At 43.9% G+C, this 1096814-nt stretch overlaps 7 protein-coding genes, 1 long non-coding RNA gene and 2 pseudogenes across 21 annotated transcripts; 3 read left to right on the forward strand and 7 right to left on the reverse strand.

The window, feature by feature from the left end:
* Positions 1–27280: 27280 nt before the first annotated feature.
* CCDC14 (coiled-coil domain containing 14) lies at positions 27281–66136 on the reverse strand. Of its 2 annotated transcripts, XM_058555935.1 has the most exons (13): positions 65951–66136; positions 59825–59880; positions 59198–59270; positions 58876–58945; positions 58661–58783; positions 50862–51098; positions 50656–50750; positions 49274–49772; positions 47194–47335; positions 37064–37146; positions 34742–34960; positions 34532–34664; positions 27281–28393 (listed from the first exon to the last, which is right to left on the reverse strand). In XM_058555935.1, exons 1-13 carry the CDS (start codon positions 66122–66124, stop codon positions 27457–27459), a joined length of 2841 nt encoding a protein of 946 aa, XP_058411918.1. In that variant the 5' UTR covers positions 66125–66136; the 3' UTR covers positions 27281–27456. The 2 variants fall into 2 exon arrangements, with proteins under 2 accessions (XP_058411918.1, XP_058411919.1); XM_058555936.1 differs by lacking the exons at positions 58661–58783; positions 58876–58945; positions 59198–59270; positions 59825–59880; positions 65951–66136 and adding an exon at positions 52040–52315.
* Positions 66137–80344: 14208 nt separating this feature from the next.
* Positions 80345–91970, reverse strand: ROPN1 (rhophilin associated tail protein 1). The gene is made up of 5 exons (XM_058555545.1): positions 91855–91970; positions 88239–88356; positions 86807–86968; positions 81618–81793; positions 80345–81125 (listed from the first exon to the last, which is right to left on the reverse strand). The coding sequence occupies exons 1-5, from the start codon at positions 91968–91970 to the stop codon at positions 81059–81061; spliced, it is 639 nt and encodes a 212-aa protein (XP_058411528.1). The 3' UTR covers positions 80345–81058.
* A 48272-nt stretch (positions 91971–140242) lies between these two features.
* On the forward strand, positions 140243–773892 carry KALRN (kalirin RhoGEF kinase). 12 transcript variants are annotated; one of them, XM_058555937.1, is made up of 60 exons: positions 140244–140633; positions 318815–318889; positions 326007–326121; positions 352055–352247; positions 355623–356135; positions 381566–381688; positions 403497–403688; positions 407329–407460; positions 411020–411250; positions 428821–428943; positions 460569–460760; positions 471760–471968; positions 475522–475696; positions 488592–488787; positions 496361–496527; positions 505383–505502; positions 511459–511677; positions 515027–515176; positions 517536–517650; positions 521076–521191; positions 521694–521816; positions 528765–528947; positions 530131–530249; positions 533519–533585; positions 534161–534270; positions 548032–548101; positions 550466–550555; positions 555460–555552; positions 560004–560115; positions 561930–562120; positions 562556–562657; positions 564028–564170; positions 567293–567395; positions 640473–640719; positions 698286–698569; positions 700082–700186; positions 703814–703909; positions 713095–713225; positions 717300–717366; positions 718796–718899; positions 719083–719152; positions 719466–719552; positions 720433–720525; positions 721592–721642; positions 722521–722598; positions 726056–726241; positions 726621–726792; positions 730743–730981; positions 732690–732946; positions 736504–736627; positions 737754–737813; positions 751740–751767; positions 752277–752448; positions 754398–754519; positions 755505–755636; positions 757198–757362; positions 759101–759179; positions 762828–763028; positions 766293–766431; positions 767016–773892. In XM_058555937.1, exons 1-60 carry the CDS (start codon positions 140561–140563, stop codon positions 767559–767561), a joined length of 8970 nt encoding a protein of 2989 aa, XP_058411920.1. In that variant the 5' UTR covers positions 140244–140560; the 3' UTR covers positions 767562–773892. The 12 variants fall into 12 exon arrangements, with proteins under 12 accessions (XP_058411931.1, XP_058411933.1, XP_058411920.1 ...); XM_058555939.1 differs by having other exon boundaries at positions 700085–700186; positions 732693–732946; XM_058555940.1 differs by having other exon boundaries at positions 511486–511677.
* Positions 658052–658793, reverse strand: LOC131414795 (uncharacterized). The gene is made up of 2 exons (XR_009222229.1): positions 658659–658793; positions 658052–658321 (listed from the first exon to the last, which is right to left on the reverse strand). It is a non-coding gene; the product is annotated as an uncharacterized LOC131414795 (long non-coding RNA).
* Positions 773893–775631: 1739 nt separating the features above from the next.
* Positions 775632–799010, forward strand: UMPS (uridine monophosphate synthetase). Its single transcript, XM_058555951.1, has 6 exons — positions 775632–775821; positions 780320–780473; positions 782819–783490; positions 785181–785356; positions 786964–787078; positions 798486–799010. Exons 1-6 carry the CDS (start codon positions 775666–775668, stop codon positions 798653–798655), a joined length of 1443 nt encoding a protein of 480 aa, XP_058411934.1. The 5' UTR covers positions 775632–775665; the 3' UTR covers positions 798656–799010.
* Positions 799011–811049: 12039 nt separating this feature from the next.
* Positions 811050–917262, reverse strand: ITGB5 (integrin subunit beta 5). Of its 2 annotated transcripts, XM_058555952.1 has the most exons (16): positions 917065–917262; positions 906254–906339; positions 899496–899700; positions 889655–889904; positions 881667–881835; positions 861304–861465; positions 859720–859815; positions 857849–857938; positions 852403–852537; positions 843016–843445; positions 842772–842924; positions 821927–822149; positions 817645–817748; positions 814019–814138; positions 812487–812653; positions 811050–811807 (listed from the first exon to the last, which is right to left on the reverse strand). In XM_058555952.1, the coding sequence occupies exons 1-16, from the start codon at positions 917132–917134 to the stop codon at positions 811712–811714; spliced, it is 2556 nt and encodes an 851-aa protein (XP_058411935.1). In that variant the 5' UTR covers positions 917135–917262; the 3' UTR covers positions 811050–811711. The 2 variants fall into 2 exon arrangements, with proteins under 2 accessions (XP_058411935.1, XP_058411936.1); XM_058555953.1 differs by lacking the exon at positions 842772–842924 and having other exon boundaries at positions 917065–917261.
* Positions 865594–866144, forward strand: LOC131414799 (large ribosomal subunit protein uL11-like; annotated as a pseudogene).
* Positions 901577–902921, reverse strand: LOC131414798 (alpha-enolase-like; annotated as a pseudogene).
* Positions 917263–930750: 13488 nt separating the features above from the next.
* MUC13 (mucin 13, cell surface associated) lies at positions 930751–955104 on the reverse strand (the record flags this gene model as incomplete). Its single annotated transcript, XM_058556523.1, has 11 exons — positions 930751–932250; positions 934191–934372; positions 936742–936826; positions 938806–938843; positions 939524–939650; positions 939992–940117; positions 944152–944315; positions 947149–947204; positions 950095–950201; positions 951447–951569; positions 954558–955104. Coding segments are annotated over 11 exons (1563 nt in total), but the record flags the coding sequence as incomplete, so codon positions are not given.
* Positions 955105–987287: 32183 nt separating this feature from the next.
* Positions 987288–1076861, reverse strand: HEG1 (heart development protein with EGF like domains 1). The gene is made up of 17 exons (XM_058556524.1): positions 1076534–1076861; positions 1046291–1046578; positions 1044274–1044579; positions 1038265–1038618; positions 1037011–1037358; positions 1033412–1033699; positions 1031374–1032726; positions 1028603–1028722; positions 1023585–1023688; positions 1020794–1020852; positions 1020390–1020550; positions 1016007–1016141; positions 1010951–1010993; positions 1010781–1010818; positions 999588–999675; positions 994984–995158; positions 987288–992618 (listed from the first exon to the last, which is right to left on the reverse strand). The coding sequence occupies exons 1-17, from the start codon at positions 1076859–1076861 to the stop codon at positions 992469–992471; spliced, it is 4338 nt and encodes a 1445-aa protein (XP_058412507.1). The 3' UTR covers positions 987288–992468.
* Between the last annotated feature and the right edge of the window lie 19953 nt (positions 1076862–1096814).

Raw genomic sequence — 1096814 nt, forward strand, 5'->3', positions numbered from 1 at the left:
TTTTTGCTGAGGAAGACTGGCCCTGGGCTAACATCTGTGCCCATCTTCCTCTACTTTATACGGGATGCCGCCACAGCATGGCTTAACAAGTGGTGCGTCGGTGCACGCCCGGGATCCGAACCGGCAAACCCCAGGCTGCAGTAGTGGAGTGTGCGCACTTAACCGCTTGCGCCACCAGGCCGGCCCCCACCCTCACTCACTTTTATCTGGCTCTTCTTTTTCCTTCAACTCTGTTGTCCCTATCGTGTCAGTATTTTTTCACTTTATTTATTGTGGCAAAATATACATAGCATAAATTTTACCATTTTAACCATTTTTGAGTGTACAGTTTAGTGACATTAAGTACATTCATAATGTTGTATAACCATCACCACTATCTATTTCCAGACCTTCTTCATTATCCCAAACAGAAACTCTATACGCATTAACCAATAATTCCAGATACACCCTCCCTCCATTCCCTGGTAACCTCCATTCTACTTTCTGTCTCTATCAATTTTCTTATTCTATATATCTCATATAAGTGAAATCACACAGTATTTGTCCTTTTGTGTGTGGTTGTTTCATTTAGCATAATGTTTTCAAGGGTCATCCATGCTGTACCATGTATCAAAACTTCATTCCTTTTTATGGCTGAATAATACTCCCTTGTAAGTATATACCACGTTTTATCTATCCATTTATCTGTTGATGGACATTTGGGTTGTTTCCACATTTTGGCTGCTGTGAATAATGCCGTTATGAATATTGGCATACAAGTATCTGTTTGAGTCCCTGTTTTCAACTGTATCGGGTATATACCTCAGCATGGAATTGCTGGATCATATAGTAAGTCTATTTATAACTTTTTGAGGAACCACCACACTCTTTTTATAATGTTGGCGCCATTTTCACATTCCCGTCAGCAATGCACAAGGGTTCCAATTTCTCCACATCTTCACCAATTTTTTGAAATTTCTTCTTTGAACCATGTGTTACGTAGAAGTGTGTTGTTTAATCTCTAAGTATTTTAGGATTTTCCTGCTATCTTTCTGTATTGATTTCTAGTTTAATTCCATTGTGGTATGAAAGCAGACATTGTATGGTTTCTATTCATTTAAATTTGTTAAAGTGTGTTTTATGGTCCAGAATGTGGTCTATCTTGGTGAATGTTCTGTGTGAGCTTAAGAAGAAAGTGGGTTCTGCTGTTGTTAGATAAAGAGGTGTGTAGATGTCAATTATATCCCGTTGACTGATGGTGGTGTTGAGTTCAACTTTGTCCTTACTGATTTTCTGCCTGCTGATTTATCCTTTTCTGATAGAGGAATGATGAAATCTCTTACTATATTAGTGGATTCATCTGTTTCTTGCAGTTCTATCAGTTTTTGCTTCATGTATTTTGTTGCTTTGTTATTAGGTGCATACATATTAAGGATTGTTCTGTTTTCTTGGAGAACTGACCCCTTCATAATTATGTAATGCCCCTCTCTATCCCTGATAACTTTCTTTGCTCTGAAGTTGGCATTGTCTGAAATTAATATAACTACTCCTACTCTTTTTGATTAGTGTTAGCATAGTATATCTTTCTCCAACCATTTACTTTGAATTTATATGCATCTTTATATTTAAAGTGGATTTCTTGTAGACAACATATAGTTGGGTCTTGTTTTTAGATCTGCTTGAACAATCTCTGTCTTTTAATTTGGTGCATTTAGACCACTGATGTTCAAAGTGATTGTTGATATCATTGGATTAATAGTACCATATTTGTTACTGTTTTCTATTTGTTTCCCTTGTTCTTTTCTCTGATATTCACTGTGAGAACCAAGTTGAGCTACTGGAGGTAAAACTCACAAAAGTGTGGGCCCCTCTGCCCTTCATATCTGGGTCTCCCTGAAGCTTTTAACTCTCAGACTTGTCCACACTGAGCTTCCATCAATTTATCAATTACAGTTCAGGTTTTTCCTCCCCTAGCATTGGTTCCTGTGGAGGTTTCTGCTCATGGGTTTCTGCTCTGGTAAGTTCTGATTATCTGTATCCATCTGTCTGTTTCTCCAATATTGGAAATAGTAGTTTGCCCTTTGAGATCACTTCTCTTACAGATCTAAGAAGAGTTGTGGATTTTTATTCAGTTTTTTATTTGTTGTTAGGATGGAGATTTCCAAACTTCTTACATGCCAGACCAGAAACTGGAAGTCTCTCATCAACATTTTTAATTTTCTGTCTTTTTGATAACAACCATCTTAGCAGGTGTGAAGCGTATCCCATTGTGATTTTGATTTGCATTTCCCTGATGACTAATGATGTGGAGCATCTTTTCATGTGCTTATTGATCATTGGTATATCTTCTATGGAGAAATATCTTTGAATTCTTTTGCCCATTTTTTAATTGGATTGTTGGGTTTTTCCATCACTGAGTTATAGGTGTTCTTTATATTTTCTGGATATTAATCCTTTGTCAGATATATGATTTGCAAATATTTTCTCCCATTCCATAGGTTGCTTTTTCACTCTTTTGATTGTGTCCTTTGATGCACAAAAGTCTTAAATTTTGATGAGATTCAACTTATCTATTTTTTCTTTTGTTGTCTGTGCTATTTGTGTCATACTTAAACTATTGCCAAACCCAAGGTCATGCAGATTTTCTTCCATATACTCTTCTAAAGGTTTTATAGTTTTAACTCTTACTTTTCTGTCTTTAATCCATTTGGGGTTAATTTTTGTATATGGTATAAGGTAAGAGTCCAGCTTCATTTCTTTGCATGTGGATATTTAGTTTTCCCAGCATCATTTGTTGAAAAGACTGTCTTTTCCCCCATTGAATGGTCTTGGTACCCTTGTCAAAAATCAATTCACCATATATTCAAGGGTTAATTTCTGGACGGTTTATTTTTTTCCATTGGTATGTCTGTCTGTCCTTATGCCAGTACCATGCTGTTTTGATTTCTGTAGCTTTGTATTAAGTTTTAAAATCATGAAGTGTGAGACCTCCAACTTTGTTCATCTTTTTTGAGATTGTTTTGCCTATTTGGGGGGGGGGGGTCCCTTGAAATTTCATTTGAATTTTAGGATTTTTTATTTTTTCTTCAAAAACTGCCATTGGGATTTAGATAGGGATTGCATTGATCCTGTAGACTGATTTGGGTAGTATTGTCATCTTAAGAATATTAAGTCTTGCGGCCAGCCCTGCAGTGTAGCAGTTAAGTGCGCGCGCTCCGCTGCTGGCGGCCTGGGTTTGGATCCCGGGCATGCACAGACGCACTGCTTGTCAGGCCATGCTGTGGCAGCATCACACATAAAGTGGAGGAAGATAGGCACGGATGTTATCTCAGGGCCAGTCTTCCTTAGCAAAAAGAGGAGGATTGGTATGGATGTTAGCTCAGTGCTGATCTTCCTCACACACATACACAAAAAGAACAGAATATTAAGTCTTCCAACCCAAAAATGCAGCATGTCTTCCCATTTATTTAGGTCTTCTTTAATTTGTTTTAGCAATGTTTTGTGGTTTTCAGTATACACGTCTTTTACCTCTTTGATTAAATTTATTTCTAAGTACTTCTTTCTTTTTGATGCTATCAAAAATTGAATTGTTTTCTTAATTTCCTTTTCAGATTGCTCATTGCTAGTATATAGAAATACAACTGATTTTTGTTTGTTGATTTTGTATCCTGCCCTATTATGTCAATTTTATTCCACTTCCAAAAATTTCTCCTTTGTGTGGAGTCCTGTCCTGGAAGGGAGCTTTGGTTGGTCAGTTTTGAGAGTTAATAGGGGTTAGATTGTACGGTCCTTCCAAACTCTGGATAGTGACTGGAGATCAAAAGGGTTTGCACAAAGTTCTAGGAAATATATCAATTAACCTGAAAAATACTGTGGTTCAAACACACAAACCTGGCACACGATGTCTTATTTGTCAAGATGAAATAAATCTTCAGAAAGAAACTTGTCTGTTTGCTCCCTTAGACACCCTGAAATAACACAAGTTAGCACCATTGCCCCAAAGCAAGACACTAGTTATAGAAAATATTCCTTTGCTTGGTGGGGAAGGGGTACCTGTTTATTTTTACAGTCTTCCTAGGAAGTTTATTCTGCAAGCCCTGGCCTCTACCTGTGCTCTTCCTTCTTTCTGGATCTCTTCTCTGGCCCGGCCCTCTTTACGGCTGTGTCTTTGTTAGGAGAGCCAAAGGAGAAGGAAAGGGAAGGAAGAGAAGGTAAAATGTCACAATTCATTAATCTCTCACAAGCGATGAATAAGAAATAGCTCACCTTAGTTTATGAATTTATTGAATCCACCTAGATCAGCATTGCTGGGTTAAGGGTAAAGACTTGCTGGTTCTCAAGTCTGACTGTATGTTGGGCTTAGCTGGGGAGCTTTTTAGAAATACCTATACCTGGGCCACCCCCAGAAATTGACTCAGTTGGTCTGGGGTGGGGCCTGGGGAATGATTTTTTAAATCCCCCAGTAATTCCGATGTGGGACCAGAGTTGAGAGCTACTTATAGCTTAGGTAAAATCCACAGCAGAAAGAACCATTTGGAAATTAACTAACTGTGCTTCCATTTGTCTTCTGTTCTAAAGGCTAGCTATTGGTTTAAAGACTAGTGCCTCGACCAGAGGCATTAGCATATGAAAATACAGACATACTGAATTCCAGAGTGTGTTTGTTCCTGTAATATTTACTGTAAATTGATTTCCCGTACTTTAAATTCTATTCTCTCATGTATTATCATTATATAAGGGAAGAAGATAATCTTTGGGAGAAAACTATTTGACTACAAAGCCATTAATGAAAATATAATTCCAAATTCCAGAAAAATATTTAAATTAAAATTTTAACCATAAAAGTCACACATTGTAGTTGCCAAAAAAAGAAAGAAAGAAAAGAACATTACAGAAGGTGGAAAGTAAAAAGTAACCATCATCTCCCCCACAGCCATACCCTGCAATTCCCCAAGTAACCTCTGTTGAGAATTTCTCCGGCATCTTCAGGAAAGGGCTGTTTTATTAGATCAATTATTATAATAACAATTCTAAATTTTAGTCCAAAATGTTATTTTAAAGTTCCTATAGTTATTATTGTGTTAAAAACACGTTTAAGATCTAAATCAGGGCCGGCCTCGTGGCTTAGCGGTTAAGCGCACATGCTCCGCTGCTGGCAGCCTGGGTTCGGATCCCGGGCGTGCACCGACGCACCGCTTCTCCAGCCATGCTGAGGCCGCATCCCACATACAGCAACTAGAAGGATGGGCAGCTATGACATACAACTATCTACTGGGGCTTTGGGGGAAAATAAATAAATAAATAAATAAGATCTAAATCAATTATTTCAAGCTGCCAAACTCCAGGATTCCAAGGAGATGATCAGGGTGGGTAGAATGGGGACTGGGCCAGGTCCCCAGGCTCCCACCTGCTCCTTGTCCGGAGCAGCTCTGTTTTCATCTATTTCATTTATTAGGCTTCCATGTAAGACTTTGCAGAACACTTACATGCACAGTTTCATATAGTTTGAAAGAATAGCAACAGTTTGAATGAACAAATATGAACTCAAGTGATCACATGCTATTATTTCACATCCTATTTATCATTCTACTGCTAGTAACCTATAGGTTCTCTATTTGCTCCCCCTCCCCACCAAACTCATTGTAGAGGTTTATCTTAGAAACCATAGAGGGAAGTGCTGTAAAAACCCAGCACAGCAAAGACCACATTTAAGGACAAAAAGAGCACATGAAAATCATGGCTGAGAAATTTATCTATTGTGTAAAGCAAATTTGGGGGTATTTTTATGTAAGACTCTTGATTTATAAATTCTGTAAACTCAATTTTCTGCATAATGAGAATCCATAGCCAGATGATATCATCTATTAAAAATCCTTTGTTTTGCAGAAGGGGAAATGGAGGTTAGAGGGTATGTCATATATTTCTACTTCAAATTCCTTTTGTGGAGGGAGTTTAGTATAGTGGTAGGATCTTCTGAGTCAGCCACATTGTTTGCATGGAAGCTTTGTCATTAACTAGTTGTGTAACCTTGGACAAGTAACTTAAATTCTTCTGGGTCTTAATTTCCTAATTGTTAAAAATGAGATACAAATGAAATAAACTCTATCCACTTCATGGGATTGTTTTGAAGGTTGAATGAGAAGATGCACTGCAAAGGACATTAGCAGATTTCTTGACACATAATAATTGTCACACAAATGTTAACTATTACTCTGTAGAATAACAATTAGTTACTCAATCGTGCCATGCTACATTCAATACTCTGGTCTCCAGTGGGCTAAAATTCTTTCCATTATTTGCAAATACACAAAGTGAATGAATGAGTACACTTTTTGTATTACTTACCTGTGGAAATGAACAACAACAACAAAAAAGGTATTCACTGCAAAAACAAAGGAACCAAACTATATCATAACAGCAAAATGGAATTTCTAAGAGGAAAAAAAGAAAACAGAAGAAATCCTCCTTTGGGAAATTTTTCCTCTGGACTACGCCAGAATGTTTTATAATGGTCTCCTACACATCCATGTATCCACTGTAAAAACTGGCTAATTAAGTCTAGAGCCCTCACATGAATAGAAACTTGACATTAGGAGGTTGGCTAAAACAGACTCCTCTTTTTTGTTGGTCTTCCAGGGCTCATCTGGTACCTCTCCATACCTTTCACTGAGACCATACCTAAATCGTCTTAGAAAGATGCTTAACCACCTTTCCTTCCTGATAATATGAGAAGGAGCCTTCAATTCAGTTACAAGTTCTGGTGACTGGACATTCTGTCTGGAAAGTTCTTTCTTATACCTATATAATCATTCATGCCACAAATAAAACTCCATTCAAATTATGATAGTGACAAAAATTATAAATACTTATAAAAAATTTAACAAGATAGACTCAGGCTCTATATTGAAAAAAAAACTGAGGGGAAAAACTATTAAAAGACACAAAACAGGATTTAAATAAATTGAAATTCATATCATGTTCTTGGAAGGAAAGACAATAAAAAACTGTTAATTCTAAAAACTTTAATATATAAATTTAATGTAGTTCCAATTAGAATTCCAATCAGGTTTTTCTTGGAATTAGATAAAATGATTCTAAAGTTCACATGGAAAAAGAATGCCACTGGGGAGAGTTTGGAAGATGGCGACATAGGAGGATCCTGAACTCACCTCTCCCACAAACACAACAAACCTACAACTACCTGTGGAACAATTTCCTCTGAGAGAGATCTGAAAATTGGATAAAAAATATAACCTCCATAACAAGGGACAACACAGAGAGGGGTGAAGAGGCAGAGATTCACCCCTGCTGAGGAGAAAACCACACCCTAGCCACAGCGCGTCACAGTCAGGAGTGATCTCAAAGGTATGGAGCTTTTCCCAGAGGAGAGGGGCATTCAAGATCCACATTAGGCACTCTAGCCCTTAGATCCAGCACAAGAGAGATGAGATCTTGTAATACCTGGCTTTGAAAACCAACGGGGAATACGCTCAGGAATACTGTAGAACTTCAGGGAAAGAAAAACCTGCTCTTAAAGGGCCCACTCAGAGACTCATTGGACCTGGAAACCAGAACAAAAATACCAGATAGAAAAGTGCATAGTCCATTGGTAAAAGAGATTCACTTACTAAGTTCAGAGCACATCCTGGAGAGGCGGAAGGCAGCTGGACCCACCCCCCAGGGACTGAGACACTGGCGCCAGCCATTATTGTAACCTAGTCAGTCGTGCTGATACAGACACTGGCAGGTGCCACTGGAATCCTTCCTCTAGCCTGTTAACACATGGGTCTGCCCTGCTTACTAGAGCAAGCAAGGCAATTGACAGCAGCCAGGGAGCAGGCAGTGCACCCCAAGGACCGGCCCTGCCCACCAGCAACCAGAGCAGACTTGTGCTGCTAGGCCTATCAAACAGCCACACAGGGGATCTGCCCCATCTACCAATGCCCGAAATGGTTGTGCACTGCCATGCCTGGGGCCTGCCCTGCCCATCTGTGCTCCTGAGGCAGCTGTGCACTGTGGGGCAGTGTAGTCAGTTCTTACCAGAGGCCTGCCCCACTCAAAAGCAAGCTGACAATAGTCACATGCTTCGCAGCTAGGCTCACCTGAAGCCTGCCCACATGCCAACACATCCAAGGCAGCCGAGTACCATAGGAACATGCAGCCAGCCACACTGGGGGCTTGCAGCAGTTGTGTGCCCCTGAGCCTAGCAACCAGTCATATTGGGGGCCTGACTTGCTTGCCAGCAAAATTGTAGTAGTTGTGTGCTACCAGACCTTGCAGCCAGCCATGCTGGGGTTTGCCCTGCTCAATAATGCACCCATAGCAGCTGCACACAGCCAGGCCTCACAAGCAGCCAGCCTGGGGCCCAGTCCAGCCTACCTGAGTGCCTGCAGCAATAGCAGCCCCACCACAACAGGAGAGCACATGCAGCCCACACAGGGAACACCCCTGGAGCATCTGGCATGGGTGATGAGAGGGGAAGCACATTGCTGGGCCCCAAGAGACATTTCCTACATAAGACCACATTTCCAAGATTGGGAGATGTAGCTGATCTACCTAATACATAGAAATAAGCACAGAGCAGTAGGCAAGATGAGGAGACAAAGGACTATTTTCCAAATAAAAGAAGAGGACAAGTCCTGACAAAAAGAACTAAATGAAGCAATCTACCTGATAAAGAGTATAAACTAATAGTCATAAGGATGCTCACTGAACTGGGGAGAAGAATAGATGAACACACTGAGAACTTCAACAAAGAATTATAAAGTATAAAAAAGAACCAATCAGAGCTGAAGAGTACAATAATGGAAATGAAAAATTCACTAGAGGGAATCAAGAGTAGAGTAGATGACACAGAAGAGTGGATCAGCAATCTGGATGAAAGAGTAGAGGAAATCACTCAAGCTGAACAGAAAAAAGAAAAAAGAATTAAAAAGAACGGACACAGTATAAGAGACCTATGCAACAACATCAGGTGTACTAATATTCACATTATAGGTGTCCCAGAAGGAGAAGAAAGAGACAAAGGGTCAGAGAACTTATTTGAAGAAATAATAGCTGAAAAATTCCCTAACCTGGGAAAGGAAACAATCCAAGTACAGGAAGCACAGAGAGTACCAAACAAGATGAACACAAAGAGGCCCACACCAAGACACATTACAATTATGTCAAGAATTAAAGATAAAGAGAGAATCCTAAAAGCTGCAAGAGAAAAGCAACAAGTTACATACAAAGGAAACCCCATAAGGCTATCAGCTGACTTTTCAGCAGAAACCTTACAGGCTAGAAGGGAGTGGCATGATATATTCAAAGCGCTAAAAGAAAAAAACCCCTACAACCAAGAACACTCTACCTAGCAAGATTATCATGCTGAATAGAAGGAGAAATAAAGAGTTTTTCAAATAAGCAAAAACTAAAGCAGTTCATCACCACTAAACAGGCCTTACAGGAAATGTTAAAGGGACTTATTTAAGTGGAAAAGAAAAGGCCACAAATAGGAATAAGAAAATTTAAAAGAAAAAATATCACTGGTAAAGGCAAATATACAGTAAAGGTAGTGAATCAATCACCTATAAAGCTAATATGGAGGTCAAAACACAAAAGTACTAGAATCATCTATATCTATGATAAAAGGTTAAGGGAGACACAAAAATAAAAGAGGTAAAATCTGGTACCAAAAACATAAAATGTGGTGAGGGAGAGTGAAAGTGAAGGGCTTTTAGTAAGAGGTCGAACTTAAGAGATGATCAAATTAATATAAATAAAAATTGCTATTTACATAGGTTATTATATATGAACTTTATGTTAACCACAAACCAAAAACCTATAGTAAATACACAAAAAATAAAGAGAAAGGAACCCAAATCACAAGCCACCAAATCACAAGGGAAGAGAGCAAGAGAAGAAGAAAGGAACAGAGAAGAACTACAAAAACATCCAGAAAAAAGTAACAAAATGGCAATAAGTATATACTTATCAATAGTTACTTTAGATGAAAATGCACTAAATGTTCCAATTAAAAGACATAGGGTGGCTAAATGGATAGAAAATCAAGACCCATACACATGCTGCATACAAGAGACACACTTCATCTCTAAAGACACTCACAAACTGAAAGTGAAGGGATGGAAAAAGATATTCCATGCAAATGGAAATGAAAAGAAAGCTGGGGAAGTAATACTTCTATCAGACAAAAGAGACGTTAAAACAAAAACTGTAACAAGAGACAAAGAAGAGCATTACATAATGATAAAGGGAAGAATCCAACACGAGGATATAACACTTGCAAAGTTCTACTCACCTAACACAGGAGCACCTAAATACATAAAGCAAATATTAACATATAAAAGGAGTAACTGACAGTAATACTATAATAGTTGGAGAATTTAACACTCCACTTACATCACTGGATAGATCATCCAGACGGAAGATCAATAAGGAAACATTGGCCTTAAATGACAGATTAGACCAGATGGACTTAATAGATATATACAGAACATTTCATCCAAAAATTGCAGACTACATATTCTTGCCAAATGCACATGGAACGTTCTCCAGGATAGATTACATATTAGGCCACAAAACAAGTCTCAATAAATTTAAGAAGATTGAAATAATATCAAGCATCTTTTCTGACCACAACAAAATGAAATTAGAAATCAACTACAAGAAGAAAACTGGAAAAGTCACAAATATGTGGAGATTAAACAAAATCCTACTGAACAACTATCAGGTCAAAGGAGAAATCAAAAAATACCTAGAGACAAATGAAAATGAAAATACAATATACCAAAATCTACAGATACAGCAAAAGTGGCACTAAGAGGGAAGTTTATAGCAATACAGAAATACCTTAAGAAACAAGAAAAATCTCAAATAAACAATTGAACATTACACCTAAAGGAACTAGAAAAAGAAGAACAAACAAAGCCCAAAATCAGTACAAGGAAGGAAATGATAAAAAATAGAGTCAAAATAAATGAAATAAACACTTAAAAGACAGGAGAAAAGATCAATGAAACTAAAAGTTCATACTTTGAAAAGATAAACAAAATTGACAAACCTTTAGCTAGACTCACCAAGAGAAAAAGAGAGAAGGCTGAAATAAATAAAATCAGAAACAAAAGAGGAGAAGTTATGATACCACAGAAATACTACAGAAAAGATGATACAAGAATACTATGAAAGACTATATGCCAACAAATTGGATAATGTAGAAGAAATGGATAAATTCATAGAATTATACAACTTTCCAAAACTGAATCAAGAAGAAATAGATACTCTGAATAGAACAATCACTAGTAAGGAGATCAAAATAGTAATCAAAAACCTCCCAAAAAACAAAAGTCCAGGATCAGATGGCTTCCCTCGTGAATTCTACCAAACATTCACAGAAGATTTAATACCTATCCTTCTCAAACTCTTCCAAAAAATTGAAGAGAAAGGAATGCTTCCTAACTCATTCTATGAGGCCAACATTACCCTGACACCAAAACCAGACAAGGACCACAAAAAAAAGGAAATTAAAGGCCAATATTGCTGATGAACATGGATGCAAAAATCCTTAACCAAATACTAGCAAATTGAATACAACAATACATTAAAAGAATCATACACCATGATCAAGTGAGATTTATTCCAGGGATGCAAGGATGGTTCAACATCTGCAAATCAATCAATGTGATACACTACATTAACAAAATGAAGAATAAACAACACATGATCATCTCGATAAATGCAGAGAGAGCATTCAAGAAGATAATGCATTAATTTATGATAAAAACTCTCAATAAAATAGGTATAGAAGGAAAGTACCTCAACATAATAAAAGCCATCTAAGACAAACCCACAGCTAACATCATACTCAACAGTGAAAAACTGAAAGCTATCCCTCTAAGAACAGGAAAAAGAAAAGGATGCCTACTTTCGCCACTGTTATTTAACATAGTATTGGAAGTCCTAGCCAGAGAAGTTAGGAAAGAAAAAGAAATAAAAGGGATCCAAATTGGAAAGGAAGAGTTAGAACTGTCACTATTTGCAGATGACATGATGTTACATATAGAAAACCCTAAAGAATCCATTAAAAAACTACCAGAAATAATAAACAAATACAATAAAATTGCCGAATACAAAATCAACAAAAAGAAATCAGTTGTATTTCTATACACTAACAATGAAACAGCCAAAAGAGAAATCAAGAATACAATCCCATTTACAATCACAACAAAAACAATAAAATACCTAGGAATAAAGTTAACCACAGAAGTGAAAAACTTGTATACCAAAAACTATAAAACATTGTTGAAAGAAATCCAAGAGGACACAAAGAAATAGAAAGATATTCCATGCTCATGGATTGGAAGAATTAACATAGTTAAAATGTCAATAATTCCTAAAGCAATCTACAAATTCAGTGCAATCTCTATCAAAGTACCAATGACATTTTTCATAGAAATAGAACAAAGAATCCTAAAATATATGGGACAACAAAAGACTCTGAATAGCCAAAGCCATCCTGAGAAAAAAGAACAAAGTTGGAGGTATCACACTCCCTGATTTAAAAATATACTACAAGCTATAGTAATCAAAACAGCATGGTACTGGCAGAAAAACAGACACACAGATCAATGGAACAGAATTGAGAGCCCAGAAATAAAACCACACATCTATGGACAGCTAATTTTTGACAAGGGAACATACAATGGAGAAAGGAAAGTCTCCTCATTAAATGGTGTTGGGAAAAATGGACAGTCATGTGCAAAAAAATGAAAGTAGACCATTATCTTACATCATACACAAAAATTAACTCAAAATGGATTAAAGACTTGAATGTAAGATCTGAAACCATAAAACTGTTAGAAGAAAACATAGGCAATATGCTCTTTGACATTGGTCTTAGCAATATCTTTTCCGATATCATGTCTCCTCAGGCAAGGGAAACAAAAGAAAAAATAAACAAATGGGACTACATGAAACCAAAAAGCTTCTGCACAGCAAAGGAAACTCTCGACAAAACAAAAAGCTAACCTAACAATTGGGAGAAAGTATTTGCAAATCATATATCTGACAAGGGGTTGATTTCTAAAATATATAAAGAACTCATACAACTCAACAACAAAAAAATAATCAACCCAATTAAAAATATGGGCAGAGGATCTGAACAGACATTTTCCCAAAGAAGATGTACAGATCATCAACAGGCACATAAAAAGATGTTCAACATCACTGGTTATGATGAAATGCAAATTAAAACCACAATGAGATATCACCTGATGCCAGTCGTAATGGCTATTATTAAAAAGACAAGAAACAATAAGTGCTGGAGAGGATGTGGAGAAAAGGGAACCCTCATACACTGCTGGTGGGAACATAGATTGGTGCAGTCACTATGGAAAACAGTATGGAGATTCCTCAAAAAATTAAAAATAGATCTACCATATGATCCAGCTATTCCACTTCTGAGTATTTATCCAAAGAACATGAAAACACTAATTTGAAAAGATATATGCACCCCTAGGTTCATTGCAGCATTATTCACAATAGCCAAGACTTGGAAAAAACCTAAGTGCTCATCAATGGATGAATAGATAAAGAAGATGGGGTATATATATATATACACACATACAATGGAATACTACTACTTGGCCATAAAAGAAGACAGAATCTTGCCATTTGCAGCAACGTGGATGGACCTTGAGGGCATTATGCTAAGCAAAATAAGTCAGACGGAGAAAGCCAAATACTGTATGATTTCACTCATATGTGGATGATAACAACAACAACAAACACATAGACACAGAGAATAGATTGGTAGTTACCAAAGAGGAAGGGCTACCGTGGGAGGGAAGGTGAAGGGGTAAAAGGGCACATGTGTATGGTGATGGATGGCAATTAGACTTTAGGTGGTGAACACCATATAGTCTACACAGAAGTCAAAATATAATGATGTACACCTGAAATTTATATAATGTTATAAACCAATGTTGCCTCAATAAAAAATTAATTTAAAAAAGGAAGAAAAGAAAAAGAATGCCAAAGAATACCTAATACAACTATAAAAATGTAAAAAAAGAGAGAGTGTGTATGTAGTGGGGCTTACTAAGATATAATAAGTCATATTATAAAGTTTATGTATTCAAATGAATATGGCATTGGTAAGGATATATAAAATATGTCTGTGGAACAGAATAAATAATTGACAATTACATTACAGTGGTTATTAGAAATATTTGTGTGCCAAAGTGGTAGTTCAACGGGAAAATGATGAACTATTTAAAAAAAAAGTGCAGGCACAACTGGTTACCCGTCTGAAAGAAAACAGAAGTGGACTGCCATTTTATACTAAATTCAAAAGTAAACTGCAAATGGATTGAAGGATTAAATGTAAAAGAAAAATAATTTTAAAACGGGACGAAAAGTATCTAGGAGATTACATGTACAGTCTATGGTTTGGGGAGAATTTCCTTACTAAGAACCAAGAAATTATAAAATAAAAGACAGGCATATTTGACCACATACAAATAACTTTTTTTGGCTATGGCAAAAGGTACTATTAACAAAGTTAATAGCAATCAGTATGTCTGGAAAAACATTTGTGCGACTATATTCTCATGAAGGATCACTTTCTATTCAAAGCACCCTTGAAAACCGATAAGACAAAACCAACAACCAAGTAGAAAATTGTGCAAAGGATACAAGAAAACAATTCACTAATGAGTAAGGCTAAAAGGCCCAACAAGCACATATATTTGCTCAAATTCACTAGAAATCAGGGAAATAAAAATGAAAGTAACATAAAATTACTTGACACCCATCACACTGGCAAACACAAAAACAGCCACAGCAAAGCTTTCACTGATCAAACGTGGACAATTTAAGTATCGATAAGAATCTTCACTGTAATGGATTGAAACACATCAAATAAATTTAATCCATGCGTTCATATTGATACTGAAAAATAGGTCACCATTGCAGAATGCTAGGGAACTGATTCATTATTTTGAAAACTGGTAAATAACCAGAAAGAATCAAACATTTTTCTTGTCTTGTGTACATGAACTGTATCCTTGGGTAACCAAAAGCAGAGGTGAGAAAGTTTTCCTTTATAAATATATTCTATGTCATAAATGAAAAAAGATAAGAGCTGGACTGTCATCATTTTGCAACCCTAATGGATCTGGACACTGAGCACCAATAGTTGCTAACATTCCAAAGGGAGAGACAACCAGACATTATGTGACTCCCAATGGAGGGACAGACACCATCTGTGAATTATTCTTGCCATAAAGGTCAAACCCAAATCTGACCAAGCCTCTGGATTCCACTTCCAATGCATAGGAAACAACTAGGATGAGTAAAATATTCCACTACAACATAGGAATGCAACCTGCAAAACTCAGACTGTGGGAACCTTCACAGCATGAACAACCTGGTTCCTCTAAGGAATAAATTGTAAGGAACAATAAGATGGAGGGGGAAACTATAAACAAAAAGAGACATAAGACTTTAATCAATTGCAATTTGTGGGCCTTATTTGAATCCTTACTCAAAATGTAAACACTGGCTCAATATTTAATGAATAATTATTGTCAATTTTTTTAGATATGATAATATTATGCTTATTTTATCTTTTAGAAATACATTTATACTTTATAGATGAAATAATATGGTCTGGAATTTGCCTTAAAACAATATGAAACAGGGGGAAGTGGATGGGATAGGATTGGCCATGCGTGGATGGAGGTTGAGGCTGGCTGATAAGAATATGAGAATTCATTATACTATTTGCCTATTTTGTGCGTGTTTGAAATTCTCCATAATAAAAAGTAAACACATGCACTGAGCCACAGTTCCTATTGCTGATTGCTGGTAGTATGTATGAAGGTAATTCTCACACATTGCTGGCAGAAATGTAAAGTGTTACAACATTTTTAGAAGGCAATTTGGAAAGATCTATCTTTAAAAACACATGTGTCTTTTGACCCAGAAATTCTACTCCTGGGATACTATTCCTCAGAAATAGAAGTAGAAACACATGAGGCCACATGACAAGTATGTTTACTGTGAGACTGTTCATGGAGGTCCCAGAGTGGAAACAAGGCGAATCGCAGCAGATTTGGTAGATTGGCCCACTCTCCCTTTGGTTAACCCTTTTCTTGTGTGTCTTTCTATTTTGCAGAGACTGGAAAACTAAAGACACTTTCCCAGACTCCCTTGAAGCTAGGGTTTTAGATTGTGATTTAATGTCACCAATCAGAGGGAGGAGTGCCGTCTAACAGGCACAGTGGGTCTGGAGTCAAAAGGTCTGGTGGTAGCTTCCTGCACCCCAAGTTGTAGCTAAGGTGGCATGATTCTGGAACCAGCAGCTGGGACAACAACTTCCTGACTGTGATGACTGTAGAAGTTCCCTTGGGGGGCAGGTTCTGTGGGACTGTTGTGGGAGTCATTCCTGGAGGCCCAGCCTACAGCCTGCTACTTGGGTTCCTCTGATGATTCTGTAAATCCCGAATTCCCTACATTAAATCCCTTTACACTTAAAATAACTAGTTTCTGTTATATACAACTGATACAAATGGTTGAATAAATTGTATTATAGCTCTATATCATGGAATATTAAGCAGCCATTGAAAAGAATGAATTAGATCCATACTAAATGACTTTCTAGTCATCTAGAGGGATTTTCATAGGTACTTCTAAATGTGAGAAAATCAAAATACAGAAAAATGAGTATAATATGATCCATTTTTGTAAAATAATGATCAACTCCCTGAAATCTATAAATACAAGGATCCATATAGGGTTTTATGAACATGGAGAAAATACTGAAGGTCACATACTGGATTATGAATATAGGTTACAGGTCTGTGGCTGGGGAATGGGCAAGGGGTTAACATGGGAAGAGGAGGTGGAGAGCACAGGCGTTGATCAAAAAAATAGCAAGCATGTTATGATCTGATATATGTAGATTTGTTTGTGCACGCATAAAGAATGTTTGGAAGGATAACTAATATTTCAATCTCAGGATGATGGGATTTTTTTGGTGGGATTTATTTTCTTCTTTATATATTTATATAATGATCAAAGTTTTAAAATGGGAATTTATTTTTTTATATGATCAGAAAAAATAAAGGTATATTCACTGTGAAAAACAGCAAAAAGAAAAAGTGATTTACAATGGTAGCAAAAGCTGTAAGATACTTAACAAATAAATTCCACAAAAGTTTAAGAAGATCTTGATGGGGTAAATAAATGAAGCATTATACAATATTAATGGATTAGAGGTCTCAATATAATAAAGATGGCAATTCCCCCAATTAACCTATAAATTCGAAGCACTTCCCATAAAATCTTAAGAGGATTTTTCACAGAACTTGAAAAACTGATCCCTGAATTCACACAGAAGATGAAAAGGCCCAGAATAGCCAAGACAATTTAGAAGATGAAAAAGGAGAGAGGATCACCATATCAAATATCAAGACATTATAAATCTGCAATAATTAAAACAGTGTGGTATTGCTCAGAGGCAGATAATATATGAGTGAACTAGGCTAGAGAGAGTAGAAATACACCCACTGATATTGAGGAACTTGGTGAGTGACAGAGATGACGTTACACGTTAGTGGGGAGGATAAGATGGCAGATGAGCATGGTTTGCTGGCCTCCCTCCAGAACCCACCCTAGAAATGCTACAGAAGTGACAGGTGGGTTAATGGATAACAGAAAATAATATAAAAAAAACAATCAACTTTTAGGAAGACAGGAAGTGGTTACATTCCATATGTATATGGGAAATGGCAGTCTAGAAGAGATGATGGCCAGGCAGAGGATGGGTGGTGGACGTACAATCTCATTGTACATTCTTCCCTCCCCCACACTGTTCTGGTGAGTCACTGCTCACCTCTTCACTTCTGCAAGGCAGAAGAGTAATGCCAGCACAGTGCCACTTGATGAATGAATAATGTTACTGTAGAGCTGGAATCTAGCTGGAGGTGACCAGCTTACAACAGGTGCAAATCAACGTCTTGACCCCTGAGCAGTCCTAACTCCTATCCCAATCCTAAGGAGGAAGCTCTTGAAAAACAGCAGAGCTGAGGGAGGAGATACAGGAAAAGTCAACTCACGTGAGTAGGTAAATAGGGAGTGATCAAGACTGGAACAACAGACTTCATCAGTCTAAGGGCTATTTCCTACGGCTACACCCACCACCCCACGACATCACACCCATTCTATAAACTCATCATGTGGGATCTAAGTTAGAGTCTGGATTTCAGTCTCCTCTCCCAGGTACACATTACCTATCCAGGTGGCTAATATTCCCAAGGGGGAAAGAATGATACAAACAAGGTGCACATTCTTAACAGGTCCATGCTAAAGAAAACAGAATCAGCGGACCAGACAGACAAGAATTTAAAATACACATAATAAATATGTTTAACAAGATAAGAGAGAGTATTATAAGTATGAAGCAGGAACAAGCAATTATAAAGAAGAACAAACTGTGTGAATACTATAACTGTTGAAATTAAGAACCCAATAAATGAATTCATCAGCAGAATAGATAGAGCTGAAGAGCAAATTGTGAGATGAAAGATCAGATCAGGAAACTTTCCCCAGAAGACTTAAGAACAGACACAGAGATGGTAACAATAAGAGCAAAGTTAAGAGACATGAAGGTTTGAAGTAAAAGCTTAATAGGAATCACAGGAGAAGAGAGAAAAATAAATTACAAGGAGATATTTTTAAAAATAATGACTGGGAATTTTTCAGAGTTAGAAAAAGATGTAAGATCACTGATTTAAAGAGCTCATAGAGCACTAACAGGAGACATGTAAAAAAACAACAACAATAACACTGTCGTACTTATTAGAGTGAAATTTAAGATCATCAGAGCCAGAGAAAATTCTAAAGGCTTCCAGAGGGAAAAATTATATCACCCTCAAAGCCACAAGGATCTGCTCCATGACAGGCTGCTTGATAGCCATGCTGCGAGCCAGAAAACAATGGTGTAATCTGCAAAGTGCTGAAGGAAAACAAGTTTGAACCTAAGATTTTATATCCAAACTATCATGTTTTAAATTTATTGATTTCCCTTGTCTGACTTTCAATTTTGCCTTCATTTCTGAGATGGCTTCATTTTTTCATTCTATGTCTTTCCTAAGCTCTGTCAGCTCCTTCTTCATCTCCTCCTGTTGTCTTATCATCTTATCCCTAAGCTCTTGCTTCTCTACTCAGTGCTCTTGATTTAAATGAAATAAATAGATTTCAATTCAGTTTTAAAAATTCATGGCCAAATATATTGTCACAACACTATCAGAAAAATGTTTTTAATTTATAGTTTTATTTTTCTATTTCTTTCCTCTTTTTTCCCTCAAAATATTTTAGTATAGATCCTCTGCTGGTCCTTGATGACTCATTTTTTTGAAGCAGACAAGGAAGGTTTTCCTGGATCAGTGATTTGTAGAATGCTTGTGTGTAAGAAGGGTTGTAATTTTCCTTTCTATTCAGAGTTTTGTGCATTGATAAGTGTTACTTTTTCCCCCCAATGTAAAGCCTATGGATCTTCTTCCAATTATCACAAACTAAGAACTTAAAACTTTTCCCTCTGGTGAGCCGTTCATCACTGAGAAGTGCATTCTGCTAGCTCTTTCTGCTATGTGGAGCCACAGCATCCCCTCTCTCTTTCTTCTCATATGCACTCTGCTTGATAACTACTGCTTTTGGAGGTCCTTCTAGCTAATTTGTACCCTGGTTTTAGAGCTGTCTCCAGTTTGCCCCACAGTTGGAGTTTGTACTCCTCTTGTTGGTTTTGATTTCTACAAAAAAAGGGGGAAACGGCCACTTTACGCTACCATCTTCACATTGAAATCCAATGGAAATTATCATTTAAACGTGAGAGTGGGATAAAAATAAAGTCCTCAGAGAGTCACCACACAAAGAAACTCTTTGAAAGTGACATCATCCAGAAGAAAAATAAATATGGTGGGCACCTAGGATATGAGTATTAAAGGAAGAAAGAGAGAAAGAACAGCAATCCAAAGCTAATAATCTCCATGATACCAACATGGTGTGAGTGTCTATCAGAGCTATGTGGCTAGTTCCCTTGGTGGTGGGAGCCTTCCCTTTGGAAAATGTAGCATTTCGAGCTGAAGAGTCTTTGAGATCGTATCTCCTCATTTGCCAGGTCCTGGGACTCTAGGTCCCTCAGGAGCACACTTTGTCTTGCCTTTAAATGCTCAGTGTGTGGCACACAGTAGAGTGCTAATAAGTTATAAGTAAATGAAGGTCACAGAGAATATGAAGACAGAGTCACTTGGTCACCTGACTCCTGATCCAGAGCTCTTGCTCTTCTAATGTGCCGTTATTAAAATGAACTTTCCCGCAGACTTAAACATCTTTGCCCGTTTGTGTCTTATATTCATCAATGATCTATTACGACCTTTCCTCAAACTTCGTCCAAAGATACAAAACTACAACCTAAATTCTCATACTCTTTCTGGGTAAGTTAGGAGTTGAGAGGAGTTCCTTTATGAGTTAGTCATCCATTATTGCAGAAATATGACCAGACAGATTTTTAGACTGGTTGGCATGGGGTGAGGGAAGAGGTGATGACAGCGGTCTGAGTCTCTGGTGAAAAAATGATCGCCAGCTTTGTGGTGGGGGAAGGTGGAGTGGCGGCATATAGATCACCGCTCTAAATAGTGTAGACCTACTTACTCAATATTTATTTATTGACTTGCTCTAGTTTGTGTCTCATCTGCCATCAATCTATCTCCCTATCCTAAGATAGCAAGTCTGAGAGTATTGACCTAAAAAAAAAGGAAAAGAAAAAAGATTTTTTCTCCATCTATTGAGGCTCTGGATTTGAAAATTTATTTTTCCTTTACTCCCTTCTTCTTGCCAAGCCACAAATAAACTACTACCCTCCAAGAGGGTCTGTTCTGCTTGTTTTGGAGCTGCTGACTTTTAAAATATTTGATTCTGGTCTCCTACCCCATTCTGGGCCTAGAGCTCACAGCCAAGGGCAGAATAATCTGGAAAGGATGGTGGGGTGAAAATAGGTACCTTGGCTGTGTGCTCCCCACTGAGCAGTAGATAACATTCCTTGTTATAGATTTGAACGAATGTGTAAGCCTCCAGCTCCGAAGGGGAGCAAATTTTCCTCCAGGATAGTTTGTGACACATCTGCAATTCCCCTTGAGATCTCCATGGAGAAATCATTCTCCAGGCTGAACGGTCTCCTCACTCTCCAGGCTGAACAGAAGATAGTGCTGGTCCTGGAATGTCAGAACTCACTGTGAATGCCAGTGCCGACGGGAGAAAAACGCATATAACTTTCTCCATCTACTTTAAAAATAAGTTTAAATAATGACTTCAGATGGAATCGGCCAAGTGACAGTGGGAAAATTGTTTTACTAGTGTTATGCCACATGCTAAAAAGAGATTTTAAGAACATTGTTTGCCTTTCATAAAGCCTTTCACTAGACCTTCAGTGTCTAGTACAGACACTATATACAATTAGTGATAATTAGCATCTATTTAGTGTCTATAATTCACAAAGCATTTTCACTTATTTAATCCTCACAACAAATTCCAGAGGGAATTCCTTATTATTAGACCATGCTAATAGACAGAGAGTAGCATACAGCTAGATTCTGGTGACAGACATGGGGCCCCAAGGGTTCAAGTGGTCATAAGATTTAGCTGATAGCAAGGAGACAACATAGTGAACAAAGTAGACTGAGAATCACAATATCTAGTTCAAGGTGTTGGCCATGTGGCCTTGATCAAGTGTCTTTAATATTTTTTGGTTTCAGTTTCCAAATTTCTGAAAATGAGATTGGACTAGATGATCATAAGGTTCCTTTCAGCTATAAAAGTTGATGTCTGTAAAAAATAAAGCAAGAATTATCCACAGTGTTTTTATACTAGGAGTATCTCAAACTTCTGAGTACAGAATGCTAATAGAAATGGTGATGTTCAAAAATTAGTCCTGAGGTAGATGGAATTATTAATAGAGACACCAGGAATATCAGAGCTTTTTGAATCATGTATGGCAAATGATGACCTCCCTTCTTTCCATAAATCTTCTCTAGAGTTGGCTGGGCCATCCCATTGATTGAGAGAATGGCCTGTCTACTTCGTATAAAGTTCTAAATACCTACAGCAGAACCCTCACAGAGGACTAATTAAGAGATGTCCTGTCAAAATGCTAGGATACATTATTAAATAGATTGTCAAATCATGGAGTGACCAAAGAGACCTTTAGTCAAATCTTCACATTTTATAACTGGAAAACAAGGTTTATACAGAAAAACAGCAGCAGAACCCGTGTAAGAACCCGGGTCTCCTGATTCCCAGTCCAGCTCTTTTCATATTCTTTATGGCCTCTAGGAGCAGACCTGGCTTCAAGGAGAACAAGAAGTTCAAGTTTGTGGTAAATGTGAGCTCTTCCTTGAGGGGCAGCTGAGGGCAATTGTTTGGTCAGAACCTCAGTCTTGGAGGAACTGCTCAGGACCTGGGCCCCCCTCAGCTGTCCTAACACGATGCCACTCAACACTGAAAGTGACGATGTGAATATTATCTGGAAACTAACTACAACCCTAATACAATCTGTAGGATAACATGATGGCTAATGATAGCCAACTCGATCTTTGTCCATTTTAAAATAACTTTAATGAGGTTATAGGAAATGATCATCTAACTTATTCTGCTTGATCACATCACATTTTGAGTTCACTGCTCATTGCTGAATTTAAATTTTAAGACATTGACAAGCTGGAGGACATCAAAAGATGGCAAGCAGGAAAGTGAGGGCTCTTTAAATGTTGTCATAAGTCACAGAGTGTAGGATGCCCTCCAGTTTTCAGTGTGCTTTGCCCACATTTATCCCTCCCGTAAATCGGTGAGTTAGGCTGGTGGGATAGATTATCCTGTACTGGTGACATAGTTAAAACGTTTCTGCTCTATCTCCCCTCCTAAGTACTTAAGAATCTATGGATTCCCCACAGCACAAGCAGTAGTGTGCAAATGTTTGCTAAACAAGTGAATTTTGCCTCAGAAATGGGAATAAATAATGAAAGTTACAGGGAGATTAATGCTGGGATCTTTGATGTGTGTAATAAAGCCATAAACGAGCTGTCGCATGAACTTACCAACACCAAGAGAAATCAAGTGAAGCCTGGATGACCATTTGTCAAGGTTTTAAAGTCCAACAATAGTTATTACTACCTATGATATGATAGGCACCACTTGTCACGCGGGGTGTCAAAGATGCATAAATCCTGGGCCCTGACCTTAAGAAGCACACAGGGTAGGAAAGGCTGATATGTAAACTGATACATGCATCAATAGAGGTATATACAAGGTACAGAAGTAGTACCATGGGTTTGAAGAACAAGTAAGAATTTGCCAGGAGGAACCTGGGCAAAAGAGCGGTCCAGGCAAAAGGAATACACACAGTGCATTTGGGATCTTACCAGTAGCAGGTATCACCGTAGAACAGATTCCATCTTTGGGCACGAGAGTGAGCAGATGACGTCTAAAGTCCTTTCAAGAACTCAACTTTTAAGCCCTTCAGAAGTCCCTAAGATCTCATCATCTCTGATAACAACTCTCTGGGAGGTCCTACTCAGGCCAACTGCTTTAAATAAAATGGTGCCCAGTTCTCTATAAGTGGGATACTAAAACATCAAAATATAAGGTGTGATATAGTTGTAGAACCCATTTGTTTAAGCAGAAGGAAATCTAGAATTTATAGATTTGAAAAAATGATTTGAGTGTTAGCTCACAAATCAAATGCAACTTTATCTAGCAGTATGCTTAAATTCTGGATTCCTAAACATAATTTTTGAGAAGGGGCCTCTTACCCTAATAATTACAACTTAAGCCAATTCTATTATCCTTTGTCCCTTGTCCCTTTACTCTGCTTTTTTTTCACAGCACTTATCATATGTTCCTTTGCTTGTGTCCCACTGTAGTGTAAGTTCCTTGAGGGCAGAGAATACCTGTCTTGTTCATTGTTGTGTTCTCAGAGCCCGGAATAGTACCTGGCACATATTAGAGCTTTCATTTCATTCATTCATTAAATGGATGAATGAATGAATCTTTAGCTGAGGGGATCGCCCACAGTGTGAGCACTAGATACGTACTTGGGAAGCTGTGATTTGGCCGCCTGCCCTTTCTAACTAGGCTTTGCAGTCCTGCCCTACCTTCCATGTAGTTGTAGCAGGCCTTTATAGCTTTTAAGGTACTTGACATGAATGCCACCATTAGTGAAAAGTAAAGATTTCTAGAAGATTTACTAAACTCCAAGGGTGTGAGAACAAGGGAAGAATGCTAACCAAGTATTTCTTTGGCTTCTTTAGTCCTGCCCCTTGGATCTCTACACTTAGCCAAATAGAATCAGATTCTCTCTTTCTTCTTCAATGGTATTCACAATACTAAATCCACTGTGAACAGTTCATACGTTACCCCCACAGATCCAAGAGAGGACTGTAGAATAGTGACAAAATTTTGGATGGGTCTTTCCCATTCTACACCCAGAACCTACCAGGAGATGCTGAATTCACCCTGTCAGAGGTTAGAGATACTCCACTAATGTGCTTCTCACAGTCTGGGACATCTGAAAAGGATCTGTGGGAGGGCTGGGATTTGGGGCAAGACTGACCCCTCTGAGATTATTATGAGGCAGTTATACTGACTTCTGGTATGAAGATCTAAAAAGGACTACTGAGAAAGGGCTCTCTTTCTCTCCTTTTAATCCCACTCTCCATTTACAGTACTGTTATCAAGACTTAACTTGAAATTTGTTCACTTGGAACTTAAGAAATTGATTTTTCATTTTAGATGTTGCTCAGTGTGACTCAAACTGATTAAATTGGAGACCTTGGAGTCATCTTTGATTTTCCTTTCTCCTTCATTTTCTATTAAGTCACCAAAGCCTATTGAAAAAATTTTCAATTTGTCTCTCCTTTTTCACTTTTATTGCCAAAGGCTTATCAGTTTATGTCTGTACCACTGCAGCAGCTTTCTAAGTGGTCTCCAGCCTCCTCTAATCCTTATTTACCATCACTCTGTGCATTTTAAGAACACCTAATTTCATCTGGTGATCCTCAGTTAAAAAAAAAACCCACTACCAAATGTACCCAAAGACCCACTAACTTCATGGTTAATGGTCATTCCTCAGCCTGGAGCTCAGGACATTCTACAATCTGACCCCAACTCTTCTAATTATGTTATCATCATCTCTTATTACCATTATGGTATAATAATCCTGACCCCTCTATTTCAGTCAGGTTGGTGTACCTACCATCCTCTTATACCACTCAACCAACCCCCATGTTTTGATGATACTGACTTTCTATGGTGTAAATGTTCTGAGGATATAAACAAGATTATCCAAATCTCATACATTCTTTAAGATCCAAATGAAGTTTCTTCTCTTCTAGGTCTTCCTCTACCATTTTTGGCTTCCTTCTACTCTAAACTTTTATGACGCTCACTGTCTCTTCCATCTATTTTGCTAGGGTCATACCCACCTTGAAATTTAACCAAATTCTTTCATGTTTCTATGCCATGTGTATGTCTTATATCAAACAAATAGTAAACTCCTGGTAAAGGTCCTTCAAGGATTTTCCAGTCTCATTTGTTCTTCAATCAAATCATTAACCGCTAACTAATTGAACCCATAAGAATTTTAAAATTTCCTTTGCACATAAGGATGCCTGTCCTATATTAAGGACAGAATAGGATGATCTTGTATTATGATATAATAATCTTAAAAATTTACTTCTGCATCTGAATAACAATCAAACATTTGGGAGTAGACAGATGACACAACTTTATTCCTTGCTTTATTATTTAGAATTTCTGAACTGTACTTCTGAACTTATATGTTAAAGAGTTGTGGTCTGTTACCTTCAAATAAACCAAGGATTTAATTTATGAATAGCGGAAGTAAGAAAAATTTTAAACATTAATGGACAATAGCTTAGAATTCATTTAATATTTTTAGACTTGAGAAACCTCTATCTGTAAAATCTGGACATGTCAAAGAGATCATATCTGGGTCCTTCAGAAGTTGTAGCACCAAAACTTACAAACTCAGCACGAAGAGATTCTGGGACCAGCAGAACACTCTTTAATGCTCAAGCCTGCCCAAGCACTAAACACAATGACGCCTGGCAGATTACTTGTATGAAGTATGAATGACAGCATAACACTTGTCTTTCTAAGAGTTAAAATGTGCTGCTTACACGGAGGGAGGTGATACTGAGTAGTTAAGGAGTGCTGGTATAGAGAAGCAGAGACCAACCTAGCTCATATTATTCATAGATTAGAGAATGTTCTCAGCTAAGGGGCTGGAAAAAAAAATTGGTCCAGAAAGGCAGAATTACAACCAGTGCAAGATTTACAAACTCTACCATGTTCAAACATAATAAGAACCAAAAAACCCAAATATTTCTTATCTATTAAAAAAAAAAAAATTTGCAAAACTGAAACTTAGCTGTTAGAATTTCTTTATCAGTCTGACTTTATTTTTTAAAGGTCTTAAACATGCATTCAGGATAAAAATAAAAGCGCCAAAGTTTTAAGAAACCATATGCTAATTTCGGATGTTACCTATATTTTCTTGGACCAATCAATGTTTTCTAAGAGGTGAAGATATTAGTACTTTTTCTCTTAAAAGAAACGTTTATACCTCTCACCAAAAACACTAGCCTATAGCACAGAGCATCTCATATAAAAATCCAATGCCATTAGGGGCCGGCCTGGTGGCATAGTGGTTAAGTTTGCATGCTCCGCTTTGGCAGCCTGGAGTTCCCACGTTCGGATCCTAGGCATGGACCTACGCACCACTCATCAAGCCATGCTGTGGTGGTGTCCCACATACAAAATAGAGGAAGATGGGAAAGATGTTAGCTCAGGGACCATCTTCCTCAAGCAAAGAGAGGAAGATTGGCAACAGATGTTAGGTCAGGGCCAATCTTCCTCACCAAAAAACAAAACAAAACAAAATACAATGCCATTAAAAAAACAAACAGGAATCCTAAAGGAGAAAAGAAATTCTAGTCTGAGTATAGTAAATTGTACCCAGAGGCTCCCTTCCCATTATCCCATAGGACAACCAGAGAATTCTTCTGACCTGCACCCTGAGCCCAGCAGGGTAATAAAAGAATTCCAATTGCTAGGTACTAACTAAAATATTATCTACAGTACTTCCCTAGTTATCTACAACTTTTTTCTCTTAGCAAATGTTAATTTCTTAAGGTGACTTGTTTTTATAAGCTCCACAGTGTCAATATATTCCAATAATAAATTTATTATTCAAACAATTTATTATTTCACACATAATTAATATAAAACATCATTTTTCTAAAGAAATTTAAAATATACATTCACTGTAGCCAAGTTCTATTCTTAAAAAGAATACTTAAAAGAATACTTAAGAAGAAGCACTTAATCCATTTTCTTCTGAGTTCATTTCTCTAGAAGACCAGTCCTTAAGGACTTCTGGAGTCTAGCAATATTAGCGTCCAGGGCTGCCAGGTCATTTCGGAAGTCTTGTTCATCACGAGAAGTGAACGTTGAAAAAGAAGAGATGCTCCAGTCAGACGTCAAGTCGGAATTTAAAAAGCTACTGTCGGGGATGGCACCACTTTTCACTTGAACGCTACTGCTCTGACAAGTGGAGGGGCCGTGACATGCAGCAGGTTCCTGTGGCTCCTCAGTGGCAGCAGGGATCTTGCAAATGGCTTCCCTTATTTGCTTGAGGAGCTGCTTGTCCTCCATATCACCTGTTCTGGAAAGTTTCCCAGGTGCATCTTCTGCTTCCTTTTTGGAGGAGGAATAAACTCTGGGTGCACATAATTTAGTTTCTTTTTCAGAGACAGGTCCACTGTTGTTGATGAGCTGTGGCGGAGCTACACTGGTGTGCGGCTGGGGAGATAATCTCTTAGGCAATGGTGATTTCTTTTTAGAAGTGCTTCTAGCAAACGGAATGTAAATTGTATTATCCAAATTACACTCATCTTCTATTAAAGTCTTAATTTCACTCTCCTCATCAGAATCCTGTTTTGAAGGAGCAGAAATGATTCCAGGGGCAGATACTTCCTCCATGTTTTTAGTGTTACTATGTTGAGGGCCTTTGGAAGGCAGAACATTTTCATAGGGTCTATCTGGCACTATGTTTTCCTTGTTGTTAACTGTAGAAAGTCGCTCTGAATGTGTAAAAGTGTGATCCGCTTCTAACTTGTTTAGGTAGCTCATGATGGAAGTGTGAGCAGGGATTGGGTCATGTAGAGGTTGTTTTTCATAAATGTTCAGAAGTGATTTGGTAAGATTATTCCCAGACTTGCAGCGAGCGCTGTCCATACTAAGATCCGAGAGAAGCTTTGCCATACTGCTCTGTAAAGTTCTGTTAAGAAGAATTTAGTACACTAATTATTAATTTTTTACTCATTCCTTTCATTTATTTATATGTACTTCATCTTTAAAAGAAAGGATTTGAGGGAAGTGCCTGGTTCTTAATTGGGAAAAAAGCAACTAAAAGCACAAAATCACAGAATATGCTCTGGAAAGAGCAAATTAAAACAACAAATGATAAAAGATCTTGGTCTACATCAAATCTAATATTTATTGTATCTAAAAACAAAGGGTCAAAAAATTTTTTCTCTTAAGGTATCGAGATGTCTTATTCTTGAGCAATAATGCAAAATGATAAACATACTATTCATTTGTTAGTGGATTCTGTTAGTACAGGCATGCATCGTTAACAACAGGGATATGTTCTGAGGAATGTGTCGTTAGGTGATTTCGTCGTTGTGTGAACATCAGAGTGTACTGAAGGGGAATAAAATTTTGTGTCTCTTTAACATGAGGAATATTTTAGGCTGATTATTTTTAAGGAACAAAAGACTCAAGTTTTTATTACCTCCCCCTTAACTGCCTAAAAGAATTCAGATAAAACACCTGTCTCAAGAAGCGAGCTATCACCTTAGCATAACATGAACTAGGTGGTGGACAGGGAGGAACCTAGACAAGCCTGTTTATTGGGCTCTCCTCTGTGTTCTTCTGTTTCTGTGTGGCCAAACACTTGTTTTCCAAATGTTTGTTCCTTTTCACCTACCTGTAAACTGCCTCCTCTCCCTTTGAAGTCCCTGACTCTCCCCACCCCCACCATCTTCTTTTGTCTTTAGCTGAGGATGGCATTTAACGTGAGGGCTTCAGCCATTTTGGTGAGTTACTCAATTTTCCTGGGTTTATCCTATGTATATACGTTATTAAACTTTTGTTTGTTTTTCTTCTGTTAATCTGTTTCATGTCAATTTAATTCTTAGACCAGCCAGAAGAACCTAGAAGAGTAGGGGGACATTTCTTCCTCTCCTACAGTACTTACACAAACCTAGATGGTATAGTCTACTACACACGTAGGCTAAATGGTACTAATCTTACGGGACCACCATCGTATATGCAGCCCGTTGGTGACTGAAACATCATTACTGTGCATGTGACTGTAATTAAATTATTTCTCTCCATTCAAAATATATATGTAAAGGACACTGGAAAAATACCAGGAAAAAAGATGGTTAGAGATAATTATCGGGCATAATTAGGTATAAGCAACAGTTAGGTACCGGGTAAAGTGTGATATAAGGAAAACTAGACAGGGTTTGAAGCCAGACAGAAATGGAAATCAAATCCTAGCACTATCACTAGCTATGAACTTAGGCAAGTCACTCAGCCTTTCTGAATCTCAGTTCCACGACTGCAAAATGAAGATACTTACTTCAGAATTACAATGAACATTAAATAAGATAAAATAATAAAATATAAGGTTAAAGTGCTTAGCACAGTTTCAGGCTAAATGGGTGTTCATCTGATGGCAGCTTTTATTAGTGGTCCTATTAAAGCCATTTTACACCAAGCCTTTAGTCTATTTGAATTGAATTACTTATGTTCTTACATACGGATATGAAAAACACACCAATTTAAATAAAGAAACAAAGAATAGCAACAGGTAATTTTAAAACATTACCTAGCTAATAAACGTTTTAAAACCTCAACTTTTGGGCCGGCCCTGTGGCTTAGCGGTTAAGTGTGCGCGCTCCGCTGCTGGCGGCCCGGGTTCGGATCCCGGGCCCGCACTGGTGCACTGCTTCTCCGGCCATGCTGAGGCCGCGTCCCACATACAGCAACTAGGAGGATGTGCAGCTATGACATACAACTATCTACTGGGGCTTTGGGGGAAAAAAATAAATAAATAAAAAATTAAAAAAAAAAAAGATTAAAAGCTCAACTTTTAGGCAGAGATATTCAAATTTTTGAAATGTGATTTAAAGAAATTTTTTTTTAATCTACCAAATTAACCTAGTAAAACAAGAATAATAGTCATTGCTAGAGAAGGTCAGAGAGGCAGGTACTACTAGTGTACACTGGTATCACTCTTCTGGAGAGCAAACCGGCAATACATCATTGTATATCCCACACCTTTTGACCAATTTGCACTTCTAATAATTTATCCCACTGATGTACACCAAGAGGCGGTACCCAAAAATATATTTAAGAAGATATAATCTATAATAGAAAATAGATGGACTTAATATCTTTATCTTCAAATACAGTGAACTGATTTAGGTAAATTATGGTATAATTGCATGATAGCCATTTATAGTCATGTTGTAAAGAATACTTATTGATGCGGAAATGTTCATTTTATAAGGTTAAATTTAAAAGAGCAGGCCACAAGTAACAGGTACAATACTATTTTTGTAAAAATAGTCACACATTCAAATAAAATACTAAATGGAAATTTCTATACTGAACAGTTAGCAGTGATTGTATCTCTGGATATAGAGTGAGTGATTTTTTTCCTACAAAAGGAAAAAAAATATTTTTTCCAATCCGGCTTACGCTGTCAGCCACTGTAAGCTCAAAGACCGTTTTTTTTGCTTTGTTTTTTAATATAAAGGACAAAACAAAAATTGCCAACAATGAGTGTACTTAACATTTTGAAGCTGTTAATGAATTTTCAGGAAATGTGGAGGTAGAACTAACCCCTTTAAGACATTATGCTAAGCCTGCCCCACTATATTGCTATAATCATTTAAAAAGTCCAGTTAATCTGACTAACAGGTGAGCTAGTAGCCAGAGGCAGGATTTATGCTCAGCATAAAGACAAAAGTTCTTGGTCAACAATGGAAAAAAACTGACAGGAAAATTGTTGAATCTCAAGAAAAGGAGAGCAAAACGTGTATATCTAATATTTTAGACATAATCTTTTCTAAGGGCAGATAATATACAAGAATTAATGAGCTTTTTCAGTTCCTATGCTTCTATGTTAGGTTAAATGTTAAGAAAAGGCTCCAGTTGCAAATGAACCCTTTTTCATTCCTAATAAACAGTGGAAAAGGCAGACTGTGTTACAGTGGTGCGTCACTTAATGATGAGGATATGTTCTGAGAAACTCGTCATTAGGCGATTTCGTCGTTGTGCAAACATCAAAGAGTGTACTTACACAAACCTAGATGGTATAGCCTACTACACACCTAGGCTAAATGGTACTAATCTCACAGGACCACTGTCGTATATGTGGTCCCCTGTTGACCAAAACGTCATTATGTGGGGCATGACTGTATTTTGAAAGAATGAGCAGGTACAAAGGTATCTTCTTACAGAGGTAGAAGAATCCCTCAATAATGGGTCATCTCTCAGAGAAAAGCTGTCCTTTTCAAAAAAGAAAGCAAGGCAGAAGAGGGAACCTGAAACCATGGCTCCGGTCTCGCTCAGACACCGACTAGCTGTGAAGGTCAGGTAAATAAATCCCTTCATTTCTCTGGGCTTCCATTTATGCTAACTTCTAGAATAATTATACTATTACTTACTCTGAAAACTGTTCTTACATTTTTGTTATCAATTTTTTTTTTGCAAATTCACGATTCATGTTGAATAGTATTTAGTCCAGTTTAGCCTTAAAAAAAGATGTATCTCCCTACATACATCAACAAAGCACTAGAATAAACTTTTTGCTTGATGATGTGGATATTTAGCAACTAAAATGATTAAATATTTTTGGGTGTGTTTCACACATATATATATTTGGAACATAATATACAATAAACGTTGTTGAATAAATGAATAAACGAATGAATCCATCCATTTATCCATCCATCTCCCAGGTAAAAAAATGCTAAGGTTTACTTAGACTAAATTAGGCATGGAGTTGCTACCAGGAATAAACTATTTTAGCTAAGGCCGTGCTATGTGTGAGAGTGAAAGAAAACCTGGCTAAAAATGAAGAGATGTGAGTTCTAGTCCCAGCTCTGTTACTAACTTTCTATTAATATTTAACTTGCATGGCCCCAGCTTCCCCATCTATGAAAATGCAGATATTAAAATCTTTCCCCTACAGATGAGGACAAATAATAGATATGGGATAGAGAGGACTTGGAAAAAAAATCAAAGTACTTTATAAATAAAAGATAATCAGCTTCTGATTTCTTGCCCACAAAGGAGCTGGATTTAATAGTATGAAAAAAAAGATTGTGAGAAGAAAAGTCCCAAGGAACTAGACCCTCTGCTTCATTACCTGCTAGGGGCTGAGAACCAAGCCCCTGAGATGAGGAGATGCTCCCAGTGACACCTAAGCAACTGCTCACGGACCTTAACCATGCTACCTGTTATCCTGTTTTTCTCTTCCAAACAGACTGTATACCATATATTTTAAATAAAAAAAGTTTATTGAGACATAATTTATATACTATAAAATTCACCCTTTTAAAGTGTACAGCTTCATAATTTTTAGTATATTCAGAGTGTACAACCATTATCTCTATCTAATTTCAGAACATTTTCATCACCCTAAAAAGAAAATGGACCCATCAACAGTTACTTCCCATTCTTTCCCTTTCCCCAACCCTTGACAACCTCTAATCTACTTTTTGTTTCCACGGTTTTGTCTACTCTGGACATTTCATACAAACAGAACCATACAATACGTGGCCTTTTGTGACTGGCTTCTTTTACTATAAATACTAGATAATAAGAGAGTTTTCACCCCAAAATTAATCCTCAGAAAAGAGGAGCTGCTTTTCTTCAGAGACCTTATAAAGGCTTTCATAAGAAGGGACATTCTCTCAATTACTTTACTTTGAACAGAGTGGTATAGGCCAACATTTTAGAAACTCTGACTAGAACATAATTAATTATAACACTACATGGATAACAAGAAGTGTCTTTTGCTTTTCCCACTGTTCAATCAAGTTTTAATGAAATTATTCTATGCAATATGAATGTGGAAAAAAGGTGATACTTCTATATTAACATAGCTTATATAAAGTCCTTTCGAATATGTTTACAAAACTAAATAAATTAAATATTATATATATATTATTATTTCATCTATTTTCCTAAAAGTTTATAATTCAAAATGGATCTTCCCATTTGCAATACAAAGGAGATTGGTTTATATTTGGGATTGTTTTATATTTGGAAACATGAACTTCCAAGATCATTCAAAGGCATGGTCAGATACAGTGATATTCATGCCTAAAATAACTGACTCCTCCTCTATGATTTTAAATAGTTGAAAAATCCAATTCTTAGCAAATGTCTCCAGAGAAAACTGAACTCTACAAGTGTATATCATATAAAAATTGAGTGAGGGCTGGCCCCGTGGCTTAGCGGTTAACTGCACGCGCTCTGCTACCGGCAGCCTGGGTTCGGATCCCGGGTGCGCACCGACACACCGCTTCTCCGGCCATGCTGAGGCCAAGTCCCACATACAGCAACTAGAAGGATGTGCAACTGTGACATACAACTATCTACTGGGGCTTTGAGGAGAAAAAGGAGGAGGATTGGCAATAGATGTTAGCTGAGAGCCAGTCTTCCTCAGCAAAAAGAGGAGGATTAGCATGGATGTTAGCTCAGGGCTGATCTTGCTCACAAAAAAAAAAAAAAAAAAAAGAAAATTGAGTGAGTTTATTGTATTTATTTGAGAAAAGGCACTTTAGAGAACGAAGGGATCTTAGGGCTTGCTGTCAACTCCCTCATTTTACTGATGAGATGAATGAGGCCCAAAGAGGCTAAATGACTTACCCAAGATCATACAGCATGAGGGCTTACTGTGCTAAGTGCTTCTCATGAATTATTTGTTAGTCCTCCCATCAACCCTATTCATGTTCCCACTTTACAGCTGAGGTTTAGAGAGGTTAAATAATTTGCTCAAAGTCAAATAGCTAATATGTGGTAGAGCTGGGATTCCACTGAGGTCTCTCTGGCTTCAGTGCCAGACAGCTCTCAACCATTTTGCTAAACAAGTCTTCAGCTCCTCATCAGTCCTTTTCCTGCAATCACATGGTTTAAAACAGCATTTAGCCAGGTTCAGAATTTCTAAACTAGTTTAACTGGAACAAAAGAAAACATCATTAGAAACTAACAAAAACATTGACAAAATAAGAGAAAAAGATAGGGGAAAAGCAGCAGGTCTAAAATTATTTTGAAGTTTATAAATACATCAAATAAAAGCAGTAAGTTATTCAAATGAAGCCAACATTACCTGGTTAATTCTCTCAGTCGAGTCACCTCGGCATCACGCTGACGTAATGTTATTCCCAATATTTGGTTTTCCTTTTCAACAGTTTCTAACTTAAACTGGGAGCTTTTCACGTTGACTAAGGCTTCTTCCAGTTCTAAAACAACAAGTAAGTTTAGTTTCTGTATTCTTTTTTTAAAACAATGTGACCATCACTACAGTTCAAATACGTACCAATTTTCATTCTTGTTGTCTCAATGTCAAATTGCTGTTTATTTTCAAGTAAAGTTTCATCTTTCTCTTTAAATATATCAGCAAATTTTTTGTTTTCATCTTGCTGATTTTCAATGACTTTTAAAAGCTCTTCATTTTTACTCTGTAGTAATTCCTGGCTCTTTAGTGACTCCTGTAATTGATTTTGCAGTGACTTGTTCAATGACTGAAGAGAAAACACTGTAAGACAAAAACAAATCAAATAATTGGTTCCGCAATTTAAAAAGTACAAACCTGGAAAAGATCTGTTTTTAAAAAGAAAAGGCTTGGAATTTATTGATTTTCTTTAACAATTATATGCTTGAGCAGTTCAATGTAAATACTAAATATATTTTTAAAAATTGATTGGCAGAAATCATGTCTTTCTTCTCCAACTGACAGTTTGGGCATTAAAATTTTTTACCTTTTTGATGAAAGAATAATACATGCATAAAGTAAAAAAAATTCAAACACCATGAAATACCAATGATATCAAATAATTCTCAATAAAGAGTCTCCCTCCCACCCCACCTCCACTCTCCCCCAAGAGGCAATCAGTATTAACTTTGGTATCTTTCTGGAAAATACTTTTGTATATAACATACGTATTTAAACGTAAATGAGTCATACTATACCCATAGTTTCTAACCTTGCCTTTTCTCCCCCATAAGATTGTTATGTATCAGCACATAGATCTATCACATTCTTATTAATAGCTCTAAAAGTATATGGCACCATTCATTTAACAAATGCAGCCTTGAGTGAAGGCTGACTATGTGCGAGGCACTGTATAAGAATCTGGGCATACAGTGGTGAACAACAGAGACATGTTCCTGCCCTCATGGAGCTGATAACAAACAAATTATAAATGGCAATAAATGCTCTCAAGGAAACAATAAAGTAAATGGACAGAGAATAAAAACAGATAAGCTACTTAGAATGGCAACTACTGATCTCCCCACTCCCTGTCTTGGTTTCCTCTCGCCCACCCATCCCCACCTCCATCATTTATTCCTAGTGGAATCAGTGATCTTTTCCAAAATTACTCTGGTGAAGTTGAACACTTTTATGAAGTGCGTGTCCTGTTATGTGCTCCTATTTTTCTTATTGCTTTGTAAGAGAAATTTATATATTAAGAAAATTAAGCCTTTGTCATATCACGTATTACAAAAGAAGTCCCCATTTTGTCAATGCTTTTTGAATGTATTTATAATTTTGCTGTGCAGAAAATGAAAAAAATTTCCTGGGACATATTTTATCAATCTTTTCCTTTGTGGCATGAGTTTTTGTCAGGCTTAGGAAAAATTCCCAAGAATACAGAAAAAAAGTTCTCACCTTTTCCTCTAGTACTATTAGTTTTTCCTCTTATTTGACTTTGAACTCTGTGATCCATAAGGACAATTTGGCACTATCTGTCAAAATTGCAACTGTATATACCCTTTGACTCAGCAATTCTACTACTATAATGTACAAAAATGCTCACACATATGCACAAAGACATAAGTACAGGATTTTCATTGTAGCATTGTTTGTATTGGGAAAATGAGGAAGTACCTAGATATCTATCAGCAGAGGGTTTCAAATACTTTATGATAGAACCACATAAGCAGAATATCCACATAATTCTTAAACAGAAAGAAACATATTAATGTATTTTGATAGACAAAAATGTCCACTACATGTTAAGTGAATAAATGCAAGCTGCAGAAGAGTATATACAGTGCAATCTCATTTTTAAAAAAGAAAAAGTACATATATAGTTCATTAGTGCCTGGCACATCATAGATACTCAGCAAGTATTTGTGAAAGAAATCAATTATATATGAACAAAAGATAAGTGAAAGGAAATACAGCTTTTTTGGGGGGGCAGTAAATAGGGGTGATAACTTGGGAAGTGATACCACGGATCTTTTATTTTTGTGGTTTTGCACTATTTCAAATTCTAATAAAGAGTATTATTCCTATATTTTTTAATGTTGGTTAAAACCAAAGTCCACTTAAGACAAAGTAATTAACAAAGCTCAATTCTTTTTTTTTTTTTGCTTGAGGAAGATTGTTGCTAAGCTAACATCTGTGCCAATCTTCCTCTATTTTGTATGTGGGATGCTGCCACAGCATGGCTTGAAGAGCGTTGTATAGGTCCTTGCCTGGGATCTGAACGTGCAAAGCCCAGGCCACCGAAGAGGAGTGTGCAAACTTAATCACTATGCAAACTTAACCTCTACCCAAGAAAGCTCAATTCTTTATCAACAGTTCCAGAGCCACAAAGAATTTACCATCAGTTCTTAAAGTTCTTTTACCTACATTCAAGGTTGCATTCCAGAGAACCAGATGCCTGTTGAGTTTTTTCTTTTTCTCTAAGTTGCTGGTTCAAAATCCTCAATTGCCTAAAAGAAATACGGAAGAGACATGAATGCAAGCATATGAAGCCCACTTAACAGGGGACATTTGACAGCCTGTTTGTAAAAGGACAACACAAACAGCGGCAACGCTAGGACAGCAGAAGTCCATCTCATTCCCAAGATTAAAGACAAAAACCAAATAAACAAAACCACAAAACCACACCATTGTTATTATTATAGGGCCTGAGCTAATTTCTAAAAGATTGCCTGGGGCAGCATAAAACCTCCCCTCACTAGGAAAAGGTTAATTTACTTGTCCTCTTCCCTTTTTTGTTCTCTTATCTTTTCAGTGATTTCCTTGTTTTTTCTATTTCTTTCATTTCCTATCTCCTCTTGTTATTTTCTTCTTCTGTCTTCCTCCCCTATATCTTCATTACTGTAGAAACAACCTACTTTTTAAAAGATCTGTCATAACTATGAACTAGAATACTACAGGGACCACTGCTATCAGACATCCGTCACCTTGGTTTGCCACACACTGAGAAAACTGGGAAACGCAAATCTACCCTTCTACTAATTTCTTTCTTAGATGGAAAAGTTAATGGCCTTATTTAAGGAAATAGAATGCTAATAACCAGCACCATTGCCATACAATGAACTTCACCCATGTAGCTGCTTTACAAATAGGAACACACAAAAGGAATCACAGAAGTATTTTCTTTACTTCTAAGGAGTTAACATCAAAAAAAAGTAATCTCTAGTATCTTTCCAGAATAACTGACCTGAAAATACTCTGCATTAAAGTATTTATTTTTGTTACTGAATCTAAAATGATAGTGCCCTATTGCACATTGTTTACATGTATTAATTCCAGATGGATTAAAGAGCTAAACATAAAGTATACAAACAAACAAAACCAACTATACAAGTTTTAGGTGGAAATCTCCATAATCTGAAGGTGGGGAAGGCATTCCTAATCAAGACCGAAAATCCAGCAAACATCAAGGAAAGGAATGAAAGATTTAAATATATCAAAATTTGAAATTCATGCTAGAATTAATGGTCTGGAAGAAAATACCTGCCATATATATAACAGACAAAAGGTCCATAACATTTAAAGAGCTCCTACAAATCAGAAAGCAAGGCAGTACAAAGTGACCAATGATAAGAAATGCAAATTTAAGGCAGGAGATATTTTATGGCCACAGGATTGACAAAAATAAAAGGAAATATTCTCTGTTGGTGAGGGAAATGTGGTACAGGAAAATGAATTATCTCAACTGGTGGGAGTCTATTGGTACAACCATTTTGGACAGAAATTTGGAAATATCCAACAAAATGTAAAATGTTCATAATCTTTGACAAAATAATTTTAACTCTAAGTCACCTAGCCTCAGAAATAGTTGTGTATGTGCAAAAATATCTGCAATCTTGTAGATATACACAAGGATGTTCACAACAGCAATATTTAATAGTGAGAAGTTGGAAACAATTTAAATTGTTACATAAATTATGGTATATCCATACTATGAAATACTAATACATAGTTATTTAAAAAAAGTTAGATATCCATATGACTGACATGGAAAGATCTCCAAGACACATTATGAAGTGAAAAAAAGCAAGCTACAGAACAATAGTATAATATGACCTAATTTTTGTTTTAATAAAATTCTGCTTTTCTGAAAAGGTTTCCCCTTTACAACAAAGAGTGCAGATCTAGAAAAGGCAGCACAAGCTAGTGATCCCTAACTCCAACTGGAATGCTTCTTTTGGTATTTTTCAGAAAAACAGCAGGTGCTGAGGTCCTCTTACATACCAAGCGTAAGAAGCTTTGCTTGACAATCTTTTTGTATGTCCCTGGTCAGATTCTTCTCTTCCCCAACACAGCCAATCTAAACTTTCCGTCACTCATTGTAAGCCTCTCATCTCTACCCTCCTTCTTTCAGCAGGATATTTTCCTATTTTCACTAAAAATAACGTGGTTTGGGGATGAACTCTGTTTTCTGTCTGTCCCAGGGTGTACAAATTTATCCATACATATATTAATCTTCACTTCTTTCCTCTAGTCTCAGAGAAAGAGGGACCTCATCTGCTCCCTGGATCCCATCTCCTCCTAGACCCTAAAGGACTCCGCTCCTGTTTCACTCCATTTATCTTCTTCACCTACAGCTTCTCTCCCTTTACTAGTTCATGTGCCTGAGCCAAGAAGCGTAAAATTGCTCCATATTTAAGAAAACACTCCCTCCAACCTAACTGTACCACTAGCTACTCTCTTCCCTCTCATTCCCAGCTTTCAGGGCCAGGCTTCTAAAAGATGATAGTTCTATAAAAAATGATACATGATAAAAAAATAACAAGAGAATCTTTTAAAAATGGATAGTTATACATGCCATTTTAAAATATTATGTATTATATTTGAGTTTACATGAATTTAACAAATGGAAAGAAGAACTGTTGACATTTAGGCAAACATTTCTTTTTTTCAGTTCATTCATTCTTTTTAAATATAGCTTTATTGAGGTAAAACTGATATACAATAAACTGCATATATTAAAAAAAAATTTTTTTTGTGAGGAAGATCAGCCCTGAGCTAACATCTGATGCCAATCCTCCTCTTTTTGCTGAGGAAGACTGGCCCTGGGCTAACATCCGTGCCCATCTTCCTCTACTTTATATGGGACGCCGCCACAGCATGGCTTGACAAGCGGTGCATCGGTGCGGCCTGGGATCTGAACCTGTGAACCCTTGGTCGGACTGCCGCAGTGGAGCGCGCGCACTTAACTGCTGCGCCACTGGGCCAGCCCCAAACTGCATACATTTTAAGTGTATAATTTGATAAGTTTTGACATATGATGTGTGAAACTATCAACACAATTAAGATATTCATCACCTCTCAAAGCTTCCTCATGCCCCATTTCATGACATCCCCTTCCCAGACAACCACCGATATACAGATTAGTTTGCATTTTCTAGGATTTTTATATTATACAATTATGCAATATACAATTGTAAATGGAATCATACAATATATACTTTTAGCTTGGCTTCTTCACTCAGCACAATGATTTTAAGATCCATCCACGCTGTGGTATGCATCAATAGCTCCTTCCTTTTTATTGCTGAGTAGTATTCTATTGAATGGATGTACCACCATTTGTTTATCCATTCACCTGTTGACAGACATTTGGGTTGTTTCCTATGAACATTCACAAACAAGTTTTTGTGTGGACAGATGCTTTCACTTCTCTTGAGTAAATACCTAAGTCCAATGACTAGATCATGTGGCATATGCTTAATTTCCAAGAAACTGCCAAACTGTTTTTCAAAGTGGTTGCACCATTTTTCATTCCCACCAGCAAATTATGAAAGTCCCCCATATCCTCACTAAACACTTGGTATGGGCTTTTGAATTTTAGCCATCTGGTGGGTATGTGGTGGTATCTTATCATCATTTTAATTTGCATTTTCCTAATGATTAATGATGATGAGCATATTTTCATGTGCTTATCTGATATATGGATAGACACTTTGGTGAAGTGTCTATTAAAATATTTTGCCTATTTTTAAACTGTGTATCTGTCTTTTTACTGAGTTGTAACAGTTCTTTATACATTCTAGATATAAGACTTTCATCAGATATATGTATTGCAAGTCTTTTCTGTCTATTGTTTGCCTCTTGATTTTTAGTAACAGCATCTTTTGAAGAGAAAAGTTTTAAATTTTGGTGAATTCCAATTTACTCATTTTTTTCTTTCCTACTTCTATTTTTTTGTATTATATTTAAGAAATGTTTCCCAATCCAAGGTCACCAAAATTTCCTCCTGTGTTTTCTTCCATAAGTGCTGTAGATTTAGCTTGTATATTACGATCTGTGATTTATTTCAAGTTAATTTTGTGTATGGTGTGAGGTAAAAGTTGAGGTTCTTTTTTTTTGGTATATGGCTCTCCAATTGTTCCAGCAATATTTACTGAAAAGATTATTTTTTCCACATTGAATTTCCTTGGCATCTTCGTCAAAAAGCAGTTATCCACACGTGTGAGTTTGTTTCTGGACTCTATTCTATTTCAGTGATCTATTTGTCTATCTTTACGCCAATGCCACACTGTCTTGATTGCTATAACTTTACGTCTTGAAATAGGATAGTACCAATTTTGTTCTTCTTTCTTAAAGTCGTTTTGGTTATTTTAGAATCTTTGAATTTCCATACAAATTTTAGAATTACCTTTCTATTAAAAAGCCTGCTGGGGTTTTTCACTGGAATTGCACAGAATCTATATAACAGTTTGGAGAGAACTGACATCTTAACAATAATAAATCTTGTAATCTATGGATCTGGTTTATCTCTCACTTATATAGCTCTTTAATTTCTCTCAGCAATGCTTTTTAGTTTTCAGTGTACAGGTTTTACATATCTTTATCAAATTTATCCCTAAATTGCTCATATTTTTCATGGCACAGTAAATAGAACTGATTTTAAATTTCATTTCAAGTTGTTCATTGCTAGTACATGGAAATATAATTGCCTTTTGTATACTGATCTCATATCCTACAACCTTGCTCAACTCACTTATTAATTCTAGTAGCTTTTTTGTAGATTCCATAGGATTTTTGTAACGAGACTATTACGTTATCTGTGAATATGACAGTTTTACTTTTTTCATTTCCAATGTGGCTGGCTTTTATTTCTATTCCTTGTCTTATTGCACTGGTTAGAACCCCTAGCACAATATTGAATAGAAATAATAATCATTATTTGCTGGATATCATTCAGACATTTTCCTAGCATATACTGAGAGAAAAAATTAGCTGAACAGTATTTTAAAATAATGGGATGAGGGGCCGGCCCCGTGGCTTAGCGGTTAAGTGCGCGCGCTCCGCTGCTGGCGGCCCGGGTTCGGATCCCAGGCGCGCACTGACGCACCACTTCTCTGGCCATGCTGAGGCCGCATCCCACATACAGCAACTAGAAGGATGTGCAGCTATGACATACAACAATCTGCTGGGGCTTTGGGGGGAAAATAAATAAATAAATAAAATCTTTAAAAAATAAAAATAAAAAAAAATAAAATAAAATAATGGGATGATATTACAAATACTATTACAAAATATTATGCATTGAATTTAGGATTACATGATTTTAACTGAAGGAAAAGTAACAAGTGAAATTAGAACTAAAAAACTTTAGGCAAATATTTCTTTACTTCAAAAAATATCATTTCTAAATAACCTAAAATAAAGGAAATAGGATATGAAAAACGTTGATTTTGGAATTTATATTGTTATAAATTTATATTTATAATAAATTTATATTGTTATGTTGTTATATTACCAACACATTCTATTCTGTAACCATAATTGCCAGTTGTCTTAATTCTATGTATAGTTTCAATGTTCATCTCTAATCCACTCCTTTATATGAATTCATCTCTTGGTTGACTGGACTCTGCCATTCAGAATTTCTTTGTTTTTAAAGGAGTCCGAGGGCGCTGTCTTTCCTAAGTTCTTGCACACTTGAGAATATGACTGTTGCCTTCACACTAAAAGGACAGCTGGATCACATAGGAGATTCTTGGGGCATACTTTCTTTCCCTTAGAACTTTATAAATGATTTTCTATGATCTTCTGGAAATGAATATTGCTGTGAAAAGGCTGAAGCCAGCCTGATATTTTTCTCTTTATATATGATTTGCCTTTTCTTTTGAGTGTCAATAAAAATGAATTTTTTCGTCCTTAAGGTGTAGTAACTTTACCAGCAAGTCTTGATGTTGATCGTTTTGCACAGTTTCTCTGGGATCTTGTGTGCCCTATTGATCTGCTGACACAGATCTTTAGATTAGTAAATTTCCCTTTATATATATCTTTTAATATTGTCTTTAATATATTTGTTCTGTTTTCTTTTTCAGGAACACTGATTATGCCAATTTTGCATCTCTTTTATTTCTCTTCCATAAGTATCACGTTCTTTATAATAGTTTTTAGATCATTCTTTTTCTATTTTGTTTTGTATGATTTCTTCAAGCTTATCCATCATGCATTCAGTCATTTAACAAATATTTATTAGAGTGAATGCTAGGCACAATTCTTAGTACTGGAAATACAGCAGCAAACAAAAAGGACAAAAATTGGGCCTTCTCAAATTCATAGAGATGGAAAGCAGAACAGAGGTTACCAGGAACGAGGGGGAAGGAGAAGGAGAGTTACTGTTTAATGGGTACAGGGTTTAGGTTGGGGATGAAAAAGTTTTGGGTACAGATTGTGGTTATGGGTACACAGTATTGTGAATGTATTTAATGACCCTGAAATGTACACTTAGAAATGGTTAAAAAGATAAATATTATGTCATATATATTTACCAGAATGAAAATAAATTAATAAATTGTTTTAAAAAAGGGTTTGGGATGAGAAATAAGCCAAGGCTGGTAGGAGACACTGAACTATGAATTTAGCAGCAACTGAAACAGAAAGATTTGGGGAAAAAAAGCAAAATAACAACAAAATTCAGCCTGCATATTGCTTAGGTTCTGATGGAATATAATATCCTTGACTTCATGTTTGTTTGGTGTTAATTCTGTTTGTTTGTTTCAAATGAGGCTTTCATTTTTGTCATATTTTTTGCTTTTCTCTTTTATTTTCCTGAGCTCACCTAATTAACTTTTCTTCTCCTTTTACTCTCTTTTCTTCAAGCACTCTCCCTCTCAATCTCTTTCTGCCTGTAAGAGAGATTCTATTATCTTTAATTTCCTTGAGACCATGGCATGTTTTTTTTACATTTTCCTGGGTTTTCTTTGGAAGATTTGTCTTGTGACATTTCTTCTTGACCTACCTTTGTTTCTTCTGTCAGTTTGTTTATTTTGAATGTTATGCAAAGATCTGTCCTATGAATGCTTTCTTCCCATAGCTTTTATGACATCACTCTCTCCCAGTTTTCTTGCTACTTCCCTACTTGTTCCTTCTCAGATTTCTTTCACAGGCTCCTCTTCCTGTGTTCCTTCCTTAAAAAGCTTATTCTCCAGCAATTCTCCCCTGGCTGTGCTCACACTCTATACATTCTTGGTGAATGTACCACTTACACGCCGATAACAAATCACTTGCTTTTAATCACCATTGTCTCCAGTGCCTACAACGTGCCAAACGTCTAGTAAAAGCTCGATAAAAACGTGTTCATGAGTGACTCCCAAGTCTGCCTCTCTATCCTGAATCTTGTTCCTGTGCTCCACTTATACCATACACATCTCCAGATGGTCCAACAGACACATTCAGCACGTCTAAATCTTAACTCACTGGCTCTCTCATGACATTTTCCAACTCAAAAATAAAATGAAATAAAAAACAAATAAACAGTCTATTCTTCCTCTAGTAGTTCCATCTGGAAGAATTATGTTACCATCTGTCAAATTATCAAGCCAAAAGACTGAATGCCATCCCTGGCTCCTCCCACTCACTCTCATTTCATTTTTATGTTCTGCATGAGTACGTAATGGTCTTGTATTTGAGTCTAATGTCAGGAAGTGATCACAAATTCTAACTTGCCCTATAAATATTAAGGAGCTCTCTCACTCGATGGTTCTTAACTGGAAGTAATAACCCCCCAACCCTCATCCAGGAACTTTGGGAATTCGCCAGGACTTTTGGCGGTTACAATGAATGGGGCACTACAGACATTTTGTGGGTAGGGAGGAACCAGGAAGGCTAAACGTTGAGCACAGTGTTAGGAGTCCCAAATAAAAAGTGTCTAGCTGAAAATGCCAAAAATGCCCAAATGTCATAGAAACAATGTACCTAGCTATTTTTTTTTTTTTTGAGCCACAAGATGGCAATAAACTCCAAGAAAGTCCTGAAAGATCACTTTTCTGGCTAAAAAGAAACATGTAGTTTCTAAATATCCAAACAGGAAAAAAATTTTTTTGATTGAAAATGCTGAAAAATACTTTTGAAGGAGCCCATGCATTCCAAGTTTCATTTATAATGGAGATTATAGATGATTCTTTCCAAATAAAGATTACCAAAGAGGCACAAAAATTCCTACACCTCTGCTGGAAACTTCATTCTGCTAAAAAGAGCACATCTCACAAATTCTTTATTTTTCAATAATTTCATTTTTAGAAGGTCACGTAAACAGTGGCAATAGTATGACGTATAATCTTTGTCCTCTAAGGACATAGAGCCAAAGAACTCTGGTGCCAAATCTGAAGAATTAGGTTAGAAATCAAACTAACGTCTTTTTAAAAAATTAAAAACAAGCAGTGACCAATAAAGTAGTACACCTCATTTTCTTGAGTGGCTTATAAATTAGCTCCTAAAGCAATTCTAAAATGTTCTGAGGAAAGGAAATAAATAAGAACCACTGATATTTCCCATGGTCACAATGTTAAAATAGATAATATTCTGAGACTAAGTCCTAGTATGCTTATTTAAGAAGCCAATTATTTGACAGTCATACCTTTAAAAATATGCTTGTTTATTTCAAATAACTTACAGCATATTCTTTTGTTCTATAAAATACACCTAAATATTGAAGTATAATTAAGTTACTTTCCACTTCCTAGCAATGTAGAAGCGTAGAAATTAAGATCATTGCACTCTAAAATCAAACTGCCCGGGTTTGAGTCTGGTCTCTGTCACTTCTCATGTATGTGACCTTGGACAAGTTACATAACCTGTCTGTGCTTTGGTTTCCTCATCGGTTAATGAGAATAACATAATACCTACCTCACAGAGCTGTTGTGAGAATTTAAAGGGATGAGACATAGAAAGGACAATAGCCTGGCACATAAAAACATTCAATTAATGTTAGTAGTATTACTGGCTGTTACCACTACTATTATTTATACTTGGTTTTGATTTTGAAAAACTACTGTTATTATAGGGATCCCTCAGGTCAGGACCGAAGGCAGTATTATTAGAATTTAAACCCAGCAACCCCAGCTTATATCACAGTATCTAAAGACTAATGATCTTTATAGAAATAATCCTAAACAAGTAAATCTCACTAGGTGTCATGCTTTTGAAGGCTCCAGATCCATAATTTTAAGCTACTCTCCAACTAGGAATCCAATTTTTATTGCTTTCCAGTTTCTTGAAAATGTTTGTGCAGGTCCTATCTGGTACAATGTCTACAGCTCATGCAACTGTTAACACCCTCTCAGGGCACACTCACACTGCAGTGCTGCAGAAACACTGAAAATATGCTCTAACTCTCTGCAAACTACACTGATAGATGCTGGGTGGTGGCCTTGGTGGTCATCACTGAAACATTCAAAGTGAAGACAGTACTGATAATATATGAGTGATTTCTATATTTCAAGATTAGACCTCTGGTTTACATCTTTCCTAAACAAATTAAGACTATAATTCCAACATAACTTAAGATGGCCAAAAAAAAACCACTAAGAATTCAAATGAGTTTTTTCTACGTCTGAGTGTGGTGGGGCTACTGGTGCTTACCCATATTAGGTTCTTCTCTCCTTCCAGGTGTATGGGAAGTATGGGAAAATGTCACGTCCCAGGTCTTTATATTAGGCAGGGCCATATGCCTCATTCTAGCCTACAGAATACAAGCAGAAGTGAGACTGTCTCTTCTGGGCTGGGACATGTAAGAGTGGGTGTGCCATATCCACCTTCTCTCTTTCCTGAAATACACATATTGAGACAGTGGCCTCATAAGATGGCGGGACCCTAAATCCTGAGTCATAGGACAAAAGAGAGCCTCTGATGACCCGTGTTGGTCTTGGCGTGAGGGAGAAATAAACTTCTCCTGTGGTAGGACACTGAGATTGTGGAGTTTGTTACTGCAGCATAGCCTAGACTAGCCTGATAGCCTGAGGTACTTCATTTTCCTCTCTCTACACTACAAACCAAACGACAACAGAGGCAAAAAAGGTGAGAGAAAATATGTACTAGTGGGCAGATGTAATGGAAGAGTTGGAGAATGCTGGCAATGTTTGGAAAATGGAGAAGAAAAAGTAGAAACACAGTAAGACAGTAAATCTGTTTTCGTTATGGAGTCCTAGATGTCTCATTTGGCACCTTTGTTCTGGCCATGGGCCACCTGTGTATAGAGACAAAAAAATTCAAACAGGAATTCTTACCTACGTAACTGGGCATTTTCACTTCTTAGTGGTTGCATGGCCAGTGCTATTTCAACTTGAATATTTGTGTTTTCACTTATTGCTGGAAGCAGAGATATACACACCTCCAATTCTGTTACCAACCTCTGAAGTTCTGAATCCTCTGTAAAATGCAGAAGAAACGAGTAAAAACTATATGTAAATTGTTTTTGGATAAGACTATTCATGTGTATTACAAAAAAGAAAACTTTTCAGATATGCGCATACTTGCTATAAATAAGCTCAACTCAATTATTTATAAATACACAAATCCAATTTCTCCTTTCCCGCTGCCTGCATTTGCTTATTCAGAAGAATTCTAAAGAAACTAAATTCAGTAAACTAAAGATTCATCTTAAATCACAGGGTTAATGGTGATTTTTTTCAGTTAAAGAGTCTAGTAGGAAGATAGTTTACACATATCTCTTAGTTCACATTACCAACGGATGACTGGACTGCTAAAGGGTTTCATATAATTGATTACAGTATTAACATTTACACCACAACCTTTGATCTTGGCATAAGCAAATAATTCAATTTAGGTGATTCAGTTTGGCAAAATATTGAGGGAGGGTCTACTAAGATAAGGTTTTATGATTTAAATTTATAAAGTAGATTTAACACCACCAGCCACACCTCATTTGATGTTGCATCAAGCACAGCACCATTTCTGTTATCAATCGTGGGGTGTGGACGGTTCTGAAGGTGGTAAACAGACACAGGGGAAGATGGATTTTAGATCTTTTGTCCTTTTATTTTTGTCCCCTCATTTCTATTCAAATTTTCTGTGGACTGAAAACATCTAATAATTATAATATTAACTGTCTGATACCCAAAAGAGGTAGAAAGCATATTCTAAGTTACAAAAATGTACTACTCCCACAGGTATTTTAACACCCTGATGAAAAATACCTGCACACAGAAAACGACTGTGCCCAACTGCCGAGCAGCCCTCTACCAGTCCTCTGTAGAGTGGTTTTGCTCACAAGCGTTGGAGGCACAGACCTCGGCTCCACCATTTTCTAGCCATATAACCTTAGTCAGATTACTTAACCCTTGAAACCTAGACTTCTTCATGGTTAAATGGAGATAACAGCAGTATCTCATAGGGTTGCTGAGAGGATTAAATGAGATACTGTTTTCCAAGCCTCAGTTTCCTCATCTGTAAAATGGGGGCAATATCAGTACCTCACAGCGTTGCTGTGAGGATTAAATGAGATAACGAACATAAAACACTTGGCACAGTGCCTGGCACATGGTAAATATTTAATAAATGATAGCTAATATTGTTACTATGATTATTATTGTTACCAAGATGGAGTATTTGGTTAAGAGAACAGTAATAAGTTGAAGGTCTGAAAACACAACGATTTTAATATATTAAACCTTTGGATTAATAGAGCTGTATTCCTTTAGATACATTTTAAAATTTGGTATTTCTTTTTGTCAGTCTGCAAATATTAGGTATTCAATCAGTGCTTCCACAAGCACTGTTGTTTTCAAAGGTGACAAATCTGCAACTCACTCCAAGCAAAAGCCATTATTTAGAATATACACACACAATGAAAACAAATGAATACAACCTGGCTCAAATGTCTCATAACTCTTTTTTTGGTGGGGAAGATTAGTTAACATTCTGAGCTAACACCTGAGCTAACATCTGTTGCCAATCCTCCTCTTTTTGTTGAGAAAGACTGGCCCTGAGCTAACATCTGTGCTCATCTGCCTCTGTTTTATGTGGGACACCTGCCACAGTATGGCTTGATAAGCGGTGCATACGTCCGCGCCCGGGGAACCAAACCTGTGAACCCCAGGCCACCAAAACAGAGCGCGCGAACTTAACCACTACGCCACCGGGCTGTCCCCAACATTTTTCTTGATTTAATAAAAAAATTCCAAAAGTAAAATGAAAAGGGTTAAAAAAAGGTTTGGGTTACTTCTGCAAATATACCACAAACTCCAGGTCTATTATTCTAAATTTAAATAATGCCTAAATACTATGATGCTGCTCTTCAGCATTAACACCATGCTACAGAAAATTATGAAGACAGGGCTCATCTACCTTGTTCTGCTATCAGGGCTTTGAGCTCTCCCAACAAATACTTGATAGTTCTAACTTTTTCAGCACTCTGGTTCACATTCTTTGCCTTCTGCTCATTCTTTATTCTTGAATCCCGCACATGGATGTTCAAATCCTTTCCTTCACTTGTGACCTCTCCAATTTGTTCTTTGGCACATTTTTCTTCATTAGTGGCCAAGAAAGCTGGCTGTAATAGAGTGAGGCTTCGGTGTGTCTGACTGTCCGGATGAGAATGCAACAGATTCATGTATGTTTGGAAACACTTCAGTAGGTCTGGTTCCTTAGAAACTCCTTGTTGTGGCAGAATCCCATTAGCAAGACCCAGCTGCTGAAATGTTGGAATAGCTGGCGTGTCAGTTTTGGGCAGGTTACATGGAACTCCAAGACTGGTTCTGAAGGAATTGCTTAGAACATCAGCACAGTTCACAGAAATTGTTTTACCTTGTGATGCAAACTGGTTGTCACCACCAGTCTGAACCTCCTAAAGAAAGAAAAAAACAAGTTAAGCCCTCAAAAATGTGACTACTGACTTGTAGGCACTAACTATAATAAACTCAAACTGGAAGTATAAGAAAATGACTTTTGCAGGATGGAGCTATAGATTACCAGTGAGTAAGCTGGATTTCCCCTTGGCACAGTATTCTAGTTTTTTACAGCTTAATTAGTTCACTCTGCAATATGGGAACATTATAAAGCCATGACTAAAATAGTTTGTTTACAAATATCACACATGGTTTAAAGGCATCAAAAATTAGTCCACTTTGGTACTAAAACACTCCTCCACTTTGGGAAATTGCATTGTAAGAAAATAAACTCAAGCATAATAAAAAGCTTTTGCACAAACATATTTACAGAAATGTTATGGTAGTAAAAAACTGACTGCTACTTAAATGTCTAACCATAAGGGAGTAGTTGCACAGAATGGTATATCCACCAAATAGAGCATTAACAACTTATTAAAAATTTACAAAAGGTATATATTAATTGAGAAGCATGTTTACAATAAAATGTTAAGTGAAAAAAGCGGTATATAAAACTCTATCAAATTTAATTATGAATATATTTTAAAAAGAAAGCAAATGATGAGAAAGTGCTCTATCAATGTGTTAATAGCAACTGGGCTTGGGTGATGGAAATGGGTGATTTCTTTTTTCTGCTGATTTCTTCCCATTTTCCCTCCTTACCATTGTCCTTAATAAAAATGTAAAACTTTTTTAATAAAAAATAACTTGAAAAAAATAATTGGTCTTTACATCTTAGGGCATTAAGATACAATTAGTAAATTCAATTTTCTCTCTTATGATGACAAATTTCTAAAAGTAATTTCTAAATAATTACTTGTATAGTATATAAACTGTACCCACAGAATGAACCACTGGAGGGCAGGGTGGCTGCTGAGGTAACCGGACTGGGGTGGAGGTAGATAAGCCGTAATTGGAATGTACAGTTGCCTGAGATTCTAAAAGGTAAGAGGGAGAAAAGGTCATTCACATCTCATCCTGCTTATACAATAACCAAGCAACTTAATTAGAGCTTATATTCACGCTTTCTAAACATCATTCATACTAACCAGAATCAGACATAGTGTGGCAAGGAACAGTAGAAATTCCATTAGCATTATTCTTTGAAGCCAAGTGATTCATCAGTGACATCTGAGTCTGCACATGCTCACAGAGGGCTTGGTATATTATGGGCGAATACATTCTATAATGATCTTGCAATGACCAGTTTTGTGGGACATCTGATGAGTCTCTTTCACTTTCAGCAGAAGCTTCATTAGGTATCTGTTTCTTATTATCTGAAGATACTAATACAGAAGAAGGAAAAAAAGTTCTTGAAGTATGACCCTTCAAAAACTTTTACCATTAGATATTAGGGAAAAAAAGGACTCTCAGAAGTAGCTCAATGCATCACATACTTTACAGAAGGGCTTTACCACTGTCACCCCCTAAAGAAAATCACCTCAAATTCTTTTTTTAAAGTAGGGAATGAACTAAGTAAGTTCTCCAGTCAAAAATGATCTATATTGCGGCCGGCCCAGTGGCACAGCGGTTAAGTGCTCGCGCTCGACTTCGGTAGCCCGGGGTTCGCAGGTTCGGATCCTTGGCGCAAACTGACCCACCGCTTGTCAAGCCATGCTGTGGTAGCGTCCCATATAAAGTTGAGGTGGATGGGCACAAATGTTAGCCCAGGGCCAATCTTCCTCAGCAAAAAGAGGAGGATTGGCAGCAGATGTTAGCTCAGGGCTGATCTTCCTCACACACGCACACGCACACAAAAAATTATCTATACTACGTCTTTAAAATCTCTATTAGAATGCTATTTGTAAAATCTCTCCTTCAATTATAAGACCCCTCTTAGAGGTGTTATTTCTCGCTAAAATCCAATAAAAACTCTTTCACCTTGCTCCTTGTCCAGTTCATACTCTTGGGGGAAAATGAAATGAGAAAGACAGAATACTGTGTAACAATTCTGATGCTTTGATTGTGTTAAAAAAAAAAAAATCAGAGCTTTGAGAGCAAGAATAAGAGTTAACTTAATCTACACATTGGGCCCTCAAACAAAATCTTAACCTGGCATTTCAAGTCTCCAAAGCCTTACCACGACCTACTTTTCCAACCATCTTCCCATCACCCCCAACTCAAATTTTTCACTCGTCAGGCCAATTTAGACACTCAAGTTTTTCTCATCTTCCTATAACATTCCTAATGATGAACCATTCCTTCCAATTCAATTCTACCCACTCACCAAGGCTCATCTGAAGGCTTCCCTCTTCCATGAAGCCTTTCCCAATCACCTTAGTCCAGCGACTGCTCTTCACCATCCCAGAGCACATACTGTACACAAATCATCTCTCACTTGCATATTGCACTACATTGCTTCTCTTTCATTCTCTTGTCTATCTGACTAAACTATAAGCTTCTTTAGGCATGACTGTATCTTATACTTCATTATTGTCTCCCATAGAGTCTCGTATTAATCTACAAAGTAGTACAAAGTAGAAACCTGGTATTAATAAACTATTACATGAAAAACAAAGTTTCCTACATAGCACTACTCTATAGATCAGTATTAAAATCGATTTCCCTGTCTAATAAGATCCTCTTCCCAAATGTTTTTTAAAGACTATTAATAGAAATGAAAGTGTTCTTGGTAGATCACAGGTTATTACGATACACAATTAGTTTAGAAAAATATATAGCTTTTGACAGTACTTACTAAAGCTAAACATACATTCTATGACACAGCAATTGTACTCCCAGGTATACACCTACCAGATATGTGGGTTGTCTACTAAAAGATGGGTACAAGAATGTTCACAATAGTTTTTATTTCAGTAGTCAAAAACTGAAAACACCCAAATAGCCATAAATAGTGGAAATGGATAAGTTGTGGTATACTCATGATGGAAAATTACACAGCTATGGAAAAGAACACATTACTGATATACTCAACTACCTACATGAACTTACCAGACATAATGTTGTATGAAACATATCAGACACAAGACTACAGCATGTACAGTTGCATTTATATGAAGTTCAAAAACAGGTAAACTATCCAAAGGAGATAGAAGTCAGTAAAGCGGTTATTCGAGGATGAGGGGGTAAGTGGTGGTGAGGATACTGATGGGCCAGGTGCCTGGTAGGGTGCTGAAAATGTTCTATATTTTCATCTGGGTGGTGACTATATGGGTGTATACATATGCAAAAATTTATTGAGATTTATGCACTTGCTTTATGAAAGTTATTCCTTGTTTAAAAATTGAAAACAGTTACATTTTTAAAAATGGTATGGAAAGCCCCAAATATAAATTAATATTTGATTACAAAAATGGTTAGAGATATTAGATGCTTCATTGACTCAGGGTATGCTTCCTTTTGAGATGATTTATTCCTATGAACATACTTCCCAGGTCTGAATACAAGCTCTAACAGTCATCAGCTGAGTAACTTTTGGCAAATTACTTAACCTCTCTTGGTTCCTCTTCCTCATCAGAAAAATGATGATAATAAGAGTATCACCTACTTCATAAGATTGTTGTGAGAAGTAAACGAGATAACACTTGTAAACTATCAACGTCTATTACATAGTAAGAACTCAATAAATGTTATATCTATCACCAAATGGCTGCAAAGTCTTAAGACAGACAAGTAAATATTTCATATTCACAAATCTTCCCATCTGATATCAATGATTTATCTCTAAGCATGTCCCCTCTGAGATGATTAAAACCCAAAGCAATAACGGTTCTTCATCACTAACTGAATAGATGACCTACAACAAAGTGGTTAGTAAACATTTCTGTAAAAAAAAAATTATTTCTTATTAGAAATACAATTTTATAGATCAGATGGAAAAGTATCCTCTAAAATATTTTAACTTTGAAATCTGAAATGATGGGGGGGTGAGATCATAGTTAGCCCGTGGCTGTCCAGCACATAGCTCTTCCTTTTCTCCTGATTCCTGGGTCTCTCTTCTGCTCTTAGATTTCCTTCGGCCCCATATAAGACAAGAATTGTCTGGTTTGAGGAATTCTCAGATTTCACATTCACAGGTCCCAGGCCTTGGCTCTCATTCACCTTTTCAAGGAGTGGTTTTCACAATCTCTAATAAAGCTGAGCTACAATATTACACCTCTGCCAGCAGATGTCATTATCCAACATAAATCAATAAACTTCAAAGATATTTCTTGAAAATCAAAGCCTTAGAATTCAAATGACGTACTTTGCTCCTTTATTAACTCAGTTCATATGAAACTCTACTGATAACGTTGAAGATTTGTATTTAAGAGACAAAATCCTAAAGTAAATTATCCAAGACAAGTTAAAAATCACAAATGGATAGCAAAGAAAAATTACATTTATAGTACTACTATACAATTTTAAAATTAAAAAACCAACCATCACCACCACCAACAAAATGAGCCTGTCACTACACAAATACAAATGAAGTATATTTTCTTGCTCTTATTCATTATACCAAAGCACCCTACATGAAAATTTTACCTAGTAGATTAGGATGGCAATGTCTAATTGGTGTCAGTTGATAACTAGAATTCATAAAAGGGATGTATTCATTTACTCAGTCCACAAAACTTTCTTCAGTCCTTGAATTCTAGCTGCTGTACAGCGCTGCTGCTTGGATGTACGAGCATTGTCTGATAGGTAAGAGTAATTCCTGCACCCAGATATGGAACAAACATCTACTGCAGGTAAGAGCGGCTGGATGCCTATTATAATTTGAAATATGTAAAAGAACACTTGGCCTTGATGGGGGTAATCAACGTTCAAAATACTCTGCTTGTAGTGGTTTATTTCCCCAAGGTGAGGGCAGCAATATATGTATGTTACTGAAAGCAGAGTCCTGTGCCCATAGCATTCAACACAGTTATCAAATGTAAAAAGTTGCTTATTTAAAAAATGTCTTCTCTTTAAATGTAAGGAGCACTCTCAAGTAAGTTCAATGCACTTCTGAAACTGCCTCTCTGCCTCCTTACTCCCAGCATGCATCAAGGTGGGCGGGCTCAGCTCCATAGAAACTCAGTGATCAGGCAGGTCCCAGACAGAAACTGCATAAGGAGACCACGCCGCAGAAGATGGTTAACATAAAATAGGAAGATAATGTAAGTTAAAATTAAAACGATACACAGATACTAGTCAACATGCTGTAACAGATTCCTTAAAGTTCTATTTATGATTACCTCACTTGTGGAGAGATGGAAAAGAGAGCAAATGCTGAGCGTCATTTTGTTTATTGTTGAGCACTGTGATAAGAGAGCAAAAACCTTGTACTGGTTAATGCTGCCAACCACACACAACAAAAGATGATCCCTTCTAGACAGAGCTACAGTTTGGTAAACTAAAAAAGATCGAGTAATTAAACCAAAAGGAAGGAGGCTTCTGCCTCTAATGAGTCAATCTTGAGAATAAATAGTCAACGAGAACTAATTTCTAATACTGCAACCCTAAAGGAGATTGTCCTGTGGGAAGTAGGTCTTTCCTTCTGATGATGAAAGTGTAGGGGAAAGGACGATAAGAATATTGTATACTGATCGCAGGCCAGAACTGCTGATCTGACTCTAATCCAAATAAGAATTTAATGCTAGGGACCCAGAATGCCAGATGTCTCTCATCTCCTCCAAATCCATCCTCCAGTCGTCTCCACCCTGCTCTCCCTGGGATGCTGTTCTATACGGATTACATTGTTAAGAGAGAGTCCTTCATGGGTCTCTTCTGCTGCTGCATGTCTTGCTGGGTATACCAAGAAAGTAAGGCCTTGACCTTACCTCTTTACCTGGGCCACTTCTCAGGGTTGTGTTGGTAATGAGCAACCTTGAGGGATAAGGTAATGTTTCCCCCTGAGACAAGTACAAGCTTACTTACTGCTTGCTACCAAAGTGATGGATTCCCCAAATCAATGTTTCTCAGCTGAAACTTAAACCTACAGCATGGGGCTGGCCCGGCGGCTTAGCGGTTAAGTGCGCGCGCTCTGCTACTGGCGGCCGGGGTTCGGATCCCAGGTGCGCACTGATGCACTGCTTCTCTGGCCATGCTGAGGCCGCATCCCACATGCAGCAACTGGAAGGATGTGCAACTATGACATACAACTATCTACTGGGGCTTTGGGGAAGGAAAAAAAAGGAGGAGGATTGGCAATAAATGTTAGCTCAGAGCCAGTCTTCCTCAGCAAAAAGAGGAGGATTAGCATGGATGTTAGCTCAGGGCTGATCTCCCTTACCAAAAAAAAAAAAAAAAACCTACAGCATGCATAGCATCCATCCATCTGGGTCCACCACATCACCCCATGGGAATTGGTGGCAAGAGGGAACCAACACAAATATGCTATGTACATACTGCTTGCTGTGCCACGAGTAATAAAGTCCTTTGTCTTTGACCCAGGAGTCTTAGGTCTGCTGCCAGCATCCACAACATAGTAAGGCTAACTTAGTAGCTTGCAAGAATAAAAATCAAATGCCAGGCCTGATATACATTAATAAAGCTCCAATTGGGTCCAATCCAAGGGGAGTCTTGGCATTATCAAGGAAAGAGAAAAGAATGAAGTCAGAGTACTTATTCCCAGCTCCCTGTCTGTGAGGCCACCTTGGGCTGGCTTTGTTCCTTAAATGAAGCTCATTGCTCTTCTCATGGCGGCCTACTCTACACAACAGTATCTCTTTCTGAGTCCCAGTAACCTCTCCCTGGCCTCATCCCTTAAGGCCTAGGGATGATAACAGCTCTGCCACTGGCACTAGCACTGGGGTAGCACAATCCCTTGTGGAGTCCCTATATCCCACTCACACCTTTGTAATGAGTTCCTTTGTAAATAAACCCTCCTTGAATTATCTTAATTTGGGTGTTGCCATCTGTTTCCTATTGGAACTCGAACTAACAAGCAGTTAAGCTGGAATCCAACAGGTTGCTACCACGGCACCATTGTCAGCCACATACATTCCAATGAGAGTTCCTTAAGGAAGGGTGCCCTGGACAAGAAACAGCCTGCCTTGGGAAAAGAAGTAGGAGACTGGAGGAATAGGCAGTCGGTGCTACGACTCCTTTCTTTGTCCACTGCGCCCCAATAAATAGGCCCCTGCTTTAAGAGTTCAGACCAGGGGTTAGCACACTTTTTCTTAAAAGGCTAGAGATGAAATATTTTAAGCTTAGCAGTCCAGATGGTCTCTGTCACAACTACTCAACTCTGCCCTTGGAGCACAGAAGCAGCCACAGAAAATACATAAGTGAGTTAGCATGGCTGTGCTCTGATAAAACTTCATTGAAAAAATAAATAAAATAACCAAACTATTTATAAAATAAAACTAGCTGTAGTATGCTGACCCCTGGTTTAACCAATTTTGTCCAATAGAAATATAGTGCAAGCCATATATGCAATTTGAAGTTTTCTAGTAGCCATATTAAAAGTAAAAAGAAATAAGTAAAATTAATTTTCATAATGTTTTATTCAAATCAATATGTCCAAAATATTAACATTTCAACATGTAATTAATGTAAAAAATTGAGATATTTTATTTTTTGTGTTAAATCTTCTAAATCTAGTGTGTATTTTACACAAAGCACATCTCAATCTGGATGCCAAATTTTCATCAGAAATACCTGATCTGTATTTAGATTTAATATAATTTACAGTTGAAAAAGTAGATTCACATACCCAAGTTATTCCAAACATATTTAAAAGTTTTCTAATAAGTGGATCAAGTATCAGTTTTCAAATTCAAATTTAAATTAAAAAACATTTACAATTCAGCTCCTTGGTTGTACTGGCCATATTTCAAGTGCTCAATGGCCACATGTGGCTAGTGACTACCATCTCGGACAGTGTAGGTCAAGATAACATGAGGCTAAATGTGACTAGCCTCCAAGATGGGTTAGTAGGTTGTTTCCTCTGCCTTAGTTCTCTGACTCAAGACTATCTGGAACACCAGCCTCTAGTCCTATGAATGCTCTACTCTCATTTTCTCAGCCTCTTTGCCCAGATCCTGATCTCTTAATATCCAGGGCTACTGCCGTAGATGATTTTCTAGATTTCACCCCTTGCCTAAGCTGAATCGAAGCATGCACTGCTATGCTAACTCTTTTGGCCCACTTGACCTGTGGAACTAGCTAGTCCCACTCTCGTCCATCTGAATTCCCACCATGGATTTTTTCATCTCCATTGTAGGCTATCTTGTTCTATAGGCCTCCAAGGGACAACATAATCAAAACTTGCTTATTCTAAACTTTTGCTGAATTATTTATTTATATAAATTATTATTTAGTTATTATATTACTGCTGAATTACATAAGTGTTTGCTGAATTACTACACTTAATTAAGTCAGCAAGTCAACTGTGAAAGTGTAAAATGTCCTTGACTACATTCACCCTCAATCAGTGGCAGGCCCTCTTTCCTTATGTATCTATCCAACTTGGAATTTTACCTTCTTATATACTGTGTATTCTAACTGTGCAGCTCAGAAAGTTGAGCTACAGAAACCACTTAGGATATTTACATATAAAATAATTTTAAAACAATAAGTAAACACATGAAACCCAACCAATTTTTATTATCTATGGAAACAAGTGGCAGGGAGAGCAAAGATAACACTATATACCTCTCAAATGTCATTCTGAGTTTGAATCTTTTCTTCTACAAAACACAGACAGTCAGTTTCTTCTACATTTCTTCTTGGGAAAGTGATAGTGAACAAAGTACTCAGTGATAAGAAGCTGAATAGAAAAAGAGAAACTCAAGCATGCACACACCTGAATAATTAGTATACTATTAAAACGAAAGACCAACTGCACAATCTTGATAACTTATCAAAACCCTCAGAATTAAGTATTATATTTAATTAAATAAGAGAAAAAACTTACAAATTTCTTTCCAGACTACTGAAGGAACAGTATGTTTTCCATGTCCTTTCTTTTTAGATCCATATCTTTTGCCTTCTAAAGGTCTGGGATTATATCTGTTTTCTGAATATGCTATTTCTGAACCTATTAATAATTCAAACAAAAATTCATTAGCATTGAGAGAACCACTTAATTGAGAAAAGGTGATCAGCAAAGAAGCATTTAAAAAATAAAACCTGAATCTTCATTTCTCAAAATGTCCCGCAGCAAAGAAGCACAACCATCAAGCCCCTGTATGGTTTCAGTCTGTAAGGAGAAAGTCATTTAGAAATTTGCATATAAAATTTTAATGCAGGAAAAAAATAAATTATGTAGTTTTAAAATTTCTTTATTTAGAAGTAATTTATTATTGGTAGAAAACATGTTTTAAAGCAAAAGGCCTTCATACTTCCTTAGGGCAATTAATACGGTACCTTTGAATTTTTATTCCCACTTCTTAGCTTTTACCTTTAGATTAATTAAAATACTGTATATCATACCTATTCAGTTTAATCTTACCTGACTTTCCGAATCAGAATGGATGGGATAGCCAGATTCTGCATTACAACGTGATAGCTTTCTTAAATGGATCCTATAAAACAAGTTTGTTAAAATCTTTACATACAATTCAATAAGTTTTTTCCAAAATATATTGTAAATAGTCATTTTCTTTCCAGCAAAGTTTGAATAATAAAGCCTGTCCAGGGGCCAGCCCCGTGGCTTAGCGGTTAAGTGCGCTTGCTCCGCTACTGGCGGCGTGGGGTTCGGATCCCGGGTGCGCCCCGACGCACCACTTCTCCGGCCATGCTCAGGCCGCGTCCCACATACGGCAACTAGAGGGATGTGCAGCTATGACATACAACTATCTACTGGGGCTTTGGGGGAAAAAATAAATAAATAAATATATGAAAAAAAGAAAGCCTGTCCAACCATATATAAGATGGATTTATATAGGACCTTATGAAGATTGTAAAGTCTATTAAACATTAAAATGATCAACATGGGTAGATATGGAAGGTTTCTCCCCAGAGTTTTGTGAAGGTAGAGACGCATCTAGTTTTTGGGATAGACAAAATTCAGTTCAGCCCAAAGACCTGAAAAATCTCTTGAGATTTCCTGAAGTTGTAAACTTCTTTAAGTACTTACCCTTTCTTTCCATTTGTTAATTTAGCAGGTCCAGTGTGCTTTCCTGAAGATAACACCTATGACATAATGCATTATATTATAGTAGATACACAAATATTTTTCTACTATATTCTCAGTATGCTGTCTTGACAAAACCTGAAATGTTGTTTCCTTTCTTTTTTTTTTATTGTGGTAAAACATACATAAAATTTACCATTTTAGCCATTTTTAAGTACACAGTTCTGTGGCATTAAATACATTCACATTGTTGTGCAACCATCACCACCATCCATCTCCAGAACTTTTTTCCACCTTCAGAAACTGAAACTGTACCTATTAAACAATAACTTCCCATCCCTTCCTCCCTCTAGCCTCTGGCAACTACCCTTCTACTTTCTGTCTGTATGAATTGGACTACTCTAGGAAGCTCATATAAGCGGAATCATACAGTATTTGTCCTTTTGTGTCTGGCTTGTTTCACTTAGCATAATATCTTCAAGGTTCATCCATGTTGTAGCATGTGTTAAAATTTCCTTCTTTTTTAAGGCTGAATAATATTCCATTTTATGTAGGTACCATGTTATTAGTTTTTTATAAATATGATACATCCTAAAAATCCACAATTACAACTGAACTCATAAATAATTTGTTCTATATGAAACATCAAGAAAACAACACATATATTTGTTCCTTAAGTCTATTTAAGCTGAAAATGAAGTTGAGATTTTATTTTAACGAGAAGTACCTACTACAGTAAGTTTGGACTATACTCATTCACTAAACATGTTGGACATTCCACCAAATTCTTCAAAACAGATAAGTTAATTCAAGATATAGAACAGAGTTCATAACTCTGCTTCTATTTATTCACATTCCTGAGAATGCTTGACAAGACCAGCACATGAGAACTCCACTATTCCTCTTCATCTACATCTTGTTCTTTCAAGCTTTCTTTTTAAACTCATATAGCAATGTTTTTTTTTTTATTTTACTTTAAAAGTAGCATAAGTGGGCTACCTTTTGTGTAGAAGAAAGAAAAAAATACACATTTGCTTTTACATGCATCCAATGTCTTGTGAGTTACACAAGAAACAGTTCATTGTAGTTGCCTCAGAGGAGGGAAACAGAATTTGGGGGACAGAGCATGAAGGGAGACTTTCCATGGTATACCTTTTTCTATCTTAATAACTTTATATCAGATACATACAATCTCTATTCAAAATATAATGTTAAATAGACATGGTTAAATTCCCTCATCACGCCTTCATTTCTCCCTTCAGGTCCAGTCACTGTTGGCAGTTACATTTATGATTTTTCTTGACATGTTTATATATTTCATCCCAAGACAGCTTTGAGCAGTAAGTATTAAACTTTCTGGAGTTATACAACATTGATTATTTGCTTGAATAAGTACTCCTTCCTTCTAAGAATGCTGAGAATACATTTAAAATATTGTGTTGGCAGAGGGGCCGGCCCGGTGGCGCAAGCTGTTAGGTGCGCGTGCTCCGCTGCGGCGGCCCGGGGTTCGCCGGTTCGGATCCCGGGTGTGCACCGACGCACTGCTTGGCAGGCCATGCTGTGGCGGTGTCCCATATAAAGTGGAGGAAGATGGGCATGGATGTTAGCCCAGGGCCAGTATTCCTCAGGGAAAAAAAAAAAAAAAAGAGGAGGCTTGGCAGATGTTAGCACAGGGCTGATCTCCTTCACAAAAATAAAAAAAATTGTGTTGGCAGAGTTATACTTCCCCTTGAGATAATGTGGATTATGATGGAGTCACGAAGCATTTCCATCAATGTTGTAGGAAATAAGTCAATGTTGTAGGAAATAAGATCCCAGATCCCATGTAATGGAGCTCCACTGGTCCCTGAATGACACTCTAAGGGTCTTTCTCTTCAGTGTATCTATGTTGGTGTCCTGGCCAGAACCATCACAAAAATCCAAACTAGGGTGCTGCTAACTCCAAAAGCAATTATTATCTTTCAAAATTAAAAAAAAAAAAAGTATACTGTCTGAAATAAATATATGGCATAATTATAAGATTATATATACTATTTCTCCAAAAAATATACACATGAAGAGATATCACACAAAATCAGATAAAGAAAATTACCCAGGGGCCGGCCTGGTGGTGTAGTGGTTAAGTTCGTGTGCTTTGCTTCAGCAGCCCGGGTGCGGACAGATGCACGGCTTATCAAGCCATGCTGTGGCAGCGTCGCATATACAGTAGAGGAAGATGGGCATGGATGTTAGCCCAGGGCCAATCTTCCTCAGCAAAAAAGAGGAGGACTGGCAACAGATGTTAGCTCAGGGCTAATCTTTCTCAAAAAAAAAAAATACCCAGGATAAAAACGCCCTGCAACAGTAACTGTCATATTGGCACATTTCCTTCAAATATTTTTGTACTTTTTATTTTGAAATATTAGTACAAAGAACTGTATACACTTCACCCAGAGTCCCCAACTATTGACATTTTACTACATTTGCCATGTTCTCTCTCAAAATATATATTTTTTAATTTATTTCAGTATATATATATACACATATATACTCAAAATAGTATTACTGTTTTGTCTGAACCATTTCAGAGTAAGTTACAGACATGTTTCCCCTTTACATTTAAATATTTACTACTAAATATTTCCTAAGAACAAGGTCACTGTCTCATATAACCAAAGTATAATTATCAAAATCAGGAAATTAACATTGATACCATACTATAATCTAATCTACAGACCTTATTCACATTTTGCCAATTATCTCAATACTGTCCTTTAGAGAAAAAAATCCTGGTCCCTGTCCAATCCAGGATCTATGTTGCATTAAGTTGTCATATCCCTTTAGTCTCCTTTAATCTGGAAAATTCCTCAGGTTGCCATTCACTGTCTTTTACAACCTTGACATGTTTAAAGAGTACAGAGAGTTATTTTGGTAGAATGTCCCTCTAGACATTTAGACTTGTTTGATGTTTCCTCACAACTAGATTCAGGTTGTGCATTTTTGACAGAAATACCACAAAAGGAATGTCGTGTCCTTTTCAACACAATATGAGTAGGCATGTATCAGTCTGTCCCATCACTGGTGATGTAAACTCTGATTAAGAATGGCGCTTGCCAGGTTTTTCACTGTAAGGTTACTATTTATATCTTTGTAAATACTAAGCATTTGTGGAGAGATACTTGAGATGATGCAGACATCCTATTCATCAAACGTTCACCCAGTAGTTTTAGCATCCATTGATGATTCTTGCCTTAATCAATTGCTTGTCAAATGGTGATGTTTCTAACTTACATCATTCCTTCTACATTTATTAGTTGGCATTCAACTTTAGTGAAGCACTGTTCTTCCTTCATTTGTTAGTATGGACCCATTGATTCCTATTTTATTCAATGGGTTATGATCTATTATTATCATTATTTATTGTGACACTCAAATTGTCCCCGATTCTGTCAGTAGGAGTGTCTTCAAACTGGCTCCTGTATCATTTTAACATGTCCTCATTTTTTGACTATACCTTGCTTTCTGCAACAAGGTGCTCCAGGCTTACCTTTTTTTTTCCACTGTGATAAGAACACTTAACATGAGATCTACCCTTCTGACAAATTTTTAAGCATACAATACAGTATTGTTAACTATAGGCATGTTGTAGACCTCCAAAACTTATTCATCTTGCATAACTGAAAATTTATACTCATTGAATAGCAACTCCCCATTTCCCCCTCCCTCCAGCCCCTAGAAACTATCATTCTACTCTCTGCTTAATTGAGTTTGACTATTTTAGACCACTTAAGTGGAATGATGCAATATTTGTCCTTCTGTGACTGGCTTATTTCACTTAGCACAATATCCTGAAGGTTTATCTATGTTGCATATGGCAGGATTTCTTTCTTTTTAAGGCTGAATAATATTCCATTGTGTGTATATAGTGTATTTTCTTTATCCATTCATAGATCAATGGACATTTAGGTTGTTTCCATATCTTGGCTATTGTGAATAATGCTATAACAAACATGGGAGTGAAGTATCTCTTCAAGACCCTGTTTTTAATTCTTTTGGATAAATACCCAAAACGGGATGGCTGGATCACATGGTAGCTCTATTTTTAATTTTTGGGGGAAACTTCAGTTTTTCATAGTGGCTGCACCCTTTTACATTCCCATCAACAGTATACAAGAGTTCCAATATCTGCACATCCTCACCAACTCTTGTTATTTTCTGTTTTTTTGATAATAGCCATCCTAACAGTTGTGAGGATGTTAGCTCACTGTGGTTTTGACTTGCATCTCTCTGATGATTAGTGATGCTGAGCATTTTTGTGTACCTGTTGGCCAACTGTATGTCGTCTTTGGAGAAATGTCTATTCAACTCCTTTGCCCATTTTTTAATCTGGTTATTGGGCTTTTTGCTATTGAGCTGTAGGAGTTCTTTATATAGTCTGGATATTAACCCTTTATTGGACACACAGTTTACAAATTTTTTCCCATTCTGTAAGTTGCATTTTCACCCTAATTGTTTCCTTTGCTGTGCAGAGCTTTTCATTTTGATGTATCCAGGCTCATCTTATAATTTCCCTGCCTCAGCCCTGGAGTTGACCATCTGTCCAAGAAGCCATAGTTCCTTTTAGTGGACAATGGTATTTAGAAACCAAGATCTAGACACCAGATGTGCTCTTTGCTACTGGGGCTTCCAATCTATGTTCATATGGATTATTTATTTTTAAGGGGACCAAATTTTGTTGCACATTTATGCCAAGTGTGAGACAGATGTTTTACCAGGTTCTCTCATTTAATCTCCCCAATTCTTTGAGGCAGAATTTTATACATATTTATACCTATTTCATAGATAAGGGAAAGGAGTCTCAGAGAAGTAAAAAGTATTTTGCTTACTATCGCACCACAGTAGTGGCAGAATTGGAATTTAAATCTATGACTACAGAAACCACATTTTTCCCCCTTGCCCAGATTCTGAGTTCATTCAATAAAAGAGAAAGATCTATAAGGGGTGGGCTGGTCTGGAAATACTCATGAAGAAAGTCTTGAGCCAGGTCTTGAAAGAAAGTGTAAAATTCACATTAATGGGGAAGACAGCATTACAGATGAGTTGATAAATGAAGGAAGACCAAAAATAGGGTGGATATATTTAAGGAGGTGTAAGATCACTCTAAGAGGAGGGTCTGGATGAGGAATAGTTGATTCATTACCTGAAAAATCTACTCTATGCCAGGTGCTGTCCTAGGCCTCGAAAACAGAAATAAATTGTGTAGTAGCAGAGGTAGGTAGATTAGCAACGTCTCTAGCCTGAAAAGTGGGTTGATAAAGGTTAGTACGGGCCACAAAAGGGGCACCCTAACAATGGGGATGCGAGACTGCTAGGCAAGGCTTCCAGATGCAGCCCGTGAGCTGAGGGGCAGGAGATGCAAAGTGGAAACGTCAGGCATAGAAGGGCATTTCACGCAGAACAGACAGCGCGAAGGCACGGACGCACGCGAGGGCGCGGGGCGGCCAGGGCACTGCAGAACAACCCCAACTGGGCCGGGTGTTACCGGAATGGCGGCGGGGGCTGGTAAGGCATGCACGGGCCGGAACGAAAATTGGCTGCGTTGACAGGCCAAAGAAATGAGATTTTTATCTTGAAAAAGAAGTGTTCCAGCGTCGGATTTTAAACAGAAAAGAGAATCATTTGGTTACAACGAGGGGCGTGCCTCTGAGAGGGGTGAGGCTAAAGGCAGGGACACTAACTGGGAGACCTTGTTTTACTGGTAGTAAAACACCAGCAATCGTGACGGCAGATCAGCTATTAGCGGTACTCGGTGGAAGAGCCGAGAACCTGGATTTGAGTCAACGACGTAGTGAGGCTCGGAGAGGTTAAGTCAGCCGACCCAGCGCGGAGGCTGGCCTCGAACCCGGGCCCCACGTCAAAGCCAGCGCTCTAGGACTACACCGATTAACACACAATACACCCACGGACGGGGCGGCTGTGTTAGGATGATCAGATTAGCTGTGCCCCCACTTCCCTTTCCCAGCATTTTTAACGCGGCCGCGTTGTCTTTGTTTTTATTTTTTTCAAACGGTTCTGCACTTTTCCCGCCCCGAGAGCGCCCTCAGTCCCTCTCCAGCCCCTCAGTGGACGCCTCAGGCCCGCAGCCCTCACCTGGCCCGGTCGAGATCCGGACCTGACCATCTCTCGCAGCCGCAAGCAAGCCCAGACTGAGGGAAGCAAAGCCGCACGGTAAAAGGAATTAACCGCCGCGGACTCTCGCCCCACTTTGGCCCGCCCCCCGAGCTTCCGCTTCCGGAAAGAAGCCCGCCGAACGCCGCGCCTCATATTCTCCGGCGCGCCGCCGAGGCCTCTCCGGTTCTCCCAGCCCGGCGCCCTGGGCTTGCGCAATAGACCCTTCCCGGCCCCGGCCCGTCACACAGGGCGAGGGTGGCAGAAGCGCACAGAACGTGAGCGGGGCGGGGCGGGGCCAGGAGAGGCCGGGCGGGGCGGGAAGGCGGGGCCGGGGGCGGGGCCGGGCGTCCGGGCGCTGGGCTGAGAGGAGCGGGGTTGTTGAACCCCTGAAGGAACTGAGTTCATGGTGCTGTTGCGAGTGCGTCTGGTGGAGGACAGCTGCTCTCCATCTGCTGGGGGAAGTGGCGACAGGGACCCTCCGGGGCCAGAGGAAGGGCCTGGAGTAGACGGCGGATAGGTTTCAGAAGGAATTGCACTTGGCTCTTGGGTTTTGGCTCTGTATTTTTAGTTGTGTTTTGTATGCCGTTTTGAATGTTCTTGATAATCAATAAAAATCAATCCTCCGTCTCGTTATCTTTGAGTAATTCTGATGGCAATTTCAAAATTATTCCCTGTGGCCCCTCAGAATGGTGCTCCTTAGTTGGGATTTTGGTTTTACTTCCATGCATAGTGGTTTACTCGACTGAAGAGGTAATTACTATTAATAAAGAATGACAGTATTCTTACCATTGGCATGCTGCGCGAATTTTAATGGGAATTAGTCTGGTTTTTAAGGCAGTGAGTTTTGGGTTAATGTTTTAAATCAAGTTGGAGAGAAAATAAATTAATCAATTGATTCCATTTTTTTAAGACACAATTAAAATAAAAACCCAGAAAGTAAAAGCTGTGCACCAATATATTGCACACTCATACTGAGTGATTTTGGGGAGCTAGGTATTTAATAAATTTAGCTTTGAATTACGTTAGACTGTGAAAACCTCTCCCCTCCTTCCTCATCTCTTTCCTATAATACATGTTTAACATAGTCACCTGAGATAACAAGTTTTTGTCTTAGTCGATTCGATTTTTAAAAACAGATACTGATTTTTCTTAATACATGCTCATTTTAGAAAATATAAATAAGCAAGAAATAAAAATCACACGGAATCCCACTACACAAGGGATACCAATCTTAACAGTTTGGTGCATTCCCTTCTAGACTTTTTCCAACTGAGTATATATGTATAAATACATTACAACAATATGATACATATTACTGTAACGTGCGTGTTCTCTTAATATCTCATCAGCATTGTTTCTCATTAATCTACAATTACAAATTGGCTTCCTGGTGTTTCATTTCCCTACTGTTTGGAATTTTATGTTCTTCCTCTCCCTTTTTTTGTTGTTTGGCTGAAATTTTTTTTTCCCTTTTTTTTTTTAAGATAATAGCTCCTGGGCTTGTTTTTCAAATTTTTTATTGTGGTAAAATACACAAAACATAAAATTTACCATCTTAACCATTTTTAAGTGTACAATTCAATGGTATTAAATACATTCATAACTTTGTGCAACCATCACCACCATCCATCTCCAGAACTCTTTTCATCTTGTAAAGCTAAAACTCTATACCCATTAAACACTAACTCCCCATTCTGCCTCCTTTTAGTCTGTGTCAATCACCATTCTACTTTCTGTCTCTATGATTTTGACTACTCTAAGTACCTCATATAAGTGGAATCATACACTGTTTGTCCTTTTGTGACTGGCTTATTTCGCTTGTCTTCAAGGTTCATCTATGTTGTAGCAGGTGTCAAAATTTCCTTCTTTTTAAAGGCTAAATAATATTCCATCATATGTATATAGCGCATTTAGTTTATCCATTTTTCTGTTGACGGACACTTGGATTGCTTCCATGTTTTAGCTATTGTGAATATTGCTGCTATAAACACGGATGTGTCAGTATCTCTTCCAGACTCGGCTTTCAATTCTTTTGGGTATATACCCAGAATTGCTGGATCATACAGTAATTCTATTTTTAATTTTTTGAGGAACCATCATATTTTCCACGATGGCTGTACCGTTTTACATTCCCACCAACAGTGTGCAAGGGTTCCAATATCTCCACATCCTTGCCAACACTTGTTATTTTTTTTTTGATAGTAGCCATTCTAATGGGTGTAATGTGGTATCTCATTGTAATTTTGATTTGCATTTCCCTAATATTTCCCAACATCAGTAGTGATGTTGAATGTATTTTCAGTGCTTATTGGCCATTTGTATTTCTTTGAAGAAATGTCTATTCGAGTCCTTTGCCCATTTTTTTTTTTTAGTGAGGAGATCAGCCCTGAGCTAACATCCGCCAATCCTCCTCTTTTTTTGCTGAGGAAGACGGCCCTGGGCTAGCATCGGTGCCTATCTTCCTCCACTTTATATGGGACGCCGCCACAGCATGGCTTACCAAGCAGTGCGTCGGTGCGCGCCTGGGATCTGAACCAGCGAAGCCCGGGCCGCCGCAGCGGAGCGCGCGCACCCAACCGCTTGCGCCACCGGGCCGGCCCCTCTTTGCCCATTTTTTAATTGGGTTGTTTGTATTTTTGTTGTGGAGTTTTAGGAGTTCTCTACATGTTCTGAATATTAATCTCTTATTAGATATGTAATTTGCAAATATTTTCTCCCATTCTGTGGGTTTCCTTTTTACTCTGTTCATATTATCTTTTTTTTTTTTTTCATGAGGAAGATCAGCCCTGAGCTAACATCATGCCAATCCTCCTCTTTTTGCTGAAGAAGACCGGCCCTGAGCTAACATCTATTGCCATTCCTCCTCCTTTTTTTCCCTTTTTCTCCCCAAAGCCCCAGTAGATAGTTGTATGTCATAGTTGCACATCCTTCTAGTTGCTGTATGTAGTACGTCACCTCAGCACGGCCAGACAGGTTGTACGTCCGTGCCCGCCTGGATCCGAACCCGGGCCTCCAGTAGCAGAGCGCGCGCACTTAACTGCTATGCCACGGGGCTGGCCTCGATATTATCTTTTAATGTACAGAAGTTTTTTATTTTCATAAAGTTTCCATTGCCCATTTTTTCTTTTGTTGCCTGTGTCTTTGGTGTCATATCCAAGAAATTGTTGGCAAATCCAATGCCATGAAGCTTTTGCCCTATGGTTTCTTCTAAGATTTCCGTAGTTTTAAGTTTTACATTTAGGTCTTTGATCCATTTTTAATTTTTGTGTGTGGTGTTAGGTAAGGGTCCAACTTCATTCTTTTGCATGTGGATATCCAATTCACCTAGCATCATTTGTTGAAAAGACTGTCCTTTCCCCAAAGAATAGTCTTTGCACCCTTGTCAAAAATCATTTGACCATATATGTGAGGGTTATTTCTGGGCTTTCTATCTATTCCATAGGTCTATATGTCTGCCTCTATGCCAGTTTTTATGCCACACTGTTTTGTATTACGCTAGCTTTGTAGTAAGTTTGAAATCAGGAAGTATGAATCCGCCAGCTTGGTTCGTTTCTTTCAAGACTGTTTCGGCTCTTCAGGGTCCTTTGAGATTCCATAGGAATTTCGGGATAAGTTTTTCTATCTCTGTAAAAAGCATCACTGGGATTAAACTGTAAATCACTTTGCATAGTATTGACATCTTAACAATATTAAATATTTCAATCTGTGAACATGGGATGTGTTTGCATTTATTTGTCTTTAATTTCTTTTATCATTGTTTTGAAGTTTTCATTGTGTAAGTCTTTCACCTCCTTGGTTAAGTTAATTCCTAAGTATTTTATTCTTTTTGATGCTATTGTAAATGGAATTGTTTTCTTAATTTCTTTTTCAGATTGTTCATTGCTAGCTGTATAGAAATGCAACTAATTTTTATGTGTTGACTTTGTATCCTGTTCCTTTGTTGAATTCATTTATTAGTTCTAACAGTTTTTTGGTGGAATCTTTAGGGTTTTCTACATATAAGATCATATAATCTGTGAACAAAGATAATTTTACTTCTTACTTTCCAATTTGAATGTCTTTTATTTCTTTTTCTTGCTTATTTGCTCTGGCTAGAACTTCCAGTACTATGTTGAATAGGAGTGGTGAAAGTGGGCATTCTTGCCATGTTCCTGATCTTAGAGGAAAAGCTTTCAGTCTTTCACCATCGAGTATGATGTTCACTGTGGGGTTCTTATATATGGCTTTTAATATGTTGAAATAATTTCCTTCTATTCCTAGTTTGTTGAGTGTTTTTATCATGAAAGGATGCTGTATTTTGTCAAATGCTTTTCTGCATCAACTGAGATGATCATGTGGTTTTTTTCCTTCATTCTGTTAATGTGGTGTATTACACTGATCATTTTTCATATGTTGAACCATCCCTGCATTCCAGGAATAAATTCCATTTGGTCATGGTATATAATCCTTTTAATATGCTGCTGAATTCGTTTTGCTAGTATTTTATTGAGGATTTTTGCATCAATATTCATACAAGATATTGGCCTGCAGTTTTCTTTTCTTGTAGTGTCTTTGTCTAGCTTTGATATCAGGGTAATGCTGGTCTTATATAATGCACTAAGAAGTGCTCCCTCCTCTTCAATTTTTTAAAAAGTCTGAGAAGGATCGATATTAGTTCTTTTAAATGTTTGGTGGAATTCACTAGTGAAGCCCTCAGGTCCAGGGCTTTTCTTTGTCTGGAGATTTTTGATTACTGATTCAATCTCCTTACTAGTTATAGGTCTGTTCAGATTTTCTATTTCTTCATGATTTAGTCTTGGTAGGTTTTGTGTTTCTAGGTATTTTTCCATTTCATGTAGGTTATCCAATTTGTTCTTTGTACTGTCTTATAATACTTTCTATTTCTGTAGAATCAGTAGTAATGTTCCCACTTTCATTACCAATTTTAGTAACTTCAATCTTTTCTGTTTTTTTCTTAGTTCATCTGGCTAAAGATTTGTCAATTTTGTTGATTTTTTGAAGAATCAACTTTTGGTTTCATTGATTTTCTCTACTGTTTTTCTATTCTCTACTTCATTTATCTCTGCTCTAATCTTTATTATTTCTTTCCTTCTGCTAGCTTTTGGTTTAGTTTTTTCTTCTTTTTTAGTTCCTTAAGTTGTGAAGTTTAGGTTGTTGATTTGTGATCTTTCTTGTTTTTTAATGTAAGCATTTATAGCTATAAATTTCCCCCCTTAGTACTACTTTTGCTGCATCCCATAAATTTCAGTATATTCTTTTTTTGTTTTCATTTATTTCTAAGTGTTTTCTAATTTCTCTTGTGATTTCTTCTGTGATCTATAGGTTGTTTTAAGAGTGTGTTGTTTAATTTCTACAAATTTGTGACTTTTCCTGTTTTTTGTTATTGATTTCTGACTTCATTTTGTTGTAGTTGGAGAAGATACTTTGTGTGATAATCTATCTCTTTCAATCTGTTGACCTACTTTGTGGCCTAACATATGATCTATTCTGGAAAACGTCCCATGCCCATTTGAAAAAAATGTGTAGGCTGTCGTTGTTGGGTAGTGTTCTGTATGTCTGTTAGATTTACTTGGTTTGTTGTGTTAAGTCCTCTATTTCCTTACTTATCTTCTGTCTGGTTGTTGTATCCATTATTGAGAGTGGGGTATTGACGTCTCCAACTATTATTGTATAGCTGTCTATTTCTCCCTTTAGTTCTGTCAGATTTGCTTCATATATTTTGATAGACTGTTAGTAGGTGACTAAATGTCTATAATTGTTATATTTTCTTGTTATATTGAACCTTTTATTAATATATATTGTCTTTCTTAGTCTCTTGCAAACTGTTTTGATTTAAAGTCTATTTTTTCTAATATTAATATAGCCACCCCTGCTCTCTTTTGGTTACTATTGCATGGAATATCTTTTTTCATCCTTTTACTTCCAATCTATTTGTGTCCTTGGATCTAAAGTGAGCCTCATGTAGATAGTATATAGTTGGACCATGTGTTTTTATCCATTCTGTTCATCTCTGTCTTTTGATTGGAGAGTTTAATCCATTTACATTCAAAGTGATTATTCATAAAGAGGGACATACTTTTGTAGTTTTGCTATTTGTTTTCTATATGCTGTATAACTTTTTTGTCCCTCATTTCCTGCATTACTGTCCTCTTTTGTGTTTGGCTGATTTTTTTGTAGTGAAACGTTTCAATTCCTGTCTCATTTCTCATAGCATCTTCTATAGCTATTTTCTTTATGGTTACCATAGGGATTACATTTACATTCTAAAGTTATAACACTATAATTTGAATTTATACCAGCTTAACTTTAATAACATAGAAAAACTGCTCCTTTACAGCTCCATCCCCACTCCTTCCAGTTGTTGATGTCGCAGAATTACATTTTTATACATTGTGTGTGAAAAAACATTAACTAATAATTCTTTTTAATGCATTATTCTCTTAGATTATGTGGAAAACAAAGTGTAGAGTTACAAGCCAAAGTTACAATAATAATTAGCTATTAGACTAATAATTGTTTTTTAATATGTATTAGTCTCTTAGATCACGTAGAAAACAAAAAAGTGGAGTTATCATCTGTTGTTACAATAATACTAGCTATTATAATTGCCCATGTATTTACCTTTATTGAGATCTTTATTTCTTGATATGGTGTCAAGTTATTGTCTAGTGTTTTTCATTTCACCCATCAGGACTCCCTTGAGCATTTCTGGAGGGCAAGTCTAGTGGTAACAAACTCAAGTTTGTTAATCTGGGAATGTCTTAATTTCTTCCTCACTTTCAAAGGACAGTTTTGCTGAAGGACGGTTCTTTTTCTTTTGCCAGTTTGAATATATTAACTCACTGCCTTCTAGCCTCCAGAGTTTCCTATGAGAAATCTTCTTATAATCTTGTTGAAGATCCATTGTATATGACAAGTTGCTTCTCTCTTGCTGCTTTCAAGATTCTCTCTTTGTTGTTGTCTTTTGCAGGTTGGATAATGATGCATCTTGGTGTGGGTCTCTTTGAATTCATCTTACTTGTAGTTTGTGGAGCTTCTTGGATTTTAATATTCATGTCCTTAATCAAATTTGTGAAGTTTTCAGTCATTTTTTTTTTTTTGTGAGGAAGATCAGCCCTAAGCTAACATCCATGCTAATCCTCTTCTTTTTGCTGAGGAAGACCAGCTCTGAGCTAACATCTATTGCTAATCCTCCTCCTCCCCCCACCCTCAAAGCCCCAGTAGATAGTTGTACGTCATAGTTGCACGTCCTTCTAGTTGCTGTATGTGGGACGCAGCCTCAGCATGGCCGGAGAAGCGGTGCCTCAGTGCGTGCCCGGGATCCGAGCCCCGGCCGCCAGTAGCGGAGTGCCCGCACTTAACCGCTAAGCCATGGGGCCGGCCCCTCAGTCACTGTTTTTTAAAAAAATTTTCTCCGCCCCTTTCTCTCTCTATTCTCCTTCTGGGAGTACCACATGCATATATTAGTCCATTGGATGGTGTCCTACTGGTCTCTTAGGCTCTGTTCACTTTTCCTCAATCTTTTTTCTGTCTGTTCCTTAGATTGAATCATTTCCGTTGTCTTATCTTCAAATTTGCTGATTCTTTCTTCTGCCTGCTCAAATTTGTCTTTGAATCCCTCTAGCGAGTTTTTTATTTCAGTTATTGTACTTTTTAGCTCCAGAATTTCTTTTTGGTATCTTTTTAGATTTTCTCTCTCTTTATTGACATTTCCATTTTGTTCATACACTGTTTTCTTGACTTTCTACATATCTTCCTTGAGTTCTTTGAGCACCTTTAATCTAGTTGTTTTAAAGATTTTGTCTAGTAGATCTGCCATTAGGTCTTTTTAGGGACAGTTTTTGTTGACTTATTTTTTTTTTCCTTTGAATGGGCCATAGTTTCCTGTTTCTTTGTATGCCTTGTGATGTTTTTTTGGATAACTAGACATTTGAATCAAATAAAGTGGTAACTCTGGAAATGAGATTCTCTCCCTTCCCCAGGTCTTGCTGTTTTTTTATGATTTTTTAAAAAATTGTTGTAGTCTGTCTCTTTGCCAAGGATCAACCTGAGCTATAAACTTAAGGTCCTCTCAGGTCTTTTCTGAGACTGCACCTTTCTCTGGTCATCCATGATCACTTTCTAATTTTCCCCATATATACAGTTGCTTTTGAATATTCCAATCTTTAATGTCTGGCTCTCAAAAGAAGAAAAAGAGAAAAATGAAGGTAGGAAGAAAGGGTGCCAGCCCTGTAGATCCCCTGAGTCACTTCAGCCAGAGAAGGAGGTGCTTGCAACAAGGGAGGGTGGTGCAACAACAGTGGCCACCCACCTCTTTGTCTGCACCTCTGTGATCAGAAGCAACAATCAGTGATCAGAGCACAGATTCCTGATATTTAGAGTACAGGGAGTTTTTTGCCCACCCTGGCTCCCACAAGGTGTGTGCAAGGTGCTTCTGGAACCTGTGTATGGCTGCTTGCTGTTGGGCTGGGAGTGGGGGATTGGTTGCTACTACTGTGCTAAGAGCTGAAATTAACTGCAATTTACCATCAAAGCCTTCCTCTAGAAGTTACAATTCTTCCATAGACTCCAGAGTTCCAAAATAGTTGCAACAGAGAGATTTTGCCAGTGCAATTGTTGTCTAAGGGGGGAGACAGTTTCCTGGTGTTTCCCATTCCACCATATTCCCCAAATCTTCTCTTTTTGTTTGTTTTTGCTATTATAAATAATGCTGCAGTGACCTGAGATCTGACGAATGAACTAGATAGAGAGGGGAGAGAAGAGAATTCTAAACATGTGGAGACAGCATGATGATGAGTAGGAGGGACCTGGAGAGGCCCTGTGGCTCAAGTATTGACAGTGGGAATAGAAATATATGTAGGGATCAGACTATGCAGTCCTTATAGGCCACATTAAGGATTTGGATTATTATCCTGAATGCAATAGGAATACTTAAAAGTTTAAGGCGGTGTGGGTGGGGGGGTGCGGTAGTGCAGAGGGGGAATGAAATACTGGTATTTATTTCACAAACATCACTGGCTACAGTGTAGAGCAGGAGTCCACAATCTATAGCATCTGGCCAAATCCAGCCTGCTACCCTTTTTTTGCTGTGAGTAGTTATTACATTTTAAAATTGTCTAAAAAATTCAAAATAATAATGCTTGGTAACATGTGAAAGTTACATGAAAATCATATTTTGCTGTCATAAATAAAGTTTTATTGGGACACAGTCACGCTCATTTTTTATGTATTATCTATGGCTGCTTTTATGTTACAACTGCAGAATTAAGTAGTCGTGACAGAGACCCTATGGCCCGCAAAGTCTAAAGTATATATGATCTTGCCCTTTACAGGAAAAGTTTGCCAACCTCTACTATGGAGGATGTTTTTGGGAAAGGGAAACATGGATGTGGGTAGATCCCCCTGCAACCACCGCCAATCTGTTCTCTGCCCTGCTCCATGCCCCAAGGACTGACTCTTAAGAATGGCATTGTTACCAGACATGGACCCTAACCCTCTTGTCCTGCCTAAATTCCAACCTCTGTGTTTGACCTAATTCTTTTGTCTTCTTGAAAGGTGCAGGTGTTCCTTTATCTAACACCTTGGGGTCTTGAGCTTATGCATTTTTCAGCTATGTTCCAAGAAGAAGCTCTAAGCGACAACCGCCCTGGACCCAGCCACTCTGAAAGAGACCAGACGAGCCCAGACTGCAACCACAAGACTAACACCTGTACAGATAGGTAGAAAGTTGTACTAAAGTAACCTGCCCTCATTAACATCGTAAATTCCCCTTGTCTGGGAGGGGGGAAGCAGCCATTTTTAGATCATGCGATGTATGTAGGAGTATGATTTAAAACCACACATGTGCAAGTTTATTCCCAACTTACATGCGATGATGAAACTTCCCCTTTGAATATTCATTTCCTACCCCAAATAAAGACCCATCTCCCAATGCTAAGGGAGCCATAGCTTTGTGAAATTATTCTCTACAGTCTCCATTCTCTTTGCTGCATGCCTCAAATAAAATTTCTGCTTTGTGAGACAACTATTTCTGGTGCAATTTAATTTATCTCCCAAGAAGGGACCCACGTTCAGTCTGGTAACAGCATCACTTGGACTTGCCTTTCAGCTTTGGGTTTTGTTTAGTCAATAGGAATCACTTGGCAGAAGATAGGAGCGATTGGGATATTCCTCTCATCTTAACACCATTCTGGCTGATGCCTTGGCTCTCTCAGACTACAGCTCAGAGAAGCCCTTGGGGCTCCAGTTCTGTCCAGGCTCCAATAAAACATTTCCTCCTCTTGTGCCTTCAGGCTTAGGGGTGATAATGGTTTGCTAGTCCCTGGGTGCCTCAACATTCCTTGTTGGTTTCCTCCTCCACTTCTCTGTAAACCTTCTTTTAATTATCTTTAAAATCTCCACTGAGAATATCTTCTGCTTCCTACTGTTAATCAGACTCATAGAAAGCTCCCATATTGTCCAGAAGAGATATATTGGTAGCTGGAGTGGAGGGTGGAGTGAGGGAAGATGAAGAAGACAGATCTGAGAGAAGCATAGGAGGTAAAACGGACAAGACCTGGTGATAGATTTGGGAAGTAAGGCAAAGGGGAGGTATTTACATTGACCTTAGTTTCTAGGTTTTGTATCTGGATGGGTGGTGGGAGAGATCCATATTTATTAGGGAGGTTTATGAACTCATTTTCCTCCCAGCATTTTATTATGAAAAAAATGCAAACCAGGAACTCATTTTGGGGCGTGGTGATTTGGGGTGCCTTGGAGTCATCCAAGAGATGATATCAAGCAGGCTACTGGATATTTGAGTCTGGGGCTTGGTGGAGAGGTATGGGCTACAGATGCACACTTATGAGTCATTTGCAGTAACTGAAACCATAGGCTTCTGAGTTTGCTCTCAGGTTACTTCCTCAGGAGAGCCTTTCCTTCCACCTCTCTATCCCACTCTGCAAACTAGGTCTTGTGCCCCTATACTATGATGTTATAACACCACTTTTCACTGTGTAATTAGTTATTTAATGCCTGTCTTCCCAAGTAGAATTTAATCTCTATCAAAGCAGGGACCTTATCTTATTCAGTGTAGTATCCCTAGTACCTAGCACAATGCCTTGCATATAGTAGGAATTTTAAAATTGTAGAGTAAATAAATGAACCAACCATTTGTAGTCGTGTTTGGATGATTTTGGTGCATTGGGGCTGACAGCTTCTTGAGTACTGCAAGACTCAGGATTATCCAGGACTCAACCCTTTGAGCTTGATATGGAAGTGTAGGTCCCTCTAGTATCATGGTTCATCACTCTACTTGGTCTAGGCAGTGTTTTGTAATCTAGTGCATTGGACCAATGTCTTTTCCAATTGGTTCACCTCTGAAGTGTTTTCACACTTCTCTGTTCATGTTTGACCATGTTGCAGGTTATAGGAAACAACCAAAGTTGCAAAGTATATTAAAATCTAAGCTAAAAACACAGTTAATATTTATAGCCAAGATACAAGATTCAAAAAGTAGGAGTCTGTGGACTGGATAATAAATTAAATATTGGGAGCTTGAGCTCAGGTCTGCTTAGAAAGATCTGAGACTGCTCTGTTGCTTTTCCTCAACCATCTGGTGCCTTCCAGAATTATTTCTAACCCAGAGGTTCCTCACCTTTTGAGATCATATACAATTTTGAGAATTTGCTAAAAGCATTATATTTTTTTCCTCAGAAAAATGCTAATGTACACATTTCTGAAATATACATACATATCATATATAGATATGTATACATATAAAATGTTATCAGAAGCATTCAGGAGCCTTTCCAAGGATTTCACATTAAGAATCCTATTCTTACCTAATTCAAAACCAGGTTTCCACACTTGAGTGTCCAGCTCCTTCTGTGGCAGGGCCCTGGTGATCTTGGAAGTTTCTGGTTAACTAGGGACAGTGAGATGTCTGACTGAACAGCATCAGGGAGAGGGAGGGCATGGAGCACAGAGAAAATGGAATTGAGCCAAAATCTTTGCATTTCCCGCTGAAGCTTTAAATGCATCTGCAGTCTTCACTTTAATCAAAATAGCTTAATTTAGGAAAGAAAGAGCCCACTTTTTCTTTATAAAATCCTGATTTTATTGCTTCCTGAATGTTTTTCTTTTTAAAGGAGAAATACAAACCATATGTTAAGTTTGACAGCTTAACTGGAGTCATACTAGGATTCAGATATTTCTGGTCATGATATGGAGGCCAGTGGGATGGGTCTGACAAGGGTCTATTGGCAGCCCTTTAGAGTGATCTCGTTGTAAGGAAGTTACGTAAAGAAGTTGATTTGGGACAATGTGCCAGGTCTGAGGGTCAAGTGTCATTTTAATACAGCACAGTGTCAGTCACTTATTGCCCTGCAGCCCCTATGGACTTGTGCCTGACCAAACAGAGAAACAATAGTGATTCAAGTGCTAAAAGTTTTATTAACGTCTCTGTAAGGTATTGTAGCCGATGTTGCTGGTGCCCCATCCATCTGCCTTCAAAGATGGTTAATGTGAACACCTACGACTTCCTATCTAAGAGCTTGTTTTTCTGGAGCAAAAGGAGCATTGCTAGCTCAGGCCACGAGCCAGGCAAGCTGGAAATGCCAGAAAGTTAATGCCCCTGGAAGCAGCCATCAGTCAATGGCAGAGGGGAACTTGGTGAGGAAGCAGCCCTTAGCTGATGACGGATGAAGAGCTTCCTCATCCTTCAGGTTGGGATAACTCCGAGGCATGTTCTACACTGTCTCCCAGAGTCCTCCAGTGGCATTGGGCTCCAGGGATAACTGGCTCAATAACACACCCTGTGTTGGCTTTTTTCCCGTCACTATCTTACATTTCCTACTCCCTTTCCACTGTTCCTGGGATTGCCACCCAAATAAACTACTTGCACTTAAATCCTTGTCTCAGAGGCTGTTTCTGGAGTCTCTGGGGAGACTCCATACTAAGGTGGACATTGAGCATATAGGGCAGGACAAGTTTGGAGTCAGACAGACCAGGATTCAAATTCCTTCTCACCAGGGACAGTGAACAACTTAGTTTCTCTAAGACTGTTTCTTCATCCATAAAATGGGGATGATAGTACTGACTTTGTAGAGTTTGGTTGTAAAGAAAAATTCGAGAATGTATGTAACGCATTGTGCACAGTGGCTTGCACGTAGTAAGTGTTTAATAAGGGTTATTATCATTAATATAGTATTTATAATATTGTTAATACAGCATAGTGCAGGTTGAGGGCAAAGCTGTTTTCCACCCTTGAGGTGACTGCTAAAGCAGGGTGATTTGGCAGATGCTGTAGAGGCTGTGTCTCTGATGAGCATCTGCGGCTTAGCACTATCAGTGGCTTAGAGGAAGGACTGCCACAGTGAGCCAGAGCAGGAGAGGGCGAAAATGGCAGACACCAAGTGGTGGCTTAGAAGACAAGCAATTGGCAGTGCCACAATGGTATTGCAATTGTGCTTAGTCTCAACTGATGGCTACAGCACCATCAATGACTTCATATCTGTGTCCGGTATTCACTTTGATGGCTGGGGTTTCATTAGCCTCACTCTCAAGGGATTATGCTCAGGGCTACTGAGGTTTAGTTTCAAATTTCAATCTTTCTGAAACATACAAAAAACCTTTTTGCTTTTATTATGCTTATGAACTGAATTTGTTGTCTTAGGGTCTTTCAAATCTGGGGCTCTTCCCTCTGCTCCCCTTCCTTCCCCACTCCCAGGCAAGATCATATTTAAATTCTTTGATCATAGTGGAAGAGAAATCGAGAGATGGAGGCAGGTTAAAGGATTTCACTCATTCTCTGACCCCCATTAATTACGGTGCCAGGTGTCACCTGCAGTGCTTCTGCCTCTTCAAACAGCCTCAGGTCCTGAGTGGATATAAATGATGGGCCACCCTGGCAAGGACAGCAGACAGCAAGGAGGATTAGCTGCTGCCCACGTCTGCAGGTGTAGCCCGGTGACCAGTTCAGCCCTTTTTGTTTCACTCTAGGTCCAAGTCAAGGGCCTCTGGTGACATCCCGTCAGAGTCACAGTCTTCTTTTACTTATTTAGACACTAAAAGACAAATTTTTTCCCAATTCAGTAGAAAGATATATGTATATCCAATAAGCAAGCTAACGACTTTTATACAAAAACGACTTTTAAGAGGAGATAGTACTACAGGTAGAAGGGACACTTGGCCTTAAGAACAATAACCACACAGCCTATTAATCTCATCTGCTTCCCGGGAGAAAGAAAAATCTCTCGGTGACCTTGCCAGAAGGTCTTAAGCTCATGCAAAGGATTTTCCCAAGAGCGTCCCATTACATCTATATATGGTGTCAGAAAAATCTGTTGACATTGACACTTTAATATTGACCTCTGAAACACTTTATTAGTACCTCTCAGGGCCACTTGTATTAAAGTGACTTAAGCTCATGTCTTATTTTAGTGTTAGACTGTGAGCTCCTCGAGGGCAGAATCTTGATATGACTTATTTGTATATGCCCAGAAGCCAGCATAGTTCTTGGCTGGGGTTTTCAGGTTTAGCAACACAAAACAAAACAATACTAAAACATTATCTCTTTATCAAAATTCAAATTTAACTGAGTGTCCTGTATTTTCCCAGGCATTCCTATCCCTGGCATACAGCTAACCTCAGTAAATATTGGTGAGTGAGGCAATGAATAAATGACTAGCATCGTGCCAACAAATGGAGAAATAAACTGGTAAAAATGTGGATTGACCATGTAAAAGATACTCATCTAAGTTATGCCTAACAATCACTAAACATCAAAACTGTGTCTGGTTAACGTTTTTCCTTTGAAAATCTGACAGTCTGGCTTTGGTTTGAGATGCATTTTCTCTTCACGCTTTGTCAGCCACTTTTATTCAACGTCCATGTGGGAAAAATGCTAATCTTCTGTTAATACAGCTGTTTCGTTCCAACGATTTTACATCTTAATTCCACACATTTCTGATTTCATATGTTTGCCTAATTGTTTATTACTGTGTACCAGTTGTACAAGAAAATTGACATTGGATGGTGTTTGGGGGTCAGTCGTTCTGAAGCACAGTCATCTCTGTATCTTCCTTTAAAATTGCCCAAATTGTGCTTTTACTCCAGCCGAACCCTGGGGTTTTGGGTAAAGTCATTCACCTTGATTAAACCATCAGGACCAATTCTGTTTGGGAAAAACATACATCTGGCGTAAGTTCATTTAACAATGGATCTTAAGGAAGACAATATATAAACAACTCTCTCACTCCAAATTAATTCTGCTGTGGCTCTTGCCCTCATCACCCTCTCTTTCTCTGAACCCTTGACTGCCCGCTTCTCCTCCTCCACTCAGGTCAGAGCTGAGCGTGCACCAGTCACCTGGAGGGCTTGCTAAGACACAGATGTCTGGGCCCCACCCCAGGGTTTCTGATGCGGTTGGTTCAGGCTGCAGCCTGAGAAATCACATTTCTAACATGTTCTCAGGTGCTGCTGCTGGTCTCGGTAGCACTCTAAAATCATAACCTTCTTTTCCTTCTCTTTCGGATTCTTGTTTCTTGCTCTTCACAATATTTCTCTGTTCCCAGAAGAGTATAACATAGCAGCCTCACTATATCTTGGCCTGCTGGATTTGTTTTCCCCATATTCTTTCACCCCCAATTGGCAAAAGTTTACTTACACTTCCTGTTCAATGTAGTTCAGCATGCGGCTGACGTGTGATGCAGAGATCTCCCCGTCCACCTCGGCGATATACGTGTAGAGAAACTGGAAGGTGCTAAAAGGGATCCGGGGAGGCCCGCCATCACGGTCACATGATAAAACTTCGCACACTATCTTGAGAGTCTTGGCGATGGTCTATAAAGCCGGAAGGTTAAATGAGGAGAAAGTCACTATTCCAGACTAGATTCTGAAGATCAGTTTAGGTACAAGAAAGGAAACAAAATTTTTGCTCTCATAAAATCAAGTGGGAACGATGTAATATTCTGAAAAGCTTGAATTTTTTACGCCCAAATGTCATTTACTTCAATCTAAAAAATATTGAGTATCTACTGGGTATCTGTCTCTCCTTTTCTTTTCCTTTCTTTGTTGGAGGGAGACTCTCAGGAATTAAGTTTATAAACTGCTGAATACTTGAACATATTTATTACTTTAATCAGAATAACCTCACTAAAGGAGGGGCATTTGATTTTACATTCTATAAAATTAGAATTATTTCTTATTCTTGTTGCTCTCACATCTTATCTCTGAAGGGCTGAGGTAATTAGTCTAGCTTATACACTCCAGCAGATGCTTGGAGCAATGCCACAGGACAGGGGAAGGGGATAAGAGAAGGGTAATATCACTGGGAAGATAGGAGTCCCAGATGAAGGAAAGTGACACTGAACATCATGATAAAGCCAGTTCTTCTAAAACATGTGGATCCATCTAATTAGAACCGCCTAGTACTTTCTATGACATAACACTAACATTGCAGTTTCTGTGGAAACATTAGTAGACGATGAATGCCAGAACTTTTAATGGAAAGGTTGCTACAGAAGCAAACACTCCTTACAAGGAAACTTGAACATTAAAGGATCATGTTCAGAACTGAGTTGTACTTACCTGTGTCCTTAAGTAAACCTACCCTTTGAGTAAATTTCACAAGTGAAAATTGTGAAATGATGGAATAAAGGAAAGAAATGACTCAAAGAAAAGATTGTTTAGCTCTGAATTAGCAAAGATATTGCCATATATCTTGGTGGTTAACTAAAACAGATGAGGTGCAGATTCTCCTTACACATCTCCAGGGATCAGTGAAAGATGAGCCCTGAGTGGTGAACTGGGCGTGACTGGGGGATTGAACAAGGAGCTGCTCTAGGTCCCCAAGTGGCTGGCCTGCACTGTTCTTCCTTTGCAGTTGCCGTTTGCTGTTCTGCTTCCTTCCTCTCCCTGAATGTAATGGATGTCTAGATGGTGCTTCTTTAACTGTGGTGTGTGTTGCCCAGGGGTGTGAGTCTGTGTGTTGGGAGGTACATGAGGATGCCGAATAAACTTGGCCCATCTTCCTGGAGTGACAGTTTTACCTGATGGCAAGTAATTTGGACATTTGCACGAATTGTTAATTTTCATTGATTTAATGTTTAAATTTTGTTCCTTTACATTGACAAACATTGCTATTTTATGAAATAGTATCTTCAATGTACATGAATTTTAAAATGATAAACTGCGTGATGTCAAAGAAATTTGGGGTTTGCAGCAGGCCACTTTCACTTACTCTCTCCTGCCCTTGGGAGTCTCTCCTAGAAGTCACTGTGAAGCACTGTAGGAGGCAGTGGGCCAGGCTTCCACGAAGGAGGGTGGGCGGGCAGGCACACAGGAGGCTGGGTAAGAGGCCGTCAGTGACGACGGGAGGGCGTGCCCATGAGATGAGGGCAGCATGACAGTGGTTTGGGGTAGATCTGCAAGCATGTGTGCACTGAACTTTATAATTTCCATCCACAGCTCATCCCTTCTGCTTCTCTTTAAAACAACCTACTCCCCTATTGCCTCTGTTCTCTTGTTCTCTTCCTGTAGTCTCAGGAAGAGGGGTGCTGTTATGGGCTGAATTATGCCTACCCAAAATTCATATGTTGAAGCCCTAACCCCCGGTACCTCAGAATGTGGCTGTATTTGGAGATAGGGCCTTTAAAGAGGTGATTAAATTAAAATGAAGTCATTAGAACGGGCCCTAATCCAAGAGGTCTGGTGTCCTTATAAGAAGAGGAGATTAGGACAGAGAGAGAGACAGCAGACACATGCACGCACAAAGGGACAACCATGTGAAGAAAGGGGGAGACGACAGCCATTTGCAAGCCAATGAAAGAGGCCTCAGACACCTGGATCTCAGACTTCCAGGCTCCAGAACTGTGAGAAAATACATTTCTGTTGTTTAAGCCACCCAGTCTATAGAACTTGGTTATGGCAGCCCTGGCAAACCTATATAAGTGCTTTCTACCCAAATATCTTTTATTGACCATTCAAACCACAAACCTCTAAATTCTATTGCCCTCATCAGATTTTAAAATATTTTAAAAGATTTAGTAAATGGATGAACGGATAAAGAACTCTCTGGACTGGAGCTTTTTGATAAACTTAAATAAATCTAAAGTAAACAGAGATCTGCATTCTGTTGTACAAGATTTTTTGGTCAGATGGGGATCCACTTCGTAGAGATAGCCTTTCAGCATCTTATGAGCCTTGTTTTCAAACTCAGAGGTGAATGGCTCAGAGAGTGAATTATTTGCTAACAAAATACATCATCCTTCCAGTGAACACAATTACATGATCTCTTCTTTTATATAATCGGTCTCAGTAGAATAGGAGGTGGTGTAGGCTATTCTAGAAGAAGCAGTGCTGAAAGGGAAGAGGAACACAGGTCTGCATATTGTAGCATTTTGAAGCACGTGTGTAGACTCAGAGAGCTCAGGACTGGAGTAAATGTACCTGCTACCTAAATTCCTGCCATTAGACTCTTCTATAAGGAGGGAACTGGATTTTCTAAGTGGCACAGAGATCATGGCAGGCTGGTGAGTTGGCAAAGAAAGGATGGAATTTCTGGGCCTACCTCTAAGGATATACAGGTTAACTAGAATGCAAACCATCCTCCAGATGGTGACACCCTGACCACATTTAAGTTCCCAGCAACAGTCCAACATGAAACAAATGGGTATAACGGGATTGGTTCCTGGATTCACAGGGCTCCCTTTATTTACAGACTAGCCCTTCAGGTTGACTTCCCCTCTAGGTGTTTCTTGACATACGGATGATGAGGGGCAAAGTCAGACACCTGAGGACCTCTCAGAATTGGAGGGGTCCACTGTTATCCAGAGCCAGGCCTGAGGGTGTTTCAGTGGAAGCAGAGAAGAGGGAATAGAATCATAGAACGTTAGAGATGAAAGAACCTCATGAAACGTCTAATCTATCCTCCTCATTCTAACAGGGAGGTAGAAAGATACAATGCACCTCCTGGTTTCCCCTCCCCAATTTGGGAGGCAGCCACGTCAAAGTAAAACTAGCAGCCGCACAATGGGCTAAGCAGAGGGGGGGTTGGAATTGGGTTTTCCAAAGTCACTCTTGGTTACTGTGTGGTATGTGGACAAGGAAAGGACTCAGACATCTCACAAGGTGGTGAGGGGCTGTGAAGTGATCCACTGAAGCCAGGGAGCAGATGAGGACAAGCTGGAAGAGATTCCAGGAAGCCCTGAGCACCAGTGAGAATGGAGATGAACTGGTGAGGGACCACTACGCTGTGAGAGAGAAGAGACCAGAAGCTTCAGCTGCAAGCAGCTAGTGACCCCACAGATGAGTATTTCCATGGAGATCAGAGGTGCCAGAGGGCATCAAGGGATGTGGGGAACCCCTTATTTTAGGTCCCAGAGTCACCCCTTTCCTTATACACTCAACCGCCATCTTGAAAAAAGGAGCAGTGAGGAGAAATCCGAGAGACTGGGCAATTTACCTTAAAACTGCCCCAGTTATTGCATTAGACGAAAATTCCCGGATTGTATTGAATCTGCTAATTTTCTTACTCCACCCGTGGGTGGAGTAGATCAGGAAGATCAGAATTAATGATAGATAAAATAAAGTACATTTCCCCGTCTCCCCCAACATCTCTGAATGTGGTGTGAATAAATTTGTGACCCTATGAGAATTTAATAAAATGTGTCATTTTTAAATTTTCCCTTCTGTGATTTCCCCCAATCCTTGAAGCTATTTCCACAGAAGTGTGATATGCTGATTGGCAACTCATCTGCCACTGCTGCATTGTCCTCTCCTCTTTGGAGGAGAGTAATTTATTCACTATATAATGTTGCTATAAAGGACAGCAAAGAAGAAAAAAAAAAACCATGAATGGCCTCTCCTCTCCTCTCTAAAGAAATGATTATGATGAAAGCCGCAGGGGGAAACCCATAGGAAAAGTTGAACTGCAGTATTTTTGGTAACTTTTCGCAGAAACAAAAATGTCAAATATGCATTCCAAGCACATTCTGGGAGAAAGAACAAGATCGTGTTTAGATACGCTGAATGATTCAAACTACCTTTTCATATCATTTGGTTTTGGCAGAGGCAATAATTTTCTCATTAACTTTTAAACCCGTATGTATTTCATGGATTTTTTAAAAACCATGTTTCTGATTCATTTTCATTTAAGTTATTATAACAGTGTTTAACAAGAGTGAGTCCACATATAAGATGATACCTAAAGCTTTTAAATATATATAAACTGGTTGCAGTATCTTTCTATTTAAAACAGAAAAATGGCTTTTCCAATTAGCAACCAAGTTGAATTTGGAAAAGGCTTGAATTTGTATGAACCTCCTGCATCCGTGGTGACGTCATGACTACAAGTCTAGAAATAGCCTCATCTCTCCTTTCCTGCTCTCTTATCTCTGATTTTGTATCCAATTATGCTTATCAAATAGTGGTTTTCTATAAAGCTGTACCTCTCTTTAAAAGACTCTATTGGTGTATCTTCTGGGTGTCTGGAACCCAAGTATAAGCAAATCTTATTCTACAGCTGGCTCTTGGTTATCTTTAGGAATATGAATGGAGGAAGTGGAGTGGTGATGGAAATAAATCTGAGTGCAGTGACTGAAATTCATAAATAATCCAAAAGCCGTATTTTGGTTAACCTCTCCCCAGAGCCTGATGACAGTTTTCCTCTCTCTCTCCTCCCAACCCCTGCCCTGGCTGATGAGCAAAGAAATGGCCTAATTCAGAGAAAAAGAGGAGACAAGAAGAGGCATGCTCATCAGCCCTGGAGAGTTGGCTGTGTGTAGAGATGTACTGCCCTTTCAGGCCCAGGGAGAGATCTTCCCTTAAGGACAAAAAGCATTAAAGCTGACTTACGACTCCAAGAGAGCTGCAAGCAAGGGCTAGAAACTTCAGCCACTCAATCTCCTCCGTGAAGCGGCCCACATTCATCACGCTATTAAACAGATCTGTTGGGAGACTCAGCACCTTCCACATCTGGGCCAGCTCATCTGCATTGATGATCAGTCTGCCAGCAACCTGCAGGGCAGGGGACAGACACAAGACAGAGAATGCACCAAGAAACACCTGCCCAGGCAAGGCCTCGTGTCCTCCCAGCACACAGCAAGGGGTGGGGGGTGGGGGTCGGGGGGAATGGCCGGGAGTAAAAGGGGCCTCTGTTTGGTGGTTCTCTTTGCAAGGGTAGAGCAATATTCAGCCTGGCTAAGAATATCTGAGATACAATTTAATCATTTTTAACTTCAGATGTCAGAATTATAGGGAAAATACGCATTTATATTACTTTTTAAATTTTTTTCTGATGCTTTTATTATCTGCTGTTTCATCCCTAGGTTGTCCCTATAAGGCAGATAGGGCAGCCTGAATATGAAACCAAGAGGCAAAGGACTTGTCTGAGACCACTAATTAGTAGTGAAACTAGAACTAGATGTTAAGTCTCCAGCTTCTGGATTTGCACTAGACCTCATGCTGTCGCAGGAATAATATGGGGTCTATGGCCTAGGTGCCTAATGGTGCTTGATTCAGGCACCTCAGGTCTCTGCCATGTCCACTACACAAGGAGCTTGGTGGTTAAAAGGAGAAAGGAATGAATGGCCATTGTTGGCCAACAATGAGACAAGGGTACAGATGTCCCATGAAGCTCTATTACACCTTCCCTGACCCTCTGATCCCAGTGAAACGCTAAGCCTCTGGGACCAAGGTAGTTGGCTAAATTAGTCTTGAATCATCCCATATATCTCTGTCCTGGATCCTAAAATGGAGTTTGGTGGTGCTATTTCCTGGGAATAGGACAAACCACAAGCTTTTTCAAATCAGACTCTCTTCATCCATTCACCAGGCAGCTCCCAGGATAATGTGGCTGTCAAGACAGCCAGTTTTCCCTCAAAGCTAGGCTATGTCTCCACCTTGGATAACTGGGGAACTACAATATGCCCCTCTCCAAACTGTGATGGGCATCATATTATGACTTGATCAGTGAGAGAGACATTGTCAAGGGACTGTGGACCTGCACTTTCTGGAGGGAAGGGATTAGCATCACATTGAGCCCCTGGACATTTGGCCAGCTTCAGGGATACCTGGATGACCCCACTGAGAACTCAGTTTACAACCTATTTCAATAGCATTCTTGTTTCTCCAAGGGAAGATCTACTTTCAAGGCATGGTTTAGTGAACTTGAGGATGATGCTGAGTGGCAAGCTGACTGGCAGGGGGATGGTGGGCTCTTGTCTGTACCCACCCAGCCTCCACACTGTCCCTGAGTTACCCCCTTGATGCTGCAGTTCGGCCTTACCCGAGAATGCAGGATCTTCAACAGCTCAGGTGTAAGCTCTGCCCAGTTAGACAAAGCGACTCGCTCAGACCGCTCTCTCACTGGAGGAATCTCTCCCTGGGATATAGCTGCAAAATAACTACAAGAAAAAAAGTTAGGGGGTGAGGGGAGTATCCTATACTCCGGTGGCCTCTGGCTGCTTTGGGAATCCCCTCCCCTTTTTTTTCAGGGAAGGAGGTGGAGGAAAGAACATTTGTTAAGTGGCTTCTATATGCCAGACACTGTGTTTAGTTCATGTATGTACGGGAAAAGCCTACATGTGTTACTTTTCACCCAAGGTATAGAGAACGCTTAGGGAATAAAACATTTGTTCCTCTCTAGGGATGAGGAATATCCGACAAAAGTTTGATATGGAATTCCCTGAAGCTATATCGGATCTGGGTTTTTTTCCAGCCATCCCTCCTAAGTGTTTTATATACAGACGTATGCACACACACACATATACACACACATACATACATACACATATAGACATATGTATCATAGGAGATATATATATGTCTGTATATATATGTATAATATATGTATTATACATATGTATATAATAGGGCAGAGAAAAACAAATCACTGCTATTTTAAATCCTCCACTCTTTTATAGAGGAAGAATCCTAGTACCTAGAGAATCTTTTTTTCAAGCATAAACAAAATCTTTATGCTCAGTACAATGGCTATTGACACACTTACAGTTGGTGTTAGGTAGCAGGTGGCGATATGTGATGTTGGAAAGAAGTTGGAAGAGAACTAAAGTGACTTTTGTAAGAAAGGGGAGGAGACAGAGGTGCCCTATTCCAGGCGAGCCAGGAAGGGTTTCCTGCTGGAGGGAGCGAGGCTTGGGCTTCAAGGGGAAAGGGAGAGAAGATTGGCAGGGCACTAAGGGAGGCTCAGGCGAGAAGACAAACCAAAGAAGGGTTTGAGACAATCTTATATGGGGTGTGTGAAGTAAAATCCTCCTCTGTCTTCCCTCAAAAATTTCAGTAAAATCTGCCTGCTCATCAATGCTTTGTGGAGTGGACTTTGTTCTGTTGCAATGTGACAACAATACTGAGTCCTGATTCAGGACCGGCGTAAGAGGAAAAGGGGCTGCCTGGGAATGGATGTGAGCAGTTGACATGTAGGGCACCCATGCTATAGGCAAGGGTCTGTCTCCATCCAAAGCCTGTTATTGACTATCCCTGGCTCACATGCCCCTGCCCCTCTCTGCTTTATTTTTCAGTACTTTCTCCAGATCCAGGTAGCATGAAAAGAATACAGAGGGAATTTTGTGAAAGCCCATTTCAGGGTCAAGCTCTACAATGAGGGGGTAAACCACTGCCTATCTCTAAGCCACAATGCAAAGCAGAGCTAAACTACCAGGAATAAAACACCTTCCAGGCACCCCGGGAGGTCATCAGCAGGGGGGGCAGAAGCAAAACTTTCAGGCCACCTAATAATGTGCATGAGCAATCTCCATAGACAGATCAGTGTGGGGGCGGATGTGGGTTCAGGGTGACAATAGGAGCAGGGTGTGGCCTCAGGCTACAGAACCAGGCTTGAGACCTCATCCAACAGAAGTGACTCCGTGGATAAAGAGTGACGCTCAGCAGCTATGTCTTTGGACTTTTTAGTGGAGTTGGTTGGAGAACGTGGAAATGAGGCTGTGGTCACGAATTTAGTCCTCTCTGGGCTATTCAGCTTCATTTGCAGTGAACATTCTATGGTTATTCACATAAATTACAGATTTGTGTTGTCACATGTACCCACCACCACCCATAAGCTTCTGTCCTGCTGTTGTCTGCTAGGTGGTTTCTTCATTCACGGCACATATGTAGGGAAATTCTCACTTGCAATGAATTAAATACATATTTTGTCTTGGAAATACTTTGTGGAGTTCTTATAAAATATTGCAGGTTTGTAAGTCACATTAAACCATCTGATAAATGCTTTTCATGTCTGAATAGATGGAGAGTCCTCCTAGGTCATGCTCTCCTTTTTCACTGTAGTTAAACTACAAACTGATTCTTTACGGATATCTAAAAAATTTATAGCACATGATATAATATGGGAGCAAGCAGGCTACAGCAGTGGAGCGTTTTCGCTCATAAATGTCAGGGACAATAACGAGAAATGTCATCTTTTGTACCATAAAACAGCACACAAGAACAATGAAATGGGGTTTTAAACTATTGTATAGTATAAAACAAAGTCTGAGCATGCCAAAAGAAATTACTCTTTGGATGCTAAAGTTCAGTCTTAGAGGTAGTATATAAGATTTAGAATAGAAAACTAAACAGAGCTCATTATTACCAACCCCACTGATGTCTCTTTTTATGAGCACCACTGGCTTATTTTCTGTCCATTTGTGAGAGCTTCATCCTCGCCCAACCCAGGAGCATGAGCTCAGTGGCTCAGAGACTCTGTAAGTCTCTTCTTAGATTACATTTTGTGCCTTCTCAAAGGTGTCCACATCTTCTTCTCACCACCTGCTCCACGCACCTACTCAACCCCATGCTGAGGACATTCTCCCTTCCCCCAACCCACGGGCTCCGCTCTACAGCCTCTCTTACCCCCTTTCTCACTGAAATGCTTCTAAAGAGGTCATCATCAAACAGTTAAAATAGCCTGAAAACGGTCCGGGACGTCTAGTTAGCTCCCGGCTCCTGCCTCAAGTCCAGTTCCCCCGTTTCAGGCAGGCACGTTTGTCTAAGAGGCAATTGCATAGCTGAGAGGTTTTCTGTGTAAAGCTGTTTCAGTCTGGGCCGGCAGCTATTGTGTAAGCTCCTCCCATTGAGCAGCCTCTGGAGGTCTCTTCTGTAAGAGGGCACCTGTGTGGGCCACACTGTTTTCAGCCCCGCCCCTGCTCTTCCTGCCCTCCTGGCTCCGTTTTGCCTCCTTTTTCCAGAATGCAGTGTGTACTCTGTGGACATGGTTATGTTGAGGGAACACATCAGTTCAAAGAAACACTAAGGAAAATAATTTCCCCAAAGATAAGACACAAAGTGTCTCTGGTTGCGCGCAAGATTGAGTTTTAACAGCAGTGGAGGAAGGTGTCTCATTAAAGGAGTAAACCCAAGAGTGACCCCGCTTGGACTGATCCCACGCAATCCGCCCCGCGGGCTCGTCGCGTCGCTCCTCCAGGTGCACTGCTGCCATCTCGTGGTGAGACCGGAGAACGAGGCCCTGGTTGACACCAGGGGAAGGCAGGCGCAGCTCCAGCGGGATTCCAAACTCTTCTGTCCACTGGGACAGGGGCCGGGATGCAGGGACCGGGTGGAGTGTGCATGTGCTGATGTAATGTGGTAATCTAACTCTTGCTGATTGCCCGGGACACTTTGCCTATTGCTCTGGCGTCCTATTGCTCAGTCTGGTTGGCTTAGGGGAGGGCAACCCATCCTCGCCCAGATTGATGTATTTAGGTGTGGATTTTAAAGCACCTAAGCAAGGCGAGAGCAGAACATCACAAAGATTATGCTAATCAGTCCCGACTCCCAGGCTGCAGCCATGACAACCTCCTCACAGTTCCCAAGACCTTCCCTCCTGCACCTCCCACCTCCCACCTCCAATGGGAAGCAGGGGCTGGAGATGAGAAAGGAGTACGTACTCGGCAGCCCACTGGATCAGATCCTGCGGCTGGGTCCTGATGGCAGCTTTGGTAAATTCCTTCAGCAATTCCGGCAGCTCCGGGGGGATGCATAGTGGCTTATATGTCTGAGGCATTGATTGTTTGACCTATTGGCAGGGAAAAAAATAAAATGAGAATCTTTGAATCATAAAATGACAGGAATCCTGGACAGGAGGTCACCCAGCCTCTGTTTGACATTCTCAATATTGGGGAGTTCACTGTCCCCCAAGATAGATGCATTTTATTGTTACACAACTCCAAGGTTACAAAGTGGTTTACTAATCCTTGCTTTTTGTTGTTGTAAATAATTCTGTCCGTTACATAAAAAAACACACACTATTTGTTCATTAAAAAAGTAGAGATCAACAAGAAGCAAGCAAAAATATCCCCTAATGATGTCACCCCAAAATATTGCATGTCTCCTTTCAGAATTTTTTCAATGTAAATATATATTTGTACAAATAAAAATGGAGTCATACAAAACAGCTTATTTTCTCAACAGCATATCATGAACATCTTCCATGTCACACGACTCTCATTGGCCAAATAAGAGTTGTAGCAAAATTTACTCTGTGAATCCTTTATTATCTGACATTAGGTTATTTCCAAATAAAAATAGTTGTTAAACAAACATTTGATGAGCATCTTTCTTTACATCTGTATGTACTTATCTACTCTAATTTTAAAAGAGAAAACTTGTACAGTTCATTCAGAAAGTTCCAGAACAAATTGAAACAAAACATGAAATCCATAAATGATATACCCTATGCACAAACAGCAGATTAAAAGATTTTGTCTGCTTTTGGTAGAGAAAGAGAGATTAGATATTCTGAAAAGCCCTCCCTCTTCAAAACACCTAGATACTAGACAAATCCTAGCAAAAATACCTTTCAAATTGCCTTGCTAAGCTTGCAAGAATGTAAGGGAAATCTTCAAATGCCAAATAAAGTGAATAAAGCAGAAACCAAGGTGGTGAGCAAATGAAGATATTAGGGGACAAAGGTAGATGCCAGGAACATGAACCTTTCAGACCAACGGCCAGGCAAGTTGTGAAAAGACCAGGTCTTGGGCTCACAAAAAGTAAACAGTTGAACTGAAGGACTCTCTTACCCCATGAACCTGAGACCCTCCAAGGTCTACACACCCTCAGGGTGAAAGTGTGGAACTGAAAATATCTGCCTACTGGCAGGGGAAGCAGCACAGAGATCTGTCTCCATTGTTGCTCCTTGTGGGGGGCGAGACAGTCTCCCACAGAGTTCGTAGCCACAAGCTAGGCTAAGTTTTACATTTATACCCCCAGCCTGTTGGGAAATCCCAAAATAAGAAATTAAAGTGGTGGAAGGTTGGTGGTACTCCATTATCTTTTACGTTATGTTCTTTCATTTCCAGGAAAATGTGGATAAAGATATTGATTAATTTGAGACTTTGTAAAAAGTCAAGTATGCAAATATGCATAGCAAAATTTCAAAGATAATTAGTATAAAAGTAATATAACCACCAAACCAGTAGAGAGGAGAAAAGGAATTAAAAACAACAACAACAAACTTGATCAGTCCAAAAGAAGTCAAGAAAGGAGTGGGGGAAGCATAGGAAAAGTGGATAAATAACATGATAGAAAAGAATCCATGTATATCAGTAATCACAAGAAGAAACGGTCTTAAATGTGATGGTTAAAATACAGAAATTATCAGACAAGATTTTTGAAAAATCCAGGTATAAGTACATCTGAAAAGACATAGGACATAGAAAGACTGAAGGCAAAAGCCTATATGGATCAATAGGCAAATAATAACCAAAAGAAAGTTGATGTGGACATGTTAATAATACCAGACAAAAAAGACTTTAAGGCAAAATATCTTGTTAGGAATAAAGAGAGTCACCACCTAATGACAAGCTTCAATTCATTGAGAAGATAGCACAGTTCTCCAGGAGTATGCTACAGACATCACCATGGTGAATCTCACAATGCCGGATGGAAAGGCAATATATTGTTTAGGGTTATATATATATATGTCCTAATATTATAATAAAGAGCAAGGGATGATAAACACAAATTCAGAATGGCAGTTTTCCGTGGTTGGGGGGGGAGAGGGATGTGATCAGGGAGATACAACAGGGGTCTCAACACTGTTAGTGATGTTCTACGTTTTAAGCTGGATCGTGGCTGCCGAGATTTCATTATTTTTATGCCTATATTTACATTATGCATTTTATTTTTTATGTATGAAATATTTCATAATTTAAAAAGAGTTACTGTTACAAGTTGATTGTTTCTGATAACTTTTCAATCCATTTTATCTAGCAAAGGGCAGTGCCTTATTTTGCTCATATTGTCTGCATATATATATATATATATGGTTTTTGGTAGTAAAATATACATAACATAAAACCTACCATCCTATTCATTTTTAAGTGTACAATTCAGTGGCATTAAGTACATTCACGTTGTTGTGCAACCATCACCACCATCCATCTCCAGAACTTTTTCATCTTCCCCAACTGCAACTGTACCCATTAAACAATAACTTCCCATTACTCCCTTCCTCCGCCTCCTGGCAACCATTGTTTTGCCTTCTTTCTCTATGAATTTGACTACTCTAGGTACCTCATATAAGTGGAATCATACAGTATTTGTCATTTTGTGCCTGGTTGATTTCACTTAGTGTAATGTCCTCAAGCTTCATCCATATTGTAAAATATGTCAGAATTCCCTTCCTTTTTAAGGCTGAATAATATTCCATTGTATGGATATACTAAATCTTATTTATCCATTCATCTGTTGATGAACATTTGGGTTGTTTCCACCTTTTGGCTATTGTGAATAAAGCTGCTGTGAACATGGGTGTGCAGATATCTGTTCAACTTCCCGCTTTTGATTCTTTTGGGTGTATACCCAGAAGGCGGATTGCTGGACCAGATGGTAATTCTTTTTTTAATTTTCTGAGGAACCACCATACTGTTTTCCACAGAGGCTGTACCATTTTACTGTCTGCATATATTTTGACAGGATCTTTTAGTTGTTCTGCAATTGTTTGATTTCTATTTAGAACACTCAGATGGCCTCGTGTAAATGGAAAGATGGCCCAACTCTAATTAAATAGGCTTCCATGACAACAATAACAATGACAACCCTTGGTCAGTATAGAGCAAACGTAAGCAAAGCTTTACTTCACCCCCTTGCCTCTTCTGTGATCTCTCTATATTTGGGGGCAAAGAATCTCTAGCAAGTTCTCCATGCCTATTGTCTTTGTTCAATGCTCAGTTCTTCTTTAACCCCTTGCAGATTTTTCTGCTCTTATCATTCTACTGTCCCCTTAAAAGTCATTGATTACATCTATCACTTCTTATATGTGCCAGATACTGTGCTAAGTATTCTGCATACATTTTCTCACTTAATCCTCAAAATATCCCTGTGAGGTAGATTATACTATCACCATTTTACAGATAATGAAACTAAGACAGAGAATAAAACTTTTGACACGACATGTAACTAATAAGTGAGAGAGGCAGGATTTGAACATACATAGTGATGTGGGAGGTGGCCTGTTAAACATGCCTGTCCTTTCCCTTTTGAGGCTTTCTCTTCCTTTGATGGCATACACTATTCTTGTTTTTATGTTTTCCTCATCAGTCCTTCTCTGTCACCATAACTCTCCTTCCTCGTTTCTCCTGCTAAGCAACAGTTAGCAAACTTCCCAAAGCTCAGTCTTGGGCATTCTGAGCTTATGTCTTCCTGCCAATCTTCTTGGAGAGCTCCCACCCTCTCATGGCTTCATCTACCGCAATCCCATCTACCACAACATCTACCATGATTATACTTGTTGGTCCATGCCTGACCTCTCACCTGTGCTTCCATTCGCAATTCCTACTGCCTCCAGGACACATCTCCACTAAAATTCATTCTCCATCTCCCAATCAAGTCCCTTTCCCAAATTCATTCTGAACTGATGCCACCATTTCCCCAGTCATTTGGCCTCAAAGCCCTGGGACCATCCATTCTCTTCAATCTGTTGAATCTGTCACTAAATCCCATTGAGATTTCCTTTGAAATGTATCTCCAATTCATCCCTTCCTCTTTATTTCCACTCTTTTTACTCTGGTTCAACCCCTCACCATCGTGCAGCGTCCTAACTGGTATCCCTGTCTCAGGTCACTCTCTGGTCTATTCTGTTCAATGTGTCCAGATAGGACAGAGATAATAGGTCAGAGAGCCCCGCTTACAAAAGAGCAATCATGTTCTGACTTTCAGGGTTCTCCGTGATTTATATACATAATTTTAAACTATAAATTTTTACTAGTATTTACCAACACAAACTTCCAACATATAGTCTACTTTGGCCACTTTCCAAGAAATTGTATGTCCAAAGCTTAACACTTGCTCATCCATTGTTATCAGTACTCTATCCTGCTTTTCTCTTTCCCTTGGTATGTTGCTAATTCTGGGTGGTTTACTTGAAGTACCCTCCCTCCACCTTTGCATCTATTTAAACGCTGCACAGCTCCGAGGTTCATCTAGAGTCCATACTATGCCATAGGCCTTCCTAGAAAACTTGAGTATCATGAAATATTATTTGTAGTACACATTTTACTGTTTCATCCCATTCTGCCTTTTATAGATCTCTAAAGCTGAGCTTCCCACAAGTGGTCACGGCAGAAGGGGTTACAGATGTGCCATGAGAGATTGATGGTTGTAAACTCTTTATAGTGATACAAAATTTACAACCATGCACAAATTTATAACAGTTGAAATTATATTTGGATACTGTTTGGCTCAGTCGGTAAACTTCCAGATTTCAGTAATTATTGTTTTTGCGCTTAAGGTTTTACGCAGAGCACCTGTCAGTAGAGACGCTTGTATAGGATTTTCCCCTGTAAGCATCATGTTAAAACCATCTCCATAATTCTGATTATTGCTTTAATTGCAATGTATGCAATGTATTTATTATCAGTGATAATCTTTTGTGAATATGTTTCAAATACTTATTTCTTCCTTTGATTTAATTTGCTCTTATTGTTCACATTTTCTCCCAACAAAGAAGGTATATGATGTTTTCATCATCATCATCACTTGTCCCGAATAAAACATAATTGATTCTGTTCATTTTAAATTATGACTTTATTTACATATTTATTTATTCTTGGCTTTTGATGTAAAATATCCAAAATCTGATTCCTGACAAAATGAATTTTATAATAATATAATTAAAATTTATAATTTTAAATTTGTCTATAGAAATAAATAATGTTTGCATCTAAAAACAAGTAATAATGGAAAATAATTTAATTGGTTCAGTAGAGGGGACTCTAGGCCTTAATATCTTAAAAAATATATTTTTCAAAATATTTTAACTATACTTGAGTATAGGTAATATTCATATTTTGTGGAAAATCTAGTATTTTAAGTATTAAATTAAATGATATTTCCAAAATTCCCTCTTATCAAATGCTTACTTTTTCACAGTTTCGTGATTTATTTAAACTATCTTAAGAAAATGGGCAACTTTATTTTCTTTGAAAACTGATTTGTCAAAAAGGCCTATAGTTGCCTTAAATACTTTACATACATTATTTATTTTCCAGCCATAAAGTATAATTTAAAATTAAATATTAACAATTGTTATTAATATCTAATTATAGTTGAATACTTTTTTAGAGATTCACAAGACATATACCATAACTGAAAATACAAATTTAAGTCACTTATTAGACAATATAGTGAGGATTATTTCAAATTTGGATTTGCTTGCTGTGACAATTTTTTTTTCTTTGTCTGTCTAAATATCTTATTTTCATGGAAAAGCTATCAAATGAAAAAAAAATGGTGGCAGGTAAATTATGCCTGGGCCTTAATAGAAAATATATATTACACAGATAGTCTCTTAAAAAAAAAGTACTTAAAGTTTTTGATATCAGGACTCCTTTGCATTCTTAAAAGCTATTGAGGATCCTAAAGAGGTTTTGTTAATGTGGGTCATACCTATCAATACTTATCATTTTGGAAAATTTTAAATATTTATTATAAAATAAAAATAAATCCTTTACATGATAACGTAAGTAATATATTTTTAATGAAAAACAACCATAGTTTCCAGAAACAAAAAAATCCTTAATGAGAAATGTGGTTTTACATTTTTTTGCAAATTTTTTAATGTCTGGCCTAATAGAAGATAGCTAGATTCTCATATATGCTCTGCATTCAGTCTGTTGTAATATCACACATCATGTAGGTTCTGGAAGACTCCACTGTACACTCCTAAGAAACAGAGAGTGAGAAAGACATATAATGTCTGAGTATTACTGCAAAAATAGTTTTAACTTCATGGACTCCTACCCTCCAAAGTCTCAAGGATCAGAAGCCTCCCGAAACCACACTTTGAAAACCACTGTTTTATGAAACTATTTACAAAAGTATTTACAACAGTAGTTTAGAGCAGACTGCATTCTAGAAGCGAATTAAAAGGTCACTTTAATGCAATTTAATTAAGAACTAAAGCCAAAATATCTCCCACAATTAGAGAATCATTCTTTTTACCAACCTGCTGGGAAATGACCATGTTTGGGACCAAATGAAGTAAAGGATATATAAAACGTGCAGCTCTGGAATAATACTTCTAGAAGATGCATTGATGACATTCTCCACAAGACCAGTTAATCAAAGCATTTTCTTGCGGAGTGATGATTCTACAGATGTTAGTAACAGTGTTCAGTTAACAGCACTAGTTAGAATTCCTGGAGAAGAATGCTTGAAGAATGTTAATTGTTTTGCCAAAAAGTACCAAAACAAACTACTCAGGATGAAGTATTTGGTGTAGTAACTAAATACTTTAAAACAAATAAGGTCTTCTGGATTATGCAGGCACAACGGTTTCTGCACTGGTGGGAAAGCTGTGACGACAGGAAAGTTCTCCATGTTCTGAACCCCTGAGATGCAAGGATGACATTGTTCTGTTCACATAGGCTCTCATCCGTAAGTCCACCTGTAGATGTGAATTCCACATTAAACGATGTTACAAGTAAAATTCAGGCCACTAGGGTTCCATCTGTTTTCAGGTTTATGAGAAGAAACAGTCTGCTGTTTCCTATCAAGGTACCTATCAAAGGAAAAGCTTTTCTTCTGGATGTTAGGAGCTAAAAGATGAATTAAAAAAAAAAATGGCAATGATCCTTATTGCAGAGTTGTTGAAAGAGTTTATTGTCTTCAGAAAATTGGCTTCCTTGCCATTTTTGAGCACCAGAATGAATTTAATCAAAATCGCAAGAAGGGTGTGAAAATATAATAAAGTATACCCACCATGCTCATGGATTCAAAGGAAATGTGAGGACAGAAATAGTTCAGTGGGGAATTTAACTGATATTCTAACTTCAATCCTAAAGAAGACTTGAAGTAAAACATCTCTTAGGTGTCCCATTATCTGGAAACACATGATATGAAAAAGTCCAAGCACATTAGAAATCCATTCACAATATCATAAGAATTTCAATGAAAGAAAGAAGAAATCAAATTATCCAAATTCTGGTTAATAGTGAGAAAAGAATTTCTGTCAATTGAGAAAAATCAATAAATACTCTTAACATTTGCTAAGCCCCATCTGAGGGCAAGCTTTCTCACTAATGGTGTCCATAAGAATTTGAAGACAACATCATTAAAAATTTTTGGTCGGGAACTACATGTAGTCATTTCAACACAAAACTTGATATAAAGCAAACTCATCATAAGAAAGCGAGCTTGATTTCTCTTTAAAAAGTTTTCAACTGTATGTTTGGAAGTTTTATTCAAATTTAAACATTTAATACTGTAACTCTTAGTCTACATTTTACATTTTATTATAATTATGTAATAAAAATATATTGAATTTTTTCATAAGCTCCATATAGACCTGACTATACCCTATAGTTTACCCCGGTGTGCTTCACAAATATTTTCTCTGTGTGCCATGACATGAAAAAGGTCGGGGGAGCTGTGCTGTAAAGTCCAGTGTCGAATACTTCTGTTGAATAACTTAAGTTTTGTTTTAAGATTGTGTATTATACAAGAGATTTTGGTGGAGATTGAAATCAATTTCTGGTGAAAGCTGAGATTTATATAACGTAAAAAGAATGTTCATTAGAGGCCAGCGCCGTGGCATTAGCGGTTAAGTGTGCACGCTCCGCTGCTGGTGGCCCAGGTTCGGATCCCAGGTGTGCACCGACGCACTGCTTGTCAGGCCATGCTGTGGCGGCGTCCCACATAAAGTGGAGGAAGATCGGCCTGGATGTTAGCTCAGGGCCAGTCTTCCTCAGCAAAAAGAGGAGGATTGGCATGGATGCTAGCTCAGGGCTGATCTTCATCACAAAAAAAAAAAAAAAAAGAATGTTCATTAGAAAGTAAACTGTACGGGTGGCCCCGTGGCTTAGCGGTTAAGTGTGTGCGCTCCGTTACTGGTGGCCCAGGTTCGGATCCCTGGTGGGCACCGACGCACCGCTTCTCCGGCCATGCTGAGGCCGTGTCCCACATACAGCAACTATAAGGATGCACAACTGTGACATACAACTATCTACTGGGGCTTTGGGGGAAAAAAAAAAAAGGAGGAGGATTGGCCATAGATGTTAGCTCAGAGCCCGTCTTCCTCAGCAAAAAGAGGAGGATTAGCATGGATGTTAGCTCAGGGCTGATCTTCCTCACACACACACAAAAAGAAAGTAAACTGTAAAAATACTGGTTGTTAAGGGAACAATTAACTTCTAATTTACTCAACTAAAGTATTGATTAGAAGCCAGCAAGAAAGCTTGAGAAAAATTAGCAAAGCGGATAAACATCTTTCAGTTGCAGAGAAATAGAGTTCACAGAACATTACACAGGCCAAAGATGCCTGGTACTTTCGAAAGAAAAGAAGAACTTAGAGAAAGAAATAGGAACATCTAACTTAACCACTGGCAGAAACTCCCTTACTGAGGCAGCATGATAAGGCAGTATAATTTTGCATGAGTTTATAAGTAGGCAGCTGGGATTCCCTCATGAGAATTGAAGTTACTTGCTGGGGTTCATAGCAGGAGGGAGGCTTTAATATTTCTGACACTGATCCAGCCCTGATGGCCTAGTGGTTAAGGTTTGGCATGCTCTGCTTTGGCGGCCCAGGTTCAGTTCCTGGTAGCACAACCACACCACTCGTCTGTCAGTAGCCATGCTGTGGCGGCAGCTCACAAGAGGAACCAAGCACCAGGCAACTGTAGTACTTGTTTGGGGAACCAAGCACCAGGCAACTGTAGTGCTTGTTTGGGTTTGGAATAGGAGGCGGTGGGTTTCGGCCACGTGGTGACCCTTGCTTGGAATGCACTCCGCACCTTTTCACAGGTTTTTCAGATATCAGCTCAGCTTTCCCCGACCTCTCTGTCAGTTCCAATACACTTTCTCAAAGCACACTTACCCACCTCTCCTTCGCAGCAGTTAGCTCAAATTTTACATTATTTGTGTGATTCTTTGATTAAACACCTGCCTGCCCCAATAGACTATAAAACTGAGGGCAGGGACGGTCAGTTTCTGCTCACCATAGAATCCCCAACGCCTAGTCTGGTGCCTGGAATACAGTCAGTGCTCAATAGATATTAGGAAAATGAATGAATGATAGCAGTTTATAAAGTGCTAGTCACACCCACTGGTCCTCATGACAGTCCTCTCATAGGTATTCATATATCCATGCTACAGATGAAAAGGCAAAAGTTTGGCTAGTCAAGGGGGGGCTCTGATCCCAGATTCTGTTGTGTCTGGGTACAAAATATACGTACAGTTTGGGCAGAGAGCAACAATCGCCCAAGGTCATATGCTCTTAAAGATCACAGCCCCCTGCTCTTGCCCTGTGAGCAGGAGAGATTCAGAATCCAGGTGGGCCCAGGGGTGGAACTCTTCCCTCAAACCCGAGCAGCCTTCTGGGCGCTCGGGGCGCTCAGGGCGCTCCCCTCCCTCCACTTCCCCTCCCAGTTTGCTACCTGAGGCTCGTTCCCAAACGGGCTGTGTGGCACCAGGCGACCCCTCGCGCCTGGCTTCAGGCGGGAGGTGTGGGGAGAGATCCAGGGCCTGGCACCCTTGGCAGGGGGAAAGCAGCAGAACCTGGGCGGTGAAGGGCGGCACTGGCCTCGGCCTCGAGGGACAAGAGAGGTGGGGCGGGACCGGCTTTGTTAGTGCTTCGTCTTTGCCTAGCAACCCTGACGCCGGCTGCGCTGCCTGGCAACCCCAGGGCGGGGCCCGGGCGCGACGTCACAGAGCCGCCCCGTCGCCCGCGCCGCCCCCACTCGGCCGCGACCTCCTGCAGGCTAGGGGCTCGCGAGGTCCCGCATGGGCGGGGCTGGGAGAGACAGGACTGATTGGGGTTTGCTTGTGGCGGAAGGACCAGGTGGCCTAGCGGTTTAAGGACGACGCTGGGGCGTTAGGATACCTAGCGGGGACTGTGTAGCATTTTACAGTGGGCTTTTGTGGGTTAGCGAGCGGAAGTGGAGGAACTTAAAATGATCTCCTGGCTTGTGGGAAGTGGGCAGGTGAGGAGAAGCACTTGGAACAGTAGTAGCAAGCACTTCTTGCAGTGCTTTTTTTGGTACCAGGAACAGTTCTAAGGGCATAACTCATATTAACTCAATCCTCACAGTCACCCCATGAGGCAAGTACTATTATGATTTTCGGTTTTGCAGACGGGGAAACAGCGCGAAGCTGTCAAGCACCTTCCCCAAGATCACTGTTAGCAAGTGATAGAGTTAGGATTTGAACCCACATTTCGTGGTTCCAGATTCCTTACTCTTAACCTCTATAATGCTAAGAAAGGGGGATGGAGCTAGTGTGGATAGGAACAGAGCTGGAGATGCCTGAGGCAACAGGGCAAGAAGGAAAATATTCATGTGTAGAATGGCATCAAAGTCTCAAAGTAATTCTAGAGGTGGATATTTACCTTGATTTTAGGAATAAGAGACAGGCTCAAAACTTTGAGTAATTTGCCTATGGTCAGACAGCTGGCAGTGGGACCAAATTTTACTCCAGGTCTTCTGATTTCAAGATTTTTCTTTTTTAAGCTCCCAAGGAGGCAAGAAAAGCCCCTTCTTGCTCTGCTACACCCCTTGTCACTTCACACCCATTTTTTTTTTTTTTTTTTTTTTTTTTGGTGAGGAAGCTTAGCCCCGAGCTAACGTCTGTTGCCAATCCTCCTCTTTTTGCTGAGGAAGATTGGCCCTGGGCTAACATCCGTGCCCATCTTCCTCTGCTTTATATGTGGGACGCCGCCACAGCATGGCTTGATAAGTGGTGCGTAGGTCCCCTCCTGGGATCCAAACCTGTGAACCCTAGGCCACTGAAGTGGAGCGCACAAATTTGGCCACTATGCCACTGGGCTGGCCCCAACTTCACACCCATTTTTAAGACGCCCATTGCATCATCCAGTCTTTCAGTCCAACAGTAGTAGTGTGCACTAGACTAAATCAATGAGTCGGTGCATCCAGGGCCTTCACAGATTTCTGTAGCTGTGAGATGAAAGCCCAGTGTCTCTCCTTACAGCAATGTCAAGCATCAGTGAGCAAGTGGGGGAGCTAGGTTTTTGGTTTATGTATGCAGAGGGCTTTTCAGAGCCTGCTGTCATCCATTTGTAAAGGGCCAGTCTGTTGGCATTTGTCAAAGTCTTGCAGGTCCTTGCACACCTGGAGAATTCTGGTTGATCTGAGGATGGCCACATGGAGCCAGTCCTCCCCGTGGACATAATCTCTCTTCATACGTGCAATTACTTTTCTTTTGCTACATAACAAATTACCACAAATTTAGCAGCTTAAAACAGCACAAATTTATGATCTCAGTGTCCATGGAACAGGAATCTGGGAAAAGGATAGCTGGGTCCTCTGCTAAGGGTCTCACCAGACTAAAATCCAGGTGTCAGCTGGCTCTTGGTATGAGGCTCAGGGTCCTTGTCCATGCTTACTGGCTGTCGGCAGAATTCAGTTTCTTGTGGTTGTAGGACCGAAGTCCCTGTTTTCTGGCAGGCTGTTGGCCAGGGATCGCTCTCAGATCCTAGAAGCCACCTTCAGGTCCAAGCTATGTGGCCCTCTTACAGCAGTTCACAACAGGGCTGTTTGCTTTCCTCCAGCCAGCAAAACAGTGTCTGCTGTTGCCTCTTGTCTGTTTTAAAGGCTCTCCTGATCGGGTCAAGCCCATCCAAGATAATCTTCCTTTTGATGAACTCAGAGTCCACCAGTTAGGTACCTTAATTACGTCTGAAAATTTCCTTTTTCTATTTAATGTTAATCACGGGAGTGATATCTCATCATATTCTCAGATGCCACCCACACTCGAAGGGATGAAGTTATACAAGGCACGTATACCAGGAGGCTGAAATCTTGGGGACCATCCTAGAATTCTGCCTACCAAAAAATGCATTTTTGTGAGGGAAAAATCAAGAAGATCCACCATCTTTCTTCAGAGAGTACCACAGAGACAAGCACCACTACCCTTCGTGGTTCTGGATCCCCTCCTCCTCCTGCTACCTCCGTGTACAACGTTTTATTCTGAATTCTAGGGCAGCAACACCTCCTATAACCACTGGCTTATGAAGAACAGACTGTTTATTCCACATAAGTGAAGATATCTGCCTAATCAAAATTTACTTCTTTAAGGATTTGAGTGATTAAAAAAAGAGAAGACCATTAACCATTGAGGGGTGGGGTGGACAAGGCTCCTCCATTCTTGACACTGGCTTCTGTGGCAGCTTTGATTCTCCTCAGGACTGCGCCTGGCCTACATGGCATCTTTGTATACACTAGAAAAAGGTGGCCTCTCGTGGCAGACATAGCCCCTGGGGCGTATGGACTGGTGAGAGGGGGAGGAGCTGGACTTCAGCTCTTTCTCCCTCTCAGAAATCTGCCTGGTTTTCTTGTCTCTGAAGCCTTCTATTTCCATCTCACATTATTCTTCTTCTAAATATGCACACCATTCCCCTACCTCCTCCCCAAAAGAGAAAAAAAAAACACCCTTGAGTCCCTGGTTTTCTCCACCTTCCCTTCATGAAAACTTCTATCCATTGGAGGATAGAAGTCTCTCTGTGTGTGGATGACCCAAATTTACACCTCTAGTCCCAACCTCTCCTCAACTCAGTCCCTAGTCTAAATGTCCTGGACTTCCTTCAAACAATTTCACAAAAGAAGCATCATCTTTCCCCAAGGCCAGCCTCAGACATTCCTAGCTCTATCAGTGGAGACATCATTCTCCCTGTTATCCAATCTACAAACCTAAAAGTCACCCTCAGCCGCTCCCTCTGACTCCCCTCACACAGCCTGCTGGCTTCTCATTTGCAGGATCTGTGTCGTTCATCCTTTTCTTGTTGGTCTCACTGCTCCACACTGGTCTAAGCCCTTAGCATCTCCTGTCTGTACTTTGTTTCAACAGATTTCTGCTTATGGTCTCCTTCCTTTCCTCTCCCAGTGGTTCTCAACTGCGGGCAATTTTGCATCCACCAGAGGACATTTGGCAATGTCTGAAGACACTTTCGGTTTTCACAACTGGGAGTGGGGTGCTACTGAGGCCAGGGATGCTGCTAAACATCCTACAATGCACAGGACAGTCCCCCAAACACAGAATTATCCAGCCCAAATTGTTAATAGTGCTGAGATTGAGAAACCCTGCTCCATGTCTATTTCTCCAAGCTTCCTGAATGTTACAGCCTGAGTCTTATTAAGAAAATGCACTTTGCACACATTACCTCCTTGCTGAAAGGAAATTATTTCCCATTTCCTATATATGTATGTCTACCTCTGCCCAAGATGCTCCCTCTTCCATGTCTATGCCAAGAAACCTTCCCTTTCTCGTAAAGGGCATAGCAAAGTGTCCAGCCTGTGTGCTGGGTCAGTCTCCATTTGTCCCCCTAGGTCCATTCTCCATTCTTCTCTCTCCTGTTCTGTGCCCCAGGACTGCATCTCCTAGCTCCCTTACCCTCTAGTTTCTGGGTGGGTTCGGCCTGTGGGAGGCACCAGCAGGTGACCAAAGGTTGCGTATTTACTCCCCATGCCCCAGCCTGAGCTTCCTGCCTCGCCTCTACAGCCTCAGCTCCTGTAAAGCATTCCCTCTTCCATAGCACCAGCTCTCTTGGGGTTCCAGTGACATCGGTCCTTGCTTTTCCCTTTCAGGCCAACAGTGGTAACACCCCCAACTCTTGCTAGTCTCTGAGTTGACCACTGTGACTAGTTGGCTTAACTCTACCCACACCTCAGTCAGTGTTTCCTTAGTTAAACTCTCTTTAGTTAAATCCTTTGAGTGTGCCATCTGCCTCCTGCTGGATCCTCAACGACACATCAGTCTGTTGAGGATTCTCTTTTCTCTTGGCTCCCACGCAGAATTTATAGTCGGGATCACTCCGGTGTCATTGAGCGTGTATGCCCTGATGCTGCCGTGATCCACTTACATCTAGTTTTTCCCCTCTTTCCCAAACACATTGTAAACTCCTGTGGGTTGGGGCTATTTAATCCATCGCGTACAGCCTCTTGGCGTAGTGCTGTGCTCTAAATGTTTGCCAATTAAAACTATGATCAAATATATTTAAAAATCACCTGATTTCATAAAAAAAAAAAGTGTTCTGAATTTAAATTACTTACTTTTTGCACCACAGGTATTTTGGGTGACTTGAAGTCAGTCACTTTTCAACAATGTTTTAAACCGACTAAGCCACGGGCTTTGTGACTTGAGGTTGGCTGCTCAGCTTCGTTTTGCTGACTCCTCATTCCTGGCAGTGTTCTGTGTGTTTGCGGCTGCTGAATAAGGGACTCCGAGTAAAACTGGGGGTTTCTTTACTGGCTTCCTCCCTTGAAACCAATATTCTCTGCTTTCAAAACTTTTTGCTGCGTTATTCTCTTGCTGGTCTGCAGGGACCGAATGTTCTACTTGCTCCCCATGTCTAAAACCTGGTGCTGCCTTGCGCCCCAACATATGCTTCATAAAGGCCTTTTGGTCCCACAATTCACCTCGAGTTTTTATTTAAATATTTAATGATGCAAAAATTGGTGTATGTGCCTCCTTAGGGAATCTTGGGAAAGTACAAGGATGTAATCAAATGGTTTGCAAATTGTACTTATTTATTTATAACTCTAATTTCAAAAGAAGGACCAGAGTTATTAAAAGGGATCTGCACATTTTACAGAAACCTTGTCGTAAGGAATGAGGGGTAATAATTCTTAGGAAAAGGGGGGAAATGCCAAGTGATTTCCTGGAGTTATTGCTTTTTATCCTTCCTATGTTGTAATGGTTGTTTCTGTGGGCAATTTAAAAAGCTATTTCTTCTGCTCTCTGCTAAATATGTCTCCATCTGCCTAATTCTGCTGTGGGGGTCTCAGTTTGACCTCATGGTTCTGGTTATTTTCATGCCAAAATTCCATACCCAAGTTCCATTTCCTTTGTACCAGAAGGTTGAAGAAGATGAATAGAGAGGAGTGGTAGGCATTCTGATCTGCAATCCACCTTGATGATTTCATGGAAGGGCTTGGAAAAAATGAAGCTGATATAGGCTGAGCAGGGCCACATTATGACTTCCATGGACTTTAGGCATTTTTTGCCTTCATGGGCCCCTTCCTCCACTAAAAGTAAGAAAACTTATATTTTACAACTGTGTTGGCATATGGCAAATACATTAATATTATATACTAAACCGTTTTTGTGACTCCCTAAAAGTATTTTGGTCCCTAGGCACTGTGTCTCCTGTGCCTAATGAATAAGTCAGCCTGTAAGTGAGTAATGGGGAAAGAAAGCAGCTTGACTCCTTTTTTCAGGGTCTAAAGATACCTGGGTTCCAATCTGTTCTCAATGATGCCTGAGTCAGGAGGTTATGATCATAAATAAGGTGAATGGATATTCTTCAGGCTTGGGGTGGCTGTGGACGTTTGGGCAGCTGTGGACCATGAAGCTCGGCCACTTCCCAGATAAATGGGCTGCTTATCTCTTTACCTTGTCCCATACACCTTCTCTGTATGGTACAGATGGTGTTACAGTCTCTGGTCGGTTGCAGGGTGATTGTCTCACTTCACAGATGGAGAGCTGACGGCACGGTGTGGTGAGCCTGGGCGGCTTGCTCTTCTGCAGCTGATTCAGATGTTAATGCCTTGCTGCTTTCTTGGCAGCAGAAAGAAGAAACACTTAATTTTTTCTGACTATAAAAGTGATACTGGTTTATTATAAAATTTGGAAAATAAAAGAAATTGAGAGAAGATTAAAAAAAAAACGAACTCCTTTAATCCTGCCTTCTAGAGCCAACCACTGCCCACTGCCCCGTGGAGTTGTATGAATGGGCGAAGCATACCACAGGTGGAAAGGACGAGTCAAGGTCCTGGGAGCTGACCCAGGAGTGCCGGCTGATGCTGCCGTTTCTGCCTGGTGTCACCCTCAACTGTAAAATGGCTGGATTTTACTCCTCCTCCCCCAAGGCTTATAAACTACAATGTTAACTTAAAGGTACAGATTGCAAAATTTATATACAGTATGATCTCAAATGTATAGAAACATGCATAAAAAATTGAGGAAAGCAACAGATAATTATGTGAACAGTGGTATTAGTCCATAGACGCTCCTGTGTGGGTGAGGGACAGCTTTTTGGGGGATGGTCCCTTTTCAGCACCACATAAACTCTCCCCCGCAGGCAATTTCCTATGCATAGGAAATTTCCTCTGCAATTTCCAGGCTGTTTTCTATGAATAACATTGCTGCTGTTTATACTCCCAAAAGAGGGCAAGGGTGATGGTGATTCCTCCATGCATAAATCCTGAACCTTTGGAGGTAGCTGTCCTCCCTCATCTCCTTTTTCCCCTGTGCCCACCCATGAGGCAGAAGTTTCTGCAGGCTCCTATTTGTATTCGAGGTTGGCAGTGGGTGTTCCCAGCGATCTTCTTGGGAACATGATTCTATTCTCTACATAAAAGCAAGGATACAATTAAAGCTATGCATCAGAGAGCAATCAAGGGAACTAACAACTCCACGTTACTATGAAGAGGATGCCATTGGACAATGGCACTTTCTGCATCAGGCTCTGCTTACTGTCACCACAAATGCAGAAGAGCAGCTCCTGGTGCCTCTGCAGACCCTTAGAAGCAGAGCCATCGCAGCAGGCAGGAGTTTGGCTCATCCCAGAGAGATGGGGATGGGCAGACAAAATATTTTGTCTTCTTGGCATGGTCCAATGTCTTACAATGTTTCCCTTAGTTCTAACCTAAATCCTACCTGCTAAGGTTTCATCCCATATCGGTTTTCCTTGATGAAGTCCGCATCTGATAACCTTCCAAAACTTGATGCTGGGTTTCTTCTAAAGTGTCCACGTCAAGCCCTGATTATTAGAATAATACCAGGTTAAGAAACTGAATCTAAATGGTACGTTCAATAATTTAGTCATGCGTTGCTTAACGGTGGGGATACATTCTGAGAAATGCATCATTAGGCGATTTCATCATTGTGCGAACATCATAGAGTGTACTTACACAAACCTAGATAGTCTAGCCTACTACACACCTAGGCTATATGGTACTAATTTTATGGGACCACTGTCGTTATGTGAGGTCCATCATTGACCAAAATGTCGTTATGCGATGCATGACTATAATTCAACAAATATTTCTTAAGCACTAACTATGTGCCAGGCAGGAGAGAAACAGGCAAGGGAACACAGGCTGAACCAGAGGTCATCAGCACGTGCTATGTTAGATGCTGTGTTCAAAGACCCAGGTACTCTTTTGGTTTTTAATGTGAGCTTTGAAGGCAGATGGACTTGGGTCGAATCCACTTACTGTTTGTCTTGCCTACGGCACGCTGCTCACTTACCTGAGTCTCAGTTTTGTTACCCACAAAATGGGGATAATAATACCCATTTTTGAGGTTGTGGAATAAATGAAATCATTTAAGCAAAGCACAATTCCTAATTGTGGAAGGTGCTCTGTAAATGTTGTTCCTTCATTCAGGTTTTATAGTGATTTGGTGATGGGGACATCAAAGATATTGGGTATAATATGAAATTGGTTTTTATTTTAAAAATAAAAATTGTTCACTTTATGGATCAGCTATATTTCCAAATTGGCTTCCTAAAAACTCAGTTATGCCCTATTATTAATATTCCAACATTCATTCACCCAACATATATTTCTTAAGTATCTTTTATGGTATAGTCAGTGTATGCTAGGAGAATAAAAATCACCATTAATATAAGTCTGGTCCAGACATGATCAGGAAGAGAAATTTACCCGGAAGAAAATCTTATATGGAAGGAGTTTCCAGGACAGTGGAAGATGGGCTCAGAGAAGCACAGATGCCAGCAGAGACACTTCTCAAATGCTGGCAGAAAAACTCCTAACAAATGCCTGACTGCAGAAGAATCCTGGGAGCCTGGACTTGCCTCTCATTCTTGAATTGCATTTATTCTGGGAACCAAGCAGAGTGCTGTGTCAATCTGTTAAGAAGGAGGCAGTATTATAAATAGGATATGTGCTGGAAATAGGAAATAAGATGAAAAATGGTATTTGGGGCTTTCACAGCTCTTCCCCCCTTATGCAGAGGGAGAAAAGCCATCCAGTTTTGGTGGGGATAAGAAACTCAGGAGCCATTGTTCCAAAAGAAGTGGAAGGGAAAGAGAAAGTGGAAAGTATGAAAGTGGGGAAAAGTGGAGAGGAGGGAAGAATTGAGTGAAATGTGAACAGAGGGTTGGGAAGGTAAGCTGGCCCTCTAGACAGATGAGATGCAGTCAAAGAGAAAAACCCAGTGCTAGGACAAAGAGTGAAGATTTACCTATCTGGAGAGAAACTTGAAATAGCAAGAGAGTCATCACACATGGCCAGAAAGAGGGATTGGGTAGGAAAAGTATTAAAAGGCTTAAGCCATAAAAATGGAACTAGGAAGGAAGGCTGATAAGACTGTGAGATAAATGACCTGGCCTGATCAGCATCCCAGGTAGCTCCATTTACCCTTTCCCCCAAAGCTGACCTTGACCCTCAGCCTTCAAGGTGAGTATCTTCAAAGGCATTAGTGAATCCATCATGGGGTATCCTTCCATCATAGGAGGGAAAGGATGTTCAGGCTGTGGTTGAAGGAGGCTGTACTGGGAAAAAAGTCTTATAGTTAGAGATGGGTTTTAGTCCCAGCATTGCCATCAAGTAGACATATGACCTCGAACAAATCACCTTACTAACCTCTGTGAGCTGGATTTGAATATAGACCCTGCCACGAACTACCTGTTTGATCTTGATCTATTTACTTCCCTTATCTAGACTTCCTTTTCTCTATCTAAACAGTGATGGATATTAGGCTCTGTGTCTTAGAAGCTGCTGCCTGGTGTACAATTCTACATTTTTTTTATTGAGGTATGATTGACATACATCATTACATCAGTTCCAGGTGTACAACATAGTGATTCAATATTTGCAATTCTACATTTTAATACTTGGATGAATGCGTAGGGTGGGAGAGAATAGTGACCCCTAATTTAATTTGTTCTACAATAGGAAATGGCTCTCCTAGCGAAGACCCAACTTAGATGCTGGATAAATGGATAGCCTTAAGTCATGGTCTAGCTAGAGTATGTCTCCTTTCTGTATTGCAGAGATTCATGCCTCCTACCATCTCTCTATTTGGATCTGTGCTGCTTGAGTCCCACTGCTGGGAACTCCATCAGTGTTAGGCCATACAAGAGAGTTTTTAACAACTACCCCAGGATAAAGTGGGAAGGAGGCCTATAGATGACATAAAATGGAGGCTCCTCAAGGAGGCCTTGAGAGAAACAGTTTAACAGCACTCTGCCAAGGAGATGAGATGTATCTAGTAATCTTGCAAGTAGAAAGTATGGAACTATAGATATGGTCCTGCTTCATTTCCCCAAAGTGATAGGTCTTTCTGAGTCCAGAACAAGAATTTGGGGAAGACATAAGTACATAGAAGTATGTCAATGTTCAGAAGTGTACTATGAAGTAGTATTGCCTCAACTCATTAATCAGGAACAGCCATAAGGTGTGTATAGAAGAACTTGCATTCTTTTATCTTACAAGTCACACGATCAATTCACCTTGATGCAATAATGTGTCCTCCCATTGGTCCACGAGCTCGACTGAGGTTGTTTCATTGGCCAGAGGTCTCCATAAAGATGAGCTAAGTTACCTTTAGAGATTCTGTTGTTTCTGCTCTGCCCTCCTGCTCATCTCTCCCCACTTCCCCACCCCCACCCCCATTTTGAAGGAGCTAATATACAAATTCCCACCCCCATTAAAGAGATAAGAATCTTATCAGCCTTTATTACCTTGTCTATTAGGGAAACTCTGAAATAGCTCAAACCTTATAAATTTCCAACAATAGGTATGAATCCAGGTACTGGGTCACTGTCTGAGGGGGTGTAAGCCCTGGATGTTAGGAGTCCTGGGCTAGGAGACAGGAGACTCATTATTATAGCAAGGATCACAAAAAGCATGCTCCATACCTGGGGATGAATGTGAGTCTTGGTCAGAAACTGTCCTTGTGGGAAACTGAGGCCATTACCAGTAGGCAGAGTGTTCCCCCTCTGCTACAGGCGTTTTGTTAGTGACAAAGTGTGGCGTTTTGGCAAACTGATTGACTACCTTAACCTCTTTGGAGGTAGACCCTTCATGAGGATGATTGGTGGCAGAGTCAGCTGAGTATTGTTTAGGGTTAGAGCTTTATTTAAGTTAGCGCCTTGCTCCTCTAACTGCCGTCCTAGAGAGGCAGCATCAGCATCGCCTGGGAGCTTGTCAGAAAAGCAGAGTCTTAGACCCCACCCAGATCTACCAGATCAAAACTGCATTTGACAAGATTCCCAGGTGATTTGTATGTCCATTGAAGTTTAAGAAGCACTGGGTTAGGGTGCTCCTTTTAAAAAGAATGTAAATATCTCTTCTAGAAGGTTACCATAGGCCAGTCATTTACAGTGTAATGAAAACAGCTTAATCAGATTACTTCTCTTTTATCCCTTAGGTAAAATAAACCAGAATGGGAATTTTGTTTGAAAGGGAGGGAAAAATCACCAAACCCCCAACGCCTGACTCCTATTGCAACCTCAGAAATTACCATAAGGATCTGGCACATAATAGGGCTCAACACATTTCTTGTTATTTGGCTGAATAACTGATTCGCAGTAAGAATTTGTGGCTTTCACTATTTGCATGTGCCCAGGTGTGGTGGGCAGAGTAACGGATGCCAAAATCCAGGTCCTAATAGCTGGAACCTGTGAATATGACACCTTACATGGCAAAGGGGACTTAGCTGATTTTCAGACAGGGAGAGTATCCCGGATTATCCAGGTGAGGGTCCTGAAAATTGGAAGAGGGAGGCAGAGGAGAAGGTCAGAATCAGAGAAGGAGATGTGAGAAGAACTAGAACTAGAAGCTCGCTGGTTTTGAAGATGCAGGAAGAGGGCCAAGAGTCGAGGAACGTGGGTGACCACTAGAAGCGGGAAAAGGCAAGGAAACGGATTCTCCCCTAGAGCCTCCAGGAAGGAGTGCAGCCCTGCCGACGCTTTGATTTTTGCCCACTGAGACCTGTGCTGGACTTCTTACCTACAGAACTGTATGACAATAAATTTACGTTGTTTTAAGCCAGAAATTTGTTCCAGCAGCAATGGGAAACTAATACACCACACCAGGGAACAGTTAGTTCATTCATTTTTGAGTATGAAAAACAGACAAAAACTGTATGTATCTATCAATCTCTAAGTTTTTTCTTTTTTATATCCTTTGGAATTCAGGTGCACATGCTTGCGTTCATACCATTCTCAATTCATAGAATATCATTATCTATCCATGGAAGGACTCGATCTCTTTCTAATAAAAAATTTTTTATTTTATTGTTTTTTCCCTACATCCACCATTCCCAGTCTCACTGCCCTCCTCCCATAGGCATCCACTCTAATATGTTTAATATAGTCCTTCTAGTCCACCTGAGAGATGTTTATTTAGATATATGAGCACCCTTACAAAAATACATAAGGCTGTTTTATGTGGGGGTGTGTAACACATAAATGAAATTGTGCTGTAAATCTTGTTCTGTTTTTTCTTTTTTATCTGTTTTTGAGATCACTCCAGGTTGCTTATATGAAAATCTAGTTCATTATCCTGTTGTATGCATATGCCATGTTCTACTTGCACATTCCTTAGAGATGGGCACCTAGGTTGCCCCCCAGCAGTTCGGCAGTGAACTTCCTTAGGTTCTCTAGGAAGAATTTTCCTGGGTGCATACCCAGGGGTCAGCTTGCTAGATTTTAAGATATTCAGTTGTCCTTCAGAATGGCTGCACCAGCAGTAGGTGAGGGTCCTATTTCCCCACCTCATCGCCAATGCTTAGTAATATACGACCCAAAAAGCACATCTAGCTGTGGGTAACCACTAACTGTGAAAGGAAGTATAGATAATTTAGTGGAAATCATGCTGTGAATGCAGAATGGGCAGGGATAAATTAGAAAATAATTCTTGGAGGAAGAGAGTCTTAAAAGAAGTGACAGATGGGCTGAGAAGAAGAAAGCCTTCCAGGCAGTTAGGATTCGTGCAGGGCTCACAGGGGCTTGGACTGATCACTGCTGAGTGGTCCTTATGGGCAGGGGAGATCTCGCTTCTTCCGACCATAGCTATGTGGCACTCAGCCCAGTCTGTTTCTCCCGCTCACCCTCCCACCCAAGGAAAGAGGTCTTCTCTGAACTTCCCTGAAGATGTGAGGGGCTCTCAGCTTCCAACTTCCTCTCTTCTTTAACTTTCTCTTTGCCATTTTGCAAATTTATACAATTTATAAAATTGATGAGTTTTGACAGAAGCTTACCCCTGGAAAACAACCACCACAATCGACACATGGAACATTTCCATCATTTCCCAAAGTTTCCTTGTACGTGTTTGCAGTCCATCTTTCCCTCTGCCCCGAGTCCCACGAAGCCACTGATCTGCTTTCGGTAGCTATAGGGAAATTTGCATTTTCTATTTTTTTATTATTATTTGATTCCATTTGTACGAAATATCCAAAATAGGCAAATCCATAGATACAGAAAGCAGATTGATGGTTACCAGGGGATGGTAGGGTGGGGAATGGGAATTGACGGCTTGTTATGGGGTTTCTTTTTGAGCTGATGAAAATGTTCCGGAACTAGATAGTGGTGATAGTTGTACCACTCTGTGAATGTACTAAATGCTACTGAATTGTACACTTTAAAATGGTTAAAATGGCTAATTTTAAGTTATGTGTCTTTTACTATAATTAAAAAAACAGGAGTCTTTGCTTGGAGTCAGGGTGTGGTTGTGTAGCCAGATCATGTCCTGAAGAACCTCTCTCTTTTTTTTTTTTTTTTAATAATTTTATTTATTTGTTTTTTCCCCCAAAGCCCCAGTAGATAGTTGTATGTCATAGCTGCACATCCTTCTAGTTGCTGTATGTGGGACACGGCCTCAGCATGGCCGGAGAAGCGGTGCGTCGGTGCGCGCCTGGGATCCGAACCCGGGCCGCCAGCAGTGGAGCGCGTGCACTTAACCGCTAAGCCATGGGGCCGGCCCTGAAGAACCTCTCTTGCTGAATTCAGTGCTTTGTCATACCCCACCTGGATTATCACAGTAGCCTCCCTTGTCCCCAGTGTTACCCATCTCCATTCCATGGAAGTTTGCATTTTCCAGAAGTCTGCATAAAAAGAATTTTATAGTATTCTCTTTTGTGCCTGGCTTTTTTCATGCAGCATAATTATTTTGAGACTCATCTTATTGGCATATCAATAATTTAGTCCTTTTTATTGCTGAATAATATTCCATTGTATGAATACATGACATTTTGTTTATCCACTTGTTAAGAGACATTTGAGTTGTTTTCTGTTTGGGGCTATTATGATTAGAGCTGCTATGCATATTCATGCACAAACTTCCGTGTTTGCTTTAATTCTTTTGGATAAGTATGTTCAACATTTGGAAAAACTGGCACATTCTTTTTCAAAGTGGCTAACCATTTTACATTCTCAACAACGTTGTAGGAGAGTTCCAGTTGGTCTACATCCTTGCCAACGGTTGATATGATCAGTCTTTTTAATTTTTTGCCATTCTAATGAGTGTAATTCATTGTGGTTTTAATTAGCATAATGACTAATGCTCAACACCAACTATATGTTGAGCATTTTTCAGGTTCTTACTGGCCATTCATATATCTTCTTTGGTGTACTGTTGCTTCAAATTTTTTGCCCATTTTAAAATTGCATTGTTTGTATTTTTGTTATTGAGTTGTAAGTGTTCTGTATATATTCTAGATATAAGTCCTTTGCCAGATTTGTGTATTGCAAATATTTTCTCCCACTCTGTGTTATAACTTTTCATTTTTTAAAAAGCATCTTTCAAAGAGCAATATATAAAATTTTTGGTTAGGTGCAATTTATCAACTTTTAAAAAAATTATTTGTGTCTTTTGTATGCTAAGAAATCTTTGCCTACCCCAAGGTTGCAAAGATTTTCTCCTATGCTTTCTTCTAGAAATTGTATAGTTTTAGATTTTATACCACTTGTGCATAATCTTAACTTCCTCCTCTCAGATCCTTGGGTCCGTGGGTCTTTCCTGGAAGGGTCATCTTTTTTTATCTGTAATGGGAATAAACCTTAAGACCTAGCTAGAGTCCCTTGATGACATCATCAGCCATTTGGGCTCACAGGCACATCAACGTATAGAAGACAACTGAAAAATTCCACTGAGTGGTTCTCTCCTGCTTAGTACTGTAATGTAGAATATGACTAGTTTTCCCATCTGGAGCCTAAATGAGATTCATATCCTCTGAAGAAAAGTGAGCAGGTGTGCCAAGAGCTGATCTGGCTAAAGGAAGAGGGAAGGTGTTTTTGCTCAGGTACCTTGGGAGAAAAGGGGGATCAGAAGGGAGGAAGATGTCTATCCTGGATATTTGTGATGAGCCATGTTCTAGCAATTCAAGCAGAAACTGAAGGATATGATTTCACAACTGATGTTGTGAGCAGAGGAGCACAAAAAGAGGTGCTACCTTGGCACCTTGGGGACAAGCGCCCTACAGAGGGAAAGAAGACCCTTTTCACATAGTGAAAAGGTCAGTATGGTTTTAACGAGGGGAGACACTGCGGGGTATAGGACCACTGACCTTGTGAGAGTTTGCAGCTCTGGGAATTCCAAGAGCCACCAGCATTGGCACAGATGTCTGTGTGATCACAGGAAAAATTAGTGGGGACAGAGACGCAAAACAAGAGGCTCTTGAATGCATGAGAAACATTTTTTGGGAACTCCAAAAAATGCAGGAGTTATTGCCAGTAACAAGACAGGAAATGAGACCTTGGTAAGCTTTAGGTACAGTTTCAGTGGAAATGACTGGCCCAAGTAAGTACTATTGAATACTTACAGCCAAGGGCTAAAAATTCAGGGAGTTATCTGAACTGCTCTCCACAGAAGGATCATGCACTTAGGATATGACTTAATGATTTTTACCCTTAGTGTTGCTCTGTAGGTTGGTTTCTCCAAGAGGGCTAACTGGTTTGACGATATTTGAAAAGGTATTCTAGTGTCAAAGTATCACCCCACAAATTATTTAGAAATTGCAAACAGAAAAATGTACTTTACGATCCAGATATCTGCAGTTACTACTTTAACCAGGTGATCTAACTTAGCATCACTACTAGAGGAACAACCTGGTATTATATACCTCCTGCTGGGATACATGATGAAGAACACTGCATCGCCTATAAAGTATTCTTGCCGAAAGTGAATCTAATCAAGCTTCCAGGCCAGCACTGTCCTACAGAAATATAATGTGAGCCACATGTAATTTTAAATTTTCTAGTAGCCACCAAATCACAGACAACAAAAGAAAAAAATAGATAAATTGGACTATGTACATTGAAATAAAAAATTTCTGTGCATCAAAGTACACAATCGACAGACTGAAAAGGCAACCCACGGGATGGGAGAAAATATTCTCAAATCATATATATGATAAGGGATTGATATCCAGAATATATAAAGAACTCCTACAACTCAACAACAAAAAAATACAACTAGATAAAAAATGGGCAAAGGACCTCAACAGACATTTCTCGAAAGAAGATATATAAATGGTAAATAAGCACATGAAAACATGTTCAATATCACTAATCATTAGGGAAATGCAAATCAAAACCATGATGATATCACACCCATTAGGATGGTTATTATCAAAAAAACAGAAAATAAGTCTTGATAAGGATGTGGAGAAATTGAAACCCCTGTGCACTGCTGGTGGGAATGTAAAATGGTACAGCTGCTGTGGAAAACAGTATGGTGATTCCTCAAAAAATTAAAAATAGAATTACCATCTGATCCAGCAATCCCCCTTCTGGGTATACACCCCAAAGAATTGAAAGCAGGGACTTGAACAGATATTTATACATCCGTGTTCATAGCAACATTATTCGCAATAGCCAAAAGGTAGAAGCAACTCAAGTGGCTATCAGTGGATGAATGGATAAGCAAAATATGGTATATACATACAATGGAATATTATTCAGCCTTAAAAATGAAGGAAATCCTGACATATTCTGCAACATGGATGAACCTTGAAGGCATTATGCTAGGTGAAATAAGCCGGACACAAAAGGACAAATATTGTATGATTCCACTTATATGAGGTACCTAGAGTAGTCAAATTCATAGACATAAAAAGCAGAATGATGGTTTCAAGGAGCTGGGGGAAGGGAGAAATGAGAAGTTATTGTTTAATGGGTACAGAGTTTCAGTTTGGGAAGGTGAAAAAGTTCTGGAAATGGATGGTGGTGATGGTTGCCCAACAATGTGAAGGTACTTAATGCCACTGAACTGTTCACTTAAAAATCGTTAAAATGGTAAACTTTATGTTACGTATATTTTATCACAATAAAAAAAGCTATAAATGGAATTTTTGCAACAGTTGAGGATATTTGATATTATGGAATTATTATTAATATTTTTAGGTGTAATATGGTATTGTGATTATACAGGACAGTGTCCTTATTCTTAGGTGATGTATTCTGAAGTATTTGAGGATAAAGTGTCATGGTATCTATGACTTATTTTCAAATGGTTAAGAATAATAAAAAACAAAAAAAAAACCCCAAACATACACAAACACATGCACTACACATCTATATAAAGCAAATGTGGCAAAATATTAACAATTAGTGAATTAGGAGGAGAATATGCAGCTATTCATTGTTTTATTCTTTCAATTTTTCTCTATGTTTTGAAATGTTTATAGTAAACATGGAGGCAGGAGGGAGAAGATGGCCAGGAGACCTGAGGAAATGCCCAAATCCTCTCCCCAAACAGGAGACGTAGTCTTCTCTCTCTTCCCTATAAAGTTCCTAAGAACAATACACACACAAGGAGAAATGCCAAGGGAAATTACCTCTTCACTGAGCTTGTGTTTGGAAGCTAAGCGCCTCTCTCTTTGTTAGGTGGCCTAGAGCACATGGCGGAGGCCAGAGACTTACCTGTGTCTCTCCTTCCTCTAAGCATAACCTCAAGTTTGTGGACCTTCTTCATGGGGCAAGACCTCAAAGAGAACGCACTGCAGCAAGCATGAAAGAAGAAAACTGCAAGCCAGAAGTCCTCTTCAGCAATGCAAAGGGAAGAGGAAGAAAGGGGAATGGCAGAGAGAGGGACCACATCCTTCACTAAGCGCTGCCCACCCAGTGTTCCAGGATCTCTCCATCACATTGACATGACCTCTTCTTGAGGTACAGAGGTGAGGGGCTTGGGGCGAAATGAAGGCAGCTTGAACTCCTTCTCTTCGCAGAGGCAAAGGATGGATGGATATACTCTTAGATAGTATCTGAAGGCCACACTTCCACTCCCATAAGTATCTCTAGAATCATGAATGGTGTGGAGGCCATTGTCTTTTGAGGAGTTGAGAAAAGAAGTTCCAACTTGGAGAGATCATAATCAGGTACAGCAGTACTGTTGGCTTCTCTGAAGCTACCTCCAGCAACAAAGACATCAACCAGAAGAGGAGGTACTTTGAGTTAAAATGCTTAGGAGCTTGGAGAGAAAATTCTAAGTACCGATGATGAATTTTATTAAAGGCCAACGAATCACAAGATGTAATGCTAGTAAAAGAAGCACAGCTTACCCGGAGGAATCATCTCCTGGCCCTTCCTAAAATGCTACCTTTTCTTCTCTTTAACTTATTTTCCATAACCTGACAAAATAGAGCTTCAGACCACAGGTATAATTCAAGTCCTGTAATTTGGAATACTGTGGAGACAAAGTCACTGGCTTATCTTTGGTATAAGTTATTGACACTATTACTCCCAATTTAGCCACATCCGTAAACATTTTATAATAGCGATGAACTCAGGGAAAGAGAAAGGGTAGCAGCTGAGATTTAGGGAAAAAGGAACAGAAAGTAGTAATCCCTTGAAGCAAAACAGGGAACTTCTAACTTCCCACTTAAATGGATGTTGAGTGATGGTCTTGAGTTGAACCACCATAAGTTGAGTTAATTACAACTTTGCCTGCAGCTTCCCCCAAAACTCTAGTCTTTTGCCAACTTCCTGAAACATTCAAACCATCCTTGGCTTACAGTGAAAACTTCTTCCTTTGATGCCTTACTGTATCTTTTCTTAAATGTTTAGAAAAAAGACAATGCCTTTAGCTGAAATAGTTGCTTGTTTCAAAGGCACATTGACTTCTTCTGATCAAGAATTAGTCCATCCTATTTCCCTATTGCCGCTCTTCACAATGACGTAGCATTAAGGGATTTAGCAAGGTGAGGGAGGGAGGCAGTTGTAACTAGATATTTTAGATACAGACTCTTTGTCCCCCTGGATACTCATGCACCACTTCTGGGGGAATGTGGCTTCCCCTCACCTTCAGCTGCAGAGAATCACTGCTTGTAATGAGAAGTATTACTGACGTGGAGCCAGAAGAAAGTCTGAAAGCCACAGCATCAGGGGGAAGAGGAGGCGGTGGTCACTTGTGTCCTCGGCTCAATTATCCTCTTGGCCTGGAACTATGGACTCAAGCTCACGTTCAGCACAGCCGTGCACCTCAAAAATACCTCGAACAGTTGCTCAGGGAGTAGGGGTACACTTAACTTCCTTCCAACTTCGTTTTCCCATCTGGAAATATGGAGCAGGTGTGAGAAACACTGCAGCAGACCCATGTCCCTCAGGTCTTCACGTTTCAGTGTGCTCCAGACATCTTCCAACTGCCACTATCTGCATCTTGGTGCTTGAGGACTTTATCTGGAACCCTGGAAGGTCACTAAGCCCAAGATACATGGCAGTTCCCACGCCCACCTCCAGCCCCCTCCCTGGAGCATCTTTCAACCAATGAGTGATGGGAGATGATGCATAAATAGCCCAACAACCTCATCCCTTGGGTGGGATAATTCTGAAGCGTGTGTTTTACAGTTTCCCAGCAAGATTAAGCTATAGTTGTCCACTGTGTAGTTGGCTTAATAATTTACTTTTTATTGGCTGTCTTCCCCTCCCTGACTCATTTCCTCACCCTCTTGCTGGTATTTCCTTGGATTAACTCCCAAATAAACTACTTGCTCTCAAATCCTTGTTTCAAGGTCGGCTTCTGGAGGACCTCAAACTAAGACAATACTCTGGTATGAGTTAGCATCATTAAACACATTTCTGGAGAGCTGCTAAATGACAGAGACATCCTCCCCCTCCCCCTCTTATTCCTGTCTCCCTATCCAAGGCAGTGGGGACTGTACCCAGAGATTTTTGGGGTGTACTGTATGTGCTCTCCTCTGTGTAGGCCTGGTACTGTAAAAACATGTTCTTTATGTAATGTTATAAACCAATTAAAAAAAAAAAAACATGTTCATGGGCACTGGAGAGTCTCCTCATTGTAATGTGAATTGTTAAACGAAGGAACCTTGATCACAATGAAAAGAGAGTGGATCAGATGCCGTGTGATGGTGGGTGAGAGGAGCTATGTTTATTGAGAGTGGCATCTCCTAGCCTATGTTCCCAGGTGTTCTGGGAGATGCCTAATAATCCAATAATCAAGTTCCGATGGTCAAATGTTTAGGAATTGCTAGATTAAGCAGAGACTATTTTATGGTAGGACTTCTCAGGACCTTTAACCGGACAAAGTGCATTGTCATTCCCTGAGAGAGGGATCACATATACGATGTTTTCCAAATCTCTCTGACCACAGACCTTTTGAGGGAGCATCTATTAATACCCCACTGAAAACATTTTGGGACGTGATGGTAGAGAGACATATCTTCTCCCTCCCCCAAATGCATATCTTTCAATCACCAGTGTTTTGAAATGAGTTCCGGTCTCCATCCCAGGGGTTGAGATGTCTTCTTCCTTCTCTCTTCTCTGCGAAACAAGACTTCAATGGGGCTGTTACTCCTTATTATATTTAAGAAACTATAATCATCGTAAGACCCAGCAATTGCCTAGCCTTTGCAGTCTCCAGACTGTGTTCCCACACATTAATCCTCACAACAACCCAGAAGGGAGGTCTTAGAGATCCTTATTTAATAGTAGAGGAGACTATAGTTCAGAGGTTTTCCCAGGATCACTTGGTAGTACATAGTGCAGGAAATTTGGGCTTTGAAGCAAGCAACACAAGCAAGGGACTCTTATTTTCCCTCTGTGGTCTGAATTTGAGTAAAGATTCAGTTAACATGGTAGACTTTTCTAAGACTTTGGGGTTTGAAAAGGTCATTGGACAAGTCCATGAAAAAGGAAGAAGCAAACACATCAATTCTGAATGTGATATATATGGGATTCTTCCAGGTGGTCTGTGGGCTGGGTCCATTGCACCACAGAAGGTAGATGGCATCCTGGATGAAATCAGGGTTTCCACAGAAATCTCTGGGTTTGAGTTTTTGCTCCATTATTTACCAGCTGTGTGACTTTGGGCAAGTTACTTAAACATTCTGAACCTCAGTTTCCTCATCTGTAAAACAGAGGGAATAATATTTCTCATGGAGCTGCTGTGATGATGAAATTACATAATGTACCTAAACCTCTTCACACGGGAGATGCCTGGCTATAGTGGAAACGAAAAAGAAAAGGTAGCTATTATTCGTAGACTGGTATCCATAACTTTTACTTTCCGGCATGAATTAATCATTTAACAGAAATCAGACATCATTTTTGTTGGTGCCTTACTAGAAACAGTGCTATTTTCTAATATAAAATTTTTTATTTTTTTATTTTTTTTTGTGAGGAAGATTGGCCCTGAGCTAACATTTGCCATTCCTCCTCTTTTTGCTGAGGAAGACTGGCCCTGGGCTAACATCCATGCCCATCTTCCTCCACTTTATATGGGAAGCAGCCACAGCATGGCTTGCCAGGCGGTGCGTCGGTACGCACCCAGGATCCGAACTGGCGAACCCCGGGCAGCTGCAGCGGAGCGCGTGCACTTAACCGCTTGCGCCACCGGACCGGCCCCTGGAGGTAGTTTTTTAAATTGTTGTTGTTTGTTTTTGGTTTTATTTTGTGTAAAAATAGGACTAAGTGAGATAGGTCTTTGCAAAATTTTTTTTCTGCGACTAAATAGCCTGTCAACACTCCTTCACACGCCACCCTGCCCCCTGAAGAAAAGGAAAAAGGACAAATTGAGAACGTATGGAACCACAACTCAGAAACCTGAGCGCTTTCCATTTCAGCTTTTCTTGGAATAATTTGATGAAAAGCCTGTGCTGTGGTCTTAGATGGCATTGGGATGCCCATCTTCTGTCCCTACCCCTAAGCTCCTGAACATGATTTATATTTCCCTAGTTTAAGCTAGTGCAGATTTATGAGACTTTAAACACCAGAGTTGAAGTTATTGGAGGTTTAAAAGGATTAAGCAGGTCCAGCAGCGCCTGAGGATGTATAGGTGGTTTAAATGATTTATCGGCATTTCCATGTTAAAACCCAGTTTTCAGGGTTCTCATAGCCTGGGTCTGAATCTATTTCTTTTGGGCAGAGGAGTGAATGTTTAGGATTTCTCTTAGATGGAAAAAAATCCATCCCTCTATTGCTTTCTGCTTTGTATTTCGGGCTGTGCCTCTGCCCCTCACCTCTTCATCTTTTACGTCTAGCTTGCTCTGTCTTCTCTGGGGTTTCCCTTCTCTCCATTCCTGTCCCCTCTGACGTCAATGATTTCCTGATATTCTTCTATGTTCACATATTTACAAGCTCAGCCTCTGACCCATGAACCTAACAGGAGAGAGCCTGACACATCCTTGCCCTTGGCTTCTTGCTTAGGGAGCCAAGGGAACTCACTGGCGGGTGAGGGCTACAGTGGGTGATAGTTGGCTGCGTGGGTGGGAATGCCTTGAGCCATGGGGGTGACAGATTCCCATGTTTACACCAGAGGGTGCAATGACTCCGTGACTGAGAGGCGCTGGCTGGAGTCTGGAGTTTCCAAAGAAAGTGTCCATTCAAGGCAAAGCACACAAAATTCCTAAGCAGCTAGGTTTGGGAGAAGATGTTTTGAGCGACATTGAAAATAGGTTCAGGGCACAAAGTGGGCACACACTCTTTGTCGTATTCTACTAATGCTGGAAAGAGCCAACATTCTTTTCATTGCCAATAATTATTCTCATCAGCCTCCGCGTTTTGCCTCTCAGGTTTCTTCCAAGTCCTGGCTCTGCCCACCCAGTCAAATCAGTGTGGGTGTAGGGAACGTGAACTCATTTTAATATCAGCGTAAACCAGATATCACTGGGAAGGAAATCAGAGAAGCTATTCCAAAGTCAAGTAAAAATAACTTTTGTAAGTACGTACTCTGTGATTCTACTTATGTGAAACCCTGAAAAAGACAAATCTAATCCATAGTGACAGAAAGCAGATTAGTAGTTGCCTGGGGCCAAGGCAATGCAAGTTCATTGACCAAGATGGGGCACAAGAGAACTTTTTGGGATGCTGGAAATGTGCTTTGTCTCAATTATGGTGATGATTGCACAGGTCTATAAAACTGTAGAAACCCAATAAATATTCAATTAAAATTAGTGTAAATTATACCTTGATTTAAAAAAATGTGTCTGCTGTGCATCCACATTGCTCTCCCCCTCTGTTAGTATGGGCAATGGAGAACTGAGTATAAATCTTAGGATGCTCCCCAATCCGTGGATGACTGTTCAACCAGTCTGTGGCATCTATCCATACAGGGCATGGATAATCCAAAGCCATAGATAAACACCTAATCAGTTATAATTGACTTTGGAATGCTTTCTGCCCCTTTTCATTCTCTGAATGCAACCTGACTGACAGGAGCAAGAGGGAACAGGCAGCCAAGAAATGTGGTAGAGGAAGCCAGATTAAACAACTACCAGAGAGAGACAACAAAAGGGTGACTGACCACCCAGATGATAAAGAATTGTTGACTTCGTAATGTGAACTCTGCATCGTATAAAAGGGCAATGGCATTGGTGAGGTGGAGCAGTTGCTCATTAGAGATCAAACCAACCACACTGAATAGCCCTGGCATCTGGGTAACAGGAGGTCTTCACCAACTCCGTCATTTCCACATCTCTAATTAAATTTTTGATATTGCTTAAGTCAGGCACAGTGCCCTATTCATTCTGACATCCAAATATCCATTTTGAAGTTGGCCAGGCTCACCCAGAGGATGATGTTAAATAGATCAAGGATGGAGTTAAGATTTAGGACATTGGATTTTGTCCCTGCTGTGTGACCTTCTGAGAAACCACTTAGTTTGTTTATTTATTTGTTCACTTATTCATTTATTCAATTAAATTATGAAGCATCTGATAGAAATCAGGCAGTTTGCAAGACATGAGGAATACATAGCTCTAAGCTTAGCTTTCCTCCTTTGTAAATGCTTGTTCTGGGATCCCTGCACCATTCTATCACTGTACCGATGGTTGGCATGGGTAGTGTTGTGGTCAGGCCCTGAGACCCTCAATGCTGTGCCTCAATGATAAGGCTGCCTAGGAGGTATAACAAAGATAAGACTCCCTAACTTCTCTGTTCTGTATCTTTCCAAAGGGTAATTCTAGGCCACTTAAAGCATCTTTGCCATAAAAAGTTCCACGGAAATGTAATTAAGCGTTTTAGTTTTGTTTGTTGAAAAATGTCCTTAAAAAAACCTTCTAAAGCAGTTTTAAAATTAATTTCTTATTGCGTCAAAGCACAAACTCACATATAGTTATAAATTAAGTTAACATTTGATCTAGTGCAGGGCAGTAGACCCAAGGCTTTGTCCAGCCTTTCACGCTGATTTGCAGTGTTCCCTGTCCCACCCACCCCTCCCCAATAAAATTTAGAAGTCAACAGACACAAAATTGTTTCTATTCTTGAAGTCCTCCTCACATGTATCTCCAGGTGTACAAGAGCTGTTACGTTTCAGATCATCTAATCAACTCTCAGAAGAGTCTGATAGAGTTGGATTCAAATTCCACTCTGTCCATGTGTAATATGTAACCCTGGGAAAATTCCATGAACTTTCTGTGCCTCAGTTTCTTCATCTGGAAGTGGGAATAATAATATCTGCTTTGAATTGTTCTACAGTTTAATATAATGGATATAAAAATACCTAGATTGGTGTCTAGGCAACCATAGAAAACCAATTGGTGATTGTTATTAAAGCCTAGCAAAAATGAAGTCTGGGGATTGAAGAGAAAAAGCCCATTATAGAGTAAGAAGTATTCCACTGATTCTTGGCGTAGAGGAACCAGGAACTTCAGCCTTTTTCAAATGGGTGGCTACTGTAGGGGGATAGGACCGTCAGATTATTAAGTTCAGAAGTACATATTATCTATCTAGGAGAAGGATTGACATTCTAAGAGAGGAGATAAGTCATCCACATGCCCTTGACCCAAGAAAGAGTTTTTCTCTTTAACCCAGCATCCGGTGACGGGAGGAATTCATATGGAACAATGATGGAGAAAAAGCCATGCCCCGGCTGACTTTTGCTGCCCATATCGCAGATGCCACAGTCAGATTACTTCTACATTCTCCCAGGAAAGGCTGACATCTCCTGGCCCTTTCCAAAGAAGGCATTGTTCCACCCAACAGGTCAAAATCAGTGTCAGAGAGAGGGCTGAGAACCTGAAGATAGAGTGTGCCTGCTGATCCAAGAACAACAGACAACTGGCTCAGGCTGTGATGAAAGTTGGTTGGAATTCACAGCCGGCAGAACAATGACCACATTCATGAACTGAACTGCTTACTCTCCAGTTCCAAAGTCCTTCATCTTCCCTCTGCATGGTCAGCCAGCTGTGCTGAGAGATTTGTGGTGTTAGCACCTGGAAGTGTAGGATGAACTTGATTGCTTGTAATAAAATCTAACATGAATGACTTGAAAATATAGTTAAAGGATGCAAACCCATTTGTAATTACTAGGAGTCTGCAAATAAAAACCCACTAGATTATACAGCTCCGTATGAGCAGAGGCTATATCTTATCTTTTTTATTGCTTTATATCCAGTATCAAGCACAGAGCTTCTTGGGTAACCAACCATCTTGGTTTGCCCGGAACTCTCTGGTTTTAGCACTGAAACGTCCTCCATCTCAGGAAACCCCTCAGTCACAGGCAAACTGGAGTGATTGGTCACTCTAGGCTTGGCACATAGTAGGTGCTCAAAAAAATCTTTGTCAAACAAAGAAATAAATTAAATAAGCATTAGAAGTGTAACTGGAATTATAACGCAATAACTTGGATTAACTGATGTGGATAGAAATCTACCTCTGGCAGAAGCCAATTTGAAGTTGAGTTTGGTGAAACCAGCATACTGTTTGGATGGTATATAGGACCAATCCTGGGCTTTGAATGTCATCTCATTTCTGTCCTTTCTTTTGACCTTAGTTTATACATCCGGGCCATTAGTCAGCTGTAGGCTGCACGGTTTCAAAACTGTCAAAACGTGACTAGAACTTCTGAAGTCTATTTTCCCATTTGGTAACTTGCCCACCTATGTACATGGAAGCCATGTGTTTTAATATGATCCATAATATACACTTGAGAAGGGATAAGCATCTCTCCAATCAAAGTAACTCAACAGTCCTTTATTGAGTGACTGCTCTGGGCAATGTGCTGGGTACTGCAGGGCATTCAAAATGAGTGCAATAGGATCCTTGCCCTTAGCAGCTCTCAGTCTAGCGGGGGTATGTGAGAATAAATGTACATAAATATTTATGACATGAAGCAGGTTTGATACAGGATGTTATTTTAGTGATTTTAATTGTGCCCTATGTGACTATGGGAGAAAGGGAGATCAATTTTGAGACATTATAGAATGCCTTCTTGAAGGAGGCGGGATTTAAGGTGGGCTTTAAAGAAAGAATAGGACTTCAAAAACTGGCTGTGGAGTGGGAAGAGAGTGACTTTCCAGGCAGAAGGAAGAGTATGGGTACGACAATTAGTTGTATTAGGCTACACATTACATAAACCTGATTCTAGGGGCTTAACTAAATGGAGGCATATTATTCTCACATAACAAGACATCCAAGGCTGATGCAGCAGCTCCAAGGTGTCAACAGTGTCCCAGGTTCCTTTTCTCCCTCTGCTCCACCATCCTTAGCTTGTGGCTTTGGTGCCTCATGCCTCTATGATGGCTGCTCCACCTCAAGCCTCCTGTTTGTGGAGCAGGCGGGAAAAAGAAGAAAGAAAGGAAGGAAGGAAAGAACAGAGAAAGGAGAAAGATGCATGGGAGGGAAAGGCAGGACCTGTGTGAGGAGGGTAAACACTTCAACTCCCTAGCAGACCTTCTCTGAGTCATGTATCATGACAAGAAATGGGTTACATGGCCACCTCTAGCTGCAAAGGATTCAGGAAAGGTGAGCATTTCAGCTGGACACCTTGCTCTCCTGAATAATATTGCAGGTCTCTTAGTAAGGAGGCACGGGAGACTGGATTTTGGGTAGGTAACCAGCAGTGTCTGTGTCTTTGACTGGAAGCCTAGGGATGGGGACAGGACAAGGATTGCTGGATTAATGAGAATGAAAAGTAGACTCTTGCTCCTGGGATTGAGTGTGTGTGTGTGCATGCGTGTGTTGTGTGTTGGCAGGACAAGATAGAGTGGGATGGCTCCATCAGGTATGAGGAGGAGCAATCTGAAGAGGATAAGATTGGAAAAATATGAGCCAAATTCAGGAGACATGTGGCTTTTACCTGGCTTTTTAGTTTCTTTGCAGAAGCTCCAGAACGGCCTAGATGACTCTGTTTCACATTTTATGAGATGGCATTCATCCTTTACTCCCAGCCTTTTTCCTCCTCAGTCTCATGTTGTCAAGCACCTTGGATAGAGATATTAAAAACACCACTTTCAAACTTGTCCTTCATGTCAATATCAGAAGAAGATCATGGAAACATTTAAACCATTTTCTTTCCCTAAATTCACTGTTATCCATATTTCTATTTTCTATTATTATTAATCATATATTCTATTGATCATTTCCTTTAATTCCCTTGGGCACCATGCCATATCAATCTTTTTACCACAAAACAATTGTTATTTTAGTATTGCTAAATACTATTCAAAAATATATATATATACACAGAAACATAATTCTTATAGATTTCTGATTAGCATTTAGCAATGCTAAAATCATATTTCACACACACATATACACATATACGTATATATTTCCCATCTATAGCTGTCTTTTTGAAAGTCAGATTTGTTCTTCAGCCTTGCGATTTCTTTTGTATCTTGGTGCAATTTTGCTTGGTCACTCTCTAAGATACAGCTCTGAATAATTTCCCCATTGCTTGACTCCAGCCTTGGTTTCTTCTAGGGTAATAGTTTCTGAAGATAACTTTAAGCATAAAGAGTAGTTGAAGAACTATGAAGAGCTTACTAGTATTAGAGGAAGATATGATGATTTTACTCTAAGTCAGGGGTTAGCAAACCTTTTTTTGTAAACGGCCAGATAGGAAATATTTTTGACTTTGCAGGCTATATGGTCTCTGTCACAACTACCCAACTCTGCTGTTGTAGCACAAAGGCAGCCATAGACACTAAGTAAACCAATGGGCATGGCTGTGTTCCAATAAAACTTCGTTTACAAGATCCCTGGTCTAAGTGAACAGTAGGAAGAGATTCTTTCCCTTTCTCTACATCTCTTTCCGTCTCTCTCTCTGTCTTTCTCTGTCTCTGTCTCTCTCCTATTTTGTTGTCTTCTTATCACCATCTTTCTTCCACTTTTATCTTTCTTCCTTTCTTATCCTAACCTCTCTGTTTCTCACTTTCTTTCCACATCTTGATTCCTTTCTTGTCACTCGCTGCAAGACATATCCCCAAGGGATGCTTGGCAGATCCTCCTAGCCTCTTGAGAAGGCGTCAGAGAGGAAACTTTACTCTTCCTTAGTGACATAGAGAGGCTCCTAGGCTGACTGGATTATGTGTCTGGTCACTTCTTACGTACATGTAACTCTTCTTGGGTAGCTACATATCCTTTAGTTTATGAGCTGCGGAATTCCTTCTGGCTTCCTTGGACCTGAATCTCTGAGATGACTAACGGGGTCTTTCTCTTAAAATGTCAGTGGAAACTGAGGTACATTTGAATGTTCTTTAGTCTTTTTGAGTGCCCCCATCTCTTCAGGATAGGCAAGACTGACAGGGAGCATGGGTGTGGAGTCCATGAGGTCAGCTTCCTTAGGATCTGGAGGAAAGCCATACTAGTTTACCTGCTGCAGATTTCCTCATCCAGGCAGGTTTTTTGACCACCACATGCTTCCCCCAAAGACAGGATGAGAGGGAATGGGCTTCAGTTGCAGCAGGAAAGATTAAGAGTAGAGGTCAGGAAGAGCTTTGGTTCTGTCGCAACTGTATATCAAGCAAGGCCAAGACCAGGGGATGTTTTGGCGTTCCGTTGGAATTGTTAAAAGAACAGGACAGATTACTTCCTATGCTCACTCCAAAAAGAAAATAGTGTGACAAAGGAAACAGCTTTGTGTTAGAAATTTCCTGTGCCGTATGGGCTGAGAGCTGGGAATCAAGATTTGAGGCCCAAATATCTTCCACCAGCTTCCTCTATGCAGACCAACCCTCAGGATGCCAGCTGATCACTGCAACAGGGAAGGCCGCCCCCCTTCCAGTTTCTGAGTGATGCTGATAGCTTTCCAGCTTCAGAATTTTCTATGCCTCTTTTTTTCTCTCAGTTGTGTCTTTCAACTCTGCATAGCTAGCTCCATTATGAAAAACACAACGCAACAAACATTTGGAAAGTTGACCACTTTATCTAGCTACTGTCTTATTTTCTTTTTTCACTGCCAAAACTTCAGGAACAGATAATTCAGCTCTGCTGCTTCCGTTCTCTCGCCACTCACTGGCTCCTGTTCTGTCTACAGTCAGGTTCTACCCTTCACTTTGCTCTCTCACCACGTACTCTCTTCTATAATTGGATTCCATCCTCCTCTTTCTCTCTCAAAGGCTGCTTGTAACCTACCACTTACCCAAATCCTGTCTCCATATCCCAGAACTTGTTGCCTCTCACTTCTCTGTGGCAACTGACATTTTCAACTGGTCTGCCTCCTGACACCTTCCTGTGTCTTGTCTCCATGGCCAACATGTTCCCGTGACTTGCTTGTCTCTGTGGCCTATCTTTTCTTTCAGGTATTGGCTTTACTTCTCCACCTTGCTTGGGGAAGCCAGTTGGCAAGCTGTTGTAGAAATTCAAGATTACAGAGCTGAAGGCGAGGCTAAGATGGCATTAGAGGGAAAGGAGGCAACGGATGACATTTCAAGGGAAAACTCTGGCTTACTGACAGCATGGATGCAGAAAGTAGAGGGGGCGGAGGAGTCAAGCAAGTCTCCCAGGGTTCTAGTCTGTGAAACTGGAATAATGAAGTCAGGAAAGTCAGGAAGAGGTGCTGGTTCTAAGGCAAATTTGATTTGAGTAGAAAGCAGGATATCCAAGTGGATAATACATTTAAAGTGGGAAGTTAATGGAAATGGATAGAAAACCTTTGATCTCATTTGCTCTTGCTGCTTCACTCAGCTCCTAGCTCCTTAATCAATATTTCTAGCTCCCAAGCCCTCCCAGGCTCTGCGCTGACAAGCCTAATTGCCAATTGGACATTACCACCTGGATGTCCATCATAACTTCAGACTCCTCAGGTACGAGGAAATGTGTTCCAGGGAAGCAGCATGGAAAACTGGCCTAGGAGTCATGAGTTCTAAGGTCTGCTGTGTGACTTTGGGCAAGTTACTTTACTCCCTAGTTTACAGCTTTCTCACTGATGAAATGAGAGGTTAAGTTAATATCTTACTTAGTCACTTTCCCATCTTTCCTCAGATTGGTTTCTCTCCTAGATTTTTTTCTTCAGAATGACTGCTGCCATTCTGTCAATTACCTAGTGCCCAGAGGTTTCTTGAACTCCTGTTCACCAACCCTCCCTCTTTCCTGCCCACACCTTCTCCACTCCACAACACATGCTGTTGCTTTTTCCTTCTTGTTGACTTCCACAGCTTTCCATTTCAGTCCCACAACCACACCCTACTTGAGGTGCTTGCTGCCTTGTTCCTAAACTATTTCTATGGACTCCAAGCTCCTCCTCAGGGTTCTGGGCACATCTACCTTCCTAAACATTTCTTCCATCCTGTCCCATCCTGTCCCCTTCCTCCTTAAATCTTTATAGAGAGGTGAGGAGAAGAGGGTGTCTGTCAGGATTACTTGAGAGTTTTATCTAAATACTTGTATCTAAACATCTCTCCTCCTTCCTCCACCCAGACGTTCTTGTGCACCACGTGTAAAAGATTCCCCAGATGACGATTGTCTTCCTCCTCCTTGTAAAGAGTCCATGTTATGAAAATTTAAATATTTAAATAAAACATATATATTTTACAGACCATGAAAATCCCATATTATCCCCTCAAGATAACTGCTATTTCCTTATAATCACATATAGATTTACCCCATTCTTTTTTAAAAAATTATTGTTTATTTAAAAATAGCTTTGTTGAAGTATAATTGGCATTTGATAAATTGCACGTATTTAAAGTGCACAATTTGATCAGCTTTGACATAAGCATACACCTATGAAACCATCACCACAATCAAGAACATATCCATCACCTCCAAAAGTTTCATTGTTCCCCTTTGTCATCTCACCCTCTTGCCCCTCCTCTCCCAGTCTCCCCACTCTAGTCATCTCCAGACAATCGCTGATCTGCTTTCTGTCAGTACAGATTATTTTGCATTTCCTAGAATTTTATATAAATGCAATAATTTAGAATGTACTCTTTTTTGTCTGACTTCTTTCATTCAGCATAATTATTTTGAGATTCATCCAAGTATTATTGGTATACCAATAATTCATTCCTCTTTATTACTGACTATTCCTTCATATGTATATGTCATAACTTACTTATCCTATCACCTGTGATCGCTTTTTGGATTGCTTCTAGTTTTTGGCTATTATAAACAAAGCTACTATGAGCACTTGTGTACAAGTCTTTGCATGGTATGTGCTTTTATTTCTCTTGAGTAAATATCAAGCATGGCTGGGTTGTATGGGTAGGTGCATTCTTAACTATTTAATAAATGGCTAAATTGTTTTCTGAAGGGGTTGTACCATTTTACATTCCCACCAGAGGTGTAGGAGAGTTCCAGTTGTTCCATGTCTTCACCAACACTTGATATGAACAAGTCTTTTTAATTTTAGATATTCTAATATAGATCGTGATATCTCATTGTGATTTTAATTTGCATTTCCCTAATGACTAATGATGTTGAGCATCTTCTCAAGTGCTTATTTGCCATTCCATATATCTGCTAAGGTGAATGTCTATTCAAATCTTTTGCCCAATTTTTAAAAATTGGGTTGTTTTCTTGTTTTGAATGTTTGAAAGTTCTTTATATAGTCGGGATATAGTTCTTCATCAAATACGTGAATCTCAAATATTTTCTCCCAATGGCTTGTCTTTTCGTTATCTTAACATCTTTTGAAGAATAGAACTTCTTAATTTTGATAAAGTCAAGTTTATAATTTTTTTCTTTTAGAGATTTTGCTTTAGAAGTCATATCTAAGAAGTCTTTGCCTACCCTAAGGTCACAAAGATTTTCTTCAATGTCTTCTAGAAATTTTACAGTTTTAGCTTTTCATTTAAGTCTATGATCCATTTTGAGTTAATTTTTGTATGTGGTGTGATATATTGATCTAAGTTCATTTTCTTTTGCATATGGATATTATGATAGGCAGAATAGTGCCCTTCCCCAAAGATGTCTATGTCTTGGTTCCCAGAACCTGTGGCTATGTTAGGTTACTTGGCAAATGGGAACTAAAGTTTCAGATGGAATTAAGGTTGCTAATCAGATGACCTTAAAATAGGGCGATTATCCTAGATTTATCTAAGTGGGCCCAATGAAATCACAACGACCCTTAAAAGTGGGAAGGGGGACTGAAGAGAGAATCAGAGATAGCAGTGTGAAACGGACATGGTCCATATTGTTGGTTTTGAAGATGGAGGGGGACACAAGCCAAAAAATACAGGTGGCTTCTAGAAGATGGAAAAAGCAAGGAAACAGATTCTCCCTTAGAGCCTCTAGAAAGAACACATATCACAGCTTATACCTTGATTTTAGCCCAGTGAGACCCCTTTTGGACTTCTGACTCCCATTATTATAAGATAATAAAATTTGTGTTGTTTAAAGTCACTAAGTTTATGGTAATTTCTTATAGCAGCCATAGAAAACTAACACAGATTTTCAGTTGCTCAAGCACCATTGTAAAGACCATCCTTTTTACACTGAATTCCCTTTGATCTTGGTGGAAAATCAATGGACCATAAATGTGTGAGTCTGTTTCTGGATTCCATTCTATTCCTTTGATCCATTTGCCTATTGTTACACCAACATCACATTGTCTTGATTACTGTAACTTTGTCATAAGTCTTAAAATTGGACAGTGTAAGTCCTCCAACTTTCTTCTTTCTTAGTTGTTTTGGCTTTTCCAGTTTCTTTGCATTGAAGTACCTTGTCAATATCTACAAAACAACCTTTTATGATCTTGATTGGGATTGCTTTGAATTCACAGATCAATTTGGGGAAAATTGATGTCTTAAGCATTTTGAGTCTTTTTCTTTTTTTTTTTTTTTTTTTTTGTGAGGAGATCAGCCCTGTGCTAACATCCGCCAATCCTCCTCTTTTTTTTGCTGAGGAAGACGGTCCTGGGCTAACATCTGTGCCCATCTTCTTCCACTTTATATGGGACGCCGCCACAGCATGGCTTGCCAAGCAGTGCATCGGTGCGCGCCCGGGATCCGAACCAGCGAAGCCCGGGCCGCCGCAGCGGAGCGCGCGCACTTAACCGCTTGCGCCACCGGGCCGGCCCCGCATTTTGAGTCTTTTGATCCATGACACAGTATATCTCTCCATTTACTTAAGTCTTCTTTAATTTCAGCAATGTATTGTAGTTTACAATGTATAGGTCTTACATATCTTTAATCATATTTAGCCTTCATATTTTATGTTTTTCCAAGCTAATGTAAATAGTGATTTTTTTAAACTTTTAAATTTCCAAATCTTCATTGCTAGTGTATGTTTGTCTTATATCCTGAAATCTTGCTAAACACATTATTACTTCTAGTGGCAATTTTGATAGATTCCATGGAATTTTCTAAATAGACAATCATGTTGTCTATGAATAAAGACAGTTTTATCTCTTCCTCTCCAATCTGGATGCCTTTAATTTCTTTTTCGTGTTTTACTGTATTGGTTGAAATATCCAGTAATTTGTTGAATAAGAGTGAGCGTGGACGTCCTTGCTTTCTCCTGAACTTAGGGGGCAAGTGTTTAGGCTTTCACCATTAGGTATGGTATTAGCCATAGGTTTTTTGTAAATGCCCTTTGTTAAGTTGAGGAAGTGTTTTCCCTTCCTAGTTTGGTGAGAGTTTTGATCAGAAAAGGATGTTGTATTTTGTCAAATGTTTTTCCTGCATCTATTGACATGATCATATGGTTTTTTTTTTAATATGGTACATTAATTTTCTACAGCTGCCGTAACAAAGTGCCACAAATTGGGTGTCTTAAACAACAGAAATTTTCTCTCTTATATTTCTAAAGGCTAGAGGTCCAAAATCAAGGTGTCAGCAGGATCATTCTCCTTCTGAGACTCTGGGTAGACGCCTTCCTTTCTTCACTCTAGCTTCTGGTGGTAGCAGTCAATTCTTGGTGTTCCTTGGCTTGCAGCTACATCACTCCAATCTCCGCCTCTGTTGTCACATGGTGTTTTCCCTGTGTGTCCCTGTCTTTACATGGAGTTTTTCCCTTCTTATATGGACACCAGTCATATTGGATTAGGGCCCACACTAATGACCTCATCCAAAATTGATTACATCCTTAAAGACCTTATTTCCAAATAAGGTCACATTCATGGGTACTGGGAATTAGGAGTTCAACAAATGTTTTTGGGGGACACAATTCAACCCATGACATATGGTAAATTACATTGATAGATTTTCACATGTCAAATTAACCTTGCATCCCTGGTATAAACACACTTGGTCATAATGTATTATCCTTTTTATATATTATTGGATTTGATTTGCTAAAATTTAATTAAGAATTTTGCATCTGTGTTTATGAAGGATAGTGGCCTATGGTTTTCTTTTTTCTTCTCTTATTGGTCTTTGTTTAGTTTTGGCATCAGAGTAATGCTGGCCTCATAGAAAGAGTGGGGAAATATTCCCTCTTCACTTTTCTGGAGGACTGAGTGTGGGATTGGCATTATTTCTTTCTTAAATGTATCATAGAATTCACCAGTAAGCCATATAGGTCTTGAGGTTTCTTTGTGGGAGGCTTTTAAGCTACAAATTCAATTTCTTTAATAAATATATGACTACTTAAGTTATCTACTTCTTCTTGAATGAGCTTTAGTAGTTTGTGTCTTTCAAGGAATTTGTCCATTTCATAGCATAAAATTGTTCATAATATTCCCTTATTATTCTTTTTACATCTCTATAATCTATTTTCATTCCTGTCGTTAGTGCTGTCAGGTAGATTTTGGTTGTACAGCAGAGTGGAACCCTGCCTGGTCTTTTTGTGCCATCCTCTCACCTTCCTGTGCTATATCAGACGCTCCACTGCTATTCATAGGGTTTTCATGGCCAATGTTTTCCAAAGTGGAGGGCCAGGTCCTTCTACCTAGTCTGTCTAGTCTGGAAGCTCCGTTGAAACCTGTCCACCAGGTGTGACCCTGCTGGTAATTTGAAATACTGCTGGCGTAGCTTTCAGCATCACAGCACCAGGCAGCCGCCACAGTCTGACAACCAATAGACAGGGTGGTGTGGTTCCGTAACCAGAAAACTCTGGCCAGTGGCAGTGAGAGCCCAAACGTAGACCACCAGGGCTCCTCTCGTTCCTGCTGGTAGTAATTTGATTCTTCTCTCTTGTTTCCTTATTTCAGTCTGCCTAGAGGTTCATCAATTTTATCGATCTCAAAGAACCCACTTTTGGTTTCATTGATTTTTCTCTTTTGTTTTTCTGTTACCTATTTCCTTGCTTTCTGCTCTGATCTTTTAAAATTTCTGTCTTGTTTTGGCTTTCATTTGCTCTTAAGGTAGAACAGAAGATCATTGATTTGAGACCTTTCTTTTCAAAATAGATATTTTAATACTCTAAATTTCCCTCTAAGTACTGCTTTAGCTCTATCCCACAGATTATGTGATGTGTTTTCATTTTTATTCACTTTAAAATTCTTTCTAGTATTCCCTTTGCATTCTTAGTTGTTTGTGGGTTATTTAGAAGTATGTTATTTAGTTTCCAAATATTTGGGGGATTTTCCACATATTTGTTATTGATTTTTAATTTAATTCTATTGTGCTCATAGAACATACTTTGTATGATTCAAAAAAAAAACTGAGGTATAATTTGCATACCACTTTGCATGGTGTAAACCCTGTAAATTTATTGTGATTCGTTTTATGGCTTAGCATATGGTTTATCTCCATAAATGTTACCTATGCACTTGAAAAAAATGTGTATCTGCTGTAATTGAGTGGAGTATTCTATAAGTGTCAGTTTGGTTAAGTTGGGTGATAACACTGTTCAAGTCTTCCATATTTCTCCTGATGATCTATCGATTATTGAGTGACACAGAGATTAAAATCTCTGACTATAATTATGAATTTGTCTATTTCTCTTTGTAGTCCTATCACTCTTGCTGCATATATTTTGAAATTCTCTTATTAAATGCAAAAACTTGTAGGATTGTTATGTCTAATTGATGAATTGAAAATGCCGCTCTTTATCCCTGGTAAGAGTCTTTGCTCTGAAATCTTGTCTGATATTAATATAGCTATAAACATTTGAAATTTTAATAGAAATTGGCAAATTTCCTCTCAAAACTCAGTGTCATTATATAAGATGTCCCCCCATTCTGGTCCACATTTATTGAGATTTTGATATCAACCTTCCTTTAAACGTGTTTCTTCTGAATTTGGGATGAATTTGGCAAGACTCTTGCCAGGTCTCTGGTTCTCTATCTGCACAATGGTGGCAGTTAACAGCAGCTCTGCCGTCGTGTGTGTGTGTGTGTGTGTGTGTGTGTGTGTGTGTGTGTGTGACAGAGAGAGAGAGCAAGAGAGCACGCCAGCATTTAGGCATGGAGCAAAAGGGAGGCAAAATTTAGAAAATACAAATGAGAAGTACTTTTGCGGTCAGAGAAGGTGATAGGTAAGGGTGCTGGCTGCTCTAAGGCAGTTCAAGATATCAGGGCCAGGTGAATTAGATCTCATGGCAGTGAACTTGTGATCTCAGAGTCACTGTTAATAATTTTTAAGAAATGGGGTCTTATAGATGTACCCAAGATTGGAGTCAGGCAACTGTATTTATTCTTTTAATGGGTGGGGAAAAAAAAAACACCATTTGCGACATTCAACAAAGAAAGTAATGAGTACAGGGAGCCAGAAAGGGTTCACTAAAAACTTACTTATTTTGTTTACTCTTAGTTACCCCGTTGCTAGATCTGGAAAGGTCCCAGGTGCTATGACCCAGAGAGAGGTGTAACTAAGTAGGTTGTCAGAGACAAACAGATGCAGGAGATTCTGGCTGGTGGGTAGCAGGCCACCAACTTTAGACTAGGACTTGATTTTCCTCTTAGGTGTGTTTTAACACATTAGTTCAGGCCACAGCCTCTCCATCAGCCTGGCTGAGACAGCAGCAACACCCCCCAACACACCACACTAAGTACTCAGGTCTAAAGAGCTTCTGTTTTGTAGCCTCTGCAGTCACTAGGACTATAAACAGAATACTGGCTAATTATTGTTTAATTATTGCTTAAAAACCAATTGGCACAATACAATCACTGCATTAATTACCCCATACAGCATCTGCTTTCTTTTTTGCCGTCATCCCCATTCATCCCCAGCCCCTCGCCCCACTTGAATTGAAATTCAGCTTGCTGTAACACCACCTTTCTCCTGGCCAACTGGATCTCTCCATTCACACGAGGGAAAAGAACAAAACAGAGAAGGCCCCGGGGATTAGGGAGTTTTGACAGCTGTCCAAGAGGAGCGCTGAGATACGCGCCAAGTATGAGGCAGGACAGAGACAAATGAGAGACAGAAGAGAGTGACAGGGAGGGAGAGACGGGCAGGGACACATCGCAAGAGGAATGAACCGGACAAAGAATCACAGAGACAGACAGAGATGTTTAAGGGGCGCTGAAAAGGGGGGGAAGGAAGAGAAAAGCTAAATAAGAGAAGAACTAAGGAGAGACGGTGAGGAAAATGCGAGAGGCTTAGGAGGGGAGGGAGAGAGTAGAGAGCTTGTCAAGTAGGAGGGGAAAAAAGTCCAGCCTCTGGGGACAGATAGTCCAGCTTGGGACCGGTCAGAAGAGGAGACGGGCAGGCAGCTTGGGGTTCCCCCTCGCACCCCTTGGAGTGGGGTGGGGCGGAGGAGGTGGCCGCCGGGCCCGGAGCACGGACAGCGCGAGGGGAGAGGCTGAGCGCGCGGCGGCGGGGCGGCAGAGCCCCTCGGCGAGCCCGGCGTGCGCCCCGCGGCCCCGGACTCGCCCGGCGGCCCCGCCCCCTCTCGGCCGCCTCCTTCGCCGGGGCTTTTCCTGCGGGGCTCAGGAAGCCGGCCTAGCACAGCCGCGAACAATAGCTCGGGGCCGGCACCCTGCTCCCGGAGAGGCGGGCGCGGGGCCGCGGGGGAGGGAGGCGGCCGCGCCGCGGGGGGCTCGCGGCGAGTCCCGGCCCGGGCCGGAGCTTCAGTTCGGCTCGGCGCTGCCCGGGTCATTGTTGGCCGGGACTGAGGAGCGGGAGCCGGGGGAGGAGCTGGGGAGGCGTCGGCGGCGGCCGAGGGAGCCAGAGGGGGAGCCAGAGAGCGAGCGAGGGAAGGAGGGAGGTAGCAAGCGAGCGAGCGAGGGAGGGAGGAGGTAGAGAGACAGGGAGGGTGGGAGGGAGGAGGAAAAATAAAGAGGAGAGCCGAGCAGGACTGAACAATAGAGACAGGCAGACGGGCGAGGAGGAGAGCCAGCTGCCGCTGCTGGGGGAGAGCGGGCGCACAGGCAGCCCGGACGCCGGCCCCGAGCCCCGGCCCCGGCCAGACAGCAGGCGGCCAGCGCCCCCGGGGAAGGGGTACCATGGGGGAGCCGGCGGCAGGCGCCCCCAGCCCGCCGCGCGCCTCCGCCTGAGGGAGGCACGGCGTGCCCTGCCCCAGCCCCGCCGCCCCAGCCGTCCGCCCGCCCAGCCCCGAGTCCGCCGGGTCTGCGGCCGCTGCGCCCCGCGCCCTCCGCCCATCGGGCGCCCCGCCGCCCTCGGCCCCAGGCTTCGCTGGCCCCCGGCTGCCCGCGGACGCCCTCCCCAGTCATGAACCCCCCGGAGGGGGCAGCGGAGGAAGGAGGAGCAGCCGACTCGGACGTGGACGCCTTTTTCCGGACAGGTAAGCCGGACAGGGCGCGGGGGGCCGGGGGAGGGCCGCTGCCGTGGGCGCGGCGTCTCGGACAAGTTTGGGGAAGGAGGGCTGTTGCTGGGGCGTGCGTGTTGGGGGGCAGTCCCCCTCGTCGTCGGGGCTGGAGTTGCCGAAATTCTTGTTGTTATGGCAATGCTGCTGGCGTTTTGGGGAGGGGTGGGGGCTGGGAGCTCGGCGCCCCTCGCCGTTCTCCTCACTTGCGGGAGTCTGTGTAGGGTAGGCGGGAGGCGGTCCCCTCGGGCCGCCTTCTCCCGGAGCGCGGGGATGGGGCGATGTTGGATCACTTTGCAGCGCGCCGCTCCAGCTACCGGCGTCCCTGGCCCCTCCCTCGGCTGCCCCCTCCCAGCACTGTCAGCCGGGCTCCAGCCGCCCTGGGTTGGCACCCCTTCTGGGGCCAGGGGCCCGGGGCCCTGATGTGCGAAGAGGGGCAGTGGGGACCGGGAGTCGCGCAGGCTGCAGGCTGACAGTCAGGAGCGCGGCGGACCCAGGACGGTCGTGCCTGGTGCGTGTGGGGAGCCAGCGTCTCAGACTTGAGAGGCAGACCGGGATCCGAGGGGGGTGGGCGCCTCAGACCTCCTCCTTGTCCTCCTCTTCTCCAGTTCTGGGAGCGGATGAGCTTTTCATAAGAATCACTCATTCCTGGAAGTGTGAGTTAGCGTCCCCCTCATACACACCCACTGAATCTTTGCTTGCCTGTGGTATGTAAAGCCCCTAGATCTGTCTCTCCAGCTGTTTGCAGCCCCTGCCACCTCCCATCCCCCAGGTCTATAGCTCCTCCTGTTCCCTGGCTGCACAGCCCCCTCTCCAGAACAGGCACCGACCACCCTCATCTCCCACCACCTGTGGCCCTGTTTCTCTGATGGCAAGGGATTCCTCATCTCCCCTCTATCTGTGGCTTCCACAAACTTGGTAGAGCTTCTCGTCTCCCATGTCTGGAACCATTTTGTCTGGAATCTTTGTCCCAAGGAGTCCAATAAGTTATGGGGGCCCTGCACATCTGCCCTCTCTTTTGGTCAGTTGGATTAGAGGACATGAACTGGTGGGGTCAGGGATCAGGTTAGCACTGCAGGCTCTCTGCACATCCATCTGTTTCCTAACCTCATTGCCTTGCCCTGGAGGTCATCTCTAGGGAAGGCGGTGGGGTGCATTGTTGGGGAGACTTGTGGCTTTAGAAGTCCAGACTCGATTGGCCCATATGTTCATTTTCTAGTTGGTCTGAAGAGGAAAGAGCTGGAGGACAGGAGCTGATGCCACAGCCTGGAGAAAGCAGAGGGAGCCTGTTTCTCCATCCTGCTTCCCAGGGCGCAGCCTTACCTCCCTCCCTCCTTCCTTTTCCCCAGAGGTGGTTTTTATATACACATCCCCCCTCTCTCTCTGTCTCTTTCTCTCTCTCTCTCTCTCTCTCTCACACACACACACACACACACACACACACACACACACACACTAACTCACACACCCTGCCCAGAACCCAAAGCATGGATTCTAGAGAGGTGCCTGACCTGAGTTTATAACCTGGTTTTGGGGGGCTAAGTGGTACCTGGAAACACTCGCTAGGCGGTCTCCCCTGCCCCCCTTGCCTCCCATCTGGGGCAAAAGTCTGCCTTTTCTTAGCTCTGGGGAAAACTCGTGAAGTGCGAGCCTTCCCGCCTTCCCTTTCTGGACCCCACTTTCATCTTTTGGTGACCACTCCCTCTTCCCCTTTTCTACCATCCAAACACTAGTTCCTGTTCATTCTCTGCCCCAGGCCCTTGGAGCAGAGCTCAGTTTCTGGAGGCTTGCTAATTTCTGACAAATGAATTCACACAGTGTTAATGGTGTTAATGGCCTGTAATGGTCCAATGTGTTACTTTTCCCAGGGCCTTTCAAAACACAACATGTGGCTTACGTTGTCTAGCTTTGGCTCAAATCATAGAGTAAATGGCAGACTGGGAACTGTCTCCTGTGAGACTCCTGTTGGGGATTTTCTCTTCCTCCTTGGGCAGCCTTGTTGAGTGGGAGCTAGGTCTGATGTGCACTTAGAATCAGAGAAAGGTTAAATCTTCAATGCATAAGGCTGGAAGTGACTGATGACCTGAAACAAGTTGCAAGAGGGAGGGCAGGCTGGGTCTAGGACCGCCCCCTCCTACCCCTGAGGGGCCTTCTGTGCTCTGCTTCCTGATCTTACCCCCTCTAGTCTCTAGCCTTGGCTCTTGCTGGGGATTCTTAAGCCTGGAGAAGGCCATATTTCTTAACCTTCTCCCCTCAGATTCCCTATCTTTGTGGAACATAGCACTATACCTGGTAGGCTAGACAGATTATAAATTCATTCAACTGAACAATTGAGAAACCTTCAAACACATTTTCAAAGTTCCTAGCACCAGGGTTACCCCCTACTATCTGGTGGAAAATTTTGCTCGCGCAAAGACCAGACTGGCAATTGCTTTGTCAAAATCCTGGCGTAAGGTGCTTCTAATTAGGCATGTTTCGAATAATAATGTCATTTTAATTCCTTACTTGTCCTCTTCTGATTATTTTGGTGTTTCAGTTCTCTTGACCAATTAATGAAGCTAGATTCCCTAAATCTCACTTCCCTGCATGCACATGGACACAAACACACACACACACACACCCCAGCCCGCTCTTCCTATAGATTGGTGGATTCCATATCATCTTCCTGGGAACTCTGTTCTATGCCTGGGAAAAGTGTGTTGCAATAATTTTATTGATCATAGTTATGAGGCAGAGCAGAGGAAATATGGGAACTCAGAACTGGGACTAGAGCCCAATTGGAATAGAAAACCCAACAAAGACTATTCAACTCTTGCTAGGAACCTTCTGCTGTCCAGGGTACTGTGGAATACAAAGGAAATATTCAAAGTGGTCTTTGACTTTGAAGAACTTTAAAAGGAAGATTGACAATTACTGCTCAATTAGAGATTAATTGCTAACCATTATGGTGCTATAAGATAAAAAGTTGACGGAACTACGGAGGAATGGAGCTGAGAGTAGCCCTTGAAGGGGGATGGAGAGTGGAAGGAGCAGCCTGGGCGAAGGCACAGGGGAGGCTGGGGCACTGACATTGAGGATTGTGGCACAGATTGTGTGAAAGGTGTGGGTTAGGGAGGAATGGGAAACGGAGGTGGGTAAGTAGGGCAGAGCCAGATAGGGAGAGTCTTGGGAGCCCAAGAGAGGAGTTTGGATTTGATTCGGGAGTGGTAGGGAGTCATTGGAGGTTCTTGAGCAAGGGTATATCCTGAAGGAAGTGGTATTTGGAAAGGTTAATCTGGGGGTAATATGATTGATGATGTAGAGAAGAGAGAGAAAGAATCCAGGGAGATGCAAATGTGATCCAGAGCTGAGGAGGAAGGGGCTTGGTCTGGGTTGGTGGCATAAAGGATGGGGAATCAGGAACAACTCTGAGAGACATTTTCAAAGGCAGAAATGTGGGGGTTTCTTGACAAACTAGTTATAGGGGGAAAAGAAACTTAAACCCATGAGGAAACAGAAGTGGCTGTGTTGAGAGTGTAGAGGACTAACAGTGTCCCGACTGACATGGTCTAGTTGAGGCCAAGAGCCGGTTTGGCAGGGCAGATAATGACGTTAGCCTTGGACATGGAGAATTGGAGATGATGGAGGGACATCCAGGTGAAGTTTTGTGGGTAATGTGGGACTCAAGACATGAGCATGGGCAGGAGGTTAGGGCTGGTGATGTGGACTTGGAAGCCTTCTCGCTCAAGGCTGGATGCAGCTGAAGCTGTGTGAATGCGTTGACTCTCAGAGGCAGGGAGTGGAGGAAAGAGGGGAAGGGCTAAAGTTAGAATTTGGGGGAAAAACCCTTATTTAGGAAGTGGCAGCAAAGGAGACTTGATCTTGGAGACCTCAGAGAGTAAGCATGGGTTCTGATGTGATGACAGGCTGCAGACAGGTTGAGCAGGAGGAGCACTGGGTAAGTGTTACTGGATGTGATGAAAAGAAGGCTACTGTGAGCTCTTGGGAGCACAGTGTTAGCAGAGGCATTTGGAGTAGGGATTTGGGGTGGAGGGTAGCAATCAGTTACTTGCAGAGTTTATCAGTGAAAAAAAGAGAGGTTGGGGGCTAGTCAGAAGGGATGTTATTAATATCAGGAAAAGGAGTTTTCATTTTTTGCCAGAGAGTCAGAAGAGGTTTGGAGGTGGAAGGGGGAAAGCTAATGGACAGGAAAAACTGAAGATGCTAGATTGATTGTTGAATTAGATACGTGAACAGGTGAGACAAGTGTAGGTTCCGTAACAAAAGGAAGAGCGTAGTTTTGGTGAGCAGAGGAGAAACCTCTTCCTTTAAAACTCAAAGGAAAACAAGAGCATAAATGAAAAGAGATTGATTTGGAAATATCTTCCACCTCTGTCTTTCTGTTGAGCTTTGGTCCTGTGAGTCCAGATATTTTCAGCTGGAGTGTTTGCTGTTCCTTGGACTTTGGCCAGCCTCTAACTCAACTCTGTGTGTCTTTCCAACTGCCCAAACTAATTCGTTCTCTTGTCTTCCTTAATTCTGTAAGTGACATCTTCCCTCTCCCAGTCATGATATTTAAAACTTTGGTATTGTCTGTGAAGACTCTCTCTCCTCTAACAACCTCTATGGAATTATCTTTCATAGTTAGCCCTTGCTGTTCGCCCGCAGGGTCTCTGCCCGAGGCCAGGACCCATGATGCCACCCATGGACTCCTTTAGTGGCCTTCATTCTTTTCCCCTGGAATCTTCTCTCTCACCCCACTCCAAGTTGGCATCTGCAGGCGGATTACACTTCCTAAATCACTGCTTTCATCACATCACTACCTGCTTTATGAATCTACAGTGACTCCCTTGTGCCTTCAGGGTCAAGTCCATCACTTCACAGCTCAGCTCCAGCCAGGCTGCTCTTCTGCTGTCCAAGGGCACTTTGACTCACATTCCCCTTGAATCATCCACCCCTGGCCCCCCACACTCCAAATCCAACTCATTCTTCAAGACTTGAGCCCCACCTTCTTCTGGGAGCTTTCACAGCTCACAAGACCACTGTCTCCTCCAAATTAGTAAACACTCACTGTCTGTACTCATTTTCACACTTCGTGAGTGGTACTGTATTGTTTTTAGCCCTTTCAGTACACATTGGGTTTGTCTTCCCATTGAAGTTATTTGTTCTTTGGAGGTAAGGAAAAGGATCTTTTAAAAAGCTTGTGATTCATCCAAACCAAAACCAAAGCAAATCACCTCCCCCCAGTATAGACAAAGCAGTCATGGCAAAGGATACGTAGTTGTTCGATGTAGGTGGTGGAGTATTGGTAATCACTGTACGATTCTTTAACTTTTCTCTCAGATGATAACCCCATCCCACTTAGGAATGAGGAACTGGACATTATCATGTCCAGATCGTAGAGAGGGCAGATTTTGGAATAACCACCTATGTTTGTGTGCAAATCTTTGAGTAAATGTCATCACCCTGTCTGTGCATTGCCAGACACCTAAAAGGGGAGGGGTCTCTTACCTCCTGAACTCTCTTTTGCAGCAAAGGCAAAATACCTCTTTTTGACATTGTGCTTGATATTCCAGAATGTAAACATGATGTTTAATTCAATGTTTATTGTTCCTTTTTGATTCTCCTCCACTTCTACCCATCATGAATTGTGCTTTTGGTCACACGGTTTTCCAGGAACCTAGTAGGGGGTTATTGAGAGGAGTTTGTTGTTGTGGAGAGGGAATGTTGTTAATATTTTTAACATTGTATTTATTATAGGCTATTTCTACATTAATATGTTTTAGAACATATCAGTGACATCCAGATGCACCTCCATAAGATTTGGGAGGCTTTGCTTCATCCTTGTGCTGCCAGTTATCAATAACTTGATTACTGGCACATTCTCTCCAATTGTATTTGAGAATCCTTTGGGGGATGTAAGAGGTGTTGGAATAAACCCAAGCTACAGAAAGAAATTAGATGATAAGTAAGAAAAGTCTTCCTGACTGTCAATAGCAGTAAAGCACAAACAGGTGAACTAGATGTTGGAGAATGAGCACTTTTACTTTTCAAAGTTCTTTCTGGTTCTGGAACTTGGCAGTTGACTTCTGCAGGTAGTCAGTATGGTGTCGCCCAGTGGTTCTCAACTGAGGGCAATTTTGTCCCCCCGGGAAACATTTGGCAATGTCTGGAGACAGTTTTTTTGTTGTCACAACTTGGGAGGGGGGTTGCTGTTTGCATCTAGTGGGTAGAGGTCTAGGGTGCTGCTAAACATCCGATAATGCACAGGGCAGTAAAGAATTATCCAGCCCCCAAATGTCAATAGTGCCGAGATTGGGAAACCTTGGTGTAGCCAAAAGATCATGGGCCTTGGATCAGAGAGGCTCAGCGCTAACTAGAGGTAAAATCTTGAGTAAATTATTTACTGTCTCTCATCCTCAGTCTTCTGCAAAGTGGGACTAAGAATTCTGGTTTTACAGATTGAGAGGATTAAATAGGAAAAAATGTGTAAAAAACATCTGGCCATTTCTGACACACTGTAGGGGCACAAGAAGTCCTAGCTGCCCCTATTGTTCCTACTGTTTTAATTATTAAGTGAATGTGATGGCACAGAGCTGGGGGATCTCCAAAAGGGGTGCTGTGCAGAGCTTTTGACATGGGGTGGGAGAAGGTGCTAGAGAGGCAGCATGATGGAGCTCAGGGAGCCTGTGTGTGTGTGTGGAATCTGAAGGTAGAGTTTGGGCCTCAGCTCTCTTTCATTCATTCGTTTAATCACTTGTTTGACAAATATTTATTGAGTGCCTACGGCAGCCGTGTACTGTTCTGTGGGAGCTTATAAAATCATTACAAGAAAGAATGTAGAGCAGGGAGGGAAATGGACATTAATATACCCCCTCAGGGAGCACTTGGATTTAAGGGGTGGGAAAGGGAGAAAAAGCCTGTGAAGGAGGCTGAGAAGGTCAGGCAAGAGAGCAGGAGGTGAACACTCCCCTTTGCTCTCTACTTATCTGAATGACTTGGGCAAATGACTTTACCATCTGTGTAAGATAAGGATGATAGCCCCCTGCCCCCCACTTCCCTTATAGGGCTGTTGAGAGACTCAAGATACTATATGTGAAAGGTCTTTATAAGTTACACAGTTCTATCCAAATTTATGTAGATAGTTCCTTCCAAATAGAACATTCTATTACTCTAAGTGCCTCTTCTGGCAAGTATTATCTTATTTAATCTGACCTCCATGGGACCTTTACAGTCCAGGAAGAGAGCAGTCCTTCTCAATTTGGTTTCCCAAGGGGACTGGATGGGGTACCCCCCTTACAACAGGTCAGGGCCCTCTTGTTCTCTCCTCTGCAAATGTATAAAAATGCCAGTCCCCTCCCCCCAGCCCTCCAGGCCCTGGGCCCCATGGCCCCATGCCGTCTGGAGGAGCCTAGCAAGAATGGAGTTCTTGCTTCTGCTGAGCCTCAGGTGGGTGCAGTGAATCAGTCTCGTCCTGTCCCTTCTCTGTCTGCATGCAGTTCAGACTCCTGCTGCCACTCCTTTGTGTGTGAATGATTGGCAGCAAAATAACTAGGAAATGATTGACGGCCACAGGGCTGTTGGATCAATAGAGCTGCTTGAAATCGTGTCTGCTGAGGAGTGAGGGAACAGAAAGAATCAGCTGGGAGGACAGAGGAATTAATTCAGGGAAGTAAAGAAGAAACTGTTGGAGAATTAGCGTCGTCTCCTCACCTTCTGTCCCATGGCATTATTAGAAGGGCGTGGGACATTAGGTAGAAAACATGGTTTCAGAGGATAAACAAGTGGGAGAATGAAAAGTGGCAGATGAGCTGTGTCCTCAAGGAAGTGGTTACTTCTCTAGCTGAGGCTTTCAGGATGGGTAGGATTTGGATGGGGAAGACAGCAAGTGCTGTGTTCCCAGGTTGGAACGGCGTTAGAAGGAGGTGAAGATCCAGGGTTTGGAGTGGTAAGTGATCCAGTTTATGTGACTGAGAGGATGCAGGTGGAGGATCAATGGGAGATAAAACTCAGAAGGGGGTGAGGACCAGATTGATTGCTTCATTTATCAAACACATACTGGGCTGCTAGATCATAAAGGGCTTTGCGTGGCAGGTCAACAGTTTAGTCTTTCTGCAGTTTGCTTTCCGGAGCCACTAAAAGTTTCTGAATGGGGTGGTGATGTGATCAGGAAGATAAGTCTGGCAGCCCTGTGGAGGGTCAATTGGAATGGGGAGGTACTGCTGGCTAGGGCCGGATTAGGAGACCACTGTGATAGGTTAGGAGGGTCTGAACTTGAGACGTCACAGTGGAAATGGAGAGGAGGGGATGGATATGAGGGACCTCATGGAGGTAGAGTTTATAGGACTTGGCAACTTGGAGGTAGAGGTGTCAAGGAAAAGGCAAGAATCAAAGATTACTCCAAAGCTTGGAGCCTGGGTGACTGGGAGGATGGAGGTACCCTAAATGAAAATCAGGAGTTAGGAAGAGGAGGAGCAGCTGTGAGGTGGCAGGAGGAGAGGGAGGATTCAGGAATTCACTTTGGGACATGTTGCATTTCAGGTGTCAGTGAAATAGCTAAGGGAGGTGTTGATTCCGTAGGCGGATAAGAAGGGAGTCTGGAGCTTTGGAGGGAGGCCAGAGCCGGAAATATAGATTTGGGAGATATCTTGTAAGAAGTTGTGGCTGGAACTATCAGAATAGATGAGATAATAAATGAAAAGCATATACAGACTTGAGGGCAGAGGGCCAAGGACAGAGCTGTTGACTCTAGTGAAGGGCTGGAGGAGACCCAGGAGAGAGCAGTGCTTGGAAAAAAACGGGTCCTCATAGGTCTAATGCTGCAGAGAGGTTGAGGGAGATGGGGACCGAGCAAACCCCCTTGATTCTGGAAATTGGGAGATCATTGGTAACCTTTGAAATAACAAATTTCAGTTGTGTATGGGAGGTGTATGCAATTTCAAATTGCAGAGGGAATGGAGGGTGAGAGGATGGGAAGGAAGTGGTGGGAGCGCATATAGATGACTCTTTGGAAAGGTTTGGCTGTGAAGCGAAGGTTAAAAATAGGAAGGTAGTTGGAGATGGGTAGCAGAGTTGAGGGGAGGCTTTTTTTAGGTAGGGAAGATATGTGAATACCTACCAGTAGGGAGGAGAGAGAAGGCAGGCATGAGGAAAAGAATGAATATTTAGGAAAGTGAGGAGCAGTTGATGGAGGAGAGTCCTGGATGAGCCTGGAGGGGTGGATCTCAAAGTCAGCTGAGGGGTGGATCTCAAAGTCAGCTGAGGGGTAAGCCTTGGGCCAGAGGAGGAGACGGGATTGGGGGGCGAGGGGTGGGGTGAGGCAGACCTTAGGAAAGTAGCTGGGTGGCAAGGACCTGAGCTGAGGGCACAATATACCTCATCAACAGCCCCAGTAGAGAGAGCATCAGCTGGCTCGGAGTTTCCGGGGCTAGTGGTGCTGTGCCTGGGGAGGGTAGTGCCAGTGGAGGGCAGCTGTGAAATGGGTGAGCTGGGTTGGTGTGGAACCCTAGGAGGTTCTTGGGCAGAGAAGCTGGAAAGAAAGGCTGGGAGATCCCAAATTAGCAATCCTTTTAGAAATGCTGGTGGCTTTCTTTTGCAGGCTGACGTGGGATTTGCTCCAGGCTATAGTGGGGTCTGCAGAATCACCTCCTACAGAGTGTGAGTCAGAGAGGCAAGTTAGTGGGGTGGAGGGTGAGTGAGAAGAGGAGAGAGGGAGAGGGACTCAGGCAAGAAGGGGTCCAGCAGCCTCCTGCGGAGGAGTCCATGCCTGGCTATCCGGTACTGTATCTGCCAAGAGTGGGGCCTGCTCTTGAATTTCCAGTTTCCTTAATGCCTGTAGAAGTCCTCGAAGAAAGAGGAAGCAGAATAGGGATCATGGAAGAGCCTTTTGCCCATTCTTCTCCGTGAAGAGGAACAAGAGGGAAGATGCCAGTGAGCACACCCTTTCCGTTGGCCCCAAAGCACTCCCTCTGACCTCAACTCTCATTTTAGGGGCAAACCCAAGAAGTGTTATCAAGTGAAAAGCCCCATTTCATCCAAGGCTCATCAGGGGCCTTACGTGGCCCTCCAGAGAGGTCAGGAGTAGGATGCTGGGGGCTGCTATTACCAAAAGGTGGGCTGTAGGGGACTGGGCTTACATTCCCTAGAGTAGAAGGAGGTGAGAGTTTCCTTAGGTGCCACCCGGTCCCAGAATCATAGTCTTAAAACAGAACAGGAACTTGCTAGCTGTGTGACCTTTGTGCAAGTTACAACCTCTCAGAGCTTCAGTTTCCTCATCTGTAAAATTGGTAAAAAAAATCCTGACCTCTCAGAATTACTCTATGTTTGTAGGTATATGGTATATTGAGATAGTTATATTCATATTATAAGTAGTAATAGAAATGGGATTATATTACTAGTAGTACAATATGATTATATATATACTATATTACTACTATGACTATATTACATATATAATATATTATTATCATATTACTAGTTAGATGAATCTCTTTATTTTCCAAATCATGAAAATGAGGATGCTTCAATAGCTTCCTTCCTCTCCTCTCCCCTCTCCCTTCTTCCTTCTCTCCCTCTTTCCCTTCCATCCTTCCTTCCTTCCCTCTGTAACAGTGCAGAGATAGATACCAATGTGATTTTTAAGCTTGCAGTTACAGTTCTCCAGGGCATGGCAGCAGGGACTGGGAATGTGGCTAAAACCCTCGCCTTTTACACTCCTACCCTGCAGCCCAGGGACAATGGGCATCTATGGGGCTGGGGGTGGGGAAACACAGTATTCAGTTGGCAGCTGGACAGTGGGCTAGAAGGAGACCCCGGAGACTGGCAGATGGTTAATTGGATGTGACAAAAGGGGGCTGGGAGGAGGGGGCTGGGACTCCTGGGGGACTCCTGTCTCTGACTTCTTACTGTCCTAGAAAGGAGATTGTAGGGAGAGGGAGGAGTGTCTCGAGGAGCAGTTGGGGAAGAAGATTGGCAGGACTCCATGTTGGGTGTATGCCCATGGAAGGACAGGGTGCCATTGGAAGTAATGTCATAGCTTTAATTTGGAGGGTAGATGCAAGATATTAAGTCTCTTCTCTACCCCAGTGACTTGGCACATAGCATGCTCAAATACTTGGATATAAAGAGAATACTTAACCAAATATTGAAACAGTATGTTTCTCTAGATATTCTTCATGATCCCAACCACTGAGTTTTTTTTTTTTTTTAATTAATTTATTTTTTTATTGATGTTTTAATGGTTTCTAACATTGTGAAATTTTGGGTTGTACATTTTTGTTTGTCCATCACCACATATATGACTCCCTTCACCCCTTGTGCCCACCCCCCACCCCCACTGCCCTGGTAACCACAGTCCAGTTTTCTCTGTCCATGTGTTGGTTTATATTCCACATATGAGTGAGATCATACAGTGTTTGTCTTTCTCTTTCTGGCTTATTTCACTTAACATAATACGCTCCAGGCCCATCCATGTTGTTGCAAATGGGATGATTTTGTCTTTTTTTATGGCTGAGTAGTATTCCATTGTATATATATACCACATTTTCTTAATCCAATCGTCAGTTGAGGGACACTTAGGTTTCTTCCACTTCTTGGCTATGGTGAATAACGCTGCAATGAACATAGGGGTGCATAAGCCTCTTTGGATTGTTGATTTCAGGTGCATTGGATAGATTCCCAGTAGTGGGATGGCTGGATCATAGGGCATCTCTATTTTTAATTTTTTGAGGAATCTCCATACCGTTTTCCATAGAGGCTGCACCAATTTGCATTCCCACCAGCTGTGTATGAGGGTTCCTGTTTCTCCATATCCTCTCCAACATTTGTTGTTTTTTGTCTTGGTGATTATAGGTATTCTAACAGGTGTGAGGTGGTATCTTAGTGTTGTTTTGATTTGCATTTCCCTGATGATTAGTGATGTTGAGCATCTTTTCATGTGCCTACTGGCCATCTGTATATCTTCCTTGGAGAAGTGTCTGTTCATTTCCTCTGCCCATTTTTTGATCGGGTTGTTTGTTTTTTTGTTGTTCAATTGTGTGAGTTCTTTATATATTATGGAGATCAACCCCTTGTCAGATGTATGTTTTGCAAATATTCTCTCCCAGCTGGTTGGTTGTCCAACCACTGAGTTTTGACAGCTAAATATCATTATTGCTTGTGATGAGAACTGGACAAAGAACTGATCAATTTCAGCAGCATACTATTTCAGTGAGTGGATCTCTTCATTCATTCTTACACTCGTTCCTTCAAATGTCAAACATCAGCTGTGCACCTACTAAGTGACAGCCACTGGGGGTACCCAAACAAATTAGAACTAATCTTTCCCACAAGGATGGTAACAGTCTGGTGGGATTGCCTGACACATAAATAGATGATTGCAGTGTAGTATAATAGGTGCCATAAAGACGATTGCATGCTGTACATTGAGAGTATAGGGGAAGGATCAACAACCTCATCTGGATGGGTGTGGGGAGGATTCATTGAAGAAGGGAAGCTTAGACTGATATAGATGAGGAGGTGGTGAAAATGAAGACAGACCACTGTTCACGAAGTTTGGTAACAAAAGTAAGGAGAAAAATAAAATGGCAATTGAAGGGACATTTTGGAAGTATTGGTAGTATTCTGTTTCTTGATCATACGTGTGGTCCATTTGTCAAATTTCATTGAGCTGTAGACTTGTTTGTGCAATTTTATGCATGCAATTTATACTTCAATAAAAATTTTTTTGAAGTTTTTCTTTTTTTTCAGAGAGAGAAAAATCTTTGAATGTTTGGAAAAGTCATGGAAGGAGACAGTAGTAGAGACTGAAAGTGTTAGAAGGTGGTATGTGTGTGGGTGGGGTACCAGAGTGGGCACTGGCTTCCTCATAAGTCAGAAAAGGATGAGATACCCAGGAAAAGAGCTTATCTCTGGAATGGAGGGACACTTCTTCCTCTGTGGCTGTGGGAAAAGACCAGGTGGTGTTCAGGTTAGGTGCTAGAGCTCTTATTAAGCTGACCTGAGTCATCTCTGTGAATAGGAGCCAAGGTCATCTGACAGGCTGAGGGATGCTGAGAGGCTGAGAAGAGAGGAAATCGACTAGATCCATTCTCTGGAGAATGGATGAGAATTGCATAAAAGAAAGATCTGTCCAATTGAGTTCAGAGCGGGCCAGGTCTGTAGGCGTCTGCACCTTGCTCAGCCCTGGAGGCTCAGGAGTAGAGGTGAAAACAGCAGACTCTTGAGGTCTTGGGAGGTACCTTAGACAAGACGTCCAGGGTGGGGATGAGGTATGCACTAGACTTGTTTGGACACTAGCCTCTTCTCAAAACCTTACTGAACATTGATACCTCTAAGGCCTTTTGGAGGCCCCACCTTGGAAAATGGTCATGTCTGGTTTCTGCAAGTAGGCTGTACACACCTTTTACTTTGAACTTGTCTGTATTCCTCTCAACACCCACTTCAGTGCCTTGCAGATAATACTTGCTTGATTAGTATTTGTTGGCTCGACTTTTTGTTTAAAAAGAGAGCTATTTATTGGTGTGTAGGCCATTTGGGAGTTTTATAATGAAACACTATGCTGAGGAAGTGAATCGTTTTTTGTGGACAGGCAATTCTACCTTAAACAAAAAGACCTATGAAATCAATATTGACTGTGAGATATGGTGCACAACTCTTGTTGATTCTGGATTAATTAGAGGGGATCCCTTTTATCGCTTGCTTACAAATATTCATGTATTTCATAGGCACTGGAAAAGTAAAGATTCCCTCTTCTTTCAGAAAAACCCACATAGGAAAGTTCAAACATACAAATAGACCAACTAATCAATATTGAGTGAGTGTCTGCCACATGCCCAGTATTATGGCAGATACTAAGGAGGCTGCTAAAGATGGGTAACAACTGGTCCTTGTCTCTGAAGACTTTATGGTCTTGTTGGGTTGAGGGGGACTGATATAGGAAAAAATGACTAATCGGAGATACATCAGGAAGGGAGTTTTACTCATTCATTGATTTTCTATAAGCTAAAAGATAATTTAATTAAGAGGTAAACAAGGTTTCATTTAGAGAGATTTGATTTTTGACATACTTTCATAGAACATTTATGTTTTATCTTCAAGTTATTTTTTTATTATAAAAGTCATGCTAGCTCACTGTAGAGTATTTGGAAAATATGATGAAGTGTAATCTCATCACCCAGAGAGAACCCCTGTTTGTTAATTTGAGATATTGCCTTCTGGTGTTTTTTCCTATATGCATTCTCTACCTTGATCCATGGTTTGTTTTTTGATCATTGAATTAAGGTGAAAAACAAATTGGCGGGGAGTAGGCTTTTTCCTAAATGAAGTCATTTTTTCCCAATTAATTTAAATGTATGCTCCATCAGTATACACATATCTATTGAGCAAAGTAAGACATTCATAAGCCAATTAACCTTTATTTGGGGATAACATGGGAAGACAGAGGATCCCGTGGTTGTCTGGAGGAGTAAAGGCATTGACATTTACCATGGTAAAAAATATTTACACAAAACAAAAGTACAGGGTCTATGGTCAAAAGTGAATGCTCTTTCTCCCTCCTTCCTGATATTAAGATAAATTCACCATATATATATGTACCTGTTGCATATGCAAGTACATGTTTGTACAAATGCATATCTTCCTTATTTTATTTAACAAAGAGAGAATCATGCTATACCTGTTATTCTGCAGCTTGCCTTTATCACTTCTTTATCGTGGACGTTTTTCTATGTCAGTACATATAGCTCTACCTCATTTGTGTTGAGTTGTGTTATGTTCTGTTGTGTGGTTGTGCCATATTTTATTTAACCATTCCCCTAATAATGGACATTTATAACCCAGCTTTTCTGTGGACCAGTGTTTGTTCTGGGATGTTATTTGGTCCAAAGAGAAGCAAGAAGGGTCACCCATTTTTTGATCCTTTTCAAAGGTGGCGGTAGGACAACTCTAAGTTTGGGATGTTTCCTCTGCTTTTATCCTCAGGAGACAGGGAGAACAGCCAGTCCCTGTTCTCTGAAGGATAACTTTCTGTGTAATGTTTAAGGGCGCTTTTGTTAGTGACATTTAAATAAATGGTAGAGGCCATTCTTGGCTTCTTTTGCTGTGCGCCTTTAAGTGACTTAGGAGCCAGATTTGCAGTCACAATTAGCCAAAAAAAGCCACATGTGTTCTGTGGGCTTGAGTGAAAGTCAATTCCAATACCACAGGTATGGAAGTGCTTTTAGGTTGTGTGCAAAAGCCATGGTCTGTGTTTGGTTAGAAGAATCCAAGGATGTGATTCGGGAGACCTTGGTTTCCAATTCTACCCACCACTACTTAGCTCTGTGACTTGGCCAGCCAGTTAACATGTCTGTTTGTACAGATGGGACCTCTCTTTCCTCATCTGAAGAAAGAGGTAAACATGCTTGCCCTGCCATACCTCATAGGAATAGTATGAGATAAAGAGAGATAATAGAAGAAAAATGCTTTGGCCAAACAAAACTGCTGACTAAATGAAAAGAGTTTTTGTCAGCTGCCTTTCTCTGGGGTCTCCCTCAATTTTGAGTGCGGTTGAAAGCTGAGCCAGGGGACTCAGATGGGAGTGACAGCCTGAGCTGAGTTTGAGGACTGTACATTTTTTCGTTTCTGGTAGGAAATTGCCAGCACTAGAGATGGAGTGAAACGTTTCATGATATGTTGCATTTGCTTTTGGAAAAGAGATGAGTGTATGAGAGTGGAAGAGCGGCTCATCCAAGTGCCCAGGATGGCTGAGGTTTTCTTTCTGATGAGTGACAGTGTAGCTCAGTTGCACACTTACTCCTTATTACCCAGACGTGCAAAGAAATGTAGCTTTCAAAATTTTCTAATGTGGAGCTAATCTTTCTCATCAGTGCCCACCCCAACTTGACTAGTTTATAGTATAAAAGGTTTTGTTTCGTTTTGTTTTCTGGGATCAGTCTTTTCGGATGACTATCTCTATCAGGACGTTACTCAGTCACTCAGATATTCTTCCGCTCTCCCTCTTCTCTTCAGAATGGGGTCTGGGTGCATGGAAGTGCACATGTGAACTTGTAGGGGTAGTAGGGGCACAGGGGGAGAAGGGTGCTTGCAGCCACAGCTTGATGACTGGATTCCCCTGGTCTTTGCTTCGTGGGGGGTGGTCTGGTCTGATCCCTGTACTGGTGTTTGCAGAGGTGTGGCTAGACCTGTCTTGCTTTTTGGGGTATTGGTATTGTGCTATTACCCAGCACTAACATTCATGTCCTGACTATTTGTCTATAGAGTCAGAGTCCCTGCACATGGCAGCCTCCTAGTCCTGACCCCAGGCCTTTGCCTGGTCACTGACTCTGAACATCTCTGAGTACCATCATCAGGGAATGAAGAAATATGTGGATGTCCAGCTCATTCAGTGCCAACTGTGAGAAGACAGAACCTCTGCACTGGCTCATCTAACTAGATACCCACCTTGGCCAGTGCTGTGTTTTTATCCCCTCATCTCCACACTGTGTGGATCGTGGTACATGAGTGAATGGTAGGATTCTCCTAGAGGCCTGCAGCCTCCTCAGGAGTGGCCTTAGGGTTCTCAGGTACCTTCATGTCTATTGGGATATTATATTCTAGAGCTATCCCCTAAACCCTGGTTTGGCCTTGAGGTGGGCATATAGGAGGAGGCTGAGACCCTGGTATCTGATGTCCTAGACTGAAATTTTCCCACATTCCTCTGATGCTGGAGAGTGGGGGCTTTCTCTCCTTCTCTGTGGCAAGGATCTCCCTATGTCACTTCCTGAGTACTCTCTACCCCTGGTTGAAAGTGATCTCAATGGGCAAGTCCACCCAGTCTGGATCTCGATATGTTAATAGGAGCTTGAGAATTCAAGGTGCATACTAAAAAAATCCTATCCTGGATGTCAACTGCTGAACATTGATGCTTTCTCTTTGCCTGCTGCTATAACTCTCAGAACTTCCCTGAGGTGAATAGATGCTTCCGGCAGAGGAAGGGGGAGGTTAAATATATGTAAGGCTATGCAAAAGAGAAAAGTACATTATGCTTTGAAAAGTATTACCCTAGTTAAAACAATAATTTTGGGGAAAAAAATGTTTGGAAATGGGGCTTCTAGGACTGCCTTCGTTGGGATTCCCTCTATATGCATGTATGTGTTTATGAGTATGTAAACACCCAAGGGTGTGATGTTGATTCTTCCAGCGAGCATTTGGTGGGCACTTCTACATCCCGTGCACTGTGGTCCAGAGGGGAGTATGACACGGTCTCGGTCTTTAAGTTGCTGCCAGTCTTAGGGGGGCGCTGGGGTGGAAATGGATTGCATACAGAGCTGCACTGCTGAATCCTGCTTTCTGGGAGGCTGGTTTCGGTCTGGTAAATGTGACTAACCTTTGAGTTAGGGGCCTTTAATGAGTCTAGTTTCCCCCTTGCGTTGCTATGACCTGCTTTCTGAGTCTCTTGATCCTCCTAAAATGACCAGTTCCAGTCAGTTTTGCTTTTTCCAAATAAAGCTAATTCCTTTAACATCAGTCTAAGTTTTTACGAAAAGATATTCTATAGAAAGGACACGGTAAACGAGGTCAATTTAAATCAATAATAAATAGAAAAATGGAGTCCAACCTAGAGCTGTTGCTCTGCTTCTTCTGTGATGGAGTTGTTTGTTTGCTGTCGTTTTAAACCAAAATTCTTTCACTTCTTTTAACACAGGAGTCTGTGTTTTACATACTGTTTTCACTCCAGGGCTCTGGGGCTCCAATAGCCTTAGTAGCGATGAGCAGTGTTTCCAGTTTGACCAGGGAAAACGAGAACTCTGTTCCCTGTGAAGGTGGTGGAAACTGGGAGACTGGCAAACCAGACCAGCCGGGAAAGTACAGAGCAAAAATAAAGAAGCAGGTAAATGATGGTGCCAGGTGGTTGGGTTCAAGAGGAAAGAGATGGTTGTCAGGGGAACAGCATTATTATTGATAAACATGGTAAATCCCTTCCACTCTCTGAGACCAATGGGAGAGTTGAGCTAGGTGATCTTGAATGCGTCTTCCATCTACAAGATGCTGAGCTAACTGGACAACAGGAAAGCCAGGATGGAGAGAAACCAGGGGGTAAGTGGTATCAGGACATTCACGCCCTGGCCCTCTAAAGACTTTCCATCCTCCTGAGGCCTTTTGTCTCTGCAGCTCAGGATTGCTTGGTCAGACCTCCTGACACCAAAATTTGACCAGCATCCTTGCTTGGTGAAAAGGGCCTCTGATTCCCTTGAGGAGAATCAACCTGAGGGTCAGTAAGTGGCCTCAAACTATTTTGACCCTTAGAATCTTTTGAAAGAAGGGCCAGGTTTCTGAGATTTCTGGGCCTGTGTTGAAAAGCCCACACTTCCTCAGCCTGTTCCTTTGGATTCCAACCAAGTCTGTAATTAGGGATGAGCCTAAATACCCTAGGTAATGCCTTCATCAGGGCCCCATCCGAGCTTCTCTGCCAGCTCTCCTAAGGCACAGGGAGGACTAACTTATTGATCTTCCTGCCAGCTCATAGCCTTGAACTTTTCTTTTTTTGAGTCAGATAGAGAAGATGGTGAAAGCAATCCAAAATCTTCATTTCCTAGGGCATGTGCAAACCCAGCCCGACCACATCATCTCAAAAGGAGACAATGGATAATTAAATTGCTATCTTGGCTTTCTTCTACATTTCCTTCTACCCAGAATTCCATTTTCTTTCCCCCACATTCTCTAGACCTCCAGAGAATCACATTTTGGTAGAGGGAAACATTAGATCTTTAAAAAATACATTAAGCATTCCAGGTATATAATATGACTACACTAGTGGAATGCAGAGATATACATGGGAGAGTGGTGAAGCCTATTTTGGCAGATGTGGCAGTGGTCATAGAGTAGGAGATGCTTGAATGGCATTGGGATGATGAGCTTATTATCCAGAGTGACAGAGTGGGAAAGAGCATTCCTGGCAGATGGAGAAGGGTAGGCAAATGCAGAGAGTTGTGTGAGATCATGGAGAATTAGAGGTTGTAAGGTGAGAGAGACGGGCGATGCATGTGAGATCTTGGATTTTCATATTCCAGGATTTGGATTTTATCCTATAAGCAGTGGGAAGTCTTAAAGGATTTAAAGTATTGGAGTGGTGGAATGAAAATTATAATTTAGAAAGGCCAGTATAGTGTTGGAAAGGGCAAAATTAGAGATAAGAATTCTAGTTAGGAAACTACTGAAATATAGTTGATGATGCAAGAAATGTAATGGTGGTGGAGTCTACAGGATTTTGTGTCTAGTTGGTGTGGGGGTTGAAGGAGAGGTGAAGTCTCAGATAACCTTCAGGTTTTTGGCTTGGGTTGTGGGTAAAGGGTGATGGTGCTTTCACCAAGCCTGGCACCACAGAAATCACAGTGGAATCGTAGGAACATTTCACAAGCTACTATAGCTTTCTGCTGTAAAGGGGGTTAGCACTGGTCTGTCTTCAACCTCTTTAAACATTTTGGATACAAAACATAAAAAAAGCGGGGTGACTGATGGCTGGACAATTATATACCCGGACAGCTTTTCCCATGAGGATGACAAGTCTGCATTCCTCTGTGTGCATATTTGTGCTTGTGTACATGTGTGTGATGTTGCTCATGCTTTGAATGCAAATGTGTGTGCTTCTTCCATCATACTTGGTTCTTGACACAGTATCATTTTTCAGCATTAAAATTCCCATCACTTCCCAGAAGTGCTCCCTTTAGGATCCATCTCTGCTTGGCTCGGTGTGCACAAACATTCCAGTGGGATTGATTACTTGTGTCAAATAAATTTTTTCCCTTCCCATGGAGAGTGTCTGCCATGTGCAAAATGGGGAAATCCCCAGGCCCCTAGCCAAATGCAAGCTCAGATAGACGGCTAAAGTCAGGCTTGGGTCAAGAATTGGCCTAGATAACCCACAGAGCCTGCACCTAGATACTTAAGCTGCCCTTCCCAGCATGCTTTGTGACTGTTCCTAGGCAACAGGAAAACTTGAGGCTGGTAGAGATGGCTGCATCTGAGAGGCTTGGGTCAGCATCAGTTGCAGTACCACTTCCTCCTCTATGCCCCGACTTTCTGTTACTGTTTTATTTAAAGGGTTGCAGACGCCTCTAGAAGCAAATGGAGAACATGCTGAATATCCTTCTCTACCTGATTGCTGTGCAAGCTTTAGAAAGCTCTGGAGTAGTTTTCCTTTCAGCCCCAGTCCTGATGCTTCCCTGTGGGCTTTGGTGGACCCTCAGAATCTACCTCTTAGGCCTTTCCCTAGCAGGTAGCCCTAGCTTCATGGTGCCCAGTCAGGCAGCCTTACCACATTGTGCCTGACTCCAGACATCAAGGACTTTGTCTTTCCCACAGTTGGAACCATTGATCAACTGACCTGTGTACAACAGGGTGGTCTAGGCTATACTGTCCACTGATGAACTAATTTGTATCTGGGCAATAGGAGCTGTGTGAGCTGTATGATCTAGTCTCCCTGAGAACAGTTATGTATTTTCTGGATGTCCTTATTAGCATTTATTAACTTTAACTCTAAGTTCAGCTCTGTGGGTTATGTTTATCAGTAGTTCCAACCAAAGTTTCTCTAGGATTTTATTGTCTATAGTCTAGTTGAATATAGCTCTTTAATTAGTGGGGTTATGGCAAATACCTTAGCTCATTCAGTTAACCATTAACCTTCAGGACTTTTGGAACTTTAAGAAGAAGCCTGGTGAATTCCTCATCCCAAAGGGTAAAATGCTAAAATTCTACCTATCTGGTGTAACAATTACTTTTGGAGTGGGGGGATTTGGATTCCATTTGCCAAAAATTTTACATAAATCCATAAGAAATGATTTTCAGCATTTCCCAATAGGTTTCACGATGCATCACTTCTAGCAGAGGGCACACATCAGAGTTGGTTATACAATTGAATTCTCATAATTCTCATAGATTCTGGTTGTAATGTCTGGTTTTTGAGCAGGACAAATGCACTGCTGGAGAGATGCAGGGTTCACAGAAGTCTGCTCACTCTTAGCTAGAATGTTTCCTCCACCCTGCTCCTGATGCCATCCAACAAGTCTCTTGAATCCAAAAGGGGCTCATCTAATTTCTGTCTGCTCTGGCCCAGTTTTTAAGCTCGTATAGCCATTCAATCTGTTCTACATAGTTTGTTTTGAAGTGTTTTTTTGATTTATTATGCATAGAGGTAATTCTCTGACTGAGACCTTTTTCAGACCACCCCAATTATTCCATCTAGCATTATGCTAGGCATTGAATAAGCATGTTTGTGATTTTCCCCTTAGGTTTTAGTTTTCCCTGTGAGAAACACCAAGGCAGCTCCCCAGGTCAGGTCCTCTCTGACAGACCCATGGCAGAGTGTGTGATCTTGTGCTACCTTAGGTTTCCCTGAGGCCCTAGGACCAGAGAACTCTAGATTTGGCAGGACCTGACAAGAGAGGTGGCACCATCAAATCCAACCCTAAATCCCTTTCAAGTGGAGCAGAAGGGCAGTCCCTCTAGGGCTCTGTCAAGCACTTTGGTGGGTGCCATTTTTTTCCATGCCAAGACATTTCAATTCTTATGCATTCAAATGGTTCTGCATCCAGGTACATGCTTTATTCATGACTTCCAGGACCCTCAGTAGTTGCACTACTGAGGCTTTGTTCTCTGGGACTTTTCCATTTCTGGGCTGTTGGATTCAACTTAATCTCCCCATCCATCAGCTTAAATGGTGAGAGCCTTGTGAATTCCTGGAGAGCCTTTGTGGAGGTTAAGAACAAAAGAGGCAGTTTATCTCGTCAAGTGTCAAGATTTTTAACCCTGTGTTTTTCATCCTCTCCTTCAAGGTTGTTTAACTTTCTGCTGCCCCTTGCCCTGCATGTCATGTGGATGCTGTATTTGGGGCTGCCCTTTCCAGGAACTGCTCAGCCGTTGAAAGGAAATTTGTATATGATTCTCATTTTCGTGGGAGGGGAGTGAAAAGGACTCCCCAAAAATATGATCAGTGGAAGTCTGCCATGCTTTGGATATCAGTAGAGACCTTCTCAAGTCTGCCGGCTGGCTTGTAGCACAATCTATGGCTGCAGTTTAGTACAAAGGGGTCTGTCCCCAGTCTGGAGTTGAGAGCCCCATATCCTGCTCTCAGCTCTGTGCTGGCCTCCTCTGTGATCTTGGGCAGGCTACTGTGCCTCTCTGGGCCTGAGTTTCTTCACTATGAAGTGAAGGTGCTGAAATGGAGGTTTCCTGAGGTTCCTTCATCTCTAAGCCATTTTGAAAGTCTGCAGGGTCTCCTTGAGAATGTACTTGGGAGAAGGTCCTCCTCTGCTTATCTCAACTCTGAGAAAATGCCTGTCCTATAAAGATTGCCTGGTGGGGGTCGGGGATGGGGGTGGGGGGCTAGGATGTCCCTGCTTTCACAAGTGACACACAAAATTCAGAATAAATTTCCATTGGCTTATATCTGTGCCCAGCCATTAGAAATCCAGCAACAACAAACCCCCAGGCTTTCCTGTCTCTGGGTAAGCTGTACAGGATAAATTCTGAGCCAGTTACGGTATCCTTAGTTCATAATTTTATAGGACCCGCCAAATATTTATGGGCTTCCCAAGAAAGTGCAGTTAACAATTAATCTATATATAACAACTACTCTTAAACATGATTTATTTCTTCTCCTGGTCTGTAAAGAGGGTTTTTGAAAGGAGAAAAATTTTGTTTGAATTTTCTCAGAGCCTCCAACTTCTTTAAATTGGATATTTGGCAAATCTTTTCCCCCAGAGATGTCTGTCTTGGCTGGCCCTGCCAGATCTGTTCCCTCCCTGTTAGAGGGAGTTCTAACTTCCATTGATTTATCCTTTACCACATTTGGCTTGGGGAGAGCTGGTGGGGAGGACAATCCTCAGAGTGCTTAAGCCCCTAGGACTATATCCTGTCCTTTCCCTAAGAGCCTCCCCCCACTGCACCACCTCTTCTGCCACTGTGTCTTCAGATATGAGTATTATTCTGGAAGCTGGGCAGAGGGTGAGAAACTGGGATTGAGGAAACACAAGCAAGGTTTAAAAGTCAAGAAATTCTCAAAGTTTATAGAATGACCAAGAGTCAGAACCAGATAGGGAAGCCAGGCCAGAGTGTACCCCAAAGCCAGATTCAAAGCAGCAAGGGGCGAGGGAGGGGGAAGGTAGATAAAGGCCAAGAAGGTGAGATGGTGGAGGGTCAGCCAAGGAAGGCAGTAAAAGATCCACTCAGCATCCAGGACATCTGCAGAAGCCAGGGGCAGCAGGAGTGAGGGGAACGGACTTGAGTTCCAGCTACTCAGTCTTTATTGACTGAGGAATCTCCTTGCTCTGGCCCTGTCCCCTGCCTGTGCAGGCACCAACTCCCAAGCAGGAGGAGCCCCGTGAGAGCACCTGGCTGGGGCATAGTTCTTGATGTCATCAGCGGCTGTCCCCATACCTCCCCCTGGATCAAGGCATCCCATGAGCTCTGCTGTTTCTGCTGCTCATGGACCTTCTGTCCTCTCCATTCCATGAGCCCACCAGTGTCCAGGCTTATTTCCTAAGCCTGGGGTTACACTGTGAACGTTCAAACTATCTGACTATATTAGGGTGAGACACCGGGCATCCAAATCCCAACAGAACATTATCCTTTAGCCCTAGAGGGTCTTCAAATATGTAATTTTCCCCTTTCCGTTCATGATAACAGAGCTACCTGTATGTCTTTCTCTGTCTCTTTGGCTGATGCCACATTTTTGTGTTCTCGGGTCCTTGGGTGGGGTTAACTCATTTCGATAGGTGGGCCAGATGCTCTTTCTGGCCACAAATAAAACAGGTTGTAAATGAAAGAGGCCCATTTATCTTTGTGCTTTTATTCTGTAAACATGGAAGGCCCTTATTGCTTTTTGACGCAAACTCTCCTCTTGGTTACTTTTTTCTTCCCACTCAGGCTTGAAAGTTTTGAAGCTACTCATCTCCCCAGGGTGCCAAAGAGCATCAGGCTTAACTGTGGCCTGGCTCAGCACTGCAGGCTTCATAGCCTTCACCTGCAATTGGATTTTTCTGGGATTTCTTACTAGAATTGATCCAGCCCAATTAAGTCAATGAGCTTCCCTCTAGTATCTGTCTTTGCATCCTTCGTCATGGATTTAACGTCTCCTTCAACCTTTTCCAAATTGGACTGTCCATCCTATAGGCTGAAGATGAAAAGGTCTAGATTTATTACTTTTTTTTTTTCAAACATCCAGATTAAAGTTCGAATTTTGAAAGTAACTTCTTTAAGTGTAATGAGAGAATCGTCACTCTGCGTCAATTGTTGGTTATACCTGGTTGCGTCCAGCTGTGGTTCCACCAGGTATGTGCCCTTCATAATCCTCTTCCTTATCCTCCCCTTCCAGAGACCCTCAATAAATCAAAGAAAGGGATTGTGTAGTGCAGAGTTTCCCAAACTTTCTCAGCTCAGAGTACCTTAAGTCTCATTAATTCTTCCATGGCACCCTTAGGCCAGACAAAACACTTAATAGATCTGTTCATTAAGCAGTTAGGTCCAAACAACTTAATAAGTACTTGTGTCCTAATAGTGTAGTAGCCATTTGAAAAAGTAACACACATAAATTGGAAGAAAAGTATTTTTATTTCATTCTTAAATAACCATGGTTACTTACCACTGAGACGCATGTGCCTGTTGGGTACTGCACAGTCTCTCAGACCTTGGAATCAGGTTGGATATTGCTCCCTTCATTTCCTGTTCTATATTGATTTTTGTGCTATGCTTGCTTTTTATCATGGCAACTGCCCCAAATCCAGTTTTGCAAAGATATGATGTCATTGAAAGGAATGAAGTGTGGTTTAATGCTGAAGCTGAGAACTATCTTGAGCTAGTAGCTCATGTAGTGTCTGACAGATGTCAGGCATTGAATGTAAACATCCCACGGAGCCCCTATGAATTTGCTGTGGTGCCCCAGGGTGCCTTGGTACATAGTTTGGGAACCATGGCGATAGTGGCATAAATGTCGGGAAATCTTTTCTGGGAGTGATTTTAGTGCTTTTTGTCTCCTCAGCCTAATTGCCATTATTTAGGTTGCCAAACATCTCCTGAGAATTCCTTAGCTTCCAAGTGGTCTTGATTCTCAAGGGACCCTCCCTCTCCACTCTTGATTGGCTCTACTGACCATTCTTGAGGCTGATTATTAGAGCCTGTATCAGGGATTCCTTTCATGAGAAAGAGCTAGGCCTCGCTCCCCCAACATGAGGTGAAGGGGCGGTGAAAGCAGCACCAAGTAGGGGAGTTGGGGTGGGGCTGTAGGCTGATAGTCAGGGTTGGCTACATAATTTGCAGGGCCCAGTGCAAAATGAAAATGCAAGGCCTTTAAAAAACAGGAAAAAAGTGCTATTAGAGGTGTTAAAATATAAAGCCTTTCCTTTTTCCCACGGTCTCTCTCATGCCCTGTCCTCGTTTTCAATTTGCTATTTAATGTGCTCCCTTAGGCAGTGCAGACCCTCACAGGTGCCTGGCCCCCTCCGTCCTTGTGATTTGGTACATGTGCCTGTGGCTGGCTGGGTCCTGCCAACTGTAGGACTGAACCCTGGCCAGGGGCAGAGAAGTTGAGCCAGGCATCTCCCTTTCCCATGGGCCCATGCCTCAACCCAGAGTGAATGGGTGACCCTGAAGGATATTGCAAGCACAGGGACACACTAGCTACCTGGATTGCAGGTGGACAAGAGGCTTGTTCCCGCTGAGTCACCCACTGAGCATGCTGTGGTGTGGCCAGCCCAGGGGACGGATGGCTGCTGCCATGCCCTACTTTGACACTGTAGGGTGAGGGGGTGAGTGATCTTGATCCCTCCTTGTTTGTGACCAGGGCCCCTGCCAGGGGACAGGGATGGAGAGGCTGGGCAAGGCCCAGGGCTCTAGGGGGTAGGAGAATGGGTGGCTGAGAACCCATCCCTGGAAGGTGACATAAGCCTAGGCCCCAACCCCCTGGCATGTGCTCCATTTTCTCATCAGATTTCACTTACAAAACACAGATTCAAAGATTAAATTATTAAGAATTTCAGGAGAGTGATCACAGAGCATTAAATCCCAAGCATAGGGCCTTCTGAGTTCAGGACGCTGTGCGAATACACCCCCATGAAGCTGGCCCTGCCCATAGCGGGGTTGCTGAGGGGGTAACAAGTACCCAGACATGGCTGACTGACCACAGGTGTCCCTGTCACAAGCCATGCTGCCAGCACCTGAGAAGCCCTGAGATGAATAGAAAAGACTGAATCAGTAACCTTTGTGTGTGTCTTTCTCCGGGGAGGCCTGTAAACCTGGGAGAGGCAGGTACGGTAGACAATTCTACTTGTGACTGACCAAGCTGAGCTCTCAGTGGTTGAAGAATTCACTCAGCTGTGGTTCATTGGCTGCGCTTGCATCTCTGGAAATATTTGTAGCCAATTTGTATTGAATCCCACCATGTGTCCCGCATCATGCTAAGTGCTTTACCTATAGCAACTCATTTAAGTCTCATAATAACCCCATTTTACAGATGAGAAAACTGAGGTTAAATGACTTGCTCCATATCCCGTGGTACGTGAATAATGGAGCCAGGTTTTGAAATCCAACGATGTGCCACAGCCCGCCTCTGAGCCAGGAGACCATTCTCCTTCTGGGTGTAATCCAGCTTTTGTTCATAATAATGATGCTTAAGTGCATCTTTGTTTCCTCATTCCAAACAAAATGCCTTGTCTGGTTCTATATGTATTTCCAGACAAGGACATTTACTTTTGACTTGAAAGTTTTCTTCAAAATGAAATCATCTCCAAATTTTCTAAATATGTTTTAAAGAAAAGTACGTCGCTCCGTCTTTTTAAATCCCCGATTTTCATCATCCCATCGCACTTTTCAACATGGATATTTCAGTAATGGAGCCAAGAGGTGAGGCAGATTAGTCTCCCTTTGTTCTGGGCTCCACCCCCACTGGCTGTCAACAGGTGATTAGTGGCCCGCATCTGGAGGCAGTGTTGCGGCAAGTCCCCTCACTTCACACTGTGCACGGCTCTCTCCGGCACGAGAGCTCATTGTGAAGAAATAGACCGTTTCTTTAGAACAACAGAAGAGCAGTTATTTTATTTTCTAAGATCTTGCTGCTCAAAGGGTGGACTGTGAACCAGCAGCATCAGCTTCAGCTGGGAGCTTGTTAGAAATGCAGGGTCTCAGGCCCCCAAGATTTGCTAAAGCAGGTTCTGCATCTTCAAAAGAGCCTCATGTGGTTCATTTGCACATTAAGGTTTGAGAAGTATCATTTTCAGCCTGTGTGTGTGTGCTTATTTTGTTTAACTCTATGGAAAAAGGACATCCTTTGTCACATATGTTAAACACTCTACCTTGGACTTGTGTGGCCTTGGGTAGGTAGCTAACTTGCTCTGAGCTTCTTTTTATCTTCGTCAGATGAAGAGGTGAGACCAGAAAATCTCTGCGGTCTATTCTGGTTCTACGGTTTAAGTAGAAATCCCTAAGCAACAGAGCTTTGTAACAGTTTATTGCTTCTATTTAAAGCCACCTTTGGGCATTTACATGTTTTTAGCCCTGTCTGCTTTATCCCGTACCCAACTGCTAAACCCAGTCTTTCCTAGAATATGACTTACGACTATTTGCATCAGAATCACTTGGAGACATTGTTAAATGCAGATTCCAGGGCCCTGGCCCAGACTTCCTGAATTGGAGTCTCTGGGGGTCTGTTCTAGAATTCCACATCTTTAACCTCTGTGTTCCAGCATAGGTGTTAACACTTTCTTGCCGCTTTCCATGTACAAAAGCCCCTACTGGTTCTCTTCTCTAATGATTTTCTCTTGTTATTTTAACATCACACACTTCCTGGGTGCCTTAGAAAACTGGAGGCACAATGGAAGGAAGGAGGACGTTGGGAAAGGAAGCTAACTTGGAGAGGGGTGACATCGAATGTGTGGTGATGGCAGGTGATTCAAATGAGGTTGTCTAGAAAACATTTGAGGTTGTGGGACTTCAGTATACAGGAGAGAACAGGGTTGAGCCAGGGATTTGGGGGTGCCTGATGTAGTACTGGGACCCAGTCACGTGAGGGCACTGAGGGATGTAAAGGAAGCAGAATGAGGTGCATTTAGGTGTGAGAAGGTATTTCTGCACAAGGCAGCAGAGCCTTCCCAGGAGTGGGAGTGCACGGGCAGTGTGAGGAGAGAGCTCACGGAGGATTTCCGGTTAGAGGGTGGGAGGGAGAGAGGAGTCAATGAGACACATAGGGAGAGCTGGAGAGGCAGAAGGAAAGACAGGCAGCTCAAGATGGGGATACCAGGAGAGAGGAGCGTGGAGTGGTCAACAAACACTGGAGGCTGGCCAGTCTGTCTCCAGAGGATTCATGCATTGAGGAATGAGGGTTCAGTGTCTTCAACTGTCATGGCAGCCAGATTATATGTGATTTAAGAGGACAATGGGGAGAGAAGCAGAGGAGGGGAGGGGAGTGGGGCCTGTGACTGGGGTGATGGCACTGCTGGCACTTTTGCAGGGAAGGGGAGTTGCTGGGACACTTTGATGGTGGGCTTGTCCAGGGTGCAGAGACAGTGGCCTGGCCTCCTCAGTGGGGTGGTTGTTTGCCCTGGGGGGCACAGCGCTTGCATGGTATTGCCTGTGAAGTTGCCAGCTCGGGAAGGAAGTGATGCGGGTGCGATGGGAGAAGATGGTTGTAAAAAAACAAATATTCCCGGCCAGTTGGCAAACATTGGGTGCAGCAAGCTGGAGGCAAACAGATGTCGGTATTTAGAACAAGATGTTTGGACATTTTGGAAGCAAGAAAGCCCTTCTCTCTGCTCACTTCCAGGAGGAATTGATAATTTTCTTCCTCACTTGAACTTTGTTGGCTACATAACATAATTCAAACACACTGTAGCTATATTTGGCAGATGGTCAACTTCTCTGGGGAGCTCAGATCATGGACACCATCAGGTCGATTCAACAAGCATTTCTCGAGGGTGTACCATATGTAAAGCCCTGACTTTGGTGGAGTGAGGGTCAAAAAGGCTGGGCCAACCCTTCAGGAGTCTTGGTATAAAGGGATTGACATCCAAAACTCTAATAAGAGACAGACTTACATTCACTATATATAGTTTTTTAGATGTGTGCTGTTTTCCAGTTACTTTGATTATCAAGTGAGCTACTGAGAAGCAATTGGGGATTTTTTTTTTTTTTAAGTAAAGAAAAAGTAAAAAAAAGAAATACTCTAGTGCCTTTAGCAAGACACAGAAGTTGATTTTGGGAGAAGTGCTAGAATTTAGTTCATTTTGACCAATGCTTGTTAAATGACTGGTATATGGCAGGCTCTGTGTTAAGGATTGAGGGTACAGAGATAAATAACACATGGTTTTGGCCTCAGGAGCTCAGAGTCTAGAGGGGGAGACGACCAAGGAAACAGACAGTTACAGCTCATCCTGACACATCCTGCAATTGGGTCATCACTGGACGCTGAGGAAGCATAGATGAGGATGCAAAATTCAGGAGGTGGTTTTGATTAAGCCTTCAAGAACAAGTAGCAGTTTAAACTGCTGCGAGATCGTAAGAGACTTTTTTTTTTTTAATCAGAGAGTGACATGATGTGATTCCTCTGGCAGCCCTTTAGAGGCAGGATATATGGTATGCAGAGGAATGTTAGGGACTTCCAGCTCCTGAACAGGAGGCACGGGAGACTTAGATGATAGCTTCTTCCTGTACTCTTCTTCCTCCATTTCCCTCTTCACCATCTTTCTTCTTCATCCATGAGGTGTTTAGCAGGAGCAAAAGCAACAGTAATGATGACCTCTTCTCCTTGTCAACCCCTCACTGCACACACTGTTCCCCCAGGGCTGGGGAGGAAATCTAAAGGGTTTTGAGAGGGTGCCCAGAGATGACATCTCACCACTGTGTGAGCTGATGAGCTGGGCACCGAGGCAAAGAGTGTGGTGTATATATTAGGACTGCTTTTGGCTTGGGGTCTAGAATCTCAAAGGCGACACTCCCTACCTGAGAATGACCCAGCCTTGCTGTTCCTTTCCACCTGACACCATGAGCTACACACACATTGTTTTCAGAACAAGAGTGACCAAGGCAGAGACACGGAGCAAATTTTGACAATTTCCTCCCCTCTTGGCAAGACTACTCACCCCAGAGAGACCCCCAACCTTCTCTTGGAGCCTTATTACCCTCCCCTCCTTCCTTGAGTTGCTCGCAGTGGACGTAAGCAGTGCTGTGTCTTGAGCGTGTTGTTTACGTGTGTCTCTTGTGGTCGTGGCTGCAGTGGGGTAGTAGCTAAATTGGGGAGGTTGGTCTTTTCCAGCAGGAAAGGCTGGTTGGCTCTAGATTTATAAAAGAACTGAATGGATAGAGAACTGGAATAAGAGAGGAGGTTTTTTCATTTTAAAAGACTATTTAAGAAGGAAAAGCACAGCAAGGAGCAGATAGCATGGTGGTGATGGGGGTGAGTGCAGCGCATGAACTAAAATTGAGATAATTCAGACACGATCAGACTGGCTCCGTGTGAGGAGGACATGTAAACTCATGAAGAGTTTCATATTTTGTGGGGACAGTTCTGGAAATTTGAATACAGAATGGTTATTAGATGATATCAAGGAATTATTATTAATTTTGTAGGCGTGATAATTGTATTGTGGATAAGACTGTGCCCTCATATTTAAGAGATGCATATTGTAGTATTTATGGGTAAAATGTCATGATGTCTGTAATTCACTTCAAAATAGTTCTGTAAAAATGAGGCAAACACGGCAACGAGTTAATAATTGTTAAATTTAAGTTATGAGTATATGGGAACTAGTTATACTGTTCTTTCTACTTTTCTGTATGATTAAAACATTTCGTAGTAAAACATTAAAAAAAACAGAGTAAAGGCTCTGGAGCTAGACTTCATGGCCTGAATCCTTTGGCTTGATCTCTTTGTGTCCTTTTCTCTTCTTTAAAATGGGTTGGGATGATGTAGGCACCTACTGCATACGGCTGTGTGAAGACTGAATTGTGTCAGTATCTGATATGTAATATACAGTAACTGTTTTATTATCATTACTGTTATTATTGAAGAGAAACCACCTCAAGAAGTTGAGATGTTAAGCTTAGAGTGGGGCTGAGAGAGAACATAATATATCTAGAGGCCAAAGGAAATCTTGCCATTTGCGACAATAAGAATGGACCTGGAGGTCATTGTGCAAAGTGAAACAAGCCAGACAAAGACAGATACTGCATGGTATCACTTACATGCGGAATCCTAAAAAAAAAAAAAAGTCAAACTCATAGAAACAGAGAGTAGAAAAGTGGCTGCGAGGGGCTGGGAGTTGGGGAAATAGGGAGAGGATGTTAAAAGAGTACAAATTTTCAGCTATAAGATGAATAAGGTCTGAGGATCTAATGTACAACATGATGACTATAGTTGACAACACTGTATTGTATAATTGAAATTTGCTAAGAAAGTAGAATTTACATGTTCTCACCGGAAAAAAAAAGATAAATGAGTTGACAGATATGTTAATTAACCAGATGGGGGTAATCCTTTCACAATATATACGTATATCAAATCACCATGATGTACACTTTAAATATCTTACAATTTTGTATGTCAATTTTACCTCAATAAAGCTGAAATTAAAAAAAAGTTTCTCCAGAGGCCAGATGAAAGCATCCAACTTGGGTCACTTTTAAGTTTGTGGTGAGTCCAGGGGGCCAGAGGTGGAGCGGGGCTTGATGGGGGTCCAGGATCCTGATGACGCCCTTTGCCGGGGAGGGTGGGCTGGGTGTTGTCAGGGAGAGGCAGTGAGTAGGAAGACACTGCTGTGAGGGGTGACGAGGTCATCTCCCAGGAGAGATGTCGAGTTACCAGGTTGGGTGGAAGACCAAATTAGACCATGACAGGAACGTTGTGCTGCTCACGCACCGAACTGAGGTTGTTTTAGCCATTGATGCTTTTTCTTTTCAAGTGAAACAGGACGTTTTGTAGGTAGGCACGAAGAGGGCTGCAGAGAAAAGAGACAACTCAGCTTCTGTCTGGGAATTCAGTTGCGCCAGAGAGAGTCTGGAATGTGAGTGGCATAGTGCAGAGATTTTCAGTGAATCAATCATTCAAAGATGGGACTAGGCAGAAAATGGGTTCATTAGGTATACCAGTCAGGGCCCCAGCAGACAACAGATGGACCAGCCATATTGGGTAATCTGAGGAAGGTTTAATGGAGGGGCTCTTTACATAGGTGTGGGCACAGACTAGTAATGGGGAGGTTAGTTTCTCTAGACCTAATGGAGTGAAGGGAGGAGTGGTTACTAGAGCTTGGAGACAGGGTCTGTGTGAGAACGCTACCTCAAAAGGAGCTGTGACTTTAGGTCAAGTGACACAGCCAGCCCATCAGGACCCCACAGGGAGGTTGTGGAGAGGTAGGGGGTATCCCAGTCTCACTCTCCTTGCTTCTCCTGATCTCCTGCTAGGGCTTTCCAATGGCTGAACTCAGCAGGGTGCCAGAGTGCCAGGGAGCCTTGAGGCAGTCCAAACAGGTCAGCCTCCCGGGGCCCAGAGCCGGCTGGAGAAGGATGGAGGGTGTACCTAGAACAGGGTGGAGAGTGATGGAGGGTGGATCTGGAGGGGCAAACAGGAGACATCTAGTCCACTAGGAGAATATGAGGCTTTTAGGAAAAATGTTTTTTTTTCCAACCTCACTCTTGGTTACTTCTCCGTTGCTGTTATAGGAGCCGAGAGATCTCTGTACTCTGCATAAGCACCAGTAGCCTTATGCAAACACCAGTTTCTAAGAATACAGTGTTAGTTGTGGTGTGCAGGCTGGAAGCAGACTTTAAATTCCAAAATGGGAGATCCAGAAGGAGCATTAGAGATAGTTTAGCCTAACTGCCTCATTCCTACAGATAAGAAAACTGAGTTCCTGGGAGGCAAAGTCATTAGTCCATAGCTTCTTGGCGGCAGAGCCAGAAAGAGGACACATATCCTGGCTCTTAGTGAGATGATCTTTCCTTGAGGCCCTAATTCTACTCTGACCTCACACATGAAATTGGCACCTTTCCACTCTTTCAATATTCCCTGACCTTGACTCTTCAAGGTCACCACTCCACCTGCCCTGGTTGTGATAGGAAATTACCTTGATGCAATGATGACCTCTAAGTGTGCTTTACACATTGTGGGCACCATCTCCAGAGGTCATGGAACTGAAAGCTCATAGTCAAAGACATGGGATAGGTTTATGCCCTTTGGAAAGACCACATCCCTGACTTCTGTGATGACAGGTCATATGTCCTGTGTGTCTCTACCATGTCAGTTTTCCCCACTGATGATGTTGTTATGGAAACCAGAATTGAGAGGTGAATGAGAGGGCACAGTAGGCAGAAGGTGCCTGTGGCCAACACATACTTTCTTTGGAGAGATGCTGGGGCAGGTAAGCCTGGCCAGAGCAGTCCTGATGAACAGCTATGGATCTTATGTGGGCAGAGGACTCATGAGGCCTGAATGAGTGTCACCCAAGAGCATCTATGCCCGACATGAATGTTAGGTGTCTGCTTGGTTCCTTCCTCGCTTCTTGTCAACACATGCATGCTCTTATTTTATCTATGTCTAACATGTCTTGTGAGTGACTTGCTTACTTATTACCTGTACTTGGTTTTATCTATCTTCATTTTGTTTGTCTTGTTTTCTATAGAGAAGAATTGAACATTCTTAAATAACAGAGCAAACACACATTACACCCTCTGTGTATTTAGGCTGAATGTTTACATTTTGTACCTTAGTTTCTAGGCTTTGGAGATTAAAAAAGAAAAAAGCATTTAAGGCCACTTCTTTAATTTCCAAAGATAAAAAGAGCTAGAAGGCCCTCTGGTGACTTTCTCCCCACTGAAATTACCCCATTTGACCATCTTCATGGACCTCAGAATTGGATTATTACATGATCTCCAACTAACTATGAGATGTGAAGACACAGTCAAGAGGTTCCTCACATAGTCTGCTCACTACTGATCTGCCTCCTGATGTCCAACACGTGTCTTCTTGGGACCTGTGCTCTTGGCTCAGCTGGTTGGCAGTGGCCTGGAGGAGGCCATACCTGGGGTTTGATCCTGATAGGGTCCAGCTAGTGTTGCACAGAAGAAAACATGGCTTCCCTTCCATAGGCAGTGCCTCCTTTAACCCTGGTCAGCTATTTTGACAATCCTTTCCTCAGGGGGCAGGATGACAAAGTTTGGATAACCCAACTCAACCAGATCCCAGTTCTAGGATTGACTGGAAGTCAGGGAAGGGACGTGGTCTTTCTTCATGAAGGAAACCACCCATCCACATCTGTGGGACTCAAGGGCACTTGTATGTCAGCCTCTACTCGGTGTAACCGCCTTTCTACAGGTAGTAGCCTCAGTGACATTGTACTAGGTCATAACACTGAAGCATCTAGTTCACTTATGCTCTGAGTCCCTGGGAGGCTCTTTTGCTGAATATGCTAAAGTGTGAACTTTAGAGTTCATCTCCTACTAACCCCTGTTAACACTGAACACACTCAATATTTGTGTTTAGCCCAGAGACACAAAGATGAGGTAACTAGAGTGAAACCCCCTTCCCTGCCCCCACCACAGACTAACAGTTCATTTTTCCTTTGAATATCATTACACTCCTCCCCATGCCCTGCCATATCTGGAGGTGATAAAGAAGCTGGTGGATTTTAGGTATTTATTGAGTTAGACCCTTTCCCCCAACAGTTGAATAATGTTTATTGACAGAAGCATTTGGGACATATAATTTTTACAAAAGGAAAAAAAAAATCATGGAGCTTGGAGGAGTTGGGGAGGGGTGAAGAGGAGCCCCCACTGACTGATGGTCTGAGGAAGGAACAATGTGGCATTTTCCAGTTGATGTATGAGGAAGCAATGTGATTTATGATGTGGAAAGGGCTTCAGGCCCTGAGCAGTGCCTGTGTTGAGACTGGAGACCAAGACCATATATGGGAGTCTGACTTCCTGCTTCTGTCCTTCAGACATGGAAGCATGAATAATAAAAAGGACAGTAATCATCAGTAATCATACACAATATTTATAGAGCACTTCTGTATGTTTGGGATAAGGCTGAGCATTTTCACACATATCTCATTTAATCTTGAAAATAATCTTTGTGGTCCTCATTTTTAAGGTAAAGAAACAGAGACTCAGAGAGGATAGAAACTTGCCTAAAATCACACAGTTGTTAAATGGCAGAGCTAGGGTTTGAACCAAGAAATAGTTCATATGTCTACTTTCATAGTCCATGTGCTTTCTACTGCACTACCCTGGGAGAAAATAAATTCATGGAGACCTAGGAGAAGGAGGAGGAAGAAATACTGAGGGCACAAAATTAAAATGTCTAAGAGCCTGGAGATCTCCAGAGCTGAGTCTACACGTGTGCCCCTCTGTATAGTGTGCAGCTCAGGGACAGCACTGGAGAGAAGCACAAAGAATCTGCCACCCCCCTTTTACTTGTAGCGGAGAACAGGGCATGTGTGAGGAAAAGTAGGCAGTTTGGATTAGCAGGTGTGTATGATGAAAATTGGAAATCAAACTAGAGGTAAATTGGTGGTAAAGTGGGGGATTCCTTCATTGTGCAATGGGGAGCCATTGAGTGTTTCTGGGTGAGGGAATTGCATGATAGACCTGCTTTGCTTTAACAAAATTATTATTATTATTTTTTACCAGTGTTTGGAGTGAATTACTGTGTGGAATAGGGTAAATGCTATGAAGTCGAAGCTCAGAGGGGAGGGAGGTGAGCTTTACCTGGAGGAGTTAGGGAATGGTTTGTAGGAAAGGTGACATTTGGCTTAGGCCTGGAAGGATGAGTTTGGGGAGTCTGTGATGGGGGGCCCAAGGTATCCCTGGAGGAGAGGATGGAGAGCCTCTCTTGTCAGGCTGCTTGCAAATGGGCTGGACTAGCAGGCATGCATTTGGATACCACCTTGCTTGTAAAAGAAGTTACAGCAGCTTATAAAACATATGCACTACAACAAGATAAAATGAGATTATGAAAAAGGGGCAGAGGAAAAATTAAGGTAGGAAAAGTGAAAGGAAGGTAGCATTGAGGTTAGCACGATTAGCTGGATTTGCTCCCTATTTTCTGGAGATGTGCTCTCCAAGCTTATGGACAGAGACTGCTATAAAAGAGCGTGTGTGGAGCAAAGACAGAGACTGTGAACACCAAGAATAGCTGGACAAGCCTTTGTGAAAAGCAGGAATGAAGGCTGCTTCAGTGATGGAGTAGTCAGAGCCTGGTGGAACCCAGACGAGAAGAATTCCTTGGACTCATGGAGCCTGTAGGAAGAGAGAAATCTGAGCAGCTGTTGCCATCGCTGTGCCTGTGTTCGTGCACGGGTGTGTGTGTGTGTGTGACCTCAGTGCCATGTGATTGCTGAGAAACATGGAATCCTCAAGGTCTATGCTCTGAGCACCAAGCTCCATGACATATAGTAAGAGGGCCAGGAAGCAGCTAGGTAAGTAGTTACCAGATCCTTGGAGAATCTGCCAGAGCTCTCTCTTTACTGGTTTGAGAATATGCCGTGCTCAGGCGGGACTGCAAGATTTTGCCCCTGCTGGAACCTTTGCTTGAATGTTCTCTCCATCCTAGCCATGGTCTGTTGATAGTCTATTCATTTTGTGAGGCTCCAGCATTGTCCCATTCCAGGTGGGGAATAAGTTTTCTGTGACATCATTCTGTTTCCATCTCTCATCTCCTTGAACACATTCCAGGACTTGTCAGCACAAACCTCCTTTCATTACTGCCATTTCACATGCCAGGTATTTTTTCCCCAGCTAGACAGATATTAAGTTCCTGCAGGACTGCTGGGAACTCTTTTGTAAGCCTTAGTGGCTATCACAGTGTTGTTTATACAGTAGAAGCTAAATAAATATAAGCTTGACATTCCCTTCCTCTGATATCTTGCCTCATGTATCAGTTTCAGCCAGTCTGTGCAGTGTGGGATAGTGAATAAAGCCTCGACCCAGTCAGGAGGTCTTGGTTTTAGGATCAATCTATCATTGACTTGAATCTGTTTCTTCTCCTTTCTAGGTCTCAGTTTTCCCACCTGTAAAATGAGAGAGTTGCACTGAATGATTGTGTGATTGAAATTGCCTTAATTAGGGTTATTTTTCTGCCTTGTGTTGCTCTCTCCTCACTACTTCCCCCCACCTCATGTGTGCTGTTGTATGTCATTGAAGGGTTTCTATTCATGTTTAAAACCGGACTCAGGAAGGTAGCATTTCTATGTAAAGGAGGACCAGGAAGGGGAGGGAGGCAGCCTTGTGCCTGGGTTGGATGGCATGAGGGGCGTGGTGTTCCTGCATGTTTAGGTGGGCTGGGATGCTTGGTGCTCTCAGACTAGTCAGGTGTTACTTGGTGGTGACTTATCTGATGGTGGTGTCCCTTGCAGGTGCCATGTTGGCCAAAAGTCCCCCAAAATAAAAACAACAACTGATTAAGCACTTTCCAGATGTCATCTCGAGTCCTCCCAACAACTCTGAAAGATAGCAGCTACTCCCATTTATAGCTGAGAGTACAGGCTCAGAGAGGTTAAATGATTTGCTAGAAATTGTCAAAACCAGGATCTCACCTAAGGCTGTCTGACTCCAACCTTGGGCTCTTTTCATCAACATTGCTTTGCAACTCAAACCCAGAAGACAAGAGAAGACATCCATGCCACAACCACATAGGAAGGCGAGAATCCCCCAACTGGCAAGGCGTCTCGTCTCCTCTGTTAGAATTTCCCTCAGGCACATTGGTCCTTGAGCCAGAGGGATTCCTGAAAGACCTCTTGAAGCTCTTCTCCAGCCTAAGGAGTCTGTGATCTGTGGAATAAGACATATTTCTAGTCCAAGCTCTGAGTTTCTTTCTTCTAAGAACTAAAGCTGAATGTTCTTCCACGGGCTTTTAAGACACCAGGGAAGGAAAAGAGGATATTGGCCAGGATAAATGTGGTGGAAGAGGAGCTTCTTTTCAAGTAGTGGGTATCAATTTTCTAAATACAGCCCGGGGACATTTTACACTTCCTTCTGCAAGTCTTTGTAAAGAGAGCACAGACTGCAGCAGTTCAGTGCACCCTTCTTCCTGGTCTTGTTCTGTTCTGATCTGCTCCCTGAATCGGCTCTCTCTCTCTCCTACCAATCTTTGAAAAGTAGTATCTTCCTGTTAATGAAGGCAATGTCTGCAGCTTCACTTTCAAAGTCAATCAATGCCATCGATGAGGTGCTGGCTGCTAATGAATTCCTCTTCTACTCGCTAAAGAACCATGAAATAAAATAGAAGATGAAGATCCTGGCCTGGGGGAGTTTTACCCATAGAGGTAACAGTGAAGTCTCCCAGGAACCTGGAAATAACAGAAATGAAGCAGCCTCTGAGGGTTAAATTAGGTCCATCCATACATCCTACATGGATGTGATCTACCATTTGCAGCTGTGGACTGGGAGATGTTCTACAAATGTGTGAAAGAAGGGAAAGGACTCCATCAGTGTGACCTAGGAATAATCTCAGGGATGCTGGGCTGAAATGTGACTGTAATTTAGTAATCTGAAACCTAATTAGTTGTACTGAGTGCGGTCTGGGGAAAGACTGTGTGTAGAAGGTGCTGGTCGGCTGAGGCACTTCTGAAAGGCAAGTTAAAGAGGCAGAAGTTGGTAGTGCCCATTCAGGCTCTGCCCACAGATAAGGGAACTTGGGTTCTCTGGCAGGTCCAGCCCTAATCTTGGAGTAGATACATCAGCCCATCGTGGCCTGCTGCCATTGAACCATGAATTGTTCTACAGGCTCCCCTAGCCTTGCTTGCATGCTCACTAAGCAACTTTCGGAGGATGGCTTGGTTTCCCCGGTCCATCAGCCTATGCTGACCATGCTGACCTGAGCCCTCCAGTCCTGTGACAGCTGTATTTTGTTGTTGTTTTTGGCACCCAATAAATGGAGCTTCTGATTTATACATCAGCTTTGTGAGGTTGGTTAACAAGTCTTCACCAACAATGGACCTGTTCTCCAAGTGCTGACAAAATCTAGTTTCACAGTGCACCCCCTTTACCTCGATGGATTCATCAAGGACAATGTCACATGTGGACTCTCTTGGAAGCAGTCAATGGTGCACTACTGGTAAACCTAATCTTGCTGCCTGCTTTCTTGCAAACTTTACCCAAGAACAGGCAGCAATAACGTTGGCACATGGAAAGGACTTCACAATTTATAAAACAAGATTCAGACAGGTCTAAGCAAATACTGCACAAGAAGATAATAAAGGAACAACTGAGAGCTGAGGGGTTGTAGAACAGAGGGAGCTAGAATTAGTCATCTTTTAAAAAAGCAGCCTTTTAGATAGAGGAGAAAATTAAGAAAGGAATAGATCTGTTTAGGAAGATGTTGTTAGTACTGGCTAATATTTATTGAGTAGTTATGTGCCAGCTGCTGTACCAAGCTCTTTATAAGTGTGACCTCAACTGATCACAGAACTTCCCTTTGAGGTAGGTAAACATTATTACACCCATTTGACAGATGAGACTGAGCTCTGAGTTCAATCAACTAGCAAGTAGTAGAGCCAAATTTGAACTATGTGCATAGCCACTGTATTACGTTGGAACAAGCTTTAGCAGGTGACACAACATAGAACTCTTTTGCTTCTTACTTCTCCAACAGAACACTGACCTCAAGCCCAAAATGATAGAGTAAGTTTCAAGCTCCCATGTGCTAGGGGATGACTGTAGGGAGAAGCTGTTTTGCCCCTAAGTTTTGAGGGAACGAATGGACTTGGATAAGCAGAGATGGATGCTGAGAGAGTGTTGCACGACCTCTTACCATGTGGCAGTCACTCATGTTAGAGGCAGTAGGAGAAGCCAACTAGGCAGATGGGATGGGTCACAGGGAAAAGCAGGGCCCAGTAAGCGATGCTGAGCTCGCTCAGGTTTGTATTCCTCTGGTCAGCTCCTTGCTATATGCTCAAGAAAGTGATGCAATAACAAAAATTAACTCAAAGATATAGGTAAATCCAATCATGCTCTCTTGTTTGTTTTAGAATTCTGGATTCATAGCCTCAGATTGGCTTTTCTATGGATGTCTGCCTCGGGTTTATAAAGCTGAAGTTCTATGCTGAATGGGCACTGCAGGTGAGGGAAGAAAGGCTGGCCCATGGCGGGCCCTGGCTGGTTAGGATTTAACCAAATGGCAGTGAACAATCTCCCTGTTAGTCTAGCCAGAGTGTTTTCTGTGACTTAAATCTGGATTTGTTCCTATTTTCCAGGCATATGTAGGTTCTGGATCCTATAATCATAAGGCCCAGGGAGTGGAGCCCAGAATTCATCTTATCTGGAACTGTCACGGGGCAGATAGATCCCATCACACTGAAACTCAGCCGCCTCTTTCACATCAGCTCTTAGAACCTGAAAAGACCTTCCTATCGTTTCTCTAGATCAGCACTTCGTTTTCTTGCCAGGAAGAGTGTAGACCTGTAGAGTAGCTCACTGCTAATTCCCTCTGACAGATTATTTATAAGAATGTTATATAAGACCAGTTCTACTGTAGATGCTTTAAGAACACCACTTTTTTATTTCTTAATTTGGAGAAATGTCAGTTTATTCTTTCATTTTGTTTCTGGTTTCCAAGTCAGTTCCCTGAAAAAGTGTTTTCCCTATTGCATCATTATTCAATTAAAAAAAGTCTTTGCTATAAAACCTTGCTAATAGTTTCTTGGAAATTTATGTAAATTACATCCACAGATTCTCTTTAATTCACACTCATGTTTACTCTTTCAAAACTCTTATATACATGCTTCACTCCTATGAGAACCATCCTGTCTTTTCCTCTGATAGGTCATGCTAGCTTACACACTCAGTAGTCCTGTTCTTCGTATATGTTCTGCCGACTTTCCTGGTTTGAAAATGAGAATTCTCGCTGGATCCTTTCTTATGAATGGAGGCTGCATGAGTACTCTGGCAGTTCTAGGGCACGAGTGACTTTGTAATAAGAGGTTACACATTTTGGCGAGCAGCTCCACAATTTCACCCTTGAATTCCTGTAGGAATCCCAGGTGGATGCCATATGGTCCTGGTGATTTATTTACACCTCATTTGTCAGTCAAGTTCCTGAGCACTTACTGCAGTTTCAACGCTAGCCTCGCTCCTGTCCGTTGAGGAGGGCAGGGTGGGAAGGACTTTCATTCTTGAGGATGCCTCTTGTACCAGGAGCATCACTGCTGGTCTCCCTGATTCTCCATCTCATTGTTCCCCCTTGGTGGAACAAAAGAACCTCTGTGATTGACCTTGGCATCGGTATCCCTCAGTTTTATTTTTAACTTGGTTAGGTTCCTGGGTTGTTGTTCTGTGTTTACGTGCCATTTCTGAAATGTCTACCTAGTCAGGCAGGGGTGCTTCCTCTTTGAGGGTCTGCTATTTTGGGACTGGCCTCACCCCATCTATCCTATAATTCTAATACTGTATTTTAAAATAGCCTCCAGGTTTCTGTGGACTTGGGGCTTTATAAACTCTTCCTTTCTGTCTCCCCTTTCCAATGTGTGTGTGTGTGGGTGTCTTTCTCTCTCCGAATTTTGGCATTTCGGGTTTAGGATACAGCTTGAGAAAGGACTTGGAGGCAGGAGCAGGACAAGCTGGGTGAGGGAAGTGTGCATTCTACTGAGAGGCTCTTTGGCCATGCAGATGGGGAGGTGAGCGTGCTGTGCTGCTCAGGGCAAGCTCAGTTCCCAGACTTGTTCTCTGAGTCAGGGTCTGTGCCCAGAATGTCCCAAGGCTGCCAGCCTTGTGCATTTACCCCCTTCCCTGCAGTGTGGTCTATGCTCAGGCTTCCCTTCCACACCCCAACTCCCAAAGGGCCAGAGCAGTGATTGACTTAAGCATACTGGCCTGGCTTGCTTCCTGTGATGAGGCCAGAATCTGCAGGACAGAATTAAGAGAGAATGGGCTGACGCTGCAGCAGGAGAAATTGATTTTGGACACAGGAGAATTTCCAGGGGGTCCAAGCGGGAGGTTCAAGGAGAAGGTAGAACCTCTTTGGAGATGTTTACAATATTCTATTTGTGTGAGTAGCAGATGCAGACCCAGCCCAAGCGAGGGCAGTGGGGGAGAGGACTTCCTGAAGCTTCTGGGCGGAAGCTGCTGCTATTGATCAGGGTCACTTCTCTGCTCCAGCAGCAAGTGCCGAACCAGAGTTGTTAAGCTAATTGTTAAATTAGAGTGGCTGGGGAAGCAAATTGCTTCATGATGGGGTTTCTCTGACTGCGTCCAAGGCTGATGTCATCCGCCTTCTTCCTCCTTGGTGGGTGGGGATGGGGGGATGGTGGGCAGGCCTAACACGCGTGTTAATGAACCTTCATCAGCTGCAGCAAGCCCCGGCTTCTCTGAGAAGCCCGCATCTGCCCTCGTGAGGAGTTCACTGTCTGCTTCCCTGTGCTTCTGTTTATTGTCCCCAATTCCTGAGCCTTACGATGATGACATTTTAGATCATCTTCTTAGGGGTTGTGAACTCAAGTGCCTAGAGGAGCCAGACCATTAGCCTGAAAGGTTGAAATGGACCAGGTGTAGTTGATGAGTAGAGACTATCAGTGAGCAGTAAGGGGTGGTGGGGACTATGGCAAACTGGAGAGTGGTGTCTCCCCTAAGGGGACAGCAGCAACTCAGCTCCAGCTGATTGATGCCTTTGGGGAATGTCAGCTCCTTGTTGCCAGATCTTGTTTCACTGAGGATTCCAATATGCATTTTCTTTGTGAAATAGCCTGATTTTTGAATGTCAAAACTAATTCAATTAAGACATTGTGTTGGTCACACAAAGTCCATTTGCAGGATGAGTTTGGCTCGTGGGCCTGCAGTTTGCAACTTCTGCCTCTGGTTCAAATTTCGTGTCTTACAGATGAGGAAACTGAGATCCGGAGAGGTTAAGCCTCTGGCTCAAGTTTACACAGAGCATGAGTTACTGCCTGGGCCTGTAACACCTGTCTGGCACTCTTCTGCTTCTTGGTGCTGGTTTGAGACCAAGCATTCTCTGTGCTGGGACAGGTTGGCCAGAGGAGGGTAGACCTGGGTGGACATGATTGTGTGATGCCTCATGTTACATTATTGCTCCTGTGCTTTTGTGAGTTGCTGGGGATCAGATGCCCCAAGTGGGTGGGACGGCTCGGGGAATTCAGGAGGCTTTTGCAGGTGGCAGCAATGCATAGGTGGGAGTGGGGAGGATTTAGGCTGCCCCCTATTTAGGAGCTCCTGAGGACTTAAAGCTGCCATACTCCCACCCACGCCTGCACTCCTGCCTACTCTTCCCCACAGACACTGCACATACATGCACACGTGCCGAGACCCTGGAGAAGTGTGCATACGCCACTTCCAAATCCCCATCTTCCCAGTTACCTAGATGTACACCTTGCAATCGTCCTTGACTGTTGCCACTCTTCCTCTGGGATTCCTCAGCCCTGAACTGGCTGTCTAGTCTGGCTGCCACTCTCCCAATTCAGGAGTTTCATGATACAACATTGGGACCGTTGCAGGAGGCTTCTAACCTGACTGCTCCCAGTCCACTCTCCCCATTACTGTCTGATAAATCTTCCCAGCCACAAGCTTTGACCTTGACATGTTCCTGCTCAAAATGGCTCCCCATTGCCCATTGTATAAAGTAATGACTCTTTAACTTGGCATTCCAGCCTCCAAAGCACTATGGCATTGCTGCCACAGCCATCAGGCTGGCCTGGCTGTGGGTCCCAGCCCTGCCACTTACTGGCTGTGCCACCTTGGGCAATATTCTTGACTTCTCTGAGCCTGTTTCCTTCTCTGTAACAGTAGGGTTTTACACAGAATTGTTTCAAGAAATAAATGAAATCGTGAATGTAAAGCACTTAGCCGGGCACATACTGACTATTTAAGTAAAGGTATAATTCAAGGACCCCCAGCCACTGGCCCCTAGTACCTGTCCCACAGCCTCAGCTCCAGCTCCTTTGAACTATTTGGTGATCCCTGCTCCTTGGGCCCTGTTTTCCCATCCTCTAATATCCATCTCTAATATCCGTAGTAGCAGGTGTTGCTGTGTCTGCTTTGTAGGGTAGGTGTTTGTGTACTTGTCTTGGCTTTCTTCCTCCACTGCGTGCTCTTGGAGGGCAGGCTCGGGTTTGACTCATCCTGTACCGTACTGGCACAAGGGACACTCAGGAAAGGTTTGTGGAATTTGTGAATGTTATCCTCAGTGGAACAGCTGCCTGGACTTGGGCTCCACATTAATTAGTTAATTGATAATGTGTACATTTATAATAGTTTCATGAATATTTATTGAGTCCTACTCTGTTTAGGGGATTCAGTGGTGAAAGAAATGGATACAATCTAGGCCTTCATGGATCCTGCAGTATAATGGTGAAATGGGACAGAGGCTATTGGAGTGCGTGTGGTAAGGATGGTGGCAGGGCAGGTGCAGGGCTGAGGCAGGGCAGGTGCAGGGTGCTGTTGGTGAACATAGCAGGGGCAACCAACATAGTCTTAGGCTCCTGAGGGCTACTTGAAAGAAGAGATGTTTCACGTGAGACCAGAAATATGAGTAGGACCTTGACTCAGGGACATGGTTTATTGTGATGAAACTGCTTTAAATGTCAATTAAAAAAAATTTTTTTTTTTGCATTTTCATTCACTCACAAGCTCTTACAGAAATGCTCTCTGAGAACCATGTTTTCTGAAGATCTATAACCAAGGCAATGCTAGCAGTTTTAGGTTGCTAGGGACTGGGACAAGGGTAGTTGATTGTATTCAAATTTTAAGCCAACAGCTGTGGCTGGAGAAGGAAAGTCTCTTTTCTTTAAGAGCCGGGTGGGGGTGAGGGGATTATTTTCTTCTAATTGGGAAAAGATAATCATATACTTTCCTGCTGTCAGAGTGGAGATTCAGCTACTCCGCCTGTTCTGTTTTTGTTTGTTCCTTGCTTGTTTTGTGGCTTCAGCTGTGTGGATCCAGGGGCAGGAAAGCTAGAAGCAGGAAATGCCTGGGGTGTTTCTCTGACCCTCCTGTTGGTTCTTCTCCGTGGGTCGGGAAGAAAGACACTAGTAGCAGACGTGGTCTGCAGCTGCGGAGGAAGCAGAGGGGATTTTTGCGTTAAGCGGAGATGCGGGGATCTGGAACTGTGTGCACGTCAGGAAACTTGACACCGGAGAGAGAAGGCCATAGAAGAAGATAAGCGGCTCTTTGTAGACCCTGTACAAAAGAAATGTACAAGAAGAAAGTGAGTGATTAAGAATCATTGTGATGGAATAATCAGAAAAATTATGAATTATACTTATGTGTTCCTTTGTAAGTGGCTACTTTTTGGCTTAATGTTTGCATCTGTTCTTTTATTATTCTGTTAGTTTTAAAAAATATTGAAAACTGCTAATTTCTTTTTCACCACATCTAACATTTAGGGCCCAGAGTCTAAAGCATCTACTGCCACCTGGTGGCAGAGTACACCACCTATGGGATTTGGAGTTGATGGGGGTACACATTGATTGAAGATTCTGCAGCCAAAATATGGAATCATAGAATATTAGAATTGTTAGAGATCTTAAAGGTTACATAGTTTTGCTTCTAATGAAATCCAGTATCTTCTTCTGTAGAATCTCTTACTTGAATGCCTCCAGTAACAGAGAGCTTATGATCTTGCCTGACAGACTATTGTGTTGTCATTCATTCTTTTTAGTTACAATGTTTCTTCTTTTTATTTATTTATTTATTTATTTGAGGAAGATCAGCCCTGAGCTAACATCCATGCTAATAGTCCTCTTTTTGCTGAGGAAGACCAGCTCTGAGCTAACATCCATTGCCAATCCTCCTCCTTTTTTTTTTTTTCCCCAAAGGCCCAGTAGATAGTTGTATGTCATAGTCGCACATCCTTCTAGTTGCTGTATGTGGGACGCAGCCTCAGCATGGCCGGAGAAGCGGTGCGTCGGTGCGCGCCCAGGATCCGAACCCGGGCCCCTAGCAGCAGAGCACGCGCACTTAACCGCTAAGCCAAGGGGCCGGCCCTATTTATTTTTAATAGAAAAAAAATCACTTGTATTTATTTGTCCCAGGATTTGCCTCTGGAAAAACCCAAAATGAATTTACTGAATCATCTGCATAATAACCCTTCAAATATTTGAAGGAACTTGTCTGTCTCTCCATAATCTTCTTGTCTTCAGGTTAAACAGTAGTGGTTCCTTCAACCATTATTCTTAAGTCATGCTTTTCAGACTCCCCAGAGCCATTTCCTTCTTCTAGCTGCATTCTACTTTGCCAGCGTCCCTGCCTGATTATGCTGCCAGGATTGGATCTGACACAGTGCTGCAGACATGACCAGCTTAGTGATCCCTGCTACTTGCAGGCTGTCTGGACACCAAACTTCTAATGCACTCTGTGCGGTATGAATTAGCTTTTTGCAGTCTTTCCACAGTGCTGACTTCCTTAGGTTTGTGGTGATGGAAAGCCCAAGAATTTGTGCCCTCCCCCATATTTTTGAACTTTTTTTTATTGGTAAAAGCAAGACTTGACTTTAAAAAGAAAGCTGAGTTACACAAGTTTAACACAATACATTCTGAATTTCAGATGTTACAGGAAGAGCCAAAGCCCTTTTTGACTTCATATCAACTTAGTTTCTCCCTGGAGGTAGATTCTGGGATCAGTTATGAGGGGCCCTTCCAGACCTTTCTACGCATTTGCATATATAGACATATATCTGTAGAAATTTATAAATTTCTGTGTATATATGTCTGAGGTTAATATATCATGCTTTTCCTATCATTTTGCAACCTTTTCTTCGTGCAACGACATGTCTTGAAAATCTTCTGCATAGTATTTCTCATTGTGGATATTTCATGATTGTCTTGGCAGTTCTACTATTGTTGTTTTAGCTATTTTATTTATTTTACCATTATAAACAGTGCTGCAATGAACAGTCATGAACAAGCATGCATATACAAAAGGGTTTCTCCAGGGTAGACACGAGGACTGGAATTGCTAGGTGAGTGATATGTACACTTTTGTTTTAAAATGTAGATCTCAGGCATAACATTTTCCCTTTTTTTAATAATTTTATTTATTTTTCCCCCCAAAGCCCCAGCAGATAGCTGTATGTCACAGCTGCACATCCTTCCAGTTGCTGTATGTGGGACGCGGCCTCAGCATGGCTGGAGAAGCGGTGCGTCGGTGCGCTCCCGGGATCCGAACCCGGGCCGCCAGCAGCGGAGCGCGAGCACTTAACTGCTAAGCCATGGGGCCAACACTGAATTCTTCTAATAAACACTCTTTGGGCCCTGCATTTTATCTGCAGCGGTTCCACCCAACTATACTCTTATCCTGTTCATTTTCCACTATCTTATCTACAAGAATATCGTGGAGGACATTTGTCAAAGATTTAGCAGAAATCCAGACACATACTCTATGACATTCTCGTGACCGCCAACTCTAGTGGGCCTGTCACGGAGGGAAATGAGGATTGGCACACATTGCCCCAGGGCGAGTGTCATTTAAAGTAAATCCCAGTACCACTATAATGAGCAATGTTTTATGTACCTCCACATAAGTGTGCATTTGATCTCAAAGATATTAGGAAAAAATAAGCTATCTGTTCCCAAACTGCCCATCTCACCTATATGTTCCTGAACCAGTTGGTCTCCCAGAGAGACTGTATCTGATGGTGGAGACACAGCTGCCTTAGTGCCTATGGTTATATTTCCAATGTTATTCAGGCTAATCTGTCCACCCCTGACACAATATATGGAGATATATTCACATAGACACACCTACAGGCCTGCGTGCATGTGTATGCACATCAGTACATGCCATCCACACATTTTCTCTGTCTGGTACTCATGGTAAAAGAACATTCTCTGAGTCACAGCCTTACAAGCTTACCCTGCACGATCCATAAGAAGGAGGGAAATGCTGGGGCAGATGATTTCGAACTCACTTTTATCTGGCTTTGAAATTCATTATATGACGTGCCACAGATGATCCTTGAAATGGTAGTGATGGTGGGACCAGAGGCCTGGGGTGGGTGATGGAGGATGGAGGCATCATGACTCTGAAAATCCGCCTCCAGGAGAGGTATGCAGTCACATCGCTGCAGCTGCACAGGGTGGCAGTGCTCCAGAGTCCCCCTGCTCCCCAGGCTGAAGTTTGGGAGCACCACTGCCCTTCTGGAGGTGGCCAGGCTTGGACTCTCATTGAGGAAAAAATCCTATGTTGCCTCATTTTTAGGCCAAATAGGATGGAAAACATAACCTCAAGTATCTATGATGTAATCTCCAAGGGAAAAGTTGGTTCAGCTTTTTCTTACTATAAGTAGAAATTCTGTTTCCTTTTTTTCCTTCAGTGAGCCTGAGCTATCAAAAGCTTCTGGCAAAGTTACAGCCAAGTAGATCTTCTCCCGAATCCCACAGCCAGCTTTATTTGGCGGTTGGGGTGGTGGTGGCGCTGGTTCTGCTTCAGAAGAGAAAGTAGAAGGAACAACAAATACTCCTTCAACTACTGATGTTTCTTTTCTCCTTTTCCCTTAAGCTAATAAACAAAACAAACATAAAAAACATAGTGAGACATGCAGAAGGGAAGAAATGATACAAAAATGAGTGAATCAGTCCCCATAAATGTTCCTTTACTCTGGGCAAGGCACTAAACTAGGTGCTTGGTGCCAGTGGCAGGCGGGAGTGGGGTGGAATATAAAATTGCATGAACTATGATCTCGGTCCATAGGAGTTTCCAGTCTGGTGAAGACAGTCTGCAGACTGCATGGATGCAATTACCTAACCAGTATTTCTCTTGAAAGAGTTAGATTGTTGCTTGGGTTAATAAACCACCCTTAAAAAGAAGAGTCCACCTTTTGTTTTTCATAGGTCATGCAAAGCTACATTTATTCTTCACATAGAGCGGTGATAAACAGAATCTAAGGTTCAAGGCTTCTGTTGTTTGGTTCAAGTTAAGCAGACCCACTCTATGCAAACCTGTATTCCTCTCTGAGAGCCACCTCTTCCTTTTGGTACCTGGTGACCTCCTGCCTTGGACAGGGCCACGCCCACCCTGTCTTTTTTCCTGAGTTACTGCTAGAAGACAGGAACTCTGCTCCTCAAAATGTGAGTTCTTAGAGAGAAGCCTGGGTGTTCTATTCCTTTGTGTATTTCCAGGCCTTGTCCAGGATGTGACACGGAGTAGGCACTTAGTAAATGCTTGTTGAATGAATGAAAGCTGCCCTTTATTTATTCCTCATTCGTTCATTGAACACATATTTATCTCTGTGCCAGCCACTAGGGTTACAGCAGTGAACAGGACCTAGTTGAGGAGATAGATATATAGAAAATTGGAATATAATATGATACTGAGGAAGCACAGGGTGCAATGGGTGCATATACAGGAACATCCGGCCCAGTTGGGTGGGACAGGGGAGGCTTCCTAGAGACTTGGAGAATTAGCACAGATAGCTAGATAAAGGCAGAGTGGGAAACAATGCTTCAAAGCATGGGAAGAGTATATGCAATGGTCCTAAGGGAAGACATAGCCTAGCGTGGAAAGTAAAGGCTGAACCAATAATAATGATGATAATCATAATCATAAACACGTATATAGTACTTGCTGTGTGCCAAGTACAATTCTAAGCCCTTTATATTTATTAACTTATTTAAATATTATTATTATTATCCTGATTTTATAGATAAGAAAATAGAAGCACAAGAGGTTAAGTAACTTGATTAATCTCACACAACTAATAAGTGGTAGGATTGCATGTGAAGTCTTGGTGGTGACAAAGCATTTAAGTCTATGTGTGGGGGGCACTGATTCCTGGTGGGAATCCCGGCACACTGTTGGATGTGGATGGGCCCTGGTGGTAGCTAAGACTGACAGGGCTTCTGGTGTATCTCAATTGTTGAGTCTGCCTTTGCAGGCAGAGGATGAGACTTTCCCTTGCCTCAGTGGATGGATTTGTTGTGTCTTGTCCTCTGTGTACAGACTGCAGAGGAGAATGTCCCCAGCCTCCTAGGGAGAATGGATTTGGGGCAGCAAAGAACAGTTAAACCATGGGTGAGCAAACTGCATTCTCCACTGTGGACTTCCATCCCTGAATGGGGAGGAGAAGAAAGGCAAATGATTTAAAGACCTCTGCCCAGAAACTGGACAACCTCTCCTGGTGCTAGGCCACAGTGAGTGATTGTTGGGGCTAAAGGTTGTGAGGGATGGGTGAGGAAGAGGAATGTTTTGGTTGATTGCCAACTCAGCCCCTAGAGAATGGGCCTGAAAAGGGGCAGAGGTATGGGTCCTGCTTTCTCTCCTCCCGGGTTGGAAATGAGTAATCCACCCCAAGTCATCTGTGCCCTCACTGGCTTGTGCAGTCCCTCCCTGTGGCAGGTCATGACCACTTCCTCCGAATCCCCACAGGCAGACCCTGCCTGGGGGGTGTCTTCAGCAGGCTCCTCACTGCCTGCTGCCGCTCACTCAGGAAAAGCACAGGAACTGCACACTCGTGTTTGGAAAAATTAATGCTTTCAAGATGAGCTCCATAGTCTTAGCAAGTCTGTCTCTCTCTCACCAGCTGAAAGAAAAGAAGCATTCTTAGACAATTACCCCCCAAGGGAGCCCAAGGATTGGCTTTGTTTATTGAGTGTTTTCAGTTATAACACATGAAGTTCTGAGAATTTTTTGGCTTTGGGTTTTTTCAGTTTTTGGTTGCAGGGATAGGGAAGATGAGTGAATTCCCAATTAACAGGGCACTTGGACCTTTCAAAATTGTGAGAGGCATGTTCTTACTTGGGCACGATTGCTAAGTCCTCGGGGTAAGGAATTTAGTAAGACCTGACAGAGGGAACCCAGGCTCAGGGCTTACCTCAGGCCTGCCTGGTGTCCAGATGTTCAGTCTTCCATCTGCAGCTGTTTGGGGCCACATCTCCAGCTGTTGTTAGAGGCTCCTTCCCCTTCCTCAGACTCGCTACGTCTTCACCTTGTCCTCTGCTAGACACAGCACCTAATGACACGGTCACAATCCACTGTCACCCTCCCTCCTCCTTCAGCTCCCCCCAACTAAAGTATGTATAACACACTAGATAGAGTTGGCAGATTTGAAAGTATTAGTGTTAGTGAGTCAAAGCCCACTGTACAAGGGCAGGGATGGCAGACTTGACAGCCTGCATGTTATGGCTCTTCCCGCCTTGTCTCGGCAGCCGTCCCTATTTGACGGTTCCTCTCTTTCCCCGTCTGTCCTACCTGTGGCCTCAGAATCTTTTTTTTTTTTGCTTTTTTTTACATAGTCTCAAAGATATTTATTAGTGCAAGGGGAAAGATGGTAACTTTCTTTGACACAAAGCTTGGGACAATCACTTCCCCTTGGTTAGAACTGGAACTTGAGATGAAACATAGTTGCCATCTCTGACCAAAGTCTCACAAGGTGTCTAAGTGGCCGATAAGTGAATGGTCTGAGGAGAGTTGGGGTTTTACTGAAGGCTCATTAAGCTCACGGAATGCCCATCTGGACTCTTGTGGTGAGCATGGGGTGTGGAGGGAAGTGAGGGACGAACGGCCTCTGCTGGCCAGTAGACGAGGGCATAAGCCCAGGAAGTTGGTTAGGATGACCTGTGGGTTCTCTGGAGACGGTCTCGCATTCTAGATCCTATGAGTGGGAGCTAAAGAAGGGACTAGCTGTCCTGGCCCTGAGGGAGCACTCATTTTTCAGAAAAGATCTGAGCTGCTACCTCAGTCAGTCTGAATTCTTAAATGCTTTGAAAATTACCAAAGTAATGAATGCTTATGGTAAAAAATTATAACAACATAAAATTTTATAAAATACAATTCTCTAACCACCTTCCCTCATTCCCCAGGGATAGCCACTATTAACAATTTGGTGTATATCCTGCCAGAACTCCTTCTTTATGCACGTTGAAATACATACTCATAGTGTGCATGAATTTATGTATCCCCATCTATTTTCACAAAAAAGTGGGGTAATACAAATTATTTCAAATTATCTTGAAAATTGTATTCTCCCACCCAACAGTATATCATGGACATCCTTTCATGTCACTACGTATAAAACTGCTTGTCCTTTTGAATGGTTTCAAAGTATAACATAGATATCATAACTGTATCATAATTTATCTTACTAATCCCTTATTGTTGGACATTTAGGTTATCTCCAGTTTTTTGCTGTTAGAGAAAACACTACAGTGTGTGTGTAAGTGCCATAGGTAAGAGTCTTAGAAGTAGAATTGCTGAGTTGAAGGCCATGCACTTTAGAAATGTTGATAGGGCCGGCCCCGTGGCTTAGCAGTTAAGTGCTCACGCTCCGCTACTGGCGGCCCGGGTTCGGATCCCAGGCGCGCACTGAAGCACCTCTTCTCCTGCCATGCTGAGGCCGTGTCCCACATACAGCAACTAGAAGGATGTGCAGCTATGACATACAACTATCTACTGGGGCTTTGGAGGGAAAAAAAAAATGTTGATAGATACTGCCAAACTGATTTCTATTAAAATGTTATATCAGTTTACTCTCCTACCAAATTATACTTTTTTTTTTTTTTGCTGATCTGGTAAGTAGAATGTGGCATGCTGTTATTGCCTTAATTTGCATTTCCCTGATCATAAATAAAGGTTAGCATCTTTTTACTTTGTATCAATCATTTGTATTTCTTCTTCTGTGAATTGCCTGTTCACATTCTTGTCTCATTTTTATACTGGGTTGTTTAACTTTTTCATGTTTTTTAGGAGCTCTTTGTAAATTAGAGATACTAATCCTTTGTATGATGTATTGTTGCAATGTGGCAAATACTTGTCTCCCGGATTACCTTTTAACATTATTCATGTTTTTGCAATTTTATCTGTTCTTTTTTTTTCTGTGAAGACTTAAAAAACCCACAATTATAAGACATTCACATTATTCAAAAATTAATACAAGATGAAAAAGTCTTTATGTGACCCTTATGCCTGTCTGCCCAGCCCCTCCTCCCATGAGTAACCATCAGTGTTAGTTGCTTGTGAATTCTTCCAGTGTGTCTTTTTTGCAAATATAAGCAAATCTGAATCCATACTTATTTTATTCCTTTCTTATCAAAAGCAAGTAAATATTAACTATATGATTCTACACCTCACATTTTTTTTTTTTTTTTTTTTTTTTTTTTTTTTTTTTTTTTTTTTTTTGTGAGGAGATCAGCCCTGAGCTAACATCCGCCAATCCGCCTCCTTTTTTTTGCTGAGGAAGACGGCCCTGGGCTAACATGGGTGCCCATCTTCCTCCACTTTACATGGGACGCCGCCACAGCACGGCTTACCAAGCAGTGCGTCGGTGCGCGCCCGGGATCCGAACCAGCGAACCCCGGGCCGCCGCAGCGGAGCGCGCGCACCCAACCGCTTGCGCCACCGGGCCGGCCCCTACACCTCACATTTTTAATCCAACAATTTATCTAGAAGATCTTTTCTCATCAGTTTACACAAAGCCTCATCATTCTTTTTTAACAGCTGCATAATATTCTATTGTGTGGGTATACCATATGTAGTTTAGTGGGCTTCAGACTTTTTTGCTTATATATGCCCTAAAAGAACATTGCAAACTATATACCCCTTCACACATTGAAATTGACGTTTGACTTTTTTTTTATCACACGTTTAAATGGTTGCAAAATAATTTATTTTGTAGCATATTGTATATTTTATATAGGCTTTAAATATATTTTCTTGAAAATCTTGGAGCTGCAAATTTAATGAATTGGAAAAGGCAGATCTCATTGTCAAAGCAAGCAGCCAAATCAGACATATTTATTTCCTATCAGAGAAAGTCTGACTTCTTTTTAATTCAGGCAAACGTATTAATTAGACACCCCCTGTGACAACCCTGTCTTCAGAATTCTAATTCCAAGATAGGCAGATAAAGAGATATGGTCCTGAGAGTAACCATGCTTTTGTCTTCTAGATGAAATAAGGTAAAATCCTTTTCAATACTGCCTTCTTGATCTCATCCATTCTTGTGACTTTAACTGCTCTCCATTCACCAATGACTCTGTTTCATTCATCTATTACACTGTGACACACCACCCCCAATCTTAATGGCTTAGAATAACAATGGATCATTTCTCACGATGATGAGGGTTGACCAGGCAGTTCTTCTGTTTCATGTGGTTTCTGACAGAGGCTGGGATGGCTGGAAGCTACAAAGTGGCCTCACCAACATGGCTGGCTGTTGGTGTGGGTGGGGCTGGACTGGCTGAAGTTGTCAGCCTGGGTCCTTGGTTCTCCTTCATGTGGTCTTCTCGTGTGACCTTTCCATGAGGCTGCACAGCATGGCAGCTAGATTCCAAGAACAGTTTTATTTAGTCTTGACTCTATCATCTTCAGATGTCTTTTAAAAGTTAGCTGCTACAGTCCAAAGGTCAAAATTCGAAAGGTATAAACAGATACACAGTGAAAAGTATTCCTTTCAATGCTGCTATCCAGCCCCTTTCTCCTTCGGTGATTCCTATATCCTCCCAGAGAGTCAAGAAATGCATATACATGCCAAGATGTTGAGCTTTGTGCCTTGCTTAGGAAAACCTTTCTACCCTAAGACAATAAAAGTTTTCCTTCTTGAAGTTTTATAGTTTGTTTTTTACATGGATATCTTTAGCCAGGCTTTGCCATGTGTATGCTGGGTGGCCAGGATTGATGGACTTGTAGGGAAGCTCCTACATGGAAACTCCATCAGGGAGCTCCATAGAGTCTCCCATGTGCTCAGTGTTGAGGGTTATGCACATGGTTCATGTGGGCACAGTCAAAGGATTTTTCATAATTGAATCTCTCTTGGAACTTTCCCACCTGTATTAGGGCAGAGGGAGGAAGGCAGATGAGTTGGGGCAGTTGGGCAAACACCGTCTAGGAATCTGCCCACCCCCTTCGAAGAGCAGGTCCACAAGCTGGGGGATTTGGAGTCATGACTTGTCCCTAACTGGGACTTCATAAGGGCCACTTGGCTTGGAGCTGTCCTCAGTGGCAAAGCTGATGCTGTTTTTACTGGTCTGTCTGTCCACTTCGGCCCAATGAATTGAGAATTCCAACCTGACATGAACTTGTTTTTCATTGTAGGAGAATGCGCTAACTTCATTAAGCACCTACTATGTATTAGGTACAGTGCTTAGTATTTTATATATGTGGTTTTGTTTTTTCCTCATGAAGGTGGTTCAAGTTTTATAAGATTAGCCTTATCTTCATCCAAAAGATGAAGAAACAGATTTAGGGAAGTTAAGTGGTTTGCCTCAAGTTCCCAGTCAGCTGGAAAAAGATCTGGGATTTGAACCCAGTTGGTCTGATTGCAAAGCTCATGCCCTTTCCCAACAACAAGAAGGCTTCAAATTAGCAGTATAAACAGGATATAAAGATTCTTTATAGAATTTATGGGAATCAGTTCTTTTTAAGAACCACAAGCAGAATTCATTTGCTGCAAAGTAAAGTGATCATGGCAACTGATTCTTTTCTTTTTGAAAATAAGAGCCAAGGAAGAGAAAATTCAAATTGGCTAGTGTGCAGACACTCTTCTATCCAGCCTGGTCTGTGTGTGTGTGTGTGTGGGGGGGGTGGTCAGGGCATTCCGGTGAATCAGATATTCTGATTTAATAGTGAGTTGCCTTATGGAACACACACAGATTAAACATTTTCCAAAAAAAGAAAAAAAAACCTCAACAGAATATAGAAAAAAACATTTAGTTCTAAATATATGCTCACCAAAATTTAGTATTTTTTGATGGGACACTGGGCTCTTTTCAATCCTGTTGAACTTCACATTCACTGTTATCAACTCCAGTCATTGTAGTATAGTGCCTGATTTTACTGGGCAGATGTGCCGAGGGGGGCTATTTGGAAAGGTTCTTGGAGGAGAGGGAGAAGGGTGTGGGATGAAGAGACGAGAAGGGAGAGAATTCTCCACGGTAGGGCTCCTGGGGGCTGGTGAGGTAAGAGGTTTCATCTGTGGTGATTAACAACTTAAATTTTCCTGATTCTGTGTTAGTGAACTGTGGGAATTGAGAGATGGGAGGAACACTTAAGAGAAACCAAGTCTCAGGGGGTTGAACCCCCGAGGCTTCAGGGGCTCTTATGTCATGAAGACACATCACCTCCTTTGATGGGTGAATAAACTACTCTTAGTGGAGGAAAGATGGAGGTACCACCTTACTGGCTGTGAGGGAAACGTAGGAGGCAATAATGAACTCTCTGGATTACCTAGGCCTCTTGGGTCAGGTTCTGAGGTGTTCTCTCCAACTATTTATTAGCTCTTTTTTTTCAAGAAGAACTACTTTATAATTTTGGTGCTTTGGAGAAGGCAACCTACCAGGTGTCCATGTTCTGAATAGGAGATGGGAGGCCAGGAGAGTGAGTGAGGGAGGTGAAGAGGCACCAGCTCCTGTGAGTTGCCCCCATCAGGATGGCCCGACAGGCAAATGCTTATAAAGGTTTAGGGAAGAGAGTCATGGACCCTCCTCCTTGCCCCTAATATCCACTCCACCACTGCTCGTCTAGAGCCTGGACTTCCACTCTCCTTCCTCTGACCTAAGACAATATCTTTTGCCAAAATGTAAATATTCCCTGAGGGCCTAAATATTAAGCTCTCATCATGAAAACCTTAAAGGGGATGAGATTATTGTAATACTTTTCACGGGCCCAGGATGAGTGAAAAGGCAGAGCAAGAGGGGAAGGGTCTGGCTCTTGGGGGGATAGGGTGGGGTGTTGGGGTGGCATGCTGTGGTTGGAGATTCGGGGCAACATGGGGGTTCTATCGACTGGTGGGGGAACTGTAAATGCTGAGAGGAGGGGTCAAAGAGGGGAGCTTTTCCCTCATTTGACAGTTTGGTTTAGAGCCCAGTGCAGTGAAAGATGGTGTGAAGTCTTCATGAGCTGGAGCTCCCTCCGCTAAGGGAGAGCTAAAGATCTTAGCGGAGGTCCGAGGTGAGCCAGGATGAAAGTGACACAAAAGCCAGGGCAAGGCAGGCTAATGAACTCAGCCTTTCCCTCCTGCTGCGTGCCCTGATATTTGAGGTGACATTTAAAGCCATTGTACAGATGTGCGGTGGAGCCAGGGCAGAATGAACACTTTCTGGAGCCTCTGGAGAGATGAGGCTGATTTCTCTGTCTTCTGGCTTGCAGGTTCTCCGCCCCTCCGCGTGGGGCGGTCAACTGGGCCTGGAGGGGAGGCAGGACCTCCCTTCACTTTCGAGGAAACTCTAGTCTAATTCAGGATTCAGAATCCCTGCCTACTGGACACTTCGGGTGTGTGGGGAGATGGGGTACACTCTAGAATTCAACCAAAAGAGTTAAATGAAGTCAGTGCTGTGTGTAAGAGAGGAGAGCAGAGATAGAAGCAGATAGATCACCGTTTCAGAATCACCTTGGGAGCTTGTTAAAAATGCAGGCCTCTGGGAGTGAGGCCTAGTTGTCTGCATGGATAACCAACCCTCTAAGGTGATTCTGCTGCCTATTAAACTTTGAGAACCTCTGAGACAGTGAATGAGGTTAGCTGGAAAAGGCCTCTTGGGAGAGGTGGACTTGAATTTCAATGTGATAGGTGATACTGTCTCCAGTGTTGTCCTCAGGTGTGGACCTAAGGGAGCCTGTTCACCTGGGGACATGGGGCTCTCATAGGAGAGTCTGGCAGGTGTCCATCCCATCCCATGGATGGTGTCACTGAGAATGCGTTGCCACAAGCTTCACTTCACCAGTTGGGCACTAATCGCCAAGGGGACAGAAGTGGTGTGGGAGGTGGCTGAGGATGGTATCTGCTAGAGTGTTTGATTCGTGTTGCAACAGAAGCACAGCTTGCCGGGCAAAATGGCAGCCTGGTGGAGCCCACTTCCTGGGGTGGGGTGGGGGAGAATAGCCTGTCGGCAGACCGTCTTCACTCTGGTACGCAGACGCTAGCAACTACATCGCCTCCTGTGTGGCCTTCACTCGTTAGATAGCCTCATGTGTCCAAGGAGCCGGCCTGTGGGAACCATGGTCATTGTTGTCCCGGGAGATGAGTGGGAAAGATTGGGACGTGATTGGTTCTCTCCTCCCTCTGTGCTGCTTGCCTTCTGCTCCATACACTTGTGCTGGCTTTATCTGATCGGGAACACAGTGTTTTCGCGTTGGGGCGGGTGGGGAGAGGGAGAAAGAACAGTGCCAAGTTAAGAGGAAGGAACAGTGAAGAGAAGGGAACACATCTATGTTGTGCCATTGAGTAACCGGTGATCATCCAGATGGGCATTGGCCCTCTGGAATGGATGGGCTGTTGCTGGCCTGGAGACACTGGAGACCATGTCCCTGTAGCCAGCTGGATGGGCCGGAGGAACCAGGCCAACGGCCGTGCTTGCTTTGACCATGATGAAAGAAGGGGCCACTGTGGAAGCACTGTTTAAGACAAAACCACCACAACATCAAAAACCTAATAAAGCTCTTTCCTGGCCAATATCCCGTCCTTTCTAATTGCACTGCTGCTAAACAGCAACTCGTATGGTCTCTTGGAACATTTTATTCAACTTCTGGAGGGATTGCATTGAAAGTAAGGCTTATGAGGCTCTGTGGGAGTTGGAGAAATGAGCAGTGGGGGGCTGGGGAGCTCCAAGGAGCCCAGCTTGATGGGTTGAAGCCAATCTTTAGTAAAATTCCTGGCTGAATGGGTTCGTGCTGGGCCTGACCCAACAGGTAATGCTTATGTTCTTAGGTTCACAGTTTTGGGGGGAGGTACTTGCGCCCATATTGTTCTTTAACATCTTCATTCCCTTTCTCTCTTTGAACATGAGGCTGTGTGAAATGTTTTGCCCTTGACTACTAGAAGGAAGGGAACAGGGCCAGCTTCTTTCTCCAGGCCCACGAGTGGGATATGGAATAGTAGTATTAGCACCATCAGAGTACACTAGTTTACATGGTGTCCACACAGTTTCTGGGACTCTCTGCCTCACAGTCAGACGCTCTTCCCACAGTCCATCTCTGTCTAGGTCTCCTGCATGGCAGGAACCATGGGTCCACCCCTCCCATTTCAGATTTCTCCCAAGTTGTGTTAGTGAAAGCCACTTTGGGCATTCTTATTTGCAGATGCTCTCCCTGGGCAGCCACAAGCCAGGAGCCAAAGAAAAAGATGAAAGGTTGTTAGTAAGTGACCACACACAGGCCCTCTACTTAGCCTTGCCCGTGACATGTCAGCACTGCCCTGGAGGTCCTGCCCTACTATGAGGGCTTTCATTCTTTATGAGAGATGTCGCAGTCCTCGGGGAACAATCCAGAGCCCCAGAAACTCTCTTTGGGAAGAGACAGATGGCACATATTTCTTTCTTGGCCCAGCCACCTGTGAGGCATTTGACCATAAGCAAGTTATTTGACCTCTTGGAACATTGGTTTTCTCTTCTCTAGACTGGGGAAAGTGATTCCCATCCTGCAGACCTTGCAGGCCCCAAAGTTGATGATGGATATGAAAACACTTTGTGAGCTAAAAAGTACTAGCCACACCTGAATGATGGATCTTGTTATTCATGAAGGAAGGGGGAGGCTACAGTCAGTGTGCTTCTCTCTGAAGAGAGAGGAGGAGGGGTTTGCATTCTTGTGTTAACTACACACTGGAGTCTTGTCCATTTAAGGTAATAACAAAATAATACTAACAGAGCCTGAGAGGTAGCTTTTGGGCAGTGGTGTCTGCTCAGTCCCAAAGCTGGCCTTTAAGAAGGAACCACGGGGCACTGGTGGTGCTGAGGCAGGGGCAGGCTGGTGGAGATTGTGACTCTGCTCACTTTCTCCCTCTCCCTCCTAGCTCCTTCCCTCTGACATTCTTCCTCCCCAGTCTGAGTTCTGTCAGAATCTGCAGCCTCTCTCATCTTGGAGGCCTAAGCTGCCAGGAAGAGCTGATGCTAAGGGAGGTCTTCTTCTGCCAGGTGCCCGATGGAGACCAGGAGGCCTGGGATGCCAATGTTTCTATTAGGACAGTGAGAAAACATTGCTGGCATGGTGTAGGCTGAAACAAAAGCTGTGATGAATGTGTACATGGCTGCTGGGTAGTTTTTGGCATAGAGCACAAGGTTGTCCTAGACCTGGGGTCCCCTTGGGTTTTACTTCTGTGAGCAGGACTCCCAGTCACGAGGGGCACAGCCTCACCGTGTGGGCGGCCAGTCCACTGTGAAATGGGTCCCCAGCAGGGCAAGGATGGGATGCCCTGTCATCCTTCTACAGGCCTTAGGCAGTGCTCAGGAACTGAGGTCCTGCAGTCCATTCCTTTTCCTGCCATAAAAACGAAATTGTGTTGGGTACCCAGACTCACATGCCTATTCACTGCTTCAGTTGGTAAATACTTGAGCACTTGCAAAGTTCAAGGCACTATATGAGGTACTTTGGGGGACACAACGATGATTACAAAGCAGATCCTATCTTCACGGATTTTGTCGTCGAGTAAGGGAGCAGAGTCCTATACAAAGGAGAAAGTGAAATGCAATATAAAATGGGAAGACCAGGGGAGGCTGCCCAGATTCTGTGGCATTTGAGTTAGACGTTGGAAAAACCAGGAGGATTTGCTCATGATGAAGTGGGGGAGTGGGGAGGACACGCTATTGGCAAGAAGAGCAGGAGCAAAGGGATGGAGGTAGGAAACCATGGGATGATGGATGTGTGAGAACTGGGAATCTGGCAAGAGGGTGGGGTTGGAGGGGAAGGGGGACCAAAGCTTGAGCAACCTGGCTCCCCGTGCTGTACCAGAAGTGTTCTCTTCTTCCTTTCCTTGGAGCCTCACAATAGCTCTGTGAGGAAGATGCTGTTCTTCAGTTTACAGAGGAGGAATCTGGGGCTTCGGGAGGTGAAGTCATTTGATCGAGGCCAGGCAACTACTAAGTGGAATTAGGATTCGAACCCATGACTGTGCGACTTCAGAGCCCATGTTGTCTCCAATATAACAGGATCCATGAAGGGACATAGGGAGGAAGGGTCTGTGCTCTTTTTCTGGTCGCATGGGTCTAGCAGTCTTGGGCAGGGAGTGCCTGTGTTCCCTGTGGAGCAAGGCATGAGGCTCTGGGTCTTCTGGGCTGGCCTCCAAGTCCAGGATGGCTGAGCTCGAGGCTTCCCACCCCCATCTTGTGAGGGGAGCAACTGGCCTCTCGTATAGGAGGCAGGGGAAGCCAGGATGGTGGGAGATCCTGGAATGAAATTCAAGACATGGCCTTGACTGTGGACTTTCATTCCCAAGACCACTTCTAACCTTGCTTCTTTGTGAAAGCCCTCTCTGGCTTCCCTCCCCCGCATCGCTGACCTCCTCTTGGGCCCCTGCAGACTCAGTCTGCACGAGGCTGCGGTGTTCTGCACTTGTTCCTTTGTTGCTGTGAAACAGGCTCCCGGCACAGTCAGCCTCTGTGTGGGAGGACTGGTGGCTGTCTTCTCAGGCAGGCATTTGCTTAGAGCAGGCTGCGTGCGAGCCCAGCGTCAAGTAATTCCGGCCTCCTCGAGTCAGCGGCGGTGGGACGAGGCTCTGCTGAGGGGACTGGCTGTGAAGGATGAGTTCAGGGTGGGATGACGGACCGCTTCTGGGACCAGTGGTATCTCTGGTATCTCCGCTTGCTCCGGCTGCTGGATCGAGGTATTCCTGAGTGTGTGTGTGTGTGTGTGAGAGAGAGAGAGAGAGAAACAGAGAGAGACAGAGGGAAATACACACACAGACATAGAGACAGACAGAAACAGAGACACGCACAGAAAGACACAGCAGAGAGGGGAGTGGAGAGCAAGAAAAGAGAGAAGAGGCTAATGAAACAGGCCAATAGCCAACACATGGAAAGTAAAGAAAGGCTGTTTTCCTGGGGACATTTGTGACCCAGCTGGGAATTGGCAGCACAGGGCCATTGGGGAGCATCTGCATATCGGGATCTCATTTCTTACTGGGTTTATCATCAAGGTGAGTACTGTAGTCAAAGGCAAGTTGAGCCCTGTCTCACAAGGCTCTCGATAGAACACGCTGAGAAGCAGTGCAGCAAGGAGAATGGTCTCTGCAGCAAGAAGCTGGGGGCAAACAGACACAGACTCACATCTCAGCTCTGCCACTTCCCAGCTCTGTGACTTTAGGCTGATTTATGTGACCTGTCTGAGCTTGTTTCCCCATCTGTAAAATGGGCATGGTAAGACCTATCTGCTAGAGTTCTTGTGGAATTATCTAATTCATACCTGTGAAATACATAACATGATGTCTGGTGTACAGTAGTGCTTTGTCAGTGTTCGTTTCCTCCTTACACACCTGGCAGCATCATGGAACTATAGCACCTGTCTTGAAGACAGCTCCCTTTGTGGGTCATCTGTGCATAGAGCCGGCACAGAATTTGCAGTTAGTGGAAAGGGAAGGGAAAGTCCATTTTATTCCTCAGGTTAATCTGACCTTAATACATTGCACCATCAAATATTAATGTGATTTAAATCTCCTGGTAATGTGACACAAATCCAGACATTCCATTGTAGGGGACAGCCACTGTTAACTTGGTTGAGTAATTGATTTTTAAAAAAACATTTAGTGTTATTTTTAAAAGCTTTGGCTCCTTTAAGAGGTTTTGGCAAGAATGAGATCAAACTCCTGATGGAGAAGATGGTCCTGGGGAAGCCCTGCCGCACACCCCAAGGTGTGCTCATCTCCATCGGGAGCAGTCTGCGATGTGCCAGGAGGTCAGTACCAGGGGGAAGCAGAAAGCTGCACAGAGCAGGGGAACTGGGGCTCCTATCGGGGAGAAATCAAAGATGGAGGAAACAGCACCAGCACATGTGAAAGGCAGTCTCACACTAGCACTGAGAAACAGGCCAGCGGGAGCCCAGACTTGAGATGAGATGAGAGTGTTAAGGAGAGAGCCAGAACTTCTTACTGGTGGAGATCATCAAGTAGGGGAAGGGGAGGGAGACCACAGGTGAGTCCCCTTTATCTAAGTGACCTTAGGCAAGTTACTTACCCTCTCTCTGCCTCCTTTCCTTCATTGTAAAAGGTGATGATGATGGTAATAGTAGCACCAACTCAGAGGGTTGATGTAGGGTTAAATGAGAAACTACAAGTGGGCTACTCATTCCCGTGCCTGGCGTGAAGAAAGTGTTCCTTCAGTGTTAGTTTTCATTACCAAGACAGTTAATTCTCACTCTCCTACAAACATCGTGGGAAAGACAGGAACAGGAGGTATGTAATAACTGGGAGCTGAGAAAAGTCCAGTTAAGAGTTGTTAGAGGCTTAGAGACAGTTTATATTTACGTAAATTAAAACAAGATTCAAACTAACATGTGATGCTAATTATAAGAAGAAACTAGATGTTAATGTATAAGCTATACTACTAATAATTTATTTTTATTTTTTAGAAAATGCTTGAATCCATGAATTGCAAACTTAGGTGCAAGTTCTGGCTTCATTACTTTCTAAGTGCACTTGAACAAATGATTTACCCTCAAACTGACCCTCAGTTTGTTAATCTGAAAAATAGGAATATTAATAATAACAATACCTATATTATAGAACTTTGGAGAAATTTATTGTGTTAGTGTATATAAAAGTGTCAGGCGTTCTTAGAAATGTCAGGTTATGAATTTATGGATTGATGGATTAACCCGTCCCCTTGGTTAGCAAAAGTTGGTTGCCAGAATTGTGTGTTCTTCCATGCATGTTTTGTCACCATGTACAGCTGTTATTGGAAAGTTATATTCGTTCATAAACAGTGTCTCTAGGGTTTTCTTTAATGTGAGGCTTTAGAATAGCAGCTCCTGACTGTGTAGAGCAACTTATTTCCAGGCTTTCGGGGGTTGGGTGTTGATTATGTTGCCCAGTTCTGGTTAATGGGTATCAAAGTATCACACATGTACCTGTGTACACAGCCACCTCCATATTCAAGCAGAATTTTTGGGTATAGCAACATCCCTCTAGTAACCAACATTAGCTATCATTGTATAGACAATGGCATGCTTTAAAGCGGCATACTAGACTGAGCTAGCTCATGGGAGATGCTCAATCAATATTTGTTGAATGAATGAGTGAATGAATGAATGAATGATGAACCCATCCTTCTGGGCAGTGAACAAAATTCTCTTAGACCTCTCTTTAGTGTAATAGAATTTAGCTTCCTTCATCTGTTTTAGGATTTTTTGTCATTTCACCCTCATCATTGTCATGCCTCTTGTCATCTTGAAAGTAACAGGCCTCAAGAAAGTGAGGAGAGAATAAGGAATGAGAAGAAATGGGAAATGATGAGTTTAGCCCAGGAAATTGAAAGAATCGACAAGTTGTGTGCCAGCCTGAGTCATTCTCTTGGCTGTGACTGGGGATAAATGAATCTATGATTTGACACACCTAGGAAAAGGGAGGAAACATTAGAACACATCATGGAGCGGAAATAAACTTTACAAAGAAATGACAGTGTATCCTTGGTGATTGCAGACGAATCTTTTGTCGCCCACATCATTGTTCGGTTAAGGGTAAGGATTTAAAAAAATAAAAAGGATTGTTTTCTAGGGCTGTACTTAACTGTATGTGAGGATTTGTAGGATAATGAACTGCCAGCTTGCTCAGACATGATTATTTTGATGATTTATATCATTAATAGTAGATGCTGTTTTTACAGTGTTTGTTACTGGGCGTTTGTCAGCTCCGCCGATTGTGTTCTGTGCTTATAGACAGTGACTAAGGAGATGGTTCCTGTGGTGGGGACTGTCCATCAAAAGGAAGGAGCTCGTCAGATATGAAACATCAGTGGTATATAAGAGAAGTCACATTGCTTTTTGTTGTTGTTGAGTTTTGGCATATCCATGGGACCTGACAAGTGAGGTGGGGGTGTACATTCCTGTATTTACATGTAATTTTTTTGCATGGTGAAAGGGGAAGAGTGAAAAGACTGATGGTCTTTCTTCATAGAACATTGGACAGTGTTTCCCGGCATATGGGAACATCCACCACTAGCTGTACATGAAATGATTTTAGGCAATTTACAGATGTCACTGGAGGGTCTCTTGCTGGTGGCTGCCTGGCACTATGCGGAGGACCATCTATTCTACCCAGTGTCTGTTCTACTGCTCTGTCCATGCCCCTGCCCCCACCCCATCCAGTGTAGGCCCTCCTTAGCCCCACCAACTCCTCAGATTTCCCCTCATTTCCACCAGCCCTGCCTGGGCCTCACACTCTGTCTTGCCTTCATTTCTGGCTCCAGATGTCTGCCTCCTCCAGCTTCCCTGTTCCCTAGGCCCATTCTCTCTGTCCCTAGAGCTCTTTTAAAGGCATGGCCTCATACCATTTGCTACCTGTAACCCCATTCTCTGGTATTCCTCTGTTATTGTCCAACCCATCGCTCAGCTTCCATCCCTTCTCACCCCTAAGCCTGGGCCAACTTTGCCCTGTGGATCCTGGGTCTCCTGCCTCTCCCAGCCTTCTAATCGTGAGCACCTTTTCCTCTCAGGAACCACTGTCTTTTCTTTTGCTCTTGCCTTTTTATGTCACCTTTCCATTCCCCCCAGGTCACTAGTTTCTTTTAAAAATAAATTTAAGTAAAAAATGGAGTCAACTTAAACCAATATCAAGAAAATAACCGTAGGAGATATGTGGATATGCTGAAATGGTGACAGAAGTACAAAAATGACTAATGTGTGGAAAACTTCAGTGATAAGTTGAATTTGCTATGTAGGTTTTAGACGGCTAATTTCTTCTTGGCACTTTGTCCACATTCCTGTAGCTGCCACCAAGTGCTCTGGATTCTGGACCAGAAACCAACTGGTTCTCATCCCTGGATGTACAGTAGAATCATCGAGAGCTCTTAGAAAGCACAATGTTCACTTCCTCCTTCCTACCTGCCACCCCAGCCAATTAAATTAGAGTCACCGGAAAGGGGGCTGGACACTGGCATTTTTTAAGAGCTCTGCAGGTGATTCTGATGGCGGCCAGGTGGAGAACTGCTCATTACCACCCTTTAGTATGCGTGCCAAAGAGTAAAGGCAAAAATGACTCTCCAGCAAAATAACAAAATCAATGATAAAATCAGTCACTATGTGAGAATAGTAAACACAGGAGTAAACACAGGAATGTACTAAGGGACAAAATTTAAAAGAACACAATCTTTTGAGTATAATTCATGCATCTTTCTTTGGAAGCTTCAACTACAACCATTTTTTGTCACTAACTAACTAAACCTTGACTTTCCTTCATATTCCCAGGAAAAAAATTTACCTGCGCCCCAGGATGTTGTCTGGCCCCAGCTTACTTTGGTTTTATCACCCTAGGGCTTTGGAGATTGGGATGGCGCTTTGTCACTGCAGATGTCAAAAACCTTTCCTTCTTTGCTTAGTTTAACTGCACTAGGTGGGCACTGCTCATATTCAGCTGGAATTAGACAAAGAAAAATCCCTTTCTTCTTCTGGATAGATGGGCAGCGAGGAGAGTAACTTTCCTCAAGCCTTCATGGTGTTGGGCTCTAGTTCAGCGGGAATTCACTCGTGTTTCTCCATAAAGTTCACCTCTGCTTGTGCATCTGTTCTCTTTTGCCTCAACCTTCAAATCTCCCAAAGGTTCTAATCCAAGGATTGACTCTGCCCAAGGGCAGTGCAAGGTCAAGAAGCAGCTGGCCCTCGTGGCTGTGGCTCTCAGGCACCGTGATCTTTAGTCTCATCCTTCTCAGGCCTGCAGCCCTCTTCCTGGCCCTTGGTTTCCCGACGCTGAGAGATGCCGTGTCTTTGGCTTGCTTGCTGCTCTGTAATCTGCCCAGCTCTCCCCTGACTGAGTCAGACTTGGTGTTTCTGCTTAGACCCTCTGCTTGTGGCCAGCCCCTAGCCTGCCACAGACTCTGGATACCCGCCTCGGTTTGGCTTGTTCTACTCCTGTTAACTGTTGCATATGTGTGCCCAGCATGTGTGGCTTCTTTGTGCCAGCCTTTATGACTTGTTCCTTCCCTCCTATCTGCAGTGGGAAAAAGAAGAGAAAAGCACACAGCATGTGTATGAGAAGTGTCAGATGGTTCTCCTGCACTGAGAATTGTCTAATTAGAGGGGTTTAGGTTGTAATCACCTTCCCATTTGAGCTGAATATTCATATAATACGTAAAGAAGTGACTTTAGCTTAGCTTTTTGAGTCACAAGCAGATATCTCTTATAGTTATTTAATTGGCTTTTGGCACAAGACCACTTCCCTAAAGGGACCAGGTCTCTTGTTCAATAAACAGTTAGAACATAGCACCACTTGAAACACCATCCCAGGACAATTCCCTGTGGCTCCATATCAGAGCCTCCCCAGCAACCTTCATATTTCCGTGTGCTTCCACTTGAAATGCCCCAAGCCTCCCCTTTTAGAATTAATCCACGCCCTCCCCCTTCCAAACCTCGTAACCCTATGTCCTCCAGAAGTAGCTCCCCTGATTAATCGTACCTAGTTCTGTTCAAGAGACATGTGGGCACTTAGGTGCAGAGTCGGTGTTCCGTGATTCACAGTGTGCTCCTGTGGGTGATAAGGACATACCTCGTGGGGTTGTTGTGAGCATTGAAGGAGTTAAAATGTGTGGCAGTGCCTGGTATGAATAAGTGCTCAGTAAGTGCACATAGTCTTCCCAGATTTCTGTCACTTTTTGGAGCTTAGTTGCTTCTGGGGTTCCTTTCCCTCGGTTGAGAGCGGAGCTTCCCTGAAGCCAGGTCCTTGTCCCACCATCCCTTTCTATTCTCACCCAAACACCTACTTCAAGATTGTATCCTGATAGGAAACCTAATAAATCACTTTGGCTAACAGAGTATCTGGGCTTTCCAGGGAACAAAGAGAAGGTACTGATTGTCACGGCATTGTTAAGGAGGAAAAAAAGAGAACTGTAATGATTTGACAAATTCAACATCTTATCCCCTTTGGTCCTCATTCCCCTTAGCCCCCATAATGAGGATAGGTTACTTCAGTTCCCATTTCACAGATAGGAAACAGGCTTATCAAGGTTAAATACTTTGCTGAAGTCACAGAGCTACTAAAGGAAGAGTTAAGATCCAGGACCCTCAAATCCCATCTGGGATGAGTTTTCTCCGATATCTGCTGTCATACAGGTGGGGAGACCCCCATCTTTCTCCAGCACACATGTTAGATTGGGGTGTCTGCCCGCCTCCCTGTCAGCAGAGAGCAGAGTGTACCACTGGGATGTCTTGTCTGTGGTGTGAGATCACTGGATAAGATATATCTAGGCCAAGTCCTGGGGGAAGGACACTGATAGCTGCTCTGTGTGGTGTTTCCATCCAGTGGGGTGGAGGTTACTGTGATGTGAGAACAGTAAAGCAGCACTTCTTTGGGTGTGGCATGGCCTCCCAAGGCCTATTCTTCTGTTGTGACATATTCAGTGATTGCTGAGAGCTGAGGGCAGTGGGCAGCTCTGTCCCTGGATGGTCAGAAAGCCAACTGGATTTTCAGTGCAAGTGATGGGTTTGCTCTTCACCTTATGGATGGAGGTGGCTTGTTATCAAAGAAATGGTTGAAGCAGTAAATATTATTGTTATCAGTGGCAGTAGTAATCGTATCTACTAAGGGCACAGATATAGCAGGGAGCATTTGGGGGTAGGAAGTAGGATTCCTGCCCTCAGGGATCTTGAAATATCAAGAACTAGCCGTAACCTCTCTGAGTCTCTGTTGGCCCCTCTATCAAATGACAGATTAATTGTAAGGAGGATCCCTTCTGTCTCTAATGTTCCATGGTTCTATGTGGACAGTACCTGCAATATGTGCCAAATCATATACCTACAACACCTACGATGTATCTATGTGATGCCACAAGAATATAAATTCTATATGTGCTACATATTCACAAGATGGAGAAATAATTGGGTCTGAATGAAAGAGGAAATACTTATTCAACAAGTGTCTTCTGAGGACCTTATATATGCTATGCCCTATTCAAGGCTCTGGGAATACAATGTTGAAGACGACATATTTTTGTCTTCATGAAGCATTATAGTCTAGTGGGGGACATAGACAATAACAAATAACACAATAAATAATAAAATGGCAGGTAGAATAAAAAGGAGAGAACTGAGTTAAGCTTCAGTAGTACTTAATTATGAGAATGGAAGTGAGAGGGTACAGACTGCCTGGAGCATCTGTGTGGTAAGAGTTAAGTTTGGAGAGATAGATTGGGGCCACCTTCTGAAGATTCTTGCTTTTGCAACAGGTTAAAGGCAAATGATGGCAGGGTAGTAGCATTCAATTAAAAAGATGTATTGTACAATTCCCATGTACCAGGCAGTAGACTAGGTGCTGGCAATAGAAAGAAGCATAAAATGATATAACATGGTATAACAAAATACCCAGTTCCTTCATGCAATTGAAGTATGTCTGTGTTTCTTGAGTGCAATTAGGGTAGGAGAGCATGATTTTGAGTCATCTACTTAAAAGTGATAGTGAAATTGATATTAGCTCAAGGAAGATGGTATAAGGGAAAAATGGACTAGGGTAGACTGATGTTGGAAAGTGTGGACATGGGAAGACAGGATCAAAGAGATGGGAGGGGTATTCCTAAGTGTAGGAGGAGAGCCAGGATACAATAAGTTCATGGGAGTAGAGGAGAAGGGACAGTTATGGATCCCCATCTGCAGAGTTGGGGCAATGTTGAGGAGTTTGGGACAGAAGACATTGGTGACTACTCACAGCATTGTTTCAGCAGCCTCGAGGAGGAGAAACCAGATTTTGGTGGGAGGAGGTGGTGAGGATGAGGCAGCAGCAAGCACACATTGTTTGTTTGAGAAATATATCAGACAATGCAAGGTAAAAATAGAATGGTGGCTAGTGGGACCTTAGGGTCAAGTGATGGTTTTGTTAAAAAAGGGAAGCCTGAATGTGTTTGAGCTGGGGGAGGGGGCCAATGACAGAGAGAAGTTTGAAAATGGTGAATAGAAATGGATTTATTAAACCACTCAATAAATATTCATTGAGCACCGACAGTGTTCCAGGCCCTGTGCTGTTTGCTGGGGATACAGCATGAATAAGGCATGGAGTCTTCATGAAGTTTACATTCTAGTGAGTGAGGCAGATAGTACACGGGTCAAGCAACAGTTGAATTTATAAGAGCTTGGGATAAATGCTGTAAAGTGCAGCAATGACCTGGAGGAGGTAGGAGTGAGTTGAATGAAGAGTGCAGATGGAAGTAGTAGACCAGAGGAGGGGGAATGCTTCCTCTGTTGGAAAGAAGGAAGAAGAGGGTGCTTGGAAAGTATTTTTAAGTAGAAAAAAGGAAAAATGAGGAAAGGCCAGTCTGGCTGGCCTTGATATTCTTAGCAAAAGAGCAGACAAGAGCATGGGATGAGATTGGAGGGGTGGGCTAGTTCAAGACCTTGGATAGATTCTTACCTGCTTCATTCAAATCTCCAACAACCCTGTGATGTAGGGGTTGTTATTCTCATTGAATAGATGAGATAACTGAGGGGACTCAGAGAGGACCCATAACTAGAAAGTATAGGGGCAAGAGGGGAGGTCTATCACTTGGATGTTCTGCCATTGAACTGCTCAGAGCGGGCTGTTGTTAATGAGTGGAGAACCATGAGCCTGTCAGTGAAATCAAGAGATCATTCTCTCCTCCCTCCTCTTATACTAAACCCTATGCTGGGCCCTGGCAGGGAATCCTTGGAGAGGAGATGACACCTGTACATGGAAGGCACTAAATACTAATGAATCAAGCTATCAGCATGTACTTAGTATTAAGCGCACTGTCCTTGTGAGTATTCGAATTTTTGAGGATTTGGATAGAGCAAGGGAAAAGGGCATTCAGGGTGAGAGAAAGTACAGTGCAAACACTCTAGTGATTCAGAGGAAAAGTGTAATCAGAGAAGCTGGGGCTTGATCAGATAAAAAGTGAACATTCTGGTTCAAGAGATGGTATTGGGTCAAACAAGATCAGCAGTGAGTAAGAAGTTTTTATTTCTCATTCTCTTTGACTCCATAATTTTACCCCCGCCAAAGAAGAAAGTTTCAGAGTTAGACGTCTCATTTAAGAGATGAGGAAACTGAGGCCCAAAGAGATGTTTTCACTTCCTAAAGTCATATAGTTAGTTATTGGCTAAGCCTACATATGAAGCCAGGCCAGAAAAACTCCAAGTCTAGGCCTCTTTCTATTATATACCCCTGTGGTTTCAACTCAATTCTGTACCTTTTAACATGCTCACAGCCTTGATGTAGTCATTGTATGTGGAAGAATGGGAAGACTGGAGAATTCATGGGTTTGAGAAGAGTCTAGTTTGTATTTGGCTTTTTAAGGCTCCAGGCAAAATTTCTAAGAAGCACTAAAGGCAGGATTGTATTTCTTTCTCCATCCTCCCTTGTTATTATCATGAAAAATAAGCTGAGTGGAGCTGGAAGTGGCATCTCCTGGCTCTCCCGGTCTATTGCAGAACCTGGCCCAGGGCAAAGGCAGAGGAGTGTCTTCCTTATAAACTCGGCCTTGGAGGAAGAATTGGCATGGGGCTTTTAATCTACATTTATGCCAAATGAAACCTGTTAGATGGGATAATGAGCTCCATATTTTATAGACTATTTTAAGCCTGTCTCAAAATAAAGTACAGGGTTAGGGGTGGAGGAAGGACGTAAGTCTTGGAGACAAAATGCCATGGCTTACTCATCAGTGTTTTCATTTTAATGATTCCAACCCCAGTACAAGTCCCTCAGTGACACTGTAATGGAAACCACATTTTTTTTTCTACTGGAAGTTTCAGGAGAAACACAGCCAAATGCTTCGAGGTACAATTAAGGTTACAAACTCCCATCCCCTGTAATACACAGACCTTTCACCCCAGGGTGCTCAGCTAGAGACAGTGTGGTTGGAAAGCAGTTGAAATTATAGAGACATTTCTTCTGCCAATCTCTGGCCCACTACAGCTTCTTTTCTGGGCCTTCCCTCCTCCTCCCCCTTGCCCTCACCCGCTGCCTCATCCCTGGGAAGGAATAAAGCAACACGTAAATAAATAAGAACCCTGATGTTGACTCCTTCCCTGCCACAGGGAAAGAATTGCAGACAGATGCTGCTGTGTCTGCAGGAGGCTGGACAGGGCTGGCAGAGGCAGGACACGTGTAGCAGGAAGGGCAGTCAAGGGAGCCCGCCAATAGATGTGGGGTTCTGGGAGGGTGGAGGTAATGTGTCATCAGTAAGTATGGGAGGAGGTGGGGAATGTTCTGCACATTACAGGCTGGAAAATCCATGTCATACGAAGATCTTGAGGGCCTAAGAGAACAAGATGGCCCCTTCTCCTGGGTTTGGACTTGATAGGTTGAGAGCTCTCTCAGTTTGCATCTTCTTTGCCTTGACAAGCTTTCTGAATCTGCAAAGATCAAAGTTAAGAAAGTTGGCATGGCCAACCAGATTATATGGGCTTATTTTTTCCCCCTCTTAACCACATTTTGAACACCTGGAATATATAAGATAGTGGGAACCCTTAGTGCATGTATACAAACTCTCTGGTCAATTTCAGTCTTATCCATGTAGAGAAGGCTCCAGTTAGCATAAGGAGCAAAGGAAGGACTAGGGTATTTGCTGCCTGGCTGCCGTGGTCCAGTGCTCTACCCCTGGGGGTGGTGATTCTGGGATAGACCATGATGAGACCCAGCTGGGCACTCTTCTTGGCTTCTTGGAGATCGTATAACTGCTGCATTTCTCTTTTCACTACTCACATTACAAAGGGGCAAATAGTTGTGTTCGATGGGAATGTAAATTGGTGCAGCCACTATGAAAAACAGTATGGAGGTTCCTTAAAAAATTAAAAATAGAACTACCATATGATCCAGCAATTTCACTTTTGGTATTTATTTGAAGAAAACAAAAACACTAACTTGAAAAGATATATGCACTCTCATGTTCATTGCAGCATTATCTGCAATAGCCAAGATATGGAAACAGCCTAAGTGTCCATCAATGGATAAATGGATAAAGAAAATGTGGTATGTTATATATATAATGGAATATTATTTAGCCATAAAAAAGAATGAAATCTTGCAATTTGTGCCAACATGGATGGGCCTTGAGGGCTTATGCTAAGTGAAGGAAGCCAGACTGAAAAAGAAAAATACTATATGATCTTACTTGTATGTGGAATCTAAATAAATAAATAAATAAATAAATAAATACATAACCAAGCTCATAGATACAGAGAACAGACTGGTGGTTATCAGAGGCTGGGGGTAGGTGGTAGGCGAAATGGGTAAAGGGGGTCAAAAGGTAAAAACTTCTAATTATAAAATAAATAAGTCATGGGGATATAATGTATAGCGTGGTGACTATAGTTAATAATACTGTGCTATGTATTTGAATGTTGCTAAGAGAATAAGTCTTAAAAGTTCTCATCACAAGAAAAAAATTTTTCTAATGATGTATGGTGACAGATGTTAACTAGACTTATGGTGGTGATCATTTTGCAATATATAAAAATATCGGTCCATTATGTTGTACACCTGAAACTAATATAATATGTCAATTATACCTCAATAAAAAATAATACCACCTTCAGGAAGATGTATTAATTAGTACATCTTTGATTCATCCATCTAACAAGTATTAAATACCTGTCTGAGTCTCAGCTTTCTCATTTCTTGCAGATTGGCAAATGCTCTCAAGGCAAAACCTGCTTTATGTTTTGGGCCAACTGCTTTGGATTCTCACCATCTCCTAGATTTTGGCGTAGTAATTCTTTGTTATCTCCTTAGCTCTTTAATGCTTTAAAGAGGATTAAAAAATTAGAGTCATATCTATCTGTGGTAGTCATAAGAGCCATTCACTAAATATTTCTAGCTCTCCACCTTCCAAGCACACGGTAAGATTGCACTTCCCTGCACCTTTGGCCATGTGAGTTGCTTTGGACAATGAAATGTGAGCAGAGTCAAGTGTTTCATTTCCAAGTGTAAGCTTTAAAGGCCAGTATACTGTTTACTTCATTCTCCCACTGTTTCATCGATTGTAGAAGCTGTGTTGGGATAAAGCCTCCATCAGCCTGAGACCCTGAGTGACTTTGAGTGTAGCCCTCTGCTGAACCAAGTTGAACATGTAGTATGAGCAAGAAATAATCATCTTTTCTGTGAAGCTACTGAGATGTAGGGGGTGGTTTGTATCCATAGTCTACCAAGCCTGTATTGACTGATGTATACCACCTCATAAGGCTTTGTGGAGAATGACACAAAATGGAAATCTATGTACCGTGCATGCCACATAGTAGGTATTCAGTAAGTGGTGGATACTTTATTCTCACTGTTAATATCACGTAGGATGCTTTTGGCTGCAGATGACTGAATCCAAACTCAACATGGCTTAAACAATAAATATTTCTCCTCCTCCTCTCTTCTTGCTTCTTCTCCTGCCTCTCTTAACAAGAAGTTCATAAGTTGGGCCATTATATCAGAGGGGCAGTATCATTACCAGATTCTTATTTCGTCTACTTGGGTTCATTTGATTTCTTACATCTATAGATAGTTGCATTTCATCAGTTTTGGAAAAATTCTCAGCCATTAACTCTGTTCTTTCTCTTCTCTCTTTTTGGGATACCAGTTGATTGAAATAGAAATTTCTTGAATTTGAATCAATTTTGAAATTGAAATTTCTCACTGTATCTTTTAATATTTATCATTACTTCTATATTTTTCATAATTTTGTCTCTCCATGATGCATCCTAGTTTCCTCTGATTTATCTTCCAGTTTATCAATTCTCTATTCAGCTGTGTCTAATCTGCAATTAAATTTGTTCATTGACTTCTTAATTTTAAGTATTGTATTTTTCAGTGCTAGAATCCGTATTTAATTCTTTCTCAAAGCACTTTTTTAAAAAAGTTTTCTTCTTTTTTTTTTTTTTGGGAGGAAGATCACCCCTGAGCTAACATCCAATGCCAATCCCCTTTTTTTGCCAAGGAAGATTGACCCTGGTCTAACATCCATGCCCATCTTCCTCTACTTTATATGGGATGCCGCCACAGCATGGCTTGACAAGCGGTGCATGGGTGCGCGCCCGGGATCTGAACCTGCAAACCCTTGGGCCACTGAAGCGGAGCACGTGCACTTAAGTGCTACACCACCGGGCTGGCCCCTAAAAGTTTTCAGTTTAATTAAAAAACTTTTAAGCTTGTCTTTTATTTCTTCGAACATAGTAAGCATATTTGCTTTATAGTCTTTGTTAATTCCAATAGCTAAAGTCTTTGTGGGGCTGTTTTTGTAGTCTGCTGTTCTGATGGTTCTGGCTCATGGTATCCTTTTTCATTGTGATATCTTTGATTATGTCCTGGTCATTATTTTTGAAAAAGACTTTATGAGAATTTGAAGCCTAGAGTGGTAACTTTCTTGCAGTGATCATTTTCTTTTGCCAGACCCCTAGGGATACTACCAGTCCAGTTCCGCCTCAACCCAACTTGAATGCTTAAGGTTCCTTGGACCCAGATTATAGACAGCTGTGTTTCAAGTTTCCATGAGAGCTAGTTTGTTTCTAAATTACCTTTACCTTGAGGGTGAAGCCCACCCTCTGGGAGAAAGCCCAGTTTAAGGAGGACTGTTATTTATCAGAGTCCCGTCCTTGGGCAGGCCCTGAACTTTGATTTTTGCTCCCCTTTCCCCTCCTGACTGCCAAAAGCACAGCTCAGTTTTGCCACTATTTCTTGCAGATTGGCAAATGCTCTCAAGGCAAAAGCTGCTTTGTGTTTTGGGCCAACCTCTTTGGATTCTCACCTTCCCCTAGGTTTTGGCCTAATAATTCTTTCTTATCTTCTTAGCTCTTTAATGCTTTAAAGAAGATTCGAAAAACAAAAATCCCAAAAACTGCAGTTGTCCTCAGTAGGAGGGTTGGTTCTAATTGCCCAGCCTGCCATTACAAGAAATGAAGATGCCAGGATTCCAATTCTTTGCATCCTTCCATTCGTTATAGCCCTGAGATGGGGACCACAGCTCCCTGTGTCACATGGAGAGCTGACAACCACTGAAACGGCCTGTTTCTTCATGCATGTATTCACGTAGTTCCTTTAAAGAGCAAGAAAACCTTTCCCAGATGTCTTTTGGGAGACTTTTCCTCATGTCTAAAAAATATAATTTCACCACCAATTCCTAAACAAGTCACCAGAAAAGGGATGCAATTTCTATGATTGGTGCAACATAATAAACATTTACCCTGTGGTGCTGGAAGGGTCTCTGCTTCCCCTGAAGCACATGGATGCTTGATTCCTGAACAAAATCTAGGTTCTATTAGCAATGGCTACTGGGTAGGCAACCATCTGTATCTATCTCACTCTGTCCTCAGCTAGAATTAAGGATTAGGAAGTGTAGGCATGTTTCTTGCCCTACTTGGGGACCTACATGCTCTGAGTGGTGCAGGAAAATGTAGAGCCAAATCCTAATGGACAGGATTCAGAAGTATTGGAGGCATGTTCCTTGAAAACACTCTTTGTAACTTAAAAACTATAAAAATTTGAGATAGCCTGTGATCAAAAATGTAATAAATTTATTTAATCAAAAATAAAATTCTAGGGGTCGGCCCAGTGGCACAAGTGGTTAAGTGCCTGCGCTCTGCTGTGGCAGCCCGGGGTTCGCTGGTTCAGATCCCAGGTGTGCACCGACGCACTGCTTGGCAAGCCATGCTGTGGTGGCATCCCATATAAAGTGGAGGAAGGTGGTCATGGAGGTTAGCCCAGGGCCAGTCTTCCTCCCCTCCCCCCCCCCCCAAAAAAAAAGGATTGGCAGATGTTAGCACAGGGCTGATCTTCCTCACAAAAATAAATAAATAAATAAAATAAAATAAAATAAAATTCTATAGTAGAAAGAATAGTCTTGGAAATTTATTCAAAAATTTAATCGCACTACAAATGACTTCTATAAATGCATATTGCATAAAAACTAATGCATCTGATGGAGTCATATGGCTCCACTGGGTGAGCTGGGTCCTTCCAAGTGTTCCTGGCAGAAGTGGACTGCAGCCTGCAGAAGAAGAAGCATATGAAGGTTTAAGACTCCTCATAGACCTCAGGAACATCAGACATCAGGGCATTTCTTCCCCAGCGGGCTGGAAGCTCTAATATACCTGCCCTTGGCACAAAGGAGCAGGGTTGGAGGGCACAGAGGTGAGGTGTGAGAGTACCAAAGAGAGACTTTCCTGAGGGCTGGCTTGCTCCCTGCCTTTGAGAAACCAGAGGGACTCAACATCCTCTCTTTGGGACAGGAGGCCCCAGCAGGAAGAAAATTTATCCTCCCTGCCCCCGACTGGCCCTTCCATAGTATCTGTGTGAGGAGAGGAGGTTCAATCCTGAACCAATGCCTTCCACAGGTTCAGGATCCATTTCCCCTCCCTCTTTTCTATATTCCATGTCTATGGCTTGACCCCATCTTGGAAATTCTACTTATTAGTCCATCACTTGCCACAGGTCACTGGCTCTTGGAAGTCCCTCAAAGAAGATGCCCAAAGAAGGTCTGTCAAGCTGGTTGAAAGTGTGCATGGGGTGATTTTTTGGTCATGGGCAGCTGAGTACAGCTGGGTTTTAGGGGTTTCAAGTAGGGTGAAAGTGAGTTGAAAGTACACCTACATGTCGGTCTATCCCCTTTTATCACCTCCATGCTGTTTCATCCTGAAGCTCCACCAGTTAAAGCTGTTGGTTTGCACGAGCAGGCTCCTTGAAAAACCAAAGAAAAACCTAAAACTTAATAAAATTTGGAAGTATCAAGTCCAGTGGCCAGATTTTTGCTGATTGACTTGCTTTTTAGGCAGTGTGCTGAGTGGTTAATTAAGTGTGATGAGGCTTTGAAATCAAGATGGCCTGGTTTAGCTCACAATCCACCACTCACAACTGCATAATATTGGGCACGTCACTTAGCCTATTTAGGCCTCAGTTTCCTCATTTATAAGATGCCGATGATATCAATATTTATCTCACAGGGTTGTTGTATGGATTAAGTGATGTTACACATGTTAAAAGCTCAATAAATGTTAGCTATTCATTCTTAACCTATGTTGCTTAAAATCTAACTTTTGGATAAGAAGATGATGGCAGAATGGTCAAGAGGGGAGCTGAGGCCCAGAAGCTTAGGAGAGCAAGTTTGGGTGGGGTGGGGGAGGCAGAATGTGCCTGGAATGCTGAATCCTGGGGCTTTGAGAGAGGGCAGTGTGGGGGAGGGAGTCAAAGAGCAACCTCCACTTCCGAGGCCCTGGGGGAAAACTTCAGGCTCAGGCTGCCCTGTGCTCTTTGTTGTGACTGGGATGTGTTTTCTGCAGGAGTGGAGTCATCCATCAGTATCTCCTTTTAAGGCCCTGCCTCCTCCCCTTGAGGCTACTTGCCAGGTGGCTGAGCTGGGCTGCCTCTGAAGGGGCAGTTCCTCTGCAGGCTCAGCCCACCAGCTCAAGGTGCTTCCTGCCTCGCTGGAGTTCCTTCTCCATTAAGTAGATTAAGGGCTTGGATGACCCAGCCCAGAATAATGGACACACTAATTGGCAGGCATTAGAAGGCTTCAGCATTGATAAATCTTAAGGCCCTGGGCTGTATCTGCTAAAATCCATTCTCATCGACCACTGCGAGAGAAGGATCCAAGGGTGAATGTCTGTCTCAATGCAGAGAGGGAGGGGCTGAGGGAGCCGAGTCCTGGGAGGTGCTGGAAGGATAGAGTTGGCCTTGGGTGGAAGCATTAAAAGAAGGAGGAAGGCCGAGAAAGTGTTGCCCTCTTTAAATAGGAAAGGTGGTTGTAGTCAGCTCTTCTCCTTCTGCACCTCAAACAGAGGGATGAGGCATGAGGCCTGAAGCAGCAGAGGTTACGTCAGAGGCAAAGAAGGGTAGCTTCAGTCTATACTGTGGCCACTGTAGACATTTGGACATGTCCTAGCCATTAGAGAGGCAAGCAGCCCATTGGTCCCTGTTTGTATGATGGGTTTGAGTAGGAGGAAGGGGAAAGTGGATTTTGGAGAGACTACATACTCTCTTTCCCAGATGTTCATCTCCACGCACTCTCTTTCCCAGATGTTCGTCTCCAGCCAACCTAGTGGGGTCGCGTCTGAGCCCTGAGGAGAGGAGCGCTGTGCAGAAGTTGAAGGAGCTGTTCTCATGAGGGCTCCATGTGACATATAGGGAGGGATGATGCTCATTTTGTGCACACAGAGTGGAGAAGAGGGACTTAGCTTCCACCAGGGCTTGATCCAGGGGTAATGAGAACCCCAGGCAACTCAGGCTATTTGGCTCTTGGACTATTGGGGATTTGAGAGCTCTGGAGCCAGCGCTCTGGTCAGATGCTGGTGTCCTCATAGAGGACACTTATGCGTCCTCCAGCAGCGGTGAGCAGCCTGAGCAGGAGAGGAAGGGTACAGCGGGTGTGGGCGATGGAATGCTTGGTGAGCACAAGGGAGCAACCAGGGAGTTGTGAGCCGGGCTCCTGGACGTAATGGGATGAGACTTTTCAGGGGCTGAGATGCCACATGGGAAAGGAAATCAGGCCAAAACCAATGATCTGTGCGTTGCCTCTGTTAATGGGGACTTCTTGTCTGGTGAGGACTAGAAAACTCAAGCTACAGAAGAACCATCTTGGCACTGAGGTACTCCTTAAATTGACAAATATTTATTGAATACCTACTCTGCAAAGGTACTTTCATGAGAGTGAATAAGACAGGCAGAGTCTTTGTCTTCATGGAAATTACAGTGAAGGGAAAGGATTACTTCGTTGGAAAGTGCCAACTAAAGAATGGGAGCAGAGAAGAGGAAGAGAAGAATTCCAGCTGTGGACTTGGCCGTGAAAGGCCTTGATGGATGGGGAGAAGCTGCACTTGTGGAGATGGAGGAGGGCAATAGAGGAAGGGTGCAGGGTGGGAAGGTTTGGAGAGTTTGAGAAATAGTCTTCATGTGGAGGTCGTGTGTATATGCTTGTTGCGAGTGTGTGCAGGGGATTTGGGACAGTGAGAGAGAAAGCTGGAAAGGCTGGCTGACTGGGCTTTGTGTTCCACATTAGAGATTTAGGAATTTATTTAGTAGTTTATGGACAGCTATTGGGAGATTTTGAGCAAGGAAAGCAACTTGATCAATCCTTTCCAGTCCCTGGCAGAGGTCACTTAGTAACATTGGTGTTAGGCAGGGCTTCAGGCCATGATTGTTTCAATATGTTCTCTTCCTGGCTTTCTCACGGGAGCAGTTGTAATTTTATTTTTACCCACATCTCTGTTTTGGGTGTGCATCAGATTAGCAGCTCTATGCCTCCAGTTGGAAGGGAGCTTCTGTTCAAAGAGCTGTGTGGGTGGAGTCCTTCCGCCACTGTCCAAGCCCTGCTGCCCCTCCTGGGTGTTGACCTTGGCTGTAGAGGGTGTGTCCCTTGATTTAATGCTGTTTGTTTCCCCTGCCTTTTCTGCTCCTTCCCGGTGCTTCTGAATGACCCAGGGTTCCTGCAGGGACGTTGAGCCAGGAGCAGCCTGTGGTTTGGGTGTTAGCTAGGGGCAGGAACTAATAAATGAATGGTCTGTTATCTTGGGAATATAGATCTTTGCTTCAGCCAGATTTACTCATTTTATCATAAATACAAGCAGCTTCATAAATTTAAATTGGTTTCCAGAAACAGACCCTGGTTCCAGGAACATTTCTCAGTGAAGAGAGGATTGTCAACAAAGATGAGGATGCATTTTTAAAGATATCTATTTACCAGGACATGGTCTACAAATTTGGTGGCTTAAAACTTCTGTATCCAAATGAAGGGTGTGGTGCAGATTTATCTTCCAATGACAGTGATGTTTTAAAATATCCTTATGGTCCTCTTAGCTTAGTTGGCCTGGACACTGTATTCATGAGGGGCAGGCTGTGGCTCAGCTCTCATCCTTCTGTTGGACAGCTAACTTCTCTCTGGTCAAGGTTAGGAGCTACATCTTCTGTTCCAGCTGGTTGTCTCTCAGTAGCTTTTTATTAGTCATACAAGGGCCAGCAGAAATAGTATAGACAGATAACAAAAATCTAGTCCTTCTACTGTAAAAAGAACCCGGAGAATATGGCCTGTTGATAATGGTTGTGTTGTAATTTAGTGTTTTTGAACATTGATTAAGTACTTCCTATGTGCCAGGAACTGTCCTAGGTGCTTATCTCAAACCTTACAATAGTATTGTCTCTATTTTGCCGATGAGGAAACTGAGGCTCAAAGAAGTTATGTGACTTGCCCAAGTCATTCAGCTTGTATAATGGGGAGTCAGGATTCTGACTTAGGTTTTCTTATTCTAAACCTCATGTTCTTTCCACTCCTCCATCTGGAAACTGTGATGAGAATACCTATACCCTAGACACCTGGAGGAAGAGTCAGATGTCCAACCATTCAGTGACATCTTGGGGTCTCCTCTGGCCACCAAAGTGTATTTAGCTATGACTTTAGGCCTCTTCTTGCTTTAAAGTGGAATTACCTCTATCCTGTTTGGTGTCCAAGTTAACATCTGCTCATCGCCAAGGAGACCCCTGGAGACCTCTCTTCGTCTATCTCCCAGCCCCTAGCCCCCTGCCCAATTGGGGAAGTAACAGATGGAAGATCAAGTGGCAGATGGAAGATCAGATTTCAGACATTATTGGCTTCATTCTGATCTGCAACAGCTCCAAAGGAGAGGAGGGGGGACTGGCTGGTGCGTGGACGAGTGTATTCCGCTGACCTGCTGCCCTTAGCTGGGGGTCTATACTGGGAATTTCTTTTATGGAAAAGAAAAACAGTGGTGTTTTTTTCCTTGAGCATGTGGTGGGGGAAGTATCAGCAAGTTATTTGATATTTAAATAACTGAAACATTTATTAAGAATCATGTCTGGGGAAGACAGAATTGGTGTGATTTGAAAGGTGCTAGGAAAGTGCTCCCTGCCTGGAACCTCTCTGACCCTGGCAGTGCCTTGGTGCCCAGAAGGGTTCATTCATTCTTTTGGGGTAATATCACTCAGCTAATCCTTTTATGAGTGTGAAAATAATGCACCGTGGTGTTAATTTAAGATTCCTTGGCTCCGGAAGAAGTGGAGGAACATTAAGGCAGTGTATGTGTGTATGTGTATGTGGAGTGGGGTGGGTGGTGTCTAGATTGAATGGAATGACTCAGATGTGGTGGGAGATATTCTGCTATGGCTTCCTGGAGGAGAGAAGTACTTAACATGGTGTGGTGTCACAGAAGATTGTTCTTTCAGAAGCTGTGGATTGGGGCATTCACCAAATTGCTGAACATCAATTTTTAGTTTCTCAGATAATGGAATAGGTTTGGTAGTACAAGGTACAAAGCCATTATTAACTTGGAAGCCTTTATAATGACCTTTTGGAAGCCTTTTTTGCTTTGGCGTAGTAAATCTTTCTCATAGTGCCAAGAATTTAAAAATTTTAGAAATGACATTTAAGTAATGCAAAAGGTAAAATCCCTTTGGGTTTCAAGCTGCCTTGGGAATCTACTGGTTCTCTTCCACGAGGCCAGTCCTGTCTCCTATCAGGTATCATCCAGGAATGACACCATCATCCTGAGGGTGCATGGAGGGAGGCAGAGGAGAGTGCCTTCCCTGAGGGGGATGGCTACACTTTCTGGGCCCAGGACACATTCTTTGGGGACGCAGGAGGTAATTCCATCTGTACCAGGAGCCAGATTTCAGGGAGGCTGAGTGGTGGGCTCTCAGGTAAGGTCAGGACAGAGGGACCACAGATGGCAGATGGCTCTGGCTGCCACTTGATGGGTCTGTTTTTGGGGCCGAGGGGGTGGGAGTGGCTTAGACTACTCCCTGTGAAGGAAACAAGGAATGCCTTTCTTAGGATCTGGGGAAGCTCTAGCAACTGAGCGAGGATTACACCATCTCTGCAGGAGAGTTTCTTGGGGAGACTGCGAAGATGTGTGAAAACATGAACAGTTTAAAAGAGCAACACACACATATGTACACGGAAACTCTCTGCCCCTGACATAGGTCCTGGATATTACTAAGAGTTCTGTACATCTATATGTGGGAGTGATGGAAATGTTCACTTAGGCAACATGTCAACAAGCTAGGCAGTGAGGCCTAAATAGTCATTGAGCTCCAATAAAAGTAAACAAATTTCATTTCTCATATTTTTATAATAACTGTGTGTTATTTGAGCATTTATTGTATACCAGGTTTGTCCTAAACACTAGAAATCTATCTCCTTATTTAATTTTCACAATAGTGAGAGGTAGCTATAATTCTTTACAGTTTATAAAGCACCTCCATCATCTCATTTGATTCTTCCAACTATATATATTTCCCCATTATACGAGTGGGAAACAGCCAGAAGTAGTGACACTGGGACTTGAACTCAGAGCTCTTTATTGCAATTCCAGTCTCCTTTTCATCATACCACAATGCCTGGTGCCTCCCCTCAAGCTCAACCCCTTGTTCTATAGAGGATTTCTTGAGATTTTGAGCCTGGGAGAGGTATCAGAGCAGAGTAAGCTTCAAGCACGTGTATAGGGTTGAGAGATGTGAGGTGAGAAGGAGCAGGGCCCTGGGAGATGTCAGAGACAGTACAAGCATGGCACAGGCCATTGAGACAGAGCTGGCAAGGAAAAACTCTCACTTTGGAGAAGAATGAGGCTGTTCCCAGCGTCTTCACATCTGTGAGGGGACTGATGATACAAAGACTCACTGATGAATGGGCAGAAGTTTTCAGACCCAAGAAGATATTAAAATAAATATTTAATTGGAACAAATTACGCTGTGAATCATTAAGACAAACATAAATCTCACGAATAAGTTTTCCCTTATTTCTCTGAATCTCAGTGAAATATTTATTGAGGAAAATGAAGTCAGCTCACTGCTTTGCGTGACTAAATGCCATTGCTGGCTTCCAAGAGCAACTTCTTCAGGATCCATCCCAGATCTTGAGGGTGGAGAAGGAGGCAGAGAGGCAGGAATACTTCCAGGCTGACACAACATGAGCAGGGATCAGACTGCTCAGATCTGGTAAGGCTGAAGCAGAGTCTAGCATTGTGTCTGGGATAGAAAAGGGAACTTAATTTTTCATCATTTAATGTTGATTTTGAAGGTCCTGGAATACTATCTACTTTGGGAAATAGAGAGGATGGGCTTCAGGGTAAGTGCCTTGAATTTTCAGATGGTAAATCCTGAGATTCCTATGAGATGTCTAGAACTTAGAACTCTCTGATTCGCATTAATATCACCTCGTAGGTGACACAGACATCTTATGCCATTCCCAGACTGCCAGCTGGGTGTGCTCTGCCAATGCTAATGATGTGCTCATCGGTGTTATAGGTGGTAGGAATCGCAGATGCCTGTGGGGATTGGGAGAGCATCATCAGGTCACCTGATCTCACCTAGGGTAGTGAAGCATATTGGTCCATCTCCCCAGAGAGGTCAGCTCCAGACACTGACTTCTTTAGCTGTGGCATTTTCTAAGAGTTATCAGAGCAGAGCTGGCTATTCCAGAAGATGGATTTCAAGAGCCCAAACCAAAAGACAGCAAGTATGGGTACATATGCAGGGTCTATGGCCTCTCTGGACTGGTTTTGGCTGCAGCTATACCCCTGACAGAGTAGGTGGCCTTGACTCCTGGGTTTGTGGTATTTTATTAGGCAGATCCTGTGTGGGTCACATGATGGATGTTTCCATGGGTGGTCTCGCTGTCCAAAGTCAGGCTTGCTGCTCCAATTTCATTCTGGTTTTCTTCTTGCAATGCACAGGTGGCTTATGCCTGTCCTCATGGATGAAAGATGACTTTATTCCTCCCTCACAAACACAGTGCTCTGGTCCTGGAGAAAGTTTAGCCAGCGTGTTGAGGGATTGTAGGTCACTTAGGACTAATTATATTGTTTTCCTTGGCCTTAGGCTTCCCATTTTCTAAATCTAGGGTATGATTGAAAGGATTGGCATGGAAAAGGAACCCCCATTGCTAGCAGAATTACTGAATTCACCTAAGTATATACTGAGAATGAGCCACGTACTCAGCACTGGGTTGGATGCTCTGGAAGATACAGAAATGTTAACAGGGAAATTCTTATCTTTGAAGAAAGTTATAAGCTAGATAGGAAAATTAAACATATATATGTATTTCACATAATTATCTGAGTATTCATGCAACATATATTTACTCAGCACCTTCTCTTAGCAGACCACAAAAGAAATCAGAAATGCTTTTACCCTTAAGCTGCTTAAAAAGACGTGTTTATAATTATATTGTAAAGTGGAGAGTAATATGAGTTCCAGGAAAATGCTGTCTGTGAAAGATTGTATTTGATGCAGGGGTATAAACATTACTTCTGTTAGTAGATCAAAGGATGGAGCCACCAGATGGAGATTTTGACTGTTTATAATATTCTACCCCCAGAACCTAGCACAGTGCCTGGTACATGTAGATGCTCAATAAATAAATGTTAAATGAGTAAATGAATGATTGAATTTTGCTAGACTGGAGTGATCAGAGAAAGCCTCATAGAAGAAGTCCAGCTTGAGTTAAGTATTTACAACGTGATAGAATTTGGGTAACACTGGGAGGGCACTTCAGATTTTTCAGAGGAAATCTCTGCCACCTCCACAGCCCTCTGACATTGATTTCTTTTTCATGTTTATAAAATATTGCACAAGTCACTAATGAGCACTCAGCCATTTCTTACCTCCTTTATCAGACTATTAGGAAAGGGTTGACTCTGGGGCCCCTGGTACCTGGTTGTATTATAAAGTGCAAGAAATAGTGATTTATTTCTACTTGAAGCATTTTTATAGTTTGGGGATGCCTTTGAAGCCCTGTTGAAAGAGGCATGGATGAAATTCTCCGTAAGGCTATTAATTATTGAATATGCTTTGTTGTAAAACAAAGGAGCTGCTCCTAGGTGTCAGCTGTTGAAGAGGCCGAGTGAGTTAGAAGCACTGTAAGTGCTCCTAATCACGGGCAGACCTGTTAGCAGACACTCGGGGAAGCAGACAGGACACTGTCAGCACACTGCTGCAGGGAAGATGGGCAATTAGTGGCTTCAGATGTCATGTAGCATCCTTCTCCCTTTGGTCTCCCGGGTGCTTTCTGTTGGGCAATCAGAGATTTTAGTTATGGCTCCAAAAACAAGTCCCAGTGAGAGCATTCTGGGCCGTTAGCTTGCCAAATGGTGAGTTTGGCTGCAGTGATTGTGATAGAAGTTCTGCAGGTGGTGGTGCTAAAGAGAAGGAGAAAAAATTCCTGGGTGTCATGGGGATGATTTGCCTTCTGGCTGTGGGGCTGGATGTACCAGTGTGGCCTGCGGTGCTGGAGGAGGCTCAGAGCCACTCTGCTGCTGCTGTTGTGTTCTTCAGCAGGCTCTGAGGGCTGGATCTGCTGTCCTGTCTCATGTCTGCAGGTGCACGAGGCCAGGATGCAGGCGCCTTCCCAGTGGGCATCTTAATGATGTGCATGGAAGCTTGACTTCTGAGCATACATGGTAAAGCTGGGGGGAGGGTCTGTGTTAGCATTGTAGCGACAAGGGTTGCATTCAGGGACATTTAAACCAAATCTCTGCTGAGCCTGCAGAGGGGGTACAACCCTAGTTCAGACACTGTAGTATAAGGAAGAGACATGGTCTCTGAACCACCACCAACAGGAACAGGCTGCTTTACAGTTTCCAAAAAGCTTTCACATGGGTTATCTCATTTGAAATCCACAGCAGCCTTCTGAGATAGGTAGGGCAAGGATTATCATCAGCCTTTTCAGGATGAGGAAACGGAAGCTCAACAGGTGAAGAGATTTGCCTAAGGTGGCCCAGCTAGCAAGGAGAAGCCAAGGCTTGAATCCAGGACCTCGGATTGGCCGTCTCTTGCTTTGTTCTGTTATTTCACATTGTCGGTTCCTAATCATGAGAACAGACAAATACACACGGTGTGGCTCAAAGATGTAATATTGTGAAGAGGGAGGCACAACGGTAGAGACAGTGCAGTGAGTAAGGAAGAGTTCCAGGAGCAGGTGACCTTGAGCTGGCATGCAGAGGAGAGGAAGCCCTGATTGTGGTGGGCAGAGGGCTGCGTGTGGTGTTCCTGGCACTGTTGGCAGACATCCTTATTCAGGCCCACTCTTCATTATTCCTAGGCATGCAAGGGAGGCTGGGGGGAGTCAAGGGCGCTGAGGGTCTGAATAATTGAAATCAGAGAAAACACAAACACCTCTTTTTAACTTACAACATAATCCCCTTTTCCTAGAAATGCTTTCAACAACTGCCCACAAACAGCAAAATACCTTGGAATGAATTTCTTCCACCCTTGTCCTTGATTCCCCTGTAAGCAAGGAAACAATTAGGAGGAGTGTGAGGTGATGTCAAGAATCTGGATAACCCACAATTAGGCCATCAACCCCTCTGGTTGATTAGGGCTGGGCTGTACTGATCAGGTGTTTCCACTTTGAGTAGTGGTGGCTCCATGAGTTAGGGGCTCATCTTGGTTTGAGTCCTGACTCCGTAAGGCAGGTGTAGAGGAAAAGGAGATGACTACCGAAAACTCAACAGCTCACCTACTAACACTCCCTTCCCACTCTAGGGTGCCCTTTAGGGACAGCTCTTCTGCCTTAATAGTTTACCTTGATGTTCACTGTAGAAATATTGAATAAAAGAGGACCATGGTTTGGGGAATTCCTGGCTAAGCATTAGGAGAGACTTCCTTGTCTTTGCCAGTCTCTTTCTCTCTTCTTTTTTTAATAAATCATGAGTGAAAGTTTCCGAACGTGAAAAGACAGACATCAGAAGGATTTTTTAGGAAGATCTCTTTACTTTTTACTCAAAATTATGTTTAAAAATAATCCAATATTACCCACACCGTTTTCTCAGCCACTGTTGGTGAAGTTTCTCTCCTTCAACTGTTGAACTGTTTCAAAAGTCTGAACAAATATTTGAGAACCCTTCCCTGCTCCCCAGCACTGCTCCATCTTGGGAGAGGTGGATAACGGAGGTTGTCAGGACATCACTGGCCGCTCCTCTCCTTTGAGGTGATTTACCTCCCTGTTTTAAACTCAAGATGGTGGACAGGGATGACATCCGATCACAACTTGCCCTTTCTGATTCTAGGACACAAAGCCAGATTCTCCTAAGAGAACACAAAGTCACATGCTTGCAAGAATTTCTCACGATGTAACACAGAATGTAAAGGCTATTCTCTTGCTATAACTTAGGTAAATTTTCTTGTGGAAATGCAGTGGCCCAAGGCCTGCTGTATTGTGCTCACCAAGTGACAGTTTCATCAAGTCTGTATGTTCACAGATGAAGGAAGTGTTGTCACCTGGCAAATGGCCAAGAAAGCCCATGACCCACTTCCGCAGGACTGTCCAAGAGTGCCTAGCACATTCCACCCCTCAGTTATTCCCATTGATTGTGAACAGATGGACACAATACTCTTTAAGTCATAGTAAAGTGACTTGTATTTGGCCATTATCCAAGCAAAATGAAAGGAGGTACTGTTGTCCGTCTGGCTCAGCTATAATACAGGATTCATAAAATAATGACCCCTGTTTCGATAATGACAAGAATCCAAGGCTGCCAGGATGGGTGCTTTTATGGCGGTAGCTCAGAGAGAGCCATTCACAAGTTTCAAATTGGTTACAGAATTGTGGACTAGACTTGACTGTTGTTGGCTTCCTTTAATTTCCAACTCTATCGCCTCTCTCTATTGTATCAACTCCTTAAAATATCTGACTAGATTTTCCCATTTCAATTTGATCCAGGTTAGGATTATCTGCCAATTTAGAAAGGTCTCAATTTACTCTAAAGAGATGGTTCTGAGAATAATACATATGGACCCTAAAGTATCCCTGACACAATTATACAGGGTGATTTTTCTAATCCTTCCCCCACTTAGTGAGGTTTCTGGGTCCTATGCTCCATTACTCCTTGTAGTAACTAGACTAACTTGGCATTCCACGTCACCTCCTTCCCAGTCTGACTCCAAACTCTCCTCTTCCAGCAAGTCTGCTTTGCCTGACTCTATCCATTATTGACCACAGAGTTCTAGATGAGAAGAATCTTAGTTATGGATGAGATCTTAGAGTCCATTGAGTCTAACTTCCACCTGAGGCAGAAATTGCCTCTGGATGGTCTCTCAATGGTGATGATCCATATCTTCAGTGACAAGGTGCTCACGACTCCACAGACAACTCATTTTCTTGTTGGACAGATCTAATTGTTAGTAAACTGTTTTATGTGATTGAAATCTGACTTTGTCTAATTTAGGCACGTTGATCTTAGTTCAGCCCTCTAGAGTAATACAGAGCTATATAATTTCATTTTTACTTGAAGTCCTTCAGATAATTGAGGATAGCAGTTATTACCACCACACAGTCTATTTGGCAATGCTTTATACTTTTTGATTGATCCTTGTGTCTCTGTAGTTTTGTTTTCTTTTTCTTATGCTTCATTTACTTTATTACTCATATTCCACAATTTTATAGGCTAAACCTCTCCACAATTTTGTGTCCCTTAAGAATTTATGCCTTTGATGTATATAATATGTTTTAAATTACTCAATTATTTCCTTCATTTGTGTACTCCCTCAATTAATATTTATTAAGTATTTTTGTGGGTGGCAGGTCTGTAGTAAGTGTTGGAAGACAGCAATGAATAAGGCCAACTCCCTGCCCTCAAGAAGCTCTCACTGATGTGTCTTGCTCTGACATTTCTCAAGTTGTTCATTACACCTGTAGTCAAACTTATCAATGGAATAAGATTGGTTAGTGAACGGAGAGTGTAATGTTGAGACATAGATGCTTTCAACCAATGGTATGTTTGTTTAACTGATGGCTGTTCCTCACCCCTCTCTCTGCTAGTTACTTTTTGTACATTAAAAGATGTTTGTCCCTGAAAAAGATGTGTTTCCTACAGAGATTATTTAGATAACAAACACGGATGAGGACAGAAGCCTGAGGTGAAATCAACTTTTGGGCTGAGAATGGAAGTCTCAGTCCAATCCCGCTTTACTGATTGGCCATTCAAAAGTGGTAGTTTTACTTCTGCCCCATGCAGAGGGGAGGTGTTCCCTTGGAGCTGACAGTAGACGGAAGCTGGAAAACCTAATGAAAATTTAAACCAAGCAACAAGAAGTAGATGGTCCCTCAGGACAGAATAAGACTACAGATTCCTGAAAAACCTTGATTTAGGCCCCAAAAAGATATCTGGAGAAGAAGTGAGCTTCATGGAGGGGAGCACTGTGGTTCAAGAACTGTGTCTTCATGTGGGTGGCTCTGGTATGGTGCCCAGGTGTTCCCACATGCCCCTACTCAGATGCTGTCTCCACCCTCTTCAACTGGCCCTGAAGGGTTCTGGGGTCTAGAGTTAACTCAAGGGTGTGACCCTCCTGTGCCCGTTCCCTGTCTGCTCCCCTGTACCCCAGTGCTAACTGTCCTGTCAACTTGGTTACACCTCTGTACAGGGACAGAAGCGACTTTCCCATCCAGAAAAGCCGTGGAGTTGTTCTCAGTCATTTGCATTTGACATCTAGAGGGCCAAGCCAGAAACTATGAACTGAGAAATTGAGGGCTGTAGAATGCTGATGAGCTAAACAGTGCGCAGCCTCATCCAGCCTGCTCATGTGAGGGTGTTCCTAAGAAGGTCCTTAAATTCTCCGTCACTGTGCTCAGGCAGCTTTTGTTTGAGTGAAGGAGTCAGGCCATACCTGGAGCAGCAGCCGAATTGTGTCCCAGCATCATAGTGATGTGGAAAGCTTGTCCTGTCTATTCACAGGCTCTAAGGGGCCATTGTTTCTTCCTACTCTTGTCCTTTGCTCTACCAGAGGGCAGAGCATTCTTCATCACTGCTCCACTGCTCTGCCTTAAGTCTTCCCTGCTTTAGGGACCAGCTGAAGGCCTGCACATGCCAGTCCACAACAACTCATCCTTAGACTCAAGCCTGTATCTGGTGATCACCATAGGTATGTTCTTTAAGGTTGTTATGTTCTATAAGGCCACGGAATACATCTTGTCTTGGTCACTGGTGGTGAGATGTGGGATGGGCAGCACACTTTGCTTTAATAACTTGCGCAATGGCACCATGAGAGAGTAGCTGGGGGGAAAGGAGGTAGTGGTGGGTGGAGGTCAGGGGAGGAAGGGATAAGGCAGAGCTTGACCTTGTCCTAAGAGAAGACTAGAGATTGTAATCATCTCCTATCATCCGTTCACTCTGTCATCATGGCCCTATGGTCAGGGCTGTTCTCCTCTCTTCCATTTTCATTCCCTGAAGGCTTGCTTTCCGCTCTAAGGCCAAGGCCATCGCTGATGTTTGTTTTAACCTCATTTCATCTATGGAAGAGGTTGGGTGGGTAAAGAGAGAAGAGGAAGGCAGATGACAACATTCCACGTGATTTACCAGAGGGCCCTGCCCCTCAAGGGAAGCATTGTTGATTTTCTTTGTGACTTCCAGAATGTCTAGCTCAGTAGCATAAAATATGTGCTTTATAAATGTGTGTTGATTGTTTGATAACAGGATAACATTTGCGAAGCCACATGAAAACAAATGAAATGAGTAATAACTCACTTATCTATTTATGAAGCAAACTTCACCATTCAGGACATAGAAATAGCCTTACAGTAGCAAAGAAGCCCATGGCCAGTAGAGATCAGAACTTATTGACTTATGATTGTGTGTAAACTAAAGTTCCTGATTGGGCCATCTTCAATATTTCCTGGAACAGTGATTAGAGGGAGGTGCTATGGCCTGCTGATACTTTAGTGATGTCTGCGCATTAAGGAGGAGACAGTGAAATTCCTAGATATTTAATATAGGAGAAGACATCTCTCGCACATCTCAATATGGTCTGCAAGGGTTAGGTGGTTCGCTCTGTTCAAGAAGTAAAATTGTTAGAATTAAAAAAAAAAAGCTGCTTAGAGACTAAACTTAATTATCTGGAAACCTACCTGAGGACCTTGTTTCCCAGTGATACCTTCAAAAAGGCGTCTTTATCAATAATACCAAGTGTTGGTGAGGATGTGGAGTTCCTGGAACTCTCCTTGCTGGTAGGAGTGTATACTGGTGCAATTACTTTGAAAAAACTTTGGTGGTATCTATTATATGTACCCCTGTGACCCTACAATTCTGCACCTGGATATAACCAACAGATAGGAGGGTTTATCTTCATCAAAATATGTATAAGAATGTTCATATTAGCTTTATTCATAACAGCCCCCAAATGGAAACAACCAAAATGTTTCTACCACTAGTAGAAGGGATAAATATGTTGTTATATATTGGTGCAACGGAATGTTATACAGCAATGAGAAAGAGCACACTATTGGCATACTAATAGCATAGAGGAATCTTACAAACAGAACATTGTGCAAAAGAAGCAAGATGTAAAAGAATACGTATTATATTCTCTCATTTATGTGAAGTTCAAGAAAAAGCAAAACCTATTGTATAGGGTAGAGGTCAGATAAAGGTTATTCTTGATTGGAAGGGGGATGTGGGAACCTTCTGGGTAGCTGTCAGTGTTCTAAATCTTGGTCTGGATGGTGGCTACATCAGTATATACATACGCAAAAATTTACCCAGCTCTTAAGATTTGTTCACTTACTGTGTACAAGTTATGCTTTAATAAAAAAACAAACAAAACAAAGCGAAGGAGATATGATGCTCATTAGTTTGCCCCAGACCCCTGCATCTTCTCTTTGCCTACAGGCTAACAATGTCCTTATGGCTCTTGCCCTTCAACCTTCTTGTAAATTTTAGCTTCTCACTCCTGCTCCTAGCTTGCTCTGGAAAGAGCTCGGGTCTGGGAGTCAGGAGGCCTCTACTAGTCTCTCAGCCCCATTTGCCAGCTGTTCACTTATGCGTAAGTTCATCAGGGAAGTCTATGAAACAGGCATCTCAATCCCTCCTCTACCTTTAACCCACAGGGTTTGGTAAACATTATGTAGGTACAAGATGTCAAAGAGTTTTGGAAAAAATCAAAAGGGCCACCCAAATACTAAGAATATTATTGTACTTGAACTTGATGAAATTGATAGCACCTCCTGATTTGAATCATAGAAGGTGCTGCTATCAAAGACCATGCTGTGATTTCAAACAATTGGGCAGTGATTTATGAATCCTTCTGGTGCTTGGCCTAGGGCCGTCAGTAGCACATGAGAGTGACTTGTGTGTAGGGAACTCGGGATGACAGAAGCAGCCATTGCCGGGAGACCTGCAGGGTCCTGGCGACACACTGGTCAGTATCAGGGGTTTAGGATGATGGTTCTTTTCAAGGTGGACCTTGAAACCTTAGACCAATGTGGCCAAGTGAATTGTGCTCTGCTTAGACAATCCAGCTCCAGTTCTGGCTCTTCTGCCAAATGGCTGTGTGATGTGAGGCAGCCAGTTCACTTCCTGGGACCTTAATTTTCTCATCTGTAAAATGGGGTGCTGGATGATGTCTTAGGTCCCTCTCAGGTCTAACTTCCTGTGTGTCTTCCCCATATAGCCAATTCTCAGTTATTTCTGTATGTGTATTATATGGCCAATTTTAAATCCTGAACTGGCTTCCTCTTTTCATGTGGCTGTTTTCTGTCCTTCCTAGTCTTTGTGTCTAGGAAATGCAAATTCATCTTTGAACAAATAGATTCTTTGCAACTCTGCTGTGAAAAATCATGCTGTCTCCTAACAAACAATGTCCATTATTCTGGACTATCAGTTACCCATCATTCTGGTTACCCAGTATCTCTTTCCACCATTAGTGCAATGACTGAGCGCCGCCCAACTGACACAACCACTCCCCTGTCCCTCCAGCCACCCTCTCCCCTCTGGAGCCCCAGCCTGGCATGCCTTGATGAGCAAAGCTGTGCATTGGTAATGCTCTGCTTTTGGCCACGCTTTCCCAAGGGCTGTGCAGGCAGCTCAGTCAGCGCTTCCAGAGCCCAGGGTCTGGCACCCGAGCCAGTGAGAACGCTGGTGCGAGGAGGAGGAATCCAATGAAGAGGGAGCTGCCAGCTCTGGGGAGGTGAGCACCGAGGCGCAGCATGACACACTTGTGGGCTTCTTGCCCGGCCTGAGCTTTCTGAGGCTGAATGAAAATGCAGAGCCAAGGAGAAAATATCTCATTCTCCTCTGGCCAACCTGGGCAGAGGTCTTCTTTTGCACGTGGCTGGACTTGGGGAAGGAAGAAGAGGGGAGATGGGGCCAGGAGAGGGGGACTCAGTGGTGTCTGGGAAGGAAGCAGGCCCTGGCACTGCTGCTCAGAGAATGGGGGAAAAGCGGTGGGGCACCTTTATTTTTCCTGTTCCTCCTCAACTGTTTCTGCAAGGATTTTTGTTCCTGTCTCGCGTTCCAGATTCTTCTGTGATGGTTCTGTTTGTCAAGGGCAGGAAACTAGACCAGGCCTTGGCTTCTGAAGACAGTTTCTCCCCTGGCAGCCCCCACCTCTTTGGAGAATAGGACTGGTTCCGCTTCTGGGGTGTCTAAACCCTTTTCTCTGAGATCAAATCCCTTCTTCTCTCTGAGTCCCCTCTCCCACCCCTTATGTGATGTGGGAGTTTGGTTTCTGAGGCCCCTAGTAGATGATGGTGTGACTGACCACTCCACTGACCACTGAGGGGGTGCTCCCTTCAAAGCAGGCCCCCAGAGGGGAACTAATGCTGGAGTTGCCACCTGTGTTCAGACCCTGTGGGATCTGCGTTCTGGGATCTGTTTTCCAATCTGGTGGTGTAGGTTTTTGTTGTTGTTGTTGTTTGTTTTAAACTATCCTTAATGGTGACGAAACTTTGTTCTTTGAATGCTAATTTGATTTTTGGAAACAGCCCAGCTTTATTTGGGGAAATCGAGGGAAGAGGGAACCAAATCTGGGCAAGCTAAGTGATGGTGTTTTTAGTTAAAAGAAAAAAACAGCAAGGTTTGACTATAAAGTAATGACACAATTTGCTTGTTTTTTTATTTTAAAATGACAATGAAGGCTGTTCTTAAGATGCAACCAGAAATGTTTTTAGCATCTGCTGGGATAAGCATAGAGCTCAAGGGGGCAGCTACAAAGGACAGTCCCCGTTTCTCTGTTCAGTTCAGGAGGCTAGGGAGGTTGCCTGTGGGTCTGCTGCATTGTGGGAGGCCCAGGGCTCTCTCTGTGACTGCAGACCCACTCCTGGGCCTTGTGGGGAGCGAGGGGCAAGCGAATTTGGGGCTATTGTAAGTACCCTATAGACCTGAATTCAGATGTTGCTGGGAAGAGAGATTGAATAATGAAAGATTCTGCATCAGGGAGGACTGCCTGATGGGGAGAGAACTCACCCTGAGCCAGGGGCCTGCCTGGACCATGGGCAACAAGAATTTGAGAAGGGACAGGAATAGGACAATGTGTTCCTAGTGTAACTCAAGTGGCCTGTATCACATTGTTTTAAAGAGCTGTTCTTTGAAAGAGTTGGGGGGTGTCAAAGCTGGGGTCTGGGCTGTGAGCAGCCCCCCGGGGACAGTCTGGTTCCCAAGGACCCAGCTTGTTTTTCAGGACAGTGACCGAAGACACTGAGGATGTCGAGGTGGCTGCTGGAGCTGTGAACAGCCAGGGGGTTTTTCCCCTGGTGGGGCAGCGTCCTTGATGGTGAGCTGATGTAGGAACGTTCTAAACACATCAGTCCAGCTGCTGAGCTCAGAGTCGGCGAGAGAGGGAACTGGTACAGACTATCTCCTGTATACCAGGCATTTATATATATCATCTCATGTAGGATGGACACTACGATCCCCGTTTTACAAATGAGAAAACAGGAGGCGCACATAATGAAGCCTCTTGCCCTGGTCTCCTCATTGCCTTCTCCCTTTCAGTTGCCTGCACACTTGTTCAGTCTTTGCACTCAGCACAATGCCTTACGATTATCTGCCCACTCCTAGAAATTCTAATGGAATTGGTCCGGGATGGGGCCACGCTTTGGTGTTATATTAAAAGCTCCCCAGGTGATTTTAATGTGCAGCCGGGGCTGAGAACTGCTGGTCTAGATTGTAGGTTTTTCCTTTTCGTGTATCCTCAGGATGTAAATCAGTGGTCCTCAAATTTGAGTGTGTATCAGAATCACTTGGAGAGTTTGTTCAACACAGGTTGCTGGGCCCACCCTCAGAGTTTCTGATTCTGCAGGTCTGGGGCAGGCCTAAGAATTTGCATTTCTAACAAGTTCCCAGGTGCTGCTGATGCTGCTGGTGTGCGGACCACACTGTGAGAGCCCTTGATTCCTGAGAGCAAGAGTAAGCACTCAGTAGATGCTGAGTGAATTGGGCATGTCACCAAATTGCCCAGGGATTTGAACCCTGGCCTGCCTGGTAGCAAAGCCCGCCCTCTTACCATGACACCAGGCAGACTCTCAAGGAGCCTGAGAGGATGAGTTGGGTTGGTTCGATGTCTACCTAACCTCTGGGAGGAGAGTAGAGTTTGTTGGTCTTTACAGTCTCCTCGCAGGGAGAGACAATACCAATTTCCTGCCAAGAAACCTAGTGGCTGTTGGAGGCCCAGAAATTCTGGATAGAGGTTCAAGGCAGCTAAGAGATCCTGGAGTTCTCACCCAGGGCACAGACACCTGGTTCAGGGTGTGACCTGGGAAAAGATGGTCACGGATGTGCATGTCCCAGAGTGTTTGTTACACAGCTGGTGGCGCTGCTTTAAAGTTGCACCTTGTTTGTGCTCCACCGGAAATTCAGGAGACTCTAGTGACAGAAACATGGCTTAGTGATGTCAGAGGTGGGGGAGGGAGGTCCTGAGCAGTCCTGGAGGAGTAGGGGAAAGGTTGGTGGGTTGGAGCAGCCGTGAGAGTTTGGGTAACTGGAAAGGATGTTTCAGGCTAGAGCAGGAATGGTGTGTTGAGAAGAGGAAGAGAGCTATGCTGGCCAGTACAGCAGAGGACATGGGGAGGTTCCATTCTCCTTCTGGAGGGACGTGCTTGGACACCTGGAGACTCAAGTCACCTGGTTTTGCTGAACAATGAATAATTAAAAAAAAAATCCACCCTAAAACAAATATTCACTTAAGTACCTACTATTTGCACAAGACTGTTCTAGATACCGTGTGGGGCCTCCAAAAAAATTAATGATAAAATACAGAATGTGATTCGTCAAAAATGATTGGTGCAGACAGCAGGTCTTCAACAGTGGGGAGAAGAGTCCTATTGGCTAGTGGTTGGGGAAGGCTCTGGGGAGATGAGTCTGCTGGTCCTGGCAGGATGAGTGGGTGTGAGATGTGCAATGATGATGGAGTGAGCGAAGGTGTGGGGGTGCGGCTCCCTGTGTGTGACTAACTTAGTCTGAGTGCAGTGGGTGTTTGTGGGGAACAGTGGTAAGGATGTGGATGAAAAGGGGAAATGAATGTAAGACACCTTGTCCTGAATTGTTATTCCATCTCTCCCTCAAAGCCTGAGAGCTGGGATTCTTGGGGGCCACCCCAAGGACCCCTGGTTCCTGGCAGTGGGGCTGCTGGTACTGACTACTTCTTAAAAGGGTTTCTCCGAGGAATCCTCACTGGCAAAATTTCATTTTATTTTTACCTTTTCCAGAAATATTGGAGTTGGAAGGAGAAGAGGAAAACCCTCCCATTTTAGAGATGGGAAGCCTGAGATCTAGGGAAGAGAAAGGGTTAAAAAAGACGCTCTGAGTGTGGGTTGGATGCCGAGACAGCTATCAGAATGGAGTGGTGTCTGCTGAGGGCAGGAGTGAAGGCACAGTCTTCCCTGAATAGCACTGGGTCATGGATGCTTGATCGTAGGGGTCCTCTGTGCAGTTTGTGTCTTTGCGGGTCTGAGGAGGAAGTAGGGAGAACAAGGGAAGTGATAACAGCCCTAGCCAGAGCATAAAGGCCCGGACATCTCCAAGTGGCCCCAGCAGCCTGGTATCTCAAGCACCTGTCCTGGGTGCTCTGTCCTGGCGCTGTGGTTTCAGGCATCCCCTCCCATAATTCATGCCACTGCTGCCTTCTGGCAGCCCTCCCTCTGCCCCGCTCCCACCTCTGGGCCCAGTGGGAGCTGAGCATTTAATCAGAACTACCAAGTCCTCTCTCCCTGCTGGACTGCCCATTAGACAGCAACTTAGCTGGTCTTGGGCAGGACCCACTCTTTCCCACTCCCCCTGCCAAAATCATTCATGGCTCCCCCCACTTTGAAATCAGCCAGGTCTGACTCAAGGAGGGGGAAGGGAAAGGTGTGTGTGCTCTACTCCACCAGTGGCATCACCCATGAGTATTTATACTAAAGAGGAGAGTTCTGTTGCCTTGGTAACTTTCTTGCATGGGCTCTGTTGCTCAGAATATCTGACAAATCCCAATGTTTCTCGCTCAATGGGCAGAGATGGAGGAGCAGATCAAAGGGTAAATCTTAATGATCAGGGCGAGGACCAAAGGTTAAAAGGGTGACTAAGACAGGCTATAAGAAACTGCTGAGGTCACCAAGGATTCACTCCAGTTCTTCCCCTCTCCTGTCTTCTCTCCTTCCACCTTTCCTTGTGTATTCACATCTCCCTATCTATAAAGTTCCAGGGCCCTCTTGCTTTTCTTTGTGTATCACTCAGTCACCAGCGTGAACTAGAGGGTGGCCATATGGGCAGAGTGTTGTGCTGGGTGCTGAAGACAAGTGGTGGGTACAGAGGGAGGAAGGGTCAAGGACCAATCTGTGGCTCTTTGTCACGGCTTTGATCCTCAGAGAGCTCCCCGCTTGTTGAGGGAGAGCATGGTCTTCACCTCTGTGGCACTTCTGCTGGGAGGACAGGGAAACTTTGGTGTGAGGGAGCCCAAAGGTTGGGAGTGTGGTGTTCTCTGATATTGTTCATCTGTATGTGTATCATGATACATATAACACAGACGTGAGGTGATGGAAAGAGAACGTTGCAAAGAAAATTGGTGCAGCTTGGGCAAGGGTGGGAGTCAGGGAGGATGCTGGAGGGACTGCAGCAGGAGGGGCTGGCGAAGCTGGCCCGGAGGAGAAAAGTCCCTTTGTGGCAGAGAAGTGCTCTCTTCTCAGGATTCCATCCATGGAAACTTTTCCTATGGTGGTGTGGTCCTCTGTGGGAACGTCTCCTTGGATACTGGAGACCAGAGTAATGAGGAGGCAAAGGGCCCTGAGGTTGACGGCACTCCCTTTAAGTTGTTCCCTGGAGAAAACACGCATGAACAGGTGCTTGCGGGTCAAAGCCAGGGCATGTATGTCAAGTAAGTGAAGCTTCCTCAGAAACACAACAACATGCTGCGCCATTTGTGGCTTCCTATGGCGGGATCCTCGAGCCACACTTTGGCCAGCATTTTAATGTGTTGGCTTTCTTTGTTGCGTCTGCAATTTATGATGCACCTGCTTTGTGCTAGGCCCTGTGTCGTAGAGACTCTTGAGAGCCACTCCTTCCTGCTTTGCTGAGAACTGCTGGACGGTGGTCCTTCTCCTTCTATAGGGATGGGGGTGAGTGCAGACAGGAGAAAGACAGAGTCCTGGGGCACAGTGAGATGATGTGACAGTGTCACACTGGGGCACCTAGGGTTCCCTCACACAGGAGTTTCAAGGAAAGTGTGGGCATTGGCCTTAAATCTGCTAGGGGTGAGATAAAACCCTGGGGTTTGGATGCTAGGAGATCACGGATTGTCTCTAAAGGAACAGTTTCAGGAGAGTGGTGGGGGCACAGGGAGAGTGTAGCTGGGAAACGAGAATTTCTGCATCATCTGGGAAGTGGTTCCTGGCTCTGACCTCAGTCTCTCCTGGTGCACCTTGATCCCTTTTATTTTGCTTCCGTGGAAGGTGGAGATGGCTTTTCTGTGGCACTTTGCCATGCCCTTTGGAGAGGTACTGCCTCACTGACTCTCATATCGTACCCCCAAGGTCCTTCACTGTCACATGGTGATTTCAGCCAGGAGGGTTATCTCTTCTGTGACTCCTTTCATTCAGTGATCAGGGCTGATCCCTTGTGAAGCTGTGAAACTTGCTCTTCTAAGTCCTTTTGCCCTCTGGTTTCTAACTCACTTCAACAGCCTCCCTAAATAGGACCAGTGATACCAGCTCCAAAATACTCCCTTCCTCGTCTCATCAAAACCCTTGCTTCCCTAAGCAACTGATGAATTAAGACACATTTTGTTATTTATGATTGGCAACAGCTCAACGAGTTATTCCTCATGGGAGAATTTGTTATTTACAAGAAGCATGTTAAGCTAAAGAAATAAATCTCTAATGGTAGAAATTCAACTGCCACTGACAGTCAGATGACGGCGATATTTTGGAGGCCTTGAGCTGCATTTACAGAAGAGCAGTTATAGCCCTCCTCTGCTCTTTATCTGTCAGACCTTACCATGAGGATGGAATTTGGTTCAAGGTGCCCCAAACCCAGCTGCAGAGGAAAAATGATCAACATTTGGCAGGTAGAAGGGGAAACTGATGTATTTTTTTTGCTATCCCAGAGAGTATAGCTAGGCCTTCTGAGTAGATATTAGTGAAAAAACTGTATCAATGAGAACTGAACAGTAATGGGAAGGCCTGTTCTGGGGTAGGGTGAAGGGAACCAACATTTAACTGACGCCATCTGTATGCCCTGCCCTGTGCCAGGCACTTGACTCTTGTCTGATTTATTCTTCAGAGACACTGGGTAACTTGGCGACGCTCATTCAGATGGAGAAACTGTGGTTCTTACCCAAGTCTTTCTGACTGCAAAGTCTTATCCCTTGTCTCTGTACCAAGATGCTGGGAGAGGTCCCCTGTGATTCCCTGACCTGGCAAAGGCTAACGATCCCTCACTAGAGCACAGAAGGGATTCCTGCTTGGAGAGGGAAGTATACTTGATTCTTCTGGGTTTGACCGTGTTCGAGAGCCTCCCTGGCTCTACTGATGGGAATAATTAAGAGTTGGCTCAGGGATTCTGTTTCCGTCCTCCCTGTGACTTCTCTTATCAGGACATGCAGTTCCTGACTCAGAGCAGCTGTCCTGCCTTCCCAGGGGACTTAAGGAGCAGGGGAGGGCTCACCACACCCTGGGTGATGGGTGACCCTACCTCCCTTCCCCCAGCCTCAGGTTTCTTTTTCCTGAGTTTGTGATTCATGATTTTGTTATTTGGATTTCCTAGGGGAACCTTAGACAGAATGTCTAAAATGGAACTAATCAACCTCATCACCACCCTCCCCCAAAGTTTTATTTTTGGCTGGGCTTCTCTAGTTCTGAAAATGGCACTGTCATTCTCTTGGTTTGAAGTTTGGGTTAACTTGGATTCCCTCCTTCTCCCGCTCCCCAGTCACCAGCAGTTTTCTGTCCATCTTTTTTTTGTGTGTGTGAGGAAGAGCAGCCCTGAGCTAACATCCGATGCCAATCCTCCTTTTTTTGCTGAGGAAGACCGGCCCTGGGCTAACATCTGTGCCCATCTTCCTCTGCTTTATATGGGACACTGCCAGAATATGGCTTGATAAGCAGTGCCTCGGTGCGCGCCCGGGATCCGAACCTGCGAACCCTGGGCCGCCAAAGCAGAGCGCACACACTTAACTGCTGTGCCAATGGGCCGGCCCCCTTTTCTGTCCATCTTGAAATACCCAGGAGACTAGTCCTTCCCTGCCATCCCCAGGGCCACCCCACCCCCAGTTTAGACCCTCCTCATCCCTTGCCTATGTCCCTTCTCCCATCCCTTGTCCCTTCTCTGCTCTGTGAGTGCTGCTGGTTTCCCTTACTTACTCTCCTCTTTAACCATGTCCTTCCCCTGCTCAAGCACAGTCAGTGGTTTCTCATGGCCTTCTGGTGAAGGATCAGGCTCTTCACTTCATCAGCCCAGGCTCTCTAGTCTCCCCCAATGAAACTGGTCTATACTGTCTCCTACCAGCTCTCTCTTCTAAGCACAGGAGCATACTTCCTGCTTTTTCGCCCATGGATGCGATTTTTCCCTGTCCCAAATGTCCTTACCTCTCTTCCCCTCTCCCCACTTATTCCCCGCCTTAAATCCTTTCAAGCCCACATCCAACCTCCTTCCTCCACAGAATCTCCCGTGGCCACCAAAATCGGAAGCACAGTTTCCCCATTTAAACTGTACTGTGATTTATTTTTGTACGCCTTCTTTGGCACTTTTTGTAGCGTTTCGCTAATTGTTAATTTTCACGTTTTATCTCCCTGGTTGCAAATTAATTCAGGGCAAGGACTGTTTTATATACCGTTTTCTTTCCGTAGCATTTAGCGCAATGCAGGGTGTTGGTTAGGGACTGCCTGGTCCTCACTCCTGCTCCCCACACCCTCCTTTCCCTCACAGCCCCCTCCCCAGGAATCTTCCCGTGTTCATCCTGGCAATTTTTCAGCCTGTCAGTGTCTTGCCTATGCTGCTTCCCCCATCCTCCTCGTACCCTGTTCCTATCCAAGTCTTACCATCTTAGAGCAGCAGTGTGGCCCACTGGAATGTGCACAGGCTTTGGAGCCAGGGGGATCTGGGTTTGAATCTTAGATCTGCTACTTACCAGCTGTGTGGCTTTAAGCACATTACTCAAGGTCCTTGAACCTCGGCTTTTTCAACTCTGAAAATGGGGAAACTATTCCTCATCATTAGGTAAAGGTACACAGTAAGCCCTTAGTAAACATTAGTCGCCCTCCCCCACCCCATCCTCAAATCCTCCCTCTTCCTTGCAGCCCTTCCTGAATATTCCATCTGATACTCAACTCTGCTCTCACTGAAATCCTGTAGCATTTATGTCAAAGACTCAGGGCTTGTCTGAACTGGAAGGATTGCTTAGTTTAAATCTCTCATTTTAGACATCAGGAGACTGAGGCCCAGAGACATTGAGCGACTTGCCACAGGCTGCCCAGACCATGGGCGGCCCAGCCGGGTCTAGCACTCAGACCTGAGTCCCAGGCAGGTGTCTGTAGCACTGTGCAGTTATCTGCGTGCCCTGGCAGGCCAGCCGAGCCCTCCCTCAGCCCCCACAGCATCCTGCACCATGCTGAATGGACATGGAGGAGGTGCTTAATAAATAGTTGCTGATGGACTGTTTCTATGCATGTGTGTCCTGTTCCTCTGGTGGACTGTGTGTTTCCCCAGGCGGGAAACATGCCAGCCTTTCTGCTGTTCTTTGTTCCTTTTTGATATTCAGTACAGACCTGGTTATAATAATTGAAGGTTAATTTCAGGCCCAAGAACAAGGGTTTTTGCAGCTGGGCAGGAGGTCCTCTCCATGGTTCCCAGGGCTGTCCCACAATATTCCAACTACCTCTGGTGAGCTTGATTCTGTGCAGTGTCCATTTATGAGTGGCTCCCTGGGGAGAGGCCTGTGTGTGTAGCCATGGTGTTCTCTGTGTACCACTTTGCCTCCCATCCATACTCCTCCGTCCTCCCCCACTCCCATCTCCTCCCTCCACCCACTCCCTGCGCCTTGCTGCTGCTCTGGCTAAGAATAAATCATCATGGTTGCATAGCAACTAGTTTGGTTTCCTTTACTCCTCCTCCTTCTCCTCCTCCCACAAAGTGCCTCAGCTCTAAATTTAAGGTAGTGTGTCAGGAGATGCCATTACCCCACAAATGCCTCTGAACCCCAGCATTGCTCCCCCTCTAGCTGCTAGCTTTATGAGGGCAGACACTGACTGCTTTGTTCACTATCCCTAGCACCTAGTACAGTTCTTGGCACACAGTAGGTGATCAGTAAATATCTATTGGATGATGAATGAATGAATCATTTTCCTGGAATCCCTATGGTTGAGAGATGCTTCTGGAACTGGGAAATGTTATTATGGACTTTGGGATGGTCCTTAATTCACCTCTCTTGGCTGGGTGCCTCCTTCCTCCCTCTCTCCAGCTACCTAAGAAGGTGGTGTAGCAAGAGAAGACACCTATTTCTTCATCTCTCATGGGCGTGTGGATGGTGAATATGTTTTCCTCTCTCTTTATTTTTTTCTGGAAGCTGGTGGTTCAGTCCACATGGTAGGTACCAGTCTAATGGGTCTTCATGAGTCCTGCCTTGGGAAACTGATGGTCTAAAGGGCTGGAGGCAGATTATTCTTTTTGGTAATAGGAGTATGAGGCTTGCTTTCAGGGGGAGATGAAGCTCTGTGAGCCTGGAAGTCATAAAGTACTAGGTTTGAATCCCAGCTCTAATTGTAAGCTGTGTGACCCTGGGTGGGTCCCTTAACTTGGCTCATGGATTGTAAGATTTGTATGAGAAAAACCATGAATAGAGTCTAGCAGACTGCCAGGAAAGAAGGGTGCCCAAATATTATGAGTTTCCTTTTCTCCTTTTTGTGGGGAGACAGAAACATACCAGAACATGCCAGTCATTGCTAGTGATGGGATGCCATCAGTACGCAGTGGGCAGTGTTTGCTTTTTTGGGCCAGAGGGAGTGCACTCCCTGGACCTAAGGTATTTCCTTTTTATTTTTCCCAGGTTTAAAAAATAAATGTTGGATTTCACAACTGGCTTCCCAGCTACTCTGTGTTCATCTCCTTCCAAACATCCCCGTGTAGCATCCCGAATTGACTCAGTGTAAGTCTCAAGGAGGAATGGGAGGTTCAGGGTCCAGAGGGAGAATGAAAGTTCAGCAGCTCCTCTGAGGTCATGGAAATAGGTTGAAAGAAGAGGCTGGGGAGGGGCTGCAGTTCAGCTAAAAATACCAGAGGCAGAGGCAGAAGCTCAGAGGGCAGCCAGAGGTCAGAAGTCCCGGGCACACATTCTCAACAGAGAACTTGGAGCTTGGTTAAGCTGTTCCCTGCCCCTTGGGATGGGGTGGTGGACACTTCCTAATCCTGTATGTCACCTGTGCCTGCCCACAGTGGGCAGCCAGCATGTCATGCCTGCACATCACTCGCTTCCTCCTCCTCCTTTTCACCTCACACACTGCCCCCCACTCCCTTCCATCTGGCCCTTCTTTAGCAGTACAACAGCAGCATCCATTTACTAGACTTTCTACCAACCAGTCACTTGGTACTAAGTGTTCTCGTGCCTCTGTCCTCTGGAAGTCTGTAGTCTGAGATAGCATCGTAGACCCATGGACCGCCAGAACAATCGAAGAATGACCATTAAATAAACACAAAATAGATGAGATAACATGTTCTCATCCTGTATGAGTTGAGGCCAGTGGTATTTGTGGGGGCCCTTTGGGTGTGTATTTGAGAAAACCCAAGAGTTTCCTGCTTCAAAAAGGTGAGGATGAGCAAAGTTAGTGCTTTCCTAGGGCCAGTGCTCTAGGCGAGAAAGAAGCCCTCTTCCCCCAGCAAGAGGATGGAAGGGGGATGCTTTCTGGCTGGAGCCTAAGGCTGGACCTTGGGAGAAAATGCACACTGGAGAGGACTGAGGAAACAAGAGTCAAGACCACCTCCACATTTGCCACAGACTCATTCTCACCCATTGATTGAGTCATTTATCCACTCAACAAACATTTAAGGAAGATCTGCTAAGTACCAGTGTGGATGGGAGGGCATTTCACATCAGTGGTTTTCCATCCTAGCTGCACATGGGAGTTACCTATGGGACCTGAAAAATACTGATGCTCAGCTCTCACCCCAGAACAATTACATAAAAGAATCTCTGGGTCTGGGAGCCAGGGTAGAGAACTACTGGTCTACATGACCCCAGGCTCCTTTCTATAATACTGCCACTCACTGCCCCTTTTTGGTTAAGGCTGCTCTGCCTTCTGAGTGATGTGACTAAAGATGTGACTTGTGGTCACTAAGATACAACTGACACTAGGGCCAGTTCACATAAACGCTTATGGAGCAGCTATTGTGGGCCCAACGTTAGAGAGACGCAGAGGAGAGAATAACAGTATCCCCTGGAAGTAACTTATATTAAGCACTCCATTTCCTTGAATGTTTATCTGGTGAGCCAGAGCCAGCTTTTCTGGTGATTCAGATTTTCTGTGATTTGTCCTGTCTTGTCCCTCAGTAGAAGAGAAACAGTGACTATATCAAGTGCATTTCAGTTAAATGAAACAGGCAGTGAAAAAGACACACGCAGAGATAGATGGAAGGCAGGCAAATAGGGAGGGATGCTAAAGGGACTAAATGTGTTCCTCAGGCAGGTTTTCACAAATGCGTTATCACGTTGTCTTAATCATGAAAAGGCAAAAGTAAATAATATGCCTGCTTCATATTTGGATTATCAGCAAGAATTTGAGCCCTATGAGGCACCTGTCCTAAGCTAGGCACAGTGGACATGACCTTGGCATTCAAAAAACATGCATTCTAGCTGGGGAATTAAAATTAGTATCAAAACTAGAGATTTTTAGGTACTCAGTTGTGTTTTATGGCTATAAGGTTATTAGGAGCTCGGAGAGAGAGAAGCGCTACCTGAAGTGTGGTCCATGGCCCAGCTCCGCCAGCTGTTTGTTATCAGTCAGTCAGTCAGTAAGGAGAAGTACGGAAATTGAAAGGAAGCCTTTCGGAACAGAATGATTTTATCTGTTGAATCTAAAAATTAAAAATTGGGCCTTATATTTTATTTTTAAAATTGCATTTCTCTAGTGATTCATTTTTATTGTATTTTACAAAAGTACCAATCTATGATAGATGGGGAAAAAAAATGAAAACAAACTAGACTGGTCTTTTACCACAGATGGTTTGAGAAGCACTGGACTGGAGTAGCTGGAAATCCGGAGAGGTGCCAGCGAGTGGGAAAAGGACAGATGTTCTATCTGATATGGTAAAGGGAGGAAGAGTATGTCCTGAAAAGCTAGACCTTACTCATGCAGAAGGCTCTCAGACCATGAACATTTGTTGAGTTTTTGGTGGATGCTGGGGCTTTGTATTGTGCCTCATATGAATTATTTCACTGACTCCTCTCACAACCCTGTGTGATAATGGTGCTTGTCCCCATCTCTGTTTTTCAGAGGCCCGAAGAGGGCAAATCATGTGCTCAGGCTACCACAGCTGGTGAGTGGTGAGCCTGCATTTTAAAGCCAGGTGTGTTGGACTCTGAGCCTGATGGCTCGTGGTCCCCCACCCCCACTCCACGTAGCCCCTCCAGGTGACAAGGAATATGGGCCAGACTCTGCCCATCCAGATGTTCCAGAATAGGAATGAGGAGAAGGCCCTACAGATTCAGATCACAGGGTTTAGGGTTGTCCTTCTAGAAAGGTGCCCTACCTCATAGGGAGGGGCAGAGTGTGCCCCTTTATCTGGCAGTTCTGCTCTCTTCTCCTTGGTGCTCATTTCCAGAGGTATTTCAGTAGATGGACCCATCCTGGTTTGGGCCTTTTATTAGATTCTGAACTGTCCTGTCAGCAGCTTTTGCCAGTGGCATCTCATCCACACACTTGTTTTTAAACAGTTTTTTTGGTGAGGAAGATTAGCCCTGAGCTAACATCTATTGTCAGTCCTCCTCTTTTGCTGAGGAAGATTGGCCCTGGGCTAGCATCCGTGCCCATCTTCCTCTACTTTTTTATATGTGGGATGCCTGCCACAGCATGGCTTGATAAGTGGTGTCTGTGTCCGTGCCCAGGATCTGAACCCGTGAACCCTGGGCCGTGGAAGCAGAGTGCGTGAACTTAACCACTACTCCACTGGGCCAGCCCATAAAGTTTTAACTTTGAAATAATTATGGATGCACAGGAAGTTGCAAAGAAACGTACAGGGAGGTCCCATGTACGCTTTATCCAGCATTCCCCACTGTTAATATCTTGTACAACTATAGTACAATATAAAAACCAGGAAATCGACATTGGTCTAATCCACAGACTCACCCATTCACTTTTTTTCTACCAATTTTTTTAAAAAACTATTTTTAGAGCAGTTTTAGTTTTACAGAAAGATTGAAAAGAAGGTACAGAGATTTCCCATTTACACTCTGCTCCCACACATGCACAACTTCCCCCATTGTCAGCATCCCACACCAGAGTGGTACAATTGATGAACCTACATTGAACATCATTATTACCCGACGTCCATGGTTTACATTAGGGTTCAGTCTTGGTGGTATCCATTCTACGGGTTTGGACCAAAATATAATGATATGTATCCACCATTGTGGTATCATACAGGGTATTTTCACTGCCCTGAAAATCTCCTGTGCTCTGCCTCTTTATCACTCTCTCCCTGCTCACCCTTGGAAACCACTGATCTTTCTGCTGTCTCTGTAGTTCTGCCCTTTCCAGAAGTCATGTAGTTGGAATCATACAGTATGTAGCCTTTGCAGTTTGGCTTCTTTCACGTAGTAAATGCATTTAAGCTTCCTTCATATCTTTTCATGGCTTGATCGCTCATTTCTTTTTAGCACTGAATAATATTCCATTGTCTGGATGTAGCATAGTTTATTTATCTACTCATCTACTAAACGATATCTTGGTTGCTTCCAAGTTTTGGCAATTATGAATAAAGCAGCATCTGTGTGCAGGTTTTTGTGTAGACGTACGTTTTCAACTCCTTTGGGTAAATATCAAGGAGCACAATGCAGTCATCCATTTTTTCTCTCGCATTCTGGGTACCACACTTTAAGAGAATCATCAACAAGCCATAGTGTATCTGGAGGACGAAAAAGGTGGGTGATCTGGAAGCCAAGTCACATCCGGATTGTTCTAAGGGTCTAGTGTGAGCATCTTGTGTGTAGATGCCGTGTGTTATTTAGCTCTCCTGTCTTAGCACCTAAAGCAGTGTGAGGCACATAGTTGACCCATAACAAATGTTTTTTGAGTCGAATGTTTGATTCAGAGTAGAAGTTGTGTGTATAAAAATAATGGCTGCCTTCCATATTGCTGGGCCTCCAATGTGGAGGAAGGGTGAGATCTATCTATGCCCCCTATTGCTCTTGAAGGCAGAGCTAGAATTAATGAAGGGGGCAAAGACATGAGGGGAAACATCCCAGCTGAGTTTATGGAAGAACTTGACCAAGAATGGGAATTGTGCAGCAGGGAAGTAGTCGGCTCCCCTACACTGGAAGTATTTAGTCAGTAGCAGACCGTCAGGGATGCAGTGGAAATGATTCCTGCATTTTTTTTGATATTGGGCCAAAATGACCTTAATGGAAGTCTTTCCAGTTTCTTATTTCTGAGATTCTAAGAACAGGCAGGCATGGAAAGATTAGGACATTTAGGAAGGGGGACCAGTTTATGGGTAGAGGGTATTCATGGAGTTTGAGGTGACAGCAAAACATTTTCATGGAAGAACACCAGTAGATTTTGAAAAGATTATATTTGCTTTTTAAAAGGAAAGTCATAGGCAGCCAGATATAAGACCCCTTCTCTCGGCTTCTCTGGATAACCTGTGGAATTTGCCCAGGGCAACATCTGGAGTTAACCTGGCAATCAGACACTCAGCTTTTCTTCCGGTCTGCATTTGGCAACTTTGGTTCTAGAAAAAAATTGTGGAAGCTGGAGTCTGACTACAGCTGACGTATTTTTGTCATGTTAATCACTTATTGAAATTAGCGAGAAGATGATTGCAATTTCTATTCCAGGAAATGAAGCAGGCACTGTGTTAATCAGATTACTTCCAGGTGAAAAAGGAAAAAAAAATAAGTCACGGTTCTTAAATTATGCCATCTGAGAAGGTTATAATATATTCATATATGATTATCCTATAAGGTATGAATTTACATGATTTATGTTTTTATTTCATTCTAGCTGCCAAGGAAGACACAAACTTCATGTCGTATGTTTTAGAAAAACTCACAAAAAGAACACTAATCTTATTATTTACTTATTTATTAGTTAGGAAATAGAGAAAGGAACTATCACTTATTTATTGCCTACTGTATGCCAAGAACTTTGTGTATATTATTTCATCAATTTCCACAATGATTCTGATGGGTAGGTATTATCATTGCTATTTTATGGCCAAGAAAACTGCAGCTCAGAGCAAAGTAACTTGTTCTGGGGTGTACATCTAGTGAAAAAGAGAGTCGAGATTCAAAGCCAGGTCTGTTGGAATCCAAAGTCAGTGCTCTTTATGCTGTTTAGTATTGGTGACATGCCATGTCTAGCAGAATCCAAACCTACCATGTTCACGATGGATTTCAGAACTATATCATATATGTTTCAAACCCACGGGTGTCAGTTCTCTGAATGCAGGAAAGCCTGCCCAGGTAGCATGTTTCCACCATTGCTGATGACGTTTCTGTAGAAGAGTTGGACTGAGGCATTCAGATCATTGCTACACTCAAGGGCTAATTGCCCTCAGTACCGACTCCTTCCCACCCATTCCCCACCTCCTCCCAGTGCCTCCAGGATGCATGATCCTGAAGGTGAACACTGTCGTTGGGCTGGAGCACAGTTTCCAGCTTATCTGCTGCCCGGTGTCTAGTAATCCTAGCCTAATTTTTTTCTAGTCTTGGGATTGTGTTCTCATTCTCATAAGCAGACTTAGAGAGAAGCCAGGAGACTTCATGGTATAGGAGACAGAGCACTGTGCCTGAATATGCTTTGTCCTTGCTGTGTGACTTTCCAATCTTGTGGCCTTAAGGAGTCCCTTAGCTGTCTGAGTCTCAGTTCTTTCACCAGCAAGAAGAGGAGAGTAATAACCTTTTGTCTCTACTTTTTAGGGTGAGCATGAGACTCAAATGATATTAGTATCTAGGAGCTTTGTAAACCATAGGCATTGGACAAATGCAAGTCCAGTGGATGAAAGAGAATGATCCTGTCTCCTGGAAAGCTTTCCTCCAGAAGGGGCAGAAGCCAGCGCACAGGTCAGAGCAGGAAAACATGAGCTCCTTCTGGCCAGCCAGGCTGTGTTTTGCTATAGCAGGTTTGGTCTCTCTAGTCCCCTCTTTTTCCTGAATAGCATGGCTGTGTTTCTTGGCTTGGATTGTTGAGATAATTGCTCCCAATCTTCCCTTTCCAATGAGCGCGAGGCTTTTGGATCTGAATGATAGCCACTGGCTGAAGCCTTACAAAGATGTTGATTGGGTAGACTGTTCTGCTCAGCTTAATTTGCTTGCTGGCTATGTAAATACTAGGGTTGTTAATCTTTATTAGAGGGTGTTAGCCAAGAAAAATTGTATTTTTAAAAACCCATATATTAACATGGGAAAAAAAGTAAAGTAAACCAAGCAAAATTTAACAATTTTGATATCCTAAAAGCTTCCAAAGAAGACTAAAAAGCCTCTAATGTGTATTTGTTCAATAGATAAGACTGTGCCCTCTAATTCTTTTGGAAAGTGGGCATATATCTTAAATAAATAAAAAAGAAAATCTTCATTTTAGAACAGAAAAGTCTGAACAAGTAGAAGCTGTCAGTTTTGCTGTCATTTAATACGTTTGGATTTGCAAGACAGTTTTCATGGAGTTTTTTTCCCCCTCATAGACTTTATGCCTTAAATTTATTTTGTGTTGATATTTTTTTGTTGTTTATTGCAGTAACATTGGTTTATAACATTGTATAAATTTCAGGTGTACATCATTATACTTCTATTTCTGCATAGATTACATCATGTTCACCACCCAAATACTAATTACAACCCATCACCACACACATGGGCCGAATTATCCCTTTCTCCCTCCTCCCTGCCCCCTTCCCGTCTGGTAACCACCAATCCAATCTCTGTCTCTATGTGTTTGTTTATTTTTGTTATTATCTACTACTTAATGAAGGAAATCATACGGTATTTGACCTTCTCCCTCTGACTTATTTCACTTTGCATAATACACTCAATGTCCATCCATGTTGTCACAAATGGCTGGATTTCATCGTTTCTTACGGCTGAGTAGATATTTTCTTATTGTAAACTTTTTACTGAAGTATCCCATACATATAGAAAAATGCACACCTCCTAAGTGTACAGCTCAGTGAATTTTTACCCAGTGAACACATCTGAGTAACCAGCATACAGATTAAGAAACAGAACGTTACTGGCACCCCAGAACACTGGTCCCTCAGTGGCCCTTCCGTTCACTAGTCCCTCCTCTCAAGGGCAGTCTCTATGGTGACTTCCAGCACCGTAAGATTAGTTTGCCTGTTTTGAAACTTTATACAAATGAAACTTAAAGTACGTACTACTTTGTGTCTGTCCTCTTTTGTTCAACATGATATGTGGGAGATGAATCCATGTTGTGTGTAGCAATTGTATGTCACTTTCGTTGCTATATAATATTCTATTGTGTATATATATATATACCATAATTTATTTATCCATTTTTCCATTTAAGTGTTTGAGTTGTTTGCAGTTTGGGGCTATTATGAATAAAGCTGCTGTGAACACTTTTGTATAAGTCTATTGATGAATATATGTACCCAGTATTGGAGTATATACCTAAAAGAGTAATTACCAAGCTATAGGGTGTGAGTATGTTTAGCTTTAGTAAATATACTGCCAAATAGTTTTCCAAAGTGGTTGTAACAATTTATATCCCTACCAGCCAGTAGGAGACTTCCAGTTCCTCCGCATCTTGGCTAACACTTGGTATTATTTGTCGTTTCCTCTTTTTAGCTCTTCTGGTAGGTATGTGGTAGTGCCACATTGTGTGTGTGTTTTATTTTCCTGATGATATATGAAGCAAGAACTTTTTCACATGTTTATTGACCATTTGGATTCCCTCTTTTGTAAAGGGAACTTTCAATTGTTTTGCCTAGTTTTTGCTGTTGAATTATCTGCTTTTTCTTATTGAGTTGTAAGAGTTCTTTATATACTCTGGATATGAGTCCTTTGAATATATGTATTGTGAATATCTTCTTCCAGTCTATCATTTGCCTGTTCATCCTCTTTATGGTGTGTTTTGATGAATATAAGTTATTAATTTAATGTAGTTCAGTCTATCAAATTTTTTCTTTTATAGTTATTTCTTTTTGTGTCTTGTTTAAGACATCTTTATCGACCCTTATTTTTTTTACCGAATCCTTTATTGTTTTACTTTTCACATTTAGATCAGTAATCCATTTGAAGTGCTTTTTGTGTATGGTGAGGGAAAGATTCTTTTTTTTTTTCTTCCTGTTTTGCCATCCAGTTGACTTAAGAGTCATTTGTTGAAAAAACCATCCTTTCCCCACAGCACTGTAGTGTCACTTTTGTCATAAATTAAGTGACCATATATGTCTGTTTCCATGCATTAAATTTTGGAGGTGCCACCAAGTAATTGGTACTGCCTTGAGTTTGATATATTGAATAAGTGGCTAGGTAGACTCTTGGCTCAGGTGTGGATGTCTAAGAGAGGCCAAGGCAAGATCAGAGGTCCAGAAAGTTTCCAGATATAAAACCCTTTGACTCACAGACTGTATTTAGATATGCTTCTCCAAATAAAATAACTTTAATGGAATCATAGCATGTATTGGTTTACTGTCCCCTCTATTAGAAGATGGATATATCATAAGAAATGGAATTTAAAAGTATACAATATCTAGTTTCCAATTAAATAAAATTTCTCACAAGATTCAATTGAAAATGATTGCTACTTTGTCTGATGCCAGTTCTCCTCATAATAAGAGAATGCTTTCTCTGAAAACAAGCTTAGCTGGTGCCTGTTCTTGGAGTTCATCACATCTGCCTGATCTGCGTGCTCAGGAATTAGACACCCAGAGCCTTTAATTGCTTGCTTGTTTTAATTACTTTGTGGAGGGCCTTTTGTTTCTGTCCAGCCACTTCCAGCAACCTGAAATCTTTCAAGTTTTCTAAGATCCTAAGGCAAATGGGTCTAGAGTGCTGCTAAGAGGTGTTTCCTCAAATGGGTGAGCGCCCCTTTTCCAAGGGCCCCACCCAACTTAAACTAGGGAGGACTTTGCCTCTCTGGCAAATCCCCAACTCATCCAGATAATACAGCTCCTTTCCATCAGTGATACCTAGGGTGGTTGATGAAGTGGAACCCTCCCTCCGAGGGGGCATGGACCTGGTCCAGGTACCTTTAATCTTAGGGAATTACGCCTCATGCCTCTTAACCTCTCCTGAGGCTGACCTACAAGTCTGAGCTACTGTGAATGGGAAATATTGTTCAGCAAACAATGGAGCAATAGCTTCTTTGTAAGTTTCCATTTGGGCAACAAGTTGAGCACCTTCTGTATACCAGCATGCAAAACCAATTCCCAGCCCTTGAGGGCTTAGTTTACTTCTGACTATGTTAAATGACAATCTCTACTTAAATTTCGGGCCTGACAAAAACCTTACTGATGTTTCATCGCCTGACCTCAACTCTTGCCCATCCCTGTTCCCTGCCATGGCCAGCCTTAGCTTAGTATTTGGTGATGAATCTCACCTGCCTGTACCTGTATTGTACCCCACTTTGTACCTCCATTGTGACTTGAGCTAATCTATGGCCTGTTAACCAGGATGACTCTAAGCTGGATGGCAGGTTTTGCATAGTAACATCCAAACCGGGCACCTGCTGAAGCCCTGGTTGCCCTCCCCATGTTCTTAAGTATCTTGAGATGCTGCTGTGTTGCCCCAGGGTCTGCATCAAGCTGGGGACAGAGCGGTGCCCTTGTCAAGAGAGAATTAATATTTTTTACATAATTCTATCCACACATTGGGATCCTGGGTTCCCCCTGTGCCTAATAGCAAAAGATGTAACAGTGACATGGAGTTAGGACTATGGTATAATGTCCCCATAATTGTCATGTCTTATTTGAATCAGCAAAGAGTCCTAATCACCACAAGTCTTTGGCACCCCAGATGCTGTATAGCTTTGATCTCATCCACCCGTTTTCTCTGTGTGTACACAGATGGCTAGAGATTTTATTTGAGGCTTTTTAACTTCTGTTCTTTTAAAATGGGAATTTAAAAACGACTCTTCTGTTTTGTTTGTTTAAAATTTTTTTGATTAATCTTTGCACATTTAAAAACCATTGTATGTAATAGAATAACAAACTTTCAGAACCCAGAAACATTAGATATCATTAGTCCAATCTTCTCATGACTAAATAATATTGTGAGATTTCTCTCTCTGGAGATATTTTTAAATGTCTTTTACAATCACAGGAAGTCAGAGCTGGAAGAGAACTGAGAACTGTGTGAGGCCAGCAATCTCATTCTACAGATGAGGACCTGAGACCCTGAGGAGGCAAGTGACTGGATCACGCACACAATAGTGTGATAAGATCCTGGATCTCCAGACCCCGCAATCTGGAGGTCTTTGCTTGTGTAGACAAGGCTGCTTCTTACTTCCAATTTCGCTTCATACTTATTACCCAAAGACAGCCAGGAATTTCTCATAGAATCTGTGAATGTGCTTGTCATGAAACATTAATCTGTGCCAGGATTTAAGGTAACATGGCAATAGCCAAAATGTACCTTGGGCAAGAGCCATGAATCCCAGTGGGAGTGGGCTGGGGTAAGTAGCTATGTTAATAAAACCTTTCCACATCAAAAGTGTGAGTCAGATTCAATATATGAGTGCCATCAAGAAGTTACACACAGAGGGAGGTTAATTTTAGTTCAAATAGATCACCCGTTTGCATCTTCCTTCAGAATAAAGGGGGTGGAAGTTGTTATGTTTTTCAAATTAGATTGATTGCTAAAAAAGGGAAAACAATCTGAAGGAGGGCCATTTTCCTGTGGACTGCTGTTCTGTGTACCGTCTACTTCTAGCAGAGCTTAAACTTCCAGTTCACTAAAGCTGGGAGTGCAGAGTGTGCCTTTTCTCCCCTTTGCCTTAGGAACATTCAGGAAATTCCTCATCTGCCCCTTTCCCCTGGGGGTGCCTCTGCTCTTTCCTGATGCCTCTTGCTCTGGGCTGGTCTACATCCAGGCAGGGGTGGCCTGTGGGAGCTCTTGTGATGGTGTACAAAGCTTTCCTTAAGGTGAAGGGAAACCAAAGAAGTCAGCTGTCCTCCTGCTCCTTGGAGCTCCCCTTCTGCTCACCTTTCTCCAGAAAGACGCAAGGCAAGAAAAGAGACTCAGAGATGTGGTTTGTGGACTTCAGAAATTACTCTGCCAACCACACCGTGGGCATGCTCCTGCCCTCTCTGTGTGACCTCCACCTCCAGTCTGCTCCCTAAGGTCCGAAGCAGGGGAATTTGTGGGCGAACGAGGAGTATGGAGAAGGTGAGGGTGTGTTACAGCCTCCCCTGGGCTTTGTGTCTGCCCTGGGCTTTGTGTCTGGTGCTGGAAGGACCTTGATGGAGGCTTATGGGGGAGACAACTCACCCTTCCCAAGAGGCTCCCCTTCTAACAGGGAGATGATAATCACTTGTCTGGTGGCCTCCTGAGCTGGGGGTCACTTCTTTACCTCCCAGGTGCCAGCGCTGGTCTCAGGGAAGTGCAGCAGTGGGAAGAAGCTAGATCTGAGCTGATGTGGTGATTCAGTCCTCTCTCAACAGAGCATTGTCCATGAGAGGCATTCGTGTGTTGATTTGCAAAGCACTCTTGAGCGCCTCTTGGGGGATTTTTGTCCAAAGGGGATCTCCATTCCTGGAATTCACTGAAAGCTCTCCCTGACATGCCCTCTGCAACTCATCACATTAATGGGAAGGGAGGGCTGGAGGCCAGCCAGGGTGCCCCACCCCCAGCTGTGTCGGGATGGTAGTATTGATTACCGAGTCTGACGGAAGGTTACTGCGATGAATGGGAACTCACTGATAGTGGAGGAATAAAGATCTGGCCCTGGAGCCTGTCTTCTTAACTGGGCTCCTAGCCAGGGCTTCCTTGCCAACTCCCTGCTCCACCCAGTCCATCATGCATGCCCAACTAGATCTGGCTTCCCTGAACACCACTTAGCCAAACTCCCCAATTGCTTAGAAACCCTTAATGGGTCCTCTTGGCCTGGACTCAAGGCCCTACAGGATCAGGTGCACATCCACAAACAGTTGCCTTTACAACCTTTCACTGATCCAGCCTACCCTCTGTAGTGAAGCCCATTGTCTAGCCAGATGAGGTCTGCTCACAGTCCCATGAAAATTCCAGGTTTATTTGTATCTCTGTGCCTTTTCCCAGGTTGTCCCCATGTCTTCCTCCTCCACCTGCTCAAATCTACTCCCTTCTCCAGTTCCTGGCTCTTTTGCCTTCTCTGCTCATCTAGCTATACAATAGCCCATTTCTCTAATGTGCGCTAAGGCCCCTAAGGGCAGAACCCCTGTAACCTCCTGTGCGATGCTGAATGTGAGATGAGCACACACTCCTGCTTGGGTAAATGGGGAGAGACGGATACTTGAAATTATTAACCCTCTCTGGGCAACTTAGTATTATTTCCTTCTTGACCTGGTGCTCATGCCCCCATTTTAAAGTGAGGTCTAGAGATGTTTAATGGGGTCGGGGGAATGGAAGCAGATGCCTCAGAAAGGTTTCCAACAAGGCAATGGTCAAGAGTAGGATTGAAATGGAGCAGGTGCTAGAGGCAAAACAATAACAACAACAACAACAACAAAAAACCCAAAAACAAAAACCTGAAGAAAACAGGAAATTGGATTTAATACACCTTGGAGATGGAAGGTGGGTTTACTGGGTTAAATAAGTGTTCTCTGAAAATTCATTTCTACCTGAAACCTCAGAATATGACCTTATTTGGAAATAGGGCCTCTGCAGATGTAATTAGTTAAGGTAAAATGGGGTTGTACTGGACTAGGGTGAGCCCCAAGTCCAATGACTGTTGTCTTTACAAGAAGAGCAGAGGATACATAGAGAAGAAGGCTGTGTGAAGGTGGAGGCAGAGATGAGTGATGCAGCTTCAAGCCCAGGAATGCCAAGGATTTCTGGGAGCCGTCGGAGGCTGGGAAGAGGCAAGGAATGATTCTTCCCCAGAGCCTTCAGGTGCTGACACCTTGATTTTGGACTTCTGACCTGAACTGTGAGAGAATAAATTTCTGTTGTTGTAAGCCACCCAGTTTGTGGTAATTTGTTGTGGCTGCCATAGGAGATGAATACAGTGGGGTTCATTGTGTGTTTGTGGCATATATATCTGGAACTCAGGGGGTCAAATGCTTGGATGACGGTGTATCTGTGTGTGCGCGGTACTGCGACCAGCATCGTGATTCTAATTGTGGTAAGAAGTATGCACTTGTCATTTGTGATGCAATTTTACCAAGAACTACACAGGGGCAAATTCACTCTTGGAAGCTCCTGGTCACCTGGATGGAGGTGGCCTGTGAAGCACTTGGGGCATCTTGCGCATGACGGGAGGTCATGGGCAGAGCCATCCCTACGAGGTGCAGGAAGGAGAAATCACACCAGGCAGGATCTCTTGGTTGCTCTTAAGAAGAAGAAATCTGGTTAAAATGATCATAGAACAAAGGAGGTGTGTGCTGGGAGAGGGCAGGGAGAGGGGTCATGAGGAGTGTGTTATGGTGATTTGTGAAGAAGTGGATAGGATGTGGGTTTGCTTTGATATAAGAGAGAAGGTGCTAAACAACCCCCATTGGCTTTTGCAGTGAGTGCTGTGTCAGAGAACTGCCTTCTTTTCCTGGGCTACCAGGCAGCTCTGGCTCTCTGTCCCCAAATCAGTGAGAATCCCATAAAGCTGAGAGTGGGACAAGAGACAGCTCTGCCCATGGAGGACGTCCCTAGGCGTCACCGCAGAGCCTTCTCACATCTCCCTTCTCGGCGTTAGAGGTGGTGAGGTATATGGGATACACACTGGGAGCCTAGCCCCTTCCACCCATCATCACTGTCCTATTTGAGCCAGTCTGTCCCCCTCTCTGAGCCTTGGTCTTCTTCCTTTTACAGGAGGCTTATGAGGTTGATGTGAGTGTTGAGGAAGAACACTTTGTGAACCTTAAAACGCTATATAATATTGTGTCTTAGGGTCCTCTCCAGGACTGAACAGGGAGGTAGGTGGAGTCCTCATCCTTTGGGGTTCTGGGGCGACTCACAGACTGTGTGAAAAGTAATGCAGGTTTCAGTTTGAGAGGATGAAAAAGTTCTGGAGATCTGATGGCTGTACAACAATGTGAATGTACTTAATGCCACACTTACGTACACTTAAAAATGGTTAAAATGCTAAATTTCATGTTATGTGTATTTTACTACAATAAAAAAAAATCACAAGCACCTCCCCGTAAAAAAACAAAGTGATGCAGATACTGGACAAAGCTGATATTCAAGTCAGTTTGACACTCTGGGTGGTACAGGGTAATTATTGCACTTTGTGGTGAATGCTCATATTTACAATCTTGTAAGTATGTGAGGAATTAGCCCTGTTTAGTAGGACTCAATGAACACAATATATTATTGTTATTACTTTGGATGGCTCTAGAAATTCCCTTGGTGGGGGATAAAATAGATCACAGTACTTGGAATTCAAATGAACTATAAACTGTACTTAATCGCATAAGATCTGAGATCACTTTGCCGGCTCTACCTCTGCCCCCAAGGTTATGCTCCCTCCTCAGCACTACTCTTTCCTCTTTCTTCCTTTCTTTTGCTTCCCAATTTACTCTTTATCCCAGAGGTGAGAGTGGAAATGGATTTGCGTCTATAGCACAGAAACATGTGAGTCTCATGTGGCCTCATGCACTTCACGAAACATGTCCCATGCTATCACGGACCCTGGTCCTCTGGCCCAGACTTTGCTCCCAGAAGTGAGACCTGTTTGCACACCTCCCAGACCATTTCATTCTCCAGGCCTGTGGACATCCACATCCAAGCCTTACAAGATCACCTCCCAATTTTCACATTTCTCGAGATCCAAGCTGCTTCTGAAGATCACAACCACAGGCATAAATACTGCCTGACAGCCTCACCATTTCTGAAGGTGCCCCATAGGCTGAAGCCCCAGAAAATAACTCAGAAGGGGGCTAAAAGATGGACATCTTTTGGATTGAGAGATTGTTTCATTTTAGCATGAAATAAAATGTTTAAGTTTTTATGTTCAAATATTGGAACCTGTATTGTGCCTCCTCCAAATCATCTTGGAAAATGATGCAGAACTCTGTTGAACGTAGAACTGCCCATGGTGCCAGGTGATTTCGAGTCATGTGCAGAGCCAGGCACAGCTCTCAGATGTGATGGCTACATGTGTTTCTGCCTTCAGGGCAGGCAGCCAATTTACTAAGAGGGGATTGCGGATAGGAAAAAATCAGTGCCTTCCTTGTGGGCTTCTTCTTGTTGGATTTTGCTCCACAGGTTGGAGGACAAGCTCCAGTCCTCCTAAATAGGCCTTAAAAGTCTGGGTGGAGTGGACGCTCACTGGAGCCTGTGGAGATTATAGAACGAGGAGCTCACTGCCTTACGTGGTCAGGAGAGGCAGGAGTAAGAGCCAGCGTGAAGCTGTAGGAGTTGGAAGGAAGTTGGAAATCAGCTCCTGTGGCCCTTCACTTTAAGATTCACAAAGAAAAAAGAGATGTCTCCTTGCTGAAAGGTAAGAGTTTAAATTTATTCAAACTCTGAATATTATAGTCTGTTTTTGCTCCAGTAGCATATTTCCATAACGTACGTGAATTATATTTGAATAGTTGTGAATCCATGCTCTGAGCAAAGTCAAACACCCAGTCTTACTCCTGAGGTGGGGCCTTCAGAGCTGGAATACTGTTTAGTGCCCTCTGAAGGGGCTGTTTTCAGAGTTACATATGATGGAGAAGATTTTCTAGAAACTAGAAGGCACTAACTACACTTTTGTCCTTTTCTCCTTAGCAAACTGGGACCTCCTTCCTGCACATGAAACATGAAGTCCTTCCTCACTGCAGGTTATTCCAAAGAAGAAGAAGCATGACTTCCAAATACCACCAAAGGGAATAAGCATGCATCTTCATGTGTGGGATGTGTCTGCTGCATTAAACAATTCTTCATGAGTGAGAGGAGGTGCATGATGGAGATACCAGTACCTCCTTCTAGCTCTCCAATTCTCCAGTTCCTGCTGCTGCCATTTATGAAGCCACAGCATCCTCACTAGGACCATACAGGGACAAATGAAAACTACACACAGTCACCTTAGCTATATTCAAAACATGTCATATATAAGATGACATTTGAAGATGAGAAAAAAAAAAAGAAAGGACCACTATGTTCTGAGGGCATGCTGATGTGAGTGCCTGAAAGTGGACGTTGGCCAGAAGGTTCCATATGTACACCAGCCCTGTGTCCAGAAGACTCTCTTGGCAAACCTCTTTAGAGTGAGGGTGTGAATGGACAATGGAAGCATCTATGAAGAGCAAGCAGCTTCTATGGGACTTACTGATGGATGGTTGATCACTCACACAGAGGGAAGAAGCCATGGATGCCCTGATAATGACACTTGAACCAGCTTTTGTGTTTCCAGAGGCATTAAAAATAGAAGGGAACCACCATGTATGGAGTATAGAAAGTCTTACAGAGAAGAGGTGGTAAAGTATTTGTTTTGATAAATCACTTTGCAAGTGATGTGAAAGCAGTGTGGGGAAAAATGTCTTAATTTAATGCTACATTAGGGTTTGTATCCTGTAGCCTAAATCTGTTGATGACATTAAAATGTATTTTTTGTTGGTGTTCTTTATAGATGTTTATAAGTTGGATGCACTCCAGAAAAAGGAGAGCAAAATAGGTTCTAAAACACATAATAGGCTCTAGAATTGGAGCTGCATAAGAAGTAAAAAGAAATGAGATAAAGGTAGAATAAGAAACGTAAAAATATTACAACAGAACAGTGAACTATTTTAGGACCTTTGCTCAAGGATTGAAAAAATTGGATAAGTCTATAAAAGACACTGACAGGCTGTAGAGAAAACTAGATAATGTAGAGCATTGATGTCCTTTTGGGAGTTTAAAACAATATAAATAAGTTATTCAAGAAAGTAAAATCTGAGAATCTTAAAGACCTATCAAGTGTAGTTTCATGGATTAAAAAGATAATCCAATTCTAGGAGCCCTTATCTTTATTCTAGACAGTGGTACAGTTCTGGGTCTATTTTCAGAACATCTTGAGACAATTTCTGAGGATTTTGGCTGAAGAAAGCATACCGATGACTGTCTGGATAAGCTTGGGCCCTTTAAAGTCAGAAGTGACCATCCCTGGGCTGGATGGCCCTTGACCATGGACCTCATATTTTTCACCTACAGGTTTGCCCTGGTCTAACCTCCAAGCTCTGTGCTCCTCCTCCCAATCTTCCCTGTACATAGTCTTGCTCCTGGGCCATGTGACTGATTTTTATTTTTTTCTTTTTTGTGAGGAAGATCAGCCCTGAGCTAACAACCATGCTAATCCTCCTCTTTTTGCTGAGGAAGACCGGCTCTGAGCTAATATCTATTGCCAATCCTCCTCCTTTTCTTTCCCCAAAGCCCCAGTAGATAGTTGTATGTCATAGTTGCACATCCTTCTAGTTGCTGTATGTGGGACGCGGCCTCAGCATGGCCGGACAAGTGGTGCGTCAGTGTGTGCCCGGGATCCGAACCCAGGCCACCAGTAGCGGAGTGTGCGCACTTAACCGCTAAGCCACAGGGCAGGCCCCACGTGACTGATTTTTAATACCTGAGTGTTTGCTTCCATCTCTGCATGACCAAGCTTTGGCCAAGCCACTATTTCTGTTGACTCAGTCACAACATCTGCCCCTGCTGGGGAAGTTCAGGGCTTTCACAGCTGACACACAATCCAGCTTGAACCCAGTCTCTTCTGTGGTCCTTCTGAGCAGCAAGAAGCACTGTATTTTGGATTCACTGCAGAACTCACACACTTAAATGTACAAAGTCAGTTTCTATGGCTATCGCTATGTCCAGATTGGACAGTGACCTTGGCTGAGACATCCCTCACCTCTGTTTCACATAAACTCAGCTGGCATTTAAAATCTCAGTGCACTTCCTCCAACCTGTCCAGAGGAAAGTAAAGTGAAAAACTTTAACAAATGGAGAAGAACCACATGGTGGGCCATTGCTGCTACATGAATCTTGGATCTCGAGCTCAAAGGTGGCAGTATAAACACAGGTGGCACTGCTGCTACATTTGCCTGGCACACCTGTAAAATATGCAGCATATTTCAGCCTTCAGTGTTGGAATGGTATTTCCAGTATAGACTCAAAAGATCCTCAGGGGTTTGATTCTAACATAGAGCCAGGGATTCTGTCCTGCAAATGCTTCCTGCAGCATGGGGAAAGGACCCAGTCTCTGTGTCTCTTGCTTCAAACAAACTCTTGGATCCTCTGCAGGCTGGAGGAGGATGTGGGTCTACATCTTGAAATATGTGCCTTGAACAAGAATTACTAACCTGTAGAAAACTTGTCTTACTTTGAACAAATTCTCAGTTTACGGAAGCCTATGGAAATATCAAAATAAAGCATCAAAAGAAGCAGTAACGTTCGAGGTCATTAACTCAGGGGATAACCTGAAAAATAAAGTTCTTTGTGCCAAAAACTGTCTGATTAGTTTGGACTTTTATTTTACCTCTTTTTCCTCTTTTATATTTCTCTTGTAAAATTAAGTGCTCTTTCATGATTTACTTAATATTGTGAAAAATGCCAAGTCCAGAAATTAGGATGGCTTTTCTCCTTCGAGTCATAAAAGCAGCAGCATGGTGTGGTGGGAGAGCTTGGGTTCCAGTTCTGTCTTTGCTGCTGACCCCAAGTGACCTTGACCTTGTCATGGCACCTCTCTTCTTATATCTGTAAAATGAGTGTTCTCTGGAGTACCCTTCGGGCTCTAAAATCTGTCAGCTCTGTGTTGCTGATGGTTTCTTCTGTTTGGAAATTTCTAAATTTCTCATAAACTGTCATAAGAGCCAGAGTTCAGGAGGAATGGAAACTTCTGACTTCATTTGCAACAATGTTCAAAACTTCTAAATGCAAATGTAGGTAATTAATTTGTCATCATTGCCTGAATATATTATACTTTAAAAATACTGTATTCTAAAATATAATCTCTAGAAAAACAAATTTGTTATGGAAAATAAATAATTGTTACTGCTTGTCTCAAACCCTTCAGGGCCCATCAATCATCACCTGCGGTGGTGGTTCTCAATCCTGGTTGTGTATTAGCATCACCAAGACAACTTTTAAATATATCGGTGCCTACCCTCCCACCTCAGAAGTTCTGATCTAATTGGTCTGGTGTGGGGCTGGGTACCAGTATTTTTAAGACCCAAATTAAGAACAAGTGGCCTGCAAAGTAAATTCAATTCCCGAGGCTGGTGTATAATGCCTCCCAAGTGTGACTTCTCACTCACCTTTCGTGCTGACCACCTGTGGTCCCCTCCAACATGCCATCATGGTTCACGCGTATTGCTTCACACCTCCACACCTTTGCATCTGCTGTATGGCCTGGAATACCGTTGCCTCAAGAGGCCTAGTCTTAACTGACCTCACACCCTGCAGTGCACGTTTCTTTATTAGCATAGTTCCTATAATACGTTGTAATGGCCTGCTTTGCAGCCATCTTCCTCTATTGTAAATATTTTATCCGTAATTGTATGTGTTTATATTCATAAACGTAATCGTATCTCTCTCATGCTTAACACCCCCCCAGCACCTCCCCATGGTACTAGGAATAATGTCCATACCTCTTCCCTTGGCCTGTAAGGCCCCACATAATCTGAACCTGCCTCTTTCGCAGACCTCTTCTCCTGCCACTTCCCACTTGTTGCTTCACTCCAGCCTTACCAGTCTTCTGTTCCTAAACCATGTGTCAAGCTTGTTCCCAACAGGGCCTTTGCACCTGTTGTTCCCTCTACCTGAGGCGTCTTGCATCATCCTCTCATTTGCCTCCTTCCCAGCATTCAGGCCTGAGCTCAAATGTCATTTCCTTAAAGTGGCCTTTACTGACCACACTAGCCCAAGTAGCATACCCTGCCCCCACACCTGTTATGCTCTATCCTACTGCTTTTATGTTCTTTTAGGACTTATGCTATCTGAAATGATATTTTTATTTTAATGTTTCATGATTATTGAAAGCCTCCCATTACTGAAGTGTAAGTTCTGTGAAGATAGGCACTTTCTCTGTCTAGTAGGGGCTCAATAAATATCAAATGGAGAGTGTTGTCTCCCCTATGAGATAATGTTATGCCTAGCATAGTGACTGGAAAGAAGGTGTTCAATAATTGTTTGATGAGTGAATGGTTATATGTCACAGATGATTCTCCCTAACAAACAGTATGACCAAAGATCTCTAAATAACACTAATAAAAATTAGGCTGATGTACATTTGCATTCTTCTTAATTTCCAGTTTAAAAAAATAGAGAAAACAAATATATTTTTCTTTTTACAAGAAAATTAGATTCTGTCTCTCTATGACTTCAAAATCTTCATTTCTAGGACGCACATCAACGGAGGCTCCTTCTCTCCAGGGATCCATTCGGCAAATAACAAAGGGAAAGAGATTCCTTTGGGAACCAATTATGCCTAGAGGCCGCAAATTTAAACTGAGACCACTGCTCTGAGCTAATATGAGAAGAAAACAGATTTTTTTTGAACGTCTAATTCAAGGGCTTTCCAAGTAGGTGACTGGACAAGTGAAGATGGAGGTTGGGCAGGAACGAGGGAGGAGCCGCAGAACTCTGCGTTGAGAGTCTGGGCCCAGGCTCCCTTAGCTCTTTCCCTGCAGTGGACCCTTGTCCTCTGGACCCTTGTGAAATTGTTGAAGAGGAGACTCTGGTCATTGACGGTGATGGTGACAGTTGTAATTTCTTCTCCCCAGCTTGGCTCTTACCCTGCGATACCTAGAGGTAGAGAATGATTGGGAAGGTTGTCAGAAACCTTGGGAGCAAGTGTGGAACAGCACTGGCCTCCCTACAGAACAGGGGATCTGTGAGGTGCAGTCTGAGGAGAAAGGGGTAGCAAGTCTATTCTCCCATCTATGAAATGAAGGGGTTGAGCTAGGTGGTCTTCAGCAGCTCCTCTGTTTCCAACTTGCTCTATCTGTAAGAATTTGTAAGCATTTTGTTATTAAAGTGATCAACATCCAAACTGTAGGCAAAAGGCCATCCAGTTAGCCTTTCATCATGTGATTCATTCAGCACGTATGCCAAGTATCTTCTGTGTAAAATTCCATGATGCTCTTTGGTCTGTGGGACACCACACAGCAAATTGAGGTAGTAAATTGCCATCGCAGCAAGATCTGGTTGGAATGCTGTAGAGCTGCATTGTCTCATATGGTAGTCACTAGCCAAATGTGGCTATTAAAGTTAAAATAAAATAAAAAATTCAGCTTCTCAGTCGCATTAGCTACATTTCAAGTGACCAATAGCCACGTATGGCTAGTGGGGACTGTATAGGACAGAGCAGATATGTACATTTCTATCATCACAAAAAGTTCTATTGGACAGTGCTGGTTTCATAAGGCACCCTTGCTACTGATGAGAGATGTGTAGTTAGAGAACTGCTAAGGTCCCATCTGTCTCTAAGGCTGAGTGATTCTGTGGCTTTGTATTGGGAAGATCATATGCCTGCTCTTCCTCTGCTGAGTGTCTTTTGGTCTCCAAAGGTGCTAAGGCTGTTGGAGAGGAACCAAACCTCTGGAAAGAGGTCCTGTCCACCTGCAGACTTTGTCATTGACCTCAAGAATTGCAGCAAGACTAAGAGATGATGAGATGATACTGGAAAGCCCTCAAAAAGTTGGAGTTACATGAATATAAGACATGATGATTGTCAAGTGAGTGCATTAGACACAAAGCAACTTGGTTCTGGCCCCTCCTTGACTTCCATCCCTCCAAGCCAGTCAAAGTGAAGTTGGATTGGAAGCAGTGGGGTTTGGTTGCCATTGACAACTGATTCTCTACCTTGTCTAAGCTGGGTTAGAGAGAATGTGGGAGAGGTCAAGCAAGGGCGTGGAGAGCTGGCTTCTGCTGGGGAGAGCTGTGTTTGCCTTGGCTTTAAGGAGGCCCCTGGAGTAGTGGTGAGAGTCATGAAGTGCGCCTGGCTTGGGGGCTCAGCCAGGTTCGAAAACTAGGGGAGGCTCCCTAGGGAGAGGCTTAGTGGTGCCACCTTCTTTCCCAGATAAAGAGTGAACACATAGAAAAGGTGACTCTTTGTCCACCCTCTCTGCACGTCTCCTGGTCTGGCTTTCCTTCTGCTTCCTCTCATGTCTTCATCATGGTCTTAACTCTCACGTGACAGTGTAGTATTGTAGAAAAGGCACCACTTTTGATGAATGTGGTAACTGCATTCACATGCCCTCTGGTTAGGGTTAGGTCTCAGTGGGCCTCTAATGGAAGAAGACTCTGGGAATGATTTGGAAGACAACCCCATCTGTCAGCATTGTCAACAGTACCTCCAAGCACATGACACTGTGCTGGGAGGTGTGGGAAACAGTGACAAAGGCACCGACTCCCAAACAAAGGCAGATATATTTAGAATACATACGAAGAGAGTACAACTCTAAATGTTGACTCATGGGTAGAAAGTTGTGGGCTTTGAATTACATTGACCTTGATTCAATTCCTATTTATTGACTCTGTTATCTTGGGCTCTGTTAGCCTTAGTTTGCTCATTTGTAAAATGGGAATAATGCCTTACTCACAGGCATGTTGTAGGAATGAATGATGAACGTGTATGTAAAAGACCAAGCATAAGGCTTGGCATGTTGAGTCACTTAACAAATTATTTGCGTTCCCTTTATAAGGAGTCAGTGCTGTGACTTGCATGGGAGTGATGGAGCAACTATGGGAAGTCCATGCTCGGCGACTGGGAATCATTCCACTTTACTAATAAGCAGATGGGCTCTCTGGGCTGTGTGAATGATAGGGTAGGGATGGGGTGGGTTTGGCTTACTGTATCAGGGACGCCCTCCCTACAGGATAAGGGCTTACAGATATGAAGGAGCCTATTTCTCTTCAATCCTGAGCCCAGAGGTTGACGTTTTCGGAGCTGTGGCTTCTCCCCAGCTGTGGGCTCTGGTTGGATGGGGTTGATACTTGTGGACAATCTACAACTACCTGTGCAGCGGAATCCTAGGGATTGCTGGAGGGGCAGTGCGTATACTTTTAGGGGGAGGGGAGGAGGATCTCTGGTTCCCTGGCGCCTCACGTTCAGTGAAATGCTGCTCCAATCAATGGTATTGATTGGTCTCTGATGGAGATTTAGTTCTGTTATTTTGGTTTCCCATTTTACTGTAGAATATGAGTGTATATTTGTGTGAGAGAGAGACAGGGAAGGACTAACAGTGGACTGACTTTCCTGTCAATAGGGGAGCAGGTAGGGGAGGAGGTAGTGGGGAAGAGGGGCATTTCTCTGGGACTCTCAGTTGGCCTGGATGTGGGAGTGGTGCCTTGCTGGAGTGGGACTAAAGAAATTAGTATTAGTGAGTGTTTTCTACTAAGAAACTGGAGAAAGAGGTGAGAACAGTCCTAATGTAGGCCTGGTGTTCTGAGCACAAGAAAGAGTACCCATCGCTGGGTATGAAGTGTAAGGCTGAGAGGAGGGCTGGCTTGGTTAAAACCCAACCAAGAGCATTCAGAGTTCCCTTTTCAGAGAATTCCTTGGCAAAGCCTTGGTTAGCTGCCTGATTGCTGTGTCGATGTACTTGAGATGTGCAGTAAAAAACAAAAACAAACAAACGAATGACACAGAGACCTCGTCCATCACTCTAGTCCCTTACCAACCACATCAAGCTTCCAGATATGCCTTTATCCCAAGGAACATTGACCTCCTCCCTGGCATCTCTCAAACTGTTCTCTGAAGGGATCTCTCCTCTCTGAGTGTGATGGAAGATGTTGGATGTTGGATGGGTGTGTGATGGAAGGTGTTGAACCATTGGGAAGGAACTTTACACTTAGTCAACATCCTCTGTGTGCCAGGGACAATATGGGGCACTTTGTTATGTCATTTTACTTTCCGTAACATCCCTGTGATCTATGCATGTAAAATCCTAGTTTTGCGGATTAAGAAACAGACTCAGAGATGTGACGTGTCCTGCCCTGGGTGAATAAGGGGCAGTGTTGAGATTAGAATTCATCCTAGATCTGACTTTAGCATCAGATCATGGAGAGCCCACAAATGTCAGGTTAAGGGGTTTAGAATTCTTTTAGAAGGCAACAGGGAGTTGTTGACTATGACCAACAGCTTGATATATGAAAGAAGACATTTTCCTCTTGAGCACACACAGAGAAGTTTTGCATCAATAAAAGCAGTCTCTAATCTGCTCCCATTTTTATGAGCCCTTGTGAAACTCTTGGGCTTGGTTCTTCTTTATGCAGTCAAAACTGTGTGTGCTGTCTGGCTCCAGTCTTGGGGTTTCTTGGAGCCTGCAGAGTCTCATGGCCTGAGCCACATCAGCTACCTTGTCTGAAGTATACTTCACAATCTTCCTCAGTTTCCACATTCTTTATGCCACCCCTGCTGTCAGAAGTGATGAATTAGTGCATTGGAGTAATCCTCTGTAAGGTGATTTGAGAAATTGGACCCTAAGCCACTTTTCTCCAGTTAACCATTTATTCACACTTCTGCCCGCCATGGGCACATGCTGTGGTGCCCAGCTCAATTGTGCACCTCACATTCTGCTTTGTGTTGCTACTATTTGGGGGCTTGGGTTATTGACATCTGTAATACTGTGAGTTCATTGAGGGAAGAGTCCTTAACTTACACATTTATGAAAACACTATGCCTGCCAGTGCAGTACTGGGCTTGTTGGATACACTGCATAAATATTTAGGAATGAAAATGATTATTGGGAAGAACCTCTGAGACAAGTTCTACGCAGGGCTTGCTTAGAACTGAAGGAGATTCCTCACTGGATAGGTGGGTGGATATTGCTGACAGGAGTAGGTGAGGGAAGTGTTCCTAGAGGCAAAGGGAATGTGTATCAGTTATCTATTGACGTGTAACAAAATACCCAAACCACAGTGGCTTAAAACAACTGTTTATTTGCCTGCAATTCTATGGGTCAGCCATTTGGATTGGGATCAGCTGGGTGGTTCTTCTGCTGCTCTCGTCTGGGTGCTCATGTAGCTGTAGTCATTTGACAGCTGGGGCTGGATGGTCTAAGGTGGCTTCACCCGCATGTCTGGCAGCTAGTACTGGCTATCAGCTGGGTACCTCTCTGTTTATCTTGTGGCATCTCATCTGCCAGAAGACCAGACTGAGTTTCTTTACATGATGACAGAAGTGTTCCAAGAGAATGAGAGCAGAAGCTGCAAGACTTATTGAAGTCGAGGCCTAGAAGTCACACACTGTCTCTTCTGCTGTATTCTTTTGGGTTAAAGCAATTCTCAGGCTAGCCCAGATTCAGGGGGTAGGAAGATAGACTCTATCTCTTGATGGAAGGAGAGGCAAAGCCATATTGCAAAGGAGCATGCACACATGGATGGGAGGACTTGATGGGGCCAGCTTTGTATACAATCTATCACAGAAAAACTTCTGTTTTTCTGAACCTCCCTTAAGTTTGAACTACATGTTCCCTGAGGAATTCCTGCCTGTGGAGATCAAATTAGAATTTGGATTTTCAGGCAGATGGTTTAATAACTGCAAGCAGTTGCCATCAGGGTCCCCCCAGGGATAAAATCATCTTTCTGTGGGTTCTAGGAAGGGTTCTGATGTATGTCCCAAGCATCCTCCCCCCAAAATCTTGTGCTACCCTTATACATTTCTGGACACTTAGTAAGGAAGGCAGCTTGGTAGAGTAGAAAAGCACAGGTTTGGGAGTTGGACAGACCTGGGTTCAGCCAGTGCAGCTTTAGCTCTGACTGGGCAGATGGCATCGAATAGGTTACTTGACTTCTCTGAATCTTGTTTTTCTCATCTGTAATATGGGTAATATGTGTATATCTATTTTGTGTGATTGATGTGAGGTATCTTTCATTCAACAATGGGTAATGATGGAATAATTAGAATAATTATTCCTAGTTCCAGGAATAATTAGAATCCACTCTAAGGGCAGAAAGAGCTTGAGCTTCTCATTCAGAACTCCTGAATCAAGCAGGTCTCACCCCCATCCCCATTCCCCTTCACGTTACCTTGGCCTGCTGGCCAAAAGGTCACGAGTTTCTGCAGATCTTCCTGTTTTGTTCTGTCGTGATTGTTGTAAGCAGGGAAGGTCAGAATGGGTCCACCCAGCTAATCCTGGTTCCCTGCAGAAAGGTCAGAGGAGGAAATTTAAGAAAATATCCAGAAAGTCTGCTGTAGACGACAAGAAATTCTGCTTGAGTACTGAATGGAACAGCCAGAAATGATGCACAGAGAATCAGGTCGTTGTTTAGGACAATGGTGTGGGATTTGGAGGCAGAAGACCCCGACCCTGGGCATTCTAGATCTGAGATCTTGGGCAAGCCTTTTAACCTAGGTTTCTTTATCTGTAGAATGAGGATCAGAATTTTGTTTTGCAAGTTTCTTAAGAATAGGAGAAAAAAATTTACCAAGAGCCTAGCAGAGTTCCTAGAACGTGGTGGATGCACAGTGACTGATGACAGCTTTGTGATTATTCGCAACCCTCTCAACACTGCATCACTGGTCCCTGTGTGCTGGGGCTGTGCCGTCCACAGGAAGTGATGATTCCACACTTTGAATGACCTGCCTCCCAGGATATGATAGCTGCATTTCAGAAAGGTTGTGCGTCACGTGAATTTTTGTAAATTGAATCCTGTTTCCTAATTGACTGATCTGGTCATTGATCTCAGTGAAAGAGTTTATTGGAAAGCAGATGTAATAGGAAAGAGCAGAGCTGCCACAATTGGCTTCCACCTCCGTCGTCATTCTTGCCAGGAAATTGGGCTTTGGTAGATTAAGTAAATAACTTGCCCAAGGTCACGCAACTAGTAAGTGACAGAGCTGGGGAACCAGGCTGTCTGATCCAGATGGGGAAAAAAAAAGGAAAAATGCACAGTAAGTAGACTAGAAGGAAATGCATAAAAAAAATAGAGTTAATATGTAGGGAGTAGAGTTGAGACATTTTATTTCCTATGTCTACTTTATTTTTCAAAATTTCTATGATGAACATATATTGCTTTTATAATGGCTAAAATAAATTGGATAAACAAAAAAGTAAATTTAGAAAAAGAAAAGTTAGGAGGCCTACTTAAACAGAGGCCTAAGTAGTGGCCTCTGTTTAAATTATGGACACAGGTATCCCAAACTGGAAGGGAATGTAGTGGGCAAATGGCAGACAGAATTAGAAGTAGACATTAACCCTTTCTTAGGCTTTGAAGATGGAACCACCTTGTGGAATTGGTGCCTAGGTTGATTTGAAGTTTTTGAGGAGGTGGGGAGAATGTAAGGTCAACAGACCATTGCGTTGAATCTTTTTCTACTTCACTCGTCTTTGCCTTGGCCTCCTGGCCAAGTGATAATTGGGGGTGGGGGAGGGAAGGTGGAGGGAAGGGGCCAAGGTTTCCTGTTGTTTTGAATGGCCAAGTCTCAGGGCCAACTGGAGAGACCAGGGCAAGGCCTCAGAATTCCCCAGCCAGGCAGAGATGAAGGTTCTCCAGGAACTTTGGAAGAAAATATAGGAAGCTTGTTCTTGATACTGTGAATTGCAAAATGCCCCACCATTCATCATTGCCAAGGAGTTCCTGATGTTCCAGCGGACTTTCTGCAGTAGTGAGGTGGGAACTTTTAAAAGTACAGAATTTGTCCACTTTAGCCGCCTGGCTTACTTGCTTGTCAGTCACTGCCAATCTCCCCTCAGGTTTGGATTATCTCTCCTGGCCCCTCTACCAGAAACTCCCATGTCGGGCTCCTTTCTTGAAGCCAGCTGGGCCCCTCCTCCACCCCCAGGATGTCAGGCCACTGGGCAAAGTGCCCAGAAGTCCAGAGTCACAGCTGTCTCCCTGGAGAAGGGCACAAGTACAGGATTCCCCTTGGCCCCCATGCATGTGGCCTGGTGCTGGGGTCTCTGCCAGCTCCTCTCCCCCTGCAGAGCAGGCCTGACCTGACCAGGCCCCCAGTCAGCAGAGCATATCCAGAGGAGAGCTTTCCCACAAGAGGGAGGAAGGGGGCAGCCTGTAGGCATGCTGGAGGTTTCCAGTGGGTGTGCTCTGGGGACAGAGTCACGAGTGTGAACACAGGACGTTGTTGCTGAGGTCTGTTCTTCTGCTTTTGCTCTCTCATCACATGAAGAAGGGGTAGGGTGAGCCACACCAGAACCGTCATGTCACCTGGTAATGTGGAGCTTCATGGGACCCTCTGGCAAATGGAGGTTTCTTAGACATTCTCTGCCCCTAGTCATCTTTGCTGACGCCTGCCTTAGACAAAAGGGGGAGAGAGAGATTTTACTTTAAATAGGTTCCTATGTGATGGGAACTCTCTGGAAGTTGAATGCACCTGTTTGTTTGAGGACACTATCAGCATCTAGCTGTCAACTTGTCTGCTTAGCCATCACCAGGTGCCTTGAAAGAGAGATACAAGCCTTGCTATTTTCATTGCAGGAGTAGGTAAGGAAAAACAGATCATGGGACTTTGCACCAGGGTCCAGGGAGGGATAGGAGGGCCATGTGGCTAGGAACCAGAGGTAGGCATGGGCCCATGAGGGACCTGTGTGTATGTCCTCAGCTGCAGGTAGAAGGATTTGTGGCCAGGAACTCAACCCACAAGGCGTGGAGCCTAGAGATTCTTGGCTTCCCTTGTCGGTTAGAGCTCTTCTTCCTTTCTTGATTTCAACTCATAATCCTTGGCAGGGAAGATGTTTTGAGGGTGGTTTGTGTCCTATGAGTTAGTGCCCATCTTCAGAACTGAGAAAACAGTAGCAAGATTTAAACCACAGAGGGGCTTCCTTTTCTGCCTGGTTGGTCTGTGTGGGGACCTTGTGTTGTCCTCCCAAGAGAAGAGGGCAGCTGGCAGGACCAATGCCCCATGGCTCTGGGCCAGCTTGACTTCTGTTGTCATGGAAACTAATGTGGTGGATGAGACAATTTGTGGGGCCCTGCAGCTGCCAGGCACAGCCCAGCCTGTGTGAGCAGCCAGAGGAGGCTTCGCTTCTGTGCTTCAATGTGCCCCGTGCTGTGTAGGGTGAGGCACGTGGAATAACAACATACAAGTTCTCTGCCCTCAAGTTGCTTACAGAATATTCCGAATATAAGACACACACGCTTGGAGGCACTGAGCGCCCAGCACAGTTTGTACACTGCTGAATGTCCAGGCCTGCTCTCCAGGACCACCAGGGATGTGGCTGTCCCGCTCACATCTTTTAAATTTCAGGTTCTCTTCTCTAGCTCTCTGCTCTGTGACCCTATGTGAATGTCCTGTTCAACATGTCTAAAATTAAACTTAGCCTCTTCTCCCAAGACACATTGCCCCTCTTTCTCAAGACTTAAAAACCTTGTTTCTTCATGATTTTCTCTCTCCCATCGCTGCCTGACCAGCCTTTCTGGTCCTGCCTTGCTCCTTTCTAGCTCGCTCAGATCAGTCTTCATAAAACAGCAGATGCCTTCAGGTGCTCTCCACTTCCCACGGCAGTGACTTAACCTGGGATCATATCAGGATCACTTGGGAGAAGATCGAGTGGGATGATGGAGTTCTCAGGGAATCCATCCTGAGGGAGTCTCCCAGTAGCATTCAGTGAAGTGATCGTTTTTGTTACTCAGTAATCTCTGTGTAGGTTACCTGTATTGTGATACATTTTTATGGTGACTTGTAAAATCTGGGGCAGGCTTCTCTCTGCCACTCAACTGTGGCCACGGAGCCTATCCTCACCATCTGACTCAGGATTTTGACTCTTTGGGATGTTAGCTGGAACCAAGTACCCCTAAGAGGGTAAAGCAGCTGCTGGTGCCAGAAGTCAGGGCAGACACTGTCGAGCCAAAGGTGGTGGACCTGAATGTTGGAGGGGGGTGAGCATGAGAAGCAAGGAGTCCTGGTTCCAACCCAAGTTCAACCATCAACTGTATCACTTTGTGTTAAGTCTGGCCTCAGTTTCTTCAGATGTGAAATAAGGTCTAATTCTGGATTATTCATACCACTACTTTCCTCTATTTTCAAGGAAATTTGGGAGGTGACTATATTTTCTAACTTTATGTCAATTCTCTCTTTGCCTCATGCCAAAAAGGCATCCTCAGGCCTTGGCTAAAAGGAATTACAGAATGTTGGCATTAGGGAGGGACCTTGGAGATCACCTGATTCAAACTCCTACCTGATGGACATTCATAATATTCAGAAAGCAAAGGAGACAGCAGATTGATTTCCTGTCAGACTCCTGGGGCAGAGAGGCCTACCAGGTCCAAAGCGCTCAGAGCACTTAGTAAAGATCACCTGACTTTCCCTGAGAAGAGGTGGAGGCAGTCTTTCTCTTGTTAGAGGTAGACAGGATGCCCGGGTGGGCACCACTGCAGAGGGCATGTGTGCTAAATGGCTTCCTTTGTTTTCTCTCCCTTTCTTTCCATGGGACCTGGGTGTCTGGGGGCTCTGCTCTGTGCACGTGGAGACCTTTGCATGTGTCCTCCCCAGAGGAAGGCCAGCCACTCCTATGCACTCAGGACGAGGCCATTGCTGGGCAAGCATGGACTCAGGCAATGCCCTCTGTTTCTTCCCTGCAGCATTTTAAACACAATGAATATCTTGGTAACCTTGACCACAACCTGTAGTCTAGTAAAAATATCAGGAATAGCAGTTAATTGGGAGCAATATTAGAGAGATGAGGGTCTCAGATGAGTCAGAAGCTTGGGGAGGGGTCATAAAGAGTCAATGAGAAGATGCTTGTGAAGTGCTGGTGAGGAATGGGTTTGAAGTATGCTGGAGGTAGTTGTATTTTAGAGGTCAGTAGTTTCTTCTTATCCTCCGCAGTTTTCCCACATTTTCCTAAGCCCCGTATCTTGGAGAGCAGTCCCAATCTAATTGGTGTATTACTGTGTAATAGGTGGACTGTTCCATAGCCATGCGGTCTAGGGCAAGTGTTTCCTCAAGTGCGGTTTGGACCACTTGCATCAGGTGGGCGGTTGAAGCTTTTGTAGAGGCTCTGACCGTGATTTCAGAGGCAGATCCTGAGCTCCACCCAGACACGCAGGTCTAAGCAGTGGTGTCCAACGGTTTGCCTGAGGTTAAAGAAGAGCACAGTTTTTATATCCGTCTTGTGGGTGCACAGTATACTTCTCTATTAAAAGGGTGTTTAAACAACACTAAGCAAACAGTAAAAGGAAGATAATTCTTTCAGAGCAAACACGTTAACGAAACAAATGCCCGAGATACGTAGCTGTATCTTCCTCATTAAGCCATTGCTCCCCTGCCTCAGTTTTCCTGTCACCGTAATCAGATACACAAACCTTGATCAGGCCGATGCTGAGTTGGTGCTGGAGTAGCTGGTGTTTAGCTTTCCTTGGTTTCCTAGCTGTGGCTCTCTTCAGCTGCTGACCTTGCCTTTGCCCTTCTCGGCTAGGGCTGCCCTGCTTCTCAGCTGCCCAGGGAGGCTATAGTGGCTTTGGAAGGAGTACCCTGGCTTTCTCTTTCTAGTGCTCCTGATCAGTTCCAGACCCAGCTTCTCCAGCCCTCCAGCTCCTTCCCTGAAGCCCGCGGAGTTTCCCATGTTTTGGGAAATGTATACTCTCTGGTTCCCCAGACTTTCTCTGCTGGTTTACTCTTGTGGTTTAGCATTTCCTTCCCTCAACTTTCATCAAGAAAAGTGGAACAATCCACCCCCTCCTTTTTCTTAGCCTAGAAAAGAAGGGAGTGGGTACAGAAGGAAATGGCAAGAAGGTCTTTGCTGGCTCTTCAGAAATATTCAAGTTGGAATCTCGGTCCCACCACTTATGAGCTATGTGAGCTTCAGCAGGTCATACAAACTCTCTAAGAATCAGTCTCCTCTTCTGAAAAATGGCAGGAAAAGATGACCTACCTCACAGGACTGATGTGAGAGGATCCCATACAATAAGAGGAGAACGCTCTGGCTTGGTGCCCCTCACATACTGGTTACTCAATAAATATCACCGTCCTTCCACTCCCCTCCCCTGGCTCTCTTTCACACATAAGGCTCTTTTCACTCTCTGCTCCTTCCTCTCAGTTCTGCTTGGCCCCCTTGCTCATGTTTATATGTTCCCCCATCTCTCACCTCACTTCCTGCAATGAACAACACCCTTCACACTCTATATGTATCTATGACCCCAACTTACAAGTGAGTTATGTCTAAAAATTCCCTAGTAAGTAAGTTGTCAGAACTAGGCTTGCGATTTTCTAAAAAAAATACATTTATGTATAATGGTTGAGCATTCCCAGGCTAGACCCAAAATAACTCACCACATATACATTTGCAATGAGAAAAAAGTAGAGAACAACGTTGTTTTAATAGTAAGCATAGAAAAAAGCTCAGCAAAGAGGAGTCCTATTTTGTTTTATTCTGGAAAGCTTCTTATGATCAAAAGCAGGTTAAATTAAATTAGACAATGAGGGGGTGGGTGGTTGACGCTTTTGTAGAGGCTCTGATGTTGATTTCGGGATACTTCCAAAGGCTTTAGAGTTGCTGGCTTTGGTTCTGTGTTAGCTCTAATTTACCTCAAAATGCATGGTGCTGCCTTTTTCCTGATGCAGGTGTGAATCCCTGGCACTGATCTTGTGTTTATCAGCCATGATTAAGATTATTTTTGGCTCAAAAATGGAACAAAGCAGGGAGGAAAAAGTAGAGGGGAGGGAGAAAGAAATCTTTTCCTGAAGTAGTTTGGAAAGAATTGAAAATAAAGAAGAGCGACAGATAGACCTAGGATGGATATGTTTGTGCTGTGGAAATACGGTTGATAGTGGAAAGTACTTCCTCTGAGGGATAGAGGAGCACAACATCTTTCCTCTGATGGGGAAGAGAGGAGGAAGTAGAAAAGAGAAACCAAGTCAGGTGGGAGAGTGAGTGCCCTCAAGTATTTTAGGAACAAGGTGGCAGATATGGCAGATCAGGGATGAGAGTCTTGTTACCAACCTAAGTTTGGATGTTTCCACATTGGCTGTTAGTATCCCAGGAGTGCATTTATAGTGACCGCATCCTTTTGCAGTAGGAAAAATCAATCTGATGAAATTATATACAAGATAAAATTGTCCTAAGGAATTAAATATGAATGTGGATACTGGAAGATATTAATTGGTCAGAAGTCAGAACAATAGGGTGGCAAATATTTGGGGGCTAGAGAGAGGACTTTAGGACAGTGTATTAGTTATCTATTGCTGTGTAACAAATTACCCCTAAACTTAATGGCTTAAGATAACATGCATTTGTTATCTTACAGTTTCTGTGGGTCAGGAGTCCAGACATGGCTTACTGGGTCCTCGGCATCATGGTCTCTCATGAGGCTGCAATCAAGGTGTTATCCAGGGCTGGGGTCTCATATGAAGACTTGACTGGAGAAAGATCCTCTTTCAAGCTCACTTACATGGTTGTTAGCAGTTCCTCAGGGTTGTTGGACTGAGGACCTTAGTTTCTAGTTGGCTGTTGGCTGGAGGCTGATCTCAGTTCCTTGCCACATGGGCCTCTCCAACATGGCAGCTTGTTTCATCAAAGCCAACAAGAGAAAGAGTCCTCTAGCAGGACTGAATCAGAATCTTATCTAACCTAATCACAGAAGTGACATCTCATCATGTTTGCCATATTCTGTTGGTTAAGAAGTAAGTCACTAGGCCAGTGTACACCGAAGGAGAGGAGATTTCATGAGGGTGTGAAAACTAGGAGAGGAGAACCATTGGGTGCAGTCTTAGAGTATGCTTGTCGCAGGTAGGGAGCATTAACCAAGACAAGGACCCAGGAGATTGAGGGATCTGGCGGCCCAGTGCCATCTGGTTCCATCTAGTGGCTCTTTAGCCATCTTGCTATCAGCCTCCAGTCCTGAAAGGTATGTTTTCTGCCTGGGCTCTTTGTACTGCTCTACTGTTCTGACCAAAACAGCATCTTCATAGCTGTTCTTCCTTATTAAAGATTTTCATACTAAATGTAAAAACCATAAAAAGAATAATAAAGTGATGGGGAAGAGGGACAGAAAAGTTCAAAATATTGGATTTTTATATATACAGGATGTTTTGGGTTGAATAGTGTCCCCTCAAATTCATATGTTGAAGCCCTTGCCCCCAGCACCAGTGACTGTATTTGGAGATAGGGCCTTTAAAGAGCTGATTAAGTTAAAATGAGGCCATTAGGGTGAGCCCTAACCCAATAGGATTGGTGTCCTTATAAAAAGAGGAGTTTAGGACACACAGGAAGACATCAGGGGCGCGTGTACACAGAGGGGCAACCATGTGATGACGCAGCAAGAGGGTGGCCATCTGCAAGCAAGGAGAGAGGCCTCAGAGGAAACGAACGCGGCTGCCGTCTTATCTCACACTTAAGACCAAAGCTTGTCCTAGAGACCGCTGCTTACTCTGGGCTCCCGGACTTTCTCTCTCTTCTTTGATGGAAAAGAGACCCACTTGGGCTTCATTTTTTTCCCTGCTGCTTCCATATTTCTCTCAAAGCTCTAATTCAAGTTCGTAGTTGTGGGACTTCTGTACCAGGTCCAGTTCACTGCGATCCTCCCAGGCTGAGGGTCTGCCCTCCTTGGGACGTCTGTCTAGTGCTGGCTCTTGGGTGACTAGTAGTTGCTCCAGTGTTTGTTCCTTCCTGTTCCTCTGGTCAAGTTCTCACCATGGGAGAACTTGGTTCTCCCCTGTTCCAGGCAAACCTGGTGCACAGACAGTGCCAGCTGCCTTCTGCCCTGCTCTGGGGAGCCACCTCATAAACCCACAAGGCAGCCAGGGGAAGGGGAGAAGAGGATCCAAGGAAGACTCAAGGCAACCCAAGGTCATGTGTCAGCCCAGAACACCCCGTCTCAGCCCCAGCACTCAGATGGTGGTAGTGCCCTTCCCTGCTGTCAGCTGCCCTGCTGCCTTTCATTTTCAAGGCCACTGGGTATTCGTTTTGACTTTGTTTACAAGCTTGTTCAGCAGAGAGTTGAGGGAAGACCTGTGGGGACTGCCTGTGGGCCAAGGGGACTGCCCTCTGAGCCAGGTTAGGAAAGCAGAGGCAAAGTCTCACATCTTAGTCACACTTTAATGGTGACCTAGAATGGAGTTACCTGGCTTGAGGGCCCAACTTATTTACCATGGTTGCCTCATGAGAGGAAAAAGATGTGTACAGTGAAGGATATTCACAAGACCCCGAGGGGCAGTTCCTAAAGAGAAGATGCAGGAGTCCATTGAGTAATAGCATGACTATTAGAATAATGCTGCCTCCCGCAGGGTCGCCCTTGAGGAGGACACCACTCCTAAGTATTTGGTACTGCTGGTCTCTTGAAGATGTTCACCACAGTGGTTAGGTGCTTGGATTCTGGAGCCAGACTTCCTGGATTCGAATCCTGGTTCTATTACTTCCCTTCTCTATTCTTCAGTGTTCCCAGCTGGAAAATGTGGGTAATAGCAGCAGAAACTCCATAGGATTGAGGTAAGGATTAAATGAGATAGTATTTTAAAGGTGATTAGAAGCATGCCTAGCAAATGAGTAGTAGATATTATTTTAAAATTTTCTTTTTTTCCAGTTTTTTTATTGTGGTAAAATACACATAACATAATTTACCATCTTAATCATTTTTAAGTGTACAGTTCTGTGGTGTTAAATATATTCATAATGTTGTGCAACCACGACCACCACCCATCTCTATAACTGTTTCCATCTTACAAAAGTGAAACTCTATATCTATTAAAAAATAACTCCCTATTTTCCCCTCCTCCCCTCCTCCCAGTCACAGGAAACCACCATTCTACTTTCTCTATGATTTTGGCTACTCTCGGTACCTTGTATAAGCGGAATCATATAGTATTTGTTTTTTTGTGACTGTCTTATTTCACTTAGCATAATGTCCTCAGGGTTCATCCATGTTGTAACATGTGTCAGAATTTCCTTTCTTTTATGACTGAGTAATATTCTAGTATATATGTACCACATTTTGTTTATCCTTTCGTTTGTCAATGGACGCTTGGTTACTTCCACGTTTTAGCTATTGTGAATAATGTTGCTATGACCATGGGGGTGCCAATTTCTCTTCAACACCCTGCTTTTAATTCTTTTGTATATATACCCAGAAGTGGAATTTCTGGATCGCATGGTAATACTATTTTCAATTTTTTGAGGAACCTCCATATTGTTTTCCACAGTGGCTGCACCATTTTACATTCCCACCAACAGGGCATAAGGGTTCCAATTTCTCCACGTTCTCATCAACATTTGTTATTTTCTGTTTTTTTTTTTTCTTTGATAGTTGCCATCCTAATGAGTATGAGGTGGTATCTCATTGTAGTTTTGATTAGCATTTCCCTAATAATTAGTGATGTTGAGTGTCTTTTCATGTGCTTGTTGGCCATTTGTATGTCTTCTAAAAGTCTTTAATATGTGATTGCCTTCTGTGGTAGGCTCTGGAGGGAGAGAACTTGCATATACATCACCGAATCCACACAGTGTCCAGCCAGAGCCTGTTGCAAGTAGGTGCCCTGTTATTTACTGAATGAAATGCTGAGATCTCTGATAACTTCTCACAGCTTGTATCCTCAGTAGGTAGGGGCTGAGGCTAATAAACATGTTGCTTCTCCTAGGAATAAAAACTCTCTCATTGTCTCCTTAGAGCATCTCTCCCTCCAGCTCAAGACAGCCCACATTATGACCATTAAAGTAACTCATTTCTTTAATGTAAGATGTTTCCTGCAATGCCTTATCAGTGCTCCAAGCCTGAGTGTCAGATCCCTCCTCAATGGGGTTTTGACAGAGGTGACTGGTGAGAGTGTGGGGATACTTATTCTTCTGGGAGGGGCGACATGGCAGAAGAGGGAAATGATGCTGGAAGAAACTACTAGCGACTTATTATATAGATGGGCCTTGATGATTTGGCAGCGCTGCCCAGAGCTCACTTTGGTGACAGTGGGGGTATCTCTCTGAAAGGCACAGCCATTAGGACACCGAGCACGTGGATTGCACTGTCTTTAAAGACAAATTCCTGTTTCCGGGATGTGGAATGGAGGCTCTGTATTACTCTACTGTCTCCACCCCATAAAGAAGCAAATGTCTTACGAGTAACCCTCCTATTAAGTGGTACCCCTCAAGAGCAGAGTGAGAGGGAGGCAGGCCTTCCACATCAGACCTGCTGAATTTAGTATCTAAGTGGAGGTTTCTATGGCACCCTGGTCACCCTTCCAGACACAGAGGATGTGTGGGGAAGGAGAGGCAAGGATCATCAGCAGCTGTTCAGACTCTACTTCATTAGCAAAAGTTCTTAAGCTTCTGATATGAAAGAGTATCTTCACCCCAGCTTCTGTTCCCCCGAAGATTTGGGTGCTAAGGGCTGGGAGCAGAGAGATGAGTAGCATGAAGAACTGACCATGAATGGCAGAGTAAAAAGCCAAGAGAAACCCAGTTGTTTCTGAAGATATCTTTAGCTAGGTACATAGGGATTGATGGATAGATGAACTATAAATGGATTAATTGGAGTGCCAAGGTGGAGTAGAAGGAAGGGAACGGGCCAGTTAAGGCTACATTGTGGGGGTAATTTCTATTGTAAGTGATTGTGAGAGAATTACAAGATGGGGGCAGTTCTTAAGATTTATATTTGGAGGGGGAAGAATTAAATGAGTTTGTTGAAAGGCAATTAGGATGTTGGAGCAGAGGAATATTAGAGAAAACTCCCCAATGTATGCATTTTCACCTGGTTCCAGTTCTCAATAGAGCCTGCCCAACATGGGGTTTTTTAATGCATTCCTAGGTGCTTCCATTTAAGGCTGGGGTTCAAAACCTCCAGTCTATCTACTCTATTGAGCAACTTTTGAGAAGAGTTGGAAGGTGGTGAAGGGATGGGATGGAGAAGAGAGGGGAAGGAAAGAGCAGAGGGCACTTGGATAGGCAGAGAGTTTGTGTGCAAGCTCAGAAGCTGAAACAAACAGGGAGCCTGGGGTGGCTGGCCCTGCCCACTTCTCCTCTGAATCCTTCCAGGGCCTCTAATTTTTCTCCCCAGTCGAGTTATGTGTCTGAGTGCTGTCATTTCTCTTCAAGACCCTACCTGACCCCCTTTCCACCATCACCAACCCTAACATTCATCTGTGGGCAGCTTACTTGAAGCACAGTCCAACTTTAGAAGGCTGGGGGTGGACCACATCACTTCCGAAGACTGCCAAATCACTGGCCAGGTGTTCCATTTATCTGTTGCTGACCCCAAGACATAATAGCTTGAAACAACAACCATTTTATTATGCTCATGATTTTGTGGGTCAGGTATTCAGGCAGAGCACAGTGGGGTGGCTTATCTCTCTTCTACAATGCCTGGGGCCTCAGGAGTGGCTCCAATAGTTGGAGACAACTAGGACAGGTGCATGAGGGCCATATGTCTGGGGCTTCAATTTTGCTTGTAGCTGGTTTTGTTTTTTTTTTCCACATTGTGGCTGCTGGGGCTGGAATATCTAACTAAGATGGTTTCTTCATACCATGTCTGATGCCTGGGGGAGCAGCTGGGCTGGCCAACCATTTTTCTCTCTTTATGTGGTCTCTCCCACATGGCTAGCTTGGGCTTCCTCACAGCATGGTATTCTCAGAGTAGTCAGGCTTCCTATGTGGTGGTTGGCTTTCCCACTGTGAGTGTTTCACAGGACCTGGGCAGAGTCTGCAAGGCCTCAGAAGTCCCAGAATGTCCCTTCCATTGCATTCTATTGGTAGGCAAGTCACTAAGGCCAACGCAGATTCAAAGGAAGTAGGATTAGACTCTGTCTTTTAGTGGGAGAACTAGGAAACTGTTTGTCGCTGTCTTTAATTTGCTGCACCAGGTCTGGGCAGATCAAATCCATATCTCCAGGTGAGGGCCCTGGGAACCGTGAGTTTAACAAGTGACCCCAGGGGACTCCAGTCATCAGGAAAGTTTGGAAAACACTTATGTTGAGAATTGGGTGTTACACTAGAAATTGTGTTTGCCTTAAATGAATTGTATGTGCATGAAACTTATATTCTCCACAAAATTGTCAGCATGTGTACTTTTATTCTTTGTTGACCTGACCTAGAATCTATTTGCTATTTGGTCTAATTTTTGTCCCCTTCCTGCTGGTCCTGGGACAGTTTGCCTTCAGATTCACCCTCCCGCCATCCCTACTTCTCCTGCCCTGCCCCGTTTTGCCGGGCATCAGCTCCGGCAGACTGCATTTCCCAGGCTCTATGAGAGCTGGCTCCTGGCTGAGTTTGGTTAGGGGAGAGCACTTGCAGGAGATTGAAAGGTGGAAAGAAAGGGAAGTTGGAAGTATCTCTTCCCTCCGTCTATGATTCCCACATTTTCTGGGTGAGGGAAATGAGCTCAGCTCTCCTGGTTCCATTTTCCATGGGTGACCCTGGCTCCTGGTAGTCTCTGGGTTTCCATTCCATCCTGTTTGACTACTTAGCTTGTCTGTCACTTGCGTAACCAATTTCTTGCATTGAATTCCCTCTGTTTTTAATTCCTAGAGTGATTTCTGTTTGTCTGGTTGGACCAGAATGATGTATTCTTTTAATATTTTTGCCTAATTTAACTGACTGTGTATACCACTCCACTCCCAAGCTCACTCCCACTACTTCCTCTACAAATAGAATCCAACTTAACATTCATTCTGGAATTTCTTTACAGTGCAATTTCTGGCATTTCCAAAAGAAAGACAGAAAACTAAATGGAAAAATAGCAGTCTTTCATAGTCCCACCTGCCAGAGATAGCCCCCTCTTTTAACCTTTGATAAGTTTCCTTCCAGTCTTTATTTTCATTTAATATATTTTCTCCAATATTTTTATACATTTTTACATAGTTGATCTCACATAGTATATCTATTTTTGCATCCTGTCTCTTTTAGCTTGATATTTTATCATAAGCATTTTCCCATTTCTTTAGAACTCTTCCTAAGCACCACATTTAACTCGTGAAAGGGACCAAAAAGGTAGAATTAGGGAAAATTCTGACTTATGAAATTCTGTATTCCAAAAAGAGGATGCCAACTAGGGTTTACATCTGTATCTCTCAAACTAGTTGTTCAACAGACATTCACTGAGTGCTTATGGTGCCCATGGCGAAGTGGGAGAAGTGAGAGAAGAAATGATCTAGGAGCAGGGACTGGTTAGGAAGGCAAGAGGACATGTATGAGGCAATTAGAGAGCAATAGGAGATTAAAAAAAAAAATCAATTGCTAGGCGGAGTACTTCAGACTGTGAGTGTAATAAAAGAGCAGAGGAGGGAGAGATCAATGTGAGCTGGACTGCTCCCTGAAAGTCTCTTCCTGTGATGCCATCTGAATAGTGAGTCAACATGGGCAGGATCCATGTAGGTCTGGAGGAGAGGGAAGGAACAGGAGAGGGAGGGTACAGATTAGGGGCTCTGGAGTCAGGGTCTTATCCTGGTTTGGTCATCTCTGCTAGCTGTGTGATGATAGGCAAGTTAGGAGCCTCCTTGGGCCCCAGTTTCTTGGTGGTAATGATAGTACTAGCTACTTCTTGGAATGAAATGTAGTATTTGAAAGCGTTACAGCCTTATGTCTTCCCACCAGGATTAAAACTTTCTTCCAGGTGAGCATGGAAATGAATAATCTTCATGTAAGCACTTACTGAAAGCATAAATGGCCTGCCCTACAAGAACAGAGGACTTAGTGTCTAAGTTGAGTTTGGAGGTGTATCTCCTGGTGTAGCTGAACCTAAGGGACACTCAGCCCTCCCCCAGGGCCCCTTATTCATCAGGTACCGTCAGAGCTGTGGGTCAAGTGGCTTCTCGGATTTCATCCTGACCTTGTTCGCTTTCTGGGTGGACCCTTATCTGCAGCTTCGTGGGAAGAGGATTGTGTGTTGGGGAGCTTATGTTTGCTAAGGACATATGTTTGAGGACCCTGAGCTGGTAGACCTGCATTTCAGGAAGAGAAGATAGTGATGGTAGGGGTGGGAGGTTGAGGGAGGGACAAGCATGGGGAACATGTGTATGTGGTTGTTGCAGACACTGCAGACTGATGCAGATGTCTGTGGACCCCAAATACCTTTAGAATCCGTTTGTAATGTAGGCTTGTCATTACTACTAGAAGAGACTTGGGGAGAAGAATTAGTGAGGAGGTTAAGACTCAGGCTGAAACCAAATACCCACACTCAGACGGTGTGAAAGAACTTTTACTGTAGCTCCACATTAATTAACTTCTCTCCTGGAGCTTAGCCAAGCCGATGAGGGCTTACCAGACTTCACAGGGCCTCTTTCCTCCTCCCAAAGGGTCACTCACCTTCCTTGAGACCTCCTGTGTGACATGATCCATGGGATGCTCCCTGCTACAAACTGATAGGCTGCCCAGTTCCCTTGTTGTCAGGATCAAACTGATGGCACATGTAGAAGTGCTTTGTCGATGGTGGGAGGGGGCTCCTGGGGAGCGGGCCTTGACTTTCTAAGAGCCATAATAGAGCGTATTGACATTTCCAGTACCTTCCCCTGAGGCTCCCCTGTGTGGACATGGTGGGAGAATGGAAGAAACCTTTTCCTTCTCCTCCCAAAGGGCCTTATAAAGCCACCCATCTTGTTCAACTTGCAGCAGAAGGGGAAGGTCTTAAAATACAGAGCCGCAATGAATCACTGCCCCTGGATGCTTATTCTTGGGTACGGAACTGGCGCCACAAGAGCCCGTCTTTGCCTCCATTCTCATCTACCTCTTGACTCCATTGTTTGGATAACAATGAGGAGCCAAGTTTAGCAGCACGCGTGGGGTGCTTTGTCCATGCTTCTGCACAAAAGGACAGCTGCTGAAGCCTGCGAAGTCCTGCCTACCTGCCAGAAATCTAATTTCAGATGCTTGCATCAAACTCACCTGCACTCTAGTGCACTCCCGTAAGTGTTTCGGTTCTCGTCAGAAGTGCTCTTTTGCCTTAGAAGGAGGCAGAGCTCCACAGAGCCGAGAGGGAGGGAACAAGGGACCTCTCTTTCATCTCCAGCTTTGTCCTCAGAGCCTGGAACTCTTTCCCCAACTGTCCTCTCTAAATAATGGGAATAAATGGGAAAGGGTTAGAATGTTTTCCATGACTCCACTGGTCTTAACCGAGAGCCCCTAGAATTGCCCTTCAGTGATGTCTGCACAGTTTGTGGTCCTCTCGCTGTTTGTGTGGCCTGGGTGAATGTCCCAGATTTACTCATTTAATCCCTGGCTCATATGAGGCTGTCCATCTCAGACTGAGACAAGCTGCAGGTGAGGTCCTTCTCAGGCTCAATGCTCAGGTAAAGGTTGTTTTAAAGACCTGTTGGGTATGTGAAGGGCTCTGAGAAAAGGTGAGATGCTCTTCTCATGAGAGGTATTGCTGTTGTTATTGATAATACTCATAATAATGGAGACTGCTGCTGCCCGTTTCTGAGTTTGGAGAGGCTCAAATCCCTGTTCACTGAAGACTAGAGAGAAGAAGGGCAGGGTGGGGGCTGGGGCAGCAGTGACAGCCAGGAATGTTCTATAAGCTCACATCAAAGAAATTCCTCAGGAACACATTCCCTTAGAGCTTTTTTTGGCCATATTGAGGTTGGCCTTTCTTCATTTCTGAGAGCAAAAGCACTTTCCTGTTCTCCTTGGCTATTTATTTCTGAATCCTCATCTCATTTTCTTAATCATCTCAATACATACACGTATAAAATATGTATATATAAACACAAATGTATAAATATATGTATAACCATATATACTTCATAATCTGCTTTTTAAAACCTAAAGCACATTGTTTGTAAACATCTTTCAATATCACTGTATTTCTACAAATTATTTTTAATGGCTCAATAGTATTCTGTGTGATGAATGCATCTTGATAATAACAACAATACTACTAGCTAACAATTACTGAAGGATTTCTTGCTATGCAGTTATCTAGGAATACATCAAGCACTGTGCTAAGTAAAAATACCAAGCGGCAGTTACTGTAATTACACCCATTTACAGGTGAGGAGATGGAGGCTCAAGGAATTTAATTTTCAAGAGGTCACACAGTTCTTGAGTAGCAGAGCCAGGATTTAATCTAAGCAGTCAGATTTCAGACCCTACACACCTAACAATTACACTATGCTACCATGATTGATTGAACTGCTCTCTTATCGTTGGACATTTAGAATTTTTTTAATTAAAAAAATCACAAACCCTTATTTAATCTTGGCGTACATCTATAATGATATCATTAACTAGATTTGCCTTATATCATTTACTGTCTTTGAAGAATGTGGTATTCTGCAGACTCATAACGTCTTAAGCTTTTTATTTGCGCTCTGTGTTGTGATTGTTTATTTGGTTTCCTGAACATCCATGATGCTGGGGAAAGGTGCACACTTTCTCCAGGTGCTTTAATGGAGACCATCCTGCTTGCTTACCAAGCCCTTGCCTCTGGCCTCTGCGAGCCCTGGGTGCTGGTTGTAAACAGACACCCACAGTGTGGTCTTCTTCTGCCCCTCATTTGCTCCCACTCTGCTTTCACTCCATCTTTTCTCCTGGATTCCAGACTCTGCCAAACCATACTTCGGCTTGGTCCCCACCCCTCACCCACACAGTGTGGCCCTCTTCCAGCTGTGGGCAACATCTTTCCTGGATGTTCTTTGCCTGGTTCAGGCTCCACCCCAGGCTCAGTGTCTTGCGTGGCCAGTGTGTGGAAACAGTCCATTCTAAATGCCATTTCCAACCCTACCTTGCTCCAGCCCTCCAGCAGGTACCTGACAGGGCAGGGCTTATCCTCTGCCCTGACCCCAGGCCCCTGCAGTGTTGTGCACAGGAAGGAATTTATCAGGAGTCATCTTATCTTTTCTTCTTGCTTTGCAGTTTATCTAGGAATGTTCTTCCATCTGCCAGCTAATTTTCCTCTTTACATCTTCAAAGATGTTCCCTGCATGTTCTCCCCCCTGCCACCTTCACCTGCTCTCTGCTGTTTCCTACCAGAGTGCTACCTACACCTCTCCTGGTTTACGCTCACTGACTCAGGAGACAGTTCCATGAACTGTCCAAAAAACAAGACCACATTTATATAGAACCAGAGAAATGGACACATAACCATGAGGTATTATTTTTCTTTTTAGCTAGATTTCTGATTGTTGAATTAAAGGCTTTGTGCAACCTGGAGGGAGGGGGATAGATTTTAGATGGCCAGGGGAGCTTTTCTTTACTTACTCCTAAAGATAACCTAGCCTTGGGAAGTCTCTAGATTGTGCTGCTTACAAGAGCAGGCATGGACCCCAGGCAAGCCTGGGTTTGATTCCACACTCCATAACTCACTATTTGTGTGACCACAGTTAGTTCTTTAACTTCTTTAAGCCTGATTTCCTCATCTGAAATGGGATAATACCTACTTCACAAGTTTATTGTGAAGATTAGATTTCCATTGTAGTAGAGCTTTCTGTTACTCTCAGCCAAAGGCAAATGTCAAGTCCTTTGGCTTCCCACAAATTGCCACCAGTAAGTGCTCAGTGTTTTTTCATTAAAAGCTTCTGAGGTGGAAGGGATCAAAGAGACCATTTGTGTTCTCACTGTTCCAAATGCTTCCCTGTGGGGTAGACAAACTGAGAGTTGCCTGGCTGAGCTACTGGGGGCTTCTCCCCCTAAAATAAAAATTATGCATGACTTCCTCTTGACTAGGACTTCTTGTTCTGGGTCCGTGAGTGGGCTTTTTTGGAGGTCTATCCAGCTCCTATAGTTGAATGGAAATTTTGTGGTTGTGTGCATATGTGCAATTGACTGGGACAAAAGTCAGTGGCTTTCATCAGATTCTCGAAGGGGTCACTGACTCCAGAGAGGCTAGGAACTGCTGCTTTAGAGGCTCCTTTGGATTCTGCATCCTCTGTCTCCATCAACAGTGGCTGTGGGCTGCAGTGGGCGGGGCCTGGGAGTAGACTGTGGGCACTCAGCTAGACTCAGGAAGTACATGGATGCATGATGGATCAGTGCTAGGAGATAGTCAGGGGCAAGGATGGACAGGTGCCAGGGGTCAGGGCAAGGCAGCGAGGCAGACTTAAGGAAGCTAAGCAAAGGCCTGAAAGGCCAGAGACAGGGGACCTTGGAAGCTGCAGTCCGATGTGTGACTGCGACACTGATTCCCTGAGTGGGGGCCAGGTGGAGCGTCGACACTGCAGTGCGTGCCTGGCATTCACTCTTGCTGCAACTAGGCTGGGCTCCTTCCCATTCCCTTTTCTGCTTTCCTTGCACCAAGAGTTCTGCCTGCTAGAAGTTCAGAGCCCATTTTCCTCTCCGTCTCACACACCGCCCCACCCCAGAAATGCAGAAAGATCGCCCCAGTGCCATAAACCTCAGCCTCCTTGGGCTCTCGCATCTTAAGAGGTTTCTGGATTTGTGCTAAATGGCCCAAATTCTACTCTCCCTGGGATCTGTGGAGTCCTAACTGGGCAGCCACAGGAGTGACCAGCTGTTTTCTTTTTCCACTCTGGAGAGGGCAAAAAGAAATGTACGGACACTAAATAATAAGAATTGATGTTTTGTATTCATTTATTTGAATAATTTTTATTAAGAACTTACCATGTGCCAGGCACTATGCTAGATGCTGGGGAAAAAATACCGAATTAGACACAATCGTTTTTTCTAAAGGAGCAAAGGGTCTTGTGTGGAAGTCAGAACAGTGGCCAGGCAATTACCACCCAGTGCTACAAGTGCTCTCCCAAGGAGTACGTGGCTAGCCTGAGCAGTGATGAGCCTGGGCAGCATCATGCAGCAGCGGGGAGTCGTAGACGTGCCAGAGGACTTCACGGTCTGTCCCTGCTGTTTGAGGAGGTGGAGTGAGGGAGATGGAGGGGCTGAGCCCTGGAAGTCATCTTTTATTCTTGGATTTGGTTTTTTTAGTACCTCTTTTGGGTGAGCTTTGAGAGAGTGTCCTACCGAGATGCATGTTCTATTGGCAAGAGTGAGGGCTTCCTGACCTTTTTTCAACCTTTTATGGTATTTGCCAGATTCCTCATGACCTGTCTTCTCCTTCTGCGTTAATCTAAATTTTGAAATGGGAAAGGATCATCATAAATGGGGAAGGTAGCGGGTGGCAGCAGTAGCAGCCACAGTCAAGCATGCATCATGATAAGAATGACCAGTGGTGTAAGGAGGAAAGCACTGGTGTGACACTAAAGTCTGGGTTCAGAACCTGATTCTACCACCAATAAGCCACGATACATTTGGCAAGTAACTTATCCTCTCTGAGCCTCTCCTTCCGTATCTGTAGAAGTGGGGTAGGTAACCCATGCCTTAGAAAATTGTGGTGAAGTCGTGAGAGAATGCATGTACAAGCGACTCAGCATGTTAAATGGGAGGGGACACATTTGGGAGCCTGAGAGGCTTTTCTGAGTCTGGGGTATATTTTTCAGAGCCCTTCACATTTGAGAGAGCAGACAATCAAGAGGTACCCCACACCATCCCTCTTGGGAGGGTGTGAGTGTCCTTTTGATTTGTGAGTCTGTGTGTGTGGCTCAGATACTGCAGGTTGTTGTACTTAACATCCATTCCAAAGACCTTCTCCCTTTTCTTCCTTCATTATAAAGGGTGGAGGGTGAAATACTTAAGTTTCCAGCTTCCCTTGCCACTAGAGAAGACCACATGACACAATTCTGCCTATTGATATGTAGGCACAAGTCAATGAGAAGGTCTTCTCTTCTTAAATAAAGCCATCCAAAGAGAAAGCTTTTCACCCTTCTTAATTCCTGGAATAGGGACATGATGCCAGGAGGTGTTGCAGTCATCTTGTGACCAAGAGGCAAAAGCCATGTGCAAAGATGGTGGATCAAGAAGATAGCCACCTTTGAGGCAGCTCTGGACTGCCAGCTCCAGACTTCTTGTTGCTTGAGACAAATGAGCACCTTACTTGTTTAAGCCATTGTAGTAGGGCTTTCTATTACTCTCAGCCAAACACAATACTAATTAATGCAGGATTGTGAGGTCTGGGAAGTCCCAACTGAACTCGGGCTCAGAAGGTGGTGGAGACACTGTGTGGTGCAGGCCATCCTTCGTAGCAGGAAGAACAATGGTTTTCCTTGACTCTGGCTGGCCGAGCTCCTGGTCTCTCCAGTTTCTTGGCAATCCCCCTGGAAGATGGGAGCCTTGTGTATGTTTTCTTTTTTTAGCAGACAGGGCTAGTTTTCAGAACTTTTCTCTTCCTGGAGAAGAATCCTTGGGGAAAACAGAGGTTTAAAATGCCATCCTCAACAAAAAGAATTTACAAAATCCTGGTGTATGGAGGCTCTGCTGTAGTCTGTATAGGTTGATGGGTGTGATTTCTGTTCTCACAAAGTTCCTGGGGGAAGGGAGAAGCGTAGGGATGCCCTGAGAGCTCCCGATCCGATGGAGGACACCGAACATAAACAAGTGATAGATTTGGGAATGTTTACTTTTTGAGAATGTTTAACATTTAAGGACATGTAAATTAATTTGGTATAAAGTAAACCCATTTAATGCAGCCAAGGGAGTTGCTCCAATGATGTGGCTCCCATCTTGGGAATAAGTAGCTCTTACTTGCGCTCTATCCTCATCTCTAGTTAGGCTTGAGCCTTGGAGCTGTGACCAGGAGCTGCTGGAAACAAGGGTCATGCGGTGAGCAGGCTAGGGCCAGGGAAGCATCTCCTACGTCACTTCACTTGCAGGGGAAAACACAGCGGCGTCGGAGCTAGCTCAAGTTGGAAGTGTGAAATCCTGTGTGTTTGGCGTACTTCATATACATGGAAGTAATTTAGAAAATTTAAATTAGAAAAAAGTCAGCATGAAGATCTAGAATTTTCTCTCTCTGTGTGGAGAAGTGATAGCCACTCCACTCTACTCCCTTCATGCGAGTATGAACCCTTCCTTCTCGTGCTAGTCTCTTCTCCTGCACCTTTCCTTCAGGCTACATTGTCACAGACCCTTCTGCCCTTCCCCTCTTCACAGCCTGCCTCCTCCACGTGTGGCATTTGATGGTCTCTCCGGTGATGACCTCTTGCAACAGACACAACTGGGGTCCTTCTCCCACAATTTTGCTTCATCACCATTTCTTCAAGACACACCTCTTTTCCTCTCTGGTAGAGTACAAAGTGCCATTCCCTTAATTCCTGAGAATCTTCCGGAGTCTCTAGAGCTCTCGATGCTGCTGCAGTCCTCCGCAGCTGTCCTGTTGCTGTCTGGCTGGCTGTGTCTCATTTCCAGTGTGTTGTGCCAGCTGGCAGGCTGGGCCAGCAGCTCTCTCCACTCTTAGCTTTGCTTGTTTCCTTTACTCCCTGACATGTTCTGGTGGTGGCTCAAGTTCTGTTAATGTTTTATATGCTGCCCCCAGGAACCTTGGTTGCATTTCTCTGGGGACGTTTCCCATCCTCCCTTCTCCTCACTGTAGAGCTCTGGGCTGGAGAGATCATTTTGTTTCCCAGAAACTTGGTGTCATCTGTCATCAAGCCTCCAATTAGCTGAAGCTCAGTGCAGTTTGAGGGTGCCAACAATCTCCCTGACTGGGGAGGGAAAGCTCCTGGAGACAGCGATAGGCTGGCTCATTATCCCGGAGCTGTGTGAGCCTTCACATTAAGCCATGGACACTTCATTAGAGCTTCTGGCCGAGACAGGTTCTATTTGATTGTGCCCATTTGTCAGGGCTAAAAATTAAGACCAAGGGATGCAGGAAGCTTTTTCAGGGTCATGTAGTGTGTTGAGGGCAGAGCCAAGTGAGAGCCACTCTCTTGCTTTCTGATGGTGGGTGCAGTGATTAGCCTTCTCGGTCATCCTCGGAAGACTGCTGTGAGCCTGCTGTAGGCTGCTGCGGGAGAAGGGAGATTGGAGGCACCCCAGGCAGCAGCTTCTGTAGCTTTGTATGCTTTGGCATGTGATAATGTTCCCAAAGCAGGATGAAAAAGAGAAAATAATAGGGCGATAACTAACGATGACCTCCTCTGTGCCAGGAACTGTAATAGGTGCTTTCCATTCTCCAACAGTCTAGCAATTGAGGCGTGAGTCTCTCCATTTTACAGACGAGGATTCTGAAGCCCGGAGATGTTAAGCCATTTGCTATCCAAACGTAGCTAATAAGTGGCATTTAGTCTTCCTGCCTTACACCCAGAGTCCTGTTAGATCTATATAACCTTTTCAAAAACTGGAATCCCCTTCAGACCCTCCGTCCTAAGTGTTTTTCCCTTCCCTGGCTGTACTTGGGTCTGTTGGTCAATCTTAGGTTTCTTCTTAGGATCCTTTCATCCTCATAATTATTGTTTTGCTGTTATGCTTTATGAGTCTTTCAGTTCAGTTCTGGCAAACACAGTTTCTTAGACTCACTGAATCTAAATCTAAATATGGATACCAGAGTCTGTATTTTTAAAAATTTTGTCAATCAAATCTGATGATCAGCCAGGTTTGGGAACAACTGCTCAAGGCCACTAATAAAAACACCAATTTCTTTATTTTTCACATGGGGATTGTTTTCCACATATGGAGTGTTTACTTAAAAAGAAAAAAGTAAATGCAGACCGACTGCCCCTAACCACTCCGTAAGCTTCTGTACTCCCTTCCCCAAATATCCGATCAGTGCATGCTCATCTGATTAAGATGTACTTTGATTCCAGAAGGTAAATCTTGTGCAGTTGATCTAAGAAAATATTCCAGTCATTTATCTTTCGCTTTGAAATGCATCATGTGACTTTATCTTCTGCTTTGGATTATCTGTGCTACTGCGTTAATGTGCTAACTGCATGTTCTTTTTCTTTTTTAATAATCTCTATTTCAGAATTTACCTCAAGGGGCTTATGATGCCTCCCTCATCCCTTAGTTTTAAATTAAATCTCAGATCTTTCTTTCCATAGCAGTTCTCCACATTGCCCCAGAATTTAACTGCCTCCCCACCCGAAACTAGTATTGTTCTTCCTAATTGTTTCTTACCAGCTTATTAGGAGAACTCTTTATGGAACTGTCAGAAGCTTAAGCCATGCTCAGGGACACATACTTCTTCCTCATTCCTTCATGTCTTTGTAACATTTGCCTTTATACTTTCTAAGTTTTTGTTTGCACAGTCTGCAATCCAGGCACGTTTTCCTTCAATTTCTTATTTCTTAAATCTCAACAAAACATGGTGTTGCCTTGTCATATGGTCCAAATTAGAAAGGTGTAGTTAGTGATATGCTGGTAAATGTTTCCAAAGAGGAATGAAAACCCTGATGGTAGCATTTGGAGCATTTGCCCATTTCCATTGTGTAAATATTTCTATCTGTGGCAGATTTCAAGCTACCAAAACACCCAACTGGCAAAAATCCTGAAATTACAATTGGCTCTTCGGAGCCAGAACAGCAGGCTCCAGCACACCACCAGTTGTAGTTGGCTATTTAAGGGAGCAGTTGCATCAGTTATGGTGTTTTACATAAATGAAAAGTCATTCTTATACTTCTGGTTACCAGTTGGGTGACCTTGGGCAAATCATTTGACTTCTACCGGTCTCAGTTTCCACATGAGTGAAATGAGATAATGATGTCTAATCTCAAGAAAGAATATGAGAGGATTTAATGAGGTAATTACTGTAATTATAATATACATACATAATATTATACAATTATAATTATTGTATGTGGGCCTGGCATATGTTAGGTATGAAGCAAATGATTATTCCCCTCTCTGACATGATGGAGATAGAAATGGAGAACAGTGGAAGATGTTGAACTTTGGGTGCCATCTAAATGGAAACACCTGCCAGTGGTTGGTGATGCAGCTGGAGCTAGGCTGCATGAGAGACAAGGCCAAGGATTTAGACTTGGGAATCAGAACAATAACAGTGCCTGTGTTAATATTGCTCTGTAAAATTTACCTGGTCCTTTCACATGTGTTTGTAGAGGCATGGGAATGGATGAACTCTTTTAGAGAGAAGAATGGAGAACCTGGCTAACTACTGGCAGCTTGTATCTGAGTCCTCCCAAGTTTTCCCTTTTCTTATGTTTATTGTTCTTCTCTTTGAAGTTATCCCAGAGTTTTTGTACCCAGATCACTGACCTATCCTTATTGCTTTTAAAAGAGATCCTGTCCACCCTTTACAGAACACATTCACACTAGACATAAGATTTTGGAATGGAGATAGAAAGTAATTTCTTCAGTCTCCACAGTTTACCATCCTGATATTTCACCAAAAATTATGTCAACAATGTCACTGTTCTCTGCTAATTGGTCAGCATAGGTTGACTACTATAATAACCTGTAAATATCAGTGGTAACGTAATAGAAGTTTATTTCTTCCTCATGTCACAGTCCACTACAGATGTTCCTGGTTGGGTGACAACCCGGAACCTAAGCTCCTTTCATTCAGTGGCTCTGCCATCTCCTGGAGTCCCCTACTGGAACCTCTGCATCCAGCCTTCAGAGGAGGGGAGAGAGAGAGTATGGAGAACACACATGGACCAGTCTTGGAAGTGGCATATAACACTTCTGCCCACATTCCATGGGCTAGAGCTCAGTCACATGGCTGTTCCTAAATGCAAGGGAGGCTGGGAAATTTAAGAGTTATATCCTTCAGAAGAAGAGGGAATGGGCTTGGTGAACATCTGGCCAGTCTCTGGCCCATCCTTACTTGCTTGGTAGAAACAGTTGCCACCATGGATATAGGTCAATCCAGGTCACCACAGAAGACTTCTTGTGCTTAGCCCCTAGGGTTTTCTGGTAGTGTGACACATTGAGAAGTACAACTCCATTCCCACAGTCAGACAGATTTCACCTAAGTTGGATTTACAGTTGTTGGATTTACTGTGTTACATGAGTTCCCCGAACTTTCCAGGACTGGAGTGTTTTGCTGACTGTACCAGCTGGTTTCAAGTTAACACTTGAAGTTGGTAATAATATTTGCTCTTGTGTTTATAATTACCATATCATTAACAGTCAATGGGATGGGGAGTTTCATGGGACTTTTCATTTTAATTTAGCTAATTGTTGTTGTTGTCCAAAATGCTTTAGACAATTTTTATGGGTTGTTTTAGTCACTTGCTTACATGAAGGAAACCTGACTTCCCACCTCAAAACAAGATTGGTGTTGGCACTTTTGGAAGGGTTGGCAGGATGCTGGCTGAGAGCTCAGGGACTGCTGGGCTGGCCTGGAAGAGGCAAACAGTCAGTGGTGAACTGCTGCATGGGATCCAGGGGAGCATCACAAAAGCAAGTTTCCTTCAGGCCAGTGTCACCATCCAAGGTGGGGGAGCAAGATTTGGGCAGTCCTGGGAGGGGGTGTCACCAGAGTCTATAAGTGGTGTGAAACACTCAGGTCGGGCAAGTCTGTGGTCCTACACTACTATAGGACCATCGATCCAATCTTGGCAGGCCCCCAGGTGGTGACTTTCCTCCAGACTGTGCCAGGAAAGGAGCATGGCAAGGGATGAACAAGGCCCTAACCGGTTAGCTGGGCTTTCAGAGCACAGTGCTAGCTGCAGGGAACTAACTCCAGTACTCAGCAGGAAGCTGAGGCAGAAGCTCAGCAGTCTGGCTGTCCTGTGACTCCGTAGAAACTCAGGGGCTGGAGGCTCATCCCAGGCACATCAGATACTGTGTCTGGGCTGCACCAGACCCATCTAGATCCCAAACTAGAGGGATTGAAGCTCCAGATGTGCCTTGACCCAGGGCGACTTGGGTGCTACATGAGACAGATCCATACAGTATGAGGTTTTGTGCACGGGCTTTAGAATGGGACAGACCTGAGTTCAAATCCTGACTTCATCTTTTCCTAGCTCTGTGACTTTGCGCAAATTATTTGATTTCTCTAATCTTTAGTTTTTCATCCATAAAATGTGGAAATAATATGTCCCCAAATGGTAGCTGTGAGAATTAAGCAACATAAGATATGTAAGGCACTTAGGGAGGCTGCACTTGGGTAGTAATCTTTAATCCACGGTAGCAAACATCTCCTACAAAGTCCCACAAAAGCAGCAAGGGCAAAATACCACTAGGCAGGGCTTATGAAAGCAGGAGCTGAAATCTGGGCTCTTGTGATGCCTGATTTACAAAGCCCGTGTTTGTGAGGTATGCTATCACCAGGGGGCCGGTGGTGCCTCCATTATGCCCGCTGGTTTCACCAGCTGGCTTTCCACTGATGTGGTTAACTGTGGGGCTGGCCACATGCCTTCCTCCAGTTAGGTGTCTTTAACATGGAAAGCAGGACTATTCAGTCAGCCCACATCCTGGCCACTCCACTTCCCAGCGTGAGGGCCCGCCCTTTCTCCTGGAAGCCTGCAACATAATCATCACACGTTGTCTTCTAACATGTATGTAACTAGAAGCACAAAGATCCCTTAAAAGGTAGGAAGGGGCTTTTCCTGGACTGGTACTCAACCTCCAGTGGTTGGAAGGTTGATCATAAATTGCTTTGACCTTGAGCTTCAAGTGGCTGTGAAGTCTTGAGGGCTGCCCACCCCTTGGAAAGGGGTTGGCCTTCACTGTAAGACAAGCAGGATGAATTATGAAAGGAAAGGGACTTTTTCAAGAAACTTGATTTTTAAAGGCCTTATACAAAATTTAAAGGAAGGGCAGGTGTCTGGATTAAAGCCAGCAGGAGGTGAGCTTGTGAACAATAAGGATAGAGGAGAGTTTCGGTTTTCTGCTTGGGGAAGCTGATCTATTATAAAAGGAGATGGAGAAGGCAAGGATACGGGCCTGTTATCCTGCTTCCACCATCTCCAGCCAAGAGAATGTACTTCAAATTGGAAAATGCAAAATAGATTATCCATCTAAGAACTGATGGCCAAGAAAGTGAGGGGAGGGTAAAAGCACCAAGCTACTTTAGCAGTCATGGCCATAATAACTGCCATCGATTGTCCTCCTGCTATGTGCCAGAGACTTTTTATACATTGTCTCCATGTGAGGTTGGTGCTATTAGCTTCTTTTTACATATGAACCCACAAGGCACAGAAAAATTAAGCATGCTGGGTTCCTAGAGCTGGGAGGACTAGAACCCAGACTCAACTGTTCTGTCCACTTCCCCACACTGCTTTGAGAATGGCTGTGTCTCAGGCCTGAAGGAACTGCGTCCTGGGACACTGAGGGAACTTGCCTGTGGGATCACAGGGAAATCACTAAGAAATCATTGGGTAGAGATGGGAAAATGTCTGGAACTTGAAAAGACAGGAATGGGCAGAGACAGGAAACTATAGACTTGCAAGCTTGATCTTATTACCTAGCAAAATTCTAGAATCCTAGTTTTTACGGTAACTGGCTGTGTAACCTTGGGCAAATGACATTATCCCTCTGGGCTTTAGTTTCTTTGTCTGTAAAGTATGTGCTTGTATTACCCTTATCTCTATGGTCCCTTCTAGTTCAGAGTATTTCATCCTAATAAGTTCCTTTAATGTATTCTGACAGTTTTAGTGTTTCAGCCCTATCTCCATCAGAGAACTCATTTTCACTTTGTATCAAATGCCTCAGCATTTCTTCAGAGGGTGAGGGGTTAAGAAGATGGAGTTCGAAGTGAAAGTCATAGGTTCAAACCTCACCTCTTTTACCTACTAGCTAGATGGCCTTAAGCAAATTACGTAAACCCTCTGTACCTCAATTTTCTCCCCTGTAAAATGCTGATCTTTCGCACATTTCTATTTCACAGGGTTGTTTTAGGGTTAAATGAAATAACATAGATAAAATGCTTAGCTCAGTGCATAGAATATAACAAGTACCCAGTAAATGGTTTCCATCTTTCATCGATTCTAAGATGCCCCTTTCCCCTCCACATTTTTTCATCTCTGAAATCAGGATGCATCTTATGGTTTATGATGTGTAGTAGTTTAATTGCAACCATTTTTTCTTTCTTAGTGGTATATAAACTAATGATGCATTTTGCAGTTAATTAAATATGGTATTTCCCCAGCATGATTCTCACCTCTGTGGTTCTCACTTCCCCTCTGGGATGCCCGCTTCTCTAACTTTTTGCCCACCATTATCTCTTCTACGGGAAAGCAGAATTAGGGATGACACAGCTGGGGAAGGGGCAGCCTCCGTCATTATCCTGTCTGGCTTGTTCATTTTGCTGGTGTTGAAAATGAAGGTGCGAGAGGGGAAGAGACTTTGAAAAAGCCACAAGGGGAACGCAGGTTTTCAGATTCCTCGTCCAGTGTTCTTTCCCATGTCATGAGTGTTATTAGCATGGAATAACACCACAACTGTGACTCAGTTGCTCTTTACATGCCTGGGCCCCAGTCAGCTGGTGAAGACTTCCAAATCTACATATGGATTTTGGTGGAAGGATTTTAAACCTAGAGCCCCAAAGCTGAAATGATTAGATTGTTGGCTACTCTTCCCATTTGCACAAACACAGAGTCATAAAGTTTTAGAGTTGAAAGGAAGATTTTTCCATGGAAACTGTAGTATTCTCACCTTGTTAGTAGTCTGAATTTGCAAGGCATGCTTTCTGGAGGCAGCGTATTTCCTCCCAGTTATAGTGTCTACAATTTCAGGAGCTGACAGCATGTGGATGATTGTGTCTTAAATTGTGAATGGTTTCTGCAATTTGACTGCTTCCGGGTTTGTACAGCTGAGCCCAATGACAAATCAGTCACACAGTCCAGACTTCTCATTAGTTCATTCATTCACTTCATCACCTAGCACTTACTGGATACCTATCAGTCACAAGCTGTGCACATAATCGCAGTTAATTCTCACAATAGCCTGATAAGGTTGGTGTTACTTTTTTTGCAGAGGGGAAAACTGAGGAACAGTGATGCTAAGTAACATTTTTCAAGTTGGACGTTGATGAACTCTCCCAGTGGAAAACAGGGGTAGGGTGCTCCAAAGCAAGAGAGAACTTTATTGTTATAAGAAAAATGTCTTAAAATTGAAATAGCAATGTGAATTATTTTACACTACAAGATGTGAACAAATACAAAAATACAGTCATAGCCTATAGAAAAGAAATCAAATGTTCCTTGAATATCTTATTAACTCTAAACATTAATTGTGTCAATCACTGTTAACTGAGCCAATAGAACTCCGAGTAGTTCTTTTCCTTGTCTCGTATTTAGAACTTCAGGTGTTGAAAATATCCAGGGGAGCTGTTCTTTTTCTGGCTACTGTGAGCAGCTAATTTCTCTCCCCTTTGGTCTCATTTTAATGAACACTCCTTTATATTAACAAGGATGTCTTTACTGGAGGCTTTACATCCAGAAATTTCTAAAACTCATTTTTTATTGGCAGAAATTAATCAGACTATCACTCAAAATTTTGAATAGAGCAGAACAAGTCAAACCTGTTTGCAAAGGGGCTTTTTCCATGACAGAATGTTCACTCAGTCTTTTGGGTGACTTCTCACCTTGCCACATGTTGGACCTTGGGCTTCAGAAGCCCTTGGGCAGGTTGACTTCTCACTCCAGTAATCATACTTTTTGAAAAAAGAGGTGAGAAGACAGAAGTCACTTGTTTCTTCCCTAGGCTTATGTGCTTAGACCAAGGAAGGGCATCTCTATGGTTCCCTGGATGGCAGATCTGTGTTTCATGGGCTCTGGGTGCTTGCTGGCTGAGCCCCTCACTGGTTGTATCATAGGCTGTTCTTTCACTCATTCAGTATTGGTTTTGGAGTATGGAGAACATTCCCAGTACATTCCAAGGGAGCACATGACACAGACCCCGCCCTCAGGAAACCTAACCATTTGTAGGAAATCTATCCATGTAAATGATTTGCACTGTCAATAGAACTTCTCTGCAATGGTTGAAGTGTTCTCTCTCTGTGCTCTCCACTAGCCACTTCACATGTGTGAATGTGACTGAGGACCTGAATTTTTTATTTTATTTAATTAATTGATATTTAAATAGCCTCATGTAGCTAGTGGCTACAGTGTTGGATAGCAAAGCTCTAAACTGTCATCTACTAGTCCTTACATTTTAATATGATTGCATCTATAGGAGTGGTACTCTTCAGCCCATATGGTATGGAGCAGAGAATGCTTGACTAAGATTGGGTTTCTAGACTCATCATGTGACCTTGAGTCCCTTCGCATCACTGGCTCTCAGTTTTCCTTCCTGTAAATGAAAGACTAGCAGCTCTGTAAGGACTTTCTAGCGCTGCCATTTCATTTGGTTCTGCTTGGTTCAATGGACCAGGGGGAGGGGTGTGTTTTATCACAACCCAGTGCTCTGAGGAGAAGGAATTTTGTTGTCTCTGCTCAACTCACGGGCATGGACTGTTTGTAAAGCCATTGGGCATGTAGGGGTTCTTTCTGGATGAGAGTAGTGGGAGAAGTAGGTGAGGGGAAGAGATGATTTATTCTGGGGGGCTGGTGAAGATGTGGAGGATGGAGGCCCTGGCCGCATTCCTGGGATGGCTATCCATCTCTTTAGGTGTTATAGTTGCAAGGATACACTCAGTTGTCAGAAGAGAAAGAGGTTGGAAGAAGTGGCAGGACTCTGCTGGGGCTGGCATTTCAGGAAAAACTGAGAGTGTTTGGTTCATCTGAGTCTCCTGGTGGGTGTGCTGAGATAATTACATATGTAGGAAGTCAGGGAAGTGCCTTTGGTTATTTTGACACAGACTTCACTGCATGTTGGGAACCGTGTTCCCTGAATGGGAATGGGAACATGGCCACACAGTGACCCAGCATCTAGCCCCACACTTGCCCTGCAGACTAATGCCTGCCAAGAGTTCAGAGTTACAATCAGCACATTTATGTCCTCAGACCTGAGACACCAGAGCAGTGGAGGGAAGGGTGGGATGACCCAGGCTTTCTCTAATCATGATCACCAATATAGGCCTCTCCCCTGAGGTCAGTGGTGATGGTGGTGGTAATGGGGGCAGCTTTGGCTAGATCCTAAAAGTACAGGCATGCTTCAAGTTCAGAAAGGCAAAAAACCTGTAACCGCTTCCACAAAAGGCTGCAATACGGGCATTATAGCTAATACCTTACTTTTGTATAGGGCTTGCAGTGTGGCAACTGCTTTACCCTGAATTTATTTAATCCTTACTGGGATAGTATTGAAATATCCGCTTGAGGAAATTGAGGGCAGAGAGGATGAGGAGCCTCCCCAAAGTTGCCAAGTTGATATGAGTTGAACCCAGATCATCTGACTCCAAGTCTTCTGTTCTTTCTGCCCCTCCTGGGGCCCAGGAGCTTCATGAGTGGCACAGTCAAGAAGTGCTGGGAGAGGACATGTCACCAAGAGGTCTGAGTCCTTGTCTTGTAGTGGATGAGGACTCCAACAGACATCCAGCAAGAACATAGAGCATGATAAGATGTCAGGCTGGAGGTAACTGGGATTAATTCTCACCAGCTGCTGGTGGAGGCCAGCTGCTGTCTGCCCTCTCCCAAGCCTGTGGGCCTTTACCTTTTACCTGTGAGCCTACCATGGGACAGGGGCAGGAACCACAGTCCCAGCTTTATAAAGAGGCGTGGCAGTGACACGAGTGCGGAGGATTCCCGACGAGGAGGCTCCCTGCCTTTCCCTTCATGGTACTTCTACTGACTGTGGTACGTCTACTGACTGTGGTACTTCTACTGGCCACTTCTGGGCAATAGAAGTCTCGTGACTCTCATGCCTCATCTGGGAAGCCTTTCTGGAGGAAGGGGGATTGACAGCCCATGTCCGACCCTTTCTAGGGCCCTGCTTCTTATTCTCAAGACTAACCCCAAAGAGCAAATTACAGGACGTGCACATGAATTGAAGGAGAGACAAAGATGAAGAGCATGGAGTTTAAGAGATCAAAGAGGCAGAGGATTGTAAAATCCAGACAAGAGAAAGGAGAGCGATAGTGTGATCTAGATTTGAATTTGGGGTGTTTCTTCACATGATCTTCATGTAATTATACAACTTTAAAATTTTAATACATTTTCATTGTAGAAAGTTAGAAAAGTATAAAGAAAAAAATGAAATATTCCTATAATCCCACAACCCAGAAATACATTGTATCCATATTTAGGATCATACCAAATTGCTATTTCTGAAGGTAAAAAACCACTTGAGTGTCACCGATTTTATATGATTCAACCTAACGTATATATAGTACATGTATCATTAGTATCCTAATTATTACTTTACATATTTTAAACATTCTTCCATGAAATTATAAATTACTCATATATAAAAATTTTAATGGCTGATTGATGTTTCATTTATAGCCATCTCAAGAACTGTTCTCCTTCTGTTGGACATTTAGGCTGTTTGCAGTTTGGGACCACAATAAAAAGTGCTGCTCAAAACCTCTTGTCTGCAAATATTTGTCCTCATTTTTCCTTAATTCCTTAGGATAGACATCCAAAAGGGGGATTACTAGGTTATTGTGTATGCATGGTATTATTCATGATTCATATTACCAGTGGCTTTCTGGACATGTTGGAGCAATTTTTCTTACACTAGCAGGATATGGGCAGGGAGGGCTAACGCTGAACTCCTGCCAGCATTGAGAATTATTGCCTTTTCAAAATCTTCACAAATTTAATAGATTTTAAAACATCTCATTGTTTAGTCCGCATTCGCGTGATCACTAATTAGGTTGACTACTTTCTCTTATGTTTATTAGCCATTTCTCCTTCTTTTTGAAATGTATATTTACATTCTCTGCTGGTTTTTCAAATAGGGAGTAGTATGAATCCTTTCTTTGTCAGATCTGTTGTAAATATGTTTCCCAGCTTGTCATTTACATTTTAAATTTTGTTTATGCTCTGATGCATAGTTTAAAATTTTACGTAGACAAAACCATCAATATTTTCCTTTCTGATTTCTTTCAATGCCTAGAGAGCTCTTTCTCATTCAGGAATCAGTTAAAGACTCACTCATATTTTCTTTTAAGGTGTTTTTTATATGTTGTTTTTAAGATTTGGGTTTCTAATCTGTTTAAATTTTATTTTGGTGTATGGTATGAAGTTATGAAGATTAACTTGATTTTTCTTTTCCAAATAGTCCATTTTTCCAGCACTGTTTTTTGAGGAATTCATCTTTTCCTCATTGCTTTAAATTCTTCCCTTATCATATATTAGGTTCTTAAATATGCCAGATCTGTATTAGGTCTATGAATCAGGCTCCATTCATTTGTATGTTAATTCTTGAGTCTGTTCCACCTTTTAATAATTGTAATTTAAAAAAAATATATTTTAATATCTAGTAGGTCAAGCCCAACCCATTATTCATCTTTTTTCCAAAAAATGTTTAATTACTTTCATCCATTTATTCTTCCAAATGGAAGTCTAGTTGAAAATCCCTTTGGCACATAATAGGTACTTAGGGATTCATTCAACAGATATCTGCTATAATGTTTAGCTTTTTAATCCAAAAACAGGTTGATTTTATTTGAATTTTACTTTACTTGAATCTTCTTTAATGTCTTGCATTCCTGAGATAAACCCTTTTCGCATACCTGGCAAATCTTTAAATGAAATTTAATGAAAAATTAATTTTCTTTTTACAGCTCATTTGGACTTTGTTATTTTTTAGTGGTAAGAAAACTTTATGATGAATAGTAGCGATTTTTTATTTGCCATAGAATCTTATCATAGAGTGAACAGCTGCATAACACACAGTTGTCCTAAACTTTAAGTAAGTTTGCCTTTAAAATGTTGTTTGCAGATGGTATCATAATCACAACCTAATTATTAAACTTTTTAAGTGCATGAATATTTTACAAAGATCCCGTATATGAGAGATTAATATACAAAGGAGGGAATTTGCTCTTCTCCAATTATTTCAAGAATAAATAAGAAAAACACTAAACCTTAACAAAATCAGCCATAATCCCATTTTCCAGACATAGCCACTGTGTACATGTATGTGTGTGGTTTTTATACATATACACACACCAGTATATATACAATTGGGGTAAGATTGTACATGCTGTTTTGTAATCCATTTTCCCCACTTAACAATATACCATGAAATTTCCCGTGGCATTAGTTATTCTTTTACAGTGTCATATTTAATGGCTGCTTGGAATGGATATACTATAGATTATTTTATCAATCTCCTATGGGCGAACATTTTGGTTGTTTGTGATTTTTCAATAGTATAAAGCCATGATAAATATCTTTACTCCCTAACTTAACATTATTCTAATATTTAGCATATAAGCTGTGTTCTGAGTACATGTGCATATTCCTCTATGGACAAGGTAACCTCATGGCTCCCTGGTCATGGCAAGGGCTTGTCTTCTTCAAGGAGCTGGAAAAGAGCAAAGAGGACCAGGTATTCCAGCCTCCTGGAGGTTTTCTGCTCAGATTACTGGAGAAAATTCTAAGTATTGGAAAATTAATGAGAAAACAGTTTCAGAGAGCATGGAACAGAGAAATTTAGCAGCTTACGGCAGGTGGATTTGAGAGTCCAACTCACCTGGGTTTGTATTTGCCACTCCCCTGTGCCTCCACACCTAGCTCTGTGCCCTCGCCAGCCTTTCTTCCTCTGTGAACTCCCCATTTACCATGGGGAACCAAAGAAAAGACCCATGTGCACAGACTCTTCTCAGGCCTCTTGTTCTTTCACCCTGCATGCAGCTCCCTCATGGGGCTCTGAAGGTTTTTCCTACAGGTAGATGTTGGAGGTACCTCATCTCAGATGGTGGTCTTGCTATTGGGATGGGTTTTCAATAGAGGTACCTGTCAGAAACACCACCTGGACCTGTACACCTTTGTCTAGAACCCAGCCTCATAAGGGCAGTGGGGGAGAGGGACCAGGGAAGAAGGAATGAGGTGTGCTAGGTACAGGCTCCAGCACACAGAAATCAGTGTGGGAGGGGTGCCCATGACCATAGCTCTCTGGACACAGGAGGGGAGGGCAAGTGCTCCATCCACTGAGCAGCTGGTCTCCCTTTGGGAACAGAAGGCCTTCCTCTGCGTCTGGGGAACCTGGCTGGGGGAACAGGAGTGGTTGGAGAGCTCGCCAAACAGCCCAGATTGGATAGGGGAGAGAAACAATAAAAATTCAGAGGAACCACACAGATAAGTATGAGCAGCATGGCTTACAGGTGTGTAGTGGGAAGATGAGGAGGCAGTTTTTAGCTGGTGTTTTCTGAATTTGCTCCATTCACTTACTCATTCACTCACTCATTCATTCATTCTCATAATCAACACTTATTATTGATCATCTGCTATGTGCCTGCCCCCGTGCTAAGGTGACCAAGATGAACAGGGAAGAAGGAAGGAGTGTTATGTTTACTTAGCATCAGCTATGTGTCTGGTACCTCCAAATAGATTTTCTCCTTCAGTCATCACCTATGAAGTAGGTATTTTTATCTCCCATGAGGAAACAGAGACTCGGAGAGGTTAAGTAAGTTGTTCAAGGGCCACAGCTAATAAGTGCTTTATTCAGGGTTATGCTTTACTCCGGGCTCTGAGCTGACACTCAGGATGTGCCTCCCCTGGGAGAGCTTGCCATCTCATGCAGAAGGTGGCTTGTTGAGCAAATAGTGCCTAGGCATGCCCTGCTGTGGCATGTACCTCAGTAGGAACATTTGAGAACTCCGGTGGCTTGTTGAGCAAATAGTGCCTTGGCATGCCCTGCTGTGGCATGTGCCTCAGTAGGAACATTTGAGAACCCCCTTCTTATCCTGCCATGATCCGGCCTCTAAGGAATCTTGTTAAATAAGTTTGCAGACCCACTCTGCTGGCTCTAGCCCTGTCCATAACCCCTCATAGATCCAGGAGGGGTCAAGTTGTCATCCCTCTACCAGCAGGGGTTGGAGGCTAGGGGAATTTCCGGTTTGGAAGGCTTCCAGGAAAGGCACTGCCTAGGCATCTAAAAACTCATTTCCTGTTTAACCTCAGTTCTCTTGGCTCTCAATAACTCCATAACAAGAGAGAGCCACCTCTGATTAAGCTCATCCTTCAAGCATAGGATCCCGTGCGCAGCCTTCATCTCCCACCATCTGCCTCAGCTCCCTTTTATCCCAGCTAAGGAATCTAAATCATTTCTCTTCTCTAGTTACTTTCTCTGCCAGCCCAACCACAGTATTGGGTCCCAGATAAACCATGAGTGTTAGACAGTGGGCCATGAGTGAAGCAGATGCTGAGTGATAGGATCTAGTGGCTAGAACTCGAGACAAATTGTAGGGTCTCATTTTGACTTTGCCTTAGACCAGTGGTTCCCAACCACTTAGGGAGCCATGGACCCCTTTGAAAATCCCATGAAAACTGGAATTACACAGATTCTCTTCTCAGCAAAATGGACACATCTGGACATATATGCAGTAATTTGCATGCAGTTTCATGAGGTTCATGGCCCTCCCCCACCACAGACATTTTTGAGGCAGGGTTAGGGAGCCTGCTTTGGTTTACCAGGTGCTCCTGGAAGGTGTGGCTTAGTATGCCCTCTGGTGAGCAGAGTTGATGGTTACCTAGGCAACCCTTTGCAGACACCCCAGCTCCTTCTTGTTTTCCATAATTCCGGAGAAAGATTCTAGCTTCATGAGACATTCAGATTACTCCTGGTTTCCTATTTAGCACTTGACATTGTTATGCTTCCTTCTAAAGAAATAGCAGGATCATAAGTCAGACTCTCTCTAATCTTGGTCATTTCCTAGCTTATGCTGGCTCCTGGTTATGATAGGTCCACAGGGGAACTTTGTCGCTTGTCTCTGGCAAACATTAACTCATTTCTCTATTACTCTTGAGAGGGTCTGGGTCATGATGGAAATCATCATGTCTTAGCTACTCTTCTCTGTTCCCCTAAACCCACCAGAGAGACCTCAGTACTCACCACTATGCTGTCCAGTCCAGGACCGTGCTAGGGATCCTGTAACCCTCTGCCTCTTCTCTAGTTACCACTCTTTCACTTTTTAGATGCTTTCTTAGAGGTTGAGTTTTATTATCCCTTTGGGATTTTCTTAATATTTGTCCCTTGTATGTCCCTGTATCATTGTATTTCTTACATAATATTAAAATTACATGTTGATGTGTCTGATTCTCCCCCTAAACTAAAAGTCCCTTAAGGTTAGAAACTCTACTTGTTTTTTGTCGTTGTGCCCAGAGTGACTGGAACTTTACTGATACATATAGTTCTCAATAAATGTTTATTGAACTGAATTGAGCAGTGTTTAGATACCCAAGGTAGTAACTTAGGGAGAGATTTAAAAATTGCTTAAAACTCTAGGAATCTTTCTGTGGCCAACCCATCCACCTCAGATATGGTCAGCCAGTTTATCCAGAAACCTAAACATAGTATTGGGGGACACAAGGAGTTCATGCTGTCTCATTTCCATGGGAGCTGTGTGTGTTTGTATGTGCACAGTTTGTGTGTGTGTGTGTGTGTGTGTGTGTGTGTGTGAGACTTAGGGAGAGATTTAAAAATTGCTTAAAACTCTAGGAATCTTTCTGTGGCCAACCCATCCACCTCAGATATGGTCAGCCAGTTTATCCAGAAACCTAAACATAGTATTGGGGGACACAAGGAGTTCATGCTGTCTCATTTCCATGGGAGCTGTGTGTGTTTGTATGTGCACAGTTTGTGTGTGTGTGTGTGTGTGTGTGTGTGCATGCATGATGTGCACAGGCCTTTCTTTCTGGGTTACTGCGATTATTTGAAAACAATACCTCAACAAGCCTTTTTATTCTCTCCAGTAATCTGTCCATGTCTATGTCTCTTCAACACTTCTTCATATTTATTTATCTCCCTGATATATCTTAACATCTCTTTCATCTCAGCCTCTTTCTCGTTTGGTTTATATATCATAGGACTGGCTGGACAGCAGCTACTCTGAGTAGCTACTACACAACTAGCTCAGGACCAAGGACAGCAGCATGCATGTGCTTGAAGTGAGAGAAGGTGCTTTACTTTGCTCAAGTTTGTTCAATAATATGACCTTTCGGTGTGGCCCTTCTCACCTGTCAGGCTGCACTTGCAATTCTGCAAACCTGGTTATTACTCTGGCGCTAGTTGTTCTGTGTCTGTGGTGGACTTGTGTCTAGTCTGTGCCCAGTATGTTCCTGTGGCATTGCTTCCACCGATGGGCATGGTGGTGAGTCTAGGGCAGGAATGGCACAGCTGAGGGGTCAGAAAGCATGGAGGTGGGAGCAGGGAGAAGCTCTGGGCTGGGGTGGGAGGGACTGCTCCAGGAGCTGCCCAGGAGGGTCTCCTGCTCTGAGCTCTGCAGTCAGCAGTTGCTGCTCCACTGCAACCCACACATGAATTTCAGGCCATGGGGAGTGGGGGAGAGGGGAAAGGCATTGGGGAGGTGCTGGGCATTCCCTGTTGGGATGCCTGCCAGAGTGCCTTCCGCAATGACAGAGACCAAAGCTGGCTTTTCAAATCAACAGTTTCATCTTTAACTAGAGTCATTATATCCTGACTAAGTTAAAATTAATGAAAATTAAAATACTGTTGATGTGCACGCTGGGGAAGAGGGAGGGGGCTGAGAGTGAGAGTTCCAAGGAGCAAGCCGTTTATATGTCTGAACTTCCATGGCACACACCTTCTTCCTCTGAGTACCTCTGTAACTGCCTCTAAATATATTATAAAAGCAAATACTTTGCTAATATTCAAGAGTTGATTCATATTCATCACTGGTTGATTCATCACTGGCTCATGTTCTGTGTTACTTTGAGGACCCATCCAAGAGTAATGCTCAATGCAAGAAAAAGGAGATAAATCTACCACCATCACCACCATCCGTGAAGTATGAGCATTTTAATAACCTGGTCAGTTAGCAAAGAATCAGTTAGAAAAAAGTGATGGGCAGATAGAATCACTTCTGAAGTGGCCATTTCCTGTGTCTAGAGCACACTGAATGACGCCAGCTTCTCTGGGGAGGGAGAGTGAAGAGTGAGCCTGTGTGTATTGCAGCTGAGGTCTCAACTCGAGCTAATATTAAATCTTGTGAAGAATAAACAGAAACGGTTTGCTCATTAGCTGGGCTTACAGAGGTGTTACCCACATGTTTAAAGTGCTAATTATTAGTGATCTTTAATGGAGCTAATTTGGCAATGGTAAGTGTTACAAATTTCTGCTCTTCAAAAGTAGCCCATTAGCCAGGCCTTTATATCTGATATTGACTTTAGAAAGTTAATATTGAAATTGGCCACAATTAGAGTTCATGTGGAAGCGTGAGAGACAGAAAGATGGATGTGGGGGTAGAAATAGGCACAGAGAGAGACCAGGGGAGGAAGAGGCATAGCTGTTATTAAGCACCTTTTGTGTTGAAGGCACCTTTGCACTGTGGGTGAATAAGACTTGGTCCCGGGGTCACTCGTTAAGCACTAGCTGTGTGCCAGGCACTGGAGATACGGAGGCAAGCACTCAGTCCCTGTCCTCAGGAGCTTAGAGTCTAGAGAGGGATCCAGATGCAGCAGTAGAGATGGCATGACAGCGAGGTGCCTGCCGCATGATCTGCAGAGAAGGAGGAGCCAGCCCAGCCCGGGGTGGGGGAGGAGTTAGAGAAGGCACCCTGGGGAAGGTAGAGGGCTCACTATAGTGCAGGGCGGAAAGTGGTCCTTGTGAGGAGTGATGTTCTAATGCGTGTCAGAGTTGAGACTATTGAGATTGTTCCAGAGTTGAGATTGTTCCAATGCATGTCAGGTAGACATTGCTTCTCCCTAGTGTAAGGACTGCCCAATCTGGCTGTCATCTCAAGTCCCTGGCTACCACCTCATGTTGCATGAGGCCTCGTCCATTTGCTTGGAAAAGCTTAGTATTTAGCAATTACCAAAAGAGGTGCCCTTGTTGGGTTTTTTTTTTCCTCTGTCCTTTTGCATTGAAATCAGGTTAGTGAGGCTTGTGAATGTTTTTCTCTTAGAAGTCCCATGGCCCAGTGCCAGGGAGGAGGAGAAGTCTTCCACATCATCTCTCCTCCACAGCTGGCCCTCGAGGAGGGAAGGAGGATGCTTTTGGGGCTGGTTTGACATTCACAGGTGTCAGTGGTGAGGGATGGCTGCCAGGCATCGGCCTCACCGTGGGTGGATGGATCCCCAGGTTGGGGAGAGGCAGTTGGATCTCCACAGTGTGCTGACTCTAAGCTCCTCAGTCTCTTCCTCCGCCAGATTTATTCCTTCCTCTCAGTACACACTTCCTGCCTCAGTGGCAGTTGTTTTAATAAGAGCTCCAAGGAACATATTTATAGTCGCTGGAGGAGTTTTCCAACAGGCAGTTTCCGCAATAGCTCATTAGCATCTGTGAAGAGGAGACAAGACATTCACCTCCGTCTGTGTGTGTGTCTCTCTCTCCAGCTCTTTATCTCTAGCTCTCATCCTTGTTCCTCTCATTCCTGCCACCCATCTCTCCTTCTCTTGTGTTAATATAGGACTGAGGGAAATGAAGATCATCGCCTCTACCCACCGATATGTTCCCTCCCATCCCCAGCTACACTGACAGTGTCTTCTCTCAAGGGCTTTGCCCATCTAGTTGTCCCCACACAGAAGGGACCAAGTCTCCTCCCTTTATGATTCAGTTCCACATTGCATCTTCATGGGGTCCTACACAAACTCCCGGCCTGCTACTGGCCTGACAGGCTCGCAGGAGGTAGCTCACAGACATTCTTGCTGCCTCTCTTGGAGCTCAGGGAGAATTTCAAAAGAGACAAAGTTCTAGTGCCTGATGCCCCCATATTCCATCACCCACTTCAGCAGGGGCAGAGTGTCCCGTCCTTCCCCTACTCCTTGAAGATGGAATGTGACGTGGAGGTTGGAGTCAGAGCCTGCTGGGTCCAGCTCTGTTCTGGAACCACAGCCTTCCTCTGGGACCAGCCATATTCCACCCAGCTCTGGCCGTGGCTTCGGCACAGTCCCAGCTCTCTGAGCTTCCAAAGATACTTGCACCGCATCTTTGCTGACTCCTTCCCAAGAGCCCACCCTATGGAGATGGGAAGTTCAGAGTGAGATCCTGGAGCCTGCCCACCACCTCCATGCCCTCCTTCCCTCGCTTCCTAACCCTGCTTCTCTGTTCAGCCAGGAAGCTCTCTTCATCTCTGACATTTGGCTTGCTTGCCCCCTCCTCTCTGCCTTGGCATGCGCTGCTTCCATTCCATGGCTCTTCCCTTATTCAGAACCTGGTTCAAAGATCACCTCCTTTGGGGAGCACCCTGACGAATCACCTTCAACTCACCATCCTTACTCCCTGCCTTCTTAGGACCTATGCGTGCTCAGGTTCAGTCCAGCATTTCTTGAGTCCCCTTTGCATGACAGGCATTGTGCTCCGTGCTGGGGTAGAACAAGTAAGACGTGATGCGGGGTGTTAGGATCATTTAATGCGGAGGGGAATGAAAACACAGAGATGCCTTTCAGGAGGGATAGAGAGCAAGGTACACTCAGGGACAGCTGAAGTTAATGGGAGGTCAGGGACACTTCACAGAGGAGATGACGGGTGAGAGAGAGAGTGAAGAGGTAGGATCAACAGAACCAAGCGACTGAGTTGATATTTGGGGTGTAGTAGCCGGAGGAATCTAGGATGCCTCCCAGGCTTCTGTGCCATCTCAGTGGATGATGGCACCAATAATCAAGATGTAGGGGATGCAAGACAGCCAGGTTTGGGGCAGCATGGGAGGGTCTTTATCAGAACCTCAGAATCTTACGTTATTTTTTATACAGAATCTAGTAGCTTTCTGGTGTCAGGGGAAATGGGCACTAGGTATTTTATTAGGCTGGAAACTTGCACAGAAATTGGGTCTCCCCTCCAAGGGAGAGAATTCCCTGAGATGAGTACCGTGTTCTTGGTAGATGTGGAGTTCCTGGGGAGAGGGGCGCTCTCCTTTGTCTGTTTTTTGTCCAGTCTTGCCCAATGTTCAGGGCTTTGTACCTGTGGGTGGGAGCGCAAGTGTGATAAAGAGGCATACACCGACTGGCTCCTCTGTCCTCCAGGGCCATCTCAGGCCTTCTCTTGGTCTGTAAACATGATCAGTGATAGTATTTATGGTACTGAGAGTAGTTAGAGAAGGCAGGGCTCCGAGGGTTGGGGTAGCAAGGAAGATATGTTGTGAAATTAAAATATTTGATGCATGAGAGAGTGGTTTAAGCTACCAAAATTCTGAGCCATTTGGACAGGTGTTATTCATAAACATTCCTGCCACCAAAAACAAGACATGGTCCAGTCTCAGTGCCCTGGAGGGGAAAGTTATCTATCTCTTGGATAGCCTTTTGATTTCAGAGCTGAATTTGAGTGATGGGTTACAGGGTAATGGCTGAATCTCCGGAATCCCTGGGTAGTGGTGAGGGGTCTTCCTATGGTGGACATGGGAGGGGTGATGAGCAGCACCAGATCAGATTTTAGAGGCTGTGTTTACACTAGGCTAGAGGATGCTTTTATCTGTCTCTGCCTCTGAGGCACCTCTGGCGTAGAAAGACATACTTTAGTGTATAGGACTTCCTCAAATGTAATGTGCATATGAATCACCTGGGTTTCTTATTAAATGCAGGTTCTGATTCTGTAGGTCTGGGATGGGGCCTGAGATTCTGCATTTCTAGCAAGGTTCTAGCTGGTAGGTGATGCTTGTTACTTTGAGTAGCAAGGCTTTAAGACTCACGTTTAGGAAGCCATTCCTTTGAGCGCCCTTGCATTCTGTACAGGTGATGTCCTGTCTCTGGTGATAACTCATTGTTCTATCTGCACACCTGTCTATCTCTACCTGGAAGCCCCCTGGAGAGCAGGGACCATTTCTTATTTAAGTATCACCAAAGCCTAACATGCGACCTAGCTCATAATAGGAGCTTGATAAAGAATGGATGGATGAATGTCTCTGGGAATAGGCAACTGTCCAAATTATGCCCAAACCAAAGTTCTTCCTAATGAGATCTTGGGACTCACACTTGAAAGCCAAATCTCTTTTGTGCAGCAGATCAGTCCGTGACTCAGTGCCACTTTGATTGAGGCTCTCATGCTGGAAACTACAAGGATGGAGAGGAAAGAGGAGGCAGAGACCTGAGTGTTGGGAAATTTGCCATCTCAATGGTGAAACAGGGTGCAGGCCCACTTGAAGCACCATTAGAATATGTACACAGTTACTTCTAAATAAGTGCAAATCAAGGGGTTGTGACTGAGAACCAAAAGGAAATAAAGAGCAATCCATGGGTACCCTCACAGCTTGCACCTCCAAATGCTCAACATTTAGTTGTTTATTTCTCCACTTGTTGAAATCAGGATTGCTTTCTGAAGGAGGTTAGTATCCATACTTGGTATGGTTATCCTTAGTATCCTCCTTGCACAAGGCACCCAGCTGCCCTGGGGGAGCCATCAAGCCAAGGACAGGGCCTGTGACACAGGGCAGTCCTACCGTGGCCACGTGGGGCCACAAAGAGGCTGGGAGCCAGAGTGAGGATGATTGGCATTTTCCAGCATGAGACTTGGTGACTAGGAAAATGTGAAGAGGAACGGACAGCAGCGATGTAAGCATAACACACTTGGAGTGAGGAGGAGGCAGAAGCGGGGCTTGGAGAAGACCCATGCTGGAGATCCTGGGGAGATGGCGGTGGTAATTTTTACTTCCCTAATAGATGCAGAGTATTTCAACTTTGCTAATTAATGGAACAGCAGGCTTGTAATTCTGACAGCAGCAGGACACGAATGGGATGGCATTAGCGCTGAACATGCCTTTGTCCTTAAGAGAAAGCACAGTACTCTCGTTGGGTCAGGTCCATGAGGGTACCCTCTGGTTCTCCTTTTTCCTGCAGTAACTCCAAGGGCACAGGGGCTTTTATTTCTTCTCAGGTTTTCTTTAGAGGTAGCGAGGAACCTACTATTTCAACAGGCTTTTCTTTTAAGCGGGGAAGCCGGTCTACGATTGGTCTATAGTTTATAGTCTACTAGTACTATCAAATATACCTTGTATCATAGAGATAGCAACTGCAGTTGAAGCCTGCCTCTTTCAAGGTGTGTATGCCTCACAGAAGGTCTTCCATCACTAGTCTTTCATTTGGGTAACTTGGGTTATCTGCAAAATGGGGTGACGTGCCCTGAGCATCCCAATCCCTAAGCTCACTCCTGGAGAGAATGAGAGGCCAGGGAAGAGTCGTTTTATCTTTCCAAAGTACACTGAATCTTGTTAGGGAATTTCTTCCCAATATTTCCTTTCAAAGCATATTGATCTGATAATCTGAGGATCTTAAAGGCCAATAAATATGAAGAAAAGATTTTAAAAGTCTCAGAATATTAGAGGTGCCTGGTGCTCTGGAGATCACCTACTCCGAACGCCAGCTCTTGGTGTGATAGATGAGGCCAGTGACCTTGTGCAAGTTACTTTAGGAAGGGTTAACACTTCATTCATTTATTTATTCTTTCATCAAATATTTATTGAACATTTACTGTGAGTCTGCCCAGACATGATCCTGATAGTGAAAACATGTTGCTATTTCATTGGTCCTGTTTGAGTTAGTGTTCAATGAACTTACCCTTTATTATGGATCCTGACAGCTGGTTTGGCAAGGACCCTGGGGGAATTGATACATAGTATCTTCAGCCAGTACAAATAGGTTTTCTGTGCAAGGTCGCCAACTTCAGAGCTGCTGGACTAATTAGTTTAGCTCTGCTTGACTTTATGTAATACATATATTGTCTAAAAGTTATCTGTAATTCAATTTTTGGCAAATGAAAAACTAATTCAAACCACTAAAGGCAATTTTTATTTGAAGAGACCCTGGAGCAAATCCTTTTATAATGTGAAAATCTTGTTGTTGTTGGAAATGATTATCCCCTCGTTAAGGATTTTGTAAATCTGGACACTTTAGGTTTTCTTATGGTGGGCACACAACCTGGGAAGTAGCTCAGCTGTGGTCTGAAGTGGATGAGGGAAGACTTTGGCTGGGGAGGAGAAAGCCCTAGGAATCTTGGACTAGACTGAGCCAAGATATTGACATTGACTTGAGCCAATGATTGCAAGCTGCATGAACAAGCTGCTCCCCTTCTGTTGGGTCCTGGAGTCTGGAGGGGAGAAGGAAGAGGTGGGGCATGATGAGTGGGGTGTGAAGGATGAGATTCAGAGCTCCCTCTCTCTCTCCCTGGGTGAGACTGAAGACGGGGTAGGATGGGGAACCTTTTGCTTTCATTATAGCAGATTCCAAACTCTTCCTTAATGTCTGGGGACTGTGTGGAATTAGAGCCATCTTGTGTACGTTAACTCAGTAGGGGAGGAGAGAAGAGCAGTGGAAAAAATAGGACAGGAGTTTAGGAGAGAAGAAGGTTACGTGGATTCTTGTTATACAGTAAAATCTCATTAGTTTGGGCCTTGCTATTTTTGAACTTGTAAATAATCTGAAGTTTAACTTTTCTTATTAAAATTTTTTTCTGTAGAAATTAATAGCGTGCTCAGTGATATACAGGAAATTGTTTTTGAACTGATGTGTGGAAAGACATATTTCACATATGAAAATAAGCTATTTTGATGCAGAAGCATCATTCTAAACAAACGATTTATGTGTTAAAGATTATCCTTGTCTAGTTGGTAAAGCCTGATAGGACTCTTCCTTGCCAAGGAAGCTGAAATGTCTCTTTACTGCATGAAGGTGAAAAAAACTCTATGTATCTATTTGAATTCTGTAGTAATTTATATTGATCCTGATTAGTTTCTGCTGGTGAGATTTCATAGTTTTTCTGTGTTGGAAGATAAGGTCAGAGCATAAAGATCTGTAGAAACTAAGGATAGAAAGTACAAAACAAGGCTAATGGTTAGACCTTTCTTTTTTATGGTATTATTTTTTTCATCTGTTGCCCACGGTCTTCTCAAAGTGAGCCTTGCAGCTGGTTACCCCAGCATCAGTACTATGGGCCAGCTTGTAAAGAGAAGCAATGGATGAATAAAAAGCCTCATCATCTTCATTTGCTGAAAAATAAAAAAGAAGAAGTAGGTGAAATGGTCAGAGACACTTTGGAAATTTGTGTGGGGTTAGGATATGACCTCTGACCATGGAAACTGGCGTTCTGGGGACACATCTCTTCTCCTCTTTGGTTGAGTGTGCAACTGGCTCATTTCCCTTCCCCAGGCTGGTGGTCTTAACCCTGGGTTGTTGCCAAAATTCCCAAGTAGGTCTCTTGAGACAGTCAATGTTTTGGGATTGACACAGCCCTGAGTGGGACGGTCCTGCCCAGCATGTTTCTCCCCTCTGCAGATTGTCAGGTTGGGACCACAAGGGAGTAAGCCAAGTGGAGAAAGGCAATAGAGGGGATGTGTGTGGTCTCTGGTCCTGTCTCACTGAGCTGACACAGAACCTCATCTCTTCTGGGGTCCATCTCTGCCATGTCCCTAGTGGTAACACACAGCAGATTCCAGTTACAGCTCTGAGGGCTCTGAGTGTGGGCTGGCTCTCCCTGAGAGTCCTTGTCAGGTATTTGGGTTAAATGATAGGGGCACAGTGGGCTGGCCTGGGCTTTTGTGTGTGTGTGGAAGCTGGGTCCTCCTTTCCCACGCATCTCACACCGGGCTGGGTTGTCCTTTGAGGCAATTGTTACTCCAGGCACATTGTTATTTTCCATTCTCTGTGAGCCCCAGGCCTCTGCCTCCAACTCCCTTACAGGAGCTCAACTAGACCCCAGAATGAACTTTCCAACTGAGAAGTGAGATTTAGGTAGAGAGTGAGCTGCTGAAGAAGGGAGTGTGTTTCCTTCCCAGGAGCCTGGTGTCTTCCTACCTCCTGTCTGTGGTGGATGGTGATGGTGACATTCAGGGGGAGGAGGAAGAAGGGTGGAGAAGGGTATTGCATTCACCTCTGCTTACCACTTGGGGATTTTTGTGGTTTCCTGTTCCCATTTGTAAAAGGAAGACCAAGAGCTGCTGTGCCACATGGAGGAAAGGCAAAAGAATTATTTAAGGCATTGTGGTCCATCTTGATATTGATTAACCTGTTCAACAAATATTTACTGAGTGCTTACTGTGTACCAGACACTATGCTAGGCACTAGAGGTACAAAAATGGTTCTTTCAAAAGCTCCCGTCTTCAAGTTGCTCACAGCAGCAGGGCTGTAGTTGTTGCCTCCAGGGCATGGAGCTTTGTAAATGTGGTGGGGGGTGACTTGGACTGTCCTCTCCTTGGGAGGGACCAGAAGGAACACACCCTTGATCTGTGTGGCCTGGAATCTGTAGACGTGTCTTTTCTGTTGTGGACCCTCTCCTGTTCCCTTGGGCTGGGATGTAGGGCCTGAACAGACAGAACTTTCTGGCCCACGATGGGGTGGGGAGGCTGAGGGTGGGATCCAGGGATTCAGCCATCTGGCCTCTCTCACCCTGATTCCGTCTGTTTTGTTGTCCCACAGGGTCTTTTCGGAATGATGGTTTGAAAGCTTCTGATGTCCTTCCCATCCTAAAGGAAAAAGTGGCCTTCGTGTCTGGTGAGTATCTGTGGAACTTTCCTCTGTAATGGACCTAGAGAAGTGTGTGTGCACAGGCATGCAGGCACTCACTTTGTGTGTGAGTGAGAGAGAAGTGGGGGTGGAAGTGATACTCAGGGCAGCTGCTTCCTTTCTCCAGAGGCGGGCAGAAAGAGAAGGGAGAGCTCTCTAGTCCCAGCTGGGTGTTCTGGAGGACGTTCATAACCACAGGTGGGTGTCCCCTCCACACCTCACACCTCAAGCACACATACACTTCACCCCACCCCACCCTCCCAGTCTTGCCAGGCTCGGTGGGAGCCACTGAGGTCCCTATGGGAGATGCTGCAGTGGGAGGAGTCTATCTGTTTCACACATTCCTGGAGGTTTTATTTGGGTTCATCTCCGAGTGTGTCATGGGCAGAAGATTAAACATTTTTCTGGCTCCTCCTTATCTCTCCTTCCTGGCAAAGGGAACTCAAGTGAGTGTATCTATTTATTTATTTTTCTGAATAATGACTTCCAAATATTTATTTCTGACTTTTCTTTCCAACCTATCTTGTGCACCTGGACCTTTTAATGTCTGATTCAGGGGCCAACCACTTGTTTTGGAAACAAATTTTTATTGAAACACAGGCCTGGGCATTTGTTAGGTGGTATTTGAGTTTCTCATTGCTACTGCAGCAAGTTACCACAAACTTGGTGGCTTACAACAACAGAAATTTATTCTCTCACAGTTCTAGAGGCCAGAAGTCCAAAATCAGTTACTTGGCTGAAATCAAGGTATCAGCAGGGCTGTGCTACCTCCAGTGGCTCTAGGGGAGAATTTGTTCTTTGCCTCTTCCAGCTGCTGATGGCTGCCATCATACCTTGGCTTGTGGCCTCATCACTCCTATCTCTGCCTCTGTGGTAACATTGTCTTCTGTTCTTCTGTCTATGTCAAATCTTCCTCTGCCTCCTTCTTATAAGGATACCTGTGACTGCATTTTGAGCCCACTCATATAATCCAGAATAATCTTCCTATCTCAAGATCCCTAACTTAATCACATCTGCAAAGACTCTTTTTCCAAATAAGGTAATATTTACAGGTTTCAGGGATTAGGATATGTTTGGGGGCCATGACTCAGCCTACTACAGGTAGGGTCAATGGCTGCTTTTTCACTACAACAGCAGAGTTGAGTAGTTCCAGCAGAGACCGGATGGCCACAAGCCTAAAATATTTCCTATCTGGCTCTGTAAGAAAAAGTTTGGTGACCCCTGATGTAATTGAAGCCAAGCTATAGGTGCACCAGCATCACTCTCGCTGCCGGTTCTGGGGCTCCACTGTAGGCCTCCTGGATCAGAGTCTCTTGGCAGTGTGAGTAGCCAAGGATCACACGCAAAGAAACATGTCCAAGTGCTTATGCCTCGTGGACCGAACCTTTGTTTCTAGGTGATTCTGGTTGTCTACAAGGAGTAGCGGTGGAATCACAAGGAAAAAGCCAGTACAGTCCCACAGTGCAGGGTTCACTCCACGGGCACCACTGGCCTGGCCCGCAGGCAGCAGCCAAAATGGGGAGCAGGGAGAGGGAGGAGGGGGTATGAGGAAGGAGAAACCAAGCAGCAGGTGTCTCCCACCTGACCAGAGGGAAGATGAGAGACCGATGGTTCAGAGAGTAGGGATGGGAGGTGAGGGCAGAGTATGCGATGGGAGTGTGTAAACCTTGTAAGGTACTAAGTGAATTCCATATTATTATTATTATTATTAATAGTAGTAGTAATACTAGTGTTTTGTTGTTGTTGTTGCTGTTAGAGAAGAGTGACCAGGAGGCTGCCTTTCCCAACCAGTGTCAGGTGCTCGTATATCTTATAATACAGGGAGCCCGTCACTGAAGCACAACAGCCCCTTGGCAGGACCCTGTGGCAGTGATTTCAGTGTGGGGAGAGGCGTGAACTCGGATCTGAGTGCCTGCTGAGCATGTGGGGAGACCTCGTGTAGAAGTCCTGGGAGCCCCTGGGCAGCACCAGGCCTCTGACTTCTGCTGCTGCCCACAGCCTGGCCCCCAGGACCTGGCCCACAGCCCTCTCTGTTCACTCTCTTCTCCCGAGTAGAGGCCAATCAGAGCTTTTCCTCCTCCCTTTTTATGGCCCTGAGCCTTGTTTAACCTGATGTCCTTTCTGTCCCCTAGGTATCCTGCTCATGCTCCCATTTCTCTCGTGCCTGAGCTTCCTCTACCTGCAGTGCCTTGCCTACACCTTCTGCCTGTTTGAGCCTCTATTTTCCTTCCCAAGTCAGTTCCTACTTTGCTTCCTCCAGAAGGCCTCCCTGGTTTTAATGCATAGCCTCTGAGACATCCTGTTCTGCATCAGTTCGGGGCATATGAGTGCAGATACAGTACACTCTGACATGGGGACCCTTGTTTGATTGTTTCTGGTTTATTTTTTCCCATGTGAATTCAGTTGGAGCCTTGAGGCAGGGCCCAGTCAGCCCTAGAAAAGACCTTCCCCAGGGTAGAGAGTTGTCCTAAGAGAGCACATAGAAGCAACGTGCCACGAAGGCAGTTGGTCATCCATGTGCGGAGGTAGAAGCTTCCCAGAGTGGGACCAAGGGGCTGCGGGTGTGCAGCTCACTCCCACGTGCGGATGTGGGCTGAGCCACCTGGGGTAAGTCTTATTCATCTCAGTGCTGCAGGAGCTCTCGGGCTTGGGGAACATTGTCCTTCTGTGCCTGGGAAGGACGCTGATGGCGCCAGGGAGATGGCTGGCTGCATGGAAGAAAAAACAAAAACAGAAAACAGACCAAAAAAGCTTTTAAAAGACAAAACAGGGGGCCGGCCCGGTGGCGCAAGCGGTTAAGTGCGCGCGCTCCGCTGCGGCGGCCTGGGGTTCGCTGGTTCGGATCCCGGGCGCGCACCGACGCACTGCTTGGTAAGCCATGCTGTGGCGGCGTCCCATATAAAGTGGAGGAAGATAGGCACAGATGTTAGCCCAGGGCCGTCTTCCTCAGCAAAAAAAGAGGAGGATTGGCGGATGTTAGCTCAGGGCTGATCTCCTCACAAAAAAAAAAAAAAAAAAAAAAAAAAAAAAAAAAAAAGACAAAACACAAGAATAAGACAAAATAAAGAAATCCAGAATTAAATAATGCAGTGTAGCCATTGCTTTGCTTTCTGAGAAGAAAGCTCTGCAGGGAAGATGGTGGGCAGAGAAACAAACTGTTGTTGTACCCGCCTTCCCCAGAGTGCCCCCCGCGTGGCTGGAGTAAAGGAAAGCCGTGCTGCCATGGGAACACACGTTTGGAATCATCCGGCACAGCCCAGCAGCTTCTGCGTGTGGGCGTGTGCACGTGTGTGTGATAGGATCTGTGTCTGTGCCAGCCCTGCCCCTTCTTGCTCTGTCTTCACAACCTGTGGGGTGCCCCTTTGCCCTCTCTGTGGCTTCCTTTGTGTGCGTGTACCTCCCGCTCACAGCACCCCCTGTCCCTTTATCCAACTTTCTTGTGCAGGGCCCATTCCGGCCCTGTTATCTTCATGTGCACTCACACCCTCCTTTTGGCCCCCTCCTTGTGTCCCTTGCTGCCCCCTTGTCTCCACCAACATCGTTCTCCATTGTTCCCAGGGAAGCTCCGTGCCGCTGCGGCATGATCTTCTGTATCCTGGACCTGTGTCTCTCAAAGTGTGTTCTATAGAGCAATAGTCCCACAAGAAGATCCTAAAAAAAGGAAAAGGGGTTCTCCTCTCAAAAATAAGTTTGGGAAATGCTGCATATTAGAGCTTCCCCTTGGATATCTGCCATGTTCATCAAAGTGTATGTCCATCAAGCACGTGAAAACAGCTCCCAAACTACAGAATAACCTAATTTCCTTAAAAAAAAAATCAGTGTATCCATTAACATCTTGCAGAAGTATTGTTTCACATGCCAGACTTTTGGTATGATTCCCCCTTGATGTATTTTTCTTGGGCCCCCCACCTCCCCAAACTGTCCTAAGGGGAGCCTGACTCCCCCTGAAAACTGTGAGCACCATTCCTCCTCCAGCTCAATCAGGGAAGCCTTAACTTCCTCTCCTTTCTGCTTTGCCTCCTCCCCAGCCCTGTCCTGCCCTGCCTCGAGGGAAGGGGATTGTCGCCATTTCTAGAACATCAAACCATCCCCTCCCTCTTTATTCTCTACATTCCTATCCTATAGCTCCTAGCACTGAAACCTTGCACTAGTAGGCAAACAGCAGGTATTTGATGAGCAAGGCAATGGCATTTTTGAAGATCCTGCCACCATCTCTATCACCTTTTCAAAATCTGCCTACTTTTGTCTCCCTCCCTCTGGGATCCACATCCATCATGCACATTGACTTTAGCAGGTGGGTTCTCATTCTTCATGTCTTCTTATCACCCTCTATAATTTCAGCAGCCGTGTCAATTATTGATCAAATCCTACAGCTTCATGGCTGCTTAGCCTCCTTGGCACCAAAGTCTTCCACCTTCATACCTTGGCCATGCACATCCAAGACATTGACCCTTGATATGTCTGTCTGTGGCCTTAGGCTCTTACCTTTGACCCTTTCTGATGTTCTCCTCTGGGAAGGATGGATGTCAGATGAACAAAACATATGTTGTTCCCTCTTCTCTGGGAGCTCATAATCCAGTGGGACATTTCCTGCCCTCACTGGGCCCTCCTCACTCACCCCAGCATTAGCTGTACTCTGCCTTCACTCAAGTTAGAGCCTAGCATGGACACCACGGCCAGACCTTTCAGTAGAGCTCTCACTGTACCCCAGTACCCTGCCACCTTCCCCACCTTCCCTTAAGCCGCATCATACACAGTCGTGCTGTTCATTCTCTAGGGATGCTGGCCAGTGATGCTCCACTTCTCCTCTCTTCCAGAACCTCGAGCCTGCCCTGATCTCTGGCACGTGATCTCATCTCCTATTTCACCTGAAGAACAATGTCCCCCAGGCAGGCTGAACTCTTCCCTCTCCATAATGTATCTGTTTCCTCCTCCCTCTTTGAGTTCTGTCCACTTGCTTCAGAGAAGGGGGCAGGACCCCTCTCCTTGTACCTGTGGGGAGGCCTTGCTCCATCCCCTGTCCCCACTCTTTCCAGCATAATGATTCTCTTCCTCTATGCTTATTCCTCCTCTTCTTCCTATAATCTTGCAAGGTCGTCTTCTTTCTGAAAAATAGCTGGCTTGATCCTGCTGTCCCCTCTTGACTCCTTATCTATATTCATGAGGGGGAGGGATTGCACTTCCCCAGGCCTTCTCTCCTCACTCCCCCTACCCTGCCATCTGGAACCTTCCCTGGCCATGATTATGAAACTCCTATCTCCAAGGGTAGCATTGGCTCTAGCTCAGAAGGGATAGTGCCAACATCCTTCCAGACTCCTTAGTTAGCCTTTGCCAATCAGACCAGCCTTGGCCCCCATGTTCCCATGGCTCTACTCTTAAAGTGTCCATGGAAGGTCAGGAAGAAAGGCAACAGCTGCCTTTCTTAAAGGCAGTTAAAACCATCCAAGAGTGAAAATCCTTCGGATGTGGTCAAGGTTGGAGGGGAAGGTTGAGAGTGTGGGGGAACCTCCCAGCTCTTGGGGTACCTTCCATTTAATCTTTCTGCTTCTTTTTCCTCATGTGGAAGGTAGTTGCGAGATGGGGACCATTTCCAAGGCAGATGAGATGGGAGTGGTTATCCGTACAAGAAACCAAAGCATGTGCTATGGAAGGTCTGGAGCCAGGGGCCGGGGCCCAACTCCGTGGTATATCTATACACATCTGCCCTGGTGTGGGGCTGTGGAGGAGGAGTGGTGGTGCTGAAACATTTTTTTTGTCAGGGCCAGATCTCTCAGTGGCCCTGATGTTGTTTGATCTTTTTCTTCTTGCAATCTCCTTATTTCTACACCAGGAATATCCTGGAATGGATTGGATTTTGTTAGTTGAGACTCCCCCCTATCTGTGTGGCTTCAAGACCCCACAATCAGAGGAAACATTATTCATGAAGTCACTCTGGGGTGGGGGCCCTGGGGGCTCTGCCTTTCCTTGGAAGAGATCCTTCTTCTGAGGGCTGAGCTTTAAGCTTCTTTTCCAGAATGGGGGATGGCCGTGCCAACCCCTCCTCCCTCTTGCCTTAGATCCCCTTGTGGTCCCTCCTCTTGGGGATGTTGGGCGGCTGCCTGAGATGCCTGCGGGATGGGAGTCTGTGATCATGACGCAGAGGTTTTCTTTGTGTAATAGCCAGTGCCTGTAAGGACGTGGTTACCACACCATAGCTTCACCTCCATCTAAATCTCCTGAGAAACTTGGTCCTGCTTTCTAATCATAGCACCCATTAATGAATAAATTCTTAAATCACAGAATAAACAGTGAATAGAAAGTTTGGAAAATAGAGGAAAGAAAAAGCAACCATGTAAAATCCAAGCCTTCCAATAACAACAACGATCATCGTTTCAGTATACTCCTTCCGGCTTTTTTTTTATGTGATATTTAGAAAACATTTGTAATCATAGTGTGTATATATGCATTTGCACTGATTAAGGCCTTGAGCATCTTATTTCTGATAAAGATTCATGTGCTCCTTCAGCAGGAGTGATAGGTGGCACCTCAGGCGGGCAGGCAGGGGTGGCTCCTTGGCTGCGTAGAAAATGCTTAATGTCTTTTCTATGAATCTGAAAACCTCCCAGCAGTGATTTCCTGGATGGATGCTCTAAGGGCTTCTCACCACGGCAGTTGGTTAATGCCGAGCGCTCCCACCACACAGAGATCTGCAAAGAGAAGTGAATTGGAGGTTAAATTTCCAAAGATCGTAGCACTTTCAATGGCTTGTTTTCTCGATAAGAACAGTTACACTACTTTCATCATCATCTCACATTAGTAGAGAGCTTTACTTTTCAAAGTACTTCCCCGTGTACCATCTCTTCTGTCCTTGTAGCAACCCTGTAATGTGGTCATCATTATTTTCATCTGCATTTTGCAGATGAGGCATCAGAGAAGTCAAAAGACTTGCCCAAGGTCACACATGTTACTGGCATCCAGGCCCCGTGTCTTTGTCCTAAGCAGTGACTGGATTTTTCTGGGCAACATATTTCTGCCTGTTTCTTCCAGCGCTCAGATGGAGTTCTTTTTTCTCTTCAGCACACTTTCTGGCTGGTTTTCTTAAACTCCCTCCCCTTCCTCTCTGCAGGGGGCCGTGATAAGCGAGGAGGACCCATCCTGACCTTCCCTGCTCGCAGCAATCATGACAGAATAAGACAGGAAGACCTGCGGAAACTCGTGACCTATTTGGCCAGCGTGCCAAGGTAAGGGGAAGGGGATGGTCCTGCAGGGGAGGGAGGGAGAGCTGGGCTGATGTATGTGAGTTGGAGTGAACCTCCATCCCTGCCAGAGTGGATTCTAATTATTCCTGGAACATCATCACCCATTCTTCACCTCCTCGTTCCCATCATTCCCATTGTTACCACTGGGATTCATGTGAATGGAGTGGGAGCTGGAAGTGGGAACTGAGGGCAGAGGTAAAGGTCCCAGGCTAATAGGACCAGGACAGGGCCTGGAACAGGAGACGGTGTGGCCTGGGGAGGAGGGATGGGAAGCTGCTATTTACCTTATGGAAAAGGGAACTCAGGCTGATTCCACTCTGGCTTGTGCAATGGATTATTCTTAAAATCTCTGGCTTGGGAAGAATTTGGGGCAAATAACTCCACTTGTGTCATTCAGGAAGAAGCAGCCCTCAGGTCAATCTAGGTCATGCATTTTCACTGGTAATATTTCAATGGTAAATTTCAATGATATATCCCCCCCAAGGGGGATGAAACTTGGTTCTTGGGGGTAGTGAAAAAACTTACTCTTTTATGTATTAAGCGCAGCTATAAATGTAGAAAATAAACAGGTATACAGTATATTCATAGTATTAAATTTTCATTGGGTAAGTGATTAAGGAAAAAAGTATAAAAAGTCTCTTTTGGGGCAGAGGATGATGATAATAGAAAAAAGGTTGAGAAACACTGGTTTCTGAGTGTTTCTGGGTGGTAGTGGCCCCGGAGGTTGGTGGAGGGAGACATGCCAAGCACATGGTCTATATCTTATAAGGAGGGAGAGGAGAGGCCTTTGCCTAATCAGAGAATCATGGAACGTGAAAGCCGAAAGTGCCCTGAGAAATAATGTAGGCAAATACAGGTTGTGTTCTGCTTAGGAAACAGAGTCGATGTGGGATGGGAGTTGCTTATGGGGTGTCAGTGGCAGAGCTCGGCCCAGAACTCAGCCCTCCTGACTCCTGCTCTACCCATCCTTGCTCTTGGCCGGTGGAGACTCTGTTCTTTGTCTCTTAGCGGGGCTGGAGCCTGTCAAGTGTTTGTTGTGGTGAATAAGAAGTGGTGCCTTCATCTTGTCTGTGTGCATTTATAGGAGAATTGGTAAATTACAGAGAGGAGCTGTATATTCAGCTCTGCCTTTGCTGGGAGACCTTGGGTAATTCTTGAATGTGCTGATTAAGATCTTGAAGCACGTGTCAAGTGAGGAAAGCACTACATTTGAAAGAGCTACAGGGGAGACAAATGTAAAGAGATTGGTGGATGGTGATGGGCAGGTGGGAAGGGCGATTTCAGAACAGTCATCAAATGCTTAGAAGGATGTTGAATAGAGCAGGAAGCTGTGAAGAGCTCCAAGCAGAAGCCTGTGAACAAACAGACGTCATATAGTGTCTACTATTTTTTCCAAGCAGAAGCCTGTGAACAAATAGACGTCATATAGTGTCTACTATTTTTTCTTTATAATACCCACTGGGGACCAGAAAAATGATAAAAGGTCTTAAGCTCCAACAAAAGGGATTCAGGTTATATTCAAAGAAGAACTTCTAAACTTTGTGTGTGAGACTTTGGACTAAAGAATAGAATAGAAGATTTTTTTCTAGAAGTCTTTATACAGAAGAAATGTTTCCATCCATCTCAGAGACAAGGAGATGGACTAAATAACCCATGATTGATCTAGGTAATTTAGCAATTTAGCCATCTAGGGGCTAAGCAGTTTTAAAAGCATCTTTCCTAAGTACACTACTAACAGGCATAAAATCAGGCATTTTCTAAAGCAATTTACAAGAAAAGTTTTCATGGGGACCCGTGATGGACTCTCAGTTCTTTTAGAGCCAGAAGAAATTGGGATCCCAGGAGATATGAAGGGTACGTTTTTCTTTCTGGTATATTTGTCACATCCCTGCAGCTAATGCATGCTAATTTTTTCTTTAGAATAGAAAGTTGAAGAGTTGGAAGAACACTTTTCTTCATTCTGACTTGTTAAGCAAAGATGGGACAAAACAGATCGGAAGCAATTAAAAAGGAAAGGATTTCTGCTGGGTGAAGGGGAATGAAACCCAAGTGGGGCTGAGAGGAAGGTCGTGAAAAAGGAGAAACAATTCATTATCATTGAAGGAATATACTAGATGCAGGCTCTCTGCTTCTCAGAGGGTGGTCACAGCGTTGCATCCTGTGCTTCTGAGAGCAGAGAAGTTACTTCACAGGTTCTGGCAGGTGGGAGGCAAGAATCCGTTGCCACCTTCAGTGGGGAGAATTGTTCTGGGATGCCTGTTGTCTCCTTCCCGAGGGGCCTGTGTTCACCAGGAGTATGAGTACCTGGCTGGCTGCAGAGTTTACCAACTAGTCATGCTCACCCATCACTTCCTGCTTCTGTCAGCCACAAGTTCACACATGACGACTGTTGGAAACAAAACCTAGAACAGAGTTGTTCTAAAGACAATGAAGTCTAGGGGGGAAACTGAAGGACTCAGCAGGTCAGAGAGTATTTTGCCACTCTTCTGCTTAGCCAGAAACTGTGAAAATGAATTGCTAGGTTAGGTCGATGATACTGATGAGAAGAAATGGTTTATTCTGGGTCATGGCCCAGGATACTGAAAAGACAGGCTCCTGTGGGAGGTGGAGTCTGCTCTGCAGCCTGGAGTGATGGTCTGTAGGTGACATTTGACATGCATTTATTCATTCTTTATTTATTTAACTTATATTTAGAGCCTCTGTACACCAGGTAGATTGAGGATTCATGGTGAGCAGGAATAGACATTTTGAGAGAGTTCGGGAAAACCTACTCAGTTCAGGTATTTCCCTACCCAGTGCCAAACCAGTGACCCTAAAGGGCAGTGCAATATATTACTGTGCTGGTAGTGTAGGAGATGAACCAGCCAGCAAAAGACAAGCAAAGAAGGACCAGTAAGTGATGAAAGGGTATCCCGGAATCTAAGGAACCAGTTGGCTTGATGGCCATTTTTGGTACCATTCTAGAATAGATGATTAAACAGGTGGTTGTGATAATTTAGAAATGAATGGGAAGAAATAGTACCACTGTGCTCTATGAAGGCCAGGCCACATCTGGAGACCACTGCATTCAACTCTGCAACATTGAACTCTGCCAGCCCCATTTTAAGAACTACGTTGACCAGTTAGATTATTGTCAGGGGAGTAGCATACTGAGGGATCCACAAATTGTGCCTCTGCATGAAGGGACGAAGGATGTTTGCTGACAGGGGAAAGAACGGGAGAAAAGTAATTCCTGACTTCAGATGTTGGGAGAGCTGCCCCAAGGAGGAGAAATAGGCCTGGCTTCTGTTGCATCAATGAGTAGAAGTTCCAGAGATCAGGACTCGGAAGTGAAGACAGAACCTGCCCACATCGGAGCTGTCCAGCATTAATACTGCTGCCTCTAGAGAAAGTGAGCTTCCTGTTGCTGGAGACTGGATGACCTTCTGTTAGGGATGCTATAGGAAGAATTCCTTCACTGGGCTGGAGGCTGGATTAGATCATTTCTAAGAGTCTCTACTGCCCTGAATTTTGTATTTCTATGATATTGGAAAAAATGTACGTCATAAAATCTAGGACCTCAAAACAGTGTCTTACCACTCCCACAGACATACACTCCCTTTCTCAGGATCCCTAAATAAGTTAAGGCCTAGAATTTCACTTCATATCTTGTCTACATCTTAAATCCTAAGAGAACTGCTTCCCAGTCCACTTGGACTCTAGGTGGGAATTTGGGGACATCACCTGGGACCAAGAATCATCCTGGGGTGTGACAGTTTGGAACAGTCCTAGCTACTCTTTTGGGATCCATTTCAGCCTGAGATGAGTCCTTTCCAACTTCCCTTCCTTGCTCCTGATGAGTTTGAGTATCCGTCTCCTGGGTCTTCTCCAAGCTTTCTGTCATCTTGTTCAGAGGAATCACAGAATATCAGGATTGGAAGAGGCCTTGAAAGTCTTCTAAGTCAACTTGCTAACAAATCCATTCGCTCAGTTCTACAAATATTGATTGAGTGCCTGCTATGAGGCACTTCCCACCTAGGGATCTTGTTGAGTTCTGGTATTATCTTTTCAGACTGTCATCCATCCTGTACTTATCTAGCTTTTTTGTTCTTCTGGCCTGCTGTCTGCTTGCAGCTACTTGTACATGAAAGAAGTGGAAAGGAAATACTCAGATACCATCAGCTGATGAATGTCCCTAGAAATTTAGAGACAGGATAGAAAATCTAGTCAGAGTAAACAGTTGCCCAGGCAGAGCCCACAGTGTGGATAATCTACCCACTGTGATGATTGGGAGCTGACCATGTGCTTGAAACAGGAATTTCTAAGTATCTAGTAAAGAAATCCTGGGTTATTTTTATTGCATTGAATTCTTCCTCTTCATCATTATTGGTATCCTGCTTTGTCAGGGTCATCTTTCTGCTGCTCCTAAGGGCACCAATTGTTAGCCCCTTGATGTATCTGCCACTTAGCTCTGCTCTTAGCAGTGCTGCTGAGATGCTAAGGGTTCCAGAAAGGAATGCAGGTGTCATACTGAGGAAGGTGATGAGAAATTAAGATGGGATGTTCTGAGATGCCAATCAAACCAAGGTGCGGATATTCACAGCTTATTATTTGGTAACATATGCTCTGGTTTTACTTATTTCAGCAAGAGATAAATTTGGCTTTTAGCCAGCGCTGTCTTTGTGCAGCATGACCAGAAAATAGAAATAAGCAGAAAGAGCCAGAAAGACAGTTAAAAGACAAGGAGGTAAAAACTGCAAGGTTTCCTCCCACTACATTCGGCATGAGAGAGCCCCAGCCATCTAAACTGTCATCACTGAATGAGTTTCGTTGTAAGGGCCTGTTGAGATGTGTTGTTGACATCCTGCCCTTTGCTCTGAGATCATCAATTAAAGGAGGATGCAGGGAGTAGTGATGGAAAGTCCAGAAAATAGGACCAATGAGAACATTAGCCTAAACCTCATACCTTTCCAGATCCGTTTTTAACTTATTTTGTTGCTTGTGTATAGAAGGTTTATAATTTCTATTAGAGTTCCCACATTCTACACAATTTTCTGAGCAATATCAGTTAAGTGTCCCTCTTGTTAACTGTGCATAACACAAGTCCTGAAGAGCAAACTGTGTTCTACTCTGCTGCTAAGGCACATACAATTACAGTACTAACTACCATTGTTAGTGATCACCTGCCTTGGAGCCATGCAGACCTTCACAGCAAAGGGAAGAGAGGCATCTTAGGGTAGACACTGGGGTTCAGAGCTCAGCTCTACCGCTTCTCAGTCAGGAAACGCATGGCCACTCAACCTGGGTCATCTGAGGAGAGTTTAATGAAGAGACAATTTACAGTGATTTGGGCAGAGAACACAGAAACCAGCAAGGTTTGGATTCTCAAGTTATCCCAGGGCTAGAACCATAAGGAGGGGAGACATTACCACTTCTAGACCTGAAGGAGCAAGGTAAGGAGCAGTGCCTAGAATCTGGAGAGAGAGAGCTGTGTGAGAGGGCTGCCTGGCAGGAGCTGTGGCCTTTAGTAGAGAGATGTTACCCACTGGTGGTGATTCCATGATGGGGGGCAAGGAGAATCGATGCTCTTACTTTACTGTCCTCCCATTCTCTGTCCTCCTGTCATTGTTTGTCATTGACTGAATGCAACTGAAGCCAGGTGACAGAGAGCCCTTTGACGCAGTCCTTGTGGGTCAGCCTCCCAGGGCATCTGGTACAGGGAGAAGATGGAGAATGGATTTGAGGGGAAAAGTTAAAGGTATTTGGCACAAGGGGAAAACTTGGTCATATTACTTAATATTTATGGCTCCACTGTTCTGATTTTTAATTTGGGAAAAGAACGTCCATCTCACAAGTGTTTGTTGTGACAAAATTATCTAGCAATCGCTCTGTAGCACCCAGGCAGTCAGTACTTGTTAGTCTGTCTCCTGAAGAACCTTAATAATAATAAGTATACATACACACATATATAGTAATACTTGCTACATCTTAAGGAATAGATATAATGTATATGTAAGTTATGAAGCAAAATAATAAAATGAACACCTTAGAGCCCCTCCCCCAACTTGAGAAGCAGAACATCACCTCTGCTCTTGAAGCTACCTGTGGCTCCTCCTCCTCCTGATCTCTCTTACCTCCCTGGAAATAACCACTATTCTGAGTTTTGTGTATATCTTTCTTTTGCTTTTTTGGTATGGTTTACCATATGTTTTCATAAACAATATATTGTTTACTTTTGCTTGTTTTTGAGCTTTATAAAAATGGTATTGTACCATATGTATTTTCTTTGACTAGCTTTGTTGAACTACTGTGATATGCAACAATGTGGATGAATTTTCAAATGTGATTTTGAGTGGGGAAAAAAGCGCTTAATGCTTCCAACCTCTGGAATCATTTATTAAGTGATAAATAAATGCTAGCCCTTATTATTAGTGTCTTTAACCTACATTATTGCACTGTTATAGGTATTTTGCATGCATAACAATTCTCATAGCACTTTGAGATGAGTAGTAGTATTCCCATTTTACATATGAGGAAACCTAGCCTCAGAGAGGTTAGGTAACTTGCCTGTGGACACACAGCCAGTATAATTTGGAGCCAGCTGGTCTAGCACCAGAGTCTGAGCTTTTATCCACTGAAGAGATGAGGAGGCCAGAGGGAAGGAGGCAGCGGTGGTGGAGTACAGGGGACAGATGTGGGGAGAGTAGGCAGGTAGACTCTGAAGGATGCGCTGAGGATTGGATTGGGACAGGACAATGGGAGAGGGTGGTAAGGAGATGAGGGGCAGACAGATGTAATGATGGCGGGCAGTGATGACCTGTCCATCGCCTGCTTTCTCTGAGGTTCCCTTGGATTCTAAGTGTAAAGGTAGCTGCAGTGGGGAAATGCAGGTGACGATTGCCTCAAACCTGGGCTTCTGCTGGCCAAGGCAGTGATGGTGGCTGTGAATGTGCAGGACAATGGAGGTGGTGGTGGGGCAATGCCTCAGACTCCTCGCCAGGTGTTTGTGTTCAGTTTTAGACACATAAACGCTGCTCATCTGTGGATGATAATCAACTATGCTTTAGTGACCAAATTACACCAAGAGATGTGGTGAAAAAACAAAACACTTAAGACCATGGAAACTATTTAAAGAGATGAGTAAAAGACTGTCAGTAGCAGGGACCCTGAACATAGAGCCTGGATTGGTGGGGTGGTCTCTAGTGTATTCTAGACATGGTCGTCTCTTCAGTGTTTTGGGGTCTGAGGTGTTTCTTTCACTCAGCTGCTTGCCTGTTTCTGTCTTCTGAGCTGCTCTGGCATCAGGAGCACAATTCTGGCGTTAGTGAGTGGTCAGGTGATACGCGTTTTGAAGTTGGTTCGCTTCCTTGACTGTGCCACCTTGGACTTGGTGGATCTGTGTCTATGCTGGCACAATCCTGATGGGGCTGAGGGGCCAGAGGGGCTCGTGGGAACCCTGTGAATGTGTGTGTGTGTGTGTGTGTGTGTGTGTGTGTGTGGCGGGGGGATAGCCAGCTATGATGCTTCAAATGTGGAGACAAGCATCTGTGATTCCCTGGAGAAAAATAACCTGGATAATCCGAGGCAGAAACCATGTGGTCATGAAGTAACTATGAGAAGCAGCCCTGGTTATTCCGGGAACCAGTAAATGCCTTTAGGGGATAAATCAAGGACCTAGCATTGGAGAAAGGATTCCTGATGGAGATGAAGAGGGGGGTGTTGTTTCTCCTTCACATGCATCTTCAGTGTGACCCTTAGAAGGGACTTGGACCCTGCCACTGACTCAGTGGGAGGGGAACTGTGGACTAGTAGAGAAGGAAAGAGTGGGCTCGAGGAAAACTACTGACCCTGGAAATTATGCAGGGGGTTCCAGCCCACGAGGAGTGAACCCCAGAACCCTCCCCTCTGGGAGGAGAAATGTGCACACTTGCTGACAAATTTCCTCACCCATAAAATAGGCATAGAGATACCACCAAACATAATGGTAGTGAGGATTACACGAGAACACATGTAAGGTACCTGACCCAGGACTTGGCACACAGAAGGGGCCAATGACAAGTGGCAGTTTCTTTCCCTTGCCCTGCTTGAAAGTAGGGACCTTGTCCTTCATTGTCCCTAGCACTGCTTTGTTAAGGTCAGAGTTTGGGTGATGGCTAAAGTTAGGATTAGAGCTAGTAGGAATAGCAGTAAAGTCAGTAACACCCAGCAGGGTCATAATAAATACTGACTGAATGAATATATATGTCTAATAGTATGATAGTCTTGGCCTCTTTTTTTTAATTAGAAAAATATTTCCTTATTATAGAAAATAAGTGCAGAAAAATATGAAAAATAAAAAAACCACGTGTAACTCTACCTTCTAGATATAGTAACAATTAATATATTGGTATTTTGCTTTCCTTTTTTTCTTTAGAGCTTTTTAAAAACAGAATTGAATCATGTCATTTATTTAATTTTGCTTCTTGTTGTATTCCACTTAGCATTATACTAAAAGAATATTTTCATAACATTACAAACTTTTTATGCCTAAGAGTATGTCTTGGGATGCACCATATTTTAATTAACCTATCGTTAGACAGCTAAGTCATTTGCAAAACTTCATTGCTATAAATAACTCTCAGTAAACATCTTTGTGTATAAACCTTTGTGTACATTTTAGATGGTTTCTTTGGCATAGATTTGTGGCAATCATGGACATTTTTTTTAAGGCTGGTGATACGCATTGTCAAATTACTTTCCAAATTTCCCAATTTATACTTCCAGTATGCCTTTGCCTTAAACTTCCAGGTCTTTGCATTTCTCCAGATTTAAGCTTATTTGCTCATCGTTGCCCCACTGTGCAAACATTGACATCACTATCATCAAGAAACCCGAACTTGGGGCCATATGTTATCTGCCTAAACCTGATCCGGGGTTTGAAAAGAGTAAACAATCACAGGGCCTGCCCTTTGGGGTCTGCAGGTTGGGGTTCTTTTTACTTTCCTAACCTGGTAGGCCTCTTAACAGGGCCCACACATTAAAGTTCGGATCTGATATGAAATGGAGAAAGACTTAATTGTTTCTGCCCTTGGTGAATCTTTAGTTTGCCTCCGGGTGTGTTTCACCTCCTTGGCTGGTTGTGCAGTCAGTTCCGGGCTTGGCCCGAAGTGGCTGTTAACCTCCTCTGTGCTCACCTGGACTGAGGTCCTTACCTGTCTTCCACCGAGAAAGTCAGGCCTCCTTGGGTTTTGTCTCTGGGCAGCAATGTTGAGTGAGCCTTAAAGCTTAGGTGGGACCAGTTGATTTCTTTTTTAGACTTCTGAAGTCTACGGCTCACCAACAGCAGGCTGATTAGGAAGCTGATGTTTCTGGTGCCACCTTGATTAGGTAAACTTCAACATGTCAGATGAAATAAGTCCCAGTACTTTCAGGTTTTTCTGGAATTCATGCTAGGGAACCAAGATGATTTAAATGTAGTTCAGATTCATTTGGCTGGAATGTTTAAAATAAGGGAGCTCCCTGAATATAGATGCTTAAGAGACAGGCTGGCATGGGGGAAGAGGGATGTGTTTTTCACTTGGTGGGTTCCAGATTTGGGCTGTTTCTCCCTCCCCCATTATATGATTATTTTCAGCATGTTATGTCTTTCTCTCTTCACCTATCATTGGTCACGTCTTATCATGTGCCCTTCACTGGTGATTGGGGTTGTGTACATTTTTAGGCATATATTGGATGCTGACATTTTGTGTTATGACACTAACTTTGTAGAGAGACTGCTTCTATTAGATACACTTCTGACAAGTTAGGTATGCTGCCACCAAGTGGTGGAGTACCTCAACTCAGCTGCCCAAGAAGACAGATGGGTTTTGTCAGAGGCTCCAAATGGTAATTTTCTGCTCTCTCCTCATTAGACCTTGGATTTTCCAGGCTTCACTCTTTAAAATTTTATTGAAACGCTGAAACTTAAATAACCACTAACAACAATTATTTTTCAACTACAAAATGGGTTTAATATAATCTTTCTCAGAGAACTGTAGTAAATATTCAATAAAATAACATTTGTGAAAATATTTAGCCTGGGTATGTAATAATTGTCAGTTATTTTATAATGGGAATTTTATAATGATGCTATTTCGGGGGAAAATACCTAAATAATGTGGTATGTCTATACCAATTCTTAACTTTCTTTTATGAAATCAAATTCTTTTTTAATTAAAAAAATTCTCCCTATTGGTTCATCTTCAGTCTTAGGTAGATTTGAAGTCACAGTGCCCCAAGCATAGTTATCTCTTGGAACTTCTACTGTCTACCTCATTATTTTCATCAGCTATAAACATTGAAGAAAAAAGTCTTAATTTGTTTTTTCAAACTTTCCCTTTCAGACTCTCTTTTCTTTCTCTGAACGTAGAAGATGAGAGCAAGAAAACCATCACTCCCTAGGGCTTTTTGTTGCTGAGAGTATAACCCTGGTGAATACACTCACTAGTTGCAGGAAATCTCTGTACCAGTTTGCCCCTGTAGCTTCCACTGAAAGAAGGTCTCCCCCTCACCTATTCCGCTCCATCTCATCTCTTCTTGGATTGCTTTAGATAAAAAGACTTCTTAAGAATTTCTTTCTTAAAAGTACAGCATCACTTCAACAGAACAAAATAATTTGAACAAAATTTGAAAGAGACTTTTGAATCTAGAAAACTCATTATGTAGTGGTGATGGGTCCCATCTCTTCTAGGACTTCTGATTGTCCGCGAGGCTTTCTCCCTGATAGATGGTGAACTTCTTGAGGGCAGGGATGGTGGGTCTTATCTGGTGGGTGAGTTTACTGAATTCCATTAGACTGGGGCTCCCCAAGGGGAAGTGGCAGTGTCTCACCTCCAAAACCCTCGGGGCCAATGCCAGGTCTCTTTTCCAGACATGAAATCATGGAGGCCAGACCCAGGTCTCCTTCGGATGTCCTCCTTCCTCTGTAAGGGCTGTACCCACAGGGAGTGCCCAGGCCAGGGTGGGTGGACAGCTCTGTGGCAGAGAGAAGGCAGAGCTCTCTGCCAGAGGACGGAGCATGGAGGAGCATGCGAGGAAACTGGGAGTCGACTCTGTCTCCCCAAGGAGGAGTATTCCTCTTTCTGAATTGAGCAAGTGTGACAGCCAGCCACATTTCTCCCGGAACCCAGACAGGAGCACTTTGTCCGAGCCACGGTGACTCAGCTAGGACAAATGTTTTTCCAGATAATTTACTGACATAATCCAAGTGTGTGTCCTGATGGCCTTGCTCCCTCTTTCCTTTTCTCACAGAGCCTCCCTCCTCTCCCACTCCCTACTTGTTCTGGGTCAAGTGAGGACCAGCCTTGGTTTTGAGAGCTACTCACAAGTCCTAAAACCGATATGTTTTTCTCCCTCTCGTCTCTCAGACAGACCGTTCCGTGCCGTCCTGAGCTGGAGTCTCATCACTTCCCATCACTAGTAATTCGTCTGCCACGTTTTGCACAGAAACTCCTCTTGGCTTGGTGCCCGAGGCAAGGTCTGCACCTTGTGCTGTGCACGCCCTACCCTGATTCCCTTCCCCGGAAAAGAACATCCTCTCATCTCCAGACCTGGGCTGTTTTCTTTTGCAGGAAACTCAGGCTTTAGAACTCTTGCTGAAGAGAAACTACCTGTATGGACCTGGAGGAAGGCAGGAACCACTCCTCCCCCTACCCCAGCCCTGACTATGATGGAGTGTTCCATTAGGACCTGCAAATCGGTCCAGATTTAATTCTGTGCACACACAGGACAATTGTTTAGTTCTTACATACACACTGACTTAGAGAGAATGGTCAAATAATCCTCGGCTTTTTCCAGCTGCCCCTGAACTTGCGGACTAACGATGGGGGGCCCAGTTCTTGCCCTCGGGAAAGCTCGCAGTCTGGTGAGGTTCCAGGACCCATTGGAGAAGACAAACTAAATGTTTTCAGGGCAATGCTTAAGTAAGCATACCAGTTAAATGGACTTAATTAGAGAGAGTTTATTGGACGTAAAATCTGACCTGGATTTTAAAAGCAGTAGGTGGATGCGAGTCCTGGAGCTTGAGGCAGGAAGGGATTGTGGAGGTCAGCTAGGCCAAGCCCTTCACTTTAAAAGGATGGAGTGCTGTCCAGAGAGTGTGGAGACATGCCCAGGGCCACCCAGCTGGTGTTGCTGGGGCCGGTTGCTGCAACCCTGCACTGCCCCTGACTTGTGGGCCAGCAAGTGGCCCCCAGGGCAGCACACCCTGGGAGTCAGGGCCTCCCCCAGGTCATGAGCGGAGGGATGATCTCACTCATACACGAGCTTTCAGAGCCTCTGAGCTCGCTGTGGCTGGGGGCACAGACCCGTTAGGGCCCTTCCTGTTTAGTTTCAACCAAATGTGTCACCTCCCCCGGTTTTCCTCTGTCTGGATCTCTCTGACCTCCCTGCTGCTCTCAGATTTGAACTCGTGTCTGAGCCATCATGGGGCTTTCCTGCACGTAAACCACACAGACCTCATCAGTGCCCTTGGCCAGAGCAACCCTGGCCAGTGTCGCAGAGAAGGAGGGCTGGCTGCAGGGTGAGGGCCGCCTGCCCTGCCGCAAGCAGAGCTCCTGTGTTGGCAAAGCCCGGTGGGCATGGCCAAAGGGTGATGGTGTGAGGGGTGGCTGAGTGTGTCTGTGGGGGTGGGTACGTTTGTCCATGTGTCTGTGTGTGTGCAGGCAGACAGCATTGGGCTTTCACGAAAGTGACTGTTACTTAAAGAGGAGGAATGGAGGTGTGCACAGGCACGTTTTGACCAAAGACTGTTTCCTGGAGGAAATGTGCGGTTTATTAACGAGGATTCCACCTGCCCTGCCAGGAAACCGGAGCCCAGCTGAGGAGCGAAGGATCCCGTGAGATGGCGGGGAGAGTTGGGAATGCAGCAGGAGGAGGAGAAAGAGAGGTGATGGCAGCAGGGATTGGAGGGAACAAAGGAGGGTTCCTGCTCTGCGTCCCGGCCAGCTGCAGCTCTGGGCTGAGCCAGGGGCGGCTCACGGCCACACTGGTGCAGTTCTCTTGGGTCAGCTCTCTCCTCGCTTCTCTGTCTCCCCGTTTCGGAAAAGCTCCCAGCGTCTTATAGTTGGGGTGGCTGAGACACTGTGGTTAGACAGGTCGCAGTCTTTGGAATGTGGATTCCTTCTTTGGTCTACTACTCACAGATGTAGGGGTGGTGATTATAATGGCTTTTTTTTTTTTTAAGTTAAAAGACGACTTGTTTTTCACCCAGCCTGACTCGGGAGGAAAGAAGGGGCGGATGGAGGAGGCCAGAAGATTGTGGCCCTGGGGTTTGTCTGGGGAGGGGTGGGGAAGGGCTGTGTGGAAAGGTTGTGGCTTTAGGGTTTCCAGATCATTCTTTCTTTCTTCCTGCTGCTTTGGTTTCCATTTCATTTCTGCTTCATGTTCTGAATGCTCCAGAAGGAAGGGATGAACAGCTCTGTGAGGCAAGGTGGGAAATAGGACAGGAGGCTGCTGTCGGGAAATGGATATATCAGTTTCCATCCCAGCCCCCCAAACCTGCCCCTTTGCCACCTTCCCTCTCGGCCAGCCAGCCCCAGACTCCTAGGAGCAATAGTTCTGGGCCTTCTCCAGGACTTTGCAAGCTCCTTTTCTCCTAGCTCAGAGTAGGTCTGTCCAAATGCCCTGCCCCTAGACCAGCCTGACTTAGAGAGCAGGTCTCTTCCTTTGGTGAATGAAAGTTGTGTTTCCGAGTCTGTGGGATTGTAAGATGACCTGGCTGATTAACAAACACACCAGGGTTTATGCAGCTAACCCAGGCTGGACCCTCTGAGGTAGCTATCCTTTGGAAGGCTGCACACTTTCACCTTGGTCCTGCTGTCACCTGTGCCATTTCTGGAACTCTCTTTGGGAGCTCCCTTCAGCCTGGGGCATGCTCAAAAGGATGGCAAATCTTTGTTTTTTCTGAGCAGACTTGATTTTTAGGAAGTGTGTTGTTTAAAGGTGGCATCGAGGACAAGTCTGTTTGTGGATGCAGATGTCCTGCTGTGTTCTTCAGGCCTGTCACTTTAGGGCCACACCTGGGATGCAGGGAGTAATCTTGGAACCTGAGTTCCAAGATTGTGCTATTTAATGCTTCACTACACCCTGTCCAGAGGGACAAAAAGAGAATCAGCCACATTCCTGCCCCCGGCACATTTGTAATCAGGGTTTTTTATTTGTTTGTTTGTTTGTTTAAACAACTTCATTTGGGTGGAATTAGGGAGTAGACTTTAAAGAAGAGGAAAATGGCAACCTTCCTCATTTGGCCTCCAATGTGAGGTTTCCATGGGACTCTGACTGGGGCAAGAGTTGGGTTTTCTTCTGGTAAAGTCAAGGGTGGGAAACTGGCAAGGGGGCAGTTCCTAGGCCTGGAAATGGGCAAGCAAATCTCTAGAACCTTTACTGTAGTACCACTTAACCACGGTGCACACTCAAATCACCAGGGAACTCTTTATCACTGCTGAGCCTAACACCAGACCAATTAGTCTGAGTCTCCCCACTTTACAGAGGAGGAATTGAGGCTTTGACTTAGGATAAAGCATCACCTTTGACCTTTGCCCCCCAGCCCTAGCATAAGGAGATAAAAGCATGAGGAGATAAAAGCGTAAGGAGGTGAAAGATATGTTGTTAAATGAGTGGAAAAGATACAAATTCTTTGGAATAATCGAGACCTGGGAAAGTGGGCAGAGAGTATCTTCCAGTAACAAAAACAAAAACAAGAAACAAAAGAAAAAAACCTCTGGATGGATCAACATGGATCCTGAGGAGGCCTTGATGGTACCTGAATCGCGTGGTGACAGAAAGCCAGTTGATGGTGGACAGTCACCTGTGAGGCTGCTGAGAGAGGTACATGATGGGCAAGGGAGCCCAGCCTCCTCTCTGAGCGCCTCTCTCCTGCCTTTCAGACGTCCAGCCACCCAGGAGCCCTCCACATCGTGAAGGACGAGTATGAGACACGTCTGTGCGAGCAAACGCTCATTCACGACACAGCCTTCCCTAGAGTGGCTTGTTTCTCTATAGGGCACTGCCTCCCCCAGTGTTCTTTTTACTGCTTCTGATTATACCAATTAGAAAGCTGAAAGCAGGTGCTAATGTGTCTATAACACTTTTCTTTAAGACCTGCTGATTTCTGGTTGTTTAAGAAAGTGAGTGAGGTGTGATTTGGGGCAATCAGCCGAGAGCTGCTATTAGACTAGCAATAAGGGGCAGAAGACAGGTTGACACAGATCAGAGTGATGGACAATGTTCTAAACAAAATCCAGATCCTACAGCCAGAGACTCTCACGGCATGAGAATGGCGTGAGAACTCCGGCACAAATGGGTCAGGGGAATTGTTTTCTCTGCAGAACTCCAAATTCTGAACTAAATTCTCCTCAAATTCTGAAAGGAGAATTTAGTTCATGAAATGATTTCAGGGAGACATGAGTACCACACTGTTCTAGGGAAAGTGTGAAGTGGGTGACTTGCGGGGGCTACTCTTCCTTCCTCCCTTTGCTGGTTTCTGTCCGCTCGTGGTGACCTGTCTCCAGGTGGTGAAGCCAGTCCACGCACCGCAGGTCAGACTTCTCCAGTCATCCCTCCAGATCCTCCTGCACTGCTAGTCCTGCTTGCACCTACCGGGCCGGAGCTGTGTGTGGCAGGGCTGTGCCACCCTCATGAAACAGGACGTCCTTCACTTGCCTTGTCCTTCCTCTCTGACACCCACTCCTCAGCGACCAGTCTGTCCTTCTACCGCAGTGTTCAATTTGTCACCTTCCCTGGACAACTTAGTGAATAGATCTGATTCAAAAGTTACTTCTGCTCCATCACAGCCCAGTCCTGGACCTTCCCGGGCCCCCGCACTAGGATTCTGACACCCTACGACAAGCACCAACTGAAAGCTCCCAGCAGCACACACTAGGCAGACATCCTTGCCGCCCCCTCGCCTGGTCTGCTGGGGTGGTGCTCATTGCAGTCTCTGCTCCCCACCTGCCATCAGGATGGATTGATGTAATATTTGTTTCAGCAGCTGTTTCAAGTGAGAATCTGCTGGACATTCGTAGATATGGGGTAAATCTCAGCTGGTGTCACAGGAGCTGGGGCAGATGGGGTCAGGCCATCTCGGGTGCCGGAGAATGGTGGAAACCATGACAGGATGGTCCTCATTCCTGGGGAAGGAGCTTTACTTCTCAGCACAGGACACCCTGGGCCTCCAAACCAGATTATCTGGTGTCTCAGAGGATCTTTCTTCCTCTCAGTTCCAGAGTTCTCGTGGCTTAATAGAAGACCTGAAGCAGGGAGATTGACACCTGGATGTCTGGCCCAGATGGCCAAAGCATCCACCCGACTGTGTGACCCTGAGCAAGTCACTTCTCTCCTCCGGGACTTGCTGCCTCAGCTCTAAAATGAAGGATTAGCAGGAGTAAGCATTCAAGTTTCTTCAAGCTCAAGCGTTCTGCGTCTCTCTGAGGCAAGGGAGCATGACAGATACTGGAATCAAACACACCAGAATCAAATACTGATTTTACCTCTTCCTGGTGACTTTAAGCAAGTTACTGAACCTCTCTGGGCCTCAGTTTCCTTAACTGTAGGATGGGATAATAATAGCAGGTACTTGGGAGTTGCATGTGAGGAATAACTAAGACAATGCATATAAAATGCTTAGCATATGTAGATTCTCATGTGCTCAATGAAATTAGCTTTTATCATTAATACATGTATATATCCCATTTTTATCAAAAACAACTGCTCCAAGTTTCAGTCATTTGGCTCTCATTTTATATTTCTTTCCAGCTTGAGGTTTTGAGGTCCTCAAGATGTAGAGCTCCAGCCCAGATCTGGCTGCTGGTCCCCTACTTCCTGACTGAACTTCGCTACCTCTGCTTCCTCCCTGTAATGGAGGAGCAGCCAGCACACAGGCTCTTTTCCTCCTCAGGGCCTTTGCACATGCTGTTCCCGCCACCTGCGTTATTCTGTCTACAGTGTTCCCTTAACTAGCTCCTTCTCATAGTTTTAGTGTCCGCTTAAATGTCAGCTCCTGATAGTGGCCTGTCCTGACCTGATAAGTTCTTAAGATTTACCACAATCTGCATTTGTTCTATTAATCTAGCTACTGTCTTCTGTTCACCTCTGCTCCTAGGATGTAGCCTTCATGTTTCTGTTTTGTCTACATTTATATCCCTAGTGCCTAGCACTGGGCAACCACAAAGTAAGCGCTCAGTAGATATTTTTCGGGTGAATAAATTAACGAATTAATGGATAATATATTTATATGACACCATATTATTTATGAAGCACCTTTATAACTAGGCTCTCATTTTGAAGCCATATAAATCTCTGTAAGGGATACAGGAAGTGATCGGCCAGAGTCTGGCTCTGGTTACCCCACATATGACAGCTGCCATGCAGAGTGAACACAAGGTCATGGCAATGCATGGAAGAACCCTTATGCCAGAGGATGGCGTAGGGTGGGGAGGGGGTGTAGCAGGAAGAGAAGACTTCTTGGAGGAAGAAGCATGTGAGTTGAGCTTTGAAATGTGAGTAGAAGTTATCTAGGCAAAGATGGGGTCGGGGTGGGGCAAGCATGAGTGTGTGCAAGGACAAAAGGCCGAAGTCTCATACAGAAGGACACGAATAAGGAAGTTGAGAGAGGCATGGGTAATATGTTGTCTGTTCTAGCAAAGGGGACAGCTCTCTGAGAGAGGGATCAGGGAAGACCCCAGGGAGAAGGTGTCATTTGAATCCGACCCTTTAGCCAGGTGATAATGGGAGGTATTCAGGGTGGTTCAGTGATGTGCCAGGATGGAATCCAGAGGGACGGTCTGGGCTTCACTGGGCCAGGGACCTGGGGAGGAGTTGAGGGAGCAGAGATTGGGAGGAAGTGGCACTTGGCTCCCTGAGGCCACACCTGTAACCCAGGGTGAAGCCCTGGACTGGAGTTGTCACCAACAGGTGCTTGGCCCTGCTGTCCAGGTCCTAGAGCCCTTGGCTTGGACCACTGATACCTTATTCCCTGCTCCCTGAGCTAAGGCCATTGAGTCTTCTAATGTGTGAAGCAGGGCTGGGATAATAGCAGCAGCTAAGACAGAGGAGGCAAATCCAAAAGCCAACAAGCAGAGGGTGATGTGAGTGTGTGAATGAGCTGGGGGTGGCTTGGAGAATGGAGAGGTTAAGCCTCCTCCAGAGACATTTGAAAGTATTACAAACAACAATAACATCTGTCTGATAAAACCACTTTGGGAGACTGGGTTCAATAGTGGGCTTCTGAATTGTGATCTCTGCTAGGCATGGGAGGGGCCACCAGGAGTGCACAGGGTCAGTGGTGACATGCCTCTTTGTTGGTTCCCCACCGCCCACCACTGAGGCCCTCCACACCGGGACCAATCAGGAGCTCACAGAGTTCACAGCCCACTGGGTCAAGAGACGACTCTGGGGGCATCATGTAGGCAGGACCTACAGGGACCCAGAGAGACACCCAGGACTTGCCCAGAAGTTTGAGATGAGGCTGCCAGGTCAGGTGTGTGATAAGAAGCAGAAACTTCCTAGTGATTTCATGGCAATTTATAAGTAGAGAGGGGAGACCAGCAAGGCAGATCTCCAGCAGGTGTCTGGTTGAGCACAGACAGCTACACTGGGAGGGCAGCCACCAGGCCCTTCAGGGAAAGCTTCCCTAGACCAAGAGAAGAGGAGCTCAGTGTTTGCAAAAAGAACCAGAGAAATGCACTGCAAGGACCGAAATCCTCCCAGCCTGTGCTTGCAATAAATGACTCCATCTGAGAGAGCATGAGGCTATGGAGAGAGAAACCCAAGAACATTTTGACAGGCTCCTGTATAACATAGCTGTTGGTTCACCTAGCAGACATTGTTCTGACTGCATAGGTGTGTGATCTGCTGTTGATTAATGCCTGTCCTGATATGATTTAGACAAGTGAGTAACATTAAACTCTCAAAAACCACACCTAAGACAGTCTAGGTGGTGTCCTTGGGTCGCCTGGGGAGACTCCTGGGCCTCATCCCAGACGGATTTTCATCAGAATATCTGAAAGAGCTCCCTGAAATCAGTATTTTTAAACAAGTGTTCTAGGCGGTAATAAAAGCTACTGAAGTTTGCGAAGCATTGGCATAAATGGTGCTTTTTGAGACGGCACAGGCTTGCCGAGTGAAAATAGCCCCTGTGACATGTAATGAACGAGAGTAAATGGTCTAGAACTGAGTACAAGAAACATCTGATCAATCATCCGGCCGTTCAGTGTATGTTCATGTCCTGGGCCTGAGAGCCCCTGGGAGTCTATGAAACAGCTCACAGCTCCGTTTGAAGGGACTGAATTTATCACAAAGGGTGATAAAGAAGTTGGCCAAGGGGGTCCAGGTCTCAAGCCCCAGATGGAAAACTAGTGGGGCAGGGGGGATGGAGCCATGGCTGTGTTCTCCCTCTAAAGTAGGGAGGTGGGAGAAGGTGAGGGGTCGCTCACCCTCCATTCCCCTCCTTAGTGGATTTAAAGGCTTGCTGCTACAAACTTCACCCTTCTATGTCCCCATCCTCACAATACATAATGCAAAATTCTGCCCCTGAAAATTTAATTTGGGCTAATAAATATCATTGAAAGGTAAATCTCCTAAAGGGAAAAGGAAGGCTACCTGTTAGTTATATTCCAGTGTAAATTGGCTTGCTCAAACTGCTCCCCAGCCGTTTCCTTTAAGTAACAGGAAAAGAGGTCTGGGGGCATGGAGGCTTGGGGAAGAGCCAGACTGGGGAGACACATGGGGCTCAGGGCAGCCAGAAAGCAGTGTGCAGAGACCGTGGTTATTTCCGGAGTTGAGGAGGCAGGGCCAGGGGATAGCAGTGCAGCAAAAACAACCTCTGATGATTTTGACATTTCCTCTAATCATCCCAGAGATCAACTAGGAAGACTGCTTCCCTGCTGCACCCGTTTCCTGCCCTAGCACCCCACTGAAACTGCCCTGACCAATGGGGCCAGGCCTTGTAGTTGCTGAATGCGATAGTTCTGATCTCAGCTAACCGCCTGCCTCTCTGCTGTATTTGACACTGTAGTTCCTCCTTGAAATCCTCTCCTCCCTGATTGCTTTGACTTCACTCCTCTCCTGGTTTTCTCTAACCTCTCTGCATTTTTTTCCCCCAGGCTCATCTACTTTCTTCTCCAATCTCTTAAACATTGATAGTCCCATCAATTCTATCCTTGACTCAGATGATGATTCTTTTCATCTTACTCGTTTTCATTGGGTGATCTTACACATTTCTGTGTATATCTACTATCACTGTTCATGGGTTTATTCACTTAGCAAATGTCATTGAACACCTACTCTGTGCCAGGCACGATGTGACTCCAAAGTCAAATTTGCAACCCAGATTTCTCTTTTAATCTCCAGACCACTTAACAAATTGCCTTCAGAATTTCATATATGTATGAAATTCTTATATGTATGCCTTAGGCTGTGTTTGAGATAGGGATTCAGGTGCAAATGATTTATTAAGGGCGTTCTCTTCAGGAAAAACTTGTAAAGGAGTTGGAGAAGCAGAGTAGGGAAGGAGAGGCATGGAGCAAGGATGTGGTCTCAGATAAAGTCTAGCCGGAGACTGACTGGGGGAATGAGAAGGCTCATAATTTACACTTCAGAGTTACTCTGCCTTGAGGTAAAGGGTCAGAGCTTTGGCACCGCTGTATACGAGAGGCACTGGCCCCCCTGGAGTAGGGGTATAACTGCTCAGATGTCTCTTGGAGAAGTGGAGGCCATCAGCCAAAGGCAAGTCTCCAAAGATGATTGCAGTTATAAACTGATGGCTATAACACTCTTGGAGCTGGGGGCACATTGGTCAATTAAGGGGCCCTGGGTGGGAAACTAACAACATCTCCTACAGCAGCTAAGACCTACCTAGTACAGACTATGTGTCTGCACCATCGTACATGCTTTATGTGTATTAACAAACTTAACCTTTAAAATAACCCTGTAATGTAGTTACTATTATTCATGTTTTACAGTGAAGGAACTGAGACATATAGGTTAAAAGCAACTTGCCTAAGGTTCCTCAATAAGTAAATGATGGAGCCGGAATTCAGACCACGGATGGGTGGTTCTAGATTCCATACCCTTGACTGCTATCTCTACTTACTCAGTGGATCATGTCTTAGCATACACCAGGCACTGTACTAGGCACTGGGAATCCAGCAGTGAAATGAATACAAAATCCCTGCCCTCATTGAAGTTACTTCCTAGGGAGGGAAGATGGACAATAAATAAGTAAAATATGTGATCTAGATGGTACTAAGTGCTAAGGAGAAAAATAAATCAGAGAAGGGAGGTAGTGAGTGCTAGGTGACAGCTGCAGCTTTACACAGGGTGGCCCAAGGAAGACTTCACTTAGGAGGCATTTTAGCAAAGATCCAAAGGTGGTGGTTTCTCTGCTTTCACCACTCCTTGTGGCTGACCCCACTTTACCCTCCCTCTGCACAGCTCTGGAGTAATCTCCAAATCACCTGATCACGTTCCTTTCCTGAAGTACAACTTTCAGTGGTTCCTTATTGTCCTTAGGATGAATCCAGTGCTCCTGCCATGGGACAAGACGTGTCTTCTACTCCTGCCTCTTCTATGGAAGGCCTGCTTGTAACATTGTGATGCCCGGGGCAAGACTACAAATGGAAACCCATATACCCTATGTCTAAATATTGAAAATTAATATAGCATGCTAATAACCTGTTAAATAAAACATGTTCTACTCTTCCACTTTGACAGATATATCTTCATAGTGATCTAGGAGGACAACTTCAAATTTAGACTTGTTGGACTGAGTTCCATGCCAGAACTTAGCAGCAGAGGGAGGCCAGCTCCAAGCCCCTGCTCTGCTTCCCTTCTCTGCCCACTGCCCAACTCTGTCTTCCACTGTCGCATGCATGCATGTGGACACTCCAGCTGACATATCCATGTTTTCACCACATCCTTGCAAATAGCAGCCCTTTGCCACCCCTCAAGCCTAGGGGTGCTCATACTGGTGGTCTTACTTGCCCTTGGGGGATTGGACCTGGGAAAGAGGTACACAAGGGCCCAAGAAGTAGGCTAAGGGCCCTTTGGGCAGAGAATTTTAGGGTCTTAGGTACTAGGAGATTGGTCTACAAGGGAGAGGTACAGCATGGACTCTATTTGGGCAAGTCTCCTTGGCCCCGGGCTTGAGGGGGGTGGCAGTGCAAAAGGAGGGTCAGAGCCTGGAACAGGGCATTCGAAGGCACTCAGGGCAGCACTCCTCATCACTTTTTCTCTTCCTCACATGCGTAAACCAAAGTGAATTACTTGAACTTTCTCAATATGCCCTGCTCCTTTGCTTCTGTGATTCTGTGATTTTGCACAGACTGCAGAATGGAAGTCATCCACTTAGACTCCTTGCCCTAATTTCCCCCATCTCCCATGAGCTCCCTAACCTAATCCCCTCATTGCTGACCCTTAACTCCCACCTCCAATCACAAAAACACCGCACACCGTGGTGATGTGGTGGGTGGAATGTGATAGCGACCCCAGCGTGGGCTTTATTATGATCGGCAGTCCTCGTTCTGATTATCAGCTTAGCCACTTTCTAGTCATGTGACCTTCAGCAAGTTCTGTGCCTCAGTTTCATCCTCTCTTCATGGAGATTACCATCCTTTTAAGGTATTGTGAGGATAAAATGAAATATTGCATGTCAAGTGCCCAGCCACAATCCTGGTTTAGAATAAGCACTGGTAAAAAATTCTTTTCCCTCCCCTGGCTCTGCTCCTTCTATGAAACCAAACACACAGAGAACCTTGGGAGATCAGGCTGTTTTCACAGAAAGATGCCAATTAGATAAGCTCTCAGCATTAAGCCTCTAGGCCTCTTTCCCCACCTCCTGAGTTAGGGAGGACTTCCTGGAGAATATTAGTACCTGATTTCTACTTTTAGTTGTCAGAAATTATTAGCTAATAGAAATTATTAGTTAATAGTTATTAGTTAATAGAAATAATTAGTTAATATTTTAACCTGCTATTGACCACCACATTTAGATGCTGGGATAGTCAAACTCCAGGTCTTGGTAGCAACACTGACTATTTGTTGTTAAGGATGGAGATTTCTCATGTCAGCCTAAGTACAATAACAGGGATGGAGCTGAGGAGCAGGTACACAAGGAAATGAGGCATCGCTAAGGAAAGGCAAGACCCACATTACCTTGCAGTGCCTAACATCAGTGGACATGCAACCAATGTGAGTCAAGCTAAACGAAACTAAGCTCAATGAGGAAAGCCATTAAACCCTAGTAGAAAAAGGATGAAAGAACTGATCAGGTAACTGACAGAAGAAATACTTACAGGCCAATAAGTTATAGCAAGTAATCAAAGAAATGCAAATTTAAATGTAATGCAATATTTTTCCTAAAAAATGGGCAAATATTTTTAAAATTCAATAACGAGTACTGATGAGGATATAGGTAGGGGGTGCTCTCATGCGTTGCTGGTGGACATAAAAGTTGATATGCCCATGGGGGTGGGGGTGGGCACAAGGGGTAAAGGGAGACATATATATGGTGATGGACAAACAAAAATATACAACCCAAAATTTCACAATGTTATAAACTATTAAAACATCAATAAAAAAATAAAAAGAGAGAAAAACATTACCATTAGTCTTTAACTTGGAAAAAGAATGGAAATAAAACAGAAAGGCAAAATACCAGTGTTAACAGTGAGTGGCTTCAACAGGGAATTGAGTGATGCCTTTTTTCTTTTTTGTTTCAACTTCTGTATTTTTCAAATTTTCTACAAGGAATAAGTATTTTTAATTAATAAATACTTTGAAAAACAAGGAAAAAAGAAGCTGATATGTCTTTCTGTAAAGCAATAATGAGGATGATCAAATAAGTTAGGTATAGGTATAAGATGGACTATGTGTCATTAAATGTAACAGTTTCAAAGAAATTTTAGACATGAGAAAAAACTCTATGTTACAGTGAAAAGTAGAACACTATATGGTATGAAAATTACATACACAAAAAAGATGGGAAGGAAATAGGCCAGAATATTATATGTTTCTATCGTTAGTATCTTTTATATAGATCCTTGAATATTTTAACTTTTCTGTAATTAGCAGGTGTTTCTTTTATAATGGGAAAGAAATTCCCTAATTTAAGAAGAAGTCACATTGCTTTCAGACAATTATTAATGGAAGATTCTGGCTACTTGTTGATTCAGTAAGTGTCAGAGAAGGAGAAGAGGCAATTCTTTTCCTGTGGGATGCAGGATTCGGGGAGAAACAAAAGACTCAGCCTTCCTCTCATGCTGACTCTAGTCCTTTGTAGCAACAAGAAGAAATGGAAAGAATCTCCTTGCCTGGGGAGTTTCCTGTCTAATTGGGAGACCTGAGGAAGCTGCCTATGCCTGAGACATTCACACAATCACAGGAGCTGTGGTCTCTTCACTCATCTGTGACATTCTCATCACTGGTTGAGATTTGAGAGTGAAGTCTGAAAAGGGGTTTTGTTTCCTTTTGTGGCCTAAATCCTCCAACTGTGGCCTTACCTCCAGTAGCTATAAGCGAGTGTTATGTGATGGTGCACATCTGTGGGTCATGCAGCGTGCAAGTACAATCTGGGAAATAGAAAATTAAGTGAAACACCCTAAGGAAATACTAGACCAGTTTTTATGTAAAAATGTGAATTAACCAAAGTCTATTTTGAGTTATAAAATAAATACATAGGTTAAATAAACCAAGGAGGATGGAAGGAAAGACCCCTAACAACCAAAACATAGACTTTCTTCCAAACCAAGATATTATAACTGTTTAGACCTTCATTTTTTTTCTTTCAATTCCTAGGAATTATAAAGTCCAAGTGTTTAAACTTTGCTACTTAGTAAGTTATATAGCAACATCTTGATTCACTTAGCGTGATTAGTTTTTGGTTTTTGCAATGGTCACTGTCACTGCATCTGGCCTTGATTTCAAGAGTAGTTTCCCCTCTCTTAACTTCCAGAAATGTGCCTTTTTACACCCTGACTCTTACAAGGGAAGCACATAAGACAACTGGACTGCATCTCCCTTTCTAATCAGTGCCACCTTGGCCATCTAAGAGTAATCAGCATGGCTCAGCAACCTGATTTTTTTTTTTTTTTTTGGCTGAGGAAGATTAGCCCTGAGCTAACATCTGTGCCAGTCTTCCTCTATTTTGTGTGTGGGTTGGCAGCACAGCATGACTGATGAGTGGTGTAGGTCCGTGCCTGGGATATGAACCCATGAACCCAGGCCACTGAAGTGGAGCGTGCTGAATTTAACCACTATGCCACAGGACCAGCCCTCTGCTTTTTTTTTAAGTTGACGTACATTTTGAACTACAAGTAATGTATCTTAAATACAGTGGTGGCGAATATATGTTATTAATACTTCGTGTACCATCTCTAATCAATTGATAGAGTCAGCCTAGAGCCCTTTATTGAAAAAGATTATTTGGCCCGGTTTGTGTTCAGTGGTAAAGAGTACCAGTGTCTACCACTGATATGGACACAGGAAGGACAGCACTCATGCCAAGGACTTCTCTTCTCAGATTTAAGGGTAACAGAGTGCCCGTCTTTAGACGGCTTGTATTCAAATGGGGAAAACATGATTCATCCCAGGAGCAAGAGAGGGAGACAAAAAGTAAAAGAAAATCGAGCATAATTGTGAATAACTAAACAGTGAACATCCCAACAAGTGCAGCTGACATAGGGAAGGCTGCGTTATTTGCTAAGTGCAGGAGAAGGCAGAATGCCCTTGGTCAGATGGGGTTAATCAGGAAAGGTTCTCTGAGCAGTACACTTTGAGTGGATTGGAAGGCAGCCAGGAGAGCTGGTGTGAAGTCGGAAGGGTGGTCCAGATGAAAAGGAATGCAGGTTTCAGATGTTTTTTGAGTGTGTACTCCAAAGTCTCAGCTGCCCAGAGTGACCATGCTTGACCTCTGGCCTCCCCACAGCGAGGACGTGTGCAAACGTGGCTTCACCGTCATCATCGACATGCGGGGCTCCAAGTGGGACCTCATCAAACCCCTCCTCAAGACACTGCAGGAAGCCTTTCCAGCCGAGATCCATGTGGCCCTCATCATCAAACCTGACAACTTCTGGCAGAAGCAGAAGACTAACTTTGGCAGCTCCAAATTCATCTTTGAGGTGAGCCAGACCTCTCTCAGCACCCCGTCTCCTTCCCCTTTTGCCACTCTCACCTTTCTCCCTTCCACTTCTCCATCCACCCTGTGACATGCAACATGTCAGGGGCTGATATTTCAGGATTCCTTGGCGACTGTGGCCTAACCAGTTAGAGTCTGGGGAGGAATACGAGGCTCACGAGATTGTCCCAAGTACACAGTGTCACGAGGCAATCCTGTTTACTCTTGGCCAGTAATTGGAGCAGTTGTCTCCGGGGACAACTTTGTAATTTGGGTCAAATGCTTTAAAAAGAGTTTATATCCATATCTAGTAATTCTTCTTCTAGGAAAATATTTTTCATATAAAAATTAAACAAAACCAAAAGATGAAGAGCTAATTGTAATTAAACAAAAAATGTCTACAAGGATGTTCATCACAGTGTTTTTTGCAATACTATATGTACGTATATGTATATAATATTTATATGTATACACATATCTATACATACACACATGTATAGTTTGTATCATAAATATCCGTTAATTTTGGTAACATTAATACACAAACACTATGCGGCTGCTAAAAATCATACTTAGAAAAATTGTGTCCTTAAAAAATGCTCACAATATATTATTTTTAAAAAGGCAAGTTATAAAACAGTATGGGCAATATAATCTGAAATTTGTTTTTTAAGTATATGTGTGGAGAAGAAGGTTGAGAAACACATGAAAATGTTAACTGTGGTTTAGTTTGTTGGAAGTGGCTGGATTATGGGTGATTTTTTATTTTTTTCGTATTTTTCTGTTTTCTTTTGAGAATTATGTCTTAACTTTTATACTCAGGGAAAACATGTTATTTTTTAACTAGATTTTTCCAGAGGCCATGTGTGTCCCCTGAGAATTTTTAATGACAACACATCAGATTAAATCAATGATTTAGGAACTTTTGTTCAAGCCAAATCTGAGCTGTTCCCCTTTCTGGAAATTCTGGCCCTCGTCTGCAAGGGGACGGACCTTGTATACGTGTGTATGTTGGAAAGGCAGAGCTGCTCTTAATCTTGTAGCAATGCGTTCCAGACTCTTGTCCCCCAGGGGCAGGAGCGCCTGTGTGGGGAGTAGTGGCCCCATATAGACTGCGACTTGAACACAACAACCTGATCCCCTGACTGATGCAGGCAGTTCTTATTCTGTGTAAATAACACAAGAAATTCAACTTGGTATAAAAGTAGTTAACTCTCATACTCTCCCAACACCCCAGCCCAACACTAGGAGTCCTCTCTGGACCCTGTTGTATTTTTGGTTTGTTTATACAGAGGTGGTGACAACAAGCCTAAAAATTTATAAGCTAAAAAGACTGAAGACAATCTTTCTAACAAGTCTTGAAACTTTTGCTTCAGTGTAGCTGCCCAGCACTTCCCATCTCCGTGTACCCCCTTCACCCCAGGTTGAGCAAGCTCGTCTCTGCCTCCTAAACAAGAAGTACAGGAGACAGATGGGGGCCTCGCATGCGGAAGAATGTTTATAAATTGTACTTTACAAACAGCAAATGAAATGCCTAGTGCAGACTGAGGCAATTAATGATACAGAGGTGAGAGTACAGGCTTGTTCGGTAGCAGATACTTAATGGATAATTGGTGAATGTAATCATGGGAGGCTTCCTGGAAGTGGTAAACTTCGAGCCAAATTCAAAGGAGAATGTGCTGTAAAACAGGACCTCAAAATTTAACACAGAGTCCCCTGGAGATCTTGTTAAATGCAGATTCTGACTCAGTAGGTCTAAGCAATGTGGTTTTATTTTATTTTTTCCCCCCCGAAGCCCCAGTAGATAGTTGTATGTCATAGCTGCACATCCTTCTAGTTGCTGTACGTGGGACGCGGCCTCAGCATGGCCGGAGAAGCGGCGTGTCGTGCACGCCCGGGATCCGAACCCGGGCCGCCAGCAGTGGAGCGCGCGTACCTAACCGCTAAGCCACGGGGCTGGCCCTGACTCACTAGGTCTAAGTGGGGCCTCAGAGTCCACATTTCTAATAAGGTGATGCCAAGCTGTTGGTTTGAGGGCCGTATTTTGAGTAGCAAGGATCTAGGTTAGCAGAGGTTCATGTCGCTGGTTGCACATTAGGAGTTTTTAAAACTACCCATGCCCAAGCTCCAGTCCAGGCCAACTAAATCAGAACTTCTAGGGGTGGGATTTGAGCATCAGTGTTTTTATAAACTCCCCAAGGGATTCTAATGAGCAGTCAAATTTGAGAACCCCTGTTCCAGACACAGGCAGCTCCTTCCTGTATCTTAGGAAGGAGATAGAGGGAAAAGGGAGATGAGGAGGAGATGCTCAGAGAGTAGCGAGACAGAGACAAACTGCTTTTAAGGGTTCCAGTAATGATGCAGGCTTCAGATCATCACAATGAGCGCTAACAGGGAAGGAGCACGTGCTCCACGCCGGGCGCCCTAGGTGCTTTACACACACTGACACATTTAATTCCAGCACAGCCCTAGGAGAAAAGTATTATCTCCATCACACAGAGGAGGGGCCTGAGGGGCTGAGAACTTAAATAGCTTCCCCAGTTCACACAATTAGTAAGTGTAAGGCTGGACCCTGGATCCAGATATTTCTTTGATAGCTTCTCCTTCTCCAGGAGAGAGAAGTGGGAAATCTTATGGGAAGGAAAAGATGTTTCTTGATGAGTTGGGGTGGTTGCCTGTGCCGTCATTTGTTCTCTTCGTCCTGGAGACAAACATTCTACATTCTGCTCTCCAAGAGCTTGCAGGGGGCTCACAGAGAAAACCGAGGGCCCAGACTCCCTGTCCCCTAGCCCTGGCACGTTCACTGTACCAGAGAAGGGCATCTGCTAAAAGGGAGTCTTGAGGCGGGGCCAGGACCCACCCAACCTGAGTCAAGAAGATGGATTCGGTGATCCTTGCAGCCCAAGGATTGACCCACACTGTTTAGTCCAACCACAATGATATCCTGGGTTGTGGGCCTGGGTTTTACAGCCGTGGAGAACTGGACCCCCAGGCACTAGGTCTGTTCTTCCAGCTTCTCCTGCTTCTGGCATCTGTAGCTCTGTTGCAGTGGACTCGGGGGTGGGGAGGAGGAAGATGAGGGCAGCAGCGGCATAAAGGCAGTCTTTCCTTGAATGGCAAATGGTGGACAGGTGGAGAGGCTTTTTGACCCAGTCGGCCAGTCTGTTGAAACTGCTGACCCTGGCTGATTTGTGGCTCCTGACCAGTGGGCCGTGTGCTCCCCACTCGCCCTTTCCTAAGCAGGCTGTGGTCATTAGTATGTGGACTTGTCTTGGCCTTTCCCCTTGACTTTCTCTCTTCTGCCTTCTGGTGCCTTGGGGTCTTCCCCCCTCTCGCCCCCAAATCACTGAGTCTCCCTCTCTGTGTCTGCCCCTCCCAGACAAGCATGGTGTCCGTGGAGGGCCTCACGAAGCTGGTGGACCCCTCCCAGCTGACGGAGGAGTTTGACGGCTCCCTGGACTACAACCATGAGGAATGGATTGAGCTGCGGCTCTCCCTGGAGGAGTTCTTCAACAGCGCCGTGCACCTGCTCTCGCGCCTCGAGGACCTGCAGGAGATGCTGGCCCGGAAGGAGTTCCCTGTGGATGTGGAGGGCTCTCGGCGGCTCATCGATGAGCACACGCAGCTCAAGAAGAAGGTGCTGAAGGCCCCTGTGGAGGAGCTGGACCGGGAGGGGCAGCGGCTTCTGCAGTGTATCCGCTGCAGCGATGGCTTCTCGGGGCGCAACTGCATCCCGGGCAGCGCTGACTTCCAGAGCCTGGTGCCCAAGATCACCAGCCTCCTGGACAAGCTGCACTCCACCCGGCAGCACCTGCACCAGATGTGGCACGTGCGCAAGCTCAAGCTGGACCAGTGCTTCCAGCTGCGGCTCTTCGAGCAGGATGCCGAGAAGGTAGGAGGGGAGCCTGCCAAACCCGAGCAGGGCTGGGGTGGGGAGCGTAACTTTTTAGGGAAACTGATGGAGGCTGCTAGTCCAGCCTTCTGATTGATGATAATACTTTTGTGGAAAGCTTTAAAAAAAATGTGCCTACTGGTTTTAGCTGGTATACATTTATTTCAATCTTATATTTGGCCATTGATCACTGACTTTTTAAAGTTCCCCTTATGTAGTGTTTATTATGTCCAAGATACTGTTCTAAACAGCCATCCCGGGTGGTCTAGGCGTTAAAATTTGGTGCTCTTACTGCTGTGGCCCGGGCTTCATTGCCCAGTCAGGGAACCACACCATCCGTCTGTCAGCTGTCAGACTGTGGCGTCTGCATGTTGCTGTGATGCTGAAAGCTATGCCTCCGGTATTTCAAATACCAGCAGGGTCACCCATGGTGGACAGGTTTCGGTGGAGCTTCCAGACTAAGACAGACTAGGAGAAGGACCTGACCATCCACTTCCGAAAAAATTGGCCTTGAAAACCCTATGAATACAGCAGAGCATTGTCTGATAGAGCACTGGAAGGTGAGAGGATGGCACCAAAAGACTAGGCAGGGTTCCACTCTGCTGTACACAGGGTCGCTAGGAGTCAGAATCGAGGGCACTAACAGCAAACTGTTCTAAGCACCATGAGTGTAAATTAACTCATTTTAATCCTCTCCATCTCAATAGATGTATTATCATTATGCCATTTTACAGATGAAGAAACCGCAAGGCTAAATAACTTGGCCAAACTAGAAAGTGCGGTGTGGCTCAAGAGTCCCCACTGATACACTGTTGGACACTGCCCCTCTCAGGGCACGCACTGAGTGGTTCAAGCTAGCTAAGCAACAAAAATACGAATACTGTTTCTATCCACAGTAACATGACTTAGTGGTTATTGTCCTGCCGTGTACTTCACTATTGACAAAGCACTTTCACGTACAGAGTCTTATTTAATCTATGCAACCCTTTGATCCTTTGAGGTGGGGGGTGGTGTCTGTGTTGATGCAGGGAAATGGGTGTCTTTGATCTTGGGGCTACAATGGCAGGCTTGACATATGAATCCAGCTTTCTTCCATTTGAAATCCATGGCTCTTCCTGCCATACCACTTCTTGCTGGAAATTTTTCCTCAGCTGCTGAGCACTTTCTCAAGGAAGACCCCATTTTTCTAGCAGGGAATTTTCAAAGCTTTCCCCTTATCAAGGGAGATATGGAAAAAGTGAAAAAGAAAAATATCATATAGTGCCTCGTTGCTGAGAACACAAAAAAGTGTCTTTCTAGATTCTCTCTAGGCTAAAGAAGAGAGTTAAATATTATATGCACTTTAAGAAGAGTGAAACGGGCTCTCCTCCTATCAGTTTTCTGGGAATAACTTATATTTGAATGCACAATACTACCCTTAGGAATACCGTGAGATCTCTCAGTAACCTGTGAGTTTTACAGACAGTGTCTGATATAATGGTTTTGTGTCTTTTAAGAGCTCATATTGAAAATGTCTGTAGGTATTTTTCAGTGATGAAATCAGGATATAAAACTCTATATAATTATGATCCCAATTTATGTGAGAGAGTCAACATAGACATAACTGGAAGAGACTTCACCACAGTGTTAAGAGTTTTGATTTCCAGGGGTCGGGCCTTAGGTTGATTTTAATTCCGCTGTATACGTTTTCTGTGCTTTCCAGTCTTTTGTGATTTATGATCAGATGAAAATCAATATATGTAATTTGTAAAGAACGCATAGCCCCTTTCTACAACAGAACTTTTGAACATCCTTTAGGCCAGGTTTTGGAAGACGTATGAAGGAGTTTCTTGCACCGCCTTAGGAGTCGTGCCGTTTCCCTGGCCTTCCTGAGGGCTCTTTGCCAAGTGGACTGGCAGCCTGGGTCTGACCCTGGCCTGGCCTGCTCCAGGAGGGGCCACTAGGACTGCAGAATCCCTGTCACCGCTCACCAAGTGAAGAGAGACACCAGAAACCAGCTGTTCTGTGACCCCAGAGGCAGGTGCTTTGGCTCCTGTGATGAGTGTTGCAAAGGTCTGGAGTGTCTCCTTTTGACTTGCGGTCCCTTCTGCTTTGGGTCAGGGAATCTGCTTTGCAGCCTGGTCTGGGTGCCTATTTCGGTGATCCGGGGACAGACGGGGAGGCAGGGGACTCAGGTCTGCCTGGGAGTGCTTTAGAGTTTGAGGCACTTCACTGTATCCCTGAAGCTCCAGGATATGGGAAGCTTGCAAAAGACACAGATAGTGTCTGTCTCCAAAGCAACATACTTTAGCCACAGAAGTCCCTGGGTAGGAAGGCTGACCTTCTTGAGTTGGCCAAGTGCCAGTCAACCAAGCAACAATTGCTGCCATACACGTATCCTCTCCTTCATGCTCACAGAATCCTCTGGTATGTTATTATTCCTATTTTACAACAGAGGAAATGGAAGCTCAGAGAGATGAGGTGGCTTGCCCAAGATCACACTGCCAGTTAGAGCCGGTGTGTTGTCTGTCTTCACAGTCCACCCAAGCTCTTATCCAATATCCCTCCTGTCCCTCTGCTCCTAGGACCTGCCTCATGCTACCACTGAACACTGCCTGTTAGTCCCGAGCCCCCTCCCATGCCCTGGTGACTCTGGGAAAATCTCAAATCCCGCCTTCTAAGGCTCATTTGGCAGCAGGGACTCTGAACCTTTCTGTGCTGTGGACTGCTTTGATTTGGTGAAACTCTGCACCCTTTCTGATAATAATATTTGTAAATGTACAAAACCATATGTATAGGCTTAGAAAATAATTATTGAAATACAGTTGTTAAATTTTTTAAAGTAACAGTAACGTATGGGCTTCTCTAGGAACATGTTAAATCATAACATCTACTTGAAGTCTCATAACTACCATAATTTTGAGGTGGTGATGAGCACAAATGATATTTCAGGGCAACAACTCTGATGTGATATGAAAATGTGTGTGTTTCTATTATGTCAGAGGCACAGGTATTGCTAACATTCATGCAGTTCGTTGCCTACCTTCATAATTGACGAGAATGCTATATTTCAGTTAGAGGTCAGTGAAAATAAAAGCTTGTTTTTTACCCTATCCAATTACATGATCCCTGAATTCTATGCATGGGCTCTAAGTTTAGGATCCATGTTCCATGGTGTGCTCAGACCTTAGAAAGAAGTGTGTGTGCACGTGTGTGTGTGTGTGTGTGTATAGAGGGGGAAAGGAGAGAATGTCAAAAACAAAACAGAGGGAGTGAAAGGATGATGGGAAGAGGGCAGCCCAGAAATATTTTGCTATTGAGTCAGCGGTGAAAGTGCTGCTCAGGCTTGACCCAGCTGCCACAGAAAATGTGCAGGGAGCAGGGGAGAAGTTGCTTCAAGATTAATTTAAAATATCTGTGCAGAACTGAGTTCCTCGGCCCTTGACTTATTTGGTGTTTTTGAAAGGAGGTGAGGAGGGTGGCAGTTTTGGGGTAAGGGTTGTGTGTGCGGATCCACATCTAAACAAGGGCGTGAGGAAATAGTTACAGTGTGAGCCATGTCTAGTCTCCTTTCTGATGGGAGGCTTGTCAGGGCCCTAATTCCAGATCTGGGAAGCTCTTGGGAATTGAGGAGTCTGGTGATCACCCAGCTTCTGTTTTTGTAAAGGGGTGGGCACAGAGTCTCCCCTCTGGCCCTGTGAGGTGACAGCTTTTTTCCCAGGGCTTGAATAATGGGTGATCGCCCCATTGAACAGCTGGCCCTGGGGAGCGAGGCCACCTCTCACCATTTCCCCTGACCTCTGGGATGACCCCTGCTTTGCTCGTCTTGGGGGTGGTGGGGAGGGAGCCATTCTCTTTCCCAATTAAACATTTAGGGAGGAAGGACTCTGTTACACAGATAATTCATAAAGCAGGTCATTCATTTAATAAACTTCTGTTGAGCAGCTGTCATGAGCCCAAAACAAGGCACTTGGATAAAGACGAGTAGGCCAGAATTTCTGTCCTGAAGCAGCAAGCTGTCATAGAAACTCCTGTTTCTTATTATTTATGTCTGCTGTACACACCCCAATGTCCTGGGCACAGCCTCTGTGATTGGGGAGTTTTCAGAGAAGAGGGAATATTACAGCTCAGGAACAACAGGAAAGCCTTAATGAGCAATTTGTGGGAGGTCTGGGTAATTCAGGCGTGATTTGAGTAACATACAACTCATCTTGTTGCAAGATGAACACCACTGCCTCGGCCCTGTGCCCTCTTGTCTGTAACTAATGGGCCTGTCCTCCACTATGTTCACAGAGCACAGGCTGGGGCACTTCTCATTAACCAGATTCAAATTATAGCTCTCTTTGCAGCCCTATTTCATAGCTGACTGTCCCCCTAGCTGCAGTGGACCCTGTGTGATGAAGGTGTCTGCCCTGCAATCACATCACATTACCAGAGAGAAGGGAGGCCTCTTCTCCATTAGGGGGTGGTTTGTGGGATTAATGGTCATTAAGTAGACTCATTGGAGATGTCCCCTTGGAAAAGGGAAGGGTGGGTGCTGATCAGTGGAGGATGCTCATTAGCTCCCCTCCCCTTTCCTAGGTGCCTAGGGCACATCTTAGAATGGTAAAAGTAGAAGAGACCTTTGAGATCAAAAAGTCTACCTCCCACCCATCCTGTCATCCTGATGACAGCCATTGTGACCTCACGATGCCTATCTATGTGCCGATGCCAATGATAAGCATTAGAAAATACTGAAGCTGCCACACCACCCACCTTCTGATCTGAGGAAGGCCCACAATCTTCCAGTCTTTGTAGGGAAAGAGAAGTGCTTGGAAGGGCTACAGCGCATAACTAGACTTAACTGATGGAGAAACCCTTGTCTACTTCGCTTTTGAATAAAGAGGGCTAGACTGATGTCTAGCCAGGAAGCCATACTCAAGTCTTGCCCAATGCTATTCTGGAAAGGAGGTGCGTATTCCCACCTCCTGTGGGAGAATCCCCAAAAGAGTGGACAGTGGGGGCTTCCAGTATTGGAATTGTGCTTATTATTGGTTTATGCAGCATGTTGTGTATAAACCTGTGCATCCATATATAAACCTGTGCTTGGAACACATCCAAGACAATTTCTTTATCCCCACGCTTGGAAGGATATTTAGGTGCCCACCGCCTGTGTGACCAAGGCATCTGCCCAGATGAATACCTCTCATTTGCTTAGGGAGGACTGGCCTCAGTGGCTGCCCGAGCCTGCCCTCCCCTTGTCACCTGTGGGAAAGCTCGCTTTGGAGAACCTAATTTTAAATGCCTTCCTGCATGGTCATTCTTGCATGGTGAGATTCGATTCATACCTATGGGTGCCATGTCCATGCTGAAATAGAGCTGAGTGGGGGTTCAGATTTGTCCTGGGGTGCCACATACCAGTTGGGAGACTTTCAGCACATCTTTAACCTCTGACCCCAAATTATGTTCCCAATAAAACGAAGATGAATATTTGGGCTAGCTCAGTACCTTTTGACTTTTCTTCTGATTCCACGTCGCACTGTTCTCACGTCTAATACTCTCTCTTTGTGACAGTGTCTTTCGATGGGAGAAATGGGGTGGCAGGGCCTGTGTGTGGTCGTGGTGGTGGTGATGGAGAATAGGCTTATAAGGGGATGTATCAGCATCTCCAGAGTAGTTTGATGAAGACTCCCACCCACCCCAACTCAGATGTGCCTGCATTCCTCCTCCTTTGAGACTTGCCGCACTAAATGATAGCTAAGCCCCTTTATAGCTTAAAAATTCTATAATAATTTTTGCCTTTTTGCTATTCGTTCTCCCCTATATATCTACGGTTGGCTCTCTTCAGGGTTGTTGCCTTGAGTGATGATGGAAAATAAGAAACTTTTCTCAGCAAATAGAACCATAATCTGTTGAGGTCTTTTCCTGCTTTAAAAAAAGAAAAAACCAAGCTGCTGCCTAGGTTTGTTATGAGAATCAAATGGGAGGACTTATGTGGAGGTGCCCCGCACAGTGCCTGGCCCAGCATAGCTGCTCCCCAGACATCGGCTTCCCTCCATCTCCTGGCTCCATTTCAGTCATGCTCTGCTCTTTAGTCACCCAGGTCCTGCTGAGACCACACCAAGTGTCATCGATGCTGTCTTCCAAACGAACTTCTCTAAATAATTTTTAGTGATCTCTAATGGAACAAAATCAAGAATTGATTTTTGAGAGAAGTTGGCAATCATGATGTGCATTCATGGGGGTCCCTAAAGATCACTAGATGGTGTGGTGCCCCTGAGTGAGGCACAAGAGAGGACACCCAGGTCAAATTGGGATCATATCTGATGGGTCAGGGTCGAGGGAGCCACCATGGGGAAAGGTCTCTGAAAAAACAATGTTTGTCCTTAAAGTAGCCACAGAGGAAAGTGATTCTCCCAGAGGGATGTGATCACCCCTCCCCGTGCACCTTCTACGTCTGAGACACTTGTCAGCTTCTGCTTTGTGTTATAACTAAGAGCATATTTGTCTTATTCTGCAAACTTGGGGCCAGAAACACTTTCTGTAGTCCATCCAAGAAATACATCTATGCGTTTTGATATTCTTGGAGGTCTGTGCAAACAAAATAATGTTACTTTCATGTTAATCACCGTGAGAAAATATTCGCAAGGCCCACTGGGTGAAAGGCATCACGGTAGGCAGCACAGACTGTGCTGAGTGTTACGTGCTTATTGTGTTTTGCTGTTTGTATGTCCTGTTAACCACATTAGCAATTCAGGACATCCCCAGGATGCCCCGTCACTGGGCAAAGTATCCACTGCTGTTTCCTGCCCTCTCCCTCCAAGGTATAAACAGTTCTGATCACTCCCCAAGACCCAAAGCAGGACCCAAAGTCTCATCCTGCCTGGAGTGATGGAACCAGTGGGGCCAGTTGTGGAGAAACTGCGCTGCCTCTCCTTCCTGCTGGACACTGGCCCACTGCCTCTTCTCTTCGCCACACCTCCACCCCCCACGCCCCTCAAGCCAGCAGTGAGCATAACTTCGCAGTCATTTGTCAAACTGAAGTGCCATTGTAGTAATTCTAATACGTCATATTTTTTGAATGTCGGTTTTTAAAGTGTTCTCGTACTTGTGACCTTAGAGATTTTCTGGTCCAGCCCTTCCTTTTACATAGAAAACTTTGACCCAGAGCAGAGACCCACCCAAAATCGGTGGTTCATCATTTGGTCTCCCATCTACTTTGTGTGTCAGGCTAGGTGGGCGTGAATATGAGTATCATTTTACAAATGGGAAAGCTGAGACTTGGTGAGGTTGGGAGGTGTGCCTGGAATAGAGCCAGGTAGGCAGGAAGGGAAGGTAAGCCCTCTGCTCTGAGGCCGGGGCTCCTCCCCTTTCCCCAGCACATAGACACACACACACACACACACACACACACACATACGCATGCATGCGTGCACGCGCGCACACGTACACACACACACACACACACTGGACCTTGCCCTGCAGGAGAAAGGGCGCCCATGCTAGCAACCTAGGAAATGACTAGAAGGGCTGGGGAGGAAAGGAGGGTAGGGGTCAACTATCCCTGTCCTCACTACTGCTTTGGTAAAAGGGCAGCCACCAGACAGGCCTCCAGGGGGCATGCCAACAAGTCTCTGTGATTCAATTGCCTGAGCCCTTCGTGTTGGGAGGGAGGCTTCAAAGAGCTGCGACCTTCGGGGCAGCCAGAAGGGCAAGGTCTTTACTGGGCAGTTTGTAATTTCCTGCTTTTTTTGGAGAAAGGGTCTGGTGCCCTCTAGTCCCTGCCCTCCCTCCTCCTACTGTGGCCTAACCCACCGCCCTCTCCACCCCCTGTTGACTGGGCTCAGGGCAAGGAAGTGTGTCTGTATCCCGCCCCAACACAGGACACAGTGTCCTGTATTATTTCCAGCCTGCTTGTCCTGGGAATCTCTACTTACTTTTTCTCATTTCCTCCCCTTGAACATTAGAAACATTAGATTCCAAAAATAATCCAAGTCACAATGTTCTGCAGGCTGCATGTGTGTTTCTTCCCAAAGCTGTTTTTCTCCTTCTTACATCCTTACTCACTGTCCTTTCTTCCCTCTCCTGTATTTTCAGCCCCACTATATGCTGAGGTCACCAGGCCCGCACAAGGAGTGTGGGTGTGGAGAGCAGAGCGGAGGAAGGACTGGAAGGAAGGCTGGGCATGGGAGGCTTGGCTCCCTCCCCGGTCTCTCATGAGGAATGGAAGGGGCCGAGACCTGAATTGTCAGATATGAATAGCCTGCATATATGGCCTTTGAGTATAAATGGACCCCATAGAACTGTGGACCCCATAGTGACCCCTTGGGACTGAGAACATGGACACTATTTTAACAACATTTTCCGGAATCCAGGTTGCCATACTGATTCTGTCTACAGCAATTTAGGTGAGCTAGGAAAAGAAGAAGGTCCTGATCAGAGATAGAAGTTGTGTGAGGCACAGGGAAGTGACTGAGAAACATTCATTGATTCATTCGTTTGTCAACAGACATTGAGTGTCTACTAAGTGTCAGGTCCTCTGCTAGGTGCTGGGGACCATGTCCCCCCACCCCAGGCACTGGATGGGGGAATAGTGTGGGAAGTGTAGGGAAAATCAGGTTCAGTTTTGATGTGATTCCCGATACCTTGTAAGAAGATGGCTTAGAAATCGTAACCACTCTAGTGGTTAGAACCTGGTTAGATATCAAGGTCTCTGTTGCTTACTGGGCAAGGGTTAGGGTTGGGGGGTCTACTGTATGTGGGAGAGAGAGTGGTGAGATGGTCCAAGACAAAAGAAAACATGTTAGCTCTGCCCCAGTAGGGGAAGTGGAGGAAATGTCTTAAGTGCCCTTTTTTGAAGAATGAAAGACATTCAGGTATAATTTATAAAGTGAAAACACAAATTGAGTCTCTGGGGTAGGGAACTTTTTCACAATTCCTTTCCAGGCATTTTACTTCGAAGAACCCACTTTCCTTCCTCCTCTTCACCTTCTATCTGACTCGCTGCACCCCACCTACTTCCTGTCCCATTTGTGACCTTTCTTCTCCTTGCCCTGCACCTCTTCCAGCCAATACTTACCCCACGCTTTTGGTGCACCCATTCTCTCTGAACTTGTTGCTTCGCTTCACTTTTGTGGTCCTGCTGCCTTCCTTGGGTGGAGCTAAGGAAGAGCTCCTGTGTGGTTCAGGCCTCCCATGGAAGGCAGAGAGGGCACAGGCCACAAGACCCAGCCAAGACTTCTAGAAAGAACACTGGCTTTGCAATCTCAGAGACTTGGATTTGAATCCCACCTTAGCCATTTGCTAGCTGATTGGCTGTCTGTGGCCAATTCACCCTCTCTGAGCAGTTTCTTGATCTGTAAAATGTAGATTTTAATACATGGCTTAGGATTGCTGTATGGATTAAAGAAAATGTATATAAAGCATCTAGTACGCCTGGAGCCCAGTAGGTGCTCAACAGGTGGTAGGTTTGTAGAGAGACTTGAGCTGGGCCCTGTAGATAGAGGGGATCAGGAGTGGAAGAGAGGCATGGGGAGGCTTTCTGAGGTCCTGGGGAGGGACGGCGGGGACTATACCCTCATCCCCAGCAAGGATTCTGGAGCAGACAGTGGGCAGCCTGTGGCAGCATAGCCTGGAGGGGAGGTAGGGACCTGGTGCCTGGAGAAACCCTGAAGGGGTCTTGAGAAGGAACCAGTCAATGAGGATTAGATACAAGATCTGCTGCTAGTAGGAGGAAAGGGAATTGGAAACATGTGATCAGGTTGGCAAGATCTTATCACGCTATTGCTGAAGATAAGCCAATTAAATAAGTGCCGGATATTGTGGTGGGGACATGTAATTGGAATGAGAGTCAGGCCTTAGCATGTGGGAGCAGGGGGCACCGGCAGATAGTTGCTGCATGGGGAAACTTCACCAATGTAACTATCACTGCTATGGGAACAAGATAGATGCGGAAATATTCAGACAAAGTTGGGGTGTAGGAAAAAGGAAGAGTTTGAGCAAAGGCATGGCAGCCTCAAAGGCCAGGGTGGGTTCTGGGACCCTCCACTGTCCAGTGTGGCTCCATGGGGAGGAGTCCAGGTGAGTGATGTCCATGCCATGTCAATTACCAGGAGCTACAGCAGGGGGTCAGAAATCTAGTCACACCACTCCCTGAGGAACCAGGGGACACAAGGAAAGCTGGGTTCTGATGAAGGGTTCAGGTCCTGCCAGGAGCATCTTAGAATGCTAGAATCTTTGAATCAAGGGTCAATTCCTTACCCAGGGCAGAACTCCCTTCCGGCCTCCCTGATAGACATGCATTTTTCTAGACTCTGCTGAGCATTTCAGGGGTTGAGGAAGCCACAGCTTTGTGAGGCAGCCTCTTGCATCATTACACAGGCTGTAGAAAGTCCTACTTTGTTAGAAAGTCTTCCTTCCACCAGGCCAGAATCTGCTTCCCTAGAGCTTCTACTCTGTGGTCCCAGCTCTGCCCTAGAGTCCCCCAGAACTAGTCTCTTCCTTCTCCCATAGGGCAGCCCTCCTATGACTTGGAGACAGTCCTCATGGACTGTCCCAGTCTTTTTTGCTCCAGATGAACTCCCATCGTTCTACTGGCCTGTTTTCATTTGACACAGGCTCTGAACTCTTCAATGTGGCATTCCTGGGACCAGTTTTTCAAATATGAGAAGGGATTGGAGAGGGGGTGTCTGCAGCTCTTGATCCCATTTCCACAAGTGAGAAACAGATTTTGTGTGTGGGGGGGTGCACTTGCTTCTTGTAGCTCAAGTTAGTCAGTCTGAAATTCCAAGCTATGCCCACTCAGAGAATTGTGTTATCTCATTAAAATAGAGAGAGGCACTGTCTCTTATGTGAATACAAGAGGATGTCTTCTCACCTGTATGCATAGAGAGACTTTTCCAGTATGAAAGTGTTGAGTTGACAGGTTTTGGTGCCCCAGGTTAGGTGTGCCCAGGTCAGTAGTATTCACTGTTCCTCAGGGAAAAGCCCCACTCCAGGGTATCGACTGTCCCAGCCCCATCCCTGTGCCCCATGGCTCTCCCTGAGATCATTCCCAAGCAGAGCCAAAGCTTCATGGTCTTGTCTTGGAGAGAGTCAGACAACTCATGGTAAAATGCACAAAGGAACATTAATTACATTAACTACCTCTTCTGGAATCTCAGAAGGGTTCTTCCCCCATGTTCTCCATTCCATGTCCACCAAGAAACACCACTCTCTTGCTCTTTGGCTCACTTCCAGCCCATCCTTAGCGAGCCTTTTCTAGGACAAGAAAGGCCCTGCTGTGGGGACAGTTGCTGCTGTGGTGAGAGAAGACATGCCTTTTCTTGGTATAGAGAAAAAAGGGATGTTTGGTTTCCTCCATGCAGATCAGGTGGGCTGACTGGTGCCACCTCAGAGTGGCACTTGTCCTGCCCTAGGAGATTTCCCTGGGGAGTTGACCCTTATCATGAGGTGTCAAGAGGAGCTGCAAACCAGAAGGGCCTAGAATGGAGACTGAGACTGGACTTGGGCATTCAGCCCCTACCATCAGGACGTCCTCTTCTCTGCTTTGCACAATCCCACCTTCTCACCCTTTGTTTATACCAACCTCCCTCCCACTCTGCCTAGTGAAACCCTACCCTAGCTGAAACTCTAGCTCAAAAGCTCTCAGATGCTACTCTCCCCACTCTTCCCTATTGGAGGTGGTCCTTCTCTCCCCTGGGCATCTTTCTATAGCCCTTGTCTATCCCCCTCAAATTGACCCTATTCCAACCCATCTTATATTATAGCTTTATGTTCAAAGGCCTCATTCCCCCAGTTATATTGCACATTGCTGGACGTCATGGCTGATGTCTTAGATAACTGTGTTCCCCAGAGGTACACAGTCAGAGCCAAATAAAGAGTGGACTGTGGCACGGTCTGTACTTACTAGGCTGCCTGATGGAACAAAACTTTTGTGAGCACTCTGAGCTGGCACAAGAGCACCACCTACTGCTGAGTGGTTTCAAGGGACGCCACGCTAATGCTCTCACTTAAAATAAAAACTGGGGTTTTAGCAAGTTTCATCTTGCAAGGGAGAGATTAGGAGGCAGGAAGACCAGTTCTGGTCTTTTTATACTAATCCAAGTGTGAGCAGATGGGGTGGTAGCAGGAGTGGAGAGGAGAGGGGCACACACTGGAGACACTCTAAAGGAAAGAGCATGGGACCAGGAGACCGGTTGGATGTCAGGGAGGGAGGGGAGCCAAGGTAACTATAAGGCCTTCATGTTAGGGTGATGGCGGTAGGATGAGAGTGGAAAGAAATCCCCAAGACATTTTGGAAGAAGGATGGATGACTAAATTAAATTCAAATTTTAATTTCTTTTAAGACACAGAAAAGTGAGAGAAGTGGTGATGAAGATTACTAAAAACATTACCATGGGTTATCTGGTTATTGCATTTCTGCCCTCCTCTTAGGGACAATGGCACTAACTGAAGATAGGAATTCACCTTAGTCCTCTGAATAAGATTGATAAAGAAATGGAGGGTTTTGAGGAGTGATTGGGTTCTTCACTCTGTAAGTCCTTCCCGAGCTCCTGTGGGGTATGCTGTGCTGGGTAGGGTCTGGATGCTGGAAGCATGACCAAGCATCTCCTCCTGGATGTGCCTGAGCCTGGCTCCCGTGTGGTCCCTCACCTGCTCGGGCCCGATTGCTGAAGCTGCTGCTGGACGAGGGGAGAAGGGGAAAAGGGGAGTGCCAGCTCTCCGTCAGCTCTAGATCAACCCCACCCAGCACAGACCCCTTCCAGCACAGCGCTTCCCCACTTCTTTCCCAGAGGGGCTCTTAAAGGGCGAGCCATCTCCTCCTTAGCCCGTGTGGAATTTTTTTTCCCAGATGTGCAAATGATTGGCACAGCCCATTTTAGGATGCGTGGGAGGACTGGATGAAAACATCCAACAGACAACCCATTTTTGCAGTAACAATAATAGTTACCATTTACTGAGTGCATCCTGTATGCCAGGAACAAGCATTAGCTCATCTAAATTAACTTGCCAAGGGCCAGATCTCAGTTTATGCCTAAATTTAGCTCTGGGATAAAGTTGGGCACTATTTTCTCAGCTTGGATTAAGTAGGGTTTGACCTCTTCAAGTCTGCATTTTGGGAAGTCGGTGAAGTACATTCCCTCACTCCATTCCTGAAAATATTTTATCAGCATCTGTGGTTCAGATGGAAGGAATTTGGCCATTCGGAGTCAATATCCCGGGGCTGCCTGGGCTGACTCCTGGCCTGGTTGGTCCTGTTTCTCGTCTGCTTAACTTGCTGGCTCCTGGATGACCATTCCTTCCCCACAGGGGGGTACTGTGTCTATTGCCAGTGCTGCAGGGAATTCAGCCCATCCAGGAAAACAGACTGGAAATAAAACACAAAAAACTCTTATTTAAAGTCTGAAAATACTTATGTTAATAATGGACTTGGTGAGACTTTTCATTGCATCGGTTAGCATGAGGAGTGCAAGAGCGAGGAGAACGGCCTTTTAAGGCCGAACACGAGCGTGTGCTTCTCCAGGCAGAGCTGAGCTGTGGCTCATTTTCAAGGACAGAGTGTGATTTTAGCATGAAGTTGTGCAGCCTGGGTTTCTCTAATTAGAAAGCAACTACTTTTTGTGACTGTCAGCTTATCCTGTCGGAACCCAGGGGAGGTAGAAAGGAATTAGCATGCAGTCAGCATTACCATGTGTCATACACTGTGCTGGGCACCTTTCATAAGTTATCTTTCTCTATCCCTTTGTGTTTATCTTCTCTGACCCAGACTTGGAAGGGTTTGTAGGAAAAAGGAGTGGGAGGGGGAGGCGGAGAACCCGCAGTAGGTGAGAAGTCCTTAATGTGCTAGTCGATTTTGTTCTGTGCAATCAGGGCTGGCTTGGACACCCCTTTGCAATGAGATAAATGACTCTCTATCTGGGGCCTCAGCGTAGACACCTGGTTCAGGGTTAAGAGCAAATTTGACTGTCTCACACCCCTTCAGTTGTTCCCCAGCGCCGCTGAATAAAGGCCCAGTTCCTCTGCCTTTCGACTCTTGCCCCTTTGTGACCTGGCCCTTCCCCATCTCTTTTCATCCCTTCTCACAGCCTCTCACTTGGTGCTCTACAGCTCTTTGTAGCTCCTCTCTTCCGTGCTGTTTTAAGCCTCCAGGCCTTTGCTCAAGCTCTTTCCTCTCATTAAGATGCCCTTCCCATCTACACCATCTTCGTTGGACTAAATCCTATTGTCTTTCAAATGTGGTTCAGCTGTTGCCACCTTCTGGAAGCCATCCATGCTTTTCCCTACCTCTGCCTCTGCCGAGTTGGACCAGGTGCTCCTCTTCTGTCAGCCCACAGTATACACTTTTCATAGTGCTTTTCACGCTTAAAATTGACAGAATATTGAATACCTTTGTCTCCCTCACTAGACTCTAATCTTGATCCTTTATCAGCAGTCTCTAATTCAGTGTCTGGAATACAGTGGGTACTCAATAAGTGAATAAAATACTTTACTAAGCATCAGAGCATGTGACTATTTATATCAGGATGTTTTGGCTACAAGAAACAGTAAACTGGACTCTGTTGTGGTATTCCAGGTTTTAATCCATTCTGTCCCTTTCCCTCCTATTTTCTTTAAGATGTTAATCATGGTTATTTTGAAAGTCTTATCTGCTGATTCATAGCCTGCTCATCTCTGTGTCTGTTTCTACTGACTACTTTAATTTTTGGTTTTCAATCACTTTCCTCTACTTCTTCATATGTCTAGTGATTTATATTGTATACTGGATACTGTAGATGATACATTGTAGAGACTCTCGATTAGGTTATCTTTCTCTCAATATTGTTAAGTTTTGTTCTGGGACGCAGTTAATTTACCAGTAGATCTGGCTCTCGAGCCTTCATTTAGGCTTTGCTATGACAGATCTACCTCCATCTTTTCTTTAATCCTAGGGTATAGCCCTTGTTCTTAGGAGGTGGTTCTTACTCCTACAGCCTGGTCTTTTTGGGATCCCAACTCAATGCCCAGTGTCTTCACCAAAGTCTCTTCACACTGTTTGATTTAGAACTCGCAACATTTCCCCAACACTGTGTAGCCTCTAAAATTTCTGTTTGGCTCTCAATATCTTCCACCTCCCACAGCTGTTCTCTGCTAGACCTTCCGGAGTCTTGCCTTGTATTTGCAAAGCTTAGGATTTGGCCAAGGACCTGAAGGAAATTTTAATGAAGATTTTTAATTTTTTTATTTATTTGTTTTGAGGAAGATTGGCCCTGAGCTAACATCTGTTGTCAATCTTCCTCTTTATTCCCACCCCCCACCAAAGCCCTCAGTACATAGTTGTATATCCTAGTTGTAGGTCCTTCTAGTTCTTCTGTGTGGGACGCCGCCTCTGCATGGCTTGATGAGTGGTGAGTAGGTCCGCACCCAGGATCCAAACCGGCAAACCCTGGGCCACCGAAGTGGAACGTGCGAATTTAACTGCTGTGCCACTGGGCCAGCCCCTTAATGAAGATTTTTAAGGTTCCTTTTCTCAGCTCCCTCCTCTCTAATATCCTATCACCAAAATTCCAACCACCTTATCAGCCCTGACCGCCAATCTCTTTTTTTTCACACCCACCAAGATGACTGCTCTCTGCTCAGCTCCTATGTCTCTGCTCCACAATTTGGAAAATACCCTCAGGGAGAAAGCCAGGGTGAATATGGGGCTTACATTGTGTGTTTCCCTTTCTTCAAGGATCATTGGTCTATGTTTGTTGTTGACCAATGCTTTCAACTAGTTTATAGATGATAGGGTTAAGTTTGATACCAGCTGCCCCGTCATGGACAGACCATAAGTCTCCACATGAACAGTTTAAATAAAAATGCAGTGCATCAGAATCACCTGGAGAGCTCTTACTGAATCAGAATCTCAAGGGTAGGCCTGAGAAACTCTATTTTTTAAGAAGACATTTCAGATAGTTCTGAATTAAGGCTAGGTTTGTGAATGACTGTGGTAGACACTGAGTGGTGAGAGTGGACAAAAGAGAACTCAGTATGGGCTCAGTTTGTCAAAAAAGGCATCATAGGAAGTGAGACTTCAATTGCATTTTGAAGGAGGGGAATAATTTGGCTATTTGGACGTGGAGCATTTCATGGGGGGAAAGATGTGAGCACAAATATGGGGGTGGCAATGAGCATGGCAGGGAATAGAATATGGCTGGAAAGGATGCTTGGTGTAGGATAGTGGTGTGAAATAATAGGGAAAGGCAGATTTGGACCAGGTGGGGAGGGAGGGGGGCCTTGATTGTGAGAATAAGATTGGATTTTGCATTGTAGATGACAGCAGCAATAATTTTGTGGGTTTTTTTGTTTTTTTTGACTGAGGGAATGACATTGTCAACGCAGCACATTAGAGCAGTGAACTGGCACAGCCCTGGTGGGGGCGGATGGCTTGCTATCAGGGAGAAAATGGAGTCAGGGAGACCAGTAAGGAAGTGATTGTAGTAATCTAGGCAGGAGGGGCTGAGGGGTGAATAGCAGCAGCAATGGAAAGTAAAGGGTATACTTCAGAGCTATTTGAGGAAAGAAAGAACAAATGGGCTCTGGGGGATGAGGTGAAGATGTGGGAAGTCAAGAGAAGGTAACAGTTTTCATAGAAAAGACACAGAGGTTGGAGATGCTGTGGAACATCAAGAGGGTATTCATATTAAGTCCACAGGCACCATATGACTAAGAATAGTCTGAAATTTAGGTGTGTATTTGGGAGACATTTTGATAGTGGTTTAAAAGCATGGACTTGGGAGTCATAAAGAACTAGATTTGAGTCTTCAATATGTCATTTGAGTTTTCATTATGTGACCTTGGTCAAGTTATTTAATCTCTTTGAATCTGTTTCTTCAACTAGAAAAAGGTGGTGATGATAGTATCTACTACCTCATAGGGCTGTTATGAAGATTGAGATAATGTGTGTAAAGCTCATTGTGTAGAGCCTGGCACATATTTATTCTTGTCAGTTATCTGGGAAGTTAAGGTTAGAGGGTACCCTGGGACAGAGGAAATTGGATGAGATTTAGGTTCAGATGGAGACTAGATTCTAAATTTATCTCCAGCACTTAGAAGCTGTATGATCTTCGGCAATTTACTTCACTTATTTGTACTGAGTTTTCAGCATGTTTAAAACGGAATGAGCAATACCTACTTTGTAGCATTATTATAAGGACTACATGAGATAAGCTATGGAGGAACTTGGCACATGAACTAGGAAATACTATTCGTGCTGTTGAAGTTGTGAGCCTGGATGGATTTTCACATGGACAGAGCCTGATGAATAAAAGCAGAGGGCTGAGGGCCAAGTCTTGAGACTGTCACAGTAAGGTGTGAGGAACATGAAAGGAAGTCGTGAAGGGGCAGCTGGAGAAGTGGGAGGCAAGTTTAGATAAACAAGTGTAGGACGGGAGGGTTGGTGAGCTTTCAAAATTAGAGTGTTTCTATTGTTTTTGTCCTGCTGAGATGAGACATGATGTGTCAAGGAAGAGAGTGCCAATGTGTGAAAGCATGGGTGCTCCTGAGAGGATTTAGTGTCAGGTAGAGACCTGCAGTCAGGTAGTGACAGCAGAGGGGAGAAGCTCATCATCAGGTGGCCTGCCCCTGAAAATGACCTGTATGTATAGTTGGCTCTGAAATATGGATGCAACACAAACAGGCAGTCTTCTTAGACTCTACTAAACATTCTGACTTACAAGACTATCATGGGCCACCTTTGGCACTGATCTACTTAGGACCACATAAGATGGGAACCATGGCTCACCAGCGGGACAATTCTTGCAGCAGAACAGCTAAAGTGCAAGAAGACTGGATCCGCGGTGGGCAGCTGCAGAAGCTGCTGTGGCTTAACAACTCTATGCCCACAGGAGCCAATATTTCTTGTGATGGAGCGGTGCTCCATCAGCACCGCTTCCAGTGTCTCTGTAATGGACATGCCAGTTACAAGAGTCACCACACTCAGGGATGCCCAAGTTGTGGTATCCCTATCAGATATTTATAGCTCATTGATAGTCCTTCAAATCCAGATACAATTTACCAATCAGCGGGTTGTTTTTACCATAGACAACATGATTTAGTAATATGTTGTCAGATACTGTCTTAATCTGTTTCCAGGGAAACAGACCTGGAATGTTAACTGAAGGTCAGATTGTCATGTAGAAGGGGAAAGGGTTTTGTTAACGCTTTGCTCACAGTGGGACATTTGCCTATTTTATAGAGAAACCAGGACAGTTCTAGATGTGAACCAGATGTTAGGATGTTAGAGCTGGGATTTGGGAATTAGGGGATTTGGGTATGGAAGGTGTAAGAAATATACTAGGGGATCAGTAGCATGTCCACAGGTCAGAGACACAGCCTGGTTGGTGAAATTGTTTGGTATCCTGGCTGATTCCTGTGGCTACAGTGATGGGGTCTCCCAGGTAACCAGGCTGAGCCATCCTCCCTAGAGCAGCTGGATTTATGGTGAAAGTTAAAAATGGCTTCTCTTTTATACAATATATAAAAGTATGCCAGCTGACATGCCGAAAGTTTAAAGGAAAACAGGCAGAACCCAGAGTACCTTCTTTCCCTCAGTAGATATTTATTGACACCTACAGTCTATCAGGCACAAGTCCCAACTGCCTCCCCTACCTAGAGATACCAGTGTAAAGATGGTCTCGCAGAACTCTGAATTCCCCATGGCCTGTAAACTTTGCAGGTACAAAAGAGGCAAGGTGTTAAACTCCCTTTGGTGAGGAATTCTAGGAACCTAGAAACTAGGCCCACATTCTGATGTCCTTTATTTTTTCTCTCTCTTCACCCAACTTTGGAAAAAGCAGGAAAGCACAGTTCTAGGAGAGTGGGTCATTGAAAACCAGGGTTAAAGGGTCTTAAGGGTCCTGAGCCAGAACACACACATGGGGGCTGTGTGTTGCCCTGTTTGCACAAGGATCTGTGCCCCGAGGTTCATGTGAAAGCAGAATTGTAATGGGGGTGAGATTCGCCTCTGGTTCCCACCCGCTTCTCATTTTAGGGCCTCGCTCCTGTCTAGGGCTCTTCCACCACCTCATTTTAGGAACTCATCCCTGGGTCATGCTCACAAAGGGCCTTGCTTTCTTACTGAGCTGTTTGTGTATGCAGGATAAACTAATTCCAGGAGGGGTTGCAGGAATAATGCATTTTAATAGGAGTCTCTCCTGAGTGAAAACTGTTAAGAGCCAAAGGGTTTGAGTCTCTAATAGTGAAAGAGTTGGGGTGTGGCATAGGGAATAGGGAAGGGAGAGTTTGAAACAAGACAGGAGGGAGTGAGGTGCCCGGTCAGGCCACACAGGGAGGGCAGGAGGGAACCAGTGCCCTCGGGCATAACCCTGCGAGTGTGTACGAGTTTCTGAGTCTGCATGGGCCAGGGCCCCCTGTGTCCGTGAAGGTGGACGCAATGGGAGGATGCTGGGGTGTCTCTGTGCCGTGTCTGTGCAGCACCCTGTGGTTGCTCCAGCGGCGCATCTCCGGGAGGGGTGGGCTGTGGATGTGTTTGTGTTTGAGCCACAGGTGTGATTCCCATTAGCCCGTGGTGATTTTGCAGTAAGGTGAAGCGACTGCAATTTTAAATCCACACCTTTCATCTGTTTTGTGCTCTAAATGAAAACTGGGGAAATATGTGCAATAGAATATGCTCACTATATGGATTTTAAAATCTATCAGGTAAGTAGCATTTAACAAAGTGTAACACCCTTATCTTACTTGAATCTCACTATTACCCTAAGGTTGAAATAGTGTAAGTTGTTATCCCCGTTTTACAGATAAGAAAACTGAGATTCAGACCTATAACCTAACTTGTCAAAGTTTATGCAGCAGAATCTGCACTAGAACCCAAGTCTCCTGATTTGAGCCTCTGTTCTTCACACTCTAACACACATAACATTTTATTCTGGAATGGACTGCATTCCAGATTCCCAGAGGTGCTAGGTTGTTAGTGGTCTTTAGGGCACAGGCTTTTATAGGTGGATCACTGCAGTGTACAAGCAGGTACAGGGGACACAAGTGATATTGGACTGTGCATATTTAGGCAAAGAAAATCCATTGGTTTTCTTCTAGCCTCTTAACTCATCAAAGCTGAATATGAGCAACTTTAAATCCAATATAATCTATAATTACAGACAGTGTAAAATACTTAACAGTAGGTGGTAAGGAGGTTTGAAAGTTAAAACTAAATCAGATGCCATTGCTAGATTTGGCAAATGAAGGAAAATAAGCACAAGATCCTTATTTGTTTTTTGCTCTATGAAATAGTTTATGCTTCATTAACAACAGAACAGAACAATAATAACCTTTTAGCCATCCCCATCTTTATAAGAAAAGGGGAAAAAGGTTTCTGTTTATTTTCCTAATTTGCATTTAAATAGATTCTTTTATCATTTATTATATATTAAGAACTAGATTTTTGTATTTTCATTGAATTTTAGCCAGCATAAAAAAATTACTTAGCTTAGTTAAAAGCAAAACATGAAAAAGAAAAAAAAACCTAAGTAGCTTACATGTAACATTTATCTTCTTGCGAGACAAAACTTATGTTGGTTTCCAAACAAAGAGATAAAATTTCATTATTTAGGCATGAACTTTCCTCTTGGAGGAATTTTGTTGTTATATTACGTTTCGTTGAACTTACCATTTGTAGCTTCTCAAAAAAAAAAAAAAAGACAAAATGTTTGAAACCACTGTGGAGATATTTTCTTTAGATTTTTGGGTTATTCTAGTTCACCTGTCTTCCAGAGGGCCCAATTCAAATGGATCAAATCATAAAATGTCCTAGCTGGAAGGGAGTGTAGAAAGGGTCAGCTTGTATGGAGATCAGCAATCCCAGAGTTTGTGGCCAACTCACTCATGCATTCATTCATTTGTGAAGTATTTATTGAAGAGAAGTGGCACTGTTTGAATGGGTCGTCCCCAGACACTGAAGGGGCAGAGGTGATGAGAGAGGAGGAGGCTGGGTATTGGAGAGTGAATGGCCCCATGTAAGGGACAGCACCCTACCTCAGCTGGAGGCCCACAGGGCCCTGGTGGCTGCCTTTTGGGGGGTAAAAGGGTGGAGCCCAGGCAGAGGAGGTCCTACAGCCGCATGCAGGACGCAGAGCATGTCCCAAGAGCCTGGTTCAACAGGCACTCAGTGAATGTGCCTTGGGTGGAATGAATGAATTCCAGACCTCTGAACCTGTTTCCCATCTGTAAAGTATGCCTGATGGATGCAGTGAGATGATGCATGTGAATGGACATTCTGAACTCTAAAGCACCAGACAAATGGCAGGGCTGAGACTAAGAAGTTGCCTTTCTCTGACTATCAAACAATGCCTGTTTTCTCTCTGACATTATTCTATTCAAAAGTTAGAAATGTAAGTTGTAGCAATGAATGTGCCTTCTGATCCAGAAGACTCAATAAAACTACTTTTCATTTGGAATGGAAAAAAATACATTCCATAAGTTTCCAAATTGAGCCAATTGTGAACCAGGATGCTTACCTCTGTTTTTGGAAGCACTTGTCTCTTGCAAAGGAGGAGAAGCCCAGAAATGAAGAGACTTGCCCACAATCTCCTGGGTGGTTAGTGACAGAGCCGAGCCTGGTCCTCATCCCACTTGACTGCACACATACACAGACATAAGTGCACACACATATACATGCACACATACACACGTGCCCAGGCACGTGCACATGCACACATTCTCTCTCTGCAGCCGTTGCCACTGAATGCAACAGAAATGCTGGTGACCCTCGCAGACAGCCAGCTTCACAAGGGTAGGGATTATATACAATTAGGTAGTAGCTTCGGGCCCAGAGAAGACATGAGACTGTCCCTAGGAAACAGCCATCTTGGAGAGACCCTGGTTCTTGATATCACGTGGGACCACCTGGTCCCCAGAGCAGGTCTTTTTCTCTCTGTCAGAGACATGTATCGCCTCTTTGGAGTGCTGCCTCCAGCACAGCTGAACTTTCCCAGAATGCCTGGCCACTGGAGAGCAGCTCCTATGCTCCAAGGTAGACCCCAGAATCCGGTGGAATGGCATAGCACAGACCTCCTGCTGTGGGAAGCCCATTCAACGAGATGTACAGTTCCTCCCGCACTCTCTGCTCTCGCCTGTCTTTTAACTCACTTTTCTTATTGCTCCCGACTCTAACCTGCTCGAGTTCAGCAATCCTTGCTCTGTAGTCCAGTGGGGACCAGGCACCGGGCAATCTAATCATTCAGCTGGTAGCACATAACTCTGCTGCTCATTTGCATATCTAAATAGTCATTTAACATAAAATCCAGGGATGGTCATTTCTCAGCCACAGGGATATCTAAGAAAGTATATGGAGTGAGCACTTTTCATCAAAGTTCCAAGGACTTCAGGCATTTCAGATTTTCATTAACTTTATTGATTCTTTTGTCAATAAGGAAAAGAGATAACAAATTATTTTAAAATAGGGTTGAGAGGCAGAATTTTTTTTTTTTTTTTGTGAGGAAGATCAGCCCTGAGCTAACATCCGTGCTAATCCTCCTCTTTTTCCTGAGGAAGACCGGCTCTGAGCTAACATCTATTGCCAATCCTCCTCCTTTTTTCCCCCCGCCAAAGCCCCAGTAGATAGTTGTATGTCATAGTTGCACATCCTTCTAGTTGCTGTATGTGGGACGCAGCCTCAGCATGGCCGGACAAGCGGTGCGTCGGTGCGTGCCCAGGATCCGAACCCGGGCCACCAACAGCGGAGCTGGTACACTCAACCACCAAGCCACGGGGCCAGCCCGAGAGGCAGAATTTTAAAGACCAAAAATTACAGAATGAGATTCCCCTGAACTCCTGGGGCACCTCTCTTCTTTTTCCCCTTGTCTTCAATAATAATTAGTTAAAAACCCCTGCCCGAGTGCGGGGCTGGCCGTGGCTGGTGGCCCTGGGGTAGTGCACACCGCAGATATCAACCCTGCCCGCACAGGACCCCTCAGCCTGAAACATCCTCCGACACTCGAAAGTGATGAATGATACTTCCGTCCCTCCTTTATTATCAGCGTAGGTATCCAGAAGTGATCTGAGTAATACAGAAGGGAGTATCATCTCCAAATCATGCACGTTTGCCTTCTGAAGGTGATGTTTTTATACTTAAGCGTGAGTTGTCTCTCCAGACACGTAACTCTAACCACCCACAGAACACCTCTGCCTGAAACTCTCCTCAGCCCCTCAAACAGAACCATCTAAAACAGAACCTCCTATCTCCCCACCCCACCCAAGCTTCTTACCCTCCTCTTTAGGTAGCACCTGTGGTGGCACCTTTTATTACAAGGACCTGGGGCGCCATGCCAGGGCACCAGGGAGAAACCTGGCTGTTCTCCTAAGCTCTTCCTCACTCTCTCCTCAAACCATTGTGAGTCCTCAATCCTATTTGTAGAAGCTCTCAAATCTGCCCACTTCTCAGACTCCACTGCTACTCTCCGAAGCCAGGTTTCCAAGTTCCCAGCCTCGCTCATAGGGTTACTATAAAGCCTCATAACCATTCTCTGCTCCCTCCCGCCCCCTCCAATCCACATCCCACGCTGCTATCAAAGCTCACATCACACTTCACTGCTCAGCCTAAAACCCTCCACCGACATCTTGCTGCCCATAGTATATGGTCCAGGTTTCCTGAAGCCTGTGTCCAGGGCTCTCCATGGTCAGCCTGACTCCTTACATCAGCCTCCAGACACACAGCTGGGATGCTTTCAGAGCCCTCGACACACTGGGCTGCCCCACAGTTCTGCCCCTTTGATCTCCCCTTGGCCTGGAGCTCACATCCACTCATCTTCAGCTGTCTAATTCCTACCTAAGTCAAGGCTCGACTCAGGTGTCACCTCCTCTGGGAAGCCTTCTCTGCTCTTCCCTGTTCCCATGCCATCAAGGGTGGGTGCCACCTCTGTGCTACCTTGATAGCGCACGTTGGCCTCTACCTCGAGAGATTTTTTTTTGAGGTGTCATTTTAATCAAGTCATATGCCAGGTTGTACTAATATTGTATCTGTGTCTGCTTAGCACACTGGGCTTTAAGCCTCTTAAACTCAAGAATCACATTTTAGTCATTTTTGCCTTTCTGTTGCCTTGGACAGTGCTGGACACATAGTGAGTGTCCCAAAGATGTTGGTTGAATGTAACTGAAAAAGTGAATTCATTCTTCCATTTAAAGAGAAATAATGGAATGAGGCTGCAGTTCTGCCTCCAGGAAAGCTGGCGTGATCTTTGCAGCATCTCAAACTGCACCTGTGTTCAGCTCCTGCCTGCTCTGCTCTGCTCTCCCTGAATTGCAGCCTTCAGCCCATCCCAAACTATGGAGCATCAGTGCCAGCTATAGCAGTCCTCTTCTGCAAAAGTCTCACACATTTCCTGGCAGTATCATTTGACTGCTCTGGGCAGAAAATCCAATTTAAACCAGCTTGAATAGTAAAAAGGATTTCTTGGCTTAGGTACTAAGGAAATCCAGAGACAAGATGGAGATCAGGCAAGGCTCAATCAGGGCTCTGCCTATTTCCTGCCATTGTTTTGGCTACACCCTTTCTCTACCCATTGGCTTCACCCTCAAGCTGCCAGCAGAATGGCTGCAACAATTTGAGGCTCAGGGTCACAATGACAGTATCAGAGGAAGAAAAGTTTTATCTACAGAACCAGGGTTCTGTTTTTCCAGAAGCTTCTAGCAAACTTCCCCTCATGTTTTATTGTACTGAACTGGATAACGTTCCTATTTCTGGGACAATCCCATTGGCCGGGAAATGTCACATGCTGATTGGCTTAGATCTGGTGTCCAAAGGAAGGATAAACTTTAGAGTGATCAGGACCTCCTTGGCACTGGGGTTCTGGTCATCTCCCTTTAAAGCATGCAGGCTGCCTGGGAGAGAGGTGGAAACCTAAATGAAAACCAGGGTGCAGAGTTCAGGGGAAGAAGGGGCTCAGTGCACACTACACCAGGCTGTGTGTATTCTACGCTTGAATCCTCCTCCTCTGGTTCCTGATGGGTTATAGCAGAAACCCTCGAATTGTGAAGTATGGGCAGTGTGTAAGTGGGGTAGGGGCACGTCAGGATGCCCCGTTGCTTCCACAAGGGTTTCTCTCCTCCACTGGTGCAGGAGGGAATGGATTAAGCCTCCCAGCTTGTCCCTCATCACCTGTCTTTCAAGCACACATGGCCCCTTTTGAGGCTTTCTAAGTTTTTACAGAGGGTAAATAACTAGACATAGTTAACAGCTTCCTCCCCATCTCCCTGATTCTCATACTCATTTTCTCTTTTTTCCTTAGTCTCTATAGAGAAACACAGAGGCTGATGGTGGGTCCTCATGCTAAAAGTGAGGCTCTCCTGGGAAACCAGGCTGTGGTCGCCCCATTCTGAGAACATGACTGATTCTCACTAGGCACAGCGGGAGAGCTCTCATTCTTCCAGCAGCTCTGAAAGTTTTGTGCTGCTGAACCCATGACCCTTCTGATTACTCTGTACTGTTTTGTCCCCTCTAGATGTTCGACTGGATAAGCCACAACAAGGAGTTATTCCTTCAGAGCCATACGGAGATCGGAGTCAGCTACCAGCATGCCCTAGACCTCCAGACACAGCACAATCACTTTGCCATGAACTCCATGGTGAGTGGAGGGCCTGTTCTCAGCACTGCCTTGGGGGTTCGGGGGGTGCGGAGAGTGGTGAGGGGAGGAGGAGAGGGGAGGGAACTGGGGGCAAGGGGCCAGAAACAGACTTCCCACCTGAGTAAGAATGAGGAACCCTGAACGTGAGGATCCTTTAGCATTCCATTTGCCAGGATGGGGACGTGCCAGGACACATGGCCAGCCAGCTATTCCTGTAGCAGATTATGGCCCCATTTCTGCCTCCAGACCCTGCTTTATGTGGTGAAAGGAATGTGCTGGGCTTGTAGAAGGCATTAGCTCAGCTCAAGACTAGAAGAGAGAGTCATCAGTTCCACTCCACTGACTTAAACCAACCAGCATATGTGAGTCACTGAGCTGGGATGGTGAGGGACCTCAGGCTGTGGTGCTTTGGAAACGGTTGAGTGAATTGGGGCTGTTTAGGCTGGAGAAGAAGAGCCTTAAGGGACTGATTGCTTCCTTCAGATATGCGCAGGGCTACTTTGGAGAGAGGAAGGTGGGATAGCCTTGTGTTAGTCGAGGAGGTTGGAGGGGGAGACAGGACAAGGCTCGGGGTGGGATGCATTGGGAGTTAGAGAGCTCCCATGATGGGGAGTGTTCAAGCAGACCCTAAATTCAGAGAGGGATATTTGCTAGCTGTGTGGCCACAGGGAATTTACCTCTCTCTGCTTCAATTTCCTCATCTGTAAAATGGAAATAATAATGGCTACCTTATAAGGGTTGTTGTGAGGATTCAGTGAGTTAATTGTAGGGCAGTTGGAGCTGTGCCTGGTACATAGTAATTATTAATAAGTATTGCTATTACGATAATGATGATGATGTAGGAGTCTAGTCCAGATAACACCTGTGATCCCTCGTAAAACTAACTTTTTGGGATACTATTTTTTCCATGTGGTCGCCCCAAGACTTTATTTCAAAATCTTGTCTGCCCCTTGAACCCACTGTATTTGAAATGCCTACAGGCTAAGTTGCCTCGACTTGTCTCTCTCTCTCTCCCCTATTTGTACTACTGGTCTAAAAGAGTAGCTCCGCCATTCCCCGTATATCTGAGCACCAAAAACACTTTATCATTTCAGGTGGTGATGCTGGGAGGGGGGCAAGTGTTGAAAAACATAAACATGGAGGATTACAGTGGCCAGGAAGGAAGAAAATTTCATTTCCTAGCAGGTTGTTTTAATATGCTATACACTGAGCTTAATGTACTAAAGAAGAAATAATTCTGGCCTCAAGTTGTTCAGCATCTAGTTGGGGAGATAACTGAGACAATCATGGTGCAGCTTGATATGTGCCTTGATAGAAATCTGCTGCGTTAACTAAGAACCTTAAAATCTCAGCGGTTTGAAACAACAGGGGTTTCTTTTTTTTTTTTGCTGAGGAAGATTTGCCCTGAGCTAACATCTGTGGCCAATCTTCCCTTATTTTGTACGTGGTTTGCCACCACAGCATGGTTCATGAATGGCGTAGGTCCGTGCCCAGGAACTGAACCTGGGCCACTGAAGCAGAGCATGCTGAACTTAACCACTAGGCCACAGGGCCAGCCCCCAGGGGTTTATTTCTTGCTCCTCCCACATGCCCATCACTGGCTGGTGGGAGCTCTGCTCATCACAGTCACTCTGGGACCCAGGCTGATGGAGCAGCCACCATGGCAGATGCTGCCAGTTGCCTCACCAGACAAAGCATGTAGCCAAGCACACACTAGCTCTGCAACCTTCCACCTAGAAGTGACACATGCCACTTTCACTCACATTTCATTATGTCACACGGCCACATCTAACTTCGGGGGTGGAAGTGTATGGTCTTACCACGAGTTGGGGAGGAGAGAGTGGGGTATTTGTGAATAGCCCTGATGACTAGCCCAGGAAGCCATTGCAGGATGTAAGACAGAGATGAACCCGATGAGATTTGCATCGAAAGATAACTCTGGCTGCAGAATAGAAGGTGGTGGAACCAGGCAGGGAAAGCATCGATATCGATTGTGTTATCAATTTTGGCCACAACACACTCTTGTGTCTTCATTGAAATGCAAAGGCTCATTCCCTTCCAACAAGTCTCCTATAATTATGTCTCATCCCTGGCTCACTTTAGTCCCAGAGGAACAAAGCAATTGATCACAGGTGATTAAGAACGTGAACTCAGATCTAGTCAAGTTTGATTATCTGTGTGCCTTGTGGATTTCCCCTGGTGAATTTTACAAATTCTGTGCCAGAATCTTCATGTCACCGGACTGCCTGGCCCTAAGGCAAACAAACTCATTTTCATGAGAAGCAAAGACAAACATAATTAGGGAGGTAAATCTGCCACCAAGCCCCTCAAAACAATGAACTACAGAGCTAAATAGAAAGAGCTTTTGGCTTTGAATTATCTGCACCACTGCTCTTCTCTGTTAAAATGGGTAACTGAGAGTTAATGGCACATCAAAACCTTTCCTCTGACACATTTACTTTTGAAGTCTCCATTTGCAGGACAAAAACGAGGGAGGAAATTTATTGAAGGGAAGCATCTCCTGGAGCTGAGAGAGAGGGAAGAAGGATTTAATATACAACAGCCAATTAGCGTATTCCAGCCCATCCTGTACATCCCATAGTGTCTCACCGCCATGAATGCAGCACTCGGAGGCCTCTTTAGCCTGATCAGGCTGGATCGCCTCTCTGGCTGCAGGACAAGGGAAGGGAAATCCCAGGGTTATTGGATCAAAGTGCCTGGGCGCCTGTGCTTTATAAACACACCCTGTGCCTTTGTTAACTGGGAGGTTTACCGGTTTGTTATTAAAAGGAACTTCCACAAAGAGGAATGTCACCACCCTGAACAGGTGAAAGGAGGGAATTACAGACTCCTTTTCTCTGGCCTGAGTGATGGATGTTGCTGCCAAGAAATAGATGAATGTGAACAGCTACTGCGGGAGCCCAGTGACTATAGGAATGATCAGTTACTCAGGGGAAGTGGGAATGCGGATTATTCTGTAGATTCACTGAGGCATATCTGTTTCTGTTCTTGGAAATTATACACACACCCAAGTATCTGTCCACATAAAGGTACGTTGTAGTATATTTTGTTTCAAGCTACTGGTTAGCTCTTTGGTATTGAATCCTGTTTTGTCACTGAAGTACACCAGTGATTTCTTACCTGTCAGGAAAGTCACAGACCCCTTTGAAATCTAATGAAGGTTGTGGCTCCTCTTTCCAGAAAAACGTATATATAAACAAAATTGTTTTAGACAATTTTAGGAGATTTAGAGACATCTGAAGCCTATCAATCAACCTCCCCAATTTAAGATTTCAAGAACCTCATGACTTCTTTATTCATTCATTCCACAAACAATTAAGGATCAGACATTGTGCTGGATTTGGGCATATGTGGTGAACAAAATGGAGGTAGTCTGTCCCATGGAGGTTCCAAGGGAGAGACAGATGTTAAATATATAATCTCATAAATAAATACATGATTACAAACCAGTAAATCTTATGCTGAGAGTAAGGGATGCTATGAGAGTATAACAAAAGGGCTCAATTTAAATGAGGAGAGGTCAGGTACATTTTTCGATCAACAATCAGTATTGACTTAAAGCTCTTTGTTCGTTCATTGACCGTAATTAATGGTCTGTGAGTTAACTCTATAATGTACCAAAGAACTTATAATTTAAAGAAGCCCTAGGTATATTGTTTTGTAAATGAAAATGATCAACTTATAATTTATCAGTTTTTTAAGTTTTGTTTTCGTGTGTCTAGTTTTATATACTAGTTAAAGACCCAACTCCAGCTGAGGTAACCATTACTGAGAAATAATTGCCTATCATTAAATCATGGAAGAAAATCATAAATTTCCTAAATTTAATTTATGAATTGATACCAAGAAATGCTGTCAATTATTAACATGCCAACAGTGTGGGAAGGATACCCTACTGAGTATGGTACATGAGCAACTCTGAAAGAAAAAGGTTAAAATTGGTTGATCTTTGGCTTTTCGTTGTAACATGTTTCTTTGTGGTTCCCACTGGGGAATCCTATTCTTTTGATCTTCAAAAAATAAATAATAATAATAATAACCCACCTACTAAACCCAGTAGGAAAATATTCTCTGGCTTCTTATAGTGCCTCAGAAAGCCAGGTTTCCTGAGCTCTCTGGGGCCCTCCTCTTTCTCAATTCTGCCGTCTGTTGTGGAAGCCTTTCTCGCAAATTCTCCTTCCCCTGAGTGTGGCCTACTCCTCTGATGTGCATGTGGGCAGATGGAAGTAGAGTCTGGTCTGTAATATGCAGCAGAACAATCGTGTAGCCACCCATGTTCTAGTACTTCATGAAAAAGACACTCACAGAAGTACATACAAACATAACATAGCCTTATTTACAATTTTAATTAGCCGGTTCTTTGGGAAAAAAATAAATTGCTAATGGTTTCTGTCTAGAGTTTTAAAATATGAAGTGATATTCATTTTCTATTATTGCGACTGTGAGGATTCACATTAGTGATAACCATGTGCAGCTGGGTGGTAGGAATTCTTTCTGCTGCAGCATGGTTGATAGCAGCTTTAATCCTATTAATTTGCTCACCAGAGGCATAGATTGCCACTTGATGGTGCAAATCAGACCAGTTGCAGCAAAGCCTGTGGTGCTCTCTCTTTGTTTTGAGGGAAACTTACAAATGGTAACACCAAGGAAAAGTCAGATCTGGTGCAAGAAAAATGAAGATTCTGAGGCAGGTTTCCTGACCCCAATTTGAGAAGCCTTGGGGTCCTCCGTCATCTTTGCTTCTTGGCAGTCCCAAACCGTGATTCTGCAGCACTTCCCCACCCCTAAACACGCAGCACTTCCTATAATGACAGTATTTCTAGATTTTGTTGTACACACACACACACATATGCACTTGCTATTGTGATGTTTAAATAGCCAGTATTTGGCCCTGTCATAGCTGCAAAGCCCCTTAGTAGACATAAAACCTACTAAAAAAAGAAGACGTCAATCTTCTCTGATATGCAGTAGTCTTTTTAGTACAATTTTTTTTTCAAAGAATCATATAGTGAGCTTGCTAAAAATGCAGATTTCTTTTTGGCTTCCACTCCAGTCCTAGAAAATCATAATCTCTGGGAGATGGGGCCCCAGGAACCTGCATTTTTGACAAGTTCCACGGGTGATTTATGTGCATATTAAAGTTAGAGAACTGTTGTTCAGTGGAGATCTGTAAGTATAAAATAGTCACTCCCTAAAATAAAGCATCACAAGTTTTGAAAGACAGTCGCCTTCCAGCATGACAGTATAAGGAGCTCTGCAGACCTATTCTCCAGTGAAACTGGTAAAAATTATTTAAAAACAACCATTTAAAGTCTCTGAAAATGGTCCTAAGTGCATAGAGCAGATGGTGAAACATTTATTCAAGAAAATCTACTAAAACTCGACAAGAACAGTGAGTCTATGTGTTTGAACCAAGACTCCCTCTCTCCCATCCCAGCTCAGTGAGATGGAAACTCCACTCCAGACTGGTGCAACCAAGAACACAGGGTCCCCTTTCCCCTCACCTCCCAGTTGAAGGACTATCTTCCCAGATGGGGCAGTTTTTATCCTGCCCCAAGCTGCCTGTTGCTGAAGCTAAGTTCTGGGTGAGTGTGGCCAAGAGGTGGAGATTCCTTCTTCTGCCTAGCCCCTACTCATGGAACAAAGGCCATACCATGGTGCAACACTGCTGAGAATTCTAGGGCCCCAAGTGCCCTTGCTCCAGCTCCTAAGCAGAGGTTCCATGCTGGGAGAGGCAAGCCAAAAAGGCCTGAGGCTACTCACCCCCCTCTGCTGAGTGTTCAGCACCGAAAGTGGGGGTGTCACTCAGGGAAGCACACCATTTTCCCTAACGCCAACTCCAGAGCCACGGCTCAGAGATTTTGCCTGGGGATAGAAACAAACTGTAAAACAGAGAGCTCCAAACCTTTTTCCAAAGAAACTGACTTTATTTGCACTATAGAGTGGAGAAGTTCAAGCCAACAGCACTCTCAAAGGAGGAGGTTCTGGTGAGAGGCAATTGGGAGAAGATTGGTAGAGTCACTGGAGATATAGGATAAATGGTAGGTGGGCTAGTTTGCCAGAGAGAACTAGGTAAAGAGACCTTCTGGGGCCAGAAAAAATCTCAAGTACTGACCTCAGGAACTATCCCTTCAAAGGAATCTGAATTTGATTGGTAGGTCTGTGGAGTGATTTTATGTCCCAGGACATTTTGAAAGCGATAGAGTAATCAGTTGGCAATTAGTGGAATTTAACAACTGGGTGTTGTTAGGGAGAGGGGAAAGTTAGAGAGAGCACTGCCAAGACTACTGCCATCCCAGGGTAACTGTGGGCGTTCCCAAGGCTTCCCCCACTGAGGAGCAACATCAGAGGTTTCCCACTGTGGGGGCTGAGGTGGAAATAGACTTCATTAAAATAATCCAGCCAGTCACTAAACAAATAAGCAAGCAAATAACAATAGCAAGCTCCAGAATTGGGGGACTATTACCCAGAGTTGCCACAATATATTATCTAAAATGTCCATTTTCCAGCAAAAAATTATAAAACATGCAAAGAAACAGAAATGTATGACCAGGAAAAAAAAAAAAAAAGAATAAAAGCATACAATGGGAAAAGCAGGCAACAGAAAATGCCTGAGAACAACCAGATGTCAGATTTAACAAAGACTTCAAAGTAGCCATTATAAATATGTTAAAAAAAAAACAAAAAACTAAACTAAAACTGAAGGAAACCATGATTGAAGAAACAAAGGAAGGTATGATGATAATATCTCGTCAGACAGAGAATATCAGTAAAGAGATAGAAATTATAAAAAAGAACCAAAAGAAAATTCTGGAGTTGGAAAATACAATCACTGAAATGAAAAATTCACTAGAGAAGCTCAGTGGTAGATTCGAATTGGCAGAAGAAAGAAATAGCAACCTTGAAGATAGATCAATAGAAATTATGCAATCTGAAGAATAGAGGGAAAAACAATGAGGAAAAATGAACAGAGCCTTAGAAATATGTGGGATACTGTTAGATGTACCATCATATGCATAAAGGGAGTACCAGAAGGAGAAGAGAGAAAGGAACAGAAAAAATATTAAAAGAAATAATGGCTGAAGTCTTCCCAAATTTATTGAAAAACATTAATCTACACAGCCGGAAAGCTCAAGGATGTTGAAGTAAGATAAACACAAAGAGATCCACAAACAGATGCATTGTAGTAAAAATACTGACAGCCAAAGACAGGGAGAAAATCTTGAAAGCAGCAAGAGAAAAGTAACTTGTCACAAGAGAATCCCAATAAAATTAATAAGCCGATTTCTCATCAGAAACAATGGAGCCCAGAAGGAAGTAGAATAATGTATTCAAAGTGTTCAAAGGAAAAAAACTGTCAATCAAGAATTCTATATCCACCAAACCTATCTTTCAAAAGTGAAGGTGAGATAAAGATATTCCCAAATAACAAATACTGAGAAAATGTGTTGCTAGCAGACATACCTTATGAGAAATAATAAAGGAAGTTCTTTGGGATGAAAATAAGTGACTGCAGACAATAATTTTAATCCACATGAAAAGACAAAGAGCACCAGTAAAGGTAATTATGTAACAATAAAAGACAACATGAGTGCAAATTTCTTCTTTCTTCTCATAACTGATTTAAAAATCCGCTGTATAAAATAATATGTATATAATGTACTATTGGACCTATAACATATAGAAATGTAATATATTTGCCAGTAACAGCACAAAGGAGGTGAGTGAGAGCAAAGCTATGTTGGGCTAAGGAAATTACTCCAGGTGGTGACTTGAATCCACAGGAACAAATGAAAAGATCCAGAAATAATAAATAAGTTAATATAACAAAATCTATAAACATATACTTACCCTGCTTTCTTGTCTCACTTCTTTAAAAGACATAAAATTATAAAAAGTGATAATTATAAACAAGCTAATGTTGGCTTTATAACATTTTTGGACATAATATGTATATTATGTATATACATATTATACATATATATATGTATAATATGTATATTTTTCCCCGCAAAAAATGGGGAAAGAAAATAAAGCTATATAAGAGTAACATTTTTATATCTCACTGGAATTAAGTTAGTATACATCTGAAACTGAATCTGATAGGTTAAAATGTTCATGGTAAGCCCTAGAGCAACAGCTAAGAAAATAACTCAAAAAATATAGTGAAAAAAATCAGTAAAGATATTAAAATGCTACATTATAAAATATTCATGTAATGCAAAAGAAAGCAGTGTAGGATTAATAGAGGTAAACAAAAAGACATATAACATATAGAAAAAAAGTAAAATGGTAGACATAAATCCAGCTATATCAATAATATTAAATATGAAAGGATTAAACAATCTAATCAAAGGTGGAGATTGTCAGACTGATTTAAAAAACAAGATCCAACTATATACTGTCTACAGGAGAAACACTTAAGATTCAAAAATTATAATAGATTGAAAGTAAAAGAATGAAAAAAGGTGTATTATACAAATAGCAACCACGAGAAAGCCAGAATGGCTACACTAATAACAGACTTTTAGAGTTTAAAACAAAAAAATGTTACTGGAGAAAAAGAAAAACTTTTTTTTTTTTCCTGAGGAAGATTAGCTCCAAGCTAACATCTGTTGCCAGTGTTCCTCTACTTCATATGTGGGTTGCCACCACAGCATGGCTGATGAGTGGGGTAAGTCCACACCCAGGATCCAAACCTGTGAACCTGGGTCGCTGAAGTAGAACTCGCTGAACTTAACCACTATGCCATGGGGCCAGCTCCCTAAAGAGGAACATTTTGTAATGATAAAAGGGTCACTTCATGAGGAAGATATAACAATTATAAACGTATATGTACCTAATAGCAGAACACCAAAATACATGAAGCAAAAACTGACGGAAATGAAAGGAGAAATACAATTCAACAATAAGAGTTAGAGACTTCAGTACCCCACTTTTAATAATAGATAGAACAACTAAGCAGAAGATCAACAAGAAAATAGAAGACTTGAACAAAGAAATAGAAGACTATAAACCAAATTGACCTAACAGACATCTATGAAACACTCTACCCAACAGGAGCAGACTGATTCTTCTCAAGGGCACATGAAACATTGTCCAGAATAGACCATATGCTAGGCCATAAGAAAAAAGTCTCAAATTAATAACCTAACCTTCCACCTTAAGGCACGGGAAAAAGAAGAGCAAACTAAACCTAAAACAAACAGAAGGAAAGAGATAATAAAGATTAGAGTGGAAATTAATGAATTAGAGAATAGAAAAACAATAGACAATAGCGAAAGGGTACAGAGTTTCTTTTTGAGATGATGAAAATCTTCCAAAATTACTGTGGTGCTGGTTGTACTTATCTGTATACTAAAATAGTATTATACTCAAAACCATTGAGTTGTATACTTTAAATAGTGAATTGTATGGTATGTGAATTATATCGCAGTAAAATTGTCAAAAAAAAGAAGAAGAAAAAGACAACTGGAGAGAGAGTGTTATGTAAGTCGGTTCCCACTAGCTTTAAGGTATAACCTTCTTAATGGTTAAAGAGAGGGACCATGGCAGAGTGTGGACACCAACCCTGGTGGTGTTAGGATAGCTGAGACAGGAGGACCTGGGTGCACCACTCAGCATTCACTCATTGGTGTATTCAACAAACTTTTACTGTTTATATTCTCTGTGCCTTTTGCTAGACACTGAGAACAGCAAGATTCACAAGACCCGAAGCTGTCTTCAAGGAGCTTGAAATTTAGCCATCCACAAATTCATGTACCTAATGCAAAAAGAATTTTGCCCACTAGGATATAAGCTCCTAAGGGCAGAGCTTTGTCTGTTTCATTCACACCTGCATCCCCAGGACCTGTGACAAGGCCTGGCACCTAGTAGGTGCCTAATAAATGCTTCTTGGATGAATAAGGGCATTAAGCATGCCACAGCATCTGGAGCAGAGTTTGGGCAGCAAGGACGCAGAACTGGTAAGGCAGGGCCTTCTCTTCTGAGGGAGCTATATAGGACGTGACTCCAGCAGAAACTCAATCACTGGAAAGAAGGTGATTGGGAGCGATGGTTTCCATCAGGGGTGGGCCTGGGAACAAGGATGCTTACGAGGTCCCCAGGTGATGTATACTCAAGTCCAGAAACTACTGGACTAGATGATATTTCAAGTTCCACCTGACCTCAAGCATCTTTGTTTCTGAGGTTCTAATCCTAAGGATGGAAGTAAAGCCACTAAATGTGTCCCTCCCTGACAAGAAGGAGTGTGATCCAGTGTTTGCTGTTAACACTGGGATTCCTAAGGCAGGCCTTCTAGGGAAACCTGCACTTGTAAGATACTGCATCTATCACCAGCCGGACCTATTCTTACTAATCAAGTTGAACAGTATGCAGTGTGTGTATCTCCACAAACAGCCTTTTGGGTGGAATGTCCCTTTTCTTCCAACTCAGGGGGAGGATCAGATTTTATTTTCTGATCTGCTCAGAAGCCATTTATGATCCTTGGTCTTGGCACCATTGTCAGCATTAAACTTGTCCTAAGGAAAGAGGAGAGTGCTTTGAATTAAGCCCTGTGAAGCTAGTGCATGTGTCTAAGATAGCAGTCCTTCACCCTGGCTGCCCACAAGTGGCCTGGGGAGCTTTGAAAAAACATCACAATTGGTCTCCACTGCCCTAGACTCTGCAAACTGTGCTGGGGTGGAGCCCAGGAAATCTGTACAAGGTTGAGAACCAGATTGAGAATCACTGGTCCAGGGTGAAGAGAATAAGCCAACTGACAATTGCCCTGGGGTCAAACTCTAAAGCCATCAGATAATTAGCCCGTGGAATTGGAGGTGAGGATTTCCCTTCAAGGGTAGGAGTATCCAGGGAGAGAGTATCTGTCTTTACTCCCTGCTCCTTGCTCTCCACCAGAACCTTTCCAGGGGCCCCACTTTCCTTAACCCACTGGTCTCTCATCAGCCACATTTTGGGGATTTGCTCCTATTCAAACAAGAAACAGAGGGAAGCTCCTTGATTTAGGCAGAGGCTTTGTCAGCATCACTCTGGTGCACAATGCTGGCTCGCTTCACCTGCTGCCCAGTCACCTGGCCCGGGTCTCTTCTAGAAGGCTTCTCTGAGCTGATCTGTGGGGCTGGGCTAACCACTCAGATTCCTGACTCATGACTGTCACTGGCCTGGTTCAGCCTTCCCTCTTGATCACACACCCCCCTCCAGGCCAGAGATTTTCTTCCTCTTCTCCCTAATCCTGATTCTGTGCCCAGAACCCTGCCACCTCTTTTCTGGTTTTGATTCACTGCTCTCTGGGGCCTCTGTCAGCAGGTTCCTTGCCCTCAGGTTATTTCCTGTGACCTCTTGGTGTGTACTCCTGAGCCTTGTTGCTCAGTTTAGTCACACACTTTTACACACTCACATGCAGCCAGTGCCTGCTCTCTGCCAGGTCTGCAGCTGCTAAGGAGTTAATTTGTCTGAAATTCAGCCAAAGCTGACTCATGCCTCTTCTTTGAGGTCTCCTGGAGCCGAATGAAAGGCATGAAATGGCCTGTGAAACCTAGCACGTCAGATGAGATAATGTCCACAAAAGGGCTTAAACTGTAAAGCACGAGACAAATATGAAGTATTGATCATCATAAGCAGCAGCAACGTTGCATATGCCATTCTGGGGCATGGGTGGTGGGCGGCCAGGAGTACCAGAGGAGGGACAGAAACTGATCAAGGAGGTACAGGCGAGACGTTTACAAATCAGGGCATTCGAGAACTGAGAGGTCAGGACCAGGTAGGCAGATAGGAAAGGAGCAGTACAAAAAGCAGAGTGCACAACATAGCCAGAGGCCCAAAAATGAGGAAGAGCTAAAGGGTTTCCATCAGCAAGTCCTTTTGGCTCTATCTTCAAACTATATCCAGAATCTGGCCACTTGTCACCACCTTCACGGCCACCCCTCTGGCCAAGCTACCATCAGCTCCTCCCTGGTCTCCCTGCCTCCACCTTTGTTCCCTTACAGTCCACTCTCAACACAACAGCCCCAGTGAGCCTCCCAGGTACATCACATTTTGCCCCTCCTCCACTCAGAATGCTGTAATGTCTTCCTGTCCTTCTCAGGATAGAAGCTGAAGTCCCTTCCCATGGCGTATGAGCCTCCATGTCGCCTGGGCTCCAGTTACCTCTCAAGTCTCAGCCACTACCACCTACTCATCTGCTCCAGTCACTCTAGGCTTCTTGCTGTTTCTTGAACCCACCACGGTCATTCCTGCCTTGTGGTCCTTGCCCCTGCTGTTCCCTCTACCTGGAGCCTCTTCTTGCCAATAGCCACATGTTTCACTCTCTCACATTCAGGGCTATGCTCACATGTCACCCCTGACTTCATTTTAAGTAGCGCTTCCCAGCCCCATCATGCTCTATCCTTTTCCCAGCTGTGTTTTATACAGTATTGAAATAAGAATTGTATAGTAAATATTATTAATTTGTCTGACTCTTCTACCAAGATGTGAGCTCCATGAGCATAGGAATTTTGTCTGTCTTGTTCCCTGCTTGCACAGTGCCTTGCGTTGTTGAATGAATGGTTGAATAAACAGATAGGATAGCAGGTTTAAGACTTCAACAATAGGGCAAATATCCATTAAAGGGGCAAAGAATTGCCTTAACTCTGAGCTTTCCTGTGGTTCTGTGGAGACAGGGACCTGTTCCCCAGGATGACTGGCTTTGGGTTTACAGGTGGAGATTATTGGTCCAAGGAGGGAGAGGGCAAGAGAAGTGCCAGGTACCTGCCCATTCTGGAGCTGGGCTATTCTGGGAATTCTAAGGGCAAGACAAGGGCACCAACGGGGAGGCTTCAGAGGTGTAGAAATTTTTATTGAATTCTCTCTCCAGGGGCCCAGTTTCTCTGGGATATAAGTCTTTGAATCTTTGGGAGAAATTTCTCTTCATCATCTCCCCTGTGCCTTGAGGGCCAGCCTTGGCCAGGCCACCTGCTTTCACATTCATGGCCAAGTAAAACAGCATGGTGGGAAGGAGCATGGGCACCAGGTGCTGACCGTGGCTCTGTATTTCCTTCCTAGTTGTGTTATCATAGGCAAGTTATTTCAGTTTCTTAGAGCCACACCGTTGCGTCTGTAAATGGGGAATAATGAATGTGCCTTTCCCAGGGATGTTGTAAGGATGAGATGGGATCATGCATTTTAGGCACAACATTTGGAACAGTGCAATGCTTGGCAAGTGTTCAGCTATTATTGTTGTCAGGGTCAGGAGTGCTAGAAGAAATAGTTTTCCTTATTCAAGGCCGCCCCTCAGAGTTACATCTACAGAGCTTCTCAAACTTGAATGTGCGTGTATATCACTTGGGACAATCTTGTTAAAATGCAGATTCTGATTCAGAAGGTTGGGAAGGAGCCTGAGATTCTGCATGTCTAACAGCTCTCAGGTTGTGCTGATGCCACAGACCAAGCTGTGAATAGCCAGGTCCTACAAGAGAAAGGGCTGGGGGATAAAATACTGGTGAATGTATTTCCCTGGAGTCTTAGAGCCTCTGCCTCCGATCTTAAAGGCAGCCTGAAATTACTGCATCCTAAGCCAGAAGAGCTGCACTGTTCCCAACCACTTTCCCCCCCTGGTGTCTCTGCATCTGATTCCAGCTGTACCCACCCCCACCTACCATTTCAGTTCTGCAACGACGCCTCAGACAAAGACACCCTCTCCAAAGCAGTCAGTCAGAGCTGAGAAAGGAGAGAGAGAAGGGCTTCTCTTTTATTTAAATCTGCTTCTGGGTTTCCTTGGCCCTCGGACATATGGCCAGGCGCTTGTTTTCATGGCTGCTTAATGGTTTGTAAAGCAATTGCTGGAGGAAACATTGCTACAGCAAGCCAGGCGAGAGGGACAGAGGGATTCACGGGCCAATGTTAGCTTTGCTGAGCTGAGCACTGGGGCTGCTCCAGCTCCTTTCCTCTCTCCATCCAACAATGACAGATGGCTTCCACATGGTTTGACCTACTGTTTGGCCAGACATGACCAGATAGTCATCCATCAGCTGCCCTGTTTGGCCCCCTAGAGGGCATCCTGTGGTTTGTGGGAGGCAGAAGTTGGAGGTTTCATTTAGAGCTCATCACATCTCATAGCTGTTGTAGGAGTTTCAAGCATGGACGGTTCTTATCCCAGATGTTACTATCCCAATGTCCATATGTTTTGAGGTAGGATCAGCAGGTTTACATGGTAATGTTAAACTAATTAATCATAAGCTGATGCTTTAACAGCTTCAGGATCCAAAGTGGGTTTGATACTAACAAAGATGTGAACAATACATATGGTATTATTAAACTGGAAAAAGGAGATGAGGTTCAGCTTTTTCCATTGCTTTGGCACAGTCTCTTGATTTTCTTGATATCAAACGTGACTCACGAAGCCTCTGAAAGCTGTATGGGAAAATTTCCAAATACTTCTCATGGCTCTCTTTGAGCGTGACAAAACAAAAACTTAAATTAATATAAGCTGCAGGGCATAAGAAGGTAGCTATAAGCAGAGGGGTCATGCAGACTAGGAATCCGGAGGCCTGGGTCTAGTCCCAATTTGCCTCTCTCTTTGTGACTTTGAACACACCACCTGATTGATTTAACAAGTTTTTAAACACCTACTAGATGGATTCAAGAAATGTCTAGGTTTTTTTTTTTTTTTTTTAACTGTAAAATGAGATTGTTACATGAACTTGGCTCCTAAAAAACTTTATTTATTTATTTATTTTTTGTGAGGAAGATCAGCCCTGAGCTAACATCCCTGCTAATCCTCCTCTTTTTGCTGAGGAAGACCGGCTCTGAGCTAACATCTATTGCCAATCCTCCTCCTTTTTTTTTTTTCCCAAAGCCCCAGTAGATAGTTGCATGTCACAGTTGCACATCCTTCTAGTTGCTCTAAAAAACTTTAAATAAAGTATGTTTATATTCCTTTCCTTATTAAAGCACTATTTGCTCATTAAAACTTGCCTGTTTCACTGGTAGTAAATTGTGCTTTACTTTAAAAAAACCTTTACTAAAGTAAAAAGGGATGGGGAAATCTGAGTAATTACAGCTTCATGGAATGCAACCTGACCAAATCTATTAAAATTAAAGATACATTAAAATAATTTTAAAAACTGAAAAATATTTAAAATACTAAATCTATTAAAATTAAAAATATTCCACAACCCCTAGCATTATCTGTAGAGGAAAAAGAAAAAACAAAAGCTAGAAACAACCTTTGTGTCTCAATAAAAAGAATGAGTTTGATAAAAGTAGAATATTGAACATAAATTCTCTCTTAACTCCATCACTTGTGGACATCTCATGTTTTGATGTATTAACATCAATGGGGAGAGAAGCGGCTGAGGGATGAAAAACTGTATATTTTCTCTGTATAGTTTTAAGAACATTTTTATTAATTAAAACTATTACAAATACATGTATGCCAAAATTATTTTTTTAACAATCTTCTCTATACCCAAGAGAATTGAGTTGAGAAAAAGACCCCAAAGGAAAGCTGCCCCCACCATGCATATCTGGGTCAAAATAAGCATTCAATGACTGATAACGTTTGGGTGTGCACCCCTGGTGTGCATAATGTTTTTCTCAGCTGAGGCTGTACTGCTTAGATGTTTTGTGTATAGCGTTTTGGTTTAACGTCCAGTTTTCCTTTGACCCGAAAGGTTTTTCTGAGTACTTTGGCCCTTGGCCTGTTGTTTGCCTGGCCTCCCTTTCTTAAGTTTTGGGTTTGGAGAGTCAAGGGCTTCTCTAGAGAACTGAGCCCGTTTCAGGAAAGGCCCCTACGTGGTAGTTGCACCTCACATCTTGTGGTGATCTGACAGATCACAGCTTCCATGTTCATGATAGTAATCTACAAGCTGTAGCCCCTTTAACTGGAATGGAGCTGAGAACCCCGTATTTGGGACTCATTCTTCGCAGAGATGAAACAGCTCTTCAGTGACTCCCCTCTGCCTCTCTGGAGGTGAAGATGAGAAACATTGCCCCTGAACGTCAAAGTCAGGGGCCCCCACGCCTGGCCTGGGGAGGAGGCTTCTGCCACCTTTTGCAAGATGGTCAGTGATAAGGAGAAGGATCTGTTCTCTTGTATGAGGACAAGACGTTCCCACTTCTGGGTGCTCTGGGAATGGCTAAACATGCCAAGGCAGTGGAGATGCCTTAAGAAGGCTGTCCCCGATAACAAAGACCTCTATTTTTCCAACTTAAGGTATGGAAGGACACAGTGTTCAAAGAGCATGGCTCACAGAGTGAGTCACTGGCTGATTCTGATTGCCTGATCTCTCCGGGTCAAGGAAAGACCTGCGGACAATTCAGGGCCCCAGACCCTTGAATCCTAGGGGAAGGGCATCTGCCAGCAGAGGGAGTGTGGTGTGCAGGGCAGTGGCCTGACAAGCAGCTAGGGCAGCTGTGACGAGTGTAGGGCTGGGCACATGTGGCAGGCTTCTATGGAAAGGGACTCTTCTCCAGGAATAGTAGAGGACATTGTGGCATGCTCTGTGAAATACAGTGAGACTTTGTACTCTTGTTGGAATATTTGCCTCATGTTGAAGTAATTGATAGATTTTTCTTTGTGTTATGCTTTTTACTAATATTTTGGTTTGGTTTGCACTTAATTTGGAGAGTTAACACCAGTCTGCTGGAACTGGATGAAGGAAAAGATATGACATTTGTGGAGCTATCGGTTATATGCCAGGCAACTGACTGGATGCTTTCTGTTATCTCGTGTAACCACAGGGGAGAGTTTCTGATTCAGGATGGGGACCTATGACCACAAGAGTATAAAATTCACCCTGCTTTTAGGAGTGAAGTGAATGGGATGCAAATAACACACATACTCAGCTATGATTTGCTCTTGACAATCAGCCTCTGACATAGAGCTTAAGTTTCCAAAATGATAGCTTCCATCAAATGATATTTCTAGAAGAACCAGTATCTCTTTCAGAGTGTACCACATAAGAAACCTCCCTTAAGGAGACAATTTAGCTGGATTTTTTAATGGAAAGTTATCACTATCTTGCAAGCAACTTTGCATATTTTTGTAGCCAGTACAGACAGCCAGGAACCAGCATCAAAATGAGAACTTCATCAAGATTCTGCCAAGTAGTTCTTTCCAGAGAATGACTCTGCTCCATTGATTTCAGTTAATCACAGCAGGAGGCAAGGCCTCAGGAGAAGGGGCCGTCCATCCAATGATCTCCAATTAATTAATGAAATGAGAAAACAGAGAATTTTGTAGGCAACAAAAGTGGAGGCAGGGTGTAAATTTAAAGGGTTTTTGAGTTAGTGAGATTTTGCTGGAATTTAGTTATTTTTTCCATTTGTAACCAAAATGATGGGAAGAGAGCTTTTGAGGGGAGGTGGGATGGGGTGGATGATGCAAACCATTCTGCAGGCACGTTGTGTTCTGTAAGGTAGATTGTATTTACATCTTGGACTATGTGATACTTTGGATAATGATAATAATAATAGCAGCAGCACATATGAGGGAAATTTAAATTATAAAGCAGTTTTGAGGTAAGGGTTTAAGAAGACATTCATTATTAGTCATGTTATTAACTTCCAACCAGGGAAGTTCGTTAGTCTAGGCAGCCCCCCTCAGGGGAAGGAGCTGAAGAGGAAGGCAGAAGGGAGCAGCTGGCCCTTGGCCACCCAGCTCCGGCCGTGGCCCTCACATGACAGGGCAGAGGGCAGAGCCAGGATGAGGGGCTGAGGCACAGCTATGTACCTCTAGGGTAGGCAGCTGGGTTATGTGTACCTCTGGGCTAGGCAGCCCTGCTGTCTCTGTTCTCACACCATGCACACTTCCGCTCACCAGCCCTTTAGCATGCAGAGCAGTCTTAAAAATATAAGTCAGATCATTTCACTCTTTTGTTTGAAACCTTCCCAATGCTCATGGACACTTGAAAGCTTTGAATTACCCTTGTTTCTTCAGTTTATGCCTTACCTCCTCCCTAGAAGGGGGTCTGGAGAGGGGAATAGATATAGTCAGTATTCCCCCAGGCACTGAAAATAAGACAGAAGAAAACTGTGACATCCTGACTTCTCTCTACATTCAATCTGGGTGCCTCCATAGACAGAGAATGCACTAGAGGCCTGGGTTATATGGAACCACTGCTTACTCGGAAATGGAACGTCTGAGGTCATTTCGTTCAACTCCCCCATTTTACAGATAAGGAAACTGAGGCACAGAGGAGTCGAGTGACATCCCAATTGAGTACCAGAGCTGGACCGTAACTCGTGTTTCCTGACTCCTGGCCCAGTGACTTTGATGCCCTTGACTGATGGACAACTCTGCAGATGGAAGGGCATTTAAGGCTGGCAGGGAAGAATGGCAGAGCCAGGCAGATGGGAGGGTAGTGAGGGGACAGCTGGTAGGAAATGGAAAGGCCGTAATGAGTCAAAATATCCGTTCTTGCTGATCACATCCCCAGACCAAACATGACGCCCAAATGCTCGTTGACAGAGTCGTAAACAGCAACAGGGAAGAACCATGTGGATGGATTGACGAAAGGCCATGACATGTCATCTGTGCCAACGGCTAAGCACCCCTATTTATTCAGACTCTTAATCCAGCTCTTTAACCTTGCTCTTTCCTTTTAAGTCATTTGAGACCTTCTCTGTCATTCCTCGCTTTTCATTTCGTTTGTGGCTGCAGTTTAGAGTCAATCTGCTCATTGGTCTCAGATTTTTGGCTGATGGAAAATAAAGAAGATGATGATGATGAACTTGGGCAATGTGACTTGCCTGCAGTGTTTTGCTGTTCCAACAAGGGGCTGTAGAGAAGAAGAATGAGCAAATTCATGAGTCAACATTATATTTATCCCTCTATTGTGAGGAATACTGCCTCTGCTTCTTTCGTGAAGCATAATCGTTTGTTAGTTTTAGTAAGACGTTTCTCTGCCCACTGATAAGGAAACAAAAAGGCATTTACTGTGCTGGTCTCTAGAATGTGAAATGTAAGCTGTGGTCTTTTTTTGTTTGTTTGTTTTTAGCTTTCATTTATGATCACAGGCTTAAGGGTAGACGGGTGCCTTGGAGGACCGCCAGCCTCACCACCCACTTCTGTGCAGGAAGCCCCTTCCCGACATCCCTGCCAGTGGTTCAGATCCCTTCCCCCGGCATCCCCACAGCGAGTTGCCTCTACCTCTGTCAAAACACTTACTTCATTTTGCTTTAAATTACAGTTATTTGAGGACTTTTCTTAAATCTCTGTGAGACCCTGAGGGCAGGAATTCTGTCTCGTTCCTCTTTGATCTCCCACAGCCCCCAACACAGAGCTTGGCCCACTCTCCATAAATATATGAATGAGTGACAAGGTGTTAACAACCTCCAGAGGCAGCCACAGTCAGACATCTCTAATAGCTGGAAAGTTCTTCCTGAAAGTGAGCAGAAATATGCTTCCCTGTGTTCCCTGTGGGGAGACAATGTAAAGGTCGTGATGACAAAGGGCTGGGCATCCATAAGATGTCCATGAGGGACAGGCTAGTGCCCTGCTCTTGTTGCTTTTCTTGCTTCCCATCTGGCCAAAGCATACAAGGTCTTTCCCAGGACAGGAAAACCCAACAACCCTAGATATATCTGGACAAATGTGTATGGGAGGGGAAGGTTTCCAGGATTTGAATCCAATTTGGAAGAGCAGCTATATTAGACGCTGTCAACATCCCACCTGTATCCCCTCAGCTCACCCTGAGGATCATCTGCAGATGGTTCCCATATACAATGACAGCTTCCTGCGTTTCTCTGCCCATGGTCACTCTCTGACCTGGGGAGTGTGCTTGGCCTGTGTGTAGGTCAGGCTGGAAATGCCCAGGAGTTACTCCAGGAGGGACCTTCAACATGAGCCGTGAGGCTTGGTGAGTACCCTAGATTCCTCACCTCCCAGAGGGATAGCTCAGTGATGTGTTCTACACGGTCTCTCAAAAGGTCTCGAAGGGATGGCCCCCCCACTGCTCATGCAGTAACCCACCAGTGAACACATCTTTTCTTCATTTTTCTCCCTTTCCTCTTTGACTTCCTCACTCTCTCACCCTGCTTCCTGGGATCACACCCAAGTAAACGATTTGCCCCAAATCGTTGTCTCAGGGTCTGCTTTAGGGGGAACCCAAACAATGACACAAAGCTGGAAATTTGGGAGAATCTAAATGTTATTCCCTTAGAAGACAGAACTATTAAAATCAGTACATGCCGTTTTTTTTCCTCTTCTATGCCTTTATTTCTAAGTGCAGAGTTGTTTTTTCTGTCTGTTCTATAAATAGAGTTTAATTTTAAGTAGAATTTATGTCATAACTCAGAAAACAGGGCTGATAATGATTCCTAAATCTTTGCATGATAGTTATTTCAAATAATAAGAGTCAGTAATATTCTAGCTCTGTTAAAGAAATGTATTGTGTTGGAAAGATCTCACGCCAGACTAAAGAAAGAGATTACGCGTGGGGGCGTTAGACATCAGGATGGATTTGTGTTCAAGCACTTCACTTAACCTTTTAAACTTCCACGGAGACCTTTTACGTGAAGAGAGACCTTATCAACCTGGCTCAGGCTTGAGATGGAGTGCTTGAGGGCTTGGACAGCAAAGATGAATGGGGACCATGAGGGAAGAGGGAAAGAAAAATAAAGACCCTTCATTAAACTTACCCAATATTAATGAACTACTCCTGAGCTAATAGAACCAAGAGAAAATGCTGTCACTGAAGAATATTTATTATCATTTAGGAAGATTTGTAACAAAGAACGAAGGTGTGCAAGCCACCTGCCGCCCTAGTCCTTCTTCGGGCAGACGTTGTGTGATTCAGAACAGTTCCCTGTGGGTGCCACAATATTACTTGATTGTTTTGACACCTCAGACAATTAGTAGGAGGTAGCAGTTAAAAATAACCATGCTCACTGCTGTCTTATGTTTGTGGGGTTTTTCTTTTGTCTTGTTCCTTCCTGGAGGGTTTTCTGCTGGCCTTGTAGGAAACAACACACATGTCATGAATTTTTAATTGGCAAAGATGCAAAGATGGGGATGAATCTAAACAAAACACAAGAGGAAAGGAGTCGGCAGGGCCAGGAGAGCCCCACCGATGCCTTTTAGGGGTACCCACAGCTGCCTTTTTGGGGTCAGGTGGAGAAATTTTCGTAAGTCAGGTAGGGATGAGAAAGGGCTCCACGGGTCTTATTTTTAGCTTGGAAAAATGTGGCTTCAAATGCTCTTTTTATTTAACCGTGACCGATGACCAGTGCCCCAGCTCTTTTGGTGGGGGGTGGGGCGGGGACAGCAAAGTCTTCACTTGGTGATAGGAAAATGTGCAGTTATTGTGTGACATGTGTCCTTTGCCCTCTTTGATGAGCACCACTGCCCTGTTGTAGGTGGCAGTAATTCCCTGGGTACAGCTCTGTCCTGAGCAAGAGAGTGCCTTTGCCTCCTCCAGCTTTTGTCCTAGTCTGAGCCATTGCTTCCAGAGAGTAACTCTTGGAAGTACCATGCTGTCACCTTGGCATGAGCTCTTAAGATGATTGTGAGGATTACTAAGGGAGTCCACATAAAGTGACTGCATTCATGTGCATTAATAGCTGGCACAAAAACTATGCTGGTCCCCAGAATGAAAGGTCTCAGTTACTGTACCTGCTATCTGTTGAAATTTTATTTTGGAGACAAGGACTTCCCTTGGGCCAAAAATGATACCCTAGTGTGGCCTATACCAGCCTCTCTCATACTTTTTGTTTTGGGTAGCCCCCTTCCCCAAATACTCACCCAACCCAGAAGGGCTCAGTGGCCTTTTCAGCCTGCCCCACTAAGCACTCCCTCTCCTTTGCTTCCCAGAATGCCTATGTCAACATCAACCGCATCATGTCTGTGGCTTCCCGCCTCTCTGAGGCTGGCCATTATGCCTCGCAGCAAATCAAGCAGATTTCCACACAGCTGGACCAGGAGTGGAAGAGCTTCGCAGCTGCCCTGGATGAACGCAGCACCATCCTCGCCATGTCTGCGGTGTTCCACCAGAAGGCTGAGCAGGTGAGGCCAAGGGAGCTGCTGTGGCTGCTGTTGGTGGGCAGAGTGGATGGGCAGGGGACGGGCAGGATGGGAGTGTGTATACTTTCTGTAGAGAGCCTCTCCTCTTTTTGAAACACTAAAGACCCTGCTGAGTAGTTGCAGCAGTAACCCATGTTCTACCACTTTCCTGGCCCCTGTGTACACAAAGAAACACTGGTAACTCTTGGTGTCTTTGTTTAACATCCAAACAAGAAGGAACCCAGAGCCTGTTTACATTCTGCTTGGTAGTTTATTGTTGTGTGTGCGTGTGTGTATTGACTGTCTGCTTAGTTTGCATTCCCTGAGCGTAGACCAAAGGGGGGAAACTAAACTGATCATTGAGTGCTGAGAGCAGGGGGAAGCTAATTTTACACGAAGCATTTGCTATGGATAATAATAATGTAATAATAATACAATGGATAGAAATAATAATAATTTGTTGCCATTTGTTTACTGGTATTGGCCAGTGACGTAACTAACTCATTTTACAGAGAGGAGTGTTGAAGCTCAGAGAGATTAAGTGACTGCCTAAGATCCAGTGGTTGGAGCTGCTCTAACCAGATCATGAAGAGCTGATTGTTAAACATTCAGTCATTTTGTGAGCTGGTTGTTAAACACAGCCATTACTTAAAACTAAATTACATAAATTTGCATTAAATATGTTATATTAAAAACAAAGGTAATAAATACTCAAAACTCATCATTCCCAATTATTTTACTACATTTTATTGTTATCTATGTTCTTGAGGTTATTTATATCTGTTTATCTCTATGGTGCAGATACTATACAGTGTGTGCTACTGATCGTCTCTTCCCAGCGCCACATTCTGTGATGTCACATGGGTAGCTTGAAATAGACCAAGGTAGACAGTTTACACCATGGAAATCAGCAAATGCTACAAACCAGGGCCTGATTTATTGTTTCTTTGATTGTCTTAGAGTCTTAAGAAAATGAGGGAGAAAATATTATAAATGCAGACTAAATTTAAAAATATGTCCTGTCTGTAGCTGTTACATTGTGAATAGCACACAAAATTGAGGAAATATTCTTCTGATATTCAAAAGCTATTATTCCATTCAGCAAGGAAGTCACTCACATCACTGATGGACAAGTAATGTTCTGACATAGGTCTTCAGGTATTTTTCGCTTTTGTGTTGGAACTATATAAGTTTGTCATTTGCAGACAAAAGCATCCTGTGAGAATCAACTGCCCATATGGAATTTATAATAAGGAGCATTGTATATGTTATTATTCTTTGTAAATTATGTGCTACACATCTTTTATATCAGTAAAGTTTATGATATACTTATGTCTGTGTACATGTATATACATGTATATACATACATACATGTACACGTGCACATATATACATATATAGGTTAGTTATTAAATATTTAATAACTAACACGCCGCTGTGAAAATCACACAATTACTCTATGGGCAGCTTGGATTTCCATTCAGGTATGTCTAACATTAAAGCCTGTGGTCTTAACGTCTAAATTTCTTCTTTTGTATGACATTTGGGTAGCTTATAGATAGTGGAGAGTCAGACACAAGATCACACCTTAAATCTCTCCATCTGTTACCTACCTAATATGGAAGGCAGTGTGGGATAATTGAAAGAGTCTAGGCTTTGAGGGCATACACCTGTAGGTTCTAATCATTCGCTCTTAGGCAAGTCACCTCGCCATTCTGAAATTGTTTCCTCATCTCTAATGTGGGGATAGTCATAAATCTCACAGCACTGTTATAAGGATTAAAGATGGAGCATGTAAGTTTCCAAGTGTGCTTTTTAAATGGTAGACATTACTACCGTAGGTATTTGTTCAACATACTATCCTGGCATCTGTATTTCCTCGACCCGTGTCTGTTTCCGCCTGAGACCTTCCCAAAGACTGAAATACTGTGTCATAAGTCAAGAGAAGCCCTACATATTGAGAGGATTCTAGGCGCCTCTTTTTTTTTAAGGATGATCTTGGCAGTGATTGATGGTGACGGGTTCATTCTTAGGACTGTGAGAATATTCATGTCTAATCTCTTGTTCTTTCTTCAACCCAGTCACTTGCACACTTCATTCAAGGTTCATCAAGATTGTCAAGAGAGACTCAATGGTTCCTTCTCTATCTCTTTCTCTTTCTCTCCTTGAGTTGACCATTTTGTGGGATGTACTATAGGACTCTTGTTAGAGTATTACAGAGAAGTCCCAAGGGCCTTGAAGAGGTGCTCCCCTCATGATTGACACATGAATGTCAAGTTGCTTTCAGGTTCCTCTGTAAAATGGTTATTGGTGGAGCAAAGAAGCTTCTGAGATGTTAGTAAGTACATGCAATCTGATACTGGATGGCACCCAGCACTCTTCCAGAATTGTTAAGAGATGGCCTAATGTGATAAAATCATACAGAGTGAAAAATCAACCACAACAGCCAACAGGCCAGGGACTGAAAGCTGACAATGACACCAAGACTAGAACTCAAGCAGTTGCAGAAGCTGGAGGAGTCAAATTTTATTGATGTTTCCTGACTTGGATTAGTTTGAATCAGAAGCAATTTTATTTGTATCTATTTTTTAATGCAATTTCCTCAGGTATTACCAGTCCTTCAAGGAAACTCATAAACCATGCTTCTTTATAGCTGGGGAAGAAAACATACCAAACAATGGATTCAAGGATATTTTTTTCAATGCATTTATTTAGGCAGCTCTTTATTGTCCTCATATGGGCTGTTCTAGGCAATGAGATAAAAAGGTATTTAGGCAATTAATTTAAATGGAGCTGTGCACCCAGGCGAGAGGAGTCACAGACAGAACCACTCCAGACTGTTGAGTGAAGAATTATTTGCATTTTAGAGGTATATTTTTCCACCCAATAAATCTGAGTGATTTCAGTTAGCTCACCCTTTGAGCATGGAGACCCACAGTCTTCCACAGTTGTTAATTTTAATTTTTAAATAATTTAATATCTGTCAAGATCTATATCTATATATCACATCCCAGGAGCACTGCCACTGTAGGCACAGTACAGCCTGTCCCCCTAAGCTGCCCCTCCCCTCACCCACCGCTAAGGCTACTCACCCAACAGTGGGGTTCTTGTTGAGTGTTAATCCCCATCCCCTGTGGGAATGGTCTCTGCAAGTTCCCTGGGATGCCTGATGGTCCTGGATGAGGCATTCTTTGCTCATCTTCACAACTCACTGTACACACTATAAAGTATGCGTGTGGAAACATCCCATTACATAACATGCAGCCCTTCACATGTGCCCATGAGTGTGCACGGGACAAGAAGCTTAAATGTATACATGTAGTGAGCTGTTTCCACACCTGTATTTTATAGTGAATGTGTAGATATAACCTGTTGAACATGCAGATGGCTCCCATCCCCACCAGTTTCATAACAGTCATCTTCGTTTGTGGAAACCACGCTTTCTAAACAGGTACTGGGTCTGACTACTTACATGGAGTTAGTATTTTCAGAGTTAAAGAGAGAACTCCACCCTCTGCAGTGGTCTCTGAAGGCTTCCCGAGGTCCTGATGCTTCTTCCCAAGGTATCTGACCATCTCTACATAACCTGCCCATTGCCCACCCCCAGTGCTCCCATACTGACCTGGCTGGTATCTCCTTCCAGTTCCTGTCAGGAGTGGACGCCTGGTGCAAGATGTGCAGCGAAGGTGGCCTGCCATCTGAAATGCAGGACCTGGAGCTGGCGATCCATCACCACCAGTCCTTGTATGAGCAGGTGACCCAGGCCTACACGGAGGTGAGAACAGAGCAGGACACCCAAGAGTCCTGGGTGTGTGTGCATATGGATGGGTGGCAAGAGTATTGGCCTGTACACTGTGAAGTAGCCTGGGTTGGACTAAAAATAAGAGAGGCCATTTTTCTCTCTTTGGAGACATCTTTGAGATCCTTGACCTGTGAATGATAGTGTCTCCTGCCGGGCAGCAGAAAAAATGTGGCCAGCAGCAGGTGCTACCTTGGTGCGTGCACACACACACACACACCCCTACACCTACCTCACCCTGTATGTGAAGATCGGACTCTCTTCTCCGGGGGAGGAATATAAGAAAGCAGCACAGTGCTCCTCTTGAGTTTGCTTTCTGGCTGGTGCATGGGCATGTTCATACTAGCCCGACTGCCCCTTTTATGAAGGAGCTCATCAAAAACTACTAATTTTCTCACTAGAAGGTCCAGAGGAATATACACCATGGGGTGGAGATAGTGTTTGCAGGAGTGAGAAGCTGCCATGGAAATGAAGGACAAACTAAAAGACTCTTCCACTGAAAAATCAAAGGCCAAGGGCATGGTACAAAGTTAAGAAGGGGAAGAAACTTCTTGACATTCCTTCAAGCTGAAAGGAAAGGGCCTATAGGTGCATCTGTGTGGACACACACAAGTAAGTAGTTCACTAACTGGCAAGAATGCTGAGGGAGGAGTCTGAGGGATGTAAAGAGACAGATGGGCTGATTAAGGAAGCTGGACGAGGAGGGGAGAGTGAATTCACATCCGGCCCATGGTTTCCTCTGGGGCCAATTAGAACAGTGTTCCTCAAAGTGGGTTCCTGGACCACCTGCTGCAGACTCACCTGAGGTGCTTTTTAGAGGCGCAGATTCCTGGGTTCCACACCAGACTGAATCAGAGTGTCAAGAAGTGGGACCTGGAATCTACATTTTAATAAATATTACCCCAGGTGAGTTTGGTGCATGTTGAAATCAAAGAACCAATGGGTGAGAGTAAGGATTTTTGCCACAGTCAAAGCTGAGTTTGAATCCTGGCTCCCCTACTTACTAGCTATGTGACTTCAGGCAAGTTACTTAACCACTCTAAGCCTCAGTTTTTTCTTCTGAGAAATGAAGGTGATAACACTTACCTGCAGTTTTAAGGGTTATAAAGATAATACCTGGGGCCGGCTCCGTGCCTTAGCGGTTGGGTGCACGTGCTCCGCTACTGGCTGCCCAGGTTCGGATCCCAGGCGCGGACCAACGCACTGCTTGTCCGGCCATGCTGAGGCAGCATCCCACATACAGCAACTAGAAGGATGTGCAACTATGACATACAACTATCTACTGGGGCTTAGGAGGAAAAAAATGGCGGAGGATTGGCAATAGATGTTAGCTCAGGGCCGGTCTTCCTCAATAAAAAGAGGAGGATTGGCATGAATGTTAGCTCAGGGCTGATCTTCCTCACACACAAAAAAAAAGAAAAAAAAAAAGATAAAACCTGTAAAGCACTTGGCCCAGTGCCTGACAGTAATCATTGCTGAAAAATGGTAACATGTTTGCGATTATAGGAGGCAGAGAGGAGGGCTTGTGAACCAAATCTGAGCTCATCGGATCCAAATGGCCCAAAGCTTTCTTTTATAACAGAATTGTGCTCTGTCCATGGGTCAAGAATCTCTAAATTTACTCCTTGTAAAATACTTCAGTAGAAAGTACAAATGAGATTGATATTATACTTACACATTTCACACTTGTGGGGGTGTGTGTAATTATATAGAGAGAGACAGTATTCTCCCAATTTATTCTCAGGCCCTAGTACTGTGGGATGTAAACGTACCCTCCAAGCCCACTTCCTAGGTCAGTGGGTTGCCCCTGCCTCCTACAGATGTGGACTGAGGCAGAGGACTGGAACTCATGTTGGCTTGGACTTCAGGACCTGGCCCTCCATCTGTAACCACCCCGCCCTGGACATAGCACAGGCCAAAAGACAGCATTTACTCAGAATTCCCTGAAGAGACTCACCTGGGTTTGACCATAGGGTATTTGTCTTATTCACGTCTCTGGAGGCCTTTACCTCTGTATTATTTATAATGTACTTCCTCTCCCCCTACCCTGGCAATTCATTGCGGGAGGCAGGCATGGTGGGATGGGGTAGGTAGTGGTGGTCACCTAAATTGGCCATATTCCTCCAGCCAGCGTTCCTCTCCTGTCTCAGCTGCACTCTCCACTGGCACTCCTCTTAATAACGCCCCAGCCCCACATGCATTTCTGTTGCCCCTTGAGCAAGGGGAGTAACAGCAGCCCCTGTGTTTCTGAACCCGCAGGCAAGCTATTATCAGGACGTGAACGTGGAGTGAGGGGAGGCTGTGAGCCCAGCAAACAACTCCCCATTCATTGTCGTCAGGCTGGAGGTGGGAGCACACCTCCTTCCTCATCTTGCTGGAAGGAAAAGACCATTTCCATTCCAAGCCAACTTTGATTTCATTGTTAACCAAATTAATTTAGGATCTTAAATTTCCTGTCAATTCCCTAGTCACCACTGTTTTAAATTGGAAAGACACATGCTCTACTAGGTACTCTGCCAAGCACTGGCGCGCCACAGGTGTAGATAAGATGATGCCGCTTTCCAGAAATATTGGTGCCTGTAATTGCACCAGGATTTCAATGAGGAAGGACAGAGAATGTCCCCCTACTGGTCTCAGCACTGAGGGTGAGTGTTGGGGAAGCCAGGAGCATGGTTGTTGTGTCCACAATCTAAGGGTCCCTCCCTTACTCTGCATGTTCTGGAAAGATGGGGATGTTACCACTTTCAGGAGAAAAAAGGGGGATTGTATAGAAGAAGAGCAAAAGAAGGATAAATATAGAAGAAAGAAAATGACAAGGAAATAAGAAGACAGGAGAGAGTAATAATGATGATAACAAAGATAGAATTGGGGGCCAATGCTACGTGCCGGGCCCTATTCTAAGGGGTCTGTGTGTAACTCATTTAATCCTTTCCACAACTCTATGAGGGATATACCATTACTATCCCTATTTTACAGACAAGAAAACTGAGGCCCAAAGAGGTTAAGTAACTTGCCTCTGGTCATACATCTAGAAGTTTAGAGCCAGGTAGAGAAACGTGAAGAAGAAAGAGGGAGAGAGGTTTATAGTGCTGACATATGTTCAGCTTCATTTCTGAAAAGAAGTTCTGCCGCCTGACCTAGTCAGTGAGTAAGTAGCATGTGCCAGACACTGTTCTAGACAGTGGGGAGAGATGAACAGGGCAGAATCCCTGCCCTCATGAAGCTGAAATTCAAGAGGGAGCGAGACATTGATTCAGGATATGATTCAAATATTATGAGATTCGGGAGTCTCACAGACAGCTGGCTGCTGCCCCAGCAACTCCTCTCCCCCAGGATTCCGGGATGCGCTGCCCTCCCCTGGGCTCCAGGCTGGGCACTGTGGCAGCTCTGGCTGGCGCGTTCTTGGTTGTCATGGGTGTGGGTAGGACTGAGATTCTCAGCCTCTAATCAGGGACCCCTGGACAGACCCTCCTTGCCTCTCTGTGCCCTGCCTGCTGCTCTGCTTCCTTGACTTGATCTTCCTTTCTTCTTGCAGGTCAGTCAGGATGGCAAAGCACTGCTGGATGTGCTGCAGCGTCCCCTGAGTCCTGGGAACTCCGAGTCGCTCACAGCCACAGCCAACTACTCCAAGGCAGTGCACCAGGTGCTGGATGTGGTGCACGAGGTGCTGCACCACCAGCGGCGGCTCGAGAGCATCTGGCAGCACCGCAAGGTGCGGCTCCACCAGCGGCTGCAGCTTTGCGTCTTCCAGCAGGACGTCCAGCAGGTAACAAGCTGCTGCCCCACGCCTGGCATCCACCCCAGACAGGCTGACGGCTCGAGTCCCTGACCTGGGTCATCAGGCCTGGGAACACCTGATTTATGCAGGGAAGAGGGCAATTCAGCCCCCAGCTGCCCCCTCCTCAATACTTATTAATTGCAGTCATGTGACATAGCTTTCTTTGAGGTAGAGCTTGGCCCTCACCCAGGCATGAGCTTTCTGGACAACTTCAGGGTCTGGGGGGTTATCGGAGCACTGTCGGGGTTGGACCTCACATAAAATGAGCTCACTTCCCCATCAGGGATGCAAGTGGCCTGCTAGAGATGGGCTGTGGTGGGGTACAGGCCTTTACGGGATTCTTTGGCAAGGTTGTACTTGGGAAACCAGATTTACAACATGGACTATTGATGACTGTATGTTCCATGATTAGAGGTTATTTCTGGCTTAATCTGTCTTTTTGCATTATTATACCAGTCATAGCTTTTTCCTTTACCACAAATAATAAAGAAATGGTTATGTTTCTGACTATAAAAGGACAGCCTTGCCACAAATGCCTTTTTGGATGAAATAACCCATCATACTTTCTCTGTCTCTGAGAGGACCCTTGGGAGCTTTGCTCTGAGGACTGATATACTGGGGGAGGGGGAGCTGGTTGGGAGCTGGAGACTGAAGTTGAGGCTTAGCGTCATCTCCCTGCTGGTTCACTGTGAGAGGCAGGGATGAGGGCGCTTATCTTATCAGACTTTTCTGTGGCCACCAGAAATATGTATCTGTATAATTTCAAGATTATACATATAAAAATGTTTCACTGTCCTTCCATACCTCCTGTGGCATTGACCAGGCGTAATCCAAAAGTGTATCGAAATATATGTGGAAATTTGAGAGCCCATTGGACATGTCTTTAGAGTATTGGTTCCCTTCACAGCTGTTGTTGGGCGGGGCCCTCGTGCTGAGTGCCCTGAGACAGAAGCAGGATGGAGGGAGAGAGGGGCATCCTGTCACTGCCTGTGACACCCTCTGGGTCCCGGGATGCCATGCAGTCAGTCCCAGGAGTAGACAGGCCTTCATTAGTGTCCCCCATTCTTGGGCTGTCCTAACTCCCCTGCATTGCCCCTCCCCTTCCCCTACCCCCCACTGGGGCAGTGATTGAGTCATCAGAGGCAACACCTTAGCCTTAGGAGAAACAGGCACTGCTTATGCGCTGGCCCCAGCTCTGAAACCCTCGTGGGGCCTGCTGGGAATGGAGAAGCAAATGAATCAATTGTCTACTCCTGCCATCTGGAACTGTCCAGATACATATATCATCCCTGAGCACAGGAGAGCACGGAGTCCATCTGTGATTGAGACAGAGTGAGGTGCCAGCCTCTGGAGGCACACAGAGGAGGCGTTACTATTTCAGTGAACTCTGAGTGACTCTCAGAGATTATCTGGCTACGGATTGCACAGCTTCCTTGGTGTGCTCTTAGCCATCTTCTGTTTTGATGGCTTTTATACTATGATGGGTGCTGGAGAGGGGCAGAGGGGCTGCGAGGAGGGTGGGCAAAAGACCTCCCTGACAGGAGTGCGACATCCAGACTTGGACTATCTGGGAATGGCTGTTACCAGACTTTTCTGTGGCCACCGTGACATCTACGCTAAAGCTAGGAGAAAGTATAACAAAACTACACTGGTGGCTATTCTACATCATGCTCTTAAAAATGAGAGCATTTCTGGAATTAAGACCCTATCAATTCATCTCTACTGTATGAATCACATTATTGGCACTGAAGGAAAATAAGCAGGGGCCGGCCTAGTGGTGTAGTGGTTAACTGCACATGTTCTGCTGTGGTGGCCCAGGGTTTGCAGGTTCGGATCCCGGGCGCGCACCGATGCACCGCATGTCAAGCCATGCTGTGGCGGCATCCCATATAAGGTAGAGGGCGATGGGCACGGATGTTAGCCCAGAGCCAATCTTCCTCAGCAAAAAGAGGAGGATTGGCAATGGATGTTAGCTCAGGGCTAATCTTCCTCAAAAAAAAAAAAGAAAGAAAGAAAAGAAAAACAAGCAGATTGTGAGGTGGATGTGATGGGGTTTGAAATTTTCAAACTGAATTTCCCAGGATGGTTAATTCCGTTGTACTTTTCAGGACATGTGAATATGACTTCTGGGAACACGACTTCATTCACCCCTTGTCCCACTCACTCTCTCTCTCACCGTGTATCTGACTCTGGGACAGGTGCTCAAAGAGGAATGTGAAAAATAAGGGCTACCAAGCCTGGTGATAGGTCTCAAATGCTTCCCTGACACCCAAACCACCATTAGCACCTGACAGGTGTCTGAGCTGGTGCTTCAGAAGGGAGCTGGACATAATGCACTCAATGGTCAGAGGGATGGACTTGGACTTTGGTCTCCTGACTCCCAGAAATGTTATGTGTTTGTTGTTTTTGATTTTGTGTTTTTCATCTCTTCTATTCCAGTATCTTCTTGAGAGTAGAAACCATGGCTTCTTCCTCTCTGTGCCCCTTATAGCTCTTAGCTGTGTCTGGCATGAAGCTGGGGTTCTCTTTATATTTGCTGACTTGAGCTGAAATTATCATTGGAAAACCCCCAGTTTCTGCTTCTGTTGAGTAAACACCATTTAACCCTCCATCTCAATCCATCCAGTAGTTGCCAGTGAGTAGCTGGAGTCTGCCTACAGAAATTGTGATGTGACAGTCTTGAGGGTCCCAGATATTTACAGCCCAGGCAGAGGACACAGGGACATACCCTCAGTGCTCACCAAGTATCCCAGTGCTTGTCAGTTATTCAGCAAGCTTGGGCCTCTACAGTGGGCCCAGCACTGTAAACATTCTGGTAAGATGCCTGGTTAGTTAGAATGGCACAGACATACACATTTGAAAATATAAAGGGCAGTTCTACCACCGCATGCCAGTCAGCGTGCCAGGCAACAGAGTATTGATGGAGCAGTTATAGGCAGAAGCGTGAGAAGTCAGAGTTGGTGTCTTGAAGAGGAGAGAATGGATTGAACCATATAGTCTGGATCCAAGACTCTTGAGCACATTTGGGGTCCAGAGATGTTTACTCAGCAGCCTCAGTGGGAAGCTTGTGAGCAAGCATCAGAGGCTGGGGCAATACAGAATGGCGGCTAGGAGCATGGCTCTGGAGTCCAGTGGCCTGGGTTTCAGTCCCGCTCTGACAAGTCTTGGCTGTGTGACCTTGGGCAAGTCTCCCCACCTCCAGTGCCTCAGTTTCCTCACCTCTAAAATAGGAATTCTCATAGTATCTACCTCATCAGACTGAGTGAGATACCAGTACAGAGCTTAGCACCATGCCTGCCTAGTACAGAGTACATCCTCCATCAGTGTTTCCTGGGTTTGGTCTCATCCTCTTTGAGTGGTACTCAGGCGCCGCCTGGTGTTTGTGCTGTTGGGGCCCCCAGCATGATCCTCCTGTTTCTACAATAGCAACTGCTTCGTAGGTTGTGGATCTGCTAAGTCCCATTTCATTCAGTGATAAAATCTCAGAGCTGTCAAGGACCTGGAAGGGCATTCAGTCTAACTAAATATGGTCCAGGAAATTGAGACCCGGAGATGTAAAGTAACTTGGCCCTAACCACACAGCTAATTAATGGTAGTGCTGGGACCAGAAGCTGAGTCTTCTAGCCCCCAGTTCAGGTGTCCTACAGAAAAGCCATGTGAGAGAGGAGGCAGGGATACAGAGGAGAACAGGAAGAGAGATGGAGAGCACACGTGCATACTTACATAAAGGGGGGAAAGACAGATGCATACACACACCCCAAAACAGGAAGGGAAAGACAGAGACAGACAAGAGAGAAAGGGAGAGAGAGAAAGGGAGAGAGATTTAGAGACAGAGAGAAGAGAATCAGACATACATGGGATGGGAGGAGAAAGAGAAAGAGGAAGGTGGGGGGAGAGGCAGAAGAGAAAGGGACAGGGACTCCTGCTAGTGGAGGGAGGGAGAGCGAGCCAGCCTCTTCTTGCCTGACTCCTTGCCCCGTCGCCATTTCGGGGGGTAGTCTTTGCCCAAATAGGAGTACTTTGCCCTTTAAGGGCCCAAAGCAGAGTACAGCAGAGAGATGAAAACCAAAGGTAGACGCCAGTGAAAAAAAGATTCCATTTGAATATCTGCGGCCAGAATTGGCTGACACATCATCTCTGTCCTAGCCCTCCCTTGGGTCCCAACAGCTTTCTCTTCTCTGCTGGGCTTGGAAGCAATGGAAATAAATATCTAAGGCTCAAACTGGAACTTGGGTTCATTAAGCTGCAGAAAGGTGTGGGTAGTATTGCTACAATACTGCCATAGTGTTGCTCCTGGAATAATTTTCAGTACTATTGTTTTTCCAGTTTAGAGTGCGACAATACTGAGCAACAGCCAAAAGAGTGCCCCGTGAGGCATCAGCCGATCTCCACCTTCTGTCTCTTATTCTCCCCTAACTCTTGTGGCTTTCCTTGGATGTGAAGAACTGCTTCCAAGCCCAGATAGACCTCACTTTGTGGTGAGAAGAACAAGAGTAGCTAGATTCTTGATCTTTCTGGAAGATGCGAATTCCATTCCATTTTTTCATAGCCACAGCAAGTGTTTTGAGCACTCTCTGCAGGCCATCTTGTTCTGCCTCTCCTTCTTCTTCTTCTTCCTCTATTTTTTGCAAGAATAATTTGATGAAGTGTTTTGGAACACTACTATGTGCAAGGCCCTGTGCTAGGAGTAGAGGTCTCTGGCCTGAGAGAAGACATATACACCTAAGGATATATGAATGGCCCACAGCTATCTGGGTTCAAGGTCAATAGGCTGGTGGAGTCAGAGCAGGGAAAGTTCCCTGTGGTTGGGGTGGGATTTGCACTGGCCCTTGAAGCTCACGCAGGGGAGATGGGGATGGTGTTCCTGGGGAAGGCCAGGAAGCAGAAAGCTAAGGTATAGCCAGGGGGCAGGGAAGAGGAAGTCTACCTGGGTGCTTGTTCCAGGCAGCAAAAGGGGGAGGTAAGGCTGGGAGACTTAGGAGTGGTCTTGGTGGTGTGGGTGGGACAGTGACACATTTGAGGATCCTTTGCTCTCCCTTAAAAACGATGTCTTTTGTTTTTAAGCAGTCCAGTCAGGTGAGCTACTGAGGGGCAGTGATGGCAGAATTTATCTGACTCAGTGACTTTCCATTCTGACTGAATGTATTAATATTAAAGTCTGTAGTTCTTATACTACAAATGAATCTCACCTGTTTCTATCAGTTTTTCTGGAGCCTCACATGGAAAATTATAGCTCCTACTCTGTCAGCTCTTGCCTGCCAAAGAATGTGTAGAAAGGATTTGAGAGTAATGTTTTTTTAACTCCAGATATTCAATCTTTTACTAGCTATAGTGACTGTAGCTCCTTAATCATACTAAACCAGTTTGGGCCTTGTATAATCCACTTGACGGCTTTGCATAATAAAAGAGGAGCACTTTGGCTTGCACACAGAATGATTAGTTAGAAAAAAGTGACCAGAATGATGATGGATCTAGAAATGAACTCTTCCTATAAGGAGAAAGGATTAAAGCATCTGAGATGGAAAATGCTCAGGGCACAGTCCCAGACACTGTGTGTGTCAGGGAACACACCCAAGAGCCATCTTCAAAATTTGAAACACCGACTGGTTACTTGGTGGGTATGTTGGAGAGGAGATTCAAACATGAGAGAGATAGTTGGATTCCAACCCTGAGTTTTGTTACTGGGGTTAAATATGTCTATAAAAGTTTTATTGATCAAAGCTCAGGATTCATCCTCTCTGTCAGTAAATATGATTGAGCATCTAATCCATTCGCTTGCCTTTTCTTATTTAATCTTCCAACACTATGAGGCAGGTGATAGTTTGGTCCCATCTTACTGATGAGGAAATTGAGGCTTAGAAAGGTGACATTAGCTTACCCAAGTTCACATAGCTAGTGACAGAGCAAGGATTCAAACTCAAGTCTACCTAATCTGTAGGTCCATGCTCTTTACCTCTCTACTATGCCCTTTGTGCTATGCTAGGTGATGAGAATGCAGAGAGACAAGGACCCTGCCCTTGAGGGGTTTATAATAGTGCTGGAATGTCATTGCTCAAAGGGCCCTGATAGATCACTTGGTCCTAAAGTATGAGACTTGCCCAAGGTCATATAGCCGCTGACAGCTGAGATTCATCCTCCAAGTGCCTGTCCAGTAAGACCCATACTTATACCCAAACACTCTTTTCCATCTGTTCTGTCATTGTAGAATTGCCCTCTATAGTTATTTTTATATATATATATTTTTTTTTTTTTTCCTGAGGAAGATTAGCCCTGAGCTAACATCTGTGCCAATCTTCCTCTATTTTGTGCGTGGGACACTGCCACAGCATGATGAGTGGTGTAGGTCTGCGTTTGGGATCCAAACCCGCAAACCTGGGCCACCAAAGTGGAGCGTGCTGACCTTTAACCACTACGCCACAGGGCCAGCCCTTACAGTTATTTATCTTTAACACAAATTTCCCTAAAACAGACACTACCCATTCTCATTTGTTTTTCTCAATCCTAAATATGTTAACTCAGCATTGCTGAGCTTTTATAGCATATATCTTGAAAAATATCCATTTGTCTATGGGAGTATTTAGCAGTGTTAAAGTTCTCAATTAATTTTTTTGATGGTGGTAATCTAATCATTCAAGTATGTTCAGGTGGATAATAGATGGTTCTTTGGGCAGAGTGAATGCCCAGGAAGAGCAAGGTTGAGGCTCAGCTGAATTGGTGAGATAGGAAGGGGAGACAGGGAGGGCTCTGCTTATCAGGGTAGCTTTCTGATTGCAGTGAAGATAGGGAAGCGTTCCCATCTACCTCCTTGGTGTCTCTGATCTTCGAGGGAGCACTCTATCCCTCTCCGTGTAGTAGGAGACTGGTTCTGAAGGGTCTGTTCCAGTCCTCTTCGTGTATTCCCTAGCTAGAATTGGCAGAGTTGGGGAGTGAGCTTTAGAGGCTTGCCTCTGACATGCTCAGACCCTCCTGCCTGGGAATTTCATGGACTCCTCCTACCCTCTGCACTCTACACCCTGCCCCATTCCTCTTTGCCCTACTTTTTGCCTTCCTCTCTTCACTTCTCCACCGTGGCCTCTCCCGTGGTGCTTACTTTGATTTTCTGAAGGCAAACTCTGTTCTGGCTGTAGAATGGTAGTTCTGTCGGGGGGGAGCACCTTCCAAGGAAGGACCTGGGTGCCTCCATCTGGCAGGGTTGGGAGGCTGGTGGGGCCTGGGAGGCAGTGAGAGGAAGAAGCCCCTTCTCAGGAGTCATTGAGCCTCAGGGCTTTCTTGATCCTGGTAATTTTAAACACTTTTATTGTCCTCAATTCCTTTTTTATTATAATATTAACAAGTGACAAGACAGTCACCAGCCAGGGTCACTTCTTTCTGATGACCTCTATGCTCAATGTGTCCTTGACCTCCACATGCTATTTCTGGAGCCTTGACTACCAGGCTAAAGGATAAAAGACTCATACTTTATAACTAGTGGGGAGCTATTGGAAGATTTTGGGGAGAGGAAACAAGCAATCAGAGTGAAGGTCTGAGGTAATTTGGAGCCAGTGGGGTGCTGGGTTGGAGAAGGAAGATCCTGGGAGCCACAGTCATGCTGTGGCCACAGAACATGAACTAGGGTGATGGGACAAGGGTAGATTTGAGAGCATTTCTGAAAAAAATCACTGGAAATTGCTGTCCATTTTGTTATAGAAAATAAGGGAGGTGTCAAGTGTGAATCTGGAACTGTATTTTTCAAAGTGTTGTCCTTGGACCGCTGGCATTAAAATCATCTGGCCAGAGTAGGGCTCTTGTTAAAAACACAATTATCTGGTCCTATTCCACGCTTTCTGTTTAAGAATCTGTGGGTAAGGTGGTGCCTATGTTTTAAAAAGAACCCCAGGTGATTCTGATGCACTCTAACATTTGAGAACCTCTGACTTAAGAGATTCAAGCCTTAGCGATGGAAAGTATGGTGACACCATAAGCAAGCATCAAGGCACCAGGGTGAGGAGATTCTCTCAGGGAGGCACCTTGGACAAAGGTAAGTTCCGGTCACCCCAGCCTCGGCTCTGTTGGGAAGGGACAGGTGTGGGCTGGCTGGGAGTGGAAGGGCCTGAGGGAGGGAGGCAGCTGAAACTTTGGGTCTTCTGGTCTGTTAGCCAGCTTCCACCCAGCATCGCCTCTGTCAGGTAAAAGGACCACAGTTCTCAGAGGGAAGAGAGTCTATACACTGCTAATGAGTTTCAGCTGAGCTCTCTCAGAAAAATGATGGCTTCTCCTGCCATAGCAAGACATTTATTTTGATCATACTTGTTCCAAAGAAGGGACAGAAAATGAATTGCTGGTAATTGGGCATTTCAAGTCACAGCCCGATGGGGAGGCAGGTGGTACTGGCAGTGTGCGCGTCGTTTCTGCTCAGAACTAACGCTCAGTACACTGTGTGAGGAGACAGAAATAATGACTTGATGGGCTGTCCTGGGTGCTCTTACACACTGTGTGTACTTGAACCTTGAACAGAACGGAATGCTTGTGGATACCTGATGGCTTGAAAACTCGCCTTCATTGGCCTCCGAATAATGGCTTTCTAAAGAGCGGGCTGGGTAGGGGCTGGGAGGTAGTTGCTGAGAGGGAGGAGTTCTAAAGTTTATTTTAAAAAAAACAAAACGTCTTGCTTCTTTTACCGTGGATTAAATTATGACACAAACTTAATAACCTATTTCAAATAAGGTGATTGATCAGAGAGAGCCAGATGAGGGAAACAGAGAGCTGGGATTCTGATTCAACATGTGTTTGTAAAATGTCTACATTTCCTTGAATGGTTTTTGCCCTTTATCAGATTGGTTGGGTTCATTCACTCATTTATTCAGGAAATGTTCTTTCAGAGCACAGCAGCGAACCAAACAAAGCCCTGCCCACATGGAGCTTACATTCAAGAGGTAGAGAGAAAACATCACCACTAACAAATATGTGGTAGATCATATAGTGATAGCCGCTGATGGATGAGCAGAGAGCTAAATGAATAAGCCATGGGATGTGCTTAAGAAGAGGTTGCAGGCACGCGAAATGGGACCTACGAAGTCCTTGAGACCAGAATGAGCTGGGTGCATTCACAAAAATAGGAGAATGGCCAGAGCGGCTGGTGAATAGAGAGCAGGGAAAAGGGGTAAGAAGTTTGGAGAAATGGGCTGGGTCCAGATCCAATCAGCAATGGAGAGAATTTGGATTTTCTAAGTGTGATGGGAAACAATTGTAGAGTTTCAATAAGGGGAGTGTCATGATTCTGTTTAAAGAAATAGGTCTGGCTACTGTGTGGATGGGAGTGTCGAGAGTAAAAGGAGGGAGACCACTTAGAGGACTGGTGGGTGAGTGAGGAAAGGTGGTGGCTTGTACTAGGGTGGTTGTGGCAGAAACAGTGCACAAGAAAGAGTAAATAAGAAAGACTCAGCCTTGTGGCTAAGCAGCTGGGTGAATTATAGTATCTTTTGCTGAGACAAGGAAGACCAGGAGAGGAGGGGAGTGGAGCAGAAGGGAATCAAGTGTTCTGTTTTAGATAAGTTAAGTTTGAGGTGCCCATTATATGCCAAATTGGAGAGGAAGAGTAGGCAGTTGAGTATATGAGTCTCAAGCTCAGGAGAGAAATTAAGACTAGAACTGTGAATATGGAAATTACCAGCACCTAGATGATATTTAAAGCTGTGGAACTGAATGAGATCACCAAGAAGTAAGAGGAGAGAGAGAAGAGATCCAGAACTGAGCCCTCAGGTATTCCAAAACTTAGAGGCTGGGAAGACTAGGAGGATTCAGGAAAGAAGATTACAGTGGAGATCAGCGAGCCCCAGTGAGGATGGTGTCTGAGGAGCTAGTGAAGAAATGTTTCCAGAAAGGGGAGGCTCTTCCTCTTAAGTGGGGCTGAGCAAGGTTGGCATCTCCACAGGGTGGGAGGGCCGCAGCGGCTGAGGGATTCAGAGCCCGAGTGGATGAGGATGGCTTTGGCGGGAGGGCAGCCCAGCCCTGAGAGTCCTCCAGGAAGGGTGGTCCAGAGTAGAGTGAAGAGGGAGTCCCGTGCGGGGGCAGCCTGGTGCAGCGTGTCAGAGCCCAAGCAAGATGAGCAGAGCGTCTATATAAGAAGGTGGCCCAGCACAGGTGCAGAGACTGAGCAGGTTAAGGAGGCCATCCACGAGGGGCGGGGGCTGTGGTGCGCAGTGCCACAACCTGGGTGGAGTGAGGAGGGCATCCATGAAGGGAGGGCAGCCCAGCTTGGAGGATCAGAGTCCAAACAAGGGAGGAGCTGTCCACCAGGGGGCTAGCCAGGAGAAGTTGATTAGGAGGTGGTCTTAGAATCACCCCCTGAGGAAGGGAAGGGAAGAAGCAGGATTAGATAGAGGGTGAAGCTGAGCTGCAATGTCATCGCACAGGAATCCTCAGCCAGCCCTTCAGGGCGTGCTGAAGATGGGATGACCATTCAGAGCTGTCCCGGGTTGGGGAGTGAGAACTCGGCCTTTGTACACTGAAGTCTGTCATTGGGTAGAGGCCAACCTGGGAAGGGCTGTGGCTTTGGGCAAAGCTACTGTCTTCAGCCAAGGGTAATAATCCCCAAAGGGGACTGACAACTGAGGGCTGTCTGCCTGCTGGCGGCACTCTCAGCAGTTGTGGTAAAAAGTCCTTTATGGCACATCACAGCATCTACCACCTACATGGTCTCAAAGTACCTCCCCCAAATCCTTATTAATTACAAAGGGAGTAAGAGTGGCTTTTGCAATGAGGAAGGCTGGAAGACGCCACCTTAATCGAGTGATCAAAGTTAATATCACCAGTAACGGGACAAACTGAAATTGTATCCTACCTGATAGAATGCACTGGGAAGAACTCATTTCTGTGATTTCCTGATTCTAATCATGAGGAAATAGCAGACAAACCCAAAGTGAGGAACATTTTAGAAGGTAATAGGCCTGTAACTGTTAAAAGTGGCAAAGGCAAGAAAGTCAAGTGAAGCCTGAGAAGCTATTCCAGACTAAAGGACAACTAAACATGACACGTGCTGCGTCATTTTGCTCTAAAAGTCAGTGTTGGGACAGATGGCAAAACGCATGGGGTCTGGGAATCAGATGGTAGTGTTGCTGCCAGAACCTCTTGGGTTTGAATCCTGATTCCACTATTTGATAGCTGTGTGAAGTCAGGCAAGTTAATTAACCTCTCTGAGACTCATTTTCTTCATCCAAACATGAGGATAATAACTCTCACCTCCCAGGGTTGTGCCAAGATAGCAAAGATGAGATGATGAGCAGCATGCCCTGGCCTAGTGCTTGACAAAGAGCAAACCCCCACAGACAGTAGTCTCTTCTTCCGAGGAGGGGAGGCACTGTACCCTCAATATAATAAAAACATGAAATATTTGAGTTAGAAGGAGATTTAGGGAGATGGTCTGATCCAGCATTCACATTTGAGGCAGTGAGTTCCAGAGAGGAGAAGGCACACACCCAGCTGGGTCACAACTGGTTAGAGGCAGAACTGGGACGAGAACCCAGGTTCCTCTTGACCTCAAGGATGGTGTCTATAAGTTAGGATGATCATGATGGTACCACATTTTAATGACGCTTTAGAAACCTGAAACACTTTTATATATAAGTAGAGCTTAGATACCAACTTAAAACTTTGTTTCAAAGATGGTTATCTTTAAGTGCAGGGGCCTCCTGCACTGGGCTGGGTGATCCTTGGGGTCTCTTCTAACACTAAGATTCTATCATGTTAGAAAGAATCCAAAAAATCAGAGTCCTGGGACAGAAAGCAGCTAGGCCATTGATTTTCTCCCAGTAACTCAGTTGCATTCGTGGCCACTGTTCAGAAAATATCAATAGTTCTCTTCAAAAGAACTTTTTCTCTTCTCCTTAGCAGCTAGAAAGACTGTCTCCTCCCCTGAAAAGCACTGTCTTGATTGTATGCTCGTTGGAATAAACACAATTAGATGAGAAAGAAAGGAGGTGATTAGGGAATTATGCATAATGGCTGTTAGATTGGCTCCCAAATCCGGTTCAGGATGTGAGTATCTCTCTTGGAAAAGGCTGTTCTGGGAAAGGACTAATTTCTGGTTGAAAAGTTGGGGCATGAGAAAGGAGGAGGAGCTTTACAAGTTGTCTACAAGACTGCCTGCCTGCTGTAATGGCGAGGAGTCCCAGGCTAACCTGGGCTTTTGTTCCCAATGACAGGGCAAGGTCAGGCCTCTTGCTGAATGGAGTGGTACAACTTCTCCCTAGACAGTAGAGCAGGAGCCTTAGCCATATTTGCGCCTGACAAATCATGGCTGTAAACATTCATTGAGTATCTCATGCATGTGCAGTGCTGGCAGGGATGCTGGGGACAGAGGGAAGATGAAAGGATAGGATACAATGATGAAAACCCCATACTCCTTCAGGAACTACCTACCTGCCAAGTGGGGCAGTGGAAAGGGTGGAGACAGACAAAGAGAACTTTGAATGCAGACTGTGAGAGATGCTAAGATAGAGTTATGATGGGAGCATGGAACTGGAGACTTTCACCCCAAAGCTGTGTGTGGGGGGATGAGTTTGAGTTCAGTTCAGTTCAATGTGTCTTAAGCAAACCACTCTATGCTGAGTACCATGCCATGTCCTGGGATCACAAGGAGGTCAGAGTCCAGTGGGAGAGACAAGCCTGTGGGCAATAACTGTGGTTTGAACAGAATCAGAGAAAGATAGCACCACCCCTGCCTGGATGGGTTATTAAAGAGAAAAGACTTTCTAAAACTAGTGATTTTGAGATGGCACCTAAAGGATGAGTAGGAAGGAGCCTGTGAAGTGGATATAGGGAGAAAATGATATGGACATTTCAAGCGAAGTTAAAAATAGTGAAAGCAAAACTCAGGAGGTGAAAAGCAGCTTTCGGGGTGATGTAGGGGTGAGGTGGGAATTCACTGGAGGTGGGGTTAGGAGGGAGTGGGCTGGCCACAGAGGACTTTGCATGTCAGGTTAAGGGCCCCTCAAAAACTGTATCCCAGTGAATACCCCTTCAAGAATGCCTGGTTAATTCCATGTAAGCCTAAATTTGTGTTCTTCAAATGGATTTGGTGTCTCTAATTTTTTTATTATTAGGATCCAGCTATATGAACAATTTATAATTCTTAAACCTTAGTGTATAAAATTGCTTCTTTGAAACTAAAGGCACATCTTTCCAGAGTTAGATTGACGACTATCTTTGGGTGCTACTTCCCACTCAGGTTCAGAGGCACAACTGTCATTTATCAAAGCCAGAGCATGAGTATGGAAATTGAAAGAGAATTTAAGAAAAATCTGTCATCTTGGTGCTGTCCCTCGTAACTCACTTGCTTCTGCACCCGTGACCAGTTCCTCCTTCCACGCAGTTAGTGATTCAAGCCAGGCCCCTGGGCGTCAGCCTTCCACCTGCCTCTCTATCACCCCCATACCCAATCAGCAAATCCTGGCCATTCTCTCCCCTAAATACTACTCAAACCTGTCTCTCCACGGACACTGCCATTGGCCTCTTCTGAGCCACCATGGTCTCTTGTCAGGATTTCTGCAGTAACCTCCTGTTTTCCCACTTCTGTTCCTCCCTTCCTCCAATTGATTCTCCATGAAGCAGTCAGAGCAATCATTTTAAATGCAGATCTTCTGATGTCTTTCTCCTCCTTCCAGCCCTGCAGTGGCTCTTAGGATGAACGCTGGCATCAGCCTCAGCTCACCAGGGCTGAGCACTGTCTGGTCTCTGCCTTCTCTGGGCCTGTTTCCTACCTGCGCCCTACTCAAGCCCTGCTGCTCTGTTTATTGCCTCACTGGGGGAACTCCCACTCTCTCTCAGGTCTCAGCTAACCCTCACTTCTTCAGAGAGGCCTTCCCTGCCTGTTGGCACTTTCCACCATTGCAAGTAATGATGAATTGTGTGATTTCATGTCGAGTGCTTATTACCCACTTAAACTAAGTTCTTGGAGTCAGGGCCTCACCTGCCTTATTTAATACTGCACCCTGGGCTGTCCTAGTGCCCCACACCAGGGCACAATAAGACTAATAGATATCTGTTTGAATATGTGAATATTCATATCCTACATGTGCTTCTCTGCATCCTGAGGACCCCTCAGATAAAAGCAGAAAGATAAAACCTCCTATTGTTGGAAACGCTTGAATACCGATTCAAAGCCATCAATAGGTATGATTAACTATTGTCCTGTACTATCCTGACTATAATTGATAATTGAGTATTTTAAATAAGATCTTGTGCATCAGAGAAATTAACCAGGGGGCAGCTAATAAGGGTTGCCTTGATGGGTGCTTACCCTTTGGTAGGGTCCAGGGTATGGCTAGTAACTCTATTCTTAGCCAATGATGTTCGGATTCTGGGACCCACCAGAAACTGAAGGATTTCCAGACTTCCAGGGCTGCACCTTCATTTACGGTGTGTAATGTAACTGTCAGGCACTGCTGGTGTCTGCTCAGAAGCACATTTCTCTGCCGTGTAGTCTACATGGGAAGCTAGATTGTACTCCCAGGGATGGGGGACATGGAATCAAGGGTCAGGGGACCATGTGGTCTAAATGTGTGTATCAAGCCAGGCTGGCTCCAAATGAACTGTCTGAAACAAAACAGTCAGAAATCAGCATTTTAAACAATACCTCATGTATTGATTATGTTTATGGGTTCTCGAGTACTTTTTCAGTCTCTATGTATTACTAAAGTAATTTTGTTCACTTCCTAAGTCATTGCTTTATATTTGTTAAGTTGATTTCCATGCAGTCCCTGAACCCTCACTGAGGCTGCACTTGTTTTCCCACAGCTTCAGTTCTAATGGAAAAAGTTGGACTAAACGGAGGCAAAGTAACATCACAGAGCAAAGTTATGTTTAAGTAAAAGCCTCTCAAATATGAAATAAATAGATTTTTAGGTGGTTAAGGCTAATTAAGTAAATTGAAAATGAATTCAGTCGCTAACTGAAAATGAATTGACATTTTAAAGAAAGCAAAATAACTAAACCGGAAACAAACTGCCTTTTGTGTGTGTGTGTGTGTGTGTGTGTGTGTGTGTGTGTGTGTGAGGAAGATTAGCCCTAAGCTAACATCCATTGCCAATCTTCCCCTTTTTGCTGAGGAAGATTGGCCCTGGGCTAACATCTGTGCCCATCTTCCTCTGGTTTATATGGGACGCCGCCACAGCACGGCTTGACAAGCAGTGTGTCAGTCCGTGCCCAGGATCTGAACCTGTGAACCCTGGGCCGCTGAAGCAGAGTGTGCGAATTTAACTGCTATGCCACCGGGCCAGCCCCCACAAACTGCTTTTTAGGAAAAAGTTTAAAAGTTGTGAAATCACCCTCAGTATAAAAGCTAACCATTTGTGAACTAGTGGAAGAAAAACACTCCTCTTTAACCACTTTGCCTCAGAATAACTAATTTTATTAAAGCTAGAGATAAAAAATGAAATGAAATAAAATAAATTTCATGAAAACGGTGCCAGACAAGCAGGTCATACTCAACTGCTCAAAACTAAATTAAAAAAAAAAACTTGTAATCTGAAAATCTGTCATCAATTCCAAAGCAGTCATGAAAGGCTGCAAGACAGCTCCTTTGTATATAAAACTTATTCCAAAGCTTCAATTCATTCTCAAAAGGGGGTTATTAAAAGTTTAAATATGCATAAAAATTATAAAACTGCACTATTCATGGTACACAATATACAGGAAACTTTGTGACTAGAAGTATTTATCTTTGACCTTGCGTGCTGATGCTTATCATCCCCTTTACAGTACAGAATTGTGGGATCAGATTGTGGCAAGTAACAACGCACTCTCCTGATTTTTTTTGTTGAAATTTCACTGTAAGTAATTCTAGAGTACTGTAGCCTTCTTTCTTCTAAGAAAGGAATAAAGTTCCTTTCAGTGTGGCCTTTCAGTATTTACAAAAGGTAAAAATCCAGTTCCTTTACTACTGCAATTTCTTTTTACAGACGTGCCTCCAGAATATTTAAAAAATATTGCCAGAATTTGTTATATAAAACGTTTATAATCTCTACACCTAATGTTTTGATAAAGTCAGTTTTGAAAAAGCCTTTTTTTTCCTTCATTTTAATGGACAGGTACCTGACTTTCCAGTTTTAAGTGAATGTTTGTTAAACCTTATTTTTATATTCATAGGTGCGTTTCTCTGAACTAGAACCATCTTGGTCTGGGCTTTATGATACCGTCACTGAAGGTTTTGAAGGCTTCCACACTTTGCACAATTGCAGGCATTAATTTATCTCAAATGTTAGAGGAAGTGAAACCAAGGGCTACATTCTGTAGAGCCAGAACTTCCATGTCTGGCTCTACAGAATTATGGAATGATTTGGTCTACCTGCTTGCCACAGGGCAATCTGCAGAAGAAACAGAAAAATGGATTAAAGCATTCTTTTAAACAGGCTTAGTTCATCTAAATCATTTTCCCAAAAGTCCTTCTAAAATCTGAGAAGGCTGGTACCTCATTAATCCAATGTTCAGGTGAAGTTTAGTATAGTAGGAGTAGAGTGGGCTCAGTTGAGTCTTGGCAGATCTGTAACAGGTGAGTCTGTACCATAATTCTGATTTAATTGTGGCCACCTGATTTATTGAGTGCCGGCTCCTCAGAGACCAGAAGGTGAACTGCTTCCCTTCTCTCTGGGAGGCACGCATTTTTGTTAGGCTATCTGGGCAAATGCAAAACGGATGTTAAAGGCTTTGGTCCTCCCTACATTTCAAGGCTTTTACTAAGGGGTTTCCACTCTCCCTGTCAAGTGCCCCTCAAGACAACGTATTTTCTCAGCATCCCCTCACTCATGCCCCCACTGCACCAGTCACCTCTGTTCTAGCTTCTCTAAACACTGAGGAAAATGTCTTGAGTCCAAATCACTAAATCTTACGCCTGGATGAACATGGAGTTTCCACTGCTTCCCAAGAAAATCATAGATGCTAAAGGCCTTAGAACGCAAAGACCTTTCTTTATTTTTTTGGTTGGTTGGTGTTGATTGGAGGAGAGAGGTGGAAGGAAGCCAGAGAGGGCAGTTGTCCTGGTGACCAGCTACCTTGAGCAGAGCTCCAGTTGGAGACTGACTGCTCTGGACTTTCCTTCCAAGATTAGGAAGAGAGTCCCAGGAGCACACTGAGGCAGGAGCCCATGACTGGTCGCCACTGCTGTGAGCATTTTTATGGTGAAGTGAGGGCCACGGAAATGCCCTGACCTGACACTGCCTAATTTCCTGCCAATGTGTCTGACTTTATGGAGTTGGAGTAAACGTGGTGAGGGGGTTAAACGGTGCCTGATGGTCTGTGTAGCTTGTTTAAAATAATGGACTAATTAAGGCTGGAAAAACTGAAAAAGTAATGAGGGGATATTCTGGAGATCAAAGAGGATGACTTGAATTTTGTTAAGGGGGAGATTGTTATGTTGCCACCGACGGCAATGAAATCCCCTGAATCTACACTTGATTGAACATTTCCACCTGGACTGCTGCTTTCTGATTGGCATGGGGAGTCTAGGACTCTAGCAGTCACACATGTTGTCACATGTCTTTCCTTTTGTCAGAAAGTCATTGTTTCTGTGTTCCTCCTTTGACCAGGTGTTGGACTGGATTGAAAACCATGGTGAGGCCTTTCTCAGCAAACACACAGGGGTTGGGAAGTCCCTGCATCGAGCCCGGGCCCTGCAGAAGAGGCATGATGATTTTGAAGAGGTGGCTCAGGTGAGATGCTGTGTGTGGCTGTGTGTGTGTGTGTACATGTGTGTGGAGCGGGTGAGGGAGACCAGGGCTATGGCTTTGGTGTTTGGTGGGGCATGTTGGGTTGATAGCCCATAGCATGTCTGGACTGCCTTCCTGCCTGATGCAAGGGACCTGTGTCTGCTCTTGGATCGCTAGGGGAGTGGTAAAGAGACCCTCAGTTTATGGTCTTCAAAGAAAATCTTCATGCCAGCATGATCTGTAAATGCCACGAGATGGTAATGGCGGGAGGGAATGACATTATTAGAGCCATCAATAGCCCAAAGCTACCACTATGTTTGTCACTGCAGGCTAGTGGGAGCTGAAAATCAGTGCCAGCTCTGCTTGCAAAGCTGTGTACCTTCCAGGTCCTGAAGGAAGAGGTAGCACCTCTTCATCAAGCTATGCACCCACAAGGCTGAATGTGCCCAGAGAATGCACCTTTGTATCATTGGCACAATAGTTAGTCTGTAATCTGCACAATATTCAGCGTTTTAGCTGAGCTGCACACCTGGTCCAAAAAGGGCACCATTTTCTAATTTGCACAAAGATGCTATATGAGAGGCCTTAACCATTTGTCTTAATAGAATGATATAAGAGGCTTTCTGTTCTGAGCCTGCATCCTCAAAATTTTATCCTAACTCCCTTATATTCCTCTTTTGGGAAGTTTTCCAAATAGATCCTGAAAATATTCATCTTCAAGATGAAATTCTGCTGTCCAGTTATTTTGTCGAGTGTGATCAGTTGCAGTAGAAAATAAGACTCTTAAGAATAAGGCAGGAAAGGGGCAGCTGTGAAGAGTATAAGTATAGGACAGAGGGGTGGATGTGGCTGGAGTGGTGAGGACCACAAAGCTAGGGTTTGTCACATCACAGCTTTACCCAGGGCTGACTCCCATCCCACTATGTGGGCAGTCCTCAACGTGGGTGTTCCGCTGGGCATTGTGCAGAGCCCCAACCTTCGCCCAGGGGGGCTACCAGCCCCAGACAGATGTGAGCTGTGGGAGCAAAAGAGAGGGACTGCCAAGAACCAAAGGAATCTACTAGAGGACAGGAAAGTAGTGGAGCATACCACATCTCTAGGTGAGCTGCAAGTGTATGCTGAAAAGTGAGAGGCCTGACAGGAGCCAGAAAGACTGTGTCAGCAGTGAGTTGACCCCGGGGAATGCAGGTATATTAGACCCAACCTATAGAATAAAGAAAGCCTCATATGGAACCCTGGTGTACTGTTGGTGGGAATGTAAAATGGTGCAGCCACTGTGGAAAACAGTATGGTGGTTCCTCAAAAAATTAAATATAGGATTACCATATGATTCAATAATCCCACTTCTGGATGTATACCCAAAAGAATTAAAAGCAGAGATGTGAAAAGATATTTGTACACCCATGTTCATAGCAGCCTTATTCACAATTGCCAAAAGGCAGAAGCAACCGAAGTGTCCATTTACAGATAAATGGATAAATTAAATATGGTATATACATACAATGGAATGTTATTTAGCCTTAAAAAGGAAAGAAAATGTGACACATGCTACAACATGGATGAACCTTGAAGACATTATGCTATGTGAAATAAATGAGTCACAAAAGGACAAATGTATGAGTCCATTTATATGAAGTACCTGGAATAGTTGAGTTCATGGAGACAGAATGGTGGTTGCCAGGGGCTGGAGGGTAGAGGGAATGGGGAGTTATTATTTAATGGGTACAGAGTTTCAGTTTTGCAAGATAAAGAGTTCTGGAGATGGATGGTGGTGATGGTTGCCACAATGTGAATCTACTTAATGCCACTGAACTTAAAAAGTTTCATGTTATGTATGTTTTACCACCACCACCACCACCACCACAAGAAAAGCAAGCCTCGTAGCCACACAAGGACCTTCTGCAGAATGAGCTGGACTATGCCAATGTGATATAGACTCAGGCCCAATGGGCCTTTGATGGACAAGATGTAGTACAGACCCTAAATATCTGGGTGGCCAGGCATTCTGGGTGCCTTTTTAGCCTGTTAGGGGGCAAAAGATGGGAGAGGGCCACATGCACTCCCTGTCTGGTGGGGGTGGGGGTGGGGGCGAGATGGGGCAGATCATGGTACCAGGGATAATCTGTTGGAATAGAACCATCCCACAATCCCACAGCTTTGGTGCTCTTGCCTTTTGGCTGCCCTATGGCTCAGCCTCTCCTCACTTAGAAAAGACATCCCCAGAGCCACCACAGCCCTGACCCAGCCCACTTCTCCTTGCTTTCTTCCTGTTGCAGCCTCATAGGTAATGCCAGCATTGGTTATAGGCCCATGAGGGGGCTGTCATTTTGTGTGTTGTTACAACTGAGCAAGCCTGGTGGCCACCCCAACTTCAACCCCATTTCTCCCAGTTGCTCCTCTACCTTCTCACTGATGCCTGATATGCCTTTCGCATGGGACAATGCCTTTCATTCGGCAGCAGAGACACATTAATGTAAATTTATACTAAAGAAAGAATGGACACATTTTTGAGAGCTTATGGTTCCATTATGTATTTTATCTCCCACCAATCCTGAGTGATGGATAGTATTAACCTTGTTTTATGGAAGACGACACTAAGGCTCAGTTCTTCAGTGTACCCAAGTCATGTGGCTTGTCTGTGGCTCTGCTGGGATTCAAACCCAGGTCTGTCTGACTCTAGAGTCATGTTCTTACCCTAACTCCCTGCTGTCCCTTATTGAGGTATAGGAACTGGGTGTAAAATTCATTTCCAAGTGCCGGTTTTCTCATGGAAAGTGCAGCCCAAGAGCACGAACGGGGGGGAGTAGGGGGTGGGGGGTGGTGCGTGCTGCTGTGGCCATCCTGTTTGGCGTATGCTACATCTTTTCCCTGGCCATGCCAACAAGTAATGTCTTGGTATAATCCACTTCTCCCTGCCTCTGCTTTCTGATGAGACTGTATCTTTGCGAGAGAGAGAGAGTTCTACCTTTCAAAAGGCTCACGTTTTTAGGAGAAGTGTTTCCCCAGGAAAGGGGAGCAGCAGATGTGGGCCACAAAGGGAACACCTACGCAAGGGGCCATGAGGTCACCGCATTGCCCTGTAAATAGGCCTCTAGAGATGGGTCTCATAGTCTGGAAATTAATCCAGTCTTGTTCCCCCATCCCCACTCTGGGGAAGGGAGTGGGCAGTGGAGCTGCCTAGCATCCCAGAATTGGTAGTCCACGTAGAAGAACCAACTCTGACCATGGTGAAGGCAGATGGACTGTTGGTAGCAGCCTGCCTCAGCCCTGCTTTGTGCTGTGCAAGGTGATCATCATGATCAGGTGGTAAGAAAGGGGGTGACCCAGGCAGGGAAGGGCACTCTGTTTCTCTCTTGCTTCTGTTCTCAATTAGGTGAGGGCCACTGGGAGGAGAGGCGTGGATTTAAGCAGGAACTGGGTAATTCTTGAGTTGGTCAGAGATTAATGACCCAAAGTGAAAGCGTTGAAGCTCGTTCCTTGTTTTGGGTTGCTGGTTATGAGATATGGTCAGGAAGGGCATCACACGTGGTGTGAAGTAGGAGGCTGGGGATCACTTGTCAGCAGTGTTACAGAGGGTCATGATTCAGTGAAGGAACCTCTTTCAACTTGATGATTTCATGCTTCTTTGACCAGAGGCTGACATGAAAAGGGAATTCTGAGCTCCCATTCTCAGTATTCAGGTTTAAAAAATTGTCTTGAATCAAAGCAGAAGGAGAGCTCTTGCGTCTGTTACAGCTCCTGGAAATTTGCCCTTCTGCCTGGAACAGCAAGCTCTCAAGCAGAGAAAATGGCTAACCACAGGGAGAGGTCAAGGGACAGCCTAAATGCCCTGAGCAAATACATCTCCACCCCTGGGATAGTGGGAGCGCCTGTGATTCTCACCATTGCTTACTCTTTGTGGTCAAAATAAATACAAATGATATCTGTGAAGAATTAATGTAGCAACCCATTATCTGTCATTAAACTTTAACTTAAATTTTGTGTTTATTAGCTCTTGAACACGTTTTAAACAAATTATTCAACTGTCATTTGGAGGAAATGAATTATGTATTCGTGAGTCCTCAGCTCATCCTGCAGGTGGCACTCTTTGAATAGCCTACATAGAGGCTGAGCTGAGTGAGGAAAGGAGTCACAGTCATGACTGTGGAGGCTCCTGACAGGCAGGTGATGAGGGTCTGGGGTCAGGGGATACATCAGAGGTCTGTCTCTGCGCGTCTTTCTAGTCCAAGTTATTGAGATTGCCCATGTTCAAATGGAAGACCTGGGTACTAGTAGGAACCCCTCCTGGTCCTGGTAGATACTTGACTCAAGTTGCCTATAAACTCATCAAATGACTCAGGCCATAGAGTAAATCAGATTTTAAAAGACACTTACTATATTTTTACTTTTTTTTGTGGCAGGTTAGGTGTCATTGGGAGTATAAACAAGTATAAGGGTTTTGCTGCCCATACTAGCACAGCTGTCAGGGCATAGATGTGTCCATATCTGCCCAGGAGGTAGAATGGACTATAGTACTCTTATTTTGTCCTGCAATATTTGCTATCACTCAATAGGAGAGTTCTCAAGTGTCTGTGGTTTAGATAGCAGCTCTGTTAGTTTTATGACCTCTTTAGCTTTATGACCTCATTATCTGAAATGACAGACTTTCTGTAAGCTAGCTTAGTCAAAAATTAGCAAGCATTTCCATTCAAATATATATTACCTAAAATCTCAAAGCACAAAATCACATTTAAGCAGCTAAACATAAGTAGCATTAGTGTAAAATTGTTGAAAAAACAGACCATTTAAAGAAAGATTTAAAGAAAAATAAAAACATAGGCACAATTAATACTTCATTCAGTAATCTCTGGTTAGTTGTTTCCCTGTCTGACCCTTGTTTTTTTCTCAAACTTGAATAGAATACACTTAAAAAAATTTATTCTGAGTCTTGGGGTCAAAATAGGCAAAAATGGAAGGGAAACATTTTAGTGAATCCATCGGTGACCTTGCTCATCAAAGATATTCGAAGTATAGTCAGCTAACCTACCAGAGTACTAAGGGCAAATAAAATAAGGTGTTCTTTAGAGACGGAAAGCCTGTGCCCTCAGAGTGGGGCAGGAGCTCTCATCAGTTTTCATGTCCCACCAAGTCTCTGTGTTGGGCATCATGGGAAATTAAAGAGATGCACTGATTCTGTCATGAGGAACTCACAATCTAATGAAAAACAGGCAGCACACACATTCTAAGAAGTCCCATAGTAAGAGAGGAGACATAACCTTTACTCTTTTAGGGTTTTCAAGGAGCATTTCTAGTGAAACCAAGATAAACCATTAGTTCATTTGGAGATCCAATAAATACACCTGCCTAGGGGGTGGTGTAATGACCTTTTGAGTAAGTTCCATCTTTCTTTTCATGCCTGAGATGGTGACCAATTATAGCAGCTGCAAATGCAAGCAGAAGGAAAAGGTGGGAGAGCTTAAATAGATGCTTTTTCACACTCCAGCTTCTTAGAGATGATGAAAGGTTCTTAGGCAGGATACAAAAAAATAGTGAGGAAGAAAGCCAGGAATATGCAGAGGAATTAATGTCATGAAGTGGGCAAGTGGAAGAATGTGAAACAGCAGAGGCATAAAGGACACTCTCACCCTTTGGATCTTTCATGGCACTCTTCCCGTTGGGGTGGATTCAAGATATTCCCTCCACGGAGCGCTAGGGAGAAGTTGCTGGCATGAGCTGATGGGAGGGGCCTTGTGACCACTCTCAGGAAGAAGAAAGATGTTTTATGTTGTGGATAACTCCCAACCAAGGGTTTTGAAGGTCATTTTGTATACACTTGATGTGGAAAATTGAGAAGGGGGTCAGAGTCAATATCCAAGATATTGTAGGTAGCCTGCCAAGAACCTCTTATCAAGATCATGAATTGTCCCCCTACTTTTGCTGCTTCCTGTGTGGAACAAATGGCACACTCAGAAGAAATCAGGACTGCATTCCTAATGACTTTAAAGTTCTGGGTAGCAAACTGAAAGATTTGAAAGCACAGGTGGTGTTTTATGTCTTGTTCCATGTGATGGCAGTGACTATGGAAAAGAAGGGAGGCTTTGAGAAACAAATGGCTACCTATGTAGATGGTGTTTTAAAAAGTTTTCTGGACTTTATCCTACAGAGCCAGGATGATGGACTTCTGGCTAGGAGTAGAGTGCATCTTGTAAAGATTGAGAAGAATGTGCTTTCGCAGAAAATCTTGTTGATCTATCTAGAAGGATTTAAGTAAATTTTGAGGTGGAAGGAGAAAATTATCCCAGTAAAGCCAAAACCAGATATATGGGGCACCACACAGGTGACATAGAAAGAAGTACCTTGTGAAGGAAATGCTCTTAGGTCACCTTAGGTAAAGAAAATACCAAGAATATATATTGTAAACAATATTTATAGCCTTCCTTATCTATATATCAGCAAAAGGCATGTGTAAGAAGTGAGGTACTTAAATTTCAACACAAGAAGATAAATATAATAAATATTAGTGAGACTTTAGGGTATTGAGCTGGTAAGTAGAAAATGGCAATGGAAGAGGATTTTTTGTTTAAAAGATTTTTTGTAATAGGAGGGGTGAGGGCATATCAGAAAAGTTCACATCTATATGAAATCTACAAGCCTGAGGGTAGTAGACAATATGGAGAAATAATAGAGATAAAAGGAGAGCAAAAAAGAAGCCATGATTGTTACTACAGAATACCATAGTCTGCTGTATCAGATGGAGGAAATGGAAAATGCTGTTCTGATATGATTTCAGTTCTGACTCAAGGAAAACTATGGTGGTGATGAGAGTCCTCAAATTTCCTGGCATCTCTTGTAAATTGTGTGACACTGTGAATAAAGCATCAATAAATTGATGTGAATGAAAGGTTCCGCATGGTAGAGAGCAAATCATTGTAGAAAAGCTCAAAAGAGTATAGGTTGTGTCTAGGCTCTCAAGAACCTTGACCTTTAGATGATAGGATTTAGACTTAACTCTTAGAGCAAAGAGGAATATTAAAGGCTTTTGAGTGATGACATGAATTAAAATATAACCTCTAAACCAGAGAAAGAAGAATTTCTCTATATGTTGGCTCTTTAGATCACATATGGAATATTGTCCCTAATTTTAGAAAATATATTTTCAAAAGGATATTGACAAACTAGACTGTCATTGTTGGACGGCTGCCAGGAGAGTAAAGTTAAAGTAACTAGATATGTTCAGTTTTGAGTAAATAATGTTTTATGGAAGGCAGCAGGGTGGGTTTGATAGTTGAAGGCTTCCTGTAGCAGAGATAAGGCTGGAAGGTATAGTAAAGCCAATTTTAGCTTAATTCAGGTATCGCTTCTAACCCACGGTTGCTTTTTTTGAGCTATTCAAAACCAGAATGAAATGTCTTGCGATGTAGTGTGCTTCTTATCACGGGAGGTTTTCCAGTAGACGTGACCCTTTTTTCCTTAGGACATAAACATCCTCAAGTCTTTCACATCTTAAAAACAAACAAACAAATAAAAAGAAGCCAAGACTACTTTTCTGGACCCCACTTTCCCCTGTTTCTCCATCCCTTCACAGTCCAAGTTCTTGAGAGAAGCATCTATATTTGCATTTCTACTTCCTCACCTCCTAGATGCCCTTTGATGCCTGCCATTGGGTTTCTATTCCCTCTGGCCAACTGAGGTTAATCTTACCAAAGTCTCCATTGGAATGCTTTTGTTGCTAAATCCAAATGACACTTTTCAGATGTTAATTGATCTTTCTGAAGCCCTTGACCCTGTTGACCACTTCCTTTTTTAGTTCTCTTCTCCCAAGTCTTCCATGACACCATGATCTCTTGGCTTCTTTGTCTTTCTGGCTGGTCCTTCTTCGACTCTTCTCCCTTTTCCCCAGGATTTGTTCTTCAGACTTTCTCTTCTCACTTTACAGTCCCTGCATGATTTTATACCCTTTCTCAGCCTAAACTACCACCTCTGCTCTGATGGCTCCCAAATCCATGTCTCTTCTTTGATCTCACCCCTTAGCTCCCTGTTTGTAAACGCATTGGCTTTCTGGACACCTCCACTTTGATTTCTCAGAGGGTTCTCAAACCCAATATGTCCCAAATTTATTTTATCATCTCCCGCCCCTTCTTGGTGTGCCCTTCCTCCTGTATTCCCCATGCCAGTGAAGGCTACCAACCACCCAGTTGCTCAAGCCAGAAACTTGTGAGTCATTCTTGACTCCCTTCTTGTTCTCACCCGTCATGAGTCCATTGCAAAGTCCTACTTATTCTACCTCTTTAATGTGTCCCTTTCCTTCCATCTCCATTGCCACTGCCTTAGATCAGAGTCTCATTATCTCTTGCTTGGAGTATTGCAGTACTCTCCTGTTTTCCCTGACTCCAGTCATGGTCTCCTTTAGTCTGTCCCCACACTGCCACAAGAGTGGTTTTCCTAAAACGCACATCTCATCTTGCTACTCCATTGGTTATGGAACCCACAGATGGCTTCCCATCAAGATAAAGTTCAAATTCTTGATATTATAAAGCTTTTATGACCTGGCTACTGCCTTCTCTGGCTTTACATGTTACCTCTCCTGTGCTCCTTCCACCCCACCCTATACTGCTGATGTTCTGGAGTTTACCTAAACATGCCATACTCTCCAGTCTCAATGCTGTCTCCTCTCTAATCCTTCCCACTTCTTTAATTCTGACCACCCTTGACCAGCTTCTATTCATCTTTGAATACTCATCTCAAGTATCACCTCTTCCAAGAAGGCTTCAGTGGCCTCTGTGGTTTGGATTGAATGCCTCTTTTCTAGGCACCCACCTATTCTGCTCACATGTCTATCATGGTAGTTATCACACAGTGATGGTAGTTATCACACAGTGTTATAATCAATTTTATGCTAGCCTCACTCCCCAGCTGGACTGTGACTTTCCTTAGAACAGGAATTTTGTCTCATTAGTCTTTTTATCCCAATGCCTAGCACCATGAGCCTAACATGGAATAGCACTTGAAAAGTAAAGGAATGAATGGTATAGAGGGAATTCCTTTGTTGTGTAGATATCAAGGCCAGATGATCTCTGAGGTCCCTTCCAACTCTAAGAATGGTAAATAGAAGAGAGATGGGTGAGATGAATATTCATAAGAACACAGGCCCCAGAATCATATAACCTGGGACCTACTTGAGAGATATCCTGATAGAATTAATTAGACTGCACTGAGCTGGAGTCAGCCTGGACAGCCCCAGCCCAAGATCTGCACTTGGGAAGAAGCATCTTTTGAGTCAAATTTTGAGTGAGTTCTTTGGACTCATCTGTATTTTTTAATTAAAAAAAAAAAAACTAAAATTTATTTCAGATGAAGCCATAGAAACCAATTTTGACAAGAAGACATTGTAATCCGTACTCTGTCCACTTCCCCAGCCCACTACGTTTCCATGATTTTTCCAGCTGGGATAGTTACCATCACATCGTGCCTGACTGCTAGGGGAGGCTTTAACCCTTTCCCTCTAGTAGCTGAAATGTGGTGAAGTTCTTCTTCCCTTTCAAAAATTCTCCTTTGTTAGAGGTGAATAAGATTGGCCCTTTTCAAAGGGATCTTAAAGGCAACAACAAAACAGAAAGAAAATTAGACAAAAGTAGTATACAAATTTTATGTTCAGTATATTGATTTTGAGTCTAAGACAACTCTAGTCATACTTTTTATTCAGTATATCGTGTTCATTGCTAGACATTTTTTTCTTCTCCTTGTTGAGGAGACCCTAATAACAACAGCAATAATGATAATAACACTTACTGACTATTTACTATGTGCCAGACACTGTTTTAATTATTTTTCTTATGTTAACTCCCTTAATTCTCATAACATCCCATGAGCTAGGTATTTCTAATTCCCATTTACAGATAGGGAATCTGAGGCAAAGAGGTTCAATAATTAGCTCAAGTTGGCAGAGCTGGTACGTGGCAGAGCGGGATTCAACTCTGGTAGTCTGGCTTCAGAGCCCAGACTCCAACCACCTTGCTGTAGAGTCTCTCAATTCACGAGAACTTTGGATGTCTCTGGGATTGGGCCTGGTAGGGTCCTCAGTTCCATCCCAGAACCAGTTCCTAGTCCTTTTTCTATGTGTGGATCTGGGTAACCCCTCAGACAGCTACATGTAAGCACTGTGGCCACAGGACCGCTGAGTGACACTTTTTCCCTCCATGTGTCTGAGATTTCCGTTGGACTCCAGGATCACCTCCATGATCCTCTACAACATCTTCTTAATCCTAAAGGTCTGTATGACCCCAGGCCTCTGGGAACCCTATGACTGCCTTTCACCTTTCTTGACCTGTCTTCTGGCTTATCTGAAACACATGTACCCATGGTTGTGTGACAGCTGGCTCTGCTCTCTGCTAGAGCTTGGCCTATTTAGCAATTAACTTGGCCAGTATCTAGCCTGAGTCTTCATTTCCATTTTCTAGCACAAAAAGGTGGACTACATTTGGCCCAGTCCAGGAGATTATTTTTTATCTTTCACCTTTTGCTAAGGTCAGGCTATCATTAACTAAACCTCCTAATTTCCAAAATGCATCCCTCTTGCTAGCTCCACAAGCCTAATTGAGAATCTCACTCAGTTCTGATTTCCCATCTATTGGAACATAGGTGTAGTGAAGAAAAGCATAGCATCTGCAGTCGGTCTGTTCTTTGCTTTTATCGGCCTTGGGACTTGTGACAATCACTAAATTTCCCTGAGCCTCAGTGTCCTCTCTAAAATGGAGATAGTGACACCTACTGTGAAGAGTGATGTGAGGGTTAGAAATAACATATGGAAAGTTCCTAATAGATAATTTGGTTCATAGGAGGTGCCTGATGAATGGTGGCCTCTGTAGTAGCAGTGGTGACCATGGTGGTAGTGGTGGTGATGGAAATCATCTAAGCTTTACTCCCTTCTAGGCTAGGTTATCAAGTACCATGCTGTCATCTCTCAAGACTCAGCCTCGTGTGGTCTGCTTAACTATGTTGGAAAGAGGAGGCCTGTCCTTTGAGATGGGCCGGGTGCCAAGGGGACAGATCAGCTGTAGGTAATGACAAGCTTTGCCCTTAGGTTAAGCTTTATGGAAGAGGTGGCTATCCAATCTGACCAGTCAGAACCAAGGAAAAGCAACAGAGTAATGGTGTGTCCTGCCTGGAGGTGGTGGGTAGGGGGTACCCAGCACGGGGCATCCAGGAGCCAGTGTGTTCAGAGATCCAAGGAGGAAGGACAGTTTTCATTGGGAAGGCTCATAACAAATAGCAGGGTTCCAGCCACTGGGCTGCAAATCAGAGGCAGGGTTGCTGGGGAACCAGGTAAGGAAGGGCTGGCTCTTAGGGACAGGACAAAAGTCTAGTTATCAAACCTGGGCACCAGGGCAGGGCCAATGGAACTTGATATGGAGGACAGTCGTTAGTAAGATGTGTTCCATTTGTTTTCTGTAACTGGACTAGAGCTGAGCCTGCCATGGGGCCCCAAAAAAGGGAGAAGGAAGGGGAGAGTCTGGGCACCAAGTGAGAGCACTCTCCCTTTTAAAGGATTCTCTGACTCAGTGGGCCTCCTTAGAGGGGTACCAAGTGTGTAACCACTAGTTTCACCATGCAACAACATATTTACCTTACACAGTGAGAATAACATACAGATGGGAAGAATCAAGTTGCTGTCTCTCAGACAGCACTGACATGGTACAGAAAGGAAACAGGGAACGCTATTCCAGAGGAAAGCTTTCTCGTCTGCCCAGTATCGATTCTGAAAGCAAACTACATATTACCATGTCTTCCAGTAATTAATTTCAACATAGATCAACCTGCCCAGATTAAGAGAAACCAAATCATCCTCCTTTCTCTTCCTTCTTTCTTTCATTTCTATGACACATTGTGAGCAAGGAATGTGCTTGGAAGCCAGCATTGTCTAAGCTGAAAGTAAGAGGGAGCACACGATGGATTTGCATACAGGGGGAATGTATGCAAATTCCACAATGAAAATATTTCTCCTGGATAAAAATATTTTGAAAAGTATTTGCAAGGTTTTAAACCTGTGCTATAAAGACGAACCTAAGAATAAGTAATAATAACTGCCATTTATTGAATACATACCTTTACAAGAAATATCTCACTTAATCCTGGAAACAACTCTATGGAGTAGGTTTTAATATTACCCTCATTTTCCAAATGAAAAGACAGGCCTAGAGAGGATCACTCAAGTGCAGGATGCAAGACTTGAACCTGGGCAGGCTGACCCCAGAGCCCATGATTCTAGCATTCATATATTCAGAGTAATGGGAAAAACCTGAGTTTATTCAACTCTCATGTTGATTTTTTTTCCAAGTGAAGTTTCTATTTTATTTTTACTTTTTTATTTTTAATTACAAAACTACACATTTTCAATATGGAAGTGGAGACGAGCAAAAAGCAGCAAAAATAATCCACCTACTCAGTTGTCTGTCTAACAGTTGCCAATACTTTGGTGTTTATTCCTCCAGATATTCCTCTATTTATACATATGTGTACGTTGGTCACCAGCTTTTCTCACTTAATGATATATCCATGGTGATAGATATATATCTACAATGTTATTTTTCTTTGCTGGTGAAGTCTTTAATATTAAGACTTCTTTCTCTAGGCTATTAAAAGCGAGTACAGTTATAAGTGGGGAAGGAGGAGCAAAATAAGCATTGAAAACAGAAGCCTGGGTTTAAGCCAAGCATTCAGAATCTTTTCTCAAGAGAAAGCTTTAGAGAATGGCAATTTACACGTGCCCTCCGAAGCCTTTTCAGTTCCGCATTGTGGATGCATGTATGTTAAAGGACCTTCTGAGCACATAACACCGGCTGAGGTGGGGTGCAGGATGGTGGTGGTGGTTGAGAGTGCTTCAAAACAGTAACCTTTGTAGCCTCTTTCCTCTTCCTCCTCCTTCCTTCTTCCTTCTACTATCTCATCCTCCTCTTTTTCCTTCATGTCTGTCCCATCTTCTCTTGGGAGATCCTTTCCTGAAATAGGGGCTCTAGTCAGGTCCCGGATGCAGTGCTCAGCTCTGGTCCAAGTGTGGTTTCAGGTGGGCAGTGTTTTCCAGGACCGCTAAGAGGTCTGCAATGTGAGTACTCCCTTGTTGTGGCATTCAGGGTGATGAGGCAAATCGGGAGTATCTGGACTGAAGGGTCAGGGCTTTTGAGAACTTGTAGTTGGATGGGGCAGCTGAGATAGACGGCAAGTACCGGGAACCAGCACCTAAGAGCCCTGAGTGAAAGGGCTTCAGGCTGTATATTAGGCAAACCAAAAAATAAACACACATTACCAACGAAAAGAACCCACCAAGCAGATCTGTGTCTTTTTTCTCTGCCAATGAGCAACTGGAGGCATTTTCATGCACCAGTTTTGTTTGGAATAAATTTTTAACCAGAGAAAAGCCCACTGCCAAGTTCTGACAAGGACAAAGCATTACATCTGAGTTATTCCATCTGGAAAGGAAGCCAGGTTTAGGGCAGAGGGAGCTGAGCTCTTATGGCCTCCTGCAATACCAGGCAACATCCGAGTCTCATCAGGGTAGGTGCCTTTATTTGTCTTGGGATCCACAAGGCAAATGCCTGGCCAGCCCAAGGCACTGCCCTTGGGTTTCAGTAGAGACTAATGCAGCTGTCCTACTGTATTCTAGGAGCTGACCACACTACATATTGGCAACCTCAGCTGTAATTACATATCTCCATGATGTTTCACACTGTGGGCTATTTTGTACAATGCATTTGAGCCTCAGCGATGCCAAGTATGCATTGAAATAGCTCTGGTGGACTTTAGTCCATCACATGCCTAGAATTTGAAAATAACGCAAGGGAAGGGGGCAGTGAATAAGGCTAAAAAGGGAATTCCAAATCCATGTGATAGACATTTTTCTGTTTTCTCCTTCTTCCTGGGGCTTGGACTCTACCTAAAGTTATGGACTCTTTAGTGTTTTGGGAATTCACAAGGTGAGTCTCATTTGCTTTAAAAAAATACAGCTAAAGAAGAGAGGGTATTTGGATGCAAACCTTGGGTCTGACCCACCTGCCATAGCAGTCACTCTGGTAAAAGTTTTACAAGTTTATAAAGTTAGAAACTTTGAGGTTTGAGATTTGACGTTTGCTCTGAGAAATTACATTCCCTCGTGGCTTCAGGGGGCCAGGTGACTTGGTACCAGATGACCTTGACACAGGGTAATTTCCTAGGTTCTCTCTTCCCTTACCCTCTGCCGCACATTAAGACCACTTCAACTATTAGTGCCATAAGCTCCCCATCGACCAAATGAGAGTTATAGATTCTTCCTCCCTTCTTCCTTGTGGGAGGCAACAAGATCAGTGAGAAGGATACAGAGATTGGAATGCCTGGTAGGAGGCCCAGAGCCATGTGTATGTACAGGTCACCTAACCTTGCCAAACCTTATTTCTACATCTATAAAATGGGAATGATATTTATTCCATCATAGTTGAAGTAGGTATTAAATGAGATAATGTACTTAAAAGCCCTTTAAGTCTAGAACACAGAGCAAATGTAAATTATGATCATTATTATTCGAGGGGTATAGTGACAGTGGATGAGATCATGTCTGGAACACGCTCAGAAAAGAGGAACTAAAGATATAGAAAAGATTGATGATATTGCCCCATACAGGGTGTTTCCCGAGAGAGAATGTGCTGACCAGTCTCTGAGTTTAACTGAACTCTTCATGCCCTGGGCTTCTTATACTGTTTGAGGGCCAGATTCCCATGAGGAGCAGGATTAGCGGGGGAAACTTTCCACATTATAAAGCTAAAGCTAGTGATTTAATGAGCCTTGTTCTGATGTTTATATGAGTGCAGATCAGTGAGACTTTGGGGTCAAAAGTAGATTTTGGAAAATGAAATGGAAACAGCCTGATGCTTTGCATGTAGAGCACTCTGACCACTTGTCTTACGTGGCCTTCTAACCAGAGAGAACAGGGAAGCCCTGCCCACAGTGACCTGTTCAACAGCAAGCAGTGTCCCCCCAGCTCATGCCCAGCCCTTCCAGAGAGGCCTGGGGGTTTACAGTGGCTCTTGCATCTACCTTTTTGGGATTCTGTGAAATTATTCACGCCTGCCAGGCCCCACCTCCTAGCCAGCTTGCTCCTATGTGTGGTGTTACCATGCACATAACCCCATTGCTTAGTTCTCCCTTTATAGTGTTGAGGGTGAGTTTGTACTGAATGACTCATGGTTCTTGCCAAGGCTTTCATGACTATGAGGATTATGGGTGCAGTCTGTGGTCATGAAAGATAGTTCTTGGCCTGTGAAAGTTAGGAACATTTAAGAGCTCCAGATCATGAGATGAATGATGGGATGTGAGCCTGAGCCTCATGGCCCTTCCCTGTCTCTTGATCCAATCTCCAGCTATTCAGACTCTGCCCCTTCTCTTGAGAGCCATATGTGGGGAGACTTTGATCTCCCGCAGGACCTCTGCTCCGAGGAAATGCTCCAATGGGTGAATCTTTTCACTCAATCTTCTAAGGAAAGGAAAGGGGAAGAACATGTTGTTCCCTCTTTGAAAGTGGAGATCCTGAGGTCTCAGAGGGCCTGGCCAACAGTCTGTGATGAACAGTCCTTAGTGGATATAGGGTGTCATTTCTGTCCTGGAGCAAATCTCTGAATCCAGCCCTGTTTGAGAAGGGTGTGCAGGTGGCCCAGTTCTTAGTGTAGTTCTCCTTCATCTGTCTCTCCTGCCTCCCTCAGACCCCTCCCCACCACTCTTCCACATCACATGGCCACTGTCTGGGGCTTGTCCCACAGTGAGGGCCAGAGCCGGGCTCTCTGACTCCTGAACTGAGCTTCTCTAAGGACAGTTGGGGTGTTCTTGAAGAGCCATTAGCCACTTCTGCCATGAGCCCCCAACAAGCTTTCCATCACCAACCCTGGCTTGAGGGGAAACCCCCAGGACTGTAACTCTCTTAGTTCTTTGCTAAGGCCCCTTACATCTTCCCGACTTCCCCATCTGGACCTTTGCCCAAGCCATTCTCTTGCCTGGCAGATTCCTCCCCTTTGCCTTCACATTTTAGACTTTAAAGTTGGCTCCAAAACTTGCCTCTTTCTGAAAACTTCTCCAGGCTTATCCATCTTATCCTGATGGCTCCGTTACCTGGTGTGCCCTCAGCATTAAATCACCACTTTGTACTACTGTCAAACTTCATTTCTTTCACATCCTTGGAGAACAAACTGTTCTACATAATTTAATTTCATAGAGAACCAAGACTTAACCCTAAGCACTTCATGCTGAAACTTTCAAATTTCATTTTTATTGATGGTAAACTTTCTGAAATAGTTTCAACTTTCCATGCCTTGTATACAGAGCATTCTGAACATAATTCCTCCTTTTTTTGGATGCTTTGGGGTGCATGGCAATGTTCACTAATTCCAGTCACGAGTAGAGACACTCTAGGGCCACTGCAGAGGCTAAAGTTTTCCCTTTCCCTTCACTGAGGGTCCTTCCCAACACTGCAGTATCCTTCTAGGGCTGGCCTGCATTCAGGGGGGCCTGATTAGGGAATCTGTAATTCCTTTAGAGCAGTATGTGTCACTCCCTGCGGGCCCTGGAGCAGCCCTCGGTCTCACAGCCATATTTCTCTTGGAGGGTGATGATGATGATGATGATTTTTATGGTACACCCCGGGGGGGTGAGATGTAAGTATCCTAGGTCTTCTAAAGCCACTGAAACCCAAGTCCCACAGTGGACTGGAATTCAAGATTGGGAGAGGGAGGATGACTCTTCTAGAACTAGATCTCTTCTATTATCATTTTCACTTTTGCATCACTCTATCTTTATTTTGCTGATTTTTATTTAAAGAGCCCTAAGCATTTCAACCCACACCAGCTTGTCACTTTCATACTTGGAGCACCCAAGGACTGGCCCTGCCTGTCACTCTGTGCTGCTGTCAGCTCTGTGCCATGGGCACTAGGGCTTTGATATTTATATGACGGTGATAGGAAAGCCTTTCAGCCGAACCATACAGCCCCCTTCCAGACAGAGGCTCTTGGGAGTGTGGTCCAGAAGCCTGCCTGTCTTTTAAGTATTTTCAAATTTGACATGTCTCTTACTTCTGGCTGCTGAGAAAGACAACTCAGGGTTATGGGTAGTTGATGCTGGCACTCTGCCCAAGAAGAATAATTTCTAGCACTTCATAGGTCATTATTTTCAACTGGATCTTTTTTACATATATATATGTCATACCAAAATCATGTTTCTTCTAAGCTATGATGAGCGATGTCATAAAGTCCAAACTGAGAAAGGTGAAATCTCTCACTGGGGCTACAGAGAGATTTTACATTTTTTGCGATTGTATATTTCACTGTGGTTGGTCAAGCGTTAGTGTCTTCAGGATCCCACAACTAGGAAATGTACCCATATCTAAGCTAAATACATTTGTAGTGAAATTTATTTGTATTTCTAAATGCACTCAATTGACAAAAATATATTGGATCCTTATCTTTTCCTTTAAAATTTCTTGTATTTGGTATTTTTCAAATTTTGAAAGAGATTCCTGTTTGTTGTAATAACAAGTGAAACATTGTAAAGATATGTAAATAAAAATGCTAATTACACCTACACTCCCACTTCCCAGTCCCTCCTTCCCAAGGTAGTCACAGTTATCTTGCACATTTTTCTTCTTACACATACAAAAATAAGCAAACATATGTAAATATAAAAATTTCTGTTTATTTTTTGGGATAATTTCTAAAGAATGCCCTGCATATAATTTTTATACTTTAAATGATTTTTCCATTTTTTCTGATTATAAAATTAATACATATTCACCATAGAACATTTGAAAAACAAGGAAATGGTGGAAAAGAAAAATTGTCCCTAATATCACTAAGAGATAATTATAGATAAACTATTAATATTTATTGGCAGATTTCCATTCAGCACAGTAGAATGCAAAGAATGTTTTGCTTAGGGGTCAAATAAATGTGAATTCCAGATTGGCATCTGCTGTTCACCAGTTGTGTGAACCTACTGTGAATTTCTTTACCTTTCCAAGCCTCAGTTTTCTTATCTGTAACATGACATAATAGCATAATCTACCACATGTAATAATGTTTGTGAGTGGATCCAAAACTGGCAGCCATCATTAATTATCAGTAGTAGTTTTTTCGATAGATAGATAGATAGATACATAGATAGATAGATAGATAGATAGATAGAAACAAAGAAAGAAACAAAGAAAGAAACAAAGAAAGAAACAAAGAAAGAGTCAGAACCATACTTTGGTTTATCCTGACTTCTTCATTTAATCTTATACCAGGAACACTTCCTCAGATCACTAAATAGTCTTCAAAACATAACTGTAATGATTGCATCATGTGACTGTACCACAATGTAGTGAACCATCCCCCTTGTCAACCCATTAAAACAGAAACCATTTTAAGAGGCAAAGCATTTATTTGGGATCAAAGAATTGCAATTTGGGGACCACAGATTCAGGTAGAAACCCAAATACTATCCCACTAGGGAGTAAAAGTCAGGGGCTTTTAAAGGCAAAGAAAGGAGGTTGTATTACAAAGAATTTTTATTGGAGTTGAGGCAGAGAGCTAGTCTTGGCTAAACATTGATTGACTATTGATTCTATCTTCAGAAAGTCCACAATCATCAGTCTTTGTGATCAGGGTGTCCATTCTCCTGCTGACTTCTCAAACAATTGCTTGTAAAAGAATTGTCATTTTGGCCCAGTTCAAGGTTCAAGACAGCAAAGCAGTTTCTCTGGAAAGGCAGCTCCAACTCCATTTTAAAATGGCTCCACTATGGCCGGCTCCGTGGCTTAGCGGTTAAGTGCGCGCACTCTGATGCTGGCGGCCCGGGTTCGGATCCCGGGCACGCCCCAAGGCACCACTTCTCCGTCCAACCCGAGGCTGAGTCCCACGTACAGCAACTAGAAGGATGTGAACCTATGACATACAACTATCTACTGGGGCTTTGGGGGGAAAAAATGAATAAATAAAATCTTTAAAATGGCTCCACTAAAGTCAATTTTGACACCCTAGTATTGAACATTTTGGGTATTTCTAGTTTTTACTTTTATAAACCACAGTTACAGTATTTAAACTACTAAGCAAAGTGTTAAATCTGTTAATATCCTTAGTTCTCCTGAGTTTCTCAGGTCTTCAGGAGCATTGTCATTCATTGAAAGGCTGTAGCCATTTTAAGGCAAAAGACTAGATTTCGCTCACCTCAGAATTTCAGCCCAGGCTTTGAGCCCTGCCCTTAGACGAGTGGTTTTAGCCTTAGATAGTGGCTGCAGTTATAGTTACCTGGGGAGCTTTTAAAAACATGCCATCAAATACTCTCCCAACTCCACACCACGCCCCACCCCCCCAAGCCTGTTCTGATTTGAGTAATCTGGGGTAGAGCCTGGGCACTGCTTTTTCCCCCCAAGCTCAGTTATCTACCCCCTCATCCTGTCCTATGAGAACCACAAGATTAGATGATTCCTTCAGTAAGCTTCTGCCGTCTGAAGGATTATCAGAAAAGCACTGTAAACTGAGCAAGTTGTACTGGGGCTTCCTCTGTGGTCTTATGGTCTAAAACAATGGTTCTCAACTGGAAGGTGATTTGTTCCCCAGGGGACCTTTGGCAACATCTGGGGACATTTTTGGTTATTACATCTGAGGAAGGGGTTGCTATTGGCATTCTGTGTGTAGAGGCTGGGGATGCTGCTAAACATCCTGCAGTACACAGAATAGCTCCAGTATTAATTTCCTAGGACTTCTATAACCAAGTACCACAAACTGTGGGGCTTAAAAACAACAGAAATGTCTTGTCTCTCAGTTCTGGAAGCTAGAAGTCCGAGATCCAGGTGTCAGCAGGGTTCATTCCTCCTGAGGTCTGTGAGGGAGAATCTGTTTTGGGCTTCTCTTCTAACTCCTGGTGGTTTGCTGGCCATCTTTGGCATTGCTTGGCTTGTAGCGCTATCACTGCAATCTCAGCCCTCACGTCACATGGCTCTCTCTGTGTGTCTGTATCTTCACATGGCCATCTTTTTATAAGGCCACCAGTCATATTGGATTAAAGCCCACCCAGTTCCAGTATGACCTCATCTTAACAAATTACCATTTGCAATGACACTATTTCCAAAAAGGGTCACATTCTCTGGTACTAGAGGTTAAGGCTTCAACATATCTTTTTGGAGGGACAGAACTCAACCCATCACAACCCCCTAAACAAAAAATTATCCAGCGCAAATTGTTGCTAGTGCTGCTGTTGAGAAACCCTGTTCCACATAATCTGTGGATCAAACCCAGGGAGATTAGCCAAGGTAAGAGCAAGGCAGGTAGGGGGGGTCCAGGATCTGCGAAGGTAGAAAGTGAACAGGAACACTATCAGTCAAGAGGGTCAGTGACCTCTGCTCTTAGGTCAGAGGCGGTGGGCTCCCTGCGGATGTCTGTAGATGTGGACAGCCCTGGGGTCACAGGACTAAATGTGACCAAAAGAGGGTGAAAGGACTTGAGCGCTGTGCTTACCAGTGCAGAAGCAGAAGTGCGGGCCAGACCCTCTGCTTTGTTGGCCTTGTCATCTGACCCCCATCTCCCTGGGTCAGACATAGCCTTTCTCTGTCTGTCCTCTTCAGGGGTGGAACAGAACAGAGAAAGAAATCCACAAGCCCCAAGGATTACAGCAGTATTTTCAAGCCAACTGTCTTGTCACTCCAAAGCCCTGCCTTCTCCCTCTCGCGCCCACTGCCTCCCACTGACAGCCAAACATAGAATATGGAAAACAGGAAAAACAGCAACCCTACAAAGTTACATCTTTTGAGAGAGAACATTGCTTTGGGTACATCCTCCCCAGCCCCACCCAAAATCTCTTGAATTGCCAAACCCTGCAGCAGGTGGCCCTACTCGTCTTTGTTCCATGGAGGTGCTGTCTCACCAACTGCTTGTTTCTTTGGCTTTAAGAATTCCACGTTAGAATGAACTTGTACAGGGCCACGGCGACTGGGCAGTCCATGTATCCACATCTGAACACATAGGTCTACCTTCTTCACTTGTAAAATATTTTCTGTCCACATTCTTCTGTTGTGGTTACATGTTTTCCTTCATTATTTTGCCAGTTTGAATAGAGGGGAAGGAAGGAGAGGGAGGGTGGCCAGGGTGGAGACGTGTTATCAAATTCGCAGAGTGGTGGGTTGCTTCCCAGCCGCAATATGGATGCCAGCTGGCTGCATTTGGGGCCTGCTTAGTGAGAAGAGGATTAAGTGCTTCCCTCCACAATCTTCAGAGCTTTGTGTCTGCATGGCACTCTCCTGGTTTTGATCTCCTAATTGCTCAGCTCCCTAGGACCCGCTGCTTTGCCCCAGGCTGCAAGCTCTGGGCCAACTTCTGTCCTCTAGTCCCCTTCCTGTCTGCACTACCTTCTTTGTGTTCAGTCTAAGCACCAGTCCTGTCTCTGCCTTCAACTGCTCTCCATGCCCTGGAGGCACAGGTGGGGAGAGTCAGGGAGAAAGTCCTTCCTTGCTTTGTGTCTCAGTTCCCTAAGGGTTATCACATTTTCTGGAATCTGGCTGGTCCTTTCTTAAAAGCTGGACCTGGTGTTTTCTGTCAGATCATACCTTATAACCTGTGTTGGCAACCTCTAGAATTCACCTTGCCTTTTGGACCAGAAACAAGGTGTTTCTATGCTGTCATTATTATATTAAATAGATAATATGCTAACAGTTAATTCTCATTATTGCTTTTGCTCTTTTGCCTGCGAGTGACTAGCTATTCATCTTCCCGCCTGCAGCTGAGAGGAAATACATTGAAGTATCTTTAAAGCATAACATGTAAATGCAGAGGGTCCTGAGGATCAGAAGGAAAGAAAAGGAATCAATAAAAGAGAGAACACCCTAGTGAAGAACAACTGCTGTTCTTTTCTCAGAATTCCTAGGACTAGGAACATTCTTAAACACATAAAAGTTAGACTGCAGGAAAATAAAACTTTACTTTAAAAGATGTGGAGTTCTGAAAATATAGCATTTATTGTTAATAGGAAAAGGTGCTGAAGTATTTTAGATATAGAGAGGAAAATGCTCTCTGCAAGTAGAGATGTGTAGGAGAATGGGATGGGGTGATGATCATATATGTAAATGTGGTAAAGCCAGTGTTTAGGTTCCCAGAGATAATCTCAGCACCCAAACTATTAGTGTTGGGAGGTATCAGCATCTGCAATAGTTATTTTTGGTATCATTTCCAATTAGTAGACTGAAGATTTGTATAGACAGTCTCTAATTTAAGGAGCATCTGATTAGGACTACTCATTAGACACTCCTTGTTTGGACATACAAATTGCCCTAATGGAGGCAACTATTATTTGTTCTCTTATTCAGGACACCTAGGAAGATGTCCTTCCAACAGATGTAATGTGGTGGGTTAACCCATCACTGTTACCAAGAAGTAGTTTCTTCCTTTCCTTCCTACTGCTTCCCACCAAAGAGCACTTTGCCTTTGTCAGTCCCTCCCCTTCCTCCCCTGCAAGAGCCAGCAGATGGAGGAGAAATATGTGCATGGTGCTCCAAGATGAAAACTGAAAAACGTTTTCCTGTATCACCCTAGTTATAAATTTTGGTTGATTGTACATGATGTGCTATATCAGTACTATATTTTAAACATATTATGTGCTCAACTGAATTTCTTTACTTTATCCTCGGAATCTAACTCCCATTTATATGGAAAATACATTCCCAGTGCTAAATAAAAGGCTTACAAGGGAAACTTTTGGACCACTACTCATTCTTAAACTGGGAACTACCTACATGAGGAGATAAGGTAAACATCCATTTCCAAGCCTTACTGCTGACAGGATGCTAGGCTGCAGAGTTTTTGGGTTGAGTGCCTATTGAAAGGAAAGCACTGTGCCTACCAGGTACATTGATGAGTAATTGAGATAGAAAAGATGAGTAAGATAGGACTCTTTCCTTCCAGGAGAATGCAATTCTCTCCGGAAGTCATTATGTACACATTGGAAGTGTGTTGCAAAACAAAAAAAAATAGCAGTTGCCAATGAACAATTACAATGTCATAATTTAAAAATCAAAGGCATAAGACTGAGTATAATACAAAGTAACAGAGAAGCAGAGGAATTGGAAATTTTACAATGAGTCTTAGAGAGGTACATTGTTCAGTGAAAAGTGCCTGGAGGTTATAGTCAGAGAGACATGGCTTGCCATTTTCCAGCTATGTAGCATTCTTCAAATATGTTACTTTACCTCTCTGAGCCTTATTTTCCTCATTTGTAAAATGAAATTAATACTGCCTATCTTATGATTGATCCCAAAGATTAGAGGTACTGTATATAAAGAGCCTAACACAATGCCTAGCACACTGTAGGTACCTGCTAAACTGCTACTGCCTTCTTTGACTCTTGGATTATTTAGCTTCCAAATGTTTGGAGATTTTCCAGAGATATTTCTGTTACTGATTTATAATTTAATTACAATATGATCAGAGAAAATATTTTGTATGACTCATATCCTTTTAAATTTGTTGAGACTTGTTTGATGGGCCAGAATACGGTTTCTCTTGGTAAATGGTCTGTGAGGACTTGAAAAGAAGGTGCATTTTACTGTTGCTCGGTGGAGTGTTATATAAATGTCAATTAGGTCAAGTTGGTTGAGAGTATTCAAATCTCCTATATCCTTCCTAATTTCTTGGGTTTGTTCTATTAATTATTGAGAGGGGGCATTAAATCTCTGACTGTAATTATGGATTTGTCTATTTCTCCTTGCAAGTTTATCAGTTTTTGCTTCACATATTTTGAAGCTTTGTTATTAGGTGCATAAATATTTAGAATTATTATACCCTCTTGATGAATTGACTCCTTTATCATTATGAAATGACCTTCTTTTTCCCTGGTAATATATTTGCTCTGAAATCTACTGTGTGATATTAATATAGCTACCCTAGCTTTCTTTTGATTAGTGTTATCATACTATATTTTTTCTATCTTTTTACTTTTAACCTATTTATGTCTTTACATTTGAAGTGCATTCCTTGTAGACAGCATATAGTTGGGACTTACCTTTTTGTCCAGTCTGACAATCCCTGTCTTTTGATTGTGGAATGTAGACAATTTACATTTAATGTGAATATTGGTATGTTTAGATTTAAATCTATCATCTTGTTATTTTTTTCTAATTGTTTCATCTATTCTTTGTTATTTTTTTCTTTCTTTTTTGGATTAATTGAATACTTTTTATGATTCCATTTTATCACTTTTGTGGGCTAATTAACTAACTCTTTATTTTGTTACTTTAATGGTTGCTTTAGTGTTTATAGTATGTGTCTTCAAGTGCTATTATGCCACTTTACATATAGCATAAGAATCTTATGATAGTATACTTCTATTTCTCCCTTCCTGGCCTTGGTGCTATTATTGTCATATGTTTTACTTATACATGTGCTATAAACCCCACACTACATTGTTATTATTTTTGTTTAAGTATTCAGTTATCTTTTAAAGAGATTTAAACAATAAGAAAAAATCCTATATATTTACCCATATGGTTAGCATTTCTAGTGCTCTTCATTCCTGTTTGTGGATCCATATTTCCATCTGTTACCATTTTCCTTCTTCCTGAAGGACTCCTTTTAACATTTCTTGTCGTGCAAGTCTGCTGGTTAAGAAATCTTTCAGCTTTCGTATGCTTTAAAATGTCTTTATTTCACCTTTGTTTTTGAAAAATATTTGTGCTGGGCATAGAATTCTAAGTTGACTTTTATTTATTTTCATTTATTTATTTTTACTTTAAAGATGTTGCCCCACTGTTTTCTTGCTTGCCTTGTTTCTGATGAATCTTCTGTTGTCATTATCTTTGTTCCTTTGTGCACAGCATGTCTTGTTCCTTTAGTCACTTTTAATATTTTCTTTTCTTTTTTTCCCCACTTGATTTGATTCTATTTTTGTGTGCCTTGGTGTAGTTTTTGCTGTGTTTCTTGTGTTGAGGTTTCATTGAGTTTCTTAGATCTGTGGATTTATAGTTTTCATTAAGTTTGGAAGCTTTCTGGCTATTATTTCTTCAAGTACCTTTTCCACTCCCCTCCTCCTCTTTAGAGATTTCAATTACGTGTATATTAGCCTGCTTAAAGTTGTCACACAGTTTACTGATATTTCATTTTTAAAAATTCTTTTCCTCTCAGCATTTCATTTTGAATAATTTCTATTGCTATGTTCTCAACTTCAGTTGTCTTTTCTTCTGCAATATCTAACCTGCTGTTAATACCATCCAGTATATTTTTCATCTCTAGAAATGCAAGGTCTTTTAAAAATATCTTCTATTTCTCTACATAACTTTTTGTACATATGAAATAGTTATAATAACCATTTTAATTCTCTGTCTGTTAATTTTAACATCTATGTCAGTTCTGGGTCAGTTTTGATTGATTTTTCTCCTCATCATAGTTTATATTTTCCTGCTTCTTTGTATACCTGGTAATTTTTTCTAGATCCCAGACATTGTGAATTTTACCTTGTCAGTTGCTGGATATTTCTGTATTCCCGTCAATATTCTTAAGCTTTGTTCTGGGACACAGTTAAGTTACTGATCCTTTCGGGTCTTTCTTTTAAAACATGCTAGGCAAGACTAGAGAAGTGCTCAGTCCAGGGATAATTATTTACCCCTGCTGAGGCAAGACTTTTCTGAGTACTCTACCCAATATCCCGTCAATCATGAGGTTTTCCAGTCTCACTGGTGGAAACAGGTACTGTTCCTAGTCCTGTGTGAGTATTGGGTGCTGTTACCTCTAATCCTTTCAAGTGCTTCTTTCGCAGCATTGGGTAGTTTTCTCATACACAAATGGGTCCTCTGAAGATCTGCCCCAGACTGAGTATTAAGGGAAGGGGAAAGAGATTTATTTGTCAACTATAAAGTACTATTCAAATAGTAAGGTTTGAGGCATTACCTTGATTTGCCTGCCATTCGCTAATGTCAAGATCCAGAGACAAGTCTATACCTCCCCAGTGCCTGTGCTTCCATGTCTCCTCTTCCTTTAATGCTTGTGTACTTTTGCTTCTTTCTTCTCACTGCCCGTTGGTTCCAGCCATGCCAACCCGGAAAAATAATCATCAGGAGGGGAGTTCTCTCCTGGTCCTCTGGTAGTCACATTCTCCAGTCTATACTGCCTCTTTTGAATAATGGGTGACTTCTAGGCCCCATCCTTCATCCCCAGAGCAAGGTGCTAACTCCATATTACCAAGGAAGTCAACTCTTGACACCAGAAGTGTTTATATTCACTGTCTCTTTTACCCCTTGCCTTTAAAAAGCCTGCCTCCTTTCCCTCTGCTTCAGCCCAAAGAGTCTAAAACCATACCTGTATTGCTGAGATGCCTGTGTTTTGGGGGACAAGTTATCGTAGAATGCTCTGTTTCTTCCCTGAGGAGAAAGCAAAAAAGAAATGATCCAAGGCCGCAGCAGGGGAATGGAAGGTAGACTTAAGGGCTGACTTATCTGGGGCATTTGATCCGGTTGACATAAGCATGGGGGGCTGGGGAGGGAAGAATAGGAACGGTAGCCGTCTGTAGGGCCCAAATCTCTGACTCAGGGCTTTGGCTACCACAGACCCTCTTGAAAGCCCCAAGAGCTGAGGGATTAATATCCTAGCACTCAGAACCCATTTTTGGCATATCAGTGGGGAACTATTGATTAGGGGTCAAATCCAAGGCAGGGGCTAGGAGGCTGGGAAACCAAAGAACATCTAGGAACTGCACTCAGAGTGAGGTTGGACTCTGGCCCTGGGGCAGAAGCTGTTGTTGATTTGATCAGAAGGTGAGCAGAAGCCTGTTGTGATCCTTGCTCCACTTGGGGGCATTGACAGGCATCAATGTATTGCTCTGTTGATACTTTAGTTGATATTCTCTAAGCACATTCCTATTTCAAGACTGTGCCAGGAGGTAGGATAAACCAAATGAGATTGAACACTGAACATGAATTCTAGCATGTAAGGTCTTGTACCAAGTAGTTGATGAAGGCCAAGTATTGATTATTAGGATTGGTGGGGATTGATGTAGTCTTTAATTTATTAATTCATTCACTAAATATTTATGGAGAACTTACTTGGCACCAGGAACTAAGGGAAAGAGGTAAAAGACATTATCTGCCCCTAAGTGAATATGAAAGGCAAACATTTGCATTAGAATACAGCGGGTACCAAGAAGGAGGTTGGACAGATCACTTTGGGAGCTCAGAGGAGCGCATCTAAGCCCACTATGGGAGAGAAGTGGCTATGAGGGTGGACTTCCTGGAGGAAGTGATGCCTGAGCTGAGTCTTAAAGGGTAAGTAAGAATTGGTCAGGTAGGAAAGTGGGGGAAGGGCACCGCGGACAAAAGCACAGAGGCAAGATTCAGTGCAGTGAGTTTCTGGAAGGGTAAGCAATTTATGTCACAGACTGTTTGTAGGGGAGTGATGTGAGCTGAAGCTCAATGGAAAAGACAGGTGTCAGATGAAGAAGGGCCCTGCATGCCACGCTAAGGCATTTACCCCAAGGGCAACGGGAAGCCACTGAACAGTTTTAGGTGGAAGAGAGGTGTGACTGGCTCTGAATTTTAGAAGCTCTTTCTGGTAGTGATGGGAGGAGGGCTGGGCAGCGGGTAGAGCAGGGAGCCCAGCTTTTAGTGCTGACCCCATTGCCTCCCACCTATCTTTATTGTCCCTTTTCTCTATAAAATCTATTATCTAGCTCTTCCCTGCCTTATTCAATGTGACGTCCTGCCGCTGTTCAATTTTAGTCAGATTGACTCAACTTATCCAAACATGCCATGCTCATTCCCATCTGAGTCTTGTTCATTCAAGAAACATTTAGTAAGTGCCTACTGTGTACCAGCCACAGTGCCTGGCATGGAGAACCAAAGATGAGTGACACATGGAACTCACCTTTAAGGAGCGCACAGACCAGTGTGGAGATACGCATGGCAGCACATTGTTACTGTGAGTGTGAGAGTGGCTGTGGTATGGGAGAAACATAGAGAACCATGGGTAAAAAGACGAGGACCTGACTCTGAGAAGCACTCCTCCTTCTCTGCTAAATCCTGCCCATCCTCAGGCTTCTGCCTTCAGTCTGTATAGAGGCAAAGTAGTGTCTCTATATACTATACACCAGTCACACCTCTCTTCTACTTAAGCTGTTCTGTGGCCTCCCACTGCTTTGCAGTACAACACCTTAGTGTGACATGTAAGGCCGTTCTTCGTCTGACAGGGTAGTACAGTGGTTTGGAGCTCAGGCTCTGAAGCCAGACAACAAGATTTTAATCTTGGTTCTACCACTTATGAAACCTGTGACCTTTGCCATAAATTCTCTGTGCCTCAGTTTCTTCATCTGTAAAATGGGCTAATGGCTATATCAACTTCGTAGGGTTATTGTGAAGATTAAATGAGTTAATACACATATAAACCTTTAGAAGGTCCTGGGCATGTGAAAAATATTCAACTATGATTGGCTGTTATTCTCAGTTTTTACTCATTTTCTTCTCAGCACCTACATCATGTCAAGAAACTTTAACCCCTAATTATCTATTATTATGTTGCTTGCCCCATTTTCTGTGTTGTCGTATTATTTCTCTCACGGATGACTTTATTCTCCTTTGAGGCAGCATACATTGTATATGTATCTGCCCTCCTGAGACACCTACAGTGGTGAGTGTGTATTAGGGTGACCAGCCATCCCAATCTGCCTAGGATGAGAGGCTCTCCAGGATGACAGGCTTTCCGGGACGTGGGACTTTCAGTGCTAAAACCAGAAAAGTCCTGGGCAAACCAGGACAAGTTGTCCACCTTACATGCTGTGGTCATTTTGATACCAAACCAGGTTTGTTTTGCCCACTGCATCATTATGCCAATCACTGAGACGACGACTTTGCAAAGAGAAAGGGTTTAATCACAAGGAAGCCAAGCAAGGAGGCAGTCTTAAGAACCAATCTCAAATCCACCTCCCCGAAAAATGGGGATTAGGGATATTTCTGGGATAAAGGGTCGGGGTGGTCTGAAGTGGGAATAGATGATCACAGGTAAGGAGAAGTGAGGTAACTGATGATCTGTGCAAGCGTAGTCAAGCTTCATGGCTTTTCATAGGACACATGGATGCATGTTCACAAAATGGCGGTGTTACCATGATCTGAGGGAGGAGTTTTCAGCTCCTTGACATCAAAGGGTCACCTCTTGGTCATCTACACAGGCCCGTTTGATGAGTCAGTGGTCTTAACTAGCCTGGACAAGGAGTTGACTCTCAGTTCCTGAAAAACTCAAGCACCTGTTACCATGGTGACTCAGGCTTCAGAGATGTTATCTATAGCGTGGGTTTTAGTAATGCATTATCTAACTACTTTCGCAAACAGACAACTAACTGAGTATGGTTAGAGCAAGTTGGCCCCCGGTTTCAATTTCAGTTTTGCTTTTTATTTATCTCTTATTGGTCCCAAATTTAACTTGAAAGCAAGCTTGCTTTGGCTTTGCCACAAATTTTTTTTATTGGCTAGAAAATACAAAATCACAACCTCTGGGTTTCTTTTGGGTTTCCTGAGATTCCCTAAGGTTTAAAGTGGGAGATTTGAGGGATTCCTGAAAAAACCCTCTCCCATCAGCACTGGATATATTTTCTAGAAATTATGGACAACCGCATAAGAGGCTTCCTCAACCTGGCCCACAGCCCCACAGGTCTCCTCCTGCTGATCATTTCCCACCTCTCCTGGCCTTTCCATCATGACTCTGAGTACTTCGTTCATTTGCTTTCCAGAATCGACACACGCTTATTTAACTCAATGGCAGAGCCTCTTTCCTCACACAAGGATCATCTGTTTTATTGTGAATTCCCCAGGTGGGGCCAAAGGATTTTTCTTCCTTTTCAGACCCAGCCCCACCCCCACCTCACCTGCTTTAGGACAGCGTTTGCCTTGGGCAGTTGCTTTTCAGACAGCATTCCTTAAGGATCCATGGGGTCCTCTCTTGGTGTTCCTTAAAGCCATGACACATATTTGCCGAAGGCCTGCTCATCTCCTCCGGTACAATCAAGAGGCTGGGTCAACAGCCTCTGAAAGGTTCCACCCCAGTTTGCTAGGGCTGCTGTAACAAAGTACCACAATTTGGGTGACTTAAACAACAGAAATTTATTGTCTCACAGTTCTGGAGGCTAGAAGTCCAAGATCAAGGTGTCAGCAGGGTTGGTTCTTTCTGAGGGATATGAGGAAGAATCTGTTCCATGCCTCTCTCTTAACTTCTGGTGATTTGCTGGCAATCTTTGGCATTCCTTGGCTCATAGATACATCCCCCGATCTCTGCCTTCATCTTCACACAGCATTCTCCCTGGGTGTGTGTCTGTCTCTTCAATGGTGTTCTTTTTGCAAGGACACTTTAGGGGCCCACCCTACTTTACTATGACTTGATCTTAACTAATTAGATCTGGAATGACTCTGTTTCCAAATAAAGTCTCATTCTGAGGTACTGGGGGGTTAGGACTTCAACATGTGAATTTAGTGGGGGACACAATTCAATCCTTAACACCCAAGTGAGTGCAAAAACCTCCGTGGAGACTGGAGGTTTTTGCCCACTTCTCCGTGGGCAAAGTAATGCACCACACAGTCCTTGCTCATTAATCCGTTTCAATTCTCCACTCACTTTGGCTGTGATCCTGACTGTTTCTGCTGCCAGATTCACATCGTCACCAGCAACCACTCGTTCACTGCTCTATAGGGCATTGTGCGACTATACGGATATTAAGAAATATAATATACACCTGAGTCACCAGCTCTAAATCAAGGTATATCAAGAGATCTTTTTTAAGGGAAGCCTGCTGATGAAAAGTTGTATCCATGGTAGAGCTGTAATAACTATTATAAAGGCAGTGACTCCCATCTTGATGAATAATAGTTACACGTTGGTTGCCTTTTAAAATGCTCTGGAGAATACCATGGTGTGTACAGACACAGAGGAGTATGTGTGGGAGTGAGTGTGTGTGGGTGAAAGTGAGTGTGCATGCAGTAGCTTACAATAAACAAAATCACCAGACTCCTCCTCAACCTTCCTGCAAGCAGTAAGCCTTCCCTGGGAGCAGGGAATAGCCTGCATTTCCTCACTCTGGCTGTGGCTGCCTCCTTCTGTCAGCTCCCTGAGTTACTGACCCCTTCCCCTCCAAAGAGATAGCTCTGTTCCAAAAGATAAACACCAGTAGTTACAAGGAACTTGGGGGAAAAGTTGAGTAAGTCTCCCAGTTATTGTTTCCTGGCGTTCTCACATAGAAACCCAGACGATCTTGGTGGATGAGGTATTTCCGACTCTGGCAGTTAACTGCCTGAGATGTGGGGGCAATGATGGATCTTCGTAGGGGTGGGGGTCAGGGAGCGGATGGGGACTGAGCATCCTCTCTTGTCTCCTCGCCTCTTTCCAGGGACGCCCCTCCTCTGAGAAATGCCAGAGATGGAGGAGGCACCTAGCTCGTGCCCGCTGGTGCTGAGCTGCCAGGCAGGCTGCTAGCTTGCTGAGAGGCGGCGGATGAGCTCGGCGCCCCGCTCCTCCGTGCCAGATCAGGGAGCTGTCGGCTCAGCGCCCACGCCCCTGTGCTCCGGCTCTGGGCAGCCCCGGGTGGGCTGGGGGAAGGCGCGAAGCTCGCTCGGTGACTGCAGGTTGACTTTCCCTCACTGTTGTTGCTGGCAGAACACATACACCAACGCGGACAAGCTCCTAGAAGCAGCAGAGCAGCTGGCTCAGACGGGGGAATGTGACCCCGAGGAGATCTACAAGGCAGCTCGACACCTGGAGGTGCGCATCCAAGACTTTGTGCGCAGGGTGGAGCAGCGGAAGCTTCTCCTGGACATGTCTGTCTCCTTCCACACACACACCAAAGAGGTAAGGGGAGATAGTGGAGACAGGACATTGGCTGGTTCTGGCCAGGGTCAGGTCGGTTTCTTGGTAAAATGACCTGCAAGGTATGCCCAGGATCCTGGGGGTCTTGGGGTTACTAGCCTAAGGGTGATGATATTAACAGTTTGCTCCTGATCACCTGTATTTTGGCCTCGACCAAAATGGGGCAAAATTTCCTCCTCATCCCTGGTGAGGAGGGGGCAGCAGAGGCTGGTAGTTCTGCGCAGTCAGCCAGAGCATGCAGTCTGTGGCCGGGGAAATTTGGGAATCCCTGGAATAGAAAGTCACTGCAGGAGGAAATAGAAAACAACAGAGACTCCCTTCCATCCCATACCCAATCCTGTCAGAAATGCGAGTCCTGCAGAACTTTGATCATCTTTGCTACCAGCCAGGAACATACAGACTTTGCAAATGTGTTTTATATTTTTATTTTATTTTTTTTTAAAAGAGATTAAATCTTTTTAATGAGGTCAGCTGCAGGGGGATATTATAGTGAATTGGTCCTCACCTTACCTGCTTGTTGAGTGGCGGCCAGTGAAGGAAGGGAGACTGAGGTGCCCTCCGTGCTGGAGGAGGCCAACTGGGCTTAAATCTGGCCCTGAATCACTCACAAAGTGGAGACAGGAGAGGGGAGGATGGATTACGTTCGGTTGTTGGCAGTGCAGAGGGGCCCGTAGAGAGGAGGAGGGTTGCAAACCTGTGATAGCTTTTCATTTCTAATGAACGTGGGCTCTCTGAGATGGAGTAAGTGGCCAGTGAGGAGGCACACTTAGCATCTTCTGTTATACCACCCTTGGCAGATGGACTCATTAGGTGTATGCATGCTTGTGTTCCCCCAGGCATTCATTTTAATGGAGTATTAATTAAAGTTTGATTGCTGCTCAGAAAAAAAAATAACCCTACTTAATTAAGTTGATTTTTGATATTTAAAATGCATTAAGAAGCCAGGTTGTTACGACTTCACAGGCTTTTCTGACACTTTGTGAGAATGAATGCAAATCATTGCAGTGCCTGTCAGAGACAAACATGAAAAGATAATGTTTTCTAAACTGAGATTCCCCAGGCAGATGAAGGGCTGGGGAGCCAGCTCACTGAGGCTGGCTCTGCTTCCTCTCCGTGGGACCCGTAACCACTCTCTGATGAGTGTCTGTAAAGCGAGGGGATTAGCTTTAATCCAGGTTTTCCTGCCTGGTTGTCTGCTTGCTTGTGGCTCACCCGATTCTTAATAATGGTCTCAGAAATCCAAGGCATGTGTATTCTCTTCTAATTATGAGCCTGTGGATGATAGAATGGAGCGTGAATGAACAGGAGTCATGAGCCTTGTGAGGGCTGTGGGGGTGCTGGCTGCCCAGGGAGGTGGTGGACGAGGTCAGTTTCCATGGAGGTGCCGCTCCTGAAAGGGTGACCATGGCTTCCGGGAACCCTGCCCAGCCACATCTCCCACCTTCTGTACATGGAGCTAGAAGGCTGGGATTCTAGTCCAGATGCTGCTGCCTCAGAACCATGCAAACTTGTGCAGATCGCTATGTCGCTGGCCCGGGGTTCCCTCATCTATAAAATTATGCAGTAGGACTCAGTGGCTCTAATGCCTTTTATGGTTTTCATGTGAGTCCAAGATTCCTTTCTTTTTCTTCTCCTTTATTTGATGTTGATAATAATAATAATTAATAATAATAGTAATTAAGCATGGAGTAGTACAGGTGGTTTTCTTAGCCTAAGATTTGGTTCAATGTAAGCACTTAATGTATATTAGGTAGTATTTTTTTTTAATTTGGGTACCTACTACTTGCCAGACATGTATCATCTCATGTAATCCTCATGATAATCTTATGCTATAGATTTTATTAAACATATTTTCAAATGGGAAAACTAAGGCTCAGGAAAAGATCTCTGTCTAAGATTACAGAGCTTCTCAGTAGCACAGCAGGGATGTTACCTATCTTCCTAAATACTGCCATGGGGCTCTTACTGCCACCCCACTCTCTGTGGGGTCTTCCTTTTTTCTCTTGAGTCTCCTGCTCTCCCTTGCTCTTCTTCCTTCTCCTTACTCTTCTTTTTCCTCTTTATATTGTCAAACCCCCAAAGCAAGGACTTGCTGGGCAGGGCAGATCTTAGCTGAGAAATGTAAAGTGTTGCCAGGGTTGGGGGTGTGGGAGATGGGAATAGTCATTATTAACCATGGTTTTCCCAGATTTCTCTCAACCTTGCTAAGCTTGGTCCTATCTGAACCTTGCTGAGACTTGCTTTCCACTGAGATAGCTTGTAAAATCACATTTGTGTGAAATAGTCCTAAAGAGAGCCCAGCATGATACTGGGACAGGTGAAGAAAAAGAAAGGGAACTATGATGTATTTAGTATCTACTATGTGCTAGACTATCTATCTATCTGTCTAATCAATAGCCAAGAGAAATATCATTTTTTATTCCAATTTTACAGATCAGAGAAATTAATAATTTGCCAAGAGGTAGCTAGAATGTGGTAAATGTAGGAATTGATCCCAAATCTTTCCGACTCCAAAGCCCATATTTTTCTCCTTTGCCGCACAGACTTTCATATAAAGGCCAGGAAATAGAGACTGGGAGATTTCTCCACCAGGGAATTTATTCGAACAGGAGGCTGTCAGGAAGTAGCATAGTCTTATGTCTTGGATCTCAGAGTATGAGAGAAATTAGGAGCAGTCCTGTCTGGATGCAAAGCGGTGTGTGATTATGAGGATCATTCTATTCAAGATATCTACAACTCTCAGATTCTGACTCTTTTTTCAGGATGGAAAGAAAAGCATCATTTTGAGTGGCTGTCATGGAGGAGCTATTCTAGGGGTCATCCAGCAGGGCTTTCTATCTGCATGTTCCCTCTCAGTCACCTTCCCACTCCCAAACTAGTCTGTGTGAGGCCCCCTTTAGGCGGAGGAGAGAATAAGACGTGTGTATGTTTGTACACACCTATGCATTATGTACGTATGCACATGTATATGTGCACACATGCACACACACATATGTGCATTACACACACACATTAAGTAAAGCAAGATCTTAGATGCCAGGGAGGTCTGATTTCCAGATCTAGATCTTTATTGGGCATGCTGTGTGCCTTTGGGAAAATTACTTAATCTCTGTTACTTGGTGATAATTATGATAATGATGATTACAAAATTGAGTAGTAGAGTACTAACACCTATTTTTTTTCCTAGTAGAAAATTCCCTGCCAAGTTTATCCCTAGAGCATCTCTACAGTAGGCTTAATAAGGAACTTGAGGATTCAACTCAGGCATCATTTTTCTTTGAAATTCTTCCCTGGGGTTTCCAACTTCCCACCCAGACTGGACTAGAGCACCCTGTGCATCCCTCCATCCGTGGTGCCGGGATCACACAAATTGATGGGCTCTTCCTCATTAAATTGTTTTTAATTTTATTTATTTATTTTTTCCCCCAAAGCCCCAGTAGATAGTTGTATGTCATAGCTGCACATCCTTCTAGTTGCTGTATGTGGGACGCGGCCTCAGCATGGCCAGAGAAGCGGTGCGTCGGTGCGCACCCAGGATCCAAACCCGGGCCGCCAGCAGCGGAGCACGCGTACTTAACTGCCAAGCCACCGGGCTGGCCCTCTTCCTCATTAAATTGGAAATGCTCATATATAGAATACACGTGTGGGTCTAGCTGTGTACATATAGAGTACTGTATATTTCTACACTGTGTCTGATACATAGAGATGCTGAATAAATATTGAATGGGTTTACTTGACCAGGGAAAGCTAGTCATTTCTCCTAAAAAAAGAAAAGAGGGAAAAAAGAGGGAAAAGCCCATTCAATCACATCTTTCACCTACTCCAGTTCTCTGACTTGAACTCTACAGACAATATAAATAAAGACAGACAGGCGGGGTAGGGAATCTGAATTGCCTATGGGAGCTTTCCTCTGGGAATTGCATAGCAGGCAGAACTGGATTATTAGTTAGGCAGAAGTGAGCATCCTTGGATGGTCTAATGAAGAAGGAACTCCTGTGGTTTGATCTTTCCATATTCTATTTAATACCTCTCAAGGTGCACCACCTCTCAAACCTTGCTAAGTGTGGGTCCTATTTAATCCTGGGTCTATTAACTCTTGACTCTTTCCTCTTGACTCTGTAGGCAAACTTCTGGCTTTTTACTCAACGCAAGATTACTAGCCAAGTCTACTAGTCTCCAAGTCTGTTAGGGAATTTTGAGGTGGTATGGTCGTTTTTCTCTCTTACAGTAAATAGAGTGAATGGAAGGAGAATATTTTGCTCAGTTTTGCTAAAGTGACCTTGAGTGGTATTGGGGTTGCTGATAAATATTGCCATAGATCCTTCCTGCCTAGTTATGGCTGCCTTGTTCTTTCTTTCTTTCCTCCTTTTTCTTTCTTTCTTCCTACCTACCTACAATCATTTGCTGAGTTTTTTGCATTAGTGCCAATGTGTAACAGAATGTCATTGCAGGATGTAATTTTGAAGGAATTGAAGCCCCCTTTATAGGAGATTTCTGAGAAGGACTAAATATACATCTTCATAAATTATTTAACCTGGACTTCCTGTGACTCCCCAGGTTGAAGTTCATAATTTTACTTTTGCCTACTTCCTACATCAAAAGATTTACTCTAATTAGGATCATAGAAGAAACAGAAGGAAGATATGAAAAAGATATCCTCCAGGCTAATTTCTTCTGCAGATTGAAGGGTCTGCTTAATCCTATTGGCCCTGCTTTGTGGATTCTTGGCAACCATAGGAGTCTGGAGGGTTAAAATCTTCTAACCATTTCATTGCAGTTTTATTCATAATCTTGAATAATTAGAAACCATCTACATATTTCACACTGGGTGATTCATTAAACAAATCATACTACATCTATATAGTGAAATATTATGCAGTCATTATAAATCACATTGTCAAAGATCACTAATGGCATGAGAAAAGGCTTGTGATATAATACATAAAAAACTACATATCCAGCATGACCACAATTTTGATCACACACAAAATAAAGACTAGAAAGAAATATACAAAGAAGTTAAGAATATTATGGGTGATTTAATTTTCCTTTGCATATTTTTTTATAAGTTTTCTTCAATGATATTTTTCAATTGAAAATCAGGAACAATCGCAATAAATGTTATTTTACCAAAAAAAAAAAAGGGTCCTTTTTATCCCTACTTAGAAGAGCTACAGAATAAAGAGAGGTGACAAACATGTCCTTGAGACCTTCTTATGCTTCCAGAGCCTCAGCTATGAGTACAAATTTTGCTGAACTTTCAAATATCTTCTTTTTGCCCAAGTACAAGAGGGCACCTGGCTGTTTGCTGGTCTAGAGAGTTAGGGAGGATGTAGGAAGAAGCATTTACCCAAGTCTTCACTTTCTTTGTCCAGCGAAAAGGCATTTGTAGCAAGTGTCATCTGCTCTGCAGAGATTGTCCAAACAGACTTCTCTTTCCTTACTGTTTCCATGGAAATGCTGCAATTGCTGGGCTTTCAAAATATCCATTTTTAGATATTTTTGTAGTAATAACAGGAGAGTCAAATTAACTAAGGAATGTGGCCAAGATAATCAACCTCAGCTCTTTATTAGACAGCTTAATTAAATGCCCATTTCCATTTGTTTCTAAACTTGTGAAATCATTCTTCCATGCTACTTCCTGCTCACATAGGTACACACACACACGCACACACACACACACACACACTCCCCAGACACTCACATGTACACCTGTTCCTCTACCCACCCACTGTAGAACCAAAACTAAATCAGTCTTCACAAGGGGTGATGGCCTCAAGAACACAACAGCTTCATCCTCTATTTCAATTACCAAACTGTCACGATGTTTATTTAAGAAATAAAAGCTGGTGGTTGACACCAAAGAAAAACAATCTCTTCAAAATGAGGGAGGGGCAATTCACCCTGTGGGACTGGTCTGTCAATTGTGTCAGCACAGTGGCTGCCAGAGCTGTGCAAAAATGGAGCAACCAACCAGCAGGAGAAGGTGATGGAGTAAAACTACCTCTTTCGTTAACCACTCATCCATAAGCCTTATTATTTCTACAAACCTCCAAGTTTCTCCCTCCCTTGTCCTTCTCTTCCTGCTACTTTCAGTCGCCCTTTTCTCAGGCTGCCCCACTCTGCAAGCAGGATAGGGTCTGTGGGCTGGCCCCTCCTGAACTCACTGGTTTCACTACTAAACTAACCTTATGTAGGGTGTTGAAAGGCTCCCTTAACTTAACCCCTGCCAAGGTTCTAGAAATTCTCAAATTAGGCCCATTCTTTTGGATATAGGTATTTTTGGCCTCAACTGCGTGTGTGCTCTGAGAGGAAGAACACAGAAAGCCCTCTAAGTGTGTGTATCAGCATGGACCAAGTAATCATTGCCAAGCATAGAGCAGAACTCTGAAAGAATGGGTCACGGTACAGCTGTGTTTGATCAAGAAGAAAGGGTCTGGAAATGGCTGAAACATGGGATTCTTTCCGGGGAGCAGGTGGGTTGATGGAGAAGGTGCAGTGCTAACATGTTAGACTCTAGATAAGCAGAAGGTAAAGAGGATTATCCTAGGGAGAGAAACCAAAATGAAGAATAGAAGGAAAAAACATGTGGTTCTGCTACAAAGCTACCTTACCCACTCATGATTTTACTTAGTTCTGCCATCATTGGCTGGTGGTAGCTTGAAGTGAGAGATCATTCTGACTGAGTCTCATTGGCTGCATGATAATTAGTAAATTAGTAATAGAAGTGGCTCTCTTATTTTGATTCTTTTCAAAGCAATCCTCTTCAGGGATAAATCATTTGGACACATACATAGAAAGAGACCTACAAGACATTCAGATAGTAGGCAAATTATAGCCCAAGAAATGGAATATTGACCCTTACTTATAGTTTAATGACACTAATGTTTATTTCTGTCCACTTTATGCCTCCAAGGTGCTTTTTCAAAATTATGGAGCCTGCAATTTAAATTTGCTGCCACCAGGAGGTGACTGTGTGCGTGTGGTCTCATGGGATTTTAAGTGGCTCACTACTCAAGCTTTCCAGGTTGTAAATTGTATCAAGTTGGTATCACAATTATCCTCAAACTTGTGCTAAACTCTCTGGACTTTGGATGTTTTGCTGTCAAAGCTGTGACTGCAGTTTTTCAGTTTAGAGAAGCATTTCTATTATTGCCCTCTTTCACAAGCTTCTGAAGAGAAACCATAGCATATTAGAGATAGAAGGAATTTTAAAGACAAGCTAGAGAAACCCCACACACACACTCTTCATTTTAAATATGAATTAATTGAAGTAAAGTAGTTTTCCCACGGTCACAGAACTAGCCAGAAAGGGCAGAATCAAGAATTATCTCCAGTAAATGTCAGTTCCATTCAAGAACTCCTTTCCCTCTGGGTTTTTTGTTTGTTTATTCGTTTGTTTTTACAGAAGGAAAAATAGAGAAAGATGTCACCCTTTGTCTCTGGTGCTGTAATCCCATTCCCTATCTCTGTGTCAAATTCGCTTCCATCACTAGCAATTTCATTTGACATTTTATGCTCTTGAAGGCGGGCGGCCACTTCCTTTCTTTATCCAGGGGCTAACCCTGGGCTGCGCTGCATCTAGTATTGTACTTGGTTGTTTCTCTCAGCTGATTTTCCTTAGCAGTAGGTTTCAACTCAACCTTAGATAAGATTTTCTTTACAGTTAAGTAGAATAAATGAACAGAAATTTGAGAAATCAGTTTCAGTTCGCTAATCACAGAATATTTGAGAGGAGGACACATTTTTCTAATGATAGTGACTTCAGAGGTCAGTATGTCTCCTCAGATGTCCCTAGTCTTTCCCTAGTCTTTTTTTTTTTTTTTTTGTGAGGAAGATCAGCCCTGAGCTAACATCCATGCCATCTTCCTCTTTTTGCCAAGGAAGACCGGCCCTGGGCTAACATCCGTGCCCATCTTCCTCTACTTTATATGAGACGCCGCCACAGCACGGCTTGGCAAGCGGTGCATCGGTGCGCGCCCGGGATCCGAACCTGTGAACCCGGGCTGCCGAAGCGGAGTGCACACACTTTAACCGCTGTGCCACTGGGCTGGCCCGTTTTCCCTAGTCTTTTTGTTTGTACCACTGACACCTCATTTTTGTTTGGCAGTTTTTGTCTTTGTCCCTACAATATAGCTGCCTGAGGAGGGAGTATAGTGAGTCAGGTGGATTTCCTCAGAAAGAAATGATGCCGACTTTCTTCCCTAGACCTCCACCAGAGATGTTCAAGTTTGTACTGAGGAGAGAAGAAAGGACCACCAAGCTATGAAGCCATTAAAATAGCTTTAGCATGGTACTGAGAACAAAATTATCTTAAATACAATAAAATCTTCAAGATACGTGTAAGCCTGTCTCCTTTGTCTCTTATTCCTGTAACAGTGAGTGCCAGCCTTATCTTAATCAGTCTTCGGTCTCCACACCTGTCCTCTGTTGAGACATCGAGTTTATTTAGATGACCTGCTCCGTGTCCACAATTTTCACCTGTCTCTCCATCTATTTTTTTTTTAGAAATATCTAGACTTTCCAGTCTCTAGGTTTTCCTTAGACATCCCAAGACAAAGCTACAAAAACAGGAAAAGAGAGGTCCAGCCCAGCCTAGCATATCGAAGGACCAAATCCAGTGTTGATCTTTTACCAATTCCAAAATGAAGGGGTACTTCAAACTATCCCTCTGCCATCTAGTGGGAACTGGAGATGGTTTGCATCAAAAATATCTTTTAAATATAGTAATGGCTATCATTTAGTATATGCCAGGCACTGTTATATGCATCAGGCACTAAGTATATATATCACTTAGAAACAGTGCCTGCCATGTAGTAAGTGCCATATGTATGTATGTATGTGTGTGTGTGTACATATATGTAACTTATTTGTGTGTGTATACACACATATATATCAACTTATTAGTAATCTTTACAACTCTGTGGTAGTAAGCACTATTATTGTCCCCATTTTACTGATAAGGAAAACTGAGGTGCAGAGGGAGTAGGTTACTTACCCAAGATTATATAGCTAATATGTGGTAGAACTAGAGTTTGAAACTCTTAGCCACTATGCTATATTGCCTCGCTATACAATAATTTTTCAGAGAATCCATTATCTCTTAACCAAGGAATTTAGCGCACTTGGAAAAAGGTTTTGCTCTCTAGACAAAACTACAGTCAGAAAGTATGAAATGATGATAAGCTATAGTAACCAACATCCTGAACTTCCTGGGTTAATACTGATTTGGAATAAGTACATTCATACTTGTAGGAATATGTATCCCAGCTTATATGGTCTGGAAAACTTGTTTTATGTTTTTATAACAAAAAGCTTAGTTGTAAAGAAAAAAGCTGAACTAATTACAACAGATTGCAAGCTGCTAAATGAGAGGGACACTGAATAATAATAATTTGTATTCCGTCTAACAGTCATCACAATGCTATAAGCTTATTAATAATGCTGTATGTTTATTTAAAGCATTAATAATAAGTAACTCATTAAATCCTCATAATCTTTGAAGTGAGCAGGGCACTGTTTCTAAGTGATATATATACTTAGTTCTTATTCTTATTTTGTAGATTAGGAGACTGAGGCTTGGAGAGGTTCTCACCTGTCCAAGGAAGTCATTCTTTATACCCCCCTCCCCTTATTTGTTACCTCCAGGGCTTATTAATCTTGTTAAGCCAACCTCTTCTGCCACATTTAGGGCCTCTCCTGTCTAAAGAACAAAGAATAATTTGTCCGAAATCTGAAGACTATTTTTATCTCTCTTTATTGTTTCTTTTCTTGTCCCTTATTGTAAAGACCATATCATGATTTACCATACTGAGAACCAACTACATGAAATGATATTCTTGAGGTGGATATTTCTCCATGTTTTTAACATGAAAGACTTAAAGAATGTTAGAACCAGAAGGTAACTAACCATTTTATTTTATGTTTTCTCCAACCTACTCACACATGAAGTCGTGGAGATCAAAGGGTGTAGTGATTTGCTCAAAAGTACCATGAATTATGGGAAAAACAGGGACCAAAATCCATATCTTCTGACTCTATCAATTTTCGCTCTCTACTGGCTTTTTTCCTGATAGAACCCTGAGCTTATCTTTTCTGCCAGCCAGGTGAAGATTCCTGATTTCTAAGCAAATATCAGACTCATCTTTCCCTCCATCATTTACAAAAATGCTCAATAAGGATAGTCAGAAATGAAATATGATGGCAGGCCAATGGAGACGTATTTTCGGTATGAGGAAGAGCTATCAATAAACGAGTTTCCAGTAATTCAGTTCAACTCTTCATTTCCAGGGCTTCAAAACACTATACTTCAAAACACTATACTTAGCTCTTTTAAGTTGGCTGACCAGTAATATCATCCTGACTGCATTTCATCATCTTGAATGTCATGGGGGAAATGTCTCATACTTATATTGAAATTAAGATAAGCTACATCTTTAGCATTCAAGTTTCTAACAACCCAGGAATCCTTAAAAGAACAAAATAATTTAACATAGCACATATTTTCTTAATTAATCTTGTTCTTATTGAGCATCACATTCTTTTTTGCATATTTGCAAAATCACGATGCATCTCTAGGAATCGACGTCTAGCTGCCTGGAAGAAGTGTGCAAAGCCCTCCTTTCTGAAAGGTGAAATATTTGTCCATCACCAGTCTCCTGTTTTTCCCAGTCCCCCAAGATGAATGATCTCCCTGCTTTAAGACCACAAGTTTCCCTGAACCACAGGGAAGTTAAGCCAAGGGTGGTTCCCATCCGTAGGGAATGTTAATACTGATGGAGTAAACTTAGCAGAGATGGGTAATGAATATAAATATGGGAACACAAACTGACCCATAGATGTGCTGATGAGAAGGACAGTCTGACATTGCACTGACTGGTTGAAGGTAGGTTGGGTGACCCCAGTCTGACTCTCTTGCCCTTGCCTCAACCCTGGCTTCTCCCATCTGCCCTGAGTGGAGTCTCTGCCCTCTCTCCCACAGTTGTGGACATGGATGGAAGACCTTCAGAAGGAGATGCTGGAGGATGTCTGTGCAGACTCAGTGGATGCGGTCCAGGAACTGATCAAGCAGTTCCAGCAGCAGCAGACCGCCACTCTGGATGCAACGCTCAACGTTATCAAGGAAGGCGAAGACCTTATTCAGCAGCTCAGGTCAGCGCCTCCCTCCCTGGGGGAGCCCAGCGAGGCCAGGTCAGCATGGGCAGTGCTTTCCAGTGGGAAATGCCTTGGACTAGACACGAGATAAGTCATGTCCCAGTCTTGGCTCAGCGACAGCCAGCTTTGTGGTCTTGTGTGAGCTTCAGTTTCTCCATCTGTCGGATATAAAAATGCCTGCATCATGTTCAACTTAAGTTTAGAATGAAATAGTAAATGGAAAAGCTCTAATGTTCCAAAGCATTTTTTATCATTCGTGATGTTATTCAGCAATCAATAAGTAACATAAATACAACAAAAATTAAATGTTCAACAGAAGATAAATAACATTTTCATTAAGAATTATGGCATATTTGGTCACATGGAGAAATAGCCATTATGGAATATAGTGTTACAGTCACGCGTCACTTAATGACCGGGATATGTTCTGAGAAATGTGTCCTTAGGTGTTTTTGTCATTGTGCAAACATCATAGAGTGTACTTACACAAACCTAGATAGTATAGCCTGCTACACACCTGGGCTATATGGTACGAATCTTATGGGACCACTGTCGTATGCATAGTCTGTCGTTGACCAGAACGTCATTATGCAGCCCATAACTGTATTTGGTATCTGATCTCAGGCTGAACTCTGAACTCTAGTGCCCCAGTCGGCAACCAAAATGATTGGCTTTGGCCCCATGAGAATGTAGAGTGTGTTGATATTGTCCCATTCTACCCTATTACCCACTTATGAACTTTCTACCATTCCTTGCTGCCCAGAAAATAAGACTCCTTCTGTTTGAACCTAAACAAACATAACTGAGAAGGAAAATCCTGTCTAAAACCTTATATTCATTTAGAATCATCCACACCATTGCCTCCTTTCTATTGGCATCAATTTCTAGTTTCCTGTCCCTGTCAAGGGCATTGGCTCCTCAGATAAATTGTCACAAGGCCTTGAGCAAGCCCTCAGCAACCAGCCCTGTGCCCAGGTGCTGTATAAATAGGATTTGATGGTGCTAATGATGTCTGCCCACAGGGACTTGTTCCTATCCCAAAATCACTGAGTGCTGGGACCTCTGCCAGCTCCGGACAGAAATAATTTCATCAGCAAGTCCCAGGCCAACCCTGGGGCCTGAGGGAATTACTTCAGTTGAGAGGGCTTTTTCCCCCACACCAGTTGTCCAGTTAAATAAACAATGAGAACTTACCTTTAGACAGGCCTGGCATGTGTTTCTGTTGGAAATTAATCATTTCTATTCCAAACATGCACATGAGGTGTTCTGAGTCCTCCTGTTGCATACTAACAAGACAGCCTCTTTCCCTTCTTCCCCCAATTCATCTTCATGAATATATAATGTGTGACAGTTTTGTCTGCCTACCTGGGAAACGCCACTGTTATTTGCTTCTGAAGAAAATTCCAAATAGTAGGAAGTCACTTAACCTCTCTGGGCCTCAGCTGCTTCATCTGTGTAATTAAAGGGTTCACTCTAGGAGCTCTGTCAGCTCTAAAATTTTGTGATGGCTTTGTGTTTTCTCTCCAATACTGTCACAAGCTTGGCTGGGTCTATGGAAATGCCACTCGCTCTTACCAACAGCCAACCTTGCATAGTGCCTAAGGGCTGATGGCTGCTCAGGGATGGTGAAGGCAATGATATGCCTGATGCCTGTTCTGCACGTTTAAGTGCCATGGATTTCACAGAGGGCCATAGGCATGTGACCAAGAACCACTGCTGACCATTTGTTCCCCCACTTGCCTGACTCTAACTCAGGCTCTCCTCCCTGATATCAAGAGCAGCCAAACAGGAAAAAAAGTAAATGGTGCCTAGTGGACGCTGGCAGGATGCCTCACACACACCAGAGCACACATCTTCTCTAGGTCTCCACGACTCTCCGGGCACTCATCACTGAAGTACCTCAGTGGTTTTTGCATCATCTCTATGATTCCTAGGGAGGGTGACACTGACATAGGTGCGTGTACAAAATGATCGGAAATCGTTCTCTTCCTTCTGGAAGCTGTGCGATGGAGAAAGACTGAGAGGAGCAATCAAAAAGAACAATATCCTCCCAGCAGCAAAGGCCTCAGCAAATGCATAATGCATAGTGTTGAGTACATGTCTTGTGTTCTTTTCATGATTGAGGGTGTCCATGCAATGGGGTTTCATACCCAAATAGGCCAAGGGGAGAAGGTAGGAATTGGGATCTCTCTGGATGATAGGAGAGGCTCTTGACAACCTGGCCTTATGCTCCCTTCAGATGTGGATAGTGTGAGCTCAGATACTGTTGCTTCTGAGACAAACACAGGCTAAAAGGACTGATTTTCAGAAAGCTTGCTGAGGATTCAAAACTAATGATTTTCCCCTTGTCCTCTGACCTCTTAAATTCTATAAGAAACCAAGACATCACAAGATAATGAATGTGCCCATTTATTTCAAGTTTTAGGCTCTAGCTTACTCCAGGCCCTATAAAATTTAAACTTCTTAGCCTCCACGGTTTTCCTGTTATGATGATCTCTTTGGAGGTCTCACCACCCCCTCACTTCTCTGAGCAGGTCAATATGTTTAACTCTTGGTTCCCCTCTACTACATGTCACCTTCCCCCGCTACTTTTGTATGGACCCCCTGCTCAGAAAGTGCACCCCTCCCATCTGCTTGGCTGGGTTCATGCTTTTCTTCTAATGCCCAAATCAGAACTCATCCTCTTTGAAACCTTGTTGTTGTCCCAGCCTCTTCTGTCCTACCTTCTACTCTCCCTGACGGGGCCTGGGCCCCAGTCGGCACTTGACACTTCGCTCGTGTCCTTTTAGGATTGACAGTAATTCCTACAGCATGTTCCTGGTCATGGAGCACGTTTACACGCACCATCTTATTTAACAGCCAAACATGAAGTAAGCAGGGCAGGGGTTGTTAAGTGCATTTTACAGGAGGCAACTGGGGCTCAGGGAGGCGATTTCCCAAGGACACCAGCCCAGTATGTCAGAACGGGGACTTAATCAAGGCTTGCAGCCTCCAGATCCCATGCTGTCCTAACTACGGTTTGAAGCCTGTGTAATAACACCAGCCCATAACTTTGGCATAGCATTATAAAGTGGATGAATAATTTTGGCAGCCGTGATCTCATTTTAACAACAATCCTGTGAGGCAGAACTAGGAAGCGTTTTTTTTTTTTTACGCCTTTAATTTGTCTAGTCTTACGCATTGTGATTAATGTGTCTAGTCTTATGCATGTGTATGCGTGTGTATTAAAACTATACATGTTAGACTACATATGTGTATGGAACCATTCCATTTCTCTAATAGTTTATGCTTTGTAGAGCCCTTTCCCATACGTTGTTTCATTTGACCCCTTTCGCAATCCTATCTGAGGAACAGGAGAGCAGCTAGTCTCGGAGCTACCGTGCTGTGAACCCCAAAGAGGATGCATGTGTCTTTGGTTCACCTACTGAGCAGATAGTACCAGGCTCACAGTAGGAGTTTGATAAACGTCTCTCAATTGAATGACTCAACTGATTCACATCCGCCTTGCTCAGATGAGGAAGGCCCCCTGCTCCTGTATCACTTTTAACATGGCCAGGCCCCTCCCCTCTTTTCTCCCACTCTGCCACAGGGACTCGGCTGTGTCTAACAACAAGACGCCCCACAGTAGCTCCATCAGCCACATTGAGTCGGTCCTGCAGCAGCTGGACGACGCCCAGGTGCAGATGGAGGAGCTATTCCATGAGAGGAAGATCAAGCTGGACATCTTCCTGCAGCTGCGCATCTTTGAGCAGTATACCATTGAGGTAGAGGTGGGGGAGGAGCGTGGTGGGAGATGGGGGGGGTCATGGAGAGTGCTGGGGAGGCCCGCAGAGTGCCTGCTTCCTGGCCAGGGTGCTGCCCCAGGGACTAGGAAAGGAGTGTGGGGCAGTAGCCTAAGGGAATTAGAGGGGATTATGCATCAAGGATACATTAGAAATCAACAAATTCACATTCCACCATGTCATATTGCTTCTGTCTCTCTCACCCCCACTACCAAGCAGAGCTCCTCTCTTTTGATTTCTGTCTGGAGATGACTTCATTGGGAAGTTTTTTGTTGGTATTCATTGGACTCTTACTTGGTGCTTTGGTTCCTGAAAGACTGTGGAGTTGGCTGTTTGGTGATTAAGGGAGAGTCATTGGATTCTATAGCTTCATGAGTAGGTAGGTGTTAAGATTAGGAGGCTTCGTCAGCTGATGACTATAGAGCAGGGATTAGACGAAATCACACAGCAGTTAGGAATTCAGGAGCCACAAGAAGGAAAACCTGTATGCTCAATTTGCTTTCTGCTTATTAAGAAAGTAAGTCTGTGTGAAGTCTGTTTGTTGGTTCATCTCATAGGCTCATCGGTTCCTTCTGGGAAGGTCAGCATCGGGTGTTCTGGTATATTTATGTCCCCTTTGTGACATGCCTGCCCCACATAATGTCTGCCTTTTATTATTTTCTGTTTTGAAACAGTGACTAAAGCCAGGCCAGTAGAGTTTCTGGGTTGTGAAGAGTATCTAGCACCTAAGGCGCTTTGTCCTTTTCAGGGATGGCAAAGGGTTAAATTAAAGGCAGTCTTCTCTTTGCTCCTGGCTGCTGTGGTGTGAGGGAAAGCCAATTCTCCATCCACCATTTTTTCAAACTTTGTTTAGCATTCCAGCCATCTCCTCTGAGTTGTGACTTCTGGGTGTCTGGGACTGATCTTCCCAACAATATCTGTGGAAACGTCCATGGAACTGGTTTGGAAGGAAAATGATTTTTTTTTAAAGTTGAAAGCTCCACTATCCCAATCCCAATCCCATGGAGGACCAGACCACTGTCCCGGCAACAGCTGCCTTTTTCTTCAATCCTGAGACCAAAAATGTTTATATCGAGAATCAGAAGTGTTAAGAAAACCAGTCCTAAAACAATCCTTCTATCCCTCACTGTCTTATGACCCTTCTCTTTGTATAAACACACCTCTACCCCTGCCTCCCTGAAAGCCACTGCAATTTCTTGCTTAAAGATCTCATGTTCTAAAAGGTACCTTCTGGGCTGTTTCTAGAATGAAGGAAAAGATGTCTTTAAATCTAGATCTCTATTATTCTTCCAACTTATTCAATGACTTCAGGCGAATTTATTTATAAGTAGTATGACAAGTAGTATATTTAATAAAAGTAGTATTAAAACATATATTGAAGGAACAGTTAAAAAGCCAGTGGAAAATTAGAGATATTGGCACACAGCAAAGAGTGAATGTGGTTAACTTCATAAAAGTGGAGCCACAAAGGCAATAAAGGAAAGAGGGGGTGTGAGTTATTATTCTTTGGTGATTGGGAGTGAGACTCACAAAGATAGGGAGAGGTTACACTCAATTGCTGTGGTGTAGACCCCAGGCACTCCCACAATCCATCCTCAGCTCCATTTCACCCACCAGGAGTGAGGACATCCATGGGGGAAGTTACATCATTAGTAGGTGTGGTGATTTTGTTGTTGTATTCTTTATTTACTCTCCTGTCATTCCAGGCCCACATCAAAAAATGTTTAAGAAGAAGGAAACACTCTGAGGGTTTGGATGTTTAAATTTTAATTGATTAAATGGCTGTGGTTTTGAGGTCGAGGTTTCTGGTTTGTTCTGGAGTGGGTCAGTTAGCTTCACTTTGCCATGGACTACACCCCTGACATCAGCTGGGGGCATCACAAGGGTGTGTTTGCCTGCAGTGATTGTGGGAAAATCCATTTTCACTCCTGAAAAACAACCCAAAGTATATGCAAAAAAAAATCCTTAAAAAAAAAGCTGACCGTAAATCAAATACTTTAAAATTGGATCCTATTTAAATGGTGCAATAAGGGAGCTTGATATTTAAATTGTAGGATTTGCATTCTTCAGCCTTTCTGTTGTACAAAAATTCCCCCTCCCACTCTGAATCCTGGACAACAACTTGGACAGCTTGGTATGCAGTAGAGCAAAGGTGGGGAAATAGTAAGAGGGTCTAATACAACGACTGAGATAAAAACAGTGATTTGGTTCTGCTCCGTCTGGTTTAGGCAGTGACATCCAGGTTCTAAAAGGGCTCTGCTCCCCATTTTGGGTGTGGCCCAAAGCTTGGGGAAATGCTGCACTTCATCTTAGATAGAAATGGAAATCCTACCAAACCTATGGAAAAGTTCTGCTTCAAGTCAGATGGTCAGAAGTTATTTTTGAGGGTGATGAGATTATTTCAAATACCAGCTAGCGTTTCACTGTGGGGATGAAGGGCAGACATCTAGAGAAGATTCCGAGTGTGAAACTGAGGGTGGCTTCTGCAATGAGAGATGTGTCAGAGCAGACATAAGCCAGGGCAGCGGCTGTCACTGCAGGACCTGCAGCCATGGTTTCCTTCCCTAAAGGAAGGAATTTGATGGACATACTTGGAATTCCTGGGGATTACTGAAAACCAGAGCCAGCCTGCTCCCCTGACATCTGGGGAATCTAAGCATGACTCCTTAACCATATCACTGATGGCTGAGATGGGCTAATTAATTTAAAAATTAAGATAATATAGGACTTGCTGCACCAGTCTCCTTTTACTCAATAATAATGGTATATATGGTGCCCACAGTATAAACTGGGTTGAGGTCATAGGACACACCCACTAAGAGTGAAACTTATCCCAAAAGTGTTAGGCAAATGTTGAAAACCAGGACTGCAGCTTCATTCCTGACATACCTTCTTAGACTCCACAGAGACTAGACAAAGTAACCCATAGTGGAACATGATATTTTATAGTTTTTTCCTAGAGGTTCAGCCTCCTTCTATGAAAGACATTTTATATGAAGTGGTTATGATAGAAGAGACACTTCACCAAATGCAAATAATGTTTATTTTGTGGTGGTAAGAATATGGATAATTTTTTCTTGTTTTTGATGCTTCCATGCATTTCAAATTTTCTACAATTAATCAGAAGGATCAGAAAGAAATAAAAAATATTTTTAGAAGCAAGAACAGGCCAGTGGTCTCCAAACTCTTTTGATTATGTACTCTCTCAATAAAATATTTTGGACTTGCAACCCCCTATATATGCATATATATTAGTTTATAAATTATGTACATGTTCTACTATCACTGGCTAATAATCTCTAAACTCAATGTGCCCTTAGGGTAAAGTTGAGCTTTTTCATCAGAATTTGTGATTCCATATTTCAAATAATCTTCTCGATAATTTCCAATTATTTTTTTGGCCTGGTTTCTTGACAGGTCTGATTAGATTGTCATTGTTTCTTTACCCTGTAATGGGGCTGATAGAGTTCAAAGTTCTCTTGTGCTTTCATGATTAGTATTATCTTCAAACTGCAGTTTCTTTGAGGAACCTTTTTAAGCTATGTATCTTTTTGTGAAGGTTAGTTTAAACTAGATAATAGATAAATCCATTTAACTGGGCACATGAAAAGAGCAATAATTTGAAGTATGCTGAAAGTAACTGAGCAAATGAGCCAAAGTCCACCCCTCTACATTGTGCTGCTCCCCCCTTCCCTGAGGGGCCCTCTCCTGCCACCCCATGTGCCATGTGATCCGAATGGGCCTCCAGCCTCATTCTGCTGGTGAAAGTCTAAGGAAATTTCATGTCTTTTTTATTGGCCTAATAAAATATGTATGCATATAATATATATGCACATATGCATATTTATATACAGAGAATTTTCATCTCTGTTATCAATGGATAGTCTTGGGCATCCCCTGGGGTGGGTATACCCACATTGGAGAGTACTAGAAATGACACCAAGAAAGATACTCTGAACAAGGGACTTATGAAAAATGGGCCACAGCTGTGGTCTTTCTTTTACGTCTCTGACTCTGTAATTACAATCAAAGTTTGCTCAATGCACCTGAAAATTAAACCTGAGTAAGGAATGGAATAGCCAACTATAAATCTATGGGGCTCGCATTAGGACAAGTTGGAGCCAGGCTGAGGCTGGGAAAAAATGGGCTTCAAGGAGGAAAATTCCACCTAGAGGAGAGAAAGCTGATGGAACTGCCTGGTGATCTCAGCTCTGCAATTGGTTGTATACAGAGGTGCTTAGCTTTTTCTATTGGAAAGAGATTGCTCAGTCAGTCAGCCTTCTAGCTGTTAGAAAGTCAACTCAATAAATATTTAGTGAGCACCTACTGTCTTCCAAAAACTATGTTGGGCATTGAGAATACAAAGAGTCCCTGACATTAGGGGACTAGTTGGGGAGAAACACAGAAGCAGGACATCATACAAGTAATAATTCCATAACAGAGAAAGGCTCAGCATTTGACGAGAACGCTGAAGGAGAAATGCTTAGCTTAGTCAGGCTGCCCACAGAAGGTTTCCTGATGAGATTACACCTGGAGGAAGGTAAAAGTTGGTGGCCAGGATTTGGCATCCCTGAAGGATACTGTCCAGCCTGTACCAGAATATCTTCAGAGCCCAGAAGCGAGGAGTAGTGGGGAGATGGGAGGAGGGGAGAGAGAGGAAGGAGAGTAAGATTTCATTACTTTGTTGAACCAAAATTTCCACCCTTCTACCCTTTGGTCCTAGTTCTGCTCTCTGGAAAAAAGACAGAACAAATCTGTTTCTCTTATATTTGGCAGCCTTAAAAATATTTAAAAATGGTCATCATAGGCCTCTTTTCCTTTATCTGGAAAATGTTGAGTTGCATGTTATTTCTGCAGTCCCCTCTGACTCTAGAAATTACTTCTCTATCGTCAGCCCTTTCTCTGTGGTACCTATCCTGAATTTATTCAGCTCTTTCTGGATGTGACATGGTTTCCAGACACCTAACTCTCCTGGTCGCCCTCTGCTGAAGGGATGCTAGTTAGCCATGCCGGCTTATGTACACACACCTGGGGGCAGCGTATCCAGGACACTGGCGCTCTCCCAGTGCAGGCCAGGAGACAGGAGCCTTTTCAGTGACCTCATCACCTGTCTTGTCTAGGCTTGTGCTTCCTTAAAAGCCCCTGGTTGTTTTTTCAAGGTAAGTGCTCCTAATACACTGAGTTGGTTTTTATTTAACCTAAATGAAAGCTTTTTATATACATTTCCCTCTCAACTTTTACTTTTTTTTTTGTTGGCCCAGTTCTTCAGCCAATCAAAATAAATTTAATTTATTATTCCTAACAACATTGTGGCTGTTGGAGATATTGGCCAGATCAGGCAGGGCCTGGCATGCTTCGCTGGAAGTTCTGCTCCGTTGACACAGAGCCATCAGCCTGCACAGTCAGTCCATCAACTGTGGATCGTCTGAGGGCCACATCAACTAGTCCAATTGCATAACCTTTTCTTCCATAGATACAATGTGAGACTGCAAAGCCTCGCTGTTCTCCATGTTTGTAATATGCCTAAAATTCACCAACAGATTAACTATATCAAGAAAGAAAATGAGATCTGTTTGAGATCTTTGTGGATTCCTCCCAGGGATCATGGTAGCATTTTCTAAATATGCCTCAGATCCTTTGAGAAGGAAATGCAGAATAACTACAATAAAGTAAACCAAAGTCTGCACAAAATATTTATTAGATAGTCTCTTCTAGACTTTTGTCAAATTGATTTCAGGATCACTGGGGGCGTTCTGCATCTTCCTTTTTAAAAAAAAAAAAAAGACAACCCAAAAGGATTATTCACACAGCTTTACTACCCTGGCAAGTAACCTGTTTTCAGCGAATTATCAAAGATCTCTGATGGGAACTTTTGTATTACTCTGTAATGAGGTGGGTCTGGGGCTGTGGACCTGAAGCCAGGTTACATTATCAGGGTTTGCATGTTGTATGTTTCTCGTTTCTGGTCAGGATGCAGGGGATTCAGTAGAAGGAAGCAGATGTAAGCTCCAGCACTACGTGTTTAGCTTACCTGGGAGAAAAAACATTCTGACACTCAAGCATTGATACGTACTAGAATGAATGAACACTGTATATTATAGGAACTCTTCAAGAAAGGGGAAAACTTTTGAAAACAGAATAGATTCCCACAAGTCTCAAAATGATTAAGAGGCAAAGAGATGGACAAAATAAACTTAAGATCCACTCAAGATCAGTCATGATTATATCAAAGATCTCAGTTTTAATCATGATGATAATGAAGAAAAGAACATGAAATTGGTCATAAAAATTATTCAAGTATCCAAATTATCCAATTGGAATAGAAATTAGGTACCTGAACATTAGAACTCATCAATTACAACATGTTGGAATATGCTCTTAGATTACTTTGCCAAAAATTAAAAACAGATGCCAAGTGCATCTGCTTTTCCAGAACGTTCTTGTGATATCCCCAAAGGTCTTTATATAGCTATGTAAATAAATCTTTTAACTCTTTAAGCAGATTATATACATTTCTAAAATAGAGAGAAATGCTATGATCTATCTTTAAAATAATCTGTATTAGAATTCACTAATCTCATCATTTTATAAATTGATTAACAGAAAATAACTTTACATTAGACAAGAAGAATAAATGACTATGGTAACTGAGTTTATTTTAGTTTCACAGTGGTAACCTATATCAATATACAAACTCATTATAGATAGAATAGCTCTTCCCGTGCAATGAGATTGTCTCTTTAGCTGCAATATGTCTTTCTCTATCATCCACCATATTTAGGTCAGTGGAGAATATTTAGCTTTCACTTTTCTCATCTTAATAAAAATAATGGCATCATAAAACAGAAAGGTGCTTATTTTGCAATTGATAGCCCATGTATTTCAGAGCATCTCACCACAATGAAATGCCTTGGACCCTTCCTTGCCATTGTTAGTTGGAATGGGATTGGACCTTAATGTATATAACATGTTATACATATGTGTATATATGTACATACACATATATTACATATACACACATTCTCCCACACACACACCCCCCACACCATTTGCTGGGAGGCAGTATAGTGCAGTCATCAAGTATGCAGTATTTTGAGTTAGACTGCCTAGGTTTGAAACCTGTTTCACCACCTTTACTAATTGTGTGGCCTTAGGCAAGTTACTTACTCAGTTTCCTCATCTGAGAAGTGGGAATGAGAAGAATAATTCCCAGCCCATAGGGTTATTGAGGATTTAATGAGTTAACACATAGAACATTTTTAGCAAAGCTCCTGGCACATAATAAAAACTTAATGCATTGTAATTGACGTTGTTATTATAATTATTATTCACACTATTTTTTCATATATATATTTGCTTCCAGATTTTAAGCAGTTCAACCTCCCGTCTTATTCTCCCACATTGTTTCTCTCTGAATGTGTTACCGAGTCATATTAGGCAATCCTCTGGTATTCATGCCACTGCTGTGAGAACCAAAGGCATTTGCTCTTGCCATACAGAGAATCTCCCACGCAGAGGGTGGGTCATACTTCTCCCTGCTGCAGCCTTCATCCTGCTGTTCACACCCTAATACTAGATTGCAGATGTGCCTCCTGTTCATGACAAAGGCCCCTAGGGAACCAGAGAATTCTAGGTAGGTTAACATTACCGTCTATTGAATAATCTGGCAGAGTCAATTTAAAAAAAAAAAAAAGAGTTACCAAACTCTTAAACAAAAATATCCTATTAGGAGAAGGCTGTGTGTTTTCTTGCAAGAGTAAATTTTTCCTGGCATTTATATACAGCCACAAACACATAATTCACTTATTGATCTGTTCAAAGAACACATGATTAATTTAAAAGGTTCATGTGAAGTGAAGAAAATGGAGTTTTTTTTAAGAAGAAAACAGGGGAAGGTTAAATGGGCACTTCTCTGAAGTAAGAATAATTAAAAGAAGGCTACCCCCAGAAATCAGTTCTTGAACCAGCCTTATTGATATAACACTGTGGTTAGGAGCCCTGGACGTTGTGGTAGAATGCTCAGCTCTGCCACCGCCAGCTCTGAGACCAGGGAAAATGATCTGACTTCTCTGTGCCTTAGTGTCCTCCTAGAGTTGCTATGAGAATTAAATAAAAGAAAGTCAAATGCTAAACACACTGTCTATTCCGTAATAAATGCACCGTACAAGGTAAAATATCTTCTTCCACCATGATGATCATCTTCATCATGAGCACCAGCATCTTAAAGGGGTATGAAGAAAAGGACTACACAATGAGATTTCCAACATTGCGGGTGATAAGAGCTAAGTTTGGGGGAATAGACCATAGAAAGGGAAGAGCCAGTGCAAGTGAATTTTGATTCAGGCAAGTACAAAATAAAACATTTGGAGGGAAGGAGCTAAAGTGTTCTCAGCACATAAATACTGAGGAGAACCCACAAAATGGGAGGAGCCTGTGGAGAGGGCTCCCTGAGAATAGAGGCCACGGCAGCTGCTAAACCAGTCCCACTGCCTCCTTCCTTTCTAAGTCTGTTAGCTCCTTCTCTGATTTCCCTTATGGCTGTGGCTCTAGAGTAGACAATTGTGAGACTAGAAATGTTGCCAGTGTATCTCTCAAAGAGGTCACCATGTATCCTAACACTCCAATTAATTCAGGAGAGTGAGGGAGATAGGGGCGCTGGAGCCAAGAGGGGAACTGAGTGGGCCAGGAGCCAAGCTGGAGCTAATTGAGTGGAAGGAGAAAGCAAACTAGCTTGATTGAAAGCTGAATGCTCTGGGAGCACCTTGTGTTCTATCTTTCATTCATTTGGTTCAGGTCCTAGTTTCCACCCTGAACAAATTCTTCCAGGTTTCTTTTCCAAATGGAGTTAAATCACCAAATTAATTCCCCGTGCAAGTTTTTCTTTTCATAATCTTGTCACCTTATTAGCAAACTAGCCCATGCCCCATGTTATGAGAGAAGCCAGAGAAAACCATCTGGGTCTAGGATTGTCATGAAGCTCTTTTCATGCCAGAAGGTTTATTTTGAAGGGCAGTGAGGACTTGAGCAGACTGGAAGGACAGACAAGAGCATTTCAGGGCTATTGGACCAGGGAAGGTGGCTGGAGAGGGCAGAGCGAACTCTCAGGATCAGCAAGCAAACCAGCTGACTGGTTCACGTAACAGAAGAGCATGCCATGAGGCCGGAAAGCTAGGTTTGCTCATTAGTAGGTAAGCTTCTGGGTTGAAAACAAAGTTTTTTCTTAAAAAAACAAAATGAGTCTCTGCTATGTGTCAGCCATGTACCCAGAAAGAAGGTGGAGTGGGGGAACCCAATGAAAGAACATTCCTTGAGGAAAAAGAAAATAATTTAAACTCCAGCAACCATTAGAAATGCACAAATCAGACTGTGTCAAAGCTCTCGGCCTCAGTGCTTGGGGAGAATGGGAAGAGAGTCAGACACAGAGAATAAAGAGCATGTAGATGCAGGGAGGGAGCCTTAGGATAGGCTGTTCTGTTAAGGATTCCCTTGAAATTCTCATTCTTCAGGCTTCAGAACAGACTTGGGCCCTACAGCTTAATGATGTCAGGTGGTGAGGGTGGAGGACGGTAGGGAAGCAGTAGGAAAGAATGTGGAAACGCTGGATATAGATCCTGGATATATTCACATTTGGTTTAGATTCAAATTCCCAAGATACCAGACCTCTGAGCCTTACCCTCTCAACTAAAGCACCTCGACTTTACTCTGCTCCTCCTCACAGGACCCTCAGCACTTTCCACTCCACTGATTCCTGGCCTTGGGACCCCTCGGGGATCTTCCTGGTGCAGACAGACCCTTCATAGATTCAGTTTCATGGAAAGAAAACAAAAACCAAAATTGAAAAAAGGCGGGCTCTTCTTGCATGCCTGATGTCTTAGTTTTATTCTAATTTCTCTTAGTTTGTAGGCAGGGAAATGGAATGAAAATTTTGTTTGGGCTATTTTCCAAATATTATCTGATAAAGGACTTTTATCCAGCATATATTAAGAACTCTTACAAATCTATAATCAAAAGATAATTAACGTACTGTTTGAAAAATGGGTAAAAGACTTAAAAGACATTTTACAAAAGTAGATACAGATGGCCAATAAGCATATGAAAGTGTGCTCACCATCATTAGTCATCCTAAAATCATAATCAGATATCACTGCACACCCACTAGGATGACGAAATTTAAATAGACTGATAATACCAAATGATGGCGAGGATGGAGAGCAACTGGAACTTTCATACTTTCCTATTGGGAATGTTCAACATACACCTACCCTATGACCCTACAATGGCACACCTAGGTAACTCTCGAGAGAAATGAAAACCTATGTCCAGAGAAAGACTTATATAAGAACTTTCAATCAGCCATATTCATTGTAGCCAAACACTGGAAACAACTTGAGAGTTCATCAGCCGGAGAATGGATAAACAGATTGTGGTATATCTATACAATGGAATACTACTCAGCAGTAGCAAGGAATGAACTACTGATACACACAACATGGAGGAATCTTAAATACAACATGTTGCACACAAGAAGCCAGACATAAAAGAGTACATACTGTATGATTTCAATCCTATGAAATCCAAGAATAGGCTAAACTACATTTGTGATGATAGAAATCAGAAAGTGGTACCTGAGGCAGGGGTCGGGGTCAGGGGAGTGGGCAGGAACTGACTGAAAAGGGGCACAAGTAGACTCCCAGCGGTGATGGAAAGGTCCATATTGTGTTTTTGGTGACAGCTACATGGGTGTATAAAATTGTCAAAACTCATGGAACTGAATGCTTAAAATATGTGTATCTTGGGGCCAGCCCAGTGGCCTAGTGGTTAAGTTCGCACACTCCACTTTGGCGGCCCAGCCTAGCAGGTTCGAATCCCAGGTACAGATTGATGCACCACTCATCAAGCCATGCTGTGGCGGCATCCCATATACAAAGTAGAGGGAGATGGGCACAGATGTGAGCTCAGAGCTAATCTTCCTCATCAGGAGGAGGAGGATTGGTAATGGATGTTAGCTCAGAGCCAGTCTTCCTCACACACACAAAAAATATGTGTATCTTATTGTATGTAAATTATACTTCAATTTTTTTTTAAATACAGGAGGAAAAATGTATTTATATGCCTCATCTATACAGGCCTATTCATCCTATAATTTATCTCTTAAAATTACAGATCAGTTCTCTCTCTTATTCTTCTCAGTATAACTTCTTTCTGTAGTTAGAGAATGAAGTGCTTTTCAAAGATGGGATACAACATAAGCCTGTTTTGCCTGCCAACCTGCTGGTTCCCAGACCCCAGGGACTCCCCACAATAAGGATACTAGGTTTTCCTGCTGAGCTTAGTGGATCCCTTAGTTGATCTGAAAAGATGTGGGGGCAGGAGTTGGGAACCCAGGACAGTGAAGGTGGTATTTTTACAGTTCAAAGAGCAACTACACTTTCAGTGAAGAAAGGTCTTACTGTTAGACAAGAAATGGAATCCCGTGCCCCTGATAGCAGCCCCTCATGCTGCACTGCTTGCCTTTCCCATCCTGGTCTGTACGGCCCTAGCACGGGACGTAAGAGTGCCAGCTCCCAGCTACCTCCAGCTGGTCTTCTCCTTCCCTTTGTCCCTGATGCTCCTGGAGCAGCCACGGTTGGTAACTGGGAAGGTTGTGCCACGTGTCAGCTGGGATGAGGCCCAGCATAATGAAAATCACTAAGCTGGGGTTCTGGCATCTGTGCTTAGGCTGCCTGGGCCACACTGCGACTGTTTGATCTCAGGTGAGGCTTTCATTTCCTCTTCTCGGAAAAGAGGGTGACAGTCCCTGTGCCATTGTCTTCATGGGCTGCCATGGGAGCAGCATGAGATAATGGACCTGAAAACTACATCAGAAAAGTTTTCATTTGATTCGTATATCAGATGAAATTATCATCCAGCTCTGTACTTCTGAGTTCCTACTCTGTGAATGATGGCAGTGGTGGTAAGAAGTGTAGGATTCAGTCTCTATGTGCAATCACATATTTGAGAGGAGACTAGGGGAAGTCACATGAGTGAAGGTGTAGAGCAATGAGCACCTAACAAATTCATATTAGGGCAAAGTTTCCATTCATTACATGCTTGAGTCTTCATTAGAACCATTAACGCCTTTCAATAGAGTATAATCTGCGTGGGTTTCTAGAGGTATGCTGTACATTTACACCTTGTCTAGTCACCATTTCCAGGTGTTCGCCTTGGTAGTAGAGGGAGAGAATCCCACCCAATAGAACACAGGAACCAGATCAGGACCCCGGGATTTGCTGTACGCCAGCTCCGATTGTGTAACCTCAGGCCATTCACCAGACTTCTCCAGCCCTCAGTTTCTATTTCTTCAAAAGAGTTAGACTCCATACTTAATTGCTGGCACCTCTCCCATGATGAGATTTTTTTAGGGTAGCAGTTGTGGTGTGGTGGACAAAGTCTGCAGTAGAAGTCTGAGCTGTGTACTCAGGTCTCCCCTCGAGAGCAGAGTGAACTCTAGGCAAACCATTCCATCTTTCTGGGTGAGCGTCAGCATCCTCTTCTGTAAGATGGACCTGGAGATCTCCATGCTGCCTTTGTCTCCAGGTCATTGTGGGGGGCAAATGGGATGGAGTATGCAAAAACTTTGTAAACCATAATTCTTCATATAAACATTTGCTGCTGTTCCTTTGCTGTAGCTGTAGACATTGAAACACACGGGGAACACTTTTAAAGGCATGCCTACATGAGGGCATGGCAGTGTTGGTTGAATGTAGTCTAGAGGTCAGAGATGCAAAGCAGAGGCTAATCTGTGAGTTGGGTTAGTTAACAAGGCTTGGAATTGGTGAGCTTCAACCTAGCAGTCTCTTATGGCCCAGTGAGCCTGTACTGATGGTGTCCCTCACAGGTGACAGCAGAGCTAGACGCCTGGAATGAGGACTTGCTTCGGCAGATGAATGACTTCAACACAGAGGATCTGACGCTGGCAGAGCAGCGGCTGCAGCGCCACACGGAGCGGAAGCTAGCCATGAACAACATGACCTTCGAGGTCATCCAGCAGGGCCAGGATCTGCACCAGTACATCATGGAGGTCCAGGCCTCAGGTAGGCAACCTGTCCCGTCCTTGTTTTCTGGGCAGGAAGAAGATGAAAACAAGAACACCAGCTTGACTCTAATGAGCACTTCCACTCTGTTCATTTGTATTATTCCTACAGATACAGATTTTTGCCCCTATTTTAAAGGAAAAGAAACTAAAGCATGAGAGCTGAAGTAACTTGTCTGAGGTTGCCCAGTCAGGCTGTGGTAAAGATGGGAATAGGGCCAGGGTCTCCTGGTGCTGTGGAGAGAATGGGAAAAAGCAGTGATGGAAATTAGCACAGATTCCAAAAAATGGTGGCCTGGAACAACAAACCAGGTGGGCTCCAAGAGCAGTCAGCCATCCATGTGAGTTGATTAAAATGTGTAGATTCCTACTATTCCCCCCCTCATCCCCCTACACACACTCTCCTGCCCACCCCACTTCCTCCACCCCAGGGCTGGCCCTTGTCTCCAGTTCATGCCTCTCAGAGTCCTCAGTTTTTTATCACTGGTCTGTGCATGAGCGTAAGAAGTGTTGATAAAAATTTATAGCAAGATCATATAATTTTATAACTTCTCAAAAACACATGGCTGAGTCACCCAGATTTGACTTCTTTTCCTGCTCAGGATTTATTCACTAGGTAGTTATCCAACAAATGCAGGGGCCCTTCTTTTTATACCTACCACTCTCCAAAATGGCCTTTGATGGTCGAACTGGAGAGAGTCATAGCAGTTCCTAGTCCAACTGGCCCAGGAAAAAGAAGTCACTCACCTGGGCACAGGCCAGTGGAATGCTGGAACCCAGGTGTCTACACCCAAACCCACCCATTGCCCTCCTCCTGGGTCCTCATTGGCTCAGGTTCCTCACCCTCCAGGAGGAGGCAGACAGGGGCTCAGGCCATCAACTCTTTAAAACACCGTTGGCCCATGTCCCTGTTGATCATGAAGGATATTCAGAATCACGAGATTGTCAGGGGGACCTTAGCAATCAAACTTAATTTTAGGGTACTCTGTTTCTTTTAATAATCTGAAGGAGTAAATACCAGCATTCAAAGGAACTTCACTTCTAACCAGAGGAGAGACCACCTATTAAATTCTGTTCGCTTTGATCAGCATAATCTTTCTTTGAATTTTCATTTGTGTTGTGAACAGGCTGCAGCTGCCTATGAGACCCAGGCCTGTTTATGGGAGTGCGGACCGTGCCCCACACAGCCCCAGGAAGGGCCGTTCACATTGCAGTCTATCTTGGGACTGTCTTAAATATGACAATGCCCAGACCTCATGCCCAGATCTTCTGATTTAGCTATCTCTAAATGGGACTTGGGCATCAGCAAAAAGCTCCTCAGATGATTCCACTGTGCGGCCAGGGCTGAGAACACTGCTTTTCCTCATGATGGTTAAATCACAGCAGCTGATATCTATGGCGTGCCCTCGGACAGTGACCCCCAAATGTAGTTCCCAGACCAGCAGCATCAGCATTACCTGAGAACTTGTAAGAAATGCAAGTTCAAGGGCCCATCCCTAGACTCTGCCACATCAGAATCTCTTAGGGTCAGGCCCAATAATCGGTGTTTCAAAGCCCTCCAGGTGATTCTGATGCACCACTAATGTAGGACCGCTGACCTAGGACCTTGCTACTCAAAGTGTGGGCCCTGGACCAACAGCACTGGCATCACCTGAGAGCTGATTAGAAATGCAGAATACCAGGCCTTATCCCAGACTTATGAATCTGAATCTGCATGTTAACAAAATCTCCAGGTAAATCATGTGCACATTAAAGTTTGAGAAGTGGAGTTCTAGGCCATGGCCTGCCCCTTTTAAAGGCCTTATTAGGGAAGAGGGGAACTGTGATCCTTTCTCTGTGTTTGAGCACCTTACCTGGACTCAGGGTTTCACTCTATGGCTTGCCCTCATGATGCTCACCATCGCCGGCTATCCAGCTAAGACGGGGAACCATGGAAAATGCAAACACAGTACCTAGGAAAGAGGCTGGGGCAGAGAAGCCCTGCAGGGATGCTCACCCTTCATCCTTCAGTATTGATGGGTCTGGCAGGAGGAGAGCTTGTCTGCTGGGAAATCTGCAGCACCTAGGAGCAGGGTGCTGGCATGACCTTGGGCAAGCCCACTTCTGTCCCAAGAGCCAAGTATCCATGGTAACAGAAAGACTGCTGGGAGCTGGCTGGAAGTCCCTGAAGACTGCTTGTGACTGGGGGTTGGCTGTGCTTGGTGGCCACCTTAACCATGATGGCTGAGTGGGTGAAAGCACCCCAGGCAGGTGGGCTGCCTACCCCCACAGTATCCTGTTCTAGAAATGAGTTATGTCAGAGAAGCTTGATTAGCCTCTTCAGCCCTCTCTGCTGGGACTGGCTGTTCTCCTGCACCTACCACAGCTAGACGTTCAGTCTGGCATAGCCCATGAGGCTTCAAAGGGAATGAATCCAAGGGTTTCAGGGAAGCTCACTCCCTGTCTGCTGCTGAATGTCTGGGCCTACAGAGGAGGCATCTATCTCATCTCTGGCTTGGAGGAAGGGAGGGCAGAGTCACGCCAGAGCTGGGGGTGGGGGTGGAGGTTGGGGGCAGGCCTTGCCCCCAAGTGGCCAAGAAATGCAGAACTTCGGGACTGAGGCAATACACGTCTTGGGCACTTATGATGTATGTCTAATGAACTATATTTGAACTACAGGTAAAACAAACTATTGTCTTAGAAAAAGGACAATTAGCAAAATTAAGAATTTGGTTGGTATTTAACCCTCCATGGTAAATTAATTAAGGGCTTATGCTTGGATTTTATAGGAGTTAATGGAAGTAGAGCATTTCCATATGCTTATTTTCAGGTGTGACGTTTGTAGCATGGAGCCAGATTCTGCTACATCCCTCTGGTGTGCCAACAGTTCTAACCAAAGCAAAGCTTTTGCTTAAATCTGCATCAGCCTTAGGAACAGAAAGCAGAGCAGGAACAGTTTCTTCCCTTGCTCAATTGTTCTTTCCTCACCATTGCATCATCTATTTGGGCCTCAAGTGGGGAGATGGCAGAGTTTGCTGGAAATAGTCAAACTGGGGAAACGCAGTGGCTGAATTCAAGTCTCGGTTCCACCACCAACAAGCAGCCTGTCTTTGGAAGTCCTTTCTTTCTCTTTAGACGTTAGTTCTTTCTGTCTAGTGTGGCAGGTGGGCCTCAATTCCTAAATTCCCCTCCAGTTCTCACTTTCCTTGATTCAGCCTAACCGCCCCCACTGGTTATACAACAGATCCTCCCTCCAGTGTAATCTGACCATGTGACTGTTACACTTGACCTTGGGAATAAGGCAAGAGCTATGTATCCAATGGATATATTGCTTTTGTGGTTTAATAAAAGCATCAGGTTCTTCTTTATGCATGGTTTTCAAGTGAAAACTCTTTGGAGTATGTAGCAATAATGCTTAAAATTTACTGTTTTGCCTGGGAAGAACCAGCCTCAGCATTTGAAAATAAATAAATTCTTAAATTGGGTTGTGAAGATCACTCATCTCCTTGAGCACAGAGGTTAACTGTACAGATAGGAGAGGAAGACTTCCTGGGACGAAATCCCAGCTATACCTCTTACTAGCTAGGTGTCCATGAGCATGTTACCCAACCTCTCTAAGCCTTGCCTTCCTCTGAAAAATTATAAGAAAACCAACCTATAGAGTCATTGTGAGGATGCAGTGGGATAGTACATGAGCATGATAAGAGTTCCATAAAGCTTGATAACTGTTGTATATTATACTAGTATTCTAGCACATACATACTGCATTCTATCGAAGTTATTTGTGTTCCTGTAGCTCCTCCAGCAGCATGAGGGCAGGACTCTTTCTTCCTTCTCTTTACATTCCCAGCAGCTAGCAGAGTGGTTATGTCTTGCACAAAGCAAGTTCTCAATAATACTGTTTGCTGAATTAATCAAGATTGAGCATCAGTGTGGGTAGAACAGGTGTAGGTAAAAATAAAGGGCCACAAATAATTTTATTTATGTCGTAAAAAGCCTGTGTTTTTCCAAAATGGAAGCTACTCTGGGGCTAATAGGAATGTGGATCTGGTGGATGCTGAGATGAGGGGAAGAGAACCTCAGTGGTTCTCAACCTGGCTGCATCTTTAGAATCACCTGGACAACTTCTTAAAAAATACCAAGATCTGGGCCCCACCCCTCAGGGATTCTTACTTAATTGGTCTGGAGTGGGCCCAGATTTTTTTAAACTTCCCAGGTGATTCTAATGTACAGCTAGGGTTGAGAATGCTGATCTAGAAACCTCATTAAAGGACTTGGGGATTTCTGAACTGGGTGTCATATTGAGAGAGTGACACAGAAAGGAGTGGGGAGAGGAAGAGAAAGAGAAAAGAAGTTCTCTATCTGAGGCAGATACTGATATTTAAAAAACACACAGTCAAAAAACACCGTACAAGTGCAGGCAGCATAGCCAGGAATACCTAAATCTTTCCCTAGACCACAGGCACTCTCTCACTGAGGAAATTAAAATGGTACTCTCGACTTGGCAGCAAAGGAAAGCAAAGTAAGATTTTATTATTAGCTGTAGCCTTGAGCCCTAAATAAAGCAGTGCCAAGCATTCTGGTAACTAAGGGTAGCATAAGGAATATCTCTCTCCCTGGATTGCTGGCCATTATACCACCCTATCCAGTGGGTCCCAGTCTTGGTTACACGTCGGAATCACCCTGGGAGCTTCCTGATGCCTGGATCCCACCCACAGAGATAATGATGTTATTGGTCTAGGGTGTAGCCAGGATTTTTTAAAGTTGTCCAGAAGAATCTAATGTGAGCCAAGATCTAACAGCATCCAAACCACCATAGTTTCTAATGATATACATGGAGCAAGTACATAAACGCCTGAGTGTAGATTTTATATTTACATTTTATACAAGCCATTCAACAGTCCCATTAGTAATCACCAATGAAAATATTATAATTTCTCCAAGGGAAAGAAAAAAGTAGGAAAATGGACGTTTTTGAGCCTACTAAATGCCAGGCACTGTATATACCTTATCTCTTAGTCCTTACAACATCCTCAAGAAGTCGTTGTTGGAATTCCCATTTTACTGAGGCTCAGAGAGGATACAGAGCCCAGAGACTCACCGTTAATAGGTTGCAGAGCATGGATTCAATTCTAAGTCTGTCCTTCCCCAAGCTCTCAGGTGCTTTCCACCACAGCACACAGCCCAAGCTCTTCCCTGAAGAGGCCCATGTGTTCACTGAACAGGTATTTACTAGACATTGTGAGTCAAGCACTGTGCTAGCTCCTGAAGATGCAGAGAGGCATAAGACAGGCATGTCCCTGGTATCAGAGAGCTGGCATTCCTTCGAGAACGTGGACAAGTTAGTAAGGAACCGACCTCAATGGATGTGTTCTGATGGAGGGATGGGCACAGGACATTGTGGGAGCACATCAGAAAGCAACCTCAATACAACTTTCTTTAAAGAGACTGAGAAACTATTTCATTACGAATATCTTTCACTACTTGATGGAAAGAACAAACATGTCTTGTTGCATTTCTGAGAGCCCCTAAGGAAAGCAGTTAATCCTGTGATTAGATTGAGAGCAGTCACATCAACACAAGCAAACTCTATTTGCTGTTGATCAATGGCTACTTACCAGTTGGTGGGTTTTAGCTGGGACTCAGGTTGATGTGTTTGGGGGCAGTGGGAGAGAGGGATGAGTTTCTCTTCTCCTAGGTATAGCTGGAGTAAGTCTCCCTGTTCCTCCCCTTAACTCTACCCACTACATGATGTGTTGTTGAAGAGTGCAGAAGTGCAGTAGGCATTGTCTTCACCCGTTTTATTTCCTGTGCTCATCTCCCATAAAACAATATCAAGCGAGATAGATGAAAGGGAAGGGCTTGAGTCTCGGGGCAGGCAGGGAGCCTGTTCTGGCTGATGTCCTAAGCAGGTGGCTGGCCTCTTTGATGAGTTACCAGGCTTAGAGAGCCTATTTACATGTGGTGTGGCAGGGGTGAGCCACGGGCTTCCCAGAGAAAGACATTTTGCCCAAGCCCAGCATGCTAAACACCAGAGATACTTGCAGAATGAAAACGAGCTGGAAAAAAATCCACATTGTGGCTGGAAGCAGGGAAGAGCATCTACTTCTGCAAATGGATCCTAAATTACATTTTCAGAAAGTAAACATGGGGGTCAAGGGTCCTCCCACTATGCCGAGCACTACAGAGGTAGAAATTTGTGTATTTTTTATTTTATTTTTTATTTCAGTCAAGGAGATGCTCTACCTCATCGTCACTGAAAATAGTAACTAGAGGGAGCTGACTGCCAAAAGAACAAGCCATTCTTTTCTCTTTCTCCTCCAGATATTTCAGGAGCTGGGATTTGGAATTATGAAACTGACAGAAAAAATAAACATGAAAAGACACTGAAATTATTACCATGTAACACCAGAAAAAAAATTTCCCATTTTCCCATACTATCCTTGTATAACACACTATTTTTTCCTCTAGAAATGAATTCCCCTTAGCGGGTACAGACTTGCCCTACACTCCCCCGACCGTATCCTGCAGGTGTGTTGGTGGTGGCAGTGATGATTTTCGGATGGTGTGAGTGATAGGGAAGTCTCCCAAAGGGGATTTATTTTTTAGTTGGCCATACAGTGAGATTGGCAGGCTCCTTTGGGTGTGATTCCCATGGAAGGACACTACCCTTTGGTGACTTATCTGCTGGGATTTTGAGTCTGAACCCCATTGTTGGTTGCGTCTCTATTTGTCAGCATCAGGCCCACAGGTGCACTGATCATAGATGATAGGATAAGGAGCTAGGGAAACGATCTGGACAGAACTCAAGCTGCAGAGCCAGGTGAAGTCAGGGACCAGAAGGAGGCAAGTGATCCCGAGTTGGGATTTTCCCAAAGCTAAGGATCTGAGCAAGACCAAATCAGAAATAGGTAGACAATCAGAATCAAGAAACGACACGGGGGGGCAGCCCCTTGGCTTGGCGGTTGAGTGCGCGCACTCCGCGCCTGGCGGCCCGGGTTTGCATCTGGGGCGCGCACCCACGCACCGCTTGTCCGGCCATGCTGAGGCCGCGTCCCACATACAGCAACTAGAAGGATGTGCAACTATGTCATACAACTATCTACTGGGGCTTTGGGGGAAAAAAAAAGGAGGAGGATTGGCAATAGATGTTAGCTCAGAGCGGGTCTTCCTCAGCAAAAAAAAAAGGGGAGGATTAGCATGGATGTTAGCTCAGGGCTGATCTTCCTCACAAAAAAAAAAAAAAGGACACGGGTTACAACTTGCGTCAAGTTGGAGATAGATAGAAACCAAGAGAGCATGAATGTGAGAAGGCAGAAATGTGACAGTTTAAGAGTCAGGAATCAGGAAAGTCATGGGACTAAGGAGCAAAGATCCGGGTTTATTGTGTTATGTCAGATGCTTTACATGCATTATCTCATTTAATCCTCTCAGATAAAGCCCTGTTATGGTGATCCATCCAATTTCACAGAGGGATATGTAGAGGCTGGAAGGGTGCTGATAACGGTGATTTCCAGATTCCAGCCTTCATATGCATATTGAAGGAAATGTGGTCTTGATGGTACAACCTGATTTTTGTTTATTTTTTTAATCAGGAATTGAGTTAATCTGTGAGAAAGATATTGATCTGGCCGCCCAGGTGCAAGAGCTACTGGAGTTTCTCCATGAGAAGCAGCACGAATTAGAGCTCAACGCAGAGCAGACCCATAAGCGGCTCGAGCAGTGCCTCCAACTGCGGCACCTCCAGGCCGAGGTCAAACAGGTGAGCCTGGCCCTTCCACCTTCAGCCTGGGCTTCCCAGCAGCTAAGCTTGGCCGGGGGCCTGCTCCTGGTATGGGATAAGGCATATAGAGCTACAGGTATAACCAAAACTTAGAAAATAGGTAAGTTAAGGAGTGGTTGTATTAGCTTCTGAAAGCTAAGCTGCTCTCTATTGGATCTAACAAACAGAGCTAACGGTACAATGGCTCAAACTACAAATGCATGATTTCTCTTTCCTAGCAATCTAAGGAGAGCATTCCAGAGTTTTCCTAAGTTGTCCTCAGTCGCTAAATCTGTTCTCTTCCTTTCTATCCTCAATCCTGGCATGCAGTTCACAGGAAATACAAATCCTTGGTCAATAAACGTGTTCAGCCTTTAGAGCCAGGTTGATTAGTTTGGGGCACCTGTGTGCCTACTAAGTCCCTGACACACAGTTGATGGGCCATAAGTGCTTGCAGTTCCCGTCATTCTTTTCAGTGTGTGTGGCCCTGATAAGAAAATTTTCTTGCCATGTTAAGGTCAATTTTAAAAAGAAAAAAAGAGTTATTATCTGTATGAGACATTATAGCAGCCATTTTACTAAAGGACATACCCAGATCTCTAGGAACACACACACAATGACCAGTGGCACATTTTAAAAATACTACGTGTTTATATTATGAACAGACCAAGTGGGAATTATTAGCACAATGACTAGAGATTTCCTATTTAGACAAAGTGGGATTGAAGAGATACAAATATAATTATAGTCCATTTGCTGAGTGCTGTGTTCCTTTTATATCTCTCTCTCGATCAACCCTCGCAACCATTCTCTGAAGCAGATATTATTCCCATTTCATAGATGAGGCCACTGAAGCTTAGAGAGGTCACCAGACGATGGTCACACTGAGGAAAGCACATACCGCCACCCTCCACGGGTCCAGGAGGGCTTCCTGGCAAGGAGACTTCAGTGTTTGCTCCTTCTGCTCCACGCTCTCCCAAGCAGTCCCATCCCCCTGCTTCCTCTAGGCAGAGCCCCACCCAGGATATCTTAAGCAGAGACACATCTCCCTCTTTTAAACTTTTTTTTCTTAGGTACAGTGACTGCTAGAGCTTTTAGATTTAAGAAACATTTTATTTAATTATTGCTCGGTCCCTTATGTGCAGGGTATTCCTTGCTAATGCCTATGTCTTAGTTATTATATTGTTATTTATTATAATGGGCAAAATTATCTTCTCTGCTCCCCTTCTCTTCCAATCAGTGCTCAGCCAGAGCCTACACACGCTTGTGCTACAGAGCCGTCTTCAGCGCAGGTGGAATCACTGAGCCCCAAGCAAGGCCAGATCAAGCATTGTCATCCAGGTTGTTTTCTGTTTGATTGCTGGGATCACACCTGAATCTCGGAGAGAAATATTATTCACAGGGACATGGTGGCAATCCTAGCAGGCCCAGAGCAGTGATGAGTGTACAAATTCTGCAAATCTTGGCAGTAATGATAGTACTTTCTTTTCATGTGAGAAGTACTATTTCATTTGTGATCTCATTTCAGGAGAACAGGCCCATGGGGAAAAATGGTGTATGTTTACTTTACAAATGAAGAAACTGAGGAACCATAGATTAGTGCTCCCAGTGCCCTTTGACTAGTTAGCTGACACTTGAGCCCAGGCCTCCTAAATCCAAGGTCCTACCATTTGCCTCTGCTGGACCCCATTCCCACCCTGAGATTCCAGGAGAAATAGAAAGAAGCCCTCCAGCAGAACTGAGTCTGGGATTTTCCTGGTGTCTGCGGTACCACGGCTGAGAAGACAGGCAGGCATGGCCTTCACCTGGCAGAGAGTGGCGCCTGCCTGATGAGTCAGCAGGCTCCAGCAGGTCATGAGAGTTCTCTGCTCTTCATACTCAGTTATTTCTGTCAATGGAAGGTGGCAGGAATGATCATCTGAACAAAGCAGATAATGGGAAAATTATTCCTATTTGACTCTGAAATGAAATATATACTTTTGCTTTTGTTTCTGGTTTTTTCTTTTACTTATTTTTTGCTCCAGCGTTAATAGTACAACCAACTCCTTACTTGTGTTTTTCTTGACTGATGTGAAAATGGAAATGACTCTTCATCCGCCAAGTATACATCCTGTGTAGGATGGGGAGCTGAGGTGATGATAGGTTTGTCAACGGGGAGGTATATTGTCTATAAATGAATAATTAGGCTTGACTAGTATCTGTCTGCATTCCCAGTCAGTATTTCATGAGTTGGAGGGCAAAATAAGAATTCTTCTGTGGGGGTGAGAAAATTCCTTCTGCCCCCATGGCGAGAATGACACGCAGTGGGATTGTAGTTCAAAACGGTACTAGATTGCTTGAGTCAGACTTTAGGAAATCCATGAAGGCCTTTGCGAAGGACAGCGGCCCTTGAAGGCAACAAGGGACTCCTGCTAGGTTAAGCCACCATGCCTCATTAGTCAGACTTGTTTTCCTTGTCAATGTAGGGCTCTTTCTTTAGGGAGTCATCTGATCCAGTTTCAGAGAAGGCGTCTGTGTTTGATGGAAGTTGGTGGAGCAGGAAATATTGATTTGGAAGCTGTTGACACTTGGAAAGAGGGAGTTAATTTAGATGTCAGAATTGATCAGTGGGGCTAAATTTAGACACCAGCCTGAGAGTTTCTCTTTTGAATATACCCTCAAAAAAAAAAAAAAAAGAAAGAAAAGGGACACCTTATTTGAAATGCCATTAATGGGAACAGAAAAAGAGAGGACAGCAATGTGTTATTATACAGCTCTGTCATTAGAGCTCATAGATTAAAGGTTTAGATTTGGCTATCATACCCTTAAGTGTAGTTACACCGCAATTATATTAAACTGAAGCTTTGAGGAGTGACAACGCCGGAGACATTAGACTGAAAATTATTTTCAAGTATTTAGAACAAATGAAATTGATTAACGCAACTGATTTTCTTTCTGAGGGATTACATAGGACTTTGTATCTAAGATCAGTGACCCAAATACCTCCAGAGAAATGTTGAATCTTGAAGGGAAACCACTCCCCTGGTTTCAGTCCATGGTCCAGGGCCCTAGATCACACAGAAGCCTTTTCTCCTAGAAAAATAGTTCTAATTATTCTCCAGATCCCACAAAATGCGCTTATTGCTTTTTAGGAAAATTACTACTCTGGTAAGGATGACCTCATGTTTGTTAGATAATTCAGGAAGATTTGAAAAACCTGCTTAATGGGCATAAAACTAAATGAATTTCCATACGTATTCCTGCAGAGCAGTGCGTTTAGCAGACTATAGGCCAAAATGGATTTATAAGACCTTGGGGCTCTAAGCTATGGGGAAAGAAATCATACTTTTTGTCTACTAAAGACATTGACTTCGACTACCCCTGGAGACTAAATACTTGCCAAAATTTGCATATGATCAAGATGGACATTCAAAACAAAAGAGAAAATATTATCCTGTCCCATATTCCTGTCAAGAGTACTGTGTTCAGTTCTGTACACTGTATATAAAAGTTAGAGAGGAGTTGGAGTAGATGCAAGAGAGACAACCACAGGGGCAAGTACTATCCATTTGTTTCAACATGGAGATAATTAAGACACATGGTCATAGTCTATAAAACCATGAAGGATGAACATGTATAATTTCATAAATTGTGAATTTTTAGAACTAAGAAACACTGGAAACATAACAGGCTTCCAGTTACCATCCGAGGGGCTGACGGTTTTTCCTGTGGCTGGAGTTTCAGAAATGACTGTGCCTTGGGATAAGTCATCTGCAATGGCAGGCCTTGGAGTCAGCGGCCTTAATGCAACCTCGTAGTTTTGTTGTGTGACCTAGAGAACACAGTCATATACAAGCACCTTCCCAGCCTAGGTGGTTACAGGGTCCAGCTTGCCCAGGTTAGATGGCATTGTCATTTGTGGGCATCCATGTTCAGCTAACCAGAACCAGTCTTCTCCTAACTTGGAGTTATCCGAGCTTCCTTGGCTTGAGGAAGCAATAGATCTCCATCTTCAGCTCCCTGTCTCTGCTCTGACTGAGCTGAATTCGTGGTCCAGCTCCTAAGTCCTCAAGCAGCAATACTCTTCCGGCCCCTCATTTCTGCAGAGCTCAGTTTCTCTGGTATCCTATGGTGATAAGGGCAGTCTCTGAATTTTGAAAGAAGTATGGAATATTAGGGCTCAGAGTGACCTTCAAAGGTCATCTAACCTATAGGTAAACTGTTGCCTAAGATGATTGATCAACATAAAATGTTCATTTTACGGATTACATCTTAGGGTTTGCAAAATACTTTTACATTAGCTGTTTCGTTTCATCATTACCCTATGACTTAGGCAAGCAAAGTGTTACCATTTTACAGATAAGAAAACAGCCTCAGAGAGATTAAATGACGTTTCCAAAGTCACACAGCTCAAGATTAGTAGGACCAACATTTTCTCATTTTTATTACAATATTTCTTCTACTACCTTGCGATCATTTGGATGTTCACAGAATAAATAACCTACTTTATGAACCTGGAAGATAAAGGACTACAGGAATATAAAATTTTACCAATGAACATTGTCATTGATCAGAGTACAAAGAATGATGATAACAGCTAAGGTACCTACACCACATTGGAATATTCCTATAAGCTCTACAAATACTAGAATAAAATTAATATTCCTAAACTTTTCCTCTTCTCATTGTGAGAAGAATAAATGAAGAATCATAGCATTACCTTCCTTTGCTCCAAAACTAAACATCACCACCACCACCACCATCATCAGGCTTTACATTTTACAGTACGTTGCATCAACCCTGATACAGAAAGGGAAGGTACTGTTATCCTAACCTTACAGATGAGAAAACTGAGGCTCCAAGGGGTTAAGTGATTTTGCTGGGTAGTAACAGAGCCTGGTGTTCTGACTTCAGATTTTATGTGCTTTCTGCACTCTCCCATCTCTGCTTCTAGGACTGACTCAATCATAGGGATCAGTCCTACCCCTGAACCTAAGCCATAGATATAAACCACCATGCGTTATCAAATCTCCCACTTTGAAGTCCTGGAATGCCTTTATAAACAACATTTGGGAAATAAAAATGAACAAGGATCTCAAGTATATGGCATGATTTAATGAAAGATGTAGAAACTGAAGCCTATAATATTTCTAAATAGAAAGCTGGTAAATGGAGATCCCACAACCATAACTATAACTGATCTTTCCAGTTGGCTGAAACTAGAAAGGAAAATATTCCAGCAAGACTCAGGAGGCCCAGAAGGAGTCAAATTGTCCCTCAAGCATTGATTTGTGATGCACATGGAGAATATGTTTCTCTGACACCCTCAAGTGAATCTTGAACCAAGCAAAATGCAATGAATCATGGCAGAAGGACTTACATAGTTCAAAAATATACACTGTGAGCTCTTTTTCCAAAGAGATGAAGCATTTGGGCATGCAATCCATGTGTGCATGTACCCAAACTTCCAGGCAGCTTTTGGAAATCCTTAGCACCACTAGCCAGCCAGCCAGCCAGCCAGCCAGCCACAGTACACCAGTGGCATCAGAGACTTCACACATACACTCTGAGCAGTTATTTCCTGCAACTAATTGCTTTAGAGATTGGCATCTCATCTACAATCTGCCAGACTGGCCATGAATTAACACCTCAATCCAAATAGCCCAGCTTTAGTGGGATTTATGCCCTGATGTTATCCATGCACAATATGGCATCAGTCATTTTCTGCCCAAGGAGGAAATTTGAGAAACGCCTATGAGGGTTATGGAATAGGAGACCAGGCTTAGTATTTTTCTAGTTGTTTAACATGAAGAAATTGAGAGGAGAAAAAAATCTGAAAAAATCTAAAACAGATTGTGGTGTCTTCTGCTTTGCCTTGAGGTAACAGATGGATGGTATTTACTGATCTTGATATTTCAGAAGAATTTTTATTTTTTCTCCAAGCAAACTCTCAGATTCTCTAATAAAGAAAATATTTGGCAATTTTCTGGTGACCAGACACAAGGTAGATTTTCAAGGCCTAAATCTTCTGGTTTGATTATTCGTGATTGACTCTGTTAGCTAAATAATTGCCACATCTCCGTTTCACTCACCTAGGACCATCTATCTAGACAGTGTGAGCTGTTTCTCCTTCTATTCTAATATTCTCTAGCTGAGTTTTCTTTCTCCCAGTGCTAATTAAGGTCACCTAGAAATTTTACTCAGCCTAGCCGTAGCCTCCAAATAATTTAAATCAATTATAACTTACTTTCCCTTTTTCTAATGACCCGGTGTATGGATTATTAGTGCTATTTTGCTTGTTTTCTTTCTCTTTCCGCCTTCCTTTGGGTTGTTTACCTACCAAAGCTCAAACCTGTCTACTCTTGGCTATATTGCAAGGCATAGGAGGTTAAACCCACTGCTCAGGTGTGATTTGAGTACTCTCCACAGATAATCATTCACTGTTTCAAAAACATTACTGCACACCCATCATATGCAAGGTACTGTGCTAGGTAATTTGTGAAATTAAAATATGACTAATATATTAGTCTAGTCTTCCAGAGTTTACATTCTAAGTGGGGAAATGAAACATAAGTCAAAACAGCTGAACAAGGCAGTCTGTGGTGAGTGCCACAAAAGTGGTACATACAAAATGGTTTGGTTGTGCTAGATGATGAAGAGATTATTTCTAATGGAAGTGAATAGGTATGGAATATTTCAAGAAGTTGTTGATGTTTGAACCGGGCCTTAAAAAAAGAAAAGGATACCAACAGATGGAATTTATTTATACTATTCTATGTTCCGGAAGGAACTTCAGAAACGTACATACAATGCAATCAGATAAAGTAATGTTTAAATTAAGTGGGTGAGGAAATTGGGACAGAGGGATGATAAGAGTAGGAAAGAATATATGAAGCTGGGAATAAGGTTGGTACTTATTTATGGCACAGGGTGCCAGGTAAGATTAGGGAGATGACGATTTTATTTTATATTTTAAAATTATTTTATTGAGGTCATATTGGTTTATAACATTGTGTAATTTCAGGTGTACTTTATTATATATCAGTTTCTGTAAGGCTGCATCATGCTCACCACCAATAGTCTATTTTTTATCCATCACCGTACATATGTGCCCCTTTACCCCTTTCTCCCACCCCCTTCCCCCTCTGGTAACCACTAATATGTTCTCTTTATCTATGTATTTGTTTATCTTCCACATATAAGTGAAATCATATGGTATTTGTCTTTCTCTGTCTGACTTATTTCGCTTAACATGATACCTTCAAGGTCCATCCATGTTGTTGCAAATGGGACGATTTTGTCTTTTGTATGGCTGAGTAGTATTCCATTTTCTTTATCCATTCATCAGTTGATGGGCACCTGGGTTGCTTCCACATTTTGGCTATTGTGAATAATGCTGAAATGAACATGGGGTGCATAAATCTCTTTGTATTGTTGATTGCATGTTCTTTGGATAAATACCCAGTAGTGGGATGGCTGAATCATATGGTATTTTTATTTTTAATATTTTGATAAATCTCCATACTGTTTTCCATAATGACTGCACCAGTTTGTATTCCCACCAGCGGTGTATCAGGGTTCTCTTTTCTCCACATCCTCTCCAACATTTGTTATTTTCTGTCTTGTTAATTATAACCATTCTGACAGGTGTAAGGTGATATCTCATTGTAGTTTTTATTGGCATTTCCCTAATAATTAGTGATGTTGAACATCATTTCATGTGCCTGTTGACCATCTGTACGTCTTCTTTGGAAAAATGTCTGTTCATATGCTCTGCCCGTTTTTTGGTCAGGTTATTTGTTTTGTTGTTGTTCAGTTGTATGAGTTCTTTATATATTTTCGAGATAAACTCCTTGTCGGTTATATGATTTGCAAATATTTTCTCCCAGTTGGTGGGTTGTCTTTTTGTTTTGTTCATGGTTTCCTTGGCCTTGCAGAAGCTTTTTAGTCTGATGTAGTCCCATTTATTTATTGTTTCTTTTGTGTTCCTTGTCTTAGTGGACATGGTATTTGAAAAGATGCTGCTAAGACTGATGTCAAAGAGTGTACTGCCTATATTTTCTTCTAGGAGTTTTATGGTTTCAGGTCTTACATTCAAGTCTTTAATCCATTTTGAGTTAATTTTTGTGTATGGTGTAAGATAATGGTCTACTTTCATTCTTTTGCATGTGGCTGTCCAGTTTTCCCAACATCATTTATTGAAAAGACTTTCCTTTCTCCATTGTATGTTCTTGGCTAATCTTTGTTGAAGATTAGCTATCCACAGATGTGTGGTTTTATTTTTGGGCTTTCAATTCTGTTCCATTGATCTGTGTGTCTGTTTTTGTGCCAGTACCATGCTGTTATGATTACTATACCTTTATAGTATATTTTGAAGTCAGGGATTGTGATGCCTCCAGCTTTGTTCTTTTTTCTCAGGATTGCTTTGGCTATTTGGGGTCTTTTGTTGTTCCATACGAATTTTAGGATTCTTTGTTCTGTTTCTGTGAAGAATGTCATTGGGATTCTGATTGGGATTGCGTTGAATCTGTAGATTGCTTTAGGTAATATGGACATTTTAACTCTGTTTATTCTTCCAATCCATGATCATGGAATATCTTTCCATTTTTTTATTTCTCCGATTTCTTTCAATGTCTTATAGTTTTCAGTGTATAGGTCTTTCACCTCCTTGGTTAAATTTATTCCTAGGTACTTTATTCTTTTTGTTGTGATTGTAGGAGGGAGATGACTATTTTAATTATCCAGACCCTTCCTGTCCTCTGTCCAACTGTGGGGAGAAGATAGCGAGCTCTCTGATTGATGGATCCATCAGAGAAGGCAACAGCTCTGGGAACCTGCAAAGGCCATTCACTTGCATTTTTGTCCTGACTGCCTAGGTCCTGGGATGGATCCGCAATGGGGAGTCAATGCTCAACGCCAGCCTGGTCAATGCCAGCTCTTTGTCTGAAGCAGAGCAGCTGCAGCGGGAGCACGAGCAGTTCCAACTGGCCATCGAGGTAACACCCAAATCTGACTACACTGTCCTCCCTTCCCCTTTCTGCTCTGCTTCTCATGCAGGATGATTCCTCAAGATGTGGGTATTCCTTTATGTAGTGAAGCCCTTTCTCTTTCTAGTGAAATGGTCCAGGTAGCCTCCCTATTACCCAGAAATTGATGGAGAAGCAAATACAGGGGTTCATCACCCCAAGGATGCCTAGTATTAGAAGACAAGTATTCACACTACAAATGTGGATCTTTCTTACTCATTGGTACCTTTAACCTTCAAGGCCTCAGGTAACACTGAGTGTTTTATACATTATAGACTGTGTACCATGTGAGAAATGAAATGCTAAAAGGTTAGAAGTCACTTCCAGTTGACGATCACTCAGAATTCAGGATAAACAAGTACAAAAGTCATTAGTAAGTTAGGATTCCATTTTTAAACATTTGATTTACATGTAACATTTAGATTCCATTGTCAGATTCTGCCTTTTAACAAGAACAGTGAGCACTGGAGCAGATCTCACTAGGTAGTTTGCTTCACTGAAAGTAGTCGTTCAATAATGCTGGTGGAAGTCATATTTAAAGAATACACTGTAACCCGAAGTTCACCAACTGAGACTTGTTTTAAAGCCTATTTTAAAATAAAACTCCACTTATGATAATCTAATATAAATTTTGTCTTGCTTTAAATAATACCTTTAATTATCCTTTCTACTAGAATACTCTCCTTCCCAAAGAGACTTGAACTGATTGCTGTAGAGTAGTGTGGGGAAAAGAGTAGGAAATAGGACATGGGAACTTATTAAAAATAAAATAAGTTCAGTACCAATGGGAAAAGAGATAAAGAGTGAAAACTTCAAAAATGTTCATTAACAGTGGTTCAGTATAAAACTCAACCCATTTCTAAGTAAGAAATGCAAAAGTGTTATCTTCTACTAAAACAAATGATTGTTAATGAGAATTTTCCACAACAATGGTAAAATTTTAATTGTCTGTGGCAATAAGTATATCTTTAATGCAGTAATCCAACTGATTGCTAGCCATTTTTAAACTAGTATTAATTGATTTCAACCATTTAAATTTTCAGAAACCATCTTGTGTGTGTAAATATAGCATTAACCTGAATCACATGTTTCTATAAGATGCCTGATAGCTTCTTAGGAACCATTGCTAGTACCAGAGTACTGTCTGGGAGTTGAGATTTAAAAATGAGCTGTATATTACACACACAATACGGGAAAATCATTTTCTAAGAAGAACTAGCCAGAGGAGAGAAGTTTTATTATCGTCAGCTGACTCAGTTGTATTTTACTGGCAGGCCCAAATATGACAGTGTGAGGATCTATTCACTGTAAAGAAAAAAACAGGATTGGGGTTACAATCCAGAATCAGGCACACAGTGGTCAAGTCCCCATAGAGAGGGAGCAATGAAGAAGATGAAGGTTGGGCCCGTCAGACTAGAAGCATGGCACGAAGCTGTGAGGGATGCTAGGCAGAGAGAAGACAGCTCTTGGCCGTACCTCCTCCTTGTTTATCTTCAATGTGAAGTTTACCTGCACTGTCAGGTAATTAAATTTTCAGTCACTTAATCAAATGTTGGGCAAGTGAAAATCAAGTGTAAAACACATTTGAGCATCTCCATGAGCTAATGGAAAATAGTGGGTAAATGCATTAGCAATGCTATTGAAATGACCAGATTCCACATGACTTGCCTATGCAGAATGTCTTAATTTGTATTAGATGCTGTTGCATCCTTACAGAATAGAGCCTCGCTAAGCATATGTGTCTCTTAATTACGTGGGTGCAACTTGATCAAATATTCTTGGAATTGATGTTGAGATATAAGTCCCTGAAGAGTTTATGTCAATGGTCTCAAGAGGACACGGCAAAGCAGATAGGATTTCTAGAAGATCTTGGGAATGGCAGGTAGGCAGGGTGTGCAGCATGGCGAGATTATAATAAAGAGGACAGAACCAGAATTTCAACATACGCTCCTTCTCCAGGTGGCCTTGTGCTTCTCTCTAAATGTGTTGGTTTAGACCAGGTTCTGCAGGGACCTGCAGGGAATATATGCCAGGGAGGATTTAAGCAATTTGAAAGGGAATCTAACTAGTCTGGTTTGGCTTAACCCATTTTGATGGTGTTACTGGAGCCCTTTACAATGATTGCTGAGAGGGAATATAATTTGACTTCTTGGACCCTAGGAAAGAACCCTGGGTTCCAGAGGGGAAAATAAAAAAGCTATAAGGAGGTAGATCATATAATTTATTGTTAAAACTGAGACACTTTAAAGAGTGGAGGAGGGAATTATTAGTAACTAAGCCAGAAAAATAGGCATATACTACAATTGTCAGGGGCAAACCAAGATGCTTGCTCACCCTAGCTTGGATGGGTGGCCTCATCAGTTTGAAGGTTTTGGTCTCCCCAAAGAAGGTCAGAATTTTTACCTGAAGTAGGCTTGGTTTCAGGGAAACTTTCCCCAGAGCCATTCAGAATAGAGAGCAGTACACAACACCCAGAAGCATAGCTTTATCAACAAACCCAGATTATTATTTGTTAGTATCCACAATATTGTGGCTGATGTGTGAAGAACTGTGAACCTCATAGAGACAAGCTCAATTTTGAAATCCATTTTTGTCTGAAATCCTCCTAAGCATAAACATTATGGCAGAAGTAGTGGTTAAAACTGGATAATAAATTCAATTTTCTTCCACGTACTCCTACTAAATGTTAGCATCCTTGATAATCCACATCTTAAAGATGTAGCACTCAATAGGATTAGATAATAGAGAGTAGAGATAAATGCAAAATAATGACTCAACGTTAGTAAAGTCAAGATTATGTCATATGCATAAAGGTTTATCATTTTCAGAAATTAGAGGGGAAAGGGGTTTTCAGGACTATTAGATGATAATGAGCGTCAGAATAAGGTAGAGATTTATTACGTAGCAAAAATTATAGGAAAATTAAAGTTGGTCTTCCACTCTCGGAGAAAAAGACATAATAATGGGTTTACGATGACAATTATATGCTAGTTTCATATAATGAGGAGAGGCCAAATAATTATCATAATCACTAATATTCATTTGGTGAATGCTTCCTCTGAATGAGGAACTGTAGATACCATTCTAAGTGCCAGACATAAAATGATGTAATGTGATCTCATGGAAAGGAATAGGTTTGGGTCTAAGTCAAACCTGAATCTTATTCCTGGTTTCATCACTTCCTTGGTTGTACATTGTTGAGTAATTCGCTTAACCAGCCTGAGCCTCACTTGCTTAATCTGTGAAGTGGGAATAATAATAACCACCTTGTAGTAATGTCATGAGAACTAGAAAAAAATATGCATAAGCAAAGTACCTAGCACAGAGTATACATTTGATTAAATGACAGCTATTAAAGTGATTTTTTAAATAGTCCTTACCTTGAGACTTTCACAGTCTAAGTAAGGAGAATCAGCCAAGTGTTAGGTGAGTGATATAGGAGTTCAGAAAAGGGTAGTTTTTAGTGAGTCTGAGGCTGTCTGAAAAGGCCTCTTTGAAGGAGATCGGACTTGAGCTGAGTCTCAGAGGAAGACTGGAACAAAGATGGGAAGAGTGTAAGGGGTGTTCATTAAAGTCAGGAAGAATGAAAGTAGCAAAAACAAGAAAGTGCATGTGTTTTCAAAGGATTTTTGTAAGGAAGTATTAGTAATAATGTTATGGCAGTAATTGGACCACATGGTGAGGAGCTTTTAATGACATCCTCTAAAGTTTAGACTTAATTTCATAGCAATTGGGGAACCACCGAAGGCTTTTGAATTGAGAGAAGGGAATGATGTTTATAGCACAGAATTAGAGTTTTAGAGCTGGAAAGGATGTTAGAAGTCACTTAATCCAGGCATTTCCTATCACAGAGAATTAGTCTGTCAGAAATGTAAGGAATGGGTTTGATGGATTAGAAATGAAAGGCAAGAAGACTAGTTAGGTGATCACCACAGTTGTCTAGATATGAAGTGGTGAGGGCTAGACTGGGACTCAGGGTGGGAAACAGCAGCCAAGGATAGTGACAAGATTGTAATCCTGGGTGGCAGTGAGGAAGACACCACCAACAGAATGGTAGACTGCAGTGGGGAGACTCTTTTAGAGGGAGGAGGAGATTCGTTTTAGATGTGGAACTTGAGGCAATGTCTGGGAGGAACGTGGAGGTTCTGATAAGGCATTAAAGCCATTTGCATTCATTGGCAAGGGTTCTTCCTCTCTCTAGGAAGATCTTTCACTCTTTTTACTGAGAATGCATCTTTGTAAGTGACTGACATGAGTCAGACAGCTAGATCAACCAAATCAGTGCCACTGACCTAGGTGAGAGGTGTGGCAGGCAGCTCACCCTCACATCCAAAGTCAAAGATGAGGCTCAGATGTCAGGTGAGAGATATAGACTGGGAAGTCATTTACAAAAAGGAGATAATAGAAGCCAAGGGAATAGATGAGTTCTCTGCAGAGTGAGCAAAAACCAAGAATGGACCTTGGGGTACCTCTACGTTTAGGAGACAGGAAAAGAAAATGATACCAATAAGTAAAACAGAGAAAGGAATCAGGGATTTTTAGTGGAGCATTTCTGCCTGTTAGTTTGGTTTTTCTAGCTGCGTTCAGCAACGAGGAACCCAAATGCTGATATGGTCATCAGGATTGAAGGCTGACTCAGTAGCAAAGCAAAGGAATGAAGGATTCTAGGTTGCTAGAGGAGGTCGTGCTAAGGTAGCTAACACTGAGTACTGATTTGGGAGAGCAAGAAGGGAAGCCAGGAGGTGGTTGATAGACTGGGAAAAATAAATAGGACTGTGTAGACTGCTGTCAGGGATGAGGGTGAAGGGGGAGATAGAGGTGAAAAGGAGCAAGGTTGTACTCTCACACAGAGAGTGCTGAATGGATTCGCTCTTGGGAACTGTCCCGGCACTGCTGCCCAAGAAGAAGGGCAGAATTAATTCTGGAGTAAGTTACTGGGCTCCTAGCTGTCCCTTTTCACTGCCAGCTGAGCTATACTTTCCTAAAAGTGAAAAGGCCGATAGTACTGTGCCATTCGGTTGAAATGATCCCAGCAGTTGTGGTTGGGATAATATTAGCTCTTTGAAGTCATATGGCTCATCCACATCAGTCCTTTATTTTAATAAATTTTAAATTTTAATCCCATATTGCTCTCTCCCTGCTACCCAGTCCTCCAGCCTGGTCTCCCCACCTCCTACAGTTAATGTGAATTCAGAGAATTCACACCACGTTTAGCCAGAATAAGAAAATAAACCTTCTACGAGATCTGTATTATCCTCAAGGCAAACATAAATAATGTAGTCATGTGGGGATTATATGTTGAGCAGAATTATCTACTGTCCTGCTCTGTTCCCTTGGTGAGGTAATCAAGGCATGGTGTTCTTATGCTTTATTAACCTGCCAAATTTGTTCCTTCTAGTGGAGTCCTTTTCAACTGATAATTAATGTTTAAAATGAATTCATTGTTGGCTGAGATTTGTGTTACAGGGGGATTTTTTTAATGTGCTGTGTTTATTTGTTCTGTAAAATGGGACTGCAGCAGTAACCTCCTTTGAAAACTCATGATGATGAAGGATTTTATGATTAGATTTGAAAAGGAAATTTAACTGATGTATGAACCAATCAGGGAGAAGATTTATACACAACTGCTGTTTCTCTACCACAGAAATGGAAATGTCTTTAAAACCCAGAGTAATACAAGTAGAAGAGAAAGGAGTGGGGGCAGGAATTAGGGACCTGAGCGATTAGTTAATGGAAATGTATGATATTCTTTTTTTAAAATGTGCTTTAACAACAATGATGTGTTAATCATCATGACAAAATGTTTGAATCAGTCATTTAAAGCTCTTTAACTTTTCTGCATCTTTTCACTCACGCCTCGCTCCACCCCCTCCCATACCACGCCTGGGTCGTTCCCACGGACCTCTCTCTCCTCCCCTGTGCCCAGTCCCTCTTTCATGCCACTTCCTTGCAGAAGACGCACCAGAGTGCCCTGCAGGTACAGCAGAAAGCCGAGGCACTGCTCCAGGCTGGCCACTATGACGCAGACGCCATCCGGGAATGTGCTGAGAAGGTGGCCCTCCACTGGCAGCAGCTGATGCTGAAGATGGAAGACCGGCTAAAACTGGTCAATGCTTCTGTGGCCTTTTACAAAACTTCTGAACAGGTGAGGGAAAGGGCTGTGGGATGTGTGGGGCTGAGATTGATGGAGGGTCATTTTCTGCCTCACACTGCAAATCTGCAGTGTCTACCTCAGCAAGAAGCCAGTCCTCTCAGTGTTAACCTTTGAGAGTAGAAGAATCATTTATGGGAACACCATGATTGGCTTCCTTATAAATCTTTTCCATTAGAGAAGCAGACCGTGTGATTTGTTTCTTATAAATTTCTCAAATTCATCAGATCTAGGTGTCGAAGTAGAAATTAGGTGGGTGTATGCTAAATGCTAGATTTAAGTGGTGTTTCAATCAGCTTTTGCCACAATAATGCTGTGTAACAAATCACCCCAAAACTCAGTGGTATAAAACAATAAGCATTTATCTTTTGTTTAAGTTTCTGGAGTTCAGCTGATCTTGGCTGAGCTTGGTAGAACTAGGCTCCAAGGTGCAAATTGGCTCTAGATCTGTTCCCATGTCTCTCATCCTCCTCGTCCAGCAGCTACTTGAGGCACATTTATAGTGAAAGGCAGGAGTGAAAGGCAAGACCCCAAAATCTACTATGCCAGTGCATTTCAAGTCTCTGTCATATGTTCTAAAATCCATTTGGCCAAAACAAGTCACGTGGCCAAGCCAACATCAATGAGGCAGGGAAGTATATGCTTCCTATGAAGGTTGGGAGAGGAGAGTGACAATTTGCTGAACATGATCTAATCTAACACAATCAGGCACTATGCATTCTTTGAAAACTATACCACTCTTTCACTCATGGGTCTCCTGGTCTAATGGAGGAAACACTGCTCTCTATCATTGGAGAACTCTGAGCCTAGCTGGTAGCGTGGTGCAGCTGTCGGAGAAAAGACAGGAGATGCAGACAACAGGGCCATAAAGATGCAGACCCATTACTTATTACATCTGTACAGCAATATGCACAAGGGCTAAGAGGATTTTTAAATGATTTGGGTATTTTTAGGGAATTCTTTTCATGAAATAGAGAGTTAAAACAGGAGTAATTTTATTCGATGTAAAATACTTTCCTCATTTAAATAGTTTCCTGGTAGAAATAGATCAGAGAAACAGTCTCCTCTGGGTGACTTATAGGGAACATGGGAAAACCTGTCTCAGAGCAAATGTAACATGCCTGTCAGGGGGCCCTGAAGCCAGTGTTCGCATCTCCATACCTTCTCCCAGTGCTCTTCTCTGTTGTTTTAGAGAGAGGATGCCTTTGATGGCCACGGAAGTGGGAGCAGCAGACCAAGATGATAGAGAGCTTCTCCAGCTGATCTGATCTGTGAATCAACACAATCCCAATCAAATGCCAGCAAGCTGTTTTGTAGAAATTGATATGCTGATTCTAAGATTTATATGGAAATCCAAAGAACCTAGAATAGCCAAAACAATCTTGAAAAGGAAGAACAAAGTTGGAAGAGTTACGCTACCTTATTTTGAGACTTACTCTAAAGCTGCAGTGATCAAGACAGAATGGTGTTGGTGTCAGGATAGACACAATGGAACAGAATAGAGGTTCCAGAAGTAGACCCACAGATATACAGTTAGTTGATTTTTGACAATTCCGTGAGTAAAGGAAGTCTTTTCAACAGATGGTGCTAGACAACTGAATAGCCATATGAAAAAAAAATGAGGCTTAATTCCTGTCTAATATCATACACAAATTTTAATTTGAGATGGATCAAGATGCTGAAAGGGGCAGAGTACTAGAGTCAGAAAATTTGACCCTGAACTGACCTTGCCAAAGGTCACTTTATCTCTCTAGATTTCTGTTTGTTCTCCTATTAAAGGATTTATGCTTGATAATCTTTTCATTTCTTCCAGCTCCCAAATTAATTAGTTTTAAGTCTAATACTGTCATGGGACAGGTGTCAGGTGCTCTTTTTCTTAAAGTTTTTTCATGTGTATAATCTGTGTTTTCTCAAGACGTGAGCCCTCCTGCTGTTTTCATGCCTTGCATAAAGAGAGGTGTGTGGTGCTAGAGAAGTCAGCCAGAGTCCAGGGACAGGCCTCCTCATGACATGGGAAGCATGTTGGCTATGGGGGTATTCTGCCAAGTACATCTTTTAGCTCAGTTCATAACTGAATAAATGTCCTATCCGATGCCACACCCTTCCTTAGAAGGGATGACTTTCTCAAACAGAGGAGGCCAAGCATAGGTATAGTTGCTCTCCCCTGCTGCCATAGCCAAGCAAGAAATCAAAGCCTATTAAAGGAAAGTATAGGAATATGAGTTTCTGTTTTCTGCATCCTTCCCTAGACCCTGACACTAGGCTGCCCTAGGTCTCCTACTGTGGCATCCAACCAAATTTTCCCTCCAAGACCTATTCGAAATGCTTTTGCTCCCTTCAGAGTTCATTTGTATGGTCACTTAAAGCATAGCCTCTCAGCATTTTTATAATGAAAAGCTTCTTAACTATCTTTTAGGTTAACACAAACTTGTTGTCCCTCTGAAGGAAATGTCCATTTTGCAGTAGAAGGCCTGGAGATGTCATTGCCTTATGGTAGTACCTTGAGACATTTTTGCTGGGATATTTTTCCCCAGGGAGGGTAAAGATAACATTCATTTATGGCCCATAAGTCACACAACATAGGCAACTTCATCTTTTTTTCTTTTGTGAGGAGATCAGCCCTGTGCTAACATCTGCCAATCCTCCTCTTTTTTTTTTTTTTGGTGAGGAAGACTGGCCCTGGGCTAACATCCGTGCCCATCTTCCTCCACTTTATATGGGACGCTGCCACAGCATGGCTTGCCAAGCAGTGCGTGAGTGTGCACCCGGGATCCGAGCCTGCGAACCCCGGGCCACCGTAGCCTAGCGTGTGCATTTAACCGCTTGCACCACCGGGCCGGCCCCAGGCAACTTCCTCTTTTACCTCTGCTTGAGGCTGCTTCTTGTAGAGCAAGTATAGATGGTTGGGCAACCCACATATCTTCTCCAAACCTCACTTTCCTGTTCTGCCTAATTCACAGAGTTATCATCAAGTTATAGCAATATAATATGTAAAAACCCTTTGAAACTCCCCAAATTACTAGTCTCTGTTTTTTTCTTACTCTACGTATTATCCCTAGGTGATTTCATCAACCCCCATAGCTTCAGCCTTCAGCCATTGACCGTCAGAAGATGATTCCAAAATTCATATCTCAGTCATAATCTGTTTCCTAAGCCCCAGATGCTGGATTCTCACTGCCTCCTGGACCTCTCTGAGATGTCCCGGGGCACTGCATACCCTAAATCTACAAACTGAACTTCAAATGGAAAATGTCACCTGTGCAGGGTTCTCTTGGCTGAAGGTCCTCATAAAATACGTCCCGACGGGTTAATTTACTGAGTCTTTTCCTCCACGATTCATTAGGTTTGTAGTGTCCTGGAGAGCTTAGAGCAAGAATACAGGAGAGATGAGGATTGGTGTGGTGGACGAGATAAACTGGGGCCGGCAGCAGAGATCGACCACGTGATTCCGCTCATCAGTAAACATTTGGAACAAAAGGAGGCCTTTCTTAAGGTCAGAGCACATTGTCATCCAAGGTCTGGGACTTGAGCCTTGTTCTTTCATCTGCCTTCTCCCTCTCTCCCCTCTCCTCCCTCCCGCTCTTTCTCTCCCTCTCTGTCCCTAGCGCGCGCACACACACACACACACACACACACACACACACACACACACTGCTTCATATGGGCTTCCCACACCCTGATTTTTTCTAGCTTCTTATCTAAAGGGAGGCATTTGTAGAGAAGGTATTGGCTGGTTAATTTGAAAGGTTGAAAGGTTACACTTCAAACATTATTTCTCTCAGCACTATTTGTATAATTAGGCAATTAGGATACACCGTTGCTACTGGTGCCATGTTCAAATACTCTGATATCCCATTGATGTTGAGAAAAACACATACTTTCACTCAGTTATGTTTGGTTTATAAAAATATTTTTTAATTTAAATAGATAAGCCTAGATATAAAACAATATTAAAATAAATCTTTTATAAACGGATGATACAAAATTTAGGGCAAGAATTAAAGAAACAAATTGACACCTTATTTATTTATCAATCTAACAATTATCAATTCCTGATAAATGTAATAGTGTTTACTCTGCTATATGAAGAGAGAAATACCTTATTTTGTTTGTCTTGTTTTTAATAGAGCCCTAGCTTCCCAGGGAGGAAGCACAGTCCTGCTCTGAACAGGCTTTCAGCTGGTGTGGAAGTCCTCATAAGCCTCTTTCGTCCAGGCTTTGATCTCCTCTGACAGAGTCTTCTGTGTTAAAACTTATCTAAAGGCTCCATTTACTCTCAAATTCCTTGCCTTTATGTTCTGCTTCCTCTCAGCTTTCTGAAAGTACAAAAGAGAATTTTTATCCCTTGACATACTGCCACTGACTTTCCACAATTCCATAATTAACTGCCTTTTATTAGGGATTTTCTCTACTTGACCACCTCTTTAAGTTTTATTCTTATTCTTTTTTTGAGATGGCCTCCCTTTGCCCTCCTCCCTTCTATCTGGTATCTGCCCCTGCATTCGATCAGAACTCTTAGGAATCAGCTCTCACTAATAAGATTAAATAGAAATTCTTCTATATAGGCCTTAAGATGATTTTTTAAATCTTCTCTATTACAAAACAAAATTTAAAACAGAACAATTTAAGTAGAGCCTATCAAAGATTTTAAATAGAGGTATAAAGATATTTCTTCATAAAATTGTTTCTTTTGAAGAAGGAAAAAAGAAAATGGTCTGGTCTGATGTTTTCCATGTGTGCCTAAAGCAATAGTTGAGAAACTCCCTATCGTTGTGGGAATTATATGCCCAGTGGACAGAGCATCGAGCTCTCCATTCGTATGCATTCTTAGTTGATCGAGTTTGGATTCCTTAGCTTGGGACCACTGTCCAGCTGTTAAATTCATAGATCTCAGGGTGGATGGGCCCACCAGCAGTCTTTTACCAGAGCTCCCAGAGGCCATTGTTGCTAATGCAACATTTAAAGTAATTTTTTACCATATAATATGTAGAATCACAGGCTAAGTGTAAAAACGTTTTAAAATTTGACAGTTTTGTGTAGAGATATTTAATTCTGTGGATTAAAAATTAGTAGACTAGCATGTATTACTTCTATAATCAGAAAAAAACCTGCTTTTTAAAGAAATTCAGAAACTCTGTGGTCTTGAGAGAAACTAGAAAGACTGTCAGTAGATCTAGATTCTAGCCCTGACTGGCTTCATGACTCCTGCCCTTTCTGGGCCTCGGTCTCCTCCATAGGTACAGCAACACAGGACAGACCTGTCCTTGCTGCCACCCTCTGCTATTGAGTCTTAAAGGGGGTGGAGTAATGGCTCTTATTTCTTTATGTAAATCGATATTTCTCACCCACAGGATGTTTATTAGTATTATTAAGGTAGGAGTGGATTTGATGGATAAATAAGTTTTTAAAATGTGGGTAATTTCCATTTCAATTTGGATGTATGGTTAATAGGTTCGTATACCAAATTTGCTTTCTTAAGTCTAAAATAAACTAATGTTGAAGTGGCTTACACCAGTGGTCATGTAAGAAGCACTCTGATGGCAGAGGAAAACCAGCCTGAGAGTGAACGTTAGGAATACTGACTCAACATACACTAGTGAAGGGATGGCTAGTTTCTGATTTTTATCTGTGATGGGAAGGGGAGAGGCACAAAGAAAATTCTTTGCTCAATAAAAGGTGAGCCTCCTGTGTTGGAATTGGAGTGTCCATGAACCAGAAGTGGCCTCCAGGGCTCAGCTCACCCAGAGCTCCAGCAGCCTTGTCACCGGCACCCTTTCTCTGGTGTCTTGGATCTCATGCACCTGCTGGACCAGTACTTACACGTGAGGGCTTCACACCCTTGTCTCTCTCAGGCCTGTACCCTGGCACGGCGGAACGCAGAGGTGTTTCTCAAGTACATCCACAGAAACAACGTCAGCATGCCCAGTGCCGCCAGCCACACCCGAGGACCTGAGCAGCAAGTCAAAGGTCAGTGCGAGGCCTGCCAGCCACGACCCTCGTCAGTAGCACGGACCAGCGGCTGTGTGTCTGGTCTTCACGCAATCTCAGATTTCCTGGGTCTGCTCCTTGGATGAGAAAAGTTCGATGTGGGATGGCATGGGCAGTGGTGATTCGCGGGCAGTTTTTTAACATGCATCAAGATTTGGAATGGAAAAATTAGGACAAAATTTCCCCAAAGCTTTTTCATTTATCTCGGAGTCTAGAGCAGTGCTGTCTAATAGAATTTTTTGAAATAACAGCAATGGTCTATATCTACGCTGTGCAATATAGTAGCCACTAGTCAGTCACATGTGGCTGTTGAGGGCTAGAAATATGCCTGGTGCAGCTGAGGAACTAAATTTTTACTTCTCCTGAATATTAATTAATTTAAATGTAAATAGCCAAATGTGGCTAACATATTAAAGAGCACAAAACTAGGGTATCTTACAGCCTGGGAACGAGACATGGACCATTTAAGAGAATCATAAAACCAAGTTCTAATTCTGGCTTTATTACTCATTACTTAAGCTTTGAAAACTTCAGTTTTCTTATTTAAAATTGAAGGAGGGTGTCTAGACTCTTACCGCTCAAAATGTGGTCCCCATATCAGCAGCATTGACATCACTTGGGAGCTCGTAAGGAACACACAATCTCAGGCCCCACCAAAACCTACTGAGTCAGAACCTGCATTTTGGCAAGAGATCCCCCCATCCCACCCCAACCAGGTGATTTGTGATACATAAATTTAGATAAGTAGACTGGTTGAGATAATCTTTAATATCTCTCTGAATTCCATAAAGTCTGTAATCATATGAAATAATCAGTAACCTTTAAAAATTGCTTATTAGCTGACCACGTGAAGCTTAAATTATTATCAGTGGAATCAACTTACTCTGGACCATGCAGAAATTAGCCTTTGAGTGAGAAAAGAATTTAACAAATGTCATCTTGACGCAGCAGAGAAATACAACCCTGGAGATGGAGGCTAGGGACAGAACCAAAACTGACTTGGAGTGAGGGGTGGAAACAGGCTCAGAGAGCTGCGGGGTTGACAGTGGGAGGCGCTGATTGGCCTTAGGAAAAGCCTCCTCCCTGCTCAGAGAGCTCAGGAGGTGGGAAGATCAGAGGCCACTGGAAAGAATTTAACTTAGGAATCAAAGTTCCCTACAGAGAAGAGAGAAGTCGGGTTCCCTTTTTAAATGTGCTACTCTGTTTGCGGTCAAGGGACCCTGTGGGCAGCTGGCATTGTGTCACCCTCCCATTCTTGCACATTTCAAAGCATATGTTCTGACTTCCAAATGTGGGCAGGTGGCAGCTGCCTGCTGAGAGAGCACACGCCCCACCTACACCTCAGTGTGCTAAGAGTGGCAGGAACCCAGAAAGAGGAGGATGTGCTATGCCTCCTGACAGGGAGGGCAAGTGGGTGCCCACAGGAAAGCTTTCAAGAAGGGGGAAAAATGAAACCTGAAACTCTTTAGGATTTTTGCCTGATCTGGGTTGATTCTCTCAGCCGTCATAGAGGGAGCTGCAATGAGCAAAGCTCTGACTAGGAGACGGAGACTAAAGAACATCCAGGTTCTCACTCTCTTTGTCCGATTGAAGCTTCCACCTTAGCAGGGTGGAATATCCTTTTTCTTTCCACCTGCCGCCTGGACCCAAAGCCAGTGCCACTTATTTTAAGTTTTTGTTACAGGAGCAATTATTACGCATAACAACCCAAAAATTCAGTGGCATACAACTGTAAGCATTTATTGTTCACGTGACTGTGGGTTGGCTGGGGGTCAGCTGTCTTGGCTGGGCTTAGCAATGCAGTTCTGCTTCAGGCTGCGAGTCTGGTTGGCTTGGCTCCTTCGCTGTGGTTTGGGTTCTTGTCTGCTCCATGTGTAATGATTCTGGGACCTCGGTTGAAGGGATGGCCGTTACCCAGGAGAACTTCTTGTAGTGGTGATGGCAGAGGTACAAAAGGCAAGGTCAAGTGCAGAAGCACACTTCAAGCCCCTGCTCCTGTCGTATCTGTTAACAACCCATTTGCCATAGCAAGTCACATGGCCGAGCCCAAGGTCAGGGATGAGGAAGTACACTTTGTCTCTTTGGGGAGGAATTAAAAAGTCACATGATAAAGGTATAGTATCATAAAGGTGGATAATTGGGACCCTTAAAATCTCAGCCTCAGGGAAGAGAGACAGATTTTGTCCCTAGAGAGCCAGACTTCTGGGGGCATTAAAAGTACACAAAATCAGTAAAACCTTCTAAGTACAAGCACTGCAGTTTGGGTTGTGTCCTTTTTGTAAAGCATGGTAACTTATGCATTCCAGCCCCTGTATCTTGGGAGACCAGATGGCTAAGGACTCAGGCTCTGAAGTCAAACAGCTCCACCCCTTCTTGTCTGAATGTCCCTGGGCAAGTTACCCATCCTCTCTAAGCCTCAGTTTCTTCATCTGTAAAATGGAGATAATAATGGTGCATGCATCATCGGGTATTGTGAACATACGTGCCTGCCACATAATGAGTGCTTAATAAATATTAGTTTTTTATATCATCATTATTGTGTATTTTATTAGTAATATAGTTAGCAGAAGGCAGACATAATAGAAAAGGAATTTGTTTGCTTCAAGCATAGAAGGTATTATTGAAACACTTAGGAAACCTACCTATGTAGCCAGCTGCTCCTGGAACAACAGGAGAAGGAAGGAGGGAAACGGCATGGACGAACACCTCCCATGGCTCACTGCGGTGCTATGTGCCTTGTGCATATCCTCACACTTAACCATTGTTAGAGGTAACGCCAGCACAGCTTTCAGCTTTTGTTATGATCAGATCCAAAAAACAGGGAGATTTGGGCCTAGAGACAGGATTCCAACACAGTGTCCCTATGCCCACGGTTTAGAAGGTTTAAAATTGAAGCTCTGCTGTTAAAGTGCTGTGCACAGCCTCTTGTACAGGGTAGAGAGGGTGGCGCGTAACGCAGGTCATCGGTGCGGCTACCCCAGTCCTCACGCCATCATTCCTCTCGCGCCCTCTCCTGGAACTCCTCAGGAATGGCTGGGATTCTGGTCAAGTCCGTTTGCTCTTCCATTGAGTTAGTTGTTATGTTAGGGACTGACACTTCCTAAGGTCTCTTACTATCAAGGACTAACTTTGGTGTGAAGAAAATCAGGGTCACTTTTAAGTCCCCCTGGGGACATACTCTTCCTCCCTTACTCGATGGAACCTCATCAACAAACTCTCACCCTAGTTTCCCAATCTTGCTCCCCTCTGGGAAATTCTCTCTGGACCAAGCTTTTGCTCCTTTGCCTCTGATGGGGAGGCTTGAAGGTCATGGTTACCCGGCACCAGGGACACAGGGCTGAAATGGCTGGTTAGATTTGTTCAGGGCCTTCCATTGACCAGCGCTCATCTCCTCTGCCCTGCAGCCATCTTGAGCGAGCTCTTACAGAGGGAGAATCGCGTCCTACACTTCTGGACCTTGAAGAAGCGGCGGTTAGACCAGTGCCAGCAATACGTGGTGTTTGAGCGCAGTGCTAAGCAGGTGTGTTCAGAGCTTTCCCTGGCTTTGCCTCAGTTCTGGGGACTACACAGATGCCCAGATGCCAAGACTTGGGAGAGTCCAGAAGCGGGGCATAGCAGCAGACAGAGTAGAGATGGGAGGTGGGATGAAGAGAGGAAGGAGAACAGGCTGTCACTTACCAGTCCTTCAGCCTTTACCAAGCACTCTGTTCAGAGTTTGGTCCCCGGAGTTGGCAGGAGAGGCTGGGCGCAGATTGCCCCTAACTCATGGATGATACTGGGCCTGGCCTAGGAGAGTTCCCAGTCTAATGGACAAGACACTTTCTCTTTGCTGGTGGGATGTTCCAAGTGTAACGGGAGGGCTCATTCATAAAATCAGCTTCCAAGCTTATACTGATTGAATCGTGCCAGCATTTCTTGGGTCCATCACGCTGTCCCACACCTCAAACCTTCATTATAGCATGGCATGTTTTCCTACTCACAGCTGGCTTTGGGGGGACTGGATGTGTTGTTTCCTCCCACAGGCGCTGGACTGGATCCAAGAAACAGGTGAATATTACCTCTCAACACATACCTCCACCGGAGAGACCACAGAGGAGACTCAGGAACTGCTGAAAGAATATGGGGAATTCAGGGTGCCTGCCAAGGTAGGAAGCATCCCGGAGCCCTCCCTAAATCCACTCAGCACTCCCCAGTCTGGCCAATTTCACGTTGCGGAAGGGAGAGCAGCCTCTGTTCACAGAAATGCTTAACCACAGTGGCAAGAGGGAAGCACGGGTAGGGTTGTTTCCTTTGAAACCTGAAGACCCAAAGACTTGCAGGTGGTGCGTAGAACGTCTTTATACAGGAAGTCAGCTCCTATACACTGTGCTTCCAAATACTCATCTTCGTGCTCCAGGTTCTGGAATCTGCTGTATTCTTGTAGACCAAATAAGGCAAAGGAATGTATTCATGTGAAATGCACGTTGTATGTGTGAACGTCTGCACCTAGCCACATATTCTTGAAATTTGAATGGCTTGGGAAGCTCACCTCATGGGAAGGGCCAATGGCTATGGGTGGGTTCACAAAGCAGGTGAGTTTATTTCCTGAGCTGACTACTTCCATCCGGCCTCAGACCTGCAAATGAGCCAGGCTGGGGTGTCAGAGGAGCAAAACGTGCACTGTTGCACATACCACACACCCTCGCACCCTTATTTACAGAGACAGAGAATGTTTTCACAGCCAGGATTTGATCTGAGGACCCTTGGGTTTCAATGAAAATCCAATCTGTCTCAGCTCCCTCTTTGTAGCATCCTTGTCCCTCACACTGGGCTCCCTGCCATGGAGGAGCCTATCTTGGCGTCACTTCCATACATGGCAGATGCTCTTCCCAAGGTGAGAGCTGCTTTTGTAGGAGTCACTGGAGGAACACATTAATGCCCATCCTACCCAGAGATCCCTCTGGCACTACGGCAAATGTTCCTCTAGTTTACTGCAACAAAATTAGGCCCTTAGCCTCATTCCTGAGCTGATATTTCAGAAGTGGTTATCTACTTTATGAATCCTATGCTATGAACTCTTGTTAGTGGGGAGACTTCCCAGGCATCCTTGGGGCTTTTGGGTGAAAAGCTGTGAGTTCAGATAAGAGACTCATTTCCATAGCAGCTAGAGCAAACAGCACTAGGAAGGTGGCAGATGCACAGAACCCTTTTCAAATCCAAATGAAAATGGCTTTTGAATTGCCCACTTTGTGTGTATCTGCCCCTTTCCAAATAGTGCCAATAATGAACCATTAACAGGCTGAAGAGTATGAGATCCTCTGGTGTTCCTACCCACACAGGATGGATCGCAGCAGATACCCAGAACTTCCTAGGGTCAGAGTCTGTCCATAACTAAAGTGAAATTGTAGTGAAATTGTAGTCAATTTAATTCACCCTTCCTTTACAATCTTCCTCCTATCTTTCTCCTCTTTTCCACTCATATTATTACCACCCTAAGCTGTAGTAGCTTTCTAATTGGGTTCCATGCTTTTGGCCTTTCCTTCCCTCCAGTCCATCCTCCTCTTCGTTGCCGTTCATTTTTAAAACACTACTTGGGTCATATTACCGCCTAGCTCAAAAACTTCAATGAATCTCCACTGCCTTCAGGCTAACACTCAACAACCTCTGCAGCGGCACCAGCTTCCCTCCCTGGCTTTATCTTCAATTATTATTTTATGCACCTTTTATGCTCCAGCTAAATGGATGTATTTTCTTACCCTCTGAATGGGGAGGGTATACTTCCTTGTCTCTGTACCTTTTCTCTACCATTTCTCTGCCTAGAACATCGTTCCCTTCCCTCTAGTCTGTACTTTTTAAAAGGAGCCCACATCTCCACTTCAGTGCCTCCTCCTCCGGGACCCTGCTTGCATGCCGGGATCTGGCCCATCCCTGCCCTACAGCCCTGTTGTCTGTATAACCCTTAAGGCACTAGGCATGGACCGTCCTGCTCTCCAGTAATCTGTGTGCAGTGTTGTCTCCTATGTGAGCCAGCAAGATCCCGAAGGACAAGAACCACGCTTTGTTCACTTACCTGACTGTTTCTTATGCATTGAAGGGAGGCCACAAACATTTGTGAACATAAGGAAAAAAGAAATTTGAGTAGATTTGAACCCCCCCCCAAATCTATATTTAATTCTTTTACTTTGGCTCTCTCAGTTCTCTGTCTTAACTATTTCTGTTAATGGGGTTTCATTCTCCCATCTATCATGTTCTAAGTCTCAGGGCTACTTGCTATTAGAATATCTACAGGATAACAAATCCAGCCGAGGAGCTTCTGATGAAAGGCGACAGCCTCCTGCTCCACCCCAGCCCCACTTCACAGAGGCATCTTTTCACCAGCCATCTTTGGTTTTAATCTTTATAACCAGTAAAATGAATTTGAAATGGAAATCAAATTGACCTTAAACTACAAGGGAGTAAATATAGTGGACTTCATGATTGAACAAGGCAATAGAGTATATTGAATTATTATACTCTGCTCCAAAGAAACAGATCAAGGAGGAGAAACACTGAATATAAAAAGGTACTTTCTATATAGCAATCCACAAATGTAAGTATAAAAATAAGATAAAGAGAATTTGGGTGAGGATAAGAGGAAAACAAAATTTTCCTGTGGTGGTATGCTGTAGACAATCCAGTTAGAAGAATACAAATGATATTTTCCTATTGTAGGTTTCAAAATTTATAAGGAGTCAAGGCACACGGTGATAGGAAAGCTTAATAATCTTGACATGTGGAAGAACTCCATTTCTTCTAAAAGCAAAACTTAAAAAAATTCTTCTGTTCTTCTTTTTTTATAATTCAGTGGTTTTTTAGTATATTCACAAGGTTGTGCAACCATTGCCACTATCTAGTTCCAGAACATTTTTATGACCCCAAAAAGAAACCCCATACTCATTAGCAGTCACTCCCCATTCTTGCTCCCCTCAGCCCCTGACAGCCACTGATCTTTCTGTCTCTATGGACTTGCCTGTTCTGGACATTTCATATAAATGGAATTGTGATGTCACATAATATGTGGTCTTTTGTGTCTGGCTTCTTTCACTTAGCATAATGTTTTCAAGATTTATCCGTGTTGTAACATGTATCAGTACTACTTTCCTTTTATGACTGAATAATATTCCATTGTATAGATATACTAAATTTTATTTATCCATTCATCAGTCAATGGACATTTGAATTGTTTCCACTTTTTAGCTACCATGAATAATGTTGCTGGGAACATTTGTGTACATTTTTTGGTGTGAATCTATGTTTCAATTCTCTTATGTATATACTTGGGCATGGAATGGCTGGGTCAAATGGTGACTCGTTGTTTATGAGAAACTGCAAAAGTGTTTTCCAAAGTGGCTGCACCATTTTACATCCCCACCAAGAACGTATCAGAGTTCTGACTTCTCCACATCCTCTCCAACACTTGCTATCGTCTGTCTTTTTTATAGGGCCATCCTGGTGGGTAGAAGTGGTATCTCATTGTGGTTTTGGTTTGCATTTACCAATGACTAATTATATTGAGAATACACTTTTTAAACTGTTAATTTTATCTCTGAAAGTAAAAGAAGCTATAGGATAAACTGGACTTAATTCTTTTTAACAAGAGAGAATTAAGTCATAATGAAAGTGACTGGAGCCTTAGCTGGACTAAATTATGTCTTAGAATTTAACACAAAAAGGGAACACTGGGCTTGTCAGATAGGCATTTTAGACCGAGAAAAATAGAATCTAAACAATTCACATTAAAGTTGGACGTAATTCTGTTTCAGAGATTCTTAAGAGGAATATAGCTCACATGTGGTGGAAATTTTTGAAAGGTTTAGTTTTTCACGTATAATGACAAACTCTCGCCTGTGGAATGAATCTGGAGATATATCTCAAGAGGATCGTTTACCCACACAGCGAGCCCAATAAGCTCGTATCTACAAAGAATATATCAATAAGTACAAGGAATATCAACAATGAAAGCCAAACTGGAAGGTTATAATGAGATTATAAGAATAATGTCGAGGACGCTAAATCTTAAAGACTCGTGAAATGTGCTAAAGACACTAAAAGGGCTTTTTTAAATCTATGTTTAGAGGAAGGCTCGCTGATTAGGGGAAGATGGTATAATATTAACTGATCAAAGGAAGGAAGAGAAAGAAAGAAAAAAAGAACTGAATGCTTCTTTTTTATCTCTGTCTTTTCCAACAGATAACATAAAATTCAAAGTGGAAAGGGCAAAACGTACATTAGGGGACACATGAAGCCCCAGATAAGTGAGGTGTCACTTCCAAATTCCCAGATGAATTCTGTTCCCCAAAGGCTCCCTTTTGTCCACAAGATCATGTTCATACCTCTGAACCTAACATTCAAGACTATCTACTGTCTGACCCCCCACTTTATCAGTCCATATAAGTTACTCTCTTTTGGTGGTAAGATTTGAGTTTCAAACTGGCTCAAGTTATAAAGGAGAAAAGATATTGTATGGCTATAGGTGGAAGTAAAGAAGATAGAAGCTATATGGCTGGACCTCCCAGGAGCCCAGGAAAAGCTAAATGACTCAGCCTTACTGGAAAAACAAGAAATGTGGCATAGTGTCACCTCTAGAGATGAAAATTGGGATGTCACCCAAGACCAAGGGCAGTTCCAGTCCAGACATTATCTAGTCCTCTCATCACAGGGCATCAGGGATACATTACCTCCATTCAGCTTCCCCTCTCTTCTCCTCTCTACTGTCTATGTTCCCACTTTTACTCTGCAACCAACTACCCACTTCCCTATCGCTGAAGTTCAAATCCCCAGAGAAACCACCCCAATCAGCTCAGTATGTTGGCACTGTCCCTCTTTAGACAGAGCTTTTAGGCCAGGACACATCAGAAGTCGCTAGCTGCATATTGATGGGCTGCTCTTGTGGGACAAGTTTTTACCTCTGATCTCATCAGCTGTGGCCAGGCATGTGGCAGGTCACATGGTGCCACCATAGCCGCCCTTGCATAAGAAATAGTTTCAGACTGCTCTCAGCAAGGGCCATTGGGCATGGTTGGCATCCAGTTTATGGGCCAAACTTATCATCTAATTCTTTTCAATAGAAACCCTCAACTCTTGCTGGTCTAGCTTTACTCACCTCCAAACGCAAGATTTACTCACTCATTCACTCCTTCATTTAGTCAACATTTATAATATGCTTACCATTTTCTAGACATTGGAGATACAAATGAATAAGATATAATGCTTATCTTTTAGGAGTTCATGGTCTAATGGAGGAGATAAATAAATAACTCAACATGATACATGCTGAAGTAGAGGCATTTCTTCTGTTTTCAGGGGGAAAAAAAAAAAAAACCCTCTAAATAAGATAGAAGTCCTTCTCAACCAATTCCTAATGCTATTATTCTTTGCCTTTTCATGGCTAAGGAGATGTTTCTCCTGCCCTCACATCCATCTTCTTTCCTTCACATCAAAGCTGGTCTGGGCCCATGTCTCCCAGCCCTGGGTACCAGCCCACTGTCCTATGGTGGGTGAGGCTAGGGAGTGGTGAGTTGCTGGAGAGCTGGAGTCTGGTCTCCCTGGCCTTGTGGCAGGCCAGGTCCTCTCTGCTTGCCTTTCTAGCTGGAAGCTGTCCCTCTCTGGCATTTCTTGGGAGGGTCAATCTCGTGGGAGGGGCTGCAGATGAGCCTGGAAAGGAAAGGGAGGGTGAGGATGGTGGAATAAAGAAAGAAAAGCTCTTCTGTCTGTCCTGTTGTTGCTCCAGTGATTTTCTGTCCCAGTTTCCATCAGTTGTCTAGGCTGTAGAATGGTCCAAACCTTGGACCTACTTTCTTCCAGTCAAAAAGATAATTTTACTTCTTAGAATATTATTTAAATATTCTTTCCTTTCTTTTAAAATCTATCAGGCTCCCCTGATAGATTTTAGTTTCGAAACCCAAACTTAAGATAAAAGATGAGCACGTGTTTACTTGTTTGAACATTCCTTCCATTTCCATATCTTACCCAACGTAAGTCCCACCCCCCTTTAACCTGCCCACACCAGCCCACCTTCATTTTTTCCCATTTTAAAACTCCTATACGGTTGACTCTACATACTTCTCATTTTGACATTCAATTACATAATTCTCTGAGTTATTTAACCACTCTGTGTGAAAATCTTATTTCCTTTAGAGATTATAGACTGTTTGGAGGAAATGAGTATCTTTTTTCTTCTTTTGTTTATCCCCCAAGCCCATCCCCACAGCCCTGTGCACAGTCGTGTGGACAGAGTAGGTGTTGAACAAACTCTTGCTAGAAATGAAATTAACCCAGCACACATCAGAGCTCCACCTTATTTAGCCTTCTAATGGATACCAGCTTCATTAACTCTTCTCTTTCTCTCTAATGGAAACTAAAGACAAGATTCTGGTGGTGGAAGGGACAGAGTTTACTCTTAAATCTGCTCGTTGGATTTCTTTAGATCCTAGAATGTGCCAACCTACTCTTTAGAAAGCCTACTTCAGGTTGGTACAGTGAAGAGAGAGAACTAGGAACTATGGACCAGAGGCAAACAGGCTCTGTCACTTACAGGTGGTATGAATTTGGACAAGCCCTCAGCCTCTCTAAACCTCAGTTTTTCTTATCTATGGTTCAGAGACCCATACCACCTCCCTCCACCTACCTCCTAGGGATGCTTTAAGACTCAAATGAGTCTCAGATGTGACATTAACATACTCTGTAAACTGATGAAGTGCTGTATTAGTGTAAGAGATTCTTACATCAATAATCATAATGGCTAACATTTATTGCTTACTGAGTTCTTACTGTGAGCACTATATTCCAGCCACTGTTCTAAGCCTTCTACATTGTCAGTTCATGCAATGCTTACAACCACCCTACAGTGGAGGTACTATGATGATCCCTATTTTGCAGATGAAGGAAGTGAGGCAAAGAGGGATTAAGTAATGTGCTTAAGACCTCCCAGCTAATAGGTAACAGAGCTGGGATATAAACCTAGGCAGTCTGGCTGTGAGGTATCCGTGGCTGCTATGAAGAAGAAAAGGAGAATGGGGGTGAAGGGCCATGAGAGTAAATGTAATCCAGTAACTTAAGACCATCTTTTGGGGCAGCAAACCAAGGAGAAAGTGAAGCTTCTGATTCAGCTGGCCGATAGCTTTGTGGAAAAAGGCCACATTCATGCCACAGAGATCAGGAAATGGGTGACCACGGTGGATAAGCATTACAGAGACTTCTCCTTGAGGATGGGAAAGTACCGGTACTCCCTGGAGAAAGCCCTAGGAGTCAACACAGAGGTAGGTATGGGGGTCACCTGGCTGGGACATCCTCCTTTCCCATCTCCATGACCACTATTGCTCTCAATGCCATGGAAGGAAGCAGGGTTTCCAGAGCAGCCATTCTCAGCTGTTGACCCCTGGAGCACTTGCCTTGTGTGGTTTTCTAGTGGAGGGGATGGACCTTGCTGAGCCACTGGCCTCCAGCCCCCATGGTTAGTGCTATATATATGGCAAAACTGGCTGGCCAGAGGTGGATCCTATGGCTACAGAACAGAGTTTTTCTATGTGTAGAGTTAACTGTTGACTTTGAGGACAAAACCCTTTGTCTTGGCTTCATCAGCACCATCTTCCACCCAATTATGTTAATCAGCAAATGATTAGAGTCCCCAGTATGTATAATAGGGCTCTTTCAAGAATAAGGGATGCAATTTGTGCAAAGGCTATTTGACATTTCAACTGAAAAGAGGTACTATTTGCCGTGAAGCAAGGGAAGACTGACTTTTAATCTCTTCTTTGTAATAGGGGTCAGTAACCTCTAAATTAAGAGCTAAATACAGCCTGGCAATTTAATCCTGGGATTTCTAATTCTGAAATCTTTAAATAAGTTCATGCTCTGAAGCGGAGCAGACTGGAGAGTGAAGTGATCAAACCACTAAAATTGAGGGAATTAACGTCTCCCCCAGGCTTTAGCCTGTGAGATTTTTTTCTAGAGGTTTCCATTCTATAGAAATACCAAACAGTGGTTGAAATAAGCAGAGATGGGCAATTAGAAAATTCAGTAATTGTTCTATCATTTAGCTTTCTATTTCTAAGGGAAGTTGCTTTTTTTAAATAAAAATATTTGCTATTGCTATTTTCCCTTGACAAATGAAAATTTTCTTATATCTTTACCAAAGTCCTTGGGGAAATATGACATTAATTATCTAATGTGTTCATCATTTTTCCCTGCTGTGGATATTAGCCCTGAACACTTGACCTGAACATTTTATATCTTTCTTATTTGTAAAAAAAAAAAAAAAAAAAAAAAAGTGATCCCATGAAGAAGAGTGCTTGTGGGTGGCAGTTTGCAGGATTTCCCCATCTTCTCATCCTTCTCCATTATATCTTTCTGTATTTTTTCCCTCTACCACCTCCCCCAACTCTGATGAGTTGCTTTCCCAAAGCATTTCTAAGGTGACCTCTGCAATCTCTCTGTGTGTAGGATAACAAGGACCTGGAGCTGGACATCATCCCAGCAAGCCTTTCAGATCGTGAGGTCAAGCTGCGAGATGCCAACCACGAAGTCAATGAAGAAAAGCGGAAGTCAGCCCGGAAGAAAGAGTATGTTTTGGGGAGCTTCCACCCAACTAGCAGGCCCCTCATGACTGTGCTTGGTTTTCACTGCCACCTGTCCCTTTTGACAGCTTGAGTTGTCCTCAAGACACCTACAGAGGTTGGAATGGACAGACATGATGCCTCCATCCATTTCACTCTTATCAAGAATTATAGGGCATTGGATAGTGGAAGCAATGAACCATGTCAGCCTTACAAACCATTTCTTGGTCACTCTGCTTTCTTTATATTGGTGTTACAAAGTTACACATATCCAGAGATCTTACAAGGGCTTTATGAAGAATATTTTTTCAGATTCCTTTTGGGTAACACTGGAAAAAGTAGTGTGTCCTAAGATTAAGAAGTTCTATGTAGTTGATTTTATCAAAATGAAGTAGGCCTACAGGCCCCTTGAAGCTGAAGACACTGAAGCTGGCCTGCGAAGTCAGAGCTTGTGGTTCATCTGGGGAGGGCATGAGTTTGTTTGGGCTGCTGTAACACACTATGACAAATTGAGTGGTTTACACAACAGGAATATATTGTCTCACAGTTCTGGAGGTTGTAAGTCTGAAATCAAGGTGTTGGCAGGGTTGATTCCTTCTGCAGGCTGAGAGGAAAGGATTTGCTCCAGCCCTTTCTCCCTGCCTTGTGGGTGCTGTCTTCATGTTCATGTGGTGTCCTCCCTGAATATATGCCTATACCCAGTTTTCCCCCTTTTCTAAGGATAGTAGTCATTTTGGAATAGGGCCCCCCCCCCCCACTCCAGTGTGACCTCAACTTAACTAATTACATCTGCAGTGACTCTATTTCTAAATAAGGTCACATTCTGAGGTACTCAGGGTTGGGACTTCAACATGTAAATTTTGGGGAGACACAATTTAGCCCATAACAGGGAGAAAAATGAGGAGACCACGCTTGGCCAAATCTTCCTGCTGGGCTCTGTCTGGGACACCGTATAGCCAGAGGAAGGTAAAAGATGGGTGAAAAATAAAACAAAAAGAGGTAGAAGGTAGTGGAGCTAAATTAGGCAGAAATACAGGCAAAACTGCAGGAAGCAGATGAAGAAAAAGGGAGAAAAAGGCAGAAGAATGCCAGAGACCCAAGGCAGTAAAATCAAAGACAACTTTTCAAAGCAAGTCATATTATGTTCCCTCTGGTCTTCCTTCTTTCCTGTTTACCGACCACCTGCAATGTACTAGAAACTTTACTGAGATGATCTTGTTCAATCCTTGCAACAATCCTGTGTGATCAGCTGCTTTATAAGTAAGGAGTCTGAGGCTTCCAGAAGCGAGTCCTGCTCTAGTAAATGACAAAGTCACAATTCAATTCCTGTTTGTCTGACGTCAAAGCTCATGCACTTTCCACTCTACCAGTAGAGTAGGAATAGTAAGAGAGTGGCTAGTTAACTCCTGCACAAGGGAATTTTTTAAATCAATACTTTAATTTTAATAGGAAAGCCTCTGCTAGAACAATGTATTGCTTTAAGGAAAATCTCACCAAGAAGAATGTCCAGGAACAGATGCTGCTCATTTGACTATTTCTTGTGAAATTTCCAACAGGGGACACTTTGGGGACAATCTTTCTGAAAATTTTCATGTGATGAAATACCTGGAAATAGGTGTTCTTATTATGAATTACCATGAAAAACTGACATAGAAAATCTAAGATAAATGTATAAATTTATACTTTGTGCCAAATTAGATATTATTGCATATCACGTCAGCTAGGAAGCACCGTTTCTAATAAAAATTTGTAAAAGAAAGAAAGCGAAGTAGGTACACTCCAGTGAAGCTATGCATCATAAGTTTAACAACTGCCCGAGGGTGTTGTGTTATTTAGGGGCCCAAGGAGGGGGGAGCCCTCTCCTTGATGTGTAATACAAGCTTCTCTTTACGGGAGCCTGAAGAGCAGTCACTTCACATTGTTAACTTGTGCTATGCTTGTGATCACATGCCCAGCTTCATGCACATCAGTTCGTGATACAAATGAGCCCCATTAGAAATCGTGTTGGGGCCGGCCCGTGGCTTAGCGGTTAAGTGCGCACGCTTCGCTACTGGCGGCCCGGGTTCGGATCCCGGGCACGCACCGATGCACTGCTTCTCCGGCCATGCTGAGGCCACGTCCCACATACAGCAACTAGAAGGATGCACAACTACGACATACAACTATCTACTGGGGCTTTGGGGAAAAAAAGGAGGAGGATTGGTAATAGATGTTAGCTCAGAGCTGGTCTTCCTCAGCAAAAAGAGGAGGACTAGCATGGATGTTAGCTCAGGGCTGATCTTCCTCACATAAAAAAAAAAAAAGAATAAACTGGCAGTGTCCAGGGGTTTGATCTGATCTCTTCCAGGTCTTCATCGTAGACTTTCTCAAGCTCAGTGGTCAAAAAAAAAAAAAAAAGAAATCGTGTTAAGTGTATAGGGTAGTCTAGGCCAGAGGTCAGCAAACTATGGCCCACAGGCCAAATCTGACCCATCACCTGTTTTATATAGTCTATAAGATAAAATTTATTTTTTATAGTTTTAATGGTTGAAAAATGTCAAAAGAAGAAGAATATTTTGTGATGTGAAAATTAGATGAAATTCTTTTGTGTCCGTAAATAATGTTTTATTGGAACACAGCCACACTAATTTTTTTTTGACGTATTGTCTATGGCTCCTTTCACACTACAAGAGCAAAGTTGAGTGGTTGTGGCAGAGACTGAATGGCCCACAAGTATTACTATCTAGCTCTTTACGGAAAAGTTTGCTAACCCCCCAGTCTCAGTGGTGGTGTCTTGGGCATCTGTTCCTGGCTTTTAAACCCGATTTAACTTATGGTACTGCAGGCTGTTTTGGTATATGTCAACAATTCTCCTGAACAGAAATCATCATTCTGGGAGCTGTAAGAGAAATGTAGGAGGCTGGGATTCAAGCTCTCTAGTTGGTGAGAATGAATGTGAATGGTGCTGCATGCTTGTGCACATATGCAAACACACACGTGCAATTGAAAACACATGCATATCAGCACAGAATCACAAAATGGTAGAACTGGGGTGGAAAAGGGAGAGAGGATATGGAACTAGCTGAGCACAGACAGGCTGAAGGGATGCAGAGCAAGTGATCAGAGTGACAGGGACTCAGAGGCAAGGAGTTTTGAAGAAAGGAAGAGACGTATGTTGGTAAAGTAGAAAAATAGGACATTCAAGAATGTCATAAATGCTGAGGTGGTGAAGTGAAGTTTGAAGGAAGGGAGGTGCTGTATCTCTAACCTACTGAAGCCCATTTATTTCCTTCTAGATTCATTATGGCTGAACTACTCCAGACAGAGAAAGCTTATGTAAGGGACTTACACGAGTGCTTAGAGGTAAGTCTTGCAGTATTCAGTTCACAGCTGTATTAGAAAAATGACATCCTCACCCGTGTCAAGTCCTTGAGAGGAACTCAGTGCTCTTTGTCTTCTCTCGGAGCTTAACAAATAAAAAGCCAACCAGAGGAACTCCTCCCAGAGTCAATAGTAATTGCATGGGAGTTTAAGGTGCTTTTGAAAAGAAACTTCTCTCAGACTGGAGCTAGACCTAGCCAAAAAAGCTTATAAGATACTTGAATTCCACATAAAAACCATGACACAGTGAGTAAACTCAAGTTGAGTCTGAAATCTGCATCCTCCCCCAACACACCCTCAAACACACACACATTTGATAAATAAGAAGTGTGTGGAGTTTGTGCTCTTGCCAAAGTTCACGATGTGAGTTTCCCTAGCAATAGTTCAAGATAATGGAACATTCAGGTTTTGTTTCTTTCCTTTCTGCTTTTTTGCCATCTCCCTTTTTACACTCTACGTGCATTCCCAGTCTGTCTTGCTCCACAAGTTTGAAGGCCTGTTTTGTCTGTATTTCGTGTGGCAGTACTGCCAGTGATGAAACTGTTGCTGTCTTACAGACCTACCTGTGGGAAATGACCAGTGGTGTGGAGGAGATCCCCCCGGGGATCCTTAATAAAGAGCATATCATCTTTGGCAACATCCAGGAGATCTACGATTTCCATAACAAGTAGGTTGGTGGAGGGTTTCAGTGGAGCACCTTTAGGGCCATAAATACCCAACAACAGGGCTTCCCAACAAGTGGATCGAAGCTGAGTGGTAAATCTTGCCTGGTAAAGTATTACCTGTTAAATTTTCTATGTCAGTTGCTGTCAGACTTCTTTCTCACTCATCTCTCTTTCTCTGCAATTGTCCAAACAGAAATTTCTAGTGGAGAGTGAAGTCAAGTATTCAACAGTGTCCCTCCCCTACCCACCAAGTTCTCCTTAGGGACCTGACTGGCAACATCTTCATACGAATGATAATTAGGCTTTGCAGAAATAAAAGTAGCTTCTCCTCACTAAAACTATGGGGAATCCTGACATTAGACTTCATCTGAGCCAATCCATTCTACCTTGTGGGCCTTAGGTTTCAAATTCCATTGAAGTTTTCTTTCAGCCTAAATATTTCCTCCATCCCCAACTACTCCATCATCCCCACCCTCAACCAAAACAACAATAACATAAAGAAATAAATAGATAGATAATAGATACTCAAAATACCCAATGGAATCCATTTCTTGACAGCTTATAGGTGAGAACATCAATCGACCCTCTCTTTTGTTGAAATAAGTAGAACCATAGAGCCCTAAAACCTCACAACTCATTCTGTCCAGCTCCTGACTTTATAAGTGTCTTCTCCACAGCAGACTAAACAACCTGTTCTGTTGTTAACAGAGGGTCATCAAGAATATTGGTTGATTAGTTATATAACCAAGTAATGGAAATAACTCAGTTTCCAAAATTCAAATAGAAGGAATCTCAAGACACAAGAAATAGTGTTTGCATAAAGTCCTAGAGCTCTCTCAGGACACTATTGCAGAGAAGGGCTCAGAGGTAGAGGTTCAGTGTTGTAGGATACAATTCAGAGGAAGTCCTGGAGTCAGGCTAGTCAAGGCTTTTACTGAGTTAAGCAGTCATGCTGGAGATGCCAGCTCCAAGAGTTCCTGAGGAGGCCACGTGTACAGGTGTAGCAGCCACGCTGAGGCAAGACTCTAGAACAGCACTGTCCAATAGAGCTTTCTGCAATGATGGAGATGTTCCATGTCTGGGCTGTTCAAGACAGTAGCCACTAGACATGTGTGACTACTGAACACTTGAAATGTGACTAGTGCTACTGAGAACTGAATTTTTAACTTTATTTAATTTAATAAATTTAGATGGCAAATGGCCACCATATTGGACAGCCCAGCTCCAGAAAATGAGACCTCAATATGGCCGTTTGCTAAGAATGACTAAGAGGCAAGCAAGGGTCGGGTGTAAAATATTCTGAGTTCTAAAAGGGTTAAGTAAGGGGTGGAGAGTCACTCCTCTCTTGTCAACTCCTGATTATTAATCCCCTGTTGTGTCATCAAATGGCATCAGTTTAAAGAGAACATAAAATATTTAGCTCCCATGACATGTTAACCTTGTCAAATTCTGATAGCAGTAAGCTCTAGGGGGAAAAAAATCCTTCTAACTTTCTGGAGTACTTAATAAAATTTCCTAGTCTTTTTTTTTTATCACAAATTTTAACGCTCTCCATTTGGTTTGTCTGGAAATCTCCAGACATAGAGATATTCTCTCCTTATGCCTATTTAATAAGATCCCAATGAAGCTATTCTTGACCACTGATCCCAAATTCAGTCATCTGCGCCCAGCTCAGCATTATCCCATCTCCCCCAGGATATCTGAGAAGACATGGGACTGGTAAGCAGTATGTCATGTCACTGTACTTTTCTGATTTATGATCTTTGGGATTTAGCCAACGAGTCCTGCTTTCCCCATATTCTTACCGAATTGACTAAGCACAGAAATCTAGAGATCACAACATGCACTTCTTTTGAGCCCTGCTTTTGCCAAATAAATGTATAACGGAAAGAATATTCATTTCAAAATTGACCACTTCTAACAAAATTTCTAGCATAACCATGCCTCTTATTCTGGTTTCATGATATCACTCTAGTAAGCCGTAGTAAGCAGTTTGGTAGTTTTTTTTTGTTTTTTTGTGGTTTTTTTTGTGAGGAGATCAGCCCTGTGCTAACATCCGCCAATCCTCCTCTTTTTTTGCCGAGGAAGACGGCCCTGGGCCAACATCCGTGCCCATCCTCCTCCACTTTATATGGGTCGCCGCCACAGCATGGCTCGCCAAAGCAGTGCGTCGGTGCACGCCCGGGATCCGCACCAGCGAACCCTGGGCCGCCGCAACGGAGCGCGCGCACCCAACCGCTTGCGCCACCGGGCCGGCCCCAGTTTGGTAGTTTTTTAAATAGCTGAAAATCTACCTACCAGTTACAAAATACAGTTCTAAGAAACTCTTTATAAAAAGTCAAGTTAAGCCATATGGAATGCTGAGTTCTGTACAGGAATAAATTCAATTATCAAGAACACAGCTACCCAGCAAATGTTACTTATTTATAACATTATAAAGAAACAAGAAGAAAATAAAAACCAGCCTCTGAGCAACCAAAAGATATATCACAAAGATAAAGTTCCTGTCTTTTCATAGAAACGCCTTTCTATCCTCCGTAAAAGCCACTTTACTGCATGGTTAAATTGTTTCCAACCCTAGCAATTTAGAAGCAGCAAATAAGAATTAAGAACTTGAGCAAGTAGTTTGATACCAGCAGCATAAAGTAAAGCCTGACAAGAAGGAAGACAGACAAACTGCAAAAAAAAATAGGCAAAGAACCCCAAAAATCATAGTGGTCAAGGGCTACTCAGTATTGGTGCAAACGATCCTATATCCCAACATGGAGCCCAATACAACCACTGTATTACAGTATGGCATAATTATTGATGTTAATAATAACCCTGAATCATTAGTATGTTCTGCAGTAAAAAGCAAGGAACTCTGTAATGCATTTAGAATGCTATCGACCAATTTAATGTTTTAAATTATCCACACTTCAAGGGAACATCCAAGAAAATCAAGCTGTATATTAATTCCCTGCAGGATCTGGAGGGCTAAGGCTTTACTCATAATGTATGATTTCTACTTATGCCACACAAATTTTGATTAAGAAAGAAAGCATAATACCTCTAAAATCTCTACAAATAGGAGAGAAAATGGCAACTAAGCCAACTTTGAAACTGCAGGAGCTGTGAACTCTGTAAGAGACTATGTCTTTCACTGCATAACCCCAGTGCCTGGCACACAATAAACCTTAAGTAAATCTTTGTTGGGTGGATGGACGGATGGATGGATGGATGGATGGCAGACAGGACTAAAAATAGAATTACAATTTGCAGACTTATGGCTAATGCCATTCAAGTTATAATTCAGTCTTTTATTTGCATCTCAAGACAGGCAAAACCATTAGGTATGATTTTTTTCCCCATCACTACTGGAATCTTGTAAGCCAACAAAATAATTAAATATCTGAATGAAAGAGTTTCCTAGGAGCTTCTTAATAGAAGGACCATACAATGGTCCAAACACCTGTTTGCTCTCAGGAATACATTTTTGAAATGGTCACTTTTTAACCTGAAAATATCCAAGGGTTCTTTTTAACCCCAATTGTTCGCATCTTTCCGAAGTTACAATTAAGTGCTATCTAACAGAGACACATACTCCTCTCATTTCTAGTGCATGGCTCAGGTTATCTGCCCATACTCTGGAGAGAGAGGGAGGTAGGAAGGGAGGAAGACTGGGAGATGGAGAGATTGAGAGGCAGAGGGATTGAGACAGACACTGCCTGGATAACCCAGTTAGCTGAGTCTCTGGGAAATTAGTACCTAGGCCAATGGTGATATGATGCATATGTTAAATATCTCAGCTAGTTAATATTGATCCTTTTAAATGGTGTCACTTTGAAAAATGACACCCAAGATTAGTTCTGTGTGTGTGTGTGTGTGAGAGAGGGCTATCTTAAGGATCTTTGCCTATATAGGTATCGAATGGAGAAACTCGCAAGCACCACAATTTCTATAAAGAAGAACAATTCAATATGTAGAATTTAATACCTACAAGTAGTGATTTTAACACAAATTGGAGGTTTAGGTGGAATGATAGTTTTTATTCTTTACTCTCCCTATTTTCTTATTACATCTCTTTTCTACAGAACTAAATATAAAGATCATGAAACTTATCTCCACAAGAACTAGATCCATTTCTATTGCATTTTGCTAAGTCTTCCAGGGGCACTCAGATAAGATAGTATGTTCCACAAATAGATCCCCCAAATGGTAATGGTTTTGTAATGCCATCTCCCTGCTTTGACTTACTACAACTTGTAATTCAGCAAAATCATTTATTTTCAGTTTGCCTTGATTATTAGATTTTTAGCTCTGGTAAGGACAGCTGTTTGTTTAAAATGCTCATCACCTTCAGTTAAATAGGAACTTTACTTTTCCCTTTTCAGTGATTTGGAGGTATGGCCGTATGTGAGTCTGAGCAATAACATTTTTATAAAATCTCTGCTGTCAGGGCTGAGGGTCTTCTTCATCATCAAGTACAACCATCTCAGGGCCGGCCCCGTGGCTTAGCGGTTAAGTGCGTGCGATCCGCTATTGGCGGCCCGGGTTCGGATCCCTGGCACGCACGGATGCACCGCTTGTCCAGCCATGCTGAGGCGGCGTCCTGCATACAGAAACTAGAACGATGTGCAACTATGACATACAACTATCTACTGGGGCTTTGGGGAGAAAAAGGGAAAAAAAAAAGGAGGAGGATTGGCAATAGATGTTAGCTTAGGGCCAGTCTTCCTCAGCAAAAAGAGGAGGATTGGCATGGATGTTAGCTCAGGGCTGATCTTCCTCACAAAAAAAAAAAAAAGTACAACCATCTCCACTTACAGATAAGGACACTGAGACCCCAAGAGGAGCCAGTGCCTTGCCCAATGTGTGACACCCTCTCCTTTAAAGATGAGGCATAGATTCTGGGGATTTAGTCCCCCCACAATCAGTGCTCTCTCCCCTTCCCCCACTCCATGGACCACCAACTGGGACTGCCAGATCTGGTTGGTTTGGTTTATATCTAACTAGCTTCCATGTGGATCCCCAAATTAGAGGAACACTTCAACCCATTTCTTCCACAGGTATGTCATCAAGGTCCTACACCCTTGCAGTGATTACCTGAAATAAGTCAGTTTTCAGCAAGGATTGGAAAGACAAGTGACCAGCAATCAAGGCTAGCTCTCCCTCCTGCGCACTCCCTCTCTCCAGCCTGGCCAGAGCTATGTAGGCCTGAGCTGGGAGCCCTGGCCAGGCCAAGGTCAGCCTACCAGGGGACTAGGTGGCCAGGGTCAGCCAGGAGCAGAGAGTGGTGTGCAGCAGGGGTGAAGACAAGGTGGGCAAAGTGATGGAGAATGCCAGCTAACCCACATTTCCCTCACCTCCCTGGAGTTCCTTCTTGGGCCAGGCCTGTGCTAGTTCGGAGATGGAGCTGGTTCCCAGTGATGAATCAAACCCAGGCTCTGCCCTCTGAGTTCTGGGAATTAGTTAGATACCTGTGATAAGGTGGAGGTGAGCGAAAATGCCGTTCAAAGGAGCAAAGGAAATAGCCCCAGTTGGAGTCATAGGAAGGGCTTCACGGAGGAGGAGGGGCATTTGAGATGGAATTTAAATTACAGGTGGGATTTTCACAGCCATAGATGGCTCCCTTGGTGATGGAGGAAAATTTGAACCAAGGCCCTCCAAGGGAGGAGAGTGGTGGAGTCTAGCAGGGAGGCTGAGAGAGGCAATGGGGAGGAGTTTGTGAGATAGTCTCAACTCTAGGTCAAGGGTGGGGAGAAGGCCAGCTGTCACACTCCATGTTAGACTGTGTCTTGTCACCTGTCTATGAGACTGAGGTAGGGGAAGGAAGACGTGGTGGGTGGAGGTAGTGCAGTCAGAAATGATGGTGGTGAGGAACCCAGAGGAAGGGAGCAGGGAGACAGAGTGAGGTGGGAACGTGGGATAAAATACCTAGAGAGAGGAGAAGTGAGAGAGGACAGGGAAGTGGATGGATAACAAGGGGAAAGAAGAGATGGGAGGGAGGCAGTACTGGGGGGAGATTAGAGAGAGAGAAAAAGGAAGTTGTGGGGGCGAGGAGGAGTTGAAGGGGAGAGAGATGAATAGAGACCTATACCTCCCTGGGGCCACTGTAGGCAGGCAGGAGAATCAGCAAGATATTTTCAAACATTTTTGATCTTGAACCGAAGAAAAAGATTATACGTTATGTCCTGATATGCGCATGCTTATATATTATATATAATAGGGAAATTAAGTTTTTCAGAATAACACCCTTACTGTGTATGATGCACTCTGATATTTTGTGTTAGATTCCATTTCTCTTTCTCCTTTTTTTAATGTTGGTTCCACGCGCTAAATTGATGTTACAACCCCTTGAAACACGGTGGGTCGATCTGCAGCCACAAGGCGAGGAGCTGGCTCCACCAGGTGGTGAGAAAAAGGATGTGCAGCCCACGGCCAGTCGGCAGGACCACGCTGCCAGGCTGCTGCTGCCTTATCCTGCTTTGCCTCTGCTGCCCCTTCCCAACCCACACCCCTTGCTGAAAATATGCATAGTCTATGCTTTCTATGCTTCTTCCTCCCTCCAAATACCTTTGGTATTAGTTTTATCCGGTTTGCAGAAAATCATAGAATTATGAAATAGAAAAGCCTGGAAAAAACCTTTGAAGGTAATCTAGTTCTATTCTACTCCCTTGTTTTATAGAAACTGGAGCTTACAAAGGTTTATGACCTGCCCAAACCAATTAGTAGCACAGCCAAAGAATCCGGGTCTCCAAAACTCCCTATACATCACACTGTCATTTTCTTAATATTCAAATATCAAGGGAAGAGGATGGACCTGTTGTGATTTTTCTTGGTCCCTAAACCCACCATCTAAGGGTAGCTGCAGGCCTTTCACAACACCTTGGAAGGGCCCTATAAAAATTTAGCTGTGGTTTTGTTGTTGTTGGCTGTTTTTTCAGTAAGCTGTTGACATTGGTGCTGGCTATAGATATTGGGCAATACCCAAAGCAACACCAAGTCAAAACATTTATTTGGACATGTCAAAGTAATGCTCATCTTAGTTGTCCACACCAACTGCTTAGTATCCATGCCTAGTTGCTAAGCAGCACATTAATGGATATGAATAACATTAAATGTGAGACTCGTTTTGTATATTTTATTTTAACATTAAACTTGTTATATATCTATGCGAATACTTTTTGATTCATCTGATCACACAAGTTAAACAAAATTAGGAAATATCAGCAAAACCTATTCAACAGGCAGCAGTGCAGCAAGATAAACTGCTACTTGAGGATGGAGAATATGCTGCGTGAGGGTCCAGCCCTGCACACCTTTCCCTTCATCTCTGACCCGGGCTGACGTTCCTGGTGTGGGAGGAAGGGGCAGAGCCAGGTGATTCTCATGGCTCCACCTGGGTGATCCGACTGTGCTGAAACACTTCCACAAAAAATCCCGCACCCTCCCTGGAGTGCACGTGACTCTCCATTAGTTTACTAGCTACTCCAGTATGCTAACCAGCTGTCCTAGCCCCTGCTAGGACAGCTAGGTCTAGAGCCTCTTACATGCTAGGCTCCGAATCTGTCTAGTCACTAATGGATTCTTTAGAAATGCTCTCCAGCTCCACTTGTGTGAAAGCAGTAAGCCAGTCCTGCTTAGATAAGAAGTCAGTGTCCTGGACTTCCTGCCAATCGGTGAGCCTGATGCCTTGCTCCCCACCCTGCCTCAAGCTTAATTCATTTACATATCCTTCTCATTTTTGCTCTTTCCCTCTTGCCACAGCCCTGCCTTCATTCCCCGTCTCACTACCTCTAGTATTCCAACAAGTGCGCATGCACCAGAGCGCACACACACACACACACACACAAACACGTGCACATGCACACACACATGCACACACACAAGGTCATCAAATATATTCCCCTTCAGGTGCAGACTGCACCCTTGATGTAAAGCTCTGTCTGTTGGACCACATTGTGAGCCCCTCAGTTCAGGATACACTTCTCCAGAAGTGGTGAGACTATAGAACGAATCTACCTTTGGAGAGAATAACAAACTCAAAATGACTCAGGATACCTTTGAAATGGTGCTGTTTCCATAGTACTTGATGACAAACCTCAGAAAGCTTTTCTAGGGGCCGGCCCTGTGGCTTAGCGGTTAAGTGCGCGCGCTCCACTACTGGCGACCTGGGTTCGGATCCTGGGCGCACACCAACGCACTGCTTGTCCGGCCATGCTGAGGCGGCGTCCCACATACAGCAACTAGAAGGATGTGCAACTATGACATACAACTATCTACTGGGGCTTTGGGGAGAAAAAGGGGGAAAAAAAAGGAGGAGGATTGGCAATAGACGTTAGCTTAGGGCCAGTCTTCCTCAGCAGAAAGAGGTGGATTGGCATGGATGTTAGCTCAGGGCTGATCCTCCTCACAAAAAAAAAAAAAAAAGAAAGAAAGCTTTTCTAACAGTAAATGCTAGAGGTTTCCTTTCCAGAGATCAGTATAAAGCCAGAGGGAAGCATTTTCCTCATAAAGTAACTACATAACATATTGCATCATCATGATTTAATAGAGTAATGATGTTGCTTTCATCCTGACGTTTCTTTAAAAGTTTTATTCATTTCTGAAAAAAACCCAGACATTCACACAAACACTTACACTACTTGCTTTGCTCGTTCTCCCACAATTTATTACATATAATTATTGAAATCGTGAGGACTGAGATGTTGCAATAGAACAGCTGAAGTGGAATGTTCCATCGTTTGTGAAGAGTGTTGTGACCTCTTGTGCTTTAAACTCGTCGTTTCTCTTTGAAGTAGGTGGAATGATATTGATCAGAAAATCTGTCATCTTCATAAGCTTCAAATTAAAAAGCAAAATAGAGTTTAATATTGCCACTTGCCTTCAACAATTACATTGAGATGGTAGTGAATATCTTACTCAAAGTTACGAATTAATATGCCCAGCACAAGCTAAGTAGTTTTTTTTTTTATTCTTAGCATTTTTTATTCAAAAATTAAATCACATGGAGTTGATGTAGGATCTGCCAACTGGGAGCACGCAGGAATCTAGGGTGGTTGCCCTCAAATGCTGATCTATGGACTGAATGCATTAGAATTACCCAGGGAGCTTTTCTAAACAATGCAGATGCTCCGATCCTAATCCCAGAGGGCAGTGCACAGCCAGGTATGCAGACCACTAGCTAGGGTTTTCCAAGAATGACAAAATCAGATACTCCCCCCAAAACTCTTCCACTCACAGAGAAGTTTTGGAAGCACTGCACACTGTATCTGCTTCAGAGATTTATAATGTACCTCATGATATGGTAGGATTTTGGAAGTCCAGCAGTAAAGAAACCAGCTTAGCCCAGCATTTCCCAAACTTAAATGATATGTGACCTTGGAATCCAGTTTTTGTATGACAATCAAGATTTTCCCAGGAGATGGTTTAGGGGAAGGCAATCTACCACAGATTTCCTAACAGGTGCATGGTGGGGAGAGGTCCCTAGGTGTGCGCGTCCAGGAGTGGGGCAGAGTGTGAGATCTGTGTATCAAAGAGAGTGGGAGCTTATGAAGACTGGGAAGCACTGATCCTAAAGGACTAATGTTCACCTGGTACCTACTATATGCCAGACCCTGGTTGGGTTCTTTACCTACATGGATTTATTAAATCTGCATAACATCCCCATGAAGTTGTTATATAAAGATGAGAAAAACAAGGCTTCGGAAGACCTCACACCTGTAAGTAAGTGTGAACTCGAGGTCTTTATCTCGTGCTTGTTTGGGAGGGAATGACGGTGAGATCTGGGATCAGCAGAGGGGTTGGCTAGTGGCAGTTGCTATTAAAATCTTCATTTTCCTGGGGCCGGCCCGGTGGCGCAAGCGGTTAAGTGCGCGCGCTCCGCTGCGGCGGCCCGGGCTTCGCTGGTTCGGATCCCGGGCGCGCACCGACGCACTGCTTGGTAAGCCATGCTGTGGCGGCGTCCCATATAAAGTGGAGGAAGATGGGCACCGATGTTAGCCCAGGGCTGTCTTCCTCAGCAAAAAAAAGAGGAGGATTGGCGGATGTTAGCTCAGGGCTGATCTCCTCACAAAAAAAAAAAAAAAAACCTTCATTTTCCAGAAAGGCATTAATTGTAGAAATAATATTCTACGCATTTAATTCATTTTATACTGCTTTTATTTTTTGAGAATTTTCAAACTGAACATCCTCCCGTGGGTTTTTGATAGCTGCTATCACAATAAGTCAGGGTATTGCTCTATTTAAATTATCAGGATTTTTGATAAAATTGCTAGCGCTGTCTTTAGAATCTAGATCAAGTATCAATTCTGGGGGTATAATTACCAGTGTTTGCTTAAAATTAACCTTGCGTGACTAGGCCAGTGACCTTGAGTCATAAGTCAGGGAAAAAGGGAAACTTCCTGAGTCATCATGGGTGTCCTTGCAACTTCTAAAACAAAAGTGCAATTTTATATCCTGCGTGGAATGCCTTGAGCAGGCTGTTTTACCATTTATTTGATCACCCTTAAAGGAAAAGGGCCTGGGGGCCGGCCCGGTGGCACAAGCGGTTGGGTGCACGCACTCCCCTGCGGCGGCCCGGGGTTCGCTGGTTCGGATCCCGGGCGCGCACCGCCGCACTGCTTTGGCGAGACATGCTGTGGCGGCGACCCATGTAAAGTGGAGGAGGATGGGCACGGATGTTAGCCCAGGGCCGTCTTCCTCTGCAAAAAAAGAGGAGGATTGGCAGATGTTAGCACAGGGCTGATCTCCTTACAAAAAAAAAAAAGGGAAAAGGGCCTGTGTACCATGAGTCAGAGTTTAGGGGGCTGGAGTGAGAATAATACTCTTTAGATGAATAAAGAGATCCTGAGATTGGGAAGTGGAGGTTTCCTGTAAGCCACGAGCATTTATCCCATGTGCCCAGGCCTCCAAATTCTCTCCTTTCTCCTGTTTCTCATTCTAGGTTCTCTCTTCCTCCTTTCATTAAAGTGCTTCATTTTCTTTCACAGTACTTGTCCTAGAATAGCTTATCAGAGTTTCTTCCCCCGCTTGCCAAGCTATTCCAGCCCCCACCCCCAGGCCCTGTTCAGTCCATCACGGCTCAGAGCTGGGTGTCCATTCATTGCCTTCACTGAGGTTTATATTGAAGGCCAATATGAGAAGTGACTAGGTAAAGAATATCTCAACCCCTGAAAAGCCACTTCTGAAGACATTGTACGTTATATTGTTTAGTGTTTCTCATGGAAAAGAGCCACATAATAAATATCTTTTAGAATTCAGTTCCAGAAATAAAAATATATAATATGTTAAAAATAAATTCATTTTATATTATATAGAGAGTGAGTGATGAGCCAGATTGCTTCTCTTTGCAACAAAGAAAGATGTTTCTGTTTTGGCCTTGAAGAAAGTTTGCTTCCCAATTATAGCATTATATAATATTTTTTCCTATTTCTATTTTAGAAGTCATATTAAATACATACCTGCAGTTCTTCTAAAAGTAGTGGTAAATATGTTACTCTTTTGATTTTTGATCACTACATATTTGCATTTCTAAAGCCCAAATTGCATTATAATTTCTCCCATTCTGTGATTCAGATCAGGATACTCTTAAGTACACGTGTGAGGGGAAAGATGATTATCATCAAATGGGTACTGCTAGGAGTCCCCAAAATGTCTTTAAGTGACTTTTTTTATTACTAAAGTAATACCCATTGATTGTAGAAAAAGGTGAAGATGCAGATAGGCAAAAAGAAAAGAATCATCTTTGATCTCCCAATCATTATTAGCATTTGGCTTTCCAAATATGACTTGCCAAATATTTTTTAATTGCACATATATATATTTTTAAAACAACATCTTTCTATGTCACTGAAGGGGAAATACAAGTAACACATTCATAGAACCCATAACCACTTGTAATTATAAGATACTGCCAGAATACTTGGACAATAGGAGCCAGGCAGAGTAAGTCAAATCAATAAAATTTATTTTTTCCAATATTAGAGGTAAGTAGTGGAATAATTCAAAATTGCTTTATAGCTCCTGATTTAATTTTTGAATTAATTTTAAAAGTCAAAATTAATTAGAAAAGTATACATTGAGAAGTCCCACCACCACCATCTTCAACCGTCCTGTTCCTTCACCTGGTTTCCTATGGTAATGACTTTTTTTTTTTTTACCTCTTTATTGAAGTATGCTTGACATGTAAAAAGTTGTACGTATTTAATGTATACAGCTTGCTGAGTTTTGGGATAAGTATACACCCATGAAGCCATCACCACCATCAAGGCCATAGACATATTCATCACCTCCCAATGTTTCCTCTCACCCCTGTTGTTATTATTATTATTATTATTATTATTATTATTATTATTATTAGTGTGGTAAGAATACAACATAAGATCTACCCTCTTAGCAAATTTTAAGTATACAAGACAGTATTGTTAGCTATAGGAACTATGCATATAGTAGATCTCCAGAACTTATCTTGCATAACTGAAACTATACCCTTTGACCATTAGTTTCTTGAGTTGGATAAAAATATATATTCCCTACACAAACGAAAGCTAGCATATTCTATACATTCTTCCACACCTTGCTTTTTTCACTTGACAGCCTGCCCAAGAGATCTTCCATGTGAAAACATAGACTGCTTTGTCATTTTTTATCACTATGCAACATTAAGTTCTGTAGATGTGCCATAGCTTAAATACTTTGTCACCTACAGACCACCTTATGCTATTACAAACAGTGCCACAATAAATAGTCATATATAGACACCATCATATACATGTGTGGATACAACTATAGGAAATTTTCCAGAATTAAAACTGCAGAGACAAAAGATAAGTACATTTTTTATTTTTATAGCTATTGTCAAGTTGCCCTCTCTAAAGATTACACCATCTTCCATTTCCATCAGTATGTTTCCCCACAGCCTCCTAATTATTTTTTATTTGAAAAATTTTGTGTGATTTTTAAGCAAATTCCATTCCAATGGTGCTGGCTTTTTAGAGTTTATATTCTCTGAACTCAAACCAACTGTTTAATATATTAATTTGAAGTAAGTATAGTCAACTCTTTATTATTTATTAACACAAAAAGGAGCCATGGCACAGATATCCACAGTGGCAGATAATTCAGTAGTAATTCAGTTCAGCTTTGAAATATATTGTGACTTTTTCCCCGTTAAATTTTCTTTCCTAATGATGTCTGCGTTAGGAAACATTAACTCACAGTTTTTAGCACAAATTGGGCTACTAGTGGAAGAAGAAGGCCAAGAATTAGAAAGAAGACAGTGTAGTATTTAAAATTTTTCCACTTTATCTATGGGATCGTAGATGATGTTTATTTTGTTCTTTTTGATATCTATCTGTCTATGTTTTAGTGTTACAATGTGCCCAGGTTACTTGTCTAAAAAATAGACTCATAGTTGCTGTTAAAATGAAAGGTCTCACACAAGTATAATATTTCATTATTTTCAGCCTGAGAAGTGTAAACCCCTAAGGAAAACAATATTGTTTTAAGTAGCAATTATATATATATATACACCCATATGTATTATTATATTATATATATAGTTATAATAGATATGGAATTATATATATAAATCAATCAATATAAATTTTAATGAAATTCCAACATATTTAAAACTGCACCTCACCATGTATCACTCAGAGAGTGGAGAAGCCACGTGTAAGTAATTGCGAGTTTACAGGGTTGTGTTGGTCTCAGTATAATCCTCTGGGTGTGGTCAGCAGTACAGAGGTGTCTGATGCAGCCTTTCTCTCCCCTTACAGCATCTTCCTCAAAGAGCTGGAGAAGTACGAGCAGCTGCCTGAGGATGTGGGACACTGCTTTGTCACCTGGGTAACCAACCTGAGATCCTTCTTCCCCCACTATCCCATGCTTCCCAGGAGTGCACCAGATGGCATTACTATTTGGTGTCTGACCTGAGTATTAGTGTCACTGCCAGTCTAACACAGGACCAGCGACGGCAGAAAGGGGTCATGAGTGGATCTGAGAGAAGCAGTCCATCCCCGAAGAGCAGAGCCCTCCTTGGGAAAAGTTTTTAGACATCATGTCCAAACTCCATCTTAAGCTCTCTAAGAACTTTCTAAAACTGAGATATCAGGAGAGAGGAAAAAGACCACCACCATTGGTAGAGGAACTAACTAGCTCGATCCAGTAGTTATTTTTACAGGATAGGGATTAGGGAATTAGAACTTTAGGAAGCTGCCTAACCTTTAGGTATATTTTCTTTCTTGATAGAGAAGAACAAACTTCTTGGGTGTCCATCCCAATTCTGACCTACAAGATGAGTGTCTAGTCATTCTCTTTCTTGGTGCTCTTGTTATGGGCTAAGTAAATGGGCTGAATGTACCAGGTTCTAATTATAAAAATAGAAACATTAGTCTCCATTAGTCTCTCCACTCCACATTATTCTGAGCTCAGGTTCGTGATATGAGTGCACATATCTCCAAGGAAGTCCACCCAGGGCACTAACTGCAACTAAACGTGGAAATCTTTCTCCAGGGTCAGAAGTTCTATTATTAGTAATGATCTAATTATAACTTTCACTCAAAGTGGGCTAATTACTTTTCAAAATGTCTTCACAATTCAGAGAGTTTATGCTTTCAACAGCCCTGTGGAACAGGCAGGACTATGATTATGTTTTAGAATTTATGGGTGGAAACATTTCAGATGAGATAGATGGTTGACTGTCCACTGACATGTAATAAATATCACAGCCATTCCCGCAACTCAAGACCTGAGTTGCTTTCTTTTCATGAGACCTTAATGTTTGCTTCTTGGCATACTTTCATTTCTTAAGGCAGGCTCAGATGCCATCTCATTTTGTGCTAATACATTTTCTACCTCTAAGTACATGAACCCATGCACAGATCACATTAATACTGATAAATAACTTATGATCTCTGGCACAGCCAATGTAGAGAAAAAACAAGATTGACCATTAAGTGAAGGGATTTTTTTTTTCATTTTGTTTCATAAAATTTGTGGGTTTACCTTACAATCAACCATAAGTGTGATTATCAGCATCTCTTAGGGATGATGAATGCCTCTTAGGTAGTATATAAACCCTAAAATTGGTTTCAGAAAAACTTTGGTGATTACATACAAATACACCTTTTGCCAAGAATTATTCCAAGGTGACTTTCTTAAGTCTCATAATCTTAATATGAGTGTAGTGCGGGAGTGAAGGGTAGACAGAGGTGTTTGTAATGTGTTGAAAGGCAGTGGTTACGACCAAGAAGCCTGAAGTCAGCTTGCGTGGGCTCTACCACTGTCTAACTGGGAATTTAAAGTCACTTAACCAACCTATGTCACAGTTTTCACATCTGTAAAATGGGGATAATAATAACAGAACTCACCACAGGGGTCTCATGAGGATCAAATGAGTTAATAAAGCACTTAGCAAAATGCTGGCATAAATGAAATCTGATATATTAACACATGTCTAGGCAGCTCTCTCAGAAGATGACATCCTAAATATTGTATAGGCACCAAGATAAGCAGCATTTCAAGAATGGGAAAAGTACTTGGTGGCCAAAATACACGTACCTTTCCCAGTGGAGAGGGTGTTTAGCACTAACCCAGAGGGTCCTGAGGGAAATAGGAAATGAATTTTCACAAAGCCATTAGGTTCTTGAAGTAACAATCCGGTTAGGGATCATTGTTCAGACCCTGCCCCAAAGGGCCATCCTGCTTTCCTTTCCCTCTATCATTGCTTCAGGGAAGTTGGGGATGATGGCATGGTCGCTTGACATGCCCTACAAACTCCCCCCATGGAGACATTTGATATCTACCTCTGAGATCATACATCATTTTCATTCTTTGATTTTTGTTTTTAGAACAAATGCTGTCATTTTTTAAAACGAGAAGCACAAAAAAGGGGAATAATCTTTAAAGAAATTCTGCATGGCTTCAGAATACATTGTGATATGTGAACTGGTTTTTCTGAGTCTTTCTAGCACAGACTAGTATTAAATTGAGCTTCCTTTCAGCAAGCTGTCTCCACCTGCTGATAGGAGAAGAGCCTCTTGAAGGTCATTAGGGGAGCCAGGGCCAGATGAGCCAGAACATTTGCACAGATAATCCAGGCACCAATATCTGAGGGTTTAACTGTGCAGCTTTTGCTGGGCCCTTCAGGCACAGTGGACAGAAGGGGGCCACTAATGGGTGCTTATCTATCATTGTCTTTTTTCTTTTTAGGCAGACAAGTTTCAGATGTATGTCACCTATTGTAAGAACAAGCCTGATTCTAACCAGCTGATCCTGGAGCATGCCGGCACCTTCTTTGATGTAAGCTCTGGTTTTCCGTTCTTGAGCCTTTGAGGAGCAGGTGGAAATGCTTCTCTGCTTTGGAATAGGGGATTTTTAATTATCCTTTGTTCCTCCTTTTTCTTTACTGGCCACTCTAAACCTTTATCTCATGGATAAGCTTGGAGAAAAACAAAAGCAGTGTTTGTGTTTTGTTTTACCCCATCCCATCTCAAGTGCTATGATTTTGGACAAGGCATATTTGTCTCCACGCCTCAACAGCAAACCTAGCTGGCCATAAATCTCCTGTTTAGAGGAGGCCTACTATGATGCAGGTGTTGATTAAAATGTTTCACTTCTGCCTCGTGTACAGCTCCCTCAAATGTAGGGGTTCTCAAAGTGTGGTCCTCAGACCAGCCACACCAGGATCACCTGAGAACTTATTAGGAATCCGTATTTTTGGACCCCCTCCCCTCCAGATCTATTGATTCAGAATCTCTAAAGGTGGAGCCCAACAATCTGAGTTTTAAGAAGCCCTCTAGGTGACTGATTCCCACTCAAGTTTGAGAATCACAGCTCTAATGCGGTTGTGTCAGCCTTGGCCACACATTGGAATCACCTGGGGAGCTTGGAAAAGTACTGATTCCCGGGTCCCGCTCCTGATCTTCTGATACGACTGGCTGGATTTGGCCTGGGCGTTGAGGGTTTTTAAAGTTTCCGGGTGAGAGTGGTGTGCAGCCGAGTTGAACACTTCTGCTGTGAGGAGGCGGGGGAAGAGGCAGGGCCGATGTGACTTGTCAGGTGCTTTGGTTTTGAATGAGGATCCAGTCCTGTTGGTGAATGAGGATGTGAGTCCATGTAGTGCTGGTCCCCAGAGAGTGACCTATTGGCTCTAACATGAACAGAATCAAATGGGTCACTGCAGCATGCAGGGATGAGCAAGAAGAAGAGAAGAAATGAGGGAATAAAAGGAAGTTCAGTGGGAGACAGACTGTAGCAGTGATGGCCATTCTGGTAGTCATATCAGAAGCCACAGAAACTTGAAATTCAGAAATTTTTAATGTCTGTCAGTCTATCTATCTGTCTGCCAACCTGCTTTCATTCCTTCCATAAATATTTGAATGTCTGCTGTATTCAAGATAGTGTGTGAGGCTCCATAGGGAAGACACTTAAATATGGTTCCCGTACTCAAGTTTACAAAATAAACCTTCTCTGAGCATCCTTGTAGGCTGACACTGCTGTAACAGAAATGATTTTACAAGTATCTTGTTGCTCACTGTGAAGGAACGACTCTTGAACGGTAGAAAACCAGATGAGAGAAAGCAAAATGACTTTTTAAATGGAGCATTAATATGAAAATTGTCCTAAGTGTCCCAAACTGGAATTTCTGAGGTTAGATTTGGTAAAACAGAAAATCCAAGAAAAATACTACTCTAACTTGGTATCAGAATTTATTAGATGCTCTATACCACTATTATCTTTACTTAATAATGTATTTCCCTTCAAATGTTTCTGGTTGACTATTCATCAACAGTATCCAGAAGGGTCTTTTTGAAGTTTTAAATGCATTATGCCCTGTCTTCCACTTAGCATTTTTCTAAACATGTGTGTCCTGTGATCTGAGCATGCCTCAGACTCCTGCTTCCTTATCTTTGCTCATGCTGTTCTCTCTGCCTGAGAGAATTGTGCCCCAGCATGCAGGCAAGCAAGCATGAGCACGTGCACACATGTAGACACACACAGAGTCACTCTTCAAGATTCTTTCTAGCCTTTAAAGGTCAAATGTTGCTTCCTGCATGAATCCTTCCCTTTCTCTCTGCATGCATTATACTTTGTATTCTGTTATAGCATTTGTAACGATTTGCCTTTTGGCAAGTTAACAATGTACCTTTCTATTACACACACCTCCCCCCACCTGAGCCCCTTGAGGACAGTTTTCCTGGCTCACTTTGTACACATCACAGTGTTTGGTGCTCAACTGTATTTTCCTTTAGTCCTACATTCCTCACATCCCTGTTTCTAGCCAATTTCTAGGCTTTGATAAGTCAGATATACCCCAAATTTCCCACCCTACCCCCATTTCCAACATAGGGCCTGATGAGGGAAGGCCAATGGAAGCCAGAAATCCAGTCCAGTACAGTTGGCCTGGGGATGGGCAGAGAGAGCGTTAAATTCTCCTGATTATTCCCACAGCTTTCCAGAAAGCATAATCTTTGTAGGCTTTTTTCCATTCCATCAGAAGAGTTTTCTGATGCTCTACACTTGGAAACCATCTGGTTTAGGCCCTCATTCTATAAAAGCGATAAACCCTCAATAAAAGCAGGCTCTTATTATCCATTAGTGTAGAAAACACAGAAAATTGAAGTCCCAGATAGGCCCACACATTCACATAACCTAGAATATTTTGCTCTAAATGTAAGAACTGTGAGGCTGTGGTGTGTGATGCCGTGTTGATTACTAAGCTTGGTTTGAGTGACCTAGCCACTGGAGGCAGCTGCTTCCTCACTGCTCCACATGCAGCCTCCCAGAGGTGGGCATCTTGTCAGCGAGGGAAGAGATTCCAAGGTGCGTTATTGCCTGGCTCTTTTGCCAAAGCCCCCAAATAACTCACAGAGTTCATTTGCCCAGAGAGAGTCAAGCTGCCAACTCTTTGCCCATCCTCCTTAACAAGTCCTGCTATAATGACACGCCTCTAGGGAAGAGGCAAATGAGCGAGAAAATTGCTACTTTCTGGGAGAGTTGGTGGGAAATGGCATAATATTTTTATTATTCCCTCTTCACCCTCCTCCATGGCGCATAGCAAGTGCTATCTTGTCTACTTGAACGTGTTTCTTGTATTCCTCCCTGTGCTTTGTTCTCGCTAATCCTCGCTTACAGCAAAAGCCCCTACATTACACACCTGGAGATATAGATATAGATTATATATATATTTAAAAAGTACAATTCACTGGTTTTAGTATATTCACAGACATGTGCACCCATCCCCACAGTCAATTTTAGAACATTTTCATCACTTCAAAAAGCAGCCCCACACCCTTTAGCTGTCTCCCCCCAATACTATTCTCCCCCCTAATCCCCAGCCCTAAACAACTAATGATCTATTTTCTATCTCTATAGATTTGCCTATTCTGGACATTTCATTAAAATGGAATCATGTAATACATGTTCTTTTGGGACTGACTTCTTTCACTCAGCGTAATGTTTTCAAGGTTCATCTATGTTGTAGCTTGTCCCAGTGCTTCATTCCTTTTTATGGCCCAATAATATTCCATTATATGTTTAGAACACACTTTGTTTTTCCATTCATCAATTGATACATATTTGAGCTATGTCCACCTTTTGACTATCATTAAAATGCTGCTGTAAATATTGTATGCAAGTTTTTGTGTGCGCATATGTTTTCAGTTCTCTTGGGTGTATAGCTAGGAGTGGAATTGCTGGGTCGTATGGTAACTATGTGTTTATACACTTGGGCTCTTGCAATAACCTCCTAACTGGTCTCTCTGTCTCTATTTCCCAACCTCCACCCCTATGTTGCTTTTAGGCTTATATTACTCTTTCTGAAACATTGCTTTCACCATGTTTTATTCTATTTTAAGATCTATAATACTTTACCATTGAGAAGCTCACTATCAAATCCTAATTCTTTCTTCTAGATCAACCTATCAGTGACCTAGCTACATCTTGCTTATCTAACTGTATTTTTCACTTTTTCTAGACTCTAGGTATGCATCTTCTGTACCATTCAGACATGGTCCTCATTATCATCTAAATACACTATGATTATTTCGGCCTCTGCATTTTGTTTTATATGTTTCCCCTTTATAGACTGCCATTCCTCCAGCTTTCCACTTCACCACTCCTTACCCATCCTCTAAGCCCCAGCTGAAGGCTTTATCTACTGAACCGTTAACGGCCACTCCTGGGTCCAGTGATTCCTCTCTGTTCTCACTGGCAACAACCAATGAGAATACCTTCTCTTGTCCTTTGTTGCTCTCAATTTTATGTGTGTGAGTATTCTCAGCTGGCTAGAATATAATAAGGTACTTGATGGAAGGGACTAAAATGTACCCTTCTCTAACCTTCATAACACCTAGACCTTGGGGAGTGGAAGACCATTTTCAGAGTAGGATAGAGAATGGACTAAAATGAGAGACTAGAGGCACAAATAGCAGTTGGAGGCCATGGTCTTAGCCTGGGCATGAACAATGTGGGTGATGCTGGTGAACATGGAGAGGAAAGCCTTGTCGCCAGGGATAACAGAAAAAAACAACTAAAAATGACTCCATGGTTTCCAGCTCATGAGACCTGAAGAATGAGGGAGGTGGCATTGATCACAATGGAAAAGTTATCAGGAATAAGATGGTGCTTCTAAGTTGGGATGTGTTCAATTTGAAGAGAGGAGAGGTGGTAAAAGAGAGAAGTCCTGGTGCTGTTTTACAGAGACTGCGGGCAAGTGGAGATTCAGGAGCCATCAGAATAGAAATTAGAGCCTCGCGCTCTGCCTTCCATTATTCTCATCCTCCCCCCATCCGCCTTTTATTTCCTCCATTCTGGGTTTATTTCCTTTTACTTCTGCTCCTTCACCTCTCCTTTACCCTTCTGTCTGTTATTTATCTCCTCACTCCCTTTTTCTACATTTATCTTTCTCCATTTTCTTCTTAATTTCCATTTCTGCTTCACACATCTGCTTTCTTTTCCTAAAGCTTCTCCCCTTTCGACATCTCTCCTTTTTTCTATTTATATATGCATCTTGGTCTCTCTTGTTTCACTTTCTACTCCCTTCTCCCCATCAAAGGACAGTTCCTCATAGTTGTCTACCCTTTTTTTGTTTCTCCTCGCATCTTGCCCCACCTGCCTCCTCCCAGAACACACACCTACACGTCCCCTCTGTCTAATGTACATGTCCCCTCTGTGTCTAATCGTGCCCGTTTTCATCCCTGTAGGAGATACAGCAGCGGCACGGTCTGGCCAACTCCATCTCTTCCTACCTAATTAAGCCCGTCCAGAGGATCACCAAGTACCAACTGCTCCTGAAGGTACCTCCCCTCCCCTGTGTGTCACCCCCTACCACACTACTCAGCAGGCCAGGGAGTCCCAGCTTTGCACAAGGATGGGAAAGCTTCCACCTGAAGAGCTTTCCTCTACCTAGAGCACAACTTCAGAGATGAGCCCGTGCTGCCATTGCTGGCTCCAGACTGCACATCCTAGCCTATGAAATTCAAGATGCTGATTTGTTAGGGGAAAGAGGAAAAGTGGGAGCAGGAACAAGTTGTGACTATTTTCACACCCTTCCGCTGCACAACTTACAGTGATTGCCACCCCAGGCACTGGTTGGTACTTAGAGCCTCTCTGTCCTTCCCTCCTGGGACAGATTCCTCCTGGTAACCCCTGCTTCTGACAGGATCAGGGGTCAAGGTCTTAGGGACAGTCTACATGGGCAGTAGACGCCCAGGGCAGCACCTACCATTGCCTCAATCTCTATTTGTCGAGACTATGATGTTTTTGAGAGAAAATAGTCAAAGAGTACATATTAAAACACAATGACACTCTTGTGTCTGTAGGATCCCATATGTTAGGGATTCTTCTGGAGCCAACGAAGAGATTTGGATTTTCTCCAAAATCTTTTCTTTAAAAGTCAAATAATCAAATTATGTAAAATACTAAATAATTTGGGCAGATTCTTTTGAGAGAAAGATACACTGACAGTCTGAAAATATGACATTTCCCCAGAAAGCCTGGGAAATCGATACAGGCAGTTATGTAACCCCTGTCTATATTAATTCTTAAGGCATAAGGGTGGAGTTTTCCCTAAGCTTGAATATTTTGCTGGTTGCTCCTCGAATGCAAAGTAGAGAGGGATAGTGAGAGGCATGTTATTAGTAGTATAGCTCCAGAGAAAATCTGATAAAATTCAGCTCATGTTTAGAGACACTTACAGAATCTCACATATTCTAGCTTCACTAGACCTGAAAACTAGTCTAGTTTCAAATCTAGGTTTCTAGTGACTTGCAGTATGCCCATCATGCTGGCCCATCGGATCTCACTGGCTTAGTGCTTGTGGTTCCGTGGTGAGAAGGGTGGGGGCAGCAGTGAGCCTGTGCCCTGGCCTCTCTGCCCCGCTCTCTGTCAGGGCAGGGGTCTTCTGACCATCCCTTCCCTTCAGCCTCCTTCCTCCAAGCTTCTCCTTCCTTATCTCCAAGAGGAGACTGTGGGCTTCTGCTTCCAGGCACTCAAGTCTTCCAACCCTGCAGAAATGCCTTAGAGAATTACACCGCGGCATCGTGCCCTTGGCCTTGATCCAGGGCTAGTGTGAGAAGTAACAGTGTGCAGAACATCACGACTATTTTGGCAGAACCGCTTTTGAAGATGTCATCCTCTTTGTTTTTTGAAGTTTCTTATAAAAGACTCACAGAAATTCTCATAAGATCTCAGAGTAGAGCCTGGGGAGTTCTTTCCTGAAAAATTGGTGTGCTTTCTACCTTTAAATCTTAAGAGCTTTAGGTCCTTCTTTGTGCCTTTGACTATCAGATAGTTAGCGTTGAGTTCTCTGGTTACTTACAGTACAGTCCTGCATCGCTTAAGGATGGGGATAAGTTCTGAGAAATGCATCATTAGGCGATTTTGTCATTGTGCAAACATCATAGAGTGTGCTTACACAAACCTAGATGGTGGAGGCTACTACACACCTAGGCTATATGGTACTAATCTTATGGGACCACCATCAAATATGCGGTTCATCGTTGACCGAGACGTCGTTATGCAGCGCATGACTTTAGTTTCTCCTTAGCCCAGATTTCTGTGTATAATTATCTTCTCCTTCCCTATCCCTCTTAATGCTTGACCTTTCTAGATGATTTTTCTTTTACCAAAAGATTTTTTAAATTTTATTTCTCTGGTTTTTTAATTTAAGTATCCCAAAGCCTTTTCAGGAATTGGTTGGATTGTAAATTAGAAAACAAAAAGCCAACTTGCCCACTACCGGTGTCTTAAATCAAGTAAAATGCAGTTCTAAAGGAAATAGAGCTTTTCACCTCTCCCTGTTAATCCCGTAAGGCTGAGGTTCCTGGGATTAATTGCATGACACAGACAAATGAGAGAAGTAGAGGATGGGTAGGCTGTCCTGTGTTTTGGTTTAGACAGGTGGAGGGGTGGGGTCTGGGCCTTCATTCTGTGATTAAATGTTTTAGGAAGAAGTGACTGTGCAGGTAACTAAGAAGGGGAAAAATGAAGTAATTGGAATTTGATTATAGGGCAAGTTATAAAATTATTGGAAAAAAGACAAGGGAATTTTGGCCTCTTTTAAATGTGCTGCTAGCAGAGTACCTGCTGAGTAAAAGGAAAATAGCTTGCTGAGCTTTTACTATAAATAAATAATATGGGATTTATTTTCTCATTAAAGTCAATTTTACTCCAAATAAATTGATATTTAATTATCAGTATCTTCCGGGGTTCCTCAGTTTAGGTGTTGCATGAAAGTAAAAACTATATGTCAAAGTATTCAATATTCTCCGTGTAAATCTGCTACAGCTGTCCTTTTGGAGTCTAAATTAAGCGTGGAGTCCTCTCCTGATCATAAATTATAGCAAGGATCTGAGAACTTATTGGCTTTGCTGGTAGATTGAGAGACTTGCCAAATTGCTTTGGGGGGCTTAAACTAATTGGTGTTTTATGTTGCAAACTGAAGCATATTTCTTATTTCTCTCTTATGTTTCTGCTTCAGGAGTTCCTTTGATGATGTATGAGAACAAGGTTGGGAGGGTTAAAATTAGGAAGGCGGTGGGGAGAATCAGAGAACTTCAGGTTGGCAGAAGTAAATGCAGCTTTCTGAACAATGATGCCATTATACTACCAGAACCAAGCAGAGCTGAGAACTGATCACTTCTACCTTCCAAACATGTGCTCTGGGCAGTTCACCTCTTCTTTAGACAAGCAAAGCTCCCTTGTTCATATGGGAATGTATTTAAGATAACACAAAGGATTGGATTTTTATATCAGATGCCCACGAATCAGATAGCTTACCAAGTATAAGCTTTACTAATAATTTCAAGGATACAAATAATTCCAAAGCAGAGGTAAAACAGAAGTCCAGGACCACCAACAGTTCCAAGACCTTTCTTGCAGCATCAGGATGTTCTGTGTCCCAGATTAACGTACAAGGTCATCTAAATGATGTATGTTGCATCATATCACTTACCCTGAAGAGATCCATTTTGGTTATGCAATGTACTCACTTTTTACTTAGATAGTTGCATAGCTTATGTGATACTTTCCAGGGAGCAAACCCCCTAAAGCCACAGATTCCAGGTTTGTTTATCATAAGAAGTCCTAGACAGGCCAGATATATCCTACTAAAAGCATTCTATAGATAAGGACTCTCCTGCTAGCAAGTACCATTAGTTTATTTGCCAAGAGATCTGTCATTAACGTATTAATGTTTGATCTGGTCAACTTCTTTCTTTCCTGGAAGTAAATTCCCATCCATTCATCCCCTGCCCCCTGCTCCCCTTGCAGTGACAAAGTGAGCAAGGTACAATAACCCTGACAGGGAAAATGAAAGCCAGCATCCCTCTGGTTTGGGCAAAATCATTCCAAATGGTCTTTATGATTCCTGAGATAGTTGGAAGTTATCTTTTCTCCATCAACCAGATACTATGTGTCTTTTATGGAGATGGTCTAGTCTCCAATGAGAAAGTAGAAAAGGGAGGGCATGGTCTGGGGAGTCTCAGTGTGGTGGGGGACATGGGGGAGACATTGTTGGCATGATGGATGGAGTACTGGACTTGGATCCAAAAGACCTAGATTCAAGCCCCTACATGAACTCCAATGAATTCTATAGTCTGGAGGAAATCTCTATCTCTCTTAATCACGGTTTCCTCATTTGACAATGAAAGAACTAGTCCAGAATCCCATCTGTTGGCCCCAGGTTAGGAACTCCTGATCCATATGATCTAAAAAATCTTTTATCCTTCTGAAATGCTGTAAACCTATAATGTCTATAACCCCAGGTTGCTCCCAGTATGGTAGAAGTCAGCATTCAGGCGATAGAAGCATGTAATAAAAGTGGTGCTAGCAGTAGGTGTGCAGCGTGACATATGAGTGCCGTGCATCATTGCAGACCCATTGTCTCCTCTTGATGATTCCACAGTGCTGCACCTCTGTTCATGTGCTTTGCCAGGGGCATTTCCTTCTCCAGGAGGGCAGTCAAATGACAGAAAATGCCCTACTTGCTGACTTAGAGTGCTGGCCATTTGGAAGTTGGGTTGAATTGAGTTAGTTTGGATTGAATTGAGCTGAGGAAGCTCAGTCTAGGAAAAAAATAGAGGTTGAATTCTTTGGAAATAACCTCCCACCCCACCCACTTTCTTTATAGCTTAGAGGGAACCATTACAAAGAATGAAGCTGGTGTATAATTGCCTTGCTGGGTTAGGTGTGGGAGGGTGGGGAAGCTGGGGAAATGGTTCTAATTGTGTCTGGACTTTTTTCCCAGGAACTCTTAACTTGCTGTGAAGAAGGGAAAGGGGAGCTCAAGGATGGCCTGGAGGTGATGCTCAGTGTTCCAAAGAAAGCCAATGACGCCATGCATGTCAGCATGCTGGAAGGTAGCTGTCCTCCCAGCCTCCCTGGAGGAGCCCCCTCCTTTCCTAAGACCAGGGTGCTCATGGGAGGGAAGTGGCATGAAATCAGGCAAGGGGCAAGCTAGAGGAGAGGTGAAATGGCAAGTTGTTACATAGGTCCTCGGAGGTGTGAGGGGAGCTCCACCGGGGCCAGCTCGGCTAACATCGCCTCCAGGTAGGACCAGGCCTAGGCTGTTTCAGGTACGTGGACAGTTTGCTGCCTGTGAGGTGGTCTAGGACAGGCCATCATCCTTACTATAAACGTGCTAGAGCCCTGACCCACAGCAGTCCTGTTCTCTGCACAGCATCTGCATTGCATTTGTCATCAGAAGAAGTAGAAATCTTGTGCATGCACACACACATACACACACACACAACATCATCAGCCTTATGCCCTTCTTTTTTTTATTGTAAAAAATATCTATAACATAAAGTTTACCATTCTAACCATTTTTAAACGTACTATTCAGTGGCATTAAGTACATTCACATTGGTGTGCAACCACCCTTATGCTCTTCCTAGCACTGAGAAAAGTCCAGCCAGGTAAACCTGATAGGACTCCACCGAAGCACATTCAGTTTACTGGAACCATGTTCTTGGGGCCCAGAAACCCAGTATAGTGAGACTCCCGTAAAGTGCTCTTAACACCACAAAACAGATGGGCAAAGCAGCCATATTGGGTGGAAGTCGTTAGGTGAGTTAAGACTTAACATCCCAGTCCTGGGCTGGCAAACAGGTATTAAGGGAGCTAAGTGTACTCTGTTGTAAATATGTAAACCTGTGGGCTGTTTTTTCTCTTCTGGGCTCTATCTCCCCCATCACCTCCCCTCCCATCCCACCCCCATCTAAAAGACTTGGCTGGTCTCAGTACTTCCTGGGCCACCCTTAGCCCAGGAAGCCCCAATTTTTCATTCAAAGGAGCCCTGGTTACCTTCTCCAGACTGAGCACTGACCATATGAATGTTTTCCTGTTGTCACAATTTCTCCACTGCTTTCTTTGCTGTTACCCCCACCCCCACCCCAGGTGTCCTCCTCTGTAAGTTCCCTTCTCCTCCAGCCTGTCCCTGATCTGTATTCCAGATCCAGCTACTCCAAGCATGGTCTGTGGACCAGCAGCAACAGCACCTGGGAGCTTGTGAGAGTGCAAATGTGTGGGCTCCACCACACACCTACTGAATCCCAATCTCTTGGGGGGCTGAGGGGTGGGCAGGAATCTGTGGTTTCACAAGCTTTCAAGGTGAGTCTTATGTACACTAAAGTTTCAGAACCTCTGTCAAAGGTTTAAAGTGGTATAAATATAAACTGTTGAAGGCTTGTGCACCACACTGTACAGAAGCAATCAAAGGGAAAAGTCCTACAAATGGAATATAAGAAAGAAAGCCACGACAAATAAAGTGGAGTCAAGGACACTCAATCAGGCAGTGTTTGTCCTCAGCCCCTCTCCGAGCTCCGAGTCAGGGACAGTGGGGAGCTGTGGAGGAAGAAGGAGATGGAGTTTGCCCTTGCAGGAAGTCCCAGGCTAACAGTGGGGCTGGAGGAGGTTCATAGGACCTTGGCAGGAGATTCCACTAATACCGGTTGTGTAGAGGAGACCTAGTGCAGGAAGGGGGATCTGATTACAGTTCCACAGAGCTGCCCACTCAGGTGTCCAGAAGTCTCAGGAATCAGCGGAGAGAGAAAAGCACTGTGGTAGCTGAGGGTTCCCAGATAGGGAAGCCTTTCTCCAAGGGGGGAGTGGAACATGGCGCCCCGAATGTGGCATAGAGAAACTCCACAGGGTGGACATGGGTGTTTTTCAGGATTCGACGAGAACCTGGACGTGCAGGGGGAGCTGATTCTCCAGGATGCCTTTCAAGTGTGGGACCCGAAGTCGCTGATCCGGAAGGGACGGGAGCGGCACCTGTTCCTCTTTGAGATCTCCTTGGTTTTTAGCAAGGAGATCAAAGATTCTTCAGGACACACGAAATATGTTTACAAGAACAAGCTACTGGTAGGTGGGGCCGGTGGGGCAACACCAGACTCCCTGTTTTCGTGGAGCCCTTGGGCAGGAAGGGGTCGCGAACGCTCAGCTCCTCTCTCCCCCTGGCGCCACACCAAAACCATCCTGGACAAATGAAAGTGCCTCCTATTTGGAAAGCGCCCCCCTCAACTTCCCCTTCTGCATTTTAGAGTTCACACGTCTTCTTCCTGTTTGCTTTTAGCACTTCCCTCTTCACCTTCCCTCCCTGCTACCTGCTAACCAGGCACGTGCCTGTAAGTCCTTCCATCCTGGGTAGATGAACAGAACCTCCAGTCTGTTGAAGTTTGATTGACAGAGCCCCTCCCTCGGTCCTCTCCTCTTTGTTGCCTTCCCTTCCCACCCCAGCCCTAAGTTTCCCCACTGCCCTCCCCTTCCCCGCCTCTCACAGGCATTTCCTGTCTACAGACCTCAGAGCTGGGTGTGACCGAGCACGTGGAGGGTGATCCCTGCAAATTTGCCTTGTGGTCCGGGCGCACCCCGTCCTCAGACAATAAAACAGTGCTGAAAGTAAGTACTGCTCTCTGCTGGGCACAAGACCAGCGTTGGGGTAGCAGAGGTGGGGTGGAGGGATGTGGGCACATTATACCTAAAGGCTGGGGCCTGGAGACTCCACTGAGCCACTGGGCCTCTCTTGGGAAGGCAGCATCACATGGGTATTGAGAAGCAAATTCTATCGTGATAGTAGACTGGAAATCTTGAAGACCAGTGGTCTCCGAAGTCCATGCACTTGTATGAGCATAGAGAGAAGAAGCAGGGAGCAGTCTATTGGGTTTCCTCAACAGGGCCCTTAACTATGTTCTGTCCATATGTCCCCTCCAAGTGGCAAGAGCAACAGTTGCCCCTTTGACAAAAGGCACCTTGATTTACTCTACATTCATTCGACATTTTTTCCTGAACACCATCTATGTATAAGGTGTTCTGCTCAGTGCTGTGGGGGATAGTTATGTATAAGATATGGACCCTATCCTCTAGGGACTTACATTCTAGAAGATCTAGTAAATTATGCTAGCATGGGAACTGTGCTGATTGAGAGGAGTGTTAAAAAAGGGCCTTTCATCAGATGACGGCCTTAAAGAGTCATTTCAGCTCTTCAGAGCACAGCAGCCTGGGAACTGGGTCAGCGCTTGTGGTAATGTTAGTCTCACTGAGAAGAGAGCCTGCAGTTGGAGCCCCCACCAGTCATCTGCTTATCAGGGAAGTGCCCATCACCAAGGAAAAGATGGTCCAATCCTGACAGAAGCGTCACGCTTGTCCACTCTGAATTGCCAGCATGGCTGCTACCTGTCATGAGGCAGAATTACCTGAAAAAAATTCCACAAAGACAAATGGGATATTCAGGAATGGTAGCAATGCCTTCAATTAACAGGTTTCCCAGGCTAAAAACCCAGGACTGACTTTCAACCAGTACAAGCCTATGTAGCCAATATGAGGTGTTGAATGTCCTGACAGTTATCCACACCAGTTGCTAAATAGCAGTGCCTTCAAATGCCCCCTCGCTGCCCTTCCCAGTGTTGCCCAGACCTCCCCAGAATCTAATAAGTGAAGGGTTAATCCCTGGCCCAGCGGGGGGCCTCCAGATACTGCTCCAGCCCCAGGGCAGGTATCAGTGTTGGTCAGTGCCTTACAGGTTATTAAATACTTTGAAAATCACCCCTGAACAAGTCTCCATTGAGTCTTGAGGTCGTAGCCCTGTGCTAGGTGTTGGAGATGCACATCTCTGGGATTGAAGAGTCATAAGTATAAAATGAGAAATAAACTCCTCGAGCATTTGATATCCTTGAAAATAATGGATTAAGCCTGCAAGAGGAGGTTTGAGAACTGTTTTGGCGGGCTGAAGGGAGATGGGGTTCTCACTCTTTCTCCCTGTGGCACTCCAGGCCTCCAACATAGAAACCAAGCAGGAGTGGATCAAGAACATTCGAGAGGTGATTCAAGAAAGGATCATTCACCTGAAAGGAGCTTTAAAGGAGCCAATTCAGCTCCCCAAAACACCAGCCAAACAGAGGAACAATAGTAAGAGGTAACCAGCGTCTCTCCCCCCAGCACTGCCTCACAGGCTTCCGGGAGCGGGAACAGGGTGAACCTTTGCTTCCACGGGGGCATCGTGCTCTGCAGGTGGCACCCCTCTCCGTGAAGGGGAGGGGTGGCACTGCTCTCCACCCCTCTCCACCGAATTCTACCTAAGATGAGTCATCCCCTCTTTAAGCATCTCGTTGGTTACTGTCAATGAAATTCAGCAGGGTCTCACTGAGCTTATTTTTGAGAGACACTCTGCCAGGTGCTGCAAGAAGATAAAAGGAAGTGTAAGATGAATCCATCCCCTCAAGAACCATCTCACCGTCATGTCTCACCCATGGACTAGTTAGACAAGAAGAACCAGTACCACATGTAGGGACAGTAAATGCTGTAAGAATTCAAAGAGAGGGGACTTTAGATGAGCACCAGAGTAGAGTGTCTGGGGAAGGCTTTGGGAAGGAGATGGGCTGTGAGTGGGGAGCTCTCTCGACTGTTTAGATGGTAAAAGGGCCTTGCACACTGTAATGTGTGGGGGGTACGATGGTTGGGTTATCCTTACAGCTCTTACTGCAGCCCCCCAGAGTCCTCACCCTCATTCATCCCAGATAAGCAATGTGATCGGGCAGACAAGGACTTATTCTTTGTATCTTCATCTCTCTGGGCCCTTCTAATCCCAGTTTCCCTTAGAACAGTGGATGACTTCTTAAGTATTTCTTTCTCAAGTCTCCCTGTGACAGTCACCTACAATGAGTCTTTTAGGGCACTTCAAAAGAAAGCATACAAACACTTCATGTCAACTTTGGGAAAAAAAAAAAAACGGACTTCTGGGGCTGATGCTCATTGATGGTAACAGGCTCTTCTCTCCTCCCCTCTTCCTGAATGGAATACATCCGGAAGATTTAGTTGACCCTTTGGCGCCAACCAGTATACACAAGCGGGGAGCCACCACAGGGCCTGCAGAGTAGCAGCATTAGTCCAGAGGGAGGTGGTAGCCAAAAGAAGGGTGTGACTAAGGTAGAGAGAGGTACCACACAGGGCAGAAGCCCCAAGACCGGTGTGGCCAGCATAAGGTCACCTCTCAGTGCTAAAAAGATAAATTGAGACTGTATTGGGGGAGGGGTCATTTTGATTTCAGTTACCCATGTCCAGAGTCCAGGTAAGGGGTAGATTCAGCTTAGCACTAGAGACAGACCCTGCTGCAGGAAGCCTCTACTTTAATAAAGAAGACAGAATGGAAACAGTTATAAAGAACTGAATGTCCAGGACCATAGTGGGAAAGGATATTCAGGTGAGGCTGGCTAGAGTTACTCTGTGAAAGAGCCCCTTTTTCCTATAGTAGGAGAGTTTGAGCATCTCTCGAACATGGGATGGACATGACATACCTTGGAAATACCCCCCACCTTTTCTCTGTCATTGTCCTGTGATGAGAGGGTAAGAAACCTTGCAGACACTGCAGAGAACAGCCAGGCAATCTGTAATTTCATGAGCTTGGCTCACTGGATATGGGGACAGGGTTTACGGAGGAGTGGATTGGCTTAGAGAATACTCCCACACTTCTGGATGGGCTCCCCACATCCCCCAGAACTGGCTCCATCTGGAGTGGACCAGAAAGGCCTGCTTAGTGGGAAGCAGAAAGTACAGCCAACTTGCAACTATCTACAAATGGTGGGGAGCAGTGGCCCAGATATCTAAAACAACAGATGATCTAAAAGTCCTTTATTTTTAGTTTTGAAATACATCACATAATTTCTTTTTACAGCAGATTTTCCTTCGTACGAATGTGTGGCTTATATTATTAAAATAAGTTGACATTTCCCAAGCCCGCAAGTGTTTGGTGAAAGAGCAGTCAACTTAGAAGTGTTCTGGGGAGAAAACACTTGTTATGTCTAGTAGACACTGTCTGTATACATATGCATCACATGTATGCCCACATGCACACCCATGTCCACATACACTCACATCCACCAGATTGTGGTTGTTTAGACTCTGTGAGGTAGCTTCAATATATGGGGCATTTTGCTATGTGGTGACATCCTCAGGCAGTGAGTTCCCATTCCTTCTAATACCATTACTTCTCCATAAGCAGCATCAGGGCTGTGACTTTCATCAAAGCCTCTGTGGGAAGAGCTGTCATTTCCTGTGCTAATTTATGCAAGCCCTGGCCCACATCTGCTCCAGTTTTTCCTGACACAGACCATTCAGCCTTCACCAGTTCCCAGGCGTCTAATCCCACTTGGCCCTGGCTGTGGGTTCAATGCAGAACTGTGGGTTCGACACAGTTCTAAGCTGGAGAGCTGAAGGAGCCTGTGAGTGGGACAGCTATACGGTCCAGGGCCCAGGAAGGAGTCCAAAGGCAAGATTGCTCTCGGGAGCCGTCTTATCAGGCGCTCGGGAGCACAGCTGGCTCAAAAGCTGCTGTGGATTCTGTGACTGTTCTCTTATTTTTGAGAAGATGCCTTGGCCTTCTGTGTTGATAAGAAGTCATTGTAAATAAGCATGAGATCAACAAGACCCACCAAAATGAAGGCAATAAACTCCTCCTCCATCCCCAGGAGTTGAGAGTCCAGCATCAGGAACTTTCCAAAGATAATCTCCCCTGGAGAAAATATCCCACTCCATTTTCTTGAGCAGAAGAAACACAAGTCAAAAAAATATCTTATCAGTTCTGTTTTCTTTATATTCCAGCTATAAGCCAACCCCCATCTTGTTACAGCAGCAGAAAAACTACTTGAATACCCTGAACTCTGGGATTGTTGGCGATGACCCAGTCAGCCGGATAGAAGCCTAGGTTCTAAGTAGGATATGCCTCTTCCTACTGCCTATTATAGACCCAGTCCCAGGAAAAGTAATTGCCCCCTCTGCACCATGGGCCAGAGGAGTTATGGAGAAGGAGTCATTTTGTGTTCAGTTATCAACATAGTGATTTACCGTGTTTACTAAGTACAAGAGGTGACCTCATTGAAAATCACATAGGGCTGCTCCCTTTAGTGGGATAATTTTAGACAAATCCCTGCTAGAAAGTGCTGAGGCTCTGCCCTGCCAGCCCAGCTGGAAATCCTTGTGTGCTCTAAACCCACATTGGTTCCCCCCACCCCCACCCCTGTTTTTTTCCTCTTCTTCCTACAGGGATGGAGTGGAGGATGTTGACAGCCAGGGGGATGGGAGCAGCCAGCCAGACACCATCTCCATTGCATCTAGGACCTCTCAGAACACAGTGGACAGTGACAAGGTAGGACAGTGCCCCAACCTTCCTTCCCCCAAGACTTCTTGTTGGCTTAACCGCCCCTGGAGAGTTACCCCCAGAGGAATTTCTCCCACTATGGAGCCTAACCACAGGAGCCGGTTGTCTCTTTGTGCCAGCCAAAGGGGAAAGAGCAGGGCTGGAGGAGGTATGTCACAGCGTGGAGACCTTGTCTGAGGGGTCAGAAGATTGGGGCGGTCAGCCAGACCTCTCATGTTGTGAGAGTTTAGCAGAAGTGGGGAGGATGAAGAATGAGAGGGTCTGGGTCTCCTCTCCTTCTGAGCTGCCCCACCCGAGCTGCTTGGGCTGCTCTGCCTTCTGGGAGGCTGGGACTCAGGGAGCTGAGGCTGGGATAGTTTCCTGAGACCTTAGTGGCTGTGATTGGCTCATATTTATAATTATTTGAATGGGGCTCATCACAAAGTTAGACCAAGACCAATGATTTGGGAAATGGCCACAGAGATGCTGGTTGGTAGGGGCCTCCTATCCAAAGGATCCCTGGTGGAAACGATGCCTTCCTCTGGCCAGGTTATTGGGGGTCAGTTCCTGAAGGGTGGAAGACCAGGAAGTGGTGCATGAAACAGCCTGTAGGGATGTAGTAGTCTTGTGAGAAAGCCTGATCACTTGCTCTGTTACATTTGGAGCAAGTAGGCAAAAATTAGGAGCTCTGATAGGGAGTGAGAGAAAGGAGACTGTAGCAGAGACTCAATGCATTTGCTCAAGCTAGGGGAAGAATTCAACTGTCTGAATTTGCAGCAGAGACAGGGGAAGGCTTTGTCTCTGACCCTACTCTCACTCGCTTACCTCAGGGTTGGAAGGGTATGAGATGATCTTTTCCTGCATATTAGTAGTTTTATTAATGAAGATATGAATTTAGCCCTAGTATTTAGACCTATTATTTTGGCCTAGTCCTTCAGCCCCAGGCAACAGGCTGTGTCCTTGCTTCATTTTAGTTTCCTAAGTTATGAGTATTTTTTTAAGATGATATGCATTCATTAGAATTTTTCTTAATTTTTTTCTTACTGGGAAGAGAAGGCTATGCCCAAAATCTCCTAAAATCATGGTGCTAAATCATGCTCTAGACCAGTGTTCAAGGACATTCAAGGTTTTTCTATCTGACATCATGCCTTCAAGTTTCTAAGCCATTTTTGACTATCAGAGTGGATGGAAAATTGGTTTTTTCCACTTGTAAAAACATACAAAGAAAACTATTTCTGTACTTTCCTTTCTCCTCTGATCTGTTGTTTAGAAATATAACCTAGAATATCCTATGAATGAAAGCGTTTCTTTTTAAACAGTCGGTGGTAAGTGAAGTGCAGTGTTTCCCATGTTCAGACATAGCCTATTAGTTTCATGGTCCAGGGGATGCATTCCTTCCAGCGGCTACTCCATCTTCCCCCCAGCCCTGACTTAAACACAGACCCCCACGCTAGAGCCTTTTGCCTCAGGAAGCCCTCAGCTCCAGTCATTCCTTGTCTTCTGGCAAGGTAAGGGGGGCTAGATTAGAACACCTCTGACAGCAAGCATTTCATTATCAGTGAGGAATCCCAGTCCTTACACGTTATTCTACAAGTAAGGAAACTGAGGCTCAGAAAGACTGAGTGACTCACCCAAGAAAATTCTAGTAGTCAGTGGAAAAGCAGGAACTAGAACCCAGATCTCCCTGATTCACTCTCATGTTTTTCCCTTACTCTAAAAGTCAAAGCGTTGAACTCCCAACATTAAGATTAACTCAGCTGGTCAGTCTTTCTGCACATTCCACAAAAATATCAGTCACATATTCATGAAAAAGCACCCACCATGTGCCGAGCTCTGTGCTGGATACTGTAGAGAGATGTGGACTGTTTGTTGAGTGTGAATCCTATTTGTGTAATTTTTGTTTCGTGTGTGTCTCTACAGCCAGGCTGTTAAGCCCTGATGGGGGCAGGGGTTGTGTCTGTCTGTTTCGCTGCTCTACCCCTGGCACACAGTACACACAGATGCTCCGGAAATACTTGTGGAATGAATAATCAGTGGGGGTGTGGTCCCTGATCTCAGGGAACTCCAGCATTAAGAGGCAGCTAAAACAGGTGGTCTGAAAGCAGCCAAATATACAAACATTGTATTTTTAAATATGCTAAAGAAGCCTGGAAATTTCCTTACCTCCAAGCAGAAAGCTTTAGTCAGCTGGTGAGCCTGACCTGTTGGGAACATTAATCCTAACTACCTTCTCAGGCCTTGGGAGACGTGGGCAGCAGGTTGGGAGATGATGAGAGATTCTGTGTTCCAGACACAAAACCTGGGAAATCACTTAGAAATAGTCATACTTTCAGAATAAAATAAAGAAAGGGCCTGTCTGTGACCATGCACTGTAATTTAGAATGTTCTTACTCTTCTAACACATAACAGTGGTAAGAGGACAGCCACGTGTCCCCCTTAGCCTGCACTCCCCTTCCTCAGAGAAACCGTTGATTGGTATCTTTGAATTCATAGATGTTATCAACAGTGTTAAATTTTCCCCTAGCTATCCCAGACGACCAGGGAACTGGTGTCCATTGGTTTCCAAGTGAACTTTAGAGTCAGGTGAACAGACTCTGAAGAAGAGAAAGATAACAAAGTGGGTCGATTCAGGTAAACTGAACCGTATTCAACAGAAGGGCAAACAAGGGTGGCTGTGGGGAGGGGATGGGGCAGAGACACCTCACAGGGATCAGGGTTATCTCAACAATGGGTTTCTAGAAAAGGCCCCAGTCTTCCTCTTCTAACCCAGAGGAATTAGAATAGTGGCACTATGGGCTGGGTAGATGGGGAAAATGTAACCATTAAAGGGCCATGACAGACCGACTTGAGGAGCTGTGGGGCCCTGGCACCTCTCCAGTCACCTTGTGTATTTTGTGTGCTTTTGTGGGTGGAAGGGGTTTAAACACACTTGGGTTCAAATCCCAGCTCTGGCATTTACTCTCTGTGTCATGCTGCATGGGTTACTGCGCCTTAAAACAAAGATGATACCGTCTCACTGAGTCATTAGGAAGATTAAGTAAAATATATTTACTTGGCACCTGTTAGACATTCAGCAAAGGTTAATTTTCCACCCTTATGAGAGGGGAAATAAAAGTTTAGATACTATGAATAAGAGCCCACAATTATTTAGCAGACTATGAGGATCTTTGAAAGTTCTGAGTAGAGTTCTGTGCTCCAGGTTCATCGTTCATTAACTCCTTGTTAGCAGGTTCTTTTCTATATTAGACTTTCTAGATTAGAAATGGAAGTAGCTTCAATTTATCTGTCTATAAACAGAACAACTTACTCCTCTTTCTACTTGCTAGCCCTGAGAGTCCAGGCTTAGATATTTGTTGTTAGCATTGGCTCATGGGGTTATTTTATTATTTAATGGGTTATAATCCATTACTGTCCGGTATTCATTTTAGTCCTCAAATTGTACCACGTTTGGCCAGTGGCAGCCCCTTTATATATTTGAAGATAATTGTCTTGTCTTTTCTCTTAATCTTCTCTGATTGGGTTAGAAGTCCTGTTTCTCCAGCTGTTCTTTGTGTTAATATATTTTCAGACCCTTCCGTAGCCTGGTTGCCTTCCTCTGGATTTACTGCAGTGTGTACTGATCTGTATAAAATGGGGCATCCAAATGGTACACAATACTGCAGATGTAATCTCACTAATGCAAGTTCAGCTCCTGTTCCAGGGCTCCGATGCCTCGTCTCCTCCCTAAGACGTATACCGTGTCTAGCAGGGGTGTATAGTGTTGGCTCATAAAATCTCCACACCTGTTTTCATGGACTGCCCTTAGTGGGGCAGGTGACGTAGTAACCTGAGTGTCGGACTACTTTATATCTATTAGATTTTTCTCTTGTTTAGTTTCATCCCAGTATTCCAGCATGTTTTGAATATAAATTATTTTGTTCAGTATGTCAGCTACATCTCCCAGCATTATTGGGTAAACATACCTTCATCCAAATTCTTGCTAAAAAGACCAGCTTGAAGGCAGAAGACCAGTGCCAGCCCCTTCCTCATTTCTCACTCAGGGTTTGACACTTGGAACCCTCCTTGTCTGACTCTTTTTTGGGAAAGGACACTTGCCACTTTTCTCTATAGCGGAGGAGCTGGGATTGCTTATTTAAGTCATAAATCCTCCCCGGATGAGGAATCAGTCTAATATTCTGAATTCTACGTTAAACACTGACAGAGCCAACATGGGTGCCTCAGCAAATGGCATGAACAGCTTTCCCCAAAGTTGCTTTTGTTCATCCCTCAAACGGATCTGCATAATTAGGTTCTACCTTACACCTGTCCCATGCACAAGTGTTATTTCCCTGAAGGCAAATAGGTGGGCTTACTTTGTTCCATCGTGGTCTGAGCCCCTTCCTGTTCTGTCCAGGAATATGTTCATGCTACTCTGAGCGGGATGTTCCACTGAAGAGTCTTTTGCCTATGTGTGTATTATTAAGTGATGGGGCTTTGCAACCACACTTCAAAGAAACCCAGAATTATAGATTTCTAGTCAAGCAAGGCTGAGTACTGAGGGGGTGGTGAAGAAGTATCTTGTTGTTTAACATGATGGACGTCTGCCGAAGAATTTCCGGCTAATGGCGCAGAAGTGGCCCTCTGCACAGTGATGGTCCTGTGTATGTATTTACCATTTAGTCTGGGTGGGCTAGAGATGCTCAGTAAACGCTTATTGGATTGACCATTACAGACCCATCCTAGTAGGGATACGCTGCATTCACAACTCACTGAATTTCTAGACAGGTCCAGGCTGGCTGGAGACAGTGAGGCTGAAGTGAGATTGAGTTGCAGGTGCCCCTCTCTGCAAAAATTATAAGGGAAAGAACTCTGCCAGAGCATCCCAGGGCTGACTGTGATTTGAATGAGGAATTTCAATAACAAGCTATTGTGATATAAGATATAAGGTGGGCTGATAATGGCAACATGCTGCAGGGGGACAGGAGAATGTCTGGAGAAGCCTGGAGAGTTCAGGATCTAACTCAATGGTTTTTAAACTCTGGACTGTCAAACCAATGTAGTGGGTCCTGACCAAAATTTTGTTTTCTGATTGGGAGGGAAGGCTGGGTTTAGAGATGGTGAGGGCCCAACTAAGGGGAAAGTCAAAAGATTCCTGTGTCACATTGTGTCACTCACTGCAGTATCATGATGCCTGTAACAAGGGGCTGGGCAGCCTGGCTGCAGGAGCCTTCTGGGAACAGACTTCCATAGGGCCTCATCTGGTTTATCAAAACCTGGTAATCCTGATGCCTATACTGTGGGAGCACAGAGCAGGCTGCTAGTGCAAGGGCTATAGTCAGAGGAGGCCCAGCCCCTCACTGGCACATTGATGAGGGCTGGGCCCCTGCACTGGTGCATTGATAAGGGCCAGGCCCCTGCACTGGTGCATTGATAAGGGCCAGGCCCCTGCACTGGTGTATTGATGAGGGCCCAGCTCCTGCTTTAGCACAAAGGGCCAGGCCCCTGCACTGGTGCATTAATGAGGGCCCAGCCCCTGCTTTAGCACATTGATAAGGGCCAGGCCCCTGCACTGGTGCATTGATGAGGGCCCAGCCCCTGCTTTAGCACACTGACGAGGGCCAGGCCCCTGCACTGGTGCATTGATGAGGTCTTAGTCCCCGCACTGGCCTATTCCATCTCTCTTCATTCATGCACTGTGTTGAGGCCCTTCTTACTCCATAGCAGGTGCTGTTCTCCATGCTGGGAGTACAGCAATGAACAAAACAAGGCTCTGCAATCCTCTAGCTTTCTTGTAGGGAGGAAAGGCAAACAACCAGAAAGAGAAAGGATGGTGTCCCTGGTCTTCTGCTAGTAGCATCAGAGATGAAAGGCTACTCAGTTTGTCTTCTAAGGAAAAGTGGGCTCTTGTTGCAATTGGAAGAACTTGAATTAGATGTAAGAAGTTATTTCCCCTGTAGAGATTAGCATTAGGGGGACAGATGACCAAGGGGGAAAAAAATAGAATCTCTTCATTTAAATAGGCTCATAGATAGAAAAAAGCCCCCAAAGAATAGGGATAGGATAGGACTACTTGGGGGAGTGTGGGAAGGGAGGAAGGAGCATCCTGGGTCTATTTCCCTAGAAGCAGAGTCTGAGACTGAGAGTCCTGTGCATGTAATTTACAGAGGGTGTGTTTTCAGGAGAAGGGCAGGACCCAGTGGGAAATGAGCTAAGGCAGATATGCACATGGTTTCAGCTGGAGTCTAACTCAGTCTGATCCCTCTGGAGCTCTGCAGCATGAGTTGCACCCAGAGTTTACCCATCTCGAGGCAAGGAGGCCGGCCTTCTGTGTCATCTGTGAGCTGTTAGCAGGCACCAGGGACAAGAGCTGGGGCATGGGTGCCCTGGTGGGAAAGGGGATCTGGGTGGGGTGCAAAGTGTCTACTGCAGGGAGAAAAGGGGATGTAGTAGGAAGGGGATGGGTTTTTAGATCAGGCATAGATTTCAATCCCCAATTATTTACTAGCTGCGTGACCATAAGTGCATCCTTTAATCATTTCGTGCCTCAGTCTCCTCATCTATACAGTGAAGGCAGTGATTTCTGCTTCCCGGTATTTTGAAGGACTAGCCAAGATCCTGTATGAAAGAATGTCTGGGGCAGAGGAGACATGCAGTAGGTCGCTGTCCGGGTGACCGCAGGGCACTCCCATGCAAGAAAATGGATGAATTGCTCCCGGGAGTTTTAAGGGCCCACAGATCACTGGGTTTTGCCACTGAAGAGAAAACCAAGTATCTGGAGATGTGGAGACTCAGCAGTGTTGGGACTAATAAAAATTCTATCACTTCACATGAGGTAATATTTTTCTCTTGACAAATTCTTAAAAACCATCAAGATGGCCCACCCAAGCTTGAGTCTCCAGAGTGTGATTGTGACAGTGTGTTACATTTAGCTGTGGTGCCCGAGCAGGTGAACCACCCAGTGGAGGTCCAGCCCGTTAAATGCAGTATATTAAAAGCCAGAGAAAATGTGGTGGGTCTCCAAGACAGATTCCTCAGCACGTCTGTTTCTCTGCCCTTGGTCTCAGTGGGGCTTGAGGGCCCTAAAATATTTTTTTATAGGGAGAGATTGATGTTGCCTCCTATCCAGTAATAAAACACTTTCTTCTAATCCTTAAATAAACACCTGAGAAGAGGATATAATTGTGCTTCCTGTTACCAGGGCTTGGCATGGATATATCTGAAAGCTGAACTTGGACTTGATAAACTACGTAACCTGGAGTCTTGGTCCCACCCCGCGCCCGACAGGACGGTGGGTTAGAGTCGCTGTACAAATCCTAGATAGAGGCCATCTGGTTTTTCTCAAGGATTTGGTGGTCACGCCAAAGTAGGAAAAATGCCATCTCCACTTTAAAGTTTTAAGCCCAAATTGTGATTTTTTTTTCCAGTTTTCTGAATAATCCAAATCCAGGACTAAATTTGAAAATAAATTTTTTCCTCGTATCGTTCCTTTGTTACTTTGACCTGTGGTAGGCAGGTGGCTGGAGGAGGGGGTGATGGCAGCAGTGGGCAACAAAAGCAGAGGATTTCCTGGTCTTCGGGACGCTGGAAGCTCTCCTCTGTGGCTGCTCTGTCGCCTCCTCAGAAGCACAAGTCTCTCCTCTCCTGAGCCACGTTCAGCACAGTACAAAGGTGCTGGCTTTTCAAAACAAATTGATAAAGTGCAAGGAGTTGAGGTCGCCGGTTTTCCTGGAAATGAAAAGTTGCTCAAATAAATGACTGGCTTCCAGCTGTTGCATACCACCGAAGGGTATGAAATAACTTTGCTGAAAAATATAACCTGGGTTCATGGGGCAAAATCTCTCCTGACAGCAGTGTTTTACTTAATATTTTGGTTTATACTCCATAGCTTGAAAACCTCCCTTGAGAAACCCATCTTTAAAGTTGCCAATCATCTGGAAAAGTGAATACATTTCATACAATACATCAGCCAGTGAGTAGTTTGCTGCACACAGGCAGTTGGCGGGAAACCTCAGAAGTGCTCTCGTGGTGCTCAGAGCACTGAGCCTGCACAAATCTCTGTGTTTCCGGGGGCGGCATTGCCCAGGTGTCTGTTAGAGACATAGGGAACCTGCAAAAGGTGATTTGCTGGTAGATTATATCTACATGTGATAGCTGCAGGGGTAGCCAGAGGCCAGATTTGAATCAGGGTGAGTTTGGAATTTGGAAACATAGACGCTTAGGGAAGAAAGGAACTTTAGAAATCATCTAGCCCTCTGCCTTCATCCTGTTTAAAAGGAACAAATGACTTGCTCAGAGTCACAAAGCCAATTAATGGCAGAGCTAAGACTCAAACCCAAGTCAAGCTCCTGCCTGTTAAATTGGATTAAAAACTTAGTACTTTCGTAGTAACGCTAATAGTTGAGCTTCAGAACCTTGTAGCAAAAAACAGACACTATTGTTACCCCCTTCTTCAACTGCCTGTGCACCACCCTGCCCCAGCCCCTGCAAATCCATAGTGACCCAAAGTAAATTACACAGTGGTTCTATAGCCCCGTCCTGTGTCTCCAGGGCTGGCGCATGGTGAAAAGGAAAGAAAACTTCTCCAGTATTAATGCCTATCACAGATTTTGATACGAAGTACTTGTGACTCATATGGTGGCCTTGGTGGGGGTGTGATTCTGCCCCACACAGTCTTCAAGCCTCTCAAGGCAAACTCCTGGTTGGGCTCTGAGAGCTTGGCAGTGAGCACCGAGATGTGGCAAGACAGATACCCGCCTCCAAGCCGCCTGGGAGTGCTGAGTCTCCGGAACGGGCTCAGTCCCGCCGCAGCCCAGCACAAATGTAAATGCTATTTTTAACAATTTTGGTGGAAGGAGAAAGCAAATTTGAGAGCAAGCCAAGATGTTAAAGTGGATTAGCTGGGGACAGTCCAAGGCAAACAAGACCCAAGTGAGTACGCCTCCCACCGGATGTGTTCTGCTGGGGACAAGGGACATGAGAAGGGGAGATGGCACAGATGGAGGGTGGGGAGGGCAGAGCAAGACTTGGAGGCTGTAGGCAGGGAGAGAAGTGGCAGCTCTCAGGGCAAGGATTTTACTGGCGTATTCCGCACAGACCTCTTGGCATATCACTTACCCTTTTTTCCTTTTGTGTCAGTTAAAAAGTTGTTTTAGTGCAGAACAGAATGACTGATTCTCTTAATAAAGCTAATGGTTGGGGGAAGCAGGTGGTGGGAAATATTGTTCTTAAAAAGTTGAGCTCCTGGGTGACTAGAAGTGACACCAGGAGTATGGTATCTAGAGGTAAGCTCTCCTGGGGGGTATGCAAATTAACTCTTAGAAACTTCAAGCAGAAATGTTACTAGAAATGAAGGTCTGGAGCCAAAGCAGTGAGGCTAGAGTGGATGGGGCAGGTGACGGTGGCTTTGAAGTGGTGACTTTGCTTTAGCTGTGCTATGCTGTAAAATGTGACATATGTTACCTGTGGCCATAACATAGGATTCTTGGAAAAAGCCTGTTGCATAGACAAGTGGGTAGATATTACCCTGTTTCTTAAGTTAGTTTTTTTTGTGTGTGTGTGAGGGAGATCAGCCCTGAGCTAACATCCATACTAATCCTCCTCTTTTTGCTGAGGAAGACCAGCTCTGAGCTAACATCTATTGTCAATCCTCCTCCTTTTTTTCTTCCCCAAAGCCCCAGTAGATAGTTGTATGTCATAGTTGCACATCCTTCTAGTTGCTGTATGTGGGACGTGGCCTCAGCATGACCGGAGAAGCGGTGCGCCGGTGCACGCCCGGGATCCGAACCCCGGCCGCCAGTAGCAGAGCACGTGCACTTAACTGCTAAGCCACCGGGCCGGCCCTACCCTGTTTCTTGATCTTGAGCTTAGATTGAAAATGCTTGCTTGGGTTTTACCTGCCTGACAGCTTAGTGTCACTTCCTCTGCTGATGGCTACTGTCCACCTGTCTGCCACGACCAGTGTAATGTGGTAGCTGGGTAATGGGGATGGTGGATATAAGGATTTGTGGCATTAGGGTGAGATGATGTGAATCTGTTGCCAGAAAGCAGGGCCTTGTCAAAAGAAACAAGTTTGAATGTCCTCCATGGTGGCCTTCTACAAGGAGCCACAGTGAGGATGTGACTTTGGCTCAGAGACTCTTCCAGGGGCACTAAGTAGCAGATGCCCACCAAGGGGAGAAGCCTGCCTCTGCCCTGGTAGCTCTTCCCGTGGAGAGAAAACTGCTGGAAGAAGAGGCAGAACTGTGCAGACTGGACCCACTACAGATGTCCACGCCCTAGTTTCAACCAGACCCTATCACTGCTAATCAGTCTTTCTGTTCTCCTGCTGTGGTCCACGTGGACCTGGCCTTGATTGTGTAGAGTGGTCACTTCCTTCTGTTGGGGCTTATAGTCAATTTTCAGCCTCCCCATATGTAAGGGTTTAAAGTTGAGTCTTCCTAGTTCAGAACGTTCATCTAGTATCTTTTTTTTTTTATGCTTTAATTGGTTCTTTTGAAATTACTAGATGCAGAGAGATGTATACATTAACTAGAAGTTCCGGAGAGCTGTTCCTCTGATCTGCGTGAACCCTGTTGATGCTGGCTGTGAAATGCTTAGTGAGAGCTCCTGTATACATTGCTCTTTGCCCTGTACCAACTGCAAGGGCTTATTATACTCCTCTCTCACCTTTGTGACGTACTGAAGGGAAAAAAAACAGGCTCTATATTTTACCACGTCCATCTCCTGTCTCCTGCTGGCTGGTGTCCTCTCAGCTGCAGGAACGGGGTTTAAAAAGTTTCACTTACTCTTTGCTGTTGCTCACTTACATGTGGATGACTGACTAAGTGAGCATTAGAGGATATTAAAAATTCATTATCTTTTCTTTTCCTCAGGATTTTGATGTATGCTATCTTGTTATCTCGTTTATTAATTCATCAGCCGTTTATGGAGCTCCTACTACATGGTAGGCACCATTCTAGACACAGAGGAGATGGCAGTGAACAAAACAGACAAAGCAACCTGGTGGCCTGCTTAGACCTTTCTCTGTAGTGCTGATGTTAGCCTAAATATGCTCAATTTTCGGGCATTTGGAATGCATTGGAACTTCTTTTTTTTTTTTTTTTTTTTAACTTCTACCTCCACATATGTCTCTGTGACTGACACCATTGCAGCTTTTATTTTAAAAAGAACTCAGCAGTTCTTTTAAAAAGACCATTTGGGAGTTCTTAATGGTAGTCCCTGAATTTTTAATTCCCTGATTCATAACCATTTCTAACTAGAATGCTAGATTTCCCCCCACTGTCATCTTTCGGCTATGGTTGCAGTCAGCAGATTCCTGATTAGGGAAGGTTACATTCATGGCAGGTAGATATTCTAGACAAAGAGGAAAGATTAGGAAGTATTCACATAACCTCCAAGTATTTTTAAATTTCTTCTATCATAAAACAGCTAGGAATATCAGATGAAAATTGTTCTTTAAAATGAGAATTTTTCTGAAAAAAGGGATGTGAGGGGATAAGGAGTGGGGAAAATAGTTTGTTAAACTCCTTCCTCTCCCCACTGTACCCCACAACCTCCCAAAACAAGAACAGTCACGATTTTTATGCCTCTTTACACACAGGCTATTAAGAACCTTTATTGCATTCATGAAAAATTTCTTGAAAAATCCCAAAAGAGAAAGATTTTTAGCATATGTTCTCTAACATTCAAATTTAAGACAATAGTTTTAACAGGGGCCTATAAAGTCCAAACTACTAAACTGGTTGTTATTTAAAGGGCAAACAAGTAGGCACTACCATTAACACATGACCAAGCAGAAAAATCCATTAATGGAGAAGAATGAAATTAGTTAGAGGCAGAATAGAAAATTATTTCAAGTATATTGATACACTGAATTCATTCTTTTATTCAACATAATTTTGTTGAGTGTCCACTGATGACCAGATACCACGGAGATTCAGGATATATAAGAACAATCTCAGTCCTTGTCCCATTCGTCTGAGTTATTACCCCTAAGTGTCTTATGTATGATACCAAATAGAGTGGTTATATACGTGTTACATGTATTTATGAAACAAGACAGTTGTACTTAGCACTTCCGTTATGCCGGTTGCTGTGCTAGGCATCAGAGAAATTACAAAGATGAATGTGTCAGATGAGATACATACTTACCATACAAATGTTACGTTTTATAATCGAAGTATACCCACTTCCAACAACAAACTTAACCTGGGAACCAGGGAAGGCTTTTACACCAGAAGGGCAATTCCAGCTGGGCCTTGAAGTTCATCTTCCTTTCTGTTTCTCCTCCTTTGTATCAATTTTGATCCCAAAATAATTATTCTAATCATGGGCGATATGTAAAAGAGCAGTGCTACTGATACATCTGTATCCAGTATTTTATTTCAGTGTAGAATTAGACTTTTTTTTTTTTAAATGGACTGTTAGCTCTGGTAGGAACTATTCAAAAGTTCCCTTAGAATATTTACCAAAACCTTCTTATAGTTCCTCATAAACATCTAATTAAACCTGTTTTTCCTTAAACATGCACTCAAGATTTTTAAAATGAACTTTTGAAGCAATAAGACATACCTATAGTTCAAAGTGTAGGTATTCTTCTAGAGATATTATTTAAAAATATAAAGCCTCACATACACTTATTTATTCTTTAAAGAATGTTTAAACAAATAGTAGCATACAGTAAATACTGTTTTACACTTTCTCCACATAACAAATCCAGGGAGTTTCATAGCAGGAAATGTAGAGCTGCTTCATTCTTTTTAATGGCTATATGGTATTCCACTACTTACAGTACCATAATTTATTTAACTAGTCCTCTACTGATGGATGTATGGGGTGTTTCCAATCTTTTGCCATTACAAACAAGGCTGTATGTAATTCTTGTACAGATATAGTTTCTCACACTTGTGAGTTGTGAGTATATTAATAGATAAATTTCTAGAAGTGGAATTACTACATCAAAGGGAACCTGCATTTTAAATTTTGATAGATGTTGTCAAATCACCCTCTATAGATGCTGGACCAGTCTACACTCCTTCCAGCTGTGTATGAGCACGAGTTTCCCCACAGTCTTGCAATCTAGTGTATCATCAATGTTTTTTAATCTTTTCAATCTGATATCAGATACTCTAAAAGTAATCTTTATTCATTATGGCTCTTGTATGTTTTATTTAACTGATAATGTTATAACTATTATTTTCTGTTATTTTATTGAAATGTACAGTATTTAATCTATACTGTTACCTAATGAGAGTTATAGGCTTATCTGATTAACTGTTATTTATACTCTTATTTCTATGGATAAAATGCATTCCTAATTATAAATATCTGGTTTATATTAAACTTTAAAAATAAATTAAATGTAAAATATATATGCTAAAAACGCATTAAAGCTACTAAGCAATTGAATGGATAATTATAAAATGAGCATATGTGTAATAACTATGCAGTTCATGAAGCAGGTCATTGCCAGGTTTCCAGAGGCCCCTTGTGTGCCCCTCCCCGGTCACAACCCTGTCCTTTTCCCCTAGAGGTGACCATTTTCCTGACATTCATAATAATAACATCCTAACTTTTCTTTATAATTTTACCTCCTATGTATGTATCCCTAAACAATATCGTTTCAATGTGGCTGTTTTTAAATTTTATATGACTAGAATCATACTGTGTGGTTGGTGTGTGTGTGTGTGTGTGTCTTCTGTCACTCAACACTTATTTTTATGGAATTTATCCATGCTGTTGTATATAGTTGTTCATTCATTTTCATTGTTGTATAGTATTCTAGTGTATAAATATACCACAATTTATTTATCCATTCTATACATGGGATATGTGGGGCTATTGTGAACAATGCTGCATGAATATTCTTGTATATGTATCCTTGTGCACATGTACTTGAGTTTCTCTAGCATGTAAAGCTAGGAGTGAAATTGCTAGGTGAAACAAAGAAAGAAATTCCTAGGTAATAGGATATGTATCTACATATCTTCAACTTTGCTAGATGATGTGAACTATTTTTCAAAATGCTAATGCCAAATTTACATTCCTACCAGTATATATCCTCACCTACACTTGATATTGTCAGACTTCAAAATTTTTGCAGATCTGGTGGGTATGTAGTGATATCTGCTTATGGTTTTGATTTGCATTTCCCTGATTATTAGTGAGGTGGAACACCTTTTCATATCCTTATTGGGCCTTTGGATTTTCTCTTTTATGATGGCTCTGTTCAAGCCTTTTGCTCAGGTGTCTAGTGAATTGGCTGGGTTTTTTTCTCATTCGTTTTTAGGACTTCTTCATATATTCTGGATATTAGTACTTTGTTGGTTATACATGTTTTAAGTATCTGCTCTCGCTCTGTGGCTACTCTTCTCACTCTCTTTATTGTGTCCTGATAAATATCTACTTTGACATTTTGAAGACAACATATTCGTAATTTAGAGGTTCATATGATGCGACATGTGAGACATTTCTTACATTTAGTATTTTAAAATATAACTCACCATTTATCTCTCCACAGAATAGTGTACCAACATGGAAACTTTATGTATAAAGCAGGTTTCCGTCAATCCCTAAGTATACCTCTATTTTAATGAAAGAGTAAGAACTAGTTGACTTCTTAAAATGTATCTGTCTGTCGCATTTTACTCTATACATTATGTGACAGGTAACACAGCTAAAGCGATGAAATGAGTTAGAAAAAATGATGATAAAGGGGGCCAGCCCAGTGGCACACAGGTTAAGTTCATGTGCTCTGCTTTCGCAGCCCAGGGTTCGCAGGTTCAGATCCTGGGCGTGGACCTACACACCACTCATCAAGCCATGCTGTGGCGGTGTCCCACATACAAAATAGGGGAAGGTGGGCACAGATGTTAGCGCAGGGCTAGCTAATGTTCCTTAGCAAAAAGAGGAGGATTGGCAGTGGATGTTAGCTCAGAGCCAGTCTTCCTCACAAAAAAAAAAAAAAGGTGATAAATACATTGGATTTGGAACTTAGCTGTCTGACAAACAGATTCAAGACCCAGGAAGAAGGTCTTTACGTAGCAAAACCAAGCATCTATGTTCACAGGAAAGCTTCTTCAATCCCAATTTTATATGTAATTTTTACTATCTTGGCCATTTAGTTACTTAGCCCATAAGTAAATTAGAAGAGGAGAAAGTTACTTCTGTACAGACACACAAATAGCCACAAAGGCTGAGCTACTGACAGCAAGAGAGGGAGCAGAAAACCTCTGAAAGCAGAAGCTGATGGAGGCATTAACACTCCAACAGTTTGCTTCTAATTAGTGAAGGTACCAGAGTGCTGTGTGACCAGGCATGTCTGAGGACATCCTTGTATTTTGCACTCCACCACAATTTTTACTCATATTGGTGTTTTTAATTGTCAACAGAAGGAGAAATGATATTCAGTGTACTCTGCTTAAGAAGTCAAAGATATTCATAAAAATGGTTAAAATGGGGAGAAAAAATGTTGGTGTTTACCTTTAGTTATCCAGAAAACTTGATTATCCTGACAGGCACATTTCCCAAGGGTTCTGGAGAGCTGAGGTTAGGTTGACTGTGGTTCATGTTAGTGGAATGACTTGTAAAGGTGAAACTCAACTTTTTTCAATTCTAGTGATTGTCTCCAAAAAACTAATACTGCAGTCCTCTGGCATTTATTGAGCGTCTGTAGAATCGACTGTAGTCTGAGCCCCTGTCCTGTCACATGTGGCCTGTGAAGGAGCCTCCTATCTGGTCCCCAGACATTCACTCCTATCTCCCTCCAGGCTCTTCTTCACTCTGCAGCCAAAGTGATCTTTTCAAATACAACCGCTCCACATCAATCTATGGCTTCAAACCCTTCAAAGGCATCCCCTTGCTCTTAGGATGAATATGAATATCCTCAACATGACCTCTGAGGGCTGCGTGTTCTGGACCCATCCCAGGGCCTTTGTACTGGGCCTTTGTTTCCTCTCCCTGGAAAATTCTTTCTCTTCCTATGCTACAGTCTCCCTCTTTTGCTCTCTCTTCTTTCTGATCTTAGCCTATTTTGACCCTCTAACCAAGTCTCCTCCGCAAGTCATATCTCTCACAGAACTCTGTACTGTTATTTCTTGGTACCTATCACCATTAGTAATCATATAAGCATCTGTGTGGTTACATGATTGCCTCCTCCACCAGACTCTAGGTCCATGAGGACAGAGATATATCTGTTTAATACCCCTACTGCATCATCAATCCAACAAAGTACTGATTCATAGAAGGTATGTGGTAAATATTTGTTAAATGAAGAACAAATAAACACAAGCTAATGTGTTTGGCATTGTGGGTAAGAGAGAGATCTAGAAATTGGGACCAAATATAATTAAGAAAATCAAAATTCTAGTTCGAGAAGATAGAGAAGTTTCAGCAATAGACTTTACCAAGTGGGTAGAATTTAACCAGGCAGCACTGATGTTGGGCATGGGGAGGAAAGTCATTCTAAATGGACTAAACAGCAAGAACAGGGTAAGGGAGTAAGGAAAATATAGGGTAAGTTTGGGGCATGCAAAGTAGATGTGCCTGGTTGAAGTTGAGGGTCGTGAGGTGAGCTGTGGGAAATAAGACTGCAATGATCGGTTAGGTCAGATCATGGCAGATGCTGGGCACCATTCAAAGGAATTTAGACTTGATTGAGGAGCACTCAAGAAACACTGAGGGTTACAGAATTCCTTTTATCATCACCTTGATGCATCACTGTCCTTTTCTTCTCTCCTTCCTTCTCTAGACTCAGACAGAGTCTAAGGAAACCTGTCCACAATGTTCTGGATCTCATCCTTTGTGCCCATCTGCAGTATATCAATTCAACACCTCTTCTCTTTCTCCTCTTGTCCCTCTGCCTTCTAACACCTATTTGTTACCTCGTGCTCCCAGTGAGATCTGCGCTTGAACTTCTACTCCTGGTTCTTCTTTGGATCCCCTGCCACCTTCAACAGTAGTTTTGGTTGCTTCAATTCCAATATCCATGACAAAAATTCAAGGAGTCTATCTCTGAAGTGGCTTTACTCCTAACGGTGGTTTCATATTCATTTATTCATTCACTCAACATGTTTTTTTGAGCACCTACTACATGCCAGGCACTGTTCCAGGAGGGAGAAGCAGCCATGACACAAAGCAGGCGAGGCCCCACCCTCAGAAAAGCTAAATTCTACCGTGGAACCAGAAAGCCGACAAGGAAATACAAGAACCAAATGGCGACATAATGAGCACTGTTGCTGCCGGGCGTTTCCAATTCAATGTCTGGCTTTCCCTGAGTCCCAACATCAAAAAATGATTTCCTTTTTCTCTCAAACCAGTAACCTGGTTTGGCTTCACCCTTTGGGGCAGAACAACATGATTTTCCCAGATACCCAGGTTTTATTTGTGGACTCATTTTTGGCATATTCCCTCATAGCCAGTCTGTTACCAAGTCCTGAGAACAATTCCCTTGAAATTGGTCACACCCCCTGGGCAGGCCTTGGTTACCCTTTGCTTAAATTCTTTCGGTCACCCCCTAAATGGCCTCTCTGCTTTCTGGGATTTTGCCCCTACATTTTATCTTTTCTACTGACACCAGATTCATCTTCCTAAAATGTTTCTTTCAACATCTCATGTGTCTGTTAAAAGCCTTCCGTAGCACATTTACTAAAGATAAAGTACAGGCCCATCTCTAAAGGCCTGTATATAGTTTTCCCTTCTACACATGATCCTTTAGAGACCCTTATCTGTTATACACACTGTAATGCACCTACATTAGATTGAATCATATGAAACTGCCATTTTTGTGTATCCAAAATGGTTGACTCTTGACAGTTTATATGTTTCAACCTAATTGCACTTATCAAATAGCTGGTGGCCTGTATGTCTTTCTTCCTGTGTTACATTGTGAGTTCCTTGACGATTGTGTCTTGGTCTCAATGATGCTTATATCTTTACTGTCTCCTGGCTCATAGCAAATAATGACACTCAAATACCCCCACCCATGTCACGCTTTCCTCCTCCTGCTTCCATCCCCTCGAATGCCCACTGACTTTGCCTTGTCACATCCGGCCCACCCCTCACCGCCAGCCTAACTCATGCCTCCTTTGTGGAAATGCTCACTACTTCTCCACGTTAGTTCCTTGCCACCATCTCTGAACCACCTATACTAATATTGCCCCCTCCTCAAAAAATTCAAATATCATTAACATCCAGGGCACACATTGTATGTTTTAGTTTGTATTTGCCACGTTGCTTAGCATAAAGCTGCACCCTTCACAATGAGTTGAAAGATCTCTATTTCTGGCCCTTGTCTTTCACCCTTGGGTCCAGTACCATATTTCCAGCTGTCGATGACGTAACTGCGCTTGGATGACTCACTGCATCTACTCAACAGAACCGAAACTAAACTCATCCTCTACTGTCTCCCAGATCTCCTCCTTGTCTAAGACCCCCATCCACAACTTGACCCCTAAGCCATCTTGGCTCTCCTTCCTTCTCTATCCTCTTCCTGAAATAACATTCCACTGAGTCATCACAGTGATTGCACATTACTCAGCCTGGCTTTATATTTTTGTGTGATATATAAAGTCCATCCCTGGGAGCTTCAAGAGGAGAAGTATGTCCCCCAAACCACAGTAACATTCTCTAGGACCTAGAGCTTCCTGATAAACAAGCCCCTCCCCCTCATCCTGCCCCTCCCCTGGTTCCCTTGCTGCCTGCAAACCTGTCCTCTAACATATGTTATCTGGTAGATATGTGTCATTATCTTTACTAAAGTATAAGGATCTTTCAAATCATAATCGCCTTTGTCTACTCACCTATACTGCATCACCGTGTCTCCAAAATTATTTCTCTGTCCTCCATTTCTGGCCTCGGCAAGAATGTTGTTAGAACACCTCTTCTTCATTATTAGAATGATTTCTGGAGTTCCTTCCTTCAGTGCTTTGTGAGGCAGCGTCTTCTTCCAGTTTGCTGTTGTTTCCATGGGTTAGTTTTTGTCTCAGCAACTGAACCCCGAGATCGGTGAAGATGAGGCTCACGTGTCACACCTCTGTTATCTGCAGTGCACTGAGAGTTAGACGTGCTCAGAAAATACTTGTTTGAATGATATGTTTTATGTGTATAACTTCCGTTTGTGTATATTTACAAATTTGTGTGTGTCTCTGAAGGTGTTTCCCATATATGCTCCAAGGAGTACTCATCTATGTGGTTTGGGAAGCAGGGATATCTTGGATATGTTTCATGGCCGTCAGGCCCATGACATTATAAATCAGTGAGTCATGTGCTCCAAAAGCTCATGGCTGTGGCTGGCACAGGTGAAGAGCCTCCCGGAGCTGCAGCCTGGGGTTACTTTTCTTTCCCACATGCTTGGGGTCTTCCTTTCTCCTCTAAATATGAAAGACTAATTTTTCTGTTAAACATAAAAAGGAATGTGTATGTGTATATATGTGCGTGTTTGTGCTTATGTATGCATATATACATATATATGTATATACATATATGTATGCATGTATGTATATATGAAGGAAATACACCAAAATGTAAATAGTGGTTATTTCTGGATGGTGGCTTTTTCCAAATTCTTTGTGATAAGACAAATTACTTTTATTAACAAAAACCCCAATAGATGTTATTTTTAAAGGACAGGAAGGAACACAATTATTAGATGGTTGCTGAGGTCAACCCTCTGCATGAACCAGGGACAAGGGGACAAGCAGGTGCCTAGTAGGGAATAGAATGATTAGCTTCTCCCCAGGATCTCGAGATGAGAGAAGATGACCAGAGAGTGAACTGGGCTGATGTGCAGGATGGACCAAGGTTGTGAGCTGAGGAATTGGCAACTTTGTTTGGTTGTGAAGGTCACGAGCTTTGGACAATGAAAGGAAAGAGAAGGAACATTCAGGGGATTGGGGGGTTGGGGGTGACAAGGGGACAGTAAGTTCATCAAGGTTTCCCCTCAAACTTAGCTGTTTAGAGAAGTGTGGAAAAGGTGAAGAAAAGCTTGAAATATACTTTCAAATTCATGAAGAGATTTTGTGAAGAGATATACAGTGGGAGAGACAGAAAGCAGACATGTTTCAAGTTTGGTTTTCCAGAGGGAGGGGTTTCCAGAGTGGCTCAGCGTGGGGACACTGGAACCCGGGTTGCGAGGGCACAGAGAGAATCCATTTAGGAACTGCGTTACCCCTGCATGGGCAGCAAGGTTTCAGATAGGTTCATGGTTAGGTCAAGACCCAGCTCTCCTCCATCCCCTTACCACCCCCATCTCCCACAGTCTGAGGGCAGAGGGAATGTCTTCTGATAAGAATTCTTAGTAACGAGGCCATTTCTAACCTTTCTGAACTTGGAACAAAAAAAATTACATGAAACAAACGTTTTCAAGGATGTTTCTCCCACACTGACTAGCTACATAATTCTCTCAGAGGATTGCTTGAGCAGAGGGAGAAGTGGAAAGAGGAAAAACAGGGAGATTGACTCTTCCTCGCTGTGGCTGATTTCTTTTCACTGGGGTGGTGTTCTGGAGGTGGGGAGTGCCCGGCCTGTCACTTGGGAGGGAGCACAGCAGAGAATAACTCTGCACCACTTCCCAGTCCTTCCTGCTCATCACTATGCCGCTCAGCCAACTGGCCCTTATCAGTAACCTCCTCACAGAATTCAGGATGAGGAGCCCTGGGTCAGCATGAGCAGCAAACACAGACGGCTAGAAGCCAAAAGGAGACCCTTCAGGCAAAGTAGAAAGCATGAAAGAACAAATACGAAGGTCACAAAACCAATCCTTGAAAAAGAGCTAAACTGGAAATACATTTCATGGTGTTTTTGTCTTTTCTCTATGCACAATTCGATATTTTTACTCTGTATCTCAGCTTTTAATTCTGATGGCTACCTCAAGGAAAATTTCCAGTGTGGGCTGTAGTTTGAAATTTGAGGTGGAGAAAGGCTCTTTTGGCCCAGTTAATATGGTATTTGCAGAGTTCCCAGTGTATATTGGAGGGACACAAACAGAGCACATACAGTCCCCACCGAGGACAAAATCCCTCCATCTAATGGGAGAGATACAGTCCTTTCCCTAGAAGTCCCTGCTGCCTGCAAGGAGGCCATCCAGAGCATAAACAACTGCCAATAACAACTGCCTTTCTTCCTCAACTCCTAACAGGAGCCTGGCATTTTATGTATAACCTCTCCTTTGATCCTCACAACAATTCAAGGTGAGTATCATTATCCTCATTTTGCAGATGAGGCAAATGTCACTCAGAGAGGTTAAATAACTTGCCCAGAGTCACATAACCGGAAATTGGCAGAGCCGAGATTTGAACCCAGGTCTTTCTGACATCCACTGTGCATACCACCTTCTGTGGGCCAAGTCCATTAAAGAAAACAGTTGGATGATTCAGGCAGAAACACACAAAGTAACATTTTGGCCCAGGTGGTGTAAACCCTATCATTTCCCCCTCCTGATCAAGTGAATGAAACACACCTGAGTTAAAAAACCAAGACCAGGGCCAGCCCAGTGGTGTAGTTATTATGTTCACGTGCTCCATTTCAGCGAGCCGGGGTTCACAGTTTTGGATCCCAGGTGCGGACCTATGCAACACTCATCAAGCCATGCTGTGGCAGCATCCCACATACAAAATAGAGGAGGGTGGGCATGGATGTTAGCTCAGGGCCAATCTCCCTCACCCAAAAAAAAAAACAAAAAACCAAGAACATTCCATGTTCCATATATTGCATGTGTCAATCGCTCACTGTCTTCTGTGCTTAGCGGCACATGGCATGAGTCAGGAATTTAGAGGAGGCTGTTTATCACGTCCTAGCCATGGGAGTAGTAATCTAGGCACATCTCCGCCTCAGTGGTTTCTTAACCCATCAGACAAAAACATCCAGAACATATAGTCAACTGAAGATGCATTTAAAAATATCTTGCAAAATAGTTGCCTCAAATTCTTTGTGGAACAAGAAGGGGTATAAATCTATACTATATTAAATATGTTCCCCATTTGTGGCTAGTTTTATACCACCGGATGTCCGATGATGTGTCTTGCGCACCAGGGACCACAGAACATCATGCTATAGCTCAGAAAGCTCATATTATGAGTGTTTGGTATTAGAATGGGGCCTACAGTATATTAAACAAATATGTTTATATGAACGGGTCCGTACCTGAAAAGGAGGACATGGGGGAATTGCAACATAGGCCCCTCTCCCCCCAAAAAAAGAATGCTGAGGAGGTCTAGTTAATAAAAGCCACTGGGTCTCACTGATTCTCACCCCTCATGGAAAATGCCAAAGACAAGTGCTTCTAGACAATGTATGCTGGCAGATATGAAAATGTAGTTGAAACGCTGCAAAACTCAGGTTTTCCAGCAATGGAGTGATTGGAACATAGAAAAGGCTTCTGCCCTAAATATTCCAAACCAGGTGACCCTTAGAATTACCAGGGAAATATTTTGAAAAGCTAATCCCAGGCCTTGTGCTGGCCTACTTGATCAGAATACCAAAGGTAGAAGGTGATTGGATATGGAATGTGTATGTGAAGTCCACGCTGAGAGTTATTTTCTAAATAATAGAAATCATTAGCATTTCAAAAAAACTTAATGGCCTTTTTTTTTCACACTTGCACTTAAACTTTTTCCACAACTCCTTTCTCCAGGCCAGATTTTTAAAAAGTCATCTCAATGAGATCATGAATGGCTGTCATTTTTAAAGTTAAGAGCTATGCATTGGTGTTAACTACTCATTCAGGATGCCAAAGGGGCTGTATAAAATAATGGCCTCCTATATACATGTGTATTATTTTCTCCGGGTTTTAAAGAACAAGTGTTCGGTTTGCCTACATGCATTTGTTTCTTAGATCTCTCACATATCAAACCATCATCAGACAGATGCACAGAGGTTGCAGGTGCACAGAGACAATCACAACTTGAGGTTTAAAAGGGGTGAAAAATTTCTGCAAAGCCTAATGAAAATATATATAATAAAGTGATCCAAACCGCTTCAAGTTAGGTCCTCGAGGATAAGATGGATCCTCAAAATATGTGAGAGATGCTTTCCAAGACCTTTGGAGTCCAGAAACATGCAACTGTGCAAATATCATTTAGCAGATGGATACGCCTTTATAAGAGGCAGCAGAGCACAGTGGTGAAGGACAGCTTTGGAGTCAAACCAACCTCGGTTCAGATCTCACTCCCTCCACTTGCCAGTTGTATGATCCTGGGCAGGACCTCTCAGTGCTTCAGTCTGCAAAATGGGGGTGGTGGTGTTACCCACCCCATAAGGTTGTGGTGCCACAATTCATACCAGACACTCAGCACTTTGGCTGGCACATGCTAAAAACTCAATAAATAATAGCTATTAATAATAATGACAATAAAAACAATGACATAAATGAGCTATTAATAATAATGACAATAAAAATATTTTTAAAAACTATTTTCCCCTTTAGAATTTTAATATCTGAATAAAGAGCAGAATGTCAAATTCAGCAGTTATAAAACTATTAAATTTTGCCACTAAAATAAATTCTACAGACCTAATAGCACATCTATAAACATTAGGGGACAACATTATGGAAAGGAAAATATGATTTAAAATTCTTAAGCCCCTGGTACAGCTGAACTCTGTGGTCACCAGTACCTTCACCATGAGTTCCTGCACAAATCATGTGTACGGCTCCTGGCTTCCTTCTGAATCCTAAGTATCCCCCGTCTTCCTCACAGCTCAGGATAACTACCATTTCAGCTTGATGCTGAAGTGTTTTCTCTCCCTGAATGAACAGTTTTGCCCAGCTGGAGTTCTTAGAGAGTTTCAGACTGTTGTTCTCGTTTCTGCATGGCAGCCTTTGCCATCATGAGCTGAGCCTCAGTTAAATGTGAATCATGCTCTTTAATTCATCCTGAACTTTTCTCTTGGCTAAGCGCCGTTGTTTTTTAGAATATTTCACTCCTCCAATTACACTAGAAGTTGACTTTCTTTGAGAGGCCATTGTTCTTGAAGAAACAATGATTCCGTTGCCTCAGATGGCCCGGTAGAGTTGGCATAGCCACCCACGCTGGAATATGGAAGCTGGGTCTGTAGCAGGCTCCTTCCCTCTTTCACTCAGTCACTCAGTAATCCGCTCCCTCAGTCAACCTTGCAGCCTGCACCAACCAACCGCATGCCTTGGAAAAATTACAGATTACTGCATATCATGGACCCTGGAAACACTTGAAATCAGGAATTTTAAGTCTGTTACTGCCAAAGACCTGCTACATAAATGGGTAAACTTTTCTCAGTTTCTTTCTGCCAAATGAATGTCATGCCCAGACTTGGTAGGACATAGGGCCTCTAAAAGAGTTGAAACAAGAAAACAAAACAAAACAAAAAGGGTATGAAATAAACACTAATGATCACTGCCACTAGGACCTCCTATTTAATGTGCCCCTATTTATATTATTCCTGGCTTGACTCCTGCTTATATGTCTGGGACATTGGGAAGCCACTGCAGGACTGCTCATTGGGAAACTAATGTGAGGAAAAGCGTATGAATTTTAGCCCTAACAAAGTTAGCAAAAGTGGCCAGTCAGCAATCCTCATGTGGATCCTGGACCTGGCTGGCTCCTTCTGAACCTTTAGACCAAGGAAAGTCCTACCCAGCACTCTGCTTCCTCCATTTCCTCTTCTAAGACAATGATTATGTATTTGCCAGGTTGCACTCTGTGCATTGGGTTGCTAGAAATACAGTAGGTTGCACTGATGATTTAATTCTGTTTTCTATAAAGGGCTACAGGATCTCATGCAGATTTTTGCAAAGTCATATGCAAATCACAGAGCCCTGGCCCTTTTCTTAACAGGATGGCAACCTTGTTCCTCGGTGGCACCTGGGACCTGGAGATCCTTTCTCCACTTACGTTTAGCGCACAGCCTGGGACTTGTCCCTGCAGCTCACCGGGTTAGCCGTGCCGCCGCTGGGACCTCCCACCTGGACTCCCATCACCCACCTCTCTTGAGACTGCTCTGGCAGGGCTGGTGTGGGGTGCAGCCTTTGCTCAGAGGGCAACATGTTCCAGGCAAAATCTGCCCACCTGGGCCATGGGCTCACCCCTCGGGGCTCCCTGCTTCTCTACTGGGTGCAACTCGAGGTTCCCGAGCTTCTCTCCAAAGTCTAAAATGGCGGGACAGTGGGGACCTGTGAGAGGCCCCATGGCCCGATGTACTTCCCCCGGCTCCCATCAGCAGAATTTGTACCAGGTGCCCCAGCCCTCGCTGCCCTAGAGGTCTGCATTGTGAGTGGACAGGTTTGTTAGAGGGACGTACTTATCTCTGGAGTTTTTCTCCAGGTTGAATGCTTCTATTGTCAGTGGCCGCCAATCTGGAAAAACCCATCATTCTAATCTAGCCTGCCTCCCCCACATCATGAGAAAGAGGGAGGAGGAAGAAGATGGTTTATGGTAGAGAAGAGGAGGGTGAACTCTAGCTGTGCCAAATATTGGCAACAACCACTGCCCCAACAAATATTCTATCTGGTTCAGCCTACCCGGGTTTTATCAAGATTTTCTAGCTCCTCCCTAACCTCATTCACTCCTGAGGTCTCTGGTTCAAAGACCGCCGTCCTAGCCTTCATTTGCTTCCAAATTATCCTGTTGGGAGTGGGGGTAGGTGGGAAGTGGGAGAAGAAATAAATGAACCAAATTGGCTATATGATGATAATTGTTCAGACTAGATGATGGGTACATGGGCATTCATTATACCATTCTCTCCACTTTTGTATATGTTTGCAATTTTTCATAATAAAAAGTTAAAAAATAAAAAAAGTCCTCCAGCTTCCAAGACACTCAAGAGAGAGCCCCAACCCCTAACGCGGAGTTTCCTGGAAACCCCACACCAAGGCAAGAGGCAAAGGTGATCCCATTACATATATATATATATATTCATTTTCTAATTTTTTTTAAGGCCCGCTGCTTTATTTTCAATAGACTAAATGTTATTTCTAAGAGGTCCTGAAGTTGGGCTTACTTCCCCCAGCTGGGTTATGGGGGAGGGCTGGGTAAAGGGTTCCTCGAATCCTGAAAGTTTACATTTCCATGTATCTCACAGTCTTCTTGTGAGGTTGGGACTTGTTCAGTGTTCTGAACTTTGCAGAGGAAACATGCTCTCGATTAAAAGTGTCATTCTCTGGAATTGCACCTGGCTCAGGAAAGGACTGTCTTTGTACTTGAATTCAAATCCAATGGAGAACCTTAACATGGGCATTTGCATGACTGAGAATTGCTGCTGTCTTTTTTCCGTATGTCACTTTCTTGAATGTGTTCTAATAAAATGATTCTAAAGCAGGCTGTTGATATACAGTGATTTATAAATACTTTCTGTTGAGTGCTGAGGCCCTTAATTTTCTACCAAGAATCCACCCCATCTCGCTTTCTGGAAAGATCTGTCTAGCTGGGGACAGATGTGATGAGCATACATCTGGCATGATGGCGGCACCACTGCAATTGCAGTCACTAATACGAATCATGTCAACCACAGCAATTTTGTCTTCTGGTTGCCTAGCAGCAGAATTTGTTTTCCAGAATAAAGATGGCCATCTATAGTAGATGAGTGGGGTGTAGGGGGGAGTGGAGGGGGCCGGACAAGAACAGGGGTATAATTCACTCTACCAGGGATGGGGCAAGGGAGCAAGGTGGAAGGAGAGACAAAGGCAGATGAAAAGAGAGTCAAGTTCAAACTTGTTCTGTTCAGTGATAAGACTCAGCAGGTTCAAATGATAATCAATTGTTAAATTTTATTTGCAAAATTGCACCTTTTGATATCAAGCCATGGCAAGTTACAAATCTCAAAATCTCATTAGGCAAACTGGAAGCAAATGGAGAAAATATATATTTCCAAAGGTAGATACTTTGAGAAACACTTTTTATCCCAATCTTTATCCCCCTACAGCTGAGACTGGATAGGGCACTCCCATGAACTAGTAACAAACTGAGGCCAGTTCTTGGGGAAAGGAGGCATTGTTAGAAACCTTATAAGGGGAAGAGAAGGCAGAACCAGACAAGGAGGGTTCCATTTACTGGGCACATTTCTCACACCAGATGCTGGGAAGGCACTTGATAGACATTATCTCCTCTAATCTTCACAGCCATCCTGAGAGGCAGTACTATCTTCATTTTCCAGGTGAAGACTCTGAAGCTAAGAGAAGTAAATAACTTGTACAAAGTTATACAGCCAGAAAATAGCAGATCTGTGATTCAAATTCAGATCTTTGAGCTCCAACCCATGCTTTTACAAACCTTAGGGCCGGTGGCCCAGTGTCTAGCCTGGGCTCTCCCGTGTACACTTCCCATGCATGGTCTTCACTTTAATGAATTGTACAACTTCTGTATGCCTGGGGGCTGAGAGGTGCAGAGCCAGTGTCCTGCTCTTCCTTTTGTGGTTGGAGATGCCCGCCAGGCCAGCTTCTTTGCAACTCACATCCACGTCCCTGTGACTTAGTTGTGTAGAGCACAGGCTGATGAGGCTGAGGTCACCATTGGGTTTTCATAGGGATTTGCTCACTCAGCAAATATTTGAATGCCTACAGGTGCTGGGCATTATGAACTAGGTGGGCAAATACAGACTCAGCCCCTGTTCTCAAGGAGCTTACCAGCAGAGGAGACAGACATTAATCAAGTAACTCATGAATGGATATAAAATTACAACTGGAAGGGACCTTGGAGATCATTGAGATCAACAGATGGAACAGACCCAGAAATGCTCAGCAGTTTGCCCAAGACCATAGAGCGAGTTAGGGGCAGAATGAGGACCAGCACTCAGAACTCTTCATTTTTATTCTCAGACTGTTTTTTCCCTACCATGTCACACTCTAGTCTGTCGCACACCCATAGACTGGCCCCTAACCCCAGCTAGCCATATAAACATGTTGATCCATCAGTACACTGTTCTCTATTCTCACTATTCTCACTATTCATGCCTAGGAAAAACCAGAGAGCACATTTTCAATGATAATCAAACAGCATAGTGAACCAAACCCCTGAGGATGGCATTTGTCCAAGCCTTGTTTACAGACTTATTTGAGAGCCCAAAGCAGGAACAGAGAGGCAAGGCTCCCATGCTGTGGCAACACTGACGAATAAGGATGCTTGCAGGTGTGTCTGTGTTTTGGTCTGACCCCAGTATTTTCTTATCTCCCAGGTTCAGCAGTCATTCATTCATTCAACAAATATTTATTGAGTGCCCACCGGGCACCAGGCACAGTTCTCAGAGCTGGGGGTACAGCAGTGAACACAACAGAGTGTCCTTGTGGGGCATACATTCTAGCTGGAGAGGCAGACAATGAACAAAATACATAAGTAAATAACACAGCGTAATAGAAGGTGGTAAATGCTACAAAGGAAAATAAATCCAGCAAGGGAGGCAGGCATATCAGAGGTGGGGATGCATTTTTAGGTAGGGTGGTTGGGAAAAAGACTACACGAGAAAGTGATGTTCTGGGTCATCATTTTATACACACACATACACAAACACACACACACACACACGCACGCACACAGAGCTGTGTAGTGTGATTTGAAAAGTCCCATTAGCCTTCCCCTACCTCTTTCAGAAAAATAAAATTTTCTCGGTAGTGTGTCCCAGAGCCCAGTTCCTAACTTTCCCATTTCTCCTTTGAGCTAAGACAATGGTTTTCAAACTGGAGTATACGTCAGAATCATCTGGAGGCTTGTGAATACACAGATTGCTGGGCCCCACTCCCAGAGTTTATGATTCAGTAGGTCTGGGATGGATCCAAGAATTTGCATTTCTAACAAATTCCCAGGTAATGCTGATGCTGCTCGTCCAAGGACCACACTTGGAGAGCCGGGAGGTTAAGCTATTATAGCTGGAATATCCCTGTTAAAATGAAACTATTACCTGAGAAAGGATGCATCCATTCATTAGGATCTATGGACATTTTCCAAGTAGCTATCCTGGAAGAACAGGATTCTTAAGAAGTGTGACTATTTTTTTTAACTGGGGTAAGTTTCAGAAGCCACAGCCTAAGACACCAAGCACTGAAGAGTTAGGGCAAGGGACAGATCCTGACAAGGTGGTGACAACAATATTTCATTTCTTGTCTATCAGTGCTTTGCATTTTCGTAGCATTTAGTACTTTTACAAGCCGTGTGCCCACTACTCTCTTTTGGCCTAACAGGTAAGCTGTGAGGCAAGCAGAACATGTGTCATCATTACATTTTATAGATAAGAAAATTGAGACACACAGAGGTTATGTGGCTTCTCTTGGGCTATCAAAGAGGAGAACCCCAGTTGCCTTACACCTAGTGCTGTGTTCTGTCTCCATTAACACCCTTCCTAACACTGGCTACAGCTTTCTGCTGGGGCATCTACCCCTGGGTCATTCAAACCCAGGACACATAGTCGCTCTTTGCTTTTTGCTCTGTTCAAAATCCCACTTGCTGCAAGTAGATTATCCACGTGGGTGGTTAACTGTGGCAAATACTAAGCCCTGCGTGAGATTCCTCTGCCATAAACGCGTCTCTCCTCCTCTCCTACCAGCTATTGTACAGGGAAAATGCCAACTCATTTTAATATTACCCGTAGCCAGAACTAATCATTACGAAGCAAACCTGCTGAGGGAAGGCCCGCATAATACTTTCCAAAGGCAAATAGACGTGGCATTGTGATTATGCGTACCGTTGCTTCCATTCCATTAGTCGAGATAATTGAAAGTTCTCTGTATCACTAAAGCACACAGCAAAATGAGAGTGGATTTTGTTAAATCTGATGGCTGGTGAATCACTTCTCAGGGATTTAAATATACCAAAAAAAAAAAAAAAAAAACAACCCATGGTCATGAAAGATAAAACCCTCCTTTGCTGTGCTTGCCCTTCCGGTTGTCTTCTCCAGTCCTGCACTGATCCCTCGTGGAGAGGGAGTGAGGTCTCCCGTGCATCTCAAGGACGGTGACCCCTGGGTGACAAGGAGCTGTCTCTCTTCAGCTTCCATACTGTCCTTGACTATCCAGGACCCCAAGGTTTTAGGAGTTTAATTGCTAAAACCGCCCTCGTCTGTCTCTCAACCCATTGATATTCTGACATCTTCCTCCCATGTTGCCATTGGAACCACACATTTATTCCATAAGCATTTATTAAGCACTTATTGTGTACCAGACCCTGGAAGAGCCACTGAGCAGGCTACAAAAAATGAGATAGAAATAATCTTACCCTCAAAGAACTGGGCATATATTAGAGTCACTCTGTAAATTATATAGTATAATTAACATTCAAGTATATTCTAGATTTGGATTATAAACTCATGTGAGCTTCCCATTTTCACTGATGAGTTATTTGGCTTCAACATAAAGTAGGCATCATTAGGAAAGAAAAATACCTGGGGAAGAGAAGAGTGGGGTGAGGAAGGAGCACCACTCCACAGTTCTGAGCACACACGGAGATGTGCATCAGCAGCCCAAAAGCATGGTAACAAGGGGGCAGTACAGGATCTGAAATCTGCCATAGATATTCCACGTGTGGCCATGAAAAATTGAATATATGAGGGTCATAAAGCTTGGATGATTAGAAATTCCGTATCGATGAAAGATCTCATGTGAATGTGTTTTTGCTGAGTTTTAGACTCCAAAGTGTGCTATAAGAATGGCTATTCCTTGGGCCGGCCCTGTGGCTTAGCGGTTAAGTGCACGCATTCTGCTACTGGTAGCCAGGGCTCAGATGCCGGGCACGCACCGATGCACCGCTTCTCCAGCCATGCTGAGGCCGCGTCCCACATGCAGCAACTGGAAGGATGTGCAACTATGACATACAACTGTCTACTGGAGCTTTGGGGGGAAAAAAAAAAGAATGACTATTCTTTAAAAAAAAGTAGTTCACACCTACTGCAACACAAGGACTGAGCATATAAGAAAACAGGTTGGAGGAGATGGGATGGGATGCAGAGGACTGAATTGGTTGGGTCAGTGTTAGAGAATCCATGAGAAGAAGAGATGAAGTATGTGTATGCTGCATAATCCAACAATGTGTATGTATGCACTTGTGTGTGTGCATATGTGTACACAAATACATATGCACAGAATGGTGTTGAAGGCCAGTAAAAAGGGTTTTATGAGGATATGAGCCCTTTAAATGAATTCCAAATTTGTAATGCAAAAAGGAAGACAAGTTGAGAAATCCAACGGTGCAGTCGGAAGATAAAGATAAGATTGTAGTTCTGGTGACCGAGTGGCTCAGGGAATACCTCTAACACATCTTACTCATATTTATATTGGACCTGAATGTGCAGCAGCTTTCACTGCCTGACCACCTTAAAGGAGCTGCTCAGACTCGGACTCCACTCTGCTTTGGGTTGGGCCTTGTGAATAGTGGATCCCAAGACAGAGGTTCAGGGCAGATGTGCAGCTGGATCTCAGATCTGTCCTGTGAACCCTATTCCTGCCAGCTCTGCAAGCCTGTCCTGGCCCTGGAGGGAGTTTTCACAGCACAGGTGCTGTATCCAGGCTTACCAGAGACCATCAAGGTTGCTAGTGGCATGATAATATAGCCAGACCCACTGTGAGTGGGTGTGGTCATGGATGTGGTAGCCAAAGGGAGAATTTAGAGGGTTCAGAACTAGCAGTGATGGGGAAGGGGTCTCTATGTATCTGCCTTTGAGTTTCTGGGGTGGTGGGATAAGGAGTGTTATTCTATTTGTAAGGATGTCCAGGGATTCTGTTGCCTGTCAATGTGACCTTTTAATGGGCCTTACCCCCAAGCACCGTGTAGAGTTTTTAGATTTGGCTGTGCCGAGTTCTGCTGGGTAGTTGTTATGGCACCCATTGGGGGAAAAGGAAGTACCAGAGTAGGAGTGGGGACTGAAACAGTTGATGGAGAAGCAGGGTCAAGATTTCATTGGTGTGGCACTCTCACTCTGAGAGTAACCCATAAGTATAGCACTCCAGGTGTTGCTCTGGTATCTCATAGATTCATGAGGACTTGCACAGGTATCTTGGCCTTGAGAGGAGCAAGTCAGTGATAAAATTGATTTACGCAGTTCAGTTCCTCCAAAGCTTGCTGGAAGTTAGCAATGGGAATAGGAGACTTTGTACTTCCCAGACTCTTCCACATTCTTATTTGGTATTGAAGATGCTGACATATTACTTTATTTTTGGTATTTCTGGGACTATCCAACCAGCAAACTTGTTAGAGAGCCATAGACATAGGCCTTGAAGCCAGCCCATCACAAATGATCTAAGTACTCTCTATCCACACTGCAAGGCCACACAGGCAGGCTTAGAGATGGAATAGGTCATTAAAGAGGGGGACCCTTGCAGGGTCTGATTGATTGGTTGGCGTTACAGAATGTGAGTGGTGACATTCTAGTTTAATGGCACAGCACAAGGTTGCTGGTGAGACCAGGCAGGTGCATAGCCTTCTGGGAGAGGCCATCAACCCAGCATTCTAGCTTCAGAGGAATGAATTGTTCAGAAATTAAAGTGAGAAGGTAATTAGCCCGGTGAGTCTGATGGTGTTGTGAAGGTGATTGCTTAGACCGTTGTCGTATGCCAGTTTCCCATCATGCCCTAGACCTCAAATTTGACTATAATGGTCAGAAATCTGGCTCTTTTTTCCTGGATTAAATGTCTTATAAAAGAATGCATATATGAGCAGACATGGTGGGGGGGGTGCAAAGGGTTGAGATGGGATAGCATCAATAGTTACATTGGACACATTGGTCTCTTTGGCAAATGTTTGACATGAGGGTGGAGTGTTAAGGATTATGCGCAAAGTAATGTGATGATTTGGATCCTGGAGAGTCCCCTCAATTATCAGGGACTATGGGAAAGGCTAATACATTCTCAGAGGTCGATGAGGGGGTCATTCATCCAAAAAAACAAGAGAATGAATATTGTTAATAATTAGTGATTTTCATTAAATACTAGATATTCATTACATGGTTTATTCATTCAACAAATATGTATTGAATACCTACAATGTGCCAGGCACTATTCTAAACAGAAACAGCACAGATAAGAATTCCTGGCCTCTTGGAGCTCACATTCTGGTGGGAATACAGACAAATAAATAAGTAAAATATATAAAATGCCACATGATGATACATGCTCTAGAGAAAAATATAGCTTTGAAGGGCTGTAAGCAGGGATTGAGGGAAGAAGTGAGAAGAGGATCTGAGTTCTCATGACTAACGTAATCAAGGATACAGAGTATAATGAAATTAGTCCAGATGGTCTCCAGGCAGATAGTGGTAATGAGGCTGTGAGTGCTGGAGGAGAGGGAGGGGAATGGTTCTGCTAGGAGCACACACAAGGGTTCAGAAATCTCTCTTCATTTCTCCCCAGAAAAGCATTAAGACTTGGGGAGGAGTGGTCTTATCTAAGAACAAGTAGGAGCTCTCAGGTAAGATGGCCTCTCCTCTAGCCTTCATGCCTCCACTGGAGCCAAGAGGGTGCCCAGGAGTGTGCCCCAGAAGTTAAGTCAGACTCCAGGCTACTCCCCCAGCCTCCACCAGGAGTCCCAGGGAGCCTTTCTGATAAGGTATTAGCCTAGGTTAAAGGAACCTGGATTCCATTGAGACTGATGAGAACCTCCCCTATGGGGTGAACAAACATCCATCAAAGTTCACCTGGTGAGATTCTTGAAACTAAATCCAGGTATCATCCAAGTATAAAATGAATCTAGGAACCAAGAGCCCATGAAATACACTATTCCTAAATCTTTGGAAGCTCAAAAAGGCATTGCAGATTCTGGGAAGTGTAGTATGGTATTTTTATCCTTAGTAGGTTTAAAATATGAATTCCCTTTGGTCACCTTCCCAATTCCCAGCAGACTGCAGGGCCCCTCAAGTCCCACTTGATAAAGTTTCATCAGCAGCAGGAAGAATAGTTTCCAAAATGCCTGTTTGGGGACCAACCCCACTCACCAGTACAAAGTGAGAGAACTGGCAGAGAGAGTCCCAGTTCTCTTTACCACAAACAGCACTGAGCCCCAGGAAACCCAGTGAAGAGGTGCAGGAATTCATGCTCGAGTCTTGGGATAGTAATTCATATAGAATCTTCCTTGGGCCCAAGTAATAGATATGTTCAACCTAGATCTGAGTCCGTGATAGCAGGAAGATGGCCCAGTCACAGTTGTGGTATAAATGTAGCTTCCCCATTTCCTTTCCCTAAACCCCACTTAGGACTCATTAAACTTGGGCAGCAGACTTGGGAGTTAAGGAGAAGCTGGCTCTCTCCTCCCAGCTGCATCAGTTTGCCCTCAAAGACAAGCTTTTGAGGGGAGCGCAAGGTACTAGCACGTGCACACACATATACACACACCCTCCCATTCATTGTGTGATAGCTCCCATCTAATGCTAAGCCTTACCTTGAGAAAGATTCATTATAAGACTAACTCCAGAGAGTTGTCTGCCACAGCTATATAGAAAAATTAGTCTCAAATGGCAGTGGTTAGCCCCTCTAGAAAAGGGCTTCATGGGACAAGTTCGTTGCAGCCCAGGTCTTGGTCCAAGAGCCAATTGGTATAATGGCAAACAAAATCACATTCTCCATGTGGCTATGAGAAATAGAATGTGGCATTTGGCTATTTTCTATTTTCTTGGATCAACATGTGTGCTCAGCAGGGGGGGTTCTGACCATACCTGGTATGGGTCAACTGTCTTTTGGTCTGTCCTGATAAAAATTTAGTTTGAACCAAAACTAAAACTATAGGATGCAAAAATGTTTGAACTTACATGTAAATGTGGATCATTAGCTGGATACAGAACCAGTATAATTTTATAGGATCCATGTCAAGTCATACTAGTAATTGGATTTGTCGTTGCTGCAGAGTAAGTTCCACAGGGGCAGGGATTCTTGTCTGCTTTTTTCACTGCTGTATCCCCACTGCCTATACTAGTGCCAGATAATAGTAGGTACTGCAAGTACAATTGCATAGTATAGAGCAGGTGCAATCTCCTTAGTGTGCAGAAATACCTGGAGAAATATTCTCCATCTTTAGTGCAACCAGGTTGGTAGGCAAATACCTCCATTGCACCACTGGGGAGTAGGAAGGAGTTCTGCAGAATAATGTCATACTTGGCAAAAACAAGGAGCATGCTGCTTGAGTTCCAGCTAACACAAGAGTAGAAGACAGGTTTGGTGCATGATCTGATAGGCAAAGTTAAAATCTAGGATCAAGGGCCAGAAGTGATAAACAGGGAAAGCAATTGAAAACTTAGCAAAGAGTCTCCAAGGCCATAATCAAATGAGCTAGTGGAAGACCAGGTGCACAGCAAGGTGTGAGAAACTACCATGTGGTTTGGTCACTGACACTTCAAAGGATTCTGTAAATGCTGACTCTTCTCTCAACGCAGTTTTTATTGGATTACCCACCCATGAGTTTTTAAATATATCATTTGACTTTCGTGGCTCTGTAGATCATTTCTAATTAAGAATGGCAAATGAGAAGATTGGAAAAGGAAAAGCACCAAGGGCCAGGAGCAATAAACAGGAGACTAAACCCAACAGAGCACATGTCCAAAAAAATGAAACAATTCCTATGAGAAGTCAGATTTGAAAAATGTCTCTCATTTGATTTGCTTCACTGAGTTGATCACTAAAGAGGACTAAAGTTCCAAACACAGTGTTGATTGAAAATGCACTTCTCCTCTCTGCCCTGCCCCACCCCCATGCCCATGATTCTCATTAAGCATTCCTGAAGCTCCAGGAAATGAAAATGTGAGGACTGATGCATCTGTTGGAGTCAGCCCAAGAGACGGTCTACATTGGGATCTGATGCCAATTTCCTGATAGCAAGTGAAACTGGCCTTCAGCTTGATTTTATTGAGCTCTAGGACTGTTCCAAAAGTACATACAAAGAATATAAAATATAGTCCTTAACTACAAGAATTGTACAGTCCAACTGGGAGAGAGAAAATGTAAATACTCAAAGAACAAAATTCATACCATGTATGATGAATATCTATTTCATTAGCCTGAGAGGTACAAAAGCTAGAATGGTCTCTCTTCCCTCTGTATGTCTATCCAAAACCAAGGATAAGTCATAGCATGTAATTGCAGTAATCTTCATGTTGTTTCAAAAAACTAATAATATGACTAATAATAATAATCATGGTAGGAGGAGGAACAACAAAAATAAAATCCAGTATGTCTGCTCAAATTGCATTCAATTTGTATGTGTCTATATTTGCCTTAGAATGGCCCCATTACATCTCTTTCCCTTTCTTAACTTTATCTTTCCTACCACTCTCTTAATGTTCTTGGACTCCTACCAATATCCATGCCTGAGACAATTCCATCCAGGGAAGAGAACAAAAGTATCTGTCAGGGTAAGCTAGGTTATACTGTGGTAACAAACAACTCTAAAAATATTGATGGTTTAAAACAACAAGGATTTATTTCTGGTAACACTACATGTTCATAATGGGTTGGCAGGGGACTCTGTTCATCACAGGGAATCAGGAAGTCTGGCTGATGAACCAGCTTCTAAAGTTGCCAATTACCATCCTAGACAGAAAGAGTATTCTGAAGAATCTTGACCCACAATTAAATGATCCGGCCTGGAAATGACTCAACATCAATGGCCAGAATTAGTCATACGACCCTACAAAACCATCAGGGGTCAGAAAAACAATTGAGTTATGTGTCCAGAAGGCAGAGAGCTAAAAATATTTGGTAAACATCAGAATAACTACATTAGCAGTTAACATCACATCATATTTGCAAATAATTTACATTTTGGCTCTAACTCAGATTTTTAAATTTTGGATCTACACAACAAGTGTGTGTGTGTGTGTGTGTGTGTGTGAATTTCAAACGTGTACATTGAAGTAATGTTATTCGTGTTTAACTCATTGTTTGCTTTCTGTTACTCCCACTACCTGATTTCCACCAGGCCCTGTCCGTGAGTATTAGGCCCTACACGTATTGAGTCAGTACTAATGTCAATGTCTAGTCAGAGTATGACGACGAGAAAGCTTCTTATTCTTCTTGAAACTTTTTCTAGACTTAAGGAATCAATTTTTGAAGGTACAATATCCTGATGAGTCTAGAGGAACATGAGCCCTTCTGTATCTTAGGGCTTAATTTATTACATTATTTATATGCTAACCTGTAGAGATTTCTATTGGCATCTGGCATCAGACTGTGTACAGTAGGGATATGAACTTATTGAATCTTCTATGGTAGCATCACTGACTAATGTTTGAAAGGATGTTTTACCTGAATGTAAGAACACAACCCATGTTCCACATTGCTCCTATTGTAAGTAGTGCTATAAGATTACATAAGATCAAATTGTCTGCAAACACAGGGTACTGGATACAAGCAGACCCTGGCAAGAAAATATAGCACCGCAATGGGATGAAAGGAACCCTGGGTTGGAGTCAGGAAATTTGGTTTGGGTCCTAATTCTGCTGTTGACCAGCTGTATGAGCTTTGAAAAACATTTTAGCCAAATCATCTATCTTTTCAAAACCTCAGTTTTCTCATCTATAAAATTGGAAAGTAATAGGAACTTATCTGTAAATTTCATTCATGCTTAAACATTCTGTTTTTCTGTTACTGGCTTAGTTAAACTCAGAAGTCTATGACTTTCTTTTAGTGGGAAAAATCAACAATCACACATTCTAAGTAATACAGAATTGGGAAAATGATATTTATATATAAAGTTAAACCTAATTTTATATATAATTATTATCTTTATTGATAAAAGAGACGTAGTACTATAAAGCAGTAAATTTTAAAAAACTGTTTAGCTTTGAAATACAGGCAAAGAAGTTGTCAGACACTAACATATATGCTCTATTTTCTCATTCATTTATTTATCCATTCATTAAAAAAATATATTGAACCTTTACCATGTAATTAGCTGGGTTAAATGAGCAGAGAGGGGGAAGGGAATTGAGGCAAGAGCATTACTGAAATAGTGGATCATGGAATCCAAGCTGCATAAGAAGGAAAGTGATAAAAGGAGTGTATTGATGGATTGGGAGAAAGTAGAGTCCCAATGAACCAGAGCTCCCAATGGGGTTTTAAAAAGGTCACAGTAAGAGTAATTAAATAAGCAAGTTGGAAGGAGAATAAGGAAGGAAGATGTGAGACTTCTGCTTCGGAACAAGATAGAGAAGCAAGGACTAGATATCTCCCTGCCTTAAACAACCAAAAAAACCCAGACAAAATATAAGAAACAATCATTTTCAAGACACTGGACATCAGACAACAAAGGACACTGTGATCCCTGAGAGACAGGAAACCAACGAAGTGAGCCCTGTGAATACCCTAGCTTACTGCCTTGAGTTTCCAGGTTTCAGTGCAGGGAGAGGTAACCCGGTGGTGTCCCTGAATTAAGAAGACGGAGCTGAAAGTCCGGTGAGACCAAGGCAATGGGACTTCACAGAACCAAATAGTGGAGAGAAGAAAGAGTATAGAAAGAGAATTCTGGAGATCTTCAGAGGATCTCCCACAAGAATTCATCATAGTATTGATCAGCACATACATATGAGGAAACTACTCCAGGATGGGGAAGAATTACCTGAAATAATTAGAGAGAAGAGTATCCAGTGCCCACAAAGGGCCTAGAATAGTGCCTGTTCCCACCAGCCAGACTGGGAAACCTCAAATTCACAGGGCATCAGCTTGAGTACTCAGAAGGGTCTTATCTTAGTAGTGGGGAATAATAAGCCCTATACGAACGAGGCTCTGGTTCTGCCTAACAAGTCTCAAAAGGTTCAGACTGTTTCAAAGTAACTTAACTGCATGCCAGAACAAAGCTCAAGAATAGTTGTAGGAATATAAAAATACTGAGGACCCAATAAGGTAAAATCCACAATATCTGGCATCCAATCAGAAATTACCTGGCATGCAAAGAAGCAGGAAAATATGACCCATAATGAGGGAGAAAAAAATCAATCAAAACTTACTCAGAAGTGACACAGACGTTAGAATTAGCAGATATGGACATAAAAACAGTTATTATTAACAGTATTCCATACATTTAAAAAGTTAAGTAGAGACACAGAAGACATAAAGAAAAATCCATATTGAACTTCTAGAGGTGAAAACTACAATGTCTGAGGTGAAAAATACCTGGATGGGATTAATAGTAGATTAGACATTGCAGGAGAAAACATAAGTGTACTTGAAAGTGTAGTAATAGAAACTATCCAAAATGAAACACACAGAGAAAAAATAATAATTTTTTAAAAAGAACAAAGCATTAGTGATCTGTGGAACAACTTCAAGCAGCCTAATATTGATGTAATTGGGGTTTCCAAAAGGGGAAAGGGGACAGAAAAATATTTAAAACAATAATGGCTGAATATTTTTCAAATTTGATGAAGACTATAAACCCATAGATCCAAGAATCCCAATAAACCCCAAGCACAAGAACTATGAAGAAAACTACACTAAGACATATCATAATCAAATTGCTCAAAACCAGTGATAAAAGAAAAAATCCTAATAGCAGTCAGAGAAAAGCAGACATACTATATACATAGGAACAAAGATAAGGATGACAGCATATTTCTCGTTGAAAACCAGGCAAGCATGAAGTCAGCAGAGCCTCTGAGTGGAATGCTGAAAGTAAAAAGACAACTCTCAACCTAGAATTCTATACCCAGTGAAAATATCTCTCAAAAATGAAGGCAAAAGAAAAATTTTTCTGACATACAAGAGCTGAAAAAAATTCTTTACCAGCAGATCTACACTACAAGAAATGTTAAAGGGAGTCCCTTAGGTAGAAGGAAATGATACCACAGGGAAGTATGGATCTACACAGAGAAATGAAAAGCACCAGAAATGACAAATGCATAGGTATATACAAGATTTACAGATAAAGAACAGTATGAAAGAGCCTTAAACAAGCATGTTTAAAATCTTCAAAGAAGTAAAAGAGGAATACTATATCTGAAACCAAGTGACTATAAAACAAAAATACACACAGATGAATAGAGAATTACCGATTGGAAAATAGAAGTGAGGAAATCACTTAGAGCACAGCCAGAGAGGTAAAAGAGATGGAATGAAAAGTAGTTTTAAAAAGAATTCTGGAAAAAAGTGGAGAGGATGGCAAAAAGACATTTTTTCAAACAGAACATGACTAAGAATTTTCCAGAAATGAGGAAATATAGAAACAGTGTAATGAAACTAGAGAAAACCAAGAATAAAAAAATCTTGAAGTCAAGAGAGAGAAAGAACTGGTTACCTAAAAAGGAACAGCAATCAGCCTGATAACAGGCTTCTCATCCACTACCACAAAGACTAAAAGAGAACAGAGTAAGAGCATCTATGTTCTAACAGAAAATCTTTGTGACCTAGAATTCTATGCCCAGCAAAATTATAATTTAAGAGTGAGGGTGAGATAAGGATATTTTCAGTCATAAAAGAACTTAAAAATTTTACTACTCATAATCCTTACTTTTTTGCAAAGAGAAAAATGAACCTAGAAAGGAGGAAATAGATGTGAAAAGATATTGTAAGTAAAAGGAACACTAAAACATGGTAGTAATTATAATTTAACGTTGAGTACAAATAATAATAATAGTCATTCAAAACAAAATGGAGTGTTCTCAAGGAGAGGAAAGCAAGCCCAGATCGTTGTCTGACTTGAGAACAGGAGAGAATTAGGAATTAACTTAGACTTTGATAGAAAAATATAAATTTGTAAGGATGATGTAAGGATAGCCACCAAGAGAATAGAAATAGAATATGTAATTTCAATACTGGTAGAGGAAAATGAGGAGAATAAAGCAATCTTGATTAATCCAAGAGAGGAAAAAAAAAAAGAAGCTAAGAGAATTCATGGAAAATAGAGTGAGAAAGAAGCCCAAGTATGTTGTTAATCACAGTAAATGCAAATAGATTTAATTAAAATAATTAATTATTTAAAACATAATTAATTAAAATATAAATACTTTCCAATTGGATCTTCTAGTCAAAATTCAGGTATACGAGATGTAAGAGAGAGGCAAGTCTAAGGCAATGATACAGAAAATAAAGAGATGGAAAAAGATATACCAAGCAAATGTTAACCAATAGAAAGCTATTTAGAAATTTTAACGTCAGATAAAATGTAATTATTTTAAGCTCTCATTCTTTAAATTCTTATTATGCGTGGTATGCTTATTACTCCAGCAAAGCTAATACAGAAATTGATACCTAGAATTGGGGTGCTGCCAGACCAAAAATTTTAAAAAAGAAAGAAAACAATAACAACAAAAGAAAATATGTGGTATTGGCTTTGGAGGTGAGCTGAGGATGGAGGAAAGTGTCATTGGAGGCTGGAAAAATGGAGACCTGCATTTTGCAGAGATGAAACATTTGGAAAACCATCATTTACAATAATTTGGAAGGCAGCTAATGTATCTAATTAATTTGTAGACTAAAATGAAGAGCGTTGGAAATTTTTAAAAGAAAAAGAAATAATTGAATGTTTAAACAAAAGTAGTACCAATTATGTGTGGTTTGTAACACATGTAAATGTAAAATGTATGTCAATAATAGCATAGAGGCCAAGAAGGGCCAAATGAAGTGTATTATTGTAAGGTTATATATACTATCATGAAGTGGTATAATATTGTTTGAAGGTAGACTGTGATAAGTTAAAGATGTATGCCATAAATCTTAACACAACCACTAAAATAACAGAAAAGAGTTATAGCTAATAAGCTGCCCTAGTTTGCTCAGGCTACCATAACAAAATACTGAGTGGTTTAAACAACACATTTATCTTTTCACAGTTCTGGTGATCAAGGTGCATGATTAAGGTGCTGGCAAATTTGTTTTCTGGTGGGGGCTTTCTTGCTGGCTTGTAGGTGCTGCCTTCTCTCTGTGTCCTCACATGACCTTTCCTCTGTGCTCCCAAGGAGAGAGCTCTAGTGTCCATTCCACTTTGTTATAAGGGCACCAGTTCTACTGAATTAGAACCCCACCCTTTTGATTTCCTTTAACCTTAATTACCTTCAAAGTGTCCTATCTCCAAATACAGTCACATTGGGGGTTGGGGCTCCAACATATGAATTTTGGCAGAGGACACAATTCAGTCCATAACATAAACCAATAAAGGAGATAAAATGGAATCATAAAACATTCTCAGGTAATCTAAAAGAGGGCAGAAAAGGAGGGAAAAGAGAACAAGGAACAGACGAGAACTGTAGAAAACAAATAGCAAGAAAATAGACTCAAACCTAATCATATTAAGAATCACAATTTAACTGCTTTAAACATCCCAATTAAAAGGCAGAGGTTGTCAGATTCGATTAAAAAAACAAGACCAGGGACCAGCCCAGTGGCATAATGGTTAAGTTCATGCGCTCCACTTGGGCGGCCTGGGGTTCGCAGGTTTGGATTCCAGATCCCAGGTGTGGACTGACACACTGCTTGTGAAGCCATGCTGTGGCAGCGTCCCATATGAAGTAGAGGAAGATGGGCATGGACGTTAGCCCAGGGCCAATCTTCCTCAGCAAAAAAAGGAGGATTAGCAATAGATGTTAGCTCAGAGCTAATCTTCCTGACAAAAAAAAAACCACACAAAACAAGGCCAAACCATATGCTGCCTATAAGAAATGTGCTTTAAATATGAATATACAAATAGGTTTTTTTAAAAAGATACCATCCTAACACTATTAAAAAAAACGCTTGAGTGGCTACATTAATATCAGCCAAAGTAGGTTTCAGAGCAAAGAATATTACCAAGAATAAAGATGGATGTGTCATAATAATAAAGGGGCCAATTCAACAGGAAGACCTAACAACACTAAACTTTTATGCATATAATAACAGAACTTCAAAATACATGAAGCAAAAACTGATAGACCTGCAAGGAGAAATAGACAAATTAACAATTACAGTTGGAGATTTTGATATTCCTCTTTCAATAATTGATAGGATAAATAGTAAGGATAGTAAGGATAGAAGTAGGATATAGAATGATAGTAAGGATACAGAAGACTTGAAGAACACAATCAGCCAACTTGACCCAATTGACATTTATAGAACACTCCACCCAACAATAGCAAAATACACATCGTTTTCAAGTGCTCATGGAATATTTACCAAGACTATATTGTGGACCATAAACAATCTCTAAGGTCCATTCAAACCCTAGCATTCTCTGATTTATGCCTGTAAGCCACATCATCTCTAAAATGGCGCTCAGAGCTAGGCAGCAGTAGGGAAGTTATCCTCCAATTACTATGGACAGTCCAGAGAGGATTAACCTGTACAGACAAGTGATTGACTGTATATTGATTCCCTAAAGAGGAATTCTCCTGGATCTTCACAATATCAGGAGGCTGGCCTTGACTGCCCAAGTTACAGCTAGGCATGAGAAACAGCAGAGGCCTTGTACCCGGGATGCAGAGGCCAGGAAACAGGGTCATTGAGTGGAAAACCAGAATTTGGAGCTCCACACAATTGAGCATTCAGGCAGCTACAGCTACTGACCCCTTCCGCTGCCCTCATATCCCATCCCCATTCACCACAAATATAAACCTTCAGAAAAATGAAATGTACCTTCTCCTGATGGAAGGATTTGATCTGATATAGCAATTCTCTCAAGAGGAGACAAGGGCACTACTCACTGTTCCTGCCATGTGTCTTCTGAGGACGTGGGAGAATTATAAATTCCACAGGCACATTCCTCCTCTATTCTCTACACTTGAAATTTATAGATTTGTTTGATCATCTAAGTATATTTAGCTCTTTTTCAATATTGTATCAAAATGTTGGCCAGGTTCTGAACACTATAATATAAAATGTTACAAGAACTCCACCTGCCCTTGGAGTGAGGAGTGGAGCTGTATGGGGTTGTGCCACAGGTGGTTGAGGTAGTCCCAGTAGGGAATTAACTCATAGACATAGAGTAGCAGAATCTTAGACCCGGAAGAATCCTTAGTGATTACTGTTTTGTAGATAAGGAATCTAAAGCCCATAAAAGTGAAATAACTAGCTCTCAATTCATATAACTATTAGAAGCAGGACTAGTTCCAGCTCTTCTGACTTGCAGTCCACTCAGGCATAAAGGAAACATACAGTTGATTAGACTGTGGAATAATACTAATTGAACAAAGCCATGCACTTAGAAGGACACATCCATTTTGTGGGAGCGCCAAGTACATTGATAATATAGTGAGGGGGTGGTTAAATTGCATCTTGGAAACAGTTTTTAGTTAACTTGGGAAAGCTTCATACAAGAGAATGGGTAATGATGGAGAAAGAAAACTGATGTAGGGAATATGCCCTCTGCATGGGGTAAAATTTCAGAGAAAGGATGCACAAATGGCTGTGTTTCGTCCAAGATTCTCTTAGATGGAAAAGGTAAATTAATTGCAAATATATACATATTTATATATATTATATTTATATAATATTTACATATATACATGTATAATATATATTCCATTAAATGAAATGACAAAAATTAAATTTCATTAAATGACAAAATGAAATAAAATTTAATTCCATTAAATGACAAAAATTTTAAGGAAATGACTAGTGGGTTGAAAACTAAATGTGTGTGTGGAAACCTAGTTTATAGTCATTCAGGAAGACTCCCTGGAGATGAACCTGTGAATCTAGCGTGGGAGAGGGTTGGTTGGCAGAGCGAATGAGGGAAGGGAAAGTATTTTTCAAGTATCCAGAATGGCCTGAGCTAAGCTTCAAAGAAGGAGCAGGAGAGGCTAAAGAAATAAATGGTGAAAGGCTCCCATGGTTGGAACTTGTAGGACTGGACACTGAGGCCGGTCAGATGAAAGCAGGCTAGGAAATGTGTTGACACCTACACTTACCGTGCAGGAGAGTCTCTGAGGACGGAGGCATATCCACGGGAGGGGCGGTTTCCAGGGCTGCGTTCACACAGGTGCGTGGGGGATGATAGGCTGCAGGACTCAAGTTCATCCAGAAAGAACCCAGAGCAACCAGAGTTTGCTGGTAAAGACACAGAGAAAGAGTGCATGCAAGTGACTTTGGGTACAAGACCTGACTGCTGACTATGTGAACTTCTAGAGGACAAGAATTTTCTAGAAGTTTTGGGTTTGGGGAAACATGGAAATAAGTGGTTTCACTCAAGAGGAAGTAACGCTAGATAAAGGCGAAGATTGGTGGAAGTACTGGACTGCCCTTTGAGGGTTAAAGCTGAGTTGATTGATATTCATCACTGCTTAATGGGTTTAGAAAATCAAGACTAGTCCTATAGAGGCTAATTATCCCCTTATTGGCACTTTCCCTGCAATTTTTGTAGCTCTGCCAGGGGACTCTTCAAGTCTTTTAACAAGTGGGAAAGCATCAAAGAGTCTCCCCAGGAACGTAAATTAAAAAAAAAAAAAAGAATTGCTTAAAAAAAATCAGTGCTACATGATTATCAAGTCAATTAAGCAGGTGAGGGGATATTTTGTTTAAAGAAGGCTTTTTCAACACTATAAACTTGTAAAAACTCTTGTAAATATTAAACTTATAAACGTTAAAATATAAAATGAAGCAAATTTGAAAACAGTGTATATTATGTACAGATACTCTCACAAAACCTGTCATCGTTGCCTGGTATTTCTTACGCTGATTTATTTTGTACGCTGATTTACACCTCATTTTTAATCTTTTCTTCTAGAAAGAGACTTTCTGGCTCTGCTTGTACCAGCAATACTTGAGTTTTCTAAGAATGCTGCAGCATGACCTGTGTGAAAACTTGCCCCTTCAGTCTGTTTCAATCTGTTCTGGTCACTTGGCGTTCAGAGCAGCCATGTCGCAGGCACTGCTGTCATCCGAGCTTTCATAATTAGTTCTCTGGCATTCCCCACACTCTCTGTCTTCTTTTGTCAAAGAGAGATGGTTCTTTGATCCATTCTGCTTTTGAATTGACTTTTCTCTCCTGATCAGAATAGAAAAACATGGAGATTAAAAAACGTTTCCAAACTTTCCCTTTCTACCTTCATAAGATCCTATCATCTACATCAATTGAGTTAGAAGGCTTAGCTACATATAGAAGCTCCAATGGCACTGGCTTAAATAAGATAGAAGTTTATTTTTCTCTCACACAACAGTCACCTGAAGGTAAGCAGTCTGGGACTAGTGGAGGAGATCCACAAACTCATCAGGTGCCCAAGCTCCTCCTATCTTATTCCTCCACCATTCGTAGCGTCTCATCTAACTCAGTTCAAGATGGCAGGTGTTCCAGGGAGCAGACTGGACAAAAGGAAAGAAGAGTCATCCCCCTCACATTAAGGAAACTAGTTGCAACCAACACTCAGGCTTACATCTCACTGGCCAAAGCTTGCTAATATGGCTACCTTCACTGCAAGGGAACGCAGGGAATGTAATCTCTTACTGGGTGGTGGTGTGCCCCCCCCCCCAAAAAATGAGTCTTTATTACTAAGAAATAAGAGCAGAATGGACTTTGGGAGGCACCTGGAAGTCTCTGCCAGACATTTCTTATTATCAGAAAAATAACTAGTAGCAACCCCTTGTACATTTCTCTAATTAATTCCCTTCTCCACATTTTGTGCTTATTTTTTACAGAAGTTTATTAATGTATAGCAGAAGTATCTTTGAGACTTACAACTCGTAACTCCTTCCATGTATCATACAGGAGCATTGTGTTTCCCCTTCTTAATGATTAAAATATATTTTTAAACAGATTAACTTTTAAAGAATTGTGAGGAGTTTCCTCCAAATTGATGGTGGCACAATCAACAGTCCAGAATTATAAGCCAACAAAAGGCATTTAAAATATAGTCTACCTATTTCCAATAGGACTTGAGCGAGTTTAATTAAAACAATAAGAGAGATGTAAAATTTAAAAGTTAAACAGAAGGGAGTCCATACAAAAGAAACAGTGGAATGTAAAAGTTTCCAAAATGTGAGGAAGCAGAGAACAGCACTTTCCTTCTACTTCAGCAAATTCAAATCAACAATAATTGGAAATCCTCTCTTTATAAGAATTTTTTTTTAATTACGCAGGCTCTACCGTTAAGGTGCTTTCAATCCAGTGAAAGACACAGGAATCTGGACAAATATCCAAGGCAAAAATATGCTGTGATAGAGGTACAAATAGTGTTCTCTAGCAAGGTAGGGAAGAAATTTGGAACTGCTAGTGGTGATGGCATGGATGGGACCTCCTTGTGGAGCGGTTCATGGATGAGGCTGCCTTTCAGCTGGGCTTGAAGGTGGGAAAGGATTTCCAGAAGATGAGAGGGGTGTGGTTTGGGAGAGGAAGGTAGAACCTAGTCCAGACTGAGACAACATCATAAATGAAAGTCAGGGAGTTGGGAAAATACTGGGTATGTTTGGGAATTGGCAAGTGTAAGTGTGACTTGGAGCATAGGATCGGTCTTGGTAGCAGATGAGTTGGAAACATTGAGGGATTGGATCTGAGAGGCCTTAAATCATATGCTCAGGGATTTGGACCTGGTTCTCTAGGCAGTGGAGGAATATGAGAAGAAGGAAGTTGAGCGTGTTCACATTTTATGACCTCTATTTTCTCAGAAAGTAGTGAGCAAGACTAACTACGGTTGATTTGTTAGCTTATGAAGAATGTAAAGAGTTTAAAAGAGGGTAATATATTGAGAAATCAAAACAGGAATGAACAAGGGGTCATGAGCAATCTCAAAGTACCCACGGAGGGGTTGGAAGTGAATTTGTCTTCAGGTTTTCTGACAGCAAGAGCAAAAAGGCAAACACGTTAGGTTAAATAACATTTTAGTTTTTGACAAGTACGAGAATACCATGGGGTGCTTTTCTTAAACTGCATGGATTGACATTTCAAGATGTGCCTTCTCTCGACACAGCCTTCTTACAGCACAGTGGGATGATTTTGAATGACCTTGATATAGGAACCAGCATGAATAGCTGAAGGGTGCGTGCGTGTGTGTGTGTGTGTGTGTGTGTGTGTGTGTGACAGATAGCAAGACAGAGAGAGGAGAGAGGAACAGTATTTGTTACTTTTACTTAGGGAGAAACGATCACTGGGTAGCAGTTTGTGGTCAGAGGAATAAGATATGCATGTACGTGGCGGATAAGCTGGGTGACATTTGGAATAAGTTCTTAAAGCGATGCTGGATATTCCAGGCATGGTGACACCAAAAGAAGACAAGAGAATTTTCCATAAGAAAACTTCTAGCAAGAGAAGTTTAAACGGAAACTAAGAGATGTTTCCCTGAAGCGGGGGGGAGACAGACTTTTCCCTTGTTTCTTTCAAAACGGCATTGTAATGAGAAAATGTCAAAGACATTGTGGAGATATTAGCAGAATACCTTTACAGCCTGTAGCAGAGCAAATGGTCGGGACCCAAAAGGCCACAGAGCTCAGAGGGGCTGGAGCAGCTCACCGTCCACACCTGCACTCTGAGTCCGTGGTGTCTCCACCTTGTGGTTCAGTGACGGGCACGCTGTGAAGCAGAACACAAAGTTAGAGCTTACGGGTGCTTTTGTGTATTTTTTTCATGTACCCAATGCTCTCGTTTATAGATGAGTAAACAGGCCCAGAGAGATCCAGTGGCTTGCCCAAGATCACCATCCATTTAGGGGCAGGACTGATGTCTGCCCAGACTGTTGACTCTTGGCCCAGTGCTCCCCCTACCATCGCTACCAGGCTGTCACGTGGTGTCCTGAGGGCTGGTGGGGTCCACCATGAGAGCGCCACCCCAGGTCTGTGCCAGCCCTGACGGCTGAACATGTCACTCCCAGAGACAGAGGCGACTGTGGGGGAGTGATCTTAGCCTGCGGATGAAGAGGAGCCGAGGGAGGCAGTCAGATGGGGATTTCAGGAAATATTCTAAAATGGTTTTAGAGGATTTTAGGAAAAAAATCTACTTACCACCACGTTTCAGAGATATTAAAATGCAGTGCAAACCTCCCCGCTGAGTTTAGGCCTTCTGTGCCTTCTGGCGACTGATAGATCTTCTTTCTAAAATACATTGATCGTCTGAGGGAAATAGCCCACTAAGTTCCAGATCCTCTCCCAGCTGAGAGGGGGAAAGACTGGAAGCTTTAAAACGTTGAATGTTGTTCCAGTAGAAATGACGCGCATGACAACAGCTATATGAATAACTTCTCCACCAGCTCGCCATCTGTCTCATTGAGACCAGGACCAGCTGCACTGGGTGCACCCCCAGCAGGCGGTCTGCTCCAGGGCTTAGCGCAAAGAAGAGTTGGAGGGGAATGGAAACACTTGGCCCCGGGGTTTGGTGAGGTGCTGAATAAAGAAGAGGGTGTGACCGCTGGTGTTTTTATGGCAAAACCTGAAAGAAAGAAGCTAGACAAGCCTTGGGTTTCCCAGATTCTTTTAAAAAGGAAGTAAGGGAGAACAAAAGACAAGAGGTCAGAGTTGTGTAAATTTTTGTTCATTTGACCTTAAATTATTTTAAATGGAAATAAGACAAGAAATGAGCCAGGCAAAGGAGTCCCTTATATTTTCAATCACCCATTCAGGCCCTTCTAGAAGAAGAATATAGGCTGGGGGAGCCACGTGCCCAGGTGTATACATAAAGTAGTTTATGGAACAATTCCGATTTTGAAGAATCTGTCCTGTGGCCAGACCATGTGTCCTGGTTTTTGTTTGTTTGGAGTTTTTTAGACACAATATGGTAATATGGTTACCGTATGTGTATGGTAAGTGGCTAGTTGAATGACTAGCTGTGCCTGAGTAGTTGAGCGTCTTTCAATCACACGTATACAGTTTAAGAGCTGCACTGGACCTCGGTGACCTTTTAGTCCATGCTTTTTGTTTTATAGATGGAGACTGTGGCTTAGAAAGTTGAAGTTGCTTGTCCAAGCCACATAGCTACTAAGTGACAGAGCTGGGAGTCATATCCAGGACTCTTCATTTTCATTCCGGAACTCTTTACACCGTATCTATGTGTCCTGGTGCTATGAAGGTCAATTTTTTGGGCAGATCAAGGGCTGCTCGGTGGGCGCCATTTAACAAAATGCAGCCTTTTATGAGGCAGTGCCTTATGTCCATCACGAGTGACATTTCGAGGTTCAAAAACCTATTCCCTAATTGTATGCCAGTCAAACTCCCACAGCAGAGCTCAGGAGCTGGTCTTCCTATTACTCTGGACTGATTATCACCTCTTTTCTGGTTAGGAGCAGTTTCTTAAAAACTGAAAAACAGTTGATTGGTTCCTAGTCACCACTTGTCCTATGAGGGGGTAGGGCTCATTTCCTGTGTCTCCGTGCAGGAAATACAGTTTTTGGTGTCACAAGTGTTTTTGTTGTTTAATTGGCAGAATCCATGAGGTCTTTGTATATGTGTGTTTGTTTTAGAAAACCTTTATGATTCTTGGAATTATATAATCCCACAGCTTTGCTTTTTAAGTTTCACATCAGCCATGCCAGCTTCAGTTAAATTCATTTAGTTGCAAAGTAAGAGCTCTCTCAAGATAGCTCAAGGAAGGGGTGAACATGACCAGGAATTGATGAGGGAGATGGAATCTCATAGGAATCAAATACTAGTGGCCGCAGTAAATCTGGACCTTGTCGAGCCCAGTCTGTAGGATGGTCCTGGATCCAGGGTGGTTGTAGGGACCTTGCCTGAGGTTCCAGTTTAAGCTCCTCTTCCCAAGTCCCACAGGGTATATCCCTTTCCTTTGCCTTAATGCCTCTGCTTACTCCGAGTTTCTGTTCCCTCATAACCTTGGCTTGCCTGTGCCCCCTGTGGCCCCGCTGACCTTTCTACCCTTCATAAAAACCTGTTCTGCCCTCAGGTAGGTGTGTCATTCTCTTGCCATTTTCTAGTTCACATTCTTGAAAGATGGAATCTAATTGTCCCCACTCATCTTTTTTGCCCCAGGCCATGTCATTTCTCCCTGGCAGCCTTTAGGGTAGCTTTCCATGGGTAATGCCCATGCTGGTCCAATCACCCGTGGGCGCAGGACAAAATGGGGTTATGTGATAGAAGATGTTGCTGTCTAAGGCCTGCCCTATCAGCAGCTATAAGCAGGGCAGTTTCTTATAGGAGTGTGGCCATGCCAGGCGATATAACACCTTAACCTGCTTGATATAACACATGGTCAAATCATCAGGGAGGTAGCTGAGAGTAACGGAAAGTAAATCTAGCAACAAAGAGGTTGTGGTTCTGTTCTCAACTCTGAAACTTAATAACTGTGTGACTTTGAGCAAGTTACCAAAACTCTCTGAGCCTCTACCTACTATCTGTAAAATGGAGATTTGTGAGGATTGAATGAAATAATATACGTGAAAATACATTGTCCACTATGAAGCGCCACACCCATGGAAAGCATATTCCCTCCTCTAGGCGCCTCCTAAGCATAAAAACTTCTGTATGTGGGACTTTCGTGTATCTCTTTCTAGGTTGAATATCACCTCCCAGAACATAGCTTGCACCTCTGGGTTCAGGCGATGACCGCCTTGCCATTTGAATCTGCAGAAATGCCCCAGAGAGATCAAAGTTGTTACGTTTTACACATAGCTGACCCAAATTACATTATTCCTAGCGTGTTTTGTTCAGAGAACATAGTGTGAGAGAGCTGGCACTCAAACCTCCTTCACTTACAGCTGAGGAACTAAGGGTCAGGGAGGTTAATTGACTTCCTCAAGGTCAGTGATAGAACCAGAACAGAACTCAATTGTCTATTGCTGTGTAACAAATTACCTCAAAGCTTGGCGACTTAAAACAACAATCGTTTATTATCTAATAGTTTCTGGGGGTTAGGAATCCAAGAGTGGCTTAGCGGGGTGGTTCTGGCTCGGGGTGTCTCGTGAGGTTGCACTCAAGATGTCAACCAGAGCTGCAGCCTCTGAAGGTCTGACTGGGGCTAGAAAACCTGCTTCCAAGACAGCGCCCTCAAAGGGCTGCTGGCAGGAGGCCTCAGTTCTTCACCGTGTAGCCCTCTCTCTCAAGTGTCCTCGTGACGTGGCAGCTGCCTTCCCCCGAAGCCAGTGATCCCATAGAGAGAAGGAGGAAGCTGCAATGCTTTTGATCTCCTAGCTTCAGAAGTCACACATCATCGCTTCCACCATGTTCTATTTATTAGAAGCAAGCCGCTAAGTCCAGCCCACACTCAGGTGGAGGAGAATTAAGCTCCACCAACCACTGAAGGGTGGAGTATCAAAGAATTTGTGGACATATTTTTACAACACCACAGAAGGTTTCTTTTAATATATTATTTTCTCTGCAAATGAGTTTCCATAAGAAATTAGCTTTCTTTTTCTCCCAGTTTCTTGATGAAAGATTATTCTCATTCAGAAGTACTAATTAGTGAAAGGGAAATTAATTTATGAGAATACCTTCTCAGGAGAGTATTAAGAAAAGCTCTTTTGCAAACAGGAAAGTACAACAAATTTATAAAACAAATTTATAACATTGTATAAATTGCAGGTTGGCAACTATGTCTTAACGCTCTGAAATCTCCTCTCAGCCCAAGGTCAGAACACACCCCTGCCCCACCTGACTTTATAGTTGAGTAGGCAGAGACCAACACTGGAGAGTTTTTGTCCTAAATTGTCTTCTTTGTCTCATATTTTCCTTCATGTAAGCAGAGGAGCAACCAGAAATCCTGGAGAGTGCAATTTATCATGGGAAAGGGAATGCAGCCCAGTAGGGAGCTCTCAGCAGCCACTAATTACATTTTTTTAAGAAACGTGTCCTGAGATATTTAAGATTTAATACCGTTTTCAAAAGAAGGAAACCATCATTCTTGTTGTCCTTCACTGACAACTCAATGTTACCTTGTCAAATGCTTAGTGGTTGCAAGGCAGTGGCGATTTTAAGCAGTGACTCCACCTGGACCCCAATATAAAAGAAGGTTGTTGTGGTGGGTGAGTGTTGAGGGTAGTGCCTCTGTGGAAATGCAAAATCAGAATGTCTCCTTCACAATTGAAACCTTGCACCGTCATCATAGAGGGGGATGGTCCTGGAGCGAAAAGCTCCCAGTCTGGATCTATCTTAGACACAGCTGAAAGGAGGTATAGAATATCTCAGAAGAATCCCTTGGAGGTCTCAGAGCCTAATGAAGACTTTCTCAGAGAGATAGGAAGTAGGCGGAGAAGAGTGGTAGAAACGCGGTTTAGGAAGGTCTTAGCAGTGGGTTGGAGCTGTGAGAATGTGGAGTACATCTTTGCCCAAATATGCTGGGGATACATGTCTGTGGGATCGGGGCAGGCATCTGGGGATTGCATTCTATCCTAGCTGTGAACTCGGGGACAGGGGTACTCAATACATATTTGCTGAATGAATGAGTAACTTGAGGTCAGCCTTATAGGAGAAGAATTTCTCCCTTTAAGTCTAACTTAGACGACTACCTAAGCAGTCTCTTCCCTTCAGAAGCCAAGTTGGTTTGAAGTTGACCAAGACCTTCCAGAAATCAAAACACTGAGAGAAGGGTACCTCTTTGTACCTGGGGTGAGAGGCGACTGTCTCTCAAATGGAATCCTGTGCATTGCCTGTGGCTGAAGACTCAGGAAAGTGGGGAGGTGGGTATATGGGTGTTTGTGCTGGGCTCCCCTGTTGTGATGCTGAGTATGGCTGTGCTCTCACGCTTGTATACCAAAATTCTCAGCTCAAGCAGGGATCTCCCTTTCTTTGTCTGATATACACCATATACATCCTGAGGTTGACCCCATAACCATCTCTATAATTAAGAGCTCATTCTTCTCCCTATGTGCTAAAATTTGGGGCCCAGGAGCCCTCCCATAGGTGCATTCTCAAGTTATCTACAACTTGCCCAAGTGCCACCTCAATTTCTGTCTTTTCCTGAGGATGTAAAGAAACCCACTCTCCACCCAAGTGCTGCCACCAGGAGCTCTCAGCGAGGATGGTGTGTGCTCCTGGGGCCACCAGCTTCCTTCACCAAGTCCTCTCTCTCTGCTTTTGTTATTCTGTCCAGGATGTATTTCAAGTCAGCTGGCCCTTTCTAGCTACTAAACTCCTAATCACAGGGGAAGGGGGACAGGGAAGAAAGAATCGTAACATTTTAAAAGACATCTAAAGAGGGTTTTCTTCTGCTTTCTCTGAAACTATCTGGATGGCCGCTTGTGACCCATATGTGGCATAATTGATTATATTTAAAAAAGAATAAAATTCCCATCTCTCCCCAGTTCTTGGAGGGCTATGATCTTGACTCTGCATTCTGCCACAGCTGTTAAAACTTATTCTAGCCCAGATGTTCTAACTGGACCTGCAGTTTGATACTGTTCCATAATACTTAGCCCCAGCTCCTGCAGCTAGCAGAAGGAAGTCAAAATTGTCCAATTCTGCAGAACCCTCACTGCTCAGAGTCATTGAGCCACTCAGCAGGACAGTGGGACAAGAGGGTACAACAGAGAATATTCCAAATCCTAGGGATTTGCTGTACAACACTGTGCCTATAATTAACAACACTGTATTTTGCACTTAAAATTTGGTAAGAGGATAGATTTCATGTTAAGTGTTTTCACCACAATAAAAGAAAATATAATGAATAATGGGTTGTCAGGGGTGGTGCCTGGAAGTGAGTGTGAGTGAGGCTTCCGAGCACTGCACACATTCTTTTCTATCATCTGGGTGCTACTGACACAGATGTGTTCAGTTTGAGAAAGTTCGTTGAGCTGCTAGATGCACTTCTCTGTATGTATATCATAAAAAGTTTAAAAACGAAATGAATAATTTCTCTCTCTAAAGAAAAGGGACTATTCCATGTGTGCTCAGTGACTCTAACCAATCACACCAAATAATAATGATGACAGTAATAACAACAATAGCCATTAACTGGATATCACATGCTCCACATGCATTATAATCTTTAATCAAAATAACAACTCTGTTAAGCTAATATTAGTACCTCACCATTTTTGGTGAGGAACTGAAGCTTAGACAGACCTTGGATCTTTAACATTTCCAAGGTAACATACTAGTCAGTGGTAGGACCTGGATTCAGACTCAGGGCTGCTGAGTTCACAATCCAGACTAAAAACCACCGTGCTGTCCTCCTGTGAACTCCTAGCCTTACCAATTCCCTCAAGCACCCCTACCCCATTGCCACCACTACCACCTGAAACACAAGTTCTGGGTTAGAAATAGTGACATGTTTTTGGAGGAAAAAAACAAGAAACTAAAAATTATGAAGAAGAATACTATGATGTGGCACACACTCACAATCATTTTAGCCAACACAGAGCTCTGGAATGCCCCATTGTTGAAACAATACTGGAGAATAGGAGAAAACTGATAAAACTAAGAAGGGACTCTAAAAATGACTATTCAGTAACTAAGCCAAATACCCAAGAAATATAGTAAGTTTGATAATATACACATATACACGTGCCATCTAAAGTGAGGGATGTGTCCTTCTGACTGCTTGAATATCAAAACACATTGGACAAACAAAATTAGTCCCAGGAAGGAGAAAACCCATTGTGCAGACCATTGTCAAAGAATGTGAGCAGTGTGAGATGTGGAGATTGAGAACTGTGTTTGACCCTCAATGATGGTGAAGACGGGTCTGGAGAGGAAAAGGGAAACTATTTCAGTAGGATTGTCGCCCCTCAACTGTAGTCCAAAGGCAGAAATGACCGGGACATATTCAAGGCACCATCAAGAGCCCAAACAGACAAAATCTATGGACAAGTACAGTAGTCCCCATTTATCCATGGTTTCGCTCTCCGTAGTTTCAGTTACCCACAGTCAACTTCAGTCTGAAAATATTAAATGGAAAATTCCAGAAATAAACAATTTATAAGTTTTAAATTACACTCCGTAATTAGTAGCACGCAATGAAAATTTCGTGCCATCCCCCTCCATCCCACCCGGGACGTGAATCATCCCTTTGTCCAGCATATCCACACTGTATACCCTACCTGCCTGTTAGCCACTTAGTAGCCTCTCCATTATCAGATCACTGTCACACTATTGCAGTGCTTGTGTTCAAGTAACCCTTATTTTACTTAGTAACAGCCCCAAAGCATAAGAGTAGTGATGCTGGCAATTCCAAGATGCCAAAGAGGAGCTGTAAAGTGCTTCCTTTAAGCGAAAAGGTGAAAGTTCTCGACTTAATAAAGAAAGAAAAAAAGTAATATGCTGAGGTTGCTAAGATCTATGGTAACTTTTATTACAGTATATTGTTATAATTGTTCTATTTTATTATTGGTTATTGTTGTTAATCTCCTACTGTGTCTAATTTATAAATTAAACTTTATCATGGGTATGTATGTATAGGAAAAAACATAGTATATATAGGACTCAGTACTATCCATGGTTTCAGGCATCCACAGGGGGACTTGGAACGTATCCCCCGTGGATAAGGGGGAGACTACTGTATTGGAAGTTGAGGTTGAACAGTGAATGGGGGAGGATTATGAAGGGCTGTGAATGCCAGGATAAGGCTGGTAGAATTTGAAGGGGCAGACATGGCAGAGTCAAGGTGAATTCTGAAATAATAGAGTGTTATGAGGGTGGAGCATGGAGGAGAGTAGACAATGAGGACACACCTGCAAAAATGCAGAGGTGGGTGATGAGGGCCTGGATTAGCAAAGCTGTCCAAAAGACAAGAGAAAGATTTTTAATAACCTAGCAGGGCCATGTGACAAATTAGATATAAGGGATGAAGAAAAGAGTCACAAATGACTACAGTTTGTCCAAAAATGTTTTGGAATTTGAATGGGCAGGGAGTTTATCTGGGTTGAAGTGGAGGAGGGAGCAGAGAAGGAGGAGGAGAAGGAAGAGGACCTGTGTACTGCATGATGGAAAGGTACACTGGCCTGAGCACCAGTAAGACTGGGCCTTGACACGAATTTTGTGATCACATCACTAACTTGTCCTGATCTCTGCTTTCTTATACCTAAAATTAGGAATTTCATCCAGGAAACATTTACTGAGCACCTACTGTGTGCCAGGCACTATGCAGTTGTCCGTCTGGTATTTCCCACGTGAGCTGGTGGTGTGCCCCAGCCAGGGTAGGGTCCAGCCTTCTGCTCAAGCTACTCAAGTACATCTGTTTCCTTTCGTAAATCCTAGCTTTTGCTTCCCTCTAGTGGCCACTTAGTGCCACTAGAACTGTGCTTTTGCCCTTTTGTTCCTGGAGAGCTGATCTGAATTGAAAGTTAAGAAGGTAAGACGGAGCTGGATCGTAGACCATGCACACGGTCAAGGGAACAGGCCGTAAGCAGCGTCCAGAGGGCATGTCCTGATAGTTGGGCACCAGGCAGAGAGGCAGTGATAAGGAAGACACAGTGTCATGAACCAGACATGAAACATGAGGTGGCAGTCAGTCCCAGAGCAAAACCAGCCAACGGGGCAGCAGATAGAAGCAGAAAATCCCATTAGGACTCACCCAATAAGTGGGTGAACCTGGACAAGTAAGGCGTGTGGGGTCACAGATAAAGGTCCATCTTCACACTGAAGGGGAGAGAACAGGATCAGGGATAGGGACATCCTAAAGTTGATTCACTGATGGCAAAAACTTGCCAACTTTTAGGGAAGACACCATAAGACTCTGGGAACCCTGTCAATTGCCGCTTCTCTTCCCCTCCTTGCTGGGCACATGTGCTGGATCATTCAGCTGAAGAGCTGGCATTCCTCCAGCTCCCACCACCAGGATGGTGGCAGCACAGTTGGAGACGACCTCATGGTGATGGCACTGAGCAGGCTGGCATAGGAAAAAAGCAGATGCTCCGGGATCCCACTGGCTGATGGGTAGGCAGGAGCAAAGTTGTTATCCACTGTCACGGCCAAGGGAGGATGCCGAGGCTAATAATATGAACAGCTCTGAGGAGACACAACCATGGCAGTATCCAGTGGAGCAGTCGGGTGAGGCGGTAATGGGAAGAGCAAATCACTTTCTGGGGGATCCCATTCCTCATCCCTGGCCAGCACCCGGCATTTCTCCTGTTGTCACACTCGGGATGCTCAGATGAGTTATGTTCCCCAACAGTAAGCTTGGTGATAAGGGCGGGGTCATCACGACCATCTGCCTCACTGCTCTATGCCCTGTGCCCAGTGCAGTGACTGGCTGGTGAATAAGAGAATAACTGTATGGACAAGATAATGGATTCGTAAGTCTTGGAGTCTTGCCTTTGCGATTTGCTATTGTTTGATCCTGAACAAGTCATTGTACCTCTCTGTGCCTCAATTTTCTCATCTATAAAAGCAGATGATGATGCCAACCTCACAGGATCCGTGAGGACCAGATAATGTCTGTGAAAGAGTTTTGAACACTACAAAGGGCCATGCAAATGTGAATTATTATCTTATTCTGCTTGAAAATGAGAAATTAACAAGATGTCCACCGGCATCTCTTTTGGCCTGGGAGACGGTAACTATGGGTGTTTGCTTTCTGAGTCAAAGCGTTTAGAATGTGCTTTTTCTGAACGTGCGTTTGTAATTCACCCCCAGCCTGCTAGTGGCTGTCTGGTGCCCTTGCTGAGACAGATCCCCTCCAAGGTGTTCAGCAGCACACCCCTGAACTCCACCTATGCCCTCTTCCCAATTCCGGTCCTGGCAGACTTGCTGCTGCACTCAGATTACCCAACAGTAATCAGGCTGACTGGTGTTCCCTGGTCAACCACAAGGAAGTGTGACCTCTTTCCAGGGATTATCTCGCCAAGTTTCTATGTGTGAGTGGGTACCTCCACCCTATCACTGCAGTGTAGACATGTTATCCACCCAGATTTGGCAAATAGTTCCAAGAAATCCCCTTCCAGTCTGATGCCAGTCTCTTGCTTCTCTAGGAGGCCTAGTGTAGGAAGAGGAGAGAAGTTCACATCCATGGCCCTACAAAGGGAAATTGTAGCCTGAATCATACCCTAAACCTTTTAACCTGGGCTTGGGAATATATGGCTGCTTTTAATTTTTTTTCCTAGGCTGCCAGTTTCCCTCAATATGTGTCATTAAGGATGCTTTAGAAATGGGTTTCTATTTCCTGGACACATAGTCTCAGTGCAGAAAACATGTCTCGGGTGTGTGCCCAGTTAAGATGACTAGATAAACAATAGGTAACATTCACTGAGCACATAATGCATGTCAGGGTTTACCTGTGTTCACTCACATAGTCCTTGCAATAACTTTATACGGTAGGAATTAATATTATCCTATTTTACGGGTAAGGAAAATGAGCCAAAGGGAAGCTAATTAACTTGCTCAAGGTTATACAGATAGTAACGGTGGAGACAGATTCAAACCTAGCAGTCTGACTCCAGACCCAATAACCCACAAAATGGGAAATGGTGACCCACATCTGAATAACTGAGTTTTGATAACATTTTGCACTTTTGTGAAATCCTCTCTGGTCTTTGGCCAGATTTCTCCTGAAGCTCAACTTTCCAGCATTGCACAACCCCGACGGTGGACAATTTGCAGAATGCCTGGGGGCAGCCCACAAGTTGCTCTTTGTGATCTCCGGTTTCTCCCAGCCACCTCTCCTCCCTTTGCTGCAGGAAACCTCCAGGTTTTCAGAGCCATTCCCATGGGGTTTCCCAAGCTACGGTGTGTGTTGTAGGAAAGTGCCTTCCTGCGCAAGTGCAGTCAGAACAGCTGTAAAGACGGCCTCGGGCAAGCACAAAGGAGCAGAGATGCCTTGCCCTTGGCAGGATAGCTATCTCCAAACTAAGGGTCATTGTTACAGAGGCCCAAGTTCATTGCCAGGCTGTTAATCCTCCCAGCCCCATCTCTATTGATACCTTGTGCCAAGTCTAGATGGTCTCTGAAGCCTAAGTAGGGAGTACAGAGATAAACAGCAGACAGAATTCTGAATCAGTTTGCATTTCCGTCCTTCCTTGCTGAAGAGCTCTAACTGGCATTTGATTAATTCTTGTAGAATGAACATGAAGTTAAGCCAAATCTAAAATTCTGTACTTTCCACCCCTGGCATTAATTATGCCCAGGAGCAAGTCTAGTTCCACCTCCCAGCAGATCGTGTCCTCTCTTAGGAGCCTGCAGTGTAATATCTCTGAGCTCTGTCCTTATTGCTACCTTGTTCTCCATCTTTATCTTGCGCTTGGATGAATACATTGAAACATAAATTTCAGGTTTGCAAATGACACAAAGCTGGAAGGAATCACTACTCTGACAGATGAGAGAGTCAAAAACACTATTCCTTAGCTAGAAAATTAAATTTAACAAAGATAAGTAGAAAATTCTCTGAGTTAAAAGCCTCAGAACCCCAAGTAGAGAAAGAGGAGGAGCTGGCTTGAGAAGCCCCTGTGAATCAGAAAGGGGTTTTTAGTAGGCGATGCTCGATAGATGCCAACAGCATGATTTAACTAAAAGACTCTCAGACCACATTGATAGAGGTATAGTGTCTACACATGGGAAGTGAGTACTCGGGTTAGTTTGTGCTGGGCAGACTACATCTAAAGGATTGGGTTCAATTCTAGGTGCCCCCTATTAGGAGGGACAGTGACATACTGAATTTCATCTAAAAGAACATGATGAAAATAGTGGAAACTACACCTTTGAGAACCATTTGAAGAAACATTTGGAAAAGAGAAAACTTAAAGATTTATTAATCTAGTCTTCACATATATGAAGCTCTAAGAAAGAAAGAAAGATTTCTTTTGTATTACCCTAGAGGGCAACTAAGAACCATGAATAGAAATTACAAAAACGAAGTGTTTTTAAAACCACAGCTCTCCACCAGGAGGGAAGAGCGTCATAAAGCAGAGAGCTAGAGGTTGCTAAAGGACCCTGCTTTGAGTAGGAGGTCAGAGTAGATGCTCACTAAGGTCCTTGGTTTCTATGATCTGTAATCCTAGCTGCCTCTCCCAGCTTCTTGTCCTCTGGGGCTTTGTCAAGCATGGATTTGAAAATCCTCCTCCCACACTGACATCAATCCATATATCACTACACTAGGTATAAGCATGGACCTAGAGCCTTGTGACATTCTCTTAGAGTGATACATCATTAATTAAAGTTTAGTAAAATGTGTTCTGAGCCTAGAATTTGAAAACCTGAGTCTGGTCTTAGCTCTGCTACCAACTATTTTGGGGTCCTCAGCTTTTCCACTTACGAGTTAAGAGGGTTGGATAGTCTCTGACTTAATTCATTTCCTTGCTCACTAGCACACTCATTCATTCAACAAATGTTTATTGAGTATCTACCATCTTCCAGATACTATGTTCCTTGGGTAAGTCCCTTCCTCTTTGGGGGATTCATTTTCCTCATCTGTAAAATAAAGGGATTGGATTAGATGAACCCCAAAGTTCATCACCTCTAATAGGCCATGAACCCACCTAACAGTACTATCATCTCAACCCACATTTCATTATTTGGGCTAAAAGGTTATCACATAATTCTTGGATGAATGTTTTGCTAAAATCAAAAACCATTTTGTGGATCAGGCATTTCTCAAACCTGTCTACTTATTAACGCGTTTTTTAAAAACAGGAATAAAAGGATTGATTTTAATTTGTGTATGTCAAAGGCATATCACATTAAGATAAACAAAAAAAAAATAAAGAGAGTAAAAGAGGAAAATTGAGAAGACAACAGATGCTAACATAGTAGTTAATACTTACTGAAGGCCGGCCCCGTGGCTTAGCGGTTAAGTGCGCCCTCCGCTACTGGCGGCCCGGGGTTCGGATCCTGGGCGCACATCGACGCACCGCTTCTCCGGCCATGCTGAGGCCGCGTCCCACATACGGCAACTAGAAGGATGTGCAACTATGACATACAACTATCTACCAGGGCTTTGGGGAAAAAAAGGAGGAGGATTGGCAATAGATGTTAGCTCAGAGCCAGTCTTCCTCAGCAAAAAGAGGAGGATTAGCATGGATGTTAGCTCAGGGCTGATCTTCCTCACAAAAAAAAATAATAAATAAATACTTACTGATTGTTTATTAAGGCAAAGTTTTGAGTCTTTGAAAGTCTGAAATGCCTTTAGCGTAGCCTCATCTTGACTGGTGGTTTGTCTGGACGTAGAATTCTAGGTTGGAAATAACTCTCACTCAGAATTTTGAAGGAATGGCTCCATTTTCTTTTATGTTCTAATGTTGTTGAAATCTGCTGTCATTACAATTCTTGATTTGTTGGATTTTACCTGACTTTTTTTTCCTCCCCTCTCTCTGAAAGCTTTAGAATGCCTTCTTTACTGCCAGTATGTCCTGATGCTATGCTTTAGAGTGGGTCTTTTTAAAATTAATTACAGCAGGCACTTGGAACATTGTATCTATTTGGCAATTCATGCCCTTCAGTCTTGAGATGTTTTTCTTTACAATTTATTCCTTTCCATTCTAACTAAAACTTGTTAGATTCATTCCCTAATTTTCTTATATTTTTCTCTCTTATTTTCCTCTCTTGGTGTTCTTGTTCAACTCTCTGGAAAATTTCTGTGAATTTATCTTGCAACTCATGTATGAAATGTTTCATCTCAAGCATATTTTTAATTTCTAAGAGCTCTTTCTCATTCTGTAATTTTTCCCCTTTCTGTGACAGCCTGTTCTTTTTTCATGGATACAATATCCTCTCTTATCGTATAGTGTTGCTGAAGTTTTCTTGTCCTGCCTGCCTTTTGTTTCTTCTGAGTTCCTGCTTCTCTTTGTTTGCTTAGTTTGGTCTCTGTCAGAGAGGCTTTTCTGGAAAGTCTGGTGAGTCTTAACTGAATCATATTCATATTTATGAATGGGGCACCAAAAAAGCAGACTGGATATTCTGTGTAATGCAAGGAGCTTATTGACGGGAAGGTTTCACTGGGTGGTGATCTGGCAGGGCACTGTATCTGCTTTTGGGGAGGGATCTCTAAAAGTCAGTATTTGAGTATCTGTACATCTTTTTTGTTTCTCCAATGAAAGATCCTCAAATCTGCCTAAAATGTTTATATTTGACTGCCAGTATCCTGGGAGCCATGAGGAACAAGGATGGTGGCCATCTCCCTAGTCTGTGTGTAGACCTTCAGTGAACTCAGTTTTTCAGGAAAGTGTGCATTGGATAGAGGGGCATCAAGGGATCTGCTCCCTTTACAGACTTCCAGCCCATCTTCCCTCTTTGGCACCCCCCATAGTCCTTCCCTCAGTGCTGCCTGGCACTTCCACCTCCCAAGCCCTCCTGAGGGTTGTGGAGAGCTGATTGGCAGGAACTCACATCTTATCTTCTCCATTGTACTGAGTCAGATATACTGCTGCAGCTACTTTCTGTTATTCAAAAAAATGTTGGCTTCTCTTATCTACTATTACCTCCCTTTCTCTTTGTTTTGGTGGGTTTATAACTTCTCCCCCTTTTGTCATTTTTGTCAGGTTTAGGAATTAGTAGAGATATAGCCAAATGATTAAAGGGCAACATAACGTCTTTGAAAAGGGGCTCAGAACCTAAACTGTGGGATCCGGAAGACACTGCCAGGAATACGTGGGCAGCCAACGAGGGAGAGGCCTCTCAGCCACCATAGCTAGACATCTCAGTTACATATCAGGCAATAACTCATGGAATTTATTCACTCATGCATTCAGGCATTTATTGATCACCTGCTGTGTGCCAGGCATCACTCTAGACTCCGGAACTGTGGCCATGAGTAAGACAGAGAATGCTTCTGGATCTTACATTCTGATATGCAATATGACAACCAATAAGTTAACAAATAAACAAGACAGCACGTTGATGATAAGTGCACAAGAAAATTAAATACGGCTGTATGTTGGACAGTAAATATAGAAACTGCTCTGCTCATAGAATATTAAAACTGGAAGGGGCCCTGAAGACCAATTTTCTCATCTTAAGAATGAGGAAATTCAGGGGCCGGCCCGGTGGCGCAAGCGGTTGGGTGCACCTGCGCTCTGCTGCGGCGGCCTGGAGTTCGCCGGTTCGGATCCTGGGCGCGCACCGACGCACCGCTTGTCGGGCCATGCTGTGGTGGCATCCCATATAGAGTGGAGGAGGATGGGCATGGATGTTGGCCCGGGGCCAGTCTTCCTCAGCAAAAAGAGGAGGATTGGCAGATGTTGGCTCAGGGCCAATCTTCCTCACCCCCCCCCCCCCCCAAAAAAAAAGAATGAGGAAATTCAGGTACGGAGAGGGGAAGGGATTCTCCCAGTGTCACACACAGGTAAAAACTGCGCCAGCACCAAGGCCTCCTGATTCCCACTCCTGTGTTCTTTCCACTATTAATTACTATGCAATTCATGAAACCCACACTGACTGCAGACCGTACTCTGCCTCTGTGGGGTTCTGGCTTCCGTTTCAGCACCATGGGAAACACTAAACTGAATAGCTCCTTCAGCTGTGGTCAGCAGCAGCCCCAGCTCCAGCGAACAAAGATAAAGCAAATCTTAGAGCCTTAGACTCTTAATTGGACCCAGCAGCTCCATGGGCTACCAATGTGCAAATTAAAGACATCCCAGAGCTCCGCAACAGTATTCCCCAATGCCCGGTCATTGCTTTTATACCTCTGTTTCAAAATTCAAGATAAAAACAGAGCACTAAATTCATGTAAAGGGACCTGGTTTCTGGACAGATCATCTGAATTTCGCAAGAGTGCAGGGGACAGAAGTTTATAGGGATAGAACTTGAAGCCACTACACTGAGGCATCAGCAGCAACTTGGAGCTTTCCTGAAGCTCACGTAGTGGTCCTGGAGCAGAACTGGGAACTATCCATCCATCCGCTGCCCCCGTTTTTTCCTCAAAGTATTATGCCTCCTTGGAATATTGGCATTTTTTTCCCCATTACATTGTTGACTTGTCTTATAGGTTGTTATTGTTGATGTTATTGTTACTTTCATTATAAAATAAACTCTTAGGTGAGAAATATTGGGCAATACTGGAAATTAGAAAGAAGGAGGGAATTACCCAGAGCTCCCACTCAGCAAAGCCAGTCTTAACATTTTGATGAATTTCCTTCCTGTTAGTTTCCTATGAATAGGGTTGTTAAGTTGTTGATAACGTTCTTCACATAGTTATATATGCAACTTTACATCCTGCCCTTTTCTTTTTTACTTTATATGAGATAAGCAATTTGTAAGCTATTATAAAGCTTTATAAATATCTACTGGCTGCATGATTAAACGTTCACTTAGTAGATGTACAATAAATACTTAACCATTCCCTTTCTATTAGACTTTTATATTTTAGTTTTAGGGGTTTTTTTATGTTATGGCTGTTAAGTTTTTCTCGTTAAAAAAAATACTGTTATGAACACCTGCAGGCTTAAAGCCATACAAGGACAGCTGCATGTCACCTGCGTGTCACGTGCATGTCACTCGCATCCCACTTCTCATCTTTTTGCAATTGGAAGGGAATCATGTGCGTACTCTGTTTGGAGACGTTTCATGGTGAGAGACGTTACCTAATGAAATGAAATTAATCTCTGATAGTGGGATTCTAGTCATTGGCAGCGGGTACAGGGGGTATTGGGGAGAGAAGGACAGTTTTGAACAAAAGTTGGCAGGCCTTCTCAGTGTCCTTTAAACCATGCCAAATAGACACCCTCCAACTTCACATTTTTCTAAGGCCTCCCATGTTGCTGTTCATTCACAGATTGATTCAGGCATTAATTCAGGCATTAATTCAGACATTAACTCAGAGAACTCTGTGCCTCGCACTGGCTGAGCACTATGGAGGAATTAGGTGGAGGGAGTTAGAGGCAGGCAGCCAGGAGAGGAAGAGGAGGTCTGACTTATCTGATGGGCAAAGCAGTGCCGGAAAATGGTGTCCACAGTTATCAGCAGGCTCAGGTGGCAGGTATTGTGGGCAGTTACCAGACTTGTGGGAAAGGGGGGCTCCTTCAGATGGATGGTGCATGGAAAGCAATGCAGAAAGAAAAGGCAGGAGTGAATCTCATTTTCCATAAAGGGATCCAGGATCCCACCACCCTCTTCTTTTTAACAAGAAAAGCATATACTGACTTGGGGGATCCTTAAAAGTGTCCGAATCACCTTCCCTAGACAGCCTTCAAGCCACTTCTGCTAGTTGGCCTGGGTTAGGACAAGACGCTGTTAAGATTATAAAAAAGAAAAAAATTTGATTCGTTTACATAATAGTTACATGCCTATATATATCTGGTACAAGACAGTCCCAGATAATGTGCCATCAAAATTTATTTCTTTTTTTCCATTTCTTCTCTACTCCTTTCTCCTCAAATTTAAATAATAATGATTAATATCTCTAGAATTTACTTTTAAACAGACATTTAGAAAGCTAACTCTGCTCAAGGCACTGTCCTAAGTACTTTAAAAGTATTATCTCATTGAATTTTCATAGCACCCTATGAAACAGATATTGTTATTATCCCCATTCTGATGAGGAAACTGAGACCAAGAGTTTAAGTAACTTGCCCTGGGTCACACAGCTGAGGAGGCTGCAGAGTCCATGCCCTTAACCACTGGGCTATACTGCTTTGGGCGTATTGGGTGGAGACACAGAGGCATGCAGAAGCTGAGGCCCAGAAGTGCCAACAGTAGAATGCTGGGTGGTGTACTGTCCCACCTCTCTGAATGTCACTGGAAAACCCTCAGGGAATGATTGTGTTCTTTTTCAATAACATGGGGAAGCTCATAGGGGTAATCCAGCTCACACTGTTTATACGGGAGGTTCAGGTAATCTCCAAATAGTAGCCAAGCAAAAATGGACCTAAAGGAAAGCAATAGTTTCTGGTGAATATGAGTAAGAACCGAGGGTGGTTATGAAGTCTCCTCTGTGCATGTAGCATTATATGCTGGAAAGAAGGCAACACAGCTATCTCTGAGGAGCAGGAGGTAAATGAGGACCTGAGGAGCTCCATCTGCCCCCGGGAAGCATCAGGAGAGTGGAGGACAAAGTCCACCTAAGGATTGGGCAGCAGGGGGACAGGGTCCATGCAGAAAGGCCAGGACCCAGAGAGGAGAGAGACTGGGAAAGTGAGGAAAAGAACCAGATGATGAGTCAGCAGCAGGCAATGGGAGGAAATCCAGGCAGCAGTTAGCATCAGAAAGGTTTAGCAGATAAGCCAATACGACCTCAATAAAATAATAATTAAAAAATATATTAATTTAGGGGCCAGCCCGGTGGCACAAGTGGTTAAGTGCATGCGCTTCGCTTCAGCGGCCCAGGATTCGTGGGTTCAGATCCCGGGTGCACACCAATGCACTGCTTGTCACGCCATGCTGTGGCGGCATCCCATATAAAGTAGAGGAAGATGGGCACAGATGTTAGCTCAGGGCCAGTCTTCCTCAGCAAAAAAGAGGAGGATCGGCATTGGATGTTAGCTCAGGGCTGATTGTCCTCACAGACACACACAAAAAATATATTAATTTAAAGAAAAAGTAGGGGTGGGGGCAGCCCTGTGGCCTAGTGGTTGAGTTCGGTGCGCTCCACTTGGGCAGCCCAGGGTTCTCCAGTTCAGCTCCCAGGAACAAACCTATACCACTCGTCAGCCGTGCTGTGGTGGCGACCCACATATAAAATAGAGGAAGATTGGCACAGATGTTAGCTCAAGGCTAATCTTCCTCAAACAAAAAAATAGGAGGATTGGCAAGAGATGTTAGCTCAGGGCCAGTCTTCCTCAACAACAACAAACAAAATGTTTAGCAGATCCTGGGCAGAGTCCTAGGGAGCTAGGCCAAGAAGATGAGAAGCTCCCAGGGCAGGGCCCAGTCAGAGACTCAGCAGGAAAAGCCAGACAGGGACTCGCTGCTGGGGTGGGAGATACAGTGAAGGGAGTAAGGTGAGAGATTACAGAAACTGCAGGACAAGGTCAGAGGAGACCCAGACACACCTGACTTCATGGTGAGAGTCTGTGCTACCAGCTCGGGGCTCCCAACATTTCTCTAGTAGGGATAAGTTTGGTTGTAGAATCTGGAGTAGGACCCAATAGATACTTGGGAAGTTAGGCATCCATAGCAGATAGTTAAAAAAAATATACAGTAAAAATACGATGGGCCTCAGAGTTTTGAACAGGGCTTGAGAGTCCTTCCTGGTACCATTGAATCACCTCTGACCTCTGTGGTGGTGAGGGATGGGGCTGAGGACGCCCGTCAAATGGGAATATTGTTTGTTGAGAGAATAGCCGACCTGATAGAAAGAGATCCAAACGTACATCATGAAAAGACAAAAAAAAAAAAAATGCTACTGGACGGGGGGTCATTTTAGAGAAATCAGGGACCCTGCTACAGGAGAGAAAGTAGAGTTTTCACTTTTAGGTCGCTAGAAAGGATCCATTCAACAGGACCTGCTTTTCTCTTGAGAAATATTTAAAGGAATAGAAGACTGTTTCGTCTTTTTTGAGGACCAGCATGAGTCAGCTCAGTGGAGAGTAGGACATTTAAAGTGCCTGGAACTTAAGCCGGCTGCCTATGTGTCCGATCTCCCTGGGGTGACTTAAAAGTGAAATCTGCAGGTAAACGAGAGGAGGCTGCGATAATACAGTATTTATGGCCAGACCACCGGCAGCGGGAGGAAGAGCAGGTGGTTAAAGCCTGCAAAGGGGGCCAGGAGCACGGAGGACATTATGCAAGTAATCCAAGTTTAGAGCCCTGAAATGGGAGAACGGGGCAGGGGGAGGGAAGGAGAGATGCAACAGAGGAGTAAGAGTGGGGACTTGGGGGCCGGCCCGGTGGCGCAAGCTGTTGGATGCGCGCACTCCGCTGCGGCAGCCCGGGGTTTGCCGGTTCGGATCTTGGGCGCGCACCGACGCACCACTTGTTGGGCCATGCTGTGGCAGGCATCCCATGTAAAGTGGAGGAAGATGGGCATGGATGTTGGCCCAGGGCCAGTCTTCCTCAGCAAAAGGAGGAGGATTGGCAGATGTTAGCTCGGGGCCGATCTTCCTCACAAAAAAAAAAAAAAGAGTGGGGACTGGTTAGGGGGAGGGCTTGGCATACTCAGGAGGAAGCAAATGTTCAAGGAACTGACAATTTAAAATAAAGTCATCTGTAAAATAAGTCAGTATGTGGGAGATATAGACATCGAGAGAGAGTTAGGACAGAGCATCCTCTTTGCTGCCTCTGCTGTGAATGGCTGTACCCAGGGAGGGATCAAGTGGCCAAATGACAAGCCCAACAGGGAGGCAAGGAGGACTAATCGGCAGTGGTTTTCCAGCTCCACGTCCATGTCTCAGTGTTTAATAAGTCAAACAGAGAAACAACTGAGAGACAAGTTGTGTCTTGCATTAGCCCACTCACAGAGACTTTTGGGGAGGAAGGCTCTGCCAGGAGAAGAAAAATTAGAAAACATAAAGGAGTCATCTCTGACAAGGGGGGTTAAAAATGAGGCCAAACATGGGGCCAGCCCAGTGGCATAGTGGTTAAGTTTGCTTGCTCTGCTTCTGGCAGCCCAGGGTTCGCAGGTTCAGATCCCGGGCACAGACTGAGGCACCGCTTATCAAGCCATGCTGTGGCAGGCATCCCACGTATAAAGCAGAGGAAGATGAGCACAGATGTTAGCTCAGGGCCAATCTTCCTCAGCAAAAAGAGGAAGATTGGCCATGGATGTTAGCTCAAGGCTAATTCTCCTCACCAAAAAAAAAAAAAAAAAAAAATGAAGCCAAACATGAAGAATAATCTGCAGGCCTAAAAGGGAAAATTAGAAAACATATATGCCAAGAAATTGAAAATAAAAATCTAAAGATTTGCAAAGGAGGACATTAAAATAGCTCTTGAAAGTCTGTGGAGAAGAAAAGAATTAGGTGAAAACAGAGATGCTGTTTGCAGCATTTTCTACAACAGCCTGTTGGATAACCCTGTTAAATTCCTGGGACCAGAGATTGAGCTGAGAGAGAGAAGTGAGAACTTCCTGCATGTGCCACTGGGCAGGACTGGAGCTCCGAAAAGGGGAAGAAACAGCGAGAGTGGGGAAGTGTTCACTGGTCCTCTCAGAATGGAAAGAGGAAGAAGAGAAAATAGGGGTGCTAGGGCTCTGTGAGACAGGAGACCTGCTGACACACACCAGGACTGGTCAGGAAGAAAAAACGCACACATACATTTCTAAGAAACTGATCATTTAGTATTTATGAGGGAATTTGGTTTTTATTGGTTAATGAGAGGCACACTCTGTGTAATTAACGTTCAGTAGGTGGTGTGACTCATCACGGTCCAGGAGAAGGCGTAAAGCACGAAGCATGAATGAATTATATTTAAGGATTGCAAGTAAAAGCCTTTTAAGTGTGCCAAGAGTCCTCAAAGGTCTTTTGGCCCCTCCCCTACTGGCAGAAGCTCTTGGAACTTTCCAGTGATTCCACTTGTGGGTACTCTGAAGCTGTGTTTCTCAAGTGTGAGCCCCAAGATCCCTGGGCACCCTGAGGCTTCCCTGTTGCTCTGGGGAGAGGATGAGGAGGGATTGTTTCAGGGGCAGTCTGCCTGACCACTGACCCATCCATTGCTCCTAACCCCCTCAGCTGCCACTCTTTGGAATTCCCTTATTGCCTTGGGGTGGGGACCTGGTGTAGTCAGTCTCTTAGACCAAGCCATTGAGGTGAAGTGAACCAGGACATTCATCTTGTTTTTGCACCATATTGGGTTTTGGCTGGATCTAAAGCTTGAGCACGAGAGACGTTGCCTGTTGATCATCTTCCTTCCACTTCCTCCTCTGTTGTCTGAACAGGGCAGCCTACAGGAGGCAAACACCACCGTCAGGCTTCTCTTCAGGAACTGGGTGTTTGAATTGTAGAAGCACGCAGCCTAGCTCTTTATCCTCCCTTAACCCGTTCCCCAGCTACCCCCCCACTCACCAGTGGGTCTGACTGTAACTTGCCCTGGGGGCAGTGTGCCTTCTATCTGGGTGATACAACCAAAGCCTCAGGCCCCCTCTGCTCAGCCTCAACAATCTGCAAAAGGGCTGCAAGTTGCGTCTCAGGCCCTGTGCACACTTGATCCCGGGGAAAGAACCCTGAGTACTTGACATTGGCACAGAGGAACAACTCCACTGAGGTGTACAAGCTCAGTGATAGGAATTCTCAGAGTTAGAAGGAACTTTTGCGGTCATCTAGGCCAGCATTCTACAAATAGTCCATTAGTGGAAAGTGGAATCAATTTAGTGGGACACCACCAGAAATTGAGACAGTAAAACGAAATAGAATATCAGAGTGAAGCTGATATAAGATATAAAATGTATTTCTTACAAAGGATTGCAATCCAAAAAGTTTGAGAGACCTGATGTAGGTCAAGCAAACTCTGGGAGGCCAGTAGCTCAGGCCACTGGTGTCTTCTCTCCACCTGTCTCCCACCCCCTCCAACCACAAACATACCTAAAAATATGTCCATAACTTGCCCTGGTGTGTGGTTTAAGGAGCGTGGGATTTGTAGTCGAGGTCTGGGTTCAAGTCCAGCTGGGTGACTGGGAAACCACCTAGCCAGTGTTTCTGAGACAGTATCCCAGGAACCCCCTTTTCAGAATCATGAGTTGGAGTCCTTGTTAAAAAATATGCATTCCTGGGCCCTAACCCAGGCCCCCTGAATCATAATCTGTGATTGGGGGCTGGAGCAAGGGAGGGACCAGCAAGGGCATCTGCATTTTTGATCAGCTCCCTAGGTGATCTTCATGCACAGTCAGTGTTCTGACCACTGACCTTGACATTTCTGAGCTTCAGTTTCTTGATGCATGAGATGGAGATGGTCATACCACCAGGTTATTGTGAGTATCAAGTGGAGAACTCATGTGAAGGTACTTTGCACACTGTAAAAGCACTCTGCAGACGTGAGGTATTACCACCCACAGCATCCTCCTCTAAATGAGGCTTTAGAGAAGATAGCACGAGGAGAGTGGGGAGTGGGGTCTGTGCGTTTAATGGGACCAGGAAAGTTAAGTGGAGAAAATGAGCCAACAAGCATTTTTTTTTCTGTGTCTTTCCATCTTCCGCCTTCTGACCTACACATTTAGGTAGGTCAGATCTAATCTCGTCAGCAGTATGGTGCCCATCTGTGGGAGTGTGTTAGGAGCAGACTCCCTGCTCTGTGGTTGGTGGTGAGGCCTGTTGCAACCGTCAGTCTGATACATCCTGTTAACCTTTTTAAGCTCACTGTGACATTCAAGTTCTGTTAGTAGAGAACTCTCATAGTCCTGGATGCAGAGGTCTTGGTCCTGGTGGGACTGTTGATTCCTGACCTACTGTGGTGTTCGGGTGTTTGCCATTCAGCAGAAGCTTCCCAGGATGTGTGTGAAACAGCTGCACAACATATTTGGACTATGTGTTCATATGGCTGCTGGTGCAGTCAGTGCAGGTCCTGACGGCTTAAATCAGACATGTGCAGACTGAAGTCAAGTGCCCAGAGGTGGTAGAGGGGCTTTCCCCTAAACCGCTGTTTGGGCTGAACCCAGAGAACAGGCTGCCGAGCCAGGCCTCTGGGCCTCCCCTTCCTGCGCTTCCCTCCCTCTCCCTCTGCGCCTAAGTGCAGTTGCTGTTCCAAGAGGAAAGCTGTGTGCTTACCTCTAGGAGACACATTAATAACTAAAGGTTTCTCCTAGGCAAAGTGAAAGTCTCTGTGTTCAGCTAGGAGAGGTTGTCCTATCTCCGGGTCTCTCTACCCAATTTTATTGTTTCTGCCCCAGGATCGGTGCAGTGGGAAGGGCCAGGCCTGGAGGGAGGGCAGGATGGAGCACTAAGGACCGTCCCTAAGTAAGATGTGACCCCCCTTTCTTCCCTTCCCACTCTTTCCCCTGGTCTCCAAGGGGAAACAGTTCTGTTCCCCTGCCAGATAAATAAGGTTCTGCTTCTGCTTTTGAGTTGAAGCCTTGTTCTTTGTGTTGCTGGCAGCCTCTGTTTTAAGCTAACGGCTCCAGTGAGGACTGGGGATGGGGAAGACTGCAGGGGTTAGAAGGAAGGGAGGTCAGCTCTTCCATTGTTCCCAAACATCACCTAGAATCAAGTGAGAGTGAGTGAGTTAGAAATGATGCCCTAGGAGTCTAAGGAGTGGTAGTGCAGGCAGGCCTGGGGCACAGGGTGGAGCCCTTGGAAGGAGTAACAGGACATGCTGGGGAGGGGTTTTAAAGGCACAATTAGGTGGAAGCTTGGCAAAGGAATAATGAGAAGAACTCCAACGGAACAAGAAGGAGTTAGAATCAAAGCCGTGGCCCTGGGCAGGCTCCAGACGGTTGCTGCAGCTGGAACGGCTGGGTGATTCGACGGCACTGTTAATTATGTTTTTTTTTTTCTTGTTTTCTTTCCTGTTCCCAACTCTCTTTTCCATCTTCGGCCTTCTTTCCACCCTGAATCCCATCTTTTCCCTTTTTTCTTCCTCCTCCTCCCCTGCTCTCACGCATCCTTTGCCCCCTTCCTCTCTCACCCACTCATCTCCTTCCTCCACGCCCTCATATTTTACTCCGCACCCCCATCACCTCCAAGCTCTCTGGTGGATGTGAGTTGACCGTGGTCCTCCAGGACTTCAATGCAGGCCACAGCAGCGAGCTGACCATCCAGGTGGGACAGACGGTGGAGCTGCTGGAGCGGCCGAGCGAGCGGCCGGGCTGGTGTCTGGTGCGCACCACGGAGCGGAGCCCCCCGCAGGAGGGCCTGGTCCCCAGCAGTGCCCTGTGCATCTCCCATTCCCGAAGCAGTGTGGAGATGGACTGCTTCTTCCCATTGGTGAAAGGTATGGAGGACGGAGGGGGAGGGGACGTGCACCAGCAGGCGGCTGGGGGCGCTGGCCCACTCGAACTGAAGACCATTGTGGAACTAACCTGCCTCGTGAAACCATTTTGACCTTGTGGGATTTCTCTGGGATCTGCTTGCGAAGAAAGTGGGTTGGGAACATGAAGAGAAATAGCCGTGTGACTTTGGAAAAGTCATTTAACCTTTCTGAGTCAGTGTTGCCTTAAAAATGAAGGTTGAATTAGATGACCTCTAAGATCTCTTCCAGCTCTCCTGTTGTATCACCCTTCGTTCAGAAAAGTCTTCTTCTACCTATGGCCGTAGCCTAGACTCATCCTTTCTCTACTGACCCACTCTGCCTTCCACAGGTACCATGGGCTCCCTGACCCCAAACCCCCAGCCATCCTCATGTTGACACAGGGCCACCGAACAAACCTAGGGACAGTTGGGCTCGACCCTCCCCTCAGCCCTGCCAGGGTCTGAGACACTCATTCATGTGCCTTTGGTGGATAAGTTATTCAAGTCTAGGCTTCTGTTTTATATAAGCTCTGTGCTTGTTTTATGTAGGCTCTCTGCTTGTTTATTCACTTTTCTCATACCAGGGAGACTGAACTACTTAGAACAGTGATTCTCCAGGGTGGGCGGGGTCTCTGCATTGGCAGCATCAGCATCCCCTGGGAACCTGTTAGAAATGCAAATTCTCAAACCCCACCACAGACCTGCTGGATCAGAAACGGCCAGAGTGGGGCCCAGCGGTCTGTGGTTTAACAAGCTCTCCAGGGGACTCCGATGCACACTCAAGTATGACAACCAGTGACTTCAAAAGTCAAAGCTGGCAGGGGCCTTGAAGTCACTCGTTTTACGTTGAGGAAACTGAGGCCCAGAGAGTGACTTGGTTCTAAGCTTGTTTCTGTAACTGGTCAGATCATCTGAATCAGGTCACCTGCTATGCAGACCCATACTAGGTATTTTTGGGATGGGAAAAGGGAAGGGACCTGGTTCTGTTGGGAGGGAGGGACGAGAGTCACCACAGACGCCTGCTGCAGGCTTCCTAGTAGATACCATGAGTTACGTGTCTGAAATGTTCCGGTTTCTGGAATTCCATCTTCTCCGTCTCCAAAGCCTGACTTCCTCCTTTCCTCCACCAGGTGGCGATAGCAGGTTGCATTATTAGTGCTTCCCCAATTCCATCGGCTCCCTGGGTTTTTTTCTACCCGGAGAATAATGTGAACTAAAACTTGATTCTCCTTCACACACACACGCCAGTGCTCCCTTCCCCCAGCTTAGCCATCACCTGCTTTTCCCCCTTTTTCTCTGAGGACTAAGGAAGAACTGTGTCAGAAAGTTGTGTGGAATTTGCAATTGCCAATACAGCTCCTCAGTCCTTTGAAGCAGCCACTAGAGAAACTCAGGGAAACTCAGGAATATGGTTCTATTTGATGTCTAACCAAGGGGGAAACTGGGGCGCAAAAGGTTAGAATTGTGAGGGTGAAATGAGATCGTAGAGACAAAACAACTAGAACAAGTACCCTGTACTCAATATATTTGGTTGTCATGATAAGTTATAGTTATTATATGATTTGTTGTAGATTATTCAGCAAAATAACTGCAAACTCCCACAAGTCCAGTCTAGAGACCCCATCTCCAGAGACAGAACCAAGGACAGCAATGCATTTGCTGCGAAAGGTGAATTTGTCACAGCTGTCCCAGTGTGGGTCGTTCCATCAGGAAGCACTTAGCTTCAAGAGAAGACCTGAGACTTCTTGAACTAGGCCCGGCCTCCCTAGCCTGTGGCTGGGTAAAACGTGCATCCCCTTCCTGCCCCCGGCCCAGCTGGCGTCCCTATGTGCGCAGCTTGTCAGGAGTAAACCCAAGGCAGAGAAGCAGAGAGCTGTCAGAGTGGATCTGTAATCCAGAGGCAAGATGGGAGGTGAAGGCATTCAGGATAAGAACTCTAGAAGGAGGGAGGTTAGTGGAGAACTAACTGAAAAGGGGAGCTGAGGACAAGGGATGGAAAACAGAGACAAGAGAGAAAGCAGGGAAGGAGGCTATCCCAGAATTTTCCAGCTAACTCCACCAACCACCATGGCCTATCACCCATTTCCTTGGCTCTCTTTGTTTGCAGGTTGGCTCCTCTCTCTCCAAGCATAGGCCAGTTAGCTCTCACTGCCCTCTCACCTGTGTGGTCTCAGCATATGTTGGTGCCCGACTCCTGGCAGTCAGGACCTAAGTCACTGTTCTCCATGGAGCATCCCTTAGGGCCCTCACAAGGCCTCATCTGAAGTATATGAACTCACGCACACGCCCCAGCTTGGAAACCCCACTCCCTGTCTCCAGGGCCTGCCCGGAATGTTGGCTTCTTAGCAGAAACTCCATAAACTGTTCCTCCTCCCTTCCAACTGGCTGTCCACTGGCCACCTGGCCTTTTCTTCTCTCAGCAGTGGTTTGTCTCCAGCGGGTGTATCACCTTATAAATTATCCACAGCTGGATTGAGAATGAAACCTTCCTCTGGGGGCTGTGGAATAGGACAGGGTGGCCTCATGTGGTGTCACTGGAGGTCAGAATCTTTTTCTTTTTCAATCCTTAGAAGGGAGCTGCTCCTCCTAACCTTTGCAGAGAGCATCAAGGCAGTGCTCCTGCGGCTGTGAGAGGCAGGGAAGTAGCTATATGGCGTGCTGAGTGCCATGTGAGCGCTCAGGCCATGACCATCACCCCCAGAAATGGAGGCAGAACCGCAGAATGTTAGCACCAAGGAGGCGAATTGGAGAACCACTGGCCCAGGGTTCAGAGAATCACCTGGAAGTTTTACCAAGTGACAACACCCAGGCCCCACCTACAACAACTGGAATCAGAGTCTCCAGGGTGGGGCCTGAGAGTCGGTGTTTTTTAACTGCTCCTTAGTGGATCCAAGGTACAGCCAGGGTTGAGAACCACGGCACTAGCCCAGTTTCCTCTCTTCCAGGGGCACTCTCGGGCATAGGAAAGTAAGGTGACTTTCCTGAAGCCACAGGGAGAGTTGATAGCAGAGCTGGGGTGGAGCCAGGGCGCCCTCCTCCTCATACACGCTGCCCGCTGGGCTTCCAGGCGGCTCTAGGGCTCCTCTCCCATCTTTCCCTCCTATAATTCTTTTTTTTTTTTTTTTTGTGAGGAAGATCAGCCCTGAGCTAACATCCATGCTAATCCTCCTCTTTTTGCTGAGGAAGACCGGCTCTGAGCTAACATCTATTGCCAATCCTCCTCCATTTTTTTCCGCAAAGCCCCAGTAGATAGTTGTATGTCATAGTTGCACATCCTTCTAGTTGCTGTATGTAGGACATGGCCTCAGCATGGCCAGAGAAGCGGTGTGTTGGTGCGCGCCCGGGATCCGAACCCGGGATGCCAGTAGCGGAGCGCGTGCATTTAACCGCTAAGCCACGGGGCTGGCCCTCCCTCCTATGATTTTATGCAGCCCGGAGACAGTCACCTGTTGTTTTCTCCTGATATATCTGTGCCAGGACTGAATTTGGGGCTGTGTGACAGAGTGGGGGGCCTGCCTTTCCTATTACTTTCCCGCCACCCTGACATTGTACGGTTCTCACTGGGGTTGGGCCCTGCGGGACCCGTCATTCTTCTTCCTAATCTGCTTTCCCTTCCTCAGCAGTAAGTGGTGGAGGGCAGCACCACCCAAGGCACAAAGACTATACAGCAGTGGCCTTCAACTCTGGATGCATCTTAGACCCACCTGGAGGAGACTTTTGAAAATACTAATGCCTCACATCCCATCCCAGACCAATTAATTCGGGGCTACCAAGGGCCTGGGCATCAGTATTTTTTGAGTTCCTTAGTAATTCTGATGTTCCGTGAGGGTTGAGAGTCATTGCTTTATGGGTTTGGCATCCCCAAATGTCAGGCTTAGGAGATTCTTACAGATGCCTTGGAAGGGGTGAACATGCAGTTTATATAAAGAACTCCTACCGCTCAACAACAGAAACACAAATAATTCGATTTAAAAATGGGCAAAGGACTTGAATAGACATTTCTCCAAAGAAGATATACAAATGGCCAATAAGCATATGAAAAGATGGGCAACATCTTACATCATTACATCTGGCATTTTACAATCATTAGGGAAATGCAAATCAAGACAATGAGATACCATCTCACACCCATTAGGACGGCTATTATTAAAAAAAAAACACACACACACAGAAAACAGGTGTTGGTGAGGATATGGAGAAATTGGAACACTTGTGCACTGCTGGTGGGAAAGTAAAATGGTGAACTGCTATGGAAAACAATATGAGCTTCCTCAGAAAATTAAACATAGAATTACCATATAATCCAGCAATTCCTCTTCTAGGTATATACCCAAAAGAATTGAAAGCAGGTACTCAAAGAGGTTTTGTACATCCATGTTCATAGCAGCATTATTCACAATAGTCAAAGGGTAGAAGAAACCCAGGTGTCCATCAATGGATGCATGGAAAAACAAAATGTGGTAATATATATACAATGGAATATTATTCAGCCTTAAAAAAGAAGGAAAATCTGACACATGCTACAACATGGATGAACTTTGAAGACATGATGTTAAATGAAATCAGCCAGTCACAAAAGGACAAAAGCTCTATGATTCCACTTATGTGAGGTACCTAGAGTAGTCAAATTCATGGAGACAGAAAGTGGAATGGTAGTTGCCCGGGGCTGAGGGAGGGGAAGAATGGAAAGTTAATGTTCAATGGGTACAAAGTTTCAGTTTTGCAAGATGAAAAAGTTCTGGAGATGGATGGTGGTGATGGTTGCACAACAATGTGAACATGCTTAATGCCACTGAACTGTAAACTTAAAAATGGTTAAAAAGGGTTAAAAAAAAAAAAAAAAAAAAGCATTGGTCCTGGGTACTTCTGCCCCAGGCTCCAAAAACCGGTCTAGGTTCTTCTCCATCCACCTATATAGGACATTCGTGTTCCTTTTCTTTTCCTGTACAGTTTCTTCCCTGGCTCTAGCTGAGCGCCTGGAGGAGCTAGAAGGAAACGGTTCTTTGCTTACCATACCTAGCCCGGGGCCAGATGAGCACTACAAGCAGATGTCCTGGAGGAGAGGGCCAGTGGCCCATGGTGGCCCTAGCTTGTTCAGAGGGAGTCCTTTCCCATGGAGTCTCCTAAAGATTTTTGCTGTTATGGCCTAGCTGGCCCAGGAACAGCTTACCTGGCTGCGGAAGGTGTGGAGGTCTAGAACAGTGGAGAAGACTTGGGCTCTGGAGCATATACCACCAACAGCCTGAAGATGCTGAACTAGTCTGTGATACTGTTGACTTATATTAAGTTTTTAGTCAACTCATAAAAATACCTGATGTTTGTTGAGCCTTACCATGGGCTAGATTCTAGGTTAATGCTTTAATACTACTAATAATAATATTTTCTGATTTTACAGACAAGGAAACTGAGTCTTAGAAAGATTAGGTAACTTGTCCAAAGTCACGTAGCTTACAAGGGGCAGACCTAGATTTGAACCCAGGTCTATCCATTTCCCAGGGTCTCACTCTTGACCACTATGCTCTACAACCTCCCAAGTCTGAAGGCATTTGAGACAGACAGGTACTTTAGTTTACCACCCTTCCATCTGACTAGGCACCCCTTTATTTAACCAGTCTGGCTTTATTTAACCAATCAGACAGACTTGTCCTGTGGGTGCTCTGCACACTAGAAAGTCCTGGTGTCCCCAGCTGGAGCAGGGCAACAGAGCAGCCTCTGGATAGCAGGCTGAACTGGGTCCGGTTCTGATAGGGGCCAGCTGACCCCTGGAGCTGGTCCAGCCATCCAACAGATTTTCTGCAGGATGGGAACTGCCTGCACTTTCTGCTGCCAGGAGCCAAGATGTACCTTTCCTGTCCCCTCTACTATCAAATCCAGAGACTTAAAGTCTCCTCCTACCTACTCACCCTGGAGAGTCCACCAAAAGTCTCTCTCTCTGTCTTAGTTTTCGGTATAATTTTGCATTAGGAGCAACTACTCTCAGGTTTTTAGTTTATTCCATAATGCCTAACACAGGGCTTTACCTTGGGAAGCTGAAAAAATAATTGGCGGATGAACACTCCCCAAACATTCCCTTTCAGGTGTGAAGTGACACGTGAAAACTACAGCTTGCTGATCCGTATTCCAACTCCGTTTGCACAACACCACATCTGAAACTGACCAGCTGTGAGGTAGCCACTTGAAATGCAGAACTCACTTCCTCACGGAACAAAACTGTACATGGGAGTGTGATGAATGAGGATGGGTTCCCACGCCAGCCCACAAAATTTTATTTAAGAATAACATAGCTGAATATAGTATGTTTGCAGTGAAAAATAGTGATAAGGTTGTTTTTAAAAATCACAATACTGTTGGATAAGAATAACTGAAACCAAAAAATAATGCATGAGTGAGAAATGTAATTAACTTGAGTGCTGATACTTCGTGAAGAAAAGTATGTTTTAATATAGATGGAGATGTATTGGTAAAGATTCTAAAAGGAGCTCCTAGCCATTTTTCACGACTATAAAAAGTTAGAAGTAACTTTTTAGAATTTATAACTCTCTTTTTATAATTGAATAAAAGTGGTCCTTGATTTAGATTTCATTTCACGTCAGAACATTGGCTTTTATGGGCTCTTGGAATCTTAGAATTGAAAAGCATCTTAAAGGTCTTCTGATTCACTCTCTCCACTAATGTAGGGACCCCCTTCTAAAATGTCTCTGACGGGTGGTCAGCCAAGCATACTTGAGCACTCCCAGGGACTGGGAGCTCATTACCTCTAGAGGAAGCCTGTTGCATTTTAGTGCAATTCTAATGGTTAGAAAATTCCTCTTACTTAGTGCTGAAATCCAGATACTTCCTGCCCACCCCTCCTCCTGTGCTCCTCTCCCCAATCTCCCACTTGAAACCCACCAATCCTAATTCTCATTCTCCATCTCCTTCTGATCTTTATCTAGAAAGAAGTAATTTGATTTGCATGTAAAATGTTAGACACTTCTCTCCTAAGATATGATTTAATAAGAGCCTAGCAATTTCTCCATACATCTTTTATTAAATCCTTAAAGCAGAACAAAACTTTTTGGATTAAATTCAACAATCCTAACTTGTTTAAAGTGATTATTTGGGTGTGTGGTTTTAAAGTCCTCTTAACCATCCTTGGGTTTAGGAGCTTCCAGCCGTCTGGCTTTACTCCTGCACATCAGGTGCCCCTGGTCTCTCACTCACGGACCTCTGATCTGGTCTCCTTCTCTCTGGGCACAGGACTTAGAGGCGACTGCCTTCCACTCTGAGGCTCCCTAGGGGCTAGTCTTTTTTCCTGGTTATTCCCTACCGTCATTGATATTGTTGTTTGTTCTAAAGTAGCATTTTTATAACCTTTTATCCATATCTTCCTGAATTACCTCTAGAATCCCTTCCAGTTCTAAAAATGTCTGCTTTTTTCTCTCCACATCAGGTAAGTATCCTTGGCAACCTAAGTGTCCTGTGTTTAATTCATCCAAGCATGGCATAAATATCTTCAGTTTGAGGTCCAATTTATTAGGTTGAACCACATGAAATTGCCATTTTTGTAGTCAAAAATGGTTGAATTCAGTGATTTGAAATGGTTGAACCTGATACGTTACAATCAGCCTATCTTTTCCTTAGAAGGGTACTTTCTTATCTTTGAGAAAACAGGGGAGGATGTGGCTCTCAGGGAGTCCGATAGGCCAGGAAGAGGACAGGATGTGGAATGAGTGGAAAGTCACTTAATCTTAGTCTCCGCATCTATGCAAAGGGAAGCTCATAAAAATGCCTGTCTCACAGAGTTGCCGGGAGGCTCAAAGATGGCAGTGTTAAGTAAAAGTGCTTTTTAAACTGTAAAGTTGGTCTTGTTGTTATGTGCACGGGCTAATTGTTTAGAATGAAACAAAAGTGACCTGGCTACCCTGAGGCTTTACAATGGTATGTATTAGACCATAAAATGAGATGACGAGAGGTGTGGAGTAACTAAGAGTCTTGGGGTGGAAGACCTGAGTGTGAATCCTGACTCAGCCACTGACTAGTTGGTGACCTTGGGCAAGACTTTGAACTCTATAAAATGGGGTAATGGAGCTTACTTCCCTTGAGTTAGACTACCTAGCCTGGGTCTACCATATAAATTAACAATTAATATTAATTTCCCTGCCTGACCTTTGTGCCAGTACTGATACTTCTATAGGGGTGAGTCTAGGGTGTTTCCAGCCTGAATGCTCTCCAGGGCTGTTCAAGGGGTCAAGGTTCTGTTTCTAGCTTCATCCGTAGGTTTTGCAAAGGCCCCAACATTGTCTCTAGTCTGCACTCTCGCCCTTCCCTCAGTTTCTCTTCCTGGCCTATCCTGGGCCCTCTCCCCAGTCTACTAACAGCAGGTCCATCTGGCTCTATGATTTCCCAAGAAATAATGGTCTGTTCCTCTCTTCTTTCTTTTGCCTTCTACCCAGAGGGTCGAGATCACATCTGATATGTTTGAGCTGAAAATTCAAGTTATTCCCTGGCAGCATCTCTCAGTGATCTATTCTCCTTCAGTGATTACCTATAGTCATTGAAGGTAACATTCGGGTTACACCGTAGAGATGGCCTGACCTATGTGAAGGAGGGCAGTGCAGACGCTGAGTGTCGGGATGGGTGTGCGTGTGTCATTCCTCAATTCAAAAAAGAGAAGGACAGAGGGGAGTTTTGTGAAAATTGCCTTTCTTGTTTCATTGTTAACTGAATTTCTTCCACTTACCTGTCTATGATAGGCTGGGCCAGGAATGGCTCGATAGTTATTGACCAACAGTCTGGGATCCCTCACAGGATGCAGTTTCAGGAAGAGGGAGATGTAGGTGCTATCCAGTCCACACCCCACCTCCTTTTTTTTTTAAGAATAAAAAAGCAGCAAAGACACTTAGAAAGTGTGCCCCAGGCCTACTTTATTCTGGGCAAGATGTCCTGCCTGAGGCTGCCTACCATCCGTCTGATATTATTTAGAACATTAAAGGGCTTGGAATTGAAGCCTCAATAGGAAGATGTCAGGCCAGGCCACATCTACTCTGAATACAGCCCAGTGTGGTGCTGCCTTTAAGCAGAGCTGAAGCTGGAGGAGGACGTGTGCTGTCGGGGAAAGACCTGGTCTCTCCGGGGCCCTCTGCAGAGATCCTGCCCCTCTCCTTTGTGTAGCCAGCCTGCTGTGACTTAGCTTATGCCAAATGCCCGTTTCAACAGCATATTTTCATGCCTGCTGGTGTGCACTGTAAATCTGTGAGATCTACATGAAGATGATGCCCCTCATCTTCCAGAAGGGAGGGAGACTGAGGCTTGAATGGTATCCTCATTCCTTGGAGCTTCATGAACCAGCTGATGGAGCTCAGAGTGAAAATGAGAGCTTCTGGATTCAACCCCAGAGAGGAAAGGCTGCCACTGAGGAGAGGCTGGAGACGATGGAGAAGAGGTCACCCCAGCAGACGTGATGTTCCCCCAAGAGAAGACGATGCAATTTTCTCTTACTAGAGCTAGCTTAGCAGAAACCACTTTCCCCCCCAAAGAACAAAGGGACCAGAAATGCCATGCGCCGGACGTGGCTTGGGAAGCAGAAAAGGAGCAGAGCAACGGTGGTCCCACCACGGAGGGTGTGCTTGCCCTCTCTGCTCTGGGAAGGTCAGAGGTGAAAGGATCTTAAAGGCCCTGTGGAGCAGCCTTGCAGGCCACAGCTCCAGGAGTGTCCAGCAGCGTCCAGCAGCGGCATTTGGATGCTGCTTGGCAGAACAGAGTGGTCAGGACCCTCCTCTCGCCGCCTCAGTGCCTCCCCCTGTGTCGCTTGAACCTTGAGAACAACTTCCCCTCATCCAGGACTTGTGTAGGACTGAAACTGCAGGCTGAACCCAAACCCTGCAACGTGTCAGTCTTTCAGTTTACAACTCTTGCCATGTTTAATACCAGCTCCCTGTCCTCTGGGAGCAGAGAGGCCGTCCACTCATTGAACGGCCTGCCCCCTCCCCACTCCTTTGTCCTTGCCGTGGGGATAGCACTGGGCTGCCCAGCTTTCCCACCACCATCCACCTGCCCCAGCCAGGAACGCTGCTTCTGATGCATGCCCACTTGCCTCGCTGTCCACACGGCCCTGTAGGCCACAGGAGGTATGGTGTCCCACCTTTCTACTCAGGGGCACAAACAGTTACCATTGCTGGCTCCCAGCTGCAGGGAGGAGGCCTGGGCTGAAGACCCTCCTCAGCTCAGAACATTCCCATGGCTCCTGTCTCACTTCGAGTAAAAACCAAATTCTTTCTGTGGCTGCAAGGAGCCTCCTACAAAACAGAGCCAGTTCTCTGACTTCATCTCCTATGTCTTCGTTTCCTTTTTTTGCTGTAACAAATTACCACACACTTAGTGGCTTCAAACAACCCACATTTATTCGCTTACAGTTCTGTAGGGTAGAAGCCCAACACAGGTGTCATTGGGCTAAAATCAAGGTGTCACCAGGGCTGCGTTCCTTCTGGAGGCTCTAGGGGAACAGCTGTTTCCTTGCCTTTTCCAGCTTCTAGGAGCTGCCTGCATTTCTTGGCTTATAGTCCCTTCCTCCATTTTCAAAGCTAGCAATGTTGCATCTCTCTGATTCTTCTCCCATTAGTCACGTCTCCCTCTGACCACTGCAGGAAAGGCTCTGCTTTTAAGGAGTTGTGTGATTTACATTGTGCTCACCTAGATAATCCAGGATAACCTCCCCATCTCAAGATCCTTAACTTAACCACATCTGCAGAGCCCCTTTGGCCATTTAAGGTAACCTATTTACAGATTCTGGGGAATAGGTTGTGGACATCTGTGGTGGGCCATATTCTTCCCACCGCATCCTACCAGTCTCCTGACCAGCCTGCCTGCCTGAGCTATTCCCCATGAAGCCATGCACACCCCATCTAGCGCCCCACACCTTTTGTTTCCTCTGCCTGCAAACTCCAGATCCTCCAGATCCTCAGATACCGAGGTGGCTTGCTGCCACACTTCCTTCAGTCTCTGAAGGAATGTGCCCTGATTCAAGAGGCCTTCCCCACCCCACCCGCTCCCATCACACTGTACACCCCTTTCCCTGTTTTACTTTTCCTCACTGCGTTTATCACTACCTGACATAACTGTTCATGTTTATTGTCTATTCCTCCCACTGCCCCACCCCCTCGATTCCCCTACAAGTGCAGGGATTTTGTCTGTTTTGTTCATTACTCTATCCCCAGCATCTAGAACAGTGGCTAGCATGTCAGAAGGTCTTAGTAAATATTTATAGGAAGGAAGGAAGGACCCCTGAGGAGTTCGTTCATATGTGAAGGACCAGGCTCAGTGTGTTCTCCATCTGCTAAGAACTGTAGAGAAAACTGGCTTAAGCTTTAGCAGGAGACTGAGGATGGAAACAGGGAATAGTGTTCTGATGCTAGGAGTTCTGACTGAGGAGGCCTTTGAAATCTTGTCTCCTGGGAAGTCTTCTCTAGGGACACATGGCTAAGCACCTCTCATTTATTTGGAATGATTAAAAACTCAGAAATATCAGGATGGGCAGTGTCTTCCACATCCCTCCTATTATTGAAATCTTTAATAAACTGACCTGAGTTAGATCAGGCAAAACCCACTTTGCATTTAATGTATCAGAAGCCTCTTCATTGAACCCCATGAATCTACATGCTGCTGCAGCTGCCACTTCTGCCTGTGGGAGGGAAGGTGGCATTGGCAGTTGGAATTAAATTGCCATCCCTGTAGTGGACCCTTGGCAATGGTAAGCCTTCCTAAGTTGGAACTCAGTCAAAGTGATAGACTGGCACTTCTTACTGCCCTACTTTGGGAACACTTTGACCTACTTAGAAGGAAACGTTTTTGGAAGTAGATAAAACCTGGAGTGGTTTGTTTTTAGCAACTCCAGCTGCAGTCATCTTTCACTTTGATAAATAGCTTGTCTCCTCCCGAGCCCAGGCGGCTGCTCAGCACAGATCTCCAGGAACCTGTCTTGGCTGCCTGCAATCCACCTCTCTGTCCCCGCAGAATATGAACGTTGGCTGTTCTGGGGAGACGCCTGGGTCCTCTGTGAAATCCTATGGTCTTCATCAATATTGCCTAGACCACCCCTTACCTGGGGCCTGGCTCAGACCAGAGGATGATCAGTAACACTTCCTTCCTGAAAACAAAGAGGGTGATTGACAGGATGAGCTGGGGCTTAATTTTCTTAAGGATAAGTGAGTCAGCCAGAAAGAGGCAGACAGGTGTCTGGTGGGCAAGCACAGAGGAATGAACCCATTGACACATACAGGATGAGTTCTGTGATGGTTTACTCTGAGAGCTGTCACCAAGTGGATGGTGGTACCCAAAGGGCCAGCAATGGTGCAGGGACTAGACCCCTCTAAACGCAGATAATTAGGAGAAAAGATTACTATGCCTAATACTGGCAATCACACTTTTTCTGTAGACTTTAACAGTAAAATAGCACATATTACCTGGGAATAGTTACCCACATGGACAGCACACAATTTTGAAAGATATATTTGGAGTTCAAATAAATATAGAAGCAATGTACACATTACACTTCCTTTCTCTAATCTTAAGTGTTTCTGGTCACTGATGATTATTATCTCAGTTCCTCTTTTTCACATAAACACAAAACCTATGTCCAGTCCTGGTCTGTCTCCAGTTTCGTTTTTCTGCCACAAAAAATTGAACCAACCACTTCTCCTAGAACTCACCCTGTTCTTCTGTGTCTTTGCTGAGGGAACATGTCTTATTCAATTTCTATTTCTCATATAAATTTCCCTTATAAATTCCCATATACAGGTTAGCTTAGTGACTTGCAGATAGTAGATGTTCAAAAGCCAACCATTTGAGCCAGCCCTGATGGCCTAGTGGTTAAATTCAGCACGCTCCACTTCTGCAGCCCGGGTTTGGTTCCTGGCTGTGAAACCATACCACTCATCTATCAGTAGCCAAGCTGTGGCAGCTCACATAGAAGAACTAGAAGGACCTACAACTAGAATATATAACTATGTACTGGGGCTTTGGGGAGAAGAGAAAAAAAAACCGTATGTTGAATAGATGATTGGTACTTGGCAAGAATCTTAGAGTTTTAAGCCACAGTCATAAATGGAAGCCAGGACAGGGTAATTTGGGAAAAGTTATGAACCACCTTGACATTAGCAATCAGGCAGTTCACAGGTCAGAAATCTATACAGGGGAGATGAGGATTAAGGATCATGCGGTTAGCAAATGGAGAGCGTAACAGGTGGTAGGAGAATGAATCAAAAGACCAGTTGTCAGAGTTCGAGAAAGTGAGAACACTGGAGTCCAAGTGCTTCCTAAACCCTATAGCAACCATCCCAGAGTGTAGGTGGCCTTGAGCCCCAAGGTCGGTGGTTCTTAGCCCTGACATCACATTGAAATCACCTGCAGAGCTTTCTAAAAACTATAGATCTGAATCTGGATCAGAATGTAAGAATGGGTGCTAGAAGTGCGAGTCACCGCTGGAGGAGAGGCAGGAAAGTGATGAGCTGGGGTGGATGAGGAAAGTGGGGCCTGTCCTCCATGTTCACCAGGAACCCACAACCCTCACTGAGCCTTTTCAAGCGTGTTCTGTAAAAGGTGTGTCCTGTACTTGTCACAGTAAGAAGGTTCTCACAGGAATCAGGCCTAGTTGGGGCCCAGTTGCTAGTCCTTCTGTCTCTGGGCTGAGCTCTCACTAAGAAATGTGGGGAAGTGTTGTGATTTTGAAAATCTCTGTTCCTGTAAATATGAAGAGAACAAGCCTAAAAGAAAAAATTAGACATGTCTGTCGGCGCAAAGGGCAGATGCCTGAGGTCATGGTCCAGTCTTACTGAAGCCTGTGGCTAACCTGGGGAGAGAGGGCAGTCCCACTGGTCCCCAGTAGCAAGCCCAGCAGTGTGGTATACCCGCCCCAGTATGTCTGCAAGCTGAGACCAGCAGGAATGGGACTCACTGTTGTGGGGAATGGAGATGAGACATATAATGGACACATAGGTAGGTAGAAAGCCTAATTCTTATAAAATGGACTTTGACTGGAGGCATCACTAAAGACAAACTCTGCCAAAGATAGGAATGAGATTCAGCCATCTGTTTGGAAATGCAGAACACTAAAGATATTGCTATAGCTCAGGGATTCTTAGCCTGAACTTTGGGAGTGGGTGGGCAGGTGTTTGAAAACTCTGAAATTATAGACATTCAACTGTCTCATGCAAAAATGAGTTTATTGGGGGGCTCAAATAAAGTCTGGAGATCAATAAGGCTTTGGGAACAAGTGTATCTATTCAGATGATGTCATCAAACCTCTCTCCCTCTCTCTCTCTATCTCTGTCTCATCTCTTTCCTCTGTGTTGGCTTTATTCTCAGGCACTTTCTTCCGATGTGGTTATGGCAAGATGGCCCTCAGCTGCTTTAGGCTAACATTCTACCAACTTAGAAATTGTGTGGGCAGAGATTGCTGCTTTCCTAGTAGTCCTTGCTAAGGTCTCACGGTTTATGCTCATTGGCTGAAATTGGGTCATGAGCTAAATCTGAACCAATTCCTATAATTGACTGGCCAAGCCCAGGTCATGGGCCCATCCTTGGAGTGGAGGGTGGACAGGGGGAGGATGTCAGCCACACCCAAAAACATGGTCTAAGAATGGAGGAGGGCTGGTTTCTTGAAGAAAAATCAAGGTGCTATTACAAAAAGAAGGAGGCATAAATGGCAAATTGATGGGGGGGAATCTGCTACACTAGTGGTTCTCCAGGTGTGGTCTCTGTAGCAACAATGTCAGCATCACCTGGGAATTTGTGGAATGCAAATCCTCAGGCCCCATCACAGACCTCCTGAATCACAAACTCTGGGAGTGGGGCCCAGTAATCTGTGTTTTAACTCACCCTCCAGATGATTCTAATGCACACTCAAGTTCGAGCACCACACTACACCAAGGGTTCTCAAACTATGCTTCATATTACAAACACTGGGGGAACTTTTAAAACTATTGATGCCCAGCTGCACCCAAAGTGAATTAATCTGAATCTTGAGGGGGTTGGGGGAGGAAGACCCAGGCATCAATGGTTCTTAAACTTGGTTTCCACCCTGGAATCACCTGGAAAGCCTTAAAAAAAATGGCTAGAATGTTTTCAAAGTTTCCCTGATGACTCTAATAAGCACCAGTGTTTAAAGACATTGCCCTTGGATCCTCTCTCAATTGTCCTGAGGACATTACCTTAAAACATCTAGATGCAGTTAGAGGATTCAGACACCTATTTTCTTTAAATCTCTCAACTCAAAACTTGGTCAGATATCTAAGGTTGATTCCCTTTCACATTCATGGTGAGTCTGTCCTACTGGCCAGCTCCACAAGGGCTGGGGTTATTTTTGTTCGGCAATGTAGACCCAGTGCCTAGAACAGATCCTGGCACATGGTGGGCACTCAATAAGTATTTGCTGAATGAATGAATAAGTCTGCAATCAGTGACCCAGTGGTGTTCAAGACTTCCTTGTCAGGTTGTAAACATCACCAGTCTCATTCTGGAAGGCACGTGAGGATGGCAATGGAACTCTTGGGTAGTTGCTGCCTAACCCCAGAGTGAATCGCCAGGATGGCCAAACATGTGTTGACCATATCAATTAAGATGAGTAGGTGTTCCTAATGGTTTTATGCTTATAAGTTGAGAGTAGGATGGATTCCTGTGTTCTAAGGAGCAGTGGAAACGTGCCTGATGGATTCTTTTCATGGAGACTAAAACTACAGTCTACTGGTACTCTGATTTCTGAAGTAAGGGCTGGGTCTTCTTCAGACATCTAACTCAAGCCAGTTTCTGCAAGATGATGTCATCAGCCTCTTGCAAAGGATTATGATAGAATCGTGGTCAGTGTCACCTGAATACAAAGGCCCAGAAGGAAGATTTAAGTAAGAAAGGAACTGGTTACTCACCAAGCAATTTTGAAACATCTTTGAATTCCTATCAGAATGCCCCAAAAGTATCCAAAGAGGTGGATTGGGTGGGAAGATCAAATATCGACTCTTGCATCATGGCCCCCATGCAGTGGATCACAAACAAATAAAGTTCACTTTTAGAAGAGCTGAGGGTCCTCACCATTCTCTGCTCTGGGCTTGCAAGAACAGTAAAATAGTTCTTATCTTTGACGATGTGGAAGAGAGAACTAGACTGCAGTGCTGGTTGCCACAGGCCAGAACTGGAACCCAGGATAACTGTGATCCTGCTGTAACTCAACCTTGTAAGATGAGACTGACCAGTAGTCAGGATGGCCAGTGAATCAGGAATCTGGGGTTTAGGCTGCATGAGCAATCTGAACTTTCATTTCTCTGTTTTGTATGTGGAGAACCAGAGGCACATTTCCTGCTCCACGGTGAGATTCTTATGTAACTCTTGCCGGGAGTGGTCATCAGGGAGATGGCAGTGATAGAACTAGAAGTTAGATTTTGACTTGAGGTTCTGCTGTTCTATGGCGTGAAGCTCTTTAGAGTTTCTCTTGACAGTTAAACCATCAAAGCCCCATCAAAGTTCATTCATTCAGTTTCCTCAGATGTAAAAGATGACCCTACCTTATGAGAGTTTTTTGTGTAGATAGATGAGTTAATATATAGAAGGCAGTTAGGAAACTGCTTAGCACAAATAAATGCTCACTGCGTGTCGCTATTGTTACTCATTAAGTCATGCTACTATCATCTACTGAGCATCCACTGTGTTCCAACAGTGGCAGGTGCTGCAACACATAGATAAAGAAGGCACAAATCTAAACATGGTTCAAATTGAGAAAGGAAGCCCCAAATCCTGGTAGCTCCTAAAAGTCTTGTCCCTTGGCTGTCTTTCTTCCAGGTAGGAAATGGTTACCTTGGTGATCAGCCTCTGTGTTTTATTTCTCTCACAAACTTCTGTTTTTTTCTGATAAATGGGCCCTCTCTATGAGTATTGTATGTTTCCAGCAATCCCTTTTTCCTAAATCTGGACACAAAGTTACAAGAGAGATGCCCTGTGAGTGATCAACACAGTGGTTCATGGGAAGGTCCAGTTGATGTGGTCCAGGTGGGCTTCATAGGGGGAGCAGGGATGTGAGTTTAGCCTTGAAATATGAAAAAGATTTAAAGAAGAAAAGGATAGGGATGTAAGTAAAGGAATGATAGATCCACTGGATGTGGTTGGGAGGATGGTGAATGGAAGTCTCCCACCAGAAGATGTTTGGAGTTTCACTGTAGGCATTCTCTCAGTTGGAACTATTAAACATCTCCTCTCCAACAGGTACTTCCATGGATATGTCTTTCAAAATTCTATTAGCAATCCTGTAACACAGAAATTCTTTTTCCTTCTTTTATTTATTTTTTAAATGAAGAAATTGAAGATCAAAAAAAATGAAGTAACTTGCCTAAGATCAAACAACTAGTAGGTGGCCAGACGGCTTTGAACGTGGGTTTTATGATTCCGAATCCAGGGTGCTTTTGCACAAAATCATTACAGCCCCGGAACCGATAAAAAAGTGAGGCACTATTATCATTATTAGCATTAAATATTAAAAGGAGGGACAGACAAGGGTTAGGTGAAGGTGTTTTCAATACAGAGGAGGCTGTCCATGTTGGGAGGCTGAGAGGAAGGAGAGGGTGAACCTGTTAGAAAAAGCATTATTGAGTCTTGAACCTTCTAAATCTGCTCCTCTCCCACCTCTTTGGCCTCATCTGGTGTGTATTTTAAGCCAAAGCTGATGGTGGTGGGCTTTGAGGAGAGGAAGCTGCACGTAAGGAGAAGCACCTGTTTTGGGCCAGGGGCTGCGTGCCCTACAGACGGCCCTCCCAGCGCTTGTCCAGAGCCCACATCCACAGGCGGCGTTGCGTAGGACTCTGGGCCACGCTGCTGGCCCGCACTCCAGCAAACAGCTGGACTTTGGAACTCCGCCCCCTTAGGCCCTCCCTCCCCGACCGGCCCCTCCCCTCCTGCCCAAGGTACCTCCGGCTCCCAGAAAGTCAGAGCCTCGGCCGCGGCGCGGGGAGAGGACGGCGGGCAGGGAGGGAGCGAGGGAGCGAGCTGTCTGCCGGGCCGCGACGCTCAAGTTTCCTGCCCGCTGCGCTCCCACCCGCTGCAGGTGCCCCGGGCCATGCCGGAGCGCTGGGGCCGCGCGGCAGCATGAGGGGCGGCGACCGGGCTTACACCCGAGGTCCCTCTTTGGGGTGGCTCTTGGCTAAGTGCTGCTGTTGCTTCCCGTGCAGAGGTGAGTGGCTGTCGGCCTTTGCGCCTTCCTGTTGCCAAAGAACGGGACGGCTGAGTAGGAGGGAGGGGTGGGGGGAGACCTCTGGGGTGGAGGACATGGGAGTGGGGAGTGGGAGGGCGGCGAACCGAGAGAGTTCGCTCTGAACCGCGCTCATTTCAGTTTCGCCGGCAGAACGCGGGCTCTTTCTCTCTCGGTGACGTTCTGCCTTGGATGCGGAGCGGCAGTCTGGGAACTCAGTTACTTATAGCGACTTTGGATGTCAGGGCGCCAGCCTGCAGGGGGTGGGGCGCGGATGCGGGGGATGGGAGAGGGCACTGGGAGCTGTGAGTGTCCCCGCAGTGGCAGAGTCGCACTTCCCTGCTCATTTACATATGGATCTCAGCTGCGGGATTAACAGAGGACTCCTAGCTATAGGAATGCGTTTGACACTTCTGTCTACACCAGGAACTATTTTCGCCAAGTGACAATTTTCTTTTGGGACTAGAGCAGGCTTTTCTCTGCCTGGGCTTTCGCAAGCCAGCGTGGGTTTGCAACCCTGGGCCGGAGCTTGCCTCATTAATTAACCAAGAATTCTCTATGTACCCAATTAGGACTGTATTTCATTATTCTGCTAATTTTAACTTTGTTGAGGAGACTTGCAGAAAGCAGCTAATTTCCCCCATATCAGCCTGCAAAACAAGATGGTGAGAAAGATCCCAGAGGGAAGGTTATCGGTTGTGTAGCCTCTCCTGAAAAAGAAGTCGGGACCTTCCTAGACAGAGTTTGCAGATGTTCCTAAAGCTGTTCATGTCACTTGGACACTTCATCTTGCGTGGGGGGCGGGAAGCGATTTTGTTTCTGTGTGGTTGGAAGTGAGAATATAACCTCTCACTTGACATTTGCCCTTTTTAAGTTTCACCTGTTCGGCCTCTCGCCTCCACCCCATTTACAGTGCCCTAGTCTCCGTCCCCATCCTCCTCTAACCAAGTCCGATAGAACTTTCTCTCTAAATTATTGATGAGTAAACTTCATCCAAGCGGCCCTTCACCATCCTCTATGCCACACACATAGCGTAGCCTTGACAAATTCTCCATCCTGAGCAAATATAAGGCAACAAAAACTGATTAAATCTAAAGGACCTTTCCCCAAGTCATTAAGGTTCCTAATCCCAGCGTTAGATTCTCTCAATATCGGCATTTAATTAGAACAGCCTGGAAATGTGTAGTAGACAGCTCAAAAAGCCAGAATTCAGATGGAGAAGGAATCTTAGGGGGTCGGGACTTGCACAAAAATCCGAGCCTAGTTCAGAAACTTTCAAAACCAAGGCTGGAATTGAAGGAAGGGGGAATTAAAAGGGAGAGGAAGCAGGAAATGGCCCAAGGGAATCTGAGTGGGTGGGTTTGCTCCAAAGGCTGTGCTGTTGTGGTGAAGGGTTTCCAGGCAGGATTTCTTGGGAGTCCGTTTCCTGTCAAAAGGCAGAATGTGGGGACTTGGGCGGCGCTTATCGAAAGCCCCCGCAGCTGTCTCCTTGAGTCCAGATGTGTGGCAGCCCCAGCTTCCCCACAGAGTAATTCTCCCGGGGTCTCTCTGGCCTCTGCTTTGTTTGTGAATTGCGCTGGCCGTCCCTCCGCGATGCGGCGCCAAGAAGGGGGTGGGGAGCCCGCTTGGGGCGCCTGCTGGGCTGCCTCCTGCCTGCAGGACTGGGAAAGCGGTGGCTGCAGGCTCTGTGGCTTGGAGAGTGGGCGTGGGAGGAGAGGGGGCGTTGCAGGAGCCGAAGCTGGAGGAGACCATCGACCCTCAGCTGAAGATTGAGGGAGGCAAAAGGCCCAAGCAATGAAAGCTGCTTAAAAGGGAAAAGGAGGGTCACAAAGGTGGGTCCCTTGTCGCCTCCTGCTTTACTCCTTACTCTTTCCTAGATCTAAAATATGTGAAGATGGAAATCTGAGGAAGATGGTGGGGAGGTGAGTTAGCCACCCTTCAAAGAACGCCTGGCCAGTCTGGACAGGGTGATAGTATCTGAGGTATTGGGGCGCTGCCCTTGGGCTCCCTCAGTCTGGCTCTAACAGAAAAGAGAGATCCAAGTCTCCACCTAGCCTGTAGGCATCAATTCAGAGGCAGGTTGAAAAGACAAGGTCTTGAGTGCTGAGCTTGAGTTCATTGCCCAGAGCCCCCAAAACTCTATGGGAAGAATCTTGCTCAATTGCAACACAAAGAAGGGCCCAGGGAAGAGTCTGAGACGCCAACTGGAGTGGAGGCATCGGCACTGGGGAAGGTCTGTCTCCATTTTCAGTTAAACCAGTTTCTCTGGTTGTACCGAGTTAATACAATTGAAAGACAGCTTTCCCTTTTAAATAAAGGCAGATGGTTGTTTGGTCTCTATCTCTTCTGAGAGAGCTTGGCTCACTCCTAATGCTCTGGTAGCTGCACACTGAAGCTAATGGGTCAGAACCCGCTGCTGGGTTTCTCAAGCTCCCTTGACTAACTGGTTTCCAGTCATTCAAGATTTAAAGGACACCTCCTTCTAAAGTCTGAGAAGGAACCAAGAGGAAGTGGAATATCCTGATTATTTTTGACTCAGAGCTGAGTGAGGCATCCTGGACTTTGGTGAATCTTAAGTGGTCGTAATTGTTAGCACTGGGGTAAGAGTCAAGGATTTTGTGATATACCTGTGTAGCCTTTAAATATCATATTTGAGAAAAATATGAATGAAGTTAGTTGAGCTTGCCTTTTGGTTTGGAAAAGAGAGGAAGGCAACTATCTTGTGTTTTTCCTCTTCCAGTTTTTGATTCTATTGAGTAAGGGTATGGTAAAGGGGTTTGATGAAAGATGGTCTTTCTTCCTAACCTTGAAATTGGTGTTGAAGGGCAGGAAAACTGAGAATCAAGAGTAGAATGGATATAGAGATCAGGTGAGAAGGAAGACAGACAGCAAATACATTTATAACTGCCTTTTTGGAAGAGCAAAATGGCCAAATGTGAAATAATGACGTGTGTGTTTGAAGGGTGATTAATCATTGATGTCGCGCTCTGTGGGAAGTTTCAGGATTGCTTTGGCTACTTAGACTTTCCTTTAAGCCTGAAGAAGTGGGTCAGTTCTGGATTCTTCTTTGGCTATCTTAAAATTTTAAAAAGCAACTTCCTTCAGAGTGACAAAAAGGATTTCAAATCACCTGGAGGTTGCTAAGTTACGTGTTGCAGACTGGCATTTGTGACTTCTTAGATCACGGAGCCTAGGGATTTTTCTGACCTCGCTAGGTAGAACCCAGTTTTAGAGCCTTCAGTTTTCTAGTCAACTTGTAATTAACTTGGGGTATGTGGACAGAAGTCCCTTTTTAGATACCTTGCCTGATTGCTGTCCTCCTCTGCTTCTCCACGGTGTGCACGGGATTTCTTTATACTTGTTTATTGCTGTATCGTTGTCCTTGCATCTCAAGCCCACCGTGTCTCTTAGACTGTGAGGCAGTGCCCAGGTCAGGAGTCTGAGTATCTCAGAGGTAAAGAGAGGAAGGAGTGGTGACTTATCCAGGCTGAATCAGCTCTTGGGGGAGCACCTGGGATCACATCCCTACGGCTCTTGCACCACAAGGGTGGTTAGGTTCCATCTTGAGTCTGATGTCATGGGCTGTGGGTAAGGGTTATGGGGGTTCACAGGGCATCCCCAGTCATCCTTATCTATAATTTCTTTCTTTTTTCCTACCTTTACCCAGAATCACTAAGCAGGAACCTTATGACTTGATGTAAATATCTTTCCTATGACCCATAAATTAATACAGCTCATTTTGTAACTGAATTTAACGTGTGAAACCGTGACACCAAGTTCCTTTAGAAAGGTGTTGGTAACCTCAAAGAGGAACCGTTGTGACAGTCACTATTGTTTGCTTTAATTCACCACCCAAGGGGCAAAATCCCTTATACACACATACATACATACTCTAAATTTCTTTATCTTCCAGGAAGTGCCTTTACCGCTATGAAAATTGAACTGACCATTTAGCATATATGTTTTTCCAATATATCTCGTGGTTTTCTCTGCCTCCCGGAGATATACTCTAATCTGGGGAGAATTACCGTACATACATACTGTCCCCAGCCTAAATCCTGTGCTTCTCTTCCCGTACCTGATTTTCTGACTGGTGAGTAGTAACAGGGATATCAATTATTATCTGGATAACAGTACTGACTGCCAGTCATAATGTAGCCTAGTAGTGATGGGAGTCTGTGGATTTGGTGGGGTGAGGGAGGGACTGGAAACTGAAGCCAAATATCCCTTGTCTGGTACAGCTGCGAGTCCAGCAATCACGGATAATCCTGTAGGCATGTCACCCCAGTTATTCCATGTGCTATAGGTTGGTAAGCCCTAACTTGGGATAAAAGGTAAAAATTCAGACTCTCTATCTGTGTTTTTATGCAAAGTAAAGTAATTTAAAAGTAAAAAATAAAAAAGCATTGGGGATTCACTTCTTTTGTAAGCATGCCTTACTCAATCATAGTGTTATTGGTATTCCACTTCCTGATGTTCCTCTTGAGAATCTGGATGCCGTTTCTCTTCTGCCCTAAAAATATTTCCCATCCTTTTGAAGTGCTCTTTCAGTGAGAGAGTGGCTGCAGGGCCTGCCCTCTTCTTCAGACCAAACCCCAGGCTTTTCGTGAAGGAGGGCACCAGAAAAAACATGGGCCCAAAACCCAAGGGGGGCTTCTCAAGCAGAAAGAGGCTAAACCATGGAAAGTTAGAACTAGAAGGAACCCTAGAGATCATTTAATAGATCTTCTCCTTTTATACAGGAGGAAACTGAGATCCAGCCACTTAGCAGCAGAGTCAGAACTAGAACCCTTTTCCAGGGCTCTTTCCTCAACTCCATTCCTGTCTTCCTGGGCATATGGTTTCTCTTACTCTGGACAGAGGCAAGGCTGACCCAACGAGGAGGGTAGAGGCAGTCTTCAAGCCAGAACTTGGTGTTGACTGTGGAATGATCTGTAGTTCTCGGGACTGCATTGTCTGGAACCATTCGGAACTGGACCTGCCTGGTCTGCTTTGAGGGGCTGTTCTGTCCCAAGACCACAGAAAACAGAGACCAGCACATCTCTGCCTCTCCTGGAGCAGCTTGTGCACATTATTCTTAGGAAATAGCTATTCATGATTTTCCCTCTGGTTCAATTTGATTCAGAAAGTCCCTTTTCCCTCTTTCTTTCTTGTCTCTTTTTTTGAAGTGTACCCTCTCAGGTAGAAATGAATCAATGAAATACATTCCTATCATTCCCTCTTTGAACGTCACTGGTTTTTATGTAACACACAGTGTTTTACTTCATTTGACAAATGTTTATGTGCTGACTGCCTGCCAGCCCTCTGCTAGGTATTGGAGGAGAACGGATGGGAATTATAATGGTGCTGACCCCTCTGGGCCCTCGTGAGGATTAGTTAAGATAATGTATGTAAACGGCTTAGCATAGCACAAGGCATATAAAGTGCTTAAAAAAGGTTAGCTACTAATGGTAACAGTGATTGTTATAATCGACATAGACCCCATCCTCAGGGAACTCCCAGCTAAACACTTGTGGGTCCCCTAGGTAATAACACTGTAAATCCAAGTTCCTAAGCAATTTAATGGTTTTGGTTCAAGTCATTGTCAGCTGTGCCTCAATGCTGTGGGGGAAGAAAGCTTGTTATCTAGAAGTGTGATAGGGATATCTCTCTTTTTTTCTTTATTAGACCAATTTTTTAAAAACCACAGAACACTTCTAGTATTATAATCACCATGTGTTACATAAAAGAACATTTGAAAGAAACCTAGGCCTCCCTGAGTTAGTCTTCTCTGAGGAGAAACACAAGGTACAGGAATTGGAGAACAGATCTAAACTGCACCAAGCTTGAAGTTCAGACCCTGAGAACTTACGTCATATATAAAGACATCACTTCTTGCCTGCCCCTTGACTTTGGCTAACCATCTAACGAGAGACGTTCTTCTTTTACTTCAGCCAAGATTTATTGCACATCCTTCATGTGCAAAGCTTTGCTGGTCTTCTTCAGGCTGTTTTTGCCTAGGTAAAAATCACGACCTGCTGCCCACAGCAGTTCTGGACATTTCTCTGAGGTTTGGCCAGTATTTTGTGTGTTCCTTGTAGATGGGGGACATGGGTAGCTTGGCTCCCCAACTTGGTCTCTTCAGTGACTATTGGAGCACATCTTTCAAGGTTGACAGAACCTTCTGTGTTATACCTCCTGGAAGGAGGGGAGCCCTGGTTACACCTGTGAGGCGGCTAGAAGGCTGCCAGGTTGGCTTTAGCCAGGTAAAACAGCAAAGATCAGAGCCACTGAACAGGTTGTTCCACATTCTTCTTGCTTTCCTGGTGACCACAGTGAGGAAACTGTCCACCTGAAAGGAAGGGAAACCCCTTCTGCCACCAGGTTGAAACATATCTCATAAAACATTTCTGTTTCCAGGTGTCTGCTCTTCCTTGGGACGGTATTAGTTGTAGCCGTGTGTTTGTTCTCTTACAGCACCTGATGTGTAACAGGCTCTCGGGACAGTCCCAATTTCTGCCCTCTCACCGTTAGAATCTCCGCACTGCTTCCATGGAGACAGGGATATTATCTTTCCCCATCCAAAGGGGAAACCAAGCCTCACTGTTAAAAAGAATTGCAAACACTCTGCTTCTACACAGATTTTGCATCTCAGTCTCATACCTGTGCAGTGCGTCCCTCTTTTCTCTATTTAGAGCAGAAGTTCTGCAAGTATGGTCACCCGGGAGCATGGTAGAAATGCAGATTCTCAGCCTCGTTGACTCAGAAACTCTAGATGAGACCCAGGGTCTATTTAACAAGCTCTCTAGGTGGCTTCTTGTGTTTTGGTTTCTTCTTTTCTCCTCTTTCCTCTTTCCACTCTGCCGGCACCTTCCTCCTCCCTCCCCCCAGCTCCAGGGAAAGCGTTCTGTGATGAAAGGCTTCCTGCTCCCCCCCCACCCCGCCCCCCAAGGATTCTGGCTTTGAGAAGTGGTACAGGCCCCTTTGCCGTTTACTTTCACTTGCCAGGCGGCTTCCGAATTAGGAATCCCCTGCATCTTCCCCTGAACTCTACAGCTGCCGCCCCTTCCTCCCACCCCGCAAGGTCGAGTAAGGGAAGTTGTGGCATCCTTCTTCCGAGTTAAGACTCCTTTGCTTTTATTTTGTTTTCCTCATTACTCTTAAAGCTAACTATGCTCACTATAGAAAAACTCAAAAGTTAGGTAAAAAAAGACCATAAGAACATAACTTATAGCGTAATCCTATCCACCTAGAAACTGCTACTACAAACCACTTAATATATCCTTTTCTATATGTTTACCCCCTCTTAAAATAAATGGGTTCACCCTTTATAGACTGCTTTATAACGTGCTTTCACTTAGTCTTCTGCACATCTTCCCATGTGGATGCATTTCCAGGATGCTTTTAATGGTTGCAAGGTGTTTCACTGTAGACAAGACTTGAACTTGACAATGGTTAGTATTGATTTCACATAATTGTTAAAAGTTTAGTGGGAAGGGATGAGGCATGGCGCTGGGCTAAGAAATCGATCTTTCCAGAATCAGACTATGTAGACAGACTGATTCTTGTCCTAGAGTTTACATCTCTCCACTCCCTACTTCCCACCTTCCTCTCTGCAGGATGTATGATGTACCCCCAAGGGAGGACCACTCTTTCTCAGTAGACCAGTATGCATGGTCTAGCCCGGCTTTTACCCGTCTCCTCCTTTCCTTACTTATGTGGTGTCAGGAATTCTCTCACTCCTGAGGCTTCTAATTCTGCAGTTGCTTTCACTGAACAACTCCAGGGATTTTTCTTTTTCCTGTTTTGAGACGTACCTCTAAACGTAGGTTATTTATAAATTATTGCAACTGGGAAAGGGAGCCTTGATTAATTTCTTTCTGCCTGGCAAAGTCATACGTAAACATTCAGAGAACACTTGGAAATACAGATAAATGAAGATAAAATTTCATTACCTTGAGATAACCATATTAACACTTTGAATATATCCTCTTAGTCTTTTTTTCCCACGTGCGTATTTTTTCCAGAAATATGATATAGTTGGGTTATAAACTTTTTTCACGTAACATATTGAACAACTTCTGTGACGTTTTTGTGGATGCATTCGGTGATATGCTGGAGCCAGCTCAGCTCAGATTGGGATTGTTAAATAGTCATATTTTGAGAGCGGATTGTTAAACCATCGGCAGTTTGAAAACTGCCCTGGTGGGAGTGTTTATACTGCGTAAGTCACCAGACCCTACAAATCAAGGCTTTTTGTTTTATTCAGAGAGCTGGTTTATCAGCATGATGCTAGACGCACAATTTATCGTGTGTAAATATGGTTTGTTTTTATTTTCAAAATCTCCCTATTTTTGGTCATTTCTAATTTTCGCTATTATAAACAATCTTGTAATGGCCATTCTTATAGTTAAGTCTTGACACACAACCATTGTTGCTTCCTTATGATAAATCCCTAGAAGTGGGGTTCCTGAATCAAAGGACATCCAGAATTTCAAGACTTGTTTGTTGCCAGTTACCCCCCAGCTGCATACTCTTTGAAAGGAAGAATGTGCTGGTTTTTGTTTTAAGAGGATTTATGAGAAACATCCCCTGGGACCAGGAACTTCGTGTCTCTCCTATTGTTTACTTCTGTTTACATTTTCTGAATTAACTTAATTCTTTTTATATAAGGAAATACTCAGGCTGAGAGTATAATAAACTAATGCCTTTGATTCTTACACATATGCAGGATATGCAGGATGTAAAAAATATATTTTCTGGTTGTTCTGGATTAAGAGGCAGTATACCATGCGGATTAAGAGCTTGGACTAGGGAGCCAGAATGAGTTTGAATCCTAGTTCTGCAACTTATCTGTCTGACTTTGTGCAAGTTACATAAACTCTGCCTCAGTTTCCTTATCTGGAAAATGGAGATGATCATGGAGTCTAGTCATGGGGTTTTTACAAGGCTTAGATGGGTTGACATTTGTAAATCACTTGGAACTGGCACCTGGTAAATGCTAGGTAAGTGAAGGATTACTGTTAGCATTAATGAGTATATAGAGGTCCGTGGAATTGTGCCAGCTGTCACATTCAAATGGTTTCATTAGTTTCTTAATCAGGTGGAAAATTGAGCTGAGCATTTTCTGTTTCAATCCCCAAATATTTGACTACCACGTGGCAGGTATTGGACTAGCGACCGTAGAGAATTTAACATGTTTCCCTGCCCCTGAGGATCTTGCAGTCCAACTTGGGAGCTGCTCCATAAGTATGAAACAGTAAATAATGACCAAAAAAAAGAAAAGGAAAATAGTTTCTGAAAACAATAAGAGGAAAGATGCTCCAAGGTCCTACCTGATTGCTGACTAAAATAATTATGCAGAAGCTGATGGGAGCACAGTGGCCTGGGGTGATCTGGGAGGACTTCTCAAGAGATGTGGGGTTCTCCCTGGGCCCTAAAGGGTGGGAAGGGGTTTTTAAAGAGCTGAGGATATACTGTAAGCAAAACAGCAGCTACATGCAGAGCACAACAGAGGAAAGCAGGTTAGACCTGCTTTCTAGAGCTGTGTGGTCCAATTCAGTAGCCACTAGCCATATGTGGCTATTGAAATGAGGCCAGTCCAAATTGAGATGTGCTGTACGTATAAATTACATACCAGATTTCCAAGACTTAGTATAAAAAAATAAAGTATCTCAATTTTTATATTGATTACATGTCGAAATGATAATATTTTGGAGATTGGGTGAAATACAATATACTTCCCTCCAGTAATTTTATTGAGATCATAATGGTTTATAACATTGTGTAATTTTGGGTATACATTATTATTTATCAATTTCTGAGTAGACTTCACCGTGCTCACCACCAGCAGTCTAAATTTTGTCCATCACCATACATTTGTGCCCCTTTACCCTGTTACCCACCCCTCAATACCCTTCCCCTCTGGTGACCACTAATCTGTTCTTTTTATCCTTGCATTTGTTATCTTCCACATATGAGTGAAATCAGGCAGTATTTGTCTTTGTCTGGCTTATTTCGCTTAACGTCATACCCTCAGGGTCCATCCATATTGTTGCAAATGGGACGATTTTGTCTTTTTTATGGCTGAGTAGTATCCCATTGTAGATATATTGTATATATTTATCCGTTCATCCGTAGAAGGGCACTTGGGTTGATTCCATGTCTTGGCTATTGTGAATAATGCTGCAATGAACATAAGGGTGCATAACTCTCTTTGGATCATTGATTTCAAGTTCTTTGGATAAATACCCAGTAGTGGGATAGCTGGATCATATGGTTTTTCTATTTTTAATTTTTAGAGAAATCTCCATACTGTTTTCCACAGTGGCTGCACCAGTTTGCATTCCCACCAGCAGTGCATGAGGGTTCCCTTTTCTCCACATCCTCTCCAATATTTGTTGTTTTTTGGCTTGGTAATTATAGCCATTCAGACTGGTATAAGATGATATCTCATTGTAGTTTTGATTTGCATTTCCCTAATAGTGATTTTGAATATCATTTCATGTGTCTGTTGGCCATCTGTATATCTTCTTTGGAAAAATGTCTGTTCATATCCTCTGCCCGTTTTTTGATCGGGTTGTCTGTTTTTTTTTGTTGTTGAGTGTTTTTACTTTTTAATGTCACTACTAGAAAATTTTAAAATATATACATGGCTCACATTTGTGACTTACATTATATTTCTGTTGGATGGAGCCGTCCTAGCACTTATGGTCCATGAAACTCTGATGTGCCAGAGTAGGAAGTTTCCAGCTCTGTATCCTTTCATCCCATCCCAGGGCCAATCCTAGGCCATCCTCCCAGCCTTCACAGTAATTCCAGGAGGACCGTGGTCTCTCTGATGCTTCAAGATGCCCACGGGCCTTCTTAAGTGAAACTTTGAAGAAAAGCAGTTATACATTTTCTTTTCTGAGCAGCATAGTTTGTGAGGGAACAAACAGGGCTTAAATTGTAAGATCTCCTCACAGAGCTCAGATTACGCCAGCTTTTAGGAACATAATGAGGGAAAGTCCTGAAAAGAATAGAGAACAGGAAGAGAGTGACAGGATGCTGCCATCTCCCAACTCTCCAACCCTCTTCCCTAACTGACTGCCCTCCAGTCCTGCTTCTTTATGTGACATTGCTGGCCTGCATGTCTCCAGGATCTAGGAGATAAGATGGGGCTGTGTGGCAGGGCCGGGGGAACCTGCTGCTCTGAGTCGGAGACTGAGATCTAGAGAGACGTAACTTGGGCCGGCCCCGTGGCTTAGCGGTTAAGTGCGCGCGCTCCACTGCTGGCGGCCCGGATTCGGATCCCGGGCGCGCACCGACGCACCGCTTCTCCGGCCATGCTGAGGCCGCGTCCCACATACAGCAACTAGAATGGATGGCCAACTACGACATACAACTATCTACCGGGGCTTTGGGGGAAAAATAAATAAATAAAATCTTTAGAGAGACGTAACTGAGTGAGTGCGTGGAACTCCTGGTTGAACTTGGGCAAGTTTCGTTTTCTCATTTAGCTGAATGACGTTTGAGTGTTGGGTTGTATCATTCTGAGCAGCATTTTTCATCCCCATTTGTGTCCTCATGAAGCAGCACTGAGTGCCTGGTGAGCACAGTGCTAATCAGGCTGTTGGGACCATCTCCCTACTTGCCTAGGGAAAACTGTATGTATAGCATGCCTTGTTTTAGGGGATCATAGAATGCTAGAATTTTACAGCATCTCAGATCATAAAGATCTCAGTTTTGTCCATGAGAAGAGCACTTTGGAAAAGAGAAATAACTTGCCTGAGGTATCAGCTGGTAATTAATAAAATGATATAATTCTGTCTGTAGCATAGTGCTTATATCTTTGTAGAGAAGAGAGTGAAATGTAAAATAGTCCTGCCATTTTGTTTGGGGGGATGGCGGGGTAGAAGCACTGGATAAAGTCTTCAGGAATATCCAGCTCTTCGGAAGAAAGGAACCTAGGGGGCCAGGGACCCCAGGGAATCAGAAATCACTCCCAGGTATCCCAGCTACCTGCTCTAGATTTGCTCCCATAGAAATATGCCCCACAGGGGCCACTAGCATCTGCTGTTTCTAAGTATCCGGAGGGATTCTGGCGGAACTTTACTGTTCTGAAATCACAGCTGGATTCCCAGAACCTAGAGCTGAGGACTAGGTCCCACTGGTCCTGTTGAAATCGGGGTCTGCCCCACTGGCCTGGAGTCTCCAAGCAAGGCCAGACAACACAGGGGACCTTCTTGAGACATCTCAAGGGGCCTTCGTATGACCTTCCAGGCCAGACGGAAGGTCAAGTTTGATCTGAAGCCAGGCCTGGATAGCCAGTGTGCTCCATCTAATCAGGGTCCCATGAAGCTCTCCCAGGGAACCCAGGGAGGTCTGTGGCTGCCACAGTATTCTGAGGGCCTTACCTGAGATCTTCTGGACTGGTCATCTGTGCCTCCTCCAGGACCGGGGGAGAAGCAGAAATCATAGCCAGTGAACAAAATGGACATGGCACTGCCCTTGTAAATTTACAGTTTAGAAGAGGCAGCAGATATCTCATACACACACAGATTTTTCTAAGTATTCTCAAAGGATGCTATGAGAATATCTCATAGCGGGGGTGGGGGGAGGAGGTAGAATTTGGATTGGGGCAGTAGGAACCCTGTCAGAGGAACTGACATAAGTACAAAAAGTCTTGTTACTACCATTTTTCTGGTCCCAAGTGGGTATTATTTGCATTCTGGACCAAGTTTAAAGAGTCTTTCCATAAGGTTTTGCTAAATATTATGGGAGAACACAAGGTAAATAAAGCAAAAGAAACATAAAGCCATAAAGACAGCTTCATGGAGTTCACGTTTTTGGTACTGTGCTTGGCGCTGGATTGCTTCAAGAGCTCACGTGCCATTCTTGGGTCCACAAGCGCCTGAGGAACCTGTACTGTGTCCACAATGGGTGATTGCTGAGGTCCTCACTTCCGAATTCATGACCTGCGTCTCTATGGAGCTGTCATATCCCTACATATTTTGACACTGGGATCAGATTAAAAGGGCCGGAGTCCCATTCACCATTACCCACCTGAGGTTTTCTCACCTGGCTTAGTTTCTGCTCTGAGGCATAGCCATCCACAGCTGCTGCCTCGTGCCGTGGTGCACCACTAATCATGAGTGATGGCAGGTCTCAGCTGAGCCTGAGTGACCCTCTCTTGGTAATGTTGTAGACTTGACTCTACAACATGCGGGCCATTGTATTCAACGGCCTCTGAGATCTTTTCCAGTTCCCATTCCACAAGGAGATTTAAAAAACAGAGACAAGCCAATTGTTTACTTGGATTCTGTGTGAAAGCAGGAGAAGACCTCAATAACCTTTTGAGGGTTTTTTCAGCCTTTCTAATTCCTAAGTCCCTTTCTTTGTGCTCTGGTTTGGAAATTATACTCCCTTCCCAATTTAACTTACATCCTAACCACCAAATAGTGCTTCCATTTAGAGTGTAAGCTGCCAAATCTACCAGAGTGTCTATGGATCTCCTCAAACAGCCAGTTTCCCAGCTCCCTCCTAGTGAGGTGGTCAGGTCTAAATTTAACTGTGACCTTCTGCCAGCAGATGCAAGCTAGGGCTGCAAGAGCAAAATCAGACCTGGACTGTTCTCAGGAGTGTGGGTGTGTGTAGGAGTTAGAAGAGAAGGTGGGCAAAGCTCCCCAAAAGCCCGGATCAGCCCTGGGAGGAGAAGAGGAGGAGTTCAGGGTAGGGAGAAGTACAGTCATCCCAAGTGACTATGGTATTTATCCTAGCTTGGCTGGGTCCCTTGGAGAAGGTCAGCCAAGTTCTCCACCCTCTTGGTTTCCTCCCACTGTAAAGTATCAATGATGCAACTCACCTGGATTTGTAATTACCATGGCTTCCTGCCAAGCACTATACTACAATTGTGTGCTCACTCTTGTCTCTTATTCCAAAGTCACTGATCCCAGGTTTATGAGATATAGTCTGACATTGTGTTGTATAGATTTCAGCCCTTGTTTGGTTGTCTGGGTTGTATCTTTGTTTGGTTTGCATCTTATCAATGGGTACATATCTCAGAGACAGGATAGGGGCAGTGTCTGTAATTTTGTTGGTGTAATAGCTTTGCACATTTTTTATACTAAAAATGTGTAAATGCAAACCATTGAAAGTGGTTTAATTTGTAAAATTTAGATCATTATGGTCATGATTAGCATCCTACACCATAAAATTCATACATAGATATGTGACATATATATGACATTTTTAGAATGCCATCCGATTATGGCTCAAATAGGACAATCTTTATTTTTCTGTTTCTGTGTGATCTGTAACAGTTTGGAAGTAGTCTAGAGGCAGGTTTGGAGAAGCTGCCTTGATTGTATGTCTTTCAAAATGCCCTGACTTGCAGTTGAAAGGAGAACTAGATCAGAAAGCTTCTGGAGCTGGGGCTCTAGCACTCTCTAAAAGTGCCCAGGTTAGTACCACAGACAGAGACTTGACTAAGAAGGAAACATGCGTCCATTGGCTCTCTTGTGCTCAACTGTCACTTTCTGTGAGAAAACCGAGGGTTTTTACGGGTGGTTGTCTCTCTAGCTCAGGTCTCTAAGGGAAGAGTGTGGATTAGGGAGGGTCAGACTGAGTTCCCATTCCGGTGTTAGCACTGGTAAATTGCATTCATCCAGTTACTTAACTTCTTTATGCTAATTTCTTCATCTGTATAATTGGGAAAATACAGGTATTTATCCCCAGGGTATTTGTAAGGATTCAAATAAAAAAGGTGTGGAGAGTGTGTATGTCACCTAGTATAGTGCCTGGCTTCCTGGCCCATAGAATGCACTCAAATGCTAGCGTATAAACAATAATATTCTTTCTCATTGTCAGATATTTCTCTGACTTAGAGGCAGGGGTTTTAGATGAACCATTAGGTGGGATGAGGGATTAGTGAATATTTTTCAAAGCTTTCCAGGAAAACAAACTTGTAACTTAGACTTCTAATTACTGGCCTTTTGCCCAATTTTTAATCCCTGGGAGTGTCCCTGTTCAAAATAAGTTGCTGATCTGGTTGGTCCTAGGGCTGATTCAGGGTGACAGTTTTTATTAAGAGAGATAAAAGGTCTCCTCCCTATACCTGGAGGCCAGTCTGTTGGGTTCTTAAGCAATTCTTCAGGAGGTCACTACTAAATACCTTTATATTTATTAATTTAGTTTGTGCCATTATCTTGTATTCGTGTCTAAAGTTGATCATCTTGGATGTGTTCCTCTAATTACTACAATTATGTGCTATGCTCTGATAAATATCTGCTATTTATGGCTCAGAAATTTCTATTCTGTCGTCAGCAACCAATCAGAGCTTCTTGTGTTCAATAACCACATTCATCAATTTTAGACAAAAGCAAAAACTTGACATTTTATTAAAATGTATTATTGGTTAGATTTAGATTACTTTTCCCAATAGTAAAACTCACTTATAGACCTTCATGGTCATTGAGAAGGAGGAAGTTGAAAGTCCCCAAAATTGACTCTCTTTGGGCCTGTCCACAGAGTCAGGTCATGTGATCATCCTTGAATTAAACCCCGTGGCCCAGGGAATAAAATATTTCAGTTATTTTAGGACCCACTCCTGGAGGTGGGGGTGGAGTTGCAAAGCTGGGAAATCTGGAGCACTCTTATGAGAGGAAAAGAGACAAGTGGGTGCTGGGGAGGCAGCCAGCAGGTGTCCTCTCTGTTGACCTGTGGGTCCCTTAGTCTAATGAGAAACTGCAGTGAGTTTAAGGACAATTGAAATCTGTCTGCCTCTTCTGTTGTACCTGCTCAGGGGACAGCAGGACCAGCTCTTCTGGAGGAGTGAGGAAGATGTGTGCAGGGGAGGCCTTGTGAAGAGATGACACAGGGGGTCTTGAAGAGTCAGGAGGGATATTCTTCACTTAAAAAGTCAAGCAAAGGAAATAGCATGAGGAAGGACTGAGAGTCCTGGATGGGAATGGAGTGTCTGGAAATGATGAACAGCTAGCAGTTTACCCTGTGGTACTGGAGTATCTCCTTTGGTCTTCAGCTTTGGGGAGTCAGCCTATACATTTCACGGACAAGCAGACTGAGGCTCAGAGAGATGAAACAATTTCCCTGAGAGCATGTAGTTAATAAGTTGAGTCCTGGTTTCCTCTTAATATTCTGCTCTCTCCCACTTACCCTGCTGCCCAACTAGATTCTGATCCTTGTATCAGTCTATTTTTTTTTTATTACTGTAATGGAACCTGGTACAGTTCCATATAGTGTCCCTGAAACTATGGGATGGGTTAGCAGTTCCAGAAGCAGCTTTTTCTTGTGGGGTATTACTTTTATTTGCGTATATAAACCCTGTGCCGCCAAACTCTTAACAAGCATTGCCTGACGTACACACACACACACTTTCATAACCTAAATAACAGAGGCCTAGAAATGTTGTCTACTTTTGTCAACATCTGACTGTGATTATCTTTAGCCACAGTCACACTTGTTTGTATCTTAAAATAGTATTGACTCTCCCAAGGAGGCTGTTTCTAGTCATCACAGCCCTCCCAGAATCCTGTCTGTTCCGCCTGCCTTCTCTCCATAGCCTTGGCAGCCTGTGAATTACTGTGATTAACTTCCCTGCTCCTCTTTTGTGTTGACACTCCTGAATCCTTCCTTAGGATTCACAGACCTCTCCTAGTGAGAGGATTGGATTTCACCTCCCTGAGCCCACCTGTTGACTCAGATAACTGAAAGTATAGCTTTCCTTGAGATGTCCATCAGCCATTCTTCCTTCCTACCCCTGGCTCTGCCCACAGGCCATGCCAATATGCAGGGGTTCGCTTCCCTGTGTCTGACCTGTGAGATGGACCCAGCCAATTTTTGACATGGAGTATCTCTTCCCTGCCCCCATCATGGATATTAAAAATTTATGTCCTTGCTTTGGGGTTCTGTCTCAGAGAAAGTCATTATTCCCCTATGCTAGTCTATTGGGTTCCTTTGCTTTGAAGTAAAAAAAAAATTGCCTCATTTTGATTTGAACTTGATGAGAGTAAAGAAGGTGTTTTTAACTTATAGTTTCTATCTACCCATCACCCCCATTCAGCTCTCTCCTGTCCCCTAGATAATACATCATACAGCTAGGAAAAACTGCTCCAGCTGGAGCCTGGTGGTCTTATGTGAGAAGGTCTTTCTCAGAGCCATCACTAGGATAAAGGACAACATCAACTCACACAGGTGATTCTGTGTCGTGTGCTCTGGACTTGGATTCTATCACTAAGAGATCCCTTTTCTGAAACAATTGGGGTGACACGTGGGTGGCAAACACAATCCACAGAGTAAAAACTCTGAAAAAATAGATTGCTTTCCCGTTTGTCAAGCTTGCTCTGTGATTTGGGCAGTATGTTCAAGGTCACTCACTGAGCTCTGGCAAGAGCCGCTCTTGGTGCCACTGTTGGACCATAGTGCTCTTCCCGAACCACAGAGGTTGTTTCTGCATAACCTTGTGATGGCAGAATTGAAAGTTGAGGTGCTTAATGGTGGAAAGTAGTCTGGGGAGAAGAAGGCTGCCGATGAGCTCATAAAAGCCCTGTAAATATTTTTGTGATCCTTAAAATAAATTATCCCACTAAATAAAGAGAATGAGTACTTTGCAATTTCCATTCTATTGGGTTAGAAATATTTCAGATTTTCCTAGCTAGAAATTTGAACTAGATATTTTTTTTTTTTTTTTTTTTTTTTTGTGAGGAGATCAGCCCTGTGCTAACATCCGCCAATCCTCCTCTTTTGTTTTTTTTTTGCTGAGGAAGACGGCCCTGGGCTAACATCTGTGCCCATCTTCCTCCACTTTATATGGGACGCCGCCACAGCATGGCTTGCCAAGCACTGCGTCGGTGCGCGCCCAGGATCCGAACCAGCGAACCCCGGGCCGCTGCAGCGGAGCGCGCGCACTTAACCGCTTGCGCCACCGGGCCGGCCCCTGAACTAGATATTTTTTAATCCATTTTTGTGTGTGCAGATAATAGGTGCATTAAGATGCTTTCACCCTCACCCCCACCACGGTCCTTCATCCAGATGGGGCTCAAAACTGTGTAAGAGCGTACACTTTAGAGTCCGGCAGACTTGGCCTGAATACTGGCTCTGTCATTTGCCAACTCTGTAACCTGCCATAAGAGACTTAACCTCTCTATGCCACATTCTCCTCATCAGTAAAATGGGTATAATAGCACCTGTGCGCATGGAGTGTTGCAAATGTTATACGAGAATGGCAGTGAAACGCTTAGCATATCTGTTCATGTTGTAAGTTCTCAGTAAAGGATAGCATATAAAAGGTAAGTGTAGATGATGGTGATGGTTGCACAACACTGTTGTACACTTAAGTGTTTAAAATGGTAAAATGTTTTATGCATGTTTTATCACAATAAAAAGAATTTTAAAATTATACCCCAAAAAAAGGTAAGTTTATGTGTGAAAGAGAGCAATTTATTAATTTATAAAAGACTGGAAGTTTACCAAAACATGTTATATGGAAGGATTCTGGGTGATTTTTTTTCTCTTCTTTAAACTTTTTTGATTTTTCGAAATTCCTACAATAACATTATTTACTTCTTCAACTAGAAAATATTAAGTTACAACAAAAAGTCTAAATGGACAAAAGCATAGCTAAGTGAAACAATAACAGGCCACCCACACTTTCAGGCAGATCTCAGGATCCTTTGTTCTCCACCTGCCCTAGCCCTTCTTGGGTTTGATGGGGGCACGGTCACAAGTGCAGCCCCTCCCTGTCCTGGCCCCACACTGACCTCTACCCTAGTCAGCTGTCTACTATATCCATGGCCAGTGTCACCAGAGGAATTGGGTGGGACAGTGCAGATGGCTCCTTATGGCCACCCCTCTGAGCTACACTGACTACAGGTGCCATATCAGTTTTTGACTCCTGATTATAGAGTTTCAGTACCTTAGGGTTTGGGGATGTCACATATTTAATAAAGATGCTTGTGCCCCCCCAGGTGTTTTTCAGCCCTGTTCTTCACCGTTGGCAATGTGATGTGTCAGAACACCCAAGAGCAGAGCAGCAGTTGGCTCTCCCGCCATCACCTTCTCCTTCCATTGCACATGACTGAGATCCCTCGCCCCTAAAGACGCACACCAGAATGTTATTCTTGCCACAGCTTCTAGCATCTCTCTCGAGGCTTTATTGGGCAATCTACTTCTAGTTAATTTGACTGTCCTTTATCATCTCATTGCCTAGCCGACTCCTTCTGATTATCCCCATCACGAATGACTTAAAGATTTAACTTAACATATTCATGCGTTCATTCTGCAAATATTTGTTGAACCTAAATATACTGAAACTTAAGACACACAGAGAAATAAAATCACATTTATTGGAGTTTTTACATGAGAGGAATTATGCTTTGGAGTAATTACTATATTGTCCTCATATGGGGCATTCGTAGGTCCTTAAACTTTGGCCTGGAGTGGTATTTAGACTGGAGTGTGTCTTCTCTTAGATGGGGGCCCTCCTTAGTGGTGGGTGACCCAGAGGAGCACAGGAACGGCCCTGAGAGCCAGAGCCTGAAATCTGCTCCTCACACATCTGACCAGCTCCAATGCTCACAGAGCACCATGCAGTCACTGAGCTATGAACATACCCAGGCTATGGGATGTGTAGCAAGGCTTCTTCTTCATCCTTTCTCATAGTCCTGTCTCCTTAAAAATTCCATAAATTTGATTTATAAAATATGGGAAGCTTAAAAGACAAATATAAAATAAAGGTTCTTTGAAGTTTCTACTTTAAAATATTTTTCCTAACATTAAAGTAATTTATGTCCCCAAATAACATTGTACATAAAAATAAATTTCAGATGGAATTCAGGCAAATGTAATAGACACTCTAAGGGAGTTAAGACAAATGATGGACTGGGAGAAAATACAACTTACGTAATAAGCAAAAGATTAATATCTAGAATGTATAAAGAGTTCTTATAAATCAATAGGAAAAAAAGCCAACAACCCAATAGGAAATGGGCAAAAGTTGTAAAGAAGCAAGACTTTAAAAAATGGTGATCAACTTTGGAAAAGATAATGTCAGTAGTAATCAGAGAAATAAAAATAATTTTTCACCCTTCACATTGGCAAAATTATTGATGAGGGGGTAGAGAAGTAGATAGTCATACGCTGGTGGGAATATAAATTGATACAATCTTTCTGGAGGGCCATTTGGCAGAATCTATAAAAATTGAAAATATATATGTCTTTTGACCTGCTTCTAAGACTGTACCCTAAAGAAGTTCTCCATTTGTCCCAGGATATTCAAATGGCAATTTTTGTAATAGCAAACAAGAAGATGGACAGGAGCATTATTTCCAATAGGAGAATGGTTGTGGTACAGATTTCCTGTGGAGTACTATGCAATCATCTAAAACAAACAGAGGGCCAGCCCGTGGCTTAGCGGTTAAGTGCTCGTGCTCCGCTACTGGCGGCCTGGGTTCGGATCCCGGGCGCGCACCGACGCACCGCTTCTCCGGCCATGCTGAGGCTGTGTCCCACATACAGCAACTAGAAGGATGTGCAGCTATGACATACAACTATCTATTGGGGCTTTGGGGGAAAAATAAATAAATAAAATTATAAAAAAAAATAAAACAGAAAAGAAAATACAGACGTGGGAAGATCTCCCCCTTGTTAAATGAAAAAAAAATCTATATAGAAACATTCAGCTTCATAGTATGAACTGCATTGTACAAGGACAAACCATTGTGTGTGTGAATACACAGAAAATGGACTGAGAGGTACACATCAAGCAGTTATGGTTACCTTTAGGTAGGGGAGTAGAATTGGGGTATGAGAGAATAGCTGGGAAGGAATTGGAGTGAGGTGGAAGACATTTAACCCTATCCTTTTCTAGGGTCTTGTTTGAAATTTCATGAGCATGTATTTATGTATTTTTTAAAGTAATATATATTTATAGTAAAAGATGTACTTTTTAAAGTAATATATATTTATAGTAGATAATCAGGAAAGCATAGGAAAATATATCACTTACGCCTAGACACTTTGACTTTAGTTATTTCTCTCTGTCTTTTTTCTGTGTGTAAAATATACAGTCATGTGCTACATGATGTTTGGGTCGACGATGGATCACACATACGATGGTGGTCTCATAGGATCAGTACCTTATAGCCTAGCTGTGTAGTAGGCTATACCATCTAAGTTTTTGTAAATACATTCTATGATGTTCACACAATGAAGAAATCGCCTAACAATGCATTTCTCAGAACGTATCCCCATCTGTAAGCAATGCATAATTAGCACAGCTGATTCAGTTTTTATACTCAACCTTGTATCCTGCTTCTTTCACTTAATATTGTCTAAGCATTTCTCCACAGTTTTACAAATTCATGGTCTCTTGTGCTACTTTTAAATGAAATGTTGATTATAAATTCACACACTTTAAGACTCTGGAATAGATGGCAGGATTTTCAAGGGTCGTGAGAAACAGATACCTGGAGACTGAGCCCGTGCTGTCTGCCCAATAGGAGTGGTTAAGTGGAGGGGAGCTGAGTCAGACCCAAGGACTAGTCACTGGAAATGTGCGGAAACCTTACAACACGCTGCCCCCCTCTCACCTTCTCTTTGGTGATCAACGGCCATATGTTTTTGCTTCTCTCCGGCTCAGGTTCTAACTCTGGCTTCTGGGAGCTTCTCTGCTGTGGGCCTGCCTGAGAATTGGGGCCAAAGGGAAGGATTTGAAATGTTGGCCCTCCTCTGTGGTAATGGCATCTAAAAGTCAGCTTAGAATACAAATTTCAGTCTTCTGTATCTCTGAGTTTTAAAGGTAAAAGTGCTGGTAAAGATGATCGAGAGTTGTTTTTCCATTTGACACATAGGTAAATTGAAACCCAGCAAGATTGGGATTTGCCTAAAACCATGTAGCAAATTAGCAGTAAACCTAGAATCCTCACCTGGGATTCTTGGTGTGGCCCAGTGCTCTTTTTACTGTACTGCACATTCCTTCTCTTAGGGAGTTCGGAGCTTGGAGCCTGGCCTAGAACTGAGAAGGTACCAGGAAAGGTACTCAAGCAGCGTTCAGGCTGCCTGGAACACTGAGACTTAGCTAAGGGGACAGTGAGCTAAAGAAAGGTCACCTGGGCTTAAGTTTTAGTTCATTCATTCCACAGATATCTTGCTCTACACACATATATATACCTGCACAAAGATGAGGTAAATGTTCTAAATTATTAAAGGTGTAGTGGAAGGATTACATGATGGAAGGATTACAGAAACTTTTCATTTTCTGTTTTTTCCTATAATGACTATGTTTTACTTTTGAAAGCTTGACTTTTTTTTTAAATCCTTCTATTCATCTAAATATTTTTATTTGTTAAAGTCATGAAGTACTTCCTAACGTTGGAGTAAGAAACGGGTGGGAAATTTTATGAGCCAGATAAATTCTGTCTTCTAATGGAAGTCTGATAGTTTTGGGGTCTCCCACCTGAGTTCATGGTAGTCCTAAATGTGTCGTGCCACTCACCCCTTCACACTTGTCGTGCACGTCTGTGAGTGTGGATGTGTGTTTGCACTTGCTGGGATCTGCTTCCGCCTCTGTGACTGATGAGGAGCAGCAGGTTATAGAAGGGAGAAACGGATAGTGGAGCTGCTGGGAAGAAGGAAATGCATTCTCCCTTTGCTGCTGTGCTGTGAAGGAAAGCGAAAGGGAACTCGTTCAGCAGATGACTCAAAGCAGTGCTGTCTGATGGCTCAGGATAAGGACTGGCTGTCTCCTAGGTCTTAAGCCCCATGGGCATTACTATATTACAACACAATACTGTTTATTGTCATTCAACAATCGTCATTGTCATTGCTGTTTGTTGTCATATAATAACCTTTCACTATGTAAGTAAGTATTATCTCAGAGGTTATCTCTGTTTGATAGATTAGGTTCAGAAAGGTGAAGAAGTGAGCTGGAGCTCAAATGCCAAGGTCATTCATTAGCACTTGGCTCCTGTATTTATCCATGCTCTCACAGACAGGCACCTGGGATGCCTTTTTATTCATTTAATATTAAGAACATATTTATTCAGCATTTTCTATGAAGTCTTTTTTTTCCAACAAATGTTTATTGAGTGTTTTAGTCTCTGTATAGGGCACACTTCTAGGTGCCAGAAACACAAGAGTGAACAAAAGCAGGCAAGAAATCCTCATGGAGCTTCTATTCTAGTGAGGCGGGTAGGAGAAACAAGTAATAAAGTAAATTCTATAGTAGGTATTTTTATTTATTTATTTTTTGTGAGGAAGATTAGCTCTGAGCTAACATCCTATGCCAGTCCTCCTCTTTTTGCTGAAGAATATTGGCCATTGGCTAACATCCATTGCCAATCCTCCTCTTTTTGCTGAGGAAGATTGGCCGTGGGCTAACATCCGTGCCCATCTTCCTCTACTTTATATGGGACGCCACCATAGCATGGCTTGATGAGCAGTGCATTGGTGCATGCCCGGGATCCGAACCTGTGAACCCTGGGCTGCCGAAGCAGAGCGCACGCACTTAACCACTACGCCACTGGGCCGGCCCCAGTAGGTATTTTTAAATAGAGTGTAGTAATAGAAAATTTTGAGGTTCAATAAGACGAGCAGATCAGGAGATGGTTACACCAAAAAGATAGTTTATTACTCACATTCCCAAGAGGAGGCAGCATACCAACCAGGGCCACAGGAGAAAACACTGAGGTTGATTGCAGGAAGAGAGAGCAAAGGAACCAGTGGGCTGAAGCCTTTAAAAGGTGAGTCAGAGTAAGCAGATTTAGGGTAGGCTGGTTTGAATCATTTCAGCAGGCTCTGGGGTGTAGGGCCTGTTCCTAGTTGTCAGGTACCTGGCCTTTGGATGATTAGGGCACTTAGATAATGGCTGGAAATGTGAGAGCAGATAAAGAAGATGGTTGAGGGTTTGGGCTCTGGATTGGTGGGTTTGCATATGAAAAGCAGGCTGTTTGCTATCTCTGAGAATTAGATAGCCCTGGGAGCAGCTGTCCCTCCAGGGTCAGAAGACCCCAGATATCAAAGCATCAGAATACAGAAAATAAAAAGACATGAATAATACAGTAGGCCAGAAGCAGATGAGTGCTATAAGGAAAATAAAAAGGAAAGGGAACAGGGAATGTCAGCCTGAAGGGGTGGGATGTTACCAATTTAAATAGAGTAGCCAGGGAAGACCGAACTGCAAAGGTAGCCTTTCTTTTTTTGTATGTGAGGAAGATCAGCCCTGAGCTAACATCTATTGCCAATCCTTCTCCTTTTTTTTTTTTGTCCCCCCCAAAGCGCCAGTAGATAGTTGTACGTCATAGTTGCACATCCTTCTAGTTGCTGTATGTGGGATGCGGCCTCAGCATGGCCGGAGAAGCGGTGCGCCGGTGCACGCCCGGGATCTGAACCCGGGCCGCCAGTAGTGGAGCGCGCGCACTTAACTGCTAAGCCACGGAGCTGGCCCATAAAGGCAGCCTTTCAATAAGGATGGAAAGCCGAGAGGGAATGAGCCTTGTGGGATCTGGAGGAAGAACTGTCAAGGCAAAGAGATCAGCAAGATCAGAGGTAGGAGCATATCTCATTGATAATGTCACCTAAAGCTGTATCAATATGCCTTAGACCATAGCAGGAAGAATACAGTGGAGAGATCGGGTGACACAAAGGCGTCAGAAACACACGCTGATAGTAGGAAGGAATAGGGTGGCCTTATGTGTGTGAGCTGAATATGGAGGAGTAGTTTGTCTAAGAGACCAGATCTGAATATCCTGATATTTCCCATTCATCCATATTTGGTAAGATGTTTCTCCTCAAATTCTTTTAGAAGAAAAGATGATTCTTGGTAGAAAGGTGATTCTAATTCAGGAGAAATTTATTTGGTATACAACGTGGACCAATCAGAAATTAAAGATTGTCAATTAAAGGAAATCATATCTCATCACCTCTCCCTCCAATAGTTTTCCATTGCGTTTAGGATAAAGTGCCAACTCCCTGCCATGGCCTGCGGGGCTCCGAATCTAACCACTGCTTACCTTTCCAACTTCATTTTGTATCCCTCCACCCACCAGCTGTGCTCCAGCCACAAGAACTTCCTTCAGGTAACTTGAACATCCCAAACTCATTGCTGCCTTATGATTTCTGCACAGACTGTGCCCTTGGCAGAGGCCCTATCCACATCTTTACATAGCTAGTTCCTTCTTATCATTCAGGTCTCAGCTTACTTCTCAGAGAGACTGTCACCAGCTGCTCACTCTGAAGAAGTTATGCAGGCCCTCTCCAGCTCATTAGCCAGTTTAATTCTCTAAATACTGTTCAACAGTACTGGGAATTTTTCTAACTCGTTTATTAGCTTACTATCGGACCCCCCACCCCCCAACTAGAATGTTGACTTCCTAATGTCAGGGACTTTGTCTCCTTTGCTGCTCTAGCCCAGCATCGGGAATAGCACCTGGCATTCAGTAGATGCCGCTCAGTAAGTGTTTGTTGAATGAATAAATAAGAACACAGTATCTTCAAATATAAATGTTATATATATTGAGCCTATAGGACCCAGCGCTTAAGTAATAAAAGAGCCATCCTAATGGGGCAGGGTGTAGGCAATCTTCTAGGAAAGAGATGCTCTTATGGAAATAATCTAATTGCGGATCTTTCCTGCAGAGGATCTCCGGGATGTCTGTGGTGCTGGATGATATCCCATCCCAGTCATTGCTGATCATGAAGATGGGGGTTCCAGCTCCAGTAAAGAGGAGATGGCCTTGTCACCTACAGGCAGGCACGACAAAGTAGCAGCCCTTGGGCCTTTGGTCCCACATGTGTAGTATTTGGCAACAGAGTGTTTGGATTATTTTTAGAAATATGAATATGAATGTATTTAGCAGACTTGCCCTCTCCATTTTGCCACTCCATGCCTCCTGATTGTTCTGTATCCACAGTCTCCTCATGTTTACCTTACCCGTTGGTCCCTGAAGACGTCTGAGCTTTGACCCCTATGTGAGGTGAATAGATGCCCTGTTCCCTAGCAGCCCACTGGGTACTTTGAATGTTTTTCCTGATTGAAGGGAAGTTGAAATACTGCTAGGGGGTCTCAGGAACCAGCTCATGGCTAGAGGACGAGGTGTCAGCTTGTCTTACCTGCCCCAAAGGCAGAGAATGCTTGCTAAAGGGAGTTTCTGGTCCCAATTATACAAATAACCTACATGGTATACTTAGGAAATAACCCTTCCAGGGTTCCAAGGTATCATCCCAACTCAACCTCTCTTCATGTGCCCAAGGCTTACTATTTGCTACAACAGTTAAGTAACGTAATTCAGTGTTTTCTAGACTAGATGCCTGCATTTGAGCTTCTAAGGTTCTCACTGATCTATTCTCTCATCACCTACTTGCCATTTCTCCCACCTTTAACACTCTTAAATTTGACTTGTGAGACAGGAAATGCCTCACTGTCTACCAGTCTCTTAGAATCATGTTTGCATTCTTCAACCTCTGGCCTTTTCAGCTGGTCAGCTCCCATACTTAAGACTCTAGTGCAACCAATGTTCTTTGTCATGATGATCTTTCTGTATTTATTAGTAAAATATTGTAAGTAATTAACAGAGCCAGCCAGAATTTTATGCCTCTTCCGAAACCTCCAACACCATTTTCAGTGACAATTTCAAGAACTATAGAAGAGACTCATGGGTTGAGTACAAACCTAACCCCAGACTAGCTCTCAGAATCCCTATTTAAGAATGTGAGTTTCATGTGGAAACTTCAGCTTGACTGAATTTGTATGCCCACAAAGCTAAAATCAACTTTAAATAGCATGTCAAATAAAGCACAACTTATAAAATTTTAACAGAATCTAGTTCTAGCCTTTAGCATGGTCACCATTTTTATTATACATTGTTTAATCTGTTTTCAATGAAGTGGAAAATTATTCTCCTCTCTATTTGTGATCAGGAAATTGTTTTATGAATGGAATTGGGTATTTTACAGGAATTGTATTCAAGCATCATTTACAGTTGATTTGAACCAGACTTTTTTTTTTTTTTTTGTGAGGAAGATCAGCCCTGAGCTAACATCCATGCTAATCCTCCTCTTTTTGCTGAGGAAGACAGGCTCTGAGCTAACATCTATTGCCAATCCTCCTCCATTTTTTTCCGCAAAGCCCCAGTAGATAGTTGTGTGTCATAGTTGCACATCCTTCTAGTTGCTGTATGTGGGACGCGGCCTCAGCATGGCCAGAGAAGCGGTGCGTCGTTGCGCGCCCGGGATCCGAACCCGGGCCACCAGTAGCGGAGCACGCGCACTTAACCACTAAGCCACAGAGCCGGCCCTGAACCAGACTTTTAAAGCAGCAGGATTGAGCATGTATGTAATTTAACTTGATGGATTAGAAAATTGTGCCACTGACAGACACCACCGTAACCAAGGGATCAAAGTTGACATTGCTAGACTTGGATCAAATCGATATTACGTGCCTTCTGACATGGTGCATCATTTTCAGGGGTTCATTTCCTGCACACTCTAAATCTAATCATAGGGATACATCCAGCAAACCCAAATTGAGGGAATATTTGATAAAATAACTACCCTGTACCCGTAAAAGATAACCAAGTCATGAAAGACATGACCTTTTTCTATAAAGGACATTATTGGAACAATTGGCAACATTTGAATAAAGTAGAGTATTAATGTTAATTTCCTGATTTTGCTAATTGTTCTGTAATTTTGTAAGAGAATATCCTTGTTTTTAGGAAACATACACTGAAATATTTAGGGATAAAGGGAATCTTCTCTGAAATCATTCTTGGACAGTTGAGAAAGCGAGTGAATGAGAGAGAGAGAAAAAAGAAAAAGCAAGTGGCAAAACGTGAACATTTGGGGAATCTGGGTGAAGAGTGTATAGGAATTCTTTGTACTAATCTTGCAACTTTTCTCTAAATCTGAAATTATGTCAAAATAAAAATTTTAAAGACATGCCAAATGGGATCGTACTTGTGAATCTCATCCCTAGGTAGGCCAGGTAGTGGATTTTCCTGGCCACGTGTACCCTTAGTGTTGAATCTGTGCTCTGGGTCCGAGGAGGCCAGGGAGGAGGACCATGGGGGTGCTGCTGCATGAAGAACACAGAGTGGAGAAATGTAGGAGACATGGTGCTTGGTTGGGTGGGCCAGACTGAACTCAGCTTTCTTGTCTGCTGCTTTCTTCCAGGCCAGGTAGCAAGGACCTAGAAGAAAACTCACTTGGCACAGGTGCTTGGGAGAAAAAGGGCCAGGTTAAGACCACAGGGTTTCAGACTGCATCAAGTCCAGGAGACCCTAAAGCTTAACGCTTTCCCACCTCGCACAGAAAAAGTAGTTCGCCAAAAAAGGACACTGAAAACAGTCATTGACCACCAGCCACCTCTTTCTGCTTCCCTCAGGTTCCCTAGGAGAATTTCCATTGCAACATTTTCAGTTAAGTAGCGCTCAATTACAGTCTTAAACTTTCCAGTGTCACCCGGCTCAACTCTTTCCCTCTGCCTCTATAATTAAGCCTGGCATTTGGTTACCTTTGGTTAAGGTTACTACTAAGGGCACGTTCTAAGTAGAATCCAGGTCAGGCTTCCCACTGGCTTCTGGGTAGACTCTGATGTGATAGCACATAAGCCAAAAATAACTGGACTGGACTGTAACTTATCTCCCACTTTGGCGTTCCTAAGAGGTTTTGAGTTTGACTGGGAACCCTGCTGTCAGGATACCATCCTTGGGAGTCTGATTCACCTTTTGTGTTCCAGAATCAGGTGGAATAATAGCCAAGATCAATGCTAACCACACTGCTTTCTACAACATATTAATAGAATTTGGTAAATACTATATGTTCCCCTTGGTTAGTCATCATCTACATGAACATGTTAATTAGTATATTAAAGGTTCCAAGAAGTCTTACAGTAAACAAACAGGTAACTTCATTTAACCCATCTTAATTGACTGGGCAACACTTAGAACATCTTAAGGAACAGGAAGCACTAGCCTATATCGATAGTCACCTTGCTAAGTTGAAGAGACGAGCACCTCACCAAAATTGCCTTTTTCTTACAGGTCTCTGGGCCTAAACATACTCAGACTCCAATGATTTATCTTTCTTTGTCCTTAGCTATTCATCACTAGCCATTTAATGATCTCCTCTATGACCAAAGAGGTTGTGCTGGGGATACAAAGATGGAGAACATCTCTGTCCTCCAGGACTTCCCTTATAGTTAGAGAGGTAAAGTACATAAACAAGCATTTATCAGGTACTATTAGAGAAAAAGGAGAATGTGCTGGGCTTAGTCATCTCAGAGGTCCTAGGTAGGCTTTAGACAAGCAGAGAGGCTGCAGGGTGATATGAGCAATGGGGAATGCAACATGGTTGGTGCAGCGAACTGAACAATTAGACTGAAGTGGAGGTTCATATAGACTAATCGTTTCCAAACTTTGGAATACATCAAAGTTACTTGGAGGGCTTGATAAAACACAAAGTGCCAGGCCATCCGCATAGTTTCTGATCCAGTAGCTCTGGATCCCCAAGAATTTGCATTTCTAACAAGTTCCTTAGTGATGCTAACATTGCTGGTCTGGGGACCATAGCTTGAGAATCTCAGATTATCAAAGAATGGACGCTCATAGAGCTGGAAAGGTGAGCACGCCTGACCATGGAGTAGCTTAAATGGCAGGCTGACAAGTTAGATTTTATTGATCAAGTTTTGAACAGTGACTTGCCCTAAGCAATATAATTGCTGTGGTAGCAGAGATGTGTCAAATGGATACGACAAAAAGACGCATGAGCTGCGGAGAGACCAGTTTGGAGGTTCTTACATAGTTAAAGCAAATGGATTTAAAAGATCTGAATTAGGGCAGTGAGAGTAGGAATGGAAAGAAACATATCAGTGCAGAAGTCTTTGTGAGTGAAGAATCTGCTTGCAGGAGAGAAAAACTGAAAGTTAGCCTTGGTCATTCTCTGACCAATAATCTATAAATTATTATGTATAATTATTTGTATAATGTTATTTTGAGGCTTTGTATCACTAGGGTTGAACTTGTTAATGTTCACACAATCTGAAAAGAAAAGTGGAAAATGTTGCTATGTAAGTTCATAGAGTAAACTGTTTAGGGAGCTCATTTAACCTATTTGAGGGCTTGTTTGAAGGCCTAGGAGAAAACTCAGGTGTGGATACACCCTGGACTCAGGAGTGGCCCTATTTTACCAGGGGAATTTGGCTTACCTGTGAAGTATGGAGCTTGGGAGGGCTGCACGTGGGGAGATGAAGCTGGAAGAAGATGCCTTCTTCAGCCTTGGAGCATGATGGGTGCCATGCGTCAGGATTAGATGACCTTCTTGTGCTCGTGATATCTTTATAGACGAAAGCATGTCTCAGGTGACCTCAGTTCCTCCTGATCCACTGATTCTTGTTGCCCTATCGCAAGTTGGAACCATTTCTTTAAAAATCTGTATTTAGGTTTTATACTAATAGGGCATGACCTTTCTTCACTCTGAATTTGTGAAGTTTCACCATGCTCTTTTTGGTGGTTATGTTTTGAACCGTTCAGAGCCTTTTAGGAGAGTTCTCTACTGCATAGCCTGGAAGAAATGTGTGTTCTCTCTCCAGAGGCTGTGGACAAGTCTGGGAGAATGAAATGGGTAGATAGATGGAAATAGTATCTAGAATGTTTACTCTTGGAAGAGCAACAGAGCTGCTTTCACTGGCTTTTGCCTGATCTGATATGTCAAGCTTCAGCATCCACTCCCAGAATAGAGAGTGGTGGTGGAATCAAGAAAGAGAATTTTTAGCCTTTAACTTCCAAAGGCAACTAGAGGGGATAGTGAATCAGAAGAGTTGGTGTGGCAACATGTCACAGAAATGGCTCTCATGTTTAGGATGTGCTTATTTGGGGTGGGGGGAGGGGACTGACTCGGTGCCCTTTGAGTTCTCTCCTCCTTTTGTCTCTGGTTCAGAGAAGAGATTACATAGGGGAAACTGAGGCCAAGGAGAACTGAGGACAAGCAGTTGGAAACTTTATCATTTTACCCTCTGCATCCAATGGCATCCTGACAGAAGTCAAAGCAGGGAGGGTGGGGGCAGGGCACTGAAGGAGCCAGCAGTAGTTGAGGGAGATCTGGACTGAATTAAAACAGAATTCCAAGGAGTTTGTCTAGATTGAAGCCAGAGGTGCTGGCTTTTCACCCCCGTGGAGATTGTTTTGTCTGTTGGGAAAGATCCTGATAATAAGAGCATGTCCCAGTGGGCTCTGAAGATGAAAAGGATTCCTATCCTATGTGAATGTCACTGAATTTTGAATCATCTCTATGGTTCAGATCTCTCTGCACGTTCTACCAGGATAGGAACAGCAGTGTAGGGAAGAGAAGGGGACCAATACATAGAAATGAACTACAATACAGCCCAACAAAATGTGCTTTTAAGGCTCAGAATGGTCCTTCATTTTGTACTCTTAAGTTAATGGGAAAAATCAGACACAGACATTATAAATCATAGGGATTTTGATGTAAAAAATTTATAAAAAACAGATAATGCCCGAGTAAAGTGGTGAGGTGGAGAATGGTGGATTGGCAAAGGACTCACTGGAGAAGAGATTCTTGAAGTAAGTATAAAAGCTACAGTATGATAAGCGAGACAGGGGCTTGCACTATGCATTTGGGACTTGAGTATGGCTAAGAGATGGGAGAAGGGATATCCTGAGCCAAGATGTGTTCACTAAGTTCAGTCTGACATTGTGGTAGGAGCAATTGCAAGGGCAACAAGTTTCCTAGTGTTAAGAAACAGTGTTTCTAGACCAGGCTGATTCTCTTCTCCCCCATGTCCTGTTGCTGTCACCATAGCAGCTTGCTTTATCCTCTGGCATTAAGTAGCCCAGACACCAAGATGCCCAACCAAGTGGTTTGCTGGGAAGCCAGCCATGCCAGGACCTGGTGGTATGTAGCCTCAGGAGTTTAGCAGAATATAGAACCAAGAGATTGGCTTTCATAAGCATTCTGCTAAAAGACCTGCCAGAGCCATTATCTTACCCCATGAAGGACATATTAATACTTTAGGTTTTGTACTGTCCATGCTTACAAACAATTGAATTTATGGATTTATTACCCAGAGAATTTTCGCTCTTGACCTTCTCATCATACGTCCTTCTCTAGAGGTACAATTTCCAGTGTGAATAAAAAGTATGTGATGCTTCTATAATTTTTATATTAAGTAAATTATTTATAGAAGTCAAAGAAAACAGGAATGTTTGGGTGTATAATCTCTGCAGACAGATATATTGAAATGCATTTGCTTTATATAGCTCAAGTCATGGGAAGCAATAAAGATGAGTTTACAATTATTCCTGTATCATTGGAGCTAAAGCAAGACAAAAAAACAGGAGGTTAAAAGACTCTTCTGTAGGGCCGGCCCTGTGGCTTGGCGGTTAAGTGTGTGCACTCCGCTACTGGTGGCCCAGGTTCGGAACCCCGGGCATGCACCGACGCACCGCTTCTCCGGCCATGCTGAGGCCGTGTCCCACATACAGCAACTAGAAGGATGTGCAGCTATGACATACAACTATCTACTGGGGCTTTGGGGGAAAAAATAAATAAATAAATAAATTATAAAAAATTAAAGACTCTTCTGTAAATATCTAGTGGATTTTAGGAATCTTTGTGATTTCTTCTGAATTTAGCCGTTGGAGTCAAAGCTTCCAATACGAGCGGTGCGTTATAGACCCATTGACCATCTAGATAAAACAGGTATGATTAATATAGAACAACCAGACCCCATGTCTCTTAGCAGTTACATAATACAGTATGCGAAAGACATGCCTTTGGGGTGTGATTAAATATTGTCACTGAACTCCAGAAGAGTGGATTGAAATGAGTTTTTCATTCTTGAATTGTGCCCCTCAAGCCAGTGTAGAAAATGGTGGGCCAGCTTAGTGAGTTATGCATCTGGGGTGCTCACAATGCCCTGAAACCTTAGATGCCACCTGCACATACATACATACACTCTCTGGGGTCCCAGCCTAGGGCTTTCAAGGACACCTTTCCTGGTCTTTAGGGGGATATTAAACCCACAAAACTAATAGAACTGTCTTCGCTTTTTGTCTAGAAGATGTAGTCCTTCTTTATATTCAACTCACTTTGAGGTCATTGGAGAGAAGGCTGAATCAATATTTTGTGATTAGGAAAATATGGATGCAGCCATAAGGCATTTGCTGTATCCTGAATTTACATTCTTTGATGACGTGTGGACGATATATTCTGCTCTCAGAATAGTTTTGCAAATTTTACACTAGATCAAAAAAGGCTGAAGCTTTTTCTTTTAGTTATAATATAAAAGTGAAATAAGTATGAGTTGAAACTTTTTAAAAAAGAAATTGAATTTATAAATGAGCTGTATTAGATATAACAAATTTCTAGTATATTGAGTTACTACCCACGTTGTACGCAAATATCTTCTATTTTGGTTGCTAATGAAGGGTGAGCCAAGTAAAAAAAGGACAGTGTTTGACATGGACAATGGACTTGTTAGAATGTGTTCAGTGTGCAGACTCTCGTGGGCTTTATTCCATTTTTCATCTTCATGTCAAGCAGACAGTTCTCATCTCCTGTACTGCTTGGAAACATGCTGCTGTGGTTAAAAAAAATATCTGAAATCACAGAGTCCTTGCCCCAAGGCTTAAGCTAATAACATTGACATGTTTATTCTAAGCCCGTGATGGTATCTGAGACCCTAATCTCAACAGTTGTTCAATGGCCTGGTCATAAAGTCCATCAGAAGCTCTCATTCTGAGGGATACCCTGTAGATAAGAAGGTGTATATCATCTCCAGGAAACAACCTGTGCTGCTTAAACTTCCAAATGATGGAGGAAGGGGACAACAGTGACTTGGTTGCTCAGGGATCTGACTGCCTTATTTTCAGACGAGATTTCAGGCATTGGTCATAGGCATGGTTACTTGAAGTGAGAGAGAATGACATAGCATGGCAACTGGTAGCATTAAGTTTTCCTTTGCTTTCGTGAGGCATAGAACTTTGAAGCTAAAAGTGGCCTTGAATCATCAAGTCTAGCCTTTAGAAGAACATATAGATGGGATGAAGGAACATACAGTATAAAACCACAGTCATGGAATTAGGGGAGACTTTTATGGTTTTATTGATTTATTTAACTTAGATGGTGCTTCCTATGAGTCAAAAGTCTTGTAAGCACTTTACAAATATTAACTCCTTAATCCTAATAACAACCCTATGGGATAGATATGAATATTATCTTCATTTACTGATGAGAAAACCAAAATATAGAGAGGCTAAGTAACTGGCCCAGAGTCACACAGCTAGTCAGTGGTGGAGCCAGGCTTTGAATGCATCCTGTCTAATCTGTCCATGTTGTAGATGAAGAAAGAGAGGCCTGGGTGTCTGCCCAGTGCTGCCTAGCTAGTTAGTGGCAGAGCAGGACCAGAACCCAGGTCAACTGTTTGTTGCAACCCATTGAGTAGCCACCAGTGGGTTGTTCTTGGATCATAAGAGGCAGGAAGATATACCAGCAAGTTTCTTTTTTAATCAACTTCAACAAAAGATCATTAAGAGATGAGTGTTGAGGTCAGGAATTCTCTAGTCGTTGGTGAAGCTTTGGCGTGTGTTCTGTGAGCGTGCAGCGTGTCTTCTTTCCTCAGGTATTAAGACATTGGGTGGTTTAGAGAGGTGGCTTGGGAATTAAAGGAAGTAGGGATGAAAAATAGTGTAAAAGTCTGCTCGTGGATAACAGTTTGTTGTTTGTTAGCTTATTTAGATTTTTCTCGATTTCAGGACCAAGCAGGTAAGCTTATGCCACTCAGTCTATGAAGCTGGACCTTCAGCCTCATGGAATGCCCCGCCAAGTTTCCTATTTTTCCAGTTGCAGCTGAGAAATCAACGATAGGATGCATTTTCTGTTAGTCTAGAGGCACTGGTTTTTACCTTTTCATTTCTTCTTCTTGAAACATTCTATTTCATCTCAGTTTACTTCCTTGAAGTACATGTTTTTGGTTAGGGAGGATACATTTAATTTTTCCAGAGGAGAATTATGTACTAATGTACATCGAGGAGAATGCGGAAAGACGAAAACTCTTGCACACAGTTGGTGGGAGTAAACCAGAGAGCAGTTTGGCAACACCTAGTGGGAGCTGGCAGTGTGTATTCCCTAAAACCAGCGCTTCCACCTTGAGATACACGCTTTCGATGCTTTACAGTTGAGAGCAGTGCTACTCAGTGTGTGATCTGTAGATGGTGAAGGTTTGTGAGCTGTTTGTTTCTAGTCCACAGTGAAATAAGTACAGAAAATAAGAGTAAGCGTTTACAAGCTTTCAGAGCAACTTGACATTTCCACGACATCCAAGAGTGTGACTTTGTATTTTATAAAAGCGTTGGTCCAAAACAGATTGGAAATAAGAAAAACAGGTCCTTTATCACAGGTGGTTTGGGAAGCACTGCCCTGGAGGAATCTCACACATATGCAGAGACCAGTAGGGGATTGCTTATAATGACTGGATACGTGTGTGTGTGTGTGTGTGTGTGTGTAACAACCTAAATATCTTATGGTTAGGAAAATGTATTTAAAACATCACAATATGTCCTATGAAAGAATATTATTCAACATTTAAAATGAATGAACTAGATCTACATGTATGAACATGGATAAATCTCAAATAATTTTGAATAAATGAGCAAGTTACAAAATGATACCTACATTACAATAATTGTATAAAATATAAAACACAAAATAATACTGTTTGTATTCACGGTAAATGGCTGACAACATGGATGGGAAAGATGCACACCAACTTCAGAAGAGAATTTAACTCTGGGAAGGGGAAGGGGGAATGGAATTGCGAGTGGGTGAAAAAAATCAAAAAGCTTCAACTATGTCTAATCTTTTTTTTCTTTTTTAAAAAGCTAAAGCAAATATGGCAAAAATATTTACATTCATCATATCTAGGTAGTAGATACCTGGGTGTCAAATTTTTTCTATATTTTTCTGTATTTTAAAAATATTTCATAGTAAAATCAGCCTCAGAACATGATTTCTTTCTGATCTAGAAAGCAAGTTGTACATACTAGACCGTGCAGGGAACTTTATTACCTGCGGTATCCGGGGACACATTTGTCTTCCCAGTGTCTTAAAACCGGATATCAGCCTGAAGGGCAGTTTCTGTGCCTCAGGGCTGAAGACAAGGCATTGATTCAGAGCCAGGGAGCAGGGGAAGAGTCGCCTGGATTCTGGTTCTGGCTTTGTGACTAGCTCATTTGTAACGGTGGATTTCTCATATCGAAACCGTGATTGCTTTATCTGTAAAGTTAGTGAGAAGAAGACGTATTTTCAGCATTGAAATTTTATAACATATATAAACTATATACAAATGTATATTTGAAATGTTACATAAGTTAACAACTTGATGCTCCTTTTTACAATAATTTTAGAGGCTAAAGGAATACATGGAATGAACATACATATAGGAATAAGATTAAATATATGTGCAGTGGAGTCAAATCTGGCTTTGAATCTTGCCTCTCTGCCACTTACCAACCATGAGCCTTGGTTTCCTGGAACACTCTGATTTTCTATTTCCTAAGACGAGAATCATAATAAATAGTACCTACCTCAGCTTGGAAAGATTTGAAGAAATAATGGTATTATTGTTGTAGTTGTTACAAATCAAGTCAATTAACTTTTGTGCCTGGAAAAGTACTGGAATAAATTCTCAAACAGCTAATTGCAGCCATCTTCTGAAAATGGGATGAGTATAACATGCCAATCATTCTTTAAGCAGCAAAGTACAAATTTTCTAAAGAAAATTTTTTTAGGAAATTTCTAAGCTAAGTACAAATTTTCCAGACTAAACCCTGCCACATTCTTTTATCACCATGCATTCAAAGTGATTTAGAAATGGTCCTGTTTTAATACAGGACCCTAACCAGATGAATTATAGATTGCTTCCAACTCTTGAATTTGCTTTTATGTGGGCTGTGGTTGAATGGCCTTGACTGTTTACACAGAATAAACTTGAAATAATAAAATTGAGAATACTCTTGATTTTTAATTTGTACTTTGTAATTTGTACTCTTGCACCAAATTAATTTGTACAGAATGCACCAAAGCAGAACCAGATGACCATGTGAGAAGAATGGTCAAAATTTGGATTAGTGGGGGCCGACCCGATGGCATAGCAGTTAAGTGCACTCGGTCCACTTCAGTTGGCCTGAGGGTTCGCAGGTCCGTATCCTGGGTACGCACCGACGCACCGCTTGTCAAGCCATGCTGTGGCGGCCTGCCATATAAAGTGGAAGAATATGGGCACGGATGTTAGCTCAGGGCCAATCTTTCTCAGCAAAAAGAGGAGAATTGGCATCGGATGTTAGCTCAGGGCTAATCTTCCTCACACAAAAAAAGAAAATTTGGATTAGTGAATCCCAAAGCCAGGCTATGATTTGCCATGGAACAAAAAACTTGGGCAGTCATCTGTCTTGCTTAGTTACACAAGGCACAGTTAATGTGGTTGGGCCTCTAGTTTTGCTGACGCAATGTATGTTGATAAATCTAAGTTTTGAAGGCTTGGATTTAATGGAGCCATGTGGTATCACAGGGGCCTGGTAAATGAAAAGCTTCTGCAGTTTATCAGCAGAAAGATAACAGGGAGGCCCTGGTTCTACTACAAGTGCTGGGGAGATGCTTATCATCCAGGCTCTGAGAACAGGAGTTTGATCTACACCAAACACTTCAGAAATAATGTCAACATACCCAAGACCTCAGCCAGCAAGGAATTCTCTGAGATAAGATTACAACGTTGTCCTTAAAGGGACACCAACTGAGTCAGTTGATCCCCAGATATTGCCCGAGCAGGGCAACCCTGTAAATTATCCTTCATACCAGGGGACTTGAGGACCTCAATTTTAGATGCAAACATTCTGCTGCTGTTTTCCAAAGTAGGCACAAAACTCTAGCTATATCTAAGAAAATCCCCATAGGGTCAAGATCCTGAGTGATCCTTGGTGCCCTCGAGATCAGCCAGTTGTAGAAACTGGAGGCAGCTCTCTATGGTGAAAGCATTCATTACCTTATTTCAGGATTTTGTTTCTTCTGTATTGGCTGTGTCTTGGCCAGAGGGCCTCCAAGCCCGGTTAGACCTCTAGTCTAGGTCAAGGATGAAGTCATTGTTGGAAAAGGTGATTCAGTCTTTGAGACGAGCAGATGTAAAAAACCACTGCCATGATTCGTTTAAATAGCTAGTCATGTGTTTGGTTTAAATATCAGTATGCAAACTGGTACTGGGGTGACGGGGTCCATCAGGGGTCACAGTAAAGCTGGCCAGGTGTTCTCCCAAGACCATTTTGATGATAAGAAGCAGCAGCATACAGAGAGACAACTCACCTTTGATTTCTCATCCAGACTCGAACAGTATCACTTCTTGCTTTGAAATGCCTCACATTCAGCTCTTTGTACTCCCTGTGCATAGTCCTCGTGTGGCCTTCTGGATTCCAATCCCTCTTCCCGGGGAGATGCTGTATATAGTTGTGAGATTAATTAAACATACAAACAAACAAAAACCCTTTATATCATGTCATTTCCCAGTAGAGTCTCACAACAAAGTTCATACTTCTCTAGTTTATTATTAAATGTCCTCACTAATCTGTCTATCCAGCTTCTCCTTCTCTGTTAATCTTTATTTCATTCAAAGGATCTACTTATGAGCTGTGTTAACTTATTTTTCCATTTTCCTGCCCCTGTGCTTTTGTTCCTGCCGTCTCCCCCTTTCAGAATTCCTTCTCCCTTCTACTCAGACACGTCTCTTCCATTAAAACTTCTCAGACCAACCCCGCCTACACTGATCTGACCCTCCTCTGAACTCTGCTTACTTACCGTCTCGAGTCCACACCAGCGCTTTGGCAGTTAATCACATAGTGCTTCGTGAATTTATCTTTATTTTGCGTGCTCTGTCTTGGTCTTTTGCTCTTCTCTACCTCTCTCTGCCTCTGTGTGTGCGTAGCTAGATAAGAGCTCTATGGAAATAAAATGTATGACTTATGTATCTTTAGAATACACTACGTCACAGGTGCTCCGTGATATAATTATTGGTTGGTAATTCTTGCTTAGGATCTTGATTTTTTTCCATGAAGGCAGGAGTCTTTTGTCTTCTATCCCCTCCTGTATCCACTCCTGTATCCACAGCACCTGGAGCAGTGCCTTGCACATTAAAAATTGAGTGAGTGTCAGCTGTTAGCCTCCAGAGAGAGTTTCCTCGACTGGAGTCTGCAGCTGGCCTTGACATTGTGCCTGTGGCCTAGTTCCCAAGGAAGTAGCTGTCTTCCTCCTAGGCTGGCCGCCTGCCTTAACTGCCTCTGACGTGGCCACGTCTGTCTGTTCTTTCTCCTCAGATGCTTACTCTCATTCCTCAAGTGAAAATGGAGGCAAGTCCGAGTCAGTGGCCAACCTGCAGACTCAGCCCTCCCTGAACTCCATCCACAGTTCCCCTGGTCCCAAGCGCTCCACCAACACCCTTAAGAAGTGGCTAACGAGTCCCGTGCGCCGGCTCAACAGTGGGAAAGCAGATGGAAACATCAAGAAGCAGAAGAAAGTACGGGATGGTCGGAAGAGCTTCGACCTGGGATCTCCCAAGCCTGGAGATGAGACGACCCCTCAGGGAGACAGCGCTGATGAGGTACTTACACGAGGCCCCTGAGCCTTCCATTAGGAAGGGACTTCTGACATACATCCTGCCTGGAGCCTTATAAGGCATCCTTCCCCAGGTTCTGTAAACTAGCCAGTTTCTAGACCTCAGTAGTTTGTCTTCTTGGGCCTAAGTAGTCTGAGATCTTTATATTCTCACGACCTTTTTAGTTTGATTTGTGACCAATTCAGAGACTGACTAGCACCTAGAATATCCAGCAGACAGACACTATTTTGCCAGATTTGGAGATAGAGGCCTGGGCCCAAAGGGAGCCAAGGGAACCTAGTCCCCTGCCTCTACATCAAAACCTGCTAGGCCTGTTTAGAATAAGAATAAAAGAGTGGAGACCATTTCACTTGGAAAACAGAAGACTGTACTGGGAGATTATAGCTGTTTTCAAGTATTTTGAGCAGTGCCACATATAAAAGGGAGTAGACAATTCCAGAAGGGAGAACTGTGATTAACACGTGAAGGTTTACAGTAGGCAAGCTTTCAGCTCAAAGAGGGACTTTAATGGGAAGTCAAGCAGTGATGAAATGGGCCTTCATGAAAACAAACGAACACCCATACCAGAAGGCTTGGGAGACCATGTGACCTCACAATACAGTCAGAGAGATCCATGTTAGCCAAGAGGTCAGGCTGGACAATGACCTCTGAAATCCCTTCCAAAGCTGAGATTCTGTGTTCAAAATATCATAGGTATGTTTTAGTTGGGGGAATGAGATAACTGTTTTATTTGGCAAACTAACCTACTCTAGTCACTGATGTGGCTAAGAAATTCTTCCTGATGTGTAACCAGACTCTCTCTGTAATTTTATGCTGTCTGCCATTTCTCCCTCTGAAAATGGCACTAGAGCCTGGTGATATTCGGATTGTGATTTAATAGTCCTTCAAAAACTTTGAAAGTTAGGTTCTCTCTAACCGTTCTTTCAGCTTTCTCTTTTGCTGGCTAATCAATGCAGTAGATGTTTCTCGTGTGTGTGTTTTCCCCCATTTGGTCTTCAGTGTCCTCTGAGACAGCAAGTGTACCCATTCCACAGAGGAGGACAGTGAAGCTGAAAAAATAGGAGTGTGTTGAGAGGAAGGTATCTTATATGTTGCTTATTTATTTATTTATTTATTTATTTTTGTGAGGAAGATCAGCCCTGAGCTAACATCCGTGCTAATCCTCCTCTGTTTGCTGAGGAAGACTGGCTCTGAGCTAACATCTATTGCCAATCCTCCTCCTTTTCTTCCCCCAAAGCCCCAGTATATAGTTGTATGTCATAGCTGCACATCCTTCTAGTTGCTGTATGTGGGACGCGGCCTCAGCATGGCCAGAAAAGTGGTGCGTCGGTGCGCGCCTGGGATCCGAACCCGGGCTGCCAGTAGCAGAGTGTGCGCACTTAACCGCTAAGCCACGGGGCCGGCCCCTATATATTGCTTTATTAAAAATTCCAAGTCCTGAACCACAGTCATCTTTAACTATATGAAACTGTGACTAATGCTGCTCTTTTGTTCTAGAAGAGCAAGAAAGGTTGGGGTGAAGATGAGCCAGATGAAGAGTCACACACCCCCCTCCCTCCACCTATGAAGATCTTTGACAACGACCCCACGCAGGACGAGATGGTAGGACTTCTTTACTTTCTCGCTTGAAATGGCAATGTGTACAACATGTGATTTCGTTTTTGTGTGTGGTGGGGGTAGTAATACTCTCTCTCCCTTGTTGTCTCTTACACGTGAATCCATGATGACGTAGATTCCGTCTGTATTTGGTAGGGGTCCCCTCCCCTAACCCGGGACGTCTGACTTCATTCTGGGCAGGGTATCGGTATGTGTAGAATTCCCAGAGTGGGAATCTTCCTGCTGTCTCATCCTGTTGATGAAGAGTAATGGCTCTGCCTTTGGAAGCATCAGGTCCCAAAAGGAACTCTTTGTCTCAAAAAGGAATCTGAGGTGGTTCCAGGTCATGATCACTTGTTGTACCTGACTGTTCAACTTACATTTTAGTTGATTGTTTTCCCTATGCTCAACTCTAAAATCCAGATCACGGTAACTTCTAGTCAAGCCCAGTGCTGTTGAAATTTGGCAAACACAGCATGAGGGATGGAGATGCTGTGAAGGCAAGGTTGTTGTCAAAGGTGGGCAAACCGAATATGCCAGGTTGCTGACTGGTGTCCGAAATGTGAATGTCCACCAAGTCTCTAGTCGGAGGGTGATCGTCCCGATTGTTCTGGAGCAGAGGCTCAGGCGGGATGTGCTTCCAGGTCCTGACCCAAGGCCCAGGGCTGTGTTAACTGTGTGCTCCGTCCCTCACTTTCCTTACAAACCGTGCTTTCACTTCACTGGGTTTTTCTTGCCTTTTCTTAGCGTTGCTGTCCTGTTGGACTCTGGAGGTTGAGGTGGTGGTTTCAGTTTTTGATTGTATTTTGCGTTTGCTTTTCAGAGTGTCATTTTGTTGTGGCGGTAGTGGTTGCTTAGCCATCCCTCCAGGGTCTCCCTGTGCTCTCTGGTGCTCTACCTTGCACTGGGCAGGCTCCTCTGCGGTGATGGGCCCAGCCTGCATAGACAGGGAGTAAACTTTCACACCGCCACCCAGGATACAATTCGAAAAGGACTGTTTGAAGATGCTTCAGTGTTTCTGGTGATTTCCCAGTGCTCGTTTTAGTTCTCTCTGCTTTGCATTTGGGTCAGTAACCCACAGACATTAATTGAGATCTTCCTCTGTGCTAAGCTGGAGGGACGTTTTCTAGGGACAGGATGATGACTAAGATGTGGTTGCTGCCCCCTCTGTGACTCATCATGAGAAGCACACAGTTTCACCCCTCCTAAAGTGATGTTGGTGGCCCTGGTCCCCGGGGGCAGCTCTGACTCCTGACTGTTGGGAAGAAAAGTAGCAGGAAGCATGGCAGGATACCCATCCTGGGTTCCCAGAAGCAGAAATGCCTGTTTCACCTTGAGATGGGGACGAGGACCAACCTGCTGTGTTCCCGGAGGCCTATTGTAAAATGTTGTATAAACAGTGATAGTGTATGTGGGGAGTAGGGCGCTCATGTCACATTATCTGCCATCCCACACAGTCCTCTACACGGAGGTGCCAGCTTGCATAAGATAAGCAAAGGTCACGAACCTTCCCCCTCGAATTCCCTCAAACACAGCTTTGTGGAAAAGGATGTTATGTTTTTTCTGGATAATTTTTAACTGAGAATGTGGACTTACCCCTAGACATTTGTATAGCCTTTTCTTAGCCAGAAATAGGCAGATGCCAATAGTCCCTTTTTAGACACATTAACCCTCCTCAGTCCTGCTGTTTGATTTCTAAACGATTGTTCTTCTGGAATATTTGGGAGTGGGGTGAGCCTCAGAATTCCTAGCAAATAGAGTTGGATTTATTAAAATAATTTTTACAGCAGTACAAAAGGAATTTTTAAAAGTCCACCCATCATATTGTTGTACAATTAATTCTCCGTGTTTCTTCTAATGTTTGTTCATATGCATGTATGTTTTATTTTTATAATTATAATATGCATATGATGTGTTCAATGTTTTACTTACTATTTCCTAAAATCTTATTAATTTTACCTTTGTGACTATAATTTTAATAGCTGGGGTGTATTGCACTATTTGATATACTATAATTTGCTCCACCAGCCTGTTCGTTGACATCCCAGGTTGTTTCCAGTTTTTGCTACACTAGATAATACCGCCACAGATCACTTTGTACGTACAGTGTTTGTTCTTTTCACTTCTGTCCTTAGAATAAGTTCCCAGGGGTAGGATTACTAGATCAAAAAGTTGATAACTTGGATTTCCAAACAGACTTAAGCTGTTTTCCTACATTCTCCAAGAGAGGAAAAAGAGTGTTGTTATATCTCTCTTAATAACATTTATTTGATTTTTTTACCCCATCTCAGAAGCAAAGGCCTAAAGTAACTTTTAGATTATACAACAAGAAGCTTCCTTTTGGGGCCCAGCCCTGTGACCAAGTGGTTAAAGTTCTGTGTGCTCCGCTTCGGCGGCCCCACGTTCGCAGGTTTGGATCCCAGGCACGGACCTACACCACTCACCAGCCATGCCGTGGCAGTGTCCCACATATAAAGTAGAGAAAGATTGGCACAGTTGTTAGCTCAGGCCTAATCTTCCTCAAGCAAAAAAAAGAGGAAGATTGGCAACGGATGTTAGCTCAGGGCGAATCTTCCTCAGCAAAAACAAAAAGCTTCCTTTTTGAAACTCTTCCCTCTAACTTAAGGGACACACTTGAAGCCAGAGCATGGCCAGGACATTCAACTTTCTACTCCCACCATCATTAGTGTCGAAAACTGAAGGAGCAAGCAGCCTGGGCCCTGGGCACATGATTGCCCTCTGCTGTGATGTGCCAGGGGTAAAAGCTGGCACACACATGTAGGGTTAACCATTTCTCCCCCAATTTCTTTTCAAGTAGGAGAAGGAAGAAAAAACCTCCATCCCTCAGTGAGCAGGAATCTCCAAACTGTTGACCAAACAGCCACATGGACCAGTCCTTATTGCTGGTGCAGGAGAAGCAGGACAGGCCCTTGGCGTCAGCCTCCTTTCGCTGTGAACAGGGAGGGGAGTCTCGGGCTGCTCCAGCATGAGACACACAGTCCTGCTAAAGCCCATTATTACATTCTAGTGTTCCAGTTTGGGGGCCTTACCAGAAACAGCTGTGTTTGTGGAGGCGTGTGTGCATGGGGGGGGGGGGGTGTATGGGGAGGGGGTTTCTAGCTTCCTGGCCTGTAAGTGCCAGGCCTCTAGCATTTTTGCTTGACAGCCAGTGGATATCTGTATTTCAGATCTACAGCTAAGTAAAGCAAGGACAATTTCTCTTCTTTGGACACACTCAAGGCTAGATTTTTGGACTCCCTTCATACCCCAGAACAGTAATGGGCAGCGCTGTAGTGGCCAAATTCCTGCCTGTCCCTGTCTCCTCATTGCTGTCACTGGGTGCAGCCTCCCGGGAACTCAGTGACCCCTCCCTCCCCTCGGCTCCTTCGGAGACCTGCCTAAGGAGAGCCTAGTGCCATCCATGCTTCGCTGCTGGCCAGAATTCCTGACAAGGGGTCAGGCAGGCTGTCCCACCCCACACCACCCCCATCTCCCTCTGTCATCTCTTCCCTCTAAACAGAGAACTTTGCTTCCCTTGCCTACCTTGAGCTTTGGCCTTGCTGTGTTGCTTCCTAATTGCTATTCCTCATTCCTGGCTAATCTGCTTTTCCTTTGCTGCTCAATGTCTTGCAGTCCTCCTCTTTGCTAGCAGCCCGGCAGGCTTCCACCGAAGTACCTACTGCTGCAGACCTTGTCAGTGCAATAGAACAGTTGGTCAAAAGCAAGCTGGTAAGTGGGGGTCCTGGAGGCAGTTCTGCGGGTGTCTCACCTCCAGGCGGCTCCCAGACCCTGGCATCTGTCTGTCAGGTTCTCCTTTGCACCCATCTTCATTCCTCTTCTAGGATTGCTTCCAGCTAATGATGGTTCCTAAAAACCTGTGCCCCAGGTCCTTTTTGGCTTTGTTTGGGAATGGGCACGGGCAATTAACAGGCCTTTTTGGGATTGTGACGTTGATGAAAGGTGAAAAGTCTCCAAAACAAGGTAGCCTCCCTGTAAGCCAGGTCGACTGGCCTACAGGGAAGTGGCATTTGGACAATGACCGATGTGTGTCTGGTTAGCCCTGAAGCTGACTTTGCTGCTGAGACACAGAACATGGATTGGATCTTTGAAAGCACTGGGTAATTTTATTCGGGGACCTCAGATAGTCGCCTAGCTTGCCAAAACTTATAAAAGTAGATCACTGATTATAATGGGGAATGAGCAAAAGTGCGTGGATACTTCACCCCAAGAAATTAAGGGAACTGGTGCGTAACCCATCGTGGGAGGTGGTGGGCAGGACTGAATGTAAGCCACTGGAAACTGGTCTAGCTTGTGACTGTCTCACGGAGCAACCAGACCACTGGAGAGAAGGGTTATGAGTCTGAGCTGGTTCAGGGTTTCAGCCGATGATAATGCTGCTGAAAAAGCTCCTGTTTGGCTAGAGCTGTTCCTCTACTTCCATGCTTTTACATCTGAGTATATCACTACAGGATGACAATGAGTCCTTCGCTCTTGTCCATGTCACTCATTTGGTTTTTCCTGCAACTCTCATTAGAGTAAATGTCTCTGCTTCTCCCAGACTTCTGTTGGACAGTCCTATTAATCAGCGCCATTTAAACCCTTCTCCACTTGGCCCAGGAATTAGACGAAAATGATGGGTGCTCTCTAGGGAAAGCTGCCTGATGATAATTTTGATTACAGTAACTCCCTTTTCGAATATCCCAGCTTACAGACAACCAATGACATTTAATACAAATGACTTTCTTCTTTTCCTTCTAAATTTTTCTTCCTAAGTAAAAAATAATTTTTTGCTAGAGTTTTTAGTAACTAGTGTCACACTCTTGAAGGTTGTCTGCTTTCCTTCTCTCTCTCCCTGTCCCAGTGGTGGTGACTGAGTGCTCTCATGGACACTACATCTGCTTTTCAAAGCACACCTATCTGCGTACTTCTTACTTGCTCTCCTCTCCTCTCCACACTGACCCAGACACCCTCTTCATTCTCCAAATACCATTTAAATTATTTTTTCCTTAAAAATCATCCTTTTTTTCACCACCTGAGCCTGGGTCCTGACCTCATGCCTGGACTATTGCAGTAGCCATTTGATCTTTCCACACTGTGGTCCACCTCCCAGGCCTTGCTCTCCTGCCAGGTCTTCCACGAGCACTGATGTTGCTTTCCTCTTGCCTGCACGGGTAGTGGTCTCCAATGTGGGGGTGTGCCTTCAGGTACACAAGACAGTTTATTGAGGTACAGAAAGAAAATATTAGAATCCATTTATCTCATCATTTTTAAATGGTTTTGTGTATGTTTTATTATGCACATAATGATAATACAATAGCCAGAAATATAATTTATGAATAAGTTACATGTTTTGGGAGTGTATGACCAAAATTGTGTTTACTGGTAGAGGTATATAATCAAAGTTTGGAAATCACTGGCCCATGGAGAAAGTCCACACTTACCCAATATTCTAATGTTTTGTAGCCCATTCTCCAACCTGCCTTTCCAACATCCACTTATTATTCTGGTTGATGAACTCTGCTCCAACCAGCTTGTTTTCTTCACTGTCCCCAACACACATTTGGCTTTCCTCCCTCCAAGTTTCTGTTCATACCACCCCACTTCTCTGGAATGTTCTCCCTCTTATTTTTGCTTATCTAAAGCATAATAGTCCTTCAAGATCCTACTCAAATCTCATCTCTCTACAAAGGCTTCCCTGACCAGCCCAGGCCAGAGTTCTTCTGGAATCCCATAGCAATTACTATATAAGCCACATACTGCCTGGGACAGCTCTTAGAAGGTCCTGTTGTGTTATTTGTTAAAATATCTTTTCATGGCAGCTTACCTCCTCAACTACATGATTAGTCATTTAGAACATTATTTTTACCTCCTTCACACTTACACTTACATCAGTAAACACTTGTTTCCAAAAGTCTGTATTTTTTTCATATTTTGGATTACCTTTTTCCTGCTACTACTGTTCACCTTAGCACTGTTGGGAGTCTCTGTGGACCTCTAGTTTGTGTGATCAATGGGTCTGGTGTTAAACATGTGAGTGCAGGTATAGAAAAGTCCCATAAGAGCAAATTTCCCAGAGCAGAGGGACTGTAGGATGGCGGTGGAGTTGATCGGCCCCATAACAGGTTCTCAACAAATATCTGTTGAATGAATGGCCTTTCTGTGGTGAGTTTACCATAATAAGGGCTTTTATTTCTTCTTCCACCAGTAACTACTTCTTGAGAACCTCCAGTGAGCCCAGAATTATAGATGTTTCTTTGGCCAAACATATAAAATCAAGCCCATATCATGGAAAGGAATGAGGGAGCAGTGGTTTGGTTTCTCAGAATCTTCTCACCAAAATTCCATCCTTTGTCTTTTCCACTACTTTCTCTTTCTTCCCATCCCAATACATACCCACCGTGGGGTAGCGATGAAGCAACAGGAGGTGATTGTTTCCTCAGCCATATTTGAGAATACTGAGTTGCATTTTCACCTCCACGACTTGAATTCCTATTCCTCATCAGCTCTTTAGCTTAGAAGAGGGTAAGATCTGTTAAAGTTACAGAGTTTTTATTTGACTCTAAGTACAACAGTGTGACAGCTGCCAAAATAGTCATCGTGGTCATAGGTTCAGTTAGTGAAAGTACAATGTACAGATCAAGGGGAGTAATAGCCCCATTGTACTCAAAGCTCTTCAGACCACACCTGTCATGAGTTGTGCATGAGTCACACATCAGGTTCTGAACACAGCATTCTAAAATGTTCTTGAACTCAGTGGAAGGGCCCTGGAGGAGGTAACCAGTGCTATGTGGTCCATGTCATTTGAAGGAAAGTTGAAGAAACCAAGGTCAAGTATGAGGAGAAATTAGGGGAGAGGAGACACATGCGAGTTGTCTTCTAATAATTGAGCACCACCATGGGAAAGAAGAGTTGCTCTCACTCTTCGTTGCTCCAGAGGGTAGAACCTAGACCTGTGGGTGGAAGTTATCTTAGTTCAGTATAAGACGAACTAATAAGGTCCTTTCCAATTTATAGAGTTTGGAAATTTTACAGGAGCATCTGGTATACTTGGACTTTTATATCTAGGGCTTGGCTTCTTCCTGCCTTCTTTTTGGTTGCTCAAGACATGGTACCAAATTCTGCACTTAGAATTCATTTGGCCCCCTCGCTTTGCCTGAAAGCCATGAGATCCCTTGTGTCTCTGGGTCCCAAGGCTGCCCTTGGTGTTTTTTGGTTACATGGTCATGACTGCACCAAGGCTTCCGCCCCAAGGAGTTGTGATCTCTGCTGCTTGAGAGCTGCTGTTAGGGAATGAGGGCAGGTGTTCTCCACTCACCTGCGGTGCAGATAAAACCTCGGAAGCCCTCCTAGAACCTCCTTTGGCAAGTCCCTGTAGACATTAATGGACACTTCTGAGTTCTTGCCTGCGAGCCTTGGTGTTTAACCAGTGCTTTTATTTACCAAGAGAGGATGCCCACCCACGTCCCTCAAATAGAGCTAACATACTTTTTCTGGGTTTTGTAGTAATGTATTGTCTTTAATTCTGAGCCAAGACTAAGGACTCCTCTTGCTTTCCCTGTGTGATTTTTAATAAAGCTTTTCCTAGACATGTGGACTGGCGGTGGTGGTGGTGGTGGTGAGTGTGTAAGGATTCAGAAGACCTAGGTTTTAGTCCTGCCTCTGCTACTTATTGTGTAGCCCTGGGAAAGTTACTTCGTCTACTTGAGCTTCTCTTTTATCTCATTTATCAACAACAATGATTCTATCCCCCTGAATCTAATCTCAGGAGAGGTAGGATGATAATTGAGTAAGGTGTGAATGTGCTTTGTAAACTGATAAGCGGGCATCCTACAAATGTTAGCTCTTAACCACCTCATCTGCATTGTGAAGGGCAGGGAAAAGGAACCATGCCATACTTCATCTTCTGTAGCCACACCCTGGGCACAGGGACACAGTATTTGTTAGCCAGTAGATTGGTGGTTGGGTGAATGTTGCAGGGTAATAGCTTAACAACCCATATGATTTGGTTTTATTCCTCAGTTTTGAGAAGCAAGAGCTTCCTGGCCATGTGATAATCTAGTGTGCCTCTAAACAGCTCCAGGATTCTACCACCTGCATGAGATGAAAGACTGAGCCTCTAGAAAGAAAGATCGCTCTCTGAGCTCTTAACCTCAGGTAGCACATCACAGTAGTTCATTGGGCTCAGGATGGCACCAATGGACCCTTGGCTGATAATCCTCTGCCTTTATGGAAGGGGCTGGCCAGGATTGAGCTCTTGTTCAGTCTGCCTGGTGGCCTGGCATCCTGAGAATGAGTTCTACTTGCTTCAGCAAGACTTCCCTCCCTCTGATTCTCCTGCTTTGATAGCATCCATCTCCCTAGGCTAGCCTTGTGGGCCACGGAACATGGCTCGGGCCAGGCTGCATTTGTGTATGTGCTTTGCTCTCCTTTAGGTGAATTGACTTGCTTTGTCAAAGGCAAGGTAGAGTTAGCAGAAGTTCAGAGTCCAGATGGGAGGAAATAATGGCCCCATCATATCCATTGTGGAGGTGTGTGTTTTGGAACTGGGTTCTTCTGGCATCCCTCTGTGGAAAAGATTCTTGAGCTTGTTGAAATAGAAAAGTTTAAATTTCCACCAAATGAAATTTAAGACAAAGTCACAAATCTGAAATGTCATTTGCCTGGAAAATCTAGACTTCAATTTTTCTACTGTATAGTTGTGTTCCCCACCCTCACCCTCAATGTGCGGGAATGACTAAGATCTAATACTTTTTGTCCAGAGAATATTATACAAATTTTTGTAGAAGGGTGGGGCAGCTGAGAGGTTGGTGTGGTAGGTGGTATTGGATCAGCACCCTTACTTGTTGTCTTATCAGATGAGCTTTGACCTCTCACAAAGAGTTCCACAGTATATTCAATGAATTCCTGGAGTCCTACTATGTGCCAGCTCTGAGATCAAGCACAGAACCTTCCTTAATGAGGCTCACAGCCTATGGTTAATGATCAAAATCCTCTCCTGCCTAGGGGCCGGCCCGGTGGCGCAAGCGGTTAAGTGCGCGCGCTCCGCTGCGGCGGCCCGGGGTTCGCTGGTTCGGATCCTGGGCGCGCACCGACGCACTGCTTGGTAAGCCATGCTGTGGCGGCGTCCCATATAAAGTGGAGGAAGATAGGCACCGACGTTAGCCCAGGGCCGTCTTCCTCAGCGAAAAAAAGAGGAGGATTGGCGGATGTTAGCTCAGGGCTGATCTCCTCACAAAAAAAAAAAAAAAAAAAATCCTCTCCTGCCTAGACTGTTGCAACCATTTCCTCCCAGATTTTAGTCTGACATCTCTCTACGTGACTGCCAGAGAGACCTTTCTTTTCTTTTCTTAATTTTTTTGGAAAAACTTAATAGCTCTTTTCTGACTAATAAAAGCAATGTATGCTCATTCAAGAAAAATTGGAAAAATAACAAGAGTATAAACACAAATTATATCACTCATAATATCATCATCTACACATATTCAGTGTTGAAATATTGATATATTCTAGACCGTTTTTAAAACAATGTAATTAATCACAGAGTATATAAAATTTAACCTTGTTGGCCTTTACTATTATATCAGAGATGTTTTCCCACGTCATGAAAAGCTCTTAGGAACATTAAGGCTGATGCTTCTAAAACTTAAATTAAATCATGTTACTTCCCTGCTTAAAATTCTCCCATCATTGGTCCTAGAAGGTAAAGTCTCTACCTAATGCCACACACAAAGCTCCTTATGATCTGATCCCTGCAAACTTCTCCAGGGTTATCTATTTCACGTCCCACCTCTTCTTTCCCTAGTGCTCACTCACCCCAACTCACGTAACACACGCCAACTCCCACCCTCTTCACACCCTATATCCTACCTATACCAGGCAGCTTTCAGCTTCCCAGGCTGCCCTGTGTAGTTTCACAACTTGATCCTTTATGCACAGTCCTGATCCTGCCTGGAATGTCCTTCCATTGGGGTAGCCAATGAAATCCTTTTCATTTCTCAATACTCAGTTCAAGCGTTACCTCTCCCATTAAGTCTCTTCCTTCCCTCCACCCCGCTGTAGAGCTGCCTGCTCCTTTTGTCATCCTCCATGGTACCCCTTCTGTCTAGAAGAGCACCTGTTATAGCTTAAATTATGGAGGGCAAGGAGCCATCTCTTATTCATCTTTGTTTCTCCAACACTTTGCAAATATTCAGCATGTAGTAGATACTCGATAAATATTTGCTTTAGTACAAACAAATGATCAATTACAATACTGTGTAATGACTGCTGCTCATGGGATGTGTAAATGGTGCTTATAGGAGCCCAGAGGAAGGGCATTTTATGGGTATGTGATTCAAGGTTCAGCAGACAGGAAATGTGTTCATTTTTAATGTGGAGACAGCCTTCCTCCATACTTAATCTACTTTTTTGAATCCTGTTTGCATTTCTGTTCCCTGACCTTGGACCAACTATAGGAGCAACTATTGTGCAACTTTTGTCGCTCCCTCGTTTGTACACTGTTTCCTTGGTCTACTGGGACTGTTGTGGCCTGAACCCCTGCAGGGCAGAAGTCCTCCCTGTGGCTGCACAGCCCACCATGCATCAACCAGCCACCACTATCTGTTTCTCCCTGGGAGCAGCACAGACAATTGCAGGCAACCCCTGGTGGCCCTCGGCTGGAACCCAGTATCCCAACTGTAGCACAGGTAGCCAAGTTCTCAGAGGGAATCACTCTTGAATTATTATAAGTATTTCTAGCCGGATTTTATTTGGGCAGATTACCCAGCATACAGCTTAGCCAAACCCTTTATTGCCCTCTTCTTCCTCTCTCATTGCCTCTGCCCTTCTCAGCTCCATCTCAGAGAGTTCTTCTCTGGAGATGACTTGGGCTTCTTTGCTCATAAGACAAGTCAGGCAGGAGGAGATGGAACGTATTTCCGTGTGTGACACTTTGGACTCCTCAGATGTCCTTCCTTCTGTAGGAGAGTTGAGAGTGGACCACACCAAGCTAGATGTTTTGCAGGAGAGCCTTGTAGGCAGAGATGTAAGCCTGTTTCCCAGGCCTTGCAGCCAGCATCCTGCCAGCCAAAAGGCTGCAGAACAAAGGCTGTAATCGGACAATGGGGAAAGGGGTAGGGGATGTAAAAGGCATGTAATCAGATCAATCACCAGCTGGGTCCATCTGCTTGCGGAGTCTGTCTCTGGTGGTGGCACCAAGGGACATGTCACATGTCCTTGGAAAACTTGCCTGTCCGGTGGCTTGTCAAGCCTCAGCACCAGACACTCATTTCCTTAATAACTGGTTATAGATCCTGAATCTATAAATTTAGCTAAACTCTTCTTGACCTTTCTATGTTTTTAGCCTATGCTGCTTCTCTGGATGAGAACCTCCATGGTTGACTACTTGTTCTGTAAAATGCCTTCGTGTCAAGTTAAAAGTAATTCTCTCTCTTAAGTTTGAAGACCCTGTCCTCTTATTTCTAGTTTCTAGTAACAAATTCATGTTTGGCTTTTGGCACATTCTGTTGATTTGAGAGTAGAGTAGGGGAAAAGAAGGTTGACATCTCTTCTTAGCTTTAAGTTTTTCAGTTTCCAGTCTTAATATTCTCCACCTGTTCTCATATAGCCGCCTAGTGGGCACCTCATTCATTTTTTGTTTCATTTCCCTGGACTGTTTCTACCTCTAGTCGGCCCATGTTGAAATATAGCAGCTAAGAAAGTTCATGACAGATATTCCAAGTGCAGGTGGCTTAAGACCATGCTGAAGCCTTTTGTTCTTGCTACCTTTCTGGACATTTTTTGATCTTTGTGACTTTAACCTTAGGGGTGATGTTTTCAAAGACTACGAAAGTGAAGCCTTTCCTTAGCCACAGTGGCTAATGTAGACAGGCATTTTGTATACGGATAGTTTGGATTAGTCTCCCCTGTTTGCTTTGACCTTGCCTACCTTGACCTTGATCTCCAGTCTTACTGTTTATCCACATTGCTTCTGCCATTTGCATAATGAAATGCTAAATGTCACTGTGTGATCTTTCTTCCTGGATACTTGTAAGAATGTTAAGATGGACCCCATTTTTGAATGTCCTTATTCCATACATGGGAATGTCCCAGTTCCATACATGGGAAAAAACTCATCATTATAGAGCATTTTTAATTTATCAAGGGGTTGTACAACTATTGTCTCTCTCTATTTCTTAGAAATCTGTAGAAAAGAGAGAACTGATGCGAAAATTGAGAAAAACTGAAGCATAGAACAATTTTAGTTGTCTCACTGAAGACCATCTAGTCTCTAGCAAATCTCGGATTAGAATCCTTTACCCTTAGCTTTTTCTCGAGTACAGTATTAATCCCTTTAATTTATTTCTCAATCCTGCAGCACTTTAATTAAAAGAAATGAAAGAGATTAATAAATGAAAGAAAGCCAGTGGTAAATAACCTTAGCAAAGATTTTTTTAGAAAAGGCTAAATCTATTGACCTCTTCTTGTCAATATCTCGTCAGCCTCTTCAAAAAAAAACTGTAGCTGATTTAATAAGATTTTACCAAACAGTTGTCCTATTACTACCCTACAACCTTACCAGTTGGCATTTGATGGTCCTACAACTCAGTTTCTAACTGCTTGTTTGGTGTAGAATTGCGATGATTAGCTTTACCTCTGGAGCTCTTTCCCAGAGATAAGTCACTTGACGATTTTCATTATGTCTGGGAAATTGGCAGCACAGGACGCCAAGTACATCCTGATTGCCTGAGAAGGCAGCAGCTCTGCCGCAGGAAGATGGGAGTCTCTGGTCTCCTGGTGCTTCACTGAGGTTGGGTGAGAACAGCCTTGGCTACTGATATGCCAAGTTGGCTGCGGCGAGGCTGGGGGGACATGAGGGCTTCCAGATGGCTTTTCAGTGTATACTTCTCTAAGGTTGTTTGTTCTTCTCTTTTCAGAGTCTAGAAGGAGGCTCATACCGGGGAAGCTTGAAAGACCCTGCAGGCTGCCTGAATGAGGGAATGACCCCGCCCACACCTCCTAGAAACCTGGAAGAAGAACAGAAAGCCAAGGCCCTGAGAGGCAGGATGTAAGTGGCTTTCCCAGATTCCACCGTGGCGTGCGTGTGTGGAGTGGACAATGGGCAAGGGTTGCGGGAAGCTTGGGGAGAATTAGAGAGGGATTCCCCACACTGTTTCCATTGATATCATTCATTCTAAGTAAAGGTGACCTGGATCTATACAGTGTAGCATTGATAAACAAGGAGCTACTGTGGCACTGACTTTAAGAATTATAAGCTGAAATATTTTCTGTGAGATAGCAGCTGTTATTGACAAAGTGTGGTTATAAGCAAGGTCTGTTAGAATAAAATATGCTGATAAAAGGACAATGACAAAGTTCAGGGAACTATGGACTATTGCTCTGGTCCCATATCAGAAAATCCATGGCAGAAAGTCCGAGGGAGTTTCATCTGAGGAAATGTTTTCCCCAGATGTAGGAAAGTAGTGTTTAGGAAAAGGGAGCTGTTTTACCACCAGACCAGGGCCTATCTCTACTCCTTCTCCAGAGGTTTGAATTTTGCATCCATTGGTGGGCTTAGTTCCAAGAGAACCTCTTCACTTTTTGAATGGTTGGGGTAAATACGATTTACATTGCAGTCCATTTCATAAAAACCCATATGTCATGGAAGGTTTGCGTAATCCACCTTGATGTGAAGTCAGTCTTCTATTATTTGAGATGATCAGGAAGATATCAGATGCCATTAATGCAAAACCACAATTCCTCTGAAACTTGAGTTTTTTTCTTTAGGGTTTCACTCTGTGTTGGAAGCAGAGCTACTAAGGAGCCTTGGACATAGCTCGATGTGTAAGGTGTTGTAAGCACAGCGAGAATTGGGTAGGCAGATGTGAAGGGTCCCTCCCTGTTGCTGATTAGTCCGCCCTTCTTCCTCAAACTCATTGCTCCTTTAGCCTGGTCATAGACGTGAAGATCAGCAAAAATAAATGAAGCCAGGTCCTTCTGTTGCCCGGAAATAGGCAAAGTGAACGTTTATGACTTTGTTTCCTAGGAAACATCATAGCCAGGGCTTGGCCTCAGAGCAGGGCTGTCACTTCATAGTGGAGATGAGCAAGTGGCCTGTAAGCTCTCTAGTTCCGTATTTACCCCCTCAACTTATGAGTGCTCAGGGGAAGCCCAAGAATGGAATAGAGCTAGAGAAATACCATCTCCAAGGGAAATGTCGCAGGACTTGTACAAAGCTGATTCTCCTTGGCTTCTCAGGCTGTTTTTACATAGATGAGGCCGAGTTGGAGCTGATGTTCCAGTCCTTTGTCAAGCCAAAGCAAAGCTCAGATCAGGGAAGTGAACTTTGAGGTAGCAGATGGTACTTGGCAAAGCCTGTCACTACTCTTGTCACTTAGGTCAAACGGGCCTATGAGCAGTCATTTATGCCGTTGTCCTGCTTCCAGACATGATATTGTCCGATTTTGCTCCAAAGGGCAAAAATTTGCTGCCTCTTTTACCCACTACACCCATCTCAGCTCCCTCTTCTCACTCTGTTGCCCAACTCTCCACCTGCTGAGCTATCCTGAAAATCCAGCTGTTAGATGTCTCATTCCTCTTTCTGTAGATTGTTTTTATCCTGCTGTGATCTATGGCCACGATGACAGAGAGGATACATAGGTGTTTAATGGTAAGCCCTATGTGCGACTAGAGGCTGAGGGGTATAGAGAACTCAGACTCAGTCCAGAAGATGGCAAGACATCAAACGGTTAAATGAGAGCTCCATGGAGAAAAGATGAAAACAAATAGTTATGCGTCTAGGAGAAGAAAAAGGCTGAGAATGGACCTAGTTGTCCAAATTTTGGTTGCTCATTCATTCAACAAATATTTGTTGGACACCTGTTATGTACCAAGTGCTTGGGATACATCAGTGAATAACACAAACAACAAGGACAGAAGTCAAGTCTGTGCTCTCGTGGCAAGTTGACATTCTAATGGGAGAAATCATATAATAAACAAAATAAAAAATAAGTTATGTGGTATGTTAGAAGCTGGAAAAAGAAAAAGTAGTAAGGGAGATCAGGAGTAGGTATGAGGCCTTTTTCCAGTTTTAAATGGTTCTGACATTTGCATAAACACCAGCGGGAGGTAAGGAATTAGCCATGGAGGAAAAGTGTTCAGTGGCAGAAGGAACAGCCAGTGCAAAGGCTCTAAGGGATTTTCTGTGGAAGACCAGCCACTCCCTACGGTTATGAAAGATAAAGATTAGACTGGGGTCTGATCTGTAGTTGGAAGAAGTTTAGTTGGACCAAAGAATAACATTTACCTTGTGAATAAGCTTTACTAATAAGAAGTGAACATGAAAAAAAAAAATTGCTTTGTCATCAATTCAATTTATTTGGCAATTAACCATGCACTGCCTTGTGATGCATGTAATTTAAATCTTTTATGTATCTTTTCAGAACGTCTTTTAACGTGTCATTATCTCCCCAAGTATTTTATCAGCCTTTCAAGGGAAGAGACGCCAGGTCTGCTAGCAGCACCTAGTCCGGTTCCCTTCCCTAGAGGCTGGAAAGCCCAAGATAGCCCTCAATCTGTCAGCAGATAGCTTGGGATAAAAATATCGCCTGGAGACAGAGAGCTGAACTCCATCTCCAGAGAGCCCTTCCAACCCCAAATTCCCACTCCAACTTTGCTGTGGGTTTTCTTCTACCACTTTCTTCCAAGCACTAATTGGGCCATGCTAAAGATAAATTTAAATGCTTGTATTTGGCCTTGGCAGTTCCTTCCTGTGGCCTCCAATTCGCGATTGTGTGTATTAGAGAGAGGGAGCTGGTCGAAATTGCTGAACATGCTGATAAAGAAGCGTGTGTTCCTTTTGCTTCCTCCCCATCACCCTGAGGCCCCAGACCCGGGGAGTTGGTGGCTTCTCTGTGCTGTGTAGATCAAGAATTCCAGATGAATTGCTTCCTGGGTTCAGAACGATTACAACACTTGGGCTGGGGCCCCTCTTTGACAGTTTAGAACTTAATCCTTTCTGCCACTTGGGCCAAAAATGCAGTTGTGTGGCTCCAGGCGAAACTCTTTCAAATTTAAGTAATACAAATCAGACTCCAGTAAGCTGCACGGCACCTAGCCTGGCCGTGTGCACAGCATTTTAAGTCCAGCCTTTTACTGTCTGGAGAGAAAGAAAGAGAAGTGCTTGGGTTTGATACCTCAGGGACTCCAGAGAGCCAGTCTGAGTAGTTGGCCAGGCAGCGGACGACAGTAAAAGAGCAGAGTCTTGGACTCCTGTGAAACTGGGTTCACATCCCAGCTCTGCTACTCACTTGGTCATCTTAGGCAATACCGCCTCAGTATTTTCATCTATATAAAGTAGGTTTTGTAGTACCTACCTTGTTAGAAGCATGAGAAAACCCAGAGGAAGCAACTGGCACAAAGTAAAAGCTCTGAGAGGAGGAAATCATTAACAAGAAAGAAACAAAGAAAGCAAATGTCCTTGAAGTTGTTAAATCCTGCCTCTGGTAGGGGTGAGGAGGTTGCTGCATTCCAGGTTGTGATTATGGAATGTCTGCAGTCAATCCTGCTGGCCTTGACTGGGGATTTTGCAGGCTAGTTACCACGGATACCCATCTGAATAATTGTGGCTTCTGTATCTCAAAAGCTTCACTTGATGTCAGTGTCTCTGAGGCCTCAAAGGTTGCTTACCAAACAAATGTCTTTTTCTTGTTAAGCGAAGAATGGAGCTGAAATGAAGGAATAAAAGTCTCACGTTGATCCCTTGGCCTCAAAGCTTTCGTAACTCAGTTTGCCAGAGTGGTTGTCATTCCTTCTGCCCTGTGTCTACACAACTGTTCAGTTATAGGTGAGGGAGGAAGAAGCAGCAGAAATAGAAAGAAGAATGCTGGGTTGTGAGTGTTGTTCTTTATCTGACTATTGTGTGCTGTCTGGGAAAGCCCTCTAGGCCTCAATGCCCTCAGCTCTTCAGTGGGGCCTCTTGTAGAAAAAGCACCAGTAAGCACCTTCCTGAGAGGTGCCAAGCGTGGGGTTTTGGGTGGGCTTGTCATAAAGATGCCGAAGCAACCTTCCTGTGAACTTAAGTGTGAAGAGTTCTTGCTTTACAATGAAGAGGAGCCCTCATTGTTCTTAATCTCCTGCTCAGGTTTGTCCTGAATGAGCTGGTACAGACAGAGAAAGACTATGTCAAGGATCTGGGGATTGTGGTGGAGGTGAGTAAATGGCTCAGGCTGGGACTGTGTCACCCAACCAAGGGCATATTGGACCCTACCTGGGCCGAGGTGTTTTCACTTGAGGGTATGTATTTTATTCTGTCTGGGTATTTGCAGAAATGAAACTAACAATGGTAATAGATCAAACAGAATATGTAACTAATTTTTTTTCTTTTTCCCTTGAAGTATTTTAAGAGGTTTAGAGGGAGGGGGGGCCCTGAATGTTGCAGCATTTGGAGGAGGCTCCTGGTTAGAGCTGAGTCCATTTCACCTTGTTTTAGGTGACCAAATTATTATCTTAGGAGGTTTTCTTTGATATTTAACCTCATGACATATATTCTTCAGAGCTATGACCCACCGTGGGCACTAAGCAGGTAACTCTTAGTGAAACCTTGGGGTTTATATGTTTCCGTAGATTTTAGGGAGAACTTATGGCTACCAAGAAGACAGACAAAAAAAACCACCAATAAGGCAACAGTGACAGGTCCACAGTTAAGAGTCAACGTGGTCTTAAAACAGCTCTCTCTCCATAGAGCTTTACTTTAGGGAGATTTAGCACTTGGATGAGAAAATCTAAGAAAGTAAATGGATAATTTAGATGGCTTAGAGCTGTGTTGTTAATCACCTTAAACAAAGAATGTGAAGGCGAAAATTTGAGTGCCTGATCTCTAAATCACCTGATGTTTCCTTACATTTGCCCTAAAGTCCCCATCCTGTGAAACCTACTGATTTAGGAGTTTGTATTTGGTTATCCTGAACCTTGTATAAACAGACTAGCCTGGCATATAGAGAACTGAATTCTAACTTATGGAAAGTTAATTCTCTTCTCCAAGGGGGAATATGGGCAGAAAGGGGTACTGTGCCTCCATATGCAGCACAGCCTAGAAGTAGAGGGCTTAGGCATCTAGAGACTGAGGTCCAGGGAAGTCAGACATCAGTGGTGTGACTGTAAGACAAATCACATAACTCCCTGGTGCCTTGGCTTCCTCATCTGTCAGATGTGGATAGATGCTGCCTGTGCAACCTCAAAACTTGATTTTAAAGCTGAAATGAGACTATATATGATAGCATTTTACAGAGTCTAAAGTATTAACTTATTAAGACTTATTTCTAGGCCAGGTGTGTCTACTTCTAAGCCTTAACGACCATAGTTAACTTGGATTGGGAGAAGGGAAAGGGACAAATGATTGTCTTCTTTCTTTGTTCCGCTTTCTTAAGGGGGCTGGAGACCAAGGGATCCAGAACTTCATAAAAGTTTTGTCTATCATTCTGCACAAAGGGAAGGTCCTGGTTGAATAGTGAGAAACCACAGAAGCCCTTGCCCTGAAACTCACGCAGCGATGGGTGCTTACCCGGGACTGCAGTGTGGGGCTCGGCCCAGAAAGCTTTCCTGTGAAAATGCTCTACTCACCATTTCTCCACTCTGCAGGGCTTCATGAAGAGAATAGAAGAAAAGGGTGTCCCTGAGGACATGCGAGGAAAGGATAAAATAGTGTTTGGAAATATTCACCAGATCTATGACTGGCATAAGGAGTAAGTGCTACATTGTCCTGAGGGTTGGGGTGTCCTGGGAATCCAGGACTCTCCCGTCCTCCCCCTGCATCTGACCTTAGGGGTAGGGTTTGGGGAGAGTCTTCTGTCATTTATCTCAGCACTGAGAAATAATACAGTCCTGAAGAATGTGGCTTCTTTCTCTTATCCCTTCCATCCTTTTAGCTTTTTCCTGGCTGAACTGGAAAAATGTATCCAGGAGCAAGACAGATTGGCACAGCTCTTTATTAAACATGTGAGTGTTTCCCTTTGCCCCCAGCCCCCTACCCTCAACCAGGCTTATTTACATTCATTTTAAAATTCCTTCTCTCTTCTGCTCTTCCTTCTCATCCCTCTCTGAGTTGTCGGTTTCTTTAACCTTCTTGGCAGTCTGGAAGACCTCTTGCCTACTGCACTTACTCTTCTATCCTTGACATTTCACTGCCCTGGTGGGTCCCCAAAGAGTGGACTGCCTCTTTGTCCTTCTCTCCGTGTGTAGACCAGCACAGCCCTCTGGGACTGAGCGTGAGGCACAAGGTGCCTGAGTGCCCGTCCCTCTGCCTTTGCAGGAGCGGAAGCTGCACATCTACGTGTGGTACTGCCAGAATAAGCCGCGCTCAGAGTACATCGTCGCCGAGTACGACGCCTACTTTGAAGTACGCTGCTCAGGCTTTGCTGAACCAGGGCCAGGGGGGAGAAACTCAGGCCAAGACCACCACATCAGAAGCCCCAGCCGTCATCCATCCATAGGTGGCCGCACACAGCACTGTTGACCCCCTCAGGACAGGGAGAGCTACCTCAACAGAGCGTTAGCTTCTCAGCTGTGTTCTCATGAGCCCCTTTGCTTGAGGGAGCTGAGGCAGCCCAGTGTGCGGCTGCTTTGAGAAACCCCCATGTGCAGAATGACTCTGTAACATACAGACTGTTTCAGAAGTTCTAGTCCTCCTTATGTGACCCCAGAGCAGACTGTGTCCACACTCTTCCTCACCAGTCCCTGGAGGCTGCCTGCTGAGACCCTCCTCCTCCTCGAGGTGCTCATAGTCACCTCCTAGTCTCTGCTGCTGTTCCCAGAGTTCTGTCAAGCATCTCAAAGTGTTTGTTTTGCCCCACCCTGGAAGTGTTTATTTTGCTGGAGGAGAGGCAACACCATCGTTTGGAAAGAGCCCTCAACTCAGGGTTTGCAGATCTGAGTTGAGGGCCCAGCCCTGTGGCTTGTGTCCTAGGAGAAGCCCTTCATTCCTGACTTGGCCCTGGAGTGGTAAAGAGAACAGAATACCCATTCCAGCTTGTCCCCCAGGACTGGGATGAGGACACAGGGTATGAAAGTGCTTGACATGTAAGAAGGTGATGGTGAAGTGTGTTACATGTTGTTAATAACAAATTAGCAGTTGTGTAGACAATTCTACCTCGTATGGTTTGAAGATTCTAAAACTTTATTGGCAAACACCAAGACTTGCCTTCTTTGTCTGAACCCTGATCTTGAGCACCCCAATTCTTTGGTTCCTTTTTTTCTAACACAGCTCCCTTGTGTTCCAGGAGGTGAAACAGGAGATAAATCAAAGGCTGACACTCAGCGACTTCCTTATCAAGCCCATTCAGAGAATAACAAAATATCAACTGCTCCTCAAGGTAAGAGAGCTGTGAGCCTGGGTCAGGGCCGGAGAAGGGTCTTCTCAGGCTCTGAGTTAGGGAGCAGGTGAGCTTGAGGTTCTGTCTCCACCACACTTTTCCTGTGAGCTAGTGGGAGGAACATGTGGGCTTTCATCTTGGCTGTTGGTTACTGGTGTCAGCTTTGCCTTCGAATAAATTACATGCCTGTTGTTCCTGCCTTTAAGGTTGGTTGGTGGGCTGGCCCCGTGGCTTAGCGGTTAAGTGCGCGCGCTCCGCTACTGGCGGCCTGGGTTCGGATCCTGGGCGCGCACTGACGCACCACTTCTCCAGCCATGCTGAGGCCATGTCCCACATACAGCAACTAGAAGGATGTGCAACTATGACATACAACTATCTACTGGGGCTTTGGGGGAAAAAAAAGGAGGAGGATTGGCAATAGATATTAGCTCAGAGCCGGTCTTCCTCAGCAAAAAGAGGAGGATTAGCATGGATGTTAGCTCAGGGCTGATCTTCCTCACAAAAAAAAAAAAAAAAGGTTGGTTGGTAATTCATTTTCTTTTCTCCAATTCACTGTCTTTGTCATCATCACTGACTTGGTACCTTTAAAAAATAAAAATAATAAGAGCATAAAATCAGAGTGGAATACAAGGATAAAGAAAAAGCAAGGCCCTAGACACCTTAGATGAGTAATACCTAAAATTTAATCATATTTTACTTTTGAAAATGGTGTAATTTGATTTTTCTTACAGAGACATGAGGTAAATGGAAGAGAGATTTACCTTCCTTTGTCCCCTCCTTTCTTGTCATAACCCCCGTCTCTTCCCTGCTCACACACTTACTCTCTCCTCTTCTTCCCTCCCTCCCTCCCTTTTCCCATAGCTTTGAATCTTTGAATATTCTGGGGTTTTCTCTATGTTATGTCCAATGTGACTCATAACTTCATATCTCAGCTACTAGACACCACTGCCCTCTCTCTTGGGGAGGAAAGTCTTCTGAGTGTTATCACAGTTTTTATGATGCTTAGGTTTTTTATAGCACTGTTTTCCTAACTATTTCACCCTTCCCTGCTTCCTCCACTTGCTAGGACTTCCTGAGATACAGCGAGAAGGCTGGTTTGGAGTGTTCAGATATTGAGGTGAGTTTTCTGCGTGTAATGCTGACTCTTCTTAGGGACGATATTGGATGTCTGTCTCTAAAGGGGAAAGGTTGTCTCTGGACAAGCGAGGGTCCAGGCTGACTCCTCTCAGACAGTAATAGCCCCTTGCAAACAGCTGCTCAGCAGGATGAGGAATGGCCAATATCAATGAACACACTGAGTGTTTTTCTAGAACTCAAGAATTCTGTCCTAGGCTAGACCAGAGCTTAGCCCTGCTGGTGTTCTTCTTGTGGCTTCCAGTGACATGTGGTGGAAAGGGTGGTATTTGAGCCCTCTAACATCCTTCAGAGTTTGGATGTTTCAACGTGCAATTTTATCCGTGAATCCAGACACTGTTTGAGTCTAACATGTAAAGTATTCCATTGTCACTCCCCCACTCGCCCCAAGGATTACTCCCTAAGTGAAGTCCTTTGAGACAACGTCACCATGGGGATTATTTTAAGCCAGGGAGGTTACAAACTATTCTGGCAGGTTGTTTTAGGTTAAAACCTCTAGTGTCCCACAAGCCATGCTAAGCTGTTGCTTGGGCAGCCAGGAAGCAACAAAGAGAAGACAAAAAAATACAAGAAAGAAAGGGAATTGATAAACAAAAGTGGGAAGGTAGGTGAAGGATGGGCTGGGTAGTATTCTCCCCACATGTGGTCACTGATTCACGTGGAGCCCCTACCCTTGATGACCAACACCCCCCAACCTAGAACAGAAAATCGCACACTCCTGAGAGTGGGCAGCAGGGACCAGGGTTCTTTCCTAGAATGAAGGAGCTGCCAGGAGGTGCCTGTCTCCCAGCACAGAATTGCCCTGAGCTTCCTGCCTGAGTGCTATTCCCCGTGCTGAGCTGCTATTGTTCTTTCCCACAGAAAGCAGTGGAGTTAATGTGCCTTGTTCCAAAACGCTGCAATGACATGATGAATCTGGGACGCCTGCAGGGCTTTGAGGTGAGCCCTTAAATGCTTCTAAGCCCTCTCTCTTCTGGGCAGCAGGAGCCCAGGCTGGGGGGTGGCTTCCCTTTGAAGCTCTGTGCCTGCCTCCTCTGCCTCCTTCACTCGCCATCTACGCCCTTATGCCTGGGCCCCCATGGTTCACAGGTCTAGAAGATGCATCTATTTAGGACATGCAGTGATAGGGCGGTCATAGGAAGTTACAGAGCAGTCAGCCAGGCTGGAGTCAGAATTCCAAAGGAGTTGGAAAGACCCAAAATTCTTTAGGACTGTGGACCCAGCAATGACTTCTTCCCTTTTCTTTCTTTCTTGAGAAATGCTGGGAATATGAAGGAGAGCCGGACGATGTGATGGAAGTAGAACCAGAGGGAAAATGGAACACTTTTTTTTTTTTTTTTGAGACGGTGGTTCCAATAAACAGGTCTATATAGTGGCTGGCTTTTTAGTTAAATGAACATTTAAAGCTCTAAGACATCAGAGTGCACATCTCTGTTCTTTGAAGAGGATAATCAAGTCTTAGGAGAAACAGCTGGATGTCCCCAGGATTTGGGTTTCAGTGAATGTACCAGTTTGCTAGGGCTACCATAACACAGTACCACAGACTGGGTGGCTTAAACAACAGAAATTTATCATCTCACATCTCTAGAAGCTAGAAGTCTGAAATCAAGGGATGGGCAAGGGTGGTTCCTTCTGAGGGCTGTGAGGAAAGGATCTGTTCAGGCCTCTCTCCTTGGCTTGTAGATGGCCGTCTTCACGTTCACATGGCATTCTTCCTGTGTCTTGACATCGTCTTCTCTCTGTACATACCTCTGTGTCCAAATTTCCCCTTTTTATAAGGACACCAGTCATATGCAATTAGGGCTCACCGTAATGACCTCACTTTAACTTGATTCCCTTTGTAAAGACCCTGTCTCCCAATAAGGTCGTATTCTGAGGTACTAGGGGTTAAGACTTCAACATATGACTTGGAGGGGGGTACAATTCAGTGAAATTTTGGAAAGCAAATTGACTTTCCTAATTTAAACTTAATAAGTGGCTGTTATTAGTTTATATCCAAACCTCATATATTAACTAAACATAATCTGTTTTGAATATTAATATGATAAAATTGGAACTGACACATCATTGACTGGTACTTAGTTGTTGCTGGACCCCTTAGAGAAAGATGTGGATCTTCTAATCCTGTTTCCTGGTAGTCCTGCAACCTAAGATTTCATTATTCCTTTTTGGAGAAAAGGGATTCGCGGAAGCTGAGCTAATTAAGAAAGTAATAGCCTTTTTTTTTCCCTGACTAAACTAGAATAGATAGAATAGAATAGATATAAGGCAGACTGGTATATAAGTAAGTTTAGAAGATGATATCTATATTCAAGTTTGGGTTCATGAGTTGGATTCATGATATTCTTGAGCCAAATTATTTTGTCCTCCTTGTCCTTCCAGCCCACTCTGGTGTCCCTGTCTGATTTCCATTGCTTTGTTGTGACCAGGAACTATGCGGAGGGTCTTCTTTGAGGTTCATTTTTTGTAGGTTCCCGGTTCTCCGTGGTAGAGCTGAGGCATTAGAGTAAGCAGCATTAGGCAGCGGAAACACACCTGAGTTCTTCCACAGTGTTTCTTCGGTCGTACTAGATGAAGTTGTACACTTTGTCCCTTGGAGTTATGCCAGGTCTGAGGCTATTCTGAACAAGCCAAGTAATTCCTATTGCTCTTAAACCTTGTTGTCCCCATGTTTTCTGAGCAGGAGTCTGGCTTGACTTGCTCTCAGTTCTCAGAAGGTCAGAAGGAGCTGCCCGCTGACAGGAGGAAGGGCATCTGATGGTGCTGTCTGGCTCAAGTTAGACTTCACAGGAAGTGTATTGTGCATGTGTGTGTGTCTACGGAAGGCCACACACAGGAGCGTGGAATCATTTTCTCTTTTAAATCAAGCACCACCGTCTTTTTTTATCAAGCCCCAGAGAATCTGCTTTGCGTTCTTTCAGCTAATTGGGAAGAACTGTGAATGTACTTCCATTCCTTCTGAAGTCCGTGGCTTTGGGCCAGGGAGCAGTTAGCCCCCTCACTTAGCTTCCCTCCCTTTAAATCCTCTAGCTTTCCTTTTAGCGTCAGCAGGGCTATAACTCATGGGTCAGGCTCTTATGTAATATCAACAGAGCTGTTGGAGCTCTCCTGGCTAGCTGGTCATTGGCTTAATATTAACTTTGGACCAAGGTAGAGATAAGCCTATGTGGCTGCTGACCTTGACAGTTAGGAGCCATGATCCAAGCAGAGGGCAAACATTTCACAGGAACATGAAAGAAAAGTGACCTGTGTGCTGGGTAATGTTTGGAGTAGGGCATTGTATGCAGAGAATGGCCCATATTTGCACTAAAAGGTGAAAGTCATCACCTGAGACAGTACAGTTCAGAGGAGGCCCTCTGACTGCTGTCTCAGATGTCAGTGTCTTCTTGTTGCAGAATAGTAGGAAAAGCAAGGCTTTCGTGTGTGTGTGTGTGTGAGGGAGATCAGCCCTGAGCTAACATCTGCCAATCCTCCTCTTTTTGCTGAGGAAGACTGGCCCTGGGCTAACATCCGTGCCCATCTTCCTCCACTTTATATGGGATGCCGCCGCAGCATGGCTTGACAAGCGGTGCGTCGGTGCACGCCCGGGATCCGGGCCTGTGAACCCTGGGCCACTGCAGCAGAGCACGTGCACTTAACGGCTTGCGCCACTGGGCCAGCCCCAAGCAAGGCTTTCTGATAGCATCTGTGAAGACTTGCTAGGTTGGGCCATATTCCCTTTGAAGATGTGAAGAAGTCTCTGAAAATCTGGTTAGAAACTAGCAAACCAAATAGGCTCCACCTCCTAGGCTGGAGGCATTTTAAGAATGATCACAGGACCCAGAAAAGTATCTACCAGCTTATAAAATAGGTGGTACCCCAACTTTACCTGTTGATCTATAGCAGGAGATTAAGACTTCAGAATTGCCCCATCCTGAAATACTAGAAGGAGGAGAGAGGGGCCACCTCATCAGAATGTTTTTGGTCTTGCCTACATCACTTCCCTTGGCCACAGGTTGGTTCCAGCTTCATGGCCACAAGAGTACCCCAGGTCCTTGGCCCATGCTGCCAGGCAGGCACATTTCTCAGAGCTCTTCTAGCTCCAGGTGTCACCTGCTTTCTGTTCTCCTTTTAATAAAAAATAAGAAGGGCCAGGATAATTCCTGAACATCTTTTTAGCTAATAATTTTATCTTCCTTCCTTCTGGCATTTTCTTGGAGGTGCTTCTTAGCTTTTCCTTTCCCTCCAGGGCCCTGGTGTCTGCCCTAGATGAATGCGTGGGTCCTAATTCAGTCTCTTACTAGATCCCTGAGGCTTTTGGTGTCAGGTCCCCAGAGGGGGAGATCCTGTGGACCCAGAGGGCTGTGGCCGTCTCCCCATTTTTCACCTACTTCACCCCAGCCCTTCTTCCTGTCAGGGCACCCTGACGGCTCAGGGGAAGCTGCTGCAGCAGGACACGTTCTATGTGATTGAGCTGGATGCAGGCATGCAGTCCCGGACCAAGGAGAGGCGCGTGTTCCTCTTTGAGCAAATTGTCATCTTCAGTGAACTGCTCAGAAAGGGATCGCTCACCCCGGGCTACATGTTCAAAAGGAGCATCAAGGTGAGAATCCATTGGGGATGAGAAAGGGCAAAAAAGTGCCAAATTTGGGAGAGCTGCTTCTCTAAGACAGGCACTGGAATGAGTGAGGATCCAGAACATTGAAGATCTTTCAGCCTAATAACCTTTGGGCATGAAGGTTGAATATCTGTGGGGGGGTGGGGGGGAATGACAGGCTGAGTGCCAGTCTCTGGGGTGGTCCTGCAGGTTCTCCAGGATCATGTCATTCACTCAAAGACAGAAAGCAAAGTATTTAGCTGTTAGATCCATGGCAAAATTTTGGAAACATGCCCTGAAATGAAAACTTTGAGGAACTGTAATATGTTGTTGATTTTTTTTTAAACCCTTTAAATATGGAAAGGATCAACTTGGTTTCTTCCAGATGAATTACTTGGTCCTGGAGGAGAATGTGGACGATGACCCCTGCAAGTTTGCACTCATGAACAGGGAGACTTCGGAGAGGGTTGTTCTGCAAGCCGCCAATGCTGACATCCAGCAGGCCTGGGTGCAGGACATCAATCAAGTCTTAGAAACACAGAGAGACTTCTTAAATGGTGGGTATTGGGCCTGGCTTCTAGCAGGGCTGTTGTCAGGGTACCCCACCCCTCTGAGCTTTCTTGGATCTAGGCTCATGGTGAGTTATGAGCCCAGATCACATTTTATATGCATTCCAACTTTGTGGTTTTCAGAAACACTTTGTTTAGAATTTTTCTGAACCTGAATATGCAAGTGGAACAGATGGGGCATGATAAAGAAGCCCCATCTTTCCAAAAGAAGAGATATTCTCTTATAGCCTTGATGTAGGGTATATGCCTTGTGGCCACCACTACCAGCTGGTAATATTGGGGCAAAAGTCTGAAATGGGCACATCCTCTTTGTCCTAGGGACCAGCTGTCAATGACATGTGTTTTCCCATTTGGTGGCTAATGGCTGGTAACCTCACAGATTCTCTAGTGTTATCTAGAGATAACTGGGAGGTTGGCAGATCAGCTCAAATCCCCCCCTCTGCTTCCAATGGTGTGAGAGCCTGGCTAAGTCATCTTGCTAGCCAACCTCACCCCTTTCAAATGAGAAGTGATTGCTAACTAAATTTCAGTAACTTTCAGTAATTTTGAAACTTCCCAGAACAAATTGATGATTACGCAGGCAATGTCACTCTCCGTGGACCCTGCAGAAGTCTCCTAACAGGCGGTGTGAACGGAAATGAAGCGGAGTTGCTACCCTGTTTACATTTCTTTATTTCTTTTTCCCTGCTGGGATTTTCTTCCTATTGAGCTTGTCATGTGAAAGGAGGTAGACATTTTTTAACTAGGGTTGACCCGCTGAGTTGATGAGCTCAGAAGTCTTTCTGAGCAGAAGTGGAGCTTGAAGTTGAAGGCAAAATGTAACCGGTAACCAAATAAACCTGGAGACTCAGCAGCACATATGCCTGTGTACAGACACGCATACACACACGTGTGCACATGGGCCCACCCTCCAGGGTGTCACCTCTTATTGCCAGTACTGGAATCTGGACTCTCTTTCAAATGATGCAAATAGAACACTTGTTGGATGTCTAGCGTAGACTGAATGCTGTGGGGAAAGATTCAAGGTGACTTACTAGTTGAGGACCTTGGACAAGTCATGACATTTCTCTGGGCCTCGGTTGGCTCATTTTGTGAAAAGGACAAGTAATCTACTTTGCCCATGCTGGCATGTGCCATGGTGTGCCAGCAGTACCGGAAGCAGAAAAACATGGCACGCATCCCTACAGCATCAGCTTTACTCCAGGGTAAAGGAGTTAACACATTGTGTTTATTTTAAAACACATAAAAATAAGTTATCTAGCAGGATGCCATGACTTTTGAAGATAGAAGAGGAGACTTCAAAGCAATTTTGCACTTAGAGTATTTTTGGGTCATGCCCCCTGCTCTCCCAGCTCTAGAGCAGTTTGGTAAAAAAACTAGACTGGTGATCTCCAGGGTTTTTTCCTCATTCTAAAAAGTCTAAAATTAAACACCAGCCCAGCCCTGAGGGATAGTAATGAAAGTTGTATATAGTTTATGGTTTCTGAACGCACAACTTTGAATTAACACTTGTGTTGATAAAATAATTTTATGCAAAAATATATGCATATATAAAATACACTCATTAAATTGCATTCTGTTAGTTAGGAATTTCTTTTTTTTTTTTTTTTTTAAGATTTTATTTATTTATTTTTTTTCACCCAAAGCCCCAGTAGATTGTTGTATGTCATAGCTGCACATCCTTCTAGTTGCTGTATGTGGCACACGGCCTCAGCATGGCCGGAGAAGCGGTGCATTGGTGCACGCCTGGGATCTGAACCCTGGCCACCAGCAGCGGAGCGCGAGCACTTAACCGCTAAGCCATGGGGCCGGCCCATGGAATTTCTGATAGAGTCTAGGCTGGAATGAAGTTTTTAAGTTTATCAATTCAGGACAAAAGAAAAATACGGTAGGACAATAAATTGAAACCAGAAATAATTGAAGTAACAATAATGGTTCCCATATGTTGAGTCCTTTCTCTGTGCCAGACACAATGCTAAGCATTTCACATGTATGTAAGCATTTCACATTTAATCCTCACATCAACATGGAAAAGTACTATCATCCTATATTTTTCAGGTGAGGAAAAGGAGGCTCAGAGAAGTTAAGAAACTTGTCCAGTATCATAAAAACAGTAGGTGATAGAACAAGAACTTGAATCCAGAACTGTATGACTTTAATGGCTCTTAGCCACAGAACTGCAGTATTGTTGCTAGTGGTAGGACACACATTTATCTGTGAGCTCCCTAGCAAGCAAAGCAAAGAAAGAAACAGGATCAGCCGTGAGACACTGTATCCATCAGCTAGAAACAAACCCTGTCAGATGATGTACAGCTTTCTTGGTCCAAAGACCTAAGTTATGCAAATTGAGGCTGGTGGAAGAACATAGGATCTCTCTGTAGCTTATTTAAGAAGATGTGCTATTTTCAAACACGTTAGCACAGTTATTGCATATAATCAGGTAGTACCCCAATTCCATGTGATGGGTATTAATTCGTAAAGTCAGTTTGACAAAGCCTACTTTGCAACTCTTTGCTATCTACTTAAGACTTAGAACTGCATTTCTTTGGGCATAGTCAATGATTCAGACTTTTATATGGTTCCAAGAGACCTTTCTCCTAATTATAGTGAATTATGGAGCTATTACTGAACTAGATTATCAATACCTAAATATTTAATGCCTACAGAACACTGTCCAGGGAGAAAGGCTGAGCTCTGCCAGGATCCTGCTCTGTACTTTGACACACTAGAGAGACAAAATGTGATGATGGACCAGGTCCAGGCTTTTACTCACAGAGACATGTGCAGGCATCTCAGAGTCCTTTCCCTCCTGAGACCTCAAATAGAAAGGAAGTGTGACCCTATGTTGAGTCCTATTGAAGTGTATACATATCACTATAGAAATGTTCTTATAATTGAAAGTTCTCAGGGCCCCAGCTGTTAACCCACTTAGTTAAATGTTTGTTACAGTGACTACTGATAAAAACAACATAATCAGGCCAGCCCTTGAAGTCCTTGTTATAGAATTTGACCTGTGTGGCTTTTGCCTGGCTGTACCTCTTTCGTACTCAGACCTTGGAACTTTGCTGTCTTAAACTTAGTTAAACAAAGCTCACGTCTTTCCCTTCATATCAGCTTTTCCTCTGCCTCCTTGACTACCATTCTCCCAGTCTCCAAACCTGAGTGACCCTCGATTCCTGCCTTTTTTCCCATCTAGACTGGATCAGAGTCTAGTCTCCCTTGGGAACACTTGCCACACAAAATCCCTCCCACATTCCCCCAGGCTCCGCTCTGGTTAGGCCTCTCGCTTACCACTATCTCGTGGCCTCTGAATCAGCCTCTACGAGGTTAATGTTCTTCAAGCATGGCTCTGCTGATAGAATCTGAATTTAAAACGTGCAGTCATTTAACCCAATCATGTTTCCTGATCTTCAGAACTAAATCCAGACTCAGTAACCTTGGCTTTCTAGATCTTTCACACCATGGCGCCTCCAACCTCCCTTACCTGTCTTGTCTCCTCCTCCTCCATGGAGACACTTGGCCCTATGCTACAGGTCGTCTGACTCCATCCTGTTCCCCAGACATTCTTCGCACTTGCTTCCCTCCTGCAGAGTCTGCATGTCAGGGTCTGACAGCTGGCCCTCCTCTGAAGCTCCTTATTACCCCCACCCCCACCTGTATGTATGTGCACCAACATGCACACTTACAACAGAGTTCTCTCTCCCTCCTTTTGCACAACACTGTGCACCTCACATATGGCACCATTTTGTTTTTGTCTTTTCATTATTTAGGTAGGTTTCTTAGTTCTCACAGTAGATTATAATAAGTTCCTTAAAAACAAGGGTAGTGTCTTCCTCACTTGTCTCCATTATTCCTGGCACAAAGCCTGTACCTAATAAGGCTTCAAATCCTTGTGGGATCCCCAAAGCTTAGAGTAACCGTCTGCTCTTATCCTGCAGCACTACAGTCACCCATTGAGTATCAGCGGAAAGAAAGGAGCACAGCCGTGATGAGGTCCCAGCCTGCTAGGACTCCCCAAGCCAGCCCCAGGCCCTACTCCTCTGTCCCTGTGGGCTCTGAGAAGCCCCCAAAGGGCTCCAGCTATAACCCACCTCTGCCACCCCTGAAGATATCTACCTCCAATGGCAGTCCAGGGTTTGACTACCACCAGCCTGGGGACAAGTTTGAGGCCAACAAGGTAAGTGATAGCCCATTACTCCCACCCTTACCACTGTGAGGGCACAGCCTCGGGGCTCACTTTAGGAAGTAGCATCTTTTTATGCTGATCATTTTAGCAAGAACAGCCCACTAAATACAGCCTAGTCTCAATTATTTCTCTTTCTTCCCCAGCAAATTGAGTAAGGTAGCCCAGTTCCCTCTGGCTCAGATACTTGGTGTTAAAGGGCTGTTGTCATTTGCAGAAACTCAATGCAAATATAAGGTATTATTGTAGAGGCAATTATGAAGACGGGTGATATATACCAAATAGAGTAGTTGTGGTGTGGATCATCTAAAACTCACAGCTCTAGTGTGTGACATCTTAAAGAGATTGCCCTTTCTAATGATGAGCTGCTAAAGTGAGCTCACAGTTCTTCACCATCCGTTGGCTGATGTGGCAAAGGGAAGTTACTCATCTGTGAGCGAATGGGGTAAGCCAGCTTGGAATAAACATTTGTCATAAATAACCCACAATTCAAACATCACCATGAGGCTAGTCATAGACTTAACTGTAGACCCAATCAACACAGCTATTTTGATGCTACACAGTAAGAGGAATGAGAACAAATGGGAAAAGTTCTAGATTAGGAGTCAGGCAATCTGGTTTCTGTTCCAAATCCTGCAACTCACTTGCTCTAGAACCTTAGCAAATAGTTAATCTCATGAGGCCTCAGTTTTCTCTAGAACTCAATGGGTCTGTGAATAGGAACAGCTACATTTTTGACCTACCTACATATTTTGATTTTATAGTTTTATTCTTTTTACCCAAATTATTAGATGATATTGATTTTTTTTAATGAACTATTAATGTCTAAGTTCAATTCTGTATTGGAGTAACTGTACCAAGCTATTTCATCACATCACCTGGAAATGATTTTCCATCTTAAAAACCCCCTGCCCTTGTGAATAAGTTGAAGTCACATTGCATTTTGTCAAACTTATTGAAGAATTTCTGGTTCTCATCATGCTCTGCGAGGCAGCCAAGCCTCCTTGGGAGTTACAGGTCTGTCCAGAAGCAGCTTCCCTGGTGTAGAGTCACGTGAAAAGGCTACGCAGGCAGGACCTCTCGGATTAATGAATACAGTGGGGGTGGGGGTGGGGGTTAGGGGATTTCCATTCCCACAGTAGTTGGGTCAGGGTAGGTCATGGCCTTGCCTTTGAATTAGGCAAATGTCTCATTGTTACTTCTGTCTCAAGGAGGGTCAGAATGTAAAGTAAGACCAATGTTTTTTCAAAAGGAAGAGAAAAATGTATCAAAGGGTCTATGTTTTTCCATTATGGGGTTCTGACCCCTGACCTGACCTTTGCCCTGACCTCACTCTGCTGAGGTGCATACATATCCCTGTGCCAGTGCCATGCTCTACCTTCCATTAGTGAGAAGATACTGGCAGGAAGGTTGCCTGCTAGGGAGGGACTTCCAGGAGGAAGGTGTGTTTATACCTTTACCTAGGCCGGGCAGTATCTCTACCTGTTCACCCTTGGTTATGATATTGTATGAAACATTACTATAAAAAATGCATTTTCAGAGCACGTCTATGAATATAATTTCATTACTCAAGATACTTATCTTCTGCCTCCTACTTACCCTGCTAGTAGGAGGTTTGGCTTTCAACCACCCAGTAGGATGGAGAGCAAGCCCATGTGACCAGCCTTCTTGTGTCTGTGTCCCTCTCGCCCTTGTCTCCTAGCAGAGCGACCTGGGAGGCTGCAATGGGACCTCGTCCATGGCCGTGATCAAAGATTACTATGCACTGAAGGAGAACGAAATCTGTGTGAGCCAAGGTGAGGTGGTCCAGGTCCTCGCCGTCAACCAGCAGAACATGTGCCTGGTGTACCAGCCTGCCAGCGACCATTCCCCTGCGGCCGAGGGCTGGGTCCCGTGCAGCATCCTGGCGCCCATCACCAAAGCCACGGCAACAGCAGAAAATAGTGACGGGAGCATCAAGTAAGTGCCTCGTTGGCTTCCCCGGGAGAGGAGTATGTGGATTAAAAAAATTCAAAAGCAAACAAAGAACACAAAAATGCAAACACACGGTAGGGAATTACTGCTGCCTATTCTCGACAGCGCCACCGGAACCAATGTTTGAGTGCTGGAACCACACGCAGCATGGGGCATCCAGGCTGGAGTGTTCCAATTTTTTGTTGTTGTTGATGATAGTGGCAGTGATTTTTCTTTCCTTTTCGTTTATAATTTTCTCTTCCTTTTTTCCCCTCTTTTTCCCCCCTTCGTTAAGAAAAGAACCCTACTGAGACCCTAGATGACAAAAGGCATGCCTTCCGTTGCTCCATTTGACCCACCACAGGATTCACTGGACTGGACTTCTATTTATATTGTATTAAGTTACTGATATATATATATAAATATTTTTGATTGACACCAAAACATTACCTTAGCACAAATGCCAGACCTGTATAGGTCAGAGGCCCGCTGCTTCTCCCAGGAGAGAGGGAACTTTTTGGTTGTCTATGGCAATTCCTCTGTACAGATTGTAAGTTTTTTTTTTTTTAATTTTCCCCCTCCCATGTCACTCTAATATATGTTCATGGTAATTTGTAAGATATTTCTTTTCCTCATTTTGGTTGCGAAGACCCTTCTGAACACATTCCTGTATAAAGTATTTTGCACTATTTAAAGAAACCCATATGGATGAAGTCAGGTTGTGCAATATAATGGAGAGTCACAATGTCCATCATTGTACCTGTAATGTAACTAATAATTTTAAATGTACTATTTTAAATATGTAAAATAAATTTTCACCATGAGCATGTTTTAATGAAGTTCAAGACTAGTTGACCCTTTTTCCCCCATTTCACTATTCTGGGACTTTTAAATGTGCAAATGATTCTTCTTTTTTCTTTTTCCTTTCTGTATTTTAGGAATTGGTTGAATGCATTGGCACCTTTTTCCTACACAAAACATGCCTTTGTTGCTAAAGCTCCAACCCTAGCTTTCCCTTCTCAACAGCCCCTATTGGTTTTCTCTAACCTCTAAGATGAGGAATGATGCAGATTGGATGCTGTCCAACTGGGTGACCTTGAGGTCCTGACATCAATTAATGACTAGAGTAGAAGGCAGTGTTTGGTTTGCATCCCCCACTGCTTTCTATGCTGTGTGGTCATCCACGGCAGGAGCTCCCATAAGATATCTGAGCAGGGGCACCAACAGCTTCTTTGACCCTTTCTATAGCTCAGGGGATAGAGGCTACTGACCTCATCCTGGTCTTTCTAGGTAACCACAGGCCCAGCTGGAAATCAGTAGTGGCTTCTAAGGCACAATAGGTTCAATTCATTTTATCTAAAGACACTTGGTTTTGCTACCTTTTAAGAAGCCTTGGGAATAAAGGCCCTCAAAGCACTGAAGTTTCTATTAATCAGTGGCCTTACAGAGCTAACATATAATGATTTGTGATCTAATTATCCAGACACTCAGCACTTCTTCCTCCTCACCTTTGGGTCTTTTTGTCACTTTTTCACACCTTCCATGGGAGGGAAGGTAGGAGGAGTGTCAGGCTGGGCGAAAGAGAACAGATGCAAATACAAATTGGTCATTTTGGTTCCTTGTCAGTTGCTCTTGCACAAGGGTTGGTGGGGGTGGAGCAGAGCAACTGACGAAAAGTGGTTGTCGGTATCTATCAGTGAGGGACACTCACTGCACCCGTCCCAGGGCCTGTTATGACCACAGGGGTCAGAGTTGGTTGTGATGCCTACAATATAAATGTCACAAAACCCTGTTTCCACATCAGTCCCTGGGCTTACGGGCAAGAGATGGAAGCTCCCCAAACCATGATGACAAGTTCTTCTGGGAAGAAGAATATGAGATTGAGCCTGTCCTGATGCTTGTACTACTCCGAGTCTTCCTTCTGAACATTATTTGTAACATTTCTAGTTTCTCACCAAGCATCCTGAATGATCTAGAGGGTTGCAGTAGACATAGGAACATACTCCCACACTCACACATGCACACACTATGCTGTCTGCCCTGGGAGTCTTTTCAGCAGGGACCTCCCTGACTCAAGATGTTCTCCGAATGAGCCAGGGACATGGGTTTTGGGGGTAAAGATATGAGATGAAAGTCTGAAGTTAACAGAGTGATGTTATCTAAGGTTAGTTTCCATGACTGGTTCTCACTCGGATATAACAGTTGGAGCGAGGAGCTAGTATGCTGGGGATCCTAGAGAGCCTGCCTATTTGGCAGGTACAGGAGAAGGTCTGGCCAAGAGATTCTTGCTTTTTGAAGGAGCCCCCTTTCTGCAAAAATTTGAGAACATGGCTATGATAGCTCTTTCCTACTCAGAAGGTTGATTGTTGAGTATATGTGTTAGTGACAAATATTTTAGGAACACCTTCCTCAGGACATCCTAAAATTCCTGACATATATGGAGTTTTGTGGAGGAGATGCTATACGTTTTGGGGCATCCTCCTTCCTCCCAAATCTCATATGCTTCTCTCTCTCTCCTCTCTCCCTTAATGAAGCCTCTTTTCATTGAACCCTGTCTGCATAGGCCTAAATTTGACAAGGAGACACTGAAGGGAAGCCAACCTCACTTATCCCAGGCAATGTTAGAACTTCATCCAAACTGTGACTACACCTGAAATTGATGATGCCTGCTCAGGGTCACTGATGCTGTTTGTGACTTGGCTTTTGGTGTATTTGAGTCCTGACATAAGTGGAACTTGAGAGCTCTGCTCTGAGCTTCTCTTCACAGGTCTGTGAAGAAGTAGTTCCCATCCCCTGAGGGGAAGAAATAAAATAGGATGGTGTGAAAGGGCATTGCTGCCCTCACCTCCCTGAGAGCACGTATTGGGTCTTCTCCCAACAAGAAAACTCTAGCACCTCTTAGTGATTGACAGAGCCCTGTATTCACAAACACTGAGTGATGTGGAGAATGTAGACCGAGAAACCCTTCATCCTAAAATATCCATCTAAATGAGTGGGTGCTCAACTGTTTTAAGTCAAGTGCCCCAGAAAACCCTATCTGTACTACAGTGTTGGGAGTGGCCACAGCCCAAATACAAATAATGAGATGGAAACCTCGAAATCATCCTTTTGGGTCTTTGTATCTGGTCCTGGGAAAGTGCTAGTAGCTTATGCACCATAGAATATACTTCTCTTATCTTTCCTGTTTTACCCCTACCCCAACCCCACTCCCCATTCTTCCCATCCACCATACCCTTCAGGAAGGGAATTCCTCAGTCCTATATGGCCTTACCAGTATGATATAAAAAATCCCCTTGGTAGAGTTTAATAACTCATATTTTCCTCAAATGCTGCAGCCAACCTCGCACATCTATCAGGAGGGGTCAAAGTTCATCCTCACTCACTGTTGGAGGTGAGATCAGCTGCCAGCCACCACAGGAGCTGGCATGCAGGTTTGGGGCCTCTGAAGCCAGGGCTTGACTGGAGCACCTCACCTACTGACTCATCTAAGGGTGGCAAGCCCACCTACCGCCTCACTCTGCCCTGACCTGCCATTTTGATTGGTGCATTTTTTGGTACAACAGGAAGTCATGTTCATGGCATACTCTACGCATGAGAAAGCGGGCAGAAGTGGAGAACACGGGTAAAAATGAAGCCACAGGGTCTCGTAAACCCAAGGATATTCTGGGCAACAAAGTCTCTGTTAAAGTGAGTAAGGTATTCTGCAGCTGTGTCCACCTCTCATCTCCTCCCACCCTGCAGCATTCTCACGAGGCAACTTGGGTGGATGGGATTTTTTTTTCTCAGTGTGGGGACCAGAGGGGAAGTAGTTTAGCAGGATTTTGCATGGAAGATCAATTTATTTTTTATTTTTTATTTCTCCTGGCAACTTCGATTCAAATAAGTAAGTATCATCTCTTTTTTTTTTTCTTTTATGCCTTTCTCTTTATCCTGTGCAGATGTTTTATAGCAAAATTATCTGCAGCATTATTCTCTTAGAAATGCAAGGTGCTTAATTCACACTAAAGTTCTCAAAGCTTCCCATTCAGTATCCCAGGTTTTAAAAATACTTGCAGGGTAGAGATTAGGGATGCTTTCCAAACTCCCAACCCTGTGAAGTCTGAGGTTTGGAATTTAAGGGCTACTGTGTCTTTGGTCAAGTTTCATTTCTTTTCCCCAGAATTCAGACAACATCACCTTCAGGCCTATGCATGGGCAGGGATGGGAGACACACTGGTGAAGCCCAAGTTATTGCTTTCTAATAATCCACCTGTTTCTGTGAACTCACTGATTCTAAGCTTTGGCAGACCCTTGTTGTCCCCCATCTTGAAACGATGTGATCTGTTTTAAGTTGGGCCCTCTGAAAAGACCTGCCCCTGAACCATGGAAATTAGACTGCTGATGTTTAATTTGGTTATAATGTGTGATTATCTGCCAGGCACTTTTTTCCCTTCCTGGGCAAAATAAGAACAACTGAAACCCATTCTAACGTTCTTCTTGGGGAAAAGAAATTGTATTCTCTCCTTCACCCTCATCTGGGCAGTCCAGCCTCACAGAAGACTACAGTTTAAATTCTACAGCACTCATGCTACATTCAGTTCCCTCCATTGCTATTTCCTGTGAGATGAGCGGCCGTACGTGATCCCCGCCTCCTCTCCCTGAAAAGAGCATGCTGCGCCCTTGGTGGTTCGCACCCCACCTGAAAAGCACCTGGTTTTCTCTCTGCCCGAGTCCCCATTGCCCATGCTGCTCTGGAGTTCTCGCTCTCTAGCAAAAGCTGCCTGTGTTCTAACTGTGTTCTCTTTCTTCCCCCTTCCTCATGCTGCCCACCAAGGAGACCAACAGTTCCGAGGAGTCAGAGTGTGATGATCTTGACCCTAATACTAGCATGGAGGTAGAAGCAGCTATTGTTGTCCTATTTCCTACAATGATTGTCTTTTTTAATGTGTTCTGTAACAGTGACCTTGCTAAAGTGGCCAGCAAGTCAAGGATGAATTGTTATGTCAGGGCATCTCTGGGTGGCCCATCCCAACTTAAAAAAAAAAAAAATTCAGCTCAATTTTGGTGGAAAACTCTACCTAGATATCTTTTTAAATGCATGAACTTCTGTTTCTCTTGAATGTTTGCTTGATATTTTCTTTTTTTGGCGGGTTTGGCTTTATGTAGAAAATATCTAACCTCATTATTGGAAACTTAGAACACATTTTTTTCATGGAAAACAGCATTGTAAAGAGTGGTTGGTTCCTAGCTAAAAGACAAGAACCCATTTAGTTTTAGTTTCTCCCTCCTCCCTTATCCCTCTTTCTTTCCCTTTATCCTCTTCCTCTGGGTCGTCTTCTACTGGGGCCTATTCCTCCCTCAAGGCTCCAGCAAAATCATGTTTTAAGTATGGTTTGTGGAGACCTGGCACCTAGTCACTGTGTATAGCTGGCTGGTAGCAAATGATGAGTGGTTGCAGCAACTCCAGAACCCGCCTCTGCCCTGCCCCCAGGGCTTCTGGGCGGTGGCTGTGCCTACTGTGAGGGGAAAGAAGCCCTGGGAACAGCCTCCCTTCCATACTCTTAGCAGAGGCCTCTCTGGAGTCGGGGAGACTGGAACACTGCCCTTCGGACCTCTCTCACACTCTAGGGTTACAGGGATGTGGGTGTGGAACCACCTCCACCAACAAGAACATCAAATGGACTTCTAGCTCCTCCTACGCTAGGCTCTATTTGGGGTTATAGAAACAGGACCCTTACATGGCTTGCCATGGAGCGACAGCTGTCATAAATTTACAAACCCTGGAGAATCAGAGCAAACTTGGAGCTGGCTTTCCCTGCCCTTTTGTCTTTCAGAGGAAATTGAAATGTTTTTCTCCAAATCTGTGCCCCTATTTCCAGTAATGGATGAAAGTTTAGAGAGTTCTTATAAGCACAAATAGAGACTATTTTTTAAAAAACTTTTTCCTTTTTATAGCCCTCAGCTTTTCACTTAGCTAGATGGACTTTTATTATTCTAATTTGACCTAACCCCAAAGAAATCCACCACCATATTATGACAACCACCACAAAACCAGCAAAGACCATGCAGCCTACTGGGGTAAGTCAGCTGTGGAAGACGCCAATTGAGTAGAATCGGGCCAGAGACAAGTGGTTGTAAGTAGGAGTTCTGCCAGGATAAAATAGTCCCCTGTGGATGTGGGTATTGCCACAGAGCTAAATCTGGCAGGTGTGGGTCAATGCAATGCTCCACTGTGGGAGGAAGTGGATATGGCATTCGTAGCCTAAACGTTATCTTAGAGAATGAAGAAGCCAGGGGAAATTCCTGGCTCTGCTTTCCTTGCATTTCATAGGATAGGCAGCTCCCATGGAGCCCACACCTGTCAGTTTGTAGATCCCTGGTGGCACCTATATCTCCAGGCCTAAGTGTTGCTGGCGTGTATCTAATTGTGTTATCATCTGCAAGTAGATGACGGCCAGGCAGAAGGAAGGGAAAAGCCAGACATCTGTGTTCCAGAAGGCAATTTGGGACCTTTTTCAGCTCTCTGGAGTTGGAGAAGAGTGTCTTTCCCACTCTGCTCTGTAAAGGAACAAGGGGGCCCAGGGGGCTGTGGGACCAGGTGAGCAGCACACTGAGAAGGTTAAGTGATGTAATCAGATGCTCCATTCTATATTCGCATAAGCAAAAGCACATGCACACGCATGCACACACGTGTCTGAGCTCTGCTTTGTGAATTGAACACGTTTCTTCTTCATCCTAGGCTTGCAGTCCTTTGCATGGGCTGAGTGAGATGGGTCCTGGGGAGGTGCTGTGGGTGCCTAAGCAAAGGCATTAGGATGGTAATGCTGAGCAGAGGAAAGCCAAAAATTGTGTTAATGCAGGTCTGAAAAGTTTTCAAATACAATAGTTGAGGCAGAAATTTCAATTACCTGGAACTCTTGAGGGGGTGTGTGGGTGGAAACTGCAAATATTCTGGTTAATCCAAGGTTTCTGTAGAGGTGTGGATGTAGCCCTTGTGTATTTCATGCGGCTCTTTTTAAGCATCAGCGAACTCTGCTGAACTGTGTTGCCATGTCGAAATTAACTCGGAGCACATAAGCAGGTCCTGAGGGAAAGCAGGCATCTCGGAACAGCTAGTTTAGTATTTTCAGACAGAAATAATAAATAAAATATAGCAAGTCAGCCTGTTCAACAGGAGTTGAGAATTTTCTTACAGGCTAGGTAAGTAGAACTTTACTGCAATGTCTATTGCAGAAGAAGAAAGTGGCCGATGAAGACAGCTGTACCTCACAGGCCCACTTGAGGAACAGGTGGGCGGGCCGCCTCTTGAAGGCCTCTTGCTGCTAAATTGACAGTTTTGGTCATGTTACCAGGCCCAACCTGGCCCCAACCTCACTCTTGTCCTCTCAACCTGATTACTGTAGTGGGTGTTGTCTCTGTGGGAGCATATCCCTGTGCCCTGCCGAGCTGAACTGCAGCTCCGTGGCCTGTGCTATGAGCTCCTGTGCCTGGAACCCCAGCTGACATCCGGTCCATGCACCACGTGCACTGCTCCATGCTAGGTCTCCTGCCCTGCTCACTGCCTACCCTTGTCCTGCTGCCAGCACATTGATTCCAACCCTAGCTGTGTGCAGGCTCTTGGCTCCTGCCTCCACAGGAATGTCACTACCAAAGCATTCTTTGTTTTTTCTCAATTGGTCAATTGAAGCGTTCCTTTAAGGAGCAGTTTCCTGGAGTCTCTGCTTACAACACTAGCTGCTTGCTTACCCTCAGGGCTGGCATATGTCCCGCCATACTGTTTTAGGGAGCTATATGAGCACATCTTTGAAAGCTAATTAAGAGGAAAATAAAGCACCTTGAATCCTAGGAATCTGATTTACAGAGCTTTCCAAGAACGCTCAATTATGTGAAGGAGGCAATTCTGCTCTAAGGTTTACATCCTTTTTCTTCCTCTGTAGAGACACGCTTGTGAATATTCTCAAGTACAACCCCTACTCCCAACCCCCAACACACAGGCCACACCACCAGCCGCTGCAAGATTGGCTCCGGGTCTATGCGATCCCCTCGTGGCCTCACACCCTCTTCTCTCCTGCTGATCCGTGACCACACCTCAGAGAACTGTTCTAAACATGGCAAGGGTCTGCCCAGAGTTCACCTTACTTCCTTACCTTGCACTGATTACACTTTGGGGGTGTGTAGGAGTGGAGGGGAATATTATATGTGAGAGACATGGTCCTACGTGGAAAAAGAGTCAAATCAGACTGAAAATCAAACATTAGGCTGTCTTGGAAACAAGTTCACATTAATTTATTATTTCCTGTGCAGCTTAGACTGCTGATTGCCTTTTATTGACAAGGACTGCAGGCGTGACAGGGGGCTGGGCACCACATGCCCCCCTGCCAGCTTCTCAGTCCTGCCCCTGCCCCAGCGTCTGCGCTGACACCCAGGCTGGAGCTAGGGCTCGAGGTTCAAGGGGCAGCATCTGCCCACTGAGCCAATGCCCATCTCGGAGAAGTCTGGATGCTTTCTGAGCTGTATTGGGTTTCTCATAGGACCCATGCTAGGCAGGTTCCCACACCCATACCGCCTCTGAGAAGTTGTCTGAGGGCTTTTGCACCTGCCCTCCAAACCCAGCACTGCACTTGCCTACATCATACGCTGGAGTAGGAAGACCTGAACCAACATCCCAACTTGGGCTTTGTCTTCAGGGATAAGGATTCTCAGCCCAGCTTTTAAGTCATGTCCAATTAATTAAATACATCTTAAAAAAAAATTCCAATACCACTTTTAGCAGAGAAGGTCAATCTATCAGAGTAAGAGTTGTCACGATTCCAGAAAGACTCCATCTCTGCCCCAGCCATTTACCACAGGGCCAGCCTCATCCACAACACGGAGTCAGTGCCGACATTACCCTCGGTCATAATGCTAGCCACGGCATGCTTAGCTCTGGGGGTTACTTTCTACAGTAAGAACAGGGTTGGGATCTTGTGGGAGATGGTTCTGAGAGATGAGGGGGAGAAAGCACTTGGAGAGGTGAAGCTAATTTGGGAGGAAATTTCCAATTAGGGTAATAATCTTAGAGTCCATGGGAACTTGGAAACCTTTAGTTAATCCCATCCCCTTCATTTGTTATTTTTTTATTGCAGTAAAATATACATAACATAAAATTTACCTTTTTACCCGTTTTTAAATGGCATTAAATACCTTCATAGTGTCGTGCACCTGTCACCACTATTCATTTCCAGAACTTTTTCATCATCCCAAACTGAATCTGTACCCACCATTCCTCCAGCCCCTTCGAAGACTTTTACAAGAGGAAATTCAGGCAGAGGAAGTTGTAACTGTCTGTTCGAACTTGAGAAGGTGCCCTGAAGGCAGTTTCTGGTTTTCCTTGGCCGTTGTTCCCCCACCTACACCATCCTGCTTCCCTCTTGGAGCAACCCATCTCCAGGTTGTTTTTAATCTAAAACACAGATCCTGGCAGACGAGAAGACCTGCCTTTTCGTGCCAGTTTTTCTGTGTGAATTTGTTATTCAGTTTTCCAGCTCAGCAAAGAGGAATATCATTTCTGCCCATCCCAGCCTTCTGAGGCGGAAGTATGACTTAAAAATCTCACAAAGGCAGTATCACATGGAAAGAATGCTGAAATGGGAGTCAGAAAAGCTGGACTCTAGTCTGGGTACCATCAGCTGTGAGGCCTCGGACCAGTTAGTTCTGAGCCTCGGGTTTATCTGTGGGAGGTCGCACAGCTCCAGGTGGACAGGTGTTTATGTAAGTGATGTGCAGCCCTAAGGTGTGATAGCAAAGGGCTTTGCTCTCCCAACCTTCTGATTCTGAAAACAACGAGACCCCAACAGAAGAGGAAGTAGAAGATTCTGTGCCTTGCCCCTTAAAACTTGCTTTGCAGGGGATGTGGCGGGAACGACCTGGGTACATTTCCTCCTGAGACCTGACTGGTGTGTCCACTCCCAGCTCTGGGAAGGGTCTGAGTGGCCAGAGCTGACCCTTCTTTCCATTCCCCAGCCCCAGCTCCCACGTCTTCAAAGATAGCCTGCTGCTCCCACCTCAGCTGCTTTGACTCCTTGTCCCAGATTCAGAGCTTCAAAATAACCTGGCCAGACGGATTGAAGGAAACTTTTACACCCCTCATCAGATGACTGACCACCTGGCATTGCCAGTGTGTTTCCACCGATGCCTGTTACTGCATTTTATAAAAGGAATTTTTTTATGAAAAGAACTCTTTGGAGAAAAGAAAGTAAAGCATCACATTCCTCATTTTATTTTTATAAAATATTTTCTTTGTAATATATCTGATGGGTTTGGCTTGGAGACTCACTCTTCTGGCCTAGCTTTGTTCTGACTCTCTATGCAGACTGATTTATATTCTGCCACTAAGAGGAGGGCACTTAGTTTGCTGGAGCTGGCTTTTCTCTCTCCTGGGAGATTTGCAAGATCTTCCACTGCATATTCACGTCTATTATGCTTTCTGTTCCTTCTAACCACCTGGTGAATGTGGGGTTTTCTTACGCTCCTAGAGGAAACAGGTTCAGAGAGGTCATGGGCATACAACCAATAAAAGAGCAGGTCTTGACTGTGGTGCTTTGAGAGGCCAAACTTGGCATGTGATATGGAGGAAGTCTGCTCACTGAGGCTCAGGTACTTTCTTAAGAAGGGTCAAATTCAGGTCTTCCCTTATTGCACATCTGCTTGTTGGAGGAGAATTTCTTCCTCAACAACTTTTTTAATCCCTTCGCTGTTGAAGTAATTACTTGGCCTCACCCACACTGTTTCCCAGTGACTCAAGAGTCCAGCCATAGAAGCCAAAAAAGGAACCAATTACATGGGTTGGAAGTATCTGAATTGGTTCTCAGGCGAACACAGTCACTCAGCACATCCTCAGTCATGCATGTCTTGTGGGATCCTCACCCTAGTCTGGAAGCCTAGCCCATTTCATTTCTGTTGTACACTAATGAGATTACTAGATGCCATTGACCCAGGAGAAGTTGCTCTAAGAGCTGGCTGTTGGAGGAGCAAAGGCCATCACCTCCCTCCCCATGCCCTACCCCCATGCTGTCAAAGTTCATCTACAGGCTCACTCAACATGACGTCCTAGTCAATTTAGTATATCAAAACTCAGTAACACAAAGTATTGCAGTGAGTACTATGGAGGGCCAACACATTATGTAATGTCAGGTCCTGCGCTTAAGAAGCATACAGTCTTGTGGAGGGAGGCAGATTTGATTAAATGCCTGTGTTACATAGCAAATTTCAAAAATTGCTCTAATAGAGGCATGGGGCCATTCATTTATTCTTTCAGTGGATATTTAAATACCCACTCAGGCACTAGGCTAATAATAATAGTAGCTACTATTAATCAGTCTTTCCTATGTACCTGGCTCTGTGCAGAGTCTTTTCCTCCAAACAGCATCATGATATAGGTACTATTATCATTATTCCCGTTTTACAGATGAGAAAACTGAGCACAGAGAGGGTAAGTAACTTACCGAAGGTTGTATATTCACAACCTGTCCCCCCAGGAAGCCTATGAGCATGGTCATTGGCTTTCCATGATGGCAGTGTATAGGTTGGATGGATTAATAGGATGTAAACAGTCTTGGAGAAGGGTAAAGGGTGAGGAAAGAGCGTGAGCAAAGGCCCTGAGGTGTGACAGTGCCTGGCACATTTTGAGAGAAGTATATGGTCTGGGTACCTGGGGTTTAGGTATGTGGGAAGAGTTACAGCAGGTAAAGCTTGGCAGGCGAGTTGGGACCAGACTGTGAAGGCCTTGGGGAACTTGTTAGGAAGCATGGACTTGATCCAGTGGACGGTGAGGAGCATTAGCAGGTTGTTAAGCAGAGTCAGTATGATTCACTCTGTACTTTAGGAAGATGACTGGCAGCTATGTAAAGAATGGTGGGGACAGGCAGGCCTGTCAGGCCTCTGGGAGGGCTATTGCACTAGACCCAGTGGAAGGTGAAAAATACCTGATGGGTGAGACAGGGAGAGGAATGAGAGCTAGTGAAAGGCTGAGGAGGAGCAGTGGGAGGAGCAGGAATGAAAGCAGCTCAGTACATCACGGGAGGTCAGGGAAGGGGCATCAGGCGTGGGCATTCCTACTTGGGGACTCCAAAGGAGCCCCCAAATCAAGCTTGCACTCTCCCATGTCCTCAGAGCAAATTTTAACCTGTGGTGGGTCCATAGGCTCTGAAAGTTGTTTCAGTAAAAGACATTTTGGGGAAAGGGATATGATCAGGGTCAAATCATTAAGAGATGAGACCTCAAAACATTCATCCATCAAGGCTTTATCCAAAGTCAAGATCTTGGCTCCAGGTTGAAAATGTGATTTATAAAAAGTAAGTTGTAACACCACCACTGCACCATCCCCACCCCCCACCCCTGTCCCTTCCTAACAGACATCTAGGCTAGTGAGAGCACCGTGAGACCAATGCATGCACAGCAATAAACCACCTTTTTGTTCCTTTCCCCTCAACTATTTTGTGGGACAGGTGATAGATCTTTTTTTTTCATTCTGGTAAAAGCCATATTTTCATCCTTTTTATTTTTGAGGACACACTAAGTGTTCTCTAACCAAAATACCAAGGAGGGGTGGGTGAGGGGTGGGTAGCACATAAAACAATTAATGTGCTTAACATATGGACGTTTATAGAGACCTGTATTAGCGCTTATGCATTCTTCTCAAGAACACATGAAACTTTTTACAAAAATTGACCATATACTACTCATAAAGCAAGTCTCATCAAAAATCAACAAATCAGTATCATATAGACCAACCACAATGCAATTGAGTTAGAAATCAGTGATAAAAAGATAATTTTTAAAAATCTCATACGTTTGGAAATTTTAAAACATTTCTGTTACAATTGGGTCAAAGAAAAAAAGCATGAAGAAAACATACTTAGAACTAAATGATAATGAAAATATTTGGGAAGTAAGGAACTAGTTCAAAGACAATTCTATTGCTGTTTAGGATCCTGTTGCATTTGCATAATTTTTATTGCCACTTGCATTATGTCCATTTAGAAATGAGTAGAGGGGGCCGGCCCCGTGGCTTAGCGGTTAAGCGCTTGCGCTCCGCTGCTGACAGCCTGGGTTTGGATCCCGGGCGCGCACCGAAGCACCACTTCTCTGGCCATGCTGAGGCCGTGTCCCACATACAGCAACTAGAAGGATGTGCAGCTATGACATACAACTATCTACTGGGGCTTTGGGGGAAAAAAATAAATAAATAAAAATTATTAAAAAAAAAGAAATGAGCAGAGGTAGGAATATTTTCTAAATATTTAGAAAAGTGTTTTCTAAATAAACATATTTAGAAAATCCTATCTGGTTTGGCCAGATGAAAACATGAAGGGTCAAATCAGAAATCATACCTAAATTTTTAAGGATTTTTTTTCTTATATCTCTTTGTTTTATTGCCAAATCTCATCATCTAAAATCCCTTTCCTTCCTCCTCTGAACACAGATTCCCGTGAAACAAGCACAAAAGGCATAGCAAGAGGAGGCTGAGTGTAGAAATTTTGGTTCATTCAAGGTAGCTTCCAGTTGAGGTTAGGGCATTTGGTTTGAGTTTTTTGACCATTTTTATTCCTCCAGCGTTCTCAATATGTAGTTTGAACTGTGTTTTGGTGATGAGAGATTTAGAAAAACTGGATGGGGGGGAGGGCATTTTTCTTCTGGAGTCAGTTGACACCTACTGTTCTAGACAGACGAGGATTTCACCCCCACTCTCAGGACATCGAGTCAGAATCTTGAACATTGACTGGCAAGAAAAAGAGACGCAAGATTTGTTCAAAGCTCAGCTTGTTATTCAGTGCTGGTTGATTTGACATGTAATTCTTTCCTGTTACCTCACTGCCCTCCCGTTTTGAAGAAAAATCAAGAAAACAATTGGAATTCTCTCCAGAAGGAAGAAACTAAGTTGCTGATGGACCAGGTTGTGTGGTTCTCGTTTCCCATCTGGGAGGAAGCACTACCGCCTGCTGCCCTCTGCTGTTCAAATAAAACCAGATTCCTAAGTAGCTCTTTCCCACACCGTCTATACCAGCCTCGTCCTCCTGGATTTGGGTCCCAGAAAGAGAACATGTGCATTTTATATAAACAGCGTCTTCTTTCCTCCACTACCACATCCATTTTGGATTCCAGTTCTCTCCTCCTTCCCATCGACCACTGTACACGGACTCCCAACTATTTCAAAGGAAGGAAAACACTAGGTTTCAAGAAACATGTGTGGCGTATGATTAACTCTTCAGGTCCCTGCACACACCCACAATGGTCATTAGACGAGGTGGTCAGGAGACCTAAATTCTAGTCTACTAGTTGGGTGACCTCAGTTCAGTTAATTTGATTCAACATATGCTTGATCTTCTGCTGTGTGCAAAATGCGTTGTTAAGCAGTGTGACAGATGGTATATAAAACATATAAAAGGGTTACTATCTTCAAAGGGCTCACAAGTCTGGTAGGGCAATAACATGCTAGGAAGATGTTATGACAGATGGCTGCAATGATCAGAGCTGTAGGTACCAGCCTCTGGAGGGGCGAGGAGGAGGAAAAGTTCGCTATTGGCTAAATCTCAGACACAGACTGACCAATGAGATTCCAGAGCAAGTCACATTCCCGATTAATGGAAGTAGGAAAACACTCCAGGATCATGGCGAGACATTTTCTCAACTCTCCTCCCCCAAATTAGGATCCTACTACTTTAAGTTTTTATTGATTTGACAAATATCCGTGGAGCTCTTATGTGCCAGGCGTTGTTAGGCTCTGAGGCAATAACAGTGAACAAAATGTGGTCCTTGCCTGCATAGGCCTTGTAGTCCATAGGGAGCCATAGACAAACACATAGGTTATCACATGACAGTGTGAGAAGGCTGTCATGACCCTTCTCCAGTCCATACTCTGATTTGCTTCGAAGTAGAAAGAGGAAAAATGCGGGAGGAATCTTCTATGGGTATCGTCCAGAATCAAAGTTAGAAAGAGTATTAGTATGGACTTTGCCCAGGCTCTTGGTCCTTATTAGAGGAGTTTAAAGAAGAGGACTAGGTAGAGATGGGCTGGAGAGCAAGGTTGGGTAGCAAAGGTAAGCAGGTAGGCCTTTGACATTGATGACAACGTTTCACAACGCCTTTCCCAGGCCCCTGCCTGTGAACTGGATGCTAGGGTGGAAAGTTCACTCCAAGCCAGTCCTGTCTCTGTGATCTTAGACTTACTTTCCTGTCTCATCTGGAAATGGGAATCAATAACACCTGCTCGGCACTTCCTCCCAGGGTTTTGGAGCTGCAAATGAAGTGGCTTGTGAGTAGTTCATGCCAAGTCTATAATGCTACACACATCAGTGACATAATCACCATTTTCAGCAACACCTGGGCCGGCCAAGTGGCAGAGGAATGGAGACTGATGCCTTTACAAGCCCCTTCCAGATAGAGACCCTGCAATCCAGCCTTATTGGCAACCTTTCTCTCCAACTTCCCCGCTCAAGTCTACACCCAAATAGGAAGATTTGCTTTTTAGAAACAGTGCATGTTAACACAATTGGGGTTGTGATGAGAAAGAGAAATAAGGCAAGAAATTCTCTAAGCTGCAGTTTAGGGGGTTGTTTTATACATGTCCTGCTGCAGTGCAGGTTTATGAAACCCCCCTTACAATTTCATACCGTAGGAACCTGCCATGTGTCGTTTGTCTCCTCTCTGACACTCCTGGTGTGGACTCACTGTCTTGGTCCCTTGTGGATTCCCATCAGGATGGGAAGTACAGGCCACTGAACAAAGTTGGCAGCATTCCCAAGCCATTTTTACCCTAGAGTCCTTCTGACGGAGTGGAGGGGGACGGGGGAGAGGGCAGTGCTTCAGGTTTGTGGAAGGCTGGTCATTAGCATCGGCAGACACCGTCCTGGACACTGGACAGGTGGCGTTTCATTCCGTTTTCCCCACTCGCCTATTGGCCCACTGAGAGTAGTGAGCATGTCTGCCTCGCTCCCTGCTGGCCACCCTCCTAATCAAGGGTCAGCCCAGCAAAGCTTCATCAAATAAATGAGTCCTTACGTCAAACAGCCTTCCAGGTGGGCATTAGTATCCCCAGTTTACAGATCAAACTGAGGCCTAAGCTGCTTAAGAATGTTGTCCAAGGCAAGAGAGCCTGTTGGGCTTAGGGTCTGAACACGACGTGCTCTGTCTGCTCCGAGTTTACATTCCTTCCTGCACAGCAGGCCACTAGGAACCTCCTCTCTCAGAAGCAATGAAGTTTATTGTTTTTTAATCATTTTCCAAGAAGTTTGCATTCCATTTGTGTTTGAAAATATGCTCTAGTCAAAGATTATTGGTAATATACCCAGAAGTAATTATTTTATAGATCTTTTGGTCCTATTTCCAGATTCTCTTTATGAACCAGTCCTCAATTCTTGGGAGAACTGGAATGAGGACAAAAGTCAAATATTCATTCAACCAACGAATTAAATGGCCATTGTGCAGCGGACCCCGGGCTAGGGGCCTGAGGTACAAAGATCAATAAGTGGTTCCTGTCGTTGAAGAACCTACTTATAACAGCTCTGACTACGCCTTTTTTCCTTAAAAAAAATTACAAGCATGAAACATACTGATTGCAGAATATTTAGAAAACCAGGTAAGAGGAGAAAAAAAAATCACCCCAAATTCAGACAATGTTTTATAAATCCTGAGGGCAGGGCCTATGTCTTAGCATCTCTGTATCCACAGAACCTTACAGTGGCCTGGAGGAGATAATCTTTTTTGAATGGGTGTATTCACCCCCTGAGATAACCACTGTTAAAGTTTAGAAAATATTCCTAGTCTCCTTTTCTTTGACTGTGAAATGACTGGTTTGGATGTCATTCTCCCTGCCTCACCTAAGCCAGGTGGGTAAATTCACAGCCTCCTTAGCACCCCCTACAGGTGATGTGGTACTGCCCACCATGGTTACTGGTAGGCCCCCATCATGGCCCAGTGCTGCCTCACATAGAGGGGGGTCTCTTAGGTGTGGGAAAAGCAGTAGCTTCCACCATATGCCCCCCCACACACACTCTGCCCCTCTCCCCAGCCCCCCAAATGCCTCAATGGCAGGAAGCTGGTTTAACTGAGATTAGTTCCCTTGGATGGAGGGACTTTCAACAGCTCTCCCCAAACCAGGCTGTGTGTTGATTCACCTGAGGCAGCTTTCAAAACTCCTGATGCCGGGCCCCACTTCACCCATGAGGCCCAGGCATTGGTCTTTTTATGTTTTTAAGGCTGCCTAGGTCAAGGATTGAGAGTCACCGATTTAGAGGAAGGCTGAGCAGTGGTGTGAGTGGCCTTTTGAGACTAGCAAAGGGCACTGCAGTGGTCTGTCTGGAGACACTCAGCTCCAGGACTTGGCATTGCAAGAGTTTTCTGCAGCCCACTTTGTGAAAAACCTGAGTGGTATACTTGGGCAATTGGTTTGCAAAGGGGAACCCAAAGGAGGAAGAAGCATCTTTGTTCCAAAGGGCTCATAGGGATCTCTGGATAAGGGGAAAACACACAGAAACCATGTTCACATACAACACAGGTCAATACAGGGAGATAAGTGTGAATGCCCGTGGGCTCTTCGTAAGGCACATGAGCTTTCTGGCTTCATTATGAAGGAAAGAAGAATTCTGCAAGATGAACTGTTAGAGATAAGCCACTGTAACAACAGGCTGCTTAGCAGAAGGATGATTAGAATTCGATCATCTTTATTTCGTCATTGAAGACTTGTTATTTGTCAAGTGTTGTGCTAAGCACTTGACGTACATTATTTCATTTAATCTTTGTGATAACACTTTGCACTAGTTATTATTTATCCACATTTTATACTGGAGAAAATTGATGCTAGTAAATTTTAAGTATCGTAAAATCACATCAAACAAAAGAGGTGAGCCCCAGCCTGACTCCGAAGCCCATGTTTTGTTCACCCCACCAGACTTTCTGACCCGGACTTATGTGATAAGAGGTAATACAAAAGATGGGGGGAAATCAAGGTGACCATCCTCTTGAAAAGGGGTATCTCCAGCATGGCTAGTCAGCTGGAAGGCTTTCTCTTCTGTGAAGATCCACGGTGTCATGAGGCATCAGCACGGGATGTGCAGAGAGCTCCAGCAGTGCCTCTGCCAACAGGCCCTGTGACCACACAAGTCACTTAGTTGGCCGGAAGTCTCCATTTTCTCACCTAAGCAGCCAAAAGGGCTAGAACCGTTAGGTCAGTGGTTTTCAAGTTGCCCTGCAGAGGCCTGGGCTGCAGGAGGCCGTGCTGGGGACAGGATGGATGGCTGGGACTTCTTTCTTTCTCCTTCAACCAGACAAGCTCTGAATTTAGCTGCTTGAAGAAAAGTTTCCCTGCCTAGAGGGAAAGGGTACATTTGGAAGGAAACCACTGGGCTAGTTAATGTCCATTGTCTGTCCAGTTTGATAGGAGTTGGATCCTCTTTTTGAAAATTCATGACGCTGGGAAGACTCAGTGCCATCACGTTGCTCGAGTACATATTGAATGGGGGTGGGTGGAGAATGGGTTTTTGTGCATATGGCACGGAGGGAGAGCAGCTGAGGCGATGGAGGACAGAAAGGCCAGCTGCAGCCAGCAGAACTCACAGTCACGTAAACCTGCCTCCCTGGCCACCCAGAGGGGTGTGAACAACCAGACAGGAAAGTCAGCCGGGTGCCCTTACTTTATAGTGACCCGGTCACAAACCCCAGAGGCTGGGCTCCTGGCTTCAGCTCCCTAAATTGCACTTTCTTTTTACTCAATAGGATAAAAGTCTCCTGTTCTCTTTTAGTAGTTTAGGATTTAAGCAATTTTCTGTTTCTTTGTGTTTTTCAGATCTTAAATCCAAATTTCATCCAAGAAGGTGAGTTAAAAAATGATAGAATTTAGAACATGGGGTTGGTTAAATAACTTATGGCAAATATGGCCCGGAAGGAGAACCTTTAAACAGTGGTGCCAGAGGTCTGTACTGACGGAGAAGGAGAGGTGTTTATGATCAACTGAGAGGGTGAAAAAGACCACAACTTGCAATATGTATGATGGGATCCAATTTTTTGTAAGAGAAAGTGTGTTTGCATAAAGCCTGAAAGGATATACATATATATATACCAGAATGTTCAGAGTAGTTACCTCTGGATCATGACATCATGGAACTTTTCCTTTTCTTTGTGTATCTATTTCCTAATTTGTCTACAATAAACATTTATTACTTTTAAAATACTTTTTCATGGGGGCACAGATGACAACAGTGTTAAGCTGAAGGTTATTGGAATCATTATACAACATGGGTGGGGAATGAGAATGTTGTGTTATAAAATGGCTGTTTTATTCTAAGTTTGTTCTCGATGCAAATTTATGTCAATTTGACCACAGTGGCCCCAGAATTCCTTGTGCCCTTAGTGGATGTGACCTGCTTGCTTGGAGACACAGTGACACTGCAGTGCAAAGTCTGTGGGAGGCCGAAGCCCACCATCACCTGGAAGGGTCCAGACCAGAACATCCTTGACACTGACAACAGCTCAGCCACATACACCGTCTCCTCCTGGTAAGCTGATCGCCTCCCATTAGCACCCCCAGCACCTTGGTGCAGCACCCAGAGGCTAAGTCTGGGATGCAGCTTCTGTTCTGGTTTCTTAATCTCTCCGAGGGAAGAGCTGCCTGGAGCCTATTCTAGTGCAAACACTTGGCCTTGATTAGGAGAGTGATTGATTCAGAAACCACAGGTGGCTCACGGTAGTGTACACTCACAGTAGTGCATGCACACGACAGTGTACTTGGGGCTGTGAGCTTTAGCACAGCCTCAGCCACTCACTACAACCTGCCACTCAGCCTGATGGACATCTGGGGTCATGGCCAGCACATTTTCACATGTTGCTCAGCATCATGGAGACATACGTGGAACCAACAAGAACAGTTTGGGAAGACTGCATTCTGGACCTGCATTACACAAATAAAAACATAAACCTTTATATCTCAGGTCAAGCCTGAACCATACTTTTGAAGAGCTTTGACAGTCACTGCCTTTCATTCACCCCGTTAATTGATCTTTCCCTAAGGATCCTGAAGGGAATCTCTACGTCAGGAGAAGTGGCAAAGGCTCCTGACTTAGGAGTGTGGTCCTCACATCTAGACATCCAAGTGTTTTTTGTGCCCCTCAGGGTCCTGTGAAACAGTGATATATTTGATTCCTCTATTAACCTAAGAACAATTTTCTTAGAAGGAAAAAAATGACTCACTCCAAAGTGTGCAATAGAAAACAGAAAATCCAGCCACAAGCACGCTTGTACACAAAAAGGCTGTCTAAGAAAACCTAGTTGACTGCCTCCCAATCGTTCTGTTGATTTTTATTGCTACTAACTATGAACTTTACTGTGTACTACTGCTTACAGTGGACAAGCCCTAAATGCTCAAGAAACATTTATGGAAGAGGGGCCGGCCCCGTGGCTTAGCGGTTAAGTGTTCGCGCTCCGCTACTGGCGGCCCGGGTTCGGATCCCGGGTGCGCACCAACGCACCGCTTCTCCGGCCATGCTGAGGCCGTGTCCCACATACAGCAACTAGAAGGATGTGCAACTACGACATACAACTATCTACTGAGGCTTTGGGGGGAAAAAAAAAAGGAGGAGGATTGGCAATAGATGTTAGCTCAGAGCCGGTCTTCCTCAGCAAAAAAAAAAAAAGAGGAGGATTAGCACGGATGTTAGCTCAGGGCTGATCTCCCTCACCAAAAAAAAAAAAGAAACATTTATGGAAGAAACACTTAGGATCAAGACACTTTCATCCATCAACTTAACCTTTGTGCGTGTGAATTGGTATTCCCAGCAGAGACTCTGTGGCCAGGTCCTAAAATATCAGTGGACTCAAGGAGCTGAGTGTGAGAGTCAGTGCTTGGTGAGGATCATGAAGATCACCAGGATAGGTCACAACCGGCGGGGAGGGAGTGGAGCTGTGACTTCTGCATTGAACCCTTTCAGAGCACTTCTTCCCTTGTGACGTCCTGGCCCAGACTGGGATTATTGGGCAAGTTATCATTTAGTGGAGGAATTTGCCCTTTACTTAATTCACTTAATTATTTTGAGGGTCCCACATGTAGAATTTGAAATACTTGAACACTTTCAGTCTTTCCATTTTCTTGTCCCATTCATTGATCTGTGAGACTGAAAATATTTTAGGACGAAGTTGCTGGTGGTAATACTACTAGTGATGTCGTGGACCAAGATCCGTCTCAAACTTGATATATTTCAAACCATGTCCTAATTCTTCTCTCACTTTACTCCTTTACAACAAACTTGAGAGATGGGCATGCAAGAATCTCTTTCCTCTGTAAGGAATTGGGGATGTAAAGGCAAGGCCATCACCCAAGGTGCATAGGAAGGTAACAGACCTGGGACTAGACCTTGGGGCTGAGGCCTCAGCCTGCACACCAGGTGTGAACCCTTTACCAGTCAATTGTCTTATTACTATGGTTTGAAGGACTTCCTTTTCATGTCCCTAGTGATTCTGGGGAAATCACCTTGAAGATCTGCAATCTGATGCCCCAAGACAGCGGGATTTATACCTGCATAGCCACAAATGACCATGGCACCACATCGACGTCAGCCACAGTTAAAGTGCAAGGTACAGTCTCTTTGTTAGTCAAATATTTTTTTATCCTTTTTCAAATATTTATTTTTTAATTGTGGTAAAATACACACAACACAAAATTTACCATCTTAACCATTTTTTTTTTAATTTTTTGTTTATTGCAGTAACATTGGTTTATAACATTGTATAAATTTCAGGTGTACATCATTATACTTCTATTTCTGCATAGATTACATCATGTTCACCACCCAAATACTAATACAACCCATCACCACACACATATGCTGAATTATGCCTTTCACCCTCCTCCCTCCCCCCTTCCCCTCTGGTAACCACCAATCCAATCTCTGTCTCTATGTGTTTGTTTATTGTTGTTATTATCTACTACTTAATGAAGAAAATCATACGAGATTTGACCTCATCTTAACCATTTTTAAGCGTCCAGCTCAGTAGCGTTAAGTACATTCACGTTGTTGTGCAACCATCATCACCATCCATCTCCAGAACTCATTTCATCTTGCAAAACTGAAATTCTGTCTCTGTTGAACAACACCTCCCTATTCCTCCCTCCCCACCCCCAGCCCCTGGCAGCCACCGTTCTACTTTGTGTCTCTATGAATTGTGTTAGTATGACATTTTAAGTGGACACTACAAGAGCTCTCTGAGACCTGGGGAAGGAAAGATCCGTTGTGAAAATTCCAAAGTAAAGTTCTAGCAAGTGGGAAGAGAACGAGTCTTTGCTAAGAGCTGTCCGTGGCCTACCATACACCTCCTGCGTAGTTTCCTGAAGAAGTTTTATCTCCATTGTGCAGTATTTAGCCCGAGGAAGAACTTCCGACAGCAAGGTGTGTCTCCCAGGTCTCGTTCGGGCCTAGAGAGAGCTATGTCACTTGGTGGAGAAGGTCACAGGAAAACTTTGAGATGCAGGTTAGGTAACATTTCCTAGGTGACATTCGATCTTGGTGTGAAATGCCAAGTTCTGCAGAAATAGCACTTGACCCTAATTTCTGTCCTGTAGGTGTTCCAGCAGCCCCTAACCGCCCCATTGCCCAGGAGAGAAGCTGCACGTCCGTGATTCTCCGCTGGCTGCCCCCATCCAGCACGGGAAACTGCACCATTTCTGGGTACACTGTGGAGTACAGAGAGGAAGGTGGGCCATCTCCGCCGGCTCTTCTCTTTCTGTCTTCTCTTCCTCATAAAGTCCTTCAGAGTCGTAAAACTATTTGCCTCTGTGCTTTTCATCAGCTGTTCCTTCTTGCATCTTCCAGCTCAGCACAGAGGCCTCAGGGCCAGTCCGCAGTCACCTTCTGATCTCAAACATGGGGCAGTGGGTTTCGCCAAAATGGTGATGACTTGTGGCCGGTTTCAAAGTGCCTTCACGTGCGCTTCCCTACTTAACAAGCCAATCACCCAGACAGGGACAATCAGGCCCATTTTACAGATGAGGAGGCTAAAGCCTAAAGAAAGTTAAGAAACATGAGGCTGGAGTTGGTAAGAGGCAGAGCTGGCACTGAGAACCCAGGTCTCTGGTTTGCTAATTTGTGATCTTTCTCCCAGAGTAATGACTAGGGTAGCATGAGCAGAGCTTTACCACCACCCTCACCCCAGATAAAATCTAGAGATCATGAAATATATATATATGTATATATATAGTGTATGTATATATATACACACACACACACAATATGTCATATATATATAATGACTTCTTTAAATTGTTCAATTTTAAAATTTGTTACATTTGCTTGCTAAGAGTGCATACAGTTCTCAGCAGTTAGAAACTGACCCCGACTCCTAGGATCAAGAAGAATTAGGTAAACTCAGAAGCTGCCAGGCAGCTCTAATTGTTAATCACAGGTCTCTGAACCACCTGATGAATTACACAACTGGATTGAAAGCCAACTGCTGGCACCCGGCACCAAAATTTTTACTCTCCTTTCCATCACTCTTACTATTTTAACTCTTCTTTCTTCCCTCATTCCCTGTGCAGTTATAAAGCGATTTGTTTCTGCATCTTTTTTAAGCCATTCACTCTTGTGTCTCCCGACTCAGCACAAAGGTATTAATGCTGAGCTGAGGGACACATTTCACAAAGTTTGTATTTACTTCAACATTATTCGGTTCCTGGTTCATCTTATTAACGAAGTTCTCCTGGGAAAATTGTTTAATATTTCTGAGCCTTGGTTTCTTCATCTGTATAATGAGATTCATGAAACCCTATGAGCTCATAGGGTTTCTGTGGGTTTAAGTGAGAAAGTTAAATGAGAGAATCATGTGGAGACCCTTGCACAGTATTTTACATGTATGTCGTGCTCATACATGTTCATTTCTATTTTGTTTCAATTTCCAAATGCATATTTGCTCTCATTTTGTTATTAATTTATAGTATATTTTTCTGGCTTTATTAAAAATTTGCCACATGTTCCTCTGTAAATTCTGTATGATCTGTCTTTTCACTCACACGTGCACACGTGAAAAGGAACAGAATCTATAGGCCGACTGCTCCCACACCGCTCATGATATGACCAGTCATTTAGGAACTGAACCCAAACCTGCCACGGTTGGCCCACTGGCTTTCAGAGTCCGACACAGTGACCACGACTGTCCCTTGAATGGAATGTGTCAATTTTCCTTTCTTTGTTTGCTGAAGGTCTTTGAAACAATGTCCCTCTGGCTTTTTCTCTTTCCGCCTCCTCCGAAACTGTGCACAGGTTCTCAGGCCTGGCAGCAGTCAGTGGCTTCGACCTTGGACACTTACCTCGTCATCGAAGACCTCAGTCCCGGGAGTCCTTATCAGTTCAGAGTCAGTGCCAGTAACCCCTGGGGGATCAGCCTTCCCAGCGAGCCCTCGGAGTTTGTGCGACTTCCAGAATACGGTGAGTCCCAGCCATGCCCAAGACACCAGGGGGTGGAGGCAAGGCACCAGGCCAGCTATCACGCACTCACGGGCACTGGCCGCTCATTGGCACATTGGGCCACCAAGCAAGAGGTGACCTGGATTTGCTCGGCAGCTTCAGTCAGGTGACATTTCAGAGGCCCGATGAAGAGTGTTTCCACAAAGTGTAATTTCAAGTGTCTTGGAGCAAAAGTTAGATCTGCCACCGACGTCTACCCTGGGCGCCCGTGTGTGTCTCCAGGAACACCAAGCCTCCTCTTCCCTGGGAACCCCTGCCAGGCATAAGTGTCCCTCAGCATGAGAGACAGCCCCACTCACCAAATTAAAATGGGGAGAGGAAGGCAATGGTTGAAGGATTTGAATCAAAATGAATATTTGATAGTTTCCCCACCCCCAACACTCCCCGAATGTCTTTGTTCAACATTAATATATTTTTATGTAGATGTGTTGAATAATTAACTAAGATATACATGTAACTAGCTACACATGAGTATTTTACAAAGGTGATTCTTATTTTGCCCATCTAGTCACTATCTCACCAAGCCACCTTGGTCCCTGGGGGAAGGAGGACACTTGTTAGCCTAAAGAAATCCCCAAGTTGTGAGATTTTCAGCAGTACAGGGGAGTGGACTGTGTGTGTTGGGCGGGGAGAGAAGGTCACTGTACTTAAAAGGCAATGAACCTGTGTCTCTGTGGGTTAAAGGAATCCCGGAGTCTCCAGAGGGGCTTGGGAAACCCTCTAGGGCCTCGGGCTACAGCCCCGCCCTCAGCCAATCTGCAAACGCTCCCCAGCCCTGTTCCCACCACCAGGCCAGCTCAGCTTCCTCAAAATGGCTTTGCTCCCATGGGCCTGTGACTCACTAGGAAACCTTGGCCCTGGGTCTCTGTTTCCTCAGCATTCAATATGGATACGGCACCTTCAGCCTCAGCCGGCTGTGCTCTGGGCAGCTGAGGTGACCAGAAGGGTCACAGTTGGTGGCTTGAGAGGAGAGGAACGGGATCAGAAAAGCCGTTCCTCTCCTCTCAAGCCACCAACTAAATCCTGCCCAGGGATGACCACTTTTCATGTTTTGCTTCTTGTAAGCATCGGTCCCCTGCAGACACACACACAGATACTGGTGTGCGTGCTTGTGTGTGTGTTAAATCATTGCAGGGAATTAACACGTCATACAAGGTAACGCTGCCAAAGACTCTACACAGACGTATATTTTGGGTCAAGCTAAATCATTCAGTACACCGGATAAGCTCACTAATGCCTGAGGACAGCGGGGTGAGAAAGAGTAGTTTTTAGAATGTTTGAGCTCATCCTTTCCTGTTCTCCTTGGCCTTGTAACTCTGCCCCATCCTCTCTGCTGCCTCCTCCCTCCAACACTGACTCCACTGGCTTTTCTAGCCTTCAAAGTGTTTTTCTTTCTCACTTTCAATTTTTTCTACCAAATGTCTATTTTAAAAATATCCAGAAGTTACTTTTCTGATTGTCTCAAGTTTTCCTTTTGTTTACGTAGGTGGCGCAGGGAGTCTGACTCCGTCATGTCAGTTTCCCCTTGGATATTTTTAACATAACATTTCAGAGAATCGTGGCATTTTCCCACTGAGTGAGGCCCCCTAGTTAGTCATGAGAATTGCTCTGGGGTGATGCTAGAGCTTTGCTGTTAACCTTTTCTTTGTTCTCACGTGACAATCCTCAACATCCTAAATGATTTTTCTCTCTCCCAAAGATGCTGCTGCCGATGGCGCCACTATTTCTTGGAAGGAAAATTTTGATTCAGCTTATACTGAGCTGAATGAAATTGGAAGGTAATGACCTCATTTTCTGTTCCTTCCTTCATGAACACTTAACATCACATCAGACTAATGGCTTGCTTTTGTTGTTGTTTCTTTTACTAAGTGCATTCTCTCCATAATAAGGAAAAACTAGAATATTTATGTGTATTTTCTATTGTTCTTTTTCTAACTTCTTCAGTTGGAACCTTCACTCCTCAACTCTCAGTCTTTCTTCTTTTCTAATATAAGAATTTAAGGCTCAACCTTTTCTTCAAAGTGTAATTTTAGCTACATCCCCAGAATTCTGATATGTGGCATTTTCATTATCATTTAGTTCTATATATTTTTCTTCCAACTATGATTTTTTTCTTTGACCCAATTGTAGTAGAAATGTTTAAAATTTCCAAATGTCTGAGATTTTAAGAAATTATCTTCTTTTTACTGATTTCTAATTCAATTGCATTGTGGTTGGAGAACTTGGTCTATATAACACTGATCGCTTGATTTTTGTTAGGACTTGCTTTATGAGTAGTACATGGTCAATTTGCATAAAAGGTTCCGTGTGTCCCTGAGAAGAATGTATAATCACTATTTGTTGGGTACAGGTCTCATATATGTTCATATGTCAAGCACATTGTTTTATGGATATTTCTAGTCCAATATCCCCCTTCACACACACACACACACACACACACACACACACACACACACACATACACACACCTCCCTCTCTCTCTTTCTTTCAGTATTTTGGTTAGAAAAGTGTGTCCTCAAAAATAAAAAGGATAAAAATATGATTTTTAACAGGATAATGAAAAAAATCTATCACCTGTCCCACAAAATAGTTGATGGAAAGGAACAAAAGGGGGTTTTACCCTGTGCATGCATTGGGCTCCAGGTGGTCTAGATGAGAGAATGCAAGTAGATCTTGCAAGTCACCCACCCACCCTAGACGTATAAATAAAAGAGCAGCCACTCACAATGGGCCATTAGCGTCATCTCCATCTTCGACTGACGTCTCTCAATGAAGCATAAATTTCCTAAGTGGGGTGGTTGTGACAGAGGCTTTGGAGAAAGCCAAGATGTTCCTTATTCCTGTTTCTTAGGCAGAGTCACAACGTAACTCACTGCCTTTCAGTACAACACCTCTCATCACAAACCCATTTTAGCTCTGCTCTCCCCTCTTCTGTGTGTAGCCAAACAAAGAAAAAAAAAGGCCAATGGAAATTTATGTGGTAATAATGGTGATGATGATGTTTATTAAGTATCTATAGTGTTATGGATACTATGCAGATATTATACAAAAGTTATTTAATCTAATCCTTACAGCACCGTGAGGTAGTGTTTGAGTAGATTTCCAGTAAAGGAAACTTTCAGTAAAGGAAAGTTAAGTAACTTTCTCGAGGTCCCACAACTAGTAAGTGTAGACAGAATTCAACTCCTGGGTCACCTGACTCTCAGCCTTTGCTTGTTTTACCAGCATATGTTGTTTCTCATCATAGCAATTTTTGTCAAAAATAGGCCCTAGTAATTGAAATCTAGTTTGCTCCATTGTATTGAAATTCGTGAAGCTAGATATGACCCCAAAAATGAGCAAATCAAATCCCCACCTAGTTCTGAATGAAACTGGTTTCATCACCCAGATGCACCAGTTAATTCCTCCCCCCGAGACCTGCATTTGCTGTTGATAGCCATAGGCAAGGGCATGTTTTACCTAGAAGAGATGGATGTTTTGATATTTCTCAAAGGGGAAATCAGTGTTCTGATCTGTTCAGAGCAATCAATGGTTTTTCAAAAATCTCATCTCCAATAACCTGAAGCTTTTCTTCTCTCTTAAGTATAGTCCTCATATTTTCAGAAAATCCGTTAAAAATGCTGTAGGGTAACAGAGTAGAAGTAAAACACATAGATACTTACATGAGACACATGAAAGATATCTGTACCAGGGCCATAGAAGTGAGTCAACTTTCTCCAGCACACCTAAACTTAGAATTCTAGGCCTATATGACTATCTTGTTAAAAATAGCTCTCCAGTAATTAAATATTATAAAAACCATGGTACAAAAAAAAAATATGTTCACTCCTATAGCCCATTATAGAAGCAAAGAGCACTTGAGCACAGCATATTTAAGCAGAAATAAACTAGACAGGCACCATTGCAGTGTAAAGAAGCTCAGGGAGTTGTCCCCTGGGAATGCTGATGGGTTACCTGTACAGGATCCAGAAAGGTAGCAGGACCAGGCCTCCAGGTAAGGATGGCAGGTTGAACACAGCCATCTATTTTCACTCCCTCCTGAGACCTCACTAAATCTACAGTAAAGGAATTTTTTTAAGCAGGTACATAAGGATAAGGACTTCGGAAGAATAGACAACACCAATAAAGAATTAAAAGCAGAAAAACAGGTGAAAGAGTGACAAATGACCTAGGAGATCTGCGAAAACTCAATCCAAGTCAGTGGTGGAGTCTAGTGAAAGCCAGTATGACTTCTGCAGCAGAATTCCCCAATGGCTCAGGTACTGGCAGCACCAAGTTCCTCTGGAAATAGGTGTAAAGAGGATGCTAACATTGGAAGGATTGGCTGAACTCAGTGTGAGAAGAAGTTGTGGCTCCAGATCTCCTCCCAGCTTCAGATAGCTGTATGATTGTCCTTCCCCATCTGGGAGAAGGCTGGAGGTTTATCCTCTGGAAAGGGAGAAACAGAGTGCTTCTGTTCTTGGGGACACCAGCATAGTTGAGGGCAGTGGAACCATGCTCCGTGGTGTCTGATGCATCGATTTCTGCTAGAGGAATGGACTCCTCTGCCAACCGTTTCCTCCTGTGCTCATGGGTTAGTGCACCTCGTGGATGGGCCTTGGATGGCACTGCCTTCTCACCTCTTGGACCCTCCCTTTTTCTGCTTCATTGCTGACCAGTTCCCCTTCTATTTCACTCTCTTAACTTCCTTCCATAGGGCTACAGCTGGGTCTGGGAACCATTCTGTCTATTTTAGGTGTGGTTAATTTTGTTAGATGTGAAAATGGCATGGTGGTTATATATCTTAAAATGTCCTTGTCAATAGAGATGCAAACTGAAGTATTTATGAGTGAAATAACATGATATCTGGATTTTGTTTAAAATACTCCAGAAAAAAAAGGCAGATGGTGGGAAAGGAATAGGTGAAATAAGGTTGTCAAAATGTTGATAATTATTGAAGCTGACTGCTGAGTGCATAGAAGATCTACTATGCTAGTCCCTCTACTTTTGTGTATATTAGATGTTTTTCATAATAAAAAGATAAATACAAAATAAAATGAAAAAATTGCCTCTTTAAAACATATTTTTGAAATTATCATAGAGCAGAATTCCACCTTTAACATTGTTACTGTTGTTATTATTGCATTTTATAGAAATATACTGTTTAGAAAACTGAACCTGTGGTTGATGTTCAAAAAGACAGAGAAATATATTGACTAAAAAGTATTGTTTGTTAGTTTTTCAAATCTCAAAGAACCTTAAATCTAAGGAAGGAAAAATGGCTTTTCTGAATGATAACATGATAATTAAAAATACAGGAAAGCAGGATTCCTAGTAAAATGTTGCTGTCTGAGCACTTCGGATAAAACTTTAGACATCGTTGAATAAAACGATACCTAGCTGATTGATGAATCTTGGCAAAACACTGTCTCCCTTTTGTTTTCCAGAGGCCGTTTCTCCATAGTCAAGAAGTGCATTCACAAAGCTACCCGCAAAGATGTCGCCGTGAAATTCGTTAGCAAAAAAATGAAGAAAAAAGAGCAGGCTGCCCACGAGGCTGCCCTCCTTCAGCACCTGCAGCACCCCCAGTACGTCACTCTGCATGACACCTATGAGTCCCCCACATCCTACATCCTGATTTTGGAACTGTAAGTACAAGTTTCATCTCTCTAAGGAGGTCCCCAGATGTTTGGGTTACTTATTTCCACAATTGATGGACAAGGCGGTTACATTTTATACAATGTCTTATCGTTTACAAAGTGTTGTATGTCACATGCACTCTCTCCTCCATTGTATAAAAGTGTTATTCTTGGGCCAGCCCTAGTGGTCTAGTGGTTAAGTTTGGTGCACTCCACTTCAGCAGCCCAGGTTTGGTTCCCAGGCGTGGACTTACACCGCTCGTCTGTTAGTGGCCATGCTGTGGCAGTGGCTCACATACAGAAAGAAGAAGATTGGCAGTGGATGTTAGCTCAGGGCGAATCTTCCTCAGCAAAAAAAAATATTTTTAAATAAATAAATAAAAATGTTATTCTCATTTTATAGATTACAGAATCAAAAAATAAGGAAGTTCACTAAAACTAATTCCTTGAAACTAGGAAATGGAGAAGCTGGGACTTGAACCCACATCTTTCTCCAATTTGCATTTTCTTTCTCTTATGGACTCTTGGGCTGGGCTGGAGTTTAGAAAAAGCTTGACAGTGGGCTTATTGACATGGGTGGAGTTGAAATGAAAGAGAGCAGTTTGTGCATCATTCCACTGCCATAGCATCCCCAATCTGTCACCCAAGAGATTCCTTTTAGGGTAGAACCTTACCTTCATAACACTGGACTCATTCCAGATTTTCTAGGGACTCAGGCAACCATACACTTGGGCCACATACTTGGCCCCAGAATAGAGCAATAAGGTCACATGCTCCCCACTACTTCCCCAAGCTAGGAAAAGATCGTGCTCTGTGGTTCAGAGAGATCTTACAGAAGCTAAAGAGAACAGTCTTTTCAGAGTACTGAGCCCTCATAGAAATGTTATCTGATCGGTGCTAATGGGGTCCTGGGCCTGAAGAGAAGACAGACATTTGCACTGAAGACTGATGCTGTGTATGGCTCCACATGAACTGATGTTCAGCAAAGAAGCACCTCCATTTACAGCTTTTCAACTGTCATTTTAGTCTTGCTATTGTTAGTCAAGGTGTTTGTGTATGCGGGCGTTTGAGGCAGTAACTTATAAATTTATTTATGATGAAGAAAAGAAAGACAAAATGCAAACATCTCTGTGTACCTTTTTAGATTGGTTGAAAGGAAACAAGAGGAGACAAAACCAAAGTGACAACATGCCAGCTACTACACAGCTATATAAAGTATCACAAAAGAATTAATAAATACACTTGCAAACAGCCTTTCAGAGCCCAACCTGTTTGTTGGGAGCTTCCTAACTCAAAAGACATATTCTGTTGACAGTGAACTATCTTTGTTTACAAGTGACAACATGTTATACTTGAGTTCCAATAAGAGGTATTGTCGCTTGTGTACCACAGTGGTACAGCAGACCTGGAAGTTTTGCCCCATCACATTGCTGGTCACCATTCCAAGAGAAGGTGTTGATTGCCAAGCTGCCACAGTGCAATGGAAAGATGCCATTCTTGGAATGAAGAACCTGGGCTCTTATCCCAGCTCTGTGATCTGGGGCAGTGTACTTAGCTTCCTGGGCCTCCGGGTCCTCATCTGTGAAGTCTGAAGAATTATTTCCACTTCTCAGGGATGTTGTAAGGATTAAATTTGATGAATACTGGCTTGAACTAGTTTATAAAATATTTACTGAGCACTCACTGTGTGCCAACCGCTGTGTAGACCTGGGCCAGGGTGGGAGGAACAAAGACGAAAAGATATAGTTTTTGCCCTTGAGGAGTTATAAGCCTAATGAGGAAGACCAATAGATAAATGAATGATTTCAATAAAGCATGGTACATGCATATGCAGGGGAGGGTTGCTGTGAGAACATAGAAGGATGCTTGGCTGGACTTGAGGTTCAGAGAAGATTTGTTGAGAGGCAATGCCTGAGCTAAACCCTTCCAAAACTTGGTTATGCCATGACTGTGGGGCCCCCCTTAGGCAGCCATCCAAATCGCTGCTAGAGCTTTTCTCTACCAGGCAGCTGAGGTTCTGTTCCCCTAGTCTACGGTGGGGCCTGGGTGTTTGCATTATCCAAGAGCTCTAAGGGTGAACTTGGTGGCTGAGACCTTCTGGTCTTAGAGCAGTGCTACTATGAATTTCTCACTTAAGCACCCCAAGAAGTTCGGGGGGTGCATCTAATAAGCCCAATCCTACTCCACTCCACTTCATGCTCACCATTCCCACCCTACCCTGGCAGGGTCAGAGGAAGGCAAAGGAGGTCTTCACTGGTCCTAGCCTTTGCTCCTGTCAAGGAAAGCAGGAGAGGAGACCAGTGGGAAGGAAGAAGCTAGAGAAGAGAATGGAAACTTGGCCGGAGGGTTTCAGCTGTGCTTAAAAGTAGTTTCTGATGCTGGTTCAAGCTCCTCTGCCTGGGTATTTCCTGGGGATGTGCCTTCAACAGCTCAATGCACATTAGAGAATAACTGCTTGACATCTGGTCACTCCTTGCTAAAGAGGGCACAGGGTACCTGAAAAGAGTTGCCATTTATCGAGCATATTGCTACCAATTATGCTTAAATGCCTCCTTGTCTCACTTGATCCTTGCACAATCCTCATAATGAAGAAGGTATTATTATTGTTGTTATTATTCGCACTTTAAAGGTGAAGAAACCAAAACACAGAGAGTTTAAATGACTTGCTCCAAGCCCCCAGCCTGTAAGTGGCGGAACCAGGATTCAACCCTGTGTCTGGCTGGCTCCTCGTACACTGTTTTCAGTCACAGTTTTTAAGATTGGAAAGTTGCCCAAAAGGCAAAGGATTCAAAAAGGGGTCAAGAATGCCAAGGACAAACTTTGCCTATTTTCCATTTTTCCCCAATTAAAAATTAACAAATAAAAGCAATTTGCAAAACATATGTGGGGCTGCTTGCAGCCACCAGGTTCCAGTTAATTAGAATATTGCTAAGATCTCTCTTTCTCTCTCTCTCTGTGAAGAGTTTCTCTATTTTGCAATCTCACCCGTTAAAGAGATGTCAGGCCTTTTTCCTCGTGAGCAATTTTAGAAGTTAACAAAACAGAATGTATCTTAAGGTCACACAAATTTCTTCCCTGAAGCAAACCACATTTGTTATTTATTTAAGTTCTGAACATTATACTAACTTTGGGCTCTAACTAAAATATGCATGTGTTGCAACATTGATCTTAACTTATAATAGGGAATGGGATAGGTCTTAGCGATCTTACAGATCTGTTATTTTTCTGTTTCTTTACAAACATTTTCCTTTGGCTTTTCCTCCCTACTTTCAGGATGGATGATGGCCGGCTCTTAGACTACCTTATGAATCATGATGAGCTGATGGAAGAAAAAGTAGCTTTCTACATCCGGGACATCATGGAAGCTCTACAGTACCTTCACAACTGCAGGGTTGCACATTTGGACATAAAGGTAAGAAGAAATAGCAGCCCTTGCAGGGCAATGGTTAAGTCCCACCTGCCAGTCATTACCTTTGAGGGATGTAAATTCTAATTCATTTTATTTACTTAGAGTAGAATCCTTATGAATATTAAACAGGAACTAGGTTGTCACACAATTTCATTGTGTTATTCGTGAATTAATGAGAACACACCCAAAGTCACAATGACGTCTAGGGTGAGACAAGGTAGGAAGGCTTTAACCACTTCGTCTAATTTTATAAAAGGAAGCCAATAAATATCACCTTCTTTTTCATGGTGCTCAAAAAGAAGCCCCTGTTCTCCAAAATGAATAATTTATTCTTGATTCAATGCAGAAGTAAGGGGTAGTTAAGACATGATTTTCAATGCGAAACGATTTCTCTGAAGTACTGCCCAAACTTAGAGTTTAGCCTCTTTGAAGCCTTCTGTGCACTTTGCATAGGAAATGTCCCATACACCGTAGGCTTTATCAAAGAATAGCAGAGTTGCTATTGGCTACCAGCGGAGTTCTACGGGTAGTCAAAGCAGAGATCTGAACTTGCCTTCTCTTCTCCCCGCCTCCCTGGATCTCTGCAGCCTGAAAACCTGCTTATTGACCTACGAATTCCAGTGCCTCGAGTGAAGCTCATTGACTTGGAGGATGCTGTCCAGATCTCAGGTCACTTCCACATCCACCACCTGCTGGGGAACCCCGAGTTTGCTGCCCCAGAAGTGATCCAAGGCATCCCTGTGTCCCTGGGCACAGATATCTGGAGCATTGGGGTTCTGACATATGTCATGCTGAGTGGGGTCTCCCCCTTCTTGGATGAGAGCAAAGAGGAGACATGCATCAATGTGTGCAGGGTGGACTTCAGCTTCCCCCATGAGTACTTCTGCGGCGTCAGCAATGCTGCCAGAGATTTCATCAATGTGATCTTACAGGAAGACTTTCGAAGGCGGCCCACGGCGGCCACCTGCCTGCAGCATCCGTGGCTACAGCCCCATAATGGCAGCTACTCCAAGATCCCCCTGGACACCTCCCGCCTGGCGTGCTTCATAGAACGCCGCAAGCATCAGAACGATGTGCGGCCTGTTCCCGATGTCAAGAGCTATATTGTCAACCGGGTAAACCAAGGGACGTAGCCATCTCCCGGCCCTTGAGGTTTCACATGGAAGTGCAGTGTGAACCAAAGCAAGACTGAATGTGTCTGTAAATAATTCTGTTAATTATTTCACTCCATGCGGTTCTCTGGATTGAGAGATGTGCCTCTTAAACCTCGTCAGTGGTTATTCAGGGTCTGAGCAGGAGTAAAGTCACCCTAAAGCCAGGGGCTTTCCAGAAGGTCATTCAGAAGAGAGAAAGATGCAGAGTCACCAAAAGTATTAAAAAGAGGGGCAAGGATAACAAGAATATTCGCTGTTATATTGTGTGTCCAAAATGAGTAATTAACTGGGAAAAACATAGGCTCACTGTAGTAAGTATAAAAGGTTTCTGCCTTTGCTGAAATTTTAAGCAAAAAGTTCTATTTAACAGAGATGTCATGTATGTCAACTATTCTGGTTTAGATTACTTAGATATAGTTTCTTAATAGGATACATATACACATACAGTAAAATATATCCAATGCAGGTTTCAGAGTTTTATAATATAGAGATATATATGAAATCAATCATAAGTAACTTTGAGTGTTCCAGTTAAGACAGTAATTTATTTACTGAAGCATTACATTGTTTTGACTAAGCACAATTAGAAGACAAATTTTTTAGAGCATTTTATAAATCTTGTATAGAAATCTTTTACCAGAACCTGTGCATTAAGAGAAAGCAATGTTACCCTTTTGCAGTCTGTGAACGAGAAGATTTTTCTCGCGGCCACAGGCATTTGACAAACAGAGGTTCTGTATATGAAATGCTACCCCCAAATTCACTGGCAGCTCAGAGTTAATCTGGCAGGAAAGTCTGCCAGGAAATAAGTCCAAATACAGTAAGAGTTGTGGGGCTATTTTTATGTCTACACTCGGTTTGAAATAGGTTATGAATATAACAGGTTCATACAAAAGGGCAAATAGAAACCTTTCCTACAGTTCCTATGAACAACGTCACAATACTGTCTGGTGTCTTCTACAGCTGTAGAATGCAGTCCTCAGAAAGTTGGCCTGCTTTATTTCTAACTCCTTATGGAAGCTAAGGGGTGCTTACCAAAAGGAGGCAGCCATATAGGCCTTTTAAAGGCCTAGTCCCAAGTCCTTTTTGAAGCCATGGAATAAAATCTGATGCATCATCCTAACAGAGCATTGAGTTTTAGCTGCAATCGCAATACTTATCAGCACTCAGCCACCGATAATTCCCTAGACTAAAAGGACTAATTGCACGTAGAGGCCAATGCTGCTTTCTGGTGTCTATTCTGCACATAAGATGATTATGAACTGCCCTTTATTCTGCTGGTGGGAAAAAAAAATTAAACCTGGGCATTTCATGATTTTTTCCTTTCTTTTTTTGTTTTTTGGGGAAGAGTTTTCCTTTTATGTTTGTACATGATACACTCTTTGTTTTGTAGAATGTGCTTTGAAAATTGCTGTTATGCAAATCATATTTTAAAAATATAACTCAAGTGTTTGTCCAAATCAGGTTTAATAGCATTGCTTCTATCCTATAATAGGATTGAGAAAATTAAAATCATGCAGCACAGAAGTGCAAGCAGAGCGTTTATGAAGGATAAAGAGAACTACAAACATATCTAAATGAAAAAGAAAGGTGGAAACTAAGCCTGAACTTTAAAATATAAAAACACTTATTCTCACAGTGGAAATGTAGAATTAAATAGGCTCATCATTCTTTTCCATTGGTTTCAAAGTCAGCTTCCTCATCCACCCTCCACCTCATCCTGTCCAAGATTATAGATTAATAAATTAGTAGAAAGTACAAGCAATAAGACTAGATAGCACTTCATATTTTCAGGATTAACCAAATATATGGAAACTGACTTCGACTGTATTTGTTTCCTAGTTTTCAAATGGCCCTGGGTCATCAAGTCTCCCTCAGAGCTCTCTCTTGACTAGCTCTCCATACTGTTCATTTAAACCCGTATGTATATACAAATACTATATGATACAATATTTTAAAATTTAAAACATATTTACTAAAAACTCTTTTAGTAAATAATTTGTCTTCATCAGAGCGTAAAAGAAGAAAGCCTGGTCCCTAGGGCTCATCCTGGGATAGATTGCAGGTGCTGAGGATTCCAAATATTTATAAAGTATGGCTTGGCAAGTTCTGTTCCATCCATTGTGGACAACAGAGCCCCCTAATGAGTCAAGTTGAGTTTTTATGACCATGTAGGAGACAAGCTGAATTTCTGTTTGAGAAGGACAGGGCCTAGGACAATGGTTCACAGATTGCACAGGAGAGCATTAATGAAATCATATTGTGGGGAGGACATTTGACAGAATGTTAGAGCCAAAGCTTTTATATCAGCTTTTACATCAGAGTTAGGATGGTCCAGATGTGAGGTTGTATGGAATCGCCCCAAGTACACTTTTTGGGGAAGTGAGGAGACAGGAGAGGAGGGACATAGAAATGAAAAGCAGTAGGATTTTGTTAATTGGAGCCAAAGTACAATCATTAGAGTAGAATGAATTTAACAGAGGCCCCAAGAGAAAGGGTGTATATTTTATATAGTTTGATAACTGAAGAAAACTAACAGGGAGGCTCCCTGTCTGCAAAGCTCCTGGTCCCTCCCAACAGGGATAAGCTAGTGGTCCTGGTTCAAGAATTCTCCACAGCACGTTGGAAATGACGGGGCTGGGAAATGTACTTTAGGTTGCTCTGTGGGCAACTGTGGTAAGGCACGAAGGAGTAGGACCCACTTTCTTATACCTGTTTTGGCAGAGATATTTATTACTTTGTGGGAGAGAAGAGGGGAGAGAAAAGAAAATAGTCCACTTCTACTACAATTATGGCAGTTCTTGAAATCAAAACTAGGAATTAGTGGGAATGAACTTCCAGTTGAAATGGGAAAAATAAACGTTGCTTCAAGTCACAAGTTTGTTGCTTGGCTTATAGTCATTGTATAGAGTTTTGAGGCTTTTTGTAAGGGTGGGATGCAGAGAGGAGGAAGAGATCAGGGACAACCTATAATAATTTTTAAAAGGTATAATGACTTACTGCATCTTTTACATTTGTTTCAAATTAAAGAAATTTATATCCACTTACAGCTGATTGTGGGAAAACTTTTAAGAACAAAATTGCAATGTTGGAGGTGTCCTCCGGGTCTCTCACAGCCATAAACACTCTTGGGGGAGTAGAGGAAGCAGAGGAAAAGCTGGCTTTAGCGCTTTGTGGTTCACAAAGCCTTTATAAATAGTAGTGCCTTTCAGAGGGGAGGATGGGAGATAAAGAAGTTCATTGTATTTAGATTGACTGATACTGCAGCATTTTCTCTTTATTTTAAAATATCTTTTAAATGAAAACATCTGAATATAAGGTGAGCCCAGGAATTCTTGAGTTTCAACCTCAGCTATTCCTGATTCGTCCTTTCTTACAGAAAGTGTTTTTTCTGCCCCGAATATCCCCATTGTTAAAATGGGAGTTCAGGGGAAGGAGGGAAGGACATTCATCTCATAGGAATGTTGGGAAAATACCTTAGTTGGGAGGTCTAGAAAATACTTTGATTTTTTTTAAAGTGCTACACAATGCCAGTGCTAAGAATTTTATTGATAGTGACTTTGAACATTCCAGGTTTTCAATATTCATGTCTTTAGATATCATTTGCAAACTCATGAGATTAAATTCTGTAAATTGATTTTAATTGGAAATACTAGCTGCTCTTTGTCTAGATGTTATTTGGTCTTAGCCTGTAATTTCAATCATTTAAAAGCTTGTCTACAGAAAAAGGTTAGGAGAGCTGATGAAGTCTTATGTTAATAAACTGTTTTCTCCAGTATCTTATGGCAGACACAAAGAGTAAGAGGCCTCCCAGAGCAACCGCCACTCTCTCTTCTCAAGCTTTATGCTCTGGAAAAATTGACAGAGAAGAACCCAAACAGTCACTTTCCTCACTGGGAGGGCAGAAATGAGAATAAAATATTTTCTGATATCACAGCTCATTTCTTTAGAGTCTCGTAGGCATCTATTATGAGAGGCAAATTAAACTCACAGGTGCAGAAATGAATTGAACTGTTGGTTTTTGGAGGGGAAACCTTGGACCTTTTTTTTTAGATAATTAGGTGTTTCAGGATTTGCATATCTGCTGTCCCATCATCTCTGATTTAGTGCCCGTGAGTTAGTCATTGCCGTTTTTCTTGTGTATGTGGAAAAACATGGAAATTTAGGTTTGTGAGAAAATTAGGAAGCAAATATGTTATAAACTAAATAGTGGCTATTTCTGTGTATTAACTAAAACTTTGTCCCAAGCATTTGATAAAGGAGGAACTATTTCAAACGTAAGGGTCTCTGCATAAGGGCAAAGGTACAGACTAACCACTTCCTTGTTCAGTTTTGAGTAAAGTGGGCCTTATTCCTTTCTCTCCCATGTAGCATTTCTGTGAAGTCTGGGTTAGGCAAACACAGTATGTGAGCTTTCAGTGGACTTATTTGCATTATGATTTTCCTTAACTATTTAAGCTCTAGGGAGCACTTAGAAGTGAATGACTAAACGCAGAGTGGTGTTAGGAAAGATAAGGTTTACACGTACTCCACTAAGAAAGGGAAGCTACTATGTTAACATTTGTTTTTTAAAAACCACAAGGCTCTCAGCTGTTTCATTAATTCTAGAGGGTTAAAAAGGGCTGAAATTTGTCCATAGCACTGGAGATTTTTAATAAAAAATATTATTCATGTGAGAAATCTATAGAGACATAGAACACAGAAATATCACAGGCCATATTTTCTATGAAAGGCATTTCTTCCTCATTTTCAGTATACATAGAAGTTAGAGGAGAGGCAAAAGCAATTACTCTAAGACAAATTTTCATCTTTAAGGGACATTTACGGAAAGCCTGAAATTAATACTCATAGGCTATTGTGTTTTCCTGTCAGCCTGTTTGCTGGGAGGTTCTAAAATGGGGTCAGGTTTAGTTTTTATTCAAATTATCAAGATTAACTATTCAGGTAACTCTTATTTCAAATAGTGAAGAAAGCTGAGAAAAAGGAGAGTGGTAGAAAAAAAGCGCAAATAATTTTCGGATTCCCAACTCTTGAGGCTTAATTGAAGCAAGCTAATTTGCTAGCCCAGGAATAGCTAGCATGAGTTCCATCAATGCCAGACTTCTATCAAGGAATGCGTCCACATCCTGGAGTCTTGTGGGGACTGTTACCATCATCTCAAAGACTGTGGTTATGAGTTTGAAGTTAACAAAACATAGATCTTCTCTTACTAACTTAAGCCATATCTGTCATCTCTGTGTTTGATTTTTTTGACCCTGGTGCTTTTACTTCTGTTTCTGCCAAACTTCAGCCTACTCTATGGGGAAGGTGAGTAAAACTCGTAGTTAGGACAAATGTGAAGACTGTGAAAAAACATACTCTTCAGAATGAGATCCTAGTCAGAGAACAGTAGTGATCAAAGTGCAAACTGTTGGAAAATATGGATATATATACATCTGTACATGTATATAGTGTATAATATGTATGTATATGTTATTGCTCATATGCAGAAATCTATCCATTTGAAGACAGCCCAGGTGGGTCAGTTTTTCTATTGGAAAACCATTTAGGGACATTCAAAACCATTAGGGCTGATGGGCAGAGTTAGATTCTACTCATTTGGGAATTATTTGCTGTCTTTTGAAGTCCACAAAGCCAAAAAACAAAGCCTGAATCATAATGGGGCCATTATTTAGGTTATTCTATTTACCTGGAGTCTTTATATCTTTATATTTGAATTATTAATAATTGGTTTGCAAACTGCATTGGCACCTCTTGGTTTTGAGTGACCCCTCCCCACCAAGTCTCTTGAGAGTTTGGGGTGGGCTTCTCTGGCCATTCAGATAAAGGGCCTTATCCATAAGTGGACAGGTTTCCCCATAGGGACCATTACACATATACATATAAGTACATACTTCCATCAGGCTTGTAACAATTGATTTAAAATCACTCCACAGTATTGATAAATAGCTCTATATTTTCAAGGTGCAGAAGAATTCCACAGCCTTAATTATTTCAGTGTCTTGCTGGTCTGCCTTAAGTGTATCTTCTGGGTTTTTGGTTGTCTTATTATTTTTAAATTTTTCTGCAGTTGTTCATTTTGTATGCACACAATGTCGTTTTGTAAAGGTAGGTTGTAAATATTTTATTTGTAAGTCAAAATCACTCGTGTAATGTTGTAAAGTGATGACCTGCTGTCTTGTTGTTATTACTACAGTAAATGTTCTAAGTTATGGATGAAACTTCAAAATGTACATCTCACAAGTTATGCATTCCTATAAATATACTATACTAAGATATTTCTGGTGGTCTTCCCCTTTTCTTCCTAATTAAAACCTTTGTTCAAAAAAAAAGTAATTTTTTTCTCACTTCCTCCAAATATATGAAAGCCTTTGACAAGGTGAAGATATCACATTACTATTACACTTTTTGCCCAGCGTTTTGGAAAGAAAGCCACAACTCTGTAGCCTAGAGAAGTTTTCTAAGGCATTTCTCTATTCAAAAATGCCAAATAAGCCTCAGGTGTGTGTTGTTAACTTCATTCTTGTGTTTCACATGGCAACTTTGTTAGAAGACTGGCAGGCCATTTGGACTAGATCTTACAAGTTTATGTATCATAGTGTGGCCCCAGGAGCCTGGATTAGCCTATGCAGACATGACCAGGCTTTGAAAGAGTCTGCATGTGGCACCCAAGTGCAAATGAGACTGATTCATAGCACACCGTCAATTAGCTAGAGTGTTAGAGACTGAAGTGATTAGTTTACTTTGCCAATAAGAACAAAAATGTTTTAATATTTGGCTTCTATTTCATCAAGATTTTACTGCATTTATTTGAAATGAGAAACAACTGTCAAAAGCATGGGTTCTTGGGCCGACCCCGTGGCTTAGTGGTTAAGTGCGCGTGCTCTGCTACTAGCGGCCCGGGTTCGGATCCTAGGTGCGCACGGACTAGCTGCTTGTCCGGCCATGCTGAGGCCGTGTCCCACATACAGCAACTAGAAAGATGTGCAACTATGACATACAACTATCTACTGGGGCTTTGGGGAAAAAAAAATGGAGGAGGATTGGCAATAGATGTTAGCTCAGAGCCGGTCTTCCTCAGCAAAAAAAAAAAGAGAGGAGGATTAGCATGGATGTTAGCTCAGGACTGATCTTCCTCGCTAAAAAAAAAGCATGGGTTCTTCACACTGGCTGGTCAGCACAATGTCTTCAGAGAAAACACAGACATATATAAAGAATATAGAAATATAGAAGTGAAAACAGAATCAACTTGATGGGTAACAACCATGAGTCCTATGGTTTTAAGGGTTATTTTCCTTAAAGCATTGCCTTCTAGACATGATGAGAATTTCCCCCATTTGAAAGGATTTATTTGTCAAGACCAATACGCTTGGATTTTCAGATTGGCTAGTAAGATTACCCGCCTGGATAACCTTGACACCGATCAATTCATCCTTCTCTACTCTGCTCCCTTCTCTTCCTCACCTGCTGCACACTTACTACGTGCCAAGCACTTGAGCTACTCTAACCAGAATAAACACACTTCCTCCTCCAGTACAAGCGGTAATAAGCAATTACCTGCTAAGCGCTTTATAGCCCCATGTGCAAATTGCTATGCCACTGTCATGTGCCGGACACCATGAAGTTAACAAAAGAATTGAGTAAAGGTCCTTGTATTCGAGAATTTACACTCTATTTGGAGAAACCAGAAGGCGGGGTGGGGGGGAGAGGAGTCATGCCTAATAGGCATATAACGACATGCTCGGCCAAGGAGTAGAGATAATTAAGAGGACACTGAGCTATATAAAAAAGGATTTATACAAACTCTCTTGAGAGGCTTGACTTTATGATCCCGCAGTCAATCTAACTATTTGGACCTTTAAACTCCAGCGATCCCATCCAGAGGCAGCCAGCAGAAGCACCGACCCCGGCACGACTTTTCCTACTGCCGCCTGACCCTTGCTACCTAAGACCCGGGACCGCGCCCAGGGAGCCCGGCCGGCCGCCGGAAAAGGGGGCGGAAGAGGCGGGACGTCTCGGGTGACGTCACGGGGGCGCCGCAGGCCGGGGGCGCTTGGGAGTTTGGAGCAAACAGCGCGCGACGATGGCGGCCGCCGATGCAGCTTTGGGGTCATTGGTAACAGGTCTGTACGACGTGCAGGCTTTCAAGTTTGGGAACTTCGTGCTGAAGAGCGGGCTCTCTTCCCCCGTCTACATCGATCTGCGGGGCATCGTGTCTCGACCGCGTCTTCTGAGTCAGGTGCCGGCCCGGGAAAGGGAAGAGCAGGCTGGGTGGCGGGAATGGGGACTAGGAGATGGAGGAGGGGTTACTGGCGGACTCCAATATCGTCGTGGGCAGTGGGTTTGAGAAGCCCAGAGACCAGGAACTGTTAGGCTCTTGGGTTCCTAGAGAGCAGCCTGATCTTTGACCCGCCATCTTTGACACGTGGTTTGCAAGACACTCGGGAAACCCAGTTTGGGGCCCTTTCTCTAATGGAAGTAGTTGAAAGAGTTCTGTGGTTTTAACCTCGAGAAAATTAGACCTGGGGGAGAAAGGAAAAGGTGGGAGAGGGGAGAACTTAGTAGCTGTTCAAATACTTGGGAAGGGCTGTTGCTAGGAAAGGGGAATTTGATTTGCACTGTGTGGCCAGGAGCAAGAATTGAGGCCAGAGGGTGGACATTTCATGGAGGCAGTTTTTTGGTTAATATAAGGAAAAATTTTTTACAAATTAGAGGTTTCTAGCACAGTGCTTCTCAAACTGAGTATATATGAATCACCTGGGAATTTTGTTAAAATGCATAATCTGATTCAGTACATCTGAGGCGGGGCCTGAGGTTATGCATTTCTGACAAGCTGCCAGCCAAAGCTGCAAACCACACTTTGAGTAGAAGGGTCTAAATGTGCTGTCCAGTAGAGTTGCTACTACCTATGTATGAATATTGAGTATTATGAATTTTTAAATTGAAATAGTAACGTGTGACTAGCGGCTACCAGATGGGACGGTGCAGATATAGAACATTTCCATCATCACGGAAGTTATGTCTAGAAGATGTATAAGTTTCCTCCATCACTTAAGGGTTTATATTCACCCTTTGTGAACCTCACCTTGTGAGGTTAGTATAAAAAGCATTGAAGCCCTAGTTGAAGTGGGTTGGACTGTTCTCACCACCCAGAGTCTTGCTATGGTGCATCTCATCAGTGCTGAGATAGTGAATGACAAGGGATCTGCTAATGAAAATTTGGTTTATTTTTTAACAAGTCGTCAATTGCTAGATGACTAAAATTTATTTTTTGATACTAGTTCTTGGTGTGTGTTAGTGTCTGTGTGATTTTTGGTAGTTAACTTGGAAGGAGTTCAAAACACTGAGAGACCTGGCTATAGCAGAATTCCTTTCATGTCTCCTTATTTATGTGAATAGGGTTTCTGAGTATTTGCACTCCAAAAATGCAATAGAATTTACACTAAACTCCAACTTCCTAGTAGTAAGTAATATTCAATTACAGTAGATAAATAAACTAATGGTGGGGGGTGGGGGTGAAGGTACCATTCATCTCACTAAGAAATGCATTTCCAAAATAATCTTTTTTATGCTTCTATCAAATTTTGCAAGTTATGTTTTAATTAATTTTATATAACAATTGTGATGATAACAGAAGAATTTTTAACACTTACAGACTTATGGGCATGGAGAAGTTTTTAAAATTTACAATTTTAAATTTCAATTTACATACATTTTTATTTTAGTAAAGTATGATAGGAAGTAAAAGTTTTTCAAGTGTAAATATATATTGCATTAGAATAAAATTTTGTGAAGCCAGTGGAATGAAAATATAAGTTCCCCAAAAATGTAAATTTTTCCAGCTTTGATAGTCCAGCATCTTCATGTTTTTTTTTTGGTCTCTTTTTTTAATTGAAGTATAGTTGACATACAGTATTAGTTTCAGGTGTACAATATAGTGATTTGACATTTATATACATTACAAAATGATCATCATGACAAGTTTAGCAACCATCTGTCACCATACAAAGTAATTACAATATTATTGACTATTATACATTACATACCCCTGACTTATTTATTTTATAACTGGAAGTTTGTACCTCTTAATCCCCTTCACCTGTTTCGCTCATCCTCCCATCTGCCTCTCCTCTGGTGACCACCGATTTGTTCTTTGTATCTGTGAGTTTGTTTCTGTTTTGTTTTGTTTGTTTGCTTGTTTTTAGATTCCGCATATAAGTGAGATCATATGGTATTTGTCTTTCTCTGACTTATTTCACTTAGCATAATGCCCTCGAGGTCCATCCATGTTGTTGCAAATGGCAAAATTTCATTCTTTATGGCTGAATAATATTCCATGTGTATATATATGTGTGTGTGCATGTGTATGTATGTATGTGTGTGTATATATATATATATCACAATTTCTTTATCCATTCATCCATTGATGGGCGCTTAGGTTGTTTCCATATCTTGACTATTGTAAATAATGCTACAGTGAACATGGGTGTGCATATGTCTTTTCAAGTTAGTGTTTTCCTTTTCTTTGGATAAATACCCAGAAGTGGAATTGCTGGATCATATAGTAGTTCTATTTTTAATTTTTTGAAGAACCTCCATACTGTTTTCCACAGTGGCTGTACCAATTTATATTCATACCAACAGTGTTCAAGGGTTCCCTTTTCTCTATGTCCTCACCAACACTTCTTATTTGTTGTCTTTTTAATAATAGCCATTCTGATAGATGTGAGGTGATATCTCATTGTGGTTTTGATTTGCATTTCCCGGATGATTAGTGATGTTGAGCATCTTTTCATGTCTGTTGGCCATCTGTATGTCTTCTTTGAAAAAATGTCTTTTCAGATCTTCTACCCATTCCCCCCCAAAGCCCCAGTAGATAGTTGTATGTCATAGCCGCACATCCTTCTAGTTGCTGTTTGTGGGACGCGGCCTCAGCACGGCCGGAGAAGCAATGCGTCGGCGCGCACCCGGGATCCGAACCCGGGCCGCCAGCAGTGGAGTGCGTGCACTCAACCGCTAAGCCACGGGGCCGGCCCAATCAGATTGTTTGAATTTTTGCTGTTGAGTTGTATGAGTTCTTTGTATATTTTGGGTGTTAACCACTTATCAGATATATGATTTGCAAATATTTTCTCCCATTAAGTCGGTTCCTTTTCGTTTGGTTGTTGGTTTCCTTTGCTATGCAAAAGCTTTTTAGTTTGATGTAGTCCCACATGTTTATTTTTGCTTTTGCCAAATCCAAAAAATCATTGCCAAGACCGATGTCAAGAAGCTTACCAGCTATGTTTTCTTGTAGGTGTTTTATGGTTTCAGGTCTTCCTTTCAAATCTTTAATCCATTTTGAGTTAATCTTTGTCTAGGGTGTAAGATAGTGATCCAGTTTCATTCTTTTGCATGTGGCTGTCCAGTTTTCCCAGCACCATTTATTGAAGGGACTGTCCTTTTCCCCACTGTGTAGTCTTGGCTTCTTTGTTGTAAATTAATTAACCACATATGTGTGGGTTTATTTCTGGGCTCTCTATTCTGTTCCATTGATCTGTGTGTCTGTTTTTATGCCAGTACTATACTGTTTTGGTGACTGTAGTTTCGTAATATACAGGCATACCTCGTTTATTTTGCTTCGCTTTAGTGTGCTTTGCAGATATTGCATTTTTTTTTTTTACAAAGGAAGGTTTGTGTTTGTGGCAACCCTGCAGTGAGCAAGTCTATTGGTGCCATTTTTCCAACAGCATTTGCTCACTTTGTGTCATTTTTTAGCAATAAAGTATTTTTTAATTAAGGTATATACATTATTTTTTTAGACATAATGCTATCGTATACTTAATACACTACAGTGTAGTGTAAACACAACTTTTATATGCACTGGAAAACCAAAAAATTTGCATGACTCATTCTGTTGCGACCTTCCCTTTACTACTGTGGTCTGGAACTGAGTCAGCGATATCTCCAATGTATGCCTGTGGTTTGAAATCAGGGAGCGTGATGCCTCAAGCTTTGTTCTTCTTTCTCAAGATTGCTCTGGCTATTCAGGGTTTTGTGATTCCATACAAATTTAGGATTGTTTGCTCTGTTTCTGTGAAAAATGCCATTCACATTTTGATAGGGATTGCAGTGAATCTGTAGGTTGCTTTAGGTAGTACGGACATTTTAACAATATTAATTCTTACAATCCATGAGAATGGAATGTCTTTCCATTTATTTGTGTTGTCTTCAATTTCTTTTATCAATGTCTTATAGTTTTCATTATACATATCTTTCATCTGCTTGGTTAAAATTATTCCTCGGCATTGTATTATTTTTGATGCAGTTGTAAATGGATTGTTTTATTTTTCATATGAAACTTCTTAATTGAAGATGTCTTTTAGGCAGAAAATATAACTAGCAGGTGTTAGAAAGGTTTAAATACTTAAAGCATAATGGATTACTAAGGGAAACTGGGAAGCCTAGGGGCTTCCTTAGTCTTAGTCTTTGGGGACAATATCATAGCCTTCCCTAATACATCCCATGTGCCCTCATAGGAGACCTTGAGTCTAGCCAGGCAGGTTCATTCTTGTGTTTTTGTATTTATATTTGTAAACCGGGATTTAGGAGAGAGTAATTTAACAAAAAGGCATTGATATTTTTCTGATGAGGTTTGAGACTATTTCCTACTGGGCTACTACTGTCTTTAATGTTACCTGATTTATACACCATTTAAAATAGTAATAATAATAGATAATGTGTTTATTTTCTTACAGATTGCAGAAATTTTATTCCAAACTGCCCAAGATGCTGGGATCAATTTTGACACTGTGTGTGGAGTACCTTACACAGCTTTACCATTGGCTACAATTATCTGTTCAACCAACCAAATTCCAATGCTTATTAGAAGGAAAGAAACAAAGGATTATGGTAAAGTAAAAGTAGTATAAGCGTTAAGTTGATATATAACCTGAAAATGTTAGAATTTTTTCTTCTTCTAGGCAGTGATGTTTTACCAGAGTCACCTTTAATATTCTTCATAGATCCTTTAAGTTGTTATGGCCTGTGGAATTTGTTCACTGTTGCTATAAATCATCTTCCTTTCCTTTAGAGTATGGAGGTGAAATGCTTTGTATTGATTAGGCAATGAAAAAAAGTGCTTTTTTTGCACCATATCTATGAAACCCAACATTTTTACCAGCCCTTCCCTCATCAGAATGTTCTAAGGGCACATACTTTCTCATTATATTTATATTTAAACTGCATAAAGAGAAATACGTGAATAAAATTACTCTCATAAAGCAATATAAATGCCACATGAAATTCTAATTTTTTCATAGTTCCATGGCAATAGGTTATCAGGTGGGTGTGTTGAACATGTGGGCTTGCTTTAAAACCAAATCAATATAAAAATATTAGAACTGACTTCATATTTGATGATATTAAGGAATTACTGAGGTTTTGTTCTTGTTTTATGTTGGTGTGATAGTGTTTTTGTTATTTATTTTTTTTTTTTTTGTGAGGGAGATCAGCCCTGAGCTAACATCCGTGCTAATCCTCCTCTTTTTGCTGAGGAAGACCGGCTCCGAGCCAACATCTATTGCCAATCCTCCTCCCTTTTTTTTCGTCCCCAAAGCCCTGGTAGATAGTTGTATGTCATAGTTGCACATCCTTCTAGGTGCTGTATGTGGGACACAGCCTCAAGATGGCCAGAGAAGCGGTGCGTCGGTGCATGCCTGGGATCCGAACCCGGGCCGCCAGCAGCGGAGCGCGCGCACTTAACCGCTAAGCCACCGGGCCAGCCCTGTTTTTGTTATTTTTTTAAGAGTCCTTACCTTTCACAGATGCATTTTAAAAATGTTTATGATGAAATCATATGATATCTGGGATTTGCTCCTAAAAATTATGGGGAGAGGGAGGGGGTGGGGATATAGCTGAAACAAGATTGACCATGAGTTGTTAAGTGGCAAGATGCTGTAATTATGGGTGTTTGTTTTACTCTTTTGTCTAGTTTTATTTGTTTGAAATTCTCCATTATTAAAAAAGTAAAAATATTTTTGCTGCTTGATGGTACAGTGTTTATCTGTATGAATCCTTGCCCATAAGGAAACTATTATTTGTATTTCCTTATTATATATCTTTAAAAATATTTCATAGAAGAAGATCATTAATTTTTAAATACACCTATAAGTACTTGCAGCCTTGTGTTCTAGTCTAAGCTGATTCATTTAAACTTGCCAGTTCTTCAAGGGGAGGAAAGGAGTTAAGAGAAAAGGAATGGGAAAGGGCAAAGATGGTACCTATAGTAAAGCTCAGAAAGTGGGCAAAATGCCCCCCAATTCTATTTCTGTTTCAAAATAAGACAAATTTGATAATGGAAAATATAAAAATAAGTCTCTAAAAAAATGAGTTTATAAAGTCTACAGCCTGAGATATTTACATTTTGTAGATTATCTGAAAATAATCTATGGTGGGCGTTGGAGTAGGGAAGTATATTTAGTCACATTGTATTATATAATTCATAAAGTTGTAATTGGTCTAAATGGTTGCTGAATATTTTCCCGCCTGAATTTATACCCTGGAAAGGCTAATTGTTTGGCTGATCTTGAGTAATGAACTTGTTTGATGATGGAAAAAGGAATAATTTCATTGATGATATTGGGTTATTGTTGTTTCATAACTTTCCTTGATCTAGGTGATCTTGCTTTAAGAAACCCCATATTTAAAATTTTGATCATAAACATGTTAAGTGGTGTTTATCTAACAAAGTTTTTTTTTTTTAATTTTATTTATTTTATTTTTTCCCCCAAAGCCCCAGTAGTTAGTTGTATGTCATAGCTGCACATCCTTTTAGTTGCTGTACGTGAGACGCGACCTCAGCATGGCCAGAGAAGCGGTGCGTTGGTGCGCGCCCGGGATCCGAACCCGGGCTGCCAGCAGCGGAGCGTGCGCACTTAACCGCTAAGCCACGGGGCCGGCCCTAAGTGGTGTTTATCTACACTGCAAAATAATTTGCTAGTTTTACTGTAAATGTTCTGTATATGTAACTTTGACAATTTTGGGATGCAGAGACACTGAACAAAACGGCAGTCGTGGCACATTCAACGTTCATCAGAAATAAAGATAAAGTAGCTCCCAAATAGAGTATCAGAAAATAAGATTTGGATCATCCATGTCTTCATGAATACATGCCAAATTTATACTGCAAGATGCACCTTGAGTTGGCTGAAATATATAATTTTAAGTTGGAATCAACATAGTTTTTTCTTTTCTAGGTACTAAGCGTCTTGTAGAAGGGGCTGTTAATCCAGGAGAAACCTGTTTGATCATTGAAGATGTCATTACCAGTGGATCTAGCATTTTGGAAACTGTTGAGGTTCTTCAGAAGGAGGGCCTGAAAGTCACTGATGCCATAGTGCTGCTGGACAGAGAGCAAGGAGGCAAGGGCAAGCTGCACGCGCATGGGATTCATCTCCACTCAGTGTGTACATTGTCCAAAGTGCTAGAGATTCTTGAGCAACAGAAGAAAATTAATCCTGAGATGGTTGAGAGAGTGAAGAGATTTATTCAGGAGAATGTTTTTGTGGCAGCTAATCAGAATGGTTGTCTCCCTTCTGTCAAGAAAACACCCAAAGAACTCAGCTTTGGTGCTCGTGCAGAGCTGCCAAGGATCCACCCACTTACATCGAAGCTTCTCAGGCTTATGCAAAAGAAGGAGACCAATCTATGTCTGTCTGCTGATATTTCCGAGTCCAGAGAGCTATTGCAGCTAGCAGATGCTTTAGGACCCAGCATCTGCATGCTCAAGACTCATGTAGATATTTTGAATGATTTTACTCTGGATGTGATGAAGGAGTTAACAACTCTGGCAGAACGCCACGGGTTCTTAATATTTGAAGACCGGAAATTTGCTGATATAGGAAACACAGTAAAAAAGCAGTATGAAGGTAAGTATTATTCAGAAATCTGCAAGAATCAGAAATCCAGCTTAAACTGGCTGAAGAAAAAGAAATGTATTGGCTCACATCACTGAAAATCCAGCCATAGAACAGGCTGTCAAGCATGGTTGGATCGAGGAGCTCAAGTAATGTCCTTTGGACTTGCTTTCTCTCCGTCTCTCAGCTCTGCTTTCTTCTCTTTTGACTTCTTTCTCAGATAGGCACACCCGTCATGCCTGCCCCAACTCAGTCACTCAGGCCTAGCGTATAGAATACCTTTATTAGCTCACCTGGGTAATGTGCCCTACCCATGGTGATGTGAAGTTTTTAACTCTTTGTAAACTTCTTGAACCAAGATCTGCTCGGGGAATTCCCCTAAAGAAAATAGGTGTGCTAATGCCAGAAGAAGGAGACATGAGTTCTAGGCAGGCAAAAATGACTGACAGATGTTGTCTTGGCAGAACACAATGAGTTCTGAATATTTGAAGAATGAAAATTGCAGATATAGGAAACAATGAAAAAGTAATATAAAGTTGTAAGATTTATTTTCTGCAGATAATGATCTGTGTGTGTATATATATATCTCTTAAAAAATTTTTTTTATGTTAAATAGAAAGTTAAAATAGAGAATATGTTGGTTAAAAAAAACTGCTTAAGGGGCTGGCCCTGTGGTGTGGTGCTTAAGTTTGGCGTGTTCTGCTTCGGTGGGCCGGGTTTGGATCCTGGGCACAGACCTACACCACTAGTCAGCCATGCTGTGGCAGCGACCCACATATAAAGTGGAGGAAGATTGGCACAGATGATAGCTCAGGGCTAATCTTCCTCAAGCAAAAAAAAAAAAAAAACTGCTTAATTCTCTACCCATTTTTCTATGCAAATTTCTGTCGTATTATACATATCTAATGCTTTTTTCACTTAACCTTATACTAGACATTTTATCATGTTATTTAACACTTATAGGCATCTTTTGAGATAACTTAATTTTTCTTAAAGTAATGCATGTATATATTGTTAAGCTATTTCTTTAGGATAGATTTGTCTGTAAGTGACTTTATTTATGTCCTTAAGATGTCCTACCATCATCATATTGCTTAGTTTAGTTTATCGACTGATGTAAGAGTTACACAAACTTTCTACAGTTTTGCATATAGTTTTTTCAAAAATCAATTGATTATTGCTGTCAGCATTTAAAATGAATACAATTGCCTGTCAAAATTTAAAGAGCTAAAAAGACCTAAGGAATAAGTAGATGATTTGAGAGATGGTAAAGTTGCTGAGAAATCCTTGCGGAATGAAAATTTGTCTGAAATTCCTCAGAGGAATTTCAGAATGTTGAGATCTTTGACCTCAATAAATGCCCGTCTTCACTGCAGTCCATTTCTAATTGCATACATTGTGTTGGTCACAAGCTTCAGCCTGCATGGAAAAACAGTCTCATCAGTGTTGCTGATAAACTAAGTGCAGAACTTGCAAGAGTTTTTTCTCATTGTGATCTCTCAACTAGCTACCAGGTAGACAGGTAAATTTTTCATAGATGGAATCATAAGTCCATTGATAATTACTAAAATTCTTAAAGTGTTTCACTGTTTTATTAACATGTTACTAGGAAATTATTTCATATTGTACTTGGTTGGTTGGGCAAAAAGTTAAAGGTTTTTGTTTGAAAGTTGTCAAGTATCTGTTTCCTCCTTCTTCTTAGGTGGTATCTTTAAAATAGCTTCCTGGGCAGATCTAATAAATGCTCATGTGCTGCCAGGCTCAGGAGTTGTGAAGGGCCTGAGAGAAGTAGGCCTGCGTTTGCACCGGGGCTGCCTGCTCATTGCAGAGATGAGCTCTGCTGGCTCCCTGGCCACTGGGAACTACACTGAAGCAGCGGTAAGTGACAGAGGGATGGGGTGAGAGAAGGCCAGGGCTGTTATGCTATGTGTTACAGGGGAAGAAAATATCTCAATTTGGGTCTTTGGAACCTTTGCCAAAAGACAGAAAAAAATGAGCTGTTGTTAGTGTGACAGTATATTGATAATAGTTGGTTAGAATTCCCGGATAGTTAAGAGCATTTTATATCTTGTAGTGGACACTTAAGAGATTTGAATTTTTCTCCAAGAGAGAAACATTGAAACACAGATATTTGGTCAAATAAACATCTGACTATACTTACTGAACCTTTAAGATAGAATGTTTTCATCTCACCATGAGCTGAAATTGAAGAGCTTCTTCCCAGACATGCTGTTTCTCGGAATCTCCAAAGTCCTGTAGAGATGCACATTCTTAGGATGGCAGCCCACATGAAGGGCTTTATCCTTTTCAGTCTTTGATATTGATTGGTTATTGTATGGGAAAGCTCTTATAGTCTACACGTTGTTTCCTGCAGTAACTCCCCATTAAAAGTTCTTATAACATCATACATGTTAATACCCAACCCCCAACCCTGCATGCCAGAATAAAATGTGAGATGGATAATTAATTATCTAGTTAAAAAGTTCCTTTTTACATTTTCCTCTAGGTTTCCTAGTTGGATAGTCACCTAGAAAGGTGGATAGATCACCTTTACAGATATTTTAAAAACTATTTTTAAAAGTAATGGGAATTTTTATTTTAATAAAATTTTAATTTTTACATGGGAATTTATTTTTTCATAGTATTTCAAAGTCTGTGTATGCAATTGTGAAGAACTCACATGGCCAGGTTTTAACCCCACCCTTGAATAGACCATAAATGTCTGTCATTTCCAAACTCGCATAGCAGAGGCTCCATGAGTCAAGTGCTAATATTTGGCATTGTGGGAGTCTGGGTCTGGCTCAAGGACAAGGCGTGACTTGTTGTTAGGTGTTAGTACTTGGTGGCAAGAGTGAAACAAGATGAGCCTTCGGGAAGAGCCAAATTAGAAAGTCAGACAGACTTTCTAGCAAAACTTCTATGAATATGAGGTAATGATATAGAAATTGTGAAGACCACTTATTGGCAAATTTAAAGAATAGGGAAAGTGGCAGAGGTGAGATTTCTTCAGCTCTTGACAAACGTAGCTGTTTTTTATATGGTGGCTGTCCTTGGATGTGGAATACCTAGATAGGCAATAAGTCTTCAGTGTGGTTTCATACCATTATAAATGTATGCTAGAGTATTCTCCTCATATCCTTTTTCTTTTTGGAAGTGGGTGTATCATCAAGCGTCATTACACATAGTTATGCAGGATTTAGATTTTAGGCACACATAGTATAGGGTTTTTAATGTTTTTAGGGTATGATTAATTGGGAGGAGGGGAGAGAGGGGGTTATCTCAGGGTCTTAATGGAGCAAGTATGTAGATTTATATCTAAGATTACCTGTTTTAGATATAATGAATTTAATATGAAATCAGAAAAGACATCTATAAAATAGCAAAGTTTCTTACTAGTTAATAGAGTCAGTTTTTTACTTTACTTGTAGAACTATTATTCTTTGTGATTAACTGCTTTCTTATCTGTCCGGTTACGTTCCATTTAGGTTAGAATGGCTGAAGAGCTTTCTGAATTTGTGATTGGTTTTATTTCTGGCTCCCGAGTAAGCATGAAACCAGAATTTCTTCACTTGACTCCAGGAGTTCAGTTAGAAGCAGAAGGTAAATCTATTCATTGGTCATAGTTCTTCCAAAATGCTTCTTTACCCCTCAGCAAGGGCAAAATAAAATTTTCTGTGTTACAAAGTTGCTAAAGAGAAAACTTGTTTGTCTAGAACAGTAATGAATGAGCCCTTTGGCCTGGTGATACTGACCTAGATAATGCAGAATAGCTTGCAGTCTAATTTTAGGATGAAAATTTAGAAAGCTTCTTTTCTTTGAAAGATACCCAGAAACTGATATTTTGGTTTAGTGTTTCCCAACTGATGTTCTGAATATGCTGCCAAAAAAGTGTTCCACTCAAGGAAGAATGCTCAAGGCCAAACAAAATCAAACATTTGTTTCTTGTTAGAGCACTTTGCAGAGCCTTTGATTGCTAATGTCTGTTGTCACTCTCCAGTGTGGAGACACATGGTTCTGTCATGGCTCCCAAACTTATTTGAACATGTAACACTTTCAGCAGCCTGAGAAATGCAGTTGTAGTGACTGAAAAGCTGCGTATTTTCTCCTTGATAGTTTCTAGTCGATAAAGGAATAATCTAGTTATATAAATATACATATTTAATGATGACCTGGAAACATTTTATTTTTCCTGAATTGGTTATTGTGCAAGAAGTTTGCTCATCACAGGTATGGGAGTTTGTTCTATCCCACTTTCCATCTCTTTCCTTCTTTTTTTTAATAATTTTATTTATTTATTTATTTTTCCCCCAAAGCCCCAGTAGATAGTTGTATGTCATAGCTGCACATCCTTCTAGTTGCTGTATGTGGGACGCGGCCTCAGCGTGGCCAGAGAAGCGGTGCGTTGGTGCGCACCCGGGATTTGAACCCGGGCTGCCAGCAGCGAATTGCGTACACCTAACTGCTAAGCCACGGGGCCGGCCCAATCTCTTTCCTTCTTTATGGGTTAGGCTTTAAAAGTTGGAGATCGGAATTATGAACAGTAGAGTTCTCAGTTAGCAAAACTATTTAAAATGAAAACAACTATGCTTATCACTCCTCAGTGGAATTTGTCAGGTTGACAGCTCTGATTTTCTGTTTTTACATTGAAAAGTTCAAAAGGTATATTTAAAAATGTTAAGAGAAAAGTAGGTTTTATAAAAACTAGTCATTCTTGTATAACTCACACCCGTCTCTCCTTCACACCATTCTTTCCCTAGTCTAGCTTCCCTCTCCAGAGATAATCACATAACTGGTATATGTTTCCTTCCAAACCTTTGGCTTTGCATGTACTCACATATGCAGGTAGAATTTGGAGAATGTTTTGTATATGTGCAGCTATATTACGTTTCCACATCGAGAGTTACCTTTTAACAACTGCATAGTGTTTGCTAGTTACAATCGGGCCATAATATATTTAACCATTCTCCCGTTGATGGGTTCATAACTGTTTACAAACAGTGAACATCCTTGTATATATTTTTTCATAATGTAGAATATTTCTGGAATACTCTTCTACTAGGCAAGAAACTCCTTGAGGGTGAGAGCTCTTTCTGAAGAATGCATATCCTCCAGCGCAGTACCCTTGTGCTTCATAAATGTTCTGTAAATACTTATGCAAATGTTGAAGGGATGCACCATATGCTGTATAGGACCATATGAAAGAGTAGGTGTTCTGTGAGTAGGACAACACTAATAACATAACATAATGATTGAGGGTATGAGTTTGGTAGACCTTGGTTTTCTTTTTAAAAATACTGAAATACTAGAACTAGTGGATACTCACTGAAGGAGCTAACCTTGAAGGAGCTAATTATTTTATATAAATAATATAACCACACTTAAGGAAAGTACTGCCTTTTTGGGGTTTTTGGGTTTGTGTGTGTGTGTGTGAGGAAGATCAGCCCTGAGCTAATATCCGTGCTAGTCCTCCTCTTTTTGCAGAGGAAGACCGGCTCTGAGCTAACATCTATTGCCAATTCTCCTCCTTTTTTTTTTTTATCCCCCGAAGCCCCAGTAGATAGTTGTATGTCATAGTTGCACATCCTTCTAGTTGCTGTATGTGGGATGCGGCCTCAGCATAGCTGGAGAAGCGGTGCGTCGGTGCGCGCCCGGATCCGAACCCGGGCCGCCAGTAGTGGAGCGCGCGCACTTAACCGCTAAGCCACAGGGCCAGCCCCTGGGTTTTGTTTTTAATTAAACAAACTTTCGACAGAAAACATTACAGAAGGTTAATCGGGAAGAAAACTAATAGGCTGATGAGAATTCAAATAAATTAAGGAATGGTAACTGTACCTCCTGGGGTTAAAGAATATTGGAAGTCTCCTATGCCATTTCCCAAGTTTCGCATCACAGATTTTATACACTACTCAGCAGGATGACTTGCCTATCTAAGGCTTTGTAATAACTGCCTTAGTACTTGACAACTTTTGACATTTTTTAAAACTCCACATTTGCACTAAACATTTTATGAGTCAGATAGATTTGGATTCCTGACCCTTCCATTTAGTATCCGTGTATCGCTGCACAAGTCATTTCACTTCTTTTAGTCTAATTTTCTTGATCTGTAAAATGGGGATAATAACAGTGGTGACCTCATAGGGTTGTTGAGAGGCTTAAATGAGATAATGTGTGTAAAGCACTTAACACAGTATCTTGGCACAGAGTAAGCACTCTGCTTGTTGACTGTTAATGTTCATTGTAAGCCTCCACAATTTTTTCACTAGGTGGTACAGTTAGGATCTAGGCTTTTAGGGATATTTAAAGCATCTTGGATTTGAAAGATAACAAGCCATTTAACAGAAGGCTTCTAGAACAACAGAATTTTAAAAAAAGGAAAAAGCAGGCTTCTGATTTAAGATGGCTACATAGGATGATCTGAACTTGCCTCCTTCCATGGGTACACCGAGTCTACAGCTACATGTGAAACAATTTTCTCTGAAAAAAACCTAAAGGCTGGTCAGTGGGCAGATGAGAAGAAAACCACATTGAAGTGGGTACGAGAGGCTGGGACACAATCTGACCATAAACCCCACCCCCAGTGCAGCAATCCACAATCAGAAGGGAACTCAAAACCCAGAGCTTCTCTCTGAGGGATGAAAGGTTTGCATTGCACATCATGCACCCCAACTTTTAAGACCTGGACCTGAGAGATGAGACCCCAAAATATTTAGCTTTGAAAACCAACAGGGCTCATGTCCTAAAGGCCCACAAGACTAGTGATCTGAGAAAGGGTTCATGCAGTCGGACTCACCGGCCCCAGGGCCTGGCTCAGAGGCAGCCAGTGTCCCCAGATTTTAAGTAGAAAAGGCTCATTTGCTAATATTAAAGTGTCAGCCTGAGGGGCAGGCATCTTCATTTCACATACACATCTAAGAGCCTGCTGGAACACTCTCCGGGGGTGGATACTGGTGCACGCCGTATTCATGCTTTTCCTCTGCCTTGACCTAGCTGTTGGGCACCCTCTATCTCATTTTTTTTCACTTTTTCCAGCAGGCACCGCCTTTACACTCCCTCTCTGCTTTGCTACAGCCAGTGGGCACCGTCTTCATGCTCTCCCTTGGCTGCACTCCAGAGGACCAGTATGTCCCAGAAGGGAGCTTTTACCTGTATCTGGTGCCCTGATTTTTATGGCTGCTGCCCAGGGGACACCCCTTGATCACTTGGCTGTAGTGGCCAGGGAGGCTTGCATTCCTGGGTCTCAGGGGACTCTAACAATCGGAGAGACAGCTCTTGGCAGGGTACCACCCCCAGGGCATTGCACAGACAACAAACTGAAACACACCCCAGTCTTCCTGTGAAAGAGGCCTATTTGCTTGTCCAGGAGCTTTGGACAAAGGGGCAGGCTTCTGATTTGACACACATCTAGTGGCCTACGGAAGTGCTCTCAGGGAACAGTGGCTGGTGGATGCAGTCTTTGTGCTCTCCCTCTGCCTCACTGCAGCTTGCTGGTGTCTACGAGAAGGGAGCTTATACCTTTGTATGGTGCCCTGATTTTTGTAGCTGCTACCAAGGGACACCGCTATATGGCCTGGCTCTGATGGCCCCTGGGGCTTATACTCGAGATTCCCACAGGACTTTAGCCAACAGATAAAGAGTTCTTAAACAGCTACTGCCCCTAGGGCACAGCAAGAGGCAACAGACCAGTCTTTCTGTGAAAGAGGCCTATTAGCTAATCATCGTAGCTGCAACCTGAGGGGCAGGCTTCTAATTAAACACACATATAAGGGCTGAATGTAATCCTTTCTAGAGACCTCAGAGGTTGGGGGTTATCTTTCTGCTCTCCCTCTGTTGCACTCCAAAGTGCCGGTATCTCCCAGAGGGGAGCTCTTCCACATGTCTGGTGCACTGGTTTGTAAATCTGGTGCCCTAGTTTTTGCAGCTGCTGCCCAGGGGACACCCTCTGATCACCTGGCTCTAGTAGCCAGGGAGGCTTGTGTTCCTGGGTCTCAGGGGACTGTAACAATCAGAGAGACCATTCTTAGCAGATTACCATGCCCAGGGTACTACATAGACAACAAACTGAAACACACCCCAGTCTTTCTTTGAAAAATGCCTATTTGCTTGTCTTGAAGCTTTGACCCAAAGGGGCTGGCTTCAGGTTTGGCACATACCTGAGGCCTACAGAGCTGTTCTCAGGGAATGTAAGCTGATGGAGGCCATCTCTGCGCTGTCCCTCTGCTTCACTACATCTTGCTGGTGTGTCCCAGAAAATTGTTTATACACTCATCTGAAGCCCTGATTTTTGCCAAGGGGACACTTCCGGATAGCTGAGCTCTGGTGGCCAGTGGGGCTTATGCTTGCAGTCCCAAAGGCCTGTATATGCATGCTTTAAAAGCTGTTGCCTGAGGGTCTGGCTTCCAATTAGCCTGAATCTGGGTGCTGAGATCCTCCCCTTTGGGATACTGATAGGTCTTAGCACACCCTCAGCTACTGGGAGCTATTAGAATTATAATAGGCTGCTTGGACGATCACCAAGATTTGAGAGACAACCAAGAGCTAGGGCAGGGTTGAACAAAAAGGTTCATCTCCTACACGAGGCCACTCCTTCAGGACTGGGAGAGGTGATTGTTTCATCTAATGCATAGAAACCAACACAGAGAGTCAAGCACAATGCAGAAACAAAGGAATATGTTCCAAACGAAAGAACAAGATAAAACCTCAGGAAAAAAACCTTAATGAAATGGAGATAAGTAATTTACTTGATGGTACAAAGTAATGGTCATAAAGATGCTCAGTGAACTTGGGAAGAATGGATGAAGACTGAGAGAACTTCAACAAAGAGGTAGAAAATATAAGAAAGTACCAAAAAGAAGTCACAAAGCTGAAGAATACAGTAACTGAAAAATACACTAGAGGGGTTCAGCAACAGAGTAAATGAAGCAGAAGAAAGGATCAGTGAACTCAAAGACAAGGCAGTGGAACTCACTTAATCAGAGCAGCAATAAGAAAAAAGAATGAGGGCCGGCCCCGTGGCTTAGTGGTTAAGTGTGCACGCTCTGCTACTGGCGGCCTGGGTTCGGATCCCGGGCGTGCACCAACGCACCGCTTCTCCAGCCATGCTGAGGCCGTGTCCCACATACAGCAACTGGAAGGATGTGCAACTATGATATACAACTATCTACTGGGGCTTTGGGGAAAAAAAAAAAAGGAGGAGGATTGGCAATAGATGTTAGCTCAGAGCCGGTCTTCCTCAGCAAAAAGAGGAGAATTAGCATGGATGTTAGCTCAGGGCTGATCTTCCTCACAAAAAAAAAAAGAGAATGAAAAAAGTGAAGATAGCTTATGGGACAACCTCAAGTGGACTGACATTCACATTATAGAGGTCCCAAAAGGAGAAGAGAGATAATGAGGGGGCAGAGAAATTATTTGAAGAAATCATGTCTGAAAACTTCCCTAACCTGAGGAAGGAAATGGACATTCAGATCCAGGAAACCTAGAGAGTTCCAAATAAGACAAATCCAAAGAGACCCACACCAAGACACATATATAGTTAAAATGTCAAGTTAAAGACAAGGAGAAAATCTTAAAAGCAGTAAGAGAAAAACAACTTGTTATGTACAAGGGAACCCCCATAAGACTATCAGCAGATTTTTCAACAGAGACTTTGCAGGCCAGAAGGGAGTGGCATGATGTATTCAAAGTGCTAAGAGAAGAAAAATTCTGACAAAGAACTCTACCTGGCAAAGTTTTGAAGGAGAGAGAAAGAATTTTCCAGACCAGCAAAAGCTAAAGGAATCCATCATCACTAAACCAGCCTTACAAGAAATGTTAAAGGGACTTCTTTAAGCTGAAAAGAAAAGGCACTAATTAGTTACAAAACATATCAAAGAATAAATCTCACTGGAAAGGTAAATATATAGTAAAGGTAGTGGACTAATCATTTGTAAAGCCAGTTTGAAAGTTAAAAGACAAAAGTAGTAAAAATAATTATAACTACAGTCATGAGCTGCATGTCAACGTTTCAGTCAACAATGGGCCACATGCATGATGGTGGTCCCATAAGATTAGTACCATATAGCCTAGGTATGTAGTAGGCTATACCATCTAGGTTTGTGCAAGTACACTCTATGATGTTCGCACAGCAAAATTGCCTAACAGCACATTTCTCAGAATGTATCCCTGTTGTTAAGTGATGTGTGACTGTATAATAATTAGTTAAGGGATACACAAGATGAAAAGATGTAAAGTGTGACATCAAAAACATAAAATGTTGGGGGGGAGTAAAACTGTAGAGCTTTAGAATGCAATCAAATTCTAAGTTGTTATCAACTTGAAATAGACTGTTTTAGATGTAAGTTGTTATAGGTAACCTCATGGTAACCAAAAGCAAAGTCCTATAGTAGATAAACTAAAGATCAAGAGAAAGGAATCTAAGCATACCACTAAAGCAAGTCATCAAACCACAAAGGAAGAGAGCAAGAGAAGAAGAAAGGAAGAGAGAGGAACCGCAAAACAGCCAGAAAACAGTTAACAAAATGGCAATAAGTACATACCTAACACTAATTACTTTAAATGTAAATGGACTAATTCTCTAATCAAAAGACAGAGTGGCTGGATGGATAAAAAAAACAAGACCCATCTCTATGCTGCCTGCAAGAGACTGACTTCGGATGTAAGGACACACACAGACTGAAAGTGAAGGGATGGGATAAGATATTCCATGCAAATAGAAACCAAAAGAAAGCTGAGGTGGCTGTACTTACACCAGACAGAATAGACTTTAAACAAAGACTATAGTAAGAGACAAAGAAGGCATTACATAATGATAAAGGGGTCAATCCAACAAAAGGATATAACATTTATAAATATGGAAACATTGGCCTTAAACAACACATTACACTAGATGAACTTAACAGACATATACAGAACATTCCATCCAAAAGCAACAGGATACACATTCGTCTCAAGGGCACATGGAACATTCTCCAGGAAAGATCATTTGTTGGGCCACCTGAAAACAAGTCTTAATAAACTAAAGAGAATTGAAATCATAGCAAACATCTTTTCTGACCACAATGGTATGAAACTAGAAATCAATTACAAGAATAAAACTGGAAAATTCACAAATATGTGGAGACTAAACAGCATGCTACTAAACAACCAATGGGTCAAAGAAGAAATCAAAAGAGAAAAAAAACCTTGACACAAATGAGGAAGGAAATACAACACACCAAAATTTATGAGATGCAGCAAAAACAGTTCTAAGACGGAAGTTTATAGTGATAAATGCCTACCTCAAGAAACAAAAATCTCAACCTAACTACACCTCAAGGAACTAGAAAAGAAAATGAAGCCCAAAGCTGGTAGAAGGAAGAAAATAAAGATCAAAGCAGAAATAAATGAAATAGAGACTAAAAAGACAATGGAAAAGAATGATGAAACTAAGCAGTGGTTCTTTGAAAAGGTAAACAAAATTGACAAACCTCTAGCTAGACTCACCAAGAAAAAGAGAGAGGACTCAAATAAAATCAGAAATGAAAGAGGACATGTTACAACTGATACCACAGAAATACAAATGATCATAAGAGACTACTATGAACAATTAAAGACCAATGAATTTGACAACCTAGAAGAAATGGATAAATTTCTAGAAACATAAACCAACCAAGACTGAATCATGAAGAAATGTAAATCTGAACAGACTGAATACTATAGTAAGGAGATTGAATCAGTAATCAGAACCTCCCAACAAACAAAATTCCAGGACCAGACGGCTTCACTGGTGAATTCTACCAAACATTCAAAGAAGAATTAATACCGTTGCTTCTCAGACTGTTCCAAAAAACAGAAGAGGGAATGCTTCCAAACTCATTTTACAAGGCCAGCATTACCCTGATCCAAAACCACACAAGGACGCCACAAGAAAAGAAATTACAGACCGCCAATATCCTTGATGAACATAGATGCAAAAATCCTGAACAAGATATTAGGAAACCAAATTCAACAATACATTAAAAAGATCATACACTGTGATCAGGTGGGATTTATTCCAGGGATGCAAAGATGGTTCAGCATTCACAAATCAGTGTGATACATCACATTAATTAAATGAAGGGTAAAAATCATGTTCATCTCAAAAGATGCATAAAAAGCATTTGACAAAATTATTCATCCATTTATGATAAAAACTTTCAACAAAGTGGGTAGAGAAGGACTGTACCTCAACATAATAAAAGCCATACATGACAGGCTAACATCGTATAACAGCTAACATCATACTCAATGGTGAAAAGCTGAAAGCTTTTCCTCTAAGATCAGGAACAAGACAAAGATGCCCGCTCTTGCCACTTTTATTCAACATAGTATTGGAAGTCCTCACCAGAGCAGTTAGTCAAGAAAAAGAAACAAAAAGCATCCAAATTGGAAAGGAAGGAGTAAAACTGTTATGCTATTTTCAGATCACATGATATTATTATATATAGAAAACCCTAAAGATGCCATGTAAAAACTGTTAGAACTAATAAATAAATGCAGTACAGTTGCTATATACAGTCAATATATAAAAATCTGTTGTGTTTGTATATACTAATAATGAATTATCAGAGAAATTAAGAAAACAATCCCATTTACAATTGCATCAAAAAGAATCAAATACCTAGGAATAAATTTAACCAAGGAGGTGAAAGACCTGTATACTGTACAGGTAAGACTGTAAGACATTGATGAAATTGAAGAAGCCACAAATAAATGGAAAGATATTCTGTGTTCATGGATTGGAAGAGTTAATATTGTTAAAATGTCCATAGTGCCCAAAGCAATCTACACATTCAGTGCAATCCCTATCAAAATTCCAATGGCATTTTTCACGGAAATAGAATAAACAATCCTAAAATTTGTATGGAACCACAAAAGACCCCAAATAGTGAAAGTAATCTTGAGAAAGAAGAACAAAGCTGAAGGTATCACACTCCCTGATTTCAAACTAAATTACAAAGCTATAGTAATCAAAACAGAATGATATTGGCATAAAAGCAGACACATACATCAATGGAACAGCATGGACAGCCCAGAAATAAACACACACATATGTGGTCAATTAATTTACGATAAAGGAGCCCAGAATATACAATGGGGAAAGAACAGTCTCTTCAATAAATGGTGCTGGGAAAACTGGACAGCCACATGCAAAAGAATGAAACTAGATCACTATCTTACACCATACACAAAAATTAACTCAAAATGGATTAAAGACTTGAGTGTAAGACCTGAAACCATAAAACTCCTAGAAGAAAACATAGGCAGTAAGCTCCTTGACAGTGGTCTTGGCAGTAATGTTTTGAATCTGACATCAAATGCAAAGGCAACAAAAGCAAAATGAACAAGTGGGACTACATCAAACTAAAAAGCTTCTGCACAACAAGGAAACCAAAAACCAAATGAAAAGACAGCCTACTAAACGGGAGAAAATATTTGCAAATCATATATCTGATAAGGCGTTAATAGCCAAAATATATAAAGAACTCATACAACTCAATAGCAAAAATCCAACAATCTGATTAAAAAATGGGCAGAAGATCTGAAAAGACGTTTTTCCAAAGAAGACATGCAGTTGACTAACAGACACATGAAAAGATGCTCAGCTGATCATCAGGGAAATGTAAAAACCACAATGAGATATCATCTTATACTTGTCAGAATGGCTATTATTAAAAAGACAAATGTAGATGATGTGGAGAAAAGGGAACCCTTGTGCACTGTTGGTAGGAATGTAAATTGGGGCAGCCACTATGGAAAACAGTATGGAGGTTCCTCAAAAATTTTTTTTAAAAACTACCATATGATCCAGCAATTCCACTTCTGGATATTTATCCAAAGAAAACAAAAACACTCAGAAATATACATGCACCTTCATGTTCACTGCAGCATTATTTACAATAGCCAAGATATGGAAACAACCTGAGTATCCATCGATGGATGAATGGATAAAGATATTGTGGTGTGTATATATACAAAGGAATATAATTATTCAGTCATTAAAAGAAATGAAATCTTGCTATTTGCAGCAATGGATTGGGGGCCTTATGCTAAGTGAAATAAGTCGGAGAATGACGAGTACCTTATGATGTCACTTATATGTGGAATCTAAAAACAAAATAAATAACTCAAGCTCATAGATACAGAGAACAGATTGGTGGTTGCCAGAGGCAGGGGGTAGGGGGTGGGCAAAATGGGTGAAGGGGGTCAAGTGGTACAAATTTCCAGTTACAAAATAAATGTCTTGGGAATGTAATATACAGCATGGCGACTATAGTTGATAATGCTGTATTGCGTATTTGAAAGTTGCTAAGAGGGTAAATCTTAAAAGTTCTCATCGCACGAAAAAATATTTTTTGTAATTATGCAAGGTGAAGGATGTAAGTAGACTTATTGTGGTGATCAGTTCACAATATATGCAAATATCGAATCATCATGTTGTAAACCTGAAACTAATTCTATATGTCAGTTACACCTCAATAAAAAATAAAGAACGAAAAAGCCAGAATCAAGGATTAGGGTTTGTACATAGTCTGAGCACTTGATGGGGTTGTGACAGAAAGGTTCCCGTATGAGTGATGGTCAGGTTAGATTTCTTGTGAGGACTTTTCCAACAGTATGTCACAGTGATTTTGAGATGTATACTAAAGTTATCTTCAATTGTGAAGTCACTTTTTATTGTATTTTTTTGTGTTTAACCTTTCTTGGCAATGTAGGAGATTTACTTCTTTGGGTTTTGATACTGTTAAACTATAAATGCTCTAAAATTAGACATTGGAAAGGAGTTGGTTAGCATCTTTCTCTGCTGTTGAGGTCTCTGGCCTATCCAAGGAGTCTCTTCACCTGCGTTTACTCACTTGCTGTGTAGAAGGGGCATGGAATGCAAGAGCATATTTTTATTTAAAGCTGGTTAGATACTTTTTCAGAAAGGTCATGTGACAGGTTTTCTGATTTTTTTCTATTGTGTTAAACGGTATCTTTTGTGTTTTTGCAGGGGATAATCTTGGCCAACAGTACAACAGCCCACAAGAAGTTATTGGCAAACGAGGTTCTGATATCATCATTGTAGGCCGGGGAATAATATCAGCAGCTAATCGTCTGGAAGCAGCTGAGATGTACAGAAAAGCTGCCTGGGAAGCTTATTTGAGTAGACTTGGTGTTTGAGTGTCTTGGATACATTTTTGTAAAGGCCTTGAAGATACATCGTTTCCTGAGATTGAAATAATAGGCAGCCTTTAATACTGCTTGGATTCTTCCACAGTTCCTGTGTTGGAATGACTTCTGGTGTTACAGTGGTCTTTAGGAAATATTGAATGACTTGTAATCACTGCATTGTTACTATAAGAAGTTCATTTTCAAGCTGTCTTTTATTGAGGCTGATGTTGGTTGGGCACTCACAGTTCTGTCTGTGTCAGGGTCTTCCACATTTGAGGAACCCCCCATCTCTAGATCAGACTTTTTGATTCTTTTAATTGCTGTGACCCAAAAATTTTAGGACATTAAGAAGCTAAAACCAGTACAGCATTTCTTGTATCCTTTATTCTATGTCTAATGTGATACCCAAATAATATTTAAGTATTAGCTGTTCTCCTCCGCTTCTGCTTAAAAGTGATAGTCTAGGTATCCAAATGGTGCTGGTTCCCAAAACTGCCATTGTCCACTCACTAAAGGGAGCAAGGTGGGGTAGGGATGAGAGGACTGTAGCTGAGCCCCTGAAGCCAATATCTGGCTTCGATTTCAAACACGTGTAGAGGGCTTCTGACTCATTTCTTCCCCTAGGCAGCAGCTGTGGACCTGTGCTGAAACCCAGTCACAGCTTCCTCTTGCCTTATTTGGATTACAAATGGACAAGCTGCTCCTTCATTTATTTAAAAAAACAACAGTGTCAAGAGGTCTAAAGTTCCATTTGGAGGTTTGCATGAGGATCCTACAAATTGTCCCAACTGTCATTGACAGAGACGGAAGTCAGCTGTCACTAGAACTAAAGGGAAAGGAGCCCAGTAACAGAGCTGACATTGCTATCAACATTTCTGTTTTTTCGCTGTGGTGGCCCCAGGGCACCCTTTCCTCATAGGCCCACCTTCACGCATGTGGCATAACCAGTCAAGCAGCCCTCTCACCCTGGTCCCAAGTGTACTATTTCTCCCAGAAATTCCTGAGTTTCTGAATGATCCCTGTTCTCCAATACTGATACGGACTTTCCCCATTTTTATATTTCTGTGGTCTATTCAGGAAGTGTCTTGGAGGGAGGGGAGTGAAGGGTGTGGGCTCAGATGACCATTGAAATGGCCCTGCTCTGCACATTCAAGGCCTTCTGTGAGCAGGGCCAGTGGGGCAGTTGCATCTGAAGGCTCTCAGTTCTGATTCCACCAGCACACTCATGATCCACCTTTCCTTCTCATCGGGATCATGCCTACTGGCAGCGTGGCAAGTGCCAGAGGACACTTGCCATTTCCTTACGGTGACAGCTCTTCCCATCCCTCACTGCCCCATTCTTCTAATGACTCAGATGGAAGCCTGGGGTTGCATTCGCTCTTGGAGTCTACACTTAAGAGCTTCTGCTCTAAAGTCCAGTTTGAGCATCAAGTCCTAGTGCTGCAGCTCCAGAGAAACTCCCTCTGGGGAAGGCAAATCATCAAGGACTAAAGCTAAAAGGAAAAGGAAGGGGTGTAGCCCTCAGGGCTACTCTGGAGGAGCTGAAAGTTATGAAGAGGAGGAACATTTTCTAATAAAAACTTACAGAAATCTCTTGGGTGTCTTCAGAGTCTAGGGGACCTTGAGGCTGAGAGACCTTTGGAGTGATGTGCTAAGGTCTCAAGTGCCCACTTAATGGATTTCAGCATGCATCAGAATCACCTGGAGTCGTCTTAAATCAGTGACTGGCTCCAGCCCCAGCATTTCTGACTCTGGATAGCCTCTAGGATGGGGCTTGGAAATTTGCACTTCTAATAAGTTCCCAGGCGATGCTAATGCTTCTGGTGCAGGGACCACACTTTGAGAACTACTGTTCTGGTTAGTCACATTTTTCTTTTGGAATGAGACTGCTTCCCTCTCCTGCTGAGTCACCTACTCCTGCCCTTCAGAAATGTAAACTCCTGCCGTACCAGGATGTTGGCACTACCTGTTCTGTTACAGGCATACCTTGTTTTATTGCTTCGCTTTATTGCGCTTTGCAGATACTGTGTGCGTGCGTGTGTGTGTGTGTGTGTGTGTGTGTGTGTGTGTGTGTGTGTGTGTGTGTGTGTGTGTAAGATCGGCCCTGAGCTAACATCTGCCAATCCTTCCTTCTCTTTTTGCTGAGGAAGACTGGCCCTGGGCTAACATCCATGCCCATCTTCCTCCACTTTATATGGGATGCCACCACAGCATGGCTTGACAAGGGGTGCATCGGTCTGCGTCCGGGATCTGAACCGGAGAACCCCAGGCCGCCGCAGCGGAGCGTGGGCACTTAACCACCTGCGCCACCGGGCCGGCCCCGATACTGCCTTTTTTACAAGACCCTCCACCAGCAAAAAGATGCCTCACTGAAGGCTCAGATGATGGTTAGCAATGTTGTATTTTTAGCAATGTTGTATTTTTAATCAAGGTATGTACGTTGCTTTTTGAGACATAATGCTATTGCACACCTAATAGACTACAGTATAGTGTAAACATAACTTTGATAGGCACTGGGAAACAAAAAATTCGTGTGGCTCTTTATTGCAATATTTGCTTTATTACGGTGGTCTGGAACCAAACCTGCAACATCTCCAAGATACGCCTGTACTGCAGCTCACCTAGGGCCCCTGCTAGGTAACTTGAAGGGAGATCAGAGGAGTGTCGGAGAATCGCCTGGCTCCTGCCATGTATTTAAAATGCAGATCCCTGGGCCCCACCATCAGAGATTCTGCTCCAGCACATTTGGCCAGAGGCCTGGAAATCTGCATATCTGATGGGTACCTCAGGTGGTTTTAGGTTTCTTAAGAATAAGCCCAGTGCTGCAGGCTTCTAATCTTAGCAAAAGCCCAGGCAGTCTGGAGTCATAAAACTTTGGACCACAGATTGACTTAGAGAACTTGGGTTGTCTCGGGGCCTATGAGGGTGCTGCTACTCAGCATAGAAGTAATTTGGAAGCATGAGATAGTTTAGCCCTTTCTCAGTCAAGGAATATTTACAGAGCATGAGTTCTGAACATGACAACACCTGGTCCTGGTGAGGAACATGGGAACGGTCCCCATGTGGTGCCCAGAACATCTGTAAGACTAATGGACTGAGAACTCGATCTGGCCTCTTCTGTTACTCTAGGCATTTAGAGCATAAGCCACTCAATTTGTATTGCTGGAGGAACCTAAGAAACCTAGTCTGGCTCCCCTTACATTAGAGTTACAGAAGTATAGACCCAGAATGGTGAAGGGATCTGCTCACAGGCAGCCTATTGCTGACACAGGCCTGGGGTCTCAGCCCCAGCTCTCAACCTCGCTCATGCTGATGTGAGTCATCTCTGTAGGAAGAGCTCCCTAAAGTAGCCCCTGGGGACTGTCTATAAAGTCTCTGAAAAAGCACTAGAGGATGAAGATGACAGCCAGAGGACACCTTTAATGTCCTTTCCTCTCAACTCCCCTTCTCCCACCTCTACTGAACAAAATGGCTAGTGGGGCCACACAGGCAAGGCTTGGGAGCATAACCCCACTCTGCCGGAATCTCCAAAGAGGAGGACAGGTGCAGGGTATTGTCTCCTTTAAGGTAGGTGGGAGTGAGGCTCAGGACTTGCGGAGTGGCATGCGTGTGTGCAGGTCTGTGTGTATACACACAGGGCCAACTGGATCTTCCTGGCCTGGGAGGAACTGAAGTTTCTGATGGTCTGTCATGGTTAGTACAATGGTGGTTAGTATATGGTTGGTTGGTGGCTCCTACCAACTATGAGTTTGCTGCTTCATGAGGGGCTGCTCCACCTCTCAAGGTATACAGAGCCAGGGGTAGGCAAAAGGAAGAAAGTGCCTGAGGAAATACAGCAACCAGGGGAGGAAAGCAAAATAAACCACCTGGAACAGATGTAAGTGCCAAGAGAGCGGGGAGGGGAGGGGGTCTCTCAAGTTCATTGCTGTATTCTCTGTACTTCCATCAAGGCCCAGCAAATGTTTCTGAATGATGCGAGCATAAGTGTCTTCTGGTGCGAGTGCACTGCCACAGGAAACAGACCACACTGCAAAGACCAAAATAACAAAAACGAGACACAATTTTTTATTTGGGGAACTAAAAAAAAAAAACTTCCTTACTTTTGAATTTGACAGCTTGATGAAAAAATTTAAAGATAGTATGATAATATTGTGAACTATGTTTGTGGGCTGAAAGATCAAATGGAAGAAATCATCAAATTTCAAAGGGACAAAGAAATGGAACTAATGAGGGAGCAGATGAGAGGCTTAGAAGACAGATCCAATATAAGAAGACAACATCATGGGAGGAGAGGAAATAATTATAGAAATAATTGAGGAAAATTTCCACGGTTTGAAAAAATACTTGAGTCTGCAGATTACAAGGGTCCACTAAGTTCTAGCACGAGTTATGGGCAAAGGCATACACTGAGGAATAACCTATAAAACGTATTGAGCTTCAAGGATAAAAAACTTTGCAAGCATCTGGAAGAATAAATACTTGCAAAGTAAAAGGAATCAGACTAGTAGCAGACTGTCATCTCTAACACTGGAAGCTTGGAGACAGTGACATTCACAGGCCCTGAGAAGAAAGGACCGTCAGAACCAATCATCCTGAACCCAGTCATGTGATCCCCTCTCAGGTTGTAGCAGCCTGATTGTGAGTGCTAGGCTCCCTGCAGCCTGTTCATAGTGCAAGTCAGTGCTCTGACTCATAGCCACACTGGTGAGTGAGATGCACCAAGCATGTGCCTTGTAAAGGGCTGGTCAGGTGGAGGCTGGGAGTGCAGAGGTAGAGTAGGTGTAGCTAGCCAATAGATAACGGGGTCTGTCGTCAGATGAAGTGGTGACTATATCCCAGAATCTTAGGAAACTGAAATTGATCAGCCCCTGAGAGCTCATCTAAGCCAATCATCTCATTTCACAGATGAAGAAATTGAGGCCCACTGAGAAATGATTTGCACAAGGTTTCAGAACTAATTACAAGCAGAGTAAGGACTAGAATCCCTGTCTCTTGACTCCAATTTGTTGTTATTTTTGTTATCACACTCTTTTTACCCACATTCTGTATAGGTAGATATATTCCACTTTTTTACCCCTTTCTGTCTATATACAGATGTGTAGCTACACATATACATATAATATTCTTTCACCATTTAATCAAGCAGTATTTACAGGAAGTAAACCAGACATATGTTGTCCTGGTCATTATGAAAATTAGTTTCTAAATTAAACTTTCAAAAGGACTTCCATACTATCATAAGAGATATCAGCCAGTCTTTCCTTTCTATCAGTAGCAACTCAAGAGAGATGTTCTTCCATTGCAACCCAGATTCAATAGAAAGTGCCAAAACTGAAGCAGCAATTCTGTTATTGTCTCCGTTCACCCCTCCCTGAATCCATACACTTTGCCAGGTGACTCAGCAGTTCCTTCCATTCAAGGTGGAGAATGTTTCCACACATGCTGATGTTGGGCGTGGCCGTGTAACTTGTTTTGGTCAATGGAATGTGGGTGGACGTGACAGGGTACCAGTTCTGAGCCCAGGCTCTTGTGTTTCTGTTCACCCCTCTTTCAATTCTGCCACCACCACGAGAAGACCATGCCCTAGTTAGCCCACAGCTCCCAGAAGAATGAAAGGAGAGCAGAGCCCACACCAGCCTTCCACAGCCTGATGCACAGGTGCCCCACTGGTCTGTAAGCCTGTGAGCATGATAATAAATGATAATTGTATGCCAGGGGCTTCTGGGGCAGTTTGTTATGCAGCAGTAGCAAACTAATATATTTAACAATGTACTGCAGCTCTCCCAGATCCAGGTCTGGTTACCAGGAAGACAAAACCATTCCACCACGAATCAGCCTGCCTTCCTTCAGCCTTCTCAGTCTTCACCTCTGGCTGCCTTCAGTGCTCTCTCTGAAAGAAACAGCTGCTTGGCTCTTGTGTGGATACTGCATTTCAACACAGTGAGTCCAATGTCAATCGTTGAAAATGACAAGGGGTAACCCTGTGGACTCTGCGATTTGCTTCTTCCACCCCTTAACAGGTGGATATGCTATCATGTCATCAGCACACATCAGGGCACACAATTGGTCGACTAAGCATGGGCTAAGAGGACCAGTGAAGCAAAGATACAAAAACACGTATTTGGAAGGAATCTGATAGTTTAAAAAAATATGAGAAAAATCAGGACTCCTTGGGATTCTTTACATTTATTTTATACAGTCATGTGTTGCTTAACGACAGGAATACATTCTGAGAAATGCATCATTAGGTGATTTCATCATTGTGCGAACATCATAGAGTGTACTTACACAAACCCAGATGGTCTAGCCTACTACACACCTATGTTACTAATCTAATGGGACCACCGTCATATGTGCGGTCCATTGTTGACCAAAAGATTATCCGGTGCATGACTATAGTTAATGCTATTTTATTAAATGTTTTTATTTTGGATTACAGCATGTGGGATGCCATGTCTTTTTTAGATCCTAGGGCCTTTAAAGTTCGTAATCTGGCCTTGTATGAACTATCAAGTGATTTTTTTTGCCCTGCAATCCCTTTGTTTTTCTGTAGCCCTTCCAAGTCCATACTTGGCTTTTGTGCCTCAGGAAAGGGAGGCCACAATGAAAGCACAAAGAGAAACCAAACAATTAGAATATTTTTTAACTTTTAAAGTTCAAGGTTTTGGCATAAGTACTGGTTTGGAAGAACTTTTGCCTCTCTCCTTCTCAGCAAGGGGGCAGGGGAGGAATCTTCCTCTGGCCTGGAGGAGGATCAGGAGGCAGAGGGATGGTCAGAATCAGATGCTGGGGTGGGCTGAGTGGGCTGCGATACGTTTGGGCTCCCCCACCCCAGACCAAAGCCCAGGAAGGGAGGGAGGTGGGAGGAAAATAGATCCCTAGACAGCCAAGGAGCTCTGGGCCTTGCTTTTCTAGGAGGGGCCCAGGAAAGTGGTGACGGTCCAGAGACCCCCACCTCAGCATGGAGCTTGGCAGTGTATTTGGAGGCCACATGTGTTCGGGGCAGAGCCTGAGGCAGCCTGAGCTTCCAGAGTGGCTCCAGAGTGACAAGACAGAGAAGCCAGACTTCTCTGAAAAGGTCACAGGAGTTAGCTGAGAAACAGATCTGGTGGACCTGAAGGGTCTCTCAACCATCACGTAAGGACATTTCAGTGGAAAGTGGTTTTGATGAGGACAGCGGTCTCTTAGCAGGTGTCAGCGTGCACAGACTTGGTTCCATGAGCCTACCTCCAAAGTCATAACATCGCATTGTCTCCCTGCACCGCGCAGCCCGCCAGGGTGGGGTGTGGGAAGCTTCCTGAAATGATTGTGTTTAACAAGACATACTGTCCCTATTTACCTAGTAACTTTGTTTTCTCCATCACTTGAATAGATACTTGAAGCAGAGAGAATGTTGAGTTAAAAAACAAAAAACACATAAAATTAAGTTTTTTGCATACCTGAATGGATGGCCTAAAAATTCTTATTCACCTCATAGAATTTGCTCAGGGAAAAACAGCCTAGTCAGTCTTTGATCTCCTTCCCTCCCTATCCCTTCTTCTTCCCTCACCTCTGCCATCTTGCTCCCTTCTGACGTCCCAAAACCCTGTGGTCTCCTGTTGGGCTGTAGCATCACCTCTTCCTCACTTCTGTGCCTTCTTCCCCTTTTAAACTGCAGGTCCATCCAATAGGGGATGTCTCCCAACTCAGATCAAGGCTGCAGTCCTTGCATCCTCTGAGCTGGAGAAAGCCCTTCAGAGATGGTGCTGGGTAGGCAGGAAAGCCAAGCAGCTCTGGCCTCCGTTGTTTCTCCGGGGCCTTTGCCCAGCTATTCTATGCACATGGAGATGCTCACACAGGGTGCAACCCACACAACCCTCAGTTGACTGTGTGTTTTGTTCAGCGTAGATTTTTTTGTGAGGAAGATCAGCCCTGAGCTAACATCAATGCCAATCCTCCTCTTTTTGCCGAGGAAGATTGGCCCTGGGCTGACATCCGTGCCCATCTTCCTCTACTTTATATGGGACGCTGCCACAGCATGGCTTGATAAGCAGTCCCGGTTGGTCCACGCCCGGGATCCGAACCTGCGAACCCTGGGCTGCCAAAGTGGAGCACGTGCACTTAACCACTATGCCACTGGGCCAGTCCCAGTGTAGATTTTTTAATATTGTTTTATGGTCATGGGCCAGGACAGGAATGCCAGCCAGCACACGTCAGCTCATACAAATATTCCATTGTTGCAGGGCTAGCTGAACTGGCAGGCAAACAAGCCATGAGCCAGTGTCTAGGCCAACCCATGTGTCACCTCCACGGAAAGGAGTCTGTAAAGTACTGAATTTTTGTGCCAGGAATCAAGAAATTTGTGTCAGTTGTCATCTTCCCTCACTTTTTTTAATAGAAAAGTTCCTTGAACTGTACCTGGATTTTTGGTTAATGTGCTTGTACCCGAGATTTTTCATATGCTACAACGAAGAGGAAGGGGGGACATTTTGTAATTTCTTAGTCTGCACATAGAGGTACTTTTCATTTCAGTAGAGATGTGTGTCTTCAAGGCAGAAACTCAGATGACTCCCTAATCGTAACGCAGAGTTCTGGGATAAGAAAAGCCAGTCATGCGTTTTCCAACAGAAGGTGCAATGCAGAGGAAACAGCATCAAACTAGAGAAGGGATCCCCAAGCTGGGGTCTCTCTTGCCAACCCTCACTCCAGGTGTGACTGACCTCAATTCCCTCCCTTGTAAATGGGGAAATACCACCCCTGAATACCATGTGGGCCTATCGTGAGGGTCAGATGAGCAGAGGCTGCCTTAGTCTCAGGGGTTGATATTCTATGCAGGTAGGGCCAATGAAGCTTTAATTGGTGAGCCTTCCAGAGTGTGTCTGAAGTCAAACTAAGATGGTAACCAGCTGCCCTGATAAATAGGTCCAGACATTTTAGTATGTTCCCTATTTACACATTTATTCTGACAAGGAGTCTGGAGCGTTCGCCAGAACACCAAAAGGATCCATAACCCAAGAAGGTTAAGGACTCCTATCCTAGAAGGTCACTGCACCTTATGGCCCTGTGGTTACTTACAGTTTAGACCTTGCCTTTTTGCAACAAGAATTTGAGGCCGCTTAAAATAAAGACATTATACATCAGGACATCGGTCAGGATTAGACAGCGTGTGGAGGGAAGACGCAGGGCGAGTAGCGGGGGCAGCGGAGCGGGGTGGTTCAGTGGTGAGGACGAGGATCCCACTAAGAACTGGAGGTAGGTTATATTTCATTGTGTTTAGTTCCCAGCTTCCTGACAATCAAGACAGACACCCAAACAGGCCAGATTATGCAGGTCCCATTATCTGAAAAATGACGCGTCAGAACTTCTCAGCATTGAACTCCAAGAGAAACAAATTGGGTATGAAAACCTTCTCACTGTGACACACCACCCGACTCACCTTGGGCTGGCTCTGTGAGACAGGGCTGGCTGCGGAGACCATCGGAGAGACCCTCGCAGAACCACAAGCTCAGCAGGAGCCTTGGGGGCTGAGAAGGATGATTCTCCAGGCACAGCTCTCCCTCCCTAGCACCACCGCCTGCTCAGCTGTCCCATTCCCCTCCCTCCACCGCACAATCTCTCCCTGAGGGTCTGAAGGTCTGAATGGAGCCATGTCCCGACTAAGAAGTCTGGAGCCCCTGAGCTGCGGGGAGACAGAAGCCAGACGGGGAGAGACCTGACTAAGCCTCCTCAGGCCGCTGACCCGAACGAGAGGGACCAGGATGCCTCATTCACAGCCATGCTGAAAGCCACAACTATCTGAGCACCTACCACTAGCCCAGCTTCCAAGTGGGCAGAACCTGCTCGTGCGCCCTGTCTGAGTGCTGGCTCCACAGATCCTCAGAGGGTTCCTCAGGCACCTCAGACACAGAGGTCCAGCACTCACCTCCTCCTGAGTTTCATCCAAGCACCTGTCATCTTCCTCCTCCACCGCCCCCTCAGCCAGTCACAAAGCCCTGCCGGTAGCTGAGTGCACCTTCTCAGAAGCAAGCAGGAGCCCCGCACCTGGAAGCCCTCCAGAGAGACGGAGGAGCCAGTCAGTTAAAGGTGTCATTGGAACACAGACAAGACCTTCTCCCCTCCCCTCCGATCTCCTCACCTGTTTACTGTTCCCTGAAATTCATCTCAAGAGTTTCACGATAACCTCAAGCTTTGATCCTAATAAACAAATTAAAAAAACACATTTCTTCCCCAGAAGAGGTAGCTGTTAGTTACTTTAGTGTGACTAAATACTAGTCAACCCAGTGGAATGAGAATCCCCAGTCCTTTTAAAAGAAGAATAATATGGTACTAATTTGGTTAAAATTACATATATATGCATAGAAAAAAAAAAAGACTGAGAAATCATACACAAAATGGTCAGGAGTAGTTACCCCTATGTGGGATGATTGATTATAAAAGATTTTTACTTTCTTTATGATCTCTTTATTTTCCATGTATTACTTTTGTAATTAAAAAAAGTTGTTGTTAAAAGGGGCCGGCCCTGTGGTGTAGTGGTTAAGCGCGTGCGCTCCGCTGTTGGCAGCCCAGGTTTGGATCCCGGGCGTGCACCGACGCATTGCTTGTCAGGCCATGCTGTGGTGGTGTCCCATATAAAGTGGAGGAAGATGGGCATGGATGTTAGCCCAGGGCCAGTCTTCCTCAGCAAAAAGAGGAGGATTGGCAGATGTTAGCTCAGGGCTGATCTTCCTCACCAAAAAAAAAAAAAGTTTGTTAAAAATCAATAAAAATAATAGGTACCATTTGGAAATCTGTATTAAATCAACATAGATCGATTACAAAGGTAAATAGTAACCCCTTTCTTTCCAACAAACAAGCACATCACTAATCATCTTTCCAAACAGATACCAGAAAAGAATTTTCCAGAGACTGCCAGGTGCTCCTTGCAGGACCACTGTGGCCGCACAATGGTGAGTCCTTTTGCATTAGAAGGCTCATTTCCATCTGCGTGTTTTCACAGCCCAGTAACAGGAGAAAGGGCAGCGTCAGCCCTCGGTTTGAGAGAGCTTTCCAGCCACCTTTAGCTCAGGCTCCATTATCTGTGTGGAGGGGTAGAGGGGGCCACGTGGCCAATCGCCTAAGAAAGAAGGGAGTCACATATTGGGTCAGAATCTCGCGAGCCAGGTCTCCAAATAGCTTATCCCAAGAGCTTCCAGCAGGGGGCAGCAGGGCACTGTGAGCAGCTGGCTCCATCAACAGCTGTCCCGTCACAGATGAAATGCGCCTCACTTTCACGTCAGGTGGAAGCCAGGAGCAAATCATCCTTTAGTGTCTGAGGCTCAAGAACTCTGTGCCCTTACAGAGCTGCCCGATAAAAAATGAGACTTTGAACAAGTTAATGATTTGTCCCCAGGAAACCCACAGTTTAGCAAAACGGAAACCCAAAGTTGCTTCCAAAATCATAATTTTCTCAATTTAGAAAGTCTCAAAGCCACCATTTTATTTATCTATTTTATATATTTATTTGCATGTGGCTTTATTACAAAAAGGAGTTAAGGCAGTTTCACCAAGTCACAAGGTCCATTTCACCCTAATTACACAGGACGAAGAAACCCAGGATCTGCTCACATTTGCCCCAGGTAATAGGCCCTAGTTACTGGAGGCATTTGTCTCGCTGTTTGCCAAAATGAAGTAAGGGGAATTTGGTCCCAGCCCGAGAACAGATGAATTTGGAATGAAAGCCCAATAGCCTTGAAGTGATGCCAAAAGCAAAAAATGATTAGTGAGAGATTTTACAAAAAAGAGTAGGTAGTAGGAGGCTCCTCTGGTTGTGAGACTTGATCCTAGTGCCAGCTCGTCACTAGTTAGCCTCCTGACACCTGGGCAAGCCACTTCCCCTCTCTGGTAATCAGTTTCCTCTTCTATAAAGAGGAGGAGGATCAGACAACTTGTGCGGTCCCTTCTGCCTCAGATATGGAGATAAGGGGATTTCAGGGTCCTTCAGGAAAAAAAAAAAGCTGAAATGGGTTTTGTGCTTTGGGCCTGGTTGGGGCATAGGAGTTTGGCTAGGAAAGGCATCGGAAGGGAACTGTTCTTGATGATGCGTAAGAAGTGATTTTGTGTGGAAATCACATTTTGACCCTTGTTCATCTGCACAATCTATGGCTTGCCTCAGCACCTGGGAACAGAGGAGGGAGGCCAGAGGGGTGGTCTTCACAGTTTCTAGCCTAAACTCTTGATGCTAAAGCTGAGAGGGTCCAAAGGCACCTGCTCAGCCCTCCCTGGAGCCACCCCGGCTGCCCCTGAGCACCCCATGGAGCCCTGTTTGAAGAGCCCTGGAGTATTGGGCTGGCTTGTGTTGGGTCCCCTGAGGAAGTTCACAGCCACTTCAGTCCCCATGGGCACCATTCAAGACCACTGCAGAAAGGAACATGCACGTCGTAGAGTGTCAGGCGGACACAAAATCTTTTGGTTTTAATCTTTACTTTCAATCCCAAACAATCTCTTTCCTTTTCATTACAAAAATACTAAACAAACATGGACAGGAGAGGAAAACTGACATTTGCAAACTATGTGCCTTCAACAGGCGTCTCAATAATCCCATCACCAACACCCATGTGCAAGGCATAGACATCAGGCAGACAATTCTCAGGAATCAGAACTATACCATAAATGCACGATCTTTTTATTTCATACAAAAATCATCAACACAAAAAAAGCCAGACCGTTTGTTACTTTTACACATGCTGACACTCCCAAGAGCCTCCTCATCTGGCCAGACTGGAGGCCCAGCCCTCCTGGAAGGGAGAGGCCATCCAGCATCTCAGTAGTTCATTGAGACGACAAGTTGGATGCTGTGGGGAAAGCGAGAGTGCCAAGGTTCCGTGGCCTTTCCTGGGCTTGGAGGGGTGGTGCCTAGTGTGGCTCTGGCCCAGCAGCCAGGTGGCATGGCCGGGTGCCTTCCTGTGCAGGCAGTGGGCTCCTGGCCCAGGCTCACCGGAAGGTCTCTGTGCTCGTCTATCTAGGGAGCTGTGACTGAGTCGAACAGCTGTCAGCACATCAGTCTCTGACTTGATCCTCAGCCCCCTCCAGCCCTCTGAGAAGGAGCCGTCAGTCTACCGAGCCGTTGTAGGATTTGTTGAACTTGTTGAAGGTGAAATCCACAGTGTGTGTGGAGATGGGCTTTCTGTACAAGGGGTTTGAAGCCTAGAGAACACGGAAAGCAAGATGACATGTGTCAGTTCACTCAGTGGAACACACACTCAGGGTTAGAGGTCCTTCCTGGGTCAGTCACCCAGGAAAGCAGCAGGCTGAGCACGCAGGTGGAGGCGACAGCCTTGTGCCCCAGGACGGGCTGCCTCTGACTCCTCATGCCCTGGGCAAGTCCCTCCACTTCTCTGAGCTTTCGCTCTTCATCCCTGAAATAAGGGGCTAGGTCACATGGTCTCTGAAGTCCCTTCCAATTTTAACAGGAACTAACTGGCTATTCAGGGGGCGCCTACTCTGTGCTCAGTCCTTCAGGAGCGTGTCGTTTGCTTGGGGAGATAAAACCTACACATATGGATACTGTAATAGACTACAAGAACTTGAGGTCCTTTCCTGGGTCATTGTGTAAGGCTGTCCAGACTCTTCCTGCTGAGGCTGTGCCCAGTGCCTCTGCCCTATGAGTCTCCCAGCCGGGGTCCAGTGCAGGGATCTGCATGGGGCCTTCTGTGCTCCTGGGCCGTGAACTTCTCACCTTCCAGAACTGGGCACACACTGCCTTTCAGGTTTTGTTTCCTTGTTTTGAATGCCAAAGATGTTAGTGGGCCTTTATCGTGTGCTGGAACTCAACCAGACCTCTAAGCTTGACATTTTTTCTACTTCCAACTTCCCACTGGCTTACCATTTCGTAGCGGGCCCTGGATCGCTCACTCTGGAACTTTGCAAACTCTCTCCGGTCATGGATGGTGACAAGCAGCTTCCAGATGGCCAGGAGCGCAATCCCAATCAGGAGGATACTGCCGACCACGGCCAGGAGGATGGTCATGGCATTGGGGGCGGTTCCACATTCTGGAGGGGACCAGGAGGCACGGTGAGCCAAGCCACCAGCATCGCTGTGCCCCTCCCACCCCCCAACCTCAGGCATATCTGACATGAAGGGTACCCCTCTCTCCCAAACGTCTTCCTTCCATTCTCTTAGATCCTCACATTGTTGCTGGGAGACCTGGGTGGGCAAGCAGGTTTCTCCAGTGCACATAAAGTGAGAGACTCAAGGAGGGGTGGTGACTGTTCCAAGGCCACACAGCAAGCCTATGGCAAAGCCTAAACGAGAACCTTGGTGGCCATGCCACTTGCTCCCACACTGCGCACACAGCTGCATCTCCCCACGCCCCAGCCTGGCCCCATCTCCAGTGCAGGACGCCGGACCACGTCTCAGCTTTCATGTGAATGGTTTCAGGAGCAGACTGGGCAAGCAAGAGGTTTCATGAAGCCGCTTCCACAGGGCTGGGCTGGGGGCCAGCCAACATTTGTAAGCCCTCAGTGTGGAGCCCTTTGGAGCGAATGTGCTTATTTTCAAAGAACCGCAAAGACAGCGCTGGGAAACAAGGCTTTATTCTTACAGGCATGCATCCTCGGTTGGTACCACAACACTTCCCTCTGCCTCTGAACCAGCGAAGGCACATTATGTGGTCTGGCCCAATTTGGAAAAACAGTTTGCAATGCTGTGAATTAAAGAGAGCAGATCTTTTTGTGCTCCCCCTTGCCCCCTCCAGAGAACAACAAAAGGGGTCAAACTAGAAACCCTGATTCCTCCAAGGCAAATGCTCGTTGGTCCCTGGGCCCAAAGCATGGGTCCACGTTTGGACTGAAGTTGACCTCCTCAGTGGCCCAGGGGGCTGAGCACAGCAGAGGCAGGAATGCTGAACCCAGTGCTCCACGTGCCCTTCTCGGACTCCACACTGGGAAGTGCAGCAGCCCAGCCAGGGCTGTGTGTGTACCCAGATGCTCCCTGACGCTGGCCTGCCCAGCCCTGACCATGCACACCCACCCTGCATGCTTCCTGCAGAACACGGTAGCTCCCTGCCGCCCTTAGCCGTGCAGGGTCAGTGTGCTGTGTGCTTGCTTATCCTCTGTGCTCAGTCTCCTCCAAGATGAGGCCCTCAGGGCAGGCCCTGTCCTCCTGTACCTCCCATGCCCCTAACCATGCTCCCCAGAGCTGCGCCCCAGCAATGGGCCCCCAGATGTAAACCACCTTTCTCTCAACTCTTAGCTGTCGGGTAGGGGCGGCCTTACACCCTGATCTTTATAAGGAATCGTATCCCTCCTCTCTCTGGAGTATGGAAAGAGCAGTGAGGAGAGAACGGGTGAGGTGCCCAGAGCAGGGAATGGCGTCAGAAACCCAGCCCCCTGAGGGAGCAGCCGGCCCTCACCCACCTGGCTCCCTGAGGACCGTCAGGTTGGACTTCCCACTGGGGAGCTCTGCGTAGGTGAACATCATGACACAATCCTTGGCGGTTTTGTAGAAACAAAGCACAGCCTCCTGGTCATCTTTCACTGGAAGAAAACCAAGCAGAAATGTCCTGAGTGTGTCTCTGAGCAACCCAGAGCTGCTGACGGACAGAGTGAGGAACCCAGCACCTCGAAGAAGGAAGAGGGTGCAGACAAGCTTAAAGGGGAGGCTGGGCCTTTAAAAATGAGTTCAGGTTTCTCACATCAAGAACAGGCCCAGGCACTGAGTTTAAGTTACTCTGGGGACATGAATTCCCTTACATGCGAGGACTCTTGTGGAATGTAGGAGAGAATCTTCAAACCTCTGAAGTGCTTGCTGGGGGTGATGTGAAAGAAAAGAAGCCACTAAAGCTTGGAGCAGGGATGATAAGTGGAATTGGCCGTGGAAACTTAAGGCATAAACAAAAGAGCGAGCCTTCTCCATCTCTTCTGAGACCTGAGCGAGAGTTCACACTTGAGGCCACTTGGCTGAGGGCCAGCTGCAGAGGCCAAGGGTCAGCAGCTCTCTCCAGGGCTGTAAAACCAAGAAGACCCACAAGCAGAAGAGGACATCTGGATAAGAGACTGGTACCCACAGTGGCGCCTGTACCCCGAGAGAAGTGAGCCAGCGCTGGAGGCCAGGCCGAGCCCGGACCCTGACTGGCCTTGCTCCTCTATACTAAGAAGCCCCTTCCTCAAGCTGCCTCAGCTCCTCCCTGTCCCCACACGGCTGTCCACCTGAGGGGAAGGTGTCACAGTCCCCTGTCCAGGCATTATCTGCATTCTGAGGCTTCCCTGGGAAAAGGATAGATTGATTTCTAGGAGGGAAAGGAAGTAGGGAAGAGTGTGAAGAGGGAGGGAGGCAAGTGGCTAGGGAATGGCCAGTCGGCCCTGAGTAACAACTGCGGGTTAACGTTGGGATGTGAAACGCTTTTCGGCTCTGGCCTTTGTAACCCTGTTACTCAAAGGAGTTTTAGCCTGGAACCAGATTAAATTAGTGTGGTTATCAAACATGAAAGCCTGGACTTTTTCTCCCAGCCCCCAATCATAAGCCTGGTCTGGATTAGCGTGAGCGAGTGTGTGTGTGTTTATGGAAAAAAAGCCTAGGAGAAGGAAGGAAAAGGAAAAATGGTGAATTCAGACAGAAATCTTCTCTGTGAAGCAACCGATTCATCTCAGAAGGATGGACTGAGGCAGCCGTGTATGATCGCCTGCAATTGCCACAGAGCACGTGAATCAGTTAGCGGGCCACAGGAAGGCGCTGTCTCATCTTTTCTGACCGTGTGTGCCTAGTTAGGCAGCAACCGCCCCGAGTCTGCAGGCAGAACTTGCTGTGAGCCAGGCCTCAAATAGCAAGACGGTAGCAGGGACAGGAAAATGGGCATGAGATGGGACTTGGTAGGCTCCCCGTGGGCTCCCGGGGTCCAGCACAAGTCCTGGCACACGGTAGGTGCTCATGAATATGTGTTGGCTGAACACATGACTCAACATACTCAGGAGCCATGACTTGGCCAGAGCAGTCAGGCAAGACCAGGGAGGCAGGAACAAGGACGTCTACAGAGGAGGCAAGTCAGGGCTGAGACAGACAGGCGGCTGGGGCCGGGAGTCTGCAGCAGCTGAGGTCAAGGTAGAGGGTGACACTGCCAGCAGGGGAGCCTCAGAGGCGGAGTCCCTTTCAAGGTAAGCAGTCTTTTCCCCCACCATTTTAAAGTGTATAATTCAGCAGTTTTAGTATATTCACAGTGTTTTGTATCCATCTTCACTATCTACTTCCAGAATATTTCCATCACCCTAGAAAGACACCATACCTGTTAGCAGTCAGTCCCAATTCCCTTCTCTCCCCAAGCCCTAGGAACCATGAATCTTCTTTCTGTTTCTATGCTTTTGTCTATTCTGGACATTTCATATAAACGGAATCATACAATATATGTCCTTTTCTGTCTGGCTTCTTTCACTTAGCATAGTGTTTTCAAGGTTCCTCCATGTTGTAGCATGTGTCAGCACTTTATTCCTTTTTATGGCTGAATAATATTCCATCGTATGGATATACCACTTTTTATTTTTCCATTCATCAGTTGATGTACATTTGGGCTGTTCCCAATTTTTGGCTATAATGAATAATGCTGCTATGAACATTCATGTACAAGTTTTTGCGTTAACATATGTTTTCAATTCTTTTGTGTATATACCTGGGAGTGGAATTACTGGATTGTATGATAATTCTATGTTTTATTATATTTTTATTCTATGTTTTAATTTTGAGGGGAAACTGCCAAACTGTTTTCCAAAGTGGCTGTACCATTTTACATTCCCACCAGTAGTGTATGAGGGTTCCAGCACAGGGTCACTTTGATTTGCTCTAACTAGAGTGTTCCAGACCAGTTCCAAACCCAGTCACATGCATATAGGGCTAAGATATGTGGTTTGCATCTCTTGTCCTTAGAAACTCCTCTGCCTGGACAGCAATGGCTGTACTAGAAAAGACAGGGATGCAGCCCAGAGCGGGTGAAAAGCAAACATCTTTGCACCTCTGTCTGAGCCTCCTTGTGGGCTCATGGTCAGAAATGGACTGGCAGCCATGCGTCCCGAGGTAAAGGCGGACGGATGGATGGATGGTGTCAAACTGGAGAGGTCAGAATGAGAAGAGCCCTGAGATGCAAGCTGCTGAGCAAGACAACAGAAGGAGGAGTGGACAAGATCTGCAGAAACAGGTGACCTGCCACCAGGAGAAGAGCCAGGGCGGCACTCAATCCCAGGTTCAATCCAGACTGAAGGAGAGCTCTGCTCCCCTGCTGCCTGCAGCCTGTGAGAGCTGCATGAGGCTAAGTCCAAACGTGGCAGAGATCAGCTTGTTGTTCACCAAACGTGGTTTCCCTGCTTCCTGGGCACAAGGCTTGACTACATTTCCCAGCCACCCTTGCAGTTAAATGTGGCCAGACGACTGAGTGCTGGCCAATGAGAAGTGGGTGGAAGTTAGGCACACCTCTTCCAGACCTGGCTGTATCAAACTCCCACGTGATTCCTCTGTCTTCCTGCATTTGCTGACTGAACCAAGAGGATTCTGAGGACCCCGAGGAGGGTGGAACCTCGATATAGATGGTGCCTGGGTTCCTAAGTGACCACATGGAAGGCCTTGCCAACCAGGAACATCTTTACTGGACTTTCAGTGAGTGACAAACCGACTATTATTTTAAGTCATCGAGGTTTGGGGTTGGTTTGTTGTAGCAGCTAATGTTACTTATTCAAACTAATATACCAACTTCTCAGAGAACCTGGGACAAGATGTGGCTAGGAAATGACTGGGCTCCAGTGATGGGACAGAAACCTATGAACAAGGAGGTCTTATGTCCTGGAGAGCCGGGAACCTATGCCCTGGCACAGGTTCCCCAAGTCCTTTTGGGAAGCCAGCAGTCATGCCAAGGACACCAAGGCTGTGCTTCCTAACTTAAGGCTAAAACCTCCCTCCTCCCCACCAAGTACCCCTGAAGATGGTCCCACAGGGGAGAAAGTCTCTAGGTGTTTGCCAAGATCCAAAATGGGACGGCTGTCCAGCGCCACTCCAGCACACTCACCGATGGTGTCCACCCACGTGATCACCTCATCCTTGCACACGGTTTGGCAGGTCTGGTTGTCAGCCGGGCTCCCTGAGTGAAGCAGCAAGCACTCGACACAATCTCTTTGGAAAAGAGGCATGAACGTGGGTGTGAAATGCTGCGTAGCAGTTCCACGCATGTAACTAAGCTCCCAACAGTGCACCCCAGCCCTCCTGCAGGCCCCTGAAGGCTGTAACTTCTTTCCGTCTTCAGACATTTGGCCTCAGGGAAGGTTTCTGCTCTGCCCTTTTTGTTGCACTTATGCGGGGAAGCCCAAGGGTTCTTGGAGGAACATATGTGAGTTTAGAGGCATGTCTGGTCTACTTGTCAAGTTGCAGGTTGGAGACCTTTCAAATTCTGATACCAGGAGCCAAATCCATCTGCACTCTAGTGCATCAAACGCCTCACTGAGGAGTCTGCCCCAAACGAGAAGTTTCTGAGTGACAAAACACTGTGTTCCCGGCCTCACAGAGGGGTCCTCAAATGCCCACAGCCAGTGCTTGATGCCCCCACATTGCCCCAACTCCCAACATCCCCACCAGGAGACCATCACCAGGGCCGGCTTCTCCACCAGCCTGCACATTAGACTCTCCAGGGAGACTTGCAAGACAAAATACCACTGCCTGGGCCCAACCACACCCACAGAATCCGCATCTCTGGCATAGAGCCTGGGCTCTGGGGATTCTGACTGACAGTGAGGGCTGAGCACCACCGTCCTGGAAACTCTCAGGCCCTAGCCCCCTTCTCCCTTCCAGACAGAGCCCACCTGGTAGGTTCCCCAAGGGCCCTGCTGTGCACTGTCACCTGTCATTGGGGCTACACTAGACTCTGGCAGAGGCTACAGGGTGGCGGCCCCCTCTCAGGAAACCCACATTCAACAGGGGCCTTCTGGAGAAAATGGCTTAGAAGCCACAGGAGACACTTTGAGACCCACTCCTCCCATATCAGGCCAACAGTTTAAATCAGATATTGTGTGAAAATGCTTAATTAAATGCTCAACTAATAGTCAGTATTTAGACTTTACATGGTCAAATCCCAGTTCCAGACCTTCTCCATCCACCTCCAGTTACATCACGGAGAATAAGACTCCCAAGGGCACCAAGCCAGAGGAGCTAAGCTTTGACTAAGGGTCTGTAAGGCTTGTTGTGGAGGGGAGAGAGGGTCCTTCACCCCTCTGGGGACTGTGGGATGGGGGCACATAAATGGAGGGTGAGAACTCAACCCTAGGGAGGAAGGCTTGGGACAAACAACTAGCTGACAGGTGAACTTTCAGGGACTTAGGGAGGTGACTGTGCTCGGTGGCCTGCAAGGTGGGTGAGAGCCCCCAAAACAGGGGCTTCCTCAGGAACCCGCGTTAGGACTCAGGAGCCAAGGTGCTGGGAGGGTCACCGCCTCCTGCAGCCGCGCCAGCACCCGAGCGCAGGGGGTGACCTCTCAGGCCTCAGCTACATGGGGATAGCCACCCTGCTTGCCCTGCAGGCCTGTGGGGACCAGAGGAGCTGTGTGTCTGGAAATCTCTCTGGCAAAAATATAGAGGGGTACATGATCACATCGCCTTTATTATCATCATTTTTTAATTCCCTGGGATGAAGAGGTCAGCTATCCATTTCCAGTGCAGAAACTGTGGACCGGAACGTCAGAACTGGAAGGAAGCTCAGAGGGCGTTTCATTAAGTCCCTCTTATTTTACTGGGGAGGAAAATGAGGCCAAAGAGATGTCAGTGGCAGCTGGGTCCAGCGCCAGGCACCCGCCTCTCAGACAAGACCTTACTCCACTTTCTGAACATTCAGGAGGAATGGGCGAGTAGGTCACAAAGAAAAAGTAGACAAGACTTCCTTAACAGAGTCCTAATATGCTGAAGAATTCTATCCCAAATTGGCCACAAGATCCCACTCTCCTGGGAATGACTTCATGGAAACATTCTGGAGTAACAAACAAGTTGGTAATGTTTGCATTTCCCCTGAGGCCAGAGCCCTAAGGGCAGGCAACCAAGATTTGGCTGGGGGCCAGGAAGGAGTGGCTCCAACTCTGGTCATTCATGCTGACCCTGCCGGCCCCTGCTGCAGCCTCCTGGATTAACACATTCCAAAGAAAGATGGCCGCTTCCGGTCTCAGCTAGGATGCACCCTGCCCTCCATCTGCACCCCCTGTTGTCAGTAAACTACAGCGCCACTTCCTGGAAACAGTCCCTCATTATTCATGTGGACATATCAGTCTAACTGGTGTGCTCCACGTACTGGGTTGAAACTTGTGCTATATTGTAGTCAAGTATTAAAATAAGTCTGGCCTTTTAAACAAACAAGTTGCTGAGAGAGACTTTGCTCAGAGAGCCTGTTAATTGAAATCAGCTGAGGCTGAGTGTGAACTCACCCAAGGTGAAGGGCGTGTTTGGTTAAGTTCTAGACAGCGGAGATTGGCTGCTCTGAAACCCCAGGAAAATCAAGGACATACGACATTCAAAACCTGGTGGCTCTCAGCAAAGCAGTAAGTAGAAAAACAGCCTGATATAAGTCACTATCAAAGGGACTTTGTTTTTTTTTTTTTTAAGTTGCAACCAGGCTGTGAAAGAGACAGAGGGTCAGTGTGGCCCAAAGACGAATAAGAAGGAATGATGAGGTTCCCTACGGCATCTCTGCTCTCCTTGCTCCTTTGGTATGGCTTAATGGAGAATAAATTATCGAGTCTACATCTTCTAGGAAATGAAAGCTTTAAACATTTAAAGCTAGCGCTGTTCTCCCACGGGGCCTTTTAACAGACCTGAGCCAATCTGACATTGCGTTATTGCTCCAGAGGAAGGGAATAAACGGGCTTTAGCAACTTTTATTGACTCTATGTGTGTTGTCCTAGCTTGGCCCCCACTAACCTGGTGTGCCCCAAGGAGTAGGAGCAGATACTCAAAAGGGTTCTGCTGGTGGGAGCTGGGAGGAGGGCACATCCCTCCAGCATAAAACGTGGACAATGGCTGTGAGTCCACGCTCAGATGGCCCCAGGTACTTGGGTTCCAGGTCCAGGATCCTAACCTCCTCCCCTGGGATGTTGTTATTTGCATTTCTGTTGTTTCTCCACTCCCAACAGGTCTAAAGTGGATCTGTTCTTCTTCTCCATTACTCTCCCCGGCTCCCCTCCAACTACACAAAATAAAATCTGGCCCTGTCCATCTCGTCTCTTGATCTGCAGCCCGCTTTCAATTACCCACGCCTGGATTATTTGTGGCAAATGCCCAACCAGGGGTTCTGCCACCCAGAACGTTTCTGAGAACCGACTGACCAGCAGCCACGGCAGGCTGAGGGAGCATGAACTCACTGCATTATCAGCCCGAGCCAGACGTTTGGAGGAGAACTCTGCCAAAAGAAAATTGCACAGTTGCGTTCCCCAGCCAAAGACAAACAATGTCCGCCTTATTATTTGTTTCTGATGATCTGTGCCCGGCTTCTTTCCCTCCTGGCCCCTTAACACAGATGACAACGCCACAGCTGTTTCTCTAGCAAAATTCAAGAGAAACTGTCACTCTTCTTTCCCGATGGCATAACTCCTTGTTTTCTTTAGTTCCCTCTCATTCGTGCTCTGGAAGGGGATGAAGGGCAGAGCCATGGAAGGTCAACATGGGGAACGTGACTCCAAGGCTGGGTCAGTGCAGGCCTGGTTCCCGTGTCTAGACAATCTCTGCATTCATCAGCCGTGCAGAGCCAGCATTCCATTATCTGTATAAATGGAGCAGAAAATTCAAAGGCCCGTGCAGTTGGTCTCTGGCAGGCCTTATCTAGGTCGGACGCCCTTCTATCTCATGCACCTTCCGATGATGTTTTGTTTAAAGCAGCATTTCCCATACGGTGTCCTGTGAAACACTGTTTGAGAGACTTAATGGGAGGGGGGATCAAATTCATTTGAAAAAGGAAGCATACTGTATCCCCTTTGGAGATACACAACAGCACACTGAAGGCTCTGAGAAGATGCTATTTTGGTACCAAAACCACTTTAATTTCATTTAATTCAGTCATCTGCTAATTTCTAAACTTATTTAGAACTAGAGTAGCAGTCTGGTTTTTTTGTTCTGTTTTGTTTTTATTTTCTTATGAAATCCCCATGGAACCAGTGTTTCAGAGATGCTATTTTAGTTAATGTTAGTAAGAGTTTTGCTCCCCAGCAAGGCTGGGTGGGTGGAAGACGCAGGAGGTGGGGAGTGAGAGGCTGGCTGGCCCTGAGCATCAGCCCTGGTCTGCGGTGAGAAGCTGGAGCGAGGGGCTGTAGGTGGGGCCATTACCTCTTGGTGCTGCAAGCATCCGGGCAGGTTGGGCACTTCTCACATGTCTCCCCAAAGGCTCCTGGCTCCGTGCACTGGCACTGCCCACAGATGCAGCGCCCGCGGTCGCTGCAGATCTGGCCGTCCTTGGCCCGGCACATGCTGACATCTGTTGTGCAGTTACAGTTGTCCCCAATGTAACCTGCATGACACTTGCATTCTCCACAGTGACACTCGCCGTGGCCTAAAAGGACACACATAGCACATCGGCGCCTGCCCACATGAACACATAACCAACCCCTCAGTGCCCGCCAAGTGCCCGGCATTGGGGAGCAAACAGGATGAGGCCCTGAGACCCTGACCGTGCCTTCAGACTCCATCCGGGCAGACAGAGGGCCTAGTGTTGGCATGGAGTGACAGCAGGGGGCCCGGGTAGTTGTGGGGCTTGGCTGGGGCTGGGGCAGTGCTTCAAGTTGGTCCAGAACTTGGCCAAGCCATGCCACAGGACCAGGAGAGCTTTTTCTTGCCTCTGTTGTTATGTCAATAATGGCCCCCAAATATGTCCACACCCTAATCCCCAGAACCCATGAATGTTGCCTCATTATGGCAAAAGGGACTCTGCAGGTGTGATTAGGTAAAGGATTTTGAGATGGGGAGAGTCTCCTGGATTATCTACGTGGGCCTTAAATGCTATCACTAGGGTCCATATAAGAGGAAGGCAGGGGGAGATTTGACCACAGAAGGTGGTGATAGGACAACAGAAGATGCTACGCTGCCACCTTTGAAGATGGATGAAAAGTCCACGGAGCCAAGGAATGCAAGGAATGCAGCTTTAGAAGATGGAAAAGGCAAGGACACAGTTCCTCTCCTAAAGCCTCTGAGGGAGTGCGGTCCTGCCCATACCTTGATTTTAGCCCACTGAAAACAATTTCAGACTCTGACCTTCAGAACTGTGAGAGAATAAATTTGTGTTGTTTTAAGGCACTAAATTTGTGGTAATTTGTTACAGCCACAATAGGAAACTAACATAGTTGTTGTCCCTCACTCCTAGTGAGATGCCAAATTCTTGCTCTGGCCTTGGACTCATGGCCCAGAGCTGGAGGATACAGAAACAGGTGCCAGCGCAGCAGCAGCAGCGGCGGCTAACACTGAGCAGTGCTCATTGAATGCTCTCCATGTGTGCCAGGCTTGACAGCATCAACTTGATTAATTCCTACAGCCATCCCATGCGGTAGGGGTCATATCATCCTCACTTCACAAGTGATGACAGTGAGACACAGGAAGATGAAGGCTGCTGAAGGTCATACAGCTAGCGGCCGTGGAGCCAGGACTCGAACCAGGGAGTCTGGCTCCAGAGTCCATAGCCTGAACTCCAGGATCCTCTGCTTCTTAGGAGAAGAGGACAGAGCAGGCCCAAACCAAGAGGAGAACCAGCTGAGGGTAGCCCTGCTCGCCCTTACAGGAGGGACCCTTTCCACAGCCTGTAAGGGGGAGGGGCTGGCCACCCGCCCAAGGCTCTGCAGGTGTCAAGGGCAGGGGAATCGCTTGGCTCAGAGGACTGAGTGTGTGTGAGTGTGTGAGGGTGAGAGTATGCACCAGGCACTTGTGAGTGGATGCGTACGTGTGTGCACGTTGGACAGTGAAAAGCATGGAGAGGGTCATCTTCCAGGGGGCTAAGAGCTTGATGGTTAGTGGAGTCTCGATTCTCTGCACTTAAAAAGACAGAAAGCAGTGCTATAAATGGCACCTAATTTTTAAAAATCTTCCTTATACTATTATTGCAGCAGATTTTCCTTCCTGATGCCTTTTTGCTAAGGCTGATATTAATAGGACCAAGAATTTGTATTCACTGAGCACCTTGTACACACCTGCAGAGACTGAGTGGCAGGGGATGGGCGTCGGACAGATGGGGGTCCTTCCATTTTACTCCCACACTTGAGTCAGTTATCCTGGTAGTTGGATCCCAGCCCCTTCTGTGAGACCACCAATGAGTGTGACCCACAGTTGAGGTCAGGACCTAACTCCAAAGAGCCTCTTCACCCGCCACTTACTTCCTGCCTCCTCCTCGCTCTGTCCGCTCTGTGGTGCCTGGACCCTGCAGGCGGCAGGGAGGCCATCTGGAGCAGCCAAGCCTCCCCACCCTCCCGAGCTGGGCAGCCTCTCCACTCGCCCAGGGGCTCAGAGCCACAGCCGATACCGTGCTGGGCGAGAGCGCCCTCCCGTGTCACAGGCACCGACGAGGCATATGGCAGCCCTCCGGGAGAAGTGAGCAGAGCCAGGCACTGGCCAGGAGGAGGCTGTGGAGGGCAGCTTAACTGCCTAGAAGCTGGCGTGTGATGTGTGAGCCACAGGAGAGAGCAGCATCCCCTGCCCAAGGGTTGCATGGGGGGGTGGGAAGGTTGGAAGGAAATGGCAGCAGGGAGCACAGCTCACCCCGGGGAGGGAGGACTGCACGTCCCTCCTCCCTACCAGTCTATGAACAGCACCGGTTTCAAGCCCAGGCAGGCAGGAAACCACCCTCCACAGGAAGTCTTCCCAAACTAAATGGTTCCAATCCGCACAGCTCCCTCACTCTCCGGCCTCAGGGACCACACTGGTCAAGCGTCTGTTTTAAATCAAAACGGTTCACTGTCCAGGGTAATTTTCCCCCCAACATTTTATTACGAAAATTTCCAAACCTGCAGCGAAGTTGAAAGGATTGCACCGTGAACATCCCGATACTCACCACCCATGTTCCACCATCAGCTCGTTACCTGTTGCTTTATCACATATCCATCTATCCCTCTATCCATCCATCAATCCTTGTTTTTAAAAATGCATTTCAAAGTGAGTTGGAGATACCAGTGCACTTCAGGGGTAGGTTTTTTTGTTTTTTGGTTTTTTTTTTGGTGAGGAGATCAGCCCTATGCTAACATCTGCCAATCCTCCTCTTTTTTTTGCTGAGGAAGATTGGCCCTGGGCTAACATCCATGCCCATCTTCCTCCACTTTATATGAGACGCCACCACAGCATGGCTTACCAAACAGTGCATTGGTGCTCGCCTGGGATCCGAACCGGCGAACCCCGGGCCGCCGCAGCGGATCACGCCCACTTAACCGCTTACGCCACTGGGCCGGCCCCCAGGGTTAGGTTTTTAATAAAGCTCTGGCATTCTCCAATGGCTTGTACATCACATCATCCCAAAATACAAAAGTACAAAAAGTAAAAGGCATGGTCAGTGCCATAGTAGAAGTAGCAAAGATGGTACACAGGCCAGAGGGACTGCTTTCCTTGAGAAGGTGAGTGTTGTTTTCCTTCCAACTCTAATTGTTTTTGGTGGTGATAGAAAATTATCCAAATATAACCTGACACAATATTCCAAAGCGTCAAAGGTGTGGAGAAGAGGTAGTATGTTATTTTGTTGAAGAGTTGAGTTTTGGGTGAAGTGTGTGTGTGACTGGGCCTCTAAGTGAAAAGATCTGCTCACTGGGAATGATGGCCAATCAGGCAGAGGTGCCCGCTCCCCTGTACTTTCCACCAGGACAGTTGATCGGCAAATAAACCCAGCTGCTTCGGGTACGTCTGATACCACGCAGGCCTGAGAGCTCTAAAACCCAACCCAAGGTCAATGCAGTTGAGTGCCCCGGGTCTAGGGTTCAAGTAGCGAGAGTTAGGAGTCAAGGGCAAGACAGAGTGGGAGCTGACGGTTCACCAAAGGTCACTGTGGTTTCTGGGAGAAGGACAGGACTCACCACCAGGGACCATAAGCCGTTCCTGAAAGGCTCCCACACACCAGAGCACAGCAAGGATATGACAAGAAAGAAACTGCAAAGAACCTGTGAAGTGGACAAAGCACCAAGAGCCCTAGCCCGTTTCAGTGCGGCAGGCAAGCATGTGGGAGCCGCTGAGGGGCTGTGGGACATCAGAAAATCCTTACCCATGTGGCTTTTTGGCCTCAAATATTTGACAACTCGAAAGCAAAGTCCCCGCAAGCCAAACTAGGAAAAAGCCCCAGGCTCCACGGTTGGCGAAATGGCTGAAGCCACCTGATGCCTGTCCTCAGTGACTCCCTTGACGGCCCCAGTTTAATTTGTCAGGTAGCCTATCGCCTTTCAAAAACAACTTAAGGCAGTTATGGCAAAGAAGTGGCATGTGCCGCCGTGTCCTCCTTCACACCCATGGCAGACAATGTTGTCTAATCATGGGATTCTTTTCCAGGGAGCCTGGGCTTGGCCTCAGAATCCTCCTCAAAACTGTACTCCAAGTAGATTCTACCAACTGGTGGGAGCTGGCAAACAAGACACCACTACTTGCCATCTTGGTTTAAAGCTTCCAAGTCTCCTTCAGAAAGCATGACCCATATACAGTGTCAAAAACTATGCAAGTCTGGTCACATTTCATCCTAATCCAAATGTCTCAGATCCTGCAGTTGGGCCTCAATCTGCCTTTCCCTCAACCTGCATGAGTGGAGACTTCCCACATCTTCTGATCAGCCCTTGGCCTCTCCTCATACCCCAGTAGGAACAGGTGTTATTAAAATGACGAGGCTCATTTGGCCCTGTCCCAAGGGTCAATAACCTGTCAATCACTCAGTATAACTGAGCGGACTGGGAACATGATCCTGGCTAACAACACCCAGAGGAGGTAAGCAAGGACTCTTCATCCAAACAAAGCTCATTACTAATGCCACCCCCAACACCTTGGCAAAGTGAGTTGAACTTAATGATGCCTGTTTAATATTGTGCAGACATAAAAATATTTTCATTACACACAGATAGGGATATTTCAGGGCATGTGAAAGCACTTTGTAAGCTGTGAACTGCTACATGTGCAAGCTATTCTTAGTACTACCTTTGTTACAATGATTGATAGCTAAATGGACAGGAAGTTGTAAATGTGTCTATTTATACAGAACTTCAGCTCTACAGAATTCAACAGCTTTCCATCAGCAAAACGGTGCTTGTGTGGGCTGTGGGCCAAGACATGGCCCCTTGCCTCCTTTTATAAAATAGAATGCCGGCTATTTAGAGGAAGGGGCATTCTTGAAGGAGGCTGGGAAAGAGCTGCCGGAGAGGAGGGAGGGGAACTGGTGGCCTGGAAGCCAAAAGAGCCGTGAGAGGAAGCCCAGCATCAGTGCTCTGCAGAGGTCAAGGGCAAATCCTACAGCGGCTACTGGGTTTCACCAGTCAGTGGAGTGGGGAGGGCAGAATCCAGCTGGTAGAGAGGAGAGGAGGCGGTGACAGCGAGTGTAGGCAGTTCCCACAAGTGATCTGGCTGTGGAGGGAAAGGAAGAGATGGGAGGAGGGAGGATGGGGGACTCTGAAGATGGGATGTCTTTGAGCATTCTTCTGATTAAAGAGAAACATTCAGAAGAGAGAGTTTGGGGGGAAATGGAGGGATGGAGGGAATGGCAAACTCTAGAGAGATCCCAGCAGAGAGAGAGGTAGTGGGAGAAAGGAGAGGACGAGCTGGGGGTGAGGGCTGTGCCAGAGTGAGGTGCTCGAGTTTTAAGTTCCAGGAGTGGGGTTCAGGGCAACGGCAATCAGCGGCATGGAAGGCTGGGGGACCGTGCTGGAACCGAGTTCAAGTCTGTCCTCCACCATGCACGATGTCCTTGGGCAAGTCCCCAAACCTGCCTGATGATCCGTTTCCTCATCTGTCAATGAGGACAACTCCTTCCCATGGGAGTGCTATTAGAAATATAGGCACTATTACAAGTCCTAACACAGTCTCTGGTACACAGGGGAGCTCAGGAAAAGGTAGCTGGAATTTCCCTGACTGTCACCAGAGCTGAATCATGGAAGGACTCGGAGATCAACGTGCTGGACAGCTCGTCACAGGGAAATGCAGGGCCCCCTCGACGGTGGGACTCAGGGGGAGAGGGGGTGGGTGTGAGGTGGAATGGAGGCAGTGACCAGGTCAGTGAGTGACAGGGACGAGGAAGAGTCAAGGATCACGCAGTGAGATGGCACAGCCTCAAAGGAGGGGAGGGAGCTCAAGGGAGTGGAAAGCAAAGATCTGAAGGGAGCACTGAGGAGCGAGGGGAATGCTGACAGGGTGTGGGAGGAGGCCAGTCCCCCTCAGCACCCCACCCCCCATGCACTCCAGGACCAGGGACCACAGGTTTCTGGAAAAGGAGGGGGTGGGGATTTCTGCACAAGGCTCAGGATGAAGAGGAGCCTGTTCACCATGGAGCATGGGTGGTGGAGAACAGAGCAGGGCTACAAGGAAACATCCGGAAAATGGGGCATTAGAGTGTGGTGGTGAACACGTGGCTTCTAGAATCAGGGTGCCTAGGTTGGCCTCCTGAATCTGCTATTTACCAGCAGGAAGGGATGTTTAACCCCTCTGTATCTTGGTTTCTTCATTTTTAAAACAGGGCTAATCAACATGCCTCCCTCTAGGATTGTTGTGTGAGTTAAGTCACTTAACCCGTACAAAGCACTTCATGTTTGGCATGCAGTAAGTGCTCAATAAACGCTAGCTATCTTCATCATGGTTGTCCTTGTCATAATTGGAGTGAAGGGAAGGGCAGGCTTGGAGTAGATCTTCTTGGAGGATGGGAAGGGGAGCACTTTCTACGAGCTCGGATCAAAGACTTTCAGGGTTCCAGGCTCCCATATGGTTACCTAATACACATCCAGCCTGAAGTGAGAACACCCAGGGCCTGGTGGAGCCTTGTGGGGAGGCTGACACACAAAGGCGCCTGAGGCCCTGCCTGGGGAGCTCCCTGAAGTGTGCAGTGGACACAAGGACACAAGGAACGTGAAGGTAGTCAATGAGGGAGGGCAGTGAACCTGGCCCTCGGCAGGAAGGGGACAGCGAGCTGTCTGAGGCAGGGCTACGTGGCCCTCTGCCCCAGGCCCAGGAGTGAAGCCACAGCTCCACCTCATCCCCAAGCTGGACTCCGGGTCTGCAAAGGCCCCAGGCGGCCATGGGGTGACCTCAGAGGATTTGCTCAGGCTGTGGGGCTGGGGGAAAAAAGGAGCCAGCCTGGGACAGGGCAGAAACGAGACATGATTCTCTTCTCCCCATCCTGGCCAGACTCAGGAGCAAGGGGTCACAACCAAGCAGATGTCAGGCCCTGGGGGTACAAATCATCTTTCCAGAGATGGTCCAAAAATAGTTTCCATCCAGCTCCGGAATGCGCTGTGGCTGTGGCTTCCCTCACTTCCCTCCGCCGCAGCTTCCGTCCCCTCTGGGAGTCCATTCTAGTCCAAGAGGGCTAAGGGGGGAGGACTAACTCAGTTCCTGCGACAGAACGGCACTTTACTTTCTCTTTTCTCACGGCCCTGTCTCCCTCTCCCTCTCCCCAGTCAGTGTCTCTCTCTCACAAGTATACATGCTCACTCCTCCTCTCTTTCCTGGTTTCCTCTCAGCTTCTGCCTCTCTCACAGGATCCCCCTCTCTCACAGCCCTCCGTCTGCCCGCAGTCTCTCCCTCCTCTCTCTCTTCCCCTCTTCTCAGAACAGGCAGCGTGTAAACAGGAAGTGGTTAAGAGAAAAAGAAGGGGCGTGTGCTGGAACGCCTTTGCTCATTTGGGTGATTTCCCTGTCACCGCAGTCAGGTCCTGTCTGTGTTCTGGAAACCTCTGGGTGACACCCCGGGCCCAGCTCCTGGAATTCTCCCACAACAATCTTAAAAAGAGCAGGAAACCAACTCAGAGCTTTATATGCTTCCAGTTGCGAGCGCGCGCGCGTGCGTGCGTGCGTGCGTGCGTGTGTGTTTGTGTGTGTGTCAGGGGCCCCGAGACGCTGCCGAGCAGGGGCACCTGGGATGAGCTCCCACAGTCCTGCGCTCTTTAGCATCAGGCAAACGTGTGGAGCCCCCTCTCTGAGCCTGTGGCCACACACAGAGGAGGGGCCTCACTGTCACAGACATGCTGGCCCTCATACAAATCTCCATGGAGAACCAAAGCCGGCCGTGGGCTGACCTCTCTGTGGTCAACACACACACAAGCCTCCAAAGGGTAGGGCCTCTCTGCCTGGGGCCCGAAACAGGAAGGGAAATCCCTCCTAGGAAGTGCTCTGCCTGGTTCTTTGTTGACAAACAGGTTCGGGTTACATAACGGGCCCTCCCCTGCCCTCACTCGTCCGTGCTCGCCTGTGCTGTTGGCTGTTCTCAGGGTGTCTCCAGTCTGGGCCACGTGGGAATGTGCTGCTCCCACTATTTTATCCCTCCCTTCCGTGCACCGGCTTTGGTTCCAGAAGGGAGATTTTGAAATGCACAGGACATGTTCCCAGTTCCCTCATAAGGAATCTTAGCCTGGCTCTAATTCCCTCAGCAGAAACTAAATAAGCCTCCAGGGCAAGAGAGATGTCGCTCTTGACAAGTTGTGTCCTCACCACGGGCTTCCTGCGCCAGTCAACACCGCGTTCTCTCTCACCAAGGATGAGTTACTGACTGGAGAACCTGCCAGCTAAGGGCTGCTCCTCCCACAAAGACAGCACAGCACTCCCGCCCTTACCACCAGCCCTGGAACTCAGCTCCCGCAGAAAGTCCCCTCAGACCAACTCGGTCCTATCCTTGTCACTCTACTTGAAACGCCTTGGAACTGCTCGGTTGGGGATGTCTTTTCTGAATGGTGCTACTGTGCAATCTCAGCTACCTACTTGCTGGGCAGTGGTCCAGTTTCCTCATCAATAAAAGAGGGATAGTGCCTAGTCTATCTGATAGGATTGGGGAAATTCCTTGTAAACATGCAGTAGAGAAATGTATGGTTTACTGCCTTCAAGAAATTTCTAATTTCACTGAGACATCAAGCTATTAAAATCTCCTAACACTAGAGAAGCTTTATGGAATATTTACAATAAGCCAGGCATTGTTCAAAGCACTTTACATGGATTATCTCATTAGTCCTCCCCATAACCCTATGCAGTGGCACAATTATTATCCTAATTTTCAAAGATATGGAAAATGAGGCACAGAGAGGCCAAGTAATTTATCCCAAGTCACACAGCAAGTAGGTGTCAGGGCGGGGATTTGAACCACATTTGTTTGACTCTGGAGCCCATCTTCCTAACCACTACATGTACTGCCTCTCTAGTATAATCCAGTTATGATTAACAGATGACAATTAAAACAACACATAGGATAAATGTTCAAGGTGCCCCAGGGTGTGGTATAGTTAAAAATGTGCAGGAGACTCATCCACAAGGCTGGCTCTTTTAATTGCTGATCATTAAATCACTCTTGGCCTCCTCTGTAAATTAAGGGCAGTAGACTAGGCGAGCTCTATGGTTCCTCCACCACTGACACTACTGTTCAAGGTCAGAGCAGGGAGAAATCTGGAGAGCCTGGGACAGGCTCCAGGTGAAGCTATAATTTTGGAATACCAGAGGAAAGAAGGCATTTTGGGTGCAAAAAAATAGCATGAGTTCATTTGTGAGGACGAATGGAGAGAGTGGGTAGCCTAGAGGGAAGTATTTGAAAAGGAGAGAGAAAATAAAATGGATGGCAAGGGGCTAGATTTAGACATAGGCCTATTGTATGTGTGTATGTATATATGGATGGATAAACACATGGATAGAAGGGAGGGAAGGAAGGAGGGAGGGAAGGAAGGAAAGAAGAGAAGGAAGGAGGGAGGAAGGGAGGAGGATGATTGTGGAGGAAAGGGGGCCTGAGTGCTAGATTGGAAAGTTTGAGTTTATCCTTTAGGCCCCAAAAGGCCTGATAATAAACTCCTATCACTTGAGGCAAGCTGGAGGCCTCACCTGGACACTGCAGTATTCTCCTGGTTGATTTCCCATTCTGGGGTCTGCTCCTTCCCCAAGTCAGTTTCCATGTGGCCTCCTCAATCATTTTTCTAAAACGTCAACTATGTGATGACACTCTTTTGCTTAAAGCCCTTCAACAACTCCTAATCACCTAAAGCACAGCCCCCATATTTATACTTTGTGCACAAGATACAAGGCTATTCATGGTCCAGTATCCCAGCCGACCTCTTGAGTCTCTTCACCTTCCCCCAGGCACCCCAGGTTCTGGCCATTCCAAACCACTCACAGCCTCTAAAAGGTGAATGTTAGCATATCTTTGTTTTGAGACAATCACTTTGACTGCAGTGTGGAGAGCAGACAGACTAGGACGGTGGCAGCGGAGATGGAGAGAAGCTGACTTTCAAAGAAATATAAGAGGTAGGTCAGTGGACAAGAGCTGGTGGCAGATGGGACGTAGGAGCTGGGGCAAAGAAACAAGGATGACTCCTGGCTCGCACAAGTGAAAGGCAGAGACAGGGAAAGCCCGAGGAGAACCACGACTGGGCAGATCATGAGATCATCTTGAGACAGAGGTGCATTTAAGACATCCAGAGAAGATGTCAAGAAGGCAAGTGGCTAAAGGCAGCTTGGGAGCAAGTGTGAGCAACTGAGCAGCATAAGGGGTGACGGAAGGTGTGGACGTGATGGGATTCCCTACAGAGTACGCGGGAGAAAATGGCTAGGCCATGCCTTGGACAATCCCAGCAGTGAACGGGTTGCTAGAGGAGAAGGATCCTGCAAAGGAGACTACCAAGTTGTGACTGAGAGTGGGGAGAGAGCATTTCAAGGCGGGCATGGTCAACAGTGTCCCCTGCTGCTGAGAAGTCAAGTAAGATGAGGGCTGGAAAAGTCTATGAGGTGTAGCAGGCAAGGCCATTAGGGACCTTTGCTGGAATCACAGGGCTGAAACCAAACTGGACAGAGTGGAGGACTGAGGGGGAGGTGACAGATGAAGACAGTGAGTGTAGACAAGTGTTTTCAGAAAAATGGCTGTGAATATGGAGGAAAGAGAAGGTGACAGTGAGTAGGGTGGCGGATTAAGGGTTTCTCTTTTCCATTCTTTTCTTTTCTTTTTTTTTTCCCCAAGACTGAAGAGACCTGAGCTGACCAGAAGATTTAGTTAAGAGGGCGAGTGTAGATATATAATCACTTATCATATGGACGTATTTGTTTACTCGTTTGCCACATCTCATTAGGCTGCAAACCCACACAAAATCAAAGATGGTGTTTTATTTTTGTATGCCCAATGCCTAGAATGGTATTGGGTGCACAGTAGATGCTCAGAACATGTTATTAGTTGTTGGAGGCTGTGAACATCATCAGGACAAACCTGAAGCCCCAGGGGAAGACATCCAGAGCTGGAAATTAGAAAAGGAATAGAAGTATTACTGATGCTTATAAACTTAAATGTGATTCTTGAGATATTTCAAATTCTTAACATATGTCCAAGAAACCCAGAGATGTTAGGGTAACACGAGGCAAAAAAGGATTAAGAATTCCTTGGGCAGGACATGGTCATGGTCAAGAAGAAGTGACAGGCCATGCACTCTCCAATGTTCTTGCACATTCTTCAAATTTCTCCAGCAAAAGCCTCTTCGGAGATGAGAACAATGATGCATCCTTAGTCTCAGGGCCAGATGCTCCTCTGTCCTTGGCTTAATGTCAATGAACCAGCCCTGACAATGTCAACTGATGGTGCTTCCTAACATGCAATGCTCTTACCAGCCCCCCATCCTTTGCCTTCATCTGCTGGACCACACACTGCATTCTGTATCTGAGCCACAAAATATGACCACTACTAAACAAATAAGGTGATGTTGCTTTAAGCTAAGCTTCTCCAAACCTCAACATTACTTTCTAAGATGACAACACGGGCTAGAAAGCTAAGAATCCATTGTCAAAGGCAACAGAGCCCTCTCAAAGGATATCTTTGCCTTTCTGGTCTTAGCCCCTGGTTTCTCAATGCTGATACCCAGCTGCCAAGTCCCTCTAATTACTGCTGCATTTCACACGAGGGCGGCAGGGAAAGGACTTGGTCAGTGACCAACTCTATCAATTACAGGGAGATTAAGGCAATAGAGGGAAGATGGAAAAATCTGTGTTCTTTAATGAACTCACCTTTCCAGTTTCTGTAGTCTGTAAACAGCTGAGTGAGATGAACTATAGTCCTCATAGGACCCTGAGAATGCTGACTCAGAAAGAAAAACAGACGGCCTGTGGCCAAAAGAAACAGAGGTACCTCAGATCAACATCTTGAGTTTGACTAAACCTGCCCAATCCGCCTGGCAGGCACTTCTGGGGAAATGCCAGCCACATCTGGAGAGACATGAATTTACTTCCCTCTCAGTCATTGCAATAAGATGAGAGGGTTACTATTTTCAACCTGGAAAACTGTCATGTTATTGTGGTCAGTTCACAGTTGCCATATTCCACCCTCAGCTGGCCACTGTTTAGAGCCTGGTGCAGCACTCTCAAGGGACAGAGTCAGTCTGGAATGTCACATGAGTGGGCCATGCTGAAGCTTGGCTGCCAAGAGCCCAGCCAAGCCATGAGATGGCAGGAAGCAGCCGCCCAGAGAAAAGCATCCCCCGAGGGTCAGGGGAGGTGGGCTTTTCTTAGGTCAAGGCTTCGGGCCAACCATGGGTAGGGAGTGTGGCCAATGTGCCAATCTTCTCAGCCACAGCCTCCCCCACATGGGTCGGATCAGTAACAGCCACATCAATCTCCTGGTCGAGTAACAACAACTAAATGAGATCATTCGTGTCAGGAGCGTTTTATAAATCAGAATAGGCTAACAAAGGTTCATTTAAGGAAAGTGGGTTCAGCATAATCAATAACAACAGCCAGACGCCCACTGGGTACTAAGAAGAACACTCTGTGCCTTTCATCAAATAATAATCAGAAACCAATGGGCACCTCAGCCGGTCCCTTGGTCCACAAGTGTCCTTCAGCTGGGTCTGCTGTGTCTGATACCTCCTTATGCAACCCAGAGAAACTCACTTAGGAAAACAGAGATTAAATGTTTCCTAAAATTTTGACCAAAATAAAAGCACTTATTAGGTAAGTCTTGGAAAATATGGGCTAAATGCTTGGGTGGTGGCAGGAAGGGCTGACCTGGTAACTCAGATATTTGGGAAGGGTATCAAGCTAATCAAAATAACTCAGATTAGGTAGAAATGAGGTAGCTATTTAGTTGCAAGGTTCTCCTGGTCTTGATCTATAATCAAGAATCACAAGGAGCTTTTCTCCAGGTTCTGGGCCTCAGTTTTCCTAAATGTAAATAGTCAAAGCAGGTAACACACAGTTGACCACTGTGTGTGATTGGTGGTGTTAGGAAAGGCACGAGAGGCAAATAATCCCACTAATTAGTGCTTGCTCATGATGAGTGCAAAATACTAACAAATTAGCCTCAGTTTCTTTCCAAGGAAACCATCTCAATACAGTAGAAATGGCATTAAAATAGATTCTCCTTGCATTATTACAACATTTGCCTATTGCTAAAGGCCACCGTTGTGATGTCAAATAACTACCAACCTGGGAAGTATATTCCTTTAGCTTAGGGATGGTGGGGTCATCTGGTCAAGACTTTTGGGGGTGGTGGTTGTGGGCTGGGGTGATAGGAGGCCCACACCTTCAGGTCAGAGGGCAACAGGCTGGGCTCAGGAAGGTGCCCTGAGAGAGGAAGCAAAACTTCCAGCAGGTCCGACTCGCTCAGAGCAACTTTCAGACACTAGGGAGCAGTCGGATCTGGATGGAGTTCTTAGGTCAGTGTTCCGAGAGTCATGGACACTCACCTCAAAGGAAAACAGGGCTCTATCCAATCCCACACCGCCCAAGGCACTGAGCAGCAGAGGCCTAGAATCTGTGACAACTATGTCACAGTTTCCAAAATCAAGACCAAACTCAAAGTAGAGGCTCAATACCCAAGAAATGGAACCAAAGGGGCCTTAGGAATAACTATTTCAGTCACCAGAGGTCTATTATAGTTTTCAACTTAACTAAGAATGGAAAATTTTCTAATGTGTTATTCCATAATATCAAAAAGCTAATACCATTCAAATCTATTCATGACTAAGATCTTATCTTTGGCATTCTCATGGTCTTCTGGAATTTTCGTCTGCTTTTTAAATTTCATTATTTCTTTCACACGCCAAACTTCATGACCTTAAGGATCAGGACTGAAGTTCAAAGGTGCACACAGAGTCCTCATCACAGGGTCTCCTGTTTGCACACTTCCCTTTCTAAGCAGAGAGAGAAGAGCCGTGAGGTGAGATCCAATGCTTAGATTATTCCATTTTCCCAATGGCTGGTGAATTGTTGCTTAAGATGTTTCTGGAAAGAGGATCTGAGCAGTGAGTAAGAGCAGTAAGAAAACTCCATTCCCAGAGCTCAGCTCAGAGCTGGAACAAGGCAGGTTCTCAAAATGGCTTCCCAACACTTTCCTTCTTGTCTTTCAAGATCTCATATAAGTCTGGATGGTGAAGGTAGAAGCTTAAATGGTTCATATCCTCATTCCTCACTCCCAGAAAGTTTCTGAGAAGTGGAAAATTCTAGGGACAACAAATATTTAGAAATTAATTCAAGACTACAAGCACTCCAACTCTGTATCCTAGTGAAACACTTGGCATACAAGGAATGCTCAATGAGCTCTTGTTGAATGAGATGAATGCAGCAACCTACTTAAAACAGAATGACCCTCAGTGAGAGATCATCATTTCCATATCTGTTGCTGCCCTAAGATCAGATATTTACTACACTCTGGTTTTCCCAAGAACTTTCTCCAACCACAAGCTGCAAGAGGCTGGCTGACTCCAGCACTGAGCAGCCAGCTCACCTGGTTCATGTGGCTAGTCTGAAAGACGCGTGGTTTCCTTATATGACTAAGCCCCAAATCCTGGTACCTTTTTGCCTTTCAAGTGAACTTGAGCAATGTCTGGATACAGGTGGAATTCTTACAGAATTCCTGGCCATGGATGCCTGCTGAGAACTTCCAAAACCAACCTGTGTTGATGCCATGAACGTCTCTGATGCTTATCTCTGCGGAATAAAATGTTCCTCCAGGAAGCAGGTGGGGCGCCCAGGTAGTAACATTCACTCCACACCCCTGGTGGAGAGGCCGTGTGCACGAAGCTTTGTCCTATTTGATGCTCACAATAACCCTCTGGGGTATTTGACAGAAAAGAAAATCTGTCAGGGGGGTGGAAATGAAGAGTCCAAGGTCACAGAGGTACAAGGGGACAGTGGTGCCAGGTTTAGAATCCAGAGTTGAACATGCACTGAACCAACCCGGTAAATGGTCTTCTGTGGAATTATCTTCACTAATTACGGGTGTATCATTCCTTATAATCATGGTTATGGAATAATCCTGTAAGAAATTCTGTTTTCAGAGTCACCATATTCTGAGTACTCCAAAATGGGATATGACTCTCTTGGCCTTCACCATCACGTACATAATTAGGATTTACAGAATACCAGATAAGGGAAACTGCTATGCAGGATATTCCTTTGGGGGAGAGGGGCCCTTTCTCTAGAAGATATATATATACACATATACACATACATATACATGCATATTTGCATCCTTGGGTAACCATCAACAAACTGAGCCCCGATTAATATACATGAAAAAACCTGAAGAATTTTCTAGGTTCTCCAACCTGAGGCAAACAGTGGTAGCAATCCCACCAAGAGGCCCCTTTCTTGGGAAACTAAATATATCAAATCTTGGTTCATTCAAAAGGTACTTTTTGAGGCCTTTGTCATGGAGCCACATCCAAGATGGTCTTGCAACAAGTCATTTATGAAATATGCAAACTGCAATACAGTGACAGAAGGTACAGCTGTGACCATAGCCCCAGGAATTGCCACTAGGATATTTATTCTGAGTGTGAAAATTACATTTCTGAAAAATCAGATAAATATGGTGAGAAGTACTTTTATAAACATATCTGGATAACTGTTGCCATAAGAGGTGTTTCATTTGGCAAGAATCAAGAAGTCCAGAACTAGGCCTTAATGTCAGAGGCACTTGTAACTGGAGAGGTTTAACAGAGCCTTGTGAAGCCTTCTGGAAACCATCAGCCCAGACCCAGAACCTGTGCTTGGAGGCTGGCTCTGGCCACTAGAAATGATGCCACTAGTGTCACTCTCTCTGTTTTTATGTTTGGAAGGGAACTGCTGATGCCCCCCGACCTCTAACTGCCTGCCACATATTAAAGGATATATATACGTCAATTTTTATATATGGATAAACTGGCCATACAGCCTATTAGATGAAGTAAAATATGAGACCTTACTTAGATGTACTTTCGGGATCTCACAGCCACAAAACCAAAAGCGTTCTTTTCAAAATTCTATATCCTTTTTGATTTAAATTTTCTCAATATATGAAACCCAAGAAGTAGGCTGACTATTAGCAAATTATTCCACGTACCCCAGCACGCTCATTGTAAGTACAGAGACTGCTGAAAGCATTACGGCTGAGACTGATTTCAACAGTCTACCATAATGGCGTAACTCATCTCCCAGGAGATGCACTGTTTAGGTACAGAAACCAACAAAGAACAATGAAGTTTGAGCAATAATCTTTTATTACATTAAAAACAACTAAACAGACTATGTCCTACTTCTCATGTTCCATTAGTAGAGGGACTCTGAGGGGTCGACACTTGATGAGACTCGAAAGAATAGAAACCCTCACAATGGCCCCATAAAGCTCCCTTTGCACACAGAGGAATAGTCTGTGGACAGAACCATTCTCTAAGTTATGTCACCTCCAGAAACAGAGGGAGACACAACAGCCCTGACTGTGCACACATTCCCATGACCATGTGTCACAACAATAATAACACAGTTGTTCAACTGCTTCCAGACCTTAGTCTGATTTGCTTCACTACTAACTTTTATGACGTATAACCTATTATAAACCTGTAATCTCTTGTATTTGCCCCTCTGTCCTGTCTCTTGGTGTCGGGGGGTTGGGGAGGGAGGACTATAAGCCTCTTATAGACGGAAAGACTAGAGAGAAGTGGAAGGAGTTTCTCCAGGATGTCCCCACCGATGCTGGCCCTGGCTCTGCCTCGGGCCCTGTTTGAAGACAGACCACAACCACATGGTCCCCTTGCAGGACAGGCTGCAGGAGAAAGGGGTAAGAAAGATAGTGCGAGAATGCTGAAGTCAGCTGCTTATGAGTCTGAGTCAGCATCTTCAAGCCCAGAGCGGCTGTTGGGAAATAGACTTCTCTCCCACAAAAACCCCAAATGTAACAGCAACCCAAGAGCTCAAAACCAATGGGCACAACTCCAGAGCGGGAGCCCCAAGCTGACCACGAGTGCCAAGGAACTGGAGGCTGGAACCCCTCACCCACCCGCTCACAGCTGCCTCCTGACCAAGCTGTGGTGTTGGAGAGACAGTGAACAAAGAGCTGGGCGCTACATCGATGTGCAAGGAGCCGCTGCACTGACGTGTTATCAAATCCTGCCCAGAGCTGGGCTCAGTGTTAAGTCTTTCCCGAATGATCAAACACAACAATGACCTCATTCTAGAAACTCTTTGCTCCAGGAAGACTTGGAAAGCTTCACGTTTCAACTAGTTGTTGCTTTTAAAGTGAAGGGGTGGGGGAGGCTAATTGGGGATGCAATGGAGAGAGTCACAATGTTCTAATCAATGATGTATTCAAGTAATTCAACCTCAAGTGTTTCTTTAGATATAACATTATATGAAAAAAGCAAGATACAAAACTGTATACAACCACAAACACATATACACACACTAACTTAGAAAAAAAGTTTAGAAGATACTAATCTCTCCAACTATGAGTGATAGAATTATCAACGATTTCTTTCTTTCTACTCTTCAGAACATTCTAGACCTAGAATAATCCCCCACTTCTCTGGAGTCATCCTCTTGACTGAGCACAGTTTTGGATGAGTTGCATGTGAACCAGTCTGGGTGAAATGTGTTCCTTGTCTGGTTCGCCAGATGGTCCAGATTAATCCTGGTCTCCAAGAAGGAGACAGACAGCATGGATTGACCACACATCCACTGACTTCTCTATATTTTTCAAATTTTCTTTAATGAATGTGTAGGGCTTTTCCAATGGGGGAAAAAAGACATCCCATCTCAGCGATCCTGAGAATTTAGTGACTTGAAGCACCGTGATATGGGGGCTTCAAGGGCTTCTTGAAACTCCCTTGTCTCCACCCAGGGACACGAGAGTCTCCCAATCCGGCAGGATTGTATGGAGTGAAGGGAGGAGGAGAAAGGGCACCCGGGATCTGGCAGAATTCTTAAATGCAAGATTAACTCAGAAGAACTGTGGGTTCTGGTGGCTGAACAAAAAAAGCATATTCACTTAGCTACAGAAAATATTCCTGTTTCCAAAATGACAAGTTTTCCCCAACGAGGACACTCACATCTCATCTACCACCTGCCCCGCATCTCCAGGCTTTGTGGTATATTCAGAGAAACATAACATCTGAGAAAGGGAGAGGAGGTATCGACCATGCACTGGGCCCTGTTTCCCCCCAAGGCCCACCCAAGCCAGGTCCTTTCTCTCTGTCTTCTTCAATTCTCAAAATAATGCAGAAACAAGGGGTGTTGGGTCATTTTTAGAGACAGGAAAACTGAAAGTCCCAGACAACCCAAGTGGTAGGCTGATAAATTATGGGGGTGGAATTTGCACATGTCATCTGACTTAGAAGCTCTTGCTCCCAGGCAACATGAACACAAGCAGCCTTCTGGAGGAAGACATATCAGAGGATTATTTCTGGTTCTTCAGGGGAAAAGAAAAATTATTTGTGACAATTTTTGCTAATACATTAAAAAAAAAAAAAACCACTGCTGAAAGCCAATTACAGACACTGTCAGTTTCTTGGAGCTTTTATGGTGGCTGCTAAAGAGAATGGAAACTCTATCCCACCATGCTGGAACTCCTTAGGCAAAGTGGGGCGATTTACAGGGGGAAGGCCGGGCCCTCTTGCACACTGGGCAGCAGCCGCGGCTCCCAGAGGAGTGTGGCACTGACTCATAAAGGAGCCGGTGGTCAGCGAGTCCTCCTTTCGTGCCAGGCAATGTGCGAGGTGCTTTATACACACCCTCTTATTGTTCACAACAGCTCTGTGCCAAAGTGACAGCAGCAGCATGTGGCGGGATGGGATTTAGACGCGGGTCTGTCTGATCCTAAGCACTGTTTCTGCTGACCCAGACAGAACCATCCAGCTAATCCGGATCTATCATCACTTACACAGAGAAAGAGTGGCTCCCTGGTGCATGCTCAGCACATCAAATCCTAACTCTTCCACGACATCCGTCTGTCCTGCACTTTCTGGAGCAATTCCAGCTTTGAACCTGTTGGTCCCACTGCACCCATGGGTGCATTCACACTTGTCCCACTGTGCAGTTGGCCCCAGGAGGCCTCACTTGCTATCCCACGTCTGTGCAACCCTTGCCACTTGTTTCTCCCTTGGAAGGATGGTTACTCCTCCCACAATACAGATCATTTAAGTCCTGATTTGCTTCATATGTCTGTGCTTTATCTTCGCTGCTACACTCTTAAGTTCCTTTTCAATCAACATTTCCCAACTGGAAGACCATTCTCAAGGAAGGAATCCTGCAAACAACAGAATACACAGCAGTAGAAGCAATTACAATCTTGCCTAAAATTGTTCTGCTTACCATATTTGCAGGAGGCATGGTGTTGGAGGGAACGACCCTTTTGAGACACGATTTTATAGTATCTCATCAGAATGCAACTCCTAGAATGGGAACTGCCAAGTTGTAATTTAACTGGAATCCATGTTCAAGTCCTATGCTTGGATTCAAAAACTTCAGTGCTCAAACATGACGTAATAAAAACTTGGCTTGGCTACAGTTCATTTGAAAAATCAAAAATCTTCAACTTTGGTAGTCAAGTTAAAAACAAGCTCAACAGTATAATGTGGTTGTTTAACAGAAAAGAAAAAGAAATGCGAACATATTGTTAGGATGTGTTAATGGAAGTGGAATGTCCGGATCACGGGAAGTAAGTGTTCAGCTGAACTCGGGGCTGAGCCCTCGTTATCCGGAAGGACAAGTGACGTGCTCGACTCTGAGAAGCATACTTATGACAGAGCCCTCAGAGACAGAGCCCTCAGAGAAGGAAGAGACTCGGTGTCTAGCCTGGATAAGAAAAGACAATAAAGAAACGTAAAGAAGTTTTCAGGGGTTTGACAGGTTGTCATGTGGAAAAGGGAGTCTAGACCACGAAGTATTGGGTGGAAGTTACTGCGAAACAATTTTCTGTTCAAAATAAAAAGAAACTTTCAAACCATGTCTGTGGGAGGCAGAATAATGGCCCCCAAAGGTGTCCACAGCCTAATCCCGAGAACCTGTGTCTGTGTTACTTTACATGGTGAAAGGGACTTTGCAGATGTGATTAAGGCAAGGATCTTGAGAGGAGGAGACTCTCCTGGATTATCCTTGTGGGCCCAATGTAATCGCAAGGCTTGTTCTAAGAGGGAGGAAGGAGTGTCCAAGAAAGAGGTATTACAACAAAGCAGAGGTCAGAGTCAACGAAAGGTCTGGGGATGCTCCACTAACTGGCTTTAAAAATGGAGGAAGTGGGGCCAGCCCCAGTGGCCTAGTGGTTAATTTTGGCACACTCCACTTCGGCGGCCTGGGGTTCGGTTCCCGGGCACGGACTTATACAGCTCATCTGTCAGTGGCCATGTTATAGTGGCAGCTCACATACAAAAAGAGGAGGATTGGCAGTGGATGTTAGTTCAGGGCGAATCTTCCTCAGCAAAAAATAAAATAAATAAATAAATGAAAATGGAGGAAGGAGCTATAAGCCAAGGAATGCAGATGGCGTCTAGAAGCTGGAAAAGGCCAGAAAATGGATCTCTGCCCTAGAGCTTCTAGAAGGAATGCAGCCCTGCCGACACCTGGATTTTAGCCAAATAACATTCATTTCAGACTTCTGACTTCCGGAACTGTAACAGAATAAATTTGTGTTGTTTTAAGCCACTAAGTTTGTGGTAACTTGTTAGAGCAGCAACAGGCAGTGAAGGTGATGTCTAACAAGGAAATAACCACTACCTGCCCCAGTGAGCTCCCTGTTCCAGCAGGCAATCAAGAAGAGGCTGAACACACACCTGTCAGGAATGCTGTGCAGGTAAGTCCTGGATGACCCATGGCAGATCCCTCCCACTCTGAGTCCACATCATACGGCAGCACCTTCTCCTGCTTTTGTATTTGACACTGGTAGCGGGCCAGGCTTGCCCTCTTCTTCTCCCAGGAGAACCATACTAGTGAGTAAAAGGCACGCTTTGGGGGATGGCCTAAGGGCACCTGGGCCTGGGCCTGGCTGAGAGCACAAGCGCTTGCCGGGGCACCTACCTGAGCAGAGGACTCCTTTGTTCCTGGCACAGGAGAAATTGTCGCACTCGCAGAAAGGCCCGTAGATCTTCCCGAACTCGCTCTCGAAGCAGGAGCACTGGTTGCAGCTGCACTGCCCGCGCCCGCTGCACAGGGGCTTGCCCTCCGCCTCCCGGCACAGGTTCTGGTACCCGCCCTGGTTCTCCCCCTCCTGGCACTCGCACCTGGTGCCCAGGTAGCTGGGGTTGCACTCACACAGGCCGCAGACATAAGTCCCGTTCCCACTGCACCTGGCGCTGTCGGGCTCCGGCCCCGCGCTGCAGCTGCACTTGCAGTTGTAGGTGACCGCCACCCCCAGGCTGTCCCGGAATCCCACGGGCCGCAGGGTGAACGCGTGCTCCGCGTGTTTGTCTGGGCAGCTCCGGGCCTCCACCGACACCTCAAAGGACGCCTGGGCAGAAAGAAGAGAGGGGACATCATGGCCGTGGAGTCAGGGCCTCCAGAGCATCTGTGTTGGCCTCTCAATCACCCAGGGGCCCGGCCCAAGGACTGACTCCTCTGAAGTCCTCGATGGAGGGCCCCGGCTAAATCCAGCCCCCTCCACACACACAGGGAGAGCCACTGCCGCGGCCGAGGAGGAAGAGGCCCCAGATCAGCAAGCTCCCTCATTTTACCGGAAGAGAACATTTGGGCGTGGCAACGTCTGACAGGCCGCGTGCTTGGTTCTTTAAAGTTCATTCTCTCTCTTAATCCTCACAACCTCGAGGGAATGGGCTTCCACAGAAAGGTAAAAAGACGCACTCAAGGTTACACAGTTCTTTTTGCCCCCTTTTCACTTCTATCCTAGCCTCTGCCCATCTCCATTTTGAAAGTCACTCATTCCACAGATATTACTGGGAGAGCCTTCTGTGCCGGGCCCCTGGGTGTTTGGGAGCACTGCGCTTAACGTGCTCCCTGAACTCATGGGGCGCTGGGGTCCACACGCCCTGGCAACTGCCGGCCCCTCTGTAGAAAGGTTTCCTCTCCTGCTGGAGAAGGGACGAGATGACTCCTGGTCCCTTCCAGAGCATGTCTCCTCACAGACACACCTGAAGCCTCCCTCTGCCCCAATTTCTCCTCTGAGTGGTCCCCACAGCTGCGTCTTTCATGATCAGCTCATGGCCCTGAGGTTCTAAAGAAGAGTCATCACTGATGAAACGTGCCACACAGGTAGACAGACTTTTTAAACAAAACATGTAAAGAAGTGCTGCTAACGCCTCATGGGTTGCCTTGGAAACAGGCAGCAAGGTGGACCTTACTGACAGGTGGCAGTGCAGGAAGGATGCCCGTTAGCTGCCCACACAGTGGAACACGAGGAAAACAAGTACACTGCTCGGTGCGATTCTCCCAGGAAGTAGAGCAGGCTCCTCCCCACCCCTCTCCTCCCACTGAGAAAGGACCTGTGTGCGTTAAAATCGCCCAGCGCCACCTGAGAGCAGGGTGCTGTGGAAATCCAGACAGGGAGCTGGCATGCCCTGACCACACGCCATCCTGAGGTGCTCCTCCCCGAATGGTGGCGCTTCCTGGACAGACAGAGGCCTGGGCCCACTTCAGACGCTGACTCACCATGTCCGGCCCAGATGTCTCTGTTTTTCAAAAGGCTCCTCAGATCATTCTGAAGCTCAGGATGGGTTGGGAACCACTTTTAGCTATTGTTATTATTAATTCCATTATTTGGGTTGGAATAAAGCTGATTTTTAAAAAGTCATCAATAACTTGCTTTATTGAGCACTCTTTAGGTAATAATATATATTTTAGGAGAGCACTGAAAATACTTTTTTCTAAATGTTCTATAGATCTCTATCACCTTGGGATCTTGACTAATTTCTCTCAAGTCTCCCCTCAGATTCTGTGAGATCTAGGGACACCCCAGGGTGGGGACGGGGACATGTGAGACTGAGCAGGAGGAAGCTCTCAAGGGCCTGGACAGATCCTGCCTGGCAGCAAGCCACGGCTCTAGGGGACTTGACAGCAGACATCCAGGAGTCAGCGCTAGCCAAGGGGCGTCACAGGAGATGCTGTTGGACAGGTGAGCTGAGGACGATGACCAGGAGCCAGGGTCAGAGGACATCAAGTCAGCTGCAGACAGTTGGGACTAGCCCACCCCACCCTACACATCTATGTGGGAGGTGGGAGGAGGCAAAGGGACAGATTGACAAAAGCAAGTTCAAGACTAAGTTCCAAGGCCCTGAGGTACAGGTGGGTTCTCGAGGTAAGGAAACAAGATGGGAACCCACCCAGGCACTGAAATCTGCCTAATGACAACAAACACTAATAGTTACTAGGTGCCAAGTGCCTACATGCGCCAGGCACTGTGCTGGGCATTTCCATGAGCATCTCATTTACATGCCCAAGAAGGAAGCACCTCATCTACCAGAGAGAAATCAGACTTGGTGGGGACGGGGAGCTCAGTGCTGTTGCACAGCTGGTGAGGGCAGGGTCTGTGCTCTCCTTGGCACGTCACCTCCTGAAAGTGGGGAATGAGGCAGACGTCCAGTGTCCAGAGGGAGAGGCAGCCTAGATCACTGTGGGGACCACCAGAGCTGCTCCCAATCTTCCTGCCTTAGGCTGGGGGTGACCTGAGCCTGCAGATGGCAGGGGCGGGGGAAGGCAGCAGTGGGCTGCGCCTGACTAACACCACCCACAGGGCCATCAAGAATGCCGAGGTGAACATCCCTCCCTTCTGCGGCTCAGAGAGAAGCCGGGACTGGCTCAGGGCTACTACGTCCCAGGGCTGCAACTTTGCTGGACTTAAGTGAAAAGCCCTTGCTCCCCAAAGGCATCTGGGGGTCAGAAATGTAATAAACTACAAAGGAATAACCTGGACGAAGAGCCAAAAGGCATCTAATTATTGAAAGACTGTGGGGAGTGTCTGTCTGTGAGAAAACCTTCCCCCAGGAAACCTGCCCACGTCAAGGGATAGAGAGAGAATTAAACCTCCCAAGTCTCGCCATTAAATCTCCCAAGTCTCACCGACGTGTCTGTGTTTGCCGGGCAGTAAGCGGAAAGGCTGGGGGAGCCCCTGTGTCAGTGCTGGCAGCCCATCGCCCAGGATTTAGAAAGGTTCATGCACTGCCTGCCTGGCTGGGGCACAGGAAGGCCCTGGCTCTCGAGCAGGTCGCGGTGGCCGTCTTCATGCCTAGCTGTCGGCCCCGTACAGCCGGGCACGCAGCCGGCCACCTGATAAGCAGAGAACTGCTCTGTCTATTTCAGCCACTGGGCCTCAGCTCCTGCTGGGCACAGGAGTGCTATAAAAGGCACTTCGGGAACAGCAAGTACATCTGTTCTGCTACTCTCCTTTCAGAGCCCATTTCCCTGAAAGGAAAGGATTCAGGGAGGCTGGCAGGCAGCTGGAACGAGGCTTCTCTTTCCTGATTACTGTGGACTCCAGCTGATCCTGAAGGCTCCCCAGTTCCTGGAGACGTTCCATTCTCCCACTCGGAGATTCCAGAGGAAGGTCATGGACATAGCAGCCCTCCCTCCCCCATAGTCTTGTTATTTAAACCTCATTGGGATGCTCCCGGTGCCCCCGCAGGGCTGCTGGCCTGATCCACCCTTTCAAAAGGGCTGCCCAGCCCCCACCCCAAACCCACCAAACCCAGGGCTGTGCAGATGCCAAGTCCACTAGGAGCTCACTGAAACAAAGCCTGGGCATGGGCACGGGCTACAGAGCCCCAGAGGAGGGGACAGGAGCGGGGGACGCCGTGGGAAGCCCGTGACGGGGCTCACTGGGTCCTTTGTACTGGGCGTTAGTGCTCGCTGCACAGGCAACCACTTGCATACTGATTTGTCAAGCCAGTTCATGAGAAAACCGAGTCCCAGTGGCCAGGACCACTCAGTCAGCCCTTGTTGGTGTCGGGACCGGGGTAGGAAAATTAGGGAAATAACTGAAATCAATGAAGAAGAGAACTTCACTGGAATTGAGAGTTCGAGGTTATATTTAAGGAATATTTCCTTTTGAGGACAACCTTGTCCCTCACCCCTTGCCATCTCTCCTGCCTCCTGCCTGGACAGCTCTCTTAACCCAGAGAACACAGGAGAGTCACAGCACCATGGCCTCTGGTTGGAAATGACCACAGAGCCTCTGCCTGCCCCCTCACCACCCCTGCAGAAAGCTGAAGTTACAAGGAGGTGAGACCCACCTGGCTGGCACTTGACCCAGTTGTCCCAAGGCTGCCCCACACATGGCCCATGTCCTCATCCACAGGCCAGACCCTGAGGTACACTATGACAGCTACACCCTATCGGCTTTTCCTAATCCCTCTTCTCCAGGCAAGTCCCCAGGCCCTTCTGCTGTGCTTTGCACTCCTGATTATGCTCCTTGCCAGTCCCCGACTTGTTCACAGCCCTCCCAACTCGTGGCACTAAAGAATGGAACCCACCTGCCACATAACAGCCAGACACCTTAGCTTGGCACATAAGTCCTCCCAGTATGGCCAAGGCTGCCTCTGCAGCCCCAGTTCCAGCCACCCTCCCCTCAGTCCCCAACCCACTCCCCTCAGCTGCTTCCCACATGCAAAAGGGCGATGCTCTTTCATATCCTCCCAGACTCCCCTGCTGCTCTGCACATGCTATACCCACTAAAGGGACCTTCCCACCCTCCCCTTCTATGTCTAGAAAACTCCCACTCATGCTCAGAGCCTCAGCTCACCAGCACGCCCTCTGCAATATGGGGCCCTTCTTCTTTCCTGGGGCTCCCATAGCACCATGCCCAGCTTTTATCCGTGTACCTGTCACCCTCCATGGGGTTGACTCGTTTGCATGTATATTGCACGTATACTGTTTGCATGTATAGTTTCTCCACTAGCTTTCTCCTTGGGACAAATGTCAAGAGGGAAATGCCCACATACTCAGCAGCAAGCTTGGTTGCCGAAGCCCAACTGTAAACTCTTTGGAGAAAGTTCAGCCTGAGAGGAGGAACAGAAAGTTTGCCTTCCCGGCCCAGGGTGAAGAAAACTGGTCCCAGCTGGAAGTGTACTTCTTCAGCAAAAAGGGGGTTGAGGGAAAGCCCCTCAATTCCCCCCACCATGGGCGTGTGCCTGTGCAGTCATACAGGCCCCCACACTCAGAGGGAGCCCCTGCTTAGTTTAATGCTCTGCTGTTGTCATCTTGAAATTCTTAAGTTTTTTTTTTTTTTTTTTTTTTTTTTTTGTGAGATCAGCCCTGAGCTAACATCCGCCAATCCTCCTCTTTTTTTTTTTTTTTTGCTGAGGAAGACGGCCCTGGGCTAACATCGGTGCCCATCTTCCTCCACTTTATATGGGACGCCGCCACAGCATGGCTTACCAAGCAGTGCGTCGGTGCGCGCCCGGGATCCGAACCAGCGAACCCCGGCCGCCGCAGCGGAACGCACGCACCTAACCGCTTGCGCCACCGGGCCGGCCCCGAAATTCTTAAGTTTTGAACAAGGACCCCATGTTTCCATTTTGCACTTGGCACTGCAAATTATGTAGCCGGTTCTGTCCCCCATCGCCTTCAGGGCCATCGAAGAGCTCGCTTCTCGTGGCCTGGCGTGGCCCTTGTGAGCAGCATCATGTCTGGCTATGACAGGCGAGCGGCCACTGCTCTGTGCCAGCCTGTCTCATCTACTGAAAACAAAAACCCCACAGCCCTTGCAGTGGGGCCAGGGGCTATGTGACTGAGCCCTTTGGACAGCAGGACAACACTGGAATGGTGAGAGAAACAAGGAGCCAGCACGGGAGGTTTGCCTTCCGGCCCGCTGCTGTTTCCACAGGGCCTCGGCCCGTCGGATCCCAAGGGAGGTGCCCAGCTCGCCCCTGTGGAAGAGTTGTGAAGGGCGGTTGGTATAGGAGAAGCACCATCTTCTTTCTCTGTTTCAAATGCTCTACAAATCATCCGAATACCTCTGAGATTTTTCACTGTTGTGAAAAAATGCCACTTAAAATCTTTTTCTGTCTTCTGGACAATGTTCCTATTATTCTGAGGTATCCTAGCAAAAATCAAAATCTGTACACCCGAATGTCCATACACAAGTGACAATGATACCACCTTGGGCTTCTCTGAAGCTTTTACTTCCAAAGCACACGAGGTATAAGAGAAAAAACACAGACTTTGGCATCAGTAGTTTCAGATTTGACTCCTGGTGCCTGTGGCTCACCACCAGCAAGACTCCTGGCAAGTTTTCCGGCAACTCTTGTGAGAGTGAGAACCTTAGTTTTTCTCACATAAAATGGGGATGTAATGTCTACCTGACACAGCCACAGCAAGCAGAGGAAGGAGCAGTAAAGCCCCTAGCGCAGTACTGGGTGCATGATAAATTCCCATGAAATGGTAACTCATGTTCTTCCCTCCATGATAAGGAGGCAATGGCTGCTGAGATGACTCCATTTGGAGTGAAAAGATCTTGGTTTGAGTTGCGAATACACCGTTTGTTAGCTGGATGATCTTGGGCAGGTCACTATATCCCTAAATCTCAGGATCCCTCGCAGCAATGAGGGAACAAGGTGAGGGACATAAACCTGACTCATTGTCTAGTTTGTTTCCAGTCCTTTTTGATACTAACTCCATCTCCCTCTTAGGTCCATGAGGGACACCAATACTGTCACACGCTGCATAATGACGTTTCGGTCAACAACAGATCGCATAAACGACAGTGGTCCCATAAGATTAGTACCATATAGCCTAGGTGTGTAGCAGGCTGTACCACCTACGTTTGTGTAAGTACACTCTATCAAGTTTCCACAATGACGAAATCGCCTAATGGCACAGAACGTATCCCCGTCGTTAAGCGACACATGACTGTATTCTTATAACCATTTTCCCCTTTTCGCTTAAGGCAGCATAAATTGGCTTCAGTTTCTTGTGTCCAAAAAGTATTCCAACTTTATGCTGTTATTATCAACCAACACCAGCTCCTCTGATCTTCCGGGTTTCTAGACAATTCATCATGATAGCTGCTTGTCACTTGCCCTTTTAGAAAAAAGAACTGAATGCAGAACTCCAGATGCAGTCTCACCCACACACAGAAGAGCGGAACCATTACCTCTGAGGTTTCAAAATACTTCTATTAATGTAGCCTCGACTGGCATTATGTTTTTTTTTTCAAAGCAACACTGTTTATTCACATGGAGCCTTTGAGAATTAGAATCTGCCAGACGCTTTTCTTACAAACTACTATTAAACCAAGTTCCCTCTATTCTGTTAATATGCTGAACTAAATGCAAGATATTAATCCTGATGATTTCAATCCAGCTCAATTTTGAAAAATATTTTAAAATCTTAGTTTTCCTGTTTTATAAGATAATCTGTTTTCTCCATCCCTGTGACCTTCCCACATTTGATAAGCGGGCCTTCCGTGAGTTCCGCTCAAGCCAGTAGTAAACACGAACAGAAAGAGACATCTGGACCCTCAGTCAAGTCTTCCCTCCAGCTGACATTATCAACACTCTTAGAAGCATGTTTGCTCAGCTACAAATCTGCCTAACTGGCTGTCATCAACTCTCATTATTCGTCTCATTCACAAGGATGTCATTTGAAATTGTGAAGAGCCTTCCTGAAGCCCAGGCTTCTGGTGTGTGTGCTACACATGCTCTTTCTCACCTCTGTTCCACTGTAGCTATTTCTCCAAGTAAAGGATTCCTTGTTTGGGTGCTTTTCACACCTCATTTTTTAGCTTTCCTGACACACTGCACCAAATATTCCATCCACAGATCTGCACAATTCACTTACATGTAGTTTTTTTTCTGGTTATTTCTGCCTCCTTCCATTTTTCATAACCGTCTCTTTAAACCCTGTAACTCTAAGGCTTTTGTGTTTTTTAAAAAAGTCATCTGGATTGATTAATCATTAAATTGATCAAAAGAACATAAAAATATTGCAAAATTTGACAAGTATTAAAAACAAAATTTTATTGGAAGTGCCTCTTTAATGAGATGAGGCTTTCCCCAAATAGTTCATGTATATGTAAAATAATATTACTGTTTGCTAAATAAGACAGGGATCAGCATCAATTACATTCCTATTTTTTATTTGTAGAGATTAAAGCCCTCTCCCCTCCAAAAAACCTTATTCACATAAATAGGAAGACAGGAATAAAAGGAGTTTTGTTACAGCAACGTCACCTTCTTCTATGAGTGCTTTCTGAGTTAAATGCCATAAATAATCATTTTTAATTTTTAATGATCTATCACCTGATACCATGATTAGGCCTTCTTTCACCTTTTTTTTTTTTAAAAAAGCAAAAGAAACTTTGAAAAACCCTGTCTTAGATTTGTTACCCAGGCATTAGAGTCCTTCACTTGTTCAACATTAATACTATATTTTCAATTGTCCCTTTGGCGGGGCTAAGCACCACAGTAAGATTCAGAATGGGTGAGAGCTATGCCTGTGTGTTGTAAAGCAGGCAAAGGGCAGTTGTGAAAGGGAAGGAGGGAGAGGATCAATTACGGAATGTGAGAAAGCCCCAGAAGACCAGCCATGTAGCTACACCTACATCTTCTTGAGCTGTTTCCCTAGAGACCAGCGTATAAGTCTGCTTATACCCACCCTGGCCATCATTAGTTCTTATGAATGCCCAGAAAATATGGTCATCTATTTTTAAGGTCCCTATAATTTTTCTGGTTCCAACCAGATTCTTTTAAGTGTAGAAAAGAACTCTCCCTCACTGTCTTTCTATTTTCTGAGCAATGAAACCGTCAACAAAGCAAGGAATGGATCTCATGGTCTGCTTCTAGCAGCAGGAACCTCTAGATGATGTGTGGATGGCTCTCTATCACCACTCTGCCTGCCTCTGTGTCAGTGTTTCATCTTCGTTCCCATCACCCATATATCCTCCTCCCTCCCTCAAGTCCTTGGTTTGGTATACAGGTACACATCTTTACGGTGTTTCTTCCCCATCATTTAATTACATCCACTTAATCCAGACAAGGCACCTCTATGCCATCCATTGCTGGAGTTCTCCATTCCATCTCATCAAATCAGAAGAGGTAGATGGCTTTCTTCATATTTTACAGAAGGGAAAGGTGAGGGTAAGATTATCCAAGGCACAGAGCAAGCTCTAGAAAACTAGGAATGAAGGCCAGGTCTCTTAGATTTCCACCCATACCCTCCCACCTGATTTCACCCCTGTCAAATGAAGGTAATAATGGTTTAAAACACCAAGGGCACAATGTCAACTTGAGGAAGACTTAGGTGGCACTGCACTGAGGGCTGTCTATAGAGGGGAGCTTTTAACAAGTCCACCTGGCACCCTGAAGACACACCACACAGCAGGTGTAGGGAAGTCTCCCAGGATGCTGAGTTGGAAGACAGAATACAAACTCCTAAAGAACGCTAAAAAGTCACAAAAGTTATCAGAAGCCAAAGAATGACAACCAAGGCTAACAAGTATAAATGGGGGTGAGAACTTACCGTGTCCCCGATCTTTAGGCCCTCACACTTCCTCTGACCAGGGTAGGATACGCCATCCTGGCAAGTAGCAGTAAAGACGAGATTAAGATCCTCAGGCTGATCCCAGACCGACAGCTCCACCTTAGACCGGATGCTCTGAAGAGAGAGAGAACATGAAGGCAGAACGCCTCAGTAAAGGCTGCAGCCAAGATGCTCTGCACACTGGTTCTCTGATGCCCACGTGGCTTCCTCTAACTCAGGAGTCTCAAGCCAAGGCAAGAGCCAGTGGGCTTGGCTGGCTGCCCCTCCCTCATCGCTTTCCTTATCTCCACACTCACACGCCATCTTGCTAGACCTGGCCTGAGGTCTTGCTCTGTGGGCTCAGAGAAGATGATAATGGTCCCCCTGCCATATGATAATTTTACCTACTTTAAAGGGTGAGGCTCCACCCCTGCTCGCCTCTCCAGAGTCACCTCTCACCCTACCCTCAGACACAGAGCTCCTACAATCTTGCCACGTGCTCTCCAGACTTTGGGCCTTTATACGTGCCTACGGTAATGTTCCTTTGCTCAATGGCCCTTCTCTCTTCTCTTCCCCCCACTATCTCCTTATCATCCTTCGAAATCAGTTCAGTAGGCACCTTCTGCCGGAATCCACCCTATCATTCATCACATCCACACCCATCCCCCATCAGATGAGGTCCCTATTCATGAGTTTTGAAACTACATTCTGAGAGAATATCATCTTATGTGTGGATTATGTTCTCAAGACAGTGAATGAAATAAAAATCAAGCCAAAATTACCCATCAGAATAGAAAAAATAAAAGATTGAAAATACCAAGTGTTGGAAAGGACATAGAGCAATTGGGGCCCTCATACTGAGGTGAAGGTACAACCCTTAAGAGAACCATTAGGCAGTATCTACTAATGCTTAGGCCAACCTTAGACCTGGCAATTCAGTCTAGGACTATACCTAAGAGAGATGTGTACTGACCAGAAGAATGTACAACAATACTGTACACACTGTTCACAGCAACACTGTCTGTAATCGCTAGAAACTGGAACAACCCAAATGCCTATCAACAGCAGAACAGATTTTTTTTTTTAAATGATGGTGTGCTCACAAAGAATAACATACAGTAACGAGAATAAATGAAATATGACTACATGCCAAGACACAGATGAATCTCACAAATATAACACTGCCCTAAAGAAGCCAAACACAAAAGGCATATATCCTGTATGATTCTATTTATATGAAATTCAAAAACAGGTGAAACTGGGGATAGCAATGGAAGAGAGCATGATCGGGGCTTCTGGGAGCCAGTAATATTGTTTTTTGACCTAGTGCTGGACACTCAGGTGTATTTAGTTTGTAAAAAGTTTATACAATTTTCTGCATGTCTGTTAGTTTAAAAAATTGCCATTGAAAATCTCTGAGGAGGAAGTACTTTGGAGATTGAAGTCAAATGAAGTAATTGGTTTGTATTTAGGGGCCATATCTTACAAAAAAATTTTTTTTATACATTAAATACACTCAGTATAGCAGGAGGGACACACTCAGAGAGACACATGGACCCCACGATCAACCGATGGCCCTTCGGACTCCCATCTCCCTTCCCAGGTGCACTCCAGGGAACACGGCACTGAACAGAATGGCTGGCAGAATCGCCTCTTGCTCTCATGGGGTTTCTTTTCTTTCTTCTCTTTTTGCTGAGCATGTAGTGTTAAACTTGAATAAGCTAAATATGCAGTTTTCCCAACAAACTAACAGCTTGTTGAAAATACTGCCTGAAAAAAATAGTCTCTCCTTTTGCAACAAATTGTCTAAGTGCTTCTACAGCTCTAAAAATACCCTCTCTCTTAAATCCACTTCCTCTTGTAAGTGCCAGCCTCAACTGGCAGAGGGTTGCGAGGGCTCCACTCAGCACACACAGCATCTCCTGCTGAATGTGATTAGTTATTTACAAGTCCCTTTTCCCCACTGACTTGTGAATTCCAAGGGCCATACTATGTTTCTCTCTAGGACTGAGCCTCAGCTTTTGTTGAATGAATGGATGGAAGGATGGATGTTGTAACAGCAGCTATGATAAAGGACTCAGGCCTAACTTAAAATTATTTTTGAAAGACAAAGTAAATTAAAGGAACGTATTTCTAATTGTGAATAAGTATGAGGATGAGGCAAAACAGTGTATTATAAAAGGGCTAGGTATATTGGAGCTGTGTAAAAAGTTACTTGGGATCAATCAATGAAATATGAGAGCCTGTGGCTCACAAACAACACGTTGGGAGGAAGCATAGCCCTCCCCATCAAGACCTGCCAAAGCTGCCACCTGGAAGCATTAACGGAGAATTTGGTAGAGGGACAAAGAACACTGGGGACAGGGACTCCTATTCAATGAAGCGGTAAGTATAACGGATGGAAACTGAATCCTATATTCTACTCTGGCCATAAGACCCCAGAGCCTGTGTTCTGACCTGAAGTTTGTATTCTTGCTCTCCACACAGTCTCTGGAATCAGAAACCCTTAGGATGTTACAAGGTTAGGAACCGTGGAGATTATTCAGTTTAAATCTCTTATTTTATGGAATCAGAAACTGAGGCCAAAGAAAAGACCTCATCCATGGTCCTTGAGCTGCCAGAGGCAGGACAAGAACCAGGCCTCCCTGATCCACTGGCAATGCTCTCTGTAATCACCCACCTGATTCTCACTTCTTTCTTCTGAGACCAGCTCTGACTTTGGAAAGTGTGGGTGTGTAGGTTGTACTCTGGTTGTAAGGGTCAGTCTCCCCTAAAAGACTTTGGGCTCCTGGAGGACAGGACTGTGTTCTGTGCACCATTCTACTTCCAAGGTGCAGCACGATGCCTGCCATACATCAAGCCATTAGCATATAGCTGTTGAATGAATGAATGGACGAATGAATGAATGGATGAACGAACGGGAGTACAAGATATAGCAGAAGATCAAAGCCACAGGCAATGCAGTTCATATGCATGAAGACTTACATGTGACTCCTGAAATTCAATTACCTCCTACCAGATCTGCCCCTGAGGATGATTCCTTACTCCTCATTCTAGGGCAATGAGACAATGTCAAGAATGTCAGAAGTTTAAAGGCTATTGAATACCCGGTCAGGCTAGGTCACATCTGCAATTGCTGTAAGTCAGGGCAGCTGTGGAGTGGGTGGGAGCAGACTTTATGGCAACAACAAAAAGAGAAACATGTGCTCCACAAGGAGAAACATATACCATGGCCTCTGATGTCACCCTCCACATGCAACTCCAGTGGTTTCCAGCTCATTCTTTTCTTTCCCACTCTGAAAAGAGACTCCAGTGATTTCTCTCTGAGTCCTACCTCCCCTTTCTCAGTGTGACACAGTGCTGGTGTTGTGTGTGTGTGTGCACCCTGGGCCCTATCTCTGAGCTGTGGAAGGGAACCTCTCACCAGCACCTATGGTACAGCAAAGCTCCACACGGCTAAACTCCCTTGGGAGGACTTGGTGATCTCTCACAATGAAGAATTTGGTGCAGCAAGAACCAATTTATAAATCAAAGCCTAGACTTGAAGATTTCACACTACGAAATTTGCTACGACAGACTCGATTCTACAAGACGCTAAATTAAACATACCCTTTCCATTTTGCTCCCTCCTCAGCCTAGCTAAATACCACAGCCATTTCATCTGTTAACATGTGCTCCAACCAAAATCCCTTCAGAATGTCCCACAGATGGTCTGCCAGCTCTCTAGGGGAGGTAAAAGTCAACACCCACACTTAGTCATGTGGGGCATGACTCATATGAAATCCATCGCAAACCGCTGAGGCGGTAAAGGGACAGAGAGAAATGGAAAGTCGGTCAGGTTAGAGCTGTGCTTGGACCCTGTCTCACCGGGTTCTGGGTTCTGAGGGGGCCACTGGCTCTGGTGAAGATTTAGAGGTCAGAGATCAGGAAAAAGGATGTTAGTATGTGGGGAGTGGGGTAGGAGAGGAGAAGGAAGTCTTTGTTTTCTCTCAACAGGAAGTTCTGGGAGTGAGAGGAATCGGAAAATTTGTCAGAGGAAGAGGACCTTGAACTGCAATAGAAGGTGGGGGTGGGACAGAGGGAGGGAAAGCCAGCCACAAATCCTCACTGCCCCCCAGCTCACCCCCATGAGGACACTGAAGCTCCAGGAGACCAAGGGAGGGCTGGCCATACCCCAAGCTCCGGGCTTCCCCCAGAGCCAGTGCATTGCCTATGGCTCCTGCTCTAGCTGAGCAGTATTTTGTAACTCAACATAGGGCTGCCTCAGGAGGTTGACAACGTCAACACTGGAAAGACAGAGTTCCAAGTACTCATTTGTAAATCAGTCGTGGTGGGGGAAAGTAAGACGGTTTTTCTCACACACATGTGATGCCATAGTGGTTAGTTAGGTTCCCAGGTTAGCCCACCAAAGTCTATTTTACATAAGTTTAGGACTAATAGTGCTATTTAAACTATACTTACTCTATGTATAACTTTGTTTTTTACAGGAAGATGTACTCTGAATTCCAATCCAGGAATTACCTGGCCTCACGAAGGGCAGGGTGGGCACTGGAAGCAACAACCATTGTGGGGCTTAGCAGGGGGGGGACAGCTGAGGGTACATACCTCCAAGCACAAGACACAGTGCTTGCCATTTTCCTGAGAAAAGGTAGGTCTGAGTCAAGTACTTCTCAGGTATTAGGAATTGAGGGAAACAAGGGGAGGCAGGAGAAAGGTTTGGGAATCAGGGACAACTGGCTTGGGATATGGAAGTGACTCCTCCACCACGTCTGTAAACACTGCACTTCCTACAGCAGAACCAAGTTACCGTGATGAGTTACAACAGCATGGAATTTAACAGGCCCACTCAGGCTCGCTCTGAAAGGACCTGATTACAATCAGATCCTAAGTGTACAGGCAAAAGACCTGTTGTTGTTTCTTCTTGGATTCTTCTATCCCATGTTAGTCTGCAGCTCTATGCTGAGCTCCATGAACCTGGGGAATTTCAACTATCCTGCCCACTGGTGGGGGAGATCAGTATGCATGCCTCTCCCTTCTGGCCAAGGGAACACAGTGGCAGGATTGCCTAGGCAACTGGATGGGTGGAGAGCACCTGTACCCGCCCAAGCAAGGTGCTCCCACGAGACATGGGTTATCACACAGTCAGAGCCCAAGCACGGCCAGGGGCCGCTGGCCTGAGCTGATTGGGCCATTCTCTGCTCACTAGGATCAGCTTATGATGAGAGTCAAGATGGCAGAGGTGAGGGGAGAGGGATGCATCAGGCAGGATGGCCTTCTCCACGCAAACCTGAGTGAAGGAGGAAGGTGCCAAACTCAAGAGGCAGGAGACATGAAGCAGAGCCAAGTACACCAGCACAGCGCAAGGCCCTGCTGAGTCCACATCAGCTCCCGGAGCCTCAGTGGGAGGGAGTGGAGGTGGCGGTGGGGGAAGAAACTGATGACTTACATTGTACGCATTGATAATCAGTTGAATGATATTTTTGGAGTCTCCATGTAAAATCTCCACCGTTGTTCCAGGTATCAGGGCTGTAAAATTCTTGAAAAAAATGAAAGAAAGAAAGAAAAAGATAAGCCCATTTTGCTCCTCCATACTGTCAGAGTGAACACTTGTCTACTGAGCTAGAACAGCAAAGGGCCCCCTAGCACTAGTCTGCCACTCTCTCACACCATAAATTGGAGAGGATGCCACAAAGAAAGGCAAGGAGAACGTGAACAGGGAACAGTCATTGCAGTAGGCTGCAGATATCCATTCTCAAAGGCCTGAGTGGAAAGGGCCTGATGAGATCTGTTCCTAAAGTATGTCACGCTCCTTCCTGGAGACCCCTCCCCTCTGGCATGTAATGGACAACTCTCTGAAACTCCATCCTCCAAGGTCAACAAATTCTTGATTTTCTTGCCCTCTCTCCCCTAGTCTACATAGGTGTTCCCAGGTTCAGTTCATGGATGCTCCCAACCTGTTCAGCAGGAGTGAAAGGAGAAACTTTTCTGAGGGTCTCAAATGCAGGCTCTTTTCCTAACAGGGAACTGAGATGTGAATAGTGCCCTCCCAAGGACATCTGGGTATCTCTGGGTGAAGTCTGGAGACAAAGTAGGTGGCCTTGAAGTGGCTGCCTTTCCTCTTTCATTAAAGAAATGAATGCCACTTATAAAAGTGAGAGAAACATCTAGAAACACCTACTGCCCTCAGCCTGCCTTGGACTGGGTGGGCTCCTCCCTGAGCCAGGTGTCCTTGGTACCGAGCAAGGATGACTTAAGCCAAGGGGGATGTCCTCCCTCTCGAAGCATCTGGAAGCATACTCAGTACAGTCTGTGCAATTGATCCATCTAAAAATGTTATTTGTAAATGGATATGTTTTATCCTGCGATCTTCCACTAAACAAAAAAAGAAAATCAATTCTCTTCCCTTGTTTTCATCACCCAAAATCGATTCAGACTAAGAGAAGATAAAGAACTCAAGACGATGTAAGTGGCATTTTATCAGCGATAATCTGAGGCAGGAGCAATAGAAAAACACAGTCAGACAAAGGTTCTTTTGTGGATATTTAAGAGCAGGAAGGAGAGGGGACCAGGACTGGCTGCTCTAGAGGTGGGGATTAAATTCTCATACCCTCTCAATTCAAAAAATGCCAGAGGTGAGCTGGGCTTTTCATTTAGCTCAGGTGAGCACTCCCCTAGCAACTCCGAGGAGAGTTGTAGTTCAAAATGTGACTTGCCCGTGATTGTGGGAAGAGCACACTCACGAGGGGGATTTATAATGATGGTCTGTGGGACGACCCGGAAAAAGTCTCTTTGACAGAACAGATGCATACACAGTCTACTCTGTTCACTCAAGACATTTACAGTTTTCTTTGGGAGTTCCTGTCCCGGGCTAACCCACTGATGTCCCATACCCTGCAGGGAAGGCATAAAAACTCTGGAACGTTGGAATTAGTGATGCAGCCTGCTTGGATGCCTTAGTTTCCTCTCTATACATGTTCACTTATTTTGTCCTTCCCTATTAGAGTGTGCCCCTGTGTGTTTCCATTTCATCATCTGAAAAATGGGAATTTGTACTATTTTCAAAGTTTTTCTCGGGATCAAATTAGATACTGTATGTTTAAACTCCTTGTAAAAGGATGTGCTGCTAGGTGAATGCTTACAAGCTTCCTTAGTACTATTACTTTCCACTAGATCAAGACAGGGCTACATTCTACCCCTCCTTGGGATCTCCGCCCCCACAGAGTAGGGCTGTCAACACTCCTCACCCCACATTATAATCTCCTGTTCATCTTAAGTCAGAATCAGGCCCCCAGCCTCCCTCACTCCCTCCAGGCTTACCTTGTAGAGCATATAATGGTTCTTTGTCACTGCAAAGATGAGGTTGATGTTGTTCTCTGCCAATTTCTCTCCAAGCAAGGCAAGGGATGGATAGTCCTAGGGCCAAGGCAAAGTCAAGGCTGTAAGATTTCTAACAGGCTGAGATACTAGCACCTGCCTCCAACATGCACTCAGGGACTCATCACTTGCCATGAAAAGCATCTGCCTCTGGTAGCTCCTTAAAGCCCCTAACAACCAAGCCCCATGAGCAGCTCCTAACTGAGGAAATGGGTAGAGAAGACTCCCCAGGAGAGGACCCTCTGGCACCTACCAAACTATGCTCAATCCTCCCACCCCCAAATGGAGAAGTGAGGAGTGGAGCTTTCTCATACCTGGTCTGTGTCTCCATCCCTTCAGCAGGAATGGGGCAGAGTGCGGAGCCTCCGAAAGGAGCAGCCACCACATCCTACCATCTACCACCAGCACCTGTTATCTTTCCTCGCTTCCCTAAGACCTTTCCTCCCCATCTCCTTGCCCTATTTTCCTTTTCCTATGCCCAATGGCTGTGCCTGCCACTGTTCCCCACAGCTCCTGTCAGTCCTGCTCACGGCTCAGAATGGGCAGAAGAGGGTGCTGACTTCTGGACGAAAAGCTGAGCCATGGCAGGGGAGGGGGTGCAGAGCAGGGAGGGAGGGAGGAGGCTGAGAGGCAGCTTAACAACGTCCCGAAGGACTTTAAGGGCTAATGATGGGCATGGGGGTCCTCATCAGTTCTGTAGTTATCAGGTTCTATGGTTATGAGGCTTTTTTCCAGACTCCATTATTCTTGGATAATATGGAAGGCTTGGGCACTGGGCACCTCTTGAAACTGGAGAAAATGGGCTTGTCCAACAAAGAAAATTAGAAAAAATTCCTCTCTGGCTAGACACCAGAATGGATTTGGGAAGGAAGAAGGTATAGATTTTTTTTTTAAATTGCATAGTGTGACAAGATCTTGGTAATTGTTGGGTTTGGGTGATAGGAATGTAGGAGTTCATTTCACTGGTCTATTATTATATATATTTGAAAATTTGTATAAATTCTTTTCAATGACATGGTCATAGTCATAGACTATTGGGAGTGGAAGGTCCTAGGGGCCTCCCGTTCGACGTAGGACGCCTGCTACCCCACTCCTGACACTGATGGAACTCAGTACCTCAGGGAGCCCATTTCTAGAAGTCAGGAAGTTTTGTCTTCGCTTCTCTTGCTCTGTAATTTCTATCCGAGTTTGGATCTCTGCAGAAGCACAGTCCCTGCCCTCCTGCAAGATCACCTCTCCCCTTTGAGATCTATCCTGTCTCCCCAGTTCACCTCTTTCCCCCACTAAACACTCCTGTTTAGGTGCACAATGGCAGAAAGATGAACCAGCTACAGAAATCCCTGAGAAATGTTCTATGTTAATGAGGAGTTCTGGAAGCCCAGGTGGAGAAGACGGAATAGAAACCCATTCCCAAGAATGGATTGGAAAGTCCGTGAGCAGAGGGCCAGAGGAAGTTTTCAAAGGCCGGGTGAGAACTCGGACCACGGGCAGGGTCACAGGAGCAGCGCTGGGGTCCCCGGCCCTCACCATCTGGTTGGACGCAGTGTACTCGTTGGCCTCATTCAGGTGGCATTGGCCATCGTGCGGCTGCACCAGGCCCCCCAGCTTTCCATCCAGCGCGATGTGGGGCACGTCGTCGGTTGTAAACACCAGCAAGTGCAGAGCATCTTTTCGCCAGCCGATCTTCTCCTGAGGGGCAGAAGTTTGATGGGTGCAAAGCCATTCTGGCTGCTGCCCAAGCCTGCCCTGGGGCATCGGACAGGCACTGGCCCATCTCCAGAGGGCATGGTCTGAATCAGAGGCATTGCCCTGTAGGCATAGCTGGAGAGCACTCATAAAACCACTGGGGAGGGATTCCACAGAGCTCAGAAGAGACACAGCCTGACTGGGGAAGCCTAAATGCACAGAGACAAGTCTCCACGGCTTTGCCCCTAGAGGCCCACACACCTGGAACCCCCCTCCAGACCATCATACTCTCCCCTGCTCCTTTCAGTTATACCTGAGGGCTGCTTCCCCTTTTAGCCTCACCTATTATTTGTACCCAGAACAGCCTTTAACCCACCCCCAACCTCCCCACAACACACTCAGGCTGGCTGGCCTTGTCCAAGAGGATGGGGTAAGCGAATACTTCAGGTTCCCAGTTAGACACAAATTGCTCAGAATGGAGTGCTCAAATGACCAACAGACCAATCTGTCTTTGAAGGATGTGGTAAAATCTGCCATCTATTCTGGTAGATGTAGACCACTCCAATCACTAATTGAACCACTGGGTGTTTAAGGTCAATCAGATCAGTTCTTTTCTCCCTTTCCTGTTTCACTGTACGGAATGCATCCACTCTTCAGTCGAGGGCGCAGCTAAATACTGCCTGGATTGTGAGGGAAGGACTCTATTTTTCATATTTAGCCACTGTGGCCCCAACACTACACACAAACACTCCCAGTAATTATTATTAGGAGCACCTAGACCCTGATACAGAGCAACAAACCTGGGATGGTCACTTCCTTACTAATAGTAGAAGCGCATCCCAAAATATGTTGGTGGCACAGTGAATTATGAAGGATTTAAACATTGCCCAGAGTCATCTACACATGCACACTTGATACTGAAACAGGAGACTGGATTCATGGACTTTAAGGTTAAAAGATATTGCTCTTCTGGCAGATGAAGGGCGTAGGGTATCTCTTTCTTATCATCACAACGATGGATCACACAGCCTTCAAGAGCTATGATATTTTCTCACTTGCTCCAAAAGCAGCATGGAAATAAAAAAATAAATCACAAAAAGTCAGAGAAATATGTGGGAGAAAAAGGTCTGAAGAGAAGCCAGTGAGGGCTGAAAGCCAAGAGGCCTACTGTGAGCAAGGAACTTAACCTTTGGGGGATCAGTTTCCTCGATTCTCAACATTCATCCAACATACAATTACTGATGTCCTACTGTGCGCCAGGCCCTAGGGAAGGCACTGGGTCTACAAAACAGCTTGTTCCAGACCTCAAGGAGCTTGCAGCCAAATGGAAACACAACTCCCATACATCACTACGAAAGTGCTAATGAAGGTACACACAATGTCAATGGAAACCTGAGAAGAGGAGGAGGGGAAGACTTCCCAGGATAGATGAAACTTAAGCTGAGCTAGAAGGATGGGGAGGACTCTTCAAGGAAGCTGGAAACAGAAATGAGGGAGAAGGTAGAAGAGGGAGGTGGGTGTTCCAGGCACTAGCAAGGGCATAATGAGGAGGCTGGGCACATCTTCAGGACCCAGAATAAGAAACCTAGAAGGTCCCTTACAGCAATGAAATTCTAAGCCATGACAAAACTAATTTGTGGTGTTAGAAGTTGAGATAGTGCTTCCCTTGGTGGCAAGACTGGGGGGAGTAATAATTGGAAAAGGTCACAAGGAGGCTTCTGGGTGGCTGGTAATGCTGTTTCTTGACCTGGTATTTCCAACTTGTGAAAATTTATCGAGAAGTATTTTTATGTATAGTTTTCTGTATGTATGTTATACTTTGATACAGAGTTTAAAACTTTGAAATAAATAAAGCAATACAGGGGCCAGCCCAGTGGTGTAGCAGTTAAGTTCACGCACTCTGCTTCTGCAGCCCGGGGTTCACAGGTTCGGATCCTGGGTGCAGACTGACGCACTGCTTGTTAGGCCATGCTGTGGTGGTGTCCCATATAAAGTAGAGGAAGATGGGCATGGATGTTAGCGCAGGGCCAATCTTCCTCAGCAAAAAGAGGAGGACTGGCAACAGATGCTAGCTCAGCACTAATCTTCCTCACACACACAAAACACAAAGCAATATATTATAATCCATGGAGTGTGGAAGGGAGGGGCAAGAGGCTAGGAGATGATCAACAGAATATAAACCAGTAGAGTTCTTTGCAGGAAAAATGTGGATGTTATCCACAAGCGCACAGCAATATGCTAAACACCCTAACAAGAAAGTAGAAGATCAACCTTTATTTTAACAACACGTATTAAGAACCTTAAAGAAAATCAGAGACCTAAATAAATGGACAGAGAGATAATTTCCATGGACTGGAATAGTTAATGTTGTTGAGATGTCATTTCTCCCCAAATTGATCTACAGATTTGGTACAATCTCAGTCAAAAGCCCAGAAGGACTTTTCTGGAAAACGACAAGCTGAGTCTAAAGTTTATATGGAAAGGCAAACAATGGAAACTAGCCTAACAGTTTTGAAAAAGAACAACAAAATTAGGGGACTTATTATCTAAGGTCAAGACAGCGTGGTATTGACAAAAGGATGGACACATAGACCAGTGGAACAGGACAGAGATGCCAGAAACAGAGCCACACACATATAATCGACTTGACAGAAGGTACTGGAACAATTAGCATTCATATGAAAAAAAAAAAAGAAGCTCAACCCATATCTCTCACTATATACAAAAATTAACTCAAAGTGGATCACAGACCTAAAACTATAAAACTTCTGAAAGAAACATAGGAGAAAATCTTTTGATCCTGGTATAGGCAAAAGATTTCTTAGATAAGACAGATTCACAGAATAAAAAATTGATGAGTTGGACTTCAAAATTAAAAACATCTGCTCTTTGGGGCTGTCCCTGTGGCTTAGCGGTTAAGTGCGCGCTCTCTGATACTGGTGGCCTGGGTTCGGATCCCAGGCGCACATCGACGCACCACTTCTCTGGCCATGCTGAGGTCGTGTCCCACATACAGCAACTAGAAGGATGTGCAACTGTGATATACAACTATCTACTGGGGCTTTGGGGGAATAAAAAAAGGAGGAGGATTGGCGATAGATGTTAGCTCAGAGCCGGTCTTCCTCAGCAAAAAGAGGAGAATTAGCACGGATGTTAGCTCAGGGCTGATCTTCCTCACAAAAAAAAAAAAAAATCTGCTCTTTGAAAGATACCATTCATTAAGAAAATGAAATGACAAGGTACAGATTGGGAGAAAATATTTGCAAGAAATAAAAATCTGATAAAGGACTTGTATCCAAAATATATAAAGAACTCTCATAGGTCAATACTAAGAAACCAAACAACTGAATTTAACAAGATAGAGACTTGAACAGAAATTTCATCATTAGTCATCAAGGAAGTGCACATTAAAAGCACGAGACAGCCATTAGATAGCTATTGCAATGGCAAACAAACCAACCGTGATAATACCAAGTGCTGGTTAGGATGTGGAACAACTGGAACTCTCATAGTCACTAGCAAGAATACAAAACTTTTCAGCAACTTTGGAAAACAGTTTGGCAGATTCTTATAAATTTAAATATATATTTATCATCAACCCAGCAATCTCACTCTTTGGTAGCCAAGAGAAATGAGAACTTATGCTCACATAAAGACTTCTATGCAAATATTTATAGCAGCTATTCATAATCATCAAAAACCAGAAACAACCCACATGTCCATCAAGTACTGAATAGACAGCCACACCATGGTACCTCTATACAATGGAATACTGCTCAGCAATGAAGAGGAACAAACTACCGACACATACAATTGGATAAATCTCCGAGGCTTTATCTTAAGTGAAAAAAGCCTGACCAAAGGGTGATGTACTGTCTAACTCCATTCATAAGATATTCAGGAAAAGACAAAAATATAGGGACAGAAACAGATCGGTGGTTGCCAAAGGCTGCGAGCAAGCAGAGGGGTCGACAACAAAGGGATACTAGGAAGCTTTCTGGGGTGACAAAAATAATCTGTATCTTAATTGTAGGGGTGGCTATGAGACTTGATGCCTAAAAAGGGTGAATTTTACTATACGTAAATTATCCCTCAATAACCTGACTTAGGAAAAAAAACCTTTGGTCTCGAATCTGGGTTCATCCGACACCAGCAGCCTCCACCATGCTGCCTAAGTTCGACCCCAATGAGATCAAAGTCATGTACCTGAGGTCACAAGTCATGTACCCGAGGTGCACTAGTGGAGAAGTCAGTGCCACCTCTGCCCTGGCCCCCAAGATGGGCCCCCAGGTCTCTCTCCAAAAAGGTTGGTGATGACATCATCAAGGCAACCGGTGATTGGAAGGGTCTGAGGATTGACAGTGAAACTGACCATTGAAAACACACAGGCGCAGATTGAGGTGGTACCTTCTGCCTCTGCCCTGATCATCAAAGCCCTCAAGGAACTGCCAAGAGACAGAAACAAGCAGAGAAACATTAAACACGGTGGAAATATCACTTTTGATGAGACTGTCAACATTGTCCGACAGATGCAGCACTGATCTTTAGCTAGAGAAGTGTCTGGAACCCTTAAAGAGATCCCGGGAACTGCCCAGTCTGTGGGCTGCAATGTTGATCGCCACCACCCTCATGACATCATAGATGACATCAACAGTGGTGCGGTGGAATGTCCAGCTAGTTAAAAACTACAAAGAAAAATATTTCAATAAAGGATCATATGACAACCAAAGAAGTATATATCTTTTGATTCAGTGATTCTATTTCTATCTGCAAGAAGTGTTCTGAAATACAGCAGTATTTTTACTAATAGTGACAAAAAGGGGAAGATGTGAATATCCTATTATTCAGGAACAGTTAACTAAACTGAGATATCTCCTCTCTGGCCGTTAGAAACTATGTTCTTCTAAAGGTATGAAATTATGCGTAAACATGTACAATATGAAGTGAAAAACAAAGAATACAGTACTCTAATTGTAGTGTGATTACAAACTAGGTAAGAAACAAGCATCACTTTCTATTTAAAAGAGAATAAGAGAGACTGAAACAAAATACACCATAATGTGGCTGGGGCTGGAGTTGAGATTATGGGCAATATCGTTTTCTTTTTTCCAACTGTCTTTAATAGGCAAGTACTAACTTCGAGAAGACTGGGCTATGAATGCTGGATCTGTCATTTAACTTTTTCAGACTCCTTTTCTTCCATGACAGCCTCTCAAGGGACTTGTAGGGGCCTAAAGTTGGGGGGCAGTGAGGAGACAAAACAACATGGAACTTGGATCCTGAAGACGGGCATTTTAATTTTGTTGCCACTCCTAATTACCTGTGTAGCTTTGACAGAATTATTTAACACCTCAAAAGCTTTTTTCTTGTCAGTGAAACAAGAATAATAATACTTAGCATTTATTGGTCACTTCCCTTATTTCATTTAATCTTCACCACAACCCTTGTGAAGTAGGTGATACATTGCCATCTTGTAGATGAGGAAACTGGTGCTCAGAGACATTGAGTAACTAGCCCAAGGTCACTGAACTAGTAAGGACCAGAGAAGCCAGATTCAGATGACCTGTCTCTTACCCGCAAAGCTAAACTACCTAATCACATAGGGAGAAAGGAGGAGGGTGTGTGTGTAATAAATGAGATAATTCATGAAAATCTATGGTAGGCTCTCATCTAATGGCTGTGAGATCCAAAATAAATGTTTGTTGAATTGGAAGGTTGCATCTGAAACACAAACAGCTGCACAAATGAAGAGCGGCACAGCATAATAATAATAATTCTGTTTTCTCTGAAGTGGACTCTTGTTATGTAAGTGATGTTAACAAACTTGGCGCAGAGGTTGGGCCGCAGAGACTGAGTCAGGATGTGCTATTCATTCACCCAGGCTTTTGGGCTTGGAGATTTTACAAGTGGTGACTCCACAGAGAATTTACATTAGAAATAATTTTCCCACTCTCTGCCCGGCCAGCAGAGCTGTTTGCTTTGAAGGCTAAGTTCTGTGTTCCATGTTTGGGGCAGAGAGCAACAGTGGGAAAGTGGACTCTTTTAAAGAAAAGGAAAACACTTAACTACCAAATGGAGTATAGTGTGGGGGCCAGAGGACTTGAACTTTGGAACAGATGAGGCTGAGTTCAAATCTCTGCTTTGCTCTAACTATGAGACCCTGAGTCAGTCACTTCCCCTCTGTTAGCCTCAGTTTCTTCATCTGTAAAATGGAGATAACCCTACTTTGCAGGGTGGATGCTAGGTTTAGGCATAATGCATTAAAAAGTACTTACATAAAAAAGGATCTGTAATTATTACTCTAGGACTAGTAATAATTTTTAGAATTTTTCTCTTCTCCTACTACCTGATGTATGAGGCTCCACAATTACTGTAGGAACTATGAAGTACTGCATACCGAAAAGTTTAATTTGAATTAATTAAAACCACAATGAGATTCTACTGTATACCTATTAGAATGGCTAAAATTAAAAAGACTGAGCACACCCAATGTTGACGGAGATGTGGAGGAACCAGAACCGTCATACACTGCCGGCAGGAATGTAAAATGATACGTGTACTTTGGAGAACAGTTTGGTAGTTTCTTAAAGTTAAACAAACACCTACCACACAACCCAGCCACCCCGCTCCTAGGTATTGACCTCAAGAGAAATAAAAGCATATATCTGTACAAAGACTTGAACATGAACATCTATAGCAGCTCTATCTGTAATAGGCAAAAACTACAAAAATCCAAAACAACCCAAATATCCATCAGCAGGTAAATGGATAAACAAACCATGGTCTATCCATTCAATGGAACACTACTCAGTAACAACAGGAATGAATGGAGACACTCCACAGCACAGATGAATCTCAAAATAATTGTGCTGAGTGAAACAAACCAGGCCAAAAAAGAGTATACATAAAATTTTAGCAAATGCAAACTAATGTGTAGTGACAAAAAGCAAATTAGTGGCTGCCTGGGATAAGGGGGCAAGAGGGAGAAATGACAAAGGAGCACAAATCCTCTGTTGGGGAGAAGTATATGTTCATTATCTTGATTGTGGTGTATATATCCTCTCACAGGTGTGTGTATGTGTCAAAATTTGTCAAATTGTACACTTTCAATATATGTAGTTTATTGTACATCAATTATACCTCAATAAAGCTGTTTTATTTAAAGAAGACTTGGTTTGCTCAGAAAGTCATTTCAATATAATAAATTACATGAATAGACTGAATGTCAGTAATGTGCCAGGAATACTACTTATACATAGTCTTTTGTTCGGTGGCCGTATCTCAGAGCAGTTAGGGGCTTGGGCTCAGAGGCCTGGCAAATCTCAGTTCAGCCCCATATCTGCCTCAGCTTGTCTTTGTGACCTTGGGTGAGTTACTTAATCTTTCCCAGCCCCAGCTTCTCATCCACAAAATGGAGATAATAATACTACCGATAAAATAGGGCTGTTGAGAGAACTAAACAAAACGATACACCCAGCTCAGTACTTGAATGCAGTAAATGGTCAGAGAACTCGCAGTTATTGTCATCGGTATTTCTATGGAGTCAAAAAACTGTGACAAGTCTGTAAATCAGAAGCACACAGTCTTACCTTTGGATTACAGGGTTATGGGTGATGTTGCTCTTTTTTCTACTTATCTGCATTTTCTAAATTTCTAGATTGAATATATTCTCTTTTTATACAAAACTATTTTAAGACAAAAAAATAGACCTATTTGTTTAGGTCTTTTCTCCATGTCTCTGAGTAAAAACAAAATTTTTGAAAGCCGATTTCATTAACCGTGATGGAGGTCAGCCCTCAGTGAAAACGTCAGGGCTTGGGCGGGACGGAAACGCACTAGACACAGAAGCAAGAACTCCGGCGTCTGGCCAAGAATGCGATTCTCTTCACTTCTCTTTGTTGGCTGGTCAAATCTGCATCAAATTCACCAGAAGGTTTGTTTCAGCCTTCAAACTCCCAGTTCCCACACTCACTCAGGAGGTGACCTTGTGTTTTTCGTCACCAAGAGACACAGGTAACAGGATGTGCCTCCTCGTCTGTTCCCAGTGCTCAGGGTCTGGTTCCACAGCCCTAGGATGCCTCTTGTCATAAATAAATGGGCATCCTCTTGGCCTCTCCTCTGATCTCACTGTCGCAAAGGAAGGAGGGCTCCTCCCTCTGAGGAAATACAGCCCCAAATCCCACCCCCTTTGGAGAATTTGTTCCATCAGTCTCTCCTCTGGTTCCTTTCCATGTGCCTAAAAATATGCTTGTGACCCACTTACAATACCCCTTCTTTTGACCCAGCTACTCCAATCTCTCATCACTTGTCTCTCTCTCTTTAAGACTGGCACACTTATTGCCTCTATCTCCTCCCCTCAGTTCCCTATAATCTGACCTCTCCACGTGATCCCACTCTCTCTCTATCAGGCAGCAGTTCTGTCCCCGTCTCCCTCCCTCACACACACACAGTGGTTCTCTGATCTAGCTGCACTTGACGGTCCTCTAGGGAGCTTTAAAAATACTGATGCCCAGAGGTTCTGATGTAACTGGGCTGACCTGCAGCCCAGCCACCGGGGTTTTTAAAGCTCCCCAGGTGAGTCTAATGTGCAGCCAAGGTTGAGAACCTTGAGCTGAGGTTCTGTTATGAATCCCATGGCCACCCTCAGGCCTCACTCTTATGGCCTGACCAGGGCCTCCTTCCTTGACCTTGGCTTCTGGGACACTGCACCGTCCAGCTCCCCCCCCCCGCTCCTCTGGCTGCTTTCTGACTCCACCTCCTCTCCCAGCAGTTGAATGAGGTCGAAGGTAACACTCTCCCCTGTGGAGACTAACCCAAGTTCATGCCTTGCTTGGACGATTCACAAATCAGATCCCTCACTTAATCTCTTTCCTGAGTTTTACTTCCAGGTCTGCACCAAAAGCCAAACGTGTCCACTGTCACCTGGAACTCAACTTACCTAAAGTTGCTGCACCATCTTCCTCCCAACCAAGTGCTACGTTTCCCCATTTCTGACAATGGGACCATCAAACGCCTTGTCTAGAAACCTTGGAATTATTTTCTTCATCGTATTTCTCTGGTCCCCCAACAGCATCCACCCAGTCCCAAACTGTCAATTCTCTGTTATAGTCTATTGCCATGACCTGTTTTGAGCCAGAGCTTCCGGACAATGCTACACATTTCACCTTTCCCTTCCTAAACACACTCTGGGTGAGCAGGTAAAGCCCGAGGCCCACCTCTCTCCTGGCCACCAGCCTGCATTCTGCCCCTGGGGTGATGTGTTCTGTGACCCACATTTACTCCAGGCATTCCAGGCGAGCCAGATCCGGGGGTAGGTGACTATGCGCTGTGAAAAGCAGCCATCCATAGACTCTGGACGCAAGTGTCAGGACTAATGAGTGGCGGGGGGAGCCGTCACAAGCCCAGAATCTCTGATTCCATCCAGGTCCCAGAAGGCAAACCCTCTAGTTCTGCAGGGACCAACCAGCCCAAATAGGGCTGGGGCCAGAGATGACTTTCTCAGAGTGGAAACTCAGTGGAGGATTTGCCCAAACTCTGCTCTGTCTTGGAAAGAAGCAGAGATCCGGAGCTGAGGGAAGAGAGGAAGGGGCGCAGGGCCTGAAGCCAGAATAAGAGTGCCACACCCGGGACATACTCAGCACTCAAGGAAGAATGAGCGAGTGGACACATCAACGAAATCGGGGCTGGGCACCAAAACCTCCCCGCTAATATCTACAAGTCTTCAGCCACATCACTCACAATTCCACCAACTATTTACTATGTTTTGGAATCTAACAAACAGCTTCTTTTAAACATATAAATATGGGAAGCATTAAGTGGCTATCTTAAGTGAAAACTCATTTAATCAAATCACCTGCCATGTGCTGAGACCTGAGAAAAGTAATGGGAATTATGGAAAGGGTGGCAGCAGGGCCACAGGATCATCTGATACACGATGCGGGGGTGGGGGGGGGCGGGGTGGTAGGGCAGTGAGTGGGATGGTCACTGGAGGACCTGGGTAGCCAGGCCTGGAAGTTGTCCAGGGGATCTGGGACTCTGAAATGGCAGAGAGGGAGCAGTAGTTCATGAAAGGGGGAGCAGGATGGAGATGGAACGCCAGGCCTTCCAGCCTTTGAGAAAATAAATACCAGTTGGCTCTTCCCAAGAGTGAAAATAGACTTGTAGGCTTGTTTACCTCTAATCTCCAGCCCCGGAAAGCATGGGGCCAGGGGAGAGAGAAACAAGGGCTAGGGAGCAGAGGACATGGTTTCTCTGTTTGAGGACATGAGCCTCCAGCCTGTGGGGCAATTTGGTCTCTGGGGTTGGAAGGAGTCAATGGCTGCAAGTCCGAAAAATGAGGAAAGTCACTCAAAGAACCAAGAACAGGCTTCCATCCTCTCCTGCACACCTCCAGTCTGTCCCTGGGTCCCCTTGAACAGCTGCCCCAACCTACCTGGATTTTTACACATGTGGTAAGGTAGCTCCATGGGGAAGACATCGGGAGCCAGGGAAAGCTTTTCTGGGCACCAGCTCAAAGTAAGCCACATTTGGCACACAAACGAGTGAGCATGGTAGAGTTCATGTTCCCGGTGGCCACGTACAAATGCAGCTTAGAGAGTGCACAGCTGAGAACCACAGAAGACAGGCTGGCAGGGGCTACCACAGAGCAAAAGCCCCAGAGGGTTATGGGGCAAAAAGCCGACTGAGAGGAAATGTGTAGCACCTGGAGTTTGGAAGGAACCCTAGAGGTGGTCTCATCCAAGCGCCACCCAGAGCATGGATCTTTTGTCTGGCACTCCCACACACACTCACTGCCACATCTGGCAGTGTGCTCCACTGCTGAGCAGAGATCTTTGTTAGAAAAGTCTTCCTTACCTTGACCTTAAACCTGCTTCCCTGTGGCTACCTTAGTATACCCCCTGGAACAGCCAGAAGAGTCTACTCCCTCTTCTATGATGACATCTGAGGTCAGGCAACACACTCCTCCCCGTGGTGTCTCTCCTCCTGGTTAACCTTTAACTACCCCTCACAGGACATGGGTTCCACACCCGACACCACCCACTCACCCCCATCTGCTGTGTCGCTATCAACGTCTGTCTGAAACACAGTCCCCGGAGGCAGATGCAGTTCCCTGGATGTGGTCTGACCACAGAGGAAAATGGCCGGGACTGCAGCCTGCAGGCCCCGGACTGTACGTCCTGTGTTTGGCAGATGAATCTTCCAACAGTCTCATGTTAAGCCTGTGGGTCCCCAGATCCATTTCATAGTGACTTGCTTACACACAGGGACCACGGCAGAGCATGACAAGTGAGAGAGGCAGGCTCAAGGACGCCTCTGTGGGAGAGCACAGGGGAAGGCCTGGAATGCTGATTCCTGGAAATCTGAGAAAAGCTGATGTCCCACTCAGCTGCCTTAGAAAACAGAGGTGGATGTCTGCCTGATGTGGGCTGGCTTGCTCACCTTGGCTTGCTTGCTTGGGACAACGCTCATAACACTCTCTGGTAAACAGTGTTCAAACACACGGGAGGCCTAGAATCAAGATGCCATCCAGGGAGCAGTTGCAGCGAGGACAGAAACACTAGCTTTAAATGACTGGGTTTTCTGGTCTCAAGGTCAATCTGTCTAATTAAAATGAATGGTCACCCAAACGAAGGAGTCCCCAGCTAGGTATCGACACAGCCCATGGGCCACAGTCGTCACTGAAGAGTCACCAGCCACACGGTCCCTCACTGCTGAAAAGGACCCACCATCTGAACAAGTGGCCATAGCACTGTCTCTGAGAGCTGAAGAGCAGAACCAAGGGTTCTGAGACGCCCCGAATTATGAATGAGAAGGCAGATATCAGAGTTCCCATTTCACAGATAGGGAAGCCAAGGGCAAAGATAAGCATGCTCCACGGGCTGGGCTCCATCAGTGCACCGGCCTTGGGACGGTACCAGTGGTCTCCCTAGAACATCCCGAGGGCTGTCAGAGCCATGTTGTAACTGTTTCTGATAAACAGGAAACCCTCGGTTCCGGAGAACACAGCAAGGGCAGCTGTCTTCCCCCGGGACTGACTCAGTCCCGCTCCACCATTGGCAAACTGGGTCACGTGGCAGATTGTACTGGCTCCTCAGACGAGGACTTTGCTCTCTTTGGAAGCATACCTCTCCCACTTCTCTGCTCCCGTGTGACCACAAAAGACGGCAGGCACTCTAGTGTCAAGGTGAAGAACCCCAGATTTGGAGGCAGGCGGGTGTTCAGTCCCATCTCTGGCCCTGTCATTTCTAGCTCTAAGACCTTCGAGAAGTTACTCAATCTTTCTAGGATTGTGTCCTCATTGAAAGGGGGCAGTAAAACCACCTTCAACGGATTAAATAAAATAAGCTCTGTGAAGTGCTTGGCATAGAGTCTGGCTCTCACAAAGCATTCAGCCAATGGTAATCAATAACATCACCAGCATCCGAGCCTCAGGAAAAACACGGGGAGGCAAAGAGACCAAGGGTGACCCCTTGAAGGAGAAGACTGTGACTCAACCACTGGGTCCTAAGAGGCCAGGTCTTCCCTAGAGTCTGTACACTCCACTGGTACCTGAGGTTGTTGTACAGGCATCTGTCTTCCAAGCTGTGTGATGCTCACGGGGACATGAGCTATGGCTCATTCATCTATGCATCCCTCACAGCACCTAACAGGGCATCTTGCACATAACAAGTACTCAACAAATTTTCAAAAGTCATAACGAAACACTGTACATTAACCTTTCAGGCAAGCACTGAGAGAGAGGACAGGTTTGGAGAGGAAATGAGGAGGGAAAGGGGGCTGGCCTGACCAGCCAGTGGGCAGACCTCATAGCAGACCTGAGCTTGGGGCCTAACAAGTCTGAATTCCAACACATGTAGGGAAAAACAAGGTTAGAGTCTGTGATTGGCTTCCTCAATCATGTTGGCATTCAAGCCTATTTCTGTCGCTTTATAACAATAAACATGTTCTCATTAGTAGTTTGTTTTTCCTACTTCCACCCATATTTTGCAATGAAAATTCTTTTTAAAAAATCTTCTGTGGTTCAACTTAAGGAGGGCAAAAGTGTAGTGTTTCTTTCCTTGGGGAAAAGAAATCTCAGCCTGTGACTCAGGATTTAGACATTCACCTCGAGCCCAAGCCCAACAACGTGCAGTAGAACACGTCTGATGTGGACTCTACGGAGGGTCCAACCTGAACTGAAGAAGAGAAACATTTGGAAAGTACAAGGCTGAACCATATGAGTTTTCTATTTTTGTAGGAGAAACTAACAATAGTCAAATATCAAATATCATTGATAGTCAAATATCAATAATTTCATTTGGTTCCATATAATGTTTACAAACAGGTTGTTTATTTACTTTCTGGTGGATCTGGAAGCTCAAATCCCCGAGGACCGGGACTTTTCCTCATCTTTAGTTTTCTCCACCATACTCGCCACTAAGCACTTATTGGGCACTCAGTGAGTACTTACTGAGTTGGAAAGTACTACCAAGTAACAGTACCTCTGCTTCTGCTTTAGTGGACATGTGTGAAGCACCGTAAATGATGTGGAGGTGCCCGGAATAATGGGAGAGTGGACAGGCTTGGAGCCAGGTAGACCTGAAGGTTTCTGAACTTTAGAAGCATAGAGGAATCTGTGAGAACAAAGCTTCTGTTTGTTCACCAAACGTTTAAGGCGGACCTGTTACATGCCAGTGCTGGGGAAATAAAGTGGTGAAGAGACAGACACGGTCCCTGCCATCAGGGAGCTTACTGTCTCAAAGGGGAGGCAGACATCACTCAAGGAGTGGCCCAAATATAACTAAAACGGTAATTGGAGGAGATGTGACCAAGGGCCTGGTGCCCGGGGACTCTGACCTCGTCAGGAGGCTCAATCAGGGAAGGTTTCCCTGACACACAGACAAGTAAGCGGAGGTCCGAAGCATAAGTAGGCAGAGATTAGACATTAAAAGAAAAGCAGGTTCAGGGGGAAGAAGGGAGGGACGAAGAGGCAGAGCACAGAGGATTTTCAGGGCAGTGAAATGACTCTGTATGATTCAACAGTGGTGGATACACATCATTAGACATTTGTCCAAACCTACAGAATGCACAACACTGAGAGGGAACCCCAATATAAACTACGGACTTTGGGCGATGATGTGTCAATGTTGGTTCATCAATTCTAAAACACATACCACTCTGGTGTGGGATGCTGATGGTGGAGGAAGCTGTGTGTGTGGGGGCAGGGGGTATATGGGAACTCTGTACTTTCTGCTTGATTTTGCTGTGAACCTAAAACTGCTCTTAAAAATATTAAGTCTATTAACAATAAAAAAGAAAAGAAAGGCAGGAATACAGGCGAGGAGTATTCCAAGCAGAGGAAACGGCATGTGCAAAGGGCCTCACACGAGTCAGAGAACAGTGACTCTGGTCACTATGGCTGGGGTGAAGGGCAGAGGCTGGGGAAGGCAGTGCCAGAAGAGCCCAGGAATAAATCCTGTCTCTACTCCTCTTTGTTAAATGGACATCTAAAGCAGAAAGGAGCCCATAACTTGAAATGAAAAACTGACGTTCCCACCAGGTCCAAAAATATAGCCTCAGTCGTGGAAGGGGCCTCCTAACTTTCCAGGGATGGTTCCTCCCTGCCATCATCAGCCAAGGCAGCCAAGGTGTGCAGACACCGTCGAAGAAGGTGAGACACTTTAGGCTGGAGGATAAAAAGAGACGCAAACTCTCACTGTGCCCTGTTGAGAATTCTGAGTTGTAATTCAGTCTGTTCTCAGCCCTCGCATCAGGGCCAGCAGCTGTCCGTGGGCAGTGAGGCCCACAGCACAGCTCATGGGCTGGAGGCAGAACAAGGAAACATCAGCTAATGGACCCAAACAGTCAAGTGACTCAAAAGTGCATATTAAACCACAACCATTTGCAAAACAGAAAGCCAAGGAGAGCCTTCACCGCCTGCGACAAAAATGCGGCACGGGCCTGGGCGGAGGGCTGCATACCTGCACGCACGGACCCCACGGCTTCCGTGGGCTGCAGGGAAACTCAATATCTTTGTGGTGTTTCATGAACACTGAATCGGAGGAAGAGCAAGCAGGTTGGGGTTGGAACAAGCCCCAGAAACCATGGTGTGTGGCAGAAGCAGCTCACACATGCTGAGACAGATAATCCAGACAGCAAGAAGACAGACCACGTGGGAGAGTCCCTTCAGGGGACACCAAGGCGTCAGGAGTGGCTGCCTTCCTCCAGGAAAGAAAGGCAATTCCTACGTTTCTCAACTTATGCTTGGAAAAACAACACAAGTCTGAGGTCTAAAAGAAATCAGGCAACAAGTCAAAAGAAACCAAACCAACTCTGCGGGAGGCTGGGAGAGGGGAGGGCGCAGAGTGGAAGCTTGTCAGAGCTGCGCCTGACTCGGGAACTGGGAATTCCCCACCCTCTCCTGGTATCTGTAGCAGCCCCTCCCTGGCCGAGGCTCAAGCCTGAACCAGGGAGACAAAAAGGCAAAATCAAGGGCTCTAAGCTGTGACAAGTCCTTTGCGAAAAGTAGCACAGCTGGAGGGCACCTGGAGACCCCCCTCCAATCCTCCTTCCTGAATTTTCCAGATGAGCATTCTGAGGCCCAGACAGGTTCAGCCAGCCTCCAGGGAGCCAGCTGGTAGCAGAAGACGCTGAGCTTGAGTCAGGACAACACGACCCTAAATCGAGCCCCCCTGGCTCTGCACTGCACTGTCGCTACTTCCCAAAGCGCCCAGGCACCAGGCGACAGCCAGGGCTCGGGCTTAGAATCCACCAGATCTGGTTCAAATCCTGGCTCTACCCCTTACTAATAATGAGTGTAATAAATCCCTGTGCGACTCAGTTTCCTCGTCTGTAAACTGGGGACAATCACCACCAATACCCTCAAGGACTGTTGTGAGAATCAGAGATAACATACACGAAACATTTGGAGCATGATGATGGTAGAGCAAGGGCAGCAATTACTTTGTTTCTAGAGGTCCACAGAATTTGCATTCCTGTAGAAAGTCTTGCTGAAGTGAAGCTATCCCTCCAGCCCCTCTGGGGCTGTGGTCTCCATTTTAGATTAGGATGCTCGCACCAGCAAAGAAAGAAAGGACCCAGTCCATGCCAAGACTTTTCACTCAGCATGTAAACTTATTTTGTTTGCTTTGAGACTTACTCATCCACCTACTTCTGAGATGACATCGAATGCTAAAAATTTAACACACAATGCAAAATTAGAGAATCTAGATTAAAACAGAAAGTCTGTCTGAAGAATAAGGCGGACAGATGCTAGGGCGCTAGAAGCTGAGGCCAAAAGGGGAAGGCGCTGGGTTGCACAGTCCTTATTTTCTGTCTGACCAGAGACAGTGGCCCAACCCTGTGCGGCCAGGAGGTACCCAGCCAAGCTCAAATTTGCAGGTAACTTTTTTAACCTGAGAGCCATGAAGAACAGCCAAGTGGTGACTGGGAACGTGGAACAGAGCTCCGGGACCCTCCTCCCCTGTGTTCCCAGGCTGAGGACACTCCCTGTTTGGGGAGAATAGGAAACAGCCATAGTTCCAGTCTGAACGATTTATCACACTTCCACCTTTACAATTTCAGAATAAATAACTTAGAGTCAACTTCTAGAAAGTCTTGGGAGAGCAATAAAAAACAATGGGGAAACTATTATTCTGACCAAGAAAAAGTATAAACAGGTTCAGGAATACGTTTCTAAGTAAAGATAAGAAATTAAGGGCAGTGGCATTCCCTTATTCCAACCCAGCCAGGTGCAGCGCATTGGAAAAAATGCCCGCATTGATGACAGAGGCATCCTTAGCTGCGGACACCGTTAAATGGCCTCTCACAGCAATGCAACCTGCTGGAGGGAAAGGCAGCAACTCAAAACGTCGACTTGTAGAAGCAGGGTCCTTATCCTAAACAGAATCCTAAATAAAAACAGACAGTTTCCTTCTTTTTTGCAAGAAATATAAAGCGGGCCACAGAGGTGGGATTTAAGGTCAGTCATGCGCACATTCCATACGCCTCTGTCCATCCCAGAGAAATCAGGATGAGAATGAAACCAGAACAAAGAGCCTCCTGTAGGCTCTGAGATGGGCCTGTTATCAGCTCCATCCCCAAGGGCTCTGGGTCAGAGGAAGCCCAGCATGTGCACTGCTGGAGGACAGCCCAGCCAGCCTCGGCCTTTCTGAGACTCATCTCCAAATGCAGAGATTACAGGCCTGCCGGCTCTGTCACATTCAGTTTGCAGGATTAAGTGGAAGGGCCTTTAATCTGCGCAAATCAGGAGGAGGCAGAAAACTCAGTAAACAAAGGAAGGAATGCTTAGGACTTTAAAAACCTATTAAAATTAAAATTCTAATTATCATTGTAACTTTAAAAATCTAATTATCACTGAAATCTAATTATCATTACAAATCTAAATATCATTGAAACAAATGTATCCTATTTGGGATTTGCTTCAAATAATGGGAGATAAAGTGGTTAGGAATACAAATGAAACAAGATTGGCCATGAGTTGTTAACTGTTAAAGACAGACAAGGGGTACAGAGGGTTTAATTTCACTATTCTCTCTACTTTTGTATGTTTGAAATGTTTCATTATAAATTTAAAAAGTCATACATAATCACCGTGGAAATTCAGGTTAAAAACATTGGTCTGCGTATTTCTAATCGCTTCCATATTTTTCTTTCTTTTGTTTGCAAACTAGGATCAGATGTCTATACTGTTTCATCACTTGCTTTCTGTTCCTCTCTTAATTTATCTTAAGTATTATTCAAGTCCTTAAATATTCTTTAAAGGGATGGTTGTTGCACAGTCTTTCATCAAAACGTAGGCTGTAATCTATTTCCCATATTTGGCTACTATAAGTAAGGCTGTGGTGAACCAGGAAAGATGACATTTGTTATAAATAGGTGATTTCAAGAAAGAAAGAAATTGCTTAATATGTACCCAAAAAAACCGACAGCACAAAGGAAAAGAAATGGTGAAGAGAGAAGCTGGTGGCTCACAGACTACAAATTCCAAGCAATTATTAACTTCCCAGGTGCCCCCTACTGCAAAGGCCATGATGGGGAATAAGAGAAAATGTCAACAGACATAAAACTAAAAAACATGCTCATTAAGTGCCTCTCAGCCAACAATAATTCACACACCAGGTTCAGGCAATGAGTTTAAGACATCTGCCAGCATCTCCTCTGAAATGCTCAAGTCTTGAAATACTGTTTTCAAAGAGAAGAATATTTCCTGGGTCTGGCATGGCATAGGAAGGTTCTGTAGGCACAAGAGTGGATCAAACGGCTTCTCAAAGACCATTGTGTATCAGGCATTCAATCGCGTTGTTTCAATTATCTAATTAAACACAATTAATAAAACTGGATATTTCTTAGGCCTATTACTAGGTTCCTTCCCCTAAGTCTTAAAGATAATTCCCTTCCTCCCTAAAAAATCCACAAAATTCTCAAGATGGGGAGATGAAAGGGATCCTATACTTTCCCTGCACTATTTGTCCCTGCCAAGCAGTGGATTTGGCAGAATGTCTGTGAAGACAACGCCTCATACAATCAATGTCTGTATTCCAGTCAAAAATATAATTTTTCTTTCTGAAGAAAATCCATAAGCTGTCTATTTTGTAACACATTTGAAAGATTCAGAGCCGAACACATCCTAGCTGTGCTCGATCTGGCTTTCCTGGAGGGCTACAAAGCATCAGCAGCCTCTGAATCAAACCGTCTGGCTCTGGCCAGCAGCTGGGAAGGGGCAGCTCTGCAGCCATCCTGGATAGGGGGCACTGTGAGGCCTTCCTCTCCAGGGGTGGCCCCAAGGATGCAGCAAATGACCCGCAGAACCACACTGGGACCAAGAAGAGGACTGCAGGAGACTGCCCTGCTTTCTTTCCATTTTTCCTTCCCCTTATCCTTCTCTGTCTACCACTTCAATTTGTTATTTCAGAAGGGACAACTGTGGCTCTCTTATCATCCTGTCAAGGATTGCATGGAGGAAAAATGAGTCTTTGACACAGTGAACATAGGCTCTCTGAGGTCAGAAACTATGTCAGGGGGCCGGCCCCAGGGCTTAGCAGTTAAGTGCACGCGCTGCGCTACTGGCGGCCCAGGTTCGGATCCCGGGTGCACACCGATGCACCACTTGTCTGGCCACGCTGAGGTGGCGTCCCACATATAGCAACCAGAAGGATGTGCAACTATGACACATACAACTATCTACTGGGGCTTTGGGGAGAAAAAAGGGAAAAAAAGAGGAGGAGGATTGACAATAGCTGTTAGCTCAGGGCTGGTCTTCCTCACAAAAAAAAAAAAAACCTCAAAGAATTAATCAGGAAAAAAAAAAAAAGAAACTATGTCAGTGGACAATTAAGTGCTAAGCACTTAGTAAATGAATAGCAGCTGCTGGGTATGCAGCCTCTCCAATTGAGTCGTAACCTCCTACTCCAGCCCTCCCCCAAACATGAGAGTCCCAACCACCACCCTATTGCTGAGCCCGCCTACATTTTCAAGAAAGCATTACCAATTATACATGCCCTAGGATGACCACTACGGAAAAATTTTAAAAGTATGTGTTGAGATAGCAAATTCAAGAGTGATGTTTATTTTTATCTTTTGTTGTTGTTATTGAGTTGTTTTGACAGTAGAAAATTATTTTAAGAATAAGTTATTACCAACATTCCATTTATATATTTTGCTGGGATTAGAACCGCTCAAAGCATGAGTTCATTTCTGACCTAAGTCTACATCCTCCCTCTGGCTTCATATATTACAGAAAAGGTGAAGAAAAACAAACAAATAAAAATGCCACCAAAGATGACGTGCAACTCTTTTTCAGCTGGATTGCGCAATAGAGCAATATTTACGGTTTACCAAGAAAGCTCTACAAGTTGCTATGCATATGGCTTGACCTTTACTTTCTTCCCCCGAAAAGAAGTAAAAGAGCCAAATATATAAACACAGAACAGCTGTCTTCCAGCAGAGACAGTATCCCACTGCACAGAGCCACACCCTGACACAGAGACACACACCAGCCCTGATCCATCCCTGAGCTCCAGCTGACTTGACTGCTGTAGATTCCCCAAGGGTCCACTGAGCTCACCCTCTGATGTAAGAGTGGACAGGAGCCACATGCTAGGGTGGCTTAAAATCCACCACCTCCTGCAGGCAGTGCCAACGCCCACACTGATGCTCTCTCTCCTGACCTCCCACCCAGGGACAGGGCCAGAAAGGAAAGTTACCTTGCAGACTGCTGCCTGGAGTACTGCGTCAAAGCCCCCCTCGGGGGCATCACGGTTCCGGGACACCCTCTGTTTCCGAACTTCCTCGTTGAAGCTGTCGACTCTGTCTGTGAGAGGCAGCAGATGGCGGAACCCAAAGGAGGGGACGCAGTTTGGGAATAACTTGTAACTGGAGAGAAAGAAGAGAAGAGTCTCTTGTCCATCATTGTCTCTAAATCTTCAACAACCAAGTACTCTGTGCACCAGTGAATATTTACCCAGCACCTACTGTGTGCCCCTGGGACAGGCACAGTGGGGAGATCAAAGAGAAATAACACAGTCCCTACTCTCCAAACATCAAGCCCTTAACTGCAGACGAGACAGCATATACCAGGTTGTAAGTGAATGGAATGGACAAATGGTTCCAAGGAAGTAGTGATGATGGTGGGCTACTGCGGTCAGAGGAAGACACCACGGAGGAGTCCTGACTCAGGCCTTGAAAGATGCGAGGAACCAGTGGTATGGGCACCACAGGCCAGGCAGCGCTGAGAGGAAGGCTCTTCCGGGCTGAGGAAGGTGGGCAATGTTGAGTGACGGCGATGTAAGCTGAGTTACTCCATGAAACCAGCTTCTCACATCAACTCTGCTGCTGCCATGTGACAAAGGATCACATAACCCCTTCACGTTGGCCCCCTCAGAGACCACCAGGATGTGCTGGCACATGAGCAAAAGCTAAATGGAACAGGGATGAAAATGTTCTTTCTGCTTCTTCATTCATTTATAAGTATTGCAGTGATACACTATCAGCTCTCCTAGATGCAACAGAAATCATTTAGAAACTAACCATCCTCAAACAGATAATTAAATCTGGAAATCCGGAAAGAGGGAAGTACTGCATCTCAATAGTAGGTTAATGCCAGGCTTTTCGCCCGAAACACTTGGCAATCTCATCTTCAGTCTGCAGTAGAGATCTCAAGTGGTCCATTCCTGGAGGAGTTAGATCCCAATTATAGTTGTAGGAGTTTCACCTTGAGGTATAGCTCATGAAACAGAGAAAGGCCTTACATTGTTTCACAAATGGGTTCACTATGTAAAAGGGGAAAGGGAAAGGCATCCTGACCAGAGAGAAGAGCAGGTACAAAAGCCCTGTGGCAGGAGGGAGCATGGAGAGCCCAAGGAAGAGGAAGGCCAGGGAGGCTGCAGTGCAGGGAGTAAGGGCAAGGATGGGCTAAGAGGAGGCTGGGAAAGCAGGCTGGACCAGACTGTGCCAGTCTGTGGCCATGTTAAGGAAGCCTCTCTTTCAAAACAAAAGATGAAAAGTGAATAATCCAATTCAAGCCATGTGCATGGGAAGGGAAACAGGCTTAGCAACTGCTAGGAGGATCCTGCCTAATTGTTGCCAAGAAGCGCCCGCCAGGGCAGGTCTGCACAGGTTCCCCTGGCTTTCTAAGAGGCCATTCCACTCTCCTTCGGGGCCTACAGTGCCTGCTCCATCCACCAGTCACTCACAACAAGCCGGCTCTGGAGAGAGTCAGCCCCACTGCCGTCACAGCCATGGCTCTCTCGGGACAGGGGGCAGCAGCTAGAGAAACTTGCCTTTCCTTTGTTTTGCTCCCTCCTCCTTCCCCTAAAACCTTCCCCTGCCCCTTGTGCTTGGACAGGTCAGACTCTTGCACACCCTCGGGCCACCCCAAATTTTCACTCGCCTCTCATCTTGCCATAGAGTGAAAGGTCGTGGAAATTGCATTCCCAGCTGGAAGGAGGAACTGAGCTGAGGTCCCATCTGATAAATGGATGGCCCAGGAGGAAGTGAATGTTCTCCAACTCTCACTTCCCTCTGTCTCATCCTCCAAGTGCCTACACCCTTGGTGTAGGGTGCTGTTCTGCTCCATGATTTAGGACTTTAGGTTTGTGTTTATTGTCATGGTTGATCAGGTTGGTTGAGGAAAGGGAGGAGAACAGAATAGTAATTGTCATTCAATGAGAAAACCAGAAAAGCTGTGAAAAGCTAAGCTAAACTAGCTTACTATTTTTTTACCTCTTCCCTTTTGCTCCTGCAAACAGCAATAAGTAGATATATTTTTACTGTGGAGAATTATTATTAAATAATCAGGAACTAGAAAATGTGTTTGCCAGAGAGAAGCCTTCATTACAGAGAATTTTCTATAATCAAATTAGAGTCATCTCTTAGAGGAAAACAGCTTTGTCACACAGACCCTGTTGAATGTCTCCACAGTGACTGGAATACGATGTCACCTGTGACTAGTTATTTAATTTAACCCCTGGAAGAGCTGTCTGAGTGACCCGGAGATCTGAGTGTTTGGGGGTCTCATGCCAGGAAACCGTCTCACCCCCACCCTACGTCTGCATCATAGGGCACATGTTTAGGGCCATGCACAGGGAATTACTAAATTAAGGACTATGAACAGGAAGATAAATAAAACATATATGCTGGATTAAAGAGCCTGGGGGAACACGTGTGTATAAAAAGTTAATCCAATTTGAAGACACTAGATCTAGGCGAATCCAGAAAACAATGCTTCAGGATAATATTGTGGATTATGGACCTGACACGGAAAAAGCTCCCCTCTTACTCTAAACATAGAACTGTTGGATAAAATGTAATTAGAAAAATTTTAATTTCTAGCCAAGACTGGCAGTTAGCAGGGAATCCCAGGTGTCAGAAATGAAGAGGAAACCAGTCAACAAATGAATGGACCTAAGAGACTAGCTGGGGAGTGAGCAGGAGCTCATGGGGAAGATAAGAGCCCCTGCTGTGACAGGACCCAACAGAGGTCCTGAGGGCTTGAGGCAGGATTCTAACAGGGATGAGTGATGAGCCTCAGACCTGTGCCTCACCAAGCACTGGAACAGGGCTCTCTGCACAAAGCCGAGCGCTACAAAGAGCTGCTCCGTCACTAAAATCAAAAACAGAAAAATTCCAGCCACTGGCCTGGGCGAGAAGCAAGGAAGATCCACTCTGGGTCAAGAGCAAGATAATCACCCATAAAAAGTGTAACTCCAGGCCTGAACAAGTCAGAATTCACTACTTCTATGGTGAAGGGACCCCCAGCTGAGAAATGAACAGGAAAACTAGTCCTAGTGAAACCTGGAGGACGATGGCAGCAATCAACATGAACCCCCGCTGCAGGGATGCCAACAACCCGGGGCCCAGGACGCTCTGACGAAAACAGCCTCTGACAGAGAGGAGCTAATGGAAAAGTAATAGACCCGAGAGAAACAAACCACCATGAAGGATCTGCAGCTCAAGAAGCAGAGACAATGGAATGATGTGAAGTACTTTACAACAAGGATATTAAAAACATTCAAGGAGAGGAAGGAACAGATACCAAAGACCAGAATAGAATATTATTAGGGGAGAAAAAAGTCATAACGCTCTGAAAAAAAAATAGTTATGAGAAACAGAAACATGAAAAAGAACCAAATAAAAAATACAATCACTGAAATTCACAAATGAAACTTCAACGTATGAATTAAACAACTGAAGAACAAAATGGTAAACTGGAAGAAATTTCTTATTATGCAGCTAAGGGAAAGAAAGAAAGAGGCAGAAATTATGGGAGAAAAATTAAGAAACATGAAGTTTAGAATGAGAAGTTCCAACACACACTCAGTAGTGTTAGAAAGAAAACAGAGAGAGTGAGAGAGAGGATGCAAAACTGTCTGAGAATAATGTCTGAGAATTTTCAAGAATAAACATGTATTCTCAGGTTAAACAAGCAGACCAAGTTCCGAAAAATGGAAATAAAAGAAAATCCAACCTAGACACATTGGAATGCAAACCATTATAGAACATGAAAAGCACAGGAAAGTATTGAAAGCCACCAGAGAGAAGGAAAACCATTAGATGAACAGTAGACTTATCAGCCACAAGATGTGCCAGAAGACAGTAAAATCATACCTTCAAGGTGATGGAGTACAATGACCTCTTGGAATAAATACACAAAGGATAAGAAAAAATATAAAGGAAGGATGAAATGCATTATCTCACTTGCAAAGATTTTTACACATCTATTTCCCTTTTTGTGTGAGGTGAGAACAGTTAAGATTTACTCTCTCTTAACACTTTCAAGTATATAAGTACACACTTCAAGTATAGTATGGTTAACTATCGTCACCATGCTGTACATTAGATCCCCAGAACGTATTCATTTTATAAGCAGAAGTTTGTACCCTTTGACCAACATCTCCCCATTTCCCCCACCCATCCCCCAACCCCTGGCAACCACCACTCTACTCTGTTTCTATGAGTTCAGCTTTTTTAGATTCCACATATAAACGACACATGACTGGTATTTCAACAACAGCCCAATACCTCTAACAAAAGAAAAAGTATTCAGAACCAGAAATAGCATGCCAAATTAATCCTTCAAATCCTGTATCAGTGACTATCATGTGACTCTTCTCAGTGACGTTCTTCCTATTACTCAGAACAGCAGTTAAACAGTTCTTTAATCTGATGATTAAATTATTTTGTCTTTTTTCTTCTTATGGCAGCCCTGGTACTACTTACTTCAATTCTGGCATTTCTGGTGCATTCTAAGAGGGGAAGGGGTGAGTCTAGGATTTTGATCCTTTGGCAGAAACACCTGGAATAGAAGGTGGAGGGATAACCCTCAGGAAATCCCCATGAAAAACTGGCTCTCTTTTCGCTGAGATGTCCTGCACAGGTGGTGAAGTCATTCCTCCTGGCTCCTCCATCCTCCAAAACTTCCCGGGGGCTGCTGCCCCCACCACCACGGAGGAGAAAAACCTAACTGAAGGTGCCATCGGAGTTTGAGAAGAACCCTATGATTTTCCTCCCCATATTAGCTGAAGGAAAAGAATAGACAAGGATCAGAGACAATGTCTACTGAGCTAGGCACGGAAGGCAAACCAATGAAGCAGCCCAGCTGTGAGACAGGAGGGAGTGGTAGGGACTGTGGCAGCCAAGCAACAAGTGGTGCAAGCCCAGCTTTACCAGATCCCCCAGCGTTTCAAGAAATCTAGAAATTCTGGTTATTCCTGGTTAAATCTTCTGTTTTTTAAATGTTGGCAACTAATTCACAGTGCCATTAAAACTGAGACAGGCAAACAAAGCACTGGTACAGGCTGGACCAGGCACAGGAACAGCCAGATTACACCCCCAACTTATGCTGTTCTCCCTCAAGAGCGGTGGGGAGTCTTCCAGGACACCCAGGACGCCACACACATTCCACTGCCTGGATGTGGGCAGATGAGTCTCAGCCTGCTCACTGAGCCATACGGGGACTCTCTGATGGTTGCCTAGCTGAGAGAAGAGAGATCTGCATAACTTAGACCTGATGTTTCCTTCAAAACTCCCATTCTTCACTGGATTTCCTGTCTTACAAGTAGCTTTCAGTGTGCCTTGCACTCACTGTCAAGACTTTTCCTGTCTGCAATTGGTTCTGCCTTCTCGGGCTTGGAGAAGGAGCTGTGAATAAGTAGTGTGTAACAACCTTGAGTATTCAAATGCTGAGTGCCCAGAGCAGGTCCTTCATCCTCTGACAGCTTCCAATCTAGTCTCACAGAGAGTGGATGGTCCAGAGAAGAATGAAAGTGGAGACACACCCTGTCTGTCTGGAGACAGGGCCCAAGCAGAAGTCAGAGGTGAAAAGCAGCAGATAGAATCACTATTCCAGATGAACTGAAAAAAGTTTTAAGATGCTGTTACTCCTGGTAAGTAGCAGGACTCCAACCATAGGACATTTGGCACTGAGACTCAGCTGAAAAGGGCCTTGGAGACAGGATCAAAGTAATAATAATGCCAGCGGCCACCTGTGGCCAGGAGGAAGCTAAAACCAGCAAATGATGACACCTCGTGCCTCTTAATGGTTTGGGAACTTAGAATCTCATTTTTTTTTTTTTAATGTTCCCCCCCACCCCCAAAGCTCCAGTAGATAGTTGTACGTCATAGTTGTACATCCTTCTAGTTGCTGTATGTGGGACGTGGCCTCAGCATGGCTGGAGAAACAGTGCATCGGTGCGCACCCGGGATCCGAACCTGGGCCGCCAGTAGCGAAGCGCGTGCACTTAACTGCCAAGCCACGGGGCCGGCCCCATTTGTATTTAAAACTTTTTCTTATCTTCTTGTTTTTTCCACCATTATGTCAGTTCCCAACCCCTGGGGAAGATCTAATTTAGTTTCTAGGAAAGTGTACAGAAGAATCAGGAAAAATTCAGAAGAACATACACCACCAGCATAAATACCACCTCACCCCAACCACCCAGCCCAACCCAGAGCTGGGAGCTGTTGAGTCTGCCAAAGATGAGTTGGAGGTTAGACAGGCTCAGGGGCCTAAGACCAGCTTCCCCTCAGGTGCAGCCAAAGATACAAGAATTGAAAACGACATCACAAGATAGATGGAGCCTGGATGCCTGAGTCACTACTTAAAGGAGAGCTGCCACAGAAAGTGGCTCAACCCTCATCAGATCTTGTACAAGCATGAAATAAACTTTCACTGTGTTGAGCCACGGAGATCTGGGGATTGTCTGTTACTGCAGTATAGTGTAACATTACCCTTAGGCAAGTGCCTAGAGGGTCGGGGTGGTTTTGGAATGGGTATTATTACTCAGACTCAGATAAGGCATCTGTGTTGAAGTGTGACTTGCATGGGGAAAAAATAAGCACTATATTAACGGAAATGCAGACTCTGGAAGTAGCTTGTCTGGATTCATATCCCAAGTCCACCCCTTACTATCTGTGTAATCTTGGGGAAGTTATTTATACTCAGCCTCCATTTCCTCAAATTTAAAATATGGCTCACATCTACCTTAGAGACCTCAAAAGACTACTATGAGATTTACATGAGACAATCCATATAAAGTATTTAGTATGCAGCCTGACGCTTAGTAAGAACTTAAGTCTTAGCTGTTCCTTATCTAGTGACTATTTTGGGACCTTACATCCCCAAAGCCTAACTAAAGTTGAATGTGGAGATGAGGTAACAAAAAGTTGGAAGTTATCACTCACTGCGGTCACATTGCATAATTCTGACATTTAAAGGAACACTTGAACTAGAAAAGAAACAAACCAACCTCGTAGAGGTTGTGTTAGAGGAGTTGGAGGATGTGACCCTCCAGCCCGCATGCAAATACACCATGGCAGAGACTTATCCACCAGTCTCGTTTCCTCTTCTTTCTCGGCACAGCTCAACTAGTTTCCAGCCTCCTTGCCAGAAGCCAGTTCTGTAGAATAGAATGTAGGAGCAGAAGTGGTGAAGGCCACTCAGTCCCAGCCCATAAGATCCTCCTATGAGTGATCCTCCAGGCATGATGGCCTTAGAAGCCACATGTGGAAGATGGAGCACAGGATGAATGGAGCCTGGGTCCCTGAGTCACTGCTTGGAGGAGAAGTGATCAGGAGACCCATTTGCACTTAAGTGAGCAGGAAACCAACTTCCATCAACTTGGAGCCATTACATACTTTTAGATTTGTTTGTTGCAGCAGTTAGAATCTCCTGTTCTCTAATAATTTGTCAAATACTATCTAATTCAAATATTTGACATATGTCGAAAAAAGAAATCATACCCTTAAAACACAGGGTTTTCATTTTGTTTTGTCAAGGTAAGTTACAGTTGTTTACATAAACAACAGGAACAGACGTTGAATTCACTTATCACAAGCACCTCAGTCACTCTAAACAACAGGAAAGTTTCCATTTTTCTGCCTGCTCCCTCCCTGATCACCCGAATCCATCACTTCCTGAGAAAATTCTCTAAAATCTATTAATGTAGAAAACAGTGCTGTGTCCAGCAAGCAGGAAAACAAATAGCTGTGATCATTACATCTTTATGTAACTTTGTGTCAGTTCATTTCCTCAACATAGGGGCAGGATAGAACTAGGTCACTGTTAACCAAATTAAACACCTAAACCTGGTTCCCTCTCCTAAATATGCCGTGTCTAGTCCTTTCTTTGGGCTAAGTTTTCCTGCTACTCCATTCCCCCACCCTTAAATACCCAAGAGAAGGACAGCTGGTCACTTACCCAATGCACGGATTGGTCTGGTACCTCGGCGCTGTGTAGGAGAAGGGAGAGATGTTCTTGTCTACAAAAGAGCCGAACCCCAAACGGAAGTTGCTGGTGAGCTTCCTCATCTCCTCAGCAAGCTTGGTGCCCAGGTTCCGGATGCTGTCCAAGTCATCCTTCATCGACAGGGAGAGGTCCATCAGGTAGTACAAATCCACAGGATAATCCTCCACCTGTCGAACCTGCAGCTGGAAGGTAGTCTTATCACCTGTGCCAACAGAGAGGCCGTGCATGTTAGAGGTCATCCAACCTGCTGGGCCCTGAAGGGATGGATTTTGCTTTCAAAGCTGTCCATCTCCTATTTTTCTTTAGTGATTGTGGGTCTCTCAGAAGAAATATTTTTCTTGGAATTAGAGTGACTGAAGGGAATACAGATGCTGAGGATGAAGTTCTAGGTTCTCCTTCTAAACACTTGGCTCAGCATTTTTAAGGAAATTCTTTAACAATCAGTCTCCTTAGTGTGTTCTGTTTTCTCAGCAAAAAGAACCCTTGGGTAATTGGTGGACAGTGAGCCAGACAATTCCATGGACACAAATTGGGTGAGAGCAGCCCACCAACCACACACCAACTTTAAAGAAAGGACCAGCCAAGATGGGAATGTGGCCAGGAGGAGACTGTAAAGGTGTGTGGAAAACAGAAAACAGGGAAGAAATTAACAGAAGAAGGCTACAGACATGAGTGAGGAAGAACTGAGGTGGGGAAGAGAGAGTACAAGGCAATGGAGGGTGGGGACACAAAGACAGTCACTTAAAATACTCCCAAAGGGCAAAAATATTTATGCTTGTATGATGTCACCTATTTCTATTTCCTTAGCCACTTACCCACAATAGTATTTTGTTCCTGGGCATATTTGACGTTTTGGGACATCATGGACACAAATCATTATCATCAGAAATTATATGTATAAATAACAAGACAGATTCCAAATTTTAGCCCCATCAAAAAGAGAAAAAAAGAAAACACAAAAAGAAAAAAAAAAAACTCCTAGATTTGTATATAAGCTACAAGAAAGAGAAAATAATTTGTGGTTCTACAAGAAGACAGTCAACAGAGAAAAGAGGCATTAATTCACAGAGGAAAAGAACAAAGAACAGCCTGTGTCTAGGAGGCGTGGCCTCAGCAATCTCGCGCCCCACAGGGTTTACAGAGAGGCCCAAGGCAGCGCAATAACCGGAGGATTCAAGCCAGGATAATGATCCTAAATCATTTCAAAATCTCTAAAAACATGTCGGTGAGACCAACTTCAAGAAGCAAATCATACCAGGTAATTCTGTCTGCCCTTGAGGTTATTAGCCTTTCAGAGGCACCAAGAGATGTCCTGGAACTCTTTGGGCAGAAGCAGCGTCGGCCCCCATTTGAAATCCGGACGTACCGTTTGTGTGCTCAGGGGGCAACAGCGAAGGTGGCCTCCCTCCTGCCCAAGGGGGCCCTGCCTGATCCGCCAGCAGTCACGTCTCAGAGAAGCCAATCTTTCACCTCAAGCTCACTAGCTGCAAGCTGAAGCCTTCCTGAACTTGCAGCACAGGGAACCCCATCCTCCGTCTCCCTCTCCTCCTCCCACCCCAAGACACAACACGGTTCATTAACCAGACCGTGAGGAACCAAATGACCAAAAGACTCTAGTCCAAGCTCCAGCTCTGTCCCTCAACACGGGGTGGGACCTAGGCCTCAATTTCCTTACATATAAAATGGAAATAATAACAACAACACAGCACTGATTAAGGCTGTGAAGCACTCGTGTGGGAGAGAGGTGTTTTATGAGCAGCAAAGGCCTGCACAAGCGAAGTATGATTATGATAATTGCTATTTGTGGCCCAAGTGACAGCGCGAGCCTGCTTCCCCGGACTTGTCTCTGCGTGTACTGTTCTGGCCGCCACAAGATTGATGGAGTTTGGGTTGCCTGTTGGTACGAGCCTATTTTTAAAAACCATCAGAGTCTGACTCAAACGGAGGAATGTTCGAGATTTCTTCCAGAATGAATTCTGGACTGCTGCGATGTCTGTCTCTGGTTCCCATCAGACAGACAGCGCAGGTCCCTGCACAGGGCCCCTCCCTGGCTTATATGTCACATCACAGTGGGGGAGGGGCAGGAGGGAGGGAGACCTTGGGGGAGGGGAGACCCCCCTTGGCCTCTGCATGGGCAGACCATAGACCCCAAATGGACAGAGCCTGCAATCACGTTCCCTCTGTCCAACCCCATGACCTCTCTGCAAGGTCTTCTGCATTTTCTGTCACCCATGCCCTTCCCCCCAAGTTCCCAGCTACAGCTTCATTTATCCGGAATCCACCTCCATCTTTTTGTGGATTATGAGTAACTAACAAAGGAGTACTTTAAGATCAGGAAACAGGGAACTAGCTTGGATTCAGGGAGGCCAGGAGGCACCCATGGGAGGGAAGTGGACACTAGCCTCGGAGAGCGGGAGCTGGGTTGGAATCCAGACCTTGTCACGAAGGACTCGAGACTTCAGGCTCCTATAAACCTGCTGCTCAGTTTCCGGATCAGTACAATGGGGAGGATGTATATAAACACCACACAAATGCTTCCACACAGGGAAAACTTCAGCCTCACCTCCCCAGAAAGTCAACTATTAAAGAGAGAGAAATAAAGACAGAGACAGAAAACTCTGCCAAAAACTTGAGTGTGAATGGCTACAGCCTTGGGCATTAAATTTAACTCCAAATTTTCCAGACATGAAGGCAAAAAGGCAAAGAGGGAAGCAAGATGTGCTACAGAGGTCTTTTTGTATGCTAAGAGGGTATCTAGTCTGAAGTGAGAAATCTCTTGGCATTAAATTCTAAGAGAAATTGATCACTAAACACATACATACACACACACTTGCATGCACCTCCCCCGAGGAAGGCTGCAAATGTTAAAAAGAAATATTTCTCTCTCAGTTTTCCAGAAAGGCAGGGGTGTAAGAAAAAGAGTAATATCATTAATGTTCAGAATGAGGGTTTATTGCTACCTCAACTATGTCTGATTTTAAATGCTACAAACTCCTCAGTGGCCTTGGCAATAACGCAATGTTCTGTCAGCAGATTTTGTGGGGACCGACATTCCTGGACCATTTCTCAGCACGCGTGCTAAGCGTGGGAGTTAAGCTGCAGTGCACCAACTCCTAGACAGGGAGGCCTCCAGGGCTAGCCGACTGAAGGTGAGGCATCGCTGCGTTTGAACTGCACTGTCTGCTGAGAGAAGGTCTGGGGCACGTCTTCCATCTTTGGGCACACTTCCAGAACCACGCACACTTAGACACACTCCGACAATACATCCAGCCACGCAGTTCTGCACCACCTGAGACTTTAACCAGTCACCACCCCCCTCGCGTCCAGCAAAGTGCAGAGCTCTTCTCGTCTGTGCGTGGGTGCTCGGTCTGCACTCTCTGGATGCACCAGCCCACAGGCCCTCCCTCCTCCTTCTCCACACAAGGCCCCTCCAGGCCCATCTCCCTGTGTGGTTGCATCCCCTCTCTCCGGGGCCATTCCACATAACCCCCGCCTCAGGACCCGCAGCAGGATCAGAGAAACAGGACAAAGCAAACTCAAAAGGGAAGCTGATCGCCCCCCCGCACCTGTGGGGATGAGGCCACGCCTGCAAGCAGCCCCTCTCACGTCCTTCTGGTTTTTCTTGTTTCTAAAGCACCTGGCTCCACCTGTATTTTGCACAGAATTCCTGCCACTGCTCAGTTCATAAGTGTAGGCTCTCCCACCGTAGTCAAGTATCAACTAGCATTCCCTCTGAAATGTATTTTTAAAGCTTCCTTCTCTCTGCCTTGCCTTCAATCACAAGTGAAAAGTTAGCCTTATATACCAGATGACAAATATTTCTGGAGAGTGAAGGTAGAGAATTCCAGCAAGAACTTTGATTTTTAAGACTGATTTTTGTTCAAATGTAAAGACAGGGGCCGGCCCGGTGGCGCAAGCGGTTAAGTGCATGCACTCCGCTGCAGCGGCCTGGGGTTCGCCGGTTCGGATCCCGGGCGCACACTGACGCACCGCATGGCAAGCCATGCTGTGGCGGCGTCCCATATAAAGTAGAGGAAGATGGGCATGGATGTTAGCCCAGGGCCAGTCTTCCCTCAGCAAAAAAATTGGAGGATTGGCATCGGATGTTAGCTCAGGGCTGGTCTTCCTCACAAAAAAAGAAAAAAAAAAAGTAAAGACAACAGACTCTTGCCATCCCCAAATAAATGTAAGTAGTTTCTGATTCCCCGATTACCTTTCTAGGCTAGAAATGGAAAGAAAGAAGGCAAACATTAAAACCAGCTATATTATAAATGGACTACAGCTGGGCAGGGAAGCAGGGCCCAAGTGCACACGTGACAAGACTATCATCTAGCTCTCCTGTTCAGTGCAGCAGTCAGTAATTAGTATCCTAGAACAAAGAATCGCCTCACTGATCTGGAATAAGGCCACTGTGCTACACCACACCCCACTCCCCACCTCAGCATTCTGACTCTTGACAGATGGAACCAAGGAATAAACCATCTGAAGACGTGGTCGGCCTCTACAGCATCTGCCCCCAAGTGTTAGGGCTCAGCATTCCTAGTTAACTTCAAAATAACCTTGTCTTAGTCGGTTCAGGCTTCTATAACAAGTACCACAGAGTGGGTGGTCAAGCAACAGAGATTGATTTCTCACAGTTGTGAAGGCTGGAAGTCCACGATCAGGGGGCCAGCAGGGTCAGGCTCTGGGGAAGGCCCTCTAGTGGGTGGCAGACTGCCGACTTCTTGGTGTGTCCTCACGTGACAGGAGGGTCAAGGGAGCCCTTCAGGGTCTTTATTATTATTATTATTATTATTATTATTATTATTATTATTATAGCACTAATTTCATTCATGAGTGTTCCATGCTCATGACCTAATCACTTCTTAAAGGCCCCCCCCAATACCATCACATTGGGGGTTAGGATTTCAACATGTGAATGCTGGGGAACACATTCAGTCTAGAGCAAACCCCTTATCCACCCATCATCAAGTCTTTTTAAGTGTGTGCATTGTCAGTCTGAGAAGCAGAAGCAATACATAAATCAGGGAACTGGCACCTCCAAAGTAGAAGGTGGGAGAGAGGGGAGGAGCAGCATGGATAGGGGCCGGCAGCAAACCCATATCAAAAGCGGCCAATCACCTATAGGTTAGTTAATAGTATGGTACCAATGTCAATTGCCCAGCTTTGATAACACACTCTGGTTATGTAACACATTATCATTGGAAAAGCTGAGAAGGGTACACAGGAACTCACTATTATTTTTGCAACTTCTTGTGAATCTAAAATTTCTTCAAAATTTAAAAAAAGCTACCAATCAAGGGTCATTTTTTGAGAGGCTAAGGGATTGAGACAAATAATGATTTAAGTAAACCCTTTCTAATTGCTCTACTTCTAGCTTTTTACCATTTCAATAAGCTTTACTCTAAAGTTTATGCCCTTTCTTAAGGATTTTATGTCCTTTGTTAAGGTTTTTTTAAGATTGTTATCCTAACATAGTTTCCAGGATTGGAAACAAAATGGAAAACATGATCCTGTGTTTATATAAAATCCTGCTTAAAGTTTGGCATTTCCTCAAAAAGTTAAACATAGAATTACCATATGACCCAGCAATTCCACTTCTAGCTAGCTACTCAAGATTATTGAAAACATATGTCTACACAAAAACCTGTACGTGAATGTTCAAAACAGCATTAGTCATAAATGCCCCAAAGTGGAAACAGCCCAAATACTGATCAACCAAAATGTGGTATATCTATGTGTACACAATGGAATATTATTTGGCCATAAAAAGAAATAAAGTCCTGATACATGCTACATCATCAATGAATCTTAAAAATATTTTGCTAAGTGAAAGAAACCAGACATAAAAGGCCACATATTATATGATTTAAATGAGATGTCCAGAATAAGAAAAACCAAAGAGAGAGAAAATAGATCAGCCGTTGTCAGGTGCTGAAGGTGGTGAGGAGGGAGGAGGAGTGACTGTTAATGGGTACAGGGTTTCTTTTTGGGGTGATGAAAGTGTGCTAGAATTAGATAGCTGTGATGGTTGCACAACCTTGCAAATATACCACAAACCACTCTGCACTGTACATTTTAAAATGGTGAATTTTACTTTATGTGAATTATATATCAAAAACAAAACAAAACAAAAAGTCCTATTTAAAGTAGAGGGAAATTTTTCTTTTTTCTTTTTCCCAGGCTTATGCTAGAACACTAACTTTGCCTTCGTGAAGTATCTCTCATATTATGCTTAGGCTTGTCCTGACTAGTCAGGTCTAAGACTGGTGAAGTGTTACATTTCACTCAACAAATATCTATTATAAGGTATAGGGGAATGGGGCAAAGAAGGAGACCCAAAAGCATTTCTAAAAGTATATAATGGAGAAACCAATCATCACATACCTGAACGCCTTCCCCCGAGTCAGAGAGGCATTATCCTGAGGTAAGTGTGCACTTGGTAAAAACACTGCTAACTGCAACATACCATTCTCCCCTTCCCCAAATAAATAATCTGGGGTTTGCCTGTATTTCTCTTTATGAATATTAAAATTTTCAAAATTTTAAGATTTTAAAATTTTAAATTTTAAAATTTCCATACTTGAGGAACATATTCACAAGGTTCTAGACCTGTAGGAATTCATATTTTCATGAGCTCTCCTCCTAGTCTTCATCTCTACCGACTGAAACATCCTCACCATTTGGGTGTGTCTTCACAGGGCAGCCAGCCCCTCCCTCACCTTGACCTCCCAGCAATGGGTTCTCCATCACTACACTCTCCACAGGACCAGAGCCATACATACATTCACATCATGATTTTGTATAAACAAAGGATCAGGTTTTCCATTTTATTTCCGTACTGGAAACCATATCATAATGCTTAGAAACTGTATCCTAATGCTTAGCAGGGGATGTAACTATACCAAATGAGACTGATTTCTTTTTTCTTTAATTGAGCATACATTGAGCTTTATCCATAAATAAATATCTAACAACAATAATAAACTTAATGCCAAGAGCACTGTGCCCAGGGAGGCTGCCCTTCCTCAAATCACTTCTTTAACTCCTCTTTGGAGGCCATTTTAAAAGCCGGTTGGTAAGTCAAACCAAACAACAGTTTCTCTGCCTTATAGTCACACCTTAATTCTGATTTTAAAAACCAGAATTAAAACTGTGATATCTCTGGCTTTGAGTAACCTCCAACTCTTTCCTAAACTAAATCTACCCTCAGGAATTAAGATTTGCCACCATGAATGAGATTTCTTGGAGAGAACACCACAAGCTCTGAGAGTAATTCTAGATGAGAAGTTCCAAAAATATAAGTTAAAAATCTCCCAGGGGGTCAGCCCAGTGGCAGCTAAGTGCGCATGGTCTGCTTCGGCGGCCCAGGGTTCGCAGGTTCGGATCCCAGGTGCACACCGACACACGGCTTGTCAAGCCATTCTGTGGCAATGTCCCATATAAAGTAGAGGAAGACAGGCATGGATGTTAGCCCAGGGACAATCTTCCTCAGCAAAAAAGAGGAGGATTGGCATTGGATGCTAGCTCAGGGCTGATCTTCCTCATCAAAAAAAAAAAAAACCCTCCCTCAGTGATGACTCTGAAACTATAAACTCTTTTGGAGGTGTGAATTTTGGTCCTTGTCAGATTATTGAGTGAAAACAGTACACAATTATAAACACACTACAGTTATAAGCATATGAAAAATATGAACTCGTGAATAAAGACAGAGGATCTAGTAAAAGTGAAAAATAATGTTGTTAAAGTAGATGATTTTTCAAGAATTTCCTTTAAGTTACTGTTATATTATGATAAAAAGGAAGCTACACCATTGACGTTAGTTGATAACCACCCTTGTCTTACACAATGTTCCCATATCTTAATAGTCTACCACAACTCCTACATCCCCTTCCAGGTCAAAGCCCTTGAGGCTGAGTCTGTCTCCACACAAGGAGATGAGTTATTTTTCCCCAGAAGATAGTACCAAACATCTGCCCACATAAAGACTCAGCTGACTCTTCTACCCACTCCCACAGCTTGGTAAGGGCTCCCTTCCTTCACTCTCAACTTGGTATCTCACCAAATGAAAGGCTAAGTGTCGCTTACAGTGAGGTAACTTGTAAAAATAGTAACTTCAGCTAATCCCAGCTCTAATCCCTGGGCCGTCTGGTAGCTTGCGCTTCTCTAAGCAGGGCCACTTACACCCTGACCATTCAATAAGAAAAATAAAACATTTCCCAAATGTATGATGACTCAGAGTTCTAACAACAATAACAAGCAGCACTATTGAGTGTTCTGATGTGCAGCGCTGTGCTAAATCCACTTCTGAGACATGGAGAGTTTCTATTCACATCTAGATCTGGCTGACTCCAGAATCTGCATCTTTGGCCATCACTTTGAAAACAGTAATAATTTTAAATTTTTTAAGTGCATTTATACAAAAAGTCTCATTTAAGCCTCTGAACCCATTGGCTGTGAGGAATGAAGGTGACAATGACCCTAGATGCTAAGGGATGGAGTAACTTGCCCATGGCGTCTGAGCTAAGGACAGAGCCAGAGGTAGAACCTATGATGGCCAACCAGATCCACCCTCCACTGCTCCAAGCTGCCCTGAAGTCTAAATAAACCATCTAGAAATAGTTATTGGCAATGATTTCCTAGAAAATGAGATAGAATAGAAGGCTAAAACTCAATGGCATTTGGAAAAAAGCTGTCTTCTCTAAACAGTGTGATCCTTTCCATCCTTTGGAAAAGGTTCTGCCCCTTTCTGTGCCTTCCAATGTGATTCACACCCACCCTCTGACATCACAAGGATTCTAATACGTAGAATATTAGATGATAAAAGTGGTGAATTAGAAACAACCATGAGTTTTGCCATCACAAAGACCTGAGATTGAATTGGATTTGCCACTTCTAACTGGTCGCTCCTCGTGAGTAAAATATCAGCTACCTTAGGGTCGGTCAAGTATTCAGCACATAGTAGGTGCACAAAAACTGTTAGTTTCCTGATATTACAATCAACTCTAGGGTTCACAGAGGCTGCAGGGTCATAAAACAAAATATCTCTAAAAATGTGTTTCTTCAGAATGCCACTGATTCAAAAGGAACTTGCTGACAGGAAAAAATACTTTCTCCTGAAGCAGCACTTTCCCTGAGAAACTTGCATTAACTAGGAGTAAACCTACCAGCATCCTCCCATAAAAAACAAAAACATTATTCACAATGGCCAAAAGGTGGAAATAATCCAAGTGTTGGAGGAATAGATAAACAAAATGTGGCATATACACACAATGGAGTACTAGCTTAAAAAAGGAAGAAAGTTCTGATACATGCTACAACATGGATGAATCTTGAAGATTCATGCTAAGTGAACTAAGCCAGACACAAAAGGACAAATATTACGAGTCCACTTACGTGAGGTACCTGGAGTGGTCAAGTTCATGGAGACAGAAAGTAGAATGGTGGTGGCCAGGGGAAAGAGGGAACGAGGAGTTACTGTTTAATGGGTACAGAGTTTCAGTTTGGGATAATGGAAAAGTTCTAGAGATGGATGGTGGTTACGGTTACACAACACTGTGAGTGTACTTAATGCCACTGAACTATACACTTAAAAATGGTTCCATTGGTTAATTTTATGTTATATATATTTCACCACAACTTACAAAATAGCAAGGATATTCCATCTGTCCACAAGGGCCTTGTACTGTGCTTCCTGGGGTCTGGGCCACGCCTTGCCTCTGCCCTTTCCCAGCTCGGCCCCCACTGCACGGCTGCTTTTCCCATGATTAACAGGTCCCGGCCGGGCACTCACCGGGCCGCAGGTTCACGGTGATCTCCTGCGGCGTCATCTGAATGACGTCTGCGCCCGCCGAGCTGGAGCCCTTGCTGCTGAGAGGCAGGTTCCGCAGGACCTCAGTGCTGCTGGCCGGGCTCTCAAACTCGCCCCCACAGCCATTTCTGACCAGGTTTGCCCTCAAGTCACACCGGGAGGTGATGGACCGCAGGCTGCCGAAGTCCTAGGTGCAGACACAGAGAAGGAGAGCAGGAGGCAGTCAGGAGTCTCCCCAGCACACCTCAGGCTGTCCACTCATTACCATCAGGTTGACCCTACACCCTCTACATTCTATTTTCATTGTCTGAAAGTGGAGAAAATGATAATCCGTATCCCAAATGCCTCACCTAGTATTACGAGGATTAACTGAGGTGCTGGATAGGGAAACATTTTGTAAACAGGAAATGCATAATAAAAATGTTTGGTTTCATTGGTTTTTTTGGGGGGTTTTGCTGAGGAAGATTAGCCCTGAGCTAAAATCTGTGCCAATCTTCCTCCACTTTATATGTGGGTTGCTGCCACAGCGTGGCTGCCAAGTGGTGTGGGTCCACACCCAAGATCTGAACACGCCAACCCCAGGCCGCCAAAGTGGAACATGCAGAACTCAACCACTAGGGGCCAGCCTCGGTTTCATTGTTATTTTAACGGTCAAGTGCTCCTAAAAATATGTGCCTAACTGTATACATGATTAGCAAGAGAAAGTAACTGAAGTGGTCAAAAGTTGTATAACTAGGATTTTTCGAAAGATAATATGTAAGTGGCCAAGCAGTTGTCACTCAGGCAATCAGGAGTTAACTTCTGAGCTATTCGCTCATCTCCTGTGCAGGCCCCGGACATTGCACAACCCTTGTGGAGAACAATGTGGCAACATACATTGTACCCTTTGACCCAGCAGTCCATTCCTAGGAATTTGTCACAAGAAAATAACCAAAAGGGGAACCTCTGTAAGAAGATATATACTGTAGAGTTATTTTGGATAGAATAATCTTATAAACCTGTAAACCAAAATCCCTAAAACATAAGAAAAATAGGGTATATCACCTCAATAGATGAACCGGCCGTTACAAATAATTATGAAGACTAAGTAGAAATTTCAAAACATTTATAGTAAGAAAAAAATCAGAAAATAGAATTGTATCTGCATGAGGATTCAAAAGAAAAATTAAAAAATGAAGATACCGGAAGTGTTAGGGGAGAGGGATTAAAATGATATTTTTCTTTTTATCTTTATTGTTGTTTGAACAAGAAAGCCACATTGAAAAGAAAAATGTTTCTTTTCTTAAATTGGATTTAGGAGAAGCCTGGGCATCAGGAAGACCCAACCCGATTTGGTGCACCAGGAGTTTGGGCCATTAACTTTAAAATGAAACAATATATATTGCTAAAAAATATGGTACCTATAAGTATTGATCATTTCCCAGTAAGGGAGTCTTTAACGGCAAAGCGCACCCAGCATTCTCTCTGAACACCCTTTCACTGATGGATATAGAAAACAAGATCATCTCCTCCAGCTGGTTGGATGCCAGTGCCGGACTGGATAATCCTCATAATGGCTGGAGGAATTAGGATGCTGATGTCTTCCTCCCAGCTCTGTAACACTTTGCTGGAAGGCCTCAGATGAGTCAAGTGTCCTCTGACCACTATGTTAGAAGCCAGACTGCTGAAGAGGCACAAACACGCAGAGGGACTCACCCTTCATCGTGGGCTAGGATGCCCCAAGACAAGTCAATGCCCATTAGAGCCTTTGCAAGATTCAAGACCAAGGAATCAAGAAGACTTTGCAGTATTTTTAAATAAATAAAGCCAGATGTCTTGTTCTGGGCCTCTGTGATTTTTTTTGTTTGTTTTTTTATAACTGAATGTTTTTTAATTTCATGTCTTGAACCCCTGGAGAGCTTGCCTGTCAACAACCTCAGGGATGACACCGTAAGGATAAGTGGCTCCACAGACGCTTGTGGAACAAAGAGAGAAAAATGATGATGGTGGCTTAAAATGATTATTAATACATTTCTATGCTAGGGTTTCCAAACTGGGTTCCAAATGGTCAAGCTGGGCCCTGCTGTAGAAATTCTGATGAAGCAGTAAAAAAGCACAGGGATGGGGGAACAGTGAGTTAACTTCCTGAAGGCCCTGCTGGTATCAGCCTGCTGTCCTGAGCTGTCTGAAGCAGAGGACGAATTAGCTGCCCAGAGCTGGAAAGGTTCAGGGGCTCGCCTGCTCAAAGCTAACTTGCCTGAGAATTTCTGAACTTCTTGCTGGGACACTGGGCCTTGCTGCCAGCTCCTCTAGTTCTGAAGAGCTGGCTGTCCTCTGCCCAGCTCTGACTGCCAAGGTACACCTATCTTGACTAGTCCAGTGCAGATCCCCACCACTAGGTGGCAAGGAAAGCATCTTCAGTCTCTCCAGAGTGATGGGAAACTGATGCGCCCCCAATGGTCTGGAGCAGCTTGCATTCTGGAATAGACTAGGTCACAGAGCCAATCTGCTTTGCTCTAAGTGGGAGGAAGTTGCATGATTCCTCATCCACAGCCTCGGCCATTTGCTTCAAGTTGGTCATTGAGATCGTCTCCTGTTGCCTGGACACGTACATTAGCAAGGAACTCCATCTAAGCTTCCCAGTCATCGTGCTCCAAGGGGTTTTTGATAGACACTACCAGTCCTTGATGGAGGACTTGTACAGGGCCACCTGCTGGTCAGGGAAGATGTACCTGCTGGGGTCATCAGGAGACTTAAAGTCCAGGTCATACTTCCCAGACCTGAAGAACTCAGAGGCAACCACATCTGTGCCAGTTACAACCTTATTTGTGTACCTAGCTTTCCCAACTGCACAATGGGGCTTCATTCTCTAGGATGTTAGGAGCAAAGTCCTCTTCATTCCCCTCACTGGCAGTAGATCTCCCTTATTTCTCCTTAATAACATTCTCCAAGGTTGTGGTAAACCTCTGCTCCAGTGAGCATGACTTCCCTGAAGTTTGCTGCACCGGCAGAGAGGACCATAAACTCCTGCATTGTCACCTGGTTGCCAGCATGAGAACCACCCACTGGCCACATTAAAACTGCAACTTGTAGGATGATGTCAAGTGCCAACAAGTCAGCAATGTGACAGTACAGGGAGCCCTTTCTCAGCAGCTCCAGCTTCACAGACAGTAAGGGACACCCTATGGCACGTGTACCGAATTCAGATTTAGTCTCAGTGCCATCCACCTCTATCATCAGTTTGTCAATCTTCTGCAATTTCACAGAGTTCAGTTTCTTGCTACTTGGGGCAAGCCCAATGGTTTTACTGATGTGCTAAACAGCCTTTGAGACATCTTTATCTGTATATCAAGTCTTGACCCTATTACCACCCATCCAAATGCCACAGGCCACCCTGTTCTTCTCCCTGAGGATTTCAGCTTTCACAGGGGCGGCCTTGCCTACCTGGTCCTCCTGCTTCAGGTGTCACAGCAGCCTGTACCTCCACGGCCACATCTCCTCAAGGTGTCTCACTTTCACGCCCTAACAGCCTCCCTGCTCCCCCCACCCTGGGCAAAATCTCCTTGCCTGCCTTTGTCTCCCGTCCCGTTCCCACCACCCCTGCTTTCTGACCCACAGGGAGCACCGGTTCCTCAGCCCTGCCCATGGCTCCCAAACCACTGTCCTCTTGCAAGCCACACTGGCCTTCCTGCCTGAGGCACAGGCTGCTAGTCCACAGAACCCACTCTCCCTTTCTTCCTGGGCACGCAGCTGGATTAAGTCTCCCAGTCCTCGCTGCACTGAGAAGGAATGATGTGTTTTAGTCAAGAAAACGTGAGCAGAAATAATGTGAGCTGCCCCGAGGCCTTGCCATATAAGCATCCACACACGTCTTTCCCTGTACATTCCTCTCTATAGCTAGCCAGATTGTGACACTTACTATCTTAGAGCAGAGGCAGATTTTCACTTAAAAAAAAAATGAAGGACAAAATAGATGACAAACTGCCAGAGTTTGTTGCATGTTTTACGCTGTGCAATTAAACAGCACCATAGGTGTTCAAGCTGGCCGAGAAGTAGAGGCCAAGGCTGGCTAGAACAACCCAGGGTTGTCACAAGGGACAAGGGACAGGGGCTGCGGTGTGCAGTGTAGACAGGGGAGGCCAGGCAGCCCCACACACACCCTGGTCTCAGAGGAGGGGAGAGTCTGGCAACTCTGGTCTTGAAGCCAGAGGGTAAGTCTGAAGCTGCCAGTAAACTACATTAGGAAACAAAGACAAGAGAGCCAGCTTAAGAGGGCCACGCAGCAGAACTAGGCAGAGAGAATCAGCACGAGGTGCTGTGCGGGAGGCGGTAAGGACACAGGCTGACTCAAACTCAATACCTGTGGGAGAATACAGTAATGGTAGAGTGGACAGGGTAGAGGAGATGGAATTAGTTTATAAGGGGTGTTAAACGCAGAGTGAGGAGTTCCCACTCCCACCTCAAATAAATAAGGAAGTCACTGTGGGATCCAGAGCAGGGGAGTCCCCATGGAATGTGTTCCGGGATTAATCCGTGGTGGTATGCAGCGAAGGTAGGGGGAGGGGCGGATCAGAATCCACAAGAACACACTGGTTAGGGACCTGGCCCTCCCTGGCCGTCTACTCAGTACCAGCCCTCAGTGTACACACACACCATATGTTCTTGGCAGATACTTTATTCTTTGACGATGTCCCAGGATGTACAGTTACGAAGGCACTAGACCACACTTATTCTGTCTTGCTAAGGAGCAGGGCTTGATCAAAACCATTCCTGAACTCTCCGAACCCAGCTCCCTGAAACACACTCAGGCCCTGGGGAAAGTTCAACCCCAAAGAGGATGGGAAGCTGCATTCCAGCGCAGGCATGTAGGAAGTTCTTCAGCCAAGAATGAGGCTCTGTCTAAGCATAGAGGGAACCCAGGTGTGGACCGGGACAATGATAGGCTCCCAAGGATAATGTCATTCACTCTCATCAACAGGACGTCAGATATATGGAAGGGCTAGCAAAAGAAAGGAAGAAATTTAAAGTAGACCCCACTGCCCACATTTCACTAGAGCATACCCATCAATGACAGCAGCAGTTTGCTGGATAACTCTCACTCAGTCATTCAGTAGGCTCGGTTAACCAGCAGTCCATGCACAAGTGCTCTCACGCACTGATCTCACTGTATACTCCCAGTAATGCTGGAGGGTGGGAATTGTCTTCATTTTACACACGAAGACACTGAGACGGTAAAACTGGCCAAACTGAGATTTAAACTTCGGTTTTCTAACTGCCTATCTTTTTAACAGGGCTCTTTTATCAAATATAAATTCCTGCCAGATTCTTGGCTAGATCTGGGGATGCCAAGATGAATAAGACATAGTTTAGGTCCTCAAGGAGATGATGATTTAGTTGGTAACAGGCACAAAAACAAATGAACAGAATTAAGAGGTTATGAGTGTTACTGAAGGAGTATAGAGTATGGGCAAAGAAATGATCATGGCCTGCACATGCAGACACACAATAAAAAGCCATCCAATGAAACCCATCAATCAATATTTACTGAGAAACTACATCCTACAGATCATAGGGAACCAGGCAAAGGTTTTAAAGAAAGTTCATAACAAAGACACTATAGTTAAGCACAAAAATAATGAAGGGTTTACATATTGGGAAGATTGCTCTCTCAGAGCACTTGCTTAGTCATCTTCCTCTCTACTAGAAAGAATTCTAGAGCAGTCATATGTAAGAGGCAGTGCAGCCTAGAGGAAAGAGCTGGGGCTCAGAAGTCCAAGAAGCCAGATTCAAACCCAAGCTTGTTTGGAACATGCGTGGCCTTGAAAAAGTCACTTTACCTCTCTGAGCCTTGGCTTTTCATCAATAAAACAAATATACTACTATCCACTCGATAAAGCTCTTGTGAGGATTAGAGATACTATGTTCAAAGTGTATGGCATCTCGTAGGGCTCCCCGCACGATCATCTGTAGATTAAAGAGATCCCTAGACCTCTGAGGCTACATCATGAGAAGAAGCCTAGCCTGCCTGGAGCCATCTCTTGGTCCTGACAGGCGCCACACACTGAATTGCAGAGGCCGAGCCAGTCCAAAACAGCAAATCTTGGGTTCTTTAAAAAATAATCTCAATGGTGCAGTAGTACAAGGAGGGTTTGGGCCCCATGACTCTAACAACAGTTTAGAAAAGTGACCCAGAAATTTCCTTCAAGACAGGGAATTTAGAAATTGATCATTTCCTAATTAGCCCACGAAGCTCTGATACTTACAGCAATATGCCTAACATCGCCCCAAACTTATATCCCTTTCTATAGGGCTTAAAGAAACAGCAGCCAGTATTTTTAAATAAAATTACTCCATAAAGGCCAATTCATAATACTCATCCTCAAATAAGCCACACTAAGATGACCAGCATCCACCAACACGACACCCACTGGGCACATTTGGAATCGTTATGCAACAAACTCATTTCACAAGCTCAGGTCTTTTACCAAATAGCAGAAAACTACATAAAAGTCATAATTGTTTCCCCCACAAAAAGGAAGGAAGGCTTTGTTTCCCTAAAACAAAATGAAAACATTCAACACAATCTAGAGATGCAACTTCACTTATAAAAATGCAGCTTTTCTTTCGTCATACCTGCAAAAGAGGAAGAAGCAGACTGCAGAATCTGCAGCTTTTCTGTACAGTCAACTTGTGTGCTGCGGTGTAGCCCACCCCCTCCCCCGCACTCCTTCTCTTCTTCCTCCTCTCCCCCACCCACATACCTCTTTGGAGCACCAGGCACATTTTGGGTGGATGAGCAGACATTCTTCACAGGAGGTGGCACTTCCACTAGTGCATATGTTGAGACCTTCGGAGAAAGAGAAAGATGCACCAATTAGTTCCTGGCCATAAACCTTATTGATGAGGCCTTTGAATGGGGCAGGAGGAGGAGTCACCTCCTTTTTCAGGGTGCAGGCCCCAGGGCTAATTGCAGGTTAAGGCTCATTGGCTGAGGCTAAACACTGACAGTTTTTGAAGCACCCACATTTGTGTTAGCAACTCCCATTTCTTCTGCCGGGCCCGCTTGGATTTTCACCCCATTCCCCCAGAACATAGCAGGTCCTCCCTCATCGAGGGGAAACAAGGCCCCTTTATACCTAGTCCAGCCAAAATGACAAAGACAGTACAAAAACGGAAAGAAAAAAGAATAGATCAGTCTCCTTCAGGGATAAGAAAAGAAAATCCTAAATCAGGTACTATCACACCAAATCCACAGCATCCCGAAAGAAGCCAGCAGAGCCCTTAAAGAAGAATGTATCCCAGGAATACCTTGCTGGGTTAGGATAAAGGAAACCCATTAATTCAATATACCTATTAGTGGGTCAAATAAGAAAAACCACATGGTCACCTCAGTAGCTAATGAAAAGGCATTTGATCAAATTCAAAACCCATCCCTGATTTAAAAAAAATCAGAAACTAAGATCTGTAGGAAACTTCTTTATCATTGTAAAAGTTACTTATTTCAAACCCAGGCCAGTCCCCCGCTCCCATTAATCTGGGGAGGGATCTCCTGAAGGAGGTCAACTGTGGTGGCGAGCCTAACTCCATTGTCCCCCCTCCTCCCCCCACCCCACCTCCCCAACCACTACATCCCCACCCCCTACCTCCCCACCCAGCAGCACAGGTATCTTCCGTGAAACTTGTCACTCTTTCTTTTCCTTCCTCTCTGAAACATCCAGGACAGCTTCCTCTTGACCAAGAGCAGAACTTGGGTTTTCTCTGAACGGAAATGACTCTCTCTAGGCCTCACAGTACTAACAGACCCACTGGTCTCTCCTGGTCTGGCCTTGAATATAGAGAGAAGAGGAGAGAGGCCCATTGGATTGATGGAAAAAAAGAGAAACCTAGGGCCACCAGCCCTAGGAAGAAGGACTCAGTCTATAAGGGGGAAAATAAGAGTTGAAAAGATTAAAAAGGAAGAGTGGAGGGGAAAATATAGGAAGCTCCACTAGGCACCATAAAAACATTCATTGTCAGACATCCTGAAACTCTAACATTTCTCTAATTTGCTAATTTTAACTCTCCGCCTCTCCTTTGTCTCTAGCAGTAAAAACAGAAATCAGGTGACACAGGAAGCTGCATTGTGTCACCCCAACGGACACTAGAGGGAAGAAATATCATCTGGGATAGGAATGGCAGCTGGCATAGTAGGAAGGAGAAAGTGGCAGGACCTGAGATGCTGGGAAGAAGGGAAGGGTGGCTTTGGGAGCCCAAAGGGGGTGAGAACAATGGTTTCCCTCAGCCAGAGACCCCAACCCTGAACCCTGGGCTCCTCGTCCCCACCAGCCATCACCCTGTTGGAACCCCTGCCTCACACCCACGGGGCTGGGGAACCCCATGTCTCTGCTAGGCCTGCAGCAGGACCTCCTGGGTGCAGCGCTGGACTCGGAACACATTTTCCAGGAGAAAAAAGTTGGGACCAACCTCATTTCAGCAGGAAAAGCCCGTCCCGGGTCCAAACATGGACCAAGAAGGTCCTAGAATCTAGCCCACCAGGAAGCTGGGCCTGTCTGCCTCCTGCTTGCATCAACCTCCTTTCTCATTTTAAAATGAATCCACTCATTTGGTGACTTTTATTTTTTGATTTTTTATTTTTTGGTGAGGAAGATTGGCCCTGAGCTAACATCTGTGCCCATCTTTCTCTATTTTGTATATGGGACGCTGCCACAGCACAGCTTGATGAGTGGTGCGTAGGTCCGCGCCTGGGATCCGAACCGGCGAACTCTGGGCTGCCGAAGCAGAGCGTGTGAACTTAACTACTACACCACCAGGCAGGCCCCACTTGGTGACTTGTAAATAGGCACTTAAACCTTAAAAAAGAGAGAGAATGGGTGCAGGAAAAGAGTTTCAAAATGCCAGTTTCATTTTTTGGTCAAATCCCCTTACCTGTCAGAAACCACTATCTGAGGGGGACGGATTAAATTCAGAATGAATGTAACTTTCCTCCTGTTCTCCTCAACCTTATCAAATACAAAATCGGCCCTTGTGGTATATAATTTGCTTTGATGTATAAAATCATTTCCATTAAATCACCCAATCGCAGAACCTTGGAGCTAGAAATATTTTAAGATGAGCTAGTCAGGTCACCTCATTTTATAGATGAAAATATGAGAAAACAAGAGTATGTGACTTGAAATAAGGAGCCCAGTCTACAAGAAAGAGGTCAGAAGGGGTCTTGGTCAGTAAGTGCCCACATAGGGTACCTGCCTGGCAATCCTTGCTCCACCCTGGACTCAGGGCTGCATGCCCAGCGAGCTCCAGGGTCCTCTGGAGGAGACTTCCAACAGGCCCTCATTCAGAAAGGATGTCTCATTTACATCTCTGCTCCAATCTACATAAATTCACAAACACCACTTTCTAATTACCAGGGCCTCATCACTGAGCTCTGGAACTTGGGTCGAGGGTTCAGGGTAGTAACAGCTCCCCAGTTCTGACTCAGATCAGACTGGGCTCTCGTCTTCAGCTTTGCCAGCCTAGAAGACCTTGGACATAATACTGAAGAGGCTCAAAGGATGTGACAGACATCCGGTATGAAAACATATTGAACAACTGTAAAATATTTGCCATACTGCATTACTAATTATTTCTATTATTATTACATATTCACATGCAATAGCAAAGTAGTTTCACCACACTCAAAATGATTCCTCTAAAATTAGGTTGCTGTTGGGACAAATTCAAATTCAAGAAACCCTGCACTAAGCACGTCCTAAATGCCAAGCACTGGCCTAGGGGATGCTAGAGATACAGAGATAAATGACCCAGGCCTTGCTCCCCGGACACTCACAGTCTGCCATGTGCTAGGTAGCAGACAGGCTCTCCAGGAGCCAGAAGCATAGGCTGTGTGCTGACATGTGCCATGGTGCCAGAGTCACTACCTTTGGCATCTCTCCTCTCTCCACCTATTAATATTTCAGAGAGTTTGGATTTGGCTGGATGAGTCACCCGGCACCAATAACATTTTGAAAGGAAGGAAGCAATGAATAAAAGCTAAACAATCGGAGTTCACAAATGTCAGAGTGTTGTGTCTAGGTCATGGAAATAGGCGCTCACGGCCCAGATGATGGCCATGTCTTTTCTTGGTTGCTGTTTGCATAGTGACTATTCTCAGCTCAACTTCAACTGCCTGCAGCCCTTAGCGTCTCTGAAGCCAGGGGTTTACTACAAACCGTAATCTAAAAATATGCTCTCCTTCCGAAACTCATTGACTCACCCCTCTCTTTCATCAATCACACCCAGGCAGCCATCATGTCCAGCCGATGATTCCCTCAAGATGTATGAAATGTTTCTCCTCATCCAATCCTTCCTGCCTGCACCCTCCAGCCCCACCCAGCCCAAGGCATGCTCTCCAGAGATTCCTGCAGTAGCCGCCCGGCTGGCCTCCCTCCATTCCACCTCTCCTCACTTCTGTCCACCCCACGTGTCCAAGGTCAGACAACACCTACTGAAGCACACATCCAGCAGGTAGAATTTCCTGATCCAAAACATTCAGTGGCATAACAGAAGTGAGTACCAAGCTGGAATAGCCCTACTGGCAAGGGGAGAGAAGACATGACACTATTCGTTTGGGATCGTGGAAAAAGCTTAACAAGTGTATAGGGCGTACACCCACCCTAGAAAGCACATGATCAATCACAGATCATGATGTTCAGAACAGTTAATGTCTGTGCCATCACCTTCGTGATACAAGCGAGAAGCCAGGCTAGAGAAATACAATCCTGAATTACATTTTAGTCATTGTTTTCAAGACAACAGAAAATAAAAACATTTCATTCTTGTTTTTAAAAAAAAGGGTGGTAAAGCAATGGAGTGCTTCTCCCCATGCCCTGAACCACACCCTCCACATCTGTCACACAATAGACCAAGTATTTCCAGTACAGAATCCATCAATTAAATACAGTTATGTGTCACTTAACCACAGGATAAGTTCTGAGAAATGTGTCATTAGGTGATTTCATCGTAGTGCAAACATCATCCAGTGTACTTACATAAACTGAGATGGTATAGCCTACTATACACCTAGGCTATATGGTACTATCTAATGGGACCACCATGGGGCCGGCCCCGTGGCGTAGTGGTTAAGTGTGCACACTCCACTGCTGGCGGCCCAGGTTCGGATCCGGGGTGCGCACCAAGTCACGGCTTCTCCGGCCATGCTGGGGCGGCATCCCACATACAGCAACTAGAAGGATGTGCAACTATGACATACAACTATCTACTGGGGCATTGGGGAGAAAAAGGGGAAAAAAAATACAAATAATGGGACCACCATTGTACATGCAATCCATCATTGACCCAAATGTCATTGTGTGGCACATGACTATGGTCATTGGTCTAGAGATGTTACCATGAAATGAAAATATACCCTAGGAAGGATCTATCTCAGTCAGTCTATATCTTTGCCTTTCTGAACATCAGACATCTGCAGAATACCCAACAATGTCAGTTTTACAGATGTGAGTTTTGTGTGTATGTGTGAGGAAGATAAGCCCTGACCTAACATCCGTTGCCAATCCTCCTCTTTTTGCTGAGGAAGATTGGCCCTGGGCTAACATCCGTGCCCATCTTCCTCCACTTTATATGGGATGCCACCACAGCATGGCTTGACAAGCAGTGCATTGGTGCACGCCCAGGATCCAAACCTGCGAACCCTGGGCCGCCAAAGCGGAGCGTGAGAACTTAACCACTATGCCACCAAGCCAGCCCCCATGACTTGTTTTTTTAAAACACCAGTTCAGGGCCGGCCCCGTGGCTTAGCGGTTGGGTGCGCGCACTCCGATTCTGGCGGCCAGGGTTTGGATCCTGGGCGCGCACCGACGCACCGCTTCTCTGGCCATGCTGAGGCCGCGTCCCACATACAACAACTAGAAGGATGTGCAATTATGACGTACAACTATCTACTGGGGCTTTGGGAGAAATAAATAAAAATAATAAAAAATAAATAAATAAATAAAACACCAGTTCGTATAATAGACTCCTATGCAGCATTAAAAAGAATGTGCATGCTCCCTATATACTGATATGAAGCTTCCCCTGATATACTGCTAAATTAAAAGGCAAGATGCAGAACAGTGTTTAATGCTGCCTTTCAATTAAAATTAGGAAGGGATATTTGTAACGTAGGTATAGAAAACACTCTGGCTACATAAGAAACCTAAACAGGGATAATCTGTTTGGGGACGGGGGCCAGGGCAATATCCTGGACTGATGGGCAACAAGAATGGAAGGAGATTTCTCACTGTATACATGTTATGCTGTAAAAATATTATGTGAAGATATTACCTATGCAAAAATTAAATTTTAAAAAGGCAATTGATTATCTCTTTGGTCTTCCTACAAAAACTCATAACTCCAATCTAATCAGGAGGAAAAACATCAGACAAATCCCAGTAGAGGGACAGTCTACAAAGTATCTCCTTGAAACCATCAAGGTCTTTAAAAGAAAGGAAAGACTAAGAAACTGGCACAGCCAAGAGAAGCCTAAGGAGACATGACAACTCAATGTAATGTGGTATCCTGGATGAGATCCTAGAACAGAAAAAGGACATTAGGTAAAAAAAAAGGAAATCTGAATAAAGTATGGACCTTAGTTAATAATAAAACATCAATGTGGTTCATTAATTGTTAACAAACAAGCTATACTAATGCAAGATGTTAATAATAGGCAAAACTAGATGTGGGGCATATGTGAACTCTCTGTACTATATCTTCTCAGTTTCTCTGTAAATCTAAACTGTTTTAAATTTTTAGAAAGTTGAAGGTATTTTTTAAAGGCCTTTGAAGAAGCAACTGAGTACCAACCACCATGGTTGTATCAGGGACCTAAAAGTAAATGAGACCTGGGCAACTCACCATATAGCATGTGAGGAAGACCCCTCCAGCCCCAAGTCTCTCTAATAGAATGTACTCTGAGAGCGAGGGAAGGAGAGGCCAATTCTGCTCCGGCCAAGGGATGCAGAGAAGGCTTCACAGAGGAGGCGACGTTATGGCTGGAATTATGGGATGAGGAGAGGATATCCTGGGCATGAAAGATCCAAGTACTTGTTATGTCATTCATTGGCTACATGACCTTGGGCAAGTCACTTACACTTCCCAGGCCTCAGCAACCTCATGCAAACAATTCATGGGGTGAACTAAATGGCCTCTATCATTGATTCCAGTTCAAAAATCTTGACACATTCAAATGGGTTCTCTCTCTCCCAGAATGTTTCTTCCTAATAAGCTACATGCACAGTCCCTGACCTCAAAGCTAACTGTAGAAGGGAGTGAGGAGGTGAGGATGGGACAAGCCCCGCCCCCCCACACACACACTACTAAGGCTCATGTTTATCCATTCATGCAACAAATATGAGTCAGGCACTGTCCTAGGCACAGAGGACACAGTGATGAATAAAACCGACAAAACTCCCTGCCCTCATCTAGCTTATGCCCTGGCTGGGGGACAATCCTGACTGAGGGGCGATGGACAATAAACCAGCTAAGTCAGTCATTAGATGGTGATGAGCGCTAAGGAGAAAAATCAAGGAAGAAAAGGAGATAGGAAGAAGTGGGGCAGGAGGTTGCAGGTCTAGTTGGGAGTGGCCAGGAAGACTTGGCTGAGCTGGGAACAACTGAGAAAAGGCTGCGGGTGGAGGAAGCCCGCTATGCAGCTATCTGGGAGCAGAGTAGTCCAGGCAGAGGGAAGGGCCTGCAGGGGGAGTCTGGGCTCCTGTTGCTGAAGTGAAGTACGTGAGGGGAAGTGATAAGAAAAATACAGTCAGGGAAGTTGGAGGGTGGGGGGAGCCTCGCAGGACACAGCCAGGACTTTGGGAAGCCACTGGAGGGTTTTAAGCAGAGTGACATGATCTGAGTTTTAACAGGACCACTCTGAGTGAGAGTTTAGAAGGACTATAGGGGCCAAGTGCAGAAGCAGGTCCCAGCTCTACAAAAGACAAGCAACCATCTCTGAAAAACTCGGCTGAGGGTGGGGGCAGGAATCCAGTAAGGAGAGGGCAGGCCACACTATGGCTCCCTCTAAGCTTCCACCATAGGGGATTGTCAAGGCCTGTCTTGGAGCAAACTTTTCACCATGTGGCCTAGGAATCAAACCCTGCGTTCAATAGAAGAAGAAGAAGAAGCCTCACAAACAAATGAGCACCTACAAATAAAGTGTTCCTTTACATTTATAAAGGCCATTAATCCCCTTCCAAGTGGAGGGAAAGAAAACAAACCCTAGCAGTGGGCTTTCCAAAGCTCTCAACCCCAGGCAACTGAAAATACCTGTGAAAAGACACCCCACCCCATTAACCCACAGCGCCCCAGTGAAAGAGCACTATTATTGAAGCGCTGTGTAATTGTTCCACATTACCGATATCGTTAAAACTTCTCAGAATATTTCCATGAACCAGCTGAAGAAAAGTAGTTACCAGGGCCGGCAGGCCCAAGGGCCTTCTGCCAACTACTTAGATATTTTAATTCTCCGTTGCCTCAGTAGCTAAATAAGCATGGAGAACAAGCAGGAGAGGAATACTAATTAGAGCTAATTAGACCCTGCCCTCTTCTGCTCAATCCCCTTTATAAAAAGCCCCCCTAATTCAAGGATGATGGAGCTAAAATGTAAATACCTAGGGTAAACAGCAGTCTACAAACCAAACCCCTGTTTGCATTTCATTGTCCTGTCATTTCTAAACCCACGCCTGGTCACCTGGAGAGAGCAGCAAACCCTGGGCCAAATTCCTACAGCCCCTGACAGACCGCAGAGAAGTGGTGGTGGGGGGAGAGCGCTGCCAACAGAAGCCCACCAAGTAGAATAAAGGGCTCTCTGAGGATTTAGAACATTCTAATTTGCAGGGCATCCACTAAAAGAACATCTGATTTTTTTCTTTTTAATAAACTATGATAGTAAACATGACTCCAGTCCTACAGCAGGATCAATACTACACTCCTCCCTCCTTAGAGAGCAAGGGCCTCACCCCAGAGAAACCATTCCCTGGTTTTGTGGGAAGACTAGGTCCCAGGGTGCTGTCCGGAGGCTCTTGGCCATGGGATAAGGAGGAGAGCGGGAGATAACCCCAGGACAAGGGGGCTGTCAGCCTGCCAGAGACTTGCTGAAATGAGCCCCCTTAAATCAGAAGTGTGTTTTCTGCTGGACTAAGCACAGAGACAACAGTGGGGTGAAAGCAACAGAAGGGCAACTTGGCCACCGGTCTCGGGACACCAGGCAGGCATGGCCCTGCAGGTGACCTCTTTCTTTCACTGAGTAATGAAGCTTTTTCTTTCAAATCATGTTCCTAGTAGCAAGACAGAAACAAGCTCTAAAGAAAGTACCTGCAGGGCTTCAAGAAAAAAGAAGAGGGAAGAAAAAGGAAAACTCTCTTTCAAACTATGTTTGAAGTTGGCTCAGCAACACCGGGAAACTGGGAGAAATGACACAGATGTGAGCCTGCACCTTCTAACCTCGAGGAGCTCCAGGGCACTAAGAGGGAGCGGACCAGGTCTGGAGGCCAGCGATGGGCTTGCTCTACCCATCCCCGGGGCCGGCTGAGCTCTAATAGGCAACCGCAGAAGAAAAGGGAACCCTGAAAGAGTTGGAAATAAATCACAGCTCAATGCTTGTACCTATGCTGAGTCATGCAGGACAAAGGGCACTGGACCAAAATGCTCTGAGGCTGGTGGAGAAGGAGGGTGGGCAAGTCACTTCACCATCTTGGGGCCATCCAAAAAATGGAGATCATTGTGAGGATGTAGAGGAACTTTGAAAAACAGAAATCACAATGTAAATGGAAAACAGTATATTCAAAGAATTCTTTGCAACTGGAAACATCTGCATTTTTATTAGAATCACAGAATGTCAAGCTGCAAGGGAACTTAGAAGTCATCTCCTTTAGCAGTTCCCAAACTTCTGCATTTCACAGAACATGAAGACCAAAACAAAACAAAAGAAACAAACAGAAAAGGGGGAAATTTATACAGGATCGCCAGTTTTATTTTGCGAAAAATGAAAAACTACCCTCTCTTATCACTATAAATTATTAAAAGACAATAAGTTTTCCCACCAAAAATAAAAAAGACCTAATTTCAAGTTAAAGGATAGTCCTTGTGAAGCAGGGGATGATGGGCAAAGATATACTCCTGTGTGTGACGCAGGCTACATCTTCTTTCTCTTTGTATTTCCCTGGGGACCCAAGAAAACATCAGCGATGGGCACTGGTTGCCACATGGGTGTTTGGAAACCACCGATCTACTCCAAGTGCTGGAGTGATTATTTTCCCATAAAAGAAGCCCTGCTACAGTACTAAGTTGGAATTAGGGCCTAAAGGAAGTTTTTGTTTGTCCAGACCCCTCCTCCGCTCTGCCCTTTATAAACCTCCGCAGCCTTCATGTAAATGAGACACGACACCGTAGGGGTACAGCCCTCCCTGCCTTCCTCCGCAGCTGGGCAGTGGGTTCACAAGAGCAATCAAGTATCTCGCACTTGCAAGTGAATGGAGCACCCCAACACACTGATTTCCTACGGGAAAGGAGCAAGTTTGGAGCTTCCTGCTTTTTTTTTTTTTTTTTTTTTTTTTTTGAGGAGGTGGGGGTAGCTCATCTGCCTCACAGCCCCAGCGCCAAACAGAGCATCCTTCCTCTGGGGCCTCCTAACCGCCACGTCCAGCCCTCTCCCAACTCCGAACACTTAAAGCAGGTTACTGGGGGCTCCTCGCATAGCCCCCAGCCCATGGCAGTGTGCGGCTAATGCAATCGCACACCCCCAGCCCTCCGCTCCAGAATCCTCCAGAGCTAGGGGAGTGTGCGGCAAGGAGTGTTTGCAAATCGCGGGATAAAGCCAGGTAGAAGGCATCAGATCGGGAAGTCCCAGGTGGGGCTGTGGATTGGGACGCGGGTCTCCCCTCGGGGTCGCGGTGGCTTGGAGCAGGGAGGGGAGGATTACATCTTTAAAGGAAGGCGGTTGGCCTGAGCACAGTGAAACTCTAGGATTCGCTATGGAGCCCTGAGCACCCGCAGTTCCAGGAGACGAGCCCCCGGAGTCACCGTGGCCCCACACTTTGACTCCAGCGAAGACTCCGGGTCTCGCGCCTCCAGCTGCCCTGCGCCTCTCCCGGACCAGGGTACCGGCGGCATCCCTCGGCGCCTCCCAGCAGCCGCCCGCCCCCGGCCGCCACAAGGGCCGCTTTGTGCCAGGGGGTGCAGAGCCCGGGTCCCCACACAGGACTGGCGGGGCCCTCCCGGCGCACCGGGCACGGGCGCACGCGAGCTCGGTCAGCAGACGGGCAAACTGTTTACACAGAAGGGGAAGGCTCCTCCTCAGCCCGGGAGGGGACTGGAGGCCGACGACAGTCCGGGGGGCTGCGCGCGGGATGGGGCACGCAGCTCGGAAGCCCCCCACCGGGCCGTACCCCGGCGGCTCGGCCACCTGGCAGTGCCTAGAAGGCCCCTTCCACCCTCAGATCACACTTTCCGCCCCGGCCCCTCCAAGACGCCTGCGGGCGGCTCTGTGCCCGACAAAGTTTCTTCCTGCAAAGCGGGCAGCGCGGCACCCGGCGCGGCTTACCTGGGAGGCTGGGCACGAGCGCGCAGAGCGCGAGGAGGCAGGCGTAGAGGGGCGCCGGGGCCCGCGGCATGGTGGGGCGCCCGCCTCAGCGGCGGCCTCGGCGGGGGCGTGCGGCCGGGGTCGGAGCGCGGGGGCCAGGGGTCGGGGGCCGCAGCCGCATGCCCGGCACGCAGCCGGGGCTCACGGCGCCGGCGGCCGGGCGGGAGGCGGTGGCGGCTGCGCTGACCCGCGCCCCGCCGCCACCATCCCTCTCGCAGCCGAGTCCCGGGGCCGCCTGGGGTGTCGCCGCTCGGGACGGCCCCGGGCAGGGCAGGGCAGGCGCTGGCTCCGCGCTGCGGCCGCGGCTTGGGCTCCGGGACGCGCCCCGCGCTGAGGCTGCCCCGCGCGCCGGCACACTCTGCCCTGCGCCTCCGCCCCTTCCCTTCCTCCCTCCGGCCCGCCAGGCTCCACTTTCCTCCCTCCTTTCTCCTCCCCTTCTCTCCCCTTCCAGGCCCCCGCCCGGCTGCCACACGGTCAGTTTACGGCGAGGCGGGGCGGGGCGAGCTCCCGACCGGCCAGCTCCGCCCCGCGCTGGGACCGGCCCGGAACGCGGAGGCCGGGGCGCCCAGGTGGAAGTCCCTTCCGGCGCGCTTGTGGGGGTCGAGATCGCTGGGTAGGGTCTCGCTCTGCTTTCTCAGCAGCTGGGCGCCACGGGAAGGGGGCGGGGCACGCTCCCCTAGGCGAGCCGAGATTACTTTGGGTTGCTAGACTTCGGGAGGGAGAGCAGGTACGGTGGGATCGTGCCAAGGCCGTCTGGTCCTCCCAGAGCCGCACCGCCTGCCCCGCGCTCAACCGAGAAGGGACGGAGGCGCCCGCGCGTGTAACCGCGAGGCAACCCGCTTGATGGGGAAGGAAGAGCACGGGGGGCGTGGAGGCACACGTGAAGCCCACTTTTCCCTCATTAACGTTTTGCCCCTGTCGAGGATTCGCAACTGGCCGATATCCCGCAGTTCTTGTTTTCCTTATCTCGATACACTGGCAGTTTCCGTGAAGCCAAACTAATAAACTAAAAAGCAGATGCTCAGGCTTTCGCCTTACTATTTACATCTGAGCTGGTTCTGAAATTGCCAGTAAGGGGTGGGGGTGTGAGCTTCCCCTGACACTGCGTGCGTGCAAAGGACCAGGTGGCCTTAGGGCTGGGCCACCATGAATAGGTGAAGACTGGAATAGTTTTTAGTCAAGAGAAGAGGAGGCCTTCGGGTAGAAGGAAATACTAACAGGATGCCTAACATGTACAGAGAGCAAGCACGCTGCTAGCCAGACACTTATAAATGCTTTACCATATGAGCTCCTATAATCCTCCCGACAGCCCTACTGTTATCCAGATGAGAAAACTGAGGCACAGAGAGGTTAACTTGCCAGAAGTGACAGAGCTGGGATGCCTTGTCCCAAAGTTCAGAATGCCTTGACTAAAAGCAGAAGCAGTGAGGAGTAAAGAGCAAAGTGATCTGACCTTTGCAAAGTCAGGAACGGGTTGGACCGATGGCTCCCAGGGGCCAAGCCAGGGATGGTTCTAACTGCCCAGATTAGAGAGTTTGGAGTTTAATCTTTGTGTGCCCGCCGCCCCCCCCCCCCGCCCCCCACCAAGGTGGTCCTGAGGCTCGGGGAAGTAAACATTTATTTATTTTGTGTGTGTGTGAGGAAGATTAGCCCTGAGCTGACATCTATTGCCAATCCTCCTCCTTTTTTTCCCTTTTTCTCCCCAAAGCCCCAGTAGATAGTTGTATGTCATAGTTGCACATCCTTTTAGTTGCTGTATGTGGGACGCTGCCTCAGCATGGCTGGAGAAGCGGTGCATCAGTGCATGCCCTGATAGGAACCGGGATCACCAGTAGCAGATGGCAGGCGCCTAACCGCTAAACCAGGGGGCCACCTCTTAAACTTATTCTTATAGTATGCTGTACCTAGAGGTGAAGCTCCAAATTTCACAGAAGGCCAGCATTTCATCCTTAAACTGCATGCAAACATCCTACTCCTGTGTAACATTGCAGTGTTTGTTCTAATGTAAAAGTCATACTAGTTCCCAAACATTTTCCAGTAAAATTGGTGCTGCAGAGGCTGCCCCAGCTTTATCTCGGGTCTTTCTGCCTCTCAGGGGAGTGTCCTTGGGGCTACTTTTATCCAACCTTGAGAGACAATGATTATAAATAATCAGAAGCCAGTCAAAGAGTTTGAACCCTGAGGTGTCATGTGCCAACTGGTGATTTTTAAAAGACTTGTCTGGCAGGGATGTGAAGGATGGATAAGATGGTGGGAAAGTTATGTCCCGGAAACTGGGTAAATGTTGCGTTGATAAGTACAATAATAACCGGCATTAATCCTCTAAGTTTAGGCCCTGTGATGTCTGATCTGTGCGTCACCTTCCCCACCCCAACACGGCACTTCACTGTTCAGAGCCAACACAGACCTCTGTTTACCTGGACTGCACCTGGAAAGTGCTGCAGTAAGATCTGCCCCCATCCTGTCTCACCTGGTGGTTCCAACCTGCCCAGACCTGCCATAAGCCACTGAATGGCAAGTGATGACAGCATTCTTCCATGCTCCATTGTCTTAGAAATGCTTTGGAGATGCCTGTTCTAATTCCTCTGAAGATTTTGGTTTCTGGTTTGTGGCTTTTTTCATGTTTGAAAACTCTTCATTCTTTTTATTAAGCTGAAGGGTGGAAGTGCCCTTCAAATGCTTTGACTTCCTCTAATTGGCACAGTTGGGGTGCACTGATGGCCCCCCCTCAGGAAGGGAGACAGGGAGTACTTCCCACAGTGACTGGAACAGTTTCCTTTGTGGCTGCCTCCGGAATGGCCCATTTCTGATCATTGCTGAGCTTCTGGGCCAGAAGGGGGTTGCTGGTTGGTTTGGGTTTGATTCTCGAGATTTGAGCACAGATGATTAATCCAGTTCCTCAAAAAGTTAAACATAGAATTACCATATGATCCAGCAACTCCACTTCTGAGTAAATACCCAAAAGAATTGAAAGCAAAGACTCAAACAGATATTTGCACACCCATGTTCATAGCATTATTCACAACAGCTGAAAGGTGGAAACAACCCAGACGTCCCTCAACAGATGAATGGATAAACACAATGTATTAATGTCCACATACAATGAACTATTATTCAGCCTTAAAAAGGAATTAATTCTGATACGTTACAACACAGATGAACCTTGAGGACATTATGCTAAGTGAAATAAGCCAGACACAAGAGGACAAATATTGTATAATTCTACTTATATGAGGGACCTAGAATAGGCAAATTCATGGAGTTAGAAAGCAGAACAGAGGAAACTAGGGGCAGGCGGAGGGACGGTGCAGAATGGGGAGTTATTGTGTAGTGGGTACAGAGTTTCAGTTTGGGATAATGGAAAAGTTCCGGAAATGGATTGCAAAACATTATGAGTATACTTAATGCCACTGAACTGTACACTTAAAAATGGTTATGGTAAATTTTGTTATGTATATTTTACCATAATTTTAAAAAAACACTTAAAAATCAATTAGTTCAAACTTTTCTATTTCACAATTCAGATTTACATGCTAACTCATTCCCACAATGAGGTGTCATATTGTGCAATTCAATTTATAAACCAGGTCAAAAATATTTTACCGATACATACTTGCAATTTAATATACAAGGGAAAAAAGACAACAACCCTACAGTATTCACCTTAGTTTAGGTAATATGCTTAATTTACTCTGCTTTTAATAGTTATGCCTGGGATTTGTCATGGTGCAAGAAACGAATGACTGTGATGACAGAATATTACAAAATTCTTTTGCACCAATTGATAGGGCTATGAAACATATAAAATTTTCTTTAGTGTTAATATTAACTTTTTATTTTAAAAATACCAAATTATATTCCTTTTTATAGGAAAATGTTCTTTATAGGTTTTTCTCCCCCAGTACACCATGGTCCTGGTTAAGAAAAAATAATTCCCATGCCAGCTCTCAGAGTTTATAGCCAATATAGAACTGCCAATCACAGACCTAGAGAAACATCCAGATCATGGGTGAACACAGGAGATGGTCAGATGACAAGCCATGGTGAGCACACCGGGTTCCATTTTGATGAAAATAGCCTATTATGTTAGCTTGCATATACTAGGTCCTTTAGTAATTTTTGTTTATTTTTGGATTAAGCATGCACATTGTGGTTATGCCAAGCCTGAGGTGGGTGGAATTTCACATCGAGAGATGGAATACAAAACAGATCTTGACAGAAATCTTCAACAACAGGGAAAGGTGTTTCTGTTTGTTGTGCTTTTAATGTACAAATGTAGCTGTAACTCACAGAAATGTCATATTTCTCTGAAGCTGTTAAGAAGCATGTCCAAGCATTTTAAACTTATTTATGGAGTAGCTAGCACACCCTTGGTAAATAAGGTGTGTGTTTTCAACCTCTCTGCTCATATAATTATCAATTCTGAAAACGCTCATTATTTGTTCTATTTTTCTGAGCAATTTTTCAAAGGTTAGTTTTGAAAATATTTTTAAGATTATATATACCAGAGAGAATGTATGTTTTCTGGCTTTCATGACCTGAAATATTTTATTTTATTTATTTATTGATTTATTCATTTAAATAATTTTATTTATTTATTTTTCCCCCCAAAGCGCCAGTAGATAGTTGTACATCATAGTTTCACATCCTTCTAATTGCTGTACGTGGGACACGGCCTCAGCATGACCTGACAAGCGGTACGTCGGTGCGCGCCCGGGATCCGAACCCGGGCCGCCAGCAGCGGAGCGCGTGCACTTAACCGCTACGCCACGGGGCTGGCCCTGTGACCTGAAATATTTAAAACAATATCCATTAATCAAATTACAGTAAGAGTTGTGATATCTTTCAATTAATTTTGGCATGTTTGTTTTCTTTTTAGAGAACTTTTCTTTCAAGTGGGAAAAGACCCAGAGGAGTGGGCTTAGACCCAGAGGAGACTGCAGAGTCTGTGTGTAAATGCCCCCATTTTCCACGCTAGCAAAGCCATCACAATTTGTTTCTCTTTCCCTAGAAGTTATGTCACACCACCTAAAGGGCATGGATTCTTTTCCAGTTATTTCAATAGAAAGTACAATGAATGAATACAAGCGCACACACACTTTAAATTAATCATGTCTAGAGACTTCTAGAGTAAATGCTAGGAAAAAAGGAGTGAGTCGGGGATGGAGAAGGAGTACGGAACAGGTGTGGTCCATGCATGTGTGGCCTGGAGAGAAATGCCACAGATGGGGGGATGGGACAGAGGGCAGTGAACACCACAGACACGGGCAAGGACAGAGATGTCTGGACAGAAGCAGCTGGTGGTGGGACTGCTGTTGGAAGCTGAGCCAACATTCTGCCTCGACCGCTTGCGTACCACTTTCTTTTCATCCTCCTTGTCACCTACACTCCATTCCTTACCTGCCACCCCACCTCCTTCCTGCCTCTCTCCTCTGCCTTGTCTGAGGTCTAGCAGTTGTCTTTAAGACAATGTTTAGCTGGGAGTTCAGCAGCTTTTCAAAAGGTGGGACAAGTCTCTGACCTCTACCCTTTCCTGGGGACCGGGTTTGAGGGTGAGGTAGGGGTTGGAGGCTGAGCAGCTGCTCGAGGACCAGGTCTGCAAGAAATCCAGGGCCACCAGCCCTGCACAAAGCCATCAGCCGCCATCTTTGGCTGGAGTGCAGGGGCTGCTGCCCCTTTTGTGGAATGTAGCTCTTCCTATTCAATTGCTAGTGGAGGAAAACTAGAAATCTGGGCTCAGAATCAGAACTGAGTTCCGGTCCTCAGTGCCATCAACTAGCTGAGCAACCACACAACTGCCTGCCCTTCTCTGGACCTCAGTTTGCTCACTTGGAAAGTGAAGGATCTGGTCCATGCCAGAGCTGGCTCTATAATTACTACTTGTGAAGTCAAATATGTTTGGCACTTGGCAGCAGGCTCTGGTTTACATAACCTGTTCTACCAACTAAAAATTGTCCTTCAAAAAACCACTGCCCTTTAATACGATGTAATGCCTGTTTGAACATGTTCTGTATGTGGGAAGACTGTCAGGGCCTGTCTTGAAAGTAGACTCTGAAAGTGATCATCTCTCCTCTTTAAATGATATCCCAAGCAGCCTCCATCAGCTCGCTAGCTAATCCACCCCAATTATTTAATCATCAACCTCAGCAAATTCTTCATTCCATGTAATCCAAGTTCCTTCTTTGATGGTTTCCTCTTCTGCTGGCTTTAGTGGACATAGGTCACTGTCCCCTCCAACATTCCAGCGACCATAAAATAAAACACGCTGCCTGCAGTGCCCACCAGAGGTTCTTCCTAGGTTCAACTAAACTAGACTCACAAGCCTTCTAGAGGCCACACTTGGCTTTCTCCAACTAAAACAGATGTAGGGAGGAGCCACAGCTGGCCAGCAGGGCGGCATCAAGAATTCGTCTCACGGGAGCTCTGGTCTCAGTCTAGCAGAGCAGTCAGCTCAGGTGCAAGGAGATAAGATCCACGCTGCACGGGTATAGGAGCCTCCCTGGCTTAGAAGCCATTATACAGTCGTGCGTCCCTTAACATCGGGGATATGTTCTGAGACATGCGTCATTAGGCGAATCTGTCATGCAAACATCGTACGGTGTGTTACACAAACCTAGATGGTATACACACCTAGAGAAGCCCAAAGGATGGTGCCCAGCCAGGTAGTTATAGTTCATACAAATCAACACTGTAAAACATACCTTTTTCTCCCCATTGGGACACTGGGGCTCGGAGAAGTGATAATAAGTGATAGAGCCAAGACCTCCTGACTCCAAAGTCCACTGTTCTTTCTATTATCTCACAGCTGCCTCATTTTGAATGAAATTTCTGATCTTCAGTGTGACTATGACATAGTCTTAACATAATTTGTGTATTTAAGAGAAATATAATATCTTAATATTTTCTAATGTGCAATACCATCTAATAGTTGGTCTTATTTGTGATTATTTCAGAAAACATTTATGTTCAGGTTATATTAGCAAATACATCTGAAAATACTTGGCACATAGTAGGCATTCAATAAACATTACTTGAATCTGCCTTGTACTTCCTAAATTGGGAGGTGGACTCAAATGATTTCTTAGAGCAACAGCTTTGACCCACTAAACTTCTGAGTCATGTTATACAGATGGCCCCTCCAGGGTCACAGCAGGCCTCTCATTACAGGGGGCTCCATGCTTTATAGCTGTCCTTAGAGCATTTGTCCCCAAACCACGGTCAAATCTTCATTGACAGGGCCGGCCCCGTGGCTTAGAGGTTAAGTGCTCGCGCTCCTCTACTGGCGACCTGGGTTCGGATCCCGGGCACGCACCGACGCACCGCTTCTCCGGCCATGCTGAGGCTACGTCCCACATACAGCAACTAGAAGGATGTGCAACTAGGACGTGCAACTATCTGCTGGGGCTTTGGCAACTATCTCCTGGGGCTTTGGGGGAAAAAAAAAAGGAGGAGGATTGGCAATAGATGTCAGCTCAGAGCCGGTCTTCCTCAGCAAAAAGAGGAGGATTAGCATGGATGTTAGCTCAGGGCTGATCTTCCTCACAAATAAATAAATAAATAAAAATACTCTTTAAAAAAAAAAATCTTCATTGACAGCAAACACAGGGCCTTTCACCCTTAGATCAAGAGGCCGAAGTGTAGTTAGCTACGGGAATTTATGGCTCCCAAACTAGGACACCCAGATCACCGTTTTCCAAGAGCAGCTAAAAGACAGAGTCAAGCCAAACCCAAGGCAGGATGCTCACAAGCCATAACTTGAGCTAGCTGGGCTCCCTCCTTCTCAAGAGACCACAGAGGGCATCTGCAAATTATCTACACCAGAAGACAGGACTTGAGTAAACGCCTTACTAATTACAGTCGTTCAGCCTTCTCTAGAAAAAGCAGGCAGGGCACATACTTGGTAGAACTGAAAGATCAGCAGACCGGGAATCAGATGATTATGCAACATACAAGGCCCTTCACAGCCTGGCCCCGATCCACAGTTTCAGCCTGGCCCCTGTGCACATCCTCACAAGCACATTCTCACCTTTGAACATCGTGTTTCTTCTCCATAAACGGTCCTATTCCTGATCTTGTCAGACCAGTAAACTCTGATTTGTCTTTCGATATCCAGCTAAAGCCTCCCAGAACTGACATTTGCAGAATGTTTTCCTCCGTGTTCTCAAAGGGCTTGATCCTCGCCTCCGTTAGAAGAGTTGAGGTTGAAGTTACTTGCTTAGGGCATGACTGTCTCTCTGACTTAATTCTCAACTCCTTGAGAGTGAGCACTTAGAGAGTATTTGTGGAATGACTTGTTCATTCAAAAAATATTGAGTGTATACCAGGTGCCAGATACTGTTCTAGAGTTGGGGATAGAATAGTGATGTTTATGCTGAGTCTTGAAGGATGAGACAATGTAAGGTAAGAGAGGGAGGGGAACAAAGACCGGAGAGCTGTTCACAAAGCGCCCATTTCCCCGTCTTCCTGGACATGTAGCTCTGCTATATTTCTCTGCCTCCCTTGGTGTGTCGGGCGTGGTAATGTAACTGAGTTCTAAGCCGATGTGATGTGGGAAGAAATGAGGTGCATTAACACCAGACCTGACCCATAAAAATCTCTCTTGCATGATCCTCCTCGCTCTTTCCCTTTCCGCTAGAGTGATGCAGTTGAGTACAGGGTGAGCTTGAGAGCCGTGTTTAAAATAATGGAGCCATAACAGGGAGGAGCCTGGATCACCACTTAGAGGAGAGCGGGGCGCTCAGCAGGAACACCCAGGAGCAAGAATAGACATCTCTGGAGTATAATATTCAGGTGGGGTCCGTTGTCCAAATGTCAATTTGTATTGACACTTTGAGGTGTGTTTTTTAAAAAACTTGAGACTTGGAATAGTAACAACAGAAAATTTTAAAAGAGTACTTAAAAATGACATATGCTATATTATGAGATGAGAATTATGTACTTTTTAGAAAGTATTGTATAAGTTAATTCTCCGCACTAAGAAAACGGTAAAGACCCTTAAGTCAAGACTAAGAGATGGGGGCCGGCCCCGTGGCTTAGTGGTTAAGTGCGCTCACTCCGCTACTGGCGACCCGGGTTCGGATCCCGGGCGTGCACCGACGCACCGCTTCTCCGGCCATGCTGAGGCCGCGTCCCACATACAGCAACTAGAAGGATGTGCAGCTATGACATACAACTATCTGCTGGGGCTTTGGGGGGAAAATAAAAAAATAATAAAATAAAAAAAAAAGACTAAGAGATGCTTTCTCTTATGGCCTAATCTGAACTTCTCTTGTTTTGCCCTAATTCTATTGATTTGCTTCCATATTCTAGAATGTTCTTTGCTCTAGGATGTTAATTAATTGAAATAGGACCTTCATTATTTCATCCAATAAATTGTGTTGAGGATCTTCTACATACCAGAGAAATAAGATAGAGGGTTTCCCTCCAGAAGCGACTGGCTGATAAAGGTGGGACAAAGGAGGGATGGGAGCATTCAATGTCAGTCCAACAGGGGATTCATTTCTGGCCTGGACCCAGCCAGGAGGTTATTGTTTCCAGCAAAAGGAAAGAAGCTTCAAAGTTTCCTCTGTCACCACATAAGGGCAGAATACCACAGCTGGTCAGAGAATGGAGAGCCTTTGCAATAGAGAGAGAGAAGTTGGACAGTCTCCCAAACAGGAAGTCATACCTGGGTAATAAGTAATGCAGTAGGCATTTTGCAGATGATTTTAGATGAATTACTTTAATGGAAAGAATACTTTCTGAAGTTCGCATAGGGACAGAATTTTTCATTTTTGGTATTAACCTATAAGCTCCAGGAAGCTCTATTTGTATCTGGCACCAAGCTTAATAAATATAGGACACTCGCACTTTCAAATATATGACTCATTGTCCCTACTGACCATTTAAATATCATACATAGGTTGATATTTTGTCATTAAATGACAGAGAAATAGGCTCTGGAGTTGGATTGCCTGGGTTAAAATCCGGGCTGTCCCACTTACTACCCATGCGACTTTGGGCAAGTTTCTTGCCTCTATTTCCCCAACTATTGAACAGGGATAATAATGGTACCTACTTCATAATCGTCATGAGAATTAAAGGGGTTAATATATGCAAAGCACTAGGAATTATGCCTGGCATTTATTAAGTACTCCATAATATATTAACTATTATTACTGTTGTTTTTCAAACTGAGTCTCTCATTTGGAAGCAGGAGAGAATTCTTTTACTGGATCATATGTCATGATTGTGGGCTCAGAAAACCAGGCCTGCAGAAATTATGAAGCCTTTGATGGTTTGCCCCAAGCTTCTGTCTTTGAATAAAAGAACCCACATTTCACAGCCAGGAGGTTGAGGAGAAGACCCCCATGCTGCACTCCAGACCTCTCCCCAACCTCATTCTCTAAAGAACCCAGGCAGATCTTGCTCAGCTCATAAAAGCTGATGAAAGACAGACACCTCCCACTGGTGACATTTTGTATTTTATCTTAACTGAAGAATTTTTCATTGGAAATGGATTTATCTCCTTCTTAATTTTGGAAAATCACCATGAAATGAAATGTTGACTGTCTGAACAATTGTACCTAATTGTTTGCATCGTCAGTATGACACAAACATTACTTCAATACTTAAGGTATTATTAGGACCAATAAAGTGAACAACGTATGATCTCTAATGATCCAGTAAAAATGGTGCAAATATTGCAACAAGAGTGAGCTAACATTCATGTTTTCCTGGCACAATAGCAGGCATTGAAGACACCAAGACAAAGCCAAGAGGAAATTATTTAGAATTGGTGCATTGAAAGTTAACGATTTCAAGCAGGCCTTTTAAAAGCGCTCCACCACCGGAAGTTGGACTTTCTGAAAGCCGTAGGGGACAGCGCCACCTACTGGCCATGGAATTTGCCCAGTGGCTAGGAGGGGCTGAGGGGGCAGGGCTGATTCAGGGACAAAACAGCCCAAAAGGTTTGTCTCAAGCTGCTTGGTGTTGATGCCACCTGGACGCCTGACCTGCTTCTCCAAAAGAGGCTCGGAGCCCACTGAAGCTTCTTGTGCATAATGGGTTCCCGTGTTCTAGACTCTTGGGGCAAGGAACAGGAAATGACATGATCCAGGGCTTGACAGTGAGGAGCCAAGCCACTGATCTAAAGCAGTGGTTCTCAAAACGCTGGTGCACATTCGAATCACCTGGGAGCTTAAACAATCTGTCGGCTCAGGCCTGCCCTAGACCAGTGATGTGCTCTGGGATGGGACCCAGGCATCAGTGATTTTTTTTTTTTCTTTTTTGTGAGGAAGATCAGCCCTGAGCTAACATCCATACCAATCCTCCTCTTTTTGCTGAGGAAGACCAGCCCTGAGCTAACATCTATTGCTAGTCCTCCTCCTTTTTTCTTCCCAAAGCCCCAGTAGATAGGTGTATGTCACAGTTGCACATCCTTCTAGTTGCTGTATGTGGGACGCGGCCTCAGCATGGCCAGACGAGTGGTGCGTCGGTGCGCGCCCAGGATCCCAACCCCGGCTGCCAGTAGCGGAGCGCGCGCACTTAACCGCTAAGCCACAGGGCCGGCAGTGATTTTTAAACCTCATCAGGTGACTCCGATGTGCAACTGAGCCCTGCTGCTGTCTGGGCAGCAGCTCATCCCTAGCTGGTTCACCCAGTGCTGACCTCAGAGACCTTCAGTCTAAGGTGGAAGTGCAGCAGAATGACATGTCTGTGTTCCTGTCCTGTCTTAGGGCTGTGATCAGAGGATGCCTCCCTTAAGGTCTGAGAGGCCCTTGCATGAGAATCTACCCCCCACCCACCACTTAAAAATAAAACTGCTTTATTGAGGTATAACTGGCATACAATAAACTGTACATACATTAAGTGTACAATTTGACAAGTTTTAATATACCCGTGAAACCATCACCACAATCAAGATAATGAACGTACTCTTCAAGGTCGAGCTGAAGAGTCCCATTTCATACTCCACTCTATACACAACTATTTAATACTATTCTATGCCAGGCATTGTGCTGAGTGAGAAGGAAGCACAGACTCACTGTGCAGAACCTCTTCTCTTGGGGAACTGCTCACAGGACCCAGCTGCGACATGAAGGAGGCAATACTTCTACTTCAGTGCTGCAGGGAGGATTAGGAAAAGCTGGTCAGGGGAGATGGTGATTTAGCCGATATGGACAGATGGAGGTGTTGATCAGGCGGTTGAAGGAAAGGGGCATTCCAAGTGTAGGGAACAGCATGAGCAAAGTTGTGAAGAGGTGGTATGTTTAGGGAGCAGCAAGTGTGGCCAGAGTGTTAGTGCACTGTGGGGGGAAGGTCATGAGGCTAAGCAGGAGCAGTTGGTGGCAGCAGCCAGATGACAAGGAGTGATGAGCCACAAGGAGTCTGGCTTGATTCTGTGAGCTTCATTCTCCCTGTGGAGAACCCCTGGAAGCCTTAAGCAAGGGAGTGTCATGATCAGATTCATATCTTAGGAAGTTCATTCCCCTCTGAGTTTGCAGGACGATCAGTGAGAAAACCTTTGTAGAGGTCCGGGAGAGCAGAAACAACTGAATTACAGGCCATATTGTAGAAGAATCAAAAGCACCTTTGAAGACAAAACCCATTTTCATAAACATTACACATGTACATATTTAGAGCATATTATTTTAATTCAAAATAGCAATGAAAGTCTCTGAAGAATGGTTGACACTCTGGTCTGGGAAGCCCAGAGTTTGTATGGCCCAGGACCTTTGAGAAGCAATGGAAGCTGGCGTGCTCTGGTGCAGAGCGGCACAAGGCAAGTGGGACTCTTTAGAAAAAAGGTTCAAATAGCCTAATTCTAGCACTGAATCTAGAATCATCTTCAAATGTAAAGGAGGTAACATGTAGGTCAGAAATAAAGTCTGTGATGACGTTACATCGGTCAGCCAATTTTGTTATGTCTGCATTAATTCTGCTGCCGTTAACCAATTGGTTGATGGCTAATGTCTTTACTGTGGGCATTAATAGCTCAGAAGAGGGTGTTTCTTTTATTCCATTCACCACCTAGCCTTGAGAACACAAGAGTAAACTGAGGTGGCATCAGTGAGGATGCTTTCAGCTGCAAAAACAGAAACAACTACTCAAACTGGCCTAACAGTCCCATCCAGAGGCTTCCAGTATAGTCTGATCAGAGCTCCAGCTCCACTTTCCATGGTTCTCTCAGCTCTGCCCCCCTGTACCTGTCAGCTCAGCAAAACTGAAGCAGTTCGAGGCCTTACATCCTCGAGTCCACTCTCCAGAACAAAGAGTTTCTCTTCCTGAAAGCCTCCTACCAAAATTCGGGCTTTATTCTAACTGCATCTACTTATGCCATGTGCTCACTCTTAAGTCAATCCCTGTGGATTGGGATTCCACTGATTGCTTGGGCCAACCAAGGCACACCCCTGGGAGCTGGGGGTCAGATCAGTCCCACCCAAAATGCTTGGCTGCTTCATAACACAAGGGGAATGGGATGTGCATGAGGAAGCAGCCAAAAATGTCTACTACCTGTTAAAAATTTAACTTGGGTAATCCAACAGCCCCTAATGAGGACAGCGGATGTCAATCCATCCAGTTTGCCATGTGTCACGGCTACCGTTGCAAGTGAGACTTACTGCCACGTGCGTCACCAAAACCCTGAATACAAGGAAGGACGCCATCTACCAAAGATACTTTATTTGTTACCTTTCACAGTTAACAAGTCAAGAACAAATAATAACAACAACAAATAAAAATAACTTGCAAGGGGACCAGACATGAGACATAAACAAGGACACTCTTCACAGTAAAGAAAGGCTGTGCTGGATGTGGCTGTCCCCATTCTTGGCTGTGTGTGTCACCAGCCACGGCTGCGGCCTCGAGGAAGTCCTGCTGGAATCTGCATCACAGGGCTGGACATCTGGATCCAGAGCACAAGCCGCCTCTCTCACCATCAGCCAGACAGAATGGCTGCAATTTCAAAGCGACTTCAAGCTCTTGCTCCTGGGGGTTTTGTCTTCACACCTTTTCCTGGCCTCTGAGCTTGGATAGGGCATGAATTAGAGGCAGTGCCCATTTGCTCCTTGAGGAGGAGCATCTGACAATGCAGGTGGATCCTGGGTACCTTCTCCCTTACTCATCCTCCCAGCCCAGCTTCCTTCTGCCTCTCTTCCTCCCACTTCTGGTCATATTTTTTCTCCCTGCCTCTCCCACCTACTGGCATTTCAAAAACTCTAGAATGCACCCATGGTGGACATTTCTAGTCCAGGCCTTCTAATTGGCATCAGACAGGTCCTGGATGCCCAGTCACTCCTGCCAAAAAAGCTGAGACATGTCTCTTTTCTGTCCTTTTGGTGTGAGGCCAGGTCACAAGCTCCTGGCAGTTCGAGGATAATGAAATCCTTACCTTGATGGCTAGAAGTAGCAGCCCTAGTTTAACTTGTCAGAGAATGAACTTTGAGAACCTTAAAAGATGGTATCTCAGGGGCTGGCCAGGTGATGTAGTGATTAAGTTCGCGTGCTCTGCTCTGGCGGCCTGGGGTTCGCAGGTTTGGGTCCTGGGTGCAAATCTACACACCGCTGATCAAGCCATGCTGTGGCGGCATCCCACATATAAAGTAGAGGAAGACGGGCAAAGATGTTAGCCCAGGGCCAATCTTCCTCAGCAAAAAGAGGAAGATTGGCAACAGATGTTAGCTCAGGGCTAAGCTTCCTCGCCAGAAAAAAAAAAAAAGTATCTCTTCCCATCCTCTAGGACCTCCACAGCTGATGGTAAGAGTCTCCCAGAACTAGGTCACTCATCTGTAGGCTATCAACTTGAGAGCAACATTCTCCCAGGAGTGAACAATCTTGGGGAGCTTTTCTCTGGGTTGGAAATGGTTATTGCTGCCCCAACAGGAAAAAAAAACCTAACCATTGTACTGATTGGAGAAAATCAACTACCTTACCAGTGCTGGTAGCATCTATGTGCATTCAATTTCATAGGTACTCAGTAAGCAAACAAGCTCTATTCACAGCAAATGCCCACAACTTCCACTCAGAGAGGCTAGATGTTGGATGGAAGAAAAATACCAAAGGCCAGATCTTTATGGCTGCTCACTTCTCCATCAGTCTTTTAAATGCTCAAAATAAAAGCTCGTACATTGGGTTGAGGGCCATGGATGTTTCCGGATTTTTACCATTCTAGACAAAAGGAGGGAAAGAGAGAGGGAAAAAAAATTCTTAGAAAAGAAGTATTCCAACAAAAACATATAAGAAAATTTAGATTCATAAATTATTAACATTATTTTAATTAGCTATTTGAATACTACTATTCAAATCAGAAAAGCCATTGTGCTAGGTTCTTTACATATTTTAGCTTATTTGATTTTTGTCCTATGAGGTAGGATTCATTTTGTCCATTTCATGGACGAGAAAACAAACACAGAGAAGTCAAATAACTTGTCCAGGATCACACAGGTGGTAACACACAGATAGGAAGGGCAAGGCTTTGAACCCAGGTCTCTGACTCTAAATGCCATGCTTATTCTCCCACTTACAGGGCTCTCTTTAGAGGTTATACTTGAAGTAAGGGCTACACTGATACGGAGGAGAGGAGATTTTTAATGAGTTTGCTGGTTAAGGTTGGCCTTAGGTGGGGCCAACAGGAGTTCCCACGGCATGTCCATCTTTGGTATTGCTGCAAGACCCTGTGTCTAACCCAACATGGTGCATTTTGTGCAACTCATCTCTTTGTACACATTAAACATTTAGACTTCCATGACTAAAGGAAAGTTTATGTGCAAAATAAGCCATGGAATTTCAAAATAAAAATGTCAAGTTTTCTCAGAATGTTCACAGTGCATTGAGATCCTCAAAGGGCGGCGTGCTCACCCGGGCAGTCTGCAGAAGAGAAATGTGCGCACAGAGTGCGGAACCTGTCTCCCTTCTCAGCCCCGCCCCCACCAGCCTGTGTCCCCCTCCTTCCTCCTCTTCATTTTGCTACTCTTCTGAGTACTCTTACCCTCCACCTGCTTTCCCTTTCTCCCTAGTCTTCCTTTATTAAAAAAAATATTTCTCTTCTTGCCTCCTCCTTTGCCCTCTCTCTTCTCTGGCCCCCTTTCTGCTGTTCCTTCATCACCTCTCCTTCCTTCCATCTCAGTCCCTTGTTTCTCTTCCCCGCAAGAGTCGCCTCTGACAGGCTTGCTCCTTCCAGCATTTCATTCAGATCACATTCAGCAATGCCGCTACGATTATCAATACAAATCTAAAGAGTACAGCTGTTCTTGAAAGTCCTCCCCAGGGAGATAAAAATGTTACCAGCCTAACTTGCCTTATCTCTTTAGAAATTGATCTGGTTGCCTTGAGGCCTGGAGGGAGGGAAGGAGAGATTTGCCTTTCCATGGGCTGCCTGAAAAGCATCCCACAGGTCCTGACATGCAACAGTCCTTCCCAGGCCTGACCTAGGTCCTAGGTCCTTAAACAGCCTGGGAATTGTCATCACAACCACTGGAGTCATGTCCACAGAAGCTTGTAATTTAAAGGGACCATAAGGGAATCTAAATTAAGCTTCTTTTTTTTACGGCTGAGGAACTAGGAGACCAGAGAAATTAAGTGATGTGTCTCAAGTCACAGAGATGATCGGTGTTAGGGACCAAGGGGTGGCTGTTTACCATGGCAGGAAGCTTCCTCTGATCTTTCTCTTTTTTTTTTTTTTCCTTTTTTTGTGAGGAAGATTGGCCCTGAGCTAACATCTGCCAATCCTCCTCTTTTTGCTGAGGAAGACTGGCCCTGGGCTAACATCCGTGCCCATCTTCCTCTACTTTATAAGGGACGCCGCCACAGCATGGCTTGCCAAGCGGTGCGTTGGTGCGCGCCTGGGATCCGAACCGGCGAACCCTGGGCCGCCACAGTGGAGCGCGCGCACTTAACCGCTTGCACCACCAGGTCGGCCCCTGATCTTTCTCTTTGGATTAAAAAAAAAAAAAAAGCCTTTGGGAGCAGCCCCAGGTGAAGAGAGAATAGCCAGGTCCCTACTCTGCCCTGGGGCTTTTCACTCCGAAAAGCCAATCAGAAAGCCCACTGACTCACCTAATAGTCAAGGCAGGGCATACCTGTCTGGTTTGCATAAGGGTTCTGCATACCTCTCCGGTTTGCATAAGGATTCTGCGGCTGACCATCTCTGGAGACATTAGTCCTGACTCTCGGGAAGATGCTCCCGTCCGCTCCTGGATTGCTGAAGCCTGTTGTCTGCTGCAGTCTCAGATTTTGATAGTCATTGTCAATCAAGTTCTGTTCTTCAATATTCTGCCTTCTGTTCTTTGATCTGTAATCAGTGAAGCAATTAGGATCTGACAATAAGGGAAGGTCCTTGATGAAAATGTTAGTATTCTTTTTAAAAAATGTTTTCAAGTTTTGAAATGATTTCGAATTTACATGTAATTTACAAAAAAAAATTACACAGAGCTCCCATACATCCATCACCCAGACTCCCCAATTGTTAACATTTCTGAACCATATAAGAATAAGTTGCAGGGGCCGGCCCGGTGGCGCAAGTGGTTAAGTGCGCGCGCTCCGCTGCGGCAGCCCGGGGTTCGCTGGTTCGGATCCCGGGCACGCACCGACGCACTGCTTGGCAAGCCATGCTGTGGTGGCGTCCCATATAAAGTGGAGGAAGATGGGCACAGATGTTAGCCCAGGGCCGTCTTCCTCAGCAAAAAAAAAAAGAGGAGGATTGGCGGATGTTAGCACAGGGCTGATCTCTTCACAAAAAAAAAAAAAAAAAAAAAGAATAAGTTGCAGATCTGCTGCCCCATTACCCATAATACTTTTACTTCATTCAGTGTAGATTCCCTTAGTTTAAGGACGGTCTCCTCATAAGCTCCGTGTAACCATCAAAACCAGAATGTTAACAGTGATCCAATATTACCATCTAATTCCATGGTCCCATGCAAATTTTTGCTAATAATGTTAGTACTCTTAAGTATGCTTTTGAATTATTTATGAAAATAATAATACAAGTCAAAGAGAAAAGGTGATTAGTGATACAATTTTTCATTCGGGCAAAGTCAACATCTACAGAATCACCTCAGTGAATAAAATGGGTTCCAGGAATTAATGTCTTAAAAGGAGAAATAGAAATTGCCCAGGTTCTGCTGCAGCCCCTCAAGGATCTCAAGTGTAAGCATTCAAAGCCGTATGGAAGTACTTGCAGGTCAGGGAGGCATCTGCCCCCAAGTAACGCTGATCATGACCCTTCCTTCCTTCTGGCCCACAGGCCATCGTCCTGCCCCTGCAGTGCCCTAGACTGTTAGAGTGGGGTTGGGGCCTGTTGCATCTCTGATGCCCACAAGGCCCTCTCAGTGTGACAGTCACCCATGCCTCAGTCACACTAGGAATGTCGTAAAGGAAGACCCACACACCCTGTGACCCTGACAGCCAGCCCAGCCCACAACAGGGTCCTGCCCTTTGACAACACTCCCGTCTAAGGCGACTGAGGAGAGGCTTCCTTCCCTTTGAAATGGGCAAGACGTTAGAATTCTCGGTGTGTTCCCGAGAATCACAAATCTGAGGCTGAGCTAAGAGCAAACCTGACTCTGCAGCTGGAAGGAGGAACTGAGAATATGGCTGTTACAGGGTCACAAGGTTCTACAGCAGCCCCTGGACGCTGGAGACCCAGGACAGTTAGCCAATTCTAAGAAAGGAGGAGACAGCCTTGCTCCAGAATCAAACGTTCTGGTCCTCTCCCTGGAACAGGGAAAGTCATATTCCCAGTTCCCAGCTTTGAGTCCTTATAATTAAGTCTCTGGGGGAAGAGTTAATATCAAAATAGAATAAAAGAAGAAACAAAATATTTTAGGAAGCTAAAATCTATTTATCTTCTCACATTACAGTGCGAAAATACCTGTTGTGCCAAAATATAAGATATGGGATAAATGTTGTAAAAAAGTAGCTTATGTTCATCAAAGTGGAATCCCACGTGGCACATTTTGAATGAAACAGAGATGATAGCACTCTCCCTACTGTTAATGGAGGGAACTTGGACATACCTACCTATGTGCTGAATAAATGAATGGACCCTACTTAAGTTCCTAGGAAGAACGCTTCAGGCACCAAGCTGAGAGAGAGCCTCGCAGAGGCAACAGTTTCTACTTTTTTAAAACCAAGGGGGTTCAGCTGAGGCTGATTTGGACCATTTGCAGCAAGGTCCTGGGCAGGGGTGTGGCTTGATGAAAATTATATTTGACAACATCAGTGGAATTAAATACTGTTAACAAAGAGTTTTTAATGACATCAGGAAATGGTTTCTACGTCCCATTATAGTGTTAAGCAAAAATAAACCTCAACAAAACTTTTTAAAAACACAAAGGATACAAAATTATGTGTATAATATCATTTAAAAAGATAGAAAAAACCCTGGAAGGACATATGCCACAATGTCGTTGCATCAGGGTTGTGGGTTTTATGGGTGATTTTTATTCTGCTCATTTACGCATTTCTCTATTTTCTTCAATGTTCATGTATAGCTTATATAATCAGAAGAAAATTAAAGCAAGAAAAAAAAAAAGTCATTGGTATTAGAGAGGCCTCGCCTTATTTCCCATCTCTTGCCTGGGATAGGCCGGGTGTCTTTGAGAACTAGAGTGTAATGCCAGTGGCGCTGTGCCCTTGGAAAGGGACACTTCCATTCCGTACCTCAGTGAGACGATCCATGCGATCACCATGCCGAGAAGGACGATGGCAGCAATAACGCCCACGATGGTGAGGATCAGCTGAAATGCTGAAAGGGAAAAGAGAAGAGTAGAACAGCCTCCTACAAGCAGGCCCCACTGTCTACTGCACAGGTACGTGTGTTCCCAGTGGCTCCTGGTTGTGAGGACAGTCAGGCTCTGGTCTCCAACCCCTCCAGGACCAGGCTGGGTGGGTGGCTAACCTCCTTTAACTCTATCCCCCCACACCCCCACCTGCGTCTTCAGAACTCAATCAGAAGAGGCAGCCTTGCCAGATAAAAGAAGACCATAAACACAAAGAAGGCCATAGTAGCAGGGCCTTCCTGGGCTTCATGGGAGATGGGATCACAACCGAGGTCCACATACCCTCCTTACCTCTGCTGCCTTTGCCTACCCACCATACTTGACCTTGCTGATAAGCTGGGGGAACTAGGTTGGAGTCAAATTTGTCACTAATAGAGGATCCAGGTAATGGCTTGATAGAACTGATGAGGGAAGAGTCTGGACGTTCATTACCACTCATTCTCTTCCTCAAAATCTGCTCTGTCTATTGAGAACTTAAAATGTGGCTATGAGATGGCCTGTGAGTGTAACATACACAGCAGATTTCAAACATGAAGGATGAAAAATAATGTAAAATATCTCATTAATATTTCTTATACTGATTACATGTTGAAATAATTTTTTTTTAATTTTTTTAACACTTCCTTTTTATTATTTATTTATTTATTATTTTTATTTATTTATTTTTTGGTGAGGAAGATCAGCCCTGAGCTAACATCCGTGCTAATCCTCCTCTTTTTTTTTGCTGAGGAAGACCGACTCTGAGCTGACATCTATTGCCAATCCTCCTCCTTTTTTTTCCTTCCCCAAAGCCCCAGTAGATTTGTACGTTATAGTTGCACATCCTTCTAGTTGCTGTATGTGGGACGCGGCCTCAGCATGGCCGGAGAAGCAGTGCGTCGGTGCGCGCCCGGGATCCGAACCCGGGCCACCAGTAGCGGAGCGCGCGCACTTAACCGCTAAGCCACGGGGCGGGCCCATGAAATGATAATATTTTTGAGATATTGAGTGAAATAAAATATTATTAGAATCAATTTCACCTATTTCTCCTTGCTTTTTAAAATTTACTTAGAATTTTTTAAATTTGAAATTAAATATGAAGCTCACATTATATTTCTTTTGGACACTGCTGCTCTAGACCCCTTGGTCTCTTTCTGCTACATAACTGCCATCCACACCAACTCCAGCCTGGATTCTTGGGGCCGTAGACCAGTAAGTCTGGAAAAGACCTCAAAGGTCATCTGGTCCAAACCGCTAAGTTTATAGGTGTGGACACTGAAAGCCCGGAAGAAAGAAATGACTTTAGTAAATCCAGCCTTGCAACAAAATACAGTAGAAATTGGGAGCATTTCTCATCACTAGCTTTGTGGCTGGCTGGGAGGCCACTGAAGAAGGAAGTAATATTTCCTTCATCTTGGACCATTGATGTAAAATTTAAAATATAAAACAATTTAAAATATAAAGTTAGTATTGTCCCAGTCTGGTGGAGATGGGGCATAGGAGAGAAGGAAGCAATTGAATTTGCAACAACACATGCCAAACTAGTAAACAGGCCTGAAACAAGAAGAGTGGCTGATTTAGCTGCCTGCTTTCTAGTTCTGCTCTCCCACAACCATAAACATTTTTGGAATATACTGGTCTTTTACCCTTTCTGTTAGCAGACAGTGCATAGTTAAGGTAATGTAGGAAATGAACATAATGTTAGGACGCCCTTTTCTGGCCTGGGACAAGGGCAGAGGTGCCAGCCCACCTCATGGGCTGAGTTCTGTTATCTCCTGTAGGAGAGGCGCTGCTGCCTGGGCCTAGGGCAGGCACGGGATGGCGTGACCCAGAACACAGACTGCAGGCAGATTTTCTCTCTCTTTACGAAGGGAGCCAGGGACTTTGGGGGACTGGACAGAATTGTGAATGTGGCCAATCTTTGTTTCTCAGGTGCTTAATAACAAAGCAAGACTTTCATACTCACAGTCTTTACAGTTGACTCCACTGTAGCCAAATGCACATCTAAAATACAATAAGTAATAGGAAAGCATGGTAAAGCTCCTTGTGGGAGCATGTGGGAGTTCCCACCCCACTTCCATGTCTTCCTTCCCACCTTCCTTTCCTTCAACCCACCCCCGCTTGCTCCTTCTCCCCTTTCTCATTTCTTCCTTACACTCCCATTCTTCCAGGTAAGCACCTTCCATGGAGCTCTGGAAAGCTGAGGGAGGTACACAATCCCATGTGGTCTCATTTGCTACTGACTGGCTATTCCATCCTCTGAGCTCCGAGAAGATTCAGCAATTCAGGTAAAGCTCAGCCCCAGAGGCATGGTGGGAGCCCCTCCCCTTGGGCTGTAAGGCCATGTAGCTCTGCCCCTTATTTACTGCCCTGTGAGGTGGGGCGTCTTTATTATATTCTCTGAGCTTCAGTTTCCTTACCTGAAAATAGGGAACTAATACACTCCTGACAGTGTTGTTGTGTGAGACATACTACCTAGTGTGGCTCCTAGCACATAGAGAATGCTCAAAAGCTATTAATGATGATGATGATGATGATGATGATGATGATGATGCTGCTCTGTACCTACCAACTTATGCCAGCGTACCAACTTCCTGACCCTAAACCCATATATACGTTGCAAGCTCTATCCTTTTTGCCTAGCTCCAGCTATGGCAAGATAGAAAAGGAGTGATTTCTCTTACTTTTGACACGTGCCCTGACCATCTTTCTTGTAGCCCGACAGGCACACGCAGTCAGTGCTCCCGTCATCCATCAGTAAGCATTGCTTCTTGTTCTCTTCATTGCAGCCATCAGGACACTGTGAACTAGCTTCAAAACAGAGTGACTTCTGAGTAATTTTCACAAACAACCTCTTCAACCCCAAAGTGATGTCACAGAATTCAATTTTTTTCACACTGCTTTTCCTGTGTCAAATGAGGTGCTCATTGGCTCTGCACATGACCTGCCTCCTGTGAGGCTGCACATGGGCTACCTCACCAGCTCTTCCCAAGGTCCCAGTCCAGGTCCATATGTTTATTTAAAGCCAAAATTCACATCCCTCAGACTCCGAAATGCTCATGGAAACTCGAGCAGTCAAGTTTGTATTTTGCAAATGCGAAAGGCGAGAGCATAGGTGTTGTGAAGAACATTTAGAAGCAGGTGGAACTTACCAGAACAGAAAGGGATCTGTGGGCTAGGTCTTTCCAGCCCATCTTTGCATGTACATAGTAAACCATCGCTGCAGTCATTGTCATCATTTGTCTTTTTACAGCCATAGTAATCACACCGATCTTGCACTGAGAGGCACAAACAATTCAAAAATATATTCAGCAAGATAATATGGATAAAGTAACTTGTAAAAGTACTCCATTCCATTATTGTTATAATTGTCTTTTAAGAAGTTTTGGGATTTAACAAATGAAAATCTGGGATTCTGAAATCTAACTCCCCAGTCCTCACTTCCATGACTATTTCCTTATATTATTCAATTCAAAGTAATTCAATCCAATGCAGTGCAATCATGTTTAAGTTCAAGTATCTCTTTTGCACCTAACTCTGTGCTGGGTTCCACAAGGAACACAATAGCTATGTGACTTTAGGGCCCATCTTTGTAGAGTTACATGTTTGAACCCATAGAGAGTTGCATCAAGCAACTCATAATCTAGACTTTAAGTACAATGGGAATTCAGGGGCTCAGGTACCTAAAGATAACATCATGGAGGAGCTGGGAATTGGGTTAAGTCTTGAAAAATAGGGCAGATGTGAACAGTCAAAGGAGAGGTAAAGTCTGTCTAAGTGGAGTAATCAAGGTGTAAAAAGAAGCAAAGCATTCTTGTAGGGAGTAGTGGAGCTGTACTTGGGTAGGGGGAAGGCAGGGTGGTGAGGTGGAAGAAAATAGAGAATTCTTGACTCTGCCATTTATTGGCTGTGAGCTCTCTGTTCAATCATTTGATTTTTGGTGGGTCCAAGTTCCCTCCATCTATAAAATGGGGCTAATACTTTTTGTTTCACATGATTGTTGTAAGAAATAAATGAGCTAATGTAATGTAAGTGGCGCTACAGGAGTCTCAACAAATAATCATTCTTCTGTGCATTCATTGATAGAGCAATTTGAAGGCCAGGCTAAGGACATTGACTTTTATTCCACCAGCCTGAGAATGCATTGGTAGATTTTGAGCAGAAGCATGACATGAGAATGCAATCTTTCAAGAATGTTAGTCTAGAAGCAGGTTGGAAGGCATTAGGAATAAAGAGATGAATCTGAGACTAGATTAGGGGAAAGAATAGGAGAATGCAGAGTGGTTATGTGGTTACTCTCTTCTAAACATTCCAGACCTGGAACCAACCTTCCTTCACCACCTGTCATTTGAAAATGCCACCAATTAAAAGTCTAGGGAGGGCTGGCCCCGTGGCTTAGCGGTTAGGCGCACGCGCTGTGCTGCTGGCGACCCAGGTTCAGATCCCGGGTGCGCACCGACGCACCGCTTCTCTGGCCACGCTGAGGCCGCGTCTCACATACAGCAACTAGAAGGATGTGCAGCTATGACATACAACTATCTACTGGGGCTTTGGGGGGAAAATAAATAAATAAATAAAATTATATAAAAAAAAAGTCTAGGGAAAGAGATTCTAGGACTTTTGACATGGAAGAGAGAATCTGTCTTTGCAGCAGAAGCTGGAGAGCAGGAAAAGTGATTTTCCTCTAACAGTTCTGAGGCTCTCACTTCCATTTGCCGGTGGTTCATGCTCAGTAGCCATCTCTATGGGCATCATTTAGTAATTTGCTCATGTATCTTAGAGCACTTGCGTGTTCTCAGAGTGGAGAGATGTTGAGAGGAGTTGTCAAAAGAAAGCAATTCTCAGAGCTGAGGCGATAGTTTCAGATATGCAGGGCTTGTAGCCAAGGCAATTACTAAGGAGAGCCAAAAGGAAAGAACTGCACAGGGGACCCCAACTTTACCTTGAAGAATGCACTGGTTATTTTGAGCTGGTGACCACTCCGAGTGGTCAGTCCCCATGCTGATGGGGACTTTCAACTTCCTCACACTTGCTAGAAGACTCATATAGCCAAAAGCAGAGTATGTGATAAGGTCTTGTCTTGCCTTGCTGACAAGTTCATCTTCCAGGGGGTAGAGGTTCTGACTGCATGAATTGCTACTCTGGACCAAATTCTGACCCCAAAGAGAAACTGATTGGCAGGTAGAAGCGATAGGTCCCGTGGAAGACAAGGACCAAGTGATAGCCAGAAAGAGGAGCATGACTTTGACAAAGTAAATATTGAAATGTTCAGCAAGGAAAAGATGTAGTTCCATGGCATGAGACTCTAGACGATTAAAATAGTTCAAGAAGGTAAGAAGCTCTGAAATGCAATTCTAATTATGCAGCTGCAAATGATCCCCATGAGTTGTAAAATAAAAAAGTGGAGGAGAGGGTCAGGTAATTTAAGAAACTGGCATGGTTTGCACAGGAAGCTCTCAGATGAGAGATATAAATAAAATATGGAAAGAAGGTCCTATAACCAAAGATGGAGATTAAAAATGTGACAGAGAAAGTTTAGAGTCTCAAATGAGCTCAGGCTTACCACACACAAAACCCAAAATAACCAAAAAATTAAAATTAAAATTAAAATTAAAAAATACAACAACAAAGAGCAAAGAATTAAAATGAAATATGGGCAAATTAATGGAGCTGTGTGTGTCTGTGTGTTTTCCCTGCTACCAGGGGCTCATGAAAAAGCCAGGCCTGGTGGCGTAATGTTGATGGATGACGTGAGAAAAACTGAATGTTCCACGGGTATTTTTCTCCAGTATTTTCTGCTAGGACATATCACTTAAATGGAAAAGAGTTGAATGGACATTGTTAAAGGGACCGCAGCCCAAGGAGGGGGTACAATGCAGAGGAGCCCCCATCTTTTCTGATAGAATTGTAAGTCTTTTATCCCAGAGCATTTACATTCCAGGTCCTGAGAGATCAGTGAGAATCTTTGTGTAATCTTGAAGAAAGAGAAAAGGTGCTGGAAAATTATAAACGCACAGGATTTGTTTATATTTTCAAAAAGAGAAATAAGTTTTGCATACTAGGCCAGGGAGGTTACAATCATCAAAAAGCAAAAATTTAAGAGACTAAGGAAGGAGTCTTAGAAGGAGCAAAAAGAAGGATGAGGGAGGCAGGAGGGGGATTAGGAGAATGGGGGTGGAGGCCCAGAGAGAAGGGGACTTTAAGAAGGGAAGGATAACAGTGTCACAGAAGGGAAGGATACCACTGCTACAGAAAAGTCAGATAAATTGTGCCTCAACAGAGGCCTCTGGATTTGGCAACCAGGACTGAGAACCAGTTGCACAAAGCTTCCCCTGGGGCTGGCCCTAACAGGTCACTTCTAAGATGAGGAACTCCTGATGGGTGCTGAAGTGGGTTGATTGCAGTAATAGTGTCAATTTATTCATGCCTTCCTGTATCCAATTGCTTTGGTAGGGCCCTGCCACACTGTTCTTGGTCATGTGAATTGTGTTGGCCATCAGGACGGTTGTAAATGTGACGTAAGCAGAGACTTGAGAAACACCTGTGCATTGAAACTTACCTCCTTGCTGCTCTTGAAACCCTTTAGGACCACCCTGCTGGAGGATGACAGACCATGTGGAGCAGAGATAAACCATCCATCTGAACCATCACAGATCGATCAGCCCCTAGCAGACCCACCCAACAGCTAATGGCAGAAGTTATAAGTGAGCCAAGACTGGCCTAGATCAGCAGAACTGCCCCGCTGAGCCCAGCCCCAATTCAGATCCACAGAATTAGAGTGTTCCAATAAATAAATAGTTGTTGTTTTAGGACACCAAGTTTTGGGATGGTTTGTAACACAGCAAAAGTGAACTGTTATGACACCTGAAACTAATATAATGTTGTAAGTCAATTACACCTCAATAAAAGAAAAAAAAAAAGTGAATTATTAAGGCTGTGCTGTGGGCTTGTATGTCAGCCTAAAGGGGAAACGGTGTAGGTAAACTTGCTATAATCATTTGGGAAGCTGTAACTTGGTGTAAAGCCCTCTTGTTTCTCCTTCCTTCATCTTCCCCTGTCAAGAGACCATTTGTTCAAGGCTACCTTCCAAGAATAGGAACAAACTGGTCAGTTTGATGACTTGGGCGACGGCTGGAAAGGAGCAGAGGCCGAGTGAGAGAGGAAAGGGAGGAAGAAGGGACTGGTTAAAAGGAGACTTGGAGACATCTGTGGATTTGGTCATCCAGTTCTTCTTGCTACATATAATGCAAAAGTTTACAAAAAGCTAGGTAGGTCTTTAGGTAAACTTTGAATAAAATTGTTTGATACTTACTGGTATAACCTGTGATGTCACCTGAGTATTTTCTAATTGCCTCTTCAATTATATCAGACACGCTCTCCTCATCTGCGTTTGTAGTTTCTACAAGAATGTTTACTACTGCTACATTAACAGTCTGGTCACCGGCACGCATTTCAGATCTTGCTGAAGGAGATATGCTAAAAATGAAATGAATCCATCATTTGATGAATTGAACTGAAGGATCAACAAACAGGTCTTCAAACCTCCCAGACTCCCCAATCTCCCAGCTCTAGTCCTGACCCAGTGTCCCATAGCCACAGTTGAGGCCCAAATACAGAGGCCTGGGGTTACAGTAAGATGGCAATTTATAGGCCCCAAGATGTCTATTCAGAGGAAACCTATGGCTACAACAATGTCCTGCTGGAGGATACTTAGGAAGATTGTGGACAACAATTTTTAGGATCTAAGAGGCTGGAGCTAAGCAGAAGTAGAACAAGTAACATCTGAACTAAGCTGTCGCTTTCTGTAGAACGTCAAGAGTAGGTCTCTTGCTGAGCTGTTCAATCTCAGACTCATACTTGGAGAGAAACAGAGGGATGTGTGTTCCTCCTGTGCAAGAGAGAGCAGTAATCAACCATATGAAGTCTGGGTCATTTCCAGAAAGTGCCAGGAAGTCAGCAGGCAGCTTCAAAGTGGGTATGTGATTGGGCCTGGTCACACAGGACCCAGAGGTGAACTGAAACAAGGCTGGGGGGAATATGAGCATGTACTACCAAATCCTCTCATCAACTACTGAGAGCCTGCTATGAGCAAGACATTATAAGAGTCTCTCTCTTTCTAATCAGCACTGCAGTTTGGAGCCCTAAGAACAGCACTGCCAAGTTCTAATTCTTTCATTGTCCAAAAGGAATCAAGTGGTACAACCATTAAGAGAGAAAAAAGGACTTTTTTTTTTTTTTTTTTTGGTAAGGAAGATCAGCCCTGCGCTAACATCTGCCAATCCTCCTCTTTTTTTGCTGAGGAAGACTGGCCCTGGGCTAACATCCGTGCCCATCTTCCTCCACTTTATATGGGACGCTGCCACAGCATGGCCTGCCAAGTGGTGCGTCGGTGCGCGCCCGGGATCCGAACCGGCAAACCCGGGGCCACCCCACAGCAGAGTGCACGCACTTAACCACTTGCACCACTGGGCCGGCCCCCCCCCCCAAAAAAAAGGACTTTTAAAAACTCTTTCCCTATTTGATTTGTGGCTATGTGTTTTTAAGTCTCAGGTTGTATTTTTCTTGTCCAATTTTTTTTTCTATACTCCATTTTGGCTTTTGAATAAATATAGAAGCTTGAAAATATCGCCAGCCTACTTAGGAAATGTTTACAGCTGCGTTGGTTCTTCAGAATAATCAAGAAAATCCAAAACACGAACCAAATTCTGTTTTTAGGGACGACCACCTCAAAAGGGAGTTCAAAAAAGCAAAATGGGCTTCGGAATTCTAATTTAAAACTGTCTACCATGATTCATTCATGATACAATTTGGAGGTGGCAGTGGAATGTATAGGGCAGTGAGAAAGGGTACTTGATACAAGTTATTCTTTATCAGTTGGAAGATGACCAGAAATCGATGCTAAAATTTTGCGGTAGAGCTAGGAAAGAAAATGCCATCCATAATTCATTCAAAGAATCTACTAGTAGGCACTTTGATTCAGGAGGTAGACACTACACTCATGAAACAGTTAAAGGAAACAATGGAGCCACTGCGCACTGTGACAAAAAAAAGCGTAGTGTAAATGACTTGAAATCAACTAGGTGCCAGATACTTCGCACAGGGAATCTTTCAAATGTTGTCTCATTGAACTCCTCCCAAGGTTCCAGGGAAGTCGATCAGATTGTCCCAGTTCCACAGATGGAGGTAACAAAAGTTCAGAGAGGTTAAAACACCTGCTAGGTCACACAGTGAGAAAGTGCCAAGGCCAAGATTCAAGTACAGATTTGACCGACACCGTCACACCTCACTGTTCCTGTTTTTATCCAGTCATCCTCGACGCACAAACTCCCTGTCATCTGCTAAACCAAACCAAATGCCCTGAAACAACGCATAGCCCTCCAGCTTTGTCCGCTGTGGACCTCCAGCTTCCGAGCCTCTGCCTTGGGGCCCAGCCTCTCTGCTTGCTGATTGCCCCTCGCTAGGCGAGCACTGTGCCTTCCATCCAATGCCTGCTGGCCTCCTGGTTGCCAACCACGCTTGCTCCTCATTCACTGCCAGCTCCAAACTCACCACCTTTATATATATATCTACTTTATTCCACAAAGGATTTGACAAAGCTTATAAAGATAGGTGTGATAGTAAAATCATAAAATAGAAATACATTAGAGCTGCTTTCTTCTGCACAGCTCCACTCATCTTAGAGCATTCCTTCCTCGGCCTGTGGTACCTGTGTATCAATATACTTCAGAGAAGGCTGAGATAGAATTGCTAACTTCTTGAGAATCCTCTGCCTCTTTGGGCCCCTAAGTGGCACCCAGCATTGCTCATTGCGTATTGACATGCTCAATAAATACTTATCCTTACAGCACAAAGACCTCACTATTGGCCCTTCAGTAGCCAGATGTGTGCTTGGGGTGTTCTTGTCTCCTTCACTCCCTTGATATGAGGAAAGAGATGATGCCTGTGAGCCATTGACTCTCTTCCTGGCCCCCGGGAATACACATTCTAGGGGTTGACCAGGTGTGGTTTGTAGCCAAGGGATCAAACCAAACAGATCCAGGTGATGCCTGGGACCACGTGTGCAAGTTGCTGAGTAGCCAATCACAGACAGCATCTTGCTGTCCCCAGGTCACAACCTGCCCATCCTGGCCAGGGTCAGCGTGACATCAGAGGCAGGGCCCTCCGCAGTGCTCAGAGTGACCATCTCTTCTTGACTTGTGACTTGCCACCAGAGGGCCTTATTGCTGCACCGGGAACTCAAGAGAAGACCGGAAGTTAGGCAAACGCACACCCACCTCCAAAGTACCCCATTGGTCCATAGCAGACTTACCTTACTTTAAGAATTACAGTCTGTCCGTAGTCAGTGTTGTTAAATGCATTTGCAAACTGTGGAGGAAAAGAACAGATTTAATAATAACTACAAAGAGGGGGAAAATGTGATACTGTATCTAGGTGTTAACATAAATACATTTGTACATTCATTTATATAAACATACATGGTTCATCACAGCAAATTATTTATTCTTGACATGTGCTCTAACACCTTTCAGTAATTTTTGCTCAAAATAGTAAGATTCTGATTTAAGTCAGAGTTATCCAGGAAAAAGATGGAAACCGAAAGCACTCCGCCAAATTGATGGTCATACTCTTAAAAATGAGGTGACTGACTTCAAAGAAACTCTCTTAGGCTTGAGTTGTGCTCTAAGAGCAGAGATAACTCGAGATACTTTTAGGGAAGTGGCCAGAGATAAAGCGGGGACCTCTGGCAGGGGTGAGGTGGAGGTGGGGTGGGGGTTCCAATTAGAGCATAAGCTCTCTGATGCCAAGAACGGCGTTTTCTCTTTCTTATGACAGACCCTCCCCCACTGGCCCAGCCCCCAGCCTCCCCCACAGCACTTAGCCATCCCCAGGAAATGCTCGACAAAGGCTGGTTGACTGATGATCGAATGAATTAAATGTGAGAGCTACAATCATGAACTTGGACGTGTCCTCCCCTCTCTGGGCCTAGGTCTCCACATTTATCAGATGAGTGTTGAACTGGGTTGGTGCAACCTTTTTATAATCTACAACTTGATTATTTTTCTCCCCATGGGGACCCCACATTTTAAAAGATAACAGCAACCAATGTCATTTAAAAAGATGTCAAATAATTTCTCTTTAATTCCAATTTCAAATAAATTTGATGCTCTAGGTAGTCTGAGCAGCCTTATATCCAGAATATGTCCATATTCCTTTATCATATTTTAAACATTAGGAATAGCTGGTATTTCTATAAACCATCAGAGTCCCAGGGGTCCACTTAGGAACAAGTTCACTGGATGACCTGCAAGGTGCCTTCCAGCTCCCCTGGTGACCATTGTCCATTTGATTTTCTTAACCCCAAAGAAGAGTTTGTGAAATTAGCATCTGGCATAGGACAAAGTGTTTCCTTTTTTTTTCTCTTCCAGGTCACCCTTTGAGGCTGCTGGGATATACACCTCTGAATCTGAAGGGCTGCAAGGCTGGACAAGAAGGCAGGAGCTATTGAAACGGGCCTGCCTGGCCTCCACTGCACCACAGAGCCAGCAGGTGAGGAGAAGGAGAAGCAGCTGTGTGGTCAGGCAGGTCTGGGTTCAAATCCCGACCTCCTCACTCATCAGCTGGGTGACCTGCAGTCAGTTACTTAACTTTCCTGATCCTCGACTGCCTCATCCATGAAATAGGCACCATAGCGCTATCTCCCCTGTGGGGCTGTTATGAGAATTAGAAACATTACACATAAAATGCCAGGCACAGCACGCAACAGGGAAACTCCGAAGCCCTGTGTCGACTGTCCATGTGGATCCAGCTGGGTAGAAAGTGGATCCCGGGAGACTTCTCAGGGCCTGAGCTGGGACTGTCCTGGCTACAAAGTCTGCTGAGAGGACCTTGAAGAAAGTAAATTGTCTCTATTTTCCTATGTGTGGGAGTTGCAAGGAAGTTCTGGCATATTTCTTTTGGAATAAAAGGCCCTTGGAAATTATAAGAATGTTCTAACACCTCTACCCTCTGGGACCATCAAGATTGAGATCAAGTCTCTACACTGCTCTCTGAGACCTGGGCATAGGCCTGTAGCTGGAGGGGGCTTTTGGAAGCTCATACCCAAAGCAAGTTTGGGAAATGTAGTGGCCACAGTGGCCAGTGCTCAGTAAAGCCGCAGGAGACAATCGAGGGCTCCCTGACAACAGGAACACATTGATGTTGGTGTCTTCAATGGTCCGCATATCATCCAAGCTGGTGAAAAGGAATGCAGATCCAGGAGAAAAGGATAAGGCCGTTTTTTTTGCACAGGTGGTTCGGCAAAGGGGCAGGGGCACGCCCTGGGATGCGCCAGCTGGGGTTTTTATCAGAGCAGCGCCAGGCATCGGCTATTCGCTTGTGAGCACTAGCTCTCTCTGTATGATGTGTAAAATCATTTAGATAATAATTTTTTACGTTTTACCAATTCTAATAACAAAACTCTTGTGTAATGATGTAACGCCAGACTGAAAGATATTGTCGTAGACTAAGACTTTAGTTTTTAAAAGTGTTTCTCCACCTAGTGTTCTAAGACAAAGTTACAGGCTAACATTTTTTTCCTTTAAACTTTAAGAAACATTGGCCGGATGCCCTCTGCGAGGCCTTCCAGGTCTCACATCTGTGGTTCCAGAATGGAGAGCTCTATCCTTTTCACGTTCACACTCACTCACAATAATCAAAAGGAAATGAAGCTATTGTTCATTTTGACATTTCTGAAAGTGGGGGAAAAAAGTAACAGATGTTAAATTCAGATGGAGTTCCCCTTCCAGACGTTAAAAAAAAGCTAAGTAGGATGGAAATTTATGCAAATTTGAATGTAAAAAGAAAAAAAATCATCTTTAAATTTTTTCTCTTCGACTCAATTGAAAATAATTTATTTTAATTTTTTATTAAATTATCTGTCCATTTAAAAAATATTCTAATAGTTCATGTAACAATGAGTCTGGCATGACTGGAGCAAGCTCCTAAAGGCCCTCTGCTGTGCCAGTGCTACTCTTCTAGGTGCAGGATCACGGGAAGCCCAAGGGTCCCAGGGGAGGGGCCTGGGCAACCGGTAAGGAGTGGCACCCAGGGGGCTCGGGACAGCTGCTGTGTACTAACCAGTAAGGGTGCGTTTCACCACCTGAACAAGTGGTACAGCTGCACCAATGAGCACCACCTGAATACCAGCCCAATGCTCTGCAACTCAGAGTCAGAACGAAGAACGCTTATACAAGAAGGAAGGTTGGAAAATACTTACAAATGTAGTGATTTCATGATATAATTCTTGATAGGCCACAGAATGTTCATCTTCCAAGCCAGATGTTTCTGATACTTTTACTGTAATTGTTCCGGGGAATATCTTTCCTGAAATTCAAGCAGAATCTTTCTGTACTATTTCACACAAAGAGGGTCATTTCCATTGTGTTTAAAACATAGATTATTTTTCAAAATTCTAAACATTATATAATGATAGGACAGGAAGTCTGGAAATATGAAAAATGTTACTCCAAATCCTGCTTGACCTAACACAACCATTTTCATTTTGGTATATTTCTCCCAGCTCTTTTTCTCCATGCATAGTTTACATTGTTATAATTCCAAGTTTATATCATAAGTCATTTTACTTATTATTATATAATAAGAATTTTTCCAAATCATTACCTAGTCTTCATAACTATCATTTTTAAAGACTGCATAATATTCTATGACATATATGTTCCTTGACTGATGTTTCACTTTTTTGTTTTTAGTGGTTTTAATTATTTAAAAGGAAAAAGAAAAGCCTGCAATGAACATCTTCATGCACAAACCATTCTATATTTGAGGTCACTTACTTAGAGTGGAACCCCAGAAATGAGCTTATTAGTGCTAAAATTATGAACATCCTTTTGGCTTTTGGCATATCTCTAAGCCCTGTGGCCAATGCATTCATTTCCTATACAATTGTTCTGCTCTGGCAAGGGAGGCTAGCTCTCATTCACGAAACAGATAAAAATGTATAACTCAGGAAACAGCCTTGGACCTTCATGGAACCCAGTTGATCTAACCAAAAAAAGTGTTATGCCAAGGGGGTGTCAATTGCTGCTAAAGTCTATTTCTAGAGCTGAGAGGCTCTTGAGTCTCTGAAAATGGGGTTTGCTGTTATGGAGCAAGCAAGTCCTATGATAGAGAACTGAACCAGAGTCAGAAGACCAGGCCCCAGGCTTGTCTGACCATGTGGTCTCAGGCATGTCCCCCTTTTCTGCATCAGTGTCCCATGTACCACACTACTTTGTATTTATGCAGTCTTTGTACTTTTTCAGGGGCTTCAACACCTGTGATTCTCATTTTGTCCCCAAGGCACTGTTTCCTTGCACAGGTAAAGTGAAGGACACATCCACTCCCAGACCTTCAAGACTAGCTCACAGATCTGGCTTGATCCATGTCCTCTCCCACTAGCTTCCACTGAGACAAAGGCAGGAGACTTCTCTCCGTTTTCCTGGCCTTTGTTGCCTCCAAATTTTCCTCTACCTCTAGTATTCTGGAGGCTCTTTTTGCCATTTCTTTAAATTTTCTATTCCACTTTAGGTATGAGATGCAGCTCTGCACAGTTCATCCTTTGTAACTCACCTTTATTGCATGTGGAAGACTTATAGTAATACCCGTCCGAACACAGGCAAAAATATGTGCTATTCAGACTAACACACGCAGAACCACCGCTACAGGGATCCCCCTGGCAAGGACTGCTGGGAACTGAGATGGAGAAGAAAGAGATTAAAATCCACAGAACAGCAACAAATAGCACCTGGAAACATACTTTTAAATCTTCATGCCTCCCTCCTGGGCACTTTCTATTCCTCAGTTATGTTATTCCACAGTACACACGCTTAGAAGAGCTAAAAACAAATTCATATTTTCTTATGCCTCTAGGGAGTTTGTTGCTGAAATTCTGGAACCAAGTGTCAACAGTAAAGGTCAGAGGTTGTTGGCAAGCATCTGCTCAGAGAGACACAGCAGTCCTAATTCCAGGGAGGCAGGAATCTTTGGACTTCAAGGACCCTCCAGAACCTTGATGTCTGGTCCTCTAACACTAGGTAGGTCTCCCCAAGATCATTTTAGAGAAAGAATCACATTTTTTAGGAAGGTGTGAATAACTGTCTTATAGGGAGGAATAGGCAAGAAGCTCCAACAAGAAACTAGATGTTATATTCTGGGTAGCAGACATGGTATACAGATCCACGAAGAAAGGAAAGGGGTGTTAGGAAGAGAATGTGGATTAACTCAGTGGAAATTCTAAGAGGAAATGATGAGGGGACACTCCACTATCTGCCTCTCTGAGTCGATGACTTGAATAAATGGTGAGAATATTATTGCAATGGTTTCTACACCACTGGCCGGGCCTCCAGACCAGGCAGGGTGCAGCATCTTTCCTGTCTGCAGAGATCTGATGGAACCCAAGGAGGAAAGTTAGGTCAATGGCCAAATGGTGATGTTGACTGGCCATTTTCTTCATCTCTGTCAAATGAAACGCTTCTGAGCTTTGATTGCGGAATAAACCAAGTGTACGACAACCTTCAAGGCTGTCTGAATTCTTATGAACCTATAGGTAGAAATCAATTTTTTAAAAAAAGGTACAATGTGTATAACATGCTCTCTTTTGTGATTAAAAAAAGGAGGAATACACACAAACACACAAATATGTATGCTTGTATTTGCAGATTATCTCTGGAGGGAAGACATAAGAAACTGGCCATAGAACTTGCCTCTGGGGAAAGACACTTGCCTCTGGGGTCTGGGTCCCAGGGACTTAGGATGGGAGGGAGATTTAGTTTTTATCACATATGCTTTTGCCCTTTTTAAGCTTCTTTTTCCATAACTATGGGTCTAATTTACTTTTATTAAAAAATAAACTAGTGCTGGTGAGGATGTGGAGCTACAGGAGCTCTCCTTCATTGCTGGTGGGAATGCAGAATGGTACAGCCACTTTGGAAGACAGTTTGGCTGTTTCTCGCAAAACTAAACATACTCTGACCATATGATCCAGCAAATGTACTCCTTGGTATTTGCCCAAAGGAACTGAAAACTCACATCCTGCTCATGAATGGTTATAGCAGCTTTATTCACAATTGCCAAAACTTGGAAGCAATCAAGAAGTCCTTCAGTAGGTGAGTGGATAAATAAACTGTGGTACATCCAGACAATGAAATATTATTTAGAGCTAAAAAGAAATGAGCTATCAAGCCATGAAAAGACATGGAGGAACCTTAAATGCATATTACTAAGTGAAAGAAGCCAATCTGAAAAGGCTACAGACTGTATGATTCCAACTACATGACATTCTGGAAAAGGCAAAACTATGGCCACAGTAAAAAGATCCGTGTTTGCCAGGGGTTGGGGGGAGAGAAGGATGAATAGGGGGAGCACAGAAGATTTTTATGGCAGTGAAAACACTCTATGTGATACCATAATGATGGATACATGTCATTATACATTTGTGAAAACTCATAGAATACACAAGACCAACAGTGAACCCTAATGTAAACTGCGGACTTTGGGTGATTATCATGTGTCAGTGTAGGTTCATCAGTTGTAACAAATGTACCCTCTGATGAGCGATGCTGATAATGGGGGAGGCTATGCATGTGTAGGGGCAGGGAGTATATGGGAAATCTCTGTACCTTCCTCTCAATTTTGCTCAATGGCAGACATCCACTTGCTCTATGACCTTGGACAAGTTGCTGCCCTCACTGGGCCTCCGTTTCCCTATCTGAGAATGACAGGGTTTATCTAGATACTTCAAGCCTAGGTTTGAGGATTTTTTTAGACCAGGGGTTGGCAAACTATGAATTATGAGCCAAATCTGGCCATCTTCTGTTTTTTGTAAATAAAGTTTATTGGTATACAGCCAGGCTTGTTCATTTACATAATGACTATGGCTGCTTTCATATTAAAGATGGCAGAGTGGAGTAGTTGCAACAGAGACCCTATTGTGGCCCACAAAACCTAAAATATTTACTAGTTTGCCTTTACTGATAAAGTTTGCCAACCCCTGTTCTAGACCAGGTTCTGGGAAATGAGGCAAGTGGTTTCTGTTTCAATAACTTTGGCTTGAGGTTGATTGTCATCTTAGACAGTATCCCCAAACATCTGTCCTTTGGACAATGACCCCTGTCATGTCTAGGGCTGTTTGAGCACTGCTGTTGTTTGGCTTTTTATCCCTCAGGTTCAAATTCCATAAATTGGCTCAAATTCCAAATTGCGATCAGCCACCATTGCAGTGTCATATTTTTTAAGAACATTTGATAAGGAGTCAGAGTAGAACTGACTCCTGCCTTAGGTGGCCCACGGAGCTGGACCAGTTGGGCTGGAGAGTCAGTGCGTATTTGGACCTGGCCTTCTCAAAGACGCTGAAACTATTTCCAAAAATCTCCTAGGGAGAGGGAAACTGGAGAAGTAGCTTTCATAAAATCGAAGTTCATAAAAATATTCCACATCTAGCAAATAGCTTGGGTAGGAAGGGTGGGAAGGAAAGAACAGGATGGAACTGTGGGTAATCTTTCAGGGTCTCTGCCATCACCATTAGCCTTTGTGACTCAGATTTTTTCATTTCAGGGATTCATATGCAAGGAAACCTGGGCTTTCTTTATACCCACTTCCCTACCCCAGCAGAGCACACTTACCTCCCATCCTCTACTATGGTCTGACTCCTCAGTGAGGAGTCCTTGAGGGAATTGCTCTTACCTGTGGTACCAGGTTTTGGGGTGCTGTTCTCTGATGAAGTGACGCTGTTGAAAGTCACTGAAGAAATAGTCTTTGAGGAAACACCTTCCGTGACTGTGCTCGTGGATGATCCATTGTTACTTGGTGTTAGAGAAGAAACAGTTGTGGTTGAGCCACCACTTGAAGAGGAAATGGTGGGAGTGGTAAGTGTAGTTACTATGTTTGCGTTTGGGGTGGATTCACTTTCTTTAGATGTGACAGTGGTAGTTGGAACTGGACTTGATGTGTTTGTAGAAGAAGCAGTTACTGATACTGTAGTAGGTGTGGTCGTTGTGGTAACAGTTGCAGTTTCTGGGGTGGGGCTGGTTGAGCTAGCTGTGCTTGGTGAGGCACTAGAGGGACTAGTTGCAGTTTCTGGGGTGGGGCTGGTTGAGCTAGCTGTGGTTGAGGAGGCACTAGACGGACTAGTTGCAGTTTCTGGGGTGGGGCTGGTTGAGCTAGCTGTGGTTGAGGAGGCACTAGACGGACTAGTTGCAGTTTCTGGGGTGGGGCTGGTTGAGCTAGCTGTGCTTGGTGAGGCACTAGACGGACTAGTTGCAGTTTCTGGGGTGGGGCTGGTTGAGCTAGCTGTGCTTGGTGAGGCACTAGACGGACTAGTTGCAGTTTCTGGGGTGGGGCTGGTTGAGCTAGCTGTGGTTGAGGAGGGACTAGACGGACTAGTTGCAGTTTCTGGGGTGGGGCTGGTTGAGCTAGCTGTGGTTGAGGAGGCACTAGAGGGACTAGTTGCAGTTTCTGGGGTGGGGCTGGTTGAGCTAGCTGTGGTTGAGGAGGCACTAGACGGACTAGTTGCAGTTTCTGGGGTGGGGCTGGTTGAGCTAGCTGTGGTTGAGGAGGCACTAGACGGACTAGTTGCAGTTTCTGGGGTGGGGCTGGTTGAGCTAGCTGTGTTTGGTGAGGCATTAGACGGACTAGTTGCAGTTTCTGGGGTGGGGCTAGTTGAGCTAGCTGTGGTTGAGGTACTAGACAGGCTTTGCCTGATGGCTGGAAGAACAAAAATACCAAGTTTCAGAAGACAGAACATTGAATATATAACGGCAGTTGCTATTATGTAATACTAATTAGTACCCAATCCATTCTTCTCTGAAAAATAAATATAATTGACCACATTAAAAATGAAAGTACCTGACGACTTCTAAACACACACACAAAAAACCCCACAATAAATAAAACTAAAAATAAACAGACAAAACTGGAAAAATGTTATTGAAAAATAAGATACAGAGTTAATATGTATTAAGATGAAAACCAAGAAGTAATATCATTTATGCCTATAGTTGTAGAACTGTCAATCGGTGTTGAACAGTCCTGAGTAGTCCCCAGGAGGACAATTGAAAATGCCACTAGGTGGCGGTGTTACTATCTGGAAGAGGCTTCCTTTTGTCTTTTTGTGAAGGCAAGTGTCTCAATTTCCCATTACATGGCATTTTAGCTGTTGATAGATATGAGGGAGGGAAGGAAAGGGTTGTGTTTAAAGAATGATAAAATAAATATACCTCATTAAGTGTGTATTAAAATTCTTCCCCAAATTTTTTCTAGCAATGTTTATCCATCAACAATTCTAGACACATGAACTTTTTAAAGAGTTAGATGAATAGAGATGATCTTTGCCCTAAGGACTATGGTGATCGTCCAAGTTGCCTTTTTTTTTTTAACCCTTAGGAACCGCTGGACACATGGGGTAGTAAACTCTTGGTGATCCAGTGATCAGTTTTCTAGAACACTTGTCTCTAAGAACTCTGACATTGACAATTGGTTAAAAAACATAATTATGAAAAAGAAAAGTTTTAGTGAGGAAGCAATTCCTAAACCCTGGGATAAAGAAAACTGCTGAAGCTGTTCCCTGACTCCCCCAGGTGTCTGTGAGCCCCTGGGGGGCAGAATCCGGCTCTTCACCTGGAACAGGGCCCGGCTTAGATAGTCATTCCGAAGTGTTGAAGAGATGAGCAACTTCTCTTCCAGGGGCAAGAAAATAGCCCACCAGCTGGCCATCTGACTGCTGCTGCTCCTGTGATGGCTACTGTTCTCATTTCTCGAGGGCTTGCCCTGTGCCTGACAGGACCTGTGACATGGATGTGAGTGTCCGCGTTTGAGAGAAGAGCCCACCAACACTCAGAGGAACTAAGGGATTTGCCCAGACGCAAAGCCAGGTCTGCATATTGCCAATGTCTTACCTCTGACTTGGTTAGAGAGTTGTGGAAAAAGCCATCGTTTAATGAAAAAGACAAGAAATATCAGAGGAGCAAACAGAAAGAAATAGAGAAAAACCAGGGATTAGAATGAGAACAGTGGGCATGGAAGCCACCTCTGGGGTGTCCTCTATCATTGGAGAAGCAGTGCGAGTGGCCTGGGACTGACCCTGACCATGGAAAACTAAACAGAAGAAAAGGGCTTGGCAGGTTGTGGGTGCAAACAGCCCTGACTCCACCCGGCCTTGAATTTCACACTTCAGAAATGTTCATTCTCTGCTGATGCCAAATAACCAACATGTTTCTGCAGATGTGCACAAAACTCTTTGGGACCTATTAAGAGGTTTTCTGCACGTTTTTGAGATTATGACAAGAAGTTTTAGATTTAGTGCTTTTTTACTTCAGTTTCAAATTTCTGTTTGCTAGGGAGATTGCATTCAAGAATGCTCAATTAGTTTTAATAAATGAGACACATTCATCACTGTGAATAGCTACAATACGAATTTTTTTAAAAACCTAAAATATAGATATGTGTGTATGTATATGTGTGAATTTTATGGTTGTACAGATTTCAGGAAGCTGATAACCGAGGCTTACATTTCTGGTAATAATATCCAAGAGGAATTGTAAAAAAATCTATTGTGTTCAACCTATAGTTACAGAAATATATTAAGGCATCAGCATAGTAAAAGATAGCTTTAATCTTTTTATTTCCCCAGGTCTTGGAGCTTCTGAACAATACAAGCACAATGTCCATGAGGGTACAAACCATAGGCTTAAATGGGAAAAAAAAATGAGCCCTGACTTGGCCACTTCCTGGAGAACACCCCATACCCACCCACCCCTGTCCAGGGAACACCTGTTGTTGCTCTATTCAAAGCTAGCTGGAGGTTACGAGAAAATGCCCTTCTTCAAGATTTGAATTCTTTGATATTATGAAATGTGCGTTCCCAAACGTACCCATCAGATTCTGCAGAATAAACCAGCCCTAATCTTGCAGAGAAAGCAAAAACAACCTGCAAAGTTTTGCCTGTTAAAGGGACTTGAGTGTCACCCACACATATTTTTTTAGTCAATGCTTACGAAGGGGTTATTGCATTCAAGGTGCCGGGGAAGACATCAAGGGGGGCGGGGTGTGTGTGTAGAGGTTACGAATCCGCTTCCTGCCCTTGGTTTCTAGGACTCTGAGTTGGAACTCATTTTTGAAATAGTAATTTCTCATGCACACCTGCAAAATCCTTACATTCTATAGAAAAAGAAACTATTTCTTTTACAAAAACCTTAATGAGCACCAACTTGTCAATAGTAGTATATCTGGGGGTGGTTGCTAGGATGGGGGTAGGTGGGTGTGAGGGCAGATGTCTCTATGTTTGAATTTGTTACAGTGGGTCTGCCTTACTTGGATAGCAAACAGAGAAGAGAAAATCAAAGCCAAAGTTTAAAAATTGGATGAAAATGTGGATATGACAAAAAGTGGCCAGGGTAACCCTTAATTCATCTCAGCTGCCTCTTCTGTGTCTACAGTTCTTTGCTCCCTCGCATGACCAAACGTCCTCCAATGCAGGGTCGAATGAGGGTCCCAGCAGTTTCCACAAAAAGGCCTCCTTCCTATTTCCTGTTGGAGGAGGTGAGGGGAGGGCACAGGGAGGGAGGGCAGCTGATTTTGTTCTGCCTTTTGTGGTAGAAGTCACCTTTCTGTTCCCATCTCAGGGCGCCTGCCTTCTCTCCTCTGAGAACTTCCCCAATCCCATCCACTGCTCGGGCCAGTGGTGTATTCTCTTTGGCCCCCAGATGTCATTGGGCCCTCATGCGGTGCAGGGACGTGGTTTAATCCCTGTTTCTGGCATCAAGAGCCTTTTGGCCCCTTACACATGGGAATTAATGTTTACCTCTGGGCAAATCCCTTAATCCCTCTGAGTGTTGGTGGGCTCTTCTCTCAAATGCGGACCCTCACGTCTATGTCACAGGTCCTCTCGGGCACAGGACAAGCCCTTGAGAAATGAGAATAGTAGCCATCACAGGAGCAGCAGCAGTCAGATGGCCAGCTGGTGGGCTATTTTCTTGCCCCTGGAAGAGAAGTTGCTTATGCTTTCAACACTTCGGTTTTCTTCCAAAGAAAAGGCCTTTGGCTCTTTTTCATTTCTTGTCCACTGCCTGCCACACATCCGCATCAGGAAGGCAATACCTGACTGCAGAATGATGGTTGAGTACCAGGTAGATGCTGACAGTGAAGACGCAGCAGTGGTCTTCTCTGCTCGGGAAATCTCAGCTTGCTGGTGGAGAGTTCAATGCCACCTGCCTCGCCAGCTCCTGGCTTGCTCTCTGTTTCTATCCCTAACTCAGCTTCAATCCTCTCTCTAGCAACTCGGTCACTAAGGAAACTTGGTCTCAAGCATCTATTGAGCCCTACTATGTGCCAGGCAGCATCTCCTGCACGTCATATACTGTCAGCGTCCCCCACTCCGTCACTCTCAGCATAGGGATTTCCCCTCAGTTATTACAGGGGGAGACACTGAGTTTCGGAGACACCCCCAGCTAATAAGTAGTGTCAGGTATTTGAGTTACTGCCTACCTCACTCCAAAGCACGTGCTCTGCTCGCTATAGTTTGCCCTGCCCCTTGGGTTCCCGGATTTCTAGCCATCTTCACATCCCCTCCCAGCCAAAATTTCCTCTATTTTGTGGCAGTCAAGCCTTCTCTCATGGTGGCTCCTGAAAGTCACACAACACAACCCTTGCCCCATCCTGCTTGGACCCGAAAGCTTGGCCATGACATCTGCCCCCGTGGTTGATCGGGGAGATCTGGCCTGTCCTGTCTCTCATATGAAGACAGTCTTTCCAACATTCCTCTATTAGGAGCTTCAAACCAGCTCTCAAAAAAATAAAATCCTGATGCTGCCCATTCCAGTTTCTCTAAAATGGGTCCAATTTCTCTTCTTCACATTTCTGCCTGATCAAACACTTTATTCCTTTCCGCAAGCAGCCTCTAGATTTCCATTCATGAGCCCCCACCTCTCAGATACACAGACAACCTTCTCACTCACACGCACACCAGATAACCTTTCTTAACTCAGAAGAGGAAGTCCATTTCTGAAGTCCATTCAACATTACAATTATTCCTTTTGGTCTAGTACCCTCAAATTCAAGTACATTTGTGAAAGGAGGGCTTCTCTGTGGCCAGCTCCCTGTGCTTATCATGGGAAGAGATCCAGAAGGCTGCTGTAGAGTGCTGGGCTGTGGGAACCTACTAAGTTGTTCTTGGCTGGCCTCGGGAACTCTCAAGGACAAATCTCTGGTTTGCTGACCTCCAAATCTTAGTCCAGAGGCCTCGTTACTACTGCTCTATCCTCCTTCATCACAGACTCAAATGCCTTGTGTCTTTGAGTTGGAGAGGAAACTTCATCCACAGAACCCTCCACCTGTTGGGCTGTGGTAATTGCTAGCTTGAGCCTGCTGACTCTATCTCAAAGACAACAAATGAGATTAAAAGAATGAAAAATTTTTAAATATTTCTTACCTGAGGTTACAAAAAGGAGGATGAGAAGAGTGAGGTGAGCAGAGGCTTTCATTTTAGATGTTCTTGCTAGGTGCTCCGAGGAGGAAATGATGGTCCCCCAAGTATCTTTAGTTTTAACTCTCTTTCAGGTACAAAGTCCAGTCAGTAACTGACGTCAAACCAGCGAAAGGCAATTATTAGTTAGGGTTTGGTCATATACCATAGATCTCTTCTGACCTTTTGAGATAAAAAAGGTGAATCTTGCCCTATGGATTATTTTTCTGTCTCATAGTCCAAAATAACTCGAGACAGTCCAAAAAACCTTGGGAGGTTGGGAAGAGGGTAGTTAATCTCCTTATATGCCAAACGTCCCCAAGCCACCACCTTTTAGAAGGTCATTGTTCCTTTAAACACCCTATAATATAGTCTGTGCTCCACCCACCCCATCTGAATGCCGGAAATCCGGTTTCACCCAGCTGTAGTGCGGAGAGTCCCTGAGGAGGACCTACCTGTGTCCCCAGGCTATTTGTTGCTTAGCTTTTGTCCGTTGCTTAGCTTTCTCTGTGGACCACCACTCTGGCCCTCTCTGAGGGTCACTTCTTTGTAATCATGTCCCTAAGCTTCCATGGCTCTCCACATATCACTCTACTGGACACAGCCCCCCATGAATGCCCTCAGACACAGTTAACATCAAATTATAGCATTCATCTCACTTCACCAAAGGCTTATGGGTGACAGGTCAAGGAGGGGGAAATACAGTGCAGAAAAGGGAAATACTTAAAACAGATGACTTAGCTCCTCACTCCTGGTTGTTCACTGGCCTCGTCCCCCAGTCCCAGGTCCTCTCCTCACCTCTGTTCTTCAGCCCTGACTCTCACCACGTTTCAGGAACAGCTTTATCACTTGGACGAGGATGTTCTCAATCCGGTCCTCCCTCCTTAAAATCCAGGACCCCAACTGCCCCTGTGTCTAACCCCAGCCACGGCAGTGAAACCAATAACACCTTGTGAAGATTAGCCAGGGTTTTAACTCTGACTCAGTGTAAACAAATATTTTTATATTACTACACAGCAGATCAGTTCCTTATTGTCCCCAAAGTCTCCATTCAGGAATAGGATTTGGGGTTTGCTCTTAAATAGCTGAGAGTCCCATTTAAATATTTTTCCCAAGCAAAGACACCTCTCAGGCCCATATGTTTTGCTGTTATTCTCAGCTTGAGTGATTCCTGGCACCAGGAGTTAAACAAAGGCCTGTTTTTAATTCTTTTCTCTTTTGTTTTTAGACTCACTTTATTGAGGTAGGTATAATTTACATCAACAAATGAATCTATTTAAAGAGTAAAACTCGATGAGTTTTGATAGATGTATATACAATGGAAACCACCATTACAATCAAGATACAGAACATTTCCCTCGCACCCAAAAGTTTCCTCTTGGCCCTTTGCAGTCCATTCCTCCCTCCACCCCCAACCCCAGGCAACTACTGATCTGCTTTCTGTCACTAGAGATTAGTTTGCTTTTTCTAGAATTGTATATAAATGGAGTCATACAGTATGTACTATTTTATGTCTGGCTTTTCCCCCTCAACACAATGATTTTGAAATTCATCCATATGACTGTCTTAGTTTGTTCTTTCTTCCTTCCTTTCTTCCTCTTACAACTTTATTGAGGTATAATTTATGTATAGTAAGCTGCACATATTTAAAGTTTTGACACGTGCGTACACCCATGAAGCTATCACCATCATCAAGATATCAAACATTCTCGTAACCCCCAAAAGTTTTCTTGTGTCCATCCTTCTCCACACCCCCAGTCGGAGGTAACCACTGATTTGCTTTTTGTCACTATAGATTAGTTTGCATTTTCTAGAATTGTATATAAATGGAGTCATACAGATGTACTGAGTTTTGGGGTCTTTTTAATTTTTTTATCTGGTTTCTTTCACTCAGCATAATTATTTTGAGATTCATCCATGTTGTTGTGTGTACTAATAGTTTGTTTTCTTTTATTTCTGAATAGTGTTCCATTGTATGGATATGCTGGATATACCATGGTTTTTTGTCTACTCATCTGTTGATGGACATTTGGGTTGTTTCCAGTTTTTGACTATTACAAATAAAGGTGTTATGAGTATTTGTGCACAAGTCTTTGTGTGGACATATGCTTTCGTTTCCCTTGGGTAAATACTTGGGTGTAGAATGGTTACATCACATGGCAGGTATATGTTTAACTTTTAACAAACCATCAAACTGTTTTTGAAAGTTGTACCATTTTACATTCCCGTCAACAATATAACAGTTTCAGTTGCCACCCATCCTTGCCAACACCTTGTTATTATCAGCCTTTGTTGCATTAACTGTTTAAAGGGCATGTAGTAGTATCTCACTTTGGTTTTAATTTGCATCTCCTGATGACAAATGATACTTAGTATCTTTTCATGTGCTTATTAGCCACTCATATCTTTTCTTTTGTAAAATATTTGTTCAAAGCATTTGCTCATTTTTTAGTTGAGTTGTTTTGTCTTCTTATTTTTGATTTGTAAGAGTTCTTTATATATGTGTTGCAAATACGTTCTCTCTTTCTGGCATTTTTACATGTACATACATACTATGTCCACTTTATAAAAGGCTAACCAGGAATCTAGGAAAAATGAAAAAGTGTCCTGAGGTCACATAATTAGCTGAAGGGTCTCAAATGCGGGGTCTCATATCCTGTATCCTAAACCGAGAAGAGCCCACTGCTCTGTCTTGTCTTGGGTTTAAGATCTTAAGGGAGTAGTACTTGCAGAGCTCTATTGCCACAGTCTGCTAACACCATCATATGACAACAGTGTCAATATTTACCGTGGTTTTCTACACCAGTTCTTTGGTGAGCATACAAGGAAGAGTGACCAGGAAGGGATGGAGGCCTGTGAGGCACCTGCATTCCTGACTCTTCCCTGGCCTTATCCGGAAAACCATGAGTAACAGGAAGGTCAGGCAGTGCTGAAAGTATGAATCAGCAATAATCCTTTCTTAGGCCCCTTTTAACCCAATCCACACCAGACTGCAATGTTCCAGGATTAGACAGACAATGTACACAGACCTCCTTCTTAGGGGAGATGCTTCTTCCTCATTGCTGATGTTTCCTTCCATGTGGAGGGAGCTCGATGAGGCCACGTTCCTGGCTTCTCACACGCCTTTATTCCCTCTGTCCTAAGTGAGGTGTGGTGAGTTACTTCAAAAGAACAAATACTGGGAATGCTGACCTCAGATCCTGCCTTTTCCCTTCTGGGAAAGAACCTGGATATTCAGGACGGTTGTACCTGGAAGCTTAAGGATTTGGTATTAGGAAGCCCTAAGCTGCATTCTCCAAAATAAGCTCCTTATTAAAAGTGATATTTTGTCTCTGTCTGCCAGATTCTTTGTCTTATTTCTCACACAATTCAAAACTTGGGCAAGGAAAAGAGGTGATATTTATTAGCATAACACCAGCTATATTCTAGATATTTATCTACAAGTGAAGAATACAGATTCCATTTTCTCATAGAAACAAATGTTATATGTAGGTGACTCTGTCACAGAGCCAGCTAAAAAGAGCTAAGTTTACCCATAATTACCTGGTCACCATGGAACTATTCTTCAGGGGGATCTTATCAATGATTCCATTGGCTATGAAGAGGAACAGGACATGCTTATTAATCTAAAACTGTATCTGACTATTTACACATAAGGTAAACAGAAGAGAGTTACGTCAAAGCCATTTAGGATTAGAATTTGATCTGTCAAGAGATCCTTTTTAAGTGCTTTGATTCTGCAACACAGTGGTACCATGATAAGGCTCTAAGGCTCTGGAGGATCATTAGAAACCTAAAATTTCTATCAGAATTAAATAACTAGACCCACAGAAATATTTCTGTCCATAGAATCAAATGTTGCAAGAAATTTTAACTGTCCTTTCCTGCTTCTCACTAATTCTAATCTCTTGATGAGTATAGTCTTCCCAGGTTCACTAATACTAATTATCAATATCGTATTTGGATAACAAATGAAGTTGATCAGTTATTTTCCTCTTTAATTCAATAAACCATTCCCAGAGAAATGGCTTGTGGGAAAGTAATATTCCCAACTCAAATGTTTAATTGACGGTGCTTTGACAGAACCGTTTCCAATCCTGGCATTCATATCTACTGAAATTAACTTTTCAGCTAATGGATACTTTACGAGAATAAAGTTCAGGTGGCTGTTCAATTGATATCACATACTTGAGGCACCTCTGTACATCTATCAGGCACTGAAGATGAAGCTGTGAACAAGATGGTGGAGGTCTACTCTCCTGGAGCTTACAGAGGCTGAGGGGTGGGCAGAAAAAAATAATTAAATAAAATAATTTCAGAGAGTGATAGACGCTATGAGGAACATAAAACACAATGGGATAGTGACTTATGGGGTGGAAGGTGCTTCTTTAAATCTTCAGCAGAATCTTCTCATGGGAGTTAATCTTGGAACTGAGATTTGATATTAAAAAGGAGCCTGCCATTCAAACGTTGGAGGACATTCAAGGTAGAGGGGACAGTAAGCCCAAGTTTGGTGTGTTTGAGAGCACCATGATTTAGGAAGAGATTGGCGGGTGGTGATGTTAGAGAGGCATACTGTGGCCTGATCTCACAGAGGGCGTGGATTTTATTCTAAGCGCAACAACAGGAAGTCACAGGAATATTTAACCAGGAATGACAGGAGAGGTCTTCTTGGTAGTCTTATCCAAAGGAGCTGCTCTACCCACTGACTATCCATCCCCAGTTCATTTCCTCCACAGCCTTCATCACAATATGAAATTACTTTGTCTCTTTCTTGGTTCAGTTGCCTGTTGCTCATCTTCCATGAGAGCTTCCCCACCTTGTTCACTCTTCTGTCCCCAACACCCAGAAGAGCTGGCATATAGCCCTTGCTCAGTAAATATTTATCGAATAAAGGAAGGAATGGACGAATGCCATCCAGTTTGGTCTATGTGCAGGGAGCAGGGAATGCAAAGTAAATAAGACATAGTTCTGGGTCTTCAGACTCACAGTGCATTTGGATAATTTATTTTCTAAAAGTAGTTTGTCATAATCAAATTATTCACAAAAGAGAAACTAAAAATTAGTAAAGAAATGTGGGAAAAACACTCAACTTTTTTCTCATTTAAAGACATGCTAGGGGGCAGGCCAGGTGGTGTAGTGGTTAAGTTCATGCACTCTGCTTCGGCGGCCCAGGGTTCACGGATTCAGATCCCACGTGCGGACCTACAGACCGCTCATCAAGCCAAACAAAGACAACATAACGTGCTTACAAATGTTACATCTCCTTCCAAAGGCAATTAAGCAAGAGGTATTATGAGCCATAAAAAATGTTCTTACCTTCTGACCGAGAAATGCACTTTTGGGACTTTATCATAAGGAAATATTTTCAAATGAAGGGAAAATTGTATATACAAAAATATTTGCTGCACTGTTACATATAGTATCAAAAGTTAAAAACAACTTTAAATATCCAACAACAGAGGATTAAATATGCTGACTATCCTTGATGAAAGATATGACTGCATCACACAAGGTGAAGACTAGGTGTAGCAATAAGGGAAAGGGCTTATTCTACTGTGATGTGTGTGAAAAAGGCAGGATTCTCACTATATGTCTAATTATGTAGAAAATGTGCCTCTATGAAGATCAGCCCTAGAAGGAAACGTGGACAAATTAGTGTGGTTTGATTTGTTGGGAGACAGTACTGTGGTGGAGCTCTCTTGAGATTTTCTCTTCTCATACACAAATGATGTAAAGGGCTCAGGAAGGTTCAAATGCCAACACACGGACTTTTAACCACTGGAGATGTGTTCCAAAACACCTTGGCCTTCAAAAGGGGCAAGCATTGGCTTTTGGAGTCTTGGCTTGTAAAACTCCACAATCGCTTATCTATTCACCCCACTGAGTTTCACAGCCCTAAAAAACGTATTTTTCAGGCCGGCCCGGTGGCTTAGCGGTTAAGTGCTCGCGCTCCACTGCTGGCGGCCCGGGTTCGGATCCCCGGCACGCACTGACGCACCGCTTGTCCGGCCATGCTGAGGCCGCGTCCCACATACGGCAACTAGAAGGATGTGCAACTATGACATACAACTGTCTACTGGGGCTTTGGGGAAGAAAAAAAAAAGGAGGAGGATTGGCCATAGATGTTAGCTCAGAGCCGGTCTTCCTCAGCAAAAAGAGGAGGATTAGCACGGATATTAGCTCAGGGCTGATCTCCCTCACAAAAAAAAAAAAAAAAAAGATATTTTTCATCATAGGAGACTTTGCGGGTTTATTAATTCCATTATTCCATTTTATTATCTTCTGGACTTAAGCTCTTAGAGAAGTTATATGGAGGGACTTACCCCAAGAAGTAGTTGGCTTTTCACCTACTTCCTCCTCTGCTCCCTGAGTGGGATTATAGGGAGGTTTTACTAAGGTCAGAAAGCTCCCTCTTGGCGGCCACAGACTGTATTCAGGTTTCGTCATAGAGGAAGTGAGTGGCTCTAGAGATTATAACACTGCTGTCAGGGATGCCAGCGCTGGGCCTGGGCTTGTTGCTCTTTGAGAGGAAAATTGCCAACAACAGATGGGAGTAGATTTGCTCCTGTTTGGGGTTTGCATTTGTTTCTGGTTTTCCGTCAGCCTTCCCCAGTCCAGTTATTCCTAAAGCGAGAGAGGATGTAACGAGGGCACTGGCTCTCACAGAGTGTTCCCCGGACCAGCAGCACCAGCATGACTTGAGAACTGTTTAGAAATGCACATCTCAATCCCCAGCCCAGACCTACTGAAAGAATCAGCCATCTGTGTTTTAACAAGACTCCAGGTAACTCTGATGCATGCTCAGGTGTGAGAGCTACTGCGCTTACGGCACACAAGATGATTTTAAATGGTCCAAGGACACCGCATTAGAGAACATTGATTCACTTAGAAGGGGAAAGCAATTGCCTTTTCAAATTTATTTTGGTCATTCTGATTACACCAGGAGAAAATCTCATTTACTACTAGTCTATCTTGAACTGTTCTCTGATACTTGTGTATTGCCCCTACAAGAAAGAGAGAGCAGGCCTCTGGCACAGATCCTTTGGCAATCAAAGACATCCACCTAGAATCCAATAACATTTTATTTTTATTGTATTTATTTTATGATGACTGTCTGTTTATGGTGTAGGGGATCATAATTGGCCACTCCAAAATGTGTCTCTTTGGCTTGAGGATTGTTTCGGGCTGGTTACTTTTAAAGACTGCAGACATGGGAGAAGCTCTGAAAAGTAAAATTTACCCTTTGTAAGAGACATTTACATTTGTAAGGGAAATCTCCATCTGTAAATGTATCTCCCTCTCTACCAGGAAAAAGGAGAGATGACCTTATCTCTAGAAACTCTTATCAATGCGGAAGGTGAGGACTTAAATCTGCATAATAACCTACTCTTGTTTCCTGTGCTTTTCTGGTAATCTCCCATAACTAATTTCCCCCACCCCCAACGTCTTCCTTTGTCTTTAGCTGAAGACAGTATTTAAGATGAGAGCCTCCACCGTTTGGCGAGTTACCCAGTTTTTCCTGGGTCTCTCCCATGTACACATGTTATAAAGCTTTGTTTGATTTTCTCCTGTTATTCTGTCTCATATCAATTTAATTCGTACCCCAACCAGAAGGACCAAGAGGGAGAGGGAGAGGATATGTCTTCCTCCCCTACAATGGCAGAGGAAACTAGTTTTTTATTTGAGGTGATGATGGAAAGTTTATTTTAAAAGTAAATTTATTTAGGTCTTAAAAAAACAAGACAATTTCAAGAAAAATATGGAAGAAAGAGTAGAGACAATATGCAGTTTGTCAGAAATCCTGAGGGTGGTACAAAACTGACTGAAGTTTGGAAACACTACTGGGACATATAGTTGAGTGGATGTTGAGGAAGAGGGCCTGTAAAAGCATGGGGGTGGGGGAAGCAAACAGGTAAGTTAACTAAAAAAGAAATACAAAACATCAACATGAAAAATGTCACATCACACTAGTAAAAGAGAAAATTGAACCAAGGCTGAGCTGGAGCTGAACTCTGAGTTATTTTCTGATTGACATTCAGATAAGAGCCTGTTCCTGGGAAGTTGTCTGTTGCCCATCCTCCATTTAACTGGACATTCAAGGCTTACAGAAGTCTCTGTAAATCACAGGGATGGAGGGTGGGAGGTGGGAGGTGGGGCTGGGCAGTGGAGTCTACAGAACTTCTCTCTAGAAGTGATCTTGTCCTAGCTCCTGCTGAGTCAAAACACCTTGTAATAATCTGCCCTGTAAGGATTTGCAGTCCTTTGAAAAATATTTTCATGTCTCCCAATAACGCTTTCTTAGAGGGTAGTATAAACGTGTGCACAATCTCTGGGATCCTTTTCTCCTCTGGGCAAAACTTAAGTTTTAGGGAAATACCCTGATGCTCTCGCAGGACTGGCCTGCCGGGGTGGTGTCCCCACGTGGACCCAGCATGGAGTGGTGAGGAAGGTGTTTTTCCCCAATACCTCATCCCAGAAAATTAAAAGTGAGCTGGACATCACTTTATAGTCACGAGAATGGCTATTAGAAAAAAGACAGATAATTGCAAGTGTTGGTGAGGATGTGGAGAAATCAGAAGCCTCATACACTGCTGGTATGCTGCAGCCACTTTGGAAAATAGTCTGGCAAGTCCTCAAAAAGTTAGACACAGAGTTACTATTTGACCCAGCAATTCCACTGCTAGGTATATTCCTAAGAGAAATAAAAATATGTCCACATAAAAACTTGTACTTGAATGTTCATTAATCATAATAGCCAAAAGGTAGAAATGATGCCGGCCCTGGTATCAGTTCCCCTACATTAAACCCAGCATATATGGGGTTAAAACCAAAAGCACTCATCCCCTTTCCCTGCATCTCTAAGTTACATTCATATGTAAATATCGGTTTTTTAAACCTTTGTGTCCGTGAACTTCACAAGGCAAATAGAAGTTACAAATTGATAAAAGCCCAGGTGGCCTCACACTGGGCTTACACTGATGTTGTGGCTAGTTATGGGTCCTTTGAAGTTTTATTACAGGGAAACTGATATCCAGAGAATATCAAGAAGCTGAAGCTTCCCAGACCCCAACTCCTTGGCTTCGTGGTGCCAGAATCCACCACCCATCATTGAGGCAGACGACCAAGGACACACACCTGTGGATTCCCTTATCTCCCCATCCTCCTCCCTGCAAGCAGCCTCACAAGGCCAAATGCAGGCTGGTGGGAAGGCGCCAACCAGCAAGGCCACAGGCTCCACTCCCTACAAGTAGCCACATTCCTTGCAACCTTTACAACCCCTTGCCTCCCATCTTCTGGGGAGACCAGACGAATTTGAGGGCTCACTCCTGTCTCTCAGCTGATGTCACCCGAAATAAAAACACTTTCTTTGCCATAAGCCTGGCGTTCCAGTTTTATTTGGCCCCTCTTGTGTGGCAGGTAAAGAACCTGTGTATGTGTCCAGGAACAGAAAGAATCCAAGTCCATCAACTGATGGATGGACAAACAAAATGTGGTATATCCATACAGTGGAATACTATTCCTCCATAAAAAGGAATGATATACTGATACATGCTACAATGTGGAAGAAGCTTGAAAATATTACGCCACATGAGACAAGCCAGTCACGAAAGATGGTTCCGTTTATATTTAATGCCCAGAATAGGCAAATCTATAGGCAGAAAGTGGATTAACTGTTGCCTAGGGCTAGGGGGAGTGGGGAGGATTGGGAGATGATGGCTAAGAAGTACGAGTTTCTTTCAAGGACAATGGAAATATTCTAAAATTGGTTGTGGTGATGCGTTGAATTTAAATTAGTGAATTGTATGGCATGTGAATTATATCTCAATAAAACTGCTACCAAGGGAAAAAAAAAACCAATAACAAAAAGTGAGCTGGGACGGATTAGGTGGAAACCTCTCCAAGGCAATTTTAGAGAGGACTGTTTTAAAGGAAATTTTTATTCACCAGAGGCTTCCCTCTGCCTACACACAACCTTTTGTAACGACCACAACTCTGTATAGTTCAAAAGAGCTATAGAAATATCATTGTTAATATTAATAACAACCTACGCTTAAAAAGCACCTACCATGTGCCTCCATTCTACACACTTTACACTTATTAATTCAAAACTATGAAGTAGATTTACTATCATAATACCCATATTATAGCTAGGAACCTGAAGCACATAGGACTATGGCTTAGATCAGGGTCTGCAAACCTTTTCTAGAAAGGGCCAGAGCATAAATTGTTTAGGCTTTGTGGGCCAAGAGGCAAAATCGAGGATATTACGTAGACATTTAAATAACAAGAGAGAAAACAAATTTCCAAAAAATTTTTATTGATGAAGTTTAAAATATAACAACAATTGAGCAAAATTTTTGGTAATACTGGTTTACCAATAGGATGAAATTATTTGTGGGGGGATAATATTTTGTTTAATTGAGGTTCAAAATTAGGTTCCCTATCATTAAAATTGATCACAAATATTCAACTGTTAATGCTGATATAGAATGAAATTTTCTGTATTTCATCTTTGAAAATGTCTTGTCACACAGATAGGTACTGCCAGATGCTGATCTCAGTCCCTGAGCATATAATTTTAATTTAGTATATGCATTGCTTGGAAGGCAGTTATAGAATTCTATCAGATTCTTGCATTGGTAGCTGCCTTTTAGCATGCCATGACATTGCAAATTAATCACCTCCAATCGAAAGTTAGGTAGATGCTCCTCAACTGCATAGTAAAAGGGATTCTGAAGCACAGAGATTTTCTCTGCACTTGCATTGAAGTCCGAAAACCATTGCTGGACCTGTAGTTCAAGTTCAGAAAATACGTCTGTGGCAAACTTGTGTGGGAATGAAGATCTTGCTTCTCATTTTAACTTTTGACTCACGGGAAGTATAGAGAGCCGCTCGAGATGACTTGTGAATGACACAAGCTTAGTTGTTGAAATCACTTTACCACAGTATAAAATTGGCATGTTAAGTGCTGTTTTGCCTTGTGATTATAAGTTGAGTTCATTAAGCTGCATTATCAAGTCTTCAGAAAAGAGAACTTCAAAAGCCATTCTTGTTTGATAATAGTGGTCAAGAGTGGTTCTTCTCACTCAGAAAGATTGTAGTCTTAGTTTTGTGCTCAAAAACTTGCAATAAAATTTTACTACTGCTAAGTCATCAAACTGTTTTAAAGTAGGCTCAGTCAGCGCCGGCCCGGTGGCGCAAGCGGTTAAGTGCACGCGCTCCGCTGCAACGGCCCGGGGTTCGCTGGTTCGGATCCCGGGCGCGCACCGACGCACTGCTTGGCAAGCCATGCTGTGGCGGCGTCCCATATAAAGTGGAGGAAGATGGGCACAGATGTTAGCCCAGGGCCGTCTTCCTCAGCAAAAAAAAAAAAAAGAGGAGGATTGGCAGATGTTAGCACAGGGCTGATCTCCTCACAAAAAAAAAAAAAAAAAAAAAAGTAGGCTCAGTCAGAATATTAGCTTATCTGACGAAAATTCACAGACCCTGTGATGGTTAAGCCCATTGATAGTGAATGAAGTTCACCATTGACACTACTGGTTCCGTAACACATGATATATTCAAATATTTTCCACAAAACCCTTACTCATGAATAATATAATGAATAACCATAAGCTTTAAATGTCTAACATTTTTACAAGCTTTGTAAATGAATCTAACTATAGCTTTTCCTGCTCCACACATATTTCTACCACCTTCAGTTGCAACATATCTTAGCAGATTCTACTTCAATTTACACTGAACATTCACATATCACACAATTCACCCATTTAAAGTGCATAATTCCATTTTGAAAATATTCTTTCCTCAAGTTGCTCCACAGAGTCTGTTCGCAGAGGCTAATTCTTCAGTCACTTCAAGCTTGTCACTGACTCCTTGAATTAACAACTGCATAGTATTGGGAACATCTATCAACTCGTCAAGAGCCAAGGAAAACTACTCCAAATTATTTGCCTTGTTTATTAATTGACTATTGATACTGTTACCAATGTTTTGAATTCTCAGAGCAATCCTTCTTGCTGAAATAGTCTTAAACAAGTTGCTTTCCTCTGGTCACATTTCTTTGGCTGCTGCAATCAAACACAGTTTAATTAACTCAGCCCTGAATGGCTTTCCTTGCTTAACTAACAAATGAGCCACTTGGAAACTTGCTCTGATTGCAGTCTCACTTTCATTACTTAATTTTATGAAGAAATTCTGCTGTGATGAGATATTCCATTTGGAATTTTCTGTTTTTTGGATGGTTTGTTTTCCTGTGAGTTGAGAATACTGTGATATGTCCTTAGTCTAGTGATATTAACATAATCTATTATTTTAGCCCACCTATAGTGTCATTGCATAATAAATAATGCTTTGCCATCGAATTTGATAACAAAATAATCCATACTCCAAAATAATCCATACTGTGACTTAAAAGCATGACATATGAAGTCCACTTTTCTTTTCTTGTTTTGAGACGATGGGTATGCATCAGTAATTTAAAAAAGAAAACAAAATGTCTCAGTATGACCATACGCACAGCATTTGAAACACCATTGAGTTATGACTGCATCACTGTGATGTGTGGTGTGCAGAGCAGCAGTGTGCAGTGAAGGGAGCCTCACATATAGTGTCTGTCAGGACTTCTCCACTCTGTCTTTGCAGCATGAAGGCAGCATAGACAACAGGCAAGCAAAGAGTGTGACTGTCTTCCAATAAGACTTTATTAGTGGACACTGAAATTTAGATTCCACATAATTTTCACCTTTCACAAAATACGATTCTTTAACTGTTTTCAGTGATTTAAAAATGTAAAAATCACTCTTAGCTTGTGGGTCCTACAAAAAACAGGAGGCTGACTGACTTTCGCCCACAGATGTAGTTTGCAAATCCCTACTCTAGAGTGCAATCAGCCCAATGGGGATAGGTCCTCCCCATCAAGGGAGGAGCTCATCCCCATCCAGAGCATTCTGAAGATTGACAGAGGGATGGGTGCTCACTTTTAACCTCCTAGAAGGACCACAATACTTGACCTCCGTGAGGATGTCACAAACCACAATCTTCCAGAGCTCTTTCCTGAATATTACACTTCCATTGTCTCCTTTAACTCAATTCTAAGACGTCAGTTCTATGGGCAAGTTTTTTTTTTTTATTAAAAAAAATTTTTTTTTTTTTGAGGAAGATTGGCCCTGAGCTAACATCTGTTGCCAATCTTCCTCCTTTTTTTCTCCCCAAAGCCCCAGGAGATAGTTGTATGTCATAGTTGCACATCCTTCTAGTTGCTGTATATGGGACTCCACCTCAGCACGGCTTGGTGCGTGGTGCATAGGTCCATACCAAGGATCCGAACTGGGGAACCCAGGGCCTCCAAAGCAGAGCGCATGAACTTAACCGCTACACCACCAGGCCAGCCCGATATGGGCAAGTTTTTATAGAATAAAAATTTGTGTCTTAGAGAAGTTAAGTAGCAAGGGTATGTGTGGCAGCCCTGGGATTGAATTCCAGGTTTCCAAGGCCATACTCTATTTACCATACTACACTGTTTCTGCTTCATCCAGACACTCATCTATGCCTGACCGTATTCTCCAACCAGGCCTTCTCACAGAATCACTGGTGACTTCTGCCTGCATTATGGAGCTCTGCCTTGTCAGTCAACAGAGCTGGGCTTGCTGGCCTTGCCCTCTCCCATACACTTCTTTTTTTTAAATTTTTTTTAATTTTTTCCCCCAAAGCCCCAGCAGATAGTTGTAGGTCATAGCTGCACATCCTTCTAGTTGCTGTATGTGGGACGCGGCCTCAGCATGGCCAGAGAAGTGGTGCATCGGTGCGCACCCGGGATCGAACCCTGGCCGCCAGCAGCGGAGCACGCGCACTTAACCGCTAAGCCACGGGGCGGCCCTCCCATACACTTCTGTAGCTCACATGTTCTTATGACACATACTTTTTTTTTTGGATTTATTTATTTTCATAATTTTTAAAATTTATTTATTGATGTCTTAATAGTTTATAACATTGTGAAATTTTGGTTGTACATTTTTGTTTGTCAATCACCATATACATGTCTCCCTTCACTCCTAGTGCCCACCCCCCAACCTCCTTGCCCCTGGTAACCACAATACAATTTTCTCTGTCCGTGTGTTGGTTTATATTCCACATATGAGTGAGATCATGCGGTGTTTGTCTTTCTCTCTCTGGCTTATTTCACTTAACATAATACCCTCTGGGCCCATCCATGTTGTTGCAAATGGGACGATTTTGTCTTTTTTATGGCTGAGTAGTATTCCATTGTATATATATATATATATATATATATATATATATATATATATACACCACATCTTCTTTATCCACTCATCAGTCAAGGGACACTTGGGTTGCTTCCACTTCTTGGCTATAGTGACAATGCTGCAATGAACATAGGGGTGCATAAAGCTCTTTAGATTGTTGATTTCAGATTCATTGGATAGATTCCCAGTAGTGGGCTAGCTGGTTCATAGGGTATTTCTATTTTTAATTTTTTGAGGAATCGCCATACTGTTTTCCATAGAGGCTGCACCAGTTTGCATTCCCACCAAGAGTGTATGAGGGTTTCCATTTCTCCGCATCCTCCCCAACATTTGTTGTTTTTGTCTTGGTGATTATAGCCATTCTAAAGGGTGTGAGGTGATACCTTAGTGTTGTTTTGATTTGCATTTCCCTGATGATTAGTGATGTTGAACATCTTTTCATATGAGTGCCTATTGGCCATCTGTATATCTTCTTTGGGGAAGTATCTGTTCATTTCCTCTGCCCATTTTTTAATCAGGTTTTTTTTTTTGCTGTTCGGTTGTGTGAGTTCTTTATATATTATGGAGATTAATCCTTTGTTGGATATATGTTTTGCAAATATTTTCTCCCAGCTGGTATGTTGTCTATTCATTTAGATCCTGGTTTCATTTGTCTTGTAGAAGCTCTTTAATGTGACGAAGTTCCACTTGATTATTTTTTCTTCAGTTTCCCTATTCTGGGAAGATTCCTTTATGACCAATGTTATGACACATACTTTTGATGACAACATGTGCCCTGGAAATCATAGGTTGGATGTCTAGACCCTGGACTCTTATCCCAACCCTTCCGCAAACTAATTATGTAACCTTGGGAAATGTTCCCTCTGTGATCTTCAGTTGCCTTATCTGTAAAATCAGAGTCGGGGTGAGTGATACCGACATTTCCTGAGCTCCTTTCCAGTTTTAACTTTCCATGAGTCAACTGATTCCCCACCATATTTTATGACCCACATATCACCACATCCCTTTATTAGTAAGAGTTATGGGGAGTAATTACGGCTGATAGGCCCAGAGAGGCACGGACACTGAACCTTGCTTTAAGGCACATGATGAAGGAGTCCGCTAATAAACATAGCAGCCCTGAAATGCCAACTGGTTGACACACACACAAGGACATTTAAGAAGAAATTAACTGAACAAAGAGGCCAACTTGTTCTTTCGCCAAATGCACAAACTAAAGAGGGTAGAGAATGAGGCATTATGGGGTGGGGAGCACCGAAATGACAGCCAATTTTACAACTACCTATTAAAGCACCTACTATGTGAGTGTTAGCCAAAGGGAGTAGAGGTGGAACAAAAAACAAAACGGGGGGCCGGCCCGGTGGCGCAGGCGGTTAAGTGCGCGCGCTCCGCTGCGGCGGCCCGGGGTTCGCTGGTTCGGATCCCGGGCGCGCACCGACGCACTGCTTGGTAAGCCATGCTGTGGCGGCGTCCCATATAAAGTGGAGGAGGATAGGCACCGATGTTGGCCCAGGGCCGTCTTCCTCAGCAAAAAAAAGAGGAGGATTGGCGGATGTTAGCTCAGGGCTGATCTCCTCACAAGAAAAAAAAAAAAAAAAAAAAAAAAAAAACGGATAAATAATACTGAGGTCCCTGCCCTTGAAGAGTTCACCACCTAGTGGGTTATAATCAAAGAGCTAATAATAGCAATTTAGGAATAATAGAAATGTAGGGATCAATAGCAATGAAGTTAGGGGATTTTTGACCCGTCTGCCTCCTTAGAGAAGTAGACTGAGGAAGTTGGCTGTATTGTGAGGCCTATCAATCCGGGGACAGAGAGCCTCAGGGGACATGAATGACCTCGAAGTTCCATCATTCCTGAAGGTTAACCTGACTTAGTACTCTGGATACAAGCACAGCTCTGGGAGGCAAGGAAGTGCCTCTCTTGTTTTTTGTTTTTGTTTTGTATTATTTCCTTAGTATAAATTCCAGGGAGTAAAATGATTAATTCAAGGGGTAAAAATTTTAAGGCTTCTAGAAATTGTTGGCAAATTACCTTCTTAAAGATTCATATTAATTTACACCCCTGCAGATTTCCTCCCACCTATCAGCATGAAGTACTTTCATTTGTAAAAAGTAGGTTTTTTTTCCTACCATAGTAGGCGAAAAATGATATCTCAGTATTTAAATTCTCATTTATTTGACCACTATTGAGGTTGAACATTCCCCCTATACTTTTAGGTTATTTCTAGTACCTGTTCATGATTTTTGCCTATTGTTTTAAGGGAAGGGTTATTCATAATGTTCTAATTAAACTGTATGGGCTTTTAATATATTTTATGGATTAAAATTATTAACCTTTGTTGGCCCTTCATTTTCACCCAGCCCTTCCCTCTTCTCAAGTCCAGACCCACACGTTATCACTCACAGCAAAGTCCTCCAGCCAGTACCTTCCCATCCTGGTGTCACCTGCCAAACAAAACCTGAATTCTGGGTCAACCCATTGGCCCCCTTCTCTGCTCTAATTCCCACTGCCAAGTTCTGCTAGAGTGAAATTATGTTATGTGGGGATTGCTGCTACCACAAGACCGCTATTCTCAACCTTTGTCCCACACTATTCCATGTCCTGAATCTGCTCCCTCACAGGAGGGAATACAGATTCCCCCACAGCTATTTCAGAAGTTCTCTCCTCCCCTCCTTCCAGCTCCCACCAACCACTTGCTTTCCTTCAGGAGAAGACCTTGTCTTATTTTCTTTTTTAAATTTAAGATATAATTCACATACAATATTGCATTAGTTTTAGGTGTACAACATGATGATTTGATATCTGTTTATATTACGAAATGATTACTACAATAAGTTTAGTGAACATCCATCACCACACATGGTTACAAAAAAATTTTTTTCTTGTGATGAGAACTTTTAAGATCTACTCTCTTAGCAACTTTCGTTATAATGCCACTCTTGTTATAATGTGATTTTCAACTTGTTTCATGCTTTAGGAGGTTGTCAGGAATATGACAAGAAAAACACAGCAGTATATGAAATTGGCTACCTAAATCTTGAAATCCAAGTCATGGTTCAATTGATTTGTTCACAATTTGAACTCCAAAATGTTTTATGTTTAACAAACACTTACACAGCACTTACTACACATAAAATACTGGTGTACATGTTTTATAGATATTGACGCATTTAATTCTCACGACAACTCTAAGAGGTAGATTCTATTAATATTACATCTGAGGAAACTGAGGCACAGAGAGATTAAAAATAACTTGCCAAGGGCCACAGAGCTAATAAGTGGGGATGTGAACTCAAGAAGTCTGCAGGAGTGGCCAGGGTCACCTGCCTGGTCCTACTACCTTGTCAGCTTCTGCCCTCCCCCCACCACGCCGGCAAGAATGGCTGGGGAGAAGGTGTCCAGGATGAGCAGGAACCTCTTTTCCCCCACACATTTTTCAAGTGTCCCTGGGAGGTTGGTTGTGGCTCACCCCAAGAAGAAGAAGTTGTGCCCCCGGTCACGGGTGCCTCTCTGCGCCTGGAGCGCAGAGCCTCCAGGCCTTCATACAGACCCTCCTCCCCTGCCTCACCTCTCGCCTCTCTCCTGCTTAGCTTTGCTCAAATCTGTCCCTGTACAGCCCTAACCTCAACCCAGTTCCTTCACCCCTCCAAGCTCCTCTCCCCTCTGAAGAGGACTCTGGTCCAAGAAGGGGGAAATACCTGGGTTAAGAGTGGGAAGGAACTTTCTAACAGTTGGAGTTATTGAGACATGCAGAGGCTTCCTCAAAGCAAATGAGATCCCTGTTCCTCGGACATCTGCTCAGATGAGAGGGAATTTAAGCACTTTCTTTAGGGTGGTTGGAATAAATGATCACTAAGATCTCTTCCAAACCTGAGATTCTGGGATTCTGTAGTTTATGTTTTCTAGAGTTATTATTTTTATTTTATTTTATTTTTTGAGGAAGATCAGCCCTGAGCTAACATCCATGCTAATCCTCCTCTTTTTGCTGAGGAAGACCAGCTCTGAGCTATCATCTATTGCCAATCCGCCTCCTTTTTTTCCCCCCCAAAGCCCCAGGAGATAGTTGTATGTCATAGTTGCACATCCTTCTAGTTGCTGTATGTGGGACGCGGCCTCAGTATGGCCGGAGAAGCGGTGCGTAGGTGCACGCCCGGGATCCGAACCCGGGCCACCAGTAGCAGAGCAGGCGCACTTAACCACTAAGCCACGGAGCCGGCCCCTAGAGTTATTTTAATTTGTATTAATACTTTGTAAACTGAAAGGTCTCCTCTCTGATGTCCTGAAACATATCTTGTCTCCACCTGTATTAGTTCTACCTTTAGTACTGATGCTTCTCACAAAGAAGAATGCCATTTCATTTGGAGAGGTTTCCCTATATCTTCCTTCTCCTAGAGCCACCTTCTTCAAAAATCCTGAACACCTACTTTGTCTTAGGCTAAGGGTCATTTTTGACGTGATATTTTTCTTATCATGTCCAGGTCAATCCCAACTGCTGATAATTCTGCCTTTCAGCACCACATGTCGGGGCCACGTCAGGTGGAGTGCGTCGTTCCCTTTGTCTCTCCCTTCTCCGTCACAACCAGTCAGACATCCACTAACTAACAAAGGACTCCCTGCACAGCACACCAGGACACCTGAGAGATCCGTGCGTCTACACATCTCCACATGTCACTGATTTCCAAGAAGTTGAATCATACATGTTCATTCAGGGACTTCCTTCAGGTCCAGGGCTTCAGTTGAGTTGCCCTCAGGTTTCAATTCCTGAGGACAAACTGAAAGCACACAAAATTGGGAGTCAGACAGGTCAAGGCTTAATTCAAGGCTCAACTCTGAGTGGTTGGCAAATTACTCAGCCTTCTGGAGCTTAAGTTTACTCATCTGTGATACGGAGACAATGATCACCTTCCAGAGACAATAAATTGCAGCAATGGTTATTTGTTTACTGGAACTGTATTTTAACTTTAGAATGACACGTTTTTCTATTATAAAATATATTCTTAGTAATATATTCAAAGAAAATTTGAAAATAAAGTAAGGAGGGAACAAACGCGTTATCCTTCTACCCTGATGTGGTTGATATTCTGGTATATTTATTTTCAAGATTTTATCTTACCTATTTTTCCCTACTTTTTAAAATTATAAAATATTTGTTAAAAAAATTTCAAGAATACAGAAATATATAAAGTGAAAGCTCCCTCATTTCTTCACTCCTTAATCCTGCTATCAAGGGGAATCAGGTTTCTTTAAAAAAACTATATGAAATAATATTTTCCCTTTTTACTTAATAATATTTGTAACAAATGTTTAAAATGGCTATATAATATTCTATTAAGAGGAAAGTAAATATTTACCAGTTTAGGTAGACAATTCTAGACATTTAGGTTGTTTCCAATTTTTCACTCTTAATAAACCCACAATGAACATCTTTTTGCCCGTAACACTTTCCCTATATTGAATTATTCCCTAAGAGAAGGTTCCCCCATAATGGAATGACGGGGTCATTGGAAAGCAACATTTTTATGGCTCTTAGTAAGTACTGACAGATTTCAAAGGATTTTATTAATTTACTCACCCACTCATAGTCTCTTATGAGAAGGACTTTCCCACCATGTTCTTATCAGCATTGGATTTTGTTAATTTCATAGGTGAAAAGAGTTTGGTTCGATTCACACCAATCACTAGAGAGGCAGCTTGGTGAGTGGAAAGACTCTGGTCTTTGAAGCCTGACAGTCATGGGTTCAGTTCCAGCCTGGCCAAGCATTATAGGTCAACAAGCTACCCAACCCTTCTGAACCTCGTTTCCTTATATATAACAGGCTTCTAACATGACTATGGTTGTGAGGATGAAATAAAAATGCATGCAAGATGCTTGGCCCCCAGAGAGTGGTAGTCTCCCTTCCTCTCCAGCTATAAGTGAGAGTTAATATTTTTCATACCATGTGACTTCTTGAACTTTGTCAATCATCTGTGGATGCGTGTCCTTTGCCAACATATCTATTGTGTTCTTGGTGTTTTCTTTTTTAAAATTAATTTGTATGAGTTTTGGAACATCAGGATATATTAACCCTCCTATCATATCTGCTGTAAACCCTTAGTTTATCATTTGCTTTTTAATATTTTTCTTTATACACAGTTTACATTTTTGTAACAACTCTACCCCTTTATCAGCGAGAATCGAGAGGTCTCTGATAACACTGTTTACATTGGATAAGGGGTTCCTTCTCTGAGATTTTAGAATTTTTTGCAAATACATTTCAATAAATTAGCAGAACCTTTGAATAAGCAAGGAACCAATTTACCATAATTTTCAAGTGCTCTGAGGATCCTCTTGGTCTTTGGATCACCAAGCTTTGTAAGGGATACTTAGGACGCACGGCTGATGGTGATTGCCCCGTTTGAGGCAGCTCAGCATCTTTACTCTTCTTGTATGTGGGGATCTCCCGCATCGTGAATCCTGCCTCTCCAAGGCAGAAGCCAAGACCTTGCTTTCGCAGCCTCTCTTGTCGCTGGGGTGCTGGCTATGACTTGGCGCCATAAATCAGAGGTACCTGCATAGGACTTATGTTTAGAAGACGGAAGTGAAAGGAAGCAGCACCAGATGGAGTTCACTTTTCTGGCTTTCAGGGGCAGCAGAACCTGAGGTGCCAGCACCCTGCCTGGGGTCAGTGGTGGGAGCTGTGAGGTCTGTGCCGAGCAGAGGGGAGCAGGGTACCCTATACTGGAGTGCTCCTGCAGGGTGATTCAGCCATTGTTCCTGTCTGGGGATCTTCCAAGTTCCTCCTGGAGATTCTGTGAGCCACCTGTTATCCTTAATAAACCAACCAGAGTAGATGCCCATCTCTGCAACTAAGAGCCCCAAATAATACAGGAGAAGATTCCAGGACTTGAGGCTCTTCTTCTCTCCAAGAAAGCAATAATAATAGTACCTAGCATCTCCTGAGTGCCTACAATATGCCAGGAACTGTGCTAGGCTGTATCCATATCTATATTTATCTATTTATACACACACTCACATCATTATGTACACACACATACATACATAGTCTTTCAATAATTCTGAAAGTTATATGTTATTGTCCTCATTTTATTTTTTAAATTAATAATTTCATTGTTTTATAAAATGACTCATGCTTGTTAAAATAAATTCAAGCAACACGGAAAAGCATGAAGAAGAAAGGAAAAGCCATCCCCAATCCAGTAACCAGTGTTAACATCTGCGGACACCGTGTGAGACATCTCTCCATGCATGTGGACTGATAGAGGGAGAGAGACTAGATGGAGATAGATAGATAGGTATAATTGTCTAAGCCTGAGATCATAATACAGATGCTATTTTCCAACTGGAACAAGACATTTAGTTTCTGATTTGAATTAAAAGGAGAAAAATCAAGTGAAGTGAAAATGAAATGATGGCTAAACTTCAAAAAAATGTTTCTTTACTACAAGAGATAGTTCCAAAAACATTCCTCTAAGAAAAAAAATACTGTGAAAACCCTTACTAAGATAGGCTATTTTTAAAAACTTATTATTTAACTTTAAACAGCATGAATTGATCCACCTGCTATGAAAAATAAGAGAGCATCTCATTCTCTCACAACTCCTGTTTTTGTTACTTATATTATTTTTACTTTATCGGAGTTTTGTAACATTTATATTCTATTTCCAAACCTTAATTCTTTTGTTTTCAGTCTTGGTTCTATACCTAAACTGATCCAATACTTATCCCTCATGGCTTCTCCATTCTCAAATTCAGCGTTTTGATTCCTCTCTTGGTTGGCAAGGACTTCACCACGGAGTAGTTTTTCTTGGGTGCTGGGTTTCCTGAAATCTTTCTTTCCTTTCATGATGAAATGAACAACCTTATAGATATTGCCTCATTGCCTTCAAGCTTTCGCGTTGCTGTGGAGAAGTGTGAGATCAGCCTGAGTCTGTCCGCTTGAAGGGGACTCCATTTTTATACCTGACGGTAACCTAGTTTTAAAAATGGAAAAAAACTGGGCCTGGCCCTGTGGCAGAGTGGTTCAAGTTCGGCACGGTCCACTTTGGCAGCCCGGGTTAGCAGGTTCGGATCCCGGGCGTGGACATGATCCCCTTGTCAGCCATGCTGTGGTGGAGATCCACATATAAAGTAGAGAAAGATTGGCACAGATGTTAGCTCAGGGCTAATCTTCCTCAGGAAAAAAAAAAAGGAAAAATACCAATGATGACTAAGATCTGAGGAATGACATGGTCCTAACCTAGTGAGTAGCTCATTGGAGCCCAGGATTTGTATCCACATCTGTCTCTGAAGCCTGCACTCTTCTATCCCACTGCTTGATGATGCTTTCATCTTCAAAATACAACCAGGGACATTAGGAAACTTTGGGAAAAGCAACTCAGCCTCATTGGGCCTCAATTTCCTCTTTTGTAAAATGGCAGGGCTGGACCATGGTAGTGGTCCCAGATTTAAAGGTTTTAAAAAAGCTTGTGATGTGTTCCAAACTAGTGATGTGGAGGGGGCTGACACAGAGGTGCTTGCTGACTAAGCATGGGTACCAAAAAATAAAGAATACTATCATCTGCTATCACCATTGTTTCATAAAGCAAAGGACATTTTAATAACTAAAAAAAGTAGAAAGGACATTATCTCATAACGAGATTGCATTTAAATTGAGTAAATTTAGCTTTTTGAAAAACTCACTACTTATTTCATGCATTTGGCCTCATCCCAATGGCCACTTCTTCCTGGACCAGCACCTCTCCACGGGCAGGTTTTGTAAATCACTAGCTTCAATGACCTCACTGGAAAGTCTTCCAGGTCTCACATTCTATGAGACCATGAGTAAATAAAACCTGTTCTTATTTTCCCAAGTTAGGATGACTATATCCCACTCCCTTGGTCTTTAGAAAGGAATTAGCCTCAACGTGGACCAACCAATAAGGAAGTGACAGAGAAGATATTTCATGGTGGGGGGTGATGGGTGTGGAGAGATAGGAAAGATGGACCTTGTTCCTCCATTAACCTAGTTATCACTGGGCTAAATAAAGATCAGGTTCTCTGCGGCATATAAACTTAGAGTATACTGCTGAAAACTACTTTTGTCTTATTGACGATACTTAAATTACAGTGATAACGCCTTACAATGGGATTTGACAACAACTGTGAAGTAAGCAGGAGGGAAGGGCAGAGGAATTAATGTTCTAGCTTTATGTGAACAAGAAGACAGCTGCTTCAAGCATGCCTACCACAGAGCCCAACACATTTATTCATGTCTGCTCCATCCCAGGCCCAGAGCTAAGTGCTGCGTGCCATCACTGAGATACACTTTAGAGACATCGTATCCTTTAACCTCTCAATATACCTCTGAATTAGGAATTATTATTTCTATTTTATAGAAGAGGAAACTAATGATCAGGTTGGTTAAGAAATTCATCAAGATCTCACAGCGAATAAGCAGTAAAGGTGAGTCTCAAACCTAGGTCATTCTGATTCAAAAGCTCCTCTGTATCACAAAGCCTCACACAGCAGGGTTGGAAAATATTAGCCACTCAATTAGTGTTTCTGATTTGAATTCTTCTAAACAAACAAACAAACTTAAAACAGCTTAGTTGAAGAATCTTAATGATAATCATAAATGTTCCATGGCACTGAACTAGGAAACAAGCAGTGCATATGAACTGCAGTAACTAGTGTTACTTTTAGAGAGCTGATGGGCTAAGTAATGCTGCAGTGAGCAGCTCCTAAATCTCAGTGCCTCAGCAAAACAGAAGTGTATTTCCAAGCCCGGTCAGCAGGAGGCAATGTTCCTCTTAGTCCTTCAGGGCCCCAGGCCAACAGGGGTTCCATCTCACCGTGTATTTCCATGATTACTGAGTCAAGAGAAGTGAACATCACACACTGACTTTTAAAGTATCTTCCCAGAAGTGACACATTTCAGTTCCATTTATATATCTTTGGCCAAAGCAAGTCATGTGGCCACATTTCAAAGAGGGTGGGGAAGTGCATCCTACCACGTGCCTGGAAGGAAGACAGCTGGAAATATTTGGTGCACAGCAGAAATCCCCTTCCCCACCTCCAGGCAACTGCTCACCTGTTTTCTGTCCCTATAGTTTTGTCTTTCCCAGAATGTAATAGAAATGGAATCATACAGTCTGCAGCCTTTTGTGTCTGGCTCTTTTCATGTAGCACGTGCTTTTGAGACTCATCCACGTTGCTGCCTGTTGCAGTAGTTAGTTTCTTTTATTTGCTGAGTGGTAGCCCATTGTAGAGTTGTCCCCACATGCATCAGGTGAAGGGCTTTCTAGTGTATCTTTGGTGTTTCATCCATAAATGCCTACTTGAGCTTTGCTATGAGATCTTTGCTAAGGGTTCCTGGTCAGTTATATGTCCTGGCTATATATTTATCTACCATCCGCTAGTCATCAGCCTGCAGCTACTAGAGGGGCTGGATCTCCGGGACCTTCAAACTCAATACATTTATTCTGTTGGATGATTCGTCTACCCACTTATTCATTCTTTGTTTCAGTGAATGCCTACGAGGTGCCAGGCCCTGAGCATATAATGTTTAACAGGATAGTCTTGAGTCTTACCCCTACAGAGTTTACGATTTTGAGCCCCTTAATCCCTTCTCAATATATGGAGCAGGTTGGAGAAAGAAGAAAGGGGAAATGACAAGAATACTTGACGGCAAGTCCAAGGTCTTCAGGACCAGTTGCTAGTGAATCAGCATTGAAATGATGTATTAATTTCGCAATTGTCTTTCTTTTGGTGACAGGAGGACCTAATTGAAGAGGGCCCATACGTGTTATGTTCTTTATAGTTTACAGAGCGTTTTCATATGAATTCTTCCTTTTAATCCTCACAACAACTCTGTGAGGCAATAATTATTATCCCCATTTCACTGATCAGGATGCCGAGGCTCAGAGAGCAGAGCAGACTCTTAGGCCTGACATCATGATCTGGGCAAAACAGCCATGAAATTGTTCGAGTGTCTTGTACCAGCTGCCAGAGCCCAGGCCTCCTGATGGTGCTGTCAGTTTTCATGAGGTTGTAAAAATAAAGGGGAAACCTCATTTAACATGGAGTCAGGAAGCCCTGAAGGGGGAGTTCTCAGGCACACAACATTCTGTTGCAGTCTGTATAACCAGCAGGAAGAAGGAAGGAAGAAGGGAGGACATTTTTCACCTAGGAATTTTATCTCCTGCTTTTAGGAAAAGGAAGGACGATCTCTCCCTGCCCCAGCAACAACGCGATGACCACCGCTTGCAGCCAATGAGAAACCGCCACAACCTCCAACCCTTGTTCTCCAATGAGCTTTTATTCAAAACAATCCTCTCCAATTTCCTCCTAAAATCCAATAAAAGCTAACCCTCGTTTGTCTCTTCAGAATTGCCTATGGTTTGCCATAGTCTGCTTGTCCCAAATTGCAATTCTCTGCTATTTCTGAATAAATTCATTTTGCTAGTAAAATAACTGGCTATTTTATCTTTGAGGTTGAGAAGGTGAATAAAAATCAACATAAATATCTTTATTCCTGGCATCTCTTTGTATCTTTCTGAACTAAAGTTGACTCCTGCTGCGTCAGTTGGCTGCATGATGCCACATTCCAGTTCTGGGGATTTAGTGCTGTCCTGGCCATGCAATAGCCACTACAGGAGGACTCTGGCCCGTCTAATCTATATATTATGTCCCTTACCTTTCATGACTTCCCAAGCAACTGGAAAATGACTCAGTGTGCATTCCCGAAGTCCTTGAAGTCCAAGGGTCTAAAAATATTTTTTGTTCTTTACTTACTGGAGATCAAATCCTGAGGTGGAGGCTCAACTCCGCCAGGCAGGTCAGAGGCACAAGCAGGGCAAGCCCTCGGGACAGCTTGTCAGGGGACAGCAGAAGGTCCTAAACAGTAACCGGGGGAGCGTGGGTCTGGAAATGCTGTGATGTTTATAAGGTCTGGCTGAGCTGGGCGGGAACAAGAAAGGGGTCAATACTGGGTTCCCTTTAAGATCTCAGTTGGGGACTATTAACAGCTGGGCTGGGAAAGTTGAGTGTGAGGGAGCAGGTCAGCAGAGCAGAGTGCCGTTGGTCATCTCACGTCAGCATGTTTGACGGGCTGCAACACTGATCTAATCTGCCCCGAAGTCACCTTCACATCCCATGCTGCCATTACTGGCCTCTCCTATTGCCAAGGTTTCTGTCATAAAGCATCTGAGAGGCTCCTCCGCTCCTGCCACAAAAGGTACCCAAGAAAGCAACTGATGAATGAACATATATCTAGCCAAGTAGCCACATTCATTGGCCGCCATAAGTGTAAGGCCCACGGCCCACCATCCTAAAGTTCCAGCGTCCCTCCACCACAGACAGGCTTCCCTTCCCTTCTCCTCCAAGACATGAAGAGTTGGCTGGGGTGGTAGTGGGAGGTATTCAGGGGGAAACTTTCAGTGTCTGAATTGGTTCCTTACACTCTCCAATCGGTAGAGAGTAAACAAAAGCAGGTGTTATATATAACTTATCATTTAGGTCAATCTATCTGTCCATCCATCCATCATAAGTATATTTCCTCACTGTGCCGGGCACTGAGGATACAGAAATGACTCAGTTCCTACATTTGCCATGCAAGAGTTCACTGTTCCATTGTGTAAGTGATACTCACATGAAGAGTAACATTGCACTTTGGTCTGGTTTGCTTGTTATGAAGAGAAAAACACACGATGAAAATATTTATTTTATTGCATCATTTTACTGACTAGAACGCCAGACTTATAGTGGATATAAGTATAAAAATAACCGAATTCTTACAAATAATACTTTGCTGCTACAGTACTGAATAATTAGTGGAGGTTGCAATTATAATACAACTTTAAATAACATTCTCATAATGGGTTTAACACAGTCAACCAGGGGGTAAGGTTTAAAGGTTTGCGAAGAGAAATCCAGGACAACGTGAACACTCAGAAAGTTAATATTCCAGCTACATGCTCCATTTAACCATAAATCCAGCAACACAAACATTAACAAAACTCACAGTAACCCTTGATAAAAGGTCTTTTTTTAAAGAAAACAGGCCAGGTAATACAGAAACCTAGGTTAGTTTCCCAGGTAGACTGGTTTCATCCCATCCCTGTCTGGTCCCATCCTTCCTACTCAAGAACTCTGCACCTAAAGTGCATTATTATGTGTCCAAAAAAACCCTGATAAAGCCAGAATCTAATACACAAATCCTTTGAAATCTCCTCTTTAAAAATGCCAAGAGGAGAGAGCCAGTCTAAGATCTCTTTCCAGACCTTAATTGTCCCCTTTGGTTTCCCAGGCTTTTCTGTGAGCAGTTTAAACCAAATAGGATGGATTGTAACACTACTGAAAAGATACTTTAGCACAACAAATTAACTGACATTTAATACTTTAATGTTCCTATTATTTTAATCAGTTTCCTTCTCTGGGGATTTAAGAAAAGACAAAGAAAAAAGAACACATATTCAAAAGCCAACTCTACAAAACCGTATAAAAATGCACACAAGAACCTCAGAATGATGCTTTGTCAAGGAGGAAACGAAATGTCCCTTCTAATCCCCACAAAAGTTTTCCTATAGAAAAAATATCTCTGATATTAAGGGTAGTTTTAAATAAGATACAAAATACTGAAATACTGAACTTTGCATTGTTCCTCTCTCCAAAGAAGTGCTCTACTTTCAAAATCAGTGTATCTTAGAACTGTGGGTCAAAATCCTAGTTTTGGAACTGTGGGTCAAAATCCTAGTTTTGGGCTTGTTAGGCTAAACTAAGCCAGAAGCAACTGGACTGACAGCTCTAGTTTCTTCAGGCAAAGTTCACAGAGTTACAGGGCACCCGGGCACTTCACCAGGGGGCACAACGGCTTAATGGAGGCCCCCAAAAGCCACGTGCGAAGGATGACCCTAACGTGTCTGCTCTGGGAACTTTCACATCTGGATAAATACATCATCCTTCAAAGACACTTTCTTCAGCAGCCATCCAGTCTTGCATTGCAGAGATGCTGCCCTCCCATTTGGGCCAACTTTAAGAGTTACCTCTTCAAAAACCTAATAGTCACGTCTTAGTTTTTGACCTCCATTGCTATCAGCCAGCTTGATGACACTATCTATTCAGAAATTTTGGCTCTAAACGACTCAGCTGCTTCTGAAGATAAACTTTTGGCAAAGGGGGAGATTTGTCAGCATTTAAGACATTTGACTGAATATGTTCCTGACTCTGATAATGTTCATGAAAATATGCTTCCAATATATGGAAGCCACGGCCCTACCACGGCAACCAGGTGAAGCAGCCCTCAGAGGGACGTCTAAGTCTGGCTGTGTTTGTCAAAAACCCAGGTCATCACCTTACACCTCCTACGTTCAAAGCTATGTACCAAGATGCTTCTTGCTAAACATGAGCCAGCCACTGTTTTCTTAATGATGACACAAGCGTTCAAGAAATATATGTAACAACAAACCTAAAGGACTTTTTCAAAAGGGGATTTAACAATTTCTTGCACTTCATGTTATTAGTTTAGTTACTGCTTAATAAAATTAAGTTTCTTTAAAAAAACATTTTAAGCCCACTTTCTCATGCCCTCTTTGATATTTAAAGTACACTGGATGGTGGGGCATCTGCCAGGAAGGTGAGGCAGGGAGGTACAGTGGGAAGTGCAAGCCAGGCAGAAGAGTTTGAATCCTGGCTCTGCAAGGCAAGATGTTTATCCTCTCTGAACGTTCCCGTCTGAGAAGTAGGCACTCTCATGCCCTCCTCACAAGGGTGTAGTGAGGCCAAGTCCCTGGCACAGAACCGGGCCGCGGGAGAAACATGCGAGATGCTAGGTGGGACTATTTAGACTTCCTAAATTGTCTCCAGTGCCCTGGGCTGGCTCGTGGGCAAAGAGGAGACGACACGAGAAATAAGACCCTCTGGAGCTTAAACAAAACCCACAGATGCTGGGAGGCCAGCAGGCCAGCACCGCCTTGCTCTGAGTCTCTGTGTTCTGGTATGTTATGGGACACATGGGTCCATTTGGGCCTGCTCTTCCCTACAGAAGTTTCAGTGTCTCATGGGCAGTTAAGTGTCACTTTTCTCTTCTTCCCACCCTCCCCCAGCTATGGGGCCCCAACGCAGGACTGTGGCACTTCTGAGTTCATGAATCACACATTCCAGGTGTGGGGGCTACACTGAGCATCTGGGCCAGAGCTGAGAGTTTCTGCTTGCCATGGGTGCACCCAACCCTGTCCCTACAGTCCAGACGCTGCTGTCCCACAGCTGTTTCCCTTCGGCCCAGGCAGGACTCTTCTGGAGGTATGAACCCCAAGCAGGAGTGAAGCTCGCCTGTCCCTTCCTCACCCCGGGCGGGCAGCTGGCACTGGCTAAGAGTCATGCTGTTTCCAGGCCTTCTTAGATGCATGTTCCCCAGACCCACGAGCCTCCTAGAAATTGCAGCTATGATGTGAACTCAACCTTGCAGAGCGCCTCCTTTTTTCACAGTGAAAGAAAAACAACATTCTTAATCCACTTCACACGCACAAAACAACATTCTTAATCCACTTCATATGCACAAAACCCATTCACAGGAAAGCATTCTTGGAACTCACAGGACTCTTTCTGGACTTTGGGATTCTTCTCCAGAATGCTTTTGGGACAGACACTTCATTTGTGGAGCTTCTAGCTTCTGGCCCTGATATAGGAGACGATTTGGCAGCTATGAGGTCAGCTGAAGGTGGCAGACGTGTATGCCCAGGAACAGCCCCCCGCCGTGGCTCTGGGTCCTGGGGATGAGCCAGGATCAGCGTCAAGAGCCTGGAAGCTAGGCCACCTCATGAGGGATCCAAGTCGGCTGGCTCAGTGGGCTGAGTGCAGGAGCTCGAGCACTCCAGTGAGATGTAAGGCCGTGAGCCACAAAGAGCTGTTTGGTTCCACAGAGAGATGCGAGACCCAAGATTTCAAAAAGGTGATGCTCTGAGATTTTAAGTGGGCATCCACTGACAAAAACTGAGTTCTTTTTGTATCTATCACATGAGATGAGTGCAACTGAACCATCAAGAGGCACTGCATCTGACTAGCATTCCTGCTGTAGCAGGGTGGCAGTGACTCGGAGACCATGGGACACAGGAGTTTGTACTTACAACTGTTAGGACAAGGATTACATAAGAATAAGGATTAGATACATTCTGAAGAGATTAGAGAACGTCGAAGAAACAACCACGCCCAGGACAGAACTGTCCCCAAAGGCTGCACCAGTTCCAGAAACGTGGGTGCCACCGAGCTCCAAAGCCTCAGGGTGGGAACAATTCTTTTATCTGTGTTCTCTTCACTTCATCCCAAACCAAGATGTTTCAAAAGCAGATGACGAGATGACAAGAACAATCACAGTTCCACAAGAAGCAGTTAAAGACACTGAGCATTGGATACGCCCCCCTCACAGGACCCACGTCACAGGCATAATAAATAAGACCCAGGGAATTCCCTTCCCAAAGGCAGACTTTCGACTCCCTAACTGGCCAGGAGTCTTCAGTTCTCCAAGGCTGACTTGAATGATAACCATGTTTCTGGAGGGAACTAAGGAGTAGTACAAAGAGGTACAAACCACTGGATGAGAGCAAATAAGTTATGTCTTCAATGAATAAATAGCTTTGAGCGGTCAGCTGAAAGTTTACACTGAGTGTGAGGACGAGATCAGGGATACAATCAAGATGGCGCACTAGCAGGTGAGCAGACTCCCGTGTGGCTCCACCCCAGCTCCCTCTTCTTCCTCAGGAAGGCGCACAGCTTCCTAAAGCACTGGTGTTTCAGGAAATCGAACTAGCCTAGTCTGCCCATACCTCTAACCACATTCAGCTGCAGCGACTACACCATGCTGCCTTTCCTTTAGTGGTGAACTACTAGCTCAGACCCAACCTGCATTCAGCTTTCCATTTCTACTCCATACAGAGCAGCCTCAGCCTCAAAGATGGAGGGGATGCAAAGTGCCCCAACGCCTGCAGCTCTGTAAATCTTCCACCAGGGCCTTCGCCCAGTGCCAGTGCTGGCTACTGCCTGCTGGGCCTCACCACGGGGCAGCTGGCGGCCTCGAACGAAAACCAAATGGAAGCCGCTTTGCCCTGATCCAGACTTTTTTGAAAAAGTGAGATTTAACTGCAGAGGGAAAAAAGAATCTTAAATAAATGTGTCACCTTGACTACAAAAACAAACCGGAGTTGTGTGCTGTGCCCCACAAATTTCAATTCCTCATTTTGGGGGTTGGCTTGGAAACTGTAGCACAAGAAGACCTAGAAACATATGAAAATACTGTACGTTAACCTACAGCATCTCCAAACCTTAGTGGTGTGTTTATCATCATCATCATCAGCTGTGGGTTAGCTTGTAGGTACTAGGCAGGAAAACTAAAGAGCCAGTATTTTGCTGTAAATTCATCACCAAACTGAGGCCTATGGAAGTGTCTCAGGAAAAGAGGCCTTCTTTCTGGAACAGTCTTGAAAAAAGATCCCAAGAGAGACCTCCCTACTCAATTTACTAAAGTGCAAACTAAGGAAAAACTGGGTTCTTGCCGTGATGCCTAATGATCTGCCCTCGCTAACAGTCACCCTTGAGCCAGCGTCCATGCCGCGTCATTGAGAGACTCTCCCGGTACTGGCCCACGTTCACATTCACAGTAACAACGAAGGTGCCGAAAGAGCAGCCTGCAGTTCCTCGTCCACAGGTTCCATCTGCCCCCTTCCACTGTGGTCAACGCCCCTCACGCCTGTCCCACTTTCTGCCTGCCACTCAAGTGCGGCTCCACAAACCGTGGGAGCAGCCAGTGTTTGGTGCTCCCACCTTGTGCAGTCCTCTGAGCAACAGAGGTCCCGGGCAACTCGCTCAGAGCAATGGGGCCCTCTGTCTTCTGCACTTAAAAGTAGTCTCTTCTCCTGCTCTCATCACTGATGAAAGATGGGTTATACTGTCCGGGGAAGATGCAAGAATGCCGTGACCCCGGCAATCCAGTGTAGGCCGGGTAGAGTCCATTTCGTTCAAGTTCAGGATTCCTTACATTTGTGGGCTGGTGGCCAAAGAGAAAAGAAAAGAAGTCAGTTTATTATTCATGGATTTGAATATAATAGTTTTTTTTTATTTTTTGGTGAGGAAGACCAGCCCTGAGCTAACACCCGATGCCAATCCTCCTCTTTTTGCTGAGAAAGACTGGCCCTGGGCTAACATCCACACCCATCTTCCTCTACTTTACATGGGACGCCACTACAGCATGGCCTGACAAGCTGTGCATCGCTGCACGCCCGGGATACGAACCTGTGAACCCTGGGCTGCCGAAGCAGAGCGCACGCACTGAACCGTTGTGCCACCGGGCCGGCCCCTTAATAGTTTTTTTAAAAAAAGGAATGTTACATTTTTTATGAAGAAAGAAAAAGAAAGAGGGAGGAGAGAAGAGAGGAGAGGAGAGGAGAGGGGAGAAAGAAATGCTACATTTTAATAAACCTAAGATGGAGGCAGCTAAACATAGCAAAGCAGGGTCCAATCTAGAAGTCAGGACCTCCCAGGTCATCTCTTTGTGTAAGTTTTGCCCATATTTTAAAGGGGATTTAAAAAAACATTAATCAAGGGCAGCCCAGTGATTTTAGACCAACATAGAAAAAGACTTGGGTTAATTATTATCTTGATTATCAAGATTAATTATTATCTGATTGTTATCTTGACTTTTTAAACAAGTGTCTTTCTCTGTGGAGCACAAAGGCTTTAAATTCTCTCTGGCATTTAGCAGAATGCTACTGTCTCTGCCATGAAGGGGGGACTGATCTTCCCAAGGTCATATGACCACCTGTCGGAGGTGGAGTTAGGACCTTGAAGCAGGAGGCCAAGAGTGAGTCTCCGGCGTCTGTGACCAGAACCCACTTAGTGGATCGTGACTACCTATCTGATGTGCAAAAGCAGCTCCCTGGGAATGACACGGCTACTTTGAGGAGGCCCTCATTCAGGACCACCAGGGGAAAAGGCTTGCCTGGTATAAATAAATAAATATCTAGTGCTTGCCTGCACTAGATATTGCATATAATAAACGCAAATCCTAGGAGAGTCCAAAGCATACCTGAGACCACTGTGAGGGACAGCTCCCTCACTCAGGGGGCAGCCTCATGCCATAGCTCAGGCTCTCCTTCTACAGACTGCTCAGCCTATTTTTGAATTGAAGACGGGGTTCAGTTAAGTTCTTGGCTCGATTTCAGGCACTCTGTAGCTAACGCCATGGAAACACGCAGCACAGCTGGGTGCTGTGACGCCTGAGGCCTGTTGTTGCTATGTGATCTCACCCCGCTGGGGCTGAGGCATCCCTAGCAGACGTGTGAGTGGCGGGCACAACTGGGTAAGATACCTCTTAGTGATGGTTGCAGCTCTTAGAGTCAAAGGACTTTCCTGACAAAGAGAGAACAAAGTAAAGCCCTTCTACAGAAATATCAACAGAAACATTGAACCAGAGCTAAGTCGGTGTCTATGTTTATCGTGCCCCTTATTTCTTGTTCTTCCTCCAGTTTCAAATTTTCAGCGTCCACTGAAACAGCAGCTTCCTCTGCGTGAACAAACGCGCCACTCCCATCCAAAGTCTGAGCCCTCATGGTCAATCCCATAGCAACCAGAGGGGTTGTGGCTTCTGTCACAGGACTGCCTGGTGCTATTAAGTCCCATGGGACAAGGTTTCATGTTTATTGCTGTACCTCAAACAGCTCCCCACGGCATAAGACGTCCCCTCATGTCTGTTTACTTGTCAGCTCAGATACTCTGTCTGTGTTTGCTTTGTGGCTGACACAGTGTAATGTGAAATGAACTGGGCAGCACACGAGAATAAGTCATGGGTTATTCAGTGTGGGACAGAAGAAACAAGGGTTCAAGGTGGTCTCCCCTCTTTCTAAATGATGCAGCCCAGGGCTGGACACAGCAAATTATTAAAGACCTACTGAGTACACAGTCTAAACCTCTGAGAAGTACTTGTTGAGGATGACATTGAATTGTTCTCTTTACGCCTTTTTCCACTCCCCCGTTTTAACTACCCAATCACATTAGCAAAGCATGGCTGACAAGAGATAAAATGAAGGGCCAAAGGCCAAATATCACTAAGTTCTTTTTCTGCCTTTCAGTTTCCCAGCCGATAACTTAAACGCAAGTTCAGGGTTATTGCTACAACCCCATAAAAGCAATGTGCTTTCTGGAAATACTCTTCATATCTCAATGTCGAAACGGATAAATACCATGCAAATAGATGGTAAAGAAATTGAATATGAAGTTACGTAAATACGAGCATCATGCCACCATTCTCTTTAACTGTTAACTAGTTGTAGTGCTTTTACTACACCGAAATAGGATCTCTTTACTTCTCAGAGGAAATTGGAGCCTTGAGGTTGCCCCGGGCACAGGATACACACCGAGTAATACACATCCGTCATCTGGAGGAGGTTTTTGGTGCTTCCATTCTCATGCATTTCAATCGCTTCTCGGCCCCATTCTTGTGAGCGGGGGTTCTTGGGGTACTCAGCATACGGGGACATCTGGAAATCTCCACTTTTGAAGATGAGTTTGCTGATGTCATTTTTATTCTTTCTGTGGGATAAAAAATATTTGAAAATTTAAGTGAATAAGTTCTGAAAGAAATGATATTTGTGAAAGCACTACCTATTATTTTACAAAGTAAATTAGACTGAAAGCTACTATTATATTTCTTTGTAGCTGCCCACTGAGGAACGTTATTATTTTCAGTATTTGCCTAAAATAAGCAAAAATGCAATTAGATGCAAAAAAAAATCTTCCAGCCCAAAGGGACAGGTTATGAGAGGCAGAGAGGACAAAGACAGCTGCAGGGAAGCAGACGTAGACTCTTCTGGGGGACAGAGATTGCTGCATCTTGGGGGCAGCCCAGGAAACAGGAGTCAGAAATTCCCAGAATGCCGGAGCCGGAAGGGTCTTGAGGATTCTTTAGTCTAGTGGTTCCACACCTACTTGAGCATCAGAATTTACAGAGAAGCTTCTAGTTCTCACCTAGATTTCCTAAACAGGAGCTCTGGGGAATGGGGCAACTCTGACTTTGTGAAGAGATGTGACTTGTGTCCCAGGTCACATTTTGCTACTAGCAAAGCTGGGACTAGAATTGAGGCTTCCCAACTCTCAGCCAGTGCTCTTTTCCCATATGAAGCTTCAACCCAAATCATAAAAACAGGACATCTTGTTTGCAAAAATGCCCACCCGTTCGCAGACCTGTAAATATTTTCATTTAAGTGGGTCAGGGAAACCCTAGGAACAAGCTCCCTGCTGTGAGAGTTCACTGACCAGAAAATTCACCTACCTAATGGGCCTACGATCAGGCATGTTTAGTTATATTTGCCCTGGGTAGATAACCCAAAGTTTCTTCCTTCTACCTCACTTTCCTATAAATAAACTTTCTGGGAAAGTTTGAAATGACTCCGGGTCATTTAACCACATGTCCCACATGTGGCTTAGGCATTGTCCCTTCTTGCAAATTCAGAACAGACCTGCCACTGTGTTGCTCCCTGGAGGGTGGGGCATCCAGTCTTAAACAATGACTTACTAATTCCCAAGTACTTTCCCTTCCCAGTGACCAATAGTCACAGGCTCCTTCCCTAAATGGCTACACTACCTGGTACAGGACACTTAGCAAATATGAGGCTTATGTCCCTTGAGCACTCAGGTTTTACCTCTGGGGTTCTTAGTCTCATTTCCAGAATTTTATTTCCACTCACACAGTTTATCTTTGATGATCTGGTGGCAGCTCTGTAAATGACAGCAAAGGCTGTACCATGAGGCCTGCATTCTCGAATGCGCAGTTTGAGCAAATTGCTCTCTGCAGCCTTACTGGAGATAGAGGATATCTTATAATGTCCTTCAAAGCAATGGCTGAAAAGATAACTTGCTACTTTGGTACGTTCCCTCCATTTGTTATGTCAGGATAACTGCTGCCATTTATGATCATCTAAATCAAAAGTCATAATTTTCCTTTATCTGAATAGATTATCACAGAGCAGGTGGACCAACTTCTTCTTTTTGCTTCCTTTTCCAGTAAAAACCCAATCCCACTGGCTTCCAGAAAGCCCAGGGCTAAGTATACTGCTGAATACCTGCTCACCCCACATGCCTGCTACAACTTCTCTACCGCTAAAATATGCCAGGTAACCCCTTTCATCTTTGTCTGTTTCTTAATTTGCCCATCTAAAGTGTACAAGTCCGGGGCCGGCCCGGTGGCACAAGCGGTTAAGTGCGCGCGCTCAGCTGCAGTGGCCCAGGGTTCGCTGGTTCGGATCCCGGGTGTGCACTGACGCACCACTTGTCAAGCCATGCTGTGGCGGCGTCTCATATAAAGTAGAGGAAGATGGGCAGGGATGTTAGCCCAGGGCCAGTCTTCCTCAGCAAAAAAGAGGACGATTGGCATTGGATGTTAGCTCAGGGCTGGTCCTCCTCATAAAATAAATAAATAAATAAAGTGTACAAGTCAATGGTTTTTAGTATATTCAGAGTTGTGCAACCATCATCACAATTTTATTTTTTTAATTATTTTTTATTTTTATTTATTTTTTTATTGCGGTAACATTGGTTTAAAGCATTACATAAATTTCAGGTGTACATCATTATATTTCAATTTCTGTGTAGATTACATCATGTTCACCACCCAAAGACTAATTACCATCCATCACCATACATGTGTGCTCAGTTACCCATCTTGCCTTCCTCCCTCCTCCCTTCCCCTCTGGTAACCACCAATCTAATATCTGTATCTATGTGTCTATTTGTTGTTGTTGTTGTTTTTATCTTCTATTTATGAGTGAGATCATTCAGTATTTGACGTTCTCCCTCTGACTTATTTCGCTTAGTGTAATACTGTCAAGGTCCATCCATCCATGTTGTCACAAATGGCCAGATTTCATCTTTTTTTACGGCTGAGTAGTATTTCATTGTGTATATATACCACATCTTCTTTATTTATTCGTCGACCTTGATGGGCACTTAGGTTGTTTCCAAGTCTTGGCTATTGTGAATAATGCTGCAATGAACATAGGGGTGCATGTATCTTTACACTTTTGTGTTTTCACGATCTTTGGTTAAATACTTAGCAGTAGAATAGCTGGGTCATACGGCAGTTCTATTCTTAATTTTTTGAGGACTCTCCAGTTTTCCATAGTGGCTGTACCAGTTTGCATTCCCACCAGCAGTGTATGAGGGTTCCCTTTTCTCCACATCCTCTCCAACACTTGCTATTTCTTATCTTGTTTATTATAGCTATTCTGACAGGCGTGAGGTGGTATCTCATCACAATCAATTTTAGAACAGTTTTATCACCTCAAAAAGAAGCCCCATACTCCTTAGCTATTACTCCTCAATTCTCCCCTCTGCCTGCCCAGCCCAAGGCAACCACTAATCTCCTTTCTGTCTCTATTAGATTTGCCTATTTTGGACATTTCATATAAATGGAATCATACAATAGGTGGTCTTTTGTGACTGGCTTATTTCGCTTAGCATAATATTTTCAAGGTTCATGCACTTTACAACATGTATCAGTATTTCATTCCTTTTTATGGCTGAATAATACTCCATTGTATAGCTATATCACATTTTGTTTATCTATTCATCAGTTGATGGATATTGGGGTTATTTTCACCTTTGGCCATTATGAACATATGCGTACCTGTTTCTGTGTAGACATACGTTTCCATTTCTCTTGGTACACACCTAAAAGTGGAAGTGCTGGGTCAAATGACAACTCTGTGTTTAACTTTCTGAGGAGCTGCTAGACTTTTTCAAAGTGGCTGCACCGTTTTATGTTTCCACCAGCACTGTATGAGCATTCTAATTTTTCCATATCCTCACCAACACTTGTTATTTTCCTTTTTTTTTTGGTGAGGAAGATTTACCCTGAGCTAACACCTGTTGCCAATCTTCCTCTTTTTTTTGCTTGAGGAAGATTAGCCCTGAGCTAACATCTGTGCCAATCTTCCTCCATTTTGCATGTGGGTCACTGCCCCAGCACGGCCGATGAGTAGTGCAGGTCCGCGCCCGGGTTCCGAACCTGCAAACCTGGGCCGCCGAAGTGGAGTGCGCCAAACTCAACCACTATGCCACGAGGCAGGCCCCTCCTTTTTTTTAATGCCATCTTAGTGCGTGTGAAGTAGTATCTCATGGCAGTTTTGATTGCATTTCCCTGATGGTAACGATGTTGAGTATCCTTTCATGTGCCTACTAGCCGTTTGTATATCTTCTTTGGAGAAATGTCTATTCAAGTTCTTTGCCCATTTTTAAACTGGGGTTGCCTTTTTATTATTGAGTTATAAGAATTCTTTATATATTCTAGACACAAGTCCCTTATTAGACATATGATTTTCAAATACCTTCTCCCATTCTGTGGGTTGTTTTTTTACTTTCTTGATAGTGTTCTTTTTTTTTGTTGTTGTTGTGAGGAAGATCAGCCCTGAGCTAACATCCATGCTAATCCTCCTCTTTTTGTTGAGGAAGACCGGCCTTGAGCTAACATCTATTGCCAATCCTCCTCCTTTTTTTTCCCCCCGTCAAAGCCCCAGTAGATAGTTGTATGTCATAGTTGCACATCCTTCTACTTGCTGTATGTGGGACGCAGCCTCAGCACGGCCGGAGAAGCGGTGCGTCGGTGCGCGCCCGGGATCCGAACCCGGGCCACCAGTAGCGGAACGCGTGCACTCAAACAATAAGCCACGGGGCCGGCCCGATAGTGTTCTTCAAAGCAGGGAAGTTTTTAATTTTGATGAAGTCCAATCTATCTCTTTTTTTGTTTCTTATGTTTTTGAATATTCTTTTCTAATAAAGTCCCATTTGCTGTCCTTTTCTTTACTCAATGGCACTCACTATCATGAATTTCCCTTTCTCCTATTTTTAACAGTTCAGTCACATGTTATGATTTAATATTGTAAACCACCCCAAACATTCTTAAAAACTGACCCTTGCTTAGCACAGGCAAAGAAACAGAATTAGAGTGTGAATTCCCACCACTCACCTGCAACAGGTGACAATCAGCGCAATGCCCAGGATCAGCAGGAGCCCCCCTCCTGCGGCTGCGATCACCACGGTGATGAGCTGATAGGCTGAACAGGTTTAGAAAGAATAAAAGTGGACAAATAAGAGGTAACGAATAAATAAATGAATACATAAGAATCGTTCCCCTCCCTACCCCACAGCTACCACCGTACCTCCGCTGGTAACCTTGCCTTTCACTTCCCGGGCCCCCAGCAAGGGCTCCTCAGAGCTAGCTCTACATTTTCTCTGTTGAAGGGTAGAGAATACGCCGCCCCAACATATTCCTCTACGGCATATTTTATTATTTTGAGCTGATTATTTTTGAGAAACTGCAGACACAGGAGAAGCTCTGAAAACAGAGTCGAGGTGACCCTTTTGTAAAGAGATTTTCATTGGAAAGGCGGCCTGACCCATGGATTTTACCAATCCATGGTAAAAAAGGGAAAAATAAGGAGATGCCTGAATTTTTCAAAAACTAAATCTGTTTGGTTTTAATAACTGTTCTACTAAGATTTTGTCCTTCTGACTTTTTTTTTTCTCACTTAATACGGGTACATTTTATTATTTGTAAACTATGCCTCCAGTAAAGTTCGTTTTTAAAAAGTAATGGAGAAAACAGAGAATCTTTTCTTGGCTACTTCTCACCTTTTGGTGTTAACTGTTTTTTAAATTTTTTGAATTGATGGTGACAATAGACATAAAAACTCTTGATTTGGTTTTAGGTTCTTACTTGATAAAATAAAAAGGAGGCAACCCTAGGTTAGACTCCCCAGTTTTATAAGAAACATTACTGGTCAATTAAGTACAGAGTCTGGGAATCATTGCATAAATCATGCTGGGCACTGACTAGTTTCCTCAATACACACAAATTGAATTTAATTACCAGATATTAGCAGTCATATAAGTAAGTACATATCATATGTAAAAAAAAAACATTAAAATTTTAACTAATTGGTTTTATACCTGTGTATTTCTGGCACAATCATATTTTCAATGAATTCTATCAAACATTCAGATTGATTTTTTGTTGTGGAAATATAATTAAAATTGTGTTCTCAGGTTGTAAGGTGCAGGACGAAAAAAAGGGCCAATAACCAGATTTTCTATAGTAAATTAAGACTGGAACCATGCTCTCTAGATATTCAGGAAAGTCAAAGAATAAAGCACAGAGCTGACAGTGAGCAGACTGTGAGATAAGAGCAGATGCAAGTGATGCAATCATTGACCTAGCCTTTATTTAAACAAATAGCACAGAATTCTGATTATTTTGAAAAATTATTAGTATTAAGATATTAAAACTATCAGTATTAAGATAAGAGCAAATACAAGTGTTGCAAACATTGACCTATCCTTTATTTAAATAAATAGCACAGAACACTGATTATCTTGAAAAACTATCAGTATTAAGACATACGGAAAACAAAGCCAAACCACAGAATGAGGTGATTCTCTTCCCTCACCTCCTGACACATGTATTTAAGCTTCGCTTTTAACAAAAGTGAAACAAAAGACAAATCTGTTGAATTTATTGACTTTTCTTCATCTCCACCGACACCACCCTAAGCTAACATCAACCCTTGCCCAGACAACTCATCTTCCTGAGCCCAGTCTTGCCCACTCATTTCAAAAAACATATCTGATGGTGCCACTTCCTTGCTTTAAAAAACCTACAGTGGCTCCCTTTGTTCCTAAAGAAAGACCACAGTCTAGCTCCTGCTCATCCCTCCACACCAAGCTCATGTTTTCTCACTTCCAACAAAACAAGGAAGCGCTCATTTTAAGGGGCCCTTGCACATGGCTGCAGGTGTGGCAGGTTCCTCTTTGAAACCAAGAGTTTTGTCTAAAAAGAGACACAGACAGGGGGCTGGCCTGGTGGCGTAGTGGTTGAATTCGTGCACTCTGTTTCAGTGGCCCGGGGTTTGCAGGTTCAGATCCCAGGCGCGGACTTACACACCACACACCAAGCCATGCTGTGGCAGGCGTCCCATGTATAAAGTAGAGGAAGATGGGCACGGATGTTAGCCCAGGGCCAATCTTCCTCAGCAAAAAGAAGAGGATTGGCAACAGACGTTAGCTCAGGGCTAATCTTGCTCACTAAAAAACAAAAAAGAAAAAAACAAGGAGAAACAGACGGAGTAGACCAGTGTTTCTCAAACTACCTGTGGACAAGAACCAATTTTTGTTTGATAAAGGTATTCCTTTTAAATGGAGAAAATAAAGTCTCATTTACTCCTCTCATCTTTCCCCACAGGCACCAACTATCATGAATTTCCCTTTCTCTCTTTTTTTAAGGAGTCTACTGTGCACTGACACTTTTGTAAGATACAAAAAAACTTTTTTTTTTTTTTGGTGAGGAAGATTAGCCCTGAGCTAAAATCCGTTGCCAATCCTCCTCCCTTTGCTGAGGAACATTGGCCCTCGGCTAACATCTGTGCCCATCCTCCTCTACTTTTATCCGTGGGATGCCTGCCACAGCATGGCTCAATGCGCAGTGTGTAGGTCCACGCCCGGGATCTGAACCTGTGAACTCTGGGCTGCTGAAGCAGAGCATGCAAACTCAACCACTCCGCCACTGGGCCAGCCCCACAATGAAACTAATTTTTAAAAAGGATCTCATGCTTGGATGTCACAGCCATGTCAAACTAATATAAACGTTTCTAAGTGCTTACTCTCATTTATTATCTTGTTACCGTCCAGTAACAGTTCACAGACCACACTCTGAGTAGCACTGGTACAGACTAGTGTTTCTCAAACTTTTTGCACACACCTGAGTCACCCAGAGGGCTTGTTAAAACACAGACACCTGGTCCCTAACCCAAGAGATTTGATTCAGGTCTGGGCTAGGACCCAGAAGTTGCATCTCTAGCAAGCTTCCCAGGATGAGGATGCTGCCTGCAGACCAGACCTTGGGTAGCACAGGCTTAGATTACACACGAGAGGAAAGAACACTGGACAGAGAGCCAGAAGACCTCCGTGCACGTGATCATAGAGAAAGCGCCTGGGAGGGAACTCACCAAAACATTCACAGAAGTTAGCGCTGCCTCGGGTAAGGAAGAGCCTTTACTTTCTTCTTTGTGCTTTTCTCTATGTCCAAATTTTATTCATATGTTTACATACACACACACACACACACACTCACAACCTCCTCTAAATCTAGAAATTGTATGTGTATACATATACATATATAATTCATTTTATACATGGATATAATTTTTTAAAGAGCATGTTTGATGTTCTTTGGCAGTCAGGTCACTAGAAATTTGTGATAAGCTTATAGACAATACAACCCACAGATCTTTTTTCCTTAGACCTGCTGTCAAGTCAGTTCATGAACTACAGCTGATCTCTTGAACTTAAGTACTGACTTAGATTTACTATGAGGCCACATGATGATGTACAAGGGCATGGAATTTGAATCAATGCCTACTGCACCGTTTACTAGTCTGTAGGTGCTCTGAATATCTACCTACTACGGTGAGAGAGAAGTGTTGTCTTAGGTTTATCTGTCCTATCCTCCCTACTTTGAAGAGATTCTCCAGAATGATGACCCTGGAATTCTTAATCTTACTTTCTCTCTGACGTTGTTGACATTTCACAGTCTTTCCCAAGCAATGGCTCTATCTTTTCTTCATTCTTGTGGTTTGATCCTAAGTTGATGTTGTTGTCATTGCTGTTGGCATTTTTCACTAAACCAACCCATTCTAGGCCTCAGTCTTTCCTATAAGTTATATTTTCCTTGCTGATATGCTTATTTGGATGGAATCTACTGGATTGTCTGCTTAGTCAACCCCCCAGGGACTGTTCGCCCCCCTCCACATGCAGGTTACAGAGGGAGTGGTCAAGCCTGTGCATGTAACACCATCCCCTGGCCACAGCGCATTGGTCTGGGAGTAAACACATGATCCAAACTGGATCAATCAGTTCCTTCCCAGGAATCTCAATTTGGGAAAGAGAGAGAGACAACCTTCTCTTTCAAAATGTCTGAACCAGTGACACACACTCAAAGCTGTTTGACGAGCCTATTTTCCACCATGTTGCTTGTAGAGAGAGAAAGCCTGTGCACAGAAACACACAGGAAAGAGCAGAGATGAGAGATGTAGCTGGAGTCATGTTAACACACGCTCTGAAAAGAAGGCCTCCAACCTCCAGCTGCTGCGGTTCCCCACAACTCCAATTCTTGCCACTCTTGAGGCTGGAATTCTACGACATACTCCAGGATCCTTCCAATAAACTGTCTTTGTTCCTTAAGCTAGCTAGGGTTATTTACTCCAGAATAACCTTAGCCAGCTGTGATATTGTGATTTATAAGTAACATATATCTTGTCTTTGTCCTCGTTCCTGGTGCAGAGCTCCTAAAACCCTTGGAATTTCCTAAGTGGTGAGAGCAGTAAATGTGTCTTTTGTTATATTAATAGTGACTTTTGGAAAGCCCCTCAGTAACTTATGGATGGAGGCTGGTTGCCAGGGGGAACCAACCACGTGATTAGAGGGTTGGAACTTTCAGTCCCACCCCCCAACCTCCAGGGAGCGGGGAGAGGCTGGAGATTGAGTTCAATCACCAACAGCCAATGATGTAACCAATCATGCCTACATAATGAAGCCTCCATAAAAACACAAAAGGACAAGGTTCAGAGAGCTTCCGGCTTGGTGAACACATGGAGATGAGGGGAGAGTGATGTGCTTGGAGAGGGCATGGACCTTCTGGGCCCTTTCCCCAAACCTTGCCCTATGCATTTCTTCCATCCAGCTGTTTCCGAGTTATATCCTTTTATAATAAACCAGTAATCTGGTAAGTAAAATGTTTCCTGAGCTCTTTGAGCCACTATAGCAAATTAATCGAACCAAGGAGGGGGTCATCGAAACCTCCGATCAGAAGCACAGGTGATAATTGGACTTGTGATTGGCGTCTGATGGGGGAGGGAGGCTACCTGTGGACTGAGCCCTTAACCTGTGGAATCTCCTTGGAGATAGTGTCAGAACCGAGTTAACTGCTTGGTGATGTGGAAAAAAAGCACACATCGGAATTGGTGTCAGAATCGTACCAACCAACATGCCTTCCTTTAAAACTCTTGAACTCATTACAGACATTTCTAGGTAGCCACACTAGTTTTCTTTTAAAATTCACTCAGTTGTCCCCATTTTTCCCTCACTGATCAGGCTCATCAGTGATGTATGGTCAGAATTTTGCCTTTTAAATCTTCCCATTCCTTTCGCATCCTCTTTCCTTTAGAATCTCTGTTCACAGCATTCTTTTTTTCCCCTCTGTACCTTTTGAAATTTGCCTTCCTCACGTCTACAGGCTGTATGTGACCATACCCAAGAGCAGATACAGAGCAGCACTCCCCTCTGCCCACGCCCTGCTTCCTTTCCCTTCCGACAGGAAGCGAGGCCTGTCAACACTGAGTGAGACGTTTGCTCTTAGCTGAATGAGACTTCCAGCTGACTTCTGGATAATTAATTATCTCTTCTTCCTCCTAAGCAGTTTAGTGATGTCTTTCTGGATGTTTGTTATGACTCCTGCCAACATACAGCACCTCCACTGGTAAGAGTTTTTTTAAGCCCAATGTAACAAGCTGAATACCAGTGCAGGATACTTTATACACATCCATCTGACTGGGGGTCGGGGTGGGAAGACAACGCAGATAATCTTTAAGTAAATGTTCTGGTTTCACTGGAAAAGGAAGAAGAAAAACATATATGGGGAAGACAGGTTCTGCATCCTCGTTGGCCGTGCTGGGAGGGTGGTGGCAAGGAGGCTCCACTGAAAAGATGCAGAACATCTGAATGGAAAGGATGACCTACAAAAAGGCTGTGTTGTGAATACGAAAGAGGGATAGAAAAAAATGTCTGCGGCCAGAAAAAGGTAATCTAGGAAAATTACGCCAGTTCTATAATCACAAAGTGATGATAAGCACAAAACAGAAAAATGGCTCAGAGAATGGGATTATAAAAAGATTTTAAATAGGTAATGAGAGGAATGGCTAAGTAAATTATGGCACATCTGCAGAGTAGAATTCCACAGAACTCTCAAAAGTGACACTATAAAATACATAAATGAAAATACTGCACAGTTTACGAGGTTTAAAAGCAGTTTACAAAAAAATATATTCTGCGAGATCCAATTTCTGTTAAAAAACACACATACCTCTGGTATAGTGCTTCCTAAACTTTAATATGTATACAAATCTGCATATCAACCAAATCTAGGGGTCTGGTTAAAATTCAGATTCTGATTCAGCAGGTCTGGAGTGGAGAGGCCTGAGACTCTCATTTCCAACAAGCTCCTAGGTGATGCTGCTGCTGCTGGTCCCCGGACCACACTTGGTAGCAAGGATACATACCAGGCTGTTAACAGTGATGTTTAACGTGTGATGAGACTGTTTGTTTTAGTTTTCTTCTTCCCTTAACTTGTATCTATTTTCTATTTAATTTGGGTTAAGAAAAGGAAAATTAATGGGCATGCGTTATGTTATAAAAAAACAAAATTCATTTTTTTAAAAAAAGAACAAAGGTGAAGCAAACCAAGATGTCATGGGAGATTTTATAAAACTGTGAGGAGGAGCCAATAGAACATTCAAGCACAGGAGGGAACATGCGAGCCTAAGGAAAGGATGGAGGGGCAGGCAAGAGGGCATCTCTGATAACAAGTTTGTAGGAGAATTCTGGGGCTATTGGACAAGTGGTATAAGACAGAATTGTTGGAATCTGTGATATAAACAGACTCATATTTTACATGGGAAGAAAATTAAAAGGAGAGCAGTGATAAGACAGGAGCAGACCCGAGCTGCCAGGTGTAGGTGGCCCTGCCAGGTGCATATGGGAGTCCAGCTGGGCCTGCGCTACCGCAAGGACTAAAAGACTTGAGAGAAGGGCTTGTCCTGCCCTCTCTGGTTTGAAAGATATTCTCTGTGAGGAACAAGGAGTGAAATCTGGGCACAACTAGAAAGCTACTAGAAACTTGTAGAAAGGCAGGTCATAGGTTATGCCTAAACCCAGAATATGTGGAGTTGGATGACTCCCAGGAATGTCGGAGGGAGGGAAAGAGCTCAAGACCATGTGCTTGGCTGGACAGAGCAGAGCTCCCCATCTCACTGGGCTTGGATAGAGTGTGTACCCCAAGAAGTCTGCATAGATAGAAGCATTTCTTGCCTACAAAAAAATCCAACCTAAGCCACAGCCCCAAGAAGGCTGTCTTGGTGGCGACAGCAGAAGTAACAGCAGTGGGGGGTCAGAGCCCTGCTATGTGGCACAAAACGCTGAGTGACAAGCCACAGGCCACTATCACCATAGATGGGGATGAAATTCACGTATTCCCGATTCCTTTACCAACACCCAGGGCTGTTCTGAGACCTCAGAAAAATGGGCAGGTGGCAGGTGGTATTTATTACCAGCCACTATTAATTGCTTTGCAACACTAAAATAATACAGATATCAAAATCATAAAGTGATATTCACACACCGTCACAGAGTTATTAACAAGTCAGCAACAAAAGGTGCCCAGGAGCTAGCTAGCCATCCAGACAGGAGTCTGCCCTCTGCTGGACATAATGATGGTGACTTGGACAAATGGGGAGGAAAAAAGTCTCAGGATCACAAAGAAATCCTGGCTACTACCAGGGCCCGACCAACAAAACGGGGAGACATGGGAACTTACAGAATAGCCAACGGATGGAGGGATACATCATAGTATTTAATGATCTCCAAAAAAAAATCACTAAATGCCACTTAGAACAATGCCCTGCAGCTCACTTCCCTCTCTTCAACCCTTTATAGGGTTTTTCCCTGTATCCGTTTTCCCTCTGTGGATCACTCTTCCATTCACTGAGAAATATGAAGCACTTTCTGGTAAAACCTATTTAGAGGGATGCTTGACCAAAGCAGGTTTGAGGCACTGGCTCAATCACTGAGAAGCCTGTCAGGGCCGAGGCCCCAGGAGGACTTGGCAGATGGCATCTCTCACCTCCCGCTCCCCGGCTCACCTCTGGGCCGGCCACATCTCCACACTCCTCGCCTGTCTCGCTCACTCTCTTTGCCATCTGATGGATTGTATTCAAATAAGTTTCTTGCACATGTGGTACAACTCTGTTGTACTTTCCTTCCTCCCTTAAATTATTCTGAAGCCATCCTCTATGATACAATCTAAGCCTCTGTTTTTAATACTTCAAATGTCTTAGGATAAAGTTTGCAGGCTTGTGGTGCAATTACTACTTTTGTAACCACGGGCCCTGTAGGACCAGTTCAACTGACCCTGTCTTATTAATAGAGTAACTAAGAGTGGTTTTTCAGGAACTGAGAAATGACTCCTCACCCAGTTTAGGCCAGTTGAGACCACCAACCCATCAACTGGGCCTGCACAAATGTCCAATAAGTGACCCTCTTGAGGAAAGCTCCACCCTCAGATCATACTAACACCACCACTTTGTGAACATGCATCCTATGAAGAGCCATGAAGCTTGACTACACTTGGGCAGATCATCAATTACCTCACTTCTCCTCATCTCCAATCATTTATCTCCACACCTCAGACCTCCCTGACCTTCAACCCATAAATTCTGCCCCAAGCCCTGGATCTGGGAGACAGATCTGAGAGCTTATGCCTCCTGTCTCCTTGCAGACCAATCTCGCAATAAAGCCTTTCTTCCCTCAAAAGCCATGGTGTCGGCTTCTGTGCCCATTGGGCAGTGAGCCCTTGCTTGATAACACTGTTAGCCCTAAAACCCTCCCTTCTAAACTGTATTGTTTAGTTCCAGTATTCCAGCATTTGGTGAACAGGTCTCAAATATCTTAAATATTTTGTCTGACTCTTCAGCCTCCGTTTTCCACACTGAAAAGTCCTAGGCGTTCTTCAGTCTCTGTGTGCAGGTGACTCCATTCTCTGATCGGTTTAAGGGTGCTCTATGGCTCGGTTCTGGTTTTGAGTGAGGAGTGAAACTCACACCAGAAGGTGAGTGAAGACACCTCTGTCCCCCAGGCAGCCCCTTTAAGGCACAGATATCTCCCTGAATGCAGAGGTATAATGACCCTGAACCTGGCTGAGAAACTGGCTTGTCTAAATAGTGATTTTCAGAAAAGGACATATACTGCTATCCAGACTGTTTTATAGAAGCCAACTCTCCAAAAAACTGAAGCCTACCCTTTTAAGCACTGACACTTAAAAAGAATTTTGACTACTTTTTAATTTTTAAAAAACCTGAAATATGATGACTTTATCACCTTATTAAATTGAGTACACCTGTGATACTGTGATATAAGAAATATCTATTTGGTCTTAATTCCCAGTTCCTGGCATAAGAGCTTCTAAAACTCTTGGAATTTCTGAGCTAGGAGGTGAGAGGGGCATCTTTTGTTATTCATAACAAGCCCCTTTCAACCATACCTGAGTTTATGCTAATAAGGTGACTCTTGGAAGGTGAGGGCTGGTTGCCAGAGAAACCAACCATGGATTAGAGGGTTGGAACTTTCAGACCCACCCCTGGACCTCCAATGGCCAAGGGCCAATGATTTAATCAGTCAGTACTACGTAATGGAGCCTCCATAAAAATCTTAAACAACAGAGTTCAGAGAAATTCTGGGTTGGTGAACACAGAAAAGGGCTGGGAGGATGGTGTGCCTGGAGAGGGCACAGAAGCTCAGAGGACCCCCAACCCATAGCTTGGCCTATGCATCACTTCCATTTGCCTGTTCCTGAGTTGCAGCCTTTATAACAAACCAACAATAGTAAGTAAAGTGGCTTCCTGAGTTCTGTGAGCTGTTCTAGCAAATTATTGAACCTGAGGATGGGGTCATGGGAACCTCAGATTTACAGCTGTCTGGTCAGAAGCACTGGAGGCCTGGACTTGGGATTGGTGTCTGAAGTAGGGGCAGTCTTGTGGGACTGAGCCCTTCACCTGTGGGGTCTGACACTCATCCTGGATAGTTAGTATGAGAATGGCCTGGTAGGAGGAAAAACCCCACACATTTAGTGTGAGAAATATAGCAAGTAAAAACGAGTTCATATAGTAACACGGAACACCATTAGGTGTGTGATGACCCGGGTCCATCATAATGAATATCTGTGCTTAAATTATTTTACGGCACTGTGGTGTCCTTAGGGACTAATATAGAGTAAAGTGTTGTTTACTCCACCACTCAGTGGCCTCAGGTTGCTACCTCTTTTTTTTTTTTTTTTTTAAATAAACATTAAGTCTGTGGGCTCCTTCTTCTCCATTCAGTATGGCTCTGAATATATTTGCTTCTAGAAGTGTCTCCCTGGTCTTTCTCTTAGGATATCTCCTGTAACCTCTTGCTAGTTTGCAGTCAGGATAAATCAGATGACTCAAGTCACCAGTGATCCTAGATGGATATGTAATTCCAGATCTCTAGAGTCTGGCCCGAGTGGCTCCAGGCTGAGAACACGGGCTAACACCCATGCCCATCTTCCTCTACTTTATATGGGACGCTGCCACAGCATGGCTTGACAAGCCGTGCGTAGGTCCATGCCCACGATCTGAACCTGCGAACCCTGGGCTGCCAAAGTGGAGCGCACAAACTTAACCGCTTTGCTACCGGGCCAGCCCCCAGACCTGATTTTCTTGATCAAACTACTTTCCTGCTCTAAGATGCTCGCTAGTTCCACATGGATACTGATTAGAGTCTAAACTCTCAGGCTGGCCATCAAAACCCCCAACAGTTTGGTCCCCATTGATTCTGGCAACTTAATCCCCCACCTTCCGCCTTCCTCTCTTTCTATCCTCAGCCACACCCACATACACACTGTCCCCAGAATACCACAGGCCCAGGCTGCCTCCAGACCTTTGTTTTAAGTTGTTCCCTCTGCCTGGATTCCTTCTCTCTTCATACCTGCCAGTCAGTCTTCCAAAACTTCCAGTTCCATCCCCTCCAAGAAGAACTCAGGAGGTTCTTCTCTTCTCCTTGGGCATGGTCCCTTCCTCCCTGCCTCACACCTCCCGCTTGATCTACTGTATCAACACTCTGCAGTCAGGGCTATATAAGAATGTGTTTATCTCCCCTGCAGACCTTGAGCCCCCGGAGAGCACTCTTTGCTTTCCCCACACCTCCCAGCACAGGAGCTGAGAAGACAGTGGATGTGAACTGAGGGAAAGGGGAGGAGACAGACACCTTGCCTGCCATTGGAGGCCCCACCCACTCGAACTCGAGACTTCTGCACACTTACGGTTTCCACAGTTGAGACCACCAAGGCCAAATGGGCAACTGCAAGTCAACAGAGAAAAAGAACAAGGATTAGTTTCAAGTATCAAAAGAAATAACTAAGGCAATTTACCTAAGTAACTTCTAAATAAGGTGTGTAACAAATTCATTAAAATAAATGAACACAGAGCCTACCTCATACAGGTTTCATTTTCAAGCCTATATCCATCTTCACACGCTGAAACAGAAAAGGAAAATCCATGAACGTGTCTATTCACCTCCCTTGGCCCAAACTGACACTTATTAAAACACCAGCCAGCCTAAAATCCACAAGAATATTCTAGAACCAGAGGGCCACAAATAGCTTTAGAATTATCTATAACTTCGCCCAAATACTGTTGCCAGCTCAACTCTTAATTTTATCAAAAATATTTTCTTAACTTCTTAGTGGCTCTCAGTTTCCCTTCTATAAAAAAAGGATAATAATAACAACAACAACAACAATAATAATAATATCTACCTTACAGTTTCTTGGAGGGGATAAAGTAAAATAAGGCACGCAAATGGCTTAACCTGGCACACAGTAACCACCTAATCAATGTCTGTAGTTGTAATTATTATCCAACAGATGCAATTCTTTTTGGAAGTTCTCTTGGCCCCTGTGTAACATCCTTCCATATACACAAAGACAAATGCTTCACCTTCTTTAATGTAAGTCAAACCTCTAACCTGCTGTTGACCCCATTAGCCCCCTTCCACGAGGAAGTGGGAGCTGTGACATCTTCTGGGCCATGGTCCTGGTGAGTGCCTCAGTTTTCAAAAGAGATTTCTCACCTTATGGTCTGTGCAGGGGACTTTGGACATTTCTAGATGAGCCCTAATGGGCCCATCACCTGAGAACATAACTTTGAACCCTCTGGTGGTGCTGCCCATGGACCGCTGCTTCACTGAAGGGCTATGGCCCAGCCATTCCCCTGGATCAGCAGTTTCTGATTTATTTGATCAGGGAACACTTTCAATACTACAATAAGCTGACAGAACACCATGAGCTATAATGCATGCTCGGATGAAAGGAGACAATAAAAAAATAGCCTCATAGAGAAATTCATCGCTGCAAGGAATGATAAAAATTTGATTCATGATTAATGTACGATATGCACTGCATAAAAAAAATGACAGGTAAGAAAAGGTACATAGCCTAGAGCAGCGATCTCTGGACAGACAGCACACATGCTAATGGCAAGATGTGAGTGCCAGCAGCGTGCACGGCTCAGCAGGGTGCATGCCCTGCAGGCTGGGTGGGGAGAGCACTCACACTTCCTGCATCCTCTGTTACAGATTAACACATAATAATATCAACTGCTTAGATGTGCTTAATATTGTTTTTCCTTCTATTTTTAATGTTAGGTGCTAAATGTTTCCAGCATCTATTTTGTTGTCATAGACCACAGACATATTACTAGAGTTTTGTGGAATGGTTTGGAAAACACTGTTCTAAATAATCCATAATTCTCTCACAGCAGATCATGAGAGCTGTGAACCTGGACTGCGCTGTTTCAGCTCCTGGGAATCACTTTTCCTGAGCTACATTCTCTTGCATTAAGGGCTATCTATTAGCAGCCTTGGGCAAGTCCCTAGGGTATTTATTGAGGGATATCATGGACCACATTGCTCCACTACCACTCAGTAACCTCATGAGGACACCCCAGAGAAACTTCTCTTGGGCCCTAGGGCCTAGAAAGATGGGGATGCTCCTGAACAACTGTACTTATTTATGGTCCCTACCTATTTTCAAAATCATGTTTCTCTCTTTGCCTCAGTGTCCAGGAAGCTCAGAACTTGGACGAGTGGCTTATCTTTAGCAAACATGCAGGACCTTATGGTATATCTCTTATTGTCACTTTCTTTCTAGCCTCAACTACGTAGTCATTTTATTTCTCCTTCAACCTGATTTACCTTTTAAATTAAATCTCATTTTGTTATAAGAATTTTCATTAGATGCTTCAAATCTTTTTTGCAACCAGGTAGAGCATCATCATATCCCATTTAGGAAAGGAGGAACGAGGCCCCTCGCCCAAATCTTTGACACCTTTGAGTCCTCCGCTGCCCTCACCCAGGTGGGCCTTCTCTAAGGAACAAGCTGAGCACTCCTGCCTCCCCGGGCATGGGGAGCACCGTGCTCTGGCAGTATTCAGGCTACAGCCGGCCAGGTGGTGGGAGCGGGGGAAGCCGTCCCCAGATGACCCACAGCTCTGTCTGCAGGACAGATGCCACCCAGGGACTGCTGGCATCCCCAGTGACTCATCGCCATCCATCTCGGCACTGAGGCAGGCCCAGTGTGTTCATCCCAGTGTGTTCTATCCTGAACACTTCTTCCTGGAAATGTTTTTACATCAAATCTACCCACCCAACCCTCATCTGCTGGGTGGGGGCTTTCCACCCTGTGGCTGTCATCCAGCCAGATGTAAGGTCCATCTGTTGTCCTGCCTGCTAGCTGATGGGTTGGGCTGTTTTCACTTAGCTTCAGAAGTGGCCTGACTCCCTGGAGTAATAATATTTCTTTATTTCAAATGGGCTCAATCTGTCATTCATCAAAGACTGAGTGCTGCCGTGGGTGGGTCTGGGGCTGTTCTAGGGGCTCTTGGAGGGAAACCTTGTCATGAGGCACTCCAGCGCGCCTTAGGATCCTGCTCCTCATCTCCACACCCTAGAAGGACTCTGACCCAGGGAGCACGGAAGATGGAATGAATGTGACAACAGCTAGCAGATACACCCAAATTGGGCTTCCCGTACTGACATGGAACACAAGCAAACTCAGGCCTTCTGGCCTTTTTAATAAAATAACTAAGTGGTGGAGTCTTAAAGACTCTTTTGTTCCCTTCCAGGAAACTAAATCAAGATCTGCCAATCACATTCTATCATATTTGCTGCCCTATCATCCATTTGTTCATTCAACAGACATCTGTTGAACCCCACGACGTGCTAAGCATATTCTAGACACAGCTACTGCTCTCAAGACATTTACAGTCTAGTGACAGAGACCTGCAATCAGACAGTTGGAATTCATCACGATGCCTGCATGATGGAAGGAAGCTAAGACATCTATGGAAAGGACACCTTCTTTAATTCTATATGATGTTTTGAAAGTCTGGTAAAGACACTATAAAGACATTTTATGTGAGACACTAAGAAGGGTGTGTGTGTGTGTTTGTGTGTGTGTACAACAGAGAACAATATAGACTGGCTAACGTACAGCTGAGAATTGCAAAGATTTAGAAAACACAGACCAACACACCTCTATCCTCCATTTATACAGGGGACTGATCCTGGAATTGAGGTGTCCAAAAGGGGACTCGTTTTAAATGCTCCTGTGCTCCAGCACCAATGGCCAGAAGATGTCACTGCTAACCCATCAGAACCCAGCAGACAGGGCTGTGGCCCAAGGAGCTCCCAGATTCATTCATCTGAGGCCTGACGGCCATGGATGAAAATCTAATCTACAAGGAGACTGCAGAAATGAGACTTCGCAGAGCCTGGCAACAAGCCCCATTGTTAACCAAGGTTCCCTTAATGCTGCTTCTTGGGTCGTTACTTGACAAACATAAGGTTGCTGTTGTCTGTGGCATTGCATCTGGAAAATCTTTGGCAGTTCTGCCATTGCTAATGCTCATCCGTAAGTGACACAATTATGAAATCGCTGACTTGGAATGGAGGCAAGTGGCTCGGGTCAACCAGACACAAAGGTGGCAGGACCATTCCTGAGGCTGGCAGAAACTCCAGAGGTGCGGCATGCAGGGGCCACCGCTCCTACGCGCCTGCACTTCTGCCCACTTTGCCTTTCCCTCTCGCAGGCTGCACGGCAGGGCCCCAGCACACATGGATTTTAGCAGAGGTCGCCTTCCCACACGAAGCGGGGCTCAACGCCCCAGTTTCTAAGAAGGGCAAGGAACACTCTGCATTAAACCAGATAAGATGGAATTAGGAAATGCAAAATCATCTTTTGCACCAAAGTGGCAGACTGACACAGTGCTGAGCAACGCTGTGAAGCTGTCATGCATCAGGACCACTGCCCAACACAGAGAGTGGCCCTCCTCCTCAAAACCCCTCGCGGGGCCTGCGTGCAGAGCTGAGGGGGCACGCTTTCAAAGCCCTTTGTGTATAAACCTAAGTTTAAGTTAAGCTCAGGATGGGAGCACCGCCCGGAAATGTATTTTCGTCCTCTCCTGGGAAGTCCTGACAGAGGAAGTGGCATGTCACCTTCCCCCGTAGGCGACTTTCACTCAGATTCCAGTACTTCTATCACCAGCAGGTGTGGACTGAGCGAGAAAACCGTGCCCCACACGTGCTAATGGGACGCAGTGCTTAGAGCTACGTTATGGCCTTTACGTTGCCAGCTTTTCCGGTGATAGCCAATTGTGGCAGTCTTTCATAAGTCAGGGCTCTGGACTTGAATTAATTTTATTTTAAAGCAGTATTCTTGCACTACACTCACCAAGCAGCCTTTATCTCAAACTGAATGAATTTAAGCCACACCTCAAAGGTTAGCAGAATTAGGTTTCTGCCCTCAAACCCTTCACGAAACCTTTAAAACGAGAACTCATTAATCCAATAACAACTTGGGTAAAATACAAGAGCAAATGCTGATGGCTTACAAAGTACCTCCATATACACTGTCTTCTTTAGTTCTCAGAATACCCACTGAAGTATCACTGTACCCATTTCACAGAAGAGGAAACTGAGATTCAGCAAAGCGAAGTGAACTGCCCAAGATGACAGATGACCGGTGAGGCAGAGTTGGGCTCTGACTTGGGTCTCCTGCCTCATCGTACTCTGTCTACTGAGCCACAGCTGCCACTAAAAGGTACGGGCCTGACTCCATGCTTGTATTTCCATTTTAAAAGATTAGCAGACAATAGAATAAAGCTTTGGGAATTAAAACAGTGATTTTTCTAACTTCCTTTAAGTGAAAAAAAAGAAAAGGCATTGCTGCCACAGGCATTCCATTCTCTTTTCTTTTCCTTTGAATCTGATTGGCCAGACCAGCATGCACCAGTCAGAGATAACGCTATTATTCCAAGGAGATAATGTATTCAATCCTGCTGTGAGCAAAACAACAAGAACTAGTTACCCCCAGTTTAGCACAATCACACCCAGAGCAGAGAGCGAACCCGAGCCCGGGGCAGAGAAAGGCATCTTCCCTGTCCCAGGACGGGCTACAGAACACCCTCCTGCTACCCCCCGACCCCAGTACCTCGGCAGGAGTGATCCATCTTGTTGAACTGAAAGTAACCCGACTTGCACTGACACAGCGCCACGCCGTCCAGGTCAGTGCAGATGGAGGTCTCTTTGTCACACTCCGGAGTCTTCCGTTTGCACAAGCTGCCTGCTGAAATGGAAAAACAAGACAGTGAAGCAAAACAAAACCTCCTCCACTTCAAACCTTAAGATGTATGGACTTTCTATGTCAAGAGGCTCTGAGAGCAGTTTTCAAAAAAGCCTGCACCGTGCAGCACTCCTTTCAGAGAGCCTTCTGCAAGACCTTCTGCCACTCCTTCCCTGGGTCAGCCCAGGCCAATCTCCTAAAAGTTCACACAGCATGCCAGAGGACAGAGAAACGAAACTGGGAAGAAACAGGGTGCTGTCTCCAACTCCAGCGACCACTGCAAATGCGGCCTCCATGGTGTGGGTGTCTTCTGTACATCACGCTAAAGGACCGCAGGGGGAGAATCAGCACAAACCCAGCACGCGTGACCGTGCTCTTCTCAGGAAGCCGAGACACTCAGGCCGGTCTCAAGCTGAAGTGTGTCTCGGCTCGGGGTCTGTGTGGCCCAAAGGGACACGGCACACTCTTGTGGCAGGGGAGCTTGCTGCCTAACAGACTTATTTGAAGGAGACGTGTGGAAGATAATCTGCTTCCCCAGCTGTCATGTATTTATGTCACCTGTCTCCCACTACACTGACGGTTTCTTGGGGCTTATTCACCTCTGCATCTTCAGCACTGTGCAAGAGACTGGTCCATACACAGTGCTTGATACACGCACGCTGAAGGTGCCATGGGACCGCCAGTCACCAGACACCGCCAAGGGAAGCAGAGGCGGGCAGAGGAGGAGGGCATCTTCCTTCACTTCAGGGCCTTATTTTTTACATGTACGTCCTCCTGGCTTTGTCCAGCCCTGGGCAAGTGGGCCATGTTCATTTCATGAATGACAAAGAACCGTTTCATTATTATCAAAAAGCATTCATTGTTGGGCACATGGCCCTCTCTGAGGCTGTATACAGCAGACCCCCTCTGAGGTTGTATACAGTAGACCCTCTATGAAGTCGTGTACAGTGGACCTCCTCTGAGGTTGTATACGGTGGACTCTCTATGAAGTTGTACACAGTGGACCCTCTGTCAGGTTGTATACAGCAGGCCCTCTCTGAGGTTGTATACAGTGGACCCTCTATCAAGTTGTACACAGTAGATCCCCTCTGAGGTTGTATACAGCGGATACAATGAGGGTGCATTTTACCATCTAAGACAGGCTCGACAAAAAAGACACATGTAATTGGGGTACACAGACAGTAAGGAAAAATATGAAACCAACCAGACAGTGAACAGTAACTTACACCCAGGTACAGGGCAAGGCAAGACTGATCTCCCCTGTTGTCGGCAGGCACCAGCAAGGTCAGGAGGGGAGAGAGCCACACAAGGGCAATGTGTACATTGTGCAGTGAGGCATGATCTCCCCTCGCCCACCGTAAGGAAGACACCAACCTATTCAGAAACCAGGTACCAGCTTTTAACATAGCAAAACTGCCCCACCCAGGCCGGTTCTAGTGACGCGAGCAGACACCCACACAGGGGTCCAGACACCCACCTCCTTTCCTGAGCCCTGAGAGCTGAGACCTGGTGGACGGCTGGTCACAGGGAGGTAAGTTTAGGACACAGCTTTAGTTCTCAATGCTGAATTTCCTGTCTTTATCGGTGGAAGTTGGCATGCTAAATCAGAAGTCTATTTGTGTGTGTGATAGAATTTCCTTTGTTTATTGTGAAAAGTTTGTATTTAAGGGAGAAAAATAAAAAATGGAAAATCTCACCAGGCAAACACTGCGAAGCTGGCAGCAGAGAGGTTCAACCTCCACAGTCCCTCATCTGAACTTTCTGAAGACTTTGCCAGCCCTCAACCCTTAATATAAAGAAATCCCTCCAGAGCAAAAGGCGGCCCAGGCCGGCCCTAGCCTTGTCCAGCAGCCAGCCTGAGTTGCCTGGCCTGATTAGATATTTTCTGGAAGCCAATGTCATGTTTTCCTCCCATCCTGCCCATTAATCCAGGCTGCTGGCAAGTGCTACTCGCCCTGCTGAAGCTACGCTTCCATGTACAGAAGCAGGTTCATGCAGGAGAAGAAGAGCTGGCCCAGCCTCTGCAACGGAGGGGTTGCTATCCTAAAAATTCTCAAAGAACATTCTGTCATAAATCCATCCAACGGAACCACGTATAATCCCATTTTCATTTTAAGCTAGGCGATGTGATTCTTCTACATCCACAATTCCCATGTTCTTTCCTGGGCATAACATCCGCCAAACAGACAATGAGAACTTATGTAAATCAAAGCCTAGACACTCCCTGGGGGATTTCCAAAGACTCTAAACCTCTGGAGACACGCGAGCTGCAGTTCTCTGGATACTTTGTGAATTGAAGGGGAAAACCTGCCTTTCCAACGGCAGCGTCTAGAGTAGCCCAGCGCTGCCCACATGTTGGAAACGCCCAGGCGTCAGAAGCTGAAGGCTCCTGCTTGGCAAGCCCACCTCTCTAGCGCTCAGAAAGGTGAGCAAGAGACCGAGCTGGGTGTGTTGGCAAAACCTAGAGAAGCCTGGGAGGAAAAGCAGAGAAGTGAGCCTGTTTTCACCACGATGTGTGGCCAGCTTTCTTCTCAAGGGCTGTGCAAGGAGAGGTAAAGAATGGGGACCAGCACGTGTAGGGGCAGGAGTGCATGGGAAATCTCTGCACCTGCCTCTCAGTTTTGCTGTGAACCTAACACTGCTCTAAAAAACCAGAGTCTTAAAAAAAAGCATGAGACCTCAGCAAGGAAGAGAGGGGCTTTCCCATAAGCCACATCCAAGCAGTCAGAAGAACGGGGCTCTGAGCGTGGGCAGAGCTCTGAGCTAGGCCAGATGTCTGGCCACTGGGTTTGCAAGGCATGAAATGCATCTACTGGGGACAAAAAAGTAACCTGGTATGACGCTGACCACACAGGATGTACTCCATAAGTGTTTGGTGAATTGAAAGGTCCCCTTCCTACTCACTAGGGCAGAAAAATGGGTAGCCTTGAATTGCTGGCAAGAGAAACAAAGTAAAACTAAGGAGCTCTGGTCTCAAAATTTAGAGCACGGTATAATGGGGCATGAACTCTTTAGCTAATTCCCCAACGATGCTGAATGACAGCAACTTCAACTCTAGAAAGTTTAGCTTTTTTTTTTGGTGAGGAAGATCAGCCCTGAGCGAATATCCATGCTAATCCTCCTCTTTTTGCTGAGGAAGACCGGCTCTGTAGCTCTTTTTTTCCCCCCCAAATGAATAACTAGCCCCGAAATGGGCTAAAGCGGCCACGTTTATTCCAGAGTGAAGGGTTAACTCCAGGCTCCCAGGCTCTGCAACGCACAGCCCATGAGGAGAGCTCTGGGCACAAGCACTCACAAAGCCCTGACCCACCGGAACGTCCCCTGATCTACCAGCAGATAGAGCATCAGGCCTGCTACCTGCCTCTCACATCCAGCATCTGGACACCAGAAGGGGAGGTTTACACAGATTCTACAGGCTTTGCCAGTCCTAACTGTGTAGTAAAATGAGCTACCCAGAGCCCCCTCTGATCAGTGATGAGACGGCAGCAGGGACAAGCCCTCATTGGGAGGAAGCACTTTTGATTCCAGCAGAGTTTTCCCATCCCAGAGGCAAAACCTCGCCTTCAAGATCCAAATTTGCCTTCCGAACTTGTCATCTCGAATCTCTTGGTTCATCTGCTTCACACTAGATGCACCAGAGAAGCTTCTGACAACACAGATAAAGCAAGAACAAGAAAAGGGAAATGATTGTGAATAGCACAGTGAGCGGTCTGGCCCCCATTCTTCTAGTCTTGTTTCTATGCATTTATAACTTACAAACAAACAAAAAGATGGGTAACACTGCATGTGCTTTTTTCACTTAACAGTATATCACAGATGAAGGTCTGGGGTCATTGACAAGCATGTACATTCTGTGTGTGAATTTCTGTCTCCCCAGAGAGAGAAGGAAGTTTTTAAGGGAAAGAAGAGTGATTTCTGCTTCATGACTTCAGCTCCCATATCCCTTCCTATACCACTGCTGCATAGAAGAAACAGAAGAGGGAGCATGCCAAGGACCGGGTGACTTCAAGGCTGTGTGCACAGGAGTGTGTGTGTGTGTGTGTGTGTGTGTGTGTGTGTGGGCACGCGTGTGTGTCCATGCATGTGTGCACAAAGGTGCATACACACGAAGGCCTCTTGCTTAACATCCCTTTCAAAGATAGGCTGGCATGTGACGAGCTCTTGGGCCTGAGCCCCAAATGCCTTACATTTCTACCCTAGGTCTGTGCCTAACTGTATGGGTGGGGTCCTCTCAGAGGGCCTCTGTCTTACCTCTGAAGATCCGCTTCTGAGATCCCAAGAGCTGGCAGACCTCAGCAGAGGACTTGCAGGAGTTGACACATTTCTGCATCTGGTCGGCCAGGTCAAAGAGAGTCACGTTGGAGGCCAGGGAAAAGGTGGTCTGTAGTGACACAGCCACTGCGCTGGACTCCCTATGGGCAAAGTGTGTAGGTTTTAATTGTCCTAAAGCGACATGTGGGCCCCAGAGGTTTTGGGAAATGAGTGTCTCCATTCTCCAGCGAGGGCATGGGAGAGCATGAAGGTCCAGTGACCTTGGCCTGGATCACTCTAGGGTTTAGTCAGAACAGGGCCCAGTTTTGCTGCTACCACCCATGTCGGAACATCCTCCCCTTTCTCGAGACTGGTTCACAAACAAATGTAATTCTGCTACTTACTTAGAAGCATGAACTGTGGATCGGGTATAACCAGGTAATGTTGAAAAACACACATTTAACTGAAAGGAAGAAGAGGTTTGTTGTTAACTGGGAGTTAAACAAAAGCCTTGGACCTAGAACCAATTTCCTTTTTTCAGAATAAACTAGGCATTTTCCAGCCATCAAGTTATTAGCAGGCAGCTTTTACATGGGAGTGGTGTCCCTTTTTTGTTCCCTTCTTAAATGCCTTTCTGCTCTTATTCTGTTGTCCCATGAGTACAAAGGGAGAGAGGCAGATAGTAAATCAGTGGAGAAAATCTTGGCAGGAAATGATGTTCAGAACAGCACCCTTGGATGCAAAACATCTTCAAAGGAGCAGATCTCTTCTAAGACCCAGGGTTTCAAAAAACTCAGAGGCAACTGTTTATTTGGACTTTGCATAGTGAACAGCCTCACTGAAAAGGCTGGGTTCCTGTTGGCTACCCCAGGTCTGGCAGGCCCTACACAGACCCCTCATCATCTACAATGAGTTGACCTAACTCAAAGATAGGTCCTCTTCACAAAGGCTCTCCATGGGACATTACATTACAGGGCCAAGAGCCCTTTTGTTGAGAGCAAATTAAGAGCGACTCTCCCGTGTTTGCCTTGTGCCCTGGGAAAGAGCAGAAAATCCCTCTAGGGCGTGAAGGACCATGCCTGCATCCCCACTCCCCCCACGGCAGGGGCTGGGGATTCCTTTTACCAACAGAGAGTCTCAATACCTTGACCAATGCAGACCCACCTGTCTTCAAAGCCCATGTGTCAGACACATCTCACCCTCATAAAACGGATTCAAACATAGGATGCTATCAAACCCTTTTGGCTTTGTATGACATTGCTTTATATTCTGATAGGCAATGATTTATTATTATTATTACTTAAACTTTTTCACCAGGTAAAAACAGAAATGGCACATTTCAGACCAGGGTGGCATGTTGGGAAAGGCCACTTGAGTGGCTTCTCCAGTCACGGCCTAAATCTTCACTATTTCTTGGGGGTGGGAATGCCATCTCACAAATAAATCATACGTTGATACTGGGTAAAAATTAACGAGTCACGCAAGTCACTTGAGCACTGTGTAATGGGTAAGACTGTACCTCTGCATGGTGTTCTAAGCCCCCATACTATTTGGAAGGAAATGTTGACCTACAGCACATCCACGAGGCAGCTGTGGTAGAGTGACAAGAACAGCAAGTATAGGGTCAGCAGACGTAAAACCCTGCTGTATAGTAAAGAATTTAACCTTGTCCAAAGAGAGGTCTGGCCCTCGGCTCCTGGGAGGCAAACTCTAAGCCTCCGGAATGTCCTGCTTTGTTTACCTGGAGGGGCTGGGCCACTCCAGATAGTCTAACGATGTGATTAATGGCGGGGGCTTTGGGTTACAAGGCTCAGTCTCCAGAAGGGCTGGAGACTGAGGTCAGCCATATGGGCAGTTGACTATGTCTATGTATTGCCTCTAGACATCAAGGCTCAGGTGAGCTTCCGTGGTAGGCAATACTCCGTGAATATTGTTCACATCGTTGCCGAGAGGAGTTAACGCTGTCCATGACTCCATGGGGAGAGGACACCAAATTTGGAAATCTCCTAGACTCTGCCCCACGTATCTCTTTCCTTACCCGACGTAATCTGGATGTTTTCACTGTAATAAACCATAACCATGAGTATAACTGCTTTCAGCATTATCTGTGAGCCCTTCTAGTGTATTATCAAAACCAAGGGTAGTCTTGGGGATCTCCAAACTTGCAACTGGTGTCAGAAGTGAGGGTAGGCCTAGTGGACTGTTCCCTAAATTAGCACTTGCTCTGTGTGAACTCGGGCAATGTCATTAACACCCAGGGCCTCCCAGTTTTCCCTCTGTAACAGTGTTGGCAACACCTCTAACAGGCACGAGGCATCTGGCTAAGTGCCTGCCACAGAGTAGATGCTCAGCAGATACAGAAATGGAACTGAAACCTAAATTATATGCAAATAAAATCCATAGTCCTATAAAATCCTATAGGTTTTAGCTAATATACTAACTCTTACCCATAAAGCACAAGTAAAATGGAAGCCAGAAACTAAAACTTATTTTAATGGCAAATTTCAATTTTCTGAACACCAAATCTTAGACTCAGGTGGCAGCTGAGAGGCAAAATTTATTATCTGAGCTTCACTTCTACCTCTTCTTCCTTCCTTTCCATTTTTCTTTCTTTCTTTTTTTTTTTCCTCACAAAAAGTAAGCAAAAAGGGAAAGAAGAAGAATCAAATGGCCCTAGCTAATTTATGCAGTGAATTCTCAACCCTGGGTAATCAGGATTAACTGTTATGCCTTCGGCATAACAACATCTCGTGAGAAAAAAGAGCATCATTCTGCCCAAGAGCATCATTCTGCCCAAGTTCTGTAACACAGAGAGAAAGTGACAGAGCATGTCAACAGCAGATGGGATAGTAGGATTTTCTGGGTCTTGCCTCTTCACCAACAGCTCTTCTTGGTACATGTCATCCAAATGTCTACGACTATGAGTCTGCACATGGAAAAGAAACGCTAAGGCACTGATAAAGGCTGCATGTGAGGACACATTCAAAGAAACGCTTCTACTGGGCACCAGTAGTTCTCAACACCTCCCTTCTATTTCTAAGAGGCTTTTTACCATACCATCATGTTTTCTTTTCAAATATAATAGAAATGAACAGCCCAGGAGACACAGCTGATCCTCAGGAGGTTCCCAATTCTGAATAAAATCTGTTCTAGAAAACAAAGGACTAGAAGGAAGAAGACTTTCAGGAAACTTACTATTTTGGTGATCTCATTTTCAACTTCATGTAGGTCTGAATGTTTTTCCATGGTGATATTAAGAAACGTTTTCTTTAATTTAAACTCTGTCACGAAGGTTCTGACTGCAAACGAAAACATAACCTGTTAGACCACACAACAGGTCGACCTACGCAAGGCTGTGTTCATAAATCTCAGGGGCATCCAGCTTCACTCCACCTCACAGGACAATCTCCGTGCGTTTCTTTCTCCTTGAGGGTGGAGACCACCTCTCCCTCTTCCGGGCTCCTCTCTAGTAAAGTGAGCATCTACTGAGCTGAGCTGAAGGCTCAGACCAAGTAAACCTCTGAGTGCGAGACTCCAAGGAGCCTTTCGTGTATGTGCGAGGGCTGCTGAGAGAAGGAGCCTTCTTGACATCGCTCTAATGGCCTCCCACATAATAGATGCTCACTTGAGCTGTGACAAAGAAGAAAGATGAGCCGGCCTAAACAACATAATCCTAGGAGGAGGGGAGGGAGATGTGGGGCTAGAGACAAAAATGCTCGTCAGTCCCTATAAAGCTTTAAATAGATGAAAGCTCTTGCTCTCTAGGTCCTGTACCAAGTTAAGTCCTCAGTTTCAAGGGCACGCTTTGGGTTTTCTCTTCTCATCAGAGTCACCCCCATCAACACCCATTCCTCTTGCTCAGAGGAAATGCCCATTTTATCACTGATAAAAGAGGCGTCCAGAAGTCAGGTAACTTCCAAGATCATCCAGCTCCCAAGGGCCAAAATTAACATACAAAGTCATGTGTGCCCATCTTCCAAGTTCTTCTCTCCCCTCTACACCCTCATCCCCTTGAGGAATCTGATATTCTTAGGACAACCAAGGGCCTACAGAGAAAGCTGCCAAACATCTGTAGTGGGACCCCACTCCAGGGGGCTGCCAGACTCCATGATTATAAGCCACATAATGAAAACAACCCATATTCAAGATATCGTCGGGTTCAGACATGAAAGAAAGCAGCCCCATTTCACTCATAAAATAAAATTCTAGTTAACATCAATTTGTGCTGATTGGGCCCGAGGGAAACGGAACTTACAAATGGGCAGGCAACCAAAAACTAGTATGGCCTGCTTTATATCTGGCTCTTATCTTCCTTTATATTAAATTCTTATCTTTCCCTGTGGACAGGAAAACCCAAAACACAGAAATCCATGAAGCTGCTCCTTCACAGAAAGCTTGCCTGCTGAATTAAGAAAAAGGCCCACAAATGAGCCAGGGAAAACATTTAACATCTTATCCTTACTGTCTAAAGCCCTTAATCCTTATTTAACATCTTTTTGCTTGTTCTACAGTTCAGTGAAGCCAGCTGCTCAGGACTCTTTCTGAGCAGCAGGCAGCTCTTTGAAAACATTCTCGGCCAAATGAAAGCATTTCAGCTTGCTCTAATTTGCATGTTCCTCTGATGGTTATGAACAATGAAGCTAAATGACTTGAAAAGGGAAAGATGATTGTTAACACAAGAGATCCGCTCTCCTCCTGATCCGTGGTGCCTGTGGGACACTCCACACAGTTTTCCAGAACCTTCACTCTACTCCTTCATCTTCACATCTCACAGGTCTAGATTTACACCCAGACTCTCTGTATAGAGACATACGTATTGTAAATGTTAAGTGCACAGATCTCTCCTGAAACATGACAGTAAATGTTGCCTCTGCTTTCGGTGTGAATATGAACATGGCATCACACAGAGTCCTTCCAGTCCCTGCACTTTCCCAGGCCCATTTACATCTTCATACCTGTACTTAAGTCAAATTTAACTGCTGATTTACATAAGTTATCTAAATGATTTTTTTTAAAGATGCATAATTATTACTTTGTATTCAGAGTAGTTTACTGTTTTCATTGCTTTCAATTCTGCTCCAAGAAGTTGAAGACAGGGGCCAGCCCCGTGGCTTAGCGGTTAAGTGCGTGCGCTCCGCTACTGGCGGCCCGGGGTTCGGATCCCGGGTGCACACCGACGCACCACTTCTCCGGCCATGCTGAGGCTGCGTCCCACATACAGCAACTAGAAGGATGTGCAACTATGACATACAACTATCTACTGTGGCTTTGGGGGAAAAAAAAAAGGAGGAGGACTGGCAATAGATGTTAGCTCAGAGCCGGCCGTCCTCAGCAAAAAAGAGGAGGATTCAGCAGGATGTTAGCTCAGGACTGATCTTCCTCACAAAAAAAAAAAAAAAAAAAAGTTGAAGACTAATGTCAAATGATAACTCTCATCTGGAGAAATCTACCATTTTCAAAGCTTGCACAAATATGTTATTATTATTACTTTTTTTATTGACTTTTAATTGACATACAATATCCTATTAGTTTCAGATGTACATCATAGTGATTCAGTTTTAATATACATTATGAAACGATCATCATAAGTCTACTCACCATCTGTCACCATACAGTTATAACAATATTATTGACTATGTTCCCCATGCTGTACATTACATCTCCTTGATTTGTTTATTTTATAACTAGAAGTTTGTACCTCTTAATCCCCTTCACCTATTTTGCCCATCCCCCCTCACTCTCTCTCTCTGGTGACCACCAGTTTGTTTCCTGTATCTGTGAGTCTGTTTCTGTTTTGTTTGATCATTTATTTTGTTTTTTAGATTCCACATATAAGTGAAGTGATACGGTATTTGCCTTTCTCTGTCTGACTTATTTCACTTAGCATAATACCCTCTAGGTCCATTCATGTTGTCACAAATGGCAAGATTTCATTCTTTTTTATGGCTGAGTAATATATACCAAATTTTCTTTATCCATTCATCCATCGATGGACACTTAGGTTGCTTTCATATCTTGGCTATTGTAAATAATGCTGCAATGAACATAGGGGTACATATCTTTCTCAATTAGTGTTTTCATTTCCTTCAGATAAACACCCAGAAGTGGAATTACTGGGTCATAAGGTAGGTCTATTTTTTTTTTTTTTTTTTTTTGCAGGGAAGGATTCTCCCAGAGCTAACATTTGTTGCCAATCTTCCCCTCTTTTGTTTTTTTTCTCCCCAAAGCCCCAGTACATGGTTGAATATCCTAGTCGTAAGTCCTTATAGTTCTTGTGAGCTGCCTATAGCATGGCAACTGATAGACAGGTGGTCTGGTTCCCGGGCCCGCTGAAGTGGTGAGAGCACTGAACCTTAACCATTAGGCCATCAGGGCTGGCTCTCTATTCTTAATGTTTTGAGTAACCCCCACACTGTTTTCTATAATGTCTGCACTAAATGTCTCACCAACCACGCACGAGGGTTCCTTTTTCTCCACATCCTCGCCAACACTTGTTATCAAGTATGTTATTTTATCTGATCTTCACAACAGCCCTGAGTGGGAAGCAGAGCAAGTGGTAATCTGATTTTACAGATGAGGACAGTGATGTGGTGCCCGAGGCGGTAGCCCTGAAGCTGGGGGCCGGGCATTTGAGTTCCTGGCCAAGTGTACTTTCCACACTGCCTCAAAACAAAATTATTTCCATCTTCTCCATTCTTAAACCAAAAACTCCTGGCTTATTTCTTACAGAGTGTAGCTAAATGGAATAGGTTACCCAAAAGCAAATAAACTATTAAAATAAGAGAAATTCTTGATTTTGATTGATGTGTATATTCCTCGATTTTTCTTTCTTTAAATAATGCTTTGACTTGAACCTTATATTCTAAACAATTTTCAAAATTCTACCATTTAAAAGTAGGGTACCAACCTTCTTAAAAGGTCTGATGACTCCACTCAGCCTATGGGCAGAAGAAATTCATGCGAATAATACTTTTCAAGGATACAGACATTTGTTCTCTCAAAAAATATTTACTGAGCACTTTGTGTGTTAAGCATCACATTGGGTGATTTAAGATGATTCAAAGATGCGTCAATTTACCTGCCAGTTTCCTTCTCCAGCTTAGATAACAATATGTCCTTCACTTTTTTGTGTGTGTGGGAGAGGAAGATCAGCCCTGTGCTAACATCTGCCAATCCTTCTCTCTTTTGTTTTTTTTGCTGAGAAAGACCGGCCCTGGGCTAACATCCGTGCCCATCTTCCTCCACTCTATATGGGACGCCGCCACAGCATGGCCTACCAAGTGGCGTGTCGGTGTGCTCCCGGGATCCGAACCCGCGAACCCTGGGCCGCCGCAGCGGAACGCATGCACTTAACCGCTTGTGCCACCGAGCCGGCCCCCTGTCCTTCACTTCTAATTTCTTCCACAACGTATGTATTGAACTTGGCACTCTAACACAGGGGTATACCCTATGTGCAAGAACGCTCTTATGATTAACACATTGCTGTGTGAGGGAAGGAATTATGGCCTCTCCTCAACAAGCTGTGTAAGCTTGGCCACTTAGCACCTTATCAGGGCCTTAGTTTTCATTTGGGTTGTTTGCTTTTTAATCTCTAAAATGGAGACTATATCTAAAATCAACCAGCTTCATGACTCTATCAAATTAGGGAACAAAATTTTACAAATCGTAAGGTACAATTACAGCAGCAGCTTTGTAAAAATGTATTTGCCTGTGGACAAGAACGTGAAGATCATTTTTAAAAATGAAAAGAATGTGTGAATGTGGTAGGATAATCAGGGTTTTCTTTTCTTTCTCTCTCTATAATTTTTTTTTTACTATGTGGTTAGAATATCCTTTTGATATATTTTTTTCCTAACTGCAGGGTGCAATGGTTAAGCAAATAGTGTTATGCACAAATAATGGCATATTTATGCAGTCATTAAGATGTTTGTATAATATTTTTAATAACAGGGGAAATGTTTGAGATATAAAGTTTGTACAAATACCATGATTTCAACTATATAAAAATATAACGCACACTAAAAAAGATCGCAAATAAGATGCTAAATCTCTGAGTGGTGGAACAATAGGCAGCATCCTCCACTTCTTTCTATATTCCTTAAGTTTATACCTTGGACAAATATTTATTTTGATTAGGGAAGAAAACAATAAATGTTATTTTGCAAAATATATTGTGGTGCAGAAAAAATTCCAAGAGAGACTAATTCTCTTACCCAAACTGCATATTCCTTTTTCCAAGTGATACCCAACCGGGCATTTGCAGGTGAAGGATCCCTGAGTATTGTTGCACATGGCCAGGGGTGGGCAGGGGTTCGAGCGGCATTCATTCACATCTGCAGAGGAGAGAAAACAAGGCCATGTTGAATTTGTGGCAGACAGCAAAACCATAATCCAGTGCAGTAAGCGCTTACTAAGGGCCAAAAGGCACTAGGTGTGGGGGCACCCCAGAGAGGAGTAGGACACTACCCTCGTCCTCAAGGGGCTGCCAGTCTATTGACAGTGGAGGCTGCCATGTATACAACTAACTATAAATACGAAGCAGGATTTGGAAGTACAGAGTACAAAGTAGCAGATTTTGATGGAAGGGAGAATTAAGGACTGTTTGAAATAACATCTTGACTAAGATTGGAAGGACTTTCATAAGCAGACATGGGTGGGTGGGTGGGGGGACTCTATGCTGAGGCACCAGCACAGTGAAGGCTAGGAGCAGGAAAGCGTAGGGGTCTTTAGGTAGCTATGGATGGTCCAGTAGGGCAGGAGTGTAGGGAGCCTACAAGATGGAGCCAGATCATGGAGGCTTGTCAGCGACAGTCTGACGTTATTCTGCAGACAACATACAAGCACACTAACTTTCAAGTAAGCGGAGTATTAATCTAAAAATGTTACTCCCCTACATTTTGGAGGAGAAAGGAGTTTGCTGCCTATCTCTTAATTCTCCCAGCTAATATTTGATTCTTGCTTATTTCTGTTTACTTGCCCTGAAAGGCCACACTACTAAAATAGGATGGGTTCCCAAGAGGGCAGAAGAGATGCTCCAGGACTGGATACCAGCACTAGCGTGGGTACACACACAGCGTTAGACAACTGAGTCCCTGAATGCAGGAACTGGTTCCGGTCCAAACGCTGCTTACAGGTCACTCAGTTCAGGACTGACGATTATATTGCCTTTGTGATACTTAGAAAATTCTACTTGAATCAATGCCAATTTAGGACAAGTTAAAGAGTAAAAAGATCCCTCATCAACCATCCTCCCTGCTGCAAGATTTCCCTTTATCCAAAAATCTCAAAATGTAACTGATCTTCCATGTGCTGTGCAATCATTTAGGAAAACGATCAGAGTTGAGCACTACAATGCCCTCTCTTTACATGATGTGACAATGAGCCCTATCTGATTCATCCAGGCCCTAACAACGCACAGGCTGCAGTGTCATCTTGGACTCCCAGCTCCCAGGGGCAGTGACCACAACTCTCGGTTTGGTCTGTGTAACTGGCATTGTCACACTCCAGTTATAGGATAACTGCTTGATAGAGGCTTCTGACACATACTTAGAAAAGCCAAAACCCACAACATGACTGTATCATCTCCAAGGAGAAAATCAGTTGTAGAATGGGAAAAAAAGAAGGTGGAAATTAGGACTTCTAACTCCAAAAGAAGAACCCTGAAAACAAATGGGATAAACCCAAAGATGGTGTTCCTATTCCTCATTGCTACTTTAATATACCTAAAGTCACCTAGAGAAGCACAGCCCCTATATATCCACAAACACTGTCACAAGAAGCATATCGACAGCCAGGAGTGACGCTCCCAATGGTGCTCGCCTACAGTTATGATTGCAACGGCTATCACCGGCATCAACGGAGACTTGTGAATTATGTTCCATCTGGTACTGGCATATATTCGGCCTCTGGAAATGAAGGCTTGCGAGCCCTGAAGCAGGGATCCCACACTTGCCAGGAGAAGGATCCACCCTTCATCTCCCGGAAGTGCCAGATCGCTGGTACACAGGAGGCACTGGTGCTCACAGCACTGTGGGGCTGGCGGTGGGGGTGGTTTACGACCCTCCAGCCCCCAGGCTGATGATGGCTGACTGGCTAGAACTCTGACACTAACTGAGCTCCCTGCTCTAGTCACTACAAAGCATTTCTCTTCCTTCCTTCTTCCTTAAGACGTCAGTCTCCATTTCACCCTTTCACCCATGGCAGTGTTCCTTTCCTGGGTCTAGACAACCCATATTTTGAACATGACATCAAAACTTACATCATCCTCCTTCCTTCTACCTTTCCTTAAATGATAATCACTTTAGTGGATGGTTTTATTTTCCTTGTCCCAGCAACTTCCACGTGGATGTAAAGATAACCTCAGCGTGATGTAAAGGAGCCCTGGTCACGCAGTCACTATGGGAAAAGGTTAGCTCATTATCCTATTCTTGAACATGTCCTCTCCCCCACATTTATCAATTAGGGACATAACCTTAGGGGGACAAAGGGCCTGGACTTCTGCTGGATCAAGAGAAGCCTCCCAGACGGCTGGGGAGCGGGCTCACTGACTCAGAAGCTCGGGACTCTGGTCTGGCAGCAGGCACCTACTCGCTCCGTGTCTCAGACAGGCCATCTAAAGCTTCCTGACTCCAGTTTTTCCACCTTCCAATCCCGCATCACCGCCCTGCTCTGGCCTTGGAAGAGTTAAAGGCGTGCTTGAAAAGCTCCTGCAATCACAGGGCATTACAGGCTACAACTGTACTATCCACTAATGTCGCATGCGGCCAATAGCACCCTCTCCACTTTCTTCAGGAAGAATTATGTAACTCAGAGGCGAGAAAATTAGGTGCACCACGACATTCTTTTATGCTTTAAGTGCTTCAACAGGAAGCATTTGAGACCACAGAACAGACACCGTACTGTTGCAAATACCAGCCACTGCCACACATTCACACGAATCCCGAGCCCGTGCAGCTCTCAGTGTGCTTATGCGACTGCGTTCTACCTGAGGCTGGAGATGACGATGCTGTTGGTGGCTGCGTGCTGCTCTGAGCAGCGAAGGTGGTAGATTTAGGAGTCAGCACTTCAGTGGTAGAAACGTCTGTGGTTTCGGGAGAAGGAGATGTTCTGAGGAAATGTGACGTCGGGCTGTACTCTTCTGTAATGCCAAGCACTGTGGTCAATTCTTTTGCTGAGGTGGGTACACTGGTCAGGGAGACCAATTGGGTGGTAGCATCTATATAGACTTGGCTCCTTTTTGTGGTGACAGGACCTTCTGTCGAGATTTGTGGTGCTACAGTTTCAGGACTGGTTGGCAAGAGCTGTTTTCTGGCTGTAGTCTGTACTGCTGTGGGGCCAGCCGTCACAGCTGCTGTGTTCGATGGGGGCCTGGGAGTGGTCACAGGGGGAGAAGAGGTCTCGAGAGTGGTGGTTGTCAAAGCTGGAGACATTTGGGCTATGCCGGTGCTTGTGACTGGAAGGGTTTGCTCAGTGGAAGACTCTGTTAAGGCCGGAGGCATAGGGATCCCCAGAGTAGACCTCACTGTCACAGCTTTGGTGGCCTCTGTGGGCAGAGACTCCAGGGTCTCTAGCTTTGATTCCGTAATGATTTGCTCATGCTGTCGGTTGCTCTGGTTCTTAGGATCTGCTGTTTGACTACCGGGGAGCATTGACACAGACGCTATTGTAGACATCCAAACTGAAGTCACAGGAGGGTCCCTTGCTGCGGGCAGCACCAGGGTAGAAGATGAAGGTGGTAGGGTTGTCTGGGAGACAGACAGCGAGGCAAAGGTAGAGGCTGTCAGGGGTATCGGTGAAGGTGGTGGTGAGGAAGACAACGGTGTGGGCGCACCAGGAGTGGACTCCAGTGGGTGAGTGAAGGCCCTGGTTGATGGTAAGGTGGATGAGAACAACTGGTGGGATTGTGACACTGAGGGCAGAGGCAAAGGGGACCCTGATGAAGAAGACGATGAGTCACCAAGTGAGCCAGTACTAGTGTTCAGAAGAACCAAAGTGCTTGGCATATTAATGGTGGGTGTGTAGGACGGAGGGTTGGCTGTACGCAGAACTAGTGACTCAGTAGAAGGCTGAGCATATTCCCCTTCATAGGATGAGACATTACTTTGCTCAGTCTGAGCCTGAGAAGAGGAAGAATAGTCTGAATGTGATGAGTTTGAGATCGTAATAGAAGAAGTTGAACTCTCCCTTATGTCTGAGGATGAACTGTTGTCTGTAATGGAGAGCAATGCCCGTTCTCCTTTGGCGAAAGTAGATGAAACATAGGTGTGGTCTGTGTGGTCGCTAGAACTCCTCTCTTCAACGTCTGTGCCACTCACTGGATCGTAGCTATCTCCAGTGACTGCAAATGGAAAAACTAAAGTTAGGTCAACTAAACAAACAGGAAATCTCCTGAACACACACTATAAAATAGACTCCCAATGTCCTATCTGCGAATGCCAGTGGATGAAACACTTTCTCTGGAGAGGTGGTTTTCAATGGGAGCACTCTGGATAGAGACAGTATGGGAAGGCAGGAAGGGTTTGAGTCCGTGCTGAGTAGATTTACCCTCCTGTGAGGAGAGAGGGTGGCAGCAATGGAAACAATAATAAAAGAGAAGTGGGGCCAGAGGCCGAAGAATAGGGAATAGGTCCAAATTCCTTCCACATGCCTTTTTTGATAAAAGCAAACGGGTATCTGAAAAACTCTTAAGACCCCAAATAGAACAATTGTTATGCCTAAATGGAAAAGGAAAACCCTCCCAACTTTCCATTCTGTATAATGAGATATTTCTTTCCCAGGAGATTGGCCTTAGCCATAGCGTGGCTGGTCTCCTTTATTTCAAGCATCCTGGCAGACAACACGGCAAATGCTTTAGGAAAGTGTGTGGAGGGGGTGGGTGGGGGGACGTGGGAGAATCCAGAAAGTTCTCTTCATAAAGAGCTTGTAAGGTACTTTCTGGGTTGACAGCCAACTTAATCATTCTGGGACTGTGAGCAAACTGACAGATGAGCTGAAGGAATGTGGGAAGAGATCCTGCTCGTCACCTCCGAAGGCACTCGAGGCCGCCAGTGAACCCGAGACCAGGTGGGCGTCACCAGTCACGGTCACATTCCCCTGCTGAGTGGCAGTCTCTGTTTCTCTGGGCGCTGCCACAGAGCGCCCCGCTTCCCCAGGAGTTGTGCTCCCGTTGGTGAGAGACCGCAGCGTGCGCTCTCCGTTTCCAGTGGAAGTGGCTGAAGTGTGCGGGCTATGAGCACGGGCTCCAGACGTCCCCTCGGAAGTCCCCTCCTGCGCCTCGGAAATGACTCCCAGCTCTGGACTGTCTTCAGTGGCTACAAGAAGATAGAAAAGGGGATGGCCGGTCAATGCAGGGTTAGAGCAACAGTACTGTGTGTGAGTCTCAGGAATAAGCCTCACTTCCTGGACTCCGTTAGCCAAGATGTTTCCCTGTGCTTTCTCAGGATCTTGATCTCAAACTCACATCATGGAAAACCAAGACGTGTGTTGTTCTTGCAAACACAGATCGGTGACTGAACCCTCAAGAGGCTCTGCATGTCAGCATATCTGTTCAGGCGACCTGGATTTATGGGAAGCCTTATTACTTCAGTGGACAGGATCAATACCGTACTTCTGCTCGGTGACACATAATAAATAGAGTTTCTGTCAGGGAAATCGGTGGCGGCGGTGGCGGAGGTGAACTGTGGACAAAGACTAATAACCCAACTGGGCCTTCAGACCCTATGACGAGGCCCAGGAGGGAGGCCCACATCACTCCAGGGGCTTTTACCTCCTGGTAGACCAGCCGTACAGGAAGTGACACAGGGCCTGTCATTCTCATGGAGTGTTAGCTACTGGTCTTAACATATCAGTGAGAAATGGTATTGGGTCGGAGGTTAAAGGTGGGCTTGTTATTTTTTTTAATCCATTTGTTTTATTTTCTTGATGAGGATGGAATAGGGACAGGTAACACACAAATAAATATCCTTTTCCCCCTTTCTTTGGCATATGCTTTATGCTATAAGCTTAAAGTATCTTAGGTTACTATATTAGATTATCAAATGAACCCTTCTTTTCAGATGGAAATGAGGTCCAATTCTTCTTGGCCTAAATACTTCATAATCTGGCTCTATGAGAAAACAGCCTCTTTTCCTGGTTCTTATTCCTATTCCCAGACCAGACTAGCTCTTGACACCCCATGGACACACCCTGATGGAAAATCGATGACAGCTGAGTGTTGAGTAAGTTCACTTCATGATAGGTCTGCATTAACTGACAGACAGGATGGATGAGTATGGGGAAAGGATACACAGTGATCTGGGAAGCACTGAGAAAGCCAGGACCCAGACAGCGATGTGATGTGATCCAGGCTGAAGGGCTTCAGAGACCCACGGAAAGTCCACCAGGAGAGGCTTGAGATTTGAGCATATCTGAGCACAAGTTCTCTGGGCAAAGAGGAACTTGCCTGGGAAGGGGAGGTCGTAAATGCTGTGTTAAATGAAGTGTCAGGCTTACAAATTTAACAAAGTGGAAGATCATGACCTGAAACAGAGGGGCTGCATCTGAACCCAGAAAATGGAACAGCTTGAGAACTCTGAAGGGCTGGATGGCAGAATGAGTCAGCTTGGGGTAATTCAGAGGAAACAAGATAAAGCATCATGTTAACCCACGGCGAGGCGGTTTCAGGAACAAGGCTATTTCTTATCTAGCTCTTTATAACTGAACCCCAAGATCCGCTCACCCTGAGATCACATTTTCCACGTGAAGCAACTGAGCATTAACGCAGAGCAAAGGGTACTGAAGAGATGGAGAAGGGAAAGGCTAGAGAACCTAAGATCCTGGTCTGAGAGGGTCAAAATTCTGAGCCCCACAATTGTGAGGGTGGAAAATGATTTCTTTTGTTTAGGAGGCAGATAATGCATTTTCCATACACAGATATAAAAGAGCATAAATATCCTCCACCCATATGTGTGGTATTCTTTCCTGATAAGCATATGCTTTTCCATATCACGAGTAGCAATAAATGCTAATTTTCCTCATCAATTAGGATGCACATACGGAGAAAATGAAGCTGCTATTATTAGTGGTGGAGAGCTAAGAATTTAAACCTATTATAAGTATAAATGATAAGTTAATGCATTTTTTCTTTAGTCAGCATACACTTTACATTGATAAGGCTGCTGAAAATTGTTTTTAAAAATTACCCAAAAACATTATTAAGAAGGAACATCAAAAGAAAAGTTTTCTAAAATTGATAAATTGGACTTTATCAAAATTAAAAACTTTTGCACTGAAAACAGTACCATCCAGAAAGTGAAAAGACAACCCACAGAATGGGAGAAATGTCTGCATATCACATATTTGATAAAAGACTAGTATCCAGAATATACAAAGAACTCTTACAACTAAAAAAAGGCCAAATAACCCCATTTAAAAATGGTCAAAAGATCTAAATAGACATTTCCAAAGAAGATATACAAATGACCAACAAGCACATGAAAAGACGCTCCACCTCATTAGTCAGCTGGGAAATGCAAATCAAAACTACTCAAGATATCACTTCACACCCACTAGGATGGCTATAATAAAAAAAGATGTACAATAACAAGTGTCGGTAAAGATGTTGAGAAACTGGAACCCTTGCCATTGTTGGTGGGAAGATAAAAGGGTGCAGCCACTTTGGAAAACAGTTTGGCAGCTCCTCAAAAGGTTAAAAATACAGTTACCATTTAACCCAGCAATTCCAAGAGAATTGAAAACATATATCCACACAAAACCTTGTACCTGAATGTTCACAACAGTATTATTCATAATAGCCAAAAGGTGGGAACAACCCACACATCCATCAATTGATAAAAGGATAAACAAATTGTGGTACATCCATATAACAGAATATTTTTCAGGCATAAAAAGAAATGCAGTACTGATACATGCCACAACATGAATGAACCTTGAAAACATTACACTAAGTGAAAACTACAAAAGGCCATATATCATATGATTCCACTGATATGAAATGTCTAGAATAGGCAAATCCAGAGAGACAAAAAGTAAATTACTGGTCGCCAGCGGATGGGAGAAGGAGAGAATGGGAGTGAGTGCTGGTGAGTACAGAGTTTATTTTTGGGGTGATAAAAATGTTCTGGAATTAGATAGTAGTGATGATAGCACAATGTTGTGAATACACTAAAAACCACTGAATTATACACTTTAAATGGGCAAATTGCATAGAATGTGAGTTATATCTCAATAAAGGTGTTTGAAAAAAAGGGGGAGAGAGAATTTCTGTTGATGAATGCCCAGACCTGGGGTGAACTCACAAGAAAGTGATATTTTCACCTCCCGGAAGCTGTGTGATTGAGGCAGGTCTGGGGGTATGGTGTGGGCGATAAGGAAGGGAAGGACACAGATAGAGAAGTCTCTGAGCTGTGCGTGGGAGGGGAAGGTGGCAACAGCAGTATCTCAGAGATGTACCAGAAAAAATGGGGGATATAGAGGTGTACTTGTATCAACCAGCTAGAAGAATGGCCTGGAAATAATGAAACTAGAGGGGCCTACGGAGCTGTTTCATTAAGGCCACAGAAGATCACAAGCCAAGCAAGCCCCTCTCCCCTCCGTGTGGTGCATTCTGGGAAGGGAAACTCACTCGAGCGTTCACCGCGAGGTGCAGAGGAATTCGGGCTTTCTGAGGAAGGTGAAGACAAAGACTCGGTGGCCGGCTCAGAGTAACTCCTATCACCCAGCGCCGTGTCGCTTCCTCTACTCTGTGGGGCAGAGGCTGAGAACTGAGTCAAAACTGAAGCGTTCACAACGTCAGGATAGAAAGTAGAGCTTCCTGTCGCGTCTGTGAATGTCTTGCTGTCGATCAAGAACGAGCGTGCCGTGCTCTCTCCACCTGTGACCAATGGGACGGACCCAGACACAGTCTCAGTCGGAGACACGCGGCTTCTGTTCTCTGCGTCAGAGCTGCTGGCAAGCTGGTGTCCTCTGGAGGCTATGAGGTGTCAGAGAAAAATGCCATTACATGGATGTGAAAGAGATCCCTCCAGAACAGAGACGTGAGTCTTCTCTAGGAATGGTGCCCTCTGCAAGGACCCCGTATAGTATTTACTATATGTGTAACCTGACATGCATTTTCATATTCTAAATAATTATTTCAAAACTCTTCCGTGTCAGGAAGATAGAAATACTAAAAATAAAAGTTGGTGAAGAGGGAAGCTTTTAAACAGCTTGTGTAAAGTTGCAGAGTAACTTGAATGTTTTATTCTCTTTCCCCAAAAAAGTGGTCAAGGGAGCCAGTGTGTCATTATGTCCAACAAATACGATGTGCCCAAATACACTGCTTGGTCAGAAGCATTTTTCTAAAACACTTCTACTGTTAATAAAGATTATTCTAATTTCGAAGTATAGCAAACAAAAAATCAACTATAGGGGGTACACTAAAACCATGAATTTGGGGAGTATATCTATATCTGCACATTTTATTTGTAAAGTTAATCTGTACATAAAATAGCTGAAGCTAGTTTTAAAGAAGGGCCAGTTCTCATTAAAGACGATGCTACAGAGTAATAAGATGCACTCAACAGTGGGAGCTCTGAGGCTGGGGGCTCACTGCTGTGAGCAAGCTAAATGACCGTGCACTCATTACATAAACCCTCTGAACCCTAGTTTCCTCATCTACAAGAAAGCAGGAGGAATGATGCTCATTCAACTAATTTCACAATGTTCTCATAAGGATGAAAACCAAAATGAGATAACGTGGGATGCCAGATAAAGGAGATGGTGTTATCTAAGAACACAGCTTTCTTTAGAGATTGCAAATGGTCTTGAAGAGATCCTTTGAGAAAATTCAACAACTTAAAAATGTCCATAATAGATCAAATAAAGATTGAATACTTACTTGGGGAATCATTTTGCCAAAATCCCACCGAGACCTCGGATGACGTAAGGCCAAATCCATTTTTTGTGGACGGCTCGATGAATTTCCCATCCCCTGGATTGCTGATTACTTCACTGTTTCCTTTCAATTCTGCCTCAGAGGGTGTAGAATTGACTGATGCTGAAGTCGTGGCAATTTCAGAGTCCATGGGGAAACTCTCTGTCTCATTTAGAGGTCCTGGACTGACGGTCAAAGACTGGAGTGTCCTTGGGACACCATCGGGGAATGTGGTGGCAACGTGCACACGCTTTATCCAACTGACTGAGGGGCTCTGGAGAGCAGTGGATTTGTTTAGCTCCTCCATACTTTTAGAAGCTAAAATGGAAGAAAATATGCTTCAAGACTACTCGGGAGTTTCAGACAATCAGGGATGTATCTAGATACAAATAATGTTTATTACACTTTGGTAGATAAATCTAGATAATGTGGACCTAATGTAGATACACACATCTGACACACTCATTCTCTCACTAGCTCTAATCCTCACAGAGCTAAGTGGAGAAGCATGGAGGGCCTTCACCAAGCGCAATGAAAAGCTTCAGCTCAAGCTAAAAAGAAGGTAGGAGAAAGCCTCTAGACATTATTTGCCTTGGATTTTATAGAGGAAGGTAAAAACTTCTACTCTTGAATTCCACCTTATAGCTTATATAGGAGAGACCATGTGATAAAGTTTACGTTTTTGTTTTGTTTTATTTTAGCAGTGTAACCCCTTTGTTCAAACGCTATTATAGATTAAAACCCATACATGAAAACGAATAAAAGTGGGGCCGTTCCAAGGTGCCCAGCCCCCAGGCCTAGGGCTCTGCAGAGAACAGTTGGAACAACACCGGCTAGAACAGTAATTCTGAGCCTTGTCACCTTCAAGGGTTCTTTATTATTCCCCACCTCAAGGCCACTGTAAACCTCATGTTTTGAAAGACTATTAACTGAACTGCATTTATTAAGTAATAGAGCTTCTAAACAGCAGGAGATACTCATTGTTACCCCACTGATTTGATTTAATTCCAATCAAAAGGAAGCCGGCTCCATTACTGTAGTTAGCCTCATTAGGCTTTGGAGACCGGCTCTCAAGCTTACAGATTACTCCAGTGGGCCCCTAGGAGATCAGGGACTCCAGGTTGGGAACAGTTGTTCTAACGAAATGGGTGGCAAACACTGGATTAATTGTCAAGAACCTCAAGAATTGAATTATACACCATTGGTCAAAACGTGCAGTCTGCTCCACAGAAGTACAGGTGGCTTGCTGATGGCTTCTTCCCACAAAGAACTTTCCAAAGGACACCCTGAGAACTGACCTTCAGAAGAGCACATTGAAATCCTCATTCCAAACAGATAAACTACAGAGAAGCTTGGTGACTGGGAAGAACCAAAGTGTGCTTCGTTTTGTCTTTCTGATTTTTCTTTGGTGAGGAAGATTGGCCTTGAGCTACTATCTGTTGCCAATCTTCCTCTATTTTTACTTTCTTTTTGTATGTGGGTTGCTGCCACAGCATGCCTTGATGAGCAGTGTGTAGGTCTGCGCCCAGGATCTGAACCTGCTAACGCCGGGCCGCCAAAGCAGAGCATGTGAACTTAACCACTAAGCCACTGAGCAGACCCCTTTCTTCTTTTTAAGCCAAAAATAAAATAAAGTACTCTATACACCTATATAATGAAAGGCTTGGAAATGTTAATTGTGACCCAGGAAAGAGAAGAAGGAAGTTCTCATTATAAATGGTTCCTTGAAGAACAAGTCCTATGTGCAGTTGTGACCAAAAGCACAAATAAATATAAAATATAGTTATAGAGAGAAAGAAAGCACGAGCACAGGAAGCAAAAAGGTTCCTCTTACTCTCGTACAAGACCTAGAACACGGGCTGCAGCTCTGGTCACTGGACCTCAATGAGACAAAATGAAGACGCAGGCAATCCACACAACTAGCAATTGAAACAAGGAAACGGAAAGACCCAGACACAAAAATGGAGTCCCAGCCTACCTAAACCCACCCCTACTTAAAAACAAAAACAAACAAACGAAAACACATTACCATAAAAAAGGAAAGCAGAATATAGATATGTCCCAAATCCTCACTCACCCACTTGGCTTCTCAGGCCTAACTTCATTAGAGTTATTATCTAAATCCACCAAATTACAGCCTCGTCAGATCACCGGGTGCTCTTTCAAAGCACTTTTATTTCCAGTGAACTGCATTATTTCATTGATTTGATGTACAATGTCATTATATTGGACTCAGCCTGAATACCTGTCCAGTAGATCAATGGCCACAGAAGTACAATCACAAAAATCACAAATGCTGAAAGTCACAATAGGAAAACAACTATGTTTTCCCTGCCCTGAGGCTCTGTGGAACACTGCTTCATCTTCTCATTATCAGCATTATTAAAAGCTGCCATTTACTGACCAATTACTATGTGCCAGTACTTTATATCCACCTTAATGCATTGTGCTGAGTCAGTACTTTATATGCACAATCTCATTCCACTCTCACAGTAAAGCTCTGTGAACAATGTAGAGCTGGTGCCTCTTTATTAAAAGGAGGCAATGTTTGGTCAAACTAATCTACAATCACCACTTATACTGTTAAATGAGGGCCTGCTAAATACATCCAGGGAGACATTTACCATGTTTCTAATCAACAGGCCAGCATGACTGATTATTTATGAAGTGCTTCCTTGCTCATTTCTACCTTGAAGCAGCCATACAAAAATGGGAAGACCATCCATTTGGAGGCAGAAACAAGCCAAGTTCCCTAATCTTTACAACAGGAGATGAAAAGGATGCCTACTCATCTGGTAAAACATAGGGTCACTCTCCAATCACAATGCAAAATACCGGAACCTCAGGCATGCATCAGAATGCTCAACTTTGGCTTGATTGCTCTCCAGAACTTGCCAGAAATCTAGCTGAAACAGCTGATATTTGAGAAAGATATGCCAAATCTACAATCTTCTGAGTTATGTTCTGTTCCTTTACAAAGTGAAATCACCACAAAGCAATTTACCTAGACCACATTAGCTCAGCTACCCACAGAAATACTTTCCCGAGTTGAGATCCATTATTACACCCTCAGCTCCTATTGAGAATCTATATAAAATATTGCCTTTTAAAGAACATTAGCATAATTTACACAAAACAGCAATTGATGGCATTTTCTATTATGATTCTCAACATTCCTTATACAAATATTCCTCTTAGAATTTACTGCCCCCAAAACACTTATGCCTATGGATGAAACTGTATGCTTACTTTATCTGACAACAATCTCATGCCCCACCCGGTTTCCCTTTGTGCCCTGGTTTCCAGGAAGCTCAGTACTAAATTTAGTGCTCAATTGTAGCCACTCTCACACAATTCAACATACACATATCTCTTTCTGCCTTCAGAAGAGAACTTTTTTCCCTGTTAGTTGCTTACTTACTTTTTCCCCTAATGATCAAATAGTATATGGTTATTACAGAAAACACAGAAAGCATAGAAAGATATAAAGCAGCAAAAGATGTAAAGCAGTAAGAAAAATAATTTTAAACGGCTTCTGATCTCTTTTTTAAAATCTGATTTAGCTGTCTGGGCCTGTACCTGTTTTAATGCATACATTTATTGGCATACAATTTATTTCTGGAAGCAGATAAATCCTGGCTGCTCGAGCCTCAGAAGAGGCTGTGCTGCATGCAGTTTCTGTGTAGCAGAGCGAGGAGTGAAAGGAGGCACAGAACACAAAGGCTGGATGTGTTTGGAATAACAGATGCTAGAAACAGAAAGGAGCTTGAGGATCATCTGATCTAATCCCTTCATGTTTCAAATCAAGAGCGCCATTCTCCCCGGGCCAGGCTCCCAGCTGGCCATCCTAGTGCTCACCTAGTGAGCAGCATCACTCATCGGACTGGTCTTAAATGCCAGAACTTTCATTGGGTCACATCGACAAGTGGATAGAGTGGCCGAGCATCGAAAGGCACATGCACCCACCACACTCCCTCTTTGCTACCCTTCTTCTACAGAGCTGGCCAGCTGGGCCAGGCGACTCTGCTCTGCTCTGCAAGTCCTGCGGGCTCTCTCAGCACCCTTGCCTGCATGCCTGGAGCTCCTAGATCCCGTGGTCAGAGAGGGATAGTAAAATCGCAAGATCTGGATTTAAGTGGAGGTAGGAGGTATGCCAGAGCTCTGGTTAGCAGATTAGCAGGTACCAGCCCAGCCTTAAAAATAGAGCAGAACTTTGTTTCCCATGTGGCTTCAGGACCTTGTGCATGTGTCCTCTGCACTCCCACAGGCAGGAGGGGAGGATGGCAGGCTGGATCCAGATGTTCCCAGATGCCTGGCTATCCCCTCATTTAACACACCCAAAGCCCTCTCCAGTATCTAAGAAGGAGGTAGGGCTCTACCCAGCATAGAACACCCACTTCACTAAGAAGGAAGAGAAATGCTCAGTGAAACACTCAAGGAATAGGAAAGATATGGTTGTACTCTTCGAAAATTAAAAATATAAGGTTCTAAAACGATGAATGCTCAAGGAATTTGAGGGCCGATTATTTTTTTAATGTTGAAAAATGTAGGTGACTACAGAGTCAAGTCCAGTAAAGTTGGAAACAGGCTGATTTTCAAATATACCACAGTAATGGGTTGAATTTAAATTATAAATATTAAATGACCCTGACCAGAATCAAAGTGTAGCTTCCTAGAAAAAGCTTCCTTTAGCATTTAGTAAAGCTGGTTGTAAATCACTGGACCACAGAACTTTGAAGGTGGAAAAGATCATAGCTTTTATCCAATCTAACCAATGTTTAAGAATAATCTTAAAAAGCAATCTCCTAAAAACACGAATCATAAATTATATCTATACCAGTCAGCAGGAAACTGTATACAGAGTACACGGAAGAGGAATTGGCTGCTTTAAATAGGCATTACAGAAAGGACCTCTGGGTTCAGTTTTTGCTTCGTGACATAAACACAAACCCCTAGTCTTGCAAAGTACTTCTAAAAACCTCTGACCCATAAAAATTTTGAAATGGTAATTTCTGAAGCAACCTAACCTCTATTTCCCAAGAATGTTTCCAACCCTCTCTGTCCTGCTCCCTGTGGCATGAGGATGAAAAGACAGGCAGCATGCACAGACTCTGAATAAAACCTCAGAGAAGGGAGAGGGTGGGACGAGTTCCCAACATTCTCTTTGGCCCATGCTGGACGTGCCCTGTGATATTCGGGTGCCTGCTATTCCTTGTTACTTATCAGCTGTACCTTGTTCTGGCGCAGTGGGGAACCTAAGAGAGGTAGTAGACACAGCCCGTGTCCTCAGGAGGATTACAATCTATCTGGGCAGACAGGCATTAGACAACCTAGTGTGACAAGGTGTGTGGCTCAGAGGAGCGCAGGGTTGAAAAAGTCTTCGTGGAGATGGAATACCTGAGCGGAGATTTAACTGATGACCAGGAATTGGAATGGCCGAGAGGTGAATACTCCACTGCTGCAGCCCCACAAACACCTGCAGTGTATGATTTTTTTAAATGATGCCTAGAAAAATGTATACCTATGTTATCTTTGCCGTTGAAAGAAACATTTTTGCAATAATGAAGAAATATAAATTGAACTCCTAATCAAATGCCAGTGCTCACCATTTCATTCACCCCAGAACGTGACCTCTTGTGCAAGAATACACACCAATAACACTTAGTCTTTAGTGTGTGTGTGTGTGTATGTGGAAAGAGAGGGGAAAGCAAGGATTGGTGGACAGAAAGGCCTAGGGCAGCCACCAGACCAACTAATATTGTCCTCCTTATACAGCTAAAGAAAACATACTTTAAACAACTTCAATACTGAGACAAATTGTGCAGGTTGTACTTTTATTCCGAACACTTTGCATGTGTGCTTAATGTCTTTTCCCCTTAACCTCTGTAACGAGTACAGAACTAGCTAGCTCTACACGTCTGTGTATTTGTTTGGAATGACTTCAGAGTGCTAAGCTGGGATACAAGTACTCACATGTGGAATGATCTGAGGGAGGAGAGGAAGCCGGCGCTCTGGACAAATGGAGCCAGGAAGGCTCTGGTCCCAAGGAATTTCTCTTCCTGAAGGGTGTGGTCTCTTCTCCCATCTCCAAAGCAGGAAGAGAGGATTGGCTCAAAACCGAAGTGGCAGCCACTTGGGTGTGCACAGTCACTTCTTCTGGGAGCCCCATCCCTCTTACCAGGGAACCCCACGATGTTCCACTCTCGCTGTCCGTGTGAGAAGGGGCTGTTCTTCCTTCTGACCTTGAACTGCTGGATGGCAGGTGCCGTCTTCCCCAGGCTGAAAGCAGACAGCAACAATTAAAATTCCACCAGCAGACTTCCCAACATCTGAATAATCTGTTAGTGGGCTCACCTCTGACCTCCATAAAATAGACAGACATGAGAAGAAATTAGGAGCAATTATTCATTCTACGAAAAATTAACTCCTGAATGAGAGACCACAAACCAAGACAAAGAAGATCTTTGTTTTCAGATCTCACAGACAATGCTTTGCATTTTGTGGTAAAATTATCGGAAAAGGGGCACAATGAAAGTAAGTATCAGACGATATGGAGTCAGAGACTGGTTTCTGATCATGATGAGTCATTACTCACATTCCACAAAGTTGGTCCCAGAATTTACTTGAATTCAACATAAACAAAATTTCTAATATTTGGATGACCAACAACCCCAGGCAGCAGCACGTGCAGTTTCTAAGCTCTATATCCACAATTCATGAGTGAAACATAAAACATTTTCATACATACTCTTTACAGAATTGAGTCTCCCAACCAGACCTCCTGTCACAAGGGTGTGAAACCATGGGGGCATCTTTGGTGGCTTCATCCTCTACTTTTAGGCCAGTACCAAGTTCTATCAATTTTCCTTTGTGAAGAGTCTTTACCAATTCCTTCCTCTCCATCCCTGAGGCCACCAGGCCATATCTTAGCACCTGGTGTCTGGATTTCTGTGTCTTCTGGGTGGTCCCCCGACTCCAGGTTCCCTCTGCCCTATATCTCACCCATATATCTTATATCTGCCTGTCAAGTGAATCCTCCCCAGATTCGCTTTAATCACATCAACTCCTTGTTCAAAAACCTTCAGCGACTCTGCCCACCATACCAAATCTAAACTACCTGCTTTTCAAAGTCCTCCATGATTGTCCATAACCCCATCCACACAGCTGTCCTATTCGCTGCTCCTCTCCGCTGTGTGCGACTTACACCCTCCTCCAGGGGAGGCTGCTGGCCTTGCCACCCCACAAAGAGCCCACGCTTCTCTTCTCTCCTCTGTCTCTTCACTCACACGGTCCAGGCATCCCATTCCTCAGTCACCCCTTCTGCCTCACTCAGATACATAGACTTAGGCCCAAATTCCAGCTCTGAAACCTGTTAGCTGTTTGACCTACACACGTTGGATAAATTAACTTCTCTGAGCTCTAGTTTCCAAATTCCTAAAATGAGAATAATAGGACTGCACTGGCTTGCTGTGAGAAATGAGAGACTAGACAAGCTGGTATGCAGTAGGTATCTGATCAGTGCTAGTTTTCTCTGTCTTTCCTTCCTCAATAAATGCTACTCATCCAGCCCCAGCCCCTTCTTGAAATCCTTTGCTAAAAATGGCAAACCACCAAGCTGTGCAGACTGGAGCAAGAACACCATGTGAGCCTTGCCCACACAAACACTCAGTCATGCATCCCACCAGACCTGGGACCTCTGAGACTGCAGGTGTGGCAGGATCAATGGACGACATATGGATGCAGTCTGGCCATGGAATGTAGATTCCACGGGATTGGTCAGGCCTCTCAGCAAATCTGCACCCTCGCCTGGTCTGTACTTACAACTCAATTAACCACAGCATGCCTAAGCCACAGGTCTTATGGCTCAGCCCAGGACCCTTGGATGGGCACCATGACTCAGGATCGGGGTGGGGAGGAGAGACTGGCAGAAATTTTGTTTTCCAGGAGTGGACATGCATGAATGAAATGAGCATCATCAGCACAGACTCACCTACGGTGCTGCTGTGGGAAGTCAGAGCTGTTGCTATCTCAGGCCCAACAGAGGAAATGGCGAAATCTGTTCTCCTTGAAGAGTTGTTTCTTCCTTCAGCATGTGCTGCTGCAGTTTGTAGAGTAGAGTTTTCTGGGGCATCTGAAGAAGCATGGCTCTTTCTGGGGGTCTGAGCCTTCACGCCCTCTTTGGAGGCCACTGTTGAAAAGTCCACTTGATTGTGATTAACGGTGACGTTTTCTATGTGGAGTTCAGTGTCACTTTCTGGCCTATGGTCCCTTACAGTAGCTGAAACAATCAGAAAATGGATCAGTGAGAACTTGCTGGCTTCTGAAAAGATAAGTAAATCCTTAGAAAAGACACTATGAGCAGACAGATCAGTAAAGAAGGCGATTCAAGAATAATTTCACCTTTCTTTTTTTCCCCATAGTAATTACTCTTGCAATCCAGTGAATGAAATTATGAGTCAACTATACGACGTAAGATTAAATTTTACAGTCAGTGGAATAAATGATGAAAATTGAAAGAAAGAGATGAGGGCCGGCCCCCTGGCTTAGCGGTTAAGTGCACGCACTCCGCTGCTGGCGACCCGGGTTCGGATCCCAGGCGCACACCGACGCACCACTTGTCCGGCCATGCTGAGGCCGCGTCCCACATGCAGCAACTAGAAGGCTGTGCAACTATGACATACAACTATCTACTGGGGCTTTGGGGGAAAAAAAATAAATTAATTAAAATTAAAAAAAAAAAAAAAAGAAAGAGATGAACGTGCAGCTCAGGGAAGAGCACCTGCACCTCAGGTGTCTGGGCAGGCTCAGAGAGGGGTGTGGAAGGCAGAGGTCAGGTGTGAGCAGAGGGAAGAAAGCACTTCATAAGCACCAAGGTTGTGACCTATGCCTCCTGGGTGGCAGGAGGGTAAAAACTGGCAGCTCTTAATCCTGACACCTCTCCTATAGGCAGGAGGTAGGACATGCACGATTCTGGAAAAACATATGAAGGATTTGGCAATATTACCAAAACCTCAGCAATGTAAATAGGTTTGATGCAGTTTTTGTTTTCTTTGAATTTATCCTAAGGAAATACTCAAGAACGTAGACAAAGATTTAGCTGCATAGATGTTCATTACATCATTGTTTACAATAGCAAAAAAGAATGGGAGGGAGGAAGGGAGGAGGAAAGAAAGGAGGGAAAGAAGGAAACTAAAAATCCTACAGCAGGCGATCAATTAAACCAGTTACAGTATATCCACATGAAAGGATACCATGTTGTCATTAAAATGATGTTATAAAATAAAGATATTCTACAAGTATTACTGAGTTAAAATGACAGGCTTCAAAATAGATTTTAGGGTATGATCTCATTTAGTTAAAAAATAATAATAACAGCAATCAGGTATGTGCATGTGTGCGAGACACTGATGTAAGCGCTCGACATATACTCTTTCACATAATCCTTGCACAAAGTCAGGGGTAGGTGCTCTTATTCTCCCCATTTTTTGCAGGGAGGCAGAGGAAGCTCAGGAAGGTCATGTTTCTTGCCCAGGTCACCAGGCAGCGTCTCCAACCCCAACCCCTCAGCTCTCAGCTGTGCTCAGCTGGAAGGATCAAGTGCTCGAGAGGAGTGTTAGAGCAAATCCTCCTGCTCTCCCTTATGTCCAGCTCAGGGGTGCTGAGGAAATGTTGCTTATTAGTAGCAAGAACTATTACTTGAAGCTTAAAAATTAAGAATGTACTCATATTAGTCAGAAAACATATTTAAACGATCATTTACTTCCATATCGCCCAAGGTGACGGCAAAGAGAGCATTAGCTGAAAACGCTGTCAGGATGAAGTTACAGTTGGGGTAAACTGGGCACAGAGGAAATCATCTATAGTGTCAAGTGTCATTTGTCAAAGCAGGGGGTTCAGAGTCAGAGCAGGTGGGTGGTATGCCCAAGTCCAACCCGAGAAAGCTGCCCGGGTACCCTGGAGGAGTCTGCACATGGCACGGCCACAGCTTGGAAGCCAGAGCTGGGCCACGGCTGTGGGTGCCAGGCCCCTGAAAGATAACATCAAAATCCAAACAGCAGTCTAAGAGCTGTTTCCCTGAACATCCAGACTAATATGGAAGTGAACATGGAAGACATGTACTAACTGAGTTTCATGAGTTTCTAGAGTGAGCAATGATGAGGACGAGGGCCACTGGAAGTTATTACCGATTACATGGCTCCTTGAGAAACCATTTTCATTTTCCCCACTTGGGAATATTTTTCTTTCTACTTAGGATCGGGAGCTGTGGGCACTGTTGAGAAACCTCTGTGAGGATGAGTGAAGTCACTTCTTTCTATATGAGTCAGGCAAAAATGGCCCAACCACCTGACCAGTACAAGCTGCTGGCAGAACCTATAGTTTGGCTTAAAATATCACACACACACACACACACACACACTCCCAAAAGGAACAAGCTATCCTCCAGATCAGCACTGTCCAAGAGATATATAAAGTGAGCCACAACTGAAAGCCATATATGTAACTTTAAATTTTCTAGTAGCCGTATTTTAAAAAGGAACAAGTGAAATTAATTTTAATAAACATTTTGTTTAATCTGATATATCCAAAATAGTACTACTGCAAAATGTAATCAATAGGAAAAATTACTGAGATATTTTGCATTCTTTTTCTGGTATTAAAATCCAATAAGTATTTTACTAGCCACATTTCAAGAGCTCAATGGCACCATGTAGCTAGCTAGCGGCTACCATACTGGACAGTGCAGCTCTAGATCAATGGTTCTCAACATTTTGCCACTCTGGTCCACTCCTACCAGAAGCAGTGGGGTTGGAGGGGTGGTGATTATTAAAAACTTCCACAAGAGATTCTGACAAACTTTCCTAAGGGAATCATTTCCTCTCAAAGTCTCTTGAGAATTACTGTTTTCATGCTTCCTATTCTGTTTCCTGTAAGTGATAATTAACAGAAGCTTCCTGAAGGGGGAGGGAAGTTGTCCAGGCATCTGGGTTCCTCTGAGGCCCAGCCCTAGACAGGCAAGGCCCACACTCAGCTGGAAATGGGATGTAGAGGGGCGTTTCCAGGGGCAGCTGCCAAGTCCATAATTTGAACTTAAGACTCCGGGGTTATGAACAGCAGTGACCCATATAGCACGCTCCCTTTGTTCTTCCTACCTGAGCCACCAATGTAAGTTGGCCACCCGAGAGCAGATGAAAGGGTTTGAGGATGCTTTCTCTATCCTCTTGGTCAACAGGGCACAACGGAAAATAATTATTCTCAAAAGGAGTCAGAAATAAGTGATGGTGGGGAGGCAGAAGGGACTCAAAACCCATGCCCCAAAGCTGGCAAGCCATGAGCAAACGGAAGAAAATGAAGTTAGCTCTATTAAGTCTTAAGACAAGTGTGAGACTTGGCCATTGGTGAGTTTGGCTGGGCCTCTGAGGAAGCAGCAATGTCCCCTTCTTCAGAGAACAAGGAGTGAAAGTCTCAGATCCCAGTCAGCTCAAGGAATTCCACTGCAAGTCTCCAAAAGGAAAAGAATGACCACATGAAGACAGGACGTGGCTAAAAGTGAACCATGCTCTCTCCCCGGAGGAGTGACTAAAGATGGAAGCAGGAAAAAATGCACACTATAAACAAAACTAAAAGGCAGACAATAGTCCTGCAGTATTCCAAATAGCTCTGCCACTAAAAACAACTAAAAATGCTGAATAAAATATTTTTAAAAAAATATTTCTAAATGCATTGCTGAGTTGGCAAATAAGTAAAGAACCAAAACTTCTGAGGCCAAAAATGAACCAAGAGCTGGAATTCAGAGAGGTGAGCTAACTCTGAAGTTGGCAGCTGCTCTGTGGCACCTGTTCAACATTTGTGACCTGAACTTCTGTTCTGATGGCCACAGGGTGCAGGAGATAGGAGACAAAATTCTCAGGAAGGGAGTCTGAAAGGAAACTCCTGTATAAAGCTGGGACCCCAAAGGTCTGTACCTTGGGTGTAAGGCAAATAGAAACACGTCTGCCCTTCAGAAGCAGACAGCAAGGAAAGCTGGCCCTTCAATCTTGGTTTTAGGTGAAAGAAAAACAAATCTCACTCAAGAATTTGTAACTATAAAGCTAGCCCTCATGTGGGTGTGCAGCACAAATTCACATTACCTGCGTGGTCTAAACTTCAAGCTGAGAATATGTTTGAAAGTGGTTCTGAATCTTGTGAATATACTAAAAACTACTGAATTATACACTTTAAACAGGTGAGTTTTAAGGTATATAAATTATATCTCAAATACACATACACATATACTGTTAATGGGGAGGAAAAAGTGGCCCTGATATATAGTGCCTCCAGGTACTTGGCAGAAATAAATGCAAATGCTCTCTAGATGAATGTACCTTCAACCCAATTTTATCATTTGCTGAAAAAATTCTAAAGAATAAGATATTACAGTCAAAAATCACAAAATATACAAGGAAATAAGACAGCCATAAGCAAAAGTCAGCAAACTAGACAAGCGAAGACTTCAAACACTAAAATTATCAGACACAGAATGTAAGTATATAAAACTACATGAAAAGAAATAAGAATAAATTGAAAATGAGAGAAAAAGAGACTATACATAATGACCAAAAAGATTTGAAAGAAATCTAAGTGGAATTCTAGAAATGAAAAAATAATAATAATTGAAATTAGGAAACTCAACAGCATATTAGATATGGCTGAAAAGAGAATTAAGAATTAGAAGACAGACGACAAGGGAATGCCCAGATGAAATGAAAAGACAGAGAATATGAAAAATAGGTGAAAAAACAAGGAAGACAGAGTGAGAAGGTCCAATGTATATCTAACTGGAGTTCTAGGAGGAAAAGAAAGGAAAAGGAGAGAAATGGCAATATTCAAAAAGGTAATTAATGGCTAAGAATTTTCCATAACTGATGAAAAGTATGAATCCTCAGACCAACAAATCTTTAGGAGGCTAAATAAAAAAGAAATATAACTCATATCATAGTGAAACTGCAGAAAAGCAGACAAAAACTAGGTCTTAAAAACAACCAGAGGAAAAAAATGACAAATCATCTACCAAAGATGACAATTAGACCAACAGCTGATTTATCAGCGGCAACAATGGAAGATAAAAGGCAGTGGATAAAAACTGTCAATGTGCTGAGAGAGAAAAAACTGGAATGGTATACTCTGTAAAACTCTTTCAAAAACATCTTGAGATTATCTTTCAAAATAGAAACACTTTCAGTCAAATTTTAGTTGACTAACCACCTCCACTAAAGGAAATTATGGAGAATTTATTTCAAGTAGAAGAAAAACAATCCTGGAAGGAAGTTATAAGATGCAAGAAAAAATAATGAGCAAAGAAACTAGTAAATATGTGCAAAAATCCAAAGAAACATTGAATTTATAAAATAATAATTTCTCATTTGTGGGATTAATAAAAGAAGACACAGAAAATTCTGGATAACAATAGCACATAAGTCAAGAGGGGATGATCAGAATCCTGTTGTATATGAGAAGTCACGGTAACCTTGAGTTGTGTCAAAAATGCATTTTAAGGTTCCTCAAACTGACTGTAAAGAACAGAAATAGAGTGTGTCAACTTCCAAACTGGTAGAGCTTGGAATGATATAAAATTTCCATAGAAAGAAATCAAGGAATATTGCCTAAAACCAAAACATAAAAATCAATAAATAGCAATATAAGCATGCTATTTAGACATATGGACATAATTACTAAAAGAATCAGTTAAAAAGGTTGAATGTGGTTGATTCTGGGAAGCAGAAAATGATGATGATAGAAGTGGTCAGGGTTTTTATAATAGCCTTATAAAATATACTTGGATCTTTCAACTATGTATGAGTTTGATAAAAATAAAAATTAAATTTTTAAAAAGTTGAATAACAAACCAGGGTAAATGTCTGCAGTACATGATAAAAGTTTAGCATTCTTTTTTTTTTTTTTTTGTGAGCAAGATCAGCCCTGAGCTAACATCCATGCTAATCCTCCTCTTTTTGCCGAGGAAGACCAGCTCTGAGCTAACATCTATTGCCAATCCTCCTCCTTTTTTCCCCCAAAGCCCCAGTAGATAGTTGTATGTCATAGTTGCACATCCTTCTAGTTGCTGTATGTGGGACGCGGCCTCAGCATGGCCAGAGAAGCCAGGTGCGTCGGTGCGCACCCAGGATCTGAACCCGGGCCGCCAGTAGCGGAGCGCTCGCACTTAACTGCTAAGCCACGGGGCCAGCCCAAGTTTAGCATTCTTAATACATGAAGAACTTTTTCAAATTTCTCAGATTCACATCTTACACACAAAGAACATGAATGTGCAATTCACAAAAGGAAATACATAAGTGGAGAATAAATACATGGAAGTATTGTTGGAAAGAAACGAAATACAAATCCAAACTAGAAAAGACCTTTTTAAATTTTATATATTTAATTCTTTTTGCCTATCAAATTGGCAAAGATTTTTAAAATGATAACATCTAATGTCACTGAAGGTACAGAAAATGGCCACTTTCATACAATGTTGGTAAGAATGTAATTGGCTCAGTCTTTCTGGTGAGAAATTTGGCAATCCATTGCCAAAGCCTTAAAAATAGACATATATTTTGACCTAGGAATTCCATTTCTGGAAATTAATTCTAAGGAAATTATTAAGGAAGTGTGCAAAGTTTTAGATGTAAGGAAGTTTATCACAGCATTGTTTATAATCATGACAATTGGAAACAACCTAAATTTCTGCAACAGGGAGGTGGTGAACTTAATTACAAGACAACAAAACTTTAACGGACTGACCAAAATATATTATTGATACAGTTTTAGATATGTATTATGCCCAACCTATATTGTCAAGTGAAAACACAAATTACAAAACGGTATGTACCATATGATCCCATGTTATTTAAAAAAAAAGAAAGTGTCTCCTAAGAAAAAGAACAAATAAGGTTGGTATCTTGGTAAAAGGACTCCAGGTCCCCAAGAAGCCATCTTGTAATGAGCTTTCTTTGGTCCCCAGACTGCCCCCTAAGGTAGGTGAAGCCTGTAGACTTTAAATATAAAGTTGGCTCCTACAACTTGCTAATAACACAATGTGTGGGTTTCGGCTCCGGTGCCATTTCTGAAACATAAGGATGTGAGTGGCGTTGACTGCCCAGCTGAAGGACGGATGAGTTTTCTGTGTCTGGGCCACTCAGCCTCTGGCTGCCTAACCAGTCTCAGCACCAGCTGTGGCCGTAGCTGGTGGCCTGATCAAAGAGAGGTGCCGAAGACCATCTCTCCAGAGCAGCTAGAGACAAGGCACGCCCCTGGTCAGCGCTGTCACTGCTGGCCCTGCTGACCTCGGGAACAGGCTGGCTTGTGGGGCCACCTCCACCCTCTTCCCCTTAGTCACAGGGCCACGGCCACCTGGATCAGTGAGAAGCTCTTACCTTTGGTGTCCCTCTTTATCCAGGAATCTTTCCCTTTCTTCCCCCAGGAACACAGGAGGCAACATGAAAAAGCTACTTGCTTTACCCATACCTTGTGAATCTGTGTTCTCTATGCAAAGTGCTCTCATCTACAAGAAACAGAGCCTGCTTCCAGCTCCATGCCTGGATCTGGAAATTCAGTTCATAATAAGACAGGCAGCGGGTAACACAGCGACTGTGGTTAAAGTCAGGCTAGGCTGTCTGGGTGAGACTTCTGGCTCCACCACTTACATGCCCTATGACCTCAAAGGAGATAACATAATTTCTCCGTGCCTTGGCTTCTTTATCTGTAAAATGGGTGTCCTAACAGTACCTACCTCACTGGGCTGTAATAGAGAGTACACATGTGAGAGCTTCGAATAGGACCTGGTACGTGGTGAGTGCTATATACACAGCTATCAAATGGACTTAGGTCCATCAACTTTTAACAAATACATCTGGGATGTGATTGGCAGACACTGCTAATCAATCATGGCTCAGTCTCGCAATCCTTCTCCAGGCAGCAGATCAGAGCTGGTCCACAGGTGAAAGCCCCTGGGCCGCCCGGGCCCGCAGGCCCTCCTGGACGCTAGGCGTGCACTCGGACGAAAGGACTGAGGCTGGCTGACCGGCTGTTGGGCAGCTTGCACCTCCACCTCTGCTCCAGGACATTCTCCTAAGAGGCGCAGGGAGAACTCAGGGGGCACAGGGTGAGACCTGGGGCCACCTCATGCATGACACGCCCCTGATGCCACTGACCCAGGGTTCCAAGAGAACAGTGTCCCACTGCCCCCTGTTTAACTCTGGGCGTCCCTCTACTTCTTTTATTGCCTACAAACAATTCCTCAGAAAAGGGATTGCCAAACCCCACAGGCTGGGGCAGGTAGCACCCCAGCCCACCCTCTCTGCTACTCGAGGTCTCTTTGATTGTGAACATCCAAGTGCTTTACACCATTCCATGTTGTATCTCAGGGAGAACGATGGCTCAAATGCCAAAATCTTGATCTAAGTCCAAGTACTAATCCTTTCAGAAGCCCCCGGGTTGTTTAGGGCGCTGTGGCTGAATGTTGTTTGTGGTGTTGGTCCCTATTCAGCACAGGTGCAGACCCTGAGAGGAGAATAATTCAGAGTAAAGTGAACAGGACTCAACAGGGACCTACCACATGCAGCGGAAGGTATCAGGCAAGCTGCTCTTACTCTTGGTGGAAAGAGATATGGCCCCGGAGGAATGGAAAGGGCCAGGATGGGCCAGATGGGGAGGGAGGACAAGAGGCTGTGCCCCACCAGACACTCAGGGGCAGCCTCTGAGGTGGGGGCAGGGGCGTCCTGAGGCTCAGCGGAGGCTGGCATGCCATACCTCACCCATCCTTCTCCCCACATGGTCAGAGATGATTGCTCAAACCCCACTCACGGCCCGTGGCAACTGAGCCACACCAACCAGCCTCGTATTAGAGTTTAGATGTCCCAATTTCTCAGGCACCTTTTGAGCTAGAAATACCATCCTCCCTCTGCGCTCAGCCCCCTATGTCAGGACATCACTTTCCCTTGTACCATGAATGGAGATTAAATTCACAAGAGAGTTTTATTGCTTTGCCTGTTTTTTTTTTTTTTTCCCAAGTTGACAAATTCCACTTCTGTAGCGTCTTAATGTTCCAAAACATCTGTTTGTGAACCAGCATCATCAGGGATGCTAGCACAGCCCGGGAGTACGATTTCCTAATTAGCAGCTGCTACAGAATCAACTCCTCACCACCCACCCCATGATTTGGGGTTTTTCAACTTGCATTGTTTCTGAGCAGAGGGGTGGGCGTGTACAGGGAGTGTGCCATGTCATCCAAAGAGGCAATTTCCTCCCGGAGGGCCCAGCCCGCCCCCACACTGCACCATCTACCGCTGCAGCAGGCCCTGTGTCAAGTGTTACCAGATACAGTCTCGAGTTTCTGGGGCACAGAGTTGAAGCATGAGCCCTTTATTTTCATTTCCTTCCATTTAGATTCAGATTTCACAAACATCTATTCAGTGCTTACTAAGCGCAGAGTGTTTTCACAGGCATTATCTCATTTAATGTGTGTGCCAGCGGGTCAAGTGGGTATCACGGCACACGGAAACTGAGGGGCAGAAAGATCACATGATTGTTCAAGGTCACACGCTCAAGGGCATAATCTGAACCCAGGTCTCATTCCATCACACCCCAGCTTATTTGGTGACATGGGGCTTCACGGTGCTGACCAGCAAGCAGAGCCAAAAAAAAGTCCCACCAGCCTTCAAACTTCAGCCTTAAACCCACCTGCACTACTACCCTGTTTCTCCCTAAAAGGAATGAGACGGTACATATCACATGGGCTTTGGAATCAGACGGACTTGGTTTGACAACTGCTGCTTGGTTTGACAACTGCTGCATGCTATTACCTGGGAGACTGAGCAAGAGGACTTCTAAATCAGCTTCCAACTCAGAGATGAATTCCATGGGTAATTTCCATGAAAAGAATGATAATAAAGAAAGAGTAGAGGCCAAATGGAGAATGAGTCCGCGTGACAAGAAAAGCCTGTTTTCAAAATATGAAGTTTGGGGTGAGGTTATAACTTTTGGGTAGAAATGTCCGACAGGTAGTTAAAAATTGGGCACTATTGATTAGGAGGTAGGACAAGGACATAGCATATGAAGGGAAAAGTGAGGGTCAAGGGCTGAATTAAGGGAAAACTTGAATTTGGAGGGAGGAGAAGAGCCAGTGAAAGAGACACAGATGACGAGCAAAGGATAGGACGAGATTAAAAGCAGGGACTAGGAAGTTGGCGAGGGTTGAGATGCAGCAGAGAGGGCATGGACACCAGGCCTAAGAAAAGGCCAGAGACTAGTCAACCAAAGTCCCCAGGACTTTCTAGAGCGTCACGCGGCAGACGGAAGATGAAGGTCAGACTGCTAGAGGTTAAGGCTCAGGAAGGAGAGGTTCTGGAACAGTAAAATACCCCAGCTGCAGAATTCCCATCCATCCCTTGCACTTAGAGCTTTCTTGGGATCCTCAACTTGGGAAACAGTCTTAGGAGAGCTGTGAAGCTAGTGCCTTGTATCTACAATGAAACTAAGAGCTGGTTCTCTGAAAAGATAAACAAAATTGACAAGCCTTTAGCTAGACTCACTAAGAAAAAAAGACAGAGGACTCAAATAAATAAAATTAGAAATGAAAGAGGAGATGTTACAACTGATACCACAGAAATATAAAGGATCATAAAAGACTACTATGAACAATTATACAACAACAAATTTGACAACCTAGAAGAAATGGATAAATTCCTAGAAACATACAACCTACCAAAACTGAATTATGATGAAATAGAAAATCTGAACAGATCAATTACTAGTAAAGAGATTGAATCAGTAATCAAAAACCTCCCAACAAACAAAGTCCAGGACCAGATGACCTCACTGGTGAATTCTACCAACATTCAAAGAAGAATTAATAACAATCCTTCTCAAACTCTTCAAAAAAATAGAAGAGGAGGGAACTCTTTCAAACTCATTTTATGATGCGAGCATTATCCTGACATAAAACCCAGACAAGGACACCACAAGAAAAGAAAATTACAGGCCAACATCCCTGATGAACACAAATGCAAAAATCGTCAACAAAATATTAGCAAACCAAATTCAATATCACATTAAAAGGATCATACACCATGATCAAGTGGGATTTATTCCAGGGTTGCAAGGATGATTCAACATCCACAAATCAGTCAGTGTGATATACCACATGAACAAAATGAAGAATAAAAATCATATGATCATCTAAATAGATGCAGATAAAGCATCTGACAAAATCCAAAATCCATTTATGATAAAAACTCTCAACAAAGTGGATATAGAGGGAATGTACCTCAACATAATAAAGGCCATATATGACAAGCCCGCAGCTAACATCATACTCAATGGTGAAAAGCTGAAAGCTTTTCCTCTAATATCAGGAACAAGACAAGGATGCCCACTCTCGCCACTTTCATTCAACATAGTATTAGAAGTCCTACTTGGAGCAATTAGGCAAGAAAAAGAAATACAAGGTATCCAAATTGGAAAGGAAGAAGTAAAACTGTCACCAGTTGCAGATGACATGATATTATACATGGAAAACCCTAAAGACTCCATCAAAAAACTGTTAGAACTGATAAACGAATTCAGTCAAGTTACAGGATACAAAATGAATGTACAAAAATCTGTCGTGTTTCTATACACTAACAATGAACTATCAGAAAGAGAAATTAAGAAAACAATCCCATTTAAAATTGCATCAAAAAGAATAAAATGCCCAGGAATAAACATAACCGAGGAGGTGAAAAACCTGTATAGTGAAAACTACGCGACATTAATGAAAGAAAATGAAGACGACACAAATAAATGGAAAGATATTCTGTGTTCATGGATTGGAAGAATTAATATAGTTAAAATGTCCATAATACCCAAAGCAATCTATAGATTCAATGCAATTTCTATCAAAATTCCAATGGCATTTTCCTAGAAATAGAACAAATAATCCTAAAATTTGTATAGAACCACAAAAGACCTCAAATAGCCAAAGCAATCTTTAGAAAGAAGAATAAAGCTGGAGGATCACACTTCTTGATTTCAAACTATATTACAAGGGTATAGTAATCAAAACAGTATAATATTGGCATAAAACAGACACACAGATAAATGGAACAGAATAGGGAGCCCAGAAATAAACCCACACATATATGGTCAATTAATTTACAACAAAGGAGCCAAGAATATACAATGGGGAAAGGACAGTCTCTTCAATAAATGGTGCTGGGAAAATGCGAAAGAATGAAACTTGATCACTATCTTACACTATATACAAAAATTAACTCAAAATGGATTAAAGACTTGAGTGTAAGACCTGAAACCATAAAACTCCTAGAAGAAAACATAGGCAGTAAGCTCCTTAACATAGGTCTTGGCAGTGATTTTTTAATCTGCCATCAAAAGCAAAAATAAACAAGTGGGACTACATCAAACTAAAAAGCTTCTGCACAGCAAAGGAAACCATCAACAAAATGAAAAGGCAACCTACTGAATGGGAGAAAATATTTGCAAATCATATACCCGATAAGGGGTTAATATCCAAAATATATAGAGAACTCATACAATCACACAACTCAATAGCAAGCAAACAATACAATTAAAAAATGAGCAGAATATCCAAATACACATTTTTCCAAAGAAGACATACAGATGGCCAACAGGTACATGAAAAGATGCTCAACATCACTAGTCAGCAAGGAAATACAAACCAAAACCACAATGAGATACCACCTCACACCTGTTAGAATGGCTATGATCAAAAAGACAAGAAATAACAAGTGTTGGTGAGGATGTGGAGAAAAGGGAACCCTTGTGCACTGTTGATGGCAATGTAAATTGGTGCAGACACAATGGAAAACAGTATGCAAGCTCCTCAAAAAAATTAAAAATAGAACTACCATAAGATCGAGCAATCCCATTTCTGGGTATTTATCTGAAGAAAATGAAAACACTAACTCAAAAAGAGATATGCACCCCATGTTCACTGCAGCATTACTTGACAACAGCCAAGACATGGAAATAACCTAAGTATCCATTGATGGATGAATGGATAAAGAAAACACATATTGGAATATCATTCAGCCATAAAAAAAGAATGAAATCTTGCCATTTGCGACAACACGGATACCTCGAGGGCATTATGCTAAGTAAAATAAGTCAGACAGAGAAAAACAAATACTGTATGATCCCTCTTATATGTGGAATTGAAAAAAAAAAAAACCAACCAAGTTCACAGAAATAGAGAACAGATTGGGAGTGTCAGAGGTGGGGGAAGGGGTGGGAGAAATGCGTGAAGGTGGTCAAAAAGTAAAAAGAAAAAAAAATACACTGTTGTGTGTACCAGCAGAGATTCCTATACCTACGACAGTTGCATGTTTTTTGTATTTTTAAAGATTTTCCTAAGATTCAATCGCTCACACAGGGAGGGGAGAAAACAGACTTAAAAAAAAAGGAGACTGCTATCTCCTTCCCTTTTTAATTCTTCTTTTGCTATGACAAATGACTGTAAACCCAAGAGGAGCAGGGCATTGTCCACAGGAACTTCATGAGAGAATGAAATGCTCCTATTCTCAGAGATCAAATTCAGAAATCCCACACATTTACAATCTGCAAAGCACTTTTTATGGGATAATTTAGGGGGCCTAAATTATCTTGTTAGATCCTGGCATTCTGAGTGCAGGCAGGTTAGGAATTCTTGGCCCATTTCATAGAAGAGAAGACTGAGGCTCAGTACTGAGATCACCCGCCCAGGGTAACCCAGAAAATAAGTGGCAGAGCAGAGACTGGATCCCAGCTGTTTCATTCCCGTGTCTCTCCTAAGTAACCACACTCAAGAGAAAACCAGTGAGGACTGAGAAGAGAGAAGCTCAGGCATCTCTTCCCAAACGAATGTATGGCATGCAGCCTGCGTCACTAGCCAGCATCCATAGTGCTTTGCATCATTCATTCCGGCTAAAGTTGGGAAATCGGCTGGGTTGTCTTCGGTGCCCCCATCCCTCTCTATAGGTGACCTCCACCCTTATGGACCATAGCAACAAACTAGTCTCACTCTCAGACGACAGGACTGGGGCCCAAGAGGTCCCAGTAACAGCTCCAAATCCAGATTACAGCCAGAGAGTGGCATTTATGAATTCAAAAAATGCTTACTCTCACACTCATTAGGATGGCTATTATTGGGGGGAAAAAAATGGAAAATGAGTGTTGGCGAAGACAGAGAGAAATTGGAACGTTCATGCACTGCTGTTGGGAGTGTAAAATGGTGCAGCCATTGTGGAAAACAGCTCCGCAGTTCCTCAAAAACTTAAACATAGAATTACTGTATGATCCAACAATTATATTCCTAGGTATATATCCAAAGAACTGAAAGCAAAAGAACTCAGATATTTGTCCACCCACGTTCATAGCAGCATTATTCATAACCGCCAAAAGGTGGAAGCAACCCAAGTGTCCATCAACACATGCATGGATAAACAAAATGTGGTGTATACACACAATGGAATATTATTCAGCCTTAAAAAGGAAGGAAATTCTGACACGTTACAACATGGGTGAACCTTGAAAACATTATGGTAAGTGAAATAAGCTAGTCATAAAAAGAACAAATATTATATGATTCCACTTACATCAGGCATCTAAAATAGGCAAAGTCATAGAATAGACATTAGCAGGGGCTGGGGGGAGGAAGGAATAGGGAGTTATTACTTAATGAGTTTCTATTTGGGGTGATGAAAGTTTCCAGAAATGGATGGTGGTGATGGTTGCACAATATTGCGAATGTACTCAATGCCAATGAATTGTACACTTAAAAATAGTTAAAATGGTAAGTTTTATGTTATGAATATTTTACCACAATAAAAAATATAGATATTTACTGAGCATCAACCACACACAAGGTAAGGTGGAATCTGCCTCAAGGACCTTACCGCTTCCAAGACAGCTGAACCTGTACGTAAATCCCTACGACGCCGTGGGGTGTGGGATGTGGCCCAGTGAGGCAGAGAGGGTGCCCCGGGAGTTCGGAAAGCGCAGGGCTAAGACCAAAATCTTATCCTCCCTTTCCAGGCTGCCACCATCTCCTCCAGATCACGGCCCTTCCACAGCAGGCCCCTCCTGGCCTCACTCTCTTCACCCCAGGAATCCTCCAAATGAGGGGGATTTCAGGCCGGATGGCCAGGGGTGGGATATTTTGGGGCAGGCAGGAACCTTGCGGGCGTGGAGGGAAGGTGGCTGAGATCTCACCAGAAAGGCAGCCGCCTACTCAGCGGGCCACTCTGGGCTGTGTTTTGAAACGCTGCTGCGGATGTAATGATTCTGGGTGGAGCACGTTCAGGAGCCAAATGAGTCTGAGTGAACAAAAGACTCAGCCCTCGCTCTGGACTGTCCAGGGCTCTCGGGGAGTTTCATTTCCTTCCTTGTCCTTGCCCTGAAAGGAGCAGCCCTAAGAAAAACCATACACACTATGAAGTGTTTGGACTTGAGATCCGATGATCTGATTTTAAAAAAGGTTCCCCTGGAACAGCCTCTAGCAATGAAAGTATAAAGTTTATAAGGCGTATCGTCCTCCCCTCCCTGTGACAGAGTCGGCTTTTGTCCAGGGAGCATCCTCTGGGGAGAAAACAGGCCTGCAGGACTGAGCCGTGACCCAGGGACCAGCTGACCTGGAGCCCTGGAGTCTGGGGTCAGGCTTCCAGAATGAGAATCACCCGTGGGGTGGCCTCGGGGTGCTAAGCGGGGAGGCAGCCTCCCCAGGCAGGAGTGAAAGATGAAGGATCTTGATGTGACCTCATGCTCCTTGCTTTGAAAATAATTCTATAGGTTTAAAAAAGAAAAGGCCTTGAGAAAAAGCCCTAGGGTCGAAGGTCATAAGATTCCCATTCAAGTAAATAAGTAAACAAAAAGACTTTCTGTGGGGGTGCCTATCTCGTTTTTGGGGGAATCTACCTTGCACCTCCATTTTCTTTGCCTCTCTCACCCTTTGAAAAATAAACGCCCAGCAGAGGGGCTTGAAGAGGAGGCTCTTTAGCAAAAGGCAGTTTTGAGAAAGCAGCTGAAGAGCAGCCCCCCGGGGCGCCGGGAGGTGAAGGGGGGACAGGGCAGGGGAGCAGGCCTCCCTGTCTCCCGTGGTGTCACCCTAACATTCGCTAACACCCAGAGAGGAAGCCTGGTGGCCGGGCTCCACCAAAGGAGGCCTGCCAGGTTAGCGAAACAATAAAAAGGCAAGGAAAAACATCCTGGTTCCGAGGAGGAAGGGGGGAGAGCAGCGGGGAGGAGGGGGCAGGAAGAGCGGGCCTCTCCCGGGCAGGCGGCGCTGGGCGAACTTAATGAGATGTGGCCCGGGGCTTCGGACGCCCACTCCGCACTGGCGGCTGACTTTCATCAGTTCTGCGGTTAATTTATTCTACAGACCTGTGTGAAGTGGCCCAGGACGCTAAGGAAATCATAGAAACGTCATCTGTCTGGGAAGTTTACAATGTTAGAAAACGTACACAGCGGAGTGATGTTAAGGCACAAAGGGCCCCAAGGCCTGGACTGGGGAGGGAAGGGAGCATGGGCCCACTGGGAGCCCATCAGGGTGTATAAGTAAATTCTCTTTAAAGAGATAAATTAAAAGTTTACTAATAGGCTTTTTAAATAAAGATTGGGAAATCTGACACTTGATTCAAATACAACCAATATTTTTCAAATCAGTGGTTTGCCATGGCTAGTTAAAAAAAGAGATAAAATAGAGGGAGAAGAAAGGAAAGAAGCTGAAAAGAGAAATAAAAGGGAGAAACTTGCAGAGGGAGGGAGAAATTAAGCTAGGGAGAATTTAAAAAATTTTAAAAAGACAGCCACAAGAGTAGGGAAATTATGATGATGATAATTATAGCAGCCCAAATGTGTGTAGCACTTGCTCCCTGCAGGCACCTTGCTAAGCAGTTCACAGGGATTGTCGCAGTGAATCCTCATGGCAACCCCATGAGGCGGCCACCATTATTATCCCTGCTTCTCTGATAAGGAAACTGAGGCGTAGAGAGAGCAAGTAAGTTGCCCAAGGCTACAGAGCAAATAGTAGAACTGGACCCCAACCCAGGTCTGTCTGACTCCAAACAAAGTCCAATTTAAAGTCCAAAGAAATAAAGGAAGGATGAAGGATAAGAAAGGAAGAAGCAAAACGAAGACAGAAAGCTTCAGAGAAATGGCAACATATCCTGAAAGGGAAAGCTGGACGGGACAGAGGCAGCCCTCCTCGGGTGGGCTTCCAGGATGCTTCCCTGAGGACACCTGGATCCAAACTGCAGTCTCATGACCCAAACGGGGAGACAACATCCTGACATCCCATGTAGCCCACTGTTGAATGGAATTATGTGTACTGATAGGATTTAGAAGAAGGAAGAAAGAGAGGGAGGGAGGATGGGAGGAAAGAAGGGAGGGAAGAGTCGATGGTGATTACATGTGAGCAAGAAAAGGAGGCAAGACAAAGATGGGTTTTGAATGTGTGTCTTGAGAGATGAATGGGACCATTAACAAGCAAAGGGAGGTCAGGTTTGGGGGAGGAAGGGGTGACATGTCTGCATGTATAACCGTTATCTGTTGTGTTGAAAGTGAAGCGCGATAAATATGTGTGAGGGTCTGGTAGGAGGCTGAAGGCACAGGACTGGATTTCTGAAGAGAAGAAAGGTAGTTCTCGGAATCACCCCTCAGAGAAAATGGTGAAGCCACACTAAATCTTCCCTCCATGCCTTTGTTCCTGCAGACCTCCCTACCTAGAACGCCCTGCTCCCTTCTCTGGGCCTTCTGGCAAAATCTGACTCATTTCTCACAACCAGCTCAGAGGCCGCCAATTCCAAGAAGCCTTCCCCAGAGAGAACCCTGTCCCTCTTGACTACTGTTTCACCTTGTTATACAATTTTAACTTACTTGATCACATTTCTATGTCCCTTATGAGAGACTGTAGCTCAATAAATGTTCACTGAACTGAGTTGGAGGTAGAAGGCCAAGGGCAAAACTGTGAAGAACATCCCACCTGGTCGGAGGGAGAGGTGATGGGAAAGAGTCATGGCAACAAGAGGCAGCCGAGAGGAAAAAGAGATGGAGAACTGAAAAAGGCTGTTGAGATTTCCTAGAATGTTCCCCTCTTTCCACCTCCTCTGCAACTTTCTACTCATCCTCCCACATCTACCTTCATGCTTCATGAAGCCCCACCTCATTTATGTAATAATAATGCCCAGTGTGTTCCAAAGGAAGCATTAAGGACTAACACGTACACGGCACATGCATGTTTACAAAATTTGTCCATGTGGATTAATTCACTTCACCCCTACAACAACACTGTGAAATGGACAGAACTGGTATTATCATCTCTATTTTACAGATATGGAAAGAGGCTCAGAGATGAAACGCCTTGCCCAAGGTCACAGTCAGTTCATCATACTATGACTCAAATTACTTGCTATGTCTACATTTAAAAGTGCTTTCATGGTCATAAATATATTTGCTCCTCCTCAAAAGCCTTATTAAGGAAGTAGTTTAAATATTATTATCCCCATTTTTAACATGAGAAAAGTAAGACCCAGAGACATTAGGCAGCTAGCAATGCCACATCACTAGAAAGTGAAGGGGTTAAGACCAAAAGTCCTCTGACCCTGTCAGAGCTCTTGAGCCACCACTGGCATCTCTCTTCTCTAACTCTGCCAGCGGCTATAGACAGCACCACTCCATTACCACAAGGCATGACTACACTATAAATAATTCCTAACAAACCACAAGAATTCACCTACCCAATGAGGATGATCCTCTTCAAAGAGGTCCCATTCAGACCATACTTATTCCGACAATGCTGTTATTGCTGAAGCTGTTTTCTAAAATTCTCTAATTTTCAATGGAGCTTGCAGAATATTCTCTTGAGTTTCGTGAATAACGACAAATTTTCATCCCTTGATAATGGGTTTGGATGGATTTGGAAACAAACAAAAATTCAAAGCCCAATCTAGTGACTGAAGCAGGAGATCGAGATGGGTGGCTCCACTTTGGATCCAGGAGGAGGTTTAACTGCAAAAAAAACCAGGGCGTTGCTTGTGGCTCGCACACCAGCTCTGAAGGTGGCTCCCAACTCCTTCAAACACTTTTGAGGCGTGTGCCAATAACCTCCAGAGGTTCTGACCTGAAGGAGAAAACTCACTGGCCACAGAGGTCCAAGTATGATTGATTTTTAAAGCCTTATTATTTTGGAGTCACACCTCACATACTGTTTTTACTGAGTCCTAATTGTTTCACATGTGTTAATCTGGTCTCCTTAGATGATTATACGCAAGAGCTGTGGCACTTAGTTTTTCTGACCTCAGATCTTCAAATCTTGTTCTTTCCTCTCTGCATCTGAAGTTAAGGATGGAGAGTTCTAAAAGCACCAAGGGGTGAGGTTGGCAGGGGTCCAAGGTGAGGGAGGACCAGGTAACAGAGATCCTTGGAAGGTGGACTTAAGCCCTTTGCATTCAGAGCTTGTGCCCCATCCAATAAGCCTGGAGGTGAAGGGGGTGTTGTCATTAAGACAATGGTCAGTATAATAGGCATTGGTTTCGGGAGCACCATCATGGCGGGTATTTACAGAGCTCTCCTGCCAGGCACCGAGCAGTCTGCTTTCCAGGGGCTCTATGACACTATATGCCCTGAGCAGGGGCTTATTTATAGCCCATTTGACAGATGAGAAACCGAAGGCACAGAGAGGCTGAGTACCCTACCAAGGTCCCACAGCTGGCAAGCGGCACTCTTGGGGCTTAAATTTGACCCCCGAGCCAGGACCTCCCCAGGTCTGTGCCTGCAAAGCCAGCAAGGCTCTCATCCACACTCCGTCAAAAGACGATCCCAGAAAAAGTCTCACCACATGGCAGCAACAAACATCCTGGTGGCCCCAGGGCCTACAGGAATGAAACTCTCCCCACAGTGAAGCTGCTTCCCTCTCCTCCTACCGCCCAGGGAAGGAAAACGGAGTGGTTTTCAATCCTAGCCTAACAGACCATAACCACCGGTCACAACCTTGCATAAAAAACAACATCCCACCAGGTTACAACCAGGCGTCTCTCCCTGTATTCTTGCTACTTCTTCCTCCAGTGTGACTGTTCCAGTTCAGACAGCCCAGGACGGCACAGGGTCAGCTGGAGGGCTTGAGCTCGGCCTCTGCCTTCTTCTCGTCACCTGTCTTTCTCCCTGGTCTTCATCTCCCAACTTATGGAAGACACTGAGCAGAAACTTGTCAAACTTATCAAATCCACCTCCCTGCCTCCAGCAGCCCAGCTCCTTCCCAGCACAGAGAGGTGAGGGCTACTGTTCTTCAGAGTCTCCAGGGAGGTCAGAGCCTCCCCTGAAGCCCTCTAGGAGCTGGGAACAGAGCCGTGCCTGCCTGCCACACCATCTGACCTGTAAGCTTTCCTCAAACACTCCAACATGACAGGATGTACCACAGAATAGTACCATGAAGTTCAAGTACCCCAAAACTAAAATACAGCGCAAAAGGAACGTGTCCATTTTGAACAGCCCCTGTAAACAGAGCAGACGGTCTGGCCAGCTGCTTAAGAGATCTTATAACAGGAGCCCTAGATCACGTGGTGGTGCAGGTGCTGCTGCAGTACCACCCGGGCAGTGGGCGGCCACAGGTTGGACAGGTGCTCCCTGAGCCGAGGGAGGCGCTAGGGAACAAAGATGGATAAAACCTAGTGCTTCCTCTCAAGGAGCTGGAGGTCTACAGGTGTACATGCAGAGCCACCGTGAGGGCCTTTTCCTTGTCCCTCACATAGGCTCCCAAAGCTCCCGGACCCTCAGCTGAGAAGCCAGGTGTTGAGTCTCCTCGAGCTTCACACCAGCATCAGGGAAGTTGAGAGGTGTTCACAGGATAACGACGGGCCCTCTCAGAAACGGAGCTTTTAGCACCGGATGGACCAACCAATCATTTCATCAAGAAATGGAGGCCAGAGGGGGAAGCAATTTACCCAAAGTCACACTGTGACTAAGTGGCAGAGCCGAAACTTGAACCCAGACCTTCCGGACCAGCTTTCACCTCTAGCACTCCGGGCTGCTGGAGCACCATTTCCACCCCCAACTAGAGCTCTAACGGTCACTACAATGGCTGTGAAACTGCTACACTGGTTTCCAGAACCTCTCCAGGAATACCTATGTCTGTGAGCAGCAGCCATCACATCACTCGGTTGGGAGCGTCTCGATTTATCAGATAATCTCCCAATCTAAAGTGACCTTGCATCTTGAGAGACCAAAAGTTTCTGAGCACAAAGTGAAATTTACTGACTCTGGCTGGAAATCAACCAGGGTAGATGAGGCAAAAGAGTGAGAGCCCTACAATGACAGGGAGAGTCGTCTTTTTCCTCATTTTGGAAATAAGCCTTTCTATCATATAATGAATAAAGATTGACCTTGTAAGGTTCCTTCTAACCCTGAGAGTCTAGGAGTCTCTGAACATAAACAGAATTCCCAAAATGTTCTTATAGACCCAAAACAAAAATCTAATTTTGCCCAGTATGCCACAATTTAAAGGATCAATTATTGCCAATGAAACGGCTCTAATTTAGAAAGATACAAGGTCCCTGTGGCATTCTCTTGCCCGATCCCACATTTTGCATTCCAGTTCCTTCTAAAATACTTGTGTTTCCCTTCTGCCTGGTCACTTTGCCAAAGCACTTTGCTGGGTTGCCTCCCTGCCCAGATGTAGTCTTCCTCGGCACAACCATGGTGGAGAGCTCGCCTGACTGCTTTGGAGGGACCCACGGCATCAGCAGTGTCCCCCAAGCTTCCTGCTCACCAGACACCTTGCAAAGTCAGTCACCCACAGAAACATCCTCTCCTCAACCTGCCTCCGACCAGAGGATAAGGTGGGGCTACAGAAGCTTCCGGAAATGGGGTTAGCAGAGAGATGCTGTGATTGCCCACTCCCACCACCACACACACACACACACACACACACACACACACACTCTATCAGAAGATATCTGGGTGAAAAAGAAAGGTAGGAGAAAGGTGCTTTGTTTTCATCAAAATGCCTGGTGGCAAATAGGGTGTGGTGAATCTACGCAATCTTACGACGCTGGGAAAAGTATAATTTGGCACAATTCTAGGGGACCGTTTGGTAGTATTGTCAGGAATCTCAAAATTTTCCACATCCAGGAATTAACACTAAGCAAATAATCAGAGACAAATACAAAAACTGATGCACAAAGATGTTTATCCAGCATTATTGATGATAGTGAAGAAGTGGAAATAGTCCATATGTCCAATAAAGAAAGAGCTGGAAAAAAAAATTATGGCATAATGGAAGAGTACCTATTCTGGATATTCATATGGATATGCACATGGATTGGAGATATATATTATCCTATACATATTACATATATTTTATATTATATATATAAAATTTTATATTCCATATAAATGAGAAACAATAACAATTGCTAATGTTTTAATATACTTCTAGTAGTTGGAATATAGGTGATATTTTATTTGTTGCTTTTACTTTTCTATAACTTCCAGATTGTATGTGATAAACACAAAACTTTCATAATTAGAAAAAAATGTTATAATTTTTAAAAAGCAAAGACGACCATGCAGCTTGGAAATACCACAATGCTAGCACTTTATCCTGAGCCTGAGTCAAAATGTCACCTCATGGCCTCACTGTTGACTGATGGCAAGCCAGGCTTCTCTGGGCTGACAGTCCCTAGTCTGGCAGGGGAAACACATGTCAGGGAGGAGAGGCGCCCTGCCTGATGAGGGAGAAGCACCCTTACCCTCTGACAGCTCCTGGGCCAACCAGGGAAGCAGGAACACAGTGAGCAAAAGGGAAACACTCCAGAGATGTATGTCCAAACCCTTGGCTTCAGCTCCTCCCGCCACAGCAGCATCCCAGCCCAGGCACCCTGGACCAAATCCCGCACCAGAGAGAGGATGCGGGCTTCTCTGCTCCAATGGCAGCCCCTCTGCCTTGTCCCTCACCCAGAGAAGAAGAATGTCCAGTCCACTGTCCTATTGCACTGGGGGGTAAAGTATGAGGAAGGTATTGGCTAGTCTACCCTGTGTTTTGATGATCCAGGAACATGAGGGCAGCTCAGTCAGAGATATTACTATAAGCATGCATTCCTCTTTCCATCTCCGACTTCTGCATCTAGACTCATTTTCCCCTTTTGCAAGCATTTATTCAACAAATACCATGAGTGTTTACTGTATGTCAGGCACCGAACTAGCGCTGGCTTCCCATCTTCACTTCCTCTTGTCTTCCCACAGTCTACTTTCCACCTCCTTCTTCTGCGAAAACCCCTCCACGGTGCCCAGAAGAAAATCTGACCTCCTTATGGAAGTTCTCGTGGCCTCACATGATCTGCCCACTGTGGCCTTCCTTCTCTCCAACAGAGAAACCTGCATGCTCATTCAGGCCTTAGGGCATTTGCACTGGCTGTTCCCTCTGCCTGGGAGGCTGGTTCCACCACACGCAGGGGGACACCAGGCACCTAGTCTCCCAGACAGGAAGGAGTTTGGCATGTATAAACAACTGTCTGGTGCGGTCAGAAGCGGAGAGTGGAGCAAGAAGAGGTCAGCGAGTCGGCAGGGTCAGATGCTGCGGATCCTGTAGTCCAGCAGGGAGTCTGGATTTTATTCTAAGCACAATGCAAAGCCCTTGGAGGGTTTTCAGCCCGAGAGTGAGGTGACCTGAATTACATTTTAAGAAGATCACTCTGGCTTCTGTGAGCTCAGATTAGACGGAGAGCATGAGTGGACACGGGGAACAGAAAAGAGCAATGAAGTCGAAGAGGGCAGATCCGTGATATGTTCCGGAAACAGAATCAGCTGGAGTTGCAAAAAAAAAAAAAGATGTAGAATGTGAGGAAGGGAAAGGAATGGAGGGTGGCCTCTAGGCTTTTCATTTAAGTAACTAGGTGGACCGTGTTGCCAACTCCTGACACGGGAAGAGTTGGAAGTCAACGACAGGTGAAGAGGGTAGGAATCCAGGGTTCCAGTTCTCTCTGATTTCCCTCCTTTGTGTCACTGTTAAACTTTGCCCGTGGAGGTCAGCATCTCCCACATGGTAAGCAGACTCCTTCCTGCACTCTCAAAGGTGTCCCTCAGCTTCTCAGAATCAAATCCAACGGGCTTTCCTCGGCTCATTCTCCCCATCGCCTTTTTAACTTGGATAGTACCCGGCTGAGACCACAAGTCCCCGCTGATACACGGTAACTTACGGGGACCTTCACAGACCGTCGCATTTTATGCATAAACTGTGCGCTATATCCAAATCATCTGCCAACCACAGCCAGCCCCCAAAGTGCCCAGCCCTCACCGCGCCTTCAGGCCGGGCTGGCTCCTGGGCTGGCGCCGCTTCCTCCCCCACCATCTACACTGGGTGTTCAGAGCGGCTTCCTCTTCTCCCGTGGCTTCGACTGCTGTTGAAATTCACCCCTGCAGGCTGAATCCGGCCCTGACTTCTCCCTAGTTCAGTTGCACATTCTCAGCTGTCCGCAGAATACTTCCACTGGGACATGCTGCAGTCTTGACAGCGAAAGCACCTAAAAGCGAAGCAGCCTCTTTAACGGCAAACCAGCCCCCTCCATCCTCTGCCGTCATCCCCCACAGCCCGGCGGTCACTCCTCCTGCCTTACTCCTTTAAACAGCCCTGGCATTGCTCCCTTTCCATTTCCACTACCCCCATTCTAGTCCGTGCCCTGTCTTCCGTCTTTTCCTCCCAACACATCGATACAATGCCTGCCAGCATTCCGCTTTGTCTGAAATAACTACTGGGCTGTAGTAAGGGCAGACGTGTATGTGGGTTCATCCATGAGGCCCTGGCACCAAGAACAAATGGACAATGAACAAGCAAACTGATACTGCTCTTTCCTTCCTCAAAAGCCACCAGGAGCTCCTCAAGGCAGATGCAACAAGAACAAACACCCTACACAGGCCTCTAAAGCCCCACGATCTGCCCTAATCCTCCTTTCCACTCTTGTCTTCAATAACTCCAGTTATCCTGCAGCCTAACTGGTCTCCCAAGTCCTCTCCCCTAGCCTTCCTGGCTGTTAACCACCTCCATTTAAAAAGGCTCAAGTTTTTCAATATTTGGGATTTTGCTGGTGCCAGTACCCTCCCCACTTCTGTCTATCCACATCCTAGTCAACTCCTCCCTTTTCCCTGAAGTCTCCCTGGACTACCCGCCCCCAGCATCTCTCCACCTCTGCACGCTGCAGCCCATCTCTAACCACATCATTCCTGGGGTCAGTATGACCTTTTTATGACATTTCTTCAGTGATGAATCACTAATGCATCATTCTTTCACTTTTTACAGTTTGGATGTTTGTGCTCCAACAAGACTGCATGTTCCCTGGGGGCATCGCAGACATGCACTACAACCTCCATATCCCCTGGCACAGCTCCTCACACCTAGAAAGGGCTCTGTAAATATTTCCTGACTTACAGCACAGTCAGACATGACACAGACTGAGACATCTGCTACAGTCCAACAAAAGAAGAGAGAAAAGACAGGATAGAAACATCTTTGTTTCTGTCTACACAAGATGAAGTGAGTGGGTAGAAGAGGACATAGACGTTAAAAAGAAAACAATTTTACAGCATCTGAATGGGGTACCATTTAACTTCTCCTCCTACTGAACAGTGATTAATAACAATTGCCTCATAATATCAGCCACGTCCCCAGGAGAGAGCCCATTAAGAATGTCACCAATTCATTTCATTTTGGTTGATAATTAATGTGGCTACCTCCGGCATCAATAACCTATGGATTGGCATATAAATAGGACATAATTCACAATCTCTATATAAAATTCCCTTTTATACATGTATAAAGACTTGTGGTCTTGTCTTCTTTTTTTAGGTCTTTACTCTGCAGGCTATCCCCATTACCACTACTATCTCCTCATCCCGTCCCTCATCCCAATCCTAGTCCCTAAAAAGGGGCAAGAGCAAGGCATTGAGGAAGAGAGGAAGACGAACGACGAGCTGGAGAGAATCTCAGGGATCTAGAACAACTCTCACCCCATTTTACGGATGAGAAAAATGAGGTTGCATGCTATTGTGGAAAGAGCAAATGAATTTGGGCAAAATGGATTTAAATTCGGCCTCCTCCATTTGCTGTGTGATCTAACCTTGCCAGGCTTCAGTTTCCACGACTATAAAAGAGAAATGATGTCTCTCACGGGATTGTTTTGAGGGTTCAACCGGATGAGGAATGCGAAATTGCCGATCAAGGCTAGAAGGCTAGAAGCGCAGAAAGGGACCAAAACTAACGTCCTTCCCTGTTGCTTCCCTAGGATTCTTCAAAGGACGGGACATCTATTACAGGCGAAACCTCCTGTTCATACTGAATGGGGCTGGGGGCAGAGGGAAGCCACTGAAGAAGGCAGTAAGTGGCTAAGGAAACCACAACTGCCATCTGTTCTTTGCTTTCTTTCTGAGTATGTCTGTGACAAGTCAACTCCAAGAACACCATTTTCAGCCAGCTGGGGAGGGCTGCTGGCAGGCAGAGGGGATCACCAGGAGGGCAGAGGCTCCTTCTCCAGCTCTCCAGGACCAGGCATGCAGTAACCGCCAGCTGGGCATCGAACACCTTTCATTCTCCCTCCGCCCACACCATTCAGTTCTCGGGCAGAAAATATCAGTGCAGCATTTACGCACCCATTGAGGGAAGCAATAAAAGGGCTCTTGCAAGGTAAAAGATGTAGCTTTTAAACATACACACACACACACACACCACAGAGAGTCCCTCTCCCCCCACCCCTCCTTCTATTTGGGGCAGCCTCTATCAGAGCACACGGGCTTCTCGGGAATCCCCACCACCACAACCCCAGCCAGGAGTGAGGTGACCACACTCCCGGGGAAAGCCCCTCTCCAGGGCTGCCTCCTGCCCCGCCCGGGGCTTCACTGCTTCACTGCACGGTACAATGGTTCTCCCAGCAGCTAACGAGAAATGACCAAGTTGGCCCACAAAGTTACAGCAATTCAGGGGACAGCTATGTAACAGCCCAGAAGCGGGGGGGCTCCCAGCGCTTCCTTTTCTCTAGGGAGCTGCATTTTTCTAAGATTATTATTCCTTGGGCTGGCTGCTCAGCCACTCAGCGTCATTTCCCCTTTGGGTGGGAAAGTTCTTTCCTTCTGCATTGATTTTCATTATGACTTAAGCCTTTTTTTGCTCTCTCATCTGCAGGTCTCACCATTAAAGCACAGCTGATGGATCACAAAAATCAGGGTGGATAAACACGCACTCAGCTTAGAACTGTGCCTTGGAAGCCTCGAGTTGTTAAAAAAAAAAAAAAAAGACACGGAGAAAAAGAAAACCTCTAAGACTCAGCATCCTCTCTGTCTCCACTGGCTGAAACACCAGCAACAAACTTCAGCTGAACAGCCAGCAGGGTGATAGGTGGGCACAAAAGCTTAACTATGGCTACACAGATGGGGAGCTGCTGTCCAGGGACTTGCAGCCAAACAACCCACAGGTGGAATGCAAGCATGGTTACTCAACAGCGAGGACCCTGAACTCTGCCAAGAGGGACAGGGCTAGAAACGGCCCCAGGGAAGAAAAGGACATCTCTGGTCCCTACTGGTAACACCCGCGTATTTGGAAGCCCAAGCCGTGAGGACCAGGCACTGACCACCAGCTTGCCCGAAGCAGAAGAGGTAGCAGGCGGTGTCCCCAACAATCAAGTGAAGCACATCATTTCTACGACTTGGGGCTCATTACCAGCAGGAACGAGCACCTCCCCAAACACAAAAACGTTGGTGCAGAGCCTGGATGGCCATCTGTCAGGGGTGCTGAGAGGGCAGATAGCCACATGGGACGCAGTGTGGACCAGAGGGCCTCTGGAGGCGCTTTCAGAGTTGAAACTCGCTGCCTTCGGAAATAACCGATTGTGCCTTGTGATACATAGTGGTCAATCAAAAAAGGGTCGGAAGAAAATTCTCAGAGGTTATTAGGAAACTCAGACTCATTGAAATCTCTTAACGCTGGCTATCTTGTTCATTGTTTCTTTTTCTCCCTAAGTGACATTGTTCCAGCGACCACCAGAAAACAAGCACAGGTCATGCCTGGATCTTCAGCCATGTTAGCAGCTTCTAGCAGATTTCAAAGGTAATCAATTTCCACTCTTCTAATCTCACCTTCCTAACATCCCCCCTGAGATCCAGCCTTAGATCAGCCGGAAAGCAGGTGCTCCTTGGGCGCCAGGAGAGACCCTCTTAGGTAAGAGAAGTTTTGGACTCTAGCTCCTGCCCACCTGCTCTCTGGGACTCTCAGGTGATCCCTCCAGAGCCTCAAGCACCTGAAGCCTCCAATGCTCCCACCTCCCAAAATGAATCAGACTGGGAAGGATGCAAAGCCGAGACCAGCAGGGTTTCCTGCCACACCTGTGAGGAAGTGTGGGTCACTTAAGGCTGGGGGGGGGAGTTCCTGACTAACAATTCTTACCTGCTGAGTCCCCTAAGCCAGTTCCCTCCAGTCCCTCTCCCCGTAACACCTAGCTCTCTGTGATGTGTGGGGATTCCCGGCCGTAAGAGAAGGAAGGAGACTCATGTGCCAGTCTCAACCAGGCACCGCCCTGGCAAGTCAGCACCCAACCCACCATCCCCTAAGAAGATGAGGGCCCCACAGCTAAGAAAGCCCAACTACCAGCCAGAGAATCCTGCCTTCAGCTCCTGGTGTCTCCTCTGAAATGGCCTTAATCCCCTGCTCTCCACTTTCCACTTAGAAAACTCACAAAATACTACACAGTTCCTTAGTTACTGTTCTAGTGAGAGAAAGCCAGGAAACGTTCTCTTTTATATTCTTGATTCCTTCCCGTGGAACTTAAAACAATGCATGTTGTAAGTCCTCTCAAGTCAGAGTCAACTGTGGGCGTGTCGGGTAGGTCTTCTGAAGCTTCTTTCCCCTCTCCCTCCCCTCACTGTTCTCAGCTTCACAATCTTGCGCCAGCGACTTAGAAATTCTCAAGGACAAGGCATTTTGCAATGATGGGAGTACCACTGAATACGGAGTTGACTTTTTACTGGGGGATCTGATTATTTTTTTAAAAAACTTTTTTCTTGTTTAATTAGAGGAAGCATCCCTAGGTTCAATGAAGCCAGCTAATTCCTATACCAGAAAGTTGGTGTGATATGAGAAACTTAAACGAAGTGTCAGTTAGGAAGACGAAATCTCAACCTCCCCAACAAAACTCCAAATTAATACCTGGTGTGGCAAGCAACCTTGCCTCTCCAGGATGACCCTGAGGATGACCCTGCGGGAGCATAAGCCTGTGTCACTCACAGGGAGGCAGTGTCTAACACCACCACATGGCTGACTTCGCTCAAAGCCCTTTCCATTTATTTTTACTTTCATTTTGTCACATCACTAGGAGGCTAGGAGGAACAGGGATCATCCCTTCCATTTCACAGACAGAGAAACTGAGATCAAAAGAGGTGACATTCCCAAGGTCACAATGGTATTATGGTTGGAATTCCACTCAGTCCTTAGCATTTCTTCCAGAGCTAAAGATGGAACTAGATAAAAAAGTCCAGAGGAGAGAGGGCAGGTCCCTCTTTAAGCCGGACAGGCAGTGGCTATGCATGGAGCAGCAGCTCGCTGGGAGAGGAAAGAGGAGGAAAAGACTCAGGGACGGTCCTGTGTCAGGACTGTCTTTGCCTCGAAGGGGTTCGACCTTGCAACCCCCAACCCCCCAACCCACCGCGTCCTCCCAGTCGCTCTGCTTTTAGAGTGACCCAGTAAAGTGTTTTGTTTCCAACTACATCCTTTGTCCTGAACAATATCCTCAGGGCTAGAACCCTTTACAAATCAGTGATCTAGATTTGAAAGTCAGGCTCTGTACCTGGAGAGGCCATTTCTGTATCTATAGGAAAAGAAGGGAATTGGGGAAAGGTCGGGCCGGATGTTATCACCTCCTGGGTGGGAGAGGCGCTTTGGAAGGTTTGGGTTTTTTCTTTTCTTTGTTTTTAAGGGAGGTGTGTGTGTAGGGGGGGTCCAGGGTACACCACGGGAGATAAGTTTTCTTCCAAGGAGTGGGGGGAGAACAGGACGGTCACACCCCCCAGTCCAGCCACCAGCGAAAGCGTCTAGGAAACGCACTCTCCCCGCCCGCCGCCCGCGCTCCAGCCCACTCTCAGGGTCCCACACTCGCGCGGTAAGCGGAGCCCCCGGCCGGGGTCAAGCAGCGCGGAGGGGCCTAGGGGGGGATGCGGCGCCCGGTCCCCGGCTCTCACTCACCCGCGCTCCCGCCTCGGGGGGACCAGCCCAAGGGTCCCCGCTGTGTCGCGGCGCCCGGCCCCGGGGCCGTGTGGCGGGGGCCGGAGGTCTCGGGCGCGCGGCGCTCCCGGGGCGGCGTGGGCGGCCGCGCCTGCAGCTCGCGCTCGGCGCCCGTCTCGGACCGCCGCTCCAGCTTCGCGCCGGCGAGGGGCGTCCCGCTCGGCGCGCCGGGGCCCGGGGAGGGCGACTGGCCCCACGTCGCGGGGGCGGCGGGCAGCAGCAGCAGCAGCGGCGGCAGCAGCAGCAGCAGCAGCGGCGGCGGCCACCGCGAGGCGCGCGGCGAGGCCATGGTGGCGGCGCCCGCGCTCACATGCCCGGCGCGCGGGGCGGGCGCGGGGCGGGCGCGGGTGCGAGGGAAGCGGGCGGCGGGTGCCGCGCCGGGCCGGGGAAGTGAGCGAAGTGAGGCTGCGAGCGCAGTCCCCGCCTCAAAAGTTGTGGGGAGCCGCGGGAGGGCGGCCGGGGGCCGGGCGGGCGCGGCGGAGGCGGCCCCGGCGCCGCTCCATGCTAATTAGCCCGGGCGGGTCGCGGGGCGGGCGGCTCCTCCTCGGTTGACATCACCGGCCGAGCGCGGCCGGGCCGGGGGCGGGGAGAGGGCAGGAAGGGGGCGGGGGCGGCGCCCGCAGAGCGGCCGGCGCGGGACCGCGGGCTGAGGTCCGCAGAGCCGGCCAACTTTGGCCACACGAGCGCGCGCACACACACACGTTCCCTCCCCACCTCATTAGTACTGCTTTGCCATTTGGAGAAGCATTAGAAAGACCAAGTCTTCCGAATCGGGAACCAGGATTTCCCAACTCCTTAAATACACCATCAATCGGTGCAAAAAGCAGGTACTGGGAAGCGTGATTAGTACTAACTAGATTATACAGAGTGCTTTGATATGGCAGAGAAGTGGGACCTGTTCCCCTACTCCCCACCCCGCGTGGTCGCTGCCTCTTCCTAATTTGAAGGGCCTCCCCCCCCAAACGTCGCAACCAGGCCCCAGGGCTGATGCGGAGTTCGCTGTTGCCAAGCCTGACACCTCACCCTGCGGCCAACGCGGGAGTCATCCTATTCCCCCGCGCCTTCTCAAGCCTGGATTCCATCCCCTGCCTTTGGCTCACACCAGAGTTCTGCAGAAATGTCACAGCCAGGACACTCAAACAGGCCGCAGGGAAAAGAAAACTGTGAATTCAGGCAGGCTAGGCAAATTCATCATCAGAAGAAGGGCTGCAGATGGCAAGTTAAAGAAAAGGACACACAAAAATCACTGCATTTTAAAAGGAGACTATCAGGGAAGAGATTCAAAGATTTAGTGTAACCAAATTTTCCTGGTAAATAAAGTTCCATTTGTGTCCATATCCCCTCCCTTCCCACTAAATAAAGGATAAAATGTCTAAATTTTAAGACAGCAAGTCTCTTCATTTCCAGGTGAAGAAAGAAGGGCTCAAAATGGGAAAATAACTGGCTCAAGATTCTGAAGCTAGACCCAAAGAGTAAGGGATTTATCTGTGAATGACTGCATGGCATTCTGGTCCCATAATTCAGAATTTGCAATAACTCGGGCAATGTCTCCACTGAAATGAATACTGGAGCTCCCCGAGGATCTCATCAGTTTTGGGGACCCCTGTCTGACCACCAGATGTGCAGGAAACTGTGAGTAGGGACTTCCGTTTCCGGTCTGTCTCTCCACCCTATTTCTTTGCTCCTCTCTGTTGCTGTCTTCAGAGGTCCATGACCCACCTCCAGGGGAATGAGCAGATCATGGTGTCCAGGGCAGCTGCGGATAGACCCAGACCCACTTTCTGGTGACTCAGTTCAAGTGAGTCACTTGGCAGAAAACATAAAGGATGCTCTGTACAAACAAGCTCCCCTTAAATAGGGGAGCGAGGAGTAGTGATTTTGTTTTGTTTTTAAAGAACCACAAAACAAACCCAACTTTCCAGGGCTCTCACATGGCATTTCCAGGTGTTTCCAATAAAGTGCCTTAGCATGCTCTCCCTGTAAGTAAGTTGGTTTGCTCTCATGGCCTCAGCTCAACTTCTTGGGATCCTGCTCTCGTATTAACAGGCCGGACTGCCCAGCTGTCCAGACACAGCCAGACAAGTCCCAACAAGCGATGACATTGTGCTCCGAGGTTCTGGTCACTGCGGCTCCCTCCCTTCCTCAGAGAACATTTCACACAGCACGGGTTGCCCTCCCAGGCAAACAGTAACATTGAAGTGTTTAATGGCCCTTATGTGCTTCTTGTGTGGATTCACAGATCCCACTAGAGAACCAATGCCCAAGGAGCAAACATGCACTATCACATGTCCTTCCCCTTTAGGCCCCACAGATTCCTCTCTCTCTAATCTCTTCTCTGCCTTCTAAGAGAAATGACTGAGTTCAGCCAGTGGGGTGGGGCTTAACCTGTGGATGAGGAGGGGGAGACACAGGAGAACCTGGAAAGACTGATCACAGGGAAGATGGACCCCAGCAATTTTCCATGTCCTCCGAGGACAGAACAAGAGAAAACAGCAAGAGAGAGCTGGAGGCAGAGAGAACCTTGGAAAGAGTGGTCAACTTGGTCTTAGAGCCCTTGCTTCTTGTCTTGCCTGTACCACTGTTTGACCGTGTGATCTGGGCCTCAGTTTCCTCATCTGTAAAACAAAGATTGTCCTAGATGATTGCTAAGGAGTGCTCCAGCTCTGCTGCTTTAGGGTTCAGTAAAAACCTCTGACACAGTAGCAAGGAGGTATGAAACAGGTGTTTCAGGACATCTGTAGTGTTTCCGTCCCAGGAATATAGAAATCCAGACAAGATTTTTGGTCATCACAGATGGCTTAAAAGAGACTCTATCTGGTACCCGAGGGATAAATCAGATGACATCTCAAATCCATTCCAGCCTTGGGAGTCTTTTGATTTAGAATGAAACAGGTGGGAAGGCAGCTCAGACCAAATTCCTGGACTGAGTGAGTTAGGAGTCAGGCATTCCTAACCTCTCCAGCGGGGGGAGTGGGGACACTCCCAAATGGTTGACAGTGAAATAGCAGTGAGCCCAGTGTCTCCACCACCCAATGCTGTGTGTAGTCAGAGCTTTTTCAGGCACTTTTCCGTCTCTACTTGTGTCAGTTAGGTTAGGTTTAGGTTAGGCTGCAGCAACAAATAGGCTCCCAAATGGAGCAGCTTTACATGATTGATTTTGTGTGTGTGTGTGTGTGAGGAAGATCAGCCCTGAGCGAACATCCATGCTAATCCTCCTCTTTTTGCTGAGGAAGATCGGCCCTGAGCTAACATCTATTGCCAATCCTCCTCCTTTTTCTCCCCAAAGCCCCAGTAGATCGTTGTATGTCATAGTTGCACATCCTTCTAGTTGCTGTATGTGGGACGCCGCATCAGAGTGGCCAGACAAGCGGTGCATTGGTACGTGCCCAGGATCCAAACCCGGGCCGCCAGTAGTGGAGCACGCGCACTTAACCACTAAGCCACGGGGCCGGCCCCCATAATGGATGTTTCATTCTTCTTGTTCACTTAACAGCCTTAGGCAGTGATGTTCAGGTCAGTGGGGTGGCTCTTCACCCAGTCTTTCAGGACCCACACTCTGGCAGCTCTACCATTCTTTGATGTACGGCTTCCACTGTTGCCCTTGGAATTGACATCCCAATCAGCCAGAGGTGAAAAGAACATGGAGATGTGAGCGTGAGAGGTTTTGATGGGCCAGGCCTGCAAGTGGCATGCTTCACTTCCTCCTACTTCCCACTGGAGAGAACATGGTCACATGGCTAACCAAACTGCAAAGGAGTCTGGGAAATATAGTCTAGCCATCTAGGCAAAGACAGGGATGAAGAGATGTGGGTAGACAGCTAGTAGTTTCTGCCCTACCACTTGATATCACTAGGGTGGGGAAAGGAAAGAGTGGTGAAGGAGACTCATCTCTCTGGCCTCAGTTGCCTCCTTCATAAAACGAGGGTGTTGAATCAGATGATCTCTCAGGACCCATCTGCTTTGACATTCTGTGGTTCCAAGAGGTGATGAAATGTCCTTCTGCACCAAAGTAAACAAGCCTGCAGGCTTCCGCTGCAGCACGTCCTTGGCCTGAGGAGTCCACCTCTGCCAACTGGTCTGGCTGGTGGACCCCACGGAGAGGGCCTGGGGCTCTCTCCAAGTTCTGTTCTGGAGCTGTTCTCACTCTTTGGCCAAGTCAAGTCATCTCTGTTGACCTCAGTCTCCCCAGCTGTACAGTGGGGAGAAAAATCATTACCCTTCGCTGCCTCCCAGGGTTGGTCTGAGGATACGATGAGATCACTGTCCGGAAGGCACCAGATCTCTTCTGACTGAAGTGCTGCACATGATGCTCTTATTGTAACCAGATCCTTTAATAACACTGCATTCTGAACAGGCCCGAAGTGTGCCCAGTTCCTGAGGACAGTGCCCCCGTAGGATCTGTGGCAGGATAGGGTGGCATGGCCATGGCTGGAAGACAGTGGTGACGGCATAGCAGTAACATCACAGGACTAGGGTCCCTGAGGGATGAGAGATCAGTCAATAGACACCTAGGCTGAGCATCATGTGGGGGCGGTAAGCTGGGCCCAGGCATCACTGTCTCCTCTGGCTTGCTCCTCTGCTATGTGCTCATCACTCTGTTACACCCTGGGTCTGTTTACTTATCCTCTCATTTGCTTGTCCCTTCCACCCCCAATCTATGAGCTGCTTTCAGGGAAGTTCTGTGCTTTATTCATTTTTGTATCCCCAGAACCCAACGTAGTACATTCTTTTATTTAGTCATTTAACAAATATTTACTACTCTGTGCCTGGGACTGTGCTGGGTGTTGGGTGAGTCTCAGACCTCCTAAAGCCTAAAGGTTTAGAGGAGACAGACTGTAATCAAAATAACATAAATGTAAACTTGTCACTGTGGAAAGGGCCCTGAAGGAGAGCACTCGGGAGGAGGTCTTGGGTTTTCCTGTAAACATGAGATTGAGCCACAATCTGAAAATGGTATAGGCTGTTAATATATAGGCTATTAATCTGGCAAAGGAGAGTGGGAAAGTATGTGCAAAGGCCCTGAGGCAGGAGGGATTGGGATAAATTAAAAGGACTGAAAGAAAGCCAACATGGCTAGAGCACAGAGAGCAAGGAAGAGCATGGAGGGAGTGAAGCTGAAGACTTGGATAGCAACCAGATCAGGCAGACCCTAATAGCCCATTCTAAAGATTTTTGCTTTATCTTAAGAATTTAGAGAAGTCATTTTAAGGTTTAAGTCGGGGAGGAGGTGAGGTGGGAGTGGAGAAGAGAAAGGGGTGGTAGTGACATGATTTGTGATTGGAAATCATCATTCCAGCTATGGTAAGGGGAATAGCTTAGAAAGAAACAAGAGCTGATGCCTGACTCTTGGAGTCTCAGTGAGAAATGATAATTCTTGGACAAAGATGATAAGAACATGTTCAGAGAAGAATATGGATTTGAGATTATAGGAGGTAAAATCCACAAGATACGCTGATGGATATGGAGGATGAGGGAGAGGTCAAAGACTTCCTAAGTTTCTAGCTTTCATCATTGGGTGGATGATGGTACCACTCACAAGGAGAGGGAACAGTGGATGAGAACTAGATCTTTGAGGTCAAGATCATTAATTTTGTTTTGGACTTGGGTCTGGGGTGGCTTTGAGACAGCCAAGTGGCAATGTCAAGGGTGCATTTAGATCTGCAGACTTGGCGCTGAGAGGAGAGGTCCAAGAGTTGCATACAAGGGAGTGAGATCGCCTCGGGAAGAGAGTGCTGCAGTCAGTGAAGAGAGCCTAAAAATGAGCCCTGAAGACACAATGTGAAAAGGCTGAGGAGAGGAGACCGAGCCAGAAAGGAGACTGGGAAGGAGCCACGGAGATGTGGGAGGAGATCCAGGAGAGAGTTATGTCACTGCAGCAAAGGGAAGGAGGTTGCAGTTAACAGTGTGTAAGGCTGCTGAAAGGTTGAGTAAGGTGAAGACCAAAGATATCCATTGGTTTTAGCAACATGGAAGTCACCGGTGACCAAAACAAGAAAAGTTTCAGTGGAGTGATTGGAGAAGAAGTACAATGGAGAGAGTTGGGAGGAGTGGGAAATGAAGAAACCGAGCTAGTCAAAATAACTTAAGAGAGTTTGGCTTTGAAGGGGAAGAGTGAGCTGGGACAGTAGCTACAGGGGAATGAAGAAGTAGGGGAGTTTTTCTTGTTTTTAGTGGGAGAATTTGAACATGGAAAGGGTCTACTTGAGAAAAGCAAAGGTCTAAGGAAGAGAAAAGATGGCCAACAGGATACAGTTTCTGAGAAGCAGGAGGGGATGGAATCCATAGCACAGGTGGAAGGACTGGCCTTGGGGGGAGGAAGAGGGGAGGGTGGCACAGTGAAGGGGCCTGGATTGCTGCCTGAGGACTTCAAGTTTCTTTGTAAAATAGCAAATACAAGGCTGTTTGCTAAGAGTGGAGGGACTGAATGGGTGGGGCCTGAGGGATTTGAAATTTTGAGGAACACAAATAAATTCATTTCCTGGGGCTGCTGTAACACAACAAACTTGGTGGCTTAAAACAACAGAAGTTTATCCCCTCACAGATCTGGAGGCTGGAAGTCCAGAATCAAGGTGTCAGCAGGGCCATGCTCCCTCTGAAGACCCTAGGAGAGAATCCTTCCTCGCCTCTTCCTAATTTCTGGTGGTTGCCGGTACTCCTTGGCTTGTCGACGCATCACTCCCATCTCTGCCTCCATCATCACGTGGGCTTCTTCCTTCTGGGTGTCTGTGTCTTCACATGGCCTTCTTACAAGGACACCAGTCATTGGATTTAGGGCCCAGCCTTATTCAGTACAATCTCGTTTTAGCTTGATTACATCTACAAAGACCGTTTCAAATAAAGTCTCATTCACAGGTACCAAGGTTAGGACTTCAACATGCCTTTTTGGGAACACAATTCTCCACGCTACAATGAAGAAGTTTAGAAATAGCTGTAGGGAGTGAGAGAAATGTGCTCGAATGCCCAGCCCTGTCAAGGGCTTGCAGAGATTCATGGAGAGGGTCCAGCAGCCCCAGCTGTTGCCAACCTGCTCCTCTCTGCTGACTGGCATCCAGCATCCTTGGCCTGAGCTGGGGCACTCAGCCCTCTCCCACTTCAGGGTAGATTCCCTCCCGCAGGAACAAAGACTCCTGACCTCTCTTGACCCAACCCCACTCCCGCCCCCCCCCCCCTCCCCGGCCCCGTCCCGTCTCAGTCTCAGTCTCTGCATCCCATTCGGTCCTTTTCTCTACCCAGTGATATATCAAGAACCCCTGCCGACAAAGCTGCCGAGCTGGCCCTGACAGCACCAGGGTGATAACAGAAGAGAGAGAATTCAAGCCCTCCGTGGAACACTCGCTATACTTGCGCTGTTTTGTTCAGAGCTCCAGGATGCAGAGTGCCTGGGATCTTGACAAAACAAGGAACAAACCCATCTCCCTACTGTCCCCTTTGTGGAATGTCAGGAATGGTTTAATTTTGTCCAGGCCGAGCTGGGCTGCTCACTGGAGCCCCAGCCTAGGGAGCCCTTGCGGCTTCTCCACTCGAGTCCTGGAGTCCTGGCTGGTGCAGACCTCCAGAGGCGTTTGCTTGGAGAGCCGAGGTGAGAATGTAAACACCGAGAGCCCGCTGCAAAGGGGCTGGGACCTCCTCCAGGGAGGAAGCCTTGCTCACGGCTTGGCCAGGCTCCCAAGCATCATGTACAGCAACCCTGAGTTCCAACATAGACAGCTTGGGGTGGGTCCTCGAATGACCTTCCACTTCTTGTCTGCCCATCGGAGAGGACCATTCCCTTCCAAACAACATTCCTCCGATAAAATCGGTTACACACTGTAAACGTCAACGAGCCAGGAACATTCTCCGACGCAACAGGATTCTGATAAAGCGGTCTTATTTTGCAAAACCTTCCAGCATGAAAAATCCTCCCTAGAGCAGGCAAGGAAATTCCTGGAATGCCAGGACCCTGGGCAAAGTGGCCAGGGCCCTAGGGAAGGAGCAGAAAACCCGGAGGTGAAGTTCCCACTGCGGGCAGAGGGACCTGGATTTTCAGGCATCATTTCATTCCATCAATCAGTCAACACGTATTTGATGACACTTCCCAAGTGCCAGGCCCTGATCCAGAGTCACTGGAAGGCAATGTCCTCATGTGACCACAGAGCAAGCCTGCCTTTCAAAAAGCAGTGATAACGCACTCCCCTCACACAGTCCAGGTTAGCGATGGGGTGCCGCGTCCACGCCTTCACCTCTAAGCCGACTCTCCTCACTCCTCCTTGAAGCTTCTCTCTGCCTCACTCTGTGAGGCTGGGGGTTTTCATTTTCCTCTATACCCTGTTGGGCCCTCCATTCTTGTGGCCTTTCTCTATGTCACTTTCTGTTCGCAGGGTCTCCTCCGTGCGGCTGTTTCTGAGTACTCAGTCTCTCCTTGTCTTCATGTCTCGCTTTGCGTCACTGTGTGCCTCTCGGCCCACCTGTTTCTCTACGTCTCCATCAGGCTCTCTCTTCCTCTCTTTTTATGCCTTTTTTCCAATCAACTCATGCCCGTTTTTTTTCTCCTTCTCTTTTCTGTTTCTTCTCTTTAACAAACTGTTGCACAGAACTAAATATTTTTTTTTTATTTGTGGAAGAAACTTTTACATTCCCTGGGTTTTATTTTTAAAATTGATTGAAAAATATGTGTACTTCTCTGTGGTGTCTGAATTTCTTACAAGAGCATAAGTAACTATTTAAAACTTTGTATTAAAATAAGACGTACATAGAAAAAAGTGCACCTGTAGTGTGCCATAAACGTGGCATGCAGAGCGCAGTGAATTTCACTAACAGAACATTTGTGTTGTCAGCACTCAGAAGGAAAGATGCCCATGTTCCCTCCCAGTCATTCTCCCCCACACAGGTCACCACTATCCTGACTTGTTTCAGCATAGATTGGTATTTTTTGATAAAATACCTGGTTTTGTATTTATATTGATGGAATGCTATACAATGGACTCTTTTGTGTCCAGCTTCTATTGCTCAGCATTGTGATGGTGAGAGTCATTTACATTGTTGCAGGTCGTTATAGACTCTTCATTCTCCTTGCTCAACAGTATTTATATTCCCTCCTATTGTTAATGGGCATTTGAGTAGTTTCCATTTGCAGCTATTACCAATAGTGCTGCCATTAACATTCACGTATGTGTCTTTCGATGGCATGTATTGCTATTATAATCAGGGAGAAACAGAAAACTATTTCCATTTGGAAAGATGGAGGTGGCCAAGTGGGATGTTTTATGAAGGACTCTGGAGTAGGAAGCAGAACGCACGAGTCCTTGTTCTGGCTTCTCTATTCTGTGGTTCTACAACTCTGAGTCAATCCATTAAGCTCAGTGTCTGTTTTCTCATCTGCAGAGGATGTGCAGTAATATCTGCCATTGGTAGGTGTTACTACCTCCTAAGGTCACTGTGACAATCAAATAAGACGATGGATATGGGGGAAAAAGTGTCATGCAAAAATAAGGTAGTTATTATTTTTTATTAAAAAAATTAACTAATAGCTACATTATGAGGCTCTTGATTTATCTGTTTGTAAAATCTGAGCCTGTGGCTTTCAATAGACAAAAGTTCTCCCCAATCCCTGACCCACTGTGGGCAATAAAGGAGAAACGTCACAAAATGTCCTGTCTCCAAAGGTCTTGGTTTCACATGAGCAGGTGGGAACACGTGGCCTCTGACATCTTTTGTCCCTTCCAAGTGATGTTGGCTTATAGCTGTTGGAGGCTCCTGGTCCAGATGAGCAACAAAAACCCCTGTCTGAGCTGTAGGGACCTGAAGGATAGGCCCATCCCCCACTGCCCATCAAGGGGAGGGATATGCCAGGACTGGACTCTTCTTCAGACACCAGCCCAATGTCCCGTCCACTACCCTGCACTGTCCCCCCTCGCAAGGAGAGAATCAGACAAGAGTGTGAGACAGGAAACAGGGCTACACATCTGCTGACAAGCAGGGCAAATCTAAGGCTCTGTGCTCTCTGCTAACATGAGGTTATTTGTTGGTGCAGGGAAGCTGGCACTGTCCACACACGGGTGTGGAGGGAGGCTAGGCACCCGCCACAAGCTCCCACCCCATTCTTCCTCCACACCCAACCCAAACAAACCCTGTGCTCTGTGGCTTCCGCCCTGCAGGGAGCTCCGTGCCCCTGGCAGCCCTGTGATTGGTGCTCTGGGGATGCAAAGCTACTGGGTCCCTGCACTCGTCTGGGTGGGGGGAGAAGTGTGGCCTGAATGAGAGAGAGCGATTCAGGAAGGAGGCTGCATGTGCAAGAAACTCATGAGGAGATGGAGAAATGAATGAGAGCCTTGAAAACTAGGCATTAGACTAGTGACTCTCAACCCAGGCTGGACATCAGAATTGCCAAGGGAACTTTTACAAAATGCTGGTGCCTGATTCCACCTACCTAATCAGAATCTCTGGCCAGGGGGCCTGGGAATCAGTATTCTTTAGAAGCTCCCCAGGTGATTCTAATGTGCAGCCAGGGTTGAAAACCACTGCCTTAAACTTAGTGCAGAAGGAAATAGAGACTCAGTGTAAGCTCTCAGCAGTGGAGGGACGTGATCAAAGTGGTTGCTCAAGGAGCCTTTATTGAGCACCTACTGTGTAGCAGCAAGCACTGTGCTAGGCTGTGGGTACACAGAGATGAGGAAGATAATATAATCCCTACCCTTGACTAGCCAGCCAGAAGACTAGGAGAAAAGACAGATCCATAAATAAGTATAATATAAGTTATTTTATCTAAGTATGAACCAAGTGCTCTAATAACATTGAGGATTTGCTGGAGAAAGCTTTATTACAGAGGTGACATTATAATTCTTTCCTGAAGGATGTTTAGGAGTTTACCAAGTAAAGAAAACAGAGAAGAACATTCCAAGTAGAAGAAAGAGTATCATACAGGTGCTGAGTCCTACAGAGACCCGTTGTGTTCAGCACAACATGGAGAGTATGGGAAGAAAAGGCTGGAAAGAACAGTGAAGCAAACACAAGGCCTGATTCTATTTGAGGTCTTAGCATTTGAAAAATGAGCTAGAGAGAGCAGATTAGAAGAGAGAGAAGGAGACCAGTTACACTGTAGTGATCAGACATGAAATGATGAAGGCCTGGACCGAGGAATTGATGGTGGGAACGAGGAAGAGAGCAACCCAAGAGATATTTCCAAAAAGGACAACAGAATCTGGTAACAGAACAGATGTAAGGAGAGAGAAAGAGAGAGAGAGAGGCAAAGATGGCCCCACAGTAACTAATCTGAGACAGCAGGATAACAAGACGCAGGGTAGATTCCTTGAATTGCACGTAACTCCAAGACATTCACGTGGAGATGTATGCAGAAGGCTAGCTGAAGAGCAGAAGTTGGATTGTAAAGGTGAGGAGGGAAAATATAAGGAGGGAAAGTGGAATATCCAGGTATAAACCATTATACCAGGCATTTGGCAGGGGAAGAAAGAAAAACGGGATGGCACCTGGCAGATCAGGCACAGGTGTGTGTTTGCCAGGACTGACCTGTGTGTGGGTTATGACAGGAGGGAGAAGGGAACAGAGGTGGCTGAGGAGCTAGGTCCAGGAGGTGCAAAAGCAAAGCATCCAACAAAGAAGGAGAGCTTACCATTAGGAAGGATAGGCATTTCTTTTTTTTTTTTGGTTAAGGATAAACATTTCTTAAGGGACATACAGATGTCTGGGAAAACGCATTCCCAAGGGCCTGGATCCAGGTCAAAAACCTCTAAGGCAGGGGCCAGGAAACTTTTTCCATAAAGGGCCAGCTAGTCAATATTTTAGGTTTTGTGGGCCATATGGTCTCTGTCACATCTACTCAACTCTGCCATGACGATGCAAAAGCAGCCACAGACAATATGCAAATGAATGGGCATGGCTGTGTTCCAATAAAACATTATTTTCAAAAACAGGTGGTTAAAATGCTTATTTTTATTTTATGTGAATTTCAAAAAAAAAAAAAAAAGGCCCTTGGCTTGATTTGGCCTATGGGGCTACAGTTTGCCAACGCCTGCTCTGGAGGTGAAGGCAGAGCAGCTGGGGACTCACAGAGAGAAGATAAGGTCTGGGCTGGCCTCCATGGGCACTGTGAACAGTGATCAATGAATGATCTCAGTTTATATCCAGCTCTGCTACTTACTAACTATGCCTTGCATAAATTCCTTAACTTTCCTGAGCCTCAGTTTCCTCATCTGTAAAATGGGGGAAATCACAGGACCTACCTCACTGAGTTGTTCTGAGGATCAAATAAGACGGTGAATATGAGAGTCAAGCATAATGCCTGGTTCAATACTTATTTAATTTTTAAGGATTGACCACGAATTGCAGAACCCCAGCTGCAGGAGGGAGCCATGACCATTGAGTCCAGGCAGGGCATGGAACCCTAGCATCCTAAGAGGTAGGAGTGGAAGGAAGGGCGGGGTTGAGGTTGGGGTGGGAGATAAGGGGATAGGCTGTACCAATTAGTGGCAGAGAGAACAAAATGTGCATACCCAGGTCTACAGAAATATAGACCCACAGCTGCAAACACACACACCCGTGCACACACATGCACACTCAGGTTGTACAGCCCAACTCTACCATTCTTAGTGGAATGAGGTTAAGAAGTGCTTTGTCTCTGGCTAATCAGTGTGGCCAGTGGGGAAGCGCCTCCCTGCAGTGTGGTTTATCGGACCCCAGCACGGAGCAGCCTGCCTCGCCAGCATGTAGCACATGGAGCTCTGGTCTGGGACTGCCACTGCCCATCAGAGAGCCTGGAGCTGATGGAGTCAGCTAGTCTCAGACTCAGGTCAGCCCAAAGACTTTCCACCTGTGCTTCTCAAACTAGCGAATCACCTGGGGAAGGCATCACTTAAAAATGTATGTTCCTAGGCCCCATCAAGAAAATCTGATTTAGTAGGTCTGGAAGAGCCCAGGAATCTGCATTTTAGCAAGCATCTCAGGTGATTTTTTATATCCGTGAACTGAGGACTATACTTTCAGGAATAAGGCTTTGCCCTCTCACTTCTGAAAGCAGCTGTATGATGGAATAAGGGAATCCCCAAAGCCTTTCCTGGAACTGCAGCCGTGGAGCAGGGTCCAACCCTGTCTCATGCTTCCTCCTATTGCGCATGAGGAAAGATCAGCTCTGGTTGGGCATCTTGAGGTAACATAAGTAATTCTAAAAGAGGTGTGAAGATTTTCCAGGGCACTGGGTTTATCCAGGGAAGTAAAACATCAGTCCAGAGAAGAGCTGATCCAGTGTCTTCAGTCTGTAAGAAAATCTTACAGATAATTTCTCTTCTCAGAACACTTTGGTTGAACCATCCAAGTGCAGCCTATTCCAAGCCCAGTTTCCTCTCTTTCTGGCCTTCCAAGAAGTCTGTGCCCAGTTCCTGCTTCTTCATCCTAGAACACTCTGCTTCCAGCACCTACAGACTGGGCTTCAGGCTGCTAGGGAAGCAACTGCTGTCATCTGGTTTCACAGTTTCTAAATAAAAAAAAAATGGCTTTGCACACATAGACATTCAATAAATATTTACTAAGTGAGTGACTGAACGAATGCATGATGGGTTGGATGCTTGACAGAGCACATAAAAAACATTTAAAACCATAAACTGGAATGATTTATAACTGAAGATACACCTCTACTACTGAAGGTCTTCAATCCAGTTGGGCAAAAAAAACCAACACAGATCACGAATAAAAGACAGCATATGAACCAAAACTTCAGAGTCACTCACTACACACACACACACACACACACACAATTTATCTAAATACATGCTGTTCCTTCAAATCAGCACCTTGAGAAGCCTTACAGAATTATTCCCATGACACTGTAGGTCCTCCAATTGTGCTGTGTTGGGATCTCATCTTTGGAAATTGCCTCATGAGTCACTCCACTTTATGCTCACACCTCATTTTTGACCCAAGAAGATAATTCAGCTTGTTTGGTCCCCTTATTTCCAGATTTGGTTCCAAATGATTTCTGGTGCTTCCAGAAATCAGATGAACCCTCAAAGGATAAAAACGTGCCATTCATGAGAATATTCAAAGGTTCTGAAAAGAATATTGAAGACGGAATTCCAGGCATGATTTAAGGAAGGCAGAATCACTGGATCAAATGTCTAACTTCCCACAGAAGACAGCTCTGAAGGGGCCAACCTACTCAGAGCAGATCAGGAGACCGATTCACTTGCCATCAGTAAAAAACTCAGTCCTGAGCACAGTGGCGGAGACTGACCAGGTGCTCACCAAACCCGGTTCCTCTTCTGGAGGACACAGATGGCCTGCATTTCTCAGCCAGTCTCTCAGTTACACAGACTATATATCTAGTTCTGGCTAATGGAATGGGCGAGGAGGTGATATGAACCCTTTTAGCCCTGGCCCCTAAAATCTCCATGGCAGCCTCCTTTTATTCTGTCATCTGCCAGCTGGATGCTGAGAATTCAGGGGAAGACTCTGAGGGCCTAGAAGATATTCAAGCTACTAAACAGAAGGAGCCTAGGTCCCTGAACGACAGTGTAGAGCACAGCTCCCCACCCCCTTCTGATTTGTGTCAGACTGGAACATGAGCCAGAAATAAATTTGTGAGGTGTCCAGTCACGGAGATTTGGGGGCTGTTTGTTGCAGCAGCAAGCCCACCCTGACTAACACAAACACATAAGAGTTACACAGAGTCACCCATCTGACAAGCAGCTCAATTAAAAGTTGACACTGCCATTTCGAGCAACTGCCCTTGTGGCTTTCAGTTTGGGGTTCATATTTGAAAGGAGTTTTGTTTTCTCTGTCTTCAGCCTCTTAACACATATGGTGTATGTCACATTGCACAGATCAGCATTCAGCGAGCCCTCTTGCTGGCTGTTGGGGGATGACTGCTAATCCTTTGAAATGCCATTTGCCCTCAGGGCTTCCCAAAGTGACTGTGACATAGACCACATGGCCCATATTTTAAGCCAGTCTTCACATTTGGTGAGTCCAGTTTCTTTTCATATAGTGCCTTCTCTGACAGACACAAACAGTCAGGAAAGGGCACGTGTATGCGTGCACACACAGGTGTGTTTTTTGAGAAACACAATAAAATAGGGAAAAAATCCTGGCTCTCCATTATTTTAGTGACTCTCATTTAGAGAACTCTTTTTGCCTCTTTTAGAAGGAGGCTGTGGCCACCCTCACCTCTATGAAAGGTGGTGAGCAGTCAACTGCTACCCATCCTCCACTCACCCCCAGCCCATCAGTCCAGGGAACAGGGGAAGGGCGCCAGCCTTGACGCTGTGAGATGGGCTGCAGGCCCAGGAGCACTGGGGACCCCTGATGCTGGTGGGTCTTTCTTGCCATCTGCTTTGCTTTTTACTTGAATGTGACCTTCCCCCAAGAAGAGTACCTTTTCAAGAGTCAGGAGTTTATGCCTCTCCTTGCTGCCTCAAATGGACAAACTGGCAACTATTTCTGCTTGTGAGCCTCCCCACAGGAGCCCAGGTCCATATCCCAGATGCAGGCATGCTGAGCAGTGTGTACTGAGTGCAGACTTCTGCATCCCCGTGCCTGCGGAGAAGTGCAAATGGTATGGAATAACCCACAGCCCGTGCTACAGATCACGATATCTGATCCTCTCCTCTTGGGCATCCATGTAGACATCGAGGGGATAAGACATAGCAAGAAGTGGGTTATTTGCTGTTGAGTAAGCCTTGTTTCAAAAGAACTGGAGAGTGGGGTAGGTTTTTGATGTTTAAGAAAAATCCCCCAGGATCTCAGCAGGGGAGGGAGAAGCCTGAGTGGAGTAGTATGGGGAGGCGGCCAAATGAATCTGATAAGCCGAGCGGGGGTGGGCAGAGCTGACACGGCGATCAGGCTCAACTCTAGAGGTTCTCCTCGCTCTGACTGGGCATGCGCAGAGTTCCTGCTGGGGGCTAGGCAAGGTGTCCCACCTTGTCGTGGCTGACCAGACACAGAGTAGCCTGCCGAAGCAGTAGGACTCCGCTCGGCTCTGCAACTTCAGGCTGGCAGGTGCCAAGAGTCACTACAGTTCCCATGGACTTTTTTTTTCTTTCTTTCTGGGTTGCCCACACTAAGTGACAGGGAGTCAGCAGGAGTGGTGGGAGGACACTTTTATGACACCTCCTCCACCTTTATTTTCTCCACAAAAATGTGAGTCTCATTTAATTGAGTACACACAACTCCACTTGGAGGCAGATAGGAATTAGAATTCTCATTTTACAGAGAAGGAAATCAAGGCTCAGAGAGGTTAAGAAGCCTGCCCAAGGTCACAGAGCTAGTAAGTGGGGAGTCAGGATTCAAACAGAGATTTTCTTCCTCATATCCCATGAATTTGCAACCATGCCAAACTCACTCTCAAGTGAGCCCACTGAAAGGTCAAAGATAGGAAGAAGGGAAGACCTACATCCTCTTGCTTTGGTCCTTCTGTCTCATTTGTCTTTCTTCACCTCATTCCCTTGGTTCACAAGCCTTTCCATATCCTCTGACCAACCTGATTCAAAACCTGCTTCTCCAAGAAGTCTCCTGGATTTCCTCCTTACTCAGTGTTCCCTCAGCACTTGTGAAATCAACTTGCGGCATGTCGTTTGGCTGTATGCTGTACCTCTTTGCAGTTCTGCTCCAGCCATTTCCCTGTGCAGCTCTACTGTCCTCCCCAGCTCCCCAGCCCCAAAGATGGCCAGGTCCTAATCCCCAGAACCTGTGAATAGTTACTCACATGGCAAAAGGAATTTTGCAGATGTGATTAAATTAAGGGTCTTGAGATGGGGAGATCGTGCTGGAGTATCTGGGTGGGCCCAATCTAATCACATGGGTCTTTGAAAGCAGAAGAGGGAGGCAGGAGAAGATATGATGACAGAAGCAGAGCTCGGAGTAAATGTGATTGTTGATTGCTGTCTTTGAAGATGGAAGGGGCCACCACCAAAGGATGCAGGCCGCCTCCAGAAGCTGGAAAAAGCAAGGAAAGTTTCTCCCCCAGAGCCTGCAGAAGGAGCGCAGCCCTGCCAATGCCTTGATTTGAGCCCAGCGAGACCCATTTCAGACGTCTGACCTCTAGACCTGTAAGAGGATACATTTGTGTTGTTTTAAGCCACTAAATTTGTGGTAATTTGTTACAGCAGCAACAGGAAAGTAATACATCACGATGGTGTGTTCTATTCATTCTGTTCTTATCTCCACACCGTTCTCCCACACACGCAAGCTCCCGGCACAGTTGGTACTCAGCACACGGTGGGGGCTCTGTGAACCTCAGAGGACTGGTTGGTCCCTGCCCCTGCAGAGTTTTGGGCTGGTTCCTCAGCCTCTCCTCTGCTGGCTCCGACCTCAGGAGCGGAAGCCCCCACTGACCCTCTCTCCTCTCTCCAGTGTAGGAGAACACAAACAGCAACACATGCATCGGAAAAAGTGTAGATCTGAAGCTGGATTGTTCCTGAGCCTGGATCATACTTAACTTTTACAAGGGTCTTCTGATAAAGCCCTATAAACTGCTGAGGATGGATTTTTATTACCTTCTTCAGCCTCCCCTTCTCATTCTCCTAGCATACAGAGTAGGGTATGAGCCTCTTCAGCACCCGGCCCTTGCCTGCCTTTCCAGTACTTCTCTTGCCTTGCACTGCCTCACCCCTACGCCCCTGAAACCCTGAATTACCCACCAGCCCCCCCACACCATTGATCATGCTGTCCCCTCTGTTGGGAATGCCCTGCCCCTCCTCTCTGCCTGCTAAGTGCTTGGATGCAGGTCAGATATCTCCTCTGCCAGGGAGCCCTCCCTGACCTCTGTGAGAGTGTCTTAGGGCTCCTCCGCCATCCACAGACCCTGTGTCTGCCTCTGTCACTGCTCTCACTGCTACTGAGGTCCCTTCAGCTCTCCTCACTTTCCTCCTCTGCCCATGGAGAGGATGGAGCTACCACCCAAGCTCCCTGTAGGCACGGCAGCGGTGGAGAGAACACTTCTGCCCCTACCCCGACCTGGTCATCCTGTATTTGATCCTCCCCATGGGAGGGCAGAGGCCAATCTGATTGGTCAGAGCTGGGGCCACATTTCACTGGTGGGCAGGGCCTGGATTGAAAGGTAAAGTGTGGTCACCTTATGATCTCTGCCCATTGTTACCAGGTGATGAGGCCAGCTGGTCATTCTCTCTCTTGATTCCAGCTCCTCATCCAAGGGTCTTTGGAAGTGGATTCTCAGATTCAAGAGGAAGGAAGTTAGACTCTACAGACCTGTCTCAACCTTCTGACCTCAGCTGCATTCTCCACTGCAGCTCTTGCACCCTTGTCCAGATGTTAATACATAAACCAGCACATTGTTTCCCATCCTTAAATAGACTCTCTCAGTCAGAAACCTGGAGGGGAGGATGATGGAATCCTGAACATCACACTTCCACACTGATTTATAATTGTTTGTGCAGGATACACCCTATTGTGTAGGTCAGAGGACTTGTTTAGCATGAGTCCCAGAAACATCTAAGAAAATGAACCCTGTTCTGGTTCCCAGCTCCGAGTTCAAGAATGCTCTAGAATTGGGCTGTACTGCCTCTGAAAGTTTGAGGGTGGTGGCTGAGGAGTTCTATCTGAACGGCCTGTGATCATATTTTTACATTACAAAGCTTTGAGATTGGTGAGGTGTACCTGGCTCAGATGAGGTGGTCTTCGGCACGTGTGCAGGTGCTCCAGCCATAGATGGGTGGGTGGATGGGTAGATCAGTGGGTGGGTCAGTGGGTGAGTGGATGGGTGGGCGAATGGATGGATCATTGGATGGATCAATTGATAGCATGGCCTGAAGGGAGACATTCACGATCCCAGAAGGTCTGATATGACTCTCACTCATTCATTCTCACCTAACTGTGCACTCCTTGGCTAAAACCTTTAGGCCAGGAATCTGCCCCTCTGACCATTTTAGAAAATGTTGCTAGTCTCACTGCCACACATCCTGACATTTTTGAGCAGCCTTTAGACAAGTAAACTCTGTCTAAACGATCCTGTGACATCCGTGTCTCATCTTTCCAACAACCTGTACTTACTACTGACCTTTGTCAGTATACAGGTTGTATGTGACACCTTTTATGTGCCACCTCATATCCTCTGTGCCCCACCTGTCTCTGGGGCTGAGGCCACTTGTTCCATCCCAGCCACCACTGCAGCAGCCAGTCGTGCTGGGCTCCAGGGAGAGAGTTCCCCTGGAGGGAGCACAGCCCTGCTCACACTTTGGTTTCAGCTCAGTGATACTGATTTTGGACATCTGGCCTCCAGAACTGTGAGAGAATAAATTTCTGTTGTTTCTAAGCTACTTGGTTTGTGTAATTTGTTATAGCAGCCACAAGAAACTAGTGCAGCTTCTTCTCAGAAAGGGTCCTCAGAGATCACCAACTCAGGCCTTCAGGAACACAGTCTGCCTTTCTATGACATTTCTCTTTCCCACATGTCTATTGTTAACGTAGTTTGCTTTCTTTAAGTTGTTTCTAATGATGTTCAGAAGTCTGGTATTTAACCAAAACAGTGCATAAACAGTACTAATAAACTAGATCTCTTTGTGAATAGTAATCATAACTAGATCTCATTTTCTAAGAGAGAATGCTAAGGTCCAACTGGCCCCTCATCATGACTGTCCCACCCCCCTACTTGCTTTAAGCCCATTCCATCCAACAGGTCAGTGTTTCTCCAAATGGGGTCCAAGGATCTCCTGTGTTGAATTACCTGAGGTACTTGTCTTGTTAAAAACGTGAAGCCCAGGACTCTCTCTCAAACTTACTGAATAAATAATCTTTGGGTGAGGTGTAGAAATCTGCACTTTTAATAAGCCTCTCAGGTGACTCTTAGCACCTTGACTTTTGAGAACCTCTACTACAGAAGAAAGAGGTCAGAGTTGACCCAATAGCACTTCCCTCTGTGACTCAGTGGTGAAACCACTGACTCTGGGCCAGATGCTGAACTTTTCTGGGGGAAGCCACTACCATGGCTCCCAGGACCGGACGCTGGTGATGAATGCCACACTGCACTCACAGAGGAACTAAAATGATCCTGTCCCCTCATGCGTTCATACCACAAAACAGCTGCAAAGGTGTTCAGAGAGCTGGGGACCACAAATGCTTTTGAGAATGTGAGTCACCATTAGGTAATTCATGGTAATTTAAGTTTTTAATTAAAAAGACCTGCACTAAACAATAGCAGCTTACAAATGCATGTACCCTTTGATCCTGCAATTCCACTTCTGGGAATTTATCCTATAGATATACTGTATGCTTATACATATGTACAAGATTATGCACTGCAGAA

Source organism: Diceros bicornis, chromosome 15, assembly GCF_020826845.1.
Source record: "Diceros bicornis minor isolate mBicDic1 chromosome 15, mDicBic1.mat.cur, whole genome shotgun sequence".
NCBI lineage: Eukaryota > Metazoa > Chordata > Mammalia > Perissodactyla > Rhinocerotidae > Diceros > Diceros bicornis.

What these genes read in the sequence shown, in the direction of transcription:
- CCDC14 (XM_058555935.1), bottom strand. Translation starts at nt 66,124, where the DNA reads ATGAGGCGCGGCGTTCGGCGGGCTTCTTTCCGGAAGCGGAAGCTCGGG. An exon ending in TTTGAGAAATGAAGATTCAG is followed by an intron (nt 58,784 to 58,875) that starts GTTTTATTTTTT and finishes AATTATTAATAG; the next exon opens with GTTCAGAAATAGCATATTCA. An exon ending in GAAAATGCCCAGTTACGTAG is followed by an intron (nt 37,147 to 47,193) that starts GTAAGAATTCCT and finishes TATTTCTTTTAG; the next exon opens with GCAATTGAGGATTTTGAACC.
- ROPN1 (XM_058555545.1), bottom strand. Translation starts at nt 91,970, where the DNA reads ATGCCTCAGACATATAAGCCACTATGCATCCCCCCGGAGCTGCCGGAA. An exon ending in TGAAGATCCTGCATTCTCGG is followed by an intron (nt 86,969 to 88,238) that starts GTAAGGCCGAAC and finishes CCTGCCCTGCAG; the next exon opens with GTTGCTGGCAGACTGATCAT. An exon ending in AACTACATTGAACAGGAAGT is followed by an intron (nt 81,126 to 81,617) that starts GTAAGTAAACTT and finishes TTTCCCAAACAG; the next exon opens with AATTGGTCCTGATGGTTTAA.
- KALRN (XM_058555937.1), top strand. Translation starts at nt 140,561, where the DNA reads ATGAACCCCCCGGAGGGGGCAGCGGAGGAAGGAGGAGCAGCCGACTCG. An exon ending in ATCTACGATTTCCATAACAA is followed by an intron (nt 534,271 to 548,031) that starts GTAGGTTGGTGG and finishes CTCCCCTTACAG; the next exon opens with CATCTTCCTCAAAGAGCTGG. An exon ending in TGTGCGACTTCCAGAATACG is followed by an intron (nt 757,363 to 759,100) that starts GTGAGTCCCAGC and finishes TCTCTCCCAAAG; the next exon opens with ATGCTGCTGCCGATGGCGCC.
- UMPS (XM_058555951.1), top strand. Translation starts at nt 775,666, where the DNA reads ATGGCGGCCGCCGATGCAGCTTTGGGGTCATTGGTAACAGGTCTGTAC. An exon ending in GAAAGAAACAAAGGATTATG is followed by an intron (nt 780,474 to 782,818) that starts GTAAAGTAAAAG and finishes TTTCTTTTCTAG; the next exon opens with GTACTAAGCGTCTTGTAGAA. An exon ending in GGAACTACACTGAAGCAGCG is followed by an intron (nt 785,357 to 786,963) that starts GTAAGTGACAGA and finishes CGTTCCATTTAG; the next exon opens with GTTAGAATGGCTGAAGAGCT.
- ITGB5 (XM_058555952.1), bottom strand. Translation starts at nt 917,134, where the DNA reads ATGCCGCGGGCCCCGGCGCCCCTCTACGCCTGCCTCCTCGCGCTCTGC. An exon ending in GTGCCTGGTGCTCCAAAGAG is followed by an intron (nt 899,701 to 906,253) that starts GTATGTGGGTGG and finishes GTCTGCACCTAG; the next exon opens with GACTTCGGCAGCCTGCGGTC. An exon ending in CACGTGGGTGGACACCATCG is followed by an intron (nt 814,139 to 817,644) that starts GTGAGTGTGCTG and finishes GTTTTCTTCCAG; the next exon opens with TGAAAGATGACCAGGAGGCT.
- HEG1 (XM_058556524.1), bottom strand. Translation starts at nt 1,076,861, where the DNA reads ATGGCCTCGCCGCGCGCCTCGCGGTGGCCGCCGCCGCTGCTGCTGCTG. An exon ending in CCCCCGAGGCGGGAGCGCGG is followed by an intron (nt 1,046,579 to 1,076,533) that starts GTGAGTGAGAGC and finishes TGATTGTTTCAG; the next exon opens with CTACTGTAAGGGACCATAGG. An exon ending in TTCCCACAGCAGCACCGTAG is followed by an intron (nt 1,044,580 to 1,046,290) that starts GTGAGTCTGTGC and finishes GTCTGCTTTCAG; the next exon opens with CCTGGGGAAGACGGCACCTG.